Here is a 1,100,178-nt window from a genome sequence, read left to right on the forward strand (position 1 = left end):
GGAGCTGGCTACAACCCAATCGCCGGCACGATCGATCCCCGCGCCGCAGCCGGGCTCTTCCCCGCGGCTTCCCGAGAGCTCCGGCGACCGTGCTGCTCCGCCCCACGGATACCCACGCCCGGGAGGGCGAGGATCCAGCCCAGTTCCCGGTCCGCCCCGGTTCCCCAGCGGCCGAGGCTGTCGCGCTCCGCCCGTGTCCCCTTCTCCTGGGTTGCCCGAGCATGGCCCCAACGCCGAGACCACAGGGGGAGGCAGGGGCAGAGCAAGTCCCCCCGCCCCGCAGAGCCCCAGCGCTTGTGAGACCCCGAACCGACCCTGCGGCCGGGCCGGACCCTGTGTGCCGGGAGAGGCGTCCTGCAGCCCGGCCGGGCAGGGCAGAGAGCACCCCCGAGCCCCATTCCACGCGAGCTTTCTGCGCGCGTGGACAGCCCCCCCCCCCGCCCCCGCACCCTCGGGGCGGCCGCCCCGGGTTCCCGCCCCGCCGCCCGGTTCGGCTCCGGACTTCTCCCAGTCCGGCCCCATTTCCAAGACGCGGGAGGGTGGGGAAACGATTCCTTCCACCGGTGATTGAACGGAGCCGGAATGAGCCTCGGGGCAAATTCACACCGCCCCAGGCCGGCTCGGGGCGCCCACGGCGGGGCGGACGCTGAGCCGGGGACCCCGCGGCCCCGCCGGCCCCCGGCAGCCCCCGGCAGCCCTCGGCCCTGCCCTGGCCTGGGGAGCGGCCCGGCTGCCGGCCCGCTGCCTTTTCGTTTTTCCGAGCAGGTCACGGCGAGGCGGGGAGTCAGCGACAGTCCCCGAGCTGCGACACCTGCACCCCACGCTGGAGGGGGCGGCCAGGACAGGCCCGGTTCCCCCGGGACCGAGGGCGGGCCCGGAGACGGAGCCATACACAGAGTTGCGGTCACACGTGGGCTTGCTGCAGGTGCCCCCGCGGGGGCCGTTCCTTCCCACTCCCCGCAGCACAAAAATTCCCGTGCGAGGCAGTTTTCCTGTCGACGTGTTTGACATCGAATTCAGGCCGGGGCAGGGCTTTCCCGGCGGCTCCGGAGTTGCCGGCGTCCAGGGCCGGCGGGGGAAGGCAGCGTGCCCCGGTGGGCACTGCTCAGGCCCGGCAGACCCCGGGGGGGGCACCGGGCACGGCTGCGTCCCCTTCCCCTGGGAGCGGGGGGGCCTCGGAGGGGGCGGCGAGAAGGGGAGGGTGCGGGCAAGCTGCGGACAGGGTGTGCCGGGCGGGGAGCAGCGACAGGCAGGACCGGGAGGAGGGAAGACTCCCCCAGAGCTGGCAGCTCCCCTCGGGACGGCCGCCGGGCACGGCTCTGCGTGGGTGCGGAGCGGTCCACGCTTCCCCATCCTCCCCGCAGAGCTGCGGCCCCGCCGCCGCCCTCTGCCCGTCCCGGAGCTGGCCCCCGCCGGCCGAGGCCCTTCCCCCGTCCAGGTGCCCGTCGTTGCGGGATGGAGCCGTTGCGGCAGGGCTCGATCCCGGCAGAACACGTTCCGCGGAGCCTCCGTGTCGGGGGATCCCCCTCCGCGGAGCTGCGCTGGCCGGACCACGCCGAGCACCCCGGCTCGCTCTGGGGCAGTGGGATTCTGGGCAGGGCCGCTTCTCTCCGCCCCGTTGGTCATTATCCCCCGGTAACCAGGACATTGGCCCGCCGGCGAGGGACCGCTCTGGGGCGCTGCAGCCCACAGCCGCGGCTGCCCAGGGCCCGAGCCGAACATCCTCCCCCGGGACAGCCGGGCCCAGGACGGCGGTGCTGAAGGACAGCAGCGGCCCCGCCGACCGGGCAGACCGAGCCTCGCCTGCCGCCCCCCCGGCCCAGCCCGGCCCGGTTCGGCCCCCGGGGACGGGCGCGGGGAGCGGCGGGAGCGGCGGCGGGCGAGGACCGGGCTCGTCCCCAGGGTGCCGCACAGAAAGGCGACGATTCCCGGCGCGGCCCTGCCGGCCCGATTAATTCCAGGTGCTTTCCATAGGTGGCACCGTCCTACTGGAAATGGCGGCTGCGGCCGCCGCACAGCCGGCGGCGCTCCCGCCAGCCCCGGGGGGCACTGCCGCCACCTCCGCCCCGGGGAGCCCGCCCCGCACCGCGTGGTTCAGCGGGGCGAAGCGCCCGCAGGAGGCCCCGGGAGCCGTGCCAGGCCCCACGGCCCCGGGGCGGTGCGTGGGGGATGTGTGCCTCCCCTCCGCGGTCCCCACGGGGGAGAAGATCCGCTGTCCTCCTTCGGAGCACACACCCGCGAAAAATCGGAGAGTCTCCAGCGTCGGCACTGCGCGTAGGAGCCGCCCCACGCGTGTCCCCGCAGCCAGTGGTGCGGTGGGGCCCGTGGGAGGCGGGGTGCCCCGAGCACACCCCCTGCTCCGGCGAGGCTGAGCGTGAGGGGGTGGGGTGGTGGGGTGACCCCGCCCGGGAGCCCTGAGCGCAGACGGCAAAGCACCGACTCCCCGTTTCCAGGCGTGCCGACATGCACCGAGAGCCGCTTGTCGCCCCCGGCCCCGGGGCCGCCCCCCTGCAGCCGCGCCGCCCCACGCCGCGGGTCGCACCGGATCCCCCGTGCGAGGAAACTCCGGGGGCGAGGCGGGGGCGGGGGGCGCGCTTAATCGCCCCGCTCCAGGCTGCGAGCCCTCTGCACAAAGACCTTTTGTTTCCAGGGTTTCTGAATTTGCTGATTATTTGTAGGAACATAAATACGGGTTGTTTGCAGAGAGGGGGGATGGAGGAACCCACCCGAGCGCTGCTTGCGGCGAGGATACAGGAACGTTTCGGGAGACAACCCCCCCCTCCCGCCCCGTCTAACCGGCGCGGCTCCGTCCCACCCGCGCTGCTGGCCACGTCGGTGCCGCGCTGCCCGCCCCGCAAGGGCGTCAGAAGGACGAATCTGCATCCTCGCGGCTCCGGTTGCAGCGGCCACGGAACCTCCACGAGTGGGCAGGGATCACCCGACGGCTTCGCCTGGGCGAACCGGGCCGCGGTAGCCAGTCCCGGTGGCGGCTGTCCCGCCGGGGGGGAATATCAGCTGGGATGTGACAAGAGACACGGGGTGCGACTGTCTCCCCCCCCGCCCGGCCCCGCCCGCCCGCGCGCGGCCCCGCGACTCCGCTTTTAACAAAAGCAATTAGAGGTGAAGCGCGGCCCATTTGCATTCCACCTAATGACCCTGCAGCGGTTTCCCCCCCCGGGGCGGGGTGGGGGGCGGTATCAGTGCGGGGCCCGGTCCGCAGCCCCGTCCCCCGCCCGCCCCGTCCCACCGCCCCCCGCCCCGCCCCGCCCCGGCCCCGCCCACCCCGCACAAGGTAGATGCTGTATTTAGGTTCATGCCCTTATATGGCGATGAGCGCGGCGCCCCGCGGACGGCGCGCACCATATAAGGAAGCGGTGCTTGAGCCCGGGGTGAGGTGGTGAACGTTCATTGGTCCGTTGGTATCGCAGCAACCGGCTCTCACGAGTGGAACGGCCCCGCGCCGCCCCCCCGCGCGGGGGCGGGACCCCCCCCGGGGCGTGGGGACGGAGCTGACAACCCCCACTCCCACCGGTGACCCCCCGACGGGACACCCTCCCTCCAAGTGTGACACACCTCCCCCCCCCCCCCGGGGCCCTCACGCTCGACCCCCGGTGCCGCCTCGCTGCCCCCTTTCCTCCCCGGGGGTCCTGGCCGGGCCGCCCTGCCGCACGCTGCGGGAGGAGGGGAGGCAGCGCCGTCTTCCGTGGGCACCGACGGCATCGCGGGCGCCCGCGGCGATCCCAAAGTCCGACGGGGCCGCCAGTCACTGCCCTGTCCCGGTGCCCGCAAGGCGGGTCGCGAAGGCCACCGCGTCCGTCCCACCCGCGGGAAGCGCCCGGCGGGGAAGGGGCGGCGGCGGGGCCGACGGGTCCCTGCGGGAGACGGCGGGACGAGGTGGCCTCCTGTTCCACGGGACCATGCGTGGGCACGGGGGAGCGGGAAGCCGCGGCCCTGCGCGGGCACGGGTGACCCCTATACAGGGGTACACAGCCCGGGGGGCTGCGCTGTGCCTTGCCGCATCCCGGCGGCGGACAGCCCTGCGGGGCCGGGACCCTTCCTCCTCCCGTGGAGGTGCGTGGACAGGGACAGCTGCACCGGGCGGGGACTTCCCGGGAGGCACCGGCGTCCTTCGCACCGTGCGCGGCGGGGACGGCGGCTTCCGCGCACACGGGCGCCACGCGCACCCTGGAACGGCAAAGCGCCTTCCCGTGTCCAGCCGCCACGGTGCGAACCGACCGCGACAGCCCGCCCCGACCTCCCCGCGGCCGCTCTCCCGTGAGGGAAGGATCACCCCAGCCCGGCTCCCACACTCGCGTTTTTGGGACATCCCCTCGCCCCTCGGTCACCCGCGACAACCATCGGCGGGGAGCGAACCTCCAGAGAGGCAGCGCAGTGCCAGCCGCACACCCACGCGTGCCGCCTCCAGCCCCGCGGCCGGCCACCGGGGGTCGGCCGCCGCGGCGGGCGAGGGGCGGTAGCACGGCGCGGAGCCGCAGAAGCGAGTTTTCGTTGCGGCTTCGCTCCGGAGCCGGTGCCGTGACCGAGTCGCGTCGCCCCTCCCCGGTTTTATTGTATTTATTTTTGTTTTGTTTTATTTTATTTTATTTTATTTTAAATCGACCACGAAACCGGGCGCGGCAGGAGCGGCTGCGGGGCACCCCCGGCGAGGCGGGCTCCTGGGGTGGGGGGGTGACCGATCCGCCCATCCGCTGTGCCGCCCCCGGACTCGGAGCCGCCCCTGCCCTCCGTCTCGGCGGGCACCGGCGGGGGGCTGCCGGCACGTGCCGTCCCGGCGCCGCGGCGGGGCGGGCGCGACCGGGGCGGGCTACCCCCGCCCCCCCGCAGGTGAGGCCCCGCCGAGGAGGCTCTGAGTCGGCCACCGGGCCACCCTCCCCCCCCGCCGCCGCCCCGCCAGTTCGGCTCCGGTCACGCCGTCCCGCGGAGCCTCCGGCCGTCCCCTGCGCCGCCTGCCCAGGGGGCTCCCCGGGGGGGCCGCGGCCGGCGGGCAGTGCTGCTCTGCTTCCTTGCCGTGTGTCTTCCCCCCCCTCCATGGCAGGATTCAGCGGGCTCCGCCGAGCAGCCATTTTCTGCAGCTGCGGCTCCACCGGAGCTCTGCCGGGCGGCGGGGCCGGGCGGCGGCACAGCCCGGGGGGGGCCCCCGCCCTGCTGCCTGCCGCCGGCACGGACGCCCCGAGTCCGACCGGGCGGTGCCGCGGGGCTGGCAAAGCTTCGCTGCAGGGCTCGCCGTGACAATCCCACCCTTTCCCCGCCATTTTGTTACCGTGCTGGCGTTTTCCCAAAGCAGAGACAGAGCGGGAGCCTTGGGAATGGGCCCCCGTTGTGCCGGGGCTGGCGGCCCCCCCGGCCCCGCTCCCCGCCGCCCCCGCGGCGCCGCACCTGGCAGCGGGGCAGGTCCCGGGACGCCCGGCCGCCTCCGGTTCCTTCCCATCGGGATCGCCCTGCTCCCCTTCGCGCCTCGAGCACGCAGCAGCCGCGGGTCGTAGCTGTCAGGGTCCACGCAGGACCTAGTCACGCGGGGCTCGCACCGGTCCCCGGGCCGCTGTCCCCAAGCGAGGGAGCTCGGAGTGGGATCACCAACCTCCCCGATGGGCCCGGGATGCGGCGCCGGTCGCCTCCCTCCGCCCACCCCATGGGCAGCGCAAGTGCCCCGACGGCCAGGGGGACCGACCGGCCCAGCGCCCCTCACCCCTGCACGGTCCCAGTGGCGGTACCGGCTCCCCGCGGGACTAGCCCAAATACCCTCGCGGGAAGCCCGTGGGGACGGCGCCGGGCAGTGCGTGACCCACGCGAGGCCGGGCGGTCCGGCGGGGCGGACAGCACGGCCAGCCCGGCGGGGTGGGGGGTGGAGGCTGCGGGACGAGGCGCGGAGCCGTGCCAGGGGCGCGGGACCGGGCGGGGGGGGGGGGACGGCGGATGCCCCGACGGGGCGGGCCGGTCCCTCCACCCGCGCGGGGGTTGATGAACGCCGTCAACAGACACCAACCAGGGGACACAGGGGGGTGGGTGCGTGTGCGTGTCCCCCGCCCCGCTACTGCATTCCCGGGTCGGGGAGAGGGGGTCTCGGCTGTGGCACGACGCGGGGCACCCGAGCACGGCGCCGGCAGATGCCCTGTACGAGCGGGAGCGGAGCGTGGCGGGACCGGGCCGGGTCCCGGGCCGGGCCTCCGGAGCCGAGCGGCGGCGGAGGGAGAAGGGCGCGGGGAAGGAGGGGGCTCCTGCAGTGCTGCAATGCAGCGCCGCACCGAGACCCGAGCCCGCCGGCCCGGCGGCGCTCCGCCGCCCCGCCGCTGCTGCAATGCAGGTGTGAGCACGGCCCCGCGCCGGGCCGGACCGGGCCGAACCGGGCCGGGCATCCCGCGCCCCGCCGGGCCGCTCCCTGCCTCAACCACGCCAGGCTTCGGCTCTCCCCCGCTTTCTCGCCCCCGTTTCGTTTTCCTCCCGCTCCTGCCGGGACCGCGGGACGTTTCCTCCCACGGCGGGACGCAGCCGGCCGGTGTCCCCGGGACCGCTGCAAAGCCCTCAGTGTTGCACCGCGACTACGTGCGTTTCCCCGGTCTCTGGCTTGATCCGCTCCAGCTTCTCCTGGGGGTAACTCCCCCCTCCCTACTTTACCTCCGGGCCGCCCCCCCAGAGTCCCCCACCCTCATCGCCGTCTGAGCCGGTACTTCTCCCCGTCCCCCTCCTCCCCACCCTCCCGCTCCGCGGTCCTGCGGTCCCAGGCGCGTCCCAGGCGGGACCTCGGGCGCGGGGGGGGGGATGCCCCACCTCCGCACCGCTTCCCCGCAGCTGGCATTTGACGCTTGGACACGAGCCGCGGAGACAGGCAGCGCCGCGGCCCCGCGTGGAAGCACCCGGGAAAAGGAGGAGCCCCACGCCGCAGCCGCCTGACCCGCATCCCGCTCCGCCCAGAGGTGTCGGTGTGCGGGCACGGCTACCAGCGAAACACTCGAGTGCCCTGGAGAGAAGGAATTAATCTCATAAAAGTCTCAGTTGATAAACATATCATCCCAGCAGGGCACGGCGGATCTCAGGAATGCATAAAATATTGGGGTGTGGGGCTTTTTAAGACTGGGGGGGGCACGGTATAATCACCACTGCCCGTCCCTGTCCCACGGGCTGTGGGTTACATCCCTCGCATTTTTGAATCCTGCCGTAGCACCCTGGGGCTGAATGGCAGCAAATCTCAGGGCGATGCCGAGCAGCCCCGATTTTTTTGCCCTCCTACCTGGGTTTTTTTCTTTCTTTCTTTCTTTTTTTTTTTTTTTTCCTTCTGACGCGGTGAACATGGCACCGCATTCGTGCTACCGCCGTTGCGGACTTCAGCCGCTGGATCCTCTCATCATTTACGAACTGAAAGCTCAGCTGAGCTCCTGAATTTCTTCCCTGTGTAGAGGTTTACGGACTGATCAAAATGTCCTTAATTTTCCTTTTAACGCCAAGCAGTCCCACGGCCTCCGGCTTCCCGGGGTCCCCACGCCCCCGCAGCATCCCTCTGCCTCTTTTCGACTCTTCTTCAATATTTCAGTATCTCGTTTGAGCTACCGGAGACTGTTACACGCGAAAGCGGGCTCACCAGTGCCACACACCGAGGCAGTACCGCCAGCCTGCTCTGCCTTGAATTTCCCCTGCAAACACGGGAGATCCCTCTCCCTCGCCCTGCTGACCCTGGCCCCGGCGCCTGCCCCCGTCCCCGCGTGGGACACAGTTCCGCGGGGAGCACGGCTGGAGCCGGTGCCCGGTTGCACGGCGGGGGCCGAGAGAGCAGCTGGAAGGGATGGCCCTCGCCCCGGAGGTTTGTATTTCAGCTCCGCCAGGCAGGCTGCTCCTCGGACAGGGATGGTTACGGGTACGGAGCGATCCCTGACCGCAAGTCCCGCACCGGTGCTGGCGGAGGGAGCAGCTCCCGGCCGGGCCCCCCGGCCCCCGGAGCAGGGTCAGCCCTTCGCTCCTCCTGCCCGTGGTCCCTCTCCAGAAGGGCGGGGGGGAGGGAAGCACTTTGGGACCCCACCCCTCACCGGCGGGAAACGTTCTGTGGCCCCCGAAGTATGACTGAGCCCCGCAGCCCCGCACCGAACGGCTGCCGGGCCGGATCTTTGCAACAACCCCCCGGTTATCGCATCCTTTTGTGATTCAGCATCTCACAGGACGCACTCCCAGACCCTCCTATAGGTTTTCCCCGTCCCTTGGACAACCAACTCGCACGGAGCCGTGCCAAACACTCCGGCTGGCCGCTCTCGCCAGCCCGCGTTCTCCAAGGTACTGCTATTCCCGGCCTCCTTGTGCCATCGCCCACCCTGGCGTTACGTTCTCCAGGCACCCGGGATGTTGCACCATGCAGCAAATTCTCAGTTTAACGTGGAATGGAGGTGCAGAAGGCAAAGGGAAAATTGTCTTTCCAGGGAAAGAAAAGAAGAGTTAAGCCTGTTAGTCCGAAACCAGAAAAGACAATGCCACGGCTAAGACTTATTTGTCGCATACTCAGGCGAGAGATGGAAGGAATTCCTGTGATAATGCTTGTCTCTACTCAGCCGTTGCTGCTGAACCACAAATTGCTGCTTACAGCACAGACTATGGAAATGCGATACATTAGATTAGATGTCTCCTTGTTGGGTCTCTGCACTGCGTTTGTTAGGAGTTATTTCTGAGTCCTGAGAGTTAAAGCATCTTCAAGAAGCAGAGCATCAAAAGCTGGGAAAGTGGGTCTGCTTCAGGTTACGGAGGTATAAAAATGAAGAAAAAAACCAACCACACACACACACAAAAAAAACCATCAGGAAAGCAGAGAACTGTGGAGAGAGTGAAGAATTTTTCAAAGCGGAGAAGGACACCCAGGGAGGGCTCTTCCCACCTCGGGTTAAAAATGGCTCAGGGTCAGGTTGAGCCCTTATACTCGAGATAAGGCACCATTCAACCCGCCAGCCGGGGAGAGCTAGGGCACCTCTCCTCTCCTCTGCAGAACCCATAATGAATCTCCCTATTTTATCTGCTGCTAGTGGCTTCATGTGCCAGAAGGACCCAGGCGGAGGAAGGACTGGGTCACGGCTGGACCCAACGCACGCAGAGGGCAGCGGCTGTAAAATACATTCCTGATGTTGAAATGACAGCCTGGCTTGCACCGCACTGCAAATGGATGGGTACATTCAGGGACAACGTTTCATCCTTCATTTTTCAAGCCATGTGGAATTACTAACATATGTGAAAATTAACATTTACTAGTGTACGTGAAAAATCACCGTTTATTTTGTGCTTTGAGATGCTTCGGCGGCTCCCCGATACTGAGCAAACCTTCCCTCTCCAAAGCTTGCATTTGGTATTTAAAAGAACCTGACGCGCCTTTTAAATTATTTTTGTTTTGTTTTTAGCAAGATAAATGTTTTGCTTTATCAAGTCCCTGAGACTGTGAGCTCCGAACAGCTCCACGAACAGTGACTTGTGGCATGCACTGCCCTCGGCGGCACCGGCGGTAGGAACGGGCGTCCTCCCCTCGGGAAGCAGGAGATGGAGAAATACCAGTGCAGAGACCCACCCCCCCCAGTGCCAAGAGGGGGAAACCCCCCCTCAGCCCCCTCATCTCTTGAAATCACCGTGCTCAGGCTCATTCAAAGGGCATTTTCGACATGCCCCCGCGCTCTCCCGCAGCAGCGGGGCCCGCCGCTGCCCGCCCCGCCCGCCGCAGCCTCACCCGCCCCCACCGCACAAGTTCTCCCGGTGCAGTTTTGCCTTCCCCTTTCCCAGCATGCCTTTTGGGGGGGGGGTGTTAACCCTTGCTGCATGGCACAGCCCATGCCTGCAGCCGAGCGTGGCCATTTTAGCCCGCAGGCTGGCCTCCCCTCCCCGCTGACGGCAGCTGCAGCGCTGCCCCCCCAGCGCTTCACCCCCCAGCCCCAGAACCCGGTTCTTAGTCTCTAAAGCAGCTGGGGACAGATCCTGCCTCGGGGTTGGCGTGGCGATGCCCACGCAGTGCGACATGGCACCGCCAAGCATTGCATGGTCGGGCTGGACCAGCCTGGTCTCACCTGGCCATCCCCGGGCTGGTGCTCGCCCGGCCACCGCCGGCACCGGGCAGGAGGGACATGTTAAGTCTGAATTTCCACCCTGGACTCTGCGGCTCACAGCTCTCAGAGCAGCTCGTGGTCAGCAATTTTCCATCTTTAGCTTCAGCCAAGAGGTAGCCTTTGAAGTTTGAGTCATCCTGGTTTTCCTATTCTTGTGCTTCATAAACAAAAGCAATACAGTCCCCATGCTGCACATCAGCACGAGGGGAAAGGAGCAAACCCGAGCGACCCAGGGCCCTTCTCCAGGCAAATCCCAGGTGAGTGGAGGCTGCTCTGGAAGATCTGGGCTCATTTCATGGCTGTTACTGAACACCACTGCTCCTCGTGTTGTACATCCTGGTCTTGTCCCCACCGGAGATGAAGATGGAGCTTCCAGTAGCTTCCCAGGAGACCAGGAGCTGTGACTTTACATTGGCACAATAACATCTGTTCATCCTTACATCAACATCAAATACATGTTTGTTAAAGTTTCCATCAGCATCAGTTCAGGCTACTTATTAATGCATTTTATAATAGTATCTAAGACTTTTTAATCTATTTTCTGTATCTGTAGGTCTTTTCTGCCCTGGCTGCTATAGCACAATAGCAATACCTCCTGAAGGTTTAGGTTATTCCCTTTCTCACCTCCAGCTAAGCACTTCTGACTGAAGCATGCCTGTACCACAGAAGCTGCGTCCACACTTGGATGCATTACACATGGCGATGTATAAATCCTCTGGAAACTGTGAATGTGGCTGTAATCCCCTTCCCAGTACCTCCCTGGGACAGAGCGCCTGTAACACCGGCTGAGCTCTACCTCAGTGACTTGGCTGGGTCAGGATCTGTCGTCTCAGCTGGTGCCAGTGCTGTCCCTTGCAAAAAGGTCCTGGTATTTGCCAGAGATCCTGGAGGGTTTGGCAGCTGGTGATTAAGTTTCCTTCTCTCCCCACCCTTAAACCCCATGGGCTTGCTATCAGCAGGGTCGGCCAGGGATGGCACATGGCCCGGCGTGCCCAAGTCACGACTCTTGGGATTCAGGGTGCTTCCTGCCAGGCTGCGCTGCGTTACACAGCGTGTTTTATATGCCTGCTCATTCGATAAAAATAAATCTTCATGTTTGCAGTTTGCTTTAAACTACATCAAGGTGTCAGCAGAACTGACGGCTCCCTCTGAGAAACGGCTTCAGTAGATGCCGGCAAATTGCTCCTGGGTGAGCCTGGGATCTCGCCCTGCGATGGGAGATACTGGCAGGTCCCAGCCCCAGGGGAGGAGACCCTGGCTGCCTTCAGCCCCCACCCCAAACTTTCATTACTACAGAGACCCTTGTTTCTCTCCCATTTGCACCCAAAGGTCTATCATGCAATAACACCCCTTTGGTGCCCATGAGACTCTGTGTGCCAGCACAGACCCAGAGATGGCTCCTACAAGCAGCTATACCACCAGGACCCTCTCTCCTTCCTGTCCCCTCACAGCTGGCTGCACAGTGCCCACCCGCGGCCACCACAGCCCCTCTCCCATGTCATCCAACCCTGTCCCCCTCCCTTGTCCCTCCCCACAGCAGTCAGGGGGTCCCTCCCTGGGAACACAGTGAGTGGGGCCCAGGAGCTGAGCCCCTGTGTCCTCCATCCAACATCTTGCTCACATGACTGTTTTTCCTCGCCGCACTGACGCTGCCCAAGGCCAGGCTATGCTGCAGAGCTGTGTTTGGGTCAGATATCATTGGTGGCAGCCACCTCATCAACATGTAAACTGCTTCATTTTTGCCTTTAACAGGATTCTCCCAAGCTCAGGGTACAGGCAGAAGCTTTCCTGCATGCAGGGGACCCTCTGGAGCTGCTCACTGAGGCTCTGGGGGTGCCTGGAGATGCTCTGGGCTGTGCTCGGCACTGTGGAGCCTTTTTCCTCTTCTGGTGCAAGCGTAAACAGAGCAGTGTCCTTGTGGTCGTCTCCTCCCGACACAGAACTCGCATGAATCTGGGCTGAATCCAAATGATCTTATCTGTGGAGGAGACAGAGGATTTCCTACCGCCAGGCATTTTCGACTGATCAAACCAGAAGCAGCCCTATGGGATGGGGAGTAGAGGGGCTTTGGAGGTCAGGGCAGAACTGGGGGAAGCCTTGCTGTCCCCTCACCCAGCTGACCCAATTTGGTGCGGAGGGCTGCACCCTGGCCTCACTCTCCCACAGCCGCTCTCCCAGACAGAGGGACACCAGCCCCACAGAAAAGTCAGCAAAAAACTTTGGTGGCAGGCCTCTGCTGCTGGACCAGTCCCACTGGATACAGGTTTAGTTAAAATGGTTTATAGCAGCCAACACGTGCACAGCTGAGCTGCACAGCCTCTGCCGTGCTCAAGGGGACAAGCCTAGAAAAATGCAGCCTGAGCAGCGGGCCTTCCCCCAACCCAATGTGACCATGAATGCTTTACCATGTTGCTGGCTTCTCCAATGGGGGAGAGGTGCTGAGGCCACCACATTCAGCAAAGTCACACAGTCGGCTCCTGACATTGCATAGCGAAATGAGAGAACAGGAAAAAAAAAGGAAAAACCCCACAAAATGCATGCAATGACAGCCTGGAAGAGCTGCCCCCACCCATATATGAGCAAAAGCACCCAGCGTCCCGAATGCCTGGGAAATCCTCCACTCCCCACCACATACGGCCACTTACACCTTTTGCCCTTCTCCAGGGAGAAGCTCCTCTCACATTCCCAGTCTGGATCCGGAAGTCTCCCAGTCCCCACGAGGCCATTTCTTATTCTGATTAAAAGACATCAGCTGCATGTCGTGTGTTTATTTAACATCCTTCTACTTAACAGCACCCTCACCCCAGAGATGCAACCCCTTCTACCAAGCCCCAGGGCCCACCCTGCCAGCTGCCCCGTGGCCGTCACCTGAGGACGGTGTTTCTGTCACCTCCTGAGAAGCAGGGACCGCACCGACACCTGCTGAAACCACACAGGGCCACAGCAATCCCTGGCGATGCAGCTCAATGAGGGAGGGCTGGCGGCTGGATTCAAACCCCCGTGCTGGTACAGACATTGGTACCACCACAGCTGCAGATGGGAGAACCTGAAAGCAGCTTTACAGCACAAATTTGCAGCCCCTCTTCTCAGTACGGCCGTGTATAGATGGATGCATCAGACCTTTTCAGAAGAGCTAAAATACGAACACAAATCTCCTTTTAAATCAGCAAATGCTTGTCTGGAATAAATCCAAACCAAGCAGAGGTTAACGCATTCCTGGGAAATACATTAAATGTAGCGCACACCAGTCTTCCTAATGGAGCGCGGTGATGCTCCATCTCGTCCTGGATCACTCTGATAACCATTGGAAGTCATAGTGGACTTCACATTAATTTTCTCAATAACAGGCATTTAGGTTTGATGCACTTAATATGGAAAGAGAGTGGTATGAATAAGTAATTCATACCCTAAACACTTAATCTTTCCTAGCCAATTGGCATAAAGCAAGGGGAGGGTGTATCTTTTAAACCAGTAACTACTTATCACACCTTTCACTGCACAGGAAGCTGCTGGAGTTCTGATAAACATGATCAAACTATTAAACTAAGAAATATCTGGCTATGTGGTTTCCGGGAAATGGTGCCTCAAACAAACCACAGCTACTGCCAGAAGAGACAATATTTCAGGTGCTTCTACAGCTCACGGAGCAGCGGTGGGAGTAGGGAAAGGAAGCTCGGAAAGCACACACTCAGAGGAACATTGTTTCCTTAAAAACAGGCAACACAATACAAACCATTTAAAAAGATGTTAATGAGCTAAGCTCACTGCAAACCTGCAAACAGTTATTAATTGCCAAGTCTCACACACCTACAGACTAGGGAAGGAAGCTGCTGACCTGGCTCACGACAGCAGCAGCAATGCCCAGGCTTTGGCCAGGAGTCTGCGAGCCCATGTTTAAAAGACACATCCTACTATTTGTAAGACCCCATTAGTTTCATCTACCTTTGTCTGGCTAAAGAAAAAGTTCTCCTTTTGCAGACATGCTGCCCCAGAGCGAGCCCGCCTGCCCGGCCCCGCTCCTGGACTGGCTCCTGCCGCTGTCTGTCGAGCGGCACTTCCCCTTTCATAAATCACATTTTGCATTCTGAGCATGCGTCTCCTCTTCCATGCCATTTTTGTTTTCAGATAACCATTAGCTTAATTAATCAAGGGAAATGCATAATTTCTGATTGTCTGCTCTGCCAGCTAAAGCTGGGATGGCAGGGAAACACTCCCCACCAAACCATCCCGGGGCATCCCCCCAGCATGGACTGGGGTTCGCCTGCCCCCAACACCTGCGCTCCAGCACCTTAGGCCGCCGCTGCCTCTGCCCATCACTTGCACAGCCCCGGTGACACGTAGAGTTGATTAAAACCCTCTTAAAATTCAGCACAGCTAACAGGCAAAATGTTGATTTTAATCACAGCTCACCTATTTCCACTAGCTCTCTGTGCACATACAAGCAGATTTTGGGGTCTCCATGCAAGTAGGTGAGAATCACAGGCATTAAACGTACTACATGAGTTTCCATTGACTTTGGAGCATCAACAGCAACAAGAGATTAACTGAGCTGTCAGTACCGACCTCACCCACACCAAGAAGTTTAACCAAATAGCTGGGATGGAGCCAGCTTTCTGGTGTAAGCTCCCAGAAGCCATTCCCACCACTGCACGAGCACACCGAGTACCAGACATAAGCTACACCAGACCAAAACTAACCTCTGCGCCAATGGTGTCCACAGTTGAGATTGTTCCACTTGGCTACGAGCCTTCAAGGCTGCCCCAGCTGAGAAAATGCCATCCACACACCCAACGGTGGCTTTTCCTCCAATTTAACCCAAGCTGCCTCAGAAAAGCACTTTGGCTCTGGCTCGAGAATATCTGTAGGCAACATTTAGGCTGACACAGCTCATGCGGTGGTTCGTTCCCACCGCGAACAAGCCCCAGCAGATGACACCTGGCCAGATGCTGCCCCACCTTTCTGTGGATGCCACATAATCCTCAGGATTTAAAAAGTTGCCAAGGTGACTTTCGAATTTATTTAAATAAAATGAAGCCTGGGAAGTCTCTGTGGCCCAGAAGTGGGCAGCAGGGGATGGAGGGGTTTATTTTTGCTTTGGGAACAGCACTGCCTGGACAGACACGTGCTGGGCCACAGCAGGATCCAGGGGCTGAGCCCGCAGGGTGCCACCTATGCCCTGGGCTCTTGCACACAGCAGGGGCAACTCAGGTAGCTCTAGTGTAACTGCAAGGTCCACTTTACCCAAACCAATGAATCCTGCTTCTCACAAGCTTGAGGCTCTCGTCCACACACGTTAATGTGCCATCAACAACAATATTTCAACTGAGATCTCTGAAAGAGAAATCAGCTTCAAGCAGAAGCCCAAGATGAGAAAGGCTGGCCACTGAGCCAGTCTGGCAAGCACAAGATTCAGAGGGCAGTTACTGTATGAGCACTTGTCTCTGCGTGGGAACATTACAGGGGACCCTGGGGGGAGCGGGGACCGAGTGCCGTTATCTGAGCCACGTGCAGTATGCTCCACGGGCACACTGCTAGGTTGCCACCTTCACGCGAGCCATTTTGTAACCAATTAGTCCTGCACTGTATTTTCAGTGGACTCCAGCAATTATTAATCTAGTTCAGAGACATCTGCAGGCTTATTTGTGGAATTTGAACCATCTTCCTTTCTGGAGAAGTTCAACTCATCTAATTGCAACCCTCCCCAGCGCTGGGGATAACGCCGCTAGGCTGGCAGCGTCAGGCTGAGAACTACCAATCACCCATCCATTGCAGCCACCTTCGCAGCCTCTGCTCCCAGGTTTCCCATTGCAGACCTCACGCAGCCCATTGTCCTTTGGCAAAGCGCAGCCCTGCCTTGGCACTGCGGGGAGAGGGAAACACCGAAACACCGCCAGGGCAGCACCAGGAGAAAACGGGGTGCCCTTACGGACGGCGGGCAGCATGCTCTCGTCTGTGCTTTTGGGGAAAAGCCAGAACTATATTCGATATGCTGCACCTCGGAGCTGATTTTAACCTGCAAGCACCTGCTCTGGGGCACCCCAGCCACAGCCTGCCTGCACAGGGACGCTTTCTGTGCCGTCCGTATGCAGTAACAAATGCACTCCAAATCCTGGTAGTTTTTGTAAAGGTTTATAGTCCTTTGCAATGATTGCATGATACATTTCTTCCCCCGTGACACAGCCCTCGGACCAGGAAGCGCCGCTGGCAGCTCACGCTCCACCTCCCAGCAGCTGGGCTTTGCAATCCGATCTACACTAGCTGCAGAACATCAAATGCACTTTCAACATCTCCATTTAATATTTACATTCAAGCAATTAATAATTGGAAGCTTATAGTTTAGACATTTCTAATAGCAGCAATTTCTATAATAGCTTGTTTAGCTTTAGATAACAATTTTTTTTTTTTTGCACATAGAAACACCACATGTGTACAGTATCAAAAAATATATACCGGGGACGGTCCTGCGGGTCGTAAGGAGGGCAAGGGGATGAGACTAACAAATGCTGAACGGTTAAAAAGGAGAACAGAAAATATTCGTTTGATATAGTTTATAAGGTGATCTAGGGACTCCATAAATCTAGGATTTATATTTCATTATATAAATACCTACAAATAAATATATTAGCGTGGCCGGAGAGCGACCAGCTTTCAGCTCAAACAATACATTTCAATAACACCACGTACAAACGGGAGCAAGAATCACTCGACAAGTTAGCACTGTTAAAATATAATACTATAACTCTGAGTAACTGGCGGGCCCCGTCCTCGCCTGTCCTGGCGCCCACAGGTCCCGGGGCAGCCCCTGACCATGGGGCGGGAGCAGCGGCGAGGACACCCTGCGTGGCAGGGATGGCCGCCGTGTCCGGCCCTGCCCCGGTGTCCCCTCGGCGGAGATGGCAGGCTTGGCCACCGCAGTGCGGGCAGGGGGCACGCGGGCTCCAGGGAAGGGGCACCAGTACCTTAGAGGGAGGCTGTGGGGCCGGCGGCCCCGGGACGGGCAGGCAGCTCCCATGGGGAGTAGCCACCGTTGCACCTCACACCGTCACGTACTCCTTGAAGGTCACGGTCAGGCAGTTTGCGGTCACGTCTGTGATAATTATATTCCCAAAGAAGGGCTTGAATTCCTGCAGGGACTCGGCCTCCTCCTCCTCCTCTTCCTCCGCAGCCTCCTGGGGTTGCGGAGGCTCCGTGGCTGGCTTCTCAGCTGGCACCGGCGGCACCTCTGGCTTCACCTGCGCCAGGGCCAGCTCGCCCTCCGCCCGTGGTTTCACACAGCGCAAGTCTATGGGCTCATCCAGGTCTGAGTCCAGCAGGATGACCTCCGGCTGGGCGGGAGCGGGCAGCTCCAGCCGCTCAGGGGCCGGGGGGCTGAGGCAGGTGGGGGCACTGATGCTCCGGGAGGTCAGGCGCTTCTTGCCTGGCTCCCACTCCGTGTGCGGCTCTGACAGGCAGCGCTTCCGAGAGCCAGGGCTAGAGAGGTTCAGTCCCATGGATGAAGGGCTGTGCTCGCAGACGGGACTCAGGGACCAGGGCACGAGGTCCGGCTTGGTGGTGAGCTGCAGGGGCTGCTCCGCAGGGGGAAGGGACAGCTCCTTGGCCAGGGGAGTCTTTTGGGGACTTTCCTCAAGCTCCGTGGGGGGCTGCCGGCCCTCGCCCTCTGCTTTGCTCAGGGTGTTGCTGCCCACCACCCTCTCCTCCCCCGTCTTCCTCCAAGCCTCCAGCTTCTCCTCCCCACCCTTCTTAGGAGTCCTCTCCTCTGCAGCCCGCTTCCGGGGCGGCTCCCCGGACTTGATCTTCACTGCCTGCATCCCGTTCTCCATGTACTTGCTCATGACGATCACAATGCGCCCGTTCTTGTTTTTGTTCTTGACGATCTTCATCTTGCCCCCAAGGCCATTGCTGGTCACCCTGTCCCTGGGGGGAGGCCCGGTACCACTGGATAGGTTCTTCTCGGCCCCGTTCTTGCTCTCTGCAGCAAGGTTCTTGACAGGGCCCAGCAGGTTTTTGGACGGGCTATGAGCCCACTTGTCCGGGTGGGCAACCAGGGGGCTCTTGTTACTGTCCAAGCAGCCCTGGCTCTGTGGCTCCTTGCTGCTGGGCTGGTAATGGGGCTCATACATCTTGGGATCCGGCTGGTAGTGGTGATGCTTCTTGCTGTTCAACTGGTAGTAATACTTCCCTTTGCTGTGGGACTGGTGCTTCATGCCACTTTCCTTGCCGTTAGGCTGGTACTGGTGATGCTTCTTGCTGTTGAGTTCATACTGGTGCTGCTGGCTCTTGCCAGAGGAGCCAAGATCCAGCTTTGGCCTGTTGTCCACAGCAGGGTCCTGCAGCCCCGTGAGGATGTTCGAGCGGCGGGCGAAGGAGGGAAGCTGCAACACAAAACCAGGGGCCGCAATCAGCTGGGCCCAGAGAATGATGCACCGGTGCACTGGCAGGTGCCAAAGGCTCCAGTGAAACCCCCGCCCCTCCAGCAGCTCTCGTTGCGGGACGCTGCATCACAGGGTGCCGCGTCCTCAAGCAGGCGGCCCCAGCCCACTCCAACTTACAGGCTGTGCATTGCTCCAGATTAATGAAGCAATGAAAAGAAGAAAAGCACCCTTCAATCAGCTGTCTGGGAACAGGGGCCAAGCAGAACTGCTGCTGCTGAGCTTGCAAGCAGCCTGCTAATGCTGCGCGGCCGTGGGTGCAGCGGGTCTGCCCTACAGCCCGGAGGGGAAGGGGGGCTGGGACCGCCCAGTGAGCTCAGTGCTGGGGCCTGGGGGTCCCCGGGGCATTGCAAAGTGCCTGGGCTGCGCGCACAGCTCCTCAGCATGATGAAACCTGCTGAAAGCAGCTCCCTGGGGACAGGGCCACGCTGCAGACAGGCTGCCCAAGAGGTGCGGGGCTGGGCTTTCCTGCACTTACCTGCACGACCAGCGGCTTTGGCTTGGGCCCCCGCTTGCGGTATCCCATCAGCTGCTCCTGCCGCTCCCTGCAGGAACAGAGAGTCATGGCTCGGCCCGAGCAGTGGCACTCGGACCCCTGGGGCACATCCCTCCCCATGCCCCATGCATGGCGCCTCCTCCAGTGCTAATAACCCTACATGGGTGCAGCGAAGTGGTACGAACGGGTGGTGGGAGGAGAGCTGGGGCCCCGCAGGTGCAGAGCTGCAGGCTGGGGTCCTGCAAGAGGCGTGGGACAGAGGCACGGCTGACCCACTGAGGCAGCAGGCGCCTGGTGCGGTGACTTACCCACTCCCGCCTCCCCCTGCTGCAGCGAGGGGCTGAAGTTTACAGTTTGCGCCAAAATACTACAGGAAATAAATGCACGGAAAGAAAAAAAAAAGGCAGAAAAAAAAAAAAAAAGCCCGTCCAAGCGCAGCAGCAGCAGCAGCGCCGCCTCCTCCACTCGCAGGCATCAAATCCCCGGGCAGGCAGGAGCGCAAGGCGCGGCGTGGGGGGAGCTCGGCGCGGGGGACCTTGAACCGGAGGCGTCGCCCGGCGGCCCCGCGCCGCCCGCCCCGCCGGGGCCGCGCCCCCGAGCCCGGTCCCGCTCCCGGTCCCGTCCCGCCCCCGCCGCGGCCCCCGGCTCCGTGACGCATCTGCAATTGCCGAAGCGGGCGCGGGGCGGGGGTGCCGCCGCCCCTCCCGGACCCCCACCCCCCCCGCCGCCGCTCACCTGTTCTGGAAGGCGATGAGCAGCCGGGGGTCCAGGATGTTCTCCTCCGGCTCCCACGTGTTATATCTTGCGAGAGGGAAGGAGAGCGGCCGTCAGCCGCGGGGCCCCGCCGGGAGGGGGCCGGGGTCCCGGGCAGGGGCGCCCCGCCGCCAGCCCGGCGCACCGGGACCGCCTGGGTGTGGGCGTCCGGGGCTCGGGTCCCGGGGGAGGGGGATGGGCGGGCGGTGGGGGTGGGGGTGGCGGCGGGGGGGGGCACAGGGACGGAACTGTTTATTTAGCGCAGTTATTATTCCGGAGGAATTCTAGGCATGTCATGATGAAATTTTCCAAATCTCCCTTCCCGGACCCAGGAAAGCGGTCGCGGCGCGGAGGAGGGGACCCGAGCGCCGAGTCCGGAGCAGCGGCGCGGACCCCCCCCCCGCCGGTACTGTCATGCAAACCCCAAATACTCCGCAACCCGCAGCGGCCGCCCTCGCTCCGCGGCCGGTGCCTCCCCCTCCGCGGGCGGCTCTGGGGGACCGCGGGCTGCGGGGCGACGCGGGTTATTTTTGCGGTTCTTCCCCCCCCTTCGCCCCCCCCCATCCCTCCCCTTCCCCCCCCAACCCCCCCCCCCCGCTCGGTTCTGCAATATGGAGCCCGGCTCCCGAGGAGGGAAAGGGGGAAGGAGCCATTTTCTGGTGCACATCAGCCGCCGCCTGCCCGCCTCGCTCAGCTCCCGCCGCCACCACCGGGCCCCGGCAGCCGCTTCTCGCCTCCCGCCCGCCCTGACCGGGGCCCTTTCCCGGGGCGCCGAGCGCGGCGGAACCCCGCCGCTACCGCCGGGCCGCCCCTGCCCCATCCCCGTCCCCATCCCCGTCCCCGCTGGGTACTCACTTGGGCGACCATCCCCTCCATTTCACCAGGTACTCGACTCTGCCCTGCGGAGCGCGGGAGGCAAAGACACGGCGTCAGCTGGACCCGCCGCCCTCCCGGCCGCCCCCCCGCCGCCCCCCGCCCTCCTCACCTTTCGGATCCGCTTCTTCTCGATGCTCTCCACCGCGAAGACGTGCTCCCCCACCGCCGGCAGCTCCATGCTGCAGCCGGGAGGGGCCGGGCCGGGCCGGGCGTCCGCGGCCGCCGCTGCAGCCGAGCTGGGCTCCGGCAGCTCCCGCCGCCGACCCGACAGACACTGAGCCCCGGCCGCCGCGGCACCGCAACCCGTGCAAATCCCGGAGCGAAACGTCAGGGAGGCGGCGCCTCCCGGGCCCGGCTGCCCGTCAACGGCGAGGCCGGGGGATTGGCGCAGACCTGCCGGGGAGCGAGGCGGGGAGGGGGCGGGCGGGGGCCGGGCAGGAGCTGCGCGGGGCTGAGGAGGGGGGGAAGGCGCGGGCAGCCCAGCCCCCCGCCCCACGCGTGACTCAGCATGGCCCCCACGGACCCCGCGGCCGGCGGGGGGCGGCAGAGCCCGCGGGGCAGGTGCGCGACCCGCGCCACCAGCGTGTGTGTGTGTGTGTGTCAGGCGCGGCGAAGGGGGGGTCCGACTGGAGGATGCGCGGGGGGGAGCGTGGGAGGGTCCACGGGGTGCCGGTGGGGTCCCGGAGTGGAGGACGAACCCCCCGGGAGGGCTCCACGCCGCGCCACGTCGCGGGCTGCCATGGGCCCAGGGAGCGGGGCGGCCACTCCCCGCACGGTCCGGGCCCGCTGCCACCGCCTGCTGCTGTCGTGGGGCCCGTCCCGCAGCAGGAGCCGGGTGCGTGGGAGCGGCCCCGGTCCCGGCCTGGCCCGGAGGAACCCTCGCCCCGCTCCCGGGCCCGGCGCTGCGCCTGTTCGGCGGGTCCCTGCGGTCACGGGGAGTCCGGCCCGGCGACACCCAGCAGCGGGACCCCCCGCCCCGTGTTGCAAGATGGCCGGAGCCTTGCGGGAGCGGGCCCGGGGCAGGTGGCGGCGAGTTTCCCTCGCCCGGTACCGGAAGCCGCAAACGGCGGCAGCGTGCGGGACCCGCGGGGCAGCCGCGCAGAGCCTGGGGCGGGCGGCTCCGCGCCCTCGCTTCTCGTTGCAGCGGATTAAGGGGAGCACGCTGAGGCCCACGCGTGTCCGCGCTACGCCGCGGGTTGCCATCTGGGACCGTCAGCTCCTCTCTGCTCTGCTCCGGGAAACGTGGCGGTGCCGGAAAGAAAACCGACCTTCCCCCGGGCAGGTGGAGCGGGACCAGCTGTGCCCGCCGCCGAGCACCCTCCCGGTGCGGGGCTGCGGCGGTTCCACGCCCCACGTGGGGGCGGGCAGCTCCGGGCCTTCCCCGCCGCCGCCACCGGAGCCGCGTCCCACGGGGCGGGACGACACGGGGACGTGGACACGCGTGGGGCTATTCCCGGGAAGGCGCTGCCGGTCGGGACTGGCACCGCGTAGAGATCGCAGACCCTCCCGGGGCCTCGGCTCCCGGAGCTGGCCGGGCTCGGTCCCCGCAGGAGCCGGGCTGTGCCCCCCGAGCCGCCGCCAGGGAAGGGGGACGCGCGGGGCGCCGCGGAGCGGGGCCGGGGCCGGGGCCGGGCCGGAGCCACCGCGCCCGGGGCACAGCCAGGCCACCCCTGAGTCGGGCGTCCCGGAGCGGCAGCGCCCGCCCCGCAGCCCCCGCCCGGGCTCTGCCGGGCCGCGGCATCCCGCCGGCCCACGGGCGGGGCGGCTGCTCCCCGCGGGGCCGGGACCCCCGTGAGCCGCGGCTGCCTGCGGGGCTCCCGGCAACTTTCACCGGGGGGCGGGAGCGGCGGGGCTGAGCCCGAGCGGCACCGGGGCCCGGAGCGGCTCACGCTGCCGGGGGCTTGGGCAGCAGCACCCCATCCCCTGAGGATGCTCCCTGTTCCTACGCGCCCCGGGGCCGGTCCCGCCCCAGCCCACGGCATCCCCGCGGGCTCGCCCGGTCGTTGTTCCCCTGGCCGGCCGCAGCCTGCCCCTTCAGGGACCCTTCCTGGGCCCGGAGGTTGCGGGGGGCACCGGCTGAATGTCACCGTGCCAGAGACCATAACAAAGACGCAGCCGCCGCGATCGTAGAGCCGAGCCAATAAAAAGCAAACTGATATTACAATTTTGATTTCCCTGGAGGGCCGAAGGGGCTTAATGTAAGAATTATTATCCATTGTGAACAGCAGCCGAAAGAAAGCACAGACAGGAAGATTTAAATTTTTTTTTTTTTAACTTAGCGGTTTTCCTAAGAAACATACATTCATTGAAATTTATGCCAGCAGAGTTTGTTAACCCTCCCCTTTGACATTTCAAGCTTCTCCTGTTGCCAAAGGAGACAAGCCGAGCACAAACCACTAATGCTTGCAATAAAACTAAATGCCCAGGGACGAGTGCGATTTGGTGCAATTCCCCTCCAATCTGGGCAAGCTGCAGAGCGCATCCAGCCCACGGAGCCACGGCGGCTCCGGGCCCAGCCCAGCTGGGAAGGCTTGGCTCTTCCCAGGACACAGCCGGGAAGGGGTGATAAGGACAGGAGGGGCTGGCTGGCTGCATATATATATATATATAAAAATAAAAAAGTATATTTTTAAATGTATAACCAGACATCCCTGGCATCGCTGTAGAACTTGCCTCGGGAGCAGTGTGAAAGGCCAATGATGAAATATAATATATATAAAAAAAGTGAAAGCAACACTGAAAACCATTATTAAAAGCATTTTAATCATTGCCTGGCTCGTGGCTCCCACAGCTCAGCACCAGCTCCTGTCCTGTAGGTTTCCTGCAGGATGTTCATCTGCTTTCTGTTACCAGGCTGATTGCACATGATTCGCAGTAATGATTGTAATGGTGGTGATTTTCTATCTCTTACCTTGCTCAGATAGCAGCAGTTCGTGAACTGATACATCTTTCCCTTTGTCAGTTCGAAAGAGGACACCTTATTTGAACTACATAAAATATCTTAAATAAGGAAAGCAGGAAACGTTTCCAACCGCTGCCTCTTCTTGACTGGTTGGGGCATATCACAGGGATGAGAAAAGAAAAAGGGTTTCCAACCAAAAGAAACAAGAGCCAACCACTGCCGTTTAAAGCCAAGACAGCAGTTGTTTATTACCACATATTTTGTTTCTGATTTGCCTGTTCATAAGGCAGGTACGAGGTGCGGATCCTTGTGCACATCCTGTGGGTATTCTTTCCCCCTGCCACATACCTGTGCAAAAATTCAGATTCCTCTTCATTGGCAGAGATTGCTCCTTTGCACAGGAGGACTCTGTCCCCGGTGGAGGTGCAAGGAGTGGGCAGATGGGCAGATCGAGTGCGAGGGCTCCAGCCACCCCCATGTGCTGGGGAAGTGGGCAGCTCAGCGAGGGCCTGATCCCGAGTGGGGGCTGCTGGGGTGCAGCTGTAAGACAAAACCTCTAACAGCCAGAGACAGATGGGCTTCCTGCAGGTGCTAGGAAGCGTACCAAGGCAATTTCCCCTCAAATACTCGCTGGCCATGTTCCCTCTCACTACCTGGAGCTGATGTCTGTCCAGGTTTACTCTTTTATCATTATTTATAAAGTTCTTACCCCAGAGATGGAGCCAGCCCTGTGGCAGTGCCTCACTTGGGTTGGCTTCTGCCCCTCCAAAACCCAAGATGCTCCGCTTCCCCATACCTCTTACACCAGTAGCTCCTGCAGACCCACTGTACGTTTGCTATCAAGCAGCACTGATTACACATGCCATCATTTCTGATGTTGCTCATTAGTCTGTATCATTATTAGCAATTCAAACCAGCAATTCTTTTTCAGCTGTAACCCTCCAATTCTACCATGAACACTCCAAGGCTGCGGTTTGGGTGCTCAGCTTTTCTTCCCGACTGCCTCGGCAGGGCCAACTGTTCCTCCTGGAGCCCAAACAGGCCGAGAACACACTAGGCTAAACACCAAATAATAACAGAAAGTTAATTCATGATTAGTTACAGCATTTTCTTCAAGGCCACTCTTGCTGGCGGCCAGGCACGGACTTTGCAACTCCCTTGCATGACGGTGTCCTTGGAGGGAGGGGGAGGGCACCAGCCCCATTCATTCCTACCTGGCCGCCCGCAGCCTTGGCCAGCTGGGCTCGTGGATATGCCCTTCTGCTTTTGTCAGCTCTGGCTTGCATTTGAAATTCTGGCCAGTCTGAAAACCGGATTACAATATAGCCCTTGCTGAGGTCAACACTGCCGGGGAAAGACAAGAAAAAGGATGAGTAGGTAGGCTTGAAAAAGAAAAAAAAACAACCCAAACCCCACAAAAAAACCCAACCCACCCACCCAATCAATAGGATGCCATGAGGTAAGACGCACACAATGAAACCCTGTTCCAGGTTGCCAAGGCAAACCTGTCAATAGAGTATTGAACAAGCAAATCTGACTTGCAATTATTGTCTCCTTCTAAATACAAGCTGCCCCTTTCCCTCTCAGTTCAAACCCAATGCTGGTGCCGAGAAGCTCAGTGATTGCTGGCCAGGGCTGTTTCAATAAGGTGAGGGAAGAGTCAGCTCTGCTGGAAGCTGGGCTGGAATTCACTCCAACGTGTGCACTGAAAACCCCTGGAGCATCCCCACCACCTTCGCTCCTGCTGCTGAACTGACATGTGCCCTGCCCCCAGTGTATCAGACTTTCTAAAGCAGCAAAAACCCCTTTGCAACAGTTTATTCTTCAAAGCTTTCAGTAAAACATACAGGACCACGAAGCACACTACAGTATTTTCAGACAGGCAGGAAGAAAACCAGTGCGCAGAGGGCCCAGCATTTCGTAACATGCAGGAAAGCACCATAAAGAGCCCAAGCACTCGAGGCTGGGGTTGTCAGCGTGGAGCAACCGTGGCGGCCTTAAAACCAAGCACAGCAGCAGGGTCTGGAGCTGCCACCACCCACCCAGAGGCAGCAGCAGTGGGAAAATCCAGAGGCAAAACCACCCTGAACTGGGTCATCACACGGAAATTTAAATGGCTTCTCAAGTACATTGCTGCAGTTGCTGCGGGTGCATATGGGGCCACAGTAGGTGAATTCTCTTCTCCGGTGCTGTTTCCAGCACAAACTGGGAGAGGCTGCGTGCAAAATCCCCAGGAATGAGACACTTGTCAGGAATATGCAGTGTGCTTCCGTAGTGGTCTAACAAAGCACAATGGAGCCTGCTTTTGTGGGAGATGCCCTCCATCTTGGCCGATGGAGGGGCCGAGTACACATGGCACCGTTAGCCAGAGCAGTCGTTCTGGGGGCATGGCTGGGCTCCCCTCTCCCACCTCCCCTCAGCCCCGGAGCCCCCCTGCAAGGAGGGAGGACACAGCCTTCCTCCACAGAGCCTCAGTCATTGCAAGCAGGGAGGGCAGCACCAAACAGCAGGTTCCCAGGAGACTCCATCCCTTGGGGACTCAGATGGGAATAAACCCCCTTCCCCAGGGCCCTTTTCTGCTGTGCCTTCAGCCCCCAGCTTCAAGCACGGGTGCCAGTGAGGGAGCCTCACAGACCATCTGTCTTTAATCTTCTTAGGGTCAGGCAAGTCAGGAAAAATTCAGCGCAAAGATGCACTGAAGTCCTTCTGCCTCTGGCCGTGACTCTCCTTCCATGGCACAGGGCTCAGCACCCACCTGGTGGGAGCAGAGCAGGGCTGTGGGTCTGGGGCAGAGGGAGATGGGAATCCCTTCCCCTGTGAACCACAGGGAGCCTCATGCACATCATCTGCCTTGTCCTGCCCTGCACCTTCTCTGCCATCCCCCTTGGCTCCTCGAACAGCCCCAGAGAGGGCTGTACTCGGAGCTCTCTTCCTCCTCTTATCACTTAAGCTGATGCTGTTCCTTGGCAGCTGAGTGTAATTATGAGATTTTCGCCATCAGAAATGGGTCTGCACATGTGCCTCCCGGTGGGGCTGCAATCCACTGGTGGCAGCAGCGAGGAGCTGCTCAGCTGCCCCCAGCAAGTTGTGAAAGGATTGAGATGTTTTGTACAAGCTTTTCCAACTTTCTCCATCCACTGGAATCACAAAAACTTCCACCAAAATAATAAACAGTGCCAACATGCTGCAAGCACCAGACAGCTCAACTTCTGAGCCACTCCACAAAATCAAACAAGAAGCTACTGGAATTAGGTTCGATTTTGGATGCAAGTGAAGCATACTGAACACAGGTTTCTCTGCAAGAAAAGCCACACATGGAACACTGGAGTCTTGCACATGGGCCAGGAGCTGGGATGGCTCCAGCTGGCCCTGCCATAACAGCCTGGAGGTTCCTCTGGTTCCCTGTCCAGGTAGACAGGAGCTATGCTGCTGCCTGCCCTGCACCCACTGCAGAGAGCGTGAGAGAGTTGGAGGCTCCAGGACATCTTGCTGAGGAGAGCAGGTTGGTGCGGTGATTAGGGTGGTAGTTTGGAAATGCCATCAATGCAGACACAGAGAAGAAATTATCCTCTGTGGCTTCCCAGGGCTTCCCGAGCATTTTTCCCCCATGTGACTCTCTAACACTCTCAGAAGGGGAGCAAGAAACTATCTTAGAAGCCAGGCTGAGAAGCTGCAGCTTATTTCACATTGAGGGTGCAAGAAGGGAAGCCTCCAGGCAGATACTTTCATCACTGCAGCAAACAGAAGCCTGGCCTCCGATCACGCTCTTTAATGAACAAAACCACCAAACTACTCCTAACAATGAGTCAAAGCACATACCTCCAGGAAGGTCCTTATCCCTTCCTAGGAAGACAATCTAAGATTTGTATCTAATACAAACAGAGTCTTGACTGGGCACAGGGGCTTGCCCCATGCAGTCTGCTGGCAGGATAAAGGTGGACGATGCAGCTGCACTGCCCCATAGTTAACCAGAGCTTTCAGGGAAGCATTTCAGCTGGAGCTTCTCAGGTTGCTCCAGCCCTGTGTGGGCAGCCAGGGAGACAGCTTTTCTGGGAGGGCTACGGTTCTGAAACACAAAAGAATTATCTTGACATTTCAGCAATCAAACTCAAAGGAGCTCAGAGCAGCTTTACTTGAAGTTTCTTGTAAAAGCATCACCTTTCAGAGAACATTAAACACAGGGAAAGCCAGTCCCAAAAACATCCTTGGGAGATAAATCACCACCTGAACCTTAGCAATAATACATACTGCTGGAATTACTGTACACAGCAAAACCTGATTCCTCTACCTCACAAGGCTGCAAAGCCAGCTTGGTCTGCCTGCACCCACAGGGATGCCAGCCCTGGCCTCTGCTCACCCCATGCCAGGCTGCTCCTCTGACCCACGCTCTCACCCCCTGGAGAGGGGATGGCCCCGTGCCCATTCCTCCCCACTGAGACTCCAGGCACTTGGTGCCACTTCTCCCTCTTGGGCAGGAGCTGTGGTAAACCCCAGGAGAAGGGCTTCAGCCTGGCTTTTTAGGGTGCAGTGAGCCCAGCACACCCAGAGGTGCAGCCTGGCTGCCTCATCCCATGCACAAACTCTCCTGGATCCCCCCACACAAGCAGGTCTTCCTGGGAGGTACAAGTATTTACAAGGCCTTCCCCAGCTTTAGAAGAAACTGAGCTGGTCATGCCAAGCTATTTAAGTGAAGAGATAGATTGATTGATTGATGATTGGTTAAGGTTACAGGTGTGCCTGCACCCAGGTGCTGCCACGAGCTGCCTGGGAAGGGCAGGGTGACTGGCCCTGTGGAGAGAGGCTCCTGGCAATGGGGCAGAGGGAGAGAAAGGGAATTGGGGAAAGCTGCAGCCCTCTCATGCCAGGACCTGTGCTGTGGGTACCATGCGGGCTCCTGGCAGCAGAGCTTTACCTCCGTGCTCTGCACCATGCAGGGGCTCTGCTCCCACAGCCGCCCAGCAGCGATTGTGCAGCACCTAGCACTGCCGGGCTGTGGCTCCAGCTCCCACCCACTGCCAGGACCAGCTCCTCTGGCAGGGCGATTAGACACCATGTGGTGCTGATGCAGACTGACACCCCGGCCTCCCCTCCCTGGGCAGCACGGAGATGCGCTCCCTAATTGCCTGCAGACAGACGTCATAATTATTGGTTTGGGCTGGGACAGCTTGGGGAACTGCAGGAAGAGGATCAGGCGAAGGCATTGTCAGCACATGTCCCGCCTCGTGGTCTGGGAATGGCACGATGGCAAAGTGCTGGCGGTCGTGGCAAATTGTCCGGCCCTTCCCAAGCGCGGCAGAGCTGAGCCCTGGGCTGAGCTGCTCTAAGGGCTGCGGAGGTGCTGACTGCTGCCGCACAGCTGGTGATGGGACCGTCAGACTCTGCAGCTCTGGGGGCTGTGAAACATCTGGGGCTTCTTTGGTGTCCCCTGGGCTGTGGGGTCCTGCCAGGTGGCACCGTGAGCTGCGGCTCCCGCAGAGCAGCCAGCGCACAGCGTTGTGGCTGCACAGTGGGTGGGTTTGGGGCTGCACTCTTGGGTCTCTCCTTACACGAATGCCTACAGGATCCTTGCTCCAGGCATGAGGTTCTCTCATGGCAGCTGCTGGGATGGATCCAGCCGCCGTGCCATGGATGGGGAGACTGCAGCCACAACTCGAGCGAGTACTGCTACGCGGGAGCAAGGGGCTACGGCCCCAGTGCTCCTCCCCTCTGGCGGATCCATCTCTGGTGGCCACAAAATGCAGTGTTTGACAGAGGTGTCTCGGTTTCGAAAGGGTGCTGCCGGTTCACACCCGAGGAGCGAGGCCGGGGAGTCTCGCCTCCGTGCACGCTGCTGCTGTGTGCAGGCAGAGGGAGGAAGCGTGCGCGGCTCTGTGGTCAGGCAGTTTCCATCCTCCCTGCACCTGAGCCGAGGCAGTGGCGCAGCTCCCCAGCAGCCCTTCCTTCCAGCTGCCTGCCTTGGTGTGCCAGCCGGCTTCCTTCCGCCCGCGCCGCGCTGCGAGCATTGCCCCGGCAGGTTTAGCTGGAGCCCATGGCTGACTGCAAGATGATTTCACCAACCCAGTGACTGCCCTGACACTTTATCCTCTCAGCGGATTACACCAAGTATTTATGTTTTCAAAGGTTTCGGAAAGATTTACTGGGCGTGCTGTCCGCCCTCTGCGTTACACTGTCACCAGCAAGCTCTCTGCTATAAAGCTGCTTAGTCCAGCCCAAGTTGAACTACGTTAAACCCCTTAGGAAGCGTACATGTTTGCCTGGGGGTGGGAGCCCATCTGTATTTGCAGGGCAGAAACCCGGAGGGTTGGTGGCCTCAATCCAAGGCAGTTGCCGGCCGTGCATCACGGTGTGGGGCTCTGCTTCGTGCCCCGGCTCCTGCCAACCTGCAGGGCTCGGGCGGCGATTTGGTGCCTGCACCCAGCATGGGTCACTCCGCTGCTGCAGAAAGCTCAGCCCTGGGCTTGGACGCGATATGCACAGTGTATAAATTCCTCAGACCAAAAGGTTGATAATTTGCAAGTCCATTGCATGTGTGTTAAACAGGGCAGAGCAGGCGCTCGGCTCCTGGCCAGCCACTGCTGCCGGTGCACCCACTCACACCAGGTTTAGGCGACGAAACAGCCACACAGGAGCTGGGTGAGCACTACTGGGGAGACGCAGACTGGTCACTGACTGGTTAGGCTGGCTCCTCCAACCTCTGCCCCTCCTTGGGCTACCTGTATTTGGTTATATAGAGCTGAGTATTTGCTAAGGGACTCAAATTTGACTCCTGGGGTCCTGTACCGCTTCTGCCTGGTAGTGCAGTCCTGGCCCAATAGAGACACTGTCTTGGGCTCTGCGGGTGCTGGTGCCTGACCCATGGACACTTTTTCATGCTGGATGTTCTGGTGAAGGTGCTGCAGGAAAGACTTTGCAATTTACACATGGGAGAGTGGCAAAGCAGCACAGTGAGAGCAGGGTGCTCCTTTCTGGAGAGTCCTGCAGCCTGAGGAACCCCCACATCAAGGGTCTCTCTGGGTAGGGAAAATGTCTCCACTGAGTCCTCAACTTCTGCTTCTCATTCACTGGGATATTTTAAAGGGAACGATGCCTTCTCAGCAGAGGGACAGCAGCTCTGCGGGAATGTTGGGCCCCTTCAAGCACCGAGTCCCCAGGATGGCACAAGCCCAGAGGGTCTCACGAAGTGGATGCACTGTCTACATCTGAGAAAGAATCAACCTGGGCTGGAGGAGAGGAGCCCAGCATAGCACAGGGGTTACCAGCAGCATCTGGGCAGCAGCAGCAGTGCTGTGGAAGGCGCCCAGCACCTGCCAGCCTGCTGTGCTGAGAGTCACCCATGGGAAAATGGCACCAAGCGATTTGGCTGTGGCAAGGGGAGACCTTGGCATGTCCCGGGAGAGCAGGTACCGGATGAAGGGACAGAGCTGCTGTTCCTCAGAAGGACGGAGAGGTCCTGCCTCACGTGAGGCTGAGCAGGGCCATAGCTGGGCTGGGGGCTGTTCCTTGGAAAGCTGCAGACCATCTCCCTTTTCACTTCCCCTTCTCTTGGGTGAGTGCGTGTGCCCTGGGCAGCTATTTTTAGGCTGCCACTCACTGTTTGGTTTCCCCTGGGGATGCTGAGCAGGTTCTGGGAACTCCAGCTGTCTCTCGGGCAGCATGAGAGATGCTTCGCTTCCTGGGCTTGCTCCTTTGCTCCTCAATACATGCACCAGCTCTGCTGCTTTCCTGCAGCTGCCCTGGCATGGGAGACCCCCACAACACGCCCCTCACCAAGGCCGGCAGCGCCAGCGCTCCTGCGATGGGCATGACAGCCTTGTCCAGGGAGGACGGGGTTTGAACTTCATCCCAAGTGCATTTCCCCACTCCAGGGGTTTTCTGATTTTGTACCTCGTGGTTGCTGCAATCTCTGGGGCACACATGAGGATTGGCTCACCCGCACTCGCACACTGGGGCTTGGGGCAAGTCTGGGATGGGGACACACTGGGGACGCCGTTCAGGACAGCTCTTGTTGCCATGTGTGCACACTCGCTCCATGGCCCCAGCGCCATCTGAGGGCAGCCCAGGCCAGCGCCAAAACACCCCTGCGGTGCCTGGGGCACCACATGCCAAGGATCCAAGGGACTGCGTTCCCTCCTGGACCACTCCATGCAGCCCATCACCCAGCAGTACCAGTCCCCAGCCTCCAGCTAAGCGCAGAGCGGCTTTTAGGTTGACCACAGATCCTCACAGAGGGTCTCCATGCAGTGGGGAGCTCCACCATCCCAGTGGAAGAAGTTGAGAGGTCTTGTTGGAAACACGCTCTTTGTTTCTAGTCACAATTTCAAGTCCCAGCTGTTGGATCTGGTTGGGTTTCCCTGCAATGACTGAGGAGCTCCCCCAGCCTGGAGGAGCATCTTCCCAAGTTGGCAGCACAGGCTGCAGTCAGGGCTGCGTCACTCCCCTGCTTGACTGCTCGCTGGGATAAACCCCCAGCACTGGACTCCCTGGGATAGTCTCAGGCTTCCAGCAGCTGGGAAGAGTCAGGAAAATCTGAGAAAGGAGCCAAGCAACATAGCTTTGCCCCTTTGACCAGCAAAGACCAGCAGAGACCTGTGTGAGAGCACAGAGGACACAGGTGAGCGTTAGTCTGGAGAACGGCTGCTATTTCAGCCTGGGTCTGGGGGCTTTAATGACGCTGATGATCCGGCCAGGCAGACAGGATCGCAGGGTGTGCAGACGACTGCAACCCTGATTCATGGAGCTCTGTCATTAAAAATACAGTCACTGTCCTCGTCCTCGAGGATTTACTGCCCACAGCCAGGAAATAAAGCAAATGCAGCCTCCTAACACTGCTCACGCTGGAGGGGACAGCCGGGAGCCCAGGCGCAACCCAGGGCTCAGTCCCAGACACCTCCTTGCAGCAGCCTTGCCCAGCCACCCCACTCCTGCTTCTGCACCCTTTTCTGCCCCGATGTCCACGCTGGGCCCATGCTGAGTTTCCTGGGCCTCTGGCATGGCCAGCACTGATCAGTGAGGTCTCACGCGTGTCCCAGCCTGTGATGACCCATGGCAGAGCCCAGGCTCAGCTCAAGCCTGGCTGGTTCTGAAATGGAGGTAAGGAGCTGCTGGAGCCCCGTGGTGACAGGCAGCAAGTCAGAAGGCAGGAGCCTGCTCTCGAGGAGGTGACACCATGGGGACAGCCGAGTCATTTGGTTTCCAACACACCCCATGTCGCTCGGTGGGGCACACCCTTTCCTCCAACGGGGAGCCCAGCTCGCCTGGCTGCAGGCTCTCCACGAGCCCTGCCCGGGGAGCAGGCAGGAAGGGGGTTCCTGGGGCTGGCGGTGTCTCTCTGCCCGTTGGCAGCTCATTTCTCTGCAGTGCTGTGAGCAAAACTGGGACTGTGCTTGGTGCAAGCCGTGCTGTGCCGGTCTGGGGCTCAGCAGGGCTGTGGGTCTCCGGGGACTGTGTGGCTTGGGGGGCCGGGGAGGTGCGAAGTGACACTGTGCACATAAGCAGGCTGGCACAGGGTGGAGCACGGGGCAGGGATGCAGGGTTGTCCAGGGCAGGGCTGGGGGGGGCTGCGTGGGTTAGGGATGGGGAGCTGTGTGGGTCAGGGATGGGGGCTGTGAGGGACAGAGGGACAGGGATGCAGAGCTGCAGGGTGCTTGGGGAGCCCCCAGGTAAGCAGGGTGCTGCCAACACGGGGCACTTTGTCGCTCAGCCCCAGCTCTCCCAGCGTGACCGCCCAGGCTGGGGGCCCGTCCAGCGCAGCCCTCGGTGCCTTCAGGGCCAGCCCCAGGGAGGCTCCCAGCTCTGCTGTTCCCGCAGCCCATGTTTGGGCCTCGGCTGCAGCAGGGCCATAAAAGGCAGCATGGGGAGGGCGCTGGCACTGGGCCCGCTGCATCGGGGCCACTGCGCTGGGGGCGTCCTGGGGAGTTGCCGCAGGGATTTGGGGCTGGGGCTGCTCCTGGGGCTGTGGGGCTGCCCTGCAAAGGGGATGCTCTGGGCCTCCTCCAGCCCATTGCAGTCCTGCAGAACAGCCTGTGCCCTGCTGGCCCTGGGAAAGGGCCAGGCAGCCCCTCTCTCTCTGGTCAGGCCCCCACCCCAACACCCATGGGTGCCGGGAGCACGTCCAGCTGGTCCCGTATGGGCATGGCCAGAGCCGCAGCCGTGCCCCAGCTGGTCACACAGCCCTGGGAAAGGGCTCGCTGACTTAGTCTCAAGTGCCCTCCCCAAGGCTGGGGAGCCAGGCCTGCTCTTATCTAGAGACGTCCTTCACGGAGCGGCAGCGGCAGTCCATGGCACAGGGAGGGTGTTTGCAGCTGAGACTAACTAAGGAGGTGTTGCAGATGCCACGACATGGGAGTCAGAGGGACCAGGAGAGACTGGCTTGGGCTGAAAACACAGAGGTTAAATCCAGGCTGAAATCACATTGCTAATCTATCCCGAGGGATGCTCAGGCTCAGAGGTGTCTCGAGGGGGAGATGGTGGGGCAGGAGCTGAGGCAGAGGGGAAGGAGCAGAAAGCTTAAGAGCTTATTACACATTGGGGTGGCAGATATGGTGGTGGTGAACGCCATGCAAGTGTTTTGGCTGAACTGAGCTGATGTAGAACCTTCTGTAACACAAGCTGAGTACCAGAGCTGGGAGGTGTTCAGTGAGCTGAGGTCCTGCAGATGTGTGGTAAATGCAGTCAAACCAGTCAGCTCCGGGTGCAATAATGGGGAAAAAAGTGAAGGCAGTGAGATTTTGGTGTGATGCAGGAGGACTCATTCCCTCCAGGGACTTGCTCCGGCTGACCCTAGGGATGTCCTTGCTGGCAGGGATTGAAACACTGAGCAAAGCCCAGAGAGAACAGCAGAGATGGGCAGATAACAGACCCACCACAGAACAGTGACTAATTTATGAGGAAAGCCCGAATGTGCCGTGGCACTGCTGACCAGCCAGGGTGGGGTGTGAACCAGCCCAGAGGAATGCGAGGAAGATAAACAGGGAGAAGGAAGGGCGATTCCCAGGTATCGGGGTGGGCACCACTGAGCAGCAGGGCAAAGTGTGAAGGCTGGAAAGCTGGGGCCGTGCATCGGGACACGCTTCCAGCCGGCGAGGTGGCCGGGGTGGGGGGGCTCTCCCCAAATTGCATTTATTGGGGCCTTTTGAGTGGGTTGGGCAAAAGCTGGAAAGGTCTCCTGGACAGTGCTGCTGGTGCTCCCAGGCGGTGGCTGAGAACGGCCATGGTGGCAGCCGTGCCCTTCCTGAGCTGTGTTCCCGGTGCTTGGCTCAGGCCCCCGTCCCAACACACCCAGCAGCTTTCCTGCTCCTGCTTCAGCTTGCAAGGGGGTTTTGGCAATGCAGGCGTGTAACACTAAGCCCAGCTGCAGCCATTTTAGACCTGGCATTACACAAAGCCAAGTAAATCCTCATTAATGGCACCTCCCCACACCCCATGTGCAGCTGCTGCAGGGGTCTGGGGGCTGCAGCTCCAGGGCTGGCAGATACAGGTGAGACTGGCTGCCTGTGCCTGCTCAGCCCCCCTGTGCTACAGAGGACATGGGGCTGATTCATCTCTTGCCTTGGCTTTTGCTTACGTACACTCACGCTGTTCATTCCCCGCCTGGACGGCTAAATTAAGCCCAGCAACAATGGGCCATCGATTATCCCATTATATTTCCATCGGGCCTGACTTCACAGCTGGCTCCTGGGAGGGCAGCACACGTGGCCTTGGCAGGGGCTCGGTGCAAACAGCCCCTCACTTGGTTCTGCTCCCTGGAGCCCTGGGCCCGATGTGCAGGCACCCCAGTAACACCAGCGCCACAGCCCCGCATCAGCTGCTGCCCCGTCCTCTGGCAGGGACAGTGCGGCAGAACCCATATGCCAGCGGCGATGCATCTGCAGGGGAGACAGCCCCTGTTTCAGGGGAACCTCCCCATCCCTGGAGGGCTCTTGGGGGCGATCTCAGCTCTGGCAAGCTTGGGGCTTGCTCCAGCCATTTGCATGGGCTTGGGGGCTGTGTCCTCTCTTCCCCCTGCTTTCTGTGGGGTTGTATCCCCTCCCAGCTCCCCCTTCTCCCCTCGTTGCTTCCCCCTGGCCAGCCATGGCAGAAGCACTGTCTGCATCTTCCTCTCATGTGTGTCACCTGTGAATCCCAGGAGAAGCCAAGTGATGGGGTCCTGTGGGCCCCCTCATCCCATCTGATCCCATCCCATCCCATCTGATGCCATCGCATCCCATCCCATCCTGTCCTGTCCCATCCCGTCCCGTCCCGTCCCACCCCACCCCATCCTGTGCAGAGGAACAGCCCCAAGAGCACCAGGTCTTGTCTGGCCATTTCTTCCTGTGTCACCAATTTCAGTCTTGCTTGTTCTGAGTCTTTTTATTACCCAAACCACTGACAAGTGATTTTTTCAAGAACAGGAAGGTCAGCACATGCGGACCCTCATCCTGGAAGGGCTCCGGCTCAGCTCTGCCCCACACCTCCATGACGCCCGTGAGTATCCAGGTGCCATGGAGCATCTTCCAGTGCCGATTTGCAGGAGAAGGGCTGGGTCAGGCCATGGGGTGGGCACCCTGGGGTGGTCCTGGGTGACCCAGGTAGCACCATGGGAGGGTCCCCCGTCTGCTCCCTGCATGGAGCTGAGTCGGTCGCCCACTCCCTGTGTGCTGCTTCTGCTCGCGGGAGGAGCTCCGAAGCAGCACAGTGGAGCTGTGACAGTGACGCTGCTGTGTCTGTACAGGGATGCTTAGCCTGCAGATCTCCTACCTGCGTCAGCAGCTGAATTCCCTGGTCTCACTCCTGGCAGCTCCTTAACCCTTTCCTCCCGGCAGCTGTGCTGCAAGGAGGCATGGCTGAGCACACAGGCTTCTTGGAGCTTGCATCATGGTGGCTGTGACCCCCTGGGTGCAGGCTGGCTGTGGCAGCAGGGCCTGACCCTGTTCCCACACACCTGCGCGAGGAAACACAGCATTTTCCAGCTTGGAGAAGCTGCTCCGCACCCTGCTTGATGCCCCCAGTTCTCCTGCAATCTTTGCATGACACACCTTTCCCAGCCCAGTGCGGGCTGTACCGCATCCCTCCACACCCTCAGCAGGGTGCCAGCGGTGCTGCTGTCCCCAGCCGGGGTTCGGGGCTGCTGTGGTGCGGAGCTGCTCCGGGAGCTGGGGCACACTCTCCTGCTGGCCCCGATCCCTGGGGAGAGCTGGCAGCATGGTGGCTGCCACTCACCAAGCACCTTCCCAGTGCTCGTTGCTGCAACGCCAGCATTGGGGCAGATTTATCGTGTTGGCAGAAGGCCTAAAGGCCAGCTGGTGTTTGGGCTGTTTCCAGGGTTTCCAGTCACCGCTGGAAGTTTTTCAGTGCCCACCCTCCTGTGCAATATGTGAAAATTGGGTTCCTGGAGCTGGGACCTGGCTGCTAGAGCTGATTCAGGCTGGGCAGCCCTGCCAGCAGGTGCCCTTGCTCCCTGGCATGAGCAAAGGCCTCTCTGCCTTCACCCGCAGCACGGGCTTTGCACGGTGCCAAGGGCTGGGGTCACGCAGGGGGTTGGGATCACTCTGCTGGGGTGTTTGCTGTGTCCCCATACCACCTGGGCTCTGGCAGGGCCCCCCCACGCCTCCCCTGCACCCTGGGGTGTAGCGAGCCAGAGGGGAAGGGAAGCTTGGTGCTCCCGAGAGGCTGCTGGTCTTTGGAGGGACAGTGGCTTTAGCACCCCTGGTGTGCCTCAAGGTGCGGGAGGAAAGAGCTGTGGAAATGCAAGCGGCCGCAGACCTGGCCAGTGTCGCCGCTGGAGAGCCCCGAGCATGTGGGCTGGCTGGGACAGGCTGTCCTGGGACTTGGGAAGAGCATCGTGGTGGCCAAGGGATGGGATTTGAGGGCTGTGCCCATAGTGGGTTGCGGTCCCTGGGCAAGGTGAGGTCAATGGCAGGGGCATCTGGCGGGGCTGAGGGGGGAACGCACTTGTTTGGAGCCCAGCTGCCGACACAGCCGGGCTCCATGTTGTGCAAGGAGCCGTTCGCCAGATCTCCAGGTGTTTCAGCAATGCTGTTCTGCCTCCCTCCAGGAGCCGGGAAGAGCTGGAGGTATTGCAAGAGCAGAGGCCGGGGGAGGCCTGTTGTGTATAAACACCAGCTCAGCACACCGGAGAGCCAGCAGCTCCTCGGGGCTCAGGGTGGGGAGGAGACCAGCGTCGAGAGCAGGTGGTCTGGGATAGCAGCGGGGCTCTTCCCAGTGCCGCTCGCAGGATGGTCAGTTTAGATTTTAGATTTTTAGACTATTTTTCTGTGTTGTGACTATTTTAGACTATTTTTCTTTGTGTCTTGGCCTGTGAAAGCCAAGATACAATCTTGACTTAGTGTAGGCAGGGCACAGCAAACCCCCTCCCCGGCCCTGAGAGTCTCTGTGGGACGCTGATCTCTCTGACACCTGAAAGCACCAAAGTAACCTCTGCAGAGCAGAGGACTTTGGCTGATGCCCATCGCCCAGCCACAGAGGCTGAGCCACCTCCCCAGCCTCCTCTGCCACCGCCAAGGTTAGTCAAGCACCAGTCACAGACAGGGGCAGCTTAACTTGTTTGTGGCTCCTGAAAGGCTAACCCAAGCCAAACAAAATGAAAAATCCCAGTAAGAGTCTTTAGGCTGCTCCTTTGCTGGGTCCCTGCTGCTGCTTTGCCACATGAAGCAGGAGCTTTAGCAGGGTCTGAACTTGCAGCTGGCTGAATTCGGAGGGACCTGGCGTACCCGGGCATGGGGGAGGGTTGGGGGCGGCTGGAGAGTCTCTTCCAGTCAGCAAAAAGTGCCAGCTAACACCGGGTCCCTTTTACTGCATTGTCTGAGCTGTCACCATGCTCACTCCCATGTTTTGGAGCACTCCTGGTGTCGCTGGGTCAGTCGCGGGCCCCAGGAGACATGGATGGCTCCGCACATCCAGCTGGGCTCCAGACAGACCCGAGTCCCTTAATGGCGATTTTCCTTTCTTGAGAAGACCTCACGCAGGGACAGTCACTTGGTTAATTCTGCTTAAAAAATGCACCTGTAAGTAGAGTTGCTATTATCTCGTTGGGGTGTACCTCCAACCCTCCGAGTCCAGCAAAACACCGGCGGGCATTTCGTGATACAGCCAGAGCAACAACAGGGTGGAGCAGGTTGCAGTGTAAAAACAAATCCTAACCTGGGTGTTCACACTCACACGTCATGGCCCCGGGGACTTTAACAGGAGGATGCATTTTTATTTCACTTTGGTTTTCTGCTTTTTGTACTACCGCACCATGGCGTGGCTCTATTTATTTATTTGCTGAGATGCCAGCCTGCCGAACAGAGCAGAGAGAGCTTGCAAGGGGAAATAGAGGAAAAAACCCAACCCCCTTTGATACTCCCTTCCCATGAAGCTGGCTGGGGCTTTGTTTTAAAGGTGAGCTGCAGAACATCAGTTTAAATGGCAGCAGCTTGCAGACAACGATGGGTTTGGAAACAAACCACCAAAGTCACGAGGGTGGGCAGGGATCCCCCTGCTTCCTGAGGGCCGAGCCCAGCCTTCCAAGAGAGGGAGAAGGGGCTGGGAACAGTCTCTACCCTGGGGATGGTTCGTCCTGATGCCACGGGTGAGAGCCCAGCGTATCCCCTGCTCCCCTCTCCAAGCCCTGCTCCCACGCCTGGCTGGCTGCCGGAGAGCTCAAAGGCTTACACAGCCAAAATCCGCTCTCTGGAGGAATTCTCCAGCACTGACTATTTCTATCAGCTGTATTTCCTTTACCAGTTTCAAACATAACATTCATTTTAACTAATAATGTATGTGGAAGCACAAGGGTGGCATTTGCCCCCCTCAGGAGCGTTGAGGGATGTTACAGCAAAGCTGGTCCACGGCCACTGCCCCAGCCCAGGAACCCAGCCCCAACAAGGAAAGCCCTGCAGGTCACCTTTAGCAAGTGACCCAGGCGAGAGCTCAGTGCATTCAAGCATCTTGCCCCAAAACCAAACCAGCCTGTTGGGTTCATTACCATGACTTGCTTCATGACAACATTACCCAAATATTTTCTTATTAAAACCAGCAGCATCCAAACACACACCACTCTCCACCTGGCAGGTGAATGTGCTCTTGCAAAACCAGGCTGGAGAAGCCTCTCCAAACAACAGGATCTTCGGATAGTTCTTAAAATAGAGAGCGGTGTCTGGCTTGCTGGTGGATGGCAGAGGAGCCCAGGGCTGAGCACACGGCATCCCGGGGTGCTCTGCCCCACCATGAGCCCCGGCACCCACCGCAGCCACTGTGGCATCCCCTCGCCCCGCGATGAACTGGCGTGGCCGTCTGGGGAGGGCAGGCACTGTCCTGTAGACCTCGTGCTGCCGGGAAGGCGTCCTATGGGCACATCAAGGCAAATGGCTGTAGACAGGTTCAGCAGATCAAGTATTTTTAAACTGAAAATTTTGGCCTTTTTTTAACCTGTTTGAGGGTGGCCTTGTGGACATGAGTGCTCATGGAGCTCCTGCTGCATGCTTAGACACTAGATTTCAACATTAAGGTACCACGCGCACCACTTGACCGCTGCAATTTCCAGGCTACAGCATCAAAATTGCCTAAAAATGGTTTTTTGAAGGCAGAAACCCTATGAAATGTGAGGAAGAGCCCAATTCCCTGGCTGAATGTCTCAGGGGATCATTCTTGCACTCTGCTCAGCTTCCTTCTGCCCCAGGCTAGATCAGCTGGGGAGGGGGAGCCGCAGGCCGAGACCACCAATGCAACAGCAGGGCACGGCGGCCGGGAGCAGCGGTGATGGCCACCGGCTGCAAGCAGAAGACCAGCTCTGAAAAAATCCTGCTTTTTTCTTAGAAAACTTCAGTCTGGGGAGGAGAAAAGTGAACCAGGACCTCATGCACCCATGGTGAGGGATGTGGGACACAGTAAAAAGCCCAGCTTGGCAGCAGGCACGGCCCGAAGGGAGGCCAGAGGCCAGAGCTCAGCTCTGTGACCTGGAGAGGTTTTGAAGCACGGGAGCGCAGACCTTCAGAGCAGAACTATTTTTTCAAAGCCCTTTTTAAGCTTGAACTAAGAGAGATTTGCCTTTCATAACTGGAAGAAATAAACTCCACTCAAAAGGCAGCGATTTTTGGGTACTTGGATGATGTTGAAGCTCTTGGCTGAAGCACAGACTGCAATAAAATTGGCCACAAAAATATTTGAGGAGCTTCCTCTAAATTTCCAGCCTCACAGTTAGAGCAACCTGGTTCTGAAGCAGCCTATGGGGAGAGGGGAAAGGGGGGAAGCCAGCTCTTGGGGTGCAGCTCAGTTTGGCTGGGCACGGGGCTGAGCCACACGCTGCTGGAGAAGGGCTTTCCCACCGGTGCTGCGGTGGCCCCGGGATGGGCAGCACCAGCCCGGCCGCTCACAAGGCAGCTCCTCGCCGCAGAGGCACGGGCAGCCCCGCGGTGTGTCCAAGCCGGCGCTGCCGGCACGGCCCGCGCTGGTGTCTGCCAGGGGCTCCCCCCCAGCCTTGGCTTTTCTTCCCAGGTGGTGTGAAACCTCATCACGCCTTTTGTTTCTAAATGTTTAAATGAGAGAAGTAAATGGCGTGTGGAGCCTTCCCTGAAGCGCTGAGCACGAGCAGGGCAGGGCTGGGCCAGCGCCCTGGAGCGGGATGTGACCATGAACTACAGCCGGCCAGACGGGTCTATTTTTATGACCCAAGCGGAGAGACATAGGGATTAATCAGCCAGCCCATGGGGGACAAGCTAAGTTGGGTTTTAAATTCTTTGGTGCCTGTAATAACTCAGGTGAGTCTCTTTGTTCTTGTGAACTGTAATTTTTCACCTGACAGACAGCGTCCCTTGAACACAACAACCGAAGAGCCATGTCCAAACACACCCCGTACCCGGGAAGTGAGACCAGGCTAACCCGGCTGCCTCTTTGCTCCAGTTCACAAATGCGAATTTCCCCCCCAGCGCAGGAGGCTCCAGCAGCAGTTCAGCTGAGCATCGCTGCACCCGGTGCCGCTCCAGGGGCCTCGGCCACTCACACGCTTAACGCTGGGGACGAACGAAGGCGTTTCATTGATCCCTGCTGTGCGCCCACGCGGGGGGCGGCTGGCTGCCTCCTCCCGGCCCCGGGACGGCACGGGGCAGCGCTCCCCTCTACCCCGTGCCCAACAGCATCGCGGGACAGGACACGGGCTGGCACGGCCCAAGCCCCATCCCGGGAGGTATCTGGCTGCACAGCTCGCGCCGGTTTCCTTGGCTTTCCAGATGCAGGCGATCAGGTTCCCCACTGGGATTACGAAGCGTAGCGTTACCGAAGCCAGAAGTGAGGACTCAGTGTTCTTCTTTCCTGCTCGCCCTGCTCCCCTTCCCCCCGGCACCAGGAGGCAGAAGGATGTGTCAGCTCAAGGCTGAGTCTAAAGAGGCTTATGCTGACTATTTACCTTTGCAAGGGTTTATTTTTGGCTGCTCCACTGCAGCTAATTCAATGAACAGGGCAGCGATTCAGGAGAGAAACCACATGAGGGTCATTGTTTCTAGGATCTACTTTACTACTTTGCAGGGGCCAGAATCCTTGCTCTTTTTTGTCCCTTGGTTTTTTCTTTTTTTTTTCTTTTCCAGATGGCAAAGAGTGTCACAAAGGAAAAGGGGATCTTGGGGACAGGTCAGAAGGACCTTGGAAACCCACTGCCCTGTCCAGTGCTTGACTTATTGCCTTTCTTTCACTACAGAGGAATCCCGAGGTTGCTCCTGACCCTACTCCAGCCTCTGCCAGAGGGCTCCAGGTTGGCTCCGCACACACCCATCCCCACACCTTCCACCTGATACAAGTTGGGAAGTTTGTGGATATCCAGTGTTAATTTAGTAACAGCACTGGGAGTTAATGAACAGGCCGAGACTGGAATCAAGTCACGAAGGACGTGACCACTGCTGGTGAAGAGGGAGCAGCCGGGTTATCAGCTCCATCTCTTTATTTCTCTGACTGTTGCAAAATGGAGGTCAGCGTATGACAGGAGCTCGGGGAGCTCCCGACGGCGAGCACAAGGGCCACTGCTGTAGAAAGACACCTGAAATCTCCTGCTGGCTGTGGGACCCGCTGGGGACAGCAGGCGCAGGAGAGCTGGCCGAGGGGTGGCAGGCACGCTGGTGCCGGCAGCGCGCTCCCACGCGGCTCAGCACCGCCTCAAAGTGAGAAAACAGCTTTTTCCACGCGTTGGAAAACCACAGAGCAGAGTCTTTAACTACACAAATCCTGAGTGATTTCCACACTGTTGAATGACATTTTAATAGTGGAAAAATAATGCTAAAAATTATCTACTTCATCTCTTCCTATTGTCTTTTACTGGCTGGGAATGACTGCTGCAGCAAAACCAGCTCCGGATTTTCTGGTTGGTGTTTGCTGGTGCCTCCCGGCCCGCTGCAAGCAGCCGGTGAGCCAAGGAGGGGTCTGCCCGCCCCGTGCCCAGTGTGCAGAGCCTGGCAGAGCTGCCACACACCCGCTGCTCCTCACGCAGCGCTCCCGGGGAGGCACCCGGCTGCTTTGGCACTGACAGATGAGCCACGGTGGTGCAAAGGCATTGCAGTGATGCCCGTCCCGCACAAGGAGGCAGGTGGCAGCAGGTGGTGCCTGGCTCCTGCTGTCCCCACGGGGAGCTGGCGCCTGCCCGAGTGCCACCACACCGCTCTGCAGGAAGATGCTTCTGGTGTTTTCTGACATGTGGTTTTTCTGACCCAAATTCAGACACCGCCACTTAGAGCATGCATCTAGGTGAATATATTGAGCGCTACCACACGTCCCCCTGCTGAAATCAGCGGAGCCTGGGGAGAGCAATGCAGACCCAGCACCCAACACGTCTCTTTGTACAGCTGCAAAAGGACTGGCTCAAGCTGTGGGGACGGTGCCTTGCCAAGCACTGACCCCCGACTACAAGATACAGCACCCAGCCTGTACAGCAACGTACCACACAAACACCTCACACAAACTTTTATTATTCAGTGAAACATCATAAATCTCAAAGAACTCCCTGCTTCACAGCGAAGCAGCTACCAGCCCTTATGCGAGGTGTCATCTCCTACAACCCCAGCACGCACATACAGCCTCGCAGCCTCGGTACTTCTCAAAGCCGGGCTGTTTTGAAGGTGTGTGATACTGCAGTAGGTTTCACTGTTGCTCTCATCAAGGGGAAGGTTTTCAACCTCTGAATTAAAGGCACACAAATCAGGAGCCAAACTGTCCTTCGGCCACACAACAGCCACTCTTTGGCATGGTGCCTGCATAGGGTCAAGTCTTCTTCCCCTTACAAACGCAGCGTGGACTCGGTATGTGTTGGTGTCACATAAAGCATCCCAGCTGCCAGCCTCCCTTCCCAGCAGGCACGCAGCACACGGGCTCCACAACAGGCTGTGTGTAAGACCTTGCAACAAGATTTTTAGAGGAATCTGCTTGTCAGACGGAGGGGCCCACTGCAGCACTATGCACGAGGGTACGGGGTTTTCCACGCATGCTCCTAACGGGACAAATGCGCCTGTTAGGCAAAGCTGAAAAGTGAGCATGGACTTCACACCCCGACAGACCAAGACACAGTTGTGTAAGAGAAGCAGTGTGGTTGAAGTGAGAGGGAGCAAGACAACCAGGAAAGGCTGCAAGACTTCATATGCCATGCAGAGGGATGCAGCAAGGCCGGCACAGCCCACTGTCACCTCGTCTCCTTTTTCATTCCTACAAGGAAACTACACCCCCGGCTCCGTTTGGCACAAACGCTGACTCAGGACACACCTTTGGATGCCACTGAATTTGGTAAGGACATTTGGCAACACAGCTGCTCTCAAGGCTCCAGCTCCACTTCCAGCTGGCAAATTTTATAGAAGACAAGAGGAGAAACATGCTGTCCTTTCAAAAACACTTCAAGGGAAACCTTTTAGAGCTCAGCAAAAATGACTGCAACAAATCAAGTTTCATTTTCACTTTGGGGGCGCGCTACTGGCGCCAGCTGAAGAGCCAACAGCCCACTTGGAGTGTATGTGCTACAGCCTATGGCAAAGACAGGTAACAACAATAAATATTCAGTAACTAAGAAGAGCCAAAGGAAACATATTGGGAAATATACTGGAAACAACAGGCTTCCATAAACAAGCATCTAAAGTCTGTAGTCGTCAGCATAAAGAAACAGCTTTGCTGTAATGTCATGAAGTAAACTTTGAAAGGTGTCTGTGAAATACCCTGACTACAGAAAAGCAGTGCTTTAAGACCTGTGGCTGTACACTTTCTGTACAAATGGAAAAAAATCATGCCAGCCAGCATATCATATAAAAAAAAGGTGAGAGACAAGACCTTTAGGTGCCCAGTTCTTCCTTGCCAACAAAGCAGACCCCTGCAATCCCAATAGTCTGCAGTTTTATTTTTGGCAGATTATAATTAAAAAGGTCTTTATGGCTTTAGAGAGAAGCCACTAAGCTACACATTTTGGTTGAAGCAGACAGTTCGTATGTGTGGTATGCTCTGGCTGAAGGGACATGCAGAGAGGTCTTGCCACAGCTCTGCTCCTTCCACCTGACCCACAAATGCTGCTGGTTGTACTTGGCTCTCTTGAATGTTCTCATTTCTCATCAGCAAGTAACAATGTTCTGGTTGCTAACCAGTACAATCCCAGAGGCAGAATAAAAAATCCTTGTTAAGACCTAGAAAAGCTTCATGTTTCTAACAAAATCAGATCCAAACACGTGCAAACACTGTTCCTGGTTTGATGCATTTCGTTCAGGTTCTACCACCAGTGCACTGGAATTTGCTTTCCCTGTAGAGTGATTTCATTCCTCGTCCATTGTCCACCTTTCAGTCTTCTCAGGAGTCTTGACAAGCTATCCCTCCATTTTTGTCTTCAACATCCTTCCTGCCCTTCCCTCTTCCGCTGTCACACCCTGTTCCTCTACAGCTATTTTCGGAAGGCAAAGACGTCCCGTGTTTTCAAGCCTCTCTTGCCTTCGCTTCCTGGTTTAGGAGAAGACACTTCCGCCAGTCCCCCATACGGACAGCTCTCGGACTCCGGGTGATGGCCAGAGCACTCCACAGCGGGGATGAAGCCACTGTCCCACATTCCTGTCCCACACAGCTTGCACAGGTCATGCAGGCTGCAGGGGATGCGGGGTAACAGGTGGAACTGATAGAGCAGACTCCTCGCCTAGAGGGGAGAGAGAGAGACAAAGTCATTCACTCCTCACCAGAGGACAAACCTGGGTAGCAGAGGTTGCCCGTGGGCTCCTGTCCCATCCTCCTGTTTAGCTACCTTAGAAGAGCATCCCTCCTGAACACAAACCTGAAGGTTAAACAAGGCACTGGGGCCCCTGCCAGGTCACAGGAGCTGCCGCACGCTGCAGCACATCCCACGGCCTGCAGCCACTCCCAGCCTGAGATGGGCTGGGGACCGTGGCACAATGACAAACAGCACTGTCTGCTATTCCCCCTCAGTGTGTGCAAGGGCTATCCCAACCATACTGTTACCTCCTAAGCACTCTACAATTACCTCTTATTTCTGCAAAACTTGTTTCCAGGCAAACAGCAGCATCCCACCCTCCCAGGCTCCAGACAAGCAGGGGGATACAGGAGATGCAGAAGATGAAGCATCAGCCCCTGATTTTCTCAAGGCTGTGACTCAACTCTTGGACCTGAGACTCAGCCCACATCAGCACACAGGCATTTACCTTCCTGAGTACCAGTTCTCCGTTCATGTGCATAGCCAGGTTGCCAAAATGCAGCAGCATCTGGTCAGTGGCAAGTTGTTGTTCAATGACATCATCCCCATAAATCACCACGATGGCCACACAGATGAAGAGGTGGAAATAGTCAGTCTGCAATGAGAAACCAGGGGCTGGAGTACAGCAGGTGGAGGCAGAGGCCTGATTAACCTCCCCACCCTCCACAAGCATGTCCTTAGCAGGGATTTTCTGCTCCTTCCAGTTTTGCCTAGTGGTATTCAGAAAGTGAGTTATTGGTGAATTCTGAACCACCGCTGGGTCCAAGTCTCTTGCCTTTGCAGCACAGCAGCAAGGTTTGGACCACAGCTTTCAAAGCAGACTAGTGATTTTTGGGAAGACATTTTCCAGCTGTGTAAGAGAAGTCTGAACTTCAGAACTGGATGTTCAGCACTTTCTGAAAAACCTCCTTTTGAAGCCTGGACATCCTCAGGTAGGAGAAATAGGTGTCCATCCTTCCTGCTACACAGAAAAACCTCTTTGATAGTTACAGACCCTCTGTTACACCTACTTATTTTTGATACTTTGCTACTAAGAGCCTTTAAGGAAATTCTGCAACGCTTGCTGAGACGGTGAGGATTCAGCAAAGGACACGCTGCCGCCCAGCATGCACTGTGCCCATCTCCAGCTCTCTAACCTGATAGTGAGCCCAGCACGCTTCCCACATGCGCAAAGCCTCAGCATCTGGAAATTCACGTTTAAAACAGAGAAGGATCCAACGGTGACAGAAAAGCATCTGCAGGCCATCCTCTCCCAAGGAAGAAAGGTGCTGGTAGAAGCGTGGGTGCATGAGCCGTAGCAGCTCTCGCAGGTACATCTGGAAAAGATGTTCTGAGCTGAGCCACTGCCTCGAGCACAAGGACTCGCGCCACCCTCACTCACCATCCCAGGGAGCCCCCACTGCGTGCCAGACCAGGGCTCCCGCAGAGCTGGCCACGGTTCTCTTCTCTCACAAAAACCTCCAGCTTTATGGCCTGTTTATTACAGCATAGCCAGAAGCACGCTTGGATCTATCATTAAAGGCCAGAGCTCATAGGCCACAGCAGCTATTTCACAAGGAAGGATGGAGGGTGAAAAGAAAATCCCATGACAGCTACCTTGTGAAAAGAAATAAGGGGAGAGATTCAAGCCGAGGAAAGCGGCTAGAGCCTTAAAAACTAGAGAAAAGAAATGACATAGCTATCTCTGGCAATATTTCATTTCAGTAGAGGCCAAGCAATATGGAAGTGATTTTGGAAAGCCTGACTATACAGGCACATTACAGAGCATAAATCTGTACATTAACTAACTGCACCTCACCAGCGGCCTCCCACGGGGTTTCCACCACAAGTTTACCACTTTAAATTGGTGCCATCTTGACTTGGACAGGATTGTTCAGGTTTAGAACATATTTTTCGCAGTCTTAACCAGAAAACAATTGACACTCAAGTTAAAACCTAAAAAGTTCCCATTTTTAAACAAGTTCTCCGTATTTTAATAAACTCCGTCACATATATAGAGCTTTTCATTTGGAGATAATTAAAAAAAATATTAAAAATACTACCACCTTAAAAAAAACCCCAGCTCAATCAACTCCTCTGCATCATTCAGACCAAATGCCCCAGAATCGGGACAAAACCAAACCAGTGAGTCTTTACTGCCTGTGAAAAGTAGGAAGACAAAGCAAGCAGCATCCTAAATACATTTGATCATAAAAGATTCCTTGATTCAGGACCCTTTAGTATAGCCAAGGTAACTTTACTCTGACAATTTACTGGCTGTAACTGCCTCCGGAGTGCCCAAATCACCCAGGATCAATTTTATCCATCAGGTGTTTTGCGGCTTTGGAGTGTGATTTGGCATGCTGGAACCCCACAGCCCGGGTAACTGCTTTATGGCATTCTTCTAATTTGACCAGGGAGAGGAGAAGCTGAAGACAAGGATAATAGGAGCTCAGCGTTCAGCCTCACCAGCTGTTTCTCCATATCCTCATCCCGGGGTGAGCTGATGAAGATCGTGTTCTGCATCAATCCTACAAAGCACCAGAAAGTATCCGACTCATCTAGGACCTCTGCCAGGAGTGGGGCAACCAGGTCGGACATCCCCTGGGAGTATCCAATTGTTGGGTTAAATACTGCATAGTTCAGCAAGATCCTCCTGGAGAAGAGATGCAAATGGAGAGGTGAGACATGGAGAGGGCATGTCACAGCTGAATGCAGCGCCCTTTCCCTTCCACCCCAGCTCCCACCAGGCTGAGTGAGGTGAAGTGCAGAAGAGCAACAGATCACTCCTGCCATCTAATTTATTAACTTGCAATTGCACCTGGAGGCCCATGAACTTTTGAGCACCTGTAGAGCATGTTGCATCCCACAGAATCACTTTCCCTAGAAGAACTGTATCTAGAAGCATAACAAAGATACACTTACACGGTACCTAACTGGACCTCTCATTTTTCAGGATTACAGCATTTTGCATTAATCCAAAGGGGCCCTGGATGGACAAGAACTCTGAACAGCACGCAGCAGCCTAAGACAATGGATTTGAACAGAACTCCTTAGGCTCTGTTTTCCAACTGCAAGCCAGCCCACTGGGAGCAGTGTAGTAGGAGCAATCAACACGGTTCATCTCAGGTACAATGACACACAACCCTCCTGTAATGTGCTTTAACATGTACCAATAAACCCTGCTGCAAACATCAGTCCAGTGAAATAAACTCCAGGAGAAGGTTTTGCATATACAAACACCAAAATATAAAAAGAAAATGAGGATTTAAAATTACTAAGAGGACAGAAATGAAGGGCCCACAGGAAGGGAGAGATGATGCCTATACATGCATGAGGCTCCAAGCCATACAGTTAGACAAAATCCAACTGTTTTGTAGGCACACGTTTACAAGTCACACACCCATGAAGCAGACTCTGTTGTGCTCGTCCTCTACCCCATCAGGAGAAGCACAGACCCAAGCAGGTGCCCACAACCCTGCTGCAGCACCCATGACCCTCCCACAGCCACAAAATGCTCACACCTCTTCTGTGCCTATGTATGCAGGGAAGCCAGGTGATGGGAACAGGGTTATTATATCAAGAAGTAAATGGCTAAAGCAGCAGTGAAAGCACTGGGGAAGAAGTCCTTGGTTTTGCATCACTTGGTACCAGAGCATGGTGCTCTTCAGTGTTCCCAAGGCAGCAACCTAGGCAGCCTGGGCCAGGGGGGCTTACCGAGTTTTCTATACATTCAGTAGGACACGCTGGTTGGGACACCAGAACCAGACACTTCACCTCATAGTTTCCACATTTGGGTTGTCCTGCCCTCGAAAGAACTGGTTGCTGCGGTCAGTCCTCACAACATCTTTATCTACTGTGAACTGTACTTTACGCCAAAAATCCTTCTGTTCATCTGGAGTCATCGAAAGCCTGAAAATTGAGCAGCAACAGGAATGCATTGCTAAGACAGGAATACGATTGTCACAAGGAACAAAAAGCCTTATTTCAGCTTTAGTTTTCAGAGAAAAACGAGTCCTGTACAAAGGTGTCTCAAGACCTGAAAAACAGACAAGCAGGTCTGTTCAGAACAGCAGATTTTCTGACCAAATAGATTACTAGAACGAGCCTCCTGAGTTATAAATGGGATGATATGATGTGTTTTCTGCAATAAACTCCACTTCAGAAGCAGTTGGACTCTGCTCTCCACTGCTCCTTGTGGGTGGCACACCAGAACCCACCACTCTCTTTTGATTGTCTCCTAATTAATAATACTACTGCCCCTCTCTGGCTTAAATGTACCCGTATCTAGTTTCTAACATACAGTTCTTGCATTGGATATTCCTTCTTCCCTATTTTTCAACCAGATATATTTATAAAGAAATGTAAGATCCCATTTTCACCTTCAGTGTTCTAAACCAAGCATGCTAAGCTTGTAGCCTTGCCTGTGAGATAAGCTTCCCTACGTGGTACTGACGAGCCTGTATCAAGACCCCAAGTAAGACAATATTTGAGCTACATGGTATTAGCTCCAGACCCTCAGGAGGTCAGCTGGGCCTGATACAGCTCCTTTACCACCCCTCTCACTTCTCTACTCCAATCAGCTTCTCCTGAAGCGATGGAGGCAGAGACTCTGCATGTCACCAGCAGTACACCAGCAGTACTACTGCGACGTCAGGCCTGAGGAGATATGAGCAGCAGAGGATGAAGCTGGTTCTGTTACCTTTTCTCCTGAATCTCAAAGTACTCTTTTCTCTTCTGCAGTCTCAGTGCCTCCCTCTCTTCAGAGGTGGACTCGTAGCTGTAGTAGTGCAGCAGAAAAGGCCACACCTCCCCACGGATGGAAATATCAATCCCACCAAAGAAAATGGCCTGGAAGAAGGAGCAAAAGTTATGACTGGTACAGTTTTAACATTCCCAAAAACAGCAACAAGAAACTGCCTGCTACTATGCTTTGGTGGCTTTGCAGTTCTTTCCTGACAAGTGACGCCTTGATTCAAGCTCCTGCAATTTGCACATGTTTAGAGGGAAAGTGCTGGCCTTCTATTCCCAGACAAGACACAAATCGGACTCATTTCAATGTCAATAACCCCCCCTGGAGAGGCTCTATGATTAACGTGTCGTTCTCATGTCACGGCTTAATCCCCAATCTTGGAGACACTGCATTTCACTGCAAACTTCTCTCTCAGGACCTGGACCCAGTGGTCCCCTGCAAGCTCTGCATTATTTCATCCAGTAATCTCAATTTTTCTTTCTTCGATTTGCTCACATTTTGCAAACACATCTAGCAGTGGACACTTTGGTTTACTGATTCCAACTGGCAGCAGAAGCTGGACAGCTCGCCCTCCTGGGTCCCAGAGATGCTCTACCATCCTGCCTGTAGCAGAGTCCTCTGCAGTCCCAGCAAGACCTCCAGCCAAGCACTGTACGCCAGTCTTTATACTCTCAAATGCCCAGTTCTTGTCCCCAGCATGAAAGCAAACTCTTGCAGCTTCCACCTGGGGATTTGCACTCTGTGGTAGGAGGGTAAGAAAACCGCAGCAGCCAGCCTTCTCACCTTCTGCAGCTTGTACTCCTCTTCCACCTGTCCGGATTCATTCAGGTGATGGAGCCAGGCAGACACATCAAGACGTTTGTATGTGTTCTCCTCTGGGTGGGTTTCTGAGGAGGGCAGCTTGGGACGGCGGATAGAGAACTGCATACACGTTTTCTCATCAGTAAGCTGCTGAACGGGGGAAAACAAACCAAAAAAACTGGAAGTAGGAGCCAGAGATAGCAGCAGAGTATGAAACCCGACAATTTTCAGAGCAGGAAAACCTTTTTGCATGGTTCATGTAGGATTAAGCACTGAGGCGCTGCACTTGGGAAGTTTTTTTTTTAAATTCCAACCATTACAATAGCAAGAGTGATTAGAATAATTAAAAATCTGAGTCCCACAAAACAGTTTCGTCTTAAAAAACATTGTCTCCATTCCTCCCCCAATCTTATCCCTGACCTGAAACTGAATTAATGCTGCTTACAGCAAAACTTCACCCTGCCAGGAATGCCTGCAATAAATTACATATGATTGGCCATATACAAAGGGATTGCTGTTAGGCAAGCAGGGAACTGCACTGCCAGGCTCTCTAAGGGCACTCATGATCCCAGTGCAAGACTGCAGCTGACATTTAATTTAAAAATCAAAGGTTGTTCAATGCAAAAAGTGAGCCCATGCGACCATAATAAGAAAAGCAGCAGGGGGCTCTGTGGGAAGGATGGAAATTTAAAAATCACTGTTTCTAATAAGCACATACAGTATCTTAAACAGATAATTAAAGAGCTCTTATCACATTTGTATGTAGATTGAACAAAATATGGCAAGATGCCTTGTCAAAACATTTTCCAATGCAGTGTGCTACGCTTCACAAAATGGATGAAAGACTCTGACAGAATTTCAGACCTACCACTGCAGATTTCCCAGCCACCCATGTGCCTAAAGCAAAAGCATAGTGCTGACCTGTGGGGTCTAACAGAATAACTACCTAAGCAAGTCTTCTGGATTATCTTCCCTCATATTCCACAGGTAGAACAGGAATGGATGGGGATGAGCATGTACAAAAGACCTCACATCTGACTTACAGTTGCATCCTAAACAACATCCAATGTGTTGTAGCTTTCTGCCTGGCTTGGTGACATGAACTCACAGCTTCATTTCTCCAGCACACTCCCCTGGCTAAAAACCGAAGTGTGAAACATCTGCTGGAAAAACCTTCTTTGTCCCATGAGCCTTGCTCAGGTACCTGGTCCTTGAGATGGGTCTCCGTGCAGTACTTCCATTGCTGAAACACCTCAGACAGTTTATCCAGGCCACCATGGTGAAAATGGAAGATCTTGTACTGGCTCTCCCTGCTTGCGACAACCAGTTGTCCACAGGTGCATGCCTCATCGCTGTGGGACAAAACAAAGGAGGGGAACAACCTGCACTTATTACCCAGGATGATGAGGGGCCCAGCAAGAAGAGGGAACATCAGATGAGAGAGAGTGGAAACCAAATTACAAAGAAGTGTAGCATCAAGTTGTCCCTTAAAACAGAGCGCCAAAGTAATTTTACAGCTTTGGGACTCGATGATCCATATAAGGGTCCCTTCCAACTTGAGATATTCCATGGTCCTACGACATGGCCATAGTGACCACTTTCCCCAAGAAGCTCTATTCATGCCAGGTAACAGCACACTTTTACCCTTTCACCATGTGAAGGAATTAAATTTAGTCTTCCCTGGAGAACAAAAACCCAAAAAGTCTGCCTCAGCAGCATTAAGGCAGCACACGAAGTCAGCTCCTAGCGATGACCTGACTTGGTTGTACCCAGCATTGTATAAAGAAGCAGGGAGTGAGAGAAAAAAGAGAGAGTAAAAATGTTTTCAATAACTTTTGTAATAATTTGAAAGATAACTGAAGAGGCTAAGAGCAGCAAGACCCTAGAGGAGCCCTGGTGAGGGGCAGGTAAGGGAGAAAGTACCATAGATAAAGAGAGATTTTCCATACATCCAGGTTATTTTAAACATTTTTGGTAAGACGGCTAAGAGCAACCTTTACCTTACTAGGGAAAAAAATCCTTTCAGTCCCATACTGTAATTTAGAGGCTCTTCTGGGGAAGGCTAACACTTGCTTTCCTGGAGACAACCATTACGGAAAGACTTCCAAGGAGGACTGCACAAGCCATCTGCCTCCAGGACCCAATGCGCACTGATCCAGAGCACACATAAATATCACACACAATAATACGTTACCTAAAGAAGAGGCGAAGGGATCTCATTTGTCCCAGGTCCACTCTAAAGACACCACAGACCTGCTCTAGGGCAAACACTTTCTGCTGTTCGTCCCATCTGGTGCTCTGTGTTTGCCCATTATTCTCCTGGAACTGGGCACTGGTGTCGAGGCTGGAGGCAGAGCTGGTGGAGCAGGTCATGCGATTGTCACATGTGTCCCTGCAGACAAGAGCGTGGAGGAAGAAAGCCCCGCAAGACATCAGCCAAAGACTGCAGTTACATGCAGTAACCACAAATGCTCCAAGTTAAAAATCCTTCAACAGACCTCTGAAATTGGAATTCAGTGCAGGTCTGAGTCAATGACCAACAGCCCACATAAGAGACTAAATTGTTTTTATTCAATTTAATTTAGTTCCCAGCATCCCAGAAAATGATCCTATTTTTGGTCTGATCCCAAATTCCACACAGAACTGGGGAGAGTGAAAACCACTCCTCAAAACACTGACTTGTGAGAAGGCAAAATTAAGAAGCCCAGAGTGGGAACACCCGGACTGATCCGAGGAACGGCCCGTCCCTTGCTCCTTCATTGCAGCACAAAGACCAGTTTGGGGATCCCATCAGTCCGGCAGGCACCTGCCTGCCCTCCATCCCACACCACAGAGCCCCAAGCTGCAGGACCCCTCCAAACCATTATGCCTCTGGGACTGATAAGCCGCTGGGATGGAAAACATTGGGCCATTGAAAAAACATGACTGCAGAAGCACAGGTGCTTGACAGGCTGCTTCAGCAGCTCCAGCGGCACTCAGTGAATAACTTCCAAAGGAAGAGGATTCTTGCCCCACAGCTCAAGCAACCTCCTCAGCATGCAGCTCAGCTGCTCTGTGCCTAGCTGGGGACAGGAGGAGTGAGTGCATTCAGACAGCAGCATTGATTAGGGATCTCATCTGGCAAATTCCCTCAGTGACCAGTAAGATCCAAAGGTATTTCCCCTGAACTCGGGTTTCTCATTACACCTTCACAAGTGGACCTGGCAAGCCTGGATTCATGCGTATAAACTTCAGACAATGGATTCCGCTTGCAAACTTGAAACTTCAGAGGGTGAAGAAGTGGGGAATTATACATGAGCTCTTTAACCCATTGCGAAGTAGAGAAAGTGAACCCAACCGTTTCCAATATGCTAGGAGCTCATGCGTCCCAGATATTTTTCTTTAAGAGTAAACTGAGTTGAGATTAAAAAAACCCACATGCCCACCACCAGCACTGATCCCGAAAGAAAAATATCACTACTTTGAGAATTAAGTGAAACTGAAACTGTGACCCCTTGATTCTTAAAAAGGCCAATACATGTGAACAATCTCAGCGCAAGCTCTGAATGGGTTCCGCTGTGAAATCAGGGTTTGCAAAACAAGGCAAGTAGCAGGTATAAAGACAGCCCCCTGCAATGCCACTTTATGCAATGTTTTCTAATCCGCTTATCTAACAATGTAGGCACTGAACGCTGAAAATCACACACTCAGCATGCATCTGCAGCACACCACATCAGTATGCTTTCCAAGCCTGGCTACAGTGCCTCTTCCACAGGGATGAGCCTTATTTGCAGCATCTACCCATGGTTCAGGTCATTGCATTCCAATGGACAGGTCTCTGGACATCCCAGTTAGTTGTGGGTTAAATTTTTAACCAAGCCCCTGTGAGCCCCCCAGTTCAAACATATGACTCAAAACCTTAGCACCCACACACGGGAAATAAATCCCTGAGCCCCCTTCTCTAGCTCTGCAGCATTATGTAGATGAGATGAAGTCTGTTTTACTTTCAGCCAGAAGAGTGGCTTCACTACTCTGTTCATAAAGTTCTGCTGCTCCATTTTTTTTTCTGAAAGAGAGCATCAAAGCAAAACTTACATTCAAGCCGTTCGGAGGTTGAGGTCTTAGAAGTGACATGGCAATATCGCCATGTGAGCAGGGATCATACAACATACCCAAACTCACTGAAAGAAGATCAACAGCAGTTTTTCTATGGTAGACGATACTTCCAGTCTTGCAAGCATAGCTATACACTATCACCTGCACCTTATCAATTTTTCCATGAAAATTGTAGTGGCCTTTGTGAAAAATTAAGCGTTACTTTCTGATAAAGCTGCAAAATACAACACTTTCCTACAGCATTCAGTATCTCACGTTAATGCAGAAGTAACAGGAGTCCTAGTACAAGACACTTGTGCTGGACTGCTTGCTATAAGCAGCTGGTATTTATGGAGCAACACTTCATAACAGCCACAGCTGGTTACACAGGATTTTCCTGGAAGAGATGACTCAAACTAGGTCAAAGACTAAGCAGAGGCAACCCATTTTCTAGAACTCTTGCAAAGATGAACTGGTCAGTACGACAAAGCGCTGGAAGACACACTGGCTGTATCACTGTCCCTGCGGTTCCCTCGTCACAGAGTCCAACACGCCCATTCTTCAAGAGCATCATCTCAAATGACCAATGGCAGAGAGATGACTGCCGAGAAACGATAGTTACCAGTACAGCTGGGCAGGCTCACTTTGGTCCCAGGACTGCCAGCTGCAGTTACTTGCTATGTAACCAAAATCTGCTCCAGATACACAAGTAGCTACCCAAAAACTCAGAGGCTGGAGAGCCCAGTCACAAAGGTGCTGGCAATGTTATATTTTCTAGAAAAGCTTCTTCAAGACAGATGTTTACAGTTCATATTAAGCCACTAGTTACAAGCTTGTACACGCATCCAACATACACAGAAGAGAACTGAAGCAATATGTGTAAGTGGATTTACCCTTTCTGGACAGCAAAAAGCTTGTGAGTGTAAGCATGGTGCCTCAGTGTGAAGCCCAGGAAAATTCCAATGTCTTCACTGATGTAGAAGATGAAATCTGAGAGAGACATCTGTGCACCCCATGCCCTTCAGAGAGGTTGATAACACATACGTTCATACATAGGACAGACGCAGAGCGTGTACCACCTCATACGTTGGTGCATTCTTAGTCACTGTGGAAATTAAGGAGAAAAACTCACTGTGTTTAAAATAAATTTTTCCTGTGTATGTTGATTGAAAATAGTTGAAATTATTCTAATCTATTGGACTACTTTTAAAAATAATTTTGAGATCATCCTGTACTTACCTAAAAACAAGTAGTATGATCAATGCTAATTTCATGGATTTTGGGGAGTCCTCTAACTAGGCACAAAAGACACGCACATGCAAGGGAATAATTCTCCAATTTATTGTTTGTCAGACTATTATATCTGTTAGATGAGGAATTTATACTCGAGTGCCCTGCAAAAGCAGGGAGCTGAAGCACTGCAAGGGAAATAGCTGGAAGAACATTCCAGAGAGACTTCAGGTTGCAAGATCCCGAAAAAGCAGAGCTCAGCTAGTACACAGCACTGCTTAGCAAAACAGGAGGACAAGTGCGATGGTCCATGGGAATAAAAGGGACAAGGAAAAACAAAATAAGGAGGATTAGCAAAACCTGAGGCAGGAAACCCATTGACATACCCATGATTCCACTTAAGTCTTTTCCCCTCGCTAAAGTCTCATTATCCTTTTGTCTCAAAATGCATCTCATTCTTCCTGGTGAGCAAGACCAGGCGGTGATGTATTTTCTCCACTCAACAATCAACTACAGCAATCAACCATATCTACATTCCCGGAGCTTTCGCAGCCACTAAGAAAGCAAGCGCTTGCATAAGGCAGCTACCATCCTCCTCCCACCGCACGGGAACTCTCTCGCACGCCTGATCCGAGGTCAGCCACACTCAGCAAGTGAGACTTTCGACGTGCAGTAATGTGGTAAGGGACCTGACTTACTGTTTGGTCAAAGCATTTGTACACACCTACAGCATAAAGAGAGATAAAACCAATTATTATTTCTGTTATAGAGCCAGGGCAGAGACCTGCACCAATTACATGGGAAGACTATTTCGGCAACAACGATCTAATAACTCATTTTATGACACGATGTGACAAATGTAATTATAAGAGGGAAAGGGGCTGAAGATTATAGCTGTGATGAGGCAGTTACCAAAGCTGTCAGCGTGCACCACCTGATTCCCAGAGAGCCTCTTGCAAGAGCCAAACCCTCCTCAGTTGGCTCTCCATCACCACTGTACTAAAGCACACCTTTGCTGATAACAGCTTTCCTTACAGCCTGGGCTATTCCTGCACGCTGGCTTGTGAAGCATCATTTACAGACAATAAGTATCATCATAATGTATGAGTGTCCATGTAATGGAAATTACATTCTCCTTTTCCTCCCCAGGGGTTAGCATTTCTCTGTTTCTCCATATTCCCCACAGGCACTGACCTTCTAGGTTCCTTTTTCTTTCCAGCAAGGTGAAACAGCTCATGGCAGCATCAGCTGCCTAAAATGTCTGAGACGGATAGCTTCAAATAAATATTCCATCAATAAAAGTTCAAAGCTATTCTGAAACACCTAAAAATTTAGTGTAGCGACTGTACAAAGTGAGGTAATACCGGGCAGCTGGAACCCAAATCTATTGTTCCAATTAAAAAGTGTCCTTGACAATATACATACATAATGAGTTGTGAAACATGCTGACTTCAGCGACATATAAAAGACATGCAAAACAAAACAGATCGGTCATTTGGGGTTAAAAAAAATTTGTCAAAATATTTCTGGTCATTCCGAGTCACACTGCAGAGGGGGACTGGACGGACATGGCGGGATGGCACCAGCTTCCAGAGGAGCGTGGCCACGCAGGGCCGGACATTGACTGAAACGCTGCAGTCACACCAGCTACCCGCATCTGATCAGCACAGACGAGTAACTAGGTTAAGAATGGTGTTAAATTCACCCTTCGGCTGAAAATATTTGGAACTTGAAGTTCCTTTGCCTCAGAGAGCCCGAACAGAATTAATTTACACTGACCTCAGTGAATAGAGAAAAAGGTGTTAGATGGTCTGGATGAAAGCCTACCCAGAATCTCTGAAATTAAATGTCAAAACATCCTCATGTGGAAGCGTATCTATACGTCTGCAAACACGCGCGGAAACAAATCTATCAATTTTTCCTATTTGTTAGGGAAACCTGTGAACAACTGCCCAGGACTTCACAGTACAAAGTACACGAATGTCAACATGGACTTTCCAAAACCTTGTTCCACAGGCTTTCCATTGATCTGTTTGCTTTCAAAACATAAATTTCCCCACGTTGAACTGCACTAAATGCTATTTAGTAGCTAATTAACTTTCTGTGCTGAAAACCTCCCGTAATTGCACTTCTTTCACCTTTTTTAGCCTGCGTCCTCCAGGGAACCCAAGCTGTCCTACGGCATTTGTTCTGCTCATTTCTATCTCACAGGCACAAGTTCCTTCCTGACATCAGACTGCCAATCACGGCTGCAGAGGTCACTGGAGACCAAATTAGGAGCACTCTGCCTCTGACAAACTTGCTTTGCTTAGCTTGTCGTAAAGGGAAAATAAAAGGTTATGAAAAATAATTGTATCCTTTCATGCTCAGCACCAGGAAGCAGATTCAACAGTGCTTCTAAAAGTCAGTGTATTTTTGTTACTCACCCTTTGTATTGTTAATGTTATTAACGATATTCAAAGAACAAGCTGTTTACCTCTTAAAAATGTTGGATTCCCTCCCTCCCCCCCAGTACAGGAAAAGAGCAGAAGGTTTGTAGTTACCAGCCGTCTACATGTTGGCCACCTCACGGGCACATGCTGCGGGCACAGCAGCAACTTCTACACTACCCCTCTGACCTTGGACTGTAACAGCAAGTTCACACTCAGGGACAGGGCTCTGAATTAACATCAACTCTGCGAACACAAGCCCGACAAATAAAACATTTTAACACAACAAAACAAGGGACTCAAAGAAACCCGATTATGCAGCTTTGCCTTCTGATAGGCGTAATTGGTTTGTCCTTGAGAAATAAAGATCAAAACAATTTGTTATGCTTTATGGGGCTATTGCAATCCGCTTTTACAGCACCCCGATTGCCTTGCCAGAGCGCACACCACCGCCCAGCGCAGGTAGAACATACAACGTCCTCCTCTGCTGCTGTTCACTGTCCGTTGTCGGATGAAAGCAACCTGTGCGGTGGAGTGGCCGGTGCCCCGGGACGACCCACCTCTGCAGCGGCGCTGGGTGCTGCCTTCCTGCCCCGCTCCGCCAAGGAGGGTGGCAGCTGAGTGAGAAGCCTCACTACACTGGGGGCTTTGTTGTCCTAATTCATTCCTCCAAGTCCTCGTGGCCTGAAGGGAAGCCGAGCGATTTTAGCCAGCAAGAGGGGGCATTACAGAAACAGCCCTGCTTACTTCTGAAGGGTTCCCCCCAACTGCTGTAAATGAAACCAAAAAGAAAGCAAAATAAACTAAGAAATCTTGAGTTAATTATTTTGAATGTAAATGGGAAGGAGGGGAAAAAAAATTCAGGAGTTTGTAGCGAATTAACGTATGTTTTAATCTCTTTTCCCCAATTGAAGTCTGGAATGTGATACACACATACCTTCAGTTAAAAGACAAGCAATCTGCTTTTCACAGATGAAACTTCCAGACAGGTGCAGGCTACTCAGGGAAAACCCACGCAAGGTTTTTCTCTGTGACTTCTTGTTGCAGTGAGGTAGCGGGGGCAGAATTAGCAGTTCGATGCTTATGAATAAAATACACACAGCTCCCGAGAAGCCAAACACAACAAATCATTTAGAGCCGAGTGTATGCTGCTCAATGATGCAAATGTTACCTTCATTTTAAGGAAGGAAAATATTCCAAAAGCTGAATGGCAGATTTTTACAATCCATACAGAGAAGGGGCACCTCATGCCTAGGCTTTAGCTCATTAATAAATCAATCGAAATGCAACACTTAAAAAAAAAAAATTCCTTAGATGGAAAAAGTGATTTCTCAGCAAAGCCTGCAAAAGAATGTTTGCCTTTCAGCCTATTCCAGACGGGAAAAGGGGACCTTTCTTACCAGTGTTTATTTTATATTTAAAATCAATGGATTATTTTGCTTTTTTCTTTCAGTGCTATCCATGCAAAAATAAAATTCTGCACTAATTATGCTAATTACAATAAAGCCTTCAAAACCCCGGTCCCTTGAAAGCCCTGAAGATTACCTTTGTTCTTATATTCTCAGCTCTAAGCAATGAACTGGGAATTTCAGGGGGACTTTTTACTGACAGACAAAGTTAACCAACTCCCCGGACTCTGCACTGCTGCTGACCCAGTATTAGCAGAGCCAACACCACCCAGAGAGAATTTCACTGTTTCCACAATACAATGCGGATTTCCCAAGGGGAGAGCTTTCTTCAAGTAGCAGAAAAGGGAGAGGAAAAAGGAGAGCTGACTAAAAGCATGTTTCAGAGTTATTGTAAATGCTTAATGCTGTTATAATTGCGAGGACCGAGCCAAGAAGACAGACTATGCAGATTTATTTGCATATACTGTTGTACTTTTAGAGGGGACGTGCTCTTTATTTTGATCCGATTAATGCAATTCTTCCCTCACAAAGCTATGGACACCTGCCAGCACCATTTATCTCCACACTCAATTAGAATTTCTGGGCGTTACGATTGTATAAAGAAGTAACAGAAGAAATACAAGAATATCCTGGGAAAAGGCACTTTATTGCAATGCCTTCCGGAAAAAAACAGCCACTGTTGTATTTTACTCTGCTCCTGCCTACCAGATCTCCCGGCTCTTGCAGTTAGACGGGTCTGTAACGCCAGCGTTCCATACAAACCCACTGCCCACTCAGGAAGAGGAGCCCTGCGCTCCCTTAGAAATTCTTTATTTCTCTACTATAAGCCCACACTAATCTTCTGTAAATAATTCTGTGTCATTGCAGTTACACCAGTGAAGGACGCTGGTACAGAGCCACTGCCCCTCAGAGGGGTGCATGGGGGGTGCTGCAGCACTGGACCTGCACTCTCGGGCAAAGCGCTCCCCAGCGCGGCTCTCCCGAGGCAGAACGGGGCTGGGAAGGAGACAGGCCCTCAGCTTCACCAGCCAGGAGGAGAACGGCTGCTCTGCCAAAGGGTGGGCGGGCAGCAGGGCTGGGGGTGCCGAGCCAGGGGGGACAGAGCCCGGTCACAGCATGGTCCCCTGCTCACCCCATGGTCCCTTTCCACAGGGGCTCTGAGAGTGGAGCCACATCCAAAGTGGGAGTTTAGAGCATCCCCATCCTCATAAGCGAACCCCAACAATGCCTGGTGCCCCACAAACGTGGGGGGTGTGGGCAGGAGGCAAAACAGTTCTTCTGTCTTCCTCCATCACTCCTGTTTGCGTGGCTGTGGGATCTCTTTCTTAGGCATCACCTGCTCTCGTCACTGACTATCCCTCCCCTGAAATCCTGTATAAATAGCTTCACGATCGCACTAGCTGCAATTCCCGATCTCATGTTAGCTGTCACTATTTTCTTCCACAGAAATCTGGCAGCAAACCAACAGAGGGAAAAAACAAACCTGCTATAATTAATGTTCTTGCTGTTCAAATATTTATATAAAGCGAGATAGAGCCGTATGCCTCCACAGCCTCTTGGATCTGTCCAACCTTCTCAGCTTTGCAGCTGGTAAAAACTTTAATTGATTACCCAGCACTGCTGACAGTGAACAGCTGAGGGCAGCTCCTCTTCCCGGTACCCAGCTCTGTGCAGACCACCTGGAAGCACTGCCTTAGATCAAGTTTACATCAACCCCACAACTCAGAGAGAAGGAAAAAGAACTGTCCTTCTGATGGAAGAAGTATTTGGGGATATTTTTTTTCCTGGGCATTGGTTTGGGTACAAATGGAATTAGGTGCTTTGGTGTCTTACATCATAAATCGCACTAGTTCAGGCAATGTCGTGGGCAACTGGAGCCTGAACCAGAAGCAGCGAGCCACCCTGTGCACTCATCCCCAGGGCTGAAATCATAAAAAGTAAGGTAGCGTGACACAAGAAGCTGCAAGAAGTTACAGGAGATTTGGAAGTCTGTGACCAATTCCCCTGGTTCTGAGAATACAATCACCTCTGTTACAACAGCAATGAATTCCCAGCCTCTTGATGACTCCAGAGCTCCTGCCAGTTCACACTAATTTCAGCTCATTTCCCCTATAATTTTGCCTCCTGTTTATTCTGCAGAGGTCCGAACAGCACTAAGCCTTTCAGGTAAGCTGCCAAAACAACATGATGCAACACCGTACGCTCTGTTACCACCCGCTCCTGCAGCTGCTGCCACCCTCCATAACACTGCGCCTCCGCTCCCTCCTGAGAAGGTAATTTACTGATTAGCTCCCTGGGAAGAGGCTTAACAACAGGATGTGCAACACATCTGTAAAAATTGCATCAACCATGATGCCAAAGGAGTTTTTCCTTGTGTTGTGTGCTTCGCCTAGACCATCTGTAATAGTTCTGTTGTGTGAATTCACGTCTGCTAAAGAACATGACAACTGTAGCATCATTTAGCTCCATTATGAAAATGTTTCATTATTTTTATTACTGGTTGCTAAAATTGTCACCTTCTTATGAAAGATATTTCCATCTTGTATTGATATCTATGACCACATTGGTTGCATCGCTTCTGCTTGTCCTTCAAAGTAACTGCTGTGAAAGTGTGAGCTGGCGTCTATTCCATCACCTGTGGGGCTGTTCGCAGAGCTCCAACCTCTGGCCAGATGTTGCCCCAAGCTCCACTCATACAATTCTACCACTGAGGCTTCTCAGTCCAAATGCTGACTGTATCAACCAACATCCCAACCTGAAGTTAGTGAAGGAACCAATGCCAGCGTTTATTTGTCCTCTTCAGCATTTTTATATGGTGCTCGTCAGGTAACAGCAACTGCAGTTTATTACCCAAGTGAAAAGCCTTTAGCAGCCGTACCACCCATTGCTAGGGATCACTCTGGCACAGCATAAAAAACCCCAACAACCCCACTTAGAGAGCACTAAGTACTTCTGCAACCGATTGGTATAGATCTGATATCATGGTCAATTAAAATAACTTCAGAAGCACTGGTTGAAAGACATTTTATAGGTGTCAGATGCTATTTGGTACCTAGGATGTAACAAAAGGCTTTTAGTTTCACTTTACTGATGGGGAAAATGGAAGCTGAGTAATTTAGCAGGGCGGCAACAAGCCAAAGCTGGGTATAGAGTACAGTTGTCCTGAATTAGTGCCCTTCAGAGCACAGTGCAAATGCTTCCTGACAGACAGCAAACAACGGTGGCAGGGGAGAAAAGGAACAGAATGGAATTATTTTATTTCCAGTATCCCACCTTTCCTACATTAATGCAGTCAATCACAAAGCCACTATCAACACAAGCATTTACCACATTCACTACCTCCCTGCAGCGACCACGTACTATGAGCAGATAAGAGCCCCCAAAGTTAACAAGGACACAAAACCCAAGCAAGTAAAGCCACCTTTCCATGAGAGATGAGTGCACTATACAGAAGAAGTGCCAGGCTCATCTAAAAAGAGAAGCAAGAATGTGTACACTGGTGATGGGACACTCCCATAGCTCCTAGCCTGAGGAATTGTGTAAATGGGAGGAAAGCATCGATCGCTGCATGGGATCCCTGGCAGCCTGTCAAACTGAGAAGCAAAGAGGAAAAAAAAACCAAAAAACAATGGATATGTTTTTATTTCCTTATGTTCTACAAGGCGAGCTGTTGATTTAAAATGACTGACTGGTTGTGCAACCCAAACACTTCCAAGCCTACCTCCCTTCTTCCTCCCTCTCCCTGTCCTGCACGCAGCGGTATGTGTTTGTTGGCTCCCTTCTGCCCAGGAGGCCCGGCCACCTTCTCAGAGGATGCTCCAAGAGGCATATGGCACTGGTAGCTCCTGGTCATATGGATATTTTGGCAAGCAGCATGCTGAGCCATGTAAGTTGCCCACCCTGATCTTATCTGATCCAAGTCTACATGTACAGCCTAATTCTTTCACAATGTCACATTTTTCCATTTCTGACAATACCTAATTGTGCGGCAAGAAAGATGGCTGGACTGAAACACACATGCAACGCATTGCTTCAGCTTCTGAAACAATCATGGGGAAAAGCAGAGTTCTCTTTCCAACAGCTCCCCAATGCAGAGGGAAGTAACCAGAAACATTCGTTCCTCTTTGCGGGGAGGAGGTGGTGACCGGGGGGTAGGGAGGGAAAGGAGTTGAAACAATCTGCCAGCAGCACAAACTTTGTTTGCACTCCAATTCTCGCTCAGATGGGAAGCAGCCAGCAGGAAAAAAAAAACCCACTCAAAAAAACCCCTCTTAAGAAACAAGGAAGCTGTTCTCATGCTTGTAGTGACTTCTGAAACAGCATCCCCCACTCCGCAAAAACGCTGGGATTAATGCAGGGAATATGAGAATGCTTTTTGACAAGACTTTTGCAAAGTATTCTATGCAAAATCTCTAATTCAAACAGTTCGTAAGATCCTGCAGATATCATGCAAGGGGGCTCTATGGGGAAGAACAAATTGGCATAAAAAACGGACACACTGGACAAAAGCCTTTCAAGTCTGAAGTCCCAAACAATGAAAGGTCTGTTTTATTAATCTGCTGCAAATTATGAGTGCTGCATGCACTGTACAAGGCTTCCAGACTGGTGCCAGAGGAGTTAAAAAAAAAAAAAAAGAGAAAAGAAAAAAAGTCTATGAGGACTATGAGCACTGTGTTTGCAAAGCCAGCCTCTGCGTTGCCGGAGCTGTCAGGACTCCGGCAGCATGCGCAAGGAAAGCCGGCAGAGGGCTCGCCCGAGCCATGCTGCGAAACAACAGGGAAATGCTGCATGAATTCACAGACAAGGTAGCGAAGATGCAATAAACTCTATTTCCTTCCTTCCCTGACACTATTAGCAGCTCAGAGTGTAAGCATTGCAAAACAGTTAAACCACAGCACTCCTTGCCCACTTGCTGTGCCCCCAAGCACTGCGCCGGTATCCTCCTGCACCAGCTCCCCTCCCCGTGCACGCTGTCGGGTGCAAAAGCTCTCTGACACTGCGGCACGCCTTGGACAGCACATGGCCTTGTGGCCCAGGCCAAGGACTGGGATTTCCCCAGGATGAATTCAGACTCCTGGTTTTCAGCAGTTAGGACATAATTCTGAATGTGTCCCTCGCTACTTCCACTTCTAACCGCTACAGCAGGAATAAAGACCCCTTACTCAGGGTGTGTGGATGAACTGGGCCACAGCTGAGGCCACGGCTTCCACACACACACTGAAAGTCAGGAACGTTTTTCCTTTAAGAATCTTACTGTTGAAACACAGAAATGTTCACAGAAGCACTTTAAGTATGCTTTATTTGCAAAAAATGCTTAACGCCCTCCCCCAACCCCCATAACTTCAGTATTTTCAGAGCGACAGAGACAGGTCAAACACACAGATAGTCAGTGCTGCTTCAAGGATAGAAAATGTTTTACACACCTTAAACAAACAGAGCTTTGGTTGCAGTGGATTTGGGGGTTTTCTGCTTAAGTCAAGGCCAAGAAATTTCTAAACAAATTCCACATTCTCTCAAAGTGTTTCAACTAAAGTTTCAACCCCCAGCAGCAGCCCAGTCCTAGAACACAGTCTCAATGGGACAAAAGCCTAGGAACCAACAAAATAAAGTAAGTTATTAGGAATTATATTTAATCATGCAAATGCCTCCCTGTAAATTTTTTTCAGGGTGTGTTTCATGACATTTATGTAGTTTCCAAAGCCATCTACATTCCTGTTAACGGTTGTCAAAAAAACCTGTCAGGCATCGTATTTGGAGAGCTAAAAGGGACACTGTCAAACAGATGTTGTTCAACACAAAAGCCCACCCTGCACACCCTGCAGCTGCTTTGCAATGCCCCTCTGCAGCCAGAGGAGACTTGCAGTGGGATGGGATGGGATGGGCCGAGGTGCTGCTCAAACTGCTGCCCACCCAGCTGCTGCAGAGCTCAAGCCCAGAAAACCCTGTGGGTTCGCAGTTAATTAGAAGTATACTGCTAGGACACATATCAAATGCAAAGCTGATACAAAGTCTGAGATCACAGCACTGAAGTGTTTTAAAATACCCAGAGAGAGCTGAATCAATTAGAATACCTCCTTCATAAACCTCGCTCTTACTGGCATTCTCTGGGCTTGAGATTAGCCCATAAAATAAAGAGGCAAAATCTCTTCAAATATCAAGTCTTAATGCAGCCTGTACATTACCGACACGCACAAAGGAGAACTAGTTTTTCTTAATTTCAGGCGTAGTTTCAAAGTTGATCTATATCCTTAAAATCAGTCCCACAGTGCTTCATGAACACAGCACCCCCATCCTCCCCAAGATGGAAATGAGTGTTTCACCACACAGAAAACAGACCAGAAAGCCAGAAACGTTGCGTATCAAAACAGTAAGTGATACAGGTATCCTACTGCTCCTTATTCTCTTGCCAACGTGCCCTCTTTCCCCTATGTAAAGTTTACTGCAGATGCCATTGAGAAGCGTTGACATTTAGATATACCAGTGTTGACTAAAATATCTAGGTTAGACATGTAAAAATTAATATTTATATGTCTTAAGTGGGACCACATTCTGAACACCAGCAAAACAAGCTCACACATGCAGACTTCATGTCAACGCGGTGCCTTGCAGAGGCACCCATGGCTCAGAGGAAGTCAGACAGACACTTTGATGTGGCTCTCCACAAGAAGTAACTAGCGTATCTCCTCAGCAGAGCCAATTAAACCAACAAAGGACCTTTTTAATTTAGTAATGCTGCTTCCAGGGCTCAAGATAGTTCACCTGAAAGACTGTACCTATACAGTCGTGAATGTTCAGGGCTAGGGTTCACTGAGCAGAAGCAGGACTGGCCGACAAACAATTTCCTGTAAATTACACAGGTGTCTGAAGCAAGACAGGATATTCAGCTCAATGCCACTGTGATGCTTCTCAGTTTTCTTCAGCATCTCCAAGTTCAGCAACCAGCTACTTGCCCAGAAACTGGAGAAAAGGATGCACTCACCTGCTTTCATTATCCAGAAACATAGAGCTACTGCTTTTCCCAAGGGCTTCACTAATGGGAGAGAGGCAGAAGGGGGAAGAGAAGGCATCAGAATCAGAGTCAAAAGTACTGTCCCTGCTCACGTCATCAGCAGACAGCTCCAAGGAGCCCTCATCCTCCCCTGGCTCTGGTCTGCAGTCCAGACCTTCCTCTGTCCCCTCCACTGACAGCTCCGACCTGTTCTGTTCCTCCTGAGAACTGATTGTTGATAGGATTCCTGAGTCACTGCGGGCAGGCTGGGGGGACTGGCGGGCACCGTCTGCCGCGGGGCAGCACTTCTCCCCTTCTGAAGAGGGGGAGCTGATGTAAACCACATCTTTCACAAGCTGTGACACAGTCAAGATGTCTTCTCCTTTCAGGATCACTGCTCCTCTCTGCTCAGTGGGGGAAGCCTGACGGACAATGCCGAAACCCTGAGTGTGGCGGCCGCGTTTGCGGGGAGCTTTACGGACAGGGGAGCTTTCAGGAGTGATATAGCGCAGGGCTTCTTCATCCTGCCTCTGAATGCGGGAGTTTGGCACCCAGGCAAGGATAAGCGTGGTTCCGAGCAGCTCATCCTTCTCCATGTACAAGCACAAATAGCCTTTGAGAGAGCAAAGAAGCAATCAGTTGTGACACTTAGGAAACGGCGTAAGCCTGAAATCTGCCCAGCCCCACCTCCCCCCACTTCACCACCATTACACATCGGCAAAACAAACCCTTTTATTTACCAGGAGAGAGTTCTGCCAAATAAATGGTGGAGTGCTTGGTGTTATTCAGTATTTACAAATAATTTCAAGTCCGCATACAGCTTTTGAATAGTCTGAATTCCCTCTGGCCCAAGTGGACAGAGAAATGACATACAATTACTTCAACTTCCTGGATGGATTACTAATCAAGAATAAATGCTGAAATATGTTGCCACATGAAAAAATTTACTGTTTGTTAATTAAACAATTTCAAGTGCCAGCTAAACATTTCTTTCTCAAGAATATTTACCTTAGTGTAGCTAAAGGGCTACAATGTTCATGGAAAGCCAGTAGAAAAAAAAGAGTCAAACACACAAAAAGGGAAGTGTGGGTCAATGTTCACAGAATAATCGGTTTTGTGAAGCTAAGCCAGTAGCCGCGGCTTGCTTTGATGAAAACATGAAAGAGCGCAGTAACAGATGGGAATAAAGGCACAGGGCAGTATTTATCTTCATTTCCTACTCCAGTGCATGCAGCCACAATCAGGTTTTCCTTCCTTTCCCTTTACCAATGGTTGTTGAGGCCACTCTAGCAATGACAGTTACAAGATGATACTTGGCTTTCCTGAATATTGCACATATTTCAAAGAGCAACAGAAGTTGCTGTCCTCAGGTGGCAACTGTCCATCTTCTGGCGATACGAAAGGACTTACTGAAACAGGTAAATCCATGCTAGACCAGAAAACAGAGAAACATCATCAATTTTCCTACTAAAATAAGAGCTGATGGATCAGCTTGTGGGTGGCTTTCCTTAGTCTTCCATAAGACTGCCTTGCTCTGTCCCCTGCTGGTACCTCTTCGTTCTTTAGAGCCCAAGATGTAGAATTTGATACACACACACCCCCCAGGAGAGAGAAAAAATGTGAGCGAGCAGTGTCTGCAACACCCTATCACCTGGATGATGCTCCCCGATGCCTTGTAGCAGCTCAGGTGGATGGACGCAGACATTGTTCTTAGAGTAGATAATCTCCCCATCAAGTATGGAAGATGAACTGCTGCCACCACCAGGATTCAAGGTCAGGAGGTCTGAAGCTTTTGAAGAGGCACGTCGGAGGAGTCGCCCCAGAGACATCGCCAAGGAAATGTTTCCATTATCTGTCAGCTTTAATCAGGAGCCAAATTCAGAAGATCTGCCAAAAAGGGGGAAAGAGTAGTGTTAGAATAAATATAACAGCATAGCACGTGCCTATTGCTGTTTGAGAAGACGAGATCTCCCATCAACTGTTGCATCGATCCTACAACTCAAGCAAGAGCCTCCAAATGCTCTGGGTCTGTACCATCACCTCTACATTTTAAAGATGCTGAAGTACAGAATCCTGGGGTGTTTTTCTCTGCAACGAAGAAATATGAAGGCAGCAAAACCCTGTAATTTCGATAGTTACTGCAGGGAAGAAACAGAAAAGTAATGCTTGTCACTGAAGATTGCCCATTAAGGGAATAGCTCAGCGATGCAGAGCTGCCCAATGTATCACTGTCCTGGGGATGCCAAAGAGAGTCAGAGTAGGCCCTGGAGGATTCCTTCAGCACAGAAAAACTGCTGAGACCATGACATTAAACAACGGGCTGCTGCTTCTTCCACAATAACCACTGATCTCTACAAAAACATTAATCAAAACAAGTTCATTTTGTGCTTACCAATTTTTGGCATAATCCTGCTGCGTGTTTGAGGTTTTTGCGTTGGGGTTTTGTTTTGGTTTTTTGAGCAGTGATGGTTAAATAGAGTTTTTTCAGAGATAAGTGGCAAGAGACCCATGTTCAACAGAGTGGGCAGGCTCCAACAGCAGTGTATGGCACGCCAACTCAAGGCAAACATTTCATCTATCAATAGGTAACTTCAGCTAGCAGTGGAGCATGTCCCCCAACTAATCACCACATCAGCTCTGTACTCAAACGAGATGTGCTCCTCATTGGGGCTGTTGACAATGAGCCCTACAGTGCATCCAGAGGGGTCACCCAAGCTATAAGTTATTTAGCAGACAGATCAGGAGGAAGACTTGATGTGTTGAAACCACGGGTGGGTCTTGCACGAAGCAATCCCACAGAGAACCCAACACAATTCAATGCAGAGCAGGCTCTACGTGCTGCTGCCATCTCTAGCTGGGAAGCAGACCATCATCAGAGGCACGGCAGTTTCTGTTCTGCCGAAAGTACACAAGAAGAAGAAACATCTACTTTTGTTCCTTTGTATTCACGAGCAAGTAAGGCCGTGTAAACAGGCCAGTCCGACCTAGCACGCACCACACATTGCCGCGGTGCCCGGTCCAGGGGCAGCGCATGGAGATCAGCTCAGTGTGTTCCCCGTGACAAGTCCCACACCACACTCTGCAGAGCACGCAACAGGGGTAGCCAGGAATAAAAAGAGAAGCAGACAGGCCCTAACTTGTACCATCAGGGGCACTGTATGCAGGAAACATTTAGGGGCCTAAAGCAAGCATCATCAAACATTGAATAGCTCTGATTTCTTTAAACATGGTTTTAACGGTATCTCCAGACAAACGAGGAAGCGAGAAGGCAGAGAGGGCAAACAGAAACCAGTGCTTCCCGAAGAACAGAGTGAAAGCTGCAGGGAAGGAAAGTAGCTGTCTTGATTCTGACAGGTTTGTACATACAGAAGATTGCAAATCAGACTGCCAAGCAGTTGACAGAGCCTTCGTTAAAGGACAAACTATTGGTTTAACTGGCAATCGCTAGATTTGTCAGCTTGAATCACAGCACGAGCAGTTTCTGCATTTCAGGCTTTGCTGTAACTCAATGCAGAAGCCTCAACCCTGCTATGCACTGTGCCCAGCAAGTGTTTAGGATAAGAGAATTACTTTGCAAGTCCTTTGCACCCATGCCTCCTTCTAGCACCAAACACAACACGTATCTTCACATCTCAGCCCAAAAAAACAAACACCAATGGAGCCATATGCTCGTTCTTGTCCAGATTGCCAAAAACCACAGCACTGTTTCAGGCTCTGGGTTATATCTTGGAGAAAGTTATTTGCCTTTTTTTTTTAAGAGCAAGTCACCTTTCCTCTCGTTGTACCCTGAAAGAATACAGACAGTAAACTCTGCTGCAATTTCTCCTTCCCACCACCAAGTTACAACACACCATTTCAACACAGCGTTGAGGGAGTCCGAAGCAGTGATGTGGAGCAACCTGTACGGCATCAGAGGCCCTCAGCCTCTGGCACATCTGAAGAGCGTCATCTGTTACCACAACATTTTGTAGGCAGCAAAGTCTACTAAGCTAGGCCCTGAGCCCTGAGCCCTATGTCTTGCTTTCAGACATAAACCAGCCTCGATATCTAGACCTTTAGCTACGTCAGCAATTACATCAGAACTCTAAAAGCGCAAAACCTAAATACACAAAGGCAGAAGGTGGTATTGGATGGCTGTGGCTGTTGACCAGGGAATGCTTCCTCAGAAAACACAAGTGAGCTTTTCCTACCAAGGACAGCAGATGGAGATGTACGTATGAAATAAGAGCTTGTATAATGTCCTACCGCAGCTCTCCAGGGGCTCTCAGGAATGCAGGCAGAGGTACAGGGCTCCTCTGCCAACAGAGGCAACATTTAATTAGCTTTTACTTGGTAGAGAGAGAACAAAGCAACAGGTAAAAAATCAAAAGCTGCTCCCTGGAAAGCAAGAGGAATTTAAAGGAAAGTATTAACTTTGATCCTGCAGAACACCTGTTGCTTCAGCACTGCCTTGATGTGCAGGTGGATGGCGCTGCAGGTAGGCACACGCATACGCAGGTATGGAAACAAACAAACAAAAAAAAGACAGGACGTAAAGAATATGATGTCCTGCCAGCACAGAAACTTAGTCTGTTGCATTTGTCTTGCAGAAGACCTATGCATCAGAAATCAGAGACCACTACAATGCTGCAAACAAACAGCCAAATATACCGGGATATATAAATATCAGCAGCAAGACTCCAATTAATCCTTTAACCTTAGGCTGGGGAATTCTGTATAGCTTTGGTTGCAGCATTAAAGAAAAACATTCACTGGACAGTTTCAGGAAGAGTGACAAGAATGATCTGGGACATGGAATGAGTTTGCCAAGGAAAGATTAAAGAAAGGGAAATGTATTAAAAGTCTTTACATATGTGAATTGTCACTGCCAGAAAAAGGAAAAGCTGCCTATGGAGGACAGGAGAAGTAGTAGGGCAATTGAACTGTGGCAAGGAATATCTAGTCTGGTCATTCTAACAGCAGGTGTACCAGAACAGGGCAACCTGAAGAGGTCGCTTCCATCCCTGGGGGGTTTCAAAGACAGTCCACAGAAAGAGATAGGCAGTCGGTCCCGGCTAGGGCCAGGTGGTGGACTAGACGTCTGATGCTCATCTAGTCTACTCATACAACCCCAGAAGACTCTGAAACACAGCTTGTGAACGTATGTTTCCTTCCCAGAGCACAGGGGTTAATGCAACACAAACCAGCAAGTAACAAAAAGACCGAATCTGCAGGGCTTGCTCTATTCTGAGCCCTCTTTCTGCATGGGACAATGTCTGTGCACCCAGTCCATGGGGCCTGGGTCATGAGCAGAAGCAGCTATTGCTGCTGCCTCTTGCACAAGCTTGGGTAGGCAGGCAGGAACTGTTCTATGGCTAAGTCAGTATTACATTAGCACCATTCAGAAAAAATGTATTTTTCATATTAATTTTCTATTTATCCCCTGATCTGAAGGGATTCTTTTCAATGTGGCAGAGACAACTCAGCTCTCCAGAAGCTGCAGCACTGAATTAGCTGATAAGCTCTTGCTGAGTGCCAATATTTATTAAGCACACATACATTTTCTTCTCCCACACATCAACTGTCACCACTAAAAATCTTTGCTACAGCTACCGAGTCTGTTCACGCAGCCCCTGGCTGCTCTCCCAGTCAATGCCAGCACTTCTCAGCTACACAAGATCTCACAAACGTGCTGGAGAGCCAACTCCTGAAATCACCCCGGGAACCTCTTCACAAGAGCCTGACCAGTTCCAGCCAGCAGCATCTCAAATAACACTGGCTGCTTGCCTCTCTTAGAAATGCCCTTCCCCTTCTCACAAACCTATCAACAACAAAATCCTGTTTGGCTTGGCAGATCGCACCCTCACCTTGGCAGACGCTGCTGGACCAAATGTTGCTGCCTCCGGTTGCACAAGATTCCTATATTCCGGCGAAGGAGGGCAACGCAGGGCTCCTGCATGGGCCGACACAGGCTCCAGCACATTACTCCTGGTCTGTGCAGCACACGCTGACACCGGGGCGGTTCACGAGCACACAGGGCAACAAGGCTTCTCTCACAAATAAATGTATCCTATAGAGGCATATAACAGCCTGCGCTTTGGGGTCGGCTGCAGCCCACAAGTCACGCTGCTGAGCACTTTGTGCTTGGCAGCAGGTCTTGCAGCTCCAAGGGAAAATTTGCTGTGCAAGAGTTTAATAGATTTACAAGCAAAATAAGCCAAGCTACAGGGATCTTGAAGCGAAACATGAGACCTACAGCAAGTCTGGGCACAGAGGAGAAACAAGAGCTGTCAAACACTGGCACCAAATTTAAGCATGCGATGCCTCAAGTAAGAAAAAACGCAACAGGCTTTTTTTCTTTTTTGCCCTTAATAACTTACATTTGATTTTAGATATTCAATGAGTACAGAGTCACTGTACCAGGGAGGTCTCAAACACTGCAGAAGTTCCTGCCTCTTCCTCCCCTTGGGAAAAGCAAACGCAGGGTTTGCATCTCTGGCAGCTCAAGCCCAGGTTACAGCACACTGGAAGGCAGAGCGACCAGAGACAGAGTACAGGCGCCCAGGAGTCAGGACTCGCAGCTTCTTTCCAGTCCTCTGGCTGGATTTTCTGTGCAACTCCCAGCTAGTCACTCACTTGATCTATACTTCTCTATGTATACATGAGAGCCCTTGTAACGACCTTCCCTTTGTATTGCGATACCTCTACATTGGGGCGGGGGGCGGGGGGGTGGGGGGGAAGCTTTCAAAACTACTAGCTATTAGCTGGAGCTATTTAAGATGACCTAGCCAAATCAAGGAAAAGAGTTTACCATAGGGAGCCATTCTGAAGTCATCCCATTTCATGGGGAGAATTATGTAGGTCACCAAAAAGTCTTTCATTCCTGACCTGCTGGTGCAGCAGTGGCACGCAGAGTACAGAGTAAAGGAAAGTAACAGCAGTTACCAGCGAAGGCTGAAATCCTGACACTCGCACAACTCCAATTCCAGCCACTTCAGTGGAACAGATTTCGCTCAGCTGCATCTCAGCTGAGAAGGTAAAAAAGGAAAAGCAGACTAAATACTGCAAGTTTGTGACTCTGAGATAAAAAGGGAAACGAAATGCTATCATCAGAGCCTGCCTGCTGCTCCCAGACATACCTGCTTATGCATAAAAAAGCAAACAAAAATCTCACCTCCCCTCCAGCACTAAAAGTCAAACCACAATACATGCTTTAATGCTCAGAAATTGTTTGTGCCATATGTCCCTCCATCCCAAGATTAAACATAATTTTGTATTATTTAACTGCAGTGCTTGTGCAGTAGATAACACTTCATACAGCTTTTAATTTCCAACGTCCTGTAGCTGTGGCCTGGTAATGCTCACAGTACTAGATCCCTAAATATCAGCAGCTAAAAAATCCCAGGAGCCTGGTTTCGCAGCAGAATTAATGAACTAATTGCAAAGTCTTTTCTTAACATGACAGACATCAGACCACGTGTCCCTGACACTGACACTTTGAAATTGTCTCCTTTTTACCCTGCCACAGGCAAGACCATGCCCTGCTCCCTTCTTGCCTGCTGGACAGAGACAACAACGCTCTGCCGCATCCCGGCTCTCCAGCTTTATGCCAACCACACAGTGAGACATACAGCATAAACCCAGATATTCGGCAAATCCAACGCAGGGTCAGAGAAGCAGTTTTCAGAAACACCTCTGCTTTTAGCCAAGTTATCCCCAGAACGAGCTCCTCTCAGCCTACTGACCTAAAGGAGGCTTCCACAAAAGAAATAGCAAGCCCACAATCTTTACCCTGAGCTGTCCCAGTCTTAACATTTCGACTATTTTCTCATAAAAGATCTTTCATTTTTATTACTTCCTATTCAGAGTGGCAACTAAGAACATAATACCTTTGCAAGACAAGCTACCAGTCCGAGAACAGAACAGACAGGCAGACCTCGGAGAGGAAGAAGCAGAGTTATTTTACAGAGTGTCATCAACACAGTGAGCAATATATCAACTCAATTCCCGCCCTGCAGCGCCTGAAGGCCATACATCAAATAATTTTCAATGATTCAGACCATCCATCTTCACCTCTCTGCTGATAACAGAACTCGGTGAATGGAGAGGTAGACGCGGGGGTAATCTGGGAGAAGACCAACTCCCTGAAAGTAAGAATACTCCAGCTGTATACGGCCACTCCAAAATAGCAGAAAATACAAGTTTGAGAACTGTTGTGTGTTCCGCTTTCTGCCAGCCCCGAGCCGGCAGCATGCCGCCCACCCCGGGGGCTCCGAAGGCAGAGGGCAGCATCCCACCCGCGACCCTCCACGCGGCGTGGGGCTCCGGCGGGGACACACACACACACACAGGACGGGAAGACAAAGAGCAGGATTAAAAACCCGCATGAGCGGGGTGCCGGGCAGGATACCCGGTGTCTCGCCTCCTTCACGCGTGTGACAGTGACAGGCGCGACGAGCAGCCGTCCCGCGGGCACTGCAGAGGCCGTCCGGGCCCCCGCACGCCACCCCGCACGCCCACCGCAGCCCACAGGCACGGCCCCCGCCGCACGGAGCCGGCGTTACGCCCCGCTCAACCCGCCCCCGGCGAGCGACGCGACGCACGGCGCCGACCCGGCGCTTTTACCGGCAAAGATGAACCCGGGGAAACTTCTAGCGGCTCCCGCGGCCGGACGGCCCGGCCCGGCATCGGGCGGGCTCCGAATCGCCGTCGCCGCCCAGCGGGCCCAACGCGGGGGGCCGCCGCCACCGCCCCGGCCCGGCCCGGCGGGGGTGTGCCCGCCCGGCGGCCCCGCCCCGCCCCCGCCCTGCCCCGGGGCAGCCCGGCAGCTGCCTCAGGCGGGGCCGCCTCGGCGAGGGAAGGGTGAAGAGGGACCCCCCCACACACACCGCAGCCCGGCCCCCGGCGCCGTTACCTGCTGTCCCGCACCGGGGCTGGCGCGGCCGGGATGCCGCGGGCGTCGCCCGGGCCCGGCGGGCTGAGGTAGCGCGGCCCGAGGGGCGCCCCCCCTCCTTCCCCTCACGGACTGAGGTGGTGCGGCCCGAGTCCCCCTCCCCGCGGGCTGAGGTGGTGCGGTCCGCAGCGCTCACGTGACCGGGTGTTGACGCGTCGCCTAGTAACGGGAAGATGGTGCAGGCGGCGGCGGGTGAGTGCGGGGCTGCGCTGCGGCCTGCTGCCGCCCCCCGGCCCCGCGTGCCCCGGCCCCGCGTGCCCCGGCCCCGCGTGCCCCGGCCCCCGGCGTGCCCCGGCCCCGCGGCGGAGGGGCGGCCTGCAGACGGCGGACCCGGGGAGCCGGGCGCTGACCCGGTACTCCCTCTCCTGCGGGACAGCCGGCTGGGCATGAGCCAGCAGTGCCCGGGTGGCCAAGGAGGCCACCAGCCCCCGGGCTTGTGTCAGCGCTGGTGTGGCCAGCAGGAGCAGGGCAGGGATGGGGCCCCTGTGCTCGGCACTGGGGAGGCCCCACCTCCAATGCTGGGCTCAGGTTTGGGCCCCTCGGGACAAGAAGGGCCTTGAGGGGCTGGAGCGTGTCCAGAGAAGGGCAGCGGGGCTGGGGCAGGGTCTGGAGCACAAGTGTGCTGGGGGGCGGCTGAGGGAGCTGGGGGGGTTTAGCCTGGAGAAGGGGAGGCTGAGAGGAGCCCTTCTTGCTCTCTGCAGCTGCCTGAGAGGGGCTGGAGTGAGGGGGGGCTGGTCTCTGCTCCCAAGTCACCAGTGACAGGATGAGAGGAAACGGCCTCAAGCTGCATGAGGGGAGGCTGCGATTGGGTATTAGGAGAAATGTCTTTACTTCGAGAGCGGTCAGGCCCTGGCACAGGCTGCCCAGAGAGGTGGGGGAGTCACCGTCCCTGGGGGTGTTCAAAAAACACTTCAGGGCATGGTTTAGGAGGCCTGGGGGTGTTGGGTTGATGGTTAGACTTGATGATCCTAGAGGTCTTTTCCAACCTTAATGATTCTGTGATTCTATGCTCTGTTTGCAGGCAGAGGCCAGCCCCAGCACCATGGAGGAGGCCCCCGGTGCTGCAGCAGAGGGATCTGGGGTGGAATTTGGCCCCGCTGTGCGGGATGTAATCAGAGTTCCATCGCATCTTGCAATGGAGGTGATTTCCTTTGAACCGTTTACAGGGCAGCATGTCCCCTTGTGTTCCTTACAGAGCAACATCTTAATGGAAGCAGCTTCATGGGAAGAAGTAAATCAAGCAAGCAATTATTGCAGTCTTGCCCTGCATATAAAAAAAAACCCACTAGAAAGTAAATATAGTTACTGTCCCATGTGTCAGCAGTATCTTGAAGTAGGTGTTTCTCACTCAGTTCTTAAATAGCACATTTCTGCAGTAAGCACTTTAAAAAGAAAGTTATCCACATTTCGTAGATGCACATACTCAGGCTTTTTTTCTGGGGTTTGCTGGTGATGAGTTTTTTTCCTTCCATTGGTACTGCACAATATTTGAATTCGGCAAATGATGATATGGAATAAAACAGTGTCTCTTTAAAAAGAAAGAAGATAATAATTTGGCTACGTGTAGTGCAAGCTGGAAGACTTTCTTTAGTAAATCCCTAAAGGCATTTTTTAAATGGATGTGAGCTAGAAACACATGTTAAATTAAGTGTGGTGTGTAGAATTTTTGTCATGATCTTTACTATCTTAATGCTAGCTGGGTGACTGTTTTTGTGAATGAGATTAAACTTGTAAATTAAACTTCTGTACCCTGTGAAAAACAAAAAGCAGTTGTTACAATGCTGTAGCATTAACATTAAACAAAGTACACAACCTGTTATAACGCTACTATTCTGCTTTTTGCCTGGCTTGTGGCTAGGCCATAGAGGCAGAGAACAGGAACAACAATGAAGAGGAAGAGTTTGTTCCTCTGGAGGACCAAGAAGAGACGTTTCCTCCAGCAGAAAGAGAAGTCTGTGGAGCGACAGAGCTGTTTGTGGGTTCTGCAGAAGTGAGACACTATAATAATATATATAATCATAATCACAGAATGCATGACCAGTATTTTTAACTTCACATTCTCCTGCTGCAGTTTTATTGCTGAAAACACAAAACCAATCCGAACTGCAATGGAGAGAAGCTAATTGATCAGGCACAAAATATAAAAAAACTTTGACAAAACTGGAGGGGTTCTGTTGTTATGCTAAATATGTGAAAAGATTGTGTTTTTAATCTGGAGTGACACAGCTTTGCCAGTGTATCTGTGTGCTGATTTTAGAACAAAGGCCTCTTGTTGATTCTTCGTTCGCATTGTTCATGTCTCATGATGACAAAAATAGGCAGATTTTTAGGAGCAAAGAGAGTTAGATTGAAAAGCTGTTTCAGGTGATGGATTTTACGTTTCAGGAAAAATCTCCTGAGACTTTCTCAGACAGAATGGAAATAGCCAGTTGTCCTCCTGAACTGGGTGACATGGAGCAGCCAATAACAGACAGAGGAAACTCTTCCCGTACATCTTCAGGAGCTCCTCTGCTGGCATCTGCATTGTCAGTGGAGTTAAACAGCTGCACAGAGTCAGGTATTATTCAGTTCCTTATTAACAGTACAATACTTTATACCATCTATCAGGCAGAGTTTCTAGTTTTCTCCCTTTCTGATCATTGTTAGTCCAGCTGGAGGCATAATACTATGAAATCTAAGTCTTTATATTTTTCTCTTTTTTTCGGTGGTGGGGTCCAGGTAACATTGGAGAACGCATTTCTCTCTATTCAGAGTCTGCCCTTGAGCAGTTTGGTCAGCTTACTAGTGAGCATGGTGACCAGAGATGGGAAAAGGAATGCCAGCAGCCTGGATCTGAGGAACGTGAAATAAGTGGAAGAAGGGAAGAAACCACAGAAGAAACAAAACTGGTTGTCTTGGATCCAGAACACGTGAGAAGTCCTCAAATCTCATCATTCTTCTTTGCAGACTTAATAGTTTTGTTTGTATAAAACATGTGAGGTAAATTGTAAGCAGTGGCTTAGCTGTACGCTAAAACTACATGTTTAAGAATAGCTTTTGCAAAAGTACTAGCTCCTGAATGTGTCTGTTCACTCAGTGTTAACCCCAAAGTTGCAGGTTCGGATGTAAGCAATGTAGCGGGCAAATCTGATACTCTTCGGTACTCCTGAAAGAGAAGTACTTGCAGCAAGAATGAGTGGCGTGTTCTCAGATGTAGCCCTTCCTATATGTTTCTGACTTTCAGATATTCTCAGCAGTCACTTTCTGATGTCAACAAATACCCAGTATATAACTCTTCTCACTTGTTACAGTGGTTGTAGCTAAAATAAGAATGCAAATGTCTATGGCAGAAAATATGATGTTTTATCTAATAGTGGGAGTAGCAGTAAGGTTTCTTCATAATTTATTTACACAAGTATGCTAAAGTTTATCAACGCTGTACTTCTTTACAGCCTCTGATGAGAAGATTCCAGGATGCCCTGAAGAATCACCTTACTAAGCAGATGGAAAAAGTGAACCTAGAGCTTCAGGAACTGGTATACAGCATTCTTACTTTGCCTTCCCACAGCAGCCCTTCCCTGTCCAAGCTGAAGCGAGATAGCTGGTTTCCTCTTGTGTTTGCAGAGGACAGCAACGAAAAAGGGCAAAGTACATAGAGAAGAGCTTGGGGTGATTCTTTACGGAGCGCAGCAGCAGCTGGCCCGTCTGCAGATGGAACTGGAGAAGAGCCATGACCGCTGTTCTCAGACGGCCACAGCGCGTCAGCAGGTGGAAGAGGAACTGGAGGCCCTCAGGCTGACCTACAAGAAAGTGTGTCAGAGCACAGAAGATGAACGCAAGAAAGGTGACTGAGGCAGTCCTTGCAATATTTCCTAATTCTAGTACTATGTGGAGAAATTAATTTGAATATAAGTCAAGCATTGCATTGGAAAGCACAGTAAAATCAATCAGGAATAATGCACTCATTTAAAAGTTTCACAGATATTCCTGGTTGCCATGTAATTTCTATTGTTTCTAAGACTATGTTCTAACAAGGTCTTTAGGACTCAAATGAAAACCGTTCCTGGCAGGTAGGCTGTTCTGTGCTTAGCAGGAGGAAAACTCCCATCACTGTGTCATGTTTGCCTGTGTCTCTGTAAGGGTGTGGTGAGATTGCAAAGATCGTAGGTCATGAGGGGCATCCAGGAGTACGACAGCAGCATCCATGTGGCAGCCCGTTCCAGCCAAAGAAATGGACTTGACTCATTCTTTTTGTGTTGTAGGCATTTGGATAGGAAACAGTAAAACAATTGCAATGGCAGGCATAGCTAAGCATTAAAAGGAATTGCCTAGAATGTTTTTGCAGGTTACTGAAAAAATTAGAGAAGCATTCAACGGACTGAGACAGAGGCAGTTCTGGTTTGGGGCAGAGGAGTGGATTCACAGCCTCCTGAGGCCCCTTATTTGATTTCCTGGGATTCTACGTGCTGGGAGTCAAGGAATTGCTTACAAAGATTTTTAGCTTTGCTTGTGGAGCTATACTCCAAAGCTGATGTAAATTCTTACTTCAGGGAGGGCTGATTTAGCTGTTACGTGTGTGGGTTTTGCTTTGGGTTCTTCTATATTTCTTTTCCTTTTATCTCTGTTTAAGTGTATCCTACAAACGTACTTCTCTGTAAATATTTTTCCTCCTGCCTCCCCAGTTTCTGCAATGCAGGCCCAGGTTGAAGACCTGGCCTTGCATCTCTTCTACATGCAAAATATGGACCAGGATATGCGTCATAATATTTTACTAATGAAACGGTCGACAAAGAAGGCTGAGGCAGAGAAAGTCCAGGCTGAGGTGGAAAAGAAAAAACAGGTATCAAGTAAAACTGTCTGCTTTAAAATAAATAAATACAGATGACAGTTAGTGGTGAGTCTTGGAGGACACGCTGCCTTGCCAGAAGGAAGGTTATTGTGACTGAATTATGGAAGATGTGTGGGTATATTTTTCCCAAATAATTGAAAAAAATCCACAGGCTTTTCTAAAAATGAGAAGAATCTCTACCACCAAGATAGGGGCAGGTACGGCCCAAAGGTTTTTGACAAGCTTTATGACAGTAATTCACTCTTCACTCAAGCAAAGGGGGTGCGGGGGCAGAAAGATATTGGGTGAAGAAGTATCTCATGCCCAAGTATCAACATTATTCGGAGGCACAATGAGTTTCACAATGAAAAGCGAACTTTGAAAATGAACTGAGCCGGTTGGTGTGCTGGAGCTCCCTCTGCTGCCTTCTGCTTGCAGCAAGACACTGATTATTATTAATGCAGAAGTGCATGCATACATTTGAAATCAAATGGATTTAGATGATTTTTAACAAAGGATTTTAAAACATAAAGTATTAAGATTCCCAGCTGCTGGAGAGGTGGCACAATATAATCCATGCTGACAGGAATTAATGCTGCTGCCGATCTGAAGGATCAATTTACCACTACAAATGGAGTAATAAAAAATCAGCAAAGAAGGTCTCATTCTCTTGAAAGTTATCATATTCATGAGTCATTTGTATACGAATGGAAGAGTTTCAGTAGGAATCAAATCTAATCCAGTTGCCAATTTAATCCCTTTTCTAGCCTATGTTATTCTTGTAGAATACAGTTGGGTTAAAACTGAGATTATATTGCTCATCCTGAACTGTTTGGCTCTGACTCTTCAGGACCTTCTGGTAGACCGCTTGACAAGAAAAGCCTATGAACTACAAGAACAGATTGCTCTGTTTGAAGCTCAGTTTGTGGCCCAGGCAGAGGACACAAAAGTAACTCGGCAAGCAGTAAATGAGGTAGGAGGGTGCTTTTTTCACTTCTGGTTAGTATTTCCCTCTGGAAAGGACGGAGCGCTTTGGCTCATGCCCATGTGGTATGTACAATCTAGGCCAGAGTTGTATGGTTGGTTCCTCTTTGCAGGAATGGAGACTTCCCCGCCTCCCCTGAAGAACTGCCTGTAAACTACTTCCTCCCCCACCTTCTCAGCATGTTTTTTTTTCTTGCAGACCTATGCTTTGTGGTCTGGTGTGACAACAAACCAGACACTTATTAATTAAAGCTGTTCCTGCCCAGCATATGATGAACAGAAGAAAAATACTGCATTGTAACATGAATTTGGTTTTCCAGCACAGTATAGATTCATCCTGTCTACCAACTCTCTCTTCCCTAGGCTTGTATGGAGGTACAGGCTATTAACATGGAGAAAAAGCGATTGATGGACCACTGGAAGAGCAGCTTGGCTGGACTGAAGCAGAGAGATGAGGCCTGTACTGCCGCACAAGAGTTGCTGAGGTGTGGTATCTGAAAAGAGTCCCAGGAGAGACCTCAAATAATTTGGACAGGAGGGATTCAAAAGGGTCACTATGTTTTCTGTCAGGTTTATTACTGTATGTGCAGGATATATCAGACAGAACAAGTATGCTGCTCTAAAGCACATAATAAGGTTAAAGGATAAGAAGTACAGTTCTTTGTTACTATTTTCTTTATCCAAAACACAACCATTCAAAATGTGTGTTTTTTAAAGCTTTTTATAGTTTTTTCTAGTCCTATTTTATTCCTTTAAAAACATTCCTTCACCTTTGCAACATCTCTCAATCCCAAGAACTAAACAGCAAGAAGGATTTATCTATCAAATTCAGTTAGGATTCTGTGATGCCTCTAGAAATCTTCAGGAAACCTTCCTATTGTTGCCAAAGGAAGTGTTTATTTCATCTGGAGTCTTAAAACTTGACTGATTTTCTGAGAACATACAATACGCTTTTATACGGCGGCATCCTGGCAAGAAGGGGGGGTGGGGACAGGACTGAAAGCAGGAATTAATTTTCCTACATATATTTCCTTTTAAATCTTAATGTCTCCATCCGTCTTCTGATGACTCTGCACTGTCACAGCAGCCTAGCCTTTATAAAGATCTTCCTTCTTGGTCAGTTGTTGCTGCAATAATGTGTGAAAAGAGGAATTTGTAGATGACTATTCAGCACATGAATCAAACCCTGTGATGATTTTTACATCCTCTTCGCCTCTCCAGCAAGTACAGACATGACCTGAAGTCCCTAGAAATGGATATCCATGGCTGTAGAAAGTCAATCAGGAAGGAGGAAGAGAAGAATGAGCTGCTTGTCACCATCCTGAGCCGTTCACAGAACGATGCCAACACGACAAAGAAACTCATTGCCCAGTGCGTTTCAAGGCAGGAGGCCTTGAAGGTTGAATCTGGTACCTATACTCGCATTCTCCATGAGACAGAGCAGGCCCTCAACAGGACCAAGACGGTGAGAAGAATAACTTGGAAGAAGAATCCTTTTGAATTGGACACAAGTATTTAATCCCCTTCCCCAAACAGTTGTAGTGATCCTGTCTCTGTGTTCCGTACTTTTTAGGATCAAGCTGCTCGTCTGAATGAGGTGCTGTCCATCAGTAAGGATATAGAGAAAGGGACCGATGCCAAAGAGCAGATGGAGAAAGAAATCATGTCAAAGCTTCAGGACCAGACGATGTCTAGCAAAGCCACAAAGCACTTCTCACAGCTGGCTGCAAAACTTCATAGGAGAAAAACAGATCTGGTATGGTACCTCTTCCATTTGGGAGGGCAGGGGAAGGAAACAGCCTAGAGCACTGTTTTTCCAGTGTGTTTTGTGAGTGTCTTCATTTTGGTTCTCAGGTCTGCAGCTGGAGATCTGCTGGGTTTGCAACCTTAGTTTAGTTCTTCCAGTGATGTTATTGCAGGATTCTTGTGTATGTGAGAGTTTGGTCAAAAACGCCCTGACACCTAACATACTATTCTTTCTTTATTTAAAAAGTGGGGCAGAATGATGAATCCTGGGAGTGTTTACTATAAAGTGGTTTAAGTTATGTATTGCAGGAGGACAGTGGATATGTGGCACTTCTATACTCCACATTAAACTAACTTATACTATATTGCATTGCAAATATAGTATATATCAAATCGAATGCGGTACAGGTATACTCTCACTTCCCAAATAAGGATTACAGTCCAAGGAACAGTCAAACCAGACCCACAGATCTCCATGGCATGAGAAGTTGCTCTCTTTGGGAGTGTGTAACTTGTACAGATACTAAAACTAGAAGATTCAGCATAGTACTTATTGTATTGTGTGGGCTGCTACTAACACAGCACGCTCATACCTCTATATTTCCACGGGTTACTTCAGCTTCCCCCTGGGTTTTTTAAATTGGGTGCATATTGTAAGCAACTGGAAGACTTCCAGGGTTGGCTTTCATTGTGAGAAAGGCCCCTCCACGCCGCTTTCCAACAGATACACAAACAAGTGGATACTCTGCATTTACTCCTATTAGCACCTATGTTGCACAGTAAAATATAGTCCAGAGACTATGGACTTGGAAAAGACCGAACTGTAACCTCTCGCAGTGTGGTCCAGGCTGTGCAGAAGACAGAGAGCAGACAGGCTCTGGGAAGTTACCTGGCTGCATTCATGCTGCACTCAAACAAAAGGCATACCCATGCTTTCTGGCTAGCGCGGTTGTGAGGCGAGGGATGCGTTTCTCAGGCACAGTGGAGGAGGTGGAATATCATAATGTCCTACTACTGTTAGCCAGATAACTAGAGGCATCTGGGCAGGGAAGATAATTGCAGAAGTGATGAGTGTGGTCTCTTAAAGGGTTTGGGGATGTTTAGGCTCTTTATAGCTTTTCAGCAGCCTTGTGGCAGAGGTAAATATTGCTATCTCTTGTCAATAGATGGAGAGACAAAGGTACACAGAGGGTAAGTAGCTTGCTTACAGCTTGTAGCACAGACCTGGGAGTAGAATCTAAATCCTGCGATTCCTGTGCTTGGATAAGTAGGCATTACAAATCAATGAGTTGCTGTTGGTGACAGTAATTTGTTTTCTGTTTGTTGATATTCCTAGGAGCTGCACTTTTCCAAGGTTGAGAATGATATGGCCCAGATTATTCTGAATACAACTCATACCAATTGCAGGCTTACAATTCTCAAAAAAACACTTGGTGAGCTGGACAAGGAAATAAAAAATATCTGTGATCTGATCAGCTGCAGGGAAAGTGAGATTGCAAAGTGCAGTATCCTGGCTGAGAACAAGCAAGGGGTCATCAGCCAGTACAAGAAGAGGCTGGAGATGATTCTTTCTCAGCAGGGGGTATGTACATTTACTTTTCAATCCCAAACTTTATTTTATTCTTTGTGGTGACCACAAATGCCCTTGATAAATGTAGCTGCATAAGTGCTGGATAGTAAAAACTTTCAGGCATCGGTATTGTGATTTAAAAGCTGCGCTAGTTAATGTACATGTTTACATTTGTCAAACAGTTCTTAATGCATGCAAAGAGGAGCTGGCATTGGGGAGTTGTGAAATGTGGGTGTGCCTAGCACAGGTTTCTGCAGGGAGTTGTCTACACCAGGCGTTGAATGACATCAATACTCTGGGAGTAAATAGGGTGTCATTATAAAATCTGCAAAGACTGATAAGGGGAGACTGGAACAAGCAGAGTGACTTAAGCTGTTTGATGGTTGTCCCCCTTCAGATGATACCCGGATCTGTCCCAGGCGCCGTGAGCTGTAAGACCTTTATGGATACCAGTGCAAAAATGATTACTGTGGCATACACTTCACAAACTTTTGAATGTCCAGAAGTACCTGTTTTAAAAACCTAGGAGGCCCTTTCCCCACAGTCTAGCACCTTTTTGGTTTCTGTTTCGTTTGTTCCTGTGAGGTCAGGAGTTTTTAGTTCCATCCAATTCATGGGAAATGGAGGCAAGGAGTAACCAACTGACAAAATAACGGTGTAGTTGCAGTATTTAGTAGGCATCCCAGCAGTTGGACCAGCCTTCTGCAATGACGCTATAAACAAGTACTCCAGCAGCTTCTGTCTGATTAATCTCAAACCTTGCCCTCATACAGGGGCAAGAATTGGGACCCTTGGAAATTGAGATCAACAAGCTGACCAAGCAGGTAGAAGAATATAATTCTGAGGTGATGACACTACAGAAGTACTGGCTCAATCTGCAGAAAGAGCTGGTGAAGTTAACACATGAACGAGAGGAACAAATAGCCTCCTTGGATATGTTAAAGAAACAGATCACAATAATGCAGCAGAAGAAAGTACGCACTGAAAGTAAGTCATTCCCTAATTCTTCATAAAATGCCCGTCCATGAAGGGACAAAAAAGGGAGTGAACGCTTACAGACGGGTAATGCCAGACCTTCACCAAAGACTGCCCTCAGTGCTCCTATATATGTGTGAGCAATAATGCAAATGACCCCAGTACTATTCTCGGGAGCTAAAAGCCAGGCACCCTCTGCTGTTTTGCATGTCATTATTTCCTACAACGATTGATCCTGCTGTCTTAACTGACACAGTTGAACCCTAAGTGACCATGTCACTTGTTATGCTTCTTAAATAAAGTTTGCAAGTAGTTGGTAGTTGAGTGCCCCCACCAATGATGGCACTTCCGTTGGCCAAAACCAACTCTTTTCCACAGTAGTCTCCTGCAAAACCTTATTTGATTTTTGGGCCTGACAGAGAAGGTTTTGGCTGGGTAGGTGGGACACAGGTGGCTCTGCATGCAGCGTTGTTTGGTCTAATAGCAGTTTGTTGCACCTTGCCTGCATTCAACCCAGTGCTCCTGGGAGTTTTAAGACTTTCTTCTGTTCACCCGTAGATGAAATTCAGCAGGTCACAAAAGAACAGAAAGACATTGAACGTCACATGAGGAACATGTCAAATGACTTGATAAAGTTGAATGTGTTGATCAACAAGAACAACAACAGCTTTGAGGAACTGCAATATGGCAACATTATCACAGAAAATGAGTTTGTACGCTCTCTCAAGGTACGGAGTCTTGACGTCTCATTTCCAGGTCTCAACCTCCCATGCAGATCAGAGGCAAATATTGATCCTGTAAACCTTTCTCAGTCTGATAATGTTATATTGGTTTATGTGTTTTGCCTCTAGGCAGCAGAAAAAGAATCAGTTGAGATGCAGGAGAAGCACAGTCAATTGACTGAGGAGAAGGAAAGACTCCTAAACAGCCTGGTGGAAGCAGAGTAGGTACTGGAGAGATTCTTGCTTTGTGCCACAGTCTTTGAACTTTTGTATGTTACCTTTTTTCTCCAGTCATCAAACTGACCCAACAACAGCAAATGTGCTTCTGTCCTGGGAGAAGATGAAAGGAGTTTAATGACTTTTTGAAATGCAGAAACTGACAGGTTTCTGGACTCTGGAACCAGCAAGAGCTGAGAGGATGTTGGCTCTAACAATTCCAGCATGCTTGTGCTGGATGTTGTATGCGAAGGCTCCACATGCTATCTCCTCCACCAGTAGCTCGGAGAGTGTGTACTGCACTGGGAAATTAATTGGGGTCCATCGTCCCCCTGTCAGTCTGGGCTTGCTTGTTTTTACAGTCGTCATGCCATTTTCTAAATTGTGGAGCTTCCTGTCTGATTTCACGCTGTGGCTGCCCCTTTATATGTCCCATTTGCAAATTCTTAGTTTCTGCCGAACCATTCAACTCTGTGTTCAGAATTGATTTGGGGAGTGTGCTGCCACTGATGCACAGAGAGGGCGTCCTCTCTGTTGTTTACAAAGTCACTGCTTTCCCTTTCTGTCATTGAAGGCAGCAAATCATGCTATGGGAGAAAAAGATCCAGCTGACAAGAGAGATGCGTGCAGCGGTGGATTCTGAGACAGGACAAGGCGAAATCCAAGCCATGAGAACCGAGATTCACAAGATGCAAGTAAGCCACTGGGAAAGAGGACTGGGAGGGGAAGCTGCACACAACATATTCAGCTTTGGAGCTGCTGAAACATAAGGCAGGAGATCAGAAACAGGCTGGAGAAATAGCATCTTCAAGGCCATAGCATATTGGAAATCTTACCACCCTACAGCTACATTGAATTAAATCCATCCAGCGTGCATGCACCTTGTGTTCCTTGCACATGCTATGTAATAGGCTGCAGCAGAACCTAGATATACATGAGAAATCTATTTCAAATGTAATATGGCTGCCACTTTATTCTCTAATTTATAAGCAAAGAAATGTTGATTACTAAATACTGCATCATCTTAATCACTGGTTAGGGAAGCCTCCTCTCTTCTGGCAAAGCGACTCTTCCCTTTCATTCTCGGGATACTTCTGCCCTTCTGCTTTTGCTATTGCTAATGAGTTCCAGTGAAACATGTTGAAGATTACTTTAGACAAGTTGATAATCCGGCCCTCTGCTTTCCAGATCCACGCAGGGCAAACTAGGTTTGGATTTCGAGCAAATTTGGCTTGCCAAGGCTCACGTGTCATGTGTATCTGGTTTATGTTGATGAGGTGTGCCACACAGAAGGCTTCAGTTAGGTGCTATTTGTAACTATTCGTTATTTTCAGCCCATTTTATATCTTGACAAACGGCAGGTCTGCTATGGGCGGCTGATGAAGCAGCAGGAGAAGATGATTCGTGATATGGAGGCATCTGTTTCTCGTAGAGAGGCGATAGCAGTTCGTGGAGAGGGTCAAAACAGAACGGATAAGAAACATATCAGCAGGAGCGACTTTCACCGGAAGAAACAGGAGCTGAGAAAGAAGATCAGCGAAACCCAGAAGGTGAGCAAGTAAAGCAGGGCTGCAAGAGTTCACGTAGCCTGCATTCCCTTGTAGCGAGCACCAGTGCGCACTTCGCGCAGACACAGGGCGTGTCGGTGCGCGGTCCCTGCGCCTGCCCAGGTACAGCACTGCACGGGGGCAGGCTTTGGAAGCTCATTAAAAAAAGGAAAAAGAGTTCTGGGAAGGTGGCTGGGAATGCAGGTGAACTAAAGAACCAGAATCCGCCATTTTCTTCTCTTCCATTTCCCAGAACACTCAAGACTGCAACAAAAAAATCCTGGAGCTGGAGCGCACGCAAGTGTCCCTTAGTGCCACCTTCTTGGAAAAGCAGCAAGAATTGCGCAGACTGCAGGCCGAGTCCGATGGGCTCCATTCAGACGCAGAATGGCTTCGGAACAAGAAACGATGGGTGAGCGCATCCACTTGCTTGCAGCAGGCGAGCCAAGTAGGACCTGCTGCTTTCTTCTGTTGCCAGCTCCCTGTCTCTGGGTCTCACCACCATCCTGAACCAGGCATGCTTGGCATGTAATTTTAGCAACACTTTAAGTTAGCTGAGCACATTTTGAGGGCTCCTAGGGGTCTTGAGTTGGCGCAGCACTCGCACCCTTAGTGAGGCAGCATTCACCTGGAAACATCAGCCTGAAGGACATGGTTAGTGTCTTGGAAGTGTCTAGCGACAACTGTCCTTGGTGAGCGCTAGCTGGCTACTATGTTACAAATTTGAGAGCCAGCTCAAGGTCTTGAGTGACCTCCTATGAAGTTTTTAAGTTGCTGAAACTCCATCCTGGGAAGAGTTGCCTTTGTATGCACGGGTCTTTCTCTGATTTATGTTATTCTGTCATGTGACTGTGCCTCTACAGCACTCAGAATGGGGCTGCTGTTTGGCTGTTATAATGGGGACTTCATAGCAGTATCCTTCTTAAGCCCTTCCATTTCAAAATATGATGGTTTCACTGTTGTTTTCTTAGTTCTTTTCTGTGCGCAGCCTGCTGTCAAAGCAATGTCTGTTGTTGCTTTTCTCAGAACCTTTTGGAGATTGTGGCCTCCCAGACACGCCAGAAGCACCTGCAGGCACTGAAGGAAGGGAAGTACGCTCCCCTCTGCCGCACTGAGCAAGCCTGGAGAAACGAGCAGCAGAAACTGCAGGACCGGCTTCGTGCCTTTAATGCCATTGTGCAGCAGATCCAGCAGGAACATCCTCAGCACCGACAGGCTCTCCAGTGGCTCGCTCAGTGCTTGGAATCCAGGCTCGGCTCACCAGGAGACTGACAGAGACGCGGACAAAATACATACAACCATCTGTTCTCATTCTGCTGGAGGCCGCAGACTTTGTAAACGAATTAATATAAAAATAAACCTGTGTACGGTGTAATATTTATGAAAGAAGTAGGATTGCAACTATTTTTTGTTTCTTTTTACATGTCACTTTTGCTGCCGCAGGCGGGATCATCGCTCCCCTCCTGCCCGGGCTCGGGGCGGGCAGCTGCAGCCTTGACCGCCAGGCCGGAGGGGCCGCCCGGGCCCAGCTCTCCCTCCCGCTTTTCCTTAAGCTCCGGCCCGCAGCAACGATCGACCGGCGGCGGGGGCGGCTCCGGGAGGGGGAAGGCGCCCACGCGGGGCCGGTCCCGGTCCCGGTCCCGCCCCGGAGGCGGTGGCGTGACGTGGGGCGGGCCCACGGGAGGCTGCCGGGAGGCCGGGCCGGCGGGGCCATGCCGGGGCCCGGGGTCGCCGCCGTGTTGCTGGCGCTGCTGGTCCGCGCCGCGGCGCCCAGCCCCGGGGCCCCCGGCTGCGAGGTGCCCCCGGGCGACCGCTTCGACTGCGGCCCCGAGCGGCTCCTGTCGCGGGAGGGCTGCGAGGCGCGGGGCTGCTGCTACGCGCCCGCCGGCCCCGGCCCTGGCGCCGGCCCGCCCTGGTGCTTCTTCCCCCGCGGCTACCGCAGCTACCGGGCGGAGAACCTGACGGTCACGGCTGACGGCTACAGCGCCCGGCTCCGCCGCGTCGCCGCCAGCTTCCTACCGGGGGACGTGGGCAGCCTGCGGCTGGACGTGGCACTGGAGACCCCCGCCCGCCTGCGCTTCACGGTGCGCCCCGGCCCCGGCCCCGGCGCCGGCCCCGGCAGCCCGTAGCTGACCCCCTCTCTCTGCCCCCGCAGCTGCGGGACCCGGCCCGGCAGCGCTACGAGGTGCCCTTGGCCACGCCGCGGGCGAGCGGCCGAGCCGCCGCCACGCTCTATGGGGTGCAGGTCAACCAGGAGCCCTTCGGCCTCGTCGTCTACCGGCAGCGCAGCGGGCAGGTCCTGTAAGTGCGCGTCCTGCCCCGAGCCTTCCTGAAGGGATTTGGTCTGGAAGTGGCACCTGACAATGGCCCCAGCAATGCACGGGAGCAGGGATGTGGCAGGGGACACGGGTGACGGCAGCAGGGTGGCAGTCAGCGGCTGCAGGGGCTTTGCTTTGAGCCCCTCTGCAGTTTGGTGGCTGAGAAGGGAAGCGGGAATCCCAGAGCTTAGCTGAAACTTGGTTTTGTTTCACATGGTGATGAGCATCCGTGTCCTTCCCCAGAGCTGGTGGTCCTTCAGCTCGGTGCCTCCCTCCTCCCCGGCTGCTGGGCGCCGCTGGGGCTGTTTGCCGGAGTCTCCCTTTCTCTCTGGCAGGCTGAACACCACCGTTGCGCCCCTCTTCTTCGCCGACCAGTTCCTGCAGATCTCTACCTCCTTGCCCTCCCATTTCATTTCTGGGCTGGGGGAGCACCTGACGCCGCTGGTCCTTGACACAGCGTGGACCAGGGTCACCCTCTGGAATCGGGACATGGCGCCTGCGGTACGGAGCAGGGCTGAGGGCAAGGGAGACAGCTCATCTGTGCTTGCAGGGGTGGCCCCACAGCTTCTAATGTCTTGTCTGGGGCTGGGGAAAGGTGTCTGTGCCAGTTGTGCTCTGGGACCTGGTCTCAGTGCTGGGCAAGGCCATGGGACTGTAGTCCCCAGGTCAGGCTTTGTCCCCCCGGGGCTCTGCTCTGTGCTGCTCGGGAGCTGCTTTCCCTGCACTGGTCCAGGGCTCTTGCTCTGCTGACTGGGGCAGTGTTGGGGCCTCAAGCCCTGGGTTAGCACCCTGAGCTGTGACTGTGTGTCTGGCAGAGGCGAGGGGTTGGGGGTGGGTGGCTGTTGCACCAGCGTCTCTGGCAGAGCCTCACTGGCACCGCACTGTGCTCTGCTCCAGCCCCAGGTCAACCTCTATGGCTCTCACCCTTTCTACCTGGGGATGGAGGACGACGGTTCGGCCCATGGTGTCTTTCTGCTGAACAGCAACGCAATGGGTGAGTCCCGTGGAGGTGCTGGGCATGGGCTTGGCCCCCATCCCCATTCTCAGCTTGTTCCTCCAGCACTTGTCCTTCCCCAGATGTGCTCCTGCAGCCCTCCCCAGCCCTGACGTGGCGCACAACAGGCGGGATCCTGGACTTCTATGTCTTCCTGGGCCCCGACCCCAAGAGCGTGGTGCGGCAGTACCTGGATGTTGTTGGTAGGGCCGAGCTGTGGGTGCGGGGCACGGGTGCTCCTGGGATGGCTTTGGTGGGATGCTGTGAGCTGCGTGGTGTGGCCGGAGTGGTAGAGTGGGGCTGAGGCAGAGCATGATGCTGGGCCATCCCTGTGCCCGCCTGACCAGCACCTATCCTGGTTTCCAGGGTTCCCCTTCATGCCTCCGTACTGGGGCCTGGGCTTCCACCTCTGCCGCTGGGGCTACTCCTCCACCGCCATCACCCAGCAGGTTGTGGACAACATGACGGCAGCCCTCTTCCCCCTGGTAGGTCTTGGCTGCTCCCCAGGACCCTCTGACTGAAAGCAGCCATGGGGTGGGCTGATGGGGAGCCCCGGTGGCGTTGGGGGCCCTGGTCCTTCCTGAGCACCGGTGCCACTGTCCACAGGACGTGCAGTGGAATGACCTGGATTACATGGATGCCAAGAGGGATTTCACCTTCAACAAGGAAAGCTTTAAGGACTACCCAGAGATGGTGCGAGACTTCCACCGCCGCGGCCTGAGGTACATCATGATCGTGGTGAGTGACACCCCTGCTGTGCTGGGGCTCCCGCACGGGTGCGCTGGCACTGGGGTTTCCAGCTGCCCCAAGGGCGGTGATGGAGCTTCCTCTGAGGAAGGAGGCAGAGGCCATTCCCTGCCTTTGCTGGTGAAGCCCTGGCTTTGTGCCCTGCCAGGATCCTGGGATCAGCAGCTCGGGGCCTCCTGGTACCTACAAGCCCTACGACGAGGGACTGAAGCGAGGGGTGTTTATCCGAAACGCCACGGGGCAGCCCCTGATTGGGAAGGTGCGTGTGAGGAGCAGCCCTGGTCCCTCCAGGAGCGGGCTTGAGCGGGGCCCTGGGAGCAGGACCATGATAGCTGGAGGGACACATCTGTGAAATGGCCATGGTGGAAAGTGGAATGGCATGCAGGGGCTTTGGGGTGCAGAGGGTTGGGGACAGCAGGGCTTTTCCCTGTTGCTGCCTCCCTCCCACAGGTCTGGCCGGGCCCGACAGCCTTCCCAGACTTCACCAACCCAGAGACTCACGAGTGGTGGTATGACATGGTGAAGGACTTCCACGACCAAGTTCCCTTTGATGGCATGTGGATTGTGAGTAGCCCTGGCAGAGCTGCTGGCTGCAGCTTCCTGGCTCCTGCCCCGCGCCTCTGCTGGGCCCTTGGTGTGGCAGTGAGGGCATCTATTCCCTCCCCTTTCCTTCCCTCCCCAGGACATGAATGAGCCATCAAACTTCGTGGAGGGCTCCCAGGATGGCTGCCCCAAGAACAGCCTGGAGCAGCCACCCTACGTGCCAGGTATGGGAAGTGGGTACGAGCCTCTGCCTGGCAGGGCAGGGAGCCTGGGAGGAGTCTGGGGGATGCTCCAGTCCCAGCTGAGTGGGCTCTGAGCTCACCCTCACCAGTGCCTCTCCTGTACAGGTGTGTTTGGGGGACGCCTCCAAGCTGGCACCATCTGTGCCTCCAGCCAGCAGTACCTGTCCTCCCACTACAACCTCCATAGCCTGTACGGGCTGACCGAGGCCATCGCCTCCCACAAGTAAGCCTGGGGCTTGTGCTGCAGTTCCTGCTGTCCTGGAGGATGCACATTCCAGGGGAGGGATGCCTCCCCATGCTGCAGCATGGGCTCTTTGGGCATTGGGGGCATTCAGTGGGTAGGCAAGGGTTTTGTTTGCTGGCCTGCTGCTGCCAGCCCAGCACAGGAGGGAACTGGAAGCAGCCCATGGGCTGGAGCTGGTGCAGTGCGGCCATGCTGGCTCCTGGGCTGGGGGACTGTGTCCTGAGCACTGTCCCATGTCACTTGACCTGTGGGCGAGATGGCCCTGGGCATCTGCCCTGGCATGTGCCAGCTCTGTGCTGCTGCCAGGAGCTGCTGGCAGGGGGCTGAGCCCCCTCCCTGCCTGGGTGGTGCTGAGCTGACCCGATCCTGCCCACAGTGCGCTGCTGAGGGTCCGGGGCAAGCGCCCCTTCGTCATCTCACGCTCCACGTTTGCTGGGCATGGGCGCTACGCGGGGCACTGGACAGGGGATGTCAGCAGCGACTGGAAGCAGCTGTATTACTCCATACCAGGTAGGCTGCAGGGCGCTGGGGCTGCATCTGTCCCTGTTTCCCCCCTGCACCTCCCCTGCAGCCAGCGGCTTCTCCAAGGGCTCTGTGTCCAAGGTGCTCAAGAGCCTCAATCCTCTCTGCACCCCTTCTGCAGAGGTGCTGCTCTTCAACCTCTTTGGGGTGCCGCTGGTGGGTGCTGACATCTGTGGCTTCATGGGTGACACGTCTGAGGAGCTGTGTGTGCGCTGGACCCAGCTGGGCGCCTTCTACCCCTTCATGAGGAATCACAATGACCACGGCGCCCGGGTACGGGAGCCCTCAGCCCACCAGGCAGCAGGCAGGGGGGTGGCTGGGTGGTCAGGGCAGGGGTGGGTGCTCTGGGGCAGTGCAAGGGGCTGCCCTGCCTGTGTAGGAAGGCAGCTGGTGCAGCTGCGGGGCTGTGTGCTGTCGGTGCTGGGCTCATGCCAGGGGGAGTCCGTCCTGCATCCCCAAAAGGCGCCCACTGTTTCTCCTGATGTGGTCTGAGCATCCCCCTTTGGCTTCTTCCCTGCAGCCGCAGGAGCCATATGCCTTTAGCCCAGCTGCCCAGGCTGCCATGAGGAACGCCCTCCGCCTCCGCTACTCCCTCCTGCCCTTCCTCTACACCCTCTTCCACCAGGCTCACTCCGCTGGGGAGACAGTGGCACGGCCCCTCTTCCTTGAGTGAGTGCTGACCTGGCCGGGGCCGGTGGGAGCCAGTCCCCGCTGGGCTCAGCGGGATGTGGGTGCAGGGTCTCCCTGGTGCTGCAGTGCCCCTCACCATCTTTCCCCAGGTTCCCCAAGGACCCCAACACCTGGGCTGTGGACCGCCAGCTCATGTGGGGCGGGGGGCTGCTCATCACACCCGTGCTGGAGGCAGGAAAGACCAAAGTCAGCGGCTACTTCCCAGCGGGGACGTGGTACAGCCTCGCAGGGGTGGGTGCTCCCCCGCCATGCCCCGGGGCTCTCGGGTGGTTGCGTGCGGGCTTTGCTGCAGGGCCCCGCATGTGTTTCTGCACCCCACCCCTGGTTCCAGCCCCCCCAGAGGCTTGTGCCTCACCTGCCTTTGCTTCTGGCCGTTTGAGGGCCACAGCACTGGGCAGGGACCCCCTTGGGGCACACTGTGCCCTACACCTGCTCTTTCCTCTTTTTGTTGTTATTTAGGACTCCACCATCCACAGCAAGGGGCAGTGGATCCTCCTGCCAGCTCCCCTGGACACCATTAATGTCCACGTCCGTGCAGGGCACATCCTGCCCCTCCAGGTGAGCCCCCCCGGCACTGCCGTGACGCCACCGTGACCTGTCTGGCCAGCCCCTGGCCGCACATGGGGCAGGGCGGAGGGCTGCAACGCCGTCACCGGCAGACTGGACATTGCCGAATGAGCCGCAAGCCTGCGGTGCTCGGCCGGGGCTGGGGGAAAGCGACTCCAGCAGCGCTCAGAGCTGTGCCTGATCCTGTGCCCCAGGAGCCTGCGTTCAGCACTGCCGAGTCCCGCAAGAAGGGGATGGCCTTGGTTGTGGCACTGACGCCGGACGGCTTTGCCAGAGGAGACCTGTTCTGGGATGACGGGGAGAGCTGGCAGAGCTTTGAGAAGGGGGATTACACCGAGATCCTCTTCCTGGCCACGCACGTGAGTGAGGGGGGCTGCTGGTGGGGGAATCCAGGCAAGGGTGTTAGCTGCCACGTTGTTGCGTTAATAGGAGGAGTCTGGGGAGTGCATGATCCCAAAGATCGTGTGTCTGGACCAGAAGGAATGTACTAATTCTGATTAGAAGGAGAAACATCATGTGTGCTATAAGACAAAAGAGCGAAACCAGTCCCGTTGGAGTCTTTCCCAGATAGGTTATGCCATAACCAAGGGTGATTCCTGTAAATGTAAAAAGAAAGGAAGCATGATCAGTTGAGTACACAACTGACAGGGTTATTATTGTCTTGTTTTCCAGTGTAAAATCCTGTAGGATATCCTCTCGGCTCAGTAGGAACCTCTGGGGCAATGGTATTAGCAGATACACAAGAGGCTTCCATCTTGGGGTAGCCAACTCCAAGGCTGGGCAGGTCCCTGTATCAGTGTCACGATCCCAGCAATGTCTGGGACTGCGGCAGCTGAAGGTGCAGTATTAGCATTTAACTGTCGGTAATCCACTGTGAAACGTCATTGCCCAGTTGGTTTCTTTACTGGCCACACCGGTGAATTATAAGATGAATGAGTCCTTTTGATGATGCCTCTTTCCTCTAATTCTGTTCCCACCCCGTCAGTCCCGCTAATTGCTGCTGCTGGTAACGGGTATTGCCGGACACTGGTGGTACAAGAGGCGGGTAAGGGTTCAGATGTTTCTAAGAGATTGAATCTCGCCACGCCTGACCCTACTTACTTCCCTGCAAAACTCCACGCTGTCCCACCTGGGAGTTTCCACACCCATCCACGCAGTATGTTAAATCCCAGAATGTCAGTGAGCGCTGCACCAACTAATATCTCTGCCTTGGTTAGTCTTTGTTCCCCTGGTAACCAGAGACTGATTTTTGTGGTGGGGCATTCCTTTATCGCACCATCAATTCCTGTGTACTTAACCCTGCACTGGCCAGGTTGTATGCGATCTTGGGTGTTTGCTGCAAATAGTTTGAGATTATCAGAAGACCGCAAATAAGAAGGGTTAATCGTGTGGGGCCGACGGGAGCTGGCATCAGGGATTTCCTGAACGTGTCTCTTTCGTACATCGCCTGCATGCAGGCTGCTTTCTGTACTGACACAGCCAGATCGGAGAAGCCAGTAGTTTTAATCTCCAGCGGTTCTCCTCTCTTCTGAGGATCCATACGACCTGCCCAGTATGCAACCTGTGCAGTTAAGGAATAGCTATGATTTCCTGCCGTGGAGGTTAAGAATACTCCTGGCTCCCAACAGCCTCCTGCTTCATCTTCACCTAACGTAATTTGGTCTCCCCCGTCAGAGGCATTCGCCACCTATACTCAACTTCAGATTCACCTGCCCGCCTTCAATATTCCTCCTGGATGTTTGCCAGTTCTGCAGGAGAGCAGGGAACCATGCGCACGGTAGTGCGGACCTCCTCGTTGCCATTGACAGCTGTCTCAGTTTTAATCAAGGGTCGTAAAGGAACTGGTTCTGGTTTGGGATCGGGGGTTTCTGCAAACTCATCATCCCTGTCAAGCCAAATATCCCTGTCCCAGGTCTCAGGTTCTGTACAGGGCATTAATCTGCAAATCTGCTTAATTGGGGTGCAAAGTTGCACTTTATCTATCAGCCAATCCAACTCTTATTTAAGATAATTATTTTCGCTCACAAATTGGTTATTTTCACTCACGAGTTCATCCACTCGAGTTCCTAGTTTTTTTGCCTGTCTCCCTCTCAAAGGCCAAATATTATTTTAATACTTAATTTTCCGATTTTAAAGCTGTATATTCTGCATTTGAAATGTATTGGGGAGCAGGGGATTCCTTAGCGTCTTGCTGAGCGCAAGACAAACAGGCTCCTAACACTGCACAAATGACACCCTTACTGTTTGCTCCCAGCCTCTGCGCCGCCTGACACTGCTCAATGCGTTCTACCGCTTCCTTTCCATCCTTCCAAAATTTTTGACCCCACTCCTTCCCAGCCTGGGAAGGGGTACATTTCTGGTTTTGCAGCAATTTATCCACAGTAATCCTGCCAACTGCGCCAATTTTCTGTTGCATTGATAGTAGGAGTCTGAGGAGTGGCTGGGGGGAGACCCTCCTGTTGAGTTACCAGGTTCAGACAGGACCCCCTTGCTTTCTAAACTCCTTCTCTGAGAGGAGTCTAGGTGCGGCTAAGTCCAGTCTTAGTCTCCAACTTGGTCAACGGTTTATTTTCTAATTTGGCAGGTGCCCAATTTAATGTTATAAGGCCGATCGCGTTCAGTGAGAACTATCGTGGCTGGATTAATGAATAGTGCAGTTCAATAAAGCAACAGATGCACAGGTTCTGTGGATTACCGGTGGTAAATCTGCTGGTTACAAGGCACACATCTACAAGTGCATTAAAAAAATATGAAGCGACTCTAGAGGTTTCTAAGTTTTTCTGGGAAAACACTTGGTATAACCAAGTGTTCAAATCCTACCCAAAGGCATCCCCGTAGGGGGGAAGAGAGGCTCAGCCCACTGACTGCTCCCAGAAGTCAGAGTGGTATGCGATGGTATCTTCCCTAACACCCTCTTTCTCTTAAACTGTTTTATATTATTTTTTACCTTTCAGGTGGAGTTTGAGTGACTCTAGTCATACATCCTTTATTATGATTGGTGTAAAATTTCCTCACTTTGCTTTTAAAGGTGTAGACTAGAAAAACTCAAAGTGCATGCCCAGTGAGGGGTGGTCACACCTTAGAGGTGGGTAGCTTTTGGGTTGGAGGTGTGTTTTGATATTATAATGATATTATAATGAGCAAAGTTCACCAAAAGGACAGCATTTTGTCAAAAGCATGACAGACTGTTGGCCCAGGGTGGCAAGTGTGCAGCGTGCCAGCTCCATGGTACCTCGAGTTCCCATTTATCACAGAGCCTGGCCGTGATGCCTCCGCACCGCTCCACACTCCGGACAACCCCTCTGAGAGTCAGTACACCAGGTTCTCCTGGCATTGCCAGTATCTCAGGCTGTGAGCCTAGGGAACTTCTGTGGAATGGATTCCTCATGTCAGCTGCACTCCACCCTGAAAGTTTCTTCAATGCTGTACCTTTTCTAAAAACATAAGTTTAATTTCTAAGTCACTTCCAGCAATTATTCCACACACGTGCAGGTCCTGGCGTCCCCGGGGGATGCGTGGTCATGGGCAGCACCGAGCCCTGGTGCAGCCAAGCTGTGTTGTGCCAAAATCGCCAGGCTGAGCCGTGGCCCTGCAGCAGGTGCTCAGCGTGGGCTGCAGCACTGTGGGATGGAGGGGGTCCCATGGGGACTTTCCCCCTCAGGAGCCCACTTAGAGGGTGGAGAGGCTGTGCCAGGGAGCTGGCTGCTCTCTTCTTGCACCTGCAGTGCTGTGCGCCAGTGGATGCTCTCCAGTCCTATCCCTCTGATAAATGGCTTTACTGCTCTCCAGAGACAGCAGAGCGCCCATCCCCCTGGGGCTCGGTGCCCTGCAGGCAGGCAGCATGTTGGGCAGGGCACATCGAGAAGCCCCAGGTGCGTGTGGGGTGGCTGGGACCCGGGAGCACAGGGTGACAGCCCCCCTGTCCCCACAGGGCGCCGTGCTCAGCCAGCTCCTGCAGGCAAGTGCCCACCTCGACGGGGTCCTGCTGGAGGCCGTGACCGTACTGGGTGTCACCAGCCCTCCCCAGCAAGTCCTGGCCAACGGTGCGCTTGTGGGTGACTTCTCCTACCGCAGTGACACCCGGGTGAGCGCTTGTCCCCCTTGGTGGGAGGGGGTGGTGGCGGGGGGTGGCTGCTGGCCCGCAGCTGGGGAGGGACCTGGGGCTCAGCTGAGGGGCTGGCAGGGTTTGGCCCCAGCAATGGCATGGTACCCTCTTTGGTGGCACCAAGGAGCATAAAGGGCTGCCCAGCATGGGCTGCGTTGCTGCCCCAGGGCCAGGGCAGGGTTAGGCTGTGCAGGCGGGCAAGGATGGGGAGATGGAGGATGGAAAGGATGCATGGTGACAGGGCTGGAGCTGTGTGAGGAGCCATGGCATGGCCCTGCTCCTGGCCTGTCTGCCTTGGGCACATATCCTCGGGGGTCTGTGGGACTGGGGCTGTGCTGGGCTGCATCTCTGCCTGCACCCCAGGGGGGCAGGACACACCCCTTCTGCCACCCCCGGGCTCTGTCCTGGCCTGTTCTCACCGTGTTGGCCCTTCCTTCTCCCCCTCAGGTGCTGAGAGTCCCCGTGTCGCTGCCAATGTGGGAGCAGTTTGTGATCACTTGGTCCTGAGCCTGCGCCGGACCCGCGCCGCTCGGCAGGGAGAGGCGATGCTTCCCGCTCCGGCTCTGGAGCCAAATCCGTCCTGTCCTTTGTAAATGCAGAGCTACTGCTGCTCTTCCCATGCAACGTGGCTCCTGGGCTTTGGCTTCGCTTCTGGCTAACGGGAGTTCATTGGAGATGTAGGCACTGGGCTTGCATGGGGCGCTTGCACAACCCCAATGGACAGGAAACCCTTATCTCCTCCAAAATGGGGAAAAAAAGACCCAAGTGCCTTCTGAGACAGCAAACCTGTTAACGTGTGGAACTGGTCACCTGTCAAGGGACTGAGGGGAGTTCCTGGCTGTGTTTTTGGGGAGGGGGGTCTGCGTAGGGGGGCGAGGGTGCAGTGTTGTGAATAAAGTTGCTGTTTGCTGGGAGCAGCCCCACGCCGTGTCTGTGCCCCTCTCTACTAGTGCCTGTCCTGAAAGTGCTGCTGAGCCCTAGCTCAGCCCTCCCCACCACCCAGGCTCCATCCCTGCCTGGAGACTTCCAGCGCGACCACCTGCAGCCTTTGCAGGTTTCACCCCATTTCCCAGAGCACTGGGTGACCCCCGGCTCCTCCTGCAGCCCCAGCCATGCTGTGGAGCCTCTTGGCCTGTCTGTCCTGCCGCCTTGGAGCCCAGGGACTGCTGCCCGCCGGGAGCTGCCCTCACTGCGGCTCTGGTTGAGCCTCTGCCGCGCAGGGAGGGAGCAGACACCATCACCCCTGGGCCCGCACACCTCAGGACTCTGGGCACTTCGTATATTTTGTTAAATTAAACTGCCTCCTCGCTGGTACCTGCTGGCCTATTTTCCCCCATGGGTGTGCCGCCGCCCCTCCGCAGCAGGGCTGGCAGCAGGCAGTGCTGCATGGAGACCGTGGTGCTGGGAGCTGGCAGGGACGTGCTCAGCTCCAGGTGAAAACAGAGATGTCTCCTTCGGAGGCTTTATTGAGGAGCAACTTGGCCCTGCAGCTCCTCTGGCTGAGGATAAAGGCACTAGGACGCCTGAATGTTCCAGGGCCAAGTGGTGTTGGTGGTACAGAGAGCTGAGTCTTGGGATGTCACCCAGGGATTTGGCACTGGCCCAGCCAGGATCCTGCTCTGACCCCCTCGTGCCTGATGGGCAGTGCACGGCTGTCCCATGGCAATGGGGGACACCAGGCAGAGCCGAGGCTCACAGCTCGTTGTGCAGCGGCCGGCACTGGGGGCTCAGTTTCTCCTCCAGGACTGCGTCAGGGGCACACACCCAGGGGTCACCCGTGTCCCACTGCCACTTCAAGAGCTGCGCACGAAGCAGCTGGAAGACGGTGGCATAGTGGGGGTCGGGGGCCAGGTTCTGGCTCTCGGTGGGGTCGCGGCTGCAGTCAAAGAGCTCCCAGCGGTCCCTGTAGTAGTACTGGTGCAGGGTCTTGTTCCAGTGGGTTGGCTGCCCGGCCTTGGTGCGGTTGAGCAGGTCTTGGAAGGTGGGCGAGATGTAGAAGTCCTGGTCGATGGGAAAGGGCATCTTGTAGTTGAGGTTGTGAATGAGGCGGAACTGCTGGTGCTGGATGGCTCTCATGGGGTAGTACATGGTCACCTCGTGGTGGCTCTGGCTGCTGAAGGCGGTGGCCCAGGGCTGCTCCGACTCCAGTGCTGGCAGGAGAGACTTTCCGGTGAGCTGCACCCGCTTCGTGCCAAAGATGCTGTAAGAAGGGTAGGGAATGGAGAACCAGTCCAAAATGGTCGGTGTGAGATCTGGAAGAGAAGAGAAGGGAGAGATGGGGGGCTGGTGCCCGTGGGAGGAAACTCAGCCCTGGAAAGGGGCTGGGGTCCCTGGGGTCTGCCCTGTGGGCTGCGGGTGGTCCTGGGATAAGCTGCAGAGCTGAGCCCAGGAATGACATCCCTGCAGGGGACCCCGCTGCTCCATCGTCCCTCCTCTCCCTTCCCAGGGCTGGCTGCGCCAGTGCCGAGGGCTGCAGGCTGTCATCCAGGAGACGAGCCTGGGTTTTGGTGTGGGGAAGGTGGGGACCAGCTCACACTGCCCCAACACAGTTCTGCACACCTCTGCTCCCTCCTGGGGAGCACGGGCTCTTACCCAGGAGGGTGACAAAGGCCTGGCTGACCTGCCCCCAGCGCTTGGTGTGCTTGGGGGAGGAGATCAGCAGGGGCTCAGCGGTGCCTGATCGGTAGAGGTTGGTCCTGCCGCTGGGGAAGGGGATGCCGTTGTCAGAGGTGTAGATCACCAGCGTGCTGTTGTGGAAGCCGGCACGCTGCAGCTCCTCCAGGACCAGCCCGATCCCTGTGGATGGAGGGGTAAAGCTGAGGAGGGGGCAGGAGGGATGGCATCCCTCACTGGCACCAGCCTGGCCCCCACGGCTCCTACCTTGGTCCATGCGCCCGATGGTTGTGTACTGGGCTGCCAGGTCCGCCCGGGCAGCCGGCGTGTCTGGAACAAAGTGGGGGACCTAAACAGAAAAAGGGAAAGCGGCACGTGGCAGCCAGGGCGAAGGAGGTCGTGGGTACACTGGGGTGGCCTTTGCCAGCTCTCACCCTTAACGCTGATGGCAGTGATGGAGGTGGGGGCCATCGTGCAGCCACCCTGGCTCAGGCGGAGGCCGCTATCACATGCAGCCCCCATATAGCCCAACACAGCCCCATATAGCCCCACGCAGCCCCACAGGCTCCCACCTGCACTTGCTCTGGGCGGTAGAGCTGTGGCTTCCAGTCCGGGATCCAGCCCATGCCGCTCTCTCCATTGCCGAATTTCTCACAAAAGGCCCCGTATTGGGGCTGGGAGTGTCCGCAGCGGTGCGGGTCGTGGAAGGCAACGTAGAGGAAGAAAGGCCTAGAGATGGAGAGGGTGGAAGTGGTGTAGTGAAGGGTTGCCCACGCCCCCTGAGACCAGCCCTGGGCTGTGCAGGGGTGAGCTGGGGTGGGCAGGAGGACTCCCACCTAATCTGGGCTTCTGGATACGGGGTGACCCAGAGACAAGGTGTCCCTTCCTATTTGTGACCATCTGAGACATGGAGACATGTCTTGAGCGAGGCCGGTTTCCCTCTCCTCTCCCGTGCCCCCTTGCAGCCTGCCCCAGGGACACAGGGGCCGTCTCACCTCTCGTCCTGGCTCTGCAGGAACTGCCGGACAAGCGCTTTGATTCGAGTGATGTTTCTCCCAACCTGCAAGACCGAACTGTTCTCCTCTGTGTAGGCGAAGTCGAAGGGGTAGACAGCCTCAGGCCCAACATGCTTCTTCCCAATTATCCCTGCAAGAATGCAGACATGCAGTGTGCCAGGAGCAGTGGGGAGCAGGGGGTAGGATGCTGATGCTGCTGTCTCCTCCCTGGGGGGCTGGACAAACGCTGGTGAAATGGAAGATGCTGCTGGCTTCTCCAGTCATTTCTGCCAGTTGCAGAGGCACTTCCACATCTGCTCAGAAAACGGGACCCGCCCACTCAGCAGCCTGGGTAGAAGTTTTGGGTCACGCATGAGCCTTGTGTGAACCTGGGAACCAGGAAGGAGCAAGATGAGGAAGAGAAGTGAGGCATAACGAGGATGGCAGGGGAACAGTGGTGGGAGGAAGCAAAGTGAAATCCAGTTGCCAGCACAGAGCATGGGCATGAGTCCATTTGGTGCTCGCAGGCGGGTCAACCATCAAGCTCTCGCCCAAGGGGGTTTGGTGCATGGAGGGGAGCGTTTCCCTGCCTGTGTCACTTGCCCTGGGCTCCCTACCTGTCCGGACACGTGCTTGGCTGAGCAGCTGGGGCAGGCTCCGCACGCTGTCAAAGGAGTTGAAGTGGTGCACGTCCTGGTGCAGCCCGTACATCCCATTCTGGTGCTGCAGGTGAGGGGAGACAACACGGTTGGATGATGTCTGCCAGCCCGGCCCCAAAACAAGTCCAGCTGTGCATGAAGTGTATAAGCATGGGAAGCAGGGGACAGGGGAGAGAGTGGGTCAGCGGGCACGGAGGAATTGCCAGGTCCTGTGACCATGCTGTAAGCACGCAGGCTCCGGTTATTGCCGAGTGCCCACCGCAGCCTGGCAGCCCCCGCCCCGGCGCGTGTGGGTGCCCCTACCTGGGGTAAGCCAGTCAGGATGCTGGCGCGGCTCGGGGAGCAGCTGCTGACGGAGGTGAAGGCGTTCTGGAAGACCACGCTGCGCTGGGCCAGCGCGTCCAGGTTGGGTGTCCGGATGGCCGAGTTGTTGTAGGCACCGCTCTCAAAGCCACCGTCATCTGCTGCAGTGGGAGGGGTGCGGGGTGAGCCCTGCAGCACCCGGCCTGCCCCTGGCGGGTCCCTAACGGTGCGGGGGGTGAAGCCCGGGTGACACTAATGACGCCGGGAGCATCCCTGGGCTGGGGGTGACCCGGGCCGCGGCCGGTGCTGCGGCGACCATCCCAGCAGAGGGGATGCAGCGGGACCCCCGGGGCCGTCCCTCCGCTGCCCACGGGGCGCCCCGAGCGCCGAGCCCCGAGCAGGAGGACCACGCCGCGGGGCCGGTCCCAGGGCTGGGGGCGACGGGCTCGGACTCAGGCCCGGTCCCGGGGCTCCGCCGGGCCGGCGGCCGCACTCACCCAGGAGGAGCAGCACGTTGCGGGCCGGGACCGGGGCCCCGCCGGGCCGGAGCGCGCCCAGCAGCAGCGCCAGCGCCCAGAACCGCATGGCACCGGCACCGGCACCGGCACCGGCGGGCGGCGGCGGGACTCGGCGGGGCTCGGCGGCTCCTCCGGCCGCTCCGGCTCCTCCTCTGCCCCGGTCACATGAGGCGGCCCCGGCGGCTCAGATCCGGCCCGGGCGGAGCTGCCGGATGCAGCGGGAGCCGCCGGTCCCCGCGGCAGGGAAGGGGCTCACCCCGACGGCTCCCGCGGAGCCCCCCCGCAACCCCGGCACGGCGGGGGTGTCCGGCCCGCTTCGCCCCGGCCCGTTCTACGGGTGCGAACCCGCGGTCCCTCTGCGTCCCCCGGGGAGCTCCGGGCCCCCGGGGGCGGCCGGGCCGGGGGACGCTGCCCCGCCATGCCGGTACCGGAGCCCCGGCAGTGCGGGCAGAGCTGCCCGTGCCCGGGGCTGCGGACGAGGCTGCCCGTCCTGCGCTGGCTCCCGCGCTATTCTCTGGCCTGGCTGCAGCTCGACGTGATCGCCGGCCTGACCGTGGGGCTCACCGTCGTGCCGCAGGCATTGGCCTATGCCGAGGTGGCCGGGCTGCCCCTCCAGGTGGGTGGCAGCACCCTGCACCCATGGGTGCCTGGGGACACCGGCTCCCTGACCGCTGCCTGCGGCTGGCAGTATGGCGGGGAGGGCAGGGAGGGCTGGACGGCCGGGCGGCCGAGGGCTGGTCCTCTGCAGTTTTCCATGGGCAGGAAGCCACAGACGCTGTGTGTTTGCTCAGGACTGGCTGTGGGCGCTGGAGGGACCTGAGGGCAGCCCAGCCCTCTTCGTCCTGGAGGTGCCCGGCATTTCCCAGCTGCCGGCGTTGTGCCAGTGCTTCTTTTGTCCCCTTGCAGTATGGCCTCTATTCTTCCTTCATGGGCTGCTTTGTCTACTGTTTCCTGGGCACCGCCAAGGATGTGACACTGGGTCCCACAGCTATCATGTCACTGCTTGTCTCTTCGTATGCGTTCCACGAGCCTGTCTATGCTGTCCTGCTCGCCTTCCTCTCCGGCTGCATCCAGCTGACCATGGGCCTCCTGCACCTCGGTGAGATGCCCTTGCCATGCACAGTTGTATTTTTAGGACGTCACTGTACATCTTGTAGTTGTTACCCCCCTCCTTTGTGCTTTCCAAGATGCTGGGGTTGTCCTGCTAATGCTTGTGACAGTTCTGTGTGCATGCAAACACCCTGTGCTCCCCGCTGGGCCCAGCAGCATGCTTACTGCCGCCCATCCTGTGCAGGTTTCCTTCTGGATTTCATTTCCTGCCCAGTCATTAAAGGCTTTACATCAGCTGCTTCCATCACCATTAGCTTCAACCAGATCAAGGTAGGGTCTGCTGGTCTTCTCTGGACACCTTGCCTGCTCTCTCCTGGAGCTGGCAATGCTGCGGAGCTGGGATATTTCGTACCAGGCTAGGCAATGTGCTCGGTGTGAGAGGAGTGGGCTGCAAAGGGGGCACAGGTCCGCCCCTGACAACGGTTTTGGTGGGTCACTGAGTGCCCTGTTCTGAGCAGGCCAAGCCTAACGCACCCTCTGCCGATGACTGGCTGGTGGCATTCAGGACACCAGTAAAACCAGAGCATTTGATTTGGTCACTTGCAGGAGGCACTGGGTGATTCTCGGGCACGGTGGGTTTGCAGCTCTCCTGGTCCCTTGCTGGCCTCTCAGGGGCCTGAGGCACTCCGGCTCTCCTGGGGCTGCAATGCTTCCTTTGTGGTTAACCAAAATCAGAGGCTTGGAGAGATGGTGTCAGGCTGTGCGAGGAACCATCAGGCTGGTGTTGGCTAATGGCTGCGGTTGCAGCAGTGGCTGCTGTGAAGGTCCTGCACCCTTGCTGCCGCTCCCAGCATGGTGCCGGGGGAGGGCAGGGCTGTGCAGGGTGGGCTGGAGCCCCAAACTGAACCCCTTCCTGGGAGCTGCTCAGCTGTGTGTGCAGGATTGGGTGGAGGCATCTCAGAGTACCTCTGAGCCCTGCCCGCACGCAGCCGTGCAGGGAAAGGGCCATCCTGGAGTGTGTGCGGAAGCATGGGGTGGTCGCTGAGGAACTCTCACACCAGCAGCACCGACACCGTGTGTGTACCAGGGCCCTGGGCAAGGCTGAGCCCCGGTGCTCCTGGCCATTCCTCCATGGCACCCGGCAGCCTGAGTTGTGCCAGGCTTTCACTAGGCTTTGTCTTCCTGCACAGAACATCCTGGGGCTGCAGGGGATCCCTCGGCAATTTTTTCTGCAGGTGTATGAGACGCTGCGGAGGATCGGGGAGACCAGGTCAGCACTGCCCCTGCGCCTGCCCTGCTCTGTCCCCCTGCAGCTGCAGGGTCTCGGGCTCTGCTGCTTTGCTCCCCACCTCTTCGGCCACACCTTGGACTGATTTCTCAGTCCCCGCCCAGCGCTGTGGCACAAGTGCTTGTTCTCAGCCATTTCCATTTGAGCTGGAAATTTGAAGATGGGGCAGCACATGAGCTCCCAAGCTGGCCAAGGGGAAGGATGGGGCAGACTTGTCCTATTTTCTGCTCCCGGTTAGGTACACCAGGATTTTGCCAGCTCAAAGACACATCCTTAGGACTATCTGTGTCATAAGTTCTCCAATTTTTGGCAGTCCAAGAGGGAGCTCAGGCACCCCTGTGCCCTGCCCTCTCCCGTTAGCTGTACCCGTGGCTCGGGGTCTGTGCCACAGCTTGGGTTTCACACGCAGCACAATGATACACAGGGTCAACTTCATCACGGCTGGCAGAAGACCTCTGAGCCTAGCTGGGAGGGGCAGCAGCAGGAGGGGGAGGAGGCAGATCCCACTGCACAGATCCTGCTTGTCACAGGGGTCCTTCTTCCCTCTTTATGAACAGCCCACAAACCCATTAGCATCATACCTCTGACTGGGGGAGACCCCCTCCTCCCTCTCCTGCCGCCCCCCAGGGAGGTGACATGTTTTGCCAGTGGTGTGGAGGTGCTGGCAGATATGCACCTTCCTGCAGAGCCGCAGCACATGCCTAGGCACATGCTCTTCCTCCTGTGGGGTTTTGTGGTAGATCTCCCTGGGCCCTGCAGCATGTTTGGACTGGCATTGTGCATGTTGCAGGGCTGGGGACGTCATCCTGGGGCTGGCCTGCCTGGCTGCGCTGGCAGGGCTCCGGGCGATGAAGGGCCGCCTGCCCCGAGCTGCCCCCGCGGAGCCACTGGCTGCCAGGGTCAGCTACCTGATTGTCTGGACCTCCACCACGGGTGCGTTGGCCATCCCCTGCCCTCTCCTCTCCCACAGCCATCCCTCCTGGGGTCTTGTCTCTTCTGGGCAAGGAAGAGGCAGCCCAAAACTGGTAAAGCCCAGGTTGGCAGGAGCTGAGACCTGGAGGTGGGTCGGGGAGGACAAAGTCCCCAGGATGGTCTTGCTGCTGTGCATGCCCCTTCCTAAAGCTTGGAAGACCTCAGCAGCCTGGGCACCCACCTCCTGCCATCCCTCCTGCCACGCTGGGCTATGGGCAGGTTTTTATGGTTGCTCTCTCCACTGTAGCACGCAACGCCCTTGTAGTCCTGTTTGCTGGCCTGGTTGCTTACTCCTTCCAGGTGATGGGATCCCAGCCGCTCACGCTCACTGGCAGCATCCCCCAGGGCCTCCCTGCCTTCCAGCCGCCGCGCTTCTCCATGGCTACACCCAATGGCACCATCCCCTTCAGAAGCATGGTGGAGGTGGGTGCCAGGCTGGCCGTCAGAGGCTGGGCTCCCTGCGGGCTGCTGTCTCTTCACTCTTGTGTTTGCTGGCTCCCCGTGCACTGGGAGGAGGCTCTGCTGTGGGGTGACCCTCGTGCCTTGGTGGCAACACTCACCATGTCCTTCCCCACCAGGACATAGGGGTCGGGCTGGCCGTGGTCCCGCTCATGGGCCTGCTGGAGACTGTGGCGATTGCCAAGGCTTTTGGTACGTCTGCGCCAGGTTCCCGCGCCTGCACTCTCAAGAGGGGTCTCTGCAGGGGGCTTGGGGTGCTGGGGACGTTGCTGTTCCCATGGGGGCAGTGGGAGGGACTGGGCTGCCTGTGCCGAGCCCGGTTCGTAGTGTGGGATGGCAGGAGGGGTTCCGCGGGGTGCTGCTGACCCCCTCCCCTGGCCCCATGCCTGACTGGGGAGTGGGCTGGGAGGATCCTCCATTGTGCATGGGCTGGAGTTTGCACAGGAGCTGAGCACTGTCTTGGGCTGCTCGGGAGGTGCTGGGACAGGGGTGGTGCTGCGATGGGGTCCCACAGCTGTCCCAGGCATTGCCGGCCCTGCTCCGTGCGCGTGGCAGGCTGTGCCTGCGGGAAGCTCTGGACGATGCCTCTTGTCTCCTTTCAGCCTCACAGAATGATTACCGGATTGACCCCAACCAGGAGCTGCTGGCTATGGGTAAGAGGCCTCTGGGAGCAGAAGGGTAGGGGGTGGGGATCTGGCCCAAGCACTGTCCTGTGTCCCTGGGTGAGTCGGCACAGGCAGGACTCAGGAACAACCACAAAACCATGGATGAAATGCAAATAGTAAATTTATCTTTGTTACCGTGTCAACCGGGGGATCCCCGAAGCAGCACCTGGCAGAAGCACACAAGCAGGGACGCAGGCACAGCAGAGCTCGGTTCTTGCTAGAGGACCAACAAACCTGCTGTTTTCGCCTATTTATCAAGGATTCACACAGGCATAGTTTACCACTGTGCTTTGAACCTTCCCGTAGCAGGGCAGGAATCTCAATCATGTTTGATAGGGTGCCTCTAAGTCTATCACAGGCCTGTATCATCTAAACACAGATGTTCTGTTTGTCCAACACACAAGGCCAAACAACAATTAGTACAATATATGTGTTTTTCGATACCGCAGCTGCAAGTCACTTGAGAATGTTTACAATCCTCCTCGCTAGTCTTCCGTTATTTTCCCACAGTCCCACAGCCCCTGAGCTATGAGAGATCTCCATCTCAGCAGCTCTAACTCTTCCTGAAGTTTTACTTTTCTTATCTTGTTTGGCAACCCCCAAGCCTTTCTCACAGCTTCGCAATTTCCAGAGCAGCCTGAGCCCAGCTCACACGGCTGGATGGGCTCTGATCCAGCCCCGGGTACCAGCCTGGGGATGGAGGAGGTGACAACAAGGGCACAGGCCAGTCTCGTGGCCTGGGGCAGCGCCTCCCATAGGTGCTGCATCCCCAGCTCCTCTCCTTCCCTACTGCAGGCTTCGCCAACATCCTGGGCTCCTTCGTCTCATCGTATCCCATCACAGGCAGCTTTGGCCGGTGGGTAGCAGGAGGGGGAGTGGAGCCCCAGCCCGCAGGATGCTCGCTGTTGCTGTGCAATGAGGGGGCTCTGCAAGTTCTTGGGCAGAAGGTTGTGTGGACCCTGGTGGGTCCCTGAGCTCATGTCCTGGTCCCCAGCTGCCCAGCTCAGCTGCCAGGCTATGCATGGGTCCTGTGGTGATCTTCCCTCCAATCTTGCTCTGTGGTCCTGCTGCAGGCTGGGAGCTGTGGGCTTGCTCCTGTTTCTCCCTGGTGGGGTCTGATGGGGTGGGTGGTTTTCCTGAGGGGGGGTCTCTGGGCAGTGGATAGGGGTAGCTGCCAGCCCCAGCCAGCCCCAGCACAGCCTGGGACAGTGTGTTGCTTTGCATTTCAGGACAGCAGTGAACGCGCAATCAGGCGTCTGCACTCCTGCAGGAGGGCTTGTCACAGGTAGGGTAGAACCCCCAACCCCGCTGTGGGCTGCTTTGCGGGCCCCCTGCCCAGCACCTGCTCCCCCTGGGCACCCTGGGCGTCAGGGGCCCCATGGCTCAGCTGTTCCCCATCTCCCGCAGGGGCCCTGGTCCTGCTCTCGCTGGCATACCTCACCTCGCTCTTCTACTACATCCCCAAAGCGGCGCTGGCCGCCGTCATCATCTCAGCTGTGGTCCCCATGTTTGATGCTGGGATCTTCAGGACTCTCTGGCGGGTTAAGAGTGAGGGCACAAGCCGGGGGTGGTCGATCCCCTGACACAATCTGGCTCTGCCTGCAGAGCAGGCGCTGTCCCACAGGGCCCTGTGGTACAAGCACAAGGCACAGCTGAGCCTGGGTCATCTCTCTTGCAGGGCTGGACCTTGTGGCCCTCTGTGTGACGTTCCTGCTCTGCTTCTGGGAGGTCCAGTACGGCATCGTGGCTGGAGTGCTGACCTCAGGGATTTTCCTTCTCTACTCCATCGCCAGGCCCCCAATAAAGGTGGGCTGGATGCGGCAGGGCCAGCCGGGCTCACCAGGGAGTGGGGAGCTGGGAGGGGGCTCCCAAAGGACAGTGGGGCGCTGGGGTGCAGGATGTTTCTGACCTGCTCCCACCATGTCCTGTGGCCCCAGCTGGCCATCGGTGTGGCAAGGGACCCCTTTTAATGAGCACGAGAAAAGGGTATCCCAGGAGCTGAGAACAGGAGAGGGAGACATCGCTGTCCCTGTTCCTGCTGATGCCTGGGACCTGTGCAGATGGGGAGTTTCCCTGAGAGATGGGGGCTCCTGCATGCCCCCCGCCAGCAGGAAGGACAGTGCTTTGCTTTGTCACATGGGCAGTTGTCCCCACCTGGGGAAGGTCACAGCCCTGAGCTCCCCATGACTCATCCTCCTCCTCCGGGGTCTTGTGCAGGTGTCGGAGGGGGACGTGCTCCTCGTGCAGCCGGGGAGCAGCCTGCACTTCCCAGCCATAGAGTGCCTCCGGGATGCTGTGTGCAGCCGTGTCCTGGCAGGTATAGTGCTCCCCAGCCTGCCGCCTTGTCCCAGGGACCCAGCTGTAACCTGGTGCCCACCTGGATCACTGCTGGGGGGTGACGGCAAGTGCTGCCCAGGCATGCAGGCTGTGGGTGCAAGCAGGGCCAGCACAGCTTCTCTGCGGTGGGGACCAGCCCCTGGTCACTGCCACTGTCCCATGGCTGTCTCACCCCTTCCAGCCATGACTAGCTCTAAGGGCTGTGTCCCTTGGGCTGGTCATTTCTGGACTCTTCAGGGACATGACTGTATGCTCTTCTTCCAGCAGCATCTCCACCACGCTCCATCATCCTGGACTGTCGCCACATCAGCAGCATTGATTACACGGTGGTGGTGGGGCTCGCAGAGCTGCTGCAGGAGCTGCGCAAGCAGGGCCTCTCGCTGGCCTTCTGCAGCCTGCAGGTACGTGGGACGCAGCCTCGGCTGGCCCTGCGCTGGGTCCTGCTGCATCTCCCTGCGCCAAGTGTCAGCTCTGTGCTGATGGGCTCAGCCCGGCTGTCTTTCCTGCACGGTCTGCGCTGGGTGCTGGCACCTGCCGCGAGGATGCTGCTGCCTCGCTTCTGGTAGCACCTTCATCTCAAAGAGGTGGAGGCTGCAGCATCTGACTCCAGCTGCAGGATGCAGGGTGGCAGGGAAGGGCTGCGTCCTCTGCCCTGGGCTGGCTGGGGGACTCATAGCCCTGGAGAGATGGGAAGCGGCCAGCAGCAGGCTCCCCCAGCCCAGGTTTCTCTGCCCTCAGGACCCTGTTCTGCAAGTCCTACTGTCGGCAGAATTAGAAGGATTCCAATATTTCCCCAGCTGGGAGGAGGCAGGTGAGGCTCTGGGCTGCCCTGGGTGCTCTCCAGGGGCTGGGGTCCCCCAGGCTGCTGCTGAGCAGGGCTCTGGAAGGCGAGCCTAGTATTCTGACATTTGTCAGGCCCCAAAGCTGCAGTGCAGGGGGCTGCAGGGGCCTCCCCAGAAAGTGGGGTCACCGCAGCCTCAGGGATGCATGGCGAGCCTTGCCTTAACTCTCTGTCCTGCTTCTCCCCCTTCCTGGCTCAGAGCGGTGTGGAGGAGCAGAGCCGGAGGGTGGCCGGTCACCCCCCTTCACCAGCACCAGCGAGACCTCGCTGCTACCCGCGGGGCTCATCCAGTGAGTCGAGAAGCTGCCTGGGACCTCCTCAAGGGTAGCATCACCTTGTCGTCTCCTCACCTCTGATTACGCTGGGGCTGTATGTCCTGTGCCACGCAGAGTGGTGGCTGTGACACCCCAGTGACATCTGACCAAAGCCCTCCACGGGAGCTGCCTGCCCCTGTCCTTCCTCCTGGGTGGCTGGTGGGATGCCTGTTGGGGCTGGGACCATCCCCATGTCCCACGCAGGGGAGGGTAGGACAAGGCCAAGGACAGATGGCCCCTGGAAGCGATTAGCGGGGCAAAACTGTTCTCTATCACAGTCATCAGGAAAAAGCCATCCCTCCTTCAGGCATTCCCCAGCCTCGAAGCTGCTGTCTTTTTAAAATCAGCTGTTTTAATTCTGGATACTTTTCTTATTCTGGGACATACTGAACTCTGACACAGAGCGTACTCTTGTCAAAGCATGTTTCAAGGATGCTGGTGCTGCCCTCCATGCCAAGGGCACACTGCAGCTCCCAACTTCAGGCTGCTGGGAGTTGAAAAACATCCATGATTTTACTCCCTCTTGGTTTATGGGGTTTTCTGCCAAATGCTGCCACGGGGCAGAGCTGGGCTGTTGCCCCACGGGTGCAGCCCCTCACCTGACTCCTGCCAGGTACCTGAGGGGACAGGCACTGTGACACCAGCTTGTGCTTGCCTTGCTGTGAAATGGCTGCAAAAAGCAGTAGTGCTGGCAGGCAGTGTGGCTGGCAAGTCAAGGTTTCGGGGGAAAGCAGTTTTCCTGAACTGCCCTTGGCTGAGACCGCCCTAAGGAGGGTATAGTAAAGCAATCTTTGAAATGAGTCAGTGCGATCTTTGCCTTCCTTTGGGGGAAGCTTTTACCTTTTATGTGGGAAGACAAATTAAGCTCTAATTTCTGGGCGTGGTTTAGCAAACCAAGGATAAACAACTGTTACCAGGCTCAGGCTGCCTCTGCTCAGTGCCCAAAGGTGTGCTCTGACACAGCTCTACCTGCCAAAGCGTTTGCAGGTGTTGCAGGGACAGCGGAGGTGTCCGTGAGTCACAAAACAGCGAGGGCCGACAGGTCCTGCCACCAGAGGCTAGAGGAGTATTTCTGCAGCGGAGCAGCGCTGGGCAGCGAGAAGCATTTGCAGAACTGGAAGGGCACATGTGCCCTCTCTGCCCGTCCATCTGTCCATCCATCTCCCCAGACAAGGAGTGACCAGCACAGAGAGCAGGTTCGACCCATTTCTCTTCACCTCGTGTGTCAGCTGGCTGCAGCCCTGCGCTGCGTCAGGTTGTGCTGTGAAAGCTGCTCTGCATGCCCAGCGAGGAGCTCAGCGGGACAGTGGGACAGGGCTCAGGTAACCCCCTGCCTGCGGACGCTGGGAGGAGCAAGAGTGGGAAAAGAGAGAGATTAGGTGGTAAAAGGGGTCGGTCATGTGTAAGTAGTGTGCGGGCTCGAATCCGTGTGTGCAAGGGGACCTGCTCCCGGTTGGAGGGAGTGACAGCCGTGTCCCCACTTTTGGCTGTTGGATCCAGCATGATATATTTTCCTCCAAGACCCCTGCCCTCCCTACCACTGCTGGCAGGCCCTGTCCTGCATCCCTGTGCTGTCTGGGCAGCACATGCGTTTAACAGAAGTGTGCAAGACCCCACGGCAACCCAGTGCTGACACAGCCCCGCTACAGTGGCCTGAGGAGCCTGTTCAGGACCATTCACTGTCTGAGTTATTGCAACAGCTCAGAGGCCAGATGGGATCAAGAAGCGATTGATCGTGGCCTGAGGGAGCAGTGGTGGGTGGTTGGTATGTCTTCACCCCGCCAGCCAAACATAGAAAAAAGAGGGGCTTTGCTGGAGATCTGGGAGCTGCTAAATCTGGGGTCAGAAAGAAGAGGGCTGAGCTCCAGGCCTGTCCCCGCCAGCACTGCCCCGCCGGCCTGGGGAGATGGAGCCAGGCATCCAGCTCTGGGCTGGCACTGGAAAGGACCGTGAAAATCCTCTCCCAAACCCTCCACAACGGGCTGGGCCGGTGGAAGGCTCTCGGTGCGGAGGTACCAGGCGAGGTTTGGGTGTTCCGGGAAGAGCGGAGCACCCTGCTGTGCTCCTGCAGTGCCAGGGGGGATGCCCGGTGGCCCGGCCCGCTCCCGGGCAGCGCTGCTACCCCCCGGGCCTCCGGCGGGGCGGGGGGGGTGGGGCTGGGGCAGCAGCCGGGACCGCCACCCGCCACCGGCAGCCGCCGCAGGGCGGGACTCCGGTGGGAGCCGCCCGGGGGAAGGCGGCCGGAGCCGCTGCTGGCCCCGCCGCGGGGGGATTGGCCGGACCGGGGCCGGGGCCGGGGCCGCCATTGGTGACGCCTCAGAAACGAAACTTGGTGGCTCGGCGGGAAAGCGAAACTTTGCCGGGCTGGAGGCGGCGGAGCGGTCGCGGCGGGTGCCGGTCTCCGGCCCGTCGGTGAGTTGCTTTACCGGGACCGGCGGGTGGTGGGGAGGACCGGGCGGCGGGGCAGCGCTGCGGGCTGGGCCGGGACACCGGGTGTGGGCTGGCGGGGGGGATACGGTGGGGGGGGGCTCCAGTGCGGGAGGGCTTCCCTGCCGGGCCCGGGCGGGGCAGCGCGCTGCGGGCTCCCGGTGCAGCCTCTCCGCGCGCCCCGATCTCCCCCGGTGTGACTTGAACCCCCTCGGTGCGCCCCGATTTCATCCCCCGGTGCAACCGGCCGCCCCGGGCGCTCCCCTCTTCTGACGTCCTGGTGCACCCGGGAGACTCCTACCCCTTGGTGGTCCCGGTGCCTCCCCGCGGTGCACCCCGGCCGTACCGGTGACCCCCTGGCCCCCCCGATGCCTCCCTGGCCCCCGGTGCACCCCCCGGCCCCCCCCCGCTCAGGCTGCGAACCGCCCCCTGCCTGCTAGCCCTCACCTAACGGGCCTCCTTTGCGTTCCGCCAAGGCCCTTCGCAACGCCATTGGTCCATTCGCCCCGGGGCGTTTGCATATCTACCTAGGAGAGGCGGGACTTGGCGCCTATGCGGGGGGGGGGCAGCGGCACTTCATTTGCATATAGGCTCCGCCTGAGAGCCGGCCCCGCCTTCGTCCCGGGCGGTGCGGGTGTGGGTGCGGGTGCGGGCAGGGGATGCGGGCTAGGCCCCGCCCCGTCCGGTTAGGCTCGGCCCGGCTCCAGCCCTCCCCCGGTGTAGCCCGGGGGAACGGAGCTCCCTGGCCTGGGTAGCGGGAGCAGCACCTCCGGGCTGCCGGGGACAGGGAGCGGGGCCTGCCCGAGCCCGCCCTGGCAGGGAGTTGTGGGTCGGCCTATGCCCGGGCCTGCTCGGCCGCCCTGCCCTCGCCGTCCCCTGCCGGCTCCGGTGCCTTCCCAGATACGTTTAATTATAAAAGGTCTCTGCGCAAAGTGGAGTAACTATTTTTATTTATTTAAAGCGTTTGTGGTTTCCCCCCCAGCCTGTGAGCTGGCGCAGCTGAGGGAGGGCGGCTGCTCGCTCGTGCGCAGCTGGCTGATAAGCCTTGAGTATCAGAGTGTGTTTCCTGGAAATAAAACTAGAGTCAGGAAGAGGCTTGTATAATGAAAGTTCATTATTTTGACATTAATATTTGTATTTCTCTTTCCGCCCCATCCTTTTCCTCTGTGGCTCTGAAAAAGCTTATCGTGGAGTTTGTGGCGGGGAAGCATGAAGTGCCGCGTGTGTCACTTTGTTTCTGGGGATGATTCTCCCGGTTCTTGCAGCAAATGTGGGGCCCAGCTGGCTCCCATCGCCGGCACTGGGGACGAGGATACAGGTAGGAGGATGCACCGTGGGGTGAGCTGGGGGGTGCTGTGCGGGGGACTGGCTGGAGCACGGCGCTGGGAGGCCCTGGGGCCGCACGGTGACCAGGAGGCTGCGGGTGTCTGCTGGTTCTCGTGTTGGCCCCGGTGCTTGCGTAGCTCTGGGCTGCTCAACTCCTGGCCAGGTCACTACATGGTGCCATCGTCTCAACCTTCCCTTGCGTTATTTGCTGGAGACGGAGTTTTCCTCACTGTGTAGTGACTGGTGGGGGACGGAGAGAGAAGCGAGTTGGTCACTGACACCTCCTTCACATGCTGTCCATGCTCAGATCTCCAGTGTTGAACAAGCTTCTGTGTAGCCATTTTTATGGAATGCTGTATTATAAAGACCAATTGTCCTGGTTTCTGCTGGGGTAGAGTTCATTTTCTTCCCAGTAGCTGGTGTAGTACCCTGTTTTGGATTTAGGATGAGAATAATACTGATAACACATGGATGTTTTTATTATTCCTGAGCAGGGCTTACACAGCATCAAGGCCTTTTGTGCCTCTCACCCACCCCACCAGCGAGGGGGCTGGGGAAGCACAAGGAGCTGGGAGGGGTCACAGGCAGGACAGCTGATGCTGACTGACCCAAGGGCTATCCCATACCATGTGATGTCATGCTCAGTATATAAACTAGGGTCAAAACTGGCTGGGGGTCTGCTGCTTGGGAACTGGCATCAGTCAACAGGAGGCGAGTGATTGCATGGTACATCACTTGTTTTGTATCCTCTTTTATCATTATTATTATTTTCCCTTTCTTTTCTGTCCTATTAAATTGTCTCTATCTCAACCCATGAGTTTTACCTTTTTTTTTTCCATCCTCTCCCCCGCCCTGCTGGGGGGGAGTGATTGAGCAGCTGTGCGTTGTTTTGCTGCCTGCCAGGCCAAACCACAACACTGGACTAGTCCCTCTTGAGCCAGAATTTCCTATCTTCAGCTTATTGTTAGGTTTAGAATTCACTGCCTGAACTTCTGTTTGACAACATGCTAGTTCTACCTCTAGGAATAGTAACAGATTAAAGTACACAACTAATGGAGTTAATGAGGGGAAATATTTTCTAATCCTTCACTTGCTTAAAGAGACAATGATCTGGCCACCAGAACTGCTTTTGGTGTGTTGAAGTAGGATCTTAAAAGAATACACTGAATCAGGATCAGCAGCCCGCTGTAATCCTGACAGGATCAGTTCTTAACAAATTCCTCTGCAATCCGGGATGGCATGGTAACAAACCCAGGATCTGCTGTAGGAAAAACATCCAAAGCATCTGTTCTGGTGGTCCAAAAGCTTTGTCCCTGCTCTGGCAATGATTAAAGGCGGTAGAAGGAGTGGTAGTGCTTTACCAGGTAAATATGCTCTCTGGCTGGGGGATCAGGGAGTTCTAACAAGTAAATGAGTGCAGGTCAAGCCGTGTCAACAGAGGAATCACTGCGGAGCAGGAAAAGCTTAGGAAAGAGTTTAAATTCTTCAGATAATGGCATGATAGTAAATGGATCTGAAACACTGTTGCAAAGGGTACCTGCTTCAGGTACAAAATAACCTGCTGTCATTAAGCATTGTGCAGCCTTTGGGATGTAATACTCGAAGGGGCTGTGAGCTGCCTTCACCTTGAATTTTTTTTTTTTTTGGTGCTCCTGCTCCGAGAAATACCCAGAGGAAACCAATGTGCTTTGGTGTTGGTTGATCTCTGCTCAAAGAGGTTAAAAACTGCTGCTCTCAAAATTGGGTAGAGACAGTGCTGAAAAACCTGTAAAACAGGTCTGTAGAAGGTAGAGGTTTACTCTGATGCCTGATTCAGACACGAGCTGCATTTTCACAGGTTTTAGGGACTGGATAAAACTGTCGAAGGTAAAAAGGGAGTTCCCTGTGCCTTCCTGGACACAACACTCAGCTGCGTAGTAGCTCACGCAGCCAGTCCAGAAGGTTGAGAAAGCTGGGAGGTGCCAGTGTTCTGTCACTGCATATCTTGGGGGTCCTTGAGCACTTTGAACAGGCGGTTGTGGTTCCCAGCACCTGCTGCTTCAGCCAGTAGCATGTTAGCTGGAGGTAGTGTAGAGGAAGATCAGTACCTCAATACCGTGGTTTCTTATCTTAATTATTTTGCTGCTGACTGCAGGGGCCTTGGAGAGGGAAGGAGGCTGTGCTAGGGATGGAGGATGGTGTTATTGCTAGGGGTAGCTGTTGAACAGGGAACAACAAAGCGGCTCCTGGGTGTTCAGTCGATACATTTAGTCAGCGGTAGACCCTGCTTTCACACCACCAGCTGAGAACTGCTTTTTCTCCTGACTCTAGTTTAACAATGAACTTTGCCTCCCCTGCAGAAAGAAGGGAGGTGAAGTTTGCTCCAGTCCCTGCCGCAGGAGCAAAGCCTGGAGGAGATGTGAAGGGAGAAGGTGCTGACAGACTGCCTTCTACCACTGAAACAAAGGAAGAGGAGGGAGGATCGGTGATGGAGAATGCAAAAGCTCTGATCAGCACCCCAGAGACCGCACCTGAATGCACTGCGGGTGGGCCTCCTTCCTCCACTGAAGCACAGGAGGAAAAGGGAGCATGGCTGCTGGATAGTCTAACAGCTCCAAGAGATAGCTCAGCGGCCACACCTCAGTGCATGGCCAGTGATTCTTCTGAGAAGTCACAGAGGAGGGTAAGGCTCTTCAGTGCTGAGAAGCAGGAATAGCTGGTAACTTGCTCTCTCTTTGTAAAGCAATGAAGCTGGGCTGCATTACCACTAATCCCTTTGGCCTGCATCTGCATGCTGCTGCAAGTGTTCCTAGGCAAACTGTAGATGTATTTGCTTGCATTAAGTGTTGTGCATGCGGACAGCTGATGTGCTGAGCGGTACAGCTCCCTCTGACAGTATCTTTGTTGCATTGAGGGAAACAGTACAGAATTCAGCTTAGTAATTGGTTTGATCTTGTTAGTGAGTATCATGCTCAACTCTGCTCTGTGTTCCTGCTGAGAAAGTCTTGAATATTAAAAATACAGAATTCTCAAGACTTACTTGCATTTCACCTGCTATAGAAGATGGTAGATGGTCTTGTACCTTCTCTTCCTGATCATTCTCCATTAACCCAGTGTAGCAGGAAGATGGTGGTACTAGCTGCAATGGAGGAAGTGGCAAATGATTCCTCTTCAACAATGAATAAATAGACATTGGGTTGTTCCTTTTTTTTTATTAATAGAAAAAGAAGAATAAATCAAAGAAGGCTCTTTCCAGCTCTGGGGAGCAGGAGACTCTGCCTCCTCTAAGCACAGCACCAGCTCAAACCACAGAATTGCCTGATACCTGTGTTATTCCACAAAAAATCCAAACCCCAGGCAGTGAAGTAGCCAAACCAGGTGCTGATTTAGTCACTGGTGACAGCAGAGGCACACGTGAAGGCAACAGCGCGTTGGGTCTCTTGGGAAAGGAAGCTGGAAGTCTGGAAGTGGAGTCTCCAAGCTCTGCAGCCCCAAAGGAGAAGGTGGGGGGTGGAAGTACCACAGGACATGGAGAAACAGTCATGAGTAATGTGGAAGGGAGCAGTTGTGCCCCTGACGCTGGCCAGCTTCCAGAAACCGGATCAGATTCCCAGTCCTCAGGTAGCAGCAAGAAACTGGGCTCAACAGGGGAGAGAGCGAGCGTTTCCTCTGGGTTCTCCCCAGGCAAAGGAGCGCCTAAAAGTAAACCTGCAGCTCCTTGTGCTGAACATCGAAGCCAAGACACAAAAACTCCACCTGTGGTCAAAAGCTCGCGGGCTGGGAAGGGTAAGGAAGACACCACCCAGAAAGTGAGCCATGTGACTTCCAAGGTAAGTGTGTGAGTGAACACTCTGGTGAGTATTTGGTTGAGTTGGGCAAAGTTTCCCTCTATAACTTTTGTGCTGTCAGTAAGGCTGAACACCACAAGGCTGGGGATATGGGGAGAAAGCAGGCAATGCTATGAAGCATTTCTGTTTTGAGTTTTGCTCTCCTGTGTATTAGTTCTAGCGTAGCTCTCGCACTGAGTTGGGTGTTCAGTTACCCCCACGAGCTGTGAACTGGTCTCTTCTCCAGCCAACTCTTCCAGTGAGCTCTGTTGGATGTCTTCTAACGAGGAGATCTTTATGCTTTGTAGACACCTGTGCTCCACTCACAGACCAGCCTGTAAAGCTGTAAATTGCTGTTGGTTGTCTTTCATTTTCTTTACACTCTGTCCTCTGGAGAACTGTGGCTTATTGACCCAACTTCTTGCCAATGTATTTGGGTTGGATTCCTATTGCAATCATGCACTGTTTTCCTTAACCAGTAGCTTCCCTCAGTGAGGGATTAGTATTTCCAGAAATATGAAGCTAGCTGGGATGCTGTGACTTCTGGATGTTCCCAGGCATTTGAAGAGATGTTGGATATTTCTGCTGATGTACTTCCAGGGCCTACTCTTTAATTGGGCATTGCTTGTCTTCCTGTCACAGAAGGAAGACACAAAGGAGAAAAAGACCCCACACGAGAAAGTGCATGAAGTAACTGGGAAGGCAAGTCAGACGAAAGGACCTGAGGCTGCTAGAAAGGATCATGCTTCAGCTGTAACAGACAGTCGCAATGACAAAAAGCAACAAAAGAACCAGAAACCCATGGATAAGATCACAGAAAGGTGAGAACAGCCCTGCTGCTCCCCAGCATTCTTCACTTACAGGATTTGGTGTGAGGAGCACTAGAGGACTCCAGACCGAGGCAGGGGATTGAAGTACTGAGATTAGATCTGCATGTACCTTGGATATGTGGAAATAGAATTGCCTTAAAACTAGAGGTAAACTACTGCTCGCGCAAAAGAGGGCCAATGTTTAATCGTGAGCTGCAGCACAGGTCATATACTGGGTAGTGTGGTACACTTGGTACTTGAACCTTTTTGAGCATTTAATGAATAAAAGAAGAGAGATTGTCCTCTTATTTCTTACTCTTAAGAGCAACATGTGCTTCACACATGTAGCCCTTTAATGGTGTGAAAAGCTGTTTTGTTTAGTATAACTTGTTTTACTTAATGTGTATGAGCTGGAAGAGGGATAAAGCTTAGCCATTTCAGGTGGCTGCTGGGTGAGGTATTTCTTTTGGCTTACCAACGCAGTGACCCAGATGCATGCGGCCAGAGCATTTTCTGCTGCTTTTAAGATCCCATTGTCCCTATTTGCACTAGGCTTTACACTAGGCCTGCTGTGTAGCATCAGTTTGAGTGAACTGCTGACAGAGCTTATGGGTCTTGCATCCAGTAGCAAGTGGCAAGCTAGTGGCTCAGATCTTATTTGTTGTTTATAATGATTCATGCAATTAAAAAAAAAAAAAGTAGAATTCAGTTTTCCTTCTAATTCTGTTTTGTAGTTCTGGGAAACGAAATAATGGTGTTAGAGTATATTTCCATGCAATATTGTCCAAAGACTTCAAACTAAACCCGGAGACCCATAAAGTGTTCATCAGGGCTGAAGGCATTTATCCTTATGAAGACTGGAAGCACAACATTTGTGAGCTGAACTGCACTAAGTAAGTACCCTCTTGAGTCATGCAGAGACACAGGGGTGTTTTGGCTCTGGAGAACCGGATGCAATGTGGAACTTCATTTAATACATAAGACTGTAGCTATGTGTCCATAGGTGGGTATCGCTGCAAAGGGTTTTCACAGTGGAGATAACTATCCTAAAATTTTCACCATGAAAGAATAATCACCATTCCTATTAAAAATGGAGTGGTGCATGGAAAAGGAAGTATACAGATCAGCTGACGTGTTCTTTGCGCTTCTTTGCTGTGTTTTGTGTTTCCTAGGCATCTAGAAGAACATGGATACCTCATTGAAGGCACCGTAACTCTTGCAAAAGCAAATGTGGATAAATACATTCCTTATAAATATTGTGTTATCCATGGGGAAGAGGAGTATGAATATATTTACAAGTATCCAGTCTCAAGTAATTATGTCAATCGCTGCTTATTTATAAAAAGCACCTTGCTCAACAACGGAGGTGAGCTTTTCTGACTGGATCTGCATGGTGGGATGATCTCTAGCTTCATATGGACTAGCATTACTATTATTATTAGACAGCACTGCCTGAAGTTGGAAACTTAATGAGTCAGTGGGGGTATTTCTGTGGATAACTGCAAGAGTGGAGGCATGTGCAAATGTGTGTGTTTCTCAAATGATTGTTTTCCTGTGTTCTCATCTGTGTTGCTTATTCTAGAATGGCATCAGTATGACGATATCGTGTGCACAAAGCCTTCTACAATGAAAACCATTTTGAATAGGATTTCTGGCAATAATAACAAAGAAGTGGTGGAAGGGAAGATAATAGCTGCAAATATTATGTTAGAAAATATCTTCAGCGTTCTTGGAACCTGGAGTCCTGAAAACATGAGAAGCTTTATCTTCCAGTTGAGACAATTTTATAATGTTACATCAGGCCCATGGGTATGTGACGGCAAGGAGATGCCATGGACAGAGTTAAACTTTGGCACCCAGCAGGTAATCAGTTTTCTTTTAACAGATACTGGAAAACAGACGTTCAGTTACTAAACACAGAACTTTAATGTTGTTGTTGACCTCGTTGGGTTAATTTTGCTTTTTCAGTCAAAAAGTTCAGGAGTGGCAGAAGCAGCGGGGATCTTTTTGGGGTGACTGCCACTGTTTGCCTGGGAAAATTCAGACATGCCTTTGCAATTAGGTGCTGCTCTGAATATCCAATATTGATCAGCAGCAGGGCTGTGATGTGGTGACTTCTTACTTGAGTGGGTTTTGTGTCTGGATGTTAATTTCTGAAGCCTGGCCCTTTAATGTTGCTGCCAGTCACTCTGTCACCAACTTCTCCACATTCATCTTGGGCTCCAAGCCTGCCTTCCTTTTTTGAGATTAACTCCTCCTGGTCCAGTTCCAAGCAGTGATGCAGACAGGGCTTCTAGAGTCCTAAATTTCTTATCGGGTGTAATTAAGAAATATGGCAGAAATGTCACATTGTCTTTTTTGGGGCTTTAGGGCTGCTGGTTTCTAGCTCTCTGCAGCCTCCTTTTTCCTGGTGACACAGGAGAGGCCACAAGATGGCATACCCACCCAGCTCAGCAGAGCCCACGGTTGTTTCATGTCACTGCTGGTTTCAGACAGTGACTTTGATATCACCAAGCACCACAGTACTATGGACCCCCGGGATGTGGTTGCAGAGTAGCTTTTGGGGGCTGTGGGTAAGGACAGAAAACTCCCTCCTTTCTCTCACTCCCAACCAAGCCTGAGTCCCCTGGGAAGCTGGAGTCTGCTTGTGGAATGGGACGGTGACCTAAGGCAGTCTTGGGTGTTCAACGGCTCAGCTCACCGGTTCCCTTCCTGACATCTGCCCCAGTCCCTCGATGCTCCCCAGCTCTGCTGGGCGTGGGGAGGTGCAGCAGTAGCTGAGTGGTGGGATCTGGTAGCACAGACAGGCACCAAACCGTGACAGGTGCTGGGTCACCACGCCTGATGTTCTGGTGGGGGTCAGTACCATGTGTGTGTGCTTAGATCCCGGTACCGCCACGGTGCCATGGGGTGTACAGGGCTAGCGAGTGTCCTTGCTGTAACTGGCAGAAGAAAATGGCTTCAGAAGAAAGATTTGTTGGGGAACTAATGCTGTGATTGGTTTGTTTCTTCACTTCTTTATCCTAGGTGAACGATTTGCTGCTAAAATACATGAGGAAAATAGCTCTTCCTTTCATTGCACCAGGAAGTGCAAAAGCTTTGCAGGAGAACAAAGTGATTAAAAGTAAACTAGGTCTGGGGCTCACCATTCTTACAGCAGTTGAAATTCTTGGGCTGCCAGCATTTAAAAGCGATCTGGCTGACCTGTGTAGCCTCTTGTGCTTCGATAAAGTGTCACCACAAGCCATACGGGATGAAATTCATTGTATAAAAAAGGTGTTTGCAGGAGTCACTAGGTATGTATGTTACTGGAGCACTTACAAGGTAACTAACTCGGCTGGTTTTGCTGCAAGCGTAGCAGCCTGTGATAAAGCAATAAGGGAATCAACTCTCTTGTGTCAGAGAATCAGAAAAAAATCAGATTTGAAGGGATCTTTGGAGATCTCTGTTCCAACCTCCTGCTCAAAGCAGAGCTAACATCCAGGCAACGGTGAGTCGAGTTCTGAAAGACTCCAGGGTGAAGCCTGCACCACCTCTCTGGAGCCCTCTTGTAGTCACATACCTTTTTTGACGTGAACAATGTTTTACTTTTGTCCAAACAGGATTTCCCTTATTGCAACTTGTCACTGTTGCCAGACTAGTAGATTGAGTTAAAACTGCTGTTTTTTCTTTATGTATAAAAATCTTATTTGTTATCCTTTTCTATAAAGCAGTTTCTAGCTTCTTACCGGTTTGCTATTCCTACTTATAAACTCCAGTGATCAGGATCATCATGTGTTTAATCCTTTAAATTTAAATGCCATATTTGGATTCTTCCTGTCTCCTCTGACATGTATCATTACACATTTCTTGTTGATTTTTTTTTTCTCGGAGTGCCTTCTTATTAGACTGTTACCTAACTGCTTATCTGGTACTCAGACTTCTAGTTTGTCACTTGCACAGCTGCAGCTATTACATTTCCTTTTGGAGGCCTTTGTAGTGTTTCAGCCCAACCAAGGAGGCCAAGAATTGTCCCTCAAAAGTGCACCTATGTCACCCAATCCCTGACTGAGCTGGGAGGGGCTCACGTGGAAGCTCTAGCTACAGTATTGGTACTTTTTCTTAGTACTATATTAGTAGGGTTTGTGCAGAGAGATTCAGGTAAGATTACAGCTTTGAGTCTTAAACTTTTACCAAAAACAAAGATTGACCTAAAATAATTATCAGAAGTGTTTTGAAGGTACATAGCAAGATTGAGATGTAGCCACAACAACATTCTTGAGTCTTGTAAAAAGCTATTCTTTTACTGTGTCTGTTTTGGTATTTTTTTTTTCAGCTTGAACGTTCACCTGACAAACTTGTGCCAGAGATGCATTGATGACCAAGTAGACCAGTGGGTGTGGATTATTCCTCTTCTGCATTTCTTTACTCCTCCTTTCCAGTATGACCACTTGCCAATGGAAGAAGATGTCTGGGCAGGGCTGGAAGGGCTTCCATTTGCTGAAACAAGGAAGAAGCAAGATATGTGAGTTTTCCAGAATTACTAGTTTATATCTAGTGCCTTGACATTGCAGTTGGTCACCTTTATCTCTTTTTTTTTTAACTCTTGTTTTTTAAAAATAAGAAATGTAGTGTGTTGATGGTGGGTGTTTGGGATGTATGAACACACACTATATTGGTTGCTCAGACTATGGTCTGTGGTAAAGCTGTGCAGTATATTACCGTTCAGACCCAAACAACCCTTAATTCTGCAAGCCATGGAGCAGCCTGTGTGGTTGGTGATGCCTGGTGTGAGTTAAAGCGGCTCATGATAGGTGTTGTGCAGAATCTGAGCAAGACCTGGAGTCTATTTTTCTTGAGCGTTTCTGCTCAATAGTTTGACACTGCTTCTGCAATTACTGGGTCTTGGGGTCTTCTGCTGATCTTCAGCTGTAAATATAAAAAGCAGAGGAGTGAGAATAAGAGCCCTCCGTGGGCTGAACAAGCTTTTAACCTTTTATACCTTGAAAACTTGAAGATTTTGTTTTTTCTTCCGTCCAGGGGGACCCTACTGCAACTAATGAAAGAAAAGAGATACTTGATGGACCTTGACAGGACTCTGGTCAAGTCCTGGATCTGTGTGCTGCCCCTGGAGAGTCTGGCTATATTTATAGAAGACTTCTCCAGTGGTTTGTTAGTTACTCTTCAAGGTGTTTCTTACAGATTAGAGAACATTGACCTTTCGTGGAACAGTTCTAAGGTTTGTCTTCTGGCAGCTTTACCCAGCTAAGGGATAAAGGCTGGAACTGGACTGTAGTGTTCCTTTTAGCAGAACCGACTGTCACTGAAGGGAGTGTGGTTGGTATCAAGTCAGAGCACAAAGAGCTTAAAATTTAGCTAAAAGCAAAAATAGTTGCTCTGAAGTCGGAGACTCCTAAGAGGAGGTGAGAGGGTATATCTGTAGCAAAAAAATCTTGTTGGCATTGATAAGAGAAGGGTATGATTATCTGGATTTGCTCTTAGTCACTAGTGGCAAATATTTTAATCCTGAGATCCTCAGGTGGCTGCCTGGAACTATTTTTTGCCCAGCTCTTGGAGGCTTGGGCAAGGTGCTGCTGATTTGAGAGATTTTCCTGCCTGTTGTGAAAACACCTGTATTTGTATGAGGATAGCAGGAACTGGACATTGCAACTAATAATAATACATTTTAAATCCCTGGATTGTAAGAAGTCCAGGTTTTGTTTGTACAAATAATAGCCATCTATATATTGACTCTGACATCCAATAAAAATTTTTTGCTATTTTATAGTGTATTTATTAAAGTGTTAGAGAAGGCATGAAAGAATACTGAATTCCCTCTTTCACAGCATCCCCATAACTAATGAGAAAACAGTCTGTAAAATTCCTTCCACAGTTTAATATTTCTATCTTTCTGTTCTTAGGTAGTAGAGACTCTTCTAAAGACACTGCTGTGCACCTTGGATGAGGAACAGGGCAGGTAACTGAAGTGCACTTTTGTAAGAGCATTGCCCTTTTTATGTGCACCATGCCTGTTGGGTGGGGTTGTGCTTGTAGCTTGAATGTGTGCATTGAAATCTCTATGAATAAAATAATCCTGTATTTCTATCCCTCTGTCAGATAGCAATGTTTTTTTAAATCCATCTGAGGGAGGGATGGTTAGTTGTCACACTGCATTCAATTTGGTGGGTTTTTTCTTTTTTTTTTTCTTTTCCATTTGAGCAGAAAAGCAATTATTCCCTTTTTCTCCTGTCCTTTAGAGCTTTGGAAGCTTGCTCTTGGCAGTCCTGCTTGAACTATTGCCTCAAGCTACACAAGATGGTCTGCAAGTATATTAAGAGTGGGAGGTGGTTCATGATCCCTGCCACTTCTGCCATGATGATTTCGAAGGTTGCCAAGCTTCAACCCACAGCAGTGAGTACCAAAGAACCATTCATGGGTTGATAGGAGCAAGATATCTAGAAGTATAACAAAAATGGTACAACAGGCTGGTTTTCGGTCATATCCATCCTCAATGAGGAAAACTTAATACTCTAAATTAACCAAGATTGTGGTACTTTCAAAAAGTTGTGAAATCATTTAATGATTTTGATTCTTCTTGAAAAAAAGTCAAATGCCTGCGCTGGCTGTCACGGGTTTTGTTTTATATCTTGTTTTTTTTTCCCCTTAAACATATATTGTCTTTACTTCCTGCAATAAGCATCCTGAAGCACAAACTATTTGTAAGCATTGCATTTTCCCAGCCTCCCTCTATCCTTTATTCAAGTAGTGGTGGGTCTCTATTGCTAGACGTGTTTGTGCTTTGAATGCATTTAGGCTGTCTCTTTTAGAAATATTTACTTATATCAGTTGTACGTTGCCCTCCTGCTTGAACTGTTCTTACTTTTTTTCTTCTTCCATGTATGCGGCAGGTTTCAAGAGATGCTGTGCAGGAAATTTCAGTGGTAGAAGTATTTGATGAAACTCTGAGAGACACTCGAACCTGGTTCAGAAATGCTTTAGACAAGAAGTTATTGAAAGAATACCTGGAGCATGTGACGTTCTCTTTTTCTTGGGAACTTCGGGTTTGTCATCTTCTAATAATATGAATAAAAAGATGTTTTATAGTGGCTTAACCATAGAGTCTTTAGTCTAACGGCTCTTTACTGGGAGCCATATCTGCTGTGGCTGGGTGAGGAATGAGGTGGGGACAGGTAGTACAGACTATTAAGCTGAGAAGCTGCATTGTTTTAAACATTAGGGCTGAAAAGCAAAGGGCTATAGTTGGTTCTGCTTCGCTTGCCTTATTTCTCCTTTTTCTTGGCTGCTCCAAGAGGCATTGCTGGGATGAGGAGCTCCCCCTTGTTGGCGTTTAGCTGGAGCTGTTGTCTTGCTCACCCTGTATGTTCTCCTGGCTGTTCTTCAGGCCTTCCAGCAGGCAAAGCAGAGAGCAGCTCCTTACAGTCTGACTCACTCTGCTCCCAGCCCTCCCTGGGACAGTTTCCACCATCAGGGTGGAAGTGGTTCATCCAAATGTCTGTCTCCTTTAGCAACTGGGACATTTTGATACTCTTTGGGCTTAAAAGCTGCCTTTTGCAGCTCTGGGAATGCTCTTTCTTCTGGATGGAAACATCTGAAAGGACTGCAGGCTGTCTGAGGAGTGGTGGGGCCTCTCCTCAGCACAGTTCTTTTCATTTCCTTATTTGAATGTTAAATCTCAGCGCTCAGTATTCTGGATTTGTTTGTTTCTCACCTGCAGGCCTGGCATGAATTTGTGAAGATCAGCTTTCCAGATAAACAGTTCACTGAGCGGTGGAAAAAGACTTTACTTGCAGATCTGGAGAGAAGAATTCAGGAGGTAGGGGACACTACAGGCAGTCACTGCGTGCCAGTGGGCCAAGTTCAGAGTGGATAGACAGTTTTCTGCTGTGCTTATAGAATAGCTTCTGGAGCCTGAATGGGCACGTGAAAGCACCGTGGCTTTGGGCATAAAAATTGCCATTGCTGTTATAAAACATGTTCTGGAGGCTCAAAAATTGGACATTGAACTGTACCACGGTGTATTCTTGGTATCAGGACTCTAGTAGCCTGGTACCCTGGCTGCAGTGCTGGTCTGTTTCTAGCAGTGACCAATATCCTGATGCTTTAAAGGAAATAGCACATTTTGAGCAATTACGACCCCTATAGTTTTAAGAAACAGTAGGTGTAAAGTAAGCACGCAAGGACTTACGGATGCAAAGTTGGCGCTTGTCTCTTTTCATTCAGTGCGGAGAAATTGTGTTGTCCAGGCTCCCAAGTGTACAGCCAAACGTGTAGGTCCCTTCTAAATTGAATTCGTATATCTTCTCACCTCCTTTCTACATCAGTTGCAAAATTCTTTAAGCTGTTGATTTTCATGGTATAATCAGGAAACAAGTGTTTACCGATGGAAGCTTGGCTTGGTGAGATGTGTATTAAGTAATCACGCATTTTAGACTGAAAGATTTTTCAAGCTTTTATTTGTGCTTCGTCTCTCTTCCAGGTCCTGATAAATGAGCTGATGCATGTCTCCACTAAGAAACTTGAATTTTTCCACTTAGTTCCTTTTATTGTCTTAATAGCAGCACTCCTTCATGCTTTCAGAAGAAGTGCTTTGGAAAATTTAAATTGATAAGAAATCTTCTTTTTGCCCTATAGGAGTCTCCAGTTAACCAAATCTTAGTCTACTGCTGTCAGCACCACCAGTTTACACAACTTGACTCTTCCATTGGCTGGTGTTTCTGTAATTGTGCCACAGAGGCTGTAACTGCAGCTTGCCAGGTACTGTATTTTCCCTCAAGGTATGAAAAGGAAAAGTCAAATTTTCTGTTGCATAGTATAGGGATGTGCATTTTGGTGGAAGGAGAGTTGCACATTCAGTCTCTTATTATTTCTTGAGTTGCTGTGTATTGTTTAAGTTTGTTAAACCAAGAAAACCCAAAAATATTGACAAGAAATCAGGAAATGAGGATCCACTTATAAAGGGTCTATGAAAAATACTTGTAATGGTGTCAGTCATGTCATACGGCTTTTTTGGGATACGCCTCGGTACTGGAGGTGTGACTTTGTGGTGTCAGTGCTTGATCCTGAGGCAGATGGACGCAGTAGAATCCAGAACACTGATGCATTCCTCCCCTCTTGTGCAGACTCAGAGCAATCTCCTTGACAAGATATCTTCCTACAACATGGGCCAATTCAGCCAGCTTGTATCAACTATCATCGTGAAGTCATGGCCAATCAAGAACGGGCAATCTGGTGGTGATTTTGATGACATTTTGCACCACGTGCTCACATGGCCTGACATCAAACATGTCTTCAGTTTTAATGGTATGTCTGTTAGTTATATTCATAGGAGTCCATGAAAAGCTGTTCTCTGCCTTGCTGTTCCCACTTTGCAGAGCTGCAAACAAATGCATTAAAATTGCCCTGCTCTTGTTTTATTCCCTATCTCAAAGCTCAACATATTCAGCCCGTTTTTGGAGAGGAAAGGCTAAGGAGAGAGAGCTAGTATTCCTCTTGTGCTAATCCACAGCAGCCAGTTCTCAGGATTTGTACTGGACTGCTGAACCTGTAGGTCAAGTGGATTTGTAGAACATAACTTCTTTCTCTGATAAGTTCTGATAAGTTATTGGTACACAAAAATGCAAAAGTGTTTATCATGTGAATGGATCAAAATTGTGTTTCCTTCACAGGTTTTGGGTATGGGCTCTCTGTGGGAAGGACTCTGAATTGCTGTCCTGAGATCCTGGCCATTTCTGGTCAGAAAAACATGAGGGGTTGGAGGGTGGTGTGATGAGTTCACAGGCTGTTGGGTAGGGATTCGATTGGGAAATGGAAGAACTCTGTATCATGACACTGAATAGTTATTGATTTTGCCTAGTTCTGTGAAGCAGGGCTGATCTAGGTTTTACATGCTTTGTTTCTCGAACAGGAACAAACACACAGCTCCTAGAAAAACTTACAGGTGAAGCAAAGGATATAATGGCCACAGCAGACTCTGTATTTACGAGCGTCACCGATGACATGAAGAAAGGGTGTATCCTTGTGAAACATCTGGAAGAGATTTTGCAGCACCAGGAGCAGTTAATCTGTATCTGGGAGATAAGTAAGAAACACCGTTCAAAGGAGGCATTGTTGGCTTAGGGCATCGTTGTAGTGATCGATAGCCTACTTCACCTACTTCGGTGATTAGTAATGCTAATTAGATGCTTCAGCAGTTAGCAGTGCTGCCGTTGTCTTTGTCCTTTATATGGAGCTCCTAGCTCCAGTTTGTGTTGTCTGCATTTCACTGTGGTGTTTGTGACTCTGCAAATTCAAACCTGAGTTATGGGTGCAGGGGGTGGGAAGTATCTGCCTTGTGACTACAGATGAGTTTTCTTTCAGAGCACCAGAAGCTGTTAAGTAAAGACAAAGGAGTCCTTCGAGAACTGAAAGAATTGCTGCAGAGGAGGCAAGAAGAAGTAACACTTCTCAGAAGAGAGAAAAAAGCAATAGGAACCTTTCTGAGCATGTGTAGGAAGGTGCAGGCTTCTGTGAAAGGTAGTGTTTTGGGGGAGCAATGTGAAAGTAGTGACTCCAGAAAACATAATTCTCTTTGAAAACAGCTAGATTTTGTGGGCAGGTTTTATTCTAAACCACAGCAAGGATGTGGAGGGGTGGGGGAAGTAAACCTAGAGCATTTGAGGAATCAGACGAGTGCTTGTGCATCAACTGATGTTTGTAGCGGTCCACATGGCCAATAGCATTTTGAGACTTGGCAGATTAGATGTAGTAAGCTGGACATCTGATCTCTCTGACCTATATCTCTGTTTTAAAGTGGATGTAGGTGAAGTGGAATTTCAACACTTGGAAGATCTTCGCTCAAAAAGACTAAACAGAGTTGTGAATGTGGGAGAGAGACCCCTACAGACCTACTACAGCTTGAGCCCAAAGCTGAAAGAATTTGCCCAGAAAATGCACGCTTTTAGGAACAGCCTGATCTTCCAGCAGTTCTGGGAGGAAGCAGCGCAGAAGGCAGGAGAGGAGTATGAAAGTTCAGGAGAGGAGGATGAGGAAGAAGAGGAGGAGGAGGACAGCATTGTTGCTGTATTGGACCTCGATAATGTTTTCAGCAATCTAATCTCCCCTTGTTTTGTGAGCTATGAAAGGTTGTATGATGATCTGAGATCTGGAAGTCTCGCACTTTCTGCAGTTGATAAAATTTTTCAGGAATTCACAAATCATCCTGAAGTTATCAAAACTGAACTAAATACCATATGTAAGCTTAGACCTGGAGAAGCCAGAGATTGGGTTGACCAGCGATTTCAGCAGATCCAACAATACCATGAAATGCATTTAACTTTTGATGCTGCGAAGATCATTGCCGATGTCAAAGAGAGCTTAAACCTCTCTGGTGACTTCAGCGTCCTGGAAAACTTGTTGGACATAGTAAGTATCCCCTTCTTCAGCTCTGTACCGTCAGGGTGTTGGCTAGGAAGCTTGGGTAAATCTGAACCTTCCTGCAAGTCTGTCCCAGTCTGTCAAGAGCCACTCCTTGTCCCAAAATGCTTATTTGAGATAAAAATTAAGTGTTCAAAGTGCTTTTGTGTAATCTTTCTTAAAAGAGAAAAGATGGTATACCTCTGTTTGGTGTGGCTTTTTAGTGGTCTTTCCTTTCCCTGCTGGTGAACAGGTTGTATTTCCCATTTCCAGACTGAATATTTGTTTGCACTACTTGCCTTGTAGACAGCAAAGCTTGAATCGTACAAGACACAAAAGTTGGACTCCATCAGCCCTGAGCTTGTGGATGCCAAGAGACTGCTGCAAGGGATCACAGTGAACCGTCGTGGCTGTCTGAGAGAGCTGGCCCAGCAGAAGGAGTTTGTCTGCTGGGTCAGAGAAGCACTGAGAGGTGTGTGCTGCTCACCCAGGAATTAGGCAGATAGTACTATACGGGTTGCCGGTTTGTGTGGGGGCAGAAAGAATGCCCTGTCCCTGATCCATCTGCTATCTTTATGTCTTCACAGCTTCTGGAACTGATAGAGTTACAAGCATCTCTTGCAGGTTTTGGTGTGGAAAGTGCTGTGAAGCAGTTCCTTTAAACATGCCCATGCCACTATAGTTCCATGCAGCGGAGTAGCTACCCTGCCGGGTGGCTGGGCTCAGTCTGATAGCTGCCACTATTTAGTTCAGACTTAAGAGAGCAGAGGCCATTCATTTAACAGGATGGCAGTGATCTGAGTTGTGTGTCTGCCAGCTCAGGTGTCCTACATGAACAGAGGCACACACCCTTTGCTGGCTGTGAACCTGCTGTTCAGGGCAATGTGGAGAAAAGCCAGGGCCAAGGATGTCATTAATGTGGATTAATGTGGATGCATCGCCTAATAAAATTGCTGGCAGGATGGATGGAGGGAAGTTGCACAGGAGATGCTGTTGAAGGGCATTCCTTCTGCAATTTCTGTAAAGGTGGTGATGTGGAATTGTGTTAAAGCTGCCCTTGTTGTTCATTCATGTGTTTTATCTCATTTAAGATACAAATGAGCTGAAGGTATTTGTGGACTTGGCCTCCATCTCTGCTGGGGAGAATGACATGGATGTGGACCGTGTGGCGTGTTTCCATGATGCTGTTCATGGCTACTTCTCCCTGCTCTACGAGCTTAGGCAAGAGTCAGGGTTTGAGGACTTCATGCACTGCTTGATGAAGCTGTGGCGAGCCCTGGACAGTGATGAGAATCTTCCCAAGAAACTGGTGAGTTCTGCTGGAGCAGGTCCTCTCTGCATCCTCTTGTGTTTTCTGCCTTCTGAGAGTGGCTGGAAGATTGCACAGGGCAAATTGCACTTGTGTGGGGACATCACAACAGCTCTTGTTATTGGAAGAAAAATGTCTTATGTTTTTGTGGCACAAAGATTCACAGCAGCATCTGTAACTGGCATAGCACAGGTTTCTCCAGGGCAGTGCTGAGGCTTTCAAGTGTGACATGGTGTAGCTTTGCTTTTGCGAGTTTGAGTGATGGTGCAGAAGAGGGAGGGCTGATGGCTGGGAACTCTGTTATTCTTTGCAGCAGGGCATGTTTCTACAGCAAGAGGCATTGAAGCGCTGTGGGCTCTGTTCAGCCTCCCATGGTGTTGGTAAAGAACAGCTGTGGAGAAAGATCAGGCTGTGGCCAGTTGTCATTCCTTTCTTCCTTCCCCATCCTGAAACTCTTATGCCAGCCCAAGCTGTTTGTCCGGGACACAGATGTAATCCTGGAAAGAAGTGCCAAGTCAGAGCGATTAGGGCAGTGCCATGTTTTCTCTTCCCACAGCGTGCTTCAGCTCAACACTTAGAGTGGTTGAAAACGGTGAAGGAGAGCCACGGGTCTGTGGAACTGTCATCGCTGTCGCTGGCAGCTGCCATCAACAGCAGAGGAATATATGTTCTCAGAGCACCAGGTGATGGCCAAAAGGTGAGGCTGCTTGGTTTTCCCTCCCCTCCTGCAGATAATATGTCATGTTGGTGACTGTCAGAAACGTGCTGTAGCTTTTCTCCAACTTTGCACGGCTCCTTTTTGGGAGCTGCTGCCTCCTAGGTGCTCCCCTTGCTGGGCGTAGCACTGCCTCAGGAGTGGAACCTCAGTGCACACCAGCGCTAATGACTTATTCTCTGGCAGGTTTCTTTGGACAATGTCCTGCGCTTCACCCTCCCAGGGAGCTCTGGGGATAATGAATCATCATTGAAATACTCTCTGGCAGAGCTCCGTGAACTGCAGAACAAACTGATGCTCATGTCGGCAAAGGGAGAGCAAGGCTTGGAGGTGGAGAAGTTCTCTGAGGTCAGATTTCAAACCCAGTGGGTTTCTGATGTTGAGGCTGGGGTTGGATTTTGCCTTAAGTATCAGCTTTTAAGACTGGTTTACAGCTGAGTTACTGGGGATGAATAGTAGCAGGCAGATAGATGTTCCTACCTCTCTGGTTCCCTACTGAGGTGGAACTAAGCTGGAGACTGGGCAGTGGACTGGTACCCTCATCCTCTGGCTCTGCTGGGGATGGCTTCTGGCCCAGAGGGTTGCTGTGCTTTTGTAGCAAGCTGGGGTTACCTTACTGGCTTCCTGGGGATACTGCTGTTAAAAAGCCACAGAGAGCCTTTTGTTACTCTACAAGGCCTGACACACCTGGCTTGGGATTAAAGCCTTTATTTTGATAGGAAGTCTTTCCTGTGGTTTCATGACTGAGACTTGTCTTGATAAATCAGCTTAGTTTTTTTTTTTTCCTCTGTCCTTACACAGATCTTTTCCAATGTCCAAAGACTTGCACAGGCCTTTATTGACCTTTATTCAGCTGGCAACATGCTCTTCCGCTCCTGGCTTGCTTACGTGTATTGTTCACCTGAAAGAGAATCATGTGTTCTTATAGACTTCTCTTTGGGACTGACCCCAGTGCTAGAAGGGCAAGGAGATATCATGGCTGTGCTCCCAGGCCTCTGCAAAACAATGGAGAGCTTCCTGGAGAGCTGGAAAAGCTTCATGTATGAAAAACGATTCCAGCATTTCTACCTGAACTACTACACTGCTGAGCAGCTGGTCTATTTGTGCACAGAACTGGGGAAGGGGACGCCCAGCCAGGGTGCCCTGATGATGCTTTCATTCCTAAAACACAACTGCACTGAGCAGGATATCCTCAGAGCCTCTGGGAGTGAGGTCCCTCCCAGCCCCAGGAAGGCTATTTCTGACTTCGAAGTGATGCTGGATGGGGTGAAGGGCCTGACTGTACAGCTGGAGTACATCTGGGAGTGCTACATGAACAACATGGACTCCTTCCTTCCAAACTGCCTGGATATTGATACACTTGGTGAGCGGCTGAAGAATCTGGCCAGCTGTGAGAGGGACTTTGTCACAAGAGACTTTCCACAGGATCTCCTGTGTGTTGGTCAGCCCAACCTCATCACATGCCCTCGCTCTGAGGTGCTCACATCTGCTCTGGCTATTTACATGAACAGTCCCAACCAGCCCCTTCCCACTTTTGATGAAGTTCTCCTGTGCACTCCTCAGACCACTGCTGAGCAAGTGGGGCTCTTCCTCAGGAGGTGCTTCATTCCCTGCAGCAGAGGAGAGAAAATTTACATGATGCTATACGCAGATGAGCTGAGTTACGATGTCAGCTGCAGAATGGAGGAACTATTCCAGCACCTGCAGCACTACAGCAGCGCCTATCGCCTTGTCATTCTGTGCAACTGCAAGAGGGAACACAGCTACATCCCTTCTGTCTTCAGCCAGTACAAAGTGCACATGATACCCCAGAGGTCACTAGCTGAAATCCAGCAATACCTTCAGCACCACTATAGAGTTGCTCAGCCGTCAAGCTCAGCTGCTTCTGTGTTCAAGGACAACATGTGTGTTGGGATTGTGTCCTCCAAAAGAGCTGGCATGGGTAAGATGTCACATGCAAAGCGGGGTCTGCTGAGTGTTAAAACACGGTGTGGGGCTCACCTTGCCAGGTTTTCTGCCCAAGACATAAGTATCTAGGCAAAAAGGATGATTCAGACTATAGTCAGTGGAGTGAGGTGAGAGCTGTTAAGGACAGCTCATCTTGTCTTGAGATAGGCATCTCTACAGATGGCTCATCTTGCTAATCTCACACCTGTCTTTTTCTATTGACTTACATCATTAACATAAACTATATAGCTAATGCTGGATAAGAGGAATCTGGCCTGCTAAAGTTAAAATAAGCCTGCAGGAAAATATACGTGAGACGGCACAAGGGTTGTAAAGCCTGCCTGTTTTTCTTGCATAGGGAATGATTGTTGGCTGCCTCTTAATGCAAAGGAGGAGCAGAAAAGGCCCTGACTCTGTGCAAGCACTGCTCAACAATAACAAAAACATCTTTCTATATTATAAAGAGTTTCCAGCACATATCCAAAACATAGCCCCATACTAGCTACTGTGAAGAAAACTAACTCTATCCCCGCCAAAACCAGCACAACTTATTAAACTGTCTTTATCTCAACCCATGAGATTTTTAACTTTTAACTCTTCTGATTCTCTCCCCATCTCTCCGGGGGGAGTGAGCGAGCAGCTGCATGGGGCTTAGTTGCCAGCTGGGGTTAAGCCATTACAAGTACCACCCTAATGAAAAAGGTTGGGATCAAAAGGGAAAGTGTGCTACATTATTTTTCCAGGGATTAGTGAGAAAATCCAGAATAGTTTTGGTAACAAATGGCATCCTTTGTCACACTTCAGAAACGCAGGGCAGTTCTGGAGTATTACCTGCGAACGGCTGCTGCCGTAGCTTCAGTCTGGAAGGCTATAGAAATCCACCTTTTTTGTTGTGTTACAAACTTCTCATACTGCTGAGGGTGAGTTTGGAGCTTCCAAAGGGTTGGAAGAGACAGCTTTACCCAGACACCCATAACTGGGAAGTGTTTGTGGAATGAACCTGCTGCAGCCAGCTCCTGCACTACATACAGTGTAAAGGGTGTGATGGGATGTAGCCAGTAGACAGGGAATGGTCTTTCCATTCCCCCTGTTAATCTGGGAAGCAGCAGATACAGACTACAGCCAACTGCAAACAACAAACCCAGATCATTGGCATTGCCCGAATACTGGCAAAATTAGTTTCTACAGGATAAGAGAGGAAACTTGAGGGTGCTTTTATCTTTGACAACAACCATTTTTTGCCCCATGTTTTCACATTAGAAGCAACCACATAATAGAGTAGATTGAAGTCCTAATAAAAAGTAAAGCCTTTCTCAGGTAGCCTAAGCAAAACAAGCCATGTTGTTGGCTACTGAAGGCTGTGTTACCGACAGCAATGGGTTTGAGTCCAAGCTGCAGCCACTTTAACCAGACTTAGGCTTTGTTCTTCTGGAATGTCTTTCAAGAAGGTTCAGAGATCTCGGAGGACAGGGTACTTAAGCATTTGACTTCTGCCTTTCTATTATGACCTGAATATGATGTATTCAATATTGACGGCTTCAATTCTTTTGGCGGTTTTTTATGGTAACAGGGAAATCCCTGTATGTGAAGAGGCTACATGAGAGGCTGCAAGCAGAGCAGCCGCCTGAATACAAAAAACTTCTGAAAACCATCAGACTAATTGAACCAGAAGTGGATGAAGATAAAGTGCTAAAATATCTTCTGCCTTTTCTGAAGAGAAAACACCAGACCAAGCCCATGATATTCCATTTTGATATCACCTCTTCTGTGAGTACATCCCTCCCACAGGTGCCTTGTCCTAGAAGTTCTTTGTGGATCCTTGCGGAAGTTGTTTCTTTAAAACTTTTGTTTCTTAATAAGCTATTTCACTAGGATGTGTTTTCTAATTGTTGTTTAAGTAAGTAACACAAAGAACTCTTTACCATCAAGGTGGTTGAACTCTGGAACGGGTTTCTCAGAGAAGCTGTAGAGTCTCCAGCCTTTGGAGATACTAAAATCCTGACTGGACATGGTCTTGGGCAACCTGCTCTAGCTGAGCCTCCTTTGACTGGGGGGGCTGGACAAGGTGCTCTCCAGAGATCCTTTCCACCCTCAACTGTTTTATGATTCTGTGAAGTTATAGTGAGTAAATCAAAAGGAAATGCATGTGTCTTGTCTTGTGATAGGTACAAAGTGGAATTCCAGAGTTTCTGTTCAAGCTGTTGGTTTTGCAGTATCTGACAGATAATAATGGAAATCTGTGGCTACGACAGAAGTGCCATTTGTATATCATTGAAATCCTTGAGGTATCACCAGTGCCAAGTAAAGCAGCAAGACATGTATGTACACAGCAATGCTTGATTTCTTTGAATTTCTCATTCATTCTGCACATATGTTTGTATATAGCTGCACATGAGTTGTAGAGGCTATATAGCATAGGAATTTCCTGTTTGCATCAGGGTATACTGTGCATCTCCGTTACGAAGTGGTGTCCCTGGTGTTGTACAAGGTGATGCTAAAACTAGACAGTAAATGATACCTGTTGTGGTTTTCTTGGGTTGATAATTTCTGAAGGCTTGATAGTCCAAGCCTCACTGGCCCCACTGTAACATTTGTAGGAAACACAAAAATGCAAAATCTAGTCTTCCTTATGTTACTTTACATGTTTGAAAGTACTAGAATATTTAAATGCAGCCAAAAGAACAGTGTGTAGAAGTGACAGGGGTAAATAACAAGTTTCTTGGGCTTAGTTTTCTTTTTCTTTGAGGTGGCACTGAGAAAGGGCTGGAGGTAACGAAGGACTAGTGTTACAGGAAGGAGACCTTAGGAGGAAATAGGATTAATTGTTGTGACACCTTTAAAGTGGAAAAAGTGATGCACAGGGGAAGAAGTGTCACGGTTGTATAGGTTAGCTGTTGTTATTCAGTTAGGTCTGTGATTTTAGGCAAGAATACTGTAAGACCAGGCTAAATAAACTGAAGAAGATTAGAGCTACAGCTTTGTGATGACATATTTTCTTTTCCTTTACTCCAGGTGTTAGTGAGCCAGAAGTATAATTTCTTTGATGTGTTCCCTAAAGTAACATGCAAGTCTCCCAAGGAAGTACTAGAAATGGAGACACTTGGGAACCAGTCTGGGGATGTTTCAGACCCAGGAATGGATGAGGAGGAATTTTGCAGTGAGGCTTTCCAGAGACCTTTCCAGTATCTGAAAAGATTTGACCAGGGGTGCAATCTGGACATGTTCTGTTACGAAGCGCACTCTGTGGAAGGGAACACGGCAGAATGCCTGCAGCAGTTCCTCCTGCACTGCGGGATCACAGATCCCTCCTGGTCAGAACTCCGAAACTTCACATGGTTCCTCAATGTTCAACTGAGAGACTGTGAAGCTTCTGACTTTTGCAACCCTGTCTTTGTCCAGGACACTTTGCAAGGTTTCAAAAACTTTGTCGTTACCTTCATGATTTTAATGGCGAGGGATTTTGCAACACCTTCCCTGAACATTTCTGATCAAAGTTTGGGAAAGCAGTCTTCCGACCTGGAGAACATTGCAGAAGATGATCTTCTTCCTTTCCACATTCGGAGAAAGTGGGAGTCCAAGCCTCATCCATATTTGTTCTTCAATGAAGATCGTGAGTCCATGACATTCATTGGTTTCCACTTTCAGCGTAATGGCAGTGGCAGTGTTGATGCCATTAATCCTTTGAATGGCAACATTATCAAGAAAAATGTCATGACTTCCCAGTTGTACAATGGCTTGTTAGTCCAAAAAGTTCCCTTCAATATTTCATTTGATGGGTTGCCTCGTTATGAGAAGCTAGAGAAACTTTGCATGGTTTTGGGAATCCCGTGGGTGATGGACCCTGATGAGACATATGAACTCACAACAGACAACGTGCTAAAAATGTTGGCTATTGAGATGCGATTCAGATGCAACATCCCAGTTGTCATCATGGGAGAAACAGGCTGTGGGAAGACCAGACTTATAAAGTTTCTGTGCAAGTTACGCAGAAGCTTTCTAGAGGTAGAGAACATGAAGCTTGTAAAAGTTCATGGAGGTACTACTGCAGAGATGATTTATGCCAGGATCAAAGAAGCAGAAGCTCTTGCTAAAACCAATAAGGAGCAGCACGGGTTGGACACAGTCCTCTTTTTCGATGAAGCCAACACAACAGACGCTGTAAGCAGCATCAAGGAAGTTCTGTGTGACCACACAGTACAAGGGAAGCCTTTGGACTCTTGCTCTGGCTTGCGGATCATAGCAGCCTGCAACCCTTATCGTAAGCACACACCAGAGATGATTCAACGCTTGGAATTAGCTGGCCTGGGCTACCGTGTCAAAGCAGATGAGACAAAGGACAAGCTTGGATCAATTCCACTGCGGCAACTTGTGTACCGGGTCCATGCGCTCCCACCCAGCATGATCCCCCTAGTGTGGGATTTTGGGCAGCTGAACAACTTAACTGAAAAAATGTATATACAGCAGATTGTGCAGAGAGTTACAGAACACATCCCAATGGGGCAGTCTGAAGCAGAGGTAATTACGGAAGTGCTTTTTGCTTCCCAGCAATACATGAGGCAGAGGGACGATGAATGCAGCTTTGTCAGCCTGCGGGATGTGGAACGCTGCATGGAAGTTTTCAAGTGGTTTCACAAGCACAGTGAACTACTGCTGAGGGGACTGGAGAGGTACCTTGCTGAGAAGAGAGCTCCAAAGAGCACTGTTGAGAGAAACAATGTTATCTGGTCCTTAGTGCTGGCAGTCGGGGTCTGCTATCATGCATCCTTGGAAAAGAAGGAGGCATATAGGAGTGCTATCAGCCAGGTCCTTCCAAAACCTTATGATACCCAGAAAAAGATTTTGGAAGAAATCTCCCTGATGCAGGACTTATTCCTGAGTGGTGTGCACCTCCGAGATACCATAGCAAGAAACCTGGCCTTGAAGGAAAATGTCTTTATGATGGTCATCTGCATTGAGTTGAAAATCCCTCTTTTTCTTGTTGGGAAGCCTGGGAGCTCCAAATCCCTTGCAAAAACCATTGTGGCCGATGCTATGCAGGGCCAAGCAGCTCATTCAGATTTGTTCAAGGACCTGAAGCAGATCCATCTAGTGTCTTTTCAGTGCAGTCCTCTCTCCACTCCAGAGGGAATCATAGGCACTTTTAAGCACTGTGCTCGATTCCAGGAAGGGAAGAACTTGGAGGAGTATGTCTCAGTGGTGGTTTTGGATGAGATTGGGCTGGCAGAAGACTCTCCCAAAATGCCCTTGAAGACTTTGCATCCACTTTTGGAAGATGGCTGCATAGATGATGTCCCTCTTCCTCACAAAAAGGTGGGCTTCATCGGGATTTCCAACTGGGCTTTGGATCCTGCTAAAATGAATCGAGGCATCTTTGTCTCACGTGGAGACCCCAGCAAAGACGAGCTCATAGAAAGTGCAAAGGGGATTTGTTGCTCAGCACGTGGGGCTTTGCAGAAGGTCGAACAGTATTTTTGTCACTTTGCAGATGCATATGAAAATATTTGCAAGGCCCAGGACAGGGAGTTCTTTGGTCTGCGTGACTACTACAGCCTCATAAAGATGATTTTTGCCTTAGCTAAGAGCTCTAGAAGTGAGCTGACACCTCAAGACATAGCTGAAGTTGTTCTTCGTAACTTTGGTGGCAAAGATGATGTCAATGCCTTGAAAATATTCACCTCCCAGTTACCAGAAAAAGGAGACATACGTGCTCATGATATCAGTAGACTTGAGCTGATACGACAAAACATTTACAGCAGCAGTCAGGATGGTGATTGCAGGTACCTGCTTGTGTTGACTGAGAATTATGCAGCACTGCAGATCCTCCAGCAAGCTTTTTTTACTGCCCGGCAACAGCCAGAAATTATCTTTGGCTCCAGTTTCCCTAAGGACCAGGAGTATACCCAGATATGCAGGAACATCAACCGTGTGAAGGTCTGCATGGAAACTGGGCAAATGGTTGTGCTCCTCAACTTGCAAAACCTTTACGAAAGCCTCTACGATGCCCTCAATCAATACTACGTGTACCTTGCTGGCCAGAAGTATGTTGATTTGGGACTGGGCACCCACCGGGTGAAGTGCCGAGTGCACCCAAAGTTCCGTTTGATAGTCATTGAGGAGAAAGACGTAGTATATAAGCACTTTCCCATCCCGCTGATCAACAGGCTGGAAAAGCACTACCTGGATATCAGTACTGTCCTGGACAAGGGGCAAACGGAAACTGTGAAAGAGCTGAAGAAGTGGGTGCATGAGTTCACTGCAGCCAATACAGAAGGGCACTTCATAAGCAACCAGAAATATAGCCCTTCTGATGTGTTTGTGGGCTACCACTCCAATACCTGTGCCTCAGTGGTTCTCCAGACAACGGAAAGGCTGAAACCAGTGTGTCCTCCTAACAAACTCATGACCCGTGTGAAGAAAGAAGCCCAGCTGGCGCTGCTGAACTGTGCCACCCCAGACTCTGTGATCCGCCTCTGCAACGCGATGGGTTTGTTTATGGCAGATTCTCTGGCCAAAACATACTTCAGGCAGCAGCAACACATGTCTTTTGCAGACTTCCTCCGAGCTCATGTCCACACTGGGTCCGGGTACCAAATGGTCTTTACAGAGGTGAGTATCTTACAGCGTGCTCTTAAAACCCTCCCAACCTGCACTGAGGTGTTTGGTTTGTACGGCTAGGGCTGCGTAATGGCTACACCCGAGCACACCTGAACAGCCTTGCTGCTTAGTGCCCAGGTGTGCGGAGGTGGGTGTTTCAGCAGGCGTGGTGTTGCATCCTGAAGAATCTAATACCTCTGCTATGTGCGAAGCAGTATTTGATGCTCCCTGGAAAGCAGGGGTTTTAAGTAAGTTTGGGGAGCTGATGCATCTCTTTACTTTGGAAGTAGTTCGTCTTCGTGAACACAGCCAGCAAAACAGGATACTGGCTGTAGAAAAAGTCACCAGGAGGCTTTGAACCCTTGTTTCTTTGTCTGCCTCTAGTCTTAAAGATACAAAAGACTTTTACCCAGCTAGGCAACAAACAGCCAGAGGTCTCGTGGGCCTTCAGTGGGATAGCTCTGGCTTACTGTTGCCTAGTATCAAAACTAAAGAATTTCAGCTGAGATTGGCTGGAGAATTTCTCCCTCTCCTGCCTCACACGGAAACAACATGCTTCCTCTTTGGGCTGGACTTGCTGCTCCCTGAGAGCACTGCAAGGAAGGCAGCCTAGCAGGGAAGGCATGCTACAGGGGTTCATGAGAAGTTTCTCAAAGCCTTGGTTGCCCCGTCTCAGCCGCCACGCTGCCCCGTCTCTGGCAGTACCAAGTCATTGTGTCCAGCTACCCAGCAGTGGCCCTGGGTTGGTGTAACAGACTATGCTGACCCTTTGCCAGTGTAGGGTGAATAAATGTTTTTTTGGGGTACAGCCCAGCTCTGCAGCAATGTATCAGCATCTGGGAGCATAAATGAGCAAGTCCCTACTGCCTTCCTACTGCATTCCTGAGCAAAGAACAAACCTATATGTTGTACTCTTAGGTCACCACCTTCTCGAGGCTTCTCACCAGTGCTGATGTTGCTTGCCTGGAGAGAGAAGTGCAGGGTAAAGCGGAAAGGCCTCAAATCCTGTTCCTGCAGCAGTTTGATACAGAGTACTCCTTCCTGAAGGGCATCCGGTGAGTCTGTTTTTGCATTATCCTGCTCTGAACAGGCTGCCATCTGGGTGGAAGATGAGTGGGCAGAACATTTGGAGTAACACATATGGAAAAGGGAGGCAAGAGGCCATGCTGTGCTGAACAGCAACTGGCTCAGCACAAACTGTATTAGCTCCGTCATACTGAGAGGGGTTTTTGAAGTTATACCACCCCTATAAGGTTGGTTGTTTTAATGTCTCCTCCTGTCTGCAGCAGCCAAAGCTAATGTGGAGTGACTACTTCTACAGTCTTTAATGTTTTGTTTTTACACTTAGTGACTTCTTTTAAATCCCCTTTCACTCTTCAGAGATTTCCTTGATGCCACATCAGGAAATAAAATCCTTATTATTCAGACAGACTTTGAAGATGGCTCTCAAAATGCCCAGCTCATCGCCTCAGCCAAGTAAGTTAAGTATGAAGTGGTTCCCAGCTAGCTGTTCTGCTTGGTGACTCCTCACCCCCATTTGATTATTAGTGCTGTTTTGGGGTTTCAGAATCAGGAATACGTAATCTTTTGTTTATTCTGTAATGGAATAAATCTAGAAGCACTAATTGTATTTCAAATAATAATTCCTAACCCAAGTCAAAATAAAGCAAGCTGAGTCAAATTACCATATAATCTCCTTCAAAGTGTGAATTCTTGCCTTTGGCTTTGGAAGTCCTGAAGAGCTGAGGACCAGTGTTATCATTCGAGGCATAGCTAGAGGTGGCAGGCTTGGCACAGCCAGCTGGGAGGAAGGGGTGAGCGAGTCACTTATGTCTGTATGGGGGAAGAAATGTGCCCTCTTAGAGGAAAGACTTGCGGCCATGAACTTTTGTCTGTCTTTGATCTGTCAAAAGCATTTCCTCTTTGTTGTAGATACACTGTTGTTAATGAAATCAACAAGATGGACCTGGGAGAGGTCTCTGTCTTTGTTTACTTTATTATGAAGCTTTCCCGGGTGGAAGGCGGGACGTCCTACGTGGGATTCCATGGAGGTAGGTCTGGCAATCTGTCACTCCTCACTCTTCAGCTGGCTTCAGGGAAACATACCATTTCTCTTATTCACCTTCCTTTTTTATACTTAAAATCTGGATCAGAGTGTCCTGTGGGTTGTCAGAGCTGCTTCTCTTACCCACACACTGCCCCTGGGGGGTCCAGTACCTTGGAGTCCCAGTCTCTATTGTGAGAGCACCTTGCCTTGCCTACTGACAGGTGAGTCCTTTTCCTAGTCAGCTGGAGAGCAGCAGACAAACATGATGCTAACTGCATTGGCATATTGCCCTTCAGGAGGCTCCTGAGTGTGCACTTAAGTGTTCTGCTTTCAGTAGCAAGGTTCCTGCTGTGTGTGGTGGGTTCTAAGAGCCTGAAAGCCCCGGCAGTGTGCACGCCCCTTCAGTCAGGGCAGTATGCATTAGCACGTCCAAAGTGAATTGCTACTTTCCCTTTACATCAAGAAGTGAGAGTAAGTGAACGCGGAATGTGAACTGCTAGCCCACAGGTACTGGGAGATAATTCTTGGCAAGCTCTTTTAGAAGACCACGCTGCAGGCATGTAATGATTTTTTTTTGTCCTCTGTCTTTAGGACTGTGGCAGTCAGTGCATATAGATGATCTCCGCAGATCCAAGGACATGACTTCTGATATGACTGTCCTGCAGAACCTCACCATCAGCCAGATGTTCTGTGAGGATCCAGGTAAAACCAAAGGTGAGCTGCATGCTGGCTATGCCAGCCAGCGGTGTTGATGCACCAGTGGGCAAAGGGGAGATGCGGTCCCAGACTTGGTGCTAGCGTTACTTATGCCTGATATGACATCTAATGATTTTCCCTGCTCAGCATCTGTGTTTTGTGGGGGTCACTACATGGCTACCAACTTGCATTTGTATTTAGTTCATTACTGCAACTTTGGGTCCTCAAGTAAGTTAATTTGGTAGTTCTCCCTTTTTCTTTGGACAAAAATGTGGTATTTGCACTGCCCAGCACCCTGAGTGCTCTGTCTCAGCATGGGAGGCAGCAGACGCTGCATGGCAGAGACCACTGACAAGGAGACACCCCAGAGAATGTCTCATTTGCATGAATATAGATCTGCTCACCTACACCTGTAGGAAGGTTAGAAAAGACTTCTTTCCCCTTGTTTTTTTCTTACACTTTTTTTTCACCGTACTGCCCTACAGGATTCTGTTAAAGCTTAGTGCATTAGCTCTGAGTGTTGTATTTCTTCCAGTTCTTGCTGCATGAAGCTTGACAGCCCTAGTGCTGTAACTGTGTTTAGAGAGGTGAATCTCAGTTACTCATGCCGGTCATAATGGATCTCTGACAGATGTTCAGCTGCTCTGGGATGCAGTTGCTAAATAAGCTCTTATGTGACTGATGCAGAAGTGTTTTGCTTCTTTCTAATAAAAATTCTACACCTTAGTTGTAGCTCTGCCTGCGAATGGAGAAGAACAGGAGGAAAATGAGGTGGAGGGTGAAACACCAGTGCCAGAAGCAGAGCACCATGAGGTCAGTTCAGAATACGTTTATTTGCTTCTCAGCTGTCAATATGGCTCTCTGCTTTTCGTTATCCATAGGTGCAACACACCTTTTGCATGCCCATTCACTTGGAATCCATCAGGAATGTTATTTGCGTCATGAATGTTAATGATCAGACAAATTCCTTCCCCTGCAGCCCCATCAAAATCAGCGGCATTAAAGAAGTAAACCATACTAAGGACCCTCTAATTCCGTAGTCATTTCACACTCTTAACTTTTAAAAATCTGTTTTAAAAGCGTCTCTTGTCTTTCTACACCCTGAAGCTGAGAACTGCGATTCTGAGCCTGCTACTCCAGCTGTTTGTGCTTTCTGAGGTGTGCATTTGAAACTGTGCTGGAGTTGGCCGTGGACTTTGTGCTGCAGCTGTGTTAAGACTGGCTCATGTTCTCCTGACAGCATAAGCTGGAGGATGCTGAGTACAAGGGTGGCTGCATGTGGCTGTTGCCTCTCTAGTACCTAAGCATCTCCCAGGGAGGGAGTATTTTCTCCCCCTGTGGGAGTCTTAATACAAATGCTGTGTTGCATGCCAATTTGAAAGGGCCACAGAAGTTGCATCACGTACTTGATAGCAAAAGAACAATGTAGATTTGCAGCCTGAAATGAGAGGAAAACTAGGGGCTGGGATGCTGCAGGACAGGCCCTTTCTAGAGAGCACTATAATCATTTTGAGAGCAATGTGTTGGGGGCAAGGGTCTAAACCTGAAGAGTAATGAACTTATTTTCATGGTGTTCCTGGGAAGGGTGAAATCCTGAATACCACTGTTCTCCTGAGGACCTGTGTACAAAGTGCTGTGGGGATGCTACGGGACCAAAATGAAGATTTTAGTCGAAGCAGAAAGCGAATTAAGATTCTTCTTGGCCTTCTGTCCAAAGAGGATGACTTTAAAGGTATGTGCTCCCTGGCTGCAGCAGGTAGTGTCCCTGGGTATCTAGGCGGTTACCAAAACATGTAGGTTAATTCACAGGGGTCCCAAAGGTCAGTGGATCTCCCAGGCAATCTCCCAAGAGTGTGTGTGTCTATGCTTCAGTCTGCCACTCCTTTGGCTGTAGGGCTTTTACTGGAGGTCAGGTCATGGCTTTTTCTCTGGCTGTGCCAGCTCTTGTGGCTGGGTTTTTCCCCTCCTTGGCCAATTATTGAAACAATTGTAAAAGGCGGTGCTTGGTGTGATACTCGGGTTTGGATCCAATGCCAATAGAAGAGAAAATGCAAGTTCCCTGTTGTTTTCTAGCCTCTTTCCTGAAGATAACAAAGGCTCGTCTCTCCAACCTTTTGAAGAAGCAAGAGGAAAATTCATTTCACCCAAAAAACTGGGTGCTTCGGGAGGCTTCCAACCTCAGTGCTCTTCAGGAGGCAGGCACCTTCAGGTGAGGACAGCAGCAATATCTTGTAACCTGCAGGCTTCCAAGAAAAGTCTGCAAATGGCAACTGTGCAGCAGAGACAGCAGTTTTGTGTAATCTGAATATTTGCAGTGTCAGTCTCCAGTCTGTGCTGGAAACTCTCCGAAGGCAGTTGTGTCCTCTCCTGGCTCCTGAGGGAGTGGGGCTTACAGCTGAATGCGCTGTACTGGGACAGGAATGCACAAATGCACAAGTGCTTTGAGTGGAACAGTGGGGTTACAGGCAAGCCATGAGTGAGAGAAGTGTAGGGTTTTTTGTTGGGCCTTTTTTCCCCTTAAAGGCAGGATTAGGACATTCTCACATGCAAATGTCAGCAATTTTTCAGGACAACCACCTCCTGATTTGCTGATGTCGTTGCTCACCTTCCCTCTGGGTTTCTTGGTCTCTTTCTGCCCCCAAAGGCACGCCTTGTGGAAGCGAGTCCAGAACGTGGTCACTCCATTCCTGGCTCTCCTGATTGCTGTCATAGACAGAAATGGCAATCTGGAGCTGTTGGTCAAGCCGGCAGCTGAGTGGGTGACAAACCTGTGGATGTTCATCTTCAGTGATACAAAACTTCTGACTGTCCCTTACAGTGTGGGTAAGAACAGGTGAGCCGCTGGAGAGAGCAGCAGGAGGGCTTGGCTGGCAGCACTGAGACCAATCCAGCATTGCTTAAAATCCTCGTGGGAGATTAACACTCCTGTTTGCTCCCTTCTGCTGTGCTGAAGGCAACAGGGCAGTCTTCCGTGTTTCCAGAAGTCTGTTCTTTCTAACTTATCCCCAGTACTCCTGGGCTTTGCTCTCTAGCTCTTGGCATGCTCACACTTCTTACCCAGCCCTTGAAGCCCACGTGTCCTGCCATTACAGCCCTTTTGCCAGGGAAGACTTACTGAGTACGTCCTAATGTGACAGAGTTGGCAGGGTCAGCTCTATTAATGAGTCCTTCAGTTCTTTCCCCTTCCCTCATCCCTTTCTAGGGCTAATTTCTTGCTTTCTGCAGCTTCCTGCCTCTGTTGTCTGAATGTGTTTCCCAGGCAAAAGCCCGGTGCATTAATGATCTTTTGATCTCCTAGCTCTCAGCCAGAGGTAATTGTGGTGCAGAACAACATGATGGTGTCTGCTGACTCTGGGAATGAGATGCCCTTCAGCTGGAGGATAAAGGAGTACTTGGATGAGATGTGGTTGAAAGCTCAATACATCCAAAACACTGAAGGTGAGAGCCTGGCTAGAGCTCATGACACAGAGCATCTCCGTCTCCCTGCCCTGTCAACTTTGGTTTGTTGCTACCATGCCTCTACCCTTCTGTGACCCTGGAGTCACCTTCAATCCCTCTGTGCTCATAGGAGCCAGCAGAGCTTTGTGCAACTGGCTTTTCTTCGTGTATCTCACTATTGGTCTGTCTTGTATATTCTGTGCCCTTGTATTCAAAATGCTGTGGAAATGCAAAGAGTTAATGCCAAGATGACATTCCATAAATGACGCTGGTGCCTGGGCTAAGGCCTGGCCTCAAATCCCTTGTTAGTGCTCTGAATGAGGGGAATGCTGTATGTGTCAGTGATCAATTGTCAGTCTCTTTAGGACAGAAGCTGTGTCAAACCCACCTTCCTCCTAATATTCAGCTTTTCTCTGCATTCTCGTTTTCCAGACCAAGCTGAGAAGTTTGTGGATATCTTCCAGAAAACTGCACTGGGAAAATTTCTCTCTACCTTGACTGAGGAAGACAGGCAGATGCTCTTCCAGTGCTATGTCACAGACTTTATTGTCTTGACCATTGGTGTGTCCTCTGTAAAGGAGCTGCAGGTCAGTGTCTGGAACAAGTGCTGGAAACCTTTTGGATGGAAAGAAGAGCATGATGCCCATGAACATGCTTTTCTGTATCAATCTTGCCTTCTCAGCCAAAAACCCACACTTGAGACAGACTGAGAGCAAGGTGGCCACAAAGCAGATGCATTTGACACTGAATGGCTGCTGAAATTGCTGAGAGCTTACTCTGAAAAGCATGTCCATAGAAGCACCTATTAAAATTGACACATCATTTAAGGCTATCTTTGCAAAGTCCTGTTTCTCTTCTTTCAGAGAATTTTGCCAGGATTTCCAGTACAAAATTAATTACGGAAGTTCTTTTTAAATTTTTATTCTAACTTTTTTCTAAACTTCCAGTGTCTGCGAATTGCATTCTTATCCTGCATAGAGGAATGGAAAGCAACATCTCCCAGAAGAGAGGAGACAGTGCCATCCTTGCCTTGGGTCCACCTTGGATACAATCAGTTCAAGAGCTGCCTGCAGAACTTCACTAGGATCCTGGCTGTATACCCCCGTGTGGTTGACTACCTTATTAACCAGGAGGGAGATGGAATACCACATTCAGAGATGGTAGAGTCACTACCAGGCATTTTGTGATCCTCAACCCTAGCAGAGAGCTTTGCTTCACTGAATTAGCTAGTGTTCAGTCTCCTTTTGATTTCAGCAACAGTAAAGCGGGGAGCACAAGCTCAGCTGGGATCCTCAGCATTAGGAATAATCTGCTGTGTTATTGTTACTAGCAGGATTTAAAATAGTTTGCCCTGCTTTTGCATCAGTTAATAGGATGTGCTAATGATCTGAGCCATGAGCATGAGAACTTCAGAGCTTAAGATAATCAAGTAGGACATTATTCAGTAGAACACATGCTATAGCAAACCAGATTGAGAGCCCAAGGTTCATAAATAATTCTGAAATGCAGCTGTTGTGTGACACTTACATCCTGTGTGTGTATCTAGGTTTTAGATGTGTTAGCTGCAATGGTGTGTGCTGAAGAGCTGGAGAATCAACTACAGGCACCCCACCCAGAGATCGGGCTGCAGAAAGTGAAGAATCTTCGTATGCCTGTTGAATTTATTTGTAAAGAGAAGGATTTGCAGAGGAGTGGGAGTCGGCGCCATCAGCTGATAAAAGAACTCGAGTGTGTACCACAGATCTGCTCACAATCTTGATCTTTTGCCTTGCTGTTAGTAAGAGTATTATTACAGGCTGAACGCTGTTCTGATGCTGCTTTTCTCAAAGACTTAGCAGACTTCTCCAGGTTCCTACTAGGCTCAATTACATACCAAGCATCAAGAGCCAGGTTTTCTGGTTTTCCTCATCTCACATAGGTTCTCCTTCTAAATCTGGCAGTACCCTCCAGTGCATTCCAGATGGGTTCAGAGGTTATTTAAAGCTCTCATTAGGTTCCTGTTAATCAGCCACATCTCCCCACTTCATTCCATGTGTATAAAGACTCTGAGAGATGGGGAACTTAATTGCATCTAAGACTGAGTCTTGTCTCTTGGAAGACAAGCCCAGAGAGCTACCGTGGTTTCTCACAGACCTTCTTTAGTTTGGCTGAAGTGAAGAAAGCGTAGTTAATTGTGATTTTTTTTTTTTTAAGTTAATTCCTATAATACAGAATTTAGAGGTGTGAGAAGGCTTTGCAGCGGTTTTAATTCTGCTGCAGTGCTCTCTACAGGATGGGTTCCAATGCCATAAGCTCCCAGTGTTAGGTACTGTTATGTGTGTTGTCCTTGACAAAAAGCAAGGCTGATAACCAAAAGGGCAAGGCAAGAAGTTCTATGAGAAGTACACAAATGCTGTAGCAGTGAGCATGAAAAGCAGCGAGATAGTTAGAATGACCTGACACTGCACTTCCATTCATGTTCTCAGCTCATAATTGTACTTTTTGAAATCATGCTTTCCTTCCCACAGAGTCCTCTGGAACCAGGTTTTCTCCATGTCTCTGTTTGTAGAACACGTGTTGCTTGGCATCAACACTCTGATGCCAGAATTTGAGAACTTAGTGAGAAAATATACTTCGCTTCTTGCCAAGGTAAGCAAAGATGTGATTTCACCTCTTCCCTGTTTGCTTCTGCTGATCATGTGAATTTTTTGTCTCTGGTATTAGAGCTGAGTCATTTAGCTTTGTCCTTTTCCTCTGCAGTGTTTTCAGCACGGTTTAGACATGAAGACTCATCCAACATTTGTTGCAATGATGAAAGTGCTGTGCCAATGTAAGGATGAAGTCAGCAACAGGCTCTACAGGTAGTGACATCGAGACAAGTCGCAGGGTCCGGTAGGAATATTGCCTATGTTGCCAGCACATTTCTGGGCATAAGGCAGTGCTGCATACAATGTAACGAAAGCCAAACGAAGAGCAGTAACTTCCATTTTGTTCTGCACCCTGAAGCTAAGCAGTTAGCCAACAGGTCTTGTGTTACATTCTCTCTTCTTGGGCTAGTTGCAGCTGAACATCTTTTTAAAGGCCTTTGGTAGGACAAAATCGAAGCAGTTGTATTCATTACTGTTTCTGAATTACAGAGATGGTCTGAAGCCATGTCCGATCTGCCTAAGAGAGCTGAAGGATCCAGTCTGCCTGCCTTGCTCCCACACATTCTGTCAGAAGTGCATCAGAACGTGGCTAGTACCAGCACAGATGCATTGTCCATACTGCAGAGTTGCCATAGAGGATGTTAATTTAAATGTCTGCGTGGAGCTCAGGTACTCCCCCCTGTCCAAGGTGGAAGTGTGGCAGTGGGGCTAGCTGTGTGAGGAAATTCTGATTCACACCTCTGAAGTTGTCAACACAGGCAGAATGGGTGGAGGGAATTCTGCTCCGCTCTTTCTGGAACTGGAACGGGTCCTGTCCGTTTCCTGTTTATTGTTTCAAAGGAAGGGAGGAAGTTGCCATGGCCCCTGTAAGAAAACTGTAATTACAAAACCCTGTAAAGCTAAAACACTGTCAGTGGCTGCATTGGACCAGGGAACTGCCTGTCACCTTGGGCTGCTTTGTAACAGCTTAGAAAAAAACTCTCAGTAAAGGTATCTGGCATGACATTGCCATTTATGATCTTAGTTGTCAATGTGATACAGCCTTTGCAGACAATACTACTGAAGTGTTGCACAAATCCGGCCTTTTGGAAAGCTGGAAAAGTATCTCACGTTGGTGACTTTTGCCTGTTTCTGCTTTGCTCCATCCATTATTTAAGTGGTTCTGTACTTGAATATTGTGCCACTGCTTTTTACCCTTCCCCAGAGATGCCATAGCAAGAAATGCCCTGTTCCGGCAGAGATGCAATAATTTCTTCATAGATGTGGTCACTACCATGTGCTTCAAGGACAATGAACCCCCTGAGGCAGAGGTGATCCAGGAGCTCCTTAATCTGCTGTTTGTTCACAGAAGCCACCTGAAAGGTTCAGGTGAGCATCCTTCATCCTGATGCTCAGCCTCATGGAGCTGATTCTCTTGCCACTTTCACCTGCCAAACTTGTCTGTTTCTTATCTCCACAGATCAACCTGCTATCTACACAAAATTTCTGTCACCATTTAATGATGAAGTGGACGAAACTCCCATCATCCGCTCAGTAATGCTGAAACTCCTCCTGAAGTACAGGTAGGCACAGTCAGACAACTGAGGGATGTTACACTAGGGTGTCGTTCAGCTTTGTTTTTCTGACCTCATCAAACCAATCTGTTTGTTCTCCTCACTTCCATGCTGTTTATTGAGTTTGAGTCATTACAGGTGAAATTCATCCTGTGCCTTTGTATTAGTCATGCAACTTGGCTGGCTTGCATGTAGCTTGTGTTGAAGTATCTCGCTAGTCGGTGCCAAGGTTTACCTAGCTATTCTTAACCGAAACCAGTGCTGAATGTGGGCGGCTTGGGTAGCCTAAAGATAGCCGATTAATTGATATGCTCTAGATCAGCAAAGCAATACTCCCCATCCACAGATACTTAATCAGGAATGATTTTTGGTATGCTTACACAGACCTCTGCATTCACGCTAGCCCCTCCTGTCTCTTTCTGCAGTCAGTGCACAGAAAGCCATTTCTAAAGTGTGATCATCTCCTAAATCAGATGCCTAAATTAGATCAGATGACTTACACCCTAGAAATGCGAATTTGGCATTGTTGATGATCAAAGCCTAGCTCAGAGTGTGAAGCTAGATGACACCTGGCAAAAGATGGCACAATTGTTTTTCCCTCCTCCAGATGGATCCAGAGTGACCCCCACCTGTCACATGGACATGACTAGTAGTTAGATCATGATTTAGAACATTAGTAGTTGTCAGTATTGCAGTTGTGGTAAAGGCGTGTTTTTCTCTCCTGTAGCTTCAATGAAGTGAAAAATGACGTGCAACACTACCTGTCCCAGGTAGAGCACAGCAAGATCCTAGAGAAAAATGATAAAAAAGAACTCTACTTGCTTTTTGTGAACTGCTTGGAGGTAAGAGTGCTGGGTAGGTAAGAGCTGGGTAATAAAACTGTTGCAGGAGTAAATAACGCAAGAATAGAAATTCTTCTGCAATTTTAGGCCACTTTCTTGTGCACACAACTAGCTGCCTAACGAGACAGCCCAAAGGGAAGATTATACCAAATCACCTGGTCGGAACCTGCTTTCCAGTAACTAGCCTTGCTTTCCGAAGGAAGGCTTGTGTGTGTTTGCAGCGTTACATAAGTTCTTTCTCTTAGACAGGTGTCTAAGTGTCAAGTGAGGCCTGATAAAACTCAGACTCCAACATAGAAGTGCAGCATGCAGGGGGATTTCTAGTTGCAGTGTTCCTCTATGGGACTGCGTTCTTGTTTTCACAGACACTTTTTTGTTTGCAGAGCTTTAGATTATTCTGCTGTTCGGATTGTTCCCTTTCCTACCCTTGCATAACTTTTAATGCTTTGGATAACTTTAAACAAACTTGTCAGCAGGGTAGAGGTTTTATTTCTTATAGTTTTTATTAAAATGGTGACTTAGATGAAATAAAAATTTGTGTTCTTACTAAGGGAAAGACAGGTAGAGCTTGGCATCTTGGAGCATGTGATGTGTGTTTCAGCATCTTTGTGACCAGTCAGCATGCTCATAACAATCTTGCTCAGCTATATGCTTAGAAAATATTGGGAAGAGCTTGGGCTTATTGCTGAAGGTGGTGTTTGGCGATGTGGCAGAGGTTTAGGATAAGCACCAGAGAGGTCATGGGGAGGAGCTAATGGCATTGGGGTGAAGGGTGCTGTGAGGGACATGAAAGTTTAATGTGCTTACTACAGTGTGGACGCATTGGAGGTATAAAGTACCAATGCACAGGATGTCTGAATCAAGAGGTTCTGCCACTCATGCAATATTCTGGCCATCTTTAGGATTCTATGTGTGAAAAGTCTGAGGGCAGCCTTGGATATGAGCATGTAAACTCTCTGACTGGAGAGAGAGGCTTTCCAGAGAACTATCTCCCAAAGAACGATCAAGAAACTCCTCAGGAATCATCCGTTGAATATCTGCAGGCAGTAGCCAAGGTTCGCTTGTACCTGAGTAAGGCTGCAGAGTTCCTCTATGACTTGCATGAGTGCACAAGTAAGTCTAATTATTCTGCTATCAAATGGAAATGCTGTATACAGAGCTGCATCCAGTGGTGACTACCACAGGAGATGGGCTGGACACAGTCAGTGCACCTGTGCTGTGCTAGAACTTCTTTGGATGCATAGCCAAGGTGAAGTGTGTCAGCTTTTTTCTTTTGTCTTTCATTAGGAGTGTCAGTCATTATTCGTCCTCTTCATCATGTATTAGAGTGCTCTATAATGAGTAGCAAGGCTGTGCCAGTGCCCCCTAGCTTGTAGTTACGTAGCAGTTACGCCTTTGGAAGGAGATTTACTTTATCCTCCAGATGCTAACAAGGACATTTTATTTAGGACCAACTAAACTGAACTTTAATGAATAAACGAATAAAGCATAAATGATACTTCAGATACATGACTGCTGTAAGGCTTATTTTTTTATATGCATGAGAGCTCTGCACAGCTAAAAAGGATGAAGAGGTACTTCTAAAAAATAAGTAAAAGAAGTGTTTTGAGCTGATTTGCAGACCCAATAAAGGAGAACAGTGTGTGGAGAATCTCAGGTACTTACACAGTCCATGAAGCATCCAAGTGCGGTAACATAACTAATTCCAAGTGTCCAGCCCTTGCACTGAGGATGTCAGGCTAGCGAAATGCATCCCGGGAGATCATTCTTAGGGAGCACCGTCACCTTGACAGTTGAGACAATGGAAAGCCATTATTGAGCAAGGTTGGAAGAGCTCTGAGAATAAGCTACCAGTAAATGGGAAAACTTGTCCCTGAGAGAAGGAAATGGAAGTAGAGTATGTCATCCTGTGTTGAAGAAATGAATCACTGTCTGAAATCCAGCTGAGGAAACACTCTAGAAAGCGACAGCTCTCAAGTGCTCCTCTGTAATTAGTCAGTACTAGTAAAAGGAGCTTGGTGCTACAGCTAGTGCTGACAGAAACACTTTACAAGGTAGGATGTAGTTTTGCCTTTTTTTTTTTTTTTTTCCCCCCTCCTCTAGAGCAAGACCAGGCAGAGGAGAAGCAGCGTTACCTGGCAAACGTGAGGGTGTTCTGTAGCCTCACCAAGAATAACTGGCATTGTGTTTACCTAATCCGGAAAATTGCTAGTCAGTATGGGATGGAATTTGCTCAGAAGCTTGTCACAGACACACAGTTTAACTGGGTGTTCCCTGTGGAAATTCTGCAACAGGTAAAGAAGAGGTGGCTCCTTGGAGGTGGCTCTGGTCTCCTCTTAGTCTTCAGTTTGTGTTGCTTTGGGTGATTATATTGTTGCGTGGCTCTGGGGGACTCGCCACAGTGGGAGTGGTTGTGAAGACAACTTATCCTCTGTCTCTGTTGGATGGAGTCTGTTATGGGAGTGAGAAGCTATTTAGGTTGCCGTGCCTGCCTGCTGTCTCTTTACGAGGGCTGAAATGCTACAGTTCTTGGGAGAAGGAGGAGATTCTGCCTTGTCCAATGGCTGATGAATGTCCACAGTACTCACCATGGGCTTTTCCCTTTGTAGGTAACCAACCAGTCTAATCACATCGATCGTTATCTGGCGTGTGGCGAGAATTACAGAGTCCTGCGCGATGCTGTGGGGAAAGCCATGATTGAGTGTAAGACTGAGGATCTTCTAGAGGCAGAGAAGGTAGGGCATGTTCTCCTCACCATTGTCCTATTGTGGGTTCTGGATGGCCAGTGTTTAAGCTTTATGTGTTCCTGTTGGCAGTGTTTCTTCCACTGGAGATGCCTGGGTTCCCTTTGCTTGAAAGTTACTGTGGCTTATGCTGGCAGACACACATGGTCGCTTTACTTTCTCACCTGTGTTCTAGCATATGTAATTCTGAGGTTATTTCTGCTGGTTGGCTCATCTCGCTTTTCTCCCCTTGTAATCTATCACAGCAGTTTGATTTACAGTAAGCAATATGGGCACCTTGCAGCCAACTGACTGGAAAGTGGGCAGATGATCAAAGAAGCTTTATGCCCCCTCCCTGCCTGCCCATATTTGCCTAGCTTTGTTTTGCCATGCAAAAATCAAGCAGGTGACTTCTGTGTGATTGTAACCTTTTCCCAATATATATTTTGTGTATGACAATCTTGAGGAGGAAGTCTGCAAACGATGCGCCTTTGAATGTCTCTGGGCCATCTCTTTATTATACACTGGTTGTGATTTTTTTTTTTTTCACTTGCATGTTGATTTGATTTGAAGGAAGGCACGTACAGGTTGCTGCCTAGCAAGATTGCAGTTCCGACTGGATGTTTGAAGAATAAAATACTTGAGAGTTTTCTGATGTAAAACCCTCAACCAGCTTGAGTGCTGCCAGGTTTCTTATTTATGGCTTGAAGAGCCATTTCTGCACTATCCCCCTTCATGTGCGGGGAGAGCTTTACCACACACTGCTGAAGCCTGCGTCTCCAGTAACCAGCTGAAACCTTGTCAAACTTCAGCTGTGACAGCTATAGCCTCTTCTCTGCCATATCATCAATTCTTCTTTCGTAGGCATCTAGCAGCTCCCAGGCTGTACAATCTGTCCATCTGCTCCTGGCTATTTTCAGAGAGGTCACTGCCCTGTATGGAGTTAGTGACTCAAATCTTCATCCCAAACAGCAGGTAAGCTTGTGAAAAACATGCTTCATTGATAAGAATGAATGAGATTTAAATTGTTGGTGGAAGAGCCTTTTGTTGTTCTGTCCCAAAGACAGTTATGTCCTGATCAGAGCAGACTGAAAATGTTTTCAAAGCAGGGGCAACACAGCATGGGAAGCAGCTGACAGTCCTCTTTGGTTTGTGGGCAATGTCATGCTGATTTTGTTTCTTTTCAATATGTGCTTTCAGCAAACAGATGCTATGACTAAGTTCATAGAGAACTCCCAAGTCCTGAATTCTCCAGACCTGCAGCAATTTGCAGCTTTTCTTGCGACAAATGCACTGCCATCTCTGACAGTGGATCCTCAAAGCTTCAACCACAATGGAGCACTAATTGAAATGGCTGTTCATACCGCAGCTGTCTTGCTGTGCGGGCAGAACCCTGTCCTGCAGCCCCTGAGGAATCTGGCATTCCATCCGCACACCATGGAGGTAAAGAGATTTACCTCATATGGCAGTTCAACATAGTGCTAGTTCTTTCATGTAGCTGCTGGATCCTCTGTAACCTAACCTTTCTTAACATCAAAAGCACCAACTTACTGTTTTAGCTGTGAATTACCAGGGTATGAGTATTTCAGTGTTGTTGGGATTAATTAGCACAACGAGAAGTTCTGATCTGGTGCCTTTTCAAGGTACCTCTGCATCCTGAGCAGTATCAGATGAATACCTTTGCTGATATTTGAGTGAGCAAGCCTGAAAGTAGTTGGCAGGTCATGCTGTGGAGACCTGTGTGCTCTAGAGGATAAAGGCTCCTGGAGCCCTAGGCTGAGTCAGGGTGGAGGGATCTTCTGCTCTACTTCTTCTGGCTATCCAAGGTGTAAGGAAACGTGCTGGTACACACCAGGGTACATCAGGCCACCCCAAGAGGAATTCAGTTCAGAATGTCTAGAGAGTGCACATGCAAGCCTTAACAATACTGGCAGTTCTTAAGACTGGATTTTCAAAGGTAGAATTTGAAAATGTGCATGTGCATCATCTGCATGACCTCTGCTTTCAGTTGTCTCTTGTTCCCCATCATGAATAAGGAACCAGTGAGCAACTGCTACAGGAAAGAACTGATTTATTTATTCATTTGTCACCCTCTTTTATTTTTCCTCCTTAGCACTCTTTTCTGCCTACAATGCCAGAAGATATAATGGTTCAGGCGAGGGGCTGGGAAGGAGTGGCTGCTCTGCGCTGGTACAGTAAGTGCTCCCGACTGGCTGTGAAAGAAACTGAAGGATAATCCTTGGTTTTTGAATGAAACTGTTCCAAATGTGAGGACAGACAAACTCCTGTTCTCAGCATAAGTTATCCTTTGTAAATTAAGATTTGTAGCAACAGCTTATGTGGGTAATGCAACAAAGTGCCTCGAGCTTCTGTTCAGTCTCAAGCTTATAGCTGTTTACAAAGTTTGAGAGTGCAGGCGACCTGCCCTGTTACTTCTGGCAACGTTACAGTGGTGTGACAGAGGAGCAGCACTTTGCCACCTTCCTGGCCAGCTTTCAGTTCTCTGCTTTCTGCAGTAGGATCTTACTACAGACTAGGAGTCCAGGGGTGGGAGCATTCATGCTTACCAGCCCATTTGGAACTCAGATTTCTGTTCCGTATTTCTCAAGGAATTTCAAGCTTCTCTCAAGCACTGAAAACTTCCTCTGGTTCCTTTGTGGGTCTGTCACTCCTTTGAGCTTTGGGACTGTCAGTGCTTTTGATTAGATCTTGAAGCATACTTCTTGCTCCAAGATTATGGTCCCTGTGAAAGGAAATGATAGGGGCTTCATAAACGTCTGTCTCATAATACTGCCCTGTTTGTTTCTCTTTCTTGATAGAATGTCCAAATGGCCACCCCTGCACTGTAGGAGAGGTAAGAATTTGAGACTGGTGGGTTTTTAAGCAGGTGGTGTTTTCAACAATAAACTATTTTATTTTGTTTACTGGTTTTAATGTTCTATTGCACAGCAGTTAATTTTCTAAACTCTATATTATTAATCATTTTGCCATTGTAATGTAAAATTCAGAATAGCTCTAACACAGCTTATACCATAAATCTAGGAAACAAGAGAGGTAGCGGTCCTTTGACCGGTAGCATTTTTCAAATTAACCAGCTACAGCTCGCATTTTTTGTTTCATTCTCTTTCCCTGCTAGAGAGGCTCTTACTCTGGAACTCAGTGTTCTTATTTTGCTTTTTGCTAGTGTGGCCGCCCCATGGAAATTGGCCGCTGTCTTGACTGTGGTGCCAAAGTTGGAGGGCAACAGCACAAACCAGTGGTTGGCTTTCAGGAATTCCGGTATGCTTTGCTTCATTAATTCTTTCAGCGCTAAACGATCTAGTACTTGCCTGTCATGCTTTCAGGGCAAAAGGTACCAACCACTTCATGCTGCTGCCCGAAAGGTGGCATGTGGGATTCCCTGTTCGCTCAGACATGGGCCTCTGAGGGGAAGAGGCTCAGCTGTTAGGAGTGCTGGTATAACTCTGACTTTGCAGAAACTGCCTTAATGTAAGATCTTGTCAAGCTGCTAGTTTAGGGTTTTTATCTCCTGCTCATCCAGGCTAATACAGGTTATGTGGTTCTGCACCAACATATAGTAATAGGCAACATTTTCTTAAATGGATCAGCATGACTGAAGAACTTCTACCAGAGCTCCAGTAACTATTAACTTGTGCTCCCTCCTCCTTGAATCTCTGGGTTAGCACTTAGAGCCCTTGTGTAAGAATGTTAAAGTTACTGATTCTAACAGCACTGGTTTCTCATCTATCCAGCACGGAGTTGGCTAATCTTGCCCTACAGGGCTGGATGTTGCCTCTTTCCTAGAAAATGTATTAGGAAGAGACGTCCAAAGAAGAGTAATCAGTCAGCAAAATCAAATTGGTTTATTTGTGTACAAAACTTACTGGAAGCCCTCGTTCCCCTGTAGCACTTTTAACTGGCAGCTTTTATGGCATTCAAAGAACTTACGGGTCAAAAAGACATTACTTGGTATCAAAGACATGTCTTGAGTGTTTTTTTTGTCAAGGCAAAAAAAATACTATATATACACTTCCCAACAGGAGTAATGAAGACAGAACTCAAACTGGCCACGTACTTGGAGAGGCACAAAACAGAAAAGCAAATGGAGTGTCTGATCGGGCAATGTCCCCAGTTGTCTTTGTTCTGATACGCCTGCTCACACATTTGGCAATGCTGCTGGGAGCCACAAAAAATCCTCAGGTATCTTCCAATAACAGTTCCAAGCGGCCACGTGAAATGTAGTGAAACCTTTGTATGATGCTGGTCCTTTTCAGCATATTGCCAAGTAACTAGGGTAGTCTTTCAAGATGCAAGACCCAATTTGCTTCCCTCCTTGCCTTGGAGTGATTTTTGGTTCCTTCATGCATTTGCATGCATGCATATTCCTGCCTGGTGGAGAAGGCCCTGGGGGTGCTGGCTGACAGCTGGCTGGGCATGAGCCAGCAGTGCCTGGGTGGCCAAGGAGGCCACCAGCCCCCAGGCTTGTGTCAGCACTGGTGCGGCCAGCAGGAGCCGGGCAGGGGTGGGGCCCCTGTGCTCGGCCCTGGGGAGGCCCCACCTCGAATGCTGGGCTCAGGTTTGGGCCCCTCGGGACAAGAAGGGCCTTGAGGGGCTGGAGCGTGTCCAGAGAAGGGCAGCGGGGCTGGGGCAGGGTCTGGAGCACAAGTGTGCTGGGGGGCGGCTGAGGGAGCTGGGGGGGTTTAGCCTGGAGAAGGGGAGGCTGAGGGGAGCCCTTCTTGCTCTCTGCAGCTGCCTGAGAGGGGCTGGAGTGAGGGGGGGGCTGGTCTCTGCTCCCAAGTAACAAGTGATAGGATGAGAGGAAACGGCCTCAAGTTGTGCAGGGGAGGTTTCGATTGGGTATTAGGAGAAATGTCTTTACTTCGAGAGTGGTCAGGCCCTGGCACAGGCTGCCCAGAGAGGTGGGGGAGTCACCATCCCTGGGGGTGTTCAAAAAACACGTAGACGTGGCACTTCAGGGCATGGTTTAGGAGGCCTGGGGGTGTTGGGTTGATGGTTAGACTTGATGATCCTAGAGGTCTTTTCCAGCCTTAATGATTGTATGATTCTGATACCTGACTTTATTTGTTCAAGTGATGGGAATCCTATAAGATGGAGTTGACTTTCTGGTAAGACTGTAGTCTGCATGCCTTGTGCTTGAACTGGACGTTATTGGCTATGCTCATTCTTGCCTTTTGTTTCTCTTTAGTCATTGCAAAACATTATCAAGCCACCGGTGCACAACTGTGTGAGTTTCCTGCAGCAGCATATTCGGGAGGACTTGGCACAGCTGACAAAAATTTTGGGGAAGAGTGTGGATGAGATTATCTGCATCCTTCATCTTGTCCTTGGCAGCCTCCTCAGGGACCCCCATCAGCACCCAGGCCAGTGTAAGGAAAACAACCTGCCATATCACCTCTGCAAGCGGTACCGGTAGATTGCAAGATAAGGGCAGCAGTTACTTAGCTTCTTTGCTAATAGACCATTTCCAACAGGCAGTAGCTGAGCTGATGAGGAAGATCCAGAAATTTGAGTCTTTTTTTCTTGCTGTAGGGAGGGAAGAATTTTTGGCTGTTTCCTTCTCTTCTGGTCAAGTATGTGGGGTTTGCAAGATTTTGTGCATAATTCTGAAAAGGAATTATTGAATAAATAACCTCATGACATGTTGACAGAGCTTTCAGCTCACAAGCAGAAGTACTACTCAAAGCACAATAGCTCATACTGTGTAAAATCTATATACTATACCACCCTCTAAAATACTACAAACAAGCAATTTGGTAGAAGAGGGATGGCAGAGTATGGTTCATGGTAGAATCTGGAGTTCAAGTTGACATAAGTCATTGTGTCAGAGATATTTATGTAGTTGCCATATTTTTAGTGTGACAGCACAAATCAGTATTCCGTGCTCTCTTCTTTGGTCTGTCATTGATCATGGTCTGACCTTGGACGACTTGTTTAACCTTTCTGGGATTATGAATGACTTCTATAAAAGTCCACATCATTCAAATGAATGACTGGACTGAAGCTTCTGAAAACCTGCAGTCGCTGTGTGCTGTTTTGGATGACACTCTCCAGCTAGACTAAGAATACTCATTTAGCTTCTGGGACCTCTGTAATTGCTCTTGGCTGATAATGCTAACTTGCAAGGGTGTCACATCTGGAAGCTTAGAAATCTGTGCTTTCTTTTAACTGAAATATTGCGAATGTAAGAGACTAAATATTCCTGTTGCAGGGCCAGTTCAGTTTGATGATGTGCTCTCCACCAAACAGACGAGAAACAAATGGGAAGAAATTGTTTCAAACACAATTATTGCTCCTGAATTGGAGGTGAGAAATTTGCTGTATCAAATTTCAGCAGTTGAGCAGTTCAAAATCCACTTATTTGGAAATCCGACCTGCTGTAATATCTGTGCTACGCTTTTCACCCAGCTATTCCTAAAGCCAAGTAATCTATGACACAGCTGCAGGTTAGCTTTGATTTGTAAGGGTCAGCCAACTTTATCCTACTTGTGGAAAAGAGTATCTGAGGCTAGAGTTGTGCTATGATGATTTTGTGTAGCTGGAAAAGCAGAAATGTCATAGCTCAGTTAGAAGTATTTGTCCAAGTGAGTATGTGGTTGCCCTAAATAAATCCTGTCTCTCTTTCTGCACCCCACCCCCCCGCCATATACATCATCTCAAGAGTGGAAGACCTGCGAGTTGGATGAGCTGGAGAACAAAGAATAACTTTATGGTTTAAACAGCTGTCTTGCATCATGGGTTTGACATGCCTTCCCTAGGAGTTCATGATCTGCTTTGACATGTTTCTGTGTTAACTGGTCACCAAGCTATTAGGGAAATATACTCTAGTGGAGGTTTAACATGACAGGACACTGCCAATTCTGATATAATCTCTTCCTTTTCTTTTTAATGCAGGATTTGGATAAAAAACTTCTGAACTTAAATAGACAAATTCAAGAGGATGAGAGAATTTCTTCCAATCCAATAGTGAAAACAGTGTATGGTGAGCCGGTCATGTTCCTGTCCCAGCTGCCAAAGGACAGTCACATACATCATTCCAAGATGTGGAGCTGCCGAAAGAGGATTTCAGTGGAGAACCTGGGCCATGTAGTCCAGCAAAAGAATGCCAAGGACACTGTCCCTCTCCTTTGGAAGTTTCTGCAGAAGGTGGGTGTGACACAGGGATGAGAGACTGCAATGTTCAGAGGTCAGTTCACAGAATCACAGACTGGTTGATGCTGGAAGGGACCTCTGGAGGTCATCTAGCCCAAACCCTGCTCAGGCAGGGTCACCAAGAGCCAGTTGCCCAGGACCAAACAACTGTTCGATTATACGGTGTCTTTATTATAATAACTTTCTATAATCTTGAGAACTGCACATGTAAAAATATTTTTTTTCTTTTGAACATTTAAAAAGTAATTCCATACAAGTATTCAAAGCTGGTTTGTCCAAGGACAACCTTACTCATAGGCCCCCTTTCCTCTTCCAGGAAACAGAATTGAGGCTGATTAAATTCCTACCAGAGATTCTAGCTCTGCAGAGAGATCTGGTGAGGCGATTTCAGAACACTGCTGATTTCAAGGACTGCTCGATCAGAGACTTCCTCAGCGAACCCCTCTCAGGTGAGAAGACTGTGCCAAAACTGTAATTAGTTGCGGGGAGGAGGGGGAAAGCGCTGGGATAGTCCTGTTGAGAATCAAAGTGAAAACTTCTCTTGAGCCTGCGGTCTTCAGCCCTCATTTTTTCCTTCTAACTCCCATGCAAATGAATTGGAGACCTTAACCCTGGAGTTATGCTTGGAAAAGTCTTCAGACTGCTTTAAAGAGAATTAAGCACATGAAGATTGTTCACAAGGGGTGGGGACTCTGCTCAGGATAGGCAAGATAAATCTCTGAATGCAGATGTGGGTATGCTGAGTTTTTAAGCTCTGCCCTAGAGTAGGGCCTGCCTAAAAGGTGGAATAGATGACTTTCCATTCACAAGCAGCATACAGACATTTTATGGAGACTCCTTCAATTACTTATGTTGTCAAATACTTATAGAAAAGTACTTAAAGGTCATGCAGAATCAGACCAAGGATCCATCCAGCCTTGTAGGCTGGGCCAATAGCAGGCAGTAATGGAAGAATATAAACAGACAGTGCAAATAAATCAATTTGGTACCATTAGAAAACTGTTTAATGTCTAGTTAGTCTCTCTTGACCTGTTTCAGCAGTTGCCTAGAGTTCAGTGGTGTCCTTTGAAAATTCTTATATTACGGAGTTTCATGGTGTGGCCAGTAAAAGGTGTTTCAAGGATTTGTCTTTCTGTTATTCCTCAGATGTGATGAGGGACCTGTTACAGAGGAGAGTGAATGTGTTTCTGTCTGTTTGGAACAAGCTAAGAAGCTCGCTGGACACCAATGGTGAGTATCTTTCTTTTCCAGCGCTGTTTTGGAAGCAAGAGCTTGCCAGCTGTCAAACAGTGCTCCTCTACTACTGCCCTTCCTCCCATCAGTGGTGCTGAGGCATATCCTCAAAACTGACCTTGGCTATTGTCCTCGTTTCAGTTGGGATAGAGTTAATTTTCTTCCTAGTAGCTGGTGTAGTGCCTTGTTTTGGATTTAGGATGAGAATAATGTGGATAAGACAGGGATGTTCTAGTTGTTGCTGAGCAGTGCTTACACAGCGTCAAGGCTTTTTCCTGCTTCTCATATCGCCCTGCCAGCGAGGGGGCTGAGGGTGCACAAGAAGCTTGGGGGAGGCAGCTGACCCCAGCTGACCCAAGGGCTATCCCATACCATACGATGTGATGCTGAAGAAAAAACGGGGGGAGGCGGCCTGGGGGCATGTGGCCGCTGCTCAGGAACTGGCTGGGCATCGGTCAGCAGGTGGTGAGCAATTGCATTGTGCATCACTTCTTTTGTATATTATTTTATCGTTACTATTATTTTCCTTTTCTGTCCTATTAACTTCTCTTTACCTCAATCCATGAGTTTTACTTTTTTTCTCATTCTCTCCCCCATCCCACCGGGGGGAAGTGAGTGAATGGCTGTGTGGTGTTTTGCTGCCTGCTGGGCTAAACCACAACAGCCATTAAAGGTTTAAGAAGATCTAGGTGCAAATTTAAGAATTTATTTCCCTCTTGTAGTAGTCTCACCTGAACTTGCTTCATTTAGGGTTTATAAGTAATGGAAAGAGTGCTGCTTTTTTCATGTTCTATACTTGCTCCTGACCTGTGTCAGCTCAGGAGAGGCTTACTCATCATGGGCTGGCTTTGGACCACCTCAAGTAGTCTTCTCCGCCTTTTATTTCAGGGGAAATTAAGCTTCCTAAAGGCTACTGTAATGCTGACCTGACCCTGGACAGCAAGCTTGAGGTCCTTCTGCCATATCGCCAGGGGCTGGGCCTCTGCTCCACAGCCTTAGCCAGTTATCTCATTAGTCTCCACAACGACTTCATCCATGCAGTGAACAAACATATCAAGGAAGATGATAGGTATGTTGCTATTCCAGCCAGGCATTTTGCGGGGCTCTGTTGTATTATGTGCTACTGGACAATCAGCTTTCCCTGCTTCATAAAGGTTTCTCGCTCTAAATGGAGACTGTTTTCTCTTCTGCAGGTACGTGATCAGTCCGTCAGAAGTGGCTGATCTGCACGTGATCAGTTATGAGGTTGAGAGAGACCTGATTCCTCTGATCTTGTCCAACTGCCAGTACAGCATGGAGAAGGGAGGGGAGACGTTGCAGGACTTTGATCTGGAGAGGATCCAGCAGCAAGTCATCAGCAAGTTCCTGCAGGGGAAACCACTCATCACCCTAACGGTAGGAGAAGGCAGCTATGTTTTCTGCAGACATTCTTTGCTGATGTTGGAGCCCTGCAGTGTTTGCTGCAGCCAGGCATGCACTGTAGCAGGGTAAGCAATGTTACCAAAGCTTTACAACCACGGGTTTCTCTCCTGACAGGGCATACCTACCCTCGTGTACAGACATGATCGGAATTATGAACAGCTGTTTAATGATGTCAGGAATAAGCTGGATCAGGTGGGTTTCTGCACTGGAGGAAACAGGGCAAGGATGTGATCCCTGACACCCCAAGAAACATCAGGCTTGTCTTCTGTCACTTGTCTTGTCCATCTGCTCTGAAGGCTTGTCCGCTAATCTCTTGGCATGCATTGAATATGTGCAAACTGGCCTTCTTTTGTCAGCCAGGATTTACAAAGGAAAGGGCTAGAGTTCAGCATTTTCAGTTTCCTAAATCTGGGGCTCTGCCATCTCCCATGACTTTAGTAACTTGAACAGCAATAAGAAATGGCTCTAAACTAATATTAGCAACTTCTTTGACTTCATGGTTTTCAGAGTGCTCTCCCCAGCTCTGTGATGAACATGATCAGTGTGGAACTGCAGTCTTACAGTGATGTCTGTGAAGCTCTGTCCATCACTGAAACGACCTTGGGATTCCTGGCCATGGCTGGAGAGAATGCTGAAATGCTTATGACTGACTACATCGAAGAAGTTCTGCAGATGGGTGATCAGACAAACTCTCATGTACTGCAGGTGAGTCCTGAGAGCAAAGCTCTTATTCTGACAGGATAGACTCTGCACTGGTTTATACTAAATCCAGCCAGCCTGATCTCTGAGCCCAGCAAAAGTTCAGCTTGAAAAGGTATGTGATAGAATCCTCTCCTCACCATATTCAGCAGCAGGGGGAGGAACAATTTTCACTTCCCCTGCAACTAGTGTTTGCAAGGTGGGAGCATCTAATAGCTTGTGATGCTCTTACAAAACCCTACAGAAAGGTCAGGTGTGGGATGTGCAGAAGGTTGAACCCTTCTCTGCAGATCCAAGCCCTTCTATCAGCACCAGGAAGGAGAATCCTCAACTGAGTGTCAGCATAATTAGTTGCAATGCTAAAACTGAGAAAAGGGAGAACTTTACAATTATAAGCCAGCTTTCAGTGACACTGGCTTGTCTGGTGCTGAGCAGGATTGAAAATATCCCTTTACCTCTCAAAAGTGGTGACAGGGGAAGGTTTTGTCTCCTACTGAGGTGTGAAAAGAGGCTCTTTGCCGACAGGGGGCAAAGGCTGTGTGTTATGACAAGTCTGTGTGACACAGCCTTATCACTTTCCCACCTCCTTTCATGATAGCAAAAAGATGGATTACTGGAGGCAAAATGGGGAAGAGGGAGAGAGAAGCCTCTGGCAGATGGGCTTCTACACCAGGTTAAAAGTGCTTGATGAACTCCCTGCAGTTTTGACCTGCATGGGCAGGGCAGGGTGTGGACAGGTTCCTAAATATCATCCCTTACATCCAGGTTCACTCCATATATGTGTTTTTCTTTCAGGCCCTTAGACAATGCCACTTAAAGCACAGCATAGCCCTATGGCAACTTCTCTTTACCCGCAAATCTGAGCAGCTTCTGCGCCTCAAAAGGGTAAGGTACACTGCTAATGTCAGTGTCTAATCAGCGGTTTCCTCTTCTCTAAATGAAGTTGCTCAAATATGTATGGTGGTTGTTTGTTTGTTGTCGTCCCCCCCCCCCCCATTTTTAGGATCCTTTTGTAGACATCAGTAGAGCCTACAAAGATGAGCTCAGTCCAGAGACTGCCAAGCTCCTCAACACCTTCCTTGTCCAGTCAAGGCTGGAAACCTTCCTACAGGAGCTCCATGAAATGATCATCCTGAAGCTGAGACGTGTCCGAGCTGTCGATGAATTCAGACCCTCGTGGAGGTAACAGATTTATGCAGCCCAAATCAACCCACGGTTGTTACTATCTTAAGCTTCTCTGCCTCTGAAAATGCATGTGACAGCAACAGTTCCCATGTCCAGCAGGGCAGTCATTTGCCAGAAAGCACAACCATCAACATTAAGAACATGCAGCTTGTTCTAAGACATGCTGTCTGTTTCTGGCACGTGACTTTTCTTCATCTTACGCAAGCTATTTTGGGAACACTGCTGGCATATACTGGGAGCTGCTGTTTAGGAGCATTAAACACAAGCACGTCTGCCGTCACTCAGATGAGCGCACTCAGCTTTCCACACGCACAGCTTGGCCCTAGCAGCTTGGTTCTGACCTGCAGCCTCCCATTTCTGGGTTCTTTAGCCTCTCTTTAAATCTGGCTGTTTAATCCTTCTCACTACAAAATACATGTGTTAAAACTCTGTATACTTAATGTTGGTGCATTCCTACCACACAAAACACTGTGTGGCATTTGTAGTTTGCTGTACACCATCTATTAATACTACGTTTACTCTTTGTTTTCCAGCCTGAAGGAATCGTTCATTCCTTACCTTGATGCAAAAGACTCTGAGTTAGCTACAGAGCTGGAAGAGATGTTCCCAGATGAGATTCTTCTCTCTCATGCTACCGCTACATGGAAAGCAGCTGCTGTCTTCAGAAGAGAGCACAGGGAAAGCTAGGATCACTGGCCACCACTAGGTCTGTCTGGCCTTCCTCCTACACAGGGGATTTTAGTGCTGCAAACACATGGCGTTGGTGAGATTCTGGAAGCTTGGGGGTGCTGTTTTTTTGGGCTTTTTCAGGGTGTTTTTTTTTTTTAGGGTTTTTTTTAGGTTTTGGGTTTGAGGGTGTTTTTAGCTCTTTGGTACCGTCGCCGAATCAGGAATAAACTTCTTAATACCAATGGAGCGTTAAGAAGCAGGCATTCTTTTTATCCAGCAGCACTGGATGCACGGGCATCCTTCTGCCTAACGTGTACACCTACTAGAGGTCACTTGTGACGTTTATACATGAAAGGTAACACACCACACCTATCTAATACATAATCATTGACCTGACTGACCATCCTCTTCTTCCATTGGTCTTCACTTAAATTTAAAGCTACAGTGTGATTTTAATTTACTGTGCGTGCTCAAGAGGAGTTGGGGGAGGGTAGTCCTTTCATCCCTCAATTTATAGGATCATAGAATGTCCTGAGTTGGAAGGGACTGACAAGGATCACCAAGTCCAACACCTGTCCCTGCACAGGACAACCCCAAATTCGCACCATGTCTCTGAGGGTGTTGTCCAGGTGCTTCTGGAATATCGCCAGGCTGGTGCCATGATGCCTCCCTGGGGGCCTGTTCCAGGGCTCCACCACCCTCTGGGGAAAGAACCTTTCCCTAATACCCAGCCTCACCCTCCCCTGGCACATCTTCTGCCATTCCCTCGGGTCCTGGCGTTGGTCACCAGAGAGCAGAGACCAGCCCTGCCCCTCCTCCTCACCTTGGGAGGAAGCTGCAGAGCACCATGAGGGCTGCCCTCGGCCTCCTCTGCTCCAGCTGAACAAACCAAGGGACTTCAGCCACCCCTCGTACGGTTTCCCCTCTAAACCCTTCACCAGCTTTATGGCCCTTCTCTGGACCCTCTCCCATAGCTTTATACCCTCAATGTCCTGCAGCGCCCAACCCTGCCCACAGCGCTCGGGGTGAGGCCGCCCCAGCGCGGGGCAGAGCGGGACAATCCCCCCCCTCGCCCGGCTGCGATGCAGGGCTCGGTGCCCCCCAGGGCACGGCTGGCCCTCGGGGCTGCCAAGGCACGCTGCTGGCTCACGTTCAACTTGCCGTTGACCAGAACCCCCTGGTCCCTCTGCAGAGCTGCTCCCCAGCCTCTTGTTCCCCCATGGAGCCGGTGGTCACAGTCTTCCCCTGACAGAATTACCTTTCCCCCAGCTTTGTGCTTTGGTGCCTTCTGGGCCAAGATGTTCCCTTTATCGCTGGTGTCTTCATACTTGGCCTTCCCTTATCTTCACACCCTTCTCTGTGGCATCATGTCTCCACTGTCAGTCTTTTAGGAGGTTCTTGTTGGTGAGGCATGCATTGCTAATACCCTCTTACCTGGCCTAAGCATTATTTAAAATTGTCAGGTGTTAGTTTCTAATCCTAACTGTGATCCGTTCTTAACTACTAATTCCTGTGCTATTCCATTTCATCCAAGAAGAATATATATACTTTTGAGGTAACAGTACCAGAAGTATGATGCAAAGATTAGGTGATCTTGTGCATCAGAGCGATGGTAGAGAAGCAGAAGGCTGCACGTATACATAGAGACTTTTGAAGATACCATAAAGAAAACGCAAAACAACCTGATAAAGATGCTTTTAAAAAAAATCATCATTCACTAGTGCTGAGAAAAGCGTTGATTTTGGTTTGTGTTTGTTTGGTTTTTGTGCTCTGCATGTCTCTTGCCACTTAATTGTCACCAAGATGCAGACCAGGCTCCTCCTCCCAGCAGCTGCCCCCTCCTCCCCTCCGGTACCAGCACAAGAAGAATCGGGACCAAGCTGGAAAAACAAAACTTCCGAGGGAAGCTGCTCCTTCAGTGCCTGCGCCTCTGGCCGTGGGCTGCGGCAGAGCCCGCCGCTGCTCGCCGCCCCGTTAGCCCCCGGGGCAGGGCCCCTCTCCCGCGCCACCGGGAGCTGTTTCTTAATAAAGCTCGTTCTCGCTCCCGCCGCTGCCCCCGCATCCTCCGCCGCCGCGCACGGAACGGCCGCTCTCCGCCCGCGTTCCCGGGGGTGTGTGTGTTGGGGGACACACGGTGGGACACGGGCTTCCGGCGTGGCGCCATGTCGGGGCGCGCGGCGGAGCCGCCGCCGGAGGCCACGCTCCGCCGCTGGGAACGGTAACGGCGGGGGGCGCCCTGCGCATGCGCGGGGGGGGGTGCCGTTACCATGGCAACCGTGCGCGGCCGCGGGTTCCGGGCTGGGCCTGGTGTGGGGAGGGGGAGGGGCCCGGCGGGACTCCCCTCGTCTCTCCCTCTCGGTACCGGGCCGGCCGCGGCGGGGTCCCCTTCCCTTGGCTCCCCTTCACTCCCCGCCCCGCTCACCCGCGGCCCTGCGGGAGGACAAGCAAAGCGAGGGGAGTTGCATCCCCCGGGTCCCCTTTTCGGAGGAAGTGGAGGGGTTCCCATTCCCACAAGCTATGGGACCTCTGGAGAGGAGCCCCCGGTGCTCTGGCTCCGTGGGCTCCTCCCGTGCCCGCCGGCCACGGGGCGCAGCCCGACCCGGCGGTGTGGTTCGGTTCGCGCTGGCCGGGACGGAGCGGGGCCTCGGCGTTGGGCTAGGCCTGGAACCGAGGAGGAAGGGGCACCCCTTTCACCGCGGCCGTGCGGTCTCTCGCTAGAGAACAGGCCCAGTTAAAAGCCAGCGTGGTAGAGGAGGACACCGAGGAGTGGCAGAAGGATTCAAGTTTTACAGGACTGGAGAGAGTGGGAGGTGTGGACTTATCTTATATCAAAGGAGATGACACCAGCGCCTGCGCTTCCCTGGTCGTTCTCAGCTACCCGGCTCTTGAGGTAACGGCAAATGAAGAGCTTCACTCCTTAGGGTTGTGTCTAGGTGTGCAATAACCCGAGGTTTTTTTATAGAAAACCTACACAAAGACCATTATCTACCACACCTCTGCTTCACAGAACATCAGTAAGGTGTCACGTGTGTGTTCAACAAAGCCTCCAACCGTATGTTCTGCAAGAAAGATAAATACAGAAAAAAATACATGTAAGGATTTAAACGTAAGTTTAGGAGGATGTGATGCAAGCTGCTCCTAATTGCGAGAGGTTCGTAGGATTACTGGGAACTTCAAGGCATTGAGGGATAGCTTTAGTATGCGTTCGAGTTAGTTGGTAAATCAGAAAATACTGTGATGAGATGTAGTCCGTGGTTAGGCACAGAAGTCTGCAACTGGGTTTGGTATATGTTGAAAATAATCAGTCTTGGCCACTACCCAGACGGAGACAGAAAGCACCGTCGTTATTCAGTGCCAATTGAGAGAGGAAATGAAAGCATTTGTAGCACTCAAACAGCAGACGCCCTGTTTGTGAGTTCTTGCTGGGAATCAGCTAATAATATGGGATGTGATATATAAAACCCTTTTCAGAACCGCCATGAATACCACTTCCCACAGTCATTTTACTTGAATTAATAACGATGTTTGGTCTCTTTCCCAGCTTTCAAAACGATATAAAAATTATCTTTAACTGTAAAACCTATAACAAGCAGAGAAATAAAGTTTGATACTGGCTGCTGGGATTTTTATGAACTGGGTTTGAAATCCTGCCTTGATTCTTGACTTGCCCTGCGCAAATGTTTTTTTATCCTGTCCTACAGGGTTTCTTTTGGCCTCCCCCTGCACAGAGACAGACACTCTTTGATAATGCTCTGACTGGGTGAACTCTGAGGTCCCCTGCTGTCTGTCTGAATAGCTGCCCTAATTTTGTTTCAAGGACTTCACTCTCAAGCAGGGTATGGTAGGTGATGCCCAGCCCTCTTCTCTCTGCAGACCATTATCCACCCACTTCTCTGAGTGACAGAATGACACAACCCAATGGCCTTGACTTTGTGGGAGAAATCCAGAAGCAGAGTATTTTTTAAAAGATTACATTAGGGGACATAAACCAGAGGAGATGCCCCTGAAACAGTCAGGAGCTAACCAGCGAAGTCGAGGAGGTCATTGTCTCTGCACTGTCCCACTGCTCCCAGGTGCTGTACGAGGATTGCCGGATGGTGGCTGTGAGCGCCCCATACGTGGCAGGATTCTTAGCCTTCCGCGAGGTCCCTTTCCTGGTGGAAGCTGTTCAGAGACTTCAGCAGGAGGAGCCCAAGCTCAAACCTCAGGTGTGGCATATTTCTTTGTCTCAAGTTGAGATGTCATGAGGGCAGAGAGTACTGCTAGAAGGTGTTCTTCCCTTTCCTGGGACTGCACTGTCTGGCTGTTTCCCACTGGCAGGGCGGAGGGTGCAGTGTCAGAGTTGTATCGAAGCATCTATTGCCTTTTCCGTAGGGGCCAGGGGTGCTAAGCGAAGAACAGCCAGGCCTCCCTTGGCCATGGGAGTCCTGTTCTGTGTGCAGCACCAGCGAAGAGTGCTGTCAGCCACTAAGAGCTCATGCTGCTGATTGTTCAGAGTCAGGCATAGACAGTGCTGCAGGAAGACCCTTATAGAGAGAAGTGAAAGAACTGAGAGAGACTTCTCCTTCCTCACAGGGCCAGTATCACTGGTTGCTTACTGGAGTGGCTCTCAGTGTACAGGAAATAACATTTTGGTTTTGACTTTTCAGGTACTTCTTGTAGATGGGAATGGCCTGCTCCATCCCAGAGGTAGGACTTCACTGGAGAGCCCTGCTTTCCAGGGTTCCCCTGCGGCTGCTTGAGATTCCTGTTCTCTGGTGTCCTCCAGTTACAGTGAGTCGTTGTTGGCAGGATTTGGTGTGGCCTGTCACCTCGGAGTCCTGACGGATCTACCATGCATTGGAGTGGCCAAGAACCTCCTGCAGGTGGATGGCTTGGTCAGGGATGAGCTGCACAGAGAGCAGGTTAGGCAAGACTGGGAATTTATTTCCACTCTCTAATATCCCAAGAGAATTGGGACAGCCACATAAAAGTACTTTCTAACCAACTGACCTGGTGTTGTGTTTATCCCTAGATTCGTTCCCTGCAGAAGGAAGGAGATACGTTCCCACTGGCAGGTACTTCAGGGAGAGTCCTGGGCACGGTAAGCCATGGGGAATTTCCTATTCGCTTGGTCGTTAAGTCTTCCAGCTTTGTGTCGCAGAGAGTGCTGGAGGATGTTGTCTCTATAGTGGGAATGTCTCAGTGATACTAGTTCAGGGAGATGTGGTGTCAACAGGTGACTAGTATCACTGCTTTCTCCTTCCTGTGAGCTGAAACATTCATAAAAAGAGTTGACAGTTCAGGTGTTGGATATATTCATGCCCATGGCTATGTCATCTGAGGTGCCATGCTCCAGCACCCCTGTTTGTGAACCACCATCACAGAGAGGTGCCAATTGTGTAGCCACTTACCAGGATGAAATATGGGAGCATCTGACTCAGAAGAGTGCTGCACAGGAAACAGGCAGATGTAAGAAACTCCTGCGTCTGGTGTTATTTCAACATAGTCTGCGTTAGCAAGTCTCACTGCTTCCCAGAGCGGCGTGAGGCATTTGGGGAAGGGCCACAGGGGTCCAAAAGGGCAAACAGTCCCCATGAGGAGTTACTGGGAGGTAGAAGATCAGGAAGGCTGAGAGTTACCAAATACAGAGCCACCATCCCACCTTCTGAAGGCAACTGGCTAGCTTATAATTCACTCTGTATTTGTTAAAATAAGCCTCTTAAGTATTTGATCTTTCTTGTTTCTGAATGCACAGGTCCTGCGTAGCTACAACAACAGCTCTAAGCCGCTTTATATCTCTGTGGGTCACAGGGTGTGCTTGGAGACAGCCGTGCGTCTAGTCAAGTCCTGCTGCAGGTACCGGATCCCAGAGCCCATCCGTCAGGTACAAAAGCAGGGGAGCTGAGGAAGGGGAAGGCAGGCAGCAGAGGGGGCTGTGGGTGCCAAGCCTGTGGCAATGTTTCCGAGCCTCAGTTTGCCACCTGTCTGCAACTGACAGTTCTGCAGCTGGCACCCACCTTGCTGGCCTGTTCTTCCCCAGCCTGTTGTGTTGTTGTTTATGTGGTAGTTAACTGATCCTTCCTTCTTCCTTGCTTGTTCTTCTGATGCAGTGCCTGCGAGCACACACGGCCCTTGCTGCAGACGCAGCCTGACTGATTTCTTGGTTCCTCTCTGCAGGCAACTTCTATGATACTGATGTTAATAAACAGGAGCTGGAAATGCAGTTTTCCTGGGCACTTAGAGCCTAGCACAGACCGCAGTGCTGCTCCTCTGGGCTTTTCCCTGGTACTGCACTCCGCAAGGAGCTGCAGGCTCTGGGGCAGCAGCCAGCCGGTAGGTGACAGTACTGGATCACTGTCAGTGAGCCACAGCTGCCACCAAGGCTCAGCGTCAGACTAATTAAGCAGGGCTTGAGGAAAGAATCTGGAGAAGCATAAAGCCTCTGGGACTTCTGGCCTGTCAGGTGCTTCCCTTCTCTCAGGGACACCCTGCTGTTAGTGGCTCAAGCAGGCCCGACCCAGCGGCTGTCCAGGGAGCAGGGCCCATTCAGACAGTCGCGCTCACGGCGTTGCCCTGGAACACGCCGTTCGCACTGCTGCACCGCCGTGCTTGTCAGGTGTCTGGCCACCTTTGCTCTGCAGCTCCTCACAGCAGCACTAAGATGATCCTGCTGAGGGCTGTTAGGCAGTCTCTGCACACAGGAGCTTCTCATTGGTACTGCAGTGTTTTCTGAAAACAGTCTTGAGTCTATAGTTATAAACCAGACAAAAATCTAACACCTTAGAGCAAAACAAACCTTGAAGTGTCCATACCAGAACTGGAGTTTCTGATCTCATAAACCACTACCTGCCAGCAGGAGTAGGCTGATAGATTTTCTTATGTAATCTCTTCCAGCAAGGGACAGATGCCTCTGCAGAGCTCTGAGCAAGCTCTGCAGTTCGGCATGTTCAGAGGAAAGGGGAAAAGCATTCCCATTGGAAACAAAAAGGTGTCCTGGAGCTTTTCATCACCCTCATTTCATTTCCAACTATCTCCAGGATTTGCTATGTTCTGAGACTCTTCCAGTCCCCTAACTGCGACCTTTATTTAAAGTGATGGAATGAATTGTTGTCACTTTCCTTACAGAGAGGTTAAAAATCCAAAAGGGTGTGTTTACTGTAGACGTGGAGGGATGGCGGGAGATAAGGACACTTAAACCTTTCCATGGTTTAAGTGGTTTCCATGCTGCAGTTCCTCTGTATGGTAGCTGTCACAGACCTCGACACAGGGCAGTGCTGGAAGCCTCAGCTCTTGAGCGCCTGAAGCTGGAGTTAGGAAGAAGGCAGCTGCGGGCAGTCCTGCCGTGGGTAACTGACTTTTGCTATGGTATGTCCCCAGAACAAGCTTCCAGACCTGACGGGTGATGTTCTTATGGCTTTCCCAGTGTTGTGAAAGACTTCTGGATCATTAGCTCTTAACCTGTAAGTTGGGGTAGCTCTAGAAGTATAATGCTCTTAAGAGACCTCAGCTGCCCAAACCTTCTTGAGGCCGTGTTTATGGTTTGTATGAAGGCAGTACTGTGCTGCAGCGTGTGTGGTGCTGTGCAACTGTTGTGGGAGCTTAAACTGTCTACTTTCCTAGAGGTATGGCCGGCCAGTCTGTATAGGGTATGTTGTGCTTCTTGGGCATGCAACAGTATCTAGGCAGTGATCAGAAACAGTCTGATTTGCATTCAGCCCACAACGTGGTTGTGCTGCCAAAGGAACTGTGGCTGTGATGCAGGTGAGAGAAGTGGTCTTTCAGAGAAAGCAGAGGGATGTTCATTATCACCTACAATCGGTATTTACATCCCACTTAGTCCTTATTCCACGCATAAGCGCAAGGCTGATCTGGGAGAATTTTGCTTGCATGGGAGTGTTCTCTCTCCCCAGACAGCTTCTGAGATTTTGAGGTTCTTCTGCAGAGATTTGGTCATTTGGAGCTACCCAGACAGGGACTGAGGTAGGCAGGAGCTGTCATTCCAGAATAATAAGCAAATCATTCAAACTGAGTAGCACTGGAACAATAACAAGCCCTCCTGAGGGCAACTGCCCTTGCCTATTTCTGGCAGAGGTCAGAACCCCTCTCCAGTATTGGCCCACACTCCAGGCCCACTCAGACCCGGGATCCCCATGCACGGTGGGGAAACAGAAGCTACTAACGCTTTCCAGCTGACAGGGATTGCGCTGGGACTGATTTTTCTGCTCTCACTGTTTCAGGTTCCTGGTTGGCTGCACACCAGCCTCCAGCGCACTTGATGATCCTTTTAGCTCCAGCTGGCACCTTGCCCAGCTGGTTCCTGCTGGCTCAGGATGTGGCTGATGGGACAGCCTGATGTTGCTCCAGCCCACCAAGAAGGACAGAAGTAGGCCTGCCCAGAACTGTGAATTTCTGTAGGTCACTTCATGTGAAATATTGAACACTTGCCCTTAGGAGAACTGAGAAATAAGCCATCATCCCTCTCCTCTGTGTGCATGACTCCTGCTGCCCAGCAGGGAAATCAGTAGCTGATATCCTGAAACTCTTAACTCTGTTCAGCTGTGCCCCCCGCTGCAAGCTTGCTGTGTACACAGGGATCACCACTGCCCCTCGTAAAATAGGCAAAGCGACAATTCCAGACCCTAATGCCAGCACTAGTCCCCTCTGAAAATAGAAACAATCTGTGAGGATTATTACGGGACAGTTAACCATCTTATTGATTAGCCTCTTGGTTAATACGCTGAGTTAAGCTGTCTCTCAGCGCTGTGTTAGGAGTGAGGACTGGCCGGTAACTTGCCACCTAATCAAGCATTAGCTTATGTTACCAGCAGAATGGGGTTGGGGTTTTTCTTCCCTAGAAAAATAGTTTGTAGATCTGTCTCTTGCTACCTTGGTCTCCCAGTAGGGACTCTATTGAACAACCTCCTTCCCTTGTTATAAAATACATCACGTAATCTCTTATCCTGAAGAGTGATCAAAGTTATTTGTCAGTTCAGTTATGAAACTGTCCAATTATAGAGAGAAGGGAAAAAAATCTCCCAAACAAACCACCCCTTATGTAACTATTTTTCATTCTCAAGCTTGCAGAATTGTTAACCAGTTGTGGAGCTGCGTTGCCAGCAGTAAGCAGGCAGAGCCTCCACCGAGAGGTCTGGCTAGCGGCAGCAGGGATGGAGGGGTGGCGGGGAGCTTCTTGAGGTATGGGAGAGGCTCTTCAGAAGTAGAACAGTGATGAGAGTAGCAAATGCTTCAAGGACAGCCACTGGGGATGTGTTAACCCACTTTATTAGCATGATCATCATATGCTGTGAAGCTTTTCCAGCTGAGAAGGTCACATACTGCTTTTTAAGTCGAGAGAGACACTCTGCCTTTGAGGTGGGGCACAGCAGCTGTTCTAAAATGTCACGGCGAAGCAGTGTTTTTGAGAAAGGAAGTTTCTAAAAAAGAAGAAAACTTTGAGGGAATGTAAAAATCAACTGCCCGTTCTCGAAGTTTTCCAGGAGCCCAGGATCTGCATGCTTGTGATAGCATCTGAGAGTCTTCTGCACTGGAAAGCTGAACAATAACACTTTTGGGGAACAAGAACATCCAGTAAATGTCCAGCAACATTTTCTGTAGCTCTTGGGATTTCCGTTGGTGTTCTCCTTGCCCCACTCTGACACATGCTACCCTGCATTGCTGGTAAGACATGTGAGCTCAGGAGGGCTTAAATCAGAGGAGAGTGTATCAGAAGAGGAAGGGAGGAACTGGACATTTGCATGAGGGTGCATTTGATGAGGTTTGGTGGTGGCTCTAAGCTCAATTTCAAGCGAGGAGGGCAGTAAACCATGAATGCGGTAGAGTCTTAACATTATTCCTTTTGATTTTGGTACTGGAAAGCAGATCCCAGAGCACGGATACAGCCTGGCATCTAAGCTGCTCCTGTTGTCTTCCTTGGCAGCTTTGCCATTGGACTCATGAGGGAGGACAGTGTGAAAGGTGTGTCAGTCCCTTGCCTTGCCGCTGCTGCCAAGTGATAGAGCCAAGGATGTGCTTGTGTCTTGTCTCTGTTTGCTTTCAGTGGATGTTTTTACCTGCTGTAGCTGCATAATTACCATTGCACAGCCAGCCCATCAGGCACATAGGCAGGATGAGCCAAGCTCTTGCCTAGGGAAAAGGATACGCAGCAGATGAGTGGCGTGCTTCTCCATCTGTTGCTGCATCATACAACTGCTGGAACAGAGGAAGGAAAGGGATGGATACAAGAATGGGCAATGCCAACGTCTCATTTCATCCCCTGTCCTGCTGAGAACTCGCCTGGTAGATTGCCATGGTCCCAAAATCTTCACAGCCCTCTCTATAGCCCTGTTCCCCTTCTCAATTTACAGTTTGCTGTGTGTTGTGGTTAAACCGCGTCACTGTGGAGGGCAGAGAGCCATTTCTCAGCTGATGAGTGGCCATATGCTCCTTTGGGAACATCCCAGTGTCACAGCTGTAAAGACCATGGATGATCTTGGAGTGCTGTGTGCCTGGAGGCTGCGGCGTGCGCCTGCTTGCAACGCCAGTGTGAGTCCCTGTTAGCATAGTCCTGGGACACAGCTTCTCTTTCACTGGGTGTACAGTGAAGGTTATTGCAGCAGAGTCCGTGGGACATCCTGCTGCTCTGGGAAAAGTCAATACAATGCGCTAGTAGTTCCCCACCTTTTGAGGAGGGATCTATGAGCCACTGTCTAATGCTAAATTGTCTTGCAGTGCTGCAGAGATCTGCCTTCACATCCATATGGGTTTGGCACTCCAGCAACTTTCTGGGGGCCAGGGGACATACTGCTTTTGTACATCAGTATAGGCTGAAGAATTTTGATAGCTTTGAGCAAAAGGGGTGAAGAAGATCCCAAGAAATAGAAGGGTGGGCAGAGTCCTGGGCTGAAGGGGAGCCATTTTTTTCAGGCATCTTTATCTGCGGGCATTTTGCTGATGCTCAGGAACTCCTCAGCACTGCAGAGACCTGCATGTGATCACAGCGTGTGATCCTTTTACAGAGTGAGGGTGGTAGAGCAGCTTCTGTTGGTTCAATGGGAGAGCTGGTTTACTTTTTGGAGTATCTCCTCTTGAGGGAAGGAAGACTTACCCTGCCCCTATTGCTGGGGAACCCTGTGATGGAGCTTAGCTGCTTGGTTACATCCTCCTGCATTGCATTTGGAGGTGCCTACTTGTGGAAGAAGTCATTTGGGCTGGTTGAAAGGATGAAAGCACTAGACCACTCGCAGACTCCCAAGTCTCTCCTGGCTCTGCTGCCAGGGTTCATGAAAGGGAAGTTGCAGTTCTGGTGTAGAGACAGGGCAAAATGGAAAAGCGGCCCATCACCTCAGCAACTCTCCCTTTGCCAGCGAACACCTCTTCTTACTAAGCCTCTGGAAATCCCTGCTGGCCTGTCACATCCCTGGACGATGAGGAGTAGCCATTCAGTGTAGGTGTAAGGCGAGAGATTCCAGCTGGGTCAGTGCTTGCTGCAGGAAGGCTCGCTGCACTGCAGTGTGTGCTGGAAACCTGTGCTAGTTCATCCTCTGAGTCTCATAGGGAGCCTTGGTGAAGGCTGGCTGCGCTCAGCTGCAGCTGGGATTTGCTGAGGAGACCCAGTCTGGGTCCCACTTTGGCTGTTTATCCTGTCATGCTTGGGGTGGGTCAGGGCTGAGCTGACCTTGGGCACTGGCTGGCAAGAACTGTCTGTGCCCGATGTCTCACCTCCTTACTATGAGAAGTAAAGGGGCAGACAGGAGAGTTCAGTGAATGTAATTTCTGCTTCTGAAATGGACTGTGCTCCAGTAAGGCCGTTTGATCCAGGACCCTCTCTTTCTTCATTTTGAGTCTTCATTCTCCCAAGCAGCTTGCAGTGAGGCACAGAAACCAAACAAGGAAAGAAACACACAGGTTCCTCTTTGCAGCACAGTCATACGAGAGCTATTTGTGATGCACTGACATCAGGGTGTGCAGGGGCATACTGAGATAACAAAGGGGAGGCACCAAGCAGGCTGATCAATCCATTTTCACTCATTTTCCTTCTTAATTCCAGGCTGATATTAGATCGAGGGAGTATATTCGGAAGCAGCTGTGTTCACCACTGGAGGTCATATCTTCTGAGCCGGAGAGGTAGGTGTGTGGGCAGCCCAAGCAGCTGCCTCTCCAAAGGGGATCTGCTCATGTGATGATCTTCAGTAATGGCATTAAAGGGACAGACAGGGTAACAAGGTGAGCTCAAGTGACATCAGGACATATGCTGCCTCCATAAAGGGTGATTTCTGGCGATTGTAGCCATGCTACTTCACACGTTTCTTCTGCAGAGCACTGTGTCCTAGGCTGGGGAAGGTCACTGGGGATTTGGTCTGTTTCCGGTGCCTGCGATAAGCAAAGCACTAACGCCTACAGGTGTGACATGAGGGTGAACAGAAATATCCTGCAGGGAGCCAGTTTCTGCCCCCAGAAGGCAAGGGGAGGGTCAGACTCCCCGCCCTTACATAATGTAGGCCAGCAGCTGCTCTGTTAAATGGTGTAAATCCATAGCAACTCCACTGGCATCTAGGAGTTCCTTGTGTTGTGGCTACACTGCCTGTTCAGGAGAGTGTTTTTGGGTTCCCTCAGACCCACACCAATACCAGGCTGGACAGACACCACATAGTCCTGCCTGAAGAGCTGCTCAGGGATGAATGATGTGTGTCAGGCCTCAAAGCCCACTCTGCTCTGAGGGTCCTGATGGACCAGAAAGAGTGAAGGTTGCTGGTGGCAGTAGCGAGGGACTGCTTACGCTGACTGAGGCAGCTCTTACGGAAACCTTAGGACACCTGGTTGGTGCAACTCATCATGCTCTGCTCAGCTCCCCTATTCTTTGAATCATGCAGCCAGAAGCAAAAGAAGGGGCTTTCTCTGCTCTTGTAGTGGCAGTTGCACAGCATGACCAGGCCGTGGGGGGAGCCCTGGGCAGTGCCAGGCTGGGTGTCCCCTGTTTGCGCTGGAGCTTCAGCTCTAACACCTCTTACACCTTCCTGCCATGGCAGATGCTGAAGCTCACACAAAGGCTAGCTAGTTTGGAGGTCTGTGCAACAGAAGAACCAAACTCATTCCATTTATGATCATATATCTTAAAACCTGCGTGTCTGAGCCCTGTATTCACCAAATGACATAGTTATTTGGTCTTCTTGGCTTCTACTTTTTTTTTAAGTCTGTGACCCTTCTTTGGTTTTGTTCCTAGCAGAAAAAAGGAGACTGAGCTGGATGATTAGTGTGATGCCAGAAGAGACTGCAGGGCTCCTTTTCACTGGATCCTCTCCTTCACCAAGACTGTGGTTCTGTCGAGTGCAACAGCCGAGTGCCACCCCAGGGGAGAGCGGCGCAAGGCCGCGTCCGTCAGGACAATGCCAGCCACTGTGCGTGGGTCTGGTGGGCAGGTGGACCAGCTTCTCTCCAAGGATAATGTGTAGGGCATATTTCTCAGGGTTGATTTTTAACCATTGTAAAAATATTTGTGTAAGCAAACGTACGCTTGTTACTTGAGTGCTTGGGGAGTTGCAGGGGTTGATTTACAAAGAGATGCTGAGGCACTTAACTGAGTTATAAACAAACTCCAGAGCTGGTCTGTGGCTCCCACCACACCTCTGTGGCACAGAGACTTCCCTCTTGTCGTTTTTGGAACAGCATCCACCCAGTCCCTGCAGCCTGTACTCTCACATTCACTTTGCACCACATCTCCGGGGAACAGAAGCCCAGTACGCAGCTCCGGCTGGTCCTGACAGACGGGCAGAGGACGCTGTGTTTCAGGTGGGCGTGTGACTCACGAGGGAGGGGATGGAGCCAACAGTCTGCTGTGGATTTTGGAAGAGGCTCGGAGGTCTGAGCTCCAGTACCCGAGAAGCTTTCTGTCTATTTGGTGTCAGTGGCTTCTGAGTGCCTGCTGCCTCGGTGCCTTGCAGCAGCGACCAGACCTCAGAGGCCGTGTGCGGGTCACTGTGATGGGCACATGGTGCTCTGGTGTTGCTGGTCTTGGAGGGAACTTGTTCTACATTGCTGCTGAAGCACCATTCAGATGGAAGGGCATTACAGCACCCAGACTTGCTCGGTGTTACTGTGACCCTCTCCGCAGTGACCGAGGCAGGGGGCTCATGGTGCAGACCAGCTCTCCCTTAAGGAAAGATCGTCTCAGGGGAAAGGAGAATTTCCCATCAAGGAGAATGGGGAGGGAATTCCTTCCTAATACACAAATCATCCAGGGTGGCCAGATCCCAGGCTTGAGCTTTTGCAGTCTGAGTGAACAGGGAGCGCTTGGGTCAGGTCAGGAGGAAGCTCTCTGTGCCCAGATGCTTGGACCAGCACCCATCAGTTAAGTCAATTGCGAAGCTTTGCCTTAAAAGCAGAGCACAGAACAAGCAGTTTCTATCCCTGAGTCAATACAGCGAGTCTTGTACAATTTGCAGGGCTAAAGCTTTTCCTCCAAAGGTGTGGGTTCCTGGTTGTATTCAGCAGGTTATTCCTGACCATTTCTGAAGAAAATTGGAGCAGATACAAGTGTACCTGAACACAGCCAAAACTCTGGCATGTTGATTTAAAAAAACACGGCTGTGTAACCTCCTGCCCTGAAGAGGAAAAAGGATGTGTTCCTGGGGTTGGAGAGGGGTGCTCAGGGTCAGGACTCCTGTGGGCTGTTTTTTTGAACTGCCAAGCACTTAACTTTTGCATAAATTTATCTTGCAGCTTTTTGTTGCTCTTTTTCTCATTGTCACCTCAGTCTCAGTGCTGCTTTGGGTATAGAGGACATTCAGCCCCTTTCGCGTGTCTGTGCAGCATCTGCTAGATCGGAGTCTGGGCTGGTTCCGCCTTCAGTGCTACACCCTGAAACCCAGGTGGGAAAAGGGAGGAAGCAACGAATTTGGCTCCCCGGGGGCCCGTTTGGGGAGCTTCATTGGGCCCGTCCTTGGGAGTGTTAAAGAGGGGGACAGGTGCTGACAGGGTGCTTCCCCAAAAACCCTTGCTGATTGATCTGTTCTAAGATAAAGCCAGAAGCAGCTGCAGGTTTCAAGCCCCGAGAGGAGCATGCCATCTCCTGGGAATCCTCAAAGCCATTTTCACATGGGAGTTTGTTGTGTGGGTGGACAGAGACCAAGAAGAAAAACACATCATAGTGAAGGGTGCTCCTTTGATCCTGGTGATGGGTGTGGGATCAGGAGGGCTGCCTGGCAGGCCAGGGTAAGAGGAACCCCTTGGGTTTGCGTCTGACGCTGGCTTTGGCAGGGGATGGGGATGCGGGAGGCAGGAGGCTGGCGGGCAGCCCTCCCTGGCCAAGGGGACACGAGGGCAGCCTTCTTGCCTCACTCGCAATGCCACAGACGCAGCACCTCTTCTGACACTGCTGTGTCCCCTGTCTCGAGGGAACAGGGTGCAGCCCTGCAAATACGCTGATGGCTGGTTTGAGAAACCAGTGAAACAACCGAATGCCGTGGGAACAGCCTCTCCTGGTGCTGCCGCCTCCCTCATCCACTGTGAAGGCACCCAGAGCTCTCTGGGGGGCAGCGGGAGCCCAGCCAAAGCGCTGCTTCCCAGCTCCTAGGTGTGATGGGGAGGGAGCCCTGGCAGTGACCTCCTGCAAGGGAGGAGTGTTGTGTAATTAGCAGCAGGAAACTTAATCTGGCTTAACAAGGAAGGACTTGCTGTGTACAGCTGTCTGCTGGGGTGGGAACCCCTGCACCCCCTAAAACCATCTCCTGCCCTCCCCATGTTGGCACACAGCTGAGGGCCTTCAGCTCTGAGCACAAACACCCTCCATTCCCTTTCTGCCAGAACTATTGGACTCGGTGAGCCCTGCAGGACCCCCCTGACCAGTAGGGGCAGAGGTGTTAACTAGTGAGTTCTTAATAGGAGGAATTGGTCTGGGACCCTCCCCAGCTCTTCCCAGGAGCCATAGGACCACTGTCAGCAACAAACGGTTCATCCATTTCTTATTCCAACCCCATGCGAAGCAGCAACTCTACTAAACCATGGGGACAGGGTCTTGCAAAGCCTATCACAAATTTAGGCACGTACAGTGTGCTGAGGGCAGGGAGTGGGTGTTTCTTAGATCTTGTGGGCAGAACACCAGAGAAATCCATCTTTTTTTGCTGATTGCCTTCATCTGGCCTTTGCTGGCCCCAGGAGCAGCCTGCCTGTGCTGGGGTGCCACAGGACCAGCCCAGGCTCATTGTAAATTCTAGGTCACACTACTCCCACTGCAAATTTATCTCGGTGGTGGTGAAGCACTTTATTTGGCTCAGCTGTGCCAGGGGAGGGGTCTGTCGGGGAGTGGAGCAGCTCATGCTCTGGGGATTGCCTTGCTCGAAAAGGGGTTTCCTCAGCAGGTGGGACTGTAGCTCCTCCTGACCTGGCTGCGTAGCTCAAGCGGGTGAGTGTCTGCAGTTTTAAGCTCTCCTGATATATTGGTGATTTCGTGTGCTTCTGGTTGGTGTTTGGCCATGAAAGGGTTGGGGTGTGCCAGTTGGTGGAGGTTCTGTAGCAAAAGACATGAGCTGGGCTATGTTGAGCCCGGTTCCTCAATAGGAATGTGAGGCTTTTGCTGTTCTGGGCCTGCAGCTGGCGGTTGCCGCCTCCTGCTGCGCTCCAGGCTTTCTGGTGTGCTGAAGGCCTGCGCTGGGGCTGGCCCGTGCGCTGCAGCCTGCCTCCCTGCTGGGGAGCTGCCTCTGCCTGCAGGGGTGAAGTGGGAAAAAGTGAACAGCAGCAAAGAAAAAAGGACAAAAAGCGTCACTACGCACTGTTTCCCCCAGGCATCACTGCCTGCTGCTGCTTCTCTCTGCATCACCTGGTGTGTCTCTGCACTCCTCTTATTCTGAGTGCCGGTAAACTCCGGAGATCAGATAGATGACTTTGGATTAAAGTCACCTTGATAGGGGGGGGGGAGGAGGGATGTTGCCTTTGTGGTGAGAGCTTGCAGCCCTCTCTGCAGAGCCGGTGGAGCCGAGGGCTCTGTTCTGCCTGGGTTTAATATTTACCTGTACTGTGCGATGCTCTCTCAGCTGCCAAAACCTGGGGAGGCGGTTAAACAAGGGGACTAATCTCTGTGTTTGGTGTCTACTTGTGGCTCTCTGAACACAATAAGGGATTAACTTGGTCTTTATCTAATTGGTTTATAAACTAGGGAAGGGAAAATCGCTTTGTAATGCATGAAACCGCCTCTTAATAGAAACTCAGAGACTAGAGCCTGGGTGTCCTTCCTAAGTAAACTCAGATCTTTGCTTTTAACTCTGCATTTGCTGGAAATGAGCTTTTCTGGGCGTTAAGTATTTATTCTCCAGTTCCCAACAACTTACTGCTGACGTCTTACAAAGCCTTGCCTTTTGTTATCACCAAGTATACTTTTCTCTTTAATGTTTCTATCTGCGACTGTTCAGGAGTCTCTGAACGGGCCTCACCGCTACTAACTCCTCAGTGCGGTGGGCGAGCAGGGCGTGGGGCTGGAGCTGTGGGGTAACAGCAGCTGGGCGTGCCGCAGACCACGGCCCTGGCACTCAAAGCAGGGATGTGGCCACGCAGCGATGCCTCCCGGGCCATAGGCAAGGGCTGCAGGCTGGGACAGAATTTTTCACTAGTGCTAATTGCTAAATATAAGTAACTAAAGGCTGGCAAAAATCTGGGATGTGGATGGAAAGAAGTAGTAGAATGGAGTGAAACCAAAGGGGAAGCAGGTGGAGAGATGAAGGAAGGAGACTGAATCCTCTTTTGGGGCTACAGTGGGGGATCTATAAAAATGAGAAGGTTGTTGGGATAGTTCTTTGGCTTCTCGCTACAGTGAAATTGTGTACCGTAACACAATTCTTGCTGCTCTGCTGCATGTCTGGAGGATGGGTTAAGGCTGACTACCTTTGATTAAACTAACCTGCAACCTCTGCTGCCTTATTGCGCAGCCGACGCTGCCAGGTGGGGCTGGGCTGTAGCACTAACATCCTCCTGCTCCAGGTGGCTGCTCCATCACCCGTACTGTTGGGACACGCCATACTGTTGGGGTATGCTGTGTGGGTTCGGATTTCCTGCCTCCCTGCTGTGCTCTCCATAAGATGTGGCACCAAGACAGCTCTGCAAAATGATTCCTGCTGGAGTCGTGTTGGGAGTGCGGAGTGTGCCTAATCCCTCCCCTGCGTGAGAACATGCTGCTGGGAGGGGATGTGTGAGTAGGAAAGCTTTAAAGAACTGCCTGTTCTTGGGAACGCTTGGATCTGCCTGGCCTGTGCAGCCTCCCATGCACGGCATCTGTGTGCAGCGCACGTGGCCGGGAGGCTTTCCGAGCCACGACAGCGAGGAGAGGGCTGCGTGTCCCCCAGGGCTCCCAGCTGCCGCCCTGCAGCCCGCTCCTTCCTCCAGGAAGCTGGTAATTAAGTCAGGAACCATTTCTTGGCTTCACTAGTGGGGAGGCTGGAAGGAGTCACTCGCCCTGCTGAGATGCACTGGTTGGAGAGCCCTTTCTGGCTGTCATGCCTTAGACTCGCCAACAGACACAGCCTGCGCTGGCTTAATTAAACGTGAGCTGCCCCATGCAGAGCCTCCTCACTGCAAGCTTGGCTGCTGCAGGTCAGGCTCAGCCCTGCACACAGTTAGAGACAGATTAAAGGCTGCTTAAGAGCTTCTCCATGCAAACCTGAGCTGGCATAAGGAAACAAACCCATTCCCCTTCTGAACCCAGTACTGGTGCCACCCTTCCAGGTAGGTGCTTCTCACCTCCCTCCTGAGAGCCCTTGCAGCCACTCATTTATAGCTTGCTTTGCCTGCTGAGGATCTGAAGGGAAATGGAAGATTTGTGCAAATCAAATGATAAATGATTTATGATTTGTTCTGCTACAGATTCTCCGGAGTGGCTTCCTCTATGGTTTTGGGATTTTTCTGTGGACACCTAGAGATCAGGAAGGAAGATCTGTGCATGTGTGCTGCTTATCTGGGGTCCCTTGATAAGGGAGAGAAGATGCTTTCAGATGCAAGTCTGTGTTTCCTCTCTGGTTATTGAGGGAGTCTAGATGAGTAACTCAGTCACAGATGTCTAAAGCTGGCTGAGATGAATTTCCACCTCCGTGTCTGGAGCTTGTGGTAGGCTAGATGCTGCCTGTGCAGTTTGCATCGTAAGGACTGAGCTCTGGTGACCCAAGGCTTGTATTTTGGGATGCTTATGCTGAGGACAGGGAAAGTGGTTTTGCTGGGATTTCCCCCGCTCTCTGCCCCCCAATTCTCATTCCTCTTCCCTTCTGACTTGTGGGTCAGGTAGATTTAGGAGGGGCAATCTCCCTCATGCTTTCCCAAACCAGGTCCATCTGTAGACTGGTAGCATTAAGCCATCATCTGGGTGCAGCGTGCACCCACAGGCTGCAGAACTCCTGCCACAAGCAGCTGAGCTTCCCCTCCCACATTTCCAGTGCGTTTGGCTTGTGTAGGGCTGGTTGGGGCAGCTGTGCATCATCGGCTCTATCCCTTCTGCTCTGCTTGGCGCATGGGGGGCTGTTCCCCAGCTTTGACGCCCAATCTCTGCCTGGAAACAGGCATTTTTAGTGTTGGTCCTCTCTGGAGCAGCTGAGCCTTATCAGGGCATCCAGAAGCCTCTTGTGCCTTGGGTGCAATGGTTGGTGCCAGCAGGGTGCCTGTGTGTGCAGTGGGCACTGGCGAGGTTCCCTTGCAGTTGTATTCTCTTGTCAAATAAATAATTCCCCTCCCCAACCACTCTTCCTTTTGTTGGTCTCGGTTGATCCTCTTTAACGCTGATGCAGACACCTCTTGCCAGAGTCCCGCCAGCCCCCTGGCTTTATTTTAAGGCCATATTAATTAAAAACAAATGAGTGGAATTTCTCTTGACATCCAAATTAATAGCAAATGAGATAATTATGAGCTGTGTCATCACAGTGATGGAGCAGCTTGTACAGGGCTCAGCCCAGAAGGCAGCACATCCGCAGTGCGCACATGTCCCGCTCCTTTCTGGAGGCAGGGGCTGTGCCCCCGAGAGCGGGCTGGGGGGGTGGGAGGCAGGGGATGCGCGATGCTCTCATCTCAGGCAGGTGAAAGACCAGATTTCTTTGTGGCACCTGCACTTCTAGACCCAGGGCTGGCAGTCTCTGCCCCTGTGGAGGGGAGCTGGCCAAAGGGGGCCGTGAGCCTCGGTGGGCAGAGGTGCAAAGCCTTGCCCAGGTAGGTTGACCCAAGCTGCAGGCAGCTGTACCGGGCTCGGGACCACGGGCTGCCCTGCACTGGGGATCAGAAGGAGCTGGCGGATATGAGAAGGTGTCCGCTCCATCTCTTGGGCTACTGGCTGGATTTACTGGGGGCCAAAGAGCCCTCGCTGCTGAGCAGACATGGCAATGAGCCTCCTCGCGTGGTGCCTGGGCTCAAGGAGGAGGATAGGGTGGCAAAACAGAAGGTGAAGAGGGACTGGCCGCTCTCCCCAGGGCGTGCACGGGTGCTCTGCAGGTCCTCCTGTGTATCGGCTTCCTTCCATGAGGGCACGCTCGGAGCGCCTCTGTTTGCGTTCTGAAGGCCTGATCAGCTTTAAAAGTGCAAAATAAAGGCCACAAAATCAGCCTGTAATTAATTCTTGGTTTACTTCCCAACTCAAGGGCTTGATGCAGAATGTTTCCTTAGGAACGTGCTTTTTCTTGCTTTTCTTGGACTCCTTGCTTGGCTTGTTGTACCTCTGCCTGCAAACCCCCAGCTGTTCACGCTCCACTGCTGGTGCTTGTGAGCTAGTGCATTGATTTTTTTTTTTTAAAAAATGTTATATTTATTGAGCACTCCTGAGAACCTTGTGCCTGGGAGGCCCCGGTGAATGCAGGGACTCCTGCCTCACGCCCTGCCTGACGTAGGTGGTTTTGCCAGGGGGGACCAGATTCTCCCAGCTGATGTTTTGACTGGAGCAGTTTCTCTTGTGTGGAAACAGCTCCTGTTTGTGTGCTGGTTAGGAGGGTGGGATTAACCAGGCCAGTGGCATGTCTGGAGGGAGGCCTGCGTGCCTGCGATGACAGGCACGGGAAGGGGATGAAAGGGAGGAGAGGTGGTGCTGCGAGCCGGCTCTGCTCCTGTGTCATCACTTGAAAGTGAAATGTCTGTCTTCTTCATGAAGAACATTATTGCCTGCTAATAAAATATCAAACAAATTCTTAAGAGAGTGTTTAAGATCTGAAAGCTTGCGATAAATCTGGTAGCTTTGTAACTTGCTCAAAATTGTGGTGGGTAGCAATGTGATTAAAGCTCTCTGATTAACACACAAACCTTGTTTGTAATGAGTAGGATTGGGAGGGTTTGGGAAATCCAGCTGGCGTATAACAAGGTTTCTCCAGCAAATTACTTGGGTATCAATTAGTTTGCTAGGTAAATGTCACCTGGTTTCTCTTTGTTTGCAGTAAACTGGTATCCAATTAATGTGATGTGGTTATTGCTCGTGACTGACACCACTACAGCCTTGGGGGCAGGTGGTGGGGCAGGGCAGCGCTGGCAGTGGCCAGGCTCTACCCTACCCGTGGGGCAGCATCAGGGCCAGGGAAATCCCTGTCCTTCGAGAACATCACAGCCTCTCCTGGTGTTCCCGCTGAGTGGAGTCCCCCTCCCTAGCCCCAGGGAGGGTACCAGGGGTCAAAGCCCCATGGCCAGGCTGGTCTGCAAAGCCATCCCTGCAGCCAGCTGGGCCTCCTCTCTCCCTCCAACTGAAGGTGGATAAATTTCATTTTGCTGAAAATAGCCTCCCCCTGCTGCGCCGATTGCTGTTCTCCTGCCTCCTTCCCTGGGATCTGCCAAGCTGTGCTTGGACCGTGCGGTGGCAGCGCCTGGAGCAAGGGAAGCGGCCGAGGGTGCAAAGGCTGCTCCCTAAATCACACAGGAGGTTGGGTAAAGGAGGACAGAGCTGCAGCAGGAGCATGTGGGGGGATGGTGCCCCCTTCCAGCCCTTGGGACGGGTCCCAGGTGTCGGGTGTGTGATGGCTCTGCGAGGTGGATGGGACAAAGGAAGGGTTGAGGCTGCAGCAGCAGGGCTGAGCACTTGCAGCCGGGGCAGCCAAGCACAGTGTAGTGGGGCTGTGGGTGCATCTGGCTCCAGAGAGCTCTCCCGCTACTGGAGAGAGCCCAGAGACGAGCCAGTCAGCCCTGGCCATCCCTGGGGATCTGGCAGCTCGGCATCCCTGGGACGAGCCGCAGTATCTGGCTCCTGGGGCTGGGCGCGAGCAGGCAGCGCTGTGCCGGGGAGGCTGGTGCTGGGGGCTCCTCTCCCCGGATGCCTCCACAGAGCTCGTGAATACTAATGGCGCCAACACGTGAGTGATCTGGGAAGGAGCAGAAAGCATTACCAGTTGTGAAGCACAACCCACCCCGAATCTAGCATCAGTGCAAGAAACCAACCCACTCTCTGGGGGTCAGATGGCATTGGTGGGGCTGGAGAGAAAAGGCTGGTGTGAGCTGGGGCTGGGCATGCAGCAGTCGCTCTGGGCTCTGCTGGGGGGTCGGGGTCCTGCTCCCCTCCTGGGAGGGAATAAATCAGCACAGTTATGTTCCCTTGGATGTTTTCCCATCCTATTGGGGTATGGGGGTGAGAGGCTGGGTGTGCAGGAGGGCATGCGGGTGTCTGGGAGGAGGCTGCCAGTCCCTGGCTTTCACAAGCACTGAGTCGGTGTGTGGAGCCCTGCATCTCTCCTCTCCCCTCCCTGGCAAGAGGGGACCTGCAGGGTGATCCAGGCCTTTGCACCCCTCCTTTGCTCTCTGCCAGCCAGGCCGGGGGCGGCCACTGGTGTGGGGCTGCCCTGTGGCATCTCTGACTTGCATAAGAGCCTCACTGGGATGATAAATGTTAAAATCTGCTGCAGGCTATCACTGACCTAATTTCCAGCATTGCTGTGGATCTTGTCATCTGTTGCTTACAGCCCGGGTACAGATGGGCTGACAGGGAACTAAGGGTGGGAGAGGGTGTGTGGGGACCCCTGGGCTGTGCTGCCCCAGTACCCCAGCTCCAGGTGGTGCAGGGACCCGTGCTGCCCAGGGCTGGGGTTGCTGGGGGTGGGCTGTGACCCCACCGCAGCCCATCACTCCATGGGATGAGCCTCCTGTGCCCAGGCTGGGGCAAATAAGATACTTGGGGTCCAGCTCAGCTTCACTCCCTGCAGATTTCTGCTAAGCAGAAAACAAATGCTAATTACACAGCATAATTAGTGAGATGCTGCATCTATTTTTAATCAGCTTTGGAAGATATATTCTTCTTTCTGCTCCACGCTCACCAGCAGCCCCTCCCATGGTGGGGCAGTGCTTAGTTGGGGACCCTCTGGTGGGAAATCGGTTGCTCTTCCCCTTTGTGCCCCTGGGACAGAGCTGGGATCCCGCCTGGGATCCCCAGCTGGAGGAACATCCCCCAAAACTCCTTGGTGGAGTTTGAGGCTCCCACTGAGATCCCAGCCCCTCTGTAAGCCATCAGGGATGGATAGAAAGGATGGAAGAAATCAGCTCAGCTCTGTCAAGGTGGCGTTCAGCTGCAGCTGGGAAAATCACAGGAGGAGGAGCCTGGGAAATGGTTGCAAAAATATTCTGAGAGAGCGAGCAGCTTTGCCAGCAGCTCCCTGCCCTCGGTGTGGGCAGGACAGTCTCCCTGCTGCCAGGGGATGCCCGGTGTCAGCCCTGGCTGGGGAAGGGTCGCTTCAGAGAGAGCTGCGGGGTGCAAAAAGCAAACTCTGCCCTGAAACATTCAGCAGAGAGATGCAAAGTGCCGTTTAAAGTGGATATGTATGTCTGCTGCGTCCATGGGAGGTCCCGGTCCTGCAGGCTGTGGCACCAGTGGAGTTATGACATACGTGGTCAAAAGTGATTTGTAAGAGGGGGAATGTTTGCAGGACCCCCAGGGAGAGCAGAGCTCTCCTCCTGCAGCTGGCAGCAAGGGAGGCAGTGCCTTGGAATGATCCAGAATTATCAGGATTCTTCTGAAATGGCTTTAAAACTAACTCTGGGGGTGGGATGCAGCAGGGCTGGCCAGGAAGTGCTGCTGTGAAGGCATGACCCTTCCACCGGCCACGGGGCTGGCTGCAGCTCATCCCTCTGCAGAGACCCCTTCCTCCTGGTGACCCGAGTGAGCCAATATCATGGGCTAGGGGACGAGGAGACTTACTTGTCTTCAGATAATAGGACTGAAGGGGAAATACATCATTTAACTGATCGAAGGGCTGCACAGAAACAGGCTGATGGCTGGCAGGTGAACCTGGATCTCCCTGGAGCCCTGGGGTAGGCGTATGTAGGGTTTGGACCACCAGCAATCACGCAGGTGCATGTTGGATGGGGATAACCCAGGTTACCCAGTGGGAGCCATTTCTCTGCGGTGCCTCGGATGGCTGAGCCAGTCCCCAGCGTGTGCTGCCATGGGAGCCATTGGGGCCAGCCCCAGTGCACTCCAGTAGCCCAGGAGCTGTGGAGGAGCAGGAGGGCCAGCAGCGCCTGGGCAGTGCTGGGGGAAGGTGATACCTCCTTGGCATGGATGTAGCTGAGCCACTTTTCCACCTGTCCTCTCGGCTCCCCCAGCCTTCGGGTGAGCTGGCTGCCAGCACTCGGGGTACCCCCGGAGCCCGAGCTGCCAGAGGTGGTCTGTCTGGTGAGCGGTGATGCAGCATGCAGCGAAACCACCCCACGCGTTCCCCTCCCGCAGCCTCGCCCTGCCAGGGTCTGTGCTTGTCACTGTCTCATCCCCGCATTGCTGGAGGAAGCTCTGCTGGGCCTCACAAAAGTGGAAAGTGGCAGCACCAGGGTTTTTTGCGGCCCTTGTGACTGAGTGGGCTCTGTTTTAAGGGGGGTGCTGGCACGGTGGGAGCAGGTGAGACACGCAGGACTGGAGGGCTGGTGGGGCTTGCTGGGGCGCTGTGCCTTGGGGCCAGCCAGTGCATCCCGTAGAAGTGCTCTGGGCTGGTGTGTCCAAAGGTGCTGTGGGGTCCACGGGCTGCAGAGGGGCTGCAGAACCTCTGCAGGGCTCTCTGCCCCTCACCAAGGCTCCTCATCACCTCACGGGCTTGAGTAAATCCTGCAGCCACTGAGAGCCTAATTAAACTGCAGAATCTAGGTTACCAAAGGGAGCCTTTTCCATTGACTCACCTGCTGCAAGCCCCACTGGACCCCCAGGGCCCCGGGAGCAGAGTGAGCTCCTGCTCTTCTTCTCTTCTCCCTTACCTCTACTGACCCAGTCTGCCTGCGAGGAGGCTGCAAAGGGGCTGGTGCTCATCAGACACCTGCTGCTCCAGGCTGCTGCTGCTCTTAATTTCACTGTGGCTGAGTGATGTGAAATGGCGTTTGCTCTTCCAGTGCCATTCGGGCGAAGACAGCTTCATGCTGGGAAAGGGGTGTCCTGTGCTGTCCTGCTGGGGCAGACGTTGACCCGGGGTGTTTGGTGTGAGATCCTCGTGTGGGTTGTGCTGGCTGTGGCTACGGCAGCGCGGAGATCCGCAGGAGCCCGAGTTTTGGAGACCTTGGGGAAGTTTTGCAGCCTGGCTGTGGTCTGAGCTGCCGTGGCTGTGCCGGGAGCCGTGGCTGGCTCACCTGGGAGGTCTCAGAGCTGTTGTCTTAGGGGAGATTTTTCATGTTACAGATTCATTGCTTCTGCTGTAGGAACAGCCTCTGTGAGGTTCTGGGAAAAGGTGATGTCTGGCCAGAGGCTTGTCTCACTGTGCTAAACAGATTTCACGTTCCCCCAGCCCTGCGGCGCAGGAAGGACAGGCTGGGGCTGCGCTCCCTGCCTGCCCACAGGCACCAGCCAGGGCATCGCTGGCCCTGCTGAAGCGGGGCCCTGGCCAGGTCTCACTGGGTTTCCCAGGGGAAGGCAGGGCTTGAGGAAGCCCTTTCCTCAGCTGTGCCTGGAAAGGATGCCCAGGCAGTGCCGCAGCCGCGGTGCGGAGGTGTGTGGGGACGGCGCTCTGCCAGTGAACGCTCCCGAGTGGCACTTGAGGGACACTCTGTCACCAGCCATGACTCATGCCTGTGACCGGAAAGGTCTGTTGGCCTTGACTTTGTGCCCGGGGTCGTGTCCAGCTGCCTGCAGTGACCCAGCTGGTCCCTGTGCTCCCGCAGCAGCGCCATGGCTTTGCCGTGGCACCTGCAGCTCTGGGGGCCCTGTGGCTCCAGGCCCTGCTCCTCCTCCTACCCTGTCGCTGCAGGGGGCCCTGGGCCGCGGGGGACCGATGCTTTTCCTCCCCAAGTCGGGAAATCCTCCCAGACCTGCCCAGAGCCCTGAGGCGCAGCATTTGGCTGCCTGCCTCCCCGTGCTCTTCCTCCTCCCATGCCTTGCTGCGCAGCCTGCAAGTTGCTTGCTTGGAGCCGTGTCCCTGGAGGAGCCCGGGCCAGCATTCGGCAGCCCCTGCCGCAGCAGGGAGCCTCTGCAAGCAGCCGCAGCGGTGCTCAGCACTGGCTCAGCTCCCGGCCCCATGCGTGTTTCTCAGGGTGTTTACGTGCAGGTTGGAGCTGCTGCCTGAGCCCCAGGGCTCCCTGGCCTTGGGAGGGATGACGCTAGTGCTCCAAACCCCATCCAGGAGTGGTGCTGGGGAGCGGGAGGATGCTTCAGTCTGTACGCCCCCCTTCCCTGCCCTCCCCCATTACCCCCAATTTTTGTGAAACGAAGACAAAGAGCATTTTCTGTAGGCATGTGCCAACATTTCTGTTGTTTCTCTGACACAGCCTTGCCCAGGCTCAGAGCTGAGCCCCCCTCGCTCCTCCTGGGGGCTCTGTCTGCCGCACACGGGCTCCCTGTTCCATGTCTCATGCATATTTAATCCGGGTCTCATGGAACCATGTGCTCCCAGCACGCCGGCGCAGGCTGCGTATACGGCATGACACGCTCACTACTAATTAATCTAACTGCATGTTATTAAGTGCCTAGCATGCCTTTGGCACTGCATAATAATGATGCTCTGGGATGTTTCTGGATCCAGGGCTGCAGCCAGCTGTGCTTGCAGGCAGCCGTTCCCCTCCGGAGGGGCCTGTGCTCCTGTGCAGGGCAGGGATGCGGGAGAGGCCATCTCGGGACATGCTGCCTCTCTGGTTTTTCATGGGTGTTTTGCTACAAAATGTAGCTGATTTTAATTTTGTGTTTAGCCCATCACCGCCTCTCACCTCTTGAAAGCTCTTTGTGGAGCTGAGCTGTGCCTGAGGAGTGGGGAGATGGGCAACGGGGTGCAAAATGTCTGCATGCGAGCGTAGCTTCTCTTCCATGTGAGTCGCCAGTGAGGAGTCGGGTCAGAGCTGTAAATCCCAGCTGTATCTGCCGTTAAGAACTCTCCCTCGCCCCCGTCAATATTTCTGAGCCATGTCCCAAGTCATGGGGCCTGTTCTCACGCAGCCCAAGATCTCCATCTGCTCCTCTGCTCTAAAAGCCTCCTGGATTTAGTGCACTCAGCGCCGGTGTGGGTAATGCTCTCCCTTATCCCTGCGCTTGCCGGGGATGCTAGGCTGGCTGTCACCAGCATCGCTGAGGCAGAGCTGGCGCCACTAAACAGCTTCCAGCCCAAAGCAGCAGTTTCTGGTTGCAGGATGAGGTGTCAGGATCGGTGCATCTTATTGATGTGCCTGTGCTGCTCACCTCCTCTTGCAGGATCCTCCCCCCGCCTGCCGCGGGAGCTGGCACTGCTGCAGCGGCGCTGGGACACGCAGGTCGCACGCCTGGAGCTGCTGCTGTGTGCTGAGCTGCCCTGCGAGGGATGGGCAGGGACGGTCCTGGGGCTGCTCTGCCCCTCTTCAACTGCCTGAAATAGCTGTGTGCATGAGGGCAGGCGTGGTGGGGGTTCAATATCCACAGGTGTTTGTGGGACTGAGAGGCAGATCAAGGGCCCCCTTGCGGCCTTGGGGAGCCCGGGAGGTGATGAGCTAGGAGGTTTGTTACCCCTCTCTTGCTGCAGAAGTGTCAGCTCCTCCAGCTCCAGTGCCCTCAACCATCACCCACATCCCTCCTTGCTCTCGCCCGCAGCCTCCCACCCGCTCTACCCCTGCCATGCCTCTGCCACCCGCCCTGGGGAGCGAGACAGCCCTGCTTTAATCGCTGCAATGTTTTCCAGCTACCAGCAGAAAGAAAAAAAACATATGCCCATTAGAGTAATTTTTTTTTATTGCAGTTTAAATTGTAGTGCAGCACAAGCCTCCAGCTGAGGGTATCGTTTCCCCCTCCTGCGGCAGTGGGTGGGCACTGTACTTTTATCTTAGCACCTGGGATGGTTGGGTGTAGCTGAGACGACGGCTGTCCCTGCGGGCAGGGCCCTGCTCGGAGCTGGGGCAGGGCTGGGGTGGGCTGGTGGTGGCTGAGAATAATCCAGGAGCTGCCACCCGTTCCCTGGGTAAAAATAGCATTCCCCTTGCAAAGATGTAGGCTGTTCCCAGTGACATGAAACCAAACAGTGTGTCCTTGGAGCAGCTGGTTTTCAGGGGCGGGGGGGAAGGGGATGGTATGTGCATCGCCAGAGAGGACTGAGCTCTGCTCCGAGGGCTGGGGAGAAGAGCTGCCTGGGGAAGGGGGTGTGCAATGGGGGATTTCTGCTGGATCTCTGCAATACTGATGCCTTTGTAAGGCTGTCATGGTGATGATCTAAATCACTTCTACACCAGGGGGTGGGGGGATTTGGGGAATCAGGGAAGGGGAAACTCTTGGTTGTACGGTTCTCTTCAACACCCCTTCTGTGTCCTCTGGCACTGCACCCCGGCTTTAATTCCTGTGCCTGTGTTGCTCCCCATCCTGCCCACCTACAAGCCTTGGCTGAGGATCCCTTGGCAGCCCATCTGTGCCTCCTCTCTAATCACCTGCGAGAGTGACTGATGAGTGGCGTGTTACACTCTCAGCCTGTCCCCTGTGGGAGTCGGTAAACTGCCCTAAACCAGTTTTGATGTATCATTTTACCTCTTGCCCTGGAAGGATTCCTGATGCTGACCGTCCCCTGACAAGGGTACCCAGGGCTTGTAATTCTGCCTCGGCTTCTGTCTGTGGCTGGCGGCATGGGAAAACACACCAGGTCCCCAGGCTGCAGACCTGCAGTTTGGCTGGAGGCATCCTCCCTCTCCCCTCTCCCTGTACGCTGTTGGCCGTATTACGATGCTTAGGACTTGAGACGTCCTGAAAAAGACCTGGAGCAGTCATGGGAGCAAACCCTCCTAAGGAAAACAGGCTTTATTTGTGTGGCAGGCGCTGGGTAAAGGAGAGGGGCCCTGGGGTGGCTGTTCTCTGGCAGCTGGAGATGCGGGAGGTGGCGGGTGACCGGTCGGGGATGCTGTTAGGAGAGGCTGCAGTTGGCTGCAGATGTTGCTTGGGAAGATGCAACACAAGCGGCCGCAGGACCCTCACCACGGCCCTCGCCAGCCCCTGGGAGCTGAGACTCGCTGGCCACAAGTGTGGCAGCAGCGAGGGCTCTGCTGAAGTTACGCCAGCTGTGTCCCTCGGGGCCGTGTCACTGTGTCCTTGCTCTTACACAGGAGGGAAGGGGAGTGCTGGTGTCACCAAGGGCTGCGTGGTGCCCAAGGTAGCACCGGACCCCTACAGCTCCCGTTCCCAGCTGCAGTTGGACGGGGGAGTTACGGATGTGCATTGGGTGAATTGTTTCTGGCTGGTTATAAGGAGTAAATAATGGTTTTCTTGTATCTTTGATGCTAAAAGCAATGTATCTGGCAAGTCCGTTCTGCAGCAGATGTGTAACAAGTGGGAATTTGTAGCAATTTCTTTGGAGCAGCATAAGCCACCCCGTGAGCACAGCCCTGCGCACGCCGCCCTCCGCTGCCCACTCCCTGTGCCAGTGACGCACGGGTGGCCTCGAGCCACGTGCCCCACACCCCCCCAAACCCGCAGGTTTGCCCTCTGGAGCGATGCCTTGCAGGAACCACGGTCCTGCTGGAACCAGCCTGGCTCCCAGAAGGACAAGCGAGATGCCCCAAGCACAGCTCCTGCCCGCAGGGAGGGAGCAGGAGCTGCACAGTCCCGTGGGGCTGGTCAGCGGTGCCTGCACCGGGAGCGTTTGCTGCAGAGAGCTGACGGGCACTGTGAGCTGCGGGGCATCACCGTCCCTGCCATCGCCAGCCGGAGGGAGCCGAGCTGCCAGCCTGCATCTTGGGGGGAAAAAAAACAACTCAGGTTATGTGATGGTGTTGCATAAACTGGGGAAATACGGAGTCTAATGATACAGGAGAAGGAGGGCGCCTGGCAGGTACGGCCGGGGCTCCGAGGGGATCCTGCTTCAGACAGGCAAAACCTTCCCGTGAAGAAAAATCCGCTTCCAAGCACTGGCTGCTCAGGGAACCGACACATTTAAGAGACAAGCCAGTGTCTTTCTTCACTCTTTATTGTGTAAAAATAAAGTCAACAATTCATGTAATCTCAGCAATAAAATGGAAAAAGCATGAGTATCAGTAGAAACAGTGCATTTTCAGAACTGCCGATGCGGACTGGATGCGTAGTATATCGCAACCCATTCAAAACCCAAAGAAGACAGAGCAAGTAATAAGAAAAATGTACAGCTTTGGTTAGCAAAATAATGACAAATTAAGATACATTTATTTGCTCCCCTACTATACACTATATACATTGTGTTGACATCAAACCCTTTTTTTAATTTCATTTTTTGGCAAATCTGACGCACCTGGGACTGTAGGTCAAACCTTTGCAGTGGTCTGGTTCTTCTCAGCAGGTTGTGCTTGTTGCTTTGCTGTTGTGAAGAGGTTCTTAGGAGGAACGTAATTTAACTCACAATATTTTTGTGTTTTTCTTGGTTGTTTTTTTTTTTTAAAAAGAGCACAGTTTAAAATTCGCTGCCCTGAGCCACAGTTCATATGAAGATATCTCAATTCGGGGGGGTGCGTGTGGCTGCCGGTGCTGCTCTTCGGCTGGGTGCTGGTTCCCTGAAGCGGCGGTGGCTGGGCCAGCTCTGTGCTCGTGGCCGGGGCAGCCTTGGCCTTGCCCGGCGCCGTGCGGGCCCCTCCGCTCCACGCGTCTCTTTGCCACATCTTTGGAGTTGGTCGGGGAGGCTCTGGAGCCCTGTGTGAATTCTCTGCCTCATCCTCCACTGCCACCCAAGGGCAGCCCTCGGGGGGTCAGTGGGGTGGGCCGGGGGGTGATTTCTGCAATCTGTAGTACAAACTAGGAGTTTAGAAAAGGAAACCATACAAAATGCATCTATTATTTCAAAATACGCTTCTTTATCTCTTTTTTTCCTGCAGAATCACAAAGTACTTTTTTTCCTCAGGGAGCACTGCTGAATTCTATATTTTTTCATGTTCATAAAAATACCTTTTTTTTTTTTTTTTTGACAGTAATAAACTTCCCTTTACAGTAAGAGAAACAACATAGTGTATTATCAAAAGCAGAAAGGCTTCAGACTTTTCAGTGGTAGCTAAACTTCCAGGGGGACAGTAAAGGCTCTTTTTCACCAGCTACGGCGTGTAGGAGGCCTCGGGGGGCTGCAGGCAGCGGGGCCAAGGGGGCGTACCTGAGTGCGGCAGGTCGGGGAGCAGGGCTGGTGGGGGGGTCCCGCCCAGGGTGGGGTCCCACCCCGGTGCCCGCCGCAGCCCAGGGCTATGGCTGTGGTGCTCAGGAGCAGCGCCGGCCGGGGAAGGGGGGTGTCCCCTTACCCGAGGGAGGGTGGGAAGGGGGGGGGTTCGGACCCCTGGCTGCTGCCGCACTCCCGGATCCTGGGAGGGGAGCTGCAGGCTGGAGGGAGAAGACCCCCGAGGGGGGGCTCTGGTCTGGGCCCCGCAGCCTTTTAAGGCGCCAGTGCCCGGGGAAAGCAGGGCTGCCCCGGCAGGGGGAGACGGCGGCAAAGCAGGGGCCGGGGGCAGCGGGACGGGGCGCAGCCGCGCCAGGCCAAGGCACGCAGGCGTTGAAGGACGTTGGCAAGACAGAAACCGGAGGGTTGTGGGGCTCTGAGGGTGGGTGACCCCACTGCTGGGGTATCCCCACTCCTTGGGACAAGATAGGTGGCTTCGTTCTTGGTTGGTTTTGCGCAAAAAAAGGGGGGGGGGGACGGGGACGGGGGACAGACCAAAAAAGAAAAAAGAACCCGATGAGGTTTCTCTCGCTTGTCCGTGGCCCTAGTTGAGCTGGCGACAAGCCTCAAAAGTCCACTTGGTGGCCCCGCCGTAGATGTCGATGTTGGCTTCGGCCCACGCGATGACGTTGCCCGAGAGCGCCCTGGTGCTGCAGGTGGCCAGGCTGTACACCTCCCCGGGGCTCAGCTTCCTGTCCCACACGTTGAAGTGGGCCAGCTCCCCCACGAAGGCCTGCGTGGCGTCGAACCCACCGCCCAGCGTGTCCTGCGGAGGAGCCACTGTCACGGGGGGCACACAGCCGGGCTGCCCCACCCCACCCCGGGAGCAGCCAGCCCCATCCATCCCTCTCGGGTGCACCCAGCTGAGCAGGGACCCCCACACCTTCCCAGCCCTTACCTGCTCCTGGCCCAGGACCAGGACCCCCTGGGGCTTGATGGGGTGGTAGGGCGCCAGGTTCTCGCCGCTGCCGGTCTGCGTGCCGTCCTGGTAGGCTTCCCACACACCATCCCGTGTGGTCCAGGTGACGCAGATGTGGTGCCACTTGCCGTCATTGATGACAAAGGGTAGTTTGGCCACCTGCGGGCAGTGGGTCAGGGTGGTGGGCATGGGGGTCCCCCGTGATGTGTGCACGCCCCTGCCCCCCGCTGGGCATCCTCCCCGCTCCCCAGCGCCATACCTTGTCGTTGATGAGGATCTCCATGGGGTTGTTGCCCCACTCGATGAGCACCAGCTCGTTAGCCTGCCCGGGCACAGCGTAGGAAAAGGGGGTGCCCATGCCGGGGGAGGCGTTGGACTTCATCCACATGCAGATGCTGAAGGCGTACATCTCGGGCAGGCTCTTCTTCACCTTGGCGTACATGTAGTTGGTGCGCAGCGGGAAGGTGAGCTGGAACCTATCCGGTGGCCGGTTGTCCTTCTGGCCTGTGGGTGCAGGGGTCTGGTGGGCTCTGGCCAGACCCCCCCCCTCTGCCCACTTTGGGGGTTCCCTCCCCTTATGTAATGGGCCTTGAGATGGCAGCGAGGAGCAAATCCCTCCGGGACTGCACGGCTCCCTAATCCCCCAGCACACGGCAGTGCCTGGAGCATCCCTGTCTCCTGCCGCGGAGCCCGCGGGCACCGTCTGGCTAAAGCTGGGGGAAAAGGACCCTTCCAAGGGTAGAAAACAGGACGCGCTTGTCACAGCCACCCGCGGCCACCCAAACGGAGCGGCTCAGCACCCCGCCCGGCAGCGCTCGGTCCCCGGCGGGAGGCTGGCCCCGGTGTCCCGCGGGTTGCAGGGCTGGGGAGCGCCCGGTACCTTTCTCCAGGTCGCTGATGCGCTGGTGCAACGACGTGAGGGTGCTCTCGATCTTGCCGCGCTCCTCGGACTCGTTCTTGGGGTTGAACTTGCCCTCCTCCAGGCTGTTCACCCGGGACAGCACCTGCTTCTCCAGGTCGTCGATTTTGTTCTGCAGGATGTCCTTCAGGTTGTTGGTCTGGCTGGAGGAGTTCATCCTGCTGAACTGCTGCAAGGGGGGCGAGCACAGGAGCGGGCTGTTACCGCCCGACCCGCCGCCGCGCCCGGGCGGGCTCCCGCGCCCCGCTCCGCTCCGGGCAGCGGTTCCACGGCTGCCGGCGCTGCTCCCCCGGGGCGGCGGGGAGCGCCCGGCCCCGCCGGCGGGACGGAGCCCGTACCTCGAGGTTTTCCAGCCTGGTCTTCAGGGATTGCAGCGTCTGTCCGAGCTGGCTGAGGGTCTCGGCCGCGGGTGGCCGCGAAAGGTCCCCCATGGTGTTCTTGGAGAAGCCGGTCTTCCTGCCGGCTCCGCCGCCCTTGGGCTCGCCGGGCAGCGCCTCCAGCACGCTCTGGCTCTCGCACCGGCCCAGTTTAGCCGTCAGCTCACGGATGGTTTCCTTCTGGTTCATGATGGTCTCCTTCTGCTGCAGCACCGTTTCCCGTAGCTGCAGCACGGTGCTCTTCAGCTCCTCGGCGGAACCGCTGACCGGCGCGGAGGCGGCGCACATGTCCCCGTCCAGCGGCACCGAGGTGCAGATGAAGCGCGTTTGCCCGAAGCTTTGCCCGCGGCCGCGCGGGCAGAGCGGCAGGAGGAAGAGGAGGGTGAGGAGGAAGGTGCCGGGAGGCCCCGCGGCCATGGCGCCGGTGCCGGGGCTGGGGCCGGCTCCGCCGCTCTCCGCCGGGCCCACTGCGGCACGCGGCCCCTCTTATAGCGCCCGGGCGGGGCCGCGCGCCGTGACGTCACGGCGCGTGGAATCCCGGGCGGGGGACGGGGGACGGGGGGGGGGGGGCGCTCCCGCCACCGGCGGTAGGGAGGGGTGCGCGTGGTGTGCGCGTGTGCGAGTGTGCGCGCGGGTGTGGGCACGCGTGGGAGCGTGTGCGGGGGCGCGGGAGTGCGGCGGCGCGGCGCGCGTGTGGAGGAGCGATCGTGCAGGCGAGGGAGGGTGCGTGGAGGGTGCTGCCGCGAGCGGCTGTGGGTGTGCGGGGTGCGCGCGGCCGCGCTCGGTGCCCGCGTGGGGAGCGGCGCCGGTTCCTCGCACCGCCCAGGGCTGTTCCCCGCACCCCACCCAGCCACCCACGGGCATCCCCGGTCCTGCTCCCCGCGCCCCCCCTCCCCCCCCGACCCGCAGCAGGGCGGCCCCCACGGCAGGGCAGCGCGCGGGGCGCCCCGTGGGGAGGACACGGGTGGGCTGTGGGGCAGGGCGCTGCCCTCCAGCAGCTCGCTCGGGCCCGACGCTCGCAGTCGGGGGGGCGGCACTGGGCGGCGGGCTGCCGGCCCCGGGGGGAGCCGCTGCCTGTCCTCCGGAGCCGGGCGCAGCACAGCGCTGTTGGAGCACAGCTCTGCTCTGGGCGTAGGAGAGCAACTGCTGCTTTTCTTCCTTTTTAATCAGGAGGAAAAAATAATCCCCAGGTAATACTTGGATCTGTCCTTGGTGGGAATAGTTCATGGCCATCAGAGTTGCTACTTTTCTCATCTTCAGCACTTCAGCCAAGGCCGATTGCTCTTCAAGTCCCGGAGAAGCGAGCGTGCGGCTTCTCCCTGCATTTGTTGTTGCTCACAACCTTCCCATGGCCAAGACACCTGAGCACCAGCAGGGCCATCCCGCCCGCCGCAGCCCCAGCTCCTTGAGGCTTTCCTACCTGTTGGTTTTATCCTTGTCTTCTTTCCCTGGTTTTGTATTGTGTTAGGAAATACCTAAACTGCTGAGAGCACAGAGCTTGCACACTGCCTGGGTGAATGTGCTTCTGATTTTACTGTAGGTGAATTTGGTCCTCTCGGCTCAGTTCCTTGCCTGCTCTGCCCAATCTGCACTGCAGCAGTCCGTATGGCTGGAGTATTTACATAATGCCAAGTTATCCTGTGAAATATGAAGCAATTCATTTTGATTAGTGAAGGGGGTCAGTAAAATACAAAGGCTTTCAGTCCACAGACCCCCACAAGATGAAGTACTACCACTCCGTGGTACTTTTTCCCCTTCTGTCTCCCCTCCGATGCGGGCCTGATGAGCCCTCTCCGGGAGCTGGAGCACACCGAGCTGCTCACAGCAAGACCTGCAACTGTGTGACTCAGTTTGATGCCTTTCCTGTTGCAGGGGTTTATGTAGCCCCAAGAGTTTTACGACACACTACCTTGGCATCGAGCGTTTCCTTCTCAAAGGCATCTCAGCTGCCTTTGGGAGGTCCCTCTCCGCACCCAGCAGTGCTCGGCAGGTTACAGTTAAAAAAGCATTTTGTGGCCAAACCCAGAGGCTTAGGGTTGTCATCAGGCACAGCAGAAAGAGGATGGCAGGGTTGGCAAAGCCCCCTGTTCTCTCCCGTGGCTGGGTATGGCTGTTGGTGCCCAGCCCAGGGAAGCCAGGGCAGCGCTGGGACAAAAGTGGCCAAGAAGCATGGAGTGCCCAGAAGCATGGAGTGCCATGGAAGCCAGAGTGCCCAGCGCTGCTGTAGCACCGTCGCCAGGATCCCGTAGTGCTTTTGTTGCTGTCTTCCATCAAACCTGTCCCAGCACTTATGGGGACTGCAGAAACTTGTTATTTGGAGCCTTCCTGAGGCTTCTGGTTCTTACTGCTTATCCTGCCCCCGCGCAGCAGCTCAGAGCCCCCTGAAACCCGGGAGGAGCTCACCTCTGGTGCTGCGTGCTTTGCTTCGGGGAGTTCTGCGGGGAAGTCTGACTCTCCACTGGGTTCTTCACATCAGGCTGTATTGCCCTGGTTACTTTTCCTCCAGTTTGCTCTCTGTGCTGTGTAGCATTTCAACGCAACAGGAATGGGGCAGAGAGGAGTTAAGGAGGGGGACAGGCAGGATGTGTTTTACTGGGCAGACCAGTGTCCCTTCTGTGCTGGTTTGGTTTTGGTGTTGTTTTGGGTTTTTTGGGGTTTTTTTGGTGGTTGGTTGTTTGGAGTTAATTATATATTTTTTTTTGAGAAAAGGGATGCTATGGAAAAAGCTGAAAAGGCTGCGGGTCTAATTCTTCTGCCACAGGCAGAAATGCAAACCAAAAATAATGTTACTGCGGGTAATACAATTACACCGGTGTAGAACTGGTCTGAGAGGCAGCTGAATCGGTACCCACTTCTGTTAACATCTGCATGGTATTGACAAAGCTGTTCATGTCACTGAACCAATTTAACCAGGAATCTTTTGTCATCCACAGTACATTATGCTGAGATGAGACCAAGGTGACAGGTGCAATAAAACAAACACTCCGATACTATGGTGATGGAGACCGTATAAATACCTGGATAGGAAAAAACAACAAAGCTGCACTACAATAGATAAGCAAAATAACCCCTGTGTCTCCAATGCGAAGAAAGAACTAGAAAATATGATCAAGATTTCAGCTTTCCCCAAATCACTGAATCATGCAGTAGGATCTGTTATTGCTTTTGTAGATTTAGGAGCTGTATGGCTATAATGGAATAATGGAGCCCCTATTATTTTTAACTCTTCTCTTGCCTCTTCCAAAGCGCTCTCTGTAGCTAGCTGATTTATCGCTCTGTAGCTGAAAAGAGCTGAGCACAGCTATCAAGGACCCTTGGAGATGGTTTAGTTCTGAACAGGAGCCAGCAGGCACATTTGTATTTGTGATGGATGAATATCATTTTGGACAGCCCAGGGTGCTCCCCCCAGGGACCCGAAGCCCTTGGCTGCCCGGTGCCCTGTGCCACAGCCAGCTGTCCAGTGCAGAGGTGAGGAATGTTGATATTCGATCTGTTCAACGCTAACCTTTGTGTGAGAACAGCAGAGTTACAAATGCATAAAGGACATTTTTTTAAGCGGACAAATCTCTTTAATCCCAGGAGCTGGAGCCCTAGGGAGCAGGGAGTGGAAGCTTTCTCTCCTGTTTGTGCAGCCTGCTGTACATAAAACATCTCCTGTGGGGTAATGCTGATTCCGCATTTAAGTCTCCTCTGCGGAGTGGGAACAATATGATCCATTATGGGATGGAGACAGCTTTGCGATGGGAAATAGTAATGGGTAGATTTCAGTGAGCGAGAAACCCAGCTCCGTTTGTTTGTGCATCTAGCTGGGACGCAGCTGAGCTGCCGGTTGTGCCCGCGTTGTCTCTGAGGTTCCCGGAGGGATCGTCCGCTCCAGCCCCTGGCTGTGCACCCCCATCCCCAACATGCTAAATGCAGGACGTGGCAGTGGCTATGAGGCTGTTTTGCTGGTATTTCTTTTAATGTGAGGGCTTGTTCTCAGGGATGCTACAGCAAGGACAGGACCTCAGGTCATTCTACAGCACCGCTGTCTGTGCGAAGCCCACGTGTGGAGGGAGCAGGACCCTTTCCGAAGCCCTTTGCCCTGTGCAGCCAGACAAGACACATGAAACCAGCACACATCTCTGAGCTGCTCCATGGTTAAGTTGGAGAATAATGGATATGCAAAATCTTTTTCTTTTACGCCTTCTAAAATCTACAGCTGTCATTAGAACAGCTTGAGCATGGTGTGTAGCTAGTACAAATACAGCGTGTGAAAGGTGGAGTATTGCCTTCTGTAACAGATGAACACTTTGGACGGGAGTTTGGAAATTTGCTGCATTTTGCTGCAGTCTTTCTTTGCAGATCTCTCTCTCTCTGTTTCTCTCTCACACACATATTCAGTCTCTCCCCTATTTTCCTTCCCTTTCTTTCATTGTTCCCACCTCAAAAGTGGGTTTGCTTCTAAACTGCCTGACATTTACATCCAGTGAGAATGAGGAGTGTGTTCTTTGTCCTAGTAGGTCTCAGTGACGCTATAGGGACACAGATCCTTTCATTACAAATAATTAATTTAGCTATATATTGCATAACATCCTAAAAAGCTTTCTAGGGCAATCTCATGCTAGCTGGATGCACAGTTCCTATCAATATTACATTACATTTGGGTACAACAGTTATGAAGTTTCATTAAAAATTTAATTTGTGGTTTAAAACTGCAGCATTCCCTTAAAAGTGTAGCAGAGAAACCATTCTGGCTGCTTGAAGACTGATCTTGCATTAGCCAAAACTGCAGGGAGAGCTGCAGAAGGGGCTCTGTATGGTGGTGATACTCCCTGCACAGGAATCCAATGGGCTGGACCAAGAGAGGGAGAGAGCTTGGGCTTGGCATCTGGCTATACGGTGTCCTGTTGGGTTCCTGCCAGCTGTGAGATGCTTTTTTTTGAGTATAGAACTGAGCATTAATCTGTGTCTCTGTTTAGTAGCCACATGTGAGCACAAGAAAGCCCCTACCCCATTCTCAGTGCACCCCACTGCAGCCACGTACACAGGTCTGGGGTTAGTTTATGCAGGAAGAAGGCAGTAACTTCTGAGGAGTGCAGAACAAGAGAGAAAAGTGCGCCGTGCCCTGGGGCTGTAAGACAGGAGCTGGTCTGTAACCTGTGCAGGCTCCTGGGGAATTAGCTGTGAGCCCAGGAGCCCTGGAGGAGAGGACGCTAGTGCCTTGGTAGAGATCACCTACATCCTTCTCCACTGTCTTATGCTGGTGCGAATTAAAAATCTTACCGTCAGCAAAGTTGTCCTACAGCAGGAACTGGGAGACGGGAGGAGGAACAGGGTCTGGTATCATGTTTTGTTAATGAAGTTTTGTTGTGACGCTTCAGCAGCAGATTTGAATGGAGGCAGGTTTAAAACATCCCACATCCGCCTCTCAGTTTCAGAATTGATTTGTACAGTAACTTCCACCCCTATCTGCACACACACACACGCCAGAAGAACTGACAGCTTTTCCTTCCAGACCATCCCTCAAGTAATTTTTCAGCTTTCTTAGGATTTACCTGCTGTAAGAGAAAGCTGGGTGGCGGCTTGTGATGGATCCGCGTTCCTTGGCAGGACATGGACCTCCCCGTCCTGCCCAGGTGGTGGGACTGGCCCTGCTGCTCCTGCCCACAGGCTGGGTCTGACACAGGGAAGGTCCCATCCAGGAGCGCAGCGCTGCCCATGTGGTCTGCACGGAGCCTGGCCTCTCACTGAAGCACCCACATGTGACAAAATGTGACTTTATTTACTACAAAAAATATGTTTGTCATTTTGCCCCCTCTGTCCAGCAAAGGAAGGACGTTTGTAACGAGAGCGGGGTGTTTCAGAAGTCAGCACAGTCCTGGTGTTTGCTGTAGGTCTCTGCAAAAGATCACTTCCCCTCCCCCCAGGGAGGTTAATAATGGGGAGTGGGTTCCTAAATCCCTTAAGCTTCTTTGATAGCTTCAATATTTATCTGTAATCCTGCTAGCGCTTCTGAACAGAAACAACCCTGTGTCCCTGTTGCTCTGGGGCTTCTTCCCACCTTGCAGTGTTCCCTTTTCACAGGAGAAGAGGCAGGGCAGAATGAGAGGGAAACATCAAAAGCCAGCGATGCTGTTGGTGCCCTAGTTTTTCCTGTGATTATTTATTATTTTGCACAGTCTCCTGCTCTCTTTCTCCCACGCTCTCTGCTCGATTATGTTAATGTATGTGGAGGCTGGGCATGCCTGCATGCACACCTTTGGGATGGGGTGGAAGGGAGGCTGGATGTACGGCAGGGCAAGTCTGGAGGGAGTTCCAAGCACATACAAGGCAGCAGAGGGTAGCCTGTGTCAGGCAGATACGTGTGCAAGCGCAGGTGTAGATGCAAGCCCCGGATCAGGAAGCTGGGAGCTCCGCATTGGCACCTGCTCCCAAACTGGGAGAAGCTGGAGCAGACATGGTGACGTCTCAGAGAGGCAAAGCTTTGGTCCTTTGTGGTGGGTGAGAGATCCGATTGTGTGTGTCAAAGTCAATTTGTGTTTGTGCTCATGATGGTGCGGAGTTAAAACACAGCAAGGTTTTGAAGACAGGATAGATAAAAATGCTCTAATGCAATAGGAATCCGTTGCACTTGGCTGCTGTGAGGGTTGACCCTTACCTAAAGGGTAGCTTTTAGCAGGGGAAGGGAGCTCTTCCGACACTGAAGATTCTTTGCTGGCAAGGATGCCATTAGGGCTGGATATGTTATTGATTCCTTTTCAAGTTTTGAGGTTTAAGAAGCTGCAGAGATAGTGAGTGTAACTGGAACGACACAGGAGCTGCTTCCAGGCAGTGAGTGAAGCTGGAGGCATTTTGGCTGGTACGTGGTGCTGGCACTTCTTGAGCAGAAGATGCAAGGAATGGCAGGAGCCCGGCGGAGGGCCTTGCTAGCCAGTTCTGAACCAGGACTGGGATGGCAGCGGGAGCCCTGAAACACGGTCTTTTTCAGAGGTGAAAGGTGGACTTGCAAAACTCTGGGCTCCTCCACACCTGGAGCGGTGCGCATTTCTTTTATTATTTGTAACAGCATTTTGCACTTCTAGAATTGCAGTGCCGGCCAAACTCGAGAACATTAGCACTGCCCTGCTTTGCTTGTACATAATAATAATGTTGTCAGCATGTGGTCTGTGGGGCAGATTGCCTTATGCTGTTACTTTGTGCTTTTCTGCATGGAAAATGCAAAATAAATTAAATAGTGAATCCAGAATATGCTAGCTATGCTGCACTGCTTCCAAGGACAGAAACTCTTGGCATGGTGTTTGGAAGTGGAGTGAGCTTCTCATGCTTGCCACATCCTAACTGTTCAATCAGCAGTTTAATGGGAAGTCATTAGTGTACTATAAATTGACACTTTATATTTATGTAGTGCTTATTTTACCATGTGGAAAAGGCTTTACTTTCCAGCTGTATGCATGCTCCCCAGTGGATATGACAGGAAGAGAAGTTTGTGTATATGTTCATCTCACTTCCATTAGTTATATTATGACTAGTTACATAATTTCTTAGAAACCTGCTGGATTTCAGCAGCTAACATATCAGCCACGAAACCCACCAAGACTTAGAAAATAGGCGTTGATCACTGTGTCACTCTGTGTCAGGAATTTGAGTTTGAAATATCCTAGGCATAAGGAAAAGGTTTCAACTGATGTATGTCATGGGAATGGTAAACAGAGAACTAGAGAAACATGCTGATATCACGGAAATTACATTTCCTAAGTGTAGGAAGAGATTTTTGGCTTTCTCCATCTAATTCAGTGTTAGTGGTTAACACTACACGGGCCAACCCAGGCTGTATTTTTCCATTCAGGGTTTCTTTTGGTTGGATCCAAGTCTCTCGGTTGTTACCTCTCTTACTGCACGTCATAAAACCAAACCGTGGTGGTTCTGATTCTGAAGCAATCTCTGCATCATTGCGCAGGCATCTCCAAAGGCTGCTCCATGAAATAACTTTCACATTCCCAACCCCAAAAGAAGAGAGTATGCGAACTTCCAGTAAAATGCTGATTTACTTCTTATTAGCCAGTTCAGCTCTTGTTAAAGGGAATGTCAAGTCCTGCCTGCCCTCCATGGGAAGGTGTGCTTGGCAAGGTAACTGCAAAAGGATACACCAGGAAACAGGACATTTGGTCTGAATGCTTTTGGCAGGCTCAGAAGGAGCCAGCAGAGTTCACTGGCTTCTATTTCTAGTGCACTGGGGTGGTTTTGTCGCTGAGTCAGAGCTAATAGTGATCTGTAATAGCTACAGAGTGTTTAAGGAAACATTTCTGCTCTTAATAATGAGAAAAACAGTGAATATCTGCTGACTTGACATCTGTCACGTGTTTTTAAACACACATAGCCTGATAACCTAGCAAATTATCCAGATTGCAAAGAGACAAAGGGAGATAATGATAATAAATGAGCTTACGTTTATGTAACGCCTTTCATTGAGATGGATAGCGAAGTGGTTTGAGAACTCTATTAACGGCTTCTACAAACTATCTAATCTATCGTATCCCCAAACGTATTGAGTGCAGCTTCACTCAGGCTTTATGAGAAAAACATCTCCATTAAGCAACCAATTCTTGTCAGTCTTTGGAGTGGTCATTTAAGTCTCCCCTGTGCAAACAGGAACACAGAAATCTTTACATTTGTCGGTGAAGTAAAGCCACCTTTGGGGTGAAATGCAGCTGTTGCTTCACAGTCTAAATTACTTCTAACTTCTTTACTACCTTGTATCCAAGGATGTGAAATATACACTCATTAACTAAACTCTATAGCTACTGATTTGTCAAGAAACTTACCCTTTCATAGTTCAGTAGTGGCACAGAGAAAAGCTAGAACTCCCAGATTTTCTGCTTCGAACTGCTGCATCACCTCTTCTTTTTCTCTCTCCTTTTCCTCGGTGACAAAATTTCCCCTGGTGGCAAAGCATTTCTTCCACTAAAAGGGCAGGGAGAGATTTTTGCCCTAGTATTTATTCTGGCCTTTTCAAGATGAGAAGAATCCCAGTCACATTCCTAACGGAGCACTCCTAAGACACAGCTTTGCTCCCATTTTATGTCTCCCATAATTTACGGCAGTCTCAGTGTGTTCGTAACAGCACTCTGCATCAGCATCAGGGGCTGGGGGCACTTAAGAACAACCAGCACGTAAAGTGCTCTGGCCAGAGCCTCAGACCTCTCAAAGTCCCATCTGCATCTCCTAGAAAGAAGTGGCTGCTGGTTTCCCCTGTGTCAGCTGCGGGATACTCAAATGCAGATGGCAAAGGATTTTCAGAGGGACACTTACAGGGTAGAGAGGTGGCTGCTCTGCAGAAGCTGTGGGGCAGCGTGACGGCATCTGTACTCCCCTCTGTACTCCCCTGTGTATTGCCATCTCTGGAAGCAAAATATATTGGGATAAGACTCAGCAGGCCTATGGTGGTTTCCTCTGCTTCAGGTCTGATTCATTTTCTGTCCTCAGTCTTCTCAAGCTAGTCCTTGGCTGGCCAGGAGAAAGCCTCCGATTTTCGGTACCTCCTAGACACCACCCCGGTCCCTGTGCTGTAGGTGAACTGCTTGAAAAGCAGAAGTTGCAGCAGCAGCTACTCACGAGCTGGTATTTGGTACTAGAGTGCCTTTGGCAGGCGGTCAGACAGGTGCTCTGTTAAGCCCAAACTGGCAGGTTTAATGCTACAACTGCTTCTTGTCAGCAGCGCTGGGGCAGTGCCTGTATGAGTGTGGTTTCCCCGCCCATGTGTATTTAAAGGAAGCGAGTTAGGAAGAGCGTGGCCGTGCTAGGAATAGACTCTTTCTTGCAGAGGGAGGTCACTGGGATTCTTTTACCAGACGGAGAGTCAATTTTATGAATCATTCTTTGATGTCTATTGGATTTGGCACATAACATCCACCACCCCCTTCTCACCTGCCTCCCGATCCCTTCCTCCCCAGGCCCCAATTCCCGTTTCCAGCCTCAAGTCTTCAATTCATATTTACTGCAAGGAGACAAACACGGAAGTCTATGTGCTGTACATGCATAAATAATAGAACTGAAATCATACTTAGTTAAAAATAGATATTCTTCCTAATAAATATTTTACCTACTGTCTTTAGGATAGAAAGTTCCCCTGACTGAAGTGTTAAAACAAACCTTGTTGTTAGCCCCTAACTGCTTAAAACAACCCCGGCCACGGCTGTACAAATAATGCTTGGCTGAGAGGCTGTGTATGGGGAAGATTTGTGTTCACAAGCATAAGCATGTAGACAAACACCTACTCTTAAAGCCTTGTGAAAAGTGGCCCTTTGGCTGAGGGCACAGACCTTTGCATCTGACTTCGACTCATTTGGTGACCTGTGGATTTGACTAATGAAAATTAAAGATAAAATCTCTCTTGATATTTATGAATCACGTTCTTCTTTCCCTACCTTTCTTTCTTCCTGCCCAAGAGTGGAATTAGAATTAGCTGGCTGAATACGGCAGAACAAAGAACACTAACAGAGACTGAGATAGGAGAATTTTTCATTAAAAAGAGTGACAGGTGAAAGAATTTGTCCAAGTGTGTTTCTGGAAGATAATCCTTCTACGTTTTGGTTTTTAGGACATCACTTAATGTGCCTTACTTGACAAGGTGTTTCCACTCCCTAGGTTCCCTAGAAACAAGGGTTCTACAATGCCACTTTAATTGAGAACAGATTTGTTAAACCAGGTTTCAGCTTTATAGAAGATAAAATTAGGATTGAAACACAATGATCTGAAACACAGAGAGCTCCCAACATGACGTACAGTAGGTGAAGTTCTGCCTACAAGCATCAGTGTGTGTGTGTTGTAGGGGGAGGCAAAGCCAGCTAGGCAATAAATGCCACAAAGAATTCAAAGGGAAAAATTCAGCCTGCGAGCAGGCAGATGTGGGAGTGACACTGTCTCCCATAACGTCCTCACAGGTGAGGTCAGGAGCCATGGGTCAGACGAGAGGACTGTGAGGTGGACTGAGAACTGGCTGAACGGCAGAGCTCAGAGGGTCACGGATCAACGGGGCAGAGTCCGGCTGGAGGCCTGTGCCTAGCGGTGCTCCCCAGGGGGCTGTGCTGGGGCCAGTCCTGCTCAACGTATCCATCAGCGACCTGGGCGAAGGGACAGAGCGTCCCCTCAGCGAGTTCGCTGACGGCACCGAGCTGGGAGGGGTGGCTGACACAGCAGAGGCTGTGCTGGCGTCCAGCGAGAGCTGGGCAGGCTGGAGAGCTGGGCCTGGGGGAGCCTCGGGGAATTCAACAGGAGCCAGTGCCAGGTCCTGCCCCTGGGGAGGAACAACCAACCCCCCGCACCAGCACAGGCCGGGGGGGACCTGCTGGAGAGCGGCTCTGCTGAGAGACCTGGGTTTGTTCAGGCTGGAGAAGAGAAGACCGAGGGGGGATCTTATCAGTGCTTGTAAATATCTGAAGGGCGGGTGTCAGGGGGATGGGGCCAGACTCTTTTCAGCGGTGCCCAACGCCAGGCCAAGGGGCCACGGGCACAAGCTGGAACACGGGAAGTTCCACCTGAACACGAGGACAAACCCCTTCCCTGTGCGGGTGCCAGAGCAGGGGCACAGGCTGCCCAGAGAGGCTGTGGGGTCCCTTCCCTGGGGACATTCACACCCCGCCTGGACGCGGCCCTGTGCCCCTGCTCTGGGTGTGCCTGCTCCAGCAGGGGTGGGACGGGATGAGCTCCAGAGGTCCCTTCCAACCCCTGCCATTCTGCAGTTCTTTGCAATAAACAAATACAAACCAACTAAAGTACCTTCAACATGAGCAGGAGCTGGAGCATCTCCCTGCACTCGTAATAAGAGCCTCCTTGGTGTTGAAATGCATGGGAGAATAAATTAACCAGGTATTTGTGGGACTCCCAGTTGTACTGTCAGAGCACTAAGGCATATCTGGCATTCCAGACTGAATGTAGTTACGTTTTCCTTGTTGGGTAGGCAAACTCCTAGTCAATACAGCCAATCAAGATGAGGACACAGCTCACTTCACCCTGCATGTTTTTCAGATGAATTGCACTGCTAAGCACTATTGACTGGCTTGACTAGATATTTATCACCTCTAACAGAAGCCCAGATGCCTTGCTTAGGCACAGGCACCTACCTGGCTAACACATAAAATCATGTGACACGTGCAATGGTCCAGCGAATGTGGTCTAGATGAAATTACAGCAAGTTGGATGTTGATATGAGTAATCAAGGACCCACTGTCAACACAGAATTAGCAGGGTATTCTAGAGATCCATCAGGGGCTGGGAGCTGCCTTGGTAACTTCCACTGCTGACTTGGATGAGCGATTAGGAAGCATGCTTACTAGATTTTCAGACTAAAGCTGAGTGTGTCTAGAGCATGTCAGAGGAGGAGACTGGAATTTGAGAAAGGTTTGGACAAACTGGAGACATCCAAAAGATTTAGTTTCACTTCAGTATGGAGAAATAAGCTGTTTCCTCTGCCCACTGAGGGTAGGAGTGAAGTACCTGCTTTAATTTTAAGACGGAAATTAGCTGTCAAGAGCATATTGCATGGAGAAGTTATATAGTCTCCGTCATTGGAGGTCTTAAGAGCCTGTGATACTGTAGAAATATGAACTAAACATTACAAATAAATAAATCGAAACATTAAGAACACCCACACAAGCCCAGCAGGAGAAGCACATACATAGCCTAGATTCTATACTCTAGTGGCATGGGGCTTGCCGTGGCCTATTGACGTTGAGAAATATTTTGCCTGAGTAAAAGCTGAAGAATTTTCTGTGTCATGAAAGAAACCAGGACTGACACTGGACTATGGAGTGGAATGAAAGAAGTCCAGGGAGTGGCATCACTTCTAACAACTAATTTTTATGGGGATATAAATGGAAGATTATTTATGTCTCACTTTGGTTCTTGCCCTATGGACACTGAAATAAGGTGAGTTCCTTTGATTACAGCATACAGCTGCAAATGATCAGAAGATTTTCATTATCAGAGAGCAGATACCATCAGGGCCAAGTGCTTGGCAATGCTATTTTTGAACAAATCAATTCATACCGATTTCCATCAAAACTTGCAAAATTGGGAATTCAAATGGAGACTGACCTGCAGCATGTGTCCTTTAGAAAAGGATATTTGTGAGGCTTATTCAGAGATTTGATAAAGTGCAGATAAGTTTTTTCATTTGATATTTACTGGCTCTGGTCAGTTCACAAATTTCCAATTACAGATTTGTTAAAACTAAATGTTACGCCCTTTTCATCACACATTAAAAAATGACAGGTATTTAGTACATAGAGTATGTCATCCCAGCCAGGTCTCAGGGACTGTCATGAGAACAGCCCTGCCGTTGCTGAGGTTACAGGGGCTCTGCCGTGCTGGTCCCCGTGGCCTGTGTTGTGCCGGTGGGGGGAAGCAGTAAGTCACCCCATGGGCTGGGGGCAGTGGGACCCCCGCCCTGCGCAGATAGCTGCTTTGGGGCAGTGCAGTACCCCTCTGTCGTAGGTGAGCACGCAGACGCTGATCGTGCCCTGCCTCTGCCCACTCCTGGCCGAGCCGCTGCCCATGCAGGCAGTGTTTCCTGACTGCAGACTCTTATGGTGCTTTGTCACCTGTAGAAATGGCACCGCAGCCTTAGGAAGGTCATACGGAGCCCGTGAGGTCCCCCTATTTTTCAGGCAGCCAGTCTTTCTGATGTTCCTCTTGCTTGGCTTTTCTGCAATGCCCCAACAATGCAACGCAAACCCTTGGGGGTAGCAAAGGCTCCATCCTGAATCACCATACAAAGACTGGAGGGATATTTGTGAAATATTTCAAAAAACTGTGAGAAGAGCCTGTGCATGCAGCCACGTTACCAGCATGGGAACTGCCCCTGAGCTTTCTGCTGCAGAGGATGGGGACTGGTCACGTAGCCTGAAGCAGGTGTGTACCTATGAGCATCTGTGTCCACAGGCATCCCCATAAGCGTGTCTGGTTTTATTCTTCTGTGGGAAGTTTCATACAGCTTGATCCATGAACATAAAGGGCTGCTAAGCCAGCACTCTGCAATTCTTTATCCTGCCAGCATAAAGAACCGCTTGTGTGAAGGGACCTTCTATCAGCCCATTATTCCAAGGCAAGAATAACTAATCTGTCAGTTATTCTGCTCAGATCTGGGGCCAGAGGGCTGACCCTGCAAGGAAACCGGGGGTCCTGACGGCAGTGACATGCATCATCACATGCTGCCTTCGGTATGGAGCAGCTGGCAGCACGGGGAAGCCTGACCAGCAGTGACAAGAAGGGATGCAATTAAAGCAGACAGGGTGGATCCACAACGGGAACAGTGAAGTGGAGAGCCACAGGTCTAGACTGAGGTCCTCCCGGGAAGTGCATGTCTGGGAAAATGGGAGTGTTGCAGGTCAGAGCTGGTGCATTCAGAGCTGTGTGGGAAGTCTGCTGACAGCCTGCTCTCGCTGTCTGGTTCTCATCCCGACAGCCAAACCATCACTTTGGCTCTGCTCTGAGGAGTCCTTCTCCTGCCATCTTCCCCGTCCCCTTCCCCCCAGAGCCCCTATCAGGTGGAACTGAGCAGAGGTGCTGGTGTGGATGGGGGAAGGCACTGGGAGCACCGAGAGTCTCAGGGGAGCAGGGCAGTGTTTCAGAGAAGTCCCTGAAATAAAGAGGGAGCCATGGCTGCACAGGGGACGGGGGATTGCGCGGTTCTTCCAGCACAGGCTGCGGACTTCGCCTGGCCAACCGTGAAAACACACGGTCCTTATCTTAAATAATCACTGTTTTAAAGCTGTGTATGTGGGAAGCGAGGCAGATTTGTGCTCTCTGCCCTCTGGCAGCTGTGTCCTTCAAAGGTATTTTCGGTGGCAGCTCCCGAAGCTGCACAGCAGCATGTTCTGGTGGGGCAGGAGCTGGCTCTGGCACACGCTCCCTAAAGCTGTCCAGAGCTGGGATTAGCGACCTGCGCTGCCCAGCGCGAGGGTCCATCTGTGCAGCCACAGCACCGGATTAGCTGCCCTGGGTGCTCAGCAGCTGTAATTCTTTCAGGTGGTGTGTTGGGATTGTTACTCTCATTTTGTGTAGCTGCTACGGGGAAATCATTAAAGGTTAGCATAAACACAATCGTAAGTGCTTTCCATGCCACGGCAATTCATTTTAGTAACAATCATGTAGTTATGATCAGCCATCAGCATAAAGCACCCGTAAAGCAATGAATCAGCTCAGTCGATAAATCAAAGGAGCAAAAGCAAACATTGGCCACCCCAGAGCCTCCAAGAAATATTATTTTCCAATCTATTGAGAAGAATGGTCTTCACATTTAAAATATTCCATGAATGTAAACACACTGAAAATATTAATGAAAATTAATATTATTTTATAAATCAAATTATACATGTATTCTTTGTTTTCTACTTTGAAATAATTTTAACGTTTAAAGTATTACAGATATAAATGCAGCTGGACTTGATTACTGCTAAGAGCAAACACTCTGAGGAACTTCATTTGAAGCAATATTTGATATTCATTAACCTTCAGTTTATTTGATAGCAAAGAGGATATATTCCTGAGATAGTACATTTGCTTTTCCTCATAATAGAGTGAACGTAAATCAGACATAATTCTGCTGGAGTCTATTGTCCAGTTTCACCATTCCTCTGCTGTTTTACCCCTGTATAAACGACGACACAACTGAAAGTGAATTAAGGTCCAAGAATGGGCACTATCATACCTGTGTTGGTGCCATGGCAGGGTGTGGCTGGGGTCACTGGGACACACCAGTGCAATGCTCATGCTGCTCAGAGCCAGGAGCTTGACATCACAGATTTTATATCTGTTTAAGATGAAGATCATCAGAACTGTAATTGTAGGGCAGGGCAGTCTGGAAGGCTTGGTATGTCGTGCGGTCAGTCTTGTGCTGCTTTAAGTGATGGAAACCTAAGTCATGTAGATTTTTTTTGTGTGTGTATTCATTTTTTGGCACCCTGAAGGTGATCAATGAACTTGTCCCTTCAGCACTGCAGGAGGGAAAATCCCTGGAGGAAACAAGAACATTGCATCCTATGGCTCCCAGTAAAGAAGCCCATGGTGGACACGGAGCTTGGCGGGGCAGTTAAGAGATGCAGAGGGCATGAACGAAATCACAGAATCAGAATGGCAGGGGTTGGAAGGGACCTCTGGAGCTCATCCCGTCCCACCCCTGCTGGAGCAGGCACCCCCAGAGCAGGGGCACAGGGCTGCGTCCAGGCGGGGTGTGAATGTCCCCAGGGAAGGGACCCCACAGCCTCTCTGGGCAGCCTGTGCCCCTGCTCTGGCACCCGCACAGCAAAGGGGTTTGTCCTCGTGTTCAGGTGGAACTTCCCGTGTTCCAGCTTGTGCCCATGGCCCCTTGGCCTGGCGTTGGGCACCGCTGAAAAGAGTCTGGCCCCATCCCCCTGACACCCGCCCTTCAGATATTTATAAGCATTGATAAGATCCCCCCTTGGCCTTCTCTTCTCCAGGCTGAACAAACCCAGGTCTCCCAGCCTTTCCTCAGAAAAGAGGTGCTCCAGTCCCCTGATCAGCTTGGTAGCTCTCTGCTGGACAGTTCCCTGTACTTCTTAAACTGGGGAGCCCAGAACTGGACACAGCACTGCAGATGTGGCCTCACTGGGGCAGAGTAGAGGGGGAGGATAATCTTGCCCTTTTGGTATCTGTGTAGAGCAGTGGAGGATTTTCAGCCCCCAGCTGGGGACAGACAACCCCGCTGTCCCTCGTGCTGCTGTGCCTCAGCCCCTTGGCCTCCGACTGCAGCAGCCTCTCAGGCACGCTTGGGCTGGGATCCCCAAGGTTGCCTGGGCTGTCTTTGGAACGCCTTTTCCCCAGAGGCAGCCCCAAACCCGCCCGGCCTGCGGTGCCCCCACCCCGGGCGGCCCTCCTGGACGGGCTGCCATCGTGCTCCGCCGACATCTTGAGGCAGCGCACGGCAGGGGAAGGGCCGGGGACCTTCACACGGGCGATCCCCGCCCGCTCGGATGAGGGCGGCCTGCTTGAAGCCCTGCGTCTCCCGAGATGCTCCCGGGGGAGCTCCGGGGAGGCTCCCGGCATCGCCCGGCCGGCGCTAGGCCCGGGACAGGCCGCGCTGTCACCATGGTAACTGCGGCTGGACGGCGGCGGCCCGGCTTGTCCCACGCGGCGGCCCGTAGCGCGGTGCATTGTGGGCCGGGGGAAGATGGCCGCCTCCTTGATGTGGTGGTGAGAGGAGTCGGGCTCTCCGGCGCCGCGGGACGAGTCTCTAATTCTCCTCCCGCTTCCTGCCTGCTCCCGGTCCGCAGCTCGCCGATCCGCCCTCGGCCCGCCGGTGTGCGAGGGAGCTGGGAGCCGCGATGGGCCGGGCGCGGCTCCCGCCGCAGAGAGTGCAGGGCCCGCGGGGCTAGAGGCGCGAGTGGAGGCCCCGGGCCCGGTCCCCACCGGCACCTCAGCCCTCCGCGGGGCCGGGAGGCGCCGCCTTCCTCGGAGCCCGGCCGGGGCTGCTGTCTGTGGGCGGCGGCGGCGGAGGAGAGTCGCCAGGTGGAAGGCGCTGCTTCCCCCGGGCTCGTCCTTACCTGCACACCTGGGAGAGGAGCCTCCCTCTGCCCTTGCCCCGTCCTCCCCCCGCCGCCAGCCCGCCTCCGCCTGCCGGAGGGATCCCTCGGCCTCCGCTGCGTGCTGGGCTGGAGATTGCTGATCACTTGTTGCCTGGCACTTCCCCTCTGATGGAGTCTGAGATGCTGCAGTCGCCTCTTCTGGGGCTTGGGGAGGAGGATGAGTCTGACCTGACTGACTGGAACTTGCCTCTGGCCTTTATGAAGAAAAGGCATTGCGAGAAGATCGAAGGCTCCAAGTCTTTGGCTCAGAGCTGGAGGATGAAGGACCGGGTAATGCTCCAGGGCAGAATGAGTTTTGGAGGAGGAGTGGGGGGGACAGGTGATGAAAAGGGAGGAGTAAGCGCTCAGAGAGCTGCTGTACTTCAAGCAGGAGTTTGTTTTCTGATCAAACTCTGGGTATTTGATCCAGTAGTCTAACTTGCATTTTGTTTGTGTGCCTGTTGTATGTAGTTAGAAGAAGTAAACATGCAGATGGGTCAAAAGTACTAACTCCAAGCTCGTGGTAATACAGTCTTTGAGTAGCTCCCTCATTTAAGCTCTTTAAATGATATTTGGGTACTTAGTGTGTTTCAGGCAAGACAATAAAATTAATGAGGCCTTAAAAAGCTCTCTGGATCAGGAGGTTAATGATGCAAGCATAAGGTACAATAAATGTAGTCATTATGGTTGTCTAGTGGTGAAGAGGTAGGGAAGCTTTGTGGTTTTGAAGTTTGCCACCAGCATGTTATGTGGAATATAAAATGAAGTCATTCTTTGCGTGTGGGGAAACTGAGATTATGTGATTTTGGAGGCCGAAAACAGTTATTAGATGAAGCATTTACTGTATTAAAGCAAGGTGCTTCTCTTTAGTTTGAATATGTGTTGCATATTAAACTGCTAAAGCCAAGTGTGTCAAAGAAAGATCCCTGCCACAGTGTCTTGAATCCTGTGTTGCGCCTATGCCCCAACTTAAATGTGTGAGTTAAAAGCAAGCAAACAAAGCACCTAAGAAATGCCATGGATGATCAGCTCCCCTCATTCTGTTCTTGGAATCTGCTTTGGTTTACAGGATTCCTTGCATCTCAGAGCTGTTTTGCCCATAACTTCTTGTTTATGAGTATGTATGCTTTTTGGTGAACAAATCTCTGTTACGTTTATGATCCCTCCTGTAATGCTGTGGAATAACTTGGGAACTGCTGTTGAAACTCCATCCTATAATCTCTTTGCAGAGACATTATGACCAGGCATGAGGATGCTATACATGAGTCTAAATGTTCCTAGAAGAGTGTTCACCTAAAGGGTCGTAGTTCTCAGAAGTTCTGGGGAAGGCTCTGGCTGAACCAGAGTCATTTGACTGAGTAGAATTATGTATCAAATATGTGACTTCGCAGATCATTAATGGATTGAATTGAGGGTTTTTTAGATGTAATTTAAATGAGCCACAGAACACAAAGTTTTGTGGTATGTCTTCTTTAAAGGGTTTTGGCAAAGAGATTTTTCTCTAGTAGACTGTGGAGGTGTGATGAGCTTGCTTGTCTATTTTAGTGATCCCGCTGCCTTCCTGTGAAGCTTCCTGATCTGCAAAGTTGTTTATTTCTATATCGGGAATGACATTGACTTGATTGAGATAATCGATATGTTGTATAGCAAAAGCTTGAGTAAAGCCGTAGTGATAAGCTGTCATCTCTGTGTTGTTGTTAAATGTTTCATATGCATGTTACAATCAAAGAGAATAATTTCAATGAAGATGAGAGCGGTGGTTACAGTTCCTACTGTCCTTACTTCTATGGAGTTGCAGTTTCTTCTAGTGAGTCCCCTGTGCTGCGAATGGTGTCCTTCTTATGCAATAGTGTGGCGTCTTGCTGTGAATGAGCTTACCAAAATCGGCCCCTGAATATTTCTGCAAGATATTGAGTCTTATTTTTGTAAATTAAGAAAATAAGGGTAAATCTGAAATTTTCTGTGTAGTCCTTCTGTTTTAACTGTCAGCTTGAATCGAGTGACTTGTCTTTGTGTCAGGTTCAGTGGTTCTGCTCACAGGTCACGTGTATCTGGACAGCTTCATCAGGTATTGTTTGGAGAAACTTCTGTTGTGTATTATTCCTTTTTGCTTAAGAACAGGTTTATAGGAATATATAGAAAGCACATAAGGACATCTGAGCGAGGAAGAGAAGCTGATTGGAGAATGCTCAGTCTTGTTACTTTTAGATCTTAATAGTTATTTTTCATGTCTTGTATTTTTTTCAACTTTTGAGCTGTTATTGGATGTCTCCTTAGGGTTTGATGTGATCTAACAAACTTACCAGAACTTCAAATAGTTCAGGAAGGGGTCTGCAGGCTGGGGTGTCTAGAATTCTGTATGGAAAATTATGTTTGTTAAATATTTTCCCCCAGCTAACTCAAGGTAGGTTAATCCTGCAAAATAGTTCATAAAGTCATATAATCTGTTTTGACCTTGTGTTACATGAACAGAAGGTGGAAGGCTAGCTTGCGAGTTCATGCTGCTGCTGTTTTCGCATAGACCAACTGACAATGACAGTTTGAATGTCACAGGTTTGTCAGCAAACCACAAGCGCCGTCATAAAAATGCAAGAACTCAATGCAAGAATCAAGCATTTTGAAATAATAGTGTGAGGGAAGATATGCAGTAATCTGTCAGCCTTTACTGTCAGGAAGTATACTGCCTTTTGTTGACTTTTTAAACTCTTTTTCCTTTTTCTGATTTCATTTACCTGTTTTGCTATATGCTCTCTGGCATTATACATTAATTTATTCCTTTCATCTTATTGTTTTACCCATCTTCAGAAAGTTTCTTCTCATTCTTTTTTTCTTGCTTTAGAGCATTATTCCCCAGTGATCAGAATCTTGTGTTGCAGCTGTGCTTGTTTTGGTCAGCATTCAAGGCCTCTGGTGTCTGTCTTTAGCTGCTAATCAGATCGAAAGCAACACATAGACACTTCTGTCTGGTCTCAATCTGACTGCAGGTCTGTTGCATTCCCCAATTTACTTTACCACCCTTTTCTTGTCTCTTCTGCTTCTTCCAATCCAGGTCTGATTGACTTCAGTTGGGCTCTTATCTTCCAGATGCTATTGAAAGAGATTTTCTTGAGGACTGGAGGGGATATATCTCTTGGTGTGAGATGAGAGCATGGAAAGCATTCCATTATTTTGAATTTGATAAATTAACTTGTCAAAGCTGAGAATGGGAACTATTATCTGTATTTAAACACAGCAGCCTATGTCTAAATCAAAAAATTCTCAAAGGTTAACCAAAACAAGTCTCTGTTTGCCTGAGTTGCAGCTAAGTCTGGCATTTTTCTCCCGTGAATCATGAAAAACCACAGGCAGTGGCAGATTTTGCCTTTATTCATCGTCTTGAGTAGTCCTAGGGAGTCATCCTAGCTTCACTACAGTTGTAGGAAATGATTCACTAAGGTTTGGGAAGGGAATGACTCTCTTTCATCTTGCTTCATTGCTTTGAAAAAACCCAGAGTTTATATGAAATTGAAGGTTCTGTAGAAGGCAGGACTCTAATATTAAAGAGGGAAGAATCAAATAAGAGAAGTAATGAATGGTAAATCTAGATAAAATAACTAAACATTCACTTGCCCCCCTCCCCTGCTTTCATCCAGACGGACTGCTCTGCAAACATTTAATCCTTCGTCTCCTGCTTTCATGGACTACGTATGCCATCAAAGTGACACTGCTTTGATCTATTATTTATTTAAAGAATATTTTTAACACAGGAGGGCTGGAATTATGCTTTGTGTATGGAATTAAATCTCACAGCCTCAGTAGCAACCAAATAATGAAACTTCATTTAAATAAAAGGATTTCAAATACACCAGGTTTTACTGACAAGTTGCTACTAAATTCTGAATATTTAAATTAAGATTTGCTCTACTTATATTGATTTCTAAAATAAGCAGAGAGCAGCAAAACTGGTTGTAATAGTTTTACTTTAACATTTTTTTCCTGCTGCCTCATAACTTGCTGAGTGAGAATTAAATCCTGTTTTTATGAGAAGAGGAATACACGATTAGGTTTCTATGGAAAAGCAGATTAAAGCAGGACCGCATACAAATGTGCTTAATTCAGACAAGCAGAGTTTACCTGCCTGCATGGGAAATGTTTCCTGTGTCAAAGGAAATTAATGAAGGACAGTACGCATCATTTCAGCTTGAAATAGTTGTTTCAATCTAAGGAAGCTTTCGAGGTGCTCTTGTAATGGACATGACTTGGCTACTGCTTGCTCTTAGAGTGCTGGAGGCTCATCTGCCCCTTCTTCTAAGTCTGGTTTAGTGTGTTTCTTGTGAGCCGAAATAAGGCAGCAGGAATCTTGTGGGGAGAGAGGGTGGGGGTTGGTCATTTGGCAGCAGCCTTCACTTCAGTTTGGCTTCTTCCATTTTGAATATTTGTCTTCTGTTTGCTTATGCACGATCATGGACTATCAACCATGTTCATGAAACTTATAACCCAGTAAGTAGTCTGGGATCTAACCCAAATGATACATAGTTTCTGTTCTTCCCCTGGTATGAAGATAAACTCCTAGGAAGACCAGCTTGGAGCACCTTGCTTTGATGCTGTAGCATGGCCCTGAGAACTGGTAATGGTGCGAATCTCTCTCTTCTAGGTCAGTGCTTGAAATCCATTTTAGTTCAATAGTTCCTAAAAGTGGCAGTTGCTGTCCCGTGAGGTGTGTGAATTGAGTGGTAGCATAGGGCACCTGGTGGTTTACAAATGTCTTTAAAAACAAAACAAAAAACCCCCAGTGTCTCCCCAAACTGAACTCCCTGCTGTAAGTAATGAGCGCTGTCATCTAAGTTATGGATTTGTATCTTCGCTTACCTAGAACAAAGATCACTTTGAATTGAGATGGTTGTGTATTGATTGGATCAAGTTGGGAAGCTTGTGCTCTATCTACCACTGTCTACAAATGTTGTTATGTCTAAGCAGAGAGAGGACTTTGATTAACAGCTCTGAAGAGTACAGCTAGTCACGTATTTTGAAAGAAAAAAGATCTGACCTTTATACACCAATAAGAAACACTGAAGTCTTCAACTCTGTCAACCTCTCTCTCATCCTGTGAATTGTCTCACTTCACCTGAGATCTAGGGGATGTAAAAGGAATATTATTTGGTAGTTACTGGCAGTGCAATCCTACTTCCGATGAACACTCTACTTAATCTCTTGCAATACCACAGCTACTGTGTCAACTTTAATCAGACCACACTGGTGGTAGGACGATGATGTGGTAATTTAGTATTTTCCTATGGAGGGCATCATCTGTTGTATACTTAATTAGCTTAGGTAGAGCATTAGGATAACTCCATTAGCTTATGCCATTTCTTATACTGAACATATCCAGGATTTGATTCTTCATAATATTGTTGTGAGGGGGTTGTCAGGCACTGGAACAGGCTGCCCAGGGAGGTGGTGGAGTCTCCATCCCTGGAGGTATTTAAAAGAAGGGTAGATGTGGTGCTTGGGGATATGGTTTAGTGGTGGGCTTGGCAGTGATAGGTTAGCGGTTGGACTTGATGATCTTAAGGGTCTTTTCCAGCCTTAATGATTCTATGATTCTGTGACTTCTTGCAATATAATAAATAATTTTATGATGGTTGAACACAGGGAGTAAATGCGTATTTGTACATTGTGAATTTCTACTTCTTCTTTCTTACCACCAGTTAGGTGAGAAAGAAAATAGTTTTTGTAAATCTAAAATTTTAATGGCTTAATATACAGAAATGTCCAGGAGTCTCATTCCCTTAAATAGCTCCCTGAGAGTGCTTCATTGTAATTACATTTGCAATGTGAGTAATAAGTGATAGAAGTGCAGTGTAATGTGTGGGAAAGGAGCTGACAACCTTATCACATGCAAAGATAATTTTAGAGTGGGGAGAGACTTCACTGTTAGCAATTGGAATGGCACAAAATAACTAGATCTGTGTTTCGCCCTTCAGAAAATGCAATGAGAGAATAAATATAATATATAATGTGCTTCATTTTTTTGTCTTGGAGACTAGGGCAGTCTTGGAGACTGGTGTTGCTGCGCTACTGAGCATATGGTATTTGGAGAGGAGTTAGGCGATTATTGCTACTTAAAGTCAACATATATGTTGTGGTGGCTAATTACCCTCCTGTCCCCCAGCATGTTCGTAGAAATTTGGAAGGCCTGTGAATAGCAGACAATTAAAAAATACACACCTTGAAAGATATCCATAAGTGCTGGATTATTATTGCAAATTGCATACTTCAATTAAAAAATATTTATCATTGTATGAGGCTTTTCCTTGAATTTCTCAAGTGTGGCAAATGTTAATAAACATTGGTAGAACCCTAGCGCAGTGGTGAGTTGCCAGATGGTAGCGGGCTGCTTCGCATGATGCTCTTGTGGAGAAAGCTGTGAAACATCTGTTCTGCTGACAACTACCACTTCTTTGTTTTGGCATTCTGTATGTTTCGATAGTTGAGAGACTGAAGGTTACGTGAATGTTTTAGAAATGCTTTGTTAATGCTTCTCTGGTTCTTAAACTTCTCTGCCTTTGTGTAGATAGAGAAATTCAAGGGCACCAGGCTTCCTTGGAGTTTTCATTTTTGTTTGTCTCTGTGGGTTATGTATGTCTTCCGGGAAGTTTGGGGATTTTGGCTGTGTTTTTTTCTCTCTGAGATGTTGTTTTAATTGGCTTGCTGCTGTGCTGATCTTCTACCCTTGAAGGTTTCCAAAGGTGACTGTTAGCATAGCATGGCTGTGGATATCTGAGGGAGGCTATTGATTGTTCTCAGTGTCTCATAGCTTCAACTGGCATTTCCAAGTAAATTTGATTAACTCAAGATGTTAGTCTTGCTCTTCCATTCTTCTGTAAAGAATGTACTTTAGATAAATTATCTAATGAAATATTTAACAAAACCAGATTCCTGTTAGGGGCATTCTTTAATACAAAGCTGTGATGTGGGATACATCAGGCAGATGGGCTCAGGGCCTGAAGAGTTCCTCTTTACCTTTTTGCCTCAGTGCTTCTATCAGTGACACCCTCACTGGTATTTTCACTTTTGTATTTGTATTTATTTATTTATTCTTGCTGTGTTGTGGCAGGGTGATCTACAGCCGGAGTAGCTTTTGTTGGGTAGGGAATGAGAGCTGCAGCGTAATTAGTGCTGTACTCCGCAGAACAGTGCCTCAGAGGTGTGCGAAACAGTCTATGGTAAAAGCGGTGATGTGAGTCATTCCAGCCCTCCCTGCGCCTGGGCGGAGCTCTGCGTTTGTGGCTGTCCCTCTGCTTGCCTTCCCTATAGTCTGACAAAGCCTCAAGAAGGGGCATAGTCTACAGCATGATTTGCTCTGAGAAGCTTGATTGTCTAACCTTAGTGATGTCTTCTCTCTCTCCCATTCTTCCACGGCACATCGGCAGTAAGAAGTTTAAAGCCCTTGAAGTGATCAGTGGTTGAGCCTTATTAGGCAGGACGACAGCGTTCTGTACTGTATGGCTCTCAAATACAACCAAACATCTTCATCTTTATGTTCCTGACACTTCAGCTGAAATTATGCCTGCATAATTTTCTCCTACTTGCTCCTGTAAGCTTAGGAAACTTCCTATTTTAAAACGTTATATTAATTTAGTGAGGTTGGCTGTAGCTCAGGGACTCTACTTAAAGGGGATAGTATGATTCCTGATCAAATGTACGTTGTATACATACATTGTATTGTATAGTATTGACCTGTTAAAGATCTAAAAATGTCTTCCAGGAATAATTTGAAATACTAGTTTGCAAGGAAGGCGAGGAAGTAAGTCAATGCATAGGAAGATGGACACCATTTTAAAGATAGCACTAGACGGGAGTGGGAATGTGGTGGAATGATGAAGAGAAGCCTGCACAGAATGCAAAGCGGATAGAGAGTTGTGCTGAGGTGAAAAGGAAAGCTGTTGTTGCAGATCAAATTAGAATTAACATCTAGCAAATGCCTCTTGTTGATTCTTTTTGCATATTTTATAAAGAAAGCAAAGTTCATAGAAATAAAATATTTGCTTCCTATTATTTTTCATGATTTATAAGAAATGATTGGCAGGGACAAGAAAACACTGTTTTGATTATATGCACCTAAGCAGTGGTTTAAAGGCAATATTTTGATGCTTTGCTATGGAAGAGTGAATCGGTTCACTTGACTTTGTAGTTTTCAATCTGAAGAGCAGTTCTGTCATGCACAATTACATTTGATCTCCAAGGGCACCTTCCGAAGCTGAGGTCGCTGGGCCATAGTGTTTCGACAGATACTGTTCCCTATCAGGCAGACGATGCACACTGTTCTCGGAGCTGGTAAAGAGAAAGCGTTTATGTATGTCTTGGGTATTGATTGACAGTAGTAATTAATCTACAAGTGTATGCAGTGCTTGTAAAGTAAACAGTGAAGCCAGCAGTTAAAAGTCTGTTTTATGAGGAGCTGCGTTGGTGTTACTGACTGCTCTTGAACTTTGTGTAGTAGCTGCATTTGCTGGGTAAACGAACATGTTGGACATAATAAACCTCTGAAGAAAATTCATAGTAGTATTGCAGAATACAGAGGTTAGCAAAGGAAAACAAACACTAAGGAGGAGTTGATCTAGTAATCTAGTGTGTGCTGTCACAACATTCACAGCAAGAACCGACCTTTTGGGCTGCAGATAGCTGAAGACGACCTGCAGAGGTGTTGAATTATTAATGTTAACTTGAAGTATTTCTTTCCATTCTACTATTTTTATTGCTGTGAAGAAGCACACTGAGATTTTTGTTCATAACAATTTATTTCTCTTAAACTTTATATTAAAAAAACCCACAAAACTTCCTTGAAACTGGAAGCCCTTCCTCTTTAGATGTTTTACCTTGCAGATGATGTAGGTGAGCTGAAGAGGGCTGGCACATCTCTCTTCTTTTGGTACTTGATCTGCTAAAGGGAAGGCAGATTTAAAAAGATGATTGAGAATCAAGTCTTGCTCATCTCGTACAATGTGGTGCTCAGAGGAATGTGTCAGACAGGCTCCACTCCTGCAACAAGGATCTATATTCCTTCTGCCTGTTCGCTGGGTAAAGATAAGTCATGTACATGTGAGATAAGTTCTGTCTGAGTCACTTCCTTCAGAAACCTTTCCTAGTTTTAGTCTGTGGTTGTGTGATCAAGTGGACCAGGGCAGTCAAGGTTTTGTCTGCCAGTTCAAAATTTTCAGCCTTTCCACCAGCTGATTTGCAAACTGGCGTTACTCAGTGGTGCGTGTTGTGCCTCAGCCCTGGAAATGATGCCTGTGCTGTTAGAGAGCATCTGGACAAAGTGTTGCCACTGTCACCTCGTAGCTGGGAGCCTGAAATGGGAAGACGGCCATCCCCTCCCGTGGGCTGATCTGCCATGAGCCCCATCACCCCCAGAAGAACCCCACTCCAGTTAAGCATGCAGCTTGCTGCGAGAGGCCACCTTGCTGTGAGAAAGCCTGCCAGGTGTGGGTACGATGTGTGAAAGCTTGGGAAAGAGAAAATATGATTTTCTGGGTGTTGCAGAATGATCTGTAACTGAAACTCTGAAGGGAGAACAATGTTTCGGATTGCTAAATATTGCTGTTACTGCTCAGTGTTTAGAGAAGTCCTTGCTGAAGTATTTAATGGCATGTCTCTAAAACAGTTAACATTTTAGAGTTATCTGTGGAACACCTAGCTGGCTTTGCCCTTTGGTTGAGAGGCTTGTACTAAATCTTTGTAAATGTATATAAAGAAAAATGTCCAAAAAAAGTCTTTAGGAAGGGAATTAATTTACTGAACAAGCAGGCAGAATTGAGCCTGCTGGCCAGTGAGGATTCCCGAATGAGACAGACAGGAGGATTTCTCAATCTGGAAATCTGTCCCAGTATTTGTATTTAATGCTGATAAGTTCACCCTCAGCTCTGTAAAATAATGTAGCAGCATATACTTTATGTTTAATGCTGACTTAATCTTGTGTTTGTATTAACTCACAGAAGCAATTTTAACTTACTGGCACAAACCCAGGCGGGTTATAACGGTTGAGTGTTCATCTGTGTAATGTTTAAACAGAAATTTTTCAGCTTGAAAATTGCATTGTAGAAATAAAATATTTATGTGTTTTTAAAATGTCCATTCTGAAATGTCAGGTGAAGGTCTTACCGCAAAATGCAAACTTTCTCATAAATTGATTGACTGACTTGTTCTTGGCATTACTTGAATGTGAAGGTAAGACAGATATGACTTTTTTAGTTGCTAACCCCATTCTTACTTAGCTGTAACAAATCTTTAGTAACTGATGAAACGGAGTGTCTCAGTTCTGTCTGGACTGGAATTACTTTCAGGTGTGTTACAATAGGATAAGCTGGGCTCCCTGTGATGATAAAACTTCAGGTTTTCAATCAAAACCATTCACATGATGGTAATGTAATGGTTTTTTGTAGCGGAAAACTGCAGAAATCAAATCACACTAACTTTAGCTTGAGATACAGGTAATGTTACTCTCTCATCTGCAGACATGTTTTGTCTCAAAATGAAATAAGAGGTGAATTAAAAATATTTTATGAGCTCTCTGATCTTTAGTATAATATGTAAATTTTAATGTCAAATGCTTTAATAAAAGCATATTTTCTTCCGAATAGACACAGAACTACCTCTGTTTGCTTCTCCCATTTCTGATGGATTTCGGGTTTGAATTCAATACCGTTACTTCTCAGGAAAAGGTTTTTTGCCTGGGTGGATTTTGCCATTTAAGTATTGCAGTTTGTGACCCAGAGTTATTAAATAATTTTAAATTGGATGCAATACAAAGTTGTGAATTGTATCTTTTTTTTTTTTTAACATACAAATTATACTATCTAGAGAAGAGTCCACAGTAAGTGCTCCTATGGTTTTGAGCTTGAACCTTTGCTGAGAAAGCATTTTGGATATTGGTTTTCCTAGAAGCTTGCCAAATATTCTTATGCTTCATTTTTTAAATTCTAATAAAAATCCCTTGAAATATATTCTGGTGGATATATTCTTGAAACGTAGAAAAGAAAATTTCCACTGTCTTAATGACAGATGAGAATGTCCTAGTACTTCTTGTATTAAGAAGCTTTAAATATGCTACGAAGTTTCTTGTAGTATGTTCCAGAACAGTTTAGAAATGTGAAAAGCATTATTTGGTTTCTTGGGCTTGGGTTTTCTTTTGATCAGTAATGATTCAACATCATAGATGGATGTTGAGTAGGAGTCAGAGGGGAGTATGAGAGCGCTGTAATTCTTACTGAAGATGTGCTCTTTATTAGCAGAACAAATAGTCGTGAAGTGTAATACTTTACGTCCTTTGTGGGGAGGTAGGCAGGGGGGAAATAACCCCATTTGTCTTTGGGTTCAGTTAGACCGTTACTTTTCGTTACGGGTTTGCTGTCTGTTTTCAAGGAGAAATGGTTATTTAAAACACAGAACTTGGGAATAGAAAATAAATATCAGCCCGTTCAGCATAATTCACAGATCAGACATTACTAGTAAAATATTGAAAAATAAGTCTGTATTAGGCCACAAATGGGAAACAATAAATAAATGAGACAGAAAAGATTGTTTGGCAGGATAGTTTCTCTTGAAAGAATGATTTGTATGGTTTCGCTTCTAAGTTATTTTGTCCTGTAGTTTTCTTTGTTTCCTTCTGGGTTTTTAGTGCCTGTTTACCAGCATGTGATTACTTCTGGGGATGTTTGTGCTCTTTAAAACCCTGCAGCACCGTGTTCTTTCTGAGGCTGTGTGAGCCGGCAGTGGCTGTAGTGTACTGAAAAGGTGTCCTTGTCTGCAGGTTAGAGCTCAGTCAGTGCAAGCGTTTCTGTAATGCTCAGATGTTTTGTGGTTTTGTGTGGGTTTGGGTTTTTTTTTTTTGGTTGGTGTTTTGGTTTTTTTTTTTCCTTCACCTAGATCATATTGCTGAGCACTAATATTCTCAACAAATATGCCTAGTTGGTACATAACACTTCTGTGCTGCTTGAAGGGTTACCTATTTAAGATCTTCTGTTAAATGTGATTAATTTCTTACCTTTGCCTAGTGCACAGGTGGGTCAAGCCAGATGTCTCAACAGGAACTGTGCACCTCTTACTGTTTTGAGCATATTTGATGGGTATTGGGAAAGGGAAGGCAGGAAAAGATGACACTAAATAATCTTGAAAGGTGTTGCTTTCTAATGAAATTCTTTCCTTATCTTTTGCTGTCTTCCTGAAAGGAACAGAAAGGTTTCAAATTGCATGTTGTAGTAAGTATTTATTGCAATATTGAATTAACATGATATTTTCATTGCTGCAGTATTCAATACTGTACGTGAAATAGGTGAGCAGGAAGAAAGCCAGGTGCACTTGCTGAGGGAAAATAAGGCACTGAAATATTGGGTGCCAGACATCTGCTTTACTGGGTAGAAAGCATTTAAAAATCTGTCCCTTGGGTATTAAGACTGAAGGGAACTGTGTTCATCCATTTCCACTCACGGACGGCAGCCTGCATCATGTATGAGCTAATCTGCTCGCAGAGCCTGGTAATGGATGTTCTGGTAGCTGAAGGTGTGTGGAGCTTCCAGGTCATCTCTGATCATCTGATCACCCTTAAAAATCAGGCTGTTTTTAAAGCATACACTTTTTTTTACTGGATGAATGGAAAAATTAAAAATTTTGGAACTATTCTTCCTTTTACAAGTGCTGGGTATTATTTTGTTACCTTAAAAATCATAGAACCATTGAGGTTGGGAAAGACCTTTAAAGTTGAGTCCAACTGTTAACCTAGCACTGCCAAGCCCTCCAATAAACCATTTACACATCTTTTAAATACCCCCAGGGATGGTGACTCAACCCCTTCCCCGGGAAGCCTGTTCCAGTGCCTGACAGCCCATTCGGTGAAGAATTTTGTCCTAATATCCAGCCTAAACCTCCCCTGGTGCAATGTGAGGCTGTTTCCTCAATGCATCTATTTCCTGAAAATAACTCCTAGTGCAGCAGTATGCGGTTCTTGAGCTGGGGAAGAAGTCTTGTGTGAGTCATGAATTCTCCGTGTGTGTTTGGACTGGGAGGTAAATCAGTCAATACTTGGATGTTAAAGTAACTTTTTTTAACTGGGCGCACTTCTTGTGAACAGGCCTGTGTGCCTGTTACATTTACAAATATATTGGGGTTTTGTTGAAGCTGTTGTAGGATGGCTTTTATTGGCGTCATTACTGTAGTAACTACCAGCAAGACCTTTGTGCTGGGTTCTGGAAAACCAGGGCCGCAGTTTCCCTGTGTCCAGATGAAACTATTTTCTAAACAAAGCAAAAAATGAGAGGGAAGGGTAGGATGTGTGTGAGCAATGTGAAGAGTGTCAACAATTGCTGGCGCAATTTACTTTTGAGGGTAGCAGTTTGCTGTTGATAAAATAAGTGAAGGAAAGCGACGGGAAAAGAGAGATGAAAGCAAAAGATAAGAGAAGCAGATAAAGTGGGAGGAGGATGGAAAAGGCTTCCAGTGGGAGAGGAATGAATCAGGTTGGCTGTCAGCACAGATGTCCATGGGGAGCCCCTGGGTTTGGTTGCAGTCATCTGAGCCTTGGTGGTGTTGCCTTGGGTCTACCTGACTGCTTGCAGCTCTGGAGGACCAAGCTGCGTCTTGCAGCTGATCCTCATTTTACCAGTAACTATACTTTTACTCTGTATTGTTCTTAATTTTGATCAAGTACTCTTAGTGCATGTGTACTTAGTGCTAAACTTCAGCTGTAGACCTTTTCACTCCATCTACATGCACTCCTTTGGGGACCCTTGTGAAATGCTAGTGAAGGAATCCCCAGTCAGACTCTTGTTTTCATCTGTATTCTGCAAAATGCTGCTTCCCCATTGTTAACTCAGGGGGATGAATAACTCCTACGTGATTGCAGTGTTTTGTTAGCAAGAACATAGTTTGGGATGAAGCCATTAACCAGATTTCTTGCTAATTTTTTACTCCGAGTTCCCCATCATAGACACGGGAGTGAGCAGGCGCTGCAGAATTTCTGTCCCGATGTAGAGCCTGTCCCCGCCTTCTTGGTGTGAATAGTGTCTCTCTGCTCCAGTTTCTAGTTTCTTTATAAATTATGCATTTGTGTGGCTCTAGCTTTTTCTGTTAGTGTGGGGTTTGGATTTTTTACTTTTGCTTTTTGCCTGATGTTCTGAATTGTAATGAGCACCCTGGGGAAACGGAGATGAGGGTGGCCTTGCTTCAGACAGGCGAGGGAGTGCTGAACACTTGATGGAAGTCCCGTAAGCCACGTTACTACTTTTCTTTCCCTTTTCTGGTTTAGATACTGGGATGAGGGAGTTTAGAAGAGAGCAAAACGATGTGAAATAATAGTTTTCAAGCAATATTTTTAACTGGCCATAGTGCTTAATTATTGGTTTAATGCAGCTTTTTGTCACAGATAGGTATCGATAAGTTTGGATTTTATGTGTTTGTGGTGCCCCTTGTGGCTAAAGAAGCGTGTCTAAATGTCAGTTCTGCAGGGCTGATGCTGAAGCAGCAGCTACAGGCAAGACTGGGAAGGGGAGCCAAGTGATGATTTTTCCTAAAATAAGAATATCTAGGATAACTAACATGTGAAGAAAACAAAAAATGGACTAAATGTTGTGTTACGGTTTGGTTGGTCACTTGCGCGTGTTTTCCCTGGTAATGCTTTTAGTTTTAATACTAGAGAGGATGTTATATTCTAATATTGATCAGGGACCCTGAATAGCACAGTCTTATGTTTTAATAATGCATTTCAGTTGGACAATGACTAATTTGAGTAGCAGAGGTCCATGGTATTCATTTCCATGCTCTATAAAAGAAGAATGGGCTATGGAAGTAATAAAAATAGTAACGTAAAAATCTAAGTACTGTTCTATTTTAAAAAAAAAAAAGGAAAATTAATCAGTCACACCTTGCTTAAAATAGTCCACATTAAAGAGCAGATAAAGCTTTGTGGAAACCCTTCAAAAGTTATAGTGGTGGTAAAATTTCAACACAAGAAAAAATTGATTTTGTTTGTATACTAAGTAAGCATTTTATTGTCTGTCTTTGCAGATGAAGACTGTTAGTGTTGCCTTAGTTTTGTGCCTAAATGTCGGTGTGGACCCTCCTGATGTGGTGAAAACAACTCCCTGTGCCCGTCTGGAGTGTTGGATCGGTAAGTCCTGAGAACTCCAAGCTCCAGTTAACTGTATTAGTCTTATAAGTACTGAGTTAGAGCATATATAGTAACCTCAAAGCTGTGTTTCCTGGACTTAAAACTAGGGTGAACAAAAGGAAATCTGGCATCTGATTTCATTCTGTCTGAGTTAATTAAGTGTCCGGCAGTATCTGCTGCCATAGGTCATCTCTGCCGCTTTATTCTAAAATGAGATAGCACGGAGGAAAAAAAAGCACTGTTAATTAGCTATTTAGCTTTCTTTTAATTGTTGTAGATGTATAAATATCTAAGGAAATCTCTCAGCAGTAACACCTTTAGAGGACTCTGATCTGCAAAGGTTTAAAATTACCCTGCAACATACAACGGAGGAATAAGTTTCTGTAAAATGTGCGGACTTTACTGCATGTTCAGGTGACTGCTCTGGGGCTATTTTAATTGGGATCACGAATTCAGAAGACTGGGAATTATTCCCAAGGATGTCTTGCCAGCAGTTCCAACACATGAGCTTGCTACTTTGATGCAGTGCTGGACTAAATTCCTGTTTTTTTGTTAAGGAGTGAGAAGTTCCCTTGGTTTTGGAGATCAAGTCCAATTATCAAGATGAGGCAAATCTGAAGTAATATTAGAAGGAAATACCTTGTGTAAGAAAGTTTTCTAAGAGTTTTTTTTTAATCTGGGAATTGAAAATGTTCAGTCTTCAGCAAGTAACATGCAAAGCACTGTAATCCTAAACTTTGGGGCTTATGAGAGGCTGCAGAAGCAAATTAATCATTGCATAAACTGAATTCCTTTGAAAACTTTCAGCTTGTTTCTAACCTTACCTTACCTGCTTTATGAATCATAGTATCTCATTTTTTTAACCTAAAAATGCTGACTGCTTTAAAGCAGTTAAAAAGCCACGAGCATGCCCTAACAGATACATCTATGCAGTGGAGAAAACAGCTCTCATTTCTCATTGATGCACAAGTAGAGAGCAAAGAGAATGAGGAGCATTGCCGAGTCATTAAGACAAAGTTATTAGTGATCATCATCAACAAAGAGTATTTTGAATGCAGTTTTTAAATTAAAATTTTAGTGTGTGTATATATACACAAGCACTCATTTCCATTTCTAGCCATATTTAAATACCAGAAAAAGGTAATGGCTAAAATATCCACTGTGTTTTTCTTCTATACAACAGTCTCAGGAGAAACCAATGGTGTATACTGTGGAAACATAGTATCTTTGCCAGATGTGCAAGAAAGTGTGGAAATAATTTTTGCTGCAATTGCTGCTATTTACAACCAAGCTGAGATCACCAGCTTCTGGTACCAAATGAACGTTGCAGTCTTGGACAAAATCTGGTTGCAGTTCTCACTGTACCTTCCAGATGCACCCATAGAACATCTGAAGTGTTTTGTTTTTCTCCAGAATTAGGCCTTAGCTGACACCTGTGTCCACCTGGCACTGCTTAAGGCATGGAGAGCTTCATGCCACAATTACACCGAAGGTATCTTGGCCTGTGTATCTGCAGGCCTTTGTTAGCCTTATATATACTTTCAACAAGGGAGGCTGAAAGCTCATGTCATGACTGTGGTGGCATGAGCTATATTTAGGAAGATAATGTTTCCATTGTTTGGCTTTTGGAATGGCACCAGTGTACTTTATTTTTGTATAAAGGGTATTGTTAATAATGCTAATTACTCTCAGGGCACTTCAGAGTCCATGAACATAATTTCTCTGCTGTCAAAGTGCATGTGAAGTATTTTAAACTTCTTTTTCTGAAGTTCAGTTTGGTCCTTTTGAAGGACTCAAAAAAAAAAAAATCTGATGTGTTTATGGTGTATTTTTGATTTCTTTTTTATTTTAATTCGAGCAGTAGCTAATGGCATATTAACTGAAAAAAGATGTTATAAGGCAGCGTGAATACTTTTGGGGGATTACTGTTCAACGTCTCAAGGGTATCGGCTTGAAACTCACCCTAAATAGCAAGGGGGCTATTGCAGTTCAGAGCAGCACAGACTGCTGATCTGAATATGGTTGACTTATACGAAAAAATACAGAGGTTACTAAAAGGTATGTCAGTGAGTGCTGAAAATGCAGGGTCTGTGATGGGGAGTGGGTGCTCGTTCTGTCCTGGAGACGGTTCTGGCGAGGCTTCTGGAGCTCCAGCTCCAGCTGAGCCAAAGAAAGTAGGCAAGGTTCTTGAAGTCTGAGCAGAAAAATTTACTGTTGGTTATGTTTGGTTTGGAAGAATGTCAATGGTATACGCACGCTACCTTAAATCTTTCCGCAAAAGTGTACTAAAAGTTAAATAAGTTCCTAGCTTTTATTCATTTAATAAAATTCCAAGTCCTGCTTCCATCCTACTTCACTATATTTTGTTTCTAAAGAGTGAAAGGTAGAATATTTGTAAAGACTTTTTAAAAATAACTTGATTTGGTAAAATGCTTTTAAAATAATTTATATTAAATTGCAAAATATTAGCTTCTTGATTTTTTTGAAACTTGTTAATAGTGTCAATTATATGGCCATGGCTTTTTGAATAAAGCACATAAGCTGAAATTTTATCAGTGTGTATGGATGATTGTAATTATGTAGTGATAAAATTAACTTCTTAAAAATTACAAGTGGTGTATAATCTCTGAAGCAGTAGCAATGGAAGTAAATGAAGCAGGATTTTGCATTCGTCAAGAAAAAATGTTTATCATCAAATATTTAACCAATTTAAATTTTTGTCATTATTTACTATAGAAAACTTTTTTTCAATATTAAAAGAAACATGTTATGCCTTTCCTGTCTTTCAAAACAAAATTGTATTTATTATCTTAGCAGGAGAAATCTTTTTCTGAATTTGACAGTCTTTCATGGTTTTTAATTGAGTGAAGAATTTGGGGATAATTTTTGGGTATTGTACCCAAGTAAATTCAATGGAGAATGTAATGTTTATGAATTTGAAGTTGAATGCATGAAAGGAACCTGCATTAAAACATTGCTAAGTGATCTTTTTTGCAAGGAGGACACTGGAGAGCGAAGGTGCAGAAAGCTTTTGGCTTCTTTCCTCTGCAAGGGGGGGTGGTGTTCATGCTTCAACGTAGACTTTGGTCTCCCAGGTTGTAGGTCTGGATTTTACAGAAACAATGTGGAGAAGCTAAAGGTTTAAATGCACATCAAATTGGAAGTAAATTTTGCTTCTTGTCAAGCTCAGTGATTCAGTTGTGGTCAGAAATACTCATGGGTATTATATTTCCTAGATCCTCTGTCAATGGGTCCTCAAAAAGCTCTGGAAACCATTGGTGCAAATTTACAGAAGCAGTATGAAAACTGGCAGCCAAGGGTAAGTATTCCTTGTCTTCCCCTTTGCACCTATAGATATTGATACACCTTTGCAATAGCATTCAGTGTAGACTAAAAACTAAGATATGTCTGTTGTGCCATGGTGGTCTTGTAGCATTTGGTGATCCTTCATCCATCAATGTGAATAAATTCTTGCAAGCTGTCAAACTTTGTCTAGGCGATGCCCCTCTTGGTTAGCACTTTCTTTGATCGTGGCTGGGGTATTAGTTTAAAGTACTAAGTCCTACAGTGATTATTTTTTTTGTTGTTAAATTTAGGTTCCTCTGACTTTATTGTATTTTTTGAGGTGTCTCATTCTGAGTTTATAGTTTTCTTCTGTTGTGAAAAAGTGCTTGGCCTCAGCTGGTTTGAAGCCGTGCGCCCCAGCACTCAGTACGGTTTTTATCCTTCAGAACAGATCAATGTTGTACAGTTAGTAGCTGAGGAAGGCTTTTGGTTTTGTGGTAAAACATAATTTCAGAGCTTTGGTAACTGCTAATATAACTAAAGTATAATGTGTGCATATGTTTTTGAAAATGAATGTTTTGGATAGTAGTAACACAAAGCAGAACTTAAATAGCCAGTCGCTTGCATGTTTCTTTATTTCCTGTTTTGTAACATCTCATTCTTTCACACTGGGGAAGTGTTTTGCTTCTGGATCTTTCAATACCCGTAGCTTCATGTGTCTCAGTAAATAAACTACAGAAAGAGCTGAAGAATGAAATTTGAAGTCTGCAGCATTTTCCAAAGAGGTACAAAACCCAAACTGTAGAATCGTCCTCACTGTTAATATTCTGCAGTATGCTCGTGTCCTTACCTGTATCCTCTAGGCAGCTTGGGTCAAAATATTCCTCTTCAGAGTTCCTGGACTATTGACTACTAAATCATAAATGTATCATTATAACATGTAATGTGTAACCCAAACAGAAATAGTAACTTCACTGAAAGAACCTACCTGCAGATTTGCATTAATAGTTGTTTTCCTTATGATGTGGCATGCATACTAACACGGTCCTCAGGTTTGTTTGTTTTTTTTTTTAAGGAGACATTTTTTCTTCCCTTCCTTTAGATTGTCCTTAGTAATAATAATAATGTGCATTTTTGTCAGCACCAGGACTACATTTTCTGTTTCTAACATTGTTCACTACCTTATTTAATGTATAAATAATCTACCAACCGTCTCTACAATGTCTGTTAGTATGTCGCTTAAGAGTGTGGTCTGCAGTTGGAAAGTTCTGGTACTTTCTTGTCCTCTGTATAGGACGACTGGTTGAGAAGGCCTGTGTGTTAGCAGTGCCCTTAGGTATTTTTAATCAGTCCTTCTATTTAAACTGTGATGGGTTACATTCATTTACTTGTTTCTTTATAAAATCGATTAAAGATAGATTGCCACTGCTGATGTTTTGTTTGGGTCTGGAACCTAGAATCTCTGTATGTCCCTGTTCCTGCAGGGCGACGGGGAACTTGGGGGTTTTGTTCCCCTCTGTTTTCCATTCCTTTGTGAAGGACTAATACTTTCAGATAAAGGACCAGTGCCTTTGAGATTATATTTGCAGTAGTAAATATAAACTTCTCTTTTGCCAGACACTGCTGAGAGTATTTTTCACCAAAAAAAGGGTTGTGGGCATGTGTAGTGTTAAAGGCGGCTGGTGAAGGAGTTTGTTGTATGCATTCCAAGTCCCTCCTCTACTTTCTAATTCAAACTTGATGGAAGTAATATTATATTCAGAGCAATTTGAATGTGAATAGGGTTCATACTGGTTCTTTACCTCTTGCCTGTATGATGCTCCCTTATTCAGGGTTGATTGACTAGAACTGAGTTTATCATTCAGTAAAAGCTGAATGTATTACCAGAATGCAACTTACTGTTTTTAAGTGGTGAGATGTTTCCATTACTAAATCTGTGGATAATTGTCTGTGGGTATGCTTTTTTCTGAAGTGTTTTATAAGTATATTTATATAAGAAGGACTTGTCTTGAAGCACATATGGTATATATTTAAGGCAAGAGAATTTACTTTTGTGTTTTTTGTCTTAGTACATCGACAATTTTTAAAAATCTCTAACAGCCCAAGAATTTGGCAAAAAAATTCAACTAGTGTCTGAAATCAAATAGGAGAGTAAAACATTTTGACGCAAAGGTGAAAATAAACCTTTTTCTCTGCGCTTTAATAACAGAGTCCATATTACTGAGGAATGAGGGACAGGCGTCTAGAAGCAGCAGGTACCCTGTGTGGGCCGACCTCACGCTGCCTTGTAGAGTTTGCACAAAACATGAGGCAATTACTGAGCTCAGATGTTTGTGTGCAAGGTGCCTGGTTCTTAACAGTAAATCACAGCCCTTTGAAACATTGCAAAGCTAAACACGTACCATTTTATTGCACTCTACAGGGCTCTTGAGTTTTCTGCAGTAATAAAGAGAAGTTGATGTGCCATCTGCAATAAAACAATAGGAACATTATTGAATTTCCTAGACCTTTCATATAAATACTAATACATCTAGTTTTGTCTATTTCTCAGTGTTTTGGAATGGTTGAAGAATTGATGGAAGGAAGACAATTTGGGGAAAACTAGTCAGTCTGAAAGAAAGACCAAATCATTAAAATCTTCTGAAATAGCCGATATTACTGGGCTGTCAGTGTAAGTCCTTACACTAGGAAATGCCTGTAGTCAGTACATTACTGTGAATGCACAAATGGTGCTGACTGCTGGTAAATGGATCATGTCAGTAATAAATGCTGTGTGAGAAGTCCTGTGGCATTGCTGCCCATGCAGCCCTTGTCCACTTATAATCGTGCGATGTTGTTGAAATACATGCCCTCTTTTGTTAAATACAAATAGCTTGGGTGAAAAAGCCTTGAAAGAGGTAAGCATGAAAGTTCTTTGTTTCTGGAAGCTCCCAGGCTGCACAGCTGATGCATATTTCCTTCCAGGTCTTATTGAGCCCCTTTCTAAATAATTTATCAGCTTGCCATTGCTTGAAGTATTTGTTCTGATTAAATTTAAGACTTTGCTTTATTGTTGTGTAGCTACATAAATTTGTGTGCTGCGGGAGTAAAAAACACTTCAGCTGTTGTTTCATCTGCAAAATACTACAGTTAAACAATATTCAGTCATTTCATTGCAACTCTCAAATGAAAATTTTACTAGGGAAGAGAGTAGGAGATGACAAAGCTGTAGGCTTTATCTGTTGTTCTAAAGAATTTTCTGAACAAGTAAGACTTTGTGCAATTCAGTGCAAAGGTAATTTAGGGGCTAGTGAAAAAGTGGAAATTAAAAAAAGAAAGCTCTCCTCTAATATTACCTTGGTTCATGGGTTTTGAGTTTCACTGGGCATGGAAGGGCTTAAACCTGAGGGTAATCTGGAAAGCAGGCTCAATTACAGGGGATAAAAGGCGTTGCTTAAGCGGCTGAGAATGATGGGAGAAAAAGGTAGTGAAAGTTAAGAGCACATGTCCCCATAATGCCCAGCCTGATGGGAGGGGGGAAACCTTCCCTGGCTCTTCCCGTATTTGGAGGAATCTGCACCCTGATGGATTAGGGAATGTCTAGTGGAGCGCAGCAAAACTGGGACTTGCTGGTTACAGGCCCTGGATTAGAGCTTGGCAGGCAGTGTCAGGAGAACACCGTGAAAAAGGAGAGCCTTTAGCTGAGGTGGCACATTATATCACTTTAATTGCACAAAATAAAATACTTTAAAATTCTATTGGAGATTCTTTGCATGCTCTATATTTAAAATATTTAGATAAGAAACTGATCACATTGAAATGGTGTTTCTCTGCTTCTGATTTTCATTTATTACCCTCTGCAGAATGCTGCCTGTGTTAGGTGCCACCTTGTAGTAAGTGACCAGCGAGAGCACTCGTTGGCTTGTGCTGCCAGTAGGTAGCAAATATTTCCTCTGTTGTTTGGATGCAAATTTAGTTTTCTTGGCAGCGTTGCATGTTAAGCCATTCAAAAGGCAGGAACTTTCCTTAGTTTAAAAGTCAACAGACTTTGTTTCAAAATAGGAGTAATAGACTGTGAATTCTGAGTGTGCTGCAGTGAGGTGGTTTATGGAGATGCAGTAACTAGTGGGGATTTTTATAAGCAGAAGTTACTGTTCCTTAAGTCCCAGTTTACATCCGTTTATCAGCAGAGCCTGGGGCTTGGGTTCTTTGCTGTGACATTCTGCAAAGGTGGGGCAGAGGGATTAGTGGAGAGGATGAAGGTGTTGCTTGGCTTTCTACTCCTCCCCTGCACAGCACACTGTTCCTTCTCTTGTGGAGCAGTTTGAGAGAGTGTGTTTTTCTGCATCCTCTTGGCTGGAGTTCTTTGAAATGGGCTACAGTGCTTCGGTATAAAAAGCACCAGTTACCCCGTGTAAAATGATCATTGCGCGCGGTGTTGTACAGAATGCTACGAGATGAGGCCAATCTGTGATAGCTGGCTTCATTCTTAGAAGGGTGCCAGGCTTTTTCTCCCCCTTCCTTCTCGTAATGGACCCTTCATTACCTGATCTAGCCTTCCTTAGACATTAGTTTCCTTCGTTTCTATTCCTGTGTGTACCCTTTGAGAATGGGGCCGTGTAGCCAAAGGCAGAACTGTAGGCTGCATGATGCACAGTTTACATAAATCAAGATCTGGTATGAAGTAGTCTTGGAGCATATGCTTAATCAATTTGCATGAAATTATAGACTTTTTTGTTGACTATGGCTTTTGACCAGTTTCTTTAACTAAACTGACTGGAAAATGCACAGGACTTTTTCTCCCTTTTTCTCATCTTGCTCAATAATTTTGTCACTTCTGTTGTGGTTTCTACTAGTCCAAAGGAATCCCAAAGGCACTCCCATACCAGGTGCTTTCTGCAGTACTGTTCTTTATTCTCTGACAGAAACTTTCCCAGTTCTGCCACTGGAAGTTCAAAAACTCCTGTTCATAACTCTTCCTGAGTAGAGGTGAGGTGAAGAAAGCTGTTTCACAGACACTTATATTCCTCCATTGCTTGCAAAGTGCATTCTTAACACTGGAGGAGTGGGACCTGGTCACAGTGAAAATTAATGTTTTAAGTTTTTTTTTAAATCTTCCTTTTCCTGAGAGTTGGTGCCATGTGGTGGTCTTTGCACAGCTAGCTGTGAGACCACTGAAAAACAAATGTTTGCATCTCCCTTGGGTGTGGCTTGGTAAAGAGTCTTTTTTTTTTTCTTTTTCTTTTTTAAATTGTACTCTTAGCGGTGCACAGGAGCCCTGGTGGTGGAGGAGGGTTTGGTTGAGCCAGGTGCTACACAGATGAAATGGAAACCACTGCTGCACGGCTCGCAGTCTGAAATAAGACTGATGCAAACAAATGGGACAGTACAAAGAGACAGTAAAATAACAGCAGTCAATGTGGGCCTTAGCTTAACAGAAGCCTGACTCTAAACATGCTGTTAGATGTTACAGCATGGTGTATATATATAGCTATAAGAAGCAAGTGCTAATATAAAGATACTATATATAATATAAAAATAATATTTAAAAAATATATCATAGAAATAATAATTTATAGGGAGTTTTGAAAGTGCAGTCACCAGGTGGTTTGGAACAGACCAGTGTAAAGGCTGTGGGTAACTTTGGTTTGTGTGTGAGATTACTGAAAGAAAAAAGGTCTGGGAGGCACAAAGAAGAGGAGCAACGGTAGAGCTGGAGGAGAGGGTATCTAGCAAACAGCACGTTCTCTGAGCTGAAGCACTACGTAATTGGCACGTTCACAAGATCCATCAAAGAACCTTGACAGCCTTGCTGCCGAGCAAAGCCGAGGGCTGGAGTGGAACCGTTATCCTTTTAAGCTGGACTGTTACAGAAAATAAAGCTTTAGTTATGGTACACAAAGGTTGAGGACCATGGATGGGTTAGAAGAAAAGGAAAGTTCTCTGCTATGTTTAAGGTAGGCTTTGGTCTGATGTCTTATTTTGATGTGTACGGAGGTTTCAGGGGAGGAGGAAGGAGCTCTGGAGACTCTCGCAGCAGTGTCAGTATTTGTTTTCCATTGAAGACACTTGCAGTGGCACGATGTTCAAGTATCGGTGTCTTCAAACAAGCCGTCTTGCTGCTGAAGGGAGCAGGTGTTGGGCCCTGGTCTGCGAGAGACTTGGAAATGAGCCAGTGAAGGTGCAGAGGTGAAAAGCAGTCTGAGCTGTTCTGAGATCCTGCAAACCTGTTTTAGTTGGATCTTGCTTTTGTACAGAGACCTTTACTTCAGGTTGACGGCCAATTCTTCTATGGAATTTGGAATTTTTTACATCCTCTGGTAAGTAACTTAAAGGCGTGCGAGAGGTTTGTGCCTCCCTGTAGGATTCAACCACAGCAAGGTCTGTAATTTATCATCTGTGCAAATGTCTGTTTCCCCCGCTCTCCCTCCTGTCCTTCCAGGACAGTAGCTCTAGGGCTTTTGTACCTCCCCTTGCGATAACCACGACCAGCAAAGCTGAAGAGCTTTAAACATTACATCCCAAAGAATTCTTTTCCCCTTACACCCACTTGCCTAAATAAAATGAAGTCAATTACAGTATTGATTTTTACCAATTCAAGTGCTACATTGTTGTCTCCCTTTTTCTTCTCTTCCCTTCCTCCTTTTTTGCTGAGGCAGTCGTCGTTGTCACCACTTTGATTGTCTAATGGAATTAGTTGTGAGAATTTCATTATAGCTCCACCTGAATGGACATCACTAGAGTGAAGCAGATTGATGAGCTGTGAAGGGGGGTGAAAATCCCAGATAGGGGGAGGGCTGGAGAGATCTAGAAGGCAAGATTAAATAAACTTTTAGAAAGCCTTTGGGAAGGGTGGCTTGAAAGGCTTCAAAGAGGTGACATAATCAAGAAGGAGTGACTGCAGCAATCTTTTATTGAAGTGGGCCCAAGGGAACTGAGAAACTTGGTACTAATCCCAAACAGGCATGCCAGTCCCTTTTGAGTATGGCATTAATAGAAATGTTAGTTAAACTATGGCTATATATTATCTTCCCCCAAAATTCTTGCTGCCAGGTTGAGACTCTCAGCAGTATGTATGTCCCATTGTGCTTAACTATGCAGGTTTTTAAAGAAAGGTTCTTCCTATTTTTTTTTCTAATCCAATGTCATATGATTCCTCTTGCAACTTGCATCCACCAATGAGTGGTCTCCGAGGTGACAGCTCGTACAATACGGATAGATTATACTTTTTGTGGCAAGCCTTCAAGGAAACAGTGATGCTTTTCTGATCAAACAAGGCTGCTTCTTTCTCTCTTCTCATCTGCTTCCCAACAGTTTTCTCTTAATTTCAAAGGAAGTACAGCCAAGATACTTGAAACAGATAATTTAAAGCCTCTACCTTTTTGTGCATGTTTTCTGTTGTTGATGCTGTTGTTTCCCTCATTAGATATCTCTGGGCTTTGATAGGATTTCTGAGGTTTCATTGCTTGCATTGCTTCCTTCTGCCTAATTAATTGGTAAATTGCCTGCTGCACATCAAAGGTTGAGTATTTCCTAAAGAGTAACTAGTTAAGCATGAAAACTAATTGAACACATGACCTAATTATTGGTCTCTCTGTGAGTCATACTTTTCCCTTATTTCTGTAGGGGTTTTCTTTTAAAACAACAGCAAATACTAATTGCTCCTGCAAAAGAAATACTGTAGAATTCCAATGGGGAAAATGTACAATGGGAAAACTTGCACTTGGTCTCCCTACTCTGCAGATGTAGGAACATCTAACAAAAAAATGAAAGGGAGGGGGGGAAGACACTGTGACCTTGTTTAACAAAATCAGGTTTTCCTAAGAGGACTGTGTTTGTTTTTTATTTCCCAACAGCCTCTTGAATTTGGCAGCTCTTTCAGGCTCTGCAAAATTTTGCTGTAGCAATGCTTTGCTGTCTTGTTAAAGATCAACTGTCTTCAGCATAAACTAGCATTTTTTTCCCACAAAATAAGTCTGTCATAGAAGAGCGGTCAACAAGTGTAATTGCCAAACCCAGTTGTTCATGTCCTCGTCCTATCCGAAGAATTGTTGTGGTAGTGTTCTGAGTTTGACTGTTAGCCATGTGCTGTTTTTGCAAAATATGCCTCTAAAAGAACTGGTAGTTTAGCCACAAAAGCACAAATTGTAAGTATGGTAAATGATGAAAGCCACTTTTCTATGTCTTGTGAGTACAGGGACAATGAGAGCAAGTTAAGCAGGATGTGACCTGTAGTCTTCCTTTTGGTAGTTCTGAGAGAGTGGTCTGAACCCGACCATCCGGTCATCCGCAGCATGGCTTGCCAGGGGACAGCACAAGACCAGGGTCTAAGTTTAAACTATCAACAAATATGCATTGCATTGAAGCTTCTCTTTTTTGTGCTGAAAATCTGAACTGGGCCACCTATTTTCTTCTGCATTCGGGGCACTAAGCATCGGCATCGGGAGGAAGTCATGACGAATGACTGTGGAGATTTTAGCATCTTAAAGCACTGCATAGTTTCCCTGGAGTTTTGTAGCCTGAATTATAGCCATGTATCTGTAGGCAGTGCTGATGTGACTGCCTTCATGTGGGAGCAGCTGTACTACCTGTCTGTAAAAAAATTCTCCTATAGCAATGAAAATGAAAGGATCTGGGAGTAAGCTGTACAAGCAGAAAGCTCCCTACTGCAGTTCTGGGGCTCAGTCTGGGTAGAATGTATGTTTTAATTCTTTTGATAGTAAGAAAAAAAAATCTGTTTAACACACCACTAAAAATAAAGTGGACACTGAAATTGCAGCAGTAACATACTCAATACCAATTTCTGTGAGTGTCTCATGGAAAAACGAGGCACAAAAAGGCAAACATAGTCACAGGCATGAGCTGATGTGAAGAAGCACGTTCAGAAGCTGCAAAGACAAGGAAGTGGCGTTAAGCTGTTTTGTGAACTGAACTGTTCATGCATTGCAGATCAGCAGTGATCTGGCATTCTGGAACTAAGTCAACAAACTTGCAAAATCAGTTTAGTGGGAAAATCCTCTGGGTCTTGCCATCTTGCTGAAAGCCTCGAACGCTGCAGGCAGGAGTGACCTTGAATGAAGGCGATGGGGCAAAGGGGAAGTTGTTGCCAAAGTCTAGAAAGATGTTTGAACCACAATGAAAAGGACATTTAGCTTGCAAGCAAACAAAATTCTTCCCATTTTATTAGAAAAGTGGCACAGTAATGTGTCCGTTTAAGTTAGCCTATCTTTTCAGAAAAGTGGCAGTCTTCAAAATCACTCAACTGCTCGAGCAGCTGCTCGATGCTGATGCCTGCCTCGCTTGTGCTCTCTCTGGGAAGCAGACCTGCATCGCTGCAGGACAGAGGCTCCAGAACACCCCACCACTATTTCTGCACATTTTAAACAGCTCCCCTTGAAAATGCAAAGAGTGTTCTGGTAAAACCTCCCAGATGCACATTCTGTAAGGCGTGCTTGGCAAGGAAGCGGCTAACGGCATAAGGCCACCAAGAACCAGAGTATTCTTTTACCTACTGCCTTCCCCTCCCTTACACGCTTCGTAATCTGCAAAAGCAATGGGCCTCCATTGCCAAGGTGGAACTTCCTCAGACTGCCTGTGAAATGCTTTTCCTTTGCTTTATCACCCAGCATCTGAACTCCTATTAATTTTGAAATCCACTATTTGAATGCAATCGTTGAGTGGCCATGCTTTCTCTTGCTTTGCTTTCCGTAGTCTTCTGGCGATAAAATCCATTCACTTGTTTTATACTTCCTTTCTGTTCTGTTTTGTATTTTGTCATCAAAATGAGGCCAGAGATGGCAGACAAGCAAGACTTTTGTATCCTAGGGTATTTTCATATGACCGTTGTACTCTTAATGTCAGTTTGTCCTAAGATGTGAAGAAAGACCTGATATTAGAAAGGCTTCTTGAAAGAGATAAGCAGCTCTGCCAGCTCAAATCTGATTAACGTTTTTCTGTAATTACCACCCAGCCTCTGTGTGACCTATTTAAAAATACCTTGTCTTTGTGTTCTGTGGAGAGTAGTGAATTGCTGGCGATGAGAGGCAGGGAGGAGCCTTCTGGAGATCCACTTGCATCGACCCCGGTGCTCTTTATCTAGTAAATACCAGTAGGTGTCCACTGGACAAGGACTCAGTCATTGTGAACTTGGGTGCGCAAATGATACTGTACTAGACAAGCTTCCTGCTGTATAGATGTCAGAGTTTTGTGCAAGACTTAGAGCATTGACAAAAAAAAAACAACCTTTTTATTTATATTTCTGCTTGTCTCTAAGGCAGAATGAGAAAAGCCTGAAATACTTTGGTTTTGACTCCTTTCGTATGGATCTTAACAAACCATAAACCTCTGAATGATTGTTTTTCCTTCTCCTGACGCATTAAGCTGTTTGTGAGTCTGAATAGTGCTTCATTAAACAATTACTTTGCAATCAGAGGAAAACCTGAATTTACTAACTAATTATTTAGTATTGAGAAGATTAACTTCTTGTCCTGGCATGAATCCAGCATAGTAGTTCCTCCTGTTGAGGACTATGCACTCTGACCAGAATATGAAGACAACCAGTTTGAGGATTCACTTAAGCACCAGATTGTGGTCCTGCAGCGTAAACTGGGCTCCAAGTAAGTTTACATGTAAGAAACAAGAAATGCAGAGCCTGAAACTTTAAAGAGCTCTTAAAATAGAGGTTATAAGGAAGGAATAGTACTAAAATGACACTGTTGCTTAGGAGTTACGTTATTTGACTAAGTAGGTTTTAAAGATGTGTCCTGGTGTGTACTTAAAATCTTGTTAGAGCATTTTGTGATGTGACCCATCAGAGCCATCAAACTGTCATTAGTCTGAGGATAGAGATCTGGCATGTAAGAAGCAGATTTAAGTTCTTTTACAATTCCCTTTGTTTAAAAATAAACAATTATTTACACAGCCATCTCAGAATGTTTATTTGAATGGATAGGGAAGGATTTTTCCCTTCCAGGGTAGGTGGGTATAGTTTCTGTAAATCCTGGAGCACACTTGTAGTGTGTGGCAGCTTGTAATTGCGGAGAAACACACCTGTCTCCTGAATCTATCGTAGCAGATATTCAAGGTTAGTAGTCTTGATTTTTGTCTTCCCTGTCAACATCAGTTCTCATGAACAGACCACTCAATGGTATTTTACTGGAAGTATTCTTGAATACTGAATCCACACAGTGAGGATGAGGTACTTCAGAATTCATTTCACATTGGACTTAAAAGCAAGGTCAAAGACTCTGCAGAGGAAAGCTAAAGTAACTACACTGCTGACTACAGTCAAGTGAATAAATGTTCCACCCTTGTAGCTTAGCTCTAGTAATGCATTTTGTCCTAGACATCCAGCAAATTAAGCTGTTTAAGTCTTGGGCTGCTTGTGAATATATTGGTGTATAGGAGATTTGAGATGGGTTTTTAAAACGCAACCAAATATCTACAGAGGACTTGCCTAAGACTTGCAAGAGCCTTCCTTGTGGCTTAGTTTAGCGTTTAAACTTAAGTACCCGTAAATTATGGCATATCTTCACTGTAATTAATATTTTTCAAGCTAGCAATAACTAATAATTTTATTAGAAACAGTTTTTCATGGCCTGCATTAACCAGGTTAAGCTGTTGCTTGTAACATCAAATTGGGTTTTCCAGCATACTCCCTTGTGCTTAAATACACAGCTTTTTGTTATCTTTGATTAATCCTCATGAACTTATGTCAGGGTAATTTTGTGTGCCCATGACCTAAAATTAAAACACCTAAAAGGTGTGGTTTTTAAAGCAGCCTGGAATCTGTGGATATAGTTCAGAATAATTTGTATTTGCGTGCATGTCTCTAACAGAGGAGTTATCGTGGTCATATCAGCTTGGGCTTACAGGCAATTGAATTTATGATTGATAGTAGATATAAATTGAAATAACTTCTTACATCGCTGAATTGATCTCTGAAGTTATCGCATAACATGCTCTTGCAGCTGTTTACTTCTCTGCTACCCGTGTTTTGCACTCTGATGACCTGGTGCAGCAAAATCCTCATCTGCCACTCATGTTTGCAGGCATAAGGAAATGAACAGCAAAGTTGCATCAGTACAAATGTTGTGAAACTCAGAAAACCCTCTGTGAGACTGCAGGCTTCCTGCCAAGGTCTGTGCTAGACAGAGTTTGCCAGGTACTTTGGGACAAACTTGTCTTACCTCTCTCCTTTCCAGGCTCTACAGCAAACTGGGGGTGACTACAAGGTCATGTGCTGCCTGTAAAGGATTTCTGTCTTACTAAGATTTTGCTGCTGTTTTCTTTGTTTGGGGTGGGCGGGAAAACAGCTGTGCAAGTTGGAGTACATTGCTTTTGGATAAAATGTCAGCAATCCTTTAGAGGAAAGGATCCAGATTTATTACAAGACATACTTTTTATTGATGTAGTAAGGGTTATTTTAAACAAATGTTTGTAATGGGTAGGGCAGAACATGTTGCTGCATGCGTTCCAAAGATTGAATATATTTTTGACTGATCTCCTGAGGAAGCCAGGCTTTTAAAACCATGCAGTGTGTGGCTACGTCTTGCACCCACCGTACATCCCAGCAACCTTAACACATCACATGCCATTTTCAAAATGGTTGATATTTTATAATTTCACTTAATTTCCCTAAATTTAAAATAGTTGGATGGAGGTAGGGGACAGACTGCGCATTGTTGCTCTCCCAGTCTGCTGAGGAACGGGGTGCCGCCCGAGCCCAACTCTTATCAGACATTAACAGCTACGTATGGGGAGGGAAGGGAACACACCATTAACTCTCAAACCTTCAGAAAGAGATTGCATTCAATTAGGTGATAGAAAAGTTAAAAAATGAGCAGCAAAGTTGGGGAAGATTTGGCTTGATACTACCGCTCATGAAGGAATTCTTTTGTGTAGATTGTTCACTTATTGTGAAATTGTGCAAAAATAAAAATGTTCTTGTACAGTTCTGATTAGTCAGATCTTTGATGTGTTTCCAAAGCCAGTGTAAATTCAGGATCCTAAATATTTCTTTGATGCAGGAAAAAAAGATATGTTTTAGTAAGTATTAAAATTAAATCATGGCAAATCACAGGATTGAGATACTAATAATGGTTTTGAATGAGAACAAAGTATTTTTGTTATGAATGAAGTACATAGTTTTTCACTAAAACAGCTTCATCAGAAGACTTGGAAATAGGCCAACGTAGTGTCATATATAGAAAAAGAAAAAAAGTGTGGGAATAACAGCATCGTAAAAGTCCATAGTAATGAAGTTAATTGAAAAGAAATCAGTGGGTATAAAGTAACTAGTGAAAGTTATTAGGAACATAAACTGTTAGTGTGTTTTGGAAGAATTTGTGGAAGTGGCTTGGAGAGAACTGCTTCTTTGCACAAGCACGGTCTCCGAGGAGAGCTCCATCCCTTAGCTTAGTTCTAGCACTGTCCCTGTCAAGACGATAGTGAGTGAGCAAAGATGAATAATGAAGCAGTGTTTAAAAGCCCTCTGGGTAGGTGACTGAACCGGACCAACTGGGCTGCGCTGGAGAACAGGAGCAGTGGAGCTGTGTTGGTTCCAGTCCAGGACCCTGGCTGGTACCTTGGCCAACTGCTGATGGGTGAAAACATTTCATGCAAAGAGCTTGTCCGTGTATCTCATCTGGTGAACGGCTTTCTGAGCTGGAGGTGGAGTCTTAGTATTGCACGGTCTGGCATATGTTGTTCTTCCAGGAGTTCATGAATGCTGAGAGGTTTAAAATGGTTCAAAGAAGCGACTGAATGGTGGTGTCCTGTGGCAAGGACGCATTTGTCTCTACAGTATTTCGTTAAGCTTCATGTCTCTGTTCTTTTCCTCTAAACATGTCAATGGATATTTTAATTTTATTTCACCTAGTTCTAGTGCTGGTATAAATAATAGCTAGCCAAGAGAAAATGAATAAGACAGAATTGGTTCTCATTTTACAGGGCACTGTTACATACAGCTTCTGTACCTTTTTCTTCTGGCAGATGAATTCTAGGCCATTTAATCATTCCCCATGTGAAAGCCATTGCACATCTAAAAAAAAAAAAAGAAACCCAGACCTGCACACAATCGGCAAGGTATAGGTGTTTGCTGGATCTCTACAGTGGCATAATGGTTTCAGGGCTGCGTTCTTGCTTTCCTAATGATTGCTCACTCTTTACTTGCTTTTATGACTGCTAGTGGGCTGACATTTGTACAGAACAGCTCCTTACGCTCCCAAGACGTCGTGTCCGAGTGCTTGTATGTAGTTCAAGGCTAATTGTTCTCTGCATAAAAACAGAATGGTGTTCCTTCTTGCACAATGTTTAAATGTGTCTGTATCGGGTATCCTCTTCCATGCTGCAGCTGAAACGCTCCCTGTCGCAGGGTCTGCCTGCAATAATTCTGAATAACCCTCTGTCATCAACAGACTGTTGTATTTCTGCTCGCTCCCTTTTCAGGAGTATTTATTAATGTGTTGGATGGTTCAGGCCACAAAACTGATCCCCTTGGAACTTCACAGCAACTTCCCTCCATGGGCAAAATTAATGATTCTTCCCCCACCGCCTGTTTTATAAGCAAGACTTTATAGACGGACTTTCTTCCAAATCTTGTGTTCAGATCTTGCTAAATGTCTTCTGGGAATCGAACTGGGTTTATATCAAAAAGATACTTTCTGTCATCTCCATGCTCTTTGATTTCTTTAAAAAAAAACAACCCACAAACCTCTGGAAGATAAGAATTTGATTTAAAAAAAGTATGGCTGCTCATTATAGATGCTAAATGGACTCTTCCCTGAGGTGTTTATTCATGCTTCTGTTTGTTTATTATTATTCCTACCAATGTGCTCTGGATTTCCTCTGGATTAGTTTAAAAAAATTATGTCATGTTTACTGCTTTCATGTTTCCTAATACCCAGGCAGTTTTAAACTGAGGTTACCCTCTACAGTTAAAGTTCAGTAGTTTAATACTTGAGTTAATTTAGTTTACGCTTTTTGCTCTGTAGCTCCTGGAGATGTAATAGGGATGTGGAAAGTGTGGAGATCTCATTGCTTGTAACTGGTTGCGGTTGATGATGGCCGTGTCAGCTCTGTAACTGCGAGCTGTGTGCTTCCAGCAAGTTAAACCTTAAGCACATGCTTTCCAAAGGTGGTAACTCCTGATCAGTTGGAATAGCTACTCGTGCTGTGCATTAGCTTCCTCCGGGTTCTTATGCTAGTCCCTGTGTGTCTCGTAATTTTTTTTTCAATCCTTTAGAACCCACCTTATAGGTTTAACTGAAGATTGTTTCTGTTGGTAGTTGAAATATTGATCTGAGTGTTGATTCATCTGCAGTGTTTTTAATACCAACAATCATGATGGCAGTCAGTCTTAAATCTTGCTTATGTTTTGTGGTAGAATAACTTTTATTTGAAAACCTGCCTAAGGAGAAGAAAATTCTCAGGCTTGGAGAAACACCACCCACTCCTCAATTGAAAAGCCCCCAAAGTGTAGCGATACCTTGCAGTCGCAGCTGGTGTGCAGTTCCGACTCCGTGCCCATCCAACTTGTGTGGCAGCAAACCAGAGCGATTCTGTAGCTGAGGCTTGGCTGGGCCTAAACTACCCCCCTGCCCCAACTAGACAGAGGAAATTGGAAGGGTGTTTAGGAAACTATGAATCCAGTGTTTGTTAGACGTACAGTGTACTGTTTCCTCTTAGAAATTAACTTGCTATTTATAAATATAGAAATACATTTTTGTGGTCTGTATTTATCGCAGTTTTCTTACTCTATGCAAGACATGACCCAGTGCAAGGTAATAACGATGGGTCATACAGCCCTTGTGCACGCTTACGCGGTTCTGTCGGAGCTTACTTGTGGTTTATCTGCTTTTCGGGAAACTACCAGAATTCTGTGCATATATGAGCTTGTCTGCATTGTCTGCATATTCCAACTAATTTTGGAGCTTTAGGTTTTCCTTCTCTCTGCTCGACAACAAAAAGTTCCCTAACTGGACTGGAGGTGATTGCAAAGAGTTTCTGAATATTCAGAGAAGAAATCTAATGTGACCTTTAGAGAAATTGAAACAAGGGTGAATTTGAGCATCCAGTCAAGAACAATAAAATTGAAGTTCCAGGCTTTATAAGGACAAAAGAAATGGCACAAATCATTCTGCTTCCTTTCTACTGCATAGACTAGGATTTAAGCCTTTTGAGAAGCTTACAAGAATTTTTTGACCCTATTTTTTTGTTTTCCTGCATGTCATTACAAGATGACTTCATAGAACGCTTTTAACTTAGAGTGTTGCCGTAATTTTATGTATTTATTTTATCTAAGCTATTTTAACTTGTTGATGTGCAAGTACAAATGCTGCTGTTCCACTGCTGCTGCTTTATTAAGTGAGGGTTAGTATTTGAGGAATGTTTTAAACAAAACAGAAGGTTATCTGTATGGTGTATACTTCAAGTGCTCTGTCTTAATTTTGCTCTATTGTAAGTAATACCTATTTTAGTCGTATTTTTCCTAAAGTTTTATTCCTAATAATGAAAAAAATTCTTTGAAATCACTTAACCCAGGATTTTCCAGGGTGTTGTAGCCTCAGTGAGTGGAGATTTGAAAGAGAGCTCCTTGCCATGCAGAAACAAATGCACGTTTCATTCTAGGAGCTTATTTTTCTAAGCTGAGTGAGAGACGATTAGGAACCGCAGCAGGACGTGGTGTTGGCTGTAACCTGGCTGGCCAGGTCCTGCCTTCTCAGCTGAGGAAGACATGTGATTTAGATATACATAGAAGTTATTATCTCTATTTCTGTCAGTGCCACTGCGGGTAATTTTTCTTTCAGCTTATCTGCTATATATTTATGCCACCCTTATGAAGAGTTTTTTGTTTAAAGTCTTTTAATAAGCCCTCAGAAAGGCTGATGGTAACAAAATGTTCCCACCCCATTGCTGTAAAAATCCACTGCTCTGTTAGAGTTGGGCTCATGTTGGCTTTTTTTGAGGGTTTTGTTGGGCCAATTTGTTATCCTGTATTGCTAACGGGATAGTTACCACTCTGTGATACCCCTGATATGGTAAGTAAAGCCTAGAGCAATTCTGAAAGATTATAATTTTTTTCCTGTACTGTAATTCAGAATCAGACTTCAATATACTGCTTATTCAGTTAAAAAGGACTTATTTCAGCTTTTCCTACCGTAGCTATTTTATTCTGCACTGTGAAAGTCAAAGGATAAGAAAGCACAAACGTTTTCATTGTGTAGTTTGACTCACGTGTATCTCATTCAGTGCTGAGCATAGTGCGAAAACACTGTAAATGTGCATTGTTGCTCCTTAATTGATCATTATTATCTAATAAAATATAGAAGAGAAAGGAATGGGGCATAGACAAATGTTCTGATTTAATCAAAAGTTCAATTATAGTAACTGGAATAACAATGATGCGTTAAGGTAGTCTTTGTAGTGAATAGCTCTAAAGTAGTAAAAAAGAGGAGATATTCCTCATCTCTCCACTTTGCCGTTTTTGTAACGGCGATGCAGCTTGACAGAGTTCTTACACAAGGATGAAAATCAAGCCAGAAGCACATGTAGCACATGTGTAGGTGTGGTATAGGTTTAAATTTCTCCAGTAATCTCCAGTTTTCACCATATTTCTTTCTTACGCACGCACCCATTCTTGGTTTTGGACCCTTTAATTTTCTGAATAGTTGCTAAAAATTTCTATTTAAATGTGTTAAGCTAAATAAAATAACGGTAACACAACTCTTTGAATGAATTATATTTTGCTGGGAAGACTAGTGCCATCGTTGTGGCAATGCTCCTTTTCGTTGTTTTGTATGCTTCCAGTGTGCTAAATAGTTTAAAAGAAATAAAATGTCAGTGATGCTGCTTTGTTGTGTGACACAACAGAGTCATCCAATTATATGGCTGTGAAGCTGTTTGACATATATATGCTTATTTTATACATCTAAGACAGAGTTTGTTCCAGACATTTGGAGGAAAATGTTGCATCAAACTGGCAGTTGCCCCATAAAAGATGGAATCTGAATTAATTCAGTTTTATCTTTTTGACTTTAAGGAAAACTAAATCCAGGATTTTTATCGTTCATAGGTCTTCAGATGTCTGCGAAACATCTCCAGCTGCATTTTCTTTTGCTTTTTTTTATTCTTTGTATAGAAGATACTGGTCTGAATTCTCTTACTGTGAAAATGGTAGTTACCATGCTATTAAGAGTAACTGCCTCTGCACTGCCGTATATCGCAGGACGGCCGTCTGGTGTGCCGGCGCTGGTGCTGCTGGTAGAGGCTGTGGCCGTTGGATGTAACTGTGGGTGGTTTGTACAGTTGCAGCCCTCGGGCCTTGCTGAGATTCTCGTGTGGAGCAAAGAGGTGGCAGTCAGGGACTCAGGAATGCAGAGACTAGGGTGGTGTATCAATCCTCGGAGCACCTTGCTCTGAACTGAGTAAATTCTGTTGTCTGTCGCAGAAGTAATCTCTTTCTGAAGTTGCTGTGCTGCTCCATTAGAATGGGGCAGAAGGAAGCAGTGTGGATTTGCTTCCTTCCAGGGGCAGCTTCGCACAGGACCATTGCGATACCTTTAAGTGTTTGATCCCAAAACCTTAACCTTTTACAGTCAGTTTGATAAAATTGAGTACAGAAGTTCTGTAACGATTTTCCTGTCATTTCAGAACCTGCTACTAGGTCTCCTTTCCCCCTTTTATCCCCCATGTCTTTTGCTCCCTTCATCCTTACAGACCACGCTAGCTAAACTGCCTCATGGAGCAACAATGATTTTGACCTTGATCCCCTGTGCAGTAGCAAAGTGGTTTCTGTGCTGGGCTGGAGGCTCTGGTACGCACACAGCCAAGAGAGGTAATAGGAAACCTGTGTGTCTTTGGCCCCTGGAACTGCTGTCTTCGTTACTCTTGTTTTTTAATAACTTATTTCTTTGTAAGGCTTTTCATATTTCTGTTTTTTTTTTTCTTCAAATTTGGGCATTGTTCCAAAAACACTCTTTTGAAATAATTAGATTGCCTTGATTCCTTTTAATTAAATCATGTTAAGTAGGCTGTCTGTGTGCATGGCAAAGTCTGAGCTTTAATGTATTTTCTGCATTTGGAAACTGGGATTCAAATCTGATCCAAGTCACAGTGCAGTTGCACAACATCCTCTGATGTCCCATTTATGTAGAGATTCACCTTGAACAGTAGAGTTGCTTTGAAGAATAAAGCAGATAAGATTATAAATCATTATAAGGAAGAATTAGGCTCTGTTAGGAAATAATGTCTGTCACTATAAGGGAAACGCAGCACTCGCTGCCTTGCAAGGCTTTTGGGCATCTGCCACAGGAAGGCTTTAACACAGGTTAGGTGACCAGTTGTCAGGAAGGATGCGGCTGTAACTGTTTCTGCATCAGGATGACTGGGATGGCACGTGATTACTTCACGAAATCCCACCCAGCCTTGCTTTCTGAGATTACGCGGGGCGAAGCAGCGAGATGGCAGGGTGCAGAACAGGGAGCCCTTCGGTTCGTTGTATTGTACGTATCCTGCGTGTCACCTGACAGTTCTGCAGTGAACTTTAAGAACGCAAATGCTACAACTATATTGATTCTATTTAATTTATTTTACCTGTAGCAGTAACTCTGAAACTGTGTTTTTCTTCCTTTGTGTGTGCCATTTTGCCTGTGGGATTCTTTGCCACTCAATAGGTGTTTTAAAAACAGTCTTCAGCAAAATAAAGCGTTTATACTTCATGATAGATTCTGGGTAGGGTCATGGCTTCTTCTGTAAGGAGGTGTAAAAGACAGTTTCAGTATAAGATACTGAATGCTGGAGTAACTTCTGTTGATAAGTCTTCAGATGGAGCAGTAGCACCAGCGAGTTGCTCAAGAAGAGCAGAGCTGTCTTACCAAACCCATTCTTGTTTGGGGAACCTTTTACCTGATGGTGTGTCTCACAGTAAGGGTGATTTTGATCCCTTCGAGGAGAGATGGGAATGAGAGGAGGGCAGAAATGAACAGAAACAGCTGTGATTTCAGGAGAGCTTCCTTAGTCCTTACACAGTGAGTCTCAAGCCATTCTGCGCTGTTTGCCAGCATGCTTCTCCCCCATAGCCACTTCTCTCTCAAGTTCTCTCTTGCTGGTGCCCTGTGATCCCACTCCAGTCTTGTAGAGCTTAATCTGTAAAATGCTGTCTAAGGGGCTTAAATCCTGCTTAACCAAGTTATGTCTGAGAATTTCTTAACTTCTAAGTGTGAGCCTCTGATCTTGTGCAGATGATACCTTTTCTCCACTCAAATGAGCACAGTTTTACCCTCTTTACCTTCCTTATAGCTGTACACACTAGCAACATCTGAGATAGTTCATGTCTCTCTGTAGCAGCTGGGGAAATTGTTGGAACAGCTACATTGTTCAACAAGGACTCACCAAAAGCATCAAACCTCAGCAGTATGAAGTTACTAGGGAAATCAATTTGGGGATCATGTGCCAATATGAGTTGTAAAAAATGAGGTATGAATTTATTTTTATGGAAGCTGTGCCCACTGGGTTTAGTAAGGTGTCTTAGGGATAAAAGGTGAGCGACTTCAGGCTTTTGTTATGCTGAGTGAAAAGAGGGCAATATTATAACTTGTATATAGCAAAGGTTATGAATGCCAACAGATATAGTTTTCATATAGTTCATATCTGCTGTGCTAGGTGTTGCTATTTTGGCATTGAATCACATGCACACTGTGGTCTGAGTGTTGTGGAGTCTTTCTGGAACCAAGACCAAGAACTTAAGCTGCAGGGAAATGAAAAAACGAGACTTGAATTTTATAACTCTGATGGGAAAACAGGTTTATCCTTTCTTTTTTTTTGGGGGGAAGGGGGGGAGGAATTCATTACCCTGATGAAAATGGCATAGTACTCCTGCATGCATCTGTCACCCTGCTGGGCTGATACACACCAACGATGATGGAAACCTGGCCTGGCTTCCAAAACTCCTTTTTTCCCATTAATAGTTAAGCAACATCAGAAACTTAAATCACTTATCCTCAAATTGTCACCTTTAGCACTCTGCATTTACTCCTTTTTATAGGACCTAATCCTGAGGTGAGTTTCCTGAACTCAGCATCTGGCAGGGTTGAGCACACCAGAGTTCGGAAGGCGGAAAATGAGTTGGGTTCTACTTTCTCAAATGACAGCAAAAGCACTTTGTCACAAAATCGCTGAGCTTCTGCAACTCCTGCCCTTCTGCGTGTGGCTTGGTGGTGTCCTGGGAAAGGGCCCTGTAACTTCGACTCTTCCTCATTGTTTCATTTGTATTTTGACCCCATTCAAAGCAAAAGAAAAAACCTCTAATTAGGTGAAGTTTCCAAAGCAGAGCCATTAATTTAAGCACAAAATCCACAGAACTGTGGGAATTACTTTATGCAGTCAATACATACTGACATTTCCCAGTGGGATAGAAGTTGATGAACACAGTGAATTGGTTTTTCCCCTCCAGACAGACTCATCTTGGAGAGGTTACTGCCATCACCTGCTAATCAGTAAGCATGTGGGTGTTTTATTTATCCTTTGAAAGAACTAAATCCCTCATGAAACAAATGGGACAATGCTTGTGCTTTATTGCTGCCACTTTTTGCGTTTTGTGTTTGAGCCCTGGTGTGGCCAGTGCAGCCCTTTTACCGGCCTGGGTTAGGAGCTGAGTGGCTATTCAGTCGTACCTCTGCTTTATTTGCCCACTGACAGTTTTCCCCTGGTGTTTTCGCAGACCTGCTAAAACCCTCTCAGGCAGCTGACACTACCTGGCACGGGTAGTGTCAGCCCTGCGCCGCCGGCTCATTGGGACCTCGCTTGCTTGTCCTGATGAGAATGACACAGAGCTGGTGTAGATGCTAACAGCAGTTTTCAAACCAGATATAGTCAGAATGTTGCTCTCATCTTGAATTGGGAAATGATACGGTTTTGATAGACCACATATTTAGAGAATCCCTGTTTTTTCTCTTAAAGATGATTGCTTTGGTTTTATTGTGATAGGAAATTTGGAAATAATTTGGAAAGTAATTCTGAAGAGAGTGTGTCAACAGGCGACCAGCATAACTGCTTTAGAGCAAAACCATCTCACTTTAAATTTCATGGTTAATGTTAATGTCCACAGCAAAAAAAAAAAAAACAAACCACAAAAAAAAACCCACAACCCGTCTAGCCGATGCACTTGGTATTTAGCCCCAAACGGTTTTCTTTTCCTGTTTCGGGCACCAGAACTCCTTTCTAGTGAAACTCCTCCTGTCTCCTGCAACTTTGTCAATACAGTGTGTGTTAATCCAGACTTTTGTGGCATACTGAAAATTGAAATGTTTTAGAAATTAACATAATAACGATATTTTTAAACAAGTATACAGGAAAAAGGTTGGATAAGCCAGTGAGTGTTTCATAAAAGTGTGGCAATATTACATAAACAAGCAAAACTTTTAGTTTTGCCTGTGTGAGTAGAATAATGAGGATAGCCCGGGTCAGGCCGCCACAAAGTTATTGGTTTTGACAGGAGCTCTTCAGCGAGACACTGAGGTGATCAGAAAATCAAATTCACACCAGTAAGCCAGCAGATATCACCGTCAGCAATTTCATGCTTGTCCATCACAGTGCTCCGGTTGGGCTTTTTGACAGCTCTAATGCTACAATTGCAACATCAGCTGGGAGCAACAGATACAGCTGGGTGTCATCTGCAGAGGAATCGAAGTCTAGATTGTCTTATCTGATAATTGTGTCAGGAAGCAAAGACTCCTTGCCAAACACCAGAAAATATCTGCCATCAACACATAATAGAAGGCAGGGAAGGATACCATGGTCTTCAGATGCAGTAACAATCTGGAACTGGTCAATAGCTCATAAAAACAAAAGGGAAACAAAGCATAAATCCTTGTTGTGTGTCTGTGCGATTTCAACAGAAGTTGCTGAGATTAAGCCCAACAGACCTTTCCGAGGGTTTAGGTTAGGGTCTCTGTTACCTTTTGCACTAACTACTGCTTGAAAGCATCTGTTTGGAAGTGGAAGGGAAGGGGTGTAGCACAACATCACCAGGGACAAATTAATAATGACGGAGGGAAAAATATAGGAGGGTGACAAAAGGAAACTATTCATCAGAAGAGTAGTGGTGCTAAAATGGAAAATTTTCATATGAGAACTAAAACTATGTTTAAAGAAAATGCTTCTTCATACTGTGAAATGAAAGGTAAAACTGTTGAATCGGTGAATCCTCCTGGACCCCAGTTCATCTGGGCGTCAGCTGTGTTAAATGTGGTGGGACACTGTACAGGTGGGCACAGTAATGTGCTTTGTGGTACTAGTTAGGAGTGGCAGCCCATGGGTTAGCAAGGTTTTTATGCTGTTTCTGTATGTTCTTCTCAAAGACCTTCAGTTTCTGTAGTTCTGTTCTGGAAGGAGACCTTATTTGTTTTTAACAGTTACTAAAGCTAGCACCCTGTCCCTCAGAGCATCACAGAAACCAGTAAGCTCCTCCTCTCCCCCCAACACTAAACCCAGTCAGGTGAACAAGCCTTGATGGTTTCTTGTAAATACTGTACTTATTCTCCTGGGTTTTTTTGCGTACCAGTGAAAGAAGTCTTGAAGGTATTTTCTAGGGGGGGAAAAAAGAAGACACTACCTGGTCTAGTTTGTTACTCAGATACCTGTTTCTTGTTGTGTGTGCATGAATGATGTGTAATAAACTTGTGCCTGAAAGGCCTGAGCTGACAGGTAGGACTAAGACTGTCTCCTTATTTACAGGCTCCCTCCTCCCCTTTTCATTCTCAGCCTTGTGGTTCTCAGTGTGCAAATGATATGTTTACAGTTTGGATCTTTAGATCTGCAGGCTTTAGTTTTAGAGTATGAATTCACCTCCATTAATTGTGAGCTGTATTTAATATTTATGATAAAAGGACGCGAGCAGTGTTCGAATGAGTGTGTTCTCCTTTGGAAAAAAAAAAGAGCTGAAAAATTACCAAGCACTCTGGTTATAGTGTCTTGTAAAGATGCCAGCAGGCAGAACGTGATTTAAGGTGCACATTTTTGCAAATCAGCGCCTTCATAACAACACTGAAAGGAGAGAGAGAGAGATACGGGGGGGTCTGTGTTAAGATTAATATAGCCTCTTATCTTTACTTAGTGTGGAAGTTCCCCAAAAGGATGAGTGTGTCAGATCACTGGTTCTGTCTTAATGTTTTTTCTCCTTTTGCTTGCTTTTCTTTGTTGTTGTAATCATGCAAATGATGCCATTCATTGTATCCATCTTGCCTGTTGGCTTGAGATGCTGAATGTTAATTAAGCCGCATGATATCTGTTTTTCAAGCTTCATAGGTAAGCAAAACATTTTTATATTAAAGTGCTTCATCCTCTTTTTACTATGATATTTTAGGACTTCCTTATCTTTGTCTGTCATAGAAGAAAACCTAAAAAGCCCAAACTTCTGATCCTTTGATTTGGTTTATAAACAGGCTTTCAATAGCAGACTTTTGTAGAGGAATGTATATGGTTGTCCTGCTCTTAAACTCGGTTCTTTATTTCAATACATTGGCTTTAATTTTTTTAAGCCATTGTGATTCCGGATTCTCAGTCCCCTGTGCAGGTCTGGAGAAGAGAGGAAGAAGCAGGCTTTTATCTTTCAAAGGGCAGTTGAAAGACTTTTTATTATTATTTGGCCTTGCTTCAAAAAAAATGCACTTTTGAGTATGACAAGCTAGCTACTACATAGGCATCTTGAACTTAGCTGAGTAACAATGTTTTTGAAGTATTGGGGCTTTTTAACTGGTGGGATTTTTTTCTCAAACATAGAAATGTGCTCTGATTTATGCGCTTGTAGAGCTGTATAGCTAGGAACAATAATGTAGTGTCCGCACCAAAAGTTGCGATGATAACAAATATCACATTCTTCCAAAAGCAAGGGTCGGTTGCCAAGGGCTCTTGTTCAGTTTTCCCTCGTCTTACTCAGCTGTGTGAATATCAAATTTCTGGGACCTTTGTGCACTTTTATCTTGAGAATGTTGTTGTTTTATGGCATAAGCTGTTTGAGGTGAGGTTATGAAATAGTGTTATATTCATAACCCTTCTGTAGGGAGGGGGGTGCAGTACAGTCTGGAGTAACCTGGTGCCTGATCTTAACAGCTAATAGTTAATGAGTTAATTTAAAAGTATGTTAGTGTTATGCTAGATTGCTTTGATTTTTTTTCCTGTTTATATCTATCACTGAACGTTGAATAAAATTGTCGTGTACTTGCTGCTTGCACATTTATTCATTTTTCTGTAATTCTGTAGGTTTCTGTAGTCTCTTACAGTATCTGCAGGTAACTGGTCTACTTTTAAAATTGGTGTGCATTTAGTCAGCAGTCTCCTGTGTGCCTCTTATATGTGAAGAGCAGACAAGAGCTATTGAGCCACAGCTGCATTTATGGCCTGGTGGGACCAGTAGTGGTGATGAGCTGCTGGATCTGCAAGTTCAAAGCAAGCATGTTACTGAAAACGAGTGTGGCCATAGTGTACGAAGCGTAGCTGCGAGAAGTTGGCTGTGTTTCATTTTGAAGACAAATTTTTTGCCATAAAACTTTTCACTGTCTGCTGTGGGTCCATCTAGAAAAGGCAAGACTCCATCTAGGTTTAACATATTTGCAGAGGTGTTGGCCAGCCTTCTTATATGTCTGTCTTATTAATAAAAGAGGACCTAACTAGTCAGGGCTAAGGAAAAAGATGAAGCTGCTGCTATTCTTATTCCTATTCCATGAAGGAACTTCTCCTCTACCCTTCACTCTGGTATTTTCATTCCTTTTAAGGCTTGAAGCAAGAGCTGTGTCCCTTTTCCAGATGGGAGGGAAGTAATGTTTCAGTATGAGATTTGAGGTTTACAGAATATCTGTTCTCTACTATTTTCCATCCTTAAGAGGAAATTTTGTCCAGTTGGAGATGTACAGGGTATGAATTTGAGGATTAGAGAATTGTGCGGGGTTATGTTTGAGGCTGGCTAATGTTGAAAACATGTTTGACCTTCCTAAGGCATTTTGAATGTTAGTAATCCCCAGGTGAAACGGATCGGAGTTCAGAGACGTGATAAGCTCAGTCAAACCTCTGTTGTTAGTATATGTGCAACCCCACACCCCAAGAGCAGACAGATTTTGTTTATTCAGCTCTACAGTAAGTGTTTTATATTTTCTTTTTCCAATATAACCAGTTTATAGAAATGCTTCTATCTTAACTAGGTGCCTGCATCTTAAATAGATTTGTTTTTACACTTAAAATTATTATCTTACATTTTATGTTACTAGGCCAGGTACAAGCAGAGTCTTGATCCTACGGTGGATGAAGTTAAGAAACTGTGTACATCTCTGCGTCGAAACGCCAAGGAAGAGCGGGTACTTTTCCACTACAATGGACATGGCGTCCCCAGGCCAACAGTAAATGGGGAGATCTGGGTCTTCAATAAGGTGCGTCTTTGCAAAACAGTGCTGAACAGCTGAATCTTTTTCACTGCTGTGTAAATTACTGAAGTGCTCTGTTAGAGAATGGAATTTTCGGATTTAAAATGTCTTCACAGGTATTTGTTTGGTTCTCTGCTGACAGCTGTTTCCTTTCTTTGTGTTCTTGAAGTTCTGTGAGACCAAGTAACATGTCCCTCACCTCACAGCATGGCAGGAGGGTCTTCTCAGATGCACTGAAGATTATTGCAAAACACCAAAAAGCCAGCTACTTCCACTTGCTTCAGCTGCTTTTCAGAGCTAGCACCCCAGCTCTGTCATGTCTGGAACAAACAGTAAGGCTCCCCGATGGGCTTGGCTTTGCTGCCTTATGTCACTGATTATTAAGTTTTCACCATGAAGTTTATGCTTAAAATGTCTACAAACTCTGAACAGCCATTGTTCAACCTACCTAGAGATAGTGCATGAGGACAATAAACCATACGGCCAGCCCTGCCTCCAGAGCACAGAGTACTGAAGAGCCTCTGAGTGCAATGTAATATATTGAGTTTTTAAGCACTTGTGTTGTTACTCTTTAGCCATAGTTTGTAGCCATGGTTTGTACAGCCATGCAATCACATGCAACACCCTTTGACTCCAAGTGGGACCTAAATGTACTTTGCTTTCCCTTTACTTAAGCTATTCAGTGTCTGTTAAGGGTAACTGATGTTTGGAGTCTTAGGAAACTGAGAGATACTGCTTGTAGCAGAAAAGTGCATTCAGCTGAGACAGGACTTGCATTCATTATTATAGACATGCTCCTGTTTTATTTTGAGGGCTTCTTTTCTCATACTTCACATGCATATTTTTATAATTGAATGAGCATTCACTGGTAGTTTGAAAGAGCGGGGTAGAAGGGAAGGGGCGAAAGCACAAGAGGGCATCGCTTTATTCTTGTGCAGCTATATTGGAGACATGATTAGTGTTCAGACCAATAAACAATTAGTCTGAATGCTATGTCATTTTGAAGCTGAATTTGGTGTTTAAGAACAAATAGGACTGACCAGCATCTTACTTAACAGCCAATGGATAATAAATAAGCCGGAAAGAATTCTGGGCAGGCTGTCGCACATGGAAGAAGAGGAAATAACTGCTCAATGAAGTTGTGTGTTATGCCAAATGCTTTATTAAGAGCTTACTGGGTATTTGCCAGTTTGCCTGCAGTATCGGCTGGGCTAATGTGGTGTGGATGCCACTGGCGATTAGGTGCTGAGGTCTCTCTGACTTATCTTGTGGACTGTGGAAAAAAAAATTGATTGTCATAGAGATTGATGGGGAAAGTTGAAACTTAATAATTTTTGCAGCATGTTATCAAATATTGGCTTTTTTGGAAAGGAGGGGTCAGGAGTAGAACTTTTAAACAAAGGATTAAATTTAAGGAAATACTGGGGAGGGGGGTGAGGGAAATGTGTGGAGAATAAGCAGTGTTTAGAAATGAGTCCTAAGGAATTCAGTCTGGGATCTAAGCAGAGGACGTAATGAGGCTCACTATTATAGCCTTTTTGGATTGAAATAGTAGAGGTACTGAAATTTGACTGTGCTGACATTTTAAAATTAGATTTAAAAGGCTCATGCCTGCACGTAGTGCCTCAGTTATAAGAGCATGAAGGCAGAGCTGAAAGGGACCTTGAAATCATCCAAGCGAGGGGCCAGGTGTGAAACAGACCTCGCTGGTGGATGTGGCGTGTTACAGCCTGACCTGTGTTTGTTCAAAGGAAATAAAATGTGCTGGATTTATGGACTTTCCTTGGGGCCAGGTTGAGCATCTTTCCCCTGTTCCCAGAACCTGAAGTATCAGGCTGTGTGGTTCTGGTGGGGCATCAGACTGTTAGCAAGGTTTTAGTGCAGTTGCTGCAGGAGAGCAGACGACAGCGGGGCAAATAGGAGCTGCAGCATCTGTTTTAATTTGAGGATGGGAGACAACAATGAATTTCAAGAATCTGACCAGACCTTTCATTATGCTTTTGTTCTTGGTCTGTAGATGCTCATTTTCCCTTTCCTTTTTTTTTTTTTTCCTTTCCATTAAATTGGTGTACAGCCATTACAGGGCTGATGACGCAGGTGATGACAGAGAGGACTTCTCCCGCTGCCTTCTGTGCACTCCTGCAGCCCAGCCTGGATGCAGCTAACCCGTACAGCTCTGCCAACTTGTGCTAGAACTAACTAGCTGTGTTAGTGCCTAGTGCCTTATGGCTGCCAGAGCCTTCTGGGATGCACAGACTAAGAGACCTAATGCCTCTTCTTTTCGGCCTGTTTACTGTGAGGGGTAAGAAGTGAAAACAGCTCTGCAGTGCTGTTGGTAGCTACCACCAGCGAACCTGGAAACTTAGAGAACCTTAGTACCTGTTCAATTTTTTTCTTTTTCACATTTTCCTAGTGTCGCATTTAAATCTCTCAACATGTGCCAGCAGGCTGTCAGAGACAGCAAACAGATGTGGTGGTGTAGGAGCATTTTGTAATGATGCTGGAGAAAGTTCATGTAGTATTAGATCTTCATTAATATCTTCCCCTTAATTTCTCAAGAGTTGGTATTTTAAAATTAATTTAGACCTCTGCCCTTGCACAGTTGGTGCTTTGTCTGAACTCCAATTTCAGAGTAATATAAGGAGAATGCTTTTCTTCTATGTTTATTTATCTGCTCTTCTGAAAAACTGTCTGCTTCTGTTACTGATTGAATTAGTTGACAAAGGGCCTGGCAGATGGGCCGACATGTTCTTGAAGGTGTCCCAGGAACACCTGGGTGGGGAGCCCTGCTCCGCCTCTGCCGTTGCTCCGGCGGTGGGGTTGTGGCGCTGCCAGAGCATTAGCAGGTTGTCTCCCTGCCCTGTCGGAGGAGACCCCTGATTCTGCAGCTGATCCCTGTGCACCCTAAGAAGCCTTCCTCACACGGCAGGAGTGTATTCAGGAGAGATTAAGCATGGTATATTCTGATATGTAGATTAAAAAAGATAAAAACCTTCAGGAAGTCTCATGTAGCCTAGGTCACTTCAGCTGCACATCTCAGACACTTTGCTCAGTTAAACAGCGTTCAAATGCTACCGCAACGGTGTGTGAAAGAGGAAACAGGACGGTACAATTTGGGTAAGGCACTTGAAAAGCTAATAGCTAAACTAACTTGGTCTTTAAAAACCAAACTGCCTTTTCTCCTACAGTTTTTCCTTGAGTTTAATTTTTTATAGATTTTGACAAGTTGTGCTTGCTGTAGTATAAATACCTTTGTGGTTACCTTCACCTTTCAGGCTTCACCTATGAAGCAAGCCTTTCCTTTTGATATCTAATCTAGCCTGACAGATGAGGAGGACAGTAGTAAATAAGTAATCTAATACTCATCTGCATTCACTTTATTAGAATTTAAATCTGACCTTCTGTATACACTGTGTAGAAAAGAAGGCAGTGGTGAGGAGTGCCTCTGGCTGCATTGCTGTGCGGCGCAGGGTGCGAGTGCAGGGAGGTGCCAGCTCCTCTTCCCCGCGCCCTTCCTCCTCCCCTCAATTGCTTCAGCTCGGTAACTTCGTGGGGTCAGAGAGAGCATTGAGGGAAGCAGAAAGTATTTTGGGTTGTAATTCCTTTTTCCTAGCTTTTAATCACAGCTGCTCAGCAAATGCAGTGCTACTCCAAGGCAGCACGTGAAGGCATTTATAGTGCTTTAGCTTGTTAATTTTTGCTTTGAGCTTGACAGACAGAATGTTCCTGAACTCTTTCAGTTAGAGAGATAATAAGGTGTATAGAAAGAACTGGGGATGGATTCCTGTAGGTTCATTGCCACAAGGTTCATTTCTTGAGATTTCTGAGGGATTCCACGAAGTTCAGAAATTCCAGGAGAGAAGCTGAACACGGCAACCTTCTGAGGAAGCTTTTTAGCTTTAGAGAAATCTCTTTAGAGAATACTCTTCAAGTGTTGGTTCATCTTTGATAGGAAATGGAAAGAGAAATTGTACCATACTTTGGAAGGAATGATTATTTTAAAATGTCCATTTTCCTGGGTCTATTTTGTCTTACTGTTGTACAAAAAGACCTGAAATATGTGCGTTGTCAGAAGCAAAATCTGCTGCTTATGTGAGAATATGAAACACAAAATGTGCATCATCAATGTGTTCCTATTAAGTCCTTTGGAAACTATTTACATATCACTCATCCTGTTCACAGCTCTGCTGAAATAGCCTCTATTTGGCCACAGGGCCAGAAGCTGCAGTCCTCCTCTGTGCTGTAGAAGATTGCCATGGCTTCTTGTTTCAACTGGCTGCTCTTGTTGATGCACGTTACAAGCCAGTACTTAATTAAGGAACTGTACATTATTTTACCGTAGGCTTCCTGCTCTGGCTTGCTGTACAGTATTGGCGTACAAAGGAAGGGTGGATACGGTCCTTGTGAACCAGTAAATTTCACATTATCTGGCGTTTTGCCAGATTTTGAAGATGCAATAACACGCTTTTGGTGTATTTATTGTGAGTGCTGTTGTATTAATGAGGAGCAATGTTCTCTTTCTAATTTTGCTTCCTACTATTTTCTGAGAAATCCCAACAGGGTTTCAAAAAGATAAAAACCGAAAACCCCTGACTTAACTGTGTTTATTCTGAAATTCGGAGGAACGTCACTGTGAAATCTGAAGAACATTGTTTCTAAAATATTTTTAAGTTGTTCATTAAGCAATTGGTTATGAAATTTGTTCAAAATCAGTTTCTAGTGTAGTTGTTTGTTGTGTCATTCCTTTACACAGTCACAGAAGGGACATTGGGAGTTGTGTTAACTGAGCAGAAACTTTCTTGCTAAAAACCAAAGTCAGTACTGAGAACAAAACATACAGACAAGTTCTTTCATACTCGCAGCCCCAGCATGGCAGAGGCAAGATGATCAAGCATCAAAAGATCACCCTGAGCAACCATGCTAGAAAACTATTATTTAGCACCCCTTTTTTATTCAAACTATCTCATTTACATATCATTAGCAAATTTTATGTTATATATGACCCCCACAGTAAAATTGGAACATAAAATTCTTCTGTATGAAATACCACAGTATTAATCAGAGCTATAATCCAATCTTAACTGTAGCAATATGCAGTATAAATATAAAGTTGAAACAATGCATGCCCATAAAATCTCATCGATTATATGTGTCAAAGCAGGTTTTAAATATGTAACTTACCATGATCGGAATGTGCTTAAACTGAGTGGTGTCCTTAGAAAAGGTCAGTGGCAGGGGTGAGTTGTTCTTGTATCATTCTATCCTGCAACAATTTGGAAAGCTCCTAACTCCCTAAAACTTTGGCTTTTATAAACCATTTTTTCCTATTAATTTTAATGAAACAACCAAAACTGTTATATATGAACAAGACTGGATTATGAAATGACTACCATTTCCTACCTTATCTAACATATGGTTTATGACCACTTCTGTCTTTATATACACTGATACGTGTCCTTGAAAATTTGATTTTTGTAAAAGTTTACTGGTTTTATTACAGCTATTTTAAGTCTCTTGAATTTAAATGGGAGTTATGATCCCATCCATCATTCTGCTGATGTTAATAGGAACAGCACAGCTTTTACTGTAGATCTTGGGCAGAGTTCAATGCTGTACGAACATGAGCAGGTTGCCCTCTGGCTGCAGATGGGAAGGATTATGCAGTCAGCCGCTCTGTGTTTGGTAGGGACTCTTTTCAGGCTCAAATGGCAGAAATTTGCTTTGGCTTATATTTTTGGTTCTGCCACTTAGTTTAGGGTGTGGCCCTTGATAGCTAGTTCTAAATGTCTGATTTTTTTGATTCTCCTTTTACTTTAAGAAGCTCTTGCCTCCAGTTATATGTGTGTGTGTGTGTGTGTGGGGGGGGTTAAGGTGGAAGAGAAGGAACAAAATACTTCATATTTACAGAAACTAAATTTTTGGTACTTCACTTCGATGAAGGAAGGCTTTGTTGGTGTTAATTTTATTGGATAATTCTGAAAGTTGCACAGAAGTTAAAGGGTGTAATAAAATTATGAAGCATCTCATTAAACTAGCATGGTGTAGCTGCTGATGGGCTACATAGTCTTAATTATCAATCGTGATTTATTGATGGAGTTTTCAGTTTGAGATGGTTGATATTGAATTAAAGACAGCTGGTTTACATCCTTTATCGGTATTGCAGAAATCTGAGGTAAAATTGGACTATTAAGTGCTGGTTGGGGTTTTTAGCACATACCAGAGCACTCTGAGTTTTACAATTTTAGTTTAAGGTTTAGCATTTTACCGCAGTAAAATCTACTTGTCATTTGTGTTGGAGCTGGGTTCATAGTCCTCATGATTAGTAGACGTTGATTGGTATTTGTATTGATTAATATGCCCAGTGTTCAATGTAGGCTTTATTTTGTGATTTTAGAATTGGAATTTTTTTGTGTCTATTATCTCACCAATGAAAATTCTGTTAATTCTTTGCCTCTAACTCAAGTGTGTGTTCTTTTTCTTCTTGTAGAACTATACTCAGTATATTCCTCTATCCATATATGACCTGCAAACTTGGATGGGCAGTCCTTCCATTTTCGTCTATGATTGCTCTAATGCCGGCCTTATTGTCAAGTCGTTCAAACAATTTGCACTACAGAGGGAGCAAGAGTTGGAGGTGAGATCATAGTCTACTGCAAAGGTTTCATTTGTGTTTGTGCTGCAAGGTTGAGTTTAAGCTGGCTTTACTATATACAGCTGAAAAATGTGTTTAAAACTATGTTTGAAAGGAAATTCATTTGCAAATAATTTTGCCACTCCAGTCTTTCTGGTTCAGTTTGCTCTCCTATTAAACTTGGACTAATTTTTAATACAACCACTAATTAAATGGTAACATTAATAGAATCAATTTGTGCCTTAATAGTCTTTTCTGCTGAGATAAATGCTGAGGTGAACTAGACATATTTATTTTAATTGTAAAAGCCTAGTATCTGGGTATGAATTTGGATGTACTTGGCTTTGTGCTGTTGAACTGAATGCAAAAAAGCAAAATAAAATAAAATAAACCTGATACACAGAGGGATTGTCACTGGTGGTTTCAGTTTAACAGACTGCTTAAGTTGACATGTTTCTAAGGAAGAGCTGTCTTTCATTGCAAATGTAGTTACTAATAAATGTACTGAAGTACATCTGAAATGTAAAATGGAAAATAAGTCAGGATTCTTTGTGCAGCAACTTGGGATGGCAAGACTCCCCATTGCCAGAAGTTCCTGCTACCTTTAGCTTACATAGAAACGACATTTTTTTTAAAGGTTAACTTCTTCCATTTTCACAGTTCTAAGACATTGTTTTTAACCCAAACAAAAAAACCAACAAAACCAACTTCAAGGCAGGAGTAGTAATTAATCGGGCAACTGACTGTCACAAATACAACCTTCAGGCAGATATTAATAATATCCCTGCCTCTAAATCTTTTTATTCTAAATTCCCGTTTTTTGGAGATGCTTTTGTGGTGACTCTTGGCAAGTGGAAATTGCAGTCTAATAGCTTGAGATATGCGGATTGTTTCATTTTTTTCTTCTCTTCAGCTAGTGATAATGCCATCTTCATAGTGCCAATCTTCCCAAAGTCTGTGGCTTGGGAAGAATATGAAACTGCAAGACATAGATCAGTAGTATTGGTAATAGCTTGCTTTTGAAGGTTACCATCTTTTTAAGTCAAGGAAGATGTCTGGTGGTCATATTCTGTTCTCCTTTGTCAAGTTTCCCTATTAGCCTGCGACTTCACTGTGATATATTTTGGAGCCTTTCTCTTTTGTTTTTACAATGCACCCTTCTGGATTTTTGTTTTGTTTTCTCATTCTGTTCCTAAGCAGGTTAAAAATGAGCTTAACTTTACCTCCTTCCCTTTCCCTCCTTTCTTAATGAATTTCTTTTTTTCTTGGCTCTTGCTGAGCTCAAGAATGACTTTGAAGCTGTTTTGGAAGGAAGGCAGCCGCAGGTGTCTCTGTTGGTTTCTGCTGTGTGACAGATAAATTGCTCAGGTGAAGCTTGTGCAGGAAAAGCTCCTCTCTGTGAGAGAGACAAACCAGACTGTCTGCAGACAAGGAGGGTTGGTTACAATGAGAAAGATGAGCACAAGTAATTATGTCAGTCTTTATTTTGACAAAAATATTACATTTCATTTGCTCTTTTTATTTTGCAAAATATGTGAGATTACATAGGAAAACGGCTTTAGTATTTCTTCTCAGGGCTCAGTTTTGGGGCCAGTCTTGTTCAATATCTTTATTAATGATCTGGATGAGGGGATCGAGTCACCCTCAGTAAGTTTGCAGATGACACCAAGTTGGGCGGGAGTGTCGATCGGCTCGAGGGCAGGAGGGCTCTGCGGAGGGACCTGGACAGGCTGCATCATTGGGCCGAGGCCAATTGTGTGAGGTTTAACAAGGCCAAGTGCCGGGTCCTGCCCTTGGGTCACACCAACCCCAGGCAACGCCCCAGGCCTGGGGCAGAGGGGCTGGGAAGTGCCCGGCAGAGAAGGCCCTGGGGGTGCTGGCTGACAGCCGGCTGGGCATGAGCCAGCAGTGCCCGGGTGGCCAAGGAGGCCACCAGCCCCCGGGCTTGTGTCAGCACTGGGGTGGCCAGCAGGGGCAGGGCAGGGATGGGGCCCCTGTGCTCGGCCCTGGGGAGGCCCCACCTCGAATGCTGGGCTCAGGTTTGGGCCCCTCGGGACAAGAAGGGCCTTGAGGGGCTGGAGCGTGTCCAGAGAAGGGCAGCGGGGCTGGGGCAGGGTCTGGAGCACAAGTGTGCTGGGGGGCGGCTGAGGGGGCTGGGGGGGTTTAGCCTGGAGAAGGGGAGGCTGAGGGGAGCCCTTCTTGCTCTCTGCAGCTGCCTGAGAGGGGCTGGAGTGAGGGGGGGGCTGGTCTCTGCTCCCAGGGCACCAGTGACAGGACGAGAGGAAACGGCCTCAAGCTGCATGAGGGGAGGCTTAGACTGGATATTAGGAGAAATCTCTTTACAGAAGGAGTGGTCAGGCATTGGAACGGGCTGCCCAGAGAGGTGGGGGAGTCTGGGGGTGTTCAAAAAAATGTGTAGGTGTGGCACTTCAGGGCATGGTTTAGGAGGCCTGGGGGTGTTGGGTTGATGGTTGGACTTGATCCTAGAGGTCTTTTCCAACCTTAATGATTCTGTGATTCTGTGATTGTCTTTGCAACACAGGTTAAAACTACCAGTTAGTTTGATTATGAAAATACTTCCAGGATTATATGTCAGCTTTCAATTCTGTATCTTTAGATTTCATTTGCTACTGAAGTCTTAATGAGGTAACTGCTTATGATTAAGAGAAAGCAGAAGACTTGATAACAGAAATAGAAACGTGCTTAGTGTCATACAAGGCATGGATGAGAATTCATTGGGAAAACTACAAACTACTGAATTGTTCGAATTCATGAAAAGTCAAGTAAAGCTGGAAGCAGGTACTCAGAGGGGCTGCTAGAATGATCAAGATAATTATTAGCCTGTCTTACTGAAAGGAGATTAGAGGAGTTTGCCATTCTCTTAATCTGACAGAGTGAAGGCTGAGAGATGCCATGGTCGTTTAATTTTTTTTTTTGGTGTCCTTTTTGCTTGGATAGCACAGAGCACTGGCCAGGTGCCATCAGACTATACATAGTTCCACCAGAAATGTAAAAATTAATAACAACGTAGTTAGATGTATGTTTGCAACCCCATTATATTTGGTTTCCATTGTTCATGAAATATAAAGGCTGGTACTCTTTCTTAATGTAAAATCTAAATCTTGTTCAGTCTCCAAAGAGAGGAAGCACAAAAAGAAATTATAACATGGGAGTGATAGAGAAGCGTTAACTGCTTTTCTAAGATACCTGAGAAAAGAAAACGGTGCAGCACTGCATGGTACTTTGTGTTCTCTAAAGAGCTGCCTCCAGAATAGCACTTGAGTAGTAAATACTTTTTTTTTTTCCACTTTTGTTAGTAAATAAAGCATGGCTAATGTGTGTGAGTGGAAAACTGTGCAGATAAAGTAGTACATCAATTTCAGTAAGAAGGTGACTTTGCGTACCAGAGGCGGGAATCTGTCGTACCTGATCCCGATGGACAGATTGCAATTAAAAACAGTTTTTATCTTTGGCAGGGCTGCTTATGTGAGGGAGGTGAGGGTGAAGGCAGAAGATCTAGCTCTGAAGACTCCAGAGCCAGTTCATCTGTAACTGGTTTTTGGTGGGATGGGGAATGGGCAGATGTGGAGGTAATTTTGTCATTTGATTATAGCTCTGTATTGTGTTCGTGTAGGGCAGCAGTTAAGCAAATAAAGTCTACCAATCCCCATCATTCCTAATGTGTCACAGTGTTTCCAAACTTCAAGTTGGATGCTATTGATAAAGGGACTGGCAGTGTCCCTGGACTGTGGTAGGATTGATCGTTTCAGAAAAATATCTCTGAATTGTTTTAATTTCCAAGTGGATGAGCAGTTAAGCTAAGGATTTGGTTGACTATCTAGCTAAACAAAAGTACATATTTTGCAGATAAGAAACATCCATTTAGCAGCACGGTGTGGTTGTCATGTGGCACAGTATTAACTGTTATAAATTAGTTTAAAAGTTTATTTTTCCAGTTGATACTGCCTTTATTTGTTTTGGTTTCCTCCTGATATTTGTATTAGAAAGCTCTTGTTTTCCTTCCCCAAAAGACATTTTTCAGACCTGGAAATTGACCCCAGCTTTTAGACACTGAAATTCCTGATGTTGCTTTCCTGATTAGTGTCCTGTTTGGCATCACTAAGCGCGGTAGCAGTAAGGCCAGCGTGAATATTGGTGGCAGAAGAGGGTACAGGGGACACTTGGCAGGCACTTGACCTCATGCAGGTGAAACGGTGTCTGCAGAGCAGGCAATAACCTGCTTAGAAAACACCTTGCTGCGCCTGCCTTGGAGCCCTGAGCTCTGCTTGTAACTTGTAGTGGAAGTGATGGCACTGGGTGCTCTTCATCACCTAATTAGCTAGCTCTGATGAGTCTGTGAGCGATATAAATACACCGTAATTCTGGACAATTAAGCAGGCACTTTAAGTGTGCTGGGCTAGCAATGATAAAAGAGTAGGCTAGTTATTTCTGAGTAATTTTCTGTGTAATTGTGACATTGTGCTTCCTCTGACTCATACTTATTTCATGCAGCAAAGGTCTGCTGTCTTAAGGCCACATTTGAGATGTACAGCAGTAAAGGCTGAGATATGTCTCCTAGATGTGTGCTTTGCTGCATGAGATACAACTTATTGATTTTCAACTTTATTGTTTGAATTTTTCAACAGCTTACCTTACAGCTGCATACTACCTTGTTTTTGTTCTTTGTGTAGGAATTCAGTGTTGTGGTGGGAGTGCCTGTTTCTCCCCTTCAGTAGGGTATATGACTAGTCCTCGCTGGAGCTGAAGAACTCGTAGTTTTTACTTTTCCACCTTCAACATTAATTCTAAAAAAATTAACAACAGCACAGCAGAATGTTATCTGGCATTACCATCATGTCTGGGGGGAGAATTTTTCTAATCTACCATCTGTTGGGAGAGAGGAACATCTCCTTTTCTGTAGTTGCATTAATATCTTCCACAAGGGAAGAGGATTCTCGCAGCAGGAATTGTGTGAAGCTGGCAGGTCTGGCCAGCAGTGGAAATAACAGCTCCTAGTTTCTGTCTTGGGGCAGAGTTCCTCCCAGGTTCGCCTTGAACATGTCTGTTAATACAAAGAGGGTTGTTTTTCTATCAAGTGCTTGTTCCTCAGTCTAATTATACATATACATAAATGTTTTTGGTAACACTGGTTTAAAATACACATATTGTTTCCCCCTCTGTTAATTACAGGTGGAAATACTTGCAAATCTGTTAGCTCTTCCTCCGGATACACTGAGCACTTGCAAGTAGCAAACCTGCGTGCTCCTTAGTTTGGGCGGCTATAATTTGTTTTCAGAACAAATCAATTACCGCCACGTTATGATGGCATATTTCAGTATAATTAATAAATTAACATTACCACTATTATTTTGTCTGAAAGGCTGTGGATTGTCAGTTGCCCTGAAATAACAATAAGTAACACCATAAGTACTCTGTTGATAGTAAGGAATTGTTACTTAACGAAGTTTACGCAGGAAAATAGGCATCACTTTGCTTTGAGACTGTTTCTGCTGAAAGAAGCTGAGTTAGTTATGGCCTGCTGCAAGGTCTACATCTGATTGCTTACAGACCCCTAAAAAAGGGCAGCTAAAGACTGTAGATAAATGCTCATTGACAATTTCGATAACCTTTCATATACGGTAACTTTACGTAGTTTATTTAATATTCTTACAGTTGTGAATGGGTACATTTTTGCGAGCGTATGATTTTTAATCTTTCTTTAGTCTTCCACTTATTCCATCTCTTGCCCTAATAAAAAGTTATATTTTTGAGGGAACCAAGCACTCTAGAAAGTCTGTCTTCAGTGGATATTCTAAGGATGCAAAAATAAATGTTCATAGTGGGCTTTACTCAAGGCTCTTTTATTTTTCTCCTTTCTTTTACTTGTAAAAGAATGTTTTGCCACATCATTATCCCTAGAAGTCTGACAAGTTCTGTAATTACTAGCTGGTATTGTATGTTCACTTTGTGGTTATTAATAATTCATCTCCTCATGGACAAAAAATTTACACTGCATGTGTCACAGCTTCTTTAGTTTGTCTTACTGTGTAGAAGCCAGGAGTTGAGCAGGTCTTGGAGGACGAGTGACTTCCCCACCACAGCTGAGGGGCACTACCAGACCATGGCAGATGTCAAGTCGTCAGTGCTTCATGCTATTCAGAAAGGAGAAAAATCCATCTCAATGTACTTCCCACCTATGGAACCCATTTGTGAGGAAGCCCAGAGGGCAAGTCCTTCTTTAGGAAATGAATAGCCATAGCTGAGCAGTTTGACTGCTTTATATTTATAAATCTGTGAAGAGCTAATGCTTTTCCACACTCTCTCATGCCTTTCTCTGCAAATAAAAGCTCTTTTCAACATTTTAATTACTTTTTGTTACGTTATTAGCATATGGCTTAAATTTTATTGAGAAGTACAGTAAATACTGCTAGAGAACGAGCAATGGCTTGGGTGGAGCTTCATTTCCACCCAAGGTACAGCATGAATCTTTGCTAAAAGCAGCACAGCTCAACTGAGAGCAAGGACAGGTCTTAGCTAATTTGGACAACCTGAGAAAGCCAAACTGTCACTCCTGCCTCTGGGATTAGAATGGGAAAAAAAAATAATAAAAAAAAAAAAATCAAAAAACTTACTAGGTTGCAGAATTTGTGAAATGGCATCCGAAACCTCTCCACACCTTGTCAGGTTGTTTTGCTACACAAGAGGTGTATGGTTGTGCCAGGCTCTGGGTTTGTAACACAAATATCCTGTTCCCCATCAACCCTCCTGAGCCACCAAATGGATTTCCTCTTCAGACAGAATATTTTGCATATAAAGACGCTGAAGAATGAGTTTGAGTCAGCCTTATTCAGTTGGCAAAAGAACCCCAAAACCCCAAACCTGGCTGAAGTGTTGGTCTTTGAAAGTATTTACTTCTGTTACCTTTGATAACACAGCATATAGGTCACTTTGACAGGTCTTTGCTTTCTAACTAATACATGAAAGGGCAATGAAGGCACTGCATAGGTTACATTTCTTTGACCCATTCCTTTTAGAACCTTTGAGTATCATAGATCAAAATTTTGGGTGGCTGAAGTGATTAGTTTGTTTACCTTTTTCAGAAAGGCACTGGAAAGATCATCTGTGTTTTTCATGCTGTGAATTATTAGTCTCAAAAATCATCCTCTTAATAAACATTTTAAATAGGAAAACTGTGGGTTTGAAAAACGGGAATGTTGGTGTATTATAGGCTGATGTTTGGACAGATTAATTCATTGCTATAGTGCAGGTCAGAATTCCAGAAACTCAACTCTTTTCACAGCAGACTTGACCCTGATTTTAAAACAAGCACTGAATATGCCCATTTAAGAGCTCTGTTTCCCATTCTTTCTTGCCTTTTGAAAACTGAGCTACAGCATGCAGAGTGAAAAGCTGAACAGCATTTATGCAAAGCTGGTTCTTGCCTGCAGCTGCACAAATGCCATTGGACCAATGCATTCCATCGGTCCCTGGCTAGCATGAAATCTGCACTGACATGTGTCTGTCTTAGTATTTTAAACAGGTGATTTTGCCCAATTAAATATAAACTAATTGAGTCTTGGAAAACAATGTCTTGTTAGCATCATTCTAGATCTTGAGATGTAAAAACCTTACATCTTATTTTTCAGTGTAACATTCACTGCTTATAGCAGAAATTACCAGGAATATGTATAAGGACCTGGAACCCTTTTACTAAAGCACTGATTAAAACTTATATCTGCTGATAGATGAATATTTGCAGTGCACGTTTCTTTCCATTGGGTGTTTTTTCTTTTGGGGTTTGCTTTTTGGGGGGGCAGATAGCCTCTCTACTTACATAAGGCAATTTTCTCTCTTCCTTTTCCCAGCTTGACCTTTTTGCTCTAGTGAAGTAGAAAGATGAATGGGGAGAAACACAGGGCGTTCAGTATTCTTTTAGCTTACCAACAAGAGTCATCTTTATGCTCCGTGGCAGAAAATGCTGCCTAGTACAGCCAAATGAATTGCATTTTTCCGTTTGAAGCTATTCTGCCATCTGTGGTGAATGGTTATAAGCCACAGGAAGGATGGTTTTTGCTTAAATGTAAAAGAAAGAATAATTAAGCCAACTTGCTTCTACAGTCCTTGATTCCAAGCTGGCAGATGTGAACTGAAGACATTGAAGTGTTGATCACAGCGCAGTCTGTTGCAAGTTGCTGTTTTTGGTGTGTGGTATTGTTATGGTAAATATACTTAAAACCTGTTAATTTTATTCCAGTTAAAACTGTGGCTGGTGCTACCATAGCCATAAATTTCTGTGAATCCAGAGACAGCTTCTTCCTTGGTTATTTTCAAATTGTTACAGAAATTTAACTTCACTGAATTCACTGCCTGAGTCATTTCCTTGATCCCTCCAGGTAGCTGCAATTAACCCAAACCATCCACTTGCTCAAATGCCTTTGCCTCCCTCAATGAAGAACTGCATTCAGCTGGCAGCATGTGAAGCCAATGAATTGCTACCCATGATCCCTGATCTGCCAGCTGATCTTTTCACATCATGCCTTACTACGCCGATCAAAATTGCTCTGAGATGGTGAGTGTCTCCCCCGTTATTGAAGGCAAGTGTGTAATTTGCGTATCTTGTCTGTTGAAATGATGGATTTGTTAATCCAAATGCTTCATCTAACCTAAACTTTCTCTGCAATATTGAATTACAGGATTTGAACTGTGCATTTGGGACAGCGTTTTATTAATCAGAACTAGAAACGTGAAAATATTGTCTTCTGCTTACTATGTTTTAGATTCCAGCTCAATATCTAGGTTTGCTCAGATTAAGGGATTTGCTGTTCTGGGAATTAAATATCTGCCTCTTCAGAGAGCAGAAATAGTACATAGTGCAATACAACTTTTTGTAAATTGTCCTTTGTACAAATCATATTCCAAATATTGCAGCTGCTGTAAATAATACATTAGCAGTAAATAAAGCTGTAGTGAAAGAAATTGAGCGATAAACCAAAGAAAGACGTTATGGAATGATGTACCAAGTTAATTAGGCAGAAAGATATAAAAGGCTGCTACAGATAGTAGGAGCTTTCAAAGAGCAGTATTTTTACCCAACAACAGAGAGGATCACGAACAATTGTGGTGCCAGCTGAGGACATGGTGTGAGGAATCAGCAAGTGCATCCCACTACATAGCTCTGCCGATTCATTCCTATCGGCACATCTCACTTGATCCTCTCAAGGCTCTATGTAGCCCAGAATGAAAAACTTTAGGTCATTTACTAGACTAGGTTAAAACAGGCAGAAGTCTTTGGACATTGCAGACAGTGGTAAGCAACTGAGTGGCCACAGCTTCAAGAGTTATTACCTGTCATTTGGAGATACTTGTAATAAATTAGTTTCTCATGAAAGTCAAGAAAGACTGTGAGAATTCTGAGTGAGTTAATTTGACCAGCTTCTGGTTTAGATACATAGTGCCTTTAACTAATACCTTTTGCTTATGTCAGGAGCAGCATAAGACTTATTTAATTTCTTGTCCCATTTTTGATTTCCTGAGCTCAAAGGGTATTTTCTCACAGAAGAGAGTCACAGCTTGTAAACACTGGCAGAAGTCTTGAATAATTTTGAGAAGGAGGGCAAAGAGCTTCAGTGACATTAGGAATGTCACCTCCCCTGCCTAAGGGGAGGTTTCGATTGGGTATTAGGAGAAATGTCTTTACTGCAAGAGTGGTCAGGCCCTGGCACAGGCTGCCCAGAGAGGTGGGGGAGTCACCATCCCTGGGGGTGTTCAAAAAACGTGTAGACGTGGGCACTTCGGGGCATGGTTTAGGAGGCCTGGGGGTGTTGGGTTGATGGTTGGACTTGATGATCCTAGAGGTCTTTTCCAGCCTTAATGATTCTATGATTCTATGAATATTTTCATGGGAAGGGTTTTGAGAGAGTAAGATGATGATTTTTCTGACCCAGGCATCACTGATGAGGAGTCTGAATTAATGGGAGATTAGCCTAGAGTTTCAGGCAAGGAATGGTGAACCTCTAAATAAGTTAGGTGGGTGTGTGCTCCTCTCATAGCTTTAAATCCTTTTCATCTTACTTTTCCCTTCTTCTATTGTAAAGGCAAAACTTTATGTTGGTTTTCTAAGACACCAGCCTGGTTGCTGTACTAACCGCTCATCAAAACTCACAAGTGAGCACTTGCAGATATGCAACAAGATCGAGCCTGCTGATTAGCAGAGACATTTATTCTCGTCTAATCCCGAGAGAATGATGTGCTTCCCTTCTGGGACAGGTGAAAGGAGAGAGGAGGTTAACTTCCAACATAGCTGTTACTGTGACAGCTCTTCATTGGTGAAGTGGCTGCTCGGACACAGAGCTTGCTCTTCCTGATGCTGACGTGGTGGTGATAGGCTAGCTCTGAACTCTGCCTGCCATGGGAAAATTCTCAGGCCGCCTGCATAAATCCTTCTCATTAAAAGCTAAAGAAAGTCATTATGTGGCAAAATTCCTTTAGGGGAACTCTGAGAAGTACTGTGTTTTACAACCAGGAAAATAGGATTGCAGCGAACTACTTTTATCATACGGCTGCTATCGGACCACTGCTATCCAAATGCGAAGAAGTTTAGATTTCTGCTGGTTTGCACTATTGAGAAAGGCTTTGAAATTTGTCTGAACATTCCACCTGATTAGCTCAAGGCTGGCAGCAGATGACAATGAATGCAACTTGGTAAATACAAATGATGCTTTTTTTTTAAAAAAAAATATTACTTGTTGAATGGAGTCCACAACCAATAAATAAAATGACACAGGATTCGGCAAATCATAGAATCATTTAGGTTGGAAAAGACCTTTAAGATCATCAAGACCAAGTGTAAACTTAATACTGCCAAGTCCACCAAATGAGAGTTTGAGTTCAAGTTCAAGGGAGAATGTTTTCATCAAAACACCATGTTACTGTGGAGAGAAGAGTGGGGGGAAAAATTGCTTTTCAGGATGAGTACACTGAGGCTTGCAGTTACTCTGAATAACTTGTTATTGTGCACATGTGTTAAATCAGTACTGTGCAGACACAGTGACACCACTTCATTTTTGTTGTTTTCGCTAATTCATAAAATCTTTGTGGGAATCCCTAGCATACGCTTTGCCTGTTGAAGATTATCTGGTTTCTAGCAAATTGAAGCTTCAGAAGTGAAGTGAAAGCTATTGGCATTGGGAGTCAGGGTTCTCCTTCCCTTGCAATTATCAGAACCGTACTTCACTGTTTGTGTCATACTTAAAGTGGAAATGCTGAGGCTCTGTAAGAGGTGTTTTTTTCGGTTTGGTGTTTTGTTTTTGTTTTGTTTTGGAATTCCCCTCCAAACATTTAAACTCCTTACACAACAGTGTTTAATGCACAGTTTATATATACTGTGAAATGATTTTTTTTTTTTTAATATCATCTGTTCAGGAACTTTCTGTTACTTCATCTCCATGGGAATGTGACTGAGGGGGTGATCAGGGCAGGTTCTCAAGCAGAGCTACACCTGGCATAAGCATGAGAGATTCTCAGACTTGTGTCTCGTTTGTGTTTGAAAGAAAATGCATTTGTAAAAATGCAGCTCAGGGGAAGGATTTAAAACTATTAACCTTGGCTGTTCTTGGGGTTGATGCTGGGAGATGCCATGCAAGAGCCTGGATAGTAAAGCATTTCCTACTACTACAACTAATCCAATGATTGTGTGTGTTGCTTACTGCACACAAAAAGAATTTCTCCTCTGTTCTCTAATGAAGGTTACGCTCCTTTTATATTCCCTATTGATTGGCATTATTGTGGTTGTGTTTTTACCCATGAAGTCCTGTAAATAATGAGTGTGTGCTTGTGGAGCATTGTTATTCACTGCTGTTAAACATAATACATGCAAAGAAAGACCCTCCTCCTGTATTCCAGCTGTTTGATGCAAACTGTGTGTTGGTGTCCTAAAGCAGACAGTTAACTGAAAATAAATATGTAAACCTTTTGTCATTAAAACTTCTCTTTAGTCTAGCCTTTTTACTAAAGCTGATCCAGGACCCTGCAGAATTGCTTTTAAAATACAAATTTTTTCAGTTCTGGACTGGCAGGCTAATGAGGTTTCCTATACTGAATTTATGGGCAAATAAAATTTTGATGAATAAATTTCTATACATCCCATTTTGTGCTCTGTATTTTAAGTAAACAACTGATAGACAAAATCACTTATCAAATGGAACTGCAGCTGCAACCACTTCAGTCTAATTTCAGGGAAGGAAAAATTGATGGTGTTAAGAGAAACACAGGTCAGTTGTGCCCTTCTGAATGTGGCGCATGAAGCTCTTAATGACAGTCTGACAGTTCCAGGAATCCAGTGTATGAATTCTGGCTAACTTGGTACTGATTATCTTCATGTATAGTGACTGTTGTGAGCTGATGTATTCCAAGTATATGTTGTAACTATATATAACTGTATTTGAGGCAAGCTTAGAGATGAGCAGTGTGGATTACTAATCGTGACTGATACGCTTATATTATCATCAATCCCTTAAGACATAAACTGCAATTATATTTTCACAATTTTACACATCAGGGAGAAGGTTCTCTTTGTATAAATTGTCTTAAGGACCCTATGGTTTTGAACCCTGAAGTCCCACTCATAAGAGTAACAGGGCTCCTGAGAAGTGCTGGAAAACCTCCAAACCTAAAAGAAACAAAAAGTTTGGGAACTGCTCAGACTCAGGAATTTCAGATATGTAGTTTGTACAATAGAAGCCAAAAATAGGAAGCTTGTAAGTGCGTGGAAGAAAGAGCTTGACCTGTGACAGCTGTAGGTCAATTTAAATGTTTGTTTTAAGTGTGCCTTTTTTTTCCCTAATGTGTTTATTTTGCATTTCTGCTTGAGATTTTGTGGGTTTAACTGAGCCAATCTTCTGTCCCAAATTTATTTACAGAAACTAAACTGGGTTTCAAAATATTCCTGTGATATCAGAGCAGAACCTAGTGGAGAATTGTTATGTGTATTACTTGTTTTCTTCTTTATTGCCTATCATATATTGATATTTTTACATGCACCTCTAATGTATTTCATCTGATGTTTGTGGTGATCACAGACTGGCGGGGGTTGGAAGGGCCCTCTGGAGCTCATCCCGTCCCACCCCCTGCTGGAGCAGGCACCCCAGAGCAGGGGCACAGGGCCGCGTCCAGGCGGGGTGTGAATGTCCCCAGGGAAAGGACTCCACAACCTCTCTGGGCAGCCTGTGCCCCTGCTCTGGCACCCTCAAAATAAAGAAGTCTTTCCTCATATTCAGGTGGAAGTGCCTGTGTTCCAGCTTGTGCCCGTCGCCCCTTGGCCTGTCGTTGGGCACCACTGAGAAAAGTCTGGCCCCGTCCTCAAGGCACCCGCCCTTCAGATATTTACAAGCACTGATAAGATCCCCCCTCAGTCTTCTCTTCTCCAGGCTGAACAAACCCAGGTCTCTCAGCCTTTCTTCAGAAGAGAGATGTTCCGGTCCCCTGATCAGCTTGGTAGCTCTCACTGGACTCTCCAGCAGTTCCCTGTCTGTCTTGAAGTGGGGGGCCCAGAACTGGCCGCAGCACCCCAGATGTGGCCTCACTGGGGCAGAGCAGAGGGGGAGGAGAACCTCCCTCGCCCTGCTGGCCACACTCCTTTCCATGCCCCCCAGGACACCGCTGGCCCCCTTGGTCCCGAGGGCCCGGTGCTGGCTCAGAGTCACCTCGCTGCCCCCCAGCACCCCCAGGGCCTCTCAGCAGAGCCGCTCTCCAGCAGGTCCCCCCCGGCCTGTGCTGGTGCGGGGGGTTGGTTGTTCCTCCCCAGGGGCAGGACCTGGCACTGGCTCCTGTTGAATTCCCCGAGGCTCCCCCGGGCCCAGCTCTCCAGCCTGCCCAGCTCTCGCTGGACGCCAGCACAGCCTCTGCTGTGTCAGCCACCCCTCCCAGCTTGGTGCCGTCAGCGAACTCGCTGAGGGGACGCTCTGTCCCTTCGCCCAGGTCACTGATGGATACGTTGAGCAGGACTGGCCCCAGCACAGCCCCCTGGGGAGCACCGCTAGGCACAGGCCTCCAGCCGGACTCTGCCCCGTTGATCTGTGACCCTCTGAGCTCTGCCGTTCAGCCAGTTCTCAGTCCACCTCACAGTCCTCTCGTCTGACCCATGGCTCCTGACCTCACCTGTGAGGATGTCATTGGAAGACAATGTCAAAAGCCTGGCTGAAGTCAGGGGTGTATCCTGTCGGGGAGTATGGATTAGTGAGGATCCAGTTTGCTTAAATGATCTCCAGCTCAATCTTCCTCAACCAAGGGCAAGTCTTCCTCTTCTCTCCTCTGGGGGCTGGGATGCCCGAGGGTCAGCCTTAGCACTAAAGACTGAGCAAAGGCAACACTCAGTAACTCTGCCTTCTCTGTGTCCTGCCTCACCGGGGCACCCACCTTGTTCAGCAGTGAGCCCACGGTTTCCCCAGTCTTTCTTTTATGATTGATGTATTTGAAGAAGTCCTGATAACACCAACCATCCATTGAGACATCATGTTTGGAGCATTGGAGTGATGAAAGAGGGTTGCAGATACAGGATGAGGAACATGTTTATGAGTACATTTTCTTGGCAGTCGGTGGTTGTTAGGAAATGCGGATAGTCTGCTACTGGTTAAATGGGGTGTTAATGAACTAATCTCTTTCAAAATATTCTGGACAATGGTGGGTTCTTTATAAAAGAAATATTGTAATATTCCCGGTATATACAAGGGCAGAAAGCGCTGCTGCAAACAGATCCATGGTCAGGGTAGAACGGGTGGTTTTTCACTAGTCAAATGTAATCTGGTTTTCTTTTGTCATCTTTGTGGAGCCATGAGCTCAAATGAAATCACAGAAATTGAAGCTTATTTACGTGTTGCCCGCAGGGCAATACTAGCAGCTCCCTAAGGAAGTGCTGAATGCGAGCTGCTGAACGTATTTAGATGTGAAAACAGCCGTTTATAGTTGACCCTCACAGACGTGCCTACCCTGCTGTTGTAGGAGTTGCAGGGAGGGCTTGGCACAGTGGCATTTCTCCTGTTGTGTGTCCTCAATATGTGCATGCATGGGGCAAGCTTTCTGCCTCTAATCCAACAAGCTGTAATCAAAAGCCTTGTGCTTAGGAGAAATCCTTGCAAAAAAGAGGCTAATGGATTTGTTTGCCCTGTGGCAAATGCACTCTGCTGCCAGGCCTGCTCATCAGTTCTCAGACTGTTGCCGCCTGGCCTGGAGGAGGCTGGCTGTGCTGAGTGGGGTTAGGACGCTCATCCATTTTTTACACTGTGTGCAGCACTGTCCTATTAATCTGTGAGCCTGTAAAATATTGCTGAGTGAGTGAGGTTAGGTCAAATCACGGCTTGGATACGAGGCTTCCAAAGTAAATACAAAATATTGCGTGACACGGTGATAGGTAGGTCTCTCTTTTCTTTATAGAAAGCAAACGTGTAACAGTATAAAGTTGTCCTGGTGCTGTTATGGTGCTCTTTCAGATATGTTGGCGTGCAGTGGCATTGAGCAGAGAAGTTAGAAAGTCTTTTGGCATCCCCAGTCTTTAGGGAGGCTCCAGCCTGATTCCAGTGACCTAATTCTGCTGTGCTGAATTCTGCCTGCGGTTTTTGTTTGAGAGGGGTATTTCCCTGAGTGGTTCTGTGAAGCAGTGTTGTAAGATTTTTATATTTTAGCAAATTGTATAGGGATCCCACTGTAGTGTTCATAAATAGCTCTATGATTTTTTTTTATCATAGCAGCCTGGAGACCACGTAGCTTTTCAGAGCCCATCCCTGTGCTTGGCAGTATCCCTTACTGTCCTACAGGCAGGGGATGCCACAAGGAAACTGGAGAGTCCTCAAGATTTCAGAAATATGCTCTGCACATCTTCTCTTTAAAGAACTAATTGTTCTCCCCTTTACCTGGGGATGAGCTTTTGGGATGTGGATGTTGTGGCTCTGGTGAAAGGAGGGACTCCTGCTGCAGCAACCGCAGCTGCTGCTGGATGCGGGAGGTGGGTTTTCTGGGCAGCCGAGCCCTCCTGGACCCTCCCTGCGCGCAGAGCTTTCTGTACCTGCACGGAGTGAGGTGTAGGGGTTCAATATCAACTTACATTCCACTGGTGGATAAACTCTTCATTAAACAACAGAGAATGGATTTCTGAAATACTGAGAAAATAGGCTGGGAAGGTAGTGACATCACTGAAGAAGTCATTTCTCAAGTTGAATATGCTGATTTTTCTTCCCAGATCTATTGGTTCCCACTTCTGCCCTCTGGGCACAAAGCATATCCCTGAGAGTTTTGGAGGAGGGAGTTAAGCAATCTGAAATGGGCCGGCAGTCGTGCTGTCTTCCCACACTCATTTGGATTTAGTGACTCTGGGATTTTCTAGGCACAGTGAGTGGTAGTGCTAACAGGACTTTGCGTTTTCCAGGGCTGCTGTTCCTGAAGTAGTGGTATTTGTAATGCTGAGGAAATGGAGTCAGCATTTTTTTTAATTAAATAACTGAGGTGTTTGAACTTGACACATCCCTCGCCTTCCCTCCTTTTCTCACTTTCTTGCCTGCAGTGCCAAATCTCTTCAGGGAAACCCAGCCAACGCTAATCATTATTCCGGAAGCATAAACCTCCTTGGCTCTCGTGTCGTCTTTCTCCTCCTGAGAGACCGTGCTGGATGACTGTGAGCCCTTTTCCCCCCCCGCTATGTGTTGGAAAACTTGTCACCATGACAGTTACAATACCCCAGTTTTGACACCTGACGATGGAAATCGCCGCATAATCATGAGTGTGACAAATATTGAGGGCCTTGTTTGATTCTTATTATGCTGTGGCAAAGTTTTCTACCCAAACACCATTTTAAAAGCAGAAGCACTGTAATAAAGAAACCTTCTTCCATATTCTTTCCACAGCACCTTGTCATTAAATATTCAATTAATATGTTTTATTTTTATTCTCTTCTCCACAGGTTCTGTATGCAGAAGAGTGTCAGACTGGTGCCAGGAGTCACACTGGATTTAATAGAGAAGTAAGCTAAAATTTTTTTTTTTCCCTGTTGCTCTTAATTTACCCATTATTTGTAGCATTTCTCTTGTTTGTCTGTGAGGAAATTTCTTTGGAAAGCTTTTCACAGAGCCTGTACCTACAGGATTTGTCATTTCTTGCCTTACCGTGTGTTGCTGAAATAAACAGTGGCTGTAAAAGCGAGCAGTTGCTTGTGGAGCGGCGCCGCAGCGGGGAGTTGCGGCTGTGCTGGGGCTTTGGTCAGCTGGGTGAGTTCAGAGTCCCGTAGCTCTCACCACTTGGGCTGTCATCCTGGACTAGCCAGAGCAATGGCAACTGCAGGCACAGATTGTGGCCACCTTCCTGGAAGTCCAGCACTGAAAAGCCTCATGTGTGGCTGGTTTTGGCGTGTGTTCTGACCATGGGAGCACTGGCAGGGGAGACGTGCTCTTATACCTCACGTTATCAAAACTAGTGAATGAACAGAAAAACACTTAACGAAAAATACTCTTTTTTCACTTCATCGCTATGCTGTCCTACTATTCTTTGTCTGATAGTGTTGTTATGTTTCAGACTTAACACCATTGAAACATATTATAATCCTTTTATCCCATCAATATTTGAGCATAATTCAGTTCTCAGGCAGCTGAGCAAACTGATTAACCAAGACAGCTATTCTTCAGATTCTACTTGAGTTTATACAAACAAGGTAGACTTTGAAATAATAATTGTCCACTGTAGTCTTTGCTGTTAAAGATTTTTGTGGGGCTTTTTTTGTTTTGTTTTGTTTTTGTGAATATTCTTAAAGACAGGGCAATAGATGCTTGCAGCCACTAGATGGAGGAGTTCTGTGCTCCCTGCAGATGTTTTTGAATGCCCTGCCCTTGGAACCTTGATACACACACACAAACTGTTTGGGAGTGATTAATTAAAGATCATTCATTCAATTTCTGAGAAATTTTGACTCTAGAAATACTGTTGTTGAGATTAGTTAGAACTCTTCTGACACATGGATGTCCAGAGTCCAGTTACCATATTTTGTCTAAGATGAAAACTGTAGAATTGAAGGGCGTCCTGAAAGGGGTTAGGAGAACAGGAATCTGGATAATGAGTGTGAATTCTTAATAGAAATACATTATCATACTTCCTTGTTTTTTTTAATAAGCTCTGCATGGTGTAACAAAGTGCAGCAGTCACTCATTGCTCATGCTGCCAATAGCAAATTATCTGTTATAGCAGAAGCAATGGGGGTAAGATTGCATCAGCTACAATTTCATGTTCAGTTTTTGCTTTAGTAAATCATTCCATGTTAACTTGCATGTTTTACATTCAGATGAAGCTAAAAATTCTTCTCAATGCTGCTAGCTCCTCCACAATATGTATTTTAGTATAGTCAGGCTCATCAGTAGTATGTAGGTATGTAATCATGCTAATTTTATATGTGAAAATTTGATTATCCTGTCTCATCTCAGTTGGGCAAGCTAAGCAATGATTCTTGTAAAGCTGTATTTCAGAGGCTCTAATATTACCAAAATAAAAACAGTTTAGCTGTAAACCAGAAAGTTAATAGAGGTAGGACCCCAGCTATCAAGGGAAGTGTTAGATTAGTTTTCAGAGATGCATCAGTCTAGGAAAACCACTGGATATTTTGTTCTGTGAAAGCCATTGTGAAAGTATGGTGGGTTTTGTTTTTCTTTTGTTTTAAAGAGATGAGAAGCAGGAAGGAAATCTGCCCAGGGGTTAACCTTGCTTTGCCTGCGTGCTCAGAGGTGTGCTAACAGGGCTTTTTTTGCAGGAGAAGGTTAGGTGGTCCTGAAGTTAAAAGCTATTCAGTGGTAGAAAGGTGTGTAGTTCCCTGGCTGTTGTTTAAATGGGCAGAATGAAGGGGATGCTGTTTTGGCTATCTCTCTGGCTGTTGGACAGCAAAGGTAAGCAGAAGTTCTTCCCGACCCGGTGGGCTCATCATCAGCACGGACTGAGATCACCTCAGGCCACTGGATAAATGTGTTCCAGTACAAAGACTATATTATATTAATTGCAATTACCAGATTGCTACAGGAGTGTATCTAATCAAAGAACATAAGGCGAGGGTTGATGAAGGTCTGAGCGAGGTAACTCAAGAATCTGCTTCACTGAACATCAGCTGTGCTGCCGAGGGTTAAATACTCTTTAAATAATGGCTCACTGGCAAAAAAATTCTATTCAGCATTCTTGGTTCTTGTTGGTTAATACCACGGCACACATGCATTCTTTAAAGGCTGTCTTCATGGAAAATGTGCCAGAAGTATGTCCTCTGGATATCAAATATTTAAACCTCATCATCTTTATCTACTACATATATCTGTTATAGAAAACACATGGTTTTTTATTACAGTCTCGAGATAGGCCTAGAATACTTCCTGGATTGCCTACGTGTATATTGCAATTTATAACTAACTTGTCTTTAAAACTGTGAAAAGAGTTTATATTGCAATTAAGCTGTAGACTTTCAGACTAAATTAGGCTGCACCTTCTTTGAAGGGCTCAGATATCTAATTATCCAGGCTAAACCAGCATCTTGATGAATAAACGTGTGGTGTATTCTGATGTGCATTTATATTACAAATCTTCTGAGACGAAGCCAAAATAACCCCTAGTTTAAAAATAAAGATCTTTGCTGGAGCCAGACAGTAAACTGTAAAGAAAAAAGGAAGGAGAGTTATGTTGGTGGAGTGCTAGGAATTCAGGAGCCTCTGGCTGCCACTTCATAAGACTCTCCAGTGGCAATATCAATGTCACACATTCCTGCTGCCTTGGTTGGTCTTTTCTGCTTGGTCACAAGCCATCCTGTTGTCTGGGCTGGCACAACTTGTTGTGTGGCTGCTGAGTGAAGTGAACTGGGGCTTTGTTCTGCTTTTAAAAAATTTTGGAGAACACCCTAAGGAATGGTTTAACTTGGTGTAGGGTGGGAATACAAAGCTGGGTGCCAAGAATCAGGGATGTACAAGAATGCTTTAATCTATATTGCTGCATTAGGCTGCCTTTCCTGAAATCACATTCTCAGGAGGGCAAGAATGGTGTATGGCTTTCCTGGGATTTTTTTCTCTGGGTCCATTTTGCAGAGGGAGGGAATTTTCTCAACAAAAATCCCAGTGACCAGAGAGCTGTTCGTGCTTCTGGTGGGGCCACTTAGAAGACAGTCTTTTCAAATGACCACATGAATATGGTAGCACAAGTCACTTCCGCGACTGGAAAGGAGCCTAGTCCCTTGCTGTCAGGGTTTTGTGACAAAGGACCTTTTCTGAATGTCAGCTCTGAGTCACGTAGGCAGGAGCAGTGTGGGAGAAATTCGTCTTGCTGCAGCGTGCGCTGTTGCTGTTGAGAGCAGAGAGCCCATCTCTAGGCTGTCATTTGCCAGCACAAAATCCATTTATAAAAATCACTAGAAATAACAAATTTGAGACTAAAATTAATTTTGTTCTCACTTTTAAACATTGTAAAATGTCTCAGACTGGAAATTATTAATGTTTTAATGTCTGTTGATGGATTATTTATGAGTAATGGTTCAGTAGGAGCCAATTTAAAGATGAAGTAAGAAAAATAAAATCTCAAGATAACACACAGCAAGCGTAATGTAATTGGAGAAAATGTAGAAATTATACTGTAATATAACAGATACCTTTGGTGCATGCCCTCAGAACTTAGCCTTTGGGATGGTCAATCGGAGGGCAGGTGAAGGAGAGCAGCTAGTTGGTATCATAATTTTTTTCCCCCATGTGATCCCAGTAGCAAATATAAGCTCCTCCAGTGCCTTTTAGTAAATTTTCCTCTCCCAGGCTGACACACTGTGTGTTGTGGCTGGAGGGATCTAGGTTAGCATCACCTGGGTCTGGACCGGAGCGACCAAGAGCAGGAGGTCAGGCTGAGCATGTTGGGTAAATGGGGAAACGCAGTGAGCGCCCTTGTCCTGGCTGCCCCAGTCACTGCTCGGGATTAAATGAGTATTCCTTTAGCACTCTCCCCTCGAAATTTAACACAAACAGCAGCTTTTTGGTAACTTTTGAGTGAGCAAATCAGTCTTGGAAGAGAGTTTATTGTCTGGAAAGTCGTTGGAAATGACTGTTTGTTTGAAAAAGCCAGCAGGGCTAAAACTGTCTTAGTTTTAGTAACACTGTTACTGAATTTACCTCTGCTTAAATAAACAGAATTGTCATTGCTGGGTTAGCAAATGAGGCCAAATGCTAAACTGAAATTATATTTCCATCAAGATACAATAGCGCCTTCTGAAATACGTTGCCTACCTGGTGGGAGGAAATACTGCCAGACCTGCTGGTGTTTAGGCTTGGCAGAAATCAGCAAGATTCATAACTAGATGGAGAAAAGCATTTAATTAAAAGAAAAAAGTTCTGTTATTTTTAGCAGGGCTAAACAGGGACAAATGTCTGGTGAGGTGGGATTTAACTCGGGGGCAGGGGCCAAAGTGGCAATGCTAATGCCATCACATCCAATGGGGGAATAAGCCGGGCCACCCAGAGCAGTGACAAAGGTGCCTTAGGTGCCTCGTGAGGTGAAAGTCAGAAGACCAGCTACCTCAAGGCTGTGTATGGCTGTAGTGGATCCTCATGCATCCCTCCAGGGAAACCTGCATGCCCGTTTACCTCTCTGAAATGCCTGTACACCAATGCACGCAGCATGGGGAATAACAGGAGGAACTAGAGATCTGCATGTAGTTGCAGTGCCTCAATCTGATTGCAATTACAGAGACATGGTGGGATAGCTCGCACGACTGGAATGCTGTCATGGATGGCAATGTACTTTTTAGGAAAGACGGGCCAGCAAGGGAAGGTGGGGGAGTTGCTCTTCATGTGAGGGAGCCACTGGAACGTATCGAGCTCTGCCTAGGGGTGGAGGAAGAACAAGTTGACAGCTTATGGATAAAAATCAAGGGGGACGCAAATACAGGTGGCACTGTGGTGGGCATTTGCTATAGGCCACCTGACAGGGAAGAGGAAGTTGATGAGGCCTTCTACAGACAGCTGGAAGTAGCCTCACAATCTCAGGCCCTGGTTCTCATGCGGGACTTCAACCACCCTGATATTTGCTGGAAAAGCAACACGGTGAGGTGTGCGCAATCCAGGAGATTCCTGTAGAACACTGAGGCCAACTTTTTGACACAGGTGGTGGAGGAGCCAGTGAGGTGAGATGTGCAGCTGGACACAAAAGGTGTAGTTAAGGATGTGAGGGTTGGGGGCAGCCTTGGCTCCAGTGACCATGAGACAGTGCCATTCAGGATCCTGCATGATAGAAGCAGGGTGACAAGTAGGATTACAACCCTAGACTTCAGGAGAGCTAACTTTGACCTCTTCAAAGACCTGTCTGGAGGAATCCCATGGGTTAGGGCTTTAGAAGGTGGGGATCCAAGAAAGCTGATCAATATTCAGGTACCGCTTCCTACAAGCTCAAGGTCGGTGCATCCCTGTGAGGAAAAAGTCAAAGGAGGCAGGAGACTTGCATGGATGAGCAAAGAGCTTCTAGAAACACGCAAATGGAAGAAGGAGGTTTACAGCATGTGGAAAAAGAGACTGGCCGCTTGTGGGGAATATAGGAATGTTGCCAGGGCATGCAGAGATGAAACAAGGAAGGCCAAGGCCCACTTGGAACTAGACCTGGCAAGGGATGTCAAGGATAACAAGAAGAACTTCTTCAAATACATCAGTTGTAAAAGAAAGACTGTGGAAACTGTGGGGCCACTGCTGAACAAGGTGGGTGCCCTGGTGAGGCAGGATGCAGAGAAGGCAGAGTTACTGAGGGCCGCCTTTGCTCAGTCTTTAGTGCTAAGGCTGGCCCTTGGACATCCCAGCCCTGAGAGAGAAAATCTGGAGAAAGGAAGACACCCTTGGCTGAGGAGGATTGGGTTAGAGATCATTTAGGCAAACTGGATCCTTACAAATCCATGGGCCCTGACGGGATGCACCCACGAGTGCTGAGGAAGCTGGTGGATGCTGCTGCTAAGCCACTCTCCATCATCTTTGAAAGGTCATTGAGGACAGGAGAGGTGCCGAGGGCTGGAGGGCAGGCAAGGTCACTCCAGTCTTCAGAAGGGGCAAGAAGGAGGACATGGGAAACTACCGGCCTGTAAACCTCACCTCCATCCCGGGAAAGGTGATGGAACAGTTCATTCTGGAGGTCATCTCCAGGCATGTAGAGGAAAAGAAGGTTATGAGAAGTAGTCAATGTGGATTCACTAAGGGGAGATCATGCTTGACCAACCTGATAGCCTTCTATGGTGGCATGGCTGCTGGGTGGGTGACGGGAGAGTGGTGGATGTTGTTTACCTTGACTTCAGCAAGGCTTTTGACAGTGTCTCCCAATGATATCATCACAGGTAAGCTTAGGAACCGTGGGTCAGATGAGAGGACTGTGAGGTGGACTGAGAACTGGCTGAACGGCAGAGCTCAGAGGGTCACGGATCAACGGGGCAGAGTCCGGCTGGAGGCCTGTGCCTAGCGGTGCTCCCCAGGGGGCTGTGCTGGGGCCAGTCCTGCTCAACGTATCCATCAGTGACCTGGGCGAAGGGACAGAGCGTCCCCTCAGCGAGTTCGCTGACGGCACCAAGCTGGGAGGGGTGGCTGACACAGCAGAGGCTGTGCTGGCGTCCAGCGAGAGCTGGGCAGGCTGGAGAGCTGGGCCCGGGGGAGCCTCGGGGAATTCAACAGGAGCCAGTGCCAGGTCCTGCCCCTGGGGAGGAACAACCAACCCCCCGCACCAGCACAGGCCGGGGGGGACCTGCTGGAGAGCGGCTCTGCTGAGAGGCCCTGGGGGTGCTGGGGGGCAGCGAGGTGACCCTGAGCCGGCACCGGGCCCTTGGGGCCAAGGAGGCCAGCGGTGCCCTGGGGGGCATGGAAAGGAGTGTGGCCAGCAGGGCGAGGGAGGTTCTCCTCCCCCTCTGCTCTGCCCCAGTGAGGCCACATCTGGGGGGCTGCGGCCAGTTCTGGGCCCCCCACTTCAAGACAGACAGGGAACTGCTGGAGAGTCCAGTGAGAGCTACCAAGCTGATCAGGGGACCGGAGCATCTCTCTTCTGAAGAAAGGCTGAGAGACCTGGGTTTGTTCAGCCTGGAGAAGACTGAGGGGGGATCTTATCAGTGCTTGTAAATATCTGAAGGGCGGGTGCCTTGAGGACGGGGCCAGACTTTTCTCAGTGGTGCCCAACGACAGGCCAGGGGGCGACGGGCACAAGCTGGAACACAGGCACTTCCACCTGAATATGAGGAAAGACTTCTTTATTTTGAGGGTGCCAGAGCAGGGGCACAGGCTGCCCAGAGAGGTTGTGGAGTCCCTTCCCTGGGATATTCACCCCCCGCCTGGACGTGGTCCTGTGCCCCTGCTCTGGGTGTGCCTGCTCCAGCAGGGGGTGGGACGGGATGAGCTCCAGGGAGCCCTTCCAACCCCCACCATTCTGTGAGTCTGTGACATACTGTTGTCTCTTGGGCAACGACTAAAGGCACTTGAAGGCAGAAGGATAGTTCTGATGTTGACAGCCGTGGTCTCTCTGTGGAAGGTACGTGTCAATACAGCTGCCACAAGTTAAAATGTCTTTGCAGATATTTAATCAACCATGTGCTAGTCCAAATTCTGAAATACTGCAGCCTTTTTTTTTTTAAGATTTATTATTTTATATTTAGTGGAAAAACTATAATTTTTAGATTGCCTTTAGACCTAGTTTTCAGCCCCTTTATTTTCTTCCAGAAAATTCAGTAAAAGGCATTAGAGCGTATTTCAGAATGTGGTTTAGTAAGTAGTGTTAGCTGCATTATAACAAGGATGCTCTGCCACACTACCTGTTGGTAATATGTTGCTCATTAGTACTTGAGGAAGAACTTTGCTTATGAAGACTTTATTCTGAAAAGTTTCTGTTAGTAATAAATCTGGTTTTATTGAAATGGAGTATTTAATTGTCTCACCACTTTTACAGGGTATCAGTCTCTAGCATAGGCAAAGCCTATTGTAAATACAAAGTGAAGATCATACTCAAAAGGATGGTTTTCATGGCAACACTTCTTTCATATCTTTATACAGAGAGATGACTGAATTCAACACTAGAGTACAAAGCCTTACAGCACTCTTGAACAAATAATTTAAGAACCTCAAACATTTTGTCTTTCTCAAGTAGTTTGCCAAGGTTTCAGGAGCCCAGTCACGGCACGCCTGTATCATTCATGTTGTTCTGTGATGAGGACATGTTGTCTTTGAGCACGTTAACTATGTTGATCCTGTCTAAGCAGCTCTTGCTGCTTCAACAGATTTTGACAGCATATATCTTGCCCGTGTTACCATTTTCAGTGGTATACTGTCTCCCTTTTTTCCCTGAAAGAGTGAAAAGTGAAATGTACTTACTCCCCCCCCCCCCCCCCCCCCAAGTTGTTGTGAATGTTTGCAGGTATACATCGAAGCTAAAGGGTCTCTTTTCTGAATTCTGAGTATGATATTGTATTTCCCAGTGTTATATATCTTTTAGTCCAAAAGTAGAGATAATGATGGAGCCCATCCAGAGGGAAAGTTAACACTTCCCCTGTAATTAAAGTGATTCATGGGATTTTGCTAAATTTCTGACAAGGACATTGATGGTTACACCCAGCATGAGCTCTTTAGTGACCCTGACATTTTGTAGTCCTCACTTTTCACAATAGAGTGCCATGATTTAGGTCTCTGTAAAGGCGTCTGCCAGGAAGTTGATGGAAGAAGCAATTGAGAATCCAGAGATGTTAAATTGCAGCGAGCAGCTCAGACAGCCTGCCCTTTTTTCCTTTTCTTCCCCTCCCTCAAAAATAGTTTTTACAAATGAGGTCTGCTTTGTTCTTACTGTCAAAGGCTCTCGCTGGTAGTCAAAAGCATAATGTGAAAGACATCAGGAGAAGTAATACCAAGATGATAGCAATATTCCTCATGGGGAAAAATACTTTCTGGAGCCTTGTGATGATCTGGTTATGTAGATGCATGTCCAACAGAAATTAAAAGAAGCTTTAGTTTATAGCCACAGGATGGATTTGAAAGAGCACATTATATGAGGAAAATGCAGTCACCCCACAATATTTTAGCCAAAAAATGACATTAAGTAAACTTGTGTAGTGGAACTCTACAAAAATAAGAAAAATGAAGTGATCTCTACTTCTTTGAGGTATAGATGGTGTTTAAAAAGATGCTAAAGTGATTGTTTCAAATAAATCTTTAACTGTGTGAAGAAACAAATAGGAAATTGCTGTGTCTCTCTTGTGACCTTCTAGTACATGTTGTTGGTTATATTAACGTAGTGCTGTGGTGCAGCTCTTCTAACTGGGGTGGGAGCTTGATGCCTCTGGGGTCTAGTGCATGGAGATGGAATTCATCTGATGTGTTTAATTGATGGTCAGCTGATTGACTGTCCCTACCATCAGAGTATATTTGAATGCAATCTGAGCACTAAGAATCACTCTTTTGTTGCCTTGGGAAGCTTAAACTTTTAATTCTCAAAGATTATAAAGATCAACTGTCATTGAGTAATACTATGTTAAAAATCCCTTCCTTGGATCACTCAGTTTGTCATTGGAATGTTACAAACTGTCCTCCAGTTTCTGGGATGAGAGTTTGCATAGTGCCGTCTAGGAACAGAAAATACGCTGTGTTTATTTTCGTCTGTGATTTATACTGCTGACTCTTCCAACTGTTAATTGATTCCTGTGTGCAGCATAGAGAACAGCCCTGCTGCCAGTTCCCTTCTAGTAGCTGCTCTCTAGTTCCAGTTCAAAATCTGACAGCTCTGGTAGGGTTTTGTGCAGTTATGGAAATGTATTGCCTTTCATTCTTGTCCTATTCCCCATGCTCTCTGCCCTCACTGTTAACACCTAATGCATAGGTTTTCAAAGCGCTGAACAGCATCAATCTTCACAGTGCTGGAGTTATGTACAAAATTAGTATCTTCCTGACTATATATGAGGGCAGAAAGAAAATGAACTCACCTGATGCCACATAAGATACAAGAATGGCATCGTATTAGTTTCTGCTTCTTGACTGCAGTCTCTCGTAGGTAGCTGTATTTTCTATGAATCTTGCATTCAGTCTTAGAAAGGACAGTCGTATTGTGGAAAAATACCAAATGTATTTTAAAACCCAACATAAAACCTATACTATACTAAGGAGTAGTTATGTTTTTAAGTCTTTAAATAAAAAAAAAAGAGTATACCTTGTTCCCCAAGGAAGCAGATTATGCAAGTCACAAGGAGTTTCTAGGGTTGAGCTGCTAGCAGCAACTTTGGATTTCAGCCTGTCATTCCTGCTTAATACCATCAGTAAGGTATGTATCAGCTCGCAATCTGTATTTAAGAAAAGAGAATTTAGTGTGAATGGCGCACAGAACTGTCCATCTGGTGTAAGGATTTGAACTCTACAGTGAAACATCCTATTTCTGTTTCCACTGAAAACTGGCTTGGAAGCGGCCATCAAATGGTTTAAGCTCAGCATTTGGCTTGCTAGGGAATCTCAGCAAGGATCACTTTGGTTTCTAATTAATAACATTCTGACTTATGAAGTGCTGCTATTTTGCTGCAGAGGGTGTTCGGCAATGCAAATATTTGTGTGAAATCCTCACAAGAGCAGTTGTGTGGCCTTGTGTTCCCTCTGCTTGCTCTGGGGGATCAGTTAACAAACACTGTTTCAGAGATGTATATTTTTCCTCCGATATCAAGACAGACAGGAATTTTTTAATGAGATGTTAATTTCTAGCTGGTTTAAATACTGTATTTATACAAGAGAATATGCTTAATCTGAACCTCCGTGGAGATAATACTGCTATACATTCAGAAAAATAAGTTGCCATAAAGAAAGTGCTTGCTTCATGTAGTTTGTCTTGATACTTTCAATATTTGAAAACTTGTTACAGAAGGGAAGCTAGGGTGCATTAGGATTAAATCTGTAGGATATTTTACCAGGTTGGGTGCATGTTTCTGTAACTTCCCCATCCTATCTCTAATATTTTCTCAAGGGGAAAAAAAGCTGTGCTTGAGAGTGCCAGGTTGTGTTTGTGTGTTTGAGTGTTCGAGTATTAATAAGACAGCCCAGGACTGAGTCTGTTGGTCTTGGTTCATTCGTTGGTTGGGTGGGGGTTTTTATTTATTGTTTTGGTGAGAAGCAAATAAGCATTCGGAAGCATCTTTAGGAAAGCTGATCAGCTTGGAGATAGAAGCTAAGAGATGCCAAAGAACAGCTTACAGCCACTTTCCTTCCTTTAAGTAGCGTTGTATGTATGTTGATCTTGGGTCACAGTACAGCTTGGTCTCCTAAATCAGATTGCCTGTTGGCCCTGTAGTTCCTTTGGGCCTCCTGTCTTATTACAAATGAACAAATACAGTATGAGATCTTGATTCAGCTCCTGCATGAAGTGAATTTGTGTGACTTTTTTCAGTCTACAAAAGCAAGATTCCTGGTGGAACATTGCTGTTCCACCTTCTCTGAATGTGCTTCTGTCAGGCAGTTGTCTCTGGTGTATTGATGCTCAGAATAATAAACATTAAGCCCAGAGGAGACTGTTAGTTTGTCTGCTCCGACCTTCTGCGTATGTTGGGCTACAGAATTTCACTGGGTTACTCCTCAGGAGAGCCAAATAACTCGTGCTCCTCTGAAGTGTGTATGCCTTGAACCTTTGAAAGATGAAGATTGAACCGCTTCCCTTTCTTTTAATGATCAAGTGCTGCTCTTACTTTCTCCACTTGTGTAAAGTATTTGTTGGCACTAAGATTTGTCTCTCTTGTAGGTGTTTATCCCCAGTGTTCAAGTTGTTCCTTGGTAGGGTAGATAGAATGACCTCCTTAAATTTCTCACTCTGACACTCATTCACTATCTTTTTTTTTTTTCTTCTATGCTTTTCCTGCACCTTCTATATTTTGTATGTCCTATTTTTAAGCAGTTTAAATGAAAGCCAAAACGTGAATACTAGGCAAAACATTCTAGTACAAGTCTCAGCGATACAAGGCAAAATCACCTCTGTCCTCTGCTCCCTCCCTTGTACAAGACGTGCTGCTGCGCTGCTTTCTCATGATAAGGGTCAGTTGCCTGTCCATTGCCACCCTTAAAAGCTTAGGGCTTTCCTAGGTAAACTGGTGTTTCTTTGGAGGGGGTTGGTTTTTGTTTCTATTTTTTACTACTTGATGAGTCTTTGTGCTGCGTGGAAATTTTACAGCAGAGAGTTCCTTTTTTCTATAGGTATCACTGTTAAAAACATAGTGAGCATACTGCTGTAAAACCCTAGAATCAAGATTTAAGGGACCTGTGTAGTGATGCCAGTGATTGTCAAAGAGAGGTTAACAACACGGATTTTCTAAGAATCTTCTATTAAATGCAAGTCATCTTATAGTCAAAATGTTTGTGTGTGCATGGTTATAATCACAGAAAAGCTTTTGCTGTGACAAACCACACTGTTACTTCAGTCCCACACTACTTGTGTATACTATAATAACCCTCTGGCTTTAAGGGAGTGTACTTAGAAGCATTTATTTACTATCTGCTCATGTCACTTGCAGCTGGATTATCCCCAGCAGAATGATTAGCTGGTCCTCTGCCTTTGCTTTATTTGAGGAAGGGGATGTCTTTGTGACTATTTCGGTTTTTTTCATTATTTGAGTTATTTTCTCCTATCTAAAACATAATCTTAAACAAACCACAACCTTTGCTCACTTTCACCACATATCCTGCGTTTGAGAAGGGACAAGAGCAGATCACTATTTGGAAAGCTGCCACCCCTGATATTGATTAGTGCCCCTTTTTTTTTGTATTTTAAAATATTTAATAAAATTAACAGTTGGACTCCTCAGCATTTTTAGTACCTTACTTACACCACAAATAGACTCCTGGTATGTGTTGCTGATAGGATTTTGATATTCTAGAGTTGAAACTGTTCCCAGTTTCAGGTCAGCTAGATATGCAGGGTGACCAGACGGAGGAAGACCACGAGATGCTGTGGGTCGCAGAACAGCTTGCAGCAGCAGTGGCAGTGCCTGCTGTTTGCTTCCCTCACACGCTGTCCTGCCAGTCCCCTGGCGCTTCAGGGGAAAGGAATTTCTTCTCTTTGGCAGCGGGGGGGGGAGAACACAGTAGAAAGAAAATAATTTTGGTTTATTTTTTTATACTTTTTAGGCATGTGGGTGCTGTCATGGCACAAATGGGTAAGATTATGAAGTGACTACACACAGCGTGTGTAGACTGCCACTACGGAAACCTGGATTAAGTAAATACTTTTCTCTAGACAAGCATCAAATCTTGCCTGTAGCCGCCGGGGGGTAAAATGTGCTGCCTCCGTTTGTGCTGTGACTTTGCAATAGGAGGGCTCCAGAAAGCAGCATTCAGCAGCATTTTGGTTTGTTCATTAGAAGGTGCTTTTCAAAGTGATGCTTTTCACTCTGGGTTTAGTAATGCCTGATTTACAGAACTTAGAAAGATGTGTTTTTACAAGTTTCTGTGGGGCAATACGTTAATCCTAAATGAGGTTAAGGAACGGGCATTCAAGTTGCTGATTTCCATGAATACCAGTGCATTAATTGGAAAGTTCTTTATTGCAGAAAATGTCTCCCTTTTGAATGAAAAGCTGTTGATTATGCTCAATAACTTTTTTACCAAGACACTGTATTTGCACCTGCATGCAGTCCTGGTGGTGATGCAACAAACCTGTAGACACATAAGCACAAAATTAATGAACTCAAATTTTCAGAGAACCTACTGGGTTAAAAACAGTGTGTCTTTGTAAGAAACAGCAAACGTCCCTCAGAAATGAGCAGCTGCACCATCTCTAGCAGGCACGTGTGTGCTCTGATCTTGACTTAAAAGATAGCCTAGCTGGAACGGTAAGGTGAGCCTTACTGGGTTGTATTATGTCATGAGCAGGCAGCACTTTGCAGCACCATGGAGCTGGGATGTATGCACGTTACTCTCAGACAATTTTTAACAAAAGGACCATGTTTTCAAACTCTTCTGAGCTTTCTGACTGTTTAAAAAATAATAACTGGGGTTTTTATGGAATATGATCACTCAAAAGTTCTTACACAAGGACATATGGATCGTGAGCACATAGTTTGCAATATAAATTGTATTTACTAATAACTATTTCAGCAAGAAGTGAATAATGGATAAAATGAAGCAGGGTGGCAGTTGAAGAAAAAGGCATTTCCATTGCATCTCAGAAATCAACGTCAACTCTGTGATGTCTTCCCAGATGTTTTCCTTTAACTCGCTTATCTAGAAACAATTCCTTGTTTATCGTCTTTTATCTGGCAATTCATCTTGCAAACAAATGAAAATGAAATAGATTTTGGATAAGGAAAGTTTGTCTAGTACTGTTAATTCCTGGTTAAGAATTAAGGTTCTGGAAATACTGTCTTCTGTGAACATTGATTGAGGCTTAGAGGTGTGCATGTGTGTATCTCCAAAAAAATATGGTTTTTTAATAGTTGGGGTTTTTTTCCCCCTACTTGTAGGATTCCTGGAAGACTGAATGACAGGAGAACTCCCCTGGGAGAGCTGAATTGGATCTTCACCGCTATCACAGACACCATTGCATGGAATGTCTTGCCTAGAGGTAAGACTTGGGCAGGTGAATCAAGTTTTCATCAGAAGTGCGCATTGCTTATTCAAAGTAGCAGGATGAAGAGCAAGATAAATGAGACGCTGAAATAAGGAGAAAATTAGAGCCTGGTATTGAAAGAACAGATCAGACTGGATCTTAAGGCTAGTTAAATTTTTTACATTTGCTTTTTTCTACCAGAAGTATTTCAGCAACCTAATTATTAGAAACCAGAAGGGTTTTTTCCTGTTGCTAACACGGTTGCTTTAGATTGAATAATTTTCTTTCTTACTGTATTTGTAAAGAGTTTCCAGGCTTTTTTGGTATCATAAATAAAGGGGGTTTTTTTTCCTCTTTGGTTGTAAGACAGTCTGTGTTTCCCATGGGTAACTTCGTCCCGTTTCTCTACCTCTGTTCTGCCCTGAATTCGTACTTCTGGAACATGGGTGGCCAAATCTGTAATCAGGTTTTCCAGCTGTGCTCTTTCTGATACTCACTATAGCATAATTCTTCTTTGCCTCTATAGAAGATGGTGCATTTGCTATCTTTTAGGATTTCTTTTGGCTTCTCATAAGCACATGAAATTGCTGGTTAACAGGTGTGTAGTTCTTGATTAAATACTACACACAGGTCCTTTTCTCCCTCAGTAATTTCCAGAAACTTAGGGAAGCTGAGTTTAAGTGAAACACCAAAAGAAAACATTTTATCCAGAAAAGGCAAAAAACCACCTGAGGCAAAAAGTATTTAATTCTCTTAATGGAGCGTAACTGCTATGTTTTAAAGGAACTTGGAGGGCAGATTTCCATTTAATCATTGTCATATCATGTCACTGCAAAACTGTTATAGATTTCTTGTTACTGGAATAAAATATTAACATATTTTTATGTTTTAAATTATTTTTGCATACTACCTGAGGTACTCAATTTACAAAGATATGCATCTAGTAATTCATGCAATCTCTTGGCAGATCTTTTCCAGAAGCTCTTCAGGCAAGACCTGCTTGTGGCCAGTTTATTTCGTAACTTTCTCTTGGCGGAAAGGATTATGAGATCTTACAACTGCACCCCTGTCAGCAGCCCTCGTCTACCTCCAACGTACATGCATGCGATGTGGTAAGTCACAGCCAACAGGTTACCCTCGCTGCAAAGGCTGTGTGCTGATGCCTTACAGAGATTTCAGGCGCTATAGTCTTGAAAGATTGTTGCTACTTAAATCTACACAGTGCTTTACTGATTAAGTCAGTGGATCAAAAATGAAACAGCATGTGGCGGCATAATACCCATCTCCAAAAGTATTTCTTCTCTGTGCATACGTAATTATAATGTAAATCTATAATACAGAAACTTCAGTTCAGCTGTGTAATCTTTTACTCCAAACAGAAAAGAAGTTGGGCATCTGCTACCTTTGTTTTCATAAAGTAAAGCTCGTCACCTGTGATTGTGAAGGGTGGGGAGAGCTGAGGGCCTGAGGGAAAAATTCTTAACTAGCGTTGTTGAAGTAGAAGAAATTTTTTGCTGCAGAGTTCATCTACTTTTACTGTTGCTTTTGGGATGATTAATGGAAATGGAGGTGGCACAGTTATAAAAAAGCTCTTAAATGTGGTTTTGACTATCAAACAAATGTCCTGTGGATAATAATAATAAAAAAATAATAATAACAGTAATAACAAAAATACTTGCTTTCATTTTTTAATTCAGCATGATTAAGAACAGAACAGCACAAAATTTGGCCAAGTTCAAACTGGTGCAGTCAAGCTAATGTAGTTCCTGTAGGAGAAAATGATAGCTGGGTAACTTGCTAAAAGGCTAATAAAGTGGCAGGTAAACATAGCTGAGTGGGCTTAATTTGCCTGCATTTCCAAAATCCTTTTGATAAGTTTCCTCCATAAAATTGTGGAGGAAGAACATACATAGAGGAAGCATGAAGTGATGATATCAGTGTAAAAGTGACAGCAGCATCAGTGAGTTCAAATTATATGTCACGGTTTCTCTAAGAGACGGAGGCAAGCTGCGGACAGAGAGCCCCAATAGCATTGGCAGGTGCAGGAGTCATCAAGGAGGTGTCTGCTGGTAGTACAAAGTTGCTTTAATTATTGAAAAGTGTGGAGGCAATAGGGGAGGCTTTGGATGGAATTGTTAGCAGTTGGGCAGCCTCACTAAATGTACTTGTTGTTTGTACGTGGCAAACAATGTTCTTGAGTGCTTTGGCTTAGCATCTTGTGAGGAAAATTTTTTCAGTTATTTGTAAATACGAGTGAGGTGAGGTGTTCTATCGTTATGTCGCGTGAGGGACTGGGGCATTTTTAAGTGAAGAGTAGAAGAAACAACCAGAGTCCCCATGTTGTCTTTCAGATGTTGCAGCCTGATGTGGCAGAGCTTGAGCCATAGAACTGTGTGTTTCCTATTGCAGGAGCGTGGAACACGTTTTGCAGAAATTTTGAAATTAAAACACTAAATTTCTTGAGTAATTTATAGCTTGCTTATTGCCAGCATATTAAAAACCTGTATTTCTGGTTCCTTATGGGAATATAATTCATTCTTATTGCCAGCATATTAAAAGCCTGAATTGCTGGTTTCCTGTGGGAGTATGACTTGGAGTTGGTGTTGCCATCCATGTGCAGAACCAGAGGAATGAAACCAGGAAGACCTGGATCCCATTCTGTATCTCTCATAGTCCTGCTTGGTAGCATGTTGGATTCTAGAAAAACATTCTTTTCTTCGCTTGTATCGTAGTTCTCCTGGTGAAAAATGGTGCTGCGAATACCTTTTGTAAAGGCCCTCAGACTGTACCACGGGATAGTGGCACTGTTGCTGCTTTTTAGGATTTACCAGAAGAAGAAAATCCTTAAGAAAGGCCACATGCAGGGCTTTCTTCCTTGTGGATCCCGAAGATTAGCAAAGCAGACAGCAAGTGAGCAGAGAATCCTTTGACACACTTTATTCAGTGTCCTCCAAAAGAACATGCAGTTTGAAGCAAATCCAGCAAAGGGGAAAATTCCACTTTTGTCAGAGGCGGCTCAGTTCATTATTAGGAACTTTTAGTAAGGACACATTTAGAAACTAATTTAGGGCTTGCTTAAATATTTTCTAAAAATAAGCATCTGCACTTACCTATCACCTTTCATTCAAGATTTTGCTAATGGATTGCTGATCTGAAACCTCCAAACCCATTTTACTGTTTGAATAAACTAGGTAATGTGACTGGAGGGCAGGGAGCACTAGCCAAAGGAGTGTGGAAAAGAACCAAAACTTCAAACAACGTGATTCGATGATCACGCTGAATCTGCATCTGCATTGTTACGTGGTGGGTGATGCAGCAAGTTTTTGCTGATTGCTGTTTTATTGAGACTCTTCACAGATTTTTTCATACCCAGCATGTCAGACAACATACTGGGGAGCGAGTCCTGCTGCTGTGTCGTCAGCAATGGTTTGATCTGCAAGCAGTGGCTGAGAACCTCCAGGGTTCTCTCCTACAGGGTTATAAATGGGTAATCAATGCAAATAGTGGCTCTGGCATCTATCAGCCAGTGCTCCTCAATGATCTGACTTCAGACTTCAAGGGACTTTCCCAGCCCTCCTCCTCCCCTCTTCTGTGCTTTTTGGGTTGTTTACTTGGGTTGTTTGTGTTAGGTCCTCACACCTTTCACTGTTCCCATGTAACCCTGATCCTGTGTGCACCAGGGGTGTGCTCCTGGCTCACGTTTTGGTTTATTGCTTGCAGCCAAAGGGGTGTGTGATGTTTTAGCTTCTCCAGTACACATATGCATATATTCTGCTCTCTTCCATTATCCTCTGGGTGCCCATCTGGCTTCCTGGGCTCTGCTCCTCTATTCACAGAGGTAATATAAGATTACCATGTTCCTCTGCTGTTACGGACACAAGCCATTCTGCACATTCACAGCTGAGATAGTGACTAAAAGAGATCTACATATAGATAAAACTCATATCCCAGCAGAAGGCTAACTGGAGAAGCAAACTACTGTTATATGTTAGGACATTTTTTGCACCATCTTTTGCAGAAAAGGCATAAGTAAATGTCAGTGTTACACTGGCTGTAGCAACGTACACACCATGTCTTGTGAACTTTGCATGCGCTGCCCTGACCTCCCTCCTCATCGCAGCAGCAGCAACAGCCAGGAGTTTGCGCTCGTGGTGCTCGGCACTGGCCTTACAACTCTCTTATGGGGAACATCTTGCAGTCAGTGAGAGGGGAAAGTGCAGATGGAGCTCCTGCCTCCCTGGCGTAGATGAGCTCTTGAGGTCAGAACATGATGTTCCTGCCTTCCGCTTTGCTCTCTGTAGCTGGACGCCAGAGCTCTGTGGCTCTTGGTGACGTTGCTGAAGCCATAGAGGGGCTGAGCGAGGCTGGCAGCGTGCAGCTGGCTGTGAGCGTGCCAGAGGGGTGCGCAGATGCTGCAAAATGTTCCTTACACTTGACTTAAGCATCAGTTTACCTCATGAATAATTATGACTGCCCCCTTTCAGACATTAAATCTGAACCGTTTGCTCCTTATCTTTTTTGCTTAGCTTTGTCTGTGCTTGTTTGATGATTTTCCCTAAGTCCCACTGAAATGTCTCATGTCTGGCACGGTTGCAGTAGAAGCACTGAGGCTGCTGGAGATAGGAGCTTCTGTTCCTTTGCTTTAGTCCTTTTGAGAACAAGTTTTTAAAATTTTGACCTATTAAGTTGTTGTTCTGGTCATTTCATTTGGGAGACCACTGTTACCTGTTCTGTTAATTATCCTTTTCACCTGAACAATTGAGGAAAAGTGAAGACTTATTTGTTGATGGAAATCTGACGCACAAGCTGTCAGTCTCTTTATTTCACCAAGAAGGGCACCCTATTTAGGAGTCAGGAGAGGTCATCTGTGGGACCCTGCCCTGTTTGGTAGGCTCTGATGTATTTCATTCCTTCGCATCTGTCTTACTTTTATTGGTTTTCTCTGTTTTACCTGCTTAAGCCTAAACCCTTCTGGGCACAGACTATTTGTATTTGTATGGTGCCTCATACTGTAGCTTCTTGGCTGCCTCAGGCACTACTATAATGCAAGTATTAATATTAATAAATATTGATTGACTGGCTGTGCTATTCAACTTTGAGAGTCGTTCTGTTGTGCAGTAAGAACAGGAGGCCTGATGCTCTGATTGTGATGGATTATGGCTTATACATTACTGCTGTTGGCAGCAAGTTATATTCATGGCCTTTGAAAAGACCTAATAATGTGTTTGGAAATATTTCCTAACGTAGGTCATATATTAAAAACAAAGTACCTTAATTATGCTTTGGAAGAGCTATGATTTGTCCATAATAGAAATATTGTAATAGTGTATACACCGACCATGAAATTCTGGTTGAAAGAAAGTCATAACATACTGCAAATAAAACAAGCTTGAAATCCTAGCTGAAAAGAAAACCGTAATGTAGCAATCCAATTACAGGTAAGAGAGGAGTTGGAGTCTCTGAACATTGTGGGAGTGTTGCAGAATGGATGCAGGTTTGCTCACTGATTTCTCAAAGAAACGAGTCTCATTTAGCTACACAGAAAGATTTAATATCTCAGCAAGAAGAAAGTGATTGTTTGAAAGGGTATTTGGAACTGTTTGACATTTGAAGGATTAGATTAATTCAGATTACACCGTTGATTTAACTAGATTTTTTTTGTGTCTATGTGTTAGTCTTAACATCTCCAAGACCCATTAACGGACTACAGATAGTTTAATGGAGAGAAATGTAGGACAAAAATAGCAAAGCATGTGCTTTAACTTGTGGCTAGAGGAGGGGAATGCACTGGTAGAAGAAAGGAGGATTTCATACTTGCACCAAATATTCACAGCAATAAATATTTTTTAAAAACAGCTGTGTCTGAGCGGCTTCCCAGCTGTCTCCCCTAAAGCAGGTTTAGGGGGTTCACAGTGTTACTGTGACGCAGGTGAATTCAGGCTGAAATCTGAAAATTCAGTCAAGCAGGGTATGTTGCTGAATTGTACTCACAGAAAAAAACAAACATGAAAAATCTTGTCTGATGTACTTGATAAAGTCTGAAATATTTAACAGTTCCAGAAATACAGTTCAAAACAAGTGGGTACCCGGGTGCCTGAGCCCCAAGACCACAGGTGGCTTCAGCTTCTCTTTACTTGCTCCTCAGCATGACTGTCCCACTAAGAAATACTCATTTTCACTAATATTATGTGTGGTGCAATATAACACAAACTATTCCCAGAAGAAGAGAGGATGTTAAAAGACGTCAATAATACGTTATAAAAATGTGATATGAGAATTAAAAGCATTAGATGTTGACTTAGCCCAGAAAATTTGAGTGTAAGAAAATCTGCCTCCATGATCTGTCAGCTAATGTAGTATGTGTGGGAGAAGAAAAACTAATGCACATCTCCGTAACCGTGTTTCATTTATGCTGTTAAAGTATTACTGTGGGCTTCCATTACCATTTAATGGATTTGCACAGTAAAACAGTCATTGAGCAAAGCTGGAACTCTTGGCCTTCTGTTCTCTGCTTAGAAGTCCAAACTTTGCAGCACCTCTGGGAAACAAAGTAAAGGCAGCTGGATGAGTTCACTTTAAATTATTAAAAGTTTAAACAGTCCTACTGTAATGAAACTGGTATTGAACTGAGCAGGGGAGATAGATGGAGTCTGGGGGGCATGTGAGTAGGGACTTTGTGCTGAATGGCTAAGAAAAATTGAAGCTAAAACATAAAGACAAATATATGAGTATTTCTATCACGGGAGAAGAAAGTTGCTGGTGGAATTCAGGGGAGCTCTTTCCTTGTTTAGTTTTAATTGCAGAATTATGGAGGAGCAATGCCTTTTCATTTTTAATTTTCATATATTCTGAAATGCTGTGTCCTTTCCCAGGATGATGGCTTGTATCTTGCATGTTGATTACCTTACTGAAGTGATTGAGCGGTGTAGAGAGAGATGCAGGGCATGGTTGGCGTGTTTTCTTTGCAGACTGTTTCTGTTGGCATGCTGCATTGCTTTGCTTGTTTTGGATAAACAAAAGCAGGTTTTTGCCTGTTTTTTAACTGAGTCAATCTTCCAACTAAGGAGAGGATTTATTCCAAAATACATGTGGGAGATGCATGACAGTAAGTATGTCTCCTCAGTAGTTGAACCTAAGGAGTCCCCCATCCTAACGTAGTTGAAAGTCTGTGAGTTTGACCCCTTTCTTTAACGAGATTGCCTCACAGCATAGCGTGGAGCACTGTCAAAGGCGCTTACCTTTTTTTGAGATGTGATACTATTCAAGTTGCCAGGTCTCGAACAAGCATAAGGGTAAGTACAACCATGCTGTGTGGTTGATTGCATAAAAAAATCTTTTGAACTTGTGGTTTGAGGGCTGGTGTTCCTGCTGACAGGTAGCTCGAGCTTTACATCCTGTGGTGCCTCTTTCCAGGTTCTCTAGTTACTGCCTCATACACTTGTTGGTTTTAGACCACATAGAAATGGCCACCCCGATAGGTGGAGTACGATGGAAATCCTTTGGACTTTGTCAAATCAGTCACTGAGTGGGATTGCTTGTCTTTATTGCCCTTTTTGGGGGAGATGTAACAGGAATGTGTATAAAACCTTATGTTAAGTTCTTCTTAACTTCTAACTTAACTGGGGTGTACAAAGAGGAGTTGTCCTCTCTTCTTATGCAAGTGCTCTATCAATTTGTTGTACATACAGAGTGATTAGGACAACATAGTATAAAAAGCGTTGTTAATGCATTCTTTAATAGCATAATGTAGTAAGGTTGAAACGCTGCGATATTTCGGTAGGTTATTGCCCAGTGGATGCATCACGGTGTTGTCTTGGCACAGCAGGGTGTCCGGGGGTTACTGGAAGAGTGCAATAAGGACGGGGGAAGGAACAGTGCTGAGGTATAACCCAGCTCTTCTTGTGCCTAATGTAGTGAAAACAAATCTTCCAAAGCGCTTTGCAAACAGCAGTCTCTGCAAAGAAGGAAGAGGGGATAGTGATCTCTTGGGTTGGCTTTCATAAATCACTTCTAGGATGCAACGCCACCCATCCTTGTTCCCCTGCTGCTCCCTAATTTATCTCTTGTTTGTGTGCTGAAGTGTAATATTAGTTCAGCGAGCGTATCTACAAATTGCCCGCCTTTCTAGTTCCCTTTGGCATATTAAAACGGTCAATCACTGCTGCTCCTCCCCACCACCAGCGGCCATTATTTTCACCATGACTGTTACAAGTATTTTTCCCGTTCTCTTTCTCTTCCCATACTCCGTGGCATTTGTCTGTACTATTCCTTTGTGGTTTGTTTTGAATCTATAATTGTTGTAATGCCTGTTTAATGCCATCGTCTATTTTGCCAGTGTGGTGCGTTCACTATCTGACAACTCATTCACGAGTTGCGCAACCTAAAGTCTCACAAGGAGCTGTAGTTGGAAAAAGTGTGATGTTTCCTTCAGGCAAAACTTCTTTGCTCACGTGTCTCGTTGGGTGGGAAGTTTTCTGTTTCCTGTGGAGACAGCAGAAACGGTGTGTTGAGCTAGTTTGGAAGGGCTGGAGAATCATTTTAAGTATTTGAACTGAATTGAATAGAGGCTTTTACACAGCTGATGTTAACCAGCAGCTCTCTAGTTTGGGATGTTAAGATTTTATATTGGTGGTTACTCTTTTAAAAGATTGAGTGACATTGGCTATGTGGCCTGTTTTTAGAAGCATAAAGAGATTTTGTTTTAATCTACTAAAATATCTTTTTAAATTTTTGCTTGCTCTTTCTGATGACATTTAAAACCTTTGAGATTTGACCTTGCAGGGCTGCTTTGGACATTTTTGTAGCGGTATTAGTGTTTCTTACCTAAAATGACTCTGAGGAGCTCAGCATCTTAGCTCGTGCCTCTGCAGTATAATGACCTACATAGAATCCTTTTATAGGCAGCCAAAATAAGACTAGTTGCCTCTGATCTCTAAACCATTTTTCTCCTGTGTAGTAAAACTTATCTCAAAGGCACTGTGTATTGACATTTTCTAATCTTTGAGGGAATTTCTGTAGGTGGTATTGCCCATTCCTCCAAGAAACCTGGAAGTCAGAAATACTGGTTCGTTGCTTGAAGTAGAATTATCTTTATATTTCTACTAATTGACTTTGCCTCTGCCTCAACCAAGAATAAATGTCTCTCATCAGCTCTGTGTAAACATTTTGTCTCCAGCATGGGTCTTTATTGAGCATGTGGGAAGCAGTTGTTGCCCATGCTTTGATTATCTCTTGATTACCTCTTGATTATATTGGCAGCATATTGTCAAGTGGAAGGTAAATGCTGTGAAGCAGAGGAACAAGGTCTGGGGCAACTAAAACAAGCAGCATCTCTTGAATCCGTATTAAAAATGCAAGAACCATATAGTTTATTTTTCCATCTAATTGATAAGATTGTTTTCGGTTGAGAACAGCTGCCAGTTAAGCCAATGGGATAAATTTCACTTGGCAGTTGTTCTAATGGAAGGCTTTGTTTGACTCAAAACAGGGTGATTTAAGAACTTATCAGAGCAGGTAACTAAAATACACTGTTATTGATTATCACCTATGGCCTTAGGTCTGCAAATGTTCCTAGGAGAAGAAAAATTGCTTAGCCTATTGATATTAACACACGATGGCCACAAGCTATGGAAGACCAAATGTGTCTGGAGAGTAAATTAGTTTCTTTTGTGTGAGAAACCCATCGGGTGTGGTTTAACTCAGTAGCCTTTCAGAGTGCATAAATTCATATGTTAAATGAAAAGTGCATGGAACGGCTATGGATAGGGTAGGGTTAAAGGTTTCTGGGGTAAAAAGTGACAGTTTCACTTTTTTAGAGGTGTTTTAGGAACTTTGGAGACCAAGTGCATTTATTTTAGTTTGGTCCTGTTTAAGTCTGTGAGCATTTTGAAGGCAGACCATTAGCACATTTCGTTTGCACTGAAGCAGCCACAACAGGTTCCTTGGCCACTGGTCGTTTACATGCTGTTATAACCATGATGCTAAAATACTGTAAGTCACAGTACTTTTAGCCACTAAATAGCATAGTAGATAAGTGTAAAAACTGAAATCTTCAAATATTTTCCCTTCTAGTTTAGTGTACATCCCTCCATCCTTCAGGTGAGTCATGTAGAGCCAATCTTTGTAAACAAGGTTGCCACGCAAAACCCCGCTCGGAATTAGATTAATGTGGACTGAGTTACTTTTCTCGGCAATATGTGCAGTGACACAGAGTGTGTGCTGAGGATGCAGAAAAGGCGAATTAGTGTGGTGGTGTAGGTGTATCCATGAATTGTGAGTTGGAGGGATTGTCAGCAGGGCTGCATCTTCCTGAGCTGATGTGACTTGAATGCAGAGGAAGCGAGGTTTTGGATGCATACAGAGGTGTGTGCTGAAGGATTATGGGTGGGGGCTAATCCAGGATTCACTTCATTTTCCTAGTTTAAAAAAAAAAAAAAAAAAAAGGTCGTCCATGTCATCCATTTTTGTATGAGGACAGGTATATAACAAGACTTCAATTCACTCTGTTTCCTTCTGCGTTACAGAGAGGAGCACTTTCTGTGAACTTCAGCTAGGGATCTTCCTACCTCACTCACATTTTGCTGGGCAACCTGACGCCATGCTGGACTAGATCTCACTGTTGTGCTGAATAGTTTTTATATGACATTTTTAAAAAAGGAATACTAAGCATTCCTAAAGCAGTCAAACAATACTGCTTTGTCCACATACTTCTATGATCGGAATTTAAATTTACCTTGATGTTACATATGGATAACTTGTAATGACTTCTCTTTCCCCTTTTTCTTTAGGCAAGCATGGGACCTTGCAGTTGATATTTGCCTTTCCCAATTACCTACAATTATAGAGGAAGGAACTGCTTTTAGGGTGAGTTGGATAATATCTTGAAATGTTGTGTGCCCAGTTTAGCCCATTATTTGAAACCTCGGTTAGGCGCATCACTTTTGCTTGTTGAGTCTTGAATTGTTACAGTTTAAGGGTTTATATTTTTTGAAAATTGTAGATGTCCACTCACCTCATTTGGAGGAATAGATTTAAAATCAGCTTTAAGTTCTTCGCTATTGCATGAGATGTCTGATTCAGCCCGCACCTATTGGTAAAGAAGAGACTCCTACTAATAGAAGTGAAGCCTGAGACCTGACTCATAAAATTTCAGAGCGCTCAGTCTTGACTAACAGTATTCTTACAGAAAAAAATCCCAACATGCCAGTATGATTTTTTGAAATGAAAATTTTTGCATTAAAGTTTATATCTTTTATTTAAAAATAAAATAAAGGTTGAGGGTATATCCAAAGTGTTTTCTTAAGCATAGTATTATAAATATAAGTCACTGGGGTTTTTTGTCTACTTTAATTAATCTCAGAGAGCAGAAAAGTAACATTTTTAATATTATATTTGGCTTAAATTCCTCTAATCAGAACGGGTATTTCTTGATATTCCTTTGACATTTCATGAATGGAAACCTTTAACTAATAATTGCTGTACAACCTCAGATACCTGCTCCACCGTGATGTTCTTTCTTAATTTTACAGTAACATTCTTGCATTTTATTTACGTTACCAAACTTCCAAAAGGCTTTCTGGCTGCGACTGCAGGTTGTCTCCAAAGACCTGAGTACCAGAGGACAGCTGTGGACTTCTGCGAGGGAGGGCGTTGATAAAGATGCCCTAAGGCTTTTATTCTCCTGTCCCTTTTTTCCCCCCACTGTATGTGCTGTATTTTAAAATTTAAACAAATATGACTTTTCCTAGCTTATGTTCATTTTTATTTCAGGTCTCTAACAATGTCAGTGGGTGCTTTTATATGAGTCTTAGACCTCATCTGGGCACTCACTATCAAGTGAGTTGACATTTAGCAAATTTCAGTGTATTTCAGGGATGAGAGGAGGCAAATACTTGCAAATACAAGAGATCAGCAAATAAGTGTAGTTATTCTCAACTCACAATTGATTCAGTACAGGGTGGAAGCAACTTACAGGCAGGTTTTTCAAGCCTGACAAATGTAATTTCTTGTGTATTTCAACTAGAATTTGGGGTAGGTAGAGCTATCAACGTGCAATGGCAGCTGGGAGCCTGAACACTGTGTTTCAAGCTGGCCCAGGCGCTAGATGTAAAGAAGGGATCAAGTTCTCTTCTGAGCTCTTCCTAAAATCCAGTGTGATTAATACCAAGAAGGTTTGTGCCTGTTCTGTAGAGGGGGGACAGATATTATCCTGTTGAATATCTCTCTGTGAAATACCTGCAGAAGTAGTGTGAAACTGGGCTGTTAGTTTGGGGGGGAGTGGAAGGGGCTTAGCTCAATGCTGTGACAAATGGCTGGAGCAGACAGACTGTTGCACACCTCTGATCTATTCCTTGTGTTCTAATCAACGTTTTGCCCTCAAACCTTTTGATTTATGCCTGGCAAGAAGTGTTGTTTATCAGAGAAGGTTAGCTGCTGCTGGCCAGCAGTAATCCTGGGAAAAACAGTCGTTTGATGCAAGGCAGGGGAAAGGGGCGTTGTGTTATTGAGGTTAGTCAGCTCGTTTCATAACTAGGCTGGCAGAAGCAGCAGTGTCTGGGATGTCAAATGCCCGGGTGAGTCACAGGATTACCTGCTGCCATCCATTCGCTGGCCACGTTGGCCGCTGCAGGTTTAGACTCCAGTCTGGCCCTGGATAAAGCAATTAATAATCTCTTCAGGGCTGTTTTGTTTCAGCAGCACGTTATAAACCATGTGCGTCTGACTTGTGCTTATTCTCTAGGTGTTCTTTGCTAGTCAGACCTTGGAAAATATAATAACCTGATTGAGAAAGGCCTGTGGGCTCACAGCACTCATACGGGGGATGACGGGGAAGCAACTGGGCTTCTGGAGGGTTTGTGTTGGTTTACTGTCCCTCCTCGTGTCTCTTCCCTGCCTCCTTCCCCCTTGATTTCTGTTCCCCTGTAGATTTCTGACTGGAAGCGGCTGTCTGCTTTGGTCAGTACTTTCTCATACCTAGTTTGTACCATTACTTGGTGTGATAGATGGCAAAAGGAAGGTTTCTTCAAGCACTGCTGCACTGGTGGGGGATGCTGACATGCCCAAGGACTGTCTGAGTGTGCACTGCAGAGTGGAGCACTTTGGGGGATAAGTGTCACATTGATGGCCAGTCACCACTGGTGTTAGGAGACGAGAGACGCTCTGCACGCTTGAACAGGCTCCAGGGACTTAAAATGTGCTGCAGAATGTCAGATCTCACCAAGTAAATGTCCTATTTTATCAGGCAGTGTGGTGCATCCTCAAACAATCACACCTTGTTAGAGTAAGATCGTAGTTAGGTGGTATGTTTTTCAAAGTATGAGGTGTTTTCTCCTCTTGAATATGCGGTCCCCTAAACCAGATTCCTTTATGTCTAGAGATACTACAAGCTAGTATCCTTTATATTTACTGGATGCCTTTCAGATGCATTTTGTAAAACATGATTGTACTGTCTTAAGTACTAAGTACCAAAGGACAGCTGATAGGTGTTAGCTGATGGGAGTTCACCCCACCCCTCATATCTTTAGTAGGGTACTAGTGTGAAGTCTATTAACTACTGTGGCTTAAGTAAATTTTCTGATTTTTGTTTGCCTGTATGAAGTGCTTTTACTGTGTTACAGCTGTCAGAAGTGATGGATAGCTAAATAAAAGGCTTGAATTAAAATACTGATAAATAGGAGACAGCCCAAACCAGCACATCTGAATGGCCACCTGTTTGTTGGAGAGGTTTGTGGCAGCCAGGGAAGACCGAGACGTGGATGGACATATTTTTTGTTGTTGTTGGACTGCATTCACTGTGGACTGGGCAGAGGTAGCACCATGTGCTGCTACAGGAGTGAAACTACCTCTGCAGAGCAGATAAATCCACTGCTATTCTACCTGCTTCTCATGTGGAAAAGATTAACCAGATTTCCCTAAGACCTTTTGTGATATCTGTTCCCGTTTCTCTTTCCTTTTCTTTTTTTCAAGCACTTACATTAGAGAACACCAGCATATTTCAGGGCCATTGTATCTGGTCAGTCTTTGTAGAATTTTTATACATTAAAAAACCCCCACACAAACATTTGCCAATTAAAAAGAATTGTTTTTGGAAACAATAAACTGTGAGTCCGTAGGTGCCAAAACTAGTTGTTTCACATCTTTTTTCTTTTCTTGTTTTTTAAACCAAACTTGCATTCCTGTTTTTGCTCCAACAGCACAGTCCCTTCTTTGCGGAGCAGCTGACAGCTTTCCAGGTGTGGCTGACCATGGGCGTGGAGAACCGCAACCCCCCGGAGCAGCTCCCCATTGTCCTGCAGGTGAGCGGCCAGGGCAGGGAGCTTGGCACCACTGAGGCTTGCAGGAGCTCGGCCGCAGCTGACAGGGTGTGTTTGTGCATGTCTCCCTGCCCACCGAGTGCTGTGCTATCAACCAGATGGCGTTTGGGTACATAAATTGCGTGGGCTCCTTCAGGATTAATTAGAGCTGATTGCATCTTTGCTAGACCTGTGCAGATGAAGACAAAGTACTTTTCTTCCCCCATACCTTTACTCTCTGTTGAGCAAAATTTCTGCTATAGTCCATTTGCAGCTTCAACAGCATCTGGCTCTGCTGCCTTCTTTTTTGGTCTGAAGTAGCAAGACTTCTTCACAGAGTAGCCCATCTTCATTGTTTTCTCCTGTAGTATTTCCCCTAATATGCTAGCTCTGTCAGGTGGAGACTTTCTCTTCCCTCTGTTTTCAGCAAGAGGAAGTTACTGCAGTGTAAATCGTTTGGAAATGGCTTCTTTATCTGTCTGGTAGAGCTTGGAAAGTGTTACCTTTAATGCAATGCTGAAATTTTGCTGCAAGAACATATAAACAAGTCTCTGAAGACCATGCCTGGAAGGAATGTAGAGTTCTGGTAGACATTTGCTCAGACTAGACAAAGTTCATATGTAAAAAGGAGAAGTAAATCTAGGAGAAGCATAATACCTCATTTAAAATAATATTTTATGGGAAGGCATATATGGCAGTCGTCACCTGCTCTTGCCCTCTTCTCCTCAGGAGTCTACATTGACAGAAATATAACCCCTCGTCAAGGTAGCTGTGGTCTCTTCTACCAGGCAACAAAAGTCTTTCTGTTTAAAGGAATTTGGTTCCAGTCACTTGTACGAGGATATGTGATTTCTTTCACTAAATGTGAGAAGACTCACATTCCTTCTTTTAGCTACCAGCTTGTTTTTTGACTGACAGCACCATCAATCTCTGTAAGACCAAATCTTAATTTCCCTGGACCTCCCAAGCCTTGAGAGATCAGTTGGATAAACAGATGTATGGTTTATCTCTGTCACTGCAATGGGAGATGGCAGGCTTCTACTCCAGCACCAACTTCGCTGCTGTGAATTATTTGGCACCAGAGGGTTCTGCAGGTAGCTTAACCTTGCAGTGGAATTGAGAGGTCACCTGGCAAAGGAACCTGCTTTCCTTCCTGGAGGAAAAACGAGCTAGCACAGTGTAATTATTCTTAAAATTAAAGCATATCATTTGTATAATGGAATAAGATTGCTTGTTGACAGGTTTGAGATTCTTTGAATTAGATACCAACTGACTGAGAGAGGGAAGGAAGTGCATTTCAGACCCCTTTTGAGTGTCTTTTTGCTTTGACCCCTTGGGAGTGCTCAGACTATGCTGCTGTAGCCTAACGAAGGTTGATTCTGTTTTCCCATTCTAGATGTGCCCCAGGGGAAAGAAGGTATTTGAGTGTCAGAGGCATGATGCCAGCCATGCAAAGCTTGGATTTGTCAAGCACAGGGGGACAGTAATTTGTCAATGGCCTTTTAATTGACTTGAAGAAGTTGCTTTCCATTTTGAATTCTTGCTGTGATGGGGCAGATCAGACATGGGTGGCTTCCTGGTGCAGAGAAGAGAGGAGTCATCAAAGGGAAGTTAGCATACGCACAGCCTGAATGAGCCTGAGTAGCAGATGCTTGATCCTTGTGGAGGTACCTCCTGCCTCGCGATCTCCAGTGCACATAGTCAAGAGCAGCGCTTACTCCACAGAAAGCCCTGGGGAGGCCACTGCTGCAGTCCCCTTCTTCCATCCTGCATTTGTTAGGAGACTCCTGCTAAAATGTGGACTGTTACTTCTAAATTATGCTCTTGTGTCCTGGTTAATCTCTAACTTACATGTCAAGCTTCCTTATCTTCTGTTTAGGAATAGCGATGGACGCGTCACTGTGATGCACTGCTGTGTGCATATAGTGGCACAACGTAACCATTTCATAATTTCACTGAAAGTTCATAAATTTTGCATAGACTCCCCACACCCTCATCCAAGTCTCTAGAATTTGTGTCAGTTTTGGCTTCAAGTTGTTGTGCCAATCGGTTTGGGAAGTGGGAATATAAAAACCTGAGAGAGACTGGTGGCATTTTTGTTTTTGAAAATAAGGCAACGGAGCTTTTAAAATAAGACACAATTTGGTATGGTTAAAGGTTCTTGTGGGATGCTAGCAGTGTTGAGATCTGGTTTTGTATCTTCACCTGGAAATCCTTTTCAATTGAATCCATTTTTTTTCCCCCCAGCTACAAGAGAATTTGTGGGTTTACTTGGTTTTTTTCTGAAGGTCAATAATAACAGCATTGCCACATCTGTATGCCTCCCACGGCTCTGTAAGCACCCTGCACCTAACATGTCCCTGTCTGTTGTTTCAGCTGCCCCAGCTTCTACCGTGCCCTGGTTTCTATTTCTGCTTTAATCTCAGACAGCTGCCCCTGTTATTCCTGTGCTGGGCATCTTGAAAGCACATAGTTAACTGTGCCAAGTTCTGTAGTAAGTTTATGGAATCCGCTGGTGCCAACTAGGGCAGGATGAAAAAAATCCTTTCTTTTATGACCTGTCCTGAGACCTGAGCTCCGCTATTCAGAGGTGAAACACATGCTTCCTTGTAACCGTCTTTTTCTACTGGACTTTCTCTGCACAACTTCAGTATCTAGTATCAGTCGTCCATAGTATGAGACATGAGCCAAGTAATTTAGTTAGTCTTCAATATTAAACATGAAAAATAATTTAATTTGAATACGCAGTTTGGAAAAACACTGAGAAGGGGATGGAATTGGGGAGCTAAATCAACGAGTCTCTTTCCCTGAGACGCACGCTGAGGGATGTTACTCAATTTAAACTGAGGATTAAACGTTGCATTCCAATATCTTACATCTGTTAAGGAGATTAAGAACTGAAAGTCTGTCTGTTAATATTTCACACCAGGGTAGGTATAAGCCAGTAAACTACCACCTCATTATCGTTGTCAGACTCTGTTTTAATGAGATTTTTATTAACGACTAATGTGACCTTTTGCTTCCCTCTTAAGTCTCTTATATCGATTTGCCAAGAAAACCAAAGCCTCTTTTTCTGCTTCTGAGCTGTTTTGAGTAATGGGAGGCTGGGCCTTTTGCTCACCTTTGAATCCCTCCTGCAGATGCAATCGTGTTCCTGCTTTACTGGGGAAAGGCAGGTGGTATGGTGAGAATATTTGAAATCCATAGGGTCTGCTGCCGTCTAGCAGAGCTGTGCTGCCTATGAACCACTGTGCTGGAGAGAAAAATGAGCAGAGAGAACAAGTAGAGCAATGACGTGGAGATTGAGGATAACTGCATTCCTAGGAAAATGTTTGTGTGTGTCTGCAGAAACTTCATGAAGCAGAGTGTTATGAGGAGGGGCAGTAACCCACTGGTGACACTGTTCAGTGGGGTGAAAGTTTTCAGCAGTCAGGGTTTGTCTTCCAGCTTCTTCATTCAGACCATCAGTTTGTTCAAAGTCACGTAACGATCCTGAGGTCCTCTTCTATTTGCTCTGTAGTCGCAGGGGGTTTTGTTTTCTTTAGCAATAAACATTATCCCTCTCCTCTGCAGGTGCTGCTGAGCCAGGTACATCGGCTGCGAGCTCTTGACTTGCTGGGAAGATTTTTGGACCTGGGTCCCTGGGCAGTTAGCTTGGTGCGTGGATGTTGCGTATTGTCTTGTAAAAGTCTAGTTTATCTCAGTATTGGTGATAAATGCAAATGATGATTTATGGGAGGAAGATGCGGAAGATATTCCGCAGATCTAACAAGCAACCAGGTTTTTTTTGTGTTCATGTGTGTGAAATGGAGCAAGCATCCCTAAAAGAAAAGTGGTTTGTATTAATCAAAAAGGCCCAATAGCTGTTTGTTTGCATTACCACAAAAAGGAGTTCCTTGGGAATATTTTAGTGTAAAAGATTGTAAGGGACAAAGCAGGAGGAAATATCTGGGACAAATAAGGAGGTTTGTCAGGTAAAATAAATTTTAAAAAGCACATATGTTTATTTATAAATTTAATATTTATTAGGTCATCTGTTCTCTCAGCTTACTGGCTGCATCGTTTTCTTCTCTTCCTTTATCTATTTGGTCTCCGGATTTTGTAAGCTCTTCTGAGAACGTGGCAGCTGCCTTCTGCATTTTGGAAAGTGGCTAGCACAGTGCAGATAATAAATAAGAGTTAAACAGAGGAGCAGTTTAAAACACTCTTGTAAATGGAGCTATTTGTGAGAAAAGTGATGAAGATGAACCACCAGCTGGATGTGGAATAGCTCAATGATGGGGCTTTTTAGTGGTTTTCTTTACCTTCCTCTTTCATCTTGGCCAAGGCTCCCTTCTGCCGCCCTCGCAGACAGCTTAGTCCTCAGTGGTAGGAAGAAAGAATGCATTAAAGGTGATTGTAAGACCTATGGATTATAAACTTCTACGAGGATCAAAACATAGCTGCAGGTCAGCCACAGTGGCCTTTGCTCTGGCTATTGTGTGCTTTATAAACCTCGTTGGCCGTACCACTGGGTGATGCTCAGCTGCTGCCAGGTTGTGTGGGTAGTGACCCCCGGGAGGTGGGCACTGCAAGTGCAATCCCTCACCGTACGTTTCCTTTACCTTGTGCTTTGGGAAGGGTATCTGCAATCACGGTGGGATTCTCAAAGATTTAACATGTTGTGTGTCCTCCTGTGAGTAGTCTCTTGTCCCACGGAAAAGCCTTGGTAAAAAGTCTGTGTCGGGCAAGAGGCCTATTTAATTTCCAGTGGGAAGCCTGTAGTTATTGAGCTTTTGCAGTATGTTTACTTGTGAGAGCAAATGGCTCCATCTGAGGAGAGCAGAACGTATCATAAAGCATAAAATTGCATAGGCTGTAACAAGTAAAAGCTAGTGCTAGATTAACTCTGAGTCTCTGTGGACCAAATGAGTCTGAAAATATCTGGTGACATCCAAGATTAAAATGAGCAATAGACAAACACACAGGGATCCCCTCTTTACTAGAAATGTACGAAATCGTTTTCTACCAGATTTCTCATCTGTGTTGTTAAATATGCTGCGTCTTCACAGAGCGCCCAGTCCTGCCCCTGCGCGGTGCTGCCTCTGCAGCAGAGCTGAGCTGCTCACAAGGGTTTGCTCTTCTCTCTGGCTCCCCAGGCCCTGTCTGTTGGCATTTTCCCGTATGTGCTGAAGCTACTTCAAAGTTCAGCTCGTGAGCTGAGACCACTCCTTGTCTTCATCTGGGCCAAAATTCTGGCAGTGGACAGTGTGAGTACTTCTGAACTTGACTGTTTCTTTTGGGTTTCAGCAATGTGCCCTTACCCCCCCACCCCCATTTGCTTTATCCAGTTGCTTTAGACTTGAGACTTTCTCCTGAGGTACTTCAGAAAGATGCTGTATTGCCTGAAGACCAGCATATTATCTCATTAATTTATTTGACCTGTATGAAAGCTAACTTCTGAAACTTTGTGAATGGGAAGCCTCCATTAGGTGCTGGCACTGGGTAGGTTGGCTGCCCACCTCTTCGTACCTGCGCCAGGATGAAAGGAGGTTTGCTCTGTCTATTAATGCTGCAATGTCATGTTAACATACATCTCACAGTTCCTAGTTCCCCTTCAGCTCTAGGGTGTAGGTGCTCTAGGTAAAAGCCATCACATCTCACTGGTTGCTTCTTTATTGGGAAGAGATAGCTTTGCTTGCTGAAGGGGCTTAAAATGCACTCATATCTTCTGTCATGTATTCCCAGGTGAGAGCACACACCCATACTCTCCCTCAGTTTCCTCACTTTAGGTTGTTATCAAACTTGTTTTGTTCAAGACCATTCCTGTCAGTTGTCAAAACAGGCTGTGGGTAGTCTCCAGACACAGAATTTTTCTAGAAATAAAGCAAAAGTAATTTTTGGTGACTTTTAACTTAAGTCCTGCTCCAAGTCTAATGCATGTGCTGATGTGCTGAAGATGGTTGCCATAGAAGTATTTACCCCCCGCAGAAGAGATGTTACTCCTGTCATGGGTCTGTGATTCTGGTCTTCTCTTTTGGCACCTTTAGGAATAAGGTTTAAAAACTGAGCCCTGATTTTTAAAGATGGTCTTAACCAGAGCTCTGGTTTGTTTTTTTTTAAATAAATAATTAAGCAGGTAAGTAATTGTAGATAAATCTGTATAGTTATATATATGACTTGGTGGTTTGTGGGTGCAATTAGTTGAGCAATGTAAAATTATTAGGAGTGGTGCACACAGTTAACTGCAGGCACAATTATAAGCCAATATGAAATCGTCTGAACTGCTTGTAGAAGTTGGATCTTGCCTATTTGGGGGTTTATTTTTGTTATATCTCTTCCTTTTCAGTATGGAGAATAATATTGAGTTTGTTGGAATTTTCCCCCACTGTTGATCTAGCATTGTCAGGTTTAGTTTTATAAATATATTTTCATTAACATCCTAAGAGGATTTTGGAAAGCAAAGAAAATGAAAACTATTCATCTTAAAGCTTTTCAAAGCTACTCTTGAAAAAGCTTATTTTTGATGCATGCCTCTCCATGGCTGACGCTTCAGGCCCAGGTGCGTTTCAGAGTAGGCTGATGTATAATTTACACTGAGTGTCGTGCCATACTTCACTTTCTCTGGTGGTGAAGCCCGATGAGAGAGTTCTTTCCCCCTTATCCTCTCCTGGCACTATCATTATTGCTCCCATGCTCTATTTTATTGCCCCTCTCCTTTGGTAGGCTGTGCTTTTAAAAAAAAAAAAAAAAAAAAAAAAAAGGCAAAAATGCTCTTAAATTTTGTACTAGGATTTCTTTTCGCTCTTTCACTCACTAGCTCTGCAAAGAAGTGGTGCAAAGAAAGAAGGGAGGAGAGGGCAACTCCATCAGGCAAGTGCAATGACTGCTGCCAAGGGAGGGGACAGGCAGCAGAGAGAGTTGTCACACCATAAAGGGAACAAATAGGTTGCCATATCAGAAGTTAAAAGAATATTTTCCTGTTACATGCTAAATATCAGTACAGACATGTCTTTTCCCTCCTCTGCTGACACAAGGTCTGGCCTTGTATGTTTGAAACAAATTCAGTTTCAGACAAAGTTTAAGAAAATCCAGTTTCGCAGCATGCATGTTGTGTGGATTCCAAGTTCTCTAATGCTACAGCCTGCTCCACTTCTCCAGCCCTCTGCATTTCCAGAGGGTAAATTTATTTAAATGAACCACCGGTATCTGCATGCTTCAGGATGAGAGGTAGCCTTTCAGTGTTTGTGTTGATCCAGTGGTGGAGCAGTTTATGACCTGCTGAGCTGCGGAGAGCACACTACGCTGCGTGTCAGCACCGTTTGTTCAGAGACGGCCTTTTATAAGACTTGGAGGGGGATGACAACTGCAGGGACACACTCCGTGAGTACGAAGGCAGGCAGGCAGGGAATGCTGACCAAAGGGTCGGTGCAGTAATTCATGGTTAGGCTGCAGGGACTCGCTGTAGTGTTAGTGCTGCGCGTGGGGCGGGTGTGTGGGTCTGAGGGTGTGATCCATATACCTGGCTTGGCTCTGGTTCAAGTGGGCACTACCTCCATCGTACAGGCAGAAGCCATTGCCCTAGCATATGAGAGCGTGTTTATTTTAAATATTCTGCCAGCTGATTTTCATCCTCGCAATAATTGTGCGGTGCTGTCTCTCTCCTTCATCTGCTTTCCCCTGTACGTGTATTTTATTTGGTTTCAGGAGACTGTTGCTGATGAAATTACTTTCATTAGGACTGGAGTTCAGCTGATTGCTCATTCCTCTTTGCATTTGGATGTGACTGAGAGCAAGTTATATAAGACTTGCTAGTGCCCTGGAGAACAGAATATCCTGCTAAGATAACATCTCTGTTCTGGTCCCTCCCTCTCTTTGGCGAGGGAGGCAGCAGGAAGGTGTTCTGACATGAGACAGCATTGTAGCATCCCATGTGTCCTTTCAGATGATACCTTCCGTAATCATGGTATGCTGTGAAGAATTGTGTTTTGCCATAAAAATTACAGGATACATCAACGGTATTAAAGAATATAAAGATATATAGGTGTCCCTAATAAACACTGGAATATTTAGATTAATCTGCTTTAATTCCATGTATAATCAGACGATTTTTCATACAGTAGTCCTCGAGGACTCTAGTCATCTCTGCTTGAAGCCTGCTGGAGTATTTCTAGATAATCCACCTGCAGAGCCGCACAGCAAGCGATGGTTCAAAGTTGCCTACTCTAGGTAGCTGGCAGGTATAGTTGGGAGTAGCGTTGTGTGCTGCCACATGGAGGTGGCTATAACACTTGCAAATATAGGTGAAGAATTTGCTACATGCCACATTGATAATGTTTGATAAACAGCACCTTCTAGATCTTAAATACTTGAATTTAAAGGGGGGAAAAAAGTCCCCTCACCTGTAATAAGGATTATAATCAAGAATTTAAACAAGACCAAATAAAGTGCCCATTAAACAGTACTGAAAATGAGTACTACTAAAGTGGGACAGCAAGAGACATCTTACTGCTCCAAAGAATTGGCTGAAGAGAATGGAAAACAAACATTTCTCATACTTTTTAAAGCAATGGAGTGAAATAAATAGTATGCTTACCTTCCAGATGCGTCCTTTCTTAGCAGGATCATGACTACCATTTCTCAATTTATGATTAATACAAATACTCAAGTGTTCCCTGAGGATAATTTGGTAAAGCTACCCACCTGGGGGGTGAGGGTTCAGTGCCCAGTGTGGTGGCCCAGGACACCCCTGAGCTGTGGCAGTGCTGCTGTATTCCAGGAACTCGTGAGATTCTGGGGGATAAGCTACATAGGACATCTGTTAAATTAAGGAGAAAGAGGAGATCTGTGCTCTAGTCTGTCCCCAGCACTGGGAACTTTATATTTTATGTAAGTTCTGAACTTTCACACCAAGCCTGCAGCTTGTTTTGGTCATGTTGTATTATTATTCACAAGTGTAGCTGCTGCTTCTTTGAGGAGGAGGTGTTACTGATGCTGGCTTTCCATATTGTTCACAGGATCTAAGCAGGGAGGGTTTGAGCAAGTGTGCTGGCTTTATAGACGTTGCCTCCCTCCCCCGAGTCTCAGGTATTTGGGTAACAGTGGCAGCGCAATAAATGTAGTGTGAAGATGGGCAGCCTCCTCTTTGTTGGTGTCTGCCTACATTATAGTGAAGAGATTGTTTTTGTAAGGAACAGAAGCTATTCACACTGCGAATGAAAAGGGGGAAAAAAGGAAGCCTGTTTTTTGTGCAGCATAATATGGAAGTCAGGAAAGCCTCTTGTAGCTGCAGCCTGGCATCAATCCATTTCCTCTGCTCTTTGGTCTGCCAAAACCAGCATCTTTACTCCCTTCAGCAATAGAATATTCTCTTGCATCTCTGTCCTGTCACCCCCTCTCCTTTCAACAATTAGTTCCCTCCTTCACCTTCTATGCCTGATAAAAAATACATGATGCTGTCTCTGGCATGAAGCATACAATAGAACAACAGTCATGGGGGAAACTGATTGCCAAGTCAGTATTTCCTCCCTTAAATTTTCACTTTCGTAGTATGTATTCTTTCAGTTTGACCCTAATATGTCAACCCGACACCTGAGCTGGTGTGTTAGCAAAAACATCGTGTAAGCCAAGTGCTTCACTGTTGATACTACCCCAGGAAAGCCTGCATTATTCTCCTTACAGGCTTTTAACGACAGTGGAGTTGCTCTGCAGTTTTTGATTGCGTGTAGTATGAGATCATGCTACTATGTGCTACTGTTGTACCAATTTAATGCATGTTAGCGCTTGACCAAATAATATAGCAATTAGTCTTGTTTATGCAGATGAGTTGAAATCTTCTTGTCAAAATCTAGTCCTGCCTAGGCAGGAGATTGGACGGAATATAAAGAATTAATAATTCCTCCTCCACCCCCACCCTTACAGCTTTGCTGGTAATCGCTCAGTGATGTGGATCACTCTAAGAGAACCATGTGCTAGGCTTTTCTGTGTGGCAGTCTCCAAGGGTTGTCCTGCTCGTGGAAGATGGTACTTTAACATTCACAAGACACTTAGTTTAACACCCTGGCTGCCAGGCTGAGCTGGAAAATCAGCTACAGTGGTACAGAAAGAACCAGGGAGGACTGTGCTATCAAACTGCACCTTCCGTAATCCATGGGGAAGGGGGTGCTACATTTATGAAAGAAGGGGCATGCACCAGACTTACCCAAAAATTTCCCTGTCCTGTTGAGTAAGCCTGGGTGGGCAGCTGGGAAGAAGAGGAGGAACCCCGAAAGCATCTGCACCAGCTGCGTGCTTGGCAGCCCGGAGTGCCAAGCTATGTCTGAACATGTAGCACAAGCTGCTTTCTTGACTCTTGGTAGCTAGCGTGTGAGCATAATGTCCTCTGAAAGGAAAGGTCAGGGCACTTAATCCCTGCCTGGGGACCGTTATAGATTTGACCAGGATTTTACACGGGTTATGTAGATGCCTAACTGTACAACTAGAAGATAGCGAGCAGCAATTATCAGCAGACCTGATTTATGGTAAGCTAATTGCCTTGACATAGGATTGCAAATCAAGTGGAGAACTAGACTAGGGGCTTTTAGAAGATCTAACCTTACATAATTTTTATTCTATTAAATATAAAAAAAAAAAAGTTGATTGGATTCCTCCTCAGTTTTGCCTTTGGTGGTTCTTAAATAGTGGTGAAGGTTTAATGTGGGACAGAGATGTCAAATTTAACTCTTCTCCTAAGCAGGAGGTCACATCTTCAGCTACTGCTTCTGTCGTGTTGGAGGGTGGCAGAGGGTTCCTTACTTTACACACTGCTCTTCCCTGTCAGCCCTCTGCTGCGGGGATGTTTGGTTGCGGCCCCAGTGAAGGGCGTGCACTTTATTTTGCTTCTCAAATGAAAGTGAGATTTGAGAAAAATGATTAAGGCATGAAATATTCATACATCATTGGAGGAAAAAAATATTTTTATCTTATTGTACTCATTGTGTTTTTCTTTGTCTCATTTTTCAGTCGTGCCAAGCTGACCTTGTGAAGGACAACGGTCACAAGTACTTCCTTTCAGTTTTGGCAGATCCTTATATGCCAGTAAGGACAAGTCATCTTTATTCAGGCTCTTCTAGCATTTGCTTAGCTTGTCTTAGCTTATCTGTTGCTGTCCTGATGCAGTTGGTGCTAACACAGCACTGCCTCCCACCTCCACCTCCTGTGACACCCACTGCTCTACTGGAGCCATTGCTCAGCTGTGGAGTCCGTGACCAGGGGAGATAAAAATGCTCCTGCCAGGTTGCATGAGAGAGACAGCCAAGCCAAACAAGAATTTGCAAACTTTATTAAACTTATATAAGCGCAGATTACGCAGCGGTGACGATGGGAGCTGGGGGCTTCTGGGGGCTGGGTGCAGAGGCAGCCTAAGTGCGCTGTAACCTTCATAATTCCCTCTGCAAAAGTTTTTTGTGGTTTCCTGTAATAGGTATTTGTATGCCTCCTCCAGAGCAATATACGGAGGCTGGATGGGAGGATCGTATTGGCAGTCTGATGAAGTGTCTCAGATGTGACTAGTGATAGGACTGGATGACAAGAAAATTCTAGCTTTTTTTCCCCCTCTCTTGTTCTTTTAATGTGATCAAACTGCACTTAGAATGATCTCGTGTTTCAGCAAGTGTGGGATGTAGTTGTTCTCTGACCTGTTTTCTAGATAACAATTAGTTGTATATTGTTTTAAGGCTGAACACAGGACAATGACTGCTTTTATCCTGGCTGTAATTGTTAACAACTACAACACTGGACAGGTGAGTCCTAACATGCTTTTTCCTTTCATTCTCTCTTGCCTCTTCTCTGCATCGTGCCTTCACTTTGATAAAAGTGTCCTGGCTTGCATTGAAGCACAACCCTGAACTGGAAAAACAAAATAGAAGATTGCTTTACATAATTTTTGTGTGGATTAAAAGAAAAATTGACCTGGAGGTGTGACAAACACATTATGTACCTGGCACCTGAAAGTGGAGGTTAAGGACACAAGTCACTCAACAACTACCCCTCCAGGCAGCACACGGACGTGCTATTAAAGAAATAGTGCCTAGTTCCTGTCAAGTGGAAACTTGATGACTCTGATAAAGTTCTTGGGAAGGGTATATGGGATGAATCATAAACCTTGGGGCTCTGACAGGTGCAAGGCATATATACAGTGAGGGAAAAACAGTCTTTATGCATTACGGGAAGTATTTCTAATGCTCAACTATTTAGCTAGCTAGAACAGCGTGTAGTTGACCTTCCCTTCATGCTGCCTCCAAATGGTATTTTATAACAAAAACAGTATATAACCACTGAATAATTATTTTCTTTTGATTTCCTGTCTATTTCAGAAATAATCTTCTTTTTTGATGATGAAGTGGGAAGCTGTCATCCAAAATAAATTTCATTGCTTTGTGTTTTAGGAAGCTTGCCTTCAAGGAAACCTGATTGCTATTTGCCTGGAGCAGTTAAATGATCCGCATCCTCTTCTGCGTCAGTGGGTGGCCATTTGTTTAGGACGTATTTGGCAGAACTTTGACTCAGCAAGGTGGTGTGGGGTGAGAGACAGCGCTCATGAAAAGCTCTACAGTCTCCTCTCGGATCCAATCCCAGAGGTGAAAATCCAACTTTTGAAATAATTGCCAGTTGAATTGTCAGAATTCTGGCAGAGGGCTACAGAAGTACTTAAAAAACCAGGGCTTTCAAGAGTTTTACGGTTGTGTCTGGTTCAAAGAAAGATCTCACTGCTGTTTCTTCAAGGTGGTGCAAATCATCCAAGCCCTGCAAGAGAACTAGCCAAAGAGATGCAGGGGGAGTTCATATAGCCCAAAAGCCCTGGAATCTTGGCACCGGAGTTAGGAAACACCCTGGTTTTGCTTACTTGATATCAGAAGCTTGTTAAAAACGTGGTCCCAAAACACACTGTGTTGCAAAAAACTCTCTAGTCTTTTTGGCCGAGTCTGAAAACTCTTCTCCTCCTGGTATGTGTGAAAATACATCTTTAATTGAATGTGTTTTACCTTGGTGACAAACTCTCCAAGAGACAAGCGGTTCTTGTGCAGAGCCTGGCTATGATTGACAGAGCCTGTCAGACCCCAGTGAAATTACATCGCATGTGGGAGAAGTAAGCCTGGAGATAAACACCATTGCTAACGTGCAGCGATTAAAGATTAGATTCCCCTTTACATTCAGTCTTTCTGTCCTGCATCTTCCACCTCCTTTCTCTGGCCCCATCTTCCCCCATTTTATAAGCAGTACTTGTGTGGAGGTTGGGTTGACTGTCCTTACGGCACACCCACACCTCTCTTTGAGAAGCCAGAGTGAGCGTTTCTGCTTTGTGGAGCGCATCCTGCAGTTGCTGATTGCACCCCATCCCCACTGTTTGCAGCCTCTGCCGAGGCAAGACCAAGCCATTTGATCCCTCTGTTCGTTGTGTTGATCTGGCAAAGTTTACCCTGATTTGAGCTGCTGTCTTTCCTCCTTTTCTTTTTTTCCATTGTCTTCTACCTTTCTGTAAGCCCTTATCTGAAGACTGTGAACCTTATTCCTGTTAATTAATATTCTAGGCAATGTCAGCTGGCAAAATCACCCATGGGAAGGTCATCGAGTATTCTGGGAAATTAAATATACTCCTGCATGTGTGAATGCTTAAAACTCAGTGCTTTGCTGAATCTGTTTTGGTTTTTACTCTCCATGGGCTTCCATTTAGCCCTGTCTATTTGCCTGCCACAGTAGTCCAGGCTTCCAGAGATACTATGTGGGAATAAAAAAATCCCATTGGCAAACTTTGGGCTGGAAACAAGAGGAAAATAATAATGAACGTTTGTGCCTTACAGGTTCGCTGTGCTGCAGTCTTTGCACTGGGAACGTTTGTGGGCAACTCAGCTGAACGGACCGATCACTCCACCACCATCGATCACAATGTGGCTATGATGTTGGCCCAGCTCATCAATGATGGGAGCCCCATGGTTAGAAAGGTACGGAAAGGCCGGCGGTGCGGAAGTTTGGTGGATTCACGCTGATGAATTCTGCACAATGCCTAATCAGAGCATGCATTATTTAATAGACTCCTCAATTAATTTGACTCATTTGGAAGTATCTGTTTCGTCATGAAGTCTTTTAACTTGAGTTGCTGCTGCGAAGCACCATGCACGCATGACAACACCAGTGAAAACAGCAGCATCATCCTCCTGCTGTGGCTGAAGGCTCACACTGAGCCTTACGCTGCGCACTCAGGGTGGTCACGCGCAGTAGCGTTCCAGGATGCTGTGTTATCCTCTTACCCTTTTTCAGTGTACATATTACAGCATTTCATTTACTCTGCAATATAAGGGGCCTACTGGCAGGAATAATACAAGTGTAGTATGTCATCATGTCCAGGTGTTGACAAGAATGCCCTTCAGATCAGAATGTTTCTGCTGATTAGCACTGGACCTCTGATTTAGCTCATGTATTCCAATTTTTATATCCTTTTTTTTTTAAAGAGAATGCGAAGACCGGTAAGGAAGGAGAGCAATTGCGGTGAAGTCTTCAGGTGCACAAAACACTGAGAATTCTTGCTGCATGACTCTTCTGCTAATGCTCTTCTGTTGATTAGTGTTTTGACTGCAGAATTTTACATTACGGGATCTCAGGTTTTAAATGAAATAGTAATGTATTGCTAGAAACATGGAGTATGTGGCAGTCCTAGGGGAGGAAGAGGAGAGGGAGCGAGAGTGCTGTGGAGACAACATGAGAGCTCTGTTCAGTAGAAAGATCTTGCTGCTTTTATAAACCGCAAGGATGGATGACATACAAAGTAATTCTTCAGGTTTTGGAGAATTACAATTTCTGATGCACCATTGTACATCAATAGTACAAGAAATAGTTTTTGACATTCTGGATTGTTCTTGTTGGGTGTACTTAGGGGTCCTAATGCTTGTGTTTACTTAACTGGAACATCAATAGCCTGACAGTTGTCACCAGCATTGTAAGGATTAATTTTTGTTGTCTCATTCCAGCATTTAATCAGTTTAATTCAAGAGAGAAATGCATGCCACACTATGTGCTCTTTGAGATTCATAAATCTCTCTTTTGGAGATTTGTCCCCTGAACAGAGAGCAGCAACCAAAGCCAGCTCTCCGCCTCTCCTGTTTGCTGTTTCCACGTGCCTAGCAAGCAGTACCTAACTGAGGGTCTGAACTTCACCTTCTCTACCCTCCCCACCCCACCCTGGTAATTCAGGTTCTCAAGCTGCAGCTATGAGAATGAACGTACTGATGATCCCTTGCAGGTAGGCAGCACCGCTGTCATGTTAGCTGCTGACTTTGCAGGTCAGTACGAGACTGTGCAGTTCAGTGCAGGATTCAAACACCAGGGCTCTTTGTGGACGAGCTGTGCTGTGTCCCCAGGGGCCTCTTGTCAGATTCTGTTTCCTTCAGCTCAGAGCAAACATAGGACAGGCTGTAGGTCGAGAGCTCCACTCTGTGAGTACGTGTGCAGCGCAGGGAGAGGGTCAGGCTGTGCTATGGAGGGCCGAGGACACTGATCCTCAGCACAGCTCATTGCTGCTCTGCATGGCATCTCATGGGCGAGACTGCTGCGTGCACAAGAGCAGAGGGAGCTGGGTGCTCGTCACCAGTTCAGTACTTTCTGTGACACTGCATTAGTTTGACAATATCGGGCAGAATCAAAGAGTAGTGGGAGCCTGTTCAGATATAAAAGACTTGTGAAGAATTAGATTTGAAACAGAGTGCCCTGGCTTTCTTCAGTTCATCCCTGTGAAGTGAAGGGAAAATGATTAGTCTGGGTGGCCAGCCAATAATATCAACAGTAATGACCATATTGTTCTGTGTTTCCCTTTGATCCATTGTTTCTTACCTATGTAACCATGAAATACCTGTTTCTTCTGCTGTTTCCGTAGGAGCTGGTGGTGGCTTTAAGTCACCTGGTGGTTCAGTATGAGAGCAATTTCTGCACTGTCGCCTTGCAGTTCATGGAAGAAGAGAAGAATTACCCTCTCCCTTCTCCAGCTGCCACAGGTCTGTGTTTTCTGTCTGTGTGGGCAGGAAATGTATAGCATGAAAGCGCTTGGGAACTTTTTTTTAAGGAGTTTGCCGAACGCAATGAAATTCTTGCTGGTGATGATTTATCATACAGCACGGTTGCTACAAAGTTGAGTGACATGGTGGGTAGCTCTAAGGTCTGTTTAGCACGATAATATATTGCACTGGAGAAATGCATCCTCTGCTGAGTCTCCATCTAAAGCATAGCTATAGCTCACCAGCAATTTGTAGAGACTGAACACCCTGTCAAGTTCAAAGGGATTCCCTTCAGATCAAGATTGGAGTATATTTGTCAAGGCACTACACAGGCTTACTAGACTTTTTTTTTTCCCCTTCAAATTATCTCTGAAACTTCAGTGCCATGTTAACCTAATGAGAAACCTCACCACAGAACAATGAACTGACCGTACTCTTTGCTACCGTAAAGCACCGGACAAGAAGCAGTGAAGAACTTCATGCTCTGTGCCTATGGTCCCATCCTTTTGTTGTGTCTGTTGCTTTATATGAGGAATGAAAAGCCATAGTGGAATTGTTGCTAACCTCACATTTTCTTTAGGTGTTAAGTACATTGGAAATCTTGAAGGATAATGGGACTGTTGCAATAGAAGCTTGGAGACAAGAGCATGTGCTGTCTCTGCAATGAGTAGTTTAATCTCCCTATTGTCTGAATAACTAAGTCATATTGGAAAACTAGCTTCTCCACATTTGTCCTTTTTGCTGCAGGAAGCCAGTATTACGTGCAGTTTGTGTAGTGCTTTGCTTTATCCAAAAGGATCATGAAGTATTTGTAAGTAGGATGCACTGGAAGCATTGGCCCACCAATGGGCCGTTGGCTTGAAGTTTGGTTGGGAAACCAGAAGTTTCATAAATCTCTATAATGAGAAAATTTACCATATTTTTAATGAGCAGAAGCAGACAGAAGCCTGCAAATGCTGCCTACTAAATGGCGTCTGCTGTAGCAGCGTGTCCTAGCACAACGTCTGGGCAGTGGCCCAGCATTGACCTGGAGAGAAGAGTTGTCATGCCTCTCTGCATAGTCCGCAGGCACTGGCAAGGTTCGGCTCACCTGGTTTTATTGGATGTAACAAAATCACAGCCTAAACAGCAGAGACACATGGTCCTTGCTGATTATGTGCACAGAGGATCCTTTGTCATGCCTCATTCTGTTTTAGCCTAAGGGGCAATGTCTAAATTCCGTTCATATTGGTAGTATTTTAATTATATATTTTCTGGGAAATTACTGCTTTGGTTACATCTATAATTGCTAAATTTTGCATCCACAGAGGGTGGAAGTTTGACACCAGTGCGAGATGGTCCATGTACACCGAGGCTGCGGTCCGTCAGCTCTTACGGTAACATCCGAGCAGTTACCACAGCAAGGAACCTGAACAAGTCCTTGCAGAACCTCAGCCTGAATGAAGAATGTAAGAGACATTTTAAAATTCTTACATTTCTCTTTGCCTCTTCTTTCTCTCCCTTCTCCTGCAAGCTAGGAGATACCACGTGCTAAACAACATGAGCTGAAACTAACATTTTAGCCCAGATTATCCAGCTGCCAGCTCCGAGGGCTTAGATGAGAAGCCCCTCTTAATTAGTTTCAATGTTTTAGTCATTAGTATTGATTTTTCTGAGTGTTTGGGGACTAAAAAGGTGCCTTCCAACTTCCTAACATACATGGATTTTAACTGAATAATTTCTGACCCCTTGATGCTTACTCTTTTTTTAAACATTCAGTGTTTAAAAGGGGACATTGTGGATTTGCCTACACTTTCATCGAGTGTTGTAGGATTTAGCGAAGGGCTGTTACACCTGGGCAGAAATTGTCTTCTCACCAATTCTTCTTTCAGCTTCTGCCCCCTTTTCTTTTGGCAGCTGGAAGCTCTGTTGCGTTTTCTCCTGGGAATCTCAGCACCAGCAGCAGTGCCAGCAGCACCTTGGGCAGCCCTGAGAATGAAGAGTATATCCTGTCGTTTGAGACTATTGACAAGATGAGACGAGTCAGCTCTTACTCTTCCCTGAATTCACTAATAGGTGAGTAAAGATTCTTCTACGCTTACTTTGGTGGTGCCTTTCTTCACATGCTTGCACTAGCTTTTGTGGAGAGCTTGGATCTTAGCTCCTGCTAGGTCTTAATCCAACAAAATTTCTTATAACACTAGAAATGCTACTCGTGTTCGGTCAGGTTATAGGCAGAGCAGAGTCCCTCCTGCTCTGATGGGGGGACTGGAAGTGAGACCTGTTGGCTCCAGATGTACAGTTCTCTGTGATGGACAGCAGTCCTGTTAGGAATTTGAGCACAAAAATGTAGCACATACAGGAATTTCACCTCCACTTCAGTTTCATTGGCTAGAGAATGAAAGCAAGGACTCCCCATCCCATGGACATAGCAGCTGGGCACACTGGCACTAACTGCTTCCCCTGGTTATTTTTCATGTGGCTTGTATTTCTGTCCCGCACAGCCACTTTAGTGTGTTACTCAGCCAAGGAAGCCTTACCTAGCTGATTTCCTATGCAGGTTTATATGTGCATTGTTAAAATAGGACATGAAAAAGAAGAAATTCCAGGCTGTGTCTTAAAAGCAAAAAGACTGAGCATTTCATAGAAATCTGCTGTTGTGCAAAAAGTTCCACAGCTGATCCCGCTGCCTCCAGTCCCCTCTCCATGATTTCCTCCCAGATAAGCAGCTGTAACATCAGTAACAGCACTGGACTTTCTAACACTGCTCAACAGTCCTTTTCTGTCCTGGCGTCTGACTCTCTGGGTAATGTACAGAACTCTGGAAAGTGCTGTAGCACAGAAGGGAAAGGAAATTTCGCTTGTAATTATGCAGTGCATGGCTGATCTGTGTGGAAAGGATTATTTGCATTTCTTTTCTAGAGCAAAACTGGAATGTTTATGTTAAGCTAGTTCAAGTCGGTTGTTTTTCAAGTAACTTCCCAGTCATGTCTGTTTGCTGCAGTAGCATTGCTTTAAACTAGCTGTAGTTTTTCAAACAATCTAAACCATTTGGGGATGATACCACAGACAACATGCAAAAGGACCTGGCATTTGGAATGGCCTCCCTCCAGGATGCTGGGGAGGCATCGTGCAGCAGAGGAATGCTGAGGGAAGTCTCTGTGTTTTCTTGCAATCAGTGAATGTGCCCATACTTTTCTAGCCTTCAAAAATCAGTGAAAAAAGACTGGTATAACTCAGGAGTCCACCTGGGTGATAGACTTGTCTTGACGTGAAGAAACTTTTCGCTCTACTCTATTTTCTGGAAGAACTAATGGTGATTTGGCTTTCCTGAGTTGAAACATTCTGGGATTGCAAGTTTTAAGCCCCTGTGGCAGTTTAAAACCATGTATTCATTAGAAACTTGATAAATTCATTTGCTTTTGATTGTAGGTAATGAAATTGGATCTTCTAAAGCATGACAGGAATATTAGGAAACTTCTCTCCACCTTAAGCAAGAACTTGAATTTTCCTCATTTCCGCTGGTGCAAACTGGTATCTGCTTGATGGCTTGTGCATGTCTCACAAGAGCTTTACAGAACAGTTGGAAAAGAATCTAGAAATGAGCTGGAGGTGAGTGAGGGAGACCTAGGAAAACAAAAAGAGCAGCTCTCCAAAGCCTCCCTCATTCCTATTCAGTCGGAAGAGCTTATATCCAGCTGGAAACGACAGAGCTTATAGAAGTGTTTAAAATTCATAACTCACACAGAATCCCATTACCTTCAGCATTTGCCTGCTGAAAGCTAGGCTTTTTTCATCTCTGCTGAAGAATCACCATCCTCCAGCTTGCTCTCTCCTGCTCCCCAAGGAAAGAGTTTTCAAAATGCCGTCAGCTCCAGCCACCCTCAGTAGTGCTGCGGCTGCTGCGCAGCCAGCCCAGGCTCAGATTAACCCCTTTCTTTAAAGTTTTAGTGTGCTATAAAATACTTGTACACTGCTAGCCAGGGCAGGGTAACTCGGAGAGGAGTCCACCTGGGTGATAGACTTGTCTTGACTGAAGAAATGTTTTGCTTTACTCTCTGTACTTTGGAAGAAGTAATGGTGATTTGGCTCCACAGTGATGACTCTGCCAAATATTTGAGACAGGCAGAGCAGTAAAAAGGATTCTTTGGGCACATGGGTAGAATCAAACCAAAGCAGAAATCTAGTCTGTAATAATAAAAGTAGACATTTTCAACCACAGTTTAATTCTGTGTTCTGTACTCTGCATTCCCTAGGTTGATTCACTGATGTTCAGGGCTTTCTTCCCCTCTTGCGATTTTAGGAACATGGTGCTAGAGGGATTATTCTGGATCAGTCTATCCACTTTACTGGCAGTGCGGCATCATACGATGTATTTCTTCCCATAAACTTGAGGAAAACCTCTCCATTCTTACTTGTGCCATTTTACAAACATCTTCCTAGCTAACTATAGGCCAAATGCCCCCGTGTTGCGCCCCCCTCAAATGCAGCATGTACTTTTAGTCTAGGTGTGCTGTTTTCTGGCAGACTGTTCCTTGGCCAGACAGTCCTGTTACCAGAAGAGACATTTATTTCTGGCCCACATTTTCAAGCTGGCAAGAGGCAGTTTTTGGTTAGTCAACAAAGACATCAGTTTGGATGGGAAGCTAAGCCTTGCTACGTTTCCCATACAGCTAGTCATTAATCTTGGTGTCCTGGAAATTTTTTAGTTTAGTTTTGTTTCAAGGTAGGAAAAGGGAAAGAATGAAGATGGGAGTTTTGCATACCTTGAGGCTGATTATTCATATCCAAACTGCATGATTAAAGTCTTTGTCCTGCAGAGAGCATCACTGGAAAGACTATATTAAGGAATGATCAAAGAAGGAGGAAAATAAATTTTGGAGTGATGAAGTGCTGGGGAATAGTTCTCTTTTCCAGCAGGAGAGGCTGGGGGCAGAAAACTCTTTGCCATGTCACAGGGTCCGTTCTGACGAGCTACCTCAAAGTAACGCAGCAGGAGGTTCCTGCAGTGAGGATGAGGAAAGCAAGATGTAGGTGGACAGTGAACTGCAGCAAATAAGAGAGTGAGTGAGTGTTGGGACAAGGCAGTATATTTAAATGTACAGTCATGATGAGAAGTAACCGGTCAACCAGCAGTATTTGTAAATAGTAACTTGCATAGTAGCAAAATACAGGGATCTGAGTGGTTTTTGGAAATGGAAGCTTGATGTAGAGGTTTCCTGTCAGTTCATACTAATTACCCAACATGCGAGATGGAGGAGCCTAACGCAGTGGCCCGGGACACTACTGTATAGCTCAGTAAGCTGGAAACCAGTTGTGGGGTGTTGCTGAGGCAGTGGGGAAACCAGGATGGGGAGAGAAGTGTCAAGTGTGTGATAGCTGGAAACAGAGCAACATGGTTGGATTTTTTGGTTTTATTCCCCTGCCCCTTGACATACCATTATTTGCCCTGGCTTCGTTCACATTCTCCATAAAGGTAAGGAGATGTGGCATGGGCTGGTCGTGGAGGGCTGCTTTCGTGTTGGCTATGACAGCCCTGGTCCCAGGGAAGAACCTGCTCTGAGGGAACGTACTTTTTCCTAATTAGCTGCTTCTAATTTCTGTTGAAACATTAAAAACATCGTGCTTTGCCATTTGAATTGCCGTCGGGTTGGATTGTGCAGGAACCCCTTTGCATGGCCCTGTGCAAAGACACCAGCTTGCAGGCTGTCACGTCTGTGCAAGAAACACTGATTTGCTGTTCCTCTAGGGAACAGGCTGCCGTCCGCACTTGTCAAAGTAGAGTTCAGAGAGCAATCAGGATTTCAGATGTTCTCTTCCTCCGAGTAGCTCTCACAGGACCTTCTGTGTCACTCACGGGAAGAGGAGAGACTTGTGGGATACACATTTATAAAGCACGTGGGATTAGCGTTGATGGGAAGCAGATACCCAAGTCCTCAGGTACTGTTCAGTCTGAAATGTTTCAGCTGTATGTTTCATTGCGTGCCAGCCTGAAATTCGCCTTTCCCTGCAGGTGGGATGTGCAGGCGCAAGAGCTGTCTCCGGGCCAAGGCGTGCAGCAGCGCCGGTTCAGTTATTGGTCAGTTTTTGCTGCTGTGTTGGGTGGGGAGTGGACTGCACCTTCTTCTGGAGACCAAGGCTTAAAATCACTGCAGTGATTTTTACAGGGGATTAGAAAGAAACCCTGTCAAAGCCTGGCAAAATAAAAAGAATAAATAAAAACTTTAGCATTCTTTTTTGCCTCCAACGTGGTTCTACCCTTTGTGTACTCAGTGCTCCAGCTGCAGGACCTCAGCCAGGTCCCTTCCTCAGGGCCATTACATGATGCTTGCTGTAAAATTGAACTAGGAGTTATGCATATGCAAGGAAAATCAAAGTCGTCAGTAAAAGCAGGCAATTTATTTTTGACATTCTTAGAAGAGAGGAATAATTTTGTAAACATAAATCTATACTGCAAGGTCCATTTAACTGGCTTTGAATCAGTCTGACTAATTACAGAGCTGTCTGCTTAGATTAACACCACGTCCCCCTTGCTCGGCTCTTTGTTTGCATCTTGTGGATATTTTTTGCATTTCAGTCCATTACATGAAATCAAGCTGCTGTTCCTCCTGCCACCTCTGCTGCCTTCCATTATCCCACTGACTCCGGTGCTCAGGTTTTCACAAGAAGCTATGTCAGATTTGTCACTCGACTGAATCAGTGCAATGAACAACACTAACATGGGCGGGGGGAGGATGGCAGAAAAAAGGACCAGTCCTTTGAGCACCAGCTCTGAGCCTGAGATGCTTTTGTAGAAATTCCCTCTGTTCTTTTCAAAGGCTGCTGAGTGAATGAGGAATTGCACTGGCGCAGTTCTGTTTTAAATTTGTTTTTTTTTACGATGCTTAGATGTATTAAAAATGTCGTCGGGTTTTTTCTTCGTGACTGCGTCATGAGTGACGTGGTTATCAGAGTCACTGGAAAAACTGATGGGTACCCTCTCGCACTGCTTTCTCTCCTTTTCCTTTTACTGTCTTTCAAGGGCTTTAAAAGAAATCAAGCCATTCAGATTTCCCATCGGTCCTTATGTAACTACTAGCACAGGACCAAATGTAGGAGGTAGAGCTCTGAGCAGACCTCAGATGACATTACCTGGCTAGCTGCTTCAGTGGCTGGGGCTTTTTTTCCTCCCACAGCTTGTAGCACTTTGTCTCTCTCCCTCTATTTCTCTTTCTCCTTCCCCCTCCCCTTTTTATTTCCCTGGTAATAGAAGCTTCCAGGATGAACATGGCAATTGCAAAAATAAAACCTAAATGGCCAGAAGTCGGAGGAAGGCAGACGAGCATTGTATCACCATCCCTTATGGTTGAGAGGCCTAACCCTCTTCTGAGCAGAGAGTTACTTTATTGTATGTTGACATTTTCTTTATTTTAAACACGGACACAAGAGCTTCTGAAAAAGACAACAACTTTTGCCTTTTATGGCCAAAGCCAAAACTTGAACTTGGATCTGCACCGCTCAAAGTCAGTTCTGCTCAACTCCCGCACGCCGTGCTCACATGTTCCTTGATTTTTGTGTCTTGGGCTCTATCCTTAGCTGGCATAAACCAAATATGACAAATCAGTGGCCTTTGACTCTACTGTATCATGACAGTATGGACTATGGGAGTCTGTGGTATAGGTAACCCCCAGCAAATGGGCAGCACTGTCCAAGTGGTGCTGTCAAAAATATTTGTGAGGTTTCTATGTGAAACTCTGTAAGTAGGCGCCACTTGGAAAATCCTTTCGATGTCAGCGGAGTAAAAGACGCTTTTCTTTCCTGGTCAAATGGATGGAATTAGGTTATTGCCTTTGCGTTTTGCAGAATTCTTTCTCACATGCTGGGGAATTTTTCTGGCAGAAGAAAGATTCCCTTGGCTAATGCAGACAAGCAAGCATATGAAGAGCAGCGTGCATACTCATGAAGCTTATTACCGTGCGCGACTTGCCATCTTCAGCCAAAGTTCAAAACTGGACTGTCCAAGTCTATTTTCTGTTGGTTTGAGTACCGGGTTTAGCAGCTATGCAAGGTGAGAAGCTGCTTGCTGACCAAGGAACCCTTTCTTCCTAACAACGCTTTATATTTAGGTGCCTCCAGAAACATGAAAGGAAATGCAGTAACAGCTTGATCTGTCATTTACCATTGATTGTGACTCATCTGAAATCCTTATTTTAGTTCCTTTTTTTGTTAGTACAACCGCTTTAATATTGTCCAAATGGCTCAACTCCCAAACAACAGTGTTGCAACTATTAGACGTTGTGAGGGTTAGGAGAAAGAATAACAAATTAAAGATACGCCTAAAAGCAGCAAAATAAAATGTTCACAGAATTTTGTCAGTTGTTGCAAATGCTTATTAATTCGATTGTACTTTGAATCTGTCAGTCCCTTCTGCTGAAATACCAAATGGCAGATATTCTTATTAAATAACAAATTGGCAATTGAGGGATTGATACAAATGTCAATAGGAAAGACTGAGTTAGACTTACTGCTTCCCAAAGGTACAGGTTTTAAGCTTCATTTTTAACATGTAGCTGTTCAGTAAACTTTTAGAATATATAAAATCCTGAATATTCAAGCTGAGCATTAATGCTTAAAACAGCAATAAAAATAACCGTAAAAATGTAAGCCAGTAACTGTGGTTGTATACTGTTTAGTGTTTTAGCTCAGGAACTCCAAAGAGATCATCTGGTCTTCCATTTGGCCTTTTCGGATTATTTGCTTTAGGAGACTAAAAAACTAGCAGTTTGGCTGAAGCTCATTTAGGTAGTCTTTCATTTATTTTTCCTTCTCCCACTTTCATTTCACAAGCCTTTGCGGAGTTCACAAAGACAGACAAAATGGAGGCAAAATGCCCACGTAGGGTGTTTTTGAGCTCTTCTCTTGATGTTTTCTTAGATGTCATTGTGATGTTTGGAGTTCTAATGAATTTTCTCACATAAGATCAAAGAGTTTGAGTTGATGAATTGTCATGTCCTGCGGGACTTCAGTTTTTGTTTTGTTTCTTATTATTTTAGGTGTGAGTTTCAACAGTGTTTATACCCAAATTTGGAGAGTACTCCTTCACCTAGCTGCCGACCCCTATCCTGATGTCTCTGACTTGGCTATGAAAGTTCTCAACAGTATTGCCTACAAGGTATGCCTTTCTGTGTTTGTTTGTGTCTGGAGGCTTTTGTATGTTAATTTTTTTCATGCTTAGGCAAAGAGTAGGTAGACTGAACTGAATAGATCCATTGGAGGGCTCTGGTAAGTGGTCCTAGTTCTGTCTGGATCTATTGCAGAAGGAGCATTTACTGTTTCAAAATGATAAACACTCAGATGAACTTTTGATCAGGTAAAATAAATGAATGGGGGAGGGTCTGGGATTGTTTTAGGATATAAATTAGGTACCAACCTTAGACTTAGGACTTGTTTAGAAGTCTACTTATCTAGATCAGTCCCTGGGAGAAACCTTAAATATACTTCATTAAATTATCCGTTTGCAAACTGATTTAGATTATGCAAGTGGGACTGGCCTGCAGACTGAAGCCACAACGGCTCTCCAATCCAGGTGAACTAGTACATGTGAGTCAGCATGCAGACACCCCTGCCACTACTCACCTTTTCAACCCAGGCCTAATCCGCCTAAACCACCATCCTCATCACATTTCATCCTCCAAGGGTGACAAGATGTCCCTGGAGGCTGCCATCACTGCTGATTAAGAATTGCCAGCTTAGGGAGCTGTAGAAGCACCCTCACCTTCCACCTTCTGAAACGAAGCACCAGGCCACCCCAGAACATCTTCTCACCAACTGCCTTCCCCCTTCTGCCCCAGTCGGTGGTGTCAGAAAGCTGTCTGAACGCAGTCCTTCCCACGTGCTTTCTAGTTGCTCTAGCATCAAGACCATGAGCCATTGCAATGCAAGATGTCTCTTACTGATGATTTCCAGTGAATAATCCTAAATCTCCAGACTTAGGCTTCTGAACTAAAGTTGCAGTAAGAGATGCCAGCATTGTGCACTACCATTTTAATGCCTTAGAGATTTCTTGCTTTAAAATCTGATTTTCTATTGAGAAGAGAGTAACTTATTTGAACTCTTCCATTTGTCTTAAGTATACGTGTCAGGGAGTGGTAAAGTCTGGGGTTTGGGATAGAGAATTATTTTGACACTGGGGGCAACGAGGTCAGCCCTTCCCTGATGATTCAGCTGTACGACAAATTACCGTCAGGCCGGAGATGCCAAACTAAGGTGAATAAGAAAAGGAAAAGGTGAAAGATTTCCCTCTCTTTGCTCTAGATGCATGAAACTTTTTCAGTTTTGTATTTTGGAAGGCTCTTTGCAAAACAAAATGTTACTCCTACTATGGGATTAAAAAGGATATAAAGAGGGACCAGAACTGCTTTTTCTGTCTTAGATATTTTTTCAGGGCTTACTCCCTTGCTAATGGAAAGAGATGTATAAATATTAATAAAGATGCTGCTGTGCCCTGCAGATGTCTTCACTGGCACTGCTATGGGTCTGCTTAGCCAGCAGGAATTTTGATCATTAGGTTGTGGTATCCACAGTGAATGTTATGGTTTGGTAAATTCTTTGCTGATTCTGACAAGTTTGGACCTAGATGTCCTGGTACTGAATGAAGTCCAAAAGCTCAAGTGGATGGGTATCATGCATCTCATGCTCTGCGTCTCAGACAGCTGCTCTGTCCCTGGCTTTCTAAGGCAATGGCTTTTCAAATGGTTTTGCAAAATAATAAAAGAAGCATTCCCATTTACAAAGATTTTTATCTGGGGATGCTTCAGTGAACAAAACTTATTTGTTCTTCTTTGCCTTAGCCATAAGATCCATAAGGAAAGTATTTAAAAATGCAATTTGTCGAGCAGTTTGGGCAGTTGCATATGTAGTGGGTCAGCTGCCACGCACTTTGTGATACTGGGGGCTTTGCTTTTGCCAGTACCATGACTTAGGTGGCTTCTAATAAGGCTTTTTAAAATTTATTTTTAAAAAACTGTATTAATAGCCCACCAAAATGGAAGTTAAGGCTTCAGATCCTGGGTTATGATCTGGCCTCTATTCATTTCATTATAGACAAAGCTCCCACTGTGAGCAGTGCTGCCAGGATTTACAGCCTGAACTCCATGTCTCTGCTGGGGTGAGCTCAGACAGATTATTGGAGTTGTCTGATGTGTAATGCAAATTAGCAACAATTAAATTTTTGCTAACGGTATCCTGAGATCTTTCCTTGGTGCTAGCAAAGCTTTGTTGGATGTAAAAGGGATCAGCCTGGATGCTGCCCACGGGCCCTTTGGTCTTCCTGAGTATGTGCAAACAACGCATTTTCCATTTTGTTGTTTGAATTTTATCATGGAATAAAAACAAAAGTTTAGTTTCTTGCCTAAACAAAAATACTGCTCCTGGTGAAGTAAAGCACTTGAATGTTCTAGGGCTTTAATCCTTTTGTTCTAATCAATACAAAGTAAAAGGAACAAGAGGCTTCGTTTTGGAACTTGGACAGCAGAACTTGTTTCTTACGTTAACACAACTGAACAAAGCGCTGTGGTCTGTAAGACATCGCCTGTTACTGTTGGGCTTTTTAGCTAAAAGTCCGGAACAGATTAGCCATGGGCTTATACTTCTGGATGGTATTGGTGAACTGCGCCTTCATTTTTGGTGAACTAAATATTTAGCCTCAAAATGTTGCCAGACTCTATGCTTTAAGTCTTTATGATTTTTAAACACATTTTGTACCGGACAGGTGTCAGTCATGTAACTCAGTTGCCCTGATGGGGGGACAACACATTGCGACTGGTGTGGTTGGAGAGCTTAGAGGAAGTCAATATTGCTATGCTTTTTAATCACCTGCAGTAAAACGCGGGACCGGTACTGTGAGTTGTGTGGCTGTGCAAAAGTCCGGCTTAAGAGTCTGCATCTGTAAAATAGTTATTTGCAAGGCACTGCGTGAATTTAAAGCAGGATTTTTATTTTCAAATAAGACCAATCCTATTCAGGTTTTTTAACAGTGACATGAATGTAGATCTTGATCTACACAAGAACTCCAGTGGTCTTTAAATAGGGTGATGTCTTTCTGAGCAGCCGGTGAGTAGGTTGCACAGACGTGCTTGCTTCCTGGATGTGAAATATGCCGTTTTATTTCATGAGCTGATTAGACGTTGCTAGTTCTCACACAGATTGTGGCGGTGTTGTGATTTATATTTATGATGCAGATTGGCATGGTACGACTCAAATTCCCAGCCTGATCTTTTTAAAAAAAACCAAAACACGCTTTTTGCCTGTACCAAAACAAACAAAAAGGACCCAGGAAGCAACGTTGGCCTTTTAAGACTTTTTGAAATCACAGTTAACTAAGGAAAGTTTGCTTCCTCCCAGGTTGCTTCATCCAGCTGTTTTTAATGGAAGGCTCAAGGCTGAATTATCCCAGGAGTTATTCTTCCACGACATCACTCCTCGGTTCAGGCTTTTCTGTGCATGAGATTCTGACAGTGTGCTTTTTTTTTCATTTTAACCCAGAGTCGATTTGCAAAATTATGAATTACCATCTCCCCTCCTGAAAGGAGGTGATTTGACTGGCAGAGGAGCAAATCCCCAGGAAATGGGGAGCTGCTGCCTCCAGCAAAATACACTGTCATATCACTGAACTGTGGCATTACACTGCTCACTGCCTTCAGAAAAGAAATTGGGTTTTTTTATTTTTCCCTGGAAAATGAAGGCTGCCTGCCACACTCATCTCTCTCTGTACCCCTTCAGCAAATTATCGCTAGCTGACCTTGTCCCTCTGCTGTGAAACAAGGTGACCTGACCCATTTCAGGTGACAGAGACCTGACTGCGAGAATGTTAAAACTGAGCCTTCTGTGACTAATTAAAATTAGTTATGAATAATATGTCACTAGTTGCTAAATTGTTTCTGCTTTCTTTCCATTCTCATGGTGTGATTGTCTGTCCCAGCCCCGCACAGTAATGTCTGCTCACCGGAGCCCCACTGCATTCCTGAGTGACGGAGAGATGAGTGACCTTTAGGACCTCTCCCACCCCCATATGAAAAGGAGGAAAATGACACATAAAATGAGCTTTTCTTGTACGAGGAGGCTGGCTCAGGGGTGGCCAGGCTAACTAGAGGTCATGGCACTTGCCTTCCCGTAGCAATCTGGCACTTGCGGCAGTGTAGGTGTGCTGTACAGTGATGGTCATCGTCGCTCCTGCCCTTTGGAGCCAAACGAACAATGGTCAGAAGGGCTTGAACTCTGTCAAGCGAGGGAGGTGAAAACCTCGCTGGGTCGTCTGAGGAAGGGAGATGTGCAGGTCATCTTAAAGGGCCTTTTGGCTCCTGCAAGGAGAGGGCAGGGTCTCCTCACCTCAAATTTCTCTCTGCAGCAAACATGTTTGGGCTTTGAGTGCCACGGCAGGTGCTGTTCATGATGGCTGTTGGTTCTGCCTTGAAAAGGCATTAACTAATAAAAGGCTTGTTAGCTCTCTGGGCTCCAGACAGCTTAGCTTGGTTTCAGCTGGAAAGAAGCCCTAGTGTTGTCACCTGAGAACCCTGCTCGGCTCCTGTGCTGTGAGATGTGGATTTTCTTAGTGTTTGAAGAAATGATAAAAGTCAGCTTGCCTGTGGGATAGCTGTGTTTGTCCCTCCAGGTTTTCTGTGCTGGTCGGGGGCTTCCTTTAAAAGCTTTTTCAATACATATTTATACAAAGATATTTCAGATATTTCACAAAAGGTGGGGTAGTATGGAAGAGGAGGAAAGGAGTCTTTAAGCAATGGAGGACTTCTCCCTTTTAAGATGAGGAGGCTTGTTTGCACAGCACAAGCAGCGTGCTCAGCCTGGAGGAGCGTGAGATGGTGCTGTAGCTGTCTGTGCACTGCCTTTCCCCTGGGTTGCGTTTGAGGCCTTCCCCAGGAGAAAGGAAAATAACTCCTCAGGCTCTTTCAGAAACAGGTCTCTTCTAGCTGATGGCTGAGAGCCAGGGTACCATTTCGCAGGAGAACTGGCTGTGTTTTGTAGAGGTCGGAGCAACCCAACCGTGTAAATCCCATGCCTTCCCTGTAAGAGCGGATGTGGTGCTGCTGGAAAGGGCATCCTCTAACACACTGCAGAAAAGCTCAGCTCTCATTAGGGGAGATGGAGCAGCAATGGGAGGTAGTTTCAGGCAGCTGCTGGATTTATGAGGAGAGTTCTGACTCAAACACAAAATCAGGGTCAGAATGCGTGCTTGAATTATGGTCATGGTACGAATCGCAGTCCTCTGTTGCAAGGTGGGAGGGAAAGCCTCGTTGCTGAGGGGAACCCCCGGGCTCTCTGCCTGCCCGGTGGCAGCTTGTTTCGAAGTGCCAGTACAGGTCGTAGGCTGTAACTGATTTGGGGAAAAGGCTTGTGTGTTAGTCAAAGCCATTTCCCTGTAAGTGAGAGAAGTGTACTTTCTGGTAAGTGTCTTCTGTCTAAAAAGGTAGTAAAATCATCTTATGTGTTGGGAACTGCACGGGGCTTTTTTCATGTACATTTTTAAACACCCACACGCACACTGATAGAGAGCTTAACTTCATTTAACCCCAGGTGTGCAATTGTATTAGATAATAAACAACTGCGGCTGGTGTTCTGCAGTCTTGGCTGTTCAGGACTCTGCTGTGTTTTTTCTCTAGGCAACGGTAAATGCTCGCCCCCAGCGCATCCTCGACACCTCCTCGCTGACTCAGTCTGCCCCTGCCAGCCCCACCAACAAGGGCATGCACATCCACCAAGTGGGGTAAGCTCCAACGTTGCTTTCTAGCACTTTCTAGCACTTTCCCCATAGTGGGTTTAGGTGCTCCCTGCCAGTCACCGCTCAAGCAGCCATCCCAGTTAGCTTCTAGTTTTAGCACTGGCAAGGTGTTCAGAAACAAAAGCTCTGGGAAAAGGTGGGGAATTTCCTCCTGGATTTCTCTTTAGGATAAAGAATAACGAGCTGCACTGATTATCTAGAGATGAATTGAAAGGAAGAGCTAACTTCTGATTTTACTGATGCACTCTGTCTGACCTGTGTGGTATCCAAATTTCCCGTTGAAGTCTAATCTGTATTTTCTGCGCTTTCAGCTGATAAAAGTCAGGCTTATCTGATGATCAACAAGCAATGCCTAAACTGCAGTGGAATTGAGATAATGGTACGGGCAGCGCTAGGATTTGAAAATTTGGTTATTTCCCAAAAGCTGCTCTCCAAGAGAAAACACCAGGCTTTAGACCTAGCAGCCCCATAATCGGTGTGCACCAGTGAGATTCACAGTCGAAATGAAGGGCCCAGAACTGCACAGTGATGGGTTTTTTAATGTTTCTGGTAGTATAATATAACTGTGCAATAAGATAAATCTCAGTTTACATGTAAATTAAAATGCTTTTCTGTGGACCAACAGGACTTCCAGTCTCCCCATGAGCCATTGTATTAATGGCTAGTCAGTGTGCCTTGGGTCAGGCACCGTCACCTGTGGGCATGTGACTGGTGGACCTGCAGGTTCCCAAAATGTTAATTTTCTTATCCTCAATCTGGAGTTGGTGCAGTCAAGGTTCACTCTTGTTTTGGGGTTTGTATGTCTTTTAGAGGGGATGGGGGATGGGGGTGTTCTTTTGTTTTTGTAGAGGAAGCACAGCAGTGAAGTATAAATCTTACAAGAAAGAAACAAATAAAAGTAACGTAATTCAAATGCGAGAGTCTCATGTCCAGTGATACCAAAATCCTTTCCCTCTTTTTTTGACCTTTAGAGGGTCACCTCCAACCACTAGTACAAGCAGCTCCAGCCTGACAAATGATGTGACAAAACAGCCAGTCAGTCGGGACATCGCATCTGTAAGACCTGCCAATGTCGGCAACATGGGGGTTCAATATACTCCCCACTCCCACCAATTCCCCAGGACAAGAAAAATGTTTGACAAAGGGCCAGAACAGGTAACAAGATGTGCATTTCAGACCTGGCTACTTCCCTGCTCCGCTGGGTTTTGTTACACATTGTTCTTTGCGTTTTATTTCTACATCTCTGTTGTTTGCCTCTAGTTGCTCTTAACTCCAGATTGGCTTCCTCTAACCAGTAAAATAAAAATTGATTAATTTTTTTTCTTCAGGATAAATTTTGTTTTTTAGCTTTTGATAGGGCATTATTCACTTCTGCTACTAAGAAGTGTTTAATCAGAGTTGATTGCTGCTTCCTGCATAACCATTTGTCTGCATGACTGATAATGCAGAGTCAGATCTGTGACCCTTAGATGCTTTTTCTCCAACCTCAGCAAAGCAGGGACTGAGGAGGAAAAAGGGGAGATTCTTCTTCCTTTAACATACAAACTGACATTTCTCTCAAGAGACCGATAGGTGCTTCTGCACTGGAATATTCACCTTCTTTCCACCACCCCATACCCACTCCATGCTTGGCAGCCCCTCTTCACTACACAGAAGGGAGGTCGTGAGCCCAGGCTATTACTAGGAAGACCAAAGGTCATTACAGGTCACCCTGCTGGAAGAGAGCTGGTCAGTTAAGAGCTGGCAGGGCCTCTGGGAGGAATGGCAGTGACTCCTCTTTTTGGCCTGCAAGCAAGCCAACAGGGTTTTGCATGCATTTTAGCATTCTAAAGACAGTCATCAGGTACTGGGCATTTTTCCATTTACAGAAGCATGAAGGACTGATGTGGTGCCAAGTAGAGCAATCAGTCAGACTTTAGCATGCACAAAGGATTCCGATTTCACCTTCAGATGACTTTGGATGAGTCATGTCAGATGAATATGGCTGAGTCCAAGCACACTGGGACATGCTTGTGGCCATCACGTGAAGATAGAAACTATTACTTATCAATGGCCAGCGTTCTTCAGGACTCGGCCATCTGGCAATAATTTTGTGTCTACTTCTCCCTCTACTTCAGTGCATTACCAGGATTTTTCTGGTGCTCTCTCGGTGGATGGGAGGAAACTGAAAAGGCAGCAGGTATGCTCTGCTGCCTGTACTAATGCACAGAGCGTGATGGGGGAGGACATTGACTCTCCCTTTCTCCCTCCTGGTACTGTATAAAGGAAGGATTCTCCCATCTGAAGTGGTGAGGTGTGTGCCTTGCAGTCCAAGGAACAGCTTTCAGATGTTCTGACTACTGAGAAGTAACTGGTCATCGCTTAAATTGACATTTCTGCCTTTCTTTAATGAGTGGTCTCACAGAAGCTACCAGAGGTGGAGAGTCAAGTCTTCTGTGTGATTACAAAAAAAAATGTTGCAGCCTTAGCAGGAACACATTCACTTCTCATGGGAACGGCAGCACTAGCTTGGATCTCATTTCTGAAAAAATGGCTGAAACCTGTTTGAAGAGAGTGGTCTTTCCATTTTCTTTTTGCATGTCTTGTGCTTCATAACAGATACTCAATGCATATACGCCCTTGATCTGGAGCTGTGTCCAGCTGTGCTTTATCGTGAATCATCTTCACTGTTTCTCATGCCAGATACTGGGGAGACCAGGAGAAAACTCATCCTGGGACTTCATTTTGATGATACACTGATGCTTCAGCCCTGATTCATTCAGTAGCCTGATTATGTCTTGTGCTGGGCAAATGAGGGAATCTGCACATTTCCAAAGAGTTAATGTAATGACAGTGATCTTAAAGCTTGATGTAAAAAATTTCATATCCTTGGCAATGTGTTTGAGCTTTTTTCTGCCCGGTGACGTGTTGAAGGCGATCTGGGTATTACTGTGTGTGCATCTTGCCCACGTGAATGGGAGGGACGTGGGTTAACCTCCTGTTCTCTTTCTGGACAGACTACTGATGATGCCGATGATACCGTCGGACACAAAAGTTTCATCTCGGCCACAGTGCAGACGGGGTTTTGTGACTGGAGCGCGAAGTATTTTGCTCAGCCAGTCATGAAGGTAATACTTTGCTGCCTCTGTGCAGGCTTGCTGCATCGTGGCACTGCAGCTCTTAAAGTCCTGGTGTCCTGAGTATAGGCTAGTGGCTTTCTCTGTTCTTTTTGCCTTTCTTTTCCTTCAGTCTGGGGAGGGAAAAGAATGGACATACTTGCATTGTGCTGCTCTGAGTTGCTGCGCGACCACTCTGTAAAGCAAGAGGGAAGAAAACAATCAGAGGGAGCAGTAGTTAGCGACAGATGGGACAGTGCTAGGGAAAGAACCTAGAACAAAAGCCCTGCACCCCATGGGGCACGTTCAAGAAAGAATGTAAGAATGAGGAGAGGTTCTGTAGTTGATCCAGATCCACTGGTTTTGCACAGTTGCAGGTTGCATTGCAGAGTTGTTTCAGTGTAAATGTTGTGCTTGTCATATATTTAAAATTGTATTATAATAGAGGTTAATTTATATTTTTTGATATTAAAAAATTGAGTAAGAAAGGCCCTTTATTCCAGAAAGGGCTGTGAGAGGCTGGAGAAGAAGAGGTGCGGTTTTCTTTCTGACGTTCTAGCTGAATTTTCTGGCTGTGATGATGCTAAAACAAGCAGAGAAATGGTGGAGATTGCTGCCCTGAGTGAAGAAGATGTAACCCCCGTGGCAGCAGAAAAAACCCTCTGCTCAAAGTTGGGCTTGACTCTGTTCTCTGGTGTGACTTGAGAGCTACGCTCTGCTTATGGGCACCCTGTGTAGACACCTTTAACTTAAAAAGGAGAATGTGGTAGTGACTGGGGGAAACTTCAGAAGCATCATGGTTTTTAAACTTCTTAAAAAAAAAAAAGTTCCGGCAAAGAATGAGTGTGGTAATGAGAAATCTCCATTGAGATGTCTTAAGAAGTGAGCGTGTTCTGGTAACTAAGTTGCCTTTATATGAAGTGAGAGATATGCTGAAGCCTGGTTCTAGGAAAAGAAACCAAAACAAAGCTCTTAAGAGATGGGCAAAGATCGTCAGTGACTGGAAAGAGAAACTGTTAAATTCCCAGAATCTTTTAGCCAAGGATCAGGTTTCAGTTTTAAGTATGACATAAAAACAAGCAGTAAATCTTGCCTTATTATAAGCAAGCGCGATAAGGCAAGGCTCCAGGTATCTTGGGAGTCAAGCAGCACAAACTGCAACAGAACTTTCAGCTTGAATTCTTGGAGGTATTGCAATTTCTGTGAATAATAACAATGCACAGTCTGTATTAATGCCGTTACCTGAGCAACTCCACAGTGGATGTTTATATGCAACCACTGATATGTAAATCTTAATAATGAAGAAATAGTACATTTTATGTGCTGTCTCACTGAAGAATTGCCACTGAGCCATCCTTCACCGCTCCTTCCACTCTTTAGGCATGTTAAGTTTTTTGGTGATGAGGAGAGGTAATTGTCCCCAAGTTTAAGGGTATTGGAAAACTAGTTACATTGCAGCCAGTTTCTGTGTAGCTTTGATTTCTGTAGAGAATCACCAGGAGGAAAGACTAGATGGTAAAGTGATTGCCTGACACTTCCTCAGCTGCTAGTGAAATTAACTTTCTTCTGATATCATTAGCAGAATAATTCATTAGGGCATACATCTGGCCTGTGGGGCTTGGTTGCTTGGTCAAGCTTTAAACCAGGGTTTTCTTTCATCAAGATGAGTTTTGGTGTCTTGATTCAAGTCCGGAAGAGAGTACAAGGGGGAGGAGGAGGAGGATGTCCGTCTTTTAGTTCTTATTAAAAACATTTGTCTGCTTTCTAAGGAAAGCTCTTCCCAGTGAAGAGGGGTGTCTTTATTAATAAAATAAATCATGGTAGACAGCCAATCAAAGGCAGGTTCAGTGTGTAGATGGGGAGCTTTGTGTGTGTGCATGTTTGGGTTTAGTACTTCACGTGCATAAAATAGAGAAAATTACTTTAGGGGAGGAAAGAAAAACTGTGGAGCATTCCGGTACTAATTCATAGAAGCCAGGGAGGGGGAGTCATGGAAGTTGAGGGCTCCCCTGCACCCCAGTAAGTCCCGGAGTGTTCAGTGCCTCACCATGACAATTAAGGTGCTGCAGGCTACCCCTCTGCGCACACCACGTGCACCGGTCTGTCTCTTCAGCTTTTACTAGCGTGGCAGGAGTACTAACATAACATGTATGACAGCGATGGTTCTTTCAGTAGTTTCCTAAGTGGGGTTTCCTAAGTCAGTTTCCTGACTGGGGTTGAGTTTTCTGAGCATGGACTGTCCTCAGCAGCGATGTTTTAGGTAAAATTTGAGCAAAACAAAACTGTTTTCTAGTAAAACAAGGGAGAGAACTGACTTCCCCATTGCTTCTATGAAGTAGCTTTAAAAGGTCAAGTAGACGTTTCTGCAGAAAACTTTGCATGTTATGCTGTACTAACAGGGAATTATGTGTATCTTTGTAATTAGAGTGGGTGGTGAGTGTGTGATGGATGGATGGGGAGAAGTCCCTCTATGAGAACTTTCTTTGGCATTTCTTGATTGCTGCTTGAGTAATCAGGCAGGACTGGCCATCCAGTAACTCGGGTGTTGGCTGAGCTCCTGTAGAGTGCTCCTTTCCTAGAATCGCTGTTCCTGCAGCAACAAGGAACAAACAGCCCTGGCTGGTGGTTGCTGTCTTTTGGGAACTTCAGCCTCGTGAAAAGGCAAAGAGCAAAGTCTACTGAGTACTGATGGAAAAAGATGATGCTGATGTTTAATTCCAATCCTTCATTTGGAGATGCAGCCTACCATCATAAACAGGGAAAGACAAGACAACTATTCCTGTAATGAATAAACATAAAATGACTGTGAGTGCATCTTAGTCATATTTAATTTATGAATTTAGTTTTGCTTCATAGACCTTGCTCTGAGAATGCTTTCACTGGAAAGATGGAGGGATTAATTTCCAGTGTAAATCACTGGTTCAGTTTCAAGCCATCATACCAAACTTGATTGATTGATTATCTAATCAAATAAACGGAGGAAGAAAATACTGCATTGTGAATTCTCAGTGTGCCAGGAAAAACAGATACCTACCCTAGCTCTGATCTCTACGAGTGTCTTTCCTCTTCCTGCAAACTCTTGTGGCAAAAGGCTGTTCTGCTAACCACAGGCGGTCTTGGACTGAGAGGCACAGGAAAACCTGGTTGCCAGCTGTCAGGAAGCCCTGAGTCAAGGAGAGCGGGAGCCAGCATCTGTTATTTCCAGGACTGGCAGAACATGCAGGCAGGAGCTGGTAAGGATCCTGGAAGGTGAGAATTACATAAGAAATCCTTCCTGATAAATCCCTGCCTTAACTTCAGCTCTGTGTCTTGGCTGTTGTTCAAAGTCCTGGTGGAGAAGTGAGCCTTCCGTGCAATTACTGCAGTAACATTAACCAGGGAAAACCTGTATTTACTACTGGAACTGTCTGCTGAATCTTCCCTGCTCCCCTCCAAAGGCTGACTTCCGTGTGGAGAGGGTGAGGCAAAGTAGTAAAGAAGAAAAACTTTGTTGGCTTTCAAATGACATTGCTCGGTGGGAGGTTGCAGAATTGTAATTGGTTTCTGTCTGAGTGGAAGCTCAGAGATGTTAGGAATGGGTGGCATGTCATGATCCTCATCGTGTAGCACTGTTTGTGACTCCCACGTACCTCTGGGAGCTCTGCTTGGAGGAGAGCTGAGCAGCAGCCAAACCTGGGCTGTTGTTTACTAGAATGACTTTCTGATGCTCAAATGGGAGGGAGACGAAGACATGACTGATGAGCCTAAATAGTTAGTTCTTTTGAATAATAATTTATGTTTTTCCAGCCAGCAGCAGCTGGACTAGAGGTCACAGCTCTCTGCTACACACACATTCCGACGTACTCCCGTGCTTATTTGTCACAAGAACTTCCCTGTGACATATTCTGTGGGGTTCACATTTTCATTGATTACTGCTCCCTCCTGACAAGATCATCCATACAGCTCTGTTCCGCAGGCAGATGGGCATGGGAGGAAAGGATCGCATTTTTCCTCCATGCTCTGACTCCTCCTGCTCATCGGTCAAAACCGTGCCTGTTTAGCAAAAGTAGACTAATTGTCTGTGTCACACTTCACGGAACTAGTATAGAGCACCTCTGTTAGGTTACAGTTATTTGCAACACTTTTTAAGGATAAGTTGAGTTCAACAGAGTTTATTCCATTAAGAGTATTGTACATTTACTCTCTGTTAACACTTCGGAAGGACCCACGGGGATTTTTCCGCATTATTCTTGCCGTTTTTCTTCTCTCAAAGCTCCGTGACCCTCCCACAGCATCACAGAACCGTGCCAGGTTTCTTTCTATGCAGGCTCAGGCCCCATTACTTTCTCTTTTTAACTTGCCTGTTCACCAAATTCCAACCAGAATCAATCAGCTTAATGATGACACTGAGACTAGTGAGACCCAGAGTCTGGATCAGAATTGGAGCCACCTAAAGTAGGTATCTAGCGCTCAGCGAGTATATTTTGGGCATTTTCAGCTGTGATCCCAGCTGGACCTGGGGGAAGCTCGTGGACACACACAGATTCTGGCGGAAGCATCTTTGCAGGAACTTCCCTTACCAATTCCAAGGTGATGACATCCCCCGTCTGCAGAGCCTTTGGCATGGAGAATATGGTTGGTTGAGTCAACTGTACCAAAGCCAAGACTTTAACATATGCCCTTAGTGTTCTCCTACTGCAAGGAGCTGGATACATGGATATAACCCCTTCACAACATAGCGGTCCTCTGGGCGAGCATCTGGGACTTCCCTTTGCTCACATCTTCAGACCAAGAAGAGGAAGGCAAAGATGGCAAACATGATTGTGGAAGCAGAGGCCGCCATAGAGCATATGTGAATTGCAGGCACTGCAGGAAGATGCCTGGGCACCCAAAGTGGAGCTGGCCAGGTAAAGACGTCATCTGTTGCTTGCTGTTCTGGGGGAGGAAGGGCTTCTTCTGGGGATGGTTTCCAGCTTTCACATTTGTCATATTCAAGCAGCACACCAGCAGTGCAGATGCAAATGGGAACTGTAACAAGAAGCGACTGATTAGACAGGATTCCATGCAGGAAAATCTAGGCAGAGCCCTTCTCTCACCTCATCAGTTGATGCCTTATTTGTGCATGGGATCTCAGTAATGTGCTGGGGATCTGAGGTAGATAAATTGTCTCTCCCTCATGTTTTCCTGATATATCTACAGAGTCAGCTTCAATTGCTGCCCTGCCCCAGAGTTCAGGGTATCTGCAGGAGGGAGCTGTGTGCAGTAGCAGAGACAGGGTATGTTTGGTTTCTCTGAAGAAACACCTGTGCTGACCTGGCATAGCACAGACCACTGTTACATCACCCAGCACAAGTGTTGTCTCCAGAATGGTCAATGCAATCAGAGATCACATGAAACAAGATATAGAAGGATTTTTTCATTGCCAGTTCTATCCAGACAGCAGAGAGGAAAGCCTTAAGTAGCAGACAGTAAAGATGCCTTTACTCTCTACCTAAGGAAATGATAATAACTTCTTCAATGCCTTTTTTAAGGACCTGCGGATGAATGCAGGACTCAAGGATGCAGCAGAATGCTACTCCTGAAAGGACAGTAAATGTGCTCCAGAGACTCTGCATAAAGAAGATGAGGTTTCACTGAGGAGAAAGGATGTGCAACCTGTGTGAATGCTCACGGGATGGAGCTGGGCCCTGCCTGCAGGCAGCCTAGAAAGGAGGAGGTACAGGAACTAGCATAGGTGGATAGAGACAAGCACCTGCACCCTTTTGCATCGGGAAAGCGCACTGCAGCAGCTCGCTCTCCGTGAACACACGTTCCTATCAGAGAGCTTGGCCTGCATGCTGCAGCCTCTCAGGCTGTCCAGTGATGGGTCAGTGGCACCACGCAAGAAGCGCGTAGTTACACCCAGGTTTAAAAGGATCTGTATGTCCGTTTTCAAAAATAAATGCTTTGGTGTTGTTGGGAAGGAGGTGGTGTATTCTTTTTACAATAAACTCTTGCGCTCATGCCGTGTTCGTTGTGCAGGTCTTCACTTGCATTTCTGAAAGGAGTTCAAGTGTGTGTGGGCTTTGGGTGGTTAGTGGTTGGACCTTTGATGGACATTTGGCAGTTTATTGTCTCCAAAGCAATCAGTATACACAGTTTCAACATAACAAGCAATATTGAAGATTTCTCACAAGCCAGCCTGCCACAGCTTCCCCAGAGATTTGTTATCCCGTCAGTGACAAGCTATAGGTGGTGCTGGCCATACTTCTGTCTTGGTCTCTTGCTCAGCCCCTTTTGCCGTCTGCTCCTCCGCTTGCAGGTGGTAGGCAGGGCATGCCAGGCAAGTGGGTTTTTGAACGGATGGACCACTTCTGCCACTAAAACCCATTCACCTCTGTTCAGCAGCAGCCAAGGCAGAAGCTGTTCTAGCAGGCTTGGAAGGACAAGCAGTCACCAAATAGCATGGATGGAGGGGTGTTTGCTGGTCTTGATGAGCTTGGTGTGACTATCCTGGCTTGCATATGTGCCTTTTTCATTGCTATTCCTCTCACCTGGGAGCTGCACGCTGTCCCCCTCTCGTCAGAGTATTTCATCCTACAGTGACTTGCACTAAGCGTACTTCCAGCCATGTCTGAGGCTCGTCTTGCCGTATGCGGTCTCCTGATGCTATAGTGTCAAGGGACCATACCCTGAGAGATCTCGTTATAGGAGGAATCTTTATTACTGATATCAGATGATAAAAACAACGGCCTGCTCAGTCTCCTTGGAAGAGTTATTTTTCTTCAGACCCGAAAAGCCCTGCAACTCCTTTAATCTGATATTCTTTATCTGCTGGAATGAAGAGTGCTTTGCTGAACTGTGTAAGGCCGTATTTCTTAGTCTTAAACTGTAAAAGCTGCTGGGTGCCTGTAGGAGAATTTACCATTCTGCTTGTACCTTTCTCTTCCCCTGGCCTTTTAGCCCTTTCTTTAATTTATTCCCAGAGAAGCTGGATTTTCATTAAGGTGTAGATGTAATCTCTCCATTCTCAAATCTCCTTTGATTTATTTTATTTTAGGTTTGTTTATTGCTTTACATTATTGGTCATTTGTCATTGCCTTTATAATAGATGGTATATTCTTGAAAAATTGAAATAGTAGTGCTTTTTTTTTTTCCAGGAAGAAAGATAGAGGGTGGGTTTCTTATTTTTTGTTTGTTTTGAAGAAGCAGAAATTCAACTTAGTAATAGTTGCTTTCCAAAGTATAGTGCATTTTGAAGACAGTATGTATAATAGCGACAGATGATACATTCTTATTCAGGGAAAAAGGTGTGTGTTTGTGGGGAATGGGGAAGGAGTGAATGGACTTCGTCTTTTTTGTCTCCCTTCTCCAAGAGTTACTTCTTTTGGAACAGCCATCATCAAAAGAAGGTGGATTAGAGTCCTCTAGCTCAGTTCCTTAATTGATCCAAGGTTGTTTCTAGGACAATGGCGTTACTAGTCTTGGATAATTTAATCATTAAATAAAAGACACATCATATGTAACTCCTGCAGTGGTTTGGGGGATGAAGTCATACGAGTTTATTCCTTTTGATCCTGTACTTTGGCTAAGGGTACGAATACCTGCGATCTCTGCCAGTCAGGAGCAGCACTTTGACTTACCAAATTGCTGGTAGTGCTGGTGCAGAATCCCAAGCTGGACTTCTGGCTAGAGGACAGATTTTGCAGGAGAACCATGTTAGTACGCTGAAGCTTGGAGCTATGGGGTATGAATAAGTATAATAAAATAGATCAGAGTGGCTGTGTACTGCTCCAGGGTGTCTCTCCTGTTTCAGGTGGAACTTTGTGTGTAATCAAAACAAGATGGCACGGGGGCATCATTTTCTTGCAACCAGTTCTGGTATTGGAAGGCAGAACAGTTGCTGTTACTAGTAAATGTGATGTTGGTAACTTGAGCATCTCAGGGATTTGAAAATAAAGTAATGCCCTTTTTGGCCTGCAGTCATCTATTAGCAATGGAAGAAAGATTTTAATGTGTTTGAGCTTTCTGTCTGTATCAAAGCTGTGTTCTCTCTTTAATCTCAGGATTGCTGTGTGATGCTTTTCAGCTGAAAGGTGTTAAGCGGAGTGATCTGTATCACACTGAAATTGAGTTCATCTTGTTTAGGGAGGAAAAGAGTTATGCTAACTGGGTGTGCCTTAGAAAGAAGTTCCCTACCAACCCCTCGCGCGTGGTACAGCAATGGGTGATGTGAACGTGCGTGGCGCTTCAGAAACCCCATGTCATTCGCTTTGGAGGAATGCCTACGGCTTAAAGACAAAACAAAATATAGGACAGCAAAAGGAAGGGGGAAGAGATTATAGATGGTGGGGAAGATGTAGATCAGAAAGATGCACGAGTATTTAATAACATAAGGTCCCATGAGCTCCTCTGTTCACTGCCTGAAGCTGGATACCCTAAAGAGTTTAAGAGTTAGCCTGACATGCATGTGTACGAGTGTATGTGTCTGAGTGAGTGTTACAAAGGTAATTCATGGAGTTTTGATGGTTACTGTTGTTTTGTGTTCTGAACATGTTGATATACTGAAAGATCCCAGAAGAACATGACTTGGAGAGCCAGATTCGCAAGGAGAGAGAGTGGCGGTTTCTGCGCAATGCTCGTGTCAGGAAGCAAGCCCAGAAGATCATCCAGAAGGGTGAGTGATTTCTCTCTTGCCCATCCTGCAGGCAGCTTCCTCAAGCTCCAAGTGCTGTGCTTAGTCAGGACACTGAACTGTAAAATCCCAGTTAATAATGACCCCATGCTGACCCTCAAATTGGAAGTGTGCCTGGGCTCTCTCCCGTGTGCAGGCAAGGTGATGCTGTGTAGGGTGTTTCGCTAATAGTCGCTCACCTTTCCATTCTCAGCTGCTGGTTTTGTCCAGATCAGGGGCGTGATCACTTGAGATATCAAAAGTCTGTCTTCCCCTATGAAAACTTAACTACAGCGCTGTGTTAGAAAATGATGCGGCCAGTCACAAGCGGAGTGCTCAGCTGGAGCGTAGCACCAGGCTGGCTAACCTGTCGAGCCCAGCGCAGGAGTGGAGGAGCCTAGGAGTAATGACTTCTTTGAAGGAGGAGAGAGCTTGCCCTGAAAGCAGACTTCCCTACTTTTAAGAATTGACAGGGCATTCCATTTTCAATGCAAGCGTTGGCTCCCAAGCCCTCGGCTGATGGGCAGCAGCTGAGCTCTTCAGCCGTGTACCCGACCGCAGCTGGCTCCTCCGCAAGAGCCAGAGCAGCCGGCGTGAAATCGATAATTCAGAGGCCCTTAACAGATGGTATTGATTTACCATTTGGGCTTTTCCTCTCTGTCCTATGAAGTTCGGAGGGATACTGTAGGTTATGTTTTTAAAGGGATAGAAGGCAGAATATTTTAGGATAAACTTCAGAGCTGCGGTCTGGCCAAGAAGGCTCAAGCAGTGTTTGATGTGTGTCAAACACCATTTGGACGGCCGGTCGTGGCAAACCAGTCCTGCCGAGCTGCTGGACGTGTCCTCCACATGCTCAGAAGACATCTCAGCCATGTCTCTCACATCCCCCGCTCTGCTGAGCTCTGCAAATGGTTGCTTACTCCTTATATCCCATTATATTTGTAATACTTGTGTGTATGGCTTTATGCATGCTTACACATTTCCCTCCAACGTGCCTCAGGTTCATGTTTCATTATTGTGTACTCTCCCAAAAGCTGATATTGCTTTTATTTATGACTCTACATGCCTCTGCGAGGCAGTGTCTGGGCTAGCATTCTTATAGTGCAGGAATTTGTTCAAATACAGTGGAACTCAATGACATGCCTTCAGGAATTTGCATACTTAAATTATTCCTGCCTGTGCGCCTTGAACAGCAGAGGCTGGGGAGTGGTATTTATGGGAGCTCTTCTCATGGTGTCCTCCCAGCAGCATTCCTAGGGCTCAGAGCAGTGCGGGTTGGGGGCTCTTCCTCTCCTGGGATGCTCACTGAGGCACACGGAGTTGGAAATAATGATTTGCTGAATGAAGAACTGCGCAAGGCTCAGCCTCTTGCGTGTACCTTGTTGTCTGGAGGTTTGTTGGGCTTGAGTCAGTACAATGGGTAGCTTAATGTCATGAAACTGCAGAATATCATAAACCAGAGTAATATAGAAATGAAACTGGAGCCCAGGAGACGGCTTTGGGGATCTTTTTGAATACAAAGAAGGGGATTTTTCATGCTTGCATGAAGAAGTTACATCTTTTTCTAAACAGCGTTCGTGTTTGGTTGCTTGACCTGAGCGAGTAAAATGCCAGTATTCATTAAAAAAAAATGAACATGTGAAACATTAAAAAGAATTAAAATAGACTTACAGTCTTTTAATGAAAATTAGATTAAATGGATGCATTCTAAAACAAACTAGAACTGAATAAATGTCTCCTGGGCTTATGGTTTTGTGTGATGAATTCCTACCGTGCCAGAAAATTGCAGTGCTGGGGTATCAGAACTGTTTGTCAATAGCAAACTGTTCTAAAGAAAAGATGGGAAAGGTCTTTAACCATCATTTTAATGTCTCCATGGAAAATATATTTTTCATTTGCAAATTAACCTAAAATTTAAAAGAACTGAAATGGAAGGTTAAATAAATAATCCACAAGCTAAAATGAATTACTGTATTTTATGTCGAAAAAAAGCATCTTCTTTTTTTGTTTGTTTGTTTTGAAATGGTATTTCTGGGCTCGGTTGTGCTTGCTTTGCTGTATTGTCTTCAGTTCCCAAAGTAAAAGACCCCCTGATTTGTCACCACAGTGCTTAGTTTGTACCTTAAAATGTGAGACCATCAGCATGGAGGAGTCAGGACTGCGAAACCACAGGGATCTGAGAAGGCTGTTGAAGGAGGAAAGTGTTGGTGGGTCTGTTGGTGAGAACTGGGGAGCAGAGGAGGAGGAGAGTGGTGACACGTGGCACTGGAAGCTGGGGGCTGTCTGAGCCCTGTCCCTCAGGCGGGACGTTCCCAGGCACTGAGCTGTGGCTGCCTCCTGTCCCCCCACAGGTATTTCCCGGCTGGATGATCAGATCTTCCTCAACAGGAACCCGGGTGTCCCCTCCGTGGTGAAGTTCCACCCATTCACGCCCTGCATCGCCGTAGCCGACAAAGACAGCATCTGGTAAGAGTTTCCCCGGGTCTCTAAAACGCTCGCTGCCCTGCCGCCGCGCAGCACGAGCAGACAGGGTCAGAGCCGTGCATCACGGAGTGCGTATGGTTTATTGCGGGGTAGCGCTGCCATATGTTGTTCCTTTTCTCTTCCTCTGCTCCCCTCCATGGCCATCCTTCCCTCTTTCAGGGCAGGGAGATGGGGCAGAGTCCTCCTGGAGTTCAGTGCCATAAGTGTAAGCATTGCACCGAGTCCTTTTCCACAGGAGGTGCTGGGTTAGGGGGCTGTGAGTGAATCCTGACAGATTTATAATAGTTACTTAGAATTGAGCTTTTATCCTATTTCTTTCATGGAAGGTTGACATACATTATTAATAAAATTATGCTGAATATCAAAGGAGAAAAACAAATTGGTATCCAATGTATATAATTCTGAGTTTCGCTGTAATGAGTAGATCTTTTTATGGCTTGCACAGAGAACCAAGAACTGACTTGATATTTTTATCTACCCCAGTTTTTGGGACTGGGAGAAAGGGGAAAAGCTGGACTATTTCCACAATGGGAACCCTCGATACACCAGGATCACAGCAATGGAGTACCTGAATGGACAGGACTGCTCCTTGCTGCTGACTGCCACAGGTAAATAATGTATGTTCCCACATATGAGGGCAGGACTGGGGGGCTTTCACAGAATTCAAGTCCGTGTGAGCTGTTGTGGACCTCTTGCTCTCCCTTCTATGAATTTGGCCCAAGCTGACCCTTCCCCTCCACTGTGGCTTGCTTGCCTGGTCTCAGCTGAGGAGGCATTTCCAGGATCAAACCTGAAAGTTGTTCCTGACAGTACTGAAATCTCTTAACTGCTTAAGTAGGCGCTGCAAAGGTTTTCGCATGATTAACAAATCAAACGCTTGCTGAAACCATTTACAATCACAGCTTTATTTATTACATCATTCTTTTCCTATCATTGCAAGTTCATGGTAACCTCCTCCCATATAATACCTCGGGCAACATGGTTTTAATTGGTTAAAAGCTTCTGTCCAGAGCTGAAAAGGAAATTGTTCTGCAACCAAAGTGTAAGAAATCAAACTCTCACTTGTGCTGTTTTAAGTCTAGAGCAGGTAGGACTCACTTTAAGCACTAAAGTTCTCGAACAGTTCTGAGTTTCTCTGTAGTCCGCATATCGCACCCAGGGGAAACAGTTCTCTGGAATGCCCTGTTGCATCACGTACGGTAGCATGAAGAGCTCTTTCCCATTCATTGGTCTGTAAAGCTGTGAGTAAGATCTGCTTCTCTCCCAAGGAACCATTCTAAACCTGTCAGTCTAAGTGTTTTCAAAAGCTTTTCAAACTTCATGCTGAAATGTACGGGTTGGGTGTAATTAAGAGAGGTGGAAGAGGAGCTGAGAGGGCCTTTAGGATGTTCTCCTTCCAATTTATTGATTCTTAGCACAAAAGTTTCACAGATGGGGAACAAATTGAAAAAATACATGATGTTCTTGAAAGATTTGCTGCTGATGGGCTGGGCTTTGATTCAGCTTCTTCTGTGGGGTTGTATTTTATATTTAGTAGGGTACTTTTGTGGCTCTTGGCACCAATAGCAAGGAGGACAGAGACGAATCCTACAGAAAATGAATGGGTCAAAGAAATGGAGTGACATCTAATGTCAGGTGTTATTCAAGGGAAGGAGAAAAGCTTTTCCAGAGCAGTTCCCAGTAGAACAATGCTTTAGGTTTCGTGGATGTAAGATTAGAGAGGAAAAACAACTCTAATAAAAGGATTAGGTTCAAGTGACACTCTCAGTTTTGGAGTTTGTATGACTGTAGTTCCGCTTCTTTTCTTACTTTGTTGTGCACAAGTAATTATTAGAGTTGCATCAGCAGTGACGTTGCATCATGTTCTCTTTTTCTGTGCTCCCCAAGATGATGGTGCCATCAGAGTGTGGAAGAACTTTGCAGACCTGGAAAAGAACCCAGAGATGGTAACTGCCTGGCAGGGGCTGTCAGACATGCTGCCAACGACACGAGGTGGGTTCCCACTGAGTTTTGTTGAGGGTAGGGGGGTAAAAATAATTTTTGATGGTAGAGTTTTTAATAGGGATGGGGAGAATAAAATGGGTTTCTCAACTTCAGTCATCGGTAACATCCTTGTTCGACAGTCTCTGCCTTCTGGAATGGCCTTTTGCCAGGCCTTGGTGAGGAATTACTTTTCCAGTTCTCACAAAACAAACCAACAAAACCAAAAGCCCAACACAGCAACCTCACACGCACACTGAAGAGCAACCAGGGCAGCCTCTTGCTGGGGAGCAGAAGGGTACAAAATCCTTGTCCTTTGCAAGCTTCACAGCAGCTGTCTTGCCCAAGCGTTCCTCTTAACCGTTCCTAAGGAGAGAACTGTAGAACAACGGTGGAACTGGGCGCTGCCCTGCTCTGTGCTCGGTGTGGCAGGAGGTTATTATTCCCCTTTGGGTGGGATAGTAGTTCACATATTGCCTCTTTCCTTCTGATGGCCTGCTCAGCCTTTGCGTAGCTTTGCATGTTGCACCTGTGACCTCCTTTACCCTGAGCTCAAATTTTTGCAATTGTTCTTCACTGTTTATTGTGGGTCAGGTGGTAGCAAGACAATATGCAATCTATATCTGACACATGCAGAAGGACAGCACAGTTAGACATTGACCTGCTTTGCATGTTAGAAAAGTTGGCTAGAAAAAGATGTAAAAAGGAGCGCTGGCATCCAGCCAGACACAGGCTGAAGCCAAAAGACCAGTCTGAGTAACCCTGAAGTCTGTTTTAGGACATTAAAGGAGGTGGATGTTTTGTCCTTCTGAGAGCCGGTAATGTACTAACGCTCAAATGGTGATTCTCTGTCACGTAAATATTTTTAATCAAGGCTACAAGTTTTTCTAAATGTGTGCTGGTTCAATCAGCACTTGTGGGATTGATGCGAGAATTGCTGTGTGAGGCTCACTGGCTTGCGCTGTGCAGGAGGTCAGATGAGATGACCATCGTAATTCATCCTGACCTTAAAATCTGACAGTTCTCATTTCTGAGCTTATGTGGTTCATCACAGGAGCCTGGCACAGCTCTTTTAGCTATTCATTGGATTTTACTAGTGCTGCCTCGTTGAGCTCATATCTGTTATGTTTTCCTTAACACCTCATGGTTTGTCTCTGGTGTTTTAGGAAAGAGGAACTGTATTTGAGGTAACTTGAGGCTCTCTGCCTTGCTGCGGTATGTGCACAAAATTGATTATAAGCTGCTGGAAGTTTGCAGCATACTGTGAAAATTGCCGTGGTCAAAACCTGCTCTTTGCAGAGATGTCAGTAAAAGCAGGAGGAAAGCAGTGGTAATGCACCAAGTGGTGGAAGGCCTGGATCTCCTTAGGCGGAGAGGAACGTGTCCAGTAGTCATCTCAAGTTGCCCTTTGTAGTGTCATTTGGTCAGTCTCTATTTCTGTCTTGTGAACACCAGGTTTCCTGAAGTTGTTTAATGTTTACCATCCCTGGATTCAGGATCTTGCTTCCTTGATGCTGGTAACGGACTCGCCCAAACAACTGGGAATTCCCCCAGGCTGCTCTGATCATCGGCTTCTTGCTGCATCATCAGTCGTGCTCAGGCAGGACGCTGGCAGCTGTTCACTGCACTCATTCAGGCTAATTCCATTTTCCTGCCTTACTTTCTACGTGCGCCTTGCCAAGGCATAGCATTTGGTGATTGTACCTTACTCTCTACAGGCCTTTAATACAGCAGAAAGGATTGGTAGCATCAATGTTTGACGTTGCAAAATAGGCCAACAGCTGAGGCAAGAGGTGATTTAGCTATGAGCTGAATGGTTACGCATGCCAAAACAGGAGTGTTGAAACTTTTAAGCCTGTTCTCTTTAGGACTTTTTTTCCCTTTTCTTTCCTGCATAGTTCTAAGAAGGTCTGGATCTTGTTGTCTCTGCCTCTCACCTTTGGAGCAATAGAATTATGTTTGGAAGAAAAGAAGGACAGATTTCTTTGTGGAGAGAGAAATAAATGTAGTAACTTCAGAAGAGCTAGGTGGATCAAGTCCCCTTGGAAAAATGAGGCTCTCTTGAAGAAATCTTTTGCTGCCAAGACCGTAGTTGTGGTCCAGCACTGGCTCATAAAACTGAAGATGCATCTTGGAAGCTGCAGAGCTCAGGAGTTTTACTGGAGTTTGTTTGCTCCTGCTATTGATTTCGTTCTCTCCTCTCCCACCCTTTTCCCCTGTGTCATACTCATCTCTGAATTTAAGACTTTTCTTGACAGCAACCAGAATACTGACTTTCCTAGGCAGTTTTTCCGCTTACAAAAGGAGAGAGGAAAATATAATACCCAAATACATCCTTTGGAAGCTTGAAAAGCATCCCTGGGTTGTCCAAGTAATGGGAGGTCAACAATAACATGCTCAGGGGCTGCCTGAGAGAGGGGAGCACACCAGAGTGAGGCGCAGAACTTAAACTTTTACACTCTGAAAAGGACTTGTTTGTGGTATGGCCCCGGTTCAGTGCACTTAGTAGGTGACTTGAGACTCAGGGCAGGTGAGTCTTAATTTAAACACTGGCAAACTACCGTGTGGGAACCCTCTTTTTTCTGTGTAAGATTTTTTTATTTTGATCTTGTTTAGATCTGCAGTCACGATGCACTAAGAAAATCTTTCAGTTGCAATCAGGGTGTTTAAAGCAGCATTGGTACCAGGTGCTTTAGTGTCAGGCAGTGACTGGGAATCTCCAGCATGAGAGATGGAGGTGGCTGAGAAAAAGGCAAAGCGCCTGTTGTTAACAACCTAGTGTTTGAAAAGAGGTAGGAAAAACTAAGCATTTTCTAGTGAGCAGCGTAGGAAGAACATAAACCTGACGTGCTCTGAAACTGTGATTTCACAGCAGGAGACTTCAGGAATTCTGGCAATTTCTATAGAAAAGAGTGTTTGAAGGCTGTGGGTTGTGTCAGCAGTGTGAGCCTGCAGAGCAGCACAGAGACCCATCGCCCAGTGTCTGCGCGAGAGCTCGGCTTGGAGCCGCTCTGAATTTGCACTGCCGGGCAGGCTGGGTCGCGCAGCTCTGGGGCTGCCTCCTATGACAAGTGGCCACTCTCGCGCTTCTGGACGAAACTGCAGTGTTTTGTATTATTTCTTTGTGACAAAGGGAAACAAGCCATGATCCCGGGGTCGGAATGGCGTTGCTCTTTAAAGCAGTACAGTTCTGGAATTTGGAAAAATACAGAAGTGTAACCAGCTGCTTCACAATTACCAGACATCGTCTGCTCAGCTCTTCCCTCCCCAGCTCCTTGTGTGTTGTCGCAGATGCCTGCATTGTTTTCCCTTCTCCAGTTCAGCAGAGAACCAGTATATCACTTCTAAAGGGGTGCCAGGGGAGGACCGAAGGGCTCAGCCTGGTCTTTTCCTGAATACCTGGAGCTCCCTGTGCAAGATTTTCCAGGGTTGCCCCAAGGTGCCTCTCATTTCCCCGTTCCCTGCCGTGCTGCAGTGCTCCCTTATTGCCTAATGGCTAGAAGCTAGTCTGTGGCTGTGGCTAACTAAAGGGTTGTTTAAATGGAGCACCCATAAGTTGTTTGCATTCTCTGTGTGCTGGTTAGCTATGCCCTGAAGTACGAGGCACCCGTCCCTGGTAGAGTGGCACTTGCTGCAGGGAGCCCACTCCTTCCATGACAGAAGCCTTGTGTTCTGTGCTTGAGTTATTTGGATTTTCGTCTGTCACTTCCTGATGCATTTTACTTCAGAACAGGGACCAGATCATGCAAAAGATGGTCTCCTTGTTCAAGAAGAAATGTCAAATCTGTGCTGTTGTCAGCCAGCCAGAATACTCACTTCACACATGACAAGCGCCACCATTGATGGCTTCTCAGGGAATGCTGTGATTGAACTAGTGCCTGCTGTCTGGATGGAAGCATGTGCTGCTCTTGGTGCTTCTGCTTCTCTTTTATGTTCTTTCCTTTAATTTGAGTTGCTTTTTCTAATCCTTTTTTAAGATTTATTTTTGCTCTGGCTGACCAACTTACCCTTAGCATCAACCCCTTAATCCCTGTCTTCTCACAGGTCTGGCCCGAAGGGTTTCAATCTATCTTGACAGAAGTAAACAGGGAGGTGAGTGCTTTCTTTCCTGTTACCTATGATCAGCTGGGGTGGGAAGGACCTCCTCGTCTGGCTTCGGGTTGGTTGACTGGTTGGTTGGTTGGTTTTTTTGGCATTGTTTGGATGACTGCTGTGTCCTTGTGGTTCCTGGAAAGCTTTGCTGCTTGTACCTCTCCCATTCTTTGCCTTGTGTCTGTGTCCATAACAGCCATGAGAAGTGCAGGAAGGGTGTCTGTGCTCTCTGGTAAGCATAGCCAACCGCTGAGAAAAGGGCATCTTCATGTCATACTCTCTGGGCTTTCTGCAGTGAGAGGAGGTACGGGTGGGATGTACAAGTCTTTCTTTTCCAGGAAGATTTCAAAGCATCCCTGGACAAAAGGGTTTGAATGACAGGTTCCAAACGTGAACAGCCATTAAGCTAACGTGGATTTTACTGGGATTTATCTGTAATACACTTTTGCTATAAAAAGTTCATGTGAAAAGGAGAAGCTGATTAATCTTTCCCAGGAGGCTTAGAATAGTGGACTTTTGGCAAGGATATGCCTAATAAATTTTACAAATTCTGTTCTTTCATGTGGAAGGAAGGTAAATGAACTCCCTGGACTTCATCTGTAGAAAGCAGGACTGTGCAGTGTCTGCATCGCTCTGGAGCCTGCCCCCCTCCTCTGCTGCCGAGGTCTTCGGGGGAAACAGATGGCTCATGTGTCAGGGCATCTTTGTGTGTAGGCACGTCCATGGATGTTAACATTGACGTAGTCATCTTGGGCTATTCATCAATTATTAATATTTGCTGACTGATAAAAACTCAGAAATCCACTGGCAAACGGAAAGTCTAAAATTAGCAAGACTTGGCTGCAGGGGGTTCCCTGCTCAGTAAACCGGGCATCTGAACAGTTTAAGGAATTACCAGCCACTCCCTTGCTAGATCAATACTGCTGATGCCAAGCAATCACACTCTGTCCCAAGCGCACAAATAACTGTGAATCAATAAAAAGCATTCACCAGTATTTTCTGGCCAGGTGTTCTCCTAGTGAAAAAATGCAGCAAAAGGATTCCTTCTCTGCCACTGAAGAAGTTTTAAAAATGTGTGAGATTAGCTGTTTGCTTGACAGAAAAATACATCACCAATATTTAGATAAAATATCCTAGTTTTGTGACTAAAGCACAGAAAATCTGTTCTCATTGCCTAGGCTTCTGTGAGGAATTTTTACCGAAACGTAGATAGGGGACTGTTTCTTCATTCTCGCATCACTGGGTACTGGTTTTAGGCAGGAATCACCGGGCACTGCTTTATTGCAGATCAGCAGTAAATTAGAGAAAGACCAATGGCTTAATGGTCCAGGTCATATCAGGTCACTGTGAAAGTCAGCCCGGGAATCCCTAAAGTTCGTGTGAGCACAGAGCAAAGTCTGCAGCCGGCACGTTCGGCATCGTGAAGGCAGCTGAGCTGGCAGGAGTCTGGAGATGCAGTAGTGTGACCCTGTGCCCAGGCTGCTTCGCCTCCTGCTCCGTCAGAGCTCTCTTGGGGCGTCTCAGTACGCCGCTGCATTACCTCCCGTCGGCATAACTGAATGTGCGATACGAAGAAGGAGACACTGTTAACAAGAGACTATACATCTGACCTGTGCCCACCTCTATCCATCGCTGCCTCGTGGGGGTTGGTGGTGGTGATGTGTAAACAGCCATAATCTGTCTTAACTCAAGAAAATTTACACTGATGCCAAACAAGAAAAAATAAGCACATACTTGCCAGTTCCCTCCTTCCTTCCTGCTCTCCTGGGGCTTCCGAAACAAAGTAAAAGATGTCAAATACCTGCTCTGCAGAAAAATAGGACCTTGCCCTCTGGAGCCTCTGCTCTGCTTTGAATAGTGCTGACTCTTCTGGCAGTCAGTCAACAATCCAGATGGGAGAGGGAGGAGAGGCAGCCTCAGAGCGTTCTTAGAAATAAAAGTTAGCAGCTTGCTGGGAAGGAAGTTTCATGGGGAGCTGCAGGGCTCTCGAGCTGCGCAGGGCAGCCTGCGACAGAGAGGAGCCTTGGCAGAGGGAAAGCTCTAGCCTGCAAAAGGAGCTGATCAAATGATCGGTCTCAAACACATCTTATACTGGAGAACAAGAGGGAGAGAGAAAAGTAGAGTGAGTCTTCCTACATCTCCCTGGGGGTTGGTATCTTGTCCTTTAGGAATAAGAAGTTTGGGAGAAGCATCTTATTTCTGGTCAGATTTTTTTATAGCAATAAAATAATTGGAGAAATTGCAGCTCCAGGGGTTTGCGTTCTTTTAATTGGATTCCCAGCATCACAGCTATTCTTCTCCCTTGCTGCGCATAGTCCTTGGCATAAGAAGAGTGACACTTTTTGAAAGGATGTTGTAGAAATTAATGATGAGTGAGGTCACACAACCCTCCCACTGCTTCCTGGAAATTAAAACAGTGATGCATCTCATCGCTCAACCAGGAGGGCCCATGATTAAAAAATCATCAGTCAGAATCCAAGATGCTTTTATATTGTGTTCTGTGTAGGTATTCCTGATTTCATTGAAATGCCAAGTGCAGGTTGGCCACGTTCCAGTGACATTAAAAGTAAGTGCAGACACTTGAAATGCAGCTGCTTTCAACACCAGTGTTATTTATTGAAATTTATACAAGGGACTATCCCATCCAGAGAAATATCTGTTGCTCGGGGGGAGTCCTGAGGGAACAGCCATAGAAAGTTACAGCTTCAAGAAGGGCTGCTGCTATGTGTCACCCCGCATATAAACTTGCATGATACAGAATCGCAAGTACTCGTGTTAGAAGACTCAAAAACAAACAAACCAACCCCTCCAAACAAACAAACAAAAAAGCCAAAAGCAAAAAAAAAAAATCACAAACCTTTAAAAATTTCTTCTCCTGAGCTGTGGAAGATTTGTTGCTCATTATCTGAGAAAATAGCATTCCTTATGGGAAAATTATAATCTTAACTAATGGTGCATTAAAAGAAGCGTATTGCTAGGATGCCTGTTTTGGCAATTCATTGGCTTCTGAGAATACCACGGTTTCACTGCTGGCCTTTGTCAGATGGTTCCATGGGTGTCACAGCATTGCCCTTGTTTACTCCATTTCTGTAAGTAGGTGGGAGCTTGGAAATAGGGTGGCAGGTGATGCAAAACCTGGCTACGTGGCTCAGGCAAGGAGCGGAGATGGCATGGGTTTGCAGAGTACATTACCTTTTTGCCAGAATGAGGCCAAGAAGCATCTTAGGTGCCAAACGTGCAAGCCAAAACGCAGCAGGTGAACTGCAGTCTCAGTTGTAACATCCTGGAGAAGGACCTGTGTTAATTAAAAAGGAAATGATAATTAGTATTCTCACGTTTGCTCCTCATCCCAAAATACTAGGAATTTAACATATAAACATGAGCCAATACTGTATCATTTCCACCACGAAAACATTTGCTCTTACATAGAAATAGTTCAGCTATTTATGTCTCATTTGTTCTTGAAAACATTTGTACTTGCATAGAAATAGTTTGGCTATTTATGTCTCATTTCATACTGTGAGGGTCATCTTCGAATTTAACATTTCAGCCAGAGGAAGGCTTCCCTGTTACACGCTTGTGAACGACGTAAATTTATGTACTTTTCTTCCTTTCAGACACATTTGAATTCTGGTTTAGCATTCCCAGTCGCAACCAGGGGTCCTCTTTCCCCCTTTCCTTCGCCTGCTTCTGTGTCAGGGCATCGCCCGGGCTGCAGCGGGAGCAGACCCCCGAGCCCAGGGGCCGGCACAGGTGCGATCTCTGCAGCCAGGACCTGCCACCGCTCCGGGCTGCAGATGGAGCTGGCCCCGTCTCCCAGTGGGAAGGTGCCAGGAGTTCTCCTCGGCTGTGGCTTTTCTGCAAATACTCTGTTGTTTCTGATGCCTGCATTGTGTGGTGCAAGATGATCATCCTGTACTCTGAGGCTGCCTGGCCCACCCGCAGGCGCTGTGCATCAGAAGCAGCAAAAATGCTATTTCATATTTTCTTGAGAGAATAAGAAGGGTGACGAAAGAAAGGGAAGATTCCTTGTTATGGGATGATCAAAATGCTGCGCTTCCCTCTTCCGGAGAGCAGAGGTTATCACTTATATGGACTATTTAATTTTTCTAAGAAAGGCAGGAGCTGCACTGGCTGCTTGGAAGAGCGCGAGCAGCACCATACGCTGATATCAACTCCCTCCTTTCTTTCCACCTGTGGGCTCTGTCAGCTCCTGGTTCGGGCTGAATGCTTGTCGTTTCTCCCTGGTCATCTCTCATGGGAGATCTCTGTACCGTTTTACATGAAGTGAAACCCCTCTGGAGCTTCTTCCCTCAGTGAAGCTTCCCCTAGCTGCCTAGATGGCATTGCTGAATGTCCTCAGTGCTTAAACTCCTGACAGATACACCAAGACAAGCACCAAAAACACCAGTCATCACTCTGAATTCACCGTCTCCACAGAAGAGACACCTGGGACCGCAGCAGGCTGGGGACTCGCTACTGATCAGATTGAATAAAAACATTGTCTCCAAACTGGGGAATGTAACTGGAAAACTGGGAGCTTTAAAACTGCCTGAGAGCACATTGCCTACTTAACTCCATCAGTGATGGTAATGGCGATATCAGTCTCGGCCTGCCAGGTTTATCTTGTCACATGGGCCATAAACAAGATGACAAATGAAAACACTTCAGTGGTGTTTATCATCTAAATCACTGCCTGCTTGTTTGCCTCGGATTTCTAGCAGCCCTCCGAGCTGCCAGGCAATCTGAAGTAACAATCAATTTGACTTGCAAGATAAAGATACAAGCCTTCAGCTTAGCTGAGAGTCCTGAATTTCCTGCAGTAAGATGACGGACTGTCAATAAACGTCAGTAATCTTCTCAGCGGCATGCAGCAAGATCAGGAAACGGCTTGCATGCGATGCTTAGGAAGGGGAGATTGGCAAAATGTTTTATCTGAATCTGTGCAAAACAAGGTCATTTCATCACCTGTGAAGAAAACTCGGTGTCTAAAGGACGACTCTGTTGTTTCCTTTGTGCCCTGTAAAGGTGTTTTGTCTGGTAAAAAATACTTATGACCCTTTGGTGACAAAGAGCATGTTGGTGTAGGTTTAAATTTCCTGCTGGGGCTAATTCCTAGCAATAAATTGAGACAAATTCACATTTGTACCTTCTGGACAAGGAAGTTGCGGAGTGGAAATACAGGAATCCTGCTGGAGGCGGCTGTGCACAGCTTGGAGCAGGAGCCTGCAGTCCTGATGCATTGCGGAGTGCTTTCTGACTCCAGGTTGCATGTGGTTATAAAACACTTCTCAGCACCAGAGTCTCGGTTTGGCATGGACAAGAGGATGAACTGCTGCTTCTGCGAGGCAAGGATGCTGCTTCTGGCTCTGCCGAAGGGAGAGCCCTGCCCGAGGAGATGAAAACTAACACAAACACTGGAGTTCTTGCCTGGTTTCCTCGTGTAGCGCTCCTGGGGTTTTTTGTTTGTGTTTTCAATGTATGAATTAGAGTCTCCCTGGAAAACCTGTAGATTTGGGGTTGGTCAGTCTTTGCAGCATAAAAAGCAAAAGATAGTTGGTGTACGGCGCTCTGCTTTAAGCAGAACGTTTCCGTACTGTGGAGGTGGCACACAGGAACAAAGAAGTCCCTATTAATTAAATGTACGATTGTTTCTCAGAGATTTCCCCTGCTGGATCAGGGGTTTCATTGCCAGCTATTTCCCAAGTCCCAATATCTGGTTTGTTCTGATGTTTGTGTGCTCTGTGCTTAGGAGAGCCAGCTTGCTCAATGGCTTTTGGACATCTTATTCCCCCAGCTGGGAAAGGAAGGAACATACACTTACTCTTCTCTGGGAATTGCCGTGCTGGCGAAGGTCATGAGTTCACCCAGTTCACCAGCCTGTGTGTAAGCAGGTGCCCTTGTGAGGTGTTTTGTGGATAGAAAATCCCTTATAATTCTCTTACAGCATGGATGGGACATTTTTCTAAACTTCACCTAGCATTCAGTTTATGCCCTCAACAGTGAGGAGCAAAAGCCCTCATAAATGTATTTGAACTTGTGTAATTGCAGAATATTCCCCTCCTTATCTGTCTGTATAGCAAATTGGTTTTTACTCCTACCAAGCTGTTTAATTCAACATCTTGCCGCAATGACTTTGCTATTCCTTGTTTAGAAACATCTTCCTATAGCCACATATTTCTATTACAGTGAGGCATCATGGTAATCCAAAGGCTCTCAGGTCTTGCTGCGTGAGATTGTGGAATCTTAGAATTAGATGGTTTGGGTCAGAAGGGACCTTTAGAGGTCTCTAGTCCAACCCCCTTGCAGTGAGCAGGGAGATCTTCAACTAGATCAGGTTGCTCAGAGCCCTGTCCTGCCTGACCTGAGATGTCACCAGTTTAGTCTACTTCAATCACCATTTAATCTGATGTTGTCATGAAGTGGTGGATAGTTTAAGACTCCCTTGGAAGTCCCCAGTAGCTTCACAAAGCCCCTGGAAGGCTGTACCCACCTGCCTGTAGGGGCTATCTGCACCTCAGCTTTTCTAAACACTTAACCTAGACCGGGGTCAAAGACATGTTTTGGACTCAAACCAGGACCAGCTGATTTGACCCCATTTGGGGAACCTATGGATGTGTGTGTATGTAATTTTAAATTTCCTCTAATAATGATAGTTTCGGTAGCATGAGGTCATGAAAGCCGGTGTTCTAATTAGCACAGCTCTACCTCTGCTGATGTGGAGAGTAATTTGCATTGCCCTGCCTGTGTTTTATCTTAGGAGCAGGAATGGTAGTCGACTGGGAACAAGAAACTGGGCTCCTGATGACATCGGGAGATGTCAGGATAATCCGGATCTGGGACACAGATCGGGAAATGAAAGTACAGGTAACATCTGTGTGTTTGTCCTGTTCACCATTTCCCTCCCAGAACACATCCCAGTGCAGTGAGTTACCCTGCGGGCAGCCAAAGCATCCGAGATTCATCTGGGAAGAGCGGAGAGGTTCTGTGGAGCTTCTGCTTCCCAGCTTCAGAGTCATGTTACCAGATAAAGAAAAACACACACCTACTTAGTAAGTGTGTCAGGTCTTCCTGGAAGCTGCTGGTGGTGTTCTGGCGGTGTGCAGTAGTGCCTGGGGAAGGTGAGGCTGTCGAATCCAGAGGCAGGCACCAGGATGCAGACAGGGTTTCCTATTAGCATATAACTGAAATAGTGTAAAAATTCTTGAGGAAATTTAGTGGGTTGATGATGGAGGATTTGGGTTTACTGCTGCCATCTCTGCTTCCCTGGGAAGCACACAGAGGCAATTACAGAGCAGCGCTGCTCTCGTACCTGCCAGCCACAGGTCTGTTTTCAGGAAAGCTGCATCCACACAGAGAGTACTCACGTACCTTCTCAGTCTGCTCCCAAGTCGGGACCCAAGTGCTCAGCAGGACAGAAACACGAGCATTTCCTAACCGTGCACTGGTGACATGCAGCCAGTGGAACTGTTGCTGGCTTTGGCCAGTCTGACTCAGGTCAGAAGTTTGCTCCCTGTTGTCTGGCCCTGGTATCAAAGGGTGAGTATGGCTGCGAGCCTGCTGGCAGCTCTGTCGGCATCCCCGTCTCCCCAGGAGGCTCTGCAGACCCGCACACGGGGGCACCCTGGGGTGTTCACACCTCACCTCTGAAACAAGGCAGGACAAAAGCAGTATTTCAGTTGTGCGTAACTTTCTGTACAGTGTAATCGGGAAGAGATGCCGCAAGCGTTGATGTCAGTCATAATCAAATGAAAGTTTCTCAGAAATTATAAGGAGAAGCAGCTGGTCTGTGAGAATGGAGTCACCATGCTGGAGAAAAAAAGGAAGACTAGTTTTCAAAGCTTCCAGAAATTAATTACCTTTAGATGAACATTAATCACAACACTTTGACCCTGCAGTGCAGGATAATTAAGCCTATGTTAATCTTAATTACTTTTGTACACTATTTTTTCTATGCAAATTAGGAAATGGCAAAATTCAGGAGGTGAAAATCTTTTAAATTATGATGATTAATGATTGCACTGAAAGTATCTAAAAACATGATGTTTCTTTTTTAATTGCAAAGATTGGTTGTGTTGAAATTCAAGTGATTGAAACTTCCTGACTCAGTAACACTGGAAATGTGAAATTCAGCACAAAGAGCAGCGAAGCTATGTAATCCAAGCTAATAAAGGTGCCTTCCCACTCTTTGAACTACAAAAAGCATACCTCTGGAAGCACTTGGGATGTAGCTGAAAAAACGAGTACTTCATTTTCACTTCTGCTGATTGTTCCTGCTTCAAAGGCAGGATCTGGGTTTAGGCAGTTAGAAGAGCTGCTGAGAACAGCCCTGAAGGTTGGTGCCTCTAGCCAGCAGCTGCTTCTCTTGGCTGAGGCTGTGAATAGCAGCTAGGAAAGGTGAATATGCACAGAAGCAAAAATAGGATTGAAGTGTGAAATTAGCTAATGCAGTTCTAGCGTGCCTCCTGGTTGTTACCCTACTTTTCCAGTGCTGCTTAGGGGTTTTTTCACCTGTTTTAATTGCAAATGGTTTTCCTCATAATAGGCATAGACATTATTCCAAGCAATTCTTTTGCTTACAGCAAGTAAAAAGGGGGAAAGTAGCAGCGTTAGAGTGCATGATGTGTTCCCAGTACAGCCGTCCTCACAAACTCCAGTCTTCTTTTTCCATGTCATTTTTTTTAATACACACAGTGTCTGGCTTCTAATGAGATAACCTGAATCTGCTTGTCACACGTCCTAAAGCAGGGATTGATAAGGTGGCACAGCACTGGCTCGCTTGATCTTGCATCAGTGATTCTCCAGTGCTGTATTGTAGTCAGGCAGCTCATTGTCTTGTCTAAGGCTTATGCGCCTGCTCTGACGCTGCTGAAGAGCACCAGAGCCGCCTCACCACCGCCTGCTGCCCACGGCCGCCCGGCCTGGCTGCCTGCACTGCCCATGGCGAAGAGGAGGGTCACGCTTAGTCTGCTTAGCTTGGCCCATCTGCAGCAACCACCGGGGCTCTGCAGAGTGATGATCCTAATGATGAAAGGAGGAAGAGAGCTGAGTGTTTAAAAAGTAAAATAAAAAATGAAAATAAACTGGACAAAATGGGCTTCATTAATGATAACTGGAGCCATTCTGGGGAAAAGGATCTACCTTCTGTTAAAATCATTTTATAGTTTCCAGGCACCCAATATCTTTCTCTCAGGCACAGACCAAAAATAAAAAAAAAAATCTTCTTTTACAAGAGGCATTTAAATAACTTCTTAGACCTTACGTGGGTGTTGATTTGATGCACGAGAAGGGCTAATACCTTGCAGCTTTGTACCTTTTTTTGCATGGGCGGTATTACCTATGGTGTACTGTATGTTTGGTTTTATATGTGGCGTTAAAATTTTTATGTGTGACGTTACAACTTTTTGTCTTCTACAGGTATATTTGTCTTATATGACTCTTCTCCTCCAAATATACGCAGTCCCTTCTGCCATTGTAACGGCATTTACAACTTGTACACAACAAAGATGATTTATGGAGAAATAACTCCTCTGGCCATTTATTTTAATTAATTAGATGGTCTTAGTAAAGAATAATTTTAACTCCTCCTTCCCAAAATAGACCTTACCTACATTTGGTTTTATAAAGCTGAATGAGGTGCAAAAGCTGGTTTTGCTGGAATTCCTCCTCTGGGCCTGGCTCTTTGGGTCGATCAATGGGACTTGTGGCTCCGAAACACACCAGTGGCAGTGACCGTTGTCCCCAGGGTCACCGCCCTGTCGTTCCTGGTTGTGTCCAAGGAGCCTGAAGGAAAACTTCACGCCGACACAGTGTCATGGTGTTCCAAGTGACAGGTGGAAGCTCTGGTTTAGTTTTGGTTTGATTTATGGAATGGGGAAAGGAAGAGGAGGAGGACACAGGGTCCATCTGGTTTAGCACCTTGACTCTGGTGCCTTCTCTTTGGGGCTCTCAACTTGAAAACACATCATGGTCTCAGCGTGGCTTTTGTGCGCTTTCTCCCTAGGATATCCCCACCGGAGCTGACAGCTGTGTGACCAGTCTCTCGTGTGATTCTCATCGTTCATTAATTGTGGCGGGGTTAGGTGACGGCTCCATCCGCGTGTTTGACAGGAGGATGGCTCTGAGTGAATGGTAACTACCCATCCTTCCCGGGTTTGGTGGGATCCTCACATTTCCTCCTCCATCCCTTCAAAACGTTTCTCTACTTGTTCCTCAGCCGTGTCATGACCTACCGAGAGCACACGGCCTGGGTGGTGAAAGCATACTTGCAGAAACATCCTGAAGGCAACATCATGAGTGTCAGGTAAAAGAGATTTTACTGTTTGAGCTGTTTTCTCTTAAATGGAGTTTGCTTTTCTATTTAAAAATCTGCCTCTGGTATTTCAAGAGCTAAGAGGGTAAAGCTCTTTGGTTTGATACTTGGTTCAGTAATTTAACTCCTGCTCCAGACTTGGTGGAGAGAAGGCAAAAAGAAACGTGAAGCTTTCCTTGGAAGCCTGTTAGTGAGCTGAGAGAGTAAACAAGAAGGCGTCTTTGCTGAAATCACTATCACAAGGCGTGTGAGGGAGGAATTGAGTGAACCAGAAACCTAAGCTAGATATAGGATATCTTATGGTTGTTGTTCTTTATTGCCAACATCTCCATGGGGTCATTTGAGAGGGAACAGGAGAAGGAAGGTTGATGTTGCATCTGTTGGGCATATTGCTGTGCCAGGATTACTTTGCTGTCTAGCAATTTTCTACACATAAATCCATTTCTGCTGCCTGGTAAATACTGTGGAGAGAGCAGCATATACTTATTTGGCCATTAAAGAACAGCAGAATATAATTTATTGTTATAAAGCCACTGTTTGCACACAAAGAGACTCTTTTTCTTGATTACAAAATGAAAACAAAACATAATTTTATGGGATTCAGAACATTCCTGAGGTGGGGGATGGGCCAGCAAAAATGTATTAAGACTTTCAGAAAGGGGATTACGTGATGCAGCTGCCAGATTTGTCAAGCCCACATATTAGAGTTCTTAATCTTCCTTTCTGTAATCTCTTTCAACAATCCCAGGGGTCAGGCCTGTACACGGGGCCAGCAAGCTTGTTTTTTCCCCTCTCCTCAGTGCCCTTCTCAGCATGTGGTGCTTTCTCTTGGGATTGCAGAGGTATGAGAAGATGTTGTACTTCGAAAGACAGGTCTGGCCTCATCCCAAAGGAATTTGGTTTGTTGAGGCAAGCCACCTTGCTCTCAGTTTCTCCCAGTTCACTCTGTTCTTCAATCGACAAGATCAAAGACAAACAAATGTTAGGAAGTAGCGAGGTCTTCGTCTAGTTGTTTCCTGAAAAACCTGAAGGCATTGTATTGCTTGTAGAACAGTTCTCCGAATCTCAGAGAAACCTTTCTGCGGACCAGAGGCAGGAGTTTGTGACACAGGACTGGTGACTCTGAGCCAGATCCTGCGGCTCTCCATTGCCCAGCGCTGGTTCACCACGTGGTATTGTGTTCAGCTGCTTCGGTTTATGTGCTGGTGCCACCACAGTGCTTCTAATTAACCAGCAGGTCTGCTTTTATCAGTCTGACAGCATTGCTAGAAAAGGTCCTTAAACACCTTCTGAATATCCTGGTTTACTACCTTAGCTGTTGTCAACTTGTTGTGCAACTGGGGTGTGTTTTCCTGTGCAGTCCCTCATCACAGAACTTCACTTCCATTTTAAAGCTCTTGCATGGTCTTCCAATGGTCAGAACAATTTTCAAGTCTTATTAAGGTTCAAAGCGTTAAATGAATTTACTGTGTATTTGATCTCTCTCAAACAATATTTCCATCTAGTCTTTAGGATCTAAATCAACCTGAGATTTAATTTGTCTTGAATGTAATTATATGACAGCTGGAGTTGCAGCTTCTTACGATGGCATAAGTAATTCTGTATAACAGCCTTTTGATCAGTATTAGATATTCCAGAGGTAAAGAAACCAAAGGTAATATGCTGCTTCATGCTTTTGTTGTTCTTAACTCTATAGGGTGATTCATAGTTGTATGGCCATCAGTGACTTGGAAAAAAAATAAAACTTCAAAAGTTGTGGTGCCAAAAACCTTACTTCTGCTGCCAGCACAATAAGATTGGATGAGTTGATTTTGAATTTAGTTTCCATAAGAGGCTTTTCTGTTTGTCTTTCTGTACATCAGTTGACCAGTTTCCTACAAGGAGCTCAGAAGAGCAGATGTACCATAGCAAAGTCTTCAGTCCTTGGTTCCGGGGCTGTAGGAAAAGATGCACCCTCTTCACCTCTAACAGATGTGATTCTTATGATGTATTTCAGAGGGATCACTTAAGAAAAAGAAATAATTTGTGTTTGAATGGTGCTTGATCTGCAAAGCGCAGTATCTTGCTACTGCCACTATTGCTTTCCCCGCCCTCTCTTCCCTGATAAAGTCATTAATAGGACTGACACGTCGCCTGAGCGTTAGCAGGGTTTGTTACGCCTGGTCCACAGAGTACTTTGGACGGCAAGGACTTGTGCATCTGTGTCCAGACATTTGACATAATGGATGGTACCAGCAGATCCCATCTGGTTAGAGTTTTCTAATACAATTTCCTACAGTGAAAAGGAGAAGGAATTCAGGTCTGACATGCTGCTTGGTATATTGAGTATGACATAACAGTAAAGGCACTTATACTCAGCAATGAGCTGTAAGCAATGCCAGTAATAATGGATCGCTCCTGAGGGCAGAGGCAGAGCTGTTTGCACAGCGCTTAACGCCTACCAAACGTAAGTGACGTCAGTGGGAATTCAGCCATACTGATGGAGAAGGCAAGGGTGCGTGTCTTCTCTCCTAATTTTCTGATCAAGGTGGTCAGCTTACAGACAGACATATGGCTCAATCTCCTGGGCTTTAGGATCTGGTTCGGGCCTGACGTTGTGAAACTCATGTGTTGGCAGTGTAAACGGAGACGTGCGGTTCTTTGATCCCCGGATGCCAGAGTCCATGAAGGTCCTTCAGATAGTCAAAGGGCTGACAGCCCTTGACATTCACCCACAAGCCAACCTCTTCGCATGGTAAGTTTTAGTTTCATCTCCTGCATTTTTGGAGCGGACAGTTTGTCTCTGCAGACATCATTCGTGGTTTTTTGTTGGTTTTGTTGTTAGTTTTAACCTCACCACAAACAGCGCTGCTTCTTTCCCATGTTTGCAGCTCAGGAATTTTATCCTTTGCGTGCATTAGACAAACCTCTGCACCGGTGACTTAAAGTGATGGTTTATGGTCTTACACTCCTATGGCAGATCCCCATTCAAAGTCAGCATATGTATTTTTGGGCTCTGAGTGGGGACCAGCAACTGCTCTACAGCCACGTATCCTGGAGGTTGTTGGGGGATCTGCTCTCAGTGAGTGCATGCATCAGCTCTTCATGTTTTTCTGTCTCAGTCCTGCAGCGTAACAGGTAACTGTGGCTCTGGCCTTTCTGTAAATAGCTCTGCCCTGAGGTTGCCATGGGACAGTTGAAGCCAGACTCCCCACTTACAAGAACTTAGTGCACACTAGTCTGCTAACAGCTCGGGTTGACACAGCTGAAAAGGGGGCAATATTGTTGTTACCACAGCATTCTCAGTGGCACCATGTTCTCTTGATTCCCTTCCAGTGGCTCAATGAATCAGTTCACTGCAATCTACAATGGAAACGGGGAGCTGATCAACAATATCAAATACTATGATGGTTTTATGGGACAAAGAGTTGGAGCCATCAGCTGCCTGGCTTTCCATCCTCACTGGGTCTGTATTCTCTGGTTTTGGATTTTGGAATTTGCATTTCTTAGTGTCCATGTTGGAGGAGGGAAAGACGCCAAGACTTCTCTAGCACAGAGAGATGCTGTCCCAGCCTGGTCTTCTGAGGGTGCTTTGAGCCTGACCCTCAGCCCAGGTCCTTCAGTACTTGTCCTCCGGGCTGTTCCAGGCGACCACAGTGGCAGTGCCACTGGTGCTGCTGGTTTATGATGTGCACCTACGACTAGAACAGGACTCCCAATGGCTGAGCCCTTCTTACTTGCAGATCAACTTGATATACTGCTCCCATTTCTTTCCATCACTCTGGGGCTGCAGCCTGGCTTAGCTCTGTAGTTCTTGCCACAGAAGTTATCCAAGGTGAATTTGCCTGGAGCTGACTGGAGAAGTGCGGTCTCTCACTTCCAGTACGCAAAATTTTATGTGCTTATTTGTTCCATGCCCGTGCTCTTGCAGACAGTCGGCTCACCCCTGTGTCGCTGGGGCTGCTTTTACACCACCTTGAGTAAGGCTTTAGGAAGACCTGATGCTGTGCAGTAGAAAAACTGCATGTCAGAAAAATGAGAGAAGTGCAAAAATTAAAGGCATAAGCTGATAAAGTCGAGAATGAATCAGAGTAAAAAGGATATTTCAGAATATGTCACAGCTGAGGTGGCTCTGCAGTAGTCATTAGAGAGCGAATCTGGTTGCTACTTAATTAGGAGGCAGGTGCCCATCTGCATTAGGGACTTCTGCTCACCCAGAGATGGGAATAAATGAGGGAGACGAAAAGCCTAAGAAAACAACGTGAATGGATAGGAAAAACAGGAGGAGGTTAAAGAAGGCGTTTAGGCAGAGAGTTATTTTAGAAACCTGCAGATTAGAACACAAATATTTAATATGTAAAGGGAAGGAGCAGTGGGAACGATAAAGGGCCTGGTGGAGGGGAGGGAAGAGCTGTGCTGTCCTGTGATTTGGTATTAGCTGGGCAGGGCGAGGGAGGGCAGTTTGCCTGCCTAGGTTATATGCATTTTGCATCCTGAAGATAGCAAGGTTAAGGGAAAGCTCATCTCCTCCTCAGTTGTGAAAAGCCGCTTTGCACAAAGCTAAAGAGTGATTTTACTGTCCTACATTTTGGGGGACAGAGAAAGAAGCGGCTAATCATTTGAAATGTTTTGCTCTTTAAAAAAGCAAAGCCCAGTCCAGCCCGGGTCTCCGTGGCTGGGATTGTTCCTGGGCCTCTCAGTGGAGGGAATGCTAATATTCAGTCCAGGCAACTGTTCCTAACTAGCAGATTTGCAGTCATTTAGAAAAATTATGTTAGTGTTTGGCAACTAATAGTCACCATAATTTTTCCCTGTGGCTGAAATGGGCATATAACTCGCTGGGATGATGTAGGTGCTGGCAGAAATGTCGTCAGAGCTGCGTTGGCAGATGCACTTAAGAGCTTTCGAGCATCTGGGCGTTACTGCTGAAAATGTCGACCGTTACCATTTCGCCTGTGATGTGCCTCTCATTACTGCATGACATCTCTACGTTTATCCCCAATTTGCTCTTTCCACAGCCTCATCTGGCAGTCGGAAGCAATGACTACTACATCTCGGTGTACTCAGTGGAGAAGCGGATCAGATAACGGCTCGTGGCAGCGGCACTGGAGAAGGGAGTCCCAGCGGGCAGGGCCGTGTCTCACCCATAATGTACATAGTGAAATTATCGACTTGAATGTTTAGTGTTGGCTGCTGCTGCAACCTGTAACTTGAACACTTTTCTTCTGACTTAGCTACTGATGATTTTGACAAGGGGAAGAAAGACAATCTCCTTTTTTTGGTTTTTTTTTTGTTGTTTTTTTTTTTTCCCAGCTATATGCTCTAAAAGCTACAGAAAAGGAACATTTTATTTTTGTTTCCAGTGGTTGGCTTCTCGGTTAGAAACACGGCTCCTGAGCTTGGAAGGACTGGACAAGGCAATACCCCTGAAAAGGGCTTTTTGTTTTAGTCTTTGTTTCTTTGTTTTACTGGAGCGTAGGTTGCTTTAAGGACTGAAGTCAGGACTCACCTACAGCTCTGTGCGTTCGACCAGACCACGGGACCCCTCCAGCTGCTGCCTACCCTGTGCCAAATAGTAATTCCCCTGACAGGGCAGCGAGACCCGAGCTGTCCACCTGCAGAACAGTGTACGTGCTCCTGCACTGCCTGAGCGTGGGCGAGGGAGGCAGGAAAGTGTCTCCTCTGCATGAACCTTGTCCTCTCCAGTGGAAGCAGAGACAGAAGGCGACTTGGTGGCAAGGGGAGGCAGGGATCCTGAGGAAAGGGGCTTGAGGAGATGACAGGAGCAGGGCAGGATGCCACCGTACTGTAAGGTTGCACATACAGGAAGAGGAAGGAAAGAGAACAGACATCTCTAACGTCCCAACAAGTCTGGAGCAAGTTGCTCATGTAACCACTTTCCACCCAAGCACACGGTGCTGGTGGGGAGGTCTGGGGTGTCTCAGTCACTGTTACTTCTGCAGTCACTGTCCTTCTGCCCACAGTGAACTCCACAAACACATTTAATAGCCTGGGAGCTCTGTCCAGACAGCGAGGGAGGCTCCATGTCCAAGCCACGGGCTTTTGTCTCGCTCCAGTATGATAACAGTTCAGCAAGGTGATGGTCAGGAGAATTTGCACACTTGATGCTGTGCGTATGCAGCTGCACACATTGTGTGGATGTGGCTGTGGCTTGTCTGTCTGTCCCTGCAGAACTGCGCATGTAACCACACGTGGTCTGAGCACAAGAGAATCACTAAAGGAGGAGGACAGCAGGTCATCCTGCTTTGAGCAAAACAGCTTTGTCCCAGCTACCTAAGGGAAAGCCTGCTCCATCTTCTGCACTTTTCGTGTCTGAATAGTGAATGTTTCTGTCCCTTGAACTCCAAGGTGGGTCTGGAGATGGGTGTGGGGAACGGGTAAGCAAAGCCAAAGGGCAGGTTTCTTTCAAGTGGTCATTGCTGAGGTGTGATTTAGCTGGCCAAGAACAGAACTTGCACTGTGCAAAAATCACCACAGCGACAAAGGTTGACCTGCTGGGTCCCCAGTTTTTCTTTCAGCTGGTATCTGGGATCTGCAGGCTCCCAGCAAACTCTGCCAGCATGAGGCTGACAGTGAAGGAAATGCTAATGAGGGGAGGGGTGAGAAACGTTCCCTCCCTGTGCGGATGGTGGCTTCACCTCTGCCATGGTGCCTGCAGCACGTGTCTGACCTGTCGCTGCTCCTTGCACACCAGATAATCTTGTTTCCTATATGTGCTGAGGCAGCTGGGCCATGCAGGGGCCGTGGGGTTGGCCTGCTGGCTTGCTGCAGGGAAGCCAAGTGCAAAATACCGTACGCACGTCTGGATACTGGCTTTGGTGGGGTCCTTGAACCGTGGGGGTGGAGCAGACGCTGAAGGCTGGGCGCTGTGTCCTTACGCTGAGCATCGTCGCTGTCCCCCCTGTAGCAGGGAGGCCGAGGGCCACTTTGCAGGATGATGAATCAAAGGCTTTAAACAAGAAAAACTACCTAAAAGTCCACTTTTGAGTTACCAAAAGTTAATTATGGTCTAACAGAGCTGTGCCTCTTCCCGACCCGCTGAGCGGCTCCCGTGCTGCTCCAGCATCGGTCCCAGCGGTACGCGTCTCCTCCGCCCTGCCCACACCGGGGGCCAACAAGGGGCTGGCAAGTGTGGAGCCGGAGTTTGGGATCTACACGTAACCGATTAACATACACAGCTTAAAAAACAATAGATTTTTAACTTATATCAGTGTATTCATTAAAGGAACAAGAAATACCTGGCAAAATGCAAAGGTGCCTGGTGGGAAGCTTCTGCTCCTTGCCGGCGCTCCCCGGTGCCAGCCAGCCCCTGCGGCCAGGAGGTGGGTTTTTAACTAACTCGGCCTGTTTAGCTTTCATCTGAGCGTGTGCGTGTGGGCTGTATTTTCACAGGTCCGATGCAGAGATTCAATCATGAAGTTTAACCAAGGATCTGGAGAGCATCCTACCTAAAAGTTCACTTAATCTCTATTTATTTTACAAAAATAATAAAAAAAATATAAAAAAAACACACAATTGTAATGTGAGAGTAAAACAATTACAAACAAATAAATGGTTAATAAAAAATAAATGCAGAAACACTTCCCAGTCTGAAGATCATTTCCTGGGGCAGAAGTGGGGACAGCTATGGCCCAAGAGGGAACCAAGTTAAATTTTAGGTGACAGGCTGCCTGCTTGTGGGCCGTTTCCCTGCAGAGAAGAGACCAGCACACGTGGGGATCCTGGGCGAAAGACACTTGTACAGGCCCAGGTCACCGCTTCTGAGGTTGAGCAGAAACAGAGTGTTTCTGCTTTTCAGCTCTGCAGGAATGTGCGTGTGGGTCTGAGCCTCAAGTCCAGCTCTGGAGAGCCGGCTCGCTCTGAGCAATAAACTGAAATGGTCGGTGTTGTCCTTGTCCCGAGGGCCTGCGCAGCACTGTCCCCTCCCTGTCCCCTTCCCAGGGCGTCCCTTCCACCAGCGCGGTGACCCGCGCTCCTCCCGGCCTGTCGGCTCCTGGCTCAGACACCAAATCCCCACACGTTCCCGTTCCAGCGTCATCTGTGAAAGCGTGGCGGGGGCTGGGGGCGCTCGGTGGCGTACGCATCGACCCACCACGGTGGGGGAACCACCTTCCATGTGCTTTTATGGCTGTTATTTTTCACCTCAACCCAGCTGCCGCTCTGCAGGGCAGCATTTTGTTCGTGGCAGCAGCATGGAAGCGAGGGCTGGTCTCTAATCCCCTTCTCTGGGGGCAAAACTGTAATTAGGGACGTGGGGCGGCGCAGAACGAGCCGTTGGGTCATCCAGAGCAAAACTGCAGCGGGGAAAAAGAGGTATTTTCTGGCGCCTCACCTCGCAGACCCAAATTGTTTAAGCGAGCTTTGATCACTTCAGGGAGTGCCGTATTGCAGGCACGGCGCATCCAAAAACATCCGCGCTGGGGCTCGGCAGAGGCAGCGCGGCTGTGGGGCACAGCGGCCGCGCTGGCTCTTCCCCTCGGCCAAGCCCTGGGAGCGGGTTGTGGTTGAGCTGTGGGACAAGGCGGGAAGGGAGAGCGGGAATGGCTCTGGGCAGGGGAGCAGCGCGGGGCAGGATTCGCACCCCTCCGGCGGGAGTTACCGAAAGGCTCGGTGCACCCCGCGCAGCCTCCGGTCCCGTGGGCCCAATAAAGCCGAGGTCACAGCCACAACTGCCACCACAGCCCGTCCTGGCCCCCTGCTGCATCCCCTCTCCCCACCATCAGGCTGCTTGTGGTGGGGCCACGTTCACTTCTCCCACCCAGGGACCCCCAGAGACCCCAGGGACCCCAAACCCTCAGGCAGCCCCTCCTGAGTGGGGATGGGGAGTGAGGGGACACAGGCCCAGGCCCCTGCAGGGGCAGGTGAGGATGGGGGTCTCCATTCTTCACCATCCCACAGCCCTGAAGCTGCCCCTGCCCCATCCCATCTCTCCCAGTGCCCCCAGTGCCCCATCCTCTGCCCTATAGCACCCAACCTCCCACAGCACCCCATCCCCTATATCTCTCCATCTGCTATAGCCCAGATGTGCTGTAGCCCCGTTTACTTATAGCTCCCAGTCCTTACAGCCCCCTAGCCCCTACACCCTCCTCCCCTATACCCCCCATCCCCTCTAGCTCTCCATCCCCTAACCCTCATCACCTATAGCCCCCATCCCCTACACCCCCAACCCCTATAGCTTCCCAGCCCCTACACCCTCATCCCCTATACCGCCCCATCACCTATAGCCCCCATCCCCTACACCCCCATCCCCTATAGCTTCCCATCCCCTACACCCTCCTCCCCTATACCCCCCATCCCCTCTAGCTCCCCATCCCCTATACCCACCATCCCTTATACCCTCCGTTCCCGCGCGCCCCCTTAGCGCCCCCTGGCGGCTGTTCCCCACCGCTGCGCCGCGCTCTCTTTCGCCTTCGCCTTCTGCCGGGCCGGGCCCTGCGCGGCCGCCGTCGGGGGGCGGGGCCGGGGCGGGGCGGGGCGGCCGCGCCGGCCGGGTCGGGATCGGCGGCCGTGGGGGGCGATGGGGAACCTCTTCGGGAGGAAGCGGCGGAGCCGCGTCACCGAGCAGGACAGGGCCGTGCTGGTGAGCGCGGCGGCGGGGCCCGACCGGCACGGCGGCCTGGGGGGGCCCCGCCGCGGGGGGCCCGGGCCCAGCTGGGGCGGGCCGCAGCCCTGCCTTCCCCCCTCCGGGCACGGGTCCCCTCTCCCCGGCCCCGGTTTCCCCCCCCGATTCCCACCCCCGCTCCGGTTGAGTCCCGGCCCCCGCTACCCCCCATCCCCAGGCCCTCTCCGGTTCTCCCCGGTCCCCCCGGGGCGGCCGCTCTAAGGGCGGCCGCTGCTGCAGCCCCGGTGCTTGTGCCCCCGGTGACACGGGGCGGGGGGGGGGGCGGCGGGTTGTAGGGGCCCGGTTTGTGACGGGGTCTGCCTGCCTGCCTGTCTGTCTCTCTGACCGTCTGTCCGTCTGGCAATCATTTTAGCAACTGAAGCAGCAGCGGGACAAGCTGAAGCAGTACCAGAAGCGGATAAATCTGAACCTGGAGAAGGAGCGAGCGCTGGCCAGGCAGCTGCTGAGGGAGGGCAAAAAAGAGTGAGTGAGGGGCCGTCGCCTCCTCGCCGGGGTGCGAAGGCCTGGCAGGGGTAGGGAGCGGCAGGGCAAAGCAAGGGGCCGTTTTCCTGGAGAAAAAGAGTTCCCGAATCGTAGGTATTGATGAGCTGCAGAGGTATCTGCAGGTTGTTTTTTCAGAAAGGAAATTTAAAGTTCTGTACTTACAAGTGAGGGAGGCTGCCTGTTCTGCGGCTGGCGTTAAAACAGGCCTTCAAACGGCGGCTCTCCTGCTTTGCCGCAGGGTGTCGGTGGCACGTGTGGGTGTCACGTCAGCAGCCATCTCTTACCTCTTGTTTTGAGCGCGTAACATAAGCCTTTTGCACGGGGAGCTCATCTTGCATTGCTATGGCGCACCTGGCCAGCGAAACCCTAATCCACAAAAAAAAAACCCTAAATTTTCAGTTACCAGACAGCAAATTTATTATTAATTTGCTCATCCTTATTTTTTATAGAAGCACTTCAGAGTTGTCATTTAATTTTGCACAGGGATTTTTTTTTTTCCTCTTTAGGAAAAAGTACAAAACAAGTACGGCTTTGATGTGATCCTTTTAGGCTTATTTGCTTTCATTTGCGCTGAGTTTTCCTCCTTCTGTTTTCCTTCAGAAAAGCCATGCTCTTGTTAAAGAAGAAGCGTTACCAAGAACAACTTCTAGATAAAACAGAGAACCAAATCAGCAACCTGGAGCGGATGGTAAGCGAGAGCCAGCGGCCGCACGCTGCGAGCGGCCCGCTGCGTGCCTTGGGTGTAAGGCTTTTTTCTGGGGTGGGTGCTCCTTTTGGTTGTGTGGAATTTTATTTTAATTGTCAAGCCCTGATGGGGGTTAGTCCTCCTCCTGAAGGGCAGATGTCTGACATCATACGTGTGCCGTGACTCTTCCCTGAAGAACCAAGTGGTGAGTCTGTTTTGAGTCTCTAGGGCAGGTTATCTATTAAATACGTGTTTTGTAAATTAGTAAAACTTTAGTCACGGTGTGGACAGCTGCACCAGAAGCTTCCTCAGGCCTGCCTCGGTGCCTTGGTTTTAGAAATGAATGTGTTTGTTCTGGGGCGGCCATGGAAACTATGGCCTCAGCTTAGACTGCAGCTGCCTCTGTTAAGGCTTTTTGTGTACATGTTTCTTGCTCCTGGTATAATTTAAGCCACTGCTCACTGGAGAAGGGGCTCTTGACTGATTTCTTCCTGCAGCTCTGTGGGGATCTTGGCAATCTGTCAGGCTAATGGTGGGAATGTGACAGCCTGTGATGCTTCCCTCTCTGCTTCCTGTTTCAGGTCCAGGATATTGAATTCACCCAGATTGAAATGAAGGTCATCGAGGGTCTGAAAATAGGCAACGAATGTCTAAACAAAATGCACCAGGTATGTGTGGCCGGGTCAGCTGAACACACTTGTGCCTTGGACTAGGCCAAGTCCTGGGGATTTGTAGCTGTCTCCCTGCAGACCTCACTCATGCATGGATTTTCGGCTCTTTTATTCAGGTTATGTCAATAGAAGAAGTAGAAAGAATAATAGGTGAGACCCAAGATGCTGTGGAGTACCAGAGGGTACGTACTGTGTGTGTGAGTGGTTGTGAGCAGAGGCAGCCTGTTGTATAGAGTTTCTTTGATGTGCACTATGTTCCCAGCCCTATTTTAGAGGCAGTCGGATTGGGAATTCAATCTCGGTTGCCTGCAGAAGAGTTAGCTTTGCTAGTTTTCCGAGTGCCCCTTCACCCTATGTTTATATTGCTCTCCTGTCTGCATGCACCATCGTACAAGCCATAGAGCTGCTTCTGCTACGCTGTTGTTGACTGGAATATATCTTTTCCTCTGTTTCATAGCAAATAGATGAGATACTGGCTGGCAGCTTGACTGAGGAAGATGAAGATGCCATTCTAGAAGAACTAAACGCTATTACTCAGGTAGGATTAACCTGATTGTAATCCCTTTTAATCCATGCTTCCAGAAAGCTGTTTGCGATAGGGGAGAAAGTATATTTTCCTTCACACTCAATTGCTTATCTTATTCTGCCAGAGATCTCAATCATACCCGTTTATTCCCAATCCCTGGGTCATCAAAGGTCAAGCTCATCATTTAAAAATTGAATGCTTTTAAGGGTTGTACTTTACTTGCTGTCTGTTACAGTTAGCTGATCTCTGTTCTTTATGAATATCTTCACTAGATGAAGATCTTGAAAGTCCTGGACTGTGCTCAGATAGCAGCAGTGGGTGTATGTTATCGTCCCCACCCATCTCCGTGGTGGCTGTGGTGCTTCCAAACACTGAGCTTGGCTTGGCTCCACTGTAGGACATGTCCAGCCAGTGGAGACTGAGGTGGAGAGGCTGTGCAACTAGCAGTGATTTGAGAAGGCTCATGGCTAATACACAGTCCTATTAAGTCTCATTTAATAATGAAGAAAAACCCCTTGTTCTCATTTACTGGGCAGTACTGAAGCCCGTAACCCTTCCTGCAGTTCAGGGGGCAAATGTCAGTTTGTGTGGGAAATCTCTTACATTATTACTCTGTTCCCAGACCGTCTTTGCACAAAACCATGGTGCAAGAGCCTGGGACCACACCTGGTACGTGGCGTGTGTGTCACGTGTCGTCTTTTATGTTCTCGCAGGAACAGATTGAGCTCCCGGAAGTTCCTTCTGAGCCACTCCCAGAAAAGATCCCAGGTATGCTTCCTTTATACGCTCTGCAGCTTTGGCTTCTCATACTTCGGTTCCGTGCAATAGTCTGAGATCCTCTCCTGTTTTAAGTATTGTCCTAGCAAATGTGAGCGAATATAAACCTGGTTTAAAGCCCTGTTGTTCTGGGCTACGCAAGCCTCCCCCACATGGCTCTGACAAATCCAGCTGACCCTTTACCGTAAGAGGACCCCTGGCTCTAGCCTCAATGTTCAGTCGGCATCTAGTCATCCCTCTTGAAGAGTTCCTTTTTGTTACGACTGCTGTTCTCAAGCCACGCTTTGTACCCGCTGTGAGACTGCCTTGAAACCCCCAGTGTATGTTCCATTGTGAAGCTCCACGAGGAACTCCTTCCTTGGCTCTCTGCTTGACCCAGGCAAGGCTTTCTCACGCGACGCTCAAACCGGTCCCCTGCATGTCACCACAGCGTGCTACACAGGAGCAACTTCTTGTGACCACAGATATTGGCATTCACGCTGTGCAAAACTGGATTTCACTGAGGTTCATGACTCCTCATAGTTTTTGTGACCCTGCTTCAGGTAACAGTGGTAATTCTGAACCAGCTGGATGAGGATTGCTGGAGTCCCCCAGTTCAGGGGCTGTGGGAGCGAGAGCTCCGCACAACGGATGCTTCACGCGTGTTTGCTCCCGAGTGATCCAGAACGTCAGCAGCAGGGTTTGTGCACTGGGTGCGAAGAGGGAAGTGGGAGAGAGCTCGTGAAGCAGAGTGATCAAATGGGCACTGTTGGCCTGTTCCTGTGAGGAAGGAGTCTTCCCAGAGCGTTACCCGACGTCTGTCCGTGCTGAAGGTGGAGCCTGTCCCTGGGGACAAACAGGGAGGTAGAGCTGGCCTCAGCTGGCTGCCAGAAGGCAAACTGGTAAAGGGTCTCTCTCCTGGGACAGCAGAACACCAAACCGCTGGTTGCAGAAGCCGGACGTTGCTGCTTGTGGAAACCAGGAGCTGTAAGAAGCCATTTCCTGCGCGTGGAGTCTGCCCAGGGGAAATCTGGGATGTGGCAGATGGGGCTGGTTTCATTTTGGTGCTTGTTTACTAGTAAATATGGATCAGATGTCACCTCTGTACGTTGGCAGCAGGATGGCCGAACAAGCACAAGCCCCCGTTGCTGTATGCAGCCGACTGAGCATCGTTTAGACTCGTGTTGTCAGATCGAAGGGGTGAGGGGAAAAGCTTGTCTCCCCGCTGCCCTCCGACAAGTCGCTCGCTGCCCTAGATCTGTGTCGCTGGGCTGGTGGCTTCCTGAGGTTGTGTGGCGTACGTTCTGAAACTGGTTTAATTTGTCAAGAGCTGTGAAAAAGAGGGGCATACTAGATATAGGGAATTATTTATTACAAACTTTCATTAGTTCAGGTGCTGTGCAAGCGTTTGCCGCTCTACGGAGGAGTGGATTATGAGTCCTAGTTCTTCTGCCGGAGATAACTGGAGATCATTTGTGTTCTCTGTTTCTGTAACAAGTTGTTGTTTTTTTTCTTCCACAGAAGTGTCACCTGTCAAGAACAGACCAAAACCAGAACTGGTGGCAGCATCTTAACTCCCACTTCTGGGGATTCCCCCACATAACATTCACCCAGGACAGTTTGCCATCCCAGCGTGTGCTGGGAGCAGGCAATGCCTTGGCAGCATCCCAGCTGTGCTGGGCAGATTGTGGAGCAGGATTCCCTGTGCAGGGTGGGGAACCTCAGCTGATTATTGCTCTTGTATCAAGATTATTTTCTAGTGCTTTCTTTTTTTTGTAACTTAAATTCTAAACTCACTCAGCTACGCTGTCTCGGGATTAAACAACAACAACTCTAAAACTTCCAAAACCAAATGCTTTCTTTAGGCTTGATTTCAGTGGTAACTCTGCCTTTGCTCTGACTGAATCCCCAGGAAGTCCCACCCTCGGAGCAATCGTGTGTTTGAAACGGCTGTCCTGGGCATCGGGCTGGGCGAGAACGAGCCCTCCAGACCACGCTGGTGTCTGCACTCCTCTCAGTCCCTTTGCTTTTCCTCTTCTGATTCTGTTTGTGGAAGGGCTGCCGGTTTCTCTTGCCCTCGTGTAAATCAGACTGGCCGGCGTGTGTGAGGCTCCGAAGGGGCGCGGGCAGCGTGCAGGCAGCCTGAGCTTCCGCAGGCAGCCACGCTTTGTGCTGCGGGTTGAAAATGGTTCTGTCAGCCTTGTGTAAAATGGAGCTTATGCGCAAGGGTGCTTCGTTTGAGCAAAGTTCAGAGTGATTGCTTGGCTTTGCGTTTGCTGGCAGCGGCGCTGATTGGGGGAAAAGCCCAATCTCCGTGCGAGGTGAAGAGCTGGCCTCCGGCTGGGCGTGAGTCAGAGGCGGTCAGTAACGATTCCCGTTCAGATCCCGCTCTGCCTGCCTGCCTCTGGTAACCCACAGTTCTAAGTGAGACCTGGGGAGACAGAAATCTGATGACCCGCTTAAAATTACAGCAAGGAGTCTTCTGCCTGTGTTACGAGCCAGGACTCATCCCTTGCTGGCTCTGCACCGTCATCAGAGTTCACCTTTGCAACATTTGGATGGGCTGAGATTTATTCTGCCTCCAGTTGTCAGCTTGTGTTTGATATTTCCTCTTAGGGTCGGAGACAGGAAAGGTCGGGCTGGGGTAAACGTGAGGCTTGTTCTGTACCAGATATGAGGCATAAAGCTTCTTAAATCAACGCTCCAAAGGCTCTGCTCAGTAAGTAGGTAGAGGTGAGACCAGTTCCTTCTGAGCCCGCACTGTGGAGGACGGTCTGGTGCGTAGCGTGGTGTAGCGGGGCGCCCGGGTCGGCAGGGACGATGAAGTGTTTGGAAAGCTGCCTGGCCAGCCAGGTGGCGGGCAGATTTAGCCGTTCTTGGAAGCAAGCTTACTTGCCAGCTTGCAGATGCTCTTCAGGACACTGCAGATCTTTATTTATTACGTTCTTGAAACCACAACCCTTAATCCCTGTTTCTGTGACAGCAGTAGAAGGACCAGAAGGTCCTTGGAGACTTTTAGTGACTGCCTTTGGGGTTATGTGATCTGGTGCTAGACAATAATAAGTAATCCCAGAGACTGTGCTGCTCTCCACGTGGTGATGGGCCAGCAGCAGCTGTCTTTGAGTCGCGCTTTCCAAGTCATCTCTGTTTGTTACGTTCCAAAGCCAGGCCGGGGCATCCTCGTCCTCCCACGAGGAGCAGGACCTGGGGCTGACCCCTCAAGGCACTTTGGAGCTGCCTTGTTTTCAGTTCCACTGCACTCTCTCTTAATTAATGTTTCACGACAAAGCCGGGGTCCCACAAGCCTTGGGCCCGTGTTTGCTAAGCAGCGCAACTTCAGCAAACGAAGACCTGTCCTCTGAAATCGGCAGAGCGGGTTTAAACTGATCCTTGTGCCTGTGCCAAAAGCGCCGGGCACCCCGGCCAGTGTTTGGAACAGCCAAACCCTTCACCCAGCTTTCATGGCTGGAGCTAAAAACGGGATGGGGCTGTATCCTATTCTGTGCTCCTGTGATTTTTTTTCTCTAGGCAAGGGTGTTGCTCCGCTCCGAGTTGCCATCCTGGCTGCCTTGCAATGCAGGCTTGCTCCACCAGAGAGAGCCTCGTCTTCATCAGCACGGTGGTGTCTGTAGCATCCTTGTGAAACGCTTTTTTTCTTCAAGGCTCCTTCAGCCCGTTGCTAGCCTGGTGTGGACTTGTTTAATTTTACCCTATTTACTTTGTAATTCGTAGGAGTGAATGCTGGACTCTCCCAGTAAGGTCTTGAGGGGACCTTTCCTGGGAGCACAGCTTTTGCTGCTAGCACTTTGCGTGAACCCTGTTAAATAGGGTTGGCACGCATCGCCACGGCCGAGGAGGCAGAGCACACCGCAGTCCGTATGCTCCAGTTTTCTCTCTCATGAGCATCCTGGCAGCGAGAGAGACGCGAGCCAACCACCCCCAGGGGAAGCTGTGGCAAGGCTGTGCCAGGTCCCGGTGGCTGCCGGCGGGGAGCTGAGCGCCCGGTGCTGTCTGCGCTCTCGCTCCGTGCTTTCCTTGGGTGGAAGCTGGCCCGGAGAGGGAGTGGGTTAGTGCTGAAGGGGTTAATGCAGCTCCTTGCATTTGTTAATACAGTAAAGAGGCCATTTACTGAACTAACAGGAAAGTTTGGAGCAGATTGCCAACAGCTTCCTCTTCTAGTCCCTGCACCAAACAGATTGTACTGTGTCTCCTTGAGAGGAAGAGCCAGGAGTGGTGTGTGACCTCTGTGGTGTGCTGTAACAATAAACTATTTCTAATAGTTTCACCAATTCCTCTTCCAGCTTCGTGCTTTCACAGTAAATGTTTTGGATGAGCAAGAGTTGCCTTCCTCCTCCCTCCCCTTCTTACTCCCGGCTCCTGGGAGAGATGTGGGCAGGAAACTTCAGAACAGGCTCTGTGTGTAATAGAAAAACAATCCTGCTTGCCTGGATGCCCCAGGAAGGCTTGTCTGTAACCGGCAGCAGCAGTGCCCTGACGGCCCTGGCACGGCCTGCGAGGCAAATACAGAGGAGCCGGGGGATATTTAAGAGAGCCTATGTGTTATATTGTTGCTGCAAAGGTAGAGCAGCCCCTACCTGTGCTGCAGCACTGTGCCTGCCAGTGGGGCAGGGGTCGGGCAGGTGCCCTTGGGGCTGCCCAGAGAAACAGCTTCCAGGGGCAGAGGGCTCTGCTGGCAGGCAGGAGTAGTGGGCTGGATCCCAGGATGGAGGGGATGTTTGGAAAGGCAGCCCTCCACCCCCAGGGTCTGCGGTGAAGCTGAACTGGGTTTTTTTTCAATAATTATTTGGAATTGTTGACAAACAGCAATAACCAGTCTGCACCCGGATGCCGGACTCTGAGGGAGCGTGCGGCCCTGTCCAGGTCACAGCAGTGGCTGTGTTGTCCTGCCCGTGGCTGGGCTGGGGTCCGATTTCCCCTCCTTCAGCAGCATTTTGTGCTTTCAGCTCGGTGGGGTTGTCCAACTGCCCCAAGCAGCCAGCGTAGACTGCCCGGGGTGTGACCATCACCCGTTTCAAACGCACAGGTCTTGAGGGCACCATTTGCGGGAGCGGTGCCGCAGTGCTGCACCGCCTTCACGCTCAGTCCTCAAGGGGCACCATGGGTGCGGGGCAAGGGGCCCTCACCAGGGATGTCTCTGAGGCACCGGCTGGTGTTTAGTCACCAGCTGGTTCCCCGGTATTTTAGATTTACATCTCTTCTGGTGATGGGAGCACTGGGCTGCCCCTGGGTCTCTGCTGCCTGGGCCAACCAGACCGTTGGCGGCAGCTCAGCACCCCGTCCTGGCCCTGCCAGAGGAGGTGCTGGGGGTTCCCATGTCCCTGGGAAAGCAGCTGTGCCGTGTTTAACGGTGTTTAATTAACAGTCCGTCGTACCCGCTCAGCTGTGGCAATGGGGTGGGAGCCGGCACCCTGCCGTGCGAGCTGAGCATGGAGTTCTTCCAGCTGTGTTTTAGTTGGCCAGATGTTTAGTTAAATAGAGGAGTGTCCTCCCTCGAAGAAAGTCATTGAGGCAACGTTGCTTGTTGCTAATTAAACCCTGGAGAATACAAGCAACCTCATGCCGCTTCCTCTGCCGCCCCCACGCAGCGCCCAGAGCCCTCCGCGGTGCCCCCAGCCCTGGCACGGCCCTGGCTCCTTGCCAGAGGCATCGGAGAGGTTCAGGCCACCGGACAGATGCCACGGCCAACCTGCCCATTACGGACACAGCACGTGTGAAGGTGACAGGGAATTTCAGTCCCTTAGCATGTCCAGGAGCAGGTGATTTGTCACTCCTCCCGGAGCGGCTGCCGGAGCCTCTGTGCTATTTCCAATGCGCCACTCGGTGCCGGATCCAGCCACCGTGGCATTTAACGTGACTTGTGTGGCAATGTAGGATCATCGCCCCGCACAGGAGGCAGCGGCTGGGGGAAGGGAGAGGCTCCGCTGGGAGGCAGCGCTGCCTGTTCCCCGCTCCCCTCGCAGAGACGGTGCCTGTCCCTGGGGGACGCTGCCTGCAGCTGCCCTTGTCCCGTGGGCTCTGCCCGGCCGGGGACCGCTGCCTGCGCAGACCCTCCTCCTGCCAGCGTCCCTGGGAGCGATGCATGAGGCTGTGGGGGAGAGGGAATTACTGCCAGCGTTATGCAAGCGGCATTGCCTTTAAATAGACTCTTATTCAATGTTGTCCAGGAGGCAGCGGAGCCGCTGAACATCAGCGCCGTTTGTTCGCTTGCTGGGGCTTTGTCTTCTTGCTCTGCAGCCCACCCCCACGATGCTCTGGAAGTTGTCTAGAAGTTGGTTTGGGGCAAAGGCCTCCTCGCCTCCCCGACAGCCTGGGAGCTTCTCCCCCCCCTTCATTAAATGGCAGCAGCCCTTTCACTCGGTGTTTAATTGAATTGTGTAATGCAGCGACGCCGTGGCGGAGCCGTGGCAGTTTCTATGCCAACACAGCTGGATGGCGGCGCTGCCTGGGGAGGCAGAGGGGCTGCACGCACCGGGGCGACACGGCTGCACCCCAACACGGCTGCACACCCTGACACGGCTGCACCCTGACACGGCTGCACGCCGCTCTGTCTCAAATGTTTCCTGAAACACCCATGGAATAAAAACCACATGAGAATCCCAGCAGCAGCTGATTTGCAGGCCTTTCGTCTGGGTCCAGTCACTTTTTGGCATGAGCAAGCCCAGAGCCGTGGCTGGGGCACTGCGCATGGGGAGCACAGTCCCCCGGGGTCTGCAGCTGCGAGTGGGAGCCCTGGGTCAGAGCTGCCCCTACAGCCCCGCTCAGTGCTCCCCCCGGCAGCCGCTCTCGCCAGGAACACCCTCGCTCTGCCCTTTGTCCTTCACCCTCCTTGGCAAACCAGTCAGCACCAGGCACTGCTTTGGAGAGCCTTGCAGGGCAAGGCTTCCATCTTCCTTCTCCCCCTCTTCATCACTCCACACGCCGAGCTTGCCCTGCCCTGCACAGAGGGGACTGAGCCTGAGGATCTACGGTGCTGCCCGCACTCGGAGGTAGCACTGGTGGTGTTCTGTTTTGCACTCAAAGCCTTGCAACGCCAACACCCCCCCTCAGCTGCACGCTCAGAACCACAGGGAATCAGCCGCTGGCTCCTTCCTTTTCCCTGTTCACATATTTTAAGTGGCCTGGTGTCACGCTGAGTCACCAGCGGAGAGATGGAAGAGGCTTTGGCAGAGAACAAGCCTGAGTTTTGATAGTTCAACTGTGGGAAAAAAAAATCAGCACAATTTCCTAATTAGAGCAGTGATGGGAACAAAGCAGATTTGTTAGAGAGCTGCGCGGCTGAGTTTGGGAATGTGACCTTTGCTGGATCTTAGTGCTAGACGGGAGCTGTCGGTGTACGGTGGTGCTTGGCAGTGCATGAAATGCTTCAGCAGTGAGTGCTGTGACGTAGGAGAGCCAGAATTTCACCTTCTGGGGGAAGCCAGACCCTCTGCCAGATGGGTGGAAGGAGCACTGGGAAATGGTGGTTGCCCCCGGGTCACCCACTTCTGCTACTTCCCCCAAACATGGGCTGGTTTCCCTGCCCTGCAGTGGAGTGTGGCTCCTCAAGTCGTAAGGGAGGCTGTGGACATGCATTGGGTGTCTCTGCAGGGCCACCGCTGTGAGGTGACCGATGGTCCCCAGCCCTCGGCCATCATCCAGCCGGCCCGGCCGTGGTACCGGCTGCTCTCGGCACGGGCTCCCGGCCAGAAGCAGGGCTGCGAGGGCTGATGCCAGCTTACACGTGGTGCTGGAGCGAGTCACAGCCTGACAGTGCACGATTAATTAGCAAGAGGAGGAAACGAGTGGAGACCAATCCCAGGGCTGTGCCTGCGCCTTTGAATAAGGAGGAGACAAAGCTCCTGCATGAGCCCATCAGTGCAAAAAAGCTGGAGATGCCTTGGGACTGGAAGAGGAGTGGTGGGAATTCAGTGTCGTGTGCTTCAGCCCTGAGAAGCGGCATTCGTGCTGCAGCCTGGGAGTTGGTTAGGACTGCAACAGCCTGCCAGACGTGGCCATGGAACAAGCAAATGTGACCAAGGGTGCTGTGGGCCTGGGGTCTTGTAGCATCCCAGAGCAGTGTTGGCTGGATGGAAAGGAAGAGTTGACACTGGGCAGGGAGAGGGCAGGCGGTGGCAGCAGGGCTTGATCCTGTCCCTTCAGCCCCCTTGCTGTGAGCCAGCCCTCTGCAACCCACTGGTCTTTCTCAGGCAGGTGGGGGCTGGGCAGGAGCAGAGGCAGCACCCAAAGGTCCCTACAGCAGCCGGTGCCCCTGTGCAAGGCATCAGCTGGAAGCAGTGCCCTGAGTTCAGCAATGTGATGCAAAATCCCATCATGCCAGTTATGCAAAGCACATAAACTATTCCTGTTATTCAGAAGTATCCCCAGAGATCTCCTTAGCGAGCTGTAATTCAGCATTACTCACTCGTGAAAGCAGGAGCTGGGGCAGATGAGGAGCGAGAGGGGCTCTGGGCTGCCCAGCAGCCTTGGAGCGAGGAGGAACCGCTGACCCCAGCGTGTGGCGGGGCTCCTCCGGAGCACACAGCATGTGCACCCCTGCCCACTCCCACCCCAGCGTGGCTTAGCAGAGGTTGGGTTTGCTGGTTGCTTTGAAGCCAAGATTTCTCCCTTCCAAGCCTCCCCCTGTCCCCAAGTAAGGCAGCACAGCCGGGGACCCGTCCGACTCTCCCACAGCCAGTGCCAGCCCCGCTCCCCTCCCGCTGCCTCTTCCCCTTCTCCAGCAGCAGCTGCCTCCCCCATCCCACTTGGTGCCTCTGCTCCCTCCATCTTCCCAGGCCTCATCGCTGCTCTCGGCATCCGCAGCGCTTTGTTCTCCCACCCACTCCCTGTTTCCTCCGTCATTCGGGCTCCTCCCTGCGCTTGCTCTCCCCGGGAGCCTCCCGGGAGAGCCAAGGCTCCTCCACGCCGGCTCTGCTGCTCTCCTGCGCAGCCTGGCCGGTGCCACCCCTGCCGGAGCAGGCTTGGTCTGCCCGTGCCCTGCCCGCAGCCATCAGCACCCGAGCAGGGAAGGGCACGGGGGTCTGCAGGGGACATGCGAGCAGGTCCCCGTGTCCCCCCAGCCAGGAGGTGGGAGCTGGGGGCCGCCAGGGCCGTGCTCTGGGCACGCTGCCACTTTGCCAGCTTTATATTAACTACGCAGGCAGGCTCCGGCATTGACCCAGGCAGGAAGTATGTCCCAGAGACCTACCAACAAAGCGCTGCCTTTTGCCTCCCGCTCCCTTGGAGGGTGTGGGAGTGGGGGCGTGGGGGTCCGGGGTTCCGTCCCTGCAGCGGCGCCAGCCGAGCGCTCCGCCAGCACCTCCCCCCAGCCCACACTCCCTCCCCGGGGCCACCACTTATTTTATTGCCATTAGTGACCGCGGTGATGAGACCTGGCCACAGCGCGCAGCCCAGGCTCCCTGCGTCTCACAGAAAGGCGGGTGGTGGCAGAGCCGCTTTCCGACGCCCGGCTCGGCTCAGCCCAGCGGCATCCCCCACTGTAAGCAGGGCCACGTGCTCCGATGCAGCGAGCAGCGCACATAAAGAGCTGCTGTGTCCCACCAGTGAGCAAAACAGTCCCGGTACACAAATACCTGGAAATGGCAACTTGCGCCACTGGGAGTCTTGCTCAGATGCTGCTTCCAATGGGATTAGGGAAAACCTGCTCGGGATGGTGGGGGCGGGAGGGCAGTTACTCCACCATGCCTCAGTTTCCTCCTTTGTGAAATAATTCGGACCCGCTTTGTGAACTGCAGCGAGTCCTGCTCGGCAAAGCGCGAGGCGGGAGCTGGAAATCGCTGGCGCTGCTGTTTCAGACTCTGCGCTGGATTTTGGTGCTGCAGCTCCCACCCAGTAAAGTAAGAGCTTGAATTGTTCATCCTTTGCTAATCCTCAATAAATGGCTTTACTGGATCTGCTGTTTGTGCTCGGGGGGGATTTAACTGGCTGAGAGCTGCTGGCACAGGCAGGGAATCTCCAGTTTTGTGACAAAACTTTTAAGTCCTGACCCTACGAAACAGAAGGTGTAAACTCGTGTGTGCCTCGAGGTAGCGCAGGGAGCAACACGCTGGAAGCGGCACATTTGAAGTTGCACACTCGACTTTGCACACCTGATGTTGCACACTCGAGAGACGTGGAGCCCATGGCGGTGGAGGGCCCAGTGCTTACCAGTACGAATGGCGACGGGTACCGGCGAGGCACCGCAGCTGCTCTTGCTGGCATCCCGGTGAGCGACAGCCGCACTGCAAAGGGGAAAGCAAAGCTGTGTTTGGGTGGGCGGCTCCAGGATCCTGGTATTGGTGTGGACTTTGCTGCCCTGGGTCCCACAGAGGTGAGTGAGGTGCTTAAAAAAAAGCGGGGGGACAGCCTGGCATTGAGGAGGGGGCCCCCACCCGCTTGGCAGCAAGCCATGGGGGCAGAAGTCCGAGCTGAGCTTGGTGGACAGGGAAAAGCTCGTCCTGAGCTTGCATTTGGCTTGGTTTTGCTCAAACCTGTTGGGCTGATTCCTCAGTGACCCCCCCCAGATGTCAGAAAAATCACATTTAAATTATTTCAGGAATAAATAACTCCTAGTGCAGCATGGAGAGGGTTCACAGCCGACTGCGCAGCAGCAGTGCGTTAGGACTCTGATGGGGAAGCCATCTGCCTGGGACAAAAAGTACGGAAATTTCCTGGTAATCTCATTAACAAGTTGACACGCACAGGTACGTGCCTGCCCTCGGCCATGCTGTTCGCTGAGGTGGCTGAAGAGTGGTTGGTTTTATTCTTTCCTTTCAGTATATATCAAAAAGGAGGAAAAGAGAATGAAGGGCACTGGCTGCTGTCAGCCTGAGCTGTGGTTGTGCAGGGAGCGGAGCAGCCTCTGCCTCCGTCCCCGCCGCGGGACCACGTTGGACAAGGAGCCGAGCTAGAGGTGGAGGCGGCTTCTTCGACCTGCTCCAACAGCCTGCAAAGCCACCTCGTTCCCTACTTGGTTTCTCTTACTCTGACACCACCCGTCTCCTTTCGAGGTGCAGAGGAGCAAGCAGCGACCGCCCGGAGCTGTTCCCGGTGGCAGCTCACCCGCCGCCGCCCGAGCCCCGGCACCCGAGTCACAGCTCTTGGCAGAGATGCGGGAGGTCGGCGCGAGCGGGGCGGCTGTGCCTCTGGTTCCTCCTCTCTGTATCGGCTGGTGACACATCACGTTCAAAGGCATGAGGGATTATAAGCCACCTTTATTTTTTTCCTCTCTCCTGTGTCACAGGAGGCTTTCCTGAGGCACTGAGGATGCTGCAGCACCTGTTGACCCCATGCAGCATCATTTCCCCCTCCCTGGGCAGCTATGCCACCCTGCAGCCACCTCCCTCCATCCCTCCCTCCCCAGGCAGCCACCGCACCCGCGGGCTGCCCAGGGACGTGCAAGCGTGTTCCCACGTCGCTGGAAACCCAAAGGAGCCGTTGCCCGTCCCCGCCCGCCCCGTGCCGCTGCTGCCTTCGGCCGTCACTGCCCCGGCAAGGTGCTCGGTCCCCGCGCTGCGGCGCGTGACCCGGCTGGGATTGCTGGCGTGACGCCACGCTGGTAATTAAGAAAGAACCTAATGAAACTTTGAAAATAGCACAATTTCCTCCCCACACCTGCAGCCAAGCGGGGTGGATTACATAAGTTGGTGTTGCCACAGCAACTTCGCTCCACCCGGGGCTGGAGGTGGCCGGTGCCGCGTGTGTGCTGATGTGCCGTCACCCCGGGGAAAGACCCTGATTTTGCAAAGGGAGGGGATTGCTCCGGGGCCGGGGCCGGGTGCCAGCTCCAGGGCGAGTGGGGCCATCTCTGGGTCAGTGCAGGGTTGCTGCGTGTTTATCCCACTGGTGTTAAAGGGCTGGCGTGGTGGGTTCCCCACGTTGCACCCACCGGGTTTTGCTTCTCCAGCGCAGCCCCCGCAGTGGAAGATCCCTGCCTTCCGAAAGGGCACGTGAGAAGTGCCGGGTGGTGCCGCGGGGATTTAGGTAACCCGCGAGGGACTCTGCCACCATGGTTACCCTGGGCACGCTCCAGCTGCTGCCAAACCCCAGGGAGTGAATCACCCTGACAAAAAGATGGCTAGCAACAACAACAAAAAAAAAAACCAAAAAAAGGCAATCAAAGCAAATGTTACGGCATTTACGGCATGAGGCAAAGGCAGGTTTTTCCTGCCATGAATTCCCAGGGTGCTTGGGGCGGCTGCGGGGCGGCAGCTCTGCCTTGGGCTCCAGCGCAGCCCCACAGGGCACGGGCAGCACGGACCAGCCCCGGGCAGCTGTTGTCAATCAAGAGTTTGTGATGGGAGAAGCCAGGGCCAACAACAATTTGGTAAATCTGCCTCTTAACGTGAGGGTAAGAAATCACTGGCTGCTTCCAGCCAAAGACTCGCTTTGGGAGCAGGGGGTTATGAGGGAGAAAGGTTTTCAGTACTCAAGTTTCCTGGGGATAAGGAGAAGCAGAGGATGGGAAGAAAGTGGAGCGGCTGTCTGAGAGCAGGCCTAGATGAGAGAGATTCTCGGAGGGTTGTCCCAAAAGGCCTCTTTTATTATGAGAAATTACAAATCCTTTTATCTTCTTCACCAGAGCAACAGCTTGTTTGAATTGCTGGGCTGTCACACTGGAATTAGATGCAAGAACCCCCCACATCCATGACGTAGCGAAGAACTTACATAACAACTAAAAATAAGGTGATAGAGATGTGGATAGAGGCACTGTCTTCCCGGATGCTTGATCTGAAATCCTTTGCTGGCACTGGAAAGCCAGTGAGGGGCTGGTGTCCGGTTGAGGGAGCGGCATCCCAACAGAGCCGACCGCAGCCTGGCTGCTTGGGATGGAGCGGGCTCAAGCAGGGAAGGGGCACTGCGATGTCCCTGCATCAGCACAGCCGAGCATCCCTCCTGGGGACATCTCCAGTGGCAGCCTTGTTGCCCAGTCCCCCCCAAGGTTATGTCCCACCGCCCTTCCCTTTCTCAGTCCTTGTGGGAAAGGGTCGCCCCAGAAAAATGAGAAAAACCCTTCTCAGGGGTTGTAAGTTCTTCCCTGTCCTTTGGAGTGTGAAACCTCTGAGGGGTCAGAAGCCAAAATGGGACCCAAATGCAGCCAGAGTGAGCAGTCGCCTTCCGTGCCTTCCCTTCTCCTCGCCAGGGCTGGGCTGGAGAGCGGGGGACAAGGGGAATAGAAAGGGGAGGTTTGAGGCCAAGGTACAGACTGTCTTGGGTACTCAGGCGCCTTGTTCTCGGAATTGATGGAGGAGGCGAAGGAGAAATACATGCTCCACTGCTTAACTGTTTCACCGCTTCTCACAGCAGAGAGGAGGGAGAGGAAGGAGAGGAAGGCTTGGCCCGAGGGCTGGAACAAGGCAGCCAGTGGCAGCTTGTGCCTGGTGCCCCCAAGGTGTTCATCCTCTGTACAGGCACATGGGGACAGCCCCAGCTGTGTAAAGCACTCTTTTAACCATGGGTCACCCTGAGGAGAGCGGCAGCTGTGGTGGGGAGGGCTGTAAGGCAGGGGCACTGGGGCGCTGGCTCCTCGTGCCCCTCGGGACCTGTGCAAATTTGCTGCCCCTGGCCCGAGGGATGGGAACCCACAGCTTCGCTGGCCCACAGGGACCTGATGGCTGGGAGGGCCAGCAAGGCACTCCCAGGGGACTCCCAGTGCCTGCGGGGTGAGGAGGTGTGAGCCCAGCCCACCCAGCCAGCCCGGCGGTGGGACAGTGGTGTGACAGTGAGGGGACAGGCAGGCAGGGGCTGCCTCTCCTCCTGCCTGAGCTGGTTTGCCTGGGCCAAGCCCTGCTCTGGGCTGAGGACAAGCACCACGAGGTGTGTTGCACTGGACTGGCTGTACACCATCGTGGCTGCTCACCCCACCTCTGCTCTCCTGGACAGCGTCAGCTGTCTTTCCCCATGTAAAACCATCACATTGCAAACCACTGGCTGCTTTTCCCCTTCCAGCTGCTCCTCAGCCATCCAGCCTGCGCTGCACATCTGGGGAACAGGGCACAGCACCAGGGGTGGGGTGGGGTGGGGGGCACAGCGAGGGTGCGGCGGACAGTGGGGCCATGGGATGAGGCATCTCAGGGACTGCGGTTACAGAGCAAGATAGAGGATGGGGTACGGAGGGGCATAGTATGGAGTATCAGGGGCTATAGCATGGGGTATAGAGGGGGTACAGGATGGGGAATGGGGTACGGGAGGGGGCATAGCAGGGTACAGGAGGCAGGTTAGAGGAGGGGGCACAGCACGGTGCGTCCCTCCTGCCCCTCCCCGAGCTCGCAGCCCTCGCTCCGCCGGTGCCCCCCCCCAGCCCGGCTCCGTGCGGCTCCTCCCCGCGGGGCGGGACGGGGCGGGCGGCGGCCGCGGGAGCTGATAAAAGGCGGCGCTGCCGGTGCCCGGCGCTGCTCCCCGCTGCCCGCGCCCGGCTCCGCGCCCCCGCCGCCGCCCATGGTGCTGCCCGGCCCGCCCAGCATGTCCCGCTCCGAGGAGGTGCACCGCCTCACCGAGAATGTCTACAAGGTGAGCCCCGCCAGCAGCCGCCGGCCCGGCGCCGCTGCCCATTATTTGTCGGTTTTTCTTTTATTTTAAAAATTTTTTCCCACCAACCTCCCCCCCCCCCCCCCCCCCCCCAATCCCGCCCATCCTCCGCCGGCCGCGGGGCAGAGCGGGCGGGAGGAGCCGCCGCCGGGGGCCAGGGTCGCCCCCGCATCCCCCCCCCAGCCCCGGGGGTGCCGGTGCGGAGCCCCCCCCCGAGCCGGCCGGGGCGGGAGCGGCTGCCGGGACCCCGCCGCTGCGGAGCCGGGAGCGGGGCAGGAGCGAGCCCCGGGCACCCAGAGCCCCCCCACGCCGTGCGGGGGAGCCCGCGGGGGACGGGAGCCTGCGTGGGAATTTGTCTTATCCCACGGGCGGGCAGAGCTGTCCCCGAATCACCCCGGGCTGGGGCAGGCGAGCCCAGCCCCGCCAACGCTTGCCTTTCTGCAACGACTAAAAGCGATCGGAGGTGTTTCTGTGTCTTGGTTATAGCTGGAGTTTGTGACTCTCTCATGGCTGGGTTTTTTTTTTCCCCTTTGCTCCCAGTGTCATGCGAAACATAAAATAATTTATGTGCTTTAATTTTCCTCGTGAAGGAAGTGGTTTCTGCTCTGCTGGGTCCTGTGACCGAGTCTAATAAAACCTTTCTAGCCTAACATGTAATGCAGGATGTCATTTGTTAAACTGGAAAGCTTGCATGATTTCCTGCATTTTAAGTGGTTAGATTGAGTTACCTGGGAGCATTAAGTGGGGGTGGGGGTGGGGGGTGGGACACCAACCCTCTGATAGAAAAATTTAGTACAAAAACAGTACTAAGGCGGTGAAGTTCTAAACTCTTGGGTTTTGGGATCCTGGGGCATAACAGCTGTTCAGATGGAGCTAATGACACCCAAAATCTTGGTTACTCTGATGCAGAGCAGGTCTGTGAATGGAGCCTTCTGGTTATGGCATTTAACTACAGCTGGGGCTCGGGTGTCCGGGACACCCTTCCACCCTCTACATGCAGCTGATGTGCCCAGACCCACCACCCTGCGGGCTGTGCTCGGACCTGGGCAGAGCCCGGCACCGCGGGGTGTTAATGCGGTCAGGTCCCGGCACGGGCGGGAGCCTGTCCCTCCCAGGGAGCCGAGTGTTTGCGTACCAGCACGGCTCAGCCCCGGGAGCTGCTTGGGCAAACAGGGCGAGAGCTGCTGGAGCTCATCACCCAGCCCTGCCGGTCCCCTGGACTGGGTGACGGTGCGGTTGGTCCAGGGACAGTTTCTGGGAACAGTTTCAGCTGGTGACTCAGTTGTTGTTCGAGGTGTGTTGTCCTCGAAGAACGGTGCTAATAGCAGGTTTGCGGAGCAGGTCAGTTTCCCCGGGCGCCGCCATGTAAGGAGCGTGCAGGGCAGCTCGTGGGCCATCGCGACAACTGTGCTTAAGTGAGGCGTGTTCCCCCAAGAGATGAGGGGTGAGTGCAGGCTGGGCTCTTCCTTGCCTCTGCCTTCATCCTTCCTGTGCTGTGTGAGCTGTGGGTCTAGAGCAGAGTGCCTTTGGCTCGGAACAAGCGGCAGCGCGTCTCCATCGAAGCCTGACGGATCTGGCTCAAGTGCAGAGGGTGCGCGGGGGCCTCTTGACCCCAAGAGCCAAAGATGGACTCGAGAACGGTCCAAAGGTCTGACTATCAGTTAGTGAATGCTTTAATTTCTCAGTATTTTAGTGGGAGCAGCTGGGTGTAGGGAGAGAGGATGGGGCTGGAGGCAGACCTTGCGGTTTTACCCAACATTGGCATCTCTGCGCTGGGAGCTGGAGGAGGACGGTCCTGACTCTGCTTGCGTTTCCTGCAGTGAATAAGAACCCTTTTCTCCCCTGAAGATGGTGCTTTTCTTAGCCTCTGGAGATGTGTGGCACAGGGTGTGTGCAGAAACCCAGTGTTTGCCTGTTTCTTTGAGGACTTCTGTGACCTCCTGGAGCCCAGCGCGAGGGCTGGAGGCTCAGCGATGGTGCTGACTCTGTGGGCTCTCCAGCTTGGTAAGCTTTGGAGTCTCCCACTCCAAAACCACCCCCAGTGTTTCACATCCCTGTTGTCCAAGGGTTCTTTTGTCCCATGCTTTTCTGGCCTGTACGGTAGCCTGAACACCACCGTGGTTGGGAAGAGACAACCCCAAGGAAAGGGGCCGATGCTGGGGGAGGGTTGGCCCTTGCCTCCTGGCAGCTGCCAAACCCCATGCCATGGAACAGGACCATGGGATGGATGGCAGCCCCATGCTTTGCTTCCAACCACCACTGTCATCTTGCTGGGATTCCGGCAGCAGCCAGACCAGGGGCCGAGCAGGTTCCCTGCGAGGTCTGGAGCAGGCAGCTCTCCGCGGCGGCTCCTTGTGCCAGGCATCCTCTCCCGCGCAGGCTTTGCCAAGGCGTTCTGCTCAGGAAGCTCATTGTAATCGTTTTCCAGAACCAGTGCTCACCCTCGGAGTGACTGTGCTAATGAGATGGTGGAGGAGCTGTCAGCCGCCCCCTTGCCGATGCTGCCACTACAGGCAGCTGCCTACACATGTGTAGTAATTACAGAGGGAGACGGAGGCTGCTGGCACCTTCCGCCAACGTAATCCCACCGTCCCTGGTGCTGATTCACTTGCGCGGACCCCATCGTAGCGGCGCAGCTGCTGGGCTGGGCTCTGCTGTGAGCACAGAGGGGTGAAACCTCTCTGGCTGTGGGTGCCGGGTCAGGCTGCTCAGTGGAAGGGCAGCTCTCCGGGCTACTCCCCTTGCAGCCGCTCCTGAGCTCCGCTGGTCCCTTGCACAGGACTGTCTGTGTCCAGAAAGGAGGGACTGGCAGTTCTTCCTTCCCCCAAAGACAAATCTGTCTCACTTATGACAGATTAGATTATTGCCGTTTACAAGCTAACCTCCATTTCATTTTAAAGCTGTTTCTTCGTGTGGAAGATCATTTTGCAATGGAGTATGAATAGCTCTGCATTTGAAGAGGTGTTTGCTTAAAAACACCCCAAACTCGAAGCCTAATTGCCTTGCACAAATGCAGGCATAATTCCTGATAGTCATTTGCTACACATCAGCTGTAATAAATGTTATTGCCAGCATAACAGCCTCTTGGCTCATTATCTCCAAGTCCAGAGGGAAGGGGAGAGATTCTTGCTCAAGTGAATCAGAAGGGAAATTGTGGGTGGTTTGGTGTGTCTGGCAGCGGAGGGATGATGCTGTGTGACAGGAGGAAAGAGCTGGCCCCTGAAGTCAGCCTGTGCCACTTCCAAATTCCATGAGCTCTGCTCTTGCTGTCTCAGCTCCCAGCGTTGGGGCTTCCCACACCCCAGATGTGGGAAACCTGTTGGCTGGATGCCGGGGGTTTGAGCTGACTGGGGCGGTTGGTGGCACGGCTGCGATCAACGGCAGTACCCAGCTCCCGTGGGCAGCGGGTGCTGTGCGCCCACGTCATGGGGAAGCGGGTCTAGCTCTGCAAAATTCCTTTCCCAGCAGTAACTGCGGAGGGTGGAGGCCAGGCTTGTTGTCCTGTAGTGAGCAGGGCCTGGTCCTGCGGTGGTTTTATAGGACAATGTGGTTTTTCCCCGAAGTTGCATCTTCAAAGCGTCTTGGCTCTGCAGCCGAGTCTGTTTGAAGCGAGGCGTTGTGCTGGTCCAGCCACAGCGTGGTGGGCTTGGCTCCGGCGCTGCCGCATGGCTTGGCACTGGGGTGGTGATGCGGGGCTGCCCTCGCCTTGTGCTGCTCCATCCCCTCTGCGGGTGTACCACGCTGCTGCGGGCAGGGAGAGCGGTTTCTGACCTCTGCGGAGGTAGTACATCTCCAAACTGTTGAAACTTGTGGATTAAGTGTTATAAAGCAGGTAGCTCCTAACTTGCCTGAGTTACTTGCCATGCTGCTCCCTGGGATGGAGGCAGCCGCTGGCTCTGCCTTCGGTGCCTTGCTGCGTTGAGCCTGCTCGTGGCTAAGGTTTCGCTCCCATGCTGCTCGTGTTGCAGGGCAGGGTACGGCATGGGCCAGCACATACCGAGCGCCTCCTATGCTGAGCTCTTGGAGCTGAAGTCTTTGGCTGAGTCGAGCCCCTTGCTGCGAGGTCTGCGGGGAAGGGGCTGGGGGACTGGCTCAGCAGGGAGATCCCAGTCCTGGGGGGCTGGGGGACGGGTCTGCCTTGCAGGGTCAGCTGCTAGTGGGTGCTGATGAGGTGCTCCCCAGCAGGTGCTGTGAGCCAGCATGCTCGGGGTGCTCTGTGCACCATGCAGGTCCCCATTCCAGTTTCCTTGAAGCCCAGACCCTGATGGCAAAGACATTCAGAGCTCTAGCCCTGAAATTTGGGTCTCTTCATCCTCTGACATGACAGCTAGCAGAAATTAAATTACTTTAGATGTGGACCCTGGGTTTTTTTCAGATCCCCTTGCTTCTGAACTCTTTCTCCATTAAAGATTGTGCTGAGCTGTCTGGCTTTGGGGCAGGATCTGTGAGAGCCCTGGCTGGAGGACAGTGGCTCAGCTGTTCCCGCAGGCTTGGAGTGAGCTTTGGGTGGGCTTGCTGGCAATGAGGGAGTGATACAGCAGAGCAGCCATCAGCAGCTCAGGTTGTGAAACGCTGCTGCTGTGTTGTGTGTTATGGTACACTGACGTACCAGGGACTTCGGCGGGATGGGGGTGTTCCTGGCAGCAGGGCTGTAAGGCGTGTGTGTGTTGTAAGCAACTGAAATCAGCCCTGCTAACAAGTCCAGTGAGGCTCCCCTCCCAGGAGAAACTTGGCTCTTAAAACTACAGGGCTGTCTTCTGATGGAGTAAGGCAGGACAAGCTGAGATGGAGGCAGCGCTGGGGTTTGTTTGGGCATTAAATATTAATACAGAAACAATGAAAGGCATTCCTGGAGCAGGGGTGACCCATTTAGAAACAAAACTTCCTTATAGCTGAGCCACTTTTGCAGCGTGACTGTGGTGTAATGGAGAGTCCCGTGGTGCTGCCCCCTCCAACGGTGCTCGTCATGGTCACATAACATCTTGCTGTCACCCATGACTCTCCCAGGGAAGCTGTGGGTGCCAGGCTGAGCCCAGGCCACCCACGCCACTGCAGCATCAGTCTTGCAAGGACCTGTTGCGCCTTACTGCCATTTATGGGTGGCAAAGAATGGTAGTAGGAGATCACTGAAGTCCTTTTTTTGGCTCAAAGGCCACCATTTGTGTTCACTGCGGTGTCCGGGATGTCCCCAGCAAGTGCTGTGCAGGCTGTCCCTGCAGGGGGTGGCTGAGAGGGGATCCCGGGGCACAACGCACGCGGCAGCGTTCGTGGTGATGCTCATCCCTCAGACAAATCCAGGAGCGTCCTCGCAGCGATCCGCGCTTGCCTGGCCTTTTGCCGTGTTCCTGTGTGGAGGCGAGGCTGGACATGAAGTCTGGCGGTAATTTCAGCACCGTAATCGGGGCAGCGTGTGTGCTGCTGACGCAGCCGTGCGGGGTGAGGTCCTGTCCCAGCTGTGCAGTGACGCACCGCAGCTGGTGCCGCCGCGGATCGGCACCGGTGGTGCAGAGCCCCGGTGCCCAGCAGACCGCAGCTGCTGACCCTCTCCTGCCCCAGCCGTGCAAATGAGCGCCTGCTTTTTATTTTGGCCTGTATTCAGTTTTATGAGCTACCTGGGAGGCTGCGGGGATGGACCTGGGGAGAACAGTGCAGCCTGGTTTTAAGTGTTTGGGAGTTTTGGGGGCTTTTTTTAAAAGCCCTTAAGGAGGTGTCATGCAGGTCTTTCCTACGCGGGAGAAACCTAATACAACCTGAACCACCTCAATTTCCAGCTTGTTCTTGGGGAGGACATAAACTTTTCCTTATGGGCTGACTATTACGGCATCAGAGCAGCCAGTAGATCCTTGCTGTAGTATGGAGCGTGCTTAGAGGGGAGAGACGGGGGACCTTATTTTCTGTTGCCTCTTCTCCCCCTAATTCAGCAGGACTATGTCCTGGAGACCTCGTGCTTTGCATTAGTTTCATTTTTGGCAGCTGAATAAAGCCGTGCCAATCCCAGAGAGCTGAGTGGTATTACCCAGGGAATTTAGTGCAGTGGAACAAAGCAAAGCCTTTTCAACCTTTAGCTGCCGGGTTTTTTTGTCTGTGTTTTTCTAAACTCTGCCCAGGCGGCGTGTGGAAGGCAAACAACTTGTGCGTGGTGCTGATGGAGCAAAATTTGAGGGAGAATGAGATTTGCTTTCACTACCAGAATTTTGCTGAATATTGGCTTTGCTGTAGTGTCCTGCAAACCTGGCTTCACCTCGCCAGCCGAAGGAAAGCCCTGCCAAAGACTGCGCGGGCACCTCTGCCCTCCCCGCTCCATGGGGCTGAGGGTAGGGGGTGGCGGGGGGTGTGCATCCACCAGTGACGCAACCTGCAGCGTCACGGGAGCAGTTCCAGCACCTTGCTGGCTGGCCTGTGTGCACAAAGTGATTGCTTGAGTGTGTTCTGTGGCATAAATATGTTTATTTTTCAATATATCTCCTTAGCAGCTGGTGGCTTTTCAGCTTCTCACCTGGAGGGGGATGTGAAGGTGTGTTAGTTCTGGAGTCATCTTCCCTTCCCACCCTGGAAGTGAGAAGGAGCTTGAAAAACTCTATTTTAATCTCTGTAATGACGAGCCCTTTTCAGTGCCCTCATCCTGCTGTTTTCATTGGAGTCTCCAGAAAATGTCTTAAAAACACTTTCAGCAAACTTCCTCCTAAGGTTTCATGAGTTTTATTTGGCAAGCAAAGAGTTGCCTTCCCCCCTGCTTCAGCTGATCAGTGGGACCCTTTCTGGGTTTTTTTTTTTTTCCTCTTTATTGCTTTAAAATGGCCATTGTCGGTCAGTGGGGAGCAGGATCCTGCCCTAAGCAGCGCCGAAGCTGCCAGGGCTGTCATGCTTTCGTTCTCTCCAGTTTGGGGAAGATGCACTGAATTTTTGGAAGGGGTTTTTTGTGAATCTGTGGTGCCACATCCGTCCCCACAAGACCCACAGCTCGAGAGAGCAGCTTGGCTGCTTTAAGCCTTTGGGCACGGCGCTGCCCTCCCGGGGGCTGCTCTCCGTCGCTGCCATCTGCACCTGCCCATGCTCAGCATGCCGTGCCATGGGGACGGCCGGTGCTCACTGGTGCTCCTGCTCTGTAGATGATGCTTTGTGGATCCTATTCCATCATTTACTCACTAAGCTTCGTGCTTCAGGAAGGTATGTTTACATAGGCACTGCTGCAAAAATTTTATTTATACATATATATGTATACATACATATATATAAACACTTACTGCACTTAACCTAGCAAACTGTTTAAAAATACCTTCCCCACAGAAATTCTGCCAATATTTCTTCTTTATAAACATTATTCAGACTGCTCAGGCTGAGCTTGAGCATGATGGAGGCTGTAGACACGGCTCTGCTGGCAGCGGGGACGTATCCCTGTCCCTGCCATGGGCACCGATCCCACTTCTCCAGCCGCTTTGTGGGATAACACAGGTGGATTTTTTTGGCTGAAGTTAAACATGATGTGGGAAGGACAGAGCAATCCTCGTCAGTGTTAATTAGCTCCTGTCCAATTGTCTCCTGCAATTAGGGGAAGCAACTTGCTACATGGCTTGTTGCTACAGGTTAATTTTCTCCTTCCAAGCTGAACGTGCTCACTAAACTGCTCCGTGCTGCCCCAAAGCAGCTTCCATGTGCACTATGTTGCTGTGTAGTTTGACCTGCAGCCTTAATTAGCAATGAAGCTTCTCGTTAGCCTCGTGCTTGCCTGTCAGGTCTCTGGGAATTGTCTTCTGCCCTTTGCAGGGCTGCGTATAGTGCTGTGGGATGGATCCAAAAGCGCTGAGAGCTGCTGGGGTGGTGGGATGGTGGCTTCGGGGCATTGCGGGTTGGGCTGGTGCTCCGGCCTTGGAGCAGTCGTCCTCAACCTGCTGCCGCAGCCGGGAGCGGGGCTGCTGCTATTGCTCCTCGGAGGATCAAAAGGATTTCTCCTGCCAACAAATACTGGTGCCTAGGTGATGCCTCCCTCCCCGGATAGCATGCTCGACACTGGCCCCCGAGCTGGCGTCCCGTGTGGGTTCCTGCTCGCTGAAATTACAAAATGGCTGTTTGAGCCAGGGGAAGGTGCTGGCTGAGCCTTGCACACATGTACCTGCGGAAGAAAATTAAACTGTCATGCTCTCCAAAGGCCAGGCAGCAGGAACTCGGGATAAAAATGCCTCAGGCAGAAAATGAGCTTTATAGTGTTTGGCCAGCTTCAGATGAGGCAACAGATGCTTAATCAGCTTATTTGCCCTAAGTGTCTGTCTGTTGTCTTCCCTCCCCTTCATGGGATGGGATGCTGCCAGCAGCATGGGGTGGACGGGTGCAGAGCCCTCCCTCCCCGGGGGGAATGCCTGTGCATCCCTGCTTGGGGTGTGCGGGGACATTTAGTCATTAAACTTAATTTTCTGGCGGTACCCCTGGTGGGAGGCTGTCAGGGCAGGGCAAGGGGCTGTCCCCGAGGTGGGGCAGGGGCTTGGGACCAGCTCTGGGGCTGCCCTGCTGCAGCTGGGTTTGGTCTGGAGGTCGGATTCACAGGGAGAGAATGGAGATTTTGTTGTTGCTTCCACAGCTTGGCTGGGAATTGGTGTCTGGTTTTAGAGATGCTATCGGCTCCAGGGATTGAATAGCCCTGGCAGGGGAGGGTCAGTAGCTGCTGTGCCAAATGTACAAAGAGCCGTTCTTCTTTGTGAGCCGATTATTCCTTCCCCCATGTTTAAATAAGGACCTTAAAGCGAGGGAGGAAAAGCCGTCAGACAGCGCTTCTGGTGTTCACCGACACCCTAATTTATGCATTTATAGGCAGGTGGAAAATGACACCAAGTGCTTTGAGACTGAGGTGTAATTCCTTGCACATGGCTTCAGCCGTGGCTGGCACCGGCTCGGTGGGGACGATGGTGGCTTTGTTCTGTCTTCAGCTCCTTGGTGGTTATTTTGAATACCGCTCTTCAGCCCTGTCTGCTTTTCCATGATAGACCGAGCTGATGCTGCTCTCTGAGGCCATCCCAGGCATGGGACATCACCAGCCATCATCTCCCAGAACTCAGGTCAACTTTGTGGTTGGCCTGAGGGCCATTGCCTGCTGTCTCAAACAGCCACTTACGGTTGTTATTATGGTTATATTTGCCATATCTGATAATTTTCTGGTTTGGGGCACTCACTTATCTCTTACAGTGAAGCACCTGCACAAGGAACCTCACGCTGGGGCACTGCAGAGACGCCTTGTTATTGATCCTTTGCCATGTGATGTTCAAAACCCAAGCTTGGTCCCAAGCTTTAGCTGGGGGAGGAAGAGAGCATACCTGGGGCATCTTCCCTCCGGGCTGTGTCTGGGCTCTGCTCTCGCCTGGTGTCGGGGCAGTGCCAACGGCACCCGCTGGAGCTGGCGTGGGGGAAGAGCCCCCTGGAGAGGCTGGCCTTGGTGAGAGGTGACGGTGCCTCCGGCCCGCTCTTGCGGAGGGCTAGAGGTGGCATAGCTTGAAGTGGCAGCACAAGTTGTTGCATTCAGCTGCTGTCCTGGCTACTGTGTTCAACAGCTCTTATCATAGTGCTTGGTTTAGTGTTGGGCTACTTCTGCACTGCCCTGATCCTTTTGAGTCACGCAAAATGAGAAGAATGCTTGCCCTTCCAGGCCAACAGGGCTGTTCTTTTTGTGCATTATTTGCAATACATGGTTATACTTAAGGCTTCTTGGGGTAAAACCAGCATCCTCACGCAGATGTTGGGAAGCTTGGGTTGAGTTGCTGAGAGAGATGGGAGGGGTTTTTTTTGTGCTGTTGCTGCATTGATGAACGCAGAGTTCAGCGTGGCTGCCCGCAGGGAGCGCGGAGCTGCCCTGTCCAGCTCCCGATCATCTCTGCTAACCCCCGATGATGTTGTTCTGTTTCCTTTAGACGATCATGGAGCAGTTCAATCCCAGCCTCAGGAATTTCATTTCTATGGGGAAGACCTATGAAAAAGCCTTAGCAAGTAAGTGAAACTGCATTGCTGATGCATTTATTGCTGAAATGCTGGGGGCTGCAAGGCTGGTGAGGGGTCGCTGGGTCTGGCTGGACAGTGTGGCCTCAGAAGGGAGGAAAGCTGGAAAACCAGTTTGGGATGCTCTTTTTCCCTGGGAGAGCAAGGGGAGGAAGCTGGGGAGATGGTTCTTGGACCTCCATGCAACGCTTACGTCATTAAGACATGCAAGGCACGTCCGTGCTGTGGGGCCACAGATGTGGTACGGATTCGAGTGTTGAAATACTGGGTTGCCACTGGATAATAAACACATCTCCAACCAGCTGATCTTTAAATGTTACTTTAAAATATTTAGAACTAAAATTTTAAGTTCTGGTTAAATGTGTGTTATTGAAACGCTCAAATTGCCCAGAAGAATGCATTCGAAGAGAAGAAAAAAAAACCATAAAAACATGGGTGGCAGCTCTTGGTTGGGAATACAGGCTCCTATTGGGAGTCATTAGGAAGATGTAGATTTAAGTGATCAAAAGTAAAATATGAGTTGATGAAAACAAAAAATGGACTATTTTGACTTACAATTACTTTGCATACTGCCTGGGCCCTACTCGGCTGGGTTTTAAGGAGGTTTAAGGCAGGTTCTGTTTGACCCCAGAGGCAGCTGCGCTCTTTCAGGGAGAGCTCTGCTCACTTCAGAGCTGTGCTGCACATCTCCATGATTTTATTTTTTAATTGGTTCAGTGAAAAAGCCTGTAAGGAAAGAGGCTGTCACAATCTTAAGCCAGTGGAAAAAAATATTTTGGTGTCTCACGTTCTGAAACACCAGTGTTTGAAATACGACCTTCGGGAAGGATCTGTGCTTTCTTGCTTTGTGCTTGGAGCAAATTCTATTTCCCACAAGTCAAATGAGGTTGCTGGATGTTTCAGTGAAGGATTTTTTAAGATACAGACCTCCTGCTGTTCTCAGGTACAGGCACTCCCCTCCATGCAGCTTTCTTGCCAGTTCTCAGCACTGTTTTTAATTAGGTTTTAATGGGTCAGCTGGGCATAATGTGGGAAGTGTCTGTCCATCCTGGTCCACTGCACAGGGGCTGTGAACTCTGGTCCCTCAGGGATGGGGCACTTAATACACCTTTACAAGCAGCAATATTTCCCAGCTACTCCTAATGATGTTCAGGAAGCAGGGGTTTGTGGTTTGGGTGTGTGTCACCTGCTGTTTCCTTGCTCTGGGTCTCTAGCTGGGTGCAGGCAGCAGGGAAGGGAGGAGAGGAAGGGTCTGCTGGGGGAGAAGAGGTTGCACTTGGGACTGTGGTTTTTCATTTGTTCTTCTGAAATGTTACTGATAATGCAGCTTTTACTTACCCGGGTGGTGGAGTCCATTTATAACATGCTGTTTTATCCCAGCTTAAGTTGAGCACAGTGTAACTGCAGCGTTTTGTGGATAACCAGTATGATCACTTGTTTTCTATTTTTCGCACATCCCTGCTGTGAATATGCTTTGAAGCCCAAGGTCTTCCTGTAATTTTTAAAATTGTCTTTGGTCATCCTTTACTTTGGATCTCTGAGCTTGTGGGGGCATCTGAAGGAAGTGTCTTAATCAGTAAATCATGCTGGAAGAGGCTTCAGCACATAATTTGACGGTGTTGAGCTAAAGCTGTACAACATGTTCTCGTGATTAGAGGAAACCCCCTGCTTATCTGATTAAAGTGAAGTGTGTAGCTGGAATGTCAACAAACAAGACTGAACTATAATGAAAGTCTGTGATATTCAATTATTCCACAGTGATTTTTCTGAGCAGCATTCAGCAGGCTGATGGTTACTCTGGAATGAAAACCACCTAGGTCCTGCACATACCTTGTTTCCCTCCTAAATAGCCCTGTAATCTTGCTGCTCAAGTTTCTTCTTTCTTCACTCATTTTTATTCTGTTTGTTGTCTAGTCCCTCCCTGTGGGGTTAAGCCCTTTGAAGTAATGTCTGTTTTAGTGTCTAGCATCTATTCTGTGCCATAGAGGTTGTAATACCCGTTAAAGAGAATATAACCTGCATGCTTTATGCTTTTAGGTATGACATACGCAGCAAAAGGATACTTTGATGCTCTGGTTAAGATGGGAGAGTTGGCCAGTGAAAGCCAAGGATCTAAAGAGTTGGGTAAGTCACCAATCTCCTGTTAAATGGAGTCACAGTCTGGAGCAGGCTCTGAGCACAGGAATGAAACCAGATTTTTGCTGTTGACGGGAATAACAAGCTCAATGCGGAGCTGATCCTGCATCATGTGAATGGTAAAAGTGTCTCTGTACTTACTGTAAATGTAGCTTTAAAAAAAGCCTGCTATTCTTAGTGTTAGGATTTTGGGGCACTGTTGGCTTGTGGTGTTTGCAAAGAGGAAGCATTTGCAGAGAGCGGTTTTGCTGGCATTTTTGTCTTGCTTTGTAAGGGAGAGAAAAGCACCAGCTTCTGGTCTGGGAGCTGAGGCAGTGCTGCCCACCTTAGCCCTTTGAAGAAGGGGATGATGCAGGGGCGAGGGAGCGGTGTGGGGAATGGGCAGGTCAGCTGTTCTGAAGCGGTGTTTTTCTTGGTAGAAGTCACCCAGCGCTTGGGCTGTGCATGCTCAAGCGAGCTAAGCCCTGCTGAGTGTGGCAGAGCTGTTGCAAGATCTGCATGCTGCCTGCAGCTTCCCAGTGCAACGCAGCTGGTGACTTGTATTTGCTCAGTTGATCAGAGTTGTGACAGACATCATGAGCTGTGATGCTTGGTGCCTTCTTTTCCCTTTCATACTCCTCTGGTAGGTCATTTGGGAGCTGCTTTTGCAGTCTTGCCCTCGCTCAGATGTGGCTCCTGTGTCCTCCCTCCTCGCTGCTGTTTCGCTGTGCAGACATGGTTTGAGGTGGCCCTTCTCCCAGCTCCCCCCAGGGATGCTGCAGCCTCTCGCTGAGGCTCTAGTGCGGCTGAGTTGGGTTTTGGTCTCGTTGCCTGTGCAGTCCCAGTTGAACTCCTCTTCCCAGTCCCTGCTGCAGGTCTGGCTCACCAGGTTGCTGTGCTAGGAGATGGCAAACTGTGCTCATTAATGCGATCTCTGAGGCGATCAATTAACAGAGAAGGGGTTAAACTGAAATTACTCTAAAGGCTGATGAAGCAATTGGTAAACAGCCCCTCGGAGGGGCCAGGGTTTGGTTTCGCCATGTTATGCTCGGTGTCAGACTCTGCTTACTCCCAGCCACGGGCTGCTCCAGCTCAGCCGTGCACAGCTCGCTGGCTGCGTCTGAATTTTGATGGGAAAGCAGTAAGTGTCTATGGAAACCGATTCTGTCACTTGGATTCAAGCTGCCTATAGCAATCTGTTTCTGTTTAATAAATAAACCAAAAGAGCCTTACGTGCAATGCGTGCAGTGACTGAGTTTTGTAAGGGCTGTGCAGACCTTGCTGTCTAAGGGCTTCCTCTTCTTCTTCTTTGGGGGTGAAAGACACAGCAGCTCTGCCCTCCTGGAAGTGAAAGCTCGGGAAAGCCATACCAGAAGTGGTTCAGCTGTGTGAGGGCAGGAGCTTGGGGACCGCAAACCCTGCCCCCCTTCAGAGCAGCTCCAGGCTTTGCTCACGCTTAAGACCAGGCTTTGGTGTCTTCTGGTGGTCCTACTCCCTCGCCTAAGAATGGCAGTTTGACACAGGCGTCCTTAGTGCGCTCCCGCAGTCTCCCGATGTACAATTTGGTGTGTGGCTGGAGTATTCTGGGGTTGCTTTAAAATGTTTCCATATTACTGCGCCTTCCACTCTTGGTGTGAGTGCATTTGAGGGAGGGTCCTGGCAGCTCCTGCTCAGCCCAGAGCTGTGACAAGTGGCTGCTCCTCAGACCTTTTGGTTTGTTGATCTTGCTGATATTTATTGTGGCAGCTTCTCTGTGCAGAAGAAAGTTAAGATAAAATTTCTGGCTGCAGTTTACTGGAGCTGATAACAGTGGGGGGCACAACCCCCTCCCAGTGGGACATGTAAACAGGGGCTGAAAAATGTTTTACATCAGGGCTGTGCTCGCCAAAGGTACAGCTTTTCCTGGGAACACCTTTACCTTATCGGTCCCTGTGCTGTGATTGCTGATAGTGCCGGAAGCAAGTGCTGGGGTCTGGGTTATTTCATTCCTTACTAGAGGCAGCAGCAAACGGGGATGTTCATAACTGCTACTTGCATTAATGTTGTGCCCCTGCCACCCCCTCCCCGTGCGGGTGGTTTCCTCTGTGAGCAACGGGACAGGGAAAGCTGCTCCAAGACGTCAGGTAGGACTCTGGGATGCTCTGGTTGGGATTGCAGCTCGCATCTGTTTCCAGATTCCATGGGAAAGAACCTGAGATTTTTGTTTCCCTCCTTAACCCTTTTTCTTTCTGAACGTGGATGCTTCTCTGTTGTTTCTGGGACAGGAGGTGTCAAAAGAACATAAATACTGCAGATCTCATGTCTAAAGTGTGGTTAAGGCAGTCACATCTTTTCCCAAACTCTCTTGCCTGCACTGCAATGATGCTGCCCTTGCTGGGCTGGCTGTGGGGGCTCTGCACCCCCTGGGTGATGCAGCACGGCCAGGGACCAGGAGCTCCGGGTGGGTTTGCAGTGCCCTGGGGAGCTGGGTGAATGCTCAGAGGCTGCCCTGTGCCAGGAGAGCTGCTGCGGCTCTTCCGGTGCTCAAAACCAGCCGCGTTTTCCTGTCATCATCTCTCCAACAGTACTCGTGACCCCAAGGAGTTGCTCTTTAAGCTGGGCACTGGAGAGCTGCCTGTCCGCGACCAGTCCCTGGCTGTGTGCAGCCATGCCAGCTGTCCGGTGCAGCGAGCTGGAGTGGCTGCTTCTGCTTGGAGCTGGCTCCTTTTAAAAAGACATTCCTCTGATAGTAGTGATGCTGCACGTTTGTCTTGCTGAAAATATTTAGCCTGCCGGAGTGTGGCCTCCATGCTTAGGTCTCTGCTCACCAGCTGCTTAGCACTTCACTTTTTTTTTTTGTAAATTCTCCATCAGATTTTAGCGACTGTGTGTAGACAGGATAATCCTGGGTGGTAATGGAAAGCCTAGCGATAATGAAATTCTTGAGCTCTAATCGGCTCTGTGGCTTGAGTTTTTGGGTGCAAGTGTCTGGCAGGGGCGTACCTCTGTCTGAACCCCACTTCTGAGTTTTGGGATGTTCAAAGTCTATTTTATTGTGGGTTTTTTTTTTAACTGAAGTGATGCTCTGGCCAGGTTACAGGGTCTAGCTGTTGCTTGTCCCCACGGAGCAGAAGTTTGTCCTGAGGCAATTTGCTCTGTGCAATTCCTTATCAGTTTAGCTGCTTTATGCTTTCCACAACCTGGGAAAATCCTCCTGTGCCTCATGAGGAGCTGCGGTTGCTCCGTGCTCTGGAACAGCTCCCGGTGCCAATCGGGAAGTGGGGGAGAAGCCCCATTATGGGAACTCTTTGGGAGCGGGCTGCTGGGCATGCTGCGGAGGCAAACCCTGGGGGGGGGTCGCTGAGACGGGTCAGCGGTGGCAGCGAGGATCGGCTTGTCGTGGCGTTCCCGGGACGGATGGCACGATGGCAGCGTCTCCCCTCCCTGCTCTGCTCTCCGGGCTGCTGCCCAGTTGCTGGCACTTGGAGGGTTAGACCCATGCCCACAGCTCTTCAAGAGAGGCTCCTTATGTTCTTCACATCTTGGCGGTTGCTGTGGTGGCTTTGGGAAGCTGAGAAGATGGTGCGGAGGTTTGCTCCAGGCTTAAGCCGGGAATGGTTTGTAGATACTTCTAAGGAGCTCCAGTCTCATGCGTGTGAGCGCTCGGGTGACTTTGGCCCTCGTCCGGCTCCTGCTTAGGTTCCTTGGGTACTACTCAAAATGTTTTCTTATGTCCCCCTTGAAAACTAGGCCATACAAAGTCATGAGAAGGGGTTTTCTTCTCCAGGGAAGCATGTGCCTGGTGAGCAGAGCTGGAGGCAGTTTCCACCAGGCTGGGGGTGCACTGGGATGCTGGGACTGAACAGCACCTGCAGGAAACTCCTTCAGGGCTGGAGGTGGATTTTGCTTAGCAATTGGTTTCCTCGAAGGTCCTTTTGAATTAGTGGAGGCTGCTCTGACTGAACCACAGTGCTAGGAAAGGGCAAGACATGCAGTAATTAGTTGACTATTGTTGAGCTGAAATGAGCTTCTGGTAGATAATGGCTTTTTTTTCTGGTACAATTTGCATATTAAAATCAGGACCCGTGGCACCATCACGGTCCACTCATTTGCTGCAGAGCTGTTTGGTGTCAGTGGAGGGTGCTGGGCTTCAAGACGTTTAAGCCATTTCCATACAGCTTTTGAAACACTGATGAGTATCATGGAGGGGTGCAGGGCAGAGCCATCTCTGCTGGGCATGCTGTGCCTGAAGAAGGGGATCTGTGGTCAGAGCTGGGCGAAGAGCCTGGTCCTGTCCATGATGCTGCTGTAGAGCCAGGGTGCCTCCAGCCTGCGCCCTGGTGGGACAGCCAACCTGGCAGCTCCGGGTGAGGAGCAGACCAGCCTGATGGGATGCCCACGGCTGCCCAGGCGAGTTCAGACACTTGTCTTCACTGCAGCTCCTCAGTCTGGCCCGGCTCTTGGCGGTGGCGTGGTTCGGAGGCTTTGTGCTGTGCTGGGGAGAGGGATTAATCTGTTAATTGGATTTGCAGCCGCTTCCTGCAGCAGCGGAGATGCAGATATAGATCCTGCAAATGTCAGAGGTTGTCACAGTGTTCAATGTGCGACCGGGACCGCCGGAGCTGGTGGCTGCTCTGGTGCCCGATGTCAGCTGGGGACCCCCCAGAGCAGTGCCCAGAAGAAACGAAGCTGAACTCCAGGAAATATTTGCCTGTGATGGGTGACTTGGTGACCCTGCAGTGAAGTCCCCCTGCCCATGGAGATGAGCTCCTGGGTGGGAGAGCGGCAGTAATCGTGTTGCTTGATCCTTTTAAAATTGGACTTAATGATGCACTTAATGGCTTGCAGGTAGCAACTTTGCGCTGGTGGAAGAATGGATGCTCTGGACCTGCATTTCCACCTACGATTCTGTTAAAAGGCCTAATTTGCCAGAGAAATTGTTCCAGAAATTCAGGACTCTGCCTCCAAGCTGTGTAGTTCACTCAGGGAAAGAAACTGTAGGAATGGGCTTGCTAAGGGTGCAGAAACACAAGAAAGATCTCTTAAAAACCACTGCCTGCCTCAGAAAGGGACTCTTCTGCTGTTCGTATTGCCTTTTCACTGCCTTCAAATCTTCTTATTAAAAGCAGACTGCCATAGCAGTAGGCTTGTTCTCACCAACCTGTGTTTGGGTAAGTAATGGTGGAGGGTTGTTAAATGAGCGTCTGCGAAGAGCATGTTGCCCGGCTGGAGTTTCTTACACGTAGCAGCTGTGTGTAACATTTGGGTCTCACCTTCACTGGTGACATCTTCCAGGGATGCCTACCTGCTGTGTGCCCAGGCACCGTGCCCAGGACAGGCTGCTCCAGGGATGCCCCATCCTTTCAGGAGGGATGGAAGGGCTGTGTGTGTCCCTGGGCTGGTTTCTGCCACCCATCAGCAATGCTGTGAGCTTGGCAGATTTTAGGAAGGAGCACAGCTTGTGGTGTGGCTGGCCACACAGTCCTGGAGGTGTTTGCTTCCCCTCCTGGGACTGCTGGTGTACAGGGTGGGTTGGTTCATGTGGGTCTGAGCCGGGTGGCTGCAGGCTGGTGAATGTGAAGTCTGTGCAGTCCTGTTGTCCTGTGCTAATTAGTCCTGTGCCACCAATATAGCTGCTGCCAGAGCAATTGGGCTCTAGGGACTCGTTGGTCTGTACATCACGATACAGATACGTGACCTGTACGTATCCGGGGGTGGCTGCTGGGAAGCGCGGGGCATCACAGATCACCCAGGTCTCTAACCTCCTGTCCCTGGTAAAAGTGTCGGTGGTGACTGCTCAGCCTGGAAGTGTGTTGCTGAGCTTGCCTGAGTCAGAGTGCCTTGGGAAGCTTTTGCCTTTTTCTTTACCTTGTCTCTCAATAAATAAATAAATAAATGTCTTAAGCTTTGCCAAGCTGGGTTGAAGCAGATGCTGCAAACAGAGCTGATCATTGTAATGCTGATGAGTCGCTAATATAACATCAACAAATCGGTGCAATCCTTTGGGGCTGTGATAAGTGAAACCTTTTTGAAGAGGAAATAGATGAATCAGCACGGTGAAGCTGATTGTTTCCCCACACTTGTATCCTTCCCACTGCACACGCACCGATCTTCCCCCAAGTTGTCTTGCGGTTGAATGTCAGAGCTGATCAAGTCAGAGCTTTCTTGTCTGGATGAGGTGTTGGGCTGTGAAGTGCTTCTCTCCGTGGCTTGAGGGCTCGTTTGCGACATGTGCTGTGTCTGTGAACTCGGATCAAGATACGTTAATATGAGAGAAGAGAAAAAAGATTGCAGAAGTAGCATGCTTCTGCCTTAAATCTGGCTAGATCAGATCTTCAGCATGTGACATGATGTGTGAGCAGGGTTAATGCCAGCCTGTGTTTACAGGGTGGGGGGGAGGTGGCCACGCTTGCTGCTGGTGGCCAGTGCTGCAGCTGGTGGAAAATGGAAGGTGTGAAACTGGATGGCATGCAGTGCTGAAAGGGGAACTGGTAATCGCTGGGCTGAGAGCCTTGCTCTGCTGCATCCAGGGGGCAGGAGCTCACCCGGAAGCAATGCTTTGTTAACAACATGCACAGGGCTGATGCTCTCCACCTCACTCCCCCCAGAAAAACCCCAAACCGATAGAACTCTCCTGTTCAGCAGGTAACTTTGCTCAGCAAAGTCCAGGAGTGAAATGGGTGCCTGTGTGAGCAGTGCTCGGTGCAGAGCCCTCCTGGCCCCTTCTCCTGCAGGCATCCAGTGCTTTTGCATCTCCGCCTGCCCTGGGAACATGCTGGTGCAGGCGCATCCCCTCCCTGGGTTCGGGTGCTTGCTTGGCATCAAAGGATTCAGCTAATAGCACTTAACCAGCCATTGAAAGCAGATTTTTTTTTTTCCTCTTAGGTTTCAGGAGCTCAAACAATTTGCCCTGTTACTGTCTGTTGCTTTTTCTCATTAAAGAGCTAATATTCCTTTCCTGCCAGCTTGGTTACTTCCCTTGATGGCACCGTCGCTCTTCCTGGTCTCCCTTAATGAAAAGCAACAGGGAGAAGTCGAGCACAACATCAAATAGTGGAGGAGCTGAGCCCCGGACTCCTTATTTCATCCTTTCATGCTCTTCATTTGGGATCTGAATCTCCAGAACAAGTGATTTTGACAGAGCGATGCCAACAGTGCTGCAATCTCTGTTACAGGAGCAAGGAGCGATGCTGGCGAGGATGCTGTGCTGTTGCTTGTCAAAGCATCCCTGCTGCCCGGCTGATGCCTGTGGCAGCGGGAGCTGGTGGCCAGTGGCTGTGGGACTGGCTCTGTGGCTTCCTCAGGGAGCCAGTCCTGCAGCTGCTGGCCCTGGCTCCTGCTGCCTTTGCAGGACAGGCTGCGCTGCTTCAGCCCTGCACAAGAATCAACATGTTCTGGCTCGGAGCAGTTTGGCTTCTTTGCCAATGCATTGTTTGTTTTTTGTTGGTTTTTTTTTTTAAATGGCTCGTATTTGAGAGGGTGGGGGCAAAAAAAAACCTTAGGCTCTGAAAAGTCAAAAGGAAACCCTGTGAGGTGGGTTCCTAGGGCTCTGCCTTCTGGAGGGGCAGCTGGCTCATGTGTGGGGCTTGTGGTGCCGATAGCAATGGGAGGGATGTGGAACAACCTGTTTGCCTGTTCCTGGCTGGGTGTGGTAGGGAAGGGCCCACAATAGACCCTATAGTTCTCCTGGAGCGATACCATGAGTCAGACAGACGTAAATAGCAACTCCTCCTCTCCTGTTTGTGCTTTGCAGCCTGTGGAAAGGTGTGTGAGCCCAGCAAGGGCAGGTGAAACCCAAGCTCTGCAGTCCTACCATTCCCTGTCTTTATTTTTGCCTCTGGGCTTAGGTGAGGCACTTAACCTTTGGGTTTCTTGACCTATAGGATGTGCATTTTGGCAGCAAAGCTAGTATGGTCCTCTCACTCTGTACAGGATTTACACTGTCACCCAAGCTCTTGCCCTGCTCTCTGCCCTGCCGCACAGCGGTAATTACTGTGTTGAACTTGCAAATACCACTGGTAGGTGATGCAAAACGCCCGTGGTGTGGGCGGCCGTGCTGCTGCCGGGGCTGGGGCGTGTGCCGTGGTCCCGGCCCTGCTGCCGAGCTCTGCTAACGCCTTGCGGTATCTACTCTCAGCACAATGCCGTGGATCCTCTTCTGAGCCAGGGTTTGAAATACTTGGGCTTTCCAACTACCGTGGTATCTCCTAGTCACAGTTTAACTTCTTCCCTCCTGCCACGCTGGTTTAGTCTGGGTGGTTTTGGGGTGAAATCTGTTAATGTCTGACAAGGTCTATAGGGCTTTTATAGTGGTGAAGCAGCTCATGGTGTGGAAGTATCAGGGTGTCAGAGATGCTATATGTGAATTCACATGGCGCCGCAGCTACTATTTAGGGGATTTAGTTCAAATCCTGCCACTGCCCCGCGTGGGCTCCCAGCGATGTTGGAGGCCATGAGAAGCCTGGAGCTGATTCCTTTGGAGCCGGCTGGGTTGTCTCAGCCCGGGGAGAGGCTCCAGAGGAAGCTCTTGTGCCTCCCCGCAGCCCAGTGCTGGGCAGGCGTCCAGCCGCCTTCCTGCGCCGCGCCGGCTGCAGCGCGGTGCTCACCTTGAGCCGCTCTTGGTGCTGGGCTGGCCACACCATGCGGCAAACTGGCCATGGCAGGGGAGCGGACGCCCGGGCTGGGATGAGGAGCAGCTTGCAGCAGGGCTGGTGTGCTCCGTGGCAAAGGCTCTGCACCACTGCTCGCTTCGATGCACCACTACTCGCTTTGATGCGGGGCTGAAACTCCCCCTGCTCCTGCTGTGATAGGAGCCAAGGGGCGGGTGGTGGAGGAGAAAGTCTAAACAAAAAGATGCATATCTTGAGATATCCACACCAGGCACCTCCCTGGCTGCTGGGAACAGGTTAATTCCCTGCATGAGGAATGCAGTGCGGTCAGAGCCCTGTTGTCCCAGTGCAAGGGGCTGGGTGTAACCCAGTGCTGGATTTTGGGATATGTATATTATTTCTGAGCACCCTGGTCCCTGCCCTCTGAGTGGGCCGGGAGCTCAGCAGTGGTGGCCAGAAAGCCTCAGACAGCCCTGCACTGGCTTTCTCAGCCAGAGTTTCCCCTCTGGTCAAACGGGAAGCAAAAGGGAGAGGGGGGTGGTGTGAGCTTTGGAAATAATAAGCAAGCCACCCTTGCATTGATATACTCTTGAAAAAGCAATCTCAGCCAAGCGACGGCGTTACGTCATTGCCTCCTTGCAGTGGGAATTTGTGCACTTCCCATGATTGAGCTGTCGCAGCCCAGCCGGAGATCAATTTCCTGGCAGTCTCGTGGTGGTGACCCCTTGCCCGGACCTCCCCGTTCATGTGTGAAGCTCTTCACTGCAGACGTGCATAGTCGCTGCAGCCAGCTGCCTGCTCAGTGTGAGCGCCGGGTGCTGCTCCGCTTTGCTCAGCACCTTGCGAAGGGGCTGCAAAAGTTACAGCTGGCTCGGTGGCTGCGGAAATCTCAGCACATGGTTTTTTCCTGGCGAAGGAGCGGAGCTGCAGCCGTGCCATCTGGTCACCTCCTCCCTTTGCGGGATGCTTTGTGCCTTGCTGCTCTCTTGAGGAGCCAAGCAGGGGCCACGGGGGGATGGCGGCCCTGGTGCTGGTCGGTGCTGGCTGAGCAGTGGCTTGTGCCACAGCCACATCTGTTACTGCATTGACCCATGGCAGAGGGGGCCGGTGCCCGCCAAGGATGAAAAAGGGTCAGATTTTAATGTTTGCAGAAGGCTTTGAGACACAGTGTATGGTGCAAAGTACAAATTGCTTCAGCCACAAGAGCAAAGAACTGTTGGGCCAGGCTGTTCCTGATCGGCTGGTGCTGTTGACACTCGGCTGGCGTACGGCCCGTGTGCCCAGGCACGTGGTGTGCTGGGGACGGGCTGACCGAGCGGCAGGCTGGGGCAGCGTACGCTGTTTTTTGTGCTGAATGAGGGTCCCAATGGTTCCCTTGCACTAGTGAGATGCTGGTTTGCCTCATCCCACCCTCCCTGTTGATGAGGTGTAACTCCATGTACAGAGGACGCAGTTGTCCTGGAGCCCAGTAGGGACCTGTCCTCCACAGAGGGCTTGTGTTCTCCTTCACTCTGTAAATACACCAAAACGGCAGTGTTTGCTGCCAGGGCCAGGTTCTCACTGGAGCAGGATAGGAGTGAGCAGCCCTGTGTGGAAGCAAACCTGTGCTCTCTGTGTCTCAGCTGCTGGGGGCTGTCCGTGCCAGGGAAGGGGGACCCACTGTCGGATGGGATTAGGGCGGTGGCTGCTCAGCCCCAGATCCCCAGTAGGTTCCCAGGGAGCTGCCACCTCCACCTTGAGCAGCCTCAGGAACATTGTGCCATCTCCCACACACTGTCCTGGGGCTCCAGGGCCGGTGTCTCCTTCCCATTGTATTTCCAATATCTGGGATCGCTGTTCTGTCATTTAAAACTCCATGTATGTTTTTATGGGCTGTACATTTGGGGCTTGGAGTTATCCCAGGTGCTTCTTCTGGGACGGGATGTGGGATGCTGCTTCCCTTTGGAGAGCCTCTGTGGGTGTCGGGGGGCTCCCAGCCACCACCGGCTGAGGACCTGCTGGGGCTGAGTCCTGAGACCGGAGTAGCTCAGACACGGATCATGGCTTTTGGTTTACAAACAGCTCCATGCAGGCTGGAAGCCTTCTGGGAAGCTGCGATCTGCCCTGCTGGAAGGGCTTCCTAACTTAGCCCTTACAAATAACTGATGGATCTTGGCTCTCCCTGAAAGCTTGCTCTGGTCTGGAGACGGTGCTTTCAGTCAAACAGTAGCACTGGCTCCTCTCCTAAAAGACGCTCCTGCAACTCCCATGTGCGTGACTGGCTCCAGCCGTGTTGGGGCTTTTGCTGAGGCAGGACACTGCCCTTCCTCCCAGGAAAAGCGCAGTGGGTGTGTGACTTGGTGAATTCTGCATTTGAAAAGAAAAATTAAAGGAAGAGATAAAGCCGAGTTAGGATCCCTCGGCCGTGGGCAGCCCTTCGTGGGGCTGGCCTGTGGCCTTTGCAGCAGCCACGTGCCACAGCTCTGCCCTTGCTGCCCAGTTCGACTGCCCAGGGCAGGGCTGCCTGTGCATGGCTCAGCTGCTGAGGTTGAACAGGTCCAGTGGTTTTGAGGCAAATATCAACCGAGGGCTTAGCTCCATTTGCAGCTCCGTGTCCTGTGACACGGACTGAGTCCCAGGGCTGTGTCTATCCACTGCCCCACTGCTGAGGGAGAGAGATGCGGGAGCTCTGTGCTCGGCTTTGGGCTGTACATGTAGCTGGGAGAGCATCAGGCAAAGGTCCTGGCTCTAGCTGTGCTGCTTAAATCCCCATCTCTGTTATTAGTGCAGCATTTCTTATCTCCACCTGCTCCCTTCAATATCTGGGCTGTGAATCAGGTCGAGGTGAGGGACCTTGCATGGTCCCATCATCTCTGCCTCCTTTGTCAGGTCTTTGTGGCCAGGCTAAGGGCTGGCATGGGCAGAGCTGTGCTGTAGCTGGGGTGGCCAACAGCATGGTAGATCATGAGCAGGGCTGCCCTTGGGTGCTGGGGCCCTGCTGCTGCTTGTCCTTTTTTCCCCTTCATGCTACACAAGACATCCATTTTTATCCAAGTGTATCAGATGAACATCTGCTCACCTACAGCTCCTCAAAGACTGGCACCAGGGGTATTCTAGGAGCACCCATGGGTCTGGCTGTGGATCCCCCCCTGCTAGTGGGGTGCTGCATGCCCCAGCCCCTGAGGTGTGCTTTCAAGTGTGGTGCCTCAAACCTCCTCCCTACATCTTGTCTTTGCAGGAGATGTGCTCTTCCAGATGGCAGAAGTCCACAGGCAGATCCAGAACCAGCTGGAGGAGATGGTGAGTGCCCCAGCCCGGGCATGCCAGGCTCTCCACCTGGCCACAGGCTGTGCTGGTATTGCAGCCGAGCAAAGCAGATTTCCATGTTTTGACCAGGCAGCACCAGCCCCTCTGAAGTGGATCTGCTGAGTTGCAAAGGGCATCTCATTGGGCATCTGCTTCTGCCCTGCTGGGTCCCTCTCTGAGTGTCTGTCTGTCCCTCCCTGCTGTCAGCCTCTGCTCTGTCTGCACAGCCCCTCTCCCCTGCCTACCCCGGTGCTCCCCGGGCAGGGTTTGCCAGCCCTCACCAAGGAACCGTGTTTTCTCTTTCTGCCTGCAGCTCAAGTCCTTCCACAACGAGCTCCTGACGCAGCTGGAGCAGAAGGTGGAGCTGGACTCCCGGTACCTGAGTGTGAGTTACGGACTCCTGTAGTCCAGCAGCACAAGCGCTGGCTTGGGCATCTCCGCATCTCCCGTTCCTGCTGCCCACCTGCCCCCTGGCCCAGCTGCCTGCTCGGGGGACAGTTGTGCTCCTGGTTACAGACGGGTCCCCGGCCATCACACACATCACCATGCGCAGAACAGCATTTACCCCAATGTCAGGCTATTGCTGCCCCTGTTTGCTCTTCAGGCCATGGGGATCCTACATTTCCCGAAGTCCGGGGGATCTGCTTGCTTCTGCCAACCCTTGGCAGCTGGAGCTGCGGCTGAGGCAGGGGTTCGACTTTGGCTGCTTAGAGCTTTCTCCTGTTTCATCCAGGCTGCGCTGAAGAAGTACCAGACAGAGCAAAGGAGCAAGGGGGACTCGCTCGACAAGTGCCAGGCAGAGCTGAAGAAACTTCGGAAGAAGAGCCAAGGAAGCAAAAACCCCCAGAAGTACTCTGACAAGGAGCTGCAGGTAGGACCCTGGGCCTGGGGGGGACGAGCATCTCGTCCTCGTGCAGGGCAGCTGATGCTTGGTACCACGTGCTAGAGGTGGTCTGGCTCTTGCAAGTGTTTAGATAAGGGCTTGCCGTTCTTGTTAGGGAAACGGGCGCAGCAGCATTAGGGGAGCGTGGTGGCGTGTGGGAAGTGTGGATAGGGAGGGGGCGGCAGCCCGTGATGGGAGCGGGTTGGTCTCATGGCCGCCCCGGGGGAGGACGGTGCAGAGGGGGAGGCTGCGAGCTCCGCTGACGGCAGATGTTGTGACAGGCGGTGCGGTGGTGACTAACCCTGCTCGATCCACTGCTCCTGGTGCTTTTTATTTTTTTGCTTAGTGAATGAACCCAAAAAGATCATTAATTTCTGTTGTGCCAGATCCATCTTCCTCTGGATGGTGTTTTGCTTAAATATTTTCTGTGCCTGCTGCTGGGGCGCCCCTTCCCCCAGCCCCGGTGGGGCGGGGCGGGGGCGGCCGCGGTGAATCACTGCGGTGTGATCACGGTGTGGGCTCCCTCGCCAACCACGCGCCATTTGCTAATCGGGTCCTGGCTGCGCGGGGCTGGGGTCCCGCACGGCACCTGCCTGGACAGTTTGCACTGCGAGGCGGTGACGTTTCGGAGGTCGAGGCATGGGGGATTCCCTGCAGGGAATGAGTTGGGGTCAGCATCTTGCTGAAGAACATCCAAGGCATATCCCTGGCTGATGCTGGGAGCGCTGGGGCTGAGCTGGAGCCGTGAGCTCCGAGGGGCTGTGGCACCTGGGTTACTGATGTGTTTGCAGCAGGAGTTCATGCCTTTCAGTTTGAGCTTCACCTGGAGCATGGCTGAGCATGGCGAATTTTAATGAGAGATTGATACACCTATCTGCAAACCTGCTCTGGCTGAAAGTCCTTGTGCTGCTTCTTGAGTTAAGGCCATTGAACGATTACAAGATAAGTAGAACTTGAAAAGGGGAAGATGAACCCTGAAGCCAGAAATCACCTAGTCTTTGAGGCATGAGAGTATGCATTATGTTGGGACCAGGATCTGTTACTTTGGCTGCCACGGGCCAGTAACATGTCAAAATGATCCATGTCTGCTGAAGGGGATCTAAATGTTGGTGGCACTTCACTCGCAGGGGCTGTGTACGGGGTGGCATTTAAAGTAATCGGCACATGGTTACCGTGAAGGTTGTGCTGGGGAAGTGACATTCTTAATTGCCCTAAAATTTGGAAAATCAGTAAATCAGTCATTCTCTCAGTGGCATGAATCAGAATAAGCACTGAAGGATTAAAACGCACACACAGTCATCCACCTGGGCTCGGTGTGCAGCTCGTGTGCTGAGTCGGAGCGCGTTGCACTGAGCTCGTGCTCTTCTGCAGCCCCTGACTGCTGAGGCTGCACCGAGCTGTGTGCAGGAGGCACGGCTGGCCGGAGCATGGCTGGAAGGTGTCGATGCAGCAGACTCGGGTGTCCTGCCCGCTGAGGCGGGGGCTGGCGCGTTCTTGAGAGCTGAGCAGCTTAAACCACTTCTGAGTTGTGGTGTCTTTGCAAGCCCTTGCTCTGAAATTCCTGCTGAGCAAGAAAAGCCCTGTTAGGCAAAGAGGCTCAGTGTGGGGAAACTCAGGGATCAAACCTTTGTTAACCCCCACTTGTGAAAGCTGCTGATACAAACAGTGAAATTGCTGTTAGAGCCACCCCTCTCCTGCCTAACCCTGCCAGGCTGCTGCCATGCAGGGATCCCCATCCCACACCCAGAGCTGGAGGAGGAGAAAATCCATCCCAGTGATCAGCTTTATATAGCTGGGAGAGGAGCGATGGTTTGATCCTCCTGCTGTGATATGGCAGGGACAGGGTAGTCCTGTTAGCACGGCCACTTTGGGCAGGGAAACAGGATCAGGCTTTCATTCTCTTAATCTTTCAGCAGTAAGTATTTAGGAAGTGCTTATCTCTGAAAAAGCCTTATGATGGCTTTTGAGCTTAAAGATCTATGAGACTGCTCAACTGATCTCTTCCCCCCCACCCTCCCTCCCCCAAGATCTAAATACAAAGTTAAATTGCTGAATTCAGCCAAGAGGGCAGTTTTCCCTCTGTTATCTGCTGGCTATAGTGCTGGTATTTCCTTCCAACAAAAAGAGGAGGGTATTTTGGGCCACCCTTGATGCTGCTTTTACCCTTGCCTGGGCATCGGAGAGCAAGGGGACTGCTCCAAGAGTGGGTCCAGCCTTGGAGCTATGTGGGTGATGGTACTGGTCCGAGGAGGGAGCCTTGTGTGGGGCTTAGTGAATCCAGGCTTAGTGAACCAGGAGTATCTGCAGAGCTGCTGGTGTCACACCATGGGGCTCTGCTCCACAAAAATCTTTCTCAGATGGCTTAAGACAGAGAACCACCCAGTTAGCTCTGGGGAGCTGCTACATGCAGTTCAGTTTGTCTAGCTGGCCCAGAGCCACCCCTGTGGCTAGCTTGTAAAACCCCAGGCAGCCTCCAAGGAGGCTGCTGAAGGTACATTGTGATGCTGCAGGAAGCTGAAGACTTCATCAGGCTGGTGCCTGGGGACCACAGACCTACCAGACAACTGGATGGAGCTATTCTAATGGGCCGTTGCAGATTACTTGTCTCGTAATGCTGTTGATAGAAATGTCCTGGTAGCTATATCAGTCATCTTCTTCAATAAAGCAATAACATCTTACTCTTCTTTTGAAGACTCATCCACTTAAGCTACTGTAGCAGTCAGCAGCCAGGAGTCTGATGCTCTGTCATCATCTTTCTTTGTATTTAATGCTAAGGGAAGCAGATTTGCTCCTTTCTGCCTCTTCATCACTTGTTGAGTGACCACGTCTTGTCATTGTCTGGAAGTGAGACTGGTGGGCAAGATGAGCACGGTGGGAGAAGCAGTGCTGTCTTCTTTGGGGAGCTCCAGGACATGGTTTCTGTAACATCATCTCACTCTGCCGAGGTGAGAGGAGAAATGGGGCTGTACAGGCTCTGGTTTGCAGGGTGGCAGAGGACAGCCCTGACCTGGGCCAGGGTACCAGCATGGCTTAGGCTCCATGCTCTGCTAGACTGATCAGAAAGCCAAGTAAAACAGCCCAAACATCTCACCTGTGACTCTTCAATTCAGATTTTCCCCCTTTATAAAGCAGAAATAAATGCTGATACTCAGCAGTCAATGCACATAGCGAATTATCTTGTGGCTGGTGAGCAGTAGCTTTGGGAAGGCAGAGGTAAAGGAGGTCTGCTTGGGATGAGGCAGCGGCATGATGCTTATGCACACACATGCAGGGTGCTTCTCCTGAGCTTCAGCAGCCACTCATTACATGGACAGAGCGGATCCAGGGTTGTCTGCAAGACCCACATCATCTGGCCACTGCCTCTTGTGCTTGTTTTGTGGAGTTTAATAGATGAGGATGGGCATCACAGGATTAAAATGGTTGAGGATTTAAAACACCTTGTGGTTTGCAGTAAAGGCGACTCACATAGCTTAAAAGCTCGAAGTGCAATTAGGCTGCAGGAGTGATTTTCCATCTCCAAAGCTTTGTCATGGTCAAGAGAGATGCTGTGGTTGTGGGTTGTTACTGCTGAATGTCGCAATAAAGCCAGGCTTTTTATTCCTTATGAATCAGTCCGGAGCTTTTGTTATACGTGAGGAATGAAAGCTGAGACAGCTAACTGCCTCAGATGTCTCCTCTTAGTTATGTAGTTACTGAAATCTTTTTTGACCTGTGTTGAAAATGGGGAGAATAAACCAATTCCATTCACTTCATGTCTTTTATGAAGAAGAATGAAAACAATATTAAGATGAAACAATCACCAGGGAAGCTAAACTGCTGTAACTTCATTAAACACTGGTTATGATTGTCCTGGTTTCAGCTGGGATAGAGTTAATTTTCTCCCCAGTAGCTGGTGTAGTGCTGTGTTTGGGATTTAGTATGAGAATACTGTTGATAACACTGGGATGTTTTAGCAGTTGCTAAGTAGTGCTTACACTGCTCAAGGGCTCTTCAGCTTCTCCTGCTCTACCGACTGAGAAGGCTGGGGGTGCACCAGAAGCTGGGAGGGGGCACGGCGGGGACAGCTGACCCCACCTGGCCAAAGGGACGTTCCATACCATGTGATGTCATGCTCAGTATATAAACTGGGATAAAAGCTGGCTGGGGGGCTGCTGCTCGGGGACTGGCTGGGTATCGGTCAGCACGTGGTGAGCAATTGCATGGTGCGTCACTTGTTTTGTATAGTCTTTTATTTTTATTACTATTTTATTTTATTTCAATTATTAAGCTGCTCTTATCTCAACCCACGAGTTCTCTCACTTTTACTCTTCCGATTCTCTCGCCCATCCCACGGGGTGGGAGTGAGCAAGCAGCTGGGTGGTGCTCGGTCGCCGGCTGAGGTTAAACCACGACAGCAATCAAGCCATGAAATCAAGGTCACGATGGGTTTAGGACCTTGATTGAATTAGCAGCTCAACAATGAAGTTACGTTGGTTCAAACTATTTATCAAATCATATTAGCTACAAGCAATTGGGTTTCTCTGCTGGGCTGAGATGAAGCTGGCTGTAATTCATGCTAAACAGCGAAGCTGAAGCTGGCTGTTTGTGGTGAAAGGCTCTGCCTGACCTGGGCCAAAGGGCTTTTGGCGTGGCTGCACCAGTGAGTGGCGGCTCACGGTTCCCCCCAACCCCTGCAAAACCAGGGGTTTGAGCTGGGGGCAGTGGGCTGCGGAGGCTGAGCTCAGCTCCTGCCCAGATGTGTCATCTGCTTGTCCACACCTACACCTGCTCCTGTGGGAATATTTTAAGCATTAAATACCGCTGTGCCAAATAACCTGGAGGGGGGTTTATAAACTTTTGTAATTGAAACCTCATTTTGATATTCCCATCAGGGGAAATAATTTTAGGTATAGGTTAAGAAGCTCTAACTAATAAGGAGTTTGCACAAACCAGGTTACAAAGGCTTATGTAAAAGTCAAATAGGGAAGAATTATGTAAATGCGCAGTGGCTGCAGGTAACTCTCTCCAGGTTTTATTCTGCTTTAAGATGAGTTAGGCTGGGCATCCAAACCCAGCAAATACAGCCAGTGGGTGCAGGGAGGGGAAGTGCATGTGAAACGCTTGGTGGGAGATGCTTCAGGTCTGGGGCTGAGCTGCTGTGCTCGTGTCCTCCTTGCCACGGCCAGGTCGGGAATGAAAGGGATCCCGACTCGGGAAGTACCAATCTCAGTGTTACCTGCTCATGTCTCAGGGCGTTACTGGAGAGCTCATCCCCTGTGGTAATTTTTTGCCTCTTGTTTTCTCTGTAATCAGCTGTGGACTCCTGTGCTGGCCCCTCTTACCATGGGGCTGTAGCCCTGGGGGTCTGAGGAGGCTCTGGGTGTTGCAGCTTGCTCTGGCAGCACACCAGACCCTCTTCTTTCCAGACATGGTGCCACAAGAGCCATACACTGAAGCATCTTTTTTGGGCTTTGTGGTCTGTGAGAGCTAATTAAAAGGGCAGCACCAAGAGGAGGAGTGTCTCCATCTGCCCCTTCCAGTGGCTGTGGTCAGGGTGGGCTTGCTCAGCCACTGTGGCCAGCTGGCAGCATCCCTTCCACCCCGGGTGAGCTACAGGCTCCAGCACAAAGCGTGTTTTTCTGCAACCAGCTCTACAAATCTATAAGCAGTTGCTACAAATATGCAAAATGAAGTCATAGACTTCTTTTCCTCTGAGCTGAGATGCCTCAAATAACTTCTAGAGAGCTGGTCTCTTGGTCCCTGTGCCTGCAGAGGTCAGGGCCATGCCTGAGAAGCATTTCAGTACTAAACCTTGTGCATCGAGCTGTTGATCTGGGGTGTCCCTGTACTGAGGGAATGTTGCAAGCAGCTGATCACTAAACCCCCGCACAGCTGGCTGGAGAAAGCGCTTGCCTGCTGTTTTGCTCTCTGTAAATTTTATGTAATATCACATGTGTGTGTGGATGGCAGTGAAAGGATGAGGCTGATACCCCAGTGAACAAATGTGTGAGACAGGCAACATAACGAGGGGAGACAGCCCTTCTTGGGGAAGGAAAGAGAGGCTGGTACCCTTGCAGCAGGGCAGCTGTCAGGGTTGTTATTCCTAGGATCCGCCCAACATATTATATCACCTTTGATAACCATCAGTGCAACAGCGTCCACAGCATCCTGGAGGAGGGTTTTGTCCTCAGGGTGATGGAGCTGGAGTGGTGGAGGCTGGTGGGCAGCACCGTCTGACAGTGGACGGCTGCAGCGACATGGGGTCCCGTGGCTCTGCAGGGGTGCTTTGTCCTTGCAAAAGGCAGTGAAATGTGTTTTGGCTCCCATGGTGACCCACATATGGGCATTCTCTGCTGCTGGAGGGGGTTTGTCTGTTGCTTTATTTGCCTTATTACAAGACAGGTTAGGTTACTTCAGGCTCATTTCTGAACTCTGCTCTCCTTCCCGGCCGTGCTCTGCTGGGAAGAGCCACTGATATCCCAGGGCTCAAATATGGCATCACTCTGTCCGGCTGAACAAACTGACCAACCTCCCTCTCCATCTGTATCACACCTGGGCAAGGATGGAGGCTGGAGGGAGCCGGGAGGGGGTGGTGTCTCCCCTGAGGCTGCTCCAGGGTCAACCAGCTTCCCCACAAAGAGGAAATCCTGGGAATAAGGGAAAGCTGTCTCTTTCCCCAGGAGTTGTCGGGACTGAGGATCCCCAGGATTCTTGTTTTCCTCAGTTTGGCTATATGCCATGGTAGGGTTTCAGCTGTTTCTCCTTGAGAATATTCAATAGCTTAGATGCTCTTCCTCTGTTAATCAGCCTAACTTCTTTCTTATTTTATCCCATTACTTTCTAATTATTCTCCCTTGGGGTTCCCTAAATAAATTCTCCCTTCTCTTAGTGTTTACTCCTTCCAGGTATTTCAGCCTGCTACATTGGTCCAGCACAGCTTGCAGAGTCCTCTCCCTTCCCCTATCTTTCCTTGGTCTCTTTTCCCCGCTGCTCTGTGCTGCTGATCCTGACCCGTCCCTCCCTGGGATGAGAGCTGGTGTTTGGAGCCAGTGCAGGGACATGGTGCCCTCCCTGCTCTGCATCTCTCCTGATGCCAGCTAGAAGCACGCTCACCGTGTGCTCCCTTGCGGCGTTACTGGCTTTCTGGTCTCAAAACATACAACAGCCATGTCCAGCGTGGTTAACTGGTGCTTCCCAAAATGCAGCCTTGCTGGCTTCTGCCTGCTGCTGGTTCCCTCTTGTCCCTGAGGCTGATGCTTTGCTCAGCAGTGGCAGATGTGTCTGATCACCGATAAAGTTCCATAATGCTGATTTCTGCAGTCATGCTCAAGGCATTAGCATTGCCCTTGGTTCATATTCCTGTTTTGCACGTTCTTGGCTTGGATAGAGCAGTTTGAACTAATTTTTTCCCAGTAAGGCTGTGTGGTTATTAAAGGCTTGACTGAAGTTCACTAACGATGTTGCTGTCTCACCTGCACTAACTACACTGATGACAGCGTGCGCTTGAAAAGAACCCAGGTCATGACATTTCTTAGATGCTTTTTCATCTTCACATACCTCTAGCTGTCAGCCTCGGAGTGGCATCGGGAAGATGTTACTGTAAGCAGCAGGGCCTTTGTGTGCCCTGGCTTTTCTGTGCTGGGGGTGACAGTGGCTGTTCACGCTGGGGACTTTGCAGCATCTTGTTTCCTCTTTCTTGTTTTCTTGTTCCTAATTTACTGTCTGACCTTTTGTGGTAACCTGGTCTGGCTTCTGAATGGAGATTGCCCAGCTTTGGCTGAGCCCAGCGTGGCCAAGCTTTGCTCCAGCATTGCTCGTCTCCCCTGAGCATCGGGCAGCCAGGAGGGGTTGAGCCTGTGCAGTCGGGGCTCCCCGGGCTGCCGGGACCGGGCTACCCCTCCTGGGATTGCTGCTTCCCTGGACCAGGCACGAGCCCTCGCCCTGCTGAGCCATGGCAGCATCTTAAACCAAACGCTTTCCCTGGCTGCACCCAGCACCGCCACGTGCTGACATTGCTAATTAGGTCAGCGGCTCCTGGTGAATTGGAAGTGGATGTGTTCAGGAGGTGGAGGGGGGGAACGGGGGAGTTATTTGAGGCTTCTCCAACCTAGAAACCCAGAAAAGGTTTCTGGAGCTGTTGGGTGGCTCTGGCACGTGCTCTGGCTTTTGGCACGGCTGGGACCACCGCAAGCGCTGCCATGGTCGGCTCCCTGCCCTCTTGGCACTTGGGTCACTAATGGCTTTTTTGGATTTCGTTGTTTTTCTCCTCCTTTAAACTGGAATTTTTATTTGGACAAAGCTTAAAATCCATATTTGAAGCTGACAGCCTAAATCAAGGTCTTGATTTTAAGATGCACTGCTCAGGCAGTACGTGCTTGCTGTTCAGGTCCTGGAGAGGACGCTGCTAAGCAGCGGAGCCCGGACGCACCGAGGCCAGCGGGGAGGCACCTGCCCCTGGCCCTTACACTGGTGGTCAGGTCGTGTCAAGCTAAGAAATGTGTCTGGCTGGGGTTCAAAGTGCAGGATGGCTGCAGGATCCCCCTCCGTTCCTGGGGAAAGGAGATGTGAGTGGCTGCCTTGAGCCCGTCAGTCCTGATGGGCACCTGGCTGCAGGTGAAGCACTGCTCACTGATTAGAGATGGTGCTTCTCCTTGACATACAGTAGTGAGATCTTACATCATGCTTTGTGTGGTTTTTTTTTCCTGTGCATCTGGCATATATAACAAGGTTTTGTTTAAATTGTCTTTCTATGCATTATTTGAAAGCCCATTGTCACTTTGAGCAAATACAAAATGAAAACTGTCTAGTGAACAAGAAGTGTTGCTCGCCATTTTGTAATGTAACAATGTGTAAAAATCAAGGCTCTGAATAAATCAATGGCACATCAGGCATATTTACATAAAGTATTAAAAGCACTGAGAATACTAAATTTAGAGCATAGGCTCTCTGCTTGCAAATCAACGTGTTTTAACTGGCTGCAGCCATGAAGACAAGCCTTTCTTTAGTGAAGTAATTAAAAGTATACTTGCAAAACAAGGTTGAAATCAGGGATGTAAATAAGGCTTTAACTTGCGTATTTAAGTTATGAGTAAAACTAAAAATCTAACATTGCTACGACAAGGAAGAATTTCCCCACCTTGCATCATGGTGTACGGCGTGTTCGGGAGTAGAGCTGACTCGTGCCCACCCGCCGTACCTGAGGCATGGCTGTGTCTGACCTGGGGATAATTATCGTACGGGGAAACCTGAATCCTCGTGGGATGGTCCTTGTGCTACTGAACTAAATTAGCCAGAGGTGGACTCATTTCACTCCTCACCTTCTCGTTCTTGATGGCCCAGTTTAGTAAATTAAGCAGGATGAGTTTAGGGTGTCGGCGTCCGCACTTGCTCCTGTGCTCCTGCTATTTCAGGTGCTGTCAGGGTTGCGGTTTCCTTCCAGAAATGGGGCTCTGCAGGAGGGGGACAGCGTCCCACTACTTCCCTCGAGAGAGAAATGAAGGAGACCTTTTTGGGAGCTGCCTGTGGTGCAGGGGTGTGGGGACAGCAGGGCTCATTCTGTTCCAGGCGTAGCAGGGCTGCAATAGAGGGCTCCGGGTACCAGACCCTGGGGGAGCTGGGGGCTCTCTGGCCTGGTGCTGGGACGTCCTTCCCTCCCAGCTCCCTGTCGCCGCTGCCAAGCTGACGCCTCTGGGCTCTGTCCCTGTGCTGTTCCCGGGGCTAATAATACCTGGGAGGAGGCGGTGTGCTGCCGGCAGCGCCTCTGTCCCGAGCCCACTCCACAGGAGCAATGCTTTTCCTACTCACGCCGAGCGCGTCCTCCCACTGCCGCCTGCTCCCACCCGCCTGCCGGCACGTGCCCGGGGCTGCTGCCGCCTCTTCCCGATGCCTCTGTGCCTGCTGCCAGCACAGCCCGGCTGCCTGATGGCTTTCCTGGTGCCTGCCCCTATATCCCTGCCAGCCCTGGTCCGGCTCGGCTCTCCCTGGAGCTTCGCTTGTGGGTGATGCGAATACCTCCATTATTTCTGCTTTTACACCTAATGATGTCAGCGCAGTTACCTTCATTTGTTTCTGTTCCTAAATGTGGACATTTGTGCTGGATTTCCTCATTTGGAGGGAAAAAATTCCTGCAATAGGGTTCAGTTGCAAACTCAGTTTTTACCCATTTCTCACTGATCCCTTTTCCCCCACCTGTGTTGGTGCCTGTGGGGAGACCCAAAACCTGCTGCGTCCAGCACAAGCTCTCTGCAAGGTTTGCTCTTGAGGGAGGATGCTCCAAGGAGGGTGGGAGTAGCAGGAGCTCCAGCTCTGAAATAAGCTCCCTTTGAAGTCCAGAATGTCACTTAATCTCACTGCTTTGTTGAGGTTTGTTCCATTTTATGTCTGCTAATAAATATTGTAGCATGCTAAAAATAACTGTTAAACATGAAGAAAGAAGTAAAGCTGCTTTGGGCCCTGAATTTTCAGTTTAATTCCCTTCTCATGGAAGCTCAGCCTTTCTGAAACAAGTTTAGCAGTGCCTGGTCTACACGGCTGCTTGTGGCTTTTCAGTGCAGGGTTGCTGTCCCAGGGAAGGGCTGATGGCAACGAGGTGTTGCAGAGCAGGACAGCAATGGACGGGAGAGATGCTCCTCTTAAAGGCTTGGTGGGTGCTCTCCCAGTGCCACATCAAGGGTGGCAGCTCCTTGCAGAGGAACTGGGGACATCTCTCGACCTCTGTTCTCAGGGATGCTGATGGTGTGGCTGAGCAGCAGCCCTGCGGTCCCTGGCACTGCTCTGCAGCCCTCCCATGTGCCATGTTCACATCACACAGGTCAGCCTGAGCAGCCGGGTTACTCCAGGCCAGCTCCGCGTGCTGCCTCCATGCCCTGTATGGTGCTGGCAGAGTCCCGCGTGGCACAGCCGTGCTGGCAGAAGTCCTGTAGGTAGAGCAGGAGCCTGTGCCAGGTGGGGAGCCTCATGCTGCTGTGCCTATGACATCTCTGCCCGGTGCTGGCAGGGGCCTCAGCGTCCCCACAGTCCTGGGCTGCATGGCATCGAGGAACGGCCACCCTGGCAGTCCCCTTGCTGCTCGCAGCCGGGCAGGGAGTGTTGTGCCAGCGTGCAGCACTGCCCTGGCACCTGCCCCCTGCACCGCTTACCGGCGAGTGCATATTGAAAGTGTTCCTGGTAGTTTTAGCATTGGTGGTGCTTGTGTGTGTTGGAAGGGTTTACATGCTGTCCCACTGGCTCTGGGCAGCATGGCCCTGCCCATCCTTGCAGGCAGCGACGGGCAGCAAGCAGTGATTTGGCAGACACCGACAGCAGAGGAGGTGCTGGAGGTGTTCAGCCTGGGCTGGGTTTCATGGTGGTTGCACGCTGTGATCCCTGGCAGGGATGAGCAGGGGGCTGTGGGGCCTGTTGCCAGCTCTGGGCGGTTGGGGTAACTGCCCTGGCCTCCGCCACCGGTGCAGGTGCCTCAGCGGGGCTCGGGTGCCCGTTTGGTGAGAGGGCGGCTGCACGCGGTACAGCTTGTCCCACCGCCCGCATGGCTCCCGGCCCACGCGCTGAGTCAGCGCCTCTGCGTGGGGGTGGGGGGCTCAGATGAGTAAGGGTGGGTTGGAGGGGCTGCGCAGGCATGTGTGTGCACGTCCTGTGCTGGGGGGGCCCCTGTGGGCACCCTGCCTGCCGGCCACTCCCTGACCAGTCCCACGGCTGCACTGCTGACCCCTCTCCGGAGGATGCTGCAGCATCCCCTACCCGGCACACAGAGGGGCAAGCGCTCAGTGGGCAAAGCGGTGAAGGCAGCCACCTCTCTGCTTCTCTTTCCATTCTAGTACATCGAAGCCATCAGCAACAAGCAAGGCGAGCTGGAAAACTACGTCTCTGACGGCTATAAGACAGCGCTTACGGAAGAGAGGAGACGATTCTGCTTCCTGGTAGAGAAACAATGTGCAGTAGCAAAGAGCGCGATCACCTACCACGCCAAGGTGAGTCAGCCCCACCGGAGGTGCTGGTCTGCTGCTGTGCTCCTGTGGCTGCAGGTCCCCGGCTGCCCCGTCACCGGGTGGGTGCTCCTGTCGTGAGCCATTGCCTATAGAGCAGGCTGATATGCTGAAAGCTGCAGCTGTGCAGCCCCTGTGGCGCAGGGGCAGAGGCAGGGGAATGAATATACCAGTGGGTGACCCATGGACGAGGTGCCCTGGGAAGTGCATGTGCTCCCAGGCTGGGAGAGGCAGGGCTGCTTCCAGGGCGCTGCTGCCTTCCTGGCCGCACCCTGAGCTGCCCTTCCTCTGATGAGGGGCATGTCTCCCATGGGTGCTGCTCTGCATTTCAAAGCAGCTTCTGGGTGCGAGAGGTAAATGAGGCCAGTTGTGGTTTGTTCAAATGCCAACGTGGTGGTGAGGGCAGAGCCTGGCAGCCCATCCTGCTGTCCGGCTTGCCGAGGCGGTGCTGGCCTCTCTGCAGCGCCAACCTCACCTGTGTGGAAATGCTTGTGGTAGGTGGATGGGGTAGAGTTCACCTCTCCTGCATGCTGTGGTCACCGAGGTCTGATGGCTCTGCCCTGGCAGAAGCTTGTCAGGTTCCTCATGCATCAGCTCATGACTTGCAAAAGCAGAAGAAATGCAAAGCAGCGCTGTTCCTGCTCAGTCAGAGCTGCACTGCCTACCTGGCAGGGCAGGCAAAGGGCTCCCTCTGACCCTCTGGTACTCCCTGGCCTTGGTAAAGGTGGGGATTAAACCAGAGATTAAACTGCTGCTCCAAATACCCTCTTGCACATTCCAAGCAGCCCCCTTTTCCTGGGCCAGGGGCCAGAGCTGCTGCCTGCCCGCATGGGAAGTGGTGGCCCCCTGCACTGGTCCAGAGGAGAATCCATCTGGACAAGGGCTGGGAACGCTGGTGCTGCTCCCACAGTCTCATGCTCCCGTTCTGGTTGTTCCCCACCGCCACCCCCCGTTGCTCACAGCTCCCATCTGTCACCACCACGCTTGGCACCAGGGAGCCAGAGAAGGAGTTTGGATTAGTCAGCACTGTCCTTGCGCTGCACTGCAGGCTGGGTTGGTGCTTGGAACATGCAAAGTCCTCCTGTAGAGCAGGAGGGAAAAGAACTCCCCCCCGGAGATGAGGGTGTCGGCAGACACAAGGGTGCCGGCACTTGCAGCATGACCGTGGCACAGTGAAAACAAAAGCTTCTTTCAGCAGCATGTAGAGGGTGGCTTTGCAAGAGGGACTGTACAGGTGGCTCGTCCAGAGTGTGGTGGGTGTATGTGCAATGTGGGCGCCCAGCCTTGCACCAGTCTGGCAGCTGATGTGGGCCTTGCTGGCTAAAAACGCCATCCTGCTGCTGCCTGCGGCTCCTGGAGGATGCTGGCAGCAGCCACAGTCTGGTTGGTGAGGCTACGCCTCGGCTGGAGCTGGTGGCCAGTAATGGGGAAAGGTTCTGGGACTTTGAAGTTTGCTTTAGAGGGCTTTTTGATATGTAGGGACCAAGTTGTCTCCAGGTGAGATGGGTTGCAAAGCTGTGCAGCAGCGTCAGGTCACCCTCTGCTGTGTGGCTCTGCGGGGTGAGCCGGTGGGGGAGTTAGCTGTCAGGCTTACTGGAGCTGCAACTGCTGCTCTTCACAGCACACTTCCCAGGGAGGTGTTTAGGCAGGCACTGGGGGTCTGCATGGTGCTTGGCTGGGGAATGACCTCGGGGTGGTTTGGGACATCTCCCTTTGAGCATTGCACAATGGGACACTAGCTCACGTGGCATTGGTGTCTTAGCTGAATAAGGGCAAGTTAAGCTCCATTTCCCCCCTGCCCCTTGGCTCGCAGCTCAGCGGTAGACGGCTACAGGTCCTGCCCATGGGCAGGGAACAGCACGGTTTAGCTGCAGGGTGGTGGGGCCAGAGGCTGTTGGGGCTGAGCAGCCCTAAGCTTGAAGCTCATCCCTCAGGACCTGGGTGACAGCACAGAGTACGCCTGTGCACTGCATGTCCCATGGCCGAACCTTTGGTCGGGTTTTATTTCCCTGCTCTGTCAAGCAGAGCTGTTCTCGCTAAGCCCAGCACCCTGCCTGGCTTTCTACAGCCCCTCTGTTCCTGGAGCTGCCCCATGCAGATATCTCAGAATAAGCTGGGGAGACGAATTGCGTCTTCCTTCCCTCCTTTCCATTTTTCATGACACCTTCCTGGCTCAGCTGCTATCAGAACCTGGAGGCTGTAAGCCCCTGCGTTTTATCTCATCCGTGCCATGTACACAGGAGTCAATCAATCTTGCGGCCAGGTTCAGGCCAGCTCCGGATCCCCGCAGTGCTGACCAGGGAGGGGTGCAGAGCTGGGTGGGTTTTACCACACCCCTGTGCCCTCACACCTCTTTTTTCTCTATTGCAGGGGAAGGAGATGCTGACGCAGAAGCTGCCACTGTGGCAGCAGTCCTGCTCGGATCCCAACAAGATCCCAGACCGCGCTATACAGCTGATGCAACAGATGGCTGCCAGCAGCAATGGCACCATCATGCCCAGCCCTCTGTCTACATCCAAATCCAACCTCATCATCTCTGACCCTATCCCTGGTGCCAAACCTCTCCCTGTCCCCCCGGAGCTGGCACCTTTTGTAGGAGTAAGTATCTTCATTGTGGAAGCTGTCCTGCCCTTCTGAACAAAGCTGGAGGGATGAGCCTGGGCCGGTGTCACCACTGTCCTCAGCAAGTTGCCTTTTGATGGACTGTCATTGATGCGCAGGGATGGGCAGCTCTGTGCACATGCTGCCTTGGGATGTGGAAAGGAGCCTGGCATGGGGATGGGCAGCCCAGCCTATCTGGGTTGCTGAGCTCCAGAGGGGCAGGGGCTGCAGGGGCTCCCAGGTGCATTTTGGGGAACCCATGAGCTGGACTTGCTTGGCCCAGCTGGTCCCAATCAGGCTGGTCCCAGAGCTGTGGGGCTAAATCAAGGTACCCAAGTAAGTATGGGAGAAGGTGCTTGGAGTGACCCATGGGATGAAAGACCCCCTGATGCTGGGGTATGAGCGGAGCAGTAGGGCTCAGGAGGGTATGAGGCAGCTTGGAGCAGTAAAACACCACAGAGGTGACCCCACTGCTTTCCCCAGAGCAGTTTGTCTCAGGTGGGGAACTAAACCCAACAGGCTGAAGCTCTGATCTGCTCTGAGCCGCCTTCCCTGGAGCTGCGTCCCGCTGCGGGAGCTGCAGTGGGATGCCTTAATGAAGATATTCCCTATCTTCCCCCCTCCTCTCCTCTCTCCATAGCGCATGTCGGCGCAGGAGGCCATGCCGGTGATGAACGGAGTCTCAGGCCCAGACAGTGACGGGTACAACCACTGGTCTGAGATGAAGCCAGCACAGCCCAAATCTTTATCTCCTCCCCAGCCTCAGAAGCAGCTGAGTGACTCTTACTCCAATACACTCCCAGTTCGCAAAAACGTGCCACCGAAAAACAGCTACGCATCAGGTGAGGCTTAGTCCTCCCCATTCTCTGCTCCCGGGGTGCCGTGGTGCCGGCTGTGCCGGGCAGCGCTTGCGGCATGTGTTCGGCAAGGGCTGATTGCAGCTGTGGTGAGCAGGGTTGTCGGGATGTTGTTGGTGGCAGGGCAGTGAATGGCAGCATCGCTCCGGCAACAAGTGCCACTCATGCTCCTGGACCTGGGGTTAGGAAACAAGCAGAGCTGGGCTCTGCTGTGGCTTGGGCTGGGTGGGCTTTCAGCCCACTGACAGGATTTCCAGGAGGAAAATCATGAGGAATCTTGTGTAAGGAGACAGTTCCCTTTGCCATGGCTGGCGGGCGATGCCAAGAGCAGTGGCCTGATCCTGCTTGTTAAGGGGGAAGGTGTGAGTCTGACACTGGAGGTTTTATTGGAACCTGGGGTAAAATAAGCAAGGTCAGGGACCTGGCCTTGTCTGTGCCTGGATTTGGCCATGGGGTGAAGGACTTGAACTCATTGGTCTCTCTCCCACCAGCTGAAAACAAGACGCTGCCACGCTCCAGCTCCATGGCCGCAGGGCTTGAGAGGAACGGCAGGACGAGGGTGCAGGCCATTTTCTCTCACGCTGCTGGAGATAACAGCACCCTCCTGAGCTTCAAGGAGGGTGACCTCATCACGCTGCTGGTGCCAGAGGCCAGGGACGGCTGGCATTATGGAGAGAGTGAGAAAACAAAAATGTGAGTGCCGCAGCCATCCCCCGCAAACTGCTGCACCCTGGGTGCAGCCTCTCCTAGATCCTCCATGAATAAACATGGGTTTGGCTTCATCCCCTGCCTTTGCCTTTCAGGAGGGGCTGGTTTCCTTTCTCCTACACGCGGGTCCTCGACAGTGATGGCAGTGAGCGGGTCCATACCAGGTAGGAGCATCATGCTGGGTGCTGTGGTGGGTGGGTTCCTGCGCCCCTCCCAGGGCTTGGGATGGGAATACTCTGCATTCCCCAGACACAATGCATGTCGTTAGGAATAACTCCCAGCACAGGTGGGTGGTAGCTTCCTTTGGGGGGGGCTTTGGCCATGGGATCCCCTGCTGTGGATGGATGGGCAGCCTGGGCACGTCTCAGCCCAGGGTGGGCTGGTGCTGATGCTTCTGCTTTGGGTGCCCCCACCCAGCCTGCAGCAAGGGAAGAGCAGCAGCACCGGCAACCTGCTGGACAAAGACGACATCGCTATCCCACCACCCGACTATGGCATGGGCTCCCAAGCCTTCCCAGCGCAAGGCGTCAACACCTTCAAGCAGAGGCCGTACAGCGTGGCCGTGCCCGCCTTCTCCCAGGTGAGTCTGTCGGACAGCAGGGGGGCTGCTCCCACTCCAGGGAGAGACTTTTTATAATCAGGAGATGCTTGAGAAAAGCCCCAGGTCTTAGTCCCTGCTGGAGCCTTGTGCGCGGTGGCCTGGGTGTCTGTGGTGTCCCCGTCCCGTCTGCGGTCTTAAAGCAGAAGGATGAAATGTGTTAAAGCGTGTCCTCAGTCCTGCCGTTGGTGTAGACGGTGTGCGGGTGAAGGAGGACTGCTCTCCAACCTCTGTTCGTTGTTTGTAGGACTACCTAATGCCCTATGGTTGTGCAATTAAAGACTATTCCAGTGGCCTCTGCCAACCACCCTCCGCTCACTACAAGCCTTACACTAGGTCAACAGCTGTAAGTCCAAATGCACGCAATGTTTCCCTTGGGATTTACGGGCAGTTGGCCGTTTTTTGCCTGGTGACCCGTGTGCCTTGCCCAGGGCCTCGTCTCCTGCTGAGCGTCAGCTCTGGGGGAGAAGGGGCAGGGGGTGCAGGGAGGTGGTGGGGGAGGAGAGCAGTGGATGGGGAGGACCAGCCGGTTTGGCTCACCCAGGCAGAACGGGCAAGGCACGGGGAGTGAATGGCACAAAATGGCACCCTAAACCCCCAAAGGACAACACTTGCCTACTCCATGGGAGCCTCCCACCAGAAACAAGCTGTTCACAGGCAGCTGGAAGTGTTTTCTCTGGCATGTACCTATTCAAGCTAGTGATGGTCCCGTGGGAATGCTGGAGTGAGCTGCAGGGCTGGGGCAGACCCCATCCAGGGCTCTGGCGGTTGTCCAGAACAACCTTAGGGCTTCTCGGATAACGCATTAGGGAGGATGCATGTGGTGTGGGACTCATCCCTGCCAGAGTGAGCGTGGTGGGATGAGCCGCGCTGGCTTTCCTGGAGCGCTCAGCACGTGCTGGTGCATGGGGAGAGGATGAGGAGGGGGAGAGGCGGCCATACAGCACCCGACCCTTCAGCAGGGCGCTCTGGAGAGGCAGCAGCTCTGGCTGGGGTCTGGTCCTCTCTGCAGGGGGGTATGGGCAAGTGCAGCCCCACTTGCTGTTTGCTGGGTTTTCCCAGCAGGGTTTGCTGCTGGATTTGGGATTTTGTGATTGGGAGCGTTCCTGGGACAAGGGGAACATGGGTGTCTGATCCCTGGTGCATGGCCAGCTCAGAGACCAGCAACTCCCTCTCCTTCCTGGAGCAGTTCTGTGTGTGTCATGGAGAGGAGAGCTGCTCTGTGGCCATATCCCAGGGCAGGTCCTCACCTGGGGAGTGACATCCTCAAGGGACGTCCTCTGAGCCTGGTCCCTGTCTGCTCCTTGGACCACTGCGGTCCTTCCCTCCTGCAAAGGCCATTCAGTACTGGCTGAAGGAGAAAATGGTCCAAAACCCTGTGGGTTTCTGGTGGGAGTTAATACAGACAAACACTTCTTTCCACAGAACATTTCACTAGTGTCTCTCAGACTTGTTCAATCCCTTTTTGAGTGTCTTGCATCTCAAAAGTGACTGGAGCTCTGTACCATGGCGGGGCTGGGCAGAGCAGGCCAGGGACCTCCCGGCTGTTGCTTTCCCTTGTCTTGCCAGAATCAAGTCCTGCTCCAAAGAGAGTAGCGCAACTTCACTCTCTGCTGTCTCAATCCCATTTAAATCATCTCCATATCTCCCTTTCGTCTCCAAATGCATTGGCTCTCAGCCCCAGTATCCCTGGGTCCTGATGCACTTTGGTCTGTTCGTGTGACCCTCCAGTGGCACCTGAGTGGGTGCAGCCCATGTCCCCTACCCCTCACCGTGCTTCCTCCCCTCCTCTCCGCAGGGTCTTGACGACTATGGGACAAGGTCCGTCAGCAGGTAAGACTTTACCTTCCTGTCACGTTACCTGAAAGTGAACTGTTGGTGTTGGCTCTGGGGGAAGCCGTGGTGCCGTGTCCCCATGGGGGTCCCTGCGCGGGCTCCCTGGGGGACAGGCGGTGGCTGGGATGGGGCTGTGTGGTGGAGGATGTGGTGCAGGTCTCATCTGTGAGTGCGGAGGGACCCAGCGTCTCCCGGGGAGGGCAGGTCCCAGGGCCAGCCCCTGCGTCCCTGACCTTGCACCCTTTGTGCTCCTCTGGAGAGAGTTGTGTCTCTCCAGCCTCCTCTCTGGGGCTTGTGCCCAGATAGCGAGGCCATGGAGAGTGCACCCTGTGGGGTCTTTCCCCAGCACCTCCTCCATCCCTATTCCCTCTGCCTTGAGTTGCCCCATTTTGCTCTTGGGGTTAAACCCCAAACCCACCGGCACGGTCTGCGAGCAAAGCGGTGATGGGCAGGCGTTGAGCTCGCCGCCCGCCTCCGCTCTGGGGGTGCTGTGCCGGTCCCTGTGGTGCCGTGCCGGGGAGCTGGGCTCCTGGGCACGGTGCTGCCTCGTGGCACGCGCTGGCAGTCCTGGCCATTCTGGCAGTCTCCTGTGCTTTGTTCCGCAGCGGCAGTGGCAGTTTGGTATCAACGGTGTGAGGACACCTTGGCTAGCGGCGGCCCCTTGCTGCTTGGAAGAGCTTTCTGCTTCTTTCCCCTCTTTTCTTTCCCCTTCATTTCTCTTTCTCTACTTCTTTTGGATTTTAAACTCTTGTGATCTTCAAGGAAACCATGGTGCTTCCCCACCCCTCCCTGGTGTTCACAGTGCCCTTGTTTCTGAAGCCTTTTCAGAGCAGAAACTGCCGATCGGTCTGTGCTTGCTTTGAAGCAGCCTGGATGCAGTTTACACTTTAGTGGGACCCAGTTTTTGTACTGCTGTGTGAATGTTAGCGATGCACTATTCCTCCTGTGGGGCTGCGCGCCAGCCGCCTCGCACGAGCCTGGACAAAACCTCCCAGACTGGAACAAATATGCATGGCCTCTGGTGTCCGTACTGTTACCGAGCATCCGGGATGCCCGCGCCCGGGATGCCGTTCCCGTGGGGGGCAGCAGCCCCGTGCCTCCCCCTCAGCCTGATCCGCTTCCATCCAACCGCCCACCGCGGTGGCTTTGGGAGAAGCGGATAGTGCAGAGCTCCCACCACAGGGAAAGGGCTGCTTCTCGGCTGGGGTCCTGCTGGCCATGGGGCGCAGCCAGCAGCCCCCCCGGAAGGGTTACTCCTGGTTGTTTTATAAATATATATATATTTTTTGTAGCAAGGTATTGTTACCTCACGTTAGCGCTGGGGGCTGGTGCGGAGCTGTCAGAGGACGTGCTCGCATCCCAAAACCAGGCTTGAGCGAGGCAGCCCCCCGCTGTGCCGGGGGGCTCGGCAGTGGCTGGGGGTCTCCCACCCCAGCGCCGGGTCGGCACTCGGGGTCCTGCTCCCGCAGCTGAGCCCGGCCATAGCCCTTCCAGTGCCCGTGGCCGTCTCCACCGCAAAGCTGCACACGCTTTCTTTTTCTGATGTGATTTTTAAAACCTCTTACATTGCCTGTTTACTAGGACATTGCTGGCAATACAGATACACACACGGACAAGTTTTTGTTTTATATACTTGCCTATGGGCATATTGTAACAAGACCCTCCTGCATCAATGTCCTAATTTTGCTAAAGATTTTTAACCCAGGATATTTCATGCTGAATGACTGAATGTAGAGGGGGGAAAAAAACCCAGCCTAGCAAAGCCTGTATGGAGATTGTAAAGCGTTGAAAAACCTTTTTTAAAAGCCAGAGAGAAATGTGCCCTGTACTGAGTTATTGTTTGAATAAAAGTTTTATTTATTGCATTGAGCTGGGCCTTGGTGTCTTTTTCGGCTGCCGTGCCTGTGTGCTGCCCATCACCGCCTGCATTGCCCATTGCACATTGCCATGCCTTTTTTGTTGGTTTTTTTTTTTTCTCTACCTCCTTCTCCATCCCGTTGGCAGCAGGTGACCATGGGAGACCTTGGGTGCCACCTGCCTGTGCTTGGCCCCTTCAGGCTTTAAACAGCTTTGCTGAGCGGGAGCAGCTAAAACTGTTTAAGGGCCAGGTCCCCTTCTCCCTGTGCATCTCAAGGAGATGCTGCTGCTCGCTGCATGCTGAGGCTGTGGCTGCACTTTCCCGGCCCGGCGGCAGTGGGAAAGCGGTGATGGTCGGGGCGGGGGGAAGGAAGCTGCCCCCCTCCCTTCCGTAGCCCCCGTCATGCCTGGCCTCTCCTCTCTGCAGGTGGCTCCCGGCGCGCCGGCTGGCCATGCCCTTCCTTCCCCTCCTCACAGGGAGCCGGCGGGCAGCACCAGCAACTCAATAAACATGACTTTTCCTCCTTTTTCTTCTTTTTTCCTCCTGTTTCCTCTGCCCAGAGGTGCTGCGTGTGGTGCAGCCAGTGGGCTCTGTGGGCTCTCTTGCTGGGGCGGCTGCCGGCTCGTAGCCCGGTTCCTCTCCTTAACCAACACCTTCTGTTCCCATCAAGGGGTCGGAGCATGTCCCAGTGTCCTCCAACCTGCCTTCTCTTTCCCTTGCAGCCCTGATGTTGAAGTGGCCAGGTTTTGAGGTGCCCCTGCCCGTAGTTAGTAAGTTGATGGTCTCGGGGGGCCGAGCCCTGGGTGTGCTGGCGCTGGGCAGCGGGTGATGGCCGTGGGGCTGCGTGGGGATGGTGCCACTGCTCTGCTTCCCCCTGCACCCGGCCAAACCTGTTCCTTCCCTCGGTCACCGCTTCTCCCCGTCCCGGTGGCGGGAGCTCCTGGTCTAACCATGCTTCATCTGCACGGCTCCTCACACTGCTGCCACGCCGGGCAGCCCGCTGGGGCTGCGCTTCCCCCAGGGATGCTGAGCTGCTCCTCCTGCTCCCGCTGCTTCCCCTGCCCCCCATAACCAGCCTCTTTGGTTGTAGGTCTCCGGCATCTGCTGTCCCACCAACACCTAGTCGCTGCATCGCCATCCCCAGCCCTCTCCCGTGGGGACAGAGCAGATCCATGCTAATGTCAAGTTTCTTGAGCAGCTTCTTTTGCTTGTAGGCTGCCCTGGAGATTGATCTTGGGAGCCTCCTTGTCCCAACCCCAGCTGTGGCCCCAGGGCAGGGATGGAGGATTACCCCCAGGAACCAAGACCCCCCCTCGCCAGCATTGCAGAGCCCAGGAGGGCCCTTCCCTGGTTCTCTTTGATCTGTGAGCTGTTTTTCCCATGGCTGCCAGAGCTGTGGGCTCCTGTCCCAATGGCTCTTCTCTGCCAGAACAAAAATAGTTAAATGATAACCCCTGGTGACTCATCAAAGCAACCTTTCCTCTCCCTCCAGTCCTGAGAATCTATTTTGGCATTCTGGGGGGAAAAGTGATCTCAGAATCTGTATTAATTAGGTGGGAAATTAATTACCCTATTTTTAAGCAAAAGCCATTTATCTTTTGAGGAAAGCAGAGCACACTTAGAGAGGTGAAAGATGGCAGGGGAGAGGGGCCAAGGGAGGCAGTGAATACCCTTCCTGGGGGACTGAGACTACTCTTCTTGCCCTGTGGGAGGTGGCTGGGGACATCCCAAAGCTGCTTGGGTCCCGGCAGAGGTAGCCAGTAACCACAGCTGCTCCTAACATGGCTTAACCCCATGTTCATGTTTGTCTTGCTATCATTTCACCTGCACCCCTGACTCGGGATGGCAAGGCTGTGACCCATGGGGGAGACCTGCTGGTGGCCTGGCCATTGGAGCCGGCGTGCCGTGGCAGTGCCAGGGCCGAGCGGGGCTCACTGCTGCAGGCACATGGCCGTTGCCTCCGATGCCAGAAGGAGAGGGTTTGTGCAGCTCCCCGGGGAAGGCTGGCTGCAGAGGCTGGGCTGGGGCTGACTAGGCAGGGAAGGGCTGCAGGCAGGAGAGGCGGGGGTGTGTGAGGCTGGAGGGAGGGCAGGGGGCTACAGGGGTGCTCTGTGGTCCCCTTGGCAGGTTTGGACGTGATGGCTCCAGGCGGCCCAGGGTGGCTGTGCACCACAGGCAGCCAGCGGTACCCCTATGGCTGCATGCCCACCTTGGGAGTTACCTCCTGCCTGTCCTGCTGGGAGGGGACAGAGGGACCCTCCCTGGGGCAGGTGAGGGTGCTCCCTGTGTCACAGCACCCTGCAGAGCAGCCCTTGTCCCCCATCCCAGCCCGGGCTGCATGTTTGCAGATGCTGTGTGTGGCAATAGCTGTAGCTAGCAAGTGCTGGCAGCAGCAGGACAGCACTGGGGATGCCCCAGGTAGGTAAAAGCCCCGCTCAGCGCAGCTGCTCATGGCTCTGGCTGTGGGATGATGCTGCTTCCTGGGGTGGACAAGGCTGGCTTGCTGGGAGCTGGGCTGAGTTCAGCCTCGTGGCCCTACAGAGCCCCTCCTGCACAGCCAGCTTGTCCGGGCACCCTTCCTCTCCCTGCACTCTCCCTCTCCAAAGGTTTCCCAGCCAGCACTTCACAGAGCTGCAAGGTCTGCTCTTGCCCAGGTGTTCCTTGGCAGATGGGGCATAGGGAGCTGTAACCCTCTGCTTCCCCATAGCATCACAGTGTGGGTGCCAGGTGATCTCGGGGTGCTCCCACATGTGGGACTGGCTCAAGCCCAGCCTGGGGGGGCTGGAGCAGCTTCTCCAGCCCTGGTCCTCCTTGGCAGCCCCAGCTTCAGCCTATTGGAAAGCAAGGTAGGAGAACATCCCATATGCAGCAGCCTTTTCCAGCTCATCTCTTATATCCACCACTGCTTTAACTGAGAGAGAAGGGGAGGAGCAGGGGGCAGCTCGTCCTGAGGGCTCTGCAGGGCAGAGCAGCTCCAGCTTAACACCTTCCCAAATGCTGCTGAACCCGGGCAGGTGGAGGGGACAGCGATGGTGGCTCCAGGCTTGCCCACAGCCCCACTCAGGCTTGGGCTCAGCCTCAAAGCGCGCCTAGCACAGCCTCTGCTGTGAGCGGAGCTACCTTGGCTCTGCAGCAAGAGCTTTTCTGGGGTCTCGCCAGGTTGCTGCTCGCTGTGCCGGTGCCCCATCCTCACAGGCCCTGGTGCTGCCATCTCTCCTGCTAAACTCTGCCTTCCTCTTTCTCTGCAGAAACCCCTTTGCCAATGTCCAGCTGAAGCCAACGGTGACGAACGACCGCTCAGCTCCGCTCATCAGCTGATCTGGGAGCGCTGGCGCCCGTCATGCCACGCGGCACTTGCCGCCCCCTCCTCGCTGCTGCATGTCCGGCTTTCCAGGACTTCATTTTTAGGCGGAATGTATTTAATCCTGCTGCTTTGAAAGCCAAAGGCTAAACTAGTGCCCTAGTTCTCTCTTCTCTAGGCCCAATTTATTCCTCTCCGTGGCAGAGGGTTAAACTGCTGCTGTGTAGCCCATCCTTTGCCTGGGCAGAACTAGCGCGATGGCAGCCCCCTGCAGTCCCAGCATGTCCCACTGCAGGGTTTGCTTCTAGCCTTAGCAGCACCTCGCTGTGATTGGGAGAATGGCTTCAGCTCTCCAGAGGCGAGCTGTGCTTCGGGCTCGTGTGGGGTGGAGGGCTGATGGCAGAGGGGAGATGCTTCCCCTCGCTCCCCCCCGCCCGGCTGGGAGGGATCCCTGGGACAGGCAGGATAGCCTAGATCCCTCGTGCAAGCCAAGGGGGTGGCGGGAGCCATAGGCAGCTCCCAGGCTCCTGTGAGACCCCTGGGCTGGGAGGGGGCGGGACGCCGGCTGTGGGGTGCTGGCACTGCAGCCCCCGTGGGGATGGGGACAGCTCCCCTCCTAGAGCTCCTGCAGTGCCAGGTCTCTGTATATAGTAGGGTATTACGGTACTGCTGTAAAATATAAGCTAGAAAAAAAACAAACAAACAAAACCCAACACTTTTGGAGGTGAGGGCTCTGTTAAAGCGTGCCTTGGGGTGCCCGGGGCCATGGGGTGCCTGGTGGTTGAAGGGATGCTCCCCTCAAACAGACTCTCCTGTCCAGACCTCTTGCTTGGCTCTTTGCTCTTCCTCTATTACTAGGGCTGCATGAGAGAGAGAGAGAGATAAATATATATAGATATGTATATATGCTCACAGTTGCTAAGCTTATTGCTGGGGTGTGCGCCCCTGAGCGAACTGGTGCCTGGGCTGTTCCCGTAGCCCCCAGCTGCCACTGCACCCTGAGCCAAGCCGGCACGGGGGAGATTGCAGCCCTTCTATAGGCACAGGGAAGAGAGGTTTTCCAGGCAGGAGCCATGTCTCCCATGGGTGAGCGGTTATGTGCCAGGCAGCGCGGGGGAGGCTGCGCCCTCAGAGGTTTCGCTTTTTCCATTGTATTTGTCATTTTTGCACTTTTTAATCAGTAGTGCACCACGGCCTGTTCAGTGGGTGCTTTGCTGAGCACAGAGAGTCCCAGGCGCGTGGGTCGCTGCCGGTGGGTTTCTATGCACGCAGGGCTCTTTCCCAGTCAGATGCGATGGCTCATCGCTGCCATATCCCCTCTGATGGTTTTTTTTTTTCCACTCTGTCGCAGGAAAGCGGCATCACCTGCGACCGCCTGGGCTCTGGCTGTGCGCAAGGGCTGGGTCCTTTGGTCGATGTGCCTCTTCTTCCTCTCCTGGGGCTGGAGCAGATGGATGGGGGGACCAGATGGGGCAGGGGTGAGGGGAAGGGCTCTTCTGGGGCGTGGGACGGCAGGTGGGAGAGGGCTGGGGGCTCACAGCCCGGGGTGGGGGGCAGGTCTGGGGTCCCCTTGGCCACCAGACCAGTGTTGTCCTCTTCCAGGCCCATGCCAGGGGCTGCTGCCCTCCCCCAGGACTCCCGGGCAGCCACCTCAGGCTTCAGCCAGCCCCCGGGGCTTCACTGCGCCTCCTGGCTTGGTGGCACCTGCAAGATGCAATCTGAAATAATTTTTTATGAGAAAAAGTAATTTATGAACAATAAAATTCCCCACACAACACACACCCCTCCCACCCCCCAGTGTTTTCCGTGGCCGGAGGTATGCGCCTGGCTCCAGAGCACCACTGGTCTCCATCCCGAGCAGCCCCAGTCCCAGCGCTGGGCTGGTGCGCAGCGTCCGGCCCTGTGCAGGGCGAGAGCTGGCAGCTGCCTGCGTGCCGGGCAATGATCTGGGCAGCAAACGGCTTAACGTATTTTAAAAACTTTATTATTATTGGCCCGATGATATTTGACACACATGCTGGGAGCTGTATGGAAATCAGCACTGATAAAAAATACAGCAGTTATGACCCGTATTGATAAAATAGACAATGTAATAATAGCCTTTCTATTAAAAAAAATATCCAAGACACAGCTCTGTCCTCATGCTGCCCTCCAGAGGCAGGGACCTGCGGCGCCATAGACCAAACCTGGGCTGCTGGGAGGGGGGGGGTCCGGGGGGTGGAATGAGGGGTGGGGGCGTCAGGACCAGCAGCCCACCGCCCTGGGTGGGAGGAGGGGCGGGGGGTGCTTGGGGCGTGGGGGGGGTGTCAAGCAAATCCTGCACAACCCTGCAACGCTGAGCAAGTCCCCCGCACTGCAGGCAGGGCAGCACGGGGGTGACGGGGTGGGGGGGTCCAGCAGGCTGGGTGCTGCGAGAAGGGCACCCCAGGCACCCCACCGGGCACATCCCACTCCTGCACCCCACCACCACAGATGGGTGCTGTGCCCTCTGTCACCAGCCAGCACAGGGTGATGGCCCCCACCCAGCTGCAAAGCATTCAGCAAAGAACAGGTCTGGGGCTGGGGGGTTTCACGTGGTGGTGGTGGGTGTTACAGGCCAGGCTGGAGCGTAAAACACTTAAATAAAGCAATAATTGCCATCAGTGACTTGCCAACTGGCTGCCACAAGAGAAGCAACCGGCAGCGGCGGGGAAGTTGTGGGGCAGGCACAGCCGCCCTGAATTTTGGGCCTGAAGCTGGAGACCCCGGCTGTCCCACTGGGGGGGGAGGGCACAGCCCCTTGCCCCCACAACAGCCTCCTGACCGCTGAGAGGGCCTCACATGGGGAAAAGGGCCTCTGGGCTGGGCTGATCATGAAGGTGGATGAAGAGTGTGGTAATGCCTGTGCGTGGCACTAGGCTGGACCCACAGCGTCATGGCAGTGCCAGAGCTGTGCCAAGCTGGGAACAGGCCTGTCCTGCGGCACCGTGCCGTGGCGTGGAGCAGAACCCCATGGCAGCAGCCCCGTCCCATGTGGGTACATGTGTGTCTGTGTGTCCGTGCACACGCATGTGTGCCCTTGCCCCACGTTCACGGGGCGGCAGGAGCGCTGGGGCTGCAGGACACAGGGCTGGGGGTGGGGGGGGGGCGGCCAGGGAGGGGGTGCATTTCTCACCTCAGGGTTTGGTCTATAGACCCCAAAGGAACCAGCCCTGATTTCAAGGTTTCGCTCAGCTCCGCTTACTTCCATTTCCTTCTGGAAGCTGGAATTGCACAATTATCCTAAGCCTCAAATGAATTTTTTTTAAAAAAACCAAACAAACAAAAAAAAAAGGAATGAAGAACCGTGAGCATCCCCCCGCCCACCCCCTCCCCCACCTCATTACGTCTCTTTGGCAGCAATAACTTAAAATCGCATCAATGTAGGTTCAGTTGACAGCAAGTTTTGTTTTTAGGGTGCATTTGGGGGGGAGTGTTGTTTGTTTTTTCTTTTTTTAGCCTTTAAATAGAAAAATAGTCAGGTCGGTGGGTGCTGGGGGCCACCTGCCATGGGGACAGCCGGGACCACCTTTGCCAACCCTCCCCCCGCTGCTCCCTGCCACAGCAGGGCAGGGTCCCGCCAGCCCTTGGGGTCCTTCACCAAGCTGGGACTGCTCCCCAGAAAGCAAGGGGGGGGGGAGCTCCCCAGCCCCCGAGCCCCCCCCCAAAGCCCTGCTGCCCACCCCACCTGTAGAGGGGGCACAAGAGCTGGTGGCAGCAGCGGCATGGGGAGGGGGTGCTCGGGGTGCCCTCAGTCAGCATCAACAGCTGGCGGCCCCTTGTTCGGGAACACCGTGGGGCAGCCATGAGGCAGCTGTGGGGTGGCCGAGCTGCTGCGAGGTGCAAGGCCAAGCGCATGGCATGGGGGGAACGGCGGGCAGGGGGGTGCAGGGACAAACACCGCCTCGGGGAACACAGGGGCAAGCCAATGGGGGGACTTCGCTTGGGGGGGGGGGACACTCGGCAAATGTTAGCAAGATCAGGGCACTACCCTTTAAATGCTATAATTTATATATATATATATGTGTGTATATATATATATATATATGTGTCTATTTGTACACACACAGCCACCCGCACACACGCGGCCATCACCCACCGCCTGGCCCCAGGCCGCGCCGGCCCCGCTCCCACTCGCAGCAGCAAATGATCTCCTTCCAATAAAATCTGCCTAAAAAAAAATCCAGAGCGTGGTCTCGGAGCCCATGGCCGGACCCCGCTCCCGGCCCCGTCGTCCTCTGCCACACCATGCCAGTGCCAGTGCCGGGGTGACGCCCAGCCGGCGCCCTGGCTGGCTCACTCCCGGTCGCCATCTTCGCTGCTGCCTGCAATGAGCGGAGGGGCAGCGTGAGCGGGTCACGGAGCTCCCGCAGGACACCCGGCCCTTCAGAGGGGGTGGCTGTCCCCACAGGGCACAAGGGCAGGGTGTCCCAGTCCAACACGCCCCCAAGCTCCCACCATGGCTGGTGCCCAGGGGTGGTGGGGGGCGGTCCCAGCCACCTGCAGAGCAGCATGTGGGGAGACTCACCTCCTATGGAGTCCATGTCCGAGTCAGAGACATGGGTGATGGAGAACCGGGACACTGGGGTGGGTGAGACTGTGAACCGGGAGAACTGGATGGGCAGCACCTGCTTCTGCACCGGCACCAGTGCAGGCAGCGCGGGCACGGCCGGGTCGGACTCTGCCAGCGTCCCCGTCAGCGAGGACATCAGGGATGGCTTCACCGGCATGAGCGGAAAGTCGTCGTCCCACTCAAAGCCACCGCCTGCAACACGGAGCACAGGGGCTGAACCCACGGCGGGAGTCACCCCAGCCTGCCCTGCCGTGGCCCCTGCTGCCCCCCCCGGCCCCTTACTCTCTTCTGAGGCATTGCCATCTGAGGAATCATCCGAGGCACTGAGCCTGTCCGCTGGGCTGGGGGGGCTGCCATCGGCGGGGGCCTGCCCTGAAGGCTGGGGGGACTCCGGGAAGCTCTGCTCAGCCAGCTCCCGCGTGGGGCTTTCCTGTACAAGGGGAGACAGGTGGGAAGGGACAGTCACTGGAGGCACACCTGGGCATGGCTCCTGCCACCAGTCCTCAGCATCCAAAATGCCATGGGGCCGTGCCCAGCACCTGGCTCTGCCCGCCTCACGGCCACCCACCTGGTCAAAGAGGTAGATGGTAACATCATCATAGAAGGAGACAGCCTTCTTTTTGCGCTCCAGGTCCTCACAGAAGGCCTCAGAGATCAAGCTGGGCATCTTGAGGAGGCTGCGCAGGTTCCTGCCGCTCTGGCTCTCAGCCACCACGATGGGCACGGCCACTGGCTCCTCCTCGCTTTCCTCGCTCTGCTCCTGGATGTTGTAGCAGCGCAGTTCCTCATCTGACTCGTCGCTGTCCTCCGTGTCCTCCTCCTCCTCCTCCTGCTCCTCGCGGTGCTCCAGGGCGGCCAGCCGTGGCTCCCGGGCAGATGGGAGTGGGGTGAGGCCCGGGGGTGACTCGCCCCCCGGTAGCAGCGTGCTGGGACCCCCTGGCGCATCACCCACCCCAGCCCCCTCTGGGGGCAGCCCTGCTTCCCCAGGCCCCGGTGTGGGGGGCACAGTTTGTTTGCCCCCCTCTGCGGCACCCCCAAGTCCAGGGACACCCTTGGGCACGCAAAGCCCTCCGACAAATGCCGGGTCCCCAGGACTTGCTGGCACCGGAGTCAAGAAGAAAGTCTTGGGAGGCACAGATCCCGGGGGACAGGTATCTCCGTCAGGGTGCAGGGAGCTGCCCGGCACCGGCCCCATGCCGGCAGGTTGCTGATCAGTGCCAAACCCCTGCGCTGTGGGGCTGGCTGGGGCACTCCCACCCTCTGTCCCTCTCCAGTCCACTGCTGACACCCCCATTGCCGGTACATCCACTGCCACTGCAATGCCAGGCGCTGCCGGGGGGCTGCCAGGTGCCCCGGGGGGGTGCAGTGGGTCCTCTCCCGGCACGGGGCCTCGCCCCAGGTCCTGCACGGGGGTCCGGGGACCATCCTCCACCTCTGGGGTCTGGGACCCGTTGCTGTCCTCCTCGTCCTTGGGGCCACGGTCAGCCTCAGCATCATAGTCAGAGAAGTAGGCAGAGTCACGGTAGGGATTCTTCTCGGTGAGGCTGTGCAGCTCAGCCCCGAGAGAAGTGGAGAGCCGTGTTTCGGGGGCCGGAACCTCGCCCTCACCCCCCAGCAGCCCCAGGGGCAGCTTCCCCAGTTGGCCAAAGGCCTCTGGCTCTCGGGGCTCATGGGGCTCTTTGAGGACAAACTCAGGGGACTCATTGTTCTCAGTGTCGTAGCCGCTGTCGAGGGCTTTGGGCTGGCTGGTGGGCGCAAAGGTGGTGGGGCTGAAGACCTCGCAGGAGCTGGCTGTGGAGGGGATGTCCAGCGACTCCAGGGAGTCCGGCGTCCCCACCTGCTTCTGCAAGGACTTGAACGTTGGGGTTGCCTCCACCCGCTCCACGTAGTCCCCAGAGAAGTCAGTGAAGATGCCGGAGGTCAGCTCTGCCGTATCCTCGTCACTCCCCTCATCGACGCTGGGGAAGCTGGTGCTGGAGAAGGTCTTGTCTGGAGTCCGGTCCGTGTCACTGATGGCACACACCCCACTCTCAGCGGCAGCCTCCGCAGGCAGCGGCGCAGGCACCTCGGAGGCCTCTGGTGCAGGCTGGATGCCGTCTACACCAGGCTCTGGGCGGGGCTCGGGGTTCGGGGTGGCAGTGCCAGCCATGGGGGCAGCCTCCCCCAGCCCCAGCACAGCCGTAGCGTGGGGCAGCGGGCTGCGGGCAGGGCTGCTCCCATCCACACTCTCATCCAGGCGGGCATCGTGCTGAGACTCGGCTCCGGCTGGCAGGGCCGTGCCGGAGCCCCACGGTGTGCCGGGGCTGCCAGCCAGCGCTGCTGCCTCTGAGCGGCCGGAGGTTGATGAGTCATGGCTGTGCCAGGCCTGGCGCCGTGGGGAGGGCGAGTGGCACGGGGAGGAGGAGCCGCCGGCCGTGCCGAGGGCCTGATCCTGCCGCGGGCGACGGAAATCGTGGCCCAGCGGGGACCCCCCGAGCTGTGGCTGGCCGCGCGGCACCGTGCCCAGCGGCTTGGCCATTAGTCCCCGGAAGGTGATCATACGGCGGTAGCACCAGCTGTCGCCGGCCAGGGGTTCACGGGACACCGGGCTGCTGCTGCCAATGTTGTTGTTGGAGGAGCTGTTGGAGGCCCAGGGATGCCGCTGAGCTGGGGAGCTCACACCCTGTGGGCGGGGGGCTCCAGGGGGGCTATCCTCGCCCAACTCCAGTGTCACACAGTCCGGATGGGCCCCACTCTGTCCCGGCAGTCGCCCGTCCGGCGGGGCTGCCCGTGGTTCCCCATACGCCCGGGGGCTGTAGGCACAGTTCACCGATGGCGAGACGCCCAGGGGGTCGGCAAAGATGCTGGGCTGGAAGCCGGGGACAGGCCAGTCCTGGCTGCCTGACTGGGCAGGCTCCTCCTCCAGCAGGTACCCCTCGGCCCCATGGCTGGGGGACAGCTCGTAGCCCCGCGGCTCCTGCCCCGGGCAGGGGTAGGGGTAGTACTCAGCACACTCCCAGGAGCCCTCGCCCGCCGGCGCGTGGCCCAGCAGCGGCTCCATGCTGAGGGAGACAGTGGGGCTGCTGTCAGAGTCGTAGGCACTGCCGCGGGCACCCTGGGCTCTCCAGCAGGAAGGGGGGCGCGGGGAACCCCGCTCACCCGCGGGGCTGTAGGTGCCCATGGCATAGTCCAGCTCGGCACTGCCCTCCCCAGGCCCCTCGATGCGGATGTAGTACTCGCTGCCAAGCGAGGGGCTGTGGGCGCCCAGGATGGGCAGCACGCCCGGCGCCGGCAGGCCGGGGCAGCCTGGCGGCTTGCACTCATAGCAGGAGGGCGAGACGCCCAGGCTCAGGTGCCCCGTGGTCGTGGCTGGGTAGTAGAGGTCATGGTAGCGAGCAGCGCTGCTGGGGCTCAGGGACCCCAGGGGCGCCTGGAAGTGCTCGGTCTTGGTGTGCTCCCACTTGTACTCAAAATTGAGGCCATGGCTGGTCTCCATGACGGTGAGGATGTCATCCCCATCCGAGGGGAAGCCGTCAGCTGAGAACTGCTCCAGCAGCGGGAAGGAGGAGAGCTCGGCACCGTGGTGGCTGGCGCTGGCGCTGCCGTTGGGCTTCATGGAGTTCCAGCGCTTCTCGAACTCCTCCTCCGCCTCCGTCGCCCCTTTGGCGCAGAGGTAGGAGAGCAGGAGGTGCACCTCCTCTGCCGTCGGGCGCTGCTCCGGCTGCAGCCAGCAGAACTGCATCACCTCGTACCTGCCGCAGCGAGGGGCAGGGGTCAGCTGCAGCCCCCCTGCCCACCTGGGGACAGGGAGAGGGAGGGGGCAGGATGCAGCTGCAGCCTGGCCCGGGTCCTCACCAGCGCTCCGACAGTGACAGCTTCAGCTGGGGCTTGGGCAGCTTGAGCTGCTGCTCCTTGATGGCATAGGCAAGCACTTGCCGGTCAGAGTAGTGGTCGTAGGGCTGGCTGCCCAGCTCAAACAGCTCCCAGATGGTGACACCCAGCGACCTGTGGGCAGGGGTGAGATGCTGGGGACACGGGAGACCCCCCCCACCCCACTACCAGCCATCAGCCCCAAAAGCAATCCACCACGACGCATCCCACTGACGCTGCCCTCGTGCCAGGCACCTCCTGTGCCATGCCCAGCTGCAGTCCCCCATGTCCCCCCCCAGACCCTGCTCACCAGACGTTGCTGGACTTGGTCTGGTCCACGATGAGCAGGTTGCCATGCACTTCGTCGATGAGCTCGGGTGCGATCCAGCGCAGTGGCACCCACAGCTGGTCGGCCGTCACGAAGTAGTCATCCTGCCAAGTATGCAGGGTCAGTACGAGAAGAGAACGTCAAACCTACGTGTAAGGGACCAGCCACACCACAGCAAGAGCATCTCTGGCCCCACTGCCCCCGCCCTCCCTGGCCACCCCATCACTGCACCCTAGCTCCCCAATCCCCCTGTCTGCTCCCTCCACCCAAGCACCCAGCCCCCTCTGCCTACTCCCCCCATGTCCCCATCCTGAGCCCCCTCCAGCCCCACAGCCTTCTCCCGCCACTCCCCCTCCACTCCCTGGCTTCGATCTCAGCCCTGCTGGGAGCCGCAGGCAGCAAAGAGCAGGCAGGACATACAGACAGCCCCCAGGCCAATGTGCTGGCAGCTGCCTGCAGGGACCTGGCCCTGGCAGAGGGGCATGTCCAGGCCAGCCCAGGCAGTAACAGGGAGTCCCAGCTGCATTGCACTCTGCTGGGCAGGGGGTCAGGGCACTTAGGGGGGGAGCAAACCCCCCTTCATGCTCAGGAGGAGCTGCCAGATTGGCGGGGGACAAGCCTGGGGGGGCAGCCTGGGGCACAGAGAGTCCCTTGTAGAGTGGTCTGTGGGATGGCCCCCACCACCACTGCCCCAACAAAGCCCAGGGGCCTGCCCCAGCACCACTGGGGAGGGGACATGTGTGCGTGGGCAGAGCTGCAGGGCTCGGTGCAGTGTGTGCCTATGTGAGCGTGCCATGGGGTCCCGGCACACAGCCCCCAGCCCCCTCCTCCCCCAAACCAGCCTTACTTTGTACTTGCAGTGCGAGAGCCCGTAGTCTCCGATCTTGACAGTCAGGTCAGCAGTGAGCAGGCAGTTCCGCAGGGCCAGGTCGCTGCCAAGCAAACCCCGGTGCTGTCACCGCCGCCGCGGGGGGAAAAGCGGACACCCACCGCCCAAGGGCTGAGGGTCTCTGCTCAAGGACGCCCCAGGCAGCACCGTGGCCGGTGGGCTGGCAGTGGGAGAGGCACGGCTGTGCAGCGGAGGGGCCAGCAGTCTCACTGCCAAACACTGGGTGTGCCAATAACCAGCTACCAAATGCACAGCAGGAATGCCTGTGCCGTTCCAGCTGCGCCTCCGTCTGTCCATCCATCATGCGCTGAGCCAAGCAGAAAGCGGGTGTCCCCAGGCAACGTGAGCCCTGGCACGGGGGCCAGGCACCCGGGCGGCTGCTCCAGCCCTGGAGGGGTCACGCAGATGGGGCACACGCGAGACCCCCGGTGCGGCAGGGCCCACCGAGGCTGGGATGCCTGTAGGAAAGTCCCCCTCTGGCACATCTGGGGACCCCACGTCCCCCAGCCACAGCACCGGGCACCCTTATGGGGACCCACCTGCAGAGCCTGGCTTGGATGGGGAAGGTCTGGTGGTCCCTGACGGCAGCGCACCCCCTCCTCAACAAAATCACTGATGCTGGAGTCTCTGACTGCAACTCACTCAGCACCAGGATATTGTTGGGCAGGAGGAGCAGCGGTGGGGCGGGAATGCCAGCATCCTTGGAGACCCCACATATCCAGACCCTCCCATTCCTCCCCAGCCCCCCCGGGGCACCAGGCCAGCCTACCTGTGGATGTAGTTGTTCCTGTGCAGGTGCAAGACACCGCAGGCCACCTCACACGCCATCCTCTGCAGGGTCAGCGGGTCCGGGGTCATGGCCTCAGCCCCCCGGCAGCTCCGCAGGTACCCCTTCAGGTCACCCTGCAGGGCAGTGCCACTGTCACCCTCCAGAGCACTTGGCCTGCCGGGGGCTCAGCCATCCCCAGCAAGGCAGAGCACTGCCATGCACCCTGTCTGCAGCCCTGCCCACAGCCCTGCCCGCAGCCCTGCCTGCAGCCCTGCAATCCCCTCCGTGGTACCACACGGCCCAAGCTCATGCCCCGGCCCCACGGCAGCACCGTGGGGAGCGAGACGGGATGCAGGGGGACACACGGGACTCACCAGCGGGCAGAACTCCATCACCAGCAGGTACGGGGTGACCTCGGCACACTGGGCCAGGCACTGCAGCAGGTTGGTGTGCTGGAGGGCCCTGTGCGGGGCAGAGCGACGGGGGCACGTTGGCACTGCTCCGGCCAGGGCGGGGGGACGGCAGCAGCCCCTGGGGAGCCATCTCCCTGCCGCCTCTGCTGCTCTGCTGGGGGCCAGCGTGGGGGCCGCTGGGAGTGCTGGGAGCGGGTACCAGCACGTCCCAGCACCCCGGGATGTACCACAAAGGGACATTTGTTCAGCTCTGCTGGGGCAGGGAACAGCTCTGTGCCCCCCCTCCTCAGCCCCGCTCTGCCCATGACCTCACTGCAGCCCGCTGCCCCCACGCCGCAGCCAGCGGCTCCCAGCACAGCCCTTGTCCTGCTGCAATGAGCCCCAGGCAGGCAAGCAATGGGGCTGGGACAGAGCCACGCTGCCCAGAGAGCTCAGCTGGGCACCTCCATGGGGCAGCCACAGCTCTGCTAAGCAGCCAAACCTGGCAAGGAGGGAACCAGGCATCATCCAACAGCATCCCCACGCCTGGCTGTGCCCAGTGCAGCAGCAGCACTGTGGAGTGACCCCAGATGTACCTGTAGGGCTGCGCTTCCTCCAGGAACTGCATCTGGTCCTGCACACTGGCACTCGCCTTCAGCTCCTTCACCACCACCTGGGTGCTGCTGATGCCCGAGTTCACCTCCCCCAGGAACACCTGGGGCGAGGGACAGGCTCGTCCCCTCCGTCCTCACCACATTCCCGGTCCTCACCCCAAACCCCATCTTCCACAGCCAGCACCCCACAGCCAGCCTTCCACCACGGTGTCCCCTCGGAACCCTGCCCCTGCTGCTCACCTTGCCGAACCAGCCATGCCCGATCTCCTTCAGGTAGAGCAGGCTCTGCCGCCCAAGGTCCGCCGACTTGAGGAGCTGCACTGTAACAGAGCACATCGAGCTGCCCGCACGCCCTCCTGCCCGCAGGCCCACCCGCCCAGCCTGCCCGCATTACCCGCCGGTCCCGGCTGAGCCCCGGCATCCCCACCGTGCCACCCGGTGCCAGGCCCTCCACTGCCCCGGGGTGCTCTGGAGCAGCCTCCACAGCAGCCATCCCCAGGCACCCTGCATCCAGGGCATCGTCCTGTCCAAGCATCCTCTCACAGCCACGCTGGCCAGGTGGTGCAGGGTACTGGTGTCCCGAAATTGGGTGGCAGCTCCCTGTTCCTTCTGCTCCGCAGGGACCAGGGAAGAGCATAGCCGAGCCCAGCAGGAGCTCTGGCATTTAGCCCCTTCCCAGCCCCCCGCCCGGCGCAGGTCCTGCCCCTCGGGCACCCCATGCCAAGGGCGGGCAGCAATGGGGCCATTGTTGGGCTGCGCCACACCGCCTCGCACCGCGCCGGCTCCGCCACACTGCTGCCGTTCTCCGGGCTGGGGAGTGACGCTGAGCAGGAGGGGCGCTGCAGCCGGGTGCCCCCCACATTCCTCTCCCACTCACAGGCTTGTTTATGCAGGACCAGGGCTTGCGGGTGTCACAGTTTGGGGTGCCTGTGTCCCACCTCACCCCAGCAGGGTGCACACTGCCCCCCTGGGCGCTCCCCAGGGACCTCAGGTGCCTGTTCTCTGCCTGGGAGCTGCTCCTGCCAGAGCTGGAGCTCAGCTGGAGCCATCCCACCTTAGCAGGGGAGACCCACCATCTCCACCTCTCCCTGCCACCCCCTCCCCACAGCCCAGTGATGCAGAACCCCCAACCACAGCACACAGGGGTCCTGCATGGACCTCCACCTGCCCCCGCTCCGGCTTACCTGAGCGTCCTGGCTGCTTGGCCATGGGCAAGGAGACCTTGGTGAGGGGCAGGACGTAGACCTCGGGGCCATGCTGGGGGGCAGGCGAGCCCTGGGCCGAGAGCTCCGTCACGTAGTCATCCCCCTCGGCGTTCTCAAACTCCTGGGCCGGGGGACGCGTGGGGGGGCATACACCGAGCAGAGACAACTGACCCTACGGGTTCCTTGCTGCCAGCACCCTGCCCCACACATTCCTCTGCCCACCACCCCGATGGGCTTACCTGCGCCCCTTGCATCGCACACCCTCAGGCATGGGGAACCCAAAATCACAGCTCCCACACACACAGCCCTGCCTGCACCCCAACAGCAGACTCCCCCACCACGGGGATGGCCCTGGGGCAGGCACCGAATCCCCACCACCCTGGCACCCCATCCCATTACCTGGCTGTGCTGCCTGGCCAGCCCCCGGCTCCGAAAAGCCGCCTGGGCAAGCAGGTAGGTGATGGTGAGCATCTCTCCCTGTCCCTGCCCAGCCCTGCCTCATGGTGCGGCCAACCCCACCGGCAGCGCTGCCCCGCGGCGTGCCGCGCACCGCAACCCGCCGGACGCAGGCAGCGGCCAGCCCCGGCCGTGCGCCCCTTTATAGCCATCGCGGGGGCACGAGGGGGCTCATTGTTCCCCTCCAGCACGACGAGGTGCTGTGGCCGGTGTGGGACGGTTACACAACTGCCCAGCGTGTGTCCCCCCCTGCCTGACCCCCTCCCGCCGCGGGCGCCACAAGCCTCCACAAAAATCCCAGCAATTAGGGAAAAAGCGTTTCTCGGCACATTCTGTGCCTGTGAGGTCAGGGTGCCTCCCACCCCCGGGGGCATGCGGGTGGGACCGCCACGGCCCTTAACCATGCCGTGGCCTGGCCCCAAACAGAGCCGGGAGCCGGGGTGGGTCAGGATACAGCCCACAAAGATGTTGAGCCCCACAGATCCAGGCTCTGCAGAGCCGGGAGACCAGCTGGGTCAGGATACGAACCCCAGTGATGCTGAGCCCCACAGATCCAGGCTTTGTGCAGAGTGGGGATCCTGACTGGGTCCCACAGGGCTACTAATCCCTGGCAGCACCCTGGCAGGCAGGGGGGCTGTGCTCCCCCTGAGCAACACTACCCTGAACCGGGACACATCCTGCACTGGCGCTGGGGCTGGTCCTGGCAGCAATGGGGGATCCTGCACCCGGAGCCTCCGGGTGCCTGTGTCCTTCACCCCGCCAAGTCCCAGGGCAAGCCTGGCCTGGGGAGACCCCCGCCCACCACCCATCCCGTGTCCCCAGCTCACCTTGAAGCCGATGTCCCCCTTCTTGCAGCACAGGCAGGCCAACATGAGGAAGATGAAGGTGAAGAGCCCAGAGAAGGAAACAGCCACTACGGCCAGCGAGGAGGACCAGGAAAGCTCGCTAAGGGGGGTGCCGTCTGCGGGGACAGGAGGGGCTTGGCCTCAGGGCAGGGGGCAGGGGGTGACCGGGGCGGATGAGGCTGTGCTGGGTAGGGTCCTGCCTGGGTGGGGGTCACAGGATGCAGGGGCATGTCAGGGCTTGCAGGGACCACCTAGGGGGAGGTGGGGTCCCAGCACACACAGCACCCTTTGCTGGCTCAGCTTATGACCAGGATGGGTGGGGAGCCCAGGAGGGACCCCAGAGCCAAGGCAGGACCCTGCTGGCAGCCTGCAAGGAGGGGGACAGGGACACAGTACCCACAGATGCAGGGTGGCAATGCCACCCCGTGGAGGGGGGCTGCACTGGCTAGGGGTCCCAGGCAACCCCACCCAGCCGAGCCCTGGCCCCAGGGTTTGCCCTCAGGTGCATATAGCAACAGCAGCAGCAGCCCCGGGTGAGGCGGCATCCCCAGGATGGAGGGATGCTTGCACCTGTGGGAGGTGGGAGGATGGGAAGCTGGTCCCCACTGCCCAGGTAGAGCTGGCTCCAGCCCCATCCCATCCGTGGAGCTCAGAGATGAGATCCCCCAGGGGAAGGGTCTGCCGGAGACCTGCCAGCACTGCCAGGAGCCCCTGTACCTGCTCCCAGTGACACCGACAGCTCTGCCTCTGCCCCGCGCCATCCGCTGCCAAGCACCACTGGGCAAACTGCAGCCACACTCCTGCCACCGGGCTCCACACAAGCTCCAGACCCCTGACCACCAGGATGGGAATGCTCCTGCTCCTCGTTGGGGGCCGCACCCTCCAGGCACCAGCACACGCCAAATCTGGCACCCATCACCCTGCTCCAGCCCATGCTGTGGCCGCATGGCCCCTCAGGGCTGCAGGGAGCACAGTGGCAGCGGTGGTGGCCGTGGCCCAGCTGCCAGTCCCCTCCAGGCCCCCACCACTGGCTGCAGCTGCCACATTACTATTCTGCCCAGAGCCTGCCCGAACAACCAGTGCGATTGTGGTGGGAGGAAGCCGGAAAGCCACAGTGCTGCCAGCAGAGCCAGCCTCACTGGGGACCCGCACGCAGCCCCACAGTGCCCAGCGCAATGCCCTCCCCATGGGACGTCAGGGCTGGGACAGGTGCCCTGCCCTAACCCACAGCCCCGCTCAGCCATACCCCCCCCAGCCTAAACCCTCATTCAGCACCGCGGTCCCTCTCCAGGTCACCGGTGCCGAGCCCCTCGGGGATGCTCATGGCACACAAGGGGCTCCCATGCCTGGACCGTGATGCATTGTCCCATCACTGGCCCCTGTGACCACACTGCCCCTCTGCTGCCACCCACGCTGGGGCTCGACACCACGCTGCCAGCTCCCGTGTGTCCTTGAGAAAGGCACCTGAAGGGCACAGAGGGTCTGGGGGAAGGTCCTGCCACCCCTGCAGGAGGTGGCAGCACATGGCTGCTCCCACACACTGCCCGGCACCACACAGCGTGGGCACAGAGCACCCTGGCTCCCAGCACAGCGGTGAACAGATGCATTGGTCCCGCGTGCTTTGGCACAGCCTGGGCCACGCCAAACTCTTTGCCGGTGTTTGCAATGAGCTCAAGAGCCATCTTCTAAGGCTTGTGGATGCAAAGCCGAACCTGGGAGGAGCGGGGGGTGGCGTTCCCCCTCCTTTCAGCTGGTTTCCATGGTGAACACACTTTGTACCACGAATGTCACCATTTTCCCTGGATAGTGGGACAGCAAGAGAGAAAATGACTCACTGAAAAGAGCCTTTTGAATGTCAATGGGGAACAGAACGCGGCGACAGAAGCCTTTCCAGTGGGGACCATCAGCTGAGCCGTCCCTCGGTCACGGCTCAGGAACCAGAGTGTTGCAAATGAACCACTCTCCAAACCAATGAGCCTGTGAGGTCTGGCTGGTCCTGCCTCAGATTCCCCACCTGCACAACTGGCATCCTGGAAGCCATGACCAGACCAGGGCAGGGTGCCAGCCCGGGGCAGGGGCACCACCACCACCACGACTGACCGCCACTATCCAGCTGCCTGGGCAAGCAAGCACTGCCCTTCCCTATAACTGCAGCACAGGCACTGGTATGGCGATGGGAAATGTGGCAGCACCAGGACACAAGGAACACCGGGGCACAGGGAGCATAGCTGGCTGCGTGCGGTGTGAAGGACCCCAGGGCTTTCAAGGCAAGCTGAGGGCCCCACCGCATCCTGCACCCCATCCTGAGGCTCTGCTCTCTGCTCTCTCAGGAGGAGCAGGGTCCCCTGGCACTGCACCGTGCCCTCCTCTGGCCTTGGTGCTTGGCACCAGCCATGAGCCGCTCCCTGGCAGCCTGCTCAGATGTCTGCCCACCGCGATGGCCTCTGGGTCAAGGCCGGTGTGCCCAGAGCTGGCCCGAGCCAAGCAGTGGGTGCAGGTGGGCGCACACAGCACGGTGGCAGCGCTGCTGAGATGGGGGGTGCAGCACCCCAGGGCTGAGCCCTGCACACCAGGCTGGGGTAGGTGAGGGAGGGGTCACCACCCCAGGAGGGCTGACACCCCTGCACAACCCTGCCTGGCACCTTCACAACCCCCACCCCACCCCAGCCATGGGGGTCCTGTGGGGCATTTCCAGCCACGGCTCTGCAGCTCTTCCCCCCCTCCCCAGACCGCCTGTGCAGCACCAGCCTTGCCACAGGTGTCAGGCTGAGAACAGCCAGTTCGGTGCATCCTCCAGCCTGGCCAGCAGGAACTGCTGCATCACTCAGGCAGCCCCCAGCACCCAGGGCTAGCCCAGGCCAGTGACCTGCCCGGCAGTGGGGCCGGGAAGCGCCGGCAGCTACATGCAAGCCAGGCAACACCAACCCCTCACCCCCGCCAGCCCTGCGGGGTGGGAACAGGCAGGGGTTTTGTGGCAGCAGCGAGGCCACAGCTCCAGACCCAGGGGCACCTGCCCCAGCCCCAGCAAATGGGAGCAGAACTGCAACGGAGAGACGACCCGGGGGTGCAGCAGGGTGCAGTGGTGTGCAGCGGGGTGCAACAGGGAGCAGTGGGGTGTAGCGGCGTGCTGCAGGGTGCAGCAGGGCGTAGCAGGGTGCAGTGGGGTGCAGCAGGGCATGCGCTGCCCTCCCACCCCATGGAGCTGCTGCCGCGCACCCCCCAGATGCCCGTGCCCCCCAGCCTGTTGCGTTGCCCACCCAGCCAGGTCGCAACCCCCAATGCCGCCGGTTCCTAAGAGGGATGGGAAAAGGCCGTGGGGGACCCCGTTGCGGGGTCCCGGCCCTGCAGCGCAATGCCACTGCCCGCTTTGCCGGCCACCGTGCAGGCAGGGGAGCACAGCCCTTCCCTTTGCTGACTCACGTTTGCCGGGTGCCTGCGGCCGCCTCGCCGGCCATGGCACGCTGCCGCTGGGCCGCTCTGCGAGCTGGGCTGATGCTGCGGCCGCCGCTCGTCTCTCCCCGGCGGAGAACGGAGCCCAGCACGGCGAGCAGCGGCTGACGTGTGCGGAAGGGACGAGCCGGGGGCTCCCGCAGAGCCCGGCGGCAGCTCAGGGCTCCCAGCCCAGGGCGAAGCCTGCACGCGGGGCCAGCCATGGGCAGGCAGCACCCGGCTTCTGCCCACCCACCTGGGTACAGGGCTGCCCAGCACCCTCCCCAACCAGGCAGAGCGCACATGATAGCACTAGGGCAGAAAGCTGCAGGGCACAGTACATCATGATCCCCTGCTCCTGCCTGGCCTCTCGCTGCGGGACCTGGTGCAAGCCACGGTCCTGTGCCTCAGTTTCCCCATCTGTAATTCACAGAGGGTTGCTGCCCCCAGGACCACCGAGGGGCTGCATGGTGGGGTGAGGGCTTGCAGAGCTGCCTGGGAGGCGACAGATGCTCCACCACCTCGGGAGCATGGGCTGCACATCTCCCCCTGCCCTTTCACTGCCCCACCACGGCTCCCACCCCATCCCATGAACCTGCCAGGCCCTGCACCCCAGGGTGCAGCCCCCTGGGCTGGGGAACAGCACCCTGCAGCAGGTGCCCGGCTGGGAGAGGCTGGATTCAGGCAGGGAGCAGGGCAGGATTCGGGCAGGGAGCAGGGCTGAATCCAAACACACAGGCTCCAACTCCAGCTGTGGGCTCAGCGCTCCCCTGCCCCAGCAGCTCTCCCAGCACAGACACAGCCCTGGTATCGTGCTAACCCCCAGGTCCATGGGCAGCTTCCAGGAAAGCAATTTTACACCCCACAGGACAAGCGCTCTGCTCACCCATATGCATCCAGGCGGCAAGAAACCATCCGCTGCCATTTAGCATGCAAACGCGAGTCTGCGCCTCTCAGTCTGTCTGCAGCTCCAGAGGGAAACTGAGGCACTGGGAAGTTGGGCAGCATGGAAGAAGCAGGATGGCCCCAGCTGCTGCACCCCTGAGCCTGGATCCCTCAGGTCACAGGAGCAACCAAGAGCAGGGAGAGGGGTCGGGGCTGGCACTACCCACTGATGCCACCCGGGAGGCTGGCAAGGAGCCGGTACCCGTAGCATCCTCCACCAAGATGCCATGGGAGCCACGCGTCCCCTTGCTGGCCAAAACTGGGGTGCAAGGAAGCAGCACCCTGCACCCCCCAGCCCTGGAGACCTTCTTCCACCCCAGAAACAGCCAGAGCCATTTGGGCAACCTCTCCGGTGATTAATAGATCAGTTAATTTTAAATGCAAGGCACGCCTTGTTAATCTGTTCTCCTTATGTATCTTTTAATGTGGGCTTATTTAACCAATGCAGAAGTATTTTAAAAGGATTGATTCTTGCCTCTTAATTCTGGTTTTATCATCTTGGGATGAATTAGCAGTAAAAAAATAATTAGATGGAAAATAAAAAAAGATGATCCATCATTTTCTAGTGTGATGAAATAAAAATTAGGACTGTAATAAGTACAGGCCAAGCCGCATCATTGTTGTGCATACACCAAGCGTGTCAGTCCGATTAGAAACAAAAAATCAAGTTCCTCCATCAAAGCCTGCCCTGCTGCAGAGCCAGGTTTCCAGCCAATACAGCCCAACTGTGATCAACTTTCTCCATTTTCTGAGAAAAAAAAAATATTAAAAAGCATGCAAAGCAAGGTTCAATTGATTATTTAGACCAAATTCTCATGCTTGGTGTTTTATATCAGGTCTAAATCGGGCGCTGTACAGCCTCCCACGCCAGCAGGGATGCTACGGCTGCATCACGGCAAACCCACTGTCCCAAGAAGCAAGGAGCAACCTCAGCCCTTCGTGCCTGGGTGGGGCACCCACCTCCCCTCCACGCCGTGCCCCAGCAGGGACCCCACCAGCCCCATGCTGGGAGCGGTGCCGGCGGCCGGTGCTGCCCGCGAGCATGGCACCGCGGTCCCGTTGCCAGCAGCGTGTGGCACCGGCCGAGACGAGGCTCTCGCCAGCCGGCAGAGCAGCGTTTACGTAACAGCGGGAGAGAGGCAGCGTGGAGCGGGGCAGCCTATTTTTATCAGAAATGCTCGGCAGCGTTATGAAACGAGAAGCTTTGGCTCCAGAACAGAGCGGTGGAGGAACAGGGCCCTGCGCAAGAGGCGGTTGAGGGGCAAGCGGGCAGGGGGATGCTCCACGGCGCAGGCAGAAACCTGGGCACGGGGTCCGGCAGCTGCAGCAGCCCCAGAGGGGCTCTGCCCCAGCCACAGGCCACCCCTCCCTGCCATCAAGACTCAAGCTGCTCTGGCAGAGAAGCCGGGGGCTCCCCTCTTGCCTGCCCCACACCTCAGAGCTGCGCGGTGCCTTCGCCACGAGGATCACCGAGCACCTGGCAGCAGCCATGGGCACGTCACAGCCCTACACACCCAAACACCACCCGGGTGGGCTGGGCAAGGCGTGTGGAGGCAACCCCAGGGATCACCAGCAATGGGATCCTCCATGGCTGCCACAGCCACGAAGCTGGCAGAGCGGGAGGTAGCCAAAGCCGCCCCAAGCCGCAGTGGCTGGTCCTGGCCCCACGCAGCAGCAGCATGTACCAAGGGCCCTGCATGGCCCTGCCAGGGCACGGCAGCCAGGCACAGCATCTGTCCTGCGCTGCCACTGCTAGGGCCACTCACCTGGGTGGGCACTGGGGAGACCTGCGTTCCCAGGCAGCCATCAGTGTGTCTCCCACCACAGGCCCAGAAGGCCAGCACAGCCCAGACCCCAGCTGCCCCAGCCCATGGTGCAGCAGGAAGCAGGGCTCAGCATCAAGGATGCTCAGGGCATGAACCAGGGGGATGCGCAGCACCAGCCAGCCTGGCACCTCTCTGCACTGTGCCTGCTCTCAGCCAGCCCCATGGCGCCGAAACCACTCATCACCCACGTGCACAGGAACACACAGACCAAAAAAAACCCTAATTTGCTGTAGCGATGGCAGCAGGGATGACCAGAGGGCGGGAGCAGGTCTCAGCTCTGCTCCCGACCACCCTCCTGGGGTGCAGCCACCACAGCTGCGGAGCAGGTGGGCATTGGGAGAAGCACACAACCCCACAGGTATTTTGGAAAGACGAAGGGCGCAGAGGTTGACATGGCAGCCTGGCAGCAGCACACCCCAGCACAGCCGGGATGGGAGCCTGGGAGCGCCCATCGGAGAGCCAGTCCCTGCCCAGGCGTGGAGGGCAGAGCCGGTCCCTGCCCAGCCAGGCGGGCAGTGTTGCTCCATTTACTGCATTTGCATACACTGGAATTTTCCTTCGCTCCAGTAATTAAAACAAACCACTTTAACAGGGCTGCCGGCACCAGGCTGCGGAGGAGGATGCCGGCCACGGCTGGCAGAGGGGAAGGGACGGGAAGCGGGACCCCCTGATGCTTGGTGCCTTCATCCCAGGCTGGGCAACGGTGGCTCTGCAGGAAATCCTGGACCTGTTCCCCCTCCCTCTGGTGCTAAGCCCTCCCACGCCCACCAGCCCCACGTCCTCTTTGTCCCTCAGCCAGCCCCGAGCATCACCATGAGCCCTGCACCAGCTCTGGTGCAACCCGGGATGCTCCCCGTCCCTCCTGCGCACCGGCCATTGGGCCAGGCTGGAGTGGCTCTCAGAGCTCTGCCGATGGCAAATGATATTATGGCAGTAATTGCCCTAAGACGGCCACGCAGCATGCTCTGCTGAAGCTTCCCTGGGCTGTCAGGGGGATTAATGCCCAGAGGAGATTTATTTTCCTGCCACCAGGCATGCTGAGTCAGCACAGCTCAGCTCCTCTCCATGCCAGCCCTGTCACCCTCCAGCCCCACGTTGAGCTGCAGCCCCACAGGGTCCCTCTGGCTCAGCCTGCCATGGTGGGGAAAGCCCTGCTGGGGACATGCCGGGGTGTTTGCTGGGGCAGGAGCAGCTGGAGAAGAGCACAGCCGCTGAGCGGCTGCAGGACACGGAGAGGATCACCATCCCTCCATCCTGGGCAGCGGGTCCCGACACCTCTGCATGCACACACCGAGTTGGTGCAGCACAGGGTAGAAACAGTCTCAGCCGCGGAACGAGAGTGGCCCAACAGCCCCTTTGACCCGAGTTCGGGAGCTGCCTGACCTGGTGAGGATTTTCCAATCCAGGGAATTAGCAGGATTGTGAAGCAGCGTAACACGAACGAGGCAAAACCTGGGAAGAGCAAATCGCCCGCTCTGCCTGCCCTGACCTGCAGGCAGCCAGGACCGGGCGGGCCCCCAGCTAAATGCAGATCCCCCAGCTGGATGCAGACCCCCCCTGGCTTAATGCAGACCCCTCGTGTCAGCAGGAAGGACGCAGCCATGCACGCAGGTGCACAGCACAGCTCGCCCCCCCCAGCCCTGAGCCGAGCAGCACATTGGTGGTGCCATTTCTGCCCCATGTTCCCTGGTGCCGACGGGGCAGCAAGGCCTGGGCCAAGGCAGGCTGTGCAGCACGGCGAGGCGGGCACCGGACTGGGACGAAGGGACCGCTGCTCTGGCACATGGTGTCCCACAGAAGCTGGGACTGCCGGGCAGGGAGCCCGTGAGTCACAGCCCGCTCCCGCCCCGGGAGCACAGAGCCCTTTCAACCCCGGCGTATTAATTTCTTCTAATTGGCTTTGACAGGGATCCGTATCGGCTTCCAGAATGCAATCGCCCGTGTGTGCAGGGCGGGGGAGCGGGGAGGGAGCGGCACGCAGAGGGAGGGAAGGAGGGGAGAAGGGGTGAGCTAAGTGGCACCCCTGGAGGAGCGGTGCTGCCGGCTGCCTGGATCCGTCCTCCCCGCCGAGCGGGACCCAGCTGCCCTGCTGCACTGCAGAGCTGCGCCAACGCCATTTCCCATGGCAGCCCAGCTGCCAGGCTCTGCCAGGGCAGGGGGCTTGCTGCACGCTGCTGCCCACCCCTGGCATCCCTGCAGGCACCAGGACTCACCCCGCTGCCTGTGCCCCTGGCTCCTGCTGCCCACCAGTCCAGATAGACGGACAGACCCCGCGCTGCTGGCACCTCCTGCGCACCGTCCCCTCGTGGGAAATATGTGGCAAGATGGGACGCCAGCCACAGTGATGCCCTGGCTGTGCAGGGCGTTACACCTCCTCATAGCCGCCACCTTCATCTCCCACCCGACGAGCTCCCACCTCCCTGCCCCAAATCCCCCCAGCACAAAGCTCAGACCCAGCAGCACCTTCCCCCGTCCTCCCCTGGCATCAACGGCAGCCAGCAGCACAGCTGGTGCCATGGTGGGAGCACAGGGTGTGCCTGGCCCCCATTTGGGCTGCCAGGGTCCTTCTGGGTGCTACAGCCCCTTTGCCGCCACAGTCCACCAAGTCACTTCCCATCCCCGTGCCAGAAATGGATGGTGATGCCGGACATGGGACACCAGCACTCGCTGAGCTGTTGCCGCCACGTGGCCTGGGGCAGTGGATGGCAGCGTGTGCCAGCCGGGACCAAAAACACAAGGCTGAGGGCACCCCCAGGCCCTGCCTTAGCCTCGACCCACATCTGCACCCATCACGAGCCCTGGCTGACCCCGGTGCGGGTGCGCTGCCCCAGCACACACACCCCCCAGATTGCAGGGTCCAGGAGCCAAGTCCTGTAGCTGGAGCGGGGAGCAGTGACACCGCAGCCACCAGCAGCCAGCGATACCTCGGGATGGGGAGAAAGGCCAGGGCAGCTGAGGGAAGGAAAAAAAGGGGAAGAAGAAATAGGTGGGGGAGAGAGGATGTTTCTCATGATTTCAAAACACACTCCTGGGTCTGAGACAGGCAAGTGTGGGCTGGGAGCAGGAAGGGCAGCCAGAGCAGGCAGGGCAGGCAGGACAGGCAGCGGGGTGAGGAGGAGAGCAGCCCATTCCCCCAGCAGAGACGTCCTCGTGTCCCTGAGCAGCTGCCATCGGCTTCTCTGCGAGAGAACGGGTGCCATTGACCCCAAAGCAAAGCACTGCCCACCCCAGTGACACAGAGGACTCGGCACTTCTGCCCAGTGCCTGCAAGCAGTGTCCGCTTGGCCAGGCTGCCACAGGTCATGGTGCTTCCAGGGCAGGGAGTGGGCACCCAATTCCTGCGGGAAGCCTAGAGGATCCAGGCTCCAGGTTGGGGCAGGCAGCGTGGCGGTGCCTCTCACCGGTGGGGCAGTTAGTGCTCTGCCAGTGGCTCCGGTGCTCCACGTGGGAGTATCTCTAGGTCTGGCCTGTGCATGGGCACAGCAAGACAGGAACCATGAGGCCACCAGGCTGGGACCCCTCCCCAGAGCCCCCAGTGCCAGGAGCGTGTCTATCCCCCAAGCGGTGCACACCAGCCCGGGCAGCCAGCACAGCCCGATGCAGGTGCTTCTGATGGCCGAGCCAAGCAGCCTCACCAAAAACACAAGCTGAGGCAGGAGCATGGGCTGCTGCGGTGGTCGGCATATCCCTTCAGCACCCCCAGGTGACACTGCTGTCACCGTTCCCCACTGCCAGCTCAGCCTGGCACCGGTGGCTGCGGCTTCCCACTGTCCCTCCCCACGGGATACAGGGAGCGTCTCTGCTCCCCTCCTGAAGCCAGAGCCCCCAGGGCTGTCCTGTCCCCCAGCCACGGTGCCACGGTGCCACTGAGCCCCGCAAAGCACTTCTTCCCCTTCCATGCTGGCACAAGCAAAGCCCAGGGAAACTGGGCTGGCACAGGCAGGCAGCAACGCTGCGCAGGCAGGAGGTGCTGCCAAACGGACAAGATCAACAAAGCCATGAAACAGAGAATATGGTTTGTTCCCCCCTTAATTCCTCTCCCTGCCGGTAACCGTGTGTGGCAGCTGTATGCCGGCGGCTGAGCCCTGGGCCCGGGCACACGGCAGCACGGTGATGGGCAGCGACGGAAACCTTCTTGCAGGAGGATTTTTAAATCAAACATGCCCTGCAAATCCCCAGGTTGATGGGATTAGCATAGCAAATGGGGTGCCTCACGAAAACCCAAAGAAAAATCATAGTGGAGGCTGAGGACAGTAAACACAGCTCCATTCCCAGCGCTACCACATTTTAGATGCAAATAAAGACGTTTCCTCTTGAGCAGAAATCAATGCCAAGCAGGCTGGGAACAAAGTCTCTGGCAACGGGGACGCGGTTTGGTGAGTCCTGGTGTGGTTCATTTTTAAATCCCTCCATGGATTCAGACCATCCCCAGCCGCTAGACCCAGGGCCAGGGCAGCGGGAGCAGCATGCTGCAAAGGAAAGAGGGACCAGGAGCCCGACTGGGAGGGATGCGGGAGCCCAGAACCGGCAGCCAGAGCCTCCGCCACCACCGCGTCCGGCACCGGCAACGCTTTGCCTCCTTCGCGGTGATGGAGGAAGCGATGGGAGAGGCAGGGGAGCCGTGGCACCACCGCTTGGCTGCCAGACTCTGACACGCGTTTTCCCCGGTTTGGTAAACAAAGGGCCGGTGCTGAGCGCGCTGCCAGCCCCGCAGGACGTCCCCACGCCTCGCCGGGGCTTCCCACCTCGGCGGCTGCTCCGCGGGCAGTGGGTCCCACGCACGAAGGGTTCCCAACGCGGGTGTGATCCCTGCACTGGCAGGGAGGCCAGGCGAGAGGTGGCCGCTGGCGTTTGGCGGCCGAGGAGCGAAAGGCAGAGGAGCGGGGGAGGCTGCTGCTGCAGCAGCCCCAAAACACGCACACAAAAGCCAGCCCCTGCTCTGCTCCCGCGTCTGCAGCATCTTCCTGCAGCTGCGACGCGGCCGAGGCCGTAACACGGCACCTTACGTAACAGCCTGCACCCCAAAACCCCCGCTCCCTGTCCCCCGGCACCTCGCCGAGCCCCACCGGCTCTCCCAGCCCAAGGGGCCACCACCAGCCGGCGGGCAGGCAGGCGTCCCGGGCAGCGGGGGGCTCAGCCCCGGCCACCGTCTTCTTCCCTCTCACCATCACCATTATTCCTGTTGTTATTATCCTATTTCAATGCGAGAGATGCCTTCAGAGCCAGCGCAGCCCCCGGGATTCCTCCGCCCGGGGAACAAAACGCCGCCGGCTGCGGCAGCGGTCCCCCCGAGGTGTCCCATCGCGGCCCAAGGCGGCGGGTCGGGAGCCCAGAAAGTGACATTTCACGGCGATGGGGACGAGGGCACGCTTCTTTCGCGGTGCGGCACGGTGTACCGGCACGGCACGGTGTACCGGCACGGTGGCGCGGGGCTGAACCGGAGCCGAGCGGGGGGCACCCGGGAGGGACCCCCCCGAGGGTACCGGGATGGGATGGGGCGGGGGGGGGGGGGCGAGAGCGGGGCACGGAGGGGCCGGAGCCGGCGGGGGAGATGCGGGTACCGGGTAGCCCCGGTGCTGCGGCACTCACCGGGGTCGAAGTGGGAGCTGAAGGCGAGGCTGGGACTGAGGAAGGCGGCCGACATGGCAGCGGCGGCGGCGAGGCGGCCCATGGCGCGGCGGCGGCGGGAGCCTCACGGCCGCCGGCTGCCGCTGGCCCCGCGCTGGGCACGGCGGCGGCGGCGGCGGCGGCTCCTCCTCCATGGCGGCCGCCGCGGCCCCGCGCCCCGTGCCCCGGGGAGGGGCCGCGCCGCCGCCGCCGCCGCCGAGGAGCGGGCTCCGGCGGGAGGGGGCGGCAGGTGGCGGAGCCGCGGCCCCGGTCCTGCACCGGGACCCGGCGATCCCGTGGGACGCGCCGCCGCCGCTGCCCCCGCGCGGCCCGTCCGGGGCAGAGGGAGGCCGGCGGGACCCCCACGGCACCGGGACCCCCCCCCCCCCCCACGGGGCGCAGCCGCCCCCCTGGCCCCGCGGAGCTGTTCCGGTGCTGACCTGCCCCGGACACCGCCGGCTTCCCGGGACCGGTAGAGATGGGACCGGGGAGAGGATGGGTGGCTCTACACCCCAAGCCACCACCCTCCACCCCCCAGCCAGTCCCCCACTGCGCAGACCCCGACACCCCATGCTCTGACCTTGCATCCCATCCCGACACCACCCCTGCACCCCAAATCTCTGCACCTTCAGCCCTGCGCTCCAGCATGGCCGCAGCCCCTAGACCCAGCCGGGGGGGGTGATAAAGCCCCTCCAGCCGCACCTTGCAAAGCCACCCAGGGCAGCCCATGGCATGGGGTCCCACTGTGGCTGGGGGGGCTGCCCCGCTGCGGGGCCGCACAGCTCGTCCTCATGCACTTGACACCGCAGCCACAGCACATGGGCCTGTGCCCTCCAAACATGGGAGCCTTTAAAAACCGAACGGTCCTGACCCCGCAGCAGGGAGCAACCCACAGCTTGGCCCTCGGGCAGCTCCCGACCAGCACCCCAGCAAAGCTGCGGGTGCAGCCGGTCGCTGAGCCCGCCTGGCTCCAGAGAGCAGCTGGGACCCAAGCAGGACTTTCTTTCAAGATCATGGTGGGACAGTCCCACCCCTGCAAGCCCCCCTCTGGAAGCCACCGCTGTGGGACATTGGCCCACCCCATGCCGGGCTTGGGTCTTAGCATGGGGGTCACGCTTCCCCACAGTTGGTTTTAATATTTAAAGCCAAATTTTGCGTACATTATTAATTTTTTACAAGACTTCAAGCTTGCAAAGAACACCACGCTGCACATGTCACATCACCGCAAATAGATACAAGGCTGGAAAAATTACAGACTGCTGGGAGAATAAACACGCTCCTGTCAGCTGGAGCCGGCTCGCTTCTCCCGAGCTGCCGCGGTTCACGGCTCCGGAGCAGCTCCGACTCGTGTGGCCCTGAGGTCCCTCTGCAAGGCTGACCCCTCATCACCCATTTCACATTTGGTTCCCCCCAGCTGGGACACAGGCCACTGCCCGCCACTGCCCCTGCCAGCCACCCCCATGTCCCCAGCCCCTCCTGGCTGTGCAAAGGCCCATGTCCCCATGCCCCTGCTCAACACAGCCTGGGAGCACCCAGAGATCCCCCATATACCTTCCAGGCCTCAAAGCAGCTGAGCAAACCTGGCACAGCCCCGGCACGGCACACAGCACCCTGGGGAGGGATCTGGGCTCTCTCGGAGCTGTGGTGGCATCCACACCCACCAGAGCAGCCGTGGTCCCATGGGGAGCAGGTGGCCACACACTGCCAGGGCGGTTTGCATGGCCGGCCCCGCTCCTCATGCGGCTGAGCTGGCGCCGGCTGAGTCACGGTGAGCCTGGATGCAGGTGGGGGTGGGCGGCTGCGCAGCACCCTCACCAGCACCCACCAGCACATCCCACAGCCCGCACAGCCCTAGTGCCCAGTGTCCAGTGTCCCTTCCCTTCTGGCATGCAGGAGCTCAGCACAGCCTGTGCCTCAGGCAGGATGGGATGGGGGTGAGGATGGGATGGGGAAGAGGGCAAGGACAGGGGTGGGCTACGGATGGGATGGGGCTGGGATAAGGATGGACTAAGGAGAGGGATGGGGATGAGGTCAAGGGTGGGATGGTGTGTATGCCTGCCCAGCCTGGCTGTGCTGCCCTGCCCTCCTTGAGGACACCTGGAACCCCAGATCAGCTGGGACCCCCTGCACAGCAGCCCCATGCCCGGGCACCCTCCTTGCCCAGGTGACAGCCGTGATGCTCAGCCCCAGCAGCTCCATTTGACACAGACAGGAGCAGGGTTGAGCCATGTTGGGTCCCCCAAATCCACCACCACCCCCAGCGCTGGGCCCAATCTGTGCCCCCAGCCATCCACCACCCTCCTCTCACCCCGGTTCCTTGCAGTTTTCTGACATGGCTGTGAAAGGGAAGGTCCCAAGGAAGAATTGAGGCCAAAAGCCCCAGCAACGATCCCCCCATGCACCACCTGGGGTGCAGACCTGAGCTCGGGGCTGCAGTGGGGATGGTTCCACACTGGGCAGAGCCCCACACCCAGCAAGAGCACGACGTGGCACCAGCCCAACCAACGTCTCCTCTGCAGCCGCGTCTCAGGCAGGCGAGCAGCACGCTCGCCCCAATTAGCAGGAGAGATTACCCCGTGTGGATCCTGCCAACTTGCTCTGGCCTCCCGGATGATTTGTCTGGGGCCGCGGATAATCCCCTCCGGGGCAGACACCAGATTGAGCTGCGATCTCTGCGTGTCGGCTGCCAAAAGCACCCTGTGCTCCTGACCTCCTTCCCAGCCCAGCGGTGGGGCTCGCTGGCAGCCAACGGGATCCGCTCATCTCACCTAATCCCAGGGGCGGGGAGAGGGGGGTCCTTAATTGGGGATCTTTGTCAGAGCCTGGAACGGCCTCACTGCTACCAACAGCCTTGATGACTGCCCGCCATGCCGCCGGCCGGCAGAGATAGGGCTTGTGCCACGTGGCTGACAGCCCTGGTCCCGGGGTACCCCCGGGGTGAGGGGAAGTGGGCATCCGGCACTGGCGCAGCAGCAGGGTGCAAGCATCCATCCGGTGAAAATCTGCATCCCCGGTTATGCAATGCCGCTGATTTATTCATGCCTGAACCGGGCACTGGCCTAGAAATTAGCTTCGGCGGTGCTGGGGAGGAGCAGGGCTGGGAAGGTGCTGGAGAACCAAGCCCCAGGGGAGGGCTGAGCCCCAGGGAGCAGGGCCAGGCACATGGGGCACCCAGGGAACAGTGATGGCAGAAAGGGCACAGGGTGCTGCCATCCTACACACGGTCACCAGGGCTGTGCCAGGCACAAGCCCCCCGGTACAGGCAGGGAAGGGGCTGATACCCTCTTCTCCTCCCATGCAGATTTCACACGATCAATCAATTTAACCACAGCAGCATCCAGCACCCAGCGAGGGCCGCGCTGGGCCAGGAGCAAGACTACAGCAAAAGGCTCTGGGTGGCCCAGAGGCTGCGAAGGGGTGGAAGACGGAAGCGGCGCTCAGGAAACAGTCATTAGAAAAGCAACAACAGTGAAAACAAGCACCATGCCCAGCCTTTCCCGGCAAAACGGGGCTGCATGCTCCTCCCCATCCTTGCTGCTTGTTCGCATGGCTGAGAGGGGCAGCTCAGCAAAGGGGGAGCAGAGACCAGCATGGCTGGCAGCGCAGCCAGCCCAGAAGGGAAGGAGCCAGGCAGGACCCAGCCAGCCTCTGCCTCTGCCACAGCCAGCAGCCCCCCGGGGCTGGAGGAGCTGCTCATGCCCCAGGACATCCACGCCAAGCGCCAAACACAGGCCGTCACAGGGCAGTCATGGGCCGATGGCATCCACAGGTGCCTTGGGACCACATCCCCCCAGGAAGCTGCAGCCAAAAGCCCACGCCAGGACAAATGCCAGCATCAGGAAGTGGCCAAGCTCCTCCACAGCTTCCCAGGGTGTCGAAGGGTCCCTCTGAGCAGCACCCTGCAGCTCCACATCCTGGTGGGGTGGCCCCAGGAGGAAGGGGGCTCTGGCAGTGCTGCCGTGGGGCAGAGGGAGGCCCACCCCCCACCCTGTGCTGCCCAGCTGAGTGCACAGGCTGGCAGGACGGATGGGAAACACCCTGGAACTGTGATGAGCAGACATCTGCTCGCCCCCCACACTGAGCCCCAGCCTCCTTGGAGGGAAGAGGCTGTAGAGGAGCGGTCGCACGCTCCCTGCCGAGAGGAAACAGATGCCGCCGGCCCAGCCCAGGCATTTCCCGTCGCTGTCATGGGGTGCTGAGAGATTTGCAGGTAGCAGAGGCTGCAGGACCACATCCTGCCCTGGCCATGCCTCCCTGCATCGTCCTGGATATTTAGTTTTAGGAGGGAAGCAAGGCACAGAGCAGGGAGCCAGGCACCATCAGAGCATGCTTGGGCTGCTGGGTGACAGCTCCCACCTCCACCCACCCCTCCCTGGCCAGCGGGAACAGGGGGTCCTCAGGCCCCTGACCTCAAAATCTCCAACCGCTCACAAGAAGGCTCCCGTCCCCAGCTCAGCCCTGGCTCGCAGGTCCCACGTGTTCCACCACGGGAAAGGTCTCAGGACACAGGGATGCAGGGTAGGGAGGGTCTGCCGACCGCTCGCACCGCGAGGAAGAGCAGCTCGTCCCCTGGCACTGATAGGCACTGGGGAAGGACAAACACACAGGCAAAGAAAATGAAGTCGTGGATGCTAGTGGGGCAGAGGCCCCCCCTTCCCCCAGGGGACACAGATCAAACATAAATGGCGGTAGAAACCAGCACAGATTTATGGTTAGAATACAACCACTGAACACCTGAAGGCTGCTGAGTGCCACCGCACCGAGACCAGGCTGTGAAAAACGAAGGTGGAAGAGAAGGAAGGGAGAGCCCGACTCCAGCCCCACATGCAGGGGTGTCCGCTCCCCCGAGCGTGGATCCAGCGGGCGCTGCGGAGCACCCCCTGCATGGCAGGGTGGTCATTTGGTGGCCAGCAGCTGCTTTCGCTGTTGCTCCAGGAGGGCTTCCAGGCAGTTGGCTCTCTGCACAGCTGCCTACAACAGAGCACACAAGAGGTAGAGCTCACTGCACCCCAGGCAGAGCTGCAGCCTGAGGGGCAGGGGGGACCGGGGACGGCTGCCCCCCTCACTCACTTCGTATTGCTTCCGAAGGCTGCTCACACTCTCCTCCTTCCTCACGACTGCCATCTTCACCCTGAGCAGACAGACACAGAGCGGCTGAGGACCCCATCCTCGGTGCCCAGCCCCAAACACCGGGCTGGCCCCGTACCCCAGGAGGGCGATTTCGGCAGGAGGGGAGGCACAGCCCCTCTCCCGCCACCTGGCACGCTGCAGCAAGCCAAAGAGCAGCAGCTCTGGGCTCGGGGTGCCACAACACGATAGAAGCGCCTTTATTCCCCTGGTGAGCATTATGTAGTTTGGATCGAGTCATCTATAGGAAGAAGGGGACATTAGTTTCACAAGACTTAATTAATTAGTAGCACCACAGGGAAGGGATTTTAAGTTTCTTCCCATTTCTCAAGCCCGCAGTTGCTGCCTCATGGCTGGACTCTTCCCAACAGCTCGCAGAGCACCAGACTTTCTGTGTTTCAACCTTCGCCAGGCTGCAAGTGAGGGATGTAAGGGGAAAGGGGTTCCTTGTTATCTCATGCTCAGGGTATGACCCTGGCTCTCAGAGAGAGTGGGAATCACTCAGCAGGAACTGGGAAAGCCACGGAGCTCCGCGTGCTCCTGCAACCGCCTCTCGTTACAGCTGGTGGTGAGCAGCTCCATACAGACACCGACAGGAGGGTGGCTCTGCACCACGCTGAAGCTGTTAGCACAGCGCTCTGCCCCACGCAGAAAGAGCTCCCACAGGGGACGATGCACTTCCCCTTCCGATTCTCCTTTCACTTGCAAAATCCCTCCCCCGCAGGCAGACTCGAGGGAAGAGGAAGCCTTACGTTTTCGAGGCCTGACACTGAGCTCAGCTCCCAGCCCATCTCCCCACTGAGCGCAGGATGGAGCTGAGCTCCACAGCACGGCCCCACAGTGCCAGAGCCCTGCTCGTTAGCACAGCCCCTGCTCCTGCAAAGCAAGCCCCTGGGGTGCTGTGCAGCCAACAGCGTGGGGCCTCGGTGCGTTTTGGGGATGTCACAGCCACCCTTGACCTCCACGGCCACGCAGCAGATGGCTGAGCCCTGACACAGCAGCAGGCTGCTCCCTCCCCTGCACTCGGTGCGGGGGAAATCAGTTGCCTGACCCCTCTGGAGTGGCAAATCTGCAGAGCAAGATGCCATGGCTGCAATCACACATACCCAGCTCCGCAGCCACAGCCCCAGCTATAAGACCAGTGCGGGGCAGCGAAGACCAGACAGCCTCACCTCCTGTGAACCTCCTCCAGCTCTTTGTCCTTCTCCTGCACGACCCTGTCCAGCTCCAGGCGCTGACGGGCTCTCATCTCTAACATCTCCGCCTTTAGCCGCTTGTTCTCCTCCTCTGTCCTCACCAGCCTGTCAGTGAACTCCTGTCGAATCACTTCTGCCAGGCTGCTCCGCTCCTGGGACAGCTGGTCCCTCACCTGCAGCAGGGCAGAGAGGTGGCATCAAGATGCTGACAGGCACAGGGCAAAGCAGGGGGATGGAGCCAGGCAGGGCACAGAGCAGGGCAAAGAGCCAGAGCCCCAGGCTCTGCTCCTCACCCACCTTCTGGATCTCCTCCACTTCCTGCTCCTTGTGCTTCAGCAGGCCTTGCAGACGAATGCTCTCCCCTTCCAGCTCTGCCAGCCGCCCCTTCAGCTCATTGCAGCGCTCCTGCAGCTTCCGCTCAGACCTCTCCAGCTCCTGGAGTTCTACCTCGTATTTGTCTCGGATCCTCTTAATCCTAACGGGAAGAAAGGACAACTGAGAAGGGCAACGAAGCTGGTGAAGGGTCTGGAGCACAAGTCTGATGAGGAGCAGCTGAGGGAGCTGGGGGTGTTTAGCCTGGAGGAGGCTGCGGGGAGACATTATTGCTCTCTGCAACTGCCTGAGAGGGGCTGGAGTAAGGTGGGGGCTGGTCTCTTCTCCCAAGTCACTAGTGATAGGACAAGAGGAAATGGCCTCGAGTTGTGCCAGGGGAGGTTTAGATTGAATATTATGGACAATTTCATTCCCGAAAGAGCGGTCAGGCACTGGCACAGGCTGCCCAGAGAGGTGGAGGAGTCACCATCCCTGGGGGTGTTCAAAAAACACATAGACGTGGCACTTCAGGGCATGGTTTAGGAGGCCTGGGGGTGTTGGGTTGATAGGTGGACTTGATGATATTAGAGGTCTTTCCCAACCTTAATGATTCTATAATTCAACAACAGGCACCCTGGCTCAGCCCACTGCTGCAGAGACTGTCCCCAGCCGCTTTCACACTGCAGGAGGGACCATGACAGAGTAGCAAGGGGTGGGATCTGCCCCATGGGAGATCCAGGGCTCAAGTAAGTTTGCCTCAAGTGAGAGGTAAACTTCACCCCTGCAAGCCACTCCTTCTGGCACTAACGCTGCTCACACCTGCAAGCTACAGTGTCCAGAGCTCGCTGGAGAGTTGTGCAGGGCTCAGGGGACGGGGACCAGCCTGTGAGGAGCTGGGACTCACAGGCTGCCTCCTCCCTCTCCCCCCTACCTGTTCTCTGCTGCCCTCTCACACTCCTCCTTGGCTGAGGACATGTCAGCCTCCAGGCGCTGGATGACCAATTCGATCTCTTTGTCTCTCTCCTTCCTCACCTCCTCCCGCAACTCCCGCTCCCGGCAGAGCAGCCAGGCTTCCTGGGGACAGAGATGGCAAATGCTGCCTCAATCCCTCTCAGAGCCTGTGGGTAGCACCTTTGCAGCCCTTGCTGTTACCTCCTTCTTCACATAGTTCGCCTCCCATGCCTGCTTCTCAATCTCCAGCCGGTCCTTCAGCACCTTCACTTCTGCCTGCGGAGACAAGACAACTGCTCAGCTCCGGCAGCCACAGCACCCCACGCCAGCTGGGAGCAGCCCCCGGCACCAGCACACATCACTGCGGCCACGTGCTGGGGACTGGACGGTTCGCACGCAAGAACAGCAATCCAGGGCCTAGAGGTGAGGGGAAAACCAGACCTGATGCCGCCTCTCCTGCTCCTCCTTCTCCTTCGCGTACTCCTCCTTCAGCGCCCTGGTGACGGCCGAGCTGCTTGCCTCCAGCTGCTGCCGCAGCTCCTCTGCCTCCGCTCTCTGCCTGCCCACACACAGACCGCAGCTCCCAACCTCCGTGCCGGCCCAAGCCTCACCACTCCCTCCCCGGGATGCTCCCTCCTGGCCCTTCTCAAGCACCAGCCCTCTTCCCACCAGAACCTGACCTGGGGAAACCAGCCCCACCGCTCCTGAGCCCAGGGTTGCCTCCAGCCCTCGGCCACTGCACGGGCCCCACTGCCAGCCCACTCACCTGGCCGCTTGCTGGCTGAGCCGCTCCTTCTCCTCAGCCACCTCTGCATAGAGTCTGCGCCGCTGTTGCTGCAGTGCCTGCTCCTCCTGCTCCAGCTGCTGCTCACACCTGCGGAGCAGAGCAGCCTCAGGGATGCGCCTGGCTTTGGGCACTCACCTGCCTCTTCACCCTGCCCCATCCCATCCCTTCCACGGCTGAGCAGGGGCTCATCTGAGGATGAGGGATGTCCCTGGTTCACTGGCATCTCCCACCTCAGGCTGGTGGAGAGGAAGGGGCTGCTCCCTGTGGATATTAACTGCTGCAAATATTGGGATCCCACTGGCACATGGGTGCTGGACACCACCCCCACGCCGTGAGCTCCGAAGCACCCTCAAGCATCCCCCCATGATGACGTACCGCTGCCGGGCCAGCTCCCTCTCCCGCTGGCTCTGCTCCTCCTTCTCCCGCTCCAGCAGGTCCCGCAGCTCCTCCGCCTGCCGGCCATAGCGCTGGGCAGCCCGCTCGTCCGACTGCAGCAGCTCGGCCTCGTGCAGCATCTTCAGCTTCCTGATGTCCTGCCTGTGCTTCGCAATGAGCTTCTGGATCTCTGGCTCCAGCCCTGGGGCAGCCAGAAGGACAGTTACTGCTCATCCTTGGGACTGTCTGGACCCCAACACTGGTGCCCTTGGCCCTGGCCAGCTGGTGAGGAGGTTGCAAACACATCAACTAGCAAAGAGGAGCTGGTAAGAAAGAGGGGACCAGCATGCATGGGCTTTCTTGCCCTCTAGCATCTGCCTTTACCAAACAGAGGGAGCAGAGGCTGCCCATGCTGAGCAGCTCTTCCCTGAGCTGCCAGCAGCTTTTGCAGACATGGCCCCTCTCCTGGACCCGCACGGACATGACACCTGCACCAACCCGACTCCAGCCACCACCAAGGGAACGAGCCCATACCTTTCACAGTGATTTCTTTGATCTTTTTGGTTTTCTCATCAATCCACTTCTCCCGCCTTATTTTCTCAGTTGCGCTCATCAGTTCCTTCAGCTTCTTAATCTCCTGTTTGGAAGCAAACAGGAAAGCTTCAGAGACAAGATAGGGGAGAAAACTGTTACCTGGGAGCCTGGCTGTTGAGAAGAAAGTTGCAGGCAAGAGCAGACAGCCCAAGCTGGGCACAGACGACCCATGCAGCCCTGGCCAGGCATGTTCTCCCCGTCCAGGGAAGCAGCTGTACGCTTTCCTCTCTCTCACAGGATGGGGCTGCTGCTGCCCTGCAGACCTTGAGCACAGGAGGGAAGAGCAAAACCCTTGGGAAAGCACTCCCTGGCTGAGACAAGAGAGCACCTACAGAGGGGAGAGGGGAACTGGGGCTGCTGGCGGTCTTGTGTGCAGGGCAGTCCGTGTGTCAGCAGATGCAGGGTCATGTGTGAAGATGCTTCCTCCTTCAGCCTTCCCTCTCCCTGGCATGGAAGGCCCTCCAGCAGGAGGACAGACAGACAGGCATACCACCCAACACCACAGTACCACTGCAGACCAAGGTCCTACAGCACCCCAGAACTCTTCAAAGACTCAAAGGCTGCACAGCCCAGGCACAGCCGCTGCTTTTGCCTTCTGTGCCGGCGTTTACCTCCTCTCCAGAAAAAGGACTGGAGAAACACCTAGGCCCTGCTGCCCACAGAGCTCCTCCCCAGCACTCCTGTCAGCAAAAGCCAGTCGAAGCACTCAACCACATACTTCAGTGCTGGGGTTTCCGGTGAGATATGCACCAGCCAAAGGAAAGCCTAGTCCGGCTAGAAATGGCTCCATTCCAGCACGGGCAGATGATGACCACATGCAGGACATGGGACATGTCACAGCTCCAGAGGACAAGCATGGGGCAGGACACCCAATGGCTGCTGTGTGGAGAGGAGCAGGGAATAGCAGGGGGCCACCCGCACAGCCTGGGACTCGCTCTTAGGGGAAAAAAAGGGCAGGAAAATTGGCACAGGAAGACAGGGACATCCTGAAGGCAGCAGCTGAGCACAGGGCCTGGGGAGATGGGGTGAAGGGGCTCCTTCACCGGGTTGACCCTGCTGCTGAGCAGGGAATTCCCATCCCAGCCCCGCTGCCTGCAGGCGCCTGCAGAGCTGGAGCAGGTGAGGGAGTGAGAGCAGAAGGGCAAGGCACAAAAAAAGAGCAAAGACCACATTTACCTCACAAAAGGGGCCCAAAGTGCGCCAGACCTGGGGAGAAAGAAAGGAGGGGATGGAGAGAGAAGGGGAATCGCAGAGTCATGGGGTAGAGGGGAGAGTGGAGAGGCAAGACCAAACAGCATTTGTACATGAGAGCCACAGGGTGGAAGGGGGGCAAGGGTCCCACGGGAGCAAGGGGAGGCGCAGCCAAACGGGCAGTTAGACAGATGCACCAAGGGTCCAGAAGCACCACTGGTGATTGCAGCTCCAGGTGGGGCAGAGCCAGCCCTGACAGGGAGCGTGCTGCATGGTCAGAGCCCGGCTCACTGGGAGCAGGGGCAATGAAGGGGTCAGAGGCAGGCCCCCGGGCCATTCCCACTGCTGCTGCCCTGGTGCAAGCAGGGAGCGAGAGGTAGCAGTGGCACTTCTGCCCCGCGCAGGCTGCGGCAGCAAAACCAGCCCCGTCCCTCCAAGGGAAGGGGCTCCTCCAGGCACCAAGTTCAGCAATACTGCGCTGGCTTCTTCCTCTCAGCTGGGCTCAAAACACAGGCTTAAACAGTAAGGCAAAGCGAGCCAAGTGAGCCTTTGCTTTGTATGAGGGCGTCAGTCTGAACAGGCTCAGACCAGTGCAAATGCCTGCCCCACTCCAGAGCCCTGGGCATGAGCTCAGCTGCATGACCAAGGGTGAGCAGGGACCGGTGCAGAAGAGCCAGGACGAGCCCCATGGCTGAGCTCCGAGCCAGTGGTGCTGCCTTCCTGCCAGGCCAGGTGCAGGGCAAGCTGAGCTGTCTCCATTTGCAGGAAAGGGAGCTCTCTGCACACTCCTGAGTGAAGCTGCCAGCCAGCTCCCACGAGTAGGCAGCATGTCCCAGAGAGGGGCCCCAAGGCACAGACCCTGCTGCACAGGCTCGCTGGGAAAACAACCCATGTGTTTGGGTGCTGGTCAGGGCAACAGCCCAGTGAAACTCACAGAGGTCTGTTACTATTACTTATGTACTTATAAACCCCAATGTTCCTTTATAATCTTGTCCCCATTCAGCTCTGAGAGCACCTCCGCTCCTGCAAAGGGGGCTGGAAGTCACCCAGCTCAGAAGGATGTGGCCAGAGGTACAAATTCATCTGTGGCATCAGGTTTGTTCCAGCACCTGGTTTTACCTCTGCCGAAGCGACATCCCCCAGTCACCCAGAGGTGACTGTCCCTAGAGTCCTCAGCCAGGGGAGAGCTCTGTCCACAGCAGGATGTGTGGGAAGGGTCTTTCCAAGCAGAGCCCCTGGGAGCTGGCACTGTCTCTTGGTCAATACCACGTGCCTGGCTTTGGGCAGCAGAGGCCAGGATCCTCTTGGGGAGCCAGGGCAAACCTCCACAGGAGACACGGACCTTTGTGCACAGAGAATGGCTCCCACGAACGACCGGGCCCCACCAAGGTGAGGGACACTGTACTGCTCTGGACAGAGGCCCCATTTGAGCAAAACCAACCAACTCTGGCTATGGCACATGTCCTCTCCCTGCCCCGCCACATTCCCTATCCCCTCACCAGCTCATGCTGCTCCTGCATCTGGGTGATTTTCTTGCCATACTTCTGGTCCACTTGTTTCAGCTCAGCTACCACAGCCTCACACTTCTCACTCAGCACCTTCTTATCATCAATGAGCTGGGCAGGGCAAAGAATAGGCACCGGGCAGCCAGGCAGGGTACAGCAACCTCCCCTTCTGGCTTCAGAAGCATCAGTCTGAATTGGGATGGGAGATTACCTGGTCGATGAAGGCCAGATGCCTCTGGATAGCTGCCTCATACTGTTCCCTCTGCAGACTGAGCTGGTGGCCGAGCTCCTTCTCAGTCTGTTTGACATGCCGGACAGTCAGTTCCCTCTGCTGAGCCTTTTGGATGCAGGGGAAAAATAGCCACAAAACATTAAGAGGGAGAAGTTACACCAGGCCCAGCACATGTACAGGAGATAACTACTGAACCTGGAAGGCACTGTCAGGCCAGGACAAGGAGAAACAGCTAAATCAAAGTCTGGTACTCACATGTCCTGCCCTGCTGTCAGCAAGAACACCCAAACCCCCATGAGACAGAGGGAAAAAAGAGTTCAGCCCAGGTCCTGAGCGAGGGCTTCTGGACTAGCCAGGCACCTGCCAGGGAGGGGGGTTTGGGGAAGGCAGGGCAGGCAAGGAGGAAGGGTGGGCAGCAAGGAGAAATTGGAGAGGAGCCCACACAAGACTGAGGTCGACCTTGCAGATCTTTCCCACGCTAACAGCAACTGGGACTGCAGCACGCCCGGCAGCCTCTGGCCCTCTGGCTCCTCGGCCCTGGCTCCGGGAGCGCTGCAGTGCTTTGCTGGGGACACAGATGGGAAGCCCTAGTCACAGAGCACTGATTTTGTGCTTCAAAGCCACTGCCCCGAGACACATCTGCTGAGGGCCCTTGGTCTTCATTTCCCAGCAAGCGAGAGCATCTGGCTCACACACCAGGGCTGTCTGCAGCAGGCTGATGGATCGCTTCTTCTCCTCCACTTCCAGCTTCAGCCTCATGATGGAGCTCGTGACCTCCGTCGCAACAGCCGACGCCTGTTCCAAGTGAGCCAGCTCCTCTTCCGAGAGGAGGCCCTGCAACAGGGGGAAAAAAGGCAATTATAAGGTGGTGGGGACCACCTGGAACCAGAACAATGAGTTGGGAGACCCTTCCCACCAGGGTCTCGCACCAACTCTCCAATACAGATGGGGTCTCACTTCAGCACTCACCTCCCGCTGCGTGGCTGAGGCGGCCGACTTGGGCCTCTCCTGTTCCGACTTCTCCATCTCATCCAGGAAACTGATGATGCTTTGGAGCTTGGCCTCTGAGAGCAGGGCCCCGTCCTCGTGGACCCCCGGGGAGTGGTTTAGCTTCCCAAACTTCTCCAAGTTATCAGCAGTCAGGGAATTGGAGCTGGGTTCCTGCTGGGCAGACACAGCTGTGAATGAGCGCCCCGGGGAAGGCTCAGAGAAGAGGTGCCAGCTCTTCTCCATCACCGGAGCCCAGTCCTCCCACTGCACCCCAGTAACCAGCCTTATCCTCTGTGCTAACCCCACTCCCGCCACAGCCCTCACGTGGTTTTGCTTCTCCTTGCGGATGCCCAAGCCCTGGTTGCACCAAACTCCCCCACTGCCTCCGAACTCCCCCACCACCTTCTCTGGCGGTGAACCGGCTGCGCTTCTCACCCTCCACCACCCAGCAAGCACTGGGAAAAGACAGCCCATAGGGAAACCTGCTCTCACCAGGCAGCCATTCCTGTCTGAGGGTGGATGCAACCAGCCTTGGACCCCTGCTTACCCCGTCTATCCAGGCATATCTGTCCTTCCTGAAGAGCTTTGGTGGGGGCAGCAGCTCTGGCTCTTCCTCCAACAGCTTGAGCGTGTCCAGCAGCTCACTGAGTGTGACCTTGGACTGAGCCCTGCTGACAGCAGTCACAACCGTCTCCAGATCCTCGCCACCCGTCTCTCTGGAACTCACGTCCTAGGGGAGAAGACGACACACCTTGTGGTAAAAGAGCTTGCCGATCTCCCCAGAAGCCAGCAAAGGCTCCAAAGCTGCCCTGGCAGAACAGCTGGTGCCAGGAGGCCCACGAGGCAAAGCCAGACCCACCTGCAGCTTGTCGTCTTCCCCGGGGTCCTGCGAGGGCACAGAGCCAGGGTCTGCGAGGCTGCGCTCTTCTGGCTCTGCAGCTACCGAGTGGAAATTGGCCTCTGCAGGAACCAGACTGTTCTCAGGCGTGTGCAACAACCAGCCCCTTTGAAGCAGCTCCCCGGAGCAAGAGCTGCTCCTCCATCCTCCTCCTTCCCCCCCATGTCATACACTGCTCCAAACTCATCGGAGACCCGCAGAAGGGACTTACCAGCATTATTGGCTTTGGTGACGCTGCCGGCTGGACTGACGTTCCTTGCAGAAGCGGGTTTGGCAGGCTTCTTCTTTGCTACCCTTCTGCTCTCCTTCACCAGCGCAAGCTCTTCTTCTGCCAAGTGCTTTGCGTCCAAAGCCTTTTGAGCCCTTTTCTGGTGCAGTTCCTGTAGGGACAGACAAGCCATCAGCATCCTGCCCAGCACAGGGTGTGTTCTGACACGTCTCTGCACTGCTTCAACTGCTAGCAAGGGTCTGGGAGACAGCAACAACCCACACGCTTGCTGCTGAAGGGTTAACAAGGACCACTCTAGAGAAAGGGAAAGCACAGGAACAACAGCTCTACCCTTCATTGCTCTGAGCAGAGGGGAGGTGGTAGCCAGGGTCTTGCCAGCCTCCACACATGAACAAGGGCTATTCACACACCCCTGCACAGCATCCTTTGCTGCTCTGTAAAGGGCCTCGGCATCCCGAGGGCCAAGCATCGCACAGTGCAGCGATGCCACAGTGCCCGGGGGGCTGCCTTAGCCAAATTCTGGGGAGACACAAGTACATATTTGCAAGGCTGTTGCAGCATTTTGCTGTCATACGGCTTCTCACTGCTGTGTCTCTCCTGAATCCCCACCCCACCGAAATATGATTCCATTTAGGGTAAAGAGAAATTGGTTGGGTTTTTTTAAATCTTCAGCTATACTGCAAGCCAACATGCAACTCCCCATAGTCTGTGCCAGCCCCTCATCTGTGCCCCAGGAGCACCAGCCCTTTCCTGCCATAAAGTGGGCTGCAAGAACAGGGTGAAGACAGCGAGGTGCTTCCCGCCAGCAGGCACAGAGCAGTGCTCAGCCCACCCTGGAGGGACACTGCTTCCAAGGAGGGTCCCCTTCCCAGGGCGTTCCTGTCCTCGGCCACTCCGAGGAGCTGCAGTCACAGTCTCCCTGTTTCAATGTAGTCACCCTTTCCGCAAGAACTGGATCGAAACCAGCACTGTCTTCACAAGCTCCAAATGAGCTGCCAAGGCTTGGCAGGAGCACAACGGGAAACCGCTCTATGGCACCTCCGTCTCCATAGGGAGCACTCCATTTCCAAGGCTGGCTCTAATTCTACTTTGTGCAAAGCCCCGAGAGAGGCAGAGGAGAGGCCTCTTACTCCCTCACAAGAAGATGCCAACAAACTGGTCTCATGCAGGCCTTGCCTTGTCCCTACCTGGATGGCAGCACGGCGGGCCAGGCGGGCCTTCTCCTCTCGGATCTTCCGGCGTTCCTCATCCTTCCTCTCATGCAAATCCAGGATATTCCCTTCCTCCATCTGCTGCTGCCTTTCCTTCCAGAGAGGAGGGTCAAAAATGTTATTGAGAGCTCTCTAGCACCCAGCACCCACAGCAGGGAAGAGGGAAAGGGCACAGTGCTCCCAAGGTCACCCCATATCCAGGCTCTTCATCCCCCAGTCTGCCCCTCCATGCAGGTACAGAGTGCTCAGAAAAGCTCCACTTTAGAACAGCTTATTTTCTTGAGATGCTAAATGTAATTATTAGTCATCTGGCTCTGCAACCACTGAGGAGACAAGGCTTAAAAATAGACGCTCACATGCAAGAGCTATGGTACTCTTTGTTATTGGGATAAATAATTAAACACAAAGAAACACAAATAGCTGCAGATGACTCGTCACTCTCTAATGAGCCAACTCGCTACTAATTCGCAACGATGAGCCGAGACAGGGTATCCCTCCTCTGGCCACAAGTGTGTGTCCGAGACAATAAGAATTCAGCAGGATTTGTGCTGCTACTGCCAAGCGTCTGCCTGCTGAAGGGAGCTGGTAGACCAGAGCTGGGCAGTGCCAAGCCCAGGAGCTCCCAGCCCAAACTCCCCCTGGAACCAAACCCAGGCTTTCCCCCTGCATCTATGCAGGGACAGGACCCTCTTCAGCTCTCTGGACTGCAAGGGGCTGGCTAGATGGAAAGTCAAAGCCCCCTTGTCTCCAACAGCTCAGGTCTCAGTCACAGGGTCTGGTGACTAAAGGCACTCCAATTCCCCCGCCAGGCAAGGCGAGCAGGACACGGGTGTCAGAAGAGTACAAGGCAGCGGCAGGACTGACCTCCCTTTGGGAAGCTAGCAAGCGCCCCAGAGCTGTGGCTCCCGCCCTGTGCCATTGCGAGTGGCGTCGGTACCAGCGCTGGATGGTCACAGCAGCCAGGTTCACCTGCTGGATGAACCTGCGGGGAGAGGGAGGGTCAGTGCAGCCCTGGGGTCCTCCTCGGCTGCCAGCTAGGCAGCATCACCCTGTCCTGCTGCAGCAAGGCGCAAGCTGCTCACCCTCGCACCCTGACTCAACAAGGCCTTTTCCTGGCTGACATTTGGGGTGGGAGGAACTGGTGCCTTTGACAAGGACAATTCAAAGTGCAGAGCCAAGTCACAGGGAGGGTAAATCAGCCTCTGTGGATGCACTAAGAGAGGGCCTTCCTGAATCTGGAGCCCCACAGGAGAGGAACAAACCAGTACCAGCTCCCCTGGAGCTCACCCCCTCGCCTGGCACCATCCTCCTGCCTCTTCCTACCAGCCATCACACACCGACTCTGCCTCACCTCTCTGCCTCCTCCTCAGTCACCTCCTTCCTCCGGGGCAGGCTGCTGTTGTTGTTGTGGGTCACAATGTTGTTGCTGGAGAAATTCTTCTGAGACTTCACAAAGCTGCTGCTTTCACCATCCTCATTTGAGGTCACTTTGACAACATTGCTAAGGAAAAAGACAAAGCTACTTGGCACCATCCTGACCCATCCTGTGCCCTGCCAGCACATGAACATAGGGTCAGCACAGCCTCCACACCAGGACCTCATCACACTTACTTGAGAGAGCTGGGTGCCTGGTTAGAGCTTTTAGGCGCAGGGCCCTTGTCAGTGGTGGAGTAGTTGTTGTGCACCATGGTGGTGACACAGTTGCCCATCGTGCCCTTGTTGCTCCTTTTGCGGAGAGAAGATAAGTCATTAGGACTTGCTGGATCTGATGGCGGACAGCTCCCTGCGTGGCAACCCTCAACCCAACTGTGACCATCAGGGGTGCTCCCCGAGGCGAGGAGCAGGTGAGGCCGTGCAAGTAACCTGCCTGCTCTCTAGAGCTCACTCGCCGGTAGCTGTTACCCAACGCCAGACAGGCACAGCCTGAGCAGACCTAACAGCCTGCTGTTCAGGCTATTCTACACGCAGCCTTGGCTTAAGTCTCTCCTGGCCCTGAAGGGTCTTACTCGTTCCCTCTCTTAGTGCGAGAGCAATCTCTCCCACGCATCCGTCAAGTTCCTGCATGGCTTCCAAGCACGTCCTGGCCAGCCAGCCTGGCACGCCACCATCAGTCTGCCCTGCCCTTGACCCCTGTGCCCTGGCAGAGGCAGAGCACCAGCACCCCCTCCTCTGTAGTTCCTCTCAACACCAGGCCTACAGGTTCAGCACCACCCCTCCTACCTGTTGTTGGCAGTGAAGTTGGCTGCCAGGAGCACAGTGGCTTCCTTCCTCCTCATGCCCGCTGGTGGCTCAACGCCGCAGGAGCCTGAGGGGCCCGGCAACACTCGTGGCTGATCGTCCTGCCAAGGATTCAGCAGGTATAAGCACAGGCAAGCACCAAACCCATGTCCTCAAACACCAGCCTCTTCCTTTCAAGCCAGGTTCTCCCACCCACAAGAAACCTCCATTCCACAGCATGGCAGCCTAGAGGCTTTGCCTGTGCCTCCACCTGCCTCCACCAGAAGCCAGGAGCACAGAGGTGACGGGCCAAAAGCCCTGGGCCAGCGGCAAGGCAACACAGGCCAGAGGACTGGCTGAGCATGTTGGCCATCCAAACCGTGCCAGCTTTGACTGCAGGCTGAGGAAGGACCAGCCTTGCAGCCGCAGACAAGCTGTACCACCCATCCTCGGGTCTAGGGAAACCTTCCCACTCCTCCACCAATCCCAGCCAACTCCTTGAACAAGCAGAGCTGACTTAGCCCACCTGCCCCAGGACATCCCCAATCTCACCAAGATGTTCCACGTGGTTTTCTTTTCTGGGGACGTTTTGCTCAGACTCGCCGGTTTCTTTCTTCCCCCAGAACCGCTCTCAAAGAAGGTCAGGAAGTCTCCTGTCTGCTCTGAGCTTTAGCCCGAACCCAGGGAAGGCAGAGAGGAGGAGAGAACACGTGTTCTGGTTAATATTGCATGCAGACAAATGGCAACAAGACAGCAATAGCAGGGTTCTCATCCCGCACAGGCTGCTTCAGCGAGCAGCATGCTCTGGTCGTGGCAGGGCCTTCCAACAACATGCACAGCACAGAGCCGAGGCACACCTACCACCTGCCATCACAACGCGGAGGAGAAAAGGGATGAAGAATCATTACACAGTCATGAAATCTATGAATGATTCGTTTTATACAGAGCTTTAGATTTCAGCATGACATGCGGAGAGAGAATATATTAAAGGGATGGGCACGGGGCAACAAGAGAACAGAAAAATCACAGTTCAGAGGCAGCCCTGGGAGACAGAAGAACTTTTCATCTGCTAACACAGTCCAGCTACGGTCCAGAGGATCCATGAGGGGCTGTTGTAATTGAACTATCTTGTCCCTTGGAACTAAATTGAATATCTTTTGTGACAGAGGCTTCCCAGTCACAGAAATACACCCTATTTCCCCAAATCCTAGTCAAGTGACCTCCCCTCCAAAAAGAAAACAAACAAAAAAAATGGACCTTGGCTTTCCAAGGCCAGGCTGTACCCCATGATAGGTATGACAGAGCTTAATGCACTTTTTTGCAAGGCTCTGGTTCCCTCGCAGGACAAGGAAGGTCAGAGGGGTGGGTGGGGTTTCACACAGTCCCATCCACGGGACAGACAGACACATGTTGGTGGCTGGAGCTGTACCTGTGCCTGCTGTCCACCCGTTGGTTAACCTGGGTGGTGCTGTTAGACCTCCGGAGGTTGTTCATTGCCCGGGATCCCGCATCTTCCTGCGGACGAGAGCGCTAAATTCAGCAGTGATGTTAAGGAGAAGCACGGGCACATGGAGCTGGGATGGCTGGCCTAGGCAGGCTCCCCTGTGAGTCAGGCGTCCTAAAATAGCGCTGCTGGCAGTGCTACCTTTCCACCCCCTTCACCACAGCCCTGACATGATGTCTCTGGGGCTCCCGTGCTGCTGCTGAGCCAGCAGGAACGTGTTCATTTGTGTGAGCTCCCCAGCCCAGAAGGGCCATGCTTATTACCTGCCCTGGGAATGAGCATGAAGGAAGACTGCCAAGGAGGTGGCACAGATTACTCAGCAAAGAGCGCAGAGGCTCTCCACTGCTGGATCTTAACAGAGCCCAGTAAGTACCTGGGGCTTGTTCACTCTGCTGAGAAAACACTCACAGAAATCCCCACTCAGTGAGACACCGAGGCCCCCGCAGGAATGGAGGGTGCTCAGCAAGGCACAGGCTGGGCCTGAAAGCACTACAGCATCCAGCAGAAGATGGCAGGAACTGAGGAGTTTCCAGAGAAAAATTGGCACAGGGAGGTGAAGGGCAAGGAAGGGAAAAGGGTGAAGCCTGAGACTTTCCTGCCTGCCCTTCTGTGTACATTAAAGGGTTGAGAAGAGACCCAACAAACAACCAATTGCTGAGGACAATCAGATTTGGCAAGAACATGCAGCACTGCAGCACCCAGAGCTGCAGCTGAACTAGCACCTGGACCAGCCCAATTTTCGCCTCTCAAAGGTGGTGCGGCTGCTCTCCATAACCATGCAGCCATGCCACGATGCCGCATGCAACATCCCGGGGGAACCAGGGCCCTCCCCAGCGCCGCCTCCCACCCCAGGCTTCACTTCAAAACTCAGCCTGCAGGATCAGCGCTGCCCAGCGTTAGACGGCTGGCAGAGCCAGTGTGCGTCCAGGCATCCCACAGCACACGCGCCTCCCTGCCCTGAGCAGCGGGAGGGATGCAGGGATGAAGGACTTCTCCCATCCAGGACTCACCAGAGTGTTCCTCTTCGGTTTGCCATCGGCGGTGACCGAGACGGAGCGCACCATGTGCTTGGCGGGAGAGGCGCTGCTGGGGCGCCGCAAGACGGGCACGGGGAGGCCCGTTAGGCTCAGATCCACACCGCCAGGACCAGCACCCTGGAAGGAAGAGCTGCTGCGGGTGCTCTTCATGCTCGAGCAGAGAGAAAAGGCCCTGGAAGCACAGCACAGATGGAGAAATGAAGGCACAGGGAGCACATCCAGCCTCATGCGGCAAGCAGACCACACGTTCTGCTCCCGGCTGACTCCTGCCAGCACGCGGAGCTGTATCAAATGGGACAAAACACCTTCCTCCATATTTCCACGTGTCAAATGACCCTGAACACAAGGTCTGGAGAGGCACGAGGTGAACTCCTCACAGTGCCCGACACCAGCAGCCATCTCCTCACTGCTTTGACCCGACGCCCCAGCTGTCCGTCCAACATCCTGCTGTCCCTTTTACAGGGGCTCATGGCCATCAGTCGGCTAACACAGAGGAAAGCTCCGCTCCCCACGCTGGGCTCCTTCATCCCACGCAGACCCTGGCTGCGAGAGGATGATACGAACCCAGAGCAGCCTCTTCCGCTAAGGCACTGGGCAAGGAACCAACCCGGCAGCTCCTCAGGGATCTTTCCCCCACCAAAGGTCCCCAGTCTTTGCCAAGAAGCTGTTCGGAACCAGCCGTGTCCCCTCCCCAGGCTGGTTTCACACACCCCCCTCGCTCCGGGGCTCCACCAGAGCCTTTGGAGATGCCTCGGGCTCCAACGCTTGTAAACAAAAGCCTCTCGATAGAAACCGCTCGGTTTACGTCAGGAAAACAGGTTTTTCAGGCCCAGAATATGGGCCTAGGCCCCTCCAGCCCCAGCCCCAAGCATCCCCTCGCGCAGGAGGGGCCTGAGGCACGGTGAGGGGCGCCGGGGCCTGCTGAGGGGGTGGCGCCGAGGGCGGGGCCGGGGCTAAAGCCCCGGCCCCGGACCCCGGCCTCACCCGAGGCCCAAGCCTTATCTCCTTGCCCAGCTCCATAACTCCCCCTCCCCCGTACCCCTGTCCCGGTGTCCGTCCGTCCATCCGCAGACTACCGCCGCCGCGCGACGCGCCACGCCCCCGAGGCATTGGGCGGGAGCTGAGAGGTGGCGGCTGCCCAATGGGAGAGGAGGGGCGGGGCGGGGCGGAGAGAGGGGATAGGTGGAGGTGTAGGAGGGGGTGGGAGGAGGGGTGTGGCCTGTGGGGAGCGACGGGCGGAGACTGAGGTGAGGGGCGTGACCTGCGGGAGGAGACTGGGAGAGGGGCGCGGCCTGGGGAAAGAGGGCGGGAAGATGAGCGGAGCCTAGGGAAGAATGGCGGGGAGATGAGCCGAGTCTGGGGAAAAGAGGGAGGGGCTAGTCATGGGGGAGGCGGAGCCCGGATGGAAACGGGGCGCGGCCTGCGGGAGGAAGGCGGGGAGAGGGGCGGGACTTACCCCATAGGGGCAGGAGGCGCTGTGGGGCAGAGGGAGCTGTATTGAAGTCCCAGCTCTGGGACATGAGGAGCCGCGGGGTAGGCTCCAACAACGGCGCAGGAAGAATTCACAAGTTCCCAGCATCCAAGTGTGGGGTTTATTGGTGGGTCCCGACCCCCTGGTGGGTCCTGACTACACTGGGATGGCGCCTTTTCCCACCCCAGCCCCACAGCCGCTGAGGCTGGAGGCAGCAGGTCACCCAGGAGCACCCCATGGCTCCACCAGGGTCCCCAAACCACACCCCAGCTCACCCCTGGGGGGTGCTGGCAGGTCTCTGCCCCAGCTCCTCACACCCCCTCACAGCCCAGCCCAGCAAGGGGTGCCAGCAGCACCAGTCCCAGGAAACCAGGGACTTTTGGCAAAAAGACAGCAAGAGGGACACTATAACCTTACCAAATCCCTGGCCCCCACGGCCATTTCACAGCTGTATCCTCGGCAGCCCCCTTGCCCTCGCCACTGTGGCACAGGGCCCAGAGGGCCGTTGTCTGCGTCTACCTAGGGTGCCACAGAGGAAGCTGGGGACCTCGGCCCCACCAAGCCCAGTGCGGGAGCAGCTGGGCCACCCGTAGAGGAGCCCTTGGGGGGGCCATGGCACAACAGGCCCCACAGGGAGGGAGGGCAAAGCCCCCACAACCCCCCGGGAGCCCCACAGCAGCTACATGTTGAGAAAGGCAAAGGCCGACAGCTGCCGGCTGCCCTCTGCATCCGTCTGCCTGTCCTGGGGCTGGGACAGCGTCCGCGGCTCTGCTGGCAGAGAGTCTGGGCAGATCACCGCTCCGGGACGGGCCACCAGCTCCATGCCGGCAAAGAGGGACAGGCTGCAGGAGGGCACAGCAGTGCCCACCATGTCCCCTGCCAGCCTGCTCACCACCTCCTGCACGCAGGGTTGGGCTGGCAGCGCGGCTCCAGGCTGCCCGTGGATCTCTGCCTCCACCCCCTGCTCCTGGCTACGGGCCGGCGGCGCTGTGGGGAGCGGGGCTGCGCTCAGCGGGGTGAGGATGCTCTCTCCTGCCAGGGGCAGGATGTCCGTCAGCAGGTCCCCGGTGCATGGGGCTGAGCCCACAGCAACGGCGGAGGGGTCCACGTCCGGGCAGACAGTCTTTGGGGAGGGTTGGCCTCTGCAGAGAGCCTCGAACTGCCGCAGGATCTGGGAGAAGAGTGGGATGGGCAGAAGTGAAGGCAGCACTGGGAAGGCGGCTGGGCCCCAGCACCTTTTCCCAGTGCTGGGGATCAGCCCCAGTGTCCCCTCCCAGGGCTAAGCCTTGTCTCCTGGGGTGGGAGCATCACACCCCCAAGCTCCCTGCTCCTGAAAGAGGCAGACAATTCCCACCCCTCTGGGACACACACAGAACCATTCCCATGAGCTGGGTGTCCATGGGGATGGGTACGCCAGTCCTCTGGGAGCCCCCTGCCCTGGGGAGAGGTCACGGGGACGTCCCAGGAGTCACCTTCATTGCTCGGTTGGCGACAGGGCCAGGGCTGCCTTGGCTGAGCTGCTGCAGGTGCTGCTGAGTCACGGCAAAGATCTGGTCCAGGGAGAGCAGGTCAGAGCACATGAGAGAAGAGATGGCAGACATGGATCTCTGCGGGGAGGAAAGCGTGGCTGAGCCCAGCAGGCAGGACAGGCACTGAAACGTCACAGCTCCGTGGCACTTCTTCCCCCTGTCCCTCCACCCTGTGGGCAGCACCGCAGGCACATGCCAGCGGCACATTGGGGCCACCCCACACTCACCATGCGGACGCTGTCACTGGGGTCCTCCAGTGCCCGGCTGAGCAGCTCCAGCACCACCTCGCAGTTCAGCAACCCGCACCTGGCCAAGGGGAAGGGGTTACGGCCACGCTGGCCGCACGCAGTATCCCAAGCCCTGGCAGCAGGCAGCCCTTCCTGCCTGGCAGGATTTCAGCCCCAGAGGTCTGGGCCAAGGTAACCAGGGGGGTGAGAAAGGCTCAGGCTGTCCCTCAAAGCCCCCACAGCACTCCCCGCTCAGCCACACAGCACCCACAGTCCCAGGGAGCGTCTGCCTTGAGCACTTACTCCTTGATGAAGTGCTGCGCTTCCTCCCTGGTGAGGAAGACCCTGGCACCACGGGTCAGCGCTGACACCAGGCTCACCTCTCGCACGCAGTCACCCAGGTTGTCAGCGTCCACCCTGCCCAGGGAGATGCCTCAGTGGGGACAGGGGCCAGCCTGGCTCCCTCCAGGGGTCCCAGCACAGACCCCACCACCCTCCTGCAGGCATGGAGTCCCTCACAGACCAGTTTCCCTGCCTGTGGCTCTGCCCGCCCACGGGCTGCCCAGGCTGGGAGGCCAAAGTGTCAGGAGAAATCCAGCCCAGTAGCACCAGGGGACTCAAATTAATGGTGTGGAAAATGAGGGCACCGTTCCAGGAGATGACAAAGGATCTCAGAAGGTCCTGGGGGAAGGCAAACCCCCCAGGACCCCGCTCCCACCTCTCGGCCATGTGGGTCAGCTCCCGGCTGGCCCCGGAGTGGCTGTCGCTGCCCGATTTGCTGCAGGAGTCTGAGGTGCGGCTCAACTCGCCGTTCCCCTGTGAGGAGTCCTGGGAGCTGTGCCCGCTGTCTGCCTCCTCCCAGCCGCCCCCGGCCAGCCCTGGCTGGTGGCTCACTGCAGGGACAGCAGCAGGGAGGTGTTAACCCCCAAACCAGCCCCAGTACCTTGTGGGGACCCCTGCCAGGACCCCCAACAGCTGGCGGTCACCCCAGCCCAGCGGCAGGGTGACCTACCTCGGGTGCTGTGCACTGTGGTGGCCACTGGTGGCTTCAGAGCCCCGACCGGGCTCCTGGTGGGAGAGGGGGCTCTCACAGGCTCGTAGGCATCCTCGTGGAGCTCCCGGCGGTGTGGCTGAGGCCCCTCCAGGGAGGGGAGCACAGCATGGGCCACCGCTTCCGCCGCTCGTTGGATGGTGCTGAGCAGGGCTTCCCCTGTCGAAGCTAGGCAGAGGCCAGGGTGTCAGGTGCTTCCCGGGGAGCCCAATCCTGCCCCCAGGCACCCACCACCTCACAGGATGTCATGAGGGGACAGCAGAGACCTGCTGGCAGAGAGAAGCAGCCCTGGCAGCTGGGCTCCAGACACAGGTAGGCTGTGAGGGAGTTCTGGCTGGACAAGGGCAGCAAGGAATACTTGGTAGCTACCTGGACAGGCCAGGGGACACAAGCTGACCTCCCACATACATCCCTGTCACACCTCCCAGTAGGGAAGGACACGGCGGGGCCCCCACTGCCAGCCCCAGTGCCCATCAGATGTCTTGGGAAAGGGGAAAGCTGCACAAAGCAAAGGGTGCAGCATGGCTCTGCTCTGATCCACCCAGAAACACCCGCTGAGAGAGAAACACCTGCTGTGAGAGACAGCAACCAGGTTACACATCTCTGAAGGCTGGGAGCCTGGTCTAGCCCCAGGCAGGACCCCCAGGGCTGCGGCATCACGGCACACAGGCAGAGCAGTAGTGAGCAGGGGACCCACGCAGGGTGAGGGCACAGCCAGGACTTACCAGAGCCGCTTTTCTCACTGCTGAAGCCAAATCCTTGCAAGGAGCCACAGGGGATGGGGCTGGAGCCCATGCCTGGGGAAGCCAAAAGGTACGTTCAGAGGGAGCACAAGCATTCAGGATCACCCTCCACTGCTGTTCCTCCCCCTTGTGAGAACAGGGGAGTGCCTGGGGCAGCTGGGTAACTGGGGTGGAGAGCAGGGCACTTACAAAAGAATGTCCCAGCGGGAAGCTAAGGGCAGCCTATCCCTCTGCTCCCCAAGCACATTTTGCCCTCTGAAACACTACCCTGCAGCCTGCTCTAGCCAGAGCTACAGAACATCCTCAGCAAGCAGAGCCTGGCACTGCCAGCATGGCTGTGGGAGGTGACAGGGCTGTAAGGGGCCAGCACTTACCCGCAGGAGGCAGGGGACGGGCAGGAAGCATGGCAGGCTGGGGGAGCGGCGCATCCGAAAAGAGAACGCTGGCTAAGTCCTACCGGGAGAGAGCAGGGGTGTGGGCAGAGAGCTGGGAAGCACTGGGCAACCCAGCCTTGCCCTGAGGTGGGGGTCTGGGTGGCTGAGCTGCCCTGTCGCTCCAGGCAGGGCCCAAGCAGTCCACCTGGCACAGGGTGAATGGAGCTGGCACTCACCTGCGCAGCCGCCCGGACCTTCTGGTTCAAGCTGTTGCCGTGGAGGGGGTCTGGGGGCCCCGTGAACACTGCAAGGTATGAGGTTGGGAGGGCTGGGGGACACTCAGCTCCCAGGCATGAGGCAGGATGGGGCAAGACCACGGCCCCAGCCTGCACTCTGCCCCTGGGGCAGCCCCCACAGGCAGGAGCCACCCTGGACTCTCCCACACAGCCAGGCTGGGTTCTCCAACACCACACAGAGCCACTCCCCGCTCTCTTGTCCCAGCTCCCCCACTTATAGCCCCATTACCTGCTGCCTCCCGGATAAAGCAGGCATTCCTCTTGAGCTGCAGGACGAACTGGGGGGAGCCCTGGGCACATGTGTGCAACAGGATCTTCAGCACCTGCGGGGTGAGAAGGCCATGTGGTGGGTGCTCCACCAGCCCCCAGACCTGTGACAATGCCCATGCCCTGGCCTGTCACGCCAGGGGCTTCTTCAGGGCTGGGGGAGCCCTGCAGCAGCTGCCCCTGCGTACTACCACTACCCTACCTTCAGCTTGACGTGGCACGAGTTGCTCTGCAGCCGGTTGAGGAGATACTCCAGCAGGCACTGGCTGCTGCCGGGTGACTCGTGGGAGATCTCTGGGGCGGGGGTCAGGGATCATGGAATCATTAGGGTTGGAAAAGACCTCTAGGATCATCAAGTCCAACCACCACCCCAACACCCCCAGGCCTCCTAAACCATGCCCTGAAGTGCCACATCTACATGGTTTTTGAACACCCCCAGGGACGGTGACTCCCCCACCTCTCTGGGCAGCCTGTGCCAGGGCCTGACCGCTCTTGCAGTAAAGACATTTCTCCTAATGTCCAGTCTAAACCTCCCCTGCACAACTTGAGGCTGTTTCCTCTCATCCTGTCACTAGTGACTTGGGAGAAGAGACCAACCCCCCCCTCACTCCAGCCCCTCTCAGGCAGCTGCAGAGAGCGAGAAGGGCTCCCCTCAGCCTCCCCTTCTCCAGGCTAAACCCCCCCAGCCCCCTCAGCCGCCCCCCAGCACACTTGTGCTCCAGACCCTGCCCCAGCCCCGCTGCCCTTCTCTGGACACGCTCCAGCCCCTCAAGGCCCTTCTTGTCCCGAGGGGCCCAAACCTGAGCCCAGCATTCGAGGTGCGGCCTCACTAGTGCAGACCCTGCTCTCCCCACGGGGACCCGGCCCGGGGGCAGCAGCAGCCCCCCTCCAGCCCTACCCCACCCCCCCCAGACCCGCAGCAGCCCCGGGACCCCCCCCGGCCCCGGCCCTCCCGCTTTCCCCAGAAGGATACTGGCGATCTCCTCGAACAGGTACCCGGGGCAGGGGGCGGCGTCGTCCGCGGTGCCCCTCAGCAGCACCGGCAGCTGGCGGGGGCGGAGGTTCGGCGTAAGCGGGGCCGGGCCTGGGGCCGGTGCAGGCCCGGCCCCGGAGCCCCCCTAACGCTGTGTAAGGCCCCCAGGCAGCCCCTCCTCACCCCCGTACTCCAGCCCCTCCCCGACCCCCCGGCCCGTACCCGGCTCAGGAAACTCAACCGGTCTCTCAGCGGTGCCGCCATGACAGTCCCCGCGCCGGCCCTGCCCGGCCCGTAAGCGGCCTCGCGGCTCCGCCTCCCGGAAAATGCACGAGGCCAATGAGAGTACGAGATGCTGCCGCTCAGGCAATCATCGGCGAGTGAGGGCTGAGCTTCGGGCGGAAGTGACTCACGAAATTGACGCCGGCGGCTAAAGGGCGGGAGACGGGAAGTAAACAACCGGCACCTCCGCCAATCAGAGCTGCCCGCGACGAGCGACCAATCAGTAGGGGCTCGGGAGGTGTGACCAATCAATGCTTTAGGCTGACAAATCCGACCGATCCGAGAAGGGTGAGGGGACGACCTTCCAATATCACCGAATCAGAGAGCCAGACAGTTTTGATAGGCACGCCGTTTCTCCTATCGCCGCGCTGGAGGGTGTGGGTATTCGCCGACTGCCAATGCGAGAGCGCAACGCTTTGATGAGCGGAGCGAGCGGCCAATCGCCGTTACCCCACTATGGCGGCGCCCAGGCGGTGGTGAGGCGGTGGCGGCGGCGATGTCGGGCCGGGGCGTCTGGCTGCGGGTGCGGGCGCGGCTGCGGCGCTTCCCGGCCTTGCTGGCGGGCTGCGGGGAGCAGGTGGGGCCGGGGGGAGCGGCAGACCGGCCGAGGGGTGAGGGGGTGCCCGGCGAGGCCGGCGCCCCACTGCCGCTCCATGTCGTTCCCCGCAGGCGGCTGCCTACGGCCGGTGCGTGGCCGCGGCTGCGGCCGGGACGGCGGAGTTGCGGCGGGACGCCTGCTTGGAGGAGTTCCGGGCGCTGCAGGAGTGCTTCGCCCGGGCGGTAGGTCCTGGTGCCGGTACCGGCGGGAGGGGCGGCCCTGGGCACGGCTGCGGGAGGCCCCGTGGCCTCGCCCGGCCTCACCCGCGGCTCTTTACAGGCGAAGGCGACGCCGAGGTGACCGCGACCCCCCGCGCACCGGCCTGGAGACGCTTCGAGAAAATAAAAACTCTCCAACCAGACCCGGTTTGTCCTTAAATTACTGAATAAAGAGCGAGGCGGGACCAGCGGCCGCTGCCCGGCCCTCGCCGCGGCACCCCGGGCCCGTGGGCACGGCCAGGCCGCGGCACCTGGAGAGGCAGAGCGGAGACCGCAATGCCCCCCGGCTCCCCCAGCCGCTTGCAGCCGCCGCACTTGGTGCCTCACGGAGCCCCTTCCTCCTCCTTCTGACCTCGGTCCCGCATTCGGACCCGTTTCCCTGCCCCGTGCAAGCTCCAGCTTCGCTCAACAGCAAAACTTCCTGCAAAGCAGGAGGAACCGCAGCTCGAGGCGAGACGGACGCTTCGGGGAGGCCACCCCGCATCCCTGGCGCCAGCTTTGGAACGCTCCTGCTGCGGCAGCAGCTCTGCTGCAGCTGCTCAATCCCCTGAATGTCAAATGAGCCATTTTCCTCATTTTCCAGGCCCCATGTGTGAGGGTGGCAGCCTCCCCTCCTCTTCCCCAGCAGCAGGCACAAGCAAATCTCAAAGAAAGCAAAATAGCTTATTTTCCTTTGGCCAAGAAAACACAAAAAGCTTCTTTTCCTTTGGCAAAGCATAACTGCCCGTGGGTATGGAGCGAGGTGGATGCCACTGCCCCCCCTGGGGAGCCACAGCCCACTGGCTGGGTAAGGCTTATTGATGGGAAAAAAAAAAAGACAATGCAGATCAAAATGCTTCAGCTTATTTTATTGATCGGCTCAGCCTCCCCTCCTGTCTCTCCCACCAAGCGCTCCACACGCCAGCACGAGCAGTCCCTGGCAGGCAGAGGCGATGCAGCTCCTGCTGGCTTCCAGCCTGGCCTGGGGGTACCCACAGGCCACACCGTTCCCAGCTGCTGAGGAATGTCAGTAGCATCTTTGGTCCTTTGCGTTCAGGCAGGCAGCTCAATGCCAACAAACACGCATTAGGGCTCCAGGCAGGTCTGATCCCATGGGGCAGGAACCTGCCCTCGCTCCCCGTGACAGCCCAGGACAGACCCTGGCAGGCAGCAAAGCACAACAAAGGGCAGATCCAGCTCCTGCTCCAGCTGCCTCTCTCGTTAGAAAGGCTGGTTGGAGGCTGTGGAGGGGCAAAGCCTGGACCTGTCACTCTGCTGCAGATTTAGAGACGTGCTCTGGAGCCCACTGCCGTCCCTGCCCTGACAGACACCTACAGAGGACAGCTGCGGTGCTTGTGCTTTAAGACAGCGTAATGGAGAAGCTCACTGGTACTATGGGGGGAGTCCTGAGGGTTAAGGCCATGGCAGTCACAGGGAAGTAGCGCAGGTGGTCCTCCTGAAGAAGTACGCCCAAGTCCGTGGCTGTTGCCCTGTGGCTCTGTGTCATTTTAATGAGAAGATGACATCCTTCGAGCAACAGGCACACGTCCCAGGCAGGCGGCAGCAGAGTTCTTGAGTGACCAGAACCGGTATGACAGCCCCACATGTCCGATAACAACCTGGCTCTCCAAGGTCCCGTCGGACACAAACTCGATGAGGCTAGTTTACCAAAGACACTTTGAGATACAGTTATAAAAACCACCACAGTGATGAGGTCTGTAGACTCCAGGCTGGGAAATTTCAGCCATTCTAGTGAGAGCTTTGGGATTTGATTTCTTACATTCGCAAGTCAGGATGTAAAAACAAAACAAAACAAAAAAAAAAGAAGTGATGAATCACTGTCTGGGAGCCTGAAATGAACCAGGGCTCTCACAGAAGCTCTTCCCTTTCTCGCTCATAAAATACATTTCCAGGGGCGGAGTACTGACATCTATGGATGTAAAACGCAGCGCAGAGGGGGGCTGGGAAGAGCACACAAAACACACATGCTCCACCACATCACAGAGAGAAGAGGTAGGTATGCTTGAGCCAAGGCCCTGTGTCTGCCCTTTTAAGCCACGTCTTCTGGTACCAAATTAGTCACCTCTTGCAGAAAAAAATGAAGCTGGTTTGGGGAGGGGGTGGTCTGCAGCCCCCCGGGGTTGAGCTTCGTAATGCACTTTGGACAGTTGAAGTCAAGCTGGAAAGCACAGATGAGAGTTGAGCATCCGGGGAGGGTGGCAAGAGCAAAGCTCCGTGTTATTGCTAGTGTCTGGCCAACCAATTAAATCCCTGGGAATAGAGGCAGCACAACAGCGGCAGTTGTGCCCGTTTAAGGCAGCATTTCTACTAAACTAGGTTCCTAAACCACAACTATCTCCTAAACATGCAAGACTAACAGCTCCCATTTCAAGAGAAACACCAAAGCAATTGGCTAAGCTGGTTCCTAACTCAGGACTTGACACTTCTCCAGAATAAAGCCTTTCCCGAGACGTTCGATCCCTGGCTCCCCTCCTCCCGCAGCCCCAGACCTCTGCCCCGAAGCCCCACACAGCCTGGGCAAAAGAACCCGAGGCAGGTGCCAGAGAAGCCTTTCCAAGCAGGCAGGGGAACCTCACAGATGGCCACCTTCGTTCTGAAAGGGGAGTCGAGAGCTGGATGGAGAAGGCAATTCGATATGAACAAGATGTTGAAAAGGTCCTTGAAATCTGGGCTGGCAGGGAATCGAGGTAGATGGCAACCTCTGAAAGCCAGAGGACAGCAGGAGCTTTTCTTTCACGGTTGCCATCTCCTCAGCCACCTGTGAGCACAGGCAAGGAGGTGCTACCGTTGCAGAGACTCGAGAAGCCCACAGATCCCTGGACAGTGCTCACAGGTCCAAGGAGATCCCGTGGGTCCAAGCACTGCATCCAGCAAAGTGCTGCTGGCTTAGACCAAGCACTGCCTGAGAAACAGTGGCCAAAAAAACAGCTGGTTAACTTGAACCTTCCCTACAGAGCTCCTCGGCCTTGTGCCTGTGGCCAACACCCGCAGCCACCCACTGAGCACGACCACCCTGCTCACACGCTCCCGTCCGCCTGCGTCATCTGCTTGATCTGCCGGCTGCGGACCACCTGCTGAGCCCTCTCCGCAACTTGGTTTAATCGTGTCTCTAGAGCGCTCCGGAGGTCATTTACTTTCACATCTGGAAGGGGGTTCAGGCCAATGAAGACCCCTGCTCCCTGTGCAGCCGCCTCCTCCTCCTCCTCAGGAGGCAGCAGGTCCCGTCTCCTCCGGCGGAGGTCCAGGTCTGCCTGCAGTTTCAGGTCCCGGTTCGGTTTGACATCATGGTCTGGCTTCTGGTCCCCCTGGGCAGCTGCTCCTCTGTCGGGCTTTTGGGCAGGAACATTCTCAAGGCCTGGTTTCTTCTCAACGTTGTTTGAGAGATCCCCTTCCCCAAGCCTCTGCTTGCTCCGGAAACCTCCCTGTGGGTCCTGGGCCACGTCCACCACGTTCTCCCGAGGAGCTTCTTCCTTTACCTCCCCTTTGCCAGCCAGGTCCCTCTGCATGGCCGGCTGCCGCCTGCCAGCACCCTCGCCTCCCTCGGTGCCTGCACCTCTCTGATGCTCCCGTAGGCGCTGCTCGCTCTCTGCCACATTCCTTTTACTGGAGGAGTCCAGTGCAACTGCCAGGTCTTTGGGCTCCACCTGACTCACTGCTTTGGCTTTAAGGTCTATTCCTGAGTCTCTTTCCAGACTCCTTCCTGCTACTCCCTGAACTTTGGCAGCCCCCAGCTGTTCTCTTTGGATGGGAGCTGTAGCTACTTCCACAGCTTTCAGGGAATTTTTCTTCTCGTGGACGTCTCTTCCAGCTCTGGCTTCACGATCTCCTAAATCCTCCGCCAAGGGCCGCTTTTCTAGGTGGTTTCTGGCTGCTGCAATGTGTTGGGCATCCCCGTGAAGGGGATCCCAGTCCTCCGCGGGATTTTTAACAGCTCTATCATTCTCCTGTGGCGGCACCTTCCGCTCCTTTGGGGAAACCCCAGGAAACTCACGCCTGTGCCCAGCCTCTTCCAGCTTCCCTGCCGTCCCCCTGCGCTGCTCCGCAGAGTCAGCAGGCTGCCGGCCCAGGCCCTGTGCAGGGTGCTCCAACAGCTCTTTGCTGAGCCCCTTTGGAGCAGCTTCTTGCTTAGCTCCGAGGCCCTCGTCCTCCTTGCTCTTGGAGAAAGGCACAGCGGGCTCCTGCTGCATTTCCGCTGCAGAACAAAAACCAACATGTAAAAGCTTTTTCTTACAGTGAGATATTCCCTTCTCCTGCCACCCTGTTCTGCCCAACAGGGGACAGGAGAAGAGATCACACCATCAATGGCCACACAGGAAAACAAGGACAGCCGTGGGGGAGAGCATATCCTTGTGACCAGGGGCTGGGGATCCCCACCTCAGAGTTCAGGCTCAGACACAGAAATGGCTATTGCTGAGGGGACTCTGCTGTGTGCCAAAGGGACTCGGATCTCTCCTAGCCTGATTTTAAAGCTGCTTTGAGCAGCTATCAGCCCATGGAGGGGTCACACTCTTTGGCGATGTTCTTACCTTGCTTTGGCTTCTCCTCTCCTCCCTCCTCCTGCCTTTGCTGGTGGATCTCCTTGTGCTGCTCTTCAATTACAGCCAGTAGTTTTGCCTGCTGGTCAAGTAGCTGCTTCTGCTGTACCTGCTGTTCTTTGATCACCTGCAGCAGCACAGCATGATCAAGCAGCTTCGCCTGCCCCGCTTCTAGAAAAGGGAAAGAAAAAAGAAAGGAAAAAAAAATCCATGACCCAAACCCTTCACTAATCATCTCTCAGCGTTGGAGGGGCTGCAGGGGCTTTCCTCGGCAGGAAGGCCCTACTCTGCAGACACTGCCCGTTCACCAGGAGGGAGGGAAGGATGTGGCACAGCTCTGCTGCTGGCGCTGACGGCAATCACGGCGGCACCGCTCCGGCATACCTCCACTGAGGACAGCAGCCAAAAGCCCAGACTGGCTGCTCACTAGCACACATGCTAAGGCAGGACACTGGCCTCCCAAGAAGATTTCGGTGGAGGGATCAAAACCAAGCTCTTGTCATTAACTGCTTGGGGAGAAGAGCTGCAAAGAGGTACAGGGGAGCAGGTCTGCCGGGCTCCCAGCACAGGGAAGGGCGAGGTGGCTGCTTGGCACAGGAGCTGGAAGAGGACAGGACTGGCAGAAGTTGATCGAGAGTGAGGTGCTCGGCTGCCAAAGCAAGACAAGGTGCTTTTAAAGCTGCCTGTGGTGCTTTGGGAAGCCCCAGCACTGCTGCAGCGTGGCTCTCTAGATCATCTCTCTGAACGCACTGCAAAGACTTCAACCCAGCTAAACCAAGCCTGGAAAGGCCACAAACAGCAAACGTGCAATCTTAGGAGGAACTAGAAGAAGTCAGCTAAGGCACAGCACCAGGAGCTGCCCTCAGAGGGAAACTACCTGCATGGTGGGATAAACTGACATGGAAACATCAACCCAGCACTTGAGGTACAGTCATTGAGCTGGGTCTTTTCAGGAGGCAAATCCTGGGTTACAGCCAGAGTGATGAGAGGCTACTGTTGTCTCTTCTCCTGGCTTAGCCAAGTGAAGGTCCAGCCTGGCCCACAGCAGGAAAACACCCACTGAACAATCCTGCCGAAGATTTTGGCTTTGAGGACGGTGAAAGGGCTGGGATCCCAAGCAGCAATCAAAGGTTTAACAGCCGAGTACTCTTGCATGCAGCAGTGCAGGTGGTCAGGCAGGTTGAAACCACAGTGGCACAGAAAGTCAGCCCCACCTCCTGCCGAGCCGAGATGCCACCGCCATAAAGCTGAGCTCCCTGTACCACGTTAAGAGGAGGAAATCCCTGCCCAACGGCCCTTCACAGCCGCAAAGTCACACAAAGCATTTCGGGCCAAGCAGAAGTGACTCACGTTGATTCACTTGCTGCAAGGGACACCTCATGCACAAACTATGAGTCCCAGGTCTGCACTGAAACGTTGCTGCCTTTTCTCCGCCTGGACAGACACTCAGACATATTGTATCGTATCTGGAGGGTATGAAACTGTGTCACCTGCCTCCCACACCAACAAGCAGCTTTCTTCCGAAACTCAAGGTGTTTCTAGACTATTATGCCCTACAGGAAATAATGTCAAAATTAATAGCCTGTAAAATGCCATTCAAATTAAAAAGGGATGCTGTCCAGGTTAATCCTTCTCCAGCACGCACTGCCTCCCCCTGTCCCGCTAATCACCCACAAGGTGATTACAGAGAAATATTTCCAGTTCACATTATGGCACTATTAGCCAAGGGCCCCTGGAACAACCCTTCCACTCAATTTACAGAAAGCTGGGCTGTGAGGGGGAATTTGGTTGTTTCAAGAGAGCAATTGACTTCTTGAGATCTATTTATTTTTCACACTTTGCTCAGAATAAACAATGAAAACAGAAGTCATTTCTACTATCTCACTCTCCGAGCCTACCAGGCCCAGCTCAGCATGGGAATGTTTGGGTTGAACACACAGCAGGCAAAGGTTTAATGCCAAATCAAAGCATTTCTCACTGAGAGCTCTGCAAACACGTGTTAACTCCTGTATTTGTGCAGCATACCTCTTCCACACAAACAAAAGGCGACACTATCTCCCGGCTCCTCCTTTGATCATGGGGAAAGCAGGCCTCAGCCAGCGCTTTGGTTGGACTTTAACAGGCACTCTTCAAAAAAACCATCTTAATTATAAAATGAAAGTACTTGAGTTCACAGGGCCCGGGGCAGCTACAACTGGAGCATTCAACAACAGTCCCAGTGAGGCAGCTGTTTGCAGAGAGCATCCACAGAGGTTTGTGCACACCGCCACGCTCCTGCGATGCCTTTCCACCCTCTCCCAGCCTCCAGGTATGAAGTTCAGCTCTGGGCAGTGGAGCAGAACAAGCCCAGAGCACCTTTTGGTGACATGCTCATGGGAGAGTGTCCCCAGCAAGTCCCGCACAATCTGAGATGGAAAACCCCACAGAAACTCACAGCCTTTCAGCCCCCTTGAAATGCAAAGAGGCCTTACAGTCCATATCTGCCACTAGCTTTTTATGCTCAGTTTTTAAAGTCCCATTGCAGCGCAGAACAGAAAGAAAATAATTAGAAAACCAAGATGTAACCACCAAGCAAAGAGGAGGGCCATACACACGCTCCTCAGGAGCAGAGCCTGCCCACTGCCATTGCTCAGCGGACCAAATGCCCACCACCTCAGACCAGAGCACCAAGGGGTGGCACGAAGGCAAAGAGCCACAGGACCACAGGACACACAGGCTGCGAGTCCAGGCTCAGGCTCTCGCATGGCAGAGGTCAAAGGCAGCAAGCTCAGCCTGAGGAAGGGGTCACTGCACAGTACCAGCACTGAGGCTCCATAGAAGGAGCAGACGGAGCTTTGCCACTGCTCCCCGGCACGGCCACATGCCCAGGTCTCCCCAAGCACTAAAGCCTGCATCTGCCCCAAGCCGTGAGGCTGTAGGGCGATGCCCACCCACCTCCCCACCCTGCTGCCGGGTTCCCTGGTTTTGCCCAAAACAAACGGTTTCACTCCAGTCGTGCTCTTGTCGGGGCAGCGCCGCCTGCGCTCGAGCAGCCAAAGCTGGGGAGCAGCCGAGCCCGGGTGCCAGCATGACTCACGTCCTTGAGCGGCCCTGCCAGGGGCTGTGCTGTGAAACGGCCAGCCTGCACCGCAGGCGTGAGCCCACTGGAGACAGGCACTAATTGCTGCCGTTGCGGAGGTGACTATGGCCTAAAGCTATGCGCTGGCAAGAGCCAAGAACAGCGTTGGCTGGCACCATCCTCCTGCAGAGAGAAATCCTGCGCTCTCAGCCCCAGCTCCCAGGGGAAGCTCAGCACCTTCCCCTCCCCACACACCCCAGGGACACATGCTCACCCCCCAGCTTGCTCTCCGCATTCTCTTCTTGCTTCTCCTCCGTGTTTCGGGTCTCCCTCGGCTCCAGCTGATCTGCTCTGTCCGGGAGGGGCAGCTCCTGCTTTTCACCTGTGGATGAACAAATGGACAGACCTTTGCAACCAATAAGGACACTCCAGCAGCAGATGTTCTCCAAAATGACTCCACATCATGTTGTCCCTCCCTGCCTAAGCCGGCACAGTTTATATTCAACCTGATGGCTACAAGGGAAGTAATAAAAAAAAAATATTTAACAATCTTATAGACTCGTGGCAGCGAGCCAGCGCTAACTACCTCAGCCAATTAAAATGCAAGAATGGTTCTAACTAGCTTTTAGACGGGCACTTAGCAATGTGTTACCTGTCAAGATCTCCCGGCTCCCTGTCCCCAGTGAGTTCAGAGACGCACAGGAACAGCGTGGCACCTGACATTTAGTAGGCTAGCAAACAACTGTTTGACAGATATTATAGTAGCTGTCAAAGCCACCAGATTCTTCCTTTTCCTCAACAGCTGCTGAAGGGGCTGTGCATGCTCACATGCTAATCTCGGGAAATTAAAAGGAAACACACTGGGATGTAAGTGGGAATAACCAAATTGCCCAGGCGCCGGGGCGGATTATGGAGCAGATTACAGGCCAAGAGAAGAGTTTGTTCAGATGAGCCACCATGGATGGAACTTACCAGGGTCACCTTCCTTCTCCATGGACTTCGCAGCCTCCTCTGCTTTCCTGGGGAGCTGGAGCTTTGATTTCTCCCTTTCACCTGCAACCTCAGCTTTCTTCTCACCGTCCGGCACGGCAGCTTGCGCCTTGGCTTCCAGCACTTGTTTGTCTGGCTCCAGCTCTTTGTATGGCAGCCTGCCATCCTGCTGCACGATCACCTCCAGGACGTTCTTCAGATTCTTAACGGGCTCGTCAGTCCCTCCCCGCAGTTGGTTCTCAGCGATCGCTTCCTTCTCTTGTTTCTGGCCAAGTACCTCTTTCTGAGGATTCAGCGCTGCTTGCTGCTCCAGCACTGGCTTGAGCAGACGATCGTCGGCTCCTCCAGGTGCAAGCTTGTTCTCATCAGATTCCTCCCGCTCCCGTCCCATGTCCACGACCACTTCGTCATGTGGGACGGGTGGCTCATGCCGATGCGCTTCCCCAACGGGCAGGGCAATCCCTAGGGCAGACAACAGGCAGGGTTAGGGGGCTCAGGACCTTGAGAACCTACCTCGAGAAAGGAACAGGCAGCAGGTTCACAGCACACCCAGCTACCTGCTGCCCTTTTTCAGCCCTGCCTTTGCTTTCTCATCAGGAGGCTGCATTCCTAATGAGCCTCAAGAGCATCAAATGCTAAATCACCTTCAGTCCACAAGGTAATGAGCAGAGATCAGGCTCTTTATCTGAAATAGCCCTGCAATGTACACCTCCAAGTCCCAAAGCTGGCACCCTTTCCCCGGGTTCCTCATTACCTTGATCGGGACGATCAAGTTGCACTTTCTCCTCCAGCTTTCCTCTCTCCTCCTCTCTCTTGGGCACCTCCATGGGCACCTTGATTTGTGGCTGCTCCATCTCCTCCTTCTCATCTATCAGCTTCGGTTTATCGCGGTCATCCTCTGCCTCCTCTACTGCTGGGTTCTGGTCTGCAAATGCAGGACAGCTAATTGCACGAGGTTACGCATGGCTGCACTGTCAGCGCACCAGCAGGATCAAGGCAATCACTTTGTCTGCTGCAACCCCCTTTACCAACACAAGCCGAGCAGCTAATTTCCCTCCAGCATCGGTACAGAGGGGTTGGGGCTTTTGTTCTGGGGTCACCTGTTTGTTTTCCCCACAGTGGCTTTTTACAGAGCTGCCAGCAGGGCAGCCCAGGCCAGGCAGAGCCGGCTGCTGCTGCGAGCCCATGCCGCCAGATGGTAGCATCCTCCCGGCTCCCCCGCGCCGGACCCCCGAGCGCCGGGAGAAACCGAGGAGGGGTCCGGCTGCAGCCCCCCCATCACCCTCCTGCTCCCACCTGCGCTGGCCGCACACCGCAAAGTAGCTGAAACCCTCTGCTATTTTTATTTTTTCCTCCTTTTCGCACACGAGCGTTTCCCCAGCCCTTCAAACACCGCAAGGAGGACGGGCGGGCAGGCGGGAGGAGAGCTGCGCGACCCCGCGGAAGGCACAAAGTTTTGAGGAGCGCGATTAAACAGGCACTGGGAAAGTCCCGAGGGAGATGGGGGACTCTCTTCATCCCTTCCTCGAAGAAATGGGATGTTTCTGGAAGACGCACCACGGTCAAACAAGTTACAGGGTTCAGCGCTGGAGTAACTATGTGGAATTCACAGCACAACCCACGGGATAGGAACGGTCCCTTCCGAGCCCAGGGTGGCAGAAAACAACCCACACAGCACGAACAGGGAGTGAACTTTTCCTTAGAAGAGCAGTAGAGGAGGAAATCTAATTGTTTCCCAGCACTGAAGTTGTTCTGCAGATTTTTTTCCATCCAACAAACTCTTAAAAAAAAAAAAAAATCTATCTTCTGTAACAAAAAAAAAAAATTCCCAACTCTTCCCCCCATTTGCCCTCCCCCATGCGATTTCCTTTGGGGAATTAATTCTATAAACATTTTTCAATTTTCTCCTCCCCCTCCGCAGGGCTGGTGCGATTTATTACAAGATGAACTCATGGGAAAGAGGAGATTGCCACAACTTCAGCTGCGTGGGCCTTACCCGAGTTGGGGGTGGGGGGGTGGGGAACAAAATAAGTACAAAATCCTGGCCCAGAGGGATCCGTGCCAGAAGGACCCAGCGCCTCTCCAGAAACCTGGACTCTCTGGCCCAGAGCTCCGCACCCAGTTGAAGGGACGTGCGCCAGGGCTGGCCAGCTTTCAAAGTTGCTTTGGTTTGGGAATGACGGTGGGAGGGGAGGGCTTGGATTTTCTGAGAAATTCGAGTCTGGTACCCAAGGGTCCCTCTCTCCATTGAGGGACTTCCCAGGGTTCAGCAAGTCACGGCAGGACACTCCTCCTTTCAGGAAAAAAACGGACTGCAGGAACCAGTGCCCAGCCCTGGATGGGGGCCCTGGGAAGCAGGAGGCTGAGGCCGGGGAAGGGAACGCTCGGCACGGCTGCGGATGTTCCCAGCTAAATTCTGGCCTCACAGCAAAAAATTATTTACTCTATTGGAGGAAAGTTTTTCGTTAATTGGTTCATGAAGCCGGGAGATGGCTGCATTTGGAGAAGACTGCGGCGCATCTGAAATCAGAGGATCCAGAGAACCGCAGCGCAGGCAGAGCCGTTCCCACGGCAGAAGGGAATGACGACCCGAGGCAGCCGTGCAGCACGATGATGTTCAAGAAGGGAAACAGAAAGGAAGCAGGGGGGTGGGTGGGGGAAGTTTTCCATACAAGTGGGAAATGGAGGAGTTAAAACCAGAACTACCCCTGTGTGCGTGGCAGGGTTTGGCCAGAGGACCCTGGAGTGAGCAGGTGAAACCCCACGGGTCAAGGACACGAACGAGGGGCTGGAGGAGGCCCCACTGCTCAGAGAAGCATCAATCATAAATCAAGAGGCGGCCGCATGTTCCGCATTCTGCAAACAATGCAAGAAAAGACCAAAACACAAACAAAAATAAAAGTCTCCACACCATAATAAGACAAAGTTGCCTCTAAGCCGTCGTTTGCTCAGCAGGAAACAAAATTAAGTTCATCATCAGGGCGTGAATTAACGACCTCTCACACTGCATGGAAATCTATAAGGGGCTATATGTGGTTTGCAGAGAACAATTTTGCTCAGGATGTGTAATAATCGCTCTGACTGTCTAGTCGCCCTCCAGGTCCCTTTGGAGAGCGTTACAGTAATGCTGCGCCTCTTAATGTTTTATGAGTGGCATTGGACTTTACAGGCAAGGGCTGAGAGGCTGTAAAAGCTTTTTGGCTTACAACAACAGGACCTGGGCGTTAGGCAGCACCAGGAGGGTTTGCTTTGCCTTGGCGCAGCCCCTGCTGCCGGCGGGTCCTGCCGAGCTGCCCCAGCTCACGATGCTCTTCAGCAGCTCCACTCACATTTACGGGGCGGCGAAGGGAAACCAGGGCTTTCTGCAACTGATTTGTGTGTGTGCGTGTGCGCGCGTATGTGTTGTGGTTTGCCAACAGCCTCTCTAGGCTGCAATAAAATGTCATGATTAGCAACCTAAAAGCTTCCCTTCCCCCCCGCTCCTGGTTCGGATAGTAGCAATAGTCCCAGAAAGGCATTAAATCCCTCCTCACATGGTTTTCCTATTGCTCTCGTCCACCGCAGCAATGACCGTAGCCAAAAGCTGTGTCCACACGCCCTGCTCTCAGCAGAAGCAGCAAGACAGGCCTTGATGTGCCCCCCTGAGCCGAGGGGGACCTGGCAAAAGGACCAGGAGAGCACAGGGACAGCACAGGGAGTTCAAGGAGACACCACCCTCCCCACACAGCTGAGTGATGCTCAGAGCACCAGCTGAGGGCTGACGAGGGACACAGGGTTCAGGATCTGCTCCTGCCAGTCCAGCGCCAGGCTCGCTAAAATCGCCTCAGCGCACCGAAACAGAGCAAGATCCACAAGCTCATGCTAGGGAAAACGAAGAGCAAGCCGGGCAGAGGGATCGGGGCAAGCTGCTGCCCTCCGTTGTGCTGAGCAGCCCTGCGCCCCCACGCAGGGCAGGGACGAGCCCCGCCTGGGGAGCCCCACGCAGCCCCCCCCGCTTCAGCGGCGCCTCCAGGAGCCCCCCTCCCCCTGAAACGGTTACAGATTTCACAAGGTTATCGAATGGCATCACTGAAATTAGTTCACAGTTGTCTCCTGACGCACCAGCAGTAAAAACGAACCCAAATTACAAGAGGCTGATAGTTCCTTTTCTGTGTCACAGGCACTATTAAAAGCTCGCTCGCACAAAGCACCAGGGAGAGCTGCAGCAGAGTCAAGCTGTTCCTGCAGCTATTAGGAGCTGTGCATAATCCACGTTTCACACATGTTCAGGGCTGCTCTGGCTAATAACGCCGGCAGGGACGCAGCCTGCGGCCAGGCAGGTCTCTTCTTCGGGGACAAACGCGCAGATGCAGCGCAGGGACAGAGAAGCCCTTGGCATCATGCCCTGCTGCACACCGGCAGCCAGTGGAGAAGCCAAACGCAGACCCAAGTTTTGCCCGAGTCCACATAACACAGACCACCACGTCACGGAGGACACGTGGGATGGATGGAGAAAGGTCCCCAGCACACCGGCTCCCCAGAGCGTCGGGGAAAGGGCGCTCTTGCATAAGGAGAGTGAATCAGGTCTTTGTTACCCGATATTGCACAACGCCAGAGAAAGAAAGCGAAGCAGCAATGATCAAATAAGGAGCTGAAAAATATTACAAAATCTTAATCCACCCCATGAGACCCTCTAGGGTGCTTTCAAATACAGAGAGAAATTGCCTAATTAGCTTTTTTTTTTTTAAATGGATAATTGCCTTCATGAGCTTTCACAGGCAGCTTAGCAACCTTTTAACATACGCGCACACGCTGCATGGAGCAGCAGAACGTTTCTGAAAGGGGTTTTATACCTTTCCCGAAGAGCTGCTGACAGTAAACCTCAAGCAATACAGGCAGGGGCTGTAATGGGCACTTGGGTGTCGTTAGTAAAAACACTATTCAGAGTTCGCTGGTCAATACGTGTTCACATAAAAGGGCAATGTTCTAATATTCATAATCCCAGGGCCCACAGGGCAGGGTTTTAATGAAAGTCTGTACAGTTCTGGTCTCCACAACATCAAAGAGGCCAATAAAACTCCTCTCACATGCTGACAGGCAAAAGTCAGACGATGAAGGCAGGACTGGGAAAAGGCCCTGCGCAGCCCCCAGGTTTGCCTCGGCCAGGCAGCTCCCAGGCAGGGGGGCGCAGGGAGGGGGCACCGAGGCACCCTCCACCTGGGGACTGGGCCAAGCACCCACCGCCGCTGGTGCCTGGGGAAAAGCCGTGTGTTTCTGCTAAAGCCCCCACGAGGAATACGAACCAGATGTGCACTGACGAGGACACCCAGGTGATGCAGGGCAGCCTGCATCCTGCACGCCCCTTGAATGACAGGATGCAGCTGCTGCAGTGTTTTCCAGGCTCCTGCCTCTGCAAAACAAGCCAGGCGAGGACGAGGGGGGAGCCGTGGCGGGGGAAGAAGGGCACCATTTAACGCTTCTCATTGCTAGTCAAGCCGACATCCTGCAGAGGCACAGGGAGGCACAGATCCAAGGCATGGGGTGGTTTGCAGTGGCACAGGAGGACCGTGGCTCTCCCAGGGCAGGACCGTGGCTCTCCCAGGGCAGGACTGCATCCACCCACCGCAGCTCCCCCAGCACTGTTTGCCCTGTGAGGTCCTTGTCCCCCTTGCTCTGCCCAGCTCCATCTCCCCCAGCCCTGGCCTGCTTCCTCCTCCCATGGGATGGAGCACCCAGGCCTGGCTCCACTCCCCAGGGCAGAGCCAGCATCCCCTGCCATGAAAAGGACCACGTTGGACTCCGAGGGCAGCTGAGCTTTCCCCGGGCAGACGCTCATCAGCGCATTAGGAGCTGCACAGCTCCTCCCTGGGAAGTTTATGAACCAAAAATACTAAAACCGCCTTCCTCCCAGGTAGGATTATTTAATCCAGCAGCAAGTACCACGCAATACGGGCTAATGCCGACGAGCTCCGGGCACATGCGGTGGGTACGGCTGGGCGACCGATGAGTCGCTGTGCCCCACAATGATTAGACGCAGGCATCCTGCTCTGCCGCCTCGGCTCATGCAGAGAAGAAGTGGAAAAGAGATTTAGCAAACTCCAGCGGACACCATCTTTTATGGGACTTTTTTTATTTTCCCAGTCACAAGAACACGTGTCATTAGCGACTCCTCCTGAAACGAGCAGCTGTTCTTTGGCCATTACTGCTCCAAAATGAACCAAGACGGAAGAATTCAATTGCATCCCTCCTCCCAGCCCTGCTGAGTGTGCACGATTAAGGGATTGAGAGCATCCTTTGCTTGGAGTTCACGGGCATCCTAGTGCCTGAGAAGGCACGCACGCCTCAGGTGAACCGTGAGCACAAACGCATAAAACCCCACTGCTGCCAGGGATGGAGCAACCCAGGAGTGAATGTTATCGGCGGCAGCACCGGTGTCTCGGTGACACTCAAAGCTGCTCAGCAGGAGCACAGCCAACAACCAGGAGGGAGGATAATCTCCAGAAGAGACAGCCCCTTTCTCACTTCCGTTCTCAATCTCTGGGAGGATATTTCAAGGCCCCCCAAAGAACAAAAAAAAAGCACGAGGAGAACCAAACAAAAATAAAATAAAGAAACAGGACACAGCCACAGATGAGGGGCAGCGCAGGGTCACGCGACACCTGCTAGCGATGGCCTTGCAAGGCAAGCCTGCAGCTGGGGAAGGGAGGGATTGGCTGTAATTCTATCAACGGCCACAGTAAACAAATAATAAATAACGTGAACCAGTAAACAAAGCTGAGGCATAATCACAGGCTTTGTCAGAGCTAAAACCAAATCCAAATTTATATCCTCACAACTAAAAAAAGTCAGTGCCCATAAATTTACATACCTTTGAGCGCAATGAATGGCTTGTTATTGGAACCGCGGACAATGCACTGGCAGAAATGGTGAAAGCAGCCCTGTTTGGCCACTCGCACCCCTCGTACAGGTGGCCAGCGCGGAGCCAGCGCTGGGCTTTGCTCACAGAGCTGCATTTATCACCCCAAATGGGGACACCCATGCTCTGTCCTTACAGGGGACCCCAGCCCCTGCACCCTACCTTTCCTTTCCCGTTCCAGAAGAACAACTCCCCCAGGGTACCACTGGAGCTCACACCAGGCTTCTCCAGAAGGCAAAACTGCAGCCTTTCTTGGGAAAAGTCCCCAGGATGCTTTGAAGAGGCACAGAGCTGCCTGGAAATGACCCCTGCTTCCACCACACTTTAAAAAAAAATATTTTTTTTTTCTTTTTAAGAGGTGGAGCCGGGAGCCGTGCTGGGAAGCACAACCCAAGCAGAAACATACCTGGGATTTTGACCGAATCCCGGTCCATTCTGTTTTCCTCTCTGTCCAGGTGCTCCAAACCCACCACTTCTGTCTTCACAGGGGCGTCCTCCGTCACCGACAAGGTGGTATATGTACTAATCACCAGTATGCCCAGGCCAATCCACAGTATAATCTGCACAATGTGCCAGAGTTTCAGTTAGCACAGCAAAACAAATGGGACTGCTATGTACAGCATTCTTCATGCAAACAGTGTCTCCAAACAATTCAAAGCTCAGTGCAATTACACATGTCAATAGGAGAGAGAGGGGAGAAATTTAAGAGGCAAAAAAGAAAAAAAAACCCAGTAGCTTTTGGCTGAGGTTTGTATTTGGATGTAGAGACATATGAACAAGGGTTTCAGATGCTAGAAGCTGTTGAAAAGGCAACTCCTGTATCAGAATGGCTCAAAAGAAAGTGGACAGGATGTAAGGATAGAAAAATGCATGTGGCAGACACAAGTCCAGCTGCAAAGACTCATTCCCTGGTATTTCCAGTAGCTACATTAGAACATCATGAAATCAGGTCTGGCTGAGAACAGAGGTACCTGACCTGTTTACAGCCTAGAAAGGTTTCTAGGGAGCCACTTAAAAATTCTTGCTTGCAAAAATAAGAATAAGATGTCTACACATAAGCCCTGGTGGCCAGTGCTCAAGGAGCTGATAAGAGGTAACTCACTGACCTCCAGAAAGCTGAGACCAAATAGAATAAAAATAGAAAGACAGAACCCGAATCCTGTGGAGGGAAGGGCTCTATGAATTTCTTTAGCTCAAAGAGGAGAAAGTGATGACCACCGTCAAAAACAACATTTCTACAGCTTACTACCTAATGATAAATTGACCTAAAAGGATCTAATTCCACATAAGCCTTAAAGAAGAAACAGACTCTCTGCCTTTGAGTGAAGACAAAAAAATAAATCACTGGGAGTGTGAGCAATTCAGGGGTAACTCAAGAAGGACAAGCAAGATGATGCGCAACAGAGGCAGAGGAACGTCTGCCGCGTTTGGTGCCAGGGCTGCCAAATGCCTGCCTGCTCCTCCAGACGAGAGCAGTACCAGCTCAAAGAGCTGAGCGGATGGATTGCTGGCCAACAACGCTGGCTGGGGAGATTTAATTAAACTCTAATATATTATTTTTACCTAGTTAATCATTGCAGTTGTCACAGTAAGGGCTTCTCATGGAACCTGGTTTGCATGTTAACATGTCAACAGCACTGTGAACAACTGGTAGGAGAAAGCCTGCAAGAGTTTTCCTGAAGGAAGCAGGCAAAGAAGTGGCACCCTCCTCTAGAAACTCATGTCTCCCCACAAACTCCTTTTCTCAACAGACCATGGAAGCAACAGGAACCATCATATGCAAAACAGAAAACACCTCTGCAATGCTGAGAAGCTGAAAGTTTGCAGCAAACTGGTATTTATGATGCAGCAATTCCCCCTCTCCTCTCCTTTTTAAATACGTTCTGCTCGCTGAAGCGGCAGGAATCTGGCTTATTCCTGCAACTCTGCACACAGCAACAAAGGATCCAAGACAATGCTGCAAATTGGATCTTTTCTTCGCACCTCGTGGTCACCCTGTGCAATGCTCGAAGCTTGCAGGCAGCACACCGCTGGTTCTCCTCTGCTTTTTGCCAGTTCCCATCCCCACCCCTGCTGTGTGCGTGCTGACTGCAGGCTGCCAGGGTGAGGACATCGCTTTTTCCACCACATGTCTAACAAGAACAACTCACTATGCATGTTTCACGAAGCAGTCATAAAAAAATCTCAATGCTGCTTTGGTACGCGATCTTGCTGTCCAGCAGGAACCACACAAGCTGCCTGGCCTCTTTGCAGAGAGGTGCAACACCCAGAGTCCTGGTGATTCTGGCCTGGGCTGTGATCCCAGCTCACCAGGGGACCACATCCTGCGGGACTCATCCTCCTCCCCTAGAATCCTTACCCTGCAGCATTTACATCCCAATTCAGAAAAAGCACAATAAAAGGATGCTACTCAGTGTGAGAAAAAACAGGAACACCTACAGGGAACCACTGCTACAACTGGGAGCTGCCGGGGGGAGAAAACTGAAAATAAAGGGGAGAAGTGAAATTGAAAGGAGAATTTAAAACATTGGCATTCCTGGGGGAGGGAGGAAAGGCTAATGTTTTCCTCTCCTTCCTCATGCTGAGGGAGATTGCCCCGAAACACGGTCCAGGGCAGTCAGAACCTCAGGCCCAGGAGACCCCATTCTCAGCACACCCCGACAGACAGACGCCTTCAGAAGGAAAAGGTTGGCGGGACGTGAAGCAGCTCTGGACAAGGGACGAGCAGCATGGCCAGGGAGCAGAGGCCAGACCTTAGAGACGTTGCAAAGGAAACAGAAGTAAAATCTGCTCCCTGCCTTGCTGTGTGGGTGCACAAAGAGCAGATATCCTGCCATCCCGCTTGGGCCAAAAGCGGAGTCAGCAGGTCCCTGCCACTGCTGCCCTCAGCTTGGAGCTCGTCCACTTCCTCCCCTCGCACAATCTACAGCCCCGGCAGAAATGCACTTTGCGACTGGAAGGCTGTTCTGGCGTCTTCCAGAAACAACAGCGGAGAGGAAGAGCATTTCCACAAAGAGGATCTATTCTGGTGCCACAGGAACTAGGAGCAACGTGGGAGAGAAGGGAACTGTAGGAAACGGCTGAAAACATTAAATGTTTTAAAAGGATTTTTGTTGTTTCTTATCTTAGTGGGGAACCACGGGCGTGAATGCCTTAGATCCAAACCCCTTTGATTGTTTAACATTTGGAGTTCATCTGTGAGCTTCCCAGAGAAGCGGGTACGGACGCACATGGCAGTCAAAGACAGGCTCAGCTGTCCATGAACCAGCAGCCATCCCTCACCTTCAGCTCCCCTCTGTCAGCACACCTCCTCCTCACCTACCCCGTCCCTCAGCCACCAAAGACCAGAATAAAGAGGTCCACAATTTGGCTTAATTCCACAGAGATACTTATGACATGGAAAACCAGGCAGTTTGTACTCAAGGGACCACCAAGACTAATCTGGCAATCAAAGGATGAGGAACATAGGGTGCAAGGACACGGTGGCTCGGGGAACCAAACGCAGGCAGAGAAGCCACCTACCCCCAAAGCGTTCAGCTGAAGAACTGAGAACCCAGAGGAAGGAGAGGGCTACACTGCAGAGCCCCAGTGTCTGGTCCCACAGGAAGGATCTCCCTGCCTCTGAAAAGTGAACCCTCTGAGAGCAGAGACCCTTCCCCAGAAGCACGCCTCAACATGGACGTGGCAAGAGGACTGCAAACCCCTCTGGCTGCAGCCTCCTGCAACAGGCAGGTCAGCAAGGCAAGGGCCTGTCTCCCAAGAGGAGCGCTCTGAGCACAGACGGGAATTCAGGAGAGGAAGTTTACGTGGCCATTTCCTTGGCTGGTCGCTTTCCCTCGGCCGTCCTTCCTCCCAGAAGATAACTCGAACTTTGTACAGAAGTGTCATTAGCTCAGACCATCTCCACTAACCACGCCTGAACCATCAGCGGGAAGCAAAAAAAACTGCATTTGTGTGGAGTGACGACATCCTCCAAACTGTGCTGTTTTGGACACGGAGCATTTGGAGGGACAGAGTCACAGCGAAGGAATGCAGAGCCCCGGTCACTGCCGGGTTCCTCTGCTGCACTACGACAGAGATGCTGTGTTTGAAAGGCTGTACCGACCAAAAACGCCTGTGGTGAAGGTGTGCTGGCCCCTGTGCTACCAGGGGAGGGCAGAGGGGAATCTCTTTTCCATCCACACAGGAGCGAGACCCAGGGGTTATTTCCTGACCTCGAGCAGCCTCTCCGCAACTCCTCTTCCCCAACTGGGACAACAGCAACTCCGGCCTCCCTAGGAGGGGCCTCTCGGACAGGCTTGTGTCAACACTGGGAAGCCAACACCTTCCTGTTAGAAGTTAAACACTCTGTTTACAGACCTTAACGCGACCTTCAGCAGCACTCTGCCAAACCTCACTCTGTCCTCCCACACAAGGCTCCCAGAGGGCAGCAGGACACGGACCTGCACCTTTACCGGAACACGCTTGATGCTTAACCACAAGAAAAGGAACGCTCTCCCCAGTTCATTCACAGCTCTGCACACCCGACTTCAAGCTTTTTAACTGCTCTGTTACCCAATCGTCCTTCCAACACAGCAAGCCTTTCAACCCAGTCACCCCCCAGCCTAGACCAAGCTGCCGTCCCCAGCCCCAGCCCGCTGGCCAGCAGCTGCGATAATTAACAACTCGCTGGCAGAAACTGCCTGTGCTTTTTGCTGGCCAGCAAACACCTGGGACTGCCCATATTCCTCCCCCTGGAGCCCTCTTCACCATTTTTAATGTAACTCCCCTGTTTCACAGCCTCAGCCTGCGCCATCTTTTCCCAGCTTGGTAAATCTAAGCTTCCCACCTCACCAGCCCCATAAGCTGCCCAACATGGGACTTCGCTGGATGCCAGAGGTGGCCCAGTAAAAGCATCCAGTTCTCAGCAGCAGGAGCACAAGAGTCAAGATAATTCAGGCAAGCGTAAGAGCCAGCATTGAAAAGGTCTGCTGTTTTGGAAGAAAGCTAAGGATGACGGAGGGAGGGAGGGAGAACATACACGTACATTGTTTAGACAGGGAAAAGCGGGGAGGGACAGCTACGCCCAGGGCTGGCTCCTTCTCCCCCCTTGACTGCCACTTTTCACAGGAGCATATTTTGATGGAGTGAAGCGCCTGATCAAAGAAAGCAGGAATGAAGGAGGAGACCAAAGACAGAGCTTCAGGGAAAGAATAAATGAGTCTTTGCAGAAGACCTGGAGGAACGAAGAGAGGGTGGGCCCAGAATTTGGCTCCAGAGTGGAGGCGGGGAGGTGCTCCGCAGCCTAGCGTGTTTCTGAAGGCAGGTGTGCCCTTGCTGCCGTACTTCAGAGCATCGGTCAAAGCAAGTATGCAAACTTGACAGGCGATGGATCATTCAAGAGAAAGCTGGACAGCTTGCTACCAGCCCCTTGAAATGCCAGGGTAACCTGAGGGCTGATGCTTTAGATAAGCCCTTATTGCTTTGTGAGGATTTCTGCAGGACAAACATCTTCACCAGCCTTGTGACCAGCGTTTCAGGTCAAGCATTGTGAGGGCCCCAGTATTCAACCCCAGGCAGCTGACAGTCGCCTCTGGGCAGCCAGTCTTAGAGCTCAGCACATCCTAAGTGCAGTTTCAAGGCACTGCAGAGAAACGTTCTGGCTCAGCCGGAATAGAAAGCAGTTCGTGAAAGTGCTCTTTGTTTCCCTGAAAAATCCAGGCTGGCATTCAGACTCCTGCTTGGGGCTTCAGTCAAAGAAGTTAGCACCAAAGTGTCAGAATTCAGAGTGAAAGCTGGAAAGTTGGACTATTTCCTTGTGTCAGAGAAAGCATGGGGAAAGAAAAAAATACACCCTGCTTAAAAACTTCATGTACGTTTGCAAACCCGCAAGTCATTAAACACGGGGAAAGCCATTAGTTCTGTAGGACCCACAAAAATGTCGTGCTCTCCCCCTGCTGACTCTGCAGTTTGCTGAAAACCTTATTCCCAGCCCAGCACTGTCGTGACTGGTAAGGCTGGGGCAGAGGCCTGCTAAAAAGGCAGTGGATTAAGTTATTGTTAGGAAAAAACCAAAACATGTTCATTTCAGCCCCACAAAAGTACAGTATTTGCAGAATCAGAGAGATCAAGCCCAGCAAAGAGCCACTTTGTTTCAGTCCCCAAGGAGGCCAATTCAAACTAGAGCAAAAGGAAAAGCTAAACTTCTAACAGCCTCCAAACGACCCCAATTTTTTAAAAATCAATTCCTGAAGCAACACCTCTATGTGTGTGTTCTCTTTTATTATTATTTTGGTTGAAACCAGAAAGCTGAGGGTCAGCAGCAAGAACCGCATCGCTGAGAAACAGTGTTTATTTTACCCAGCCCAGGCAGGTTGGGATGTAAGGACTGTTAAGGTTTTATAGGCTGCCTGGATTTCCCATTCTGTGGATACAGAACCTGAAGCCCACCAGAAGGCAGACTGGAAGCAGCATTTTATGCACCAATTAAAAGCTTCACTTGCTGCTGGAGGGACAAAAAGAGCCGGTGTTCCAGCATGGGGCAGGCCATGCGCTGGGCCAGCACCTCCTGCGCTGCTGTCTGCATGCCTATAAGCAATGCTGCTCAGAGCAGCCGACCAGAACAGCTCCCGCCTGTACTGGGCAGACTGGAGGGGGAGGCTGGAGGAGGTGCCCAGCAGTTTCTCTGCTGCAGCCAAATTAACTACATTCCCAGGCTCTGCAGAGGACTTAGGGAGATGTCAAGCAGCATCAGCACTGACCTGTGAACAAAGTGCATTCTTGTGGATCTTCTTGTAAATAAGAGCTGGGCAGATAAAACAAATGAGGCTTCCCATCGTAGCACCTGTCAGGCCCAGGACTGTTTCCACTGGCAAAGAAGAAGAAAAGTCATCAAAGTCCCCTTCCAGGACAGCCAGAGCAGCAGCGCGTGGCAGCTGTCTGAACCCCCAGGCAGGCTGCGGTGCAAGCCCAATGGGCCTGGCCATCCCACCCAGAAAAGCAAATAAAAGAGACCAGAGAAAATAGGACAGCAACCAGCCCTCGCCCCCAACTCCTCGCTCACCGTTTGGGATCATGATGCCTCCTATCATGGTGCCAAACACAACAGCCAGCGTCAGGGCTTTGAACCGAAGCGGGGGCATATAACCCCCAGCAGCAAAGGTGCCATCTTTTTGCTGGAAGAAAAAGGGTGGGAGGGGGAGAATGAGTTTAGCTCCCACATCACACCCACACAGTTCCTAAGCAATTACCCCAGCAGGCTACAGAAGCTTCGTCACCTCCGTGCTACGGTCTCCATGGAGGTGAATGCTGGGGGGGAGGGCGGGGGCAGTTAGCCACGGTTGAGCAGTTTTAATATGCAACTGCATTTGAACCTTCAAAACAAGAACGACCAGGGGGCACAGAGCCAAAGCTGCTGTTTCCATCCTGCCCCAAATGTGAACCGTACAGCTGTATCCCAGTCCCTGTGCCAGTGCTGCAGCCGCTCAGCCTCAGCGAGCGGCCCCAAGGCCAAGGGCATGAGAAAGAGGCACAACTGAGAAGGCAGGAGGGAGAATGGTCACAGAAGGAAGAGCTCTGGTTTTGCTACAGCAAGGGTTGCTACTCCCCTAACGCCTCTGGGAGCAGGGCTATTCCCACTGCATTACAACACGTGTCACAGCTCCTCCGACTTGACAGAAGACACCCTGGCTGGACGGGAGAGAGGATGATCAGTACTGCTGGGGAGCTGCTGATACTGGAGGGTTTTCAGATGCCCTCTGTTTCCCATCCTATCCTCACCCAAGCAGGAGGTGCAGAAAGCAGAGGACCCGGCAAACCCACATGCCCTGGAGGACCAGTGGGACCCCACTCTCCTGGACACACAGATGGGAGAGGAAAGTGAAAGTGCCCCAAGAGCCCCAAGAGCCACGAGCAGAGCCCAGGCGAGAACAGAGTCCTTCCCAAACGTTTCCAGCATTTACTCCTCTGCACCCACTGGCTTTCACTGACCATCTTCCCCCATCCTCAGGCCCTCCCGATGTGAGAAAAGAGCCAGGGGCTTCTCACAGGCAGAAGTGGCAGGATTTAGAGCTATAAATTGCTCAAGTTTTATTTCCTGCCCTAAGAGGTTTCTATTTATGCAGATACACAAAGGCCTCAGAACATTCCCACAATCTCTTACTGTTATTTACTGAATACCATCGGCATGCTTAGTGCCGTACAATACACAGAGGAGAACACGCTACTGCCACAAGGGACTTACAGTCTAAATCAGACAGACCAACTATAGTCACAAAGGCTGTCTGAAGAGCTGACCCTGGGAAAGGTGAACGTGTGGGAGAGGGCTGTACTCCACCGCATGCTTCTGCACCAGACCGGCACCAAATAGCCAGGGGAGGCACTGGAGGAAGGGGACATCTGAACCCGGAGGGGAGAAGGCTGCTCAGGGCTATTGACTAAGGTGCAAGCACAAGAATAATAATAAAATAGCAGAAATGAGCAGGCACACACAGAAGCAAGAAGAAATGAGGCTGGACTGGCCTCTGAGGCCGGGAACAGAAGCTTAAGCTAAATGCAAAGCAAGACTGAGTTGGCCAGCAAAAGGATGCCAGCTGGAGCAGCAGGAAATAAGGAGGCTCCTGTTTCCAAAAGCAGATTTCTCCCTCTTTCCAAGGGGGAGAACCACCTCAGCTCTGAACTATGTAACACTTCTGTGCAAGAGCTGAAATCCCCAGCAGAGCAGGGAAGCAGCAGCCACGGGACTCAGGGCACAGCAGAGCAATAGCAGGCTTCAGACTCACAACTCCAGCACTTCTGCCCACTAAATTCCTCTGCAGAGAGGATAAGAACCTCAAAGTACCAGAGATTGGCCATTCTTCAGGGCAGGATTTAGACTGCCATGGGCCTCCTGCTGCACCGTTACCACACACCAGGCACTTACGATTTCACTGTCAGTTGAGGGTTTGTCCCTCTGGACAGCGAGTACCTACCACAAGTCAGAAACATGCAGTTGTCAGTGGAGTCTCACAGAACGAAGGCACATTTGTAGCCCAGGTTGGCAGCCAGCAGCAGAAGCCAAAGAGTCACAGTAGCCCTTCAAAAAGCAAGTTTCAAAGGTGCACACCAAGGCAGCCAGCTGCTCCTGGCCACACAAGAGGATCTTACCTGCTGCTCAAAGAGAAGGGTGTTCAGCGCCTGCCTGCACGGGAGAATCATCATCGGAAACCCCACAGCTACAGACATCATGAATCCCACTCGAATCATCTCCGTCACGAGGTTGGAAGGGAAGTTCATTAGGACATTCCCAGCAATGGCATCAGTGTAACTCACGTAGCCAAAGAAGCCCACCTGTCCAGCAGGAGGGGAGGTGAGTGGATGGGGTTTGACTCCAAATCAACGTCCATACCTGCTCTTTACAAAAGGGTCAGCGACCTCCCATGAGCCAGGACCAGCCAGCCAAGGAGGGAGCGTGGGGCCACCTCCACGGGCAACCTGCCAGCAGCCCCAGCTGCAGCACCCCCAAAATTTAAGACAGGCAGTTAACAAATAATGGGACCTTCCTAAAAGCAGCGGCTAGTTTCTCACTAAATACAGGGGTCTTTCATGGAGGATGTTGCAGCGAGGGAACACTGCCACTGCCTGCGACACAGAGCAGTGAATCCCTGTTTGCTGCCAGGCCCACGGACCGGCCCCCTCCGACAAAGGAGGGGCTGTAACAATCCCTGCAGCAGCCCAGCTCACAGGGGCAGGCTTTTCTCAGGAATTATTAACTCTGTTTTATTAACTGGTGCTTTATGAGGCATAACTTCCTTCACATCTTTCCAACTGCAACAGGCTGAAAGAACCTCTCCTAAGCTCTGGGGGGCACCTCCAGCTCTAGGCTGGGCCCTGGAAGGCAGACATCAGGCTGATGCATGTGGAAGAGCTGGGTCTCCACTCCGCCTCTGCCCAAGGAAATGTGCCACTCAAAATCTGGACTCTCCAAATACCTCCTGCACTGTTTGGTTCATCATCTCCCATCTAATTTTGCTTTCAGAAAGATGACTTATCTTTCAGAATAAATACAGATAAGCAGAAACCAGCCCCAGCTGAAAATAAATCATCATCCCTGTTGCCCCTCCAGAGCCTGACTTCTGGCAAGGAAAGAGAAGGGGAAGTTTCTTACCGTAATGTAAAAGGTGGTGACCACGTTTAGTGAAGAAGCAAATATGGAGCTCATGATTTTAACAGACGGCTCATCCAAGCTATCATAGGTAGGCAAGACCTGGCTGTAGAGAAGGGAAAATTATTTAAGGAAACCTTCTGCAGTGAGAGAAAAGAACCCAAGTCCAGCACGTTCCCTGCCTCAGCCCAGCAGCAAAGAATCCCTGACACCTTCCCCCTATGGAGCATAAACACTCGCTGCTATTCCAGAATTTATATTGCTAATGCCAAGAGATTTCAGAACACTCATAACTTTAAGTGTTGCAAAAAATATTCCTGCTCTCCCCACCCCACCACGTGGAGCTAAACGTGTGATGTAAACATTTTGGTTCAAAAGTGTTGCAAAATGAATGACCGTTTGTTCCAGTGAAAACACCAGTGGCACCAGGCCAGGCAGCGCCTTGGAGATTATTGTTCTTGGAGCTCTCTATGCTGATAATTAAAGCAACGCAGTGTTTACAGAGTAAAAGCAGGAAGAAGGTTAGAGCATCGCACTGTCTAAAAGAAAAGTTAAACAAACAAAACTAAATGCAGCGCCTGTCATATTTCAGCACCGCTGCTAGAGCTCAGTTCATAGAAAGCTGGGAGCACCAGTTACGCGGTATTTGGGGTATTTACAGACCTGGAAAGCATGTGGAATGTACTTTCTGACATCAGGTGTATATTTTAGCAACTCATTAACCTCTTGTTACTTTAAATCAAGTGGCTACATCCTGGCTTCATGTTACTGAAGTAACTCTCACGAGAAGGGGGGGAGCATCCAGTTAGGTGAGAAGGGGGTATCCCCAGCTCCAGTGGGCACGAAGCCATTAACAGAAAGTGTGTCAAGCTGAGGCCAAGCAGAAAAATCCTTAACCCTTAATCCCTTAACTCAAAGGGTTCCGCACAAAGGAAGCCGAGCACTTCGGCTCGCAGAAACCTGCAAGACGCACGGGGTCTGTGAACGCAGCACTGTGGCTGCCATTTACCTGCAGGGAGTGTGGAGACCAGCTTCCCCAGGAGTCTCTCCATTTCAGATTCCTCCCTGCCCTCAACACAGCAACCTCTCCTAGATTAACTTACTGTGTCCCAGGGGGCTTCAGCCGCATGAGGGGAAAGGGGCCAAACACCCAGGCCCAAGAATTGGAAGAAAGGGGGGGAGCAGCGAGGCTCTGCAGTGTGTGGGATGGCACAGCCGGCCCAGGTTTGTGTTAGTGCAGGAGCAACAGCAGTGACACGGGGAAAAGCACCCTGCAAAGTCCAGCTGCATCCAGCCTTCCTGTGATCACCTAACAGTACTCCTTCAGGCCAGCTTAGGTGTGGAGGATAAGCAGAGCGTCCCTCAAGCCCACACGAGATGTTGCCGAGCCCTCCTGACCATCACCACCTCCCAGGGCAGAGCAAGAGGACAAGAAGCATGCAACAGGCAGCACGCCCTGGCAAGCCCAGGGTTTATTTTTAAGCAAAATGACTGCACTGAAGGCCAGCAAAGGATCAGGGATCCTTCCCCATGTTATCTGTTACGCTGCACCTCAATGAGGGCACAAGTAGATGGTTCCTCCCGAGCAGAGAGCAGGCAAGTCAGCACAAGCATTAAGAGCAGCCTCAGAGAAAGCAGCCTTGCTTCAGGGATGGCCAGAGCTACCTCAGAGTATCTGTTCTTTGCCTTCACTGTAGGGACCACCTTGTACAGGCTCTCTGAGCACAGTACTAACTCAGCCTGCAGGGAACTGATGCTCACAGAGGCAAGGAACAACATCCTGACTTTTATTACCCCTGTGCATTCAGCATTTTTGCATCCATCTGCACCAGAATAGACATCTCCAGAAATTAGAAGTTTTCTCCTGGAAAGCTGTACTGACTCCTCTTTAATTAGAGGGTTCAGTGACTTGACCAAGGTCACGCAAGGAGGCTGCAGCAGAGGTAAAGCTGGAGCCCTCGCACTCAGCTCCACAGCAGATTTCCACGCTACATAACTGTAGAGGAGTGACCTACTTTGCAACTTCAGCAACAACAGGATAGCTTTTAAAGAGTGAAGGGTATTGAACTCAAAAGTAAAGCAGGGTCAAGTTTTTTCAAGCTAGAATAATAGTGCATTTATTTGTCCTTACTGTATGCTGCATTTACGTGCTGAAGGAAAAGGATTTCTGCTTTATGTTAGAATTATTTATTTTTTAAAAAGGTGATTTAGAGGTTAGCAAAATTAAACCTACCTAGCTGAGAATAACATGCTTATAAAGATTGCCTGGGCTGGGGACAGCACATTGCCCTGATGCTTGGAAAAAACACATAGCTTTAGGTTTGGTTTGCCACGTAAGTGCTGTAGTGGAGCCTATATTTAGGTACGTGCACACTGGTCCAGACCAAACGATTTCCCTGCACTTCCAACTCCCAGAAAAACTGTGCTGGGTACTGTGTGGCTACCATAAGAAAAAAAAATTTGGACCTCAGAAATGTTTTAGAGTTAACAAGGTAAAGCTGTAAAAGACTACAACCCCCTTCACCAGTTGTAATGGAGACATTAAACAGCAAGACTTGAGCGTGTTCGGGTAGGAACCGAGCTGCCAAGAGAGCCGATAAGTGGAAAATGATGATTTGGATCTTGCGTGTGGGTGTAAACACAGCAGTCTGAACAAATTTTATCTGTCACATTCATTTACTGTTGGCATGCTACCCATTTACTAGAACTACAGGGGGGGAAGCCCGACTCTGCCAGCCTTCCAAATGAGGATGGTCTTTTCCGTGTCCACATTTGGATTTACACTTCTATTTAAAGTCTGTTACTATTCTGGCCAGGCACGTATTGCTCACTTGCCATTTTGGTGCAGAAGGTAATGCTGCTAGAAATGTGAAAATAGCCTGGTCTGCCATCACGTCCTTCCATGCGCCAACGGAAACCCTCATTAAAAGCAGGTAACTGGAAACATACAAACAACTCTCCAAAGTCAACTACTGTGTGATCTTCTGAGTATTCTCAAAGAAATTCAGGGAAGCAGAGAGCAGCCACCGAGTGTACGCTACCCTGCAGGGGGCCCTGTGGCCATTAGGAGACACAGCCCCGCTGCCTTTCCTGGTACTAAATCATTCCCTTCAAGAAACGGGGGAAATTCATCACTTTTGCAGCTGTACCAGAAGGAACATGCACTACACTGAGGATCTGTTTGGCCCAAATGATGTTGTGTTGCTCAAGTACAATAACTCCCAAGTGAAATATAACTCCCTCCCCCATCTAGGTAACAAAAGGGTCACAACTGAAAGAGATGCTGTACTTCGGGGCTGTAAAATATTTTTATTAAAATAAAATAGGAAACCAGATGGTATCTATCCCTTGCAGATCCTCATGACCCTCTGCCCTCACAAACTCACTGTGCACCACAACTGCTAGAAGTGGGAATGGCAGGTACTTACGACTGACAGGCAAAAGACATGCCAAAGATGGGGATGCAGCGAAAAATGCCCTCCCAACGAGTGTAACTAACTCGCTGCAGCCACTGCCCGCTGAAGAGGCCGTGCTTGAAGGACGACAGCACAATCTGTAGCCGAGAAAAAGAAAAGGGGTTAAGATCCAACCCAAAACAACCTCACGGCAGCAGTAACACCGGTGCTGGGATAAAAGGCAATGTGTGGCAGCTCTGCAAGGAACAGCTTACACTGCCTACCACAGCCCGATCTCTATTAGTCAAATTCCCCAGCTCCCCACCCCACCTACACAGGCCCCTTGCCACCAAGGATCCTGGGGTGTATTTTAAAAGATCTATGACATTCCCCCCTTGTTTGATGCCATCAGACACCATAGCATTCACCAGGGTGGAACAATTTCCACTGAAACATTTAACTGGGAGAATTATTGTTCCCAGAATTTTTTTTTTTTTTGCACGTTTTAAAAGATGTTTTTAAATCCAAACGGGAAGCGACATTTGCCTTGGAGAATCCTGTTCAATGGAGAGAGACAAAGGTTCCTAAAACAGGACCCCACCTGCACACTGCTACTCCAGGACCATTTAACAACACCAGTTCACCAAAGACAAGGATAAACTTCATGAAAACAGGGGGAGCGAGGCACCCACACGAGGCCAGGGGAGCTCTTTTGCCATTGACAGGGAAACTGGCAGGCATTGGGTTGCACAGGAAACAGAAGGTAAATATGTCTGAATGCCTGTTTATAATATCGCCTGAATGGGGGTTTTCTAATCCCCAGAGATTATGTTTTAGTGCAGCCAACTCTCATGAAATGTTGTGGTTTTCTTAAAGGCGCAGCTCCTGGAACACGGCAGCTTTGTAAAACACTCATTTACAGTTTCCAGTCTCCTTACAGAGGGAAGCTCAGAAGCGTGACCCAGCACAACCTACTAAAAGAAGTTAAGTGGAAAGAATTTCCACACCTCCCTCTTCTTCATTTTGTTTCAGCTCTCCCAGTCCTGAAATCTGGGAGGCAAGGCTGGGACTCCAAGAGCAAACCATACAAGTATCCCTGAGGTAAAATTTAAGTCATTAAAAAGCAAGTGAAAGTCTCCACCTCTCAGTAAACGGTGCTACACAATGGGGCTTGGCCGAGCCAAACTGGGCCAGCTTTAGGTAACTTTCAGCTTACCCTACTTAATCTAAATGGTCAAGAATCCACTCACCTCAGTAAAGAAAACCTTTTCTAGATATATCTAAGGACAAGCATATGCCATGTACCAGACTTAAGACTTTATGAAGCCTTCCATGCTCAAAAATAGAAGTGCTGGTGTCTAACAAATAAAACTACTTGCAGCCTGAAAGACATTAACCATCAACTGCAAAAAAACAAGCAAAACACATGTTTGAGTTTTTAACAAGGACTGCCTTCCCCCTACAGATCAGAAGCATTGGGGTTTTCAAGGCAAAACACTAACACACAATGAAAGTCCTTCTGCTTCCAGGCACTCTTCCCCACATCTTCCATCCTTTGTTTTAAAGTTCAGAGCCCTAAATTATAAGACACCAACAAGCAGAATAAACCATAACTCGATTTGTGGTTTATTATTATTTGTGCCATCACAGTCCCTAACATTTGTAATCGCTTATAGACCCAGCAGCCAGTCTCTACAGCCTGTACCTCCCCACCTCCACCAGCGCAGGCACGTGGATCTCTCATTGTGACTGGCACTAGCCGCGCTAATTATCAGGAAGGACATTTTAAACTTGAGGCCTGCACCTGCAGGCCGTCCCAGCGGGAACATCTGTGTTAAAACAATAGGAAAGCCGCATTCCCACGTCAATACTCACCACGAACATGAACACTGTGTAAAAGATCAGAGCCATGGCACTGAATGACTGTATGGAGGCCATCATGTTCCTCTGGAGGCTCAGTGGAAGTACAATGCACAGGGAGACAGCAAAGAGCAGGACTATCCGGAAACTGCCCGACACCTGGAATAGGGACCTGCATAAAGAACTGGAGCACGGTGGGTACCCAAAACACCCCACCAAATTAGCAAACCACAACATGGTTCAGTTTTCCAGAGCGAGAGACAATGCAATGCCAGAATCTATTTCAAATATGAAATTCTGCTTCTGTACGTATTTAAAGATTTGATGCTGAAAGATTGCCATTTCTTTGGCTAGGTCTGTGATTAGCTGATACAGTCACTGGGTGCCACTGTTGCTCTACACAGTGTGTGACAGGTCCATCCTGAAATGGAAGAATTTGGGCTGGGGGGTGGGTGTTTAAATGCTATTCCAGCACAAGCTTTTCAAGTATTTTCATGCAATTAAATAAAAACTAAACTTACTTGGGGAATAAGAGATTGAAGCCTCAAAAATTCTGATCCAAAAAATTAATCAAAACCTCCCATTGGTATTTATTATAGCAGAACACTCTGAAATGCTTGGAAATATTTAATACCTAATTTGGCGGCAGCCACAACACATCTTTCTAACTTCACAGTGCCTTAATCAGAGCTTAGCAGCATCAGGTGGAGCAGATAACAGCCCCGCCAAAAATCCTTCCACGCGTCCATTTCGCTTCCTCGCACAGCTCTCGTGCTGGCTCCGAGCGCTGCTGTTCACAGCTCTCCTGGAAGAGCAGCAAGAGCCTCCTGCCCATGAGGAGCACCCCTTGCCACCATGCATCTTGAGCCAGCACCAGGCTCATCTTACAGCTTATTTTATCTTAAAGAGGAGGCAGGTGCACAGTAACTTTGGCCACCAAAACAGCAAGGGACAGGACCCAAATCCCTCTTCAACCAGAGGGCTCCAAGGCGGTGAGAGCTCAGACAGAGGAACTGTCTGTCACTACCCATTAGGGGCAGAAATTAACACAGAAAGCATCATCTCCTCCAGGAATCTGCTCCAAAATTAATAGAGACCAAGTTAAAAAGAATTCCTTTGTTGGAAGTGCCTTATTGGAGGTTTTACACATCTGATTGTTCACCATATGTCTGGGCATCCATGGCTTCACAGAGCTGAACACTCTGTGCACAAGGCATGCCATTAAAGCTCTCCACGAGATGACCCCACAACACCTCGTGGGCTGCTGAGCACACTACTAAGGCAGGATGCTCTTTGCTGTTATCTAAAGCGCACACAGCTCGATGCAAGAATTGGGATCACTGTCTGCGTTGTGGATGTGATGCAGCGAGGATTTATTTACCTGAAATCCAAGCAGCCGGGCAAAGAAATTGGACCCCAAATCACCAATGACAACATAGAAAGCAATGCAAGTTCCCAGCATCAGCCCAATCATGCTGCAAAAAACAACAAAATACACACAGGTTAGGAGGCTAAAGCCGGAGCCCTGGAACGCAGCCCCCACTCCAGGGCAGGTGTGTGTCAGCAGCCGCATTCCCAGCGGATTTGAATTCTGCACAGCCCTCGTGAGAGGACAAGGCTTTGTTAATGCTAAAGCTACCTTAGAAACACCTGGAGACACCGCCTGGGACTGCTGTAACTGAGCCCGCGGCGATGGGGCCCCCACCGACGATGCGTGAGCGAGAACGCTGCTACCTGCCCTGCGTGGAGCAGCGCTACAGTTCATACTCTGGGAGCAAGAGACATCCTGCAAACCCTGTAGCTGCTGGTGGAGGATTAAGACAAAGGTTTACCACCAACAAGGTGTCAAGGGCTACACCCTGAACACAACCACAACAGCTGAAGATTGCTTAGGATTCCACTGCACTCGCCGTTGACCAAGGAACATCCAGAAGAGTTAAACAGCTAAAAGGGTACATTTAAAGTGACTTAAAATCTTGTGCAGCCACTTGCTTGTGTTCAGAGGTAGAGCAGCCTCAGCATGCCTTGCTTCAGTGTTCATCTACCCCCTAACACAGCTTTCTGGCCTTCCATGCTAGAGACAAGCCCCAGATTTTGTTGAACCCACACTGAAAAACATGTTTGGCCACCAGTAATAAAGTAGGTTTTCTGTCTATAGGGATACAGCAGGCTGCGAACTCACTCTCACAGCCATATGAGCAGGCTGTGCATCGCTACTGGTGCTAGAGGGGAGGACCACGCTTTTATCCTCAGGCTTGTGAAGGGCAGGCGACCAGTTCTGCATTCAGCCCTAGTAAAATAAAAACCAGAGAACCCATGCATGGGTTGAACTGCTGTTTGGAGCCACAGGAAAATCAGGCCTTGGAGACGGCAAGAACTCCTTTTTTTCCTCAGAAAAATGTTTAAAAGAATCAGCAAGAGGTTCTCTCAGCCCCACGCCCCGCAGCAGGGGCCTACCATGAAAGTCTCGATACCAAATCAGCTCCCAAACTCCTTTCCACAAAATGGACCACACTTTAATGAAAAGATTGTCTTATGAACTGCTTCTCCTCCCATTCATGATTGCATGGACCACTTTCCCTCCCAGTTCCAATTATATAACATCCCTGTGGCAATTACAGCAATTGCTTGCACAGACAAGTAACATCTGAGAAATATTCTGTGTATTTTTGGTGTTCTGCAGCAGTTTGCAGCTGGGAAGAGGGAAGGAGCCAGCACCACCGACTGGCCTGGGCTCAAGACGCCTCCACCAAAGAATATCTGCTGGAAAAAGCAGTGCTGTAATGATGTCCCATCGCCCATCACAACCGCTGAACGAGACCTGCGGGGGAGCTTCTCCTTGGATCGGAGTAATCAGAGGAACCACAGTTTGTCCCAAAATGGAGACAGGATTTCCCCCCCAAGGCATCTCCTGATGCCTGGCGTCTCACAGAGGAAAGTGGCACCCGCTGTGAGGAGCAGGCAGGACCAGAGCAGCTAAAGGGTGGATCTGAGGTACTGAATGCTCTCCCTCCCACTAACTCACGGCAGTCTTGGCAGGGATTTCACCCCTGGAAAACATCCACAAGTGACATGCCCATGATTTCATCGCACACGCAGCAGAGCGGGAGATGAGTTCATTCCCCAGCTTCTGTGCTCCCACTATCTGGAAAGCGCTCCTGTCCCCACTCAGGAATGGGTGGGACATGCTGAAGGCAACACCTGCGAGCTGTGCTTAGAGGATCTCACTTCTGCTCTTGTTCAAATCCTAGGTGGCAAGGAAGACTTCTGGGACCAGAGGAGGCAGGAGATAAGAAACGAGAGCGCAGCAAGTCCACAAGAGGCTACAGAGCAGTATGTTTCATTAAAGAAAACCAAACCAGTCAAGCTTTAAATAAGTAGCAGATTACCTTGTTTCCACCAACATTTTTCCTGCTTTTCCATAGGCATGAAATGCTGGCATAAGAGGGGAAAAAAAAAGTTACAGTTAGTCAAAGAAAGGTGCATAACGTGGCACACACGAGTTTGGCATTAAACAACAGTGACAGAGGGCAGTGCGGCAGCAACCCACCGGTGTTGCAATTTGGGGCTGCTTCCCTTGCCCGCCTGCCCACTTTCTTTTCAGACATGCCCTCCACAAACTGAAAACCACATAAGACAGAAACAAAGATGAGGAAGAGATAGAAAGCAGGTTCCTTTTCTTTTTCCTATTTAAAAAAAAAAGTGGTGTGAAGTAGCAATCACACATGGCAACCATTAAAAGAAAGTCAGTGCGGAAGAGAAAATATGCATGTATAAGATGCTGTGTGGCAAAAAGTTACTGCAGTGCAAAATTTCAATCAAACTCTCATTTTTATTTTTATCTTCCCACTCTAACTGAACCGCCTGACGTTGCTGGATGGGAGATCTGAGATGGTGCCCAGAACGTTCAATCCCATACCCAGAATACCCAGTACTCACAACCCACACCAAAGGGCTGCTGCCAAGAGACTTTTTTTTTTCCCCTCCCATACTTGGGTTGTAGCTTGTAACAGAAAATGATCAGTAGTCTTTAAATCATTGTGTTTTTTCTTAAAAAAAGAATGCCAAGAAAACTCCGCTTGTATTTTTAGATCTTACTGGGTAGAATGGGAATTGAGACCTCCAGTTCCAAGCACAGACCACGTTGCCCAATTCTGTCAGTCTTTAAATGCAGAGGTCCAACATGAAAACCACCACCCTGGACTCCCCTTTGGCTTCTCTCAAGGTACAGCACACATTCCTGGAGGCCACCAGAAAACAAACTTTATCCACTTCTGGAAGCATCTTCTGCTATTCTAAATATTAACTTACAAACTCTGATTTCTTTGGACTCTGCTTGAGCTAAAAAATTAAGGAAACAAGATGTTCTCCCACAGAAGGAGAATAAAAAAGTATGGCAGCAGACCCACAGCAGAAAAAAACGGAGCTGCTATGTGGGGTAGCGCTGAAAATAGCCGACGGCTCGGTGACCGACCGGGTGGAACAGCCGCCACGAGGTGTGCTGCCTGAGTGCGAAGCGTGGCCACACCACTTTGGCCTCCAGCTCTCACCTCCTCTGGGAACTCCTGATGATAAGAGGAAAAGGCAAAGCCCTTGGGGTGTTCAGTCACACAGCCAAAGGGCCAGGGATGAGAGAGAGTGGAACCAGCAAGAGCAAAACATCCCTCCTGGAGACTGGAGGTTATTAACAAGCCATGCTCCAGAAGGGCTGCTGCACTGCTCCTGCAAGCTGCTTTTTTACATCTCTCAGAAAGGCGGGTGCCTCCAGATAATAGCTCAAGCTACCGGCAAGAGCCCAGGCCAGAGATGCTGAGAAACAACCAGTCTCTTTGGCTGTTCTGAAGTGATGTTCTAATGAGAACCAGCCTTCAAACGTTATGCCAGATGTCCCCATCTGGGGACACTGGACAAATTCGATCCTTTATCTTCTCATGGAGGAAGGAGATGACGACTGTAAAATAAATTGTACAGTCAAGCATCTTTGGAATGGGATTTTTAGAGGCCTAACAAGCTGGGCAGAGTTCAGTCTGCTCAGTAATTACAGAAGCCCTTTTAATCCAAGTGTGGTTACTAGAACAGGCGACCTGCGTTTCAGCGCTTTTCTCTGCGGGGAGCGGAGCCGAGCTCCCTCCCAGAGGTGCAGTGCGCTGCTGACAGGGTCAGTACCCAGTACAGGTAGTCTGCAAAGACCCAGGCTGCTTTCAGCAGCTGTAACGGGAGGCATTCACTCATCTCCTGGCTAAAGGCTGTCTAGGAACTGCATCCTGCTTCCCTTCTTGTCCACACATCTGCCTAAGGCCCTTCCCTTCCACGCAGTGCAGGAGAACAGCAGTGAAGGGCAAAGTATTTTTAATACCCAACCCCTTCCGGCACAGAGCGCTGCCGAGTGAAGACGTCTGGGCTCGATATCAGCCTGTTACAACCCTGGCTTTTTTTGTAGCTGTAACGCTCGCTCTCAATGCTCCTCCGGAAGGGACTGGCTGACTGAAGTTAATTTGCAAAACTTTCTTACATCTTTCAGCACTGCCAAAGCCTCCCACAGAATCAGCCGCAGGAGCTGCCAGGATCTCTCGCAGATGTACCAGGGCACAAGCCCACGGTGACAAAGGCTGTCTGTGTGGAGCTGCTCAACCTTGATGCATTAGGAGGCATTATAGGAGCACTGCCTTTCCTCTCAGGGCTGTCCCTCCCGGTGGCACCTCTCCCAGGGCAGACGCATTTCTTTCAGCAAAAGCGTTTGCATGCCAGGAAGTTTAGAAGCATTACTGGCCCTCTGTGTATTCGAGCCCCTTGGCTTCAGAAAGTGCAGAGGATCCCTTCTTCCCGGGAGACGCTCCAAGGTGGAGGGGACACTCTGTACTTTGGGGAAGTGGCACACAAAGACGTGTTGTAAGGGGATGGGGAGAGGCAACCCAAGCAGCTGGGCTGCAAGTGGCAGGGCCAAGTCGGATGCTACCTGGGGGTTCCCCCTTCCCTCCAGCATCCCAGGCACAACCTCCGAGACCACAGACCTTCTTATCTTTGCCACTTCTAGTGGATATAACTTGGCAGAAGCCAAGACGTGCAGCCTGGCGGCAACATCTTGGGCACTCTGAGGATGGAAGAAACCTCTCTGTCAACAACAGGGTCAGTGAGCGAGCCACGCTTTTCATTAGCTCTTTTACCAACTGCAATACCAGCCAACTCTCTCCTCTCTGACAGAAATAAGGGAAATGGAATAAAAGACGACTTTTCCTCTCATTTCACATGCCAACGGAGAGGACTGGAATGCGACCACCTCCTCCTGCCCCCCAAGTCGGTCAGAATCAGAAGAGAGGTCACAAGCAGGGGCCAACCCTGGCGCCAGCGCAGAGGCGACGAGCTCCGAGGAAGAGGGCTGGCAGGCTCTGCCAAAAACCCACACATGAATCTTGCAGATGTTTTTATTTTCTTGGCCGCTTGGAACCTTGCGCGCTGTTTCCTCTCCACTCTGCCATAAACGCGCACACAGCTCGGATCCAGGCAGCCTAAACTCCATGCCAGGCTCTCCGCTGGCAGAACCCGATGTCCTCGGCAGCACACTGGGTGGGGAAGCTCGCGGCTTTTGTGCCGAGACCAATAATTTACACCAGACACCCACTTCGCCAGCTCCTGAAAACTTGGGTTTTGATCAGTCAGTGCTGCATCTCCTCCCCTGCCCTGCAGAGTCAAAACAATTCTGCGCCTATTAACTTCACTGTCAAGAGCAGAATTAAACCCTCGCGCTCCCCCAGGGACATGGGGCAGGAGGGAGAGACTGACAGAGGAAAACAACACAAATTGAAAACTACATCAAGAAACCATTTGCTATTCCAACAATATCAGTATGAAAGTTGTAAATTAAGAGGTCAAAGTAAAACCACAGTTAAAAAAAAAAAAACAACAAGCCCTAGAGCTAAAAATTCTCACCGAGGCCAGGGTAGGTCCTGCGCTTGCTGAGATTGGCTGATTTCACCAAGAACATGCAGGATTGATGAGTCATCCAAGAACAGAAAATCAGCAGCAGAGCTCCCAGGACAATGCCGCACTGAAATGGGAGAAGAGGGGGGAAGAGACAAGCACAAGACGGAAAGGCAGTCGTTCCGCACAGCCTTATTGCTGTCCCTTATCACCTTTAGGCTCCCTCGCATATTTCCAGCCACACTTTTGCCTGTTAAGGGAGTTCCCTCGACTTCAGAGCAGCCAGGAAAAACATGACGTACGAGCTCAGTTTTAGTCTCTCCGCAGCCCAAGGACAACACGGAGCAGCCACCTGTTTCCCACAGCTTCCAGCTGCACCAATTTAAGTACCGAAACTGGGAGCCATTTGTGGAGCAGAACTTCCACAGCTCCCCTTGTTCATCCCCCAGCACTCAGCAGGGTCACACAGAGCAAAGACAGCCCACTCCTAACCCCAAGGGACAAATGCTGCTGTAAACTTATTTAAAAATAACTATTTGATGGTGCAAACTAATTCCCAAGTTCACTACCCATGCTGTCCTGCCTTGCTGGTTCACACATTTGCGATGTTAGTCGCTGGACACCTTTTAGGCAGGTGACTTTAAACAGGCACAGGTGATGCCAGATCTCGATCAGAGCTGCCCTTTTTTCTGCTGTATTTAGATCCGGTGCGGCCACAGGGGCAGTGGTAGCTCTTGGAGAGGGGACACAGCTCAGCATAAGGGCTCAACAGCTGGTTTGCAAATGCCTCAGAGCTGACCCCTGTTTACCATATGAATAAATTATTCAAATTTTACCCCCCCTTTGACTCACAAGAAAGGCAGAAATGATTACTTGAAGACCTCATGACAAAGAAAATCAGGTAGTTTGGTATAAGAGATATCTGATCTCCATCTCTAGCACTTTCTTCACTAAACGTCCTCTACCAACTGCCACTGAACCACCCTCTGAATTATGACTGAGGGCAAAGGTGCAGGTGTTGCCTTCTCTGCACCCCTTGCCTGAAGCCCAGCACCCAAAGCCCCCCGCCCAAAGCCCGGCACCCAAAGCCCAGCACTAGATCTTTGGGCAGATGGCACACCACTTAGCCTGCCGAGACTTCAAGCTGGTGAGAGCACAGGCGGAGACACCGGGCTCCCAGCCCTACCCCCGCACGGGGCTCCCTCCCTTTGCGGGGGGAAACACTGACGGGCCCCCACATCTTCCCCGACCCTCCCAGTGCCTCTCACCGGTTCGAGGGCGACGGGGACACCAGCAGGACCCCCCCGTACCCGCCCATTCGGCTCGGTGAGACCCGCGGGTACCCGCTCCCGCCAGCCTCCGCCGGGCACGGCGCCGAAGGGCCAAGCGGCCGGCCCCGCCGCCCCTGGGGATGCGCCCCCAGCACCGGGAGGGCGGCCCGGGGGCCGGCGGAGCGCTCACCTGCCGGAAGCAGAAGGGCACGGTGAGGACGCTCACCCCCACGATGCTGTTCACCACGTTCATGATCAGGCCCCAGTTGGAGCCGCCGCCGCCGCCGCCGCCGCCGCCGCCGCCATGGCCCACGTCGGGGCGTCCCCGCTGAGGGGGGCTCGGCTCACCGCCGCCCCCCGAGCCCCCAGTTGCCTCCTCAGACCCCAAGCCCCCCCAGCTGAGACTCCTCAGCCGCCCCTGCCCGCCATGGCGGGACCGGTCCCGCCCCGACCCGCCCCCGCCGCCGGCCCCGGCACCGGCCACAGCGGCACTTCCGGGTTCCGCTGCTCCGCTGGCGCTTCCGGGAAGTCGAAGGGCCGAGCAGCGAGATGCGTGGGACAGAGCGGCGGCCGAAGGTGTTACTCCTGCCGCCTTGGCGGACCCTGCCCGCTACTCCTGGGAGAGCTCGGGCGCGGGTGAAAGCGGGGTGTCCCCCGCGGCTGGGGTCACCCCCCGGGGAGCCGAGCACACACACAGGCAGGCGTGCACACGCGTGCACACACGCACACACATGCGCACATGCTCCATGCAGGTGCGTGTAGATGCGCGTATGCAAAGGTGTGCACATGCATGCACACACATGGACGCACATACACGGGTGCACACGCGTGCGCACGTGCACATACATGCACATGTATGCAAATGAATACACATGCACGCGCGCACACGTGTACACAGATGTATGCCCATGAGTGCATGCACACACTCATGTGCATGCATGCGCATACACACACACACAACCCCCACAGGATCAGCAGCTTCACAGCAGTGGGTTGTTCAAAGCCCCAGGGTCCCAGGCTCTGCAGAGAGCCGAGGCCCCTTGCCCACACTATGCTCTGCACCGGTGTTTGCCTGCCCGAACCCCCACCGGCGCCCACCAAACCCTTCTGGGCTGTCGTGCCACATGAGCCACGCTGTAAACACGTGCAGCCCTTGCAGCAGCAGGGGCACCCAGGCGGGGGCACCCTGGGCGATGGGCAGGAGGCATTCGGCCCCCTGCCCATCGCCCAGGGTGCCCCCGCCTGGGTGCACAGAGGCCTGGGTGCACATCTGGGCATGCATCCAGCTGTGTACATGCAACGCACACAACAGGTCTGGTCCCCATCCTGACCAGATCGATCCCTGACTCCAGTGTGGTCATGGGTCTGCCTGTCCACAGTGCGTTCCCCCAGTAGCCTGCTCTCGGGGGGCCCAAGCACCCCAAAATTCCTCTCCCCAGTGGCCTCGGGGTGGCCGGATAACCAGCTGTGGGTGCTGCACCCTGAGCCCCGTACCGTGGCCGCACACCACAGGTGCCAACCTCCATCAGGCACACCCACATCCACAGCAGCCTCTCACCCAGCGTCCAGGGTCTCCCTGCCCACCACAGCCATCTCCCCCGGCCCTGCCCACCTGCCTGCTTGCTCTCCATCCCCTGAGCAGAAAAAAAGAAATAAAATAAAAGGCAGGACGCAGGGGGCTCTGGACAGCTCCCCAGGGCCACGCACTGTGACAGGTCAGAACAGCGCACACCAACTGCACGCTGCCGTTGGAATGAAACACAGGGCGCTTGTATAATTTGCAGCAATTGCAATGGGTAACCACAGGAATTTGCTCTACAAAAGGTTTTCAGGGAGGTGAACACGCCTGCCTAATTCCCTCCAGGTGCCATGCGGGCTCCAGGGCCAGCAGCAGCAGCACCGGCTGCATTTCTCTGCCTCCTGTGCTGGGGCCATACCCACGTCCCTGCATGTCCCTGGGGTGGGATGAGGGGTCCCCTTGGGGCTGTTGCTGCCCCGGTCTGGGGGAGTCCCAGTCATGGCCTGCAGCACCCAGGCGTGGGATGTGGTACCCCGAGGTGGGATGCAGCACCCAGGCGCAGGACAGGGGGCTACAGGGGAGGGGAACCCCCATGTGCGGTGGGGATTCCCATGTGCCCCCAGGAACACACAGCGAGGTCCACATGTCCCCCCCAAAAGCTGCCACAGCCACAGCCCCCAGCACAGGGCCATGCAAAGGGGGCCAGTGCACAGTGAGGTGCAAGCACACGCTCACCTGCACACGTGTGCAAATGCACATGCACAGTTGAACATCTGTGCCAACACCTGCACGCCTGTGTGTGCAGGCACCCCCATACACATGTGCAAACCCACGGACATGTATGCACACACACACATGGCCATACATCCCTGCATGTGTGTGCATGCTATGGGGCCAGGAGCACCCCAGAGTCCTGGGGGTGCCAGTGTAGGGCTGGGGCTGGGCATCTCCCACCCATGGGTGCCCAGGCACCCCTGAGAAGAGCAGAGACAATGCCGGGTGCCCACAGCAGCCGCCAGCCAGGCCAGGAAGCGCAGGGAGAGCACCTTGCTCCCGCACAGAGGAGACATCTGCAGTGAGTTAGAGGGGAAATCATGTTGATCCAATTAGTGTTACACGGCCCCTAACTCAGCACTGGCAGAAAAAAGGGCTCAGGTGCCTTCTCTGCGTGCCGAGTGGCCACCAGCAGCCAGGAGCCCTGGCAAGTGCCGCAAGCTGGCGCTGAGCCCCTGCACTGTGGCATGGGGATGCCAGGGGAGCCGCCCCCACTCTGCTACCCCCGGGGACTCTGACCTTGTCACCAGCATGGGTGATTGAGTGCTGGCACAAGGGGACGGTGCAGCGGGGGGCACGGTGGCCTCAGTTCTTCTGCCCCAGCACTCTCCAGCACAGCAGGCACCGACATGGGGTCACCAGTGCAAGTGGAGCCACTGGTGTGGGTCACTGGGACAGGCTGGGGACAGCTCAGGCACTGCCCGGCTCCCCGCACGGTGCTGGCCGGTGCTGCCGGGACAATGTGTTTCCAATCGCCGTGTCCCCAGCCTCGCTGCAATCCAAACCACCTGCGGCAGCTCGCCTGCAACCCATCAGCTCCCAGCTGCCAAATAAATGGATCGCATGCGGCCCCACACCATGGGCTGGCCGCCGCTTGCCACAGCACTGCAGGCAGGGACAGGCAGCTGCCCCTTCCCAGGGCAAACCCAGGGCTGGTGCTACCTACAGCGCCCTAGGGCAGCCTGTGCTGGGTGGTCTCCATCCCACCCCCAGGAACACCATTGGCACGTTCATCCCCTCCAAAAACAGCCCATTCCTCTGGTGGGCCCAAGGCCCGTTCCTGGCCACCAGAGTCCCCTCGCAGCGCCGTGGGGTAGGGGTGCTCTCCAGACCCTGAGGGGACACGGTGCCATCTGCACAGTGCAGAGCGTTAGGGGGACACAACTGGGATGCTCAGGCTGGCACCGGGGCAGCACCCCAAGTTGGTCCCAGGATCAATCCCAGGGCCCTGGGGAGCCCCAATCCTCCCCGTGGTGCCAGGCTCAGCCAGGGTGAGCCCCCATCGCTCCCCTCCACCAGCAATACTGTGCACCTTGTTGGGGGGAGGACGAGGGCCCCTGACCTGGCCAACCCACCTCCATCCCCCCAAACCCACAGGGGCTCAACGTGCCACTGCTCAGTGAACGGGAAAGGGGTACGGCTGTGAAAGGGATTAAATAATTAGACAACTAAGGACTAAAATGAAGGAAAGCAGAGCTGGCTATGGCATCAGCGGTGGGGCACCCTGCAGCCACCCACAGGAGCCGCTGTGACCGGCAATTACTGCCAGCCCAAAGGGCTCCCCATGAGCCAGCAAATATATTTATTGCTCACAATAACGACCCAATATTGCAGTAGCTGCCACGTGCTTGCTGCTGCCTCCTCCTCAGGTTATTTTATTTATCTCTTTCCCGCAGCAGCTCCCCCCCAGCACCATCCCCGCCTCCTGCTCCTGGGGCTTGTCCATGCCTGTCCTGAGGGACCATGGTTCTCTCCAGTTCCTCAGGTGCCTTCAGCTGCTCAGCCATTAATAACAGCCCAAGGCCAAATCCTGCCTCCAGTGTGAGCCAGGGTCTCTGTCCATCCATCTGTCGGGGTCCCAGCCACAGCCAGACCCTCCTGAGCAGCACCAGGGCCATTACCCCACCACAGACCTGCCAAAAGCAAGTGCAAAATTCCCCAGAAAGCACCAAAGCCCCCTCGTACCCCCAGGAGCGCAGCCAGCCACTGGTGCAAGCAGTGGGAGGGGGTGCCACTGGGATGGGGACAGGGACAACAGGGACCGCCAGCCCCGTTCAGCCAGCACAGCGCGGGGCACTGCAGCTCCAGCTGGCTCCTGGGAGCCGGTAAAGGGCAAAGCAAGGCCCCATTTGTTTTGTTAGCATGAGAGAGGAGTGAAGCTGGCGGCACCATCTCTGCCGCGGGAGCTGCTGGGAAGCCCCACTGGCTCAAGAGCCCTTCCTAGTCCTGCCCAATGGCCCAGATTCCTCCTGCCCGCATTTGGAGCCACGGAGGATGAACAGCCCCTGAGGGCTGCCAGAGCCACAATTACTGTAATTAGAAAAGGTGGCTTATGGCTGGCTGGGGATCCCGTGCTGTTTTTTGAAAATGCAAGCCCCCGTCCGGAGGTCCAGCAGCAGTGGGGGCTGTGCAGGGGCTGCTGCTTTGTCTGATGCTGCTCTGCAGGGGTGCACGTATCTCCATGCACATTCACACATGCGCTCGTATGTGCACATGGTTGCTCACACACATGCACCTACTTGAGCAGAGGCATGCAGAAGCAGATTTGCAATTCTCACGGGAGATGCTGTCCCAGGAAAAGAGCCGGATTCGTCTCTGCAGGGTGGGATGTAGGGGTGGGAGCTCCCACCCACATTCCCCCATCCCACTGTCCCTTCCACGCTCACAGCTGGTATTTCTCTGCAAGGCTTCATTTCAGTGGCGGCTCCAGGTCAGGGGGCTTTGTGTCACAGCATGCCATGGGGCTTGTATGAACCACTCCACCCCTGGTCATCCCTGTCCTCCCAGGCAGCTGCCCTGGGGCAAGGGGGGCACAGCGAGGGGACAGCAGGGTGGGGGGGCCCCAGCACAGGCTCCTGGAGGCTGGAGGAATGGGAACCCCCTTCCCAGGCTACCAGGGCAGAGCCCACCCATGATGCATGCAGAGGTAGGTACACCCGATGGTCGCACCCCCTGTCCCCCCTCCCTAGGGGGGGCCCAGCACCCACTGCCGAGCAGCCAAGGGCTGCTCCACTCCCCGCTGCAGCCGGCCCCAATGACAGATGCCTGGCAGAGCCCAGGAACAACCCGGCAAGTATTTAAAAACATAAATTAAAACAAATTGCATTTTTATATTGCAAATAAGGGCAGTTTTATTGGTTTTATTGCATAACAACCATTAATGAAGTGCAGTTTCAGGCACCTTAATTGCTCAGAGACTAAAGTTCAATCCATATCTCCGGCGCGGGCTGGAAGCCACCGTGTGTCATGCGAGTACCTGGCAGATTGGAAATGTAAATAAATTTATGGTCACTATTAGGAAAACGGAGGAGAGGAGCCCGACTTATCTGGGTGATTTATCCAGGAGGGAAGCAGCGTGGGCGAAACAGCACAAACTATCCCGGGGGGAGGCTGTGGTGGCCCCCCCCGGTGTCACCCCGGCGTGGGAGCCGGGCAGCCGGTGCTCGCCGTGGGGCAGATTTCGGGGCGGGAGGTCCCCAGGCTGCGGGGAAGCTGGTGCTGCCCCGGCCGGCTGACCCCTGTGGGGCGGGGCGATGCAGAGCTCCGGCCGCGGGCGGTGGGGGCTGCACGGGCCGAACCCGGGGCCGGCCCCGGTACCCACCCTCCCCAGCACAACACACGCGTGGGCGTGCACGGGAGGCACAGCCTCACACGCGTGTTTGCGCAACGCACACAGCGGCGTGCGGGTGCACGCAGCTCCGCAGCACCGGGGATACCCTCGCGGGGGCACACGCAGGGGCTGCACAGGGATCTACGCGCGAACGCGCAGCCACGCACACGCAGGACACGCATCACACGGACGCCCGCCCCACGCCAGCCCTGGCACCGTCACACCCGCGCGTACCATATGCGCTGAGCTGGGTCTTGCAGAGCCGAGCCTTACCGGGCCGAGCCTCCCGCATCCACCCGTACCGCGCCGTGGGACCGAGCCCCGTCCCCTAGAGCGCGCGCCGAAAACGTGGGCGGGGCTGGGCGGTAGGGCCGCCCCTCCCCTGCGCGCATGAATGGGTGCGCCCCGCCCCGCTCCTTATAAGGCATCTGGCGCGGCTCTGTGGGAGGGGCATGCCCGAGTCCATCCCGCCCCTCTCGTCCCGCCCCTTCGCCGACGTCCCGCCAATCAGAGCGGCCCGCCGGGCCCCCCGCGGTCGCCGGCCTTTGTTTGTGGAGGGCGTCGGGGCCAATGGGCGCGCGTAAGGGGGAGGGGAGGTCCAATGGGCGCGCGGGGGGAGGGGCGGGGCTGGGCGGGGCCTATGGCCCGGCTCGGCCACGTGCGCGCGGAGCCGCCACCGCCGGGCCCGGGGACACCGAGCGGCCCCGCGACCTGCAGCCTTTGGGGACCCCCTCCGGGAGGCCCGGGTGCCCCGCTCGCCCGGAGCTGCTCCCCGCGCGTGGAGACGTGGACGTGACGCCCCTCCTGCGGCACCCCCAAGCCCTGCACCCTGCGGCCAAGCCAGGCTGCGTTGCCGGCGGGGCCTGCCCGACCCTGCTGGTCTATCCCAGGGGCATGGTGCTCCGGGCACCTCCAGCACCCGCTGTGTCCCCAGCAGGGTTTGTGTCCTGTGCCCCTTGTGGGGTGCCATGTCCCCAGCAGGGTGCTGTGTGTCCCCCCGGAGAGTGCCATGTACCCAGCAGGGTGCCATGTGTCCCCCGGAGGGTGCTGTGTGTCCCCCGGAGGGTGCCTTGCCCCCAGCAGCCCCAAGCAGCCGTGCCTAGCCATGCACTATCAATGCCAGACCCTGTGTTCTGGCACCAGCTTGGCACCCTCCTGCCCTGGCAGACCCCATGGTGCCCAGGGAGCCATTGTGAGGAGCGGCCCCAGCCCCGGCTGGGACCCTCAGGCTCCATCCCGGGTATGTTATGGGTCAGGGCTGGCCCTGAGCAGACACAGCAGTGGAGGGCTAGGCTGTGCTCGGACACCTGTGGCCCCACTAGCTCACAGCAGACAGGTCCGTGGGGCCCATCATGTTGGCGGGGGGGACTGTGGGCAGCAAAGCCAAACTGCCTGCAGCCCGCCCCCCCATTCCGCTGGAGCTGCACCATGCATGGACCCCCAGGGCTGGGACTCAGAGCTAGATGCCAAGTCATGTGCTGGGACCTGGCTGTGCTGAGCACCCACCGCATGGAGGGGTGCAGGGAGCTGCTTCAGTGGCTGCTGGGCAGGAGCCTCCCAAGGGGCCCAGGAAAGGCCACCTGGAAATCCCAGCCTGTGCCTGGGTTGTGTCCGGGAACCACCAGCCTCTCCTAAGCCGTGAGAAATTTCCTGCTTCCTAGCTGGCCCCAGTGCCAGGCCGGCTGCAAGCCGTGGTGTAGGGCTGCCTACTGCCAGGCCACGCTCGCGGCAAAGCTGGTGTGTTAAGTCACTCCCAGTCTGGCGGTAGTGAGCACGGCTGCTTGAGACAAGCCCTTTGCTGGAAAGGTGAAGGTCACGGTCATTTTAACATCACAGGCAGCTCCTGGCTCCCGTGTTCAAGGGTTCCAATCCCCTGCAGTGCTCCCGGATGCTGTTTGTCACGATGGGGCCCAGCCTCGCACCAGCCACAGCACAGCTGTTCCTGTCCAGGAGCCACGGTGGTGGCCCATGACGGCTGGAGCGAGGGGTGCTGCCCCCATTGCTGGCTTTGCAGGGCCTCAGGCTGCACTACTCATACCCCTCCCCACGTCCCCTCACCACCAGCCTCCGGCTCCGAGGCTGGCTGCCCATGAGTTTCCACCACAGCCCGAGGAGGAGCTGTTGGTCTGTCCGTCTGTGCAGGCCTGCCTATGATGCTGCCCAAACCGCAGGCAGCAGCACAGCAGCAGCCAGGCAGGGGGGCAGCCCCGGTGTCACCAGGGGAGGCAGGGATGCCGGTGAGCCCCGGGATGGCACTGCCGCGCTCTCCGGCAGGCGGGGAAGCACGGGTGCATCTCCCCTGGCTCCGGGAGAGAACAAAGGAGGGTATCTGCAGCAGAGGGAGTGCCGCTGCCGGATGCGCTGCAGCGCAGCTAATCCGCCCCGCGCCCTCCTTGGGGCCCCGGCACACCCCGCTGCCGCCACGGCCCTGCAGCCGGCGCATCCCCGGCACAGCCCTCCCATGGGGCCCCGTGCACCGGCCGTCCCCTGCACCAGCAGCACTGCACACTGGGGATAAGGGGCTGCTCAGCCAGGATTCGAGGGCCTGTGTGGAGCCGGGGGAGGGGGCCCAGCCCAGCTCCCCCCATGGCACCATGGCCCCGGCCTGCTGCCCTTACGGCACGCACCGTTCAATCCCGCCAGGCGCACCGTTGTCACGGTGGTATTCACCCCAGCTAATGCCGCACCATAAAGGAAAAGTCTTACATTAACGACTTCTGTCACCAAAGTCATTAACATAATAGGACTTCCACATCAAAATTGAATATTAATGCTACACCCGGCTGCGGAGTGAGGCGGATAATTGCTCTAATACATTTTCCAGTAGGATTTTCACATCGCAGCAGCAATTGCATTAGCAAACCCGATTATTACCACGGCCGATACAATGGGACAGTTAATGGGAGTTAAGTTTCTTCCTTTTTCCTTGGGACCCCAGAGCAGGTGAGGCTCTGTGCCCCCCGCTGCCCCCCACCTGCAGAAGCCTCCCCGGAGCCCAGGGTGGGGGAATGACGTCCCCAGGCTGGGAGTGGAGGTGATGGCAGCGCTGAGCTGCCTCTTCCCTCCACGCCTGCAAACACGACCCTTGGTCGCAGACAGCCTTGCAACATGCCGGCAAACCTGCAGCCAGCTGGAAACCTGCCTGCCCCAAGCACCAGGAGGCTGAGCCACCCACATTGTGCCGTGCCATGCCAGGCCGCGCTGTGCCAAGCCGTGCTGTGCTGCAGAGCCCTTGGATGGGCCATGCAGGGGCAACAGCAGGGTCACACTGGCCGAGGGTCCCACCACGGTGGTGCTGGGGTGGCTGAGAAGAGCAGGGGGCTGCTCCAGCCCCGGCCCAGGGCTGACCTGCTCTGACTCTGCTCGGCAGCCTTGTCTCCTTTCCGAGGGGGTTCAGGAGCTCCCATGAGGATGAAGCACCAAAACATGCAGGGCATGTGCCTGCTCCTGGGTGAGCGGCTCCACACGGGCAGGCGCAGGTTCTGGTACCCTGCCAGGTCGGGGTGCCAACGTGCAGGTCACAGCCTCCTCACTGCACCCCCAAACATGCGCTTGGCCAGAGGAAGACACCCCTGTGCAGGAACAGGCAGCGCCCTGCCTGCAGCCCCTGCCTGTCGCTGCACCCCTTCCTTGGGGCCCTCCTGCCCACCCAAAGGTGCCCCTGTGCTCGGGGTGCTCTGCAATAGCACAGCCCCGGCCTGGCTCCTGCTGCTGGCCGCTGCGCAGCCGTGCAGGAGCACACGGGGCCGGCGATGCGGATGCTCCCGCGTGCATGCATGCACCGGCGCCGTGCGGCAAAGCCCAAGGGCCGCGGTGACGCGCGGCCCATGCACCCAGGCAGGAGCGGTGCAGGGCTGGGGGAGACGGGTGCCCTGCATGCATGCAGCAGTGGTGCAGGGCTCGGAGCCGTGCAGGGCCGATCCTGCAGCAGCTCCAGGTCTCCTGGGGGCGGTCGGGGAGGGTTGGAGAGCTCGGTCCCTCCTGCCGCCCTTTGTCTCGGGTCCCGGCGGGGCCGCCCCGGGGGCGCGGACAAAGGCGGCTGTGGGGCTGTGGGGGGATGTTTACACACTGGGGATCTGCCCGGGGCGGGGTTCTGCCCACGGGCGACGTATACCCACGAGGGGGGGCCTGCCCACCGTACCCAGGGATGCAAGGTCAGGGCTCGAGTATCTCCCAGCTCCACAAACCTCTTCCGACCCGGCACGGTGGGGTGGGGGGTTCCCAGCCCCTTCCCACTCCCACTCACCCCCTGGCACTCACTGGGGGAAGGAAGAGCCTCACAGCCGCTTTTTTTTTCTTTTTTTGGGGGGGTTTTGGGGTTTTTTGTTTTGCAGTCAAGAAACTGTTTCCGAGCGCTTCTCGACCACTGGCAGCCGAACAATGCACCGGCCCCGACCCACCGCCCCGCCGGCACCCGGCACACTGTTACCCCAACGCCGGGATTTGCATCGCACGCTCCTGTTTGGCAACGATTCCGTGCGCTGGGTTAATCCGTAATGTTATTTATCGGGCCAGAGCCCTTTCCCAGATGGAGAGGGATCCAATGGGGATGTTTTAGCGTGTTTCCCAGAGCGCGGGGATGACTGCGGGCTGTGGCTCGGAGCTGCCGTGCACATCCACAGGAGGATGCTCCCAGGGTGGTCAGGATGCAGCCAGCCCCGCTCCCCACGGCAGGTTTCCCTGGGAGAGGGGGAGCCCTGGATCCAGCCGTGGAGCTCAGCCCATGCTGTCCAGGGTGCTCTGCTCCAGCGGCTGCTTTGAAACACCACAGGGAAAATAATCGAGGAAGAAAAAGTGCACTTTGGTGGGCAGCATGCAGGGAGGGGGTATGCCGGGGCAGCAGGACAACAAAGGTCTATCCCAGGAGGGTCCCAGCACGTCCCCCCTCCCGCTCCTCACACGGATGGAGGAGAAATCTCCACTGTGCCGAAGGGCCCATGGCACCACGGTGCTCACCCTGGGCTGCGCTGCTGGCACCGCGGCCTTTGCACCGCGGCCGTGGAGGATACAGGGCGTGCGCTGCCGCTGTGCACGTGAGGTCCGTGCTCACGGCGTGATCTGGCATCCCTCTGGTCCGTGTGTCTGCTTGTCGCTGTGCATCACTCCCTGCTGCGGCTGCACGTCCCTGTGCACTAGCGCATGTGCCAAGGCTGTGCCCCGCGGTGCAGCCGGCTGTCCCCGCAGTCTGTCCTTGCACCCCGTCCCCGGGAGTGTGTGAGTGCTGGGCACCATGCCGTGTCCGTGCGTCCCGGTGTGCGCAGGTCTGTCCGTGCGGTGCTGGGGCGCACTGTGGTCGCGATGCCGGAGGGTCCCCACGGGCTGTGCCGCGTCCCCCGGCCACTCGCCCTCCTAACTCGATTGTCGTCCTGGCGTAATGAATAGCTCCGTTGTAATCTAATAGCTTTTACAAGTTATTTGGATTTATTTGAGTATTTTCAATCAATTACATCCTTTTATTTCCCCCCCAAAAGAAAAGCCCGCAGTGCCCTGATGGAGACTCGCGGTTGCAGGCACTGCCGCTCCCAGTCCAACCTCAGCGTCCCCGCCGCTCCTCTGCCTCCGCCGCCTGCTCACCACCCTGCCCATTGCATGGCCACAGGGGTAAACGGGCCCAGCTCCCCTCAGCCAGTGCAGCCCCCCTGCACCGCACGGCCCTTAAAAATTGTGCAGCCTCCCCCCAGCCTTGCACTGCGTGGCCCCCCCCCAGCATTGCACACACTCCCTATTGCACGGCCCCCCAGCACTGCACACCCCGCCACACACACTGCACAACCCCCCAACATTCCATCCCCCAACTTGCACCACATGGGCCCCAGCATTGCACCTCTACACACACTGCACAGCCCCCCAGCATTGCACAGCCCCCCAGTTTGAACCGCCTGGCCCTCTTGCATTGCACACCACCCCGGCACTGCACAGCCCCCCAGTATTGCATCCCCCTAACTCGCAGTACATGGTCCCCCCAGAATTGCACACACAACCCCCACTGCACAGCCCCCCAACACTGCACCCCCCCAGACACTGCACAGCCCCCCAGATACTGCATACCCCACCATTCACCACGTGCCCCCCCAGCATTGCACCCCCCCACACACTGTACAGTCTCCCAATATTGCACGCCCCCACCTTCCACCGCACGGCCCCCTAGCATTGCACACACATCCCCACGCCACACAGCCCCCCAACATCGCACACACCCCCAATATTACACCCCCCACACCTTGCACCGTATGGTCTCCCAGCATTGCACACACCCTCCAAGCCCTGCACAGCCCCCCATATCGCACACCCACCGCTGCGCCGCATGACCCCCCCCGGCATTGCGCCCCCTCCCCACTGCACGCCCCCCCATTGCAGCCCCATCGCCCCCCGCAGACCTGCCGGCAGCGCGGTGGAGCCGGTGGGTGACTCCGGCCCGTTCCCCTCTCGCCGCCGCCTTTGATCTCCCCCGCGCCGCTCCCGGGCCTCGGGGTCCACCCGAGGGGGGGTGTGGGGAGCCTAGAAACCGCCCCCCGGCTCTCCCTCTCCCCCCCTCCCGGGGGCCGCCTTGAAACTGTGCGCGGGGCCCGTCATCGCTTTTCGCAGGGGCCGGCCAATCAGCGCCTTGTTTACACTGCGTGATTGACAGAGAGCTGGCGTGAGGCCAGCCAATCAGCATCCGGGGGCGGGGACGGGAGGGTTCGGGTTGCAGCGGCAGCAATGCAACCCCCGCTGCAACGCAACCCCCTCGCCGCGATGCACGGCGCATGCGCGCTCCACCCTCCCCTCCCATTCATCCGCCGGGCTTGAATTAGGCGCCGCCGCTCGGCGTCGCAACCCCCGCCGCGCCCTGATTGGCAGGCGGCTGGCGGGGCGCCAGCCTATTGGGAGGGCGCGCTGACGCTAGAGGGGGAGAGAGGGAGGCAGGCGGGGGGAGGGGGGGGGCGATTGGAAAGGGAGCGGGGCGAAGAGGGGAGGAGATTGAGGCGCGCGGGGCGCGAGCGCCGCGCGGCGGCCAATCACGGGGCGCGCGCGCGGGGCACGCGCTTATTAGCATGCGGGGCGCGTCGCCCGGCGGAGTGCGCGGCGTGAGCGGGGAGGCGCGGCGGGGTCCCCCCCCCCTTCCCACCCCCCCCCCTTCCACCCCCCCGATCCCCCCCCTCCCTCCCCCCCCGCCCCCCCCGGTTCCCTTTGCTGCAGGAGCAGCCGGTGCATGGGCAGTGCACGGGCACCGGCAGGAGCACGCTGCGCACCCCGCCAGGGCCGCCCCGCGCCGCCGGGACCGCGCTCGCCCCGCGCGTGGAACGCCCCTCCGGTAAGTAACTGCGATCGTGCGGGTGATTTCGGTTGTTGTTGTTGTTGTTTGGGGTTTATTTTAATTTTTGGCGCTTCGGTTGTTGTTTTTTTTGTCGCCTTAATTATTTTTTTTTGCGTTAATTCTTTTTGCATTAAAATATTTTTTTGCCTCTATTTTTTTTTTTTTTGCTTTTTTTTTTTCCGCGGCATTAAAATAATTTTTTTGCGTTAATTTTTTTCCTTGAAAATTTTTTTCGGCTTTCTTTTTTTTTAATTAAAATATTTTTTCCCTTAAAAACCTTCGCGTTAAAAACCTTCGCCTTGAAAATTTCGTGCATTAATGCATATTTTTTTTGTATTGACTCTTTTCTGCAATAATTTTTTTTTGCATTAATTTTTTTCCACCCTAAGTTATTTCCCCCTAAATTTTTTTGCGTTTTTAAAATTCTAGTAAAAATTTGCTTTTTTTTACATCGCTGCTCTTAATTTTTAATTAAAAAAATTTTTTAATCCCCGTTTACCGGCTGCGCCCGTGTTCCCTCTCCCGGGGCCGCCTCCGCCGCCCCCCAGCACCGAGCGGCCGCGCTCGCTCCGCCGCCCGCCGCGGCCCCGGGGAGGTGCAGCCCCGGCCCGGGAGGGGTCGGGGGCCCCCGGCCGCCCTCGCCGCTCCGCGGCCCCTTTGTTCGCCCCGGCCCGGCCCCGGTCTCCCCGCCGGATCGGGCCCGCCGGCCCCGGCGCTGCCGAGAACAATGCCCCGCGCTGGGCGGGCGCCGGCGGGCGGGAGCCGGCACCGGGAACCGGGCACCGGGGAGGGCCCGAGCACCGGGGAGCGGAGGCCGTGCGAGCCGGGGAGGGGAAGGGGCCGTGCACCGGGGGGAACCGCGGAGAGGAGGGTCCGCGCACCGGGGGAAGAGCGAGAACCGGGGCCGTGCAACGCGGGGGAGAAGGGACGGCGCCGTGCTCCGGGGGACGGGGCCCGGGCACCGGGGAAACACCGGGGAGGCACCGGGGAAGCCGATGGCAACCGGGGTAAAAGGGAGCCCGAGCACCCGGGGAAAATAAGGGCCCGAGCAGCGGGGAGCATAAAAGAGCCGAGCGCCGGGGCAAGGACGGGGCCGTGCACCGGGGGAGGAAGGGCCCGAGCGGCGGGGAACCGGGCCCCGGGCGTGGGGAGAATAGCGAGCCTTGCAGCGGGGGAGCGGGGCCCGAGAGCCGGGGGACAGGGGTCGTGCCCTGGGAAAACGGGGGTGTGTGTGTGTGTGTTCTGGGGGTACGGGGGAAATGGGGCTGTGCTCCGGGGACGGTGGGGAAATGGGGGACCATGCTCAGGGGCTACTGGAGAAAAAGGGGGCTGTGTACTGGGGAGCAGGGTGCTGGGGGAATGGGGGTTCACACGCGGGGGGGCTTGGGAACATGGGGGACGAGGAGGGGTCGTAACCCCCCGGCCTGGCCACGCTCTCACAACCTCCTTTTTTTTTTTCCCATCGCTGTAGGAGCGGAGGATGAGTCGGGAGCCCCGGTGCGGAGCGCGGCACGCCGCCACCGAGCCCAGCCCGCCGCGGCGCTGAGGATCGCCGGCCGCGCCGAGGAGCCGTGTCGGCGTCCCGCCGTGGGCAACGCGCAGGCGGGTGGGTGCCCCCGGCATGGACGGCCGTGACTTCGCGCCCCCGCCGCGGCTGCTGTCGGAACGGGGCAGCCTGGGCCACCGGCACGGCACGGGGCGCGTGGCGGGTTCGGCTCACGGTACCGTGCAGCCCCCTGGACACTTCCAGCCCACCAAGTACTTCCCCGCGCCCATCTCCATGGCCACGCACACAGGTCAGAGGGGCCGGGGTGGCGGCATGGGGGGCCGGGGGGGGGGCGCGGGAGCCCGGTGCACCAGGGCGGCTCGGCCTTCCCTTTGTGCTGCGCCCACTGTTGCCGCGCCCGGTGTTTTTGGGGTGTGGGTGTATGGGGGCTCGCGCACACGTGGGACATTTCCCCGCTTGTCCGCTCTGTTGGAGCGGGAGGAGCGCAATCTCCGGGCCGGGCCGGCGAGATCCCGGTGCTTGAACAAGGAAGCGCTTTCTGGGCAAACAAGGAGGCCGTTATGCGCAGGGCCAGCGCGGCGGTGCCGTGGTGCGGCTCGGAAAGGCCAGCAAACCCCGGCTCTGTATAAAGCGCCGAAGTGTCAGGGTGAGAAGGGGTTTGCAGCGCGTGCGTTCGGCTCTGCAGCTGGTGTCCTGCCGGAGACGGACAAAGCGCGGCGCACGGCCGAGCACGGCACGGCCAAGCGTGCCGGCACCGGGATGAGGCTCGCTGGATCCGGCCGCTGCGCTGGCATCCACGGCGTGCGCTGCCCGTTTGGCTTTGTCTGCAGCGGCGCGCGCGGATGGTGCTCGGCTGCAGCCATGCGGGGTTAAAGCGGGATGCCTAAAGCGGGGTGCACAGTGTGGGGTGTGGGGGGGGTGGGTTTGAGGGTGCAGGGGCGGCAAGCGCAGCGGGGAGCCGGTCTGCTGCTGCTGAGCTCCGGGACAGAGCCGAAGCGGGAGCAGGGCCGGATCCGGTGTGCGGCATGCTGGCTCGGCACGGCGCAGCCCGGGGCCTCCAGCTTCCCGCCGGTGCAGGCGGTTTTCTCACTGCAGCACGGCGGCGGCGGCAGCGCCGGTTATTGTCGCCGCCTTGATGAGCTGTGAATACTAATAAAATTATATCTGCTTTAATGGGATTACAATTAGTGCGTGGATTAGGGCGGGGGGCACGGCCGGGCCGGCACGGGGGGGAGGCGGTGGGGGCCGAGGCTCCTGGAAGGAGGCGGAAAGCGGGGGGCACTGGGGGGGTGCTGGGGAGGCGGCACCGGATCGGGCCCGCGGCTGGGGCGGTTTCGCTTTGTGCTGGCAGCCCCCACACTGTGGCGGGGCCGCTCAGGACCACCACCAGGCTGGGGGGTCCTGCCCTGGCCTCCCCTGGCTTTGGGGTGGAGGGGGCCTGAATGGGGGCTCAGTGCCCATCCCCGGGGTGGGGGACAAGGGTTGGGGCTTGGCCCCTCTCCGGCTTGTAGTGGCCTGGCGGGGGGACTCCTGGGGAATGCTGGCACTGGGGTGCCGCTGGTTTGCCTCTGGCTTCTTGGTGTGGTGGTGTCACTGTGGCGGTGGCCGGACCCTCGCACCCGCCGGGGCCTGGGCGACACATGGGAGCCCAAATGCAACGGAGGTTGTTAAAATAACATGGATCAGGCTAAAAATACCCCAGCAGAAACTCGCCTTAAAAAAAAAAAAAAAAAAAAAAAAAGGAGAAGCCAAACCCAACAACAGAAAGAGCTAAAAATATTCCCGGCTTTGGCAGGGCCGGTGCAGCCGGAGCTGTTCCCGGCGAGCTGCGCTCGGAGGCTCCCGCGCGTACGGGAACGTTGCTCATGCGAATAAAAATGATAATTTCGTGCCTGGCGCGGTGATGGGGCTGGCGGGAGGGGGGGTCCCCAGGCCCAGCACCCCGGCGTCCCCGTGGCATGGCTGTGCCATAGGGCTGGGAGCCATGGCAGCGTGCGGAGCAGTAATTAACGCCGATGATTGATAATTACCCCACCCAGCAAATAAAGCCAGCCCGTGGTTTGCTGGGCGGCGGCGGTGGGGCTGGCGCGGCACGCGCCAGCCCCAGGGCACCACACCGGCTGAGGGGGCTCCGGCCACGCTCCCCCAAATGGCTCCCGGCAGCGGGCCGGACTACACCTCCCAGGAGCCTTTGCCGGGGGCTGGAGGCTGCCCTGGGAAGGGGAGATAAAAACTGTTTAGCTTGATTTTATTAAAGCCATAATTCGGGGTTGCGCAGTTATTGCAAACAAATGCTTCAGTTTGCGTCTGGTTTTGGCACTGGGACCATGCAAATGATGGCGCGAGACGGCACTGGGGGCCAGAGTGTGGGGAGCTGTGGCCCTGCCCAATGCTGGGGGGTTGGGGTGGGGACAGGGACCCCCGGAGCTGCCGGGAGCCCAGGCCGGGATGCAGTCCCACACCCCAGTCTTGTTGCTGGTGGGGGCACAGCCTGGCTGGGGGCCACGGTCCCACTGCCCCGGCACACCCACACCGACCCTTGTGCTGAGTGGGGCTGGGGGTCCCAATGCTCCTGCCACAGGCAGGGGGGCGGGAAGCTTTGGCAGAGGCTCGGCTGAGCCTGAGCTTTATGCTGGGGCCTCAATTTTTGCCCTTCTGACGTTTTTATGGACTAATATATAGTTGAGATCGTGCCGGGCTGTTTGTCACTGTGGCGGAGCCCTCGGTGCATTGCAATGTATAACAGCACCAGCGGGGGCTTGCACAAGCGTGCCGGGGCTTTGCCGGGAGCACCGCTGCTGCCGCGGCGATGCCGGTGTGCAGCTTGACCCCAGGGATACCGCTTTGCAAACCGGTGCTGGTTTGCATCCTGGTGCGGGTGTGCAGCCTGGCTGTGGCAGTGCTGGTTTGCATCCCGGCGCGGGTGTGCGTGCCGGGGCGGTGGACGGGGCGGTAAGCCGGCGGCGTGGCGCTGGTGGCTGGCTGGGCTCCCACAGCTGTCCCCCTCCCCGGATTAAGTTTCAGGCCAGGCTCAGGCCAGGCACTATGAGGTTCCCCGGCATGGGTGGGGGGGGGAATGGCGGGGGGCAGGTGGGGACGGTGGCCCTCGGCCGGGGTGGTGACGTGGGGCTGGGTGCCAGCGCTGCAGCCACTCTACATTGCAGCTTCCTCATTAATGACTGAAGATGGGGTCTGACAAGGGGCTGGGAGGCCGCGGCACAGCACCGGCACGGCTCCAGCGCGGCCGTGGCACGGGGGCTCCCCGCTCCCCATCTTGGCACCGCGTGCTAGCCCGGCCGCGCCGCTGCATGCGCTGCATTTTAAAAAGTAGGTGTCAAAGTTAAAACAGATTTTGAGATTAACTCGTCTGCTCCTCGTTAGCCACACTTGTCCTGGGGTGGCCGGGGACACACACACACACGTGTGAGTGTCCGGTGGGAAGAGCGGGCTGCCGAGAACCCCAGATCCTGTGGAATTACCCTGGTTTCATCTGTTTGTTACCGATTAGCTGGATCTGTGCGGAGACGCTGCTGCGTTCTGGGGCCCGGGAGGACGGGAAGCCCGAGCAGCCGCACAGTGTGATCCGGGCAGCTGCCGGGAGCCCCGCTCACTGCCAGTAAATGCAGTGATTGCCCCAAACTGGGTAAATGCAGTGAAACCCCCAAATTGAGGGGGTGTAGAGAGGGTCTCAGCGCTCCAGGCTGCAGGCACCCAGCCTTTGCCTCCCACCTCTGCACTCCTGGGGCTGCCTGACCTGGGGGAGGGTCCCATGCCGGGGGGGGAGGTGGGGGCAGCGCTGCTGGCAGTGCCATCACCGGGTTCTGCGGGCCAAGCGCTGTGTGTATGGCAGACTTGGCTGATCCCCAAGAGGGGACTGGGGGTGCGGACAGGCTCCACGGAGCATTTGGATGCTCCTGTGGGCACCCCAGGCCCCTTGGGAACCCCTGGCCCGGACTGTCCGTGTCCCCCCGTGCAGTAGGTTCCTCTCCTGGTGCCAATGGCAGTGATATGCAAGAGCCGAGCTGGGAATTACGGCATAAAATAAAAATAGCAGTATTTGGCGATTCGGTGACTCTGCAGAGATTCACACAGGCTGTGCCCCCCACCCCCCCGCAGTAAATAAACACTCACCCAATAATCTCATTCTTGGAGTTCTTCTTTATCCGCTCTGTAAAACAAAACAGATGGGCACAGCGCGGCCCTGCCTGCCGCCCTCCCTGCCTGCTGTTCTGCCTGCCCGCGGCATCACCCTGGGGCAGGATCTGACCCTGCTGGGTGCTGGGGTCCTCCGGCCCTGGGGGGAGGGAGGGAGGGGATGAGTCCTCCTCGCAGCCCCTCAGACTTGCTCCCTCCCGCTCCGTGCACGGCAGCCGGGGCCCCCGCAGGTGCGATGCTTTGCAGGGGTTCATGCGGAAGATGGGGTCACTGTGGGCTCCAAGTTTGGGGGTGTCTCCAGAAGGGGGAATTTGCTTGGCCTCCGTGGGACACCCGGCACCCATGGGACTGCGTAGGGTGGGACACCGGGACCCCCTGGGCCTTCCCTGGCTTCTCCGCAGCCCTGGCCTGTGCCGGGCCTGCGGCTGCTCCCAAAATGGCCTCTGGGCTTTGCAAGGCGCATGCATCTGGTGTGCAAGTCGTGCACCGGACATGCAAGTTCTGCGTGCCGGCCGTGCAGGCAGCGTGCACCAAACAGTGTGCGTCAGTCGTGTAAGGAACATGTATGGAGCAGTGCGCGTCAGCCGCACGCTTCGGCCGTGCAAGGAGCAGGCACCAAGCAACGCGCGCCGGCCGTGCAGCCAGCGTGCACCTCACGAGCCCCGTGCAAGCTGCGTGCACCGTCCTCGCGAGCCCCATGCAAGCAGCGTGCATCAGCCACGTGAACCCCGTGCAAGCAGCGTGCACTGAGCGGTGCGTGCACACACGGCCCCAGCGAGCGAGCAAGCGTGCGGCAGCGTGCAGCCTCTCGGCGGCTCCAGCCTCCCCTTCCCTCCATCGAAAGCCGACAGCTTGCGAGTGGCACTTAGCACGGAGTGACTGCCGTGTGATTACCCATCGGATAACGTTTTAATTGTACTTCTGGCACTCTGTCAAGCTAATTTGAACTGCATTTCAATATTACGGCATTTATTTAGTGCCATAACAATATGGATTAATCTTAAATTATAACACCGAGGAAATTATATTACACTTATTTCCTATTTGCCAAATATTTAAAGGGGCCGTGTGTGTTGCAAAGTGTGGGGGCGGGGGTGGGGGGGGCCCAGGGGCCACATCCTGCCTGTGTCCGGGGACCGGGGGTGGCACCTTTGTGGGGTGCCTGGCTGTGGGGACGTGGTGCGGGAGGGTCCCTGCCAGCTCCCGGTGTCTCTGCATGCGGCCCCGGTCCCGGCCCCGCTAGGAATGTTCCAGCCCCGAAATAGCCGAGGGAGTAACCCAACCCTGCACCCCGCGCACGTCCCTGCCGCTGCGGGGACCCGGGGGCTGTCACCTTGCTTGGGTGTGCCCATGGCTTTGGGGAGCTTCAGCCCCCCCGCCTCCCTCTGCAAAATGGAGCCCCTAAATATCAGGGTGCAGCCATGTGCCTGTGCTGGGGGGACTGGTGGGGTGTAGCCCCAACCTTCCCAGAGTCTGGGATGGGGGGCCAGGGACCGTCTCCCTTTCCTGGCAGCGCCGCCTTGGGGGCCCTGCTGCTAGCCCCCCACCCAGAAACCTGCTGGGCTGGAGCAGCTGTGGCCGCGGTGACCCTCCCCGGGGCCATGGCCCCCCCGCACCCGCCCTGGCCCTGCTTGCTGGCGGGGGAATCTTTCTGTCTTCCCAGCATATTCCCATCTGTGCCGCACTCAGTGTGGGGGTGAAGGGTGGGTTTGGGGGGGGCAGGGAGTGCCCCTTGCCACCCCCTTGGTCCCACCAGTGCTCATCCCCCCAGCCCACATCCCCCCCAGCGCTGTCGCTGCGGTTGAGCTGAGACCTGGCATGTTTGTCACACGTGTGACCCGTTGCGGGTTTGGGACCAAGGCAAAAAGGCCCCCCCCCAGCTGCGGTTTGGTGGTGATGAGGGGGAAGTGGCTTCACGTCCCTCTTAACTCTTTCCTCGGGCTGCCACCTCCCCCCAGCCCTGTTTGGCGGGTCCTGGGTGCTGCCAGCACCAAAACCTGCCAGCACGTCCCCACCCCCTGCCCTGCCTCAGTTTCCCTGCCCGCAGGGTCTGGCTCGGCGTTGGGGAGAGCATGGCGGGACCAGGGCTGTGCCAGGGCCGTTGTGGGGTGGCCGGGGCCAGCGCAGTGCCTGCTTGGCTGTTCTGGAGCTGCCAGAGTTCCCGGCATGGGCATGAGGTGCAAAGCCCTGCACAGCCCCCAAAACGCCTCCAGGGCCAGTGTCCATGGCCGGGGCCACCCTTCCCTCCCCGCTGGCACCCGCCATGGGGGATTTTCTTGTTGGCCGTGCTGGTGCTGGAGCTGGGAGCGGTGTCGGTGGGGCTGACTCATGGCGCTGGCCGCGGGGAGCCTGGCCAGGGAGTTCCCGGCTGACGCTGCCGGGGGATGCTGGGGGGGGCCGGGGTGGGACCCCGCTGCCCATCTGCCCCATGGTGCTGCGTCCACCCTGGCGTGGGGCTTCTCTGGCACTGCCTGCTCACGGGTGAGATGAGTTGTGCACGGTTTTGGGGACCCTTCCTTGCCCACACCGGCACCACCGTTGCTCTGACTGCGCCGTGCCGTGCCACGCCATGCCAAGCCGTGCCACGCCAGGCTGAGCCATGGCAGCGTGGGGCAGGGCACGAGTGCGCGAGGGACCGGGGCGAGCATGCAGGCGGGCGTGCAAGGCGAGTGGGAAGACACGGCTAGCTGTGGAGCCAGCGTGCGCTGGGGGATCCGGCCGTGCCAGTGGGCGTGAGTCAGCGGGTGGGAGGTGTGGGGAACGGCGGCCGCAGCCCCACCAGCCCCGCTGGGACACTCCGCGCCAGCCCGGCCCCGCCGCCATCAGTGTGGGGGGGGTTATTTTTTTTTACAGCCTGTTTCACAGCTTCCAGAAAAGGCTCGTTCTGGAAACCTCGGCTTCCTGCCCAGCGCAGCCGCCCGGCACGCTGCCGGCTCCACACCCCGCGGTGGGGTCCCCCGGCACGGCCGGGGCTGGAGGCGCACCGGGGCAGTTGCCCGCGGGCAGCACCGGGCACGACTCCACCGGGATGCGTTGGTGCAACCAGGCCAACTGGCAGGACGTGCCCACCCATCCCAGTGCATGCTGGCACAGGGGGAGCAGCGTCCTGCCCCGGGGGCGCGTGGTGCCAGTTCCCAGGGCCGCAGGCAGGGTGCGGCCGTGCCCCCAGCCCACACGGCCCCTGCCCGGGCTCAGCCCCCGGCCGGCCGGCACAGGAAGGAGCGAGCTGCCTGAAACCACATCCCCGACACTCATCCCAGAGGCATCCCAGAGGGATTAGCCGGGGAGCGTGGGCCGGCTTAGAGAGCAAAGCATCGCTTCCTGCCCCGGCCGGGCGGCTGGCCAGCCCGGGCTCCTCCACACCGCGCCATGCCGAGCCGTGTCGGGGAGGGGGTGGGCGGCCGCGGCCCCGCCAGCCCACGTCGGCACACACATGGACACGGAGAACAGGGCTGCGCAGTGTGGGCCGGACAGTGCTCCCTCCCTCCGGCTCTCTCCTGCCCGCCCGGCCGCTGGCCACTGGCTCCAGTGTTTCCACCATGATCTCACAGTTTGGCCGGAGTGGGGAGCACTGGCCTGGGCCTCCCCAGGGGGTGCTGGGACCCCCCCTGGCTGTGGGGGAGGCCACCAGGGTCAGGGTGGAGGCTGCTCCCCTGCCCTGCACTTCCCACACTGGGCCTGTCCTCCCCACACGCCTGCTCCTCCCTGCACATGGGTGCACACATGCATGTGTATGCGCATGCACACACATGCAGTCCTGCCCGCAGCCAGTGCCACCCCTGTGGTGTCCTGGCCCTGGGGAGCTGCTGTCCTAGTCACAGGCAGCTGTCTCCATGTCCCCAGCCTTCCTGCCACTACCTCCTGGGTGCTGGCAGGGCTCTGGCTGCTGTGGCTGGCAGCTGCCCGTGCTGGGAGCAGGATGGCCTGGCTCGCCCTGCCACGGCACGGCACGGCACAGCCTGAGCCCTGGGGAGGTCAGGCTCGTCCCGGCACTGGGGCCAGCTGGTGTCCACCAGAGGCTCAGAGCTGCTGCTGGAGTCAGCGGGAGAGCAGCAGCGTGGGGAGCCACACGCGTGTGCAAAGCCTCCCATGCGCCGGCACATGTGTGTGCCCAGGGCATGCACACAGGGTCAGGGCAGGGCACTGGTGCCCCTTGCATGGCTCTGCTGTGCCTCGCACGCCCCGATGCATGTGTGAGCCGCGTAGGGCTGAGGGGACACGAGGGGTGAAATCGCGCAAGGGACGTGCGTGCTCAGGGAGTGAGAGGCGTGTGTCCGTGGGAGATGCGCGTGCACAAGCAGCGTGCATGCACGAGGGATGCACAAATGCAGTGTGGGCTGTGCACAGCCCTGCAGCAGATATGTGCACACGCGTGTGCACGAGCAAGCGTGGTGGTAGGGTGGGCGTGCAAGGGAGGGGCGCGGGCAGCCCTCGCTGACTCTCTCCTCTCCCACTGCAGCCGGCAGCGGCCTGATGGGGAACGCACCCGCCTCCTCCTTCATGGGGGGCTTCCTGAGCAGCAGCCTGAGCTCGGGGGCACCCAGCCACCCTGCTGGCCCCGCCACCTCCCCCCCGGAGCCGGCTTTCCGCGGGCCCCACTCCGGCACCTCCCAGATCTGGTTCTCGCATTCCCACGAAGGTGAGTGGGCGCCGGGGCAGGAATGGGTGGCCGCAGCCTGGGGCGGGCAGGCAGGGTGTCCCTGCGGGGTGTCCCGGTGGGATGGGCGGAATGCGGCCAGGGCTCTGCCCAGTGCTGGTGGGTGACATCCAGCTGGTGCCCATGCGGTCGGGGTTCGGACCTCCCAGGCACTGGCACACAGGGTGGTCATGGCAGGCAGCCGGCACGGGCACACAGTTGGCACACAGTGAGCTTCGGTGTGGTGGCAGCAGGGGGCAGAGTGCCCCACAGACCCCCCCCCGTGCATCCATGGGGACCAGGCTCAGCCCCCCTATAGCTGGGGCTCAGTGGGGTCCAGAGAGGCTTGTGCCAGGCTGCAGACCCCCGCCCCGAGCATGAAACCTGTCTGAGGCCAGGCCAGCTTGTGTCACTGGTGATGAACCAGGGGCCATGCTCCCCTCCCGTGGAAGGGACCTCCGTGCTGGGGCAGGCTGTAGCATGGGGACCCCCGAGGCAGTGCGTGCAGCCCCAGTTAAACAGACACCCCAGTGCAATGGGAGCGGGGGTCCCCCCGCAGCCTGGCACGGCCCCCGGCACCCCACGGCATGCCGGTGTCCCCGTCCCCACCTGAGCGGCCGGAGCGAGGGCCGACAGAGTTAAGGAGCAGGGAGGTGGTATTGGCGCGGGGCCCTGGCAGCCGGCCCAGCTGGTAGTTTGACCGGCTGCCAGTTGGCTCCCGGCGTGCCGGGGCCTGCACGGCGCGCCGGGGGGGTGCGGGGTGGGGGGGGGGGCCGGGCAGCGCACGCGGCTCCGTCAGCGCAGCGCCCATCGCTGATGGACAGCTTGTCCGAGCGCGCTGGCTAATGAGCCTGCAAGGGCTGTGCCGGGCAGCCACGATGTGGCCACTGCCACCATGAGCCTGTGGGGTCTCAGCCCAGCAGCAGCTCCATGGGGAGGTTGTGGGGGTCCCTGGCCCGGAGGAGATTACAGGCTCTGGCAAAGTGTTTATAGCCAGAGCAGTGTGTGGCTGGGCTGCTGCGGTGCGCTGAGTGCCGTAGCATGGCACAGAGGTGCCGCTGGGGTCCGTGTCCCTGTGAGCACGCCCTGGTCCCCCTGACTGCCGTGCCCCCAGCCCCAGGGTACCCCCGCTTCTCCGGGAGCCTGGCCTCCACCTTCCTGCCCATGAGCCATCTGGACCACCACAGCAACAGCAACGTCCTCTACGGCCAGCACCGCTTCTACGAGAGCCAGAAAGGCAGGTACCGGGGTCCCGGCACAGCACCGCGGTGCCACTGCAACCTCTGGGCTGGTCGGGGTCTCCCACGGGGGCACATGTCCCCAGCCGGCAGGGGATGGCAGAGAGGCTGCCGGTCAGAGGTGGGGGGCTCAGTACCCAACCCCAGTGCCGGCGCTCAGCGTCGGGGCCGGGGACTGGCGGCGGAGCGAGCGCCAGGTCCCCAGGGAGAAGCGGGGCCGGCGGGTGTAGGGTGGTGGGCACCCGTCCCAGCCGCCGCCGCTGCTCTCGCTTTTCACAATATTGTGGCGGGTGCTTAATAGGGAGCATTGTTTGGGTGGGAAAGGGAGGTAATTAGGCCGTGCCTTCCCCTGGTGTTCCTCCCCTCATTAGCAGGGAGCTGGCGTTGGCACGGCTCTAGCCCCGGGTGCCCAGACCGCACTGTTGTTTGGCAGGGGGGGCTGCAGGGGGCTCACCCAACACCCTCCCCTCCAGATAATTTCTACCTGCGCAACCTGCCTGCCCAACCCACCCTGCTCCCCACTGGCCATGGCTTCCCCGGCATTGCCCGCGCCGCCCCTGGGCCCCCCGCTGGTTCCTGCAGCCGGGAGCGGGAGGCGGGACCCCTGCCCAAGACCCCCAAGGACTACGACCGCTTCCTGGCAGGCAAGGAGAAGGTGGGCAAAGGGGACCCCAAGGAGCGGCCACCCGAGGAGGACCCCAAGGAGCGGCACAAGGCGGTGCTGCCAGTGCCACCGGAGGGGCACTGCAAGGAGGGGCTGCCCCCACGGGGAGCCGTCGACAGCCGCCCCAAGCACCTCGCATCCTGCCTGCTGGGCGCCAAGGGGCTGGAGGGCGACGCCGGCCGCGCCGTGCTGCCCAGCTGCGCTGGTAGCGCCCTGCCCCGCGCCGGCCGCTGCAGCGCCAAGGAGCAGTGCCGGGGCGAGCGGGAGCCGGGCGCCCCCGAGGCCCCCCAGCCCTACGGCGAGTGCGTGGAGCGGCGGCAGATGCTGCACCACGCCGTTTCCTACACGGTGCCCGCCGGGCCGGCCCCACTCGGCCCCGCCGCCGGATCCTTCCCCTGCCTGCAGCTGCACGCCGGCTCCGAGGTGCTGTGCCCGCTGCCGGAGCCGGCCGGCCGGGAGCTGAAGCTGAGTGGGGCCACGCTGGTGCCCTCGGTGGGACACCTGACGGACAAGAGCCGCTCCTTCCAGGTGGCGGGGGAGGCCGGCGGGCTGGAGCGTGCCGAGGGCAAGGAGCGGCACGCCGAGGTGGGGGCCGAGCCCCCGGCCGCTTACGGCGGCCCCTTCCACCACCCGCTGAAGGCGGAGGGCCCGGTGGAGCGGCGGCTGGAGTGGGGGGGTCCCGGTGCCCGGCTGAAAGGGCTGGAGTACCTGGGGGGCGGGGCGGCTGAGGGGCCCCCCTTCGCCAGCCGGGGCCCGGCACCCAAGGGTGCTCTGGAGAAGGGCTACTTTGAGGTGCCGCCAGCGCCTGACTGCTCCCGCGCTGCTCGCCCCGACCCGCTGGGCGTCCGGGTCGGTCCCTCCTGCTGCACTTTAGAGAAGGGCCCCCCCAAGGACCCCCCGCTGGGGCCAGGTCCCCAGAAAGTGGCGCGGATCCGGCACCAGCAGCACCCCGAGGCAGAGGTGGCCAGCACCGGCTCCGAGGGCAAGCGCAAGCCCCTGGAGCTGAGTGCCCTGGGCTACGGCGGACACCCCCTGCCCCCCTGGGGCGTGCAGGGCCAGGGACCCCCCCTGGCCGTGGCGGAGGAGCGGAAGGGGCCTTACCTGGACCCCTTTGGCACGAGTCTGCAGCAGGCTGCGTTGATGACTCAGGGTCCGGTGCTGGGCCAGGAGGTGCCAGCCGCCCCGGATGAAGTCTCGGCCATGAAGAACCTGCTGAAATACAGCAACCAGGCACTGCTGGGGGGGCAGAAGGGCCCCCCCTTCGTGGGGCTGGGGGGCATCAAGGGCAGCTGCGCCCACCAGGATGCCAAGTTCCCCCCGGGGAAGGGGCAACCAGAGCTGGAGCGGCCGGACTGTGCCCGTGGCCGGGAGCATGACGGGCTGGCCCCCGGCGAGGGTGAGGTGCGGCAGCCACCCGTCGGCATCGCCGTGGCCGTGGCCCGGCAGAAGGACACACTCGGACGACCTGAGCCCTCCTACGGTGGTGGTGGCTCCGGGCGGCAAGGTCGGGCGGCCACTGGCATCAAAGGTAGGGCCCGGAGTGGGACCGGGGGGTGGCAGGGGGCTGGCAGCGCCACGCTGATGCCTTCGTCCTGTCCCTGGCACAGCAGGCACTGCACGGCCCATGCATCTCATCGACCTGGAGGCAGAGGAGGAGCGGGGCCGGCTCTGCGAGGAGCGTCTCGGGCTGCCGGGGCGAGAGCTCCTTCTCCAGTAAGTGCCGTGGTGGGGGCACGGGGGGGTCCCTGCCCACCAGGGCTTGTCCCCATGGTGCCACGCTGCCCCACACCCCCTGTCCCCCCCTCTTCCCACAGGGATAACAAGGACCTGGTGGAGTTTGCCCGGATGCATCCGTCTGGGGGCTGTCCTGGGGAGCTGACCCCCCACCTGATGATCGCCGGGGGCTCCTCGCTGCCAGCGGGGCAGCTCGGGGGGGACCCCGCTGCCCACGCCCACCCGGCACACACGCACTGGCTGCCCCGCACCCGCAGCCCCTCCATCTGGATGGGGGGACACTCCTACGGTCAGTGCCGCCAGCAAACTGGGGGAGCTGTGGGATCGGGTCTAGCTGGGCATGTCCTCCCCAGCAGTGGGGTGCTGCCCCCCCAGCCCCAGTGCTGACAGTCCACCCCTGGCCCCACAGGTATCGGCCACCCCGCACTGCACCAGAACCTGCCGCCTGCCTTCCCCGCCTCCATGCCCAGCACCATGCAGCCCGTCTTCCCCCTCTCCCAGGACCCCCCTGCCCAGCTCGTTATCCTGCCCACTGAGCCCCCTGCCCACGGCACCCCACACACACTGGGTGAGCCTGGGACAGGGGGTGGCGGCGGGCACCCCCTCCTTTGTGCTCGGGCGGGGGGTGGGGACTGGGGTACTTGGGGTACTGCTGTGGGTTTGGGTCTAGGGGTGCAGGGGTGGGAGGTGGGGGACCCTTTGGGTGCTGCTGTGGAACTAGGGTTGCAGGGGTGGGAGGTAGGGTCCCTCGGTGCTGCTGAGGGTGCAGGGGTGGGAGGTGGGTGATCCTGTGGGTGCTGCTGGAAGTGCAGGGGGAGAAGATGGGGTCCCTCTGGGTGCTTTTGGGGGTGCAGGAGCGGGAGATGGACGTCCCTGCAGGGTGCTGTTGGGTGTGCAAGTGAGAGATGGGGGCTCCTGTGAGTGCTTCTGGGTGTGCAGGAGTGGGAGATGGCGGGTTGCTGCAGTTGCTGGAGATGCAAGGGTGGGAGATGGTGTCCCTGTGGGTGCAGCCAATGTTGCAGGGCTGGGGAGGGCACTGCTGGGGTCTGCAGGGTGACCCCAAGGCAGGTCCCTCGTTGACCCCCTGCTACTCGCAGCCGACGTGATGGACCAGGCGTCACTGTGGCCCCCGATGTACCCAGGCCGGGGCCCTGGTGCCCACCTGCAGCACACGGGGCAGCTGCCCGTGTACTCGCGCTCCCAGTTCCTGCGGCAGCAAGAGCTCTATGCCCTGCAGCAGCAGCAGCGGGCAGCCCAGGCCCTCGAGATCCAGCGCCAGGCGCATGTCCAGGTGCCCACAGGGCTGGGGGCGGTGGTGGTACGATGGGGGCTGGGGTGCAGGTTTGTGGGGCTGGGTGTGCAATGGGATGTGGGGCTGGAATGTGAGGTGTTGCTGTGTGAGATGCATGGCAGGGCTGGGGGATGCAGGGCAGGGCTGGGGGGCTGGGGCCAGGCAGTAGGGCAGGGGCTGGGCTACATGGTGCTGGGCAGGGCTGTAGGATGCGGGGCTGGGATGTGGGGCAGGGTAGTAGGTGCTGGGCAGGGCTGGGGGGCAGGGGCCGGGCAGTGGGGCTGGCATGTGCTGACCTCAGTGTCCCCTGCAGCGGAAGCCGGAGGAGCAGCCCCTGGAGCTGGAGGATGGGGGTCCCGAGAAGCCCCTCAAACCCTCTCACAAAGCAGTTGCCTTAAACCCCCCAGCCAAGGGCCTGTCCTCAGCGGCCTCCGGGCCCCCCAAGCTGTCCCCTTGCTGCCACTCTCCAGCCCTGCGGCACCCAGCCAAGTGTCCCGTGGCCCTCCCCGCAGCCCCCTGCACTTTACCCGTCTGCCCTGCTGCCAGCTCCGCCGTGGCCCCCCGCTCCCCGGCCGACAGCCCCCTGCCCGTCCAGAGCAAGGGCAGCGATGGCGAGGACAAGCGCGGAGAGGGGCAGCCGCCCCGCGACTACCCCAAGTCCCTGGAGCCAGGTAGGACCAGGGCGGTGAGGAGGAGGGTGCTGGAGGTGCCAGGGCGTCCCCACTGAGCAGTACCTGCTTCCCCACAGACCTGCCCCCTGGCTACAGCTACCCCGCTGCCGGCATGGGCTTCTCTGAGGCGCACTCCGCTGAGCCGGCCGACCCTGACACTATGCACGCCGGCTCCCCGCCGGCTGAGCCCGAGCAGTCCCGGACCTTCAGCCCTGCCGGGGAGGTGCTGCGGGAGCCAGGCCCCCCACGGGAGCCACCGGCCGGGGGGACGATGGCTGAGGGTCCCGGGGCGCTGCTGCACCGTCACCACCTCCTCCTCACTCCAGGGCCCCTCTGCGGGGAGCGGGGGCCGACCCCGGCCGCGGGCACCACTGAGGAGCGGGCACCGGTGCCCTTCGGGGTGCGCCGAGAGGCAGCTCCGGGAGGGCCGGAGCAGAGCCCACTGGAGCAGCAGCACCCAGTGCCCGTGGCGGGGGCCTCCCCACTGCCCCCCACCCTGGAGGAGGAGGAGGAGGAGGAGGAAGAGGAAGGTGACAGCGATGGCTCAGACCCAGAGGGCAACTGCGATGAGGAGGATGGTGACAGCCCCAGTGGGCGACAGGGCTGCCTGGGCGGCCTGGAGGCACTGATTGCTGCTGGCATCGACCTGGGGGAGCTGCCGGCCCTGGGCTCGCCTGGGGAACCTCCCCCGGCCCCCCCTTCGCCTGCCCCTCATGCCTCAGGGATCCCCGGGATCGCCCTGCTCAGTGAGCTCGCCGACCTGGAGCTGCGCCGGCGCCGCTGTGACCTGGCCCTGGAAGGTGAGCGGCCCCCCCCATGCCCCACAGGACCTGGTGCCCCACAGCATCCCATTCTCCTGGTGTCCCTTGCTCCCCAGTGCCCCCGCCCCCTGGTTGTATGGCCTGGTGTCTCCTGCCCCCGGTGCTGTGCTGCCTGCCCATGGGGGTGCCCAGGGGGTGCTCTGTGCAACAGAGGGGTCGTGCAGTGCGCGTGCGGTGTGTGCAAGGGTGGCGCTGCTCTTGCACGAGCTCTTGCACTAGCAGAGCTGGGCAGTGCCTGTGTTGTGCAGCCGAGAAGGGGGCTGCGTGTGCATTTTTGGTGCTGCATGCGTGTTGGCAGCGAAGGGCTGCGTGCCCGTTTGCAGCGTGGGGCTGCGTGCAGGCTGGCAGCAAGGAACGAAGGGGCTGCGTGCGGTGCCGGTGGTGCGGTGCCCAGCAGCAAGGCCGTGCTCGTGGCCCCAGGGCCGTCGCTGGGGCTCTGCTCCAGCGCTGGCTCCAGGCAGGCGCCGGGATTCCCTCCCGGCTCGGCTTCCCCAGGGAATCCCGGGGGCCCCGGCGGGGAAGGCCGTCCTGGCGCATCCCCAGCGCTGCTGCAGGCGGGTGGCGCAGGGCAGGCGCGTGGCAGCGGGGCCTCGCGTGCTCGTTGCTGCCGTGGCCGTGCACGGCGCGGGGCCGTGACGCTGTGGGGCAGGGAGGTGTCCGTGGGGTTCCGCTCCCCGCCGCTCGCCCCGCCGCAGATGGGGCGGCCGGATGGGGTGCGTCACCGTGTCCCTCCCAGCTCTGGCCTTGGCTCCGCTCGCCGATGAGTTCATCCCTGGCTGCCGCTGCGCGCCCGGCCCCCCCCAGCCCCACGGCCGCCCGGGGATGCTGGCCATGCTGCGCATACTGTGCGCCAGCCCCCTCTCTGCCACCACCCTCTGTGTAGCCCCAAGGTCACCCCGGGGTACCCCGCTTATACATGGCACCCCACGACACCCCCTGCCCCACGGACGCCCCTCCTCACCCCACACGGCCCCAGTAGTGGTCCCGGTGCCACTGTGGTGTGCAGACACATGAGTGGGGCAGTGCAGGGGTCCAGGGCACATCCCACGCTGGCCCCACTGACTTCCCATCCTGTCAGGGGAGGACGAGGACCTGCTGGCCTTCAACCTGCAGAACCTGGCCACGGTGGCAGCTGCCTGGTCACTGGTGGAGGCAGCCAGCCGGGAGGGCAGCCCACCCGCGCTCAGCCCCCTGCCCACCTCCCCGCCACCCCGCGCCCGTGTCCCGCGCCGCAAGTACACCTGGACGCCCAAAACCAAGGCCGTGAGTGTCTCTTCGTGTGCGGCTGGGGTGGGAGGTGGGATGAGTTGTGCCTCGTCTCAGCCCGAGGGCCGAGGCTGCTGGCGCTGCAAGCTGCCTGCCGCCCCGGCCTCCAGGTTTGCCCCCTGAAAGCAGCCATCGAGCAGCTCAACACGCAGGAGGTGGAGGTGCGGATGCGGCTAGCGGAGCTCCAGCGCCGCTACAAGGAGAAGCAGCGGGAGCTGGTGAAGCTGCAGAGGCGGCATGACCACGAGTATGTCCCCATCCCCATCTTTGTTGGGTCCCTGGGGGGAGGCAGCCCACGGGAAGGGGGGAGGCCAGGGAGGGAGCGCCCTCTGCCAGGTGGGACAGCAGTGGCAGTCACTGGTGTGATGAGTTTGGGGCCGTCCTCAGCCCGGCTCGGCGGAGGGGCACCGCCTGCGGTGGCCGCGTGGCTCAGGGTGCCCCCGGTCTTGCTGCGGCTGCAGGCGTGACGAGAGCTCCCGGAGCCCGGCACGGCGTGGCCCAGGGCGGCCGAGGAAGCGCAAGCACTCCAGTACGCCGGGCAGGGCCGAGAGCCGCAAGGTCAAGTGAGTGACCGGCGCCGCGTGCCCTCCTTGTCCCGGGGGATGGGCCACCACCAGCCCTGCTGCTGGGGGGTCTGGCCATCCTGCCGTGGGGGTGGCGGTGCTCAGGGGCCACCCCACCACATTACCCCCCCCCATCAGCAGCAGCTGCGTTTCGGGGGGTCCGGCCGCTCGCTCCGGTGTGCTCCTGTTCTCAACCTGGTTGCGCATGGGTGGGGGGGGCTCGAATGGGCGGCAGCACCATGTCCCCCCTCCCTCTGCCGGCCACGGGAGCAGCATTGCATAAAAGCCTCTTTATCTGCACCGTATAAAGCCATTGGTCACGCTGCAGCGGCGTTCATCGCTGCCGGCGCTTTATTATTACCCATTAGCCGCCCGGCGCAGCCGTTTCCCCACTCCCGGGCCCTGTATAATTGTCCTTCTCCACTACAAATTGCCTCTCCCGACAGGCCCATTTGCATAAATCCTCCGAGCGAGTCCAAACACGCTCGGAGCGCGTGTGCGCGCGCGGCCCCCGGCCCCCCCGTTCAGTAATAACAGTTAAATCTGCGCTAAATGGTTCCTTCAATTAAGACGGAGGGGAAGAAAAAAAAAATTAATCTCTAGGTTTGTATGTCACAAAACATTAGTGAGCAAGTGAAGGTTACGGGCGAGGGGTGGGAAAGAAGGCGGGGAGCTGGGGGCGGCCGGGGGGTGCAGGATCAATCTGGGAGATGTAGGATATGGCTGGGGATGCAGGGTCCCACTGGGGGTACAGGACTGATCCAAGGGGCGCAGGATCCAGCCAGGCTGCGGGATCCGTCCTGGGGGGTCTGGCAGGCGCTGTGCCCATGCTGTTCTCCCCGCCAGGGCGGTGAAAACCAGCCTGTCCCTGCTGTGTGCTGAGCTGCGGGGGGACCCAGAGCCCAAGAAGAAGAGGAGCAAGCTGACCGAGGCGGCATTCGGCAGCCTCAAGGGCTCCCCGGTGAGTCTGGACCCACCGCTGGTGACCGCCGCCCCAGGGCTGGGGGGATGCCGGCCCCCTCCCGAGCCTCCCTGTACCCCCCAGGAGAAGGTGCGGTGCAAGAAGAGCAGCTCGCAGGGCAAGCTGGCCTGCAAGGTGGCTCACAAGGTTTCACAGCTGAAGCAGAAGGTGAAGAGCAAAGGGCTGCCCGCCGGCATCAGCCCCTTCCGCCGGAAAGACCCGAACCCCAGCGGCCGCATCCAGAAGAAGCTGTCCCGTCCCAAGAGCTCCAAGGCTGCCAAGTACCAGCCGCAGGATCCCGACTCCCGCCAGCCTGCGGGCTTCAAAGGCAAGGCCGGCACCGTGCTGGGGATGCAGGGTCCGGCACGGGGCTGGGGGTGCAGAGCAGGTGCCAGAGGGCCAGGCCCAGGGGGTGCATCCAGCTGCAGGTGTGGAGGGGTGGCTTGTGCCAGGGAGTCACACGGGGTCTCAGCTCACCCCATCCCACACAGGGAAGCAGCATCTCCCTGGGCATGGAGGGGGGTGCAGGGGCTCCCCCTGGGTGTACGGGGTCCCTCATTGCTGCCCCCTTCTCTTGCAGATGAGCACGACGGGGACACAGACAGTGAGGACGACGGTGATGATGAGCCGGGCTTGTCCCTGCTGCCCTCAGTGCCTGTGGCCGTGCTCGGACCCTCCCCATCCTCCGTGGTGAAGATGGAAGCCAACGAAAAGGCGAAGAAGAAGAAGGAAAGGCAGGGACTACTAGGTAACAGGATCACCCCACAGGGATCCTAGTGGGACACAGGGGATGGAGACCCCCTGGGTGCATGCTCCGGGGCTGGGTGGGCACCCACAGGGTGCCATGAGCCCGGTCCCCCCTCTACAGGGCCCTGCCGCCTCGGCAGCCCCGAAGGAGAGGTGAAGATCAAGCGGCGGCCGGTGAAGCCGGGGACTGGCAAGCTGGAGAAGGTACCGGCGCGGCGGAAGGCGGGTGGCTGCGAGGGGGGTGGCAAAAAGAAGCTGAAGGCCAAGCCCAAGGAGAGCCTCCGGCCACCAGCCCCCAGCGGCCCCAGCGCTCCGACCCCCACCGGCAGCCTTTTCGCTGGCACCGACCCCCGGCACTTTGGGACGAGGGACGAGGGGGCTCGCCTAGCCAGCGAGAGGCTGAAGAAGGCCACGCGCAAGAGCAAGGTGCTGCAGTCAGCCCTGAGGGTGAGCGTGGGGGCGTGGGGTGAGGGGCACCCACAGGATCACGAGGTGCAGAGGGATGGATGCAGGGTTTGCATGGGCTGGGGTTGCTGAGATGGTCGGGAGCACCCATTGGCCCGTGAGGTGCGGAGGCTGGGGTGGTTGGGAACCACCGGTGGGCTCCAGAGGGCTGGGGTCACTGCGGGGGGGGCCGTTAGCCAGCTGTGACCCCGCCTTCCACAGCGGAAAAATGGGGCGCTCTCGCTGGCCCTGTCCCCCCGGAGTGCCAAGACCATCCTGAGCAAGGGCAAGAAGCTGGCCAAGGTGAAGAGCAAAGTGGCCACCAAGCAGGTGAGAGGCAGTGGCCAGACTCCCGCCCCAGCACGGCACCCCCCTGTGCCCCCCACCTGCCTTCAGCTCCCTCTCCCGCAGTGCAAGGGCCGGGCGGTCAGCAAGCTGCTGGAGAGCTTCACCGTGGAGGACGACTTCGACTTTGACGACAACAGCAGCTTCTCAGAGGAGGAGGAGGAGGGGGGCTGCCTGGCGGGGGTGGCACGGGGGGGACACCGCTCCCCCCTGCCCCATGCCTGCGCCATCCAGAAGGAGGATCTGCGGGACGGGCTGCACATCCTCATCCCCAAGGAGGACAGCCTGCTCTATGCTGGCAGTGTCCGCACCATCCAGCCCCCCGACATGTGAGTTGGGGGTCAGGGTGGGGGTCCCTGTCGTGGGTGAGGGTGCCAGGGCAGCTGGGTGGGTGCTGAGCCCCCCTCCATGCTCCCTCCCCAGCTATAGCATCATCATCGAGGGCGAGCGGGGGAACCGGCAGCGCATCTACTCACAGGAGCAGCTGCTGCAGGAGGCGGTGAGCAGGGCGGGGGGCCGGGGTGGGGGTCCCGGTGGGCAGCGCGCCCTGCAGAGCCCAGCACGCCGCTTCCTCGCAGGTCCTTGATGTCCGGCCCCAGTCGCGCCGCAGCCTCCCACCGGGCACCCGCGTCTGCGCCTACTGGAGCCAGAAATCCCGGTGCCTCTACCCAGGGAACGTGGTGCGAGGTGAGGATCGGCCACAGGCAGCCAGCAGGACGGGGGGTGACCAGCAGGGCATGGGGTGTTGGGGACCCCTGCCCCATCCTGACAGCACTCCCTATGCCGCAGGCTCCTCCAGCGATGAGGAGGAGGATGACCCCGAGGCGGTGATGGTGGAGTTTGACGACGGGGACACAGGGCACATCGCCGTCTCCAACATCCGTCTGCTGCCCCCCGACTTCAAGATCCAGTGTGAGTGGGCTGGGGTCGGGGCCGTGGGCAGGGGGTGGGCAGTGGGGCAGCGGGGCTGGTCCTGACCCCACACTCTGCCTGCAGGCACCGAGCCATCCCCCGCGCTGCTGGTCTCCAGCTCCTGCCGGCGGACAAAGCGGTCGTGCAGCGATGTGCCCCCGCCCGGCGAGCTGCCCCCCAGCCTCTGCCCGGACCGCCATGACAGCCCCGAGCCCCCCAAGAACTCGGGCAAGAAGGCGGCCGGCAAGGAGAAAAGTGGTATGGTGGGGGGCTGCCAGCCATGGACCACCTACCCCTGGGGTGCCCAAGGGAGGCTGGTGTGGGGGATTGCAGGCTGTGAGGACGGATGCTGAGATGCAGGGAGGGGAGGGGATGCAGGGAAGGATGGGGTGCAAGGGGTTGGGAGCAGGGTATGGCAGGATGCAGGGAAGGGTGCAGGGCTGGCGGGTGGAGGAAGGACCGGGATGGTGCAGGGTGCTGTGGTGACAGGGGAATGGAGATCAGGCAGCAGGGAAGGATGTGCAGGGATGAGGCCAGTCCTGGAGCACACCCCTGCCTCCCTCCGTCTGTCTGTCCATCCTCGTGGCCGCCGGCCCCTCCTGACCCCCATCTCCCACCAGGCAAAGCTGCAGAGGTGCTGTCGGGCAGCAAGGCGCCGGTGCTGAGCGACCCCTTCCTGGGGCGGCGTGGCGGGCCGCTGCTGAGCTGGTCGGCGGTGGCACAGACGAAGCGGAAGGCGGCGAGCAAGGGCACGGCCGTGCTGCAGAACCTCTTCCAGGTCAACGGCAGCACCAAGAAGCTGCGGGCCAAAGAGGCCATCTTCCCTGTGCACCACCACCACCACCTTGCCACCCCCGTCTTCGGCAATGGCTTTGGGGCCGACTCCTTCAGCCGCATCGCCAGCTCCTACGCCTCCTTCGGGGCCGGGGCTGGGCTGGTGCTGCCGGCTGCCCAGAAACTCCTGCGCTCCAAGAAGGCCGAGCGGCTGGAGGCAGAAATGGGCAAAAGCAGCCGGAGAAAGGCAGGCAGTGAGTACCTGGTCAAGCTGGACCACGAAGGAGTGACGTCCCCCAAGAACAAGAACTGCAAGGCCCTGCTGTTGGCTGAGAAGGACTTTGGGGCCAAGCTGGAGCGGCCCCTGGCCAGCCACGGCTATGCCCACGCGGCTCTGGCAGGCAAGGACAGGAAAGGGCGGGCACCCGTGCACCAGCTGCCCGTGGGGCTGGCGCTGCGGAAATACTCGGGCCAGGCCGAGTTCACCCTGAACTGCGACAGTGACTGCCACAGCTCCTACTCAGACATGGACGAGGACGAGGAGGCGGGCGGGCTGGGCGCCGACGTGCCCTCGCGCTTTATGACTCGCCTCTCAGTTTCCTCCTCTTCCTCGGGCTCTTCCACCTCCTCCAGCTCCGGCTCCATCTCCACCTCCAGCCTCTGCTCCTCCGACAATGAGGATTCCTCCTACAGCTCCGAGGACGAGGACTCCACGCTGCTGCTCCAGACCTGCCTCTCCCACCCGGTGCCGGCGCTGCTGGCGCAGCCGGAGGCCCTGCGCTCCAAGAGCGGTGCGCCGCAGCGCTGCTTCCTCACCAAGGCCGCCGCCGCTGGCCCCAAGGCCAAGCTCAAGCGCAAGGAGGCCCTCAGCTTCTCCAAAGCCAAAGAGTTCTCCCGGAGGCAGCGCCTGCCCTCGGTGGAAAACCGGCCAAAGATCTCTGCCTTCCTCCCCGCACGCCAGCTCTGGAGGTGGTCGGGGAACCCCACGCAGGTACGGCCGGCGCCCACCGCGGGCACCCACTGCTCAGCACAGCCCGGGGGACGGAGCGGGCACGGCACCCGTGGGCACGGGTGTATGGGTGCATGGCAGGGTGCATGGGAGGGTGCCTGCATGCATGGGGCATGGGCGTGAGTGCAGGTGTAGGGCGCATGGGTACACAGCAAGGTGTCTGGGGAGACAGGGCAGGGGGCATGGGTGCAGCTGTAGGGGTGTGTGGCTGCTGGAGCGTGTCCAGAGATGGACAATGAAGCTGGGGAAGGGTCTGGAGCACAAGTCTGATGGAGGAGCAGCTGAGGGAACTGGGGGGGGAGCCTGGAAAAGAGGAGGCTGCGGGCAGACCTTATCGCCCCCTACAACTACCTGAGAGGGGCTGAAGTGAGGTGGGGGCTGGTTTCTTCTCCCAAGTCACTAGTGATGAGAGGAAACAGCCTCGCGTTGTGCAGGGGAGGCTTAGATTGGGTATTAGGAGAAATGTCTTTACTGCAAGAGCGGTCAGGCCCTGGCACAGGCTGCCCAGAGAGGTGGGGGAGTCACCGTCCCTGGGGGTGTTCAAAAACCATGTAGATGTGGCACTTCAGGGCATGGTTTAGGGGGTGTTGGGTTGGCAGTTGGCTTTGGTGATCCTAGAGGTCTTTTCCAACCTCAATGATTCCTTGATTCTATGGCAGGGTGCAGGGTGCATGGGGTGGAGAGCATGGGTGCCTGGCAGGGTGCCTGTGTTCACAGGGTACATGGGTGCATGGGTACAGCAGAGTGCTTGGAGATACAGGGCCGGGCACCTGCATGCAGGGGATGTCAGCATGGGTTTGCTGGGCGTGGTGCCTGGGCACACAGCACAGGGTGCCAGTTACACCGGCTGTAGCACTTGGGTGCACGGGGCAGGATGCCTGTGGGTGCACAGGGCTGGATGGGTGCTGTGGGAGCATCTTGGCCTGCTTTCCTCGGGTGCCTGGGGTCTGGCGGGGCGGGTGCATGCGGAGTCAGGGGGTCTGTGCGCCATCCCTGACCCCCTGCTCTCCCTTGCAGCGGCGGGGCATGAAGGGCAAGGCGCGGAAGCTGTTCTACAAGGCCATCGTGCGAGGCAAGGAGACGCTGCGCATTGGGGACTGCGCCGTCTTCCTCTCGGCCGGGCGGCCCAACCTGCCCTACATCGGGCGCATCGAGAGCATGTGGGAGTCCTGGGGCAGCAACATGGTGGTCAAGGTCAAGTGGTTCTACCACCCTGAGGAGACCAAGCTGGGCAAGCGGCAGAGCGACGGCAAGGTGAGGGGCGAGCCGGGGAGGGGGGTGCCACGCCAGTGAGGGTGGGCCGGCCAGTGATGCCGTCTTGTCCCCACTGCAGAACGCCCTGTACCAGTCGTGCCATGAGGACGAGAACGACGTGCAGACCATCTCCCACAAGTGCCAGGTGGTGGGACGGGAGCACTACGAGCAGATGACCCGCAGCAAGAAGTACCAGGACCGGCAGGACCTCTATTACCTGGCGGGCACCTACGACCCCACCACGGGCCGGCTGGTGACCGCTGACGGGGTGCCCATCCTCTGCTGACCCCCCGTGCCCACCCCGGGCGCCGGGAGGGGGATGGGGACGGGCAGCCCCCCCTTCCCGTGCACCCCCTCTGCCGCGGGGCTCCTTCCCGGCAATTATGCAAAGCCTGGGGTGGCTGGGATGGACGTGGGGTCATCATTGTCGTCGTCGTCGCGGGGGGCGCGGGGGGGGGCTCCCCTACAAGCCATACTTTCCCTAGTACCTCTGACTGTTTGCCAGCAGGTGAAGCAGAAATCAGGTGTGTTGTTCTATTTATTTTGCGTGTAAATATTGTATTTCTTCCGGGAAGTTTTATGGAAAACAGACAAACCAACGAAAAAAAAGCAACAAAACAAAACAAAAAAAGAACAAAAAAAAAAAAAGAATAATAATATGGGGCAGGGTGGGGTGGGGTGGGAGGGGTCGCGTTTCCGTTTCAGTGCACTGTTTCCCCCAGCCTGGCTGGGACGAGGACAGCGGGGGAGCTCTGTATATAGGGGGGACGCGGCGGCAGGGCGGGGGGCTTGGCCCCCCAGCATGGCTTGGGCACGGAGGCGGGCAGGGGTGGGCTGGCGGGGTGGCTCTCCCAGCCCCCCCCCCCGCCCCCCCAACCCGGGGGTCCCATTGCCACAGCTCGGCCCCAGTGCAATAGCGGGGCGGCCGCGGTGCTGGCGGACGCTGGCCCGTCCCGCCGAGCCCTGCCCGCCGCTACCGCCGCTGCCCCGCGCTGTAAATGTGTACAGGCCGCGCGGCGGCGGGGGCTTTTCCAGTGTAAACACTAAAAAATACACAAAACAAGACAAAAAAGACCAAAAAAAATTTAAAAACCAACAATAAAAAAAAAGGAAAAAAAGGAAAAAAAGGATTAAAAACACAAAGGTTTTATGAACAGCAAACTCTATGTAAAGGCCTTTTAGTATGGAACTTTTTTTATTGATAACTTGGCTTATGAATAAATATATGAACCGTTGCTGGCGCCGGCTCTGCTCTGCCTCAGTTTCCCTCCTGATGTGGCCACCCCCAGCTGCACCCCCAGTTGTGGGCACCCCCAGACGGATCCTGCACCCCGTTATGGGCACCCCCAGAGGCCTCCCCAGCTCAGAGCGTGCAGGACAGGGCAGGGTGTTGGGGCCGTAGCGCAACGGGGTGAGGGTGAGACCCCTGGGTGCCGCGTTCTGCTGCCACCCTGTCCCGGTGGCACCTCGTCCTGCTGGCGTGGGCAGGGGCTGCGCCTCGCAGGGGGCGTGGGCAGGGCTGGGGGGACCCAGCTCTGGGGGGAGTGAAAGGTGGAGGGCAGCATGAGGGAGGAGGGGGAAGGAGGAGGGGGAAGGGGCTGCTGGAGAGGGGAGGGAGGCTGCAGGAGGGTGGAAGGTGGATGCAGGCAGGATGCAGGCAGGAGGAACCTGCCGACGGGGGAAGGGAGGCTGGGGGGGGGCAGGGAGGATGCTGCAGGAGGGATGCAGGCAGGACACAGGAGGCTGCAGGGAGGAGGAAGCTGCAAGCAGGACGCTGCCGGCAGGGGGGATGCAGGTGGCCGGGGGTGCGGACAGGTGCAGGCAGGGGTACCGGCAGGGGGGTGCAGGCAGGAGTATGGGCAGGAGGATGGAGGCGGAGATGCAGGCAGGAGTGCGGGCAGGGGGTGCGGGCGGGGGTGCGGGCGGGGGTGCGGGCAGGGGGTGCGGGCAGGGGTGCGGGCGGGGGTGCGGGCAGGGGGTGCGGGCAGGGGGTGCGGGCGGGGGTGCGGGCAGGGGTGCGGGCAGGGGGTGCGGGCGGGGGTGCGGGCGGGGGTGCGGGCAGGGGGTGCGGGCAGGGGGTGCGGGCGGGGGTGCGGGCAGGGGTGCGGGCAGGGGGTGCGGGCGGGGGTGCGGGCGGGGGTGCGGGCAGGGGTGCGGGCAGGGGGTGCGGGCAGGGGTGCGGGCGGGGGTGCGGGCAGGGGGTGCGGGCGGGGGTGCGGGCAGGGGTGCGGGCAGGGGGTGCGGGCAGGGCACAGGCAGGAGGAAGCTCCGGCCCTTCCCCAACAGCGGGGGGGGGGAAGGGCAGAGCGCTCCCACCCCACGTGGGGACTGACGGACAGGCAGAGATCGCACGCCATTGGTCGCGCCGCAGCCAACCAGAGGCTGTCGGGATGCGGAGCCCGGCACCCATTGGCTGGCGGGGAGCCCTTTTGTTCTCACCACCCGGGTGCCGTTAACCCTTTCCCTCCCGCCGGCAGCTGCGGGGGGGCGGGGCGGGGGTAGGTACAGGGGTGCGGGGGTGCTGGAGTGTAAGGGAGCGGGGGGCGTGCAGGAGGGGCTGCGGGGGGCTGCAGGGACCCGGGGGGGGGGCGGTGTAAGGGGGGCGGGTGGGGGGCCCGAGTGGGGTCCTTCCTGCCCCGCCCCGGGCCCGGGGAGCTCTGGCACTCCTCCCACGGACCCGCCCCCGGTCCCTGCCAGTGTCCCCCAGGGCCCCCCACGGACCCCCCGTTTCCCCAGAGCCCTGCCCGGCCCGGGCCCCGCGGAGCTGAGGCCGCGCAAACTCGCGTCGTGCGGCGGAGCGGCGGGGCGGTGCTGCCCCCTGGCGGCCGCCCCGGGCCAGGGCGCGACCGACCTACGGGGATGGGGGCGGGGGGGGGGGGGTGTGGATGGACAGCCGGACAGAAGGACGGCAGGATGGACGGACGGATGGTGGGCAGACGGGTGGGCAAATGGAGGGACAGGCAGGTGGGCGCCTGGAGGGATGGACAGACGGACAAATGGGCAGATGCGGGGAAGGATGGACAGACGGACGGATGTAGGGAGGGATGGACAGATTGGTGCAGGGCTGGAAGGATGGCTGGACAGCCGTCTGCAGGGCGGGACAGACAGATGGACAGGCAGACAGGTGCAGGGAGGCATGGGCAGACAGATGGGTGCAGGGAGAGCCGGACGGATGGACAGACAGACGGGCAGACAGCTGGGTGGGGTGCTGGCAGGGGCTGCGCTGGCCAGTTGGTGCCGCAGATTGGGTGGCCCCGGGAGACTCATCCTGCACTGGGCGGGGGGGGACCGCAGGGACCCACCTCCCGCGCTGGGCCTGATCCCGGCCCAGGCTGCGTCATCACAGCACCAGGCCCAGCCGTGTCCCCCCTGCCCCCCCGAGGGGTGCACACCGGCACCCCGCCTTCCCCCGCACCCCCAGATCAGCAGAGGGACGACAGTGACCCCCACACCGCAGCCCTGCGGTCACCGCGTGCGTCCCCTCCGCGCGGTGCCAGGGGGCTGCGGCTCAGCCGAGGCCTACGCGGGGGGCCTGGTGCCAAAGGGCTCCGAAGGCCTGGGTGCAGACAAGGACAACTGGGGACGCTTTGGGGACAGCCGTGGTACCATGGGACACGCCGGGAGGCTGGCACGGCACGGCACCACAGACCCGGTGCAGCACCCGCAGCCAGCGGCCTTGCGGCACAGTGACGCCCAAGCTGGCTGCACACCCCTTGCCCCGGTGACGGAGTGACACTGTCCCCCACGGCAGTGGCGGTCACCCGTCATGCCCGCTGTCACCCGCTCCCCTGGGGACGCAGCTGTGGGTCCACACAAGCCTGTGTCCACCCCAAGTGTCCCCACAGCTTTGTCCCTGGAGCAAACCGCACCTGCCACGATGGACACCGCGCACTTCAGTCTGCGCCGGTGAACAGGATGGGAGGAAGAGCGCAGGCCTGGCTGGAGCCCCCTGTGCCAGGGCTGCAGGTGCTGGGGAAGGGGGGGGAAGCAGAGGCCAGCCGTGGGCACAGAACCAGCACCAGGACACAGCCACCCACGCCCAGCTGCACCCTACGGCCGATGGGCCATGGAAGGCTCCAGCACGTGTCCCCTGGGAGCAACTTAGGACAGCAGGAACAGTGACGAGCGGAGCAGAGCCGACAAATTGCTACCTGACCAGAAGCTACTTAAATTCTTTAGAATTTAAAATGAGAGCACTGGCAATGCCCAGTTTTTGACAAAAATGTCAGGCCTGGAGCCTCCCACCCCCCACCCAGTGCAGTTTCTTCCACACCTGAACTGCTGTTTTTAACCCCAAAGCACCACCACAGCTCCCCCAGGGAGAGGAGCAGGGTGTACATCCCCACCCAGCACACAGAGCTCCAACTGGAGTTTACTGCAGCGCTTTTTTTATTTTCCTTACACAATGATGTGTTGTTGGGCATTACAATTTCTCAACTTTATAGGATGACTTACAAATTTTGGTTTCCTACCATCATGTGAAAACATTAAGGCAACGTACAAAAATCTTTACATAAATTAAACGATGCGTAAATTTACAGGTGTAAATGCAAAGTTTCAGCAACTCAAGTTGAGTAACTTCAGCCCCGTGATGTCAACTGGGATACGGGTGGGGAGGAAAATGAAGACTGGTTCGTAAGGCTCGGATGCGATATGTTTTCCCAACCTTGCTAGAACAGCAACAACAGAAGTGAATTCTCGATGGACTCCTACCAGCCTCTACAGGAAATCTGGAATACTCCACACTGGATGTACGGCACATCTGACCCCAAATACCCTGTACACACCGGTCCCAGCCCGGGGCGCGGGGAGACGGGCCGCTGTCAGTGTCAGGAGCCGCAGGCAGCCCAGCCAGGCGGGCTCTGCTCCGCAGCGAGGTGCCATACGGGCCCCGCAGCCAGGAGCCGCTTGGTACAGGGTATTTTGCTCAGGCGTACAGCGAGGGAACGGTCACTCGAGTAACAAGGTCAGATCAAGTGACAGCTCGACCATCCAGTGCTGACATTTTGTCTAAACATCAGGTAGAGACTTTCCAAGGGCAAGTTTCTTTTGAAAGAAGGCTTATTCCAGTTTTATGAGGCTAGCATGAGGTGTATAAATTTGCCTGGGCAAACATATACTAGTGAGACAACTCATGCAGCAGGCGCGGCGCACCTGCCAGCAGTCCATTTAGAAGCATTTACGGTGAACGATGGATGGGCCGGACTCATCGTACTCCTGCTTGCTGATCCACATCTGCTGGAAGGTGGAGAGCGAGGCCAGGATAGAGCCGCCGATCCAGACGGAGTATTTGCGCTCAGGCGGGGCAATGATCTGCGAGAAGAGAGCAGCAGTGTCAGAGCAGCCCGGCCTCCCCCTGGCAAGGGCTGGCAGCTACAGCTGCGTTGGCTGCAGGATGAGGGAGCATTTCTTACCTTGATCTTCATCGTGCTGGGCGCCAGGGCTGTGATCTCCTTCTGCATCCTGTCAGCAATGCCGGGGTACATGGTGGTGCCTCCAGACAGCACTGTGTTGGCATACAGATCCTTCCTGATGTCCACATCACACTTCATGATGGAGTTGAAAGTGGTCTCGTGAATGCCGCAGGACTCCATGCCTGGGGAGAAAGGAAGAAAAAGAGTTGCTGGCCCGTTGGCACCCATGGCAGCACCACATTCTGGTCACACCAACCCTATACCACAGAGGTGACCCAGGTCCTGGCCTGCACCTACCCAGGAAGGAGGGCTGGAAGAGGGCTTCTGGACACCTGAACCTCTCATTGCCGATGGTGATCACCTGGCCATCGGGCAGCTCATAGCTCTTCTCCAGGGAGGAGGAAGAAGCAGCAGTGGCCATTTCCTGCTCGAAGTCCAGGGCGACGTAGCAGAGCTTTTCCTTTATGTCACGGACAATTTCCCTTTCAGCTGTGGTGGTGAAGCTGTAGCCTCTTTCTGTCAGGATCTTCATGAGGTAGTCTGTCAGGTCACGGCCAGCCAAGTCCAGACGCAGGATGGCGTGGGGCAGAGCATAACCCTCGTAGATGGGCACAGTGTGGGTGACACCATCCCCAGAGTCCATAACAATACCAGTGGTACGACCGGAGGCATACAGGGACAGCACGGCCTGGATAGCCACGTACATGGCTGGGGTGTTGAAGGTCTCAAACATGATCTAAAAGGAGAAAAAAAAAAAAATCAATTAGTACCAAGTAATTAAGTAGGTCACTCGCACCCACATTAGAACACACATGCTAGCATGCAAAAAAATAAAAGTGTGTGAAGGAAAAAGCAAAGAACGCAGGCAGAAACACAAATGAAAGAAACCTGAGGCGTCAGGGAAGAAATGCCAGGAGTACAGAACCCTGAAAATGTCGGGAGAAAGAAAAGACAAACTCAGGTTTAAGATGCCATGACCGAAGGAGGTTTGTGAATAAGACGAAGGTAAGGGGCGGCCACCCGAGTGATGATACCTGCGTCATCTTCTCTCTGTTGGCCTTGGGGTTCAGGGGAGCCTCTGTGAGCAGCACAGGGTGCTCCTCGGGAGCCACGCGCAGCTCGTTGTAGAAGGTGTGGTGCCAGATTTTCTCCATGTCATCCCAGTTGGTGACGATACCGTGCTCGATGGGGTACTTCAGGGTGAGGATCCCCCTCTTGCTCTGGGCCTCATCCCCCACGTAGCTGTCCTTCTGCCCCATGCCCACCATGACGCCCTGGGAAGCCAAGGGTGAGTCAGCGCCGGCTCGGCGGCAGCACCGCCCCGGCCCGCCCTCCCCTCCCCTCCCTCCTCTTCCTCCCGCCTACCTGGTGCCGGGGGCGCCCTACGATGGAGGGGAAGACGGCGCGGGGGGCGTCGTCCCCGGCGAAACCGGCCTTGCACATGCCGGAGCCGTTGTCGATGACGAGGGCGGCGATTTCCTCTTCCATGGCGGAGGCTCTGCGGTGGAGGGGCGGCCCGGTCAGCGCACCCGCCCCGGGGTGCCCCGTGTGCATGTGTTCATCCCCCCGCCCGGCACAGACACCAGCACCCCACCCTTTCCCGCCTCTCGCCGTTTGAATCTCCCGCGCCCTGACGTCACCCGCCGCCGCCACCAATAGCGCCGCGCTTCCCCCCCCCCCCCCAAGCAGCCCGTTCAAGAGGGCGAGACCATTCTACACAGCCGGGGGGGGGGGGGGGGGCGTGGGGAGAACGGGACCCACCACACATGCACACAAGGGGACACCGCCACAGCCCACCCCGGCCAGGACCAAACCCGCCACCCCCCCGGGGCCGTGGGAGAAGGGGGCGGTGGGGGCCACGCCCCCGCGGCCGCCGGTGCGGCGGTGCCGGTACCTGTGCGGGGGAAGCTGCTGTCGGCGCTGAGGGAGACGGTGCCGCCTGGTTTGCTGCCGCCGGCTGAGTGAGACCGTCCGTCTCCCAGCCCCGCGCTTTTATACCCAGGGGGCGAGGGCCCCACCCACCCGGCCGAGAACATCGCCATATATGGAGATCTTTCAGAAACAAGCGTTCTCATTGGTTGGCGCTCACCCGGCCACGTGGGGTGGCTGCCGGGCTGCCCCCGCCCCGCGGCACCCCGGAACCTGCATGGGGCGAGGTGGTGGGGGGGGGGGGGGCGGCGGCGACCCCAGGCCCCGATGGGGACCCCCCCCGGTGGGCACCCCCCTGTGGGGACCCCCGGTAGCACCGCCGGCACCCCCGGGCACCCTCCGCTTTCCCCCTGGTAGCGCCGGGGCCTCGCCGGGCCCGGCCCCGCACCCCAAAGGTAGCACCGTGCCCCCCCGCCCCCCCCCCCCGCCCGGGGCAGCACCGGGCACCCCTCGGGCAGCACGTGCACAGCCTCGGGCAGCACGTGCACCCCTCGGGCAGCACGTTCACCTCACCCACTCCAGGTGCACCCCACTTGACCGTGCGTGCACCCCACCCACGGTACCCCGGTACCCCCACCTGCTACACTGGGCACCCCCACCTGCTGCACCCCCACTCGCAGCACCGAAACCCCCAGCACCTGGCACCCCCCTCGCAGCACCGGTCACCCCACTGGGCCAAGCACACCTGGCACCCACTGCCCCACTGGCAGCACCTCCCAGCCCTCGGGCAGTGCTGAGCACCCCGGCTTGCCCCTGGCTGCACCCCAAACTACACCAGCGCTGCCTCCCCGGGATCCCCCCACACCTCCAGCAGCGCTGCGCCCCCATCGCACCCCCATAGGTAACCTCACATATCCTATGGGTTACGTGCTGCGCACCGGCGTGTGCAACCCATGGTGCATAAGCACCCCCTGACCAGCTGTGCTCCTGCCAGCACCTATAGGCAGGCCGTGCCTCCGGTGCAGCGCTGTGCAACCTGCAGGCAGCACCCCGCACCCCGCAGGCAGCACCCCGCACCCCGCAGGCAGCACCCCGCGCCCTGCAGACAGCACCCCACAGGCAGCACCCCAGCAGCACCAGCCCACCTGCAGCACCACACAGCAAGCACCAGACACCCCAAAATGCTCTGCCTGAGCTTCAGTGCTGCCACACACCCCACTAATGGTGCTGACATGCCACAGACAGTGCTGTGCACCCCGCAGACAGTGTCCCCCGTGGGCACCACCTGCTGCACGGCCCCACCCAGAGCGTCTCCCCAGGGAGACCCCCACCAGCCCCGCTGGCACCCCTGCTCCGGCAGCACCTGCCAGCCTGGGGCCTTCCTTGTGCACCACGTCCCCCTGCTTCATCAGGGGGTGCCACAGGGTGTGCACCCCAAAACGCTGCTGGGTGCCATGGGCAAGGATCACACCAGCACGCCCTGTCGGATACCTGTGTGCCGTGCTGGAGACCCCCGCACGGTGCCAGATAGCCACGTGCCATGTCAGGTAGCCACATGCTATGCCGGATACCTTCACGCCATGCCGGCAGCCCGCACACCGGCTGCCCAGCGCAGCTCCCATGCCCCCAGCCCCTCCGTGCCGGTCGGGCGCATGGAGGTGGCAGCTGCCGGCCTCGCCATCACCCGCATCTGTGCCAGGAGCAGCCGGCAGCGGAAACTCGCCGTCTTCCGAGAGATTCCCAGCACCGCTTGGGGACGAAACGCCACACGCTCAGGCCTTCCCTGGCAGGGCCCGGTGCTGCCTGCAGCTGAGCCTGGGCGGGCATCACGGAGGGGTGGCAGCAGGCCGGGGGTGCCAGGGTGCAGGATGGGGTGGTGCCGGGTGGGTGGCAGAGGGATGGGGAGACCCGCATGGGTCCTGGCACAGCCTGAGTGGGGTCTCGCGTCCCCATGCCAGCGCCGAGAGGCCGGCCTGGCTCAGCGTCCCTACAGGCCGCGGGGGGCTCAGGCTGGTGGCCAGGTGGGCACCAGCACCTCGGGCTGGGAGTCTGGCTCTAGGGGGGGCTGCGCAGGTGACAACCACATCCCGCACTCCCCATCCAGGGATGCGGGGACCAGCAGGACCCCCCACTCGGGCATACAGCATCAGAGCTCCCCCGCTTGCCGGTGATTCAGGAACCCCTGGTGGGGGATGCAGACACTGTGGGGGGGTCCCGGGCAGGAAACACTGGGGGGACAAACGTGATGCTGCGGGGACGGATGGGGGGGGGGCCCGGGGCGGTGCCGGGTCCCTGCCCCGCTCCTTCCTCCTGCCCAAAGAAGGCAGCCCCGGTGAGTAAGGGCGGGCAGGGCAGGCAGGGCCGGGCAGGGCAGGCAGGGCAGGCAGGGCCGGCAGGGCCGGGGCGGGCACAGGCAGCGCGTCCCGGCCGTATTAGGAGCGATCGGGCCGGTGGCAGCGGGATGCCCGGCCCCGACACCGCCCCGCGTCGCCGCGGGGACCTTCGCCCGGGACGGGAGGAGAAGGAGGAGAAGGAGGAGGAGGAAGGAGCCCCGCCCCTCCCCGCTGCCCGTCGCCGCGGTGATGCGGGTGTGTCGTGTGTTCCCGTCCCGTCCCCCCCCCCCGCCGCCTGTGCGCAGCCTCTGTCGCCCTGGTGACACACAGTCATCGTCCCCTCCCGTCGCCATGGTGACACACACACAGAGTCATCGTCCCCTCCCGTCGCCATGGTGACGGCCGGGTGTTGGCGCGGGGAGGGTTGATGGGGTGGGGTCCCCAGGGGATACGGCCGGGCACCGGCACCCACCACCCCAATACCCCTCCCGACCCCCTCCCCATCCCCAACCCTGGCCCTGAACCCAGCTCCATCTCGACCCCCCCCCCATTCCCCACCCCAACCCCTCCTTCCAACCCCCTGGGCTGTCAGGGTACGGCTCAGCCCCCCCTCCACCCCCCAGTCCCCCACCAGGGCTGGGACCCTCCTGGCTCGAGGCTGGGGGGCTCCCCCGGCCGGGCAGCCCAGCACCCCACATCCCTCCCAGGAAGGGTGTTGGATGGAAACCAGGGTGGGGTCACCCACCCCGGCCCCCCGTGATACCCGGGCAGGAGAGGGCTGTCACAAGCATGTCGGGTCTCAGAAGCTACCCCATCGGGGAGTGGGGCTGGGAGGCAGAGCGGAGAGGGGTCTGGCTGTCCCTAAGCCTGGGGGATGCAGGGACAGGCTGTGGCTGTGGGCAGGGCCCAGGCGGCCCCCCCCCGGATGGGAACCTGACCCCTGCTGGGGGGACACGGCTGGGCCGGCTTGTATAAATACAGCTCCCAGCTCCCCTGCCAGGCAGGTGCCGGTGTGCACCAACCAGGAGTCGGCACTGGTGTCCTGCCAGGCCCCGGGGAGCCCACATCCCCCTCAGCCCACCCCAGCTCCCTGGACCCCCCCAGTCCCTGCTGGACCCTGACCCACTTATCCGCCCCCCTCCCCAGCCTGAAAGCTGACCTCTATCCGTCTCTGCAGGGGTCAGTTACACCGTGCCACGGCTCGGGTATCGCTGTGTCTGGGGGGCCGCAGCACCTCCCTGGCGCGGAAAGAGAGAGCCCGGCCATGAAAAAGTCATGAGGCAACCAATCCCCAGGACCTATTTTCGGGAACAATAACTGGGTGCTGTGCTGACACCGGAGCTGCGGGGCCGGGGGCAAGGCGGCAGCAGGAGCCATCATGGCCGGGGCTTAGCTGCGGCGCAGCAGCATCACCGGTGCATGGCTGGTCACCGGTGCAGAGCTGGCACTGGGTGTCTGAGGGCTTTGGGGCGCAGGCAGTGGCAGGGCCTTGTGCCAGCATGGACAGAGCCCGTCCCTGCCCGTCCCCAGGTCTCTGTGGTGGAGCGCGGCTGAGGCCAGGCATCCATGTGGCTGCCCTTGCCCCGACCAGGGGTCCTCTGCACCCATGTCCCCTCTTGTTCCCTCCCAAGGCAGCGCAGACATACTGCTGTCATGAGCTTTAGGCGGTCTCAGCCCTGTGGAACTGAGGCCCCCTCACCCCAGGTGCTGGGGGATCCCAGCCATTGCCCCACTGGGCCGGGGTGGGTGGGTGGGCAGCCATGACCCCGATCCACAGCTGCAGGAGGGATTTGGGGCCACAGGACAGATGGAGCCAGGGGCCCCAAAGTAGGATAAAAGGTTTAAACTAATCAAAATGCCTGGCTAATTGGTAAGGCGCTTAGGGGCTGGCTGGGAGGTGGCGCCGCTGGAGGTGACCTGCTGCTGAATCAGAGGGGCCGGTAACCTTAGCCTGCTGGGAACGGATACACCGGCCCGTACCCGGATCAGGTTCCCACCCAAGTTTTCCACCCGTGGCTCTGCAGCGGGACGGGCGAGAGCCGGGGCCGTGGTGGCGGAGGGCGACAGCGCAGCCGTGCGCCCCAAGGAGCCGTCCGGGGGCTGCTGCGGTCCCTCCTCGCCCGGGGTCTCAGAGAAAGCCCTGCTGTAGGTTACGGCTACCCTGGTGCCTGCTGCAATCTGGCCAGACTTTGTAATCCTACCTGTGGCTAATTAAACGGGCCGTGGCCCCCGGCCCACCCCTGGCACCCCCCCGCTGTGCCGAGCCGTGCCGAGCCACCCTGTGGGGCCAGTGCGGCAGCGGCGCTGGGGCAGTGCAGACGTCCCCGTGGGCACAGCCGGCCGGCCCCGCCGTGACGCCTGGGCTCGGCAGGGCCGGGGAGCCCCTGCCGGCCCCCTGGGGGCCGCCCCACGCCAGCAGAAGATGCCAACGAATGGGATCCACCAGGTCCTGAAGATCCAGTTTGGGCTGATCAACTGCGAGAGCCGGTACTTGACAGCGGAGAGTTTTGGCTACAAGGTGAACGCTTCGGCGCCCAGCCTGAAGCGCAAGCAGATCTGGACGCTGGAGCAGGATGAAGCCGACAGCTCCGTCGTCTTCCTCAAGAGCCACCTGGGCCGGTACCTGGGTGCCGACAAGGACGGGAAGGTGCGGTGCGAGGCTGAACAGCCGGGCCGGGATGAACGCTTCAGCATCATCACCCAGTCGGACGGGCGCTGGGCGCTGCAGTCGGCCCCACACCGGCGTTTCTTCGGGGGTCGGGAGGATCGGCTCTCCTGCTTTGCCCCCAGCGTGACGGAGGGCGAGCTTTGGACCGTGCACTTGGCCATGCACCCCCAGGCCAACCTGCTGAGTGTCAGCCGCCGCCGCTACGCCCATCTCAGCGCCCATGAGGATGAAATCGCCACCGACAGCAACCTCCCGTGGGGGGTGGACGCCCTCATCACCCTCTGCTTCCAGGACAAGAAGTACAGCCTGCGCACTGCCGACGAGCGATACCTGCGCTGCGATGGCACGCTGGTGTCCGAGCCCGGCGCTGGCACTGGCTACACCCTTGAGTTCAAGGCGGGCAAGTTGGCTTTCAAAGACTGCGATGGCAAATACCTGGCACCCACAGGGCCCACCGGCACCCTCAAGTCTGGCCGCAGCTCCAAGCCGGGCAAAGACGAACTCTTCGACCTGGAGGAGAGCCACCCCCAGGTGGTCTTCACTGCGGCCAACGGCAGATATGTCTCCATACGGCAGGGTAAGGGCTGCCTGCACCCCGCTGCCTGCTCCCTGTCCGGCTCGGGAGCCCTGGCTGCCCCAAGGGGATCCCCGGGGACTGGTTCAGCTGAAAGCACCCACAGCCGTGAAGGGTTCCACAGGAACACCCCTGGGACCCCCACCACGGGAGGAGACCCTACAGTAACAGCAACACTGTGGCCAGTGGGGCCAGCGTGGGAGCAGCAGTGGGGCTGTGCGGGGCTCCGTGGGTGTGTGTGTGCGTGTGTGTGTGCGTGTGTGCGTGCATGCAGGGCTCCATGGGTGTGCACAGGGGTGTGTGTGCATGCAGGGCTCTGTGGGCGTGCCTAGGGGTGCGTGTGTGTGCATGTGCAGGGCTCTGTGCGTGTGCACAGGCCGGTGAATGTGCAGGGCTCTGTGGGTGTGCACAGGCAGGTGCATGTGCAGGGCTCCGTGGGTGTGTACAGGGTTGTGCGTGAGCAGGGCTCTATACAGTACCTGCAGGTGTATGCATTTGTGTGTTGAGCTCACACATGTTTGTGCACGGACAACGTGCACAGGGCTCTTCCAGCACAGTGTGTTTGCACGTGCACGGCTCTGCAGTGCTGCACGCATGCACATACGTGTAAAGCTCAGCAGCATGGGCACACGTGGGGGTCTTTGCAGTGTCATGCGTGTGCAGGGCTCTGTGCAGCCGTGGGGGTACGCGTGTGCATTTACACACACAGCTCTGTGTGCGTGCTCTCCTGGCGTGGGGCTCAGCCTGGCAGCCCAGGGCAGGCAGGAGGGGCTGGGCAGAGCCATGCCCACAGCCAGACCCCACAGCAGGGAGCTGGGCATGGTCTGTGGGATGGGAGCACAGCCTGCAGAGCCCACGGGGGTCCCGCTCATCTGGGAAGCGGTGGCTGTGCCGTGCCCCCGGCTGCCCCAGCGTCCCCGCGGACACCAGGAACCCACCTGCCCCTGTGCCAAGCGGCTTAGGGCCAGGTGACGGTGGCAGGCAGGCTATAAATAGGGGGTTTGTGCGCCGCAGCGCTAACCAGATGGATGCAGTGGCAATCAGATTAACCAGCCCAATTAGCGTGATTGTTTGCAGGAGGATTTACCACTGCTGGGGAGGGACCGGGGGAGGGAGAGCGCAGCCGCGGCTCCTCAGCACACGTGGCCAGAGCCGACGGCTGCTCCCGCCTGCAGGCGTCAACGTCTCGGCAAACCAGGACGAGGAGCTAAACCATGAGACCTTCCAGCTCCAGATCGACCGCGACACCAACAAATGCAGCCTGCACACCAACACCGGCAGCTACTGGACCCTTGTGGCCCACGGGGGCATCCAGGCCGTGGCCACTGAAGTGTGAGTGCGGCCATGCCGTGGGGCTCTGGGGGGGGGGCCAGGGAAGGGGGTCTTGGGGGGGGGGGGTAGGCTGCCCAGGCTCACGCTCATCCTCTGCCGCCAGCGCTGCCAACACTATGTTCGACATTGAGTGGCGCGGGCGGCGGGTGGCCCTGCGTGCCAGCAACGGCCGGTACGTCTGCACTAAGAGGAATGGGCAGCTGGCAGCTGTTAGCGATGCCGTGGGTAAGTGCCAGGGGTCAGTGGGGGGATCCCGGCCTTGGTCCCCCACCCCAGGGTGCTCAGGGCCAGGCTCCCACGCAGGGGAGGATGAGGAATTCACCCTGAAGCTGATCAACCGCCCGATGCTGGTGCTGCGGGGTGAGCATGGCTTCGTCTGCTACCACCGTGGCTCGAACCTGCTCGACTCCAACCGCTCTGTCTACGATGTCTTCCACATCAGCTTCAGCGACGGCGCCTACCAGATCCGAGGTGGGTGATGAGTGGGGAGCTACCAGGGCTGGAGGGCTGCCAGTGGTCCAGCCAGACCCTGCTGATGGCCCCTGGGGACTCTCTGCAGGCCAGGGGGGCAAGTTCTGGTACGTGGCGAGCAGTGGGTCAGTATGCAGCGATGGGGAGCTCTCTGAGGATTTTTTCTTCGAGTTCCGGGAGCGGGGACGCGTCGCCATCAAAGGGAAGAATGGCCGGTACCTACGCGGGGACCCGGCTGGCACCCTGCGTGCCGACAGTGAGTCCGTGCTGCGAGCCACGCTCTGGGAGTACTGACCCACCTGGCACCAGCCCTCCGCTGTGGTGTCCCCCAGCCCGCCCCACTCTCGGGCTGGCCAGGGGCACCAGCTCCCCACAGGCAGAGGATGGTGGTGGAGCTGGAGGTGGCACCATCCACGGCAGCTGTGTCCCAACCCCCTGAGACTCTTGGCATTAAAGTCAGTTTGGATCACACAGGGGCAGCGCCTCGTCTTCCTTCGCCTCTCACAGCACCCGAGGGGTGCTCAGGTGAAGTGCCAGGATCCCCCCACATCCCCCTCCCCCTGCCCAGCCTGGGGCCTGTAACCCAAGGGCTGCCCTGTGGAAGCCCCCACACCCAGGAAAGGGCTGATCCTCCCTGGGCATCCTGGCTCCACCACAGCTCTAGGATGCAGGGGCTGGGGGTGCCACTCAGGCAGCTGGGGATTGGGGCTCGGCAAAGCAAACCTGCTGTGGGCAGGATCCTGAGGGGCTGTGCAGGGAGCCAGAGCTTGGAGGGGCTGGGATGCTCATGGACCCTCTGCCAGGCTGGGGGAGCAGGAGGGAGCTGCAGCCTGGCAGTGGGCTGTGGGGGTGGCAGTGGCAGCCCCCCAGGGAGCTGGTAGGGCCCTGCTGGGAGATGGAAAGGAAAAGAGACGGGCACTCGCTGAGCGGCACGATCGTTTTCATGGCAGACGACAGATTTACAGACACTGGAGCAGTGCGGGGAAGGACTGGGCCAAAACACGCTGCACCACCACAGAAATACAAGATCATTTATAGAAACAACGGGGGAGCGGAAAACCCCCTCCCCTGCCCAGCAGAAAAATGGGGCTCCCCCGGGCGGGTGCCCGCTGGGCACCCTGGCACAGCACCCTGTTTGTCCTGATCCTGAAAGGCAAGGCGGCACGGGGGCACAGCCCACAGCTGGCACGGCGTGGTGGCCACCGGGAGAGCACTAAACTACCACGGCTAGAACGATCTACAAGACAGCACAACCCCGGGGGCTGCCCGCCGGCATGGCCAGGCTGGGGCGGGGGGCGGCAGGGCCGGGCCGGGCCAGCCCAGAAGCCCCTGCTCTACCGCCGGGCGGCTCTTGGGAAGACACCGCCGGAGCCCCGCAACCCTCCGGTGCTGCCGACAACACGACCACGAAACACGTACACACACACACCCCCCACCCGGACCATCGCCGCGGCCTCCCTGCCCTCGCCGCCAGCCCACCCACCCGGGCCCGCTCCTCCTCCGGTGGGGGTCTCTCCCTGCCGCTGGCCCGGCGGACACCCACCCCGGCCAGCAGGGCTCGGGGCCCCCGGGACACGCTGGCCAGCCCCCTGCTCACAGGAGAACAAGGCTGGGGTTGCGTAGCTGCCTGTAGATGTGCAGGAGTTTCTCTGCCAACGCAGCTCCATCCTCGCCAAGGGGCAGCCGGTCTCGCAGGGTCTGCGCTTCCTTCAGCAGCATCTGCACAAGGGAGATGGAGGTTGAGTGATGCGCCTCGGCTCGGGGCTGCGGCGGGGGGTCCCAATGGCGTGCACCCCATGGGGAGGGGACCAGGGCATGGTGGGCACCCGTTGCCCCCTAGCGTGGGCTTGTGGCTCACCTCGTGGTTGGCCTGGATCTGGCGCAGGTACTGCATGCGGAGGTCGGGGGGCCCCGAGCCCTGTGCTGCCTGCTCCAGCACCAGCGCCTGCGGGGAGCGGAGAGCTCTGCTGGGGAGGATGCTGGGAGAGCCGGCTGCGGCAGCACCCAGCCCCGGGGAGCCCCGACTGCAACTCCAGGCAGGGGGCAGGTCTCCACCTGGCAGCTGCGCTGGCCTGCTCTCCCCAGGCCTGGCACTGTGCTTGCCGGTGCCGAAGCACCTCTGGGAAGGCTGCCAGCCCCCACGCACCGCAGGGGCCCTGCTCCATTTAGCTGCCAAACTGACCAGGGCGTGTTCCTGGGGCAGACAGCGGGCACTTCCCACAGCTCCACAGCCCAAATGCCCAGAGCCAAGGCTGGGACTTGGGAAGGGAGTAGGGTCTGTGATGATCCCCCTCCCCAGCCCTGCCAGAGGCCAGGCCATGCAGGGTTGTCTGCCACACGGTGGTGCCAGAGAAACCCTCCCAGAGTGCCCGGCTGCACCCCCTGGCTTTAGCCTCGGGGTTCTGGCTTCCTTAGGATCCCTGCTGTCCCCCAGGACCATGTCCGCTGGGGCCAGCGGCAGAGCCCTGCGGCAGCGGCCGAGCATACCTGGATACGCCGGATGACGGCATGGTGCATCCTGCACATGTCGGCCAGGGATGGGCTCTCCATCAGGATCTCCACGGCCTGGATGGGGCCCGCTGGACTGAGGTCGTTCATGGCCACCTGCGACAGCAAACACATCCTCACTGAAATCATCACCCGCACAATGGGGACAAGGGCAGCCCCAGGACAACTCCCCGTGGGTGCCGGGCTCCCCAGGAGGCCCTCCTCCCCTGCCCCTACTCCTCCAACCCATTTGCTCTCCAGCCTGGTGCAGGCAAATGCAGCAGAGGCACTGCCAGCCCAGGCAGGTGCCTCTGACCCCTCACCCAGCCCCTCTGAGGGGCATTTGCCCATGGCCCAGCCCTGGTGGCCATCAGGCCCAGGAGAGCTCTCACCTGTTCCCCTAACCCCGGCCTGGAGTGGCAGCAGAGGTGGGTACCACTGCCAGGAGACCGGCTGCTGGTCTCACCCAGTGCTGCTGGGGGTGAGCGGATGCCCGTTCCCTGATGAGATGCAAGCTGCCACCCCAGCGGATTTAATTTGTCAGGCTTAGCCCAAGGAGAATTAACGCCATCACTAATCACATCGGCGATATTAGTGCTCTGAAGCGTGACTCAACCCGAGCCAGGTCACTGCCAGCACAGGCGGCTGGGCCCCTCGGCACGGGGTCAGCTAGCTGTGGCGGGAGAGCTCGGCAGCAATTAGTATTTTTCCTTTGCGCTTAGAAGAGGATTTTTTGCATTTAAAGGGGGACGAGCTGCAGATCAGATTTACACCCCGAATCCAGCCACATTCTTCTCTCACTTTGCAGAGCCAGCAAAGCGCAGCCCGACAAAGCAGCAGGGAAAGCCCATTCCTTCCTGCAGCCAAGCCCAACGCCAGGTTGGGGCACAGTGAATGTCCGAGGTTATTGCATCTCAGTGGGGCTGGGCAAGAGTTGGGCAGGAGCAGGAACCACACCGCTCCAGTGAAAAGGCAGTGGGAAAGGGCCCACGAGGATCCTGTGGATCAGCAAAGGGATGCTGGGAGGGGAGGGGGCATCTGCCTTTGCCTTCACAAGGCCAGCCTGCTGCACAGGGACATAGCGGCAGCAGGGAAATGAGAACATCTGGGGGACACATACCCGCCCAGAGAGGGAGGAAAGCAGCTACAGCCAGTGGGAAGTCCCAGGCTGGGAGAAGGGGGATCAGCAACGGAGCCTGTCCAGCCCAGCACACAAGTCCCAGCCCCACAGCGTGAGCAGCCAGCAGGCTCCACACAGCACCCAGCTCCCTGGCACAAGTGAGGGCTGTGGGATGGAGCCAGCTCTATGGGATGGGGGCATGGGAAGTTTCCCTGCAGGGCTAACCCATTCCTTGCCTCTCGGATGAGCAGCTGCACCTCGCCTCCATCCGGTGCTGCACCGCGCACTGATGCCACCTCCCTGCTGCTCAGCGCCTCGGCCCCGGCGTTCTCAGCCAGCAGCCAGCGCAGCGTGGCACAGCTCAGTGGGACATCTGGGGATGAAAGGAGAGAAAGCAGAGCTTGTTACGCTGATGAACACCATCCCTGTGGCTCAGCAGCCCCGCTCAGGCCAGAGTGGCACAGGACGGAGCGGTGTGTGCCTGGTGCAGCCCCTGCGAGGCCAGGGCTGGTGCTGGGGCATTCCCCTCCCTGCTGAGACAAGCCGAGCTCGGTCATGCAACTGCCATTGCGTTCACAGGCCAGCCCATGAGCAAATGCCGGGGTGGTGACTGCGTGGGGTCACGCAGCCCTCCTTGCCCAAGGAAGGGTCTGGTGACCGTCCCAGCCTGCACGCACGAGCTGTGACAGTGCCATCCTGGCCTCTCCTGAGGTGGCCACAAGCTGGGATGCACGCACCTCTCGGAGATACTCCAGGAGCTCCCGGGATACTCCTCTCTAGGGACCCACCTGAGCCAGAGGTATTCAGTGCATTTTTCAGCAGCTCCGAGGACACCCTGATGGACGCTGCCGAGGGGGGCAGGTTTCCCTCTCCTGGGGCGTGTGGCAGCTCGCTGGCTTTCACCCCCTTGGGTTCAGTCTGCTCCTGGGATACTTTGAGGAAGGTCTCCACAGGGTCTGGGGGGGCAGGGGGGGCAGCCACTGGCGGGGAGGAATCTGGCTCGGGGGTGGTGCTCTCGAAACGGAGGCACTGGAGCATGTCAATGGTGCATTCGCTCAGGGGCAGGCAGATCCCCTCTCTGTCCGGGGAGAGGATGGGCGAGTCGTCTGGCAGGAGGTCATCCAGGGCCTCAGAGGATTCAGAGCCGCTGCCCAAAATATCCCGTAAACTGTAGTAGAGGGCACAGGAGATGGTCAGAGGCAGATCCAGCTTGGTGTCTGCAGCGGAGCTGAGGGGCAGTGTCAGCTCCCTCTTGTTCCCGGGGAGGAGCTGGTTGATGGGGAAGGTGAAGGTGGTGGCCGAATCCACAGACTCCTCCTCTAAGGCACAGGGGCTGGCCAGAAGCTGAACACAGAGGGTCCAGCCCTCCTCCAGGCTGTACTCGCTGCAGTTCTCCAGCAGACAGGAGATGGTGATGGTATCTTGGAGCAGGAGGCAGCTCCAGTTGGCAGTGACAGTGCAAGCAATGGGCTTCTGGCCTTCTTGGCTGGACAGCAAAGCTGCACTCACGTTCATCACCTGGTTCAGGCTGGCCAGGGCTCGGTTCTTCTGGTCCACCGCCTTCTTCAGGAAGGAAACTCTGCAAGGATAAAGTGTTGGCACTGAAATAGCAGGAGGGATGGCAGCCAGGACGCCAGGTCAGTGATGGAGGTGTGGCAGAGGCCAGCACCAAAGGCTGCTGCATGAAGGGCGCTGTGCCACCGCAGCAGACGAGCCCAGCATCCCCTGGCACGAGCCTGGCACCCTGAGCCACCCTAGGAACTCCCCAGCTCCCTCTCCAAGGCAGCCAGGATCCACGCTGCCTGCAGGGCCGCCCTGCCCACAAGCCCCCATCAGCTGAGCTGAGCTTGGGAAGCAGCTCCGGCCAGCCAGACGCCAGGGATCACCCTGCAAAGAGAGGGGAACTCGTCTACGTCCCCTCCCGACACGCAGACGGCTGTGGAGGCCAGAGGCACGTGCCTGCCCTGCCTGTTACCACAGACTTGGCAAGCACGGCAGGGTGTCTGGGAGCGCCTGGCACCCTGCCTCTCCCACCTTCTGCCACCGAGGCTGTAAACACCAGCCCGCCCGCAGCGCTGGAGCCGGCAGGGCTGCCCTTAAACACTATTTTTATCCTATCAAGGTCGAGCGGGCTTCCCAGCCAGGCTCCTGCACTCTGGAAAGGTAAACGTTGGAGCGGTTGCTGCCAGAGACCTCATGGCCAATGCACAAAAACCCAGCTCGGTGCCCACAAACCCAGCAGCTTGCAGAGTAAGAGCGTGAGCACGCGGCGCCGAGCAGCCCTGCCCTTTACCTCTCTGAGGTGTTGCCTATCCCAGACAGCAGCTCCTTAATCCTCCGGCCGACCTCAGCAGGCGTCAGCTCCACGTCAGTGTCCTCAGGGCTGCATAAGTCACAGGTCATGAGGCGGCCTTTGGCAGACAAGGCCAGCAGCTCCGATTCACCTGCGGTCAGAGACGGGGGCAGGTCAGGCAACAAGCAGCAGCACGGGGGTGGCTGGGAAGGCAGCCAGGGCTTCCCCGATGGCTAGAGGGTGGATGCAGGGGGACAGGGGAGCGCAGGACGGGACTGCCTGCCCCAAAATAGCAGGAGATGGAGATTCTGCCTCTGTCTGCAGAGGGGTATGACGGAGACAGGACACGGACCATGACAGCACACCCACCTTGCACGCAGCTCCCCGAGAAGGGGCCATCCCACAGAGGGAAATGTTCCCCTTCCGCCTGCCCTGCCCCCACGGCTCCTGATTGCTGACAGCCCTGCTGCCCCAGCCATGTTTCCCAGAGCTGGCTGCCCCCAAGCCAAGGCCAGCAGCAGCTGAGGGAGGCACCGGGGGGTTCTGCAGCACCCCGGGAGCCAGTGCTGCCATGCAGGGTCCCTGGCAGCGAGATGCATGCAGCTCTGTGGGCAGCGAGCAGGGCCAGGCACAGGCAGGGCTGCCTGCCTTGCCCTCACCTGGGTGCCCCAGGAGCCTCTCCTCGCTCATCTGCCTGTTCTAGCCCCGTTTGCTCCTTGTGCTTCCTGTGCAAGAGACTCGGTTACGGCTACAGAATACTTTCCCCCCAGTCTAGGCCCTCTACTCCTTTCCTCCACTGCCAAGGGCAAGCACCACACCTTGCTCTGCGCCCCGGCTGTGGTCAGGCACCGCGCGCTGCCCTTGCTGGAGCCGGGAGGTTGGCACCCAAGCTGTGGGGCTGGAAAGCGCACCGCGTGCAGGCTCCGAGCAGCCGTGCAGGAGCCCTCGGTCCCGACAGCAGCATGCCTGAACCCTGCTTTCTGGAGTGAGCCTCACCCCAGCTCGCCTGGGGCTCGCCGCAGGCTGTCCTCTGTGCGAGGAGCACAAGGGGACAGGGAGCGCTGCTGTGAGCATCCCATGGAAACCTGAGCGGACCGGCTGCTTCCTGCGACGCCGAGCAAAGAGGAACCATGAGCGGGCAGGGAAGAGCCGGAGCTGCGAGCACGCCTCGTGTTCAGCCCGAGTCAGCATGCTCGACAGAAACGACTTACAAAAACGAGGGGAGTCAACAAGAACTGATGGAGGACGGAGCCCAATCTGGACTGTAAGGAGGGGTGGAGACGTACAGGCCGGAATAGGCAGCTATCCTGCCCTGCTCCACCCCAAGACCCAGCGCACGCCCCACTGCCGGCAGTACCTTCTGATGCCCGAGAAGACAAGGAAAGAGCCACAACGCTACAGATACTTAAACTGGCCGGAGACAGGACGGGAGGCAGGACGCCGGTGCAGCTCTCCGCGTCCTCGGGGTCAGAGGAATCACCGACCCAGTCGAGGTCGACAGCAGAGATGTCCGAGTGTGTGCTGTAATACATTCGGCTGCCGCTGCCACAGGCGGCGCAGAGAATGGGCCCACGCAAGTAGTACTCCCTGAGCTCCGGTACCGTCGCCTCCTCCCTCTGATCTGCCTTGACAGCCACCATCTTCCCGTAGTGGCCCACGGCCACCACGCAGTCACAGCCAGTGTCTCCAAAGAGCTGCTCGTCCTCGGCATCCTCTGCTGCCCTCCGCTCCGTTCTCAAGGCCCCAATGAAGACTATGGGCTCTTCCAAATGATGGAGGATCTTCACAGGGGGGTCTTGGTTTGAAACGTCATGGCAGCCGTCAACAGGTGGTGAAGAGCTGAGGGCTTTCAGTGGCACAGAGCAGAGCTGTCCATCTGGGAAGCCGCAGAGGATCATAGGAGACTCCAGCATGGCAGCGTCAATCCCAAAGAGCAGGCTGAAGAGGGGCTCTTCCAGCACGAAGCCCCCTGAGCACCACAGCCCCTCCCCTGACCCCATGGTGCCGGGGGAGGACGCACAGCACAGGACGGGCAGGAAGCGGGAGGGTGGGCCGTCCCCCTCATCCCCCTCACTCCCAGGCTGGGGGCCAGGGCAGAAGCCCACCTCGCTGACCTGCCGGTACTGGGGACTCTCCTGCTCAGGGTGTGGAAGCTCGTGCAGTTTCATCCACCATTTGCTGTGAGCCTGGGACAAGGTGATGACGAAGGTGTTTAACAGAGTAAACATGCACAGGCTGGAGTCTGGGAAGATGCAGGCGTCTGACTCCACAGGGAAGACGCCGGAAGGGCAATTGCTTTCTTGGCCGTCGCCATCCGTCTGCTCCATTAACCTTCAAGCAAACAGGGAAGAGCTCTCAGCCAAGCCGTGGGGCGAAGCCAGCACTTCCCTTGGCCGCCTCTTACCCTGGCCCTCAGAAACAAGCTCCCTGCAGCACAGCTTTTAGCGTCTGCTGCAAGAGCGACGATCTGAAGAGAGCCAGAGCTTCAAACCACGTAACGCTTCCCATGCCTGGGGGAGTACAGGCGGGGAGAGGGCAGTGGCAGAAGCCAGGGGCTGGCCAAGGACCAACATGCCACCCCAGCCCCAAGATGCAGCCCAGGGACTCAGGCTGATAGCACAGGGCTGGCCAAGGCCAGGCTCGTGTCCCTGGGGGCGACAGCCAGCTCACCTGCTCTGCTGGTCCAGGGAGATGCAGTAAATGCCGCTGTGGGCACAGAGGATGTAAAGCTGCCGGGGCTGAGGCAGCAGCTCCACGTGCCACACCTGGTCAGGGCACCGGTACACAGCCTGGGTGGAAAAGCAGAAAGAAATGTCACCTTCCTATGGTACCCACGGGCAGGCGGCAAGGACAGGGCTGCTTGCAGCAGGCATGAGTGCAGAGGGAGCTACAGTGGCCACGCTGCTGGCCCAGGCAGAGCCCTGCTCACCCGCACCCGTGTGGGGGAAGAAAGAAACCGCTCGCTGGGCAATGCTCCTTCCTGGGCAACCCCAAATTAAAGCAGTTATTTCCTGTAAATGCAGATTATAAGCAATTTCCAGGAATAAATCTATCAGGGCAGCGCATGGCTCATGGACCCAGCTGGGCCTTCCTGGGCTGGGGCAGCCACCCTCGGTGAAGAACCGGTAGGGGGTCAGGAGAGGGGCTGCGGGTAAGGAGGCAGCCTGTCACTCCCGCGCCCTGAGGGGAAGGAAAACAGCGATCAGAAAGCCGGTACATGATCTACTTTCCTGAGAAGGAGCGCAGTGTAGGAGGCAAACCCTGATATTACAGCGATGGCTTTCTTAGAAATGATAATAAGAACAAGTTAAAGAAAGAAGCTGTGTATAACTCAACACGACGACTGCTGTTAGTCACAGCAAAGACAATAGCGAAAACCCTTTGTAGGTGAGAAATGAAAGAGATGTCACTTTGCTCAGGGAGGGAAAAAAAAAAAGCACCTTTCTAGTTTAATTAAATGTTTGTCTTGCAAGTTCAGGAGAAGGGCCAGACGGGAGCACCCCCCACCCCCAGAAGGGGCCTCGGAGCCAGGTAAGGGGCTCTGGTGCTGCTCCTGAAGTTTGTTTGTGGATGGGGACCCCCACGGAGGGACCCCAGGAAGGATTCCAGCCCCAGACCGGGTGACATGACTGGTGTCCCCACAACCTTCACCCTTTTCCTGGGACACCAGCCCCAGAGCACCCTCCCAGCATAGGGGGAACGTGGGACGAAGCCCCCCCGCCCTGCCAGGCCACTCACCTTCAGCACCTTCCCCTCCTGGTCATAGACGTAGACGAACTCGCTGCCGTTGGAGAGGTAGATCTCGTTCTCGTGGCACAGCACCCGGGGCTTGCCCGCCACCAGCCCTCCCACCGGGCAGCAGAAGCCGGCCAGGTAGTCCACCCGATGGCCCACATGCGCCATGGTGCCGGGAGGGCGGCGGTGCCAGCCTGGGGGTGGGGGGACGGGGATCAGCGCCGGGGGGGGGGCGCCCACGCTGGGGCGGGCACCGAGGGGAGAGGGGATAGGTTCCCCCTGCAACACCCTGGGGTGCAGGATGGGCCCGGATCCCCCCCAACCACTGACAGCTCCAGACGTGCAGGAACCGGCGCCCACCCCCCCAACCCCCCACCCAGTCCCCGTGCAGCCCCACGGACCCCTCCCCCCCCACAGGCCCAAACCTCCCCACCCGAGCCCCATCCCCCTCACCAGGCATCAACCCCGTCCCCGCCACGCCCCACCCCAGACCCCCGGCCTCAGCCCCACACGCCCAGCCCCCCCCCCCCCTTCCCCACCTCAGTGCCCCCCCCCCCCCCGTCCCTTGCCGGTGGGGCTGCCAGTACCGGGCGGGGGGCGCGGGCGGCTCCGCTTTACGGCTGCGCGGCGGCCGCCGCAATGGGCGGGGAGTTTGCGACAGGCCGTAAAGCCGCTATGGGCCGGGCATGGGGCGGAGGGATGGTGTTCTCCGGTACCGGTTGGAGGGTGAGGACACCCCGCGGCTGCGATGGCGGGGGCGCAGAGAGGAGCAAGGCGGTGTTGGCGGTAGCGGCTTTATTGATGGCGAGCGGAGGGCAGACGCCTGCCCCTCAGCCGGGCCTGACCCCAACCCACGGCCGCCCTCTTCCCCCCCCCACCGTGTCCCGCCCCGTGGGGGCGGACACGACCCTCGCTGCTTTGCAGAGGCCCCTCAAGCCGGTGCCCGCCGTGCCGTGCCCCCTCCGTGCGCCGGGGCGCGGGGCGGGGTGTCGGGGGGGCTGCGGGCGGGCTGGGGCAGCCCCCGGCGGCGCGGGGGGGCCCCGGGGCCGTGGGTCCGGCTCAGCTGGTCCACGAAGGCCTCCACCTCGGCGAAGCGCGCTGACAGCCGCCCCAGCTGCTCCTTCAGGGCGCTGAAATCCCGGTACAGATCGTCCAGGGCCCCCGACAGCGACCGGATCCTGCCCGGAGGAGCGGGGTGAGGGCGCGGGACCCCCGCCAACCTCCCCCCAGCGGGGCATCGCCTGCTCCCGCGGCCCCCTCACCTCCCGTAGTCGGGCAGCACATTCTGGTGGTCGAACATCAGCAGGTTCCTCATCTGGGAGGTGATGGCGAACTTCCAGTTGTCCAGAACCACGGTCAGGTTGGCGCAGCCCTTCGCCGGTGGCCTCTCGGCTGTGGGGACCGGAGGGGACAGGCTGGCCTGGGCAGGACCCCGAGTGGCCCCAGGAGCCTGGTTGCAGGCTGGACCCCTGCCCCAGTGTCCCTCCAGCCCCACAGCTGGGGACGGCTGCCTGCTGTCAGGCAGGGATCCGGCAGGGAAGCCCTGGCCCTGCCTGTACCCAAGCACCAGCAGCCCCTGCCTGACAGGGAGGGAGTCCCGAGCAGTGTGGGGTTACCGTCTGCTCTGTCGTCCCATGTCGCTGGCCGCTGCTTCACCTTGGCAGCGCAGCCCAGAGCTGCGAGGAGCAGGAGGGGGAGAAGTCGTGACATGGTGCTGCCAGGGTAGAGCACCGTGAGAAGGGTCCCAGCCAGCTCCTAGCCACAGGCAGGAGGGAACTGGGGCACTGCATCCCCAACGGCCCCGGGACAGGGACCCCAGGGACAGGTGGTCGCAGGGTGTCACCTCCCCGAGGGCCAGGCTGGGCACGTGGGGCCTGATGCCATTGGAGTCATTTATGCCTCCTACCTGCGCTGAGGTCCCGGGCCGGCACGGACGAGGCAGCCGCTTGCCGGGCTTGGCTCCCCCGACTCTGGCTCTGCGTGGCTCCTGCCTTCCCTTTTCAACGCGCTGGTCTGGCGTGGGGCCCAGCAGCACGCGGCCCCGGCGCTGATTGCAAACAGACTGTCTGACCAGAGCATAGCCGTGGGCAGGGGACAGGATGTCAAGTGCCTGGTGATGGGGCGCAGTGTCCCGTGGGGAGAGCAGAGGGTCTTGGCCCGGCCCCCGCACAGGTAACAGAGCGCAGGAGGCATGGCGCTGGCTCTCATTTTAGGTGCTTTTATTCAACATTACTCGCAAGACCCTGCACCCAGGTCAGTCCAGTCCAGGCCCTGCACACTGCTGCAACCCCAAACATGAACAAACCGAGGGGAAAAGCAAACCGCAGCCCATAAGCCCTGTGGCAGCACTGGGTGGCCACTCCGCTAACGCCGTCAGGACAAAGCCTTCGGCAGAGCCCAGGCAGGCACTTGCCGACAGCAGTGGGGGCGGGGAGGCTGTCAGGCACCGGGGGTCCCTGCTATGCTGCCTGCCCTGCTGCCTGGCTGGAGAAGGCAGGGGCAATGCTGTCCTGGCACAGGATGGGCCTCACACCTCCCTCTGATGAGAAGGGCACAGGGCAGTGCTGGAATCAGCGTCCTGCAGATTTAACTAAGGCCTGAACCTGCAGCAACAGAGCAGGGAGGTCTCCAGGACAGGGCAGAGGCCCTGCGAGAGGAGGGCTGAGCTCCCAGGGAAGTGCAAGCATCTGCCTGCCCTCTCCCCACCTCCCTGGCACAGGGCAGCCCCCAGTCAGGGTCTAAAGGGGAGAGAGAGTGGCAGGAGCGCAGCCTGAGCCCCAGCTCCAGCCCTGCACTGTGGAGGACACGCTCGGGAGGGATGTGGGCATGGGGGAAGGCGCCAGCTGCAGGGGCCAGCTCCCTTGCCGAGCCAGGGCACGTAGGAGGCAAGGTGGGTGCCCGAGTTATGCAGCTCCCTCTGCACAGCATCATGCCAAAGGAGGGGATGAGCTGCTGCTCAGGGTACCTCGCACATTCCTCGTGAGCCAAACCGCGCTCTGTGGGGTGACACGGCACACGGAGGAACATGACACCCTTCCCGCATCCCCCACAGCGGATGGCCAGGACTAGGGCATGCCAGCCTCAGCGCACATAGCCAGGCACTGAAGCATCTCTGCTGCAAGAGAGGGAGCGAGCATGGCTCGGCACCCTGGGAGTGGTGCCAAGCCTGGAGCTGGCACATGCCCACCCCTTGCCCAGTGCCAAGGGGGGGCCTGTCCTGCATACGGGAGTGCTGCCAGCACGCCGGGGCCCAGCCTGGCAGAGCCGCCGTCTGGCCCAGAGCTGTTAACAGTCATCTGCTCGGTCTGCCCGGGCTGTTTAGTGCGAAGGCTGTCGATACCTGGGCACCCAAAGCTGGCAGCAGCGACCCACGTGGGCAGGGAAAGGGGAGCAAAGCTGTGGGCAGCGAGGTGCCAAAGCCTCCCTGTCACCTCTGCTATGCCGTGAGGCTACTTTGGGCAGGCAGGCAAGTAGGGAGAGGGGTGCCCTGGCTGACCACAGTCCCCCCGAGCCCCCAAGCGCTGTCCCAGGATTAGGTTAGGACAGCAGCTGGGGGCAACAGGGGGACCAGCCCGGCCCCACTGGGCAAAGGCTGAGGTTAAGTATTGTTTTCCCAGGCTGGGGCCAGCATCAGATAAAGCCAGGGCACCCAATTCCTTCTGCAACTATAGGGCTGCCCCTGAAAGGGAATGAGGAGTAACTGGGGAGGGCTGGAGCCACCCCCTGCCTGGCTCTGCACCCTGGGGTGGCCCAATGGTGGGAAGCGGAAAGAAGGATGGGGAAGGGAGAAGCACCACTCCTGCTGCTCAAGGGTTTGCTCTGTATTGGAGTCTGCCGCCGCGCTGGCGTGGCTAGGTCCGGGGCAGGCTGCACATCTCGCAGTGGTCCGTGCCCGGCTGGTTCATGAAGGTGCAGTGCTGGCAGGCCCACATGGCTGCCGACACGGTGTGCGTCGAGCCACCCATGGCACCATACTCCTGTAGTCCTGAGATCTGGACACCGACTGTGCCTGCGAGAGAAAGAGCCCAGTCAGAGCAGGGGGGAAGCACTGGGACCAGGCAGCAAATGCAAATTTCATGTCCCAGCCCAGGGAGTAGGGTCCCTGTGAGATGCTGCCTTCACCCCTGAGGCCGGCACCCTGTGGAGGCTCCAAGGTGGCAGTGGATCTCAGCACCCCACAGCTGAGTGCTGCAGATCCCATGCTGCAGCCCCCAGAGCTCAGCCCCACTCCCTGCTCAGTGCAGCAGGGACCACTCAAGACCAAGGAACAGCTTTCGTCTTGCTGGAGCCTCCCATGACCTCCATGGCAGCTTAAGAGCAGCACTGTGCAGCCACCGGCCACCTTGGCCCAGCCCTGGCCCGAGGGACAAGGGACCCCCCTCCCAGAGGGACCCCCTTTCTTACTGCAGAGCTGCTCAATGGTGGCCCACTGCTCTGATTTTTTCCACGTCTGTGCGAGCTCCTCATTCTTGGTCCTCACAGCTTCCAGCAACAAGCTGATGCTGTCCTGGAAGCCATAAGAGGGGAAATCAGCGCTGGATGCTCCTCTGGCACCCAGGCTGGAGCTGTGACCAGGGAAGCACCACCCTGCCCTCCTCCACCAGCCACAGCAAGGCAGAGCTGCGAGTCTGAGCTTCTGCCCCTTTGGGTTGCACCAGTGACGTTCACCAGCAGGGAGCAAGATACAGTTTATCCCTTCTGCTCCCCACATTCAGACATACCCCTAAAAACAAATGCTTCCTTTTCCTCTGCATGGAGGAGGTTATCACCTAACCAGGCTGCAGCCAACCACTGCACCACCCTGTGCGGGAAAGCGTGCTGGCGCTGCAGGCTGAGCCTGACTCCCATGGGTGCAAACCCACCGTGCCGGAGCACACCGGCGCCCAGCTCCGGCCACACATGCAGCCCCTGGCCTGATCTCCAGCTGCCCAGGGTCAGCCTGGCTGCCCTGCACATGCGCAGTCCTCGGCGCACTCGAAGCCTCTGGCAAACACATGGCCCTTTTCGCTGGCGTGCTGCTTGCGCCGGGAAGGTCCGGCGGTGCAGATGTGAACCAGGGGCCTGGGCAGCCGCCAAGCTCCCGGTGCCTGGCCAAGAGAGGCAGAGCTGCACAGCCAGGAAGTCGCTGGCCTCACTGAGATTTGGGGGCTCTGATCTTGTTATCGCTACAACAGGAATTTCTGATTCTGAGATATTTTTTAAAATGTTTCCAGCTCTCAGAGCCATAGCCAAGTTGGCTCTGTCCGGTCTGCAACCATGCTAACAACCACCACCCCCTCACTGCTCAGAGCGTGCGTGGAGAGCTCTTGGTCTATTCGGGGGCTTTGGTTTCACTTTTAAACCCTCTGCCGCCAGCTCAGCCTGGAAGAGGCACCCAGCTGGGGAACGTGCCCAGGGGTGGCAGGCTGGGTCAGTGTCCTCCACACACATGACACCCCACAAGGAGCTTGGGGGAGCCCTGGGGATGGCGATGCTGACATGACTCTTTCCTCCCCATTACGTACCCGCAGAGGCATGACCTCGTTCGTGACCAGGAAGAGGAGCAGATGGAAATCAGAAATGATGTCTAGGAAAACGGAGGAAGTATTTTGGGACAGGTACGTGGCCAAGCTGTGGAAGTCCTAGAGAGAGACACAATAATAAAGAGAAGTCACTTCCCCCACGTGGTAACTTTATTTTCCTATTTGGATCTACTAACAGGCACTGTAACATTCCTGTCTCTTTTGGGCATTGGCTGCAATGTGCAGAGACCCTCCCGAAATCAGATCCCAGGCTGGCTGATCAAGTAGAAGCTTACAACTTCCAGAGAAAAGGATCTTTGGGTCCATACTAGCTCTCCTAGCCGAACACCTGAACAGCCCCAGTGCACAGAGAACTGCTCCTGGACACAGGAGATGCTGAGCAGAGGCCAGTCAGCTCAACTCAAGGGTCAGTCCCTAAGGAAAAGAGACAGATGAGGACAAAAGCAGACTCTTCTTCCCCAACTTGCTCTTCTTCTCTGCCCTTGAACCCAGGGCATCCTCAGAAATGAGGACCAAAACTGTCTTTGAACAGCTGACCTTTCCTGCTCTGCCAACAGAGCCACAACAGGCAGCGACCCTTCTCTTGTGATGACTTTTGGAGGAAGCTTTTGACATCTTTGGCACGGCCTCCTCAGAGAAACAAGCTGTTGCTGCTTTAAAGCAACTCAAGCCTTCTGTGCGCTGGCAACACCCAACGAGTGCCTCGAGCTGTCCAGCAGCTGCCTCTGCTCAACGCTATGGGCCTCTTGCAGTAAATAGTCTCTGTGTTTTAAAAATCCATCCAGGGAAGAAGTCAGTGCTGTCTGAGCTAGAGCAACAGACCCTCGTTCCTCTCCTGTCTGCAGGGAGAAGTGGGTCCCATCCCGTCACCATGGAGCTGGAGCCCGCTGACCTCTTCAGTGCTGTCTGGGAGGCGCCAGCCCTGGCACAGAGCGAGGAGCCCTGGTCCCCATCACTGAGCGGCAGGGAGCAAGGCTTCCAGCCGCCTCATCGGCATGCAGACACTGCTCCACGCAGGAAGGTGTTTGGCAAGCACTGGACTGAACCGCGAAGGGGTGATTTAAGGGCACAACGGCAGCCGTCCCTTTGCAGATATTAGTAAGCACAAGGGAGACGGACGACCTATCTGTATTAAACACAGCTTTGTATGAATCACTCCTTACCTGAGTTTCTCCCAGCACATCGCGGTTCTCGATGGGGAATGGATTTTGAGAAATAGAAAAAGTGTAGACTGGATCCTTGGGGAAAGTTGTAGTAATCTAAAAATCCAAGAAAGGACGATCAGAGCGCTGACAGCAGGAGAGGCAAGAGGGATACGGGAAGCCAGGCTCCTGATAGCCGAGAGCAGCCACGGATACACATTAGAGCTCAGCCAGGAAGACAGCAAGGCAATTACAGCAGGGATCTTCTGATGGCTTTTAACATTTAAAGTGCTATTCCAATCAGCACATCCTTTAGCTCCTGGCAGTCGTTTCTAAAGAAGCTGGAGGGAGATGTACTGAGCTGGGTCCTGACAAGAGCACAGCATAACGCTGTGGAGAGCATCCCTCTCTGCAAAGGTCACTGGGACACAGCAGCTCCCAGCTGCTGCTGGGGGTGTCACCCTGGGGGTCACCCTAACACCAAGGGGTGACAGGGGAGAGTACAGCCCCCATGTCTGGCCATGGGGTAGCCAGGGGACTGTGCTGCTCCATTCAGGGCTGGGATGGGTGCCAAAAAACCACCTTTGCACTTCATTGAAGAGAGCCACTCCCTGCTCTGGGTGCACTAACCCTGCCTTGTCCCTGCACCCTGTGCCAAAGGGACGGTGAACAGGGTAATACAATGTTGCGCCCACGTTACTGAGTTCACAAGCTACTGTTTGGGCCAGCTTCTGACACTGAAACCAGTTCTGATTCTGGGGGCTTTAAAGCTTTGGTGTCAGTTACCAACTGCTGGGACCTGTTGGCGAGGCCCTTTGTAAGCAGAGATGCAGAAATACCTGCCAGGACAGTATTAAGTGGAATAATGCCTTTTTTTTTTTAAAAAAAAAAAAAATAAATAAAAAGAGAGAGAGAGACAAAACAAGATGCTTCAGAAATGCAGCTTTCCAGACTGTTCCTAAATATATGTTCCATCAATCTGCTTTCATCTTAATTACACCCCAGGTAGCCCGGAAACAGATGCCTTTACTACTTGAGTAAGAAATATGCTCTAGCAATGCTGACTGGCATGGAGCATCTGAGGGCCCCGCACAATGGGCCCGTTGTTCTGGACACGATGTTTCTCTGTGTGAGTCACACACCCCAGCGTCAGCCCGAGTGCTGCTCTGATAAGTGACGTGCAAAGCGGATAGTGAACAGGGAAGAAGGACAAGCCAGTGGAAGCCTCCGGGCTGCCAGCTTCCCTGTGCCCGCAGGACGCTGCCTGTGCCAGGGGCAGCTGGGCCAGACCAGTTGCTCCGGTGGATTTAATTGTTATTGGCACCACCTCTAACTCCAGCAATATCATCTGTCATCCAAATTATTTGCTTTCCTGCCTTCCACACCGTAGCAGTTTCCTTTCAAGCCAAAGGGCAGAGCTGTGCCCCAGTGCCTGGCAGCGCTTGCTCACGGGCAGGCAGCAGCCCTGCTCCAGCCAAGCTGTGCTGCAGCGTGAACTCTCTCCCCAAGAAAAGGCATTTCTGTACAACCAACCTGGTCTGCTGAGTCACTAAAAGGAGCTGGATTCTTAATTGCTGCTAAGAGACAGACAACTGGAGCTCTCTAATTAGCTTCCTGAGGGGTAGTGCCCGGCACAGGTATCCGTGGGGCTGGCTGCTTCCCCTGCTGTGTGGCTACGTGCCAGTTTGGAGCCGTGATAAGACACCAGGCAGCGCCTTCCCAGGAAGCACGCGTGTTCCCTGGCACCACACCGACCCCAAGGAGCACTGCAGTTACCCCAGAGCACACCAACCCTTGTGCTAGAGATGCCTGGCAGCAGAGGGAAAAGGAAAAAGAAAAAAAAAATCTGCCCTATGAATCACCTCCAATGCGAATCTTAGAGGCGGGTTAAGAACTGCGCTCCACCCTGACCATTGCCTGCTGCGAGGAAACAAGTGCAACAAATACTTACATCTATGATTAGGTACTCAACCGGGAGCGGGCGAGCCAGCTGTGTGATCTCGTTGCCAAACTTGTCTATGTCCTGAAAGAAGAAAAGTCTTATTATTCCTCTGCATGCAAGCGGCGTGAAGCCTAAGGGATCCTGCCCTGGAGATGTCCATGCAGAAGCCTGGGGATCCTCAGCTCTGGCAGATCACTAAGGGTGTAGAACAGAACCTGCTCGTATGTGACTGCTGCAGAACTGCCCAGTTACCCGCAGCTCCTTGGGACTAGAGATCTCTGTAACTCCATAAGCCAGGCCCTATGCTTCCCCGTGAGTCAAGGAGCGCGTGGTCACAAACCACCTTGGTCTTGTTTGCCTCAGTCATCACCACCAGAGAGGTGCCTGGCATTACCTAAGAAGTGTACATGCCATTTAAGGAGTAGTACTGTCTTAAAAGGGAGGGACAGCACCACATCTGCTTTCTCAGCCAAGGCAAACCTGACTTTCTGCAAAACCGGCCACGAGTCTCATCTAACTCTTGCTTGGGAATTGGAAATCCAGGCACTTTCTCATACACAGACCTGAAGAGCCAGCATATGACAACGCGCAAGCTTGTTTTGCTTTGCCAGACGAATTGAACATAAAGTTTAATTATGGAGAAAAACGGCCAGCATATGTTCATTAATCATGGAATGACAATTAGACGTGATTTATGTCAAACATGCCGAGTTCAAACACAGCTTCAGAAATAAATTCATAAGAACTGACACTTTTCATTAAAGATTCTGTAAGAGGGGGTTGTATTTTCTACCTAAATCATCACTTAACATGTCATAAATCATTCATTGAGCCCCATATAAATCATACGCCCATAATTTCCAATCAGGGACCTTACATTAAAGTTTACATTTACTGAGCTCTCAGAAGTCCCAGTGGCTGGAGGCAGACCCAGAGCCACCGTACGCTGGTGGAGCCATCACCCCCACACCTCAGTGGTTTGGGGGAGCTCGGCGAGAGGCCGTGACCCCGCAGGGTTTTGAGCGGCATTCCTCAGGCTGAGCCCACGAGCACCGTGCATCGGGAGGAGCTGCCCACGGCCAACACCCTCCTCTCCTGAGCTGTATTTTCTCCCGGAGCACGCCACTCCCCCGCTATCAGCGTTTCTCGGTTACGCTAGTATTTATACAGCACAAATATGTGGTATGGCAGCCAGCACCCTGCTCTCACGCTCTGCTCTCCCAGTACACCCAGACAGAGATCGCCTGAGCAGGCTCCGGCACGCTGCTCCCCTCTAGCAACAGCCCCCCTTCCTAAGCCCCCTCCCCAAGCATCCTCTGTCCCTAGGAATGGTTCCCTTTGTAAAAAATCTACCTTCCAGTCTTTGAAGCTCCTTTTAAAAGCAATTCCGATAAGGATCTCTTCTCCTTGAACATGACAGGTTGTTGGCCCTGTGGTTATTTCAGCAACAAGCCTAGTGGCTCCTGGCCTCAGATCTCTCTGACTCTGACAGGAGCAGGAGGAGATGTGGAGCCTTTTCAGGGAGATCACAGGACCTGAAAGCTAACCTGCTTCTAGATCTCGGTGATACCGCAAGAGTCAGGAATCAAATCCAATCAGACCGAATCAGCTTCCCAAACACAACCCTGCCCCTGCAAGAAAGAACCTGCAACAACTCACACATAATTAGCCCATCTGGAATTCATTTTCAAATCTAATTAAGTTCTAATATGCAGAAACATTTTTCCAGCACCTGTTCACTTTAATCTCTCCCTCTGGGGATTTCCATGTTAAATGCCTTCTTTTTAATGTCATGCTGCTGAGACCTTCAAGACATGCACTAGACTGTTAGTGCCAAACTGGAACCTCGCTCTCCCCAAGTCGAGGACATGTCCCGACCCTGCCCCTCCCCAGAGAAGCCCCCCGCCAACGGCAGCACTCTTCTCCAACCCCCATGCACCATTTTATTAGGCAATTACATTTTAAAGGCCTTAACAAACGTCAAGCTGGGAGAATTGCTGGGAGAGAGACATCTTCATCCTGAACTTGGCAGTCGCTGGGGCCCCAGCAGCACCTCTCGGCACATTATTGCTGCAGCCCTGGAGCCCGAGGCCCCCAAAGCCATGAATATGCCCAGCAGCAACCACTCCAAAGGGAGGCCAGGAAAGGGTTAACCAAGGCGCAAATATTTGGCTCCTGGACAAAAAAGAAGAATTAAAAAAAAACCCAAGCAGCAAGGCCTGGAGGATTTGGACAATGAATCATCGTGAAGACAGAATCAAACCGTAGGTTGCATCAGGCGCTGCGATTAGAGCCTTTCAAACCACTGTTTGGAGGCAGAAGGTGCAAATGGATGAGGTCAAACAGGGAAAAAGATGGGTGTGCCTGCAGGGAGTGCGGCCAGCCACGCCGCACACCTCTGTGGCACTGTGGGACAGCTGCAGTGGGAAAGGCTTCTGGGTAGCTTCAAGATTTCGGAGATGAGAGTGATGGGAGCAGCCAAGCAAGGAGCCAGGGCAGCTGTCAGCCAGGAGGGAGGCCCAGCTCCGTGTCCCAGGGCTGGTCAGCTGTTAGCATCCCATGCCCTTAGCCTTATCCTCGGGTTCACTCTGCTGAAGGTACCGTGGAGCTGAGCAGCTGTCTGTCCTTTCCATGTGTTAATAAAGCCCAGCCTTGCTCTTCCCTCTGCTGATTTCAAAGAGCTTTACTGGGCAGTCCTGCCCCCCTGCACAGATAGAGCAGCTGACACGCAGAAATGAAGCGACTTTTCTAAGAGCAAGCGATAGGTCAGTGAGAGTTGAAACTCTTCTCAGGAGACTCCTCATGAGCTAATCTAGCATCCTCCTCCCCAGAGCAGCTGGGACATCTAAGGCTAAGAAGGCTTTTCTAGTCCAACACGAACCGTTGGTAGGAGGCCAGGCAGGGGAAGTCCTTCACTGCTAGTGAAAACTCCCCGCAGAAGTCCCCGCGCAGCCTGGCTGTCGTGTTTTCCCTGGGAAGAGGATTTCAAAGTGAGCGGGTGGAAGCAACGTGTGCCACACCGGGGACAGCCTGGCTCAGAGGTCCCGTATGGCTCTAATCAAAGCAGTGCTCAGGGCTCTTCCAGGGCCAGATGGGACCACATTTAACAGATGACAAGCCAAGGCCCAGACACTGTCTCAGCCATTGTAAATGCAAAAAGCACGCGCAGGCCTCTATGGGGGCAAAGGCTTCTTCCACAACACCGGTGCCGTTGTAAAGGGCTTTCGTCTTACACCATCCCAAAGAAACTCAGGGGAACATTAAGGCAGCTAAGGCAGCTGTAAAATGCAATTCATTGCAAGGATGACATCTTCATGTTTGCACTGAGCTGAGGCAAATACCTGTGATGAGAAACAAAGCCAGCCAGTCCCAAAATCCAATTATTCAAGTGTTTCAAAGGGTCTGTAAACCACAGCAATCTCTTTCCCCTATTTGGTGGGAGGCTGAGATGCCCGTGAAGCTAATCGTGCAGCAGAGCATACAGGTCTGTGGGCAGTGGAGTCAGGCAATGCTGCAGCACTGCAAAGTTACGGGCTTGGCAGACTGACTGCATGGAGCTGGGAGCATGGGAGGCACGGGGTCCGGGCAGCCCCACGGGAGGGATCACACCCGGCTGGGGCACTGAGCACTGAGCACTGCAACTAACTTCAGCTCTGAATAATCAACCCATGGTTTGGAAGGTATATTCTTAGTGAAATCAAAATCAATATGGTTATTTTCTAGAACCAGATGGATAAAGGAGGCTGCTCAAGGGCAGAAGACAGGGAATGGAAAATGCCCATATGTAATAATCAGCTGGGTTCTCCCTCACCCAGCTAAGAAAGAGGGTGAAGTGGCCATTGCAACATCCTCATCTTTACTGACAAAGAGAGTGGTTACCCTGACTTGTGTGCCTCTGTCTTGACAAGAGCGACTCCTTCATGAGTTTCGTTGCACTGAACTCGCCAAGAAGCATGTGCTGGTTGTGCAACATTCGAATTAGAAACAGCACAGAGCTGTGATGCTTCACAGACAACCCGGGAGGCGAAGGGTGATGTTTTCTTCCTTCTGGCTAATCTTACCTGGAGAGGCATCTCAGAGCAAAGTAACTTGCACTCATGGTCCCCAAAGCCCTTGACTTTCACGCTAGAGCGGAACTCTAGCCTTCATGAGCCAGGAAAGCAACGGCCGCATGTAGAAAGCACATACTGCCAATCCCGCTGGGGTGGTTCTCTAAGCAGCAGGGCTAGTGGCCAACATAAAGAGAATGGTAAAGAAATACAGAAATCACAAGGCTAGACGCTCAGGAAAAAAACGCCTCGCCTCCTGAGGCAGGACAACGCTGGTGCCATCAGTTTTCCTATTTCCATGGAAGAAAAGCGTATCTATGCTAACGCACCATCGAGGTGAGTCACGTTCAGGCAGGAACAGCTGCGACCCCAGGGGCCGTGGTAGCCCCTGCTCCCACCCCACAAACACAAAACGTGGTGCAAACAATGGAAAAACAGCTCGCTGACCAAAGACAGCCGTTCCTCTCTTTCCAGGCACCTCTTCGCCTGTGCAGTGAAGTCCCTGAAGCTGCAGCTCTCCTGCCTGCAGCGCGGGTCCTCACAGCCTTCTTGTGCCTGCAGCACTACCGATCCAGACACATTTCTTAACAGTCATCGCTAAAGTAACAACGCCTACTGCGAGCGGAGGTACAAGACATCTTCTTTGAACAACGTGACTGAAGTACTTCCTTACATTTTGCTACAGATGCAAACAGCAGCACCTTTTCCTATTCGCAAAGCCGAAGGTATCTGCTGCAGACAGATACGAGCATTCAATAGATTTTGCCTGCATCTGGATGCAGAGTTGCTCTATAAATACATCCGCACTACACAAACATTGGTCTGCTGGTTGTCATCCAATTAGAATAAATTTGTATAGCTCCTTTCATCCTAAAGCACTTTTCAAATGAATACTTGCATATTACATAGAAATATATATATATATGGACTTTCCCTCTATCAGCGATAGCTTCTCAGTCTGAGAAAAAATGCAGGCACTGCTCAGAGGTACAGCTTTCTGCCCAAAGCTAGCTGGGCAGAATGGAACCCCCACATCAAGGACTGGGGACAAAGCTGCTTGGCTCCTGCAGTTTCAGCAGAGAAAGGGGGAGCAGGGCACTGCACCACGAAGCAGCTGTCCTCTGCCACGAGGCCAAGCACCGCACTCCCGTTCCTCGCACTGTATTTAACAAACGCTTTGACACCATTGTTGTCACCAACCCAGTAACTATGAGGTAGTGTCTCTGACCTCAAGCCTCGCACATTTAATGAGACCCCAAAGGTTTTCAAAGCCAGGAGTGACTAAGCTTTCCATTGATTTAAGAACATTCCAAAAAAAAAAAAAAAAGAAATTAAGAGATCCTACAGCCAAACACGTTTAAGGCTGAAGGACAATTACACCCGCCAGAGCAGTCCTCAAGCCTTCCTTGAGCACATCATGAAAAAGGCAATTACAGATAGAAGTTATAAAACATATGAAATGAGCTGCAGCCCGACCCAGTGAATCAGTGGTTCATGGAAATTTCCACAGAAGGCTGGAGCCATCAGTTAGCATTTTGTTTATCTCCCTGCTTCAGATTACGAATGGGAGAGGAGACCTTCTGGGAACACCCACTGGCTTCCTTCTACTCCAAACACCCAGGGTGGCCCACATGTGGGACACAGACCTATGGGACCTCCTGCAAGGCTGCACCCTGACTGTGGCACAGCACGGGCTCCTCTGGAGCAGGACTGCAGCACGCCAGGAGATGATCTCATCTTCACATTCAGGGCCAACCCTTGCACAATTGAGCTTCGCTGTATCTAAATCGGACCTGGCTTATCAGCTCTTAAGGGCAAGCTGGCTGCATGCTAAGGAAAAAAGCACGGATTCCATCCACCATTCCTCTCAAGCACTGAATTTAGCCAAGAGTTCTTCCTCATTTTCAGGTGGTATCAAGACAAGCCAGCAGTTCAGCATTAAGGGGGAAGACAGAGTCTCATGGGCTAATTCACCAGGCCAGGGCATACAAGAGCATCCTGACCAGCTCCATTTCTGTTACTGGTGCACAATACGCTCATTTCAGTCGTCCCAAAGGAAGGCAGCTTTCCTTATCCTATGCTCCATAACAGACAGCTTTAATACAGGCAGCAGGAGTGCTCTGGGCTGAGCGGGCTGTGAATATCAGACACAGACAAGAATGAGATAACTAACTTGGGTGATGGATGGCTAATTAGTTGGCAAGCAGTGCCATTAATTAATTCCTCTGTCCTTGCTCACGGGGCACCAACATACACAAGTTTGAGAAACAGTGCTATTAGCCTCCGCAGAGATCCTGTCCCCAAGTTTCTAACTCAGCCCTGCAGATGCAGGGGGGCTGAAGATCTCCAGAAAGAGCTGTCAAGGGAATAATGACAGTCCATTCATCACTAACAAACTGTACCAAAACCAGCAGCAGACAGGTTACCAGCAGTGCTCTTGCGTGACACTTCAGTAAGAGTATTTTGGATCCGCTCTGGATGCACGTATCCCCCACTGCTCCTCAGGACTTGCTTTTACTGTCTGACCCAAGAACAGCAGCTGGGCACAGGCAGTAACCCCAGTACCAGAGAGGACAGCCAGGGGCACGCTCCAGTCCCGCCCTTACTCTGAAAGCCTTTTTGCCTTCCTTTCCTTGCAGAGAAGCACGCACAGGGTTGTCTCTCCTCTTGCTGCATGAACTACACTATGTTTTGTCCCATCTGCCGCCCAGTTGGTGCCTGTAAGTGTGTCATACACGAGCGAATCCCTGGCATCGCGTAAGGAACCCACCGCTTTCACCGCACCATTTGTGCTAGCACACATCATATGGCTATGCAGTGGAGGAAGCTGAACTCAGCTGGGGATTAAAATCAACAGAGAAGCAATGCAAATACTGCCAACAAATACGGAAGAGGAGGTGAATTCAGAGCACTTGCTATGGGCTCTCGGTGGATGACTGCAGACCTCATTTAGAAGCTGGATAGCCAATGGCTACTGCTGCACTGGAAACCATAACAGCACGTTTACGAGGGGGAAATGGAGCTTATGCAATTAATTTGCAGACATGTGGTGAACGGTTACTACTGAAAATAGTTCAGACCTCAAAGACATCCTTTCCTGTGCTGGCCATACTGATTTCCAGACACACGGCAGAGCCGTTTTTGCAGCTCCCCCCACCCACAGGCACACAGCCCTTACCTTATAGAACACATCAGGCACATACTGCTCACTGCTGGACTCCTTGGCATAGCCCAGCTCCGGTGCATCTCGGCAGGGCAGCAAACACTCATCTCGAACCAGCGCCATGCACTGATTTGAGACCTGGTACCCCTCAAAGTGGACCTGGTTGTCGGGACCACCTGGAAGAGAAGAGGCTAGTTAAAAATCCCACACGAGAGTGATTTGCCCAGGGTAACTCAGAGAGGCACAACATTAAACATGACAGTCTGGCTAACAGTGAAGAATGGTGAGATGAAACCACTGGTGCTGCTGCATGGGAAGTACTTCTAGGCAAGAATCCCCTCTAAGCTCTACATTTATTTAGTAACACACATTTTTACAGATAGCCCAACAGGACAGACCCCTGGAGCAACAGCAAGAGTGCTTTGCCAGGAGCTTAAAGGAGGCAAAGCTGCCCTTTCTGAAGGCTCCTGATAGCACCACCCTCCCGCTACCCTGTGGGTATCTCCTTCTCTCTCAAAACAAAAACCAGGCACACAGCACCTGTGAGCCTGTTTCATTTCCAAGGAACCATGAGCTGCAGATTCAGGATTGGTCACCTAATAATGTCAGGCATAAGAAGAAAAAGTGTTTTCTCAGCCTGTAATGGATGGCTTGGTGGAAATCTGACATGGAAAGTGGAAATTAAGACCCTGGCTCACTGATAGATCACATGCTTGGCGCTTTAATTTGGATAATGTAAGCAACATCAGGTCATATGTCATTAGAATACAACTGGAAAGAGAAGATACAGACAGATGGTAGGAAAACGTTTCTGTTTCCAAACCTAGGAATTCAGGAGGGGATAGGAATTAATCCATGTAGAGGATTTAAAGGCAAAGTTGATGCAAACTATCCAAATATATTTATACAGCACAAAAGGAAGGAATCAAGTGTTTAAATAGAAACCTGATGGGCTGATTTAACAGAAGAGAATGAAATTATCTGGAACAGAAAAGAGGAAATATTCGTTTTCTACCCTTTGATCTCTAACCTCAATGACTCACTGCTCCAGAACAAACACTCCTAGAAATTAAACATAGACCAAGACACGGGGAAGACCTGAACAAAGCTAGCCATCATTTTCTCAGTAAAACACCTTGTTTAAAAAATATAAATAAATAAAAAAAGAAGGAGATACACATCTATCTTTAATGAAAGATGGATGTATTTGGCAGTCTGGAATGTACGGGCAGCTGTCTGACTGCACGGGCCTGTTAGCTGAAAGAGAGCATTTTCACTGAAAAAGGCTCCAGGAACACTTACAAAACCTGGGCTCAGAGGAGGCAATATAATATCACACTTTCAGTTTTTATATTGGATGCTATTTGGAAGTCATGCGGTTTTTTCATTGTGTTAAATAGACCCAGAACCCAGCGTATCTGGTCCAGGGAAATTTTAAATGAATACATGTGTCATCCCGTGGAGAACAGCAGATTGAACTTCTAACGCTACAACTCTCCCAGCGCACGCCAACATCTCCCCTCGCAGCCCGGGCAGTGCGGACTATTCCGCAGCGCCTCTGGAGACTTGCTGTGAAAATGGCTAAAATCAGAGGTGAAAAAGCAAAGCATTTTGCAGGCTTCTCTGTTTTATTCAGGCAAACAAAAAACCTTTCCATGCACAGAAGAGCACAGCATCCTATGTAAGGGCTTCCCTGGCAATGACACAGGGGAGATAAAGGTCCCTCCTTTATGGTGAACCAGCCAGAGTAACTTTCAGGATCCAGATTGCCATGGTCCTGCACTGCCGCTTTCCGGCAACAGAATTTGGAGCTTAAAGATTCCAAACAGAAAAGCAAGCAACAGATATTCCCCTGGCTGCAGGCAAAGAATGCTTTCTGGATCAGAAAGGTGGATGCTCCAGGTCTGAGCCTCAATTAAGTTTCCTGCAGGGGACAGAGTAAATAATTGTAGAGAAGACAGCACAAAGAACAAAAAAAATATTTTACTTGACAGAGCAAGGCAAACCCCTTGTTAAATAGGACAGATGGGGACCAGGATGTCTGACTTCTGGCAGAGCTGCATATTCTTCTTCTATTAACAAGAGATAATTCATGTGTAACCCAGAAAGCCGGGGCAAGCTGAGGCCAGTTTATACCTGTAGCCACAACTGTGACAAACTTGGATCCAAAATGACCATCTGGAGAAAGGCGACAGATGTTGGGCTGCTGGTTCTGAAAGTTTCCAGCTGTGATGCACTCTTCTGCACTTAGATAATACGTGTCCTGAGGGAAGAGCAGAAATGTCAATGAAAAGGACAACGTGATGTAGCCTAGACCTACTTCCCTGGTCTGCAGCCAAAGAAAGCTACCAACACCCTAGTAAAACATGCTTTCGTAGAAAGTTGCTGCAGAGACTGGGAAAAGAATGCGACATGTCAGCTCTCCAGCCCTGAGCCTGGCTCTCGCCCGAAGGACTGTCCCACTTCTAGTTCCACCCATCTTTACACACCTTCTTTTATTTATTTTTTTTTAAAACGGGGTTTCATTTTCCAAATATGGATATCATTGGTTTTAGAATTACAGGAAACTGAGAAGGTCAAAGTTTCAGCCACGTATATCTCACGAAGCCAGCCCATAGGAACATCTTCTGACTGAGTCACTTTTGCTCACCGAGTTTACACCTCACACCCCATTCCTTCCACTCCACTAAATTTTTTTAAGCCACGAGCACTATTTTCTTAAAGCAGAATGCGTGAAGGATTGCAGGCAGCTTTGCATGCTATCCAAAGAGCTTCCAATCCCTAACAGTCCTCTTCGAGCTCAAGCTCCTTTTCCTTCAGAAGCTTCTGAAAAACCCCATTTCACAAGAATTCCAGTCCCAGCGTCACCTCCAGCCCAGTGCTGCCCTGGCTCAGCACTCTGCTTGGCACAGCCTGCGTTTATGCGCTTACACAGACCCTCAGTACCAGCAGCTGTTAATTAGCTGCACACTTGAATCTCACCTTGTTTCTGCTGTATCGAACAGTCCCTTTCCGTGTGTCTTCAGAGACCAGATCAGTAAATATCCAGCCAACCTACAAAGAAGTGTTATGGAGAAAGTTGCTTTAAGAAAAAAAGGAAAGGAAAAAAAAAACCAAAAACCCGAACCAGAAGAGAGCCTATACATTTTCTCCTAGCAGGACAAGATGTTCTTGGCTCCTCGCACGGCCCTGCTGTATGCTGCCTGAAGGAAATGGCTCTCCCAGCTGTGCCGGGCTCATTTGAATCCGATTTCCAGGAGCAGCATGCCAGCTGGCTGGCTGGGGGCACCTGCAGCTTTATGTTTCACTATGGAATATTTTTTCATGGAAAGATCTGGAGGCTGCAAGAGGCCTCTCAGCCGCTACCTCCTCCCACCCACAGCAAAAAGCATTTCCTATTGAGCATTCAGAGCAAAGCAGCGTTGGGAGTGCCAGCAGATGACAAAGCAGCTCACATGATCTCATTTTGAAGCTCGCAGTCACTAGTTAAGATAAAGCTCATACATTCCCACTGGAGTATGATTCATTCCAAATCGGAGTCTGCTCCGATCCAAAGAACACATTCCTGCTTTCTGCATTGTTTGCACATAGGAGTATAGATGTGTACACACACACCGCTGCGTGAACCCTTCTACACACATGTGCTAAAAACAGCTCTGCTCAGCCCCCTCGTGACCAGCTCCCACAGCGTTAACCCTTCAGAGGAAGAACTGCTGATTCAGATTCCTAGCAGAGCCCAGACAGACAAAAATCTGCAACGAGCAGTAAGTTACATGTTAAGTTATATTGATTAAAAATATCTGCTGTGAGAAACAGAGGAAAAGCATGGAAATAAATAACACGCACAGAAGCTTTGCTTCAGACACTGGCAAAAGGCTAAAGATCTTATCTTCAGAGAACAAAAGACCTCACCACAGATGTTTATAGTCTACTGCACTGAGCCTTTTCTGATTTGTGTTTTCTTTAGCAAGTCAAATCTTGTTTGTGTACATCTCATTCCTGGCATTCACGTGATACCAAATGATGCCCCAAACCGGAAAATATCAGTACAGGCTTGAGGGATGTCAGCAAACCAGTGGATTCCAACACCCATACGTCCTGAACGGACGACTGACAGGCTGCAGGCACGAGGGGAACAGAGGACTGAGACTCAGCTGCTGGGGGACCTGCACCTCTAAACCAACATACAGATTAACTCGCTGCAGCCTGCCTGAGCAGCACCAAGAGACAGGACCCCACAGAGAAGAATATAAAGCAAGCAGGAGCCTCTGCTCCTGGAAGTAGAGCACGGATTCTGTCAAAAGGAAGAACAAACTCAGAAGGCAGCTCCAGCTACATCTGTGCCAAATTAGCACTCACCGGGGAGGTGCTACCAGGAATGGCTCCTATCTCAGGAGAAATAAAGGGAAAATCGTGTTCTGCTTCTTTGCTACTCCCTTTGATGTCATTCATGACAGAAGACTGCTGACTTCAGCTGCACAGCCCTGCGAGATGCCTGTGCTCAGGAAAATGCTCTTGTTTTGGTTTTTTCCTACCTAAAAGCACAAGAGCTACGGACACTTAAGGTAGATTTCAGATGTGCCCAAACAGTCTGGAATAACCCCGTGGAGCTGAAGAAAACTGCCGATGACTTTCTTCATTGCCAAAGACACGTGAGATCTGACAACATCCTAACCTTTCTCAGTCCAAGCTTTGCAGCGATCTCATCCACAACCTCAGCTTTTGGATCTTCCAGGATCTCCAGGCTGTTCTGTGTACCGATCTGCAGCAAAGAAAAACTCGCTAGTAAGAGAGATCAGGAAAACCCACAGTACACTTAGCTGTTATCAGAAGCACAGCGGAGGATGGAAGCAGAGGTCTGGGTTTCCCCTTCAGCATTACCTCCAACCGGTTTCACCCCACAGACCTCCTCCTGTCAGAGCTCTTCAGCTAAGTTTGCACACTATGTCAGGGTTTATGAATGAAAGACTTGGCATTTACAAACAGGCCATCGCTGTTTCCGAGCACTTTGGAAAAGGCAGGCGATTATATAATTTTTTCCAAAGCTCTGCGTTCAACCTGCCAGTTTTGTACCGCAGTTTTGTTTGTTTGAATCTTCGAGCAGCAGAGAGGCAGAAATCCAGTAAATCCATGAGCCCACGCCCAGGCCTTCCCCCCACACTCTGGAAAACATGGCTCCATCTGGGTGCGTTTCAGAGGCAAGCTTTCTCGTGTGGGGAGATGCTGTGCCAAGACGCACAGCAGAGACTGCTTGCCAGGAAAGCAAAAGCTTCCTTGCTTTTACCATGCACAACTAGAAGCATATGAACTTCCAAACCAGGGGCTTAACAGAGATATTGAAACAATAGCAGGCATGGCTCTATTCATATTGGAAAGAAAGGAAAGGACTTATAAAAGTCTTCCAGTTCTGCTCTCTCACGTAGAGTCCCAAAGATCCATTTCTTTCCCACTGACAAGTCTGTTGCATTTTACTCTAGCAACGGTGCAGAAATCAAGAGGAAGAAAACATATGACCCACCACGATATGTTTGTATACATAGTGTCTGCACTTAGAAAAGTGACTTTGATCAGCAGTAGGGAAACTCAAACTTCAAGCTGAGCCTTGTGTTGTGGGCAGAGTGGCTTTTTGTATTTGCCGCCTCTGTTTTCAGCTCTCTGACACTGAATTTGGCTTTTGGGTTCCGCGGGAGGCCAGGCTCGGCAGGACCCGCTCTGGTCGCAGCCTCCCGGAGGACTTGGCGGTGCCGAGTGCGGCGCCGTGCACCATCTAGTGGGGACTCCCGGCTGCTCTGAGGCATCAGATCTCATCCTCGGCCTCTTGATCAAGGCAGAGGACTTCATTTTTGTCAAATCTACCGTTACAGTCACCCTAGCTTTAAATCATCTGAGCAAAGAGTGATGTAAAAGAAAGTGTAAAAATAACAAAAAGCAAATCTGAGTTTTAAAATTCTTTCAGTGGCAATAACAAAGACATAAATCACAACATCTTTTTCATGGGACCGTTTCCCTTATGGAGCTGCAGTCGAAAATACTGCATGAGGTTTCCCAAACAAAAAAGTGTTTCCATGTTCCCTGATTATCTTTACGAGTCGACACTGACACCACGGCACCCAGCTTTTACCTGTGGGGGTTCATAGATGGCAGCAACCTCCGCCCGGATCCCCAGAGGGATGTCTTTGTGCTCTGTGTACCGGCCATACAGATACCCAAGATGTTGGTTTCCTGTCTTCCGCCAGAAGTCTAGGAAGCGATCTGCAATTGTGTGGTTCTCAAACATGATGTTGTCAACATGCCTGTATTTCTGTTTGACAAAGTTCAAGCGTCAGGCCATCCTCAGCTAGGTCTGTTTAGTTTGCCTATTGCCGATACCTTCCCAGCTGCCTAGGACACACACCACCCCTTGCAGCTGAATCCTGCCAGAGCAGGGACAGGGAAAGCTAGCTGGCTGCCTCCCTCTCCCCTCTGCTGCCTTCAGCACCACTCCCCTGCCCAGCAAGCAGAACTCACCATGGGCTGGACTGAGGGGAAGCGCTAAGCACCCCCAGCACCCCATTAGCTTGGCTTCTTTACTAGGGCCCTTATCCCAAGAGACTTAGCAACTAAAAAAAGATAGTGAAATTTAAAAGGAAACAAGAAGAAACAGTGGGTGGCCTTTTGGATCCCATGAGGAAAAAGAGTGGAGATTCATTGCTAGCGGTGCCAGCTCAGGCATCCTCCACATCAAGAGGAAACTGCTGAACCAGATACATTTTGGAGTCCTTTTCTGCAAGGACTGAAGACCTTAACAGCCATTTCCCCAACAACTGCCAATACACAAAAGCTTCTTGCTCCAAATTGGCTGTTCTTGAAGTCACCTCTCCAAAAATAAAAGTCAAGTCCCTTCTCAGCTTTAAGCACAAGGGCTCCTGCGAGGTCTGTCTCACCTGTCTATTGAGAGTGATGGCACTTGGCTGACACTTTGTGCAAATGCCTTCTGGCCAAGGAGGGTGCCCTTCACAGCCCGATTTGATCTTACAACTGATGTTTTCCAGGGCAACAAATTTCCCCCTGCAAGAAGGGAAAGAGCAGGCTGCTGTTACCACAGTAAATGCTTTTGGGTCTCAAAAAAAGCAAGCGGATAGAAATATCAGAGAGGAAGCAGGGCAGAGGAGACACGGTGGCACCACTGCTTTGCATCTTCAGAGGATCCCAAAGTGCCCTGCAAACTCCCACCAGGGGATGCTCCGCTCCTGTGGTCCCCAAGTAACCTTTGCTGCCCGCTTAGTGAGGGAGGTCAAGAGGCTGACATATGGTCCCTGACTCAGGTCCTAAGCAGATATTCGAGCAAGAGCAGAGACAGAAAGCTCACAGGACCCTGCTTAAATAATTTATGCAGCACGTGGGAAGTAATAGATTATATCGCCAGGGCAAATTAGAGCTCCCTTCATGTGCACAGGCTTCCTGCAAAGGGAACTTCCCTTCAAATGAAAGTATTATGGACTGGAGCTGCAACTCACAAAGACATTAAAAAAATCCCAATGGCATTTAGGAACAGGAGGGAGAAGGTTACACCTCTGCATAACTTATTTAAAGGAACTATTCAGAACACAGTGGCTCCCCTGACATCACTGAAGGGGACTTTAAATCCATTGCTGAACATGTGTGTCACAGCAAGGCATAAAGAAATAAATACTACTTTCAGCACTTCCTCTCTGCTCAGCACTTAATCTGCCCTGTGTCATCACAGCATCCCCCACCCCATCACAGGGCACGATGCCTTATTTTCCAGTTACCAGGTGGTGAACCATGGCACCATGACAAGAAAGGGTTTCACTAAGAACACATGGAGCACGGGACAGAGCAGAATCATGCCCTGAGGAATGTTAGGCTCATCTTTCTGTCCTGTTCACATTTGTAGGTGAGAAAAGCCATCGGTGAATAAAAGCTCCCCATGTCCACCACAGTCTCAGTGCCTCTCGATGATGTTTGAGACCCAGGCTCGGAGCTTGGTATAATTAGGGAACCTCTTTGCTTCCATCTGGCCTTCTCCCCCCAGCAGTAGTGTTTCCTGGAAGCAATTACATTGCCACAGGGGAGAAAAAAAAACCAAAACCCACCCGACTATTTTATTCCCTGCTGTCTTTTTAGTTTTTTCTTCTTTTTTTTTAAAATGTATTCTTTTCTCCTCAGTTTGCCATTCAACAGTTGTATCCAACGCTACTCTGGTGAGATCTGTCTGTACTTTCATTTGTATTTTAAAAAAGAAGCTACAACAGATTCCCCTAAACACAGAGATTTTCTTACTTGTCTGCCCCTCCGGTCAGCTTCCTGATGTAGGCATGGAAGGACATATGCTTCACAGGAGGTTCCAGATGGTTTAAATAATCCTCATCAAAAGGCTGCCAAAAACACCACACAAAGAAAAGCCAGGTCAGACACCTGTCTGATAATACACTGATCACTAAACAAATGGATGTTCTAGAGTCAACCCCACTCACTCTCAATGTGGAAACAATCAAGAAAATTTAGGCTGATTTTCAAGGCAGCTACTACTGTGATAGAAACAGTGGGGCTTTACAACAGCCAGTTTTATTATCGCCTCCTACTTTTATAACAGATTGGCTCCACAAATCAGAACGAGCCTCAAAGGCAAAATGCTTTTTCCTTTCAATATCTAATGACAAACAAAAAGCCCAGCTGCTCAAACAAGGCCAAAGAACTTCCAGAGCACACAGCAGGGAAGCGGGGGAACAGCCATGCTGGCTCGCAGCGACTTTTGAGGGATCACTGCTTCATGCCATAAATTATACAGCTTAAGCACATTTGTAGGCGTTACTAAAGCTGCCTTCAACCTCAGTAATACATGGGTAAACTGGGAAGTACTGGGATCCACAAGAGAGGGGATGAAACAAGAAGATCCAGGCAAGAGTAAAGAGGGAGGAAAATTGGAGCTTTTCTAAAGCACTTTCTGTTAAACCCATTACTGCAGAAAACCAGAGCATTAACTGGAATAAACCCAGGGTCACAAAGGCCTAGAGCTTTAGCAATCCTGGAATCGAGCCGCCACCTTTGACAGCACACAGCAGGATTCGGACCCAGAGCTGCCACCTCTGCGTGGGCAGTGCTCTGAGGAAAAGCATTCCTACGAGAAGAAACCAAATCCAAGAGGACATGCTTTCGTGTGACTTTCTAGAGCTCCTTCTTGGGGCTCTTACCTCCAGCGGTACACAGTGCACACATTTACCCAAGGGGCCATGGCGACACCTATGCAAAGAGAAAGAGAAGTAGCATTAAATCTTATGTAATAATGGAAAAGCCGGACTGTAAAAGTTGCCCTAGACTGACAGTTTTGATGTGGAAGATCTGTGCAATCACATGGCCCTGAGCAACTCTCCACCCACTAGGGAGTATTACAGAGGGGTCACCACAAGATAATTTCACATAAAGAGGCAGCAACAGCTTCAGGTTAAACCTGAGAGTCCCAGGTCAAGATCAAACCCTTCTAAGGTCTGTGCCAGTGGCAAACTGCTCTGCTCTCCAAATGGCCACGTGAACCAATGTCAGATCACAGCTTCTCAAGTTTTACAACCCCGCGCTGAGGTTGCATTTCAATTCAAAGAATTTTAAATCTACGTCACAGGGCTGGTCTGCGTGCTTTTAACAAAGAGACAACCAAAACATTCATCCTTTATCAGTCACTAGAGGATGGTCTGGAACAAACAAGGGAGCATGTGTTTATTGGACAGATAAAGACCTGCTGGGTGAAGTTACAAAACAGAGGGGAAAACATCTCCTTTTGAGGCAACTGCTTTAAAAAAAACCCAGAACAGCAAAAAACACCCCCCACACCTCTGCCCCAGCACTAGGTCAGTGCTAGTTTTCAAAGGAAAGCCTCTAGAGAGGAGCAAGGATGTTGGCTCTTGTAAAGATGAAATGGATGGGATCCAGTTGCAGCATCGCTTTTAACAAAGTATTGTGGCAGATAATGTACATAAAGGACCACTAAAGGCTGCTAATGCACTCAGCCGACCGCCAGCATCCCTTCGTGTTTAGATTGATATGCACTCACAAATACAGGAACAAGCCCAGACACACTCTTTTTATCGTAAATATCCACCGCTGTGCTTTGGCTCCCTGCTAAGGACAATACCTTCATTTATTCTTTTGAAAAATGTGGTCAAGTTAAAGACAATGTTTTTGCCACGGAGTGGTGGGGTTTGCCTTTATTGTTTTAATAATGTGACATTTCCCTCATCTATCATCAGCCTGAAAAGGTTAGATAGGATTTTCCATATAAAGGCTACATCTCTCCAAACTTCCTTGCTGCTGCAGCACTAAAGATAAACCATACGGAAGACAACACAATGGGGAAGGACAAGCTACTCGGTTTTAGAAAGAATTCCTGGTTGCCTTTAAAATTTTCACTCAAGCCCTTTCAGAAGTGACTTTGCAGAGGGGTCAGCCTCAAGCCCACATCCAGCACAGACATCAGGCCAGGACCCAACTGGGACATTGTTAATGACGAGCAATAAAGAACAACCACCCAGACAGAGGACATTTTAGCTGCATCAGTGTAGATTTATGGTGGTATTAAGTCACCATTGTATTACTACTCTTACAAAAAGTACCAGCTGCTTTGTTTACCTAAGCCTCTTGCAGCGAAGAGCTTTGGCAAAGTTAGACTTCGTTGCATTTCTGCGAGCAAAATGGACTCCCTGGTTTCACATAAAGGTTAGAAGTTTTCCCTTCACTTCTTTGTTTTTCCTTTATAATGAGTGGCTGGATCTGAAGACACAGAAGTGCTCCTGCTCAGGACATCCTAGAGACTACATGGCAGCCAGAAAAGGCGACAGAGCTCAGGTCTCTACTCTGACAGAGGAGCTGCCTGTGATTTAGAAAACAAATCCGACCTTGATGCTCACCCGCTGCTGGCTGGGGGATGCTGAGGCAGCAGCTCTGGCTGAAAGCACATTTCCCTGTCCGCACCTCTCCTGCGAGATGGAGACCTGGCCCTGCCACCCCGCAGGCCCATCACCTCAGGACCCAAACAACGGGGAGCTACATATTGAGGCCACAGAGAACAGAAGCTACTGCAGACGGCAGGACCCTGCTTATTAAGCAATAAGCCACACACGGAGCATAACCTAGTATTTCTACACAGCTCCGGCTGCCAGGACATCCCAGGGAAGAATTCAAAGTATTCCTTTTAATCTCGAGACCTCCAAATGCTTTAAGAGCACAAAATATACGATCACAAGTCCCATAGCAGGGGCCACCTTGATCAGAACAATAGATGTTCTGAATGAGTCCTTCCTGGCAAAGACCCTGGGATTTTGGTATCTGCTTCCTTCCTCCGCTCACCAGAGCTCCATTTAACCCTCCAGGACAATGGCAAAGGCTGTTTTCCCTTGTGAACGTTTCAAAGGCAGAGAGGGGTAGAGCAGTCGCTCAGAGGGCAGTTCCCATAGCACGCTTCCTGGCTGCTGTTTTCAGACAAGATGTTACAGGCTCTGGTGAGGCACAGATGCATCGGCAGAAACGAAGTCCACCCATACTTACAGCTGCTGGTCTCGATTTCGGTAAATCTTCCCATCCTGTTTGATCAGATACTGGTCAATCTCATCTTCCACCACCTGGGGAGCCCCCACAGGCCGCAAGCCTTGGGAGACAGAGGTGTCCATAGTCTCTGAGGAAGAGCCAGCCGGGCTCGAGGGGTAGAGAAACAGCATATCGCCATGCCTATAGGTGTGCAAAAACAATACGGGGGTATCAGCTGAGCACGGGCTTTACTTCCAGCTATGTTGGGGTGGGAACCAGGCAATAACACACACATGCTCTCACACAGGTGGAAAGGCTCACAGTCCACTCTCTCCACCATTCCCTCTCACTGACAACTGATCTACACCAGACCGTCACTGCGACCGCCTGGAAGAATTGGCTCCTTTGCACCCATACAGCGTAGGAAACGCCTGTGCTTGGTTCAGGGCATGTTACAAACCAGATTAATGTTTATACACCTTTAGTAGCAAACCTCCCAGACCATGGAGGAGCATGTAATTTATAACAAACTACAGACACTAGCAAACGTGGCAGTCCGAAGCCATTCCATTAGCCACCTCTTTCTGCTGCTTTGGTCATTTGCAGAACAAATGCAAATCTTTTCATCAGGAGACAAGACTGAGGGAAAAAGATGAAGAAAAAGGTGAAAGGAATCTATAGAGAGAAGCAACAGCTCCAGCAGGGAAAAGGACTAGTGCGGATCCTGTGCATGTCAAGCCATGGCCTTCCCAAGGCAGCTGCCAGAGCTGACACATTCAAGTGACAAGCTGCACGCTGTGGTAACAGCTCTTGTGGTTTTAACCAGTTTAACATTATTCTTGACTTGAACAGAATGAAGACATTCCCAACCAAACACGAAGCGATCGTACCATTTGGCACCTCTGATCTCCCCAGGCGCCTGCCTACAGAAGGCAGGAACCCTGGCTTCTGCACAGGGGACTATCAGACTCTGGCACTGATGCCAAAAAAAAAAAAAAAAGGATAGCGTGAACGAAAGCAGGGATGAGGGAGCTTGCTGCAGGCTGTAAAAGAGCAAACAGGAGGCCTGTGGCTGCCTTACACCACAATGAGCAAATGCAACACAAGAAGTGACCTAGGAAATGGCTGCCACAGCCTCACACTTAGTTTGATCACCCCCATTTCAGCACGTCAATCGAGCTTGCCCCTTCAAGCAGTTGGTGAGTGACAGCTTAGGACTGCTGTAACATGACTTCGCCAGCTGTGGTCCAGTTTGGAGGGAAGAGTTCAGGCAAGCTCAGAGAAGAGGCACCCTGGTGTACAAAGCCCCCCCCCACCCACAGCGCTCTCTGTCAGGACTCACTTGATTTTCAGTAAGTTGAGGGATTTGTTTTGTGATGCTGTGATCTCTCCTGTCCTGTTTCTATTGGTGTAGACAGAAAACCCATTATTCCTGAAACCAAATTCTTTTGCAACCTGAGAGAGAGAGAAGAATGACAAGGTTTAAGATACCTCACACCCCCGGTCAGGTGCTGAAAGCTGCTCAGAGCAAGTGCTAAGTCCAGGGAACTTCTATTGCAAAACTTTAGCTGAATTCATCCGCATTTCTGGAGAGCGCAGGATAACTGAGAAAAATAGAAACGCTTAGTAACACAAGCGATCTATTTAAAAAAGCGACTTAAACAGAACGTGTCTCTCACACAGGACAAATGCAGTATTTTATCTAAATCCAGGCAACCACTGTCGTGACTAGAGGGGGGGAAACTATCTTCTCCATTATCCCAGCTCTCTCGCTCCAGCCTTGCCAGCAGGCACCAGCCAAGCCACTCTCATTTTCCTATGACCGGAATTACTCAGTCCAGATCTTCACCTCTGAGGAGCTTTTGCCCTCAGCTCTACTCTTGCCTACCAGTTGCTACATGAGTTTCACTCAGGCTCTTTCTGCTGTTCTCCTTTCCGATTTTCTCCATTTGCCTCTTTTCTCCTGATGGAACTTACCCTTGCAATAACTATCTCTCAGTCCCCAGGCAGGTTTTTCCCCTGCTCATCCTCTCACCAGTTCAGTTTGAGGCTGCTTTACTCTTAATCAGTCCAATGCTTCTTCACAGCAATAGCAATTTTCACATTTGGCCACTTAAAATCATCAGCAATTTAAAAGTGGCATTAAAAGTTTCTCTAGATGACAAGTTTTCTCCTAAATTCTTAAGTTAATAGCCTTTATTTTTATTAAGTACATCTCCCTGTGGCTTTGGTAGGGCTCAGAGACAGTGACTGCACACAGGACAAATCAAACAAGCCACAAACAGACCTGTCGCATGAGCAAAGCTATGGAAAGCGGTTTCTCCACTGTCAGCTTTGCTGCGATTTGTAGCAGCAAGTGACCTGCCGTCTGAATGGAAGCATGACTTTCAAACGGTTCGTCTCCCGTGTAACACCTGCCAGAGTTAAGCGTTAGCTCATCAGGCCAGAATTCACCAGTTTTTGGGGGGAGACAAATTCCACAATACATTAACAAAAGGCTCGAGTTAGTTCCTAATTTGATTCTAACCTGAACGCACCTGAGAGCTCACTTTTTTCATACTCTTACCTAGGACCTGCTACAAACGACAGAGAAGATTGTCGAGGCCCTTATCACTCTGGAAGGTGTGTTCTTGCACACTTCTTTCGCAGCTTCTCTGGAGTTGTCAAGGAGGAGATCTCAGTTAACTGCTAGCATAGGAGAAGTGATCTGATGCCTCTTTACTTACAGCTGCCTAGCTAAATACGAAATCCACCACAGGGATTAACAGTTCAGTGTTAAAATCCACAGCTATTAATATGCACAGAACTTACGTGGCAGAATTTGCAACTTTTCTCATTCAAATAAACCCTATATCAGGAAAGAAACCCAAACATTTCCTGTATTCAACTCATCAAGAGGATTTAGTTTTCCCCAGATCAACAGGCAACTTTAGTGAGTGCCGATGCTTTTGTTCCGATGGCAAGTGGTTACAAGCACGATTGTTCCACACTGCCTCGGGTAATATGAACCCTGGAAACCGAGCAGCTAGCTTTGCACGGGTTCCAGAGATTTTGAAAGCAATTTTTTTTTTCCTTGGGTAAGTGTTCAGAGACTGCAGCGGGTGTCGCTGACCCAGTCCTGAAACCCATCAGGATTTTCACTTGGTCAGGTGGGGATTGCTGTCATGGTCTGCGCCCAAGCTTCGAACAAAGAAAATGACTCACAAACAGCAGCAGGTTTCAGTCTGCCCCCCTTCCCCCTCAAGGGGGAAAGGAAACCTAGCTGACTAAAAGAATGGCCCTTCAGGCACAGGAACACAAAGTACTTCTCTTATGAAGCAAAGAAATCCTAATCTGAGGGTTCCAGGTTACAGCAGAGTTCCAGGACAGAAAGAAATTGAGAACTGCTCACTCTTAAATAGCAAACTTTAAACATTTAGCAGTTGTATCAGACCAAAGAACGAGCTACAGCCAACTCCAAAGCTGACAGCTCCAACACTCAGTGTGTTCTCCTCATCCCAGTTTCCCAGGAGACCCCGGAGGCTCTCACACCGCCTTATGATCTCGTCTTAATTCCTTCCTTGCTCTCTCCAAAACCACACTGGAAAACCAGTGGCATGCAAAGCACATTCAAATGATATTCAAAGCGCAAATCAAGCAGCTGAGTTTCAGCTGGATCTCGCCTAAAGAGGCCAGTCCCTTGCAGCAGGCTTTGACTATCAAACAGCTTTCCCATGCCGTTGTCAGCCTCTGCTTCCCCAGCTGCTACTTCTTTGGGAGAACACTAAAAATGTTGTCCTCCCTCAGCAAAGCTCCCACCCCTGGAAACTCCAACTGGAAAGCTGAGTAAGTTTCTTCTTTAATTTTGTTATTTTCCCTCTGGAACAGCAATGAGAAAACTGGTTTGGCTACACCAATAAAAACGCCGTTTTCCACCAGGCTGCTGATCCTCGCTGTCGTCAGCACGTTTACCCAGCGAGGTGAAGTGCGTATCTCCCACGAGAGAGAGCTGCTGCGCAGGCTGAGCCGCGGCAGCCCTGCCTCGTCCCGCAGGCCAGCAGGGAAGGCGCAGCAGAGCCTCCGGGTACCTTCTTGAGGAACGTTGCCACCGTTTCTCGCTTCGTGGCCGTGATGCGCTTCACTCCTTCTGGCGACTGCACACGGATTATCTGCGGGGTTAAGAGGACAGCCCAAGTTAGTGATGGGGATACAGAGCTCACCCTCTGCTCGCAGCCTGCGAAGCCATGCTGAAGTGCCACACACAGCCCAGACCAACCCCACAGCTCCTCCCTCCTACTTTTAACGCTGCTCTTTGAAAGGGAGTGCAAATGCACAAGGAAGTAATTTGCTTATGGCAAGGCAGCACCAGACCGATGTTTGCATGCCACAGGATGAATTACCCTAATGCACGAGGCACGGCAAGAAGCTGGCACCGAGAAAAATGCTAACGCTGCTTTTTTTTTGTGAAAGCTCTGACCTCAGACATGGAATTAAACTTTCAGAAGGAGGGTGAATCAGAGCCTCCACGGGAGTGATTTATTCGGCGCCTACACAGAAACACTGGCCTAACTGGTGTTAATGGGCCCCTGCCCATTAACACCATGATGGTCATTATGCTTCAACCCACATTACCGACCTGCAACTTCCATCACTAACGAACAGACGAGGAGAAGAGCCACAAGGCTCAGGCTGTCCCCGTGCAACACTAAATAGCAGTTTTGCTGCAACCTCAAGTAAGAGATGGAGAAAAACCAGCAGTTTGGGGGGGAAAAGACCAGGGACAAGTCTTCACATACTGGCAGGGAAACGGTAAATGTAAGCGCCCAAGTCCTCGTGCTGCCGGGGAGCAGAGACGTGACTCAGGGTGCTCCAAAGAGCACGTTCACCTGCTGATCTGTAAGGCTGAGCCGCGGTCAGGATGGCACCGTGTGTGCTGAAAGGAGGGACACTGGAGGACACGGGAGGACAGGGGAGGCTGCCGGCGCCCCGGCGTTACCTCGCAGGAGCCCCTTTACACTCTCCCAACTTGCCAGCCCGGCCTGACGGGAGCGGGAGACCTTCACGGTACCGACGAGCTCCTTCCCCGGCCAAGACCGGGCACCTTCCCCTGAGACATCCCCGCCCGGGGCTGAGTGGGGTCACGGTCCCAAACCCCACATGGTCCGAGGGGGGCACCTCCCTGGGGCAAGAACACGGGGAATCCGTCCACGGGAGCGGTGCCCGGCTCGGACACCGCCAGCCCCGGCCGACCCCGGGGGTGCTGCGCTCCCGGCCGGCTCCCGGAGGGATGCCCCGTCCCTGAGGCTGCGGCGGGGCCCGGTGCGGCCCTGCCGGGGGCCGGTGAGCGCGGCCCGGTCCCGCCGCCCCGCAGGAATCTGCTGCCTCATCGCCCCTCCCCCCGGCCCCACTCACGATCGTCTCCGCCATGGCGCTGCCCGCCAGGGACCGGGGCTCGCCGCGCCGCCCAGCTACCGGCCCGGCCCGCTGCGGCCCGCTCGGCTCCGGTGCGGCCCTCTCCGCCCCACTCCGCTCCGCCGTGCCCGGCCCGGCCCGCTCCGGCCCGCCGCCTCCCGGGCCCGGCCCGCCGTCTGCGCCGCTGCCTCCCGGGTCCCGCACCCCGCCACCCGCGTTCCGCCGCGCGAAGGTTCCTAGGTCGGGCGGAGCAGGGCGGTGCACCCGCCACAATCGCCCCCCCTCCCGCGCTGCCTCAGTGCTACTGACACAGTGTCCCCCATAGTGCCTCGGTGCAACTGACACAGTCGTCCCCCTCGCCACCGCCGAGGGCGCCACTTCGTTCCGTCCACAACCAGGCCCATCCCCGATGTGCCCGCCGCGGGCGTGGGACCCCTCGGTGCCCCCTACACGGGGCTCGGGGAGGCTCCCATCGGCCCGGTGGCGGAACGTGGGTTCTACTGGGGGCTGTCCCCCCCACTTACCCCGAACCCCCATGCATCCCACTGTGCCCTCATTGCCTACCCTGCTAACGGGGCAGCGGGCTGGGCTGGAGCAGGTCCAGCTGTGGGCCCAGCTGTGCGCCCGGGAGCCGCCGCCCTATTTAAGCTCCAGCCACAGGCCCCTCACATGATGGGAGTGTGATTGCTTGGGCCCCAGCACCAGGCTGCGAGCAGGATGGCGCTGAGCACAGCATGGCTCTCCCGGCCCCGTAGGGCAGCTGGCAGCGGGGAGAGCACCCGGCTGCTGCCCCAGGTAACACTGGGGTCCTGTGGGACCCCCAGCCCCCGCTCCTCCCCTGGTACCCCATATCGCCTGACCACTGCATGCTAGGGTGCTGGCTCCATGATGCAGCCTGCAGCACCCACATCCCTGCGGGTCTCCATAGGGGTGAATCTGGGGGTCCCTGTTAGGGGCAGGGTCTCTGGGAGAGCAACTACATGTTCCTCGTCTACTCAGACCCCAGGGGTCTCTGTGGCGGGCATGGTTACAGCATGGGGGGTGGATGTGGGGTACCCTGCAAAGGGGGTGCATGGTGGCTCCGGAACCCTGTGACAGCCTCAGGCTGTGGGGTGGGGACTACACAGGCTAAGGGGGGGGGGCATTTCTGGGGGTCTGCTGGGGCTGCCCAACCGGCTGTGAGCAGCTCGCCTGTCCATACAGGCATCCAAGCTGGTGGAGCTGCCCTACTCTTCCTCCGATGATGATGATGGTTCACTGGCTGGGGACGTGGACCTTCCCACAGCCGAGCAGGACCCTGGAGCATGGTGCCTCTTCCTCCCCACACCGGGCACGTTCAGCCAGTGTGTGCGGTACCTGGCCTTTCTCTGGAACCTCCTCTTCTTCCTGCTGGGTCTGCTGGCCCTAGCTGTGGGGGTGTGGGGGCTACTGGCCAAGGGCTTCCTTGGGGGGGAGCATCTGGCCTTGCTGGGCTCCGACCCCATGCTGCTTTTCCTGCTGGTGGGGCTGGGGGCCAGCACGGTCTCCCTGGCTGGCTGCCTGGGCGCTCTTCGCTCCAGCCCCTGCCTGTTGCGCTTCTTTGTTGGGGCCGTGCTCGCCTTTGTGGGGCTGGAGGTGCTGGGGGGGCTGCTGCTGCTGGCGGCGCGGCACCGGCTGCGGGATGCCCTGCGGGACGCCCTGCTTCTCTGCCTCCTGCGCTACCAGGAGGAGCCCGACCTGCGGTTCCTGGTGGATGAGATGCAGCGGAGCCTGCAGTGCTGCGGTCTTGGCTCCTACCGCGACTGGGAGACTAACCCGTGAGTTGGGGTGCTGGGGGGTGCAGCAGGGAGACCTGTCCCTGCACTGGGGAGGTGCGTGGATCTGGCAGCTCTTCTTGTCTGTCCCTGCAGGTATTTCAACTGCAGTGCCCCGGGAGTGCAAGCGTGTAGCGTCCCTGCCTCCTGCTGCCTGGACCCCTGGCAGAATGGCACTGTTGCCAACGACCAGTGCGCCTTTGGGGCCCTGCGCTTGGGGGACATGGCAGCCAGCACCATCGTGCACCTGGGGGGCTGTATGGCACAGCTCAGTGCCTGGCTCCGTGGCCAGGCAGGCAGCATCATGACTGGCGCAGCTGTGCTGGTGCTGGTTGAGGCCACTGGTGTACTCATGGCGCTGAAGATGCTTAGAGACATCACGCCCGTTGAGGTGCGGGATTGAGGGTGTGCTGGGATGCCACCAGGGTGGGGGACACCATGGGATTGGGGGTGGGCTAATCCGGCCCAAAATAAACCTCATCAGAAGCCTGAACCCCATCCATTTCCTGTCCATCCCACCCTGTGGCTCAGGCAGACGCTTTCCATCCACGTTCCTGCCAACCCCAGACCACGACACCAGGCTCCCATGTTTGTTCTGGGTTTTAATGAGCATTTCTCCAGGCTAAGCCCCGCTGTGTGGATGGGGCAGCTTCTACCTACGCGGCACTACAGGGCAGGCAGTGCTGGCTGCAGCCTGCCTAGATGATGCCATACTGAGCCAGCTCGTGCAGCTCCAAGTGGCTGAAGGCTTCCCAGGGACAAATGACGGTGATGTCTGGGGAGAGGAGAGAGACTGTCAGCATGACCCTCCCCAGCCTGGCCATGGGCAGCTGTGCCAGCAGCAAGCCCTTCTTCCCACCCACTGCAAAGGGGCAGATGGGACCCCATACCTGTTCCCAGCCCCTCCATGCCTGGGATGTCATCGCCGAACCTGCAAGGAAAGAGAGAGAGCGTGTCTGTCCTGACCCCTGGCCAGCCCTCACCCACCCCAGGCTGGCACATAAGGCTGCATCCCCCCCCCACCAGGGCCCTGCTGTGGGTCCTGGGGTTCTACCCTACTCACCCCTGCACCCCCTTTTTGGGGGGCTTGCTTTTGAACTGCCTTGTCTGCCTCTGCTTGAATTTGGGTGGTCCCTTCCGGGGGGTGGCGGGTCCCCCTGTCACCCTCGTGGCTGATTTGATCTCTGGCTTGGGGGGCTCCAGGCTCATGGCTGTGCTGGGACTGGCAGCCTGCCCCGGGTCGTGGTTGTCCCTGCGGGTCCGGTGCTGGCACAGGATGGCTCCTCACACCTAATGGAGGGGAGATGTGGGGGGCACCAGCTTCTCCTACCACACACGAGCATGCTGTGTCTCTGCTCCCACCCTGTCCTTCCTCAGGGCCCCTCAGCTGTCACTGGTTGGCTTTCCAGGCTGCCACAGAGGAGAGCCCCCTCCCTACAACCTTGACTTAGCCCAGCTCAGAGCCTGCTAATCCCCTTACACCAAAGGCAGGAAGGGTATCCCTGGGGGCAGCAGAGCTGCTGCCTCCCCTTGGGGCCATTCCTCCAGCCCTTGCCCCCCACCCCAGCGTGGATGTGACACCCAGGGAGCCCCTTGCTGGCACTGCCAGGAGCCCCCACAATGGCTTGACCTGGGGTCTGCACCGAGCTGTGTGTGCTGCAGTGGGTTGGCATCTGTGCAGCCACAGGTGTGGGAGCAAGGCATCCCTTGGGGCTTGTTTGCAGTGGGATGGGTTTTGGGGACACCATGGGCTGCAGACCCCTTGGGACCTGAGCTGGAATGTGGGCAGCCGTGGTGGCTGGGTAAGTGGAGGACAGCACATGGGCTCCATCCTCCTGTGGTCGTGCCTCCTCTGAGAACAGCAGCCATGCCATGGGCCAGGTATGGGAGTTTTGCAGCACAGGAGATGGCCCCAGCATTGGTGTGAGGGGGTTTGGCCCTGCCACAGAGCCCAGCGGGTAAGCACAGGCCCCAGGCAAAAATAAGACCTGGCTAGGGGAGATGCCGGAGACATTGTCCCCAGCTGCAGGTTGCAGGAGTGGGAGAAAACAGCAGTTCCTGCCCCAAAGCAACGCCCTGCCCTGGGAGCCCTGGTGCCACCGGGACTGGGTTCCCATCCCACACACGGAGCAGAGCCCCCAACTTACGCAGCTGCTGCAGTCCCCAAGGCCAGAGCTGCTCCACAGGAGACCCTCCGTCCCGCTCCTGCTGGTGCACGTCCTATAGACGCTCTGGGTGGCTTTTAGGGGAGGGCAGATTTATCCTGCTCTGGGGTAATAGGATTATTTATGTCCCTTCTTTTCAAAGGGGTAATCTGATGTCCTTCCCAGTGTGGGGGGTGGGAAGGGGGTATCTGGATTAGTGCCACTGGGACTGACAGTGTCAGGATGGGCAGCAAATCACCTGTGGGGGGATCCTGCCTCATTTCACCAAATTGCCAAGACATCTCCCCCAGGGTAACCCCCCCACTTCCCGAGAGGTGGATCCCAGGGCAAGGATGGGACCCCCAGCCTGCCCAGGACCACAGACCAGCTCTCCACAAGAATTTGTGAGCTGGGATCCAAACACCCTTTGTGGGTTGACCCCAAAAGGGCAAGGCAGTAACACAGGCAGGCTGTGCCAGGAAATACCAGCAGCAGAGCCCACATGGCTGAAACCACTGGGACTGCGCCCTGCACTTGGCGCTGACCATAGTGTGGCCCTAAAAGTGTGGGCTGTGGCTGCCAGGACTCCTGCCTGCAGATGCTGCCAGACTCTACCCTGGCACAAGGGCTGCCCTCTGAGCCTTGTCCCTACTGGTGGCACAGCAGATGACTTTACCTGGGGGACAGCCCAAGCCCTGCCTGGCTGAGGGTGTATCAGGCCAAAATCTGGCAGAAGAGGAGCTGGGCAGCCCCTGCCCGCCCTGCCCACCAGCCCTGCCGTCCATGGGACAGTATCACTCCAAAGCTTCCCTTAATCCCAACACTAAAGCAATTTAAAAAAAGGAATAATCTCAGTACACTTTAATTGAACTTCAGCCCCTGCCACTAATTACAATTAGTTGGACTGCAACAAATAGGATTACAGGGATCCGGGAATGTTTTCTACGAAGCTGGCAGAACCAGCTACTTCTCCGGCAAAGAGCAGGGCCCTGGTGTTAATCGCTGGCTCTGACTTGAGTTTCCTTAGCGAGCACTGCTTGAGAGCTTTGTGGCAACTTGGGGAGCCCACCCCTGGAAAACAGGGAGTCTGGGGGCATTCTGATGGCCAGGAACCTGTGAGTCTCCCAGCCCACCTAAGCAGGATGGAGGCGGGGATGTGCTGCACCAAATTAATGGTGTTTTAAGGTGGAGGCAAAAGCCACCAAGGAAGAAAAGGCACTGTGAAGAACAGCCTGGCAGGCTGTGACTTTGGTGCTGGAGCCTGAGTTTGATGCCCTTGCAGGCAGGCTGCTGGACCCCACGTGCTCAGGGCTGCACGCTGCCTGTACCTCCTGCCTGGGGAAGGGGCCAGCAGCCCCAGGCACCTCCCCTGCAAGCCCTTCATTTGGAGAAGCCCCTAAGAGGTTTATGGTACCGGTGAGGAGGGGGGTCTGTTGCAGCAGCCAGGTGTGGAGGGGTCTGGCACCATGCCCCAGCCCTCCCCAATCACCAGGTCACAGCCAAGCCGCTGAAGGTGCTTAAAATCCAAGCTGGGGAGCACAAGGACAAGGCAAGAGCAGCAGCATGGGGAGGGTTGGGTGTGTGTGGGGACACACAACAGCCTGCCCTTGGCAGGGATTTTCTGCCCCAGGGGAGTGCAGACCCGGCTGCTGGGAAATCCGGGGCTCAGAACATGCGTGAGCCGCTGCCTGTCACCAAGGGCAGGTTCCCCCATAGACGAGACATGACCTTGGCACCATCTGTATTGAAACACACACAGGATCCCATGCATGATGCCATGCAGGTCCCTGGGGGTGCTCAGACCAACCCCAGAGCTCAACACATACAAATAAATACTTTAAATAAGCTGAGGCTAGATCCTGCCATCCAGCCTGGAGCAGAGGGTCCTGGGGGCGTATCACCCGCTGGTTTTTGGGTGCTGGGGAGGATCAGTGCTTCTCCATGCGCAGCCTGATCTCCATCTTGAGGATCATTTTAATGTTCTCATCCTCCACATGCTCTTCCACGGCAGCCAAGGCCCGCTCCCCGCCATCCCGGTACTGCTCCAGCAGCTCCTCCACATACCCAACCCAGACGCAGCTGGGGCAGCCGGTCCCACAGCAGTGCGTGGGTGGTGGGGGGATTGGGGGGGCAGCAGAAGGGAGACCCCTCTCGCCCTGGGGGGTGCCTGTCCCACCGTCGCTCCCCAGGGAGTCCGAGGTGCCACCAGCCTTTGCTGGGGTGTCCGAAAGTTCCCGAAGGCTGGAGATGGTGGGGTGGGGGTATGGGGTCCCTTCCCTGAGCACCCCCCCGCGGCTGCCGGCACCATCTGGGGGCTCCTGAGAACCACGACCCCACGCTGACGCCAGTGTGTGGGGAAACGTGGGGGCAGCCCTGCCTGCTGCACCTCCCCTCCAGCCAGAGGACCCCCCCCCCCATCCCACAGCACCCAGCTCCCAGTGTACCCCCCACCCTACCCCCATCACCTCCCCAGCAGCTCACACAGCCCCAGCAGCACCCCTCTGCCCCATCCCAGCATCCCTCTATTCCCACCCAGTTCCCCCACCCCATCCCCATCCCCCCCCACCCCTCCCCTCAGCCCCCCACCCCGTCCCCATCTCCCCCCTCAACCTCCCATCCCCAACACCACCCATTCCTCCCCCCCGGCCCCCCTCAGCACCCTCTATCCCCAGTACTCCCTGTTCTCCCCCAACCGCCCTCCCCAGCACCCTTCCACCACTCCCCTCTCCCCCGGAGTCCCCCCTCCCGACTCGCCCTTACCCACCCCGCTCACCCCCCGGCGCGCCCCCGCCAGCCCGCGCGCCCTCCGCAGCAACATCCGCCCGCAGTGCCCCGGGACTGGGTCCCGCTCGAGAGGCAGCTCTTCCGACCAATAGTAGCCCGGCGCGGCCAGCTAATGAGGGCTCGGCGGCCGGGCGGAGCCAATAGGGATCGGGGGGTGGGGCCGGGGCCTTGAGCGTTGGAGGGAAGCCGGAAGTGGCGGAGGGGTGGCGGCGTGGGGAGTGGAGGGGCCATGGGTCGGGTACCGGGACCGGGACGGGGCAAGGGACAGAGACCGGGACCGGGCAGGGGCAGGGGACAGGGACAGGGACCGGGACCGGGACCGGCATCAGGGCGGGGACCGGCCGCCCCGCACCGCGGCAGGTCAGTGCTTGGGGGATCTGGGGATGGCGCCCGGCTCGCCGCCGGTTCGGAGCCCGGTCCCACACGGGCGGGATCCGGCGGTCCCCAGGGCAGACGGGGGCTTGGCGGGGGCCCCGCTTCCGGGAGCTGCGTCCCGGTGTCCCACCGTGCCCGGGCCCGCTGGTACTTCTCCAGGTACCGGTGCTCCGGTACCCTGCCATGCCCCAGTCCCGGTACCCGGGTCGGTGTGTCCCCCTGCTCTCGTGTCCCGCCGTGCCCGGGTCCCAGTGTTCCACCATCCCCGAGGCCTGGTGTCCTGCCATGCCCGGGTCTCAGTGCTTCAGGACAGGCCTCACACCCTGTTCGTTCTCTCTCAGGAAGGAGAAGATGGACAACATGAAGCCCAAGCACCCCGACGAGCAGGAGATCCCCTTCCGCCTGCGGGAGCTCATGAGGAGCCGCGAGGCCATGAAGCGCCCCAACCCCGGGAAGAGGCGGGCGGCAGGTGGGGCACGGAGCTGGCCTGGGCAGGGGTGCTCGGGGCCTGGCCGAGGAGCCCGTGTGCACCCCGCGGTGCTGCAGTGCAGCTGGAGGCAGCTGGATCCTGCAGTGGGGCGTCGTGCTCCCCCCGGTGATGTCCCATCCTTGCCCTGCCAGTGGGAGGGAACCCCCAGATTGTCACTGCTGTAGTAATGTCACCCGTCTCTCCTAGAGAAGAAGCAGCAGCAGCCCAAGTCAAAGGGCCCCAAGGCCCCAGGAGATGTCCCTGTGCCCAAGTTCAGGAGGGGGAAGGGCGAGTCGGAGCGTTCCTACATCTGCCGCATGGAGCAGGAGGTGCAGCGTGTCCTGTTCCTCACCAAGAATCAGCTGCAGCGGGAGCCTGAGAAGGAGGTGACGGCACCAGAGAAGTCCAAGAGGAAGAAAGAGTGAGAGCAAGGCCACCGTGGCTGCCGGGGCTGCATGGGGTCAGCCCAGGCCTGTGCCCCAGACTGATGCTGGGTGTCTGGTGGGTGCTTTGCCGGTGCTGCAGCGCAGGTCCAGCATCCAGCAGCGACTCAGGATGTGGGTGGAGGGTTGTGGGCCTCGTCTCCACGGGGCCAAATCTCTGGAAGCAGCCACAGACCTGCTTCACTTTCCTGCTGCTGGGTTGGAGCTGGGGGGAGAGCTGTGGGGCCCCATGTTTTGGGGGGATCCTGTGGGGTAGGAACTCATTTGCTCCCTGTCTGGTCATGAGCCCTGTCCGTAACGCAGCTCTTCAGGTTTCAGAAAAAGAAGCTGGAAAAATTGCGGAAGAAAAAGGAGGAGAAGAAAGAGGCCATGCTGGAGAAGAGCCTGTTCCAAGGTGGGTCTGGTGCAGCACGGTGGCTGGAGTGACCCCGTGCCCTGGCAGCGTGTGGAGAAGTGGGACCGAGGTAGAGCAGCATGTCCTGGGAAGCTCCTGCCTGATGCCACCGCCTGCTTCTCTCTCTTAGACACGGTGGCGTTCGGTGAAGTGGTTACGCAGCCGCCCATGATCACTTCGCGGCCCAGGGGCCGGGTCCCCACAGAGCAGGTGAGCTGCTGGGGAGTGATGCCTCCCACCCCTCGGCCGTGCCCTCTGATACCTGCAGATCTGGGTTGGACCCAGTTCGTGTCACCTTTGGGCTGGAAATCAGGCCTGGAAGGTCAGCAGTGACCTCAGCCTCCTGGTGACAGTTCCTCAGAGCTTAGTCCTGGGTTTTTCATCCTTCATCCTTCCTGACCTGTCCCATTTCTGCCTGCAGGCTGGACGGAAGCAGCTCCTCCTGACGTCTTGCCTGGGCCAGAGCCAGGTGTCCCAGGTGTCCCCGGCAGCACCGGTGTCGATGGCTCGCCAGCGCATCGTGGAGGAGGAGAGAGCACGTGTCATCCAGGCCTACAGGGACATCCAGAGGCGCAAACAGCAGCAGCGGGAGGCAGAGCGGGGCAGTGCCCAGGCCGGACGCAGGGTCCCCCGCTGAGCCTTGCCTGGAGAAGCTGGGCTTCCCTGGTCCCAGCAAGGGTGTGTAGGCAGCATTCAGGCAGCACGGGACTCTGGGACTCGAGTGGGACAGTTGTCCTGACCCTGCTCTTCTGTTGCCATTGCCAAGCCCTGGGGCTCCCCACAGCCCTGTACCCCAGCTCGGGGCACCCCACGGCCTCAGTGCCAGAGCTGGGACCCCTGTGGTGCCACGGACCTCCTTGTAGTAAAAGTACCATTGAGTTCTGATGGTGTGAGCACGTCTGTGCCTCCCTGAGCTGCCCGGCTTCCTTCCTGCGCGGCGGCTGGGAAGGGTCATTGCTGTGCTGGTGTGTGTGCGGCTGTGCCGGGCAGCGTGCCGGCAGATGGCGGTCCGGCATGCCGTGGGCGTGTCATCCCTGTCACTGTGGGCTGGCCCTGGCAGGGCTCTGGTTAGGGGCAGGACCCCTGTTGCTGAGCCTCGAGAGAGACCCCAGTGCCTGGCCATGACTGCTCTGGCGCCCACCTTAGCTCCCAGTTGGAGGAGAGCGAGCCAACCCCTGGGGACATGGAGCATCCCACAGGACTTACCTGCACGGTGTCACTTTCCTCTGTTGTCACCACTCAGGGACTCTGCGTAAGCCCTTAGTCCGCAGCCATGCTCACCCCTCCCCTCAGCATTGCCACCCAGCCTGGCACTGCCCACATCCCTGCCTGTCCCCGGCAAACACCCCAGGTCACTGATGCCTGATTTTGGCTTTTCACTGCACTATCACAGTGACCGTGGTGCCTTCCCTGCTGCCAGGGATATTTCCACACCAACCCCGCGCTGCCCAGCACAGCCGTGATGCCCCACGCGATCCAGACCTGGCACACACCGTGTCGGGACTGACAGGCCCCCAGCTCCTGGCCCTCGGCGGGGCGGGCCCAGGGGCTGCTCCCGGCACAGCACAGCCCACGTCTGCCCACGGGGCCAGCACGGCAGCTTCACCTGCATGGGACAAAGGCAGTGCTGTTCAGCGGCCCCGTGCCGCGGTGCCTGCACAAAGCATTGCCTGTTGGAGCAGGGCCGGCCCCAGCTCTGCGGCCGGTGCTGACGGCAGCCGGTGGGATCCCAGGCTTCCGGAGGGGCTGGGGCCAGGCATGGGGAGCGGAGCCACCGGCAGCTGTGCTGTCCCCTGCCAGAGCTGAATGGGGACGGTCTTTGCCCTCATTTTTCAGGTGACTCTGCTGTCCCTGAGGGTGTCACCCCTTTCCTTGCACCCCAGGAAGGCAGGACTCTGCTGTACTGTGGCTGGGGACTGCAGTGTCCCACGCATGGGCTGGGGGCAGCTGCTGCAGCAGCCCAGCTCAGCCTAGCTCAGGGGCCCTGCAGCATGGTGCAGTGCCGTGCTGTGCCATGCCAGCAGTGGTGAGGAGGGCACGCTGCTGTGGTGGCAGCCCTGGGGACCTCAAGTGCCTGGTGCTGCCTGGAGACGTCCCCGCTGCCAGGTGGCACCAGGTAAACACAGGTGACGCAGTGTGGGCACGGCTGGATTGTGCTGCAAAGAGCCGGCTCCCATGGCTGTCCCCAGCCTTTGGGGCTGTGCCTGCCCTGCAGTGTCCCTGCAGCCAGGAGCGTGGGCACGTGCCGGCTGGCAAGGGCAAGGCTGGGACATGGCACGTGCCAAACTTTTGCTCATGTATCCCTCACGCGGGCACCACGGCCACACACAGCCCTTGTGCCTGCAGCCCTGCTGTCGCCAGCCCGGCTCCAGCTCAAGGAGACCAGGTTACCCACCTGCCCCCACGGAGCCATTTCATCCCCTGAATAATTCATGGCACTGCCATCCATGGCCACAGGCTTCCTGCCCAGCAGGAGAAATCACTGCAGAGGGGAAAGGCAATCTGAGAAAGAGAAACCGCTTCCGACCTTGGCATGTCCTCCGTGCCGTGCCACTTCCCGCCTGGCAGCCCATCTGCCTGTGGGCTGCCGGTCCCACGCTGCCTGCCCTGCCGAGGCTGCCTGCCCTGGGCCCAGCGGCCCCATCTGTGTGCCTGGCACTGGTGCATGTTGCCGCAGGGCGATGGGCAGCAGGGGTTGGGGCTGAGGGGTGCTGAGGTCCCTGCCCTGAGCCCCACCTTGCTCCCCGCTGCTCCCCAGGAGTAGGACGTGGGACTGAGCCTGCCAGCACTGTGGCAGAAGCCCTTGGCCATGACATGGCCAGGGATGGAGGAGCAGCTGGTGGCACGGCGGGGTACCCCCTCCCCATCAGGGGCTGCCTGCAACAGCACCGCATAGGAAAAACCACCTTTATTGAGGCTGACCTGAGAAAAAGGGGGAAGAGGAAGAACGACAGAGAAAGCCACGAGGACGGTGAGGGGCCCAGCTCCCTCCCTGCTCCCTGGGAGGGATCTCTGAGCCACGAGGGGGGAAGGCACCAAGAAGGTGGCCAGAGCCACAGGGGGGTTCAGGTCCCCAGCCCCAGCAAGGCACTGATTCCCCCAGACCCTGAGCAGCCCCCCTTCCCTGGCAATTGGGAAACTGAGGCACAGCGGAAGCCAGGGCTGGGGAGCGCTTTGTGTCACCTTATGCCCTGTGGTGGGACAGTGCCAGCCCCGCTCAGGGCCTGTGATGTCCCCAGGGCTGGCGAGGGTCAGCATGGAACCAGGGGCTCAGTGCTGGGGGAGCCCTGGGCAGGAGTCCCACTGGCTCCCTGACTTCTTGGTGGCAGATGGTCCCTGGCCCAGAGGGGACGGGATGTTCATGTGTCATGATGGCAGCGAGGGGATGACTCAGGGTGGCCCCGTGGGAGCCGGTCCTTGCAGTAGGGATGGCAGCAGGGACGAAGGTGTCCAGGCAGAGCTGGTGGCTTGCAGGTGCCATGGCCAGGCGGGATGGGCAGGCAGAAGCACTGTCTCTGGGACTGCGTCCAGGTGTCCCTTGCACAGGAACCAGCTCCAGCCGCTGGATGGGGTGGGATGAACACGGTAGGGAGGGACAAGGCTTGATGAGACCTCAGGAGCAGGACGGTGGGACCGCAGATGTGCCAGCGCTGCGGGGCCTGTGCCACGGGGGCTTCACCACCGGTTCCTGCTGTATGGGGACTGCACCTGTGGGAAGAGCAGGATGGTGCTGGGTGGCATGGTGGTGGAGGTGCTGTGGCACAGGCTGGCAGACCCGGCTCTGGCACCGGCGGGGAGGTACAGCCACAGTTGCCCCCACGCTGGCTTGTCCCAGGGCACTGGGGTGCCAGGCAGAGCCATCCCTGTCCCTGCCCTCCCACGGGAGATGCTGTGGCAGGGATAGACTTTGCACCCAGTCGTGGGCTGGACATTGGTGCCCACTCTCCCGCCCACATGCGTTGCACATTAACCCACCTGGCAGCTCCTGCCATCCCGCTGGGCGCCGGTGTGTCGGGCCTGTGCCGCAAAGGCGTCCTCGGCTCGCAGCGTCGAGCTGGCACTGCCGGCTGCTGGGCTGGCGGTGGAGGCACGGGGCAGGATCATGTCGTAGGGACCTTCGGTCTGTGGGGCAGAGGAAGGCGGGCTGCAGAAGCAGCAGGAGCACCCCTAGCCCCATGGGATCCCAGGGAGAAAGGCAAAGGGTGACTTCCCCCAGCAACCTGTGACAGCAGTCCTTGGGACATGGGGGCCAGGGTAGGGTCCCCACAGAGCCCCCCAAACCCTGGCCCCCTTCCCAGCCACTCTGGTTGAAAGCCCGTCCATCAGGCAGGATGCAGCTGCCCCTGGACAGCCTGGCTGGCCAGTGGTACCACACTTACCGGCCCCTTGTGCATCAGAGCCATCTCGGTGGGCTGGTAGACACTGGTCAGCAGCTGCCCGTTGTAGCCGCTGTATGGGGACACCGGCTTCTTGGCTGTAAAGAGACGGGGACGGTGAAGGGCGGGAGGGCTCCCACAACCACCCCCACCCCACTGGGGAGCCGCTCCTCGTTAGTAGGTTTAATGAGCTGACTCAGCAACTGGCTGCTCTGTACCTTTCCCAGTGGACAGGAGGGATGTCCCAAGAGTTTGAATCACCGTGCTCCTGGCACAGCCCCTGCATGGCCAGGGTTTATTATTGTAGGGTCTCTTGGGAGGCAAGGTGGCATGGGTGCTGCTCAGGAGCACCCACCCTGCCCTGTGGGCTGCAGACACCTTTGCTTGGGCAGGGCTGGTGCTCACCTGCTGGTCCCCACTGGGGCAGCTGACACTGCCCTGTGTTACCGTAGGGTCTCGCGAGCACAGCAGCTGCCTGGGGTGGAGGGCCAGGAGCCATGGGCACCCCACGCCAGGGAGGGAGCACCCCTGCAGCCGCTGAGCTCAGCCCAAACCGGTACACCCAGCCCAGCAAGTTTCTAGGAGCCACAACGGAAGGCGTCAATCCCGGGCAGGTCGCGGCCAGACGTCGCGCCGCCCGCCCACCGCTGCCAGCCCCGGTGCTGGTGCCCACCGCCAGCCCCACTGTGGGGCAAGAGGGTCCCTGGTGAGCCCTGGCGCCTACCAAAGGAGGGCTCGTCCATGGAGAAGGCTTTGTTCTCCACAAACATGCTCTGCGACTTCTGCTCCTTAAGGATGGTCTCGTAGCCCACCCCACGTGTGGGGTAGACATCATCCTCAAAGGCCTGCTCGGAACCCCGCCGTGTCATGTGCGTCACCTCGGGGATGATGTAGAGGAGGAGGAAGGTGCAGGCATTGGAGACCAGCGCAATGGCCAGCGTAGGGTCATCCCAGCCGGGCTTCTTGCCTGCATGCTGGTTCCCATAGAGGTACATGGCCATCCATGTCACCCAGATGGCCATGGAGAGGCCGGTGGTGGCCAGGATGAAGGCGCTGTGCTTGCGCCAGTGGCCATAGCGGCCACAGAGGGCCGTCCAGGCAGTGCCGAAGGCAGCCACCAGCAGGAACATGACGTAGATGAGCGCCATGACGAAGTCAGCATCTGCCAGCTGGCAAGGGTCCGGGGAGCCACCCTCCCGCCGCGCCACCGTGATGATGAGCCACTCGGCATTGATGATGACCTCCACCAAAGTGAGGAGCAGGGCCACCGCCAGCGTCACCCAGCTCTGCAAGCCCCGGTTCCTCCGTGCCAAAAAGTTGAGGGCCACGGCATGCGCCAGCAGGCAGGAGAAGCAGATGCCGAAGAGGACGCCGAAGAGGAAGCGGCGGGAGGTGCAGGTGGAGAAATCCGGCCCCACAATGAAGTCAAACGTCAGGCAGAAGAGCCCAAAGGTGCCCAGAAGAAAGAAGACCTGCGTGGCCACCAGGGTCTTCTTCTGGGGTTCCTGCACGAAGGGCAGGCTGGCCACCAGGACAATGGTGAGCACAAAGCTGGTCACCACGCCGAGGCTGGCCACGGCCTCCAGCACGATGCCCCAGGCTGCTGAGAGGTCACAGAGGTTGTAGTAGAGGGAGGAGAGGTCCTTGCCGCAGCCCGAGGGAGGGGTGGTCTGTCCACTGGTGGTGGGGAGCAGGGCCAGCAGCACGCAGGTGGCTGCAGGTGGCACTGCCACAGCACCCATCCTGCACCGTGGTGCGGGCACCGAGCGGGCGTCCAGGGACCCTGTGGGAGAGAGTGGGCATTAGGAAACCGGGACCGGGGCTGCAGCTCAGCTCCTGGCACTGCCTGTGCCATCTCCAGGGCTTGGAGCATCCCTGCCTGCAGTCCCCAGCTGCGCATCCCTCCCGCTGGCCCACGGCAAGCAATTGCATCCTGGGGAGCCCTGTCTGTGCCGGCACAGCCGAGCCCACCCCAGCACAGCCCAAAGCAGCCCCAGGCGGGACCAGGCAGACATGTGTCCTTTGTCAGCTCCTTGCCTGGAGGCTGGAGGCAGCTGAGTGGGGCTCAGGCCCCTCTGTGCCCCACACGCTCCCTCCTGACATGGGGTTTCTTTGAGTGCAGGCAGCTCTAGGACTGTGCTGGTCCCTTCCTCTGGTGCGGGGAGCAGGCAGCACTGTGCCCGCTGGCTTCCCCAGGAACACAGAATGCAGGCCTGGGCTAGACGGCAGTGGTAATACCCAGGAATGAGGCTGTCCCCTTGGCTTGTCCCCACACGCCAGCACGTTCCCCTTTCCACTTCTCCTGTCCCACTTCCCTCCTTTGGCTCCGGGCACTGACCCAGCACAGGTCCTGTGTCCGACGCTGCCAGCCACTGGCACGCAAGCAGCTGCAGCCTGGCACGGCACGGCACGGGGGCTCCAGGTCCCCACTCCTGTGGCCCTGGGGAGCACGGGGTGGGCACGGGGAGGAGGAAGCAGTGAGGAAGCTGCAGCCCCGCTGCTTGGGGGGTGGAAGTCTGGCAGGAGACCTCCGGCAAGGTGACCCCGGGCTGGGGCGGCAGTGGTGCCCGGGGCTGGGACCCCCCGCTCCCCCAACGGCACCCGGAGCCCGGGCAGCCCCCGCACCCGGGGCCGCCGGTCCGGGATGGGGACAGGGACCCCCGCACCGCGTTGGGACCGAGCGCCCACACCCGCCGGTTGTACCGGCTTCCCCGCGCCCGGCCCGGCCGGTACCCCCGCCTCTCCCCGGCGGCTCCGGCCCGGTCCCCCGCACCCCTGGCCCGCTTCCCACGCACCTCCCGGCCAGTACCGGCCCGGCTCCCCGGTGTTCCCGACCGGTACCGGACCCCAAACTTGGCCAGAACCGCCCCCAACTCTCCGGCCAGGAGAGCCCGCGGGGGCGGACGGTTCCGAGTCCCGGGTCCCGATCCGTTCCCGTTACGGTTCCCGGTTCCCCCCAGGGCTCGACTCCCCCCCCTCCCGGCCCCGCTCACCGGCTCCAGCGCCCGGTGCCCGGCCGCGCCGCTCGCTCCCGTGCCGTGCCGTGCCGTGCCGGCGGGCGAGCCCCGGTCCCGCAGCACCGCGCGCGCCTGCCCGGCCCCTCCCGGAGGTGCGGCTCTGCCCGGGGCCGGCCGGGACCTGCCTCGCCGCCTCGGGCGGGGGGACCGGGCCGGGGTCCCGCACAGGGCGGGGGTACCTGCCCTGGGGGCACGGAGAGGGCCGGGAGCGGGGCCAGAGACCGGGCTGGAGCGAGGGGGGTGTCCATACAGGAGCCCACCTGGTCATCAGTGCAATGAGTCTGTGGGGTCTCAGCCCAGAGGACCTGGGTCAGACCGGCCCTGCTGAGCTCAGTGGGGAACCCTGGGGAATGGGGGACAGAATGGGGGAGCTGTGCCAGGGCAGCATCACCCACACGGGGCCTTGCACCGACCTCCTCTCCGTGCTGGGCCGGCGGTACCTGGCTGGTGGGTGGGCACCCAGGTGGGAGCCAGGAGCGGGCCCTGCGGGCAGCCCCGCTGGGTAAGGATACACTGGCTCCTGCCGGGAAGCCCCGAGGCACAGGCCTGGAGGGGCCTCCCGGAGGAATGTCAGCTGATGGCTAAAGCCGGAGCCCTTGGCAGGGCAGCAGGGCCCCTGAAAGCCCTTCCTGCAGGGGACAGGGGGCCCAGGGCAGCCCTGACCCAGGGTCAGCACATGGGTCTCAATGATCCCTGTCCCGGCAGGAATGGCTGTGTACCCTGGGGCTGGGCATGGGCACCCTGCAATCACCCCATCCCTGGGGCTTGGGGACAGGGAAAAGCCTCAGGAGACTCGGGGTGCCCTAGGGGACCCAGGGCCCTGCCAGACCTGGGGGAGGTTTCCAGGCAGGCGCTGCTATTTTGGGAGGGTGAAGCAAGAGGGTGAAGGATGCAGATGAAAGTTCAACGTGCCTCCGGCAGGTCCTCCCCCAGCTCAGGCCAGGATGAAAACAATCCGAGGAGAAAGGGAGGCAGAGCTGGAGCCAGCAGCACCCATGGCACGAGGACCGGCACCCGCCAGAGCCCGCAGGGAAGAGACAGCATGTCTGGGCTGGGTGCTGCACCTGCTGCCGCCATCCCTCCAGTGCAGGGGCCACCTGACCTCCTGCCCTTCATCTTCCTAAAGAGCGTTTAGCTCCAGGACGGTATTTAGGGGAGGATCATCTCTCCCTGCTGGGGCACGTGCACAGGCGTGTGCTCTAACAGGGGCACTAGAGCAGGGTGGCATGGATGGAGGGGCTCCACAGCAGCCTCTCGTGCCTCAGTTTCCCCGGGGAGTCAGGCTTCAGACTCACAGGGACTGACAGTAGCCCCCACTCTCCGGCAAAGGCTCAGCCTTGGATAACCGGTGCCAGGAGCGCGGGCTGGCTGCCCTGCTGCCCCCGCACCGGCGCTGACCCAGGCCCAAGCCGCAGAGAGGCCATGCTGCACGCCGCTTCCTGCCGGCTGCTTCCTTCCGCCGCGAGGGGCCGGCAGGTTTCCCGGCTGCTGACTCAGCATGAGCCCCCCGCAACCCCTGCACCCGCCGTGGGGCCGATGGCAGGCATCCGTCCTGCTGAGGCTGCCCCATGGCCACACAGCTTTCACCCTCACGTTCCCCTGCATGGTGGGTGATTTCCTCCCCACTTCTTGTGGGGACCCTCTCGGCTTTCCAGCTGCACGCCCCTGGGGTTTTTGTAGGTCCTACAGAAACACCCCGCCAGGGAGGCTGCGGGGTAGGTGGGATGTGATGCCACCATGTGCTGGCTGCCTTGCAGGGACCAACCGTGGGCGGTGAGGGACTGGCTGCCCTCAGTCCCCTCCTGCGGCCATGTGCCGGGGTGGTTGGTGCCTGGCACAGCCCTTTCAGCAAGGGCAGAGCCTGGCCTCAGTGCCCCAGGTGGGCTGGGGACCGCGCTCCCTGTGGTGGGACAGGGCAGAGCTGGTCCCTCCGGCACAGCAGCTGTGGTGAGAGGCTGGAACGCAGCTTAGCATTGCAGTGGGACCTAGGCCAGGCTTCCCTGCTGGCGCACTCTGAAAACATCGGCACACCGGGCGCATTTTTTCCGGGCTTACCTTTCCTACGGAGCCGCAGGGCCGGGCGGCTGGCGTGGCTGGCACGGTGGCGTGGCTGGCACGGCGGTACGGCTGGCACAGCGGCACAGCCGACTGAGCCCCGTCTCTGTGGCAGCTCACCTCAGGAAGGCGAGAGCTGTACCTGGGGCTGGGGGGGGGGCCCCGCTTGCCTTCCCAGCTCCCTCCCTGTCGCTGTCGTTGCTCAGGCTGGGGCTGGGGAGCTGTTTTCCACCCAAGCCGGTTCTGTCCAGACCGGAGCCCCCCTTGCTGCCGGCGGACGCGGTCAGCACATTTCCACCTCCCTCTCCAAGTAAATAAGAGCTGGTCAGTGAGGGGGGGCCGGCAGTGGCCCTGGACTGCTGCAAACGGGGCTGGAGCTCCTGCCAAATGGTGTCCTTGCTGGCAGAGCCCCCCTGCCTTGTGGCCTCTCCAGCCCTGGTGAAGGGCCCTGGGGTGGGATCTGGCCCTGGAAGCCCCCAGGGACGGGTGCCCGTGGGGTGGGAGGTGCTGGCCAGGTTAATATCTAATCTCTTCCCAGTCCTGCTCTCCTTGCATGCCAGAATTAATGGAGCGAGCACCTCCCAGGTACCACCCGCGCCACCAGGTCAGAGTTTAACCCTGTCACTGGGCATATGGGCAGAGCCGGATCCTGCCTGGTGTAAGGCAGCACCGCTGGCAGGGTCTGCCCTAGCAGGGGACTGATCAGCTGCGGGGCCCCGTGTGCATCGTGGGCAGGCGGGTGCATGTTGGTGTGGGTCAGCCCCACGTCCCAGGGGTTATGGCTGATCCCACATGCTCCGGGGGCAAACACTGCACCCCATCTCAACCCCGGTGCTGGGCACAGCCGGGGCGCAGCGGCGTGGGCACGGGGAAAGCCCAGCAAGCGGGGGCAGGGTCTCTGTGCCCGCCCTGGGGCAGCGCAGATCCCCTGGGGGAAGCTGGCTGAGCCCCTGCCGCCGAGGGCAGCCCCCGTGGGTGCTGTCCTACCCAGTCTCTGGGGAATTAGAGGGGAAAGACTGTTTTGATTGGGGGTGGATTACGGTAAGGACCTTATGGGGGAATTAGAGTGGGGAGCGGGGTGGGCAGGGCTGGTGTGGGGGCTGGGGATGCTGCGGATGCCAGCTCCCTGCCCCCGGGCTGTGCCACCTCCGCAGGGCGTCCCGTCCCTGCCCTCTGGTGGCAGCTGGGGACAGGCAGGCTGGCACGGCATGGCTACTCGCCCAGCGTCGCACCAGCTTGGCACTGGCGTAAATGGGAGGACGGCACTGGTGCTGGGTGCACTTGAAGCAGGGGGGCATCAGGAGCCCCCTCCCTTGCAGCTTGTGGGACATCCTGCACCCTTGCGCTGGGGTGCACCCGGGGTGCCTGGGGGCTACAGCCTTGCAGGGCGCCTCTCCTTGGTGTCTGGGGAAATAATGGGTGGGGGCTGGCTCCTGCAGAGCACAGAGCTGGGGTCTTACCCTGTGCCCAGGGCCCGCAGCTGGGGACACTGGACCCCGTGGACACTCCCTCCCAGCACCCCACCAGGGCAGGAGCACTGGGGAGGGCAGCACTGAGAGCTCAGGGCTGAGCAGAGGGACCCTTTGCCAAGAGGTGCTGGTGCAGGTTGTCCCTATCCCAGCCGCTCGCAGGGAGCCGGACCCAGGCAGAGTTCTGGTCTCAGCACAGCAGTTTATGGAGGAACAACTGTCCCACAGGCACCCAGTGGGCACCATGCCCCTGCCAGGGCCTGCAGGAACTCACCTGCACCCATCACCCCTCACCACAGGGCAGCCATGCCCGCTGGGTTTCCCAGGACCTTCGGTGTGTTGGTTCAGCATGGGCTGGAGCTGATGCAGGAGAGCAGCCGAGAGCATGGCCACACTCCTTGGTCATGGCCAGCCATGGAAGCCCCATGAACACCACAGCTGCAGGGCCAGTGAGAAGCCCAGCCTGGGGGTACGTGTGGAGCAGGCAAGAGCTCGGCCACTGAGCTGGGGCATGTCTTTGATGCCTCGTGGCTGAGTTTCCTCAGGGCCCGAACACCAACTGAGGGACTGAGCACAGGCAGGGCTGAGCTGCCTCTCCCAGTGGGGCTCAGGGAGTGGGCAGGGGTCTTTGGGGTGCAGCGGGTGCTGCCACCAGGCAGGACAGCCCAATGGCCCCAAAAGAGCACAACCTGACAGCTGGGCACAACCGCCTCCTCTCGTCACTACCACCAGCACCTGCGTTAATGCCCAGCTCTGCGGAGGGCGGGTGTTGCAGGGGCAGTGTCCCCAGGCCAGGGTCTCGCCAGGCCCCAGGGCGATGCATGGGGCTGGGTGAGCACTGGGATCCCTGGCTGAGTGCTGCTCTGGCTGGCAGCAGTCCCGGCTGGCAGCAGCTCCAGCTCAGAGGGCTGTGCTGGCCAGCAGCTCCAGTGGTTTCAGGGCTGGAGGTGGGAAGCGACCGCTGCCAGACCTGGGGCTGTGCCGGAGGTGGACCCGGAGCACCTCGCCCACTGTGCGACGGAAGGTCTGGCTGACGAAGCAGTAGAGGAAGAAGTTGAGGGTGGTGTTGAGCATGGCCACCATGTTGGCGATGTCCAAGGCCAGGTGCACACGCCAGTCCCTCTTGACTGAGGCCACGTAGAGGTGGCAGATCATGACGATGGTCCGGGGAGCCCAGAGCACTATGAAGGTGGTGGTGACAGCCAGGAGGAGGGCCATGGTCTTGCTCAGGTGGGGTCGGCCACCCCCTGAGCACCTCCGCTGCTTCAGCTTGCAGATGATGATAGAATTAGTGGCCAGGAAGATGCTGCAGGGCAAGAAGTAGATGGTGACGCAGTGCACCCACTTGAGCACCATGTCCAGGGCCGTGGGGGGGTCAGCATCACGCCACACATCCAGCCACCAGTAGAAAGGGATGCCTGTGGCCAGTGCCACAGCAAAGACGGCCGCAATGATCTTGCGGGTACGCTGTGGGTAGGAGACGGTACGGTACCGCAGCGGGTGGCAGAGGGCCACGTAGCGGTCCACGGTCAGAAGAACGGTGACCCATATGGAGGCATGGTTGGCCGTGAACTCCAGCACATTGACAGTGTGGATGAAGGCACTGGGAACCGCCCGGGCCAGGATGGCTGTCTGCAGGATGAAGCCCACAAAGACGATGAAGACCTGGGTGAGTATGTCAGAGGTGGTCAGGGCCAGCAGGTACCAGTATGATGATTTCTTGGTCCTTGTGGCGAGGCGGGACAGGGCCACAGCAGTCAGGATATTCACTGGAGGGAGGGGAGCGATGTGTGGTGGTGAGACCCTGGGGCTCATGGCCTCCCCACCCCCAGCACACAGGACCCCGGGCTGCCCAGGTTCTCCACGGGCCACAGGGTGAGCGGCCCCAGGCCCTGGCTGGGGTGCGGAGCTATAAATATCATGGTGAGGTGGGGATTTGCTGAGCTGATTAATCTGTTCTGTCAGCCCAAGCAATGCAAATACCATCTGTCCCTGCTGCTGCGGCACCTGCCATGTGGGGCTGGGCTTTAGAGCCAGGCACCGCAGCTGGGGCTGGCCCTGAGGCCAGGGGGGCTGTGGGGAGCGGGCTGGTTTACCCCACCTCTGAGGACTCTACCCCCCATCCCCAAAAGCCCTGGGGCTGGGACAGGAGCTGAGGCTCTGCTGGCAGCAGAAGGCACAGGCTGGGCTCAGGATACACAGCTTGGAGGAGGCAGGATGCGTGCTGCCTCCTGTGCTCCCAGGCAGCCCCCCCGCCCCAGCCCCCTCACCTGGCAGCCCCAGCCCCAGCAAGACGCTGTAATACACGATGGGGAAGATGCCGACCATGCAGGGTGACCGCTCTGGCTCTGGCCATGTCGCCTCACCGCCCCACACCACCGCTGTGCTGTTGGGTACTGGGACCATTGCCTTCCACCACAGATCAGCTGCAAGGGGAGATAGGGAGTGTCAGGGAGCATTGGGGGACTAAGGACCCTGGTGGCACCCAGGTGGGGGCTCAGCTGGGACATGGCACAGGGGGCTTGGTATGGGTTGGCTCCAAAGGGTGCAGTTGCCCCAGCTCTGCCACCATGCCTGCCTGCGATGACACTTTTTGGAGCTGCCCGTTGTCCACAGATGCTGCGGGACAAGGGACCCAGGATCCTTCCCCCGCGGTGATGCCGGGGCAACGGTCCCTATCCCCACAGCAGAGCGTGGCCCTGCTATCGGAGATGCTATTTCTTTATCCCCCTGGCTCCGCTTATCACCCTGAAGAAAACCGGATTAAAACACCGTGTTCTTGGGTGGCTGCCAACTGGGTGAGGCCCTGGCTCCCGGCCCGGGCTGGGTGTCACCCGCCAGGACCCAGCGGTGACAGGGAGGTCCCAGGGGTGCTGGAGGGGGGTCCCAAGGGTGCCGAGGAGGGTCCCGGGGCGGGTTGGCCATCTGCAGCCTGCCAGCCGGGCTCTTTGCCAGCTTCTCAGGCAAGTCCGCATGGGGCAGCAGCCCTGCCCGCGCCCCGCGCCCGGATCGGGCCCACCATTCATAAATCCGGGCGGCACCCCCCGCCCCGAGCTCTGCGCTTCTATTGGCTAGAGGCGGACAGGCTTCACCCAATCAGAGAGGCGTCCTGCAGGAATAAGGAGGCCAAACCTGAGCCTTGCGTTCTGATTGGACAGAATCGCCCCCTAATTAGCATCTCCCGGTCCCCAGTGCGGGGATGGGGAGATACCCGTCATCGCTCGGGTCCCAGTTCCACCCTGGCCCCACAGGGCCCCCAAACTGGAGTCACCGCACAGCCCCGACGGCTCCGGGGTTGGGGGGCACGTTTCCCCTCCCCGTTGCTCCCGTTCCGGGACCCCCCCAGCGATGGATCTGCCCCCACCAGCAGTGCCTGCGATGGGGGGGCACTGGGAGCCCGGAGGGGGGTTTGTCTTTGAGCTCTGCACCCCGCCGGGATGGCAGCAGGGATCCTGAGCAGAGCCCCGGGCTGGGTGGGAGCCTGGTGCGGGGCGGGGAGGGGGGTGGTGTGGCATGGACGGGGGGACACGCACAGGGAGATGCTAATTAACTGCAAATTAGATCTGGCTAATCAGCAGGGGCAAGTCCAGTCCCTTCATGTCCCCCAGGGAACCGGGACATCGATCGGGCTGCAGCTGCTGCGGGAATGCATTAACCCTTTCCCAGCCCTGATCCCATTTGCTCTGCAGGGGGGTCTGGGCCCAGTCTGGTCCCCCCTTGCCCTCTGCCCGGGGTCCCACTCCCCAAGCGCTGTGGGAGATGGGCTCTCACCTTGGTGGCCCCTGTGCCACCCACCAGGCGTGTGGCACCACCTTCCCTGGGCCCGGAGAGCCACCGGTGTCCGTGTCCTTGTGGATGGCTGTGTCCTCGCCGGTGGCTGCGTCCCCACTGGTGGCCGTGTCCCCTCCAGCACCCACAGCATCGCACAGCCTCCTGGGGCGCGAGGGGTGCGGGGCGGAGGGAGAGCGGCGTGGGCAGAGCCGCAGGCTGGGCTAGCGGGGCAGGAGGACGTCCCCGGACCTCGCTGCTCCCGTGGGTGCCAGGGGTGGGGTCACCTGGGAAGGCTGTGCCAGCCCTAAGTAACTACGACGGAGCTCATCCCCACTCCAGAGCAATAGGGATGGTGGTCTGGGTACTGAGGGACAGCTTGGGCCCCCTGTTATACCCAAAAGCCTGGATCACCAAGCTGGGGTGCATTGTTCCTGCGCCCGGATCCCCAGCGCCTCTCCTTTGGGTGCTGGACCCCCAACTTCTCCTGGGTTTGCTGCACACCCTGAGGTGGGCTGGGGTTGGGCAGAGGTGGGTGTGGGCAGGCAGGGCTGCCCAAGCCTGGTGAGGTGCTGGGGGCTGGCACAGGTCCCCCAGCCCCTGCCCTCTGCAAGCAGGCAGCCAGGGAGCACGGCTGCCTCTGGGGCCTCAGAGAAGTGGGTGGGGCGTGCTGGTGGCCCAAGCAGGAGGGAAAGCCTGTCCGTGCCTCAGTTTCCCCACCAGCACAGGTAGGGGTGGGAAGGCTGATGTCCCCTGCCCATCCCTGGGGTCACCTAGTCCCCTGACTCCTGCCCTCCCCGGTGTCCCCCAGCCCCAGGGGCGATGCCCTGCACACAGCCGTGGGGCAGCAGGAGCTGCCTGGTGCTGGTCATTATGGTGAGCCACCCCTCCACCGCCTCAGCTGCAATTACTGGAGCCAGCACAGCTGCTCTCTCCACCTCACCAAGGGCTGGGCATGGATGCTCTGGTCGCCCCCAGCACCAGCACCATGGTCCCCCACATTCCCCCTTGGCCCACAGCCCATGCCACCCTGCCCTGTGGCCAGCTGATGCCCCCACGGGGGACACAAGGGTCCCTGGGCTGTAGGGTGCAGCCTGGGCTGGCACCGTGCCGGTGGCTCACTGGGCGCACGCTCCCCGCAAGCTGTTGTTTTGCAGACAGGTGGTTAAATGAAGCGTCAGTGGATGCGGTGAGCCATTAACCACGGTGTGCTGGGGCGGGGGCCCCTCGCCCCCCCAGCCAGTCTGCAATCACTGATCGCAGCGAGGAATGCTTGCCTGGGCTGTGCGCTCTGCTTGCACGGTGCTCTTGGGGCTCCCCTGCCCATGAGGCCACAGAGGTTGAGCCCCAGCCCCACAGCAGGCATGGCATCGCCTCTCCCTGCGAGGGGTTGGGGAGCCCTGGGAGCGTGGCACAGTGATGGCTGGGCAGCTTGTCTGCAGCCTCTCCACCCATGGATCAGGGTGAGATGGGTAATCCCCACCCCCCCAGGAGCTGCAGGAACATCTGTCCACATTCAACATCTGGAGACCCTGTCTAAGCCTGGGCCCCTCACTCCCCCTCTCTGGCCACGACTGCGCTTGGGGATGGGACTCCTCAGCCCCATGTCACTGTCTCCACTCCCATGTGAGCCCAAAGCAAACCTGTCCTCAGAAGCCCTCGCTGACACCAAAGCACCCCTGGCCACAGTGGCAGCACCGTGCCAGGGCCAGGCAGGCTGATGCAAAGGGGCAGATGAGCATCCCCCACTCAGCTGGAGTCCCCTTGCCGGCACAGAGCCCTGGCCACCACCGCGCTAACCCACCACATGCACCGATGGCCACCTTTGCCCTGTGAACTGCTCACTCCCTGTCTCACTGGCTGCAGCATGCCGTCCCTCCTGCTACAGGGTGCTGGTGCTGGCAGCACTGGCTGCGGCACAGCATCCCCCCGTGGGTCCCAAGGAAGGAGCGACCAGGGTGTGAAACAGGCGCCAGCCACACCGCGCTGTCACCTCGCTTGGCAGCTGAACACAGAGCTGCAATACCACAGGGTCCGGCAGTAATTCCATCAGCCCAGACAGATACTCAATAACCAGGAACGGTTAATATTCCCCCACGCAGCTCTGGCGCTGCCACACACTGAAGGTCACAGCATCTCCCCGGTGGTGTCCCCAAGAGCAGGGGGGCTAGGCGCTGCCACCTGCAGCATACGGGGTCCTCCTGCACCCCCGAGGTGACCTTGCACAGTGGTCCTGGGGCAGAGTGCGGTGCCCAGCAGCTCCTGCCCGGGGGCACCAAGCTGCAGGGCAGGGGGAACTCCTGCCCGGCATGGACCCCCCTACTGCCTTCATGGGGAGCCCCAGCAGTGGGTAAGGGGCTGCCATGCCAGTGCGAGCTGGGCTACCACCATCTGTCCCCCAAGCCGCGTCCTGGTTGGGAGTCCTGGTCCTGGATCTTGACCTCATGGTGCCATTGGGGCCACAGCCAAAAACGGGGTGTGGACACCCCCTGCTCCCACCCCACTTGCTCAGGCTGTGCCAATGAATGCTCCTGCATAGAGGAGTGCCCATCTGCCACAGTGGGGTGGGGGCACCCAGCACCACACCCAGCCCCATGCCTCAGCCACACCAGCCCTGGTGTGTTGCACCAGGGCCGCGGCGGGGGGGGGGCAAACACTACCCCAGCCCCATTGTGAAGCCCCTCAAGAGCTGTCAGGGCAGGCGAGATGCCAGAGGAGGCCAGCACAGGGCACTCGCACTGCGCAGGCAGCCTCTTGGCTGCAAAGGCTGGGAAAAGGGCAGGCAGTTCCTGCCGGCAGCCCGGATGCCATGGTGATGGGCTGATGCCGACATGAATACCCATGAGCTGGGGGGAGTGAGGAGGCCACGCTGAGCTGTGCCCTGAATGCAAAGACCCTGCTGCCTCGTTCCAGCAGCACAAAGAGCTGCGGCCATGCATGGGGCTCCGGCACGGCGTAGGGCTGCAGCGCAGCACGGCAGCGCCCGGCAGCAGTGGGAGCAGGTGGCAAATGGAGATGCCCCCATGCTGTGCCGGAGCTCACCAGGGCACCCCGTCATGCCACCCTGGGGTGTGGGGCTGGGGTCTGGGGTCAGGGTGGGATGGACAGGGACTGGAAGTGGTTCCCTTGGTAACGGCCGGTCCCAGTTTCCACCAATTGATGTGACGGCGCGGGCGCGTGGGCTGGGAGGGCTCGTGGCCTACATAAGCACCAGACGGGCACTGTGCGCTCGTGCTGTGCCGAGACCCGGCAGATGCGCTTGCAAAGCCATGGCCAGGCTGACGGGCGCCCGGCCCGTGGCCGCCCACCGCTGGGGCTGCACCGCCACTGCCTTCCTCTTCCTCCTCCTCACCGTGCAAGCTGGTAAGGGTGGCCATGGTGGGGGGAGGCGAGGAGGGGTCCCCGTGACGTGGGTCCTGCTGCCCTTGCTGGGTGCCAGGGTGGGGCTCAGCCACAGTGCGTGTGTCCAGTGATGCCCTTGGAGGATGAGCATGGCTCTCCAGCAGCCGTTGTGGCACCTGGGGAGGGATGGATGTGGTTCCTGGGTGTGCTGTGACCCACAGCCATGCCCCACTGCACCCGAGAGGTGCTGCTGGCAGCAAAAGCTGGGCTGTGCTTGCTGCTGCCTGCGGAAGGCTTGGTACCATGGGGCGAGGGGGGTCCCAATTCCCTTCCCCATCTTTGCTCAGCGGGGCTTAAACCGGTGCTGGGAAGGGTAATCTCCTGGCTCAACAGCTGGCAAGACTGGGATTTGAGAGGGACGGGGCCAAATTCACACTGGGGAAAGGATGCTCTGGTAAGGGGGTGAAAATTGTCCCAGGCATGAGGGAGAGGAGGAGAGGGTGGAAGGCTCCTTATACCTGCAGGAGCACGGAGACCCCTGTCTTAGTCCCTATCCCCAGTGGGAGCCTGGCACTGTGGGGACATGGACATGGGGGGAAGGTCACCCCCTGGTGCGTGCCCAAGCCAGGACCAGGCTTGGCTGGTGGCACACACAGCTGGAGGAGGGGAGTGGAACTTGGCTGGGCAGGAGGCGCCAGTTCATGGTGTCAGTGAGGAGGCAGGGATCACACCGGGAGCAGGCACAGCACTGCAGCTGCCTGCTCAGCATCACTGACCTGCAGCAATGCTGAGGCAGCTGGTGTCCCCAGGCTGCTCACACCATAGGGACCCCATTGCTGGGTTTGGGGGCAGAGTGTTCCTGGCCCCCCGCGCCCGCTGGCTCTTGTGTGCCCTGCGTGTCAGTCTGGGATGCTGGGGGTCCGGGGCGATGCCTAGGGCTCGCTCTGCATGCACCAGGGTTGGCAGACCGGGCTGTGAGCCAGCGCTGCCCAGAACAGGGCCATTTCCCAGCACGCCCCAGCTTGGGACAAGGTGGTCTCACCCCTTCTGCTGCAGAAAAGCAGTTTGTTGGCTCCTAAAGACACAAATGTCCCCATGTCCCCTCATCCTCCCCACACCCTCTTGGTACCAGCCACCCCTTTGATGCTGGGTGGCGCAGATGGAGGATGTGCACAAAGCCAGGCTTCCCCAGCTCCTTGTTAACCATGCATCACCCCACAGCTGGGCCCCACACCACTCTGCTGTGCCCCAGCACCCCGTGCCCAGTTCTTGGGGTGCAGCACTGGGACAGTCCCATCTCCCCACAGCCCAGAAAGCCGACCTTAGTGGTGATGCCACGGCGGCCACCATCAACCACTCACTGACGCTGCTGCAGCGGCTGCAGGAGCTGCTGCAGAATGGCAACGGCAGCGATTCGGTGCTGCGGGTGCGCACAGCCACCTCCGATGAGGCCAAGGTCTTCCACACCCACCAGCTGCTCCTCAGCCTCCAGAGCGAGGTCTTCGAGAGCCTCCTGCGCAACCAGAGTGTTGTCACCCTGCACGAGCCACCTGAGACCGCTGCACTCTTTGAGAAGTTTATCAGGTATGTGAGGACCCCATGGGATGGGGACATCAGGAGGGACGCGGCTACCCTGGGGACCATGGGAACCCCATGGGATGGGGATGTTGGGAGGGATGCAGCCAAGGAGGTGGAATATTCTCTTGGGGACCATGGGGACCCCACAGGGTGGAGATGCCCAGAGGGGTGCAGCCAAGGAGGGAGGATGATTGTTTGGGGATCATAGAGCCCCTATGGGGTGGAGAAGCCTGGACGAATGCACCCAAGGAGGAAGGATTCTCCCCTGGGGATTGTGCTGCTGGAGCTTGGGGCTGTGTGGCGGATTGGGAAGGGGATGGGGGGACAGCAGTGTCACCGCCCCGCTCTCTGCCCCAGGTACCTGTACTGTGGGGGGGTCTCCATCCTGCTGCACCAAGCCATCCCCATGCACCAGCTGGCCAGCAAGTACCGGGTGTGGGGGCTGCAGCGTGGCGTGGCTGAATACATGAAGACCCACCTGGCGAGCGAGTCAAGCCAGGGCCATGTGGTGGGCTGGTACCACTATGCCGTGCGCATTGGGGACGTGGTGCTGCAGGAGAGCTGCCTCCAGTTCCTGGCCTGGAACCTCTCGGCTGTGCTGGGCAGCGCAGAGTGGGGCTCAGTGAGCGTGGAGCTGCTGCTGCTGCTGCTGGAGCGCTCCGACCTGGTGCTGCACAGCGAGCTGGAGCTCTACACAGCCGTGGAGGGCTGGCTGGGCCGCCGGCAGCCCGAGGGTCCTGTGGCCGAAAGGGTGCTGCGCGCCATCCGCTACCCCATGATTGCGCCCAGCCAGCTCTTCCGGCTGCAGGCGCAGTCGGCGGTGCTTGCGCGGCACTACAGCGCAGTGCAGGACCTGCTCTTCCAGGCTTTCCAGTTCCATGCTGCCTCCCCCCTCCATTTTGCCAAGTATTTTGATGTCAACTGCAGCATGTTCCTGCCTCGCAACTACCTCGCGCCCAGCTGGGGCTCCCAGTGGGTCATCAACAACCCGGCGCGGGATGACCGCAGCACTAGTTTCCAGACCCAGCTGGGTCCCAGCAGCCACGATGCCGGTAAGCGGGTGACCTGGAATGCCCTCTTCTCGCCACGCTGGCTGCCCGTCAGCCTGCGCCCCGTCTACTCGGACTCAGTCTCGAGCGCCGTCCAGGCAGTGCGCATCGAGGACGGTCGCCCCCGGCTCGTCATCACCCCGGCCATGAGCAGCCCTGACTTTGCCGGTGTCAGCTTCCAGAAGACGGTGCTGGTGGGCGTGCGGCAGCAGGGCCGCGTCCTGGTGAAGCATGCCTACAGCTTCCACCAGAGCTCGGATGAGGTGGCCGACTTCCTTGCCCACGCGGACCTGCAGAAGCGCACCTCTGAGTACCTCATCGACAACTCCCTGCACCTCCACATCATCATCAAGCCTGTCTACCACTCCCTCATCAAGGTGAAGAATTGATGAGGCAGAGCCAGGTCCCGCAGCTGGACTGGTCCCAGCCCGGCATGGGGGCTCGTTCTTGGTCCTCCTGCTCACAGGTAGACAGAGGTCTCTGTGCAAGGGGGCCCTGGGGCAGTTCTCTGCTGCCCACCCCTCCCTGATTGTCCCCCCGCCACATCCCATCCCCATCGCTGTCCTTGAGCGCCTGCGGGGAGCTGGGGATAGGGGACATTGGGACCCCCCCAGCCCTGTGCGGGTGGTTCAGGGGGTGAAATATGCAACCCACTGCCACAGGTGCAACCCCATCCTGGGCTCACAAACCCAACAGGCGAGAAGATGGGGACAAAGACAGCCCGTCCCTCCTCGGATACCACCCCTGTGGCACTGGGGTCCCTCTGTGCAGGCAGTGAGGCCATGGTGCTGGGTCTGGCTGCTGGCATGGGTACCCCAGCAGCAGCACCCCAGGGCTTGGTGATGAGCTGGGTGTGTGCCCAGGCTGGTGTGGGTGGTCTGGCTGCCTCCCCAGGCAGACGAGCCTTCGGGGGCACCGTCCCCACTCACAACCGGCAGCTGCCCCATCCCTGCCCGGGCATGGGCGCCCCCCCCCTTCCTAATAAAAGCAGAAAACAAGCATGGGGTGTGCGGGGGCATCTTTGGGGGGTTCCCTGTCCATTGGGATGTGCAGGGGCTGTGCACAGCAGTCACACCATGCCCCAGCTCAGCATGTCTCCTTTTAATGTAACCCCTTGGAAGGACAAACACCCATCCAGACATCCTGCACCCAGGCAGATGCATTGGTGTCTGGCGATGCTGGGTGGTTGGCAGCGTCCCCCGGGTGCTCAGTACCCACAGGGGCCCTTTCCGGAGCAGACGCGTGGCTCCGGCCAGGGTCACTGACAAGCACGGCTGTGTCCTTCCCCAGGGACTTGGGTCCTTGCCTCGGGATGGGTTTGGCATGGGGAGGACTGGCCCCCTGCCCTGCTCCCTGCCTCTCTCTGCCAGCCATGCCCACAGCAGGGCTGGCACCAGGGCGCTGCACGGGCATGGGGTGCCACAGGCGGCCCTCGGCACAGGGTATGCCGCATGGTGCTGGGGCTGGCAGGATGGGCGCTGGGCCTGCTGGCTTGGCACAGGATCTGGCCCCCCTCTGGTGAGGCGCTTGGCTCAGTACCAGTGACTCCCTCCATCCTTGCTGGAGGCACTGGCACCGTTCCTGGTGACGCAGCCAAGCCACGGGTGCTGGCCCTTCCTAGGACTGGCAGGGGAGCTGGAGGGGGAGAGGCAGAGATGGGAAGGGGCACTTCAGCAGCAGCCCTAGACACTGGGCTGGGGCATGGGGAGGGGGCAATGGCCCCTGCACCCCACCCCTGGCCAGGGGCTCACCTGATGGCTGGCCGTACTGGGGCTTTGCTCCAGGCAGGGCTTTGGGGGGTCCCTGGGTGCTGGCTGCCTGCATCCCTGCCAGCACACCGTGCTCAGAGTGGCTCTGCAGTGTGTTGGACAACAGTGGGGGGCCCTTGGGGGCCACCAGCTGCAGGAGAGGGGGTCCATGGGCACAGCGTTTTGGGGAGGAACTGTGCTGTGCGGGGGGGACAGGAAGCGCTGTCTCGCCAGGGGCATGACCCCCCTGTGCCTGCACCTACCCCACAGCTGGTGACTTCGAAGGACCGTGACCGCCTCGATCTCCTTCTGCCACCCAGCAACTCCTCCTTCCTCCCCAGCTCCTTGCTGCCCTTCTTGTGCGCCCGCAGCCAGGTGCCTGGGGAGTGGGTGGCCGTCCCTGCCAAGCTGTCCTCACTGGTGGTGTGTTGCAGCCCAGGGCCACCCCGCTCCTCTGCAGACCCTGGTGGGTGTGAGCTGGTGCTCTCTAGGATGCAGGATCGGTGCCGGGCAGCCTTAGCCACGATGCTCTTGCTGCTGCTTGACATCTCCCGTTGCTCTACAGCACAGCGGAACCATCAGCGGGGCACAGCCATCCACCCAGCCCCGCTGGCCGCTCGGCTTACCTCTGCTTGCTGCCAACGCCGCCTCCAAGCTGGTCCCACTGCCCGAGGAGGAGTCATGCCAGGTGCTCAGGCTGGCCCGTGACACATGCTGCTGGGACATACAGTACCCGTAATCATCCCCAGCTCTGGGTTTTGGTGCTGAGGGCACAGCTGCGCTCACCTGGGCTACTGTGCGCTGGCCAGGAGGTGGGGTGGGCACCACCGTGCTCCCCAGCTGCTGTGTCCCTGGGGTCTTCTTGAACATGGGGGTCTGGGTGCTGCCAGAGAGGGGACACCCCTTACCTGCTGCCCAGCAGCTGTGGAGCGTGCCAGCCCCGTGTGCCCCAGGGGTGGTGGATGCCTACCCGTACCTGTCCCCTGTGGGGTGCAGGGGTGGGAGGGCATCACGCTGCAGCAGCGTAGGGTGTTCACAGCTCTGTGTCCACACGCTGTCCCAGTCTAAGTTCGGCAGGCTCTCCGTGCCGGTCATCTGTGGGATCTTGGGCAGGGATGTGCCCTGGGCAGGGGGCAGGTGCTGAGTGCCCTGCCTGGGGTGGGGGGGGGCCCTGCCACCCTGCCCTACCTTGAGGGTGCTGGCGTCCCTGGGGCCCCCCTCCAGCTCCTGCAGGTAAGTCTCATACAGCTCCTCCAGTGTCCGTGGCACCGACAGCCGGTGGTCTGCCAGCGAGAGGGCAGAGCGGTGAGCATCAACCAGGCTGTGCGCCACACCACACTGTGTTCAGGTGGCAGCGTCACGTCTATGTCATGACACTGGGGGGGTTTGCATTGCGGCATGTCCCATTGCAATAACTGGGTGACACTGCAGGACTGCCGGTACAACAACACACAAAAGGACCCTTTGTCATGGCAGAAGCCACAGGAGGGACGCACCAGTGATGAGCTGCCGCTGCTGGTGGATGATGCGGGTGCAGAGGGCCCGGTGCCGGTCGAAGTGTTGTGCGGCAGCAGCTGGCAGGTGCCGGAGGCCTCCCTTGAGCAGGGTGCGGGAGTGCGTCTCTGCAGTCTCCAGCTCCAGCTGGTGCAGATGGCAACGCAGGGCCATCACTTCCTGCTGCTCCTCCAAGCTGCTCCGACGCCGCATGGCCTCCTCCAGCTGCTGCGCATGCTGCTGGCTCTGCCGGAAGCGCCGCACCAGCTTTGCCTGCAGGTGTGCAGGAGGTCAGGGTCCCTGTCCACAGCCAGCATCCCTTCCACGGCATCAGCATCCCTGCCACGGTGTCAGCATCCCTGCCACGGTGCCAGCATCCCTGCCGTGGTGCCAGCATCCCTGCCACGGGGTCAGCATCCCTGCCACGGCGCCAGCATCCCTGCCACAGGGTCACCGTCTCTGCCATGGTGCCAGCATTGCTGCCATGGGGTCACTGTCCCTGCCACGGAGCCAGTATCCCTGCCAGGGCTGTTTGTCCCTGACCCATACCCCAGCCAATAAGTATCCATAATCCCCCAGGGCTGCTGGGAGACCCATGCTACTGGGCTGAGACTTGTCAAACTCAGCTCCCTGGTGATGGGGTTTCAGCTGCTGGCAGTGGGGATGAGGGTCCCAAACCTTCTGCTGCTGGAGCCTGCCTCGCTCCTCCACCAGAGCTGTGATGCTCTCGTGGGCAGTGGCCACACCAGGTGGCTCTGGCACGTCCAACTGCTTGTCCCTCGTGTCCGAGTCCCTGTCGCTGCCACAGAGGCCATCCGGCTCCCCCGGCCCCTCCTTGCTCCACTGCCAGCCCCACTGTGTCCTGCTGCGGGGAGGAGGAGGAGGTGGTCTCATCCCATCCCAGCTTGTCAGGGGACCCCATCCCTCGGGTGGAGTAAGGGTTTCACCCACATACCGGGCGAGGGTGAGGAGGTGCTGGGTGTGCAGCTCAGTGCTCTCCAGCCAGAGGAGGAGGTGATGCAGGGCCACCTGCTCGCTGCAGGCACCAAGCAGCTCCTCCCACACATGGCCCAGCTCCAGGTGGGTGCAGCGGGCACCACGCAGCTGAACTTGGGCTGGAGGCACAGGGCATCAGCGCTGAGCCCCGCGGGGCTGTCGAAGGGCAGGGTGGGCCAGGCCATGCCCTGGATATAGGGGGTGTCCCAGCGCTTGCCCTGTGCTGGCTGCCCTGGCTCAGTGCCCCCCTGGCCCTTGAGGCACTGGGTCTCCCTGCACAGGCCAGCCACGACGCTGCCACACTGCCACACAGCACAAGATGCTGGGCAGGTTGTGCCTCACCTGGGATAGGGTCGGTGTGAGCGGCACAGCTCGGCCCCAAGTGGGGTCCTACGTGGGTTCCCTGAGCAGGACAGAGCTGGTGGAGCAGGTCCCCAAGTATGCCTTTCAGTAGGATCCCCAAGAAAGGTCCCTATGGCTGTATCCCCATAGGGTCCCCAGGCAGTGCCCCCAAGCAGTGCAGGGTCATGGAGCAGGCCCTGAGCATCCCATGGCCAGTAGGGCAGTGCCTCAAGTGGTTCCCCTGCTCCAGGCACCCGTGGGCCAGCGTAAGGGCAAACACCTCGTGCTGTCCCTGTTGTGGGGCAGTGGGGACAGGGCTGCTTGGGGAGGGGGTCAGGAGACGGCTGGTGCCCAGGGAGGAGGGTGCCTGCGCTCTCGGCCCTACCGTGGTGCGGATGCTCTTGGCGCGGTGGGCGTAGGTGAGGGTGTTGCGGGACTCCTCGAAGGCAGTGCTAGCCGGGCTGATGTGGGCAATCATCACCGTGCGGCTGTTGCCCCCAAGCGAGTCCTGGCCATGGAGATCATGGCTGAGAGGGACAGGGGGTGGGGGCAGCCTGTGCACCCTCCCCAGCTCAGACCCCACTGAGGGGAGCCAGGACCCCCGGCCGCACCTTGAGCAGGCGGGTCAGCTTGCTGTCACGGTAGTTGATGTACTTAGTGCTCGCCTGGTTGCTCAGGGCCTTGATGCAGTTGCCCAGCGCCAGCAGCGAGCGGTTGATGTGGGCTCCCTCCTTCATCCTCTGCCCGCGGTTCTGCGTCTGGGCAGGGAGGGGAAGGCAGAGGGAAAAACCTGTCAAAAGAGGGGCTGGGAGGGCTCCCCGTCCTTGCAGCCCTCCAGGCGGGTGCCGTACCTGCGCTGCCCGCTCGGAGCCCGCCAGGTCGATCATGAAGAGGCGGCCACAGTGCAGCCCCCTGCCCTGGCACCGCTGGTGCACAGTGACCTGCAGCACCGCGTGGGAGCGTGATGAGGTGCAGTTTGCGGCCGTGGGCTCCTGAGTCCGCTGCCTGTTCCCCCGTGCCAGCAGCTGCATGACCTGGGGCAGATGGGCAGTGCCGGGCAGGGGGGACTCGCTGGATCCCCCTGTGCCCCAAGAGCGCTCGCTGGCTTACCTCCTCTGCGTTGATGGTGGAGACCTCAGTGATGCCAGCCACCTGGATGGTGCCGCTGGCGTCCTCCCGCAGCTGCAGGCAGCCCAGAGAGGGGTTCAGCAGGTCCCGGATCATCTCATTGTAGATCTGGGCAGGGGGAAGGAGCTAGGCACGTCCCCCCAGCATGGGGACCCGCAGGGATACAACATCCCACGCTGGGTGCAATGATGCCTGGGTTGGGGCCATGTGCCACTTGCTGTCCCCTGCCCTCCCTGGGGAGGTATGTCCCTGTGCCCCCTGCTGCACCTCGAGGTAGGACATGGAGACCTGGTACTCCATGTCACCACTGGTGTCCTTGATGGCCTGGAAGAGGTCACTCAGGGTGCGGGTGCAGATGCCAGGGTCACTGTCGGTGCCCAGCATGGTGTAGGTCTTCCCACAGCCTAGGGGAGAGGAGGGGACTCGCTCGGGGCTGGGACCCCACCATGTCCACGGAGTTGGCCCTCTCCCCAGCCCCACACCCCTCACCAGTAGGGCCGTAGGCAAAGACGGTGGCATTGTAGCCGGAGATGATACCCGCGATGAGGCCCTGGGTGGTGGCACGGTACACGGTCTCCTGCAAGAGAGAGGCCCTGGGTGCGTCCTGCTGTCCTGCACCCCCACCGCTGTCCTGGGCACCCCAGCCTGCTTCCCCTGGCCCCATATCCCCTGGTTCTCTGAGGGACCCACCTGGGTGGCCATGGAGTCGAAGGCCATGTCGAAGATATATGATTTCTCCCGGGAGCGGCTGGCACGCAGGACATCATTGGGGTCTTCCATGGGGTCTCGCAGCACCACGACCTGCCGGGGTACATGAGCGGGGCTGGCCGGGGGCATGCACCAACCCCAAGCACCCACCACCCCTCTGCTCTGGGGTCACCTCCAGGCTCCTGTGGAGGCACAGCACACGCTGGGCATTGCACTGCTGTTAACGGTGCTAACTAGCACCCGGTTGGGCCCCAAGGGGTAATGAGTTGCTGGGAGCCCCATGGGCTGGTGGCATCGTGAGCACAGATCCCCCAGGATGTGCATGGACAGACAGATGTGCCAGGATGCTCTCCCCAGCCCCAACACTGGGGTGACCCTGAAGCATGGCTCCCCGGGAGCACCGGCATGGTCCGTGTATGCCGAGCACCTCCATCCTGGCCGGTGGGTGAGGGATCCCATGGGAGACCACATCACCCCCCCGGAGACTGGGTTCCCAGAGCCCTGGGAGGACCTGAGCAGGACCAGAGCCCAGGCATCAGCACCCCTGCGCTGTGTACTGCAATCGCTCACCCCTGCCGGCGCCAGGAGCTGATGGGGACTGAGCACCCTGCCCAGGCATCACCTGCGTGTCCCGTGGGGGAATGGCTTGCTCAGAGCTGCATCTTCCCCCACATTCCTGCCCCGGTACCCTGCATCGCCCACACCAAAGACAGTGGTGCCAGACCTAAGGGGGGTACCCTGCTGAGTGTGTGACACTGGGATGTGCTCCCCAGTGGGTCTGAGCCCTCGTGGGACCCTGTGGGCATCTCCCCTGCTTCGCTGGGACAGCCTCCCCTCCAGGCCTCCCCTCCATGCTGGGGTGCAGGGGGTGGCCGGGCTGGTGCTGGTGACTTGGGGCCCTTTGTGCTCCTGAATCGTCCCATTGTCCCCAGGCCAGGCTGGGGCTCAAAGCCAGCTATGTGTGTGGTGTCAGCAGACCTGCCGGGCCGGCTGCCCCGCTGCACCCACCTGGGCACGGCGGCACAAAGGCCCCTCTGTAAGTGCGGCCCGCCAAGGTGCCTGCTGCCCGGGCACGGCGAGGTGGTTGGGGATACCAGCACCCTACAGGGACCCTGCGTGTCCCTGTCCCTGTGTGGAATGGCCCCTCGAAGGTTCTCCTGCTCCCAAAGTCCCTGGTGCTGCTCCCATTGCAATGCAGATTTTGACCTTTCCCCATAATGCAAGCTGGTCCCTTGCTGCTGCCCTACTTCCACCTCCGCTCCCCCTTGGCATGGCCCCCCTCTGCCCAGGACTGGGGACAGGGACAGGCAGTGCTGGTGTCCCACAGCACTTCAGGAAGGGGGGCTCCTGACCCCACCCCAGTAGAGTTTCCCACCCTACTCCTTTGTTATTGTAGGGTCTCCTGCAAGGGCTGCAAGGTTGCAGGGTCCCCCCCAGCCTGTGCCTGGCACACGTGGGTGTCACACACAGCGCTGGGTGCTGCCAGGGACATGCCAGGGCATGCACTGTGCTGAGGGTCGCACCCCGCTGTGGGGTACCTGGCCCCATTGACCCTGCGGGATGGGCATGGGGCAGGCAGGGGGGCAAATCACCAGGGCCAGGCAGCGCCTGATGAACCTGCGGATGCCCGTCCCGCAGCCGTACCTGCTCGTCCACGCGGTCGGCGATGGGCCTGGCCCCCTCCGCCAGCTCGGCTGCGCTCATCGGACGGATGCGAAGAGCCACCTGCAAGACACGGGGGGTGAGCGTGGGGTGGCACAGATGGGGACAGCGGGACATGGACACGGACCTGCACGCGAGCCATCGCGGTGGGGTCTGGCAGCCGAGGCTTCAGCAGTGTGATGTTGACGTAGCCTCCGGGACCCCCCCAATGCCAGGAGCTGCAATTAGAGGTTCATTTTCCTGGGATGAAAGCGAACACCGCTGGGACTGCCCTTAAAGGAGCAGCCGGGCAGCGTGGCCTCCTGCTGGCACCTGGCCCCTCACCGACATGGCTCAGGGATGGGTAAGCCTGCGGTGGCACAACAGGAGTGGGGGGACCATGGGGTGCTGGTGCCAGGGCTTTGTCCCCTGAACCCCACCAGAGTGGCTCAATGGCATCCACCAAACCAGCCCTGCGGTGCCAAGGTGTGGCAGGGATGGCTGCTCCGTGGTGTGGCAGGACAGCCAAGCCATGCCAGCCATCCTGTCCCCTTCACATCCCCCTCACATCGCCCCTTCCTGCTGCATCCCAGCCCCCTGGGGTCCCCTGGATCCACGAGTCTGCACTGCCCTTGGCAGTGGTGCTGCTCCCCTTGGGGACAGTGTGCCACCAGCCAGGACTCACCGCCAGCTGCTGGTCCTCGCTGTCCCCTTCGTGTCCTCGCTTGGGCATAGGGGCCGAGGGGAGCCTGTGAGTGGGGGTGCCGCATGTGGGGTGTGCTGCTCCCTACTCTGTCCCCTCGCTGCTGCCCCCGTTACCCGTGGGAGGGCTCAGCAGGGCACATCCAGCCCAGCCTGGTTCTCCCCACTTCCTTCTTCAGGCACTGTCACAGCTGTTCTGCCCTCCTGGGGAGGCTGTGGGCCTGGCCCCATGGTTGCCCCCCGGCCAGGGCTTGGAGGTGTTCAGGAGGCTGCATCTCCCCATCCCACTTGTCTACCCGGCTACCCTGGAGATATTGCGCTGTACACAACACCAGCAGCGTGGCTGGCTCCTATTGACACAGTGGCTGGCAGCGTGTGTGGCTCTGGCCACACTCTGCACCTTCTGCTGGCTGCATCCGGAGCCCCGCGGCAGGGACAGGGTGCCGTGAGCCGGGGGAAATGTGCCTGTCCCACATGGGGCGCGGCCAGTGCACGGCTTGGAGAAATGCGTTTCCTGGCTGCTGGTACGATTAGGGCTGGCCCTTAACAAGGCATTTGGCTGAGCTGCAAGGCTGCTCGGGCAGCGCTTCCCAGCCTGTGAGCCGGCTGTTCTGGGACACGGCAGTGTTCAGCTCGGGGCTGGGGGACGGTGAGCTCTGTCACCCCCCTCAGTCCCATGGCAGCAGGTGACCTGTCCTCTCCTTGTGCCACACTGCCAGGACAGGACCCACACCCAGCCGCTCCACAGTGCACCCACCCCACAGCTGGGATGGCTTCAACAGCTCCTGGCCACCCTCCAGCCCCCAAGCAGAGCCTGGGGAAGGGTCCTGCCAGGAGGGCTCAACCCCAGCCCCGGCACACAGGATGCCGGCTGCATGCTGGCCCCATCCCTCTGCCGACAGCTGTGCCACAACCAGCAGCTCGTTAATAACTGACAGGTGGGTAAGCAGGCGATACCGGCCGGGCTGTTTACCCAGCGCTGATAACCCCAGCCCAGGCGCTGCAGGCTGCTCTCGCGGGGGTATCAGCAGGTATCAGCAGGCTGGGGTATGGGGCTTTGCTCAGCATCACTCTCCAGCTGGGAAGGGGCACAATGCTGTGCTGGTACCCCACTGCTGCCACGAGCTGGCCTGCTCTGCCCTGCTCCTTGGGACGCCCTGCTGCCACGGGTGCTCTGCCGTGGTCGGCAGCTGGCTTTGGTCTGTGGCCTGGACTGAGGAGGGGAGACCAAGATCAAGAGGACGCGACTTTCCCACCCTTGGCTCAACCCTGCTGTGACAAAACAGGAAATGTGATGTAGAAAACTCCTGTTTATTCACCCTGAAGAAAAAAAACATCAGGAAGGCGAAGGGCCAGGGAGCATCTGTGACCAATGCGAGGGTTTCTGTGTGACCCACCAGTCCTTTCTCGGCTACAGCTCCTGCAGAGGGAACAGGCGTGGGGTCAGGGAGCCGTGCAGGGCCCTCTGCTCGCCATCCCACAGAGGCAGAGACCCCACGAGCTCTGCTTGGCTCAGGGACAGCAGCCTTATCCCTGCAGGAGCCACAGAGCAGCACCCCTAGCAAGGAGGGGGAAAGCAACACAAAGCTGGAGTGCACTGACCTGGACAGCATCCCTCTCCTCCTCCTCCTCTTCCTTGTCCTTAGGCAGCTGGCTCTCTTCTCCCAGTGCAGCGCCCTCCTCTCCCACATGGTCTTTAACCTGAAAGGCAGAGGCTGACCCATGTCCCCTGCCCCATGGCAGGGAGTCCCTGCTGTGTTTTTCGGTCCGTCCTGCCCCGGTACCTTGCCATGCAGGCACTGGGTCTCTGCCTGTGCCCTCCTCTGCATCTCCACTCTGATGACCTCGAAGAACTCCCTGCGGGTACGGTCGAGCACCTCGTGGGGACCCTCCACCAGCTCCTCGTCCACCTCCGTCTCCTGGCCCTCCGACCTGGCGCGCTCCTTCAGTCGCAGCTCCCGGTGCCGAGCCTCCAGGATCTTCTCTCGCTTTGTCTCCCGCTCAAACATCTAGGGTGGGGTTGGAGCTGAGGGGTGCAGGGCTGAGCAGGGCAGCCCATGGGACAGCGTGCTCTGCGCAGGGCTTGCTGGCAGAGCTGCTGCGCACGGGGCCAGCGCCATGCCACCAGTGCCGAGGGCTTCGCTGTGACCTGGCACAGGGGCTTGTGGCCCGAATCACACGTACAGCGGTGGCCAGGGTCTTCTCATTCTTCTGGAGGGTGCAGAGCCCGGAGGAGATTTCCAGCAGGGTGACAGTGCCCAGCTTTGAGCCACAGCCAATGACACAACCATTGTCCTGCAGGCGCAGGCTGGAGAGGGGCTCGTCGCAGACCTGTGGATGGAGGATGGGTGGATGGAGGCACTTAGCTCTGATGTGATGCCCTACAGGGGAAGTCAGGCAGAACGAGCTGACAGAGGCAAATCCACACGCTTGCCAGTAACAGGAGCCTATATGCAAATTTTCGGGCACACTGGGCTCTAGGCACAGCTCAGGGCTGAGGGGACAACTGCTGCGTGATGCAGCTTATCCTGAGCTCTGTGCAGGCAGGATGAGACCCTGTCCCCTGGCTGTGCCTGCTCTGTGCAGGGCAGGGCAGATCTGCCAAGCACCCTGCTGCCAGCGCTGGCCGGGGGCAGCCCCCACTCCCCTCCCAGGGCAAGGCACCCAGAGCTGCTGCGACCCAACCTTCAGGCTGAGGGAGGGATCGTTCTGCTTGAAGAGGAAGTCCCAGACGTCCAGAGTCCCGTCCGATCTGGTGGTGAAGAAGACAGCCGGCCTCACGGTACTCCAGCACCCGTCCGTCAGGTAGGAGAGGTGGTACCTACCGGCAGACCCGACGCAGCGGGGATGGGCTCGTGGCCTCTATTCCCGTGGCCCCTTGGCTGCTTGCCTGCACAGCGCCTTCAGCCAAGAGCCCATGGCACCCTCCATTCCAGTGCCCTTGGCCATGCTGGCACCGCTCTGCCTTGGTGACCATCCCACCACCTTCTGCCTGACCCGAGCAGACCAGACCCTGCTGGTCACCTGCCCTGAACATGCTCTTCCACAAAAAAGAAGATATTTTGCAGTGCAAATGCACACTGACACCTACTTCGTCCACATAATTGATTCCTTGGTCTCCTCCGACCAGATTCGGGCAGTCCAGTCACCGACTGTCAGGAAGACTTTGGGGTAGAAAGGGTTCCTGCCCAGTGCATAGACAGGTCCGTGGTGGCCACTGTAGGTGCTGGTGATTTTTTCAGGGGGTGTCTTGGCCTTGCGGTTGCAGGCGATGATGATGCCCTGCTCTGTGCCCACCATGAACTTGGTGGGCTGAGGGTAGGAGCAGAAGAGAGCAGCCGTCAGCAGGCTGGGGACCCCATGGTGCAGGGGGCAGTGGGGCAGCAAAGGGCTTTGCTGTCTGAGCAGGGGGAGTCTGCTGCAGCCAGTGTATGGGAAGAACAGAGCCCTGGGACCTGCCATGATCTGGGGGATTTAGAGACTGAAATGCCAGCAATGCCCTGTGTTTTGGGAGAACATCTACTCCTAATTCTTAAAGATGGGTGAAAACATGCTGCAAGCTGCGGCACGGGGCTCTGGGTCACTCTGGGCATCAGACGCTTGTGCCGTGCCCCTGGAGCCCTGCCTGCGGGGGTTTGGCTTGGCTCACACTCCTGCCCAGGTGAGGATACCAGTTGTGTGCAGGCAGGGTGATCCTGACGGCAGAGCAGGGAGACTCACCATGGTGGGCTCAAACTCCAGCGTGATGGCACCCAGAGCGTTCTCCAGGAGCCCTTGCCGGGTGATGTCCAAGACCAGTGTCTCAGTGGGCTCGGTCAGCTTGCGGATGTCCCACCACAGGACCTGCACGGGACAAGCAGCAGGTGGGGCTGTGGGGCAGGGGCTGCTCCTGGCTCAGCCGTGGGGAGTGTCCTGGACCCAGGCAGCTGCCGTGTGCCAGGCTGTGCTGCCAGGCTGGGGGCCTGGTTCCCGTGCTGCCATGGGTGGAGAGGGGCAGCGCAGGCAGGGGAAGCTCTTTTGGGCAGTCGGAGCCTGCCAGTGCGGCCCCTGTGTGAGTGCCCAGCACCCTGCCCTGCCCCTGCCCTTTACCTGCCCGTCGGTGGAGGCTGAGAAGCACTCGGTGCCTGTTTTGGACTGCAGCCAGATGGCTCCGTACACGGGGTCCCTGTGGCTGACCTCCACAGTGGACACCTCCACAGGCAGCCCCCCTTTCCTGGTGTCCCAGTAAGCTGGGAAGGAAAAGGAGCTATCAAGATGTGAACCAGCTCCCTTGCCTGGTTCTTTTGCTTGCCACGTGTTTCCCTGAGGAGATGCTGCCCACTGCCTAAGCCAGAATGGGGAGCAAACCTCATCACGTGCTCTCCCTGCACTTCCCAGCCCCAAAAGAACCACGCACATGCCCCGTGGACTGAGAGGCTGCTGCTGGGATCACTCGCAGGGATGCCTACTCTGAGTGGTAATGCAATTTGCACCTCTGCAAAGGCCAAGCTAGATGGTGGTAACGTACTAAATAGCTGCAGCATTTCTTCAGTGATCCTCTCTCTCTGGCAGATGCACTACAGTCCCCAGAGACAATAAATCCCGCTGGCTCCCCTCTGTTCTGCACAAAGGGTTGCAGCAGGACCAGACATGGTCTAAGCAGCCCCCAGCCCCCTGTCAACTCCAAACAGTGGCTCTTACACTCGATGCTGCTAAAAAACCAGCCTGTGTGACCTGACCCTCGCTGTGCTCCCCTCCTGCATGCCTGAAGGGCCCTGGCTAACAAAGGCAGGTCCCCCGCGGAAAGCAGCAGCCATCCTTTCCTATCTCTGCCTCTGACATGTGGCAGAGGGCAAGCCACAGTGCAGAACAGGCCACGGTTCAGCAAAGGTGAGGCAGCTGGGCTGCAGTGGCACCGAGTTGCACGCGCTCCCTCTTGCTCACTTCTAATTAGGCAATCGGATGTGATGGAGTGTGCTCTGCTGGGCCCGTGCCACACGCCTGGGGAAAGCTGCAAAGGATGGGGGGAGATCCCTCCCCGCCATCACCTGTGGAGCGTGCAGTAACAGCCCCGTAATGCATGCCCTGTCAGATCTGATTGCTGCTGCAAATGGCAAGGAAAACATCAAAACGAGTGCAATTAAATCAAAGGGTTTGCATGGCCAAGTAAACAACAAAGCCATAAATGAAGCTGGCAAAGAGGGGCCCTTTTCCAAGCACTTCAAACAATAGCACAAGAACAATTCAGTGCATGAAACGACAGCAGCTTGCCTGGGCTTTTGCCATGCAAAGATACGGGGCCGTGGGTGAGGTGGGAGCACAGCACATGTGCTGCTCAGCTGTCTGATCCAGCAGTCCCTGCTGGGCTCCCGCTGTGGCCGCAGCTGCCCTGATGCCCTGAAGCAAAGGGCTCACAAGCACAGTGTCCTCCCCTCCCCTGGTAACTGCTCAGGTGAGCACATGCCTGCCCTCTGCACGCCAAGCACGAGGGCTTCAGGCCATGCTCAGGGTATTCCCAGCCACAGCACTAATGACATTACGTCCTCTGTGAGTGTAGCAGTGTTGGAACCACGCTCTTGATGAATTAAAATGAAGCCAGGCCCTTGTTAGTATGGCCTCATGCCTAATCCATCTTCCTTACCCATCTGCCCGTTGTAGCATCCTCCCACCAGGACATGTGAGTCTTTGGGGTTGTATTCCAGGCTCACGAGCGGGGATGACGGCTTGAGAACGAGCTCTGGCTTGTTGGGGTTTTCTGCCAAGAAGGGAGAAAAAAGAGCAAAGCACAAAGGCAGTCCAGAGGGTGAACACCCCGCCTCTAACCAGCCTCCTGATACTGTACCCTGCTCCTCCACACTTGGCTCCCTGCCACGCTGGTGCTTGCCCAGCCATGCTGGATGAGGTGGCCATGTCACCAGGATGCCTCGCCTTAGCCAGGGAAGGGAACTGACCTGTCCTCGCCTGCTAGCCTGGGGACAGAGCTGTGGTACCTCAACCCCGGGTACCCCGACCCCCCTTCTTTGTGTTTTTCACTCCAACATACAATAGGTCTAAGAAAGTCTTTGGCAGAACAGGGAAATGCTCAGCCTAGGCTTATGCTGCCTCTTTCTTTCTTAATCAAGCACAAGTGAACCATATAAAGACATGACCGACATAAGAGGAGCGTGGCTTAGCTGCCTGTTGTGGTCACAGGCACTCTAGCTCATGAAGTCATATAGTGGGATTTTAGTGGTTATTTTCCACCTGTTGGCCAGCTTTCAGGTCCCATTTCTCCCCTTCCGAGGATTGATCTGTGGGCAAAGCAGAAACCGAACCCCTGTTCACCCCCTCCAGAGCACTGTGAGACTTCATTACACTCTTTGAAGACACAAAGTGCTTCCGCTGCGGCAGCATTACTGACTGGTGAGTTTTCCCTTCCCCTTACCGAGATCCCAGATGTATGAGTCAAAGCTCATGTCTTTCATGTTTTGCTGGAACTCCAGGCTGGAATAAGCCACTGCCAGTTTGTTGCATGTGTCAGGGTGCCAGGAGAGATGCGTGACTGTCCTCTTGGTTACGTTTGGATCCCTTTTTGATAACAGGACATCAAAGAAAGATGTTAGTTTGCTAACAGCTTTGCCACGCCCTGGGGTGACTGTCTCCCAAAGGCAACTGTGGGAATCACAATTAAAACAAGCTGCAGCCCTTGAGCATTAAGTGCAGGAAATGATTCTCTTGGGGGTTGGGCGGGGGGAGAAGAGTGAACGATTTAATAAAGTCTTTCCAGTTATACGTTTCTAAGAAACCAATTCTGTTACTGGATCTGACTTCTAGAAATCAACTACTGCCCCTGACATTTGAAAATAATCTCTGAGGCACCAAAAAAAACCACAACCCCAAATGAAACCTGTCTAAAGCACTCTTAGAAGATGCTCAGAGCTGCGTCTGTCCTTGGATGGTGGTATTTATCTCCAAAGCACCCGAGCAGGGAGAGGAGGAACAGATGGAGTTATGGAGCAAGGGGGTTGCGGTAGGTCTCTCCATGCATAAAATGATCCAGCACTACCCTAAAGCCACTGGATTTTCCACCTCCTTTGCCTCCAAAGCCAGTTTAATATGCAGTAGCCTGCTGTGGATCTGGAGAGCCTGGTGAGCCCAGCTGTTGTCCTACCTGATGACATTGATGGTTTTTGCGGAGGGGGGCTCGTCTTCTACCTCTGCCATCTCCTCCTCTCCAAAGTACTCCTCATAGATGTTGATGGCGTTGTTCTGCTTGACGCAGTGCTCCATCAGCTGCAGGGACAGCACAGGCAGAGGCTGTGCCTCTGGGAGCTGCCTAGGTGAGGAAGCCGGCAGCAGGCTGACAAGGGGGGTTCTGGGAGCGGGAGGTGAGAAGGCGGGATGGACAGGGCCTTACGGTGCTGAGGTGTGTGATGGTGTTGATGTAGTTTTCATCTTTCTCCACTTTCTTCCTGAAGCGGATGGTTTGTTCCACCTCCTGCGGGTTGATGTCTTTGGGCCAGCCGCCCTCTGTGTGGTTGACACCACGGGATTCCACCTCCACCCTCTCAGTGTTGACCTGCGGGGGTGGCATGGAGAAAGGAGAGCAAGAGGTGGAGCCGAATGGGTACAAACCACCACTTTTCCCCTTCATATGGTGCTGCTCTGCAGAGCAGCAGCCTGGGAAGACCTCCATGGCTGGTGGGCAGCCCTCACCTCATGCTCTGACATGTCGCTGGTGTGCTGGACATAGCTGTCTACAGGGTTCCTCAGGATGAAGCTGCTGGCCATGCTGGGGTCGGGGGGGATGTCCACGTTGACCTTGGCTGGGCAATCGGAGAAGCTGCAGGGTCGGCCGAACTCGCTGCGCTTGCGCGTGTACACGTAGATGATGTCCATGGCGGCCCTGCTGGGGGGTCCCCGAAAGGGATCGGGACCGCAGAGGGGGCCCAGCAGGGCAGGGGACACCCTGGCGTCCCAGCGAGGCCGGGCCTCCCCAAGCGCGGCCTTACTGGTAGGCACTGGCAGGACTGCGTCTGCCGTTGCCTGGCAACGCGACCACGTGACAGCGTCCACCATATTGGGAAGGTCGTGGTGGTGATGTCACGTGACAGCCGCCGCTTGCCGCCATGTTGGGAGGGCAAAGCCCGGCTAATGACGGGGGCGCAATTAGCACAGTGAGTGGGCGCGGCAGCGGCTTCGAAGTGGGGGGGGGGGGGCGGAATTCCAGGCTAGGCCCCAGCTCCACGTGTGGGGACGGGGCGGTGGCCTGGTCCCTCCAGCCAGGGGAGCCCAATCCTTGGCAGGGCTACCCTTGCTGCTCCCCCAGCGCCCCTCCTGCCGCAGCCCTCAGCCATGGGGGGAAAGCTGTGGCTTCTCCCCCAGGTTCCTGGGGGGGGGGCTGCTGAGTGGGTGCCACAACGTCCCTGCGGCCGGCGGGGGTTGCCCCCCCCCCCCCGCCCCTGGGCTGCAGCACACAGCCATTGCTGCAGGGCCCTGGAGGCCTGGGGTCCCCCAGGTCCGGTGCCCACCGGCAGCCCAGGGGCTGGCAGCAGGAGACGGTGCTGCTCCCCATGTGCCCACGCTCACTCCGACATGAGAACGGCTGGGAAAGGAGCAGGAGATGCAGCTCTCGATACCCTTCCCAGGGCTCAGTGCATCCAGGGACCCTGTGGTCACCTTCCAGCCCCAGCAGCAACCACCCCTCCCGTTGCACCAAGGACATGGACGCTGCACCCCCAGAGCCTGTGACCCCCCACTCCCCAGCACTGACACTCCTGAAACCACTCCAGGCATGACACCCCGCCCCCCCAACCCCCCAGCCAAAACACTCCAAATTGCAGCCATGGGATTTAAGCCCTATGAAAAACCGCTTTGACTGCATGAAGTGCTGGGACAGTGCTTGCAGCGATGCCTTTGCACTGGCCATGAAGAGTCCCGGCCCGGCAGAGCCGGCACACCAGGACGGTGTGCAACTCGAGCAGGGCAAGCGAAGTAGCAGCAGATGCAGGGCAGCCTGGTGAAACCCACAAGGAGGAGATAAGTTTAGTACAAGTGTTTATTGTCTTTTCCCCAAAGGGCACATACAAATCAGGCCGGACTCCAGCTCCTGGAGTCCTATTGAGGTTAGTTCACATGCGTTTAAAAGTTTAAAAACTGCTCTTCTACCAGTACCGTTACATTAAAACATTAAAAGCTGGGGGGGGAAGAAAAACAACAAACAAAAACCCAAACCCAAACTAATCAAACCCCTGGAAGTTTCCAACAGCAAGTAATGCTAGTCACACTTAACACGGATAGACGACGTTAGGGGACCAAAGGGTATGTACAAGTTATCTTTAAAAGACACAGTGAGTCACTGCTATCAAGTAAGACCCCCCGGCTCTCCCGAGGGTGACAGCCCCTGGCCACCCCGGGGTCTGCCCAGCTGCAGCACTGTTAGTCAAAGCAGGGAGGAAGGGATGGATTGCCACCACCAGCAACACAGGAGGTGGCTGCTAATTGCAATCAGAGGGAAAGCCTTTGCCCTCCCGCACCATGGGTACAGCCTTTGCAGTGGGGAAGAGCCCTGGAGCAGACCCAGACCCAGCTAAGCCACTGCCACAGTGCAGAATGTGGTTATGAGAGCTGAACTCGCCCTGGGAGGGAGGAGAGGGCCCAGAGGGGCGAGCGGGCAAGAAAACACCCATCAGCCTGTCTGCACCCTTTGGGCTGGGAGATCTGGCTCCATCCCCAGTCGGTGGGATGGAGCAGGAGGCTCTCCCTGCCCATGGTGGAGGGGTTGCTGTGGGGAAGGAGCCTTTGCTTGCATCCTCCCGAGGTTCCCAGGGCAGCCTGTGCTGAAATGGGCAGCCACAAAGGATCCGTTTTGGCCCACGCTGGTTCCCCCGGCTCCTTGGCTCCCAGAGCTGCACCCTGGCCTAGACTGAAGCCCTGGCTGCCAGGTAAGCCAGGCAGGGTGGCAGGAGTATGCCTTCCCTTCCCTGGGACTGCATCCTGCCCCAGAGACACCTGAGTAGTCCCTGTTTCCCAGGGGATTCGTGCTTACCCCAGGGCTGTCCTGCAGAAGGAGGGGAGCCTGCCCCAGCCCACTCTGCCGGTCTGCCTGCCCCGGGGAGTCAAACCACCAAAAAGAGCCTACAAACCAGCCAAAAACCTGCTAACAACATGCACTGCAGTAAAACCATGCTGGGACAGAGGCAGTGAGTCAAACTGCACCTCTGCCCTGCAGAGAACTCATAAAACCCAGAAGCAAAGCAAAGGAAAACCAGCAAGGCCAAAACATCCCTAATTCTACAGTCTCCGAACCCAGGGTGGCTCCAGCTGGGGCAGGGGGCAGTGAGAGGGGAACAGGGAGCCGGCTCTGCCCGTGCAGAGCAGGAGCGTGGCAGAGGGGAGCAGCTGGTGTCACCATTGGGGGGTGGCAAGGCCGCCGTGGGTGCCGGGAAGGGGCTGGGATCACTAGTGGTTGGTACTGCATTGCTACGGGAGTGAAGGAGCTGCTGCCCCGGACCCCTCCCCGAGGGGCTGGTGCTGGGGGCAGCCTGTGGTCCCAGGCTTTGCACTTCAGGCAGAGGGAACTGGAGAAGGGTTCCCTCCGTGGCATAAAACATCCCCGAGCTGCTGTGGACGGGAAGGGAAAGGAGAAGCCAACGCAGGGCTGTGAAGCATCCCCGGTCTTCCCGGCGCACCGGGAGCCTGGCCGTGGCACTGCCCCGCTGCTGGCTGGCCTTCGGCCCCGGAGTTGCTGTCAGCCCTAAGGCAGGAAGACTTGAGACTGAGCGGAAGCTGCCGAGGGGAAGAGAAGGGTGCACAGAGCACATGGTGGGCACAGGGCTCCCCACCGCCGGGGCTCGTCCTCCGGCTGTGGGCTTCCCACCGTGTCTTTTCGAGGTGTCTTTGGTTTCCGTTACAGAAACGCCGGTGGCATTTTCTCCTCCCATGAGCTGCTCGGGGCGAGTGTGTTAGGCTGGGAACTCAGTATTGTGGTGCCTGATGTGCTCATCGGTGACGGACAGGTAGGTGGCTCGCATGCTCGGGGAGTACTGCAAGGAGAGGACATGGGTGTCAGCGCACCCCCAACCCATGGCACACCCCGCGGAGCCCCCACCAGCCACATCCAGCGCAATCCTGTGCTGCCACGTGCCGCTGAGCTGCCAGAGAAAGCCTGAGGATGGAGTGGGAAGATTGCTTCCTGTTTGTATTAATCCCCAATTAATCTGCCATGCTGCCATGGGTAAGGGGGGCAGACTATGGTCACTGCCTCTTCAAGGACTGGAAGAGAAAAGACCCACCAGCCAAGATGCCTCCTGTGCCTCAGATTCTGCTCTGATCCTTCCTGCACTGCCAGGACATTGCCCAGGTTTGTCCTCCACCTTCCCAACTCCAGCCTGGCAGCAAATTCAGCCCCATCACTGAGTCTGGATGCATCCGATCCAGACGAGCTCGCACCAGGATGCCAGCCATAGGCTTGAGCTGCCCTCCCTGCACTGCCACGGGGACAGTGGCACTGCAGGCACCGGCTTGGGCTGGCATGGTGGTGGAACAGGATGGGGTTCAGCCCTGACACACGGGAGCACCCAGGCTTGGTGCTGGGTCTCTGCGGCAGCTGAGCTGGGTTTTGCCCCTGATCTTCCCTGTCTCGGGGTGTGCCACGGCTCACCAGGTGCCTGTGCCAGCAACCGCTGCAGGCTGAACCTCCCGGGGCTCACCAGGCAGGGCAAGGTCCCCTCGCTGCACTAGGAAGGGGGCAGCGGCAAGCCCAGGGCAGAGGCCAAAACCTCCAGCACCCTACACCCCACCGACATTTTGCAGGAAGGAGGGACACCCCAGCCAGGCATTAAGGAAGATTATTCTGAGTTTGTTATTTTGGACCGTGAAAGTCCTTCCTCAGGGATCTGAATCCTGGTTAAATTAGACCATTCAGGGCGGGGAGAAGTGCTCAAATTAATCCCCCCCTCAGGGAAGAAGCTCGCCAGCTGCCAGGTCTGCACAATCGGATTACAGCCTCCCGCGCTGGCGCGGCTCCACGCTTTCACCTGATGGCAAAAATCTTCCCTGGAAGAGCCGAATGTGGTGTCCCCGCCACGGCAGCATGTCCAGCCCCACCGCGGTGTTACCACCGTGCCCGCAAGGGCTGAGCCGGCGGGGCATTACTGCTTCGGGTGGAGGCATCGAAGCAGATTAAATGCTGTCAGAAAGGGAAGGGGAAAAACTGCACCGAGAAGGGGGATGAAGATGGGGATGGTTTCCATTCCCAACATATGGGAGCTGTACAGCCTCTTGTACCTGGGCCACAACACGAACAAAATGTGGTCCTGTCCCTCCCGAGCCCCCTGATTTCTTCCCAAAAGCAAACCAGCCCCATGGGAAAGGGGATGGAGGGAGGCACTGAGGCGAGGCAGGAGGTGGGGAACCCAGCTGCTGCCCCAGGATGAGGAGGGAGAAGGAAGCGGATGAACTTACTCTTGATGGGCAACTTAGCTCCAAAATAATTGATGCAAAAAAAAAAAAGACAAGACAAGAAAAAAAAAAAGCAGGCGTTAACAGACAGGGTGGGTTTAAACAAACAGCGAGGAAATGTAAACGTGCACGGGTGACTGCGGAAAGCACCCTTTGAAAGTCAGGATAAATAAGAAATAAAGCAGAGAAGAGCAGCTGAAAGGAAGGCTATTTTGGTCTCCTCCAAGCATGTGGTTGGTGACCTCTCCCTGCAGCCTCCACGGGCCAGCTGGGAACTGGGTTAGCAAGACGGGCAGGAGGGATGCGCTCGCAGATGGGGCACGTCCTCTGCAAGGGCAGGAGGAGGGGGCTGAGCTCACCCACCCCCCATCCCCACCCCAGCAGACCTCATCAGTGCCCTGGGCGAGTTGTTTTTTGAGGAAGCAGAGTGGGCTCCTTGCCACCCAGCTAACCACCCCCCTCAGCCCACTGGGCATCACAAGAAGGACTTGGCCTCAGCCGTCCACCGTACCGTGGGAGGAGGAGAGCCTCTGCCGATCAGGGGGACGTTCTCGTAGCGCGGGTTTCCACCGAAGAGCACAGCTTGGTTCCTGGCGGGGGAGAGCCTGTCAGAGTGGGGGGCATGGCAAGACCCCACCATTGTCCCATGCCCCTGACATGGAGTCAGGCTCCATCCCTGAGATGGGGGGGACCCAAGGGTCAGCACCTCCAAGGAAGGGGGTCTCACATGTACTCGGAGACAGGGGCGTTGGAGATGGTCTGCGCCGGGGGGTGCAGGCTGCTCTGGCTGCCCAGGCTGCTGCTGTAGCTGCAGAAGCTGCGGAGCTGCCCCCGGGCTGGGTTGTGGGTAGCGATGCGACGAGCCTGTGGGTTGAAGGGGTCCTCCTCGTCCATGTCGTCATAGTCCCGGTCCCTGCAGCGAGGCAAGGCACCGGCACTCACCCCCCCGGCCCCAAAGGCAGTTCCCCCATGCCCGGCTTGTGCCACACACGCAGCCTCGCATCCCCCAGTGAAGGCAAGGTGGCTGCGTGGGCAGCGGCCATGGACAGACCCACCGGCCAGCAAAGTGCTTCCATGCGCGTGGCGTGGCACAAATGATGGTGGAGAAGGAGGCGGCCACCAGCAGGGAGAAGAGGACCAGATAGAGCAAACCCTCCACCCCGTCGTAGCAGATGCCGATAAGGGCGTCCAGGTAGTCCTGCAGTGGGAGACAGGACAGGGCAGGGCTGGTGGCAGCAGAGGGGGTGACCCTGGGAGCTGTGACACCCCTGTCTCAGGCTCCCCCTTACCTTGTGTAGCCCCCGGCAGTCCAGCATGGCTGTGAGCTGGTGCAGGCTGGTCTCTGAGGAGTTGAGGAGCTGCTGGACCCCTAGCAGGTCCTTCTGCAGGAGAGAGGGGGGTCAGGGCAGTGCTGGGCAGGATGGGGAGCAGAGGGGGGGCACGGGATCCGGCTTCCCCAACCCCGTACCTCGGCTGTGGGGAAGAGGGGCAGTGCAAACTGTATCAGGCCCTGGATCTGGATCTGCATGGTGGTGATTGAGCGCTGGAAGACGGTGAGAGCCTGGGAGGGCGGGTGTGGGGAGCAGTCACGGAGCTGCCCAGGGCCACCCTCTGCCCCAGGCAGCACAAAGCAGGGTGCCGGCTCCCCCATACCTGCTGGAAGGGGTTGCTCAGGCTTTGGTCACAGTACAGGTAATAGTGAACCACCTCTGCAAAGCAAACGGGAGACATCGGTGTGAGCACCCTGGGGGCAGAGCGCCGTGTGGTGGCGGGCAACACAGCAGCAGAGAGCGCTGGACCCCCAGGTAGGTTTTGGGGGAGCACTGGGGTCCTGCCCCGAGCATATCTCCACCCCGTGGCTGGCTCTCACCCGCGCTGATTTCGCTCTCCGTCTGGTTCATGATGAACTTGTCTGGGGCCACACAGAAGTCGCTGGTGCCCTGTAGGGATGAGAGGGACATCGTTGGGGATGGGAAGGGTGGGACGGGTGTCTGCAGCACTCGGCTCTGCCCCGGCACAGCCGGTACCATCCCTCCCCTCCCAGCCCCACTTACCACTGCTGCTGCCGTGTCTACGGCCATGGAGGCCCAGCTGAGGATGAGCGTCAGCAGCCCGCAGCACAGCATCCTGTGGGAAGAGGGATGAGCACGCCATGGGGTCCAGCTCTGCCCTCACCGGTGGCTCCGGCACTGCCGAGCCCGCCCACGGGGTACTCACGTGGTGAGGAGGCAGCGGGAGCGCTTGGCCAGCCCCAGGCAGGCCAGGAGGCAGACGGTGAGGACGAGGATGAAGAAGAGGAGATAAGCCAACCACCTGGTTACAGAGGAAAGCTCCATCATACATGCCCACCTCCCCAGCCCTGCCGGGAGATGCTCTGGCAGCCCAGCACCGCAGCCCTGCTCACCGGTAATACTCAACGTAGGCAACGTGGCCAGCCAGCGTGGTGAGGTCGGCGCTGGTGCCCCGCCAGACAGGCAGCCCCGAGAGCTGCAGGACAATGCTGCCGGCCAACTGCTGCATGAACTTGAGGGTCTGCAGGTAGTCCCCCCGTTCAGCCAGGAGCTCCGTCAGCCGCACCAGGTGCTGCTCCAGGCCCACCTGCATCTGCAGTGTGGTGCCCGCCACCTGGGGATGGCCGGAGGGTCAGCCATGCCAGGACAATGCCAGGGGCTTCCCCACCGTCAGCCCCGCACCCGGTGGAGCTGTTTGACCAGTCTGCAGGATGCCGACCCTCCAGGAAAGCAGCCCCACGCTGACCCCCTGCGCTTCAGCCTGATCCATCCCCTGGGCCGGCCCCACCGCCGCCCCCCGGCCCTTCATGGCCACAAAGGCCCCATTCTGTGGGGTGACGTCACCCTCCCATGCTCAGCACGGCACGGCCGCCCCGGGGGCTTGGCCAGAGCAGGCAGGGCTCAGCCAGCAGCGCAGGACGCCTGGGTCCCTCCAGCTGGATGCCTCCCTCCCCAGTCCTCTAACCAAACCCAGGATGGAGGATTGACGTGACCCTGGGGGACATGGAGGGACAGGTCAGATGGGGGACCCTGCCCCATGGCCCTACCAGCGAGTCGATGCCAGTCAGGGTGTGGTTGGCGTGGTCCAGGGCGTAGAGCAGCTGGTACACCCCATCGTTGGTCTCGCTGTTCCCATAGAAGCCGATGCCGACGGCCGCGCTGTGGGCAGAGAGGGGACCCCCGATTAGAGGGGAGGGAAATGCTCACCCCGACATGAGTGCCTTGCCTTGGGGCCAGGGAGGATGTGGGGGCACTAGCTGGACAGGGGACACTCCCCAGAGCATCCTGGTTTTGGGGGACCTCCCCACCCCCAAGCAGGGCAGAGCCAAAGCAGATGGGACAGGGACAGCACTGTGGTGGGGACCTGCTCCCTGCTGTGCCCACAGGGCCTGGGGACACCCGAGCCCAGAGCTGCTCCACAGGCTGGACGTGGTGGGTTTGAAGCTCCTCCGGCCAAACCCCGAGAGACTGAGGCCTTGAATTGCGACTGTGCTGGAGGTCAGAGCCGGCTCCAAGGAGGGATGTGCCCCTGCCCCGGCCAGGCACGTGCCCACACGCAGCCGATGCCTGTGGTGCTCCCTCCCTCCCCACAGCAGACACCGATAAAACTGACAGACATCAGCCCATTCACCACGATTAGGCCTTTAATGGCTGCAAACAGGCTCAGTGTGGTTGTCGGCAGTGGGGAGTGTGTGTGTGTTTCAAAGTCCCTGGGGAGCTGCAGAACCATCCCCTGCTGCCTGCCAGCAGGCGCCCCAAGGCTGGAGGCGCGGGAGGGCCTGGGGGGAGCACGCCAAGCTCATTAGTGCCATTTCCCTGCTCTGTACAATGCTCGCAGGCAGCCATCTCGCTCCGCCCAGGCAAAACCAGCCCCTTTGTCTGGTGAGAGGGTTGTGGCTGGGCAGCAAAAGGGCCCCATGTCCCACCCCGTGTCCTCCCCACCCAGGCCAGGCCTGCTGGGGGACACACGGGCCGGTGGGGGCCCTTCCAGCCACAGGCTGCCAAAAACCGAGATGGGCTTGGAAAGCCACCAGAGCACTGCCGGGTGAAGCAGCATCCCCTCGCCTAATTGCTCCAGTTGCAGTTAAGGCCAGGAGTGCACGGGACCTGCCAGCTGGGTTATGCTGCTGCCCGCCATCTGCTCCAGGCTGGGATTAGCAACCCGGCCCTGCTCCTGCCCAGGATTAGCCGGGAAGGCGGCATGGCCGTAGCAGGGATGGGGACAGGGCTGGCCCGTGGCCGGTCCCCGCGGCTGTCCTGGCATCAGCAGCTGCGTGGAAGGAGGCTGGGATGGACCACGTTTAATTGCACAGATTTAATTAAGGCGGCTCACGGCTGGAGCATAGAGCCCCCTCGGTGATGGGGTGGGGGAACAGCATCGGGTCCCCTGCCCCGTCCTCACCAGCAGATGAGCCCAGCGGTGACGGCCATCCAGGTGACACAGCAGGAGTGGGGCCGCTTAGTCTCCGGCTCCTGGTCCCTCTTGCAGCAGCACAGGCAAATCAGGTAGATGGTGAGGAAGAGGAGGTTGAGGCCAAGGCAGACGGCGGCCACTAAGCCCAGGAAAAGCAGGGACTGGGAAGGAGAGAGGGAACAGTCAGAGGCCTGGCTGCCACGTGCCGCAGAGCGCCCGGTGGTGGGCAGGATGCGGCCACGTCCAGCGCCCCACGGGACGGTCACACGGGGAAAGAGGAAGCGTCCCCGTCCCCACGCAGGGCTGTCAAGCTGCGAGTCGGGGAGACCGGGGTGCAGCAGCCCCCTCGAGGGGTGGTGGGGTGCCGGTGCTCTGTCGTGTCCCCCCCCCCCCCCCCCAATTTAGGGATCACGGTGGTCTGTGCTGGGGGGCTCCGGCGGGTGCCGGGAGCGGGGTGCATAGCACTACCAAAGCAAGGGGTGACACCCCCCCGGGGGGGGGCGGTACTCTCGGGGGTGCTGGTGCCGGCTGGCCCGGCGGGGGGGCCCCGCGCCCCCGCTGCCTGCCCGGGAAAGAAGGGGCGCTTTGTGCGGCCGTGAGATCAGAGCTGGCGCCGGGCGCCGCCGGATGAAAGGGGCCATTGCGGGATGTAGGGGGAGAGGACCCCGCCGGCAAGCGGGACCCCAGCCCGGGGAGGGCTCCGACCACCCCCGGGGGGCGCAGGGCAGGGGTCCCGGGATCGGTACCTGCTGGTAGTCGGGGTCCCGCGGTCGGAAGGCGGCGGGGACGGGCTGGAGGCGCAGGCCGCGGTGCGGCAGCCCGTGCAGCCAGGCGGCCCACCAGGGCGGCAGGTACTCGGGGCGGGCGGGCGGCATGGCGGGGCGGCGGCGCCGGGCCGCGCCGCGCCGGGCTGGGGGCGCCGATGGCGGGGGGCGCCGCGCCGCCACGCCGCGGGGCTCCGCCCGCCCGGCCCCGCCCACGGCCCCGCCCGCAGCCCCGCCTCCGGGGTGCCCCGCACCCCATCACAGCCCAGCGCTCCCCCTATAGGGGCTCCGCTACCCCCTCCCCTCCCGGCTGTAGGGGCACAGGCTCCCCCATCCCCTCCCCACTATAGGGCCTCCGCTCCCATGTCCCCTCCCATCCCAGCTACAAGGGCACCGCTCCCCCATCCTCACCCCACTATAGGGGCTCCACACCCCATCCCCTCCCTGCTTATGGGTCTCTGCTCTCCTTTCCCCTCCCTGCTATAGGGGCTCTGAACCCCCATCCCCACCCCACTATAGGGGCTCCACACCCCATCCCCTCCCTGCTTATGTGTCTCTGCTCTCCTTTCCCCTCCCTGCTATAGGGACTCTGAACCCCCATCCCCACCCCACTATAGGGGCTCCACACCCCATCCCCTCCCTGCTTATGGGTCTCTGCTCTCCTTTCCCCTCCCTGCTATAGGGGCTCTGAACCCCCATCCCCACCCCACTATAGGGGCTCCACACCCCTTCCCCTCCCTGCTTATGGGTCTCTGCTCTCCTTTCCCCTCCCTGCTATAGGGGCTCTGAACCCCCATCCCTATCGCACTATAGGAACTCCGAACCCACTTCATCCCCTGCTATAGGGGCTCTGCTCCCCCCTCCCCTCCCCACTATATGGGCATATGCGATAGGAACGGAGGGAGACATGCTGGCGCTGCTGAGGACCTGGTGCAGAGGCCCCAGCTCCCAGTCAAGGCATGGGTGTCCCTGTCCCATCTCGTGCTTGTAGGTGCCCTGGTGGCACCCGCTGCAGGATGGGATGGCCACGATCTTCTTGGGTGCTGAGGAACACTGGGGCTTTGCTCCCGCCCCAGCGTCCCGCTGCAGGCACGCCTTGCACCCCACCGCCAGCTGGTGCTGCGGAAGCGGTGCCTGCCGGGCAGCGAGAGATCTGCCCGCTCGGCCCCTCCGCCGCCTTGGAGCAGTGAGAACACCTGCGGCTTCAGCCCAGTGCCCCTGGGCAAAGACAAACGGGACACGGGAGAGCGGTTCAGGTTTTTATTGTAACAAACATGGAGAAACCTACAGTTAAACGGCTCATTTCAGCTCCTTCACGGCCAAACCTGGGGAGGAAAGAGAGATGAGTTAATGGTTTAAAGGCATTAACGGTTAACGAAAGGCCCTGCTCACTGCCCGGCCAGCCAGCCGGGGGAATGGTGTCTCCTCCAGGAGAGGTGGAGGCTCACCCAGCGCCTGTGAGGGGCTGGGGCTGCACCACCTGCCACCGGGGGCGGGTGGGTGGCATGGCCACAGACCAGGCACTCAGAGCCCTCCTGCTCCCCACCAGTGCTGACGCCAGGGAATCAAGAGGGGCAACAGCAGGGTTTACCCAGGCAAGGAACCGACTGTGGCATCAGTTCCAGGCACAGGGGACAGTGGAACCGAGCAGGGCCTAAACGTGTGGGTGACCCCGAATGGGGCCGGGGGACAGCAGGACAGGGAGAGCGGGAGGCCCACAGGGGCCCCTCAGACACAGGGGATACCTGGGGGCAGGGACTGCTTCAGCTTCTCTGCCTTCTCCTTGTCCGTGATGACCAGGGTGTACAGGTACCGGCTGCAGCGCACCTTGAACTTCACGTTGTCCTTGTTCTTCTTGATCTTGACCGCTGCAGGATTAAGGAAGCGGTCAGCAGGACAGCACTGACCGACCCCACCTCCTCCCTCTCACCCAAGCTGGGGGGAGGTGATTACAGCCCTGCGCACCCCACCAGCACCACAGAAAACCCAAATGAAGGAGTTGTTTGTTTTCCTTTTTCTACAGGTGGCATCACTAACAGGAACAGCCCCAGTCCAAGGGCTCCACTTGCCACCTCACAGAGGTTTCTCAAAGCCAACAGCTTTATTTCAGAGGCTGTTTTGCTTCCCTGCAGCATTTCACAAGCAACATGAAATATTTATTGCACTGCAAATTTTCAGCGGAGCGTGACAGTTCACGCCAGACTTGTTATTTACCCACGTCATCTCCTGCATCTGAACAACCACGCCAGAGCTCGTAACGCGGCGTGTCTGAGCTCCGCAGCCAGGGCTTCTGACCTCCCCCACATCCCCCTAAAGCTGTTTTATCTAAGCAGCTTGCTCAGAGCCATGGTCAGTTCCTCTCCTTCCCCGGCAGCAAGGCGCTATGAGAGCTGCTGCAAAATCCAGAGCAAGTTGGAAGGCAGAGAAATGCTTTGCAACTGTCATCAGCTACAACAGTGTTTTGGTGTTGAACCATCCTTTCTCGCCCACACCGGCGAGTTAACAAAATGCTTCCAGAATAGAAGTGCCTCTCCCCGTGACAGCTGGATCCAAATAAGCAAGAGAAGAGGCAAAACTCTTCACACGTCATTAAATACTGAGACAAGGCATTTCTAGTATTTCAATTATAGCGGTCTTTGTATTTGCAACAAAAGAAAACTCAAGTTGCAGTATGATTCACTTGTCATTCTGATAGAACTCCTCAGCCTCTGAGACCCCGTAGCTTTTCAAAGACTACAGCAAGTCAGAGGCAGGGTGACATCTGCAAAGTTTCCAGCAAGCTGCAGCTGGGGCTCAGCCAGAGCACTGCAGGATAAGGAACAGCGGAAGACGGGAGCAGGTGTCAGAGCACCTGCCCCTGGGGAAGCCCGGTCCTGGACCCGAGCCCCTGCAGGGTCTGTCACAGCATCCCTCTGCCCAGAGTGGCTTTGCTCACTGACACCATGTCCAGACAAAGCCTCAGCACCATCTGTCCCTCAGCGCTTCCAAGCCAAGGAGCTCCTCAGCCTCCGTGGGGACGTATGGCCCCACAGCCCTGCTCCGGCAGGAAAGAACAGCTCCTATGCCAGAGCATCCCACCTCTCTCCTCCCCCAGAGACACACAGCAGCCTTGGCACTCACACTTTGCATCCTTCCTCCTAGCTGTCAGCAGAAAGTCTTTAATCTCCTCAATTTTGCGAGGCTGAAAAGTAAAACAAAGACTCAGTGTACAAAGAACGGCCGAAAGCTTGCTCCCCAGCTTCTGTGAACACCCTGGGATCGCAGTCAAGTCCCTACTCCTGCAGCCAAGACCCCCCACAGCAGCTGCCCCAGGGCACGGGGCATCTCTCCTAGAATCATAGAATCATTCAGGTTGGAAAAGACCTCTAGGATCACCAACGCAACACCCCCAGGCCTCCTAAACCATGTCCTGAAGGGCCACATCTACATGCTTTTTGAACACCTCCAGGGATGTGACTCCACCACCTCTCTGGGCAGCCTGTGCCAGTGCCTGACCACTCTTTCAGAAAAGACACTTTTCCTAATGTCCAATCTAAACCTCACCTCATGCAGTTTGAGGCCATTTCCTCTTTTCTCTTAAGTAACAAGTGACAGGATGAGACCAACCCCCCCCTCACTACAGCCTCCTTTGAAGCAGTCGCAAAGAGCAATAAGGTCTCCCCTCAGCCCCCTCTTCTCCAGGCTAAACCCCCCCAGCTCCCTCAGCCGCTCCCCAGCACACTTGTGCTCCAGACCCTGCCCCAGCCCCGCTGCCCTTCTCTGGACACGCTCCAGCCCCTCAAGGTCCTTCTTGTCCCGAGGGGCCCAAACCTGAGCCCAGCATTCGAGGTGGGGCCTCCCCAGGGCCGAGCACAGGGGCCCCATCCCTGCCCTGCTCCTGCTGGCCACACTATTGCTGATGCATGCCGAGATGCTATTGGCCTCCTTGGCCGCCTGGGCACACTGGTGGCTCACACTCAGCCGCAAGCTGAACATGAGCATGTTCTTCCTTGCAGGCAGATAAGGGATAGCCTCTCTCCCGACAGCAGCAGCTGTGCCCTCCCCGGCCCCCCAAGCGCCCCCTCCTCACCATGGTTCCGGCCCGGGGCTCAAAGCGCTCCAACCTGCGGCAGAAACAACCCAAAATGGCGTCAGCGCAATCCCACCGCCCAGCATCGGCCTCCCCGCGGCCGCCCAGCGCCCGCCGTCCGCCACCGAGCCCCCACGCGTCCCCCCTGATCCGCCGGCCCGCCCCGGATCCGCGCAGCCCCGCATGGCCGCGGATGGCGACGGATTCCGCCGAACCCCCTCCACCTCCACCATCCCCTACTCACAGCCACAAACTCTCCGCAGACACCGGAAGTGAGAGCGCACTTCCTCATCCGGGCCTTAACCCCGCCCCGGCAAGCGCCGCTACGGCTCGGGTGGAGGGACAGAAAGGGCGGGATCGCGATCGCGATGGCGGGTGCGGCTCCTGCGATGAGTTGGTGGGGTCTCAGCCTCTGCTCTACGGGTAATGGAGAATATGAAGCCAGCACCGGGCACTCCCGCCCTCCGTGCACCCGGCCCCTCCGTGCACCGCGGCGAGTGAGGAGCACGGGTGCCTGGGCGGGCTGTTTGCAGCCTCCCGAGCCCCAGCATCCCTCGGGAGGCCCTGGTGCAGAGCTGGAGCCAGGGATCCCCGGAGAGATGCTGGGGCTCGACCGCTTGGGTAGTGCTGTAATGGAGCAGCTTTGCCACAAGAGAGAGCTTCAGTCACGCTCAAAACCCTGAAACCACCCCAAACCCCTGCAAGAATCCTTGGGGGTGGGTGGCGGGAGTGAGGGACGCGGTCCTGTCCCTGTCCCTGCAATTTTTCGGTCCCTCTCGCCCTGTCCCCATTCTGCTGAGCCCCGCAGCGGGCAGGACCGGCATTTTGGGATGCTGGGGTGCTCAGCAGCGCTGGTGTGTGCATGCTCCAGTGCTTGGCTGGGGACAGAGGGGTCATCGAGTGCAATGGGGACGGTGGGGCAGGAGGCTACATGCCCCCACCATTGGCCACAGTTTCCAGATCTCATGCTGGAGGTGCTTTTGGGCGATCACCCAACCCGCGCTGGCTCTGGGGACGTGACCCCATGTGCCCTGTGATGGCTATGAGCACTGGAACCTGTCGGTCTGTGCAGGGACCCCCCATCAATGCTGGGGTCCACCAGGTGGGCCATCACCCATAGGGGTTGGACCCCCTGGGCAAGGAGGGGCTTGGGGGCAGCCAGGCGGCTTGTCCGTGTCTGGCGTTTCTGGGGTGGAGCGAGGGAATTGAGGGAGCTGGTGGCTCCCATGTGGCTGGTGTGGCACCCTGACCTGGCACCCTGCTCCGACACCCTGCTCCGGCACGGGCACTGCCACTGCCTGATGGATGGTTCAAATTAAAAGGGAATAAACCATTGGGGAAGACAAATGCCCGACGCGGCTGCTGGGATGGAAGTGAGAACCGGGGGAAATTCAAGCCCATAAATCAATCACACATCCCTCTGCCCACGAGGAGGGTCCCTGCCTCAGCCAGGGCTGTCCTGAGGGGTCCCCAGCTACAGCATGGCCAAGGGCTCTGGCTCGTCCCCACTCCACGTTCCTGCCCAGCTGCCCGCGGGGTGCCAGGAGTGGCTTCTCAATCTCGCTCCCTGGGTCCATCCCTCCCACTGGGTGGGTGCAGAAGGACTTTTTCCACTGGGAGAGAGCTGGGGGGGAGTGGAGCAGCCCCTGCAAGCAGCCCTGTGGTGATAGGGACAGGGCTGGGAGGAAAGAGGGGTGGCCCAGCTGCCCTGCAGCAGGATGCGCTCTGATGGGGTCCCTGGTGTCCGTGCACACGTGGCCCCTTGATGAGCATGTGTGAGCTCACGTGAGTGTGGGGAGCATTGTGGCAGGGGGGGCTGCCGAAGCGGGGTAATCACCGCTACGTGCTGTAGGGAAACAGCTGTAACTCACTAAAAAGCAGAATTTTTGTTCCAGGCCTATTAAACAGCAATGTTTAACGGAGGGTGAGGAGTTACAGCCCCGCAGAGGCTCCTCCACTCCGCAGCTGGAGGACAAGCTCCTGCTCCACATCACCCATGGCCCCATCCATGGACATCCCCATCCATCGGACCAGGCGCACCCATGGCCACGGGGGCTGCCGTTTTGCAGGGGGCTGTGCCTGGGCATGTGCATCCCAGCTGCCTTACAAAGCAAACACTGCCCCAGGACCGTGCCCTGATGCTGTGGGTCCCCCCTCCACAGCCCTGTGTGGGGTGAACCCCTGTGGACACCCATTCCAGTGTGGCCCGAGCTGGTGCTGGGTGCCAAAGTTGCCAAAGATTAATTACCTACTGATTCCTGATCTTGCAGCCATGGTGGTTTTGGAGAAGGGTAATTAATTACCTTCTGCTTTTAATTACTGCTGCTGGGGTGATGCTCTTGGCAGTGCTCGTGTGCCCACGAGGGGACCGGAGGGTCGTGGGGCTGTGTCTTGTGTTGGCAGTGTGGATACGTCCCAGCTTGTCCCAGAGACTCAAAACCGCCAGGACACAAGTCCATCGGCGCTAGGAGCTCCCTTGACTGATGAGATTAAGTTATGAGGAAGAAGAGGGAGGAGGAAGAAGGGCAGTGGTAGGTGACACTGGGGAAGGGGCAGCTCTGCCCAGGTCCTGCATCTGGGCTCGCCCCTCTCCAGCCCCGCCTCTCCTGGCCAAAGGGGCGCTTGGGGTGTCCCATGGAGATGGGGGAGTGGATTTCACAGGGGTGCTGCGTGCGGGCTCTGGCGGGGTCCCCACCACGGCTCCTACGTGCCCACCCTGTGCCCATTGCCCCATGCCCGCCGCCCCGCCCCATCGCCCCGTCCTCATCACCCTGCGCCCCTCACCCTGCATCCCACAGCACTCCCACCTGCTGGCAGTCCCAGTTGCTCCCAGTATCACACCAAGACATGTTACTGGGACAAAGCCTGCAGCTGGGGAGGGATCTGTGGGGCTCCCACCAAGGGGAGGCTTGTTGGGTGGGATGATCCCCCACCCTCCACCAAATGAGTTTTTTAATTGTTTGATTTACTTATCTCATCTCTGATCGGCTGATCTACTCTGCTGCCTTTTAATTGCTTCAAAAGTTGAGCAGTTTTTCATGTTTTAAGGAGTGCTGAATTGTATAATTAAAACACTAACAGTGTAAATCAACAGTGCAGAAGAAAGACAGCAGAGAATTAAGCAAGCTTCTTGGCATAATAATAAAACGAAACCAGCGTGAAAAGTGCCCATTATGGCACTGATGCTGAATACTAATGCTCGGCCGAGGGGAGCGAGGCACCGTCCGGCCCCGGCGAGGGACTGTGAATGCCGGCATGCCACAGTGGCCTCCAAAATCACATTGTTTTGGCCCAAAACGCAGGGTGGCTTCACCGCCAAAGCCTGAGTCAGGGGACACGGAGGTCAGGCGGTGGCTGCCCCTCTGTCCCACCGCCCCTGCACCCCCTGAGCAGCATCGCTCCCGCTCCTGCCTGGGAACGGATTCACTTTTACTTTATTAACATTATTTAAAAGCCGAGTGGGTGTATAAATCAACAAAAATAATTCATGAGAGTCATTAGCTCCTCAAAGACGGGATCTTTACGACCAGCTTTAAATTAAAAAAAAGAAAAAAAAACCCACCACATTCTGAAACTGCAGCTTTTAAAACACATCAAATACATTTCCTCCTTGCCTCCCACCGGCCCGGCTCCTCTGCCTAATGAAATTCAATTAGCATCCTTAATTCACCCTCTGGCTACCAGTTTTATATTAAAAAATCTTTCTGGTTCTGCTTGGGAAGCGCCGTGCCAGGATCACAGTTGTGTTTAACCCTGCGGCTCGGGGGCACAGCGCGCCCCCCCGGCGTGGGGTTTGGTGAACAGCTCGATGAGGAGCCTTCCTCCTCCTCCTCCTCCTTTTTTCCTCCTCCTTCTCCTCCACCAGCAGCTCCGGGAGGCTTCGGCGAGGTGGATGTTGATGGAGGCACACCCAGGATGCTAGCTCTGGCCCCCGGCCCCTTGCAGAGATCCAACACACCCCATGTCCCCCTCCCCAAACGCAGCCCTCGCTGGGACCCACGGGTGCTGCCTCCGGGACGGCGCCCCCACTGCCCTTGGGAACAGCGGGGACCCAGCCAGTGCGGGTGGCAACCCCCCGGCAGCTCACGTGGGAGTTTATTTGCAGCAGTGGGTTTAAGCGGCGCGCTGGCAGCCGGCGAGATGCGTGTGTCACCGGGTGATTAGATGGTATCGCCTTATCAGCGGCAGCAGCACTGGGGGCTGCAGGGAGCGGGGTAACAACAAGAAATTAAAGAAAAAAAAGGAAGTAAAAGCGAATGTGATTTTTCGCTCTCTCCCTCTCAAAGGTCTGATTCAAAGTTAAAACAGCCGCCAAAGATAATCTGCTACGGGCTCCATCCCTCAGCACCGCTCGCCTTGACCTCGGGTCTTCGGCTGGCAGAGGCAGCCCGAGTCCTGCTCGCTTTGCGTGCTCACCCGAGAGCCGAGTGAGCCAGGAGGGCTGGGTGCGGAAGGGTACTCTGTCAAAGCTGTGTTTACACACACAAGGGCAGCTGTATTTTTATTATGCATAATTACACTGTCCTTAATGGAGTTGCAAACCATTTTTCCTGGCGGAGGGAGGGAGCGGCTACACAGGAAGGAAAACTGCAGCTGGTCTGAGCATCAGGGTGAATGGTGCTACCGGACTGGTCCTGACCACACTGGTGCTTGCTGCAGCCCCAGGAGAGTGAGCAAGGGTGTCTCTGCAGCAGGATTTGGTGCCCACTGCTCAGACCTCGGGGCCTGACTCTGCACCCTTGGCTCCAGCACATCCCGCTGGAAGCTGAGCACCTCCTCTTCTCCGCATCCCTGGCACGCAGTGGTGACCGGGGAGCAGCCTGCCCACCCAAAGTGTGCGTGGTTTCCCTCTCCTCTTGCTATTCCTGGAAACACGACTGTCCCCTGTTTGCGGACACCATGCAGCACCCCCAGATGTTTGCTCCTATCTTCATGCAACAGCGCTGCAGATGCCCCCCCTGCCCAGTGAGGATGCATGGGAGAGCCAGCCCTGGGAAGTCAGGAGGGAAAACCCACGGTTTCTGGGTCCCACGGGTGGTGAGAGCGTGGGAGGCATTGATTGTCCTCGGGGACGCGAAGCGCTAGCTGCGTGCCAGGAGACATGCCGATGTGTCCACAGAGGTGCGTGGTCCCACTGTGGGTGCCCTGAGGAGCTGCCTGCAGGAGCCCTGCTTTGAGGCTGCACCCCACAGCTGCTGAGCCCCAGGGCAGACCAAGACATGCGTGCCCAAGACGTGCAAGGCTGAGATGAGCACGGCTGAGATGTGCAAGCTTGAAACATGCGTGCTTGAGACGTGCAAGCTCACGATGTGCGTGGCTGAGATGAGCGCGGCTGAGATGTGCAAGATGGAGCCATGCACGCAGCTCGAGTGCCGCGTGCCTGAGCAGTACGTGCCTGAGACACGCCTGCCCGAGCCATGCACACCGGTGCCCGACGTGTGTGCTCCAGGCGTGCGCACCGAGCAGCGAGGCCTTTGGTGCCCCTGCGCAGCCCGGCTCTGTGGCGCCGGGCCCGGTGTGGGGGGCACCACACCGGCACAGGCGTCTGCCACCCAGCCCTTGTTTTGTTCTCCCAGATCCTGGGTCCTTCTTTACTGTGCAAACACGTCTGTGCGGGAAGGCGACGTGCGGCGGAGGTGGGGAGCTGGCAGAGTTAATAGGAGACATGAAAGGACATGTTCGGTGGGAGATTCCCCTATTCACGGAACAAACCACAGCAGAAATTGATTTTTCTCCCTGTTTACTTGAGTTTCTCCCCCCTGGTGCAGAGAAAAAAGGCCTTGCATCACGATTACCTGCTCTGGAGTGTGAGTGCAATTTGCTGGATGTGTTTATTATTAACAGGGACAAAAAACTCTTCCCAATCACTCGGTATTTTCTTTCTTTTTTCCCCCTTCACTCTCATTCTTTCTTCCTTTCTCAGTTTTTAAAGCGAAGGGCCCTGGCAGCGCACTGCCGAGAGCCGATCAATTCACTCCTAATGGCAGCTCCCATGCCCTCGCATTCATCAGCCGGGCTCTTAAAGAGCATCTGAGGCTTCATGGACGACTTGGGGGAAAAAAAAAGCCCATTTGGAGGCGAGATCATATTTTCTCCATCTCTTCCCCTTTTGTTCTTTATTTGTGGAGGACAAAGGCAGGCGCAGGCTCGAGGTGGGGAACAGGCAGCGGAGGCAGATGAAATCCAAAGAAACAAAAGAGCCTGTTTTCATGGAAATGCCCTGAAAAGGGGGGAGCAAGTTTGGGGAGGGGGGGACACAGGGCTGGGGAAAGAGCCGGGGGGAGTCGTGTTCAGCAGCGGCATCATGGTGTGGCCAGAGAAGGGAAAAAGAGAATAAGCGCTGCTGGAAGTTTTCCCGCAGGCATCGGGAGCTGTTTGAAGCTCTTGAATATATATATTTTTTAATTAGGGCTGGTCTGGGCTGGATCCCGCCCGGGCAGAGCTGCTGCATGGGAGCTGGGATCAGCATCTGGCCGTGGAGAGGCTCCTACTTGGCTGCTGTCAGCCGTTCCGGGGAGCCAGGAGAGGCTGGAGCCACGGAGGTTTAATAGGTTATGGTGTTGCAGCAGAAAAGACATTTGATGTCTGGGTCCCCCACTGCCAGCTGTGCTCAGCATCCCTCCTCAGGAGGCAGGGGAACAAAAACCAAAGAGATAAAAAAATACCCAGGTAATGCAAAGCAGAAGGCACTGGGGTCCCTGTCTGCAGCCCACACTGCCCCTCCCACCAGCACTGTGTCTGGCCACCCATGTCATGAATTGCTCCACTCTCAGCGGGGCTGGGGGAGCACATGGCCATGCAGGACAGAGACCCAGGGGTCTGTGGGGTGAGGTCCCTTGGGGGGGATGGGGTGGGGGGCGAGGAAGCTTCTCCACCCAGGGTGAGCTTTGGCTGGGGTGGTGATGCAGGGAGGAGTCCCTGTGCAAGCCCATGGGATGGTGGTATGATGGGGGGGAGCAGGTGAGGGACTGGCTCTCCTGCCTTTAATTAATATTAACAAAGTAAGAGTGAATCCACTCCCAGGAGGCTGGCAGCTTAGGCAGGGTGAGATAGAGGCAGGGAGGGAGGTGCAGCCCCTCCTTTCCCATCTCATACTCCTGGACTTCTGGCATTTGCCACGAGGAAAAATGGCCTGAGCCCAGGCACCCTGCATGCCCGGGGTGCGTCACCTCTCCTGAGGCAGGCAGCTCCGGGCTCCTGCCTGCAAATTACAGCCACCGAACAGCAGCAATAACCTGCCAGCCCCGAGGAGGATGCAGGCACTTGGTGGGGGAAACGTTGGCTCCAAGGGCTCGTCGTTTTGGAGGCTGCTCCCCTCCCTGCTCGCTCATCAGCGCCCACATGAGAGCTGGGAGAAGCTGGTGATGCTAGTATTGCTCCCGCTGCTGGGGTACCTGGTGCTGTGTGCCGTTTATCCGGCAGAGTGGGCACCGACATGCTCCGTGGCACAGCATGGCGTGGCACGGTGTGTGCTCATGGCCCGGGATGCTAGTGCAGGCAGAAGCAGGTGCTCCGAAGAGGAACAGGGGCTGTCTCTCCAAAGGGGCTTTTCTGCAGCTCAGGAGATGTGCAGAGAAAAGGGAGATGAGAGAACTCCATCTTGATTGCATTTCATTACAGCACACGCCACTTGCCTGGTCACCCGGGTGCCAACCTCGCCACCCCCCTGGGGACCCTCTTGCAATCCAGCTCTGGGATCCTCCTCTGAAGTCAGAGGGATAAAAAGGAGCTGAGTCCCATTGCCCAGCCCCACCGCTCCCCTGGGCATCAGCTCCAGCGTGTGATGGGCTGGGGCACAGGGCAGGGTGTAGGGCACGGACCCCTGGCCCCCAAAAAGGTTTTGGGGTGGTGGGCCTTGCTCTGCAGTCTGGGACCCCCCACCCCAGCAGTGGGAAACCCCGCTGTGTGGGGCAGGATGTACCCAGCTCCCCAGGGACCTGCTGGCTGCAGGACAGGCCCCAGCAGGCAACTCGGGAGCCCCAGCCATGGACCCCGGTGCCCCATCCTGCACGGTCCCCTAGCAGGGGGAGCTGAGGGTGATGCTCCAATGCTACCCCCCGCTTGCCCCTCTCCACCTGCAAAGGGGATTTGCTGTGGTTAGGGGCACAGGGCAGCTTGCAAGGTGCTGTGCCGTGTCCCCCCGATGTCCCTTGCGCCTGCCTTCACGGGGAGTCACAGCTGGTGACCCAGGAGTCCAAATATCAGCACAACACGTCCAGGGGCTGATAAGAGTGCAGGCAGGACCATCACCCCATGGGTGCTGCAAGGAGGAGGGTGCGATGGGTGGGCAGCACCAGAGGTCCCGATCTGGGACCCCAGAGGGTGCTGGTGGCCACGGGACATAGTCTGGGCAGGTGGGTGGCACTGAGGGGTGGCACTGGCGGTGGCACTGTCAGGGTGAGGGCAGAGCATCTGCGGTGCCCGCCTGGCTCCCCGCCACCCCGTGCAGCTCCAGCCGAATTTGGTGTCATCCTGCAGAGGAAGATTATGGTAATTTTCCTCCCCCCTTGTGCATAATTTTCCGACTCGGCTGCAGCAGAGGCTGTGCGGAGAGGCTGGGTGATAGGAATGTCATCTGTGATTCGATTATCTCCTCCTGCCTTCCTTCTTTTTTTTTCCTTGTGAAACCTTCATCAAAATATGTAGATCTAATTAGGACAATTACAGCGTGAGGACAGCTGAAACCCACCCAAAGCCGCACCATGACCAGCCGCCTCGGCTGAGCCGCTGATGAGAGCAGGGGACTGGGGCTTTTGGGGGGTTTTGGGTTTTTTTTTGCTCTGCAGGGGGGACGGATGGGGTTGGCAGGTCCCAGCCCCATGCACTGGCTTGGGGGTCCTTCATGGTGATCCGTATGCTGGGGTGGTCCTGGCTTTGGAGTGCATGGCCCCAAGGGAATGGAAGTGGCCTCAGATGTGTCCCCATGGGCATGGACACGGCAGAGCACCACTGGTGGGGTCCTGCTCTGGGATCCAGAAGCTGCATCTGCTAGTAAGAGGTTTGTATCCCACCTTGCTGGCTGTCATGAGCTGGAAGGGTCGCAGCACGTTGCTGGGGGCAGCTGCCACCCCCGCTCCCAGCACACCTTGTCGCCCATCCCTGGGGTGCCCGCTGTGCTGCTCCACAAGGAGGGGCCACCCTCAAGCCTGCATCTCCGTGAGCCTCATTGGTATTCAGTCCCTGCACGGTGGCAGCTGGCTGGCTGGGAGCAGAGTGACAGCAGTGACAGGTAACGCCAGCCACGAGGATGGTGGCAGCCGGTGGGTCAGCAGCGAGGGCACAGCTCTGCCTGCATTCCCATGCTGCGACATGCTATGGGAGGATGGGGAGAGTCCCCAGGGCCTGGATGTTCCAGGCCCCTGCACTCTGCAGTGGGATGCACGGCTGCTCACCCTGGGATGCTGGGGATGCTCCAACCAGGGAGTTGGGGTGCAGCTGCAGTGGTCTTCCAGCACCACTTGGTCCCCCCAGCTGACCCTATGTCCACCTCCAGCCATCCATGCCGGGCAAGCAACAGCAAGCATTGCACAGGGAAGAAAAAGTCGAACAAGGACATGCTGGGACCCTGCATCTGTCCCCAGGGGCGGTGGGCAAGGGGTGGCGCCTGGGCAGAGCCGGCTGCACAGGCAATTAAGGGAAGTGCAAATTGTCAGACCCTGTGATTAACACTACCTCCAAATCCGCATGAATATTAAAAGCCGACATTGCCCAGGCTCCCTGCACAATGAATTCTGTATGAATCTTAAGATAAATCGTTTGGATAACTTAGCGGCAGCTGTACTCCCTCGCCACCAACTGCCTCCAAAAATCATTTCACGTCAGGCAAGAGGAGCAAGAACAGAGACCAGCCCGATGCTGGGAATTGCCATTCAGGGCTCAGCAGGGCTGGGATCAAGGCAGGGGAGCGCAGGGTGCCCGGGGCTCCCTGGAAGGCAAAGGCAAAGGCTCCTTGGCTCTGGCTTGCTCCCGGGAACTGGTGACAAATCCTGTTACTTGCCACGGTTGCTGTCATCTTTGGCCGGGGGGGGGGGACATTTGCTTTGCCTCAGGGGGGCTTCTTCCCAGAGAGATGGCATTTGTCACTGCCCTGTTACAGTTACATGTGGCTCCATGTGTCCCTTGAAGCTCTCCTGACACCACATCCCTGTTAGCAGAAGCACATCCCTCTCCTCCAGCCTTGCCACGAGCATCCCCAGGCACCAGCGCAGAGATCCATCTTCCCGGGAGGCAACCTGCCGCGTCCCCCGGCGCTGCCGGGACCGGCTCCCATTGGCATGCAGCCGCCACGTCTGCCGCGTGCTCCTGGTCAAAATGCAGTGGAGGAGCCGCCGCGGCGTCCTCGCGGGCCGGGGCCTTGATTGCATATTCGCACCACCATAAATCAGCCCTGGAGGTCTGGCAGCGCAAGGTGGGGAATAGCAATGTCACGGCAGGCACCTCTCGGGCAGGCAGCAGACGGGCAGGGGATGAGCATCACCGTGCCACTGCGTGCCAGTGGGGCAGGAGCTGCCCCGTCCCTAGGGGCTTTTGGTGGTAGCTCTGCAGCAGGAGAGCTTTCTGTGCACCTGAGACACACTCAGGCTGCTGGTGCCCCCATCTCCTTCCCTCCCTCTGCGGGGGGGGGTCCCCAGCCCCTCTCCTCTGCCGCTGGCTTGGGGGAAGGCATCCATCCCCCATGAGATGTCATGGGAATTGAAAACACTGCAAATATTTCCTCAGTCTAAATTACACCGACCCCGGCAGGCTGCATGACACCATAATCCAGGTTATGAATTGTAAATCAGGTGCCTTGCAAACCACCTCTGCTCAGGCGTGGAGGGGCTGCGGCTCCATGCGCCCCTCTGGGCCCTTGTCCCAGGGCACAGCCCCATCCAACACCAGCACCCAGGTGCACCTTTGGGTCCCATGGTGCTGTGGGGTGGTGACAGAAGTGGGACCTGCCTAGATGCTCCCTGCACCTCAGCCCTGCTCTGGGTCCCCAGGCTGGGGGCAGCCCTGAGGGTTTTTCCCTGGGAAGGGACCCACTGCATGCTGCCTCCTCCTCCTCTCCCTTCATAGCTGCGGCATACCGGCATCCTGCCATCGTCCGTCGGTGACCTGCCATGGCGGCGTGCTGAGAGCTGCGAACCTGACCCCGAGCTGCCAAAGGCCGTCAGATAAATCAGCAAATCAGGTGCAAATGGCAAAAGGAATTTAAAGCAGAGAAGAGCAGATTGAATCAGGGGCCATTAACAGATTAAATCATTACACAGAATCAGATCAACGCACAAATAATATGAATAATAAACATGGTTAGAGGCACCAGCTTATGCTTCCAATTTATTTCAACCTGAAGACAAGGGCTGGTGGCTGCCACCACCCATGTGGCTGAGGACAAGGGTTGCAGCACACAGCTCAGCTCCCTGCAGGGCAGGGTACACAGAGAGGTGCTCCGTGGTTGGGGGCAGCAGCTCCACTCAGCATGTCCCCATGGGTCACCAGCCTTCAGGGAGCCTGGCACATCCCCAGGGAGATGTGCTAGTGTGACCTATCCCCTTTGTTTGGGGTCCAGGCCAGGCTCACCCCACCAACATCCTGCTCACCCCACAAGACCTCACAGCCTCAGTACCATCAGCACCCCAGCAAGGACAACCCCCCACCTCCCCAGCACAACCGTCCAAGGTTATATCCCTGAGCCACAGCACCTTGTTCAGCCTTTCTTTACCAGGAATTGTAATTAGCAGCAACATTTTACCTGGGATGAATTAGCAACCCGCAATGGCAGCACCGGAGCGTGACCCCAGCGCTCCATGCCAATGGCTGGTGGCCCTAGCTCTGCCCCAGCGAGGGTCTTTGGGGTCCATGGCCATGCACCCCACGCTCCCTCCCTACCTCTCCCGGCTGTGCTCCTGCTGGGCATCCCCAGAACGTGGGACCCCAGCCCAGCAGTGGGGCTGGCTGGGGAGGAGGCGTCCGCTTTCCCCGTGAGACGTGCTGCTAGCTCCGTGGCCTTTCCTTCTCGTCTAAATCTCCTTTCCAGTTGTATTTTCTCCTTCGCTGCCTTGTTTCCCCTCCAGAGAAGGGGAGCAGCCACCGCATCCCTGCTCTGCTGGCTTCTGTTCTGAAGGGCTCCTGGGACTGCATGAGGCAGAGAAGACGTGACAATAAAAGCAGCAAACAAAGGGAAAACATCTTTTCTCTCCAACTTATCTTCATACCCTTCACCGAAAATCCCAAGGAACTGGGCACAAAGCCCGAGCAGTCCTCTGCAAGATTGTGGTGAGGGGGTTCGAGTCCTCCCTTGGCCATGGGAGGGTTAATTTGCACCTCGGCCATGGTCATGCGTCTGTTCTGCTGGCGAAGCCTTTCTTCCCTAAATTCCTGCTTGCCCAGGAAGGCAAGACAAAGTCTGAGCTGCTGCGACAACACCCGGGAACAAGTATTATTATGTGGTGTGACAGTGTTTGATGAATTCATATGTGCCTAGGGGAAGGGACTAAGTAGGTGAATAAAGTGAGAATATTCTCTGTGACAATCAATACCCCTTCAATTGAACCGTCTCCACAGATGTGACATTTTGATTTTTCTTCTTTGGACGTACTAACTGGATTTATGTCCTCTTAAAGTGGAAACAGCAGGGAGCGAAGTGCTGGCGGCGTGCTGGCGTGGCGTGGGCATGGCTGTGAGGTGCGGAGGGCAGAGCGGCGCGATGGGACGGGGTGATGGGTTGGGGCGATGGAGCAGGGGTGATGCTCTGGGGTGATTCATTAGGTTGATGGGTTGAAGTGATGGGGCCAGGTCAATGGGTTGGATGGGCTGGAATTATGGAGCCAGGGCAATGGAATGGGATGATGGGTTGGTGTGATGGAGCTGCGGCATTGCGTTGGGGTCAGGGAAATGGGTTGGGGTGATGAATTGGGTTAATGGATTGGAGTGATGGGGTCCAGGTGGATGGTTTGGATGGAGCCATGGCAATGGCTTGGGGTAATGGAGCCGGGGCAATGGACTTGGAGGCAATGGGACTGTGGTGATGGGTTGGAGTGATGGGTTGAGGTCGTGGAGTTGATGCAATGGTACATGCAAGCGACTCTGTGCCAGGGCGAAGAGCCATGTTTTGGAGTTGCAGCTGGTGAAAGAGAAAGACAGAGCAGGATGAGCTGAATGCAGAGCCGGGGGACCCCAAGTCTGGGACCTGCGGAGACAGGAGTTATTTGCAGGCACCTCTTGTACCCATCCTGCAACCGCCCTCCCCATGGGTCCCTCGAGCCCCAGCCTGGGACCCAGCCAGCTTGGCATTTGGTCCATCAGGCTTTCACCGTGCTGGTGTTTGCAGCACCCTCATTCCCAAGGTGCCACCTCGGCACCCACTGGTTTCACCTGCCATGTCTCCGGGATTCCCGTCACATCCCCCGGTCCCAGAGCTAATGACTCATCCCCAGCACGGCCATTTGTTTGTGCTGGTTTCAGACAGACTAATGTTTTTAATGGCACATAATCATTTTTCAGAAGTCATTTGATGCTACTAATCATTGCTGTGATATGCCACGACGGGATGTGTAATGACATGCTGAACAGGAAAAATGGCACTCGGATACTTGGTTCTTCCCGGTGTAATCTATATTTTACCACATCTCTCTGCCTAATGATACTTATAGCTGTTAATAAATGACTACTTAGGCACTTTCTTTTTTTTTCTTCAGTGGGCCATAAAATAATTTTGGATTAAAATATAGGAATGGGAAAAGGAAGTGGTGGCTCAAGCGTTTCCCCGGCTGCTGGAAGGAAGCGCATGGGAAGCGAGCAGTGCTGGGGCTCACGTGGTGGCAAGTTCGTAGAAGACAGCTTTCCCTGCTCATGACTTTTTAGCCTCTTGGTTAAATTAACAAGTGTTTGAAAAAAAAGTTAAAATAAATAATTTTTAAATGACATTTTATTCCTGCAGTAAGAGGATCCTCCTGGCCCAGTGCCCAAAGTCTTCAGGATGAATTAGCGTGCAGTTCCTCATGCTCTAACTCATTTTATCGCTTAATTAAAGGGATGCTGGCAATTTTTTTTTTTAAAAAAACATGCTTTTTCTTAAACAACACTTTTCCTTCTCTGGGCTGCTAAAAGCCAGCATTCACGGAAGGGGGATGAACTTGGAGCATCGAGCATGCCCCTTGCACCAGAAGCTCACTTCCTTGGCTGCTCTTTGAAGGCTGCTAGAAGCCGCCGTGGCGGGAAGAGCCCGGCTTCAAGGAGGGTCTGGCAGCTCTGAGCTTGGAGGGTGCGGATGGAGGAGTGTGGCCCACGGGGAACCCTCTAGGGGCCCTGGGGTGCAGGGCTGTGGGGTGCAGTACCCTGTGCAGCGAGCTTGGCTCCTTCCTCCCCATCATCACCAGGTCACATGTCCCTGCCCAGACTTGTGAGGAAGAAAAATTGCTTTTGCTTACATTTTTAATCTGTGTGTAATTACCTGCTGGGCTCCTCAGGAGAATGTTAACTGGTGGTGCAGCCTCCGCGCCAGGCAGCCTGGCACCTGCAGCCCTCCGGCATGGCTCACGGGCATGGCATGCCGTACCGGCTCTGCCGGACAGGGACAACCTGCCCGTCACCTCCCAACAGTGGTGAGTTTCCTGGCATGGCTCAGCTGACCTCCAAAATCACAACACTTCCCATCCCATCTCATGCCATCTCATGCCATGCCATGCCACCCCATCCCATCTTAACCCCCATCTTATCTTGTCCTGGCTCCTCTGGCAGCGCAGCAGCCACGCTGCTCTCCTCTCACCCAGTGCACATCCCACGTGTGCCCGCTTGGGGATTTGGGGGCTCCTCTCCCAGTGGCCATGTCCACCCCGACACTCGGCCCCAGCAGTCCTCTGGTCCCAGCTGGTGAGTTTTTCCCTTCCCAAGGGAATAACCCTGCAAGCACCATCACCCCTTCATCTTGTCCCTCACCTTATTACTGGCTGCCTTTCCACACGATCCCACTTAATGTGGGAATCGGAGTTTGCAAAGCGGTTGTACACAATGGCTTCTAATATCCTGGGAAAGTAAATGGAGGACGAGACCTAGAAAAAGCTGCCAATTACTTAAAGAATATAGACACGGCAATGCCATTAATGTAATGGCATGGAGCGCTTCCACAGCCGCTTGCGCCGAGCCGCTCAATACCACAATTAATGTCGCAGAGTTGACTTGAGCTCCAGCCTCCTCTCATTGAGCGTGAGACGGGCGTGAGACATTAACCTTTCCCCAGTCAAGGTGTTCCAGCTCTCACAGCTGCCTTAATTAGTCTCCAAGGTAATGCAACAATAGCCACTTGCCGAGGACGATTGGCTGGCACCGCCGGCACCGCCGTGGAAATGGAGCTGCTCGGAAGCGGGTGTGCGGCAGTGGGGGGAGCAGGCGGGGAAGTGTGGCTGTGCACGCGTGTGCATACATGTGCATGCGTGTGAAAGCATGTGCATGCGTGTGTGTGTATGTGTACAGCCAGAGAGCGACATGCAAAGTGCAAAGCGAAGAGGGTGGAGGCTGCCATCCCTGGAGAGGTGACCCTGGTGCTCTGGCTTCACGGCGGCGGTACAGCGTTGGTGGCAGCTCTGCGGCCCCAGCCCTTGTTCGGGGCTGGTGGTGTACGGGGGTCGGAGGGAGGAACCCCACCAAGCTGCAGCCCCGTGGTCGGCGCCACGCAAACCTCAGCGCCAGACCCTTTGCCAAACGGCATCACATCGCGTTTGCATTGCACAGGGCTGAGTAGATAAGGGTACTAATAAGACAGGGTACTAATTAATTGCAGCACGGGCTGACAGAAGAGCCCTCAGCCGAGTGCTGGCTGTCACACTGAACTGCAGCCGCAGCGCTGCCAGGTCATTAGGAGTTTGTGTGCGAGCTCGCAAACGAACCCCGGGACTGAGGTTTGCAAAGCCGAATCCCTCTGCCCCCAAAGTGGCCGTGGCTGCGCGGCTCTGCCCTGGCTCTGCGCCGTGCCTCTCCTCTGCCGCAGCCGGGAGCTGGCACAGCGACGTGCCAGCCCCGGTGCCAGCCCGGCCGGGACACACTGCTTGGGCTGGTGGCCAGGGAGCTGCGGTGCAATGGTACCCCCAAGGCTGTAAATGTTATATCATGAAGCTCCTTTTCTTCTTTTTTCTTTCCCCTCCTCCAAACCGGCAAATCAATTTGATGGTGGCAGGAGCGAGGCCTTTTACAGCTTGTGCGATTTACGTGGAGTCACCTGGTCCCCTCTATCCATCATTCTAAATTAATTAGAATGTAATTACTTATGGATTCCTCTTTCATTATTCATGGCCCCCGGTGCCCAGGATAAGGATGCCCTGTCCCTCTGGTGCTTTCCTGCCGGGAGCAGGATGCTCAGGAGGGCTCCCAGGCAAAGCCCGGCCCTGGGGCACATCCGTCCTGGTAAGCCCTGCTCTCTGCCAGCACGGCCAATGGTGAAGGCTGTGGGTTGGCAAACAGGGTGGCAAATTCCCCAGCTCTGGCTGTAAACACTGCTGGCGGTTGTGCAAGCACCAGCCCTGCCAAGGGGCACCAAATTAGCTGAGGCTTCAAGGTGCGGTGAAAACAGCAGGTGCAGCAGGGCAGGGGGAGTGGGGTGGTGGGGAGGGTGTGGGATGGGGATGTGGATGGGGTCTGGGACCACCACACATCCCTGGTGCCTCTGGCTGGCATCGCCCATCTTGCTCCATCAGCAGAGATGGCAACGAGGTGAGGGGACGACCTGTGGGACCGCCCTGGAGCCTGCACCGACCTGGGCAGGCAGAGCTCGCCCTCCTGCCCCAGCTCTTTGCCCTGGCTCCCCTCCCTGACTCTGCCATTAGAGCTCCCTGGGAGATTTTTTTCCCTTATATAAAGAAAGAGGACAATGTGCTCATGTTTCTCTCTACTGGTCATTTGGGCTTGAATTATTTCATCAATCACAGAGCAGCACCAGAGCTGGCAGGAGCCAGGCAGGCTGCAAGGCAGGGGCAAGGAAACCTACCTTGCCCTGCTGGCGCGGGAGGGATGGATCAAGCCCCAGCATCCTGTTCATATGGGGCTGTGCCAGCCAAACCTCCCAAAAATCTTGCAAGGGCTTGAGCATCCCAGCCCCGATCCGTGGTGGACTCAAGATGGGGCTCTGGTGCTGCGTCCTTGCATCCCGATGGTGTTACCAGGTCCTCTCCCAAAATGCATGGCCATCTCCTGGGATGGCACCCACTGCCCATCTCCTGGCCGCTGCACCACGTAGGAAATGTCCTCACCATTTGACAAAACCCCCCTTCTAACCAGCTTATTTCTCCCCCCTTCTTTCTCCATTACAGGTGATTCGGCAGTGCAAACGTTGTCGCTGGTAATTACCTGTGCATCTCGTAAGCCCCCAAAGAGCGCCAACCCCAGCCGAAGCCCCGGCAGCACAGGAGTGAGCCAGGATTGTTGCCGGAGCCTGGGTGATGCACTGAATGTGCTGGCAGCTGGCAGAGCCCCGCTGCCTTTCGGCTGCAAGCTAATGAACATCCCAGCAGATCAAGGGGAAATATGGCTTTTTTGTCGTCGCGGTGCCCAGCTCAGTGGAGCGCCGTGGAGTGGTGCTGAATCGCATCCAGCGGCCTCGCCATCTGCTCCATGCTGGAAACATGTGGGTACAAAACGAGTGTCACTTGTGCTAATTCCAGAAGATGGTGGCAACTGGTTTAATGTCCTTTGAAGAGCTGGCACACAGCAGCCGGCCCTGTGGCCCTGTCTCCCCCTTCCCACTCCAAAAAGTGGGTGCTGCTGCCCTGGCGCATTGCTGCAGCCCCATGCTGGGGCACCCCACTCCTACCCCTGCGTCCCGTGAGGATGTGCCACTGTCCCCACCAGTCAGCAGCATGGTGGCACAGGTGCGAGGGCGCAGGGCATCATCAGGCTGTGTTCAAAAACATCTTTCCTGTTGTTAGAAGTTTAGACACTGAATCTTTTCAGCTCTGTTGTGGGGTTTTTGTGTCATTTTTTAAAAAACTTGGTAGCAGCATTGTGATTACCCAGCAGGTTCCCTCTCCCCTGGGAAGGCAGCAGGGAGGGACACAGCAGGAGGGGTCCCTGAGCCACCATAGAGATGTGGATGGGCACGGGGACAGGGACATCCTTGGCTCCCTGCTGTGCTCCGCCACGTAGGACCCAATCTGTGGCGGGAGGTGCAAAGGTTGGAGGGCAGCAGTAACTCCAGCAAAGAGCCCTAATAAATCACTGTGACGTGATTACTCAGGGCCACGCCACGTCTCAGCAGCCACCTAATTAAAAACTGGACTAAACCAAGGCAAGAAAATAACTTAATTTGGGTGTTATTTGCCTTGCTAATGTGGTAGCAGTTTTCTGTGTTGGGTGAGTGTTTATAAAATCTTAATTAGGTTTTATGTTTGGAACGGGGACGGGTACAAGCCTCTGCCCTAATGGCCTTGCACACCGCGGATGCTGCAGCTCCACGTGTGCCCTACAGCCGCAAGAGGGGTGGCTGGTGGCTTTTCTAACCATGTTCTGCCCCTCCACCTTCTTCTTTTTATTTTTGTTCTTCTTTTCTTTTTAATCAAAACTTCAAATTGGACTCAAAGCAGCAATTTATAAAGCTGTTGGGGAGCCTGGCATTTCACTATCAGATTTCTAGTGAATGGGTTGCTAACAGCTCTCGCTGAACGGATAGGTGAAGCCAGCACGGGCCTTGGGGACGTTGCGGCACAGGGCTTGGGGATGTCACCGCACAGAGATTTGGGATGTTGTAGCACAGGGCTTGGGGACATCACAGTGCAGGTCTCGGGGACACCATGGCACAGGGCTTGGGGACTTTGCATCCTGGGAAAGGCTTTGGCAAACAGCTCCCCAGCTGTGGGTGTGGGGCTCCAACCAGCCCCATGGCAGCCCTGTGGCCCCGTGCTGTGGCCCTCGCCTGTGTACGCTGTGGGGCCACGGACCCCTGCCAGCGGCAGTGAGGGAGTCCCGACCCTCACCCCCCCAAAACACCCTGTGCAGCAGAAATGGCTGAAGTGCCCTGTCCGGACCTACGTGGAGAAATGATTTAGACAGTTGTATTAAAATGCAAATTTCTGCCTGGCTTGCTAGTTTATCATCTGACTTGTTATACAATTTGCCAGTTATAGAAGAAAAATTACCATAATGGGCCCCTGGGGAATGGTTGTAAAAAGGATACCAAACATTACTTATCAGCCCATTCCACTACAATTATCTAGTGCTTTTCTTCTCCCCCCCAACCCCAAGGAAAATTAAACCATCAATAGGAGTCAGGGAGCTGGAGGGAGCGATCATGGCTGCAGCAGAGCTGCCGGCGTGCTGGTGTGTGTGCCCCCGCTGCCTTCACTCCCCCCCTCGCATCTCACCGTGTCCCCCCCATAAAGCTTCTTAATCGTCCGGGGAAGCGCAGGTTAAACGCATCCAACCCTCCTCAAAGGGCTGGAAAGACGTGCGAGTCTGCCTCTGGAGGAGCAGGAGAGAGATGGGGAAAGGGACGGCCTTTCTCCAGCAAGAAGAACAAGAAACCCTTTAATGTGCCTCTGTAGAAAGGGAATTAAAGTCTCCTCGTTTATTCCTGGGAGGCAATTTAGCCCTGCCCTTCTGAACTCCATTCTTCTGTGAGTGCTTTGGCATCGGTGGGGCACTCTTGGAGAGGTGAGTGCTGGGGACGGTGGGCAGAGCCAGCCGCTCACTGCCTGCCACCGGCTGGGGCATCTCCTGGCATGTCCCCGCTTGTCCCAGCACCTCCTGACACATCCCAGCTTCTCCCAGTATCTCTCAGCATGTCCCAGCATCTCCTGGCATGTGTCAACTTCTCCCAGCACTTCTCAGTATGTCTCAGGATCTCCTGGCACCTCACAGCATCTCCCAGGGGTACCAGGGTGATTCCCCAGAGCCCAACAATGCCCAGGTAGGACCTCAGGGCTCCCCCAGACCTCAGTTTAGAAGCAGTTTAGATACGGGGTGCAGGGGAGGTGGCTTCTTTTCGGATGGCTGATGACCTTCACATGCAGTGCCTGCTCTCTGAGTGGCTGGTGCCATCCTCAGCCCTGTGCCACTTGTGTGCGGCACCGTGCGGCCGCCGGCTGCTGATCCCAACCAGCAGCTCTGGAAAGTCTCCAGGAATTGTCCTCAAACTTGGGTGATTTTCCACTAGTTTGGAGCCAAGCCACGAGCATGAGATTTGAGGCACTTGAACGCACAATTTTCCATGCAGATCATTTCCTAATTAAACCTCATCCCAAGCGACTGCGTGTGAGCTGGAAGTGCCAGCGAAGGCGCCAGCTCCCAGGGGTGCAAACTGGCAGGGGCTTGTGCTGAGCGGCATGCATGGGTGGCTCCCCGCCAGCCCCCCGCTGCCCCCCGTCAAACCTGGTGCTGGCCCAGGCTCCGTGGTGCAGAACCGGGATCCGGCAGCCATGCCCAGGTGGGGAAGCAGGCAGGTGGCCGGTGGAGCCTGTGGATGAAGCAGAGCCATCCCCAAGCCCTCCCACAGCCGGGAAATCCCCTCTGCTCACCCGTTATTGCAGGTCGCTTCTTCTGGGACCATCGTCCACTGCTCCGGGAGAGCAACACGGAGCCACTGTGGAAATTAAACCAGGATGCACAGAAAGACGGATGAGCCCATGCACACACCCAGAGGAGGTGGAGGAGCTTTATTAACCCTGTTTCATGCATGGGGAGGCTGATCTGGTGTCCCCCGGCCCTGCGGCAGGGTGGGTGCCTGCCTCTGTGGTTGCACCACTGCGGGGAGTGGAGGGAGGGGGCTCTGCTGGGCCATGTCCCCATGGCAGGGGTTCTGTGCCTGCAGGTGTCCCTTGGGAGCTGCAGTGGGTTCAAAGGGGAGCAGGCAGCTGGTGGAGGATGGGGTGCAAGCGGGGAGCCCCCCATGTTGGCTTGGGGCTCCCAGGGGTGTTTTCAGGGTGGATCATGGTTTGCCCCCCCTAAGCCACTGGGACTGTGCTGTAACCAGCCACACAACATTAGCTTCCCATCACAGAGTGATGTACCGGAAAACAATGTATTCCCTCGGCAGCGGCGTGTTCCAGATGATGGGGAAGGCAGCCAGGGACTGGAGAGATGCAGGCTCATGTTTTGTCGGTACCCTGGTCCCCCCAGCCCTGATCCTTTTTGGGGGATGACGGCATGGCTGCAAGCCTCGGCCATCCCCATCCCCTGCCCCACATGTGGCCAACCCAAGGTCCCTGGAGCCACAGCCCCACAGACCCCTGCACGGGTCTCCCCTTCCCACCCCATCCCTGCCTGATCCAGCCTGGGGGCCATGGTACGACCCCAGCTGTGGCTGGGACATGTCCCTGCTGGGAGGCCACCAAGCTACCACGGTCCCTCCCTCCAGACAAAGGGTAGGGACAGGGGGCAGGTGAGGGGCACCGTGTCCCCAGGCTGCAAGGAGCGTCATCTGCAGCAGATAACACCAAGACAGGCACTACAGAGGAAGGGTCTGCACAGGAGGAGTATTTTTAGCTTTCTCATTAACTGAGTGCTTTCAAATTAGCCTTCTATTAACCTCAAAGTAGAATGAAAGCATTGGAAAGAAAGCATTTTTTTTCCCCTTCCCTTTCAGGGCTTAAGTCTCCTGCAGAATATCAAGGTTTTTGTGATTAACGTCACATTTGCCTTGAAGCTCTAATGAAGTGAAGTTGTGTAATATTTAACTTGTGGGGAACAACTGGGCCCGTGTCAGCCGGGACCGAGGCCACTCCTGCCGAGCTCCTGCCTGCGTGGGCAGGAGGGCAGCAGAGGAGCCGGGCGGGAGCCGGTGCTGCTGGCCCTGTGCTCTCCATGCACGCCGGCCACCGGCGCATTGGCCCGGAGGTGCCTGTGGCCAGGGAGACCCATGTTTAATTATCCCCTTGCTAAAAATGCCAGACAGGTGACTTCCTCCTTGCTGGCCAGCTGCTTTGCAGGGGTGGAAAGACAGACAGATAGCAGCCCTGGGCTCCTGCTTTCCCAGCCCCCAGGCCCTGCTGTAGCTCAAAGAAGTGCTACCCCCCCAGCTGCACTCACTTGAAGCTGCCCAGACGTGTCCCCAGCTCTCTCCATCCCATTGCTGGGTTTTTGCCAGGGTTCCCTGCAGTCAGAGGGGCGGCTCACCGCATCCCAGCCGGCAGCCCAAGCTGCTGCCCCTGACACGTGCTGCTGGGTTATTGGCATGCACACAGCCAGTCTGGGGCTGGAAGCCTCGTCTGGCCACTCGCAGCCTCTGGAGAGCCAGTTTTACACCCGCTTGACTCAATTTTTGCTGTTCTCCAGCATGTCCTGGGGGGCATGGAGTGGAGGTGGAAAGGGGATGGAGGAGGGATGGAGATGAAAGGGGGATGGAGATGGAGGAGGGATGGAGACAGAGGAGTGATGGAGCACAGCCCGGGGCAGGGCCGGCACCGCATGCAACCTCTCCTGGTCCTCTCTGTGCCCTGCCACGTGTGGAGCTGCTCCAAGCCCAGGGGACCGTCCCCAGCCCTGAAATCACCTATGGAAACAGACCAGGCAGAGGCAGGGTGGGACGCGAGAGACTGGAAACCCACAGCACTGGGGTGCTACAGCTCCTGCCCAGCCCCATGGGGTCCCCAAAATCATCCCTGTTCCCTGGCACACTGGGACCAAGCACGTCCCTAGCTGCCTCTGATCAAAAGAGACAGGAATGTGTGTGCAGAGACTCCCTAAACAACCCCCCACACCCACTCAGGGCTGATTTCCATTAAGTGGAAAGCAGAAATAACAGGAACATCAAAGGGAAATTGGAAAGACAGAATAAAAAAATTGGGGCGGAGGAGCAGGGGTGGGGAGACGGAGGAGAAGGCAGGGAAGGAACTGCGCCGAGCCGGTGTCCGTCCTGCAAATTGGAAGTGCTGCTCGGAGGTGTCCACAGGCGACCTGCCAAATCAATTGATTTCATCTGTGGGCAGAGATGCCTTTTTTTATTTCACACCGATTTTCACGGCCAGCGTTAGATAAAAATGGCAGAGACGCCAGGAAGAGAGCGTGGCGGTGGGGGGGAGCAGGGAGGGGACCAGCAGATGACAAAAAGAGATTGAGGGGAGGAAGGAGCGGAGGCAGCACTGCCGCCAGGACGTGTCTGGGGATGGTCCTTCGCCGTCCCCCACTGTCCCCCACCCTGCCATGTCTCGCTAGCAGCCTTGGTCGTCCCCCACATCCCCCTGGGGACCTGGGACTGGGCATTTGCGCCCCCCTCCCCATGTAGGACAGGGGAATGAAGGGAACCCCTAGATCCCAGCAGTTTTCCAGCGGTGCGGTGGGAGCCACCGCTCTGCCATAGCTGCCTGCTCAGGCACGCCGTTTCTCTGTCCCAGCGCTGGCGAGTTGGAGAGCTCAGGCAGAGAAAAATACCCGCTGACATCAAGGTTATGTAGTCCTGGGCTGACAAGATGGATTATCTCCCGTAATCCATCATCTTCCTGGCTCCTATTGCATTTTTCCTTTTGTTCTTTTTCTTCCTCCCTTTCTTTCCTCTCCTTTTTTTTTTTTTTTCTTTGAACAGAAAGCATTTTTAGCAACCGTAATAGCCACTGAGAGCTGCTCTAAAGCAGGCACAGGAAGCTGTCATTTTTATTTGGCTGGGTCTGATTTTAAGTATGCTTGGGCTGTAAATCCTACGACCTTGAGAATTAAATAATAACAATAGTAATACTAACAAAATCCTACATAACTTCCCATTCAGAGCAGCCCCTCTTCCACTTTGGCCAGTGGAAAAGGGCCATGTTTTTTTTCTGGTAATTAGGGCCATGGTGAGCCCTCATGGAAACATTGTGGATGAGGGGGTGGCCGGTGGAGGGGGTGTCACCCTTCCCCTGCCCTTGCCCTGCCCTTCCTCAGTCCCCTTGGCTGCTCCTGCTGGGGACACTGGCAGCTCGGCGGCAAATTGCTGCCAGCAACAATGATGCTCGGGGCTGCAGTGATGGTGCCAGCCTTGGCAGGGGGAATTTGCCGCCAGCCTTTGGCTGGTGAGACATTTTGCTCTGGAAGTGTTTCATTTTGACATTTCCCAAAGAAAATTTCCTGACTTTTTGTCACACGATGGCATTTTTCTTTTAAAGCAAATATATCAAACCTGTAACAAAAGCCCGGTGACTGGGAGTCAAAACATTTTCTCTGTGTTGAGCGAAACACCTTGGGTTTGTGCCAAGATGCTTCTTGTTCCTGCTGCTGCTCCATCCCCCGAGTTCCCTCTTTCTTTCCTTTTTCCCATGGCTCGTGGTCCTCGTTGCTCATGGTCCTGGGGCGATGCCAGCCATGCTGCCAGGCGTGGGCACGCTGGGCTCGGTGCTGTTGGGGCTGATCCCCAACAGTTGGACTTGGGCTGGGTGATCCTTATGGGTCCCTTCCAACTTGAGAAACTCTGTGATTCTGTGTGCAGCCTCATTGCCCGTAGCTGGGACACAGCGAGGGGGAAAGTCAACCTAACACTTTAATACAGGAATAATTGTATTAGCGTGAATCTGACTGTCAGCAGCTCCTATTAAATGCAGGAGCAGTGGCTATTAGTGGCATGGGCATCCCTGATGGGGCAATCCCCCCCCAGCATGTGCTGATGCCCTTCAGGGTGAGTGGATGGAAAGGCGTTGGCACGAGCCAGCGAGGCAGCCCCTGGCATGGGACAGCGTGACCGAGCTGCCCAGAGCCCGGCATGGCATGGGGACACACCAGAGGGGTCTGACGGGGATGGGAGGATGAGTGGCAGGGGGGTGGAATGGGGGTGGCATGGGATGGCACAGCAGCAGTGTGGTGGCTGAGCCCTGGGCCATGCCCAGATGAGGCTGAAATGAGGTTAAGAGAACTTTTGCTCAGGAAAATACAAATTTTGGGAACGTGTGAGTTTTCCTTTCGCCTGATGGCTGCTGCTATGGGGGTGATGCCAGCACTGAGCCCACCAGTCAGCAGCTGTGGAGGCACAGCCCCTGCCAGAGGGATTTTGTTCCACCACAAATCATTTGGCTGGAAAAAGGTCTCCAGGGGCTGAAACTGCATGGGGATCGTGGTGTCACATTGGCCTGATGTCCCCTTAGGGCTGGCTGGGGACACCCAGCAGCCCAGGCACTGGCAGCTGCTGCCTGCAATGCCTGGACTCACTCTTCAGTCCCTGCTGCTCCTCCTTGCCACTGAAGCTATTAAAAATCTAACAAATGCGCTAAATTAAATAGTGCTTTTGCACATATTAAATGAACTTCCCTGCAGCAGGCCGGGAGGTTGCCGAAGCCCTGTGATGAATGTGCCTGGGCTGCAGCGACGGAGCTTTTCGGGACTGCAGAGACACACGTGCACATCCCCAATGAGCAGCTATTTTGGGGCTGAGCATCCCCTCCTGCCCAGCCCCTGGCTCGGCTCGGGGCAGCCCAGGACATCACCCGAGGTCTGCACTGGGGCTGGCAGGCTCGGGATTTCCCCTATATGCTTTTGCTTGCCAGTGCAGGGGGCTGGGGACTTGCAACTGCCCGGGGAACAGAGGGCTTTGCCACATGTTTTGGGGTGCCAGGGCATTCATCCCCCCAAGGAAGCCGTTCCCACCTGGCCCCCATTGGGACCTGTCTGTCCCTGAGGCACCGCAGCCCGTGGGGTACCCAGCAGAACCGCAAGCGCTCCCCGTTAATAATTTACAGCTTCTAATGAGTTGTCAGACAGTCGGTGGGTTGCAATTATCATTGAACCCTGGGGCTGGAGGCGTTGCCTTGCTCGGCTGGGCCAGCAGAGCCCCAAAGCCCGGCTGCACACCGGTGTCACCCCAGTTCACTGAGCAGGGACAGGAGCACGCGTGCCTGTCCTCTGCTGGGACCTGGGCTTAATTAATCTTCTGTCGAGCAGAGAAGTGGTAATGGTCCCGGAGGAAGCCGTCGAGATGATTGTGCTGGAGTGAGACAAAAGAGAACAGTTAGACTGTGACAGCTGATATTAAAATGACTACAACTCACTTCATCCCCCCAGTCACTGCATTATATTCCTTATAAATAATGGGTTACTCCAGGTTAACTGTCTGTTGCTGCATTCCAATTGTTGATATTTAATTAGCTCTAAAATTAAAGTGTTCTTTTATTGCCCTGCCGTTAGAACTGCTTTATTTCTAATTGATTGAGATTAAAGTGTCTCCTTGCCATGCCGGCTCCCCGGTGCTGGAGGAGGGCATGGGGCTGGGGGCAGGTTGGTGGCAGCATGCAACACCAGGAGGTGTGATGGAGGAGAAGAGCTCCAGCCGCCACACGGTGCCAGAGAGGGGATGCATCCCCAGGGTGCCAAGGCGTGCCCTGGGTCCTGGTCCCCAGGGAGGGTTGAGGGATGCTGTTTCCCCTTTTCCATCACCTCTGCAGAGACCTGGAGAGGTTCCGGTGCTGGATCATGCCTCTGCACCGGCAGCAGGGCCCAGCCCTCACTGCAATCAGCAAATTAATAAGCATCTCTTTTCCCCGGCTGTTGGTATAAACGCATCCTGGTGGGCAGGCAGCGGGCAGGGCCCAGTGGGGCTCAGGGTCTCACCACCTCCAGGATACCTCATCCCCATTGTCTTAATTGAAAACCACACCAAAAAGCTAATCCTGAAGCGAGCCAAGGAGGGGTGAGACGCTGGAGCTGGAGAGCCTGTGCCGATGGGCACTGTTGGAGCCCACGTGCCAGGACAGAAGCCACTTCCCATGTCCAATAATGGGAGAAATTATGACCCATCTGATTGGCCTGAGATTAAATTTAACAGCCTGAAGTGGGCATCAGGCACTGTTAAAAAAAAACCATCTTTCTCCAAGCTTAAACGGCTCTTTAAAAAGCTAATGCATAATTTAACCAGAGCAATTTAAAGCAGACATCCTCCCGGGGATAGCGGGCAGGCGCGAAGGGGCCCAGGACTCACGGGTGGCCGTGGAAAACACTCATGCCCATTGCTGTAGGAGGATGCTCACTGTCCCCCCAGCACCCCAAACCTCCCTCCTGAGAGTGGCCACAGCCAGCCTGGAGCAGGGACCTGCCTGTTGCTCCAGCACATCTACAGCGGCAGCGGGAGGCGAGGTTTGTTGGCAGGGCCATGCTCTGCACCCAAGGTAAAGCCAACATCGAGTTACAGCAGAGGAAGGTTGTGGCTGTTAGCGGCGATACGGGGACCCGCTGCAGCCACCGGAGCTGCGCGCCAGCAGCCAGCCCAGGTATTAATCTGGTGGGCTGTCAGGGGCGCCCGGCACAGATGGAGTCAGGCACTGATGCTTTACAAAGGTCTCCGGCCAGCTGGGAGGGAAGGGAGCTGGGATCCAGAGGGATCTCCTGTGAGTGCCCGAGGGGGAGAATGGGCTGCCCCACACCGCAGTGCTGCAGCCAATGCAGTCCCCAGCCCCCTGCCCCGGGAGCTTAGCCGGTGCAGTGGCACCAGGGCAGGATGCGGCCCTGCATGGAGGGTGTTTGGAAGAAGCACGGTCCGCATCACTGGCTGAGCACCCCTCGTTGCCACCCATCCCCTCACCGGGTCCCCATCACTCTGGCCTGGGATGAGCTCTGGGAGATCAAACAGATCATCGTGCCCTGAGTAAGAATGTGCCTGTCTCAGCAGAAAAGCAACGGAGCCACATTACAGATGGGGGAAGGGGTGCTTGGGGTGTAACCTGGGTACCCCTTGGTGAACTGCAACCATCGCCTGCCCAGCTAAATAAATGAAAGTGTTGAAGGAATGAATTTGCATAAATTGGAATAAATTAGGACTCTCAGTCCAGGCCAGCTACTTGGCAACCCCGCCACTCAGGGGAGTAGGGAAGAGGAATCAGCATGATGGAAGAGGAGATGTGGGATGGATCCGTATGGTTTGCCTTCCTGAGCTCTCTCATGGCGCTCTGCTGAAAGGACACGTGCAATGTTGGGCGGGTTGTGCTGGCACAGACACCCATCAGACGGGAAAGAGCCACTGGAATTGGGGCTACCAGGGCAGGTGAGGGGTCCCTGCAACTCCCAGGGGTCTGGGCAGCACCTCCCACCACCCTGAAATGCCATGCAGCTCCTCTGCCAGCTTGGTGGAGCCAGGGACCCATCTCTTTGCCAAGCAGCCGGTGTGACATTTAGGTAAATGCTAGAGCCATTTGTTAGTGTTTGTTTCCATGGGTGCCCCATCAACTACACCACAGCTATTTGCTGAACAGCCCGGTGCGCTCCCTTGGCTCCCAGATCAGCTCTTTAGCAGTGGCAGACCATGCTGGCAGGGTTTAGCCATGCAAAAAAACTCATCAGCAAAAGTGTTGCCCAACAAAGGTTGTCTTTTCGGGCTGTCCATGGTGGCCCAGACCCTTTGGTGAGGTCCCTGCCACATCTGACCACGGAGGAAGAATTTGGAGGGCCAAGGATGTACAACCCACAGCTCCCTCTGACAGCCCTGGTGCTGCCCATGCAGAGATCTAGGATGAGAGGAAATAGCCTCACGTTTCATCAGGGGAGGCTTAGATTGGATATTAGGAAAAATTTCTTTCCTGAAAGAGTGGTCAGGCATCGGAACAGGCTGCCCAGAGAGGTGGGGAGTCACCATCCCTGGAGGTGTTCAAAAAACGTGTAGATTCAAGGCATGGTTTAGGAGGCCTGGGGATGTTGGGCTGATGGTTGGATTTAATGATCCTAGAGGTCTTTTCCAACCTTAATGATTCTATGATTCTATAATTAATGCTTGGACCGTGGAGCTTGCCAGTGGCGAGGGGGCAGCCGGGGTCAGACACCCCTGCCCCATGGTGCTGTCCAGGGCCAGCAGCCTGGGGGGCAGCAGGAAACCACACAGCTGAGCTCAGGCCATTATTCTGACAAATCATGACTTTTAAGGAAAACAAGGTTCTTGGCTCTTTCTACTAATTCCCCCATGTCTGGACTTGCAGCCATGCCTCAGCTTTTCAGCTCTCATGGGGGAGAGAAGGGGAAGGGGCTTGGCCATGACCGGCTCCACTGACCCCAGTGGGGGCAAAACCTGCAGAACCCCCCAAGGGAGGCGGCTGGATGCGAGTCTCCTGGGAGCGAAGGTGGCGGCAGCAGCAGCGTTACACAAAGGTGCACTTTAGTTCAGCTAAAACACTTCTGTACAGCTAAATTCTGCCTGCAAAGGCTTTAGGAAACAGTTTGTTCCAGTTTGCTTCGTCGCACGTGGGGAGAGGGCTGTGGGCTCAGTGGCGGGACCCTGACCAGGCCCCTGGCCACCGATGGGGCACGGCCAGACCTGAGCTGGGGGCCACCAGTTCTGCACCTGCCTCCACCCCCAGCAGGAGGACCACAGTACGCAAGCGAAATTTCACAGTGCCTCTTTCATGTCAGAGCATCGCCAAAGCACTTGGGAGAGTTAATAATAGAATAGCAGCGAATTAAACAATGAATAATGGAGAAGGGTAATAGAAATAATAAATAATATATTTACAGACTTGCAGTCCTGCCCCAGCCAGCTTCTGAGGATGGAGCTGGCAGGTCCCCGCGGCTGTCAGCAAGGCCAGTGCCACAGCATGGCTTGGTGCAGCTTGGCAAGGGCAACCTTTGCTGGAGGGCGCCAGGCCCCCTGCTGTCCCTGTGGCTGGGGGGCACCGTCGAATGGCACCGGGGTGTAATCGGGCAGCGGCTACCAAATGCCGTGAATTGATGCTCCTGAATGGGACTTGCACGACAGAAAGCCTCTTGCTGAGCCATCCTTTCATGCTTCCTGGCTCCTAAACAACTCGATCTCACTTGACTGTAATCCCAAAATGTTTTAATGGTGGTTTATTTTCAAAGCAATACATGCAATAGTAAGGACTGCTTTTCCTCGCCCTGGAGAGCTGGCGTGGGCTCAGTGTGCGGGAGGAGTGAGGGAGAGGAGGGTGCAGGGAGGGCAGTGGGGTGACACGGGTGTCCCCTCACCCATCCCAAGCCTGGCAGTGGGCTGCCAGTGGCATGTGGCAAATGTGGGGCGGCGGGAGGGCGGTGATTGCTGAGACCTCCTCACCGGCACGCTCTGCGTGCTCCCCAGCTGCTCCTGTGTGCCGGCTGCCAGCTGCCGCTGAATCAATGCTGGGGCAGGCGTGTTGGTTTGCCGGACAGGCAGGTTATGGCTCTCGCTGATGGCACGGGGCTCCTGTGTGGGAAACCTAATGAACACGTGCTTCTCTGATACTGTGAACATCCAGGGCTGTACTGGGGGAGGCTGGCACTGCTGGGGTTCCCCGGTTCACCCTGGCAGAGCACCCCTGGGGGTTGGCAGGGTGCAGGGCCCACTGTCCCCAAACAGGGCACGCAGGTGGCAGTCGACAGCGGGGATGACGGGGACAGCCGGGTGAGGCCCAGGGCGGTGATGGATGGAGCTCAGCCGGTGGCAGCACGGGTGGGCGTCTCTGCCGGCTCCTGCATCCGCAGGTTGATTTATCACTTGCTGTGATGGGTCTGTAGGATCGAAGTCTGAATGAAATCCAGAGGGAGAGTTTTCCTGGGTGCAAGTGTTTGGGAGCAGGCACACGGCTCTGGCATGGACCCCAGGGAACGACACACGCTGTGCACCGGGCACCCCAAAATACCTGGGTCTGTCTCAGGGAGGATTTGTGGCTCCCAGGATCACCAGCGCTGAAAAGAGCCTCAGAGTCTGGTCAAGGGTTTTGACCCCCCAGATCTCCCCCTTGCCCCCCCGGCGTGGGGTCTGCCAGGTCCTGCTTGCTCCAAGTGAGGCCCCTGCCTGCGCTGGCCGCGGTGCGTTGTGCGTGTCCTTCCCTGGCGCTGTGCGGACTCTGCACTGTGTCATTAATATATCTGTCACAGGGCAAGTTGCAGGTGAGATAATATTGATGTAGCCATTAGAGTGCAGGGAGAACAAGGCATGCCGCCGGTGCCGCAGTGCCGGGGGCCTTGCTTGTACGTGGCAGACATCGGTGACACCTGGTCCAGGATCATCCCTCCTGCCTCTCCTCTGGGTACCACAGACGTGCCTCCCGGCATCACCCCCCGGGACTGATGCACGGTGCCAGTGTCACCATCTTCCACGCCAAAACAGGGGGGTACCACCTTTGCTGCCGGATCCCGTGCTACCTGGGAGAAGAGGAAAAAACACCAGGAGCCCTTAAAATAACACACAACTGTTTAAGAATGTGAGATCCGTATTAAATCTCAGGGAAAAGGAGCAATTATCCTGTCAGAGAAGGTGATATAATTTTGGAGAGCTAGTTCCGCAGCTGTAATTTTTTCCCCACTGTTTCTCCCCTGGAGGGATTTAGTGGCCAATTATCCATCGGGTAGCGGGAAGGTGCTCGCTGCAGGCTCCAGGTGTGTGCTGCGCCGGCGAGGCAGCCCGGCGCCAGGGCCGCAGGCGGCTGCCTGCCCCACTGCTGCTCTGCTTTTCAAAGGCTTTTGCACCAAACATCAGCTTTGCTGCCGGCTGCTGCCTGCAAACCTCTGCCCTGGGATCTGCAGCACCTTTGGCCATGGCGGGAGTGATACGGAGCTGGCATTCCTTGGGGACATGTGCCCAGGGACAGCTTTGCCCACCGGGCAGGGGTGTATTCGCTGCCTCCTGTAAACTCCCCATGGATGTTGGGTGCATGGGCTGGTTTCTTGCTCCCAGTTCCCCTCTCCCTGGGGTGAGCACAACACTGTGCTGCAGGAGGAGGTTCAGTAAGCCCAGGGCACCCAGTCACTGCAGGACAAGTGTCTGGGGAGATGCCAAGTCTCAGTCTCCCTCTGTGGAGCAAGGAGGGGGGAGCCTGAAGTGCCCTATCACTCCAGGAGCTGGCTGGTGTGGGTGCTGGCACTGGCGCGGGTGCTGGCACTGGTGTGGGTGCTGGCACTGGTGTGGGTGCTGGCACTGGCGCGGGTGCTGGCACTGGTGTGGGTGCTGGCACTGGTGTAAGTGCTGGCACTGGTGCAGCTGCTGGCACTGGCGCGGGTGCTGGCACTGGTGTGGGTGCTGGCACTGGTGTGGGTGTTGGCACTGGTGTGGATGTTGGCACTGGTGTGGGTGCTGGCACTGGCGCGGGTGCTGGTGTGGGTGCTGGCACTGGCGGGGGCTGGCAGGCGGCAGGATGGGGAGGGTTAACACTTCTACCCGTGGGGCTGCTGGGGAACATAATTAAGTGCTAACTTGCCATTTTTTTTAATGAAGTACCGGAGCTGGAGATTTATAATTGCTAATGAGCCAGAATAATAATTAGTTGTTTTTTAACGAGGGCGATGATCACTCAGAGGAAGAGAGAGCCGGCCCTGCTTTGGCCTAATTTTTCTTCTGTGGTTGCGTGGTGTGTCCAACAGCCTGGGTTGTCCCTGTCCCCCAGCTGGTGGCAGTGGCCCTGCCAGCTCCGTGCCCGTCCCTAGCAGCAGGGCTGCAATGCCATGCCAAGTGCCACGGTCCCTGCCCACGTACCGGCTTTCACCAGTGGGAATATTTGGATGCTGAGGACATCTCTGCATGGTCACCTCTTGCCGGCATGTTTGCATTACTCAGGAGCATGGTGGCCCTGGAGATCCCAGGGACGAGCCCCTGTACTCCGGGGTGTCCGTGTGTCCCTGCTGCCTCTCCAGGCACCTCCTGTCCTTCCTACCTTCTTCTGGCCAATCTGCCCCCACATCCCTTGGGGCATTGCTCTGCTCCCCAGCAGGGTGCCCTTTCCCCCAACCCCTGTTGGTCCCGCAGCACTGCAGCCCAGCCCCGGCACATGTCCCTGTGCCCACTGGAGGGTGACGTGGGGTGCCTGGGGACTGGGCGGCTGCTGGGAGGTGCTGGATTCATGCACACGCATACCTCCCCCAGACCGGCACTGGTGTTGGCTGCTTGCCCTCAGCCTCCCCACTGCCCGGCAGCCCCAGCACAGCCCCGCAGCCCGGCGTGCCCAGCATGCCCGGTGCACACCCGGGGTGGTCACAGCTATTTCTGAGGGCCAGCCCTGCCACGTGTGCCTCTGCAGGCAGCTGGATGGGCAGCTGCGCCACTGTGGCATGTGCGACCCCTTGGTTCTGCTGGCAGCTGGGGGGCACCCGGGCACCCCCATCACACCGAGGGCAGCCTGAGGTGCCCCAGGGGCTGGGGCCACGCTGGGCTGTCGTCTGCAAGCACCTAGGTGCGAAGGGGACTTAGAGGGTTGGCCACCCAACCTGTCCCCTGCCTGGGGATGCCTGGGTGCTGTGTGACCCTGAGCTCGTCATCCCTTTTTGTGCCCTGGTGTGGGTGCTCGCAGGTGCTGATGGCACTGAGCAGCATCCTGTCCCGAGGGAGCGTGATGTGCAGGGGATCAGAGGGCAAAAATCAGACAACTAATTAGGTAATTGCAGGTGATTATCTTTAATTAGAGAAAGGGAGGATTGTAAATCAAGGGGACGGGAAAGGTGGAGGCTGCCAGGCTGAGGGAGATGCTGAGCTCCCAGTTAGCCGTGGCTGCGGAGTCCTGGCATTGCTGAGCCCCCTGGCTGCCTTGGCTCCCACCGAACACCTGCCTCCTCTCTCTAGAAAACCTCCCTAATTGCAGCAGAAACCTTGAGAGCTGCTGGTGATTGCCTCTGAAGGATTCATAAATCAGGCAGCAAATAATGGGAGATCTCTGCGATATTGTTTCAAAGAAAATTTAAAAAAAAGGCAATAAGAGCAGAGATGGAAAAAGCTAAAGCCAGTGGGGCGGCTTCATGCCCTGTCTTTTCTACAGAGATAAATAATTAAGCCATTCTGGGGGATCTTCAGCTTTCTGAAAGCATCCCCCAGCACGAGGCCTGAATGAAGCTGAAGCTTTTGCTTCCTCCGGATGCTGCTGGATCCCCCTGGGTGAAGCAGCCAGGACACGCCTTGGGCTGGGCTCGCTGCTGCTGGCTCCCTGTGCCGAGGCTGGCTCTGGCGATGCTGGGGTGGTGGGGTCCCCGGAGCCACAGCTCAGCCCCGCCGTGCTGGCAAGGATGGCAGCAAACATGCTGCCGGGGGACGGTGCTGGCACCACCTGGCATCCCATCCGGCAAAAGGCATCACCACGCCATGAACGTCACCCTGAGATCCACCTTACTGAGCAGAAGGTGCAGGAGAGCACCCGCCCTGCTCCAGACAGGCCCATTAAACCAACGTACACTATTATTTCTCAAAGGTATAATCAAATTTAATTGTCAGTTACTAAATGGTGATGTGGAATAGGCACAAATGGTAGCACCCGCCCCCAACCCACTGCAGCAGAGGTGAGCGGGTCCCAACACTGGGACCCCGCTGTGCCCAGGCTTCCTGATCCCCCAAGAAAAAGGCAGCTGTGTCTGTTCATGCTGCTCTGGTTTTTGCTACTTCACAAGAGCTGAAATCTGACCTTTTTTAATATACAAGGCTGCGATTTTGGAGCCGGGAGCAGCTCTGGGAGGAAAAGGTGGGAGTGAGCGGGATGGGGGGAAGAAAAAGCATCGTAGCCTCCCAGTGGGGTCAGCTGGGCAGTGTTTCGGTACCCACCGAGAGCTGGGGCTGAGCTGGTAGAAGGGGTAGTCGAGGGAGCATTGATGGGATGCAGGAACCTCTCCTGGCAGGGCAGGGATGAAGGACAGGAGGCAGAGGTGGGCAACTGTCCATTTAAAAATAAATGCAAGCTGTCATGTGCTTGGTATTGGGAGTGAGCGGGGCTGGGCAAAGTGAGCCTGCTTAGAAATTGCAGCCCTGTGCCGCGCTGCAGACGAGGTTCTGATAATTGCGCTTTCTTTTCTTCCTTTCTTTCCCTTTTCCCCCTGCTGAGCTGCAATAATTGGGTGCTGTCGCCCGAGCTCATCCGCTGCCGGCTCCCTGAAAGGAGCTCTGCAATTAGCAAGCGTCATCCTGTAATAAAGCCTTTAATATCCACTTTCACGGCTCACGCTGCAGTTGCTCAGCCCCATTCCCATCCCCATCTCCATGCCCATCCCATCCCCATCCCTATCCCTATCCTCATCCCTACACAGCCTGGTAAGTGCTGGGGTGCCGGACCCCTCCCCACAGCACACATGCCCACTGCTGCCCATCCAGGCGGCTGCCTGAGCCACTGCCTGTGGGCAGGAGCAGCGGCTCCAGCCCCGGTGCCGCCCCTGCCCATCCTCGCTCCTCTGCCCAGGAGACGGTGTGCCAGCTTGAGCAGAGCCCTGCGCTGGGCCATGCACGGCATCGCGGCGCAGAGGCCTCGGGTCCGATCCTGACCCACTTTCCAGAGCGAAAAAGTCTCCGCCAGTGTTTCAAAGCCGGCTCCCGGCTGGGAGCCCTGCATGGGGCTGGGGTTCCCAGGGTGCTTTCTAACAAACGCTCACAATAAGGTAATTATGGGAGAAATAATAAATGTGTCAGTCCTGCGAGAAGTATTTTTACTGGGAGCGAGGGGGGAGCCCATCCGTTGTGCCGACCGTGCGCGTGCTCACCGTACATATTAATTAACTGGGTAAAAAGCTCCCCAGCCCCGTGCCGTGTACATTATTTATGAACACTGTCTCGGGGCGGTGGTGACTTATGGGCTCTCCTGCTCTGCTCGCTGCAATGCATTTTCCCTTGATTTTCTCCCTCTGAGTTGCCATGTGGCAGTGCATGCCCGGTGGGACCTGCTGCTGGCTGCAGCCTGGTACAGGGAGAGATGCCAGCGCAACGGTTGTGGGAGCGGGGTGGGTCAAGGAGCCGACCCTATCACTTCCTGCACCTCCCTGGCAGGGCTGGGCAGCATCAGCCATGGTGCCCCCACCCTGGGGTGCTGCAGGTCACATCTGACACCCAGGGCTGCCCAAGGCACTTCTCCATCTCTGGGAAACACAGGACAGATGATGGATGGGATGGGATGGGTTGGGATGGGATGGGATGGGATGGGATGGGATGGTGGCTGCAGCGTTGGACCTTCGCTCCCCTCCATCCCACAGGACCACCAGCCCAGGGTGACACCGCAGCCCCATGCCCCAGTGAGCACCAGCCCTGGCTCTCTCTCCCTGGGCAGCCGATGGCCCAAGAGCCCTGCAGAGGGGAAGAGGAGTTAGATGCCACTTTATAAATCATTGTCTCCGTTTATAGATGGAGTTTTAACCTTCCCGGCTTCTGCCTGAGGATTTATTAGCAGTTTCATTTCCTGCAGCAATAATTCACAATGCTCCCCGGGGCAGGCGGTGGCGCTCCTCCTCACCCCGGAGTGGGCCCTTGGCAATCCAGCAGGGACAGGGCACCTCCTCACCCCCATGCCTGGGTGCCCACGGGCAGGGGTGCCCCCAGGACCCCATCCTGCAGCATTGCCCTCTTCCCTGATGCAATGCTGATGAACAGCCAGGTCTCCTGCCCATGGGCAGGGATGGGGGCTGTGGACCCCTACCTGCATCAGTGATGATGGGACAGGGACAGGGACAGGGACAGTGGTGGCTTCACAGGGGCTGCTGGCACTGGCAGCGAAACCCCCATCCCCAAAGTCCTTGGCTCGACCTGTTCGTGTTCCCACACAAACCTGACAGCTGAGGGATTTTCATTCCCCAAAGGATTTTCTTAATTAGGAGACTTCATAACTCGCTATTGCGCACACACGCACACCCACTCATCTCCATCTCTTCAAAGGCTCTGCCCACCCACCCGGCTGCGGTGCTGTGGGTGGGTGCTGGGGCCGGACTGGGGCGGGGGTGTTGCAGTGGCCTCGTGGCGAGGAGGGGGTGCGGACCCTCTCCCCAGCCCCTGGCGTGGGGACCCTGGTCCCCACAGGGCTGAGCCTGGGGAAGAAAGGACGGGGCACGTTCCTGCCCCCTGAAGTTCGCTTCCCTAATGAGGTCTGTGCTAAGACGATTAAGAACTTTAGAGACGGGCTTTATAATCCCGCCTGAAAAGGAAACGCGCCTCTGCTTTCTTTCGCCCTGCCCTGTCCCTCCTGTCTGCAGCAGGGACGTTCCTGCCTGGTGACCTCGTGCCAACGTCCTCCCCAGCGCCTCTGGGGGGGTTTTGCCTATTCATCGGTGTAGTTTGATCCCAGTGCTGCCCATGGGGATGGGGCTGGACAGCCGTGGGTGAGCAAGGCTGATGCTGGCAGTGTCTGGATGCACCGGGGAGGCAAGACGTGGTTCAGCCACTGTCCCAGCATGGCAGCAAGCCCATGTGCATCCTCCTCTGAATGGGTTTCAAACCGCCAGGGGCACCAGGAGTGTGGCGAGGTGATGTGGGGAACATCAGCGAAGGCGCCCGCTGGCATTGGGTGAGCATTGCACGTACCAGCTGTGCCTGCGCTGTGCCTACACCAGACCCACCGCACACGCACTGCATCCGCCATGCCTGCGCCATGCCTGCACCGAACCTGCCATACCTGTGCTGTACCCGCCGTACCTGCACCGTACCTGCCATACTTGTGCTGTAATCGTGCCGTACCTGCTGCATACCCGCCGTGCCATCACTGTACCTGCCATACCTGAGCTCCTGCGGCAGCGGTGTGTAGGCGTGGGATGCATTTCCCGCAGCCTGTTGAGCGCGTTGCAAAGGAGGAATTGATCCCCGCTGTTTCATTTATTAGATGGTGTAATACCACAGAAACCGTTTCCACAATATCCCAAACTAAATCATTTATTCTTGACAAAAATCCAATAAAGAGCTCAGTCCTTCTCCATAGGCAGATAAAGCCCAGATTAACGGGGCTGCCTAGATCAGAAAAAAAAAAAAAAGAAAGGAGGAAATGCTGGGAAAATGAGTGCAGGATGTAGAGGAGACTTCTTCCACCTTCTTGCTTTCCCAGGACTGCTGCAGCTCAGGGTTTTATTACAAAAAGCCACCTAAGTATTACAGGCTAATCCGTAAATCCCAGCCTAGTAAAATATGTGATGGATTTTGTAAATTGTGCCCTTTACAAATCTGATTGAATTTTTTTTTTCCCCTTGCTATTTCCCTTTTCTTCTCCTTCCCCCTCCTCTCCCAGGGGATTTTTTTCTCCTTGGGGACCATGATGCCTTTTGGTGTCTGTGTCCCTGCTGTGCTCCTTCAGCCTGACTGCCCGGTCCCTGGTTGCAGCTGCTTGATGGTGGGAGTGACACAGCAGCAAGCCTGGACCATGGCGGGGCTGACCGATGGCGATGGGGATGGGCGTGGGGAAGGGGATGGAGATGGGGAAGGGAAAGGGGATTGGAAAGGGGATGGGAAAAGGGATGGGAAAAGGGATGGGGATGCGGAACGTGCCCATGGCCCTGTGGCCAGAGCTGGCTGCCTGCATTATTAATTGCTCCTTTCCCCATGCCGTCCCTGCAGCCTGCTGGCAGCTGTGTGGAGGCAGGAAGGCGGCTGCGAATGCCAAGTCCCATGGGTGACCCCCTCCTCCTTGCCTTGTCCTGATTTTACTGTTTTCTGCCTTCTCTGGGATGCCCTGAGGTGTTGCAGGGCTGGTGGCAGGAGAGACGACTGGCTCCCCATGGGGATGGGTGTCACCTGGGTGCTCCTGGTTGCCAGCTGGGGCAGGGGCACCCATGCTCCCCCCACTGCGATGGGGCCACCCCGAGACAGCGGGGAAAGGAGCCAGAGGCCAGGGGAGGCTGCTGGTGGGTCAGACAGGGACTGTGTTTTCTTTGGCTCCTCCTTGGAGGCTGTGGAGAGATTTGGCTGCCCGGCCGGGCTATAAATCCTGGGTGTCAGATATGGCGCGGTTTGGTCTGAAACCCCTGTGTGGCCGTGCAGCCCTTGCAATGTCTGCACAAACACCCTTGGGCTCCTTGGGGTGCTGGGATGGTCCTCAGGGCTGGAAAAGGCTGTGAAACCTGGAAATGGGATTTCACACAAGCATCCCTTCGGGGCAAGGAGTGCAGCCCAGGTTCGTGGACCCTCCCCGAAGAAAGTGTGTTTCTGTGCAGGATGGGGATAAACTTGGGCACGTCTTTCCTTCCGCCAACATTATTTCCTGGTTCTTTATTAAAGCAAGATGTTGCTGGTGAATCTCACGCTCCCTTCCCTGTTTTTCCGTCAAATTATTCTGCAGAGGAACATCTGGTGGCAGCTAAGAGGCTATTCCTGCCTGTCGTGGTAGAGATGCTGATTTCCCCGCAGTGGCCAGGCACAGCTGGCAAATGCCACCTGCCACCGTGGTGCCTGTCATCCCACACCACTGGGTGACATGGGCAGCAGCAAGGACGGGGACCCGCCAGCATCACGCCCCGTGTAGCAAACCAGGAGCTGGAAAGAGGAGGAACATCTGCCACGTCTTTCATTTGACTTCGTTCCACCCTGAGCTGCTTTTTCTTTTGGTTTAATGGTAATGCTGAGGCTGATGGAGACCTGGGATCAGATCCCGGCTCTGAAATGGGGTCCAGCCCTCAGCAGCCGGAGCTGAGTCCAGATCTCTGGCAGAGACTTGGATCCCCCAGACAGGGCTGAGCAGCAGTGGCATTCGGGGGCGTTGTGCACTGAAGCCCCCACTGCTTTGCCTGGGCCAAGCTCTCACCAGGCTGGATCCCTTCACCCCCAAATTGTGTTTTGTGAAAAACTGAACAGTATGAGTTCACCGTGCAAACCCAGGGAATCCTAATTGCCCTTGGAGGAAGGAGGGCCAGATAGTGCCCAGACATGCAGCGAAGGGTGCCTGAGCTCCCACCGGGGCTGGCTGAGGGGATGGAGCAGCGGACACAGCTGGGCGCCTCAGTTTCCCCAATACCAAACGGCACTGTGGTCAGGGCAGCTGGGAGCTGTCTAACCTTTCCTTTCCTCCTGCAACCCACCCCGGCATTTAAACACCAGCAGGCGTTACATGTGCTTGGAGCCAGCGCTGGTGGATGCTAGTCGGTAACCATGGCAACTGCCAGGTTTCTGTTTCCTTGCCCTTGCCAGTCACCTTGAAATGCCACCATGTCCTGGTCACTAGCTGGGCACTCCATGTGCCCCCACGCAGCTCCCACCACCAGTCCCTGAGCTGCCCTGGCATGTGTGGCAGAGGGATGCGGTGGCAGCAGGGCTGTGCTGGGGGTCACCTTCCCCCCTGGTCCAAGGGCCGGATCCAGGCATCCAACACTACCCAGGGTGTGCTGGGGCTTGCAGGGCTCCCCTTGTCCCCCAGGGATGTGAGCCAGCACCGTGGGGTGGAGGAGGGATCTCTGCACTGCCCCGCCACCGCATCCCTGGTGCTGGCAGCATCCCTGCCCGGCAGCGCCGGCGGAAGGAGCCCTGTGAGGAACACAAAGCAACATCTGCAAGCGCTTAACCACACAGCCGGCCCAGCCCTTCCCGAAATAGCTCGCTGAGGTGGGCTCCCATGCCAGCACTGATGTCATTTGCTTTTATTTCCCTCCCGTCCGCTTCTTCCCTGCTGGAGCCACGATTCACTTGTCAGCCGCGGTTCGCGCTGGGGGCTTTGCTGCCATGAGCCCAGCCAGTGCTGGCACAGCCAGAGCCCTGCTGAATGACGGCTCCCGGTGCAGAGGCGCTGGCTGGGGCTGGCCATGCCACGGAGGGGTTGGGTGGGTCCCAGCACTCTTGTGGTTGCAATGCCGTCAAAGGCTTCTCATGTCCCTCCCTGGAGCCAGGACAAGCCGTGATTTCTCCGTCAGTGCGGGTGCTGCAGGGAAATTGGGGAAATCCCATATGTCGGCTGCTGGCTGCTCTGGCTGCTCCCACATGAGTGGGGAGTGCTTGGGGGACCCCTTGGTAGCCCCCAAGCTGGATCCTGGTGCCCCCACACCTCTGGTTGTGCCTCCACTGCGCTGGGAGCCCTAAAGAATGGGGATGCCCTGACCGTGCCCCGGCATGTGGCTCTGGCACCAAAAGGCTTGTGGGTGGGGGTACCACTGGGGTGTGCACCCACGGCCCTGGGCAGCTCACCGGGGCTGCCGATACCTTTGCACCACAGGCTGCAGCCAGTCCCGGCCCCTCTCCATGCACAGGGGATTAATTTGGCCAGCGCCGCGCAAGCAGAGACACAGCCCCGGCGCTGAGCCAGGCAGCGCAGGCAGGGGCCGGCCAGCTGGCTGCAGCCCCTCGCCTGGCTCCAGCACCAGCACATGCCTCCGGAGCAACGTGTCTGCACAGCGCCCGCCAGCGCAGCCGCCCGGGCTGCTCAGGGCTCCGCTCCTTCCCTCCTGCTGCCTCCCCACCAGCACCACAGGATCCTACTGTGGGGATCCAGCGTCTCCCTTGGGCCGGGGGGCCTTTGAGGTACAGGCATCCTGGGGCAAAAGCTCATGGGGAAAATGCAGCTCTGCACGTGGGGACACTAGGGCATGGCACAGGGAGCCGGCTGGGGTCTGTCACAAGGGAAGAGCAGCGTGGTGGCTGGGTGTTGCATCCGTCCCATCTCAGCAATTTTTCAGTGCTGTAAACCACCATAGCAGCTGGACATCCCTTTGTCACTGTGTGTGTGACCCTAGTGCCACCCTGGGCAGCACATCCACGCGGGACCACGGCACGGCAGAGCGAATGGCAGGCAGTTGGGTTTGCTGAGTGGTCTGCAGGAGGAGCAAGCTCCATGGGCACAGCCTGTGCATCGTGCTGGTGTTTGCCAGCCACAGCCGCTCCCACTCCCACTTGGCAACGAGGCTTCGTTCAGAGATTTACTGCTGTCTCATTGAAAAATGGGTGGAGCAGAAGGACGCCTCCTCACACAGCCGGGGAGGAGCTGGGGGGGGCACTGGCCCTAGCTGTGTTCTCCCCAGTTTCCATTTCTGTGCCCCACAGTGGCACAGGGGACACCCGTGTCTCCGCGGTCACCTCAGGGGATGCAGGGGCTGGGGCGATGCCCCTGTCCCTTCCATCGCCCTGGCTCGCACACCGCCTGCGCCAGCTGCCCACTGCGCTGCTCCTAGATGTGCAAGTTGTGTCCCCCCGTCCTCCTCCCCTGCAGGAACACATGGCACCACGTCCTCAAATAATTGCTTCATTACAGGCTAATTACTGCAATTAACGGAGCAGTGCTGCTGCAAGTGCCTGCTGGCCTGTGCACCGCGAGTCGCGTCCCCTCCAGCCCCACAGCCCGTGGTGGTGGCATCACCAAGTGTGGCCCAGATGGACATGAGGTTGCTCCACGTGGCTCCAGGGGCTCGAGCTCAGCACCTTGAAGGGTGCTCAGTTACCTGGGGACCCCGGGCCTGGTGTGTGGGCTTGCTGGCCACCCCAGGGCTGCGTCGGCCATCCCCATCCTGCCCTGCCCCTCTGGGACACGCACCCAGCAGTTTGCTGTGGGACAGGCATGTGCCGATGGCCTGCAGCACCGCGTGGCTCTGGTCCCCTGGCTCTGTGGTGGGGTTGGTGACACTCAACACCGAGGGGTTGCTCTTCCCTGCTGACTTTGAATGGCTTTTCTTATCCCCTGTGGCTCCCGGCACTGCAGCAGGAGCCCCCAGTGGCTCCACAGCTCTGCTTGAGCGGGAGCAGGGCCAGGGTGGTGCCAGCGACAGCATCCCGGAGCAGGGCAATCCTTTTCAATTAGAGCAGGTGGGAAAGTGGCTGTTCGGTGGTTTGTTATTATGGAAATGGCTCCACACGGGGAGGCTCCGCTCCCACCCGCCGCTCGCCCATGTTTTATATTTAAATCCTCCCCTGGGCCTTCTCCTGTACACGGCATGAGGGATGAGAAACGGAGACGGCTTCAGCCCCGGGGACTTCAGAGGCCCCAGGGTGGCTTCTCTCCTGCACCCAGCAGCTCCGGGAGCTGTGCTGGCCCTTGGTGGGGCCAAGCAGCCGAGAGGCCACGGTGATGGCACGTTCACCCTTTGCCTTTGGGCTGGTCTCATGAAGCTGCTCTGCTCAGCAGGAGGGGGAGCCCAGTCTGGGCAGAGACAGGATGGATCCCGTGGGGCTGGGCAGCACACAGGGCCCTGTGGGGTTGGGTGTTGATGGGGGTGGGGGACATGCTGTGGAGCGGCTGCCTTTGAGTCCTTTCATCTGCTGACGCGCGCTGTCACCACAGAGCGCATAACTGGGACGCGCTGCAGCGGCACGGGCGGCACGCATCCCTCCGGCTCGGCTCGGCTCACCTGCTGCGTGCCGCTGCGCTGGTGGAGGGGCTGGATGGCCGGCGGGATGCTGTCCCATAATAGGCTTATTTGCTTTGCTTTGTCACAGGCTGCTCGATACAGAATTGCTTACGGTGACATGAGCTGTGGGTGGGTGCTGCCTCTGTGCTGCCGAATGTGGGTCCCCCTCCCTGCCAGCACCCCGAGCTGCAGCAGGGAGACGGGGTGCAGTGGGCGCAGAGTCGATGTGTCCCCATCTGTCCCCCAACACGAGGAAGCATGTGATGAGCGGGGGTGATGGGGAAGGCATACAGGCCTCATCCTCCACTGTCACCCCAGTGCTGGCACCATCCCGGTGCCACCGTGAGAGCTGGGAGCACTGGGGACAGCCGTGTCCCATGCCAGTGGTTGTGCTCAGCCTCGCTGTCATTGCCACTGCCTGAGCCACAGCCACGCTTATGAATAAATGAAATGCGAGCAAAGCGTCTGCCTAATGGCACTATGACAAATGTGTACCAAAACCAGAGGGAAAAGGGAACGATTTGAGGAATTCAATTATTTAACAGAAGCTTGTTACTGGTATGCACCGGGGAGCCCGTGCCGGTGCGGGCACAGGCTCCGGCAGGGGGAGGTGTGGGGTGTCCTGGGGTGTGCTGTGGGACGTTGGGGACCACAGCTCAGCTGGGCTGAGACCTTCCCGTGGGGGATGGGGATGTGCAGGGTCGGGGTCTGCAGGAGCTGGTGCCCAGGGGAGGGCAGGCAGCACGGGCAGCGTGAGGGCAGCGCTGGCCGGTGGCTGGGAAGTGTGTCAGTGGAGCAGGAGGGATTCATTCGCACCTCCTGTGGGCTGGCAGCCCCCTGCTAGGGAGGTGCAAATGGACTCGGCAGGAGCTTGCTGCCCTGCAAAACCCCCTTTTGCGCAGCTGAATTGCTGGTGCCTGAACACGGCGTGGGGCCTAATCCTGCTTGGCTGGGAGCTGTGGTGCAGGATAGCTGATCCAGCCCTGGTGATGCCAGAGTTTAATGTCACACAAGTCAGGACCAGACATCATGGAGCAGGGTGTGCATTTAAAATTGATTTAAATCAGTCCCACTGTTCCCAGCACCCAGGACGTGTGTCCCTGTGGCCTGGCCATGGTCACATCTGCGTGGCACAGGGGACAAGGGGCACCGGCTGCCTGTCCTTGCTGCCTCTGCTGGATTCTCCTCCATGAGCAGCAGCAAACTGGGGGCTCAGGCAGGTCCATTCCTCCCTTTAGGGGTCACGGTGGCTATGGGGACCTCCAGCTCCATCCTGCACTGTATCCAGTGCTGCCTCCCCTCCACTGGCCTCCCCTGGGGCTTTGGGGCTGTGCCACGTCCTTGGTTGCAGATGCCAGGGGCTGAGCCCAGCACCACAGATCAGTGAGCATCACTCCCCCCACGCAGCCGGTGGTGACGATATCTGGCAGGGGACGAGAGCATGTAAATGTGGGCAGGCGCTGGCAGGGGATGCGGGATCCAGCAGCCAGCTCTCCGCGCACGCCCGGCTGCTCGCTGTGCTGCCTGGGGACCGCTCGCTCTTAGCTTGCATATGCTGCAAGGCAACGCGCTTTATTCCCCTCCAGCCTCCTTTGGCTGCAAGCTGATGAGTGCCAGGGCTCGGGTAGAGGCTCAGGTTGGAACGCTGGGGCCCGGCATGGCCCACAGTCCCTCCGTCCCTCCCTTCCCCTGCAGCTCTGTGGGAGGGGTGCATGGTGGTGCAGGGGCAGAACCTGCCTGAGCCCCAGTGGGATGCCGGCATCGTCTGCTGGAACACTTAATCAAGAAACCAAACACGAGCGTGGCGCTGGCGTGCTGAGCAGCACCCACTGCTGAAGCTGGGTAGGGCAGAGCATCCCGCTCTGTCCAGCTCTGCTGCAAGAGCAGCTGCCCATCCCAACACATCTGAAGACCCTGATGCGAGTTTATTTAAGGCCCTTGTGCCAAAGCAGCCCGTACCTCTCATGGCCACAGAGCTCCCAGTGCCGCTGTCCCAGCCCTGCCAGCAGCCTGGTTGCTCTGAGCAGTTCCAAGCCCTCGGCCCTGACGGCAGCCAGAAGGAAGCAGCTGTTTGCCAGGAAGCAGAAGCTGGCAGCGGGCAGCCGTGCCGCAGCCTGTGCCAAGCTGAGGAGCCGTGGTGGTGAACAAGCCCCTGCTAATCTGTCGGGCCATGTTCAGCAGTAACTCGCCTGCTCTGAACAAGCAGCATTAGTGCCGGGTATGGGTTTCTGGGGACCCCTTTGCAGGTCCAAAGTGCTCCATGGCTTAGGTACCACTTTGGAGCCCCTCAGTCCCAGCCTCCCCCTCCCCAGGGTCCCTGCAGAGCTGCAGCCGGCGAGTGGCTGTTTGGAGAGAAGAAAAATCGCAGCATCAATCAGAGCGGGGAGCGAGAGCAAAGCCGGGTGATTTAGGTGACTGGTCACCGCCGTAACCGATGATGAGCTGCGAGTCGAGGAGAGAGAAATAAGAAGGCGACATAGGCTGGTGTCTGTTTGCATAAACTACCTTATCCGCAGAGGGAATCCAGCACCCAGGGAAGTGATAAATCCCCCTCACCACAGCTGTGTGCTCAGCTGAGATGGCTTTTGAAGGAAGGCAGTGGCTCGGCCTTGAGTTACTGGCTGGCGACCATTCATGCCAGCCAGCGTGGGACCCCAAGGGTGCCAGGTCTCCAGCGTGGGACCCCAGGGATGCTGCGTCTCCGGCACAGACTGTGATGGGGAGGATGGCTGCAACTGAGACATGCAGGGGACCCTGTGGTTCCCGGTTCCCGCCTGTCCCATGCCAGTGCCATGCTGTGATGCCTTGCAGCTGCCCCATGCTGCACCACACAGCCCCTCCTCTTCCCCCCAGCCCTTCTTTAACTTTCATGTATGAATGGGCGACGAGGAACGAGGAGAAATAGGAGGCACCAGAGCCAGGTGTTGCATTCCTGCACACCTCTTCCTGTGTGCCAGATGGGCAGAGGCAAATCATCCCTAATTGCTTATCCAGAAGTCATTCTGCAATGTAATGCAACAGAATCACCTTCCCTAGCAGTCCTGGCTCTGGGGCAAGTACCCCTGCTCCTGGAGCCCCCAGGCCCCTGCCCCGGAGCTGGCACCACCAGTCAGTGATCCCCCACCAACTCTTTTCCCCTGTCTGCCGTGTCTGATGCTGCCAATATTGCTCCTCATCCTCCAAATGGGTCCTTGGCCATGGCCAAGGGTGACACATGATGGTGTGATGGAGAGGCTGTGGTGCTTTCAGGGACAATCAATCACTGCCAAAATAAAAGCAATATAAAGTCTGTGGGCAGGATGGGAGCCATGTGCTGCCTTGGTGCCATGGCAAGGGCATTGCTTTCCCCCATTGCTCTGGGTTTGCATTTCTCCCTTTGCCTTCAGCAGTGCAAATTTCCTATTGTTTTATTTAAGTGCACGAGCCGCCCTCCATCCCTGGGCCCTGATGTTCACATACCCGAGCCTGGCAAACGATTTACGTAGAGATGATGTACGACCTGCTTGCTCATCTAAGTTTGCAGCTAATCCTGTAGCTGAGATGTCTCTGCAGAGAGCGGTGCTGGCTGAGAGGAGAGGCGTTCCTCGCAGGCTTGCTCTTATGCTGGCCTCTGGATTGTGCTGCTTGAGACGCAGCTGGCACGTGGCAGCAACGCTTGGGTGCTGGAGGGGTATTTTATATTTTTTCTTTAAATGAGGATTTTTTTTTTTAAACAGCTTCACAAATCGATCCCCTGTCACCCATCTCCTGCCCTTGCTGTGGGTAATGGCAAGTAAATGGATCCCTGGGTCCTGGGCAGGAGCGGGGGCTCTCCCATGTGCAACGTGTGTGTCCAAAGCCCCTCTGTACCTGCATGCACATGTGTCGAGCTTTGCTGTACACGTGGCTGCGCATCAGTATTTCTGAGTGTGTATACTCACTCTTGCTGTATATATGGGTGTGCATAGCTTTATGACAACTGAAATGGAAAAGACAATTGGATGTCAAAACCTATCTGAGGAGCCTATTTATACCCACTGACTTTTATGGGATTCCCACTGATTGATTCAGGCCCCATAAAAATTCCCGCAGCAGCTCCCACCCCTCCCGGCCTGCTCTGCCTCTGTTCAATAGATTGACTCCTCCGCCTGCAGCGGGATTGTATCTGGCATCTGTGGATGTGCAGCTTCTTTCCAGGTCCTTGCCGGAGCTGCTCCAGATAAGGGATGTGGCGCATGTGCTGCCGTGCCATCCATCAGGCTGTCAGAACATCAGTTGGGCCGGGGGCCACGGCCAGATCCTGCACTCAGCCTCCCGCCGCAGCTTTCCCTTCCCAGTCACTTTTTCTCCTTGCAGAGGTGAACTTCACACTCTGCTGACAGTCTCCGAGTGACAGCCCTTGGTGCCACCAGCCCATTGAAGGCAGGAGCTGGGCTGATTCGCGCTGTCCCCAGTGGAACGGTCCATCTTGGCACGGGCCCGCCTCCTGCGCCAGTGCCATGTGGCACAGCTCCCCATGCCAAGCAGGGAGGGTGCTGCTGCACTGGAGGGTTGAGGCGGAGAGTGACTGACGGGGTTGGGGCTGCGGCGAGACCAGTGGTGTGTGCCGGAGGGACAGGGAAGGTCTCACCTGCAGCTCACCGGCATTGATCACCACAGCTGCCCTTGTGTGCCATGGGTAGCTGGCAGCTCAGGGAAGGCAAAAATCTGTGAGTTGGCACAGTTCATCACCACCAAACCTGCGTGAGTCTCTGGCCATTCTCTGGCCAGCTGGGAATGGGACAGGGACACAGGTTTCTGCTCCCCCCGTGCCTGCAGTGCAGCTGGCCCCTGATTTTAGAAAGTCCCGGGGGCTGTGAACCCCACCAAGGGCAGGATGTCAGCATCAGCCCTGGTGTGCAGCATGGCCAGCAGCATCCAGGGTGAGCCAGCCTGCTGTGCCATTCGATGTGCACAGCTGCAGAGATCCCGCTTAGCTGGGCGGACAGCACCAGCACGGAGCAGGCGGGAGTGGTGTCTGTTCCCGGGAGGGCATGGCAGGGGGCTGGTGCAGGTCACCGTGTGTCACCAGGAATCACGCAATGCTAGTGTGAATCACGTGCAGATGGGTGCAGAGCTCGGCACAGCCCGTGGGACTCATTCAGTGGGTGCTGGCCCTGTGTCTGTGTTTGGAGCAGGGAGTCTGTCCTGGAGGAAGGTGATGGGAAGACCTTCCCCAGCAACCCCAGAGCCGCTGGCACTTGTCGGAGCAACTCAGCCAGCAGCTGCCCGCCAGCACTCTCCTTTCCATGGCTGAGCACGCTGACCTTTCCCAGCGCTTCGCGGCTCAGCCCCCAGCCGCCGCTCCTGCTGGCTGCTGGCTCGGGTGCGGGCAGGAGGCGGGGGGGAGACACTGCAGGCAAGCAGCCCTGGCCCCTTCCCCCTGCTCCACTCCCCTCCCAGCCCTCTCCTCCCCAGCAATCACCCACCACCTATTAATATTTATACCTCCCGGTGTGTGGTGAGAACTTGGACACAATCTGGACACAAATTATTACACGGGGACAGATAGCGGGCTGCTGGCAGTGTGTCCAACATGGTGCTGCCTGTGACACCAGGGGGTGATGGTGGCAGATGAGGGTGACAGGCAGATTCTGGTCCTTCTGCTCCCTAGAGAGGATGGAGGACACTCCCAGGACCTCTAAGATTTTGGCTGAAAAGGCACTGCGCAGCCTTCTTACCACGCTACTGGCTTTCAAGAGCAAGGGAGGGAGGTTACCCACCACCCTGCATGGGAGCACAGCTGTTGCGTTGCCATCGCCTTGCCATTTTGTTGCCATTGTTGCACTGTTGTTGTGTTGCCGTTGCATTGCTATAAGGTCGCTGGAGTGTTTTCATTGCATTACTGTATCATTGCCATCATGTCGGCATTGCACAGCCCTACACCCAGCACAGCCCTGGGAGCATGCTGGTTTGCTAGGGACTCCCCCAAGCCTTTCTCCAAGGGCTGAAGACCACAGAGGTCTCTTATCCTGGTGGCTTTTCCTTGTTGCAGCAAAGCCTGGTCGAGGAGAGGGACCCATGGGACTGAGTGTCAGGCTGGGGCTGGGCTGCTCCACATCAGCCCATGCATTAAGCTCAGAAAGCTGGGGGCTGCCCAATGTATTGCTCTGCTCCCAGTACAGCATGTCCCAGGTGTCATGGGAAGCGCAGGCAAACGCCGGCTCCATCACGGCAGCACACCTCACAGGGTGACGTATTCCCACCCCCTTTTATAAAAAGCAATGCTCCTGTAATAAAGAATTTAATAACCCGCTGTGCCTGTGTGGATAGAAAACTCATTTGTTTAATAGGCAGCAGTTTGGCTTTGTCATGTTCATTTAGTTTTTAATGACGCACAGTTGTGCCAATATTGATTTTAGCTTATAGGGACTAAAAAAATTTACTATCTGGAATTATCTGAAATGTAGCCGTTTTATCTGGCAGACAGGAAGATGGATCTCTCCCTACCTCACTCCTGGCTGGCATGATGGCACAGGCTGTTTGCGAAGGGCTCTACATGATCCCGCGCCGGTCCCCATCTCACGCATGGCACGTGGCTGCAGCCGGCATTGCCATGCTGGACCTCACCTGGCTGAGCTCTCCCAGCTGCCAGGCATGGGGAAACTGAGGCACAGGAGTGATTCCCTGATGTCAACCTTTGCCTGCAAGGCTGGGCTGGGAATTGGACCCAGCAGTCGGGTCTCTCCTGCTGTGTATCATGAGGCCATTTGGTGCAAGAAGAAGTGTGTTGGTGGAGCAGCCCTGCAGCACAGACCTGCCCCCATCACCCCGCTGCCGAATGGCCCCTGCTTCCTTCGCTAATTTTTAATGAGTCAGCAGCTCTCACACAGCTGTCCCCCTGCCACACGGGGTGACAATTGACAGCGATTCCCATTGACAGCCCCTTATTGAGTGTAATTACTCAGCAGGAACCAGCCAGAATCCATTTCTCAAGTGTCGGTGTGCTCCCTGGCCCTGGGCTCTCCCCAGGATAACGCAGGGCGATGCTCGGCAGGCAGTGAACCCCGGCGCTGACCCCCATCCCGCTGGCCCCGGGAGCAGCTGGAGCCCCAGAGCGGAGCGGAGCAGGGCAGGCTGGAGCGGCGGACCCAGCAGATCTGGTGGGCTTGGCATGGGGAGGGGGCTGGGCAGGGACCCTCCTGCCCAGGTTCCCACATAGTCCTGATCCCAACCAGACTTTTTGCCCACGAGCACAGAGTAATTCACTTTGAGGTGTTGCTGCTGCTAACAGGATTGATTGAGGAGCTGGTAATTACATGTCCCTAAAATGCCCCTGGGGCTTTGTGGGGACACAAGCAGGGGCTGATGTTTGAGGCGGGGCAGGCTCTGGGAGCCCCGCAGAGCCCCACATCCCCCTGTCTGGGTCCCCACTGGTGCCCACTCCCCTTTGCCAATTCATCAGTGCTGCGGCAGCCAGCTCTGCCAGGCACTGGTGATTGCCTGAGCAGTCTGGGCTTGGTGTTATTCATTATGCAAGTCTGTAAATATATTATTTACTGTTTCTCCTATTATTATCCATTATTTATCACCTAATCCTGTAGTGCTGGAAATCAGTGCAGCACCTGAAGCACCCTGTGCTGGGATGATGTGACCTCTGGATGATGGAGAGACCCCACAACGATCTGGAGCACCAAGGCCAGGGCATGAGGAGGGCATGGAAAGGCTGTGGTGTGTGCGGCAACGATGTGGGGGGTCAGCTTCCTGCCACCCTCCTGATAGCCCTGGGGAGCAGCCAGCCATTTTGGGGACATCTCTGTGGCTTGCTGATCATATCACATCAGGGACCAGCATGTGCTGCAGCCCACGGCGGGCATGCAGGGAAGGAGCCAGCAGGCCCCTGCCCTTGTTCCAGACAGGGGCCTGATCCTGAGGTGCAGGCAGGGATGGCAGCCCCCAGAGAGGATCCTGTCCCACTGTCAGGGATGGGGCTTCCCCCTTCCCTCAGTAACAGTGTAGTAAGGGGGGAAGCCGTGGGCTGGGGGCTGCAGTCACTCCCTGCACACACCTGGAGGCATTTAACTTGCAGGTGGATTAAATCCACAGGCTTAATGCAGAAGAGTTAAATGGGCCTGACCCGATGAAGTGTCTTTAAGTCCTGTGTTGCTGCTTTGAAACGCTGGTGAGGCTGGGGGTGCCCAGCCCTGTGCCAGCACAAGGCGATGCTGGAGCTCCCTGGGAAGGAGGAAGCTGGCCCTTTCCATGAGGGATGAGGCATGAGCGGGGACTGGTAAGCTGGACTTTGGGCTCTGCTGCTTTTCTGCTTCTATTGCTTGTGTGAGCTTCTGCTTGCAGGTACCCTGAGCTGTGGGGTGTGAGGAGTGCCCAGGGCTGCAGTGGGTACATGTGTATCTATATGTGCTTAAGTGTGGTGATTGCAGAGGTGCTGAGGAGAGTGTGAGCAGATATGATATGTACTCCTAAAAAGTGAGCTGTTGTCCTCCCAAGTCCTTTGCTTTCTGGTTTAGAGTGCACAGCAAAAAAAATCTCACCCCTCTCTTAGCATTAAATGCTGGGGTATACAGGGAGTTGGGGATCAGAAATGTGTTTGTTGCAAATGCTCTGGCCAAGGGGAGTGGAGCTGAGAGGGCTCCTGGCACCTCCAGCTTGCCCCTGGCTGGCATGTGGGGTTCAGCAGCGAGCACCTTTAAAACATCAACTGGAAGCATGTGATTAAGTGAGTTTTGGATCCAGCCCCTAAGAAACCCGGCTGGTCCCCAGCTGCTGTTCCTGAGAAATACTCAGGAAGGTGGCCTTTAAGTGTTAAGAAATCATGTTAAAATGAGCCAAAGCCTTAGTTTAAATTTTTAATCTCCTGATTCAAAAATAAGCCTTGAGGTCTTGGCTGTTGGTGGGGGGCTGGTGCTGCTGAGTGGGTGTTTCTGTGCTGGTGGGTGTGGGGCCAGTGGTGAGCTGGCCACCACGAAGCTGGTGGTTGTACCTTTACCCTGCCAGTACAAAGCAGAGCCAGCTTTCCCCACAGCCTATTCCAGGGGCTCATCTTGGTTCTTTCCAGACAGCAGAAAAAGCAAAACTCAGCTTTGTGGGGGTGTTGGAGGGGCCGTTGGTGTGCCTGAGAGCTGTGGGGGTCCCAGTCCCATGGCTGTGGCTTTGAGTGGTTTTACACTTAAAAATGCTTCTGCTCCCCTGTACCTGTAGCCTCAAGAAGATCCTCTGGAGGAGGATTTGACAGTGTGAGCCCCAGCTAAGGAAGGGTTGTGGGTCTGAAGCAGCAGGGATGGTATTTCTGTGGGGCTCACATACCCACTCACCTGGAGCAGCATATGGGAATGCAGCTGGGATCCCCAACCTCTTGTTTTTTGCATGGGGGAGATGTCCCCCCACCATGGCATGAGCAGCTCTTGCCATGCTGCCCTGAGCTTCTCTGCAGAACTGGCAGCTCTGCGGGAAGGCTGATAACAGCTTTGTGCTGGAGCAAAGGCTCCTCTTTGCTGGCTTCCCTGGCGGAGGATGGCTGCTGGGATTAATGCCTCTTTTCTACCTGCATCTCCTGCTTGCTGTGGAGGGGAAGGTGTGCAGCCTGTCTTGGGGTGCTCAATTAGAGGTGGTTTAGAGCAGGAGAAACAGCTTTAATGCTAGCGCTGTCTCTGCACTGTGGTGGGTTTGGGAGTCCCCAGCCTGGTGGTGCTGTGTGTGCCAAACCCTCATGTTTGGGGAATGAGGGGTGGCTGGGTTCAGTGGAGATGGGGCTGAGCCTCCTGGTCCCCATGTCCCACCCCAGGGAGGTGGGAGCTCCAGGCAAGGCTGCTCCTGCACTATTGGCAGTGCTGGGGAAGCCCCTTGGGCTCTGTGGTTGTTGATCCTGGGGAGATGCTCATGATGCTGCTGATGTGGTCACCAGCACAATGGGTGCAAGTGAGGGGGTCTGGGGAGGGCCAGGGCTGCCTGGGACACCCCCCCCCCCCGCCCCAGCACCTCACTGAGTGCACTGACCTGTCCAATGATGGGGACTGGAGTGTGTGGAGGTGGAGCAGAGTCATGGCAGCCATGGGCAGGTCTCCCTGGGAATTTTCTGATCCTTCTTGCTTTGTTCCCAAACCCCACTACTCTCCAAGGAGAGCGCCAGGTCCTGCTTAGAAATGGGACTCCTGTAATGGTTGCTGGGGAGATGCTGTTGCTCTGCTCTCTGCCAGCTCTGAGCCCCCCAGCTCTGCAGACCCAGCATAGAGCATGGTCTTGCTCTGGGCTTGGAGGAAGGTCTTAATTGGGCTGAGATGCCCCTAGGAATGATGCTGGGAAAGAGCTCTGGGCTGAAGAGGAGGAGCGCTGGCAGGAAGGAGAGGGCTCACTCCTGTTGCTATTCCTTCTCTTGGTATTTAAGACATTAAATATTTAAGATGTTTCTGTTCTGAGCTGGTTTGGAGGCTCCTTGCACAGCATCTGAGGGCAATGTGGAGACCTGTTTAATGCCCTTCAAGGGGAGGCAGCTTCAGTTCTGTTGAAAATGAAGTATCTGCCTGCATGTGGCCCTGCCTGGGGGCTGGGAAGTGTCCCCTGGCCCAGGGGTGTGTGATGGTTGTGTCTTGCCCCACGCAGTCCTCCTGAGGAGAAGGGACCTATCCTAACCCCAGGTTTAAAGAGAAGAGTTAACAGATAGCAGAGATTGCTTATGGCCTATGGCACTACCCTGAATTAACTCTTCCAGGAGAGTAGATGCTTCTGGCGAAATTAGACTTCCAATTTTAATTACAAAAAAGCTATTGGGGAGACTTGCTGCAGCCAGTCAGTTATTCTCACTGTTAGAAATGTGCACCTTATTGCTAGTCTGGATAGGTCTGGCTTCAGCTTTGGCCCGTGGGAGCTTGTTATACCTCTGCCTGCAAGGCTGCAGAGCCTCCATTATCCAATTTCTTCTACCGATGTTGGTGCTGACAGCCTGTTGTTACACCTACCTCCTCTCTCCTTTGATAGCAGAAAAGGACTGAGCTCCTGGAGTGTCTCGCTCATGGGCAGCGCTTCTAACCTCACCTCTCCTTGTACTTCCCAGCCCCTTCCCAGAGCAGGGAGCTTGGAGGGGGCACAGTGTTCCCTGTGGGATGCTGCTCTTGTGCTCAGGGAACAGTGATGTTGCTGAGAGAGTCGGTGCCTTGCCCAAGGAAGATGAGGGATGCTGAGGACAGCTGAAGGAAGCTCTTGGCTGTTGTCCTTTGGATAGCATTGACTCGCAGTCCCTGCAGCGCCTGACATCCCAGCAAAGACTTTTACATTTCAAGTAAAGCCTTGATCTTTTTTTGGAACTTGCCTTGGTTTCAGACAAGAGTTTTTAATTCAAGCCCAGCAACGTATTTTGGGTTTGACTTTGATGCGCCCTCTTCAAGCAGGAGGCAAAATAACAGCTTTCAAATCTACAAATAGGCCCGAGGTGGCTTTCTGCTGCCCGCGGGGCTGGAGCGGTGGCTGTGCAAGGCAAACCCCTCATTAGCTGAGGTCTCCAGCAGCAGCTGGTGGATGTGGTACTGCCACTGGGGGCCTGAGACCCCTGTGCTGGGGGTCAGAGATTTCTAGAGAGGAGCTCAAAAGGCCAAACCCTGATGTGCGCTTGGAGACCTGTGCATCTTCACCTGTTCTTGAAGAGTCTCAGACAAGAGTAATGCGATGTGGCTCACAGCTGGTTTGTGTGCGTGCATTGTTGTGATTTCCAGTGTAATTGCAACTGATGCTGCCCCAAATTGTGGCTCAGAAGTTGGGATTCGCAATATGCCATGCAATGTTGCTGGAGGATTGGGCCAAAGATCACTGGAGATGGAGAGATGCCGCGCATGAGGCAGGGTGACCCAGCAGCACAGCAGGGCCACAGCCTCCCACCCGGGCATTACCTGGGATGTCCTCAGGGTCACCAGGTAGGTGGCAATGGGGTTGCCACCAGAGCGCGCTGCCCTCTCTGATTCCTGGGGTGTGCCAGCGTGGTATGGGGCAGCTCTCAGTTTTTCCACCCACTCTTGGAGACAGCTATGGAGTTGCGTGCTGGAACTTGCTCCTGTTCCTGCTTGCATGGGTTTGGGCAGAGGAGAGCTGGTACAGAGCGGAAAGGGCTGTGCTGCCAGGGCTGGGAGGGAGGACGTGATCTGGTGGGAGTATTGCTGCAAGATCAAAACTCAGCCAGTCTGTCTGGGTGACTGGGGGGAACCACGTACCTGTGCAAGTGGGTAATAAATGGCTTGTGCCTCGGCAAGATTAATTGTAATAACCATAAATCAGTGCAGGCACCGGGGCAGGTGCTGAATTTATGGCCCTGGAGACAGGAATTCCTGTTCTTTGAGGAACAAAGCCCTGATCCCGCAGGGGCCTGGGAGCATGCTGAGCGTTATTGTGGCTGCTCCCCACCAAAGCACGTGTGTCAGTACCTGGGGAGCGGGGTCCAAGCCCACTGCAGGGGGCTGAGCTCACCCCTGGCAGGGCAGCCTCTCTCCCTGCTTGTTCCAGCCCGCACTGGGAAACACCTCCTCAAGGGGCGAGCCAGGATTGCAGCCTCCCACAGCACATCGATCCCTGTCATCTCGGTTGAGAATGCCAGCCACGGAGCTGATTAATGCTGGGGTGGGCAAGTACTGGGTTATTGTTTAGTCTCTCTTCAAGAGGTCGATGGGAAATTTGGCAGTGGCTCTCCAAATATGCAATGTGCACACCGGCATTGTCCCCCCGGGAACTGTGCATGATTTACATGTAAGTGCATATAATGTAGTGGAAGTGCACACTGGTGCCTGGGCACTAACACACACAGTTGTTATCGATGCTTGTGGGAGAGTGCTCCCTCCATCCCTGCCCTGATTTGACCTGGTGGTGCTTGGCCTGGCTTCAGGCTAATCTGCTCATGCTTTCATTTCCCCCTGATCCTGGTAGGTGCCTTGGCTCAAAGGTGCTGTGTGTGCTCAGGAGGCTGATCCAGCATTCAGGGTGGATATTTCCTTCTGTGCAGATGGTGTAGGTCCTTGGGTGTTAATGCTTGGTAGCAGCTGTATCGGAGCTGTTCTCCCCCACCAAATGCAAGGCAGTGTATTGGCATAAAGCACAGACATCTTTGAAGGATGTGCATTCAAGGCCTGATCCTGTTGGAGATCTGGGCTTGAGGAATTGCAGGATCAGGCCTGAAGAGGTGGTATGTTATCTGTGAGGTGCCCTTGGCTCATCTCCGGGGTTAGAGCTTTTTTTTTTTTTTTAGAACCCTAAAATATTTGCTTTGGTAATCCTGTGGTAGTGAGTTGAGTTCTGCTTCTGAGCTACCTCGGGGACACAGTGTGTTCCCTTCCCAGGGACTGGGTGCTGATGCTTTGAGTGCTGTCGGAGGGGCTGGTGGCAGCACGGGGTGGGGGGCGGCTGCAGGCGCTTGGAGAGGCGAAAGCTGCAGAGGGGAGCTGCTGCTCCCACAGCCGGGGGAACCGAGGCAGGGGACGACGGCGGCAGCCGCCCGCTCCGCACGAACCGGAGGCGGCTGTGGGGACGCGCCTGCCGCGCCCGCTCCCCCCGCGGCTCCGTGCGCGCCCGGCCGCGGCCGCTGGGTAGCGCTCGGAGCCGCGCCGTCTCCCCGCCTCCCCGCCTCGGGCTGCCCCCGGCTCCGCCGAGCCCCGCCACCGCGGCTCATTCCGCCGCCGCGCCGCGCAGGAGGGGCGGGCAGCCGGCCGGAGCGCCGAGAGGGGACGGCGCGGCGCCGCCAGCCCGCCCGCCGCGCACCGCCGGCGGCTCCGAGCGGGTTCCCGCGCCGCTGCCCGCCGCCGCCGCACTTTCCCCCGTTCCAAGCGGGTGCCGGGGCGCAACGGGGGGAGACGGGCCCCCCGTCGCCCGGAGCCCCCGAGGTGGGGATGTTCCCAGGCAGGAGCTGAGCTCTGGAGAGGGGCTGCCTGTCGCCCCCCGGCCCCCAAACTTTTCGGCGGCTGCGGTGTGCCCGGCTCCGGGAGCGGTGGGCGGCGGGGGCCCGGCCCCCCATGGTACCCAGTCGGGCAGGAGGGGCCAGGGGCTCGCAGCCCTGTGCTTCCCATCCCCTTTCCTGACGCGGGGAAGCAACGCTTGGGGAGGGGCTCGGCTGCCGGCCCCTCTCAGGATTTGGGGGTCCCGGCTCTGCACATCCCTGGGGAAGTTGCACATGGTGGGGAGCTGCCTACGGACCACCCCGTCGTCCCCACGAGGAGTCTTTCACCCCATCGTCTTCGTTTCCTCCCCCTGAGCAGCGCTGCGGCGGGGGTCCCTGCGCCAGATCCCAGAGGACTCCCCGGTGCCCGGCCAGTGGTGGGGACTAGAGCCGCAGCCGCCCGGATTATAAAGTCGGGGAAGTGGCCCCCTCCCCGGCTCGGCGGAGCCATGGCCCGGCTCGGGAGTTGGGGGCTGCTGTGCTTCGTGGTGCTCGCCCTGCTCGGCCCCCCGGGAGCCGGCGCCCAAGGTAAGGGGGTGCGGGGGGATACCCTCCAGCTTCGACTTTGATGCTGGAGATGGACTGGGGAGGGTTTGGGCGGGGAGGTGGGGTGGTCCCAGCACTGCTACCCTCAGCCGGGCCGGGGAAGCTTTGTGCCATCTGGGTGGGAGGGGACCGAAGCTGCCCCGGAGCTCCAGCCGGGTGGGGGGGCACAGCATCGGGGGTGTTCAAGAAGTGTCCCCGGAGCTGGGGTCCGGGGGCCGCCCGTGCCGAGCGCAGCGCGGTGTCCGGGAGGGCTCGGCGGGGACGAGCAGCGCAGCTCTGCTCTGCTGCCTTCTTCCCCCTGCCCCTTAACTACCCCCAGGCTGGGCATGGCGGGGGAAATGCTGCCTTGAGCATGGGGTAGAGACTGCTTTGGACCACTCTTGGGAAGTTGAGCATAGCCTGGGGATGGCGATGGGTGAAGGCATCCATTTCACCCCTCCCCGGGGGACCCCCATTGCACCACAAGACCTGGGGCACAAGTTTGGGGAGATCCCGGGGAGCAGCTCTTACCCTGGTGTTGGTCCAGTTGACCTCCAGCCGGCTGGTCAGACCGGGCCGGGGGCTGGGGCTGGAGGGGGTCTGCATCCCTGAGCCCCCATGGGTGCCTGGTGCTCCCTGTGCACCCAGCCTGGCCCTTGGGGTGAGGCAGTACTGCTGGGCAGGGTGAGCCTCTCTCTGCTTCTAGGGCTCTGGCACGGCATGGTCTGGTTTTAGCTGCTCTGCTACCCGAGAGGGATGTAGAAATAGTTTTTGGCCCTTTGGGATGCAGCTGGCGTTCAGAGATGCCAGAGTGCCCTGGGGTCCCATCCCCTCCTCAGCAGCAAGGCTCCCCTTGGGGCTGCAAGGAGGCTCCTGGCTGGTAGGGCTGCAGCTTCGCTGCTTCCGTCCCCACTGCTTAGACGGAGCAGATCCAGGCTGCAAAATGCGGGGGGGGCACAGTGACGGGGGTCCTTGCCCACGACATTTCTTGCCCTTGTTTGAGGCAGCAAGTGGAGCCAGAAGTCCCTGTGTGCTCCCGTCCTCCTGCTCCCCCTGAGCCTCCCCCAGCACTGCTATAATTTCTCAGTAATTAAGTTCAGAACATAACATCTAAAGCAGCAGTATATTATCCGGGCAGGCCCTGTGTGGGGAGTTGTGAAGGTCTCTTTGATTGATTCACTCCCTTGCGGAGTTTCTCGTCTCTGGCGGGTCCCCCGTGGTCTGTTTCTTCCCTGCCTGTGGGATGGGCTCCTGCTGTGACCGAATCTCTTTCCATTTGTCCGTGGGTCTCCGGGGTCTACCTGTGAGGTGGAAGACGTGGGGCTGTCTGTGCTTCAGCCCTCTCGAGGGGTGGGGAAGGGGCTTTGCTCCCCTCTCCTCGTGCAGGCTCCGAGATTTGCAGCTTCGGCTCCCTGTGGCGTGTGTCATGTCCTCACGGGCAGCGTGACATTGCTCAGTGCCCGGCCCCGGCGCTGCGTGGCAGGCAGCAGCCACGGGCGGGCGTGAGCGGTGGCTGCATGTGACAGAGTCGTGGTGGAGGGAGCATTGCCAAAGCCTGGCACGTGCCTGTCTCCCCTGCCATGGATGGCACTGGGGACACATTGGCAGGGTCACCTCCCTGGCTGTGGTGCCCATGGGCTGCTAATGCTCGCCGCTGCAGCCCGCTGGGGAGAGGGAGCTGGAGAAGGAGCAGGCATGCAGGCAGGATTTCTGGCTTCGGCCTCCGGCTCAACCCTGCTGCGGTGGGGTGTGCAGGGCAGCCCTGCGTGGGCATCCCTGCAGGGCTGGCAGTGAGGGGCAGCAGAGACAGGCAGCGTTTTGTGCTGGTGCTATTGATTCAGACACCAAAGAAAACGGGATCAATAGAGAGGGGGAGGAGGAGGAGATGGGGCGAGACCTCCCCGGCCGGGGCGCGGGAGCTCCATGGGCGCAGAATGAAACACTTTAATACCTGTGATTGGTAAAACAAAGGCCCCTTACTGCCGGGGAGAGAGGGGATGGAAGTTTAATTACAACCCGTCTGTGCTGTGTAATTATTAATTACGCAGAGCAAAAAATAACTTATTGATTAGGGCCCTCGCGCTAATTACCCAGAGCCGAATGCGGTGCTGGGTGGAAGGCTAATCAGTCAGCGCCGCCCGGGCAGGAGCTGTGTCGCAGTGCGACCTGTGCTGGGGCCGAGTACTGGTGCCATGGCTGGGGGGGACGCACGGGCAGCCCACTGCTGCCAGCCCATGCCTGCAGCAAAGGTGCCTTCAGCTGCTTAAGCGAGACAATGAAGGGCCCCCTTAGAGCTGGGGTGGGCAGGGTGTCTGGGGCATCCAAGCCTTCTCCTCCCCACTGTAGATTTTATGACCCCCAGGGATGCAGTTTCCCCCCACCCAGGGCTGGGGGCACAGCCCAGGATTCCCTGTGCTGGCACAGGACCTCTAATGGGATTGAGGAGCCTGCGGCCAGTCCCAGAAGGGATTTGGGAGGCTTAAGGTTCCAGATGGGATTTGGGGCAGGGGCCCAAGACAGGCAGCTTCTACCAAAGAGGCTTATTAGAGGCTGGAGTGGGGGAGTGCCGGCATCTTCTGGCACCCATGTGTGGTGCCTGGGCACGTCCATGTGCATGGAGCCCCATGGGGCTGAGCGGGAGGGGGACAAGTCCCTGCTCCTTCATGGGGATGTGATGCTGGTGACAGGCTTGTGCCAGGACTTCTGTGAAGGGTGCTGCTGGTGCCCTCTGTGCTGGTGGCAGCAGGGAAGGGATGGCTGAGTGTGGGTACCTCCTGCCCTGGCTCCCCCTTCTCTGCGACCATGGCTGGTATGTTAGCTGGTGGCCTTGTGCAAAGCTCCAGCTCGGGAAGAAAAGTGGCTTTTAGGGAAAAGGAAGGGAAGATTAAAATTTGATGCTTCTGTGGAAGCCATTAGTGACCAGGCACAGCAATGAAATTTTGATGACCTGATAACGGTGAGGGGGAGGGGGATATTGTCTGATCCCAGGCAGTCTGTGTCACCATGCCCCATCGCTGGGCTTGATGCCCTGGCTGGTCCCCAAAGGTTTGGGTTCCAGTGACCTGAGCCACAGCAGCGCTGCGGTATGCCACTGTGCCCGTGGGCTGGGAGCTGGCTCCCTGGGGGAGAACAGGCAGGAGGAGGGCTGCCAGCGGGAAGGAGGGTGGCTGTGGGCTGCCGGCAAGGTTGGGCACATATCGGTGGGCTGGGATAGCTGGGGGTGGCTGAGCAGCTCCTGCCCCGGTGCCAGCCAGGGGCTGGGGTGGCAGCATCGAGTGCTGCTCATCCTTTGGTGATGGCGATTAGGCTGCGGTGGCATTTCTGCTCAGTGGGAGCAAATGAAGGAGATGGAGGAGAGAGGGAAGGCGGGAAGCAGGCAGAGGCAGGTTGCTTGTGAACCTTGGAAAAATGCTGATAATTAAACCTGGGAGGAGGGAGGCTGGCTCATGGGCTGCTGGCAGGGCAGTGTGATGAGGAGTGACCCTGTATCTGCCTTTGTGGGTCATCACAAACTGTGTCCTTGTCCCCAGCCTGTGCCTGGAGCTGATCCCTGATGTGGCTGGAGCTCGTCCCCAGGCAGGAACCACCCACAAACACATTACTGAAGGCCCTACACAAACTGGTTGGGGGTGCAAGGACGTCTTGCAGCACCCGCAGAGCATGTTGTCTGGGAGGAATAAGGCCCTGCTCAGACTGGGGTGCAGAGCTGTGTGGGAGCAACAGCCTTTGGGTGCTGGGTCCCAGCTGGGGTGGATGAGCAACCCCTCTGAGCCCTCATCACCTCCCTGAGCTTGTTAGTAAGTAGCATGTTGAGTGAAAAATGGTCACTGCCAGGCCAGTAACAAATATGCTGCTGTCAGTGGTGATGTGATCGTGCTAACGAAGGGTGAGCTGAGCCCCCGTGGTTGTGCAGGGGCTGGTGCGTGGGTGCGGGGTGGTGTGGAGGGGCTGGTGGCCACAGTGCTCTGCTGATGCTGTGCAGCTTCTGTGCATGGCACCAGGCCCTGGTTTTCCAAAGCACCTGTGGGGATCCAGCACCCCTGTGGGGCTGGGCCATCTCAGGGTGGTGAGTGCTGGGGGCAAAGGGATGTCCCAGGAGCTCTCAGGGAGAGGGAGGAGATGCTGCCCTCCTGCACAGGGTGGTGTTGCATGGGGCCAGGGTGGCTTGAAGTGGCTGGTGGTATGGTGGCAATGCCAGGGACCTCCCCCACCCCTGCGGATGCTGTTATGGGGATTCCACCCTCTGCATCCCCAGAGCCATCCCTGGAGGTTGGTCCAGACGTGGGGTGTGTTCCTGTCACCCTTTGCCCTGCCGGCAGGCAGAAATGTACTGGCAGAGGCTCCCTGCCTTCCCGGCCCTGTGCCGGTCCCGCCTGGCATCCCTCACACCCCGGGCATGCTGGCAATGCTGCCTGAGTGGGCACTGCCCTGAGCACCCCCTCCGTGGGGCTGGGCACTGGCTGCCAACGTGCATCCCTCCTGCTCCCAGTGGTGCTTTGGGGGTGCAGCCTGCACCTTGCTTCCAGTGCTGCTTTACCTTCCTCCCTCTCTCCCCTGCCTGATGCTGACCACCTGCCTGTGCCGGTGGAAAGCAGGGGCCCCCTCGGCGGCCCCCTCCCCTTGCCCCCAGCTCTGCGGGGTGCAGGAATGCCTGTGCCTGGAAAGTCGTGCCGGGCTCGGGTTGCCTGGGAACTGGGTAACCTGATCCCTGGGAACGGGGCCGAGGGCAGGGGACATTCCCGGGCTGCAGCTGGTCCCCAGCCCCCTTTGTCTCCCCACTCTGATGGGGTGGCTGCATCCCTGCCCTTGGCCCCCCAGGAATGGAGACCTGGGGTGCAGGGGGCTCTTGGCCTTCTGCAGTACCATCCCTGGGGATGCTGTGACTGGCAGCTGCCAGCTGCTCCGCGTTGTTATCTTCCTGCATGGATCAGTGTCACCTCCTGGCCAGCAGCCACTGTGGGCTGGGGAAGGCCCTGGGCACTGGGACCAGCTGCTGCTGCATGCCAGCAGCTGGGCATCCCAGCCGGCAGTGAGGATGGTGCGGCCACAATTCCAGGAATGCTGGGGCCCCCTTCCCTGTGCAGAAGCCATCCTCCTTCCCTTCCTTGCCAGCAGTCATGATCCCCATTGCCCACCTTGGAGTGTGGCAGCTCCAGGCTGGCTGCCCTGGGCATGCCAGGAGCTCTCCCTCTACCCCTGGGCAGCTGGGGCGAAACTGAGGCACTGGGCAGAGTTGGCAGTGGGTACAGTGGGAAGGGGACTGCGGAGGGGTGCCAGCTCGCATCCCGCTGCCCTGTGTATGCAGGCACACATGAGCAGCTCTGTCGGCTCTCATCAATCACTGCCTGCCTGTGCGGAGGTGCCGAGGCCCCCGGTGTGGGGAAACCTTGATGAGTTTGACCATTAGCAGAAACGCTGAGCTAATTTTAGCCATGATAGCTAATTGCTTTTTGTACTGCTGGGTGAGACGACAACCTGCAAGTCCTCATCTGTAACCTTGAGCCCTCCTGGCTTGGTGCAGCAGCGATGGCCAGGTCCTGCTGGGGTGAGGAGCGGGACGTGGATTCACTGGTGGGAGCACTGGTCCCTGGAGGGGTTTCTCCAGGACACTCAGGCCCATGTGCAAAGTGGTAGGGATTGGGGTGCCTGGCAGGGTCCTGCTGCCCCTGGCTTGCAAGGGTGGGTGTCCTTTGTGCCTCTTGGGGAGCAAGGGACATATGTGTCATGGGGAGAGACTCTGGTTGTCCCCTGAGGCCAGCAGGTCACCCTGGCCAGTGGGAGACCTGGGCCATGGGGTGTAGCCCCTGGCACTCAGCAGCATGCCTGTGTTCATGGTAATGAAGGTAAATGTTATTTTTAGAGCCCCTTCACTGATCAGGGTGTGTATCCCCACTCCTGGGCATGTGAATTGCCTGAGCCAGAGGGCATTTCCCCAGGGTGAGAGTGGGGCTGGGGGCCTGTTTGCAGGGCTGGGGTGCATTTGGCAGGATGGTTGGAGGAGCCTGTCCCCCTCTGTCCCCACAGGGCCACCCCCCCGGCATGTCCTGGTTCACTGGCTGTGAGCTACAGCTGGGTGAGGAAAATGGGCTGAATCTAGGGCAGGGGCTGGGCATTAACTGGGATTTTATGGGGTCATTTATGTTCCTTATTCATTTCTCTCCTTCCAGGAACCTGCATCTCCCTGGTGTGGAGCAATCAGGTGCTGGGCTGTGCAGGTGGCTGGCCCCAGGGCTCAGCCTGTGCCTGTGGGTCTTGGCTGGGATGGATGCTCAGTGCTTCCACTCTCCTTCCTCCTTGCCTGGACTTGGACCACGGGTCAGACTGAGGGCTTGGGGGAAGGCGAAGGGGAGTGGGTTCTGCATGTGTTTGGCCTCCCCATCTCTGGGCAGTTCAAGAAGGTCTGGCTTGGAAACAGTGCCGGGGCAGGAGCCGGGTGCGGACATGCTGCCGGTGCCTGGCCCAGCGTGGCTGGGATGGATGGAGGGGGCTGGGGCCAGGCGGACACAATAGCTCTGGTTTCAGCAACCCGCCTCCTGAATGCCTGAAAAACAGCTGATGGCCATGAAGGGGGATGAAATGGGATTAGCTGCCGTTTCCAAAGGGAGCGCATCCTGCCGAGCTGGACAATGTGCCTGCTATGCCTCTGCTTCACGCCTCGGCAGGCCAGCCCTGCCAGAGAGGGGCTTTGCTCTGCCACCCTGGGCCAGGGTGCTGCCTCCTGCCCTGGCTGTCCCCGAGGGGCCTTGGGGTCTGCCAAGTCCCCAGTGCTCTAGCACTGGGTGCAGCAGGGGCTCCCAGGGCTGCTTGCTGGGGGCTACGAGACGCTGGGGCAGGGTGGGGGCTTGTGCCTGCCCCGCAGAAGCCCCAAGGGGCTGTGGCTCAGCTTCTCGCTCTGCAGCAGCACTGGGTGGGTCCCAGGGCACCTTGCAAGGTCCGTGCTGGGTGGCAGGAGCTCGGGGCTGTCCCACCCCAGCAAGCAGCAATGCTGGGTGCACAGCCTGAAGCCCCATAGCTGTAATGGAGAAGCAAACCTCATCATATGAGGTGCTTTGCTGGGTGGGCGACTGCTGCCCTTGCACCCCCCAAGGGGTGTGGAGTGGATCAGCAGTGTGTCTCGGGGTGGGAGCTGCGTGTGGCCCCAGCTGCAGTGCTGCCGGGGCATGTGTGTGTGCGGCACCGTGCTCGGTGGAGTGAATTGATGTTTATTTTGATAATGAGTTCTCAATGCATTCGCAAACTAATAAAATCAACTCATTAGGGTAGTATGTTTAATTCAGAGCTCTGCTGTCGGGAGAGCCCTCTGTGCTGGCTGAGCACCTGGGCCTCTGCCTGTGTGCTATGGGGCGCAAGGGGAGGAAGGTGATGGGTGCCTTCATCGCCCTGTTTTCTCCATTTGGCTTGCTCACATGGTGGAGAGAAAGACTGGGAGGGCAGTGGCGGGGAGCTGAGCTGTGCAGTGGAGGGTGGAAACAAGGCACGTGCTGTGAGCAGGGGCAATGAGCTGCTGGAGCACTTCACCTGGGGCGGTGGTAGAGTCTTGCTCGCTTGGCTTCTCCCCATAAGCTTCACGTCAGGCTGGGCAGCAGCGCTGGCTTTGCTGCTGGAATTGCTGTCCCGGCATTGCAGTGTTGGCTGGAAAAGCCCCTCTGGCTGGGAGAGCCACAAGTGTGTAAGTAAGTGCAATGACCGGAGTTTGCGTCTCTGCCTTGGAAATACAGGGCTGTTGTGGATGGTTGGGGGAGCTTGGCAGGCTGCAAGTTATTCCCGTCCCCCATCTGCAAACAGGGGTGTCTGGGAAGGAAAAGCTTTGGAAAAGGTTTTTTCCAAGGAAAACTCGTGTTCGTTGTTATGCTGCAGCTATTTATATATAAAGTGAGCAATGCAATGACTAATTAATACTTTAGAAAAAGGGATGTCTGGGCAGCACCCCAGTAAATTGGCGAGTGCCCAGTGCCTGCTGGCTCGGGGCTGTACTGTGGGGAGGGGGACTGAGGCCGCCAGCCCCTTCATCCTGCTCGGCACGGTGGGACGGGAAGCTGGCAAAGTGTTTTCCATCCCGCGGGGCTGGTGACTTAATTGCGTCAGTGCCATGGGAAAGGCTGAGTGGGGTTTTTCTTGTGGTTTCTGTCTTCTGTTTTTCTTTCTCCACCGTATTTTTTTCAGTTGGGAAATGCCGCCTTGTTGAGATTCTCGTGGTGAGCCTGGAAAGCGGCTGTCTGTGTCTGTCTGCGAGGGCGGTTGCAGGGTGAGGGCTGGGCCGAGCATCCTGCATGGCTGGCGGATGCAGGGGGCGGCAGGAGCTTGGGGACAGTCAGGGGGGACACGGATGCCCCTTGCAGAAGTGATGTCCCAGGTGATGTCAGGGCTCCCATGGGACTGGTGGTGGCTTTACTTTCGTGTACCTCGGCTGCTGTGGCCGCAGGAGCCACCACAGCCTAGGGCTGTGGTCACCTTCCAGGAATACCTGGAGCATACACTTGACATGACCCGTGGGGCCAAATCCAGCCTGGGGCTCTGCTGGGCTGTACCAGGCTTGTGTGCCATTCATCCCGCTCAGTGCTGGGACCACCCTGGGGTTGGGGTCCAGTGTTGTTGGGACCCCTGCCTAGTTTGGCAACTGGGTGTTGAGCCATTCTTGCCAAACCCTCACAGGGAAGCGCTGGTCCTGGCTGCAAAGCCTTTGGGGATGGGGCTGGGAAGGGTCCCACCACCCCTCCGAGGCTGCCAGGAGGGGGATGTGTGTTTGCCCCCTCTCCTGCGCGGACAGTGTCTGGCTGGTGGCTGTGCAGTGTCTGGAGGTGATGTCTGTCTGTCCTTCCCCTCATCACCATTTTGGAGCCTTTCCTGGGGAAATCGGCTGCAGGATCTGGCCCCACTAATTGCGTTGAGTCACTCTCCGGGTGTCCGTGACTCACAGCAGTGACCCAGATAAAGCAGAGCTGCGTAATCGTGGGGTTGGGAGGATTTGTGGCATCAGAAGTAGTTTGCTGGGGAAGGAGTTTTGGCTGGAGCCTGGAGCTTGCTAAACATCCCCAGCCAGGGACAGGGCTGTGTCCTGCTTGGGGAGGTGCTCAGCGGGTTGACAGGCTCGCTGCAGCCCGTGTCGATGTCTGGCTGTGCCACCCGCAGCCAGGCAGTCCCAGGGATGTCCGCCTGGGCTGGGGGTCTCCTGTACCCCCAGGAGTATCCGTGCATAGCACTTTCGCTGGAGGTCCCTTGCAGCTCCCCGCAGCTCCCCAGGTTTGGGACTGGGTTTGGAACCCCATGCTGGGGTCCGTGCGCTCGGGGCCAGGCGTGGGGGTCTGTAGGGGCCATGCGGTGTTTCAGAGCACAAAGCTCCGCTTGTTGGCTCCCTCAAGCTCGTGGGCTGGGAACGCACAACGGTGCCGTGTGTGTGTGACTGTTTGGGGTTTCCCGCAAGGGGAAATGTTATTTTTTCCAGCTGGCGCTGCCAGGGCAGGCAGAGGGGCTGGGTGTGCAAGGGCAGGCAGGGACGGGCAGGCACACAGCCCCACTCTGTTCCCAGCTGCGGCCTTGCCGTGGGGCTGAATGAGACGCTGTTCCCTGGCCAGGACTGACGTCTCTCCCTTGGCTCCGGGAGCATCTCAAGCCTTACCTGGCCCACGTCAGCCCTGGAGTGCACCCAGGGTGGGTCCCCAGTGCCTTGGGGCTGGGTGCCGAGGGCTGCCCCGGGCTGCTGTCCTCGGACAGAAGCAGGGTGCTGAGAAGGGACAATGCTGGCATGGCCCCAGCTCTGCCACAATGGCCAGAGGGGGATCGGTTTCCAGGTTTGGGACCCTCTGATGTCCAGGGACATGTGCAGGGTGTTGCACAGTGTTTGAAGAAGGGACTGCCAGGGTGAGACAAAGGGAGGTGGCTTCATCTCCAGCATCACTGAGGGGAGAAGGGAGGTCCTGAGTAGAAACTGTGATGCTGCTGGGCTTGATGTCCCTTTTGCAAACACCCGTTGTCCCCGGGGAGCCATGCTTGCCCCTCCCCGTGTGCCCCGTTCCTGGGGGCTTCAGACGAGCGTGGCAAGGCTGCCAGCTCAGCCGATGGCCCGCTGAGCCCTCCGAGAGCCTGACTGTGGAAGAGGAGCTTGTTATGGAGCCATCCTGCTCTTAATTAACAAATTAAAATCCTAGTTAACAATCCAGCCCCAGGGCTGTTGGAGGCTGGGAGAAGCTGGAGCGTTTGTTATGGAAATAGCAGTTAATTAACAAATAAATAAGTAAGTATGGGCCTGGAGACAGATGTGGGAGGAGGAAGGGGAGATGGCCCTGCGGTTGGGGTGTCCCGCTGGCCTGGCGGAAGGCAGTGCAGGAAGAGGGAGTCTGTCCATCCATCTGTCCGTCCTGGGGGGTGCCATGGCCCTGGTGGGCAGTGCCAACCCTTCTCAGAGCCACCGGGTGTGAGGGGCTGGATCCTGCCTCGTGCTGGCTGTGCCACGGCAGCTCTGGCCACGAGCCATGCCGAGGGCACCTTGGCTGCTTTTGGGGCTCCTGGTCTCCACCTGGGCTTTGCCAAGCGCCGCTGGTCATGGAAATCCAACCCGCTGCCTCTTCCCCCACCCCGAGGCCAGGAAGCGCTGCAGCAGAGCTCTGGCAGAGACAGATGAAGTGTGACACCAGCAAAACTGCTGTGCAGTTTGTAGGTGACACTGGTCCTGTGCTGGGGACCGTGCAAGGAGGCGGGGGACGTTGCTGGGTCGTGCCATGCATCCGTGGAGGCAGGGATTGATGCAGTCCCCATCTGCATCTCCTTTGCCCTGGGCTGGGTCTGTGCAGGGAGATTTGGGCAGCTCCCCTGGGCTAGGTGCACTCTCCACTGGGGAGTGGGGTGTGGAGGCCATGCCCCCCAGGCCATGCCCTGCAGTGGTCAGCTTGCAGTAACTGTAGGGCTGTCACCGAGAGCCCCACAGCTGGTGCCTGCTGCCGGCGGGGATTATTGCCACGGGTGGGTGCTGACAGGGCTGCGGGGGCTCGGGGTCACCATGCTGCTCCTCGAGGCACTGCGGGTGCCCAGCTGGGCTGCTGCTGCCTGAGGCGGTGTGGCGTCACCCTGCCCATCTCGGGTACTGGTGCTCAGGGCACGGGTGGCTGTGGGGACTGATGAGGGGATGTGTGACCCTGCTGCCAGCCCATGCTGTGGCCCTGCAGCTTTTTTGTGTGGGGCAAGGAGGCAGCAGAGCCCACGTCCCTCCTGCAGCTTCACCTTTCTAAAGGCTTACGGGAAGAAAATCAGTTTAAAAGCCGGCTCTGCAAATCCTGCCAGTGTCACACGGGCAGGAGCTGTGCTCTGCTGAGCAGCTCCTCCAGGTCTGTGTCTCTCAGCCTCCCACCTAATCCAGTTAACACACCTCTTCAATCGGCTTACGGCATGTAAGAAACCCCAAATCTCCTCCAAGGGAGGCAGAGGGGAGTGGGGCGCTGGAGCCGTGTGCTCTGTCAGGTCCATTCCTTGCTGGGGCAGCAGCACTGGGTCTGGCTCCCCTCCTTCGTGGGATCCTTCTTGCCATATGGGTGACGTACGTACGTGCTTGCCAGGGGTTTGCCCCATTTTCCGAAGGCTCCCCCACTGCTGAGAAGACCTTTTCCTCTGTGAGGAAATTACTAAAGTGATTGCACAAACACACAGGGAGTCAGATGGAGATGAAAAGGTGCTTGGCTCCACTCGTGTCTCTCTGGGTGGGCAGGAGCCATGGCCTGAGCCCAAGGGGCAGCATGTCCTTTGCTGCCAGCCTCTCACGCTGCTCATGCCCCTTTGCCATGGCTGAGCAGCAGATCCCGGTGCTGTGAGCAGTCTGACGGGCTCAGCGTGAGGCATCGGAGCGAAGACGGATGCGTTTCGGCAGCAAGGTCATTGCAGGGTGTGTGCCGATGGCAGATGGCTGGAGGGTACCGGGTGCCCGTGTGCCCGGGAGCCTCTTGGCTGCAATGGTGTCTGGTCATGGCCAGGACAGGACGGGCACAGCTCCGGGGTTTGCTGCTGGAGGGATGTAGCTGCTGTAAGATGCTCCCATGTCCTCTGAACTTGGGCGGTGCAGCCGCGTGCCAGCCAGCTGACGGCTTGGAGCTGCGGTCCCCCTTGCGTGCAGCAAAGGTGGTTTTATTCCTGTGGTCTCGGCGTGACTGGGGCCGAGCAAGGAAGGCTCTCCAGGCTGTTCTGCCTCGGTTAAAAACCCCTTAGCTCTGCTTTGCAGTTTCTTTACAAGAAGCAGCTCCTTTTTGCTGTGGCTCCCAACTGCAGCCCCCATCTCCCTGCCATTTGGGCTAGACTTGGACTGTGGTGCTGTGTGAGGGACTGAGCTGAAGCCCCTCCGTGCCTGTCTCAGACCATTGGGGAGGCAGGGCTGCCTCTGCCAAGCAGGAAAATCACAGCCAGTGCAGGATTTTCCAAGCTGCAGAGGGCTGTAATTAGCAGCCCCAGCATGGAGAAGCAGCAGCCGCAGGGCGTTGTTTGCAGGTCTCCCTCTGTCCCAGCTCACGTTGGGGCCGGGGTACTGCTGCAGCCCGGCTGGTTTCCCAGGGATGGATTGGAACCGTGGCCGGGATGGATGGTGATGTGCATGGGATAGGAGCTGCCCTGGGGTGGCATCACCTGGGATGTGAGTAGGTCCTCATCGTCATCCTGGGGTTGCACCTGCGCTTGGGAAAGGGTGTGTGGTGAGAAGGTGCTGTGTGGATGGGGAGAAGGGAAACCCCGTGGGACAGGGATGGGGGCCAGGCTGGGGGACCATGCTGTGGGGACCAGAGGGATGATGCTCTCCAGCACGCCACACTGAGTGAAGCACCATGAGCTTGCAGGTCCAGGAGCATCCCTCTTGGCTAACCTGCCCTGAGAAGCTGTGCTGTGGCCATGCTGCCTTCCCATGCCCCCAGCCCCAGCTGGATTTCCTGTGGTTGCTCTCACAGCCTCATGCCACCGGTGAGCACCAAACCTTTGGCTCGGGCTTCACCCTCTAAATAATGCAGGAGGGCGAATGCCATCCACGGGGGCTGCAGATAAACGCAGTAAATGGCTGAGAAATGGAGCGTGTCTTTTGGGAGCCATCTCTGCCATCGGAGTGCTGAGCCCCTCTTCCTCCCTCTTGGCCAAGGTGGTGCAGCTGGGCGGGCACAGGTACAGGCGTGGGCAGGGAGGAGGAGATGGAGCAGAGCTGCCAAGTCCACCAGAGCATTGGAAATTGCATTTCACGGCCGGGCGGACTGGGATACTAACCCCAGCACTGCGTGCCGGGTGCTCAGAGAGGAGATACGATTTGATTAAGAAGGCTGCTATTAATTTATGGCAAGTACACTCATGATAGCAGAGAGGTTGCTTTTAATTAATAGCCAGAAGGAGAGTTTTAAAGCTCTTGGTCTCAGTGGGGGAAGAAGGGGAGGGAGGGGAAAAGCAGGGAAGGAAGGAAAAAAAAGTAAGTTGTGAGGATTAATGGACACATCTGCAATTATAAGTCCTTTTCTTAGTAAAAAGGAAAAAAATGCATTAAAAGATACAACATGGGTGGGGGTGTGTGGGGTGGCTTGGTTGTTCTGTGGTTCTGAGATAGGATTGTGCCGGGTGCCTTTGGCACCACTCTGTGCGCCAGTGGGGACCAAGGCCACCCCATGACACCCATTGCCACCAGCCCAGCCTGGGGAGAGCAAGGGGTGGCTGGGGTGTCCCCCATGGCTGACCCCGTGCTCCCAGGCCAGCCCTTTCCACTGCGGTCAGGAGTAAGGGCTGATGCTGGGATGGATATTGGCTTTGATGGGCCGGGGAGGATGGATCTGTCCAGCCCCATGTGAGCCCTGGTGAGGCTGCGGCTGGAGCCCCATGGCTGCCCCCTTCCCCATGGCACTGGGGGAGGTGGGGATGGCTGTGCCCCTGGGGCCACCCATTCCTGGTGCAAGTGGGAAGGGACCCAACTGGGTCCCTGCTCTGCGGCTTGTAGGTGTGCCGCTTCGGGGCATGCGGAGGGAGCCCCCCGCCTTGGGCACAGGGCAGGGGTCCCCGGCAGAGCGGGGCTGGTGCTACATGAAGGGTGTCTTCACCCATTGCATCTGGCATGGCAGCACTGCCTTTCATCTCCCGTTGGAGCAAGCTGAGCCGAATGCCATGCAGTGCCGGCTGTGCCGTGCCTCCCTCCCGCCACGCATGGCTCCTCCCGCGGGGCCACGCTTTGCCGGGGGCATTCGCGTGAGCCAGGCAGATTAGAGAGGAGCGAAGGCGCTTTGGCATGGTGCCCCGGCACGCTGCCGCAGGGCACCAAAACCCTTTGCTGGGGGGTTTTGCTGGCAACCTGCATTTGCTGGGTGGTGAGATGAAAGCTGGGCTTTGCTGAGAGCCCTGTGCCAGGAGAGTGTCACGGCACAGCCACGCTCGGGGCTCCAATGTCCCTGCGGGTACACGGTGCTGCATGAGTGCAGGATGCGAGCTGCGATCCCTGCTCCCACCAGTGTTTCTCCATTGCCATGCAGCTGGTTTGGTGCTTCTCCCCTGCCCCTTCCCCAAATTTGAATCTTACATTGATTCATTGTGGGAGAGACGATGAACGGAAGGGGATGTGTCATGCTGGAGTGGGGCATGGCTCCAGCGCTGGCCCTGCTGTGTCAGAGGAGGCTGGTGTGGCTGGGGGCTGCCAGCAGAGCAGATGGGTGCTGGTGAGCAGGGCCCACACGTGTGGTGACTTTGTGGGGGCTGTGCTTGGGGGCTAGCAGCTTAGGTTGCTTTGTGCCCGCTCAGGTGGTGCAGAGAGGGCGAGTGGGGCTCAGCGAGGATGCCCATGCCATCTCAACCCCATGCTTGTCTTCGTCCTTGGTACCTCCTAGAGACCTGGGTCCCGCCTGGACACCTGGGTCCCTGCTTGGCAGCACGTTGTGCTCCACGACTCCCCAGGTGCCGGGAGCATTCAGCATTTCAATTCTGTGTTTGCTTTTTATTAAGGGGATGAAGCCTCATCTCAGGAATACTAATGGCTCCAGCAGCGGTGGAGAGTGCTGCTAATCCCCCAGCACCTGCTGGCCACCCGCCCTGCGTGGCCCCCGCCACCGCCCCGGGAGGGGACCACGGTGGGGGCACTGGGGGCCGTGCTGGGGCGTTGCAGTGGCTCCCATCCCCGCGGTGGGGCCATGCCCTCGGTGACCATAGGGCTGTGTGCTATTTAATTAGCCTGGTGACTTTACCAACAGCCACTGAAAAATTGATGCCTCCCAACCGCAGGCTGGCATCCGACAAGCAGAAAAACGTAACTTGGCCAAGGGACGGCTTTTCAGGTGGAGGCATGGCCCTGGGCCTTTGCCTGTCCCCCGCCAGGTCCCTGGGCATGGGGCCACCCAGCCAGGGTGGCCACAGAGGGGAAGGGGTTTGTCCCCTGGGACAGTGTGCCTTGGCCAGGATGAGTCCCCTGGAGCAATCTCTCATTTCACCCAGCCGGGACTGTGGCCCTCCCAGGGTGCTTGGGGATGTTGTGGTCCTCTGTGGGTGCTGTGTCTGGGGGCCATGGGGTGCCCCGGTGCTGTTAACCCCTTCCCTGCCGTGCCAGCGCAGGCCCCACTTCCCCCTAATCCCCAGATGCAGAGTGGCTGCTGCGGTGCCGAGGAACTGCCGCGAATATGTTACACAAATGAATAATAAAAACAAAGGAAAATTATCCTCTTTATTGAAACTCATTTTATGAATAAAACAATTATTCTGGTAATTGAAAAAATGTCGTTAAATTAAATGCAGTGGTTCCTATTAAAATTTTAGTGGATTTCTTCTTCTCTGTTTCTTTTTCCCCCCTTTTTTCTACCCTCCCTCCCTCCCTGCTCCGCTGGCGGCTAAAGGCTGGTAATTATAGCGGAGGGTTTCGCTTTCTCTTTATTGTTTTTTAATCTCTCCGTGCTGCGGAGCGCCAGCGATAGTCTGATGGAGAAGAGATTTAGCTACATCTCTGTGTGCTGGGGGGGGGGCACTGGGGGCCAGAGCGGGAGCGTGGGGCTGCTCGGTGGCAGTACTAGGCGGCCATGCCAGCGCCCCTGGCAGGCTGCCATCCTGCTTTCTGGGCAATGATGCCCAGGGAGGAATGGGGGAGCCCTGCAAAGCATGGGAGAGTGGGGACAAGGCTCTGTCCCCCCCGCCACGGTTGAGGAGGAGTGCAGACAGCGGAGCAGTCCCTTCCCAGGGCTGCCTCTTTGCACTGGCCACATCCTGGCTGGACCAAAGAGGGGCCGGTGGGAAGGGAGGGAGGCGATTGTGTTATTTACTCGGAGGCAGGTGTTGGTGCAGAGTGGCCGAGGCGATGGGCACAGCGCTGGCTATTGGTACCTGGTGTTGGTTGGGCTCCACTGGGTGGTTGGAGCCCACTGGGGCAGGCGGGCTGGATTCGGGGCATCCCGTCACCGCTGGTGGGCACTGGTTCGGTTGAGGCTGCCCGGCGCATTCTCTGCTGTTTCTCACCCTGATTCATGTCAATTAGCAGGAATGGGTGCTGGGCTGATCAGCTTCCGATCAGTGAGCTGAGGAGGGGAGAGGCTGTCACCCCCTGTCCCTGAGGGTCAGCAGGGTGATGACCCTGTGCTGAATGAGGGGTGAACCTAGGTGTGGTGGGTAGCCACGGTCCCTCTGTGCTGTCACTGTGCTGGTGCTTGTGTGAGGCACCCACAGCAAAGGTGGGAGAAGGCCCCAGGTGTCCATGAGCGGGTGGTCCTTTGCGGGTGGCTGGGGGCAGGCAATAGTGGGGCAGAGCTGTGGGGACCCATGGCCCCATTCCCATCTCCTCTCTGCTTGTTGGGGTTTGCTGAACGCGGGGCAGGGGGAGTGTCGCACCCTCCTCCTCCAGCAGCTGCACGGAGAGCCCTGCCCTTGGCAAGCATTCCGGGATTCCTCCAGGCTTAAAACTCCCTGTCCTTTCCCATCAAGAGGGATTTGAAGCCGGGGAGAGGGGGCCTTAGTTTGCAGCTCACCCATTATGCCCAGGAATTAGGATCCATTACTGCTTTTTCGGTGAGACTGGGGCCCCCTGCCCTACATCTGTACCCCCTCCCTGGCACTAATGCACTGGGCTCAGACTCAGCTCCCGGCAGCCCTTATGTAAATAAAGTGCAGGGGCAAAGATTTTGATCCCATTAGGCAGGATTAGTGCCTTGCAAGGCCCTGGCATTAAAATGTCATCGGTGGTGGAGGGAGAGAGCTGGGGTCATTCCTGTCCCCCTTCCCTGTTGCCAGCGCTTGGCATCCCATTTATCCCATCCATCACCACCGGCAGCTCAGCTGGAGCCGCTCAGCCCAGAGGTAGCACCCCCTGCACTACTCCCTGGTGGGGCTGAGCCCCGGGGTCACTGGTGCTGCAGGGGCTGGTGCGGGCAGGACGGGGACAGCACGCTTTGACGGCACCTTTCTGCTGGCATAGCTGGCACGGCACCCGGCTGGTGGCCCCGGGGAGCTCAGCACTGGCCCGTGCTGCCGGCAAACGTGCAGATGTTCCCAGGGACGCCTCTCGCTGCCGCCTGTGTTTGGAAAGTGATGAATTTCTGCACCAACTAATTAGTCTCTAATTAGCAAGTGGAGTGTAAACAGTCACAACAGATGGGGGAGAGGCAGAATTAGCAGTAATGACCCTTCGTTTGGGGGGGACGTGCCTGTCACGCACCGGGAAACCTGCTGCTGGATCCAGGTCCAGGGGAATTGCAGCCTCCATCCGTGCTGGCTCTGCAGTGGGCAGTGAGGTGGTGGGCACCCCTGTGCACCCTGAATTTGGTGGTGTCATGGCCTGTCCAGCTCCAGGGACAGTGGGAGAGAGGAGTTCCCCCTGGCATGCTGGGAGCAGAGCTGAGATGCCACATGCTGCTGGTATGTCAGGGAGGAGAAGGAAACTGAGGCAGGGAGGGCTGCAGGAGGGGTTGGGGTGTGAGGGGCTGCAGTGCTGCTCAGCATCGGGGCCCCCCACCCTTCCCCCCTCCAAGCCGCGACACATTGTGCTGGAGGTGGGAGCCAGCACGGGTGGCCACCGGGGAGCTGGTGGGCAGGTGAACACTGGGAACAGCCTGTCTTGTTCCTGGAGGCCTCTTTGGAGATGTTGGCACTAAACCAGCTGTGTTCCCCTCCCCGGGTTCCTCCTCTCCTCCTGCCACCCCTGGCCCCGGCGCTGGGCTGGGGTCCCTGGTGGGGCATGGGGCTCCTGGGTGGCCGCCCTTGCCAGGCACTGGCCAGTGGGAGGATGACGAAGATTTCACACACTGCTGCCCCAGGGAAGTGTGGCCAGAGCTCAGCGACACCTCTGTCCCCTGCAAGGGACACCCGGTGCATGTGGGACCCCCAGCCCCGCTGTCCCCTGTCTGTGGCTGGGGGGGTTTTAGCTTTCCTAGGGGACCAGAGGACCTGGTGGGGAGGATGGGGGAGCTGCTCAGTCCAAGGCGGCTGCCATGACCTTCGTGGGTGGATAATGATCGCACGATCAATAGTGGAATTAGAAGCCGCCTCTCCTCTGTGCCGTTTTTCACCCCTTAATGCAGAACAGATGGCTCGGGCGCTTCAAAGCAAGATGAGCCTTAGCTGCTTAAAATCAAATTAGGATGCATGCAAACAGCATGTGGGCCCACGGGAAGGTGCGCCAGGAGCACCCTGCCTCCCAAATGCCTCCCAAACACCTCCCAAATGCTGGGTGCTGGGCTCAGTGCGGGGTGCACTGAACACGCCAGGTCTCAGCCCCGCTGTGCCACCAGAGTGCTCAGCCAGGCCCTGGTAGCACAGCCCTGGGGTCCCGTGGTTTCTGGTGCAGCCTGTGCATGCGTGACCACTGCCAGTGCCTGGGGGTCAGCCTGTTTTGCCATGGGTCCTCGCTGCAGTGGTACATCGGCTGCATCTAGCCCAGCCAGATCCCCAGGCTAGCCCATGGCTCATTTACTGGTTTCATGCAGGACATGTTTGGCCCTAGAGTGGGTGTCTGGCTGTGCCATGGCCCCAGCCAGGGGCTGCAGTAATCCCACAAGTCTCCAGCCCGATGTGGGAGAAGCCCCGGCATTGCAGATCAAGCTCCTGCCACGCCGTGGTGGGGACATGTGTGCACGCGCGGGCAGAGGTGGCACATGCCACGCACAGGCACAGATCCTGCACCTGGATGTTCCCATGAGCCCATCTTGGTCAGCCCCAGCAGCACGTGTGCCCACAGCATGCCTTACTCCTTGGGCATCCCAAAAGCCGCAGCTTGGCCACTGCAGGGCTGCTATGAGCTCTCCGGACCAGGGAACCATGCGGCGACAGGTCAGGCTCACAGCCAGCTGCCCTTGGTGCCAAACCCCGCAGCCGGGGCACCCCTCTGCCCCTGTGGCATCTGGCGTTTGCTGCGGAGCTGGGCTGCTGCAGGGTTCGGCCCCAGTGCCCCACACCTGCTTTGTGGGGTGCCCTGATGCCCCCGGATCCAGCGTGGACCTGGGGCAGGGGCACTGGGATAAGGGCTGCCCGTGCCAGCCAGCACCGCTGAAGGTCAGAGAGGAGGATTAAATTAAGGAGCCGCAAGCTGCTCCTTCCCTGCCTAATGACTTGCCTGGCATTTAACACTACCGTGCCCACCCTGGGGACACGCAGGACAGGGCAGCCACATGTAAATCGGATGGGCATTTGCACATGGGTTCAGCAAGTGGGCACCCCAGGGTGTGCAGGAGCTGGGCCCGGCCAGCAAGGAGAGGAGAGGGACCCCCACTGCAGGTCTGGCAGTGTCTGGGTGCCTCTGAGCTCCTACAAACTTGTGATGTCCCTCCAGGGCAGTGGGGCACCAGAGCAGGCTGATCCCATGGGCACGGGCACTGCTTTGGTGTCGGCTCATGGTGTGGAGAGCTGTGGCAGGAATTCAGCTTGCGCACACCAGAAAGCAAAGCCCTACCCCAAAGAAAAAACCCAAAGCCGTGATTGAAAGCGCACTTGAAAGCTGCTGGGGAATATGAATGTGTCTTTGAAGTAAAAGGGCTTCCATTTGTTAAGCAGAAAATGGAGCTGTGTGTTTCGATTTATAGTTTTACTTAGCAAATAAAACAGGAGAGGAGTAAGTGTTTATGTCTCGCTCTGCTCTCAGCCCCTCCGCCCCCTTCACCCCCGAGTTAAAAGCTCACTGCTTCTGAAATGCTACAAAGGCAGCCAGGAATAAAGCAAAGCCAGCAGCTTAGATAAACCCTAGATGGGCTAAGCTGTTGTCGATAGGTTTGTGAAATGGCTCGGGGAGGAAAAAGCCAGTGGTGGGGTCTGGGGGCCCCAGCTGGGACGGGTGTGTGGAGGTGGCCACCAGCATCCCCTTGCCCATGTGCTGCTGAGTTACAGTCCTGCCCATGACGAAGTGGTTCTGTTGCTGCGGGGCTGGCAGGGTATGGAGCTGGCAGGCTATGGGCCGGTGTGGGGCAGCTCATGGTTCTCACCCCCGTCCCTTCTCTTTCTGCAGACGATGTCTCCCCATACTTTAAGACAGAGCCGGTGCGGAGCCAGGTCCACCTGGAGGGGAACCGCCTGGTCCTGACGTGCATGGCGGAGGGCAGCTGGCCCCTCGAGTTCAAGTGGCTGCACAACAGCCAGGAGCTGACCAAGTTCTCCTTGGAGTACCGGTAAGTCCCTGCCACCCTGTTGGCCGCCGAGCATCGGGGGCGAATCCTGCCTGGCACACCAGTCCCTGCCAGCAGGTGCTGCGGCACAGCAGGCGTCGCTGGTCCCCTGCGAGGGGATGCAGTCCCAGGGAGGCGGGCGGTGCGGAGGCAGTGGTCAGCATGCCGGGAACCGCCGCCTCTGTTTGGAGAGCAAACGGTGGATTTAAGCAGGTCAACACTGGGGAGGATGAGTTTGCACAGAGTGGGATTGACACCGGCCCGCAGATCATGGCCAGCTCGTGGCTCCTGGAGGACGGCCCGACTGGCGGAAGGAGCAAGAAAGGGCAGCAGGAGAGATCACGCCGGGTTTGGGCATCCAGCCCCGTGTGCCAACTAATCCTGCCACAGAGCAGCCGGCCCCACGTCACTGCCCGCTTGGAGCTCGCCTTTAAATCAAGCTGGGCACCTCTTGCCATCTCTTCTGTCTGCGTGTGTCATCCTCTCTGTTTTAATCAATAATTCAGCCCGAGACAAGCCATTCCCCATTTAAAGGCATTGAATCCAAAGGCTTTGTGTTGCTGTAGCAACGTGGGGCTGCTTGGGGATGCCAGGAGCACAGACACAGTGGCGGGGTGACGTCCCCTCCCCAGCACCCTGTGCTGTGCTGGGTCCCCTCCTCAGCACGGTGCCATGCTGGGTGCTGGAGCAGTGGCCATCCTTGGGGACCCTGGGGACTGTCCCCCACTAAGCCGTGGTGGCTGCAGCTCTGTGATGCCCCAGGCTCGGTGCTGGGTGTTTGCACCAGTGCCGGGTGCCTGGTGGAACAAGTCCTCTTCCCTAGCCCTGGTGTCGAAGCTCCGAGACCTGTTGAGCCCCATGATTCCCACATCTCACGCCTGTCAGAAGTCACGTTGGCTGCAGTGGGAGCAATGCAAAATGTCAACCCTTAAATGGGATTGTGGGGACAGCAGGGTGGGGAGATGCAGAGCCTGTGCAGGGGCTCCTCCAGGGCACTTGCACAGTGCTGGGGCAAAGCCACCCACCCATCCCAGGCAGGAGAAAGGCATCAGGACCCCAACCCTAGCCTCTGACCTATCCTTGGAGTGGGTTGGAGCACCTGGGGGCACCTCCAAACTCAGAATGCGGACTTCTGGCTTCCTTTTCTGGGTCTGCTCCTGAGTTTGCTCCGTGCCTCAGTTTACCCTTCTGTAGGAAAGGGACCAGTGCTCACGTCTCTGCTCTGGGATGCCTGGTCACTCTGGCTGCCCCGTGTCACTGCATCAAGGTGACACCCTTTCCCCGGAGCCCCCAGCCTCCAGCTCCAGCATCCAGCCAGAAAGGATTAAGGAAGGAAGCAAGAAAGTAAACAAACACGTGGGGAAAACCCAAACAAACCCAGCCGCAGCTAATGAAGCAAACAGCCTCTATGCAAATCGCTGCCTGGCTTTAACCCATCCTCTCCGCAGCAAGGATGCAACCTGCCGGTATCAGCTTCATTCTGCCCGGCATGTGCTGCCTGTCCCTGGGTCTCTGCGGGGATTTAATGTGCTGAGATGAGAGTTTGGACGTCTTGCCTGGAATTGAGGGCTGCTGGTGAGGAAGGCGAAGTACCAAAATTAGTTATGATGGGCAGAAATTGAATTTTAATAGAGATGTTGATGGCACGGAGCCAGCCTTCTCAGGCAGTGGGAAGGTAGTAATTAAAAGTTAACGAGTTTAGAAACAGAGTAATCCTTGGAGAGGGGAGGGCTAGTGCAGATGGCTGGGGAGGCTCAGGGATACTCCTGTCCGTGCAGGGGCCAGGAATGGCTGTGGGTGCATGAGCAGCATGGGTGAGGGATGCAGGGTGCAGCCAGTCCCCCTGAGCTCAGGGCTGGCATATGTTTCACTGGTGTGTCCCCACTCTGGGGCCAGGAGGAACCTGCCCCGGGGCCTGGCCGTGCCTGTGACAGGGTGTGCTGTGCTTTGCAGCAGGACCATGTGCTGCGGGGGGGCGGCTGTGCCTGTGGAGCTGGCTGGGCTTTGTGGCAGCACCATGATTCCTGGCCAGGATGGTGTGTCACCGAGCATTTTGTCCTTGGCATCCTCACTGCTCCTCCCCAAACCCTCTCCTGCAGCAGGGCATCCCAGCAGCACTGCCAGCTCCTTTTGCCCTTGTGTGTTTTACCCATTCTTCTGTGGACTGGGGCTCGCGCCCCCTCATCCCTGCGCTCCCCATGAGCCGCTCTGGTTCATCCTCATCTGTTAGTCAGCCGAGCTAACGCCACATTATAAGGGAAGGAGCTGCTCTCCCAGTTTGGCAGCGTGTTTCCATGGCAACCGCCCTTTCCTTCCCGCAGCGATTCAGCCGCCAGCTTGCCACCCCAGCGACTTGTTGGCATGTGGTGAATGGCAGGTAGGGAACGGGTTCGGCAGGTCCCCGGTACGAGCAGCTTGGGCCAAGGCAGTGCCTCTGTGTGCAGGTGGAGCCAACCCCTCAGGAGCATCCCTAGAGACGGCGGCGGGATCGGGGACCAGCTTGGCTCCATGTGCACATGGAGCTGTCTTCTCTCAGGAGCATCCCTGGGGATCAAGTGTGATCAGGGACCAGAGATTGGGGACCAGCCTGGCTCTGCGTATGCGTGGAGCCATCCCCCCTTGGAAGCATCCCTGGGGACTGCAGGGGATTGGGGACCAGCCTGGCTCTGTGTGTGCACATAGACCCGTCCCCATTCCAAGAGCATCCCTGGGGACCACAGGGAATCAGGGACCAGCCCACCTTCACCCACTTGCTACCTCCATTGCCTGCTGCTGGCATGGGGTGCATGGAGACAGCTCTCACAGCTCCCTGGGGACCCCACAGCAAAACCCCGTCCCCTCCAATGCCCCTTGTGACCTTCGTTAAGGTGATGGCAGGACGGGTGGTGGAGGCTTGCTGACATGCTCCGCTCCCATGCCCTGGCATGCCAGCACTGTGCTCTCTGGGGCCAGCTCTGTTTTTTTGTGCATAATCTCACTGGTGCCGGGCTCTTCTACAAGCTCTCCAGAGCCTGACTTCTTCTCGTATGAGGAATCATAACATGCAAATGAGGCAGCTTGATGTCTTTAATGAAATCCTCGGAAGGAAAGCGCTTCTCTGGTGAATTGAGGATATTTATTTCTCATACAAGAAATTTAACATGCAGATTAGTTGGGTCTGGTAATTTATCACAAGAGATTGTCCTATTAAGGGTTGCATCAAGTCCTGCTGCCTTCAGAAATTACCTTACACATAGATTACCTCTGGACAGACTCTCATCTGTAGAGATGCATCTTCTATCTATACCTCAGCCCTCTTTCCTCTCCCCACGTCCCTCCACAGCTGGTGCAGGAGCCCAGCAGCTACTACAGGATCCCCCGCCTCTTCCCAAGAGTGCAGATCCCTTTTGCCAGGAGCTCAGAGCCCGGGAAAGTGTAATTACATCTCTGACACTTGCTGGCTTCGCTGCCGTAGTGCTTGCCACAGCAAAACCGCATTGGCACGACTGATCCTCCTGGCCCTGCCCAGGGTTTCTTGGGCAAACTGTAGCCCCAAGACCCTGCAAGCCCCTGGGTTGGTTTCCAGCACGTGGTGTCCCTATCTGCTCCCATGCGTGGGGAGGGCTGGCCAGAGCTGCCCTGCGTGAGCTCTCTGAGGAGGGGCAGATTTGGAGCTGTTTCAACCCCCCCCTTACTGGACTGGGATGTTTTGGGGTGTGCCCCCCAGGGATGTAGGGAACATGGCATTCTGCACATGTGGAACCCCACCAAGCCTTCATGGCCTTTTGAGGACCCCGGATGTTTGATACCTATACTTTGTTCCCAAACTACATAAAACATGCAGCCAGGACCCTCTCAAACACAGAGACATGTGGGCAAATGGGGTGGTTCATCCCCAGCTCCCTGCTGGGGCCCCAGCCGGTGATGCTGCTCGCTGGGAGTACATCCCTGCTCTGGCTGGACCAGCTCCTTGCCAGCCCAGGTGTGAAGCACAGCCTTTTCCCCTGGGGAGCTAATTGCCATTCAATAATGTAATTAATGGAAGCTGATGAAATTCACAGGAGTTGCAGCCTGGCTAAGTGGAAGCCCAGCAGTGAGCTCCTGGTGCCTGTGGCTCCAGCCTGGCCGGTTTCATGTTGGATATAGCCATGTGGCAGCATGGGTTGCTCCTGGTAAAGTCCCTGGGAGCACCGGTGCTGAGCGGGTAATGGGCAGCATGGGGTGGGCTTTGCTGTTGATGCTTGTGCTGTGAAGCCTCCTGCCTTTCCCCGTGCTTTGTTTGGCTTTGAGGGGGACGTGGGGAGGTTGCATGAGCAAGTGGCAGCAATTGCCGGGCACAGGGCGGCACTGGCAGCCGTGTGAACATTGGGGCTGGCAGGAGGCGCATGGGGGGGGAAAGCGATGGAGTCCTTGGTGGGACCTTACGTGGGCTCAGGGAGTCACGGGAAGGAGACTGGTGAAGGGCTCTCAGACCCAAGGATGCCACCTGAGCTGGGCGGTGGTAGCTGCCGGAGCCCTCCAGGTGCTGCAACACGGATTGAGATTTGTGCACTCACTCCCCTCTCTGCTCCACAGGAAGGCAGCAGATTAATATGTGGGCATTAATTATTAAATGGGCCAATTGAGGTGGCAATTTACAGGGCTGCTGGTGCCTGCGAAATTCCCCTGACCAAAGGAAAACTCTTCTGGCAAGGGGAGAAGTGATGGCTCCGGCCACGTGTGTCAAAACAGAGCCCTTTCCAATCAGGAGCTAACTGAGATCCAATAATACAATTAACAGGGGCTGATGAAATACCAGGGGGGTTATTTAAGAACATGTTGAGCGGAAGCCCAGTGCAAGGGCTGGGCGCGGGCGGAGGTGCTGGGACATGTGGCTCAGATGCTGGGAGTCGTTAAACCTTTGCTAAGTGTGTTTTAATGCTCACTTGACATTTCATTATCACACAGTAACTATTCAAATACATGTCCCCTCTAGAATTAATTAGTCGTTATACAGGGTATTAATCAAAGGGGACTGTGCCAATGTGCTTATATCCAAAATCCAATCCAGCTGTTGCTGTTACTGGGTGGCATTGGAAGAACCGCACAGATTTCTGCACTCTTTTGGCTTTCAATTTGATGGATCAAATCCTTAGGCTGATGCTTTTCCCGGCCCCTCTCCACCCCCTCAATCTAATAATAATTCGGCAGCGTCAGCCCCACGCTTCTCGGCAACCCTACAATAATAGAGCTGCGAGCGTCAGCCAAGGCTGGGGCATCGCTCTGCCGGAGCGCAGGGGCCTCGTGGCGCCGTGAGCAACCCTACGATAACAAGGCAGCATGTGCAGCCCGGCGTGCCGAGTGTATCGGTGCCACCGGTGCCTCGCCAGGGTTGCACGGCAAGGAGGGTTATGGCTGACTGTGGTGCTGTGCCCTGCCCTACCTCGCTGCTGTGGAGCTGCTGGGTAGATGGATGGGGAGGTCGTCGTTCCCGACACGCAGCCCATCCATCTGTCAGATCGATCTGCTGCCAAAGCCTTCTGCTGGCCGGCTGCTTCTGCAAACCCGCTGGTCCCCTGGCATGGAGCCTCTGGCTCCGGAGCCCCCTCCTGACCCTGGGGCCAAGCGTGGCACAACTGCTTCCTGACCGAGCCTGGAGACTGCCACTGTTTTCCATCAATGCATTTTTTTGGCAGCGTGGGTCACTCCTCCTCTCTCCTCACTTCGGAAGTGCTTTTCCCCACAGACATTGTCCTGTCAACCTCCGTCTTTAAAAGGAAACCAAACAAGCCCCTGAAATAGCAGAGTCAGCAGCAAGGGCTGCACTGGGAGCACGGCCAGCCCTCCATCCTGGCTCGAGCAGCACAAAACGTGCCTCTGGGCTGGTGGATGGGCAAAGCGACCCAGTTGGGGCAGTGCCCGTGGGCACCGGGCAGCAGGACCGGCCCAAGCGGAGGAGCCCGGAGCTCCTGGCCATGGAGAAGCGGCCGTGGCTCATGGCTGCTACTGCTTGCTCAAACTGGGGGGGGGGGGGGGGCTGCATGGGGTGCTGGGGCTGCAGGTTTCACGTCTCCTCCTGCCCGCAGCACATCCCCCTGCGAGGAGGTGAAATCGGTTACTGTCCCCTTACAGCCAGGCATGATGGAGAAGGAAATCACATCAGAGCGATCTTGGCTAAAAGCCTTCGTGGAAGCGAGCAGCAGAGAAGAAAGTCTCTGCTCGTATCTGGTTAATGACTGCGGGCCAGGCTGCGCCCGGTAATTGATTTCCTTCTCTGAGCTATTTTCAGCCGCTTAGGTGTGTGAAAAAGCTTGGCTCCTTAACAGCTCCTCCAGCTCTGGGGGTGTGGGGCCAGGCCCCATTAATTGGGGCTGCAGGGGTGTCCCCATTGCGGGGGCAGGGGGGAGGTGATGGCTCCCCATGCCCACAGAGGTGTCCCAGCTGCTGGCTCCCGGCGCTTGGGGACAGGGCACTGCAGTGGGGCTGTGCATCAGTGGGTGTTTCGTGCGTGGGTGCATGTGAGCCCCAAGGGTGGGGCGGTTTGGGTCCCACAGGGCAGCTCATGGGGTGCGCTGGGGGCTTTGCACTGGCCCCTTTCCAGGATGGGTTTGGAGGGGATATGGCAGCGAGGACGTGGTAAGGGGGTGCACAGGACATCCGTGCAGGGACCACGTGCCCCTCCACTGCTGAGCAGGCAGGTGAGCATCAGCGAGTGTCTGTCTGTCCATCAGTGTGCATGTGTGTGTTTAGGAGTCACGGTGTGTGCATGTGATTTGTTAATGAGGACACCACAAGGAGAGCGAGCCCATTACTCCTGGTGTCCACATCAGTTCCTGACAGCTCCGTGGTATTGAAATATCTTATTTAAAGCCTCTGGGGATCATTTTTAAATATCAGCCATGACACTCAAGGACTCATTGCCAAAGGGCATCCTCCCTTCTCCCGTGGGGATGGGTGACCCCCAGCATGCTACGTGGGTGGGTGGGTGTCAGCAGGTTTGATGTCAGCCCCGCTGCGCCCATCCCAGCTCGGTGATGCCACTGGGTGAGGTGGGAGCCCCATGTCCCAGGCACCATCTCCCACACTGGGGGGGGTAGGCACAGGGGCCTGCCACACTTTCTGGCAGAGGGGATGTGCTCCTCGTGTCTTATTGAAGTTTAATTTACACTCAGTTATCAAAAGAACAAACAAAGCTCTGCCGAAACAGCCTGCGGCATGTTTTAATGCAAGATTAGGTTTTTGGGCAAGGAGGGTTGAGCTTGCTTATTTGTTTCCTTACTGCTTTATCTTGGAGCACTCCCCATCGGGGAAGGCGATGCTGTGGTGCCTGCCCGTCCCGCCCAGGGTCACCAGCCTGCGAGGCCAGTGTGGGGGGCTCTAGCCCATTTTGGGGGGTGGTGGAGCAGGAGTGCCTGCATCCTTCCTGGGTGTGGGGACTGCTCCGGGAGGTCTGATGGCAGGGAGGTCTGGCTTGGGACCACGGCAATGCTTGGGGGCTGTGGGCGAGTGGAGACATGGTTATTTCCTTTATCTGCTTATCAGCTGCTGGCGCTGGTGGCTGATAAGAGCAAGCGCTGGGGATGATAAGGTGGCTCAGCCCTGGCTAATCAGAGCGGTGCTGGGCTCAGCTGCATGTGGGGAGTGACACCGGAGTGTGTCACTCCGGAGCGACACCAGCAGACCCTGGTGTGCCTCCGCCACGCACCGTTGGGGCGCAGGAGTCAGGACAGCAGGTGCCAGGTCCCCAGCAGCCACCTCTGCTTTTGACAGCTGAAAGCCACTTGCCCAGCGCCTCTTGCACCAGTGAGTCACCCTCCACCTCGCGCCATATGTGTGGTGTCGTGAAAGCACCTCCTGTGTGTGTGGCCGCGAGTCCCTCTGCAGCAGCAAGGGACACTGTGTTGTCTCCTCAGCATGCACATATGTGCATGCACAGACACACTTGCACAGACATGCTTGTACACCCACCTCCAGCAGCTGCTTCTTGGGGAAGGAGCCGGCGCCTGGCGCAGGGGTTGCTGCCCAACAGTAAATGGGGGGCTTGTGTAGGACCTGCAGCCTCTCCCGGGGGCTGTGACTGTCACTTGGCTGTCCCCTGCACTGCTGAGGTGGCTCCTCTCTCCCGCAGGTACATGATCACATCGCTGGACCGCACACATGCCGGCTTCTACCGCTGCATCGTCCGCAACCGGATGGGAGCCCTGCTGCAGCGCCAGACCGAGGTGCAGGTGGCCTGTAAGTGACAGCCCTGCTCGGTGGCAACTGCCCGGGGACACCCAGCTCCCTGGTGCTGCAGGATGGCTCAGGCGTTGGTGCAGCCCATGGCCAGCACATGAGTCTGGAGCATCCCTGGGGTGATGCTGGCAGGGATGGAGCTGTTGCTGCCTCTGCTACTCCCACTGCCCAGTGGGGCTGTGGTGGTTGGGGGTGCAGGGGGGCACCCCACAGTCAGGGCAGAGCAAGGGGTGCAGGCAGAAAGCACCGGGGCAGGGAACCTTGGAGCACCCTGTCTGGCCAGGCGGCTCTGGCTCGCTGGAGGGGTGAAATGCTTTGCAGTGTGAAAGCAGCCCCGCTCCTCCCTGGCTGCACGGAGTGCTGAAAGCAAACGCTGTTTATAATCGTTACTGAAAGCAAACAGGAGCGCACAGGGCTGGGCAGCCGCATCCCTCAGCACGGGAGCAGGGGCAGCCGGGCTGGCAGCTCAGTCCCCGGTGCCACTGCTGTGGCTTGGCATTGATCCTGCAAACGAGCGGACCCGAGCAGCATGGGCCAGACCGCAGGGGTCTGCGCTGGTGGGGGGTCATGCAGAGGGACTACAGGGGGTTTAAGCAGGACAGGAGGGTTCCGGGACCTGGAATACTGACTCTGTGCCCCAGGGAACTTGCCCCTCTCTGTTACCCCTCCCCTCTGGGATGCCCCCAGTCCCGTCCCCTTAAGCCCCTTCCTGAGGAGCAATGACAAATCAGGAAGCTAATGAGAAATTAATAAGGCAGCTGTGCTAACAACTAATGATAATGGCAAAGTCGTTAAAAAAAGATTCTTTACATGTTTTTAATTACAGCAATTAAGGGAAGTCAATAAAAATCCCCTGCCCCCCTCCTCCATGCATCCTGCTTCACTCTGCTTTCCTCGACTGCTGTGTGCTTCCAGCCTGAAAGCGGCTGGACAGGACAGAGGTAGCGGGTGCCCCAGCCTTGCCCACGGAGCCAAGGTCATGCTGGCATGCTCCCAGTGCTGGGACATGGGTTGGGGCAGGGAGAGGTGCTGGGGAGCACCAGGGCTGAGCCCTCCTTGCTTGCAGCTGCACCCCATCCTTGCTGGGGGGGGCATGGGCAGGGGTCCCCAGTCTGGTGTGCGAGTTACGGGGCTGTGCAGCTCCGGGTATTGCAGGGATGAATCCTGGCACAAGTGCAGCCCTGGGCATGCAGGAGCAGCCCGTGGGGTCTGAGCTACCCCACCACTATCCCACTCCCTGCGCCAGCCAAGCTGCCCCAGCCAAGGAGGGGAGCAGAGAGCAGACCCCAGGGCAGCCTCTCTGCATACCTTGGGGGAGCCCATCCCTGTAGCTTCCAGCCTGCTTCCCAGCTGAACCCGGGACTGGATCCTGCTTGGTCCTGGACACAATGTCATCCCTTCTCCAGCCCCTGATAACAGTTCTCCCACACATTTTGCAGACATGGGGAGCTTTGAGGACAGCGAGACACAGCAGAGCGTGTCCCACGGGGAGGCGGCTGTCATTCGTGCGCCCCGCATCGCCAGTTTCCCCCAGCCCCAGGTCACCTGGTTTCGCGACGGCCGGAAGATTTCCCCCAGCAGCCGCATGTGAGTACCCCCAGCATCTGGAGGGGCTACATTTCCCTTGGCTTCCATTGTCCTTGCAATAAGGATGTTTAACAGGCATCTTGAGTGCACCGTGCTAAAACCTGAATGCAGGCTTGCGAACTAACGCCTCTGTTTGTCACTGGGGAAATGAATTTTAAAAAACCTGAAAATAAGAGGGAGGAAGGTGGGCAAAAGGGGTGCAGCACGTGCTGGGGCAGCAGCTGATATGACGGAGCCAGGCACGGCACACGCGCGTGTGCCAAGCGTCCCCGTGGGGCTGCGGCAGGCCCCGGTGCTGCTGGAGCAGTGAGCCCAGTGCTGGCAGCCGCAGCATGCGGGAATTGAATTTGTAACCCACATTATGCAGGAATTGAACTGGTCTCCTTTCTATTTGCAAAGCAGGATTGAGGAGATAAAACTGCTTTATCTCATATTTAATGGTAAAAATATATTCCCCAAACCATTTTGCGTTACCAGCAGATTAGATAGTTCCATAAAAAAAAATCCTATTAATCTGCACCATCCGACGTGCTCTGCTTGGCATGGAGGGTGTGGGGCTTGGTCCCGGCACTTTCCTGGCTCTTGCCTGGGGTCAGTGGCTGAGGTGAGCCCCTGTCCAGAGGCCAGTGCCTGGGGCAGGTGGGAGGAAGGCTGGGGATTGTGCCCGTCCCATGTGGGTGCTCCAGGGCTGGTGTGGGTGCTGGGTGGGGGAACAAGGGTCCCATCTTGCTGCATCAGCGTCCCCATTGGGTTTGCATCCCTATCGCACGCTGCCTGCTCGTCCCCACAGAGCCATCACGCTGGAGAACACCCTTGTCATCCTCTCCACGGTGGCTCCGGACGCGGGACGTTACTATGTGCAGGCGGTGAACGACAAGAACGGGGACAACAAGACGAGCCAGCCCATCACGCTGACAGTGGCCAGTGAGTGCGGGGGGCATCACCCCCCCAGCCCTGCTCCCCCTGTGCCGCCTGGCCCACCCCCAAGTTTAATTTGCAGTAAATCTCTTTGGAGGCTCCGGCTTCTGCTGACTTAACAGTTCAGCCGCCTCAAATTTATTTAGGCACTTTGGGCTGTGCTGCAGGCGCTAATTGTATCACAGGCAGAGCCTCCCCCTCCATCCTCGCTGCTGGGGCTGGAACCGGCCATGCCCCGGGACTGGGCTGTGGGATGGGATGGTGCAGTGTAGCCCCAATGGGAGCAGCTTTGCTGCTGGACACCTTGCCCTGCTCCTGCCCATGTCCTCCTTGCAGTCCATGCTGCTCCGGATCAGCCCCTGCCTGGGGGAGACCCCTGTGGCCCCATCCCTCCAGTCCCCTTGGACCCTGCAGGACCTGGCCGAGGGTCCCCCGGCCCCCATTCAGGTGGTGACAGCCCAGCCCAGGGAAAATTCCCCGAAGTGGCATCGGTCCTCCTGGTACTCTCATCCCACCTCACCTCCTGCTGCTCCGTGGTTGGGTTTATCCCTTTCTGCAGAGGGCTCTGCCTGTCCCCCTTCCCCTCCTGCCCCATTAATCTGTTTTTCTGTACCTTGGCATCCTGGTACACAATAAACAACCTGGAGCCCATGTTTATGGATTCAGCTATATCAGCAGCTTTCAAGCCGATCGCATTTTTACAGCACCTACATGAGGGTTTTTTATTGCTGCAATCATTTTGCTTTATATACTCCCCTTCTCCCTCCTCCCTGCCAGCCGGTGCTGCCTCACAGGCTGGGGGCCAGGCTGGTACCGTGGGGTCCCACGAGCTTCTGTGGGAGAAGAGGGCTTAGGGAGTGCTGTGAAGGCACCCTGATGCCAAGGTGATGGGCTGGATGTGCCCATCCCTCCCATGGGAGAGCAGAGCCCATCCACTGTTGTCTCCTCCATGCCATGCAGCGTGGGCACACTGGGTGTGCCAGTAGCCTCACAGGGGGCCGGGGCACCCTGAGGTGAGCAGGGAACAGGGGGTGCTGATGGCTGTCTCTCTGGCCTCCTTCTCCCCAGACGTGGGTGGCCCGGCTGATCCCATTGCACCCACCATCATTGTCCCACCCAGGAACACCAGCGTGGTGGCCGGGACCTCGGAGGTGACCATGGAGTGCGTGGCCAATGCCAGGCGAGTAGTGGCAGGGCAGGCGGGACAGGGATGGAGTGTCTCCCCATTGGCATTGCCTGGCCCCAGGGCTGGGTGCCCCTGGCTCCCCCCAGGTCCCTTCTTACCAGGGCTCCTGAGTCCTGTGGGGCGGAGGGAGGTGGGGATTTGGCAGGGTCCAGGGGGGCTGGCTCTTGACATGCTCCTGGCCCCCCCCAGGCCACTGATCAAGCTGCACATCATCTGGAAGAAGGACGGGGTGCCCCTCTCCAGTGGCATCAGTGACTACAGCCGCCGGCTCACCATCCTCAACCCCGCGCTGAGTGACAGCGGCTACTACGAGTGCGAGGCCGTGCTCCGCAGCAGCAGCGTCCCCGCTGTGGCCGAGGGTGCCTACCTCTCCGTTCTGGGTAAGGCCCTGGCTGCAGGCAGCCCAAACCATGTGTGCAATGAGCTGGGGCAGCCTCAGCCCCGGGGCTGAGATAGGAAGTGACAGGTGGGAGTCACTGGGGGTGGTTTGGTGGTGGGTCTGGAGGACCCCAGCTCTAACGCCCATCACTGGGCTTCCCTTTGCAGAGCCGCCGCAGTTCGTCAAGGAGCCAGAGAGGCACATCACGGCCGAGATGGAGAAGGTGGTGGCCATCCCCTGCCAAGCCAAAGGTGAGGCTCTCCCCAGCCTCCCTCCCCATGCCACCACAGCCGCATGCCTGACATGGCCCTGGCCCTTGCAGGCGTGCCCCCCCCCGAAATGGCGTGGTACAAGGATGCTGCCCTCATCCGCCTGGAGAAGCTGTCCCGCTTCCAGCTCCTGGCAGACGGCAGCCTGCAGATCAGCGGGCTGGTCCCTGATGACACCGGCATGTTCCAGTGCTTTGCCCGCAACGCGGCTGGCGAGGTGCAGACCACCACGTACCTGGCCGTGACCAGTAGGTGCCAGCCACCCCCACCCTGGAGCCTGGGGTGCCCTGCCTGGGCAGTGGGTGGGATGTGCCTGGGATCCTCCAGCAGGGCTCCGCAGGGGGGTCAGGGACCCCAGGAAACCCTCCCATGAGGATGGGACTTCCCCCCAGTGCAGGCAGCTCCAGTCTGGGCATGGGGGAGGGCTTCAGGGGTGGCTGTGCATCTCTCTGCCCCACAGGCATCGCCCCCAACATCACCAGGGGTCCCCAGGACAGCACAGTGATTGATGGCATGTCCGTAATCCTCAACTGCGAGACCTCAGGGGCTCCACGGCCAGCCATCACGTGGCAGAAAGGTAAAGGAGCTGGGGGCACTGGGGTGCGGGAAAGCCTGCCCTGGGAGCCCTGCCTCTGTCCTGTCTGTCCCTGCCTGCCTGTATGGCCCCAGGGCATCCTCTTCGAGCTCTGTGGCCACTAGACTTGGCAGATGGCTGGGGCACTGGAGGCTTATGGGGATCCAACGTGTCACCCAGGGGAGCGGATCCTGGCTAGCGGCTCGGTGCAGCTCCCGCGCTTCACCCTGCTGGAGTCGGGCAGCCTGCTCGTCAGCCCTGCGCACCTTGCGGATGCTGGCACCTACGTTTGCCTGGCCACCAACTCCCGTGGCGTGGACGAAGCCTCTGCTGACCTGGTTGTCTGGGGTAAGGCACCCACCAGCACAGCCAGGCCCTGCCTGCTGCCCTGCCTGTGTGCACAGCGTAGGGTAGACACTGCCCAGCTCCATGGGCCGCTGGACACTGCCTCCTGCCATGCATGGTGTGGGATGGAGCTCTCTAGGGATGCCAAGGATGGGCACTGGCATGTGGCTGATCTGTTTGGATGGGTGCAAACTTGGGCTGTCCCCTGCCGATGCCACCCTCGCAGCCCTCCAGGCAGTGCCGGTGGCTCATCCTGTCCCCCCACAGCAAGGACACGCATCACTGACCCGCCACAGGAGCAGAGCGTCATCAAGGGGACCAAGGCCATCATGAGCTGTGGGGTCACCCATGACCCCAGCGTGGATGTCAGGTATGTGCGATGGTGCTTGGGGGGGCTGGGGGGTCTGGGCACCCCCAGCCTGCCTGCCTGCCTGGGGAGGGAGCAGGCAGGTGGTGGGTGCCTCCATCCCCAGCCCTGCGCTGGTGGTCCTGCAGTGCCACCTGGTGCCCTGTGCACGGGGAGCCCGGCACGCTGGTGGGACCCCTGGTCCCCCCCTCCTTGTGAGGGGCTGCGGGGTGCCAGGACTCCTCGGTCCCCCCCGACACAGGTACATCTGGGAAAAGGACGGAGCACCACTGAGCCCAGAGAGCGGCCCGCGGGTGCGCCTGGATGAGATGGGCACCCTCCACATCTCCCAGACCTGGTCAGGTGACATCGGCACCTACACTTGCAAGGTGGTCTCGGCCGGGGGCAACGACTCACGCAGCGCCTACCTCCGCGTCCGGTGAGACCCACCTCGCCCCGGCTGGCACCCCGTGCCCCAGGCTGCACCCACTCCCTAACCACCCCCTCCCTAACCCCTCCCCGTCCAGGCAGCTCCCCCATGCCCCCGAGAGCCCTGTAGCCGCCCTCAGCCCCCTGGAGAAACGGGCCATCAACCTCACCTGGGCCAAGCCCTTTGACGGCAACAGCCCCCTGCTTCGCTACGTCGTGGAGGTCTCTGAGAACAGTAAGGGGCTGCTCCCACCTCCCCGGCACCGCTGGCCCCGGCTAGGCTGGCACTGGGCAAAATCTGGTGTCCGGCATCACCCTGGGGTGGTGGGAAGGTGGGTGAGAGGGAGGAAAAGGGAATGTTGTGGGGAGCTTGGGGACCATGGGACTCATTAGCCAGCCTGCCACTGGGCAGAGGACCCTGGTGTCCTGCAGGTTGGGTCCACCACCCTGCTGCCCCCTCTCCCCTCGCAGACGCACCCTGGACCATGCTGCTGGCCAGCGTGGACCCCGAGTCGACATCGGTGGTGGTGCGGGGCTTGGTCCCCGCTCGCTCCTACCAGTTCCGCCTCTGTGCTGTGAACGACGTGGGCAGGGGGCAGTTCAGCAAGGACACGGAGAGGTGAGCTGCGGCCAGGGGTCTGGCAGGGGCCAGTGGTCCTGGGTGCTCACCCCCGCCTTGTCCCTTACAGGGTGTCCCTGCCCGAGGAGCCCCCCTCTGCACCCCCTCAGAACGTCATCGCCAGCGGTCGCACCAACCAGTCCATCATGATCCAGTGGCAGCCTCCCCCTGAGAGCCACCAGAACGGCATCCTCAAGGGCTATATCATCCGGTAAGTGCCAGCAGGGGAGCATGGGTGCCCTGTCCCTGGCATCCCAGGGCACTGGTGGGGACACCGGCAGCTCTGACAGCCCCTGGCCCCCAGGTACTGCCTGGCTGGGCTGCCGGTGGGCTACCAGTTCAAGAACATCACCAACGCTGATGTCAACAACCTGTTGCTGGAGGACCTCATCATCTGGACCAACTACGAGATTGAGGTGGCGGCATACAACAGCGCCGGCCTGGGGGTGTACAGCATGAAGGTGACCGAGTGGACCCTGCAGGGAGGTAGGCAGGTTTGGGGGGGTAGGCAGGGACTGTGCCACGGGGTGTTGGGGGTGGGTGGCAGATTTTGGGGTCCCAGGGGGACTGGGACCTGCTGGGAAGGGGTGACCAGGGGCTCAAGAGCCAGGGCAGGGCTGGCCCAGCCAGGGGCATCTTGGGCTACCTGCCTGGGTTCCTCCCTGTGCTCCCGGGGGGCTGGCACCTGGCCGATGGAGGGGACCTTGCAGAGCCAGAGCTGCTGCAAGCCATCCCTTCATCCCGGCAGTCCCCACGGTGCCCCCTGGGAACGTGCACGCTGAGGCCACCAACTCCACCACTATTCGCTTCACCTGGAATCCCCCCAGCCCCCAGTTCATCAATGGCATCAACCAGGGGTACAAGGTGAGGGGTGATTCCCGCGGGTCTCCCCAAAAACAGGGCAGACGGGGGGAGGGGGAAACCTTCACAAACTGGCTTGACGACTCCTTGCTGAAACCCCAGATTTTACTTCATTCCTGCCTGACTGTTAAAATAATATTTACTGAGATTTAACACTTGCATGGGCTTGGAGTCTCCCATGCTCTGTAATTAATTCCAAATTGCAATTAATTCAAATTTACATTAATTAAATTGAATTAAAACATTGAACTTGTTTCTTAATCCACTCAAAAGAAGTTCTGGAATTTAATTGCCACTGAATGAGATAACCAGAGCAAGTAGGATATTTAACATTCTTATTAAATGCCACTTAGTATTTTTGATTAGTATTTTTAGGGTCTAATTAGTATTTAATTAAGTTGCTATAGGCTATCTTGCACAATACCAATTAAATGCCCAAACATCCCTCCGAAACACAAGTGAGCAAGCGATTACACGCCTTTATCAATGGGAGTTAATCACAAAGCGTGTGCTCCGTGTCTGCTCGTATGGGTAAACATGTGCTGTTAAAGGCCTCTAGTGTTCCCTGCACCATTAATTGATATTTAATCAACCCTGAATAAATAAGAGAAGGCCCGATCTGCCCAGAGGATGGTATTTGTGGTGTTGATGTGCACAGTGGGGACATCGGTGCCTGGTGTTGGCGTCCCAGCTCCTTCTTCCCGCAGCTCATTGCCTGGGAGCCGGAGCACGAGGAGGAGGCGACGGTGGTGACGGTGCGGCCCAACTTCCAGGACAGCATCCACGTGGGCTACGTGGCGGGGCTGCGGAAATTCGCCGAGTACCTCACCTCGGTGCTGTGCTTCACTACGCCGGGGGACGGCCCGCGCAGCCCCCCGCAGCTGGTGCGCACCCACGAGGACGGTACGGGGAGGCTCTGCGTTCCCGCGGGATGGACCCTGCCCGTGAGCGGCTCCCAGGGTGGGCGGGAGCAGCCCCAAGATGGGGCACCTGGTCCCACTGGTGCCACCGCTGGGGTTGTAGAACAGGGGTGCCACCGAGCCCTGGGAAGCCCCATCCAAGGGGAGCCTCATCCATGCTCTCTACTCACGGAAGTCCTGTGGGTGCTGAGGGCTCCTGCCCTTGAGTGCACGGCTACATGCTGAGCCTGGGCATCTTTGGGCAGTGCCTGGCCCCGTGGGACATCTCAGCTTCAGTGACATCCTGGACACATCCCTGAAGGTCAGCTGGCAGGAACCGCTGGAGAAGAACGGCATCCTGACGGGTAAGGGAGCACCGGTGGGTACCTAGCTCATGCATCAGACTCCTTCCCCCCCTGCGGCATCTCCCCCCGGCGGCACCTCCTCCTGGTCCTACTCAGCTCCTTGGGGTGGGTGACAAGGGTGGCTGATGTTTCAGGCTACCGGATCTCCTGGGAGGAGTACAACCGCACCAACACGCGGGTGACCCATTACCTGCCCAACGTCACCCTGGAGTACCGCGTCACCGGCCTCACTGCCCTCACCACCTACACCATCGAGGTGGCTGCCATGACCTCCAAGGGCCAAGGCCAGGTCTCCTCCTCCACCATCTCCTCGGGGGTGCCTCCAGGTAAGCGCGGCGGCATAGGGATGCCAGCAGGTTTCAGCCAGTGCTGGGGGTGAGTGGCTGGTGCCACCCACCCTGCCCTCTCCCCACAGAGCTCCCCGGTGCCCCCACCAACCTGGGCATCTCCAACATCGGACCCCGCTCCGTCACCCTCCAGTTTCGCCCAGGCTACGATGGCAAAACCTCCATCTCCCGCTGGCAGGTGGAGGTACAGGTATGGGGTGGCTTGGGGCGGGGTGAGGGGGTGCTGGGGGGCAGCTCACCCCACTCCCATCCTGCAGGTGGGCCAGAGCAGTGAGGCCGAAGAGTGGGGGCTCATCCACCAGCTGGCTAACGAGCCCGACGCCCGCTCCATGGAGGTGCCCAACCTGAAGCCCTACACCTACTACAGGCAAGTGGCTGGGATGGTGCCATGGCATCCTCCCCAGGGGACTGGAGCCTTCTCACCCCTGCCGTGACCCCCACCTCTCCTCTCTCAGTTTCCGCATGCGGCAGGTGAACATTGTGGGCACCAGCCCCCCCAGCCTGCCCTCCCGGAGGATCCAGACCCTGCAGGCACCCCCGGACGTGGCACCCGCCAATGTCACCCTGCGGACAGCCAGTGAGACCAGCCTGTGGCTGCGCTGGATGGTGAGGCAGGGACCATGGCTCTGGGCGGGGGGCTGTACGCAGGGGCATGGGACTCACGGGGACAGGTGGGAGGGTGGGGAGCCGAAGGGGGTTGGAGCTGGGGTGGCTGCAGGAGCCTGGGGGTGATGGCACCTGTCTCTGCTGGCTGGGGCCAGCCCCTCCTGGAGCAGGAGTACAATGGGAACCCTGACTCGGTGGGCTACAAGATCTGGTATGCGCGTTTGGATGGGCGAGGGCAGCCGGCAGTGCATGTCGTCCATGACCGTGTGGAGCGGGAGTACACCATCGAGGACCTGGAGGAGTGGACAGAGTACCGGGTGCAGGTCCAAGCCTTCAATGCCATCGGCTCGGGGCCCTGGAGCCACTCGGTGGTGGGACGAACCCGGGAGTCAGGTACTGCTGCCACTCCCCACAGCACTGGGCACCCACCCCTGCCAGATCTGGCCCTGACCCCGACTCCCATCCCTCCACCAGTGCCCTCCTCTGGCCCCAGCAATGTGTCGGCGCTGGCCACCACCTCCAGCAGCATGCTGGTCCGATGGAGTGACATCCCTGAGGCAGACTGCAACGGCCTCATCCTGGGCTACAAGGTGAGCACCCACTCCAGCTCTGGCGCTGTGGCTCTGCCTGCAGCCCTGCCTGTGCCCTGCCAGCCTTGCTCGCAGACCTGGGGAGCATGGCTTTCTCTGGGGGGAATCACCCTGCAGACTACCAGGTCCCCGATTGTGCCACCTCCAAAAGATGGTGCCCATCTGTGCCAGCCCTGGCCACGCTGCTCTATGTTGGGGTGTCCAGGCGGGTCCCGGGGGCTGTGGCCCTTCCTGGCCATGTCACACGGGGTCTGTTGCAGGTGATGTACAAGGAGAAGGACTCAGACGCGCGTGCCCAGTTCTGGCTGGCAGAGGGCAATGTATCCCGCAGTGCCCAGCTGAGTGGGCTGGGCAAGTACACGCTGTATGAGATCCGCGTGCTGGCCTTCACCAGGATTGGAGATGGCGTGCCCAGCCAGCCCCCCATCCTCGAGCGGACGCTGGATGATGGTGGGTAACAGCACCTGGATGGGCAGTAAGACCCGAATGGGCTGGGGGAGTCCTTTGGGTGCCTAAGGCCTCCTCATCCCATCCCAACCAATTCTTGTTCCCTGGGTGATCCCCCTCCCCCCTTAACCGGGACACCCAGGGCTTTCATTCCTGGTGCATGGCATCAAGCCCTGCTTGCACAGGGCCTGGTACTTTGCACACACTTGTTCACCCCCCGGTGAACCCCATCTCTCCCCTGTTCAGTGCCTGGGCCCCCTGTGGGGATCCTCTTCCCCGAAGTGAGGACCACCTCAGTGCGGCTTGTCTGGCAGCCACCCAAGGCACCCAACGGCATCATCCTGGGTAGGTGGGGAGCCATCCCGGTTGTGCTATGCCAGGATGCTCTGCAGAGGTCCCGTGGGAGCAGGGATCAGCATAGGGAGGCAGAGACCAGCTCCCTGAGATTCCCCCAGTGTCTCGGAGCCCATTGCCCCCAGGGCTGGGGATTCCCCGCTCAGCAGGCTGTGCTGGGTCCCTGGCTGTGTGCAAGCTCTCCTGTGCAGGGAGACAGAAACCCCTCATTGCTGGCCCCATGCGTGGGCAGGGATGGAGGAGGGAATTGTGCACAGGGGGCCCAGGATGGCGTCCCCTCTGCCAGCTCCACCATGCTGCTCCCTTCCCTGCAGCGTACCAGGTCACCCACCGCCTCAACACCACCATGGCCAACGCGGCCACCGTGGAGGTGCTGGAGCCCAGCGCCCGGCAATACACAGCCACCGGCCTCCAGCCCGAGGCCACCTACCTCTTCTGCATCGCGGCACAGACCCGCAAGGGCTGGGGTGAGGCGGCCGAAGTCCTCGTGGTGACCACGGAGAAGAGAGGTAACAGGGGGTCCAGCCTGTGGTGGGGGGCTGTGTGTGCCCACAGTGTGCCCGCAGTGCTCCCAGCCCCTCGCCTTTTCCAGACCGCCCGCAGCCCCCCGGGAAGCCACTGGCGCAGCAGGAGGAGGTGCGAGCCCGCAGCGTGCTGCTGTCCTGGGAGCCGGGCAGCGACGGGCTCTCCCCTGTCCGCTACTACACGGTGCAGACCCGCGAGCTGCCCGATGGCGAGTGGGTGCTGCATTCTGCCTCCATCAGCCGCAATGCCACCGCCTTTGTTGTGGACAGGTGAGGCACGGGCTGGCCCTGAGCAGTGCTGTGGGGTGATGGGGAGCCGGGGAGATGATGGGCTTTGCTTTGGGCAGTTGCCCCATGCCTCAGTTTCCCCATCTGATGAGAAGTGCTTACACCAGAGTTGGGGAGCACCAGCTGACGTGCCCTGTGGGGGGCAGGGAGGGTGGCTCACGGGGTCACCCCCTGGCCTCACTGTCCCTGTCCTGCTCTGCTCCCATCCAGGCTGAAGCCCTTCACCTCCTACAAGTTCCGTGTAAAGGCAACGAACGACATTGGGGACAGCGAGTACAGCGAGGAGTCGGAGTCGCTCACCACCCTGCAGGCGGGTCAGTGCAGGCTGTGGCTCCTGGGGCAGGGAGAGGGCATCCCCCCTCTGCCTGGGCATCCCCCTGTGCCCAGGGCATCTCCAGAGCCTCACTGCCCACTTCTTGCCTGCAGCGCCCGAGGAAGCCCCCACCATCCTCTCCGTCACCCCACACACTACCACATCAGTGGTGATCCGCTGGCAGGTACTGTCCCCTCTGCCTTGTGGGCTGTTGTGGGACCAGCCACTCCCTCACCTTGGGAGGTGGCACTGAGGCGTGCCGGGGACAGCCATCTCGGGGTGCTGGGGAGCCCTGGGTCAGAGCAGCCCCTCACTGCCCTCCCCATGCAGCCCCCAGCCGAGGACAAGATCAACGGGATCCTGCTGGGTTTCCGCCTCCGCTACCGCGAGCTGGTGTACGACAGCCTGCGTGGCTTCACCCTGCGTGGCATCGGCAACCCTGGCACCACGTGGGCTGAGCTCACCCGTGAGTGCTCGTGGCCCTGCAGAGCCTGGGGGTGCATGGCTGGAGGGGTGGGCCAGTGGTGGTGGGTGGAAGTCAGGGCAGGACAGCATTCTGCGCTCCACAGCCCCTCCTGGGTACCAGCCTGGAGCTGTCAGGGTCAGGTTGTGCCCCATGGAGCTGTCACCGGCCCCCTCGTGTCACCAGGTCTGTGGTCCCTAACGCACTTGTCTGCGATGTCGCTGGTTCGGTCCTGCTGTGCTCAGCCCCCATGTCCCTCTAGTACAGGTGTCCACGTATCTGCATCTAACACGGTTGTGTGTGTGATGTCCTGCTGTGTGTGTCTGGGTGTGCTGCCATCCTCAGACCCCAAAGGGAATGGGTTCACATCCACTCTGGGGGCAGCAGGGACACAAGTGACAAGGGCAGGGCCCAAGGCCGGACCTCACCCTATCCACCGCTCTCAGCTGCAGTCGGAGCCCCATGGAGACCCCAGTACCCAGACCCAGCCTGTGCCGCTCAGGGGCTGGAGGACAGCCCCGTTGGCACCTGGGGGTGGCAGGGCCCTTGTGGGGGACCCCTGGCCTGCCCTGGGGTGGGCAGCTGTGCTGGGTGGGTGCTCACAGGTGGGACCCCACCTGTGCCGTGAGCAGGACTAACTGGCTGCCTGCTCTCCCTGCCCCGTGCCGCCCAGCCGTCTACGCCGTGCACAACCTCAGCGAGGTCTCCCTCACCCAGTATGAGCTGGACAGTAAGTCACCGCTCCCCCTGCCCCTCCCTGCCTCCCCATGCATGTTCCTCCTACTGCCACCCCCTCTGCATGTCCCTCCCATCTGCCTGCCTATGCAGTGGGCTGGCTTGCATGCCCTGGCCCAGGGGACATCTCTGCCTATCCCCTCCTGTTGCTCCTTGGGGAGCCCCCCAGCAAAGGGGGCTCTTCTGGCTCCCCCAGGGGTAATGGGACCCCCACACCACTGGCTGCAGGGAGGGCCCCCCTCACCTGGCCTTCCTGTTCCCCCCGCAGACCTGAGCAAGCACCGGCGCTATGAGATCCGCATGAGTGTGTACAATGCCGTGGGTGAGGGCCCCCCCAGCCCTCCCCAGGAGGTCTTCGTGGGCGAAGCGGGTGAGTCCGCTGGCAGGGCCCTGCCTCGCGAGGGGAGCTGCGGGGAGGGGGCTCGACTGCCCTGGTGCCTTATGGTCCTACAAGTGCAGCAGCCCCACGGCCCTCCATCCCGCCTGCACACCTCTGATGTGCCGAGACAAGGCAGTGCATCCCCCTGCATCGAGGGGGGCTTTCCCCCACCCTGGTCTCAGCTGGTCTGTGACACTGTCCCCTCCTTCGGCACAGTGCCCACCGGCGCGCCACAGAACGTGGCAGTGCAGGCGGCCACGGCCACCCAGCTGGATGTCACCTGGGAACCGCCACCTGCTGAGAGCCAGAACGGGGACATCCAGGGCTACAAGGTACCGCACCTCGTCACCTGGGAGCCGGCACCGAGCTGGGGCTCAGGGACACTGGGTGCCCTGGGAAGGTGCTGGGTTCCTGAGGGGGCACAGGGTGCCCTGGGGAGATGCTGGGTGTCATTGTGGGGGACTGAGCTCCCCTGGGAGATGCTGTGTGTGCTGTTGGATCTGGGGAGATGCTGCATGCCCTGGGAGATGGTATGCGTGCCGTTGGGGAAGGGATTCTGGGGAGGTGCCGGGTGCCCCGGGGAGGTGCCGGGTGTCCCATCCCGGTGCCGAGCGGCCGCGGGGCGGCAGGTGGCGCCGTCGGCCCTGGGATGCGGCCGGGATGCCCAGCCCCGTGCTCCAGGCACCTCCTTGGCCACATCCATTGTGGTTCCTTTTGCTCATCCCTGTCTTGTGAGGTTTAGACACAGCTCAAAGGTCATCTCGGCACGTTTGATCCGCAGCACAGCGGTGCCGGTCGCTGCAAGCGGGGGTCATGTCTGATGCCCAGCACAGCCTGGAGCTGTTCTGGAGAAGAGGCCATTCCCTTCCCTCTGGCATGCCCTCAGCCCCCAGCCACTCTGAGACAGGGGCTTAGGAGCCCAGGCAGGGCTGCGTGGGGTGTTTGGGCACAGCAAAGGGGGTGAGACAGGCCGGATCCATGCATCACCTGCGCCTCCTCCTCCTCCTGCAGATCCATTTCTGGGAGGCACAGCGCCAGAACGAGAGTGCGCGGGTGAAGACACTCTTCCTGCCCGAGAACGGCGTGAAGCTGAAGAACCTGACGGGGTACACCTCGTACTGGGTCAGTGTTGCTGCCTTCAATGCTGCAGGAGATGGACCCCGCAGCACCCCCGTGCAGGGACGGACACAGCAGGCAGGTGGGGCCCGTGGCACAGCTCCCTGCAGCCCTTTGGGTTGTACCAGCGCCCTCCTGCCCCTGGGCTCTGTGGGGAGGTGTCTCCATGGGTCCAGCTCTGGTGATGTCCCACTGATGCCCCTTAATCCCTGCTGCACCCCGGCTCCTGCTCCTGCAATCCCGACCTCACCCCAGAATGTTTGTAGGTTGGGGGCACAGGGAAATGCATGTCTTGGCTGAGACTTGAGAATAATGAAGGTCTCAGGAGAAGAGACAAGGAGAAGGAGACTCATTCCCCTAGCCATGCGCGGTGGCCTGACAGGGTCTTTGCTGCAGTGGGGGTAGTGGCACAGGGGGGTGGCACCAAGATGGTGTGAGATGGTGATGATGACTGCCCCCACCATGTTAGGGTGGAGGCAAGGAGAGGGGCTGGCTTGGTGCTGGGGGTGTCCCCTGGGAGCACTGAGCTGGTCCTGATCACCCTGCTCCCTCGCAGCCCCCAGCGCCCCTGGCTCCATCCGGTTCAGTGAGCTGACCACCACATCGGTGAACGTGTCCTGGGAGCCACCACCACAGCCCAATGGCATCCTCGATGGCTACAGGCTGGTCTATGAGCCCTGCATGCCCGTGGATGGTGAGGGCACGGCAAGGGCACTGGGGGGAGGCTGGGGGCACGGGGGGGAGCTGGGAGGTCTCCAGGGAAGACCTGGCTCAGCCTCTGTCCCCACAGGTGTCAGTAAGATTGTGACAGTGGACGTGAAGGGGAACAGCCCGCTGTGGATGAAGGTGAAGGACCTGGCCGAGGGTGTGACGTACCGGTTCCGGATCCGGGCCAAAACCTTTGCCTATGGGCCGGACGTTGAGGCAAACATCACTACGGGGCCTGGAGAAGGTAGGGGGGGACAATGGGGATGCCGTGCAGGGGTGAGGGAGGAGATGTGGCAGGGACGGTTCCCCCGGTACCACCAGGGCTGGCATGGCCACATGCCAGTTTGTACCCCTGTGCCGCCAGCTCTGCTCTGGGTTTCCAGGTGCCCCTGGGCCTCCCGGCGAGCCCTTCATCTCCCGCTATGGCTCGGCTATCACCATCCACTGGTCAAGTGGGGACCCCGGCCAAGGGCCCATCACCAGATACGTCATTGAAGCCCGCCCTTCAGGTACTGCAGTTCCTCTCTGCTTTCCATCCCTACCTTGTTCCTGGTGGTACCTTGGGTTCAGGAGAAAGGGAAACTGAGGCAGAGAGTGCTGACCGCTCCCGGGCCACCTGATCGGCTGGGTTGGGGGTTAGGACGTGGGTGTCTGGGGTGTCGGCCACGTGCTGGTCCATGAGGACCACGCTGCCGAGAGGGTGCTGACTAGGGCTGATGGAAAGGGGCTGGTGAGCCACGGAGCAGCACCCATCGATGCTGCTGCGTTCATGGGTGTGGAGGTCCTGACGTTCCCCCAGCCAGGAAAGGGGGTTTGAGGTGTACCAAGGCTATCCCAAAATGGGAGAGCCCTGCTCCTGTGCAGGCAGGGCTGGCAGCCAGGACTCGCCATCTCCACAGCAGGGAACCAGGAGGCATGGCCACGCTCTCTCCTGCAGCCCCGAGTTAATGATTTCTCCCTGCCACATAGAGCACAGCTTAGACAACCCAATCAATCACTAGTGGGGGTCGGTACCACTCCCGACATGGTGGGCCAGCATCCAGGAGGGAAACCTCTCACTCCTGTGAGCCCATGGGGCTGCTGGGGTGCTCGGCGGCTGTGGTAGTAGCACATCCCCGGGAGCTGCCTTGTCCTTGGCTGGGGCAGATGATTGATTAGGTGTGTGCATCACTACAGCTTTTTAATGATGCTGCAGGGAGCAAGGTCAGGGCCTGCCGGGGCTGGGAGGACCGGGCAGACAGCGGAGGGTACATGCTCCTGGATGGAGGGAGATCAGCCTCTCACCCTGGAGACCCCCCCAGAGCTGGTCCCCACCTCCCACGCCCCTTCTCTTTTCCAGACGAGGGTCTCTGGGACATCCTCATCAAAGACATCCCCAAGGAGGTGACCTCCTACACCTTCAGCATGGACATCCTCAAGCAGGGGGTCAGCTATGACTTCCGTGTCATCGCTGTGAACGACTATGGCTATGGGACCCCCAGCACGCCCTCCCCCTCTGTGTCAGGTAGCCAGCAGGGGCAGCATGCAGGTGTCCCTGGGGGGATGTTGTCACCCCTGTGCTGGAGGAAGTCCCAACATTGCTTTGTTCCCATGGCCAATGCTGAAACCCATATCCTTGACCCTTCCTGGCTCCCACAGAGCCCCAAATCCCCCTGCCAGCAGCGTCTGCCAGCACTCCCCTTGCAAAACCTCCTGTTAGCCCCCTTTAACCCACTCCCTCACGTGGATCCAGGTCTCACAAAGTTCCCCAAGGTGATCTCATGCCCTGAAACAGGGTCTCCCCATGCATACTGGTTTGCCCCATCATACCCATCCCCCCTCCTGATCTTCCCTGCTGTGCCCCAGCCCAGAAAGCCAACCCATTCTACGAGGAGTGGTGGTTCCTGGTGGTCATCGCCCTGGTAGGGCTCATCTTCATCCTCCTGCTCGTCTTTGTGCTCATCATCCGCGGGCAGAGCAAGAAGTATGCTAAGAAGTCAGACTCAGGTGAGTGTCAGGGGTGTGGTGGGTGGTGATGGGACCCTCTGGGGTGCCAGCAGGGGGGTGCAGAGCCTTGACCCCATAGGAGCTTCTCTGGGGCCTCCCTGCCTGCCTTTGGGGTCTGAGCAGGGTGGTGGGAGCCTGCCACCCTGCCTGCCTCAGGGCATGGCTCCTCCAGAGACCCAGTGGCTCTGGACTGGACCCGCTCTCCCAGACCCCAGAAATCTGGGGCATCTGGTAAAGGTGCTGTGGGCTTTCCAGAGAGCGCCAGGAGCTAAAGATTAAATAAGCGACTTGTCCTGCTGTCAGCTGCAGAGGCAGGGCAGCCTGGGGGCTCAGCAGAGGTCATCGGGATTAGTCAAACACAGCTCTGTTTTCTTAGCTGTATCAAGGGCTCAAATTGTGGGGAAAATCCAGACCTCCGCGTTAAGCAAACAGAGTTGCTGAGCCAAAAGCCAGAGGCGACGGGGCAGGTCAGGGTGCGAGCCAAGGCGGGCAGGCTCGGCATGGCCAGCGGTGCTGGGCGTGGGGCTGATGCGTGGCTGCAGCGCTGGGACTGGCACCTCATGGGGCATCCCCAGACTTCGGTCTCTCCAGCGCTGGAGCCGACACAACCCTCCCCGAGCCATTCCCCAGACCTCCCATGTGGGGTCCAGGCCCCCCCGCCGCCGCTGTGCTGCCTGGGGAGGGTCTGGAGGAGGCTGAGCATCTCACCCTGCAGGGAATGGCTCCAAGGCAACTGCCCTGAGCCACGGCGAGATGGTGAGTCTGGATGAGGGCAGCTTCCCTGCTCTGGAGCTCAACAACCGGCGCCTCTCTGTCAAGAACTCTTTCTGCCGGAAGAATGGCATCTACACCCGGTAGGGATGCCCCACCGCAGCTGCCACCCAAGGCAGGGGGGAGTTTTTCAGATATTGTGCCCACCCCTCCATCGTGCACTTGCTGTGGAATGGGCACAGAGCTGGGGAGAGCTGGCACCTCAGGGGGGTGACCCTGTTCTGCCCGATGTCCCCCCTGCTATGAGCTGCAGCCTCTGCCTCCCCCCCACCAGCCCTGACATGCCAGGATGCTGAACAGCCTGAAAAGCTGGGAATCCCTGAGAGCCCATGGACCATGGGCAGGGTCCTTGGGAGGGGCTCAGCATGGCTTAGGGATGGTCCCTGAGCCTGCCCTGGGCGATGGCTGGGATCATCCCTGTGTGGCACTGCCCTGAGGGGGGACCCGTGCTGAGCACCTGCCTCTCCCCGAGGTCCCCACCGCGGCCCAGCCCTGGCAGTCTCCACTACTCGGACGAGGATGTGACCAAGTATAACGACCTGATCCCTGCCGAGAGCAGCAGCCTGACAGAGAAGCCCTCCGAGGTCTCCGACTCTCAGGTGACCGCCCAGGGCTGCCCGCAGGGATGGGGACCCAGGGCAGGGGGATGCAAGGGCAGGATGGGTGGTGCTGGGAGCCCTCCCTGGGCATCAGCCCCAGTCCCTACCCACCAAGATGCAGGTCCTGGTGCACCTTTGGGAAAAGCAGTGCTGGTCCCGCTCCCCTGCCCCATCCTGCCGTTTTAGGCAACGGCACCCCCTGTGGCTTTGCAGCACGGAGCCAGCACGAAGCTGGCACAGCCCCCAACCCATGGGCTGGGGATGTGGCACCGCCGGGGACCCCCAGGGCTGCCGGGGACAGGGCATAGGAAGGCAGTGGGGTCGGGTACTGTCCTGCTGCCCGGTCACTGGTGGCAACGGCCGTGGCTCTGCCAGCCCTGCAAAATGGCACCTTTGTCTCCTCCCGAAGAAACGGGCAGCTGTGGCCGGGCAGGATCGTGGCCACAGGCAGCTCCCTGGGCAGGCAGCCCCTGGGGAGGCTACAGGAGCAATCCCCCAGGATGGATGCTGGGCAGCATCTGGAAAGACCAGGCTGAAGCCTGGGGGAAGGTCCTGGGGGTCCCCATGGCCGTCACCAAGCAGGAGCAGGACCAGCCCCAGGGGGCCCCCCCTACCGCTGCCTGGACCGGCTGTTTCTTTTGCCTTCACACGGTGGATGCCGTCCGCTCCCTCTTGCCTGAGCGGGGCTCAAGTGGCTTTTGAGGAGCTGTGAAGAGCGGCGGGAGCTGGTGCTGGCGCAGAGCAGCTTCCCCACCGCCCTCAATGGGCCCTTTGTGCACGGTGAGGGGAAGCTGAATTCAATTACCACCAGTGGGGAGGCAGGGCCGCCAGCCCTCGCCTCCCAAAAACACCCTCCCCACCAGCCTGGGGGCATCACAGCCTCGGGGGTGCCCCCAGCAGGGCCCCAGGACCCTGCAACCTTTTTGTATGAGGTTTTATTTTGCTCTAGCAAGAGGCAGAACCACCCCAGCAGTGTGGCAGCCATCCCAGACTCTGAAGTCTTTTGGGAGGTGCTTGCCAGCATCCCCAGAACACCACTGGGAAAGCTCACCCTACTTTTGGGGCTTGGGGGGTGGTGCTCCCCACCCCATGCTTACCCCCCCATCCTGTTCTTTAGGGCAGCGACAGCGAGTACGAGGTGGACCCCGGCCACCAGAAAGCCCACTCCTTTGTCAACCACTACATCAGCGACCCCACCTACTACAACTCCTGGCGGCGGCAGCAGAAAGGCATCTCACGGGCGCAGGCGTATAGCTACACCGAGAGCGACTCGGGGGAGCCCGACCACGCGCCCCTCTCCAACAGCACCTCCACGCAGCAGGGCAGCCTCTTCCGCCCCAAAGCCAGCAGGACTCCCACCCCCCAGACCACCGGCAACCCCCCCAGCCAGCCTGGTACCCTCTACCGCCCACCCAGCAGCCTGGCCCCTGGCTCCAGAGCCCCTATTGCTGGATTTTCTTCTTTCGTTTGATATTTAAACAGAAGCAAAAACAAACAGGAAAAAAATTATAAAAAAAAGAAAAAAAAGAAAAGCCCCAAGAAATTAAGGAGAAAAAAAAAAAGCAGCAAGGGGAAGAAGAGGAAGAAGAAGCGGAGAGGCCGAAGGGCCCCAGGGATGGCAGCAGTGCCGTAGAGGGCAGCGGCCTCAGGCTCAGCACCGCGATGGATGTTTCACTTTCTCGGCAGCGCCGGAGCAGAACTCCAAGCGCCTTCCCTGGGACTGAGGAGCAAAACCTAGCTCCTCTTTTTGGCCAAAGCTTTCTGCATTACTGACTCCTTGGCTGAGGTGGGGCAGGAGGGCTCAGAGTGCCAGCAGGATCGCACCGGACTTTGCTCTTGGCACCTGCTGTGGCTCTCCCCAGGCTGCTGCCAGCCTCGCCGGGGTCCCATGGGTGCTGTTGGGCTGGGTGCAGGGGCTTTTGCCATGCCAAACCCTGGCCCCTCCACCAGCCTCTGCTTGTGGATCTCCTGGGACATGGGGACAAGTGGTGACAGAGAGACTGCTGACTGTGAGGGAAGAGGGGCTCTGCTGATTTAAACCTTCTGGACATGAAATCCCAAACCTGGACCCCACCAAACCCTGGGGAAGGGGGTAGCTACTGTGCCAGGACCCCAGGGGGCAATCAGTTCCTCCCCCCATTTGCCCCCCCACCCAGGAGAATCCAGGACTTAAACCCCAGGAGCACCCTGCTGGGGTGCATGCAGTGACCCCCCTGATTTTGCACCCTGGGGCCACAGAGGGGCTCTGGCAAGGGCTCAGCCCAGGTGATACGGTGACTGTAGCTACCTGTGTGCATTTCTGGTGGGTTTTGGTTTGGTTTTTTTTTTAAATGGGGTTTTGTGCAGAGATCTGGGAGCACGAGGGGCGCACGGGAGCAGCAATGCCTGGGGGGACTCTGAGGCCGTTTTGGTGGTCTCTGCATAGCAAAACCCCCGCAGTGCCTACCGGTGAGCCAGGCACCAGCCCAGTGGGGCCACGGCACCGGGGCTGAGCTGAGGGAGATGCCAATAAACAGCCTGAGGATCAGCCTGTCTTGCCTCTCTGTCACCCTGTTGCGGCAGAGAAGGGGCTGGCAGGATGCGTCCGTCTGTCCCGCTGCCGCAGCTGGGTTTGTGTCTGCCCTATGGCACTGGGGAAGGAGATGGGCTGAGGGTGCCAGAGGCTATGGTGCCAGGATAGGGCCCAGAACAGTACAGGGAGCTGTGATGGCTGTATCCCTGTGTTCCCATCCCAGAGCAGTGGCGTCTGTGGTTGGAGGGAAAGGGGACCCAGTGATGGGATAGGGGAGGAGGGAGGTGACCCCACTGCCACTGGGCGCTTTTGGCATTACCACCACCAGGGATTTCTCCTGGGGTGGCTTGCAGCTGCCCTTCCTGCCTGCTCTGCCCTTCAGGCCTGGCAGAAAAATTTGGGTGACGTGCTTGTTTCATCACCCATCAACCCACTGGCAGCAAACAGCATGGGTCTGGAGCCAAGGGCTGGGGAAGGCTCAGCCTGCCGACAGCACCAGCAAAACACCGGCACCCACTTCCTTGGCTGGGGGCTGTTCCCTCACAGGATGCTGACTAGGACTGGGGGCTGTGGGGTCTGCACAGCCCCCCACCACAGGACCTGGCTTAGAGCCCCCTGCAGGCACATACTTGGACCCTCACCCCGGCATGGGCAAGAGCCTGGGGCTGCCAGAGTGAGCATTTTTCAGGTGCTGCATTTGGGGACTGCTTGGAGCTGGGGGTGTGTGACCCAGTGCCAGCTCCCCCGCTTCACCCGTCCCCTGGGCTGCGGACACTGCGGTGGCATTGCTCCTGAGTCCCAGCCACCGGCAGAAGCGCCGTCCCTGCCTCAGCACATCGCTATGGCCCTGGAGCTGGAGCTGGCAGGGAGCAGAGGGCATTTCTGGCAGGTGACTCATCTGACCTACTTCAGAGCTGGCACTGAAGGGAGCACAGCACCCAGGGGTGCCCATCACTCCCTGGGCAGTGAAGGGAGCCCTGATGCCCCACTCAGGTGGAGACATTTTCATGGGGGCAGAGGGCAGGGGTTTGTGTTTGACCAGACAAACCCTTCGCCTCGTTTGCAGCCCGGCTCCAGCCCCAGGTGTCCCGGCTTGTGCAAGAGAGACCTTCCTCCCACCAGGGCTGGGACACTGAGCTGCCAGAGACATGGGGCAGAGCAGGTCTGGGGAGTTGAGCGACACAGACGAGCTCCTCATGTGAGGGATGTTTCTCGTGCAAGGGATGCTCCCTGTGCAAAGGACGCTCTCCATGCAGGGGATGCTCCCCTCCCGCGCAGGGCACATGCCAAGCCCTTGGGAGCAGCAACAACCCAGCAAGCACCAATGCAGCCCCTGGACGTGTCCCCCATTGCGAGGACAGCAGGACGCGGGCCCTGGGAGGCACCTGCATGGGGTCTGGGCGTGCACCCCGGCATGGTGGTGTGCTGCAGCTCCGGCAGCTGAGGCAGAGCAGAGCCCAGGACCCGCTTGCACACCATGGCCTGGCTCATCCCTGGCCCCAAAGAGATGAAGCCAGAGGGTGCAGCAACGTCTGTGGCAGGTTTGGAGCTGGTGCTGTTTTGGGAGGTGAAGCCACCCCTGCAGATGTGGCTGGAGCGCCTGGAGCCCTGTGGCAGCGGTGGCAAAGCCAAAGCGAGCCCTTTTACTCGTGGTTTCCACAGCTGACAGATGCAGCACCCAAGGAAGTGGTGGATCAAACATCCCACCACAGCAGCAGGTTTGCCCTGTGCTCCCTGGGGAATCTCCTCAGGATGGGCTGGGAGCTGCACAGGGCACAAAGCCTGGTATGGGCATAGCAGAGATGGGCTGAGTGCCAGTGGCACTAGCTGGAGCTCTCACTCACCTGTGCTGCCTCAGTTTACCCATGGCACAGATGCAACCAGACTGGCTGGGCTCACGGTGAAAGATCTGTGCTCCCTGCTGAGCATAGCTGTCTCTCTCCCACTTCAGCTTTCACCATGCTGCTGCCACAACCTGCTCTTTCCAAAAGCCCCTCCCGCCATCCCGGTCCCTCCAGGCAGGTCTGGGCTGCCCGTGCCCAGCCCCGCTGCTGCCTGCGCTGCCGGCTCTCCAGGCTGCTCTGTGCAGCGGACGGGCAGGGTGAGCTGTCAGCAGCAATCAGTCCCTGGGGACTGAATTGGCCTTGACGTACCTCCCAACTGCTGCTCAGCACTGGCCTGTGGTTCTCCCAAGGGCAGAGCGCTGCTCGCTTATCAGGGCTGGTGAGCCAAAGCAGGGCAGAGGGGAGGAGCTGCACCCTCAGGCCTCACCGTGCAGATGGGGCAGCGCTGGAGCCGTACCTGCTCACTGCCCCAGATGTGATAGGGAGATATTTATGTGCCAGAAATGGGGGTTGTGACCTGTAAAGCTGGGCTGAATTCTGTGATTTATTTTTATTTCTTTATTTTAGTTGAAGCAATGTGTCTGTTGGAGGAGTCAGGTAGCAACAGTTTATTTTCCAGTTTGAGATAGATCAAGCAAGGAGTAATCAGAGCAAAGAGAAATGCTCGTTGTGCAGTGGAGGAGAAGCAGCCCTGCAGCCTGGGCTTTCCCTTTCCTCCAGATTTCTCCGATTCCCTGCCAGCTCCTGGGGCAGAGCTGAGTGTCCCCACCTTTCCCTTGCCTTGGGCCGCAGAGACAGGGACAGCCCTTCCTGCCATGCCAAGGGCTAGACGGGACTCGGCGCATCCTCAGAGCCCCACGTGCCCTGGGCTCTGCCGCCTCCTGCACTGTGCCAGGCTGTGAAGCTCGTGGCACAGGCAGAGCTGACGGCAGCAGAGCCCTCCTGGGGCGGCGGGGAGAGGAGAGCGGCGGAGAGGACGGGCCCAGGTTTGTGCACCCTCTCCCACAGGTGTGGGTGCCCGGTGCATGCCGTGGCACCCTGGCTGAAGGGGTCCCTGTGCCGAAGCTGTGCCAGGGCAGGGCGTTTCCATGCAGCAGCCACGGTCCAAGTGGGATTCCCCAGGGGAAGCTGGGACGGCTGCATGGCAGGCAGGCGATGGGTTCCCGGGCAGGTGGCAGGCTGTGCGAGCCTGTTCCCCAGCAGCGCCAGCCAGGGGAGCATGTCGGGTGGGCAAGGCGGGTGGCTGCACGGGGAGCCTTCCCACAGCAGGCTCCAACCTGCGCACAGCTTGTCCTGGCACTCACCCATGTACCCACGGGTGCTGAGGTGCCAGCGGTGAGCGGGCGGTGCCATCCTGCCAGGGCGTGCTGGTTAGCCAGATAACCACTCACCCCATGGCAAACGGCACGGGGAAGGGGTGAAACCCCACATCTGTGGGTGCAAGCTGGTGTCCATGGGGTTGGCGGGGGCTGTTGGGGAGGTTTTTGGCAGTGGTTGGTGCTGGGCTTTGGGGCTGGAGGGGTGTGGGGGGACTGTGAGCCCCATTCCTGGCACCCTGGGGTGCCCTGCTGCAGTGCTCGGGGAAAGCACCCAGCTCCCTCGGCAGCATCTCCTGCGCAGCCAAGGCAGCGTTGGCAGGCAAAGCTGACAGGCGCTGGCAGCAGGAGGAGGGGATGGGGCTGCCGGGAAACTCGGGCACTTCTCCCTGCCCTGCTTTTCAAAGTGCTTTTCAATCCTTTTCTTTTTTCTTCTCTGCTTTCAAAAGCTGCTGAGAAGCAGTAAAAGGAACCAGCGATGGGTTCAGGAAGGGTGGGAGCGATGCAGCCACCCGCTCTGTGCTCCTGAGCCTCCCAGCGCCCCGACCTTGTTGCCATCACCCCAGGGCCAGATCCAGCCCAGGGCTCTGCGTGGCTCAAGCTGCTGTGGAGGAGAGGGGAGGGGGCCTGTCTCTCCCAGGCAGTTTTTCAAGTTGAGTGGGTGCCTGCTCTTCCCAGACGGAGTTAGGCCAGCCTACGGGAGCCTTCCCCTGCGGCTCCCACCAGCCGGATGATTTTAATGCCTCCTGACTGAGCTGTCTCAGCCAGCACCGTGCTCCCGTGACAGCGTCAGGTGAGGCGAGAGGCACCTCACCGGTGCCATGCCGGCCTTTGAATAACACACACTGACTCCATGCAAGTGTGTAGTGCTGCCGGCGGGGGCTCTGGCAAACTTTCCTCCTCTTCCTCACCCACCAACAAACCATCGCTGCATCCAGTGGTGGCTCCCAGGAGACCCCTGCTCAACTCTGGGCACAGAGATTTGCCTCCTGCCTCAGTTTCCCCATATGAAAAGCAAGGAAAATAAAATTTGCCAAACAAACTGGCTATGAAAATGACACTGGTGTGAGCCAAGGAAGCAGCATGGCCTGGGAAGCAGACTGCAGGCACCAGCAGAGGCAGGGTTCTGCTGGACACCCAGGCTGCGGGCAAAGGCCGTGCCCTCCTGGGTGGTTTGGCCATGGTGGTCAGTCCGGCAGAGCCTCTCCACTGTGCCAACCCCGGCGTTTCCGCAGTATCGCGCTCGCCTCCGCTGTCCACAGGAGTGACAGCTCATGGTTACGCTGCGAGCAGCCTCCTGCCCTTCCCACGGGGGGAAGTGTCTGCACTGGATAAGCTGTCAAAGCGCCTGGTGCTGCCCAGCCCGGCTCCAACCACAGCCCCGGACCCCAGGTTGCTGCTGCTGAGCCCGGGGAATGGAGCTCCTCGCACCAGTGACATGAGAACTCTTTGGCCCCCCGCAGCGTCATGCGGCAGCACCCGAACCTCCAGGGTCGCACAGCCGGGCCATCCTGGGACCCTACTCACCATCTCCCCACGCCCCAGCCTGGATCCCTCTGAAGAGGCACCAGATGCTCCGGAATATGCAAGAAACGCAGCATTAGGCAGATTCAGGATAATCTCGTCTCTCCCGCCCCTTTTCTCCCACAAAGGTCTCGCCTTAATCCCCGAGAGTGGCTGTTCAGCCCTGCACTCTCCCTTTCAGCTCATTGCCAGCTCCGGGGGGCCGGGGTGACCCATCATCACCTCCTGGCCATGGACCACCCAACAGCCCCACGGCCTGGAGGGGTCCTGCAGCCCCCCGAGGGGGACGGAGCAGCAGGGCTGGCCGGGTGCAGAGAGCTGGGGGAGGGCAGAGGGCGAGTGTGAGTGCTGCAGCCTCATGGGTGTCACGGTCACGAGTGGAACAGGGACACTGGTGTTCCCTGGGGGCCGAACCCACCTCCTCCCAGCAGTTCGGTTCAGCTCTTAAACCCCCTTAATTAACTAGAGCCGGTCACCCCCCACCTTTCCAACCCTCGGCCGGACTGCCAGGGGTGCAGCCAACCCCCTGCTCCGCCCCGGGAAACCCACTCGTGACTTCCTCCCCCCCGAGGGAAGGGATCTGGGACCCCTCACCTCCGCGGATCGCTGCACCTCGCCCCATGGCGGGGCCCGGGACCCCACTCGGGACCCCACGGGAGGGGTGGGGCCGTGTCTGGGACAAGCGCTGCCCCCCACCATGCCCCCCGCGCCCCCCGCCCCACTCGGGTTTGAATGGAGGGTGTGGGGCTGCCCCGTGACGTGGCGCCGCGCCATTGGCCCGGGCGGGGCGATGACATCATGCCCGCCGCGGCGGTGGCGGGGGGCGCGGTTTCGCTCCGGCTCGGCTCGGCTCGGCTCGGCGCGGCTCGGCACGGCCATGGGCCGCCGGCGGGGCCCGGGCGCGCAGGTACGGGGGGGGCGGTCCGGGGCACGCCGAGGCTCGGTTCAGCCCGGCACGGCTCGGTTCGGCTGAGCGCGGCGGGGGTGGGGGCGGCCGGGCCCCGGCTCGGCTATTGTCCGGCGGCGGGCGGGGTCCCCGGGGCGGCCCCGAGCCCCGCTCCGGTAGCGGGCCGGGGGCGGAGGTGACCCCCCACACACCCCCACACCCACCGGGGCACGGGGCCGGTCCGCGGCGCGGGTGGCCGAGGGGGTTAACAGGATGCGGAGCCGTGTTTGCCCAGCGTGAGGCACCGGCCCGGCTCACCCCGCCCCGCCGGTGGCCACCGGTGGCCACTCTTCCGTGGGCCCCCCCTACCCCCCCCGCGCTCCGTCGAAGCCCGACGGGGGGGTTGGCGGTGCCCGGAGCCGGCGGTGGCCGCGGCCGGGGCGGTGGCTGCCCGCGGCCCTTCTCGGAAAGGCTGATCCTCCCCGTGCTGGAGCGGGTCCAGCAGCACCCCTGGGCTGACCGGGGCTGGGCGCAGGCGGGTGCTGAGTCAGAGCCGCCCGAAATCTCCCCTCCAGCTCATCCTCCTGCAGCCTGGGACAGGGCTCAGGGCTTCCCCGGCTGCCCTGCCGCGCTGCTCGCCATCCCTCGGGAGCACGCGCCGGCTCCCATGGGCGCTCAGGAGAGCGGGACCTGGTGGCCCTGCAAACCTGGGTGTGGGGCTGGCTCCCAAACCCGCTCCGGTGCAGGACCAGTGCCCAGAGAGCCGGGGGCTGGTGGGCAGCGACCACTGGTGGGGAGCTGGACGCAGCCTGTGCCGCCCTGGTTTGACCCCAGCAGTAGCGGCGTTAAGTATAGATGTTTCCGAGTGCCAAATTTATAGATCAGGGAAACTGTTCTAAAGGGAGCTGCGATCATTAGCAGTCTGGGGGAGAAACTGAGGCACGGAGTGAGGCAGGGGAGGGAGCGCAGATCTCCGCACCCTGGGATGGGGCTTTCTCCCTTGCTCGGCACACAGTAAACAAGGCTGTTTTGGACAGAGCTCCCTCGGAGATCGTGGAGTGAATCCAGCTGAGGTTTAGCACTGAGGAGGTTCAGTGGGTTTGGGCCCTTGTTGGGGGGGAAGAGCAAGGCTGGCCTGAATCCCCATTGCCGGCGCCAACTGCTCGACTCCATGCAACGGGCTGACCCGGTGCTGGGGCTCCCTCCGCGGCCCCAACAGGCAGCCACACGCCGCTGCCCGCAGGCAGCCCCGTTGCTGGCAGCATTGTGCTGACCGTGGCGGTCTCTCCCTTTGTTCCCCGAGTTTTGTCGTGAGTGCAGACAGCCCCCGCGGTCACAGGCCCCCCGAGCTGGCTGGCTGTGGGGTACCAGGCCCCACCAGCAGGTAGGGTGCCGTGGCCAAGCTGTGGGAAGCCTGCCTGTTTACTTCCCGTCCACCCCAGCGAAACCGCAGGAATTTGGAGCCCAGTAGAGGTCGGGAGGTCTGTTTAGCCCTGGCATCCTGTCGGACCCCAGCCAGACCCTGTTGTTGAGAGAGACAGAGCCAGGGCCAGCGAGTAGATAACCTTTCCCCCCGGAAATGTCCCCTCCTTGCCCTAGAGAGCCGTGGGATGGTTCGTGGCCCCGTAGCAGGAGGATTTATGGTCCTGTGCGTGTTCTGGCATGTCCTGCCAATAGTTCCTTGCTGAAGTCTGGCTAGCTCCTGGTCGCCGGCTGTCCCTCGGGGAGCACTGCTCTGCTTTTGGCACCAGTGTGCCGGCGCTGGGGCGGCGAGTTCCCTGGCTTGGCTCTGATCGGCGTGCTGATAGCCCTGGCGAGAGCTGAGCTTCACCTCCCGCCCCGGCGAGCCGTCTCGCTGGCCCCGGCTCTGACAGTCACTGCCGGCTGCCTTTCCGCTTCCAGAGACGCTGCTGGGGCTGCTCCACGCATCCCACAGCTGAACTGCAGCAGGGTCCTGGTGCAAGGGACAGGACCAGACCTGTCGCCTGTGCCTGGGAGGAGGCGGTCACCGGGGCGCCTGGGCTGCCCGCACTAACAGGACCGTCTGCCCCCAGGCCCTGGGAAGACTTGCTGGGGAGCCCGATGTGAGGGTGTGACAGCAGCCTGGTCCCCTCCTGGGGCTGGCGGTGGCAGGGTGTGATCCATGCCCTGTCTCCGGCAACTGTCTGCAAGGCAGCAACATCAAAGGGCTGCCTGAGCTGCATCCCTGGGGGGCAGCACACCAGAAAGTGGGGCTGAGCAGCCGGCATGTCCTCCCTGCCCTCTGTGCAGGACCTCCCTGGCCCTGGGCAGCACTGGGGGGACCCGACCGGTCCAGCACAGCCCCTGCCCCAGCATCCGGCAGGGTGGGGAGAGCATCCTCTGATCTCAGGGCTGGAGGGTGCTGCCTGAGGTGTTCTGCACAGCGAAGCTGGGGAGGCTCGTTTGGAGCCAGCCAGGCCGGCTGGGATGCTTTCCCCCTCTGTGGGTTTGGCTCTTCCAGCCCACGAGCAGGATGAGCTGGGGTCAGGGTGCGTGGGAGCGCAGCTGGACTCAGTGTTTCCCCCGTGTGCACCCGTGCACTGGCTTCTTTCTTTAAGCCACTGGTGCCCTCCAATCCCCATGGGTGACTGAGAGGGATGAGATGGAGAGGGGGAGCAGGTCTTGCGGGAAGCCTGCACCATCAGGGCATGCAGTCCCCGCTGCCTGCCCTGCACCTGGACAGGGCTGCCCACCCTCCATGATGGCTGCAGGACCGTGCTGCCCTGCAAGCAGACAACCATTCACAGGGGAAATCACGTCCCCAGGGACCTGAGGCTCTTGCTCCTTGGAGTTTGTGGTCCCAAAGGGCTGAGAGGGCAGGTGGGAAGCAGTGCATGGTCTGTTGGTTCACTTTATCCCTCTTGTCCTTGACACATGCTTGCAGGTCCTGTTCCCTCCCCTTTCCCCAAAGTCCTACTGGGACTTGGCCGTGCTCTGGGCTCGCTGCCCCAGGACAGCAATGCTGCCTGCCAGCCTGCCTGCCTACAAAATCTCTCGGGTTACAGAGCAGCTTTCCCTGGTAGGTAGCTGGAGAGGCAGCAGCGAAGCCGCCCTGGCCTGGTTTCCTTTGTGAAAGCACCGGCAGTGGGAATGTCACAGGATCCGCTCTCCTCTCCCTGAGTGAGAGGAGGAGAAAAGGGCTCTGTGTCCCGCTCGCCCCCCCGGGCAGGACAGGGCCGGCAGCCGGGCTGTGCGGGCAGCAGCGTCCTGCCGTGCTGCCGTCACCTCTCAGGGTGGGCTGGGAGCAAAGCGTCAAGGGACAGGGAGATTTTGGCTGCTATGAAAAGGCTTTGTGGGCAGGAGCGTCGAGGGGGGATGCAGCGGCTTGTTTGGAGGCTGTGACGGTGATGGAGAGCTGCTGGCCAGAGAGGTTGCCGTGGTGTGCCAGTAATGCTCCAACCTCCTCGTGGCCCCTTCGCCGAGGCTTGCAAAGTATCTCACAAATGCTGAACTTGGCCCCAAAGTCTAAATACAAGGGAGGGACAGTCCCCAGATGGCCTAAATCAGCAGCACGGTTGCCTGGCTTAGCTGGGGAGCTTGCCGGGAGTGTTTGTTTTATGTAAAACCAAAGGCTGGAGGAATGCCGGCCTGAACAGAGACCTTGCGAGGGGAAAATATCTGTGCCATACACATGCACACACGCTCAGCTGGGCGTGCGTGAGATCCTGGTGAGGGGAGCAGGGCTCCAGCGAGCTGCTTCTCTGCATTTGAATGGGTGAGGGGGGGAAGTCCGCTTGGCTCCTGGTTTGAGAGTGTGGAGATGGCGGCGTGGCTGATCTGTCTCTTCCCTGGGCTGCTGAGGATAAATCAGGGGCTCCCGCAGCTGGAGCCCCCATGTGCCTTCTCATCCCCAGGGCTCTGCTGCAGCAGAGTTGGGCAGTTGCCCTGCCGAGAAGGGTGGTGGGATCGTGCACGGGGCTGGATGGGGAGCGCGGCCACGTGCCGCCAATGCCGTGCCGCGGGGCATGTCCACCCTGGCTGGCCCCATACGGAAGCTGTGCGTGGGAGGGCTGGGCACCAGGACTTTGCACCTGTGTGGGGTCAGAGTCTGTCCTGCCTGCATGGGACTGGCCTGACTGCAGCCTGCCTGAGGCCCCGCTGCCGCAGCAGGGGCAGAAGGGTGTCGCAGGGTAGGTTTGGGAAGGCATGGAGGTGGCAGCCCTTCCCCAGCTGTGCTGGGAGCTGTGGGGTAGGTGCTGCAGCCCCCCGCGGTGTCTAGCTGAGCAGGTACGGGGCTGGCTTGTGCCATACTTGTGTTGCTGCACTTGGGCTGTGGGGCCAGGGCTCGCTTCCAACCCACCCCATGAAACCATTCAGCTGCGCCCTGGGAATGGGTGGGCAGTGCTGGGGGGTGTGGCCCTCGCCCTGAGGCTCGCTCAGACGAGAGACATCGGTCCCTTCCCAGTGCGTGTCACGGGGCCGTGGTGTTGCTGGCGGTGCCCAGAGGGAGGAAGCGGGTGGCTGTGAGTCCTTCCTCCTCATCAGCCTCTCCCGGGACCACCTGGGGCTGTCTGGCGCCAGGGGAAGAGCGGGATGCAGTGACGCAGTCCCTGTCCTTGTCCCCTCCTGCGGGGCCATAAGCACTGTGCTGGACCAGTGGCACAGAGGTGACCACGGGAAGGAGGAACATGCCTCTCTATGTCCCAGTCAGCCAGGGCCCTTGTCATCTCTGCCGCCAGCTGCTATCCCTGAGTCACAGCGGTGACAGTGAGGTGGCCGGGAGGGTGGGCATGGGCACGCGCGGGCTCAGCTCTGGAGTGCAGCAAGGAGAAGCATTGGAGGCCTTTGGGGTGCTAAAGGGTAGCAGCAAGGCTGCATCCCCAAGTCCCCGTTCTGCCAAGCGTGGGCACAGAGGGGTACCCACAGGGTGCCTGCCCGTCCCACTCCCCCTGCACGCCGCTTGGCTGGCGGTGCCTCCCGGGGGCTCTACGCCCTCCTCGCACACTTCCTGCCGTCTGTTTCCAATTCCTCCTGGCGTCTGCTCCTCCCTGCTTTCTTCCAATTAAAAAAAAAAAAAAAAAGAAATCCCAGGCATCTTCTCAGCATACAGTTCCCAGAGGCTTGAGCATGGCTGTGCCCCGCTCCGGCGGGCCGGGGCTGCGCGGGGAGAGGACGGTGGGTGCCCGCAGCACCCTGTGTCCCTGTTTGTGCCTGTTCACGTGGGGCACGGGGCTGGAGACCGTCCTGCAACACCCCCGTGCCCAGGTCTTTCTCTTGCGGTCCTTTCTGTGTGTCTGCTCTGTGAATGGGGTCTGGGACCTGCTTGTTTAGGGGTTGTGGGGAGCTCAGGGGTGTCTGGGCACCTGTCCATCGTGGAGCAATGCCCTGTGTGGAGGCCGTTCCTGGGGGAGCGGGGTGGCTGGTAGGCATGGGGTCACGTTTTGCAGCCTGGTGGGGTGAGGGCTGGTGTCATCAGGGCTGTACCCATCTGTGTCCTTGAAGCCTGACCGTGTCCCTCTCCTGTTCCCTAGGAGTGACCTGTCCGTGACGCCGGTGGGAGCCCAGCCACAAAGCACCAGGTGTGAGCACCAGCCGGGTCCGTGGGACACACGGCTCCACCTCAACAGCCCCGGTGCAGCCTCTCCCCGCCGCAGCAATGCCGATCCTCAAGCAACTCGTCTCCAACTCTGCCCACTCCAAGCGGCGCTCGCGGGCCGACCTGACGGCTGAGATGATCAGCGCACCGCTGGGGGACTTCCGCCACACCATGCACGTGGGGCGGGCGGGGGACGCCTTCGGGGACACCTCCTTCCTCACCAGCAAGGCTGGGGAGCCAGGGCTGGAGGCGGGCGAGGAGCCGAGCGCTTCCAAACCCAGCCTGCTCTCCCGCCGCTTCCGCAGCAGCAAGCGCTCACAGTCGGTGACGCGAGGTGACCGGCGGGACATGCTGGGTTCGCTGAGGGACTCGGCCCTCTTTGTGAAGAATGCCGTCTCCCTGCCCCAGCTCAATGAGAAGGAGGTGGACAGGAGCGCGGGGCAACTGCCCAAGAGCCTCTCCTCCAGCCCCGTCAAGAAGCTGCCTGAGGAAGTGAGCCCCGAAGAGCAGCAGCGCCCGAACGGGGCGACCGCTGGGCCGCTGAGCCCTGGCTTGGATGAGCGTGACTTCGGGGACATCACGGAGCTGCCCGTTGTGGCAGCCAAGAGCGGGGTGGGCATGAAGCACGCCGAGTCCATCATGTCCTTCCACATTGACCTGGGGCCCTCCATGCTTGGGGATGTCCTGAGCATCATGGATAAGGAGCAGTGGGAGCAGGATGAAGACCCCGAGGTGGAAGAGAGCCGCGAGGAGGAGGTGGCTGCCGCCCTGCCCGGCTCCCCGGTGGCAGCGGCAGCCCCTCCAAGCCAGAGCCCATCCCGCAGCACCAATGCCCCGTGCCCCAGGGACAGCAGTTCAGTGTCCAGCTGCACCTCAGGGCCGGAGGAGCGCAGCCCCGTCCCTGGGCCACCGAGCCACCGGGGCCCCCCAAAACGCCCTGACAAGGAGTTCTCATTCGCTGACGAAGACGACGATGAGATCAGAGTATAAAAGGGGGGTGGCCAAGCCGAAGGGTCTGGTTCTCATTTGCAGTTGCTTGGACACGGCGCCGAATACCCCGGTGCTGCAACGGGTGGCACCAGGGAAGACTCAACTCATTTTTCCCTCTTCCCGTCTGGCGGTGGACATACCGGGGCAGGACAGCACTCTGCGCCCAGGGCCGGGGCAGCCCTGACGCCTCTCAGCTCCCAGAGAGCTCCAGCACATCCCAGGAGGGGAAAGCAGACTTAGTTTTGGTTCTTTCTGTTGGACTTTGGATATTAGCTCTGTAATTTTTTTCCCCCCGCCCATGTAAAGCAATATAGGATCAAACGAGATGAGGCTTCAAAGTTTTAGCCCCTTTAGTAATATATTTTTTTTTTCCGCTGTATGGTTTTTACTGCTCTCTGATTTGTACTTAACTTTCTTTACTCTCGCTTTTGGTTTTAATGGAGTTAAGATTTCCTGTGAGGAAGGACTTGGCTCTGGAGCTCAGAGGGGGCTCAGGACCTTGGGCGACTCCAGCTCCCCGGGTTTCCTGGGGACTTTCTGCGGACTGAGAGCCGCTGGCTGCGGGGGTCTGACTCCCCATCCCTCTGATGGATGGATCCATCCCAGATGCCTGACCCTCCAAACAGCCCTGCGGGGATGCCCCTGGCCAGCCCTGGCACCGGCTGCTCCCGGGGATGCTGATGGGAGCGTGGGTCTGTCCCCTGTGGGAGGAACGTCTGAGACCCCCCCTGAGCCAGGGCAAGACCCAGTGTCCTGCGTGCCAGGCCGCTGCCCTCGGCGGGCCTGGTGTAGGTGGGTGGAAGAGGAGGGTTTTATACCATGTATGTACAAGTGCAAAGAATAAAAGGAAATGGTAGTGACAGCAGTGGCCTGAGTTCCTGGGGGATGAGATGCATGGGGATGTGGGTGTTTGCACCCCGCTGCACAGGTGAAGACCAGATTTCTCTGTGCTGCCACTATCCCCAGACCTTGTCCTGCCACCTCTACCTTTGCTGCCTGTCCTGGCTGGAGTCCTGCCTGGCGGCTGGTTCCCTGGCCAGTGTTCCGTCACCTTCAGCGGCCGTGCTTTATCTGCCATCGCGTGGGGCTGCCTGTGGTGGGAGGAAGCGGGCGAGCTCCTGCTGGCCGGATCTGGCTCCGGGCTGGGACCCTCCAGCCAGGCTGGTTCCTGCCAAGGGACAGCTCTGCCAAGATGCTGCTCTCCTCCCCACAGCCCTGCTCCCTGCCAGCCAGGGAGGAGGGGAAGGTGATGGCAGGGCAGGACTGGCTGTCCCTGCTCCCACGGGCTGGGGGCCAGGGCTTGGGTTGCCCTGGGCGCTCCCAGACCCGTGGGGCTGCCGTGGCCCCTGCCAGCCCCAGTGAGGGTGGATGGAGGGGCTGCATCTGGTGCGGCAAGCAGGGTGGGTTGTTCCCATCCCATGGCTGGCTTCCCACAGCTCAGGCTCCAGTATAAGGGGCTCTGCCAGCATGGAGGGTGCCTTTCCTCCCTGGCCCCCCTGATGGAGCTGGGCTGTGATGGGGTGAAGTGCTGTGACCAGCCCTGGAGCCCTTCCCTGAGTGAGTGGAGAGCACGGCTCTGCTGGGAGCACTGGCCACTCTCCTCACTGGTGCTGATGGGGAGGAAAGGCTATGGCCCTTCCAACACCTCTTAGCCCTAAGGGGCTGGGTGCCACTAACATCCTGGAGGGATTGCCCCTGGTGAAGCTGGTGGGAGTGGGCAAATGCCGTGCCACGGCAGGGATACAATGGGGTCCTGTGCGTGCGCCAGGGCCAACGTAACGCCCTGCGGCATGGGACATTGGGCTATTGTCTGGGTCAGGGAGAACAACAGCAGCTGCAGCTGGTGGCTCTGAGCTCACCGGGCTGCCTCTGCCCTGGTCGCTGCAGCACAGCCCACCCCGCCCTGTGCCAGGGTCCTGGGGCTGCTGCCCCTTGCCCCTGCTTTGAGCATCCATCTAGGCCGATGGTCCTGGTGTCTGCCTCCTGGGAGGTCACCAGGCTGCCACGGGGACCTGGCTCCTCTTGTCCCTTAATGATGCTCTGACATGAAGCAGTGGGGCAGGTCATGGGGATTAGCACCCCCTCCTGGGATCCCCTCACTCCCCAGGGCCTCACTGGTGCTGTGGGGAGGCCCTTGGGCGACCCAGCACTGGCTGCCTGCGACCATCACTTGGCAATCACGATCTTTGTGATGCCTGTCAGCTCCAGCCTCCTGCTTGGCAGCACCGTGCTGCCACGAGCCGACAGGGCAGAAAGTGCACGCAGGCTTGCTGAGCATGCATGGGACACAGCCCTGCTCGATGGGATGGGATGGTGGCTGCAGCACACCGTGAGCGAGTGAGCACATGGCAAGCACAAGCTAGTGGGGAGTAATGCCACCACCGCTGTAATGCCATTAGTGTCCAGCCAGCGCCTGCTGCAGGGGAGGGCAGGTTGGCTGGGCTGCACCTGCAGTCTCCCCAAAACCCCTCCATCTGCACAGCACAAGGTGGGCGTCTTGGTGTGGGACCCAGCACGTGTGCAGGATGTGGTCGGCATGACTGCTCGGCGCTGGGTCAGTGCGCAGCATCCAGTGCAGGGCTGCAGCCGTGGCACCCGCAGGCAGCGCTCCGGCAGGCAGGCAGCGCTGGTCCAGTGCATTTATAGCTAGTGACAGAATGGGAGCAGGTCTCCATCCCGATGTGTCAGGCCATGTCGCTCCAGGCGTGTGCCGGGGATGTGCGTGGCTGCGGGAGCCATGTGATGGAGGAGGGACAGTGTTAGGTTAAACCTGGGGGCTGCACAGTCTTATCTGGGTGGGCCCCCAGCAGCCCTGGGAAGCAGCATGGCACCATGGTCATGCCTGGCATGTGCCGCTGCAGCCTGGCACATGTGCAAGCCCCTCGCTGGGCAGCGGGGACAGAAGGGGCTTCTCACTGGGATGCGAGGTGCCTCCTGGCCATCTGCCCCAGGACCCTGGGGGTGTAGCTCTGTCCTGCTGGGCACCAGGCACAGGAGAGCAGGGCCGGGGATGGTGCAGCTCTGTACCCAGCAATGCTCAAAGCACTCAGAGTGCAACAAAACCCACACAGGATCTGGCCCTTGCTATCTGAGTGTTTAGTTACAGCTCTCAGGCCACATTTGGCTTTGTTTAAGGCTGAGTAGCAGTCCCGGTGTGAGGGGGTTAACCCAGCTCATGGGCAGCACCTCCAGACCCTGCTGCTCCTGGGAGATGAGGGCCAGCTGCTCTGCCCTAGAGCTGGGGCTAGAGGAAAAGCAGATGTCTGTGCAGAGAGGCAATTATGGGGAATGTGATGGGGGCCCAGGGCTGAGCTGCCTGCAGCTGGGCTGCAGCACCAGGCAATCACGGCTGCAAATTGAGATCAGATGTGGGCAGCTTCTCCCTTTAAATGGAGGGCTCGGGGCTGCTGCCTGGATTGGTTTTGCTCTGGCTTAGAGAGGAGGAAGGTTTCTGAGTGCTGCTGGGTCCTTGGTTGGCTGTGGTGACCTGCAGTGTGGTGCTCCCTTGGGGGAGCTGTGTTTTTCTCAGGTAGCCCCACTGCCAGCTCCTCTGCAGCTGTGCTCCCTGCCTGTACCCTGCCTGTGCTGGGCTGGAGGTGCCTCTTGCTGGAGCAGGAGTGATGCAGGAGCTCGTGGCTGGTGTGGAGAAGATCAGGTTTGACTTGGAGTCTGATGTGGAGCAGCAGCGAGGAGCTCAGCCCCTGCCCTTCCCGCGTATGGACAGTAAGTTGGGGACAGGATCCTGTAGCATCCTTGGAAGGTGACAGGGGTGCAGGAGGTTGGGGTTCTCCTCCTTGCTGGTGCTCCTGGCTCTTGCTGCACCTACCATGGTGCCTCTGGTCCTGCCTCCTGCTAGAGGCCAGCCTGGCTCTGGGCACTGCTCCCTCAGGGATGTGTCTGGCACAGCTCTGCGGGGGCTGCTGGTAGAGTGGGTTGAGATGCTTTTGCCCTCGATGGCACAGTGGTTCCTGACCCTGGGGCTGGTGGGTGAAGCTCTCCCTGCCCTGCTTTCCCCCACGGTGCTGGGGACAGCCGTCTGCGAGCTCTTCCATCAAGGGCTGTGCACCAAGGGTGAGTTCTGGGGAGGGATGGGGATGGGTCTGACACCACCCTGCAAGATTCTGGGGCCACCAGGGCCCAGGACTGGGCCACTCTCTGCTCTGTGATCCGCCCATATCTGTGGCAGGTTGCTCCGTGGCCCTGTGGCCAGTAGTTGGCAGGTTTTGACCCAAAATGCTAACACTGCTCAGAGTCCATCATTCCGCTTGGCCCTTTGGATGAGTGCTCCTACCCCTTCTTCACTTGGGAGGGCTTGAACACCAGGACAACCAGACCTTGGCAGTGCCCAGGGGATCGAGTCCAGTGCACCCAGTGGGTGCTGCAAATCTCTGCATCCCAGAAGGCTCATGCTGGCACGTCCCAAGCCAAGGAGCTGGGGGGTTCCTGGGTGAAGGCAGGGGTGGGTGGGCTGCAATGGCGGGGTCTGCAGGGCACAGGCAGGCTCTGACTGTGGGTATGTGCTGGGGCCAGGCGTGCGGTGCCCCTTCCGGCACGGTGGGGAGAAGATGGTGGTGTGCAAGCACTGGCTGCGTGGGCTCTGCAAGAAGGGTGATGAGTGTGACTTCCTGCACGAGTACGATGTGACCAAGATGCCAGAGTGCTATTTCTACTCCAAGTTTGGTAGGTGTGGGACTGGACTGGGGACCCCAGCAAGCCTCCACCACCCCAGCACCTATGTCCCTCGGGTCTGGCCTTGAGCAAGTGCCTGATGCCACCTCCTGTCTGTGGGAAGAAAAGCCATTGGCACCCACCCAGGGCTACCTTTCCCTGGGTGTTCCTGGGGCACCCTCATTCCTCCCATCCAGCCCATCCTTGAGCACTTTCCACTACATTTGGCTTGAGCAACTGTTGTCCCACCCATCCCACCCCTTACTCCTGCAGGTGAGTGCAGCAACAAGGACTGTCCCTTCCTGCACATTGGTGCCACCACCAGCACCGTGGCCTGTCCCTGGTACGACCGCGGTTTCTGCAGGCACGGTAAGCTGCTGAGATGGGTGCTGGGGTGAGCAGGGACTGCCTGTGTTCCCTACCCACCAGTAATGGGGGGTCCAGACCCCACTGCTGGCCCAATCTCCTGCCACCTCTGAGGTGACTGAGCCAGAGTGGGTTGAACCACAGTCAGTTGTCTGGGGACTGCCTGGGAGTGGGACTGGGTGCCTGGTGGGGATTTGGGCTTGGGGCAGCAAAGGCCCCATATGGCTGAAGGGGAATGGGGCTGCTGGGGGTAGCTGGACTCCTGAAATCTTGCAGGCAGGGTTTGTGGCAGTGTGCCCTGCAAACAAGAACCTCTTCTCTGCATGGCAGGTCCCCTGTGCAAGTACAAGCACACGCGGAGGGTGCTGTGTGCCAACTACCTCGTTGGCTTCTGCCCAGAAGGACCCAAGTGCAAATTCATGCAGTACGTACAGGGCAGGCTGGGGGGGAGCTCAGCACACAGCTGGCCTGGAACAGTGGGGGACAGCCCCTTTGCTGAGGATGCAAAGGTGGATGTGGTCCTTGCAGTCAAGGTCAAGGGCACTTTAGGTCCTTGTCTGAACTAACTGGACCCCTCTGGTCTCTCCTCACATCCAGCCTGAGCTTGTGACCACAGGGTCTGCAGCAGGTGGGCAGGGGACAGCCCCGGTCCCCACGGGGATGCCTGTACCAGCTGCCTGAGCCCTGGGACAGCCCTGAGAGGCTGTGGGAGCCATGATGGGGATCCGGGGGTAGCACTTGCCGTGTCTCAGGGAGTAACTGCCTGTCCTCTTTGTCCCCCTCCAGCCTCAAGGCCGGGCTGATGACGAGCAGCATGGATCCATCCAAGGTGATGCAGGGAATGTCCTTTGCCATTCCCTCTTGAGCTGAACCCCTTGTGCTCTGTGCCTTAGCCCATCGGGTTGATGTACCAGCTGCCCCTGCCCCACAGCTCTTGCTTCCCTTTCTTCTGCCCCAGCTCTTGTGGGAGCCTGTGGGACAGCAGCTGCCAACAACCCCTCCTGCCCTATGTCCTCCAGGGAGCTGGCAGTCCTTGGGGGCTGGCACGGCCGGATCTGGCTGCCGGTGAAGAGAGTGGATGCAAGGATGTGCCACCCATGGAACCCCATCTACCAGTCACTGGCGCTACCCAGCACCTCACAGCACAGCTGTGGGACACCAATAGGTGCCCACCAGGCCCACAGAGCCTGCTTGAACAAGGCATCTGCCTCAAGGTGAGTGTTTTTAGGACTGGGATGCCTGGGAGCAATGACCTTGCCTTGGAGGGAGGGTAAGGTGCTATACCAAGGAGCAGCATGTGCCATGGGGACTCCCACAGGACCCTCAAAACAGCTTCCTTGACTTGAGATGTCTGTTCTCTCCCTGGGCTGTGTTTCTTGGCCCTGGAGCCTGCCCCCGTCTCAGGCAGCTGGGGAATGACTTGGCAGGAAGGAAGCTGTACTAAGAAATAATCTGACTGCAAGTGAAGGGACTTCTGAGGTAATGAACACTTGACACACAGTGGAATAGCCCTGGAGAGCAGCAAAGCCTCCTGTGTCCCTCTGGGTAGGAGGTTTGTTGCAGTTGGAGGTCTCAGGATGCTGCTTGCAGGCGAGAGCTGTGCTGGAACAAGGCACGGCTCCATTAGCCCAGTTGCTGAGAAATGATGTGGTAGTGTGGCCCTGGGTTGATCCAGCACAAAATCTGTCTCTCCTTGTCCTCCCAGTGCAGACAGAAAGGTCACTGTGCCAGTAAATGTGGGAAGACTCAGCTGGGGTTCCTGCTGGGGAAGTGACTTGAGGACCATGGAAGGAAGACACCATAAAGCACAAAAGGAGACAGCGAGATGGCTACTAGGGAGGTTGCTGGACTAGAAAAGCCAGTTGGTTTTGCTCAGCACCGGCTCTCACAGCAATTTGCACAAGCAGCAGAGAAATCACAGCTTCCCTCATGCAACTAAAATTGGACTCTTCACAGCTGCCTCTGCTCCCTCCTGTGCAGCTGGCTGCGTGTGAACTGGGGCTGCAGGAGTGGTCACTCCGCAATCACAGGTTTGAAGGGATGTGGGACCAGCTTGTGCCAGGGTCCTGGGCGGATGAGGGGGTGTGCGTGTGCTAATCCCCTGGGAAGGGGGATAAAAAGCACCATGTCTGAGAACACACAACACCAAGTAGGAAAACTTACAAAGCTGTTTATTGCTGGCAAGAGGGAGTTTTTGGTGAAACACCTCTGACACAGCACTACTGCACCGCTCTTTGAATAAAGAGTTCAGATTTCTCTTCCTTGAGTTATTTTTTTACACCCTTCATGCCTGTAACATGACCAATCCTTTTCCAGACATGTCTGGTGATGGCACGCTACAACTAGCACACTCATAACCATCCTCATTTGTCTGATGCAGACATGGGTTTGCCCTTTGGGCACAACAGCTAATCCAATGGATTTTCTTCCTCCAGAAATAGGGCACTGCAGTCTGAGTGCTGCTGCTTTAACGCCTTCACAAAGGTCCTTCCCTCAGAGCCTGAGCAGCCCCACCAGCAGCATTCTGACAGCAAGGCGGGGCTGGGGGTCCTTTGTGGAAGGGCCCTGTGGGGACCACTCTTCTGCCAGTTGGTAGCAAACCTCATTGTGCCTGCTGTGGGGTAAGTAAAAGATGGGCTGTGCTGGGCACAACTCTGCCAACTTAAAAGGAATGGTTATTCTGGCCTAACCCCATCCTGCCACAATCCATCACAAACCCTACTGCCAAACACCAACTAAACATACATGTTGGTTGATCTATATTAACAGACCAAGTCAAGAAGTCTTCCTGTGTCTGGTGTCCCAAAGTGAGATATTTGGGCTCCTGCAGGCTACAGGAGCTCCACTGCCTACAGACCCCTGAGGGGGGGCTCTAACACTTTCTACTTTCAGCACTAACTACTGCTTGAACCACAGAGTGGTGACTGTACGCTCTTACTGTCAGCATCACCCCTCTGCCTACAGAGGGTAAATGAAGAGCAGCCCCCTCAACAATTAAAGAACCTGTCTCTAACATAAATGGACCTCTACTAATTTGTATCCCTGTTGGGACACTGGTTCTGAGCACTTCTGCTGATTCCCAGTCCAATATTCATACTGTTCCTTGGGTGCTGTTCCAGCTTCTTCAGTGGTATTTACGCCAGCGATGACACTCTAGAAGAACAGGAAAGAGTGTTAGCACAGCACTATGCTCGGGGACCACAGGAGCATGCTTTGCCTAGCAGTGGTGGGCAGCAGACTGACTGCAGCCTTCTCTGTTTATGTGCTGTAATGCTGCACATGACAGCAAGTCCTGCTGGGGAAACTACACAAACACCAGTAAACCCCTTGTCAGTTATGAGTAAATCCAGGGAATGGTTGCTTAGTGTTGGAACATCTCCTCCCTCTGCTTTGTGCAGGGCTTAAAAGTGCTCCTGACGTTCCTGGTGCTTTCCAGGGAGAAGCTGTGAACCACAACTGTTATCACCAGCTTTAATTAAACTCCTCCCTACCTAAGCCAGGTTGGCATACTGTTCTCTGAGCTCTGAGACTAGTCTTAACTGTGAAGTATGTGAACTATTTCAGAGCTTGAATTAACAAGTGGCAAACAGACTTTCTACCTCCTGTAAAAGGTGGAATTGCCTGAAATAAGATAGATACCAAGAGGGAACTCTTACTGATGTGCTGATAGTTCCAGCCATAGCTGAGCAGGCAGTATCCAGCCAGCAGCATGGAGATCCCAGCTAGTCCGCCCCTCTTCACATTGATGTATTTGTTGTAATAGCTGTTCCAGGCTGTTGGAACAGAAATGCAAGGGTCAAATCATGTGCAGGTCTTACAGAGTTCACTGGTTTCCAGGTAACTCTCAAAGCCAAATGGTTGGGTCCATTTATTTTTTTTATAAAGATCCAGGCTGCCCACTTGGACCAGGCTGCAGCAAGTATGTTAGGGAAGCGGGACAATTCTGCCCCAAGATGCCAGGAATTTAGCCTCACCTTTCCGCACTCCTCCAAGCAGCCCCTGGGGAGATAAGTCGCAGGTGGCCAGCCAAGCAGGCAGCTCCCCCAGCCTTACATCCATCAGCCGCCTCTCTGAGAGGGGACCTGCATGACAAGAAGTCAGAGCAGTCAAAGGTAGGAAAGTGAGGACAGCTCGCGTGGTGCTTGCGTTCCCTGGGCTGGGTGGTGAGCACGCAGCTGGCATCTGGTACGGCTGCAAGTGATGTGGGCTTGGGACTGACTGCTCCAAAAGGAACAGATAATTGTCTCTCCCACAAAATGATTCGGCTCCACCAGCCTGAACATGCAAAAGCCTGTCTTAAACCTAAATAGAAATGTAAACCATTGGTTTTTCAGGCAGGAGGGTTGGACAGTTAACCTCCTTGGATCCTTACTGGATCACTTTCTGGATAAGCCCAGCAGCTTAGTGTTTCCTTCCCCTCCTCTCCCAGCCACATTACACAGTTTAGCCTGACAGTGCAGAAAATTTCAGCAGCAGAGACTTTTCTCATGTTACCTTGCTGTCCCTCTGAGAAATTGCCCTGTGGTGTTGTCTTCGTGACCCCCACGCCTTCTTGGAATGGCTTCCCTGGAAAAATACTCAGCCCATCATAATTAGGATACAAGTCTGGAAACCACTCCAAGCCCATGGCACCTGCTGGCGTGCTCCTGCCAGAGGCCTGGGGTAGACAGATGGGCTGGCTTTTGGAGGTGTGGAGCAAGAACTGGTGCCGTGCCAGCTCAGTGTCCCTCCTCGCATTCAGGATGGGCTCAGAAACTACAGCCATCTGCTTCTTGCTCTCTTGAAGCTTTTGTATGCTGGTTAGGTAATTTTTGGACGTGCCTTCATTGTGACCTCTGAAACCCTCTGCCACTGACAGATGGAGGTTCTTGGTATGCAAAGCAGAAAGAGGGGGTTTATATTCCACACCAAATTCTAGGTACATCTGTTTCTCTTCTGTCACTGTTTTGCCTATTCCCTCCTGCTGAACGAGGTCACCAGGGCTACTTCTGCAGTCAGCTTCAGGGGGATCTCGATGTATGGGTGTTTTTGCTGCCTTTAAACTCCCACCTCTTCCTCCCTTTGAGCTCGCAGACGTGTCCTCTGCAGCTCCAAGGCCATGTGTCTCCGTGTTTGGGGTTTCTGGAACAGTTATTCCCTCCTGCGGGCCAGGCCAGGCTGCATCGGTGTGGTCAGCAACACCGCCTGAATCCAGCCCTTCCGCAGGTGACCTCTGCGCATTGTGGCTTCCTGCTGAAACGCCCCTGCTCCTGGAACCGCTCTTCTCCCTGATCACCGTGGCACGGTGATTCTCTATTAATATTTTCACTCTGTTACTCAGTTTTTTGGGTATATCTTTAACCTCCTTGGAGGGCAAATCAAGGGACTTGTCTAGGTCCTGCACCGCGGGATCCACCTTCGGCTCTGCACGGTGTCCCTCGGGCTGCCGGCGGAGGTCGGCGCCGGACCCTCCACCCGGCTGGGCCGCCGCCTCCCAGGGCACCGCGCTGGGCAGCCCCTGTCCCGCGCCGGGGCTGGGCGGTCGCTTGCTGCTCTTACCGGCCGCTCCCGCCCGCGGCCCGCTGCCGGCAGCGGAGCCGGCTCCGCTCCCGGGCAGGGGGGGCCCGGCGGCCGGGCCTAGGCTTAGGCCTAGCTTCGGGCTTGGGCCCGGTGTGCTGCTGGGGGCCGGGTTCGGCGCTGCCTTACAGTGCGGGAGGTGGGAGCGGAGCCGCCTGAAGGGCCTGCGGCAGTGCGGGCACAGCTCCAGCCCCGCCGGCGGCGCCGCGGCCATGGCACCACCCCCGCCCCAGGGCCGCTTTTCCGCCAGCCGCCGCCGCCGCCGCCGCCGCCGCCGCCGCCGCCGCCACCCCCTGTGCGGCCGCGGCTCTGCGCAGCGCGCATGCGCGCCCTCCCCTCCTTGGCGCAGGTTGTGACGTAGGGGGTGTGGCCGGCCCGGAGAGGGTTTTGCGCATGCGTAGGAGGCTGAGACGCCGGAAGCGGCGGTTGGAGCGGAGCGGGGGTTGTCTCTCCTTAGCGGTGGGCGGCGGGCCGGGCCGCATCGCACCGCACCAGGCCAGGCCACACCGAACTGCAGCCTCTCACCCCGTCCCGCCCTGCCTCGCAGAGCTCAGCCCAGCCCGCCATGAGCTGTCGGCAGCCGCTGCCGAGCGAGCGGGGAGCGAGACAGAGGTGGGGGGTGGGGGGACGAACCGGGGTGGGGGAGGGGAGCGCTGCCTGAGGAGAGGCGGTGGCTAGGGGAGGTGGGGTCCGTGGTTCGGCCTGCGGGGGGACAGCCCCCCGGGCACCGGAGAGGACGATTGGGGAATGTGAGGGGTGTGTGAGTGTCCTCGAGCGGGGGAGCAGGGCTGGCAGGTGGGAGGAGGGGGGCTTGGGCAGGAGGGGGCGGGAAGGGGGAAGCTGCGGGGATCGAGGGAAGGGGGAGGAGTGGGGAAGCGACCCCCGGTCCCTGGAAGGGGTTAAACTGGAGCTGGGAGTGAGGCGGCGAGGAACATTAAAGGTGTAGCCGGGGGGGGGGGCGGGGGTTGGCTGCGTTCGGGAGATCAAACGGGCGTGGGGAATGCTGGGGATAAGGGGGCCTTGCTGGGGGGAGGTTCTCGGCTCGGTGGGGAAGGGAAGGAGGTAGGTCCTGTCCGGGCAGAGGACCTGAGTGGGGGGAGAAACAGGAGGGAGAAACAGGAGGGACCGTGAAGCGTGTGAGGGCTGGGCTGTGAGTTCGTGAGATGGCAGGGTAGGCCGTGGGGGATGGAGGTGTTGAGTTTGCTTGTGGGCTGTAGGCGTTTAGAAAAGGAGGCATCTAGAGATGACACGAATGTGGAGAGAGGGGGGAATGTCTCTTCTAGGAAGAGTGGCCCTGGGAGAGGGAGAAGCTGATGGACTGTGCTGGACAAAAGTTAGGAGTGCTGTGGGCATCCCAGGGATGGGAGATCTGAGAGGCAGCTCCTGGTCTGTAGGCGTGGACCAGATATTGCCAGCTGAGTCTGCTGCTGAAGCTCATCTGTGAGAAAAGATTCAGCTGTAAATACCTCACTTGTGTCTGTTTAGACTCATTTGAGTACATCTTAATTTTTAGCTACCAAAACAGCTCCATCCAATATTTTTGGATAGTCCCCAGCACACTGAGGCCCTGGTTGACCTGTGGTGTTTGTATGGTGGGAAAAATTACATTAATAGTAAAATTCTGTGAACAGTGAGAGACATCGGTTCACAGGGGTTCTAGGCTGCAGTTGGTGGTCAGCTGCTATGAAGCAGCATTGATCTCATAAGAGGATGGCAAATACATTAGAAACATGGAAGGATTTGTCTTTCGTGAGGTGTTTTCTGACAAAACTTTCTTTCCACATGGAAGATAATGTTGCTTAGGAATGTGACTTGACTCCAAATGCTGTTGGAGTGGAGAGACTAAAGAAAGTCGCCATAGGTGCTAGCTGTAGGCTCATGTAAGCAAGATGAACACAACCGGGTATTTATCGAAAGTGTGGTCACTGCCACTCTTCCTGGGTGCTTTTCTCAGCCTGTCAGATGTCATTGAAAGTCCCAGGCTTATTTTTAGATGTGCCTGAGTACTGAGAGCAGTTGCAAGGCTGAGAATTGTCAAATGGGTTTATTTAGAGAGATGCTCAGCACTGGTTTTAATGGCAGGTGTGAGTCCATGTCCCTTAAACTGATATGAAAGCATCAGCCTGGCTACTTCGTGAGAAACATGGTAGTTTTCTCTCTGTTCTGTAGAGAACAGCTAAAAAGACAATGTGAAAGTTCACAGTACATCAGAGATTTAGGTACATCCTTCACTAATTTATCAAGTTTTCATGCCTTTTTTGTAGAGTTCCCTTTAGAGTGCAAAACAGAAGGTATATCAATAAGCTGCTAATATCTTTTTTTCTGTCCTTTCTCCCTGAACTTTCTTCAGGAAGAGGAGACGGAATGGCAATGAAGATGATGGTCATGTTCCCCAGACAAAACGTAGTACCAGGAATACTGTCCTTCAGGACTCTTGGGACACTGAGGTGAGAGCCTTCTTGTGCAAATTCAGTTTCCTCTAATGCTAAATTTAAAAAGCGGTTGGAATATTCTGAGAAATGTTAATCATGGGGAGTGGTTAATGAAAACACTTTTTTTCCTTTGTGTATGACATCATGAGGCTTGACTCAGTTACATATTTCAGAGATTGAAATCTGTAAAACGTGATTTGGAAATCAGCATGTTTTCCAGTGACCCTGGTTATCTTTGGCCTGAATATTTCTGTTAATATACTTCAAATGCTGTTATGTAGCACCCAAGTAAAGATAGAAGAAATGTATTTGCTGCCACTTCTTGTTTTGCTGTCTGAAAGGAGGTGTAACGTCTCCAGAACTGAGGAGATGACTAGGGTGGATTGCAAGCGCATGTGGTCACTTCGCCTGGCCATCTACTGTTCCTACTTTACATTTACTTATAGTAACGTGATTGTTTGTGGTATAAAGTCAAAAAACATTCCAACCAATGTGACGCACAAAGTGCCGGTTGCAAGCAGTAGTGCTTATCTGATGTTTAAAAAATGCTCTGATAGAGCTAGTTAATTTAAGCAAGACTCGCTCGTTCACAGCTAAAACACTTGAACCCAAACTATTGAGTTTCTACTTGTATTTGCCATGGTCTTTTGCTGGACATGGGATAAACTGTCTCTGATTCTCTCATTGCTCACACGACAGGTGTTCTAGGATGGTGCAATTTGCTAGCTATGAGATTTCTTTTTTTAAAAAATGCTGATTTCCAAGCTGCTGCCAGATTTCCTGAATTGTTGCCTGTATTAATCATCTGAAAATTCACTGTATGCATTTCTAATTAGCGATGTAGTTCTGTTGCAAAATATTCATGGAGAAGAGTGTGCAGAGCAGAGGCTCCCTCCTGATATGTGTCCCGAGGAGCTACTGAAACTGATTTCCTCTAAGGTTTTTGAAATATCCTTGTTGGTTTTTGTATAGCCCTTCCACTCTGAAGATCAGTTGTAATGAGTAATTGCAAACTATTGCAGTTATATTGAACTATTAAGTATACTTGACTGAAAAAAATATTTTGTGCTATGTAACTTTGAGCAACGTATCTTTTATCATATGGTAATGGCTTCAAATGTACACTTAGATTTAAAATTACACAAAGCTCAGTATCCCACCCTTCCTTTTGTGAGGGAGATTTTCTTTTAACCAGTACACCTTTACACATAGCTGATGCGATAGTCAGTGGTATTGTATGGAAAATGCTCTAACAGCCAAGGTGTTCATTGCGAAGGAATTTACTGTGATAAAAAATGTTCCTGGTTCCTGTATTGGTGTTTTGCCACAAGTAAGACTTGCCGGGATGAAGCAGTATTTGCTTCTCATGTATAACGGGTAGAACCATAAAGAGTTGCTTGCCATCTGACACTGAATCGCTTGTCCAACAGGTTAAACACCTCTTCGTGTGTAGAGTAGTTAATGGCTAAACGAGCTTTGTGGCGGGAGGAGGAAGAATTTAGTGTGGAACGAGGGATTGAAGTAGGAGTAATGAAATTAAGAATATCAGGAAAAACCTTCGTGGTGAGTGGCAGAAGCACCTTTGCTTGTCATATAAACACTTGGCATTTGACTGGGCAAAGCCGCTAAAATGCAGAAATGGGAATAGTCTTGTAGTAGGCACACAAGAGTGGGTGACCTTAACTCTGTCCTTAACGGCTGTTGTGTTTGGGGTGCCTGCAAGTGAACAGCATGGGCATGAACTGCCTGCCCTGCCACCAGCGAAACCAGGGCAGAGTTCAATTGCTGAAGCTAACATTAAGACTCCTGCTTCATGCATGCACTTGTGTTGTAAAAGTATGTTTTTAACACATTAAACCCTGATGTGCAGGCAAGAAGGCTCTCTTACTGTTGACACTGGAGTGGAGGAATGTGCCTGCTGGACACAGTTTTACGAAAAATCAGTGTTCCCTTTCTTGAGGGAACAAAATTCACAATGGCGTCTACTGATGAACAGAGCTTTTTTGTTGTTGTTGTTGTTGTTGCTTGTTTTCTTGTAATACTGGATCACTGAATTGAGCATGCCCAGAAATTCAAGCCGTGAGATTAAATCAATATTATTTGAATGTTTCTTTAAGGACTTCCTGTGCCAAATGGAGAAATTCTTGTGCTTATAGTGCACAAGTGCTTCCGATTAATGTCACTTTGAAATTCTTGGCTGTTTGTAATACTTTTATTTCGTTTCCTGATACTTTGCCATTTGCAAAGGCAGCTCTTGCTGATTACAAATCCTCACTAGCTTTAGGATATTGAGCTAGGAGAGAAGGTGTGTGAGAGCAATTTGTAACTTCAAAGAGTACATGAGGAAAGAATTGCTTTTCATCTGAGGGCATATGCACGCCTGCTTTTTGTGAAGCATTAGCTAAAGTACTGATTCCTTTTGCCTTCCTTCAGTTGAAAGTTGACTGTTTTCCAGAGGGTGTTTTGCTTGAGAACACAGTCTCGGTATGAAAATCAGGCAGCCATATTACTAAATCTGAACTTGGCTTTTGTCAGGGTCTCTTTCCTTCTTTTTTTTTTTTTTTTTTTGTTCTTCTGTCTTACTCTTCGTAGCTGACAGTGATATGTGTAAGGTGAAGGGAGAGTTTTTCTTAGAGGCAGGTCAAACATGGGCTGCTGTGTGATGTTGTCCCTCAGTCCCTCACTTTGAATCCTACTGCTCACATGAGCTAGATTTGGTGCAAAAGGATGTTGCTGTTCTCTCCCACTAGATTGTCCTTTCATCCAGGGTAGACAGCATCCTTGACTGTCTTTTACAGTGGGGAAACAGATTCTCTTCAATCTCTGTCAGTACTGCTTCTTAGCAAACTGCTGTAATGATGTGCAATTCCTGCTCCTCCTGGAACAAGCCACTCCCTCACTCCTACGTGACAGCCACCCCGGGGTAACAGCAAACTTCTGCTTTGCAGTTCAGTCCGTGAACAGGCGCATGATGAAAACACTAGACTAGAACTAAAGCAAACATTAAACGTTAGTGAAGCAGAGCATTTGCCACGCACTTCACTTCCTGTTCAGCCTGTCCTCCGTTTACCAGGAGGTTAGCTCTGGTGTTTTCCCTGGTACTTGCTTATAAATTCAGCGAAAGCCCTTCCTACTCTCCTGTCGTAGTTAGGCAGTTAGGCAGAGTTGTAGTGGATCCTCTGAGAGGCCAGCTGCAAGCAGCTACTCTCAGGAATTATGAGAATCTGCAGTTGTGCTCTGCAACCTGGAGAATCACCAATGAAAAGCCGTTTGCTCTGATTTTCCCTGGGAAGGAAGGGAGTCTGCAGTGTCCTGACTAGCTCTTTTCCTTCCTGAACAACTTTCTTCTGTAAAACCTCATTTCTTGTGGTTCCTTTTTGTTATTCTGACTGATGACAGGATTCCCCAGAGCTTGGAAATACCGCTGTTCTATGTGTGGAGGTTGCTGACGCACAGCAGCAGTTGCTTCTCTCAAATCAAAGGTTTTTGTCTAGCGTTGCAGCTATGTCACTCTACAGGATTACACTGTTGAGGAAGGGCTAGTCTTAAATTCTAATTAAAACCAGATCATGCCTCTGTTAAACTCATCTTGAAAGATTTTGAAAGCAGCAGGGACTGAATGACTGTTTCTTAAATTCCTGTCATGAATGATCAAGATACTACATCACAGGTCAACAGACTAATACATTTAACAGGACATTTGTTTGGAAATTATTTAAAACTTCTATAACTGCTCAGTGTGATGTTAAGAGGGGCTAATGAGTCAGGTAAACCGTGAAGATGTCCTTTTGATACTTAAAGTACTCATAAGCTTTCATTGGGCTCCTTTCCTTTGCCCTTTCACTTAAAACTTTTGTTTCATTGTGTAGATGCCTGTCATTGCTGACATGATGACTTTAAGGATTCTTTTTTTGTCTAATTGTAGTCCAAATGCGTAACAGAATGTGCACCACAGCCTGGGGAAATGGTAGGTCTTTGACGTGATTTGGGCAATAAACGGGCTTCACGTGCTAGTGAATTTTTGCATTAGAGAAATGGAAATAAAGAGGGTATGACAAACCAGATCTGTCAACAGCCTTAGATGTAGGAAGCACGTCCCAGGACACTACCTCTGTTTTAAAAAAATTAGACATGTATAAAATAATAATTACTAACAGCTCTAAAATGTTTGTTAAGATGCGAAACTTTAGCAGTAAGTAATACAAGGTTCTCATTCCAATTTTTACCTTGATTTTCAGAAGGTGGCTGTAACGAAAAGCAGTAAGGAACACAGACTAAAAGGAAACAAAGTGTCCTGTGCGGTGGGTTTCTCTCCAAGGCTGCTGTGACTTGTTCAGCGTAACAGCATTGCATTTCAATGTCTGTGCTTCTATGCAAAATGAGATGGTCTGGCAGGCACCATTTCATGGCTCCTCTCTGTCCTGGTGTTCTCTCCCTCTCTAGTGTTAGCAGCGTTAGGAAGAGGAGCTGGTTGCTCATGTAGTTACATCTGCTGCTTCCTCGAGAGTGACTTCACGTGTGTTTTGTTGTTTTCTCCTTGCTAGCTGATCCTAACACGCCAGCACGGGTGCGGCCTCGGTGCCATTGCCTTGCTTGCTGTACTACAACAGAACTGAAGCGTTTTTGGTGCTTAGCAAAACAAGGAAATTTATATGGTCGAATTGTCACGATCGATTGTGGAATCAGTGCCTTGGGCTTTCCAGTTGGCATTGAGATGTGGTCCACCTCAAATACTCATACAGTGCCTTCCTGGGCCTTTCTCACTGCTTGTTGACAGACATGTCGGGTGCAGTTTGCACCGTTCTTCAGATTTACTCCAAAGTGAGGCCTTCTGGGTGTGGTACTGACTATTAAATTACTGTGGACTTCTTTAAATTTGTCTTCCTCTGCTGTGGCCACCAAGCTTCGACTTCTGTGGTTTTAGTTTAATACTTACAAAAATGTGGGGTTTTCTTAAGCTGTTGTCACTTAAATTAATGCTTGCTGCTTTTGTGAATTTACTACTTATGGGATGGCAAAGTAACACCTAAACATGTGCAGTGTTATCCTGAACAGCATATCACAGAGTAATGAAATATATCAGCTGTAACTAATGGAACCTTTCATTAGCAGCCCTTAAAATGGTGTAAACCAAACAATTTTATGTCTTTGAAACACTGAAAATGATGGCTAATGCTCTTCCAATCATTACCATGAAATGTGTTTATTCTAAATGCTGGTATATGAGCACTGCCCGCTATGCGACCTAAGTCATGAGTTCTCTTTTCCGCATGTGGAAGTCTTTGATGCCTGTCGCTCTTTCACCGTCCCGTTAAGTAAATTGTTATGGAAAACTACCATTTAACATTGCCGTCCCAGTACTTAACTGGGAGAGGAGTGGCTGTATGTACGTCAAGGTGTTCAAAGACTTAAAATGGGTATCGTGTCGCATTTGTTCTTAACGGCCTGTTGCTTTGGATGCTCTCAATCTCATTTTAGAAAGATTGACTTGTAGTAAAACGCTTTGCATGGTGCTTACCTAAAATCTCTGCTAGAACAGAAGCGATAAACTGTTCCTCATGTCCTGCCTGCCTTTACTGACACATGCAGTTCAGTAGGAATGTTCTTTATTTTCCAATTCTCAGATGAATTCAGCAAACTTCACTAGTGCTAACGTGGGTCATGGGGGCAGAGCTGGTGGGCCTGAAACCGAAAGATTAAAATCCAATGTACTGGAGGTCAGCGAACCTCTGGGTGAAGGTTTGCTCATCCCTTCAGCTCTGACGCTTTTCATGTGTTTGCAATAACGGAAGCTATGAATGCCAAGAAAGCACTTGGTGGATTTATGTTAGTCTATCAGGCTGAAGGTGAGCCTGGAAATCTGGAAGGGAGGGACTTACTGTAAAGATTGTTTGCTTAACTGAGGTGTTTCATTATGGACAGGAGAGAAGACTGTGTGATTTTTGCTGTTAACCTTCTCTTTGTCTCAGTCCTCCAGCAGCGATAGCGGCAGCAGCAGCAGCAGCTGTAGTAGCAGTAGCATCAACAGCCCTGACAGAGCGTGCAGTGCAGAAACCAGCCTAAACCCGATAATTGCAGGATCCAGTCCTGTCTCCTCTCAGTCCTTCCATGAGCAGTCTGCACTAAGCCAAGGTCCTTACTTCCACATCAACCAGATCCTGAAGGAGGCACACTTTCACAGCTTACAGAGCCGGGGACGCCTTCCTACATGATGAACCAGCAGTTCCCCGCCTTCTGTGAAGGGACAGCACTGTGTAGATTTGATATTTCAACTTAAAAGTTTGTTAAAATGGAATTGCACAAAACGCCTGTTGCCTTTTCAGTCTATATTTGAAATAACAGGTTAACAGGAAATTGTTTACTTGTGGTTTGCTGCACTATTGCAATGCAAAAGGGGCTTTGAAGCAATTTTTATAGGATTCTTTTTGGGGTGGTTACAAAGTTCATGTCGAGGAGACTGAGGAATCCACATCTGTGTTGTAGGATTGCAAAATGTCCAATTCCAATCAACTGCCTAATCTGTTAGCAATTTGTTGCTTTATGTAAAGTTCTCTCAAACATTCATCTTCAGTTTTATAAGTCTTTTTTAATTTCAATAAACTAGTAAAAATTTATTTGGCAACATAATTTTTTTTGAGCATTTAGAGTTAATAAGACAGTAAGCATAGGTGCTGTTGCTGGAATCCCTTAGGACTGCCCCAGCTGCAGGCTCCCCACCCAGCTCCATGTGCGATGAGCCTTGTCTCTCTGGCTCTTTGCTGCAGTACTGAAAATGTGAAACTAGAACCAGGAAGGCTTAGGCAGCTGTAGCTGAAGTGTCAGGTGCCCACTGGGGTCACTTAGGGAGCAATTTGTGGTGCCTATGGAGGCAACTATAGAGTAGCCTGGGGAGGGGCTTTTGAAGGTGAAGAGGAGCCTTGCATTGCTCCACTAGCCAGTTCTAGCTGTGAAATGTTTTCTGTTACAGTGTGTATTTTTTTTTTCTCTTTTAATTGTACTTTAATGTTAACAACGTGTAAGGAATAGGAGGTGAAGGAGTAGCTACGCCTCTGTTCCAGCAGCCAGATGGTGAGGACAATCCTGACCTGCACCTGGTTCAGGGGGCATGCTGTGATCTGGCTAAGGATGGAAAAGTACTCCTTTTCTGCCAATACCAGCGGAGGCGTCACCACCCCTGGCAAGGGCAGAGAACGATCTCAGTGAAGACAAATACACTTACAAACTTTTAAATTTTTTTATTGCATCACTTGGTCATGCCAGAAAGCCATCCCAGCTTGAAGAGAGAAGGTGCAGCTGTGTCTTCCTCCTCTGTTACAAGCTGCCTGAACAAAGAGCCAGGGCGTGATGCCTCGTCTTCTGCTCTTCCGAGTGCAGGAGGTGGAACCTGTTAGTTTTTAAAAACAAAAGCATCAGTAACTCTTACAGCATACCTTTGACTTACTCCGTACCCTCATCTACCGTAACTGCAAGGAGGCATAGACTACAGCAGAACAGCTCTTCCTAGGCAACTTGAGCTTGAACTACAACCTAAGCAGCATCGCTCCTGGCAGTTGGTGACAGGCAGACAGAGGCAGGTCTGTGTGGCGGAAGCACAGCACCTTGCTGCTGTTAGCAACAGGTAACTTTTCAGATGTCATTCAATGTTAAAAAAAAAAAAATCATTTTGGATGGCAGGGAGAGGCCCGTTGCTCTCAAAGCAGGGGGATAACAGCATGGTAGTACAGCTGTTGCCCTTGCAGAGAGCTGTTCTTGAGTAACTACAGACTTCAACCTCTCCTGAACTGTTTTAGCATAAAAGGAGGAAGCATCTGTCAGGAATTCTGAGAAATGTGGCTAGTGCAGAACATACATGTGCCACCACAGCAGGCGAGGGGAGTGGTAGGAGTGAGCCAAACATCACTGCAGACTTCAATGCTTTGCCACAGCTGAGGTGTGAGAGGTAAAGAATACCTTTATTGTGAAGCTTTGGGCTTTTAAACAACTGTTATGCTATGCCTGGTCCTTAATCCTTCTGAATAGTGGAGAACAAGAGTTGCAGAGTAAACACTCTCCGCTCTGATAAAACCAGACCTTTACTCTTCTTTCCCAGTTGAAAAGACACCACCACAGATGCATTTTTGGGTTAATAATAGCTAAAGGAAACAAATTACTAATTACTGCTTCCTGTAGCAGTGAGGTATTCCTTGGCTCTCTCAATCCTCAGCGTAGAAAACTCCATTTAAGCAGATGTTTTCAGCTGGGGGAAATGTGGCAACATAATGGTTTTCTACTGATAAAACTCAGAAACAGGACAGCACAGAGCCTTTGCAAGAGAAGCAAGCCACTCTGTTCACACAGGCTTAAATACCCAAGCCAGGCTTCGTCAGGAGTTAAAGGTCAGCATCGCACTGGAAAGGAGTTCAAATAATTAGCTAGTATCCTTCAATGTTTCTCGCAGCCACCTTTATATGAACTGTCTTTTGTACATTGATTTCAAAATGCCTCATCTGTATAAGTCTTCACTGCATTTTCATGGTGGTTATTGCCTATGTTTTACCACAGAGCAGCAGGCCCCAAAAATGCACGGGCCATCAGGGTTTTTTTTGAGGGTCAAGGGGAAATCCAAACCATCTCATGCTGTGTTGCCGTAATGATTCTCTCATTTTACCGAAAATAAAAATCAGGTTCAAAAATTAACCGTGTGGCAACTTTTTTCTTTCCCCGCAAGCTCTAGTGTTGGTGGGAGAATGAGCGCTGCCAAAAAGTTAGTACGGCTCAGTTTTACCAACCTGAACTCTTTCTGTGCTCCTGGTAGCAGACTTGCTCTTTCGTGAGCTTGACATACTCAGCGGCAGAAGTCCAAATCTTAAAAGATGGAAGAAAGAAATGCAGCCGGTCACAGGAAAGCAGCACTTCTAGACCCGGTCCCCAAAGAGCCACAAGAACACGCAGAAGAGCCGAGTACCTTACCTGATCTGGCTGGATGCTAACGGCAAGATGTTGTGCAGCTCCTGGGAGCTCAGAGCACCGCTCCTGCTCATGTACTGGTTCTCCGTCCCGGTCAGCAAACCGAAGAGAACCTAGAAGGCATGAAGGAACTGCTTGTATTTGGGAGCAGCTGCAGAGCTGACCACACAGTACATTGCTGGTGAGTCTACTGGTACGCCACTCGTGGTTGGCTTTAAGTTTGAACACAAAGTATCTCCCTTCCCCCTCTAACACTTGCTTTTAATAGGTGCTGCTAGTTACTACCATAGGTGAGCTCTAGGCCTGTTTCAGCACTACTTAACCCAATTAGTGTTGCACAGGCTCCAGTGAATCCTCTTCGATAAAGTTCAGCCAACTCCATTATCGATCATGTGCTGTGCAGCCAACTCTTATCTTCAGCTGGCATTAAATACTCTTCCCATTTCTAAGTACCAGTAGTTATCTTTGGGCATTAAGCAGTTTATAAAGCCACCCCAGCTGCCATTCAAAATGTGTTTTGCAGCCCTGCTTCCTGAGCTATCCCATCCTTTCCTTAACTTACGGAGGTTCGCTGAACCAGGCGATTAAGGTTGCTGTTCAAGTGTGGAGTGAAAACATCCAAGTCAAACGGATCTATGTGTCCCTCCAGGAAGTCTGTCACCTTCTCGATCCTACAAGCAGAGCAGAGGAGGCCAGTCAGTGGTTACATCCTAGCGATGGCTGCTGATGCCAACAGGGCATATTCTGAAATACTGAAGGACTTGCCCTAAGAGATGACTGAGCAAAATGGGAATTACTCAGCAGTACAGCAGCTGCCTAAAGTGTTTCCAGCTATTACACAACCTACACCATCTGCTGTTGCAGAGGAACCTTCTCCCTGTGGTACGTCTCAGAGATGCCTCAGTTGTCAAGACACAAGGTTTTAACTCTTAGAATCATTAAGGTTGGAAAATACCTCTAAGATCAAGTCCAACCATCAACCCAACACCCCCAGGCCTCCTAAACCATGCCCTGAAGTGCCACGTCTACACATTTTTTGAACGCTTCCAGGGATGGTGACTCCCCCACCTCTCTGGGCAGCCTGTGCCAGGGCCTGACCGCTCTTGCAGGGAAGACATTTTTCCTCATACCCAATCGAAACCTCCCCTAACACAACCTGAGGCCATTTCCTCTCATCCTATTGCTAGTAACTTTGGAGAAGAGACCAACATCTACCTCACTACAGCCTCCTTTCTGGTAGCTGTGGAGAGCGAACTCTTGGGTGGGAGCTTAACTGTTCTCTCCAGGGCATCCTCTGACAGTATCCCTGCTACCGTATGGACACGCTGTGTATGCAAGCAGGGGGACGAGCCCGCTGTCTCCAAGCTCTCAGCTGCAGAATCCCACCCCTCCTTCTACATTTTGAGGATGAGCTTAGCGTTGGTGAAGATGTCAGAGCTTAGAGTCTGCCCTGCCCTTCTCCCACGAGGCCCAAAGGCACCGCTCCTGCAGGCATGCACCTCACAGCTGCTAAGGACGTTGGTTTAAACTGTTTTAGGGCCCCACAAACTACTGCTAGTAGCTGAACCCCAGAACTGTATCGCACCTGGAGTCATGCTTGATCCTGCTAGTTTTTGCTTCCTCGCTCTTCACCGTCAAGATGATACTCAGGTACCGCAGATCGTAGAGTAACTGCAGAGCTCTGTTCTGGGTCATGGGGAAGGTGCCTGCTTTCTGCAAATAGGACAGTCAGGAACGGCGCTCTTCGCTCACACTGAGAGGCCTGTCAAAGGACTGCTTCAGGGGAAACATTTAAAAACACCAGCACCAAGAAACAACCAACCTAATTGAACCGTTCTGAGCATGCAGTCTGGCTTGTCTGGTCCCTTTTTGCCCCATTTTTGGGGGAGGCAGGGGAAGAACATACTTGCCCTTTCGAACTCTCACAGGCAGACATTTCCTGTTCTGAGGGACAGGAGCATATGCATCGCCACATGCCCAGCAACCCTCCTGTCCCACGCCAGCTGGAGTGAGGGCTGGTCCTACTCACGTACCTTCTCCTGCTTCTCTTCCACAAGCTTTTCATAGGCAGCAAGCACTTCTGCCATGCAGGTCCTCAGCAGCTCCTGCAAGGTGACTTTGGGAAGAGTGTGACCACTGACCCGGTTCACCTCTTGGCACAGGCTGAAGAGGAGGCATTGGACGTACCAGGATGGCTGTTAAAGAAAAGAGTGTTATTTTCAGGTGGTCTGTAAGCTATCTTAGCTTTATCAGTGGCACAACATGAGTTCTTGTGATAAGAGCTTCCTACTTCCTCAGCAACCACAAAGCTCTGCAGCTGAGACCTACCTGCCCCTGTAGCATGGCTCAAATTATCTGACTAGTTTTTATTTAGAATCATAGAATCATTAAGGTTGGAAAAGACCTCTAGGATCATCAAGTCCAACCATCAGCCCAACACTACCACGTCTCCTAAACCATGCTCTGAAGTGCCACGTCTACATGTCTTTTAAATACCCCCAGGGACGGTGACTCCCCCACCTCTCTGGGCAGCCTGTTCCAATGCCTGACCACACTCAGTAAAGAAATTTTTCCTAATAGCCAATCTAAGCCTCCCCTGGTGCAGCTTGAAGACGCATCAGGACACACTGGGCTTATGGTTATAGCAGTCCTCAAAGTCCCACAAGTAGTTTTACTAGAGGTATTCACCCGAGTGTACTCAGAACAGAATTGCGGCTTGTGCCTCTTCTGTCACCACTGACTCTGCTCTAACCACCGGCTACCTGGGCTTGTTATTTATTCCCTTGCTCTTCTCCTGGGCCTCCCAGCTATCCTGAGCTCTCATCCAGCTGCTTTTTCCTTCAGAATCAATAAAATTCACCTTACAAGGTTCACTACAAAAGACTATTGCCCTGTCCAGCTGCTCCCATACTGTGCAAACACAGAACTCCCTCTCACACTGGCCCTCCTCTCCTTCCATGCGATCACCACCTGCTTTGTCACTGTGTCATTCCTGCACCACCACCACACCTAAGGAAAGCCGCAAGCTTCTGTTATTTTAGGCTTTGCGCAGTCCCACTGTTGCAGCCCTGTCCTTCAGTGCATCCAATTTCCATGAAACCTCTCTCCTGGGAGCCTCTCTGTATGAAGCAGGCATAAGTCCTTCTTTGGCTCAGTTTTACAGGATCTGGGCCAATCTTACTTGTCTGAATATATAGCAGCAACTGTCTTAATTTCCTTCCTCTGACCTCTGTCCTTAGAAGGTGAGTATCTCAAAGAGCAAACCAGAGCACTGGAGAGTGTTTCCCCTCTGCTCGTAACACCAAGCAACCTCCACAGCAGGTCAGCACCATTCGACAAATCAGTGGTTTTTAGAAAGCAGCACTTTTCTCCTCCCAGCAGACTTTCTCTGTGTCTACCGAGAGGATGTTTCTCATACCTGCACAGGCAGCCGGATCTTTGATGTTACGCTGTTTCCAGACTCTGTCTCCTCCTGAATTTCAATTTCATCCCAGTTGGTGGCTGTGGCCAGGACAGAGCCAGCTGTGTCCAGCAGCAACGTGCGGGTAAAGCACTGAACCAGACCCTAGAGCGCAAAACACAGAAGCACCCCGTCACAGACAGAGCTCTAACAGAGCAGCAATCCTCTGGGCAGCCTGCCCACAGGGAGACCAACCTCCCACTCCTCCCAAAGTGAATCTTATGGAGACCGTCCCACTGGATGCCACCCCTGAGCTGCCACTGCCTCCTCTCCCTACAGGCTGACTGAGCAGCATGGCAGCAGCAGGGCGAGTGCTCAGCAGCCAGCTAAGGAGCAGCAGCGCTGACCGCAGGGTGCTGAGCAAGCGAAACCCACACAGGAAGCAGCTGTGATGAGAGAAACAGCTCCTTACTTTGGTGACAGCTGAGCTCCAGATCTGGTAAGCAAACAGGCTCTGCTGCAGGAGCTCTGCTTTTACCCCTTGCCACTTGGCCTGCTCGGGAGTCACTTCCTGGGCTTTCCCCTTCCCCAGCTTCTTGGTGGAGCGCGTTTCCTTCAGCGCCGTCTCCGTGCTGCCCGACTGGCCCAGGATACACTGCTTCAGGTGAGGGCAGAGCTCAGTCAGAGACTGGCAGAGTCTCGCCATGAAGAGGACAGCATTGAGTCTGGCATCGCTGGGAGCATCCACCTGTGCCCCCAGCAGGCTCTGGGCACTCCGAAGCTCTTCACATACGCAGCCCAGCACGTGGTGAATGCAGGCGACACAGTGGTCGCGGAGCAGCCCCTCCACCGTGCCAGCATCAGCATAGCGGTCGAAGGCAGAGCGCAGCTGCACCATAGGAGCGGCCTCCTTGGCAGCTGAGGAGTCCGCAGGAAGGTAGAACAAGAGATCGTCCAACCTGGCCTTCAGCTTTGAGTCCAGAGCCAAGCAGAAGCTCTGCACGCACGGCGTGAGTGCCTGGGCCTTCATGGACAGGCCGCTCTTGGCAAACTGGCCGCGATTTGCCACGTTGACCCAAGCGGCGTCGGAAGGCAGGTCGCTGGAGCTCTCTGACCACAGGAACAGGGCCACGTTGTGTTCAAACTGGATGTGCTTGCTCAGGGCAGAGGTGCTGGATTTCACTTCAAGTTCCTGTAAAGCTACGGTGAGAAGCTGTTTGGAGCTGCTTGAGATGGAGTCAAACCCTTCTTTGGTCAGTGTCTGGAACAGAACCAGGAGAGGGGAAAAAAAAAAAACAAACCACATTTTACATGTGCCTCCTGCCACCTAGCAGTTAAAACACACACTTAGCGCTGCTAACAGGCAGCATGAGACATCCAAGACAAGAGGGGACACAGAGCAAGGCTGCCCATGAACTGCCTCAGCAGCGTGCCCACCTCTAGCCTGTCCAGGAACAGCTGCTGCAGCAGATCCTCCCAGAAGGAAACAGGCTTGTCCAAAAGGCGACGGCACACCGCTTCCCAGTTCTGGCTTATGGACTCGCTCGTGAGCAGCTCCCACACCGCATCGCGAATCCCCGCGAGGCCTTTCATGCTCTTCACATAGATGAGCAGGTTGCTGACCCCGGCCCTGATGTCATCGCTGCACCTGAAGGGAACGTTTCACTTTGGTCTGACTTGGTCAGACACAGCCCCAGAGAAGGCAGGAGAGACCACTGGCTACGTCAAGGTGGGGGAATTCTTAACCTGTCAGTAAGAGGGTCTCCCTGCAGAATCACCTGTGGGGCTGAGGGTACCTCTGCCTCTCAGTGAGGCAGCTGCACCCCATGTCACACACTGGGGCCCCACAGGAAAGCCATGTGCCCACCAGGTGGATTGCTGGGCTGTGGCAGGTGTCGGAGCCGGGAGCACTACACCCCAGGAATGCCAGCAGGCAGGGAGAGCAGGCGGGGGCTCTGGGAAGGGTTGCTGGGGAAACATCCCATGGCCAGCAAGCACATCACAGCGGGCTGCAGCTGATGGCAGGGACCAGCTGGCCTCCCCAGCAGCAGCTCCAGGGGCTGAGGACACAGGTGTGTGACTGATAAGGCTGGTAAGGGGCAGGGAAAGGCATGGTGGGATGGGGTGGAGCTGGCAACTTTATAAAGGGGGTCTGTCTGCCCCCACACAGTGCAGGGAAGAGCAGCAAGGAGGTGCTGGACCAGGAGCTGAAAGAGCCAGGTAAGGGATTTTCTTCTCATTTACTCTGTGCTTGTTTGCTGGTGCTTGTGGCAGCATAAAGTAGCTTTAGACAGATCTCACTGTGCAGCCCAGGTGGTTGGTTATTATATCAGTGTTCCAGCCTGGCTGTTAGGGCAGCGCTATGCTGCCTCTGGCTGTTTTGCTGCTGGGGAGAGGGGATGTTGGGCAAGAAAGCAGCAGAAGGGACAGCTTGGCTGGAGTGAGCGAGGAACTGGGCGAGCTTGGCTTTGCTTTGTGCTGTTGCCTTTGCAGAGAGGCTGCGTTGTGTCTCCATGGGAAAGCCCTGCAAAGGGGGACGCTGTCACACTCACATGGTGATCCACTTCTGCAGTGTGTCTCTGAGGTAGTCCTGGCTGATGGGGTGTGCCAGGGTCCGCAGGGCTGGCTGGAACTCCACCACTGACTCTGGGAGGTACCTGAACCAGCTGCTCAGCTTCACCTCGTTCTCTAGAACTCCACCTCTCCCTGCAAACACACAGCGTTGAGGGGAATGAGCCCAGCACAGGGGTGACCTCCTGCCTGCAAACCTGGGCTGGCAGAGGCCTAACGTGGAGCTGCCCAGGCACTCACCTGCTGGGTGCTGGCCTGTGGTGCTCTCCAGGGTTGAGAAGAGCAAGCCGCAAGGCAGGGCTGGGTCTGGCAGCATCCCTTCAGGCACGGTGTAGAAGAGAGCATGAGCCTGGTACAGGGTAGTGGTTAGCAGCTCCATCAGTGAGCACACCTGAGCTTTTATACCTGCACCTGCAGAGAAATGCCTTTCAGTCCAGGCAGCCCCTTCAACAGAGGTGCGAGCAGCCCTGTGGTTCTAGGGGAACCTTCCAGGGAAGGGCTGGAGGGGAAAGGACTCACTCCCAGGCACCACCTGTTTCCTCATTACAGATAGGCTTGGCTTAAGACCCTGAGCACTGCTAATTTTTGTGGTGTTTTGCTGCTGTGGCAAAAAACTGCCAGCAGTAGCACGATGTGGTTGCATCCCCACAATTGAGCTTTATGGGACTCAGCTGTTCTTCTGTGGGGCAAGAGTGGGGTGAAGTGAAGGGCACTACCCCAACTTTAAAAAGGAGGCAGCCTGTTGTACTGACCGTGGTGAGGCTGGTTGAGAAGCTGCTGAATGGCCAGCTTCCTAGCCAGAAGGAAGTCGGCAAGGGCCTGGCGAGGAGAGCTGTCCTCCAGGAGCATGATGGCGCAGAGGGCTTCTGCCACCGCCTGGTCTGACATGGTCTGGCTCTTCAGCAGGGACTTGCTCTCCTGCAGGATGGTGGATCTGGCAAGGGAATGAAGCAGACAGTCACTGGTCTTGGTGCTTGACCAAGATATTCAGGTGTGGTTATGTGATAAACCACCTAGTGAGGACATTGTTTTCCCCTGGCAGAAGTATGGCTATCTAGGTGTTGTGGGACTGGGTGAGGCGTTCTTGCCTCATGGAGCTGGGTGGCTGGCAGCAAGACTCTGGGGGCAGCACTGGGGTCTCAGGTCATAGGCTCATAGAATGGTTTAAATTGGAAGGGACCTTCTAAGATCACCCACGCCAACCCTGCTGCCACGGTCAGGGCCATCTTCCGCTAGACCAGGCTGCTCACAGCCCCATCCAACCTGACCTTGACCACTTCCCATGATGGGGCATCCAGCACTTCCCTGCGGAAGTGTCCCACCACCCTCCTCACACAACGTTCCTTCCCAGGGCCCACCGAGGAGCCTGCCGGGGCCCCACGCCGCCCCACCTGAGGTGGCTGGCGGCAGCCACTTGCCGCAGGAGGATGGGGAAGCGTGCGAGGACGGGGCTGGCGCGGGGCACGTCGAGCTGCAGCTGGCGGCGGAGGTGGCCCCCGAGCAGGTGGAGCCGGGCGGCGGGCAGGTACCGGCCGGCCTCCACGGCACCCCACACCTTCTCGGGGACATCCAGCAACAGCTTCAGCTGCGCCGCCGCCCGGTAGAAGCTCTCCTGAGCCGGTGGCCGAGCCTAGAAGAAGGGGTCGGGGGGGGGGGATAAGAGGGGGGTGGGGGGGGGGTTCCGGTGCCGCCCCCCGCCCCACCGTAGCCCCTCGCCCCTCTCACCGCCGCCGGGGGGGCGGGCCGGGCCGCGCCGCCCCGCTGCAGGCCCCGCACGGCGCCCAGGAGGCGCTCGGCGCTGAGGCGCATCTCGGCGATGGTATCGGCCGCTTCGATGAGATCGCGGTACCGCTCTCCCACCATCTGCCGTAGTTCTTCCCGCTTCTGCTCGATGCCGGCCCGCAGCCGCCGCTCCACCGCACGCAGCTCGGCCGCCGTGTGCGCCTCGAACAGCGCCTCGGCCTCTGCACCCCGCGCCGCCATGGCGGCCCCGGCCTCCGACCAGGTCGGCGCCGACGTGGACGCCGCCACCGCCATCTTTGTGACGGGAAGGGGAGGGCGCTTCCGGGCTGGGGTAGGGGGCGGAGCGCCGCCATCTTTGTGCAGGGCAGAGCCGCGCCCGGGCGCTGTTGCCATGGCCACGCTCCCGCGGCAGCGAAAACACCGACTTTTAACTTTGGTTTGGTTTGGGTTTTTTTTGTCCGTTTCCCGGGGCGATGGGCCGGTTATCGCGTCCTGTGGGTGCCGCTCTCGGTCCGCGCCCTCCACCCTGGGAGGCCGCTCCGGAGCCGCGGCGGGTGGGTTGCGGCCTGGCTTCCTCTCCCGGAGCGGGCCTCGGCCCCCGAGGAGCGGCGCCGGGGGGCTCTCGCTGAGTCCCCGCGTCCCTCCTCCGCCGGGTCTGCCCGGGAGGGACCCCCCGGTGCACGCTCGGGCCCGTGACCCGCCGCCCGCCAGCGCTAGAGGGAGGCAGCGGGGCGTCGGGGCCCGGCCGCCATGGCAGCCCCGGGGGGTGGGCCGGGCCGAGCCCAGGGCTTTCCCCCCGACGGCGGTTTTTTTTTTTTCGGTTTAGGTGGTCTTTGCTCAAACATCTGCCTGGGAGGGGGCGGCGAGGTCCCCTCCAACGGCCCTGCTCTGCACACCCGGATTTTCCCACCAAAATACGTTCAGCAAAACGCCACCGGCCCCATCTGATGTGGGTTTAATTGAAAAAAGTGCTCTCCTTGCTCAGGTTCGGCAAAATCATGCTGAGTGAAAGTGCGTCTGGGGGGGTCCGCTGGAATGCACCTGCTGGAAACAAAAAGGCCCCTCTGAATAGTGTTTTATTTCTCCTCTTTTTTTTTTATGTAGCTCCAACTTGCAAGACTTAACACTTCCCATTATCTCACATATTTTCAGCCTGTGGAGGCAGAATGAAATCAGTGCGCTCTGGTTTTTGTTTGCAAAATCTTACCTGGGCAGTTACTGCCTGTCTTGTATCAGCCTTCCTGGAAAGACTTAATGTTATCTGGGTATGTACTTGTACTTACATATAGTTACATATAAATCTGACCAGAAGGACTCCCTGGAGCCAGTGTTCCTGTTCAGCACCTAATACTGACTCAGCCAGCTACAATGCAGTGTAGCAACAAGTGTGGTAATTGCTTTCCTACAAATGCTTGTTCCCAGAGGAAAATCCTGCCGCAGCTACCTGCTGCTCCCCTGCGAGGGGCAGATCTCTGGGGCCGGGCTGCCCGTGGGGCCACTTGCCTCTGCTGGGCAGGAGATCACCCTGCTCCATGGGTGTAGGGAGAGTGTGTGCTCTCGGGGCTGTTGGGGCTTTGCTGGTAGAGGTTGTATTCAAATCCCATAAAACCCTGTTTGTGTGGCAAATTAGAAGGGGGAAAGAAAAAATCACAGGTGTTTTGGAGTGAAGGGGTTTATTTGCATGGAAGCTGTCCATGGCAAAGCTGGCCTGTGCACCTGGTCAGAGCCCAACCTTCAGTTTATAGCAGAGCCAATTCTTTACATCCATGTGTTTCCCTGGTAATGTACCTCTCCTCTATGCACACACCTATGCCTGCACTCCCCCACCCTGTGCTGGTCTCTCCAGCAGATTAAACCTCCTGTGATGGAGCACTTCACATGCCCTGATCTCATCAAAACCAGCCCTGAGGTGTTGCCATCTTGAGAATTGTTTCCCTTCCAGATGTTCAGACTGAGTTTCTGCACCCCCTTGTACTTGAAGATCTATTTGTGGTTGTGCTTCATCTGCGACCCGTGCCCCGATCTGGGAGCAATCTTGTGGGTTTTCGGGCAAATGCAGTGCTCTGGCTGTGGGAACCCTCTGAAGCTGAGATCACCCTGCAGGTGAAGATCTGGATGTGTTGCTCACCAACAGAGAGGGATGTGGGGAAGGATTGGTTTTGGGAGAGGGACTGAGTGCGAGTTATCCCTCAGTGGGACCCCAGGGTTGATGCCTTTTCTCTTCCCAGGGCAAAATCCAAGCCTGGGTTCTACCCCGCTGCCCCCGCCCCACTCTGACACACAGACACAGAGTCAGAAACTGTAGGAAAACTTTTACTTCCCTCCTGCTCCCATCCGCGACCCCCTCCCTGTGGCACAGACCGTGGAAGTCGGGAGCCTTCGCTGCGGGACACTGAGACATCGAGAAACAATTGCTACAGGGGAAAGCAAGACTTAAAGCAGAGAAACGCTCTCCGGCGTGTTCCAGCCGCAATGTGTTGTACAGCAGACCCACACGCACTACACAGAGCACAGCTATAGATACAGAGGGGTGTATGTACAGGAGGTGGGCAGCGTGGTGCAGTGCTGCTGGGGGGATGACATCCAGATCACTACAGCCCCAGCTTGACAGGGAAGGAAGGGCTCTTTTGTCCAGCAGAGAGTAAAGCTTGCCTTCCCTTGCCCTGCAGAAGCTGCCTGTTGATGTGGGAGCTGCCTCTGCAATCCCTCCTGGCTTGTGCATGGTGCCACCAGCCCCACATCACTCGGGGAGGGTGAGGGGGAGCCAAGGGACCCCTGAGGGGCTGGGTCTAACTTGCTCCTGCATGCACAGGGAGGGGCTGCTCCAACAGCCCCAGCAAAATGGAAGCTGCAGGGTGTCTCTGCAGTGTCAGTATAATAAAACCCTTTGCTGGAATGTCCAATATATACATGTATGTACAATCACCCACCCCTTCCCTCCTCCTGGGCACACAGTGTGGGGCAGGGTGGCTGGGGTGCCCAGGCTTTGCATCCCTTGTGTCCTTCTGGTCAGGACATGGCTTGAGGCACGTTCCCCCAAATCTCAGCTGGAGCTTGGCTGTCCTCCTGCCCTGGCTTTTTGCAGTCCGGCTCCTGGAGCAAGCAGGGAGTGGGGTTGAAATCTGTCACGAGCCACAGGTGTGAGGCTGGCAGGGAAGAGCAGAGGTGGCGTTGGGTCGGGAAGTGGCAGCTCTTGTTTCAGACCTAGTAGCGGGAAGGCTGGTTTGGGATCTGCTGTGCTCTTCGCTCTACCTTGCTGGCGATTCCCCCTTTGAGCAGCCCTGGTCAGGGCGTGTGGCTGGTGCAGCCCTGGCAGAGTGGATAGAGACTCTCCCTGAGCGGTTTGAAATTGGCTCGTTCACAGCAAGGGCTGAAACAATCCCAAGAGATGGGGGAGTTGAGCCCCGCTCTAAAGCAGCGGCACGGATCCGGAGCCTGGGAGCTCTCATTGCAGGGGATGGAGCTGGCTGGGGATTGCTGGCTGCACAGCTGCCCGTGAGGCCACCTGCATCCAGGCAGGTCTGGGAGGGAAGGGACCTCTCCATGGAGTCTCCATCGAAGTCAGGATGGAGAGTCAGGAAGCCCTCCAGAGACACGGCAGTGCGATTCATTAGGAGATCATTATTTTAAAGAAGTTCAAGGCAGCTTTGGTGCTGATATGAGGAGCTGTAGGGGTGCAAGAGGAAGGCTCCAGGTCCAAACCCAGCCTCTCCCTGCCCATCGGAGTGGGGTTTAGCTATCAAGCACTGGGGGGGCACTGGCCATCACAGTGCCAGGAGCCAGGCTTGGACTGAGGTGGGCACGGTCAGAAGCCTGCCTGGGGCAATGCTCAGCCCAGCCACAGCGCCAGGCTTTGTGCCCCTGCTCCCTGAAGGCTGCGGAAGTGGGGAGAGCGAGAATGCCTCCAGGCACGTCAATTCCACGGGGGCTTGGGAGAGCTGCGGAGCCACCCCTCAGCTTTGCTGGGGTTCCTTTTCTGCGCGAGGGGAAGCCAGTGGCAGGGAGGGGAAGGGGAGTTGGTTGCTCACAGGCTTTGGGGGGGGGGCCACGCAGGTGCTGGGACTGGCAGTCTCTTACAAGAGTGACCCGCTGCAAACACCACTGGCTGGTGACAGCCCCAGCTGAGGCAGCGCCGTTGCGCACGCAGCCCTGCAGCAAAGCGAGCAGCCCCAGCCCTGCTCTGAGGAGCACGGGGCCAGATCTGTGCTCCTGCAGTACAGGGGAGCTGTACGGGACACACAAGTCTCTCTTTGCCATCGCCGCTGATTTATGATAAATCTGGTCCTGCTGCTCCAGCCGGGCAGGTGGGAGCTGTAATTAATCTCGCCTGCCTGGGGACAGTCTGTGTGTGAAGTAGCAGCGGAGCCACTCCAGCACTCGCAGGAACAGCCTATTCGCTCTGCAATAACCAGGAGAGATTTCTCATTACGCCGCCAGCAGCCCTGTGAGGCTTTTCAGAACAGATCCAATATAAGGTCAAGTTCCCACTAAAATCAAGTGGCTGGGAAAGAAAACTTTGTTATTCTCAGCCGCAAGAGTGCTGCTGTTTATTAGTCATCAATGAACCAGCAGTAGGTTTTATTTTGCTGGTTTTACCGCAAGCGTTGGGCTGTGGCTGCAGCTCCCTCCCCTGCTTGCTCCACCGAGGCAGCACGTTTCACTTTCCTGCCCTTTCCCCCAGGGTGAGCTGGGGGAGGGTGGCCCTGGGGTGCCCTGGCAGCCCCTGGGAGCCGCCCTGTGCTCCTGCCCTGCAGCATTCCACCTTGGTGCCCTTTGGGACGTTGGTGGCAGCTCCCCGCACCCCTCACTCCTCACCTGCAGCCCTGTTATCCCCAGCCCAAGAGAACTCCTGGGTGCAAAGCGGGAGAACGAGGTATTTCAGATCACAGCCCCTTTGCACAGCTCTGACCTGCCAGAAGTGTCACTGCCTGGGGTGGGTTTGCCAGGACAAAGCTGACCTGGGCACGTGCAGTGCTGGGCAAGGGTCCTTCCGGGGCTAGAAAGCCAGGCTTTCTGTATTTGCAACATTAAACCAGCAGAGAGAGGAGGTGCTCCTGGCTGGGGGCTCCTGCTGGAGACCCTGTGGGTGTGCGGCTGGGAACGGGCATCTCCCCCCACTGTCAGTCAGGTGTTGGTGGCAGGGCTTGCACGGACAGGTCCAGGGCAAAGCCGGTTGCCGGCAGGGTGGGTCTGAGCCCGCTGGGGGGGTGCAAACATCAGCTCCTGTGATGGGCAGGGGATTCAACCCACGCCCCTCCCCACTGCCTCCTCCGCTTTCCACACAAATAACTCCTGCGCTGCCCACCAAATATGAGATATCCAAAGCCCTGCTGATGCATCGCTCCAGCCATGACACTGAAGCCACAGAGGGCTCTGGCTGCACCAGGCCCAGCAATCACCATCCAATATTTCACTGTAGTGTGACACGTTGCTTGTGTTTCTATTCCTGCAGCATCAGCAGGGCAGCCTGCGCTGCCTCAGAGCCCGGGTTTGGGTTTACCTAACGAAGCCAATGCAGGGATGCGAGTGGCAAGTGGCTGCCTGTACAGCCCAGCACAGGCAGCGAGGGGACGGGCAGGTGCCCGCTGAACCCATGCGGTGCCTCCGAGTGCTTGAATGCAGACACATGTTCCCTGGAGGAGCACTAAATGGTTAAAAGCCAATAAATGCTGACAATGCTTTGCTTTGCCCTGCGGAAAGCCCCTGAGCGCTGTGCCACGTCCCAGGTGCCGGTGCTGCCGTGCTGAAGGCAGTGTCTGACAGAGTTGTGCCAGGCAGCAGATGTTGAGCCCGGCACTGAGGTCTTTTTGGGGGGCTGGTGAGGGAGCTGGGTGGCACAGCTGGCCGAGTGTGATGCCCCAGGCAGGGACTCACTGCAGGGGCCGGGCAGAGGGAAAACTTCTCCTAGAGCTGGCGCTCTCGGAGCACGGAGCGGGGATACGCAGCGGAGCAAGGCAGCACCCCAACACGGGCGGCATCTCATGGGCAAGGCTCGTCCTTGCTTCTCGCATCGCTTGGAGCGCGAGGTGAAAGCTCCGTGTCTGCCAGCGGTGGGGCTGGTGCAGGGATGCCAGAGTGGGATGGGAAAGGGGAGGGTGAACAAGACTGGGCTGTTTTCTCCACCTAAACCACTGCATTCCCACGGCTCAGCTCTGGAGCGAGAGCCTGTGAACAGAGCCTGGCCTCTGGCACAGAAACTGCTCTGAGTGCTCCAGCAGGAAGACGGCACTTCTCCCTCTCCCCTGGGCTTTCCCTTGTGCTCCCACTGTGCTGGCCGAGGAGGGCAGCTTTGCTGGGGCAGGAGCAGCAGTCAGCGCTCCCAAGCCCTGGGTTTGTGCGCTGAGCTGCAGGAACAGGGGCAGAGCTGATTGCTGCAGGGAGGTCTCAAGCGGCTACACGCAGCAGGCACCAGGCCAGACCTGCCAGCCCCCCCACCACACTGTAGATTGCACCCCATGTCCCCCCTTTCCTGTGCTGTGGTGTAGGAGAGTAATGGGGGCAGGGGGCGGGCTGGACACATGCTGCCCTGCTCTTCCTCACACCTTGGTGCTTTGGTGCTGGAAACCCTGTCGCCTGCTCTGCCTGGTCCCTTTGGCTCAGACGAGGGTCAGAGCCAAGTCCCCAGCACCCCACACCTCCCGTCCCCCATCCTCTGCATCACCCCTTCCTCTGGTGTGACTTGCCTGGAAGGAGCAGGGCAGGCATCACCGGCAGTTGGTCGATGCTCGCTCACCGTGTGCCGTGGGGCCGGCAGCCCCGGCCCCAGCGATCCTTGGAGCTGCGGCCGGGCCAGGACAGGTCCAGGTCTCACCCAGGTGAAGGAGCTGTCGGCAGCGGGATGTGCCACAGCTTGTGCCAGCGTGCTCCAAACCCCCGCTGTTTCGCTGCTGTTTAAATGCTTCTAAGGATTTCCCGCTAGGGACGGGTGCCGGACGATCGTGCCGTGGCTGCCCAGCCATGGCTCGCCAGGGAGAGCAGTGGTCTTGGCTGCCGGCACAGCCTGGGATGGACTGTGAGCAGATGCGGGTGGGCAGGAGGGGCAGCGGCTACTGGAGAGGGAAAAGGGGGAAATCCTCCATCCAAGGAGAGAACCTGCAGGCAGGTGACGTTGTGGCAGGAGGAGGGAAGGGGCTCCCCTGCAGCAGGAGACGGTGGGGCTTGAGGAGACAGGGTCAGTCAAACAGCAGCAGGGAGGCTTCAGGGGAGGCGATGGGGTAACTTATAAGCTGGACAAAATGCAACCCCAAATATCTTTGTCTCCTCGGGGAGGGTGACTGCGGGAGCGTGCTCGGACTCTCCAGGGAGCTCCCACCAGATCTTGGCTGCAAGACGGCACGTCTCCACGGTGGCACACATGTTGGCACATACCTGTGGCATCAGCCCCTCCTGAGGCCACCCCACTGCATGTGTGTATCCGTGTGCGAGCGCCCGTTCTGGGGCAGAGCACCCAAGGCCAACCAGCCCCAAGGGTAACACAGGGAAGCCAGCAGAGCTGCCCCGGCAATGGTCATGGCCAACGGTGGCACTTTGGTGTTTAAATGCGCTGCATTGCTACAAGTTGTCTTTGTTTTCCTGGTGAGGCAGCTCCTCTTGAACCATATCCTTCCCAGCGCTTGAAAGTCAACCCGCCAGCAGCTCAGGAGGAGCCCAGCCAAGGACCCCCACCGCCCATCGGTGTGCACGCTGCCGTCCCCTAAGCTGGCTCTCCTGCCCTGACTCCGTACGTACCACTGCTAGTTGGGAGCAAGTGGGGAGAGGAGAGCGAAGGAAGGACAACCCCACTGTCCTCTCAGATGCTTGTCTGCAGGTCACCATTGAGCAGGGTCCTCTGGGTTTCTGTGGTCTCGTTGAGCCTGGATTTGTCCTGCTTGCTGTCGCTCCGGTCCGCCTCGTCCATGCCGCTGACCTTCACCAGGCAGAGGACGTTCTGAAAGCTCTTCTTGAAGTTGTCAGACAAAAAGGCATAAAGGATGGGGTTGGCACAGCTGTTGGCGTAACTGAGGACCACCACGAAGTCGAACATGCCCTTGAGGACAGGCGTGGGCACAATCAGGACGGAGACTGAGGAGACGTTAAAGATGTAGAAGGGGAGCCAGCAGAAGATGAAGACAGCAACCACGATGGAGACCATCCTGGTGACTTTCTTCTCAGACTTTTTCCTCTTGGAGGAGCCCACTCTGATGCCTGAGGACTTGACTTTGATAATGATGAACAAGTAGCAAAGGCAGATAATGGTGAGAGGCACCAGGAAGCCCAGGATGAAGGCATAGATGATGAAGCCTGTGTACCAGGCACCTGACTCTCCCGGCCAGATGATGGTGCAGCTACTCCTGCCATGGTTATGCTGCACCCCAGCATAAATCATGATGGGCATGATCACCAGCAGGGAGACGCCCCAAACGGCCACATTGACCATTTTGGCTGTCCTTGGCCGTCTCCACTTGGCAGATTTAATGGGATGGACAACAGCCAGGTACCGGTCAACACTCATAACTGTCAGGCAGAAGATACTGGTGAACTGGTTGATCCCATCCACCGTCATGACAATTCTGCAGATGGCTTTGCCGAAGGGCCAGTGTACCAGGGCGACCTGCATGGCCAGGAACGGCAGACCAAGCATGAACAGCTCGTCTGCAATGGCCAGGTTGAGGATGTAGATGTTGGTGATGGTCTTCATCTTGGCATAACGAAGGATGACGTATATCACCAGCGTGTTGCCGCACAGCCCGATGATGCAGACCACAAAGTAGATGAAGGTGAGGATGGCGTTGCTGGTCAGGTCGAAGTGCTGGCCTGTGGCATTCTGTGACGTGTTGGTGGGTGCCTCCAGGGAGAAGTTGTCAAAGGGGGAAGCTGGGGAGAACCAGAACGCGGTGGCGTTGGGCAGCTCGTATTCCAGCTCCATGGCTCTGCTGGTCCCTGGGTGCTGCTGGTTCAGAGGAGCTGAGATGTCATCTTCCCTTGCTCTGGGGAGAGAGGAGAAGATTCTAGAAATCAAAGAATAAATAGAAATGAGGGGATTCCTGGGGAGGATTTGCCCATCCTGCTACCAAGCTCCGTAGGAGAGATGCTCCCCAGAGGGGCTTTCCCCAAACCACATCCTCGTCTCCCCTCCGGAGCCCATGCGGTGCCAAGCAGTCTGCCCTGGACACGGCACAGCTCCTCCTGACTCTGGCGATACCGGAGTCCTTATGACTCCCCAAATCCAACCGGTGAGTCCCCGGTGGGTGCGACTGATGCCCGAAGCACTGATCGCAGGAGGGAAACCTTTTTTGCCTTGCCTTGCCTTTCGGCGGGGTGCCAGCCCCTTCCTTCCCGAGCCGAGCCGGACACCCCGAGCCGGGACGGCTCCGGTGGACGATGAGCTCGGGGTGGGGGAGCAGCACCCCCCCCAACACCTCCCGGGGGTCCCAATCCCTCCGCTCCCCGTCCCTGCAGCCGTCCGGGGGGCACCGGGGCGACGCTGCCCCGAGCACGGCCCCGCCGCTCACCTGCTCCCGCTGCCGTGCCCGGTCCCAGGGCAGCCTCCGCACCGCACCGCACCGCACCCGCCGTCCCCGGCGCGGCTCCGCCGCCGGACCCAGCGCACCGGCTGCGCCCCGCCCCGCACGGGGCGGCTCTGCGGGGCCGGGGCGGGGACAGCCCTGCCCGCGCTGCCCACCCGTGCCTGCTTCGCCTCCCCCCGCACCGCCAGCACCCGGCGAGCCCAGCCGGGCACCGCGGCTCCCTGCGGCTCTGGGTGCTGCTCCCGGAGGTCCGGCCGGCCGAGGGGTCCCAGGCTTTGCGCCGGGGAGCCGAGCTAGTCCCGCTTGCGGAGGCTGCTGGTGCGTGGCGAAGGGTGCCCCAAACCAGGGAGCCAGAGGGGGTCCCGGGGGCGTGTGCCGGGGGTGCTGTGCAGCAGGCAGCGCGGGTGGGGGACCCTGGTTCCCTCCCCCCCGCCCCCGAGCGTGGCAGGACCTGCCTGGCTTCACAGGGCTTCCAGCAGAAGAGACCCTGCAAGGCCACGCACCCCTCGGCTCCTTCCTCTTCCTCGCACGACCTTGGCCTCGCCGCCTGGCTCCTGCTGCAGTGGCAACATTTTGGTTCCAGCGGCGGCGCGAAGGGCTCAGCTCCTCCCGATGTCCCCAGGGCCACCAGGGGCGGAGGGACGGGGCAGCGCGACGGCCGCGCTGTGACACCAGCTGGAGACCCCCGGGAGGTGTCTGAGAATCCCGAAGACTCCCGGGAAGCTGAGAGTACCTTGGCTCCATGGTTTTGCACCTTTCGCCCAAGGCAAGGCAGGTCCTTGCTGGCTTGGCACAGCCTGGGAGAGGTGGGAGGGTGATGGGGTGATTCCCACAGCTTTGGGGCCACTCGGGACTCGTGCAGTACAGGTGGCTGCTGCCACAGCCGCTCCCTCTGCAGTTACCCGGTAACGATGGCTGGAGGAGGATGACAAAAAATACAGGTTTGGGGGAGATAACCTCTGCTCTGGTTTGTTTGAGATCTTGAAAGCAATTAAATAATAGCTATTCCCCTCCCTCCCCCCCTTTTCCATCACTTATCAAAGAGACAATAGAAAGCAGGAAATTAAGAGTGACTTGGAACAAAGAGCCCGGAGTGAGGCTGCTGATTGTGGCAAGAGGAGCTGGGAGGTTCTCATTTGCACTTAGCCATCGGCTTCCCAAGGTGGATCTGAAGACACAGGGTCCTGCAGCATGAGTGAGAATCGTGATCAGCCTCATAAATCTTTAGCAGGCTGGAAAAGCTTCTCCTGAAATAAACGATATGGAAATTAATATCCCAGGAAAAGTATGTGAAGGAGGGAGGATGGGAGGAAGATGGTTTGGCTGATGCGGGTGGGGGATCGGGTCTCTGCGGGGTGCTGCCCACTGGGGTTGGGGTGTCCCATGGTGTGTCACCTGCGCAAGCCCTGAGGGCAGCTCCCTGGGATGCTGCTCTGGGCAGGGTGGCTGTGCGTGGCCCCCGGGACCACCGCCACGCTCTGCCTGCTGCAAATGTAGACTGAGGTGCTGGCAGAGCAGAGACGTTGCCCGACACCAGGGCGGGGGGAGTGCAGCACAGCAGCGTGGCACAGGAGAGGGTTCTGATGCCTTGTTTTACCTTCTCTCAGCTGGTTCCTGTGCCCAGGAGGGATGTCCTGCCCATGCCCTTCCCTCAAAGCCGCATCTGCAGCCATCACCGTCAGCAGGAAGGGCAGGGTGAAGCCTTGCTGTGTGTGCTTCCAGCACTGCCTCCTTGACTTTCTCCCCTGAACAGGTGACACTGCTACATCCCTCCCTTGGCACGCAGCCCCTGTGGCTGGCAAGCCTTGCTTGCGGCAGGTCGGTGTGCTGCGGTCCCCCCTTGCCCCAGCACCGAGACCAGCCCCCAGTCTGGGTTCTCAGCAGTTTCTCCCAGTGCCCTGCGTGGTGCTGAGCATCGTTCTTCCGCTGTGCTGAGAGGCTGGAGTGGCGGGTGTCTGAGGCAGAGTGAGCACAGGGATGCCTGGGTGCCTTCCACCAGCTGCGGGGCTGCTGGGGGCTGCAGAGTGCCAGGGCTTCTGCTGCCCTCTGCCCTTTGCTTTCACCTCCATGGGAAGCTGGTGTTGGACACAGAGGCCAGGGAGCTGTGCAAATTAAACCAGCAGGCTTGATTGGCTAAAACCAGATCCGACCTTCATTAAAAAAACCCCAAACTAATGAAATGATGGACCAGTGTGTATTAAGGGGCTGATCTGAGCTGGTACACATCCAGCGGGGAGTGCAGCAGCAGCTAGCTGAATTGGGAGAATGTGCCTGAGCCTTTTGAAGATATTTTTTTTTAATTCTGCTTAGATTTAGTGTTGCATTAGAGCCTAGTGCAGGGTCTGATCTGTACCTCTGGGTGGTCCCTGGTTTGGAGAGACATTGTCTTACCCCAGCAGCTGGTTTGGTGCTGGCAGATAAACTCCTCTTTGTCCTTTAGCCTGGGAAGCATCCATTCTGCTGAAAAGCAATTTACTGGCAGGGCTGGATGTAGGAGAAATGCACGGCCTCTTCCCACACGGCTTTGACCGCCAATATAACCCATGGGAGAGGGGCATGGGGATTACGTGACCACAAAGTGGTTTTTAAAGTCCTTCCAAGTTTCCTGCCATCCATTTCCAGCTGTCCTGCAAGACTCCCCATGGAAAACAGCGCTTTCGACCCCTGTCCTGGAAATGAATGTTGTAAGGAGCTGGGGTTGCCAACGGAGGGGTAAGGTGAGCCGGCCTTTATACCCAATACGTGGAGAGGAGGCAGCGAGACCTCTGGCATGTTGCAGGAATGAAGGAGACTGTGTTGGACTGGTGGGGCTTCCTGATGGCAGAGGGGAACTGGAGGATCTGGGATGCAGCTGCTGTTCCCCAGCAGTCAAGATGGGAAGGATTTGCTCCTGAGCAGAACTCACTCTGCAGCTTGTTCCTCCTGTGCTCCACTTGCCTGCAGCTACCCCACACTGCTGGGGGAGAGATGGGCGTGTGTGGGGCTGGTCACCCACTGCTGGGTCCCAAGTGGGTGCCACAGGGTCCCTGCACATGCCCTGCCTGTCTCAGCCCTGTCCATCGCTGTCCTCAGGAGTACCCCTGCCCGCAGCCTTTCTGCTGGTCTCTTCTGTTACCTCTATTAATGACTGATGGCAAAAATGCCAGGTCATTGCTCTGGACCCTGTTTGTTCTGGGGGACAGGTCCCTGGGGGTTAAGGCTTCCTCTCATCTCCTTTCCTCTGGGTGCCCAGCTGCAGTGTCCCGTGGCGTGGTGGGAAGAACCTTTGCAGGGAGTGAAGTGATGCCACGCAGCCTTGCTGGCCCCATCACTGTCCCCACTCCCAGCACGCAGGGTGCAGTGTGGGCCCAGGGAGCCACGGGGCTCATCACCACCTTTGCATAGTGGCGATCTGCCCCAAGCAGCTCTGCCTCTCTGCATGGGGGGTGGCTGTGCCCAAGCCGGCTCCTCCCCAGCGCACTGCCCTTGGAGGGACCCCGCTGTCCCCCGTGGCCGCAGTGGCAGGGCCAGCGCAGGCAGAGATGACTGTGGTGTTTCTTCTCCCATGGGCGCTTTGGGTGGCACTGCCCTTTCCCTGCCCTTTCCCTTCCCATTTCCAGCTGACAGCCACAACCGGGTTTGGTGGCTCTGCTGATGCCTGGCTGGAGGCTGTCTGGATCAATTACAAGGATGCCTAGAATAGGGGGAGGCTTTGCTTTCTGCTAATTAGCTGACAAACAGGCCTGGACCATCTCCCCACACCCCTGAGGCAGGGCAGAACCAGGCTACGGGACAATGTGATCTAATCGGGCAGTGTCTGCGGTGGTGATTGATGGGGAGGGAGAGGCGCTGGCGCCTTCACCTGCGGCCAGGGCGGATGACAGCATCCCTGAATGGCCTGCAGCATCCAAACCCCGCGGGATGAAGGTTTTTCTGCAGCCCCGGTGGGTTGGAGGCTCTGGGGGGAGCCCCACATGCTGTGCATACGGCTCCTTCCCTGGGGCTGCCTCCTGCTCCCGCCAGATTTCCCTGCAGACGGCTCCTTCCTCCTGCTCCCAACTCTCCCATTCTCACCCTCTCATTATTTGCCTCTATAATTAGTTTATTGATCTCAGCCGAGGGTACCGGGACTGGGCTGCAGTGAAAGCTGCTGTACACATTCCCCGTGAATCATATTGCTAAACCCCTGACGCTAATGAGCCTTTGGCAACCACGGACTGAAATCTCTGCTCCTGCCTGTGTCTCTCCCCGCTGTGCCTGGCTCGTTGGAGGGTCGTGCGCATTAAATCAGGACTTAACAGTACTCTGCATTTGGCAGTCAGGCTTCCTGCACCAGCTTAAAATGTCAGGGTTAGTTACAGCACGCGCTGATCTGCTGGTACTCGCATCCCCTCCTGTTCAAAGCAGCCGCAGGTCATAGCTCAGTGCCGGCGGGACTCTGCGCTCCCCCAGCCTTGCGCCACATCCATCGTGTCTCTCACGGCAAGCCTAAAGCCAGTGGAGAAGCATAAAACTGTCACTTTGTGCCCTGTGACTAAGAGGTGCCATTAGCTCGTGGGATGGAGATGGCATGCCCTGCCTGGCGCTGCCTGCGGTGCCGTGCTGCTCCCATGCCCTGTCCTCTGGGATATCTCTGGATGTCCTTTTTCCCTTGGCTCGGCAGCCGCCTTGATGCAGGTCCAGGCTGGCTCCGTCCACTGCCCCAGCTTGACGCATTGGATTTGGGTTGGGAAAGAGCCTGGCCATGAGTCCAGCCTGTGCAAAAGGGACACAGGGCAGGAGCAGAGGGACCCCGCTTGCCGTGCCCAGTAAGAGGCACACTGGGGCATCTCCAAACCTGCCTCAGCCTGCAGTGCCCCAGGCCATCGCTGTGCTGGGATGTGTCTCTGCACCTTCTGCCTGCCGCAGCTACCCCAGACATTGCTAAGGAGTTTTGTTGCAGAAAACCAAAGGGATTTGGGTCCTGGCTGCCCGGCAGCCCCAGAGTTCCTGAGAGCTAGGACTGTGGTACTACCCCTTGCCTTAATTAGAGAGATTGCACAAGAATTTGTGCCCTTTTGTTGTTTAAAATGCATTTTAGGGACTCCAGGTAATGCATGGTTGTGACTGCTGGTCTCATCCTTCCTGGTGCTGCTACAGGCAGGGGCAATGCAGGAGCTGCCAGCCCTCTGCCTTTGCCTGCCTGCACCGGGGCACAGCAGGAGGGCTAATTGCCCATTTGCCTGGTGTGGGGAAGGGGCTCGACTGGACCCTGTCCCCATCCCTCGACAGGCAGGACTGTGTGGCCAGGTGGGAAGAGGAGCGGCTGGTGCAGTGTCAGCCCTGTTATCCTGCAGAAGGTGATGTGGAGATGTCCCCACACACAGAAATGACACCAGGGAAGCGGAGGTGTGAGTTGATTTTGTTGATGCTTCTGCACTGAGCCTCACTGCCGTCACGACTGTGCCCATTGCCCGTGGCTGCCCACGCGTCCCTAGGCAGGGCCATCCCTGCCCGGCGCCGCCAGACCATGGCAGCACGCAGGGCTCCAGTGTCAGCAGTGTCCCTGCGGCCAGCCCCGCCGGCTCACCAGCTGTCCCCAGCCCTGCCAGGGCCTCTGTCACGGCTGGCTGGGGAACCCCGGGGCGGTGGGGGGAAGCTCCATTTTGCTCTGTCCCCACATCCCTCCCAGCTGGCACCTCATGCTCATCTGCCTTGTTACTGGAGCTAATAAAGGATGCAGGCAATTACAGGGGGAGATTGATTAAATCCTAAATCAGGGAGGTTTCAAATGGCCTTGACCTTTCCCAGCTGTGTCAGGGGAGGCTGATCAAAGGCTGCTAAAAGATAAACACTCTAATAAAGAAGGGTTATGTTGCAGAAGAGCTATATGTGTCCTTCTGCCTCCACCTGCATCCTCTGGCGTGGTACAAGCAGGAGGCACCAGCAAGAACCGAGGCTGGCCTGACTCCCTCTGCCCCGTGGCCGTTGGTGTAAGTCCCTCTACGGTGCTGGGGAGGAATCGCTGCCAGAGCTGCTTCTGCCCCCAGCCCGTCCAGGGCCGCAGGCTTGGCCACTGTGTGCCCCGTGATGATGCTTTGAGGGGACATCAACGCGTGGGAGAGGACGCGGACGCCTGATGCACCCTCCAAAGGCTGCGCTAGGGATGGGTGCCAGCAGTGTCAACGGGTGAGGGGCTGTTTCCAGCAGGCTGCCATGTGCTGATCATTCAGGTGCAGCCTCTCGTTGTTAACGAGACCGGCTGATTGCGCCGCACGGGCACAGGTCACCGCGCCAATGCTGGGGCCACACTCGCAAGCTGCTGGGTGGCAGGAAGAGACGCTCTCGGGACACCCCAATCCAAAGGCCAGGAGCTGCCTTTATGAAGCCCTGCCCAGGGTTCACCTTGCAGCAGGGGGGGCTGTGCCGACCCCGGGGATGGGATGGCGGTGACAGCGACAGTTCCACCCCACGCCTTGCCGCGCCCGCCCGCCCCGCTCTCCCGCCGCCTCTCCCACCCGAAACACAGAGCCGCGGGCGGCCCGCCCCCGCCGCGCTCCTATTGGTGACGGCCCCGGTGGTGGGCGGGGCGGTGGCCGCGACACGTGTGCCGGTACCCGGAAGTGGCGGCGGGGAGTGCCGGGCGGTGAGCGGGGCTGGGGCGTCCCGGGTGGGGCTGGGGGGCTCTGGGCCCGGTTTGTCGGCTGCAGGGTGCCGGCTCGAAGGCTGGGGTACGGGGGGGGGGGGGGGGGCGGCCAGTGAGGTGTTGCGGGGGTTGGGGGTGCGGGCTGTAGGAGGAGAGGGTCGGGGTCTCCATCTCCCCGGGGTCGGGCAGCCGGGAGAGGGGGGTCTGACCCGGGCAGGCGGGGCGGGTTGGGGGGTGGTGGGGGGTGGTGTCTGACTCGGGGGCCCCCGCAGTGTTTGGCAGCAGTCCTGGGGCAAGGCTGGGTGTCCAGGAGGGCGTTTGAGGAGACAGAAGGCAATAACGTGTGTATTTCTAATATATTTGTATATAAATGTTTAAATACCCGTTTATTTTGATATATTTATGCATATATATTATGTGCATTTTGATACATTTATATATCTATATTTATGCACGTGCACGCATTTTCCAAGCAGTGCACGGAGCACGGCTTGCTCAGAGGACCCTCCCCCGGTCCTCGGCAGCCCCTCGGCTGCAGCCCCGAACCACGTTCTGCTGCCCCATCCCGGGACTTGTTCCCCCTTTTGTTCAGTCCCAGGGCGCTCGAGCCAGGTGCTGCGAGGGCGTTTGCCGTCGGCGTGAGTGAAGTGGGTTTTTTGGCATGAATAAGTGCCACAAAGAAGTGGGACGTGATGCACGTGCCTGGGGACCACCCGGGGACGTGGGACGAAGCGGGACGAAGCGTCCCCTCGCTCGGTGAGGTCTGAGCGCCGCTTCTTTGCGTTTCTCCGGAGCTGCTCTGCCCTGGTGCGGGCCTCGGGGGCTGAGCCCAAAATCAGCACAGGGCTGTGCACTGGATGGGATGTGGTGCATCCCATCCCTCCTTGGTCCCTCCTGTTTCTCTGAGCTTGGATTAAATTGCAAAGCCTTCCGTAAGGGGAAGAGAGAAGCTTAGAGGGGTGGTGCAGGAAGGATGGTTAAGCTTTCTCTGTCCCCTTTGGGGTGGCGGGGTTTGGGGGACGCTCCCCTGTTAACTGGGGGGGATTTTGGGAGTTTTTCTATATCTTTAAACACCAGGCGCTTCTCCTGACACATGTCATCTCTTCTAGGTCAGCATGATCCCGGGGCATGGGCCAGTGATCCAGTCGGTGCTGGGAACCTTCCTCACCTGGGGGCTGACGGCAGCTGGCTCGGCGCTGGTGTTCGTGTTTTCCAGCGGGCAGGTGGGTGCTGGGGTCGTCTCCTCTGTCCCCAGGAGGCGAGCGGGGTCCGGGATGGAGGGCTGCACTGTGCTTCTGGGTGGATTTGGCTGCCTGGTCCCAGGCGTGAGGGACTTGACATTGGCCCTGGGAGGTCCTGGGGCAGGAGGAAAAAAAATTCCAGCTCATTTCTCTCCTGTGTGTCAACATAGAAGAGGAAAAGGAAATAAAATTCCTGACCCCAGGCTGTGGTATGTGCTGGAGTGCAGCTCATGGCGTTCGGGAGATGGGACAGAGCCGCAGGCAGGGCTCTGTGTTTGGAACAGCAAGTTCTCCTCCCGTAGCCTGGTTTCTCTGGTGCAGGATTCGGGTCAGCCCGTGCTCAGAAAAGCAAAGTGCTGATCATTAAGTCATCTTGTATTCCAAAATTAGAGGCCCCCCTTTGCTGTTGTGTTCAAAATTGCCAGATGAATTTATTATTTATGCCTCTCTTGTGATGATTTATTCAGGACTCTGTTGCAAAGTGAGATTCCCTTTGCAGTAGCACATTGGCTTTCTTCTGGGGGGAGGGAGATGTGCTAAAGAAGAAAACCTGCACTGGGAGTTAAGTGGGCAGGATACGTGCTGGGTTATTGGAAGACAAATGGCTTTGTTTATAGCAGCCTGTTATTAGAGGAATCAAAATGTTCAAGGAAAGGGAAGTGCAGGGCAGCGTGCACAGATGGGCAGGAGCATTTCTGGTTTACCTTTCTGTACCCTCAGAACGTTTTGAAGTGGGCGCTGGATGGGCCGAGCCCAGCCCGGGCAGCCTCAGTGGGCTGAGGCTGCCAGGATGCACTGTAGGCTCTTGGTGATGGTGGGGTGCCATCACCCCAGGATGGTGGGTCCTCTGCGTGAGGAGCATGGCTCTTGCCTCAAAGCACAGAAACCACCTGGGTTGTAGAGGTGGGGAGAGGAAAGTTATCTCAGTGCAGCAGCAGTGCAGCTGGCTTCCCCCCTTTGTGCAGTTTGTGGCGTGGTTGCACTCTGCTGCTTCTGCCAGGAGTAAATGGTTTGTTTTGGGTTTTTTTTTAGAGGCGGATCCTAGATGGGAGCTTAGGCTTTGCCGCAGGGGTAAGTACAGCATCCTTCTACTCATCATCTCTGCCTGGGTTTTCCTGCGAACACCTCTGAAGCCCTGCCACGCTTCGTTTGGTTGCCTGCTCATGTTAGTGTTTCGTGGATAATTGCCTGAGGTGCAGGTGGGACAGGGAAGAGCTCGGTGCGGCGCTGGTCGCATCTTGTCATGTCTCGGTGCTTCTTTGGTGAGGGTGGAGGTGGCATGAGGAGGGTGCTGCCCATGCTGGATTTGGCTTTCTTGAGTTAAATTCTCCCCATTTCCTTGGGCTTCTGAATCATTCTTCCTGGGGTACTGGTGCAATGAAGATGGGCAGGAGAACCCTTGTCCTGGAGGCTAGTGTGCACAGCTTGCTTCATGCTTCTCGCTCTCTTAGAGTCATAGAATGTCCTGAGCTGGAAGGGACCCGCAAGGATCATCAAGTCCATCTCCTGTCCCTGCACGGGACAACCCCAAGTTCACAGCATGTCTCTGAGGGCCGTGTCCAAGCGCTTCTGGAATATCGCCAGGCTGGTGCCGTGATGCCTCCCTGGGGAGCCTGTGCCAGGGCTCCACCACCCTCTGGGGGATGAGCCTTTTCCTAATATCCAACCTAAACCTCCCCTAGCACATTTCCCTGCCATTCCTGTGGTGCAGGGGGGCTCTAAGCCCTTGGGAGAAGGAGGTATAAAGACAGTGAAGCCCTACATCAAGGGTGCACACTGAATGTGGGGCTTATTGCATCTTTCTTGAAGGAAGACGTGAAACTGTGTGGCTTGAGGTTGTGCTGGGGCTTGTGAATGTGGACCTTTTCCCACTGCCCTGCTATTGGGGTGATGGGGAGCAGGTGGAGGCTCATTCAGACTCATTAAGTCACACTTGTTTTCCTTCAGATGCTGAAGTGTGCCTGAGAGCCTGGGGAATGTGCCCTGGGTGGAAGGTGCATCATCCTGGGGCATGTGGCCAGTGCGCTGGGGTGCAGGGCTCTGCCAGGTCCTGCTCCCTGTGTCCCAGATCTGTAGCTGGCACCTGGAGGGTGGGTGATGCTGCCAGGTTTCAGAGTGAACCACAACCCCGGCAGCATGGGCGGTCTGTCCTGCAACGTGCAGCAATGCCGTTTGCGCTGAGGCTGTGCGTGGAGTGGGGCTCCTTTCTTCCTGTGTGACCCAGACCCTGCAACACCACTGGTAAAAGTGAAATTTGACTGGAAATAGCAGGTGGTCTGCTGTTCCCAAAGCCTGAAGCAAACCCAGCAGCACTGAGCAAGAGCCTGCCATGGTGGGTGATGTGAAATGCTACAAAGCTCGGTTTGCTCCCTAGCAAGCTCTCCTGGAACGTGCCCGTGACCCGCTAATGATGTGAATAATCCAACTCATCTGTTGTAGCGGATTCTCGGGCCATCATTTATAAATGAATCACTTGCATTAGGAATTGCCTGTTCTGAAACTTTCCTCTGTGGTTTGGTTTCCGAGCTGTTTTTCTCTGGAAGACACACCCTTGTCCCTGCAAGCCAAGTTGGAGCCACTTCTGTGGTGTCAGGGAGATGCTGCTGGGGACAGCCCAGCCCACGCTGTCCCCTCGCTGGGGCATCGCTGTCTCCCGAAGCAGCAGGTGTGACTGTCCCTCAGCCGGGGAGGTACCAGGGCACGGTGGGGCGCTTGCCCCAGCTGAGGGCTGGCGTGGGTGCTGCCCTGGCATGGCATGATGCCGTCCTTGCCGTGGCCACCGCGTCACCCTGGCAGGAGCACTGAGTCATCCCTGCGTGGCAGAGCTGTGGCTTGGCTGGTGAAGCAGAAGTCCTACAAACATTTGCTTTCCCCCCAGCTTCTTTCAGTTCGCTTTGCTCAGAGCAGAAAAGGGGAATTTTTTTCTGGGGTTGCTGCAGTGTCTGGAGGGGGATGTCAGCAAGGAAGCCCGTGGTGGCAGGTCCCGCTGGCAGAAGGTGCTGCCATATAAACCTCCCACAGCCTGCGATCTGTGAAGGTTTCTGGGTCGCGTTTTTGGGCCTGAGCTGCCGAAGCTGGCACAGGTTGGGGTGAGCTGTCTGTCACCCAGGGCCACTGCAGCCCTGCCCTGACGCCGCGTGGCCAGGACCAGTTCTTTCAGAGGAAGACGTCACAGATCCACAGGTCATTGTGCCACTGTTCCTTCTAGGGCCGCTGAGCTTGCTGGGAGCAGGTCCTTGCTCGATGGTCGAGTCTCTGGGTGGCAGTGATGTGGCAGAAGTACCAGAAGTCGGAACTTTTACTTTCCCTTTGCTCGGTTTGCTCCAGATGTGCCGGTGGCTCTCTGCCTTGTGCCTGACAAGGGGCTGGTGTATCCCCCTGTGAGGGCTGTGCTCGACCCCACACCTTGATGCTTCCCCTTTGCAGCTGCCCAGGGCTGAGGAGGGGGCTGCTGCATGTTACCCCCAGGCCACAGGATCCCCCTGAGTTTTTAGCAGAATTTTTCTTTTCCCAGCTGGGCAGTGTTGTAATTGTGTGACGGGCTGTGTGTCTATCTCATCCTTACCCAGAAGGATTTAATGATGTGAGAAGTGTTTTCCTCCCTCTGCAGACAGGGAAAGCACTAGTGATGTGTGTGCTTGGTGGCTTTGCAAAGAGTCCATGGAGAAGCTGGAGGAGAAACCACCTCCTGACCTGGCCCTTCAGGATGGGTGGAGGTGGGGTGTGGTGCTGGAGGTAAGCAGGCTGCAAGCCTGAGGCTGGCTGTGTCCGAGGGGGGAGCGATGGAGAGGGAACCCAGGTGGGCTGTCAAATCCTCCTGTCTGGCTGGGACAAGGGGCCATTCCTGCCTCATCCAGGCTTTGTGCTGCAAAATCAATGTTGGGGGAACTTCAAGAGGAGCACGGGCCCTCTGTGTTTTAGCAGGCTGGCTTTGCACAGGGGAAGGAGGAGGATGTGGAACAGCCCGTTTTGAATGCTATTATTTGTACTGTTTTCTCTCTCTTCAGAAAACAATGTTGCTCTGATTGTGGACTACCTCCCTTGCTCTAAGGGATGTCTGTTTAAAACACTGTCTTTGATGTAGATCTCTTGCAGATATGGACGAGCTGTTTCTCTGAGCACTGGGATAAAGAGAGGCAGAACTTCCTCTATATCTCAGCTCTGAAATCTGGGCTACTGGGTTTAATTAAACTTCCTTCATGCTCTGACAGGCCAGCAAACTTCCTCTTCCTGTGCTGTTCGAGGCAGGTAGTTGCTTCAAATCTTGCCGTTTTGGTGCTTAGCTCAGGATCCCTGATAGTTGTCTGCGTTCCAGGGGGCATACATGGTGCTCTCTGAAACCAGGATCACTGGTAAAACAGGCTGTAATGGATGGTTCTCTCTCCTATTGGTAATGATTTGCTTGCTTGTCTCCTGTGAGCTTGTAAAGCAAAACAAAACAAGGATTGACTAAAAACTACTCTACCACTGCTAAACCAGGAGGAGGATGTGGGACAGGGATGTTCAGGCAACCTTGATAAGGACGGTCTGGGATGCAGAGTATTAGTTCTGGATCCAGAAAGCTGTGGCTCGGCACTGCGTCGCTGCAGATGTGCCATCTGATCGGGGGAGCTGGTGTAAGCTTGGACACATGGTCAAATAGCTGCACACTGGGAGAACCACCCGTTTGCGCTGCGAGCATCCCCACTGCAAAGCAAAATCCCCTTTTGGCACAGCTCAAGCTGACCGTGTCTGGTGGCAGGTGAAGGGAACCCGTGCGGCTGGTTGCTGCAGAGCATAGAGGCGCGGCTTCTTCCAGCCTGGTACCTCCACTTGGGTGTCGGAGCATTTAGTTTCTCTCTGCCTCAGTTCCCTTTCTGGAGGTCATGTATAATAGAGGGTTTTGTATGTGAAAGCCTCTGTGTTTCCATGGAGACAAAGCTTTGCTTGCTTGGGCATCCGATGAGGAATTCTGGCTTTTCTCTTAAATATTGATAAGCTTAAATAAGACTTTTTTTTAGATCTTCTCTGTTATCTTGATGTTATCCTGCAGGTTCTGTGCTCTCAGGCATCATAAACGCTACATAAACACTTGCAGTCCTCCTTCCCTGCAGCCTTGCATGCCTCTTACTGGGTCACAGTTTGATTTCTTCTTCTGTCCCAGGTGAAGCAGAAAATCGTAAAGACACGCTCTTTAAACTGCACCAGGCACATCTGGTATAGAATATTCCCTTTCAGTGCTGCTTAAAACAGCATCAGTAATTTACACAGGTCTACTGAGGCCAGTTCTTGTTGTTGGAGCCTTAATGAAGTCAAGCTAAAAAGTTTGGCGGGGAAAGCAGTCTTCCAGTCTCTCACCTTCCACTTTTCTTTCCTGTCCTGCCAAGGGATCTCCTTCTCTTGTAAGCGGCTTGGGTTTTCTGATCTGCACGCTGTTGATGTGGCAGTTTCCCTTGAAGCTGCTGTTCTCATCTCGATGATCCCGTAGGAGTGTGATGAGACATTGCTGCTTGCAGCGGACGAGATGAGAGGGCTTTAATTTTAACGCAGTGGTGCGATACCAGACTCGGATGTGCAGGGACTCTCCTCCTTGCCCTGGGGTCCAGCTGGGCCAGCTGTGGCTGGGGACAAAGATCATTTACCTGTTTATTCTGTAGTTGTAGGAAGAAAAAAAAAATCTCTTGTGTGGCTCTGAAGCGGCATGGGCTAAGCTGGGGCAGTGCTGGCCCTGCAGTCTCGGTGGGGAGGAGTGTTGGCACTGCAGCATTTGGGAGAGCCTGGATCGAGCACCCCGATCGAGTCCCTGCCTGGAAGGAGATGGTGGTGCCGAGGGGTCAGCGATGGAGACCTGTCAAGCCCTGGGAGTGGTGTTGAGGCACCATGTGGTTACAAATCCTGCTGTCTGGCACGTTTTGGGGGTTTCCCACCAGCGTGAGGACGCACACCTGAGTTCAGTCATTTTCTGTGATGCAAGGCAGTCATGTTTTGAGCCTGGGTTTTGTCTCCAGTTATGCTGATGTGTCCCAGGAAAGGGTTTGTGTTCCCTGCAACGCAGGGATCCTTTAGATCTGCAGCTGCCTTCTGCGTGCTTTCTCCTCCCCCATCAACCACAGCTTGTTTTCCCAAGAGCTGGTGGATTTACGGTGTTGTTGCATCTTGGCTCTGGAGCCTGAAGTCTTCTTGCAAAAATGTCCAAATCCAGTTTGGCAGGAGGTGCGTGTCCTGGTGCCAGTGAGCCGGCACGCTGTGGGTCCCTGCTCCTTGTCTTGGCTGGGCTGAGCAGAGTGGGCTGCTGCGGGGGGAAGGCTTTGTGTAGAAAATCATACCCTTTGCTGAAGAGGCTTCATGTTTTATTGATCTGAGGAGAGCCCAGACAGGCTTTTTCTCTTTTATTCCTGCCTTTGACGCCAGCGTGCCTGGTGGCATTGGTGGGGTTGGGTTCCTGTCCCTGGCTGGACAATTACAAAGACTTGGAATAGAATGCAATTTCTGTTACTTAAATCAGGTTGCTGGCAGAAATCCTCATCCTTTTATTAGTTCATGAGCATCATCTGATAAGGGATGCTGCTGAACCAGAGGGGTGAGTGGCAGCTCTGACACTGAACCGGGTGGGCAGGCGCTAGCACCCTTGAGCAGGACCGTGGTGGCTCCCAGGCAAGCGCATGACCCTAAACCCATGCCTGAGCTCCAAGGTGGGCAGAGGGGAGGCACGGGGACATTTCACTGCTGCTGGCTGCTGCAGGGCAATGACTTCCGTCTCCCCCACCTAGTGGGGTCAAGGGATTTCTCTGCATAAAAGGGTGTAGGAATAAATCACTTCTTCCCAAGCAAGTGAAGGTGGTCGGGGCAGCCCAGCAGTTTGCTCCTTCAGCTGGTGAGGCTGGGGTGGCTTAAAGCTCTGTCATCATCTTCCCCCGGAGCCCGTGTGCAGCGAAGCCAGTGGGAGCTCCGCTGCTGACTTCAGTGGTGACGGGATCTGGAGGCTGAGCAGTGTCAGGCCTCTGTTTTCCATGGGGAAATGATATCTTAACATAAGATGACAATATAATTCTGCAAAGCCTTTCCCTGTTGCTTATATTTCCATGTTGGGGTGTGGTTGTTTTTTAAAGGAGGTGGCATTTGAAATATGAAGTTTGACAGCCGTGGTTAAGGCTGACATGACAGCCTGCTTTCTTCTTACTCATAGCGAGCTGAGATTTACACAATCCCGCAGGGACTGGTGTCTACAGCAATAGGCATCTCGTTCCTTCGTTAAAAGCGATTTAAAATGTAATAGTTCATTACGCACTTCTCTTCCGCGGGCGAGTACTCGTGCCATGAGAGCAAGCTGAGTGGTGTCTGTTCTGAGCATCTTGAGGTGGGTTGCTGGACGGGTCACCTTCCCTCACAGCATCCCTCCTGCTCCTGTCTCTGGGCTCGCTTTGCTCCTTCCCACTGGATCCTGTCCCTGCACCCTTTTCTCTGTTGAAAGCTCCCCCTTGATGTGCTTCCCTGATCACAGGCAGGGCTGGGAGAGAGCTTGGAGCATTGCCTTGTCCACCCTGAGGCAATGCAGACCCTGTCCACCCATGGCAAGGCAGTGGGTGCCGCTGCTTCTCTGCCCTTGTTGGTATAGAGCAGTTCCTAAACCCTAACGCAGATCTCGATGTGATTTTTAAGCCCATCTGTGCTTGTCTCGCTGACTTCCTTCCTCCCAGCGTGTGATGGGACTGGTCCCCAGAGCTGGTCACAGCTGAGCTCCCGTGAAGCTGAATGGCTGCAGGGAGAAAAACTGGGGCCAAGGCTGCTGCTGAGGGCATTGTGCTGAGCTGATGGCTTTTTAATTAACCCAGCCCAGTATGTTGGGCAGCAGAGGAGAGGAAGAGATAAGGTGATAAAATGCATGTTAATATTACGTTCTTTAGTACAAGCTTGTGAAACCAGTGCCTTGCTTGGCTTTCTGTTCTCTATGGTGGATAACACCTCGAGCAACCAGCTCTGAGCAGGGCTAGACTGGAGATCCCCACGAGTTCCAAATTATGTTTTTCTACGGTCTTTTGGGTAGCTGTTCCTTCTCCCTCCCTGCTAAGCAGCAAGCAAGAAAAAACCAACCCCACTCTGCTGCTTGAAAGGTTGATTTTCCTGGTGCAAAATGTGTGGGTGAAGCACCCCAGTAGGACTTTGGCAGCACTGGTCTGTGCTGGGAGCTGGCACGTTGCTGTTCAGGATGGGAACTTCTTTTCTCCTCCTGGCCTGGGCGCTCTGGTTCGGACACTGGGACAGGAGCAGCCCAAGTGTTGGTCTACACAGAAGCAGAGGAGTTACAAAGCCCTCGTGCTGTGGTTGCCTTGGTCTGGGGTAGCAAGGTGGGGACCTTGGCAGCTAAACCACAGCGGGCTTAAATCTGCATAGCAAAGTCTTGGTGTGCCCTCAGCTAGCTTGGAGACGGCTCTTTGGCTCCAGGTGTTATCCAATATTTATTATTTTCCTGTATGAGACCAAGGCTGTGTTTCCTTCCTCCCCTGCCAGCTCTGCAGAGAAGCCCAGAGCTGGGTGTAGGATGGATGTGGTTCACCCCCGCTTTGGCAGAAATGTGGTGGCTGGTGGGGTCATGGACCTGCTTCTGCTGCTGCAAAACACCCGAGGGGAGGGTGGTTTTCCTGCTGCCGTTCCCATTTGAAGGACTGTTGTGGCTGTGCTAATCCCACAGAAAATCATCCTAATGAGCTCGTGTCGTTCGTTTGCTGCCTTGGACTTTTGAGCCAAGAGAACCACTCTTGGTGAAAATGGGGAAAACCCACACTTCTCCGTCCTTCAGTGATTTGTTCTGTCGGGAAGTGGGTTTTGATGGCTCTGCTGGGTTGCAGCCACCACGCAGCTCGTGGGGCCGGGCGTAGCGATTCCCGTGGCTGGAGGGTGGGCTGCCGGCAGAGGTGCCAGCGGCGCTGCCGCGTGGCAGCCACTGTCGGATCCTTGCAGCATCGGTGCCTACGTGGTTCTCACCGCTCCGGTTCTGTCTCCCAGGTCATGCTGGCCGCTTCCTACTGGTCCCTCCTGGCCCCGGCTATCGACATGGCCGAGGAGTCCGGCGGCTTCGGAGCCTTCGCTTTCTTCCCAGTGGCCGTGGGCTTTACCCTGGGAGCAGCTTTTGTGTACTTCGCCGACCTGCTCATGCCGGCACTGGTAAGTAGGCATTCCTGGGCTGGGGGGTTCTGCTCTTCCTTTGTCTCTGCTGTGACAGAAGCTGGATACAGATTGGTTTCTATCACACGTTTAATGAAACCATGTTTTCTCTGAGACCCGGGTGGCTCTGCCAGTGCCGAATGCACCTTTAGGCTGTCTCCACTCTTTTTTTTTTTAACTCCCTTTTTTTTTTTTCTCACCCTTCTCCTTTGTTCTTTTCACTGGCAACACTTTGCAAACAGTTCAGGTGTAACCTTCTGTTTCAGCCCCGGGGTTTAATTTGCAGAGCTGCCAACCCTCTAAGCATTTCAAAATTGAATGAACCATCCTACCGTCTAAGAGTATTATTAAATAAATAAATTGGAAACTGTGGGATTTTTACAGCTGAAGAAACAAGAATGGCTTAGTCGGTAAAGATATTTTCAAAAACTTCCAAAGAGCTTTTAAAATTTATTTATTTTAGTGGAAGCGGGGATTATCTGTGGTTGTGAGCAAGGAGTGTGAGGCTCTTCATTTCAAGAGTGGTACAGCCCATAACCCCAGTGTACAGGGGAGCCCACAGCACCTGCCTTCCCTGCTCCCTTGCCTTTTGAGCCTCTCATACAGGTACAGTCAAATGCATCCTCAGCTATGAAGAAAATGGCTTGATATTGTGGTGTGTCGCTTCCAGTGTAAATGGATGCATTACAGGAAAGAACAAATAAACAAAATGACAGTGGTGTCAGATGGCTGAAAGCCTGGCCCCCCTCTGTGCCCTCCCTGCCCATGCCCTGGCTCTTCTTGGGGCTCCCAAACCCTTTGCAGGATATGGTGGGGGCTGGGGGCTGCTCTCGGGCAGCTGGAGCCCTTGGAAGCCATTTGCCATCAATCCCTGCTTTTTTTATTTCTGGTCTCAGTATCGCGAGGTCTCTTGCCTGCGTTGGCCATCGCAGTGATTGCCCTTGTTTCAAGGTGCTGGATGGGCCTGGGTTGTATTTGATCAGCTGCCCGAAGCTGATGTTTCCCAACAGGGTAGACAAACAGTTGCACCACAAAACCCGCTTCTTCCTGATGGTCGGCATTCGTCTCTGCTGCGTTTTGAAATAGGAGCGCTTGGAGGGGGAAGAGCGTCAGGGGAATGAAATTCTTGCGTTGCAAAGAGCAGGTGACAAGGGCAGCCAGCGTGTACGGCGGTGAGGGCGATGGCCTTGCAGGGAGCAGCGCAATATATATAAATCCCACAATTATATCTTGCTTTAAATCCAGTTCAAATACCAATGGCAGAGGAGCTGTTGCCTCCTCTGGCTCGACACAGCTGTTTGCGCTGTGTGGGAGAGCGTGTGCCACCACACGCTTGTCCCACTGGGTTCTGGTAGCTGGTGCCTGTGCTGACACTGAGCTCGAAGAGGGTTTACACTCCATGGCTAATGCTGCTGCCTGCGTGTTTTGCTTCCTGCAAAAGCAGATGTCCCTGCACTGGAGTGTCTCCTCCAGCCGGAGAGTGGGCAGGAGGCACCTTTGTAGAGTCTGTGCAAATGCAAAACACTGCTTGTCCTTCCCCTGGGTAACTCGGGGCTCCTGGGGCTGGTCAGGAGGATGGTGTGGAAGGAGCACAGGTGGAGGTTAAAGCTGAATGTGTTGAAATGAGAATCAGTGAGTGCCTGGTCAGTCCTGAGTGATCTTCAGGGCTGTGCTGGTGGCAGAATTTGGCTCGAGATGCATCTCCCTTCACCTGGAGCCTGGACTTCTCAGGAGCCAGTGCTGCTCAGACAAGGGTTAAGCCATTGCACTTTGCTTCCAACAAGTCTTGCTTCTTTCTAAATCTGTTGAAATCTCAGGGTTGGTCCCCCCCGCCCCCAGTCAGGTGAGGAAGGGATGCTGGTGAGACCGTGGGGCATGCTGTCCCTGGGAGGGCAGGACGAGGGATCCGTTTTTTAGCAGACTGCTCTTTGCACAGAGAGCTTTCTCTGCCTGGCACTCCTCCATAATTGGTTTGCTGGATAGCAACAGGTAGTAAAAGCTTTTAATGACTCGTTATCACTCCAGCCCTGCTACCCAGGGAGGGAGCAAGCCTTTGCTCCTGCCGCAGCCCACCGGGAGCTGGACTGCTCTGGTGGTACCTGAGTGTTTGCTGGGACTGGTGGGAGAGTTAAACCTCCAAGACAAACCGGTTAATGATGCTGAACAGCTGTAGTCGTGAAATTCCTTACAAAAGACAAATCTAATCTATTACGTCTTTATCTTTTGCTGTTTCCCCATGTGAAGCCTTTAACGTGTGTGTTCATCCTTTAGCTGAGTTTATGGAGGCAGAGATGCTGGCCTGGGACTGCTTGGCTCAGCTGGTGGAGGACAGCAAGCCTCAACAGGGCATTCAGGAGCGCTTGGAGAGCGAGACCATTGCAGAAACAGACTTCAGGAGTTCTAAAAAAGGGGCTTTTCCTTATTTTGGCAACCGCCTCCTTGCATGTCATGCTCAGCCAAAGTGTGTCTCTGCCAGCTGCGCTGGGTTTGGTGGCTGGGGAGGTGGTAGCAGAGCTGGTTCTGCAGCAGGACGTTGCTATAGTTTCTGGAATATTGTAACCACTAACGAACGGCCTGTCTGTCTCTTCCCTCCCTGGCCCCGGTGATGCTGCAATAGGTTTCTCTCCTTCGCTCTCACTTATCACTACTTTTTAAATAACAGCTTGGCTTTCAACTGATATTTGAGGAGGCTTCTGAGTGGAGGAGGGCAGCTGATGGGGAGTGTATGAGGTGCTGTTGCCTTCTCTAAAGGGGGTTGGGGCTGAGGGTCTTTGGTGCCAAGACCTGAAGCCTTTGAGGGAGATTTTACTTAAAAACACCACTCAGTGCAGCAGGTCCCTGGTCGCTGAGTAGCTACATTGGGTCTACTGTAATGAATAAGAATGCTGGAATTAAGTATTCTTATCCTTCAAATCTGTCTTGCAGCTCTGGTGGCTTGGCTGGGTTTTGTTCAGAATGTGATGTTTTGTTGGGTTTCTGTGATGGGTTTCTTGCTCTGGCCTCCCTTTTCCCAGAGGAATCATCCCACAAGAGTCCAGAGGACGCACCCAGCCCTGACGTCAGTTTTCAGACAGTCCCTAGCTGCTTTTGCCCCTGAATTTTCACATGCATGTGTGTTGCCTTTGTTTTCAAGCTGCCGGATCCCCAAGACCTCTCCCAGTGGGGCTGCAGGCTGTGGGAGTTCCCACAAGTGTTCCTGTGCCTCGCAGGTGGGCTTCGGGTGGGGTGCTGGGTCCGGTCACGGCAGAGTGCCCGTGTTTAAGCCGTGGCTTCCAGGAGCTCCCTTGCTCCTGCCTTTGTCAGATCCCTGCCCTTAAACGCTCCTTTGAAGAAGGGGGAGTTCACAAACGGGATGCTGCTGGGATTGGGGAGGTGGCATGGGTAGGGAAGAGGGGAAAGCAAGCTGGCCATAGTGGGACGTAATAAACCCCTTGTGGGCTGCATGTCAGCTCGGCCGTACCTGCCTGCCCACGTGCGTACGCGCTTCTCTTAACCACCTTATTCTTTCCGCTGCATGACGTCCTCTGGGCTCCGTGATCGTTATTCTAAATAGGATAATGAGGCTTAATCAGCTTCATCTCCTCTACCTCGAGGCTTCATTTTGCTCAGAAGCATCTGTCCGCATACAGAAAGCAGCTCGATGACTCCTGTCGTGGTGGGTGCGGGTCTGCAGCTGGAGCAGAGCTCGGTCCAGGACCTGGATGGGTGCTGTGGCTTGTGGGGGTCTGGGGCACCTCTGGGGTCCCCCTGGGAGAGCTGATGAGTGTGAAAGGTGGCTCTAGGGGAGGGAGAGGAGGGCAGATGTTTCACAAGAACCAGGAGTTAATATATAATCCAGGGAAAGAGCTGATGGGCCGTTACTTAGTTATAACTAGAAGCCTGCCAATACTTCTTGTGTAAAAGATGATCGGGGATGGGAGGATGGGGAGCCAGGGCTGTAATTCTGTCCTGGAAATACCATCTCAATTAGATATTTTTCTTTTGTCAGCTCGGTACAGGGTTTGTATGTTGTTGTTGTTTTTTTTTTTTTTTTCCCCTCAGTACAGAGTAAATCAATAAAGCCACATGTGATGGGCAGACCATTCCTTGGATTTAAAACAATTATTAACTAAAGTGCCTTTTAAAAGCCTTTTGCTTGAGTTGGTGTGTGCTCTGTGGGTGCCAGCGCTGGCCCCTCATGCTGCCAAAACACTTTCCCGGGGGTCCAGGGCTTGTGTTTCATACCAGTTCTGAAGTATTTTGGGCTGTGATTTGCAGCTGCATAATGCTTTTCAGGAGCAGGCTGAGAATCTTTACGTGGGTTGGATGAGAGTGGAGCGGGTACGTGTGTGTGTTTGTTCGTAGTAGGAGGCTGGTTCCCGTTAACCCTCTCAAAACGTAATTGTGTTGTGCTCCTGCTCTCTTCTACTTTTGCAAATCGAGGCTTGCAAGCTTTTTTGGAATACAGTCTGGGATTGGGCCTTTTGCACAGTGAATTCTGGGCTATTTTTGGTGAGCCCCCTTGGGAAGGATTTGAGAACTTGATAAACAGATATCCAAGGGATACTCTCCTATTTAATAATGATGGTGTCTGTCATTTGGCGTAGAATGTGCCTCGAGGATGTGTATTTTGCTTGCTCAATCTGTGCAAGTCACGTATTGGGGGCAAGCTGAGAATAGAGCATGGATGGTGAAGCTGCAGGAGTGGGGGGAGAGGCCATCATGCCCGCTCTAGGCATAGTTGCATGTTAGTTAAAATTGCGATTTCTTTCTTGGGGCTAAACCACAGCTGGATTAGACCATGGGAAGCATCTTTTTTGTGGGTGGGGGGCACTAGGTAGTGATTCCTAGCACATACCTGGCGTACTGGGGTAACGAGGCAGGGCAGTCGGTAGTGCTGTGGGCACAGTTTGAGGATGTTGGTGATGCTCCCGGCTCTGCGCTGGCAGCATACGTGCTTCCACCTGGCGAATATGGAAAGCTCTCCATTCTGATTTGCATGGAGCTGAATTTGATGGGTTAATTATTTCATGAGGCAGTAAAAATGTGCTGGGTTTTGTCGCTGATCTTAATTTATAATCGGAATAAAGATTCCTCTTATGCAATTTGATAATTCCTCCGAGACATGCCCATCACGAGTTCCCATTCTTAACGTGCTTTTTTCCTGTTCATCTGTGACTCCTAGAAAGTTAATTAGCTGCACATCCTTATTGCCATAGTAGGTAGAGGCTCTTTTTTTTTTTTGATTCGAGCGTTAACCAAGGGACGTACCTGGAGGGGGGACCATGTGTATTTTCTGGCTTATTAAATTTTTGAGCACAGGAGTGAAACACTGTCCAGAGCACCTCAGGGATCCAGGCGCCGTGGTGTGGGTGGCATCTCGCTGAGCTCAGTCTGGCAGCTGCGTGTCTTGGGCCTCATAATCTTGGGAAAATGATCAGATAAAGGGGTTCCAGCGAGGTGGTTTTGGTGGTCTGGGGCATGCGAAGTGACTCTACCCCTTTTTTTAATGTGCAGATTGTGTTCAATGTCTCCTGGTCCGCACCCCCGGCAGCCCTGTCTGCTGGCTCCCGCTGCCTGCAGAGGCTCTGCATCTCGGCATCGCTGTCCCAGCGAGAGCTGAGCTGGCGTGGGGATGCCTGGGTGCAGAAAGCAGGCACAGGTACACGCGTGAATGCGCGATTGCAAGGGCGCGTCTGCGCCGAGCTTGTGCTGCCCTGAGCTAGGGGCTTAACCCACCGTGAAGCAGGGGCGATGCAGCCCCTCAGGAGCCAGACAGCCCTGCTGCCGTCGCTGTGCTTTCATACCCCTCGGCCAGACTGACGTTACACCGAGTCCAGACTGAATTGGTACTTTGTGCGGGGGCTGCAGGAGACGAGCCTTTGCCTTGCAGGGCCATGACGATGGACCAGAGGGACTTGGTTGACATGGGCTTGCGTGAGCTGCAGCTTGACTTGTGCATTCCTGGTTTGCTCTGATTTCCTTAGCTTAGGGGAAAATAAATAGCAGCCCTTCTATTTGTTTTTGTTTTGTGGTATTCTGGCCCTTTTCCACTGGCTCTGGAAGGAAGGAAGGATCCAGCTCTGAGGAAGGGAAACCTTTTTTGGGAACTTCATCAGGGATTGTAGCAAAGCCTTCCATTGGGAAAGGTCCTTCCCCTTCTAGCTCTAAATAAACAGGAATACCTGGGTATGAGTTTTATTAATTTATCAGATAAACCCAACTCTTCCCTGAGGCCAGCTGCAGGAGGTTGGGGATCCATGCGGGACAGATGCCCATGGAGGACCGGCTCCCCCATGTCCTGTCCCAGGCAGGTGGCAAGGGCAGGATTTCAAACATGATCCCTGATGCTGACCACAAAGCCCACCCGTGGGATCCTCTGAAAGTCCCTTTTAGAGCCCCACTTCTCAAGGCTGGAACCCAGAAACCCCTAAAGGTTTAGTTAAAGTTTGTGGAAAGCCTGCCTGCTTCCCACCCCTTCCCTGGCTGTGTGCAGCGGTTTCAGTGATTGAAATCCAGTTGTTGCTAGATAGGGTGAAATTGTTGGCAAAACTCCACAAAGCTGTAATTATGCTAACTTTTAGAAAAGCATTTTGGTTTATTAATGGAGGTAAAGGGTTATTTACTCCCAGAGTATAATTTGTCAGCTGCTCTAAATTATAATTATCTCTCTTATTATGCATTAAACATTTCAAAAAAACCATTACTTTTGAAGCCCCAAAGCTAGAGCTAAAGAGCAAAGATGCTTTGAGTCCAAGTCAGGGTTAAATTCCCCTCCCAGCCTCATTAGGTTTATGGGGACAGTAGCTAATGGCAGATGAAATCCGGAGCAGTTTGAGGGCGCTTGCAGCAGCGTGGCTCCGTGGGCTTGCAGCAGGGCTGCGCGGGGAGGTGAAAAAAATCCCACTGTAAAAAATCAGGGACTGAGGAAACCTGGCTTAATTCTTTGTTCAGTGAGCTCCTGCACTGGGATACGTGTTTCTCTACCTTTCCCTCCTCCGTTATGTACCTGTGCCTGTGATAAAGCACCTCTTTCCCCGCTGGTTACCTCGAGCGGGTATTACTGACTGATAAGGCTGGTAATGTAACACGGGGCTTTTCTCTCCTCTGTGGCTCAGCCTTTGCTGATTGAATTTCAATTACTGTTTGGGGCCTGGCTCAGAATTGTAAACGAGGATAAACCTTCCAAAAGGAAGAGCACACTGGAATACCAGATCTCCCTCATACCTGCCAGGAGAGTCTGGCTGGCACCACGGGGGCGGGAATGCATCGCTGTGTCGGGGGGGGGTGGGTGGTTCTGATGGATCCTGAACAGTGTCTGACCTTTTTACTGATCAAATTGGAGCATTCTTTTTGTTATTTTTTTAGTTTTAGTCCTGGAGTAAGCAGAAAGCAGGCAGCAAGCTCCCGGGGAAGAGCAGGGTGTGGGTGCTAACCCACTGCTTGCAGCTGTGTGGGGACCGGAGGGGACGTGGGTGCCCCAGGGTTGCACCCGAGCTTCAGGTTGGATGCGCTCTGTTGGTGGGAGCCTCCTGACCCTAAAAGCTGGTGGGATGCTTGAGAAACTTCAAGCTCCGTTCCTTGCTGCAGGGGTGCTCTGCACCCTGCCTGTATCCAGGTGGGCTCAGGGAAGGGGGCAGGAATCCTCTGCCTTCCTTTCCTGCGACCTGCGGTGCCGGGTGGTGGTGAAGAGCCTGCTGCCCTGAGACGGCACTGCCTGTAAGCCTCATCCCATAGCATCCACGCTCTTACTCTGAGCGCTTGAACGAGGCCCCGTTTATCCGTGGGCAGGCGAGTGCTACGGATGGTTCCTCGGCTGTTCTTTGATCTTCAAATCTGCCTTTGAATCGGCTCACAGCATAACCCCAAATTAATGCCTCCACTGTGAAGAGTAAACCTGCCATTAAAGTGACAGAGAAGCAGCGAGTGAGGTTGCAATTGGTTGGGAGAGGAAGGCTGCTTTCATGGAGATTATGGAAAATACATATGCACGGATCTATAACTGCAGCACAATGCCAACTTGCTCTCAGGGTAAACTCTGACTCACGCAGACTGTCTTGACACGCTGTCTGCTTTGAAGACGAGCTGTGAAGAGTTAGTTTTGTGCCTCTTGAGTGCGTGTGTCCCCAGGGAGGTCATCTCCCTCGGTGCGCACGGGTAAGTCACTGCCTTGCGATGCTGGGTGACCACCCTTAGCGCAAATGGCTCTGTGTGGTGCTGGCCGCACGCCGCCTCCCGGCTTGTAGGTGCCTTGGGTGGCTGCTGGTGAGTGGTGTAAAACAGACGTTTACTCTTAATCCAGTGGAATATTGTACTGTATGTACATTATTAATAGGTTGATGACCCCGCCGGAGAGGGGTGCACCCCTGGGGGAGAAAACGGCTTCTTTGTTCCATTCTGCTCAGCTTCGCTCAGGCTCCTCTGCCCGTGGTTTGGACCCTGTGGGTGTCTCTGCGTTTGCACCCACTCGATGTGCTGGGCACGCAGCCGTGGGGTGGTGTGTCCTCCAGGGGGATGCGTTTGGGCTGTGCTATGCTCAGGGTGTGAAAATCCTTGTGGTGTGTTTTCCTGTCTCCACCCATCATGCTCTAATTATCAACGAGGTGGTGAAAGCGATGTGACTTTAATCTGTTGTCCACAGGCTTCAGAGCTAATGCAAGCTGAAAAACTGACTGGATGAGTCCCCTCTTCGAGTTTCAAGCTGTTTTCAGGCTTGGGAAGGTGTTTGACTGTTGGTTTGCATTTTGTACGTGTTCCTTAAAGCCTGTCAAGACGTTATAGGTGAGATGTACTGAACGTATAAATAAATGCTATGAGGGCTGATTTCAGAGCTCAGTGTCTGGGCTTTAGGTTGTCTTGGTTGGAGTCCAGTGCCTGAAAGTCTTGAAAGCTTAGGACAAGCCTTGCCCATGGGGCTGGTTGGAGGGCAGCTGGCCCATTTGCTGCTAGCTCATTCTCTAGCTCAGAACTCAGCTTCGCCCTGTGGGGCAGTCCCAGATTTGCTGTCCTGGGCTTCCAAAGGAAGGGAAATTGCTTAGCTCCTTGTTGGTGGCAATCAGGAAATGCCTTATCCTTTATTATGCCTCTCTTCTGTAATGAATTAACAAATTAATTGCACTAGCTGAAGTGAACGAAGGGCCTCTCCTGTGGATACATTGCGCTGTGCTTCAGGAAGGTGTGTTTGACTCTCCCGGGTCTGCCACGGCTCCTACAGACGAGCAGAGGAGATGATGTTGCTCTTGGGCTTTGGTGCTATTTTGGTAGTTATGGGATGCGCAAGAAGCGGAGAGGAGAAAAAGCGCAGAAACCACGACCTTGAGAATGAGCTGGCTGCGGGCTGGGTCCCCGGAGGCTGCGCTGGCGTCCGCAGGGCTGCGATGCTCGGGGGGGATGCGGGGAGAAGGGGCTGCACCCCAGCAGTGCTGCTTCCCCATCCGTCTGCTGGGGACTGGTGCGTGTCCGCATTGCTAATTGTGGGTTTAAAGGAAGTTGTGTTTTAATATAATGTAATTAGCCAGCACTGGCATGGTGTGGCTCTTCATTTGAGGGGTGATGGATCGCTAGCTGAGCCCTGCTACATCATGTGAGCCCTCTGAGGAATCCTCGCTGTCCCCCTTCCAGGGCTCCTGACTTCCCACCCCGCAGCAGCCGCCCGCTTTGTTCACCCTTTCCCATTAATTCAATCTGCTCTGATAGCAAATCATTACCAAGGAGTATATTGTGTAAAAATGAGCTGTTAATTGAAGTTTTGTTTGCTTTTTCTCTTACCCTCGCAAAAAGCCTTGCATAATAAAGGACTGTAAAAATACATGTTGCCACGCTACAAATATACAAGGTGGGAAGGGGGCAGGGAGAGAGAAAAGAGGCGAAGCTGTTCTCCATTAGATTTTAATAAGCATGTGGAGAAAAAGCTCTTGTTAATCCCATCTGAGGCTTAAAGGTTTATTGCTAACAATTAAAATCTCATATTGTAGTGCTGACTCGATGCCACAAACCTCTCTGCCGTGTCCTGCTGAGCAAGCTGCGGGCATCAGGGTGGTGGTGATGTGTGGGGCAGTCCTTAGGAAAATGTCCCTTAGGATCTGGCTGCGAGCTTGGCTGTAACAGGCAAGTTGCCTCCCAGCAAGCAACTGGAACTGTATGTGCAGCCTAACTGGTTTTGCTGGGCAGCACTTGTGTGCCCAGAAACTCTCTGGAGCAAGTGGTCCTTGAAAAATAAATTTACTGGTTGTGTTTTGAGGTTTCTCCAGGCTTCCTCGTGGACAGGTGATTGGTGGCATGAAACCTGTCTCGTGCTGTTGCAGAGGTGGGTTTTGTTTGTTCTACAAGTTATTTGGTTTTCTGCAAGGTTGTGTGGCAAAATTGGTGAAAACACCCCGTGCTTCTGTTTCTTTGTAAAGGCAAAGGTTACCAAAATGACCTCCTTTCTGCCTTGTAAAACATCCCTGTTGCAAAACCTCACGTTTTGTAACCAACCCCCTGGGTTTCCCAAGGAGCCTGGGAATTGCGTGTGTGTTCCCTCCTCCTGGGCACCGCTCGCCCTGACCCTGAGCCATAGGGGCCACCGCCTTCCCAGACCGTGTGCCAACAACATTCCTGCTGTGTTTTTCCTCCCTCCTGGAAAGACCAAAGCCCCAGACATGCCAATGGGAAAAATCCGTACATTTGTTTTTAATATGAATGTTACTTTGGCCAAAAAGTTGGATTTGCCTGTGCCTGGCTTCCCTTGGAGCCCCTCGTGGGACTCCTGGTGGGTCTGGGGCAGCCGTCGCTCTCCGGGGCTGGTGCCGGTGGTGTGTGCCCGCTCCCCAGCAGCGATGCTCTCAGGGCTCCAGCCGTGCCGTGCCGGCTGGGAGTGGGTACCCCAGCATCCTGTGATTGGAAGGGCTGCGTTAGCCTGGCATGGGCTGCAGGATGCATTCCCCTCAGGCCTGTTGGGGGGTACATTTGCTTTATCTGAGGGTTTGGGGTGGGTTTTGATAAATTTGCCTTCCTCCCTCCCTAGGGTTGCCAGACTTAGTGTTTCTGAGTGCACTTGGTGCTGTCAGCTCACAAGAGCACTGCCAAGGGTTGCCCATCAGCTGCTGTCGGACAAGGCAGCTCTCAGGGGAGCCCCCACGGCCGGGGCTGCTCCAGGGTCACCCCGCAGGACACCCCGGCTGTCACCACACTCCTGGTGACACAGAAGGGAGGTGATTTATTCCTCCTGCCCCTGCAGCTTGTCAGCAGAGGCTGGTGATTAAAGCTGCTGTTGGCAATTTTCAAGAATTATGAGTTATCAAAGTGGCTGATAATTAGCAGTGAATAAAATGTACTTGCAATAATATTACATTAGTTACAGATAAACTGATACCAGCCTTCCTTAATATTCACTTAAGCTTCCCTGTTTGCAGTTATTACGGGAAGGCTTTGGTGTCGTGTTGCTGCCAGCTGTGCTGTCAGGACGAGAAAGGTCTCCCAGACTGATGTGATCTGCTCGCGAGACACTGCCGGAGATGATCTGTGAAAATGTTGGAACTTTTGTCTATGGATGAACCTTTCCTTCCCAATTCCCATGGCAGTGCTGCCATAGCTACAAGCCTCCTGCCTGCTGCAGGCAGGGCTGCATGCTGGGCTGGGGAAGGATGTGGGGCTGGAGGAGCCAGATGGAAGATGCTCGGTGTGGGAAGCGGGGAGCCCCAGGCCTCCCCCCACGCCTGCTGCCACGGCTCTGGAAAAATGTCACTGGTCCCAGTGCAGGCAGCGGGGCTGGCATGGGAGGCATGCCGAGCCGCGGGGGGGGGCTGCGGTGCTCGGGTGTTGCAGGATCAGGCCCTCGGGGTCTGTTCCTCCTTTGGAAATTGGGTTTCATGAGGATGCTCTTGCGTTACGCGATTGCCAGATTGATCATTTGGCTCCTAGGCCTCTGCTCAGGGCTGCTCCGCTCCCGCCTGGCGCTGAGCAAGCCGGTGCCGGCAGGTTTCCATAGAGGCTCCGTCCATCACTGAGGAGCAATTCCCTTCCAGAGCCCTTGCTGGTGGGGGAAGCGATCCCAACCCACTGGTGACACAGCTTTCTGCTCTGGAGCTGCTTCTGCCCCTGGCGTTGTGGGGGGGACAAGGATGTATTTGGGACCTGGTGGTTGGGATGAGGGCTTGGCTTGGATCCGTAGACCCCAAGAGCTGCTGATGTCTACCAGCAGCGCGTGTGCGATGCTTCCCACGTGCTCGCCTTTTCCATTTGCCTTCTCTGATGCAGTTTGTCTTCTCCTGCTGCTGTATTTGGCAGCACTTTGAGGCTTCGGAGGATGGTTTGGATCACGGCCTCTGGTTGCACATGCTGTGGTTTAGGTTTTATGAAACTTCAGGCAGTTGAACTCTAGAGGGAAAGTGGAAGAAATCTATTTTGCAATGTGATAGGCAGCGCTGACCCAGCTCTTGTTAGCAAGCCCCGAAAGATCTGCTGTTGAGGTGCGTTTCTGTCTGCCCTGCCCATTACTGCTGCTCCATTGCTGGCAATTGCCAAGTTAAAAGGCAAACCAAGATGTAGCTGAAAGACTTGGAGACCCTTAAGCTTTTATAGGAAAATAAATTAAGCTTTCCATCTTCATTACGTGGGGTTTTGTTGACATGGGGTTGGGGTTGCTTGACGTTACTCTGGCAGCTGGGGCTGTAGCAGTGATCTGGGGGCATGCTGGGTGTCCCCAGGTTTATTCCCAATTTATAGGGGCACAGTCTCTCTGACCAGAGGGGTTTGGGTACTGCTGGTGGGACCCAGGTGTGACCCCGAGCACCTGGACCGGGCTATGCTGGGACACGGGGCTGCCAGGCACTGTGGGAATAGAAATAAGGGAGATTTGCCTGTGTCCCAGAGCTGCATGTTGGGTGCTATTAATCATAAATATGACTGTACCCACTTCAGCATTGAGAAGGGCCTTTTTTTACTGCATGGAGTATTTAAGGTTGCACTTGAGCTGTTGATTATTTAAGGTTGTATTTTGGTTGTTGATTTTAGTATTTCGAGGGGGTGGGAGTGGGGGGTTTGGCACTGACCCTGGCTTTGAGAGGAGCTGCAATTCAAGTCCTCTTAAAAGCGTGCTTGCTAGCCCCTTCCCCTAACCTATCCCTTCGTGCCAGGTCAATATGGACCAAAACCATGGGCTTTTTTCCTCACCCAGAAGAGGTGGGGAGGATGCATTGTTTTTGGGGATGCTGTGCTGGGGGAACGTGGAACTGGCCAACAGCATTTCATAGGGATGCCTGGCGGCATCCAGGCTTCTGGCAGCACAACTCACCACAGCCTTTAAACCTCGTCCCAGGCACATCCTCATCTGCCCAACAGTTTGTGCTCTTCTAATGAGCTTCTAATGCTCTTGGTCCCACAGAGCAACACAGAGTCTTTGTAAGGAGCCCCAGCCTGGCGTTTGCCCCAGCATGGTGCTGGGATGGGAAGCGATGCGGCCAGGTGGTGTTTGGCTTTTTAAAATTATTATTAAAAATAATGTAGTTTGAAATGAGGAGGGCTTTGGAGAAGCGTGGGTGCGAGCAGGAGGCGGCGGGGCTGGTGTGGGGTGCCGCTCCCAGGGCAGAAGGGCTGCGCGGGGGCTTGGCACGTCCCGTGGGACACCAGCTTCCCCGGGGAGTTGCTGGTGCTGTCCTCGAGCACCCCTCTGGGGATTTTGGGAGCAGTGTGGCTGGCTGAGGCCTTGATGAAATCAAAGGGTGCCAAGGGAGGGTGGGGGAGATGTGGCAGTGTGGGGTGGCTCGCTATCGCTCGTGCCTTCGTTGGCTCTTGGCGGGATACAAATGCGCGCTGTGCTGGCGGAGGCTCACTTAGGAGCAGCAAGCCCTTGATACGTTGCTTCAAATTACAAACTACCAGCCTGTTGTTTTACATGCAAATGGGTGTTCTCTGATAAGTAACTCCTTTCTAAGGGAGCTTTCTTCCTATCTGATCCTATTTAATGTCTTTAACATAATTCTGTTTATCTGCCTCAGAAAAACCAGGCACTTGCTGCTTTGTTCCTGCACAGCCTTTGTCTCTGACCCCAGAGGTGTCGGGCTCTGTGCAGACGTGCAGAAGCAGAGATGCTGATGCCCAGAGCTCTCTGGGGACACGGCAGGGCTGCAGAGACACACTGTGTCCCTCCCCGCGTCTGGGGCAGCTGCTGACGTGGGCTGGGGACAAGCGGTGTCTCCCCTTCGTCTCCTTGCTCCCCGCCCCTCTTCTTCCTCTTTTCACTTTCTGGTCTCTGATCTGTTATCACTGTCTCTCTTCTAATAAATCTCTAGTGGGAGCCTCTGGGCACCATCAACGTGTGGCTGGTAATTGTCTCTTATTGTCTCTGAATTAGCTTATGGACAAGTTAAGACTTTTTTTTAATAAGGTATAATATTTACTCTATTCCTCTTTCCTGCTGAGGTATTTTCTGCGTTAGCTGTTGCATTATGGTCTTTGTTTCCTGCGGCTTTGCGGAGCCTGTTCCAGGGTGCTTGCTGTGTAAAAGCTGGTAAGATTTTGCATGGGAAGAGCGGTGTCACCGGCCTTCCCAGGCAAGCAGCACCTCCAGATCTGATACCAACTGATCTACCCAAAGCCAGACCATCAGCTCTTGTCATCGCTATTTCTTTATTAATTTATTCTCCTTCACTGGTCAGGCAGAGAAGAGCAGATTATTTCTTACAGGTGTCACTTATTCTTAATTTCTTTTTAAAATTGGCTTTGGTTCAATCAGCAACTTGTGTAGGAGGCTGGCTGGGCAGCAGGACACAACCTGAAATCCGTGCTTCATCTAAAAGCCTCCTCCCTGTCCCACCCGCTCGCCCGGCAATACCAGGGCAATACATCGATACCGGGGTGGTGGCTGCATCACCTGAGTACTAGCAGGAGAGGGGTACATTTCCATACAGATTAATTTGGGATTGCTGCAGCTTTTGGGTAGAAAAAGCAGGATTTAGGCAGGTGCTGCATGGAGTGGGGTGGGGTTCTCTGCTCTCTGCCAAGATACCTACTTTTTTTTCCCCGTCTGCTTTTACGCATGGGGCTGTGACAATCTAATGACCTTTCTGTTGTAGCTCTGCGAGCGGAGACGAGTGCGGTGGGGACTCCCATGTCCCAGAATAGTTTTCCTCCAAGATATTCCTGTGCAAGTCTCTCATTGCATCTCGCTTTTTGAAATAATCAGCCCCTGTGGTTATTTCAGTTAATGCTAATTACTGGCATGAACTAATTAATGTGGGTTGACTTTCCTCTTCTCTTTCTAATGCTTTTTTAACCCACTGACACATTCCAATTAAGGGACTCATGCAGGGACCGGACTGAAATGACTCAGAGCAATCATAGTTGGAATAAATCATTACTTTACTGAAGGTCACTAATAATTTTTTCAAATTGCTGGTATTGCATATTTGTGCCTGCCAAGAGAAAGATGACCTGACCTTATAGTAACCATCTGAAAGATCTTCAACTGTGCCTTCATTTTGGTGCAAGCAGTTTTGCAGGTACCACATCAATAAGCATTTGATGTGCTGAGAACAGTGGCACAGAAAATAGCCGCGGGAGGCTTCTCATCAGGACTGCAGACCTTGAGGCAAGTAGTCTTGACCTTGCAAGGACCTTGGTGTTTGTATCTGTAGCTGCGCAATGGTAGCAGAGGGTAAACACTGAATTTTACCTGCCTGCTAATGCTTGTACAAGTGATTTCTTTTCCCTTTGGTTTGGGTTATCATAACTTGCAGAGTTCTGTGGGCTCTGGCCGTGCCCTGCGCTTGTGTCCCTGCGTGTGTGGACAAGCTGCGGTTGAGAGGCAGCTGCCTTTGGGCTGGGGGGAAGCCATAAATCTGGTGATAAAGCGTACAAAGCTGCTGTTGCAGCATTTGTAGCTCATTTAACAAAGTGTTGGTAGGAGCCATGTGGAAGGAGAGCCTTCTGCTCTGTAAAACCTGGCATCCCCGAAGTCCGAAGCGAGAGCAGTGGCAAGTGGGAGGCAGATGGCAGCGAGAGCAGGGCTGGGAAGCCCAGTGCAATGCTTGCAAGCCTTTCCTGTGCACCTTCAGGTTCTGCTTGGGTTGATGGTTTCCCAAAAGTGATGCTACTCACTTTCCAGAGGTGAGAACCCCTTTAGCTTCAGCAGGACTGGGCCCTGCCCTGGATAGAGGGAGACCACGCTGCAGAAGTACCAGCAGCAGGGCGAGCTCATGAGTTTCCATTCTTGGTCTCCTTCTGCCTTATCTGAGTCGGGTTGTGATTCCAAAGTTCCCCTCTTTCCTCACTATGTCATGCCACCCAGGTTTTGCTGGAAAATGCTTGTTTTTTCTGCCTGCTTTTCCAGCTACTGCTTGCGGGATGAGGTGCAGAGCTGCTGGTGTCCTGGGGTGGGGTGGGTCTCCCTTCTCCCAGGGGATTTAAACGCGAGCACCTCATCGGTGCATCTTGTAATTGCTGGGTTAACAGAGGTGAAAGCACTCTGATTAAACTGCAATAGAGAGCAGATAGCAAATATGTGATTAGTATTAATAGCACTGGTCAGACTATATTATGCAAATGATGGGAGACTAGACGATTTAGTTATTCATCTTTAACCTTTATTTTTGTTTAATGTGACCTTACCCATCAAGTCTCTCATTACCATCTCTGGCTGATCAGTGTGTGTTCATTTATTCTGCTGCCATCAATCCAACAGCTACACCCGTGTTCCCAGCCGGTGACAGTGGGTGCAGCCTGGAGACCCCTCCTTGCAGATGCTCCTGGGCCTGGTTCCCAGCCCTGCACGGAGCTGGGGTCTCGGGGTCCCGCTCCCCATGTTTTGGGTAGAGCTGGTTACGCTGGGTCGTACAGCCTCTGCCTGCGGTGGGACATGTTCCCTTCTCTCAGCTGTCTGGTTACAGCTCTTAACCCATGTTTCCTATTGGTTTTGCAGTTGTCTCTGGGTGGGTCTCAGCAGCCTGTGGACATCCAGAGACACAGACGATCCTGCTGCGTGCCCAGTGCTGTGAGGGAAAGGCAGAAACGGCGTCTGCCAGTTTTGATTTTGGCTGATGCAGATAAAGACTCTGGCACATCCTTGAGTCGTGACTGGTTTTTGCGAGCCCGCGTCCAGGTTGGCAGGAATCATAGAATGGGTTGGGTTGGAAGGGACCTTTAGAGGTCATCCGGCCCAGCCCCCCTGCAGTGAATCGCTCATGGGAGCAGTGCAGTCCCTCTTGCTGCGGGGCGTCTGCTCTGATTCCCAGCAGACTTTACGCATAGCTGGATGGTGTTGGTTTTGGCCGTCCCTCTCTGCTTTTGGAGGTTGCAAATGATGTAGGAATATATTCCAAGTGAGTTTGAAATTTCATTGGGCCATCTGGATGAGTCCCACTGAACTAGCACTGGGTGTTTGTGAACATACTGTCTCATTTGACGCTCAAATGGGTTCCGTTTTGAACAAGCTATTTCCCTTGCAAGCTCAATCCATGCTGAAGAAATGGTACCCTACTGGAAACGAAACTTCTGCAGAGGTCTAGCTAGAGGTCTGCTAGCGGCTCGGCAGCGCTGACAGCAGTGAACATCTCTCCTCATCTGCTGGTCTCCTCCAGGTTGACTTTGGAGGGAGTTGCGTTTATGGAATTATGTTTCTTTGTGGAATTAAATTTCTTGCTGTTAATGCACATGAATTTTGGCTTTCCCTCTTTAGCCCTGTACTTCTTGGCCCAGAGCTCGTCCTAACCCTGTTCTTGATGTTTTGCTGGCAATGCACGTTTAAATCTAAACAACTGGGCAGTCTGCAGAGAGGGGGGGGAACCCAAAAGACACGGCTCCATGCAGCTGTGAGGAGCTGCTGCGATACATGCCCCAGTTGGCTTCCCGGCCACACAGATGCCAGAGGAGTCCCTGAGGATGGGGCTGGGAGAAGGCTGATGGCGAGATGTGGGGAAAAACCTTAAATTTCTCTCTTGCCTTGCAGGGTTTCAGCGGGCCTCCCCACACACCGTTTGCCTTGAGCTTTGACCACCGAGCGGTGAAAGAAAAATATGAGCGTGAACCTGCCCATTACCTGGACTATGAGAGCGAGTTGTCCATCCGGATAGGTAGAGCTGGGCTCCATCCAGGCAAGCATCCTGTCATATACCAACTGCAGAGTGTACAGGGAAAACACCCCTGTTAAACTGGCACCTAGACTGTCACGTATGTGATTGAAATTAGATTGGTTTTGACATGTGCATGCAAAGTGCACCTTCTCTTCCCTCTCTGGATCTGTCTTTCTGCTGGCTCTTATTCCAGGAATCATTACTTCTGTTTCTACTTCAGTTCTCAAAATCACTTGCACGTCTGTCTGTGCCTATGAATTATTGATAATTAGATATCTCATTCACCAGGGAAATGAAATCATCAGCTTAGCTTGAGATAAGTTTATTTTCAGCATGGGTGCAGCAAGTGCTAACCCTGCCCTTGCCAGGTTATGCCATGTTGAAGGTGCCCCACGACACTGACCCTCGGTGGCCCTCCCTAATTATAGGCTAGGACTGGTAGTCATGCTGTCGCTCCTTATTTTGGAGGTTAATAGAATTGTAGTTGCTGAAATGTGAAATAAAATGTCTTGTTGGCAGCTATTTCCTCCTTAAGTGGATTTGAAAGAAGGAAATTTTTAGTCAAGGTGATGGAACCTTGTCAGGCTTCCCCAGGTGCAGGGTGTGTATATGGGATGGGTGGTGGCCGCCCTTACACCCGGCTGTGTGGGGATATGCCCTCTGAAGCAACACAGTTTTTTATTCCTCTAGTTAACAGCAGCTTTTCAGTAGACAAAGAAAATGTAATTTAGTGAATTAATCTTATTGCTCCTCTGCTTTTTCTTGGTTGAAGAAACTGAAATAGTGGTTTACAATATCTTGAGTACAATTGGGAGCAAATTGAGATGAAACAATCCTTCTTTTTGCAAAGAATAGTGCTAGCCTCCTAAACCAGGCTCTGTTGTTTAACTGTGTTGCTTAATTGTGTGTTTCATAAAGTGTTTCAAATCCACAGGATTTTTAAGGACTTGAAATACCAGCTTGGATTTTTCCAGAGATGGAAGGAAGTTTTGTGCTACACTCAATGGGCTTTGGGTCCTGGATGTCTTTTAGCTCCTGGGGCAAGTGTAAGCTTGAAGACTGCTCTAGCCCTGCAGGCTGTAAGGCTGTTGCAAGGTTTTTGGTATTTTTGTAAGGTGCAAACTTTACACCCCAGGTGCAATTTAATTTTAGTCTTCAAGAAAAAAGGTAGGCAGCCCTGCAATTTTCAGAAACTTAAGCTGCTGGGGTTTTATGTTTTCATCTCTTAGTTGCAAACAGTAACAGTGCAAATGATTTTGAGACTAGAAAATTTCCATTGACTTCGTTGGTTTTCCTCTCTCTGGAGAAATGGTATTAAGAATCTACAATACTTTAATTCTTTTGTTGTCTCTTGCTATTTTTGTGTTGTGTTTTTTTTTTTTTTTGGGGGGGGGTGGGTTTTTTTGCTTACTGAAATGAACTCGGGTATTTTCACAAGATACCTCAAGCCTTCCAAGAAAGCAGCTTTCCCCAGCTCTGGGTACTTCTTGGCTGTGCTCTGGGGAACACTCTGGGAACATAATGGGTATTTTCAAAGTCTAATGGGTACTAAGTGGAACATTTCAGACTTAATCACTGTTGAATCATTAACCCTTCTTCATATTTACATGTTTTAAAATCACTAAAGCTGTGAAAACAAAACAAAACAAAAATCCCAAAGCACACCGTGGCCTTGTTTTGCAGTTGTCTTTACTGCCTGGGGATGGTGGTGAGGAGCAGGGGAGCTGGTATGGGGATGGCTGGAGAACGTGTAAACATGCCGCTCTCCAGGGCCCTGCATGTCTGAGGTCTTAGCTGTTAGAGACGTAAACGTGTACTAACATGGCTGTGTGAGAGGCCGGGAGCAGAAGCGACTGTGCAGTCGTGCTTGGGCTGTGGGATCCTTGTAGGCACACTGAGCAAGCGAGATGATTTCTTTTAGACCTGTAGAAAGAAAGATGGAAGAAACGCAATAGTTTAGATCTATCCTTCATCCACTCTGTTGGGAGAAAAGATTCTTATTCTGCGTTTTCCCTCAGTCAGCAGCGTGTTTGGGTGCCTCTGTTCTTCCCTGCCATCCCAAATCCCTTGGTTTCCCATGACTTGCAAGTTGTTTGTAGGGAGTGAGGAAGCACAGTACCATCCGCATGGGGCTGGGAGTCCCCTCTCTCCCTCCGCATCTCTCCTGTTCCCCTCGTCCTCCGGCTCCTCTCCAGCCCGCTGCTGCTGTGTGACCACAGGCATCAATGCTGAATCGAAATGAGGTTATATTACTGGACTTGCTAACAGCTGGCCGCCTCATGGATGCGTGAAGTAAGGCACATGTATCCACATGAAATGCTGTATGGGCGGATTTGGTATGAGCTGCAGTGAAAAGTCTGTGTCTAGACTTGGTATTTGACGAGTGGGATAATCACTAGGCTTTAATTACTACAAATGAAAGAGAACCCAGCCTTGTCTTTAATATATCTGGGTAGGGAGGATGTAATCTGTATTCCTCTGCCTCCCTTGAAACAGATTTGGGGTAAAGCTGAAAGGTTTTTTTCATTCATCTGGGTGCAGGTCAAGCCCCCTCCAGTGCTGTGGAGGGACCCAGTGGGCTGTGACCTCCCTGCCACGGGGGCTATGGGCTGCCCTGGTCCCTAAACCTCCCCTTGCCACCCCAGGGCTTGGGGCAGTTCTGCCTGCTTGAGTTTGTAGACATTAAAACCAGGGGAAGTAGTTCTGGCAGGGTCACCGCAGGCTGCGGGACTGGAAGGCCAGGTTTGACCCCTTAAATCATAGCTACGTGCGCAGTGTTCTTGGGTAGTTCTCAGAAAGGGTTTACATACAGCATTGCACCTTGAAACCTGAGCTGTGACTCATGCTCCTATAAACTGTATATTTAACAGCGAGGCATGTTGATTCTTTATTGTGTCCTGGTGCTGAATGATTCACGTAGCTCCAAATTAGATTACGGAGTGGAGTGGGAGGGCAATGATGTTCCCCATCAGCCTTCTCCGCTCTCGCTTTAACATCCTTGCTACCGTATTGCAGGTGGAAGATCTGATGTCCAAGGAGATGCTTTCTAGGTGTGCTGGGGCAGAGGAGTAAAATACCAAACATAATTTTGGTGCGTAGCTGGTAGCATCCTCAGTGGTTGGCAGACCTCTGGCCCTGGGGAGTTAAGAGCAGTAGTCTCTGACCTGGCTGCTGACCCAAGCCACAAATAAATGTCTTCTGAAGTGTCTGGCTAAGCAGCAGCATCTCTGCTCATCGTCCATCCCAGACACACGGACGTCAATGCCAAGGGGATGTGATGCGCTTCTGGCATTGAGCTGCCAACGCTGTTTAGTTGCTAATATTATTAAGGGGAATCAGGTTTCGTTTTAATGACTCGATTGACTTTTGGTGGGTTGTGTGTTGAGAAATGGTGCTGTGGTGTTCCTGCACAGATATTCAGTAAGTAAATCCAGATGGGTTTAGTAATTGGAAAAAGATACTGGTGTTTGAAATAGAATACTTAAGAAATAAAATGTCATTAAACTTGTTACTTAAATGAGCCATGAGGTTTGGGGCCATTGTAGAGAAACCTCATTACACAGAATTTGTTGTCATTTTTTTTTTTCCCCTAAATTTGCTGCGTCAAGCCAGCTGCAATGTCGCAGCGGCTCAGGCGGTGTTCAGCTGGGGAAGCCCTGGAACAGGGGAGGTGGGTGGGCTGGGGGCACCACCAGCACCAGACCCGGCACGGGTCTGTCCTGCTGCGCTGCCCCAAGACCCTCTGTGCCCATTTTGGTGGCATCACTCGGTCTGCGCTCTGATTTTCTTCCTCCTTCCTGAGGCTGTAAATTCTTTTTGCATTTTTGCTTTCTTTTTTTCCCTTCAAAGGAAGTTACCGTGTTCCAGGGGTGCTGGAGTGGATTGCACGCCAGAGGAAGCAGACGCTGCTCACGTAGTGTCTCTTTCATCAGTGCCCAGGCAGTTCAAGTCGTGGAATGATGTAGTAAAGTTCTGATGAAAGGGAGGAAGGGAGCTGGGGGGATAAAAGAGGAGGTGAAACCCCTGAGGGACCGACGCAAGAGAGGGTGTGAGCTGTGTTGTTGGATTGGTCCTGATGTTTCAGGCAGAGTACGGGCATGGTTTTTCTCTGTCTCTGTGTCCTTGCAGCTACAAGATTCACTGTTTGCTCGGTTACTGCTGCTGTACCGGCTGGTTTCAGAAAGCCCAGCTTTTCAGGCTGCCCTGATCCACAATTTTCCCCCAGTGCCAAGGGGAAAACTCCTCCAGAGAAAGGACCAGTTCCCTAATAAGAGCACGAGTGGTTTGCTGATGCTTATCCTGTAAATTTTCTCCTTGTTCCCTCCTTCCCTGAGCAGAAGCAGAGGCTGTGAAGGAGGGATGATATATAAAGCCTCTCCAGCCATGAAACCCATCATGATTCATTGGGGTAATATTCAGCCTCGCGTGTGCATCCAAAAGGTTTGTTAAGCCATTGCAGCTTATGTAATGCAAGGCTCCTTCTGCAAAAGGGAATGTTCACCAGTTTTAGATGGTTCCAACTGTATTTGTAATAGCGTTGACATGTTCACACCGTGCTTGATCAGGAAGACTGCTGCTTTCAAAGGGCATCAATTCATTTTGAGTTTTAATAGCCACCTCGATGATGAACGCCTCTGGCAATGTCCGTATTGATTTAAAAACATCCTAATACCCCTTTCTGAAGAGTTTCAAATGGTTATTGACCATCCTTGTCAGGCTGGGTTCAGTGGTTGGTTTTCATAGTCATGACTAAATGTGAATTTATATACACAGGGCTTCAAAAAAATAAATAAAATCAGAGCACGTAATCCCTCATAAACTGATGAAATGCCTTATGCACACGTAGGTCTGTACCCCTGTTATTCTGGTCGCAGCCTTGCTCCTTGATTAGGCATTTAGTCTTTACGGGGCTAAATGCAACCTATTGGTTTGTTCTCTTTTGCTCTTGCTTGGCTTTGTCACTGCGTGTAAACCTTGCCTTCTGTTCCACTTTCCAAGTTGTGCATAAAAATGTTTTGGATATATTTGCAGAGGACGCAGTTCTGCACTCCTACACTTACCGCAGCCTGCAGTAAATAAACCACCCAGTTCAGCAGGTTGCTCTGGGTGTAAGTCATTAGGATTTGCAACTCCAAATAGACTGATCCCTAAGGAAATGTCAACCTGTGACCTACCATGAGGGAGCCCTCGCTCTGGGTGACCCGTGCTGAGTCAGGACTGCTCTTCTCCGTCTCTGAGGGCTCTCGAGATGGGGATCTTTATGTTGCATAGCCCATCTGTTTGCTGTTGCTCATTTTCACCTTGCCAGGGGAGTAGAGCCTGTTTTCACACATCGTGGTGCTTACACTATTGCTAAGCGGGAGGAGGAGAACCAGGCTGCAGCAGCAGTGGCAAAATGACTTCCAAATTCCTTGGGCGGTGTCCCCCCCCCCCCCCCCCAAAATACTCTTGGGTTAGCGGTAGGTCTTTAAAGAGTTCAGCTGCCCGTTGAAAAGAAGTCTTGAGCTGGAGTTGGAAGGTTGTGTCAGACCCTGGAAAGAGAAGGGAGAAGTCTTGAGTTGGAAGGCTGTCAGATGTTGGGGATGCTTGAGGAACGGCTCCTCAGGATGAGCCTGACATAACATTTGCTTGCTTTGTCCTTTGCTTCATTCTCAGTTGAACAGCGCTGTAATGAGCGTGAGAGCTGCTGGCAAGCGTGGACAGCTGCTTTATTTGCCCTTAGAGGCATGAGCTGCCTCCGCATTTGCTGCTTTCACAACCGCTTGGACAGGGAGAAGCACTGTGCCGAGAGGAAACAACATCCCTCTCAGCAGATGACATCTGCTCTTGTGAAATGTTCTCTTGGCATCTCGTACCGCTTCCTGCTGTTCTTTGCGAGTGTTGTCTTTCATAGCTTCTTGTTAACGCTTCATCCAGTGTCCTCCTAAATGAAATGTGGCCAGAAGGGCTTAGTCTAGCTGCAGGCTTCTCTGTTTAATTCTATTCAACTATTAGAGTTGCAGAAGAGCTACAGCATTATTTCCACCGTCCCCCTTTCAAGATGAGGACCCTTCAGCGGGACCTGTGGGTAGCACTTGAGCTTTCCGAGGGAGATGGTGCGGGTGGAAGAGGCCAACACAAAATTAGCTGGCTAGGGATTTGGTGTACGCCAGCGCTGGTGGCACTGCCGGAGGATTGAGTTGTGCCCTGGGGTGTTGCCATGGAGGGTGTGCTGTGTGGCGATGCCTTCTGCTGTGCATGGGGCGCCGCAGGAGACAGACGCTACCTGAGGAAGGGCTTTTGTCTTTGAAGTGGCTTTTCCTGTAAGCCTCTTATCCTGCCTGTGTCAACACAGGCACAGATTTAACAGCATGAGGATGTGGCTTTCCTGCTCTGCTGTTTGCTGTAGGGTCTAGCCGCGTCTTTTGACTCTAAAAATGAAGGTAGGAAGCAAAGAGAGCTGGGTCGGTCTGTAAACACATCAGGGTTCCTCACTGAAGTGCTTGGTGGCAGATGAGCAAAAGTCTTCATGCCTGCTGTGTGTAGTGGTGCGGGAGGGGCAGCTCCCTGGGGACCTTCTCAGCTGGCGCCGTGACCTGCACACCCAGCCCGCGGGCCCGTGGGTGCCGGGGATGCAGGTGGCATCGTGCTACGTGTGCTTGCTGCTCCAGTCTGAGCTGCTTTTATTTCAGGGTGATTTGTTAATCTATGAGGCTTATTAAAGTCTGTTGAGTGACATGCTGGTTAGGACCCATGCTCTGAAATCAGCTCTATCGGCAAGCGTGGAAGCTGCAGAGAGGCTTTCTGTGGTGCTTATGGCCATTAATCAGAGGAGTCATTTCCCAAATTGAGCCTCGTTAACTCGGAGCTTTAATTTCCTGGCTACACCTGACAATCTGTTAAGTCTTTTTAATTCTGCAGCTGTATAAAATGTTACTCAAACTCATTTCCATCCTCAGCCTGTTGATGCTGGCAGCTCTGATGGCTCCAGCATGGCGCTCGGGGAGCGGCGGTGCTGCAGGGGTCAGGCGAGTGTGAGTGCACGTGCGTGCAGGGGTAGGCACTGGTGCTGTAATTAGTCCTCTAGTAATAACTCCCCTGACTTTAGCAAGGTAATAGGTCATTAAAACATGCCTTGAGGAGCATCTCCAGAGATGGGTGGTTGCATCAAACCTGTGTCTTCCCACAGTGGTGGTCCTGTGGCTCAGAAGCTGACTGGAGGGCTGAAATCCTGTCTCAGCCCAGTTCCAGACTGGAAGGGGGTTAGCACCAGCGAAGCTTGGGAGGAACTCCACTGCACTGCAGCTGCATTCAGGAAACCCTTAAATTTCAAGGTTTATTAAACTGAACTAACAATCAGTATCACTGCCTCTGGAGTGGATGTTGTTTTGGCTTCATTCAATAAGCACAGTAATTCATTTATTTTCTAGCTGTGGTTCTTTAGTTGAATGGGGATGGGAATAATTTTTAGTCACCCTAAGGATGCTTTGGAGGAGTGAAATGAAAATCAGGAGCTCTAGCTGTCACTCTGCATTATGGCAGCAATATCAGCTGAGGAGCAATGCCAGGGCACGTACCATGAAGTGGAAGAAGGACATCACCATTACTTTGAAGGAAAGGGAATAAACTACATTTTAAAAAAAATAAAGGGCTATTCCCCCATTCAAACTAAACAAACATTTTAAGGATAACGAAGCGCATAAAAAGCCATAACCCAGCTATGTCATTGGGGATTGACCGTGGCTTCAAGAGTGTAAAGGTGTGTGCGATGGGGTTTGCAACAGATGGGCCAGGGATTGGAGCAATCCCAAAATGGAGTTAGGGGAGGGAGCTGAAGTGGTCCCCAGCGCCAGTGCATCCGTGCAGAGCAGTTTGATCACATTATGGAGACAGATACATATATATATCTATATATATATGTGTGTATATTGCTATATCTCCATATAGATATATTTATATGGTAATTTGCTGTGTGGTTCTTTCTGGTCACGCTGTCAGGTGATCTGTTCTCTTCTCTGCAATGTGGCCATCAAGGGATCTATTTAGGTAAAAGCCTGTGCTGCTTTGGGATTTTTAATCGTCACCCTGTGCGTGGTGCATGATGGTGGTTGGGGCGCTGGGAGCATCCTGGCTCTGCTTCTGCTCCGAGTCAGCTCTGAGCAGGAGCAAACCAGCCTCAGCAAAACGGCAGCTGTTCTCTGGGTGCAAGAAGGGGCACGGGGGAGCACCGTGAAACGTATTTTTATTGCCTAAAAGCAGGAAGTGCTGGTGCAGGGCTTTCTGTCTTTGCAAGGCTGCACAAATGGTTCCTGAGCTGCTGCGAGATGGCAAGAAATTGGAGGGCTGGGACCGGTGGGCATTCAGGTGCTCAAATGCCTTCATGGAGCTGAGCCTGTCTTCCGAAAAGACAGACAAATTAAGACTTTGATCCTGTTTGTGATTTGGAGCTGGTGGGTTGTGGCTGGGAGCTCTCTGAGGTTTCCCGCACCGCTGCTGCTGGGAGGATGCTGTGCCCGGTAGGTTTTGCTCTCACACACCAGTTCAGCTCCAGTTTAAATTGCAGCCAGTCACTGAGCAGCTGGGAAGCTGCTGGGGACAGACCTCATCCTCCTCGGGAGCAGAGGGTCGGGAACATTTTTTCCTTCTGAAGGCGGTGGGTTTGCTTTCCCTAATCACTGGTTCTGGTGTGATTTGTGTTGGTGATTTCTTTCCCATCTGATTTCAATTTCAACGTGTTTTCATTTCAGTTCACTGTGTCCTGAGACGGTTGTTCGTGTCCAGGCCTCTCTTTTATCCTTTTCCACGTGGTATATGGCACAGGATGATGGAATATGCCTTTTCACTAAAAATCAATGTTTTATTTCCTCCTCTCCCCGCCAGGAAGCTTTCCCAGATATGAGTATTGATTGTTTGGATAAAAGCCACGTTTACACTATAATTGCCCTTTAAATCAGTGGGCCTGGTGGGTTTACACTATTGTCGCTCTTTAAACCAGCATGGAGCAGTGGGTCCCGTGGGATGGAGCTGCTCCTTGGACAAAGATGGTTAGAAATGTGCCAAGTGTTGGTCATCTGAAGTGCTTGGATGATATTTTGAGGAAGCCTCTGCTGTTGGTGAGGTTATGCATGACTTGGAGCTGCTGCAGCACAACCATCACCTCCTGCATGCCGGGTGTCGGTGCCATCGGGGTGACTTCAGCAGTATCAGTATTTTCAATGTTATTTTCAGTGCATGCGGATCCTGACAGGCTCCCGAGAGGACAGCTGGGCGGGAGGGATGTGCTGCTACGTGAAGTGGCAAATAGCCGGCGGTACTCTGCAGCAGAGGTGGGCACCCTCCTGGGGTCTCTGTGCCGGGAGGTGGCACCCAGCCTGCGGGGAGCTGGCGGGTGTCCTCTCTGCCCCAAACCCCGGAGGATGCGGGTGGGTGGCTCCTGCCCACGGCCGTGCAGGGCGGTGATGTCGAGCCTGCCTCCGTGAAAGGTGGTGCCTGCTGTGGTCTGTGGTGTGCGTGCATCCACTTGCAGCTCTGCAGGGGTTGGTGGCCTCTTCCTGAACCAGCCCAGCGTGCATTTCTCCCCAGTGGACCCTAATCCTGGCTCTGTGCCACCACCCGAGACCCCGGGGCACTGGGAGACCCTGGGACACTGGGCACTGGTTCTTTGCTCCTGGCACTCGGGTGACCATGGGTTCAAACTGCTCCCTGGGGAACAGCGCTGGGGCCCCTGCCCCGGGCCAGGGTGGGTGGAGAGGTGGTGTCCAGGGTTGGAGTGGGAGATGCCGCATGGTTACAGGGTGACTTTTACATATTTGAAGGAAGAAGCTCTGCGAGGGGCAGAGGTAATGAGGGCTGCGCTCCCACGGCTCCTGCCTTGCACGGAGTCCCTGCTGCCTAATAGGACACAGGCTGTGATTGAAGCTTTGTCAGTTCCTGGACTTTTTGCAATGGCTCTATTTAATTTGAATTTTTCAGCATCTAAAGAGAGGGAGCTCCTGCTGGTGCCATTCCCAAGGAGGGAACCCTAACCACAGAGCATCCCCCTCCCTTCATCTGCCTGTTTCCTTGAAAGGGAGGTCTGAAGCAGCTGCCCTGCCTTCCCTGCTTCCAGTCTGCCTGATGCTGCCTGCTGCATCCCAAAGCCATTCAGCGATGCCCAGGGGACCCAGCTGAAATGTGCTTTGTGTCTGGGACACAGGGAGGGGGATGTGGGGCTGGGTGGGAGACCCTTGCCTGGCCTGGGGCAGGTCCATGCACCAGCGATCCTGGTCTGTGCTGCCTCCGGGAGACGTGCTGGATAAATAACCCCAATTAGAGAGTATCTTTCTGCCTTTCACATAGGCACTGCTGGACTGACATGGCTTTTGGCTTCAAGCTGAGCCTGTGTAATGGGTTAAGCTGCTTAGACATCCTGTCCATCACATAATGCCCTTCTAAGTGGGCTGCTGTAAATGAGGGCTTTATTTCATCCTGATATTGGGGGGCAAACAGCGTTCAGCCTGGCTGGGTGGGTTATTGTTGGGCCCGTGGTTGTTTTTTCCTTGCCTGCTTGGCACAGAAATAGGCTGTTCCTGGCTCGAGCAGGATCTGGAGAAGTAGTGCTGTCCTCCCCTTTGGAGGCTACACCGGGAGTTACTTCATCTGAGTTTGGATGCAGAATAGCTGCAGCATCTGAGCAGAAATCTCAAATTGGGCTTTCTCTCTCTCATTTTTCAGTAGGCTGTGAAAGCAGGAGGGTTGGTGGGGCTGGAACAGGCCCAGCACCCAGAGCAGGAGCCAAGCCTGGCAGCTGCCTGCGAGGGAGGTGTGATGAGAATGCGCTCGCCCAAACGTCCCCATCACCAGGGCCTGGGCTGGGGTGGTGGGGACTGATGGCAGCAGGGCAGGACCTGCTTCTGCCTGTGAAGGCATCGCAGCTGCTGCAGGGACGAAGGCGGCAGCGGGGTTTGGCACTCAGTTTCTTGGGAGCTTCGTAGAAAAAGGTCTTTTATTTTTCCTTCTTAAAGACTTGGTGGTTTCTCGTCTGTATTTGTTGTAAGCTTAAACTAAGTCTCTCTATTTTTTAAACTATGTTATCTGTAAGTCCCAAAGCTGGGGCATATTCATTGCCATCTGTGAGTCTCTATGTAACAGCAGCGTACGGGCCCCAGGCCCCAGTTTTGCCCTCCTGGGTGTGAGCCGAGCGGGTGATGCCCTCCGTGGCACGTGCTGCTCAACGATAACTCTGCCCTCAAGGGCATCTGGAGAGAGGAAGCGAAGCTGAGATTGATTCTCTTCAAAGCCCTGGGATGTATCTGTGGCAGCAGATGGTGCGAACTGCCTTAAAGTCAGTACGAAATAACACTGAATTCCCAATTACGTATAATGAAAATGGTGCTTATTTATTTAGCTATTTTACCGCCAGTGCGCGGCTCTCCTCTTTGTACGAGGGGCTCCGGCTGCGGGCTGCAGCGTGGTGCTTCCCCTGCAAGCGGGCAGTGGGAGTTTATGGCGTCTGCAAGTGATGCTCAGATTTCAAAATAATCAGTAAAATATTTTTTAGGCTCTTTCTGCCCGGGAGTCTCTCTCCAGCGTGCAAACGGGGACTGTCCCCTGGTATCCCACCCAGGAAGAGGCAATTTGTCAAATAACTTTTTTTTTTTTTTTCTGAAGTTGCACATCCAGGTGGACCTCGGCAGCTTTCCCTGAGCACGGTGATGTGGCCGATGCACTTGACTCTTAACATTTCATTAGCTGCAGCAGAGCCCTCAGCCTGCTCACAGTCGCAGCCCCTTGTTGGGCTCGGGGGTGTTGGCTGTGCCTGGGAAGGTGCGTTGCTGCTGGGTGCGAGAGCCCTGCAAAACATCCGTCATCTTATGCACTGTCAGTGTTTTGCTGGTTTGGTTCTGGGATTGGTCTTTGGGCAGAGCAGGAGCGGCCCCAGCAGCGCATCTCTGCGTCGTAGGCATCGGGCTCCCGCTGTGCAGGGATCAGGAATACCTTCAGCTGGAAGCAGGAGTTGTCTGGGAGGCTTAGTGCTGAGGGTTTTTCCATGAAAAGGCAGATAAAGGCTGTTTAAAATAATCCTTTATTGAAACACTGCAGGAAAATTTAAGAAATCGATTTTTTGTGTGTGTGTCTGTGCTTCCCAGCTGAATTCCCGCACCACAGTGGAACAAGGAGAGCTTAGCATCGTTCTGCCGGCTGAGTCATCCCTGTCTTCCCACCCCGCGCTGAGAGAGATCGATTTGCTTTGGATTCAAAGGAGAAAAACAGAACCCAGCTCCTTCCCATCAAAAACACTGATGGTGGTTCAGATCCCTTTTTTTGAAATTGATTTTTGAGAGGGATTTGCTGCCCTCCCCCAGCTCTGTTGAGCCGAGAGCAGCCCCTGGGAGACAGGGTCCTGTGGATCCTCTAAATGTTGAGGACCAGAGATCTGCTGGAGCATCTCCTCTGCCCTGTCCCCTCCAACTGCAGTGAGCTCAAGTGTGGTCGATGGTGAGGATGGTGATGGGCACAGCTTTGTGCTCTGCATGGCCGGGGCTGTGTGATAACCCTCTGTGGGGCCGGATGTGGTCAAAACCCTGGAAAATGGGCATGTCCTTGCTGCAAGGCTTGGAGCGAGCACAGGGGAGTCCTGGGCTACCTAAAATAGGAAAATTAGATTTTTGATAGTAGGCTAGATAGTGCTGTCACACAGAAGAAAGATTGAGATGCTTTTGTTAATGTGGGAAAGCGCCTCCTGCTCCTCTGGCAGGGCTCGGTTTAAACCCACTTTCTTCCCTTTGGGCATTGCCCTGCTGCAACAGGCGGGTTCCTCTGGAGTGGGAGAAGTGAAACCTCCTGCTCTCCACACCCGCTAACGAGCATCCCTTGGTTGTGGACCGGCTGTTGGGGTGGGAGTGTGCCCACGGGTGCCGTTGGGATCCAACCCCTCTGTGCCAGCACCACCGGGGGGTTCGGGGAGGGGATGCGACTGCGGGAGGGATGGTGTGTGGGGTCCCACCACCGGCGCCCCACGACAGCCGAGGCAGTGCGGTTCCTCTCCAGGCTGCCGGGCCAGGTCTCTTTGCATCCCTCAATCCACTTGAAATCTGCTTTGTTTGCCAAAATACTGTTGTTGTGCTGGAATTTGTTTCTCTGGATCAAGGGGATAGCTTGCGCGTGTGCGCGCGTGATGCCATCGGGATGTCACGCTCTGAAACTCGCCCTTCTCTGTGGCGTGGGCGAGCAGGAGATGATGGATTGTGCTCCTGAAAGCAGCCTGATGGCTTGGTTTTGCCAGGAGAATGGGCAAAAATCCAATCCACTTGTCCCTTTGATGGGAGCCAGGATTGATTTTTGTAAGTCTGGGGGCTGAGCTACTGAGAACAAAGGAGCACTTTATTAATTTTCCTCAGAAATTGATTATTCATTTTATTTTTCAGATTATGAAAATAGCCCCTTTTCCCAAGCATGTGTTCGGTCTGCCCGGCTGTGACAGTGATAGATCTAGGGGGATCAGTGCCTTTCCCTCACACCGGGCTGTGGCTGGTGGGGGACGAGGATGGGAACCCCAGATGTGACCTTCTAGATGTGGTTTTATTCTAGAGCACGTGTGAAGCCGCTGAACAGCGAATGCAACTCGCGACTTGGGAAACTCTCTCTAGGAACTGGCTTGCAAAGAGCTGGTGTGCGCTGGGGAAACGTCACCGTCTGCGGCTCGCTGGCGTGAGGGGCGATACCTGGTGCCACCCGTTAAGCTTGGGGGCAGCCTGGGGTTGGTACGTGGCTCTGCAGCTTGAGGGGATGGGGCTGAGAGGGGGCCAGATCCTGCCTGCCTTTCCGGAGGCGTAAATCGCCCTGCAGAGCAGCCGGCAGAGACGTGGAGGACGGCACCCCACGCACCAAAGCCCATGAAAGCTGCTTGGCATGGGCTGGCAGTGGAGGCCCCCGAGATGTTAGAATGGCTGAGGAGGGGTCTGTGGGTACCAGACCCCATGATGCAGAGCAGGTGAGGGAGGGCAAGGGGAAGGGCGAAGGCCCCCTGTGAGTCCCCTTTCCTTCTGGGAGGGATCTTGCTCAGACTATTACAGAGGCTGCAACTGGCTTCTGCACACCTGGATTTAAAAAGCTGTTGCTTTATAATTTCTCCTAAATATCCCCTGCCACAGGAAGCCTTGCCTGCAAAGGAAAGGTGATAATTTGGGAACGATGATGGTTGGAGAAGTGTTGGGTTTGGAGCAGGGCAGTTCCTGCCTCCACCTCCGTGCTGTCAGTGTTGCTCGGCTGTCATTACGGGCACCCCTGCGTTGTGCTGCTGCCATCTCTAGTTAAACCTCTGGGCCCTAATGCGTTTATTCACTGACTTTTATTTTCAAACAAATTTAGTTTGCAAAGAGAACTTCTCCAGTGGAAGCCACGGCGTCCTTTCTGAATAAAAAAGAGGAGCAGGTGACTTTGAATAATGGGTATTCTGGACTGAAAGAGTAAGAGGAATAATGGAGAGCAAAGATTGAGCAGCTCATCTTGCCTGTCTCTAGTTTGGTGTCTTGAAAGTGCTGTAAAGGGATGTCGTGGTAAAAAGCAGGCAGCAATAACCACTGTTCTGTTCTGCTCCCTGGGATGCCAACGGCTACGGCGGGGTTGTGTTTCCACTAATAGCTGCTCCTAGAGACTGTGCCAGCCTTAATTTCTGCTCTGTGGATTTCCGTACTTTCATTCAGCTCTAATTAAACAAAACTTGAAACAAAAATAGGCAGGAGAGAAGTGCACTGGGAAGATGGGCTTGGGGTATAACGTGGCAATAAGCAGTGGATTGAAAAGCAGGTGTGTGTGTGGAGGGGGGACGATGCCAGAGCGCCCGTGGGCAGGAGGCAGAGTTGGCTTACTTGCAGATGTGGCCCCGACGAGCCGGGGCGATGGTGGGACCCTGCCCTGACGGCAGCAGGCGGCTCCGCTGAGCCCGTGGTTGTGTGCCACCGCGCCAGGCTGCCTTGGGGCTGCTTGGAGGAGGGTCAGCCTGAGCCCTGTCCTCCCAGCTGCCCCTGTCGTGGCATGATTATCATCTGAGCCCTGATAAAATAGCTCCTGATAAAAATTCCTGTTTTCTTTTTAAGCAGGTAATGAGATTATTTTTTTTTCTTCCTTCAGAAATTCGCTGCATCTGATCTTGCTCAGATCAGAAGCTGTTCCCTGCCAAGGATCAGAGATCTGAACATAGCTCAGCCCTCTGAAATGAAGTGATTAAATTAACTCAAATGTGTAAAATTTCAGCATAAAATGATTCAGCGATGCATTTTATCTACTGGGAACTCTTTGAAGAGCTCATGGAAGTTAGCATGAATTAGTTTGCTTAAAAGGACCTAGTGCGTGTAATTACATTTAACATAGTGCTGTCGCTCTTGCCCAAGAAATTAATCTTCAAACACCGCAAACATCGAGCAGCGAGGTTATTGGCATTCCTCCTGTCCCCTGACATTAGGGAATCTCTGATGCCTGAGGGTCGAGCAGCGCCTTGGCTTTGCTGTTACTGTGGGTTGCCACCGTGTTCTTGGCTGATGCCATGCCACCTCTGTCGCTTGGGTTTTGGTCCTTCACCAGGAAGCAGCCTTGGCGGCACAGCTCACCACGAGGTCCTGTGCCTTACCGGGGAGATTTCCCAACAACTTCTGGGGCAGGAGCATGTGGTGATGGGGTTCAGTTGGTTCCCAGTGCTGGGATCGCCCTCCTGAGCGTCCCCCTCACACAGTGGGTCAGGCGAGGGACCTTCCTCCAGCAGACCCTGCTTCAAAGGCTGTGCCGTGGCCGTCTTCCTCTACATCCTCGTGGAAGAGGCTGCCATGGCATCAGTGTGGCTGCGAGCAGGGGTTTGGTGTCTGTGAGAGTGAATCCCTGCGGCTTTGGAGGAATAAAGTGCTGGTTTAATGCATCCAGCTGAGATTTCAAGGGGGTTGGTTTGTCTGGGCCAACTTTGGCCAACCTGTGCTGTTCCTTCCCTTTATTGCATTTCTCTTTCGCCTTTCCTTCTGAATGAAGAGCTGCATTACGGATTCATTTCCCCGTTCAAAAGTGTACCCAAATGCACGCTCTGGGATGATGGGGAGCTTTCCCAGGTGCAGGAATTACATGGCAGCTTGAAGGATCACCGGTGGTAAGAGATAAAGTGGGGCATGAAGAAATATCTGTGCATTGCGTATGTGCCTGTACATGGTTTCTCAGGCTGCTGTGGATAAATGATGGCGCGCAGAGGGCTGGAGCAGTAATTTCATGTGAGACTCAATGATGGATTGCTGGAGCAGCAGAGGAGAAGTTTGTGCCTTAGGATCAAAGTTTAGGGGGGGCAAAGGTGGTGCTCGTGAAGTCGGGGGGAGGCTGGGGAGGGAGCTGAAGTGGTGCAGTCCCAGCAAGGATGCTCTGAAGCAGTAGCTGGGAGTGTTGCAAGAAGGAGGTGCCCTCGGTCCCGGTAGGGCGCTGAAGGCGTGCTGGGTCTCTCTTCAGGCTGGGTTGTTACTGGTGTGATGTTTGAGTATCAGTCTCCCCTTTGCTTGGTAGTTGATGCTGTCTTTGGAAATGGGGTGGAAGGGGGACCCAGCGGGGCTGGTGCTGGCACAGGGGCAGGCTGGCACGCTCCAGCATCCTCCTGACTCCAAAATTCAGATGGATCCCAGCAATAATTGTGTGTCTGAGAGCAAGTGGTAGTCAGTCATGCTGAATTAAACAACCTTTTATGAAAGCTCCTGTGCACGCTTGGATAAATGAAGGTGCCTAATAGACAGTGAGTCATGACACTCTATTTATCTTCCTTGCTGAAAGCCTGGGCAGATGCAGGGACCTCTTTTATCTGCCAGAAACATTAGAAAATGCATTTGTTATGTACAGGGGGCTGGAGGGGTGAGGTCATGAGGCTGCAGTCACCTCAATGTGCAAATGGGCATCACAGGTGTCCTGCTCCCGTCCCTGCCACAACACCCGGCATGGTGGTGGGGTTGATGGCACTGGGCTTGGCTTGGGCACCCGGAGCCTGGGCAGCCTGTGCTCTCTGCTCAACCAGACTGAGCTTTTTGCTAGCAGTAAATGCTTTTTTTAAAAACACCCGTATTTTCACCATAGCTGGGCAACTGTGAGGAGCTCCTTGTTCAGCAGCTTTGTTCTCTGCATGCAGGCTTTCCAGGAGCTGGCTTTTCCCTGCTTTGGGGACTTACTCCTTAAAAGAAAACCTTTTCCCTTGGCAGTGTTGTTTCCAGCTCCTCTGTGATCCGGGCTGTCAGACCTGATCAGGGCAGAGGTGTGCGACCAGAGATCCCGCCTGCTCCCCTCTGCCTGGCTCAGAGCCTGCGGCACTCGCTGCCTCTGCCCTTACCTGTCTGTGAAGGGGATAGCAGTTATCCCATAAGAGGTGCTGTGCTTAATTACTTACAGTAATTAGAACCTCTTATGGAGGTGGCAGATAAGAGCAGCGTGCCTGCGTGGCGGCAGGGAGCAGCTGCTCCCTAACACCCATCTGCTTTTTACCATTGAGGCCCTTCTGTGATGCCTGAAATTCCTGCTGCAGCGGCACAAAGAGGATGAGGAAAACGAGGACATGGAGGAGTTTAGGAGGGGGACTAGCTCCCCTTGCTCGCTGCCAGCATGTGCGAGGGATTGCTTTGATTACATATGTGTGCTATGGGATGGGCACGCAGTGCTAGGGAGAGCAGTTGCACTGGCGGCTTCAGACCCAGGTACTGCCAGTAATCCTTTAAAACAGCCTTTAAAAAAAGAAAAAGATGAAGAATGGTAATGGTGGTGTCCTCAGAAGGCAGAGCGTGCTGTTGCTGTAATGCGGAGCAATGCGTGGGTGCTGCTGGGAGCGTGCCTGTGTCTGGCTCCGCTTCCCGAGGGCTGTGGCTGTTGATTTTGATGCAGTTTCTCTTCTGGGGTTTCCTCATGGTCAAAAAAGGAAGGAAAATGAGAGGCTGAGGAGAAGGGGATGGTGTACACCGATCCATGTGGGGAACGGTGCCGCCTGCCTCCCCTGGGCAGCCCCGGCTGCATTCTGTAGCTTTCAGATGAAGGAAGAAGGGTCCATACTGGGGTGGTCCTCCCTCTGCCCCCCGTGCCGGGGGTCTCTGCAGACCCTTGGGGATGCTCCCGCTGTCTGGCGGCGGCGGCGGGCACCGCGCACGAGCAGCGATGCCTTTGTGTTGCAGCAAGAGGTGGAGTCCAGGGTGGATTTTGCAGAGTGGAAGCGCCGATGGGACCCGTGTTCCACAGGGATGGAGCCCAACTGCCACGAAGCATTTGTTACATCTGCTTAAAGTCAATGGAGTATCGAGGGTTTATGGAGATGAGCGGAGCAGGGAAAGGGCTTGGGTTTGCAGAGTGAGAGACGTTAATAGTGTCACGCTTACTGCACAGGCAAGCATTTCTGTAAGGGGCTTGGATTGACTCTCAGGCCTTTGGGAATCTTAGAAATTTTCCAAGTAATTTTGATTTATCTCAGCCATCGGGGGAGAGAATTTAACATGCAATTATTTTCTGCACCTTGGGAAAGGATGTCAACTACTTGTGTTATCATTTTCTTTAGCAAAGGGTTCCCTCTTCCCTACCCCGCCCCCAGACAAGGGGTCAGACCAAGCTTGCTCAGCTCTCCTGGTTTTAACAGAGCAGCTATAATGCATAATACAGACTTCCAGCTGCAAACAAAGCAGGTATTGGCAATAACGAGAGTGGCGTGTGGTGTGGGGCTCGAAGGAGCCGAGAGGAATTTGGCAGTGTGTTGGGAGACGGGCCGGCTGCTGGCCACATGTGCGGCTGCTGCTTTGCTGTTACCTGCACTTAGGGGGTGCAGTTGTAATGGATATTGTAGAAACAGATGAGAGAGCCAGAGACATCATTGGGTGGAGGCTTTCAAAACAGAGTATTTGATGCTTTTCTTCTTTTGCCTTGTTCCCACACGCATCAACACCAAACAACTTTTCCAAACAACAAGCGAGCGGCAGTTAATCATATAGTTTAATAAGTCTGTTGTGCATCCGTGCTGGGCACTGTATCTCCTTCCCTTCTGCCACACTTTAGAGATGGGAGCTGACGAATTTTTATAAATTCATCTCTTGCAAGTTTAATCTGAAGGAAGAAACCCCAGAGTCCCTGGTGCGGGACTTGCATTGCTGTGAGAGCCCAGAGATCCCTCCCTCAGCTGCTGGCAGGTCCAGATCCCTTCTTGGTGAGGCAGAGTCTTGTTGCAAGAATTTGGTGGGGAAATCAAGGAGGAAAAGGTAGGAGGAGGATTTTGGAGCTGTGAATGATTTTCCTTCCAGCATCTTCAGCCAAGGGAGGCTCCAGGTTCCCGTGAGCAAGCTTGCTCTGGCATGGAGAAAGGAGATGTGGGGATGCTGCCCATGAGAGCCAGGGATACCGGCTCCCTCCAGCCCCCCTTGTACTCCTGTCCCCCAGCCCATCTCTCCCCACCCCGGGCACGCTGGAGCTCCCCAGTGCTGTGGGGCCAGGCTGGAGGGAGAGGTTTGCAGCTGAGTCGAGGCTAGAATGGGTCTCAGGCCACCTAAGAGGGGTTGCACGGGCTCCTCGCACAGAGACTGGCTGACAGGGATTTGCCCAGCCCCAGCCCGGGCTCAGCAGCCTGGTTGAGCACTTTTAGATTCAAGCATTTGAGAGCTGTAGGAAGAGAGAGGCAGGGCTAAAGCCAGGCCTAACTAGAGAGGAGAAGAAGGGCTCTAAAGCAGATGTGAAAAGCTAGAGAGCTACATAGCCTTTATTTTGAATTTGGGAGCTAAAGTAGCGCAGTAAAGAGGGTTTTTTTTGAGCACAGAGTAAATAGCGTATTTGTCTGTTTGTGTACCGCTTGTGAGCGCAATAAAGCTGGGCTCATGGCTAATGCAAACAGTTTTCATTAAGAAATAATAAAAAATAAAAAGCTATTTCACATGCTGATAAGAAGCCAGTTGTTTTTTTTTATTTCACCGGCAGTTTAAGCCATACTCAGAGCCATTTATCTTTTTCCAGTGCTGGCTGCAGAGGATATGAAAAATGCAGCAGGCTGCACATATGTAATTAAACTTTTGGCAAAATCTTTACCCTGCAGCTTTACTAAGAAATTCAATAATGATAAATTGAGTAGAATATATAGAGGACTTCTTGTGAACACGATTCAAAATAATGTATGTGGTGCAGATAATTATTTGCCACATAATTGTCTTGGCAACATTCTTGCAAGTACTCTTGTCTGATTGTGTCAGATATTCTTTAAAAAACACCCCTTGTTCTGCTCTTATCCCTACTCCAATTTGCTATTGAGGCTTTCCTGATTTCCAGCCAAGGCCACGTTTAGCCGTAATTATTGTTTTGTTCCCCTTAGCCTGCAGCATTTCAAGCTGGGAGCACTTTGGGTGCTGCATTTTGTATGACAGCCACACAAGTCCCCCTCCTGTGCTGTGTCCAACACTGAGCTGGTATCATCAGCCCACCGTAATTATGTCTGCCCCCCACAGCAATCTGAAAGCAAAATGTACCGCTTGACCCATGTGTGGTTTGTAGTCTCACTGCTATATGTGACACTACTGGGAAAATTATGCTGGGGTTGTCTCCCTGGCTTTGGTGTTGCTGCCTTTATCCTCTCCTAATGCATCGATAATTTGTATGAGAGGCGATTTTGTGTTCAAATTGTCCATCTAAACCACCCTCTGCACTTCCCCTGCATCTATTCTGTTTATTTCCCACAGATTTCCCCCATTTGCCACTGGCAGGAGCAGAGCTCCTCACCCCCGCAGGCACCATGGCATCCCCCGATCCTTTTTCACCTTAAAGGTGCTTCAAATATGCTTGTAAAAAGTCTAATTTTCATCAAAAAAATTTTCGGTAGTAGCAAGCAGACTACTTGGAAGTAAAATAAAATAATATTTTAAAAAAAGGTATCTAATAGAAATGATACCTGTGTGCTGGGACTCAATGGATACCTTAGCAGGTGGCAGGCTCATGTGAAGCGACGGAGCTGCCCTGGGCATTTGCTTTCATTAGTGAGAGCCGTGAAATGGATCTTTGCTGGTAATCTGATAATGGGGAGAGGATGCTGCCGAAATGCCATGGTAATTCTCAACGGACTGGGGATAGCTGAAACTTCCAGACCAGTTATCCCCAGGGTATTCAGCCCCCTGAGCTGGAAGGCAGGGATGGGGAGCAGAACAAACCCCCCCATATCCAGGAGGAAGAAGCAGTTTATGACCTGCTGCTCCACCTGGACACTCACAAGTCTGTGGGGCTGGATGGGATCCACCTGAGAGCACTGAGGGAGCTGGCGGAGGAGCTCGCCAAGCCACTCTCCTTCATTTACCAGCAGTCCTGGTAAATGGGAAGTCCCAGATGGCCTCCCATTTACCATGGGAGGTAAAGAGGAGGTCCCAGATGACTGGAGGCTTGCTGATGTGACGCCCATCTACAAGAAGGGCTGGAAGGAGGATCTGGGGAACTACAGGCCTGTCAGCCTGACCTCGGTACTGGGGAAGGTTATGGAGTGGTTTATCTTGAGGGACCCTACCAGGCACATGTGGGACAACCAGGGATCAGGCCCAGCCAGCATGGGTTCATGAAAGGCAGGTCCTGCCTGAGCAGCCTGATCTCCTCCTATGACCAGGTGACCTTCTATGGCAGGGTGACCTGCCTAGGGCATGAGGGAAAGGCTGTGGATGTCGTCTGCCTGGACTTCAGCAAAGCCTTTGACTCTGTCCACAGCATCCTCCCAGAGAAGCTGGCGGCTCATGGCTTGGACGGGTGTGCTCTTCACTGGGTAAAAACTGGCTGGCTGGCCGAGCCCGGAGAGTTGTGGTGAACGGAGCTGAATCCAGCTGGTGGCCAGTCATGAGCGGGGTTCCCCAGGGCTCAGTTTTGGGCCCCTCAGGACAAGAAGGACATTGAGGTGCTGGAGCGTGTCCAGAGAAGGGCAGCGGGGCTGGGGCAGGGTCTGGAGCACAAGTGTGCTGGGGGGCGGCTGAGGGAGCTGGGGGGGTTTAGCCTGGAGAAGAGGGGGCTGAGGGGAGCCCTTCTCGCTCTCTGCAGCTGCCTGAGAGGGGCTGGAGTGAGGGGGGGGTCGGTCTCTTCTCCCAAGGAACAAGCGATAGAGCAAGAGGAAATGGCCTCAAGTTGTGTTAGGGGAGGTTTAGATGGGATATTAGGAGAAATTCCTTTACTGAAAGAGGCACTGGAACAAGCTGCCCAGAGAGGTGGGGGAGTCACCATCCCTGGAGCAGTTCGAAAAACATGTAGATGTGGGCACTTCAGGGCATGGTTTAGGAGGCCTGGGGGTGTTGGGTTGGCAGTTGGATTTGATGATCCTAGAGGTCTTTTCCAACCTTAATGATTCTATGATTCCCTAGTTATGCCACACGAGGAGATGAAGGTCAGTGGTTGCATCCCTTGCTCCACTCCTTTGCGGAGCTGGGGAAGCCAAACGCCTGTGAGCTGAGTGGGATGGGTGCAGGCAGTGTGGATGTTCATATCTGATGCTTTCGGGCCTCTGGTTTCCACAGGTATGGGCAGCCCCGAGGCACAGCTGATTCCCTCTGTGGCATTCATAGTTCCTCTCCAGGACTTCCCCCCATGCTTGTGGCCAGGCGTTCAGCAAAGCACGCTTTTTCTCAATGAAAAGTCACGCACAAACAGGAGTCGGGGAGCTGAGACCAAAGCCTGGAAGAGGGAGCTGGCAAGGCTTCGCTTTGATGTTTAAACACCAGCAAAAGCCTTGCTCTGCCTTGCTGCAGGAGTCCTGGGGGACAGCACGGTTTTGTGGTGAACCCGTCAAATCCAGAGACAAGGGAAATAAGGTGGAGGTAGGGCTGGAGTAAGGCAACAAAAAGCCCAAAAATCCAACAGCTCCAAGCACCGGGAGTTTCCGTGCATGAGTGCGTCTTTGTGCTTGCCAGGATCAGTTTGGACAGCTGGGTCAGAGCCCAAAAGTTAGAGTTTTGGAAACTCCAATGACATTTGGTGTATCGGTTCTGTTAAGTGCCAAGAGAAAAGCAGCAGGGAGGTTTTGATTTTTTCCTTTTTTTTTTTTTTTTTTTTGGCTTGCTCTGCCTAAACCCTGGGGACAGAAACTGAGACATCTGGGGTTTCCACCCGTGGTTCTGCTGTGGATTTGCTGCCATGGCTCTGGGTGAGGTAGTCCTGCCTCCTGTGCCTGTCCGCTGCCCGGGAGCACATGGGCATCCGCCATGCTGCAATGATCAGATTGTCCCTGAGAAGTAAGCCCCTGGATTTACATTTTGTTTAGATTTTTCCCAGAGAAGATGAGGGTGACGTGGTCAAGGACTTGGCCAGAGCAGCGGTGTGGGGTGATGGTCGGCTCCTTGACGTGGCGTGTTTTTATGTCTGCTGCTGTGGCTGGAAGGAGAGGCTGGATCAATCCAGGGGAAGGAGGCAGGCTCCAGCCTGAGCCTGGTCTCAGGGTAGGGCTGGAGGAGGTGAGAAAGAGGTAAGGGAAGAGCTAAGATTGCAGAAGGTGTGGTGGACACAGGCTTATACTTGCTTGGAAGGCTCATGCTTCTCTTGAGTTAAAGAGCTGGCTTTGTTTTTAAGCACAATCTTAAAGTCAGAAATGCAAAGGGTAGACTGGACTAGGTCACATCGTGAGATAAGTGAAAAGAAAAAGGAAAAAAAAAGAAAATTACCAGTGATGGAGTATCCTGCTTGGCATTGGTAATGCTGTTCTTAGCTGGTGCTGTGAGAGATGAGAGCACAGAGGGGGTGCTACTGTACTGTCAGCAGGCAGCTTTTTGGCCTGATTTAAGAAAAAATAAGTCACTGACATTACATTCTGCATTTTCCCTGCATTCCCCCAGCAGATACCTGAAGCCTGCAAAATGTAAAGCTTCCCGGCAGTCAACGAAACCTCCACTTTCAGCATTCATCCTGCATTTGTACCACGGAAAAACTGCGTCAAGAGCCTACGCAGCCGTGGCTGGCGCGGCAGCGTGGTCGCTCATGGTTTTGTCAAACACTTTTTGCTTTCTGGTGCTCTGTCACTTGAATGGCAGTGCCTTTCTCTAAACATCATGTAAACTGTTTTTCCTCCTCACTGGAAAGCCCTTGACCCTGGAGGGGGATTCCTGCACCTCTCTGCATCCTCGCATCACCCTGGTTTTTGTGTCGGTGGCTCTGCAGCACGAGCAATCCCGGAGCCTGGGGCAGCACGAGGATGGTGCCGTGGTGCAAAGCCATGCCTGTTGTGCTGCGGTGATGGGGCTGCTGGCGGCGTGCTGGGTGTAAGTCTGTGGGTCAGCACTGGTGGCCGGGGCAGGGTCAGCTGAGGATAACGCTGTCTGTGGGGCCAGGGGGATGCGTGCCAAGCAATTAAAATAATCCAGTGGTCTGGCAGAAGAAGGGAATTTCATCTGTAAGTGGCTTTAGCCTTGGCTGTCCCTTTGCCAGGGGTCTGCTGCGCCAGCGCTCCTGCGGTGAATTGGACAAGCCACTCCGCTGGACCTGGTTGTCCTTGCTATTGCCTAAAAAAAATATTTATCTTTGTCCCTGCAGGCTAGAATGAAGCTTTGCCATCAAATGTTACTGCGCATTATTGACTGACTGGGCTAGGATTTGGGGACAGAAAGCGTCTGGCTCCACACGGCTAATGACAACGACAATGTTTATCTGCGCAGGATCTTGCTGTTTGCAGAGTGGCAGTGGTGATGGCCTTGCGGGGGAAAGCATGAGAGTTGTGGGTGTTGCGGCTTGCAGCCCTGGTGACGCCATGTGGGGATGCTCCCGTAGCATGGGAGGTGGCAGGAGGGAATCTGCCGGAGAGTCGTCTGGTCCCACTGCAGACAAGTGGGTTTTTAGTCTTTGCCCTGTGTTTTTGGTACCAAAACGTATTAAATTCTGTGGTTTTACTTTCTGTGTTGTTAAGGACCGTTTCGGGATGCCTTTACGTGTTCGTTTTTGTGTTACAGATGGCAAGATGTGAAGTGTTGCCGCTAGCGCTGCTTTCCCAAGGTGACCCCTTGTGTCAATTTGCATGAGCCCTCTTAGGCTGAGGTTCTGAACTGGTGCTGAAAACGCACGCTGCGCAACACGCCGCGAGGCGGTCGGGCATTGTCCGGCCTCCACACGGCGGGGGAAGCAATCGGCGTTCGGTCAAAACGGTTTCAGACAGCTCTTTAGACCGTGTCTGTGGAAAAAAAGCTCTTGGGGTGGGTGAGTCAATGGACAGGAGAGAGAATTATATAAATCCAGGGCAAGAGAATTATATCGTTTAAATGTCAAATCTTCTTTAATATGAAGCTGTAGCTGTTGCTGTGTGAGGTTAAGGAATTGGTGCTCCTTATTTCTTGGCTTCCCTTCACCTTTTCACACTGAAGGTGAACAGTGAGGGACTCGGTGTGCGTAGGCTTTATTACGGCACTGCCTGGTGCTTGTTCTACCCTTTACAGCCCTAACTGGGGCTTGGGTTTTAGTGGTGTGGTTTTAAATAACCGGTTGAAATAGAGTTGATAGTAATGGTCCTGCTGGGAGCAGAGGTCCAGGAGATACCTCTCAGTATCCGGTGACATCGTAGCAAATGACAGCGGCAAATCTTTTGATAGTGGAACAAATAGTCACTAAATGTGGCTCAGCACACTTGTTTCATGACAGGGCTGAAATCAAAATGAAGTGTTACAGGGTTCTCCTTCCTCAGCGAAGGCAATGGAAATAGAGACCTGCCAGGTTTGGGGCTGGCAGGGGGGGAGCTGTCTGGTCTCACTGTGGATCCCTGCGGCTGCTGCCTGGCAGCTCTGTCCTCATCATCCTCATCAGCCACCGGCCCCAGAGCTCACCCTGCCAGATCAGGACTTTGGGTTTGCAGGTGGGTGTGAGCCGGGGGGTGATGCTGGGGAGCCGTGTGGAGCCGGGAGCGGGTCCCCGGTGGATGAGGCAGAGGATGAACTTCTGCTTTGCCTCAGGGTCTCCCTGGCCCATGGGCTTTATGGTCTGCATGGGGGGAAACCCCCTACCCTAACCTGAAACGAAGGGGAAGGGGGGCCAACGCACACACCTTCAGCCCTGCTTTGGTTGGTGTATTTCCTTCTCTCTGCTTTTTCCTTCTGGGAGGGGAGGCAGGAGATGCCCAGCTGTCTGCCTGTCACCCTCTCGGCTGACCTGGCTGTTTTCTGTACCCCCAGACAAAGGTGAGAACGGGGAGCCCTATCAGAGGAGGAAGGGCACAGGGGCCGGCCTACCAGATGGCCCCCCAACGTTCCCCACGGCCAGGGACGGTGCCCCGACGGCCGGCAGCAGCAGCTGGAGGCGGATTATGCTGATGATCCTTGCCATAACCATCCACAACATCCCAGGTGAGTCCTGTCTGTCTGTCCATCCATCTCTGCTCATGGGCAGCCTCTTCCCAGGGTTGGTGCCATCCTGGGAGGAGCGTACAGGGCTGCTGCCTTCTCTCCCTTCTTTTTCTTGCTGCTCGCAGATCGCACTCACCGAGTGCGTGCCTGGGTGCCTTTTGACAAGATCTATCACATCAAATCTTGCTCTCTTGGTAGGGCTGAACCATGTAAGGTCTTGGCAGCAAAACTCACTATGAGGAGGAGGCTCGGGGGGAGCCCACGGGCTCGGGCTGCTGCTGCATCTTGAACATCTGCAGCCTCACTCGCTATTGCCAGCCTGTCGTGGGTGAAAGCTGTGAATCTGAGAGTATATTGAAGAAAGATGACACTATAAAAACAACAAATCCTGGTCTCTTTTTGTTTCTCTTCTGGTCTGTGTACCAGCAAGAGATGTATTTTAAAGCACCACTTCTCGCTCGCTACAACTACCTGAAAGGAGGCTGTAGTGAGGTGGGGGTTGGTCTCTTCTCCCAGGTCACTAGTGATAGAACAAGAGGAAATGGCTTCAAGCTCCATTAGGGGAGGTTTAGATTGGCTATTAGGAGAAATTTCTTTACTGAAAGAGTGGTCAGGCATTGGCACAGGCTGCCCAGAGAGGTGGTAGGGTTGCCATCCCTGGAGGTCTTTAAACGATGTGTAGACGTGGCACTTCAGGGCATGGTTTAGTGTTGGGTTGGCGGTTGGACTTGATGATCCTAGAGGTCTTTTCCAACCTTGATGTTTCTATGATTCTGTTCTATGCTTCTCTGCGGGAGCATGTACAGTTGGGGTTTTCTTAATCAAGGGATGGATTTTGCCAATAGATGGAAAACTGCAGAGCCCCAAGTCTTGGAGGGTTGTGTCCTGCCAGGGGCTGGGCTTTGAGACAACACAAAAAGTTGTGATAAAAAAGATACGAGGTAAATTTGTCGCAGTTGAGGACACTCTGCTGCTTTGCAATTCTTTGTGATGTTGAAAGTAATACAAAGCAACCCTTCCAAACACTTGCTTCCCTGGTTTCTTCTCCCCTTCCCCCTCCTCTCCTTCCCCTCCCCTTTTCTTTCTCCCTTCCCAGCTCAGTCTCTGCCTGTCTCAGGTTGTAGCCTGGATGGTGGGGGGGGTGGTGGGGGAACAGGGAAAGGCTTTTCTCCATAACTTGGATCTGTAAACTTGCGGAAGGATGAGTGCCTTTGGAAGAGCCGTGCTTTCCGAGCTGGCAAGAACGCGTGGCTTGTTGGCAAGGAGGCGGCTATTGTCAGCCGTGAGAGCTGCTGCAGCACGGGGCTTGCTTCAACTGTCAGAGCTGGGGAGGGGGAGCTGCCTTGCATTGTCACGTGTGCTTTTTGATTTCGAGAGTGACTTTTATCCGATTCCAGGGCATTCGTCTTAAATTCCATCACTGGTTGGGCTTCCTGGGTGAGACGGCTCCGTTATGGGTCTGTAGTCACAGATCCTGTATTCCTCCCCCTGCAAGGGAACCCCAGGATTGAATGGCAGGGAAAAAATCAAAGCAAACACGCAGTGGGCTGTCTCAGCATTGGAGTTGGGCTGTGCGTGGGTGTTCTCCGTGAGCACTCGTGAGCTGCCGTCCCTTCCAGCCTCGCTGTCACTTGCTTGTCTCTGGGCAGTGATTGCTTGCTTCTAGCTGGTCATTGGTTCCCAGTGCCCTTGGGTGCTCCTGCTCCCGTGGATTTTGCTCTTTGTATACCTTTTTTTTTTCTTTCTTTTTTTAAAATTATAGGTAGATAACTCAGATGCTTTAGTTCAGCTCCATGTATTTGCCAGGGGAGGCAGATGCCTGACAGACAAGGCAAGTAGGGAGCTTTAAATTAGCCACACATGCAAAAAAGCAGGAAGCATTTGCACTGAGTGAACTGTAATTGGACTTTATTCTTCAAACGAAGTGTCAGGAAGCCAGGGTGAAGAGCTGGGCAGTGTGTGCATTTCGCTCCTCGGGCTGTGTTGGCTGGGGACTCCTGTCTCTGTCACCAGCAAAAAAAGGAAGTTTTGTAGAGGAGTGAACAAAGTGTCACCTGTAGCAATAGGTTAATGGCAATGCAGCCTTGGCTGCCGCAGAGCCACTGGTCTAACCTTTCATTGCTTCTGCAAGAGCACAAAGCCACTCTTGGGAGACTCAGAAATTCTCTCTTGCATCTTAAAGGTCACAATATTAAAGCTTAATATCCAGAGAGGTGTGTGAGTGGTGGCCTGTGGGTGGTTCTGCTGCTCAGCCCCTGGCCAGAGGCTCGGCTCGGCTCAGCGGGGGTCTCTAGGTCGTGGTGGGGTGTCTGTCCCTGCCAAGCCCTGTCCCCAAAGTCCCCCTCCTGCTCTTTTGCAGCTGGGGTGTGCCTTTCCAGCAGCCCCACAGCGCTGTTATGGGGCTGGGTGGGTGACAGTGGCTGCTTGTGCTCGGTGGGGCCGCTCACCGATGGCAAAGCCCTGTACCAACGTCATTGTTTCAACAGGGATTTGCCCAAAGTGATCCAGAGTTTTCAAGTCGCAGAAGTTGGATTTGAGCCCGTGCCTGCCATCGTGCTCCCCAGAGCCCTGCCTGCAGGTCATAGGATGCCAGCACCGATTTCGCACTAATAAATAATTCAGATTGTGATTAAGACAGGAGCTTGTGGCCTGCCCTGCTCATTACCAGGGTCTCTGGTCTCTCTTGCATGAGGCAGTTGCTGGTCCAGCCTCTCGGTGAGCAGCGGGATGGGGCTCAGCTTGGCTTTTGCCGAAGTCCTTTTGCTTTCCCAGCAAAGTCTCAGCACCGCCAGTGGTACTTCTCTGATCCACTGCGGCCCCTGCCTGCGGCGCGGGGTTTGGAAACACTGTAATGCTCTACCTCAATTATCATCCCTGCGAGCGGAAAGGCTGACGCTATAATTAGCGCAGACTCCTGCAGCATAATGACACCTCGGTTAGCGTGTGGGGCGGCAGCGCCTGTGCCGGGGAGGAGGCAGGAGGTGCTGAGCTCCGAAGTTGGGGATGCTCAGTGCCTCGGCGCGGCTGCCAGATGCAGGCTGCCGGCTCTCTTGGCCCCTGGGCTTGCAAATGACTCGGTGCTCCCTTTGGCAGCAGCACAAGGCTCTTACCACGTCTGGTGCTTGCTCTGTTTCCCCACAAGCCCAGTGCAGTTGCAGGAAGCCTGTCATCAGAGGTTGTCCAGGTGGTTCCCAAAGGTTTTCTGTCCTACCCTTGTCTTCATAACGCTTCATAAAACCTCACGTGCCTCGGAGGGGGGGGATGTTGCAGCAAGGCGGGTGCAGCTGGGAGGGGACTGCTCCTGTCCATTCTCACCTTGCTGGACCTCTGGTCTGCCCAAGTGCCTCTGATGGGCTGGAGCTGGTCTTGCTCCTCTGAAACCTGTTGTGTTTCACAGCCAAGTCCAAACTCTACCAAGTCCCTGCATTCAGTGGTTAAAACCCTCGCAAGGACTATGTCTGGCCCTGTTCTGCTCAGCTGCTCATGGGGAATGGGTTCCCTCTTATTACTGCCAGCAGAGAACAGTTTTATTTACTCTGAGCCCCATTTAGGGATGAACATGCTTCGGTCTTGGCAACACATCTGTCTTTGGTTTCAGGCAAATGTGCTGGAAGCCATTTAATGTGCGGGTGAGATAATTGAATGTAAAGACCAGCCTCTTGCATTTAGTTTGTATTTAGTGGGCTCTGTCGGCAAGCAAAAGGTTTGTTAATTTGTTCCAAAGCTGGAACTGACAATGTAAAGAATAAATTGATAAAGACAGGAGATGCCAAACTGCAGACTATTCCTGCTAATTAATATTCATATATGCTGGGTTTAGTGGAACATTAATTATGTATTTAATCAAGCCCTGTTTATTCTGGTTTATCTTTGTACCTTGGGTGGCTGTTATGCTGAAGACTTCACATTAATTAAAATGTTACTGGTGTATTACAAATAACAATTAGCGAGGTGTGAGTTGAACCGCCTTTCTCTTTGCGCTCATTTAGAAGGGGGGAGGAGAGCCCGGTAGGATGGAGCTCGTGGGGCTGCTGCTGGCTCCCCATGGAGCTCCTGGAGGGGTCTGCTCTGCTCTGAGCCGGGCCGTGGTGGTGTGTGGGCAGGGATGTCCCTGGTGCGTGAGATCGGGGGGTCCTCCAGGATGGAGATGCTGCAGCAGCCCCTAATACTCGCACCGCTCTGGGTGTGATGGAGGACAGGACCAAGGCCATGTTCTGCAGCCATCTTCATGCCCCAGGGCTCTCCCTGGAGTCACGGTGCTCACAGGGGTGTCACGGGGCTCTGTGCCTGCCTGGGACCCTTGGTGGCTTAACCAGAGCCTGAGTCGCTTCCTGGTGGATGCCTGTACACGGCAGCGGGGTGGGGAAGGGCTTTCCTCTGTCGGGTTGTGGTGATGCCCTGCCTTGCCTTCCTCCGGCAGTTGGGAAACGCGTTTCTCTTCCACAAAAGCGGCTCAGCTGATGGCAGGCACCTGGCTAGGATCCCACTTGCTGCGGGGTCCGTGATGCCCCATCCCTCCATCACCCTACCGAACATCCCCCCCAGCGCACCCTCCTCTGCTGCCACTTGCTCCCAGGGCAGGCGGCGGAGCTGATGCCGGGGCCGGCTGCTGGCAGGCATGAGGTGATGCTTCCAGCCACCCTTATGTTGCCAAGGAAACCTGACTTTTCCTTTTTCTTTGCAATGTGGTGGGCAGAGCAGGGCAGCCCCAGACCCCGGCGCGCGCCGCCAGCCCATCCCCAGGAGCTGCATGCAGAGCTGGAGTCATCCGCTTTGCTCCAACCCTTTCCTTCCTGCAAGAAAATATCTTGCTTTTCCGTATTCAGTCCTATCACTCTGTGTTTGCTCCCCGATCCGATTTCTGCAATGTTTCTGCCTCAGGTGTCACTGGTAAGCGGAGGTGTCTGGGACGGAGCAAATGGGGCAGAGCAGCTGTGCTGCAGCACGCACAGAGCTGCTGGGTCATGGGGTGAGGCGGCACTCATGTCCCCTGTTCACCCCCAAACCTCACATGGCTCCACCTGAGGCTTTGTCTCCAGTTCCCGTTGCCAGAAACCCATTAGCAAACTGGATTTTTTAATTTTTTTTTTTTTAACGTGAGGGAACAAAGGAGCAGGACAGAGTGCGTGGGCTAAATGTGGAACAAACTTACCCTCGGCAGCGAAGGTGCTGTGGGGAGGAGGGAGGGATGGTGGGATATCGCTATGGGCAGGAGGCAAAAGATTTTAACTGGAGAAACTTTTAGATGGTGACATCTATGGGAAGGACAAATGAGTCTCCTGGGAAGCTGTACGGGGTCGGGGGGAAGGTCCCCGCACCCCCAGGTGACAGCATTCACGTTCATCCCCCTTGGGACTGCACCTGGAGATGGCAGAAAGAGGCACCCGGCTGCACCACGCTTTGGCACCAGTACCGTACTTCGGCACACAGCAGTGTTTTTTGGGATCTTCCTTCTTTACTTGTCCAGGAGGGAGAGATTTAGCCCCAAAACTTGTAGGTTGGGTTCTGGCCAACGCTTGGAGAGGGGGGAAGGTATAGGCTGGGCCTGGTGCGGAGGAGAGGGTGTAGGTTTTACAGTGCTGGTGCCCTGCTTGTGTCCCCATCACTGGGGATGCCACTGTCAATGTTTCTGGGTGTCCTCACGTCAAGGCACGACAGTGTCCTTTACTTACAGTGGCAGTTCCTCGTGCTGGTGATCGATTTAGGCCAGACACCTCCTGCCCGTCCCTGTGGCAGCTCTGTGGCACCTCTCCATCCCTAAGGAAGGGGCAGACTCTGGCAGCAAGTGCTGCTGCCGCTTTGTTTTATCCTGAGGAAACGGGGGTAGAAGGGAAGTCTGTACCAAAGGATGGTAAATGTCAAGTTGATTTGAAACACGCTTGTTTGCAGCTTTGCATAGGAAGGAGAATGGTTTGGCTGAGTGCCCTTGGGCCAGATCGTGTGAGACCTGCCTGCTGCCTTCTGCACGGTGGGATTTGGCGGGGGACAGCCCCGGGATTGAGAACTGCCCACTTAGGTACAGGAGCTGCCAGGAAGCTTGCTTTTCTTTATGGCTTCTCACAGTTTTAACCAGTTTTAATGTCCTTTCATATGTCTCCTGCTTTATGACTGTCTGGGGGAGAGGAGCAGGCGGCGGGTGTTGGTTCTGCATGCTGGCCAATGGGTATTTTCCTGCAGGCAGCTCGCACTGCAAATGGGGGCTGAATCCCTGAGCTGCCATCACCCCACACCGCTGGCTGGGATCCAGCCGGCTGCAGCTGGAGGAAGCTGGTGGGGACCCCAGCGTTGTCACCCCTTGGCCCAGTCCCCTGCTGTAGACATCTCGAGTGGCGGACAGCGGTTGAGTCCCAACCATTTTTCCTTGTCTGGCCTGTCTGCACATCTGCCAACACCAGCTCCTGGCATCGAGGGCTGCTGGGGTGCAATGTAGGTGTACAATGTGCTTCTTGGTTGTCAGCTGGTGGAGACGAGTCCAAAACAATAGGATATCTTCCCACCGGTGAGGAGGGAGCTGCCTGGTGAGGTTTGTACCTAAACCGTGGGATGGTTTGACATCTCCCAGCTGAGCTCCCTGCAGTGGTGGTGTCTTACTGCTGCGCAGCAGAGGTTGAATCCAGGTTTGACGCGTTCTGCTGGCGGGTGCGAGGTGGGATGCTGGAGGCTGGAGCTTTTTAAACCTTAAAGCAAGGCAGCAAGGTTCAGCCAGAGCTTGTCCATCAGACCCAAACCAGAGCTGGTGTTTTCTGTGGTGGAGCTGGTCGTCAGATGATAGTGAATTTGAGGATGCAAAGGGGTTGCCTGTTGCCGAAGAGGAGGATATATGTTATTAGCAAAACATTGATTGAATTCACTCTCTTGGGACAGGCACTCCCATGCACTCAGCCTCCTGAGAAAAGGCTGGGGCAATGAGTGGGCTATTGAATCTCAACTATAAAGAAAAGTGATTATTTATATGAATATTCTCAGAGATCCATTAATGGTTAATAACATTCATTTTGCATGATGGGTTTTTTTTGTTGGTCTATTGAAATTGAAACTATTTTATAATTGTTGACTTGAATATGCGTTTGGAACCCACTGGGGTTCGCAGAGCCTGAGAACAGGAGCCATTTAGCTGCAGCGATTAATCTGTGTCTCATCTCCGTGATGCCTCTTTCTGAAATTGCAGCAGACCTCCTTCCACTGTCACGTCTGCTGGTTACATCGCTCTTAATGGTTATTCTTGGGCACTCTTGGAGCACCTTTGATTTCTACTGAAAGGCATTATTTTTAGTAAGAAAAAGGAGAAGATTCCTCTGCAGCTTGCATTTCAGAGAAGAGGGTGAAAAGAAAGATGTGGGTAAGGGGAAGTGTCCACATATATGGTGAGCACGTTGTGCAGCAATTCGATGGAGTTCAAGTGTTGCGGAAGGTCAAGGGGAGCAGAGGAGAGTGGTGGCCCTGGGACTGGCTCAGCCTGGGATCGGGACTCAGAAGGATGGAAAGATGCACATTTGAACAGTCATGAATTTTTCACAGTGTTTTCAGCTCTAAGGGAGAAAAAGCAGCCTGGGATGTGGCTTTCCGAGGCTGCTGCCCATCGCATCTCCGATTTGATTTCCAGAGGGACCCTTCGGGCGCGGATGCGTCAGTGGTCGAGCGGTTGTTGTTTGCAATGGTGTTGTGATGTGATGGCCCTGCGAGCGGCCAGGGGGAGAGGAGAAAGGTCAGATCAGATGCAGACCGTGAAGGCAGCGCTGGGTGTTCAGTGCTAACTGGAGTGTTTCGCACGGCAGTGACTCATGTGGGATCAGGAGGAGCACGGCCGCACGCACGCACTCGCTCTGGGAAAGGTTGCTTTAACCTTTCGTTAAACCTCCCATGAATTGTCGCCTCATCAGCGTGTATTTTGACATTTTCGTCTATTAAGCACGTTGATGGATTGAAACGACTTGCTCAAAGTCATTAAGCTTCTGTGTGAGGAGATGGAAAGTGTGGGGAGGCAGCTGGGCCAGGGTGAAGGATGTGGGGGGCAGCCCCAGCCACGGGCGATGCTCTCAGCAGCTGCGGGACAGCACCGACCTGCTCCTCTGCTCAAAGGCAAGATGCCACCAGCGAAAACCTGATCCTGTAAACGTGGAGGCTAAAAAGAAATCCTTCCGTGGGCACAACAGGGTTCTCCTGGGTGCCTGTGCACCCGTGCATCGCTGTTTCCCTGTCCTCTGCGTGCACCGAAGGTGTGGGTGCCCCTCTGCAGAGGAGGGCTGGGTCACTGCTGGGGACGGAAGGGCCCTGGCCCTGGACTCTGGGTTGCTTTTGGCTCCCTTGGGACTTCTCCTTGCTCCTCCTGCGCAGAGGCAGAGGCTTCGGGTCTGGGGTGCCTCGGGAAACGGTGCATGAATAACAGCCTGATGTAAATGTAATTTCATGTATTACGTGGGCACGGCGCTAGCACCATTGAAAAGGGGGAGAGCGTGGGCAGGGGGGCGAGGGTTGTGGGGTCTCTAATGCCTCACTGACAGCAGCTCGTATTTCAAAAACTAATTTGTAGGCAGACACCTGGAAAGCCAGTGGAGAACTGATAATGTACATTTATCTCTGCGGGATCATTTTGAGTTGGCGATCGGTGTTTTGTAAGCGGTAACAGCCACAAAGGTGACAAAAGCCAATTAAATACAGTATTTTCACCAGCTGGAATGAAAGTCCGCTGAAATATGCATGTGGAAGCTCCTTTTCTTTCTTATCCCCATCAGATCTCACAGGTCTGTTGCATTAAACATTAGTGAGCAGTGGCCTGAGAAATCATTTGCATGCTAGAAATGAAACATTAAATATCTGTGATGGATTCAGGTTTTGTGGTGTCGGGGAGAGCCTGTTTCCAGCGCGGGTTGGTCCCTGCTTTTAGGGTAGTTCTGGTTTGTTAATTTGGGAAAGAGTTTTCGTTTTTCCAAGGAAGCATTTCCATGATGAAGGAGCTTCGGGATGTTGGGCAGTTACTTTAATTCTTTAAAATGAGGTACCTCTGGTGTAAGCAGTGGCTTTATGTTGCCTCAGCTCCTGTTTAGCCATTGCAGCTCGATGGATTGAAATGACGATTTGCTCCATGTTGTGCTTTGGTGAAAGAGGGAGAAAAGTGGAACAGGATGGGATGTAGATGGTCTGGCTCCTGCGGGGTAAACCAGGAGGTGGTACTAGGGGAATTGCCTCATACTACCCAAATTCCACCTTGTTTAAGGCCGTGGACTTCTCAAGTTGGTTTTTCCCCGATTCCGTTGCCATGAGTCGCCCAGAGTCACCTTGTGTCACATCTTACCAGGTTTGCTCTGAGCAGCTCAGCCTCACTGGTCCCCTCCTTGTTTCGACCCCAAGCAAACCCCTTCAGCTTGGCAGGCTGCATACAGGTGGGTTCACTGGTGTGAATGCCCAATTCTGGAGGCTTTTTTCAGACAAAGCTCCTGTGAAATTGCCTGGGCCCCCCCACTCCCCAGGGTAAGGCATTTGGTAGCCCATTGAGGCTTAAAATCCCCTTTTAATGGTATTTTAACTCCATGGTGCCGCACACAGCAATATGGTTTGGCTTTCTTTGTGTCCGTTCTGCTGTTAAGCACCAGTGAGGTGGGGATTTTGGCTGTTTGCTTTTCCAGGTGATGGCTGGCTCGACCCTGTCATCGTCCGCTGTTTTTCATCACCTCTTGCATAACCTTGATGGGACCCATCCATGAACCCCTGGAAAACACGGAGGCAAAGCTGCACCATTAGTTTTTATCTTTCAAAATCAAAGCGGCAGAATTTGAGCTGCCTGGGCTTGTCAGAAGCTTTTGAGATGTTTCACCTTCTTTCAGCTTAGCGTATGTGTGTCACAGGCCTCAGCCACTGCTGAATCAGTGCTTTATTAATACCTCTAATGGGTAAACTCCTGAGTCACTTATAGAGCTGTTCCTGGAGCAGGAGAGAGGAGCTGAGCTAACATGCGATGCTGAAGCAGGCCTGTGGTGGCTTTCCTGCAATTCCCTATCCAGAAAGGCAATTTCTCTCCATTTCCTCCATTTTCAAACCGCCTGGCTTTGCTGTGGTTTCCTACTGCCGCCATCCCCGCAAACCTTTATCAGGTTTCTCCCACACGCACCTTTTTTTTTCCCCCCCCACAAATGTGGGATTACTGGAGCAGGCGCTGCAGGGCTTCCCATCGGTACCAGCTGGGCCAGAGCTGGCGGCTCTCTGCACGATGTGCCCAGCCACGCTCACACGTTTTATTTGTTTGCTCCCTCAGGGGCATTACGGTGTAAGATAGCACCGAAACGGGTTTATTTCTCCTATTGCTTTTTTCACAGCCAGCATTTCGGAGGGGTGGCGTGGTGGGGTTCTGCTCGCTGCCTGCATGTGCCTATGGTTGCAAATAGTCGTGAGAATAATGATTGCCCGGGACTGCTTTGTCTGAGCAGATTAATCCAGCTGGTGCCTTGGGTTTTGTTTCCTCTGTACTGTCACCGTCTGTTGGCAGGGTCAGGATGGGAGCGCTATGTGAGCTGCAGCGTGCAAATCCGCAGGGGAAAGGGGACCAGGCCATTTCCCCCTCCCGCCATACATCCCTCAAACAAAAGCTCTTGTTCATCGGGAGCCTGGGGGAGGAGAGGGGACGAGTGAATAATTCACAATGCAAATAATAATACATGCCACTATAAACTGCAAATTAATAATTTAAATTTTGTCTTTGTGTTCTGCTGAAGGGATTTTTGGTTAGGGGTAATAATTAGGAGTGATCTGGCCTTGTTAGTTGGTTTCTTCTGCAGGGCCACAGAGAAGGCGTAAACCACATTGAAATCCTGCTTGGCCAGTGTGACTTTATCACGGCTCCTGTTGGCGTTGGGATTTCCACAGACAGCTTGTACGTGTGGCTGAAGGGCTGCCTGCAGGTCAAGCACGCTGTCACCGCTTAATAGTAATTCATGACAATGTAGTGCTTGAGGGACTTCTGCGCGTTTGCTCCGTCAACACCGCAATCTGTTGCTGCTCCCTGGATCCTCTTTACGTGCACGCTTAGGGGACAAGGACTTCTCCACGGTTATCTCCCACCATGACAAACCTGCCTAAGCCCAGGGAGCTGCGTCCCACCTGGGAGAGCTGAATCGAAGCCAAACTCTAATGAGCAGCAATCTTTTATAATAAACTGCGGCTTGTTTTGTTGTCATTAAGTAGCGCGGCAGCTGTGACGGGTGCCATAAGCGTTTACCAGATGATGTAGGTGTGTTGTGCGTGCGTGCGTGGGCAGCAGCAGTTTCTAGCGTGGGGATGGAAAACCTTATGCATGCTGATGGGTCAGTCCATGCAGGTCTGGAAAAGAAGCATTTCTTCTTACTGCCTTTGAGGGAGCTGGGGCTGTGGGCTTCCGGGGGCGTTAGCATCACCATGCTCTTGTGCTAGTGCAGTTTGCTGGAAGTCCTGGGGAGCAGGGAGCGTGCTGCTGGCATCCCGAGGAGCAGCCGCGTGGGCTGAAGCAGGAGGCGAACGGTGTCCCAGGGCTCCTGCACTCCATGGGGAGGTGGAAATCCAGCCAAGCAGCTTGTTATGGAGAAGTCACATGCCAGAGATCCAGGTGCTTTCGCTCGGAAGAGCCTGTGGTTATGGATGTGGAAGAGAGCTGCAATGCAGAGAGTGGCTGGGTCGCCTGCAGAGAGCAGCAGGTCAAGAGTAAGAGCACTCTCACTGCCGTGCCAGCCTCTCTGGTCCTGTGCCAGATGTGCCTGCGGGGGCAGCTGGGGCTTTGGGGAAATGCTGCTTAGCAGGACCGGAGCTGGTGGGGCATACTGCTGCGTGCGTGCGTGGGTGGTGGCTAAGCGAGGCCACCTCCGGAGCAGCGGCACGATTTGTGTTTCAAATGCAAAGTAAGATCCACTGCTTTCTGACTTGGTTAAGTTAAAAAAGGAAAAAAAGTCTTTCTAAAATGACTTTAACTTCCTGCCTGCTAGTCTTATAACGGTGGATACCTAGAAATATGAAAAATACTGAAATCTGGTAATCTCTGCGCTCTCTTGTGCGGTAACGGCAAAATTATGTTACCAAAAGGGAACTGGAGTTTGATCTTGGGGAGAAAAAAAACCTTATGAATAGCGGTGACAGGGACATGCTTAAACTCTCATAGAAATACAAACCTCATTATAGCAAAATTAATTTCCCACTAGGAACTTAACAATTCTTCAAAGAGCAGGATGAATAATTGATGACATGTTAGCATCTGTAGTACCTTCCTAAAGGAAGCATGTTCATTTGCTGACCCGGGAGAATTAGCTTCATAAATCCTCGGAGGAGGACATGATGTCACTCCGGGCTCCGTTAACGCTGCTGCCGGGCTCGAGGTGCTGGTGGGGGACACACAGTCCCAGCTTGCAGGTGGAGCATGGGTCAGTGGGTGTAAAGCGCTAAGGTACGTGTAGCTGTTGCAACACTTGGTATTACCAAGGAGAAGGACTTGGGCAGCCGTTTATGAGCCCGGCAGTGTTTGCTTTGCTTAATCAGAGGATGCTTTTGCAAGGAACCCTGCGAGCGTGTCTCTGTCCTGGCATCCATCTTGGTGCCCGTGGTCCTGTGTTGCATCAGGTGTGCGTTAGCTCATGCAAAGGGTATTTTCAGCATCGCAGACTCTTTCCTTTGCTCACAAAGGTATTTACTGCTGTTAAACCCATAATTCTATTTCTTTCAAAGCTCTGCAGGCACAAACCTCTGCTGAGCCGTGAGCTCCTTATCTGCCCCAGAAATCTGATGTCCCCAGCAGGCAGAGCTGTGCTACTTCTGCTGTAGGTAGAAGTTATTTACAAACCCTGCTTTTCCTCTAATCTTTGCCCTCCCTCCAAGTCCAAGATTTTGCCTCTACTCAGACTGCAGGATCCATGAGTTGCTCCTTGTTTTATTCTCTCTGTGGATCCCCCTCCTCCTCCCATGCCTGGCTGGGAGGGCCGTGCTGCAAGCCCAGAGGAGTCTCCTGCAAGGGTATTTTTTTAGGCAAAGACGCCCGTGGGTGGGTGACAGGTGGGCTGTGCTGCCGGCACCCTGCTGAGCGCATCCTCTCCGAGAGCAGGAGGCATGGGATAAACTAACTGACGGTGGGCAGGTCTGTGTTCCCCTGTCACTGCCATCCTAACCTGCTTGTACATCAAGAGGAGGGAGGAAAATATGCCCCTACCACCTGTGATGCTGTTCCACAAGAGCAGGCTGACAGGTCTGCCTGTAGCATCCCAGCCGCTCCCAGTGCGGCTCTGCCCACCTGCCGCGCTCGTACGTGAGACAAGACTGAGCAGAGGGCAGGCGACTGGCGTTGCTGCCTGCAAAACAGACACATGTTATAGCGATACAGTGATCCCTCCTTGCCCTGCCCACACAGGGCACAAGCTCCAGGATGCTGCGACATCATTTTCTTTGTTCTTGAATACATGTCTATGTGATTACAAAGTGATTTGGAGAGAAAAGTTAGTTTTGTTTAGTGGCTTGTTTTGGGTTTGTTGTTTTTTAACATTCCTGTAGGATATTGTCCTCTGTCCACAGTCTCTGCTCATTTTCTTGCTTTTTATGGCATATAACAGTAACATAATACCTGGGGTTAATTTACTTGCCACTGTAAATTATCAAGGCCCCATGAGCAATGCTTGCTATTTACTCATTTGGATTTCTAGGGCATGTGAAGGGCTTTTATTTTAGGTTGGTTTTGTGAACAGGCCTTCTCCTGAGGATTGGAAGTGGCTTCCCACAGTGGCTGCAAAGCTCGTCTTGTAAGAATGTGAAGCTCTTGAAAACGGAGCTGGCGAGGGCAGGAGCTCGGTGAGCCCCATGAAACCTGGACCCTGGGTTTGCAGCAGGGTTTTTCTGGTTGCCGATTGAGATGCGGAGTGGGCGGCGGCAGGCTGTGATCCCTGCCTGGCTGCATAAGCTACCCTGAATGGGATTTAAAATTGCAGCCTGCTTAATTTCACCCAGTTCTTTCAGCTTACCAAGCTCCTATGGACTCGGGTGGTGGGTGATAAGGGAAAGGTTTGATAGGATGGAATCGGCCATTCCACTTTCAAGTTGATCCTTTGAGCTTAAGGCCTGTGTGGCATTTGCGGCCGGAGGCGCTGGAGGGCAAGCCCTGCTATGGGAGCGTGGAAGTGGCCGCTCTCCGCATGGCCGGCCGCTCCGGGCAGGCCTGGAGCCGGTGCTTCTCTTGGAGAGCACAAGAGCAAAGAAACAGCGTTCAATGCTGTGGGCAGTGGCAGAAGGTGATTTCAGACCAAGGAAAGTGGGTAAAACTAGATTTCAGACCAGGGAAAGCAGCACAGCTCCCTGGGTGAGTTCAGTCTCTTGGTTTCCCAGTGTCTGCATAGTTTGGGGTTCCCTGCCCTTTGATCGAACAGGCACACAGGGCACCGTCAGCGTGTACCTGAGCAGTGAGTCTGGGCTGCCCGGAGCTGTCTCTGTTAATGACTGAGCCTTCTGCTTTCAAAGCAGAAGTGTCTATCTCTTCAGTAAACCTCTCCATTTTAAAGATACTTGTGTGTTTTGTACGTTATCCTTGTCCAGGTCTTTGGTGTCAGGGCTGGTTAGGAACTGGCAGCACAGAGCCGCTTCCAGGTCCCCCAGGGCCATCTCACACCTACCACGGCTTGTTTTGGTGGGGCCGGGCTGCCTCGATGCCAGCACCTTGCTCCTGCTGAGCAAACCTTCCTCTCATGCCTGCCGAGGAGAAGAGTCCCCTGGGAAGCGCAGCACGGGGCACTTTTTGGGGGGATAGTCCAAAGGCAAGATACCCTCCTGTAGCCCAGGGCACCGCAGTGATGCACCATCTCAGGAGCCCACATAGTCCCCTCAGGGCTGCAGCACGGTCCTGGGGGGGGCTGGAGAGCTTTGGCCTCCTCAGGAGCATCCCAGCATGGGGTGGGAGTGTGCAGTGCTTTCCACGCTGAGGGGAGGGAGATGGATCAGTGCTGGGCCTCATCCCAAAGCCCATCCCAGCCAAATCATGTGCTCCTGTGGATTAGAGCAGACGGGAACATTGTCACTGTCCTCCTGGCTCAACGAGATGGAACATCTTGTGCTGTTTTGCAGCTCTGCCAAGGGGGCACTGAAGTGAAATTAAAGTAAAAATAAAACCAGAGCTGTAACGGCATGCTGCACACACCCGAGTCCCCTCTGCTCGCCAGTGCTTGAATGCCGGTGGATGAGCGTAGAGGGAGCCGGGGACCTCAGGCCAAGCGTGAAGGTGTCAGAAGTGTGCTGGGAGCAGCACTTTGCTCCCTTGGCTGACGTTCTCCTCGCCAGCTTTTCATGCGCTGCATATATCTCTCCTCAGCTGCTCTGCTTAGTGCTGCAGCCGTTGTGTCGTACTGTGCCATCGCTTTCTGCCTGCCCGTGGTGCCTTGACTCACTCCCTGCTCCTCTAGCTTTGCTCTGCTCCCCTTGCTGTGGTTCTTCCCTTTGCACCAGCTCCTCCTTGCTGTGGTGTTCCCCCTTGGCTTTTCCCTTCCAAAGTTTGGGCTGGCTGCCTTCCCTGTGAAGATGCTTTTTGGGCTCAGAGCAATGCTCTTGTTAGACGTGCATGCTGTGCCTGCTCCCACATGGACCTCTCCTGCTGTGCCCGTGGCTACCATCCACATGGCTCTGAACGTGCCCTCTCAGACTGCGGAGGAGGGAGCTGATTCTGCGCACGGCAAGGGCCAGAAGCTGAGGGAGAGGGGAAGAGGATGGCAGGGCTTGGCACAGAGGTGAGCTTCCCAGCGTGAGCTCCCAGAGCAGGGAAAATAGGTTCCCCTTGGCAGTGGGGCTGATAGATGGTCCATGGTGCTATAAAGGTGCTCTGGTTTAGATCCTTGCTCCCCAGCTCTCGCATACCAGATGTAGTATGTAAGGAGACTTATGGATATCATGCTTTTTGCCCTCGCCACCACGACCAGTAGGCTGCCATAGCATATCCCATAGCTGTCTGGCATTAAAAATGGGAGTCTCTGTAGTGACCCTCCAGCGTGGTTATCGCTTTGCAGGTTGAGGCTTTGAAGCTTTTTTCTTTTCTTGGAAAACAAGCAGAGAGGAAAACATGCCCTTGCAATGAGCACTGCCGGCTGAGAGGTTTGTAGCTGATCCTTAAGTTAGCGCAGGATTAGTCTGATCCCTGGGTAATGCCTTATCAGGATAAAGCATCTTCAATTGTAAAGCCACAGAAGCCCAAGAGAGGCAAAATCCCTTTGTTTAGGTTAAATAGAAGCATTTTCTTAACAGTGGCTGAGATTGGTCATATTTTTCTTTCTTTGTTCTGCAACTCTGAGAAGAGATGCTGAGTTAACACCCCAGCCTGGCGCCGTCACCATGCGAGCTCTCCAGCTAACATGGTTGCGTGGACCCTCCAGCTCTTCCAGCTCCATCACTGGTTGCAAGAGGGGCTGGCAGCAGCTTCAGCCACCAAAATCCTTGGAGAAAAACCCTCTCTGACATGGAAAGGTTTCCTGTCGGACACGTATGCCTGCCTTCCACCCTCTTTCACATCCCAAGCTGCAGGGCTTCTGCCTTGCCCGCTGCAGAGTGGTGGCCTACCCTAAGTCCTTAAGCTGTTCAGGGTTGCTGGGGACTCTGCTCCTCTTTGCCTTTGCTTGTGACGGTGCCAAGAACCAGAAATTGCACAGGGCTGTTTATTTTTCAAGCTGATGTCTGAGCCTTCAGTGGGTAACAAGATCTGCACTCCCATACCCATCTTCAATGACCTAATGTCCTAGTCATCCATTTGCAGAGCCTGCAGTGCAGCGCATCTGTAAGTGGTTGACATAGAAACATTAACCTTTCTCTTTTTGCATCTTTTCCCACCTGAAGAAGTCGTTTGGGCTATCTATAATTTGCACAAGAGAGGGGTTGCAACTGGAGGGCTGAACTGGCTGTGAGCTTTGAGTGTGGGCAAACTGGCAGCAAGCTCTTCCTGTTTGTTTTCTGTGTAAATCTTTGTGTATCTGCTTGCTTACCTGCGAAACAGAGTTGTTTTGAGGTTTGACATCTGCTTTGAAAGAGGCTGAACCTGTATTACTGAAGTGGTGAAATTATTGTGTGATCTTGGCAGGCTTTTCTAAACGAAATATTTGAAACGAGTCACAGCAATGGGCTGAGTGTGTCACACAATATCTACTATATATAATTAGAGGCCTCCGAAGCATCAGCAGTGACCGTGGGATGCGCTGGGGTCCCTGATGTTTCTGGACCACATGTGAAACCAGACTTGCTTGGCTGTGAGTTCCTGTCAGATGCTCTGGGGTCGCTCGGCCCGTTGGCCGATTTGTGGTTGTACTCGTCCTGCCCCAGCTCTCGTGTCCTCCCGTGGGAAGTGGGGACCCGATGAGCCTGTGGCCAGAGGCTGCTCTGCCAGCTCCTCCTCTCTGGGCTGGTGAGCATCTCCACCGTACTGCAGCTTCCACCATTGGCTGCTTCTCCCTCTCCAAATAAGCAGTTCACTACGCACCATCTGCTGATTTTAATTTCCAGTAATTTGTTTCCATGTATATGTAATTTGTACTTTCATTAATTGCGCTGCTGCGTTTCTTATTCCATAAGACTTGCTTTGCAGCAAGGAAATTGTGGTTTTTCCCTCTCTGTCAAAGCTATTTTTGTTATTCACACAAACGAGCACTTTTGTCCTTTTGAATTTTGCTCTCTGGGCAAGTCTCGCTTAAAAAGAAATCTTTCGGAAGAGCAGTGCCAGACCCGTTTGTGTGGAGCTTCGTTACACCCTCATAGCCACACTGAGCTATGCAGCCATTAAGCAACTTTTTGAAGCTCCGTCTTCCAAGGTTAACTCCACTGCCTGCAGAGCAGAGGCCTTCTAAGCCATCACCATCTGCAGGTGCAGCCCCTTTGGCAGTCGAAGCCCTCCACGGCTCTGCTCCTGCCCCCGGGTGCTCGCCCATCTCCCGGGCAGGTGGTGTTGGGGCAGCGTGAGAGCTTTCCACAAGAGCTTTGCACAAGCGTGTGACCCTTCCCAGGTCTGGCGTGTGCCCCGGGTGCCTTGGTTCCTTTGGCTGTTTTGCTGAATGGAGTTATCTCCTAGTCGAGGTATTTTGGGGACAATTCGGAGACTCCTTACCCCACACCGCTGTACGTAGGGTTGATTGCTGCTGTCGTTTTCCCTGTCTCCATCCGGAGCCTTGGCACAAGCCTTGGATCAGGGCTCTGAGGAGTTGTCAAGTGTTTCAGTTCTCCACGGTCAGCCTGGACTCGAGGATGCAAATGCTGTGATTATCCGAGTTAGTGCTGCTTTTTATGGTGTGTTTCCAAGGCAACTGGAAATTCAGAAGACCACAAACACACACACGGCCCTCTTCTTCTGAGACCTTATCCTCCAGTACACAGGTAAACGCTCTCAGTGACATTTTCAGCCTGTTTGAATGTTCATCTGAGTAGTCCCCACTGTCCCCTCACCTGGCTGCCAGCAGCAGGAGTGGGTAATTGCCTCCTTTGAAGGCTGTAAAACCCATCCAGCTACACAAGCAGGTTTGCTTTTGTTCTTTGAACGTTCCCCCCCCTCCCCGCCCCGCTTGCTCGGAGGGGAGCGATACCAGAGAGCCTGCAAAAACAAAAATGGGGATTTTGAACAAAGGGAAAAAAGTAGCAGTGGTTTGATGCTTTCTGAACATAGGATTTTTTAAATTTTTCTTTCCTGGGAGGGATGAGGGAGCTGTGCCAGCGGTGGGAGGGTCGCAAAAGTTTGAGAAAGGGCAGGAGGGGAGCAGGGAAGGATGGAGCAGTTATCCCAAAGGGGCTGTACGGAGGAGGTGGTGGCAGATCTCAGGTCTCCCCCACCTGCTGCCATCCTGGGAAGGCTCCTCGGCTGATTTGCTTTGGAGTTTATGGGATTAAGTGTAATCTAAAATAATCTGTAAGGTGGGAATTTCCTTGTGCAGTTCAGGTTTCCTCCTGCTTTGGAGACTGTTGGTACAGGCGCTGAGCTGGTATTTGGGCACAGGGAGACCAGAAACCAGGGAGGTGCTGTTGCTGAGAATCTGGTCCAGGTTTAGCGGAGCTCCCGGAGGTTTATGGGACAAGTTGGTGTTTGGTTCTTCTGCAACCCCCTGTAGCACCAGTTCGTCCGCACCTTGCAGAGGCAGCTCCCTGCGGATTGGTTTGCCAAGCCGGAATCCTTTTGAACACACTCATGTTTTGCACTGCGATGTTCCTTATTAAAGTAGCATTTCAGCTGGTGGGGATTGTGATCTTTTTCCCTCCAGTGAACTCATAAATCCAGAAATCTCTCTTCTCTGTGTTGGCTTCAATGAGAAACTGCTGGCTTGGGTTCATGGTTGTGAAGTACCCTGGGCAGCGTGGCAGGCTCTTGCACTGAGCTTAGATTAAATGCACTTTGGTCAAAATGAGAAGGGTCACAACCTGGCCCGGAGTCCTGAGTTCCTGCTCGTGGTGATCCTTGCTCTGTTGGAGCGCAGGAGGAGGGACGGTCCCAGGGCTGTTGCAGTGTTTGACATTACTTGTTTTTCCCTTCCTGTTTCAGAGGGTCTGGCAGTGGGAGTTGGATTCGGGGCGGTTGGAAAATCCGCGTCTGCGACCTTCCAAAGCGCCAGGTAAGCCACAACGCTGCGTCTGCTCCGCAGGCTTCAGGTTTTGTGCGCGCCTTTGCCTCTTGGAGGTTGTCGGTCTGTCCCACGTTGCTCCCATGTCAGGGTGGTGGGAGATGCATTGATTGACTGAAACTTGTCTGGAAGCACAAGTGTGGGCAGAAGGAGCAGAAGAAATTCCTAGCGCTGTTGCATTTTCCTAGTGGTTGTGCTTGTCAGACAAGAGAAATGCGGAGATTTTCCACAAAAGCAGCATCCTCAACAGGTAGGAGCAGCTGCTGGAGCTGTTGGAAAGCATGAGGTGGCTTTGTTTTTCATTCCTGCCAAGCAGGGCTACTAGACATTGGTGGCAATAAAGACTCTCAGTGCTCCCGGCATCCCTGCTCGCCTGCTCCAGCCTCACCAGCAGCCACTCTTACCCAGCTCTGTTTTCAGCAGTGCCAGCATTGCCCCTGTGCTACCAGGCAAAACTCTTTGTGCTTCTCTCTGGGACTGGTGTGAATGTGGGGGGGTTAATTCAGCTTCTCCAAACTTCCTGGGGAGTGCTTGGGCTTCAGGTGCGTTTTCATAGAAATCCGGAGCAAAACCTGGGCATAGGGGTTGGGGTGACGGCAGGGAGAGCCCTGCTTCATCCGCACACCCAGCCTCACCCAGCAGAGCTGAAACTGGGCTGGCTGGGGGCATTGCTAAAGAAATGGGAGGAAGGAATTCTGGTATGAAGTGGGAGCCGGAGGAGCTGCCGAGGCTCTGGAAGAGCTGCTGGCACCTCTTGGCGGCTGCCTCGCAAACAGCACCCTCCTGCCGAGGCTCCTCGATATGCCGCTACCCAACGCTTTTCTTTTTCTGTTTGACTTTTACACCCGAGGCTCGTGGCACGCCATGTTCTCTTTGCCCTTTGTTTATCAGACCTACACTATAATTTATGTGGTTTGGGGACACACAGTATGTTCAGTCTGTGCATAACCTGCCCAGCCCTTACGGCTTGTGGATGAACGTGCAGGTATGTCTCAGCCACCTTGCTCCTGCCGGAGGATCTGCTGGGCCCCGGGGCTGGTTTTGGAGCCCTCCAGGCTGTCCAGCCCCTTCTCTGGGCAGGCACAAGCTGTGCTCATGAGGACCCTGCAGAGATACAAGGAAAACCTTCTGTATTGGATGCCCTGTCACATCCCTGACTGATGGGGGGACCCATCCTGAAAGCACGGGCTGGCACCGGGTGCGCTGCCCCAGGTGCTTCGATTGCAGCAGATACTACCCAGATTCGTGGTGAGAAAAGCGGGAGGCACCAGCTCTAGACACCGCGCTTCTCTAACCTTTTGAAATAAAAGCCTCTTCATAAAGTCTGCAGAGGCTCTAGAGATGCTTGAACAAAGGGACTTTTTTTCATCAGCTGCTCAGTGGAAGCTAAGAAGCCAGAAGCAGCTGGTTCTTTCTCTGTATTTACAACAGCATTAATCATGTTAGATGAAAGGTGGAGTCTGTACCATGAAAATACCAATGCAAATTTAGTCAGCTGCGAAAGGAGGCAAAATAACTTCATTGCCATCAATCTGTCTGTCACTGTCATCTGCGGGCAGCCCCAAAATCGCTTAGTGTAGCCACTCCACTATGAAGCTGCTTGGAAATACCCAAGAGTAAAATTTTAGGTGGCTAATTTGTATTATGGAGGCTTAAAAAACAACAGTAGACTTATACTTGATGTGAGCTAACCTGAGAAATAGAGCTAAATCTTTTGACACATCAGCACGGGAAATTGCTCTTTGGCCAACCTCAGCTCTTAGGAGACACGACAGTCATGATCCCCCTCGTGTCCATTATTTTGAAATAGTGTTTTAATGAAACAGCTGCGTGACTCGGTTTACCTCCTCCATTCTGCTTCCCGCTGGGTGTGACTAACTGCGTTAGCACCGAGCTGAGCTGAACCTCGGGTGAGCTGCCTCGCAGGAAGGCTTATTCCTTCAGACCTTGAACTGTGCAAAAGTATTTACTAACGCTCCAACATGCTCAGAGCCGGAGCTAAGGATGCCGACGCCTGGGGATGCTTGCAGTGGCTGGTAGATGTTTCCAGGGTTGGCTGTGACTTGCCCACGCTAACTGGAGGACCTTCCTTGCTGACTTGTGCTTGATGAATAAATGCTGGCTTGCTTGGGAAAGCGCTGCCTGATTGCATTGCTTCCAGAGGGGTGAAATCTCAGCAGGAGCCTGAATTCATTCCAGCTTGCTGTAGGGCCCTGGTGAGACACAGCTGTGCTGTATCCTGAAGGGCTGTTCTCAGAGCCACAAGCTTTGCAAATAAGCAGCGTGTTTGCAGAGAGACAATTAGGAAGGGGGTAGCGCCAGCCGCTCTGCAAACCGCAGCAGTGCCGCAGCAGTGATGTCTGGGCGTTGCAAGCAGCCAGGTGCTGCTCTGGCCGGGTTTGCTGCCGAGCTTGGAGCGAGCTCTCCGGGCGAAGCCCTGTGCACTGGAGCACCTCAAGGGTGGGTGTTGCAGCAGGGTCCCTGCCTGCCTCAGCCAACTGTCATGGTCCCAAGTGCTTTGCTTTTTTTGTGTAGTGCAGCATGAGGGCTAACACCCTGTTCCCAATACCTTCCAGCGATGCTCTGAGGCTTTTCTTAGGCTGAAGGCTTTCCCCTGCATTGGCAGTTGGAATATTTCTCGGTGCTGCCCGCTGCCTACCTGTCTGCCCGTGGCAGGGAGGGGTGCTGTGGGGCTCCCATCCTGGCCGTGCGCTTGGGGCTGTGCTGTTGCAGAGCTCAGCCCTGGCTGAGTGTGGCGAGGGACCATTTTTGAGTTTTAAAGCACAGTGAGGCCGGTGTGGTACAGAGATGGGGCTGGTTGGGAGCTGCAGTGGCTAGTAAGCACCGGCCCGGGTGGTATAAGCAGAGCATTGCAGGCGTAGACCTGCAGCTGATGGTCTGAGTCAGGGGGATGTTTCAGGGTTTGGTTAAAAACCAAAAAAGGATGATTACGAAGCAGGGTAGGATTCTCATCTTTTAAAACACCTGGTGCTTTGCATGTGCTGGCATCACCTCTGCCATTCCTGGACTCTGGGCTCTGGTACGGTCCTGGCCCTTACCTCTGTGGTTGCAGGATCGGGCCCTCTGGGCTGCTCCATCCATCCCATCTCCCCGGAGCATCTCGGTGCTGCCTGCCAGGCCGCTGCCCGCACTCGTCTGTGTTTCTTTGCTGCCACCGGGTGTGCAGGCTCCGTTCCTGCGATCTCGCTCCTCTGCAGCTCCTCTCTGCCGGTGCCAGGGCTCACCCTTGGATTACAGCCCCTCACCTTGCGAGTTGTTTCATTTATGGCTTGCAGCGAGGGGGGACCCCACTTTATTTGGCCTGTCAGGGGATGCCGGTGAAATGCGGTCCCGTGCCCAAGGAAGGTGGGGTCTCAGCAGCTGGGCTGGATACTCACTTTCATGTGCGGGTGGGTATCGGTGCTCCTTCGGCTGGTCAGCACACTCGAGCCTTTTTCGGAAAGGTGATGTAGGTTTTATGGCAGTTTTGACAGGGCTTAGGGCAAGCTAACGTCTGCTTTTGGGGCGTTTCCCGTGGGGGGCTGAGCCACTGCTCATCCTCGGGCAGGAGCATCCCTCCCTCCTTGCTGCAGGGCTGCAGTTTGCTTGCCCGGTTCCTCACAAGGATGAATACGCTGGAAAGTCCCACAGGCTGGAAATAGCAGCTCAGGACAAAGCTGCTGCGGTGACAGAAGAGGAGCGAGTCCCAGGGCAAGCGCGTGCCTGGGGCAGAGGGGCAGTGCCCAGTGTGGGGCATGCAGGGAGCCCCAGGAGGGGAAGGTCCCCTCCAGATGTGAGCGGGGAGGTATGAGCTGCTCCTGGCTGCCTTCCAGGCAGGAAGGTAAAGAGAAGGGCAGCCATGTCTTAAAAAAAAGAGCTGGTTTACCTCCCCCTCTTTGCACACTGTAGTGTGGGGGGAGGAAACCCTCTCCACCTTGTGTGGCTGATTTAACAGGAACCAGATGGAGCTGGAGCTGCTGAGATCAAGACAGGCTGAATTTGCACTTACCTCGGCCGCTCTGGGGATGCAGAGCGGGCAGGAGCACGGGCAGGGGTGCAAGATGGGCTGTCCAAACTTGGTGTACTTTGTCGGTGGCTTCCCTGGGACTGGGTGTAGGAAGAGAGGGGCTGGGGCAGGTCCCCGCTGCTGGCCACACTCTGCGCGCCTCCATCCACCGGGGCTGCAGTGCAGGGGAGTGGCGTGTGTCGGGGTGACCTCCCTCTCTCCAAGTCCCTGCTGTGTCTTTGATAGGACAGAAGCACCCACCAGTGAACCTGGGGGTGATCTTGAGCCCCTCATCCCATGGCGGGTTATGCCTGCGATGCTGGGCAGCTGCAAGGTGGGGCCGGGGGCTGGCACAGAGGAGATCCCACGTGCCCACTCTGCCATCCCCTCTGGGCCATGTCCCTTCCCTCGGGACCCGCCTCGACGCCTCTGTGTTGGCACCCAGGAGCCTGCAGCATCTCCACTCCTGCATCCCCTACCCGCGCGGCGCAAGCTCATGCCTTGGCTGGAAAACAAGAGTGGAGGGGATGTGGGGTCCCTGAGGACCTCTCTTTTTCTTTCCCTCCCATCAGAGGCTCTTCCTTTGAGAATCAGCACGAGGGGCTGGTCACTCCTTCCCCGTTCCACCTGGCAGGATGCTAGTGCCTCGGCATGGTGCTTGGGTTTGGGGGAGCCTGGCAGCGCAAGGGAGCAGGGACGCGGGAGCCTGGTTCTGCTCTTGCTCCTTACAAATCCCCCCTGTGCTGTTTGCTCTCTGAAAGCAGCAGGCAGCTTGTAATCATGCTGTATGCAAGCACACAAAAGCCAAATCCGTGTTCTTATGGAGTGTTGCTTCTTCCTGTGAAATTTTTTCTGTCAAAGAGGAATTCACTGTAAAATTAATTTACTCGGTTAGGATTGTGGGAACCCCTGAACGTACCTGCATTATACTGCAGAGTGAACAGAGAACTACCATAAAAAGCCTGTGCCAGCAATTTTGCTTTTAATAGGAGAAAGGTTTGGAAATGTCATTAAGATACGGACCCCCCACCCCGAGGAGGCCGATGGAGGGCGAGGGCTTCGCCTCCGGACAGCGGCAGTGGGGGAAGACAGGGGTGAGCGGTGAAAGCAGAACAGTTTCTGCAACTGGTCTCATCTGTGTGGTGAGCAGTGCCTGGACTTGGATGGCTTCCTTGGCTGCTTAATTTGGGTTTGAACAGCCGAGCCTGGTGCCCCATGCCCACATGTCTGTTACATTCTGCATTTTTGTTACTGGCTCACCTCTGTGCTGGCTGCTTGGGCACCTTCCCTGTGCTCCCAACTTGGACGGGCAGGGCTGCTTCTCTACTTCTTCTGTCAAAAACAGGAGATGAATTAGGACAGTGTGGACCTGACCGTTAGGTGTGAATAACTTGGCTGGTTGCAGGCAAGAAATATCTGCAAGTCTGACCTGAACTGAAAAGACAGAATAAAACACATACAGGCTTTTTCTGCACTCTTCCTCCCCAAAAAGTGCATCGTGCATTTATTTTTTTTTTAAATCCATCCCCTGTTACAGGGTTAAAAAGCTCATGTCCCTGCTGATGGCCAGGAAGGCAGAGATGCCCGGGGTGACCTGCAGGCTCTGGGCTCGCAGTCCAACACCCGCGGTTTCTGCGGAGCAAGAGCTGTGGCCGAGCCGTCCCCATCCCTGGTTGCTGCTCCTCTCCCGCCTGACACTAGGTGGTAACATCCATGTCCCTAGCAGCCTGCTCTCGGCAGAGCTGGGGCTGGTGCGTGGTCTCGCACCGCTGTAGGGCAAGCCCTGGAGCTAACGGGACTCCCAAACGTGGCTTTTTCGCTGGCAAACCGCCTAGCAGAGGGCTGCTCTTTCAGGTGTGAGGGAACGTTCAAATAAGTGAAACCAATATCGAGTTAAACGCTGTAAATTACTTTGAGCAGATGACATATATAAAGGACTAAAAGTTCGAAAAATAAAGTGAAATGTTTTCTTAAGCCATGGGTGGTCTGGGCACCGGGTCCTCATAGGATACCGCGGATGCAGATAATTTAGAGAGGTTAAAAATGGTGCAGGCAAGTTTTTGGCAAACCTCTGCCTTAGGATGAAGCCGAGTACATTTAGGGGTGGGGGGCCGGGGGGTGTTGGGTGCTGCCTCTGGTTTAAAGCAGAGGGAGCTGCTGCTGATGGCAGCTTTCCCTGTGTGATTCTTGGGGAGCGATTCTCGGGGTTCACATGGGTCCCCTTTAGCAGCTGTAGCAGTCGGAGGGGAGCCGGCGGCAGGGGAACCCCTCGGCACTCGGGCAGGGACCAGAGGCATCTCCCCCGCTGTGGGTGTCACCCCTCCAGCAGCCTCTTTTCCTGGGCACAGCACTGCCAGGGCAGGGACCCTTCTGGGCGAGGTGGGCCTGCACCCAGTGAGCTTTTCTCACCCCCAAGCTCCTCAGCGCAGGGACGGACTCCTTCAGCAGCACTGGGGCAATCAAATCCCACCAAAGAGTTTGTTGCGTCCTCTCCTGCAAGCTGCAGGTAATGTTTTGTCCAGGGTCTGAGCCCTGCTCGCAGCGGATGCAAGGAAGGGGAAAAGCGCATGTTTTTGTCGGTGTAATGTTTAACTTGGGTTTGCCCTTCCCCAGTAGAGCTCGACTTGCAAACTGCTTTTGGTGCTGGTGGACCATCACATCGTGGCGTCGGAGCTCTCACCAGCAGCCCACCTGCCCCGGCTATCTCCTGAATGAAAGCTCCTATTTAGGGCAGCTGGAGAGCGGGTGTGAGTGTGGAAGTGATGTAAACAGATATATATCCCCCCCCCCCCCCCCCCGCCCTGATGATGATGGTGATGTTTCCTCCACTGCAGCACAATGGCTCCCATTCATTGGCCCTTTTGCTGGGAATGCTGGCCTTGTTTTGATCTGTTGTGCCCACAGATTGTTTCCTGTCCAGCTTTGGTAAAACAGACAGAAAAGAGTCTTCGAGTTGACAGGCAGACTTTGACTATGGCTTGGAAAATATTATTTCATGGGACAGCCTGTGCCTCCCACGCTGTGTCTCTCAGGGTGGAAAAAAAAAAAAAAGGCTTGATTAATGTACGGAGATTGAAACCAGGCAAAAATTTTATACTGTGTTTTCTTTGAATGAATGGAAATCATTGTGGTCTGAGAGACAGCAGAAGACACGCTGGGTTTTTTTTCTCGTTCAAACACATGCAACCTCCGTCTCTTGCTTATGAATAAATCCACAGTGGAGCTAATATTTGGGTAGGATCGAAATGTGGGGTCAAATCCCACCTTCTTTATCAGATCAAGGCTGTGCACAGAAACACCTAATGGAAAAAATCCATCTATTGATTGTAGGAGGGATGGGGCTGGACGGGGATTTCCACATTTCCCCGGGATCCCAGACAGATGCTGCTCCTGCAGCCAGGCTGCTCCTGCCTGGGGCGCAGCGCAAAGCCCAGTTACAAAACAAAACTGTTGGAAGATGCTTATTAAGCACCTTTTAATTGGTCTCTCCTGAAGGTAGATGTTTATTACTAAGTGAGAGTTAATGAGCTGGGTATGTTTTTCTCGAGGGCTTTTCTTTTGTGAACGGTGGAGATGATACCGAGGTGCCTTTTCACCATGGGTGGAGCTCTGGAGAAGAAAGTGGTCTGGAAGGGTCTGGTGAGCCACACAACAGGACTGTGGCTCCTCAGCTGCTGCGTTTCTCATTGTGGCTAATGAACCTCAGCAGTGACAGCTGAAGAGTTGGAGAAGAGAGGAGGCGCCTGCCGGCAGCGATGGCATCTTCCCAACAGAAGCCTCAGACGCAGAAGTCCCAGCCCCCATGTGCAAACATGCAGATTGGTTTTAAGAGAAGAAATGCACAATTTAGGCAGAAGAGCAGGTCTTGGTGCCAGGTGAAATGAGGCTGTGTGGATGTTCGGAAAGCGCTCTCCTCCATCACTTGCTGGGAGAGCGAGGGCTACGGTTTGGCTGCGATGGGACAGACGCCCCACGCTCGCCCTGCTGCAGCAGCAGAGCTGATGCGTGTGTGCTCCTCCTGCCAAAGCCTTGTGATTCTCTCTTTGCCCATCAGAAAACAGTGTTTTATTGTAAACGGATGTTACAGATCTTCTTGGCCGTTAGGAAGAGGAAGTGGGTGCCTGGGAAGAAAGGTGAGGTGGGCTCAAACTGCTTCCCCCACCCCGGAGATGTTTGCAGGGCTGTGCAGTATCAGGCAGCACCTCCGCCTGCGCTTCCCCATCCTGAGGCCTTTCCCAGCAGCTGCTGTCATCTTGGATGGAGCTTCCTGGTTCCTGTTTGAAGCCCTAGGAGATGCTGCAGAACTGCTTTGACGCGCTTGGGTTACAGTGCAGGTGAGATCTCACAAAACAGCCCCTGGTGGAAGGCAGAACGGAGGATGGCCACGGCCCGTGGAGCAACGTAGCCTCCCTTCCCACTCCTTATCCTTAGTAAATAAACTTAAACCACCGACAGACAGAAGCCAGAGTGACCATGATGTCTTGGATTCATCCTGTATCCAAGAAAAATTATCTGCATGAATAATGAAACCAGCATGACACCAAACACAACAGTGTGTCCAGCCTCTCGAGGAGCTACTGGCTGCTCCTGTCATCTTGCACGGCCGGCTCTGTGGGATGGGCAAACAAAATGCAGTGGGAAAGCTGTGTGGCCTCCAGTGTTTTTATTGAGCTGCCTTCAAAGCTACCAGATGTTTTCCACACCAGGAAAACATTTGTTCTCCTGCAGTGCCTGGATAGTCTGTTGCCTGCAGACGGACCTGCTTCCCATTTTGGTTCAATGCTGGGGAGTTAAGTCTGGGGTCTTACGGCACTCTGCTGCTCCAGCCCCTGATGGGGAGAGACGTGGGCAGGCAGCAGAGAGCTTGTTTTCCAATCCTGGGACTGGGAGCAGAGCTTGAATGTTTTCCTGGTCCTCAGAAAAGGTAGCTTGGTTTGGTCACAGCAATCTGGGTTACTGGAGCCGTGGGTTCAGTGTGAATTTAGATTTGTGGAGGAGACTTCCCCAACGCAAACCAGGTCTCTGGACCCCAGCAAGGACCCTTGCCTGGCTGCAGCACAGCAGGTCCCATGGGTGGAGAATGGCTGGTGGGAAGGTGCTTGTGTCCCGCCGTCGAGCAGATGCAGGGGGACTGTGCCGAGTCCCCCTTTGCAAAGTGAACCCATTTTGGATCCACAGCTGCTGTCAGGCAGGGCTCCAGCTGGGAGAGCAGCTCCTCAGTAGTTCTTGGCAGCAAACTGCATCTTGAGCAGTTTACCTTGGCCTCGTGATGCTGGTCCTGCCTCCTGCTAGGCTGCGGAGGTCGGGGTGGGTCCGTTCTCCCCCATCCCTGTGCACCGGTGCGGGATTAGGGCTCAGCTCTGGGGCGAGGGAGCAGCAGGCAGCTGCCCTTTCTGGAGGATGCTTTTTTTCCCCTCTTTGAGTCTTGCAAACAGGCGCTTGGCTGGCCTGGGGTGGTTTTTCATTGCATGGCGGCATTTAGGGGCAGCTGCTCTTTCTGAGGTAGCCGGCTGTCAGAGGTGATGCACATGGAGGTGCCGAGGAGGGAATTGCTGTGGACCAAGGAGTGGAGCCATGCACCGGCTGCTGGGTCCCATGGAGGCATCGGGCAGGGGGTAAGGGAGGTGGGGAGCATCCTCCAAAAGTAGCCAAACAGCAGAAGGCTGCTAGAGAAAACGGGTGCTTTGTGCTTTCTTGAAGTTAAGAAACTGGAATTCAAGGCATTCTAAGTCAGTGCCTCAGCAGGGAAAACCTGCCTGAAGTGGTGTAGCCCACGGCAGAGCCAAGCTGAGCAGAATCCCTTGGGCTCTGTGGCTTGTGTCTGCATGTCAGAGGCTCCTTTGCTGCGATGGTGCTGGCAGGTTAGGTGGCAACACTCATTCTTCTTCCCTTGCCTGTCCCTTATCCAAAATGGGCTGGTTGAAAGCCCCAGGCAGCCCAGCTGCCGTTGGGCCCCAGCTCCTGGGGCTGGATGGGTGCTGCAGCCTTTATTCGTTGCTGTGGGCTGGAGGAGGAGAAGACCTCCCAAGTCAGCAGGGAGGTCTCCAAAGCCTGGCTGGGAGCCAGGCTGCTGGCTGCGAATCCCTCACTGGCTGTTGGTGTTTACATCACCGTTTGTATAAATAGCCTCCCCTTCTCCTCTCTCTCACTTCTTCCTTCTCCCTTACTCAAGTGTCTAGACTGAGGAGGGGTTTGGTTGATTTGTAATACTTATGAGAGACAGCTGGCCTCCCAAACAACATCTGGCTCCATGGAAAGTCTGTGTAATGGTTGCATTCTTCTCTTTCTTGTGGTGGTCGCTGCATCTGCAGATACAGCATGAAGGATAGGAGACGCCCGGAGCAGCTCCCACGTGAAGCTTTTTGGCTTCTCACCTCTCTGGGAGGGGGCTTTGCAGGGAGCTGCCCAACCCCTTCCCCAGGTGTGCTGTTGGCCAACTAATGTTTGCTGACCAAGCTACAGCTGGGTGCTGCAATGGCCAAGCAGCCCATGGTGGCCTTGCAAAAGGAGGAGGCTTCAGCTTTGTGTTTGCCAGAACCCATGAGCAGCAGCTGCTGAATGCACTGCAATACTTCCCCAGGGGCACGGCTCACCCTGCACCCTGCGGTGGAGGTGAGGCACCCATGGGTTTCAGTGCAGCCACGTTGGGTGTCTGCATCATCCTCTGACGTTTTGCAGGAGAGCAGCTGGGGAGGCTGCTCAGAGGCAGGAAGGGCCACAGAGGGGTCCCAGGGCTGGCTCTCCTTGGTGGGTCCAGGCTGTGCATGTTGCTGCGGCCAGAGGATGGAGAGCGATGCAGTCACAGCAGGCGCTGCGGAGGTGAGCAGGGGCTGGCGGGGCCAGGCTGCACAAGCACCTGCCCTTGAACCTGGTCCCTGCTCCCACAGGATGAAGCATCAGGCGCTGCTCCCTCCTCATCCCCAAAACCTGGCGATCACATGTTCTCCAGGACCTCATCGCAAAGGTCTCTCCTGCCCCAGTTTTGATCTGCAAAGTGCACCCGTTCAGTTCCTGTTCACCTTAAAATAAAAGAAAGAGGGCAAAGAAAGAAGCAGGGAAAGAAAAAGCTGTTATCCGTGCTTATCTTCTCAAGATAATGCCAGACAAGGCTCACTTTGAACACCAGGTTCAGTCTCTGCAGCCCCAGTGGCCTGTTCTTCTCTTTAGCAGCCTGCTTTAAAAATAAACCCTCTGAGGAGGGGAAGCAATTTGAATGAAGACATTGTTACCGTATATGATGCGATAATAGGGCCTTTTATAGCTACAGCTGTTGGTAAATTGTTTAGTTCCAGGTTTTGGGGCTGCATAAAGAGGCTGCTCTGGTGCTTTCACAGTATCCCCCGGCACGGTTTAGCAGTGATGCTGCAGGAGAGGGAAGACAAGAAACCATTTTAGTACTTTTAATTTTGCTCTTAGCTAATTATCCCCATCAGGATGCAAACGCAGACATGCAGGAATCATTTGTAAGCCCCTCTGTGCAACCCTGCCACGGCAGTGAGCTCTGCGTGTGTGGCCGGTGAGCTGCCCACCGCGGGGTGGGAACAAGTGGGGTGCTGCGCTCCGTCACGACGTTACCGCAGGCAGCTGAGAGAAGATGAGTGAAATACATATGTATATTTACCCACACGTATAGCTGGGCTTGGAGTCCTTTCAGGTTCTTTTCACCCCCTAGCAGGGAAGAAAAGTAGTGTCTGTATTAACTACAATCATCCTTCTTCCCTTGCCTTGCTCGAGGCTTTTGTTTTCTGGAAGCGATGGGGGTCGATGGCTGCCTGGCTTTGGAGGACAAGGCAAAAAAGCCTTAAAAAACACCCCCCCAAACCATTCCCCTGCCCCAGCATGTTATTTGCTCTGAGATTTCCATGGCATGTAAAATAATTTTCTGTGTGAAAAGTGCTTACGATTTGAAGATTCGTACAAAGGGGAGAGGGTTGGCATTTTTACATGAAGCTATAAACATTAATTGGCAGGTATTATTGGGAATTTTTATAGGTGGACCGTAATCCCAGCCCTGCTTTTAGACCACCCAACTTCTCTCTGTGTTAAATTTTTTAAAAAATATTTTAATAACCTTTATAAGGTTCTGTATCTCCCTCCAGCTCTAGTCCTACCGGAGATCAATGCAGCCACATCGTTAAATCCTGCTTTATATATGGGTGTTCGTATATGAATATGTAAACACTTAAATTTTCTGCAGCCCATCACTGTTTAAAAATAGAGTTAACAAGGTCTTATGTGAGGGTTGTCTTAAGGTATTCAAAAATAGGTGCTTCTGACTTGTAGGGTCTTAACTGAAACCTCCTGGTGATGGTTGGAGGTGAAGGTGGCTCCTTGGTGGCTGCTGGGGAAGGGTGATCTTGGTTTCGGCTCAAAAATGGAGAAATATCTGTCCAAGCCATCACCTTTGGGAGCTCGCCTTGATGAGGTGCAAGCTCTCACTGCCCTTATACTCTTGTTTTCACAGTCATTGCTGTTCTGCTTGCAAGAGTTTGGTGGGATTTACAGAGTGCCTCAGAGCTGGGTGTCTGCAGGGCTCGGGGTGGCCCCTAATGACGCAGAGCTTACCTCCAAATACAGCTCTGAGAAAGGAAAGATGCTGCGAATAACAGCAACAGTGGGGGTCCTGCAGCTCTGCATGCTGCTTTTTAATGCTGCCTTCATATCGTTACCTTATGAAACTGAGGCGGGGCAGACGCCTGTCACAGGGGCTGAGCCTCTCCCGGGTCTCTCCCACCGGTCTGCAGCCAGAGCATCGTCCCACCTCGGGCTGGGTCCCCACCTCCCCGCCTGGCTGGGCAGAGCTGGGGACTGTCCGCCGGCTGTTGGGAGCTCATTTGTGTGTAGGTGATGTCACCGGTGTCAGACCCGGGAATAGTTGGGTCTTGTGCTGGTCCCTTTCCTCGGGCACGAATTTAACCCCTGTAAGTATGGTGGGGAAGTGATGCTGGGAATGGGAAGTGATGTTTTCATCCATTTACAAGTAATCTGTTAACTTTTTAGCTAGATAGACCATAACTGTGCAAACGGAAGTTTGTCTGTGCGATGGATTCTGCTTTTCATTACGTACCGTGAGAGCAAGCGGCAGGACGAGGGCAATCGCTCCTGGCTTGTGTCTCCTGCAAATGTGGTTTTGCAGGGAGCGAGTCCAGGGCTCGGTCACGTCTCCTGCTCATTTTGCAGATACCAGTCTTGGAGAGCTGGAGCCAGCCAAGGCTCGGCTGATGCTGGCTGGATCCTGCGCTCACAGGTCGTGTTCACGCTCTTATCTGGCAGCAGGAGAAAGTGCCAAGGCTCCCTGAGCCTGTCCTGCTGCGCAGCTGAGGTCAAAACATGGCGAAAGAGAGAAGAGAGCAGGAACGCGCAGAGCTCATGAAATGTGTCTTTGTGCTTCCCAGATCGGGGGAGACGTGAACTTTTACCCTGTGCGTGAGTCTGACTCATAAATCAGTTACATAAATAACTGGGCAGATAAGAATAAAGATTTTGAAACCCCAGAGAAATAAATAGCTCACAGACAATGGGACCCCTCCGTGCGATCCGGCGGTAGATACGCGCCTGCTGTAACAGAACAGCCGCTGGCCAGCCAGCCGTGCACAGCCGCGGTCTCGATCACCCATCGCCCACCCCGGCCGATGTCGAGGTTGTGAACTTGCTCTTGCCGGCAGCCGCTTGTGTTCGGGTACAGCTGGAGTGGGGTGTCCGGACTTGTGTCTGGCCGAGCCCCCCCCGGCTTCACTGGGATGGGGAGGAGATGTCCCAGCCCTGTGGGGCATTGAGCCTGGGCTCCAGCACCTGGTACCCAAGGGATGACCCTCGCTTGCACCGTGTATCTTGTGGGATGTTCTTGCACCCTTGGCCAGCTGTGTCTGAGGGCTTGCCCACCTTGGTGGGCCAGTCCCCTGTTTCCTTGGCCAATTAAGCTGTAAACGGTAATGACCGGGTGGTTCACGCGGGAAGGGTTTGGAGGGTCAGTCTTCCCGAGGGAGTGCCGGAGTATGTGGCGATCACGAGATGCGGGGGAGCTGAGCTTTGTGTTTGCTGTTGGTTGAAGTGGGAGGGGAGGTAGGAAAGAGTCCTCGTGTGAATCTAGCAAAGACACGTGCGCCGCGGGCCCGACGCAGAGCACACCGACACGCCGCAGGTTGGGGGAAGGGGAAGTAAAAGTCCTGCGTGTTTTAGCTAAGTGATGAAACCAGAAGATGAACCAGCTCAGGCACGTGAATGTGTGTGGATGCTTCGTGCACCATGCCCGTTGCCTTGGTGCGCAGGATGCAGCCGGCTGGGTGTCATGGGGGCTTCCCCATCCTGCCCACCCAAGCCCTGCCTGAGCTGAGGTTTCCTCGGAGAGGGGAGGCACGTGGCAGCCCTGTCCCGGGCTGGCCTGGCACTGATGGGGATTTGTGCCAGGAAAGCTGGAGAATTTCTTGCTCTTCAGCAAAAGTTCACGTCCCCGCTGCCGCAGTCAGAGGGGAGAGCTGGTTTTATGACTTTGAACTTAGCTTACGCACCTTTGGGATAAATTAAGGGTAAAATTTCCTAAAATTGTAAATGTTTACTGTGTGCGGATCCAGAGTGGTGTATATGTAAGGCTGGCGGAGGGCCAGGCGAGCAGATGTGACACAGACCAGGCGGCATGCTGCTTAAGAGCCGAGCAATTGAATGAGAAGAGGGAGGGAAGGGGTAGGAAGAGGTATGGAAGTGGCTACCGAGGAGCAGTGCCAAAAGGGCCAAGCAGCAGGGGAGCAGGCGTTGCTTCCATCGGGGTGTGCCTACCACACACGGCTCTAGCAGAGACCCGACGTGAGCTTCTCTAGTCCTGGGAGCAGGCTACGTAACCGTTCACAACGGTGCCCCTTCCGTCTTGTGCTTTTGCAGTTCTCCTTGGAGATGGGTGTCCATGCAACCGTCTGGCCCATTTCTGTCTCCTGATCTCTGCAGCTCTTCCCCTGGTTTGTGCCCCAAATTCCTTCCTGCCGCTTCTCTTCCCTTTGTTTCCTTTCAGATGTACTGGCTGCCTTTGGTGCTGTTTGAAAAGCACCTTGCTCGTGGCACGGCTTGGGCGGAGGCTCTGCTGTCGGCTTCCAAATGAAAACAGGGTGCCTATTTTTTTCAGGTTTCATGCAGATGTAATCTTCAATCTGTCCATATGTCTGCATAACTGGGAAATCGTGCAGTGGCTACTGGCCTGGTTGTTTCTTCGCCAGCGGGGAGCAGACCTGAGGGCTTTCAGGCTCAAGGCATTGTGCGATGGGTGGCACACGCTGCATGCCCTGCCTGGGATGGGGGCACACGCTGCATCCCCTGTGTGGTGTAGGTTCCCGCATTGCTCCATGCATTCTTGTGTTCCCGTGGGTAATGAGGCTGGTGGCTGCACTCAAGAGGAGGAGGCATGATAGGTTTGTGTCCACTTTTTTTTTTTAATGGTTTTGAGTGTTTGAAATGAAAGATACGGTAATTATTAAAGGACTAATCTGTGGGAGTAACATCCTCCCACCTGCTTTGGCAGATTTGGCCTTTAAAATGTTGAGCACCTAAAGCAATGGAGTCACCAGGAGCCCCGTGTGCCCATGGATGGGTCAGGCTGCTATTCAGGGTGGGAGCGTGGTCGGGTGGGCATTGGGGCTGGTGGGGGGGACCGCTGCCAGCCCCCTCCCCCCCTGCAGCTCCCCGGCCGCCTCCTCGCGTGAGAGCCTCCCGTAACGCCGGGGCAGAGCGTGCCGGCAGCTGTGTTTAACAGGTAGGGCAGGTATGGGGAAACGCTCAGGGCCCTGCGCTCGCCGCAGAGCTCCTTCCCACCTGCAAGCCCTGATCAAACACCTCGACGGGCGGCCCGAGTGGGAGCCATGATGTAATCTTGGGAACCCAAAACAATCGGCCCTTTCATGGCAAGACGATAACAATCAAAACAGTATGTAAGGGCCTGCCATGCAAGAATACACATGCACATTATACACTGGAGGGAATTGAAAGCCGTAGTGAAAAGGGGCTTGTTAAGAATATGTAGCCTGCTTTCATAATCAGTTTGTAAAAGAATAGGCCCTTGAAAACAAGGGTTTAGGCTTATAGAAGGCTTTCTGTGCCTTGACCTTGCAAATATGCAGAGATGCCAACTTTTTTTTGAAAGTGAACTTGGAGTCTCCCAGCGTGGTGCCACAGCAGTTGGCAGGCAAGCTGGGGGTAGGAGGTCCAGCCCTGGTACGTACGTTCCCGGGGGACACGGAGTCCTTCCCTCTCACCATGAGGAGCTGGTCCTCAGTGGAGTTCCACCAGGATGCCACGGTTTTACCTTTTCTTTCTTAAAACTGCAGCACTGGGTTCTGCTGCAGAAGAGGATCAGCCAACGCAAGGGCATCGCTGGCTCTCTGCAGAGCTTACGTGTAGATGGCACATGTCCTAGTGGCACTTCTGTTCCCCGATTGAGAAGGTTGTGGAGGGCGTCACTGTCATCACCAGTGTTTTAGAGATGGGGAAGCTGAGGCAGAGAGCTGGGAAAGGTAACATGTCCAATGCCTGTTGGCTCTTTGATCCTCCATGCTTCCTAGGACACCGGGGTCCGTTGTGCCCAAATGGAAGAGCCACCCAAGTGACACTCCCGTGTCAGCCAGGGTGCCGGTGGCAGAGCCGCTAACGGGGCACACACAACCCCAGGCAGTGTCTGGTGCGCTTTCCCCTGGGCTGCTCTTTCTTTAGACCAATGCATGTTTGTAGGGTGGGGATGAGCCACAGGTTATTCAACTTGTCTGCCAACTGTCTTTTAGCTGGACACCATTGACCCATCAGACCAGATGGGATCTGCTCGAACACCTCTCTATCTTTATTTGTTGCCTTCCTTGGTTTAGAGACCCTAATGCCTCTGAACATTTCATTCTGATCATTGTCCCTCTGGCTATGTTGGCTCCTCTCCCCATCATTTTCTCCGCTGTGTCCCGTAGCTTGCTGCGGGCACCCGGAGGTTCAGCTCCCCTGGGCCAGGCTGCTCCAGTCTGTCTTTGTGCATTTGTTTTACAATGTGTTTCTTTGCAGTTGGGGGAAGCCTTCCAAGAATCCCCACCTATTTCCGTAATAAGGGCGCCTTTGTTTTCCTCGTACACAATGCAGCTTTGATTCAGTTGCTTTCTCACCAACTGTGTTGCCGTCAGCTCGACACGGGAGCTGCGGAGAAGGTGTGAGGTGTGCACGGCTCAGTGGCAAAGAGGGAGTGGAATGTCCCATGGGATGGTTTGATTTCACATTTGGGCACTGGAGGTAAATCTGCTTTTCCTCAGTACCCAGACATCTCCTGAGACATTGTGCTGGGCAGAGGTGGCCCCAAGCAGCGAGTGGAGGTACCCTTCATGCAGTGAAGCAAGGCAAGGCAAATAGGAGGGCTTATGTGTTCCTGGCCTCCATGTTGTCACGGAGTTATCCTTGTCCTGATGAGATTAGTGTCCCTGGGAAAGGCTCAGAAGGCCCCCAAAGTCCAAGAAGCATTCAGGCAGAACTGCAGTGCAAGGAAGCATTGAAGGAATGAGTGGTCCTAGGGGCAAGGGAATGTGGTCTGGGTGAGCAGAAGACCTTTGTGGGGACATGGAGGGACTGGAGGCGAGGAGATGACATGGGGACCTTCTCAGCCTGATGCTGAGCCCGTAAGGTCCTTTCTGCCCTGTGGATGTCCCAAGGCAGGAGTGAGAAACCCCCTGCACAGGGACACCTGAGTCTCTGGTGGCCTTTGCCTCTTGCCCTGCTGCATGCTGAAGCTTTGTGTGCCTGTACCCAACGCCTTCCCTGACTGCCAGCACCCACGCTGCATGATGCCGACATCCGCTTTTCTTGGGAAAACAGGTTAAAATCTTGACCCAGGAGGGGGCACATGTTGCTGCCTCCCTGCTGAGGGCTGGGGGGAATCGGGTGGCCGCAGAGGGTCCCTGTTGGTTTTGGAGCACACCGTGACCCACTGCGCGCCGTGGCACAGTGCTTGCTGTAGTGCGTGCGTGCTGTGGCACGTGGCGTGTTGCTCACGCAGCCCACTGCTTGCTGAGCCAGCTGCAGCCCCATCCCCGGCACGTGCCAGACCCACTGGGCATCTGGCGCAGCCGTGGAGGTGGCCTGAGCAGTAGGGCTGGGGCCGGTTCTTGTTTCGGGGACCCGTGATGGGTTTTGCTAGGGGTGTGTGTGGGAGAGAGGGGAGGAGAGCAGGGGCAAACCCACCCATCTGGGCTTCTCCTGCTGGATCTTTCCCCAAGTTAAAATCCCTTTCCTCCTGCCCCTTGGGGCTTTCTCTCCCCTAGGGCTGCTGCAGGGCAAGGGGTCAGCACAGGGTTCCCTCCTCCTAGCGGGACTAGGGGCAAGGGGGGGGGGGGGCTCACTGCCCTTCCCGTACAGACCCCTTCATTCACACCTCCCTCTCCCACCCCATTAATTTGTTGTGGTCGGGGCCAGTAATAGCTGCTTTGTGCGAAGGCGAGGGAAGGAGAAAAAAAACCCCAGTGCACAGACAGCGGCTCTAGTGTTTTCTAAAAGGGATGTTTTTCCCCCTCCGTTCTCTCTCTCTTTCCCTTGAATAATGTTTTTGATTGTAATAGCCTGTCCTGGTTAGGGAAACCCACAGCCTCACCCCCTTCCCCTCCCCTCTTCTGTAAACCCTGGTAGAAGTTTAAACAACCCAGAGAGATTTTTCTCATCAGTCTTATTTTACTAATAGGAAACAAGTGTTTAAAGCAGCAAAGGGAGCTTTCAGCTGCTGGCAAAGGAATAACTGACCTTGCAGAGAGGCACTGGGGTCCCGCTCGGAGCTGTGGGCTGGGGCAGGTCGCAGCCCAGTACCTTGCTGCTGGAGCTTTGAGCCCCACGGGATGGTCACGCTCTCCATGGCCCCCCAGGGATGGGCCACAGCCAACTCCACTGACACACACCGGTGAAGCCACGATGGGAGAAATGCTTCAACCGAGGAACAAGTGATCGTTCGCTCTCGTGGAGCCGCTCAGCCTAAGGCCATGCCGTAAAAAACAAGCCGCATTTGTTTTGGTGCTTGCAACATTTTTGTTGCTTGAGTGAAGGAGAAAACTCCGTATCCCAATTTCCTGGTTTTCACCAAAAATCCAAAACTCCCGCTGAGGCACCCTGGAGCAGAGGGGAAGGATCGTTCCCAAGGCTGGAGCAAATCCTGGCTGAGGATGAGTGATGGTGTGGGTGAGGGGTGCTGGGAGCAGCCCCTGCTTGATGAGGTGCTGGTGCGGGAGCTGGGGTGCAGCTGCCTCCTGTGTAGAACATCCGACAAATCCTCCCACTGCAAATCCAGCTTTCGTGACCGCCAGCTGTTCGCAGAGCTATTTCCGTTTTGGATAAGCTCCGGGTGATGTGGTGGTCCCACCATGGGGTAGCTGTGTGGGAGAGGCTTTGGCAGGAGCGCAGCGGGCGGGCACAGAGTGCTCTGAAAGTGGGTGCTGAAATAGGTATGGGGTCTAAATACTGAAGGGGAGAGGGCAAGCGAGGAGAAACCTCACCTAATTCTCTGCCCTTGAACATCCCTTCAATCCTCTCCTGTCTCGTCCTTCAGCTGTCAACTCTGAGCCGTGTTTTCTGCCGCTGGGGACACGGGGCTTTACCTGGATCGGTTCAAGTTCACCGTGTCTGCCTGCCTAACCCCCTTTATCAGGCTTCTTATCTCTTGCGCCTGGAGAAACGGTCCTCACGCAGCCTGCCTCCTCCTGTGCTACTTTACTGATGGACAGACCAGCTCTCCCCTCCGGCTGGTTTTAGCTCTGGAAGTCCAAGCGCCGCCTTTCCATAGGATGCAAGAGGAAGGGAAAAGAAAGAGAAAGAAAGTGAAATCCTGTGGCTAAAATATACTTCTCTTCTGATGAGCCTCGTGGCTGTAAGGCTCGTGCAGGGGTAGTTATGGTTAAGGACAGTGGTGTTGAGAGCTGGGGCAGGTTATGGGCGAGGGACTGGCCGCCCCCAGGGGCTGCGTTGGGGCCCCTTTGGCAAAGCCCCCCCTGGGAGGGAGGAAGCCCGACCCTCTGGGGCACCCACGAGCTCAGGGCTGTCCCAAGCACCGGGGTCCAGGGATGCTGCAGCTCCCGGGAAGCCTCGGGCTGGAAGTGCCTCGTGGGGCCTCCCTGGACAGGCCTCTTCTCCACCTGGTCTCTGCACTCCCAGGGCTGATGCTGAAGCTGATTAAATGCTGTGAAGCTCTTTGAAGACGAAATTTGCTGTGTTCATGTTAAATATTAGCATGACTAGCCCCAGGGCTAGCTGTGCTTCCATTCAAAGGACATATCTTTAATAACGTCTTCTTTATCCCCAGCTCTCAGCAGCCTACCCCAGGCTGTGCTTTCCACCTTCCGTGCGTGCGTGTGTGTATATATATATTTGTGCTTGTTTTTGTGTGGATAGGAACTTAGCAATCGGGATTGGGATTCAGAATTTCCCAGAGGGCCTGGCTGTCAGCCTGCCTTTGCGTGGTGCTGGATTTTCAACGTGGAAAGCGTTCTGGTAAGCCAAGCTCCTCTTTGCCTGCGAAACAAGACCTCTGTCAGCAGCCCGTGCCGAGTGGGTGCCTATAGCTTCCCTCCCTGTATCCGTTTCTCTCAGTGGAGAGCCGTTGCTGGTCTCCAGCTTCGAGGAAGGGCGGTGAGTGCTGCCCTGCTCCCTCTGCAGTGCCCAAGCTCAGGTCCGACCCCCGGCTCCTGGGGGATGCATCGGCGAACCCGCAGGTCACCCCATCCCACTTCAGCTCCTTGCTGAGCGCCTGTGGTGAGCGCCCAGATTCTGCACTAAAAAGTTTTTTAAATTTTTTTTTCCTTTTAATTTTATTTCATTTTTTCTCTCACTTCACTCTGGGCTGGCTTTCAAACAGAGTTCTTATTTTTTCTTTTCCCTGAGGTGAAAAAGCCAAGGGCATGAACCCTGCGAGCGCAGGGCTGCGTTCCTGCCCGTGCACATGTGCTCGGCGGGGTGATGGATGGGAGGGCAGGGGGGCAGCTTGGAAACTGCTCCCGCCAAAGCTTCGTTTTCTTTTCCTCCCACCTCCAATTCAGTTAGCACGGCCGGTGCTGGGACTTGTACCGGGGTTGCTGCTGCCAGGAAGGGAGTTCCCATGGTCCGGAGAGTTAAAGCAGTCCTAGAGGGACAGATGACGAGAGGGAAGAGCACAGTTTCATCCTGGTTGAGGCTGTGGCCAGATTTCCTCTTTGGGATTGATCTGTGCTGGTTGGAACTGTTTCCTCTCTGACCTATCCCTGTCCACGAGCTGGATCCTGAAATCCCACAGAGCTCTTGGGGGAAGGAATGGGATCGTGTCTTAATTCCTTTCCTGGAAAAGTCTGCTAGTTTAGGTCAAATCGCCTGTTTAAAATAATCTAGGTGACTTGGGCTTGGTGTGGCCCGGTGGCCGACCTCCTCCCGGGCACGGTGGCATTAGGGAGGACCATGGGGGTGGGGAGCTGCAGAGCCCTGGCAGCCCTGGCGCTGGGTCCCCGGTGGCTTTTAGTCTTGGCCTTTTGCAGGTACGGGCAGCTGAGCGGCATGGTGGAGCCCTTAGCCGGTGTCTTCGGTGCCTTCGCCGTGGTGGTGGCAGAGCCTCTCCTCCCCTACGCCTTGGGCTTTGCCGCCGGAGCAATGGTCTATGTGGTGATGGATGATATCATCCCCGAGGCACAGACCAGGTGAGACCCCCTCGGTGACCACCACTAAAGGCAGATAGACACGGGGGGAAGTGCAGAGGACTCTGGAAGATCCCTTGCCTTGCCTGGATGAGAGATAAAGCAGCACTTCCCTCAACTGAAAAGTCAGTCCCGGCTCCTGGGAGCTCACGCCCTCCCCTTTTCTCCCTGCAGTGGTAACGGGAAGCTGGCGTCCTGGACCTCGATATTAGGATTTGTGGTGATGATGTCCCTGGACGTTGGGCTCGGGTAGGGCAGCGCGCCGCTCCCCAGGAGAAGACTTCAGAGCAAATTGTGCGGCAGCGTTTGGAACTGGACAGGCATTATCCTCTAGACTTTTTTTGTATATATATTTTTTTGGATCTGGTTTAGTGTTGATCTCTTATAATTTTATATCTCTTCCTCCCCGCCAACGTCATATCGATGGTTTTCAAAGCACAAATACAGGTGGTTCCTCGCAGGTCCTGGTTTCCTTTCACCACCAGATTTTCTTTTCCTCTCGGGAGGGTCACTGGACGACGGGTTGGCTGGGCTGCAGGTCACCCTGTCCTTTCCCTTCTATGCTAGGCTGGCTTCTCTGAGTCAGGTCGCTCTGGGTTTTGATCATCTTTGTTCTGTAGGAGATTAGAAATTCACTGTCGCGTGTTTAAGCTGGTCTGTTGTTAAGTACCAAGGCATTTGAATGGAGTAAAGTCCTTATGGAGTCTCTTGATTTCCATGCTGTTTTTGAAAGGCAGGGGGAAGGCATTAGGGCTAAGATAACGCGTACAGCACTCTGCGGGATCGCAGGTCTCGTGTATCCTGCTGGTCCTTGGGAATGTTGTAGGCTGTTAGTTTTGATGGATGCAAATAGTCCAGGCAAATAAAAATGAATTTTCTTGGGATCATTGTAAGAGGGAAATGTCTTATTTTTATAAATTTAGCTCCTAAGATGGGCCTTGATCGAGCACATTGTGTCCAATACCCTGAGTTTTTCTCTGAAAAAAAAAAAAAAAAAAAAAACAGGAAAGAAGAATTTTTGTGTTTTCTAGCATGTACTCTCTGAAAAGGCAAGGTGTGCTCATCCACGTTGTCGACGATGTGCTGCCTGACTGGTGTAGAGCAGGATACGTTCCGACGTGGGCCCGTGACTGTGTCTGGCCTCACCGAGCGATTGCTGCTTTACAGCTGCCGGGTCCAGTGGTTCTCCCAGCTCCCCAGAGAGCCAACGCAGGCTCTTCCTGGCGGTGGCCCTGGTTGCACTTCACCCTGCAGAACTGCTGGGAGCTGAGTCAGGACCTGAGCGTGCCGAGAGCTTTCGTCTTCCTGAGCGGCACCAGGATGAAATAATTCATCGGGGTGAATTAATTACCTTACCTGAAGAGCCAGAAACATGCACCGTGTGTACCTGCCTCTTCACCCTCTGCTTTTCAAGCATCTCTTGTTGAACGGCTGTTCCTGAGCAGGCAGGATTATCCCCTTCCAGGCTGAGGAGCGAGCCTTGCCTGTCCCTCCCTGTGCCTGGTGCATGGTCGAGCGAGGAGCAAAACACCGAAGCTGGAAGGATGATGCGAACCGCACCTCCCTCTCTGCTAAGGATGCTTCTGTCTTCAGTAAAAACGGGTTCATTAGACCCCTCAGCAGGAATAACTGGATCACCCGGCTGCTGCCTGCATCTCAGTCCCTCCGCAGTCACGACGGGGCTCTCGGGGGAGCGGGGCTGTGAGTATGGGGGGTCACGGACCATCACTCGGTCCTGCCGGAGCAGCTGCAGGAAGGGCAGCTAAAGGGAACAGTCTTGAATAATCTTAAGCTAGAGCCATGCATTTTTGTTTGGTTCTATTTTTTTTGTTGTTGGAGTTCATTTGTACTTCATTTGTGTGTTGCTCTGGATGATACAAAATTACTGTTTGCCAATGGATTTGACCTTTTAACTGTGACTGGTTTCAATAAATGGGAAATTCAGAGTTTTCACTGTTTTGTTTTAATGCTGTAAAGCCCTACCTTTGCTTCTCCTCTCTCCATTCTGCAATGTTTCTTTTCTCCAGCTTAATTGTTCCTGGCTTGTCAAAGGTCCTGCCTCTCCACCAGGAAGGCAGCCTCTCTGGGGAAGAGAAAAAAGGGGGAAAAAACCAAAGAAAGGCAGCTTTGCAGTACCTCATCCAGGCACCTGTGAGTGTGTTTTACTGCTCACTGGGTTTGCTGCAGCCGACCAGCTCACCCCCGGGTCTGACGCCGGACACTGGTTCATGCCTTATGACTCAGAAAAAAGCAACCGCAAGAAATCCCTGGAGACAAAAAGCAGCTTTGCCTGCACGGACCTGGGGGCGCAGGTACTGCGGTCGCAGACGGGGGTACACACACACACACACGTACGTGTAGGTGCTGTCCCATGTTCGGCTCAGCCCCGCGCGAGGCTGTGACCGTGTCCCGCTGCCCTGGGGCGAGGCACAGGGGGTGATGCTTGTTCGAGGCAGCCTGGAGGGCTGCAGTCCGGGGGTGCGGGGATGGAAAGGGGGACCTGACCTTCCCTGGGATCTGCGGGGCTGCAGAGATGAGCTGGGTCTCTCCAGGCACAGGGGGAATTTGGGGTTATGGCCCTCAGCAGGAAAAGTGAGGGGTGTCAGGACCCTCTTCTTAAAATCAGCAGGTGAGAGCTGTCCCTGCCATCCTGGGGGAGGAACAGGCAGGGAGAGGGAAGCGACCTGCCCACGGCCCACGTTGCCTTCCCAGTGCCACCAGTGGAAAGGCTGGGCAATCTCCCACCACTCTTCACCTCATTTCTGGACAAACTGGAAGTGTTTGTAAAGCTTTTAGCTCTCTGTTTTCGGCTGAAAGCCTTCTCCTGAAAGGTAGAAACCTCAGGGGTGTCCATGGGTCAGGATTTCTCACAGACCGTTGGTGATATTTTCTTATTTGATTTCTGGTGCGTGGTGTAAGTTGGTACAAAAAAACACGTTATACATTTAAAGGCAGCCTTGTAATCAGATTGCTTTGAGATAATATCACGTAAAGCATTTAATCCTGCTTAGATGTAGCCAGCCGAGATAATTATGTACATTGGACTCGTAGGAAGCGAGTGGGGAGGGTGATGCAGAAAGCACATACTAAAATCTTTCTTTTCTGTTTGTACCCTGGAGGTGAATGAAATTATATATCTGTTCCTTGGTATGATTGAAAAGCTGGCTGGGGGCCAGGCCTGAAATTACCTGTGGAAACAATAGCTGTCAATGAAAAGGTGGAGTAGGGAGCAAAGGCAATATAAACACACAGCCAAGCCTGGCAAGATGGAGACGGGCCCCTCTTGTCGGCTGGGAGGAGCCGGCTCTCATGCGGAGACCAAGCTGGAGGGGAAAAAAGGAAAGTTATCCCATGGTTGGAGCTGGGTCTTGGGCGACTGGGGTGTGCTGGGCCCCAAACCCGTGCCTGCATGTGCGTGCTGGGGTGCAGCCGGGGCTTTGCCCTCCCGGGGGGCTCTGGCAGCAGCCGCTGAGTCCCCTCGGTAAAGCTGTCCTGTGCCCCTGCCTCTGTGAAATGGGGAGAAACCCCTGGCCCACAGCACACACCGACGTACCCTCATGGTGAGCAGAGGGGAGGCGTTCTGTCTTGCCATCCTTTTGATGGGTGGCAGTCAGCCGTGGGGGGGACACAGCGGTGCCTGGACTGGTTTGGACTGTCCTTTGAGCCCCTTACAAGTGTAATCTTACATTGTGGCATCAAAGCCGGTGATTTCTCCCCCCTGCTAATTTTTCAGTTAAGTAAAATATATACAAAAATGTTAGATTTTGGGGTTTTGTCTTAAAATGGTAATAACTTTTTGCATTGGCTGGAGGAAAACTTAAACTGTGACTCTGCTCCATCCAAAAGCCTCAAACCCCAAAAGGTAAAGAGAAAGATCTTTTTCTAAACAGCGCATGTATGTGCTTTCGTGATGGGGTTTAAAAATAATCCAAAACCTGGTATAAGTTTGTGGCCTGCTTCCTGATGCTTTTGTGAATGTTCTGGGGTTTTTCAAGCCCTGCTAATGACGGAGGGTGACCTGAGTGTTTGGCTGAGAACTCAAAAATCCCCTGATTCTTCACAGCCCTGGAGGTGGCTGCGTTTGGCAGCAGGCGAAGCTCGGAGGCGTTCGGCATTGCGTGTGCAAGCACGCGTGCCCCGGGTGTGGAGCTGGTGCTTGGAGAGCTTCACCAAGCAACGTTGCTGCGAAAAAGCCCAGCAATGCAGCGCTGGGTGTGTTTTGCTGCTTTTCTTGTCCTTTTTTTATTTTCAGAGGCTGAACCATCAAGACGCCTTCCTGCAGGACGGCCGCAGGCATGGTACGCAGTCGGGCGGTTAATGGCTGGCGAGAAGACGGTGGAGGAGTCCACGGGGAAACTCCTCTGCAACCAGGAGAGCTGCCCGGGACAAGCGTCTTCGGGTTGTGTGCTTGTGACTAAGTAGTGGATGGAGAGGCTGCTGATAGCTCGGGTGTGTGGCACTGTTCGCGTGTTTGCTGGGGGATTAGGGCTTTGGAGAGGGGATTATCTGGGGCTATGAGTGTGTAATGCAAAGCGCTGGGCTTCTCCCTTTGGGGATGCGGCTGATCCATCCCGCCTGGAGCTGCGGTGCAAGGAGGAAGCGCTGTCCCCTTTGTTACTCCCTGCCTCTGTGGGATGCCGGGCAGCTCCCTGGGGTGCCGGGGCGGCACGTGGTGAGCATGGAGGTTGGTACCGCGGCACGACGCCTGCTCGGCTGCCGCCCTTCCCTCCCCAGCAGCTCCTTCCCCCTGCCCTGCTCTGCTCTCTCCCAGCTGGGGAGAGGGTGGTGAAGGGCCGTGGTTATGGTTGTGCAACCGGGGCAGGGAAAACACCCCTTTCCCCACGCTGGCGTGACACAGGTCACGTCGCCCCATGCACGGTGCCGTGAGTCAGGGAGCAGGAATGGACGGGTGGGCCCTCCATGGGTGCTGGGCGCTCACCGGCCCGCACCAGGGTGCTGGGGAAGGTGAAGGCGGCTGTGGTTTGCAGGGCTGGGCGGGGACAGAAAAACCCCAAGCGAGGGCTTTGCACGCAACTGAACAATAATCCCATTATTAGGGCCCATGCCGTCAAACAAAACACGGCACAAAACATTACTCAGGCTTGCAAGATGCGCGCCCAGGGTAGATTGTAGCACCTGAGTCATCACTTATAAAGGAATGGATTTCACCTCCCTCCTCTCCCCTTAGGAAAGAAACAATTCAAACCTTAAGACAAAATGACTTCTATTCTTTGTACGCGGACTTTGTTGTACTTGGCAACAAGGCTGCAATTAAAATTGAGACGCTCTCTCTCGTGCGCACACACGCAGGCTCCTGGCTCCAGAGCTTGAGAGCAAATGTAGGATCATCTTCCTGTTCGGAGCCTGCTCGGGCACCCCAAACCCATCACGCTGGCCCTGGCCATGCCTCGCTGCCTTGCTTCACCCCCAGCATGGACCCCCCCAACCTCAGGATCAAGGCTGGTTCTGGGGGACTGGAGGGAAGAAGAGAAATTATGGCACAGGGTGCCCTTTTCCTAGAGCAGATATTATGGGGTCATTGAGTTTCTAGGGGAGATTTAGTGCCAGTCTCTCTATTTTTAGCTAAATATTGGCACACTCTTAAGTATGTGTATTTAGTCTTGCGTGGCCAACCAGCCCTTGAAAAGCTACGCGCTCGGGTCCATGCCGGGTTGCCAGGACTATAGCTCACGGATGATCTCCTGGTTGCCTTTCTCCTGGTTGCTTTCCTTAAAAAACTTCATTTCAGCTGACTGATAGAAGGGCGGTGACTGCAGAAAGGTTCCTCTCTGCTCTCTCAGAGGGACGTCCTTCACACGGTTTCCTATGTGTTGTGTAAGCGGGAAAGGTTGACATGAGGGTGAAATGCCATCGGTCCAGGAATGGCTCCGCTACAAATTCTTCAATCTGGAATGTTGTTCCAAATGGGAAAAGAGGGAAAATTACACACTCGGGGCTCTGCCTGTTGCACAGCTCGGATCTTAGTACCTCTTTTCTTGTTTTAAGACTTCTACAGTGCGGAGGGCAGCTGTTTCTGCAAGAATGGGGAGAAAATATTCTCTAGGCTCTGAGTATGTCCTTGGTTGAGATTTCTGGGGTATGTTTCTATGCCTTATAATCCTACAAGGGTATTCTTTAGAGCAGGAAACTGAGCCTGAAGGTTTATTTTAATATAATCTTACAAAACGCTGATAACTAAAAACCTTTTGTGTCCAGAGCTGATTTGCATGGGGAAATTGTTTAAATTTCTCTCTCGCTGTTGCCTTGTTGCGTTCTTAAGGAACAACAAAAGCATTACAGACCCGACACACACTTGTTCCCCATCTCATCGGTGCCTGAAGCAGAAAGCAAAACCACCGCCCCAAAACCTGTACGAAAATAGGAGGGAAGAGAATGGCCTGGATCTGCTTTCCTTTTACTGCAAAATAATTTCCCTGCCATAAAATTACCAGCAAGAGCCAAGGGAAGATTAGGTCATAGGGAAAAACGCTGGTTGGGAAACAATGGAGGGAGGTGCTGGTAACGGCCAGGGCGCGGGACTCCCCACCGCCCCGGGCTTCCCCCAGGGATCCCCACCTCCTCTGGGACCCCATCTCTGCCGGGACCCCACCTCTGCCAGCCCTGAGCCCCAGCGCTGCTCCCCCGGCTCCGCGCAGGACAGGCAAAGAGCATCAGCACTCCCCACCCTTTCCATTTTCCTTTCTTCCCCGAGGTTATGACAGCGAGGGCTGGAGGATCCCAGTTTCTCTTGACCTGGTATTTCAACCCGCTCTTTCCCAGCTCAGCTGGCAGCTGGGGCAGGCGTGAGGTGGGACTTAGGGTGTGAAGCAGAATCTCACAACATGCTTTGCTTTCCCCCTTCCTTTCCAGGCCATACTTTGTCCTGGAGCTGCTCTGCCTCCACCCCTACTGACTGGCTCGGCTCTGCCGATGGATGGACAAACCCTCTAAGGGGGTTTGGAGGTCCTTCTCCCTGAATCTGGAGTTGCTGGTGTGTCCCTGGAGGTCAGAGACCCCGGGAATTTGGGGGAGATGTCTTCAAACTTGCCTTGGTGCGGGTTTCACAAAAGCCCTCCAATGCCCTCCAGTCTGGGGAGGTGGCTGCCTGCGCCAGGGAGAACATCCTTTCGGAGACCAGGGAAACAAATCCAGACAACAAGGGGGCCTCGGGGCCTCACAAGTCATTAAACAAATTAAGTTGTTTAGAACAAGGAGGCCCAGGTGACTGGGTGTGAAAGCCCCCGAGGCCTTCGTAATTGCTGTGTAAAGGCAGCACTGGTGGGTGGAAAGGAGACAAAGAGACTTTGGGGGATTTTTCCTCCGGCCCGGCAGCGGCTCCAGCCCCGTTTGCTTTCACAGGGTGCTTGGGGACTTGGCCACACTGGCACCGGGAGCACTGGCTGGGACGCCTGACGTGATGCTCTGGTCCAGCGAGGTGCCGTCCTGTCCGTGTCCTCTGGGGTGGGGCAGAGGGTGAGACCCCCCCAGCCCTCCCAGGTGTGCTTCATTTCTTCAAATGGACCGTGGCTCCAAATCCCCCAAAGTGTTTCGTTGCCTCTCAGCCTGCTCCTTGCTCTTGCTGCTTCCAGAGGCTCAGAAGAGGCCAGTGAGCAAAAGGGATTATTTTTTTCCCTTGTGCAAATATTTTTCCCATCTGCTTTGTGCAAAGGCGAGCTGAGAATCCACCTCCACACCAAACCACCAGCGTGGTGTATCTCAACCAGAAAGAAATGGAGAAGGTGCTGCCTTTCCTTTCCCATCATCCAAGGAAAGATGCAAAATTCCCAAATTCAGCAACCTCTTCTTTTCCAGGGTTAGACACATGCTGTGCTCACACAAGATGACAAGCTGATAAGGTGGAGCATTGCACTCTCCCTTGGCACACGGGAGCAGGATGCTTGGGAGCCACGGGAGGGAGCAGGAGCCTTCGCCGGGTGTGGGGACACCCCGCTCCCAGCTTCCCCAGGCCCCATGTGCTCAGCACTGGCCATGTAGTGCGGGCTGGGCATTCATTTCTTAAGGACATCAACCTTCCAGGTCCCTTTCAATTACTATTTGAGCAGTGCTTCTCAAATCAAGAAATCTGAAAATACCAGTGGGAAATACCACCTTCTGCTGCAAAGCTGCCAGCTGCAAAGCTGCCAGCTGGGAGGGGACGATGTCCTTTCCAGACTATTTAATACAGCCAGGACCAGCTCCGTGGGGCTGCTTAGCACCACATGCCTCTGCTTGAGCACGGCTGGGCTGGGCTGAGAGACCCCATTTGCAAAGGGTTCAGACGCAGTGAACACAGAGGGGTCTCTGCAGGGTCTCGGGCTGCTGTTAAGGCAGCGAGCTGCCCACTCGCCCCACACAGTGTGGAAAACACTGGTGAGACCGGAGAAGAGGTCTGAGGTTCCTCCTCTGGTAGGGGTGGCTTCTCTCTCATCTTTTTCTTTCCCTCCCCCTCTCCTTGAAGCTCTCCGAAACCAGTGCTGTTTTATTGCAGATAATTTACCAGCTGCACAAAGGCTGCCTTGTACCGCTGAGCTCCAGATGTTTAACATTTCACAAAAAGCCTAATCATAAGGTACCTGTTTCACTGGAGCACCAGCTGACCTGGATGGCGAGAGAGCTGCCTTCCAGCCTTTGCCTTCCCTTTCACAGGCAGCTGCCCGCAGATCCCAGCCCTTGGGAGAGCAGATAGTACCTGGTGCAGCATAGGTGACGTGGAGTCATGGTTCGTGCTGCATTTGTTTGGGGTGCAGGGGCTGCGGAGCAGGGCCAGTGTGGCTTTGCCCGAGATGTGCTTGGCAGGAGCAGCTGCAGGGGCCGCTGCCTTTTGCTAAATCCTTTTGCAGGGGCTCTCTGCAGCGGATCACCCTCCGGTGGCTTTGTCAGAGGGTGCCTACAGGTAGGGCTATAGGTAGGAATATCTGCTTCCCAACTGTGTCCCCTGCTTGTGGGAAATGGGCACCTCTGGGATGGGAGATGCTGCCTCAGCAAGAGCAGCATGTGCTGCAATGGGCTCCAGGGAGGACAGCTCAAGGGCTCATACCGGGGATTTTGGTGGCCCTGGGGGCAGCAGTCTGAAGGTCTGTGTTGTCCCATGGGATCTGGCACAGCCCTGGGCATCTGGCTGCTCTGTGGCTCTGCGGCTCTGCTCTGCATGGTGCGAGCGCAGACCTGTGCCGAGGATCTCCGTGTCACTGCCGTCGCCACGCTGCCGCAGTGCCGGAGGTGCTGGGGTCCTCCACGGGAAGGTGGCCCCAGGCCTCCGTTGTCAGTTCGGGACAGATCCTGCAAAGTCCTGAGGGCTGCCATCCTGCGGGAGAGCGGTTGCCTGGCTCTGCTCCATCCCCACCCCATTCCTTTGACTGCAATCCCTTAATTGTTTCAAAAAGAGCACATGACAAAAGGCAGGGAGATAATTACCGTCCCTTTCCCCCCCTTATCTCTGGGGAGAGCGTGTTGGGCAAATAGAAAACAGAATTAATTCTGGTGATGGCTGAGGCTCTGCCGCCAAGGCTCTGAATGGCAGGCAGGGCTGATTTACTGCCGTTGTTTGCAGATATATTCAGTATTTTATTGCAACTATAATTTTTATTCTCTGTCAGGATCTCGCGGAGATGTCAGGCTGGCACCAGCTGTTCCCCGCTCCCGTGGGCCGAGGGCTGGGCAGGCTGGGCTGCTGCCGGCATGCCCCACCTTGGCAGAAGAGGGCAGACGATGCTGCCCAGTGTCCCCATGCATGCGGGGACACACTGGTTCCCAGCAGGCAGCGACCCCCTGCCTTGCCATGGAGCTGCCATGCGCATCAGCGCATGTTTTTTGGGATGGGGAGTCATGCTGCCCTCCCCCCCAAAACCTGTGGCTGGGGGCTGTGAGAGATGAAGGTGCAAGGTGCAGCCTTCCCCCGCTGTGCCCTGGGGCAGTGTTTTCTGCGGAGGGTTATGGTGGAGGGAGCAGGCAAAGGAGGTGGTGATGGCCAGGGTGGCATCTGGTCTCATGTGGAGAGGGCAGACTCCAACCCACCCTTTGGCCGGGTGAGGTATCTCATCTTTCAGATCCAGCGTGAGAACAAGCGATCACTCTGCGGTGGTGGAGGTGGAAACCCAAGCGTATGCGTGTGCTGGGGAGGCAGGAGAGCTGCCCATCCTTCTCGCCTGCCAGAAGGGACACTTCGCAGCGGGACAGCAGAGCGGGCGACCGGCTCTCCTGGCAGCTGAGAGGCCTCAGGAGGCGACTGACCCACTGGAAAGTGCTCCCCAGCCAGAGCAGCCCCTCATTCTCATGCAAAACGTGCAAGGGGGAAGGGAATGAATCCCTCCATTGGGGAGCAGAGCCGGGCAACTTCACCACGATGAAGTAATCCTCCCCCAGCACCCTGAGCATATAAAGCACCACGGAGCACAAGTGCCTCTCTGTCCCGTCCCTTTCTTCTCTCTCCCTTTAATAATCTTACTCTTTTGTCCCCCTACATTTACGCTCCATGTCATTGTCCCCTTCTGCTCCGGTAGCGGGCTGCCCATTGTGGCCGGACCCTCTGCCTCGGAGGTGCTCACGGTGCCACCTGTTTTCCCCACTTTATTTTCCAGGACACCTGATGTATTTATTTTATTTTTGTTGCCTCTGGTTTAGGGTCTATTAAGTTTACTTCTTCTTCCCCTGCCCTGGGAGACCCGGTTAATGAGTAACCATAGTGTGCTTGGAGGCAGCTGTCTCAGACAAACTGACGGAGACTTTTTTGGAGCTGCATAAGGGAACGTTTGTTCTGCAGCTTCTCAATAGATCCTTGTGCAGGAGGCAAGAAGTGTGGGGAGAGAAAGAAAGAGACACTAAATCACTGGACTCCTTGAAAATCTCACCCTGTGTGTGTATGTGCGGTTTTTTAATTCTTTTTTATAATAGATGTTAGATGAGTCACATTTTCAAATTTAAATAATGAATTTACCTTCACAACGGAGCACACAATGTACTTTTTAACAGTGTTTCAGCTTTAAAGTTCTTTTTAAGTAACTTAAGTATAAAACGCACAGCCTATACGTACACTGGCATGGGGCTGGCGTCACAGGAGTGTGGGTTTTCTTTGTCCCAGTGTAGAGCAGATTTTGCTCTTACGGTTCATAATGTTACCTGTTCCCTTCCTTTGCTTTTGTTAGACCGAGACATTTGGGGGGTTTTACCAGATCTTTGCCATCTGGGTTAAAGGCTGTCTGGTCAGGATGCCTGGCTGACAGGCCAGGTAGGAGATGGAGGCCCACGTGCCGTGGAGGAGAGCAGACTGGGCGAGCGTGTCCTGTGTCCCAGATCTCCTGCGTGACCTTGGCAATGATATTTAAGCCTCTTTTCCCTGCTTTGCTTTTGTCACTATGCAAACAGGTGATGGCTGTGCCTTTTCTCATACTTGTAAAGGCTTTTTCCTTCCTAGCGTGCCGGGAAGCTTGTGGAGGGTGGATGGGACGTTGTGAGCAGGCAGAAAGCCGCTGGAGCAGGGTACCGAATCGCTGCTGGTTGTCTTGAAATGTCTCTCCCTCTCTCTGTGGCTCCATAATTCTTTGGTTCATGTCAACCTTTGGATTTCTTGTGGCCAGCTGTGCCCCTTGCAGGGCCTGTTGTATGCTTGCAGGGCTTGCTGTGTGCTAGGGAGCATCACACCGACCAGCCAATGTCCCCACGTGGCCCAGGTCACAGCCCCTGCTCCCGGTCCCCACACTGGGACATTGTCGCCTTGCAGCTCAGCACCGTGCTCTCACTCTTGCTCTGGGGTCCTGGGCATCCGTGTGCCCCACACAGCATGCCGGGGGGTGCAGACAGGGCAGCCTGGCCCTGCATCTCCTGCCTGTCATGTGGCGCGAGAGCTCCAAGCCCCCATCACCCAGCCGCTGCAGCACCTCTTACATATCAGGACCAGTGGTGGTGGCGAGATCGTCCACACGTTCCTGCTCTACACTTGTTGGGGCAGACCCCTGCCATGCACCGTGGCCCCTGCAGCGCTCAGCGGGGCTTTGCACCTTGCAGACCTCATCCCGCGAGCAACGCACGCTCACGCCATCAGCGGCAGAGGGAAAAGGAGTGTTTCCCGAGGTGTAGCTGTCCTTCCCTCGTTGCTCCCGGCGGCCCCTCGGCTGCTTTCAGGGACAGCTTTGCTCCAGCTCCCTCCAAGGAGGTTTTCGCACCGCTCTCGCAGCCCGAAAAGGCAGCGGGAGCGTGCGGAGCTGTGCCTGTGCGGGAGCAGCCCGTCCTTCCCAGGGACCCACCAGCGCGCGCTTGTGGTCCAGGCTGCGATCCAGCACTGGAGAGAAAACATGTAACCACACTTTTCCTCCTCTTTTACAAAACCTCAAGGTTTTCTTTTTTTTTTTTTTTTTTTTTGAACTTTGGGATTGGTTCAAATTTTGGGTAAAGATTCAGGTTGTTTGTGTTTTACCTGAAATGCAGCTCCCCGTTCCCTGGAGCAACAGTTCTTTATTGGCTCTTGCAGACACTTGGCACTCTTAGTGTATGAAAGAAAAAGCTTTTTGTTTCCCTATTTCAATATATTTATATATATTTAACTGGTTTGGGGAGGGTATTTGAAGGTCAGAGGACTCTCACAGGTTACTGTGCTGCCCAGGCCCTGGGAACAGCTGTCTGTAGGAACTCATTCCCAGCTCCCCCTTCGCAAATCTCTCCTATTTTGCCGATATCGGTGCCCACCACTAAATGCTCTTTTTTTTTAAAAAAAAAAAATCAACAGCAAAGTCCATGGTGAACTTTATAGATGCGCCATTCACAAACTGAAGTGGTAAAAGTAACACGACCTCGGGCTGTGAACCCAACCATGCTACTGAGAAGGTGTTTGTACTAACAAAACTTTTACAAGAATAAGCAGTTTTTTGGGCTCCACCGGCCCAGGAAAGGCTGGTGCAGCTGCAGGTTAGGGCAGACGGGCTCCAGTCGCCTCGTGATGCTTTCCCTGTTTGTCTGCAGGCGTCAGCAGCCCAGTTCTTTCTCCCTGCCATATACGGACCATCGGCAATTCAGTATCCTGAGGGTATTTTCAGTTGGAGAAGAATCAGTGCGCGCCGATCCTCCCGGTGGTATTTCAGCCCCATTCGGCAGCGTAGCTGTGGCACAGAGACCTCACCCCAAAGCGAGCCCCAGAGCGAGGAGCTGAACTTGCCTCTCCAGCAAAGCCCTCTTCCCTTTCCATTTGCCGTTGCGCTGAGGATTTCCTCTGCTTAAAAGCTTTCACAAAGCAACTCAGAGGCAGCGTGGCCAGCGGCCGCAGGCAGTTCTGCCCTGTGGTCAGCAGCCCTTGGACCAAACCACCCTGTCCTCCTCGCCAAGAGTGCCCTGAGTCCCTGCCGTCGCAGGATAAAGGATGCTTTCAGCTGCTCTAAGCGGATCTGTTGGGAAACCGCTGATTTTCCGCAACGTGGAAACATCTGGTCGACATTCTTACATCCACAGGCTCTTGTGTAATTATCCTTATTACCTGATCCGCATGCACTTTATCTTGTTTTATGGGCAATTCTGCTCTCCCTCCCTGCCCGCACCACCCACCACCATCACATGAGTACACGGGCCACTTTCCTAATTAAAACGTGCTTTCTTCCTCTGGCTCAGGTCTCCCCTCCCCATCTCAGCAGTGGCTGAGGAATGCGACACAGGAATGCTGTCCTCTCCCAAGGAGCCGGGGAAAGGGGGGGCCGCTATCACTTAAAAACAATGTCTTTGTGTTTCCAGCCGGCTGTAGTCATGCAAGGCCATGCTCGGGTGTGCACGGCCGCCCGCCCCGCGCCTGCTCGCCTGCTGCCTCACCTGGCACCGACAAGGCAGAGTTCAGCATCTTCCAAAACTTTTTACCATCACGTCATATTCTTGCAAAACCAGGGCTGAGAGCATCCCATAAATCAATGCCAAGCTCCTCCATGAATGAGTAGCTCACCTTTCCATTTCAATTCCTTCCTCAGACTGTGCTCCGAGGCTGGCTGGGGGGTCTCTGTGCAGGGCAGAGGTATGTCACTGGCGCTCAGGTGCTTTGCACGGTCCTTTACACTGGTCAGGCGTTGCCACAAAAGCCCACAGAGCCATGGCACAGCCTTACAGCGCTGCAAGTCACTTCGGGGGACAACATCTAACATCACTGTGTCCTGCGGGCACGTGGCTCTGAAAGAAATGCTTCTAGAAAAGGGGGCAAAGCTTCTTAAGTTATAAAAATAGTAATTTGTCTTCTGAAATCCCAGGCCATCCAACCACACAGCTCTGTGCTTCCAGTCTGTGCCCAGCTGATAGGAGCCCTTTGAGACCCAGTTCAGGTCTTTTTGGGTCAGCAAGGGCCTTTCCATTGACTCCAGCGAGCTTTGGGGCTCATCCTGCCCGTGAGCATCACAAGGCCAGGTGCTCCCGTCCCGCCCAGCATGATGGGTCTTTGCTGCTGAGCAGCTGGGCCAGTTCTGCATCCCTGTGTCTGTCCGTCTGCAACCCAGTCCTGGGTTTATGGTCTGAGCTGCTTTCGGGGGGCGTTCCTGGCTGAGACAGGTGAGGGACAGCACACCGGGCCTCGGCATGTCCAGCACCTTCCTCTCCGCTATAAATACCAAATTAGCATCTGTCATTTTTGGTGCTGATGCTATTGCTATTATTTTCCATGCTCATTAGCTGCTCCTGAGGTTTCTCACCTGGTGCCCAGGGCAGGCGGCCTGCCCGTTTTTCTCATTTGCTGGTTCAAGTCCTGCCACATTTGGGAAGATGCAACCTCTTACGGGTGAAGGATTCCTAAAAGCAAAGGGAAGCTGGAGCCAAGCGGGGGTCCGGAGGGGAGGCGGGAGGAGCAAGCAGCACTTCTACACTGGTGACTCAGAGGCAGAGCAGCAAGCGTCTGCTCACACACAGCCAGCGGGAGGAAAATAACCTCCATCATTTTACTGACCGGTGAGAAAAGGGAGAAAAAGGAGCAGCCACGTTTTTGTGCTTGAATAAAAGCAGCGGAGGCTGGAATCAGGACTTTCCTGCCACTTTGCACCAGTGAAGGACCGTCAGACAGACAGTGCTGCACGCTCTAGCGCCCTGAAGCTGCAGAGACTTGCAGAGGCGCAGTGCCGGGCTGGCACGGGCAGCCCCCGTGGGCCAGCAAACCCCACGGGAGCAGCGCCCGGAGCCCCGCTCCTCACGTGGGCGTCGCCTTGCCAGCCGAGGGATGGGGATGCGACGGGGTGGCTTGGGGGGGGACACATAAAGCCCTGCATCGGTGCATTTTCTCAGCCCTGCTCTTCGCTGCGAGTCGCGCTCTGGTGCTTGCCAAACAGGTTTTAATTTCCAGAATGCGGGTATGAAAAAGCAACACAACCCCCTCCTCCACAGCGCTACAAGATTTTTTTTTCTTTTTAATATACCATAAACTATGACCTTTTACCTCCTTAAGAAGGCAGCCAACACAAGCACAACAATGTGATTTGTGCAGCGTTTCAGTTGCGGTTCCTTCAAGAAATTCATCTGGTCTCGAAGCAATTAAGGGAAGGGAAGCATTTCCACCCCAGCTTTGGGCCCTGAAAACCTGCCAGGAGGGCTTTTTTCCCTTCCCTTTTGCTCTCCCTCTTTCTACCCCAGCTCCTCTTGCTCACTTGTCCTAGAAAACTTCCGCGGTTTCACTTCGGCAGCTCTCCTGAGGGCGAGAGGGTAAATCCCCAGCCAGTGCAGGTGGGAAGATGCTGGGTCTGGGTCCCTGCTCCTGCGCAGCCGATGGGGTGGGACACGCTCACCTGGAGCTGAGCCCAGTGGCCAGGTGGACAAGGGGTGTGCAGGATCATCCCGCCTGGTCAGGACCTTCTGCACCCTCGACCCCTCTCCCCTGCCCAAAATTTAGTTATCCCTCTCGCAGAGGGACTGTGCCTGGAGAGGGCACCAGGCATGGTGGTGTTGGCCCCACTGTTGCCACCTGCCTTGTCCCTGGTGTCCCCTTTAGGGGGTTTCCCTGTACAACCCCCTGGACAGAGTCAGAAGCACGTGGGGTTCACGGAGCAGCAGGGGAACGTGTGGGACGAGGCCCCGTCCCATGAGGACGTACAGGTGACTTTGCCTGGCCTGAGCGTGCCTGCAAGAATGGGCCTGAAATTAGCCCCTAAGTCAACAGCACAGTTAATTGCTCATTCATTCCACAGATGGGTTAATAATTAAGTTAAATTAATAATTGGGACAATAATTAAACTGAACAATAACCAATACATGGGACAATTGAAGTAATCGGTCTTCATGCTCAGTGTTTGGTGGGGTTACTCATTTACCCAGCAGTTTATGGGATGGATTCTGCACTCGGCCGGGCTGGCGTCGGGCTAGCTTTGCCGCGCCACGGCGGGATGCAACTCCAGCAGTCCCGTGAACTGTGGGGTTCTTCCAGGCGAAACCACCGGCTTTTCCCCCCACCGGGGACCCGGTGAGGAGCAAACCCGACCCGGACCCTGCCGCCGCCCCGGGGCCTCCCCCACCGCCTGCGCCGTTCCCTCCCCGCGGCGGGCCGGGCCGGACAGACAGAGGGAGGGACAGAGGGACGGAGGGAGGCGGCTCCCGGCCCGGGGGGGAGGAACTACAAGTCCCGTGAAGCCGCGCCGCCCGCCCGCCCGCCGGAGCGGGGCTATATAAGGCGGGAATGGCCCGGCCGCCGCAGTCGGAGCATCCCTGGCCGCGGCGGTCCCGGTTCCCTGCGCGCCCCGGGGCCGTCCCCGCCGGCAGCCGCCTGCCGGGGGCTCCTCCGCCCCGGGGGGGGGGGCGGCAGCGCGGCTGTGCCCGGAGCCCCGGAGGGGGATGTGGATACTGAGGATGAGGATGCCGCTCCCCCCGCCGGGGGATCCGGGAGCGTTTCGGCGCTGGCGATGCGGGGGGGAAGCGGCTCGGAGGCGGCGCCGCAGCGGAGGTAGGTGCCCTGCTCGGCCCGGGGGGGGGAGAAAGGGGTACGGGGGTCAGCCCCCCCCCCCCCCCGCTCGGGGGGGCTGCGGGACCCCGCACTGGGCCCCCCTGCCCTGTACACTTGCTCCTGCCGCGGCCCTTCCCGGTCCCGTTACTCGGTGCGGCACCCGGGGGGGTTGCGGGTGCGCCGGGGGTCCCGGCATGGGGTGGCGGTGAGCACCCGGTCCTGGCTAGCGGGGAGAGGAAAGGATCTCTAAGATGTCTCTAAGAAAAACCGTGTGGATGTTATTTTTCTCCGATATTTTTCTTTTTTTTTTTTTTTTGAGGGGGGGCACACAACATACATTTCATGACATTTCCCTTCTCTTCCCGTGGGAAAACCTTGTTTGCAAGGCTTGGAACAGCTCTGTGTGCCCTGGGCAGGTGCCCGGTCGAGGTGAGGGGTGAGGTATGGCCCTGGGAGCTGGCAGCCCCTCTGCAGCCCCTTCCCCTGCCCTGCTGGTGGCCTGAGGGGTCTCCCCGGCCTTCGGTGCTGTCTGGCATGAGCCCGGCAGTGAGGAACACTTGATCGGGGTTGCTGATGCAAGGTATCTGTGATGCACAGGAGCACTTTTGTGTGAATTCTGGAAAAATATGAATGACTCCCTTATTTTGCTCGCTACAACAAAAAGACCACACCAGTCTAGACCTGCAACCAATAACACACATGAAAATTAGTGCTGTCTGCTCCGAGGGACCCAGCATGTTGAGGACAACACCAGCCTTCCAGCGCGTGAGCCCACTGATCCGTATGGAGGGCGAGGGATGCTTGTTTGGGGAAAGGATGTTTGAGGTTACTTTGATATAAACAAGAGAAGCTTTTATTGCCCAGACATTGTTAGTGTTGCTCTCTGCTGGCTTGGAATGTGTTTCCTCTGAAGGGTTTTGAGACTAGAGGAATTGCTCAGCTCTCTTGCTAATTGAGACATCTTTTTATAATCACAGTCACAGCTGGTGGGATGAAAGTGGGGGGAGATGGCTGCTGTGTGGTGACTCAGGCCTTGGGAAGAAGCTGCATCTTGGTTTGCCTGGCACTGTGAAGGGGAGATTCCAGCTTGGAGGCCGGAGTGGTGTACGCAAGGATGCTTTTCTTCTTTACTGTCAGGCAGGTGATATTTTCAGCTTTCTCATTTCCCTGTAAATTAGGGATGGATGGAAAAATCTTCCCAATTAATCTCAATCCTTCCCACTGGTGTGGGACCAAATGGGTGGTGAGTTTGAGCCCCCTGACAGGGAGACATCATGGGGCAGAAGGGTGCTATAATATTTTTGTGCTCTCCTTTCTCAAAGGCTTTGCTGCAAAGAGAGCCAGAGCTGCTTGGTCTTGTGCTTTCTATAAAGCTGCTTGTTTACCAGTTCCTCTCCATGCACAGGTGTCTCAAGCAAAAGCCAATCTGAGATGTGGCACCCCTCAGGCTTCATTTGATGTGGTGGGGTTGCTTGCTGCAGCCCCTCTGACAGTGGGGATGTAAAGCTTTCTGATGGGAAGAGGGTCTGTAACTGAAGCACGAAGGTGCCTCGCAAGCATGACACATAAGAAAAGAAACACAAGCCATTTCTTGCACTGGCAGGAGGAAGTAAACTCGCTCTTATGGCCAGAAGTTTTCCCTTTGTGGTGTCTCCCCAGCTGCGGGGTGGGCGGGCTGTGGGAGTTTGATCTCCATTTGTACGGCAGAAAACCGCTGCGTGGCTGTGGACCGTGGGGAAGCCTGAAGCTGCGGGGTGAGTAGTTGGCTGCCACAGGCAGCAGTCACCTGCCGGTTTCTCTGCAGGGCTTGGGTGCTGTGCTCTGGTGGATTTGATTACAGTGGCTGGAGATGCTGGTATGGCAGCTGCTTCTCCTGCCCAACAGAGTGGGAGCAGGGGTGTGTGTCCCTGCCCAGCTGCCTCCACTAAGCCAGTAAATCGGTGCCAGTGGAGTCCAGAATGAATCCTCCTGCCTGCAGTGACAGGACTGTAAGGGCCATGGGGGAAATAACCCAAATGGTCTCAACACCAAATCTATTGGACTTTATCAGGACCCAGTTCAGACACGCTGAATTGAGGCTGCTCCTCCTGGCAAAGAACCCTGGCAGAGCCCTCTGCCATGGCTGTGCTGGAGCTGTGACCTGGGGAAGGTGGATTCGCCACTTCTGGGCTGGAAGAGGAGGGATGCCCTAACACAGACCAGGAAAACTGGTCACTTGCAGTGGGCCTGAACTGTTTGAGGACCAGCTAGAAATTAAACTACAACTTGGGTGCCATCTCGTCTACACTTGCCTGACTCAGGGCTCAGTGTGTTGCAGGGTGCAGAGCAGGGAGGACTTAAGGGGTGTTATCCCCTGGGGCTGGGACCTGACTTTCTGAAGCAAAAGCTTCTGTCTGCAGCAAGGCACAGCTGTGAAATCTGGAAGCCCCAAGCTCTGACCCAGCTCTTCTGAGGGCTGGATTTTGGTGTGCATTCCTCTTGTGCTTGGTTTTAAATATATTTGCTAGAGTAGCATCACTTCTCCTTAGTGGTGGGTGTTTTTTAGTAGAAACTGGCTCAGATCTAGACTGTTTTGGATGCAAGCTCTTCTATCTGGGGGTTCTTCTGTATAAGAAATAATCAGTGTCTTAAATTTTAGGAGATCAAATGTCTTGGGCCACACCCGCTCCCCCTCCCTCTGGCGCTCTGAGCCCCAGACAATGGGGGGATAATGCCAGGAGCACAATGCAGCTTGCTGGGGGGTTTTTTGTTTGTTTGAACTTTGAACAGAAAAGTAAAGCAACAAAAGAGAGGGCAAGAAAAGCACACTGTTTTGCCAGTTGCCAAGGCTGGCCAGAAAGTTATAACTGCATTACAAAGGGCGGCCTTGTTCAGAATGGCTTATTTCATCAGAAAGATGTATTTAAAACAAAAATGAAGGGGTGAATGCTAGCATGAACTCCCTGTGTTAGTATAAACACTGCATGAAAACACTTTTATTACCTCCTATAACTCCCTAATAAATACTGTTCCTTTTTGATGAAAGCTCTTAACACAGGATTAGGGTTTACAGTGCATTGCCTTATTAGACCCTGGAGACAGAGCCCATGTTTAGTGTGGCTTCATGTCCTTCTCTGCAGCCTAGTTTCAGAGCTTCAAGGTTTCCCCCTTTCTAACTTTCGGGCTTTTCCCCCCTGTGGCAGCATCTGAATTGCAGGCAGCGCTTTCCTGGACCAGCACCCAAGAGGAAAACCGGAATGAGTGTGGTCAGGGAGGCTGTTCTCACTTCTAGTTCATATGTAGGTGTGTCTTCTCCCAAACAGAGGTGATGAGGTGTGAGGACCTTGGCCCCAGGGTTGTGCTGCACCCATGCCCAAGAAGGTAACACTTTTTTCCTTCAATTGGCTGGCTCTTTCTGCCAAGCCACAGATGTTTTTTGAGGGCTAAAACCTAAGCCTTTAAATAAATGTGTTTGATCCCTGGGTGGTTTTGCAGCTTTCCTGCAAAAAAAAAAAAAAAGGCCCAGAAGGGGTTTCACATCAGGAGTAAATGTTATCTAGTCAAGCTCTTTATAAAGCTTCTTCCTTTGTGGTTTTATTCTTGCCTTTTCTCCCTGGGAGGGGATCAGAGCTGTCATCTGTCTGGTATGGCTTCAGCAAAGCCTTCTGTGGCCTCACAGAGGAGGAAATGAACAGTGATGGCTCTGTTCTAAGTAAAGCTCAGCCGAAGACAACCTTGAACCTCAAGAAATGTGACTTGGTCACAAGGGCCAAAAGGTTTTTGCATGGTACTATACAGGAGCTTTAGACCGGCTTTGAAGTGCTACTGTGGACTGTTTGAATGTGTCCTGTACTGGGTCAGGTGGAGGCAGGATGCTTTGGGGCATTGGTGTCATATCATCTCCAGCTTTGCTGCTGTCATTCAGGTTTGCTTCAGCTCCTGCTGATGGTCCTTTAAACTGCCCTTTTGGGCCCGTGTGTTTCAGGAGTGTCTTCTGAATTTTGGAAGTTTTTTCCTAAGTTAGTACGAAAAAGCACATTTCTGGTGTGTGGGCAGCCAGAAGGTGTAGAGAAAGTCTCTTTAGGATTTGTAGGTTGAATGATCGTGGTGTTTCTTTGTCAGGTGGCATTCTCTTCTGCCCATCTTTGTTCTCTGCAGATAAGCTTAGCACTAGGACTGGCACATGTCCAGGTAGGCTGTACCACTGCTGGAGGGACAGGAACCCGCTGCCAGTGTCTGGGAGCTGGGGTGCCAGTGACACCAAGAGGCAGTTGGACTCATTCTGTAGCTGGATGGCCAAATGCCTATCTCTGATGCAATGAACTTGGAAGTAAACTCTAGGAATTAAAGCTGTCAGGAGCTTCCCTACGCTTCCAAGACTGTGGAGAACAGGTCCCCTTGTCTGCTGGGAATGGGTTGTGCGTGAGCTCTAGCAGCTTTCTTCATGGCCAGCAGGAGCTCTGCTATGGACTTGATTTTGCACGTGTGGTTCCAGCATCCCCTCAGCAACTTGGGGGTGAGGAGGAAATGAGGGAGCCTGGCGGAGTGAGGTCCTGGTGAGGTGCCTGCACACCTCTGGGGTGACAATGTGAGGAGCAGGGGTCAGTTTGGGGGTGGGAGAATGCCAACATCTGGGCTGTGGCTGCTGCTGTGTGAGATGCCAGAAGTGCTGCGATGCAGCCCTTGGTGGGGGGGGTGTGTGTGTGCATGTAACACGAGTGTCCTGCTTGGCTGTGCTTTGGAGGGAACTCGGTCACCAGTGGATGCAAGGGTAGCAAGAGCTGATATTGGTCACTCTGGAAGTGCTGTGGTGCTAAGCTGGAGCTGAAGTTCACCAGCCAATCTTCTGTGGCTTTAGCTCTTCTTTCTGGGCTGTGTAAGACTGAGCGTGTCAGCAGAAAGCTTTCCATCGCAGTTAGGGAGGAAGAGCTGCTCACCAGGAGCTGGCTGGCAGGTGTGTCTCTGTCCCTGAGAGTGGTGGGCAGGCTGTGCGTTAGCCATGGAAGTGCCATCCTCTCCCTGCATGGATATGGTGTGGGCTTGCATCTGTGGGCACGGGGTTACACACAGCTGTACTGTATCACTGACAGGATGGTGGCACCCTGCTCCACCTGGGCCATCAGTGGACATTTGAGCCAAACGTTTTTCCTGGGAGATTCCTTTCTCTGCAGCTTATTGCTTCTGAGGCCGGAGAACCTGGACCTGGGGAGGAGAAGGTGGCTCATGTAGCTGGTACCTGTCTGTGGGAGGGAGGAGGGCATCTCCTGCTCGCATGGTCTGGGCAGCTCCCTTGGCAAAGGGAAACTGGATGGTGACCATTTGTCCTACCTCTTATGTTTGTCCGAATGGTATATGTCAAATCTTCCCAGCCGAGGCCTTGGGAGGGGGAGAGGGGGTTTCCCAGCCCAGCAGACTGGATGGGAAATAATGATCCCCTTTTTATAGCTTCTTCAATTGTTCCTGAAAATCCTTTTTAAAAGGAGGAAAGTTCCTTCCTTCCTTTCAGCTCCTGGTATCTTTAAGAATTCACTCTATTGTGAGCCCAGGACAGAGACCCTTCTATGAGGGCTGCATAGGCGCTCTTCGGAGGCCCTGTCCCCGCGCCCCCTCCCACCCCATCCCAACAAGCCCCCATTCTCCTCTGAAGAGGGTCCCTCTGTCTAACGCCAAGTAACTCTTAAGGGTAGCATTTATCCTCGGGCACTCAGCTCACAAAGAGTGCTGGAGTGTCAAATAAACTCACTCCAGCCTGCAAAGAGAAGAGGAAGAAAATACAAAACCCCCTTTATTTCCACCCCTGCAGGGAAACAAATACGGACTTTGTGCTGGAGAGCAGCAGCGCCCTAACGAAGCAGGGTAGTGCGCGTACTAATGTATCTCTAATAAAATTGTGTGTGCATGCACACGTGATAGTGAGTGTGGACCTGGCGGACGAGCAATAAATCAAATCCCTCCAAACAAGCCTTGGCCATCCCGTAAACCTGCTGCTTTCTAGGCAGAGCTGGTCATAGTTAACTCTGATGGCGTGTTGGTCAATTCTGTGGGTTTGCTTTTGGAGAGGGGTGCAGGGATGAACGTGCTGGTTCTGTCCTGGGCTATCTGAGGTTGTCCCCCAAAGGTAAGGGACAGCAGGAGTCTCTGCTTGGCCACGTCTTCAGCAGACCCTTTGAGCTCTGACCAGACCTTTGGAATGGCTCAGCAGAGCTGAGCTCTGCTGCAGGTGCTGATTTCATCAGGGAACTCTTGCAGGAGGGGCATTCAGCTCCTTGCCCTGCTGCGGGGTACTTTGCCATGGGAGGTGACCATGCTGCACACCCTTGCAGCTGGTGCGCTGCTGTTGCTGCAAATTGTTGTGTTTTTGTGAGCCTTGTGGCTGCGTTTGCCGCTGCTGCGAGGAGGAGCGATGCTGCCCTGCAAAGGAATCATTGTCTTTTTTATGTGGGTGGATTTCAGCTGTAGTCCTGCATGTCAGAAACCAGTGTCACCAGTACTGACCAAACAACTGGGACAGTAACATCTAAGCAAGGAATTGGCCAGTGCTGCCTGCTCCCCAGGATGTGCCCACCAGCATGGCCAGTACCTCTGCTCAGCAGCAGCAAGAAAAACCCTGCTTTGTGATCCTTCATCTTGGCACAGTCCTGGCGGCTTAATGCTGAATTTGGGAGTACCTTGCAGCTGTGCTACATGGGATGTGCTCAGATGCACCTTGTTCTCCAGGTCTGCTATCGGCTGCAGGAGCATTTGAGGGCAACTCTGGCTGTGCTGTAGTGGCCGAGGGTCACTGCTGTTCCCTCATCCTGATGCTTGTTTCTCTACAGGTTTTGGTAGCTTGTCATTACTGAAAGGGGCAGATGCTGTCAGCGGCAATAACTGTTGGACTGTCCTCATACCTAGAAGCAAGAAGACAAGAGTCTAACCATCTGCAGGCTTGGGACTTCTCCCCCTCCACCAAGCAAACAGTCCTGAGCCAAGAGGATTTGTCTCTGGATGGTTTCTCTCTGCTGGGATCTCTGGAGTCATAAGCCCTTGTGGACTGGTGTGGGTTTCAGATGCACCCTTCTGTCTGTAGCTGGGAATGTCATGGCCAGAAGGCTGCAGACACCTGCTTCTCTCAAAATCTGGTGGATTACTTCTTTTGGCGTTATTCTGCCAGTGCTGTGGTTTTTACTAATCTGGTGGAATTACCTTCGTTACGTGAAATCTCCCAACTGGCAGATGTGGAAAAGCAGCAGTTACAGCCCAACACTACAGTCCCCTCTTTCTCTGGGTGACTTACTCTCAGCATCGTGGCTCTGGAGGAGGAAGGAGTCCACATGCACGTGTAGGACAAATCCTGCTGGTCTTAGGTGAGTCAAGAATATGTACTTTTCTTTCTTTTTTTTTAAACCTGCAACTGGCTTCTTAGAAAATTATGTTTTCCCCTATTTGAGGAAAAAATGGCATATCTAGTGACCTGCTGCTCCAGGGGCATAGGATAGACTTGTTTCTGAAAGCTGAAGTGGCTTTCCCATCCTGCTTTAATCAAAGCGCTAACCTTTTAGTACCATTTGAGCCTGAAATCCCTAATAATAGCTTTCTTCCTGGAGCTATACTGCTGAGTGGACAAAGGAGCTAAAGCGAGGCAGCCCCCAAGCAGGTTTATCTATCTTTCCCTGGCAAGGGGGAACCCCACTGGCTTTCTACACTTTAAAGTGTGTTGAAGCAAGTGGTGGTGGCTGTGCAGGGGAGCCTGCTGCTTGTTAGGCTGACTGGGAACAACGTGTGGCTTGTCTCGAGGGTACCGCAGGGCTCCTGGTGCCTGAGCAGACGCAGGGGATGAGCTGGAAGGCTCCTGTTGGAGGGGAGTGTGGGGTAAGCCTCCTTGCAGTGGAAAATCCACTTTCCTGGGGAAGGCAGAGGATTGCCAGAAAATGATGCTAGGGCTTTGGATTTTGAGGGAACTTGTACCAGCGCTGACATCTTGGGGCGTGATGCTGGGAGATGGGCCCAAGGGGCTTTGCAGAAGGAGCTGTGGATGCATGAGGGTGTGTGGCCTGGGAGAATGAGGATTAAATGTGGGGATTTCTGCCTGGGTGACTCCTGTGCTGGTGAAGATGGGATTTGCTCTCACCAGTCCTTTGTGCTGCCTGTTGATGGGACCATTGCATTTACCTCTGGACTTGGCTTTCGTCTGGGGCTGGTCTGCTAGTGACACCTGGCTTTCGCAAGTCTCATGTTCTGGTGAGGGCATTCCCCTTCTGTCCCTGTTTCCTGCACAGGCTCTAAGCTTACAGCTGCTGGGGCCCTTTGCTCTGGACTGGGGTGGATCCAGTTTGATTTTTGGGGCATGGAGCAGAACTGACCCTTTCACTTGGAAAGGTGCTGCAGTTCACCCTGCCCAGACTCTTCTCATGTGTTGGGTTTTTTTTGTAGTGAACTTACATCTGGGAGAATGAGGCTGAGAAATGTGGTGAATAAAGGGAAAACTGCTGCTGGGAAAGACTTGGGTTTTTTTTAAAGTACATTTTTGTTTTTGGTTAGAGCTCGCTCATCTGTTCATGTTTGCTGGTGATCAGTCAGTCCAAGAAGTTTGCAGGCTGGCAGGAATGTGAGGTCTACACTAGTGCCCATTTGGGAGCAGTATGGCTGTGGACATGTTCTGCAGCAGCTCAGCCCTGGACTGTGCCAGTATGGTTAAAGGGAAACAGAAGAGCTATAAAGCTGTTCTTCCCTTTTCCTGAATGCAGATGCAGGAGGATGGGGTGTGTGCCCTCCCCAGAGAGACAGCTTTGCCAGCTGGGTGCTCTTCAGGGTGGATGGGGATGGCAAATGCAAACCTGAAGAGCCAAGGGGCTGAAGCTCATTTGATTTCAGTTCTTCTGAACTGCGAACTTGCAACTATCTGAACAGAGCTGGGATGTTTCAATTTCCCTCCCTTGTCAGTGTCTGACTGGCTCAGCCTCTTCCCAGACCCTTGGAACTGTGTTTGTTTTTCTTTGAGCACCCGAATGTACCAAGTACTTGACTTCATCCCTTTGCAACATGAGTTTCTTGGCTTCCTGTCCTGCCCCTGCCTCTGAAATGCAGGGAGGAAGAGGGATGAGATCACGCACATGCTGGTAGTACAGCAGATTCTCGAGTGCTGAGCTCCTTGGGCTCAGGGAAGGCAGAGGCTTTCCACCCTGAACTAGCACAACACAGCTCAGGCCTGCTTGGCTCTGCTGCATGAGCTTCTGTGGTAAGTGGCCAGGCTGGTACTGGGAGTTTGGCTTCATTTTTTGCATCTTCAGCCTCTTCTGAGAGATGACCTGTGAAAGGATGCCTTCACTGTCTGCTTGGTTGCCATCTGCGTATTTGTAATAAGTGATGTATTGAGCCCTGCTTGCTCTGGGGACCTTGCTTGCGTCCCTGGTGCAGATGTCAGCCCTCCTGGGAGGCTGCTCATGGTGGCTGCATGGCAGGGCAGGCCTGGGTGACTGAGACAATCCTGTTCCGGTACTGTGCCTCTTCCTGGATCCTTCAGGAAGGATAAACTGCAATCTAGCTGCAGAGATCCTTGCCTCTGTTGCAGGCAGCAAAAGCTTTTTAGTATGATCTCAAGTAGCAACCCCTTGTCATGCACTCCAGCCTGTAAACTATTCCTTGTCAGAGGCATATTCTCAGCGGAGAGCAATGTCCCTGGGCAACCACAGAGCAGAGTGTCCCCTGCCAGAGGCCCTGGTGTCCAGTACAACTGGCCTGACGGGTGCTCCAGGGAAGCCCAGTGCTGCCGGGCGGCAGGTGAGGTTTGGGCCTGGGAAAACCCACATGCAAATTGCCAAAAAGCTTTAGGGACTAACTGACCCCGCTCAGCCACTTGCCCTGCATGCATCTCCACCTCGGCCGGGCAGTTTCCCGTGGGTGCCCCCCATCCTCAGCCACTCGGGGGGTGTGGGGGGTGTGTGGGTACACTCTGCTTTGCGCTCCCGGGAGCGGGGTACCACCCCCCTCCCCTCCAGCAAGGGGATGCTGGATCTCAGCCGGGGCTCGGGAGGATCCTGGCTCCTGGGTGCGCGCTGACACCTGCCGGCAGCGGCAGGCAGGGCGCAGGCAGCGGCAGGCAGGGCCGGCAGGGGGCGGGCAGCGCCGCCTCCCCCGCGGCCGGGGACCGCGGTGCGGGGACCTCGGGAGAGCATCTCTGCTCGAGGGCCGGGGAAGAGCCAAATTCTGCGCCCCTCCTGCGGGTAAAGAGCCCCAGATTTCGCGCGTGTATCCGTCTGTGTCGTTACCTTCCCCCCCCCACCCCCGCGGGTGGGGCCCCTTCGCAGCCGTGCTCCCGTGGTGTGGGGAGGGAAGGTCCCTGTCCGCTGCACGCTGTGGTGTGCATCCCTGGAGGGACTGGAAGGACAGCAGAGAAGAGGAGGCAATGATTGCTGATGGGGATATTTATCTGAGGGGTTCTTAGCAAGTTTAGGCTGGAAGTCCCTTCTAGGCGCTTAGGAGAGTAGGAGGCTGTGCTTGCAAACCACAAAGTTGGTCAATGCAAAGGAGTGGCAGAACAGATTTACTTTTTTATCCGGTGGATTTTTAAGGTGAACATCTGCTCAAAAATATGTCTGGGAGAAAGCATGACCAACATGTTCTTGTTATTGGTGCTTTCACAGCTGAGACAAATTCCCCCTGTGTTCCTTTCCTCTTGATATCTCCTTCTTGCAGCCTTGAGCACTGCCTGGGAGGCTTGCTTCAGCTACCAAATGGTTGCTTGCTTTCCAGAAAGTGAGCAAGCAAAGAGCTGTTCCTGCCATTGCCAGCTGCAGGTGGTGAATGGCAACAATCCTGGGAAGGGGCTGGAGACTGCAACCACAGCCTGGGCAGCCTCTGTGCCGCACCTGAGCATCTGGAGAACATCTCAGGAGCCCTCCTGATCCTTCTTTTGCTTCCCAGCCCCTCCTGTATGTATCTGCAGGAACCCATGGGTGTCCTTGTTCTGGCTGTACACGGGGAGCCCATGGCCAGGCTGCTTCTCACATGGAGAAGCTTATCCCACCTGCAGGCACACACTGAGGGCCTGAAGCTGCCACTTCAGAGGGAGCCTGAGGTTGTCTTATTGTTCTCGGTGGCAAGCAGGAGGTAAACTGGAAGGTGGGAAATTATTGGGAGAGGAAAAGAAATGAACGCAAACCTCCTGCCGCTGTGTCTATGCATATCCCCACTGCAAATGCCACATGCTGCCCTCTTTCAGCTCAGAGAGGGCAACAAGCTGGGGAAAAAAAAGCACAGAGGAAGCCACGGAGCGCTCAGCTTCCCGGAGAGCAGAGGTTAACCAGGGCAGGGGTGCTCCATCAGCAGGCGGCTGAAGTGGGAGGGAGGTGGGGGGGGGTTAAATTGGCGCTTGCTACGGAAAAAGGCGCGGGGTGGATGCTAGCCGCTCGCCGGCACACCGGGAGGCAGAGGCCGGAGCCCGGCCCGCGGCCGCTGGATGGCAGCGGCGCTCCGCCGCATCCCGGCCCTGCCGCCCGCCTCCGCCCTCGGCTCCGCCGGTGCCTTTGGTCGCCGGCCCCTTCCCACCGCCCGCGCGAAATGGCTGGTCTGCGGGGGGAGAGGGTTCCGACCCCCCTGCGGGGGGGGCTGCGTGGGAGTGGGTGCTGCTGCTGCGGGGTTAAGTGCAGGCTGGAGGCTTTCAGAAAGGCAGGGAACCGCTCGAGCAAGTCCAGTGGAGCGCTACATAGATGATCAGGGGGCTGGAGCATCTCCCTTGTGAGGAAAGGCTGAGGCACCTGGGTTTGTTCAGCCTGGAGAAGAGAAGACCGAGGGGGGGATCTCATCAGTGCTTATAAATATATGAAGGGCGGGTGTCTTGAGGACGGGGCCAGACTCTTCTCAGTGGTGCCCAACGCCAGGCCAAGGGGCAACGGGCACAAGCTGGAACACGGGAAGTTCCACCTGAACATGAGGACAAACCCCTTCCCTGTGCGGGTGCCAGAGCAGGGGCACAGGCTGCCCAGAGAGGCTGTGGGGTCCCTTCCCTGGGGACATTCACCCCCCGCCTGGACGCGGCCCTGTGCCCCTGCTCTGGGTGTGCCTGCTCAAGCAGGGGGTGGGACGAGGTGATCTCCAGAGGGCCCTTCCAACCCCCACCATTCTGTGATTCTGGATCCCTGGAAAGCAGGCAGTGAGATGTTTGTATTCTCTCTCCTGCTCCCCAAAATGTTGCCTGGACTGAGCACAGCCTGTGCACTCGGGGTGGCATCTCTGCAAAGGCTGGCACAAGGGTGTAACTGGCAAAGCTGTGCTTAGGGTCTGGTTTCCTTTTGACGTGGCTGCAGAGAGAGATGGAGAATGGCTTTTTTGAGGGCAGGAGAAAGGGAAGGTAATTCTGGGTTAGGAACATCCCTGTGCTGGCTGGAGTGGAGGATGTGGCATGGTAGCACCCAGGGCGTGCTTGGTAGGTGGCTGACCTGCTGCTGAGGGCACTTGCTGGTGCTGAGACCTGAATTAAATCCCTTATGAGGGCATCCTTAATGGTGGGCACCCAAAAAGGCTGCTCCAGGGCTGTGTGTCTCTCTGTACCTCACTTATTCAAGCTTTTAGGGATACCAGCAGTTCATAACCTCCCAGGATGCTTGTGGAGGTACAAAAGCAAGTATGCTGAGACCAGGGTGTCAAGACTGTAAGGGATGAGGATGTGGAGGGAGCAGATTTGGGGCTATAACAGTGACACACCTGTGAATCTGGGTTTAGCCCAAAGCACTTGGCACTTAACAAGACTGTTAAGCTGTATTTAAAAAGCTGCTGATCCATGAGCATGACCTGGAAATGTGGGTGCTGAGGGCATGGCTGCTCCTGAGGGCGCCTCGCATGTAACTCTGGGCCATACCTGTGGCATTGCCTTGGGAATTGGGGCAGGAGGACACTGGGAGAGCAAGAGGGTGATGATTGCCTTAGGGGTGTGATGCAGAGGCATCTGCTGTCCCCGCCTGTCTCCAGCATGCTCTGAGCAGGCTACCTACACAGCATTCCTGGAGCTGCGTGGCTGATGCAGGGATGGTTCAACCTTCGTCCTTCCCCTCCCTTCTCCGAGACCCCCGGGGAAAAAAAAAAGTTGGGAGTGCTGTCTGGCTCCACTTCCACATCACTCTGGCGGGTGAATTATTGCTAGATAAACCAGTGTGTTTGGCTGCCTTGAAAAGCACTTCCAGGGCAGTTACAGACTACTTGGTCGGCACCATTCACGTTGAAGGCTTTCACTATCCAGGCTGCCTCCTTGATAGCTGGAGCCAATTGCAAATTCCGCCAGTGCTACCAGCCCCAGAGGCGGGTTTCCATGGTGAATGCGTTTTGTTTCTGCACCTAAAAGCCCAGCGCTTTTAGAAAGCTTTTTGCCTCAAGTGTCACAGTTCGCCTATCGATCTGTCCTGCTAGCCAGAGGAGATCTTCTGGCTTTCCCTAGCTGGCTGTTCCCTTTGCGGGGAGGGCTGACTGCCCAGCAGAGATGCTTTTAAGGCCTCTGACAGCCGGTGCCTTGGGGACAGGCTCACAATTTGTTCTCACGCTGCTGTGGACTCTAACACACCCCTCCGCCTCTGGGGTGCTGCGCGAGGAAGGTGTGAGGCTGAGGTATCGGTCTGTTCTGGGACCTGTTTTTTTTTCTCACGCTGGGACCTGTCCCTGCAAATGGGTCTGCCTGCTGCACCACACTCCTTCCACGCATGCCTTGGGCCTTCCACTTGCTGTTATAAACCGGGGTAAACCTGGTTTAATTTGCCAAGGTGCTAGTTCAAGCCCTCCTGACATGACTTGCACTAAAAAAAAAAAAGCTTTTTATACAGGGACTTTGCACTGAATGAGCTGCAAGTTGTACCCTGAAGAAATAGGTGTGAGTGTGCGTGCCCACCCCACTGCTCTGCACAGCCCTGGCCCGAGCCTTGTGCCATACCACTGTCCTGACTCCCTCCCAGCCTTGCATGTATCAGCTGCGAGCCAAAAAAGATTGTTTAAAAACTTTATCTACGCTTCCCATGTGTTGCCTCACGTGCCTTTATAACTCAAAGGAGGTTTTGAGCTTATATATTTACGCTTCCTCAGGGTTGCATCTGCCCAGCTGCTCTGCAAGGACATCTCCTGTGCTCTGGGAGCTGTGCTGCGCCCTTGTCCTCTGGAATGCTCTTTTCATTGATATTTTCTGAGAACAAAAATGCCTGCTTTGTATCCACTGCCCCTTTCTTTCCCCATGCAGAAGGGGAGGGAGAAAATGACTAAAATATTTTCTTGTAACAAAAGGCTGAGGGTGAATCTAGATCAGCCATTCTGATCCATTTAAGGCAAAACCTCCAGGGTTTTCAGCAGAGAAATTAAAACACTGGAGCTTTCTCTTTTCTTCAGAAGAACAAACAGGAGCGGTTACCACTTCCTCTAGCTCATAAACAAAACCAGCCTGACGTCTCCAGGAGAAACCCTGCCAAAAGACTTTACTTCCTAATTGTTTGATTTTTTTTTTCAGTTCTGATTAGTATTCGGGAGTGCCTGGCACACAAGCGGGAAGTTTCAGGAACAGGCTGTAGATCTTGCTTCAAGCAGCTCCTACCCTCCTTGTCTGTCCCACTTGCCCTCTCTCCCCCTCCCTGTCCTTCAGGCTTTGTTTTCCTTTATCTGCCATGCTTGGCTTCTTCCAGGGCTTGTGGTGGTCGTGTCTTTTGGCCACTGAACTCTGACACTTGCTTTTCCTTTGAAAGCTTCACTGCATTTTGCAGGAACTGCAACAAGGCTCTAAAGGCTTTTATTGACTGGCTCTTCTGCGGTTTCTTTGCTTTGCTTTCAGGCTTTTCTCTGCTCTTGAGAGGGAGCTTTGGCTGGACCAGCTGCAGGGGGATTCACCTTTGCCTGGAGGAAAGGGCAGGTTGGGATTTGGACCAAACCTAGCAAATGCTATAAAAGAATAGAGGGTGCAACTGCCTCAGTGTCCCACAGTGCAGCAACGGTGTCTGAGATGGAGTTTGCTGCAGAGCTGCTCCCACCTGTACATGGTGAGATCTCCTTTGTCTGCCCCAGCATCCTCTTAACTCTTTCACCAGTAAAAATCCTTTCTGTGAAGGAATGGACATCTCCAGCTTGCCTTGAAGGCTCCCAGTGGGGAGTCCTGCACAGCCACTGCCCTCTGTCATGGGACAGTGACTCATTTGAGACAGTCCCAGGAGAAGTAGGGAAAAGCAACTTGGATTTTTTACCTCTGACATCGTTCCCTAGGCAGCCAGTCTGGGGCTGTGCCTGCTGCCAGCGCTCCTGCCCAGCGAGATGAGCCTGCTGCCCTGATCCTGCTTTTCCGAGTCACTTCATTGTGCAGAGAAGAGCTTTCCCACATCTCTGTTTTGTGGCTGGGTTTTAATGTGTAACATTGTTCTGAGTTCTGTTCTTGCATCATGTGCTGGAGATTAGGAAATCGGTAGTGATAATAAATATTGCTGAATGAGCGGGTGTGGGCAAAGCGAGGGAGAAGAGTGATTTAAAGGGCAAGGAAAACTCTGTTCCCCATGGGCAGTGTTCTTTTTGCAAGGATGAGTGAAGGTTTTATGTCCTCTTTTGCAGGAGGCACCTGTGTGATTTAATAAGTCATTTTGAGTATGTGATTGGAAATGCTTGTCTGTGAAGCTGTCACGTGCATGGATGTGATGCACATCTCCTGAGCATCCCACCTCTCCTGCAAGTGATGGCCTAAAGTCTCCTTCAGCTGCCTCCAGCCCGGCTGGGGCCGGAGCTGTGCTAATGAGGACCTCGAGATGCGGGGTCCCTGTTAGCCACGTGCTGTTGTTCAGTCCCCTCTGGAACAAACACCAAAATCCCTTCTCTGGAAACCAGTTTGAGTGTCTGGTGTGTGCTCCCTGCCTCTGGGAATACACAGCTTTGACTCTGTGACTCAGCCTGAATTTCTTAATCATAAAAACAACCATCATGTCTTGGGCTTTTCTCACGCTTTCCCTGCCATGGTTTCCAAGCATTTTGTAAACCACTGATGGACTCAGGCTGGTAACCCCTCTGGGCAGGCAGGTGAAGTGCCTTTTGCTTCTGTTTCATTTTTCAAGAGGGGAAACTGAGGCTCTGAAAGATAGAGTAACTTATCTGAAGTCATGTAGGGAAATGGTGGCAAAGCACAGAGCCCCGTGGAGACTGTACCTCTGGTCCAGGCGTGGCTGAGCTGATGGCTTTGCTCCGTGCAGTCTGCTCCGTGCTGTATTTGGGACTGAGGTGCAGAGCAGCGACCCCAGCTTGCTGCTCCTGGTCTTAAGCAAGATGTGCAGGTATCTCTGGATGCAATTTTCCTCTTTCCATGAGCACTGTAGCTGCTGGGGCAGAGGGGTCCCCTTTCCAAAGGAAAGGCACTGCTGAAGCTGCGGTTGGGGAGCAGTTCCCTGCAGAGCTCTGTGCTCAGCTTCTTACAAGGTTTTTATCACTGCAGCATCTGAGCAGCTCGATAAATGGCGTTAGCAATATTCCTCTGGGGCAGGAAGATATTATCCCCTTTATACAGAAGTGAAGGGTGGCTAATACAGCACAGAAGGATTAGGGCTGGGATTTTCTAAAGCCTCCTGGTTAAGAAGACTGGGACTTGCAAGTCACTTAAGTTACTCAGGAGCCCATGTGTAAAATTTCTGGATGGAGTGCAATATTGAACTCAGGTCTATGACCATCCAGTACATCCAAGCTCTTCAGCAGCAGAAGCAGTAAGGCACCACAATGACCGCAAATTCCTTAAAACATTTTCAGAGCACAACTTCTTCCTCTTTGAGTTCCACCTGGTGAGGTTTCCATCTTTTTTTCTTTCCTGATATTTACTCTGTGACTGAGCTGGGATGGGGTGGGAGAGGCTTGATAGGAGCAGAGGGAGGTGCCACAGGATGGAGGTGGTAATCAAATCTTTGAAAACAAAGTTCAAGAAAATATATGTACGAGTGCAGAGCACGATCCCTTTGCTGGTCATACAGCTCATCTCTGAACAGCCTGTGTAGCGTGTGAAAGCAAAGGGAGCAGCTCTGATGCTCTTTGTGTGGGGAGAGCTTCGAGTGGCATCGTCCCTTGCCTGCGCAGGGCAGCTGCTTCTTGCTGTGCTGTAGCTGTTGCATTCATGCTCAATTCTTCTCATGGAAGGCCTGCTTTTTGTAGGTGCTATTTTTGTATCCCCCTGTACTTTTTTTCATGTGCAAATGCAACTTTTTGCCTTAATGACTGTTGTACACATCTTTTATAGTTGGTTTGTGTTCACACTGCCCCCTTGAATCAAGGCATCAGAGCTGTGTATGCAACTTTATCAAAGTAAACTTGAAATCAGTTTCCAGCATGGGCTGTGTTTCCAGCTGGGGTATGGGAATAGTTGGCCATGGAGCCAGGCACGCTTGGCACAGGCACTGCTGTGTGGTGATAGCCTGGGAGATACTTTGCCTTGGGAACATTGAGAATGGGAATGGTCCAACTTCTGAGGAAGGAGGGTTTGGTCTTTTCTTTTGTAGTCTCTTGGTGGGACTGGTTGAGAGGAAACAGCTGTTGCTGGCAGCAGTGAAGCTGGATATCTGGCAAATAACTCTAATTTATACAGTTAAAAACCCAAAGGGGCAGGGGCAGAATAGCCTGCAGACAGGAGGGCGAGAGACTGGTGCTGCCAATGCTGAGCAGCCACATTGCGTGTTCCTGCTGGGGCACCTCCTGGTCCAACGCTTGGGTAAAGCTGTCTGCGTAAGAGCTGTATTTTGTTTCGATGTGTTTTGGCATCCCTTCCAGCACTTGGAAAAGGGATGCTGTGATGTCAGTATAGGTAGAGTGAGCTCTGTGCTGACCTCCCCTTCTTGGCCAGGACTTATCCGGATGCTTATAAAAAAACCCTTGCTTTCTCCAACTCCTGAAACTTGTTCCAAGAGGCTTTGGCTGGTTTTGGGAGGCATGAGCATTTGCAAGACAACAGGGAGCGGTGTCTGGAGGGTGGCTTCTTACCCTCCATGTGAAGCCATTTCTGCGTTTCCCAGCTGCAGTCCTGCCCAGCAGCTCACTCAACCCTGGCCCCATATGCAGAAAGGAGCTCAGCTGCGTGCTGCTTCCCTGGAGCCCAGAATGGGGCAGAGGGAGCTTTTTCTATAATACATCTAATAAGTGACTCCTTACTCTTAAAAATGTGTTGAGGCCTGCCGAGAGCATCCCTGTTAGGCAGCTGGTGGAGAGAGGCTGTGTAGGTCTCCACACTGTGCCAGGCCAGGACCAGCTGCAGGAGATGAGCTGGGTGAGCACAAGTGCGGTGTTCATGGAGTGGTGATGCTGGGAAGCTCAGGGTCAGGAGCATGGGCATCTGAAAAGGGATTTCACCAGGAAATCCCCTTAGAGCAGGGCCCTGCTGTCAGTTCCTCCCCTCAACATGGTCCATCTCCAGCCCTGACTGGGAGCTACGTGACGAACGTCTGACCACTGGGGTTGCATGCTCTTTTTTTAAACTCCCCCTGATTACCTGTAGTCTGGCCTCAAAATGGCCCATGGCCATTGAGCCCCCACTGGGTGGTGGGAGAGGGCAGGCCCAACAAGGCCAATGGGTTTCTGTGTGCTTCAGGGTTTCTTGCTCAAGTGCCTCTCCCGCAGCCCTGGCGGGCTCCCCTGCTGCAGGGAGTCCTTGCTCATAAAGAGCAGTGCTAACAGAGGATTAATGGTTAATCGGTTGTTCATGGAGGGTTATAAACAACCTGTCGGGCTCTTTAACACCTTTCGCTGATGTGCTCGTTGCCCTTCATAACACATTCCTGTCTGATGCAGCCCTGTAACCTCTATTAATCATTGGTTAGCTCCCGCTGCCGAATGCGGCTTGGATGGTGCTCAGCAGCCCGTGGGCCTCACCTGCTGCGCCAGGATTTCCAGACTCCTTTGGGGACCCAGCAGGGGCTGGCAGAGGGCCTGGCAGGGCACATGGAGAACAGGGAAGCTCTGCAGCCCTTGTGCTCGGCGCCGTGCCCTCCCGTGCCCTGCTCTTCCCCAGGAGATGCTGGGAGAGGCTTCAGAGTGTCAACAAACACTCAGTGGGCAGGTCCAAGGAAGGTCTTCTGGGTTGGCCCCACTGAGATAGGGATCCAGCACTGAAGGTTTCTGGATCCAACAAGCTGATATAGAAATGGACCCTGTTCTACCCTGCATGAGCTCTGACCTCCCAGGAGAGATGAGTCCTGGCTCCAAGCAGCTCCTGCCTGCAGAGGAGAAAGGTCCGGCTCTCCAGTGCTGGTTTTTGGTGCTCTTTCCTTCTGGCGTTTTGGATACGGTGCGCACCTGTCCTCTGGGCTGCCGGGGAGTTCGCCTGGTTAAGCAAACACTGCTGGGATATTACCTGTCTGTTAACCTGTCAGCGCTGTTTTGCAGATCCATTTAATCTCTGGTTGTGGAATTCCCCTGCAGTTTCTGCCTCCCCCTTGCTGCCCCCTTCCCACGATCAGGGTAATTAAATATTGTCTGAGTCCCGTCACTTAATGGCCCCGTTGTTTGCCAAGGGGAGATAACTGAATGTTTGCTCGCTGTAGACCAAGGACGTGGGCAACTCATGCCCAGACAGGGCAAGTCACCAGGCCATGGGGTGACGCTTGCATGTGACATCTGGCTGTGGCGGCAGAGCTCTTCCCATGGGGCACAGCCAGCACCTGCAGCCGGGGCTTGAAAGGGATGTGTCTGGAGCAACCTCTGCCCTTTGGATATGCTTCTACTATGGTCTGATTAGTTAAATACCAAAGTTGCTGTGCCTCCAGAAACTTTGGTCAAAGGAAGGGTGGAGCCATGAAAGGAGGTTCTACTTTTCATATATTTCCCACATTTTATGTTTTTCCTTGCTTGTTATAATTTTTTATTTTTGTTTGAAATTTTTATGGCTTGTTTGGTGTGTTTTTTCTGAAGTTTGCGGCTGTTGGTAGATGCTCACCCAAGTATAGGACAGGAGAGTTGACCAAGTGCTGGTGTCCCCACTGTCCCCCTGCCTGTAGGAGGCTGGGAGTGGAGGCAGCAGTTGGTCCTGGATGGAGGAAGCAGAGACCAAGTGGCCATCATGGGCAAGGTTGGGGGTCCTGGGCCCTGCTGCATGTCCTATAGCTGCGTGCTGGAGCAAATGAGCTGGAAGCTGCCATGTCTGGGCAACCTGTGCTCCCTTGCAGAGGCTGGTCCCTCTCAGCGTTATCTCTGCTCTGTGGTGAAGGTCAGTGGTTTTTCCACTCGTGTGAAACCGTCCCACAGCAGTGCATGGGCTGGGCTCCCCCTCTCCTGCCTGCCCAGTGCTCTGTGGGGACTGTATGGAGACATGGACCAGGTCCTTCCCTTGTGAAATGGTGATGGGGCTCTCGCAGCTGAGCGCACCCTCACCAGAGCCATCCTTAACCCTCTGGGATGGGGCAGAGGATGCGGCGTGTGTGCCAGAAGAGCCCAGTTTGCCTGCCTGTGCCCAATGGATGGATGTTGGGGAGGAAAAAAATTCCCATGGACCCCATCAGCCTGAAAGCCCATCCTGGTTTGTTGCTGTCACGCTCAAGTCTTTGCCAGTGTTTAAGCTAAGCATGGTGCCTGGGGATGAAAGCGAGCCGTCCTATCTGGAGCACACCTGGGGAGACCAGCGGTGATGGACTACAGCTGTCACCTACCGGTCTCTCAAACCATGGGCTCTGGATTATTGCTTGTTTGCTGTGCCGTGGGGTGATAAGGCTTGCCTTTGGGGAAGGTGGAGGGCTGGTGGCATGGTTCCTTGGTTCCTTTGCCTGTGCATCATCCCTTCCCTTCAGGCTGCCTTTCAGTGCTGGTTCAGGTACCTGTGGCTCTGTGTTAAACACCTTGGTGCTGGAGAGCTTCACGCCTGGAGAGCATGAAGAGGTTTATAGTCCTGCTACTACTTCTGAGTGAACAGGCAAGTCAGGTTTTAAATCCCAGGAGCTCTGAACTCAGTCCACATGGTCTGCCCAGGAGGTGGAGTTTCCCTTGTAGAGGGCTGGGATAATCCTCTGGGATGATGAGCCATATGTCAATGTTGGATTTAATACTTATTTAAAGTTGGCGTTCACAGGCAGCCTTCTTAAGCCAGAAGCAAAGTCCTCTAGTGGAAAGCTCAGAAGGAAGAAAACTCCCAAATTATGATTTCTGGATAGTCTTTAATTTTAGGGATTAGGAGTCCAATTCCTGCATTTCTCCAAGGTTACCATGAGCAAAGTTATAAATTAAAATTGCTGCAGAACTGAATGCTGCTGCCAGAGCTCTCGAAGTCTGGATGCTGCTTGGCTGCAGATGTCCTTGCTTCACCTTTCCACAGTTGAGGGGAAAAAACCGTTTACACTTGGCTAGAGAAAAGAGTGTAAACAGTAAAACACTGAGCTGGTGCCCTGTGAAACCCATCACGTAGCTGGGCCCCCCAGCCTGGCCCCGCTCTGCTCGCTTGTGCTGGGCTCCGAATGGGCTCAGAGCAAGGAGCTGGGCTCGCCCTGAGCCTTGTCTGTGCTGGGACGTTCTTCCAGTGTAGACCTGGCTCTTGGTTTGTACCTGACCTGGCCCAGTGCTTGGGATGGATCCTGAGACACGGCGATGCTGGATCTGCTGTGGAGGGGTTTGCCCCAGGCTGGAGCTGCCTATGCTTGGCTGCTCCTGCAGTGCTGGATGCTGCAGGCTGAGGAGCAGATTGAAGGCAGTGCTGGATGGCTTCTATTTGCCTCTGCTGTTAGCAAGACCACCCATGTCTCCCCAGGTCTTAATTTTTTTCAGTCAAAGCCTGTTTCTCTGCTACACTACCAAGGTCTGTCCTGTGATCCCAGAGCTGAGCCTGTGGGGCTTTGCTCGCACAGCTCTGCTCCTGGCAGGATTAATGCCCTGAGTAAGCAGGAGCAACAGCCCCATGGGTGCTGGGGGGCAAAAGCCCAGCTCAGCCAGTGCATCCATAAGCCACGTGGGAGGGGGCCAGTGGCCCCTGCAACATCCCACCACTTTGGGATGCGGGCAGGAGCCCCACCAATGGTTCCTCTCTTTTCCCCAACCCTCCTGGAGCTGTTTGGTACCTGCAAAGGGCTCTGGCAGCCCCCTGCTCCCCTGCCTGTGCACTTGAAATGAAGTTGCTGGCTGTATGTGCTCCCTTTTGTCTTTCCTTCCCGAAGCTTGCGTTACCTCTTGAGCTGGCTCAAAGGCTCTCCTTCAGGGAGGCTCAATAGTCGCTACAGAGAAATGAGAGGAGGAAATTAAACACTGTGGGTGTTGGGCCAGCACCCTGGAAGCTGCTCCGTGATCAGGCTGCCAAAGACCCCGGGCTTCTCGGTGGCTCAGAAGTCCCTTGGCAGGGAAAGGAAGCAGAGCAAAGGGCTGTTGTTTAACCCCCAAAAGACAGCAGAAATCTTCCCAGAGAGATGGCCAGGCTGTGCCTTGGGGATGCGAGATGCAGCCAGACCCTGAGTCCGGTCCTCAGCAGTGCCCTAGGAGGGATAGAGGCGTCCCTGCCCTGGCGCTCGGGGACAACGCATGTAGGGGCCAGCCTGGCCTGAGCTCTTGTAGCTGAAGGGCTTTGGGCAGGACAGGTCTGTGTCTCAGAAAATGCAAGTGTTAACTCCTCTTTCATTTAGGATGAGGTCTCGGTGCCAGCATGCCTGGGGGTGACTGGGGCCAGGCCCCCACTGTTGTAGGTACCATGTCCCTTCGTGGCCATGAAACTTCATATTAAAAATAGCGTGGTGCTTTGTCCTCTTGCTCCAGCTTCTGAGCAGATGTCACTGCTTGGGGGTGTCCTGCCCTGTACAGTCTGCGAACCCCACAACTTTCTGAGCCAGAGCAGTAAGTGCTGCAGTGATGGCAACTTCTGGAGCTTTGTGCTTATTAAAGGTTTAGAAATGTTTAGGTTATTTCTTAAAATCTAGTGTCAGGTGAGTGTGCTGTAATCTAACATTTTAAGTAACTTTATAGCTCTTTTTTTTGTAAAGTCAAGTTTGAAAACACAACCCTGAAATTTCAAAAGCTAGAAAGCAAATCAAAAGGAATGTAAACAAAATTTCCTATGTGTTCAAATCTCAGGATTTTTTTTTTTTCTAAACCAGTCTCTTGATTTTCAGAAAGCAATGAGCTTGAGGAGTGATATAATTACCATATGCTGGTGCTGGTGATACCCTCTAGTGCCTGGGGAAGCCTGCTATTGATGTTGGGTAATCCTGGAGATACCTAATTAAGATTAGTTTAAATAAGAGCTGCTGCTACTGAAGTTGGCAGCACATTAACTTCCCTTTCATATACCACAAGCTTAAAAGTTGTTTTAGAAGGACTTTTGAAGGATACTTCTACAGCTGAGCAGTGTCATTGGGCCAAAGAGGCAAAACTCCAGCCTTGCTTAAGCTGGTGTCGCTGCAGCAGCCTGGCATTGTGGTAACCCTTGGGGGGTGCCCAGGTGTAGCCCCCCCATGTGCCCAACCCTGGTAGGGAGCGTGGCTGCATCTCAACCAGCGACTGCTTCGGTTGCTTTAATGCACCATTTGTATGCCAGGCAAGCAAGGAGCGGAGGTGCTGCCTGTTTTGGGGTGAGGTGACACATCCCGTCAGAGGTGACTGTAACCTCTTCACTGTCCGAAGCAGGAGCTGTTGGAGCCCGGGAGCTTGATCACTGACATGGGCAGCATTGAGGCAGGCTGCAGGGTTGCTCCGGTTTAATTGTGGATGGGCCTTTCTCCCCACATCTCTCTTAAAAAAAACAAAAAAAACAAAAAAAAAAAAACTAAACAAACAAAAAAAACAAGCAAAACCCCAAAACAAACCAAAGAGCCTTAAGCAGTGGATTCTGTCTGGGGCTGTTTTAGAGAACTAAGGTTCCCAAGTGCTTGTTGCTCTGCCATGGTAAGGGAAGGCAGCGTGTGAGGCTGGCTTACCTATAATGGCTCATTACTGGGGGCAGACGGATTTTGGGTTTGGTCTCACCCTCAGCCACGTGAACAGCCTGGCTGGCACTGTATGATTAAATTAGTTTCTAGGAGAACAAATCCCGGATTAGCGCAGCCATTTGCCATGCTGGAAGTGGAGCCCTGCTAATTAGGTTTATGTAACGGGCTTGCATGGTGCTCTGTAATCGGCAAGGGCTGTGGGGGGAGAGCCAGGGTGGCTGCGCTGGTTAATTGGGAAGCACGCTGGGGTCCCTGGTGGCCACTGGAACTGCTGAAGTCAGGGCTGAACTTCTGCAAATTAAAAAAAAAAAAAGTTACAAAGCATTGGTTCCAGCAGTAATAAGCAATGCGTGCTGTGCAATCGAACTACTGTTGTTCTCGACTCATTGCTGAGTCTGGAGATGTCCCCAACTTCTTGTTTTGTATCACAGAAGCCCTTTCCTTGGGGATTCGGCAAGAGCTGAGGCTGCTGCTGCTCCACAGCCGCGCTGGCCCTGCTCAGGGCTGCTGAGCAGCCGCTGCCCCTCTCGCAGGTGTAGATGCCTGCGCACCCAGAAGGTGAAGCAGTGGCGGGGGTGGTTATCCTGCTGGTGTCTCCTCCTTTGGCAGGGCTAACTGACGTGGCCGCAGCACTGCATCCACGGCATGCTGCGTTGCTCGGGGGTGTGGGCAGCAGCCAGGCATGGCGGGACCCCTCACACAGTAGACTGCAGTCCAGCTCCTGACCACGAGTGAGGCCTGGGCTTCGCCAGGGCCCCAGATGCAGGCAGATTCCTGCAGGAGATGCTTTGTTTCCCCGGGTCTGTTGGCGCTGTTACAATTTCCCAGCTGGGTAGGCAGCGTGCAGCATCTGGATGGCCTAGTCAGTCCGTTCCCTCCTGCTGAACAAACCCTAGTAAAAACTGCCCAGTGAACCTCAATAAAAATTAATGGAGTAGTCAAAGGCTAATCCATCCCAGGGAAATGTAAATTAAATCCCTGCAGCAATAGGAGATTTTCCTTCCAGCTGTGATCGAACTGTGAATTTTCCCCTTTGCCTTCCCAGCCGTCATTTCCCCTTCCTCTGCTGGCAGTGACGAGGGAGGGTGGCACAAAGGGACATTGTTGGCATTGTGGTGACAAGGGAAAGTAGCTGGCCCTGTGTCAGCTCGGCGGGATCCATAGCACGAGGCTGAGCTGCTGCTCCTGCAGATAGGTGGGATGGAGATTGCCATCAGCTGTAGCTGAGGATTGCTCACCCGGGCATGTTTCTGGGGCCCTGGGGCAGGGAGAAAAACCTTTGTGCAACTGGTAGTTTTTGCTAGATGTAATGGGACAGTGGAGGTGGGGATGCAGCAAGGCGTGTCCTGCATGCCAGCCCTGTGACAGCGGGCAGGGGTCTGCAGGTGTCAGCACATTGCAGAGCCGAGCTGCAGTGCATCCCCCTCGGGAGCCACGCTGTCCCCCCCAGGCATCCTCCGAGCCCCTGGGATCAGGGTAGGAGGCTTGGTGGGAACCGCAGGGATTTAAGTTAGGGCATGTCAAGAAATAGCAGGTCTGGTGGGAATACTACAACTGCCCTCCAGGAAAACATTCCTCCTCTGGGTGATGCTTGTGGGGACAAATACTGCCTGTTTGCAGCATGTGCTTCTGGAGTCTGGGCTTTCTGCGCTCCCTGGCAAAGGCAAGGTTCATATGGGGGCTGGGTTTAATCATGGCAGCACCCAGCCACTCCTGCCATGGGTTGTGCCCCTAGAGGAGCTGAATGGGCTTAAGCAGGAGTAGAAGCTGGTGGCTGTGGGTGATGACCCTGTTATTGGCATCCATGAGCTGTAGGTAGGAGCAGCGGTCAGGTCAGTGGCGTGCACCTCTCCTGCTGCAGCTTAGAGCATCAGTGGTGGCTTAGGAAGCAGGGGGTGGTCTGAACCAGGACCTCCTCGCAGGGGTGGGTTGGTCAGGCTGATGCTGACAGTGCTGCGATGGCAGTGCTGGGATGCAGAGGAGGTCTCTGCAGCTCTGAGCCTTCACTGTTGGAAGCGGCGGTGGCTCATCCTCCCTCTCCATTGGCATTTTGCTCCTTGGGGCCAAGCCTGAGCCCTGCTGACAGCTTCGGGTCACAGGCAGGGATTGCTCTGCTCCAGATCCCCTTGGCCTGTTGCACAGTAGAGATCCAGCATCCTGCCGAGAGACAATCCCCATGGGCAGGTGATGTCCTGGGAGCTGTTGCACATTGTACAGGCTTTTCCTGCTCCTTGTGTTCTGTGTACATCCATCCTCTGCTTTATCCCTGTGTGTCTGGCCCACCACCAATGGTGCTGCAGAGCTTTGATCTGCTCCGAGTGATTAAATTCGTATCATCCAGACTGACAGCTTAATATACCTCAGCGAGGCCATGCTAAATTAGTTGTGTGTGTCTCGCTAAAGCTGCCGAAATGCTTTCTGACAGCTACAGCCACTTGATACATATTTCTTTTTTTCTTAGGATACAGTAAGGGTTGCCGTTGCTCTGCTCGGGGCATCCTTCCTCGAGTTTTGTATAAACTGCTCTACCGCTGCTGGAGTCGCTTTCTGTCTGTTGAGTGGAAACAGCTGCCCTGGAGCGTGGCTGGGGGTGGTGCAGGGTCCAGCGTCTGCGTGGAAGTGGGCTCGGCACTTGCATGCAAAAATAGCCTGTCATTATATTTCTAGATTTATATGCATGTATATATATGCCTTAGTTTGGGTTGATTTTTGTTTTGTGAAAATGATGTGCTGGCTGAGTGCAGAGCAGCAAGATCGGTCCAAACTCTCCCTGCGCCCAGAGGTCTCCTTAGCGCCAGCGCCTGGGCCTGTCCATGGGGCACGGGACTGGTTGGCCGTGGCTCAGGTCATGTAATGACCGTGGGTCTGCGTCACTAGTGTTGCATTGGAGCCTCTAATTCAGCACCGGCAGCCCTTCAGCTGTGATGTCAAGCCCTGAAAACGACCCATGAGAAGTGAGATCAGCTATATATATATATATTTTGTGTAGATAAGGGTCATAAGAGGTGCATTTCCTAGCTCATCCCTGCATCCCCAGTGGTAAGGAGGTCACTGCTTCTTCCTTCCAGGTGAAGCTCATGGTCACACAGCTCCAGCGGCAGCTCCCAAGATGGTCAAGCCCAAGGGGCAATAATTAGCATCAGTCCTGGCATCGGAACCCCGGGGCAGAGGTGGGAGAGGGGAGGGCTGCCCCAGGGACCGGCTCGGCAGGGCCAGTTCCTTCTGGTCTTGGCAGAGGTAACTTAATGCCTCGGGTTTTTGGGATTCCCTGAAGCAGAAGACAGCTTTCATCACTCTGTGGATGCTCCAGGCCTGGCTTCCACCACCAGGCAGCCACAGCCATTTTGGGGTGAAACATGGCACTTTGCTGGTTCCTGAGTCCAGCGGAGGAGGAGCAGTTAAAAGGATCTGCTGGCAGTGCATCTGTTCTGCAGCATTAGATTTGTGGACCAAATGTTTTCCCAGCAGGATTGTGACAGCTTCTCCCTTCTTTCAAAAACAGGCCGTAGCTTTGATTTTCACATAGACGATGACAGTCTGGGGTTATGAGACGTGGGGCATCCCCTTGTGCAAGAGGCTCCCATGGGCTTGATCAGAGAGGGAAAATAAGACTTGAGATCTACTTTTAACTAACCCTTTTCAGCCAACTTGGAGAAAGTGTTGTGCTTGCCAAGAGCTTAAAGAAGAAAAAAAAACAACCCACCCTTCATAATTGCCACATTTAGAGGAAGGAATTCTAAATAAAAAGTTAATCTTCTCCAAGGATTAGCAAAGCATGCGGCGTCTTGTCGGATGTGGAAGCAAAGCAAAGGCCTTAATTTTTTAAGACAAGAGAGATGTTTCTGTTTGAGCCTGTCTTGGCCACGTGCTGGCCAAGTGACCTGTACAGGGCCCGTGGGCTGGAAGGGGCTGAGGTCCCTCGTCCTGTCCGAGGAGGAGGAGGACGAGTTTTTGCTCTTGGGCTATGCACGACCATGGTGAAATGCAGCCTCGCAGGTGACTCGCCTCCTCTTCCAGCTCCGGCGCTTCTGCGTAAATAACTTATTTTGGCAGAGAATTCTTTGTATGACAATGCCCAAGAGATTGGGATGCTACTCTTTGTACCAGGGTCTTCTCTCTCCTTAAAGGCAGGTTGCTGCAGCATCTTTTCTGCCCAGGAAAGAAGAGCTTAATGCATCGACCGCAGACAGGAGGAGGTGGCCACTGGGTTTGGGAGTTGCTGGTTTTGGCAGCTGAGCTGTGACGACACCCGTATGGTTTGGCTTTCGCAGGGCCTGAGCACACGGAGTTATTAGTCGCTGTTAATTGCGGTAGGAGGTTTGGGAGTCGAGCACATTTGATGCCTGGACTTGGATGCCTGGGATGAAAAGCTGCTGTTTCCAAGCATGGGAGTCCTGGTGAAACTCCTATATTTCCTGGGTGGTTAGGGATGCTTTCCAGCACAGGAATGGGGGAGCTGCCCTGTGTCCCCCCGTGTCTTCTCAAAATAAAGCATCAACTTACCATAGGTTTGGTTGCTTCCCTCCCTGTATTTGTTTGTTATTTATTTGTAGTTTGATGATTATCTGCTGCATCTTTGCATTCACTGCTGATAAAGGCATATGCAAACCCCAGGCTTGGCTTTTGAAACACAGATGCAAATCAGACACTGTTAACTTGAAGATGTCTCCACTGTGCAGGAGGCCAAGTCCTCCTGCAGCCTGGCATCCTGAACAAGGCGTGTGAGCGCTGCGGTGAGCGCAGGGCCGGTGGCAACGGCACCGGCAGCCCGGCCGTGGGAGGCAGCTGTGGAAATTGCCCGTCCTCCCCTCCCTGGTACAGCCAGGCATGGATGATCCAGTGCTGAACAGAAAGAAGACAGTTGAGGGGGAGTTGCCTCTGCTGTCCCCAGATCCCTGCAGCTTGCCCTCCATCACTGGGAGTCAGCAATGCCCCAGCCACTCACTGAGCTCTGGTTTGTTTAATATTTTCTCAGTTCTGGGAGAGCTTGGGTAAGCCAAGTTCCTTCATTCTGGATGCTGACACAGGAACTGCACAGCAGGGCTCAGTGGGAAACGTTAATCTCCGTGCTCATCCCCATGTTTTCCGTTGCTTGCCCCCTTTCCAGCATTGCACGCTGGGACGGGCAGCCCTTTCCTTTCCTTTCCTTTCCTTTACTTACTACGCTTATGTTCTATTATTTACTGGTTACTATTGGTCGGTGCGTCAGCAGAAACCACTCAAAGAGGTTAGCGTGTGCTGGACGGCCGAGTTGATGCTCAGATGCCGACCTGCCTCGTCCCTGCTCTAAGGGCTTTCAGAGAGCCGTGCCCAGGGGAGCGCAGGGAAGAGCCGGAGGAAGATGCTTTTGCTGCTGGTCATTTACACCTGAGCCTGACTCGGCGGGGGAGAGGCCCTGCGTCTGCAAGAGGTTAAAACTTTGCCCCTGTGTTTACTTTAGTTGGCTGCCACACTGCATAATAACCTGTCAGCACTTCAGGTGGGGATTTATTTGTGCATTAAAAATTGCCTGGGGCGGGCGGATGCAGACACTCTGCAGCATGCTGGAAAATGTGCCTCCAGCGTAAAAACAGCCTCTCCAAATATTTCACCCTTTTAATAAGTGCATTTAATTAAAGTCATATAACTTTTTTTATTATTATTAAAAAGGAGGGAGAGGAGGAAAAAAAAAGTGGGGCCTGCTGAGGCTGCAAGCAAAGGCTGGAATACAAAGAGGGGGTTTAAGTGTGCCTCTTTAATGGAAAAGTCATCAACAACATGTTGTGTTTCTCTTTATTTCCCAGCCTCGCTTTTGATTGTGGATAGAAAGTTGACGTGGGTTTCTAGATTTCCAGACTGCTTTTTCTTTCCCTCTCTCCATCCACTTCCCTTCTCTTGAAATGTTGCAGAATTATTAATTTTTCCAGATAAAGTTGCCAAATAATGTTGTTCTTGGATAGACTTGCAGTTGCTTTCTCTTTGCTCATTTAACCTTCTCTTTCTTTAAATCGGATCCTGGTGAATCTTCAAGCCACCGCTTTTATTGTGAGCACCTCAAGGTCCCTGCAAACCAGGTCCCTTTTCCAGTCCCTGTGGAGGAGGAGGAATAGGAGGGGCTTTGGGAAGGGGCAGTGAGGCGGATGATATTTTGGGATCCTTCGGTGGGAAGATGCTTCTCTGTGTGAGGCTGCGTGCTAATCCCCAGCTGTGCTGGGCAAAGGGAGGTGTGTGGACGGGGGAATGGGGTGACCCTGGTGCACAACAGCCCAGCGGGATGGAAGCCACGAGGCCACCATGGCCCTGAGTGTGCCCACCCTGAGCCGAGGTCCTGTTCATTTTCTGCGGCATTGCTTGCCCCTAAGCAAGAGCATAAGCTGGGCTTAATCTTTCACGCAGGAGCATTGCTCACCTCCTGTGGCTGGGCCGGCGGCGCCGGGGCCGCTGGTGTGCCAGCCTCCCGTCAATGTCACAGCTGACATCTGCGGTTGTGTCAGGAGTGGAGAATTGGGGGGGATTTCAAAGCTCTGCTAAGATAAGTCTAATTTGATCAAATTCCATATGGGAACGTGTTGAGAGATGCGCGTTAACACAAAGCTCCTTTATCCCGACGCAGATGGCATTAATATGAGATGTGCTTCAGCGTGGTACGGCCGAGGGTAGGGCAAGGCTGCTCCACGGGCGCTGGCTTCCCTCTGCTGTAGGCACGTGATGCTCTGAGATGTGACCAGGCAATAGCCATTTTTAAGGATGATTCTGCATCTTTTTCCCAGAACTGAGGAGTGGAGCTAAGGAGAAGAGATGGGAGGGATCACTTTTCATAGCAGAAGTTGCTGATAACTCTTGAAATACATTGCTGTTACGCCTAGAAGCGTAGAACAAGCTCAGTGTTCTCCAGTGAGAGCCCTAAATGCTGCTGAATCATTAGTGGGAGTTTGAAGCCATGCTCTGAAATGTAATCTTGCTCCTGTTCCCTACAAGCATCGCTGAAACGGGTGAACAGGATCAGTGAAGGGGGGAGACCAGGTTTGTTCTGAGCAGTAATATCTGTGTACATAACAGTGGTGGGGATGGGATGTTGTGACGTGCTCTTTCTTCTTCCCTCCCAGGACGGTAAGACTTGTGGAGGAAAAAAAAAAAAAGAAAAAAGTCTGTTTTCACCGCAGGACAGCCCGTCTCTGGAAATGTCAAATGCTCATGGGCTTTTCTGTAATGCAGGATTGTTGTGTACTGCATTTCCAAACCCAGCACCCAAAGAGCTTTCCCCGTGCGTTTCTCTGAAATGCAGTTTTGTGAGATTTTGGTGCCACTGTTTCTTGGTGCACCCTCGTGTGCTGCTCCCTTCTCTCTCTGAAAGTTTTTTGTTTTTTTTTTTTCTGAAGGAAAAAATATCTGTTGGATTTGAAATCTGAGGAAGGGCAGAACGGTTGTGGATAATAATGGATGCTGTCCTTGGCGCTGGAGTTCTGCTAGTGATGAGGAGGTTTGTGGGAAGGGGAAGCTTTGCAGACCTACTGATACAAAACAAAATAGTTTTTAATACCATAGAGGGCAGGTAAAGGCTGGGAAGATGCAGTCCCTTGGCATGCTTCCCCTCCCTCCTCCAAGGCATCACCCTGGCCCCCCAAGCATGTCTCTGCAGGCGGCTTTGCTGGCCCTGCCTGGTTTAGGGGTGGGATGTCGAGGACCAAAAGGTATATTTGAAAGTGCAAATACGTAGTGTGGTTTGGTGCAAATCCCGAATCACACTGGAGTGCTGCAGCACGGGGTCACTGCTGGGGAGGCCGGGACCGCCAGCGGTGGGGGCCGGGGGCTGCCCTCCCCACCAGAGCACAGAAAATGGCCTTCTTGTGCCTGCCGAGTCTGGGCCAGAATAATAGTCCCTTCAGCCAAGATCCACAGAAGGTTTTGGGCTCTTTGCAGCTCGCTGATTTCCTTGGGAGCTCAAGCACTGGAGGAGGAGCTAAGAGCCTTTCTGACTTTGGGGATCGGGCTCATGGGTGCGAGGTGGCTGTTGGCCAGCGTTGAAGTAGTGGTCTCTTGTGAAGATGCTGTGTGCCCTGTCCATGCCAAGGATGAATTTTGCCCCATGGGAGTAAACCAGCAGCAATCAGTTGAATGCACGAATAAGCAAGTAGCTCCTGGGCTATCGGAGCACCATGTGGAGCTGCAGGATAGTTGAGGGCTCTCAGCTTCCTGACTGGAATGGGACCTGGGTAAAACTGCCTGGAAGAGGGGGAAACTGGGGCTTTTTGCCTTCCTTTTGCAACGGGATAGGCACAGGCATGTGTGCCTTCGCAACTGGAGCTGGCTCGGGGCAGGGGGCTACCTCCTGCCTGAGCTGTCTCCTTCCAGCTGGTGACTGTCCGGACTTGTAAGCCAAGGAGAAAACTAGATGGCTCTGTTCTGGGTGGCTGGGAGGTCCCTGCAGGTCGGCTGCTGCTGCAGGCACCGGGGCGGGGGGGAGTGTTAATGACATTCCCTGGGGGGCCCAGTGCTCCCGACCAAGCAGGTTTTGTGGCCAGGGTTGACGCTTTTGGAGGAAGACACTGTATGGGGCTGCGATGGGGCGGGAGCATGCAACGCTCTCTGGTCCTCAGGCAGTCACCAGATCTCATCCCAACCCCAAATCCAGGTCATATGAATCTTTATTTTTCTTTTCCTCTCCCGCCTGGAGTCCGCTCTCTTCATTTTTGTTTCAAGCGAATGAACCCGCTGAAAAGGAGACTTGCATTCCTCTGTATCATCTTAGGCAAGCATGGCCTGGCTGCAGTTTCTCAATTAAGCAGAATTTCTCTTGCCTTCTATTACCCGTCCTCTGGCATCCTAATTGGAGGTGCTGCACCCTGCCCCGCTGCTCCGCGGATGTGGGGGACACACGGGTGGCTTCGGCATGGTGTACTGGCTCAGCACCGGCTGCATCGACTCAAGGAATTGATCTGCCATCGGGGTGCTGCAGGCGACCGTGCTGTGCTGAGCTGCTCACTCCATTTTATTTTCTTTCTGGCAGAGGGAAAAAATTTCCTTTTGCATGAAATTGAATTAATTTAGCCTCTCCACAAAGCGTCCCTTTTGTCTTTCTCTCTTCATCTCATTCCTGAAGCTCATGAGCATGTGTCGCCTCTCCCTGAGCTGCAGCGGTGGCCACGTTGGAGCAGGGGTGCAGGGCTACGTGTCCCTTCGCCTCCCTCTTATCTCCTGTTGCCCTTCATTTACCTGCAGCAGCCAAATGAGCCCTGGAATGAGAAGCCTTGCCACATGCTGAGCCCTCCTTTTCTGCTTTGGAGCCAAACCCAGCTTACCACGTCCATCCCTGGTACTGGTCCGCATCGATGGGATGCGGATGGAGAGCCTGTGGGCAGCCCCGATGCTCCTCTGCCTCTGCAGAGCACAGTTCACCCCCGCCGATGGGTGATGGAAGCAAAGAAGTGTAAAACTCTAAAAGCAGAGCTGGGAAGGAGCTTGGAGGCGTTTAATGTGTGCCTTGTCCTGGTCCGGTTGCTGCTCTTGCGGCACCCCTGATGGGTTCATCCAGCTTCTCCTTCCAAGGAGCTGTAGGTGCCGTCCTGGCAGTCCGTCCCATTGCTGCTGCAGCTTGGGCCGGTGCTGCTGCGTCCTGCCCCTGCCGGGTTGTTCCCTTCGCCTCTGTAGCAGCCTTTTGCATATTTGATGCTCATGAACCTGTCTCCCTTCAGCCCGCCGCTCTCCAGAGCGGCACCAGTGCCTGTCCCTGCACGTGCGGGCAGCGAGGATGAGACTGCTCAAGCCCTCACAATTTGGAGGGGAGCTTGTGAGCAGGGGTGTTTGCAGGGTCCGGCCGTACCTAATAATAATGGGGTCTGTTCGCTCCCTTGGCAGCCCCAGCTGCTCTGGTGGGAGCACGGGGCTGCAGGGGATGTTCTACAGGACTCAGCAAAGTTTATAGGACTTCTTAAATTTCACCCAAACCGTTTTCTTCCCCTTCTTGCCTATTTTTTTTTCCCCTCCTCCTTTTCTGTTAAACAAAATTTCAAGTTGGCGCCACCAAAAACAGTTCATCCTTTTAAAACTGAACTTTGCTACAGTGCTAAAATAAACACAGGGTAGCTGCTGCTTGCATGAAACCGCACTCAGCTGCTGTGTAAAGAGAATAGAAAATGTGGCGTCAGATTTTTCAGGCAGGCACGTGCCTTAGCGGTATAAAAGTGTGTCTGCATAGGGGCATCTGTCCAGGCAGGATGGCGACTCCGTATGCACCCGCAGGTGTTTGCTTTGCAGGCAGCTGCTCATACCCCATTGCCGATATCCCGGCTCACAGCTTTTCCCCTGCAGAATTTACGTAGTTACTCTTGCCTTTTTTTTTTTTTTTTTAATATATTTTTTTCACAGCAGCGCTTTTTAGCCCCGTTCACACCAGCTCCAGTTTGTGGGTCTCGGTGCCAAAGCGCACCCTTAGCTTGCCAGGGCTGAGGTGGGCTGTTACCAGCCCCTGTGCAGTGTGCCGGCAGCGATGAGCTATGGGGAAGGGACGGGTCTTATGGCTGCTTTGGCCTTGGGAGGGGACAGTAAATTGATGTTTTGGCTTTTGGAAGAGACGGGGCTACTGTTTCGGTCTGCAACATCTCAAATGGACGTTTTCCTTCCTTATGTACCCACAAGGGACTCCATATCCCCCCCATGAGCTTCTCATTGCCCTCTGATTCTGGGGAGGGAGGGATGTACTGTTCAATGTCAACAGATTGGATTGGAGTACAAACCCTTAGGGAGGGTGTGGGGGGATAAGGGAGCCTCTGAAATTTTGGCTGTTCCTGCTGAAAGCAGAGACAAAACGACAGGTGTGTGTGATCCGAGCGGGAGCTGGTGGGAATCCAGCCCGCGCGGCAACGCGGGGCCAGCAGGCAAGCTGGGGGTGATGCGTCAATGACGGAAGGAGAAGGGAGTTGGGGAGGTTTAACACTGTGCATGGGCCGGGACACCAGGAATGGAGGATGGCAAACTGGCGGGGTGTTTGGGATAAAGGTTTGCCTAAGTATGTGAAGGATGGAGAACCTCCATGGAGGGGAAGGGTGTTGGGATGCCCATGAGGAAAATGAAGAAGCACGGCTTATGGCTGTGAGGTCAAACCTTCCTGTCCTCCCAGATGGGTACTGTGTGGGGCTATGGGGCTCTAACTGGGCTGGGCCAGAGGGAAGATGGGGAGAGTCCAGCCCTGCGGTGTGAATCAGGACCAGGGTGGGACGCCGAACCCCGCTGCGGGGCGGCCACTGCCCTGCGGTGTCTGTAGCCCCGCGGTCGCCGTGCTGCTCGGCCACATGTAAATCACTCAGGCATGTGGGTTTGGGATCTGCCTCCCCCGCCGTCCCACACACCCAGCCTGCCGCTAAAAGAGTTTATTATTCAGCCTGCAGATGCCAGGTAAGCTCTGCTCCTCCATAAAACTCGGGAAGGCGCTAGGAAAACATGGCCCTGCCAGGTCCGTCTGCTCTGGGCAAGGGGAGGGCGAGTGTTGGGGGAGAGCTGTTCCTTCGCTGCCAGGCCCCTTCAGTGCCACCACGGGGAGCTTTATCCCACCTAGCAAGAGGAGCAGGATGGGAGGGAAGGAGCCATCACTTCCCAGTGAGTGGAGCAGAGTATTTCCCAGGTTTCTCCCGGCGTGCTGGCGAGTGGCTTGCAGAGCTCTCCTGCTCTACCTGCTGTGCCATGAAGCGCTCGGGGCAGGATTGGTGGTGGTTTACAGGCTCCATTTCAAAAATCACTGATCTGATTTGAGTGAATGCTGTGAGCATCCCACACATCCCAGCAGGGCGGCTCGCTGGGTGCACTACCTCCCCGGCTGCATCATCTCTGCTAGCAATCACGGGCGAAGCTCATATTTTCGCGAGTTATGCTTCTGGAGGGGACAAGACCTGTTCAGGTGATGGGAAGACACTTTGTGGACGGCTGTGCACACTGTGAGCAACCCCAGCACGTGGGGGCTCCTCTCCTGCCTCTCCAGATGTTGCACTGAGTTTTATGAGAAGCGATGGTTTCGGCTGAGCTGATTTATTTATTTACCCAAGGGGACTGGCGAGGGACAAAACATTTTGACTCCTGGGGTAGTTGGTGTGATGCTCAGAAGGGTTTGCTGGTTTTTCCACCCCTGGCAAGGAGGAAGGGCTGGCAGGGCTGGTGCGGGGCGCAGGGGGTGCCTGCTGCAGGCGTGGGTGGGCACCGTGGGGCGAGCGCCGTGCCGGCGGGATGGGAGCGCAGCCTGCGCTGCAGGTACGGACACGCAGATGTGCGGTTGGGCGAGGGAGGCGTGCAGATGTTCCTGGAATTCCCGAGCCGGATACGAAGCGGTGAACAGGATGCGTCGGGGGGAGCTTGCCAAGAGCTTGACATAATGAGAGGATCGTTTTCTGCCCTTCTAGTGGCTGTGCGAGGCTGCGGTGATCTCTGGCGCGCTCGGGGTGTGCTGGGTCTGGGAAGATGTTGCAGGCGTCACTGCAAGTTGCAGGGTGCACCCTGAGCCCTGGGCAGCAACCGGTCCTGCAGCTCAGTCCCTGGCCAGGGCGCCCGGCAGGGCTCGCAGGCATTGCACCAGGCTGGTTCCCCTCCCCAGCCCAGCCATCTCTCCACACCTCCGCTCTCTTATTCATGTGCAGCCTCTCCTCTTGGTTTTCAAACTGGTTTTTTTTTTTTCAGGAAAATAAGCTGCAGCCATGCAAACAAGTTGACCAGACAAGCAGGTTGCCTTAATGCAGAGCACCTCTTCTCTTCCCCTTCCTACAGTTCCTAAATCGCAGCAGGGAACGTTGTGAGCCGGGGCTGGGGCTGCCTCGCAGTGGGGAGGGGGTATGTGAGCATGTGCATGCCTGCCTGCGCGCGTTTCCGATGGTTTCTGCTCGGGTTGTCTGCGCTGTCGAGGCGTGTGACTGACTTCAGCCAGGCAGCTGGGTCCCTGGAGGTGACGTTCTGCCTCTCTATCATCCTTGCTCATGTAGGGCCAGGACCAAATTAACGAGGGGGCATAGACCTTTGGAAAGCAAAGCGCAGCAAAATGGAAATCTCACAGACAGGAAGAATCTGCTCTGCTTCACTCCTGGGTGTTGCTCCTGTGCACAGTGTGGCTTGCGTGGACCACTCTGCAAGCCCAGAGTATGGGTACAGGGCTTCAGAAATGTGTTCAGCAAAAGCCTGCGCTCGGGACAGTTTTCCTTAGTACCTCAGGGAGCACACTCGAGGTCCCTGCCAAGAATTCAACATCTGCACAATTGATACTTGGCAGGAAATCTTAAAATGCATGCGTGTTCCCTGAGGTGAGGAGGGAAAGTGCCTGGATCTGCAGATCCGTCTCCGCTCTGTCCCCAGGCCAGGAAGGAGCAATACCAAATTCTGTAAGCTTGAGGGGCATGCGATGGTGTGGGGTCCTAGGGTGATTTGGCTTTTGGGTGTCCTTCTGCCTTATGGGCTGGAGTTTTCTTCTAAATTTCAAGTGGTGATGGTGTATTCCAGTGTCTGAAGGGTGGCAAATCATGCTGAACATCACCAGCTCAGGGCACGGGAGACCCTTTGCTCGAGCAGTGATAGCAAGAAGCCTTTGACTTGGCAAGAAAACCTGGACGCGTTAACAGGTCTTGCTGCATCAGCTGATCCATGGCAGCCTGCTGCAGGGTCCTGACCCGAGCCCTCGGAGGGTCCCCGGGCCGGGCTGCGGCTCTCTGTCTGCTGTACCCCAGCACAGGGCTGCTGCGTGGTAGGTAGGATCAGGTGGTGCAGGGGAACTGTGTTACCTGCCATCACTCTTCTGCATGCAGACGGGGGCAAGAAAAGCCAGCCTGGCTCTCAGGCCATGTAACCTGGAGTAGGGACTAATTGCGGTGGCATCTCGATCTCCTTGTGCAGATTTGCCATACACAATGGCTGGGAGACCCCTGGGGTGCCATGGGACGCCTGCAGCGAGGACAGGCTCTCCCCAGCAGCTGCAGCGCCTTTAAGACCCCCTGTGCTCTGACCATGAGGCTGTCGGCCAAAACAGGCTCCTGGCTGTTGCAAACCAGATGTTTAAAGACCACAAAGCTGTCCCCTCTGTCCAGTGCAGAAGGTCTTCCTTCCCAGATCATTAGTTCCCAGGACTTCAAATGAAAAAAGCGTCTTGGTCTGTTGTTATTTTGGCCTTAAAAAAGCCTCCAGCCCAAGCGCAGCTGGTAAATGTCCTCCATTTGCAAGAGGCGATTTTGTTCCTCGGTTGATCCCACGCGGGACCCGGGACAACCGCCCCGTTCCTGCTCCTGGCCACGTGCTGGCCCTGGGTGGCAGGTGGGTTTTCTGCCGCCGTCAGCTGGAGATCTCTGGGGCGATAATCCTCCCTGAAACAAAAATAAAGAGCAGAACCGGTTGGACAGAAAGTGCAGCGGTGGAGGGGGAGCGCAGAGGGCAGCCGGGGCGTGCACGGAGCCGGCGTCGCCCTTGGGCGAACTCTAACGAAGTAGCAGGGAAGCACTGCAGCATCTAATTAATAGGTTAATATTATTATTGCTCTCATGCATGGGATGAGCTGAAGCTGTTTGCTTTAGGAGAGCTCTCCTGGCCTGCCCGTGGGAGTTAAGGTAAAACAAGTCCATTGCGCTGGCAGTGCTTCCGCTGGCGACGAGCGTGGCTGTGGGCTGCGGAGGGGCGAGCTGGTGGCCCTGCAGCCTTCCCGGGTCGAGGGCAGATGCTCTGAAGTTGACCGCCTCCCTGTGCCACAGTTTCCCCATCTGTGTGATATGGACAGTGATGCTGCTGCTTTGTCAAGCAGTGAGAGGAGCTGGAGTTTTATCCCTTGCCCAAGTGAAAACCTGGGGAGTTCAGTGACCGTGGAGAAAGGTGAAGGAAAAAAAAAAAAATCTGGATTGAATGTTTTGGAAGGAAAGAAACCCGTGGGTGAGAGAGAAGGATTTTTGTTGTACCACCTCTTAAAGCATGACAGCTGCTGGGCCAGTATTCAGTTATTTCTGAAAGACCACCACTGAGTGACAGCTCAGGGAGCCTCAGCCTACTCGTCTGCGTCGCATCCTGAGCCGAAGGTGTGGAGGGTGAAATTATCCCGACATGTGTTCTCCACTCGCGGGGTGGAGGCAAGAGCAGACTCTTCACCATGCTCTCCCCGGCGTGGAGATGGATGCTGCTGCGGGGTTTCCACGCTCCTTGTGCCGCTCGCGTGAGCGAAGGCTGCAGTACGGCATGGTGGCCCCAGCTGCTGCAGCCCAGGGTGACCCATGTGCCAGGATAAACAGAGGCAAACGACTTGCAGGGTCTGATGATGACTTTTCCAGCAGTAATTAACTGGGACACAGTAAAAGCCTGTGGGCTTTTGCCATTTCTGGGCTGTACAGCCGTTTCCACGCTCTCTCCCTCGCCCTGGCTGGTGGTACCCCCTTCGCCGACCTGATGTAAGGACATTTCAGCACATCAGTGGTGGTTGCTTGTTATCACTGTGGCTGCAGGAGGCACAATTGCTTTCATTTCCCCAAGTCCGTCCCTCCTGGAGCCTGTGGATGTGGGTAGCTCAGTCCCGAAGAGGATGAGAAAACACAGAGGAGCTGCTTCAATTGTGAAGCCACAGCTCCCCAAACAGGGGGTCCCCCTGTCCCCAGGGCACCCTTCCTGCCGTGGGGTGTCAGAAGTGTTTGGTCTGTTCCCCCTTCCCTGGAGAGGTGGGAGTGAAGGGACACTGTCGTCTTTGTCTGCCCTCTTGGGCTCAAGAGGAGATGTGAGCAGGGAATCGAACCATCCAGGAAAAATCCTCTTCCCCTTGACCAAACCACAGGGAACTCACCGGACTCGTGACTTGGATGGAGCAACAGGGCTTGTGGGTTTTCCTTATTTCCCTCTCGCTTGCCTTTCCAGCGTCTGTCTGTCCTGCCTGGTTTGTATTTTGGGTAAACCCCAAGAACACTGAGTTTACTTTGAGAAATGTCCCCCTGGGCGGACCCCGCTGGAGAAGGATGGTGGCTGGGAGGGAACTGTACCTCCCCTGTTCAGAGGGCTTGTTTGAAGGTTTCTGCGGTCTGCATGAAGGCTGCCCACAAGGACCCGAGGATGTTTGGTGTCAGGTCATCTGGCTGCTTATTTAGGGACCACCAGCGAGTTGCCGAGCGCCTCAGGATTTGGGCTGTGGCCATCCTTTGATATCGCAAAGGCAAATATTGAGAAACCCTTTTGGGTGGGGGGAGCTGGGCTGGGCGTTTCTCGGGTGCTGGTAGCCACCGCGTGCAGGCTGCAGCTGGGGCGAAACGCTTGATGTATTTCAGTGGGGTGGCACATAAAAGGTATGGAGAAGTCATTAAACTGGGGACCTGGAGCCCCTGGCTGGCTTTGGGAGACCACCAGAGCTCTGTGGAGTGTTTGGTGTCTGGACAGAGCAGCATGTATTCCTCCTCCCTTCATCTTTAAATACCACCCCGCAGATTTCAAGGAAAAAATAAATGCACTTAAAATGGCATCATTTTGTGGTGCCTTGAGGACTATTTATATTTTTATTGCTCCCACAATTTTTATATAATAGCCTTTTTCATGAAAACATCAGTGTGTATGTGTGTGTAATTAATCCATGCATCATCTTCAGAAAACAATTTTATAGCTGGATTTAGGGCAGTGGCACACGGTGCTTGGGATCCTGGCTGCCATCGGGCCCTTTACTGCAGTATCCCATGCCAGCTCCGGACTGGTCTCGAGCTTTTCACCCCATTCAGAGCTAATTTGAGCTCCTGTTTTCCAGGCTGCGGTGGAGTCTGTAAGCTTGGTTGGGTGAGTTATTCTCTCCTGGAAGTCCCACAATGTCACATGAAAATACATTTCTCAAGGGTCAAATCAGTTAAATGTCCGGAAAACTGGTACATGGAGTGAACCAGACTGACTTCAAGCAAACCACGTTTTTGTCTGTAGGTTTTAAGGACAGAAGGTGGCTTTTGGTATTGCCTACTCTGGCCCCTTCTGTAGCACAGCGCTGGGGCTGAGCCCGGCAGCTCCGCTTACTGCTGGCAGACTCACCTTTCTCATTCCCTGTGGAAAATGAACCAAATCTCTCAACTTCCGACTGAAATGTAAGATGTGAGATAAGCGTTTACTGGAAGGCTCCTGTTGCCAAATAGCCTGGAGACCCTTTTCTTCCTTCTCCTCCGAACAAGACCATCAAGCTGTTAACTGCATCTCTGTGAGATGCAGTACTTAGCACATCCTGGTCTGACATGAGACTTTTACCTTTATCACAATAATAACTACCTTGAACAACGTACAAACCACTGGCTTGTATCAAGCGTCTTCTAGCAGCTGCTGTACCTCCTCCTCCTGATGTTTGCTGGGGGCAGCTGATGTTTCTGGGTACTGCACCAGGATCTCGGGAGAAAAGGAAATAAGAGAGTGGCTTCTCTGAGACAAACCAGCTTGTCAGGACCTCGATTCTGCAAAACGCTGAAGCGTGGCCCTCACTGGATCAGCACCTTGAGCCCCACCAGCAGTCCCATTTAATGTTTCGGTGCTGTTCTTCCCCTCATTCCTGCATCCATCCAGCCGTGCTGGTGGCTCGGGCCAGGCAGAGGGGACCCTGCGCGAGCTCCAGCTCCTCACCTTCCATGAAGACCCACCCAGAGACACGGTGGCTCTTGTGGTGGGCATATCTTCGCTCCTGGCTACACACCGTCCCTCATAGCTTCACTGCAAAGCTGATGACAATTCACCGACACCGTGTGCGTGGAAGAGGCGAGGGGGGATGCAACGCTGCTGCAGGGTGAGGTGGGCAGAGCTGTGAGCCTGGCTGCTGCTGTTTAATATCTGTGGTCTAAGTGCAAATGGAGCAGGCTTCAGCTTCAGTATGTTTGTCTTGGAGATTAAATCTGGAGAGCCTCCGGTCTCCAAGTCCATGCCGGGAAGAGAGGGGCAAGGAGGAGGGGAGCCGAGCCCTGCGGGTGCACACACCTTTTTAACCCTCCAAAAGCTGCCATCTGGCTTGAAAATGAAGGGTTAGAGGGCAAGCGCAGGTAGAGGGAGAAAGGGTGGGGAAGCATGGGTCTTTGAAATAGCTTTGAAAAGATTGGCACAGCCTGAATTCTTGCACCTGCTTGTGAAGTTTTTGCGGGCAGGAATCTTGCTCTTTTTGCAAGATGAAGCATTCCTGTGGGGGCCAGTCAGTGATGCTGAAGCCAGGAACATTTGTCCTGCAAGTGCAGACATGGAACAACTGCCCCTCATGCATGGCCAGTGTGTGTGAGACCTCGGTCCTGGGTGTCACATGGGTCTTGGGCACCTTATGGCTTTTTTCTGCAGCTCTCTTTCTGTCCATCCAGAGGGCTGGGCCCCTCTCTGCCTGCTTCGCAGCATCCCAGCACCTTGCTGTGCTGGCTGCCCAGCATCACTTGCTCCCACTCTGGCAGGTATAAGTGGCATGGGGGCTTCTCCAGCTGCATGTCCCAGACCCCTGGGTGGCTGTGGCTAAGAGCATCTTGGGCTGTAGAACACCATCCTCATCCTCCTCTGACCAAGCCTTGTGCCTGGGGTGAGCAAGGAAACCCTGCACGGTGCTCGGGGTTGCCTTTAAGGCTGATGCATGGGGCAGGCAGGAGGGAGGGAAAGCATCTCCCCCGGGATCCATTGCAGTAATGTCCCCAAACACTTCATCTCGTGTACGGTGCGTACTACAAGTGTTCCTACAGTGCTCAGGGCTGTTTTTGCAGTGCTGTTTATATAAGAGATCGTGCATGGTGCCTACATGCTTCTGGCACTTATAAACCCAGGTAGGCTGTGTTTATCCTGGGGATTGGCCCCAGTTGCAGTCATCTGGGACTCAGCCAGCAGTGCAGCTAGACTGATATATATATATTATTTAAAAAAGCTCTAGTTGTCGAGAGGCCAAGCCTGCTTGCTGCACTGATGAAAAACATGGCTTCGAGCAGTTTTACCCAGTCTGAACTGGTGGAGCTGTGCCAGTGGGCAGGCAGGAGCTGGGGGACGCACCCGCTCCTCTGCGGGGTGCAAGAGCATCTCCTCACTGAGATGCTTTAAGGAGCCTTGAATGGCTGGAGGCTGGAGCTAGTGGGTCTCCCCCTTGTCATAGGGGCTGGTGAAGGGGTGCAGGCAGGGGTAGGTTTCCAGTTTCCCCCCCTTGCTTTTGTTGCTTGAAGTCCCATACATTGCAACGTGTTTTTTGGCTGCTCTTAATGGGTAGTGGGGTGGGGATCTGTCTCCCAAATGACTGCCTGGTCCAGGTCTGGAACTGGGGACAATCTGCAGAAGAAAGACCATAAAGCTGGTGAAAAGCTGGAAAACCACAGGGACTGTCCTCCACGTGACTCATTTCATCGAGCCCTTCCCTGCCCTCAGGAACCCAATGTATGAGACCAGCTAGCTGGGTTGCACGTGGACCACCATCAGTAAAAGATGCATTTTCACCTGTCCTCCCTGGCCACATATCCAAAGGTCTCCAGCTCCTCTGAGCATCCTCCTGGATACCGGGTCAGCCTATCCTCTGGCTTCTGCCTCCAACCTGGGAGGGAAAACCCAGTGGGCTCAGGACTTGGCAGCTGGCTGGCTCTACTCCTCCAGCCCTTGGCTGGGCAGAGTCCTCTTATTTGATCTAAAAGGAAAAATTTAATTAAATGCGATGTAGATCTCATCCGCTGGGAATTCTCCTCATGGGCACCATGCCCTGGATCATGCCCAAGGCAACAAAGGGAGCTGAGGGGGAGGAGGAGGGTGCTGGGAGGAAGGCTGGGCAGTGCTGGGTTCCTCTTGCCTGCCTCCGGTGCTGACCAGGTTTCACTCCTCGCCTGCCCTAAGGATGGGGCTGAGATGAAGCTGCTCTGCCCTTGGGTTCCCTTTCCAAACCTTGGCTTGGGGGCTTCAACCGTAAAGCTGCACCCAGGGGGAAGGGGGTGACCTCATGGGTGCGAGAGGTCCACCGGCATCCTGCACCGGGCTGTCAGGGAGATGCTTGCTCGTGGTGGTCCTGGCTCCCCCGGGGGAGCGGTGCTCTGGGTCACGCCTAGGGGAACACGAGCTCCGTGCTGGCCTGTTCTTGTGGCATATTTAGTGCTGCTCTGGTTTTCCAAGGTGTTTAGAAGAGGGTGGTTATGTGCTGGGGAGCGAGCCACCTCTGAAAGCTCAACGCCGTTAGTTTTCTGTATTATAAACAGAAGCACATGTTCATATTCCATAATGAGGTGAATTCAAGGATGTTTCAACATGTATATAAATTCAAAGCATCTCTTGCAAACTTTCCAGATGCCTTGGTTTTACTCAGCTGCCTCAGATGTTCAGGTCTCATCGCCCCTATGTGTGATGCCACGGGGTTTGTCATCATGATGCATGGGATGAGGATCACTTCTTTGCTGTCGGATGAGTGATTGGGTTTCTTGGATCACTGGCAATATTTTGTTTCTGAGGAAAGAGGATGAAGTTTAAAATAACATAGAAGTGGGTGTAGCTTTGAAAAAAAATCAGTACTTTGTGCCTGCGATCCTTCCATTATCACATGAAAATATCTTTCTTGGAAGTTTTCTTTGCTGCAGACTTGCTTTTGTTGTCTGAGTGCTGGGAACTGGGAACAGAGACCTGAAAGGTGTCTGCAAGGGGGGAGACCTGCCTCTGGGGACAAGCAGGGCTGGACTGTGACCTGCTCGGGATGGAGGGATGGAGGTTGTGGCAGCATCCAGAAGGGATGCAGCTGCACCCAACTTTCTTCTTCCTCAGAGCAAGATGATGATGCTGGGGACCAGGTCTCATTGCTGGGAGCTGGAGAAGCCCTAACCTGGGCTGCATGTGGCAGGACCCCTTCGAGCCACAGAGCGTGCAGCCTTCCCGCAGGAAACACCCCAGCTCCGGTGGGGAGAGCCTATTAAAAGGGAATAGGCCAATCAATAAATCAAGGCACCTGAAAAATGAAACCAAGAAGTTAGGAGAGGAATTTTTTTCTTCTTTTTTTTTTTTTTCTTTTCTCAATTAAAGCAAACAAAAATCAAATTGCAGGAGGTGGCTGTCGCAGTGTGCTGCGGAGGGCTGAGCTCAGTGCCTGGCGCGGGCGCTGAATGCAGGCACGGCTGTGTGTGGTTAAATTAGCTCTGTAAATTACAGCTACGTGGAAGTGTTGAAAAGGGATCAGCTATCCCCTGGCTCAGGAGGGGAGAGGGCTGGGGGGTGCCCCACGATTGCTGGGGCAATCATCCATTTTTTCTGGAAGGTGGATTTTTCTCTGAAAATCTGTCTCTACACGGCTCTTATGTTGGACATCAATAAGGGGAAGAAGATGCTTGTGAGGCTGGGTAGATTGAGCCGAAGGGCTTTATCCCAGAGGTCAGCGCAGCATTGCTGCTGTTTGCTGTCAGGGTTTGGGTGACAAACACTTGGGTGCGTCTCTGTCCTAAGCAAACCCTATTTGGCTCTGGGGTGCTTTCTGATTCTTTAATGGGGCACACGAAACTCACTGCCTTTATACCTCAGCTAGCAGGTTTTGGGGATCAAACATCAGGATGCTGTTCGAGGGGTGGTAGCACTGCTCTGGTTGCATTTAATATTGTGTCTGGAAATCGCTGCCTTTTGGCTTTCCCCTCCCTGCTTTGCCCCGGGGCATGTTGAAAATGCCAGGCTGATCTTGTCCCAATGATCAGAGCAGGCATTTACCACTCTGCTGCAATCCGTGCCTGAAATTGAGTAGCAGAGTACCTGGAATAACTGGGAAAGACATAGAAATTGTACATAATCAGTGTCTGCCCTGTAGCTGAGGGCAAGCTGGGGCGGGCTGAGCGTGCCCTGGCAGCACGAGCTCCACCGCGGCGGCACTGCCGACGTCCTCTGTCCGCAGGCACCGCAGAAACGGCTGCTTTGCCCTGTAAAAACCCTGAGGTTTGAGACATTTTCCAGGTGCACATCTCATTGAGCCCTCCCCAAGCCTTTCGCCCATGGACGGCACCGCAGGGCCGGTCGGACGAGGCGTCGCGCCGAGGAACAAGGAGCTTTTCACTTGGATGCTTTTTTTCCTGACCTACATTTTTATATTCCTGCATCAAGTTTAGGTTCCAACCAATTGGCATTTCTCAGCCAGCAACAGTTTCAAAAAATTCCTGACTAATTCTAGGAAACGCTTGGCTGAAAGTACATTTCTGCGTGCCCTCTGCCGAGGTCACCCAAACGGCTGGCCCAGCCAGCGGGTGCTGTTTGCTTTCCTTCATGCTGGGAACGGTCCCGAGGGACTTTCAGGGGTCACCAAACCCTCACCTTGAACCTTCCCCATCCCAGGACTGAATTTTGGAGCCCTCCTGCCTGGCACGGCAGTGCAGAAACCTGACGTTGTCTCTCTGCCGAGGGTCAGCGGGAAGGCGTTGCCGCAGCATCGAGGTACCAACGACAAACACGACACAGTGTCCCCGGGCAATGCCAAGCCCAAATAGCCCCAAATGTGGCCACACGTGGCTAAGTTTCACTTGCAGAATGATCAGCACTGGGTTTGTGTTAGCAGGGGCATAATTTTTTTGAAGTCCACTAAAATGATATTTAAAATTTTGCTTTTCCCCCAGAGCGTTTCCCACTTTCAACAAATTTGAATTAAAACAAAGACCTTTTTCTAACACTTTTTCCCTTTCACTTGAAGCCTGGCAGGACAGGAGACTGGTTTTCATTTCTACATCTCTGTTTGCCACCAGTTGTAGTCTGAGATCAGCAGGCGGCGAGGAGTGCCCGGGGCGGTGATGGGGCAGTGAGGGCTCTGCCCCGACGCCTCTCGGACGAGGATGGTTTTTGAGTTGTGTGTTTGTTTGAAGGGGGGTTATTTTGCTCTTTTGGTTGCATGTCCTTGGGTTGGACCGCACCAGCTGTGAGGCTTAGTGGGGACTTTTTTATTTCATTTAAAAGGAAGTTACTTAAACTTAGTAATTTAAAAAAATCCCCAATTTTTACACCTTACCACTTGAAAACAAAAGACCAGTGTGCCTATAGTTCAGACTTCTGCCTTGATTTATGCACATAAAGCATTTTTGTTGTTCCTCTCCTGTTTCAAGCATCCAGAAGGGACAAACAGTCCAACGTCACTCCTCTCCAAAGGCCAAATTTCGGGTGAGGGCAGTTGCTGAAACTTCCCACTCTGTCTCAGCAATAAGCCCTAATCCTGACCCAGGGGCCCATCTCACTGCAGGTGAGAGGTAATTTTACCTCTTGATCCGGTGTTGAAGTCCATTGTGAGAATTAAACACTGTTTTGCTGTGCTAATTTACTGCCGCAGATTGTATAATTATCTTTTATAGGGATGGGTGTGTTCCGGGCTTTCCTGTTGTACAGCAGAGACGGCTGTGCCTGTGTCTGCGTGTGAGAGATGTTCTGGCATACCTGGCTTCTGCTCTGGGTTTGCTCTGTGATTTTAGGCAATTAACTGGGGATTATATTCTGTTACATATCCCCATCTGTAGCTCAGGGGTGCCGGGGCTCGATGGAGCCGGGCATGCTGTGGATGTGGTGCTGTGGGAAGAGGAGCGGTGGCTGGGCTGATGTTTGGTGGCTCCCGTGGGAAGGCATCTGGACTTGAGGGCTGTGGAAGCATGTCTGCGGCCACAGAGCTGCCCTAAAGTGGCAAAGGGTTAACCTGGCTCGGTGAGCTGGGTGCAGTGGATCAGCTCTGGGAGTGAAAGCTGGACTTAGCCCAGGATTTTTGGGAGAGGGATGACTGGAGCCATCTCCCATTAGGGACTGGACTCTTTAACAGAGAGACCCTGCAAACAAAATTGGTTTTCCATGGCTGCTAGAGCCAAATGGGTGAGGAGCACCTTTGCAGCCGTGGTGCTGGGCGGTGACAGGATGTGGCTTGTCCCACCAGAGCCTGTCCCCAAGCTCCCGCGTCACCTCAGCAGAGACGAGAGACGTGCCCTGAAGCTACCACCCTGCAGGTGACCCTGGAGGCTCCCTGAAAATTGCGGCTTTTGCATCCCCTCCAGTCCTGGGGCCTCCCCAGTTTCTCCCTTCAAGACCAGCAAACCCCAGTGTGTTGCGGGGCTCGGCATCGTGCTGGGCTACGTGCTGCTGAGAGCGATGGCACTTGGACGAGGAGGTTCCCGCGCTCGGAAGGCGGCAGCTGGATCATGCCAGGGCAAGTTTCGCTGCTCTTGGATGAGTCCCCGCCAGCGTCTCTGGTACAAGCCAGTTGTTTCCATTGCACTGGGAGAGTGATGCTGGTGCCGATGAGCCTCACCCTGACCAGCTGGGATCAGTGGACAGGGAGGTTTCTCCCCTCCCTCAGGGATATCGGTTCCTTTGCGCTAAGAAGATAAAGATCATAAAGCTGTGGTTTGAACCTGGCTACACAGCCAGCGTGAGAGCGCTAATGGCTCTGTGGCGGGCAGGGTCTGGCCTGCCGCGGCCTGGGGGAGCATCCTCCCTTTGCTCGGCTTGCGCTGGGCGGCTGCGGTCCCGCTCTCCCTGCCTGGCTCTGCCTTGGCACACTCTGCTGGCATTTCATATCCTCATTTTTTCATGCAGAAGGAAGGAGGGGAACTGGGGGAGAAGGGGTGCACAGAGAATTAATCAGCTTAGGGTCAGAACAGGAAAAAACACTGCTTAAATTGGTAATCCTCAGGGATAGAAATCAGCTCAAAGCTGCAAAATAAATGTGCAGCCGGATGGTTTTTCCTCCCTCCCTCCCCTCCCTGGCGAGGCGGGTGTCAGAGGGCAGGGGCTGGCAGCAGGGATCCTGTCTCCAGCAAGGGCAGAACTCCAATGTGGGGTTTTTGCACCTTTGTCTGAGTTCATTCCCTGATTCAAAGCTTTCCAGAAAACACCTTGACCCAGATGTGAGGACTTTGAATATCCCCAGGCAATGGGGAGCAGAGCTCATCCTCAGGATGGGACCCTGTGGCTTTCATGGCCGAACACATCACCTCCCTGGGGCTAAATGAGGAGGTTTTGCAGTGCTTTTCCCATCCTGTGAGCCCATGCATCGCTGCACCAGGACAGGAGCGGAGAGAGGTGTGTGAGAGTAAAGATCTACACCCCTGTAATCCCCTTTATCCTGGGAATCCATCCCTGCTTGCCTCTGCTTGGATGCAGGAGGTGCCACAGAGCAGCCTGGGGGGATGCTGGCAGCGCTGTGGGGTCGACAGGCTGTTTGTGCAACCCCTGCCTCGAGAGCTGGGGTATTCAGGCCTGTCTAGCACGAACACAGGATGCAGAGCACCAGGAAGGGCTTGGGCAGGTCACAGGGGATGGCTCAGCAGCCACAAGCTGCCTTGGAAATGGGGGGGTCTAATCCTGGGATTAATGCACCTGGGCCAGTTTTGCAGTGCTGTCACGTCCCACCCAGCATACCCAGGAGCTCCTCCGCCCTCCTCTACTCCCGCTGCAGCAGGCAGTGGGTGGAGGTCTTGCTCCGTGGAGACCCCAGGGTGCTCAAGAGGAGCCCAAATGCAGGGTCTGAGCATGCCCTGCTCTTTCTTTCTGGGATTGGCCACCTCAAAATATGCAGAGATATTGTGCTGGTGGAGAGCAAAGGCTGCTTGGTGCCCTTTGTGTGGTGCGGCACTGGCATCCGTGGCTCTTTCAGTGTGACAGACCAGGGGATGGGAAGATGGAGCCTGGGGGATGGAAAGGATGTGCTCAGGGAAGTCTGGAGAGCACCCCTGCTGTGGTAGTGGGTTGTTGCAGGAGGGCGAGAGCTCCTGGCCCCTCTCCTCAGGCTCTGCTAGTCTGCGATTCTTGGCAGATCTGCCTGTCCTCTGCCTGCAAAGCCAAGCACAGCCTTGCCTGGCAGTTTTCAAAGTTCTTGCATTGGGTGATGATGTGGGGAGCCAGCCGAGGTGGCTGATTACACCTGTAGACTGCAACAGGGAAGAGCTTGATGTGGGATTAAGCGACATCCTAAGGCGTTTACAGGTTAAGGCTGAATTAGTCTGGTCCTAATAAAGGAGGATTTAGCTGGTGGGGGAATGGCACTGGGTGTGCATTGGGCTGCTCGGGGCTGCGGGAGGCCCTTGTGTCTGTGCTGGAGATTGTCCTGTGGTTGGTCAGGACAGGGCCTCTGTAGCTGGGGCATCCCTTTTCCTAGGAAGACTCCAGGATTTGCTCTCTCTCTTGGTGAGAAGACAAGGGGGAAAAGCCATCCGGCTCATTTGGAAGTACCCAGGGATCAGATGGATCATCAGGGGCTCCCACTGATGGCAGGAACCACGGGTAGCTTGCTCGGCTCCCGTTTGCCCACAGTGGGGGACTGCTGGAGTTCCAGCAGGAGAAGCAAAAATGCTGGGAGGTAAACAAAGTTCATGCTCAGGGAACATCGTTTCACTGCTTAGGCCCATCAATCAATCTGTCAGAGGGTTATCACTTTGGGGATGCTTTTAATAAAGGAGCCAGAACCGTCATTGGGTGCCAGAGCCTACCCGAAACCTGCCTGCAGCCTCTCCCGGGAGCCCGTGCTGTCCAAGCCCTGACAGCGTTCTCTGCTTATCACCTTGTTGCAAAAATGAAGGAGAATGGGACTTTCTTCATTCTTTCATCTACCTGTCAGTCTCAATGTGACACATTGCTTTAAAGGAAGAGAGGCCTTTTCTTGCGGGGAAGGAGGGAGAAAAATTGCTAGAAAGGGCCAGAGAAGGAGGCAGCCTCGTCCCACACGCAGAACAGGTTGGAGTATGTGGGCAAGGAGAAAGTCATCACAATCGTTTCTGTTGGAGGGTTTAAAAGTTGTATTTTTAGTCTCACTCATTCTAGGGTCAATGCCTGTGTGTAGGTCTCAGTGGGTTGATCAGGGCTGGTATTTGAGGAGGAAACCTGCACCTGGTGCCGGGAGCGATGTTTTGGGATGCAGCAGGTGCTGTCCCACATCCCAGTGGGCTGTGCCGCTGCCAGCGCTCACCCACGGGGCACCTCCATCCCTGGCTGGCAAACAGCAGCAGGTCTCCCGGACCCTCATGCTCCGGGATGCAGCCGGGGTGCCTTGGCGATCGCAGCCATTCCCTTTCATTTCTCTGATGGAGAGCAGGAGGCTGCCGCAGTGCTGGGAGCAGACGTGTGGCCCTCTCTGCAAATTCTACCTGCTGCATCTCAACCTTGCGAGTTTTTCTAGGGTGTTGCATCTTAGAGTGAGCTCTTGACAAATACCCTTTGCTATCTTTGGGTTAAGTAGCCAGGATTGAGGGGGTAGTCTCATACAGTCTGACCCCTCGATGGTCCAGCACTGAGCATCTCCGCTCACCCCTTGGGGCTCAGCGAGTGTGTGGACGTGCGTTTGATTAAAGGGACCGTCTCTCCATGACTCACAGTGGTTTGCATCGTGGCAGGTCGGTGACTCACGGCAGCTCCGCCGCGAAGCTGACAGCACCTGTCTGGGCCGTGGTTATTTATTAACACGTTACCAGAAAGGGCGGCATGGGAACAAAACACTTGCTTCGCTTCCTCTAGCTGAAGGAGTTTTAATGACATCTCTTCTGAGGCTGTCTGGGATTTTGGCAAGGCTTTTTGTATCGCATGCTTAGGTTAGTAAACGAAGATAATCTCTTTGGACTGAAGCTCCGGGAATTAGGTTGGCTTTTGCAACAGAGTCTGGTGGTTTAAGAAGGCTCATTTGCGTTGCAGCAGTGCCCAACTGTTACACCGTGCCTGGGGGCTCCTTTGTAGCCAGTTTAAAGCCATGTTGATTGAGATGCCGCTCCAAAGACATGTCTGAGGAGGCAGGACAAGGGAGATGGGGAGAAGCCGTTTGCTGGAGAGCATAAGGCCGGGCAGAGCTGGGCACAGGCTGCCCACCCTCCCTCCCACCCTGCCGCCTTTTCCTCTGGATCGCTCAGATTCCTTATGGGAATGATTCCCGAGTGTGGTTTTCACACAGCTCCAGATGCTGAAATCTCATTGTATGTTCATTCGTGGGCTGGGAACAGCGTGGGACGGGGTCACACGGGCTGGTGACTGCCAGGCTGATTTCCTCCACCGGCTGAGGATCACCGTGGGACCCTGGGCTGGGATGCAGTGCATGTGCTGAGATGTGGCCAGCTTGGCTCCTCGCTGGAGGATGGTGCTCGTGGGTTACCTCCATGCCTGCCCACCTACCCGGGGGCAGGGGTGCCTGGTGGTCTGTGGCCAGAGCGCGTCGCTTCCACCAGATGGAGCTGTGAGATGCCATCGGGGGCTGTGGGGTCCCCAGGGCCAGCCTGAGCCCCCCATGGAGCCCAGTGGCCACCCTGCCACTGTGTGGGAGCAGATAGCTGGAGGCAGCAGCTTCATATGGGGGGTGCCAGGTGTCCTGCCATGTGCCACGCCAGGATGCAGCACATCTCACAACGCTGGTGATGGAGCAGGCAGCATGGCAAGAATTTTTTCCCCAGGGATCCCAGGGTCCGACCCCAGATCGCGTCCTGGGGTTGTCACCTCCGCCGTGCCATGGCAGTGGAGCTGGAGGGACCCTGATGGAGTGCGTGCCTGTGGCGTGCTGCTGGGAGTCATTCTGCAGCGGTGCGGATCCAGCACCCCCAGGCAGCGGCTGCACTGGGAAGGTCGCATCCTGCCAGGGTGCAGGGAGGGAGCGGGGGAGGCACGCTGCGACGGCCCAGTCTCATCTGCAGAGTGGGCTCTGGGCAGACCCTGCTGTGTTTCAGGCACAGCCTACGCATGGGTTAGTTAACAGTGCTGTCAAGCTCGGTCTTCTGCTGAAAATAACTGTTGGCCTGTGGATATGAGATGGTGCACTGCATGGGGTTCTGCCTGCTGCAGAGCAGGGCTGGCTTGGCAGAGCCAGCAGGTAGGAGGAGAGGAGGAACGAGCTGTGAGGAGCCTCCCGTGAGACGGGACACGTGCAAACAAGCAGAGCAATGGACGGGGTCCTCTTGGCAGCACTGGGGTCACGCCCTGCTCTGACCTGCCTGGGGGGCTGCTTGCATGGCAGGGGACAGTGGCAGCAGGAGTGACTTTGCAGGAGGTCTGGCTGTCCCCTGTGCAGGAGGCTGCCCAGGCTTGGGAGGACACTGCGTGTTGGCGGGCGCGGGCTGTGACTCAACAGGTCCATTTCATCTCTCAGATCTTTTGCTTTCCTTTTTTCTTTAATCCACTTGCCTCATTGACTTTATTTTACAATCCATTGCTGGGTTCACTGAAGAGCACTTTGGTCATTAAGCACGTTGGGGCATGTGAATAAACCTGCATCTCTAAACCGTAAATCACCTTAAAGCCGGTATCAAATCACTGGCTGGGATGCGAAGGGTATGGCCCGACCCCGTGTCCCTCCCGCTGCCCCTCACCTCTGTGTGGTGGAGGTTTGGAAGGGGCAAGGCCAACCAGCGTGTGCAGGTCTGAAGCCCTATCCCTTTGCAGGTCCTTTAATGTGTGGAGCTCCCCATTCCCTTCCCCAGACCTGGACACGTCAGGGCTTCCCTTTCCCTTTGCAGGGGTTTTGGGACAGGCTGAACCCTGCCTGGGTGTGCGTGCAGGGACAACACAATGAGGCACTAAGGCGGCTCTGCTGGGACCAGCTCCTGCAAACAGGCTTTAGCTCTCTAGCTGCATTTTTCTGAATCTAGCCCTTTGGATGGGAAGTGCTTCAACAGTAAAAGTGGAATTGGGGCATGTCTGAGCAGGGTGAGGGGTCTGAGGGAGGGACACCCGCGAGAGGGAGCAGCAGGGAGGTATGAGTGCTGAGCGAGCCATAACGTGAGCACTGCCAGAATCGTTTCCCTGCCTGTTGGTTTCCTTTCCTGTTTGGCTTTGCTGCCCACGCAGTTTGTGCTCAAGCTGCCTGTAGACGCGATGCTCCCATTCTCCATAGCCAAAAGTCCCGTTTCTATTCCTGCGCTTTGCTCTGCTCCTTGCAAGCACATGTTTGAGGGGATGGGGCAGGAGGCAGATCCCCATCTCCAAATGCACAGATGATCATCATTTATGCTGCAAACTCAGTGCCTCCTCCTCTGTTTGCTCTGGACGGAGGTACTTTTCTTCCTGGGCTGCTGCTGAGCATAGAAACAGCTTGTGCCCTTGTTCCAGCGCCTGATGTATCCCCCCTGCTCTCCCAGAGTGTTGCGGTGGGCTTGCGGAGAGGAGAACAACAACAGCGTGGAGGCTGGTGTCCAGGAGGAGCGTTAGGCACCAGTGGCCTCAGGGCTCATAGTGTGTGGCCTGGCTGTGCTGCTGCTCCTCGTCCTCCCAGGGCCAGAGCAGTCCAGGGCGCAGGGAAGCAGATGATGCCTCACTGGGGAGCGTGAGGTTTGTGGGAGGCAACTGGCTCAGGGAAAAAATAAATTGCACCTGGGATATTACCCTGTAGGTTTAGTGCTGGTGGATGTGCAGATGGTGGGGAAGGAGGGAGGTTTGTCCTGAGTGGGGTTTGTTCAGATCACCAAGGTCTGGGGAGGATGGTCCTTCATCGGGGGCATCTCTGGGACAAAATAAAGTGCTCTGTTGTATGGCATATGGTTAAACTGTGGCACCTGCATGGCACTGAACCTGCCTGGGCTCCATTTCCCTGCCTGATGGGTGACAACAAACAATGTACCTAACCCACGCAGTAGGACATGCTAACGTCCTGATGTGGGCAGGACATCCTGCAGCAGCCACCTAGGCTGGATGCATCGCCCACATTTCTCGGTGCTCCCATCCTTGCAGCTGCAGCAAGCGTGTCTGCGTGGCGGTTCCTGCACCGGTGGGGTGCTCCTGGGGTGCTCCGGCTGCCTCCCGGCCCGCGGAGGGACTGTGCTGGCCGAAAGGCTTCGCCGGGGTGGAGTGCATCAGGAAGCGCCTTTGATCTCTGGGCACTAACACATTTTCAAATGAGCCGCAGAAATGACTGCCCTCCTCCCTCACCAGGGAGGGGAGATAACACATCAGAGCCTGCGCGCATAGCTGCGATATCGCTCCTTTATGGAGCTTTGATTGCTACCAACCATGCAGCTCACTCAAGGGAACTTCAAAAGCAGCGCAGTGGACCTGCAACACCCTGTGGAAAGAGTCCCAAGCCAGGCTTTCTGCAGGCACATGTACGTGTGTGGCTACGCCCAGGGCTTGTTGATGAGGCTTTTTGCCCCGTCACATCTTCACACCAGTGGCAGGTAGTTTTTGGTAGACCTTCAGAGCCCACTCAGGTGGATGTGAAGTTGGATGTGGTGGGGTTGGACCCTCTGGACCTTCTTGCTTGGTGTGTACTGGTGGGTGCTGGGTGCCTCTGGGGTGCAACCACCGATGCGTTAGCTCTCTGTCCTGTCCTAGTCCCCACTGTGCAGTGGTCCCCAGAGCCTGGGTGTTTGGGGTTAGTGCCTTGCAGAGCCTGGCCTAGGCAAGGAGATGCTCAGAGCAGGAGAGAGCATTTGCAGCTGCTCTCGGCACAATTGCCAGCAGCGTGGGAGTTAACAGGCAAAGTTGGGGGAAAGAGGAGGAAAAGGGTTCGGACCTCCTCCACTCCCCCCTGCCGTCCCCCTTGGCTGCTGCGATTTCATTGAGGCTGTGTATTGGCCTCCGGAGGATGGAGCTGGGTAACACCACAACATAAACAGAACATCTGGAAGCTCTTAAAGGGTTTTATTTTTTAACACATTTACAAGAGCCAGGGATACTTGCGCACAGCGTTTTGCAAACTCAGAGACGCTGCGCTCTTTCTTTCCCAAAAAGCCCAAAGCTGATTGTCAGGCTTTTCCCTGGGGAAGGGGCACTGGGGCTGGTTTATACTTTCACACCGTATTGCTGAGGGTGTGATATCTTGGCCAGGAGGTGCCAATCTTGCTTGCATATTCCTTGCAAGGTCCAAAGCAAACAGATGATAAGTGTTGCACGATAAATGAATATAAACCTCTACCCTTCTTTCTGTGTGCCCCTAGTTAATGCTGGAGCAGGACGGGGAGTCAGGCAGGGTTTGATTGGGAGAAAAGCTGTTTAATGATCTTATGGAGTGAATAGGGTGAGAATCAAAGAGGAAAGCAAATTATTAATCTCCCCAAATGGGCCAAGAGCTTGTCTGAGCCAAATAGGAGCTAGTTGTGCCATGCTTAACGGTGGAGTTTGGATCCTGCAGTACATTGCAGCTCATTCGAGAGCTTGTAGGTGGGGAGCCCACGGACAGAGAGGGATAAATGAGATCCATTCTCACTTTGCTGTCCCACTGTGTTTTCCTCTCCCTGACTCCTTCCAAACATCTGTGGCAGCTTGGGAGAAGGAGCCCCTTTCTGCCAGCTCCTCTAGGGCAGCCCAGGAGAGCAGTGGGGGCACGGGGATAGGCATGGGGTTCTGCAACCTCCCTGGTAGATAAGAGGGGGCACAGCTCAGGCAGAACTACCCGAGCTGCCCGTCCCTCCGATGGGCAGCACTCCTCCCCGTGCAATCCTCGGTGCTAGCATGGTGGTCGCCCCGCGTCCTGCCCAGCGCTGGGATGTTTAATCAGTGACTTGCACGTCCCTCGGACCGTGTAACGCAGCCCACATACACACAGGCAAGACGAGCTGCTTTCCCTTCCTCTGCATTCCCAGATGCTGTTGTTTTGTCTGCTGCATGGAAATGGCCATTTGATTTTCTTCCATCAGCTCCTGGCTATGTCTCTTATCCACCCTCGTGCTATCCTGCACCCTGATCTGATGTCTCCTGATCCCGCGGGAGCTTGGCCTTGGGCTGCTGATGCTTTCGGGCTCTCTGGAGTGATGTGGCTGAGTAACGCTGGTTTTCTCATGGATGTTGTCAGCACATCCTCTGCTCTCGCCGTCTGAATGGCAGTGCCAGCGGCTCAGCTGTCACTGCGAGCTGCTGTGGATGGAGACCTCTTCCCAGCCTGCTTGGACATGGACTGTCCGGCCACAATGAGTTTCCACCCTCCCCAGGGCTTGAGAAGGGCTCCAGCCTCCTAAGTATGGGGGCTGTGGCACTGCTGAGCGTAGGGTGAGCTTGAAGGTGCTGGTGCCAAAGGTGCTTTTAGAGGAGCAGCTTTTAGGGCTGCTGGTGCCCCTCCTCTTTTACACATTGCTCCAAATGTATAATTCGGTGACAATTTGCTTCATCGCAGCCAGCTGCCTACCAGCCTGGACCTTCTGTTAATGCCATGTTTTTCCTTTGCAGGGTCTGTGGTGAAGGCTCGGGTTGCAGGGACCTGAGAGGAGGCAGCCAAGGCACTGCAGCACTGATTGTGGCCAAAACACCCAGGAGTACCCCCCCAAGCACAGGCACTTCAGCTGCGAGCACGGAGAGAGGGACAGCAGGGACCAGCAGCTTGCCCTGTGCTCACCAGGGAGCGATGGAGCATCAGGGGCTGCGGCGAGCTCCCTCACCCAATGCCCACTGCCGAAAACAGCTTCCCCACCAGCTGTCCCCTGTACACTTGCTGGGCTCCACGTTCCCGGCCCAGCGAGGGGGGTTTCCTCTGGCACTGACCTCGCTCTTGACTCCCACGCGGAGCCGAAAGGACTTAATTAGCTGCTCTCCGCTGGGCTTTGGAAATTATCCTCTTGGCTGGGAAGCGCTGGTGATGGATGGCGAAGTGCTCTTGGGTCAAACAGTAGCTTGACGCTTTTCCCTGTGAAGGACCAAGTGCTTCCCTGGTTCCATCGAGCCAGCTGAGGAATTTTTTCTTTGTTTTACCTCTCTGCTCTTCTTTTTGATGCCTTCCGGGGTCTCGGGCTTTTCATGAGGATGGCTGGACCCAGTGCGCGGCACATGGTGTTCACAAAGTGCTGATGCCTGCAGTAGGAGCTGGAGGGGTGAAAGCCTTCGGAGGAGCGATGGAGTGGAAGCAGAGTCGGCGATTGCTGTGCTCTGGGGTTTAAAACTGTTTGGCAGAGCCTTGTCTTGTGCCAGGAGTGTTGGGTGGCCTCGGGGGGGGTCCTTCTGCCCGTGGGCAGCTGAGCACCCTCGGCTCTGTCACACCCCACACGGACCCCAGCCCAGGTGGGGCTGGGGAGCGGGCGCAGGAGCGGGGGATGCCAAACTGCAGCGAGGGGAACATCAAGACGGGGGGAAAATGTCACCCTCAGAAACAATTAAACTTCTTAATAAAACCCATTGCCTCTGTGAGTGCTCGATGTTCTTTTCCGTTTGCCTTGGCTCAGCCACACTTACATCATGGCCCTATCGCGGGGCTGCTGAGGGGATGCGTTGGATCGTACAGGAAACCGGCGCTTTGGCAAACTTCGCTGCCCTAACGAAGCCAGGCCAGGAGTTTAATGCCTTTGCTTTGCAGAAAAATTCTCCCCTGTCCTTTCCCCCTTCCCTTTCTGCAACCCTTAACCATCACCGCCCAACTGCATGGCCAGGCGAGCTGCCCCTAGCATGGCTCCTGCTCCAAAAGCAACTGAAATGCAAATTATTTCCCCTTAAATCTTGTTGTTTCATGTCCCTGGACTGTGTGTCCCTTCCCACCCTGTAGACTTGATGCAAAGCACCGGAAGGTGCCGTGTGGAAATACAACATAAAAAGGATATTTATGTAATGGAAATATCCTTTTATTACATTTAAAAAAGATTTAGACCATTAAAAAAAAAAAAAAAGGTGTCCTTTCATCTAGAAAGCACAGTAGCCTCTTGAGCATGGATTCAATATAACTGTTTGGTGTGCAGCCACGGTGACATGATGTCAAACTCACTGGTGTAACTGAAAGGACCTCTGCATAGCCCTGACTTCATTTCTCTGCACGGTGAGTCCCTTCACTAGGACAAACTCGCAGAAACTTAGTCAGAAACACAGAGTTTTGGGTCCTCTCCTTTGAAACCCATTACTCAGCTCAGAAGCACCTCGGGGAGTTGAAGAACCATGTTATGCCCCTGGACAAAACTATGAGACAGAAATACATGAAACTTCACTGAATTTTTGGTTTGGTAATGATGGGTTTTGGGAGACCCTAACAAAAGCCAATGACAAGCTCATTCGCATCCATTAAATGACCCCGGAGCTGCAGGTGAGCAGCCGGCGGCTTAGGCTGGTACCTGCATGCCAGTGCAGCCCTGACGGTGTGCGTGGATGCCCTGGAGCGTGGGACGGAGGTGATGGTCTGCCCTGCACTGCTGCTCATTTCAAGGTAGGTCTGAAGCAGAGGGTGACTCTGTTCTTCCTTTTCTCTGGGTGGGAACTGGATCCTGCGGGTGCCAGAGGAGATTCGGATGTGGTTACCATGCCGTGGCAGTGCCATACATGGTGCCTTTGCTCTTCTCTGCACAGTGGACCCTTAGTAAGCAAACCAGCACCAGCACAGGGGTAAGGCTGGTGTTACTGAGCATCATGAGCTCCCCTGGACTCGCCCCTGATAGCTTCTCCTGGGTCTGAGAGCTGTGGTGAAGCCCAGGCCGTGCCCCAGACGGCAGCAGCACATAGCAGCAGTCTGCAGGCAAATTATAGGGTTCCCATCCATGAGTCAAACCTGGATTTTCTCATTGTCTCAGCGTGCTGAGGAGCCATGGTGTACCTTTCCTGCTGAAAATACAGACTATGGCCATGGGGAGACACCTCAAGTGACGGTCCCGTGGTTCCCCCGCACCGCCAGGAGTGTGTAAGAAGCAATGCTGGCTGACACAGTGCTGCCACATACCGTATTCCCTGTGTCTGTCCTTAGCACAGGCCAAATGCTGTTCTCTGTTCTCAGCTATGTGTGTGAATCACCGCGATGTCCATATAGGAGAGCTGAGGTGTAAGGAGGCTGAATTCCCACAGGGAAGGTAGAGGCTTTGGATCACTCACACCGGCCACCCCTGGTGCACACCAGCAATGCCACAGCCACACTGTAGCATCCCTTTTTTAATCAATTCCCTGCCTGGGAGCTGCTTCTCCGTTAATCCCAGCCTGCACGGGCCTGCTGATGGGTGCCGGTGCTGCCTGCCCTCTGGCCCCGCGGCTGCAGACCCCGCTCCAGGGATGGAGGGACGAAGCTCAGCATTTGGACGCGGATCTTTTGGAATTCATAACTAATATTTACTTCAAAGGCCGGTTGCCTTTAATGTCGGTCAGTTGTATAGTCCCGGCTTGTTTAGAGACAGCGAGCAAACAAAAAACCAGGCCGTTAAAAAGGCAAAGGGTGTGGGAGCTGTATCCTACCTGTCACTCCTCCTAATAAATACAAACTGGAAGCACGGATAAACCCATGGGGATTTATTAGTTTGCTTTACCAAATGCAAATATTAAGACTAGTTGGCTCGGCCCAGGGGCTGCCTTTTGCCTTTTGTGTGCACTGCAGCGTCTGGCGCCTATGGGCGCTGATAAGGGTGTGCTGGGTGCTCAGCTAGTTATGCTCAAGGAGTTTCTTTTGAACTGCTCCTGTCTCCCTTTTGCTGAGGCCTGATCCTGCGAGGGGCTGAGCGCCTGGCGGGGATGCGGGCCGTAGCACTGCCTGGGTTTGTCGTGCTCCAGCCGCCCCAGCCCTGACCTGCAGCATCTCCCCATGCACAGCGAGCTCCCCGCCAGCGTGCCCCGACCTGCGGCGTGCCCTGGGACCAGCTGGCGTTTGGATTTGTCGGGCCAACGTGGAGCAGGGGAAAACTCCCTGTGCTTATTTTCACTGTAAAGGGTAATACATGATCCTGCCCTGGGGATTATGGTCCTTTTTACCCCTGCACTGAAAGCAGCAAGAAGAGCTTCTGATCCAGCTTGGCTTGTGCCTGCAGCTGTGCAAGTCCAGCTTTAAAGAGCCTCTTTTTGCTACCCCAGTGCCAAATTACTCCTTTCCCCACCCCATCTGTCCCTTTCCTAGCACCTGCTCCACTTTCACTCATCCTGAGCACTGCAAGGAGTACATTTACATGTACTCTGCTGCCTCCATCCCGGGTGCACCAAAGGCAGAAGGGAGTTTTGCAGCCAGCTCCTTCACTGGGAAAACCCAGCCTGGAGTTCAGTAATTCCCCGCAGGGTAAGCCCTGAGCCTAAGCCAGCTCTGTCTCCAGAAAAGACCATCCATGACCACACCAGGCATGGACCGAGGTGTGGACGCGGTTAGGAGCAGGGATGGCTCAGGGCTGGGATGCACCTCAGGGCTCGGGGTATCAAGGCTGGCAGCAATACTGCTAAGGACAAATGGACGTGAGCGATGGCCTGGGCCTAAGCCAGATTTGTCTTTCATTGGGTTGCTAATGGGGGGATCCTGTTCTGGAGAAGGCTCAGTAGGCTGAAGGCCCCTCGCTTGCTTTCACCCTACTGCTTGGGAGAAAGGGGGAACAGAGTCCAGCTGGGATGGGGAAGGCTTGGAGACCGCAGTGGTTAACTTTGTTTGCTTCACATTGAATAAATACAAAGTTAGAAGCCAGGAGCCATTGCAGGGAGGAGGAGGAAGTCAGGTGAGCAGCTGGGGGGACACACACAGGCCAGCCCCAGCCAGCCCCACCACTTGCAGTTTTCCATTCTTGTCCCTATCTCTGACCCATTCCGTCTGTCCCTGCATCATCTGGTGTGTATTTACAGGCAGTTAGAGATGCTCATCTAGATGTTATTTTTCCTCCAGGGCTCATAAAACCCATCTGCTGGGGCTGCCGGCCAGCTCGGGGGGAATTTCCAGGCCCTGCTTGGGTCCTGGAGCCAGTGGTGTGTGGATTTGGAAGCTGTGTGCACTTTGTTCCCGTGTTTGTTTTGACAGCTTAGCGGTGTCGGGCCGCGGCTGCAGGTGTGTGCGGGGTGCGTCCCGCCCGGGATGCTGCAGGGGCACACAGAGAGGGACCCGGCGTCGCTCCGAGCACAGCGCTCGGGGGCTTCTCACAAATGCCATTGCGGATGAAGTGCTGGTGTTTTCTGGAGATGCAGTTTTTCCAATTTCTCAATGTTTTCAGATTTTCTTGCTTGCCTTCCCCTGAAATAGCGAAACACTCGCAAAACATCAGAAATCTGCACAACAGTGTCTGGAAATAACATTTTTCATTTCCCACATAATTCTGTGCTTGTGTGTGTCAGACATGAACCCTTCCCTTGAGCAGTTCACCTGGGGAGCTCAAGGCTTCTCTGCAAACAGGGGAGCAAGGATGCAGCCCTTCTGCATCTCCCAGCTTTCAGCCTCGAGGTGCTGGCCCTGCACACCCCAGGGAGGTGCCTCAGGGCTCTTCCTTTCTGGTCCCACAGTTTGCTGGAGGTCCTGGGCCAGTGATCCTCCATCATGATGCACCATCCAGGAGAACCTCCAGCGCTACTCACTTGGGGAAATTAAAGCATTTAAACCTCTCAGCTGTTCCGATGGCTGTAGTTAGAGCTGGATGAACCCAACGCCACCTCTGCTCCTCTCAGTCACTGCGACAGCAACGCTGATGTCGAGCCGTGCGGAGCCATTTGAATGGTGCTCTTGGGCAGGGCTGGGGGGCCGGCTGGACCCACCATCGCCCTGGGCTGCTGCTGAGGCTGGGCCAGGTTATTGCTCTGTGGAAGTCTTTTACCACATCCACTTGCAGGTGGTTTCTGCAGCTCTAACAATCCTGTTAATGCTTGGGTTTGGTTTTTCAATGAAAAATAGGGATAGAAGATGCTGAGATTGCTTGCCCCAGTCCCACTGTAATTGTCCCTCTCTGTCCCCAAAAGGCTCCTGGTCAAACGGGTTATGCCTTCAGCAAAAGCCTCCAGAGCTCTTTGAGGGGTGTTGGTTCTCAGCCACTTTCCCATCATTCACCATCTATAAAACTATTTTTTAAATTATTTGTTAAAGAGGGTGTGGGTGTTACCTCCCTATCAGAAGAATAAGGCTTTAAAGGCCAAATTCTATTAAAGTGAAGGGGAACCTCTCCATTAACTCCTCTGGGGCCAGGCCAGAACTTCTCCTGTCATTCCTCCCGCATGCCTTTTCCCCCCAGCCTCTGCCTTCGTGCAGACGCCATCACTCTCCGGGGCCGGGTTCCCAGCAGCTGGCACGGCTCGGGAGGACCCGAGACACTTTTCATGTCTGTATATTTTACAGTCCCTCAGACCGCCCCCCCCTTTCCCTGAAGTCACTGCCCTGCTCGGGTGCCCCTTTGTAGGGGCTGGGGAAGGTGGGGGTTGCCCTTTAAATGGCGTGGGGAGGAGACGCGCAGCCTGTGGGGCTTGTCTGGGAGAGGGGCTGCTCCTGGGGCTCTGCTGGCTGGTGAGTTGTTTTAACCTGTTATCTGTTTATTTTTTCCTAAAATGCTAAGTTTCACTATTAGTTTAGCTGCAAGCAGAAGGGGGAAGTGTCCTTTGTGCCTTGCTAGGAGATAAGGGTGATGGTGCAAACTGGGGTGAAACTTAGCCTGAAGCCCCCTGAAACGTGGACCTTGGTCTCTCCATGCTGGGCTTCTCCTCTCACCTCCTTGGAGGGGAAGCTGTGTTCTGTTCAGCAGGCTGAGCTGGGATGGGGACTTGTCTCCCCTTGTCGCTGCTGTGTAAAGGCTCAGAAAGTTGTTTTTAGCTTATAAGCATATGTTTATTTATTTAAAATAAAAAAGGGAGTGGGTATGTGAATGGCACTTCTCACAACCCACGACAAAGATGGAAACAGGCTCTTGCTTTGTGGCTGGTGGTTTGATGGGGTTTTTTTTGTTTGTTTTTTAAGCTCTTTGGCCTTGCTAGAAGAGCTGGGTGTGTCGTGGGGAGGTATAAAAGCTCTTTGGGCTACGGACTCCATATTGCCTGCACTTCCTTAGTACTAGATATGTTAGGTACCTACAGAGCTCCCTGCAGTCATGCTATGCAAATGGTAGTGATTAATAAAAATATTTGTGATTGCCATATGAGTTTGAAACAAGCCCTGGTTGCAAGGGCTTTCTGTGGAACTACAGCTTCACCCTCTGCAAGATGCATTTTTTTAGGTTGCACACAGCTTGGCTCACTTGTTTAATTAATACTTGCTTGTAGCAAACCACACCTTTTGAGCAAGGCTGAGCACCTTGGGGCAATTTTTGACCCCCATGACAGTTTCCCAGCTTTCTTAGCAACTCTCAAAGCCTCCCCACAGGTGGCTCTAATTCTGGTATCAGTTACAAGCTCCCTGCTGAGGCTGAGCCCTGTTTATGTGATGGGCTTTGCAGGAGAAGCACCAGTAGCTTGGCGAAGGGAGCCTGAGCAGTTCGCTTTGCACTAAAGGAGGGTGTTGGAGGAGGTAGGTGAGGCTGAACCTCTTCTCCTGGTTTCTGCGTGTTGTACCAGGCTCCTGGACTTGACTGAGGTCTGCGTAAGCTGCAGATAAATGGGGTTTGGGGTTACATGCCTTGGCTATCGTGTTGGTGTGATGTTGCCAAGGGATTTAGTGTGTGAAGAGGGCTGAACCCAGGAATGAAATAGCTGATTATTGTTTTTCGTTCTTCAGACAACACAGCTGAGCAAATCCAAGCCTGCTGTCTGTTCATTAAGGGACTAATCCTTTGTTTTCCCCTGGAAAAATCCTTTCCAGGAATCTCAAGATTTTCTAAGTAGGGCCAAGCTTAGAAAATGGAGGAAAATGTGTCCCTTTTTCATTACATCAGGTCTTTCTCAGCTGTTTCTTCAATTCTTTCCCTTTCTTGCTTGTCTGCATGTGCTCCCCTCCTCTTTCCCACCTTCTGCACAAAAACTCATCTGGGAAGGTCTCGGGTCCCTTGAGAGCAGCAGTGAGGTCTGGTGTCCTGCAAGGGATGAGCTGACATTTCAGCTGCCCCTTAGGCAGGTCCCTCACCTCTACCTTGCTGAAGACTTTATTGAAACCCATAATAATACCTTTGTCAAATTAGGAGGAGGTATGGAACTGGGCTGATAAAAGATCCCTTCCCTGGTTGCAGCTGACCCAACCAAGGCTTCCCCAAAGAGTTAAGGGCTGGGACGGGTGCTCCGTTCTCACTTGCTTCCCAGTGCCATTTGATGGCACTTGCAACATGTTCTCCCCCATCACCTCTGAAAATAATCACAGAGTATGAGCAGGCTGTGGTGTTGCCATTTATTTTAATCCTAATATGCCTTCCTAGGGAGACGCTCCCCAGTTGTGTTTTTAATCATAATAACTACTGTGTTTGTTTTAAAGCTCTAAGTATCATGCGTAGGGTGCAGAGCTGGCCCTGCTCCATCCCCTGGGCTGCCCTGGCTGGTGTGCCCTTGCCTGGTACACAGCTCTGCTGGCATGGCCAGGGGCAAAGGGAGGTAAATGTGGAGGCAATGTGTGAACTGAGTGGGGATGTGGGTTGGCTCATTCTCCATGGTGTTTTACTTGGCTTTCCTTTGCTAGTCAATGGGATCTCTTGTTCCAACTGGAGACTCGACGTGGAGTGGAGCAGCACATGCTCTTCTCTTACACCACTGGAGAGGAGAGGGAAGGCAGGTGCTCGTGGCCTCCCCACATTTCTGGGTGGTGCCTTGTGCCCTGCTCCCACCGAGCTGGTGGCTCTGCAGCCAGCTGCAAACCGGGACGCAGAACTGAGGTTGCAATCCCACCCATACCCCCGTTCCGCTGGGATGCTGTGGGACCAGGAGGGCTTCAGCCCAGCCGTCCCCTCCTGTTCCTCCTCTGATACCCGCCATGTCTGAGGATGCAGCCTGGCTTATCTCCACGAGCTCCCCTCTGGTTTGGGAGGGTGTGTTTGGGGACTGTGTTCTGCACAGTTCACACCAGGGCTCAGTGCGTGCTGCTGTGCATCTCGATAAACCCTCTCCGTGGAAGGAGCGGCAGCGCCGGGGTGCCTCCGGACCCAATCCCGCAGGAATGCCTATTAGCCCAAAAGCTGCTTGGTAGCAAGCTCTCAAAGCTAAGCTGGTTTTCCTCTCTAAGCCTTCATGTTTCAGTTGCCTTCAAGGAGATGAAATTCTCCTGCTGGAGAGATCTCTGTTCCCTCCTAGCAGAGTGCTTGTCTGCTGCACAGAATTCAAACCTTCCTGTCGTGAGCGGGATGCGCTGGCCATCAGCTAGAGCTGTTTGTTACTGTGCTGTGGGGGGGGCTGGCCTGGCTCCCCATGACTTGTGTGGTGCTTGTCAACATTAGCCGGGTGCTTGTAATGGCAAAACCTTCCTGGAGCATGGTCTGACGTTCTCCCCCTCCTCTTTAAATTAACGTGCCAGCCATGTCTCACCCTAATTAAAACCAGCAAAGAGGACTGGTCCAGGGCGTAGCTTTGGAGGCTGTAAAATTCTAGGACAGTTTTATGTAGTGCAATTAAAAGGAAGGTAAAAAAAATTGTTAAGAAATTAAACACTAATTACTTTTTTTTTTGCCAGCTGAACTGTTTTGGCGGTGAGACTGCAAGTGGGATGCAAAGACCTGGGATGGTTGGTTCTCTGCTGCCATAAATCACATTGATCAAATGTTCCCATGTTTTTTAGCAGTGTAACTCATCTGCTGTCAATTAGCCTAAATCACATTTTTTCAATTAAACAAGCTTAGAGGCCTGATAGTGAAGTCTGGTGGGGAGGGGGAGGGAAAGGCAAAGCCTGGTTGTAGGCAGCAAGGTGGAAATATCTTTTTAAAAGGTGTGATCCCATTTTAGTGTTTTCCATATAAAATGCGATATTATTGTCTGCACTCTGGGGAGCAATAAGAGCTGGAAGCCCAGCTGAGGAGCAAGCCTGCAAAGCAGAGAGGACCAGTATGGGCGGCCCCACAGTGGTGGCAGGTCCAAGGGGGTGCAAGGGATTAGATGGGGAAGCCCAACCAGGATGCTTGCTGGCGTGATGGCGAGTTACTGAATGCAAGCAAACTCCTTTGGGGTGAATTTCAGATCTTCCCTTAAACTCCCGCCTTAATTCCCCTTGGTGGTGTAGAGGTTTGCAAGCTTGCACAGTGTTTGCTGGGCGAAGTGGCTGCCCGTGGCAGGAGGGCTCTCCAGGGAAGGTGTAATTACCCTGTCGTTTGCATGCAGTTGGCAATGGGAATGGGTGGCTTGCATAATAGGTGGAATAATTTGCCTTGGATGGTGAAGTAAACTGCTGTTTCCTCTCCCTCTGTCTAGTCTTGCTTGCGGAATCTTTCCTTTCTTGATTTGAAAAGGAAAACAGGCTGTGAAGTATTTGGAAAGGGCATGAGGAAGGGCAGGGCTTGGAGTAAATGGCTCCTTTTATACCTGCATCCACCCTGTGCCTTAAAAAGAAAAAGCAGACAAAACCTTCCCAGACTGGAAAGAAACAAACAGCTGGAGTGGGAAGAGGAGCTGCTCCTGGCCCCAGGAGGAGGGAGAAAAAGGTGTGTGTGGCCTGCTGATTAGTGTTTTAGTTATTACAAATGTTACCAGTCTCCCTCCCATCCTCTGGGTGCTTGGTCCCTGCTGGAGCCAGCTTGTGCTGGGAGTGCGCGGGGTGGCTGGGGTGGCCTCTGGTTTGGCTGGGGTAATGCAAACGTGGGGGCTTCAAAAGTCCCTGCAGATATCTGCCTGTTGGAAATGGAGCTTCATCTCCCTGTCTCAGTTTTTGCAGGAGCTGATGCTTCCTGGCTGCTCTGCGGCAGAGGAGGACACTGGTGGTCCCTTCTGCCTCTCCCCACACCAGGTCAGGATGTGCTCCCAGGACCTCCGGAGCCTCCCATGGTCTCATCCTGCAACACCAACTATTCACCCACCGGCTGCAGAAAGGGCTCAGGCCTCCCAGTTCTGCCAGCAAGCCCCTGCAGGTTATCCTGTTGGGAAAACCAGACTCATTTATTAATATACATAATGTTAATTGCTGTAATTTGAAGGCTGGCTTCCCAGTCCTGGGGATGTGGGTGTGTGCTGCCGGTGTGGAAATGTGCAGAGGAATGTTTCCCCTGCTGAGCCCCTGCGGTGAGGGGAGGATGCTGCTGTGGTTATGAAGGTGATGACCGGTTTGTATTGTGGGTTTGGGTTCATGTGCTAAAAGAACAATGAGAAAAACAAACATGCTCCTTGTTGTAGGCTAAAAATACAGCCAAATGGATATTTAAATGTTAATTAGTCTAATTTACCACCACCTCCCCAGGCAAATCTGGTAGTTCAGAGTATGCTTCAGTCTTCCATGCCCAGTCAACTGCCCTCAGCCTCCAAAAAGAGCTTTGCTGACCACCTGGAAGAGCTTGAGCTGGATAGCCCACACTGGAGAGAGGCTTATAGCCCGCAGGAGGTCAGCGATGCCACCTCGCCATCGGTGCCAAAGGATCTGGAGGTGTGGGACTGAAAAGACCCTCAAGGCTCTGAGTCTGGTCTGCCCTTGGGCTTTGCCAGCACAGTTGTGTTGGTGAGCAGTGGAGGGAAGGGGGAGTTTTTTCACATAAAACTCAGCAGGGATGTGTTTTATGACCCATCAATGAGGTTATAGGACAGGGCAGGAGTGCTCTGGCTGCTTGTGCAATGCTCATGCCTCTGGTCTTCCTCTTGTAGGAGCTGTTGGCCTCAGCTCTTGTCCACATCTAGGTGGTTGTAGCAACAGTATGTCCAAAGCTCTGCTGGAGATAAATTAGGCAGCAGGGCCTTGGGGTCCTGGAGGACTCCTGGCTTTGTGTTCCTCATCCTAGGAAAGAAAAAGAAACGCACCATCTTCATGGTCATCTGTCAACGCCAGCAGAAAGCCTGGCTCAGGGCCTCTGTTCCCGCAAAAACAACAAAGCGGGGTCCCTCCGTGCACAGGGGTGTTTTGGGCTGCGCTTGGGAAAGAACTCCTTTGCCAGGAGTGCCTGTGTCCTCGGGAGCCAGGTCTGCTGTTCCAGCTCTCCTGCCTTGTACCAACGTTTGCTTTGGAAAAGTAGCGCTGGTGGTTTCTGGAACGTGATCCATCTAACCCGCCATCAGAAAACAACAAAACCAAACCTGTAATTGCCTTTGGTCTTGAGCAATTTGAGCTGGGTGTGAATTGGCCACGAAGGCTTGCAAAGCGCTGTGGGCTGCAGAGCCGTGCGGGGATGGGAATGCTGCTGTTGGAGTAGCAGAAGTGACTGGATGGTGTATGTGAACCAGGACCCCCCCTTTTTGCTTTGCAGCCCTCCTTCGCTAGTCTGCCTTACCCTGTATCCCAAAGTAAGGCCACCGATGCTCAGGGCTGCGCTGGCATCAAACCTAGTGTGAAACCCCAACTTGGCAATAGCCGCTGCCGCCTGCGTTGGTGGGTGAACGGCGCCGCGAGTCCTGGACCCAGCTGGGTGTTTTTAGCTCCTGTGGAGGATTACTAGAAGTGGAGAATTAAGCATTGCATTTCCTGATTTCTCTCCTTTCAGCGGGCTGGTGCAACGCTAGCAGCCCTTCCCCCTGCCCAGCCTTGCACAGTCATTAGAATTCCTTTTGGGAAAGGGGAGAGGGTGAGGGGGGAGTAAATCTGATTTAATTACAATGAAACAACCTGCATGGCCCCAGCGGCTTGGTGGGTTTAATCTGATTTGGAGAGGGGAGGCGGTGCAGCGGCTGCCGCTGGCATGAGCGCCTGCCGCACATGATGGGCTTAGGGCAGCGCCAGGCGCGGGCTGCCCCGGCGTCCGGCCATGGCGTGGGGAGACCTGGGCTGCCCACCCAGGGTGGTGGGTCCTGGGGGTGGGAGAGGGATGGGGTCCTCAGCCTTGCATTGCAGATTGCTGCTTGGGAATGTTTTCTCTTGCTTGTTCTGGAGATGGTGGGATCCAGGCATAGAGATGGTTTGATTGGAAATGACTCTTCTTGTGCCCCACAGAGGTCAGAGAGCTCTGGGCTGGTCAGAAGCAGCTGCACAGTGTGGAGGTGATTAAATGTTAAGTCCGAATGAAAGAGCTGCTTCTAGCAAATGATTGGGGGAGGGAAGAAAAAAAGCTCCAAACATCCTAAAAGTTGAGGCAGAAATGGGTCCTGGCTCCTGTAGCTTGCTCTGTGTCTGTCGAGGAAGGGGCCCCTCTGGGTGCTAATGCTCCCTGCTGCGGTGGCTTAAAGTGAGTGCTCTGATGCATCTCCAGTTGCTCTTTGCAAACATAGCCTTTGGGATTCTTTGTCCTGAAGCTTAGCAGATTGCCTTGGGCTCCTAGTGTAAGGTCACCCAGCTTCCTCCTTCACAACTATCCTCTCACAACTGAGACAGGTCATTGCTTCAGGGAAGAAACTGTCCCATATGCTGGCACCTGCCAGAGGGATGTTACCTTGTAGGTGCTCCTGCCATCCGAGGGATGGTTAACCTCGGCCGGTGTGTGATAGTGTGGAGAGCTTCCTTGGCTGCAGGTCTCCTTTCCCTCTCCGATGTGACTGTAGATGTGTTTGGGTGGTTAAAGGTGTCTCAGTGGCAAAAGGGGCCAGCTTTTAAATAAAGTTGAAGGCATAGATAGTTGGGAGAGTAGTGGTTACCCCTGTTGACAGCTTTGGGGAGGGAGAGACATGCCTCAGGTTCACCTGGTGTGGTCTGCAGGCTACCCACGGCAATGTACAGGCTGTGGAGTCCCAGCTTTCCATGTTCTGGTCTGGCAGAAACAATAAAAAGTCCCAAGGATGCACTAATCAGTTGCAACCTTCTTATCAGTGCCTTGTGATGACCTGCTGGCAGTCCAGCTGATGAATTTCAATTTTAATGAATGTCAGTCTACCCAAATTGGGCTTCCCCTCCCACCAGTGCACATGGACGTGCTTCTTGGTGGTGCTGGTGTCTTTTGGGACAGCAGGGATGAGTGATTCTCTGACCGTGATGCCCTCCCCTGAATATTCCCACACCTACTCCCATCCCTACTGCTCTGCAGCTCCTGGGGCTACCGGGAGGATGGAAGCAGTGACCCTGGTGGAAATGTCACCTCCCACTGTGTCTGAGGCTTTGTCAAGGGGGAGAATGCACTCAAACCAGGAGTGGAGGAGAGGCCGAGGCCAAGGCCAGATCCTGTAGAGGCTGGCAGAGAAGGTGATGGATAAGGGCAGGAGTGTGTGGGAGGGGACTGTAAATCCTGCAGAAGGATCTGGTGAAAGGTGGCAGCTTGACAGCTCTGGAGCCCCGTCTCTGCTTGGCCCATGAGGTGCTGGCAGGGGCAGCACGTTCTTCACTGGCTGCTGTTTGCTTGGGACCTGGTGTAGACTGTTACCAATGCATGTTTTGCTTGAAATTGCTCAGTTTAGAGTACTTTCCCCTCTCCATGCAATCGCACGCCTTTCCTGGAGTGGCTCAGGTGTGCAGCACAGAGCAGCGTCGCCGGTTCTGTCTTGGGAATGTGGGGGACACCTCTCACCTAATTTGCCTGCTCTTTTTTGGTCCTTAAAGGCTTATTTCCTCAGGGTTGGAACAGCTATTTTCCTTAGTGATTGAAAAAGAAACTTGCCTCAGTGAGTTAGGTCTGGAAAAAAGGAGGGGGAAAAAAAACCCAAAACCAAACCCCAACCCCCCTGCTGCCTACTCTCCTCTTTTCAGGAGCAACAGAATCCTGGCTTTACTGAAGAGTTTTGCACCCCTGGGGACATCACCACTGCTGCAGGGGACTAAGAGGGGCCAGGGCTGACTGCAGTGAAGCTGATGTGGTGGCCTCCTGCCTTGAGTCCTGAGAGCTGAGCATGGCAGGAACATCCTTGGAGGATGTGGAGCTGCCAGAGGGGGCTGAGATGCTGGCTAGGATGTGCTTGGAAAGAAACAGTGCAAATTGCAAACACCGTCTGCAAGTGCTGCAGACCCCCAGGCCCCTGCTGTCTGGGTTGTTCAGGACCAGTAACAGGGATTTGTGTTGGAAGTAAGTCCCAGGGTTGGATGTGCAGGACAGAGCAGGGCTGGGCACGGTCTGCGTGAGCCGATGGCTGTGCCTGCCCTGCAGTTGCTGTGACTTTCTGTGCGGTGATGTTCCCCCATGAAGTGTGTCTCTTACGACTGTTGGATCCTCATGGAGCAACCTCTTTCCTCCCCTCCTGAGAAATGTCAATCTCCTGCATCCCGGTTCCCCCGCAGCATGTGGCTTTTCTCTGAACTTTTCCCTCTGTGCTACCCATGTGCTGCTGCGACTTCCCACGCTGAACTGTCACCCTTTGGGGACAGGCTGGAGCATGCAATAGGGAGGGGTTTTCTGGGCAGCCCTTGAGCTGCACCCTCGTGTGCTTGAGAGGTCTCTGCTGGCGCGGCTGAGGGAGTGTTGCCAGGCTCGGGTATGTGCAAATCACGGACCAGGCGCTCCAAACCACACAGTTTTAAAGAAAAAAACCCAAATAACCCAATAATATATTCTGAGGTTCTTTTTTTGTTTAACTTCTGGGGTTTAAGCTTAAATTTGAGCTGCTTTGTTTTCTGTGCAGCTGGGAGGTCTGGGAGCCTTTCTGCGGGAGAGAAAAGTAAAATGCCCGCCTATCTGTGCGAATCCTGCAGCGGTGGTTTGGGCAGCGCTGGGGTGAGGGCAGTGGGCAGTGCTGCCGGGGCCCCAGCGAGTGGTTTCAGGGAAAGACAAGTGAGAGACCAGCTTTCTCATTGTCTCTTTGGGTTGAGCTGCATTTCGTTTGGAAGGTGCCGTGGTGGAGCAAGTGCCATGACCCAGTGGAAGCCTGACTTCCCAGACCACTGAGGTTTTGCATTCCTGCTTTAAAAATGCTCATTTTACCATCTTCCTGAGGGGTAGCACCCTTATCCCACCCCTTCTCTTGAGTGCCAGAAGGTGAGAAACATTCTCCCCTTTCAGCGGGACGGTAGCTGGTGCTGGAGCATCCCTGGGGCGCAGGCTGGGTCTGGAAAGCTTCTCTGTGCTGGTGCCTGGGGAGGTGTATGTGGGACCTAACCCAGTTTCAAGCAAGGTGTTTCTGCTGACGCAGCCACCATGTGCTTTAATTGTGGATTATTAAGAACTGCTTTTAGTTTAAGAAACGGGCCCCTCGTTACAGTGCAAGTCCCCAAACCCTTTTCCCTACAAAAGGGATGTTGTGCCTCTTACCTTTCGGCAGCATGCACTTTAATTTCAGCTTGCAGCCCTTGCTGTGTAATCTAGCGGCGGGGGGAGCTTTCAGAGCGCTCTCACTCAATAACTCAGCCCAGCCTACAGTGCTAGTGAGGTATTTTACGCTCCGCCAAGGCAGATAATTAATCATTCCTGAAGAATGAAGAAATGTTTCTGGACTTTTTTCCCCTCCTTTTTAAAGAAAAACAGGAATTTTGAAAACCTGATGCCACTCTGATAGGATGGAGGAAGGTGTGTGGGATGAGAAGTGCAAAGGTTGGCTGGCCCTTTGGGGAAAGCAATAGCGGGGTGCAGCCAGCCAGGCAGGGGGACGGGTGCTTCTTGGTGTCCTTCTGACTGTTGCTGTGGTGTCTGCACAAGGTGAAGGTGCTGCTGAATCTCAGGGCTGGGGTGCACGGTCTCCCCCATCACTCCTGGCTGACAGAGGAGCCCAGAGAACTGCTTGGTTTCCTTCATTGCTGTGTTGATGCTTTTGGTGGCTTCCAACCTGGTTGTCCTGGGAGCATCTCTTTGACCTGCAGATGCCTTCCTCCTAGTTCTGTGGCTTATTGCTTAGGGTTTATTTTGGGTTTTTTGCTGTCATTAACTTAAGCAAGGGTGATTTTAAAACAAACAAAACCAAACCCAACAAAAAAAACAAACCAACTTGAAAAGAACCTTAAACATTGTGCAGATCTCGCCAGTTTGATGGGAGTGTTGCTTTTAAAGCAAGCTATTTAGGAAGGTGCAGCATCAAGTAAGGATTTCTTTTTACCATTCCTTTCAGCTCCTCTTTCTTCTATTTCTAGTTGTGGTCTGGACTTCAGAGAGAAGGAAGCCTCCTGTCTTTTGGGAGAGCTGATTGGATTTGTACTTAGATTATGTAGGCAGGGGAGAGTTGGGTCAGTACATAAATACTTGCTAAAATAGTGCAGTTGGGTCTTAGTGTCCTTTGTCTCCTCTTTCCATAGATCACAGCAATGGGAAGAGCATTAAGATGGTTCTGCTGAGCAGTGTCTGAAATGTATGGTCTATAATAATAGTAAAAAAGACTTGGCTCTCAATGTTGGGGGTGGGGGGGGTGGGGTGGCTCTTTTCCCCTCTGTAGGGAAGATAAAGGGAGTGTTGGCACCAGGCTGGACGGGGCCATGGCAGACCCTGAGCACAAGGGGATGAGTATGTGTATGGCTGTGGGTGCTGGCACGTGCTGCCTTGAGTGGGCTGTTGCTCATGGCTTCCCCCACCAGCTCCTCCTTGGGAAAGGAGCCAGGGAGACGCAGTGGATACGGGGCGGGAAAGGTGGTGGTGTGACACACAGCACTGACCGGACTTTGCGTTACGGTTTAGTGCAGGTATGTCTGGCTGTTGGCTTCACAGCAAGTCTCCTCACAATTTGACTAGTACTGAAGATTGCCTCTCCTTTGAGTAGTCAATTATACAGAGTACCTTAAATTGCTGATCAAAAGATAGACAGGCACAGGAAAATTATGCATAGTAGAGCAATTTCTGTATCAAGTAGTTCTAGATGGAGCTGTGAATCAGGAGACCTCGTTGCTCTGGGCCCCTGTGGATCCCATGAGCTTTTTGATAATGGAGTATGTGTTAGGTCACGGTAGGCTGAATCACACTAAGCTCTGGTTTTATTTCTGCTTTTCCATGGCAGCTTGAGCAGGGATGTGGCATTCTTCACCTCCCTTGCTGTGCTGCTGCTAGGGCAGTCTAGTAGAGAGATGCAGCTGCTTTTCAGGCTCTTACCTTGCAAAAACTGATGTGAAGTTTTATTAGTAGAAGTTGCTGAAGCCCCTCCAGTTCCAGGAGTTTTCAAGGCATGATAAAGAAAAAAAAAAAAAAACAAAAAAAAAAAAACAGGAATCAGCTGGTGAAGGGAAGACCCAGGCAGGCAAAGAAACTAGTATGTGCATGAATTCCCCACTGCTGTCCAAATAGGAGCAGGATGGAAAGGGGGACGGTGGTATTTGCCACCAGTGCTCAAGGGCTGCCCATCTCAGGGATTTAGAGATGATGTGGGTCAGAGTCTTAGTGGTCCTCTTGTGCATGTTGTTCTCTGTTCCTGGTAATGCGTCTTGGAGAACACTTCAGTAACGTGAGGTGATGCTGATGGCCCTAATTGAATGGATTTTCTCAGCTTCCCAAGGCTGATTCAGAGGAGCTTGCAGGCTGGAGTACGTGGGCAATGAGGAAAAGCTCACTTAGAGAAGCTACCTGCCAGGCTTTCAGCAATTTGTGTCTCCAGCATCACCATCCAGCTGGGAGCTGGAAACACACGTCAGCTCTGCTGAGAGCAAGCCAGCCCTTTGTTCATACGTCTCCTTGAAATGATATTGTGGTTTACTTAATTAAAAACACAGAGCATTATTGTGGGAATGACAATGAATTAAAAAGATTAAATCTGGGAAAAGACCTATCTGGCCATCTAATCCAGCCTAACTCTGCTGTTCTTTGAGGCATCCTTCTTCTGTACAGTTTGAGGTGCCTCAGGTGATGTGTTTGCTCCCTGTTCCCCAAGGAAATCTTTCCATGGTCTGTTAGAGAGCTGTTTGTAGAAATGAGCAGGCTGGTTTCCTCTGCAGCCTGCTGCTTAATTAATCTCCCAGCTGTGTTTCCACCCAGCACTAGGTTTACTAACAAATCTGGCCAGCCTTGGCAGAGGGCTCAGCTACTCCTTGCTTGCACTGTTGAGTTGATGTGCCCAAGGATGATGCCCTTGGGGTAATCTGAAAGCGGGATGCTTCCTCCTCCCTTCAGCTTTTTCTGAAGCTTCGTACTGGAAGGTTCTTGGGTTGGACCGGAGAATGTTTGCTGGTGGGCGAAGCAGCTCTTTCTGCATATGTAGATGGGCTGCAGGATGGCTCTGCTTCCTGCTGGGCAGTTAAATTTCCATTTTGGGACATCGTGCATTAGCTTGTTGACTGTTGCCTACTTCAGTCCAGAGGTTCTGGAGCAGAAAACATGGCTTTGAGCACAGTGGCATTATGGTGGAGCATCTGAAAACTGAGAAGTAGCAGGGGAAAACCCTCAAAAAGCCTTTCCCTGCTATGCCTGAGATATGCAGCCGCATGTTGGGAAGCTGTAAATTAACACTTGAGTTGGTCTGTGGTCTCTTTACGGCTGTCACTTTGGACTCCCTTCTCCTCCCTCCAGTCACCATCCCTCTGCAAACAGCTCCATCCCCGGCTGCGGGGATCTGCATGCTGCAGCGAGCTTGGCCAGGGAGGACCTTGCATGGTTGTGCTACCAGGCTCTGCTCCCAGCAGGGTACTTTCCAGTCCGTTTTTGGAGGGAATGTCAGTCTCCCCAGTAACTTGGGCTGACTGGAACACTTTTTGGGAAAACCTGCCTCTTCCCTCTCTGTGCATCAGTATGGAAAAGTGAACTTCCAAGGGCTGAGGGTGGTGGAAATGGGAGATCAGCTCTTTCTGGGAAAGAGAGAAGCACCTAATTAATTCAGGGGACAGAAACTCTGCTGTGGTGTCCCTGCCCCCTCTATAACCAAAGATTAGGTCAAGTCAAGTAGCCATAAGTGACTGCAAGGAGGAGGATGTTGGGTGGGTGGATGGGTGTTTTGGAGAATGATGTGGGTGCTGGTGGAAAAACACTTAATCTCCGCATCGTGGATCAGAGCAGTGGGATGTGCAAGGGCCACGGTGGTAACAGAGCAGCGGAAAGGGTCCTGCCACAAAGCCACATGGCCCCAGATCTGCAGCAGGGATTTCGCCCACAGCTAATGCTGGGGATGAGCATGTATGAGCAGCTGCTGCTTAGGGCAAAGCTGCCCAAGGGAGGTCCTGCTGTGACAAAGGAAACACCAGCGTCACTTTTCTACTGCCCCAGGCTCCCGTTTGACCTTGGGCAATTTGCATTGTCTCTCTGGCCTCATCCTGGAAGGGTGCATGTTGAGGTGAGTCCTGCCAGGATGTCTGGGTGTGGGAAGTGCGCCTCCCCGCTCTCAGCGTGCCAATGCTGCTGCCTGTTAATGCATTGTTAAATATGGACTATTTGCTCTGCCTTGTCCCTGTGAGCTGTGGTAGGAGGGGGGCTGGCTGCTTTGCCAGGTGGCCTTAGCAAAAATTAGGATTTCTGTTTGGCAGAGCCATTCTCCCTGCCTGTGTCTCTTCAGTGGGTGTTGGTGTGCTGCCCCATGTTGAGAACTCCCAAAACACAAACCATTACCTGGGTTATGAACTGAGGTTTGCACTTTGAGACCTCACATAATGAATGACACAAATCCCGTGGTGGTTTTTTGCACGCCAGGGAGTGAATGTTAGCTCTGAGCTAGGAAGTCAAAACCTCAGGAGCTTCCTATTGAAAGTGTGCCCTGTGCAAATAACATTGCTGCTTGTGTTCAGTGGGTGCTCACGTGGCTGCAGGAACAAGCACAGCTTCCCCACAAAGTTCTCCACTCCATGTGCTTTAATACATATATGAAGGGCATATAAAAAATGACACAATTCCTTTCTAAAGGAGATCTTCTGGAGTTTTTGATTTACCTTCAAATGTCAGCCCTCTCGGGTCTGTTCCAGCCACCCAGAAAAAAACCTGTCCTGACAGCATGTCGCTACAGAAATGTCATGTGTTTTATTTTCTTTTTGTTTTAAACAAATCCTGAAGTTGAGTTTTATTCCCATGGCTCCAGGAGCTAAGGCTTTAAGAAGAGCTGCTAGTTTTTGACAACCTTCTATTCGTCATGGGAACTGGCAGTTCTGAAATTAATATTTGCAGACCCTCCCCTCCCTACCCCTGCGCTCTCATTAATGCAAAGAAAACTCTCACCTCCAGCCTGACTTCCAAGTATGTGATTGAGAACATGTGAATCCACAATGACTGAACTGTGAGTGACCTCCGGGGAGTAAGTGGGTTAATCAAAGCTGGGCTCTTCCCCACACTTCAGTCGCTAAAGCTCCTGCATTTCCTCCTGATGGCTGATAAGGAGGGATTGAATTTATGAAAGAGACGAAGATGTTTGGATAAGCTGCAGTACCAAAGCAAGCCTGCCTGACAAGTCAGGGCCTGAAGGAACCCCGTGGAGTTGGAGGGGGTTTGTTGGTTGTGGTCCGTGTCCCCCCCCCCCCCCAAGCCCCTTCCCCCAGCTGGGGTTGTGTCTGTGGGATCCATCCAGAGATGTGGCGGTGCGGCTGCGGGTGTGCAGTTGCAAACCCCGGGTACCCTAGCTGAAGTGATGTACTTGGCGTTTCAGCTTGGTCGTGGACTCTGCAGGGCACAGCCGGGCTGTCTGGCAGCTTGCAAAGCCTCAGCCCTGCCTCGCTGCCCTCCCATCAGGGCTGTGTACAGTAAACGGCATCTGTGTCGCTGCTCTGCTGGTGTGATGGGGACTCGTGCCATGATGGGGGTTTCTAGGGGCCACTGGCACGCAGTGGCCTCACAGGAATGTGTCCTGGCTCTTCCTCGCCCCCAGCTCTGAGAGGGGCAGGGCTTTGAGATGTGCTTGGCCGCCTTGGTACTGTCCTGTTGGCTACCAGCAGCCTGCTGCAGAGAGCCCTCGGGCAGAGAGCACTTGTACATCTGTGACTTTCTTTCTATCCCCAGGCCCTAAAACAGAAATAGGGGCTCACATTATTGAGCACAACACTTGGTTATTTTCCTGTTCTTCTTTTGCTGTGCCAGAAAGGCCAACACCTGTGTCTCGGACATCATTATCTCTGTGTATATTTTTAGGCAGGCCTTATCAATGCTGAAAGGAGGCGAATTGTGTTTGGGAAAGGGAGCTGCTTCTCTTCCAAATGTGTTTTGGAAAACAGACCTGAGCTCCAGGGGGAGGGGAAGGAAAGTGGCTCAGGGTATGGCTGATCATGGGAACGCAGTGTCTCTCCGGCTGCCTGGGCAGCATCGAGGGAATGATAGCCTGTTCCCCCCAGTTCAGTGGCTCTTGGCTGGGACACAGTGGCTTCTCATGGGGCAGTGAGCAGCGTGGCTCCTGCAGTGGCTAAGGAGGTGACAGCTCTAAGGGTTTTCTCCAAGTTTAAACCTGTCATTCCCCTCCCCAGTCCTAGAGCAGTGCCAGTACGATGGTGGAGCCAGGAGAGGCTGGTGTGGAGTGCTTGGAGTGGCACCTGCACATCATGGCTCTGCATCCGGGCTCCCATCTGCATTGCAGAGGCTGGGCAGGGTCTGCTGAGCCCCTCCTGTAGCCTTGCCCATGGTCACAGTGCCTTGGTTGTCCTGCTGGAGCCACCTGAAGAGGAGCTCTCCACTTGAGTGAAGAGCCGCGGAGTGATGAAGCCACTGGCTGTCCTTCCTCATGGAGGGACCCGGCTTTTTGCTGCCCCTTGGGCTGCCCTTCTACCTCCTGAAAGGCACTGCTAAAGCTGGAGACCCTGGATGCTGCTGCCTGTGACCCCAAGGAGGCAGCTCTGTGAGTGGCCGTGTGTTTGCCTTCAGGAGGCTTGCAGGTGGGGTGGGGAAGGTTAAACTGTTGGAGCTCTGGGCATGATCATTGACCCCTTCTTTGCTATCCCCCCACCTCCACAGGAAAAGAAAGTAATTCAGGTTGATGTCTCCATTAAAAAGCTGCAGCAGTAAAGCAGTTGTTTGTGCTGAGAGGGGAATGCCCATAGGTAATTTATCTTGACATTTATAGAAAGCATAAGGGTTTACTCATTCATAAAATGAAGGAACAGGGTGTTTTTCTGCATAGGCTGGGCTCTGGAGCTGCTCGAACATTATTGTAGCCGATCGTAATCGTTTCCGGACGTGCCCCAATATGCCTACGGGGGGTTGCATGGGAACAGTAACAATGTGGGACAGGAGAGCAAACCTGTTGGACAGGAACGGCCCGACTGGAGCTAACAAATCCTCTTCCTCCCTGGGCTTTTCTGAATGGCAGGCGAGGGCGAGAGCCAAGGGGAGGACCTGCTGGCGCCCGGCAGCTGGCGTGCACGGGGCTCTCAGCTTGTTTTAACTGGAGGGAGTCCTTGTGCTGGGGCTCTCCGTGCTCTGTAGCTCTGAGGAATGGTGAGGAACGCTTTGTTTTCAGAACAAGCTGCTTTTTGACAATTATTTTTGTTGCTTGTTTCTTAAGCGCAGGTAGAGAAAGCTGCTCTGTGCAGGATGGAGCAGAGGTGGAGGGTCTGCCTCCAGCCTTGGAACAGAGAGAGGGACTAGATGCATCCTGAGATTTCTTCTTGTGCTGATATTTGTTTGAGGAAGGTCTGTAGCTTCCCTTGAGCTCAGAGCTGCCTGCTATGTGGACAGCAAGCCTGTGTGCATGGCTGGATTGTGTAGGAGGACCCAGGCTGGCTGGGTCAGCGCGTTGGAGTAGTGCAGGGTTTTTGTATGCAAATGCCCTGGCTCGCAGAGCTTTCCTCCCCCCTGCAGTGCGTCCACAGGCTGCCCTTGGCAAACCTTATTTAGCAGGTCAGAAGATTGTGGAGGTGCTCTAGTCCATCTGTTTTGCTGTTGAGATGCTCTTATCTCTTTTTGGCATAGAACCAGGTACGTTAGGTTACCATAAAGTCCGTGGTGATGTTCCAGCTTCTTACGGCTGACCTTGTGGCACTGGGCCACTGAACAGCCATGGTATCAGAAGTGTTGTCATCGTTAATCCCCCTGTAATCCAATTTGCTAACAAGCCCCAGTCTCCCTCTTGCTAAATTAGTAACTGTGGCAAAGCCATCTGTGAAGGGATCAGCAGGTGAGGTGCTCTGGAGAACACCTGTAGGTCTCGCTTTGTGGAGCGTGGGGTATTTGAGTTCCCAGGCTCCAGTCCCTGGGTGCTCGAGCCGGCCCCAGGGCAGCCATCCCTAGGACATAAAGCAGTGGGTTATGACAGGGAGAGCAAGATGTTCTCTGGACGTCCTCCTTGTGTTTCTCTAGGCTACAGGATGTTAAATCTACCAAGCTACAGTAACCGTGACTCAGGTCTCAGCTGACGGGGAGAGCTCAGTGCCACATTGCAAGCAGCACATTACCGGACCCATGCTGCTGCAGCAGGGAGGTGCTGAGGGCTGCGCAGCCGCCTTGGCTGCCTGGCTCCCAAAACTGTATTCTTGGCTCTCTGGTTGCTGCCAACAATGAGTGCCCAACTGGGGACTGATTCTTCGTGTTGGGCCTCTGGTGATTATCGAGGCATGGTAGCCACTGGCCTGGAAATTGTAGAGCTTGGGAAAATGTGGTAAACCTCTCCTTGAATGAGAAGCTGAGGGAGCAGCTTTAGCTGCAGGACAGCTGTGTTTCAGCCAGGCGCTGCAGATAAAACCAATCACCCAAACCTCCCCCACCCCATGAACCAGAGGAGAGCGGACTTGCCTGAGCTTTGCTGGCCAGGCATGGCTGGCCTGCCCGGGTGTTTGATAAACAGCGGGACTAACAAGGAGAAACCTGCCTGGAATTGTCTTAAGGTGATAAAATTCCTGTGCTGCTTGAGTGCACTGATTAGTGCAGCTTTATGTGAGATGATGCTGGGTTTGGCTCTGGGTCGCTCCCTCTCCTCGGTGCAGCTCCTCTGAGCACCCCGGCAGCCTTCTGGCCACGCGCCCCATCTGCCTGTCGGGATGCCATGTGGGGGATGGTTCCAAGTGCCACCTTTCTGTCCCCCAAGGGTGGGTGAAGAGGGGGAGCGAAGGGGCTGGGTGAGGTGAGTGGGCCCAGCTTGGCCCCCCCTGCACCCATCCTCTGTGCCTGGCCGGGTTTTCCTCCTGTCTCTTGGGAGCGGCTGAGCTGCTGTTTTGGCAACAGCGTCCCGTGGGGAATGACGTGCCCGAGTGTTTGAGCAGGTGAGCCTGAGCGAGGCGCGGGCTGTGACTCAGATGCACCCGGCTGCTGCCGGCACCGTGCCAGGGCTTCCCGAGGCTGCGGGGGGGAGCTCCCGGCCTGGGGAGGTGCGGTGGGTCCTGAGCCCAGTGCAGGGTGTCGTGCCTCTCACTGCATGGCTTTTTAGGAGCTTGGGTTAATCTAAATCTTGATTGAATGAAGCGCTTCATCACTGGCTTTGTCTGAGGTGGGTGAGTTGTCCGATGAGTCACGCTGTTCCCATGCCAGGTGGGGACCGGAGAGGGGACGCTGCCTGCGTTCAGAGGTGACCGAGCTGCATGGTCCAGAGCTCTCCTGAGGCAGCTCTCATGCTAATCTCCTTCCTGGTGTGCTGACATCCACGCTGACTGGAAGTGCAGTCTCTGCCCCCCCACCCTTTTTTTTTTTTTTCCCCCTTGATCTACTTTTTCGGCAGTGCCTTAGCCAGCAAATAAATCTGAGCCCCAACGTCTTGGCGCAGACCCTGCCCGCAGCTCCGGTGGCTGCTCTCGCCCTGCCGCTGGGACTCCCCCTGTTTGATGCTTTTACAAAGTCGCAGCTTGTGGACTCGCCGCGGTGCCTGGGCACGTTGGCTTGTGTCGAGTGCCCAGCCTGGAGGGCTGGCCGGGGGTGCTCGGAGCCTCGATCCCACCTCGGGGTAAAAATCTCAAACAGCAAAAAATCAAAACTTGGCCCTACGCCCTCTCCGCCAAGTCTCGAGCCGAAGCCCCTTCGCTGCTGAGCGAGTGGGCACAACCCCGCCGATTGCGTGGGTCTGCCCCCCAGGGCTGCCCCCGCGGGGACCCCTTCCTGCCGGGTGAATGCAGGGGGATGAAAGACCCCTCGCCCCCTCCCACGGGCTGTCCCTCCCCCCACCCCCGCCCGGCTCCCGGTGGGTGACACACGCGTGGGTGCCGCGGGCCAAGAGTGTCGGCGGGGGTCGCTCCCCGCCGGGGTCACCCCGCGGTCCCCGCCGCGCTCCGTGGGGCCGGGGTGTTGGGGGGCGAGGCCGTGACATCACCGCCGCCGCCGCCTATTGGCTGCCCCGCTCATGATGTCATCGCCGCCCCTGCTTTATTCACCGCCCCGCCCTTTCTTCCCTGCCCCGCCGGGATGTGGCGTTGCCGCGGCCGCGCGGTGCGCGCTCCCTGCCCGCGGCCGCGCGGTGCGCGCTCCCTGCCCGCGGCCGCGCGCTCCCTGCCCGCGGCCGCACGGGGCGGAGGAGGAACGAACGTTTTGCCTTTTTAATTTTTAATTTGTGCGTGGTGAATTATGACGCTTCAGAGTTTAGTGATTTTAATTGAAACGGAGCCTCGGTGCGTTGACACCCAGCGCGGGGTGGGAGGGATCCTTGTCTGGAAGCTAAAACTGAGCCAACACCTTGGGCAGCCTTTGGGCAGATGCGTGGGAGCAGCCCTTCCGATGCCCTGTGTCTTTAGGGAGTCAAAAAAGCTGCATTTGTCTCATATAGCAAGACTTAATCCTTCGCCAGCCCAGAACTGATACTTGTTAAGGACCTGGCTGCTGTCTTGCTGGAAGGAGAAAGTTAAAAAGAAACTTTAAAACATCACAGAAGAAATATTTGAAAAAAGCAAATGTAGTTCAGAAGTTTTGAGGATGAGGTGGTTGGAAATGTCTGAAAAGTGAGTTAAAAGCAGCTGGTCCCTCCGAAGGGGAGCTCTGGGAGTGGGGGCTGCGCTGCTGCCCTCCTCCAGCCCACGAGCACCGTCCCACTGTTGTCCGCTGCGGGCTGCATGCTATTTCCAAGGACAAAACAAAGCCCTTTACCCCAGAGTTCAACTTTGACCTTGCTGTGGTGGGATTAAAATCTCATGAAGATGGACAATTCGATTGCAAAGAGTTAATTCCCCCCCTCCCTTCTCCTCCCCTCTGTTTTTTACTCCTTTTCTTTCCAACTGGCCTGGTTTGCTGCTGAGAAATTGGGAAAACAAACAGAAAATAGACCTTGGCCTTGTGGGTGCTGCTGTCTGGAGGATGACGCAGGCAACCCAGTGCCGCTGCAGCCGGGGGATGATGCACAATTGGGGCTTTATCTTCTCCCTCTTGTCTGTGGCTCCAGGCTTTGCTGTCGGGGTTCGTTTCTTGTTTTTTGGAGCACCTCTCAAGAGGGCAGTTGTAAGGAGCCCCACGGGCTGCAGAGGGGCTGTCTGCGAGTGCAGAGATGACGGGCTGTGAACGCCATGGCTAGCCGGCATTGCCAGCCGGCGGCACTGAACCCCAGTTTTGCCTGTGTGCCGGGGCACCTGGGCGTGCTCTGAAAACGGCTGCACCTCCAGCACCGACTGCTTAACCGGGGGCACCTCCCTGTGCCTGCCCTGGCTGTGTTTCCATCTCCTGATTGCAATTGCTGCTTGTTTCTCGTAGCAGGAGAGGGGTTTTGCGCATGTGCAGGCAGAGGATAGCAGGGCGGGGGTCCCCGTCCTGCTGCCAGTTACAGGGACTGCTGTGGAAGCACCATTAATGCTCATTTTCTCAGGGGAAAGAGGTTTTTCCCTAATATGATCTAAAAATGTTTGTCCTCCTAGTATATTTTCTATTCAGATCTGGGTTTAGAAACAGTTTTGGCGAAAAGTTGAGTTTTGTAAGAGTTAGGGTTGCTTTGTCTTTTTATTTAAAATAAAAAACAAACCCTCCAAAAATTTAAAGCAACTTTAATGGGAGCTTTGTATACATCCACTGGTCTCTTTTCAAACTAAAACTTTGTTTGTGGCTGCTTCTGCGAATTTCCAGCCAAGCTCTGGTGGAGCTCGTTGAGTTCTAGTACTGATGAAATGCTAACGTCCTCATGAGCTCAGACTTCTGCTCTGTACTGCAGCTCCCACTTCTGCTCCAGCTGCCCGCTGTGTGGCTGCTGGGACGCATGGAGGGAGGAAGGTCGGTACAGAGGATGCTTTGAACACCTTTGCAAAGAAGCTGAGGGCCGGCTGGCGCTCAGAAAGATGCCTTCTTCCTTTAAGCAAAGCAACACATAGTCTTAAATGGAGTTTTAAGAGGCTGAAATAAGTGCAAACCTGCTTTGATCTCCTAACATCTTGTCTGTGCTATGAGGCAGCCACCTGTTAGCTAATAGATGGGGGTGGGGAGGGGGAAAAGAAATGTACTTTTGCTGCTGGTGTGGTCTTAGCCTTAGCAGGAAGCTGAGGGTGCAGCTTTGCTTCTTGTGAGCCCTGGCTGCTGGCAGTACCCTCTTTTGCCTCCCAGGCAAATGTAGTTTTCATTCATTAAATAACAGTTGAGTGTGACTGACATAGCTAGTCCGGAGTCGGAGCAAGTCTTTAACCAAAAGGCTCCTCCAAGCTCCCCGAGAGGGAGAGCGATGCAGCTGAACAGCTTTGCCAGACTCAGGCTGGTCCCTGCCAAGAAGCAGCAGCACAGGGGCTTGGGAGAGCGGGTGGGTGGCGGCGGGTGCCTGGGATGCTGTTTGCAGGGTTTGGGCGTAAGTGAAAGCAGATGTGTGATCTCCAGGCAGGCCAGGAGCATCACCGGAGCCACTCAGGCTGGGTGTCTCGGAGGATGCTGTGAAGTTGGGGCCAGATCTACTTAGGCGCCTAACTCCTATTGAAGTCAGTGGGATCTGGGCTTTGGAAGCAGAGGCTCTGCCAGGCTGTGGACTGAAAGGCTCCTGACCCGTTTAAGGCCAAGTTGAGGGTTATTGTTTGCCTACAAGCAGGCTGCCAGGAGCAGTTTTGGATGTGGCGCCTGTGCTAGCTCTCTCCTCAGGGGTGCTGCTGGGAGCCTGTGGCACGGAGGGGCCTCTCGTTTGTGGTACCCGGGCAAAGAGCATCCATGTGTTCTTCTGGGCTCCGAGTGCTGCTGAAAACCACCCCTGAGATTTAAGTAGGGCAGGCAGAGGGAGTATTATACTCGCTGTTTGTACCACTGGGAAAGCAAGGCTTGTGCAAACCTGCGTTCACTGATGGTTGCAGTGGAGCTGCGCGCTGCCGCGCAGTGCCCTTGGTGACCCTCTCATCCCTGGCTTTTTTTTCTTTGCTTGCTTGCAATGAATGTGGAGGGTTCAGGGACATAGGGGGATGGCTCCAGCAGTTCTGCCTTGTGCGCTTCCTCCGTCTCCCACCCAGGCCTGATGCCCCAGCTCATCCTCCCTGATGCAATGTAGAGGATGCTTGGAGGAGGAGCTGCTTCATGGGAAGGGGAAGAGTTGAGCCCCGTTGTTGTTTCATGGCTGGCACATTTTGGAGCACGTGGCTTTCAGGGGAAGGGTAACCGCTGGGTGCCAGTGTGGGTGTGGAGGGTGTTGAGATGGTGCAACTGACCCTGGGGAAAGCAGAGGTCATGGAAATATAGGCAGTGAGGGCAGAGGGAGCCCAGGGATTTCCCACAGATGTCGCTCCTGCAGATGGGTGGGGAGGTGGGTGCGGGGGCGAAGCTGCCTTCAGCCCCTGGGTGAGGTGGGGCAGACCTATGGGCAGGGTCTGGAGCAGCACCCTGGCGCAGCCCTTGCCTCAGTGGGGGATGTGGAGCCTGGGTTTTAGACTCTCAGCATTGGGAGCTTTTGGGAACATCCCCAGGAGCAGGGGGAGACAGGCAAAGCTGGCTTTTGGGGAGGGATGGGGAGAGCATCTCCACTGCACGCAAATCCAAATTATTGGGAGAAAAGCTCCGCTTAAGGCAGGAGTAATTGCAGTGTAAATCAGTTCTGTCCTGCCATTAGATCTCAATAGCCTTTTAAATTTTTTTAATAAACCCTGTGCTATCCTCTGAGGACTGGGGAAAGGTGAAGGGGGAGAACAAACCTTCTGGTTTTCAGCCCGGTATTACTAAGCAACCATGTCCTGAAATTCACAGCCCAATGGAGAGAACTTTGTTTACCAGGAAGAAAACACTTGAAAAGGGGAATCTTTGGCGGAAGCATGACGGGATTAACGCTGGGGTTTCTTTAGGCAGTTTTGTTGTTTTTCAGGGCCTGACCTTAGTGCTCTGATTCGCTTTTGCCAAGCGACTCTTTCCCTGCCTAATTTAGAGTGCGGTATTGTGCTGGGGTGGGAAGGGGGAGGCGGGAGAGCTAGGTTTGGCAGCGCAAATAGGAGCCTGAGATTATCTGGTTTAGAGCATAGGGAGTCGATCATTAGATGCCGCGCTTCTGAAAATCCCGCTGTAATTAATTTTCTCCTGAATTAATTAGAGGAATTGTGAAGGGAGGGTGGGCTGGGAAGGTGTGGGGAAAGCTTTTTGGGGTGATATATAGGTTGTTGGCAGAGCAGGAATTAAATTGCCTTCCTCCCCTTTCCCAGGCTGCTCTCACCTCTCAGTCACAACTGGTGGGTGGTGAAGAGTGCAAGGTCCTGTGCACAGCACATCCCTGGTGAAACTGTCCCAAGTGCCAACTCAGAGCATTTACCCCCCACCTTTTTTTTTTTTTTGTGAGTCACTGGCACAACCAGCATTGGGGTGGGACAGAGGGGATAGACACCTCTGTGAGGCTGAGCAGTGCTGAGCTGCACAGGGACCCTCATCTCCAGGCGCTGCCCAGGATGTGCTCCTCACCGCAGGGGCCAAACATGGAGGAGGGAATTCAGTCTCAATCTCTGGCTCCAGCAGAGGAGAGGGTTTAGGAGGTGTTGGTTTGTTCTCAGCTTTGCAGCGTAACATGAGTGGAATCGCTGTCTCAACTCTGCTCAAAAACAGGGGAGTTGTTAGCGATGCCGTGAGCCTTTAGTGCACAATTGCTTGCACACAGAGGATGTGAGAATGGGGGGGGCTGTACCTCGGGGTCCCTGTGCTCAGCAGAAAGGTCTCCAACACCATCCCCAGGTGGCTTCCTGCATCCAGCCCTCCACTTGTGTCAAGCAGCAGAAATTCCTGTGCTAGTGGGTGTGCACTGATTGGTGTCTGGTGCCTGTAGGTGTAAGAAGGTGAACACCCTTTGCCTCGCTGGCATCTCCGCTAGCTGCCGGGCAGGTGGGCCAAAACACATGCAGGGACGGGAGGATGGGGAAGATCCCTGTTGGCTTTGACAGGGCTGCGCCTGCAGCATTCGTGCTGGTTCTGGGGGTGTGCATCATCCTCCGGGAGCTCACCTGCTCGTGCTGAGCTGGGGCGAAGGCCCTGCCAGCCCCGTGGCCCCCAGCTGGGACCGCTTGGTGGTCAGCAGTGGCTAATCCATCCTTCCCTGCTTGGGGCTGCTGGAGGCGGGTGGGAGGGGAGGGCAGGCTGATGAGCATGGGAATCTGGAAGGCTATTCAGTGGTAGTATTGAGGCCGATAATTGAGTGAGGGGGGAGAAAGGGGGGAGCTGGGGGAGAGGGGAAGACCCATTTGGAAAAGCAGCGTGGGGAGGAGTTTCTTCCCTCCCATCGCCATGGAAAGGGAGCAGGCTGGGGCAAGGGGAGGGATGGAAGGGGTGACATCTTCAGGCAAATCCTCCTTCCCTATGCTTAAGGTGTAGCTCTGCTTGCCAGCTCCTGCAAGTGCCATGTTGTCCAGCTGTTCCCTGGGGGATGCTAGCCCTGAGCATGTGTCTTGGTGTCCGGGACCCACAGCCAGCTCCTGACAAGCTGGTCATCATGGCATGGTGCAGTGTGCTGTTGCACCTGTTTAATTAACCCCAATTAGTCCAAGTGCTGTTGCCTCTCCAGGCAGTGGTGCCTCCTGGGGGAACAGGCTGAAGGCAGAGACCTTGCCAGCAGCTGGTGAGACCTGGGCAAGGGGCTCCTGTGGTGATGTTTCCGGTGTGCCTGATTTGAAAATGAGTTTGGCATATCCAAACCCACAGCTGAAAGTGGGGTTGAAGTGTCTACTGTTGTGGTTCGGCCCCAGTTGGCAGCTGAACACCACGCAGCCTCTCGCTCTCTCCCCCCACCCCTGTGGGATGGGGCAGAGAATCGGAAGAGCAAAAGCAAGAAAACTTGTGGGTTGAGATAAGAACAGCTTAATTAAACTAATGATGATATTGATTATGATAATAATAACAATAATGATAATATAATAAAAGGGGAAAAAAACAGAAACACAAACCATACAACCGCTCACCACTCGCCGACCAACGCTGCCAGTCCCTGAGCCGCCATTGCTGCCTCCCTCCCCTGGCCAGCTTCTCCCAGTTAACGTACTGGGCATGATGTTACATGATATGGAATATCCCTTTGACCAGTTTGAATCTGCTCTTAGCTGTGCCCCCTCCCTATATCTCTGTATCAGCTGCACACTCAGACCTCGGAGGTCTGGTGGCACAGGAACTAGAAGAAATCTAGTTCATTGCAGATGGTGATCTGCAGGTCCTTTAATCCATTTGGGAACCCCTGCCCTGAGGTTTGTTTTTTTTTTTTTTTTTTTAACCCTGGCTTTTCTAGTTTAGGATAGTTTTGAAGTAGGCACTAAGGATGTTGGAACCAATGGATTGTGTGATGAATGGTCTGTGGTGCTGGAAATGTGGAAATGGAGACTGCAGCACTGTTTGCTCTGTGAGCTCTCTGGTTATCACCTGGCAAAGGGTTTGCTCTCTTAGCCTAGTTTCACCTTCCCAAATAACTATCAAATGTCTCTCTCCCTTAAATTTCAGCAGAGCTTTTATTTATTAGAGGTTGGCTTTATCCTTGCTGCCGGATTACCAGTAGAAGGTATGCTTCAAGGTTTAATCCCAGCTCTAACAAGCTGTGGCTCATCATTTGGCTCTGGCATTATCCTTCACAGCATCCACATTTGGTTGTCACTGTGGGCACAGAGCTGGTTTCTCCAGCAGTTTTCACTCTGTGCAGACCAGTTCTGACAGCACCCTCTGTGCACTCAGGGGTCCCCGCTTCCCCTCCTTTTTTTGCCCCAAATCTGGGAGACTTGCAAGGTTGCACTGAGCAGGGGCTCAGGTTGCACTTCCCAGGGCCGGGCTGCCACCGAGCCTCTGTTCTCCAGTGGTCCTGGTCCCGGTGGCCTTGCCGTGCTGTCCCGCTGCAGGTGCACTGCCCTCAGCATCGCCGGGAAAGCGGGACCTGCTTCTCTCCCTGAGCTATGTCCTCGGGGCTACAATGCTGAGGGTAATAAAACCCCTGAGGTCCCTCTGCCCTGCTCTGAATGGGAGCTTTGTCTTTGCAAAGAAATGACTTGAAACTGATCTAGGGAAAGGCGATTGTTATCTGAAGGCTCCTGAACTGTTTGGATCCTGACTTTGTCAGAGATCTTGTAATTTAAACTTCAACCTGCTTATTAGAAATTTGAGATAATAGTTTAATAATAAAAAGCAGATTTTTTTTTTTTCCTGGTTCCTGTCCTCTCTTTTTTTCTCTCAGCTGCTGTGGTTATTTAATCATCTGATATGCCTCCCCCAGCTCCTTGCTTTTATATTTTTTTAAATAGTGGGATAAAATGGCGAGATGTTTCTTTTTGAGGTCTGCCAAGGAAAGATCATGCAGGCCTGTCCCTGCGGTCCGTGAGCGTGCATTTAAGAGCATGCACACGGAGAGCTGAAAGGAGGTGGAGGGAATGCCAGCTTGTGAGTTGTCCTCAGTTCATGTGGGTCCCCCCCCCCCGTAAGGGCCTGGAAGTCCCTCCCGGTGAGGGGGGTCCCCTCCGAGGAGTGCCCTGGACCCCCCAGCTGCTCGGTGCCTGTGCTCAGCTCACTGCCCTGCCCCGCCGGCTGCAGCCCCGCGGGGGCGGTGGGGTGGGATTTGAGAGCTCTTCCCAAGAATGGTCCTCATCCAAATTCCCCCAGCCGGGCAACAGCTCCCTGGCCCAGAAAGCGCCCGGAGGAAACGTGTTTGGACATGTGCGGGGTGTATTAGCATTCCTGCTGCCGTCCCCGTCTCCCTCCCCGCGCTGCCGGTGGCCACTCGCCATGGCGCTGGAAGGTCCAGAGCCCCTGCCGGGTCTGTGCTCGGGGCTGGGGTGCTGTCAGGAGAGGCTGGCATCCCACGGGGCTCCCCCGGGGCTTGTGCGTGATGTGGGTGGGCAGCAGCCGCGGCTGTTCAGCGACGGGGACGTTCTGTCCCAATTCCCTGCTGCTCGCCCCGATTAACAGATTTTGTAGTACAGGCAGGGCTCGCTGCTCGGAGCGCGGTGCCAGAGCCTGCGTCTGCTGTGTTGGAGCAGCTCCTGGGGTGCAGGAATGTGGAGGGCTGGGTGGGAGCCCTGTGTGGGTGACCCCAGCCACGGCGGAAGCCACCCCAGTGGACCCATGTTGCTGTCTGCACTTGGGTACCTTCAGTTCATCCTCTTGGCCGCTCCCAGCAGCGAGGAACACTTTTTTTTTTTCCTGTGGCTGCCTCTTTTTGGGAGTAAATGCGAATTGAGCTGCGTGGCTCTGGGTGAGATGCTATGGCTCACTCACATTTTGGAGGTGGCTACCAGGCAGTTACTTGCTCACAAGTGGCTTGGACCCCTGCTGCCGCCCCCTGCTCATGTGCTGCCGTGTTGTGGTGCTTGTTCACGTGCTCGAAGCAGTGGGTTTAGCTGGGGCTTTGTGCTCGGGAACTGGGGCGGTGGGTTGAGATGCAAGACGGGGCTGCAGGTGTTGGGTGTCTGCTGCTACCTGGGTTGCATTTTAGCTCTGCTCACTGCTGAGTGCCTCGGGCTGTGAGGATGCTCTCGGTGGTCCTCACAGGGAGTGAGGAGACACACAAGGACATCCTGGAGGTCTTGTCACCGTTGCAGCATAACCCTCTCCAGTTCTGTGTGGTGTGGAGAAAAAGCTGTTACAGATGGGCAGGATGTGACAGTCCCACCCGGAGCAAAATGCTGGGACTTAGCCAGCAGGAATCTGGTGATTTTTAGCTTTTACAGAGGCTGTTGGATACTGATGGCTCCCATGGCTGTCGCTGGCTAAGGGGCATTAAAGGGAGACAGAGCTCAGCCGAAGCCATGATTAGTTTGGAAATTTGGCAAACTTGCTCTTTAATGACTGTAGTCAGGCTCATTTGAAGGCAAAGGACCAAACTCCCAGAGTTATCTGTGTGCAGTTGTGTTTGTGGGCTCTGGACTTGCTTGGGCACTCAGATCGTGGCAGTTCATCCCTGGTGCTTCTTTCCAGGGTGGGTGAGGGGATGTGCTCCCCCCCTGCACACCCTGTGCTGGTGATGGACAGCCCCAGGGGAGAGGGGAGTTGTGTTTGATGGGGAAGGGCGTTTGACAGGGGTAGGTGCTCCTGAGCGACTTCCTGCTGGGCCCAGGTTATGTTGGTTCATATTGGCTCCTGCTCTGGATGCCACTTCCATGACATCATTTGGCTCTCGAAGAGTGGAGGAGGTGAGACACTTTTGAGCGATTATCTAGTGCAAATAGCCCATGGTAAATAGACTCAGCAAAGTATTGACACTGAGACTGTTTCTCTTCCTAATTTCCTGCTCTCAGTGAGTTTGCCCAGTAGCCAAAAATAAGGGGGGATGACCCAGACACTTCAATCCCAACCTCCAACCAAGACTTCAAATTACAAGTCAGGGCGTATAGCTGCTGTCATCCAGGTAATTGTATTAGCAGTTAATAATGTAACTTCCAGCTGGGATCTTGGTCTGGGACTAATTTTAGGAAATGAGCCTCTATTTAGTTTGTTTGTATTAGCTGGGGATCTTCCTCATGGACTGGTGCTCTGATGTTCCCGCCATTGTGCTGCCAAACTGGTGGTTTCTGCTCTAACTGGAGCTGGCTTTCCTGGAACTGAAATAGTCCTAAAGAGACATTAAAATTGGTGCCTGTTGACATGCCCCGCAGTTGCCTCCTCCCCAAGTGGCACCCAGGATGGATGCGTTTCCAAGGCGAGGGAGGGATGGACGCAGTCCTTCAGGGCTGACGGACCTCAGCTGCGATAACCGGCAACTTTCCCATCGGAAGAGGGCTGGGTGCGCTCCCCGTCCCCTGCACAACCTCTCTGCCCTGTGCAGCAGGCGTTGCCAGCAGCTTTGTCTTCCTCTCCTCCCGCAGCACCCTCCTTGCTGGCCATGCATGGGACGAGACCTGGCTCCACCTGTGGGCTCCGGCCGCGTCCCGGGGCACAGCAGATACTCTGCACTCTTGGGCTGGCAAACTTTAACTAACAGAGCCCGTTTTTTATTAACTTGCATTTCCTTCTGGTTCCACTATTACCTCTGCAGAAAAGAATCTGACCCCTTGCTCTCAGCATCACCTTCGCTCTTTTTTTTTTCCCTCCCCTCCCTCCCTGCCGTTGCTTTGTGGTTTGGGTGAAACTCTGCAAAACCCTTCTGAGGCTCCCCGTGCCGGCCAAGCGATCCCTCGGCCGTGTCACTGCTCCTTCCTGCCTTTGTGCAAAACTCCTGAGAGCGCTTTCGGGCTGGCACAGCAGTGGCGTTAAGCCCATCATAGGTCCCTCTTAATTAAATTTGAAAACTGCTTGGATAAGAGGGCTTTCTGAACGAGTCAGGTGCTGGGCCATGGGCCTGAACGACTGCCACAGACTAGCACTACCACCCACAGTCCTGATCCCCATGACATGTGTACAGATTATGGAGAAATCCCTTAGCAATGAGGCTGCTTTAACTCTTTCGTGCTCTGGGGCTTTTGCACGGAGCTTGGAGCTGTCCCTGGGGCCTGGCCCTGGCAAAGGGACATGCTGGTGTTCCTCACGCTGCCTTCCCGGGGGCTCGATCGGCAAACGGTGTCGGTAGCGGTGGCACAGACAGCACCTCCAGTGCCGGGGTGGAGGTGTGTTCAGAGCTTGCTGGGTATGCGCAACCTGTGCAGGGAAAGTGCCATCTAAATATTTTATTTGGATGTGGCACGTAACAAAAGCAGGAGCATCTCCCAGGCTGCAGCTGCGTGGCCAGCAATGAAGGCGGGAGGCTTAGGGTCACTGTTTTGCCAAGAAGGGGTCAGCGAAGGGGTGGAAGTGGACAGAGCGCCATGGGGAAAGCTCTGTGAAATGCAATGGGATGACTTGCTTGCTTCTGGGAAATGCCATGCTTGCTTCATCCCAGCCCACCTGGGTCCGGCTTCCCAGGGAGCCGTGCCTACCCAGCCTGCAAAACAGGGCCACAAAATAAATAAAAACAGAGGCCAGAGCTGCGCTTTAATCCACTCTGCTCAAAGCAGACCCAGCTCCTTCCAGCTCTGAGACATGTTTTATGTTGCAGCTTTGAGGTCTCTTGAGCAACCCCTCATGCACCCACCTCCAGCGTGGAGCTGACCATGCAATTGCTGGAGGCCTTGGGGTTTCTTAAAAAAGCAAGAACTTTTTCCATATCCACTTGCAGGAAAATAAAAAACCCAAACTTGAGCACCCCAGTCCCCATCCTTTGGGCACCTGGATTCTGCCTGGGAGGTTTCATAGGGAGGTTTTGCCAAATGGGTGTCCAGCGGTGTTGAGGCTGTTGCCTGCCCCTGTTCCCAAGGTTTTGCCTGTGTATGCATGCTGGTTTCCAAAACTCAGTGCTTCCCTGGGATGGGTGAGGGCTGGAAAAAGCCAGGCAGGGCTGTGCACACACAGGGCAATGCGTGATTTCGCTAGCAGCAGCAATGGCTTCGCCTTTTATCGCAGCTCCCAGTTCTTGACTGGTGCTTTGATCTAATGGCAGCAGGCGTTTGAAGCAGGAGGGAGAGGTGGTTTAGGAGGAATATTAAAAAGCAATAATGCAGCTTGTTGAAGTATATTGAAGCCTCCTTCCAGCCTGGAGTTTTGCTAGAGTCAGGGTTTTTTTTGTCTCCTATTAAATCACACGTTCCCAAGGAGCCTTTGAGCCTGGCGCACTGGGCACATTTCAGAGCCGGGCCAAAACCAACAATTATCTCCAGTTTCAGGAAATTTGAAGCTGTGGTTAACAGTGTCTTCTTGAGGACTGACAGATGACACAGGTGGCTTAGCGTGCAGCCAACGCTAACCCTGCGTGTCGATGGCATTAATCATCTCGACACGTTGCGGTGTGGCAAATTGTTCAAGGTGGGTCTCCCGGTTGGGAGGTCAGGGGTTCAGGTCTTGGAGGAGGTTTGCATGAGTACGGGCCTGCAGCCGGCCCTGCTCGTGGATGAACTTGCCGCGTTGGATCGACGTGACCCATGGTACTCTGTTTCCTAGCATGGCTCGCTGTTGTTATTTCCCCAGGCAGTGGGGAAATGGCTCTATTGCTTCCTGCAAAGAAATGGAGGTAGACATTTTTATGGGCTGTTATTAGGCCTTTACCATTAAGTAAGGGCTGCGGGAAGACTTTCTTTGCTGAAAAGTTGACTTTCACGTTTTCTGCAACTATTCTGATCAAATGCATTGAAAACTCGGGGCTCCAGATGCCCCTCTGGAGGCAGTCCTGCGTCTGTCCCCCCTCATTCTGACCCCAGTGCCTCTCTTATTTGAGCTCTGATGCTTTTTGGTTCACAAGGAGAAAAGGGAATTGTCTCAGCTCGTTGAGTGAGCCAACAGCCAACAATTTTCCAAGTCCTGTTGGTAAGTCCTGGGACCTGCCAGCCTGAGGGGGTGTTCAGCATCTCTGCGTGACTGGAAAATCCCGGTCTCTCTTATTCTAGGGGAATAGGGATCACAAGCTCGCAGGACCCGAATGGCTGCACTAGGGAGGAAGGATATGTTTTATCAAAGTGAGTCCCTGCTGTTTGAGTTCCTGGTTAGGAGCTTGATATCATCTAAAAACCAACACGAGGAAGTAAACAATGACTCTGGTTTTATTTTAGTCCTCTTTTTCTTTCTTCCCTTATTTAACCTTTTAATTACTTCAAGAGTAGTTGAAACCATAAGTCCCAACAGATGTAATGATTTGTTTGTTGGGGAGCCTCTGCTGCCGGTCCCTTCCTGTAACTCTGTAAGAGCCGAAAAGAGGAGGAAATATTTTTCTAAGGCAGCTGAACTGAGTCCTCCTTTTGCTGTTCACTGTAATAGTACTAGGTGAGAAAAAACCTCTGGTATTTATGAGCAGATGTGATTCAGGAATAATGAAGACCTGAGAACCTGTCATAAGATCATGTGGATCAATGAATCATCTGGCAGATATGGCAGTTTTTCATATCAGCTACATACCTGAAACTGATGCTATTTTTATGGTGTGGTCTGCTGGCAGTGGGACTTACTGTCACCAAGCAAGTCCAAAGTGTCCCCAAAAGGGATAGAGAGCGGGCTGCTTTAGAGAAACTTCACCAGGAAAGAAACTTGAGTTGACAGGAGCCACCACTTGCTGCTGTCTGCAGCTTTGGTGAGGAAATTTAGATTTGTTGGGTCATGCAGAAAAAACAAATATCACCCCTATCAGCTGGCTTCGAAGGAAAAGCTTCCGACCCCTCGGTTTTTGCCAACCGCCGAGCAGTTAACGTGGCACCCACGTGCCTGCGGGCTGCGACGGTGCGGTGAGAGCCCGGAGAAAACACGCTCTTTGCACAGGTCCGCCGGAGGGACCTGAGGAGGGTGGTGGTGGGCAGCACGAGGCAGCAGTCATGTGCAGAGCCACCCCGGGCCAGCGTACCTGGGTCAGTTCGGCTGCAAACTATGAAGATCAAGGAATATGTATTCCTCAGCCAGTACTGGCAGAGAGCCACTGAAATGCTGTTGCCTGGTCTGTCTTCATTTTATATCAGCTAATGGCTGACCAGGGGCTTGAAAACTTCGCTGTTGCTCTTACAAAAGCTTTTCTTTGCTGCTTGTCTTCCTTTCTGTGGTTTTCCTTCTGTGCTTTCTCCCCTTCCCTCTTCCGCTCTCCCTTGCTTGAAGTTCAGGGAAAATATGCGCAGCCTTCCCAAGAGAACATTTTGGCATAGTCATAACTTGTTAAACACTGTAATTAAAATATTTTTCTCATTAACTTGGAAATAATGTTTCTTCCTAAATTATACCGGAGGATTTTTTTTTTTGCTAATTAAGTTGCCAGTTTCAACAAAACCGCTTCAGAAAATCCTGGAGTCGTGAAGCTGCCCTTGCTGGGTCCCTCAGTCTGCTTCCTGCAGCCAGTATCAGCTGCAAAACACGGGGAGGTTGGCAAAGGTGACTTTTAAAAAGGGTCAGCTCTGCTGGGTGGTGGGGCACAGCTCGGAGGTTCTTTGCGAGTAGATGTACCAGACTGTGTTTGGTAGAGTAACGTCTTCTAGTGTTTCCTAGGTTTCTCAAAGTATGTGAGTCCCTCGAGGGTCTTGGTCTGGTTTTGTGTTGGGAAGCTCGGATGTGCAGGAGCTCACTGCCATGAGGAGTGCTGCTGCATCATCCTCGTGGGCTGCACAGGCTGATGGGGTGAACCAGCACAGCAGGCAAATACCCAGGCTGCAGAGGACTTGCTCCATGCCCTGTCCTCTGCTGACTGCATGGCCCTTTCTCTCCTAAATTAAGCTAAAGCAGCAGCAGGACCCAAGTGTTCACAGCTGCTGGGACTTGCATGCAAAATAAGGAACAGTTTCCAGTGGCCTTGAGGATTTTCTTTATGTTTACAGATTTCCTTCCAGGGATGCAGAGCACCAACGGGGGGGGTTACCCATAGGTCTCCTGTAAAGAGCTACAGAAGCTGAATCATGGAAGTGTAATTTTCTGCAAGAAAGCTACTGAAATTTTTTTTGCAGTTAGCATAGTATTGGGCTGGTTCTGTCTTGGTGGCTTTCCAAGCCTGTTACTGTAGTCTTGTTGTCCTTGCTCAGGTGCCGAGGTGTGCTCAGCGTGGTGGAGTACACAGGCGGGGTTAATGTTGTTAACTTGAGCATCTTCTAAACTTGGCTGCGGTCCTCGAGGGTCTCTCTTGAGCATTGTCCCAAATTCATCCCATTCATGTGAGAGGGTCTGTTGCTGGTGGGGGCTTGTTCTTCGTAATTCCACCCCACAAAATTCTCTTCTAGCAGAGGGCTCAGTCCTGTCTCACACATGCTGGAGTTAGGGTCCCTGCCAGTAACACCTGGGGGAGCTCCTGGGGAGAGTCCTCACCTCCTGAGAGAGTTTGTTGTTTGATGATGTGATTCATGTTTTAAGAAAGTCTCCTTGTAAAAAAAAAAAAAACAACAAAAAAAAACTTCCTCCCCTGCACTTGTGCTTTCCCATGCATGCCTAGTGCCCGTGTCCTCCTGCCAAACGTGGGCGGGCTTGGGTCTGTTCAAAGCCGGGTTCTGTCAGCCCAGCTGTCCCACAGGCTCTTTCTTCCCGTGGTTTTCCGCATCCCCTGTGGGATGGGGAGAGCAGGAGCTGTCGGGTGCTCCGGGGGCTCCCTGCAGCTGGTGGGATCTCTCAGGTTACAACCCCGACAAAATGCCTTGTTCGGCTCCTCTGACAGTTGCCTGCCCACAGATCCCAGTTGGGTGTTTTCTGTCAAGCTGGTGATTGCGGTTCAGGGTAAGGACAGACTTGTGTACACATCACCTTGGCAACGTTTAGGTAAAAGCCTCCAAGAAGTACTGGGGTGCATATTATGGGCTATTCCCTTTTTCTGCTTGTGCGCATGTGAGTTTTTTCCCCAGCGCTAGCCTGAGGTGCAGGGAACTCCCGATCTGGTCTAATTACCTCATGCTTTTGAAAATCTGTACCTTGTGTGGGTCTTTTGATTTATTTATTTATTTATTTTAAACTTACGTCTGTGCCTAACCCCGTTGCAGATCTGTGCCCAGGAGCCTCGCAGGGACAGAGCACAGCGTGCTTGAGCTAACCCCGAGGCAGGGTGCAAGCACAGTGGACCTGGCTTGGGCTGGCTGACGCAAACTGCCCAAGGGCTTTGTAACGAGATCGGGTGGCCCTTGGATTTACTGTGTGTGTCACCGAGGTTAATACAGCAGCATCTGGAGAGCCTTCTGCATGAGGCTGCTTGGATGTAACTCGGCCAAACTTGTCACAACTAATTTAGTCATCTAGAAATGAAGAAGCTGATCTAACTGGATGTCAGTCCACCAGCCACAGACCTTTATTTTAGGATGGGATGTAGGCTCCCAGCTCTCTCTGACTCCCAAGGGAAGCAAAGCAGTAGCTGAAGGGGTGACTGCCCTGCTTATGGGGAAGGGGCTGAATTTATTTCTGTGCTTGTATGCTCTCATTTTCAACGAGGGCTTTTTGAATGTTCAGGAGGTCTTTTAAAGACCAAAGCAGAGGACTATATAAAACTTAGCAGATGTTGGGTGTACTAAGACTAAGCTTGTGGGCCACTTCAGTTGGGCTAGAGAGGGCATTTTACTGACCTGGTATTATTTAAGAATTCTCAAATAATCACCCTGAGAAACTTCAATCTGAATGTGCCGATGGGACCATTAACTTCAAGGATGTCCCTGTGGGCTGCTTTCTGAAGCTGATCTAAGTTTTGAAACATTCTTGGGCTTTTGTCTTAAAAGTATGATGCCTTGCTAGACTTCAGCAGTGCACTGGAATGCAGAGACTCACGAATTGTGCTTATCTACTGGTGGTCTTCAGAAAGCCTGAGCTGTTCACTTTATCTCTCTGTATCCCTGTTTCCCCTTATGCAGAACAGGAATATTGCCTCCCTCCTGCCAGCGCAGGTTGCAAAATGTGTTTAATGTTACTCCTCCGCTTGGGAAATGAGTAAACCCTTCTGTGCATTTGCATTATTGTTGTCTTGGGTAGTTTCAATAAAGGCATTCTCCAGAGAAGAGCTTTTCGGAGTCCTAACACATCGTAAAGAGGAAATAACATGCTCGGTCTTGTCCCATGCACAGCCTTTGCTCGCTGTAGCCAGCTCTTGGAAGAGAATGTACCCAGCGCCCCTGGATACCCGGAGGGCTTGTGGTCAGGGCATGCAAAGGTGCTTGAGGCTGGGAATGGACCAAACAGTGCTTGATTGTGCTTTGCAATTCATGGGGAGATCCCTGACTCTCAACGGGCAGATTGCATGAAAATCGGCATGTGGTATTTCGTCATGCAAAGGCGCAGAATTTTGGAGAATATCAGATAAATCGGCTTTCCCCCCACCCTGCCACTGACGCTGCATCTTGGGACTTGTACATCTGTATCCATGAGCAATACGTTTTGTGGGTGGCAACGTCAGATTAGCTGATGGAATTTATTAGCTCTGGTGGAACCATTTTTAGGCAAGATGTTTTTGCAAAGAGTATTTCATCATAAAGCACTGCTGTCAGTCACTTGTAGGTGAATGACTCTCAGAAACCCAACCCTAGATTAAAGGAAATGATAAGTAGTTCTGCTTGTCCTAAAAGCTTTTTTTTTTTTGTCTCTTTATTTAATATATTGCTGGGTAAATAATTATTGGCCTCCTGTACTGCAGAATGGGTGTGGAGGGTCAGCAAGTGTCTTGGAAACGGTTTCAGTTCTGCATTTGGTAGCAGCCAGAGGACTGATCGCACTGCATTCCTCCAGCCTGGTTGGTGGGTGGGCAGTCAAAGGCAAAGATGCACCTGAGCTGCCATAGGAGCTCTTCCCTGGCTGGAGAGGTGAGCGGGTGCAGGGAGGGCCCTGGCCACTGCTGGGTCAAACCTTCAGCGCTGCTGCGATGGTGATAGATGGACCTCAGCTGAGGCTACCATCCTTCATGGCCCAACGGAAATGCAGAAAGCTGGGACTTCCCTGTGGCTGCACATAGGGGAATAGCTCTGATTTTCAGTAGGAATTTTTGAAACAAGGTGACTTTCTGTAGCAGGGACCAACCATGAACTCTGTAGCCTGGGAACGGCTCCTCCTTGGCAGCGTTGTCTTGGCTGTGCAGCTGGAGATTAAGTCTTTAATTGGGTACAAGGCCTCAGAACTTAAATACTAATTTACATACCTGATGTATTGATGGCAAATATTTTAAGGATTGACTCAGTATAGAAGCAGCACCTAAATGGGGTGAGTGGTAAGAGATGAGGTGGTGCATCTTTCCAAGAAGGCGTTTGATACACGAACGCTCCCAACGCCAGGAACCACAGACACCCAGGGCTGGAAACAGCCATCGGCCAGTGTCACACTGGGAAGCAAAGTATGTGGGTTTTTTATTTGGAGTTTAATTAAATGCTGGATCAGCTTGTGAGGAGTGGGAGAGTAAATTCTCCATCCCTTGGAGTCTTTAATGGGAGTAAGCAGCTTTCAGAAAGACATGTTGTCATTGCAGTGTGAGCTACTGATCCACACACAAGAACACATCGTGTGAGCTCCCAGCCTTTACTGCTGAGCTGAGCCCTCCTGGCTTAGCAGTTATTGGAAAACCATCTCCCGTGGGGCCTGTGGGTCCATCCTGGGGACAAAATCACCACCCTGTGCCCGTGGCAGGACTGTAGCGAGCATGCGATGGACCGTTAGCTGGGGCTGCTGTTCTCCAGGAACAGGGCTGGTTATGGCACACAGCCCTTCCCAGGGGCCTCCTGACAGCATCTCCAGCTACTTTCACTACCTCTGTTGTTAAACCACGCTGTCACTTTTCTCGCCTGCTTGTTTTTAGTGTTTTCTCCGACAGTTGCTTTTTATAATTGTGAAATTCTTTTTTTTCCCCTCTCTGTTGCTACCTGTTCTAGCCCTTAGGCGCTAGGCTCGGAAATGCATTCGCTGGGGTTTGCCCCAGCCTGTCGCATACATCATCCTGCGGAGGATGGTGTGCATCTGTTTGGCATTTATTAGTCGTTGCAGCTTGACAGAGTTTCTTCTGCTTCTCACATTTTCTTTTCCAAAATTATCTGCTTAAAATAACAGAGCAGTGATTGGAAGGGGGGAAATGATGTTCCTTGTGCCCTTGCGTGGGCTTCTTGGGTGCACGTACTAAACGCATTGTTTGGAAACTTTCTGTCTTCAGAAATTTGCAGGGATGCATGTGATGCCCACCCCCGGCCCCTCACAAAACAAGAAAGGGGCGAGCTGCATGTAGGGTTCATGTGATGATGTCTTTTTGTCTTTGCTTATCGGTTGAAAATGAAGTTAAGATTAATAGGGGCCAAGGCGTGTTACTTAATAACTCCCTGTGCATATTACTCTCCCCTGTTACCATTAAGAGAAAATCAGCTTTTGCCACTGACTGCCTTCAGGTGACCATTTGGGACACCCCAGTGCCTAATTTGTGAAGCTCTAGAAAAAATGATGCTCTGATCTGACATGGCTCTGCTCCCTGGGGCTGGCACGCCGGAGGACTGAGGGTTTGCTTCCAAGAGCCCTCAGCTCGTCTCTGCTGACGCCCCCGAGCCCTGTCTGCCTGTAACATCATGCCGAGAGTGTAGCTGCAACCAGTGGAGTCTCGAAGGCCTCCTGGTTGAGGTAGTACTCTACCTGTGAGATGTGGTTAATCCCAAGTCCCTCTTCTACCTTTGGAAGTGTTGCACAACAGCATGCTCACCGGTTACACGGAGGCTTCCCACCTTTCCTCTCCTCTGGAAATACTTAGCTATCAGCCAGCTAAGGGCAGAAGGAACTTGTTTCCAGTGCGATGGGTTTTTTCCATCTACATGTAATAACATCTTTAGCTGTATGTAATTAACTCAGAAGTGATAGGCTTGTAATTACCCAGCAGAAGCCTGTGAAAAGGATTGCATTAGTCTTTATCTCGGGAACTTTATTAACAAAGATGTTCTGGGCCATTTTGGGATATGCAGAAATGTCTAAAGCAGTGCTCGAGCCATGCAGAGCCCTGGCTGCAGGCCAAGGCTGTTGGAGGGCTCTGGCTCGGCCCCAGGGTATCCCTGGCAGCAGGACTTGGAGGAGATGGCTCTGGTCGTTTGTTTGCTGGTGTCCTCTCTTTTGGAGGGTCGTCTGGGATGACAGAAGTCTACCCTTCTGGTCTTTGCTCAGAACTGTTGGTTTATCTTGTTCCTGTCTATTCATGGGTGTCATTGGAGGGGTGAGAAGGAGGAAGCCTGTGGTCAACTTGTGAAGGCTGTGCCATGTAGGAAAGACTCATAGAATAGCCATATGACGTGAAATGACTGTATAGCTCTGGAAATTAATACTTAAGGCTTCTCCTGTTTGAGTGTGATGAAACCACTGCAAACTCAGTATATGTGTATTGTACATACTGTAAGAAAGCTATTAAAGAAATGTGGGGTTTAGCTCATGGTTCCCTCAATGGGGGAATAAGCTTAGTGGCTCTATTTATTTATTTATTTTGGTGTGCAACTCACATTGGTTTGTCTTCATTATCACTCTGACTGGGAAAGACTAGTTGAGTTGGTCAAATGGAGATGACTCAGAGCTGAAATCATACGTTGGAGCCTTCTTCACAAGTTTTGAGACAAATAAAATCAGACAATATGCCCCTGGGGATCAGACCCTGAATTGGCATTAGAGGTTGATGTTATTTGGGGGAAATCTGCCCTGATTTTGCTCCCTGCAGCCTGCGATTTGTGAGTGAACAGTGTTTCCCCTTGTGTTTGTAGCTCCTGCAAGATGGACATAATGCTGGGAGGCAAGGCACACCCTGGATGCTGTAATGTTACTCATATGTAACACCCTGCAGCAGAGAAACAGGATTATTTAATTCTGCATCTTGGCTGCTTGGGAGTTGCTAGAGGTAGTTCTTGGTTGTCTTCAATAATTGTTCTTGTGGTTTGAACCCGTAAGTTTTGGTCATTTCATGGATGTTGTTTCACACCACATCCTTGCCTGCCTTTGAGGCCAGGATTGGCTGGAGACTTCTTGGTGCTCCACCACCACCAGTGCTCTGCAGGGCTCATTGGCAAGTTGTGCTGCCTGCTCCAGGATACGGGTGTAGGATGAGATGAGAATTGCCTTTTAGGGCCAGCTAATGACCCATGTGGCATCTGACAGCGTTGGTGACTTCAGGCAGTGCACAGTGCTGTGGTAGAAATGGCTGTCTGTTTACACCTGGGGATTCCTATGATGTGGAATAACAAGGTGGTGGATAACCGGGTTAATAAATGTAAAGGTAACTGGTGAACAAGAAAAAAGCCAAGCTGCTTAAATAATTTATTTGGTAATTAATTACTTTTTCCCTTGTCATTTGATGCATTAATAGAGGAAGAATAATTCACTTCAGGTCACTGGTCTACTTCTTTGGAAAAGGAATTTGTGGTGTTCCCTGCCATGGCCATCTTGTATAAAGCTGGGCACGTCATTTCATCTCTATATGCTCCTTGTGTTTTGAGGCTAATTATAATAAACAGTAACTTTTGTATCTCATGGGGAAAAAATACGTTGTTTCACTCAAAGCTGAATACTGTTGATCTTTAAGAGTCAATATAGTCAGAGTAGTGCTAACTATGGTGAAAAGGTTCAGTTTAAATAGGTGTTTCAAATAATAATATTTAAGATGCTTCAAGCGTATATTGACTAATTTGTATGATGCTCCTGTGCCGGTGGTGTGGGAACGGGTAGCATTGTTTTCAGCTTTCAATAGAGAAAGTGAATGCAAGCTATCTCGTGCTATCACAAAAGATCTTAATAAGCGTTAATAGCTCTAATTTATAAACAGACATAACAAGTTCAACACATGCTTTCACCAGAATGATTATCCTTTGGAATGGTCTCTTCATCTTCTCCATTTCTTGATGTCTCCCAGTCAAGCCTGGGACTGTCTTCCAGTATATGTTGTTCAGTCTTAGTTGTTGGGCTTGGTGCAGGCATTGCAGGATGCTGACACATGGAGAAATGAGAAGAGAGCCTGAGACAGGACAGACGTACTCCCTGGTTGAGGGAACGCCATGTTAAAAGGGAATTCATACCACTGAAACCACAGGACTCATCTAACGATTCAGAGTCCATGGCCACAGTAGTCCGCTGTAAGGTCCCAGACCTTCCCAAATACCAGGGCGCTCTCCATCCTCACAAGTTGGCCATACACTGCAGGGTACTGAGGGGTTTCTGGCTCTGCTGGAGCCACGCAGGCAGCCATGGTCCCGGAGCTGAGAGAGGAAAATGCAATTCTGAATGCAAGGAAAATTAAGCCCCTTAGGACAGAATTCTAGCAGGACACTTCCTGATATTTTTACTCACTTTGTTGCACGGGTTGGGTAAAAATCTTCCCTTCTGCACCCTTTAATTTTAGCCCATCTCGTTCTTTGTTTTAGGTCCTGGACTCGTGAGAACTTCCAATGACTTGGCAAATCTCTCTGAATCACTGACGTTTTGCTGCCACCTCCACCCATGCCTGTCCCTTGCCTGCTCCCTCGCCGGGTGTCAGTTCTCCAGCCTACGTGCTGAGAAGAAAAGTTAAAAAGGTAAAAGTCTGTAATATGATTCCGCGGTGACCTGTCTAATCCTGTTCCCCAGTACAGTGAGAGCTGAAATACTTGTACTGCAAAACAATGATTTGAAGAGACTAGAGAAGGAAGATGAGAATCTGCAGGGATTTATTTTTACTTTTCCCCTCCATCTTCTGTCTTTTTCTGACTGGAAACTGTCAGCTAGAAAGCAGGGGTGGCAAGGAAAAACTTGGGGCTGGGTGCCTGGGTAGCAATGCATCGGGTCCCTCTTTATAGGAGAGTAGGAGTACGGTTTCAGGCACCCCAGACTAAATCTGCGTGGCAGTGGCTGCACTGAATTGTCCTGCAGGTGAGGGCTCAAACATGATGGGTAAAGCACTGCAGCTCCACAAAGAGCTGCTATGCCGTGCTCCTACCTGTGGAGCTCCCAGCAGCTCTGAAACGTTTCCACATTGGGCTGAAAATGAGGTTTTTGATACGTGGTTGGACTGTGTTGGAGGTGGCTGAGCTTTCCGGGCTTCTCTGGGACACCAGTTCAGGCCTTTGCTCTGACCCTCTCTGGTTCACGCCTGGAGCTCCAGGCTGCTGCTGCTCTTGTAAGACCAGGCCTGGTCTGCTGGTGGTTCCTTCCCCTTGACCTTGTGTCGGATCAGGGAGCTGAGCCCAGGCTTCCAGGTGTGGGGCAGGGCTGTGGCCATGGGGCTTTCCCGCTATTCCTTGTGCTGTGAGTGTATGTTTGTGCAAAATCCTTCATGGACACTTTTGGGCATATGGGATTTTTCCCCTCTAGCTTATTGAGAAAAAAATTCCCCGGACTGAGCCTTGGTGCAGGTTCCGCTGAACCTACCTGCCTCTGCAAAAGGGTGTTTTGGAAAAGCAGCCTCTTCAGATGAGAAACAGGTTTGTTTCAATGGGTTCTGCTCTGTTGAAAATACAACACGTTGTGTGAGGTCTGGATTACAGAGGTTATGTTTTGAGTTCGCTGTTGTATCAGAGAAGTGTTCTCATAAGCTGCTTTGTCCTCCCTTCTGGAGAGTTTCCTCCCATTGAGGCTTTGGTTTTCCCTTTACTAAAAGCTCTGGTTTGCTGCTGCATTGAATTGAACCATGCTCTCAGAGTAATTTCTAGCTGGGAACCTGAGTGTGCGGTTCCTCGAGCTTCATTTTTCTGAAGTCTTTTGGCTGGGTTGCATTATTTTCTTCCTTATTTTTTTAGGCGTAGTACCCTCCAACCCGTCTGATACTGCCAACACTGTTGATGCACATGCTGTAGGAAGGGAAGGCTTGGAGAGGTAGGAAATCAGCCTAAGGCTGACCACAGCAGTACTGGCAATGTGTATATTGAGGCAACTTGGAGTGTTATCCTGCAGAAGGAGCCCCTCTGCAGAAGGCTGTTATGGTTTGGAGGGGTGGTTTGGGGTTAGAAAGCTTAAGCTGGAGCGTGGCTGACTTCTGGGGAAGCTGCATCCAGCAGAAAACACTTCTCATGGAATTCATGCAACCAGCGCTCAGTAATGGAAAATCTGCCACACCTTAAATGCTATCGTGTTACTCATGAACGCAATACTGGTAATTAACTGAGTTAAAAACCAGATTTATTGCATGTCAATTATCACCTAACAAGTTGGCATATCTGAGAGATGCATCAGAGGCCGGATGTGCTGGTTTCCCACCTCAGGTAAGAGAGGTCACCTGCCTTGCCACCAGTGGAGAGTCAATGGAGCTTGCCATGTTTAAATAGAATCTTGCTCATGTACAAGAATGTGTTTAACACCACTGGGCTGCAAGGTTATGAAGTCCTCCAGTGTAAGGAGATGCAAAATATCTGGTAGTTCCATCACGATTTTTTTTGTGTCTGTGTAGAACCTTCTAACATCTCCTGATCGCTTCTGACATCAGAAATGTTCTCAGGCTTCACCCCTCCACCCTGATCCAGAACAGCGCTGTGTAAATGCTGTGCGGGATTCGAGCTCTTTGTTGCTAACCTGCAGTGAAGGCTGTGGGAACTGGCATGATTGCTGATTCAGCGTCTTAAAAAGGAAGTCTAAAGGCACCCTATGCATGCAAGGTAGCCAGCTAACACAATTACAACACCTGGGCTTAAATTTGGAAATCCATCTCCAGCTTCAAATCTTATTCTTCATTTTAGTCTCTGCTCTTGACTCTCCTATTCCAGAACATGTCTTATTTCTTCCTTATTTTGGAGGTGGTTGCAGAGCCGAGGTGCCTGTGTGCTGCTGAAGCACCACATCTCATCTATGTTAATATGTTGACAGAATTCCAAAATGTGTTAACTTAGTGTGTCTGCAAACTTATTATTTAAAAAGTAAGGAAAAATTTAGTATTTGGGACCTAAAAGAACACGTAGCTTTGACTTTCCTGGTGCATACTAGGAAAATTATGACTTACAAAGTTCAGGCTTTCTAGTTACCCACATGCAGAAAAGTACCAGGGAAAACATGTGTTTGGGTTTGCATTTTTCTGTACCTGCAATAACCCATCTGAGTTTGCTCAGGCTGGCAAAAACTGGACCGAGATGTGACATCTCCTTAACTAGCCTGACGCCTTTGCTCTGAGACCTCTACATGGCAGAAGACCCCGAGCGCTAGAGCAAAGGCTTAAGAACGTCATGTGGATGGGCTGCTTTTGGGGGTTGAAGACCATGATGGCTTGAGGGAGCACTGCAGCCTGGAACAGCTTCTCCACCAGTTCTTTGCAAAGCCCAGGGCTTCCCGAGTGGTGGCTGCTCGACAGAAAGTGTGTGGAGACCAAGTGCATGGTCTGAACTCGGAACATGCCCTTGGAATAAATAGCAGGCTGCTGTGCTAAGCATTCACTGGTGATGCGGTAACCTCGGAAGGCTTGCCCATCTTTCTGAAAATTGGCTTTAGTTCACAGATGACATTTGCACTGGGAGGCACTGGAGATGAGCAGGCACTGAGCTGAGAGGGAATCAGAAGTTCAGCTGGTGGCTGGCCTCACCTTTCTGACCAGGAAGCCTGCTGCTCTGCGAGATAATCTCCCCATTGCACAGACCTGGCAAGGAGATGTGCCAGCGGAGGTGGGACAGGTCAACGCTTGAGCCAGATCAGCCTCTGCTCTGGTGTCTCTTAAGCTGCTTTTCTATTTCACAATATCATGCTGAGTTTCCCTGATGCCAATCCCAGGCTGAAGGGCCAGCTGGGAAAGGAAGTACCTTTGCTTTCTTTTAAGTAGATAATTGGTTTTCAGTTTGGGGTGTGTTTTTAATCAGTGCTGTGGTGGATCGTTCCCATGTGGAGAGTGGATCCCACACCTTCATTTCCTGCTTGTTAGCAGGAGAGAGCACAAAGCCTTCACAGCAGTGTCTCCTGGAAGTCAGTGAGAGTTTTCCTATTGTCTGCAGTGGGAAGGACCAATGCCCTCAGGCCCTGCAGACTCTCCTGTTCCTCCCTTCCAGAACAAGCGTGGAAACCTGTCTGGGAGCTGAGCAAGCAAGGAGCGCTCCTCCCTGCTGCCCATCCACCCTGCCTGTCCTCGTCCCACAGCTGGGACCCCCTTTTCCTCCAAGTCACTCTTGTTCCTGTAAGCCAAACTTAGTGCTCTGTCTCTGGCAGGGGCTCAGTGCTTCTCCCTGATGGGTGTGGGTCAGGCAGTGCCCTCGGAGAGGTGGCTTGCAGCCCGGCACTGTGCCCTGGCCCCTCTGCGATGGGGCTCTGTCAGTAGGAACTGGGTCTGCGTCTGGCTTTTTCTCACTTACCTGCTCTGCCAGCGTCCCCAGAATCACCCTAGATATTGCCCATGAGGAAGTCCTTGAGGGCCCAGATGTTCTGGCCTTTTTTTTTTTTGTAGTGTAATTCTAAAATACTTTGGTAATACTCAACAGTTTTTCTGCTTGAAAACACCCGAAAGCTGCTGCAAGTGCTGAGTTGCACCGATGTTCATTTATGCTGTGTTATCTCTGAAGTGCTGTGGCTCCGCGCTGTGTCGTACAAGCGTACAAAGAAGAGAGAAGCTTATGATCCGAGTACTGTGTTTTCTTGGGGTGCAGTAACGGGTGCTTTCTGCAGAAAGGCAGAGAGCCTGCTGCAACTGAGGGGCTTGCTGGTTTAGCATAAGGGCTCAGCTGTGCCAACTCAAAGCCCAAAGCTTTCTCATCTCGAGCAGTCGTTGGCTGGCTTTGCCACGTGCTATGGAGGGGAAATTGCCATTTCCATCAGAAATCTACATGGGGACACTGCCTCACTTCGCTGAATTTTGTACCTTACTAAATTCCAATTCTTGAGCTATCAGATTCCTCTGAAGATGATACTTTCCCCCTTGGCATCTTCTATCCAAGGTACTTTCTTTTCTGCTCCCCAGATGTTTGATCTGCTCTGTGGCTGCTTTGCCTCATTCTTTCTACTTTTTTTTTTGTCAGACAATAAATCATGTTTTGCTTTCTTCAGACATGTGGGGGAGATCCCAACAAGATTGATGACAGAGAAGGGTGGCTAATATTTCCCCATACAGAAAACAGTTTTGTGCAGTTCAAAGCGCGGAAGCGGCGCAGCTACTTTCTTGCAGGATTATGCGGGACAGTAAATCAGAGAGGTTGTGTTCATCTCACCGCAACCTGTGAGGCTGCAGCGTGGGAGGGAGAGCACATCTGCCTTTGGAGCAGGGTGCTGGAGGGCAGGGAGATGCTGTTGGTGCTGAGCCTGATGCTACTGTCAAGGCAGGCATTGTCCCCAAATCATGCCATCCTCTTGTCGCCGGTGCCAGCTGGGGCAGTGCTTTGGTAGACCCACAGTAAGGTGCTGTTAAGGATGGAGTTGACAGATCTGTTTTGGGGAGGGGGCACACTGTGCTGTGCGGGATGTTGGCAGATGCTGACTGGAGGTGGAAGGGCAGGGAGGGAGAGTCTGAAAGGGTGGACGATGATTTAAAGCGGTGCCAAAAAAAAAAAAAAGGAAAATATTGTTGAATTTTTTTTGCTTTTTACAAGCTGTGTTTGTGTCTGTCTCGGCATTGAGTCTGTGCTCAGCCTGCTGCAGCTGGAAGCAGCCAGCGAGGTGTCCTGCCATGCAGGTAGCACTTGGACCTCTGCTGACACAGCAATACCAGTTATATTCCATTCTCCTCTGCTCCAGCAGGCAAGTGCAGGCAGTGCCCAGCTGCCCGTTCCTCGGAGGGGCTCTGGTGGTCCCTGCGTGGAAGGAAGGAATAAATTCACGTGAAGCCCGTATTGCTCTTGCTCTCTGGCCGGCGAGCCCGTCCGGCTGGAAGCGGGACAGTAGGCGATTCCCATCCCCCTGGCCCTGCCGGCCCCGCTCCCCCTTCTCCCCCGCAGCCCTGCCTTGCCCTTTTGTGGAGATTTATAGAGCCGAGTGGGCTGAGAACAAATGAGCAGACATTAAGGCGATGTGTTCTGCATACTAATGACAAGATACTGCTTCTGCACCTCGGGGCAATACTGGGTCAGGCCAGTTTAGCTGTAAACTTTATTTATGTGCTTATTACATTGCAGCTGCAGTTTGCCGGCCCGGGCCGAGGTTTTAGGGATGTGTCCGGCAATAAATTTTGTTTGTTTATTTGAAATAAGATGCCCCTTCCCCCCAGCCCTTCCTCTCTTTTCTTCTTGGGGTGGGGGGGAAATCCTTGCTTTCCCATCACAAATTCGTGAGCGGAGTGGGGAAGGTGGGATGAAGAGCGAGGAAGGGGAGGCAACAAACAAGCTTCATGGGGAACAGTTGGGTTTAAGCCTTATTGGTGTGAGGAGGATTTTACCCTCCTTGGCAGGTAGCAGCAGCCAGAGGAGAGGACAGGTCTTTCCATCAAAGCTTTGGGAGACCAGGAGTCCATCGCTGGCTCTGCCACTGAACTCTCTGGTTGGTCATGGTCAAGTCCCTTTGCTTCCAGCCCATCTGGTACCAGGGTCTCAGACACCCTTTTTTGCCTGTCTCATTTATACCAGGGATGGGGTTTGTTGCGCTGCTCTGGTACAAGCTGTGGGGAAGTGGGTTGTTTTGGGAGAGGACTGGCTCTGTGCCTCCAAGATCAGTGGGGAGATGGGCGGTGATTTATGCCCACAGCAAAGACATTCTAAAACATCCTATTTTTATGGTATCCCCTCCGGCCTCCAGCTTGTTTCCTCCTCGTGTTACATCTTGTCTCTTGGGTTTATAAGCACTCTGGGGGCAGGGATTGTTGTTCTCTCTTGTCCTGACTCTGAGATGCCTTCTGCCTTGCTCCATCATTCAGAACAGTAAAACACACAGAGGACAGGATGAGTTTGGAGCAGGAGCTTTGCCCTCTCCTCCTGCTTCTGTGCAGAGAAGGTAGGAAAGGCTGAGTAGGGCAGAATTAGTTCCTCTGTATTTTTCAGAGCCTCTTTTGAGATTCTCCAGCCTTGATGAGTCTTGCCAGTGTTGCTGTGATATAAATGAAGGATGCCCTCTCTGGGCTGGTGCTGGGACTTTTAAGTGGCAAGTCCTTGCAAGGATAAGGTGTTATATTGCTCATCAGCCCCGATGGACTGGGCAGGGCTGGATGTGGTCACCTGGAGCAGGGGAAGGACTGTATCACAGCTGGAAATGGACTGGGTCAAGGCACAGCTGCTGGCAGGTCTAACTGAGGAGGTGGGGTGGAAGAGGCTTTATAGACCTCATCTACCTGTCTGGTGAATCCACATCCAACACCTCTTGTTGGTGCCCAGCTCTGGGATGTGGCTCCATGATGTGATCTGCTGTCAGATAAGACTGGCGGGGCAAAAGTTCAGCCCAGCACGCAGGCAAAGACTCTCTGTACCTTTGTGTTGACAGAGATTTCAACAATACCCATGCTAGGCATCCAGCCCAGCTCATTTCTCATCCATGAGGGTGAGAGAGGGTTTAGGTTGTGATGGGGCACCGTGTGCCTTGTAGGGAATCAACAACTACTGCCTGAAAGAATGAAAAAACTTCCAAAACCCCACCGCCACCACCTAACGCCCTCCCCCCCCCAGCCCTTCTCCTTTGTGTTCCCTGGACAGAAACCTCCATCCCTACTCAGTCTCCCCCGGTGGAAGCTGTCCCAGCACTGCAGCCCCCTGTTGCCATGTAGTAGACTTGAGCTGTATTTGGGGTGGACTTGATTTCCCAGGCCCTCTGGCCTGGCAGGGGCTCCAGACATCCCTGAGGTGATGGACCAGGGCTGGGGTGAGGCCGGACGGAGGCAGCGGGAGGAGGGCCTGGCTGCCGTGGGACGTGTCCAGGGGCCCTGGCAGGAGCGCCGCTGGAGCGGGCTCCTGGCTTGCAGCCTGCTCTCTCAGCCGGAGGTAACAGGCCGGCCACAAATGCCGAAGAGGAGATCAACGGGGGGTGGAGGAGGGATGAAAGAAAACAACCTTCAAAAGAACGTGCCCTGATTTTTTTTTTTTTTTTAATTATTATTATTGAGGGTAAAGGTACTGGACTGGTAAGGACTTCTAATGAGCTTTCCTCTGGGAAAGCCCTTCTTGTGCATTGAGTCCAGAAATGCCCTTGTCTGAGATACAGATACATACATACGTGTGTGTGTTTGTATGGTGTTACATATCGCTTCCCCTCCTTTGTTCCTTCCAGCACCAGAAGACTGTGCAGCTTGTAGGCATGTTGTCTGTCTTCCAGGTGGCCTCTGGAGGGTTGTCTCCCCTGTTCATTCCCAGCTTGTTTCTGTCCATGACTTCTCTAACAGAAAATCATTTTGCAGCTGAAGTTGAGGTTCTAGACGTAGAAATAGGAGGGAATCCCTCCGTGCTAAGCGTTTTCTGCATGCATCACTTTAAGCGATTGCCCATTTTGGAGAGCGTTGTTGCGTGTGTTACCCTGTGGCTGGGCATCAGGAGGGAGGGGAGCGTGTAAGGAGGCATCACCCTACTGGTGTGGTGTCCTGGAGCGAAGGTTGGTAGCGTGACTATTAACTTAACTCAGAGATGAATCCTTTGCCACTTCTGCCATGAAATCTGAGATTTGATACCTTTTTGAAATGAGCTGGCTGGTGATTTCATGCATTTTGTCTTGACTGCTGCTCTGCAATATCTAAAACTAGGAGGTTGGATGTCCAGGGTCACTGTTCTGTGCCTGACTACCTTCTCAAGTACAAAGAGCTCCATTTCTCCTGCAGCCTGTTGTTTACAAGTCTTCCTCACTGACTTAAATAGAAACTCGGTAGGGTTTGTGTCTAGCAAGCCCTGCATGCACCCCTTGTTTTTATATCCCCTTGTCATAGTTTTAGCTGGCATAGAGTTAATTTTTCTTCACTGCAGCTGGCATAGTGGTGTGTTTTGGACTTAGTAGGAAAATAATGTTGATAACACACTGATGTTTTAGTTGTCGCTGGGTAGTGCTTGTACTAGTCAAGGACTTCTCTAGCTTCCTGTGCTCTGCCGGGAGCACGAGAAGCTGGGAGGGGAGGGGGCACAGCCAAGAGAGTTGATCCAAACTGGCCAAAGGGATATTCTATATCATATGATGTCATGCCCAGTATGTTACCTGGGGGGAGCTGGCCAGGGCGCACAGCAATTGCGGCTCGGGGACTGGCAGTGTCGGTCAGCGGGTGGTGAGCAGTTGCATCGCTTGTGGTATTTTTTTCTCTTTTTTTTTTTTTTGGGGGGGGGCTTCATGTCTCTCTCATTATTTTCCTTTTTATTATAATATCATTATTATAATCATAATTATTATCATTACAATTAATACTATTACTATTTTATTTTAATTGTTAAACTGTTCTTATCTCAAACCATGAGTTTTCTTGCTTTTGCTCTTCTGATTCTTTCCCCCATCCCACAGGGGTGGGGGGAGTGAGCGAGCAGCTGCGTGCTGTTTAGTTGCCAACTGGGGCTGAACCACGACAGCCCTATTTGATCTTAGATGCCCTACGAATCAGTTACTTCTCTAGGTCGTCCCAAAGCTCAGGGTGTTTTGGGATGTCTCTGGAGGGCTGTTTTTCCACCTGTGAACTCTAGCGATAGACTCAAGCCTTGTGCAAGAAACGGCCTGGTGGCTTTATTGGTGAGACACCTCATCTCTACAGTGCTGTTGATGGGTTGGCTTCCCAGTTAAACCCACGGGTGACCCTGCTTGTTGGGGAGGGGAATGGAGAAGAGGAGGAGCACTGACAGGGCAGTTCAGGACAGGATTATGGTATCAAGGACCCATGGCGTGCTGATGGATGGGATTGTAATGGGAAAACGGTGGTGGGGTGGGCTGCTGATTTCTGCAGACAGGCCCCAAGGAGAGCCCTGTTCTCTAGCCACCCCTCCTTAGAGGTTTAGAAAGCTCTAATTGGGGTTTTCAGTTTGCCTCTCCCAGTGCTCAGCCCAGGGTTTGGCTCAGAGCCTCCCGTCAGCTCATGTTTTGAGCACGAAGCTGTGTTTTCAGGTGAAACCCTACGCTGGAGGAGGCTCTCCTGCTCCCCTCCCTCCTTGGCCAGCCAAAGGTTTGTGCTTTTGGAGCGGATGTAGGAGTTTCCTCCTCATGGCCTTCAGGTAACTTGCCCACCTGCAGCGTCTGAATCAAACTCAAACCTGTTTTTGCAACAGGAATTGCGGAACTAGGCTGGGTTTGCAGGAACACTGCTTTCCAGCAAATCGCCTTGTTCAAGGGAACTTCCCGGCCCCCCCTCCCCAGCGAAGCCCCAGGGGCTGTGCTGCGATGGGGATGACTGAGCATGGATTAACCCTTCCAGCTTTGCTTGTCCAGCATGTTTAGGCATCCATCTGGGTCCGCGTCCAAGACGTCTGGCGCAAGGGTTGTATGACTGTGCGTTACCAGCTCTGCACCCCGTGGTCTTCAGGGTGCAAACTGGGAGGGGGGCGTGACATCAGGGTTAATGTATTTTTGGAGAGGGAAGTTCTCTGCTTTGTTGTTGGATACAGGCTCTCAGCCCCACTGAAGGGAGCTTTTAGCATGCAAATGCACTTTGCCTCATGCTTTTTAATGTTTTACTTCTCTTAATTGCCGAGACCGGTTGTAATTTTTGGACGTGGCTGGGTTTCTGAAAGCAGCTTCCCCTTGAAAGCGGTTCCCATTGCTGGTGAGATTTGATTTCTGCCCCCTCCCTTTTTTTTGGGTCTATCAGGTTGAAGGAAGCAAACAAGTCGCCCTGGCTAATGTTAGTGCTGGAAAGTCTTGAGGCGCAATAGTGAAAAATAACACGTGTTAACCTTTGAGTGTTGCTGTGTATTAGATTTTGTTGTTGTGCTTCTAGTACAACTTTGCTGGGAAACAATAAACATTTTTGGGCCAGAACAGATCATCAGCTGCGTAAGCCGCTGGAGCGGTTCCAGCGGAGCTGCGCAGCTTTGCTCTCGGCAGGGGCTCCTGCCCCTCCAGCTGCCTGGGCACCCATAGGACGTGACGCCTCTCCATGACACTCCTTGTAGAGATGAGCTTTCCAGAATTCCAGCTCTTAACCCTGAGCCTGGATTGCAACACCACAGCTCTCCCCAAAACCAGAAAAATATTGGTGCAAACTGTCAAGATGTTATCGTGGTTGCACAATATGCTATTCCATAGAGGGTTTTCCTGGGGAGGCAGGGTTTGAGATGTACTGTCCATCCATCTGTCTGTCTCACTGTCAAGAATCTTGAAGTCTTTCTGGGCAGTGTCAACAAAATTTGCCAGTATGTCAGAGGTATAAAGCGCATCTGATTCCAGCAAGCTGTGTGTAGATAGATGAAGGTGGAAGAGAAGGTCCTATTTGAGCTCTTGCTGAAGGGAAGGGTGAGACCTTATTTCAGCTCAAGCTTACTGGACATCAGAGAATCTAAGTGTGATGTGCCATACTACAAAAAGCCAATCTTCATGGGTTCCCCTGCTCTCGCTTCTGCTTTATCCCTGAAAGCTTTGGCTCCAGAGCATCGAGAATCTCAGCTTTCATAAAAACTCAAGCTCTGACTCTCAAGGTTACGGAGAGAAGCATGAAAATGCAACTCTCCGAGGACTGGAAGCTTGCAAAACTCAGCAGCGCTTGCAGGAAATTTTGCTCAGATTTGGTCTCTGGCAGTCAGGCGAGATAGACGTGGTGTTGGAGTTTGTTAGGGAATTTGCACTTCGGTGTTACGCAGATGGATAAGTTTTCTGTCCTTGGTCTATATGAGCTTGTGACAAGACACGTGCTGTGCAAAGTGAGTTACATCAGGCAAGTGGCTTCTGATGGGGCTGTACAGGGTGGGTGGAATAATTCTCTGTTAATTGAAATGTGCCCTCTCTTGGTTGTTCCTCTGAGTGGGGTTTCAGGCTCCTGGCAGAGAGGCTGAGGGTCCTCCAGGTCCTTCCCCAAGACGCATTTTGCACACAGAGAGAAGACAATGTGGTCCATGCAGGTGGGGAGGGGAAAGAGGCGCAGGGAGGCTCATGATCATGGTGCTTCTCCATGGGAGAACCGGGATGAGAAGTCGGGTCTCTGGGGCTCCAACTGCTGAGCTCCCCGGGATGCCGTGCTGGCTGGTGAGGGGCCAGGGCTGTGGGTGCCTGTACTCTCAACCGTATTACCAGTTTCCTCCTCTTTACAGTTGTTGGCTGTGCCATCTCGATGCTGACCTTGTTCTTGTTTAACTTGGCTTTCCCTGATGGATTTTTACCTTCGTGCCAGTTGGTTTGAGGGAAAGGAGATAGCTTCACTGACTTTTTTGAGTTGTGGGTCTCTCTTTTAATGCCCTGAAAAAAAAAAAAACGAGTGCTCTCACCCTGTAAAATATACCCCAGCAGATATTTTCTGTCCGTATCATGTTAGTGAGCCAGCACTAAATAAGCTGGGATTCTGTACAAAGGCAGCATGGCTCCCGCCTTCGCTTCCTTAGCAGGGGCATTTAGCTGAGGGACCCAAATGAGTGGTTTTCTTTTGTTTCGGGTGGGCACTTCCAAGTCCTGAGTGGTCTGGGATCCATTTGGAGCTGCTTCTCTCTGAGGGGCGACACTTCTTCATCTGAGACACTATCCAATTGTAAGCACCTGCAGCTGAGGGATGGTAGGGGTTGGCCTTCTAGCAAGGCACTGGTTTGGAAGACTGTGACCCTAGGGTGCTGGTGCTTGCGTGGGACTCCCAAAGGCATGACACCCATCACATTGACTACAGTGCCTGCCCTTTGCTGGGAAAGCTACTCCTAGCATGTGTGTGCACCAGAGCCAAGAACCCTGCCTGCACAAGTGCTGATCTGAGCTTGGTCCTTTGATGCAACCTGTGGCAGGAGGGGGATGAAGGGAGAAGAATAGTTCTCTCTGCTGGGCAAGCCACTAGAGATGGTGCTGGAGCGGATGAAAGGGGAGAGCTGCCATCGCGGCGGCGATCACAGGCAGCCTGAGTGGCTGCGTGGGCAGCCGGGTCACGCAGGCAGTGACTCGGACCCACAGGGCGCTTCCCCCCACCCCAGTCCCTTTTGAATCTGCAGTTTCCAGCTCGGTGGAAGTGGGAGCAGAGAAAACCCCAGCGAGGCTGAGCTGGCAGCTGCAAACAGAGCGCTTAAAAAGATAAAGGGCAAAAATGGCTTTTTGGTCTCCTGTCACCTTGTCTAAATTCACCATGAGTGTACGGTGGACCTCACCACAGCCCTGCAGTGGGGACCTGCCCTGTGCACCCCGAGTCCCAGATGAAAGGGTACAGGGCATCCTCCTGGTGCTCGGGCAGCAGGGACCTCGCTGGCTGGTTGAGCCACCAGCATTTCAGATGTAATGGCCTACGGCTACTGAGTTCATTGTGTGGCAAGTGACCATCTAAAACCAGCAGCCCCTTGCCCTGGGCATCGCTCTGTGCCGGAGTGGTTGTGTTTTGCAGGAGGGTCCCTGCGGAGCCCAGGTGCCTCCCCGCCACCTCCGCCCCTCCCTGGGCGTTTTAACTTGTTTCCTTCTGGCAGAGGAAACATGACTTTTCCCATTGATGGAATTCAGCCCTGACAATGCCGAGTGACACAATTTCCCACTCCGAGCATGCCATCGTGCTGCAGCCGATGCTGCGATGCTGGGTAGCCCTTTTTGGAGCCATCTGCATGACAATGTGGCGGTCTGTGCTACCATTAGCTGCCCTTTTGCTATTAGTACCTAATGAAAATGTAACCATATTTAACCCCCCACAGTCCGAGATTAGCGAGAAAGGGGCCTAAGTGGATTTAATTCTTTTGTATGGTGAGCATCAAACTCTCCATTTTGATTGCTCTGTCCCCTCTTCCCCTCTCCAGCGGGAGAGGGAGGCAGGAAAGCTGTGTAAGGCTAACTCTATCCTCTCAGCTGTCCCCGGCACAATGGGCAAAGTATCTTTTGTGGCATTAACGGCTTTGGCTGGGGGCTGGGGGGAGCCGGGGTGGAGAACAATGTGTGAGAAGCTGAGACTGTGGGTTTCCCACACGGCCCAATATGTCTCCCCGCACCCCCCTCTGGGACAAGCAGACCTGCAGCAGCCCAGCCCACAGCTGATCCCGGCTTGATTGGCTTTTTTTTTTTCCCTCTCCTTCCTTCCCCCCTCATTGTGCTCTCGAGAGATGAAAATCCTTTCCTGGCGTGAAAGGAGAGGCGTGCCTTAAATCCCCTCCCTCGGACGGACCGGGCATGTCATATGACGGCCAAATCCACCGGATTAGTGTGTGTGTGTCTGCGTGCGTGTCCTGCCGGGGGCTGGAGGCGGGGGGCGGGATGCCCGATATCTATATTCCTTCCCTTCCCCCTCTCTCCATATTGATTTTTGCCGGGATATTTATTCATTGCACCTGCTGGCTGCTGGCGTCCCGCTGCCCACCAGCCTTTCGCTGTGGTTTTGAAGATCCAACTTTGGGGCAGGGGAGCAAAGTAAATTCTTGATGTGTTTCCCCATCTCCCATCCTCCTGTGTTTTCCCAAATCCGAAAATGGGTCGGGGGGATGAAGGAGTGGTTGCTCTGGCTCTGTGCGATGGAAGGATCTTTGCGTGAAGATGATGGGACCTCTCCAAGGAAGGGTTGCGTGGCTGGAGTGGGGGGAATAGGCGTGGGTCTGGGTTTGATGGCACAGCCTATGGGCAGGCATGAGCTTTGGGCTGGCCAGCTTGCCCTGCTTTGCCCGGAGACTCCACAGGACCAGGAACGCAGACTGGCCCCCAACGCCACCTCAGTGGAGACCCCTGGGTGCCCCAGTTGGTCATGGCTCTGGACAAGCCGGGCTGGGTGCACTGGATGGACAGTCCAGTCATGTTTGTCATTACTTGTGGGAATCCTGATGTTAAGGATTTGTGCTTGTGGGAAGTAACCACTTACAGGGTCACCTCCTCTTTCCGCATGGGAAGAACTGAGGCAGAGAGCTCTTAATCAACAAAGTCAATGTCATAAGCAAAGTCGGATTTGGAGCCAAGAATAGCATTTACTACCATTTAATTCCTGCCTCTCTGTTTTTAATTTCCAAAATTCACAACTGCCTTGGTTTCCCTTCATGTTTTTGACTTGTGCTGCGTCATTTTGTGCTGGAATTCCTGTTTTTTCCAAGAAAACAGTTTTTACAGACCCCACCAGCGAAACCAACAGCTCCCTCCAGTCCATGGCATGAGAACTCACGTACCCATGGAGGAAGCCTGCCTCGGTTGAGATGAATTTAGCAACCGGGTCTGCAGCCTCCAACCTGTTTCCATGTGCAAAGTGTCTTGCTTAGCAGGGGGGGAAAAAAACCCTACTCTGTGGGGCAACATGGGGTGAGGGCATGGGTGATGCCCTGGGTCAGTACAGGGAGGCTCTGGCAAGCGTCAGTACCCTGAAACGAAGAGGCAGCAGTGCAACAGCTCAGGGCCAAATAGAGGTGACCCATCCCTTCAGGTGGTCAGGTCTTGCTGCAGGTGAGGTTTGCTATGTGTGTGCATAAGTTTGCTACGCATGTGGAAAGCACCTTGTTTCTAAAGAAAAACCAGTCTGCTTGCAGCAGCCGGCCTGCTGGTCCGTGCCGAGCCTGGCTGGCAGCGCTGGGGCACGG

At 53.9% G+C, this 1,100,178-nt stretch overlaps 41 protein-coding genes and 3 long non-coding RNA genes across 110 annotated transcripts; 20 read left to right on the forward strand and 24 right to left on the reverse strand.

The window, feature by feature from the left end:
* Nucleotides 1-16,189: 16,189 nt before the first annotated feature.
* CBX4 (chromobox 4) lies at nucleotides 16,190-20,989 on the reverse strand. Its single transcript, XM_075110990.1, has 5 exons — nucleotides 20,740-20,989; nucleotides 20,610-20,653; nucleotides 19,737-19,802; nucleotides 18,984-19,050; nucleotides 16,190-18,448 (listed from the first exon to the last, which is right to left on the reverse strand). Exons 1-5 carry the CDS (start codon nucleotides 20,806-20,808, stop codon nucleotides 17,111-17,113), a joined length of 1,584 nt encoding a protein of 527 aa, XP_074967091.1. The 5' UTR covers nucleotides 20,809-20,989; the 3' UTR covers nucleotides 16,190-17,110.
* A 22,437-nt stretch (nucleotides 20,990-43,426) lies between these two features.
* TBC1D16 (TBC1 domain family member 16) lies at nucleotides 43,427-76,394 on the reverse strand. 6 transcript variants are annotated; one of them, XM_075111658.1, is made up of 12 exons: nucleotides 76,272-76,394; nucleotides 69,030-69,265; nucleotides 67,370-67,991; nucleotides 53,443-53,640; nucleotides 52,453-52,600; nucleotides 51,231-51,398; nucleotides 50,397-50,545; nucleotides 49,472-49,606; nucleotides 48,164-48,350; nucleotides 46,852-47,031; nucleotides 46,164-46,310; nucleotides 43,427-45,643 (listed from the first exon to the last, which is right to left on the reverse strand). In XM_075111658.1, exons 2-12 carry the CDS (start codon nucleotides 69,205-69,207, stop codon nucleotides 45,398-45,400), a joined length of 2,358 nt encoding a protein of 785 aa, XP_074967759.1. In that variant the 5' UTR covers nucleotides 69,208-69,265; nucleotides 76,272-76,394; the 3' UTR covers nucleotides 43,427-45,397. The 6 variants fall into 6 exon arrangements, with proteins under 6 accessions (XP_074967759.1, XP_074967761.1, XP_074967756.1 ...); XM_075111660.1 differs by lacking the exon at nucleotides 76,272-76,394 and adding an exon at nucleotides 75,983-76,116 and having other exon boundaries at nucleotides 51,231-51,395; XM_075111655.1 differs by lacking the exon at nucleotides 76,272-76,394 and adding an exon at nucleotides 75,983-76,116.
* CCDC40 (coiled-coil domain 40 molecular ruler complex subunit) lies at nucleotides 76,208-90,260 on the forward strand. Of its 3 annotated transcripts, none has more exons than XR_012663437.1 (20): nucleotides 76,208-76,502; nucleotides 77,332-77,451; nucleotides 78,169-78,300; nucleotides 78,696-78,867; nucleotides 79,029-79,219; nucleotides 79,742-79,825; nucleotides 79,914-80,133; nucleotides 80,972-81,129; nucleotides 81,968-82,090; nucleotides 82,465-82,586; nucleotides 83,323-83,566; nucleotides 83,675-83,857; nucleotides 85,184-85,429; nucleotides 86,191-86,404; nucleotides 86,951-87,120; nucleotides 87,244-87,335; nucleotides 87,905-88,025; nucleotides 88,692-89,000; nucleotides 89,131-89,289; nucleotides 89,904-90,260. XR_012663437.1 is itself a non-coding variant. In XM_075111651.1 (20 exons), the coding sequence occupies exons 2-20, from the start codon at nucleotides 77,353-77,355 to the stop codon at nucleotides 90,147-90,149; spliced, it is 3,165 nt and encodes a 1,054-aa protein (XP_074967752.1). In that variant the 5' UTR covers nucleotides 76,208-76,502; nucleotides 77,332-77,352; the 3' UTR covers nucleotides 90,150-90,255. The 3 variants fall into 3 exon arrangements, 2 of the variants coding, with proteins under 2 accessions (XP_074967752.1, XP_074967753.1); XM_075111651.1 differs by having other exon boundaries at nucleotides 88,692-88,880; nucleotides 89,904-90,255; XM_075111652.1 differs by having other exon boundaries at nucleotides 76,397-76,502; nucleotides 79,062-79,219; nucleotides 88,692-88,880; nucleotides 89,904-90,255.
* A 265-nt stretch (nucleotides 90,261-90,525) lies between these two features.
* GAA (alpha glucosidase) lies at nucleotides 90,526-100,768 on the forward strand. 2 transcript variants are annotated; one of them, XM_075111654.1, is made up of 19 exons: nucleotides 90,526-90,961; nucleotides 91,033-91,178; nucleotides 91,531-91,696; nucleotides 92,093-92,189; nucleotides 92,273-92,392; nucleotides 92,556-92,674; nucleotides 92,796-92,927; nucleotides 93,085-93,195; nucleotides 93,387-93,500; nucleotides 93,619-93,703; nucleotides 93,827-93,944; nucleotides 94,342-94,475; nucleotides 94,609-94,760; nucleotides 95,008-95,156; nucleotides 95,267-95,408; nucleotides 95,637-95,735; nucleotides 95,939-96,103; nucleotides 99,676-99,828; nucleotides 100,297-100,768. In XM_075111654.1, exons 1-19 carry the CDS (start codon nucleotides 90,590-90,592, stop codon nucleotides 100,354-100,356), a joined length of 2,634 nt encoding a protein of 877 aa, XP_074967755.1. In that variant the 5' UTR covers nucleotides 90,526-90,589; the 3' UTR covers nucleotides 100,357-100,768. The 2 variants fall into 2 exon arrangements, with proteins under 2 accessions (XP_074967755.1, XP_074967754.1); XM_075111653.1 differs by lacking the exon at nucleotides 93,085-93,195 and having other exon boundaries at nucleotides 90,538-90,961.
* A 529-nt stretch (nucleotides 100,769-101,297) lies between these two features.
* Nucleotides 101,298-105,586, reverse strand: SGSH (N-sulfoglucosamine sulfohydrolase). 2 transcript variants are annotated; one of them, XM_075111665.1, is made up of 8 exons: nucleotides 105,502-105,586; nucleotides 104,420-104,580; nucleotides 104,075-104,180; nucleotides 103,458-103,608; nucleotides 103,035-103,191; nucleotides 102,730-102,811; nucleotides 102,442-102,645; nucleotides 101,298-102,101 (listed from the first exon to the last, which is right to left on the reverse strand). In XM_075111665.1, the coding sequence occupies exons 3-8, from the start codon at nucleotides 104,166-104,168 to the stop codon at nucleotides 101,542-101,544; spliced, it is 1,248 nt and encodes a 415-aa protein (XP_074967766.1). In that variant the 5' UTR covers nucleotides 104,169-104,180; nucleotides 104,420-104,580; nucleotides 105,502-105,586; the 3' UTR covers nucleotides 101,298-101,541. The 2 variants fall into 2 exon arrangements, with proteins under 2 accessions (XP_074967766.1, XP_074967765.1); XM_075111664.1 differs by lacking the exon at nucleotides 105,502-105,586 and adding an exon at nucleotides 104,917-105,098.
* SLC26A11 (solute carrier family 26 member 11) lies at nucleotides 105,116-113,663 on the forward strand. 2 transcript variants are annotated; one of them, XM_075111663.1, is made up of 16 exons: nucleotides 105,116-105,553; nucleotides 105,844-106,036; nucleotides 106,232-106,317; nucleotides 107,178-107,257; nucleotides 108,066-108,208; nucleotides 108,495-108,670; nucleotides 108,826-108,898; nucleotides 109,309-109,359; nucleotides 110,167-110,227; nucleotides 110,601-110,656; nucleotides 110,779-110,919; nucleotides 111,050-111,177; nucleotides 111,589-111,688; nucleotides 111,973-112,109; nucleotides 112,447-112,519; nucleotides 112,749-113,663. In XM_075111663.1, exons 1-16 carry the CDS (start codon nucleotides 105,356-105,358, stop codon nucleotides 112,841-112,843), a joined length of 1,791 nt encoding a protein of 596 aa, XP_074967764.1. In that variant the 5' UTR covers nucleotides 105,116-105,355; the 3' UTR covers nucleotides 112,844-113,663. The 2 variants fall into 2 exon arrangements, with proteins under 2 accessions (XP_074967764.1, XP_074967763.1); XM_075111662.1 differs by having other exon boundaries at nucleotides 105,233-105,553; nucleotides 111,976-112,109.
* Nucleotides 113,664-115,096: 1,433 nt separating this feature from the next.
* Nucleotides 115,097-169,737, forward strand: RNF213 (ring finger protein 213). 2 transcript variants are annotated; one of them, XM_075111650.1, is made up of 67 exons: nucleotides 115,097-115,275; nucleotides 116,472-116,608; nucleotides 118,956-119,278; nucleotides 119,817-120,425; nucleotides 121,065-121,243; nucleotides 121,966-122,124; nucleotides 122,404-122,597; nucleotides 122,814-123,094; nucleotides 124,259-124,527; nucleotides 125,547-125,735; nucleotides 126,251-126,449; nucleotides 127,132-127,187; nucleotides 127,468-127,621; nucleotides 128,119-128,271; nucleotides 128,946-129,044; nucleotides 129,863-129,985; nucleotides 130,351-130,531; nucleotides 131,136-131,309; nucleotides 131,588-131,743; nucleotides 132,021-132,631; nucleotides 132,929-133,094; nucleotides 133,714-133,931; nucleotides 134,488-134,628; nucleotides 134,833-134,994; nucleotides 135,448-136,588; nucleotides 138,164-138,360; nucleotides 138,759-138,911; nucleotides 139,606-143,199; nucleotides 144,106-144,242; nucleotides 144,568-144,663; nucleotides 145,120-145,238; nucleotides 145,826-145,948; nucleotides 146,658-146,743; nucleotides 147,515-147,662; nucleotides 148,004-148,139; nucleotides 148,575-148,763; nucleotides 149,229-149,368; nucleotides 149,801-149,955; nucleotides 150,316-150,528; nucleotides 150,915-151,096; nucleotides 151,876-151,996; nucleotides 152,108-152,208; nucleotides 152,485-152,664; nucleotides 153,200-153,363; nucleotides 153,455-153,557; nucleotides 154,276-154,390; nucleotides 155,293-155,503; nucleotides 156,494-156,684; nucleotides 157,000-157,125; nucleotides 157,978-158,088; nucleotides 158,314-158,556; nucleotides 159,227-159,308; nucleotides 159,933-159,967; nucleotides 160,298-160,392; nucleotides 161,154-161,313; nucleotides 162,320-162,500; nucleotides 163,343-163,437; nucleotides 164,026-164,277; nucleotides 164,600-164,732; nucleotides 165,430-165,513; nucleotides 166,405-166,585; nucleotides 166,710-166,911; nucleotides 167,053-167,130; nucleotides 167,446-167,643; nucleotides 168,433-168,522; nucleotides 168,641-168,819; nucleotides 169,356-169,737. In XM_075111650.1, exons 2-67 carry the CDS (start codon nucleotides 116,500-116,502, stop codon nucleotides 169,507-169,509), a joined length of 15,579 nt encoding a protein of 5,192 aa, XP_074967751.1. In that variant the 5' UTR covers nucleotides 115,097-115,275; nucleotides 116,472-116,499; the 3' UTR covers nucleotides 169,510-169,737. The 2 variants fall into 2 exon arrangements, with proteins under 2 accessions (XP_074967751.1, XP_074967750.1); XM_075111649.1 differs by lacking the exon at nucleotides 115,097-115,275 and adding an exon at nucleotides 115,914-116,209.
* A 1,871-nt stretch (nucleotides 169,738-171,608) lies between these two features.
* ENDOV (endonuclease V) lies at nucleotides 171,609-184,193 on the forward strand. Of its 5 annotated transcripts, none has more exons than XM_075111669.1 (9): nucleotides 171,609-171,709; nucleotides 172,210-172,381; nucleotides 173,565-173,699; nucleotides 174,141-174,180; nucleotides 174,283-174,395; nucleotides 174,506-174,574; nucleotides 175,229-175,357; nucleotides 181,520-181,596; nucleotides 182,693-184,193. In XM_075111669.1, exons 1-9 carry the CDS (start codon nucleotides 171,654-171,656, stop codon nucleotides 182,721-182,723), a joined length of 822 nt encoding a protein of 273 aa, XP_074967770.1. In that variant the 5' UTR covers nucleotides 171,609-171,653; the 3' UTR covers nucleotides 182,724-184,193. The 5 variants fall into 5 exon arrangements, with proteins under 5 accessions (XP_074967770.1, XP_074967771.1, XP_074967768.1 ...); XM_075111670.1 differs by having other exon boundaries at nucleotides 182,696-184,193; XM_075111667.1 differs by having other exon boundaries at nucleotides 175,229-175,329.
* Nucleotides 184,194-199,745: 15,552 nt separating this feature from the next.
* NPTX1 (neuronal pentraxin 1) lies at nucleotides 199,746-203,665 on the reverse strand. The gene is made up of 5 exons (XM_075111268.1): nucleotides 203,140-203,665; nucleotides 202,763-202,970; nucleotides 202,142-202,386; nucleotides 201,862-202,041; nucleotides 199,746-201,729 (listed from the first exon to the last, which is right to left on the reverse strand). The coding sequence occupies exons 1-5, from the start codon at nucleotides 203,593-203,595 to the stop codon at nucleotides 201,508-201,510; spliced, it is 1,311 nt and encodes a 436-aa protein (XP_074967369.1). The 5' UTR covers nucleotides 203,596-203,665; the 3' UTR covers nucleotides 199,746-201,507.
* Nucleotides 203,666-220,554: 16,889 nt separating this feature from the next.
* RPTOR (regulatory associated protein of MTOR complex 1) lies at nucleotides 220,555-386,947 on the forward strand. 2 transcript variants are annotated; one of them, XM_075111716.1, is made up of 35 exons: nucleotides 220,555-221,030; nucleotides 235,779-235,881; nucleotides 239,118-239,200; nucleotides 265,404-265,562; nucleotides 272,044-272,190; nucleotides 280,581-280,756; nucleotides 289,133-289,192; nucleotides 303,644-303,744; nucleotides 304,697-304,841; nucleotides 314,517-314,592; nucleotides 317,922-318,023; nucleotides 321,594-321,677; nucleotides 323,159-323,269; nucleotides 329,001-329,075; nucleotides 329,714-329,779; nucleotides 330,425-330,616; nucleotides 331,838-331,978; nucleotides 333,904-334,021; nucleotides 335,329-335,469; nucleotides 335,918-336,076; nucleotides 343,033-343,151; nucleotides 348,652-348,755; nucleotides 349,742-349,925; nucleotides 351,767-351,877; nucleotides 360,395-360,500; nucleotides 362,849-362,963; nucleotides 363,465-363,589; nucleotides 364,869-364,973; nucleotides 369,006-369,053; nucleotides 375,814-375,920; nucleotides 379,057-379,184; nucleotides 379,270-379,356; nucleotides 381,983-382,099; nucleotides 382,681-382,810; nucleotides 384,363-386,947. In XM_075111716.1, the coding sequence occupies exons 1-35, from the start codon at nucleotides 220,869-220,871 to the stop codon at nucleotides 384,429-384,431; spliced, it is 4,056 nt and encodes a 1,351-aa protein (XP_074967817.1). In that variant the 5' UTR covers nucleotides 220,555-220,868; the 3' UTR covers nucleotides 384,432-386,947. The 2 variants fall into 2 exon arrangements, with proteins under 2 accessions (XP_074967817.1, XP_074967816.1); XM_075111715.1 differs by lacking the exon at nucleotides 369,006-369,053 and having other exon boundaries at nucleotides 220,610-221,030.
* Nucleotides 386,948-388,813: 1,866 nt separating this feature from the next.
* Nucleotides 388,814-396,395, forward strand: CHMP6 (charged multivesicular body protein 6). Of its 2 annotated transcripts, none has more exons than XM_075111074.1 (8): nucleotides 388,814-388,945; nucleotides 389,340-389,449; nucleotides 390,071-390,158; nucleotides 390,737-390,823; nucleotides 390,943-391,008; nucleotides 391,284-391,364; nucleotides 392,066-392,120; nucleotides 393,630-393,961. In XM_075111074.1, the coding sequence occupies exons 1-8, from the start codon at nucleotides 388,883-388,885 to the stop codon at nucleotides 393,680-393,682; spliced, it is 603 nt and encodes a 200-aa protein (XP_074967175.1). In that variant the 5' UTR covers nucleotides 388,814-388,882; the 3' UTR covers nucleotides 393,683-393,961. The 2 variants fall into 2 exon arrangements, with proteins under 2 accessions (XP_074967175.1, XP_074967174.1); XM_075111073.1 differs by lacking the exon at nucleotides 393,630-393,961 and adding an exon at nucleotides 395,637-396,395 and having other exon boundaries at nucleotides 388,822-388,945.
* A 10,101-nt stretch (nucleotides 396,396-406,496) lies between these two features.
* BAIAP2 (BAR/IMD domain containing adaptor protein 2) lies at nucleotides 406,497-457,327 on the forward strand. Of its 8 annotated transcripts, XM_075111648.1 has the most exons (18): nucleotides 406,497-406,613; nucleotides 416,525-416,600; nucleotides 418,647-418,733; nucleotides 430,530-430,591; nucleotides 430,911-430,982; nucleotides 431,331-431,468; nucleotides 443,273-443,425; nucleotides 445,811-446,038; nucleotides 446,682-446,883; nucleotides 447,390-447,591; nucleotides 447,702-447,770; nucleotides 448,024-448,186; nucleotides 448,452-448,550; nucleotides 450,003-450,037; nucleotides 450,652-450,661; nucleotides 450,843-450,849; nucleotides 452,588-452,668; nucleotides 455,147-457,327. In XM_075111648.1, the coding sequence occupies exons 1-18, from the start codon at nucleotides 406,542-406,544 to the stop codon at nucleotides 455,170-455,172; spliced, it is 1,782 nt and encodes a 593-aa protein (XP_074967749.1). In that variant the 5' UTR covers nucleotides 406,497-406,541; the 3' UTR covers nucleotides 455,173-457,327. The 8 variants fall into 8 exon arrangements, with proteins under 8 accessions (XP_074967749.1, XP_074967747.1, XP_074967743.1 ...); XM_075111646.1 differs by lacking the exons at nucleotides 450,652-450,661; nucleotides 450,843-450,849; nucleotides 452,588-452,668; XM_075111642.1 differs by lacking the exons at nucleotides 448,452-448,550; nucleotides 450,652-450,661; nucleotides 450,843-450,849 and having other exon boundaries at nucleotides 452,621-452,668.
* Nucleotides 457,162-481,089, reverse strand: AATK (apoptosis associated tyrosine kinase). Of its 4 annotated transcripts, XR_012663436.1 has the most exons (15): nucleotides 480,927-481,089; nucleotides 469,120-469,253; nucleotides 467,816-467,957; nucleotides 466,872-466,951; nucleotides 466,614-466,732; nucleotides 466,000-466,087; nucleotides 465,626-465,759; nucleotides 464,815-464,899; nucleotides 463,950-464,071; nucleotides 463,625-463,774; nucleotides 460,359-463,521; nucleotides 460,073-460,220; nucleotides 459,746-460,003; nucleotides 459,317-459,542; nucleotides 457,162-458,441 (listed from the first exon to the last, which is right to left on the reverse strand). XR_012663436.1 is itself a non-coding variant. In XM_075111638.1 (14 exons), the coding sequence occupies exons 1-14, from the start codon at nucleotides 481,006-481,008 to the stop codon at nucleotides 459,514-459,516; spliced, it is 4,713 nt and encodes a 1,570-aa protein (XP_074967739.1). In that variant the 5' UTR covers nucleotides 481,009-481,089; the 3' UTR covers nucleotides 457,162-459,513. The 4 variants fall into 4 exon arrangements, 3 of the variants coding, with proteins under 3 accessions (XP_074967739.1, XP_074967737.1, XP_074967740.1); XM_075111638.1 differs by having other exon boundaries at nucleotides 457,162-459,542; nucleotides 459,746-459,982; XM_075111636.1 differs by having other exon boundaries at nucleotides 457,162-459,542.
* Nucleotides 481,090-485,633: 4,544 nt separating this feature from the next.
* CEP131 (centrosomal protein 131) lies at nucleotides 485,634-502,398 on the reverse strand. 7 transcript variants are annotated; one of them, XM_075111076.1, is made up of 27 exons: nucleotides 502,340-502,398; nucleotides 501,274-501,472; nucleotides 500,189-500,274; nucleotides 499,312-499,426; nucleotides 498,763-498,881; nucleotides 498,154-498,267; nucleotides 497,894-498,043; nucleotides 497,407-497,524; nucleotides 496,519-496,635; nucleotides 495,314-495,482; nucleotides 495,064-495,164; nucleotides 494,752-494,934; nucleotides 494,184-494,375; nucleotides 493,911-494,048; nucleotides 493,194-493,319; nucleotides 492,977-493,093; nucleotides 491,463-491,492; nucleotides 490,227-490,329; nucleotides 489,693-489,894; nucleotides 489,297-489,404; nucleotides 488,972-489,089; nucleotides 488,732-488,806; nucleotides 488,511-488,653; nucleotides 487,565-487,742; nucleotides 487,244-487,440; nucleotides 486,015-486,075; nucleotides 485,634-485,915 (listed from the first exon to the last, which is right to left on the reverse strand). In XM_075111076.1, the coding sequence occupies exons 1-27, from the start codon at nucleotides 502,363-502,365 to the stop codon at nucleotides 485,841-485,843; spliced, it is 3,360 nt and encodes a 1,119-aa protein (XP_074967177.1). In that variant the 5' UTR covers nucleotides 502,366-502,398; the 3' UTR covers nucleotides 485,634-485,840. The 7 variants fall into 7 exon arrangements, with proteins under 7 accessions (XP_074967177.1, XP_074967176.1, XP_074967179.1 ...); XM_075111075.1 differs by having other exon boundaries at nucleotides 494,184-494,378; XM_075111078.1 differs by lacking the exon at nucleotides 491,463-491,492.
* A 471-nt stretch (nucleotides 502,399-502,869) lies between these two features.
* Nucleotides 502,870-508,572, reverse strand: TEPSIN (TEPSIN adaptor related protein complex 4 accessory protein). Its single transcript, XM_075111536.1, has 13 exons — nucleotides 508,454-508,572; nucleotides 508,232-508,304; nucleotides 507,461-507,552; nucleotides 507,221-507,314; nucleotides 506,932-506,999; nucleotides 506,696-506,774; nucleotides 506,304-506,375; nucleotides 505,540-505,746; nucleotides 505,246-505,420; nucleotides 504,831-504,944; nucleotides 504,528-504,606; nucleotides 504,244-504,378; nucleotides 502,870-503,942 (listed from the first exon to the last, which is right to left on the reverse strand). Exons 1-13 carry the CDS (start codon nucleotides 508,493-508,495, stop codon nucleotides 503,451-503,453), a joined length of 1,722 nt encoding a protein of 573 aa, XP_074967637.1. The 5' UTR covers nucleotides 508,496-508,572; the 3' UTR covers nucleotides 502,870-503,450.
* Nucleotides 508,573-508,935: 363 nt separating this feature from the next.
* On the forward strand, nucleotides 508,936-509,472 carry NDUFAF8 (NADH:ubiquinone oxidoreductase complex assembly factor 8). Its single transcript, XM_075111537.1, has 3 exons — nucleotides 508,936-509,090; nucleotides 509,183-509,293; nucleotides 509,391-509,472. The coding sequence occupies exons 1-3, from the start codon at nucleotides 509,010-509,012 to the stop codon at nucleotides 509,409-509,411; spliced, it is 213 nt and encodes a 70-aa protein (XP_074967638.1). The 5' UTR covers nucleotides 508,936-509,009; the 3' UTR covers nucleotides 509,412-509,472.
* A 690-nt stretch (nucleotides 509,473-510,162) lies between these two features.
* Nucleotides 510,163-548,770, reverse strand: SLC38A10 (solute carrier family 38 member 10). Its single transcript, XM_075111535.1, is given in 17 exon segments — nucleotides 510,163-513,521; nucleotides 513,856-514,035; nucleotides 517,197-517,304; nucleotides 517,895-518,374; nucleotides 518,667-518,837; nucleotides 525,214-525,367; nucleotides 531,548-531,654; nucleotides 531,850-531,961; nucleotides 533,931-534,113; nucleotides 534,931-535,033; nucleotides 538,356-538,480; nucleotides 540,198-540,341; nucleotides 541,564-541,657; nucleotides 543,572-543,617; nucleotides 547,110-547,227; nucleotides 548,562-548,645; nucleotides 548,648-548,770. Coding segments are annotated over 17 exon segments (3,414 nt in total). The 5' UTR covers nucleotides 548,678-548,770; the 3' UTR covers nucleotides 510,163-512,346.
* A 4,999-nt stretch (nucleotides 548,771-553,769) lies between these two features.
* LOC142065200 (uncharacterized) lies at nucleotides 553,770-560,861 on the reverse strand. Its single transcript, XR_012663315.1, has 3 exons — nucleotides 560,652-560,861; nucleotides 554,509-559,640; nucleotides 553,770-553,920 (listed from the first exon to the last, which is right to left on the reverse strand). It is a non-coding gene; the product is annotated as an uncharacterized LOC142065200 (long non-coding RNA).
* A 550-nt stretch (nucleotides 560,862-561,411) lies between these two features.
* On the forward strand, nucleotides 561,412-587,798 carry BAHCC1 (BAH domain and coiled-coil containing 1). Of its 4 annotated transcripts, none has more exons than XM_075111695.1 (27): nucleotides 561,412-561,568; nucleotides 563,043-563,367; nucleotides 571,693-571,872; nucleotides 572,984-573,106; nucleotides 573,581-575,299; nucleotides 575,379-575,484; nucleotides 575,586-575,794; nucleotides 575,915-576,073; nucleotides 576,603-576,796; nucleotides 577,110-577,467; nucleotides 577,545-578,267; nucleotides 579,367-579,551; nucleotides 579,665-579,801; nucleotides 580,016-580,117; nucleotides 580,964-581,078; nucleotides 581,163-581,406; nucleotides 581,659-581,826; nucleotides 581,947-582,272; nucleotides 582,492-582,599; nucleotides 582,681-582,943; nucleotides 583,038-583,113; nucleotides 583,193-583,301; nucleotides 583,404-583,526; nucleotides 583,611-583,784; nucleotides 584,147-585,291; nucleotides 586,327-586,563; nucleotides 586,643-587,798. In XM_075111695.1, exons 2-27 carry the CDS (start codon nucleotides 563,193-563,195, stop codon nucleotides 586,847-586,849), a joined length of 7,665 nt encoding a protein of 2,554 aa, XP_074967796.1. In that variant the 5' UTR covers nucleotides 561,412-561,568; nucleotides 563,043-563,192; the 3' UTR covers nucleotides 586,850-587,798. The 4 variants fall into 4 exon arrangements, with proteins under 4 accessions (XP_074967796.1, XP_074967797.1, XP_074967799.1 ...); XM_075111696.1 differs by having other exon boundaries at nucleotides 581,947-582,251; XM_075111698.1 differs by having other exon boundaries at nucleotides 581,235-581,406.
* A 3,131-nt stretch (nucleotides 587,799-590,929) lies between these two features.
* ACTG1 (actin gamma 1) lies at nucleotides 590,930-595,541 on the reverse strand. Of its 2 annotated transcripts, none has more exons than XM_075111688.1 (7): nucleotides 595,338-595,541; nucleotides 593,872-594,029; nucleotides 593,343-593,475; nucleotides 593,012-593,251; nucleotides 592,275-592,713; nucleotides 591,978-592,159; nucleotides 590,930-591,876 (listed from the first exon to the last, which is right to left on the reverse strand). In XM_075111688.1, exons 3-7 carry the CDS (start codon nucleotides 593,463-593,465, stop codon nucleotides 591,733-591,735), a joined length of 1,128 nt encoding a protein of 375 aa, XP_074967789.1. In that variant the 5' UTR covers nucleotides 593,466-593,475; nucleotides 593,872-594,029; nucleotides 595,338-595,541; the 3' UTR covers nucleotides 590,930-591,732. The 2 variants fall into 2 exon arrangements, with proteins under 2 accessions (XP_074967789.1, XP_074967790.1); XM_075111689.1 differs by lacking the exon at nucleotides 595,338-595,541 and adding an exon at nucleotides 594,785-594,872.
* Nucleotides 595,542-598,404: 2,863 nt separating this feature from the next.
* On the forward strand, nucleotides 598,405-601,700 carry FSCN2 (fascin actin-bundling protein 2, retinal). 2 transcript variants are annotated; one of them, XM_075111013.1, is made up of 5 exons: nucleotides 598,502-599,424; nucleotides 600,597-600,753; nucleotides 600,857-600,978; nucleotides 601,057-601,224; nucleotides 601,313-601,700. In XM_075111013.1, exons 1-5 carry the CDS (start codon nucleotides 598,602-598,604, stop codon nucleotides 601,516-601,518), a joined length of 1,476 nt encoding a protein of 491 aa, XP_074967114.1. In that variant the 5' UTR covers nucleotides 598,502-598,601; the 3' UTR covers nucleotides 601,519-601,700. The 2 variants fall into 2 exon arrangements, with proteins under 2 accessions (XP_074967115.1, XP_074967114.1); XM_075111014.1 differs by having other exon boundaries at nucleotides 598,405-599,424; nucleotides 600,857-601,224; nucleotides 601,313-601,654.
* A 447-nt stretch (nucleotides 601,701-602,147) lies between these two features.
* FAAP100 (FA core complex associated protein 100) lies at nucleotides 602,148-611,530 on the reverse strand. 2 transcript variants are annotated; one of them, XM_075111599.1, is made up of 10 exons: nucleotides 611,447-611,530; nucleotides 610,863-611,053; nucleotides 609,795-609,913; nucleotides 608,482-609,455; nucleotides 607,125-607,275; nucleotides 605,620-606,410; nucleotides 605,068-605,204; nucleotides 603,712-603,828; nucleotides 603,083-603,169; nucleotides 602,148-602,943 (listed from the first exon to the last, which is right to left on the reverse strand). In XM_075111599.1, exons 2-10 carry the CDS (start codon nucleotides 611,025-611,027, stop codon nucleotides 602,818-602,820), a joined length of 2,667 nt encoding a protein of 888 aa, XP_074967700.1. In that variant the 5' UTR covers nucleotides 611,028-611,053; nucleotides 611,447-611,530; the 3' UTR covers nucleotides 602,148-602,817. The 2 variants fall into 2 exon arrangements, with proteins under 2 accessions (XP_074967700.1, XP_074967701.1); XM_075111600.1 differs by lacking the exon at nucleotides 611,447-611,530 and having other exon boundaries at nucleotides 610,863-611,154.
* A 116-nt stretch (nucleotides 611,531-611,646) lies between these two features.
* On the reverse strand, nucleotides 611,647-613,067 carry LOC142065453 (uncharacterized). Of its 3 annotated transcripts, none has more exons than XM_075111602.1 (4): nucleotides 612,766-613,067; nucleotides 612,476-612,573; nucleotides 612,122-612,251; nucleotides 611,647-612,037 (listed from the first exon to the last, which is right to left on the reverse strand). In XM_075111602.1, exons 1-4 carry the CDS (start codon nucleotides 613,065-613,067, stop codon nucleotides 611,791-611,793), a joined length of 777 nt encoding a protein of 258 aa, XP_074967703.1. In that variant the 3' UTR covers nucleotides 611,647-611,790. The 3 variants fall into 3 exon arrangements, with proteins under 3 accessions (XP_074967703.1, XP_074967704.1, XP_074967705.1); XM_075111603.1 differs by having other exon boundaries at nucleotides 611,663-611,989; XM_075111604.1 differs by having other exon boundaries at nucleotides 611,663-612,037; nucleotides 612,476-612,614; nucleotides 612,766-612,893.
* Nucleotides 613,057-643,800, reverse strand: NPLOC4 (NPL4 homolog, ubiquitin recognition factor). Its single transcript, XM_075111601.1, has 17 exons — nucleotides 643,586-643,800; nucleotides 642,262-642,342; nucleotides 639,537-639,649; nucleotides 638,216-638,395; nucleotides 635,872-635,920; nucleotides 634,961-635,055; nucleotides 633,601-633,724; nucleotides 632,799-632,978; nucleotides 631,353-631,439; nucleotides 629,660-629,731; nucleotides 628,814-628,940; nucleotides 626,693-626,853; nucleotides 619,475-619,546; nucleotides 617,545-617,640; nucleotides 616,364-616,480; nucleotides 615,264-615,366; nucleotides 613,057-614,868 (listed from the first exon to the last, which is right to left on the reverse strand). The coding sequence occupies exons 1-17, from the start codon at nucleotides 643,598-643,600 to the stop codon at nucleotides 614,711-614,713; spliced, it is 1,830 nt and encodes a 609-aa protein (XP_074967702.1). The 5' UTR covers nucleotides 643,601-643,800; the 3' UTR covers nucleotides 613,057-614,710.
* Nucleotides 643,801-644,236: 436 nt separating this feature from the next.
* On the forward strand, nucleotides 644,237-645,869 carry TSPAN10 (tetraspanin 10). Its single transcript, XM_075111605.1, has 3 exons — nucleotides 644,237-644,380; nucleotides 644,789-645,381; nucleotides 645,475-645,869. The coding sequence occupies exons 1-3, from the start codon at nucleotides 644,303-644,305 to the stop codon at nucleotides 645,779-645,781; spliced, it is 978 nt and encodes a 325-aa protein (XP_074967706.1). The 5' UTR covers nucleotides 644,237-644,302; the 3' UTR covers nucleotides 645,782-645,869.
* A 102-nt stretch (nucleotides 645,870-645,971) lies between these two features.
* Nucleotides 645,972-650,363, reverse strand: PDE6G (phosphodiesterase 6G). The gene is made up of 5 exons (XM_075111171.1): nucleotides 650,296-650,363; nucleotides 647,526-647,646; nucleotides 646,442-646,668; nucleotides 646,269-646,309; nucleotides 645,972-646,153 (listed from the first exon to the last, which is right to left on the reverse strand). Exons 3-5 carry the CDS (start codon nucleotides 646,585-646,587, stop codon nucleotides 646,077-646,079), a joined length of 264 nt encoding a protein of 87 aa, XP_074967272.1. The 5' UTR covers nucleotides 646,588-646,668; nucleotides 647,526-647,646; nucleotides 650,296-650,363; the 3' UTR covers nucleotides 645,972-646,076.
* A 119-nt stretch (nucleotides 650,364-650,482) lies between these two features.
* Nucleotides 650,483-652,872, forward strand: CCDC137 (coiled-coil domain containing 137). The gene is made up of 6 exons (XM_075111170.1): nucleotides 650,483-650,666; nucleotides 651,023-651,150; nucleotides 651,358-651,571; nucleotides 651,905-651,987; nucleotides 652,118-652,197; nucleotides 652,409-652,872. Exons 1-6 carry the CDS (start codon nucleotides 650,536-650,538, stop codon nucleotides 652,622-652,624), a joined length of 852 nt encoding a protein of 283 aa, XP_074967271.1. The 5' UTR covers nucleotides 650,483-650,535; the 3' UTR covers nucleotides 652,625-652,872.
* A 2,008-nt stretch (nucleotides 652,873-654,880) lies between these two features.
* Nucleotides 654,881-661,978, reverse strand: GPRC5C (G protein-coupled receptor class C group 5 member C). 5 transcript variants are annotated; one of them, XM_075111086.1, is made up of 5 exons: nucleotides 661,436-661,978; nucleotides 657,088-658,146; nucleotides 656,367-656,461; nucleotides 655,963-656,109; nucleotides 654,881-655,695 (listed from the first exon to the last, which is right to left on the reverse strand). In XM_075111086.1, the coding sequence occupies exons 2-5, from the start codon at nucleotides 658,103-658,105 to the stop codon at nucleotides 655,663-655,665; spliced, it is 1,293 nt and encodes a 430-aa protein (XP_074967187.1). In that variant the 5' UTR covers nucleotides 658,106-658,146; nucleotides 661,436-661,978; the 3' UTR covers nucleotides 654,881-655,662. The 5 variants fall into 5 exon arrangements, with proteins under 5 accessions (XP_074967187.1, XP_074967189.1, XP_074967188.1 ...); XM_075111088.1 differs by having other exon boundaries at nucleotides 661,556-661,634; XM_075111087.1 differs by lacking the exon at nucleotides 661,436-661,978 and adding an exon at nucleotides 660,210-660,295.
* A 1,119-nt stretch (nucleotides 661,979-663,097) lies between these two features.
* On the reverse strand, nucleotides 663,098-666,826 carry GPR142 (G protein-coupled receptor 142). Its single transcript, XM_075111238.1, has 3 exons — nucleotides 666,676-666,826; nucleotides 665,175-665,330; nucleotides 663,098-664,673 (listed from the first exon to the last, which is right to left on the reverse strand). Exons 1-3 carry the CDS (start codon nucleotides 666,824-666,826, stop codon nucleotides 663,805-663,807), a joined length of 1,176 nt encoding a protein of 391 aa, XP_074967339.1. The 3' UTR covers nucleotides 663,098-663,804.
* Nucleotides 666,827-669,781: 2,955 nt separating this feature from the next.
* Nucleotides 669,782-673,580, forward strand: BTBD17 (BTB domain containing 17). Of its 2 annotated transcripts, XM_075111237.1 has the most exons (3): nucleotides 669,782-670,035; nucleotides 671,322-671,598; nucleotides 671,950-673,580. In XM_075111237.1, exons 1-3 carry the CDS (start codon nucleotides 669,942-669,944, stop codon nucleotides 673,028-673,030), a joined length of 1,452 nt encoding a protein of 483 aa, XP_074967338.1. In that variant the 5' UTR covers nucleotides 669,782-669,941; the 3' UTR covers nucleotides 673,031-673,580. The 2 variants fall into 2 exon arrangements, with proteins under 2 accessions (XP_074967338.1, XP_074967337.1); XM_075111236.1 differs by lacking the exon at nucleotides 669,782-670,035 and having other exon boundaries at nucleotides 670,942-671,598.
* A 147-nt stretch (nucleotides 673,581-673,727) lies between these two features.
* Nucleotides 673,728-682,297, reverse strand: KIF19 (kinesin family member 19). 3 transcript variants are annotated; one of them, XM_075111234.1, is made up of 18 exons: nucleotides 682,158-682,297; nucleotides 681,384-681,447; nucleotides 680,702-680,782; nucleotides 679,040-679,150; nucleotides 678,839-678,926; nucleotides 678,617-678,753; nucleotides 678,332-678,457; nucleotides 678,073-678,255; nucleotides 677,833-677,979; nucleotides 677,607-677,729; nucleotides 675,886-676,156; nucleotides 675,578-675,672; nucleotides 675,366-675,511; nucleotides 675,176-675,272; nucleotides 675,016-675,106; nucleotides 674,653-674,948; nucleotides 674,393-674,540; nucleotides 673,728-674,276 (listed from the first exon to the last, which is right to left on the reverse strand). In XM_075111234.1, exons 2-18 carry the CDS (start codon nucleotides 681,429-681,431, stop codon nucleotides 673,900-673,902), a joined length of 2,565 nt encoding a protein of 854 aa, XP_074967335.1. In that variant the 5' UTR covers nucleotides 681,432-681,447; nucleotides 682,158-682,297; the 3' UTR covers nucleotides 673,728-673,899. The 3 variants fall into 3 exon arrangements, with proteins under 3 accessions (XP_074967335.1, XP_074967334.1, XP_074967336.1); XM_075111233.1 differs by lacking the exon at nucleotides 682,158-682,297 and adding an exon at nucleotides 680,847-680,937 and having other exon boundaries at nucleotides 675,366-675,672; nucleotides 681,384-681,899; XM_075111235.1 differs by lacking the exon at nucleotides 681,384-681,447 and having other exon boundaries at nucleotides 675,366-675,672.
* A 398-nt stretch (nucleotides 682,298-682,695) lies between these two features.
* On the reverse strand, nucleotides 682,696-689,392 carry DNAI2 (dynein axonemal intermediate chain 2). Of its 2 annotated transcripts, none has more exons than XM_075111261.1 (13): nucleotides 689,075-689,392; nucleotides 688,776-688,937; nucleotides 688,530-688,651; nucleotides 687,804-687,946; nucleotides 687,021-687,134; nucleotides 685,490-685,629; nucleotides 685,121-685,243; nucleotides 684,492-684,712; nucleotides 684,086-684,221; nucleotides 683,585-683,731; nucleotides 683,185-683,409; nucleotides 683,003-683,101; nucleotides 682,696-682,820 (listed from the first exon to the last, which is right to left on the reverse strand). In XM_075111261.1, the coding sequence occupies exons 1-13, from the start codon at nucleotides 689,255-689,257 to the stop codon at nucleotides 682,812-682,814; spliced, it is 1,824 nt and encodes a 607-aa protein (XP_074967362.1). In that variant the 5' UTR covers nucleotides 689,258-689,392; the 3' UTR covers nucleotides 682,696-682,811. The 2 variants fall into 2 exon arrangements, with proteins under 2 accessions (XP_074967362.1, XP_074967363.1); XM_075111262.1 differs by having other exon boundaries at nucleotides 683,003-683,115.
* A 1,006-nt stretch (nucleotides 689,393-690,398) lies between these two features.
* TTYH2 (tweety family member 2) lies at nucleotides 690,399-699,225 on the reverse strand. Of its 4 annotated transcripts, none has more exons than XM_075111025.1 (14): nucleotides 698,992-699,221; nucleotides 698,234-698,406; nucleotides 696,879-696,990; nucleotides 696,225-696,445; nucleotides 696,038-696,133; nucleotides 695,875-695,947; nucleotides 695,691-695,760; nucleotides 695,474-695,529; nucleotides 695,289-695,381; nucleotides 695,110-695,202; nucleotides 694,876-695,018; nucleotides 694,548-694,733; nucleotides 694,332-694,410; nucleotides 690,399-692,403 (listed from the first exon to the last, which is right to left on the reverse strand). In XM_075111025.1, the coding sequence occupies exons 1-14, from the start codon at nucleotides 699,118-699,120 to the stop codon at nucleotides 692,323-692,325; spliced, it is 1,605 nt and encodes a 534-aa protein (XP_074967126.1). In that variant the 5' UTR covers nucleotides 699,121-699,221; the 3' UTR covers nucleotides 690,399-692,322. The 4 variants fall into 4 exon arrangements, with proteins under 4 accessions (XP_074967126.1, XP_074967125.1, XP_074967124.1 ...); XM_075111023.1 differs by lacking the exon at nucleotides 690,399-692,403 and adding an exon at nucleotides 692,430-693,396 and having other exon boundaries at nucleotides 698,992-699,224; XM_075111026.1 differs by lacking the exon at nucleotides 690,399-692,403 and adding an exon at nucleotides 693,417-693,548 and having other exon boundaries at nucleotides 698,992-699,223.
* A 1,030-nt stretch (nucleotides 699,226-700,255) lies between these two features.
* On the reverse strand, nucleotides 700,256-703,433 carry RPL38 (ribosomal protein L38). The gene is made up of 5 exons (XM_075111229.1): nucleotides 703,323-703,433; nucleotides 703,079-703,112; nucleotides 702,130-702,190; nucleotides 700,755-700,877; nucleotides 700,256-700,334 (listed from the first exon to the last, which is right to left on the reverse strand). Exons 2-5 carry the CDS (start codon nucleotides 703,079-703,081, stop codon nucleotides 700,309-700,311), a joined length of 213 nt encoding a protein of 70 aa, XP_074967330.1. The 5' UTR covers nucleotides 703,082-703,112; nucleotides 703,323-703,433; the 3' UTR covers nucleotides 700,256-700,308.
* A 56,077-nt stretch (nucleotides 703,434-759,510) lies between these two features.
* Nucleotides 759,511-810,558, forward strand: SDK2 (sidekick cell adhesion molecule 2). 2 transcript variants are annotated; one of them, XM_075111240.1, is made up of 45 exons: nucleotides 759,511-760,289; nucleotides 780,679-780,838; nucleotides 788,922-789,028; nucleotides 790,468-790,615; nucleotides 791,406-791,539; nucleotides 792,602-792,713; nucleotides 792,909-793,099; nucleotides 793,266-793,349; nucleotides 793,421-793,615; nucleotides 793,828-793,944; nucleotides 794,122-794,289; nucleotides 794,554-794,656; nucleotides 794,895-795,071; nucleotides 795,160-795,296; nucleotides 795,533-795,680; nucleotides 795,751-795,891; nucleotides 795,985-796,166; nucleotides 796,429-796,544; nucleotides 797,249-797,444; nucleotides 797,707-797,805; nucleotides 797,940-798,131; nucleotides 798,221-798,342; nucleotides 798,410-798,519; nucleotides 798,608-798,758; nucleotides 798,914-799,151; nucleotides 799,233-799,348; nucleotides 799,609-799,798; nucleotides 800,042-800,140; nucleotides 800,464-800,658; nucleotides 800,742-800,943; nucleotides 801,172-801,275; nucleotides 801,388-801,458; nucleotides 801,605-801,740; nucleotides 802,411-802,467; nucleotides 802,741-802,842; nucleotides 803,068-803,183; nucleotides 803,863-804,049; nucleotides 804,524-804,661; nucleotides 804,758-804,919; nucleotides 805,059-805,184; nucleotides 806,015-806,179; nucleotides 806,521-806,661; nucleotides 807,377-807,515; nucleotides 807,905-808,031; nucleotides 809,149-810,558. In XM_075111240.1, exons 1-45 carry the CDS (start codon nucleotides 760,211-760,213, stop codon nucleotides 809,500-809,502), a joined length of 6,534 nt encoding a protein of 2,177 aa, XP_074967341.1. In that variant the 5' UTR covers nucleotides 759,511-760,210; the 3' UTR covers nucleotides 809,503-810,558. The 2 variants fall into 2 exon arrangements, with proteins under 2 accessions (XP_074967341.1, XP_074967342.1); XM_075111241.1 differs by having other exon boundaries at nucleotides 798,221-798,336.
* Nucleotides 810,559-816,016: 5,458 nt separating this feature from the next.
* On the forward strand, nucleotides 816,017-823,522 carry CDC42EP4 (CDC42 effector protein 4). Of its 3 annotated transcripts, none has more exons than XM_075111150.1 (2): nucleotides 816,017-816,134; nucleotides 821,606-823,522. In XM_075111150.1, the coding sequence occupies exon 2, from the start codon at nucleotides 821,731-821,733 to the stop codon at nucleotides 822,658-822,660; it is 930 nt and encodes a 309-aa protein (XP_074967251.1). In that variant the 5' UTR covers nucleotides 816,017-816,134; nucleotides 821,606-821,730; the 3' UTR covers nucleotides 822,661-823,522. The 3 variants fall into 3 exon arrangements, with proteins under 3 accessions (XP_074967251.1, XP_074967252.1, XP_074967253.1); XM_075111151.1 differs by lacking the exon at nucleotides 816,017-816,134 and adding an exon at nucleotides 820,164-820,264; XM_075111152.1 differs by lacking the exon at nucleotides 816,017-816,134 and adding an exon at nucleotides 820,341-820,361.
* Nucleotides 823,523-825,940: 2,418 nt separating this feature from the next.
* On the forward strand, nucleotides 825,941-828,559 carry CPSF4L (cleavage and polyadenylation specific factor 4 like). Its single transcript, XM_075111682.1, has 5 exons — nucleotides 825,941-826,383; nucleotides 827,191-827,340; nucleotides 827,602-827,697; nucleotides 828,025-828,118; nucleotides 828,481-828,559. The coding sequence occupies exons 1-5, from the start codon at nucleotides 826,281-826,283 to the stop codon at nucleotides 828,557-828,559; spliced, it is 522 nt and encodes a 173-aa protein (XP_074967783.1). The 5' UTR covers nucleotides 825,941-826,280.
* A 1,288-nt stretch (nucleotides 828,560-829,847) lies between these two features.
* Nucleotides 829,848-833,531, reverse strand: MTNAP1 (mitochondrial nucleoid associated protein 1). Its single transcript, XM_075111413.1, has 4 exons — nucleotides 832,189-833,531; nucleotides 831,669-831,776; nucleotides 831,351-831,467; nucleotides 829,848-830,847 (listed from the first exon to the last, which is right to left on the reverse strand). Exons 1-4 carry the CDS (start codon nucleotides 833,462-833,464, stop codon nucleotides 830,819-830,821), a joined length of 1,530 nt encoding a protein of 509 aa, XP_074967514.1. The 5' UTR covers nucleotides 833,465-833,531; the 3' UTR covers nucleotides 829,848-830,818.
* A 96-nt stretch (nucleotides 833,532-833,627) lies between these two features.
* On the forward strand, nucleotides 833,628-842,296 carry VCF1 (VCP nuclear cofactor family member 1). Of its 3 annotated transcripts, none has more exons than XM_075111416.1 (4): nucleotides 833,628-833,862; nucleotides 835,601-835,697; nucleotides 839,921-839,983; nucleotides 841,652-842,296. In XM_075111416.1, exons 1-4 carry the CDS (start codon nucleotides 833,816-833,818, stop codon nucleotides 841,892-841,894), a joined length of 450 nt encoding a protein of 149 aa, XP_074967517.1. In that variant the 5' UTR covers nucleotides 833,628-833,815; the 3' UTR covers nucleotides 841,895-842,296. The 3 variants fall into 3 exon arrangements, with proteins under 3 accessions (XP_074967517.1, XP_074967520.1, XP_074967519.1); XM_075111418.1 differs by lacking the exon at nucleotides 839,921-839,983 and adding an exon at nucleotides 839,608-839,649 and having other exon boundaries at nucleotides 833,652-833,862; XM_075111419.1 differs by lacking the exon at nucleotides 839,921-839,983 and having other exon boundaries at nucleotides 833,644-833,862.
* A 601-nt stretch (nucleotides 842,297-842,897) lies between these two features.
* COG1 (component of oligomeric golgi complex 1) lies at nucleotides 842,898-852,678 on the reverse strand. 2 transcript variants are annotated; one of them, XM_075111411.1, is made up of 14 exons: nucleotides 852,325-852,678; nucleotides 851,991-852,229; nucleotides 851,352-851,533; nucleotides 850,840-851,010; nucleotides 850,581-850,734; nucleotides 849,466-849,676; nucleotides 848,501-849,289; nucleotides 848,047-848,193; nucleotides 846,662-846,823; nucleotides 846,214-846,341; nucleotides 845,191-845,299; nucleotides 844,632-844,741; nucleotides 844,451-844,526; nucleotides 842,898-843,066 (listed from the first exon to the last, which is right to left on the reverse strand). In XM_075111411.1, the coding sequence occupies exons 1-14, from the start codon at nucleotides 852,634-852,636 to the stop codon at nucleotides 842,926-842,928; spliced, it is 2,931 nt and encodes a 976-aa protein (XP_074967512.1). In that variant the 5' UTR covers nucleotides 852,637-852,678; the 3' UTR covers nucleotides 842,898-842,925. The 2 variants fall into 2 exon arrangements, with proteins under 2 accessions (XP_074967512.1, XP_074967513.1); XM_075111412.1 differs by lacking the exon at nucleotides 842,898-843,066 and adding an exon at nucleotides 843,944-844,069.
* A 7,367-nt stretch (nucleotides 852,679-860,045) lies between these two features.
* Nucleotides 860,046-862,125, reverse strand: SSTR2 (somatostatin receptor 2). Of its 2 annotated transcripts, none has more exons than XM_075111415.1 (2): nucleotides 861,834-862,125; nucleotides 860,046-861,329 (listed from the first exon to the last, which is right to left on the reverse strand). In XM_075111415.1, exon 2 carries the CDS (start codon nucleotides 861,245-861,247, stop codon nucleotides 860,132-860,134), a length of 1,116 nt encoding a protein of 371 aa, XP_074967516.1. In that variant the 5' UTR covers nucleotides 861,248-861,329; nucleotides 861,834-862,125; the 3' UTR covers nucleotides 860,046-860,131. The 2 variants fall into 2 exon arrangements, with proteins under 2 accessions (XP_074967516.1, XP_074967515.1); XM_075111414.1 differs by having other exon boundaries at nucleotides 860,046-861,308; nucleotides 861,834-861,910.
* Nucleotides 862,126-868,395: 6,270 nt separating this feature from the next.
* SLC39A11 (solute carrier family 39 member 11) lies at nucleotides 868,396-966,275 on the forward strand. Of its 5 annotated transcripts, none has more exons than XM_075111629.1 (10): nucleotides 868,396-868,452; nucleotides 869,562-869,675; nucleotides 870,726-870,764; nucleotides 878,676-878,834; nucleotides 896,737-896,881; nucleotides 922,945-923,115; nucleotides 942,596-942,665; nucleotides 963,055-963,153; nucleotides 964,167-964,325; nucleotides 964,497-966,275. In XM_075111629.1, exons 2-10 carry the CDS (start codon nucleotides 869,568-869,570, stop codon nucleotides 964,573-964,575), a joined length of 1,029 nt encoding a protein of 342 aa, XP_074967730.1. In that variant the 5' UTR covers nucleotides 868,396-868,452; nucleotides 869,562-869,567; the 3' UTR covers nucleotides 964,576-966,275. The 5 variants fall into 5 exon arrangements, with proteins under 5 accessions (XP_074967730.1, XP_074967732.1, XP_074967734.1 ...); XM_075111631.1 differs by having other exon boundaries at nucleotides 896,737-896,860; XM_075111630.1 differs by having other exon boundaries at nucleotides 868,438-868,537.
* A 10,608-nt stretch (nucleotides 966,276-976,883) lies between these two features.
* On the reverse strand, nucleotides 976,884-980,816 carry LOC142065464 (uncharacterized). 4 transcript variants are annotated; one of them, XR_012663433.1, is made up of 3 exons: nucleotides 980,570-980,816; nucleotides 979,702-980,379; nucleotides 976,884-979,064 (listed from the first exon to the last, which is right to left on the reverse strand). It is a non-coding gene; the product is annotated as an uncharacterized LOC142065464 (long non-coding RNA). The 4 variants fall into 4 exon arrangements; XR_012663430.1 differs by having other exon boundaries at nucleotides 976,884-978,876; nucleotides 978,968-980,379; XR_012663432.1 differs by having other exon boundaries at nucleotides 976,884-977,331; nucleotides 978,235-980,379.
* Nucleotides 980,817-980,837: 21 nt separating this feature from the next.
* On the forward strand, nucleotides 980,838-1,039,376 carry LOC142065463 (uncharacterized). The gene is made up of 3 exons (XR_012663429.1): nucleotides 980,838-981,195; nucleotides 987,993-988,520; nucleotides 1,037,973-1,039,376. It is a non-coding gene; the product is annotated as an uncharacterized LOC142065463 (long non-coding RNA).
* Nucleotides 1,039,377-1,100,178: the final 60,802 nt, after the last annotated feature.

This window comes from Phalacrocorax aristotelis, chromosome 16 (assembly GCF_949628215.1).
Source record: "Phalacrocorax aristotelis chromosome 16, bGulAri2.1, whole genome shotgun sequence".
Taxonomy (NCBI): domain Eukaryota; kingdom Metazoa; phylum Chordata; class Aves; order Suliformes; family Phalacrocoracidae; genus Phalacrocorax; species Phalacrocorax aristotelis.

What these genes read in the sequence shown, in the direction of transcription:
- CHMP6 (XM_075111073.1), top strand. Translation starts at nt 388,883, where the DNA reads ATGGGGAACCTCTTCGGGAGGAAGCGGCGGAGCCGCGTCACCGAGCAG. An exon ending in CTGAGGGAGGGCAAAAAAGA is followed by an intron (nt 389,450 to 390,070) that starts GTGAGTGAGGGG and finishes GTTTTCCTTCAG; the next exon opens with AAAAGCCATGCTCTTGTTAA. An exon ending in AACTAAACGCTATTACTCAG is followed by an intron (nt 391,365 to 392,065) that starts GTAGGATTAACC and finishes ATGTTCTCGCAG; the next exon opens with GAACAGATTGAGCTCCCGGA.
- BAIAP2 (XM_075111648.1), top strand. Translation starts at nt 406,542, where the DNA reads ATGGTGCTGCCCGGCCCGCCCAGCATGTCCCGCTCCGAGGAGGTGCAC. An exon ending in TCACCGAGAATGTCTACAAG is followed by an intron (nt 406,614 to 416,524) that starts GTGAGCCCCGCC and finishes TGTTTCCTTTAG; the next exon opens with ACGATCATGGAGCAGTTCAA. An exon ending in GAGAGTGAGAAAACAAAAAT is followed by an intron (nt 447,592 to 447,701) that starts GTGAGTGCCGCA and finishes TTTGCCTTTCAG; the next exon opens with GAGGGGCTGGTTTCCTTTCT.
- CCDC137 (XM_075111170.1), top strand. Translation starts at nt 650,536, where the DNA reads ATGGGTCGGGTACCGGGACCGGGACGGGGCAAGGGACAGAGACCGGGA. An exon ending in AAGTCCAAGAGGAAGAAAGA is followed by an intron (nt 651,572 to 651,904) that starts GTGAGAGCAAGG and finishes GCAGCTCTTCAG; the next exon opens with GTTTCAGAAAAAGAAGCTGG. An exon ending in GGAGAAGAGCCTGTTCCAAG is followed by an intron (nt 651,988 to 652,117) that starts GTGGGTCTGGTG and finishes TCTCTCTCTTAG; the next exon opens with ACACGGTGGCGTTCGGTGAA.
- RPL38 (XM_075111229.1), bottom strand. An exon ending in TAGGAGGAAGGATGCAAAGT is followed by an intron (nt 700,878 to 702,129) that starts GTGAGTGCCAAG and finishes TTAATCCTGCAG; the next exon opens with CGGTCAAGATCAAGAAGAAC. An exon ending in GAAGCAGTCCCTGCCCCCAG is followed by an intron (nt 700,335 to 700,754) that starts GTATCCCCTGTG and finishes TTTCCTCCCCAG; the next exon opens with GTTTGGCCGTGAAGGAGCTG.
- RNF213 (XM_075111650.1), top strand. Translation starts at nt 116,500, where the DNA reads ATGAAGTGCCGCGTGTGTCACTTTGTTTCTGGGGATGATTCTCCCGGT. An exon ending in GTCAGCAACAGGCTCTACAG is followed by an intron (nt 152,209 to 152,484) that starts GTAGTGACATCG and finishes TCTGAATTACAG; the next exon opens with AGATGGTCTGAAGCCATGTC. An exon ending in CCATCAGCACCCAGGCCAGT is followed by an intron (nt 162,501 to 163,342) that starts GTAAGGAAAACA and finishes TTCCTGTTGCAG; the next exon opens with GGCCAGTTCAGTTTGATGAT.
- NPTX1 (XM_075111268.1), bottom strand. Translation starts at nt 203,595, where the DNA reads ATGGCCGCGGGGCCTCCCGGCACCTTCCTCCTCACCCTCCTCTTCCTC. An exon ending in CCAGGCTGGAAAACCTCGAG is followed by an intron (nt 202,971 to 203,139) that starts GTACGGGCTCCG and finishes CCCCCCTTGCAG; the next exon opens with CAGTTCAGCAGGATGAACTC. An exon ending in TGGTCCTGGGCCAGGAGCAG is followed by an intron (nt 201,730 to 201,861) that starts GTAAGGGCTGGG and finishes GCTCCTCCGCAG; the next exon opens with GACACGCTGGGCGGTGGGTT.
- COG1 (XM_075111411.1), bottom strand. Translation starts at nt 852,636, where the DNA reads ATGGCGGTGGCGGCGTCCACGTCGGCGCCGACCTGGTCGGAGGCCGGG. An exon ending in GGCCCGCCCCCCCGGCGGCG is followed by an intron (nt 852,230 to 852,324) that starts GTGAGAGGGGCG and finishes CCCTTCTTCTAG; the next exon opens with GCTCGGCCACCGGCTCAGGA. An exon ending in AGGATCAAGCATGACTCCAG is followed by an intron (nt 845,300 to 846,213) that starts GTGCGATACAGT and finishes CTCTGCTTGTAG; the next exon opens with GATCGAGAAGGTGACAGACT.
- DNAI2 (XM_075111262.1), bottom strand. Translation starts at nt 689,257, where the DNA reads ATGGACATCATCTACGTGTACACGCGCAAGCGCAGCGAGTTCGGCCGA. An exon ending in CTCATACATCTGGGATCTCG is followed by an intron (nt 687,135 to 687,803) that starts GTAAGGGGAAGG and finishes CCTTCTTGGCAG; the next exon opens with AAAACCCCAACAAGCCAGAG. An exon ending in TGGAGTTTGAGCCCACCATG is followed by an intron (nt 684,713 to 685,120) that starts GTGAGTCTCCCT and finishes TCCTACCCTCAG; the next exon opens with CCCACCAAGTTCATGGTGGG.
- SDK2 (XM_075111240.1), top strand. Translation starts at nt 760,211, where the DNA reads ATGGCCCGGCTCGGGAGTTGGGGGCTGCTGTGCTTCGTGGTGCTCGCC. An exon ending in CCCGGGAGCCGGCGCCCAAG is followed by an intron (nt 760,290 to 780,678) that starts GTAAGGGGGTGC and finishes CTCTTTCTGCAG; the next exon opens with ACGATGTCTCCCCATACTTT. An exon ending in CGAGCGGACGCTGGATGATG is followed by an intron (nt 799,799 to 800,041) that starts GTGGGTAACAGC and finishes TCCCCTGTTCAG; the next exon opens with TGCCTGGGCCCCCTGTGGGG.
- TBC1D16 (XM_075111658.1), bottom strand. Translation starts at nt 69,207, where the DNA reads ATGTCTCTGGGGCGACTCCTCCGACGTGCCTCTTCAAAAGCTTCAGAC. An exon ending in TTTGAGATTCAGGAGAAAAG is followed by an intron (nt 49,607 to 50,396) that starts GTAACAGAACCA and finishes CTCAATTTTCAG; the next exon opens with GCTTTCGATGACTCCAGATG. An exon ending in GAGAACTGGTACTCAGGAAG is followed by an intron (nt 45,644 to 46,163) that starts GTAAATGCCTGT and finishes TCTCCCCTCTAG; the next exon opens with GCGAGGAGTCTGCTCTATCA.
- AATK (XM_075111636.1), bottom strand. Translation starts at nt 481,008, where the DNA reads ATGGGCCGCCTCGCCGCCGCCGCTGCCATGTCGGCCGCCTTCCTCAGT. An exon ending in CAAGCAGCCAGGACGCTCAG is followed by an intron (nt 466,952 to 467,815) that starts GTAAGCCGGAGC and finishes GCTCTGTTACAG; the next exon opens with TGCAGCTCCTCAAGTCGGCG. An exon ending in GAGGAAGCGCAGCCCTACAG is followed by an intron (nt 466,088 to 466,613) that starts GTACATCTGGGG and finishes TGCCCCGCACAG; the next exon opens with GGCCCTCCAGCACACCAACC.
- FSCN2 (XM_075111014.1), top strand. Translation starts at nt 598,602, where the DNA reads ATGCCAACGAATGGGATCCACCAGGTCCTGAAGATCCAGTTTGGGCTG. An exon ending in ATATGTCTCCATACGGCAGG is followed by an intron (nt 599,425 to 600,596) that starts GTAAGGGCTGCC and finishes TCCCGCCTGCAG; the next exon opens with GCGTCAACGTCTCGGCAAAC. An exon ending in CAGGCCGTGGCCACTGAAGT is followed by an intron (nt 600,754 to 600,856) that starts GTGAGTGCGGCC and finishes CTCTGCCGCCAG; the next exon opens with CGCTGCCAACACTATGTTCG.
- SLC39A11 (XM_075111629.1), top strand. Translation starts at nt 869,568, where the DNA reads ATGATCCCGGGGCATGGGCCAGTGATCCAGTCGGTGCTGGGAACCTTC. An exon ending in TCGTGTTTTCCAGCGGGCAG is followed by an intron (nt 869,676 to 870,725) that starts GTGGGTGCTGGG and finishes GTTTTTTTTTAG; the next exon opens with AGGCGGATCCTAGATGGGAG. An exon ending in TAGAGCTGGGCTCCATCCAG is followed by an intron (nt 896,882 to 922,944) that starts GCAAGCATCCTG and finishes CTGTACCCCCAG; the next exon opens with ACAAAGGTGAGAACGGGGAG.
- NPLOC4 (XM_075111601.1), bottom strand. An exon ending in CGAAATCGAGACCAGCAGCT is followed by an intron (nt 635,921 to 638,215) that starts GTAAGTATGGGT and finishes CTCTTTGCATAG; the next exon opens with GTGTCGCCATGGCCCCTTGG. An exon ending in TGTCACAGTTGTGGCTACAG is followed by an intron (nt 626,854 to 628,813) that starts GTATAAACTGGC and finishes CTTCTCTTCCAG; the next exon opens with GTGGTCCCGACAACCAGGTC.
- FAAP100 (XM_075111599.1), bottom strand. Translation starts at nt 611,027, where the DNA reads ATGGCGCATGTGGGCCATCGGGTGGACTACCTGGCCGGCTTCTGCTGC. An exon ending in ACTGAATACCTCTGGCTCAG is followed by an intron (nt 605,205 to 605,619) that starts GTGGGTCCCTAG and finishes TTTCATCCCCAG; the next exon opens with ATGTCCCACTGAGCTGTGCC. An exon ending in TGCAGCTGCTCATCCGAGAG is followed by an intron (nt 603,829 to 605,067) that starts GCAAGGAATGGG and finishes TTGCTGTCGCAG; the next exon opens with GTGGCCATGAACGACCTCAG.
- CBX4 (XM_075110990.1), bottom strand. Translation starts at nt 20,808, where the DNA reads ATGGAGCTGCCGGCGGTGGGGGAGCACGTCTTCGCGGTGGAGAGCATC. An exon ending in TGGAGGGGATGGTCGCCCAA is followed by an intron (nt 19,803 to 20,609) that starts GTGAGTACCCAG and finishes CCCTCTCGCAAG; the next exon opens with ATATAACACGTGGGAGCCGG. An exon ending in CAAAGCCGCTGGTCGTGCAG is followed by an intron (nt 18,449 to 18,983) that starts GTAAGTGCAGGA and finishes TTTGTGTTGCAG; the next exon opens with CTTCCCTCCTTCGCCCGCCG.
- RPTOR (XM_075111716.1), top strand. Translation starts at nt 220,869, where the DNA reads ATGGAGTCTGAGATGCTGCAGTCGCCTCTTCTGGGGCTTGGGGAGGAG. An exon ending in ATGGAATGTCTTGCCTAGAG is followed by an intron (nt 303,745 to 304,696) that starts GTAAGACTTGGG and finishes ATCTCTTGGCAG; the next exon opens with ATCTTTTCCAGAAGCTCTTC. An exon ending in GTCCCTGGGCAGTTAGCTTG is followed by an intron (nt 321,678 to 323,158) that starts GTGCGTGGATGT and finishes CTGGCTCCCCAG; the next exon opens with GCCCTGTCTGTTGGCATTTT.
- BTBD17 (XM_075111236.1), top strand. Translation starts at nt 671,174, where the DNA reads ATGGAGGATGTGCACAAAGCCAGGCTTCCCCAGCTCCTTGTTAACCAT. An exon ending in CTCTTTGAGAAGTTTATCAG is followed by an intron (nt 671,599 to 671,949) that starts GTATGTGAGGAC and finishes TCTCTGCCCCAG; the next exon opens with GTACCTGTACTGTGGGGGGG.
- NDUFAF8 (XM_075111537.1), top strand. Translation starts at nt 509,010, where the DNA reads ATGTCGGGCCGGGGCGTCTGGCTGCGGGTGCGGGCGCGGCTGCGGCGC. An exon ending in TGGCGGGCTGCGGGGAGCAG is followed by an intron (nt 509,091 to 509,182) that starts GTGGGGCCGGGG and finishes CGTTCCCCGCAG; the next exon opens with GCGGCTGCCTACGGCCGGTG. An exon ending in AGGAGTGCTTCGCCCGGGCG is followed by an intron (nt 509,294 to 509,390) that starts GTAGGTCCTGGT and finishes GGCTCTTTACAG; the next exon opens with GCGAAGGCGACGCCGAGGTG.
- GAA (XM_075111654.1), top strand. Translation starts at nt 90,590, where the DNA reads ATGCCGGGGCCCGGGGTCGCCGCCGTGTTGCTGGCGCTGCTGGTCCGC. An exon ending in GCTGTATTACTCCATACCAG is followed by an intron (nt 94,476 to 94,608) that starts GTAGGCTGCAGG and finishes CCCCTTCTGCAG; the next exon opens with AGGTGCTGCTCTTCAACCTC. An exon ending in CCTACCGCAGTGACACCCGG is followed by an intron (nt 99,829 to 100,296) that starts GTGAGCGCTTGT and finishes TCTCCCCCTCAG; the next exon opens with GTGCTGAGAGTCCCCGTGTC.
- TEPSIN (XM_075111536.1), bottom strand. Translation starts at nt 508,495, where the DNA reads ATGGCGGCACCGCTGAGAGACCGGTTGAGTTTCCTGAGCCGG. An exon ending in CCGTCCCCTGCCTCCTGCGG is followed by an intron (nt 506,376 to 506,695) that starts GTAAGTGCTGGC and finishes TGGCTTCCCCAG; the next exon opens with GCATGGGCTCCAGCCCCATC. An exon ending in CAGTGAGAAAAGCGGCTCTG is followed by an intron (nt 505,747 to 506,303) that starts GTAAGTCCTGGC and finishes GCCTCTGCCTAG; the next exon opens with CTTCGACAGGGGAAGCCCTG.
- ENDOV (XM_075111667.1), top strand. Translation starts at nt 171,654, where the DNA reads ATGTCGGGGCGCGCGGCGGAGCCGCCGCCGGAGGCCACGCTCCGCCGC. An exon ending in AGCCCAAGCTCAAACCTCAG is followed by an intron (nt 173,700 to 174,140) that starts GTGTGGCATATT and finishes TTGACTTTTCAG; the next exon opens with GTACTTCTTGTAGATGGGAA. An exon ending in CTAGTCAAGTCCTGCTGCAG is followed by an intron (nt 175,330 to 181,519) that starts GTACCGGATCCC and finishes TCTTAATTCCAG; the next exon opens with GCTGATATTAGATCGAGGGA.
- PDE6G (XM_075111171.1), bottom strand. Translation starts at nt 646,587, where the DNA reads ATGAGCCTGGAGCCCCCCAAGCCAGAGATCAAATCAGCCACGAGGGTG. An exon ending in CCCAAAAAGGGGGTGCAGGG is followed by an intron (nt 646,310 to 646,441) that starts GTGAGTAGGGTA and finishes CTTTCCTTGCAG; the next exon opens with GTTCGGCGATGACATCCCAG. An exon ending in CATGGAGGGGCTGGGAACAG is followed by an intron (nt 646,154 to 646,268) that starts GTATGGGGTCCC and finishes TCCTCTCCCCAG; the next exon opens with ACATCACCGTCATTTGTCCC.
- KIF19 (XM_075111233.1), bottom strand. An exon ending in GGCGTTGGCAGCAAGCAGAG is followed by an intron (nt 674,949 to 675,015) that starts GTAAGCCGAGCG and finishes GCTGTGCTGTAG; the next exon opens with AGCAACGGGAGATGTCAAGC. An exon ending in TCGAAGTCACCAGCTGTGGG is followed by an intron (nt 674,541 to 674,652) that starts GTAGGTGCAGGC and finishes CCTCTCCTGCAG; the next exon opens with CTGGTGGCCCCCAAGGGCCC.
- MTNAP1 (XM_075111413.1), bottom strand. Translation starts at nt 833,464, where the DNA reads ATGGCCGCGGCGCCGCCGGCGGGGCTGGAGCTGTGCCCGCACTGCCGC. An exon ending in TTTCTCAGAGGGACAGCAAG is followed by an intron (nt 831,777 to 832,188) that starts GTAACATGAGAA and finishes CTTGTCATGCAG; the next exon opens with GTCCCCTCTCAGAGAGGCGG. An exon ending in GCTTGGAGGAGTGCGGAAAG is followed by an intron (nt 831,468 to 831,668) that starts GTGAGGCTAAAT and finishes CTGTTCCAACAG; the next exon opens with CCTGGAACAGCTATTACAAC.
- CDC42EP4 (XM_075111150.1), top strand. Translation starts at nt 821,731, where the DNA reads ATGCCGATCCTCAAGCAACTCGTCTCCAACTCTGCCCACTCCAAGCGG.
- BAHCC1 (XM_075111695.1), top strand. Translation starts at nt 563,193, where the DNA reads ATGGACGGCCGTGACTTCGCGCCCCCGCCGCGGCTGCTGTCGGAACGG. An exon ending in AGCGCCAGGCGCATGTCCAG is followed by an intron (nt 576,797 to 577,109) that starts GTGCCCACAGGG and finishes TGTCCCCTGCAG; the next exon opens with CGGAAGCCGGAGGAGCAGCC. An exon ending in AGCGGCAGAGCGACGGCAAG is followed by an intron (nt 586,564 to 586,642) that starts GTGAGGGGCGAG and finishes TCCCCACTGCAG; the next exon opens with AACGCCCTGTACCAGTCGTG.
- LOC142065453 (XM_075111602.1), bottom strand. Translation starts at nt 613,067, where the DNA reads ATGAGAGCCAGCGCCATGCCTCCTGCGCTCTGTTACCTGTGCGGGGGC. An exon ending in GGCCCGGGACCTCAGCGCAG is followed by an intron (nt 612,574 to 612,765) that starts GTAGGAGGCATA and finishes CTACCCTGGCAG; the next exon opens with CACCATGTCACGACTTCTCC. An exon ending in GTGCTGCCCGACTACGGGAG is followed by an intron (nt 612,038 to 612,121) that starts GTGAGGGGGCCG and finishes TCCTCCGGGCAG; the next exon opens with GATCCGGTCGCTGTCGGGGG.
- GPRC5C (XM_075111085.1), bottom strand. Translation starts at nt 659,648, where the DNA reads ATGACCAGGTGGGCTCCTGTATGGACACCCCCCTCGCTCCAGCCCGGT. An exon ending in CATGGACGAGCCCTCCTTTG is followed by an intron (nt 656,462 to 657,087) that starts GTAGGCGCCAGG and finishes GTCTCTTTACAG; the next exon opens with CCAAGAAGCCGGTGTCCCCA. An exon ending in GGGATGGCAGGAGCTGCCAG is followed by an intron (nt 655,696 to 655,962) that starts GTGGGTTAATGT and finishes CTCTTCCCACAG; the next exon opens with GTGCAGTCCCCATACAGCAG.
- TSPAN10 (XM_075111605.1), top strand. Translation starts at nt 644,303, where the DNA reads ATGGCGCTGAGCACAGCATGGCTCTCCCGGCCCCGTAGGGCAGCTGGC. An exon ending in GCACCCGGCTGCTGCCCCAG is followed by an intron (nt 644,381 to 644,788) that starts GTAACACTGGGG and finishes CTGTCCATACAG; the next exon opens with GCATCCAAGCTGGTGGAGCT. An exon ending in CGCGACTGGGAGACTAACCC is followed by an intron (nt 645,382 to 645,474) that starts GTGAGTTGGGGT and finishes CTGTCCCTGCAG; the next exon opens with GTATTTCAACTGCAGTGCCC.
- CEP131 (XM_075111075.1), bottom strand. Translation starts at nt 502,365, where the DNA reads ATGGACGGACGGACACCGGGACAGGG. An exon ending in CTTTGGGCCCCTTTTGTGAG is followed by an intron (nt 490,330 to 491,462) that starts GTAAATGTGGTC and finishes GCTTCCAAACAG; the next exon opens with GAGATTAAGAAGCTGAAGGA. An exon ending in CTGGAGGAGGTTCACAGGAG is followed by an intron (nt 486,076 to 487,243) that starts GTGAGGCTGTCT and finishes CTGTCTGCTCAG; the next exon opens with GGTGAAGATGGCAGTCGTGA.
- SSTR2 (XM_075111415.1), bottom strand. Translation starts at nt 861,247, where the DNA reads ATGGAGCTGGAATACGAGCTGCCCAACGCCACCGCGTTCTGGTTCTCC.
- CPSF4L (XM_075111682.1), top strand. Translation starts at nt 826,281, where the DNA reads ATGCAGGAGCTCGTGGCTGGTGTGGAGAAGATCAGGTTTGACTTGGAG. An exon ending in GCCCTTCCCGCGTATGGACA is followed by an intron (nt 826,384 to 827,190) that starts GTAAGTTGGGGA and finishes TGCTGGGGCCAG; the next exon opens with GCGTGCGGTGCCCCTTCCGG. An exon ending in CCGCGGTTTCTGCAGGCACG is followed by an intron (nt 827,698 to 828,024) that starts GTAAGCTGCTGA and finishes TCTGCATGGCAG; the next exon opens with GTCCCCTGTGCAAGTACAAG.
- GPR142 (XM_075111238.1), bottom strand. Translation starts at nt 666,826, where the DNA reads ATGCTGTGGGTGCTGGAGGGGACACGGCCACCAGTGGGGACGCAGCCA. An exon ending in GTGGCACAGGGGCCACCAAG is followed by an intron (nt 665,331 to 666,675) that starts GTGAGAGCCCAT and finishes CTCCCCTTGCAG; the next exon opens with CTGATCTGTGGTGGAAGGCA. An exon ending in GCTGGGGCTGGGGCTGCCAG is followed by an intron (nt 664,674 to 665,174) that starts GTGAGGGGGCTG and finishes CCCTCCCTCCAG; the next exon opens with TGAATATCCTGACTGCTGTG.
- CCDC40 (XM_075111651.1), top strand. Translation starts at nt 77,353, where the DNA reads ATGGAGGAGGCCCCCGGTGCTGCAGCAGAGGGATCTGGGGTGGAATTT. An exon ending in ATAGGAGAAAAACAGATCTG is followed by an intron (nt 83,858 to 85,183) that starts GTATGGTACCTC and finishes TGATATTCCTAG; the next exon opens with GAGCTGCACTTTTCCAAGGT. An exon ending in TTCGGAACAAGAAACGATGG is followed by an intron (nt 89,290 to 89,903) that starts GTGAGCGCATCC and finishes TGCTTTTCTCAG; the next exon opens with AACCTTTTGGAGATTGTGGC.
- VCF1 (XM_075111416.1), top strand. Translation starts at nt 833,816, where the DNA reads ATGAGCTGTCGGCAGCCGCTGCCGAGCGAGCGGGGAGCGAGACAGAG. An exon ending in GAGCGGGGAGCGAGACAGAG is followed by an intron (nt 833,863 to 835,600) that starts GTGGGGGGTGGG and finishes AACTTTCTTCAG; the next exon opens with GAAGAGGAGACGGAATGGCA. An exon ending in AGGACTCTTGGGACACTGAG is followed by an intron (nt 835,698 to 839,920) that starts GTGAGAGCCTTC and finishes CTTGATTTTCAG; the next exon opens with AAGGTGGCTGTAACGAAAAG.
- SGSH (XM_075111664.1), bottom strand. Translation starts at nt 105,004, where the DNA reads ATGCGGTTCTGGGCGCTGGCGCTGCTGCTGGGCGCGCTCCGGCCCGGC. An exon ending in CTGCAGAGCCAGGACGAGAG is followed by an intron (nt 103,192 to 103,457) that starts GTGAGACGGCCC and finishes CTCCATCTCTAG; the next exon opens with GCCTTTCTTCCTCTACGTTG. An exon ending in GGCCTTTGTCACCCTCCTGG is followed by an intron (nt 102,102 to 102,441) that starts GTAAGAGCCCGT and finishes CTTCTCTTCCAG; the next exon opens with ATCTCACACCGACCATTTTG.
- ACTG1 (XM_075111688.1), bottom strand. Translation starts at nt 593,465, where the DNA reads ATGGAAGAGGAAATCGCCGCCCTCGTCATCGACAACGGCTCCGGCATG. An exon ending in ACAGAGAGAAGATGACGCAG is followed by an intron (nt 592,714 to 593,011) that starts GTATCATCACTC and finishes TTCTCCTTTTAG; the next exon opens with ATCATGTTTGAGACCTTCAA. An exon ending in CCAGCACGATGAAGATCAAG is followed by an intron (nt 591,877 to 591,977) that starts GTAAGAAATGCT and finishes CTCTTCTCGCAG; the next exon opens with ATCATTGCCCCGCCTGAGCG.
- TTYH2 (XM_075111023.1), bottom strand. Translation starts at nt 699,120, where the DNA reads ATGCCGCCCGCCCGCCCCGAGTACCTGCCGCCCTGGTGGGCCGCCTGG. An exon ending in TCCCGCTGCCTCCTCACCAC is followed by an intron (nt 695,948 to 696,037) that starts GTGAGTACCCCG and finishes CTCTTCCCACAG; the next exon opens with GATGCTGTGCTGCGGGCTGC. An exon ending in GGAGAGCGAAATCAGCGCGG is followed by an intron (nt 695,530 to 695,690) that starts GTGAGAGCCAGC and finishes TTTGCTTTGCAG; the next exon opens with AGGTGGTTCACTATTACCTG.
- SLC26A11 (XM_075111663.1), top strand. Translation starts at nt 105,356, where the DNA reads ATGCCGGTACCGGAGCCCCGGCAGTGCGGGCAGAGCTGCCCGTGCCCG. An exon ending in GACTCTCTGGCGGGTTAAGA is followed by an intron (nt 110,920 to 111,049) that starts GTGAGGGCACAA and finishes TCTCTCTTGCAG; the next exon opens with GGCTGGACCTTGTGGCCCTC. An exon ending in GTGCAGCCGTGTCCTGGCAG is followed by an intron (nt 111,689 to 111,972) that starts GTATAGTGCTCC and finishes CTCTTCTTCCAG; the next exon opens with CAGCATCTCCACCACGCTCC.